The sequence below is a fragment of the Desmodus rotundus genome, chromosome 5 (assembly GCF_022682495.2).
Source record: "Desmodus rotundus isolate HL8 chromosome 5, HLdesRot8A.1, whole genome shotgun sequence".
NCBI lineage: Eukaryota > Metazoa > Chordata > Mammalia > Chiroptera > Phyllostomidae > Desmodus > Desmodus rotundus.
Window position 1 is genome coordinate 62,477,977 of NC_071391.1, and position 1,153,433 is coordinate 63,631,409.

Consider the following 1,153,433-nt stretch of genomic DNA (forward strand, 5'->3'; position numbering starts at 1 on the left):
CATCTGCCATTCTCATAAGCCAATTCCTGAGTGCTAAAATTATTTTAAGAGGCTCAGAGCATGGTGCATTAATAAATGATCAAAGGGTGTGCATTTTCTAATGTCCCTTTGGCCTTGATAAAGAAACTGGCAAATATGCCATTAACCACAACCCATGAAGTCATTTTTTAAACTTGAAATATATTTCCCCATCTCATGCTGGAGGTAGGGCACCAGGATTGGTTAGTTTATACATTTGAAAATGGGATCCTTAAAAGAAAAGGTTGAGATGGATTATTTATGAACATGTGTAAATTATGTAGCAATTTCATTGAGATTTCTGGGATTTCTATGAAGTAGGATGTCCCCTGTGGTGGCCACATCTCATTTAATCCATCGTTTCATCTTTTCCTATACTTCAGAGACTTCCCATATTTCAAAGTTCACTTTGATACAATAGCTCATTTCTAAATGAAGTTGATACTTATTATGTGTTTCTGTATAGCACAAAGCACTGCTTTATAAGAAAGAGACCCTCACGCACATACACAAAAAGGAAATTGTGCCTAAGAGTTGTCTTAATTCATGATCAGATGGGTGCAGGGAGTCACAATAGCAAACAAAATCACAAAAGGAAGATTAACGAGAAAATAGTGACCATGACAACTACACATGGCTTCACTTGTCCTAGTGCTTTAATACCGTCTCCTACTTTCTGCAAAGGATGGGCAAATATTAGTTCCATTTTACATTGTTTTATGTTCCATTAAAAAAATTGAGAAACATAAAGGTACATATCTCTCCAATCTTACATAAATGAATCACTTGCAGATTAACACCAGAAGTCTACAAAATAATAATATTATTATCTCAGCTACAAAACTGAAAGACATGACTCACTCTGGCCCTTTTTTTCAGTGTTCCAAGAGACACATCCACATAAACAAGAGAACATTCTGAAATGTATTTGCATAGTTAAACTATATACTTACATATGTATATAAGCACTCTATCACACAAATACAATCTAAATAGATAATATAGCAAAGATACGTGCATACAATTTTTCAATACAATATTTGCAAGCAATTTTAATGTTTAGATAGTAAGGGATTATATCCATATAACAAAACACCAAGCAGATACTAAAAATAGCATTAGAGGCACATCTTTATTGACAGGGAAAAAGTGTTCTTCTTACATTGCTAAGAGAAAAATAAAACAGACTTCAAAATAGTACTTAAATTGTAATATTGTTGTAAAGAAAAGCTATGAAAAATCCTGGAAGAACATGAACCAAATTATAACAATAATTACCTTTGGTAGTAGAATTATAGCTAATTCTTGTTTTCTTTTTCTGTAAATTTCCTTATTTTCTAATATTACTATATTGAGCTTTACTGTAATTATAATTAAGGGAAAACTTGCAAACCCCTTTCTTAAAATAAAAATTAAAAAAAAATCTTTATAAAGAGGCCACAACCAGTAGTACCTACTGATAAAATGAATATATGGATTCTGGGAACTCTGTTTTAGAACCTGTCAAATTTTATACCAGGTTAAACATGTATTTTGCTGCCTTGATTATCCAGTTAAAAATAGGAAGATCAGCATCAGCAAAAAAATCTTCTTAATTTTCAAAATACACATAGTATCTAATATGAAGCAAATTTCATAGGGATTTATAAGTTAAAACAGTTGAATTCTGAAACATATGAGGAGACATGGCATAAGGTTTTGGGGTTGTCTAAGCTAAAGGTCTAATATCTAAGCTAAATTGACAATTTAGTTTAACCAATATTAATTGCATACACTCTATGCCAGCCACTCTACTGGGTGAGAAGAACACAAAGATGAATAAGACATGGTCCTTGGAACTCATAGTGCAACATGGAAAGCTGTGTGTAATACAGAAAAGCACAGGACACTATGTTAAATCTGAGAATTGTCATCTGAATTATACCAAGGACTGAGAGGCAATGAAGAGTCCCTGAAGGAGAAAATGCTGAACTGAGTGTGAAGAAGCAATTGAAAACAAAGCAGGTAGGGAAAGAAAGGAAGATCACTAGAGGCATAGGAGACTTCACAAGAAAATGGAACAAAAAAGAGAGAAAAACTTTACCAGACTCAAATATTTGAGTCCTGCTAGAGCAAAGACCACAATGCAGATAATGGTGAGAGTGAAGCTGGATAAGCAAAGGCCAGATCTTGTAGTTATTTGGTTGTGGAGGAGAAGGTGGGGCTTAGGGCAGATGATGAGATTTGTGATGACTTTCAATATGCTGGTGTGTGGGTACTTGGTTTAGTGGTATCAATAGGTGAGATAAGAATAACAACAGTAATAATGGCAAACATTTCTTGAAACCTAAATATTTGCCAGGCCCAATATGTTCACGTATTGACTGACATGACCTTCTCAAAAGCCTATGAGCCAGAGTGATGCTGGGAAGTTAGGAGACAGTGAATGGAGGAAGGTGAGCAGTAGGGGTGGGAGGAGCAGATTGAAATCAACTTTAAACATGTTGAGTTCACAGTAAATACAGAGCCTCCAGCTGAAGAGGATCTGCATTGAAAAGAAGCTGGAGTCTTGTGTCAAGAAGAGAAATTTGGGGCAAAGAGGTAGGTTTGAGAATAATGTGCATATAAAGATTCCTTAAAAACCATCTTCAAATTGTTGCTAGTTCAGGCAAAATATGCAACAGGAGAAAAGCTTGGTCAGAGACAGAGCCTCAGGGCATGGGGCAACACCACTAGATACAAGCAGGAAAGTATTTCTGAAGGACACTGCGAAGGAAGAGCCAGTGTGTTCGGGGAGAGAAGCTACCACAAAGCCAAGGCAAAAAGAGTTCTAAGAAGATTAGTATGAAGTGCCAATGCTGGCAGTTGGTCAAATAAGGACCAAAATGTGCCCATTAAATTTGACAACATAAAGGTATTGTTGACTACGCTGTCAGTGAGGGTAAGAATGGAAGCCACGTTGTTGATGACCAAGGATTCAAACGGAAAGAAAGTGAAACTGACAGGCATAGACACTTGCCTAAGATGCCTGCAGAAGAAATAGGTGAATGAGCTAAACCAGGAGAAAAGGTTCGTAGTAACAGGGGTTAATACCAGTAGATACAAGAGAGCAGGTTTCTCTGGTTTCTTTCAAGGGGCTAGCAGAAAACTGAGGAGGTCCTAGTTGGAGAGAAGAAGCTAGTATAGAGGCATAGGGCAGAGGCTGAAAGAAGAAAATAATTTTTAATAGACTATTTTTAGAGCAGTTTAACTCCGCAGCAATATTGAACAGATGATATAGAGATTTACCACATAATTCCTGCTCCCCACATACACAAAGCCTTCTCTTCTGTCAAAATCCTGAACCAGAGTGGCACCTTTGTTACAACAGATGAACCTACACTGGCACATCATTATTACCCAAAGTCCATAGTTTACATTGGAAGTCACTCTTGGTGTTGCACATTTTATGGGTTTTGACATGTGTCCATCATTATAGTTTCATAAACAGCAGTGTCACTGCCTTAAAAATCCTCTGTATTCCCTCTATTCACCACTCCCTCCTCTATAACTCCTGGCAACCACTGACCCTTTTACTGTTTGCATAGCTTTACCTTTCCCAGAATGTCATATAGTTGGTCTCATGAAGGACACGACCTTTCACACTGGCTTCTTTTACTTGGTAATATGTATTCAAGGTTCTTCCACATCTTTCCATGGGTTGATAACTCATTTCGTTTTAGTGGTGAAAAATATTCCATTTTCTGAGGGTATCGCAGTTTATTTATCCATTCACCTTCTGTAGGACAGCTTGGTTGCTTCCAAGTTTTGGTAATTATAAATAAAACTGCAATTAATGTTCATACACAGATTTTTGTATGTACCTAAGTTTTCAACTCATTTAAGTAAAGGAGTGAGATTGTGGCCATATGGTAGGAATGCCTTTTGTTGCACATGGATGGGGTGACATGAGTACTTTTTAGGCTGACAGCAAATAGTGTCAGGGGTTGAAGAAACAGGACAAAGAAGTAACTGCTGAACTGAGTCTCGGGGGGAAAACAGGTGCCAGCGCACAAGTGGTGGGGTTAGCCTCCACCTCTTGCAGCTCCCCTCCCATCCACTGGGATGAGAATAAGGTAAAGAAAGAGCAGGGGGCAGATTAGTCTCTTCCCCCATTATACAAGTTAATTGTCTCTAAATGCTACATGGATTATGCTGTACTGCTCACCAGACCCTTAGGTTTAAAGATTACTTAAAAAAAGGAAAAAGAAGAAATCTTGACATTATAGTTTTTTGAAGCGCATAACAAGTTTAAATAAATTTGTTAAATTATGTCCTTATCACTGCATGGTATTCTAATTGCTAATAGTCTAAGAAAAGAATCAAGAAGTCAACAAGTCAACATATCAACTCTCTTATGAACCCAGCTGATCTTTTAAAAACAGATATTTTCTGAGGCCAAACAATAATTAAAGTGATAAATATGTATTGCTACATCAAGTCAAACAACTGGAAAATGCAAACTCATTAAGTGGATTTTAATCATCTCATTATTTCTGTGGCATGGTTGTCTATAAATTATTTTAATTGTCCTAGAGTTTGAGTAAAACATTTGAAAAGATGAGTTGATTTCTGTGCCTTTTTTTCCCCCCTACGGCAATGCAGAACTTGACTAAAACTGGGTTACTTCCTGTGGGATAAACCTTTCAACAAGAAAATGGATATACAAAGGCATATGAATGTAGTGACATTTTGGTTTAATTATTGAGACCACTACACAAACAAATGTTATGAATAACGAAACAAGTCAAATTCCAGGTTGCTATAAACAGGGAAATGAGAAATCCCATCCACAGATGATACTTCCAATATATAATGTTAAAAGTGGTATCCTCAGATTTCAAATTAAGTTGGTATTGGTGATTTGCTTATAGTTCTTGTCACCTTACAGATTCACAAGCCTCCAGGAAAAGGTTGGAAAGTACAGCCATTCATCCGAATTGCATCAGCAATCCGGGAAATGAACGGAGACGTGCACACGTTGCCCCTCTCTCCATATCTCCTCTCCCTCCTCACTGCTCCCTTCTCAGAGGGTCATCTGTCTTTCTCTCGTCAGCTTCAGACACAGGAAAAAGGAGTAGCTCTCCAAAATGATAAATAAATGTTCACGATAGAGTTTCAGTTTTTAGCGTTGCAATATGCTGCACTATATCGCCCCATTGGCCTCGTGTCTGGTGCGACAAGATGTATTTTCAGAGCTGGTGGGCAGTGGCAATAAAGTGAAAAAGGCCCTGCCTCATATTCAGCAGAGAAACAAGCAAGACTCCTTTCTCCAGTGAACCCAAAGGTGTCACAGCCGCAAATCAGCAGAACTTCAAGCCCATGCAGAGCGAGGCAGGTATTCATATGAGCAAGTGGTTAATGTTTCACTGTACACACTGCAAGCTCAGATAAAGGCCGCTTGCTCCCATATATTAACAACTACAAAGCCATTCTTCTCAGCAATCCAGGGACTATTTAACAAATGTGCATTTTTAAATTCACTTTTTCTAAGCTTAGAGAATAAATTCTATGTATATTAAAAATATATTTGCCCATCACTTCCCACCCCATCCTACTGATCATGCCTATTACTAATAAGCTGAAAGAAACACATAGTCAAGCCTGACTCCTGACCAGACCAGGGAAAGTTGTTTTGCATAGAAAAGATACGTTCATAATTGAAAAGCACTGCTTTTTAAGGCAAAAAAAAAAAAAAAGCGGTGAAGGATTTTAGCTTCAAACGGTGAGAGAGACAGAGAATGTGTCAGATGGGGAACAAAGGAATAGTTTTTATTCCACAGCCAAAGCCACCAAAAACACCTTATGGTAAAGGTGGCAGTTCTGTTTGAAGATGCTTTTAGGGCCAACTTTAGTAGAAGATTAGGCCCTACTGTCCATCTTCTCCCAGGGTTTTTTCACCCTCATTCCTCTGATCAGAGAACACTCGCTCCAACCTTAGACAACCTGCCCAGCAAGTGCTGAGACAGGTCAGAGTCTCCATCCGTTCAACAGGAATCCTAAACAGTGCCTAACACTTGTTCATTCACTCACTCAGTCAATCAGTCTGCAAACATTTTCATGTGCTTAGCACTGTGCTATTAAGTGCGGGGGGTGGGGGGGTGGGAAATGGACACAACGGCCACCCTGATAAGGCTTACCCTTCAGGGGAATCAATAGGTAGGTACTGATCTAACAGGCAGGTGCTCAAGCCTGTGGGTTCTGCTTTCATCTGGGATGCAGTGGATTTGGGAAGTATCAACAAACATAGCTCTGAAAAAGATAAATTTGAACTGAGATCTCAACAAGGAATACGAGTGAACTAAGACGAGTATCCTGGACAGAACACAGAGAATACAGAAACGCTTTAAGATGGGAGGGAGTGTGGGGCAGTCAGAGAGCTGACCCAAGTGACTGGAGAGCAGAGAGGCAGAAAGGAATCTGGCACAGACACTCAGTAAATATTTCCAGGAAACAAACAATGGGCGAGTGAACACATGAATGAACAGACGTCCAGTCGCACAGTCATCCCGCATTCCAGCCATTCATTCACACAAGGATACTTAGTAAAATTCCACGAGTTCTTACATCTTGCCCTCTCCCAGTTTACCTTTTTAAAATTCCAGTTTAATGAAAGTGGACAAATTAGAGACAAAAAAAAGCACAAAAGAGCCATATTCTCCCCTATCTTCCAACTGAGATCCAAACCTTCCTCAGTTGCTACCATCACATGATAGAAGTAAGTGTTCAGGACACTTTGGTAGAGGATTATATATACATTACATGATTTAATCTGTATGACAACCCTATAAGTTAGCTATTGGTATTCTTACAGTGAAATATCTTCAGCCATATAAAGGGGAAATACACCACATACGCTACAATATTTTTGAACCTTGAAAACATTATGCTTATTGAAAAAAGCCAAACATAAAAGGTCATACATTGTATGTTTCCATTTATATGAAATATCCAGAATGGGTAGGTCCATGAAGACAGGAAGCAGATTCCTGGTCACTAGGGGCTAGGGGCAGAGGGAATGACTGCAAATGGGTATGCATTTCTTTTGGGGATGATGAAAGTGCTCTAAAATTAGTGCTGGTGGTTGCACCACTTTGTAAGTACAGCCCAAACCACTGAATTATACACCATAGGGGGGGGTGAACTTTCTGGCATGTGAATTATACCTCAGTAAAGATATAAAAGAGACATTTAAATTATCTTATTTCTTTCAGTAATGGGATTCACTAACTTGATTATTCACATCATTCTTGTTATATATCTTTAAAGTATTATTGTTTATCTTTGAATAGGTAATTGAATGATTACAAGTTCATTTAGAGATTTCATGAGTAAAATACACTATTTCTAAAGGTGGCTTTGCCTGTCCCCCTTAAGGTTACAGGTGCTTCATGCCCTCTCATTGCTGTGGGTAGAATTAGGTATTTGTTTGTTTTACTCAAGGGCCCACATCTTCAGTGGTATCACCCATTATGAACTGGCCTGGGATGTCACAGGATAAGATAAGATAGAACTAACAGTTAGAAATGGAAGACCTTGTGTTATTTAATCAAATATATTTAACTTTTTGCTTATAGTGTTTTAAATCATTTGCTTACTATGAAAGTACTTCTTCTCTTTTCTTGTGAAATCAATGCTCAAGTCCTTTCAGGATTGCCAGGAAAAAATATACTTTGAACGAATTATGTCTAGTCTCAGTTTCAACCTAACTCTAATTTCTTGACTTTTCCTTCCTAATTTTCATTAACTGTATCAGTGGGGACAGCTTTAAAGATTAAAATTCAAAGGACACTAGGATTCATCCAACCTTCACCCCTTCTCAGGAACCAGAGCCCTCCCTTCATCTTTATCTCACACCCTGATCAGCCAAAACCTGTCAGGAGGGGAGAAAGAAGAAATAGAGTCTTTGATTTTCCCCAAGGTCCTATTCAGGACCCAGAATGTTCAGTCATTTTACCCATTCAACAGAAAAAGGAAAAATCAGCACAGAGAACGTAATAATGACTGTAGGTAGACAAGGAGCAATGAATTTTGCAGATCCTTGGGCAGCTCTGTGATGCTACCTGGAGCTCTGGAGTCCTTACCATGCCTGTGGGCTCAGAGATGTGTAGATACGTAGAGGTTCACAGGACATGAGGTCATCTTTTCATGAAAATACAGAATTGCATATCTGTGAGAACACGAAACATGAAGTTTTATGCCACTCCTCCAAAAGTAATTATCTATTCCTCATTTGTATACCATCAACAATGAGATGCTCGCTTCATGGAAAATAATAACTTGAACATTAGAATTGATGCAACCAAATGCAGAGTATGTTCTGTTCTAGATTTTAATTGTAGTTTTAGCTCTTACCAATTATGTCACTAATATTGCTGTTGTCATTATTCCCCATTCTTTCTTTCCATCATTATTCTCACCCTCCTTCTTAGCAAAGAGTCATGGACCAGACAGAAGAGACAGAGATGCTGTCTGAAACTCTCTTCCCACCTCAAGCCCTAAACTGAAGTGCCCAAGCAAGAGAGCAGGGAAGCTGATTAGCAAATAGTACAAAGCACCACATATCCTTAAGAAAACCAAGCAGGAAACTTGCTTCCATCTGACAGTTATTCAAGGAAGAGAAGGGACCATGCTGTAATGGTCTGATAGTTTGAGTACCACTATTTAGAAGTCCCAGTGCCCAGTCATCATCCTTGAGGAGGCGGCCTAAGTAAATATGGAACAGGGCCTGCATGAGCGCACAGGGAAGACCCTGGGCTGTAGCACCTGCACATTGTACTGTGTTTCAAGATTTCATGTAGATTCTGGGAGAGACAGATTAATGTTAAATGGTCCTACACTGGTTGATAGAAGAGAAATAAAAGAGAAATCAATATTATTTTTACTGAGACATTACAATATACCAGGCCTGATGCCACCCACTCTTCACAAGGGTAATGACAAAGCCTAGAGGATAAAACTGAAGCCTGGGTATCAAACCAACACCCAAGAATCTACTTAGTTCCTGCTCTCCAGCGGTCACTGTCCCCAGACAGAATGGTCAGACCAGCTGATGTCAACCACCCCTTGGCTCCTTCAAGGTCTGTTTTAAAACACACTCTCTGGAAAATGACTTATGTGAGCATTCTAACAAGAGCCCTAATTCTGAAATGAAGAAATCCAGGAGGAATTCCCTCTACATGCTTATAACACCAAAATAAAGCACAGAACTTCACTCCTTGAATCCAGCAGAAAGAGCACCATGTTGACAGTCACTATTCTGTCCCTGGAAGAGTCTATATACTCTACACCATTCAGTTAACTTTTATCGAGTCCTACTTTGTGCCACTGTGATACAAATAAGGCTTTTAATGATAAATAAAGATCAGTTAGTATCTTAAGGAATTCATGCTATTTTAAGCAAGGTAGGAACATGCAGCAGACTCTGTGGGCTGGGGTGTCACAAAGTGCTGTAACAGAGTGTAAACGGAGTGGTAAGTCAACCTAAAGGATGGAGAAATTAACTCCTACTGAAGCAACCCAGACAGGCTTCCCAGATATGGCCACTAAAAAGGCCAGAGATTGTAAGGTAATTTAAGACATTTAATGCCAAAAATATAGCGTAAGGAAGGCAGCTGTCAAAGGGAAGAGGGGAGGAGGGACTGGTTGAAAGAAGGTGGAGGGGTTAGCCACAGAACATATATGCATCACCCGTGGACATAGACAATGGTGTGGTGATGGCCGGAGGGAAGGGGCTCCAGGGGCTGGGAAGTGGGGGAGAAATGGAGACAGCCATCTGTAATAGTGTCAACAATAAAAGTAAAGTTAAAAAATCTTTAATTAAATATTCCAATCAATACTAGACCATGTGCCCTGAAATTGTCCATTACTCTATGTTAATAAACCTTCCTAGAGTTTTAACTTAATCTCAAAAATGTGTCTGACAGGTGTGGCTCAGTGGGCTGGGCATGGTCTTGCAAAGCAAAAGGTCACTGGTTTGGTTTCCATTCAGGGCACAAGCCTGGGGTGAGGGTTTGGTCCCCAGACAGGGCATGTACAGGAGGCAACTGACTGATGGTTCTCCCTGACATCTTTGTTTCTCTTCCCCTCTCTCCCCCTGCCTTTCCTGTTTAAAATAATAATAATAATAATTATCATTATTATTATTATTATTTCAAAAGTTTAAAAATTATAAGAATAAAAATGTGCTTAGAAATATAAGAATATAGTTTTTATTTCAAATATTCCTATATATTGAGTGGTACATGTCAAAAATGAATAAAAATGACAATATTTTTATATAAAAAATAAAAGCACAGAAGTACAAATTATATATGGGAAATCATATGGATGATGATTATAAAGGGCAAATAATACTAGGATATTTGGACTTAATTCATCAGGGAATTAAAAGCCAATTAAAAAATGTCTTAACATGATCAATACTATATTCAAAGAAAGGTAATAAGCCAGGAGAACCAGGGAGGGCTTAACAGAGGAGGTGACATTTCAGCTGGGTCTTGATACTATCTCAGAATATAAGAATCAAAGGGAAGGCAAAAAGTTTTTGCTCAAAGATAAGTAGAGACACAAATGCCTTTTGTGGTAGACAAGAGCCCATATCCACAACACCCTGGAATCTGGTTTCTCCAGAAATCAGATGGTACATATGAGAGGAGGGTTAGAAGCAGATCATGAAACACCTTAAGTACAAAAACAAAGCATTTATTTAGAATTTCTCAAGAGATGCTAAAAAGCTACCAAAGTTTTTGCTTAAATTTTGTTGCTTAAAGTTTTATATAATGAGATTGAAACTAACTGCCAGAGATAGGAGAGTTTAGAGAAAGATAATAGAAGAGAGGAAGTCAAAGGAATGTTATAATAACAGTTAGCTTTTATTGAGCACATAATTACCTTTATGTGCATTATTTCACTCAATATTTACCTAAAAGGTCAAAGCTTATTTTAACAGAGTTGAGGAAAGTTAGCCTTTGAGTGATTGAATAACTTTTACTACAGTTTGCAGCTAGAAAATGGAAGGGATGGGACACAATCCCATTGCTTCTGAAACTGCATCTCCAGTACTTAGGAGAAGTCCTGACTTAAGGTAAATACCTAATGAAAAATGGTCCCACTACTTTTGTTGAACTACCTTAATTTTGAGGCCGAGATTCACTGCCACCTATTTAGATAATATTTTCCTGATATTCTCAAATCAAAATTGATACATTTTTCTGCACCCCAAGTGCTACTGATTATATTCATTTGGGAGTGCATCACCCTTCAAGTTTACAGGAAGGGAGGCAGAAAACCTATCTTGTTCACCCACGTATTTTGTACAAGATGCCCAGCATAGTGTCTACCTCAGAAAAGGCTTGATAAATATGGGATGAATGAATGGATGGATGAATAAATGAACAGCTTTGTTAAGTGGTCTCTTCCATTTCATCACAGGTAAATTTCCATGCCTTTTCATGAAACATTCAAGGCATATAACTGACTCAGGGCTTGCAATCAGGTAATCGCTTCCATTTTCTTTTCTGATGAGAATCTTTATTGGCTGTGACTTAATTTAATCATCGCATTCATATTCTCTTTATAGAAGCCCAGGGGCTCTAAGGTTTTGGGTTCTGTTTAATTAAATTTGATCAAGTAAAAATGATCTTTAATTTCCCAAAATCAGGATCATTAAGCATAGAAGAGGTATTATTTAATGCAATTTTATGACAATGTTCTTATTTCCCTGTTAACAAAGACTTAGCTGGACTCAGTGTCCTCACTGTAAGAATTAGTGGAACCAGAAAGCTTCCTTACTTAAAAATATTTCCCACACCAGCCTGCCCCACTCTCTAAAATTCTATCACCTATGTTTTCTTTGGTCAGCAAGGGATCCCTTTTAAAATCCAAGTATGTCATGTCAGGGAAAGCAAAACATTAAGTGACTCATCCCATCTCTTTTATCTTTTTCTGTACAGGGAAAAAGGAAACCAACATTTATTGAGCAAAATCTACACACCAGGCATTGCACTAAGCACTTCAAACACATTATCTCATTTAACATTCACAAGTCTGTAGAGTATGTCTTTATAGATAAGAAACCCAAAACTCAAAGGAGATAAGTAATCGGACAACATCAAGCAGGAACAGTAGAGCTGGGATTATGGGTTGGTTTCTCTGATTCAGTAGCTCTTTGTACTGCTTTAAGCTGCCTGTCTTTGAGAAAATGGAGCTGGGGGCAGGGGTAGCTAACATTGGAATACACAAATGACATGGCATGTCCTACTGTGTTTCAGGGGCTACGATGGGAGATTCTGAACTGCCAGTGGCCAACTGGGGATTGAAGGGATTCTAAAAGAAAGGGGAAAAGTTACAGGGTTTACCGGCCACAGAATTCTCTCGTCCAACTAACATTATGGATGGCTGATGGAAAAGTAATTTCAAAGAAAATGTTTTCTGACAAATGCCATTTCCTATAGATTCATTAAATCATAAACCGGCAAATACATATAATAAGGTACTAGTTTCTTTCCACTAAATTTTTGTTTTAAAACCATATATGGAGAGATTTTCCCTAAATGATAACATGTTTGCACACCATCTATCACAAAGTAAGTGTTCATGTTTGAAGAAAGTGTTCAAACTTTAGAGATCTACAGTGTGGCAGAATTGAAAACTCTCCAGGCATATGAAACGTTCATCAGCCTTTTGACCTGCCTCAGAATCATGGCCCTCTTACCGTGTTTCTGAATGATGTGACATTGTCAGTCTTCCAGATCAAACAAGCCCCCAAAAACATCAGCCTGGATAAAACACCCATGATGTTACAGCTATGTGTTCAACTTTAATGCTTTTCTTGAGATGAGTTAAATTAAGTTTGCATTTCTGCCAATTGCAGTTTCTTTGATGGCTTTTCACCTTTAATTTTAGAAATAGTCACTTTGGGGAAAACTGCGATGTTATATTTTTCAGTGTAAATTAAGTCTTCACTCTAAATTTTTAATCTCACCAATAACTGTTGCAGGATTTGGGGGTGGGGGAATTGACAAGAGACTAGGAAAATCAGCATACTTAAAGGGAAAGGAGAACCTAAATAGAACAAAGTATAGTTCTGTCTTTGACCTATATTTTACATTTGAATGGATTGGCTCAACCTATTTCCTCCTGCAACCTACCCCTGGAGAGGGAGACAGCTCTGCTGAAACACATATATCTTTCTGTGGCAAATGCTTTGTGTGTTGTTGCTTAGAGAGGTGCCACTGAATCAGTATCGCAGGGCACCCCAGCGCACAGTACGATTGTTAACATCCTGCTGGTTAGAACTCAGATCTCCATTTAATTGTGTTATTTAAAATGTCTGCTGCACCTGCAGTCAACTCAGTCAGTATTAGCTATTTGCCTGGTGTCATGTACACTTATAAACAATGAAACTTTAGAAAAAAATGCCAGTAGAGATGCATAGATCATAAATCACAAGATGATAACATCTCACATGAAAAGAAAGCCTCTGAGAAAACAGCTCCGGTGATGTAAATATTGTATTTACCAGCACTGCCATATCACTACGGAGGCTGGACAATAGGCCATTTCTTAAATGGCAAGAGGGATGAGCTCCCTTCTTTATCTGTATTCACTTTTCCTTTTATTTCATCCCTGGGAAAGAGAAATGCCAGAGGAGAAGCTTAAGACAGATTAGACTGTGAGTACTGTATATAGGCTATTACATCATAACTGTCTTTGAAAACTCTCAAACAGCTGACCTGTTTATATTACAAGACAGGGTCAATTTCCATTCTAGCGACTCTTTTGATGTTTGTGAATACTAATGCTCTCCCCAGAATGCCGGCTTTATAATAACAGCAATTGAACCATTCAGCCTTCCCTGATGCAATCTTTCTGCAGCGAGATAGGATTCTATACATGGATTTCATTGAGCCACACAGCTTGGCATGATCAAAAGGTTTGCTGGAGCCATCAGTAAATGATGTTTCAAATAACAGAATCAAGTTGTCGCCTCCAGTTTCTACTCTAGTCACTGAGGCTGTACGTATGAGTGTGTATGTACATAAGTAACACAAAACCACAGTTTTGCTTCCGTTGGAGCTCAGAATGATTAAATATCAAAATGAAACAAACATCTGTGAAAATTAAAAAAGGCCTCTATGGCCATATAGAGGGCTAAAGAAACTGTTGTGGTTTTGACGTGACCAAGACACAGATGTGACTTCCATTTCCACATCTCTCCAACTATGGAAACTCAGTTTACTTGACCGAGGCCTCCGATGCCTCATTTCTAAGATGAGGATGACATCATCAGTCTCACAAGGTTATATGTCAGAAAGAGTTTCCATAAAACAACAACAAAATAATGGTTAACACTTATTAGGAAAATATGATGTGCAAGGTACTCAACACTAGTTGTGCATCATCTCGAACCAATCTTCACAATAGCCACATGAAGTAGTCATCATATTTATTTCATTCTGTGTGTAAAGAATCTGAGACGCAGAAATAAGATTGTATAAATTTGTAAAAGGCCTTTAGTGCATACCAATTCCTCTTAAGATAAATCGAATGAGCAAGTCACAGTTTTCTGCTTAAAAAGGTCCAAGCTAGAGCATATTTTTAATGCAAAGACAGTTCTAACCAACTTTTTATTTGTGAATATTAGCAATAGAAGTGGCCTTAAATCTTGTGCAGTCCAACACTGCACATGTCAAAGTGGGAATTCAGACATCAGCATCCCTGGTCACCATCCTGAACCCACCTTCAGCATCAACGAGCCCTGCCCCACAAACCAGCTTGTCCCATCTTTGGGTAGTGCTCTTGGTTACAAAGGGTTTTAATCTGTCCCCCTTTATACTTCACTGGGTCCTGTGGAGCTAAACATCTACCCTCCAGACAGAAAAACGGTTTTCTTATTTTTTCTAGGCCATCATCACGTTGGGCACCCCCAGCTCCTCCACTGATTCTCTTGGAAGTGTCTTCATGAGGCTGAAATTGGCTCTGGCTCACCGATACCCCCCGAAACATATGGTAACCAAATTCTACTCTCAATATACATTATACTCTCTGGGCACTTTAATTTTAAAGTAGTTTATAAGAGTAGTTGGTTTAGGGATGCATAAAGAAAAGACATCAACACCCTTTGTCAGCTACAATCTACACAGAAAATCAGATTTCGGATATTCTTCCCTTCGTAACTCAGCCTTCTAGTGAAGACTTCACTGCTAGTTCTTCCGCTTGCACTACAGAGACCTCGCTCTTCAGAGGGAGGCAAATTTTGAATTATTTAAATTTTATTAAAACACCTTTCTGGAGTTTAATCTTCTTCAGCCAGCTGGGCATCAAATGCTTGATAGCTTCAGCTTTGCGGTGGCCAGTGAATCAGACACAGAGTGTTCCAAAGGAAACACTGACTCTAAAAGCTTAACCACTGAAACTATCATTTCCTCCCTTCAGGGAAGAAAGGAGGCCTGAATTTAAGACATTCCGTCCTGCAATATAAGGGATTATTTTTTATGGCAATGGTTTCAGGGTTCAAATTGATTTGAATTTTACAGTATTTTTTCTTCCACTTCGATATAGTGGAAGAATGCTCCAGCTCTGTTGTTATCTGACCATATTACTTTGGGCACCTCTCTGTGTCTATTCCTAATCTGTGATATGGGTATAATATTTATCTAACCATGTTTGCTTTGATGATTAAGCAAAGTATGAGAGCACAAACATTTGAATATGTTTGCTACAGACTTTCCTTAGGGGTAAATCATGAAGCTCACGTCTCACTTAACAATACAATTATATTTGTGTAGTTGTTTTGCTTTTACCTGCCTCTCTCATCGAATTGCAAAACAGTCCTGTGACATATGTAGGTCAAGAACCATTGTTACCACACTTGACACATGAGGGAAAAGAGACTGAGTAAGGTTGGGTACCAAACTTCCAAGATCACTCAAGCCAAGGAGACAAAGCTGGACGAGGAGGGCTTTCTGACTCCAGAAAGAGTCAGTGCTGCAGTGTAGAAAGAGCAAAACCTGTCTATAGACCTGGCTGCCCATACCAGTTGTGAGCCCTGAGATCATTTACTTGCTAACCTTGTTTCTTTTCCATAAAATCCAGACAGTTACTACCTTTTCCAGTCAGGGTCCTCCAGAGAAACACAACCAGCAGGCTAGCAGTGTGTGTGTGTGTGTGTGTGTGTGTGTTGAGAGAGACAGACAGAGATTTGAATCAGCCCACAGGACTATGGGGGTCTCCAAATCCTAATCCCCAGAGCAGGTCAGTGAGCAGAAAATTAGGGCAGGATTTCTATGTTACACTCTTGAGGCAGAATTTCTTCATCTCCAGGAAAGCTCAGTTTTTCTGTGAAAGCGTTCAAGTGATTGATTGAGGTCCACTCACATTACCTCCTTTACTTAAAATCACTGCTTACAGGTGTTAATAACCTCTACAAAATACTTTCACAGCTACATTTACACTACTATTTGACTCAACCACCGTGTCCCAGCCACGTTAACACGTAAACTCGACCGTCATGCTATCACACAGAGCCTTGTTAGCTTTAAAAGAAAAACCACATGTCTGGCTCAAATTGGTGATCTCTGTGGGTCAGCACGGACAGTTTGGGAACTAAGAGGGTACTTAGTTCAAGCCTCAGGACAGCATTCCTTGATGAAAACATGCTTCAATGTCCAGTCAGAGACAGGTCCAGGTGTATGAAGCCTGAAGCTTCTACAATTTGGATGACCTTTTTTGATTAACAGCACTTAAAAATGAGGTATATGAAAATGAGTATTTATTTACAATGAGAAAAATATTATAATCATTACAAATTTAAACAAAATAAGAAGTTACACACAATTTGGTCAGCACAGAAGCACCTTTCTTTGTTGTCTTATATTTACTTATTAAGAATGAGGAAAATCAAATTAAAAGTTAATGAAATATGAAAGAAAGGCAAACAAGATAAGCAATGGAATCAATAGAAACTGTTTTGACATGAAGAGGAAAATTATAAAAATAATCTATTCAGCTCATACCCAAGGCAATAAATTATTAAGAGGAAGAGATGAATTTTGACTAGCAGTAGTAACTAGACTTCAATAATCCAATTAATGGAGAGGAGTGCATAATATGATGACATTGGCAACAGACTTTAATTTTGTGCTGATTTGATACTTAAATAATAAAAACATCATGTTACTTTTCTGAATTTCATAATGTTCAGGCTGTTTATCAGCTTTAATCACTTGTGTTTAAAACTGCATACAGTGCCATGTTGAGAACCTCCCTGATAGGAGAGGACTTAAAATCTGACCAGGCATCAGTGAGAACTGCACCCGTGCTCCCCTTCCACCACCCCCGCGCCCCCGTAGTGGTGCTGGCTATACAGAACGTGTTCTTCTGACAACACAACTTCCAGTTCTGAACCTCTGTGCCGTGACACCAGCTCAGTGAGCACAGTGGGGAGCAGCATTTCTGGACACTGCCTGACACCAGGGTGAGTAGCAATAACTTAACTTTACAGAGAATTAACCGACAGCCAGGTATGTGGGACCCACTAAATTCAAACCAAAAGTAACCTCAACTTGCCCTTGCCAGGTGGCTCAGTTGTTTGGAGCATCATCTCATGGACCAAAAGGTTGCGGGTTTGATTCCCAGTCAGGACACATACCTAGGTTGCAGGTTCGAGTCCTGCTCTGGGCATGTACAGGAGGTGATCGATGGATCTCTCTCTCTCTCTCTCTCTCTCTCTCTCTCTCTCTCTCTCTCTCTCTGATCAGTGAACATATCCTCAGGTAAGGATTAAAAAAAGTATCTTCAATTTCACCTGCTCTTAGCCATTATCAAAAAAGTGTCATGGTCCCTCCTATACCAGCTGACAGGAGGACAATAATGAAAGAGAAGGTGGAATAGAAAAAGGCACAGGTTGCAAATGTTTTTAGTTAAAATATCCTACTTTAGAAAACTATACAAGATATATGTATATCTGATATATAACTATAAATATATAAAACCAGGTGATTATAGACGGGACGTCAAAAAGACAAAAACTAAAGGGCTCTGGAGCTCAAGCTTCATTAGTTTAACGTAACTCAGCCTCTGCCTAGTGCAAAAAGGTTTTGCTTTTCCCCAAAAGGAGAAGTAGAAGAGCTCTGAAAAAGTGTAAGGTGTCCCTGCATCATGTGTTAGCTGACATCTTCTTCGTGTCAATGCCAGCCCCCCTGCCCAATAAAAAACTGGGCTCTAAGCTTCAGGAAGTCAGGGACTGTTGTCACCTTGCACCCCTTGCCACTAGAACAGTTTGGGCAATGTGCAGGCACTCAATAAATATTTTAGTATTAACAAAGTTATTAGGGCTACATATCTTAAATAACAAAAAAGGAACACTTTTAAAACAGCTGTAGTGACAGCCTCCTAATCAAAGCACTGAAGGCTCCACAGGTGTTCCAGTTTTTATGATGCAAACAAATTATCCCCCAAAACTTAGCAACTTAAAACAACAATTGATTTTTCACTCACAGTTTCTATGGCCTGGAGATCTGGTGCAGCTCCACGGTGTGGTTCACTCATGAGGATGCAGTCAGATGGCTGGGGCTGGGGTCGTAACAAAGATTTCTTCACTCTTGTGTGTAATGGTGCCTGGGCTGGAAGACCCCAACAGCTGAGGCTGAAGCGGCTGAAGCAGCTGCAGCAACGCAAGCATCTCTCTCTCTTTCTCTCTCCCCCTTCCCCCTCCCCTTCTCCCCCCTTCCTCTCTCTTTCTCTCTGGTTTGGTTTCTCTACATAATATTTCCCACAAGCAGCTTCTGGAGAGCTGGATTTCTTAATGTTAGCTCAGAATCTCCAGAGACATGTCCAAGAGAAAGAGCCAGGGGAAGCTATTTCACCTCTTACGATCCAGTCTTAGAAAACACGCAACATCACTTCCGGTGCTTTCTATTGACTGAGGCAGTTACAATGTTCTCCCCAGTTTTGAGGGTTGGGAACAGACTTCACCTCCACAGAGAGCAGTATCAATGTCACAAAGTAAATCACCTGGGATAAGACACATATTGGTGTGGCCATTTTAGGAAAATATAATTGTATTATGGGAAATAAGAGTTTCTAAATTTATAAGCATCTTTTAAATGATAGTGTTTCTCCCCACCCTCCCACCCCCTTTGACTACTAGCTACCAGCTACTGTTATTTTTGTGCCAGACCACTAGGTGCTTCTGCTAAGGGAATACAGCATCACACATGAACTTGCAAAGACCTTGCCTTCAGTATATACATTGGTAGATGATGTTATTTCTAAGAATATCTGCTAGGTCTGGTCTGTTGTGGTTTTAGAAGTGCCTCTAGAGTTCCACACAGCAGTGCCATCTCCCTGTTGCTGTCACTATTCAATACAGAGTGGACAAAATTTAAAAACTAATGTTAATACAGCCCAGCTATAAACTGTATGTTTGTATCGTCCCCAGATTCATGTGCTGAAATCCAGTCCCCAGTGTGGTGATGGTGGGAGGTGAGAGCATTGAGAAGTGATTAGGTCATGAGGGTAGCGCCTTCATGAACACGATCAGTGTCCATTTAGAGACCCCGGAGAGCTCCCTTTTCTCTTCTACCACGTGCATGCACAGTGAGCGGATGGCCACCTACTCACTGCAAAATGGGCCCTCGCCAGACTCTGAATCTACTGTAGTCTTGATCTTAAACTTCTCAGCCTACAGAACTTTGAAAAATAAGTTTATGTGATTATAAAGCACCTAGTCTACTAGTGTCCTATCATAGCAACCCAAACTAAGATAATTCTTCTATCTTATCGCACCATGTGTGGCCATGACAAGCACATCTTAGGACCTCCTGAGATTTCTGGATCCCTGGCTACTTTGTCCACATTTGGCACTGCCGTAAGAAAAAGGAAAAAAGAAAGCACTACAGATCTGGGGGGGTTCTGCTTCCACAAGCTAACTAGCCTAATTCTTATAGTTGTTAACTATTCCTACCATTTCTACTTCCCGATTCCAATAAATTTCCACGAAACAGGATATGGGATCCAACATTCAGAGCAGCTGCCAAAGTTAATTCCCATGTGGCACAAATTAACAAATTGTGACCAATTGCAGATAGGTTACAGGAGGAAGCCAGCTGATGAATTCCTTCCCCCTCCCTCCCACTGATGGTCAGTCTGGAAGCACAGTATTATTTGTCTGGAAATACTCTATTAGGCCAAACTGGTGCACCTGCCAAGTGGCCGACTGTGTCCCTGTAAATCATGCCACAGTGGCCTACACAGTATTGCATCTCGTTACATAATATCCCTTCCTTACCTGCTATACTTCCTTTTTCCCCTCAAAGCCCTGACAAGGCATCTACCAAATAAAGCACTAGCAATATATCTTTTGCTCAGGCTTTGTATTTTAGCGAACCTACACTAAGACCCAAACCATCGATATCATCATCATCATCTTCATTTTAAATATGAGGAAACTAGGATTCATAGAGTTTTCCAGTATCTCATAGTTTAGTGAAAAACTTAAGATTTAAAATAAGGATTTTTCCTTCTCCACCATCCTACTTTTTCAAGAAGCGTAGGACCAAGGAAAGCTGGAAAACAGGCCTGTGGTCCTGACTACACCAGTAGTTTAAATAAACACTGGAAGCTAAGTAATATAACGATATTAACACTCATTAAATAATAATAATTAACATTTATTGAGTTCCTACAGTGTGCCAGGCTCTGTTGGAAGTAATTTAGATGTCATTTCTTTAATTATGTTTCCTTATGATTTAAATGGTGTTATCATTATTACTTTATAGATGAGGAAACTGAGGCAAAGGTCCCACAGGTACTTAGTGGTGGGGGTCTTTGTGTGCCTCAGTTTCTTTGTTTGGTAAATGTGGACATAACCCCTCTCAGGCCCACCTCACAGCATTCTTGTAAAGATTGATAATGACATAAAAATGCTTGGAAAAGCACTAATATGAAACATCTTTAATATGAGAGCTATTCTTTTGATAAATGGAGTGGAAGACAGACAATTCACATGCAGCACAAGAAAGTAGGTCCTAAAGTGTGAGCCTCACTCCGCCAACGACAGGCTCTACCAACTAGAAACACGGCCCCAAGTGGGCATCAGCTGGGTGTCCCCCTGATGGCGGGGAAGGCCCACTGCTCTGCCTGCTGTCTTCAGATCTCATGCACATACACGGAGAGCAGAATCCATGGGCCTTTTGTTCCTTCTGTGATTCAGCTTACCCATTTCCTGCTGATTTCAACTTATTCTAAAGGCATTCTGTGGATAAAGGCTACTTAGAAGGAATCACATACCATTCTCAATCCCACCACCCCAGGAGATGACCTATTTTCATAGGCCCATCTCCCTTTCAGCTGTTTTCCTTATACGTGAACATTTTCATAGAGTTGTAACTACAGTGCAGAAAAAGTATTTTTATTTTAATACTATAGGATGAATTTCAATGTATTTCTAAAGAATCACTGCTGCCAATTGAGCAGTTACTAGAAGAGAATTCCATCATTAAATATAGTCAATTTTCACTATGAACTTGGCAACAGACAAAATCAAGGCAATGGGTAACCCTTTACTAATCCTTTCCCTAACTCCCCTTAATCTGACCTCACCATTATCCTATTTTCCCAACCCCATAAATTCATCACTGCCAAATCAACCTCATTCTAATTTCTATGAGGGGAGGGGCCATGCCTGTCTTATCCATCTATGCTTTAATAAATCAAACGAAAGTGTCTCACACTCAAAAGATCCCTTCCCTGGATTTTAGAAGCAGCTCATGGTCCCAGCACACTCCATTTTACATGAGACTTCCCTATCATCTGCACCAGCCAACAATACATGAGCAAAGCTAAATACACATGGGAAAGAAACATTGTGAGCTGATTACACTTTAAAAAAATTAACTTTTCAATTATTGCTTAATTGTGTCTTTAAGCCCATGATCTGGCTTTGGTGACCAAAGTTTCCTTTTAAAAATTGAAAATGTAACATTCAATAACACTGAACATGTAAATTGTTAAGCTCTCTTAAAGAGGACAAAGACTGTTTTTTGCTCTAAAATTCACTTTATCTGATATTAATACCACCTTTTTAAAATCAGTATTTGCATGGTGTAACTTTTCCAATTCTTTCCCTTTCAACCCACCTATGTAACCGGTCTTCAAAGAGAGGTTTACTCACAACAAATCCTCTTTGTTTTCACTCATCTGAAAATGTCTTTCTTTCCCCTTTATTCCAGGAGGATATTTTCACTGAATAGAGAACTCAGGCATGACGGCTCTTTTCTTTCGGCACTCAAAGACGGTTGCACCGCTTCCTTCCGGCCTCCATGGTTCCAGATGAGGAACCCACTGCCATTCCAACTGGTGTTGCTCCGGAAAGTGACTCTTCGTTTCGCTATGACTGCTTTCAACTTTCCTTTAATTTCAGAAGTTTCATTATAGTGTGCCTTCGCATGGATTTCTTTGGGTTTATCCTATTTGGAGTTTGCTCACCTTGAATATAGGTGTCTGTCTTTTGCCAACTTCAGAAGTTTTTAGCCCTTATTTTTCAAATATTTCCTTAATATCACTCTTTCCTGTCCTTCTGGAACTCCAATGATATGAATGTTAACAGATTTTTTTATTGTGCCCCAGTTACCTGAGACTGTTCTTTTTGTTGTTGTTGTGTAGTCCATTTTCTCACACACTCAGATTGGGCAAAGTCTACTACTCTATCTTCAGGTTCACTAATTCTATCCTCTCTCATCTCCATTCTACATTTTGAGACCATTTAGTGAGGGTTTTTTTTTTTTAATTTTCATGATTGTATATTTCACATCTCTAATTTCCATTTGATTCTTTTTGTAACTTTTGTTTGCTGAGATTTTCTATAGTTTTTATTTGGTTCCATGACCATTCTTAAAGCATTTTTATGATGGCTGCTTTAAATTCCTTGTCAGAATATTTTGACCTCTAATTCATCTCAAGGTTGGTTTCTGTTCATTGTCTTTTCTCATTCATGTTGTGATATTACTGGTTCTTGGTATGACAAGAGATTTTCTATTGTGTCCTGGACATATTAGATTTTGTAAGACCCTGGAGTTGATTTAATCTTTTTTTTTTTTTTTTTTTTTTTTTTTTTTTAGTAGCTGGTCTGTCTGTTGAGATGTAACGTGAGAGCAGATGGGTCCCACCAACACCATGCAGCATCCAGCATAAGACGGGCACTGACTTGCACTGCCCCATTACAGGTTGGTGAGGCAGTTGTTCAGCAACCTGAACAGCTCCTCTGCTGTCTCCTTTCTTTAAAAATGAGGCACCAATGGTCACACTGTCTTTTGTCTCCAAGTAGGGGTAATATCAGGTCCTGACTCAGGGCCCTACTGCCACCAAGTAGGGGTAAGCAGAGGGCTGACTCATAAGACTTTGTTGCTACAGAATGGGGGTGGAGGCTCACATTCTCAGTGGGGCTCACTGGCAGCTAGAAAATGAAGTGGTTTCTACCCTCAACTTACATCACCTTGTTCAGTCTCAAAGCCATCAACTTGTCAATCGACCCCAATGACACTAACTTGGTGAGGAAATCTGAGTACTGCTTGGTTCTGCTGGGTGAGGGATTAAAAACCAGCTACCCACTCAGCTCACCAATACCAGCTGGTAAGTGAGTTGGAGTGCTGCCACCTGCTCTGACAAGCAGAAAATGGAAGAAGAGGTCCCTTATCTGCCCAGCTGACATCAGTCAGTGGGGACTTGGTGCACAGTATCTGCTTCCACAGGGCGTGGGCTAGAGGGTGGAATAAACTGTGGGAAAGAGATGGTATGGCTCTTCTGTTGTTTGACTGGAGTAATGCGTATTGCCACAAATGTTTTCTGATGTTAGGCCCCCCTTTTAGTAATCGTTTGGCTAAGGGAAAAAACAGCTTGGAGACTCTTGTCTGCGTCTGTTGGCAGTTCTGGGATGGAGGCTTCAGAAGCACCCTGATGGGAATATTTGGAGGCTATACGGAAACCCAGGGCACCTATCACCATGCTGTTCCTCAAGTCCCAACATCCTTAGAGAGTACACCTTCTTCTCTCCATCCTTCAGACTTCCTGCCCTTGTGTGTTGTGTTATGACCAGGGAATTTTAGTTGTAAGAGGGAGGACCAGGAGGAATGGGATTGCTTCATCTTGACAGAACACCAGAGGTTATTCTTTATTCTGCAAGTTTTCATACATGTTATGAACGTTCCTGGCACACAGTAGACAAGTCAATAAATATTTAGCCTATGAATGAAAGAGCTACTGTCAACCAATGATCATTGGCACCAATTCAACACCAACAGGAATCCCCGATTTGGTGGGTGGTAAAGAAGGAAACTGTTCAGCACAAACAGCTCAATAGTGTTATAGTATGGCTGTGAAAACAGCACAGCTGTGAGGCTGCCCTGAGGTCAGGTGGCTCTGGAGCCAACATCCTCTTCATCCTCTGTTCTGCTCCAGTGAGACATCTTCAGTGTTTCAGTTCTAGCTGGGTCTTCAGTCTTCAGTGGAAAGTGTACTCTCTGAGCTCAAGGGGAGCTGGCTTATATGGGCAGAAGTCCCTGCTCCTGGTCCTTGACTGGTCCATCCTCATGCAAATGAGTACTCCAAATCCTCACAGTTTGATTGGTCCAAAGGCACGATACTGATTTGTCACAATAAAGCCACTCTGATTGGTCAGAGCTTTGCAGCTCTGATTTGATGGGGAAAGCTCTGTCATATTGGTTGAAATAAGACTCCAGGAATTCCTTTGTAAGGGCTGGCTCAGATGGCAGAAACACAGTATAGGCAGGTAGGTGAGTGCAGAGGCAGGCAATTTTACCCAGAGGCAGGCAGTTCAGCAGAGGATTATTTGAGAAATGCAGTTTACGGGAGAGGTCTCTGTGCAGAAATGGCTGCTAGGCTCTGCTTTTTTTTTTTTTTAATTTGAACTCAGTTAGCCACCAGAAACCCTTCTTTTTTTTTTCCTTTCAAGGTTCACATTACTAATGCAAAGATGAAAGTAGTACAGTAATGCAATAGTTTAAATCTGACTTCTCTCAGTCCTAAATTCATATTCTAGATCTGTGACTTACCAACTTGGGCAAGGTCTCAAATTATTTAAGATTTATAATTTCTAAAATGGGTATTCTAATCATCCCTGTTGGGAGTAATTGGTCTTCCCAATCCTGATGATTCCTTCCATGTCAGACTCGTCCCATTAACATGTCAATCTTGGCTTCCCTGCCCAACTTCTTTTACTCTATCCCCGGCAAATGGGGTGACTCACCTAACTGGTGAATTAGGAAAGAGAATGTGTGTATACTGAACTTCTGAATTGTTCCAGCTTATCCAATACAAGTGACAGCAGCACTTCTGTCTCTCCTAATTCACTGTAAGCTCCTCAAAACTAGTAAAAAAAAAAAAAATCCAATAAATACTTCTTCAATACTAACCACGGGCCAGATATTTGTTGTTAGACAAAGATGAATTACTTAGGGACCTGCCCTCAAGTAGTATATTGTCTATGTTGGGGAATTGAAAATACAGATAGTAACATGCAAGTAACCTCTAAATGCTACAATAGAAATATGAAAAACATGGTGAATTGAAACAAAAGCATGGAGCACACATAAGCTTTCAAATCATTACCTATGTCAACATACTTCCTGAGAAAAGCCCTGGGAAGTTAATCATGTTTTTCCATGATAAAGTGCTGGGTGCTTTGCATGCATTATCTACATAATTATCACTGTAACCCTTTAAAGTACATACCTCCCTACCCTCATTTTATGGTAAAAGAAAGGGGTGACTAGCCTTCTCAGGATCACATATAGTTAATGGTGATGTGTCCAACTCCAAAGTGTATAATCCTAGCCATTAGGCAACACTGCCCATTCTGCAAATGAAGAGATTGAGGCTTAGTTGTACTTATTTTTGCATCCCCAGCACTTTACTGTATGCGTGGCAAACAGTGAGCACTCAATAACTACTATGGGATAAACAAAGCTTGGAGACAAGACAGAAAAGACGGGGTGGGTGTGGGGGGAAGAATGCTCTTAGAAAAAAAAATCAGCAGCCAGAAAAGCAGTATTATACATTCATGTGGTAGTGATGGGTCTGTTGTCACCATCAAGCAGTCACTGAAGGGAAATATAGTTGTAAATATTTAGAGTTCTGAATTATCTTGAATAGGGCAGGATGAATACACAGGCGTCTTCACTCTTGGGTATTTGTTTGGTCTATAAATCATAGCAATATGGTGGCAGTCTGGAAGCTATGCAAGGAAAGCCCTCCTCGGTTATTTATCTCACCCCCAAACACCCCAGGCTTCTGAGACCTGGTCAACATCACAAAGCAAGGACTTTCCATTCTAGCTGACCCTGGTAAGAGAATCAGGGCAACATAGTTAGTTACCTGTCATAGGAATGGTCAGAGTTGGAAATTAGAAACAATAGCCAATGTTTGATTATCATTTTTTAAAGGGCATTAACTCCATGGAGTCATATTTTATATTTTGTGAAGACCATAATGAATTTGAATTGTTAACACCAATTGGAATTAACTAACCTTTCAAAAATGTCATAATACTTTTGTTATTTTTTCATGGTCTTTCTTCTACAATCTACCATATAAAATCATTCTGATGTGGTCCTTTCTGATATTCTGAGTATACACATTCTACGGGCAAAGGCTGTGCTGTTATTTTATTTCTTCATTCTTGCTTCCTTGCATAATAAGGATTTAAAATGACACATTAAAGCTCTCAGTAAATGGGTGAAGAATTGATAACTCATTTTTAAATCTTCAATTTTCCTCACGCTACCAAATCTTGAGTATTCAGACACTGAGAGTGTTAGTCAGAACAGAAATAGGATTTAACCTGTCAGCTTCTACCTTGATCATCCTCTATCTTCTCTATTTCCTGTTTATCTCCTTAACAGCAGGAGATTGGGTGGCCTATGTCCTAAGTAGTCATTTAGTAACTAGTAACAAGTGTCTATCTAAATTTAAACTAGTTAACATTAAATTAAAATGTCAAAACCTTATTTCCAGTTGCTGTATTTCAAGTGTCCAAGAGCCACATGTGGCTAGTGGCTACTATGCTGGATGACACAGATAAAGAACATTTCCATCCACAAAGAAAGTGCTCTTGGACAGTGCTGTTTGAAAGACCCCCTTCCGCCCCCACCTCTTAAGGCAACAACTTTATCAGGAGTCTGATCCAAGCTTCCCTCCACATGCATCTACATTTTAGAGGGCACACACGCCACTGTGGCAATTTTTCAGAATAATCTGGAGGCAGGCACAGAAGTGGTAGGAAATGTCTGGGGGACTATTACTGAAGGAGTGGACTGATGAAAGTGTCTGGAATATGACTGTGCTCCACATGAGAATCAGCTCTCTAGGACCTGTGTTATTTGAGCAATTACATGTCCAGGGTTAGATCATTTGCATTCTGATGGGGCTGAGGGACCAGTTCAAAGAACAGCACATTTCACCATTCCTCTCCTACGATGCGAGGGGCTGTGTGTGAATCATTTATATACTCTCCATAAATATTCATAGAAGAATGTATATGTGTATAGATGTATGTGTATGTTTACTCTATGCAAATGGCTAAAATCCCTCTACATTAGATTTGGAAGACCTAATATTTGCCCTACTAGAACAACTGTTATGTGACTAGAAATCACTCTGAAGGAAGGAGAGCAGGGAGGATGTCTTTGCTGGGGCAGAGCGGCCAGGGGTGGGCAGCTTGTGAACAATAAATGTGCCTTTTCCCCAGTCAATTTTTCCGTCCTGCCACTGCTGATGGAGAGATATATCACTGTGACATTGTGAGTCCGGCTGTCTACTCCATCAGCAGGGGCGGGGGAGGAGGGGGGCAAGGGGTCTCTCTCATTGTCAGTCTGCTCCCTCATACCCTTTCCCATTGTGGGAATGAACCAAGCCACTTATTTTTATCCAGCCATTTAAATACCAATGCAAAGGAAAAAAAATGGCTAAAATTAGTTGACTTTCAACATGATTTTATCAGTCTCAAATTGAAACCTTGTTTCATTATTATTAATTTATTGAATGTTTACTCTATGCCAAGCTTGCTATATCCATTAACTTCTTTGATCATGACCATACTCTATGAGGTAATACCAGTAACACACCCATTTTAGAGACAAAGATACAGAAGCTGACAGAAGTTTGTATCGCTCCCATGATCACACAGCAGTTTCAAAGACTCTGATTCAAACTGAAGCATGTTGTTTCAGTGAAGCTGGATGTGGATGCATTAGGGTGGAGGGAAGAGGCTAATGCTGTATATCTTAGTGATTTATATTTACAACGGAGCTGCCACTGTCTAGGGACACTTTCCTAACGTGGAAAGGCCATCCACGCCCTAAAGTTGAGGCTCACTCTGTTGTGCGCTCTCCTGCTGTGTTATTTCCCTGTGGACATGTTCATTTTCCACCCACAGACTTCCTCCTAAGCTGTCAAGCTGGGACTGTGCACAGTAGCAAAGAAGGACACTAGGTTTTAACATCGGTGAATTCCCTGTATGCTTCCCTTAATTTTCTCAGCTTTCATTTCCACACCCCTGGAAAGAGGCACTGACAGATACCCAGACAGAGCTACCAGACACAGGACCAGCTCTGGTTTCAAAGACAAAACCGTGGAACATTTAACAAATGCAAGTGCAAGCACCCAGTTCAGCCTACCAGGGGCAGGGAAAATAGATTGCAGTGTCAACTTAATCAATGGTTCAGTGCTGTACTTTTTCAGTGCTTGAACCTTATTAGGATTGAGGCTGCATGGCTTGGCTGAGAATCAGTCTGGAATTTTTCAAACAGCTGCAAACTGCAGAAATGCAATTGAAAATAATTTGACAATTTTTCCAAGTACCTTGGGACAAGCTGTGCAGAGGTAAGTGGGGCTGGTGCATGAGTGTGTCTCTGGCTGGGGCTCAGGGGCAGGAAGAGAAGATGAGAAAGCCAGTGGAATACATGATAGAGTTCGAAATCCAGGGCAAATTGCCTAAATTTGTGTCTTAGGTCAGCTTTGAAAAAGCAGTGACTGAATATAGAAGTATCAGGTTTGCTTGATACAGAATAAGGTTAGAATAAAAGAGCCTATGCAAGAGTCATTGAGTGTCCCCTTGGGACTTGACCTAGCACCTAGAAATGGCTTTCAATCATGACATGGACTACGAGGGCAAGGGGAAAGATGAGATGGGGCAGTGACAGATGAGATGTTCTAATGAAAGGATGAAGTAGAGTTTGAGAAACCCCAACCAGGTAACAGCATATATAGATCTATGTGTCTGCCTCGGGGAGGTAGTGGTTAAATATATGATAGGATAATGCTCAATGCAGACATTAGGAAAAGAGTTCCTAAAGTTCTGAGACATCGGATATCTGAAGATGACTAACAAGCTCATGGGTAAAATACAAATATTTGTTATTATGGTTAATAACATCAACCTTCATATCAGAGAGATCTAGGTTAAATCCTGAATCCTGGCTCCACCATCTAGTATAGGTCCTGGTGTGTGTTGGTCAACCTCCTCCAGTCTCAACCTCACAGCTGTTAACAATGCTAACACTTCCCACCTCTCGGGCTCATTAAGAAGAAATAATTAAATGTCTGGCACCATGATTGGCATGGAATGCATGGCCCCAGATGGTAGAAGTTGATGCTATTATTGTCAGGAAAGTAAAAAAATAGTGTTTTTATCATGAGTTCATTAGAGTAAGACCTAATCCAAAATAACTGAAGTCTTTGTAAGAAGGAGAGAAGAAACACAGAACAAGACATGGACAGAGGGAAAGGATGCCCATGTGAAACTGGCATCAGAGATTGGAGTCATGATGTCCCTGGGGCTGCCATCAAGCTAGAACAGGCAAAGAATCATCTCATAGAGGCTTTAGAGTGACACAGTCCATCTAACTCCGTGATTTAGGACTTCTGGCCTTGGGAATTGTGAGAGAATAAGTTTCTTTTATTTTAAGTCACCTAGTTTGTGGTACTTTGTTACAGCAGCCACCAGAAACTAATACAGTCATGATACTTGTTCAAGGAGTCTCTCCATTTAGCTAGCATTGTATTAACTGTCAGTCTCAACCAATTAGAGATGCTTTGATTCACCAGAAAAGTTTACAAAAATCCAGAAAGACTACAAAGGTTTGAATGTTATAATTTTGTGAAATACTTTATTTTCAGTAGAGTTATAATGTAAAGAATATTGTATAGTATATTGTATTAGCTCAGGTTGTCAAACAAAATACCATAGATTGGGTGGTTTAAACAATGGAAATTTCTTTTCTCACAGTTCTGAAAGCTGGAATTTGAGGTCAGTGTGCCTATATGGTTGGTCTCTGGTGAAGACCCCCTTCTTGGCGTGCAGGTGGCTGACTTCTTGCTGTGTCCTCACCTGGCCTTTCCTTAGGGCTGAAAGAAAGAGGGAGACAGTGGTGGGGGAGGGAGAGAGAGAGATGGAGACAGAGAGACAAAGACAAAAAAGAGAGACAGAAAGCTCTTTGGTGTCACTTTTTATAAGGGCACTAATCTCGTAAGGCCAGGGCTTCATCCTCATGACCTCATCTAATCCTAATTGTCTCCCAAAGGCCCCATTTACAAATATCATAATATTGGAAGTTAGGGCTTCAACATATATTTGAGAGACCTTTATTCTGTGACATATATCTTAAACTGGAAAACTATTTATTAGTCACTTTCTCTCCCAAATATACCATGAGATCAGGTTAATGCAGTTAAAATACATTTTGGGGGTAGAGGAGACATGATGTCTGTCCCCAAGCATCTTATAGACTAATGAAAGATATAGACTGTTATATTATATTCCAATATAATATGGTGCTGGAGGTAAGCCTGGGGGGAATCGGAAGAGGTTCAGAGAAATCTTCCTATAGGAGACCCCTGGTTTAAGGGAAGGGATTGTGTCTCACTCCTTTTCATCTTAGGTCAGCTTTGGAGAGCATCTTAGGTCATCTTAGGAGAGTATAGCATATGCAACAGATATGGCTGGTGTTTAATAAATATTCTTGAAGAGATAAATGAATGAATAACTGAACCATATTGCCACTAAACAAAACACCCAAACTCCTTACCATATTCAAGGATGCTTTATGTTGGAAGTTCATCATCAAACTCTAAAATGTATGCTAATGTATTGTGTAGCAAAAGAATATTCAACTAAGAATCTAAAGAACAGGTTTTATTCCTAACTGCCTTTAACTAGTCCCGGGACCTTGAGTAAGAGGCTGAGGAAAAATGCTAAGAGTGAAGGGTTTGGTCCAGCCCTTGTCAGCTCTAAAACTATAATTCCAGGATTCCCTCCTTGCATTTCATCTAAGGAACATTATTAATAACATCTGGAGTGCTAAAAGCAACTCATTACTCTCTGTAAGGGGGTAACCCTGAAAAAGGACCCAATAATCCAAATAATAGCCACAAAATAAAGGTTCGTTGAATTCAAGGGGTAAGTAGTCTAATGTAAAAGCTCTGGTGGATTTCAGTCATCCATTCAAAAGTGTGTATTCAGCTACTACTGTCAGGCCAGGGGCCAGTAATGATGTGTTCATATATATCTAAAGAAATAGTTATGTCACTCATTAGAGATATATATTTTATATACATATATACATATTCATATAAATTTTTAAGCACTAAAATCTATTTCTCCCAAGCAACTCTCTGAAAGGCTCTTTAAACTTTTCAACCTGAATGCTCTGTTGCCATAATCTCATGTCAGCAATGCTGAGGAAAGGAATTCCCTCTAATGCTTTTAGTGCTTGGCTTTTGTACCTGAACCATGTGGGTACTGCAGTTGACAAAAGCCAAAAATAGCTTTAGAAAATGCACCCTCTTTATTCCCCTTAGAATTTGGAGTCTGAATAAAGTTTATACTTCACTGTCAGTTATTTTGGGGGGAAGTACATATATTTTGTAATTCTTCCTGAATTTAAGTCTATCTCTGTATCATTCCAGGAGCCCTTCCCAGCCTTTCCTACATCCTAAAGAGATAATGGACTTTAAACGTATAAAGGAGATGCCAATCCAAGTCTTTCTCCTTTCTGTCCTTGACTTATTTCCCAAAGAATCATAGAATATTAGTGATAAAATGTCCAAGGGCTGATTTAATTCAACTCCTTCATTTTGCAGATAAAGAAGAAGGCCTAAAGGAATTAAGCAAGTACCCAAGGTCATTCCGCTAACTACAAGTAAGGATGAGACTATCACCCAAGTCTCCTGACTTTAGTTCACAATCTCTCCGACTAGATCACACAGCCCTTTTGTCCTGCTTCTCTATTGTTCTTCACATGTCTTCTCTCACAAATGGGGACATCTGAGATCTCCATCACGCATCCAACTGGTTCATATCTGTGTAAATCAAGGGCCAGAAAACTTTTTCTAAAAAGGGCCAGATGGCAAATACGTAAGGCTTTGAGGTCCACTTATTCTCTATGACAACTACTCAACAGTCACTTCAGTACAAAAATACCCATAGACAATATATAAACAAATAAGAGTGCTAATGTTTCAATAAAACTTTATTTACAAAACAGGCAGTGGGCCAGCTTTAGCCAGTGGGCCATACTTTGCCAAATCCTGGTCTAGACCTGTCTTTACTACTCATCATCCTAGAAACAAATCGCCTGATTGTTAGGGCTAAGAATAAGAGATAATCATTTTTCTTTCCATATTGTACAATAACAAAAAGATCTTGTGAATTTTATGCATTCATTTAAGAGAAATCTATTAAATACCTACTTTATGAGAAGGGAACAAGGGGTAAAATAAAGTTGTAATAATAATAATAGGGTATGCTTTCTATTGAGTACTTACTATGTTTCAATTACCAGACAAAATACTTTCATTTATATGCTTCTCATTATCCTTATAAAATCCCCATTTTACTGCTAAGAAAAGTAAGGCTCAGCAAGGATAGAAAATTCACTCAAGGGAACACAGCTAGAAAGCTCTAGAATTGGGAGTTGAATTCAGATCTGCATAGGTCTTATCACTGTGACCTACTGAAGTCCTGAGATCATGAGGGGGCTGGCCTCTTGTTATAAAGGAATCATCACTCTAACCGTGGGTCCAGGTTGTCTTCAATTAGTACTAGGGATTCCTTCATTCCTCCCCCTCTTGTCTCTTGTCTGGCAATAGTTTTGTGCACACAGACTAATTATAAATGATGTGAGCTGTTGAATCAAAAGAACAACATGAAATTACAATGACATATTAGTCTAGGTTTCCAAAGGAGATTTAAAAAGTATATATCAGTATTCCAGTCTTTTGATGTGTGTGTTTATCCACTCACTCGCACCAGCACAGTGCCAGGCATTACTGTTACAGAGCTCGCCAAAACTGTAAGTGAGCAGACTGGGGCCCATTCATGTCACTTTGGTGAATAACTCAACAATTAATGCTGGTAGAAACAGGTCTTTATTTACAACATTCCAACCCTGGGGGGGGCTCAGAGCACCCCAGCTTCGAGCCCTCTATTCCCACAAGATCCAGCACTTCCCATGCTCCTCACCAGGCTCCTAGCCAGAAACCCCAAAAACTCCCCATATTCTTATCTTAAGCTGGCTGTGCAAACAGTTCTCCAGTCCCTCTGGAAGGTACCAAAGTTGCCATCCTCACGCAGCAGCTCTCTCCTTCAGGATCTGATAATGTGGTCATCAGCCTCCATTTTAATAGTCCAATAAAGCATGTGTCCTGATACTCTGGATCATCGTGAAACTCAGGAAAGGCACAGGTCTTAAAAGTCCAGGTGAAGTCCAAGTCTGCAAGGCAGCATTTTGCTAAGAAGCCCTTTGCAGCTCTGGAGTCCACTAGAGCAGACACAATCACAGCAGCAGTGAATGGCCTAATCCCTTACCACAGCCTCCAGGGCCAAAACCCTCCTTTCTCCTTTCTAAGTTACAGGGCAGAGACAGTGAGAGCAAGACGGGGGGGGGGGGGGGGGGGGGGGGGGAAGGAGGAGGGAGAGGCTCTCTTACTCCCTTCCAAGACACATGATCCAGAGCACAAGATGGTTCCCACATATACTTTAAATCCCCTACATAACCCCATTTCCCACTCCTCCCACAAAGGGTTACACCTGCCAGTACTCTGGTCTCCTGCCTTTCTCTAGCTGCCATTGTTAGTCGGGGCAGGTGTGGCCCTGTGAGGTAGGGGAACACCGTTCCTGCTTTCTCACAGGCCACAGGTGCAGCAACCAGGGAACCACCTCCAGGCTATATCACATGGGTTAAATCACGATTGACCATCTCCCTGGCTATGGGCACCTGCCACAACTACTTAATATATTTATGAAGCTAGCCAGCTGTTACTGATGTGCAAAGCACCTCTCAACCAGTCCGTCCACTTCCCCATCCCCCAAGCGATGGTTGTGGAGGTTTTTCCCTATATTCCCGGGCACCCCAAGTTCTGAAACTCGTTCCTCACCTGTTACACTACTGTTCACACAAGCAATATTTTTAGTGTCCTGAGGCTGAGGACTAACTCCGCATCTACTTAGCTGAGAGAACTCATGCCGATACCTCACAATGCAGTCCTTCCATTCCCCTGTAACAAAATGAGAGTTCTATTTAATGTTCACCAACACCCCTCCTGGCTCAGATAGTCTAGTTGGTGAGTCCACAAGGAAGGAAAACTGCACTGGGGCAGCACTCCTGGGCTTTGACAGTTCTTTGAGAAATACCTCTGCTCCATAAGGTTCTTATAGTGACCAAAATTTAACAAAGAGCACCTGACTTTGATGCAAATTTGTGCAACTGCACATGTGTGAGCACACACCTGTGTTTCTCCAACACTACAGTGTGCTGATTACGGAAGGGGCTTTGCTCTGAGAGATGTGACTTGATCCGTGTGTGGACTTCATCGAGTGCACTTACACAAACTAGATGGTACAGGCTACAATACACCTAGGTTATATGGAGGAGCCTATTGCTCTGCAGAGGAAGAGAAATGATTTCTTCTCCCCCTCCCTGGATTCTTGGCTGAGACATCTCTGTAATACGAGACAGATAACAGGAGAAAATGAGTAAAAGCTTAATGATATGTACACCTCCTGTCTAAATAGGAGAGACCCAGGAAAACCGAGCACCTCACCAAAATGGTTGAAGCCACCACTTTAAACACCATCTTAGCTGAAGACAGAAGAGGATGTTGAGGATGAGAGTAGTCAGTTTGGGGAGGGAAAAGCGCAGGGAACAAGGGTAAAATTGTTATGTAAATTAAAGTCATTCTCTTCTGCCTTGACAAAAGTTTCTAGAGATAAGATCATCCCCCTTCTTCTGACAAAATGAGGGACACCTCCTTACAAATTAAAATTTCCTTACAAATGTATGTATATTTTACAAATGTTAACTTCTATTTGGTTTTCAGCACTTCTCCCTTGTTTGCTGTTTCTTAAAATTAACCAGCGTAAAATAATTCTTATGTCAAATAGAAATATTCTGGTGTCACAAATTCTGTTCCCCTGGAGCACCTAGGCTACAAACCTGTGCAGCATGTTACTGTACTGACTACTGTAGGCAATTCTAACACATTGGTAAGTTTTGCATAAGGCCTTGCACTTCACCTTTATGACAACTACAACATTACTGGGCAATAGGGATTTTTCTGCTCCGTTGTAATTGTATGGACCACCATCACATAAGGGGTTCCTCATGGAAGGAAACAGTGCTATACGGCACATGACTACATGTAATGACTACATGTGTAATGAAATGACTACATGTCCAGGTGTGGATGTCAAACAACACTGGTATCCTATCTTGATTTTACCATTTGTTAATCACATGGCCCCTTGCAAACAGGAGGTTATAGTAAACTGGACCACAGGATCCTTCTCTAGCTGAGATATAAAAAAAGAGAGAAATAGAGGTGAGAACATTGGAGGCTCCATGAAGTTATAAATGGAAACACTAGAGACTCTAGGGAAAATGTCAGATCCCAATAAATTTTTTAAAAGGAAATGAAATGAGTAGAAAGGCAGTGAGCTCCCTGTCCATGGAAGGATTCAAAGATCAGTTAGATAATGACTTTTTGAGAATTATAAAAAGGAAGAGACATAAAGGAAAGAATAAACAAATGGGATCTCATCAAAATAAAAAGCTTCTGTACAGCTGAAGAAAACAGCATTAAAATGAAAAGAGAACCAACCATATGGGGAAACATATTTGCCAATGATACCTCAGACAAGGGTTTAATCTCCAAAATATATAAAAAACCTCACATGACTCCACTTTAGGAATACAAAAATCCCAATTAAAAAATGGACAAAGGACTTGAACACATACTTCTCCAAGAAGGACAATAAAGGGTCCAGAGTCATATGAAAAGATGCTCAGCATTGCTAGCCATCAGAGAGATGCAAATGAAAACCACAATGAGATACCACTTCATACCAGTGAGAATGGCCATCATCTACAAATCAACAAACAACAAGTATTGGAGAGGATGTGGAGAAAAGGGAACACTAATGCACTGTTGGTGGGAATGCAGACTGGTTAAGCCACTGTGGAAAACAGTATGGAATTTCCTCAGAAAACTAAAATGGAACTGCCTTTTGACCTGGCAAATCCACTGCTGGGATTATATCCTAAGAGCCCTGAAACACCAATCCAAAAAACCCATGTACCCACATGTTTATAGCAACACAATTTACAATAGTCATGTGCTGGAAGCAACCTAAGTGCCCATCAGTAAATGAATGGATCAAAAAACTGGTACACTACACGATGGCATACTACGCAGAAGAAAGAAAGAAGGAGATCCTACCCTTTGCGACAGCAAGGATGGAACTGGAGAGCATTATGCTAAGTGAAATAAGCCAGGCAGTGAGGGACAAATACCATATGATCTCACCTTTAAGTGGAACCTAATCAACAAAACAAACAAGCAAGCAAAATATAACCAGAGACATTGCAATTAAGAACAAACTGACAGTAACCAGAGGGGACAGGGGAGGGGATAATGGGGAGGGAAAGGGTGAAGGGTTTTCAGGAACAACTATAAAGGACACATGCACAAAACCAAGGTGGGCTGGAATCAAGGGAGGGAGGTGGGGTTGGCTTGTGCAGGGGCGAGTGATGGGGGGAAAATGCAGACAACTGTATTTGAACAACAACAACATTTTTAAAAAATGAAAAAAAATAAAAAGAAAATTATGAAAAGGAAATTCAGGTACCAGGTAAGAGTATGGCCAGATAGTCTCCAAGGTTCCTTCTGACTCTGAAATTCTATGACCCTAGGATGTATGAAGGGGATCTGTTTGCTTTTCGTCTCTCAGGTGTATAAGTAGTCCAAGGATCCTATGGGTTTAGCCCCCACCCTCTTGTAGTATTATGAAGAGCACTTAGCATAGCCCTTTAGCATTCCCAAGGGCATTTTCTTCCTTCCTGAGGGCCTAGACAGCCCCCTCCGGTCATTTATTTGCTAAGTTTATGTGCAGTGACCTTGAATTAACCTTGTTTATGCAGGTAAAACAGATTCCCTGAGAGCTACCTGGTAGGCCCCATGGAGTTTCCAACTCAATGTTCCCTTACTCCCACAAAACCTTGCATTGCCATCTGCAGTTTTCCTCTGAGTATTCTGAACCCTCAGTGGAATGAGCTGCTTTTACAACGTGTGGGCCCTTGTCATTGAAGTGTGTACATGGATTAAATATTCTCTCATTCATTTGGCAAACCATACTCTTGCACTTTCTACATGACAGGCACTGTGCAAACTGCAGGGAATAGAGGAGCCCTTTGAGATCGGCCCTTTCTAACCCTAGTTCCCAATATTAGGTCTGTGATTGATGATACCTTGGGTCTGGATCTCTGTGTAGGCAATGGTACAACTGACAGGTCATTCCTGAACGTGACAGAGAGAAGCATCTCTGCTGAAGCCAAGTATTATAAAATGAAATGGGATGCAGTGTCAGCAGTAAGAGCACATGAGATAATGTCCCTCCTACCAAGTATATATCTGTTTCTGACATTTTTTTCAGCTGCTTTGAGAGGCTTAGCAATAAATTGCCCAAGAATACCTGTGACCAAGCTTTGTCATGTCTTTATTAAAGTCAATCATTTGGACTCTATTATGGGACTCGTCTATTCCTCCCTGCAGGTCATCTAAGTAAGCATCCAATTCAAATTTCTCCAGGAAGGCTGTGGTGCCCACCTCTAGCCATTATACCTCACAGTAGCCTGCCCATTACATGATTTCTAACACGAACAGAGCTGGAACTACATGCATAATAGAAATAATAACTGTGGCACATATCATCAACTGATAGTCAACACCATCCCTACATTTCTAATCTCTCTCCTGCAAGGACGGAAAGTCTAGAACCTGTTTTTCAATACTGTATTTCCTCCATAATTTATACTTAACCAATAAAGTATTTACAAGATTTGTAAAACATGAAAGAACAAGAAAGCCATTACTTTCTGCTATGTGCAGGCACATGGGCATTGGCAGGTAGAGCATTTTTCCATAAGCTTTGCAGTGGACAGCTTGTAATCACCCACTTCCAGGATGCTGGTGGCTGAGGCCCCAGGCAGCGGCTGCCCCATTATTCCTGAACCTTAGTGTGTTCTGAAACCCAGCAATGGCCTTCCTAATCTTCTTGCCCCAGGTCCTTCCAAGTTGTATAAGCCTCTCCCTGTGTTAAATTCCTTCCTGTCTTAAATTCCTAAAGTGGTTACTGTTTTCCTGACAAATCTACATGGCAGGCTGTAATAACTAACTCACAAAATAACTCACTTACTAAATGATACTATTTGTCAGGCACTCTTCTAAATGCTTTAAGAGTATTTTCTTGTTTAACCCTTGTAAGAAATAATTAGCTCCATTTATTATATGAGGAAATTGGGAACAGAGACATTAAATTCTTCCACAAAGTCATATATAAACTGAGTAGAAAAACTGAGGGGAAGCAAAGGGTTTCTGAAATCCAATCAGAGCCAGCGAGGATGAACCATCCTGTGCAAAAGTACCTGGAGGAAGTCCAAGGAAGACTGGATCCAGCAAAGTATGATAGAGTGACTGGATGTTCTAGAAAGAGGTACAAGGGCTTTTCTGAGGAGGTGAAATGGGAGAGCCACATAGACAATCAAGCAGTTAGCATCAGTGTGGTTGAGCAGCACGAAGCAGGACACCAACTGCTCAAATAGGATTCAGGGCCAGGACTACAGATCCTAGCAGGGCTCATGTAAACTAGAAGTCTCAGTGTCAAGGGAACTTAAGTTCAGGCAGGATGGTGGCACTGAAAGTCAGGTATGGGCAATAAGACTGGGATGGAGTGATCGGAAGTGATCAGAGCAGAACAATACCTAGTAGAAAGTAGAAAGCCCTCAAACTACGAAATGAGATGACATGCGTTTGCGGTTTTAGGTAGTACTCCCTAAACCATCCTGAAATTAAACCAGGATTGTTTTCAGAGACTAGTGGGGAAATAAACTTAGAGATGGATATCAAGAGACCTCAATTTTAGAGTTTGTAAAAGTGAAAAGACAGAACTTAGACAATTTATCATTACCATATCATGCTTTATTTTTTTTTGCTTATCTCTTACCATTGCTTTGTACAAAGAGCCGTGGCTACACAAGAACCAAGGAGTGAAAGCTAAGGGTGTGTTAGGTAGGGTTCCCTAAAAATGTATTCAAGTGGTTTATTCAGTAAGCTAGCTTGGGAGAAGGGAGTGAATGAAGTGGGACAAGACAAGAGAGGGAAAACAAATGATCTCATCTAGAGATGAGCTTCATTCTGATGTCACAGGACAGCTTTATAGAACAATTTGCACCAGTTAGTTTCACCTGGACACAAGTGGGCTGGCCTTTCATATGACTATGCACGTGAGTCTTCTGCCCCCCAAACAGGGATAGCCTCCAAGGTAAGGTGCTCTTTTTTATCTAAGCCAATTCTCCAAAGGAGAGAAAGCTGTGAACTACTCTCAGCCAACACTCTCAGCAGGTGGGTTACAGGTGCACTGACTGGTTAAAAACGTCCATGCAAGCCCCTGACAGTACCCACTATCGTTCATGCCTTACACCACTTAGATCCACTTGTTTCTCCCTCTGAGTGTGGCTTCTCAGAACTCTCACTGGTCTCAATTTATTGGAGAACTTACCAGAGGATGGTTAACTGGAATGAACTACATCCACTGCTTTGTAATGACACTCATCATCCAGAGCTTCTGATATCCACGTTAGCTTTCCCTCCCCATGGGCCAGCACTAATACTATTCTAGGTGTCTTGTGTTACGATTTGCCACAAATTCTTATACCTGGAGTGTCTGAAACCCTGGTTTTTCTGTTCTCTTATCAACCATGGTTGCTCTATTTGTCAATTTGCAACTGGGCATGAAAGTACCAAGAGATACCTAAGAGGATCATCTTTATGTTAGACATAATCTTCCTTGCCTTAATGTATAAGCAAAACTACCACCTCATGATTATCAGGGTTAAATACCTCTGCCACTAGGATAACTTCTTCCTTTGGCTGATAGCCAGCTAACTTGAGGATCCCAACGTGACCAAATGGCAGCCATAGCTTTAGATTAGGAGTACTCTTACTGTGTCCCCTTCTGGGCTTTAAGACCTCTAAAGCCACAAAACCACAATTTACAGAATGGGTTGCAGAATTCCGTAAATGGGAAATAGGACATCACAATCATTGGTGCCACTTCTACTGCCACTCCTTGGTTCTCAGAGCCACATATTCTACCTATTTGGAACACAGTGTCATATAATGCTTCATGGTTTAAGGTACATACTGATAGCACTCCATCTTTGCATGGTGACTTCTCAAAGCTGGTGTGGCATCAAGAGTTTATTTTCATTGCTCTACTAGGCTGTAAGTTTCTGGATGGTATGGTATGAGGAAGGACCAATGGATGCCACAGCTATATTGTCACAGCCCCATCTCTTTTACTATAAAGTAGATTGAAGCAATGTTTTGTGGAATTCCATGTTGGGAGGTCAGATATTCTGTGAGGCCTTAGATGCTGGTGCTAACCAAGGTACTACAGACGGTCAAAGGCAAATCTATGTCTAGATTTTGTGTTCACCCCAGTGAACATAAATTACTGGACTTTTCAAAATGGAAGAGGTCCAATCTGTCAACTTGCCACTTGTTGGTCTCTTTTAAGGCTGGCATAAAATCAGCGTCTCTGTTGCTGGCAGATTGAGTACTCGGCAATAGTATTGGCTAGATCAGCCTTGGTGAGCTCACGTAGAGCCTCCAGCTCTGCCACCATGTAATCCATTTCCTGGGTAGCTGGTGACAGAGACATCTACTGGCTATATTACATTAGCATGTCCATTGGGATGCATGTCCATTTCTACCTTGAATGTTTTCTGATAGGCAATGACATGTGATATAAGATCCATTTTTTCCTACTTTAGTGGAAACATCTGCATGGTTCTTTCCTAAGACTCCTTGTCCCCAGGTGTCCAACTTTGCTCTGAACAAGCAACTAAGGGACTCATAATTCTATGTATACCCCTGGTCACACAAAGTGGATGACCAGGTTCAGTGCCCAATGCTCTGCCCATTGTCCCTGTGGAACGGTAATACTACCGCTGCATGCATAGGCAATATAAAGCAACTGGGAGGTTTGTCTCACTTTTCAGTAACATTTTGGGGTCTTCATGTATTTTTTTCTCACTCCCTTTCCTTTTCCCCCTCTGTCACTTCTTTCAAATATATATATCAGGACAATTCCCACAGGACCATTGTCTTTCAGGGTCACTCCTGAATGAGACTGCAGAGTGGCAGCAGTCCATGTATGGCTTGTATCTACATACAAAACCAGGCCACTTGTGAGCCAAACTCAGTTTTTTCTTCCTTCATCAGGTAGTCATGTGGAATCCCCACCATGAGGGTCCATCTATTATCAGTGGGGATTCCAGTTCTGTAACAGGATCTTCTACTGCCAGGTGTGAGCTGAGGAAAAAAGCAAGAGCGCAAGAAGTGACATTTGGGCCTGGCTTCCTGCTCTGGAGGTTCACTGGGTTCCTCTGCACTCTCCCAATCTTGATCCCAGATGTACCACTACTGTTTAGTGAGGACCTGCTGCTGAGCGTACTTACCTTCTGCGCTGGTGGGTTTCACAGAACACATCACTTGACCTACAGTTCTGGCCCCATGATCACTTAATAACTCAGAGTCAGGGATCAGGTTCAATCAGAGCTCCCAAGCACATCCGGAGAGATTTCAGAATGGTGTGTGGTGTGTAAGTGCTCTGATGTAAATGGCAAGACCCTGCTTCAAAACCACAAGATGCTGCTCTATGACTCTCCTGTTGGGTCTTGCCAGAGACACCACATGGTATCCGTCTCAACTTTATTGCCCGCCAGAGTTAGAAGCCTCATGTATCACCTGATAAATGGGTTGTAAGAGTATCACGTGTGGGAAATGATGGCTCCTAAATCCAAAGAGCGCTATTAAGGGCTATACTTCTTTCTTTGGGGTAGAAGGAGAAAGGTGAAATAATTTGTCCTTTACTTTGTAAGAGATGTCCTGGCATAACCCAGACCATTAGGTCCCTAAAATCTCCAATGTGGCAGGCCTTGAGTCTTTGTGAGATTTATCGCCATCTTCTGTAGTGCATGTGCCTTTCCAAGGCATCCAAAATACTTGCTACCAAATGACTCTCAGGTCAAATTAACATGACATCATCAATTTCTGTAGACTAATGTGATGTTCTGAATTGTCCAGACAGCCCAGGCCCCTTTGGAATATATTGTGACACAGAACAGGAGAAGTCATAGCGCTGGCACTACACCACGAATGTGTGTTGTTATTTGTCTCTTGTGAATGTGAACTGCTTCTAATCATCCTTCCTGATGACCATGGAAATCAGTGAATCTGCTGGATTAATAGCTTCATTCCATAAACCTAAATCTGTGTGTTATATGATCTAGTAAAGCTACCACAACAGTATAAAGCTGCAGTTGGTATTAATATTTGGTTATGTTTGGGTGGTCCTCTGTCATTCACCAGGATCCATCTGGATTTTGCAGGGTTTAACTGACGAAGCAAATAGGGATATGATAGGAACCATTAAACTGGAGGGTGGCATTTCTTGCTGACATTCCAGAACATGTTCTTATTTTTATTTAGTTGAGGAGGTGGTTTAGGGAGATTCAGCTTGGCTTGTCTTATAATAGTTCTCACTGTACAGAACTAGGAACCAACATAGGGATCCTGTCAACTGCCAAATACGTTGATTCCAATTACACATATGGGAATCAGGAAAATGACAGGGTAAATCTGTGGCTCCACTGGACCTATTTCTTAGCCAATACCCATTACATCCTTATTCTATCAGAGAGGCCATAGCACCAGATATTAATGTTAACTCAAATCCTCTATCCAAAAGTTCTCAAAAGATCTAGGTGTTAGCCTTCCCCAATGTACACACATTCAAGCAAATAGCTTTTGGGGAAAGGACTACAGTAGTTATTACTAGATGCACTTGTCATCGTGTTTCACAGTCCTCATCATGGGGTCCCACCCTCCTTCAGTAGATGCCCTCCGAGTCTGAGAATTATATAAGACATAAAAACTGAGTAAGATATGACTTTCCATTAAGGCAGCTGTCCTCAGCCTTTTGTTCATCTATGTGTGATTTCTTAATTATATATATTAAGTAATACGTTTGTTGGCTGCCTTTCTATCATGCCTTTAGGAACATTGTGTTCTATAACCATCTCCGCATATACCTCTGAGTCAGTCTCCCTGGCTGCCATTCCACTGGATGGCAAGTACACCTACATCACTTCTGACTACTCTGTGCTGCCACCTATACTCTGTTTCGCCATGATCCTCTTGTAGCTATTATCAGTGGGGATTCCAGTTCTGTAACAGGATTTTCTACTGCCAGGTCCAGTCTACCGAAAACAGCCAATAGGAGATTGTCAGTGATGCTGGTGCCCCCCTCACCAGCACATTCCTTATTACCTGAAAAATAGTGTCCCCTAGGGTTTGAGAAGAATATGATTAGCTGATAGGATTTCCAGTCTTCTGTGGTTGTCCCATTCTAGTATATCTGTTTCTCTGTGATTTTTATTCCTCCTTCTACAGTTTTCCATAGCACTTCTGATGTCAGCACTTGTGACATCTCTGTTTTGTCTAATGTGGACCACCGATTATATCCAAGCTTTTGAGAGCCATCCCAGTACTCAGGGCCCTTGCATAGGTGCTAAGTCCTATGTAACAGAAGATAAGCTTTATATTCTCTTTCCCTGGAGAGGTAGTATGGTTAGGATTCCCTTACAGGAATACTATCCATTTCCACCAATACATGTTAGCTTAGTCCCATAGTTCCTTCAGCATAAAGTCCCTGTCCTATCTTAGCAGGATGGCTAGGTTACATTGCAACAATTTGACCTTAATTATTCATATGTGGACTAGAGAAGGTAGGACAATTCCTGAGTCTTTAACGGCCACAGAATGTAGGACAAATGCAAAGTTTTATAAGCCCCCTCTCATTTAAAGCCCCTCATATTCTTCTTGCAAGAAGCTAAGGTGGTAGTACTCTATCTTCAACAAAGTGAAGGAGGCTACTTTGTCTTCCCAGAGAGTTCCCAAGAATTTGGAGATTCAAGGTTCTTAATGAATCTATCAATAATCACCATTTCAAGTCTCAGAGTCTCACTTACTCCCTATGAGAGCCTTGATTTTGGCATAGAAGATGGTTAAGCTGAGATTTTAGGCTTCTCTGAAGTTCTGCTCTCTTCTGAGTAAGTTTTGTTCCTGACAAATGTGCTTCCCTTCTAGCTGTAGGAGATGGGGGCTCTTTAAAAAACTTTCAGGTAAGTTCTCTCCCTCTCACTTTGCTTTACATTGTTGATAGCTAGATCTGAAAATGTCATATTCTTTCTTGAATGAATTGGTGCTACTTAGAAGAACTACATAATTCCATAGTCCTTTGAGTTACTATTTCCCCACACATCTCAAATACTCAAGACTCTGCATGAGCTAGTATCCCTAGCACTGGTATCCATCCCAGCTCCTCTCACGTGAGTGACTTAACAATTGCATCGCTGCTGCAGAGACTATCAAGATTGCCCTTACTACCAGTGACAGGGGTCTCACTGCCATCTGTCCAGTGAGTGATCCAACTCCAGAATTCCACTGCAGGACCAATGCGTGATGCAAAGTGCCTTATGTCTAGAAGCAGAGCCCAAGATGGGAAATGGGAGTGCTGTTTAGAAGGAAAACAAAAGTCACAGGGTTGGGGGTAGGACACATGCTAGGAAAGAATGTGACCTCAACTGAAGACAAGGTTAGCTCTGATCCCATAGGCATACTCGCAGACTCAAACTGCACCAGCGTGGGTCCTACCTGTAGGCAAGTGTCACTGCCCTAGTCTTCAGTAGGTGGGGGTGGGGGGAGTGTGCATAGCAACTGCAGGTTACATGCAGTTCATGGTAATTCTCTAGGGGAAAGAACCCTCATGATGGCTGGGCCATGGATGTACCAGCAAGTACAGGATATGGGATGGGGCTAGCAGCATCCACTATACAGCACAAAGTAGGACTCTGCTCAAAAAATTTAAAAGCTTCTAGTAAAATTATTTATTTATTAATTCACTCATTTTTTAAAATTAAATGATCAGTCATCAGTGCAGAGAAAATTCTTTTTAATTAAAGAGGTACAGCCTATGCTGACTGGCCATTTGGACTGACAAAGAACAGGTACACTGGGCTTTGAGAGCCTTTCCACATCCAAGAGGATATTACTGTACTGCAGTGAAGAGAAGAGAATGAGGAAAAGGAGTGGCAGAAGAGGAGGCTGAGAGAACAAAACAGAATCAAAGCCCTAGAGAAGAGGGTATTTAGCTGGAGTCATTGACCATGGTGGATAGGTTTGGGAGTGCTTATGAACCCCTGAAATTGTGTGCAAAACTCTGTGTGACAGAAAGTATGCTTTTGACTAGGAAAGCAGTTCATCACTTTCTTCATAGTCTCAAAAGGGTTTGTGATATAGAGTTAAGTGAGAGCGAAGAGTTCCTTCTTAAAGAGGGAGAGATTTCTCACTGGGAACTCCCCTCTCTCCTTACATATGTCCTGGCTGAGCTTTCCTTCTACTGTTTTGAAAGTGTGTTGATTGAATTTCTGTAAGAGGAGATTGAAGTTAAAATGTCAGAAAATGAAGATTGTACCTAATATTCTGCTACATAGCTTACAAGTTTTAGACTGAAATTTTGCAGGGCTAGTGCTTAATAAAGAAAAGGAGACCAAAGAAACTGAAGAGACTTCATTGGTGCTAAATTTAAAATGAGGCCCCTCCTGGTGACTCTCACAACCCCTGCAATCCCTTTGTCGCATACATTGTGACTCTGCGGTGAGAGGAAAATTCAAATTTGTGAAGAAAATTACGAGGGAACAAAGAGGAATCGCCTCAGAGGACAGAAAAGTCCTGCTGCACGTACAGATTACGTATTTCTCTGCAGTCCAATAAACCTCAGCTCCGCGTCAACAGCTCGCAGAGGGAGGAAAAGGCACCCACAGTCCTGGTTGCTCCCCGAGCAGCCCCAGCTCATGCGTCAGCAGAGCGAACGGGTCTGACCTGCAGGACTTGCCCTCATGTGATCTGTATGATGACAACATTGATTCACTCTAGTGTATAGGCTCTTGGAAGGGATTTTATGGTTTATCTAAATGACTTGCTCATTTTACCAATTATCAAGCTGAGGCCCAGAGAAGAGCAAAGTTGTGCTTGAGAGTGGCAGAGGTGAACCCGCCCCCAGGAAATACAGTGCAGAACTGAAAGCAAAGATTCTGGAACTAGACTGTGTGGGGCTAAATCCTGACTCTTGACGCTTGCTTGTTTGACCTGCAGCCATCCAGGTAAGCTCACCGTTCACTCGCATGTAAAATGGGGATAATGTCATGGCAGCCATAACTGAGTTAGGGTTTGGAATTGCTTAATACAGGTCTGGTATATGGCGAAGTCTCAGGTGATATGAGCTCAGTTATTGTTATTTGGGCAAAACCCACCTGACTCCAAATCTAGTATTTTGTTCAATAAAGAACCCAGGGTTCAAATTCTGAATCTTTCACCTATTATTAGATAGGACAATTTGGCTATGTGATTTAATCTCTCTATGGACTCATTTTCTTATCCAGATGGTGAAGATAATAGAACGTATTTCAGGGAACTGTGTGAGAATAAGACAAAGTTAGTAACTGTAAAACACCTCGCGTTTAAGAAATGTCCCACCTTCCATGACCCTGTCCCTGAAGGTCTTTGATTTAGAATTTCAGATTGTGAGATAAGGGGGTAAATTGTAGAGAACAAAAAGAAAATTAATAATTATGTTTCTCTATAGTGTCTGTACTTCACCTGCATCATCTTCATTATCCTCTATCCAAAAGTGTGTTTACTATTGGCCCCACCTTAGAGATGAGGAAAAGCAAGTCAGGAAGATGAAGGAACTTACTCATGTCTGCAGGGTTAATGTGCAGCAGAGTCTGGAGTCTCACGAAGGTATCAGGTTGCAGAGCCCTTGACTTGGACAGTGGGTAGCGAACATGACATTCTAATGTCTTTCCCATATGAAATGTTCTGCGCCAGCCACTGTAGGGAATGGAGACAACAGAAGAGGAGTGAGGACCATCATTTACTGGGTGTGTCACATTCAGGCTTTACCTCTGCATTCACATTAGGATGACATGACATCCTGTGAGCCTGAAAACCAGCTTGGAGAAGAGAGCACACATGTCTTATTGTCTTGTCTTTTAAGTCACCACTGTTTGATTTTTTTTAATACCAAGGTAAGCAATACTGGAGAAGGGGTTCCCAGGTCTGTCTACACTGATATTTACTCAGACACGGCTCATCAAACAATTGCATTAAGTGAACTTCAAGTTGAGGAATGAATAACCAAAATCAATTGCAGTTTCAGAGTCCATCTGGGTTATCTGCACAAATATTAAAACACTTTGCAGGAATTTAGAATGACTTCTAATCCGATAAAGAGTGGTATCCAGAAATCACTGGCTGCCAGTCCAGAAGCCAGAAGCCGGAAGCACCAGCACCAACACTGACCCAGCTGTGGACAATTTGGACTTAGGAAATCAACTTATCTGACCTGTGGAAATGGTGTTAATTTAGCATATCTTAAAGAAACAAGCCACAGTTGACCTACTACTAATGAGTTCTTACCATGCCTGTGTCTACATATTGCCAAACATTATAAAATGTAAGAAAAAAATGTATACCAGATCATTGGTGATTATTTTAGCTATACACATCCACATAATTGATTTATTACCATATTAATAATAAATAGTACCTGCATGTTATTTTTCCAAAGGACATTCAGATGTCGTATTTTATCCTCACAACTCTGGGAAGTGGGCTTGGGTTAGTATTCCCAATTCATAGATGAAAAATTAGAATGCAGAAAAATTCAATGATTTTATCCAAGCTTACACAGCTGAAAACTCAGACATGCTTAAGGCAGCCCTGAGTGTTCTTGCCTAAAGCCAGCTGCATTGCTAGGAAGCCAGGTGCTGGTGTCACATGATGCTGAGTCCAAATCTAGCTCTCATGTAAAACCTGTGTGCCTTTGGACACATGGACAATAATGGGGGGTGGGGTGGGGTGGTGGAAACGGGAGGGAGGTGGGGAGGGCTGAGGGTTAGGCTGGAGTGGGGGGAAAAGGCAGAGAACTGCACTTGAATAACAATAAAATTAGAGAAGGAAAAAAGTATCCCTAAAATATTTTTAAAATTGAAATAAATATTTTATCATTTTTAACACTAAAAAAAAATAAAAAAATAAAAGGCATCCAAATTGAAAAGAAGTAAAACACTAATTCAAAAAATCAACAATAAATAAATAAATAAATAAAACCTGTGTGCCTTTGAGTAAAGTACTCACTATGTTTAAATGGCAGTTTTCTCATCTACAAAATGGGGACTAATAGCACCTACTGCATAATGTTGTGAGAATCAAATGAGATCATTCATGTAAATAACTTAGGACAGTGTCTGGCACATTGTAAGAACTCACTAAACTTTAAATGTATTATTAATATTTCATAGATATAGCAATGGACTAAAAGGTACCAAGGGTCAAGCTCTGACCTAATACTTTCTAAGTGGATGAGTTTGGTGTAGTATATAAATATGTCAAAGGAGACTAGGTGACTCTTGCCTTACCAAACTCACAGGTTGCATGATGTAATATAAGTGAAATGCTTTGAAATTTGCAAAGTGCTATGAAAATATCAGAAGTTGGTATGACAATGTAATGCACACTTTCCAGGCAGCAAAAATAACACTAGTTAACATAATACTGACTCCTTGCACATCTGGAAGACAGTGTGCTCAGTGTTTTACATGCTGAATCTCATGTCATCCTCACAAAGTCTGTAAGGGGCAGGTATGAACATCCTCATTCTATGAATAAATACACTGAGGCACAAAGCAATGGAGCAATTTGTTCATAGTCACTCAACTAGTAAATGATGGATGGGATAGGGCCCAAAATGAAATTCAGGTCTTGAGTTTAACACTCTACTATAAAGATGAACTCTAACTTTATAATGGTGAAGAAAGGGCCAACAATAAAAATACCATACTTGCATGCAAGGCTCGTTGAGAGCATATGAATGAAATGGAGGAGATGGGCATTGCTTGGCCATGCAGGAATTATCAGAACTAATTAACTACCTTTAGTTTATTGTTTTGCCATCTTCACACATGGATATATTCTTTACTTGGTAGATTTATAAGGAAACCAAAAGTGATTTCTAATCAAATCTACCTAAGTATTTTATACCTCTTTAAACTAGAACCCACTACTTGAAAAAAATAAAATAAAAGAGACAGAAAACCAGAAGGCATCTAAGAAAGTGCCCCTGCCCCCATTGAGGATATTCTAGGGCAGGAAATTAAAATGCCATTTCAATGGGAAAATTTGAATTTATAATCTTGGATATTTCAATCTGTTCTTTTGGAGCTTGGCAGTATTACAAATTTAGTGGCATCTTATTTAAGGAAAATACTGTAGGAAGTCTAATTGGATTTATTTTTATATATCCATGCCCCTACTGACCCTATCTAGAAGAGGCCAATCTTAAGGGATATTTCTTTTTTAAAACTTAAAAGTAAATTGGAATATTTTTTCTTCCTTTTTCCAAAAATAAAATAGTTTTACAACACATTTTAATAAGGCTCAAACTGTCACCCTGTGTCCTTCCCTCAAGTGATCCACCTTTAATTGTCTTCAGCTCTTGGCAACTCAATGCCACCTATAGGGACTGTGGCTCTTCTCTGCCAGTCTCTGCCACCCCCTTCCTCGTGTGCTCACTGAAATAGGCTGTGCGGCCATCTGCACCTCCGCGTGGAGGCAGGCTGAATGTAGGCCCTCCCGGGGGCTCCACACAGAAGAGAGCTCCAGAAGACCTGCTGGTCTCGCACCCACACTGTCACAGGCCCTTGCCTTGATGGGTTTCTTTCTTATGAATATTTCAGCACTTGGGTTGACTGGGCTTAGGAAGCCCTTTTGTCTCAGTAGGGAGCAGAAGACAAGCTTCATAGAGCCTTTTTTTCTGCAGTCAGAGAACTAATATTTAGATCTAACTAAAGAGCAGTCTCCATTGTTTTTTTTTTTTTTTTTTTTTTTGTAGGCTGGAGGGACTTTATGTTCATATTAAACTTTAAGAAAAGTCAGAGGAGAAAGTGTAGGTTGGGTTGAATGTTGAATATGAGGGAAGAGTAGAAAAGAGAGACAAAAGATAATAAAGATGAAAGAAGAGTCAGTTGAGAAAGAAGGACGTATTTGAGAGAGGAATGAAGAAAGAAGGAAAGAATGTAGGTTTTGTGCTTAGCCTTGAGGTTGTATGATAGGTAAATCTACAGCAGGGAGTAGGAATTTAAAAGAAGAGAGAGGGAGGAAGAGAGAAATAAGGATACCCGTAATGCCTCTACATACCAGGCATGGGTGTTGGGCTGTTACCCACTCTCTCATTTGATCTTCACCACAGTCCTATGTGGTAGGTACAGAGAAAGTTAAGTTCAGAGTGATTTTGCAAGTTGCCTAAATTGCAAGGCTAATAGCATAATCCAATCCTCAGTGGACATGACATCACCAAGCAAACATTTGCTGAGTCCCTTGTGAAAGGGCCATATGTTGTGCCAGTGGTTCCAGTAAGTGAGGTATAGTTTCTGCTCTGCAGAACCTCACAATAAATTATAACAGATGGATTTGACAATGGGGGTGGGAGGTAGGGGGTGGGGAGTCTGTCTTCCAGGTGAGTTGGCAAGGCTTCTGGAGCAGTCCATACAAAACAAAATAGTCTCTGAGTTTCAGAACCAAATTAGGAACTGGAGTTCATTCTAGGCTGCATGGAATGGCTCTCAACTCTTTAGGCTGTTGATGGAAGTTGCTCCGATGTAGAGTTGATGCATTATTCAGTTTCCCCTCACACTGGAGGGATTTTCCTGAGGTGAACACTTTCCACATATCATAGGGTCAGTCTTGAAAGGAACTAGGGCAGACATCAATGAGATATTGGGCTAGGAGGTCTCAATGCTTGTCTCCCTCATGAAAACCACAAAATCAATAAACAAACAACTGCAAACTGATGAAAATAGCTTTGTGAAAGCTCTGGAGTATAATGAAGCAGCAGCAAAAGTCTCGCTGAGCTCCAAAACTGAGGATGGCTACATAGAAACACATAAGAAATGTTGTATCTGCATTGTCCCAGTCTTTGGTCTAGAGAAGCTGATCACCAAGAGGGACCCTCACCCCAGAGGGAGAAGGAGAGGAGAGTGGAGAGGCCCAGCAAGCCTCATCACCACTGTGGTCTTTTGTAGCCTTTGCTACTGACGACCCCCACAATCTTCACCAACACTGAACCCAGCTGACAGAGCTGTCCAGAGTCCCCTTCTCCCTGGCGCTGGAGCTATAGACCAGGGAATTGAGTAGGGAATTCACAAATAAACAGTAAAAAGGGATGGAAGGGACCCCTGCTAGTGTGGCTCAGTGGATTGAGCATTGGCCTATGAACCAAAAGGTTGCTGGTTTGATTCCTGTTGGGGCACATGCCTGGGTTGCAGGCCAGGTCTCCAGCTGGGGTCATGTGAGAGGCGACTAATTGATATATTTCTTGCACATGGAGGTTTCTCTCCCTCTCTCACTCTCTTCTTCTCTCTCTAAAAGTACATAAAAATAAGATCATAAAAAGAAATAGAGCCCTGGCTGGTACAACTCAGTGGATTAAGTGCCAGCCTGTGAACCAAAGGGTTGCTGGTTCGATTCCCAGTCAGGGCACATGCCTGGGTTGCAGGCCAGGTCCCCAGTAGGGGGCACATGAGAGGAACCCACACATTGATGTTTCTCTCCCTCTCTTTCTCCCTCCTTTCCCATCTCTCTAAAAATAAATAAACTTTTTAGAAAAAAAAGAGATGGAGAGCACCATCTAATAGTTGACTGGACTCTCCTCTCCTGAAGAAGTTTCCATGGAGACCTGGTAAATTCCCTTTGGGGAATCTGTTTGCATCATGCAACATGGCATTCCATTCCAAAGATATTCACTGAGCACCTACTAGGAGAATCCAGCTAGGAGAATCCTCAATGATTTGCAAGCAAGGAATGGAAGTTTGGGTCTTTCTGCACTAACATGTATCACTAACATGTATGGTTTCCTTAATGGGCATAAACTTACATACAATGCAAAGATGAAAACTTGCAAGTATTGAAGGGCTTTAATCATGCCTTTGATATCCACTCAACAATTATCTTTTTCAACCTTAAGCCCTAAGTGCTTATCTGGAGTTCAGTAGAAAGCAAGTTGTTTTCTTTCTGCCTTTGATTCAAAAAAAAAAAAAATGCAATTTAAACTCTAATGACAATTGAGTTGTTGGAATGAATGAGATAATAGATTCCTCTTCTCCTACTGTTCTATTGATATAAAAAGAATACCGCTAACACCCACAACTTACTGGAAGAAAGTGTATTATGCAGGCCAATTTCATATACTCCCCAGCACTGTCCATTCTGCTTAGTGCTACTACTGAGATGAATAAGCCCCATCCCCTGCCTTTTAAAGGCTGGGCAAAATCCAAAGATAATAGATAAACATACAGTACCAGCAAATATCAATCTAAAATTAACGTGAAGCCGGAGAACCAAGACGGCAGCGTAGGTAGACACACTGCGCCTCCTCGCACAACCAGAACTGACAGAAAATCGAACGGCAAGGAAGTCTGACACCAAGTAGATAAAAAAGAAACATACATCCAGACCGGTAGGAGGGATGGAGATGGGCACCGGGGCGGAGAGGACTCGCGTGGCTGTGGTGGGACCGAGACTGGTGGAGTGCGGGACGAAAGGGGCAGGCAGTCCGACCACTAGCAGACCCTGCGGCCCCACATTTGCGCACAGATAAACCGAGAGGGCCGGACTCAGAGTGGCGGAGAACAGGGCAGGCAGAGTGGTAGGTAGCACCCTGTGGCCCCACATTCGTGCACAGATAAACCGGGAGGAAGGGCGGGGAGCGAAGCAGAACGAGTAACCCAGAGCTCCAGCGCGGGGAAATAAAGCCTCAAACCTCTGATTGAAAACGCCTGTGGGGGTTGGGGTGGCAGCAGGAGAGACTCCCAGCCTCACAGGAGAGGTAGTTAGAGAGACCCACAGGGGCCTAGAGTGTGCACAAGCCCACCCACTCGGGAACCAGCACCAGAGGGGCCCAATTTGACTGTGGGTAGCAGAGGGGGTGACTGAAATCCGGTGGAGAGTGGAGCAGGCGCCATTGCTCCCTCTCAGCCCCTCCCCCACGTACAGCATCACAGTGCAGTGATCAGTGGTATCCCACCCTGGGAACACCTAAAGATCCATCCCTTTACATAACAGAAGCACCAAGACAAAAAAAAAAAAAAAAAAAAAGGCCCAAATGACAGAACACTTCAAAGCTCCAGAAAAAATACAACTAAGCGAGGAATAGATAGCCAACCTATCAGATGCACAGTTCAAAACACTGGTTATTAAGACGCTCACAGAATTGGTTGAATTTGGTTGAAAACTAGATGAAAAAATGAAGCCTATGCTAAGAGAAACAAAGGAAAATGTACAGGGAACCAACAGTGACGTGAAGGAAACTGGGACTCAAATCAATGGTGTGGACCAGAAGGAAGAAAGAAACATCCAACCAGAAAAGAATGAAGAAACAAGAATTCAGAAAAATGAGGAGAGGCTTAGGAACCTCCAGGACATCTTGAAACGTTCCAACATCCGAATTATAGGGGTGCCAGAAGGAGAAGAGGAAGAACAAAAAATTGAAAACTTCTTTGAACAAATAATGAGGGAGAACTTCCCCAGTCTGGCAAAGGAAATAGACTTCCAGGAAGTCCAGGAAGTTCAGAGAGTCCCAAAGAAGCTGGACCCAAGGAGGAACACACCAAGGCACATCATAGTTACATTACCCAAGGTGAAACAGAAGGAGAGAATCTTAGAAGCAGCAAGAGAAAATGACACAGTTACCTACAAAGGAGTTCCCATAAGACTGTCAGCTTATTTCTCCAAAGAGACTTTACAGGCAAGAAAGGACTGGCAAGAAGTATTCCAAGTCATGAAAGGCAAGGGCCTACATCCAAGATTACTGTATCCAGCAAAGCTATCATTTAGAATGGAAGGGAAGATAAAGTGCTTCTCAGGTAAGGTCAAGTTAAAGAAGTTCATCATCACCAAGCCCTTATTATATGAAATGTTAAAGGGAGTTACCTAAGAAAAAGAAGATAAAAAAATATGAACAGTAAAAATGACAGCAAACTCACAGTTATTAACAACCACACCTAAAACCAAAACAAAAGAAAACTAAGCAAACAACTAGAACAGAAACAGAACCACAAAAATGGAGATCACATGGAGGGTTATCAATAGGGGATTGGGTGGGGGAGAGAGGGGGGAAAGGTACAGAGAATAAGTAGCATAGATAATAGGTGGAAAATAGACAGGGGGAGGGTAAGAATAGTGTAGGAAATGTAGAAGCCAAAGAACTTATAAGTATGACCCATGGACATGAACTATAGGGGGGGAATGTGAGAGGGAGAGGGTGGGCAGGATGGAGTTGAGTGAAGGGGGGGAAATGGGACAACTGTAATAGCATAATCAATAAAAAAAAATTTAACGTGAATCCATCCCAATTTCTCTTGTATCCTGAGAGAACTGTTCATTAGCATTTAAGCAGTATTGTGACATAAAGATTGCTCATTCTCATGTTTTGATACTTCCTTCTTTCTCCACTGCCAGGACTGTTGATACATTTTAAAATCTCATATCCTTGATATATTTTAAAATCTCTTTTTATTCAAGCTGACAATGTAAACAAGCATGGTAATAAGCCCCAGAACAGTCTTAGCCTGCCTTGAGACCCAGCTCCATAAATATACATGGGCACCACAGGTCAAGTCTACTTTCTGAGTCTGTGCAGATATCCGTACCTTTGTCAGTTTTGGGACATAGTTCTCCTTGAGGCACTGTGACAGGACTGGGTGACTCACTGCAGGGAGGTGTGTGGACATCATAAGATGGACTGATTAGTCCAAGGTCTAGTTAGTAGAATTCTTTTGGGAGGAAAAATGACCCAGATTGATCAAAACTGGAACACGAAGACTACTTTGCCCATGGCATCAAGGATGCTACCAGCTGCCCCCGCCTCAGGACTCAAGCCTATATTACACAGCTGCTCAGTTTTGGCACCTGTATTAGTTTCCCAGGGCTGCTGTAACTAAGTACCACAACTGGGTGGCTTAAACAGAAGAAAGTTACTCTCCGAAAGTTCTGGAGGCCAGATGTCCAAAATTAAGCTGTTGACAGGCTTGGTTCCTTCGGAGGACTTTGGGGGAGAGTCTGGTCGATACTTCTCTCCTAGCTGCTGGAAGCCTCAAATATTCCTTGGCTTGTAGATGCTCTTCTCCCTGGATCTCCACATTGTCTTCCCTTGACACATGTCTATCTCTGTGTCCAAATTTCCCTCTTTTATAAAGACATGGTCATATTGAATTAGAGCTTATTCTAATGACTTCATCTTAACTTGATGAAGTTAGGATATTTGGAAATAGGATCTACAAAGACCATATTTCCAAACAAGGTCACGTTTATAGGTAATGGGTGTTAGGTTTTCAACATCTTTTGGAAGGAAACAATTCAACTCAGAGCAGCCACTGAGAACTCATGGCTAAAACCCCTCCTGAGATTGCCTTCAACTAAAGACAGCCATCTCCCAAGTCAGGCTCCATTCCCTGCATCGATCCACATCCAGTGACTAATCGGTAAAGGTCAGGATAAATCTACAGGGTTACCCAGCACCAAAACTCCCTGCAGTGTCGGCAAAGACCTCTGCCTGTCCCATCTACCTTCGCTTCCCATACAGATGTTAAACTCAGAAATATACCACAATAAGCTTCCTGCATGCAAACAGCCAATTCAGAGTCTGCTTTCCACATCACATTACTTGCAGCAGTGCTTCTCGGCCTGCCTTGTGCCAGATGCTGTGGAATCAATGGCAACAAAACATATCCCTGCCACCTAAGCCGTCTTCACTATCAGAAAACATCATCAGGTATAGAAAGAAAAGCTTACCTCAAAAACAACCTGCCTTTGGGATCTTAACTTCCTATTTTGTGACTTGTCTCCATTATCTGTTTGCCCCCGAAAGCACAACCAAAGAGCATACTCTTTATCTTCCCTTAGATGGAAAAAAATAAAGAGGAGAGATTATTGTTCGTTAAGTAGATCTGTGAGCTAGATATTTTGCATATGTGATCACACGTAATTCTTTCAACAACACTATTGCCTTTATGTTACAAATAGAGAAACTGAGATTCTAAGAGGACTAATGGGGTGCCAGCTCATCTGGTTTGCCACAGATCCAGCAAGGGAGGAAATTTAAGGGCTTCTGATTTCAAAGCCTCTTTCTACTACACCAGTGGTTCCCAGACTTATATTACGAGGCTAGTGCATTAAAAACAAACGAACAAAAATTGGCAAACAGAAATAGAGCTAGCAACTTTGGATAGTTTCCAAAACATTAAAAAGTAAAAACTTCAGTCTTCTATTACCACCATTTCATAATGAAAAGGGACATTTCAACACATAACATTTTAAAAAGATTGAATATCAAGCAGAGGATTAGGCCCTAGCCAGGTAACTCGGTTATAGTGTTGTCCCGATACACCAAGGTTATGGGTTTGATCCCCGGTCCCAGGGCACATACAAAAGCAACCAATGAATGCATAACTAAGTGGAACAACAAATTAATGTGTTTCTCTCTCCCTCTCCCTTTCTTTCCCCCCTCTATCCTTCCCTCCCCCTTCTTCTTTGTCTAAAATCAACAAATACAAACTTTTATGGATCAACACTTACAATTAAATGAATTTCGCTTTGTGCAAAATATGCCAATTTGCCCTTCATTTTCCCATAGATTTGTCACAATTTTGTCAAGAAGTGGTATAAATCTTGGGGTGGAGTGAAACCTGAAATCGCTTCTAATAAATCTGGATTTTATTCACACTAAAGTATAAATGACCTCTCTAGGTTTTTAGCAAAATATTTTGAGTGTTTCAGAAGAAGTATATAAGTCAACTTCGATGTGATCAGACATCACTAAGGACTACATGGGAATGTTACATTTGAAGAAACAACGTGAAGGCAAAAGGAAATAATATTTTATAACTTGGCTATTTCTCCCCAGGTCTCAGATCTCTCTCAGGGCTCAAGAGCTGGCAAGGATCCAGCTTCCACTCAGAGTTTGCTTTGGCCCTATCCATTCACAATTTAAAGTTGAAGTTACATTTAACAATTTTTATGCTGCTCTCAGTTACCTCCAGCAGGGAACAATAGTTAAAACTCACATGCTAATAACTAAAAGCTTGTAAAATGTCAGCACAGGGTTTAAGACCTATGCATTCTATAATGCTTACTGAACATACTTTTTAATTATTTGGAGACAGATAATGAGCAGTGTCTTACATTTACAAGATTGTTCATCCGAAGTGCCTTCAGCCCATCAGTACAATGCAGATGCCTCAGTGACGAAAGCCTTTGTGTCTGAGGTTTTTGCAGCGCAGAGAGCACACTGCAGCATTACACTGGATGAGGCTCTCATTCCCCAAGTATTACAGATTTAGAACTGACTTGAGGTATTTCATCTGAAGAACAAATATTTTAAGAAGGCTGAGTGCGATTTTGAAGTGGCAATCATTCCTTACAGGTAGCTTGTCATAGTGGAAAGAATAAAGCCACGGGTATTTGTCAATTAAGTTCAACTCCCAACTCGACCGTTTGTCCACCTGGGTGACCCCTGAATACAGCCCAGTTCCTCTTTGTAAAAGTAGGGATGATCATGGTATTTTCCCACAAGCTTACTGTAAAAATTCAATGAAAGATTGCACCCAGTACATGGTAGTTATTGTTCTTACTTTATCTGTAAAATGGAGGGATCTTGAATCTCAAAGTGTCATGAGAAAAAAAAATAATAATAATAAAGAACATTTAGTGGGAGTTACTACGTGCTCAGTGCTTTACATGTATTGTCTCACTGACTCCTCCTAATTGTGGACCCCAAGAAGAGAGAGTAATTTGATGTTATTCCCGAGAAAGAGTTTATCCACTAAGGTGGACTCCCTATGGTCAACTGAGGACTCAGATTTTACAATAAAAGTCTAAGCCATCTGCTGGCAGGGGCTTCTCACACACTCTGCATACAGGGAAGCATCCCTGACTGACTGCTCGGCTTCTCACACTACGCCATGCTCATTTTTCCTGTCTGCATCAACTACTGCAAAGGAGTTCCTGGTTTTGTCTTTCGAACAATGGACTGAGATCTGTCCCATCTCGTCAGAACTACTCCATAACCAATCAGAGTTATAATACCACCCAATCAGAACTGTGCAGTTGGGACCAATCAGTTAATAACTGACAGATGATACCCACATTTGTAGTGTTTAAACGTATAATAGGAAAGAAACAAATGGTATTTAGTTGATCTCTTTAGAGAATAAGTTGGAATGCCCATCTCATCTCTCTACACGTATTTACATCTCTGGCCAGTTATCATGAGGAGACTTGGAGGGAAAGTACACACGGTGCTCTTTCAGTTTCCACTCTCTCAGAATGACTCCTTCCATCCTTTTCAGTGCACCAAACCACCGGGAGCTCCTGCAGAGTGCAACACTGTTCCAGGCACTGCAAGCATACAACTGTTTTTGAGATGCAGGTCCAGTTTTGTCGTGTAGCTAATTAACAAACAGTTTAGATTATAAAAAGCACTACAAAGGAAATATAAGCATAACTTTATGGACTCAAAGGAAAAAAGTAGTTAATTCTACTTGAGAGAAGAGGGAAATCTACAGAGTGGAAAGGGCATTTGAGCCTCAGAGCCTGAGCTACCTCTGAGGGGATGTCATTCCGTTGGAATAAGCAGCACCCTTTTCTGAAATGCAAGCCCTTCTTCCTGAAAGAGGAAGGTATTACATCTCTGACACAGTCATTTGTTTAGATCATTTTTAGCTGTGTCTGGCAGGCTCTGGAAATGTCAGCATGCTGGGCCCTTAGAGAAGAGGATCAGTAGGAGGGGAAGAAACAGGAAACCACACACTGGGTGAGAGGCACAGAGAACAACCCTCAGCCTCTCCAGCTGAATAGTGCAGGACACTAATGTGGAGCAGCTGACTTACCACCAGGGCCACAGTGGCCTTCCCAAAAGTAATGGGCTGAAATGTCGGAAGCAGGAGTACACTTTAGACATGTGACAGTTCATTTCCAAAAGCCTGTAAGTTTTCAGTCCAGAGTCAGTTTACAGGAATTTAACTGGAGCCTTTGATTTCTGCATAGAGAGCAAGAGACTGATGCCGTGGATTATTTGGCGTCTTCTCAGATCTCTTTAGCATCTTATTGCATGAAGGTTGTCTCTAGGAAATATGCTTCAATTCCAGAGGGCAACCAGCAATTCTAGAGGAAGGGAGATAGCTTTTATTTAAAAATCTGCCTGTAACGATGTCATAGAAAATATATGAATTTGAAAGCCAAATGATGTTGGAATCCATTTCCTTCAGCTAAACTTCACAAATTCCTAGCTGTCTCACCCCAGCAAATCAACTTATTCAAGCTCCAGTTTCTTGTATGTAAAATAGGAATTATATTATCTACTAAATAAGGTTGATGTAAAATATGATGCAACACCAGAATATAAGTTCCTTGTGGGCAGGGATCTTCTTCAGGGATGCATCTCCCCTGCTAGAACACTGCCTAGCATTGACTGAATGAGTGACTGAACAATAATAGTCACTTAAGGCCTACTTGTGCTAAATATTGTTCTCGTACTGGGTTCATATAAATAATAAACGAAGTGATATCAATAAGGCATTAGGCATGCTGAATAAATATTGTTTCTCTTTATGATGTCTCAAACAAAAGCAATGGATAAGGGAGAAAGAATTCTCTTGTGCGTTACAAATCGGCCCCACACTCTCACTGACGATCTGACTGAATCTGGAGAAAACTCTACCCCTGATCCCTGCCATTTGCTTTCACTCACCGCTGCCCCTTTGTCAACAGCCAAAATTCCGTAGATCTTGCTGATGCAAGCCCTACCAAGCTTTCAAATCAACGTGAGCCTTACTTAAAGCTAAATGCCTTTCCTATAAAAGGCTCATTCAGAAATAACACTGATTTCTGCCAAGGCATATTTTGACTAGACATATATGAAAGCTCCATAGGTATGTCTGTAATTCTCCAGTGTCCCTGAAGGCATTTAGCAGTGTTCCGCACACAATGGGTGCTCAGTGGGTGGAGTGTTTATTAGGTGAGAAAGAGAAGACAAAGAGGAGGAGCAAAATAGGAGAATGAAAGGAAGAGGAAGCACAGATGATAAGGAAGGAAAGGCAGAGGGGACGGGTCTGAGGACCACACCCTTGCTCTGGGCTTGTCTGGAGTGCACAAGTGCTCAAGGTGGTGGTTCCTGAATATCAGTTCGCAAAAGAATCACTCAGGGAACTTACTGAAACAGCAGATTCCTGCCTCCATTTCCAAATATCCTAATTCAATAGTGCCCTAAAAAGATGCATTTTAACAAATCTCCCCAGCCATTTCTAGCGCTCGCTCACAGCCTGTGGTTGCTTCTTTGAGAAACTGTGCCCTAGATAAAGACAGCCTCAAGGAAAGTAAGTAGTTCAGGAACAGACCAAGGGAAGGCTGAATTCAGAAACCTCAGGAACACAGAAGGGAATAGCTATTTTCTTTGAAATCTTATGACTGTAAAGCAGAGTTAAAACGTTGTTATTATCACCATGCTATACTCTTGTTAATATTACAAATAGCTCCCCACTGCCAGTAAGATAATTTTAGCAAGGTTTCATAATCTGCTTCCCACTTACTTTGCCAATTTGATCTCTTTCCTCATGCATTAATCCTTCATTTCAAGAAAAAGGATCCATGCATTATTCCAAGTATACTATAAACTTCATCTTACATCTATGGTAGAATAAAAAAAAATGTCCACAACTTGGAGTAATATAACATGTATGATTTCTTCAGGTTCCAGGACTGGCAGCACCTCAGACTTCCGGACAGCTCCTATAAGCCTGCTTTATAAACTCTCCAAGGCTTGTGTCCCCCAGGCCTCCGAGTCAGACTCTCAGGATTTCCTGGCAAGTATGTGAATTGCTAAAATTCTTCAAATAAATTCTCTTTTGCCCAAGTTATTGAGAGCAATACTGTTGATTTGAATCAAAGCACGCTAACGCATATGCATTCTTCCCTTTAATCTTTACCTTCCCCATCTTCCACTGGGCACTTTACATATTCTGCCTTATCCCGCTATTTTTTCATGCACTTCTGAAGTTTTTCACAATTAAAGGCAATCACTTTTAAAACAGAGACTGTAGATTATAATTCTTTACGGGCCCCTCTAAAGGCCTAGATATTGTCTTGAATAAAAGATCTGTGCTTTAGTTGGGTAACTGACCAACCCCGGAGGTTCAAAGTCACCTTTCTGACCTCAGCATAAAGTGTTCCTAACTTCCTGACATCAAACTAGTTCTGGAATTTTCCAAATCCGCACTAATCCTTTGCCAAACCAATCTAAACTGTGATTGACAAGATGCATTCCTGTCTGTAATGTTTCCCTGGTGCTGGTGTTTAAAGAAGATTGAAGCACTGTGACCCTCTGCTTAAAAACAAAAACAAAACTCCCCTGGAGGAACTTGATTTCTGATCTTCATCAAGAAATGTCTTGGACTCCGGCATTCATCAGAGCAGCGGGGAGGCCTACTCTGCCATTACAGAATGCGAACCTTCCCTTCCCCGGTTTAGGAGGTGAAGGGTGGCCTTTGAGGCGCAAGCCCTCCCGCCAGCTCACCAGGATCGTGATGCTTGCCTCTTTCTTTCTAATTACCCCAAATATGAACTTGTTTTTATGAGGGAAGGCTGTTTTTCCTGAGTGAAAGAGCCTCGCTAACTCAAATAAATTTGCTGTGGTTGTTGCCTTTCTAATTCCCACATGGCAAGCACACACTATAACTAAAATATTGTTAATTTGCCCTTTAAAATAATTTCAAATATTACATATAAAACTCATTTTGTATACATTTAAAAATAATATAGTCAGTAAAACAAACTACTATTTGAGAAGGAAATGGTAAAAGGATTTGGATATACACAATTGAGTTCGATCAGTCCACACAGCCCACAGTTTATGACTGTTCTTTGCAAGGACTCAAGGATATGTCGCTCAGGCACACACAGATGGTTAGCGTACTCCATCTTGGAAAATACTTTCACATGTTAATATTTTTCAGCGTAAAAATAATCTCTTTTCTACCCACTTCTAGTCACTTCATCCTTTAGTCCCAGGGAACCAAAAAGCAGGGGTGGCTATGTATGCAAATACTGATAACCTTCAAGATTGGACTCAATTTTTGACAAGAACAATTGTACTCAAGCCTGAAGCAATTTCAGGGATATTTCCTACTTAAAAGTGACATTTCTTCTGTGATAACCTAAGAGAATTCAGCCTGGGGTTATATTAAGAATAAACAAATTATCTTCTAAAGTTCTTAATGCTGAAACTCAGACAGTGAGTGACACAATTTAGACTTCACATGAAGTCTGTCTCCATCACGAATTCCTTAGACAACCAAGCGCTACATTTAGAACTCTTATTCTCTCCGACACAATTGAAAGTGTCACAAGTACAAGAAAGCCAAAGTTTTTTTAAATCCCAGCAAAACAATGTAACAATGTCTTCCCTTTGACTTCATCTGAATCTTTCACTGCTTATTACTATTATTATTGATAATAAGTATTTTTATGCTACTAAAATATTCACAGGACTCCTTACAGTTATTTTATCTATACTCTGCTCCTCAACCCCTGCATGACGTGAATCCATTATATTCTGATCTGATTAACAGTAAAACAGAGACCTCAAGCAAATAAGTAAACTACTTTTCTAAAATTATTTTACTTACCAGAAATCAAAAGTCATAATTCTTATCACACATCAACATTCTGAAAAACTGTAGAATAAACCACTTTTTCTGCAAATATCCTCAAAGGTAGTCCCATGATTCTGCAGCCTATTTTCTTTGCAATTTTATCGAAGGAAACAAATATTAACCTTATACTCAGACTTAATTTAACTTCCTACAAGCAATTGCCAGAAACTTCCTTGGAAATGCTGGTTCTTGTTCTTAGAATTATGGTATCTGAAGCCATGTATGACAAAAACCTTCTTTTACCAAGAAAAAGGGAGGATTCCAGCTAGGAAACCAACTGTCCTGCCTGCATATCACTATGGTACAGACACCAGCCCCTTTTCTCTAGCAGGTCAGTAATGCAAAGGTATAATTTTCAAACTAGGGTACTTATCATCTGCATATTCCTAATGAAGCCCCTAATGCTATGAGCATAATTACTGGGTTATTTTCCCCCCTTTTAAATATCAACTCCCTAGTTCCTTTAAATGCAAAATGTTGAAAGAGACTGAAGAAGAGCAGCAGCTTTGTTTTGGGTATCTCTTTCAGTGATGATGAGTCCCTTCCTCCAGCTTCTAACACAGCATATGGCTAATAGACAGTGTTTGATAATTGATAGATAATTAAATAAAGATGAACAAGTCCACGAGCCCCTCCTCTGATTGGCATTTGGCTAATGTAATGAGGTAGGCCTTTATTCTTCTTGTCCTATCAATGGTTGTTTCCAGTAGAATCACAGAAAGTCTACTGTACCAAACGGAGTTATTTACAATCTATTTCTATTATGTCTAGTTAAACTGTTTCCAACAATACAAGCAATGTACCAAGCATATTTTTTAAAAGGACAAGAAGTTTATTATTTGGAATTGAAAACAAAGAGAGGAGTCAGTCGCACTAGCTCCATGGGTCCCGTGTTCTGGCCTTATCTCCAGCACAGGAGATTAGGGTCCCCTGTGGCCCACACTGCTCATTGCAAGACTCCAGGGAACCCTCCAATGGTCAGTGCTGAGAACAGCCCTTCCTGTGGGCTTGCCACACGCTATCCTGATAAAACTTTTCCTCTCAAGCATGAAGCCCTTGGGGGAGATGCAACTGAAAGCTGATGTAGCTTAGATGACTCCTAGATGAAGGTTCAGCCATGCTGTCTGGCTTTACCTGTCCTGGTGACAGATGGAGATGTAGTGTTGGGTCCAGAGGAGTCACTCGAATGAATGCTGTGACAACTGCAGGTGTCAGCTTCAGGTTGAGGTAGGACTCAGCGCTTAATGGGGAGCTCAGTAACCACCTCCTGTCCTCTCCTGACTTAGCCGGTCCTTTTCCCCAAGGGCTACTACCTAAGTCATGAGGGATTTCCCTTACTGCCATCTCCTCCGAAACCTAGGGCAAAGGGTGAGGGTCTTACTACTATTGCCTCAACTGCTCTGTCTTAACATTGGACTCCATGGATGTTAAGTTCGGTTTATGTTCTAGAGCTAACATGCCTGTTAAGATTCTGGATTCTCTTTTGGAGACTCTTCCTACAAAGTCTAGAAAATTAAAACGTATTCATTTGGTAACTCTGGAATGGTTACAATTTTAATTCTCAAACATAATGCATCTCTTCATTGTATTCAGAAAATAAAAAGTTGGGTAGCCTGAAACTTTACGGAGAACTTCTTAGTCTTGAAGATTTGAGGTTTTGTGTACCAGATAAAAAGTTAATAATCACTAGACCCAAAGTCACTGAAACCAACCGTTAACATTTCATGACAGAAGTATTGGAAGTAAGACATTAAGTGTCAGTGACCACATTGTATCACTGTTTTTTGGAATATAGAGTAATTACTTTCTAAAGTATGCTCCATCAGCAAAATAGCTTGAGTATAAATACAAATATACAAATTGTATAAGTTAACTTAGCATATATTTACATAGTATAAAACCCACATTATATTTAATATTAATATAAACTATAAATCCATATAATATATAAATTAATATATAATATAAATATGTAATATATACATATACATAGCAATGTACGATAAGGTTTTTCTGGTGATTTCCAACTATATATTGGTGGCATATAAAAATTCAGGTCTGTGTTGTATTCCTCTTCTGCAAGTATTGCACCTACATTTCAGCTGAAACTTCAAACTTATCAACTGAACAGCCACAAAACTGCACTTATCTTCTTTCTCCTACTCCTTTAGCTTTGTCATGTCAACACCTACCCATAGAACCAGCAAAATTCATCCAAACCTCTACTTGTCTCCCTCATCCCACATTACAGTGAATTATTAAATAATTCCAACTTGACTTCCTAAGTGTTTCCCAAAGGATATTTCTTTGTTCTATTCCTACAACTACTTCCTGGGTTTAAGCCCTCACTGTTTTTCTCTTGGACAACTCACACAACTCTTTAACTTCATTGGTTTCTCTCTGGGTCCAACCTCCAAGCAGTCCTCACCACGGTTTACCTAAAATCCAAGTATGTTTCCTTGGTTTAAAACCCTTCAATGACTCTACATCACTTATATTACAAGTTCAAGCTCCCAGACACAGTAATAAAGAGGTGACCCTGCTTTCCTTTCAATGCCATCCACAATAACTCCATGTCTTGCTATTTACATTCCAAAACGCCTATCTTTACTTCTTTTCATAAAGCATAGAGCAGGGTGATTTTTGTTTTTTATTTTTTGAATTTTTTAAACCTATGAGGCCTTTACTTAGAATTCTTTCCTCACCTTGGCTTTTAAGATTTCAAGACTAACTCCTATATTACCTTCTCTCATCTCTCAACATGTATTACATTCCCATTCCGTGTATTCAGTAGTACTTTCTACTTATATCTAGTGCAAAATATTATTATCTTGCTACTTTATTGTTTTATGGTTTTGTCTGTCCACTTCTAGACAATGAGCTCATGAAGACTTGTATTGTGTGTGTGTGTGTATGTGTGTGAGTGACTTCCCAAACCTAATATGTTGCCTGGAAGGTAGTTGAATGAAAGAATGGTTGAATAAAGACATGCTTGTTCACTTTAACTTCTCTTAAGAAAGAAATTAGTTAAATTCTTAGGCAGGAGTGACTGAAGTAAAGTTCTGTGACCTAGCCTTGCTACATTCTTTTCTTCCCTAATAACTTATTTTACCAATTCTCGTAATTAAAACTTTCCCCTCCCCTTTATGGTTTTTAAAATTCCAGAAATTAATAATTTCAGAAGGGTCTCTATTTTCTCCAGTTCAGCAGCTCTAAACATGGTTGCACTTAATTTTCTACTCCATATGCCTGTGCAATGAAAGAACCTAAGACTCCCCTCTCCAACATACACCTGCTGAAACGGCTTGCTTTAATGTTCTCTCTCTGCTTAGTTATGAAAGGAAAAAGAACAAAAAACACACTCTTGGCTTCTTGATCTTCCCAATATAACTTCCAACTTTAAAACAACCCCCCAAAATCTCCTATACTGAATGGAAATAATTACCTCTACATTACTTCTAATATTACATTAATGTATGAGGAGTTGAAACATAACATTGCACAGGATATAATCCTGCCTTTAAGAGGTTTACAGATTTGCAAAGAAATAATACAAGAAACCAGGCAACTACATTTCATTCATGCAAAAAGTTATAACTCTCACCAGAGTTACTTTTTGGGTTGGGGCCCTGAGGACAGGGAGCTAGAGTGCAGGAGACCTGCCAGCCTCCTCAAGAAGCAGCACCCCACCATTTTAACGTTGTGCCCTATCCTGTGCCCAGTACAAGAAATGTCCACCAGTGCCTAGCAGTGGTCAACAACTGTTTTAGCTCTTCAGCCATAAAGTAAAACAAGTTAGGTGTTGGTACTGCCTTAGCAAGATTGCCTATTAAGAGGGTAGTTATTGGGATAGAGTTTTAGGTAATTCAAATGAGAGGCACCTTCTTCAATCCCTAATGTACCTATTTAGAAGAGTTTCAGAGTTATCAGGCCAATTTTCTCAGTCCATATCTCAGAAAATATTTCCCCTGTCTAAGCATCACAAAAATAATGACAACCGAGCTGTGCCTTACAAAAGAGCAAGCTCACCTTCGTGAGTATGTTAACTGACTAGCACTGACAGTTAACACAACTTTGGAGCTGGAGCTTAGAAGACATTGATGGGGATGAAAAATTTAGTAAATATTTATTCATGTGTTTATGTGTTTATTCATTTGACAGACACTTACAGAGAGATCACTGTGTGTTAGGAAATGTGCTAGGACATGGGGAAACAATAACGAATAAGATGTAACCTCTACTTTCTTTCAATGTATGAATGATTCATGGACATGAATAATGGTGTGGGGAAGGACTAGAGGAGTGAGGGGATGGGCTTAATGGAGGAGGGCAAAGGGGGAAAAATTGGGACAACTGTAATAGAATAAACAAGAATACAAAAAATGCAAAAAATGTAACCTCTACCCTCAAAGGCCTTACCATTTAGAAATTCAAGTAACCTGTAATAATAATACAATAGAATGTTTCACGGGCAAAGGGTACCCTGGAAACCTAGGAGCGACAATTAACCCAGGCCTGAGGGCCATGGAAAGCTCCTCAGTTAAGGCAACTTGTATACTCAATCTTGAAGGAATCAGAAAAGGATTCAGGGACCCTAGCTTGCATTTGCCCTTGGTTAGCTCAGATTCCTGTTGCACACCTCTGTGCATTCATTTTGTACTGCAGAAGCCCTGGACCCTCTTCTGAGATACACGGAGAGGTGTTACAGAGGCACAGAACAGAGCTAGATGTGTTGACTCACCAGTGTGACACAGTCTTGCTAAATAAACACCTGTTCTGGTTGAAGTGTTTGAAGAATAGATAAAAATAAATCTAAATTCATTAGATACTAATGAATATACAGTCTTCATAAAGATCATAAACTTCTCTAAATTTCTGAGACACAAAATCTTTATTTTACTCCTGGAAATTTGTATCTATGTGTATCTGATTGAATGAACCTGGAACAATAAAACTACTTATCAATAAGTGCCCATCAGTAAATGAGTGGATCAAAAAACTGTGGTACATTTACACGATAGAATACTATGCAGCAGAAAGAAAGAAGGAGCTCCTACCTTTTGCAACAGCATGGGTGGAATTGGACAGCGTTATGCTAAGTAAGCCAGGTGGTGAAAGACAAATACCATATGATCTCACCTATAAGTGGTACCTAATCAACAAAACAAATAAGCAAGCAAAAATATAGCCAGAGACATTGAAATTAAGAACAAACTGACAGTAACCAGAGGGGAGGTGGGAGGGGATAAGGGGGGGAAAATAGGGGAAGGGTCATCAAGGAACATGTATAAAGGACACATGGACAAAGCCAAAGGGAGTTAGGATAGAGGGTGGGAGGTGGAGATGGCTGGGGTAGGGGAGAGTGCTGGGGGGAAATGGAGACAACTGTACTTGAACAACAATAAAAAAAAAGTTCTTCTTATAGGAACTCTATTTTCTCGTGGTGTACTATCACTGCTAAGGAATGCCACCTAATTTTGTGACTCTTAATTCCTTTGATCTTTCCTTAATTATCTTTAGTACTTTTAGGGCTTGTTTATTTCTAGTTTCTAGATATAGCTGCATTAATTTGCAAAACCAGAATTTTAAAATTCATTCTTGCCTGTATATATTTGTCTTTTCTTACTTCTTGAATACATTGTGCTAGCATTTGTATTTGGCTTTTATTATTGAAGTTTCTGTGCTTTATTAAAAAAAAAACTTTACTGATCGGTTCTGGAATGAGGAGCTATTGTAATAGAGATACTGCATATTTTCCTATAGAAGAATTTTAATGTTATTTTTACTTGATTTTGTTTTTAATCACACCTTAAAAATCAGACACGTACATTAAAAAATCCCTCACTAAAGAGCTATTATTGTTCCCAGCATGAGAACTTTTTTCCATAACCTATAGAGTCAATATCTTTTTGTTATTGAGCATTAAATTGTTGAGACTAAACATTAATTAAATTTTTTCAAAGAGGATGCATATCAAAGTATTCACCTGAGCTACCCGCAAGGGAATAGTACTGGCATAAGAGAAGGCTCTGTATTTCACTTCGAATGTTTCAGAACTTAGACTTTCTTTTTTTGTAACAAGAAATGTAATAAAGATGGAGGCTATAACTTCCAAATTTTAATTTTATGATGAGACCCAGGAGAATATGGTATATTTTCCACGTCTGGAAAATTTTCTTTCACAAAAGATAATGATAAAGAACTACCACATTAACTAAGAAACCAGGTGCAACATTGGATTAAAAATTAAGCTCATGTGTTATTGCCGTAATTCCCCTGTGCTGTGGGTGTCAAGGGTATAGCATATGGAAGCTGCAACATCATCAGTAAAGGAATCTTAAAAATAAGTGAGCAGGTATTACACAACCATCCACTTCATCTCTCAAACATATGCCACCTGCACTGACATAACTCCATTTATGAGCCAAATATGTGGACAGGGTGGCTGCCTTAAATTTCCAAAGCACATTCTGGTCTTCCAATCTTGGAGTTATGACCTCTTAAAAGAAGAATCATAAAAATACATGAAAATATTTGCAAGAGTAACATAAATATTGTGAGATAGATTTTTTTTTTTAAAATCAGGTCCACTCTACATAACTGAGCCAGTCCTTGAAAATGTATATTGACATCAGGGCAACCAGCTGACTATGAAAAATCTCATCTTTGGAAACACAGCCAAAGCAGGATTTTATGACATGAAACGAAATTATTGAGAATTTAACATGAAATGGATTGAACCAGAAGGAGTGGCAGAAGAAATATGCTAAAGTAGAATTGCGATTGGGTTGTTTTAGCAGCTTAGGCTGTGCACACTACTTACTGTAAACCACTCTGGTCCAGGGAATCAGGGAATAAAAGTCCTAGTAAATATACCAATTGCAGGATTAGGAAAGACACTTCACCTATGTAATATGAAGGTGGTACTTGTCCTTTGTGTGTTTTAAGGGACAGAACTTGAGAAATGCAACCAAAGATTTCTTGTAAGCTCTAGAAAAAAGTCTAAGCTCTTCGGGAAGGGAAACAGCAACTTTAACTATAAATACCTCTGCTCCCCAAGCCTCTACTGAAATTGGGTTAGCCCTCTGAGTTGGCAAACATGTAAGGAAAGATCCTAACTTTTATAACATAATGAGAACTCTGCCTCCCTCATGTCTGGTATCTAAAGCACATGGTTTTCACATTAGCCAGTAGCACAGAATAGCTGCACCATGGGTAGTTGTTAGAGAGTTCAATCATGAATTGTCTGTGAGCGGGGACCTGCCAAGGGCTGGCCTCAGACATCTGATGTTTAAAAAAGACAGTCCAATGGACATGCCAAGTACCCTTTCTCCTAGATTCTCCAAGCTTGCCACATTTTTAGTTAAATCATCAAGAAGCAATGTACTTGGCCCAAATTATCTCAGTTCTCCATAGAAATGCCTTCACTGATTGATGATACAAAGTTTTGCCCTAAGCAAAACTGAGGCTTGATATGGAAACTGTCTCATGGGTATTTCTGCTGTTTTTGTAAAGCTGTAACCAAGCAGTGTCCGCTATGCTTGCAAATACCAGTTTTTAAAAGGCCCACAGAAATCACTCCATTTAACTTGATTCCAAGTACAGGTTTGTTTCTGTCTGTGAACCTGCATGCTTTCTTTTGTCTACAGTGAACATTAGGCAACTAATGAGATTACTTTTCAGATGTCAGGAAAATCAGAGCTACGTATACCTCTTAAAAATGAACTCACCTAGGTTTAAGTCACTGCCTGTTTGGGGGGGGGGCTTGGTAGCATTTCTTCTGTTCTAGTCATCAAATACTCATTTTTTACATGATGTTTAACTTGGAGGCTGCTTTTTATCTTTTTTAACTTTTAGAGGCATATAGCTGAGAGTATAAAAGGAACCAAAATTCACTGAATTTTTACTGTGCGCCAAGTAGTTTACATATATATAACCTTAGGTGTTGTTCAGCAACACTCTTTTTTATTTTAAAGATGAAGTTTAGGTATGTTAAATAACATAATCTATGCTACAAAGATGGTAAGAGTCAGAGCTGATATTTGTCAGATCTTTTCTGGTTTGGTTCAAAGCACATGCTCCTATCTATGGCTCTACTGTATATCTGTTAAACTTTAATTTTTATTTTATTTATTTTTATTTTTTTGCACAGGCTCATCACGTAATAGAAGGGACTTGTATTATTATTTAAGGAGAATTCATATAGCTGTTGATTATATACAGCCATTTCTCAGCACTCATTTCTTTCCACTGAAACACATCATGATGAGCACGATAATGCCAAAACAAGATTTCTGATTCATCATCTAGGGTACAAATACACATTTAATTGATAGACACTTTATTGAGCTCAAAGCAGGATTAAGCATCTTTGCCTTTGGGGTACAGAGCTGAAGCAGGAAGCCAGGTAGGGGGAGACAGCACAGTTTTCCATCACAGGGAAGATGTGTCCCTCTGTAGTCCTGTAGTCCTGTCTTGTGGGCAGACTAACCCATGTTCTGTCGGTTGCCATAGCCCCTTGGATGGGTGTCCTTCCAGTCATCCCGCTGCTGAGCCTGGCGGAGTGTTTGCTCATCATCCTCGTACTTGTCTTCCTTGTCTTCCTTTTGTTCCTGATCTTCCTTTTCCTGAGCTGCTCTTTTTACCTCTGATGCTCTCTTGGCTATTTCCTGATCTGGTAATGCTCCAAATTTCTGATGCTGATCATACCACTCACTCACTGTCAGAGATGCCAAACTTGGATAACCAGCTCCAAATACTTTGGCTTGGGCTGCATTCCGAGCGAGAATGAAGGGTTTCACTGGAGGCCTGTCCTGCAGAGATGAGTGAGAAGTCGATGCCTCTTCAAATGAGTCTTTTTCTCCCAGGATCTTTATCTCCTCGTCAATGCTCTCTATCTCTTCTAAGCTGATACAAACCCACCTTCGGAGGTAAAGGAGGTAATATTCACGAACATGCTCATCGTCTACTTGACCACCTTCCATAGCAGATCTCATTGCAGACAACCTATGCTCCACCTCCTTCCTCTGTTTGTATCTCTCTATTTTAGCCTGTCTTTGAGATGCCATAAGAATGAGACTAGGATAGGCCGTGGGGGAACTAGCAGTGTTATTTTCAGCTGAGTTGTTCTTGGTTTGAGGCAACTCAAACTGTGCCACATGATAGCATTGGCACTGAGTTAAGTAGTTTAAGAAGTGTTCTCGAGCACACAGCAAATGATCTAGACGTTTGCTGGGGTTAACTTGTTTCATGGTGAGCGCACCTTGAAATGCTGGCACCATCAGGTACTTGAGGTCGGTGGAGGCAATCTCTTCCAAATCTTCATTTTGGCTGAACAAGTCGAGCTGTGATAACATTTCGGCAGCTGTCTTAAGGAGGTCTAGTCCCTTCAACACCTTGTCTTGGATTACCCGGGAAGTGGTGGGTTCAGCTGCTTCTTCCACTTCGTCCAGAAGTTGCTGGATGGTTTCGAACAGGTCAGGCAGCCGAGGTAGCAGTGAATATTCTTCTTCTTTGGCTGATGCCATCTTGGGAAAAGGAATAAATATTAATTTTTGTATTAAGCTTATTTTTAGCTGTATTATTAAGTTAATTAATTAAGTAAATAACCTATTACCCTTTGCAGTAATATTGTATGGGTAAAATTGAAGACATGAAGGTACTTTGAAAGAATTTTAAAATGGTACACAAATGTAGTATTTTATAATTCATCACTCCACTATACTGATCATTGTAAGATTTGAATTGCTATATTAAAATCTAATGATTGGATGTGAGCATGTAGTTATACATCCTCAGTGTTCTGCTGTTCATTCTGTTAGTATCCAACAATGATTTTTAATCAACTGGAAAGCTGAACAGGGCTTTGATAAAAGTCCCTCACATGTGAAATACTTTACTGAAGTTCATCAACAAATGACATTCTAAATTAAACTTTAGTTCATAAAATTCCTGTTCAGATAAAGAAATCATTCTTCTACCATGCATATAACAGGTTCTTGCAAGCATTATGAAACCATGCATTTGAAAATCTTACAGTAATTCTCTGATCTGCATACAGGTTTTTCCAAGATGACGAGAGAAACTATTCCTTTTCTGTATTCTGAGGAACAGTCACAGATTTTATAAAATGATCTACTGTCTTTCAATACAGACAAGAACAGTCTCTTCACTCTTCATCCCAGCCTGAATCCTCAGCCAATATTAAAAGTGCAACCTCATCATGCTTGATCCTATTTAATTAATGCCTTTCCCTCTCTTTTCTCATTCCAGCTCTTTATCCTTCCAGAAAATGACTTTTGCTATTTCAACTCTTGATACTAATTATATTCTTCACTTTTTTTTGTTAGCCCTATTTCATATTATAAGAAAATAATTTAAAACATACTGCATTAGAAACCATGAACATTTTTCTTAGCATCAACTGCAAGTATCGCACAATGAAAACATCACTATAATGAAAATATTATGGCACTACTTCATTATTAGGAAGGTATACAACTCAGGATGTATACCTCAGGCTTAGGTGCTACTTTAACTCCTTTGGTAGAACATTTAGTAAACTGTAGATAAAATATTTTCTCTATTTTATTTTTAACTTAATAAATTGCAATAATATCCTAGCTCGACCCCTGCCTATACTTTACCATAACTGATGGTTAGGGTATTTTTATTTTACTTTTAATTGTATTTCCAGAGGTCCTTGGCCACAGACCAAGTAAGATATCATATGGTGAGAGATTTCATGGAAGCTCCTCATTCTCTATACATTGTAAATACAAATAAAATAATAATATATGACTTTAAACCAGGGTAGTAAAGACTGTTACAATCAGTCACTGACACTGTTAGAGAAGTGGTAGAAGGAAAAGTTGGGGTTGCAGTGATGAGAAACTCCATCTCTTTCTGAGAACAGTATCACTGATCCAGAAGATCAACTAGGAGGGAACTGCTTACAGAGCAAGTTCAGCAAATCAGGGAAACTTCACAGCTCCCTTAAAGCCAATGCAAACACAGAAAAAGTAGCAGAAAAACAAAGAAGCATGTAAATATACTTGTCAAGTTCCATTGTCAGGAAGCAGCCTTAGGCAGAGATTTGGATGCAATCTGTAAGGTAGAGAAGGAAGCAGAATGGAGAAGGAGAGAGAACCAAGCAAGGACATGGTGTCAGGTGAATACAGTGTTGCTCTGATACACTGGGAATAGGCAAGACTCTATCGCAAGAGTCAATGGGCTATTTTTGTAAAGAGCTATATAGTCTTTCTTGCAACTACTCAACCCTGCTACTGTAGCATGTAATCAGCCATAGACAATAACATAAATGAGCCTGACTCTGTTCCAACAAAACTTTATTTACAAAAAAAGTCAGTGGGATGGATTTGACCAGGAACCATGGTTTGCTGACTGCTTCTCTAGAGTATAAATCACGTTACAGAATAGTGTACCCCACCCCAATCCAAGGAGTTTGGCCTTTTGTATTGTGAATCAATCAGTCATCTCCTATGGAGCTAGGTGGTGCCCATCAACCAGGAAAGTAGTTCACAAACTTCACTGTGAATCAGAATCATGTGAGACTCAACAAAACACAGATTTCTGGGCTCCACCCCTAGAGTGTCTGATTCAGTTTTTCTGGAATAAAGTCAGAATTTGCATTAGTAGCAAGTCTCCAGGTGAAATTAATGCTACTTTTGGGGATCCACTCTTTGTGATCACTGAGCTCAGATGATTCTCTGTAGGAGGAGTAGCTGTGAGCACTTTGCAGCCAACGCTTACAACAGCTAGAAGCCTGATGAACTTGCCTGGTAAAGAGTATTTCAGCAGAGCACTAATAGTGTCCAGCATAATACTTCTACAAGGTTACATAGTGGAAAGATATACATTTTTAAAAATATTCTTCTGAATAAGGAAATGTTTATTCATGCCATTCTCTTTTTGATGTCTGCTTATTTTTGAAATATAATAATAGCCTAACCTATTCTGATCAAACTATTTCTTAACATTGAGTTATATAACCTTCAGAGTATCTGTACTTATTTCTATTTGTCTTCCACCATGTGTTTATTGATGCAGCCCTTGGCATTGGTTGGCGTACTAATTTTTGTTAAATTGTAATGTCCTTGAGAGTACAGACCATGTTTTTGCCTAATTTTATAACTACCAAGGGAAGAAAATTCTATCACTCCATAGCTGCTTTGAATCAATTATTTCCCCAGGGAAAATAAAAATCATAGCATATAGAAAATAACAGTTTCTTTATTTAGTTCCTCCCATAAATTCTACCTTGTTTTTTATATTTCAGCTAGCATAAAATACATTCCCAAACAATTGACAGTAAGGGCATAAACTCTGAATCTCCCGATATTTGTTCTCATATGTATTATGCCCCAAGTATTAATGCCTTCCCATGAGCACTCTAATTCTGGCTCATAGATTCATTGCAAGGAGACCAAAGAAGAGGAAAAAAATCTTAATTTGTACCTTATGAATGCAGTTCTTTGAGCTGTCTACAGTTTGAGGAAAAAATATAGGTAACTTTGTCCTGAACTCTTTATCTATCAGGAGTGTCCAACCTTTTGGTGTCTCTGGGCCACACTGGAAAAAGAGCTGTCTTGGGCCACACATTAAATACATTGTGACATGTAATAATAAAAAAATCTCATAATGTTTTAAGTAAATTTATGATTTTGTATTGGGTTGCATTCATAGCCATCCTGGACACCATGTGACCCCCAAGGGCTGTAGGTTGGACACCCTTGATTGACTTATCTTTCTTAATACCCCTGAAGACAAACCAGAGAAATGTGGCTTGGGGTTGTGACTACTTAACTACATAAACCAGTGAAATTAAGTCTCCCTAACGGGTAATGAATGATAAGAGTTATTTCAACCTCAAGTGTTCAGATAATCACATACAAACACACAGTAGGCCACAGAGTACACAGCTAGTCAGGATGCTGGCTCAATTAGCCAGAGCTGATGGCAAATTGTAGGGCTGAATAAAATGAGGAATAATATATTACATAGATCAACACAATACGAACTATTATACTACAGCAAGTCCCAGCCAAAATATTTTAGGAAGCACTAAGAGTCAAATATCAAATGAATAACATCAAGACAAGTGCCAAATCAAAAGCCACAGGTAAAGCCAAATGCAAATTTATATTTTAAAAAAGGATAGGAAGAATTAGTATTCAAGAGCTCATAAAAAGGAAGGATAGACATAGGTAAAGACAAAAAGGAGAGAGAATAACTATAAGTGATCTGTTAGTTTTTATTTCTCAGAAGGTGTAGAGGCATGAATTAAAAATCAAAGGCATTATTTTATAAGGTTGAACTTCAGCATACATATCTTATAGTCACACTAAGCTTCTCCTAGATATATTAGCTAAAGAAACTTACAAATATATACCAGCAGATGTGACTAAGAGTATTCAAAGCAGAGCCATTCATAAAAATAAATAACTAGAAACAATCCAAATATCTATTTATAGGAGAATGGATATATTGTGCTATACACATATAATAGAATATTATACATCAGGGGAAATAAGTGAACTGTAGCTACATGTAATAATATAAATTAATCTTAAAAATATGATGCCGAGTGAAGAAAATGAGCCATATAAATCCTGCTTACACTTAAGTCATACAAAGCTGCAGGAAAATGTTGTTCCCATCCTAACGACAGCAACAAAAACCAGATAATATACAAGATCATAGTTTTTATTGAACCCATCAGGGAGCTGAGGTCATACCACAAGAACTGAATTTCCGTAAGAGGCAAGCCCCTCCAGGGAAAGACAAGGCATGGAAATTATTTTCCCTTTGCCAAAACACAAGAAAAAGAGGGGGCCACTCCAGAAGAAGGTAAGTATTAATAATCAGCTAAAGTTTTAACAAATTCCTAAAGGCCAAATGTGGGCTAGTTATGTACAGTTAGAATAACTCAGAGCCCAGATATAGGGCAGTTCATAATCACCCACCAGCTCTTCTCCACTGGGCTCCAATTGTGCTCTCATGAAAGATGAGGGACAGAACAGGAGATGAGAGAGATCTTCCTTCAGTGGCTCAGGTATTCAGAAGGTGAATAGCTTCTATTTGGATTCAGGTACAAAACAACAAACACTTTTGTAGACCATCTCTCACAAAAACCAAAAACCTTAAGCCACTCCAGGAAGGACAGCAACCCTCTACTACCTAGGGTCACATGAGAAGAGATAGAAGCAAAATCCATCTACTCCTGAAGAAAGACTATGACACTCCCCTTCCTGCCCCTAGAAAGACTATGACACTCCCCTCCCCTTCCTACAAATTTTCCCAGGTAAGGGCAGACACAAACTTTTCTTCCCCAGGGCAGTGAAAGGAAAATCTTTATGTGCTAGCATGCTGCACCAATACAAAGCAGAAGTCCACTACCCTAGGGGAGGGTCAAGAAATGCTTCTGCCTAGTACGTGCCACAGATACAAGGTAGAGGTTGCTTGATACAAGTGGAATTGGCAGGAACACTGGAAATGCTATATAAACAAGGCCCAGGTGCACAGGCCCCGGCTAAAGATAAGTCTGATCCAGAAGAACCAAAATATCTCCTGGTCCCACAACAAACCTAGCAGTAAGTAACAAGCAATAACAGTCCCTCCCCGAGGAGAAAGAGTGTGGAGAGAGACCCTTGCAACACAGGCATACTTGGAGTCCTGAAGGCTGACAGGAGAGCAGGAGCACAGAAAATAAACCCTTAGTGCTCCAGACCCCACAGGAAAATCAAGCTAATAGCCGTTCGTTCATGGAGGAACTTAAAGCCTGTGGTATATACTGAGAGTAACTATAGCAACAAGAAAACAGACACTCAATTGAACCAGTGACTAGATTGAGTCAACCCCCTACACTAACACTCTGAGCAAAGAGAAATGTCCATTCCCAAACATAAATGCTATTTACTCCATTCTCTACTGTCTACAAACAATGCCCTATATTCAATAAAAAAAGTATGAGACAGACAAGAAGCTAGAAAAAAATTATTGTCAAGGGATAAAGCAATAATTAGAATCAGACTCAGAGACAATTCAGTTGTTAGAACTATCAGAAACTTTAAAATAATTATAAGTAATATAGTAAAGGATCTAATGGAAAAGTTTTATGACATACATAAAAAGATGAGGCATTTTAGCAGAGATGGAAACTATTGAAAATGTCAAGTAGAAAAGCTATAAATAATAACCTGATATCAGAGATAATTCTTTCAAGTCATATCAGTAGACTGCATATAGCTGAGGGAAGAATTTGTGAACTTTTGGATAATTCAATGGAAATTATCCAAACTTAAGAGCAAAGGTGAAAGAGAGAGACAGGGAAAAGAGGGGAGGGGAAACAAAACAAAGGAGAGAGACAGAGAGAACACACACACACAGAGAATGAACCGGACCAGAGTATCTGAGAGCTGTGGAACAGTATCAAATAATCTAACATAAGTCCTTGGAGTTCAGAAAAGACCAGATTTTCTGTCAGAAGTTTTGTGAGTTAGAAGGCGATGAAACTCATAATTAATATATTCAAAGAAAATATACTGTCAACCCAGAATTCTACATTTAGCAAAGGTATATATCCAAAAGGAAGGGAAAACAAAGACTCTTCTCAGACTTCCAGTCAAGATGGTGGTGTAGGCAGACATGGCTCACCTCTTCGCACAACCACATCAAAATTACAACTAAAATATAGAACCATCACTCAGAACTAACTGAAATCGAGTTGAATGGAAGTCTGACAACTACGGAATTAGAGTAACCACATCCATCTGGACTTGTAGGAGGGGCACAAACATGGAACAGGCTGGTCCTATATCCACGTGTGGTGGATAAAGATTCAGGAGGGATATCTAGGGAGCTAGGAGTCCCAGCCCCACACCAGCACCCCCAGCCCAGGTTTCCAGTGCCAGGAAGGTAAGTCCCCACACTTCTGGCTGCAAAAAACAGTGGGGATTCAGTAGATGGAAGAACCTTTTGATGCCCCAAGCCGTTCCTCTTAAAGAATGCACACACAGACTCATCTACTCAAGACTCACTCTGTCTGGGCTCTGGTGACAGGGTGGTGGCTCAATGGGCACCAGTGGTGTGCAGAGAGAGGCTGAGGTGTCTGGCATCAAGGCAAGCAGAGGGCATTGTTCCTTTTCTGGGACCTCTCCAACAGAGCCAGCAGACTGGTGCAGTACCTAAGATTCTATCAACCTGGCTAACACTGTTTGACTCTCTTTGGAGATACCCAGAAACTCTACCCCACCCAACTTAAGGGCCCACACAAGCTGATATTCCATATGAATGGTCTTGGCTTTTCCATATGAATGGCTGATCTATCCTCTCAAACAAGCAGCAGCTGGCCTCAGTGAGCCCAGGCCAGGAACTAGCAGCTTAGATTCACAGCGTGGCTTCTCCTTGGACTCTCCAAGTCCAGCACAAGTATCTGCCATCTCTGATTGCCTTATAACTCAGGAGGTGTGGCCCTGGGTAAAACACAGGTGAGGGCTGATACCACCTGGGAAACCCCAAGGGTAAGCGCTCCCAGTGGACAACTACAGACCACATCAAGTGCCACCACTCTGCCCCTGCACAGCTGATCCTCCATGGAGGGTGGAGGGTGGTGGTCAGTGGTCATAGCCAGTCCTTACATCTGACTGGCCTGGGTAAATCCCTCCCATTCATCTGCCAACAGCAACCAAAGCTCAATTACAAAAGGAGGGTGCACTGAGCCTACATGAAGGGCACACCTCAAATACCCAGTTTGGGTGACAGGAGAGGCTGTGACACTGGACCCTATAGGACACCTACGACATTAGGCCACACTACCAAGACATAGAGTCAAAGCAGCTCTACCTAATATATAGAAACAAACACAGGGAGGTTGCCAAAACGAGGAGACAAAGAAACATGACCCAAATGAAAAAACAGATCAAAACTCCAGAGAAGGAGCTAACAAAATGGAGATACGCAATCTATTAGATGAAGAGTTCAAAACACTGTTTATGAGGATGCTGAAGGAATTTGGTGAGGACCTCAGCAGCAGAAAAAAGACCCAGTAAGAAAGGAAAGATAAACTAATTGAAATAAAGAACAATTTACAGGGAAACAACAGTACAGTGGATGAAGCTGAGAATCAAATCAATTAATTTGGATCCTAAGGAAGCAAAAAACAACCAATCAGAACAATAAGAAGAAAAGAGAATCCAAAAAAATGAAGGTAGTGTAAGCAGCCCATGGGACAACATCAAGCATTCCAACATTCACTTCATAAGGGTGCCAGAAGGAGGGAAAAAAAGAACAAGAAATTGGAAATTGATTTGAAAAAGTAATGAAAGAAAACTTCCTGATTTGGTTAAGGAAGTAGACATGCAAGTCCAGGAAGCACAGAGAGTCCCAAACAAAGAGGCCCACACCAACACACATAATAATTAAAATGCCAAAGTTTAAAGATAGAGTTGGAAGGGCATGTATGTAAGAATAGGTGAGAGGTGAGGGGATTAAGAAGTACAAATAGGTAGTTACAGAATAGTCTTGGGGATGTAAAGTGCAGTACAGGAAAGGGAGTAGCCAAAGAACTTACATTCATGACCCGTGGGCATGAACCAGGGTGGGGGGATTGCCTGAAGGAGTAAGGGGTGCTGGGCACAGGAGGGTAAAGGGGGAAAAATCAGGACAACTGTAAGAGTATAATCAATAAAATATAGTTTTAAGAAAATACTCTTTTCAGACAAACAAAAGCTGAGACAACATAATGCCAGCAGATCTGGACTGCAATAAATTTTAAACAGAGTTCTTGGGCAGAGAAAGATGGTATCAAATGCAAATTGGATCTGCATAGAGAAAGGTAAAGATCAGAAATGGTAAAAATTAGAGTAAATATGAAGTTTAATTATTTTTTCTTATTAACTTTTAAAAAGCACATATGGTAACAATTATTATTGGGTTTATAACATAAGAGAATTAAGATGTATGACAACAATGGTAAAAGAGTGGGAGGGAAGAAATGAAAGTTTTCTCTGAAAGGTTCGTACACTCCATGTGAAGTGAAATAATATAATGTGAAGATAGACTACAATGATTTAAAGACACACTGTAAACATTTGAGCAATCACCAAAAAAATTATAAAGGAGCTTTTACTAAAAAAACAAGTGGAGGTGAAATAGAATCTAAAAATATTCAATTAATCAAAAAAAAGGTACAAAAACAGACCAGAGAAATACAAGGTAAGAAGGTATACTTAAATTGAACCATACATATAATTACATGAAATGTAAATTGTCTGAATTCTTTAATTTAGATAATGATAATTCGCAGAAACTAAACTACAACATGATAGCATTTTTACAAGCCTCAATAAATGAGTAAAACTAAACAATATCCTTTCTAGAATGTGGGTCCACATACTTATATAACTTTTAAATTTTGAATGATAAAATTCACAATACAGATAATTTCTGGAAAGAGAGAGAGAGCACAGGATCGCAGCTTCATTAATTTGGTGAAATTCTGGGTCTTGAGTTGGTTGTTGAGTGTATACTGCATTTCTATGCTTTTACATTCTCAAATATATTACTTACATTTTGTGATATGTGTTAAATACTTCAAAAAGAAAACTGTTAAACAACTAAATATAGAAAAGTACCTCAAAATAAGCTAGACTGATTTTGAAAAAGCAAAGGTAGAAAGGGCTTCTAAATTATGCTAAAGTGAGAGATTCCATAAAAATTTATTTCAACAAAAATTTCTTGAATATATATTCCACATGCAAGATGCTGAGCTATTCAGCGGATATAAAATCATGAATAAGTCACCATTCCCAACTTGGATAGCTTACAACACAGTGGAGGACCTCACTGTCAAATCTCTATCTAAAAATAATATGTTGTTTGAATGTGTTTTAAAAGAACACAATGGCGGGGCACAAAGAGTCAGTGGAGATAGAGATGAAACAATATTGGCCATGTGTTGATGGCTTTTGAAGTTCTGATGGATACAAGGTGTTCATTATACTATTTTCCACATCTACATATATTTGAAATTTCTCCCAATGAAAAGTAGGTTTGCCTTGTTTTATTTTATTTTATTTTTTTACAAAAACTATCTGGTTCAGTACTTTTAAAATCAAATAATAAGATGAAGAATTGGTTAACTTTTTGGTCAGCAGTAAAAAACTAGGTGACAGTTTCATGATTCCAAAGTTTTGGACAGGCTAGAACAATGAGCTAAATAAAAAAAAAAAGAAAGAAAAAATATAATTAAAAAGGAAGCAAGAAAAAGAAATAAAAGGCATACACATTGGAAAGGAAGACATAACTGTCTCTACTTGCAAATGACATGGTTTGTCTATACACACAATCTCTCAAAGAAGCTTCAAAAAAGCTACTAAAACTAATTAGTGAGTATCAAGGTTGAAGGGTACAATGTCAGTGTAAAATTTAGTATTTCTCTATACTTGTACTGAATAGTCACAATTCAATTTTTGAAGTACTATTTTCAATAGCACCCAAAAAAGAAGTATCTATGTAAAATCTTACCAAATGAATGAATGCAAGATCTGTATGCTAAAAGCTATAAAACACTGATGAAAGAAATCAAGAAGGATCTAAATTAATGGAGCAATCTAACAGTTCACAAACTGGAAGGTTCAAAACTGTTAATCTGTCAATTATCCACAAACTGATGTGTAGAGTCAACATAATCCCAATCAAAATTCCAGAAATTTTTTTTAGAAATAATAAACTCATTCTAAAAATTCATATAAATAGGCAAATAAAATAGAAGTCAAAATATTTTGAAACAAGAGAACAAAGTTGGAAGTTTCACATTGATTTCTAAATTTACTATAAACCTGCAGTCTTTTTTTTAAAATTACTTTACTGTTGTTCAATTACAGTTGTCTGCATTTACCCCCCACCGCTCCCCTCCCACCCCAGCCATCCTTCCCTCCCTCCCTTGCTTCCACCCCCCTTGATTTTTGTCCAAATGTCCTTTATAGTTGTCCCTGAAAACCCTTCCCCTCATACCCCCCATTCTCCCCTCCCAACTCCCTTCTGGTTACTGTCAGATTGTTCTGAATTTCAATGTCTCTGTATAAACCTACAGTCTCATGTGGGAGACAGGACAGACATATAAGTAAGTGGAACAGAATAGAGACTCTTGAAATAGATGCACCCATATAATACCAATTTTTTATAAGGGTGCTAAGTCAGTCCAATGGAGAAAGGAAAGTCATTTCAACAAATGGTGTTGAGACAATTGAGTAACAATAGGTAAACATATTTTTAAATGAACAGTCTATCCATACCTCTCACTCTGTATAAAAATAAACTGAAAATCAATCACAGACCTAAATGTAAAACCTAAAACTATACATCTAAAAGATAAAAGAAAATCTTTGTGTTGAGTTAAACAATGATTTCTTAGATACAACAGCTAAAGCACAGTCCATTAAAGAAAACAGTTGAAAAATTAGACTTCATCAAAATTAAGAACATCTACTCTTCAAAAAACAATGTCCACGTGTTAGATAGGTGGTGGAGAAAAAAGGAACTCTTAGGTGTTGCTGGTGGGAATGTAAACTGGAGCAGCCACCATGAAAAACAATATGGGGGTCCCTCAGACAATTAGGAATAGAGTTACCATATGACCCAGCAACCCCTTTTCTATGTATCTACTCCAAAATTTTGTAAACATTTATTCATAAAGATCTATGTACTCCTGTTTATTGCAGCATTATTCATAGTGGCCCAGACATTGAAACAAGTGAAGTGTCCTTTGGTAGATGACTGGAGAAAGATGATGTGGTACATACATACAATATACTACTACTCATCCATAAGAAAAGATGAAATACTGCCACTTAGGAAAACATGGATGGATTGTGAGAATAGTATGCTAAGGAAAATAAATCAGTCAGAAAAGTAAAATACCTATGATTTCACTCATTTCTGGGATATTAAACAAAGCAACAAATGAACCAACAAGACCAATTTCATAGATACAGACGACAATACGGTGGCTACCAGAGGGAAAAGGGGGTGGGAAATAGTATAAAGGGGGTCAAATATATGTGACAGATGGAGAGGTGACTTTAGGAGGTGAATACACAGTGCAATATACAGATGATGTGTTATAGAATTGTGCACTTGAAACTTACATAATTTTATTAATTAGTGTCACCCCAATAAATTTAATGAAAAATTGTTTAGTAAAAGATAATGTCAGGAGGCTGAAAACACAAGCCAAAGACAGGGAGAAAGTATTTGCAAATCATATTTCTAAAAAAAGCACAAGTATCTCAGCTGGGGAATGGACAAACCTGACTGCAGCATTTCTGTACAATGGAATACTACTTAGCAGTAAAAAGGAACAAACACTTGCTACATGCAACAATGTAACTGAGTCTCCAACGCATTGTACTGAATGAAAGAAGCCATTGTCAAAAGCCTACATACTGTGATTTCATTGAAATGACATTCTTACAGGGGCAAAACTATATGAAAAGAAAACACATCAGTGGTTGCCAGACTGGGGAGCAGGAGACTGTGTGACTACAGAACCTCACCAGGGAAAATTTTTGAGCAATAAGACTGTGAACATGATTGCAGAAGTGTTTACATACTATACAAATTTATTAAAACTAGCAGAACTACAAAGTAAGTAAATTTTACTCCATGCAAATTATACCCCAATTTTGGGGGGTATAACCCCCAAAACCCCTCCCAAAATATAATTGGAGTAACTTCAAAATATTTTGTTTTACAAAACACCTAAATAAAAAAATAATGAAGAATATATAGTTGCATATGTATCCATGCAGAAAAAGTATAAAAAATAATTATGAATTCAATATGAGTAAACTCCTAGGCATGGTTGCCCCCAAAGTCAATTTACTTAATAGATACAGAGAATTTAAAATATAGTAGGGAGTAATACTGTTATTCTGTACCATCTGGAGGTCATACGTAGTGCAGTTTCAGACCTGAGGCACGGAGGTAGGACTATGAAGTATGTACCAATATACAAATGGAAGAGCCTTTTCCCAGCCAGTGTGAATTCACCACCATGGAAGTTGTTCAAGCAGAGAATACGGAGATCAATTTTGAAGTGACTTATAAGTCAGAGCTTTAGGAATTGCTACCTTCCTTCCTTCCCCCCAAACACCAATAAAGCAACTACCTGGCCCACTAACTGTAAAAACACAGGAACGTGATAGTGAACAGATAGATTCCACTCATTTTTTATTTTTACTAATCCTGTTTCATCATCTGTGGAGAGTACACCTTGACTCTCAGTTATGCACAATGAAGATACTACTGCTTACCTTTAACTCCGCCTCTCCTCCCTCCCAAGGACAATGCTTCTACTATCAAGATTAAATTGGTCCAAATTGGTGCAATTGTTAATGCAATAGCTTTATTTCCTTCACATTTGGACCATGACTTCTCATAAAACTTTAATTTTCCAGGAGTTTCTAATTGCCTTTATTTCCTTCTTGATATAATGTTGCTTCTCTAATATTGCCAGTTTGCCTCTGATTATTCTTTCTATTGCTTACAATCCACTTCATTTTTTTATGAACAGTGTCTTCGTAGAGACTTCTGTCTTTTGCAATTTAAAAGTTATGTTTTTAGACCTCTGCACAAATTGTACTTACAGGATATATTTTAATCATACTTTTTAGTCCCATAGTTTAAAAATGTTTTAATCTTTTTTCTTAGTTTTCACCAAAATTTCACTAGAGGTGCATTATTAGAAAGGTATCATAAATCTGTAGTAAGAAGGGTATAGCCTTGAATATATGGAATGTTTTTATTTTGTCCTCTGAAATAACTTGGCTGGGAATGGAATTCTAGATTCAAAATAGTTTTCCATCAGAATATTCAAGCTGGCATTCTGTTGTCATCCACCAGCAAGTGCTGTTGAAGGGGATTTCCGCTCATTCGGCTCTCATTCCTTGCCCCCGTTTTCTTTTCCTCTCCAGTAGCTTTAAAGCCCTCCTCTTTTTCTTTGATATTTTGAAATTTCACGATGATTTACCTCAGTTTATCCATCAGGGCCCCCATACGCATAGTTGGCTGTGTGTTTGTAAACTCAGGAGTTTTCCAGGCAAAATCTTTAACTGGCCCCCCTACTGAAAGGGCAAAGAGAGACTGAAGACTCAGGTCACTCCAGATTGGTAGGTTGTGGGTTTAATAAGCAAGAGAACTTACACACAAGGCTTGTCTTGGGACACTGCAAGATGAGCGGCTCTCTGCACCTGCCTACCATAATCTTAAAAGTTTATAATATATAGAGACCTTAACTGGGTTCAGTCATGTATACTGTCTAGAGACCCTCAACGACACATCATTCTGTCAAGACTGTGCCCTTGAAAATGTCTTTGGCTCTGGCAACACGGGAAAAATGTATATTCCAAGAAAGGTTTGTGGGGGGAAGGTAAGGAGCCTCAGTTGCCCAGGTCTACTAGCTCATGGGTCAATGGGTGGTCACATCCTCTAGATGACCTCTAGATGACATTCAAATTAACAAAAGTGTTGAGGAGGATTTAATATGGAGTATAGTTACAAATGTGTTGGGGCTGGGAGGTGTAAAGGAACCACAAGTGATAATGCCATAAATCAGGATTAGGATTTGCAAAGCCATTACCACCCCTAAACCCTAAAGGACAAGTAAAAATAGGCTCACCAGAGTCATACACAGAAGACTATTTGGGGAGCAGCTGTGACTTGTGTTGGAGAAGCACAATAAGCCTGAAGAGACTCCACAAAGAAGGACCCAGGGGAGTAAATACCAAGTCCACCTTTCTGGCTTCCTCCCACCTCTAACTAGGACTCCCATTGGCCAAATCCACCCAAAGGCTCAGGAGATTGGGACCAGAGGACATCATCCATCCTATTAGAATATGGTAAATGGTGGAAATTTAATGTAGAGGGACAAAGAGAAGGTAGTGACTGTAGTTTTGCACTGATATCCACACTGACACAATGTATACTATACAGAAAGAAAAAAAAAAACCCAGATTTTGTTAAATATTTTAATTAAGGTGAAGAATGAATGCATATTACATTTATTGACTTAAAATGCACAGAACATTAAAACACTTAGCTTTTGAATAAAGAGGTAATAAATAGTAATGACCAAAAAATTTTAGAATTTATGCTTATTTTGAAATACACTGGAGTTTTTTTAAAGACCCTATTGGGATTCTGTGTTACAATTTAAAGTAACATAATGTGTGAATAGAAGCCTTTATTGTTACTTTATATTGCTGTTTAGTCTTGAGTTTTTTAATGTCAAGAGATGTTTAAACAGCAATCAAGTTCTTTCTGTCAGAGAGAGTAGACCATATAAATTCCCATACTCTTTTGAGTTAGGGAGACCAACTCCAACCCAAAGATGGTATTCTAACTCCACCACCCACCAGCTAATTGAACTTAGGCACATTACTTCTGAATTTCACATCACTCACCTACAAAATAACACATTAGATTATTATAATTGAGATAATTCTGAAAATACCTTACTGTCAAGCCACTACATCAGGAAGACCTTTTCTCACACATTTACAGTCTATTAGAGAAGGACAATTAAATAGGGAAGTATTTAAACTAAAATAAATGTATAGGAAGTGTTAGACTGGGGAATGTCAAGGATCTATGGGGCAGAAAGTAAGAAAACCTTATTTTGATAGAGGGCAGGTATAGCAGTGAGTATGACAAGTGGAAGAGGCCAAGAAAAATGTGTTGAAAAATAATGTGCCTGGCATGTGATTAGTCTAAAAAAATGTTAGCAAATATTACTCAGTCAGTACAGTGTCAGGTACAAATGTAATCAGTAGATTGACTAAATGAGACTCAGGGGGGCAATAAAGGAGTCCCCGAACTCCAAATGGGCATTCAAATGCATTCTGTGGGGTTTGTTCTTCCCCCACTATTCAATAAAATCTCAGGCAGTTTTCATAACTTGCACATTCCCTTTTAGATGATATGTACATACTAAATACATACACACATACATACATACCTATATACCTATACTGGGTACTATCAGTCCAAAAAATAGTCTTGTTTCAGTAATTAACATGTCTATTTCAGTGAACATTATTCAAAATTAAAGCCTCTCTTCTCCACTAGGAGGATGGGTATTGGTTGCTGACATGACTTTCAAATTGGTCTTTGCATGGAGGGCTAAGGAGAAACAAAAAGGAGGCAGACCAGACCACATGAGTAGATGGCAGGTTTAGTTAACAAAGGAACTTAAATGAGACTTGTTTCGTGTGGCCCGCCTTCTGTAGCTGCAAAGTGAGTAATCACCGCATCTGCCCATGAGATTCTTGAGTATACCAGGTCTGTCCAGAAAAAGTCCAATCATTGTTAATATAACGAGAACAGTTTGCGTGACACTGGTATAACCTGGAAGCCAAGGAGAGTGGACTGGAATGTGCATGCGTGAACAATGATGACTTCACTGTGCTAGGCAGTGGGGGCGGTACACGCTATTGAGTGAGCATGTGTACTGTGTGGCTGTCGCATTGAAAATGACTGAGCCAGTAGAGCAACGAATCTGCATCAAATCTTCAGTTAAGTTTGAACATTCCTCCACAGAAACTATTTGGATGATTCAGCAGGCCACAGCTGTGAGCAACTGGTGATTGGCAGCTTTATCACAACAATGGGCCCGGTCACACATCACATCTAGTGAAGAGTTTTTTTGTGAAACATCAAATCATCCAGGTGACTCAGCCCACTACAGCCCATATTTGGTGCCCTGCAACTTCTGCCTTTTCCCAAAACTAAAATCACCTTTGAAAGGGAAGAGATTTCAGACCATCGATGAGATTCAGGAAAATACGATGGGGCAGCTGATGGTGATTGGGAGAACTGTGTGAGGTCCCAAGGTGTACACTCTGAAGGGGACTGAGGTGTCATTGTTCTGTGTACAATGTTTCTTATATCTTCTTCAACAAATATCTCTATTTTTCTTAATACATGGCTGGATACTTTCTGGACATACCTCATATACAGAGGCCAGTCACATATGCCACCTATATAGTCTCAGGAACACCTTACTCTCCCAGGCTGTGTCCTTGAAAATGGCTCCAACTGTGGGAACGGTGGCTGGAACGTACATTCCAGGGACAAGGGTGGGAGTGAGGAGCCTCTGATTGCCCAAGCACAGCTCTCAAGTCACTTGGCTGTCACATCTTTTTCCAATAACCTCTTCCAACAATAGGTTAGCTATTTCTTACTTTCCCACCTCATTTCTACCAGCCCTGGTCTGCACAGGCTCTTCCAGGATAGAAGCCAAGAAAGAGAAAAGAGGCAAGGGACAGAAAAAGTGTTACTTACCTGATATTAGTAATCTACTCTTGGTTTCCTTTGGACTCGTTTGCAGGCTTAAATGTCAGTAAAAGGTGTCTGCCACCAATCTTATGCCAACAGGAGTCCCCAGTCTGGGGTGCAGTAAAGGGAGAAACTTTATTCAGGCAAAAAGTTTACAAACCAGAGAAATGCAGCCTCCTGAAGAAACTGAAAGTGCTCCCATGGAGACAAAGGGAAGGCCCCTTTTTATAGAGGAAGTTCCTTTCCTAGTCCCTGATTGGTCCATTTTTATGTAAATGAGGAATCCAAATTTATAAAGTCTGATTGGTCCATTTAGCACTGTTCTGATTGGTCAGAATCATACATTCTGATTGGTTGTTATAGAGCTACTCTGATTGGTCAGTAAAGATGCAAATGAGGATATAGTTGTACAATTCTGATTGGAAGGGGAAGGTCTCAGCTCATTGGTCAAAAGACGATCCAGGAACTCTTTTATAAGGGTTGGCCCAGACTGCAGGGGAACTACTGCAGACTGGCAGCTCAGTCTGTAGCTTTTTCTGTGAGAGGCCTCTGTCAGCAATGACTGCTAGACTCCAGTTATAAATTTTTGCCCAGTTAACCATTAGGAGTCCTTCTTAGCAGACATATTCCTTCTCAAGGTCCACAAAAACTAAGTCTCTTTGGGACTGACAGAAGTTTAAACTCTTTTTCTGGGGTTCTTCATAGCATCATTATTAGGATTTTTCACGTGGATTCCCATAACAGAAACAATGCCTCATCTATCTAGTCCCTTAAAATCCTCACATGTCAGTGATCTACTCTGCACAAACTCTCCCTTTTGAGGACTCATCACTCTTCCTTATTAGAGGAAGCTATTTTAAAACATCTCTGGACAGATTTTGTCTCTTACTGTCTCACTATCTGCTGTTAGGCAAACCTCAGCCATCCTTTGCTCAGACAGACTCTGGGAGTTCAGGTTTCCCTAAGACTACCACCTCTCCTCACTCTGCTGTAGACACATCTAACCCACCGTAGACTCATAAATTTGGGTCTTGACCTAGGGCTACAGAAAACAGAAGTCAATCTCTTAGAGTGGTTTGCTTCAAGCAACTCCCACTCAATTTGGGGTGAGTGTGAATAGAGTGGGGGCTAATATAAGAGAAAATGCCTTGGCACTGCTCCACATGCATTCTCTAATTAACACTTTATAATTCTTTTTATGATGGCATTGATTAGAGGTTTACAAAACTGGAGTTTGAACATTGTTTTGCAAATCCTGCGTGGGTGGCTTGGTACCACCCCACTCCGTTATGGCAGAGCACCTGCACCTGCTGATTTGGGGCTTCCTGTGACCCATAGTAGAGACGAAATAAATGACTGTCCAGCAGCAATTTGTGTGGGAGGAATTCCCCATAAAAGATAAGCAGACACTATGAAATAAAGTGAAAAGAGATAAAAATCTATTAAGGCACATAAAATAAGGATTTCAACAAATCCCTATTGGGGAAGACTTGTGATAAACAACAGAATGATAACACTGACCTTAATAAATAAAATAATAATAGTTACTAGTTATTAAGGGTTTACTCTATGCCAAGCACAGTGAGAAACACTTTACAGATCGGCTCTCTTTTAATCCTCAAGCAACTCTATATATTAAGTATTACTGTCCCTATAATGCAATAAGGAAAGGAAGGCTAAGAGAGGCCAAGCAAGTTTTCCAAAGACATATCTCTGTGGCTTTCTGTGTAGTTATATGTAGTCTGCTGAATATCTGTGTTTAAACGTATGTTTTAGATCTACTCCTGAAATTCCCCCATAGAGAATATTTCAAGATACTGTTAAAAAGAAGACTGAATTTGGGGGACACCGATGACACTCACGACAAGGGTTCTGGAGCCCAGAATGCACAAGTCAGGTTAGAAGCATCAGTAACCAGAGAGTAACTAAATCAGGTCTATTCATATTTGTGGTGTCACATTGCAAAAGGACTTTTATTTTTAGAAAAGAAACTGAAAGTATCTTTGAAACTTATTTCAAGGCTTCATAATTCAGATCATCTAAGATATAACTTCAATATAAACTAAATCATTTGTAACCATTTTTTCCCATTTATGACATTATTTAACCCACAGTCTCTTACATGGTTTAAGCAAAATCCATTTTTAATTAGTAGGGGAAAATCACATACATGAAACTCATAAGCTTCCAATCATTTTATGCCAATGACTAGCTAGTCTTTGCAGAATTTCATAATGTGGTATATTTCCATTGGTTCTTTGTGATTTGAAGAAACTCTTTTAAATTTTCCTTCTTTCTTCCCTCTAGTAGTTAGTTACCAAGGCTCTTTTGTTTCTTGGACATCTTGTTGCCCATGAGATGTATTCTTTAATTTGCTTTCTAAGGCTTTAAATTTACTTTTTATGTTAGTCATCAGAAAAGAAAGTAGAGAGAACAACCTTATCTTACCATACTTTGAAGTACTATGTTTACAAAAAGAAAAAAAAAAAACAACACCCTGAACCTGTGACCATTCACTGCCAAGTACCCACAGATCCCTGAAGCCTGCTCCTCCTCTCCCCTTCTCTCTGTGCTACAAATGCCTCCATTCACCCAGTTGCTCAAACCCCTCCATCCAATTGCCTCCACATCCCGTCAATTCTAACCCCAAGGGCATTTCAGATATCTCCACTTAACTCTATCATCACAGAAACCACACTGGTCCAACCCACCAGCATCTTCTCGAGCTTCAAAGTCATCTATTCACTTTTGTCCCCATCCCAACTCACTCTCCAAATAAAAGCCACAGAGAGCTATTAAAAATGTAAACTGCATTCCATGCCCCCCTATTTAAAACCTTCAAAGGTTTCCCTTACACTCAGAATAAAATCTAATCTTCTTAAAAGCCCTACAAAACCTATATAGTCTTGCTTCTGCTAATCCCTCCAAGCATATGCTGACCTTTCCACCCAGCTTTTATCCCAATTTGTAAGTATTTATATGTTTAGTATAATGTTTCTCTTCCCCACTAGAGTGTCAGCTATGTGAAGGAGGACCACAATGGCTTAATGCATCATCCATCATCTGCCTGTACAAAAACATCTGGCTTGTAGGTTCTCCATAAGTTTTTGCTAAATGATTAAATGAATCTAAGTAAATATTACTATAATCAGTAAGAAATATTCTACGTTATATGCAGCCAGTAAAATGGAAATTACAAACATAATAGGGAAATGTTTATAGTATATGATGTGGGAAAAGCAAAGTAAGGAACGTCATATAAAATACAATTGTGCATATGTCCAGTACGTATGTATTTTAGATAAACATAACACTTATAATACTATTCATCCCATTAGAACATAGAGTAGATGTACATTTTTTAAAAACCAATCCTGGTTATAAAGAGAGGGATATCTATTTAAAAAGTTATTAGCAGGGTCTGTCTTCTGAGGTGGAAACTAGAGGTTGTTTTTAGAGCACACCAGTCCTTTGTCTGGAATAGAATGCTTTGGTGGGCCTTTTGGTTACACAATGAAGCAAAAACGCCTTTTTTGAAATAGGAAGGTATGTTGAGCTTAACTGTTCTGTATAATAATGAGTTTCTCTTCAGGGTAAGTAGAGATGCATCTCTGTTGATTCTTATTTCCTTTTTGAAAAACCTCCTAACCCAACCTCCCCTCCTCCATTGTGGGTAGCAGCGTTGAGGAGGGTCTTTCAAGGAGGCTGGGACTTGAACTCTGTGTAGAAACACGGACAAGCAAATAGTGTGTTGAAAGCAGCTCATAAAGGAATTTTGTGAGATCATTGTTAAATGCAGACTTCATTGAAACTCACTGTATAATCTTACAATTAAACAAATTTTATTAAAAATAAAGGCAACAGATACTCAAAATCCATTACTTCCTAAGTATTCTATTATTTTTCCTAACCCCAACGCTCTTGAGGTCTCCGGTGCCTGCACGGTGAGAGTGCCGTGTGACGGAATGCTCCTGCTGCACAGCTCTTCGCAAGTCTGCGTTTGATTGTGCCACGTGCGTGGCCCAAAATCGGCCGTGGTGGCTGTGTTTACCATGGGAGTCAAAACAAAACAGGGGCTGATTCTTTGTTGACTTTCTAGACTGGGGAAGTGATACAGAAAATGTTAAAAACCCAGATTAAAGTTCAATTGTGTCACGTCTGTGGCCATTTCATAGTGAATAGCAGAAGACATTGCCCAAAACCAAATGAGTGAAGCTCCGACATATGTTTTCATTGTTTAACTTTGGCTATATTCCTTAATATAAACCAAAATATCAACCAGCATTTATGTCAGAACCACACCTGTTTGTCAATTGCAACCATATGTTTTCCATGGGCACAAAAGTTCTGCAAAAAAAATCAATGGAATCATTCTGTGAGAATCCACTGCTATATGGAATTTGCTATAAAAAGTATATTGCATATTTTATTATTATTGTAAATTGTGTTATATATCCTCTTTAGCAATGAAATTAATAATAAACTTATGTACATAGATAAATGCACACATATTTTTCTGGAGAACCGGTACATCACTGGTTCTAGGCCACTTCTGCCTCAGAACAGAATTTGTAAAACACTGAGAATTTGGGAGGATGCATAGAAACTTTTGTGAAGGAAAATCTAAAAACACACTGCCTGTCCTGCAACTATTGGTATTTGGGAACTAAAAGTGAGAGTGATTCCTGAATCTTGGGACAGTCAGATACATGTGTGTTAAACACACAGAAGATATATTTGCATGTAGACATGGACTGGGAGTGATAATGTCATAAAATATAGAATGGCAGTTTTGTGAGTCCCCTACCTTTATTTTAAAGATTCATTATCTTGAAAAATACATAAAGCATAATAAACACACGATTTCAGAGAGAACCAGTTGGCTCAAAGAATCAAGAAATATGCAAATTCAGACCTGAGGTCTAGCTCTCAACTTCTAACTAACACGGGTTAAGTATTTTCACATCACAGTTTCTGTTTCTCGTCTCCAAGTAGCCATGAGGAATAAGCAATACAGAGCTTGTCACCAGTTTCTTTAAAAAGTGACAGACGGAGCAAAGAGCACTGCATATTACAGATGTACCAGAGGTAAAACTCAACTCTACTTAATATATTATATTTCTATGGTAGTCAGCTGATATCCTTTATCAAATCTGATGCTTTGAAATATCTATGATCTATCTCTCGATAATCCTTTATTAATTCTTTTAAGTGTCATCTTCATCATTAACTTGGAAAAGTAAGAAATACATTCTAATGAGAGTGTTAATTATAGAAAGTGCTTTATTTTCTAACTTGGCAACCTTATAAATTAAATATTTTGCACTCTAAAGCAACAGTGAAGCAAATTCGTTCATTGTACAAAGCCCAAAGTCGCACACAAAATTTCCAGAGAAGCCGTCACGTGCTCTGGGTGCTAAGCCTGCCCCTAACAATCTGGGAGACTTCTCCTATTACTGAGACACTTGATTTCTCACCATTTTACATAAAATAAATCAATGATAACATTTAAACTTAATTGCTGTGCTAGATGAAGATAGTGTTGAACTGGCAATTCTATAGGTAGAAGAAGGTTGCAAATCACTAGGGGAAAAGGTATTTCTTTTAATAAGTGGCCTTTTACCCTCTCATTATTTTTGTTACCTCTAATTGGTGTCAAAATGTGATCAATATCACATCCTTATCTCATAGGACTCTGGTGAGGATTAAATGCTATATGGAGTGCTTGGAACAGGCACACGGTACACACTATAGACATAGTGCTATAGCAGTATTATTCCTCCTATACTTTGGCTGTGAGGATATGATATCACTCTGTACCTGCCTGGTGGTGTGTTTCCCATGTACACTTGCACCGTCTGTCTCATGACTGTCTGTCAGGCCATCTCCCTTTGACCTGCTCCACTTCTCTGATTCCTTTCTTGTTGCTTCATCCAGACTTCTCCAGATTCTCTGGTCACTTCATAGAAATTAAAGACTGCTGTTTACCACATTAGAGGCATCTGTGTAGAAGATCCACTGGGATTTTTGGCATTTTGATTTTCCTGTTTCTTGGGGTCTTACTTTAGGGTCACCTAGAGCAGCAGTCCCCGACCTTTTTGGCACCAGGGACCATTTTCATGGAAGACAATTGTTCCATGGGGGGGAGTAGCGGGGAGGGGGAGGCGATGGAGCTCAGGCAGTAACATGAGCGATGGGGAGTGGAGTGAAGCTTTGCTTGCTAGCCCTGCTGCTTGCCTCCTGCCGTGTGGCCCGGCTCCTCACAGGCCAAGACCACTTGGGGGTTGAGAACCCCTGACCGAGAGAATGCTACTCCTGATGACGTACCTTTCCTTATGTTGTTTCTTTAGTTGTTCTTCTTAATGGTAAATATACAATATTTTACTACTTGTGTTGTTTAGAACAAACGAGCAGTTGTTCTAATTATGGAATTAAAGGAATGGGAAGAATCTTACAGAGTAAGAAGTTGAAGCTCTCGCTGAAGTTGTGTATAGCATTGCAAAGCTTCCATTATAAATCTCTCTCATCTCTGCTCCACTTGGCATCAATTCCACTCAAGTAATGAGCACCTCTGTGTTGTTGTTTTTGTCTGTCTACTCTCAACACAGGAGTGGTCAAGTGACATAGGGAAGTCAAAGTATCGCATCACCCTGGACACTATCACAGTCTGAGGGTGGTATGTGACCAATATTCTGGCCCATGTTGTTTGAAGATTGATAGTGATGCCAAAAAAGAGGTCACCCTCTTGTCTATAGGATCATTAACAGTGACAACAGTTCAAGCGGAGAGTCATCTCCCTCACCATGTGGAGAAAGCCTCGCTAGAGAAGTCAGTGATTTCTGACTAAGTGGAATAATTAACATTTGTTGCATTTGTAGTATATGCCAGGATCTGTCCCTGATACCTATACATATTATCTTATTCAATCTTTCTGACAATTTTTGAGGTGGGTGTTATCTTCCCATTTGTAGATAAGAGATTTGAAGCTCAGAGAAATTAAGTTGTCCAAACCAAATCATCAAGTGATTGGCAAAGGAGATTAATAAAACTCTTTTCAACACATCACATGATGACAATTTCCATGGAAGTGAAACTGTCTAGTGGTTGGAGCCGCCTTCTCTTCCCCACCAAAGATGATGGGCGTTCCTGCAGAGAGAGCTGTGTGGGGAAGAGGCCAAGTCTGGCTCTGGTGCTCCCTAAAAGAGACACATGGCTGTGTCTAATTGCTAGGTACACACAGTGCACAGCCATGGAGCAGGCACATTTCAGAGCAGTAGTGTGTCTCTTTTAGGGAGCTCCAGGGCCAGACTTGGCCTCTTCCCCACTCAGCTCTCTCTGCAGGAACGCCCATGAGAGAAGGTGGTTCCCACCACTACATGCACTAGATACAAGGTGTCTAACTCATCAGATACACGCATAGAGGGGAGAGAGCTTGAATGTTGCTTATAAGTTATTTAAAGCAAACTCCGGCTAGTATTCCTTGTGTGTTTCAGCCTGTTCCCTCTGGAAGCTACCAATCCAGCAGTCAAGACAATCTTGTAGACAAAAAGCAGTGACACCAGGAAGCTGACACAGAGCTGTGATTGGTTATAGCATGCTGTGGGGTTTTCCCCACGACGCTGAGAGGAACTCTGCCTGTTATTCTGCTTTCTAACGTTATTCTCCCGAGTTAATTTTTCCTGGCATAAAACGACTTAATTCTCTTCCACTTACTTCTTCAAAACATGAAAACAAAACATCCTCTCTTCCAAACACACACCACCACCACCAACAACAACAACAACCACGACTTTATTTCTCCTGTTGATCTCTTTTCTTCTCTTAGTAACAGCAATTCTTCCCAGACACTGGTGGTCTAAGCCTCTACTTAATGTGCCCCCTGCCTTCCTCAAAGCATTGCTGATGACATGTGCCTGGAGTAAACCAGTGGTAATTTGGTCCTGTCCCTGTCCGCAGCCCCAGGCAAGCCCTGGCTGTGGAGCATGGCAATCGTTTACTCCAGATTTTTCCTATCGAAGAGAAGGGTCATTTCTTCTTCCCTGCTCAGTGTGCTCCTTTTAGAAGCAATTTCCAAGGGAAGTCTCTCTAAGCGTTTTCTTACTCCTTCAATCATCTGTCCTATTACAACAGGACTCATTCTAAAGGTCTCGTCCTTACCTCTCATTTCTTAATCCGTGGCCTCACAGTATCCAGGGTCAGTGTGTATGTGCAAACGGAACACGTCCTCACTCACAATGCAGGCTGCCTGTGGTGGCTCTGTGCTGCCCCCCTGCACGGATCTCTCCTAGGAGCCTGACCGCCTACAGCAATCACAGAGGGAGCATTCCCCGCAGGCCCGCCACTGGGCTAAGCAGAGCACACCATCTCACGTGACCTTCACAGTGATCCTGTTGCCTAGGCATTATTATAATCACTTGTACATTAGGTCATCCACGGTTGTAAAAGAGATGGAATTTAGCAAGGTCACAGAGCAAATGGCATTGCTTGGACTCAAACTTCTGATTTTGTCTGAGTCCAAAGCCTGTACTGTTTTTTCTTTTTATTTCTTTGCTTAACCCATACATTGTATTGCTTACCAAGGGGAATAAGGGAAATCTGACATTGGAAGGCCTGAGTTAAAACCTTGGTTCAGCCACTTACTTCCTGTGTGGACGTGGATCACATTCCCTGTCTCAGAGTCACCCTTTCCCCTTCTACGGGACTTGCAGTTCTCCCAGTCTGCCACGCCCTTGCTGACTTTGCTCCTTCTGCCTCGTATGCCCTCCCACCCACTCCAAACCTGGCTAAGGACTACTTGCCCTTGAGCCTTCAGCCCAGATTTCCTCAAGGCTGGATTACCTCCCCCTCAAGTAAGTTCCCATAGGCCTTGGCCCTCACCCATTGGAATGTGCTGTAAGTAGCTATTCTGTTGCTTGTCTCTACATGTATTTGACACCAGCATCCTATCAGTGAACCATGTTTGATGTACAGTCCCAATATATGCATATTTATTTTTAAGTTACTTATAGTACTATTTTTCTGATCGATATAGTACATATTATAAATCATACAAAATTTCTTTAAAATAATGAGATAAATTTTTAAAAATAATGTTCTCAATATCCTGATAATTAGAATGGCTTCAGACTATAATATTGCTAATAGTTTAGGACACAACTTATACTTAAGGTTTATCATCAAGAGAGTGGAAATAAATCAATATTTCTAATATTCGCCTTGGTATTTTTCTTTACGTGACTTGTCAGTAACCTGCCTGATGTGGCTGAAGAGGAGAGAAAAGTCTGCTTGCTGTGTTTTACTGTTTGCTTGTGTTTGTGCTGTATTATCTTTAACCCGTTCTTTCTTCGGTAGGATCTTTCTAAGCCATTTCTCCATTTTGTGAGGGTCAGATATTCAACAACCCACTTAACAGACACCCAGAGGACAGAGGACTGTGAGGGGCAGTAGAGAAGTCAGTGAGAAAACCCTCCTGGCCCTTCGTGGGTCGCGGAACCGCTGCTCTTCCCAGAGCGCACTCCTCCCTCTCCAAGTGGCCATCTCAGGGTCCTGTGGAGAGCCCACGGCTCTGTTATGATAGCCTGACTCGTTTCCATTTTCAGACTTAAAAATAACAGTTATAAAGGAGATTTCAGGTCTTGTTTGATGATCTTGCCCAACCTCAGGTACCTGCACCCAACTTCAGAGGACCACTGCTCTGGACAGGTTCCTGGAGGGCAAGGACCATTTTTCTCTATCTTTTTTGTTTTAATTCAATCAGAAGGGCTCTCTTCCAATAATAATGAACAACCAAATACTGTTCCAAGTGCATTACCCTTCTCACTTAATCCTCACAAAAAACCTATGAGGTAAGCCCCGGCCAGTGTGGCTCAGCTGTTTGGAGCATCAACCTGCACACCAGAAAGATTGCAGGTTCGATTTCCCGAGCAGGGCACATACCTAGGTTGAGGGTTTGATCCCCAGTTGGGGCACATGCTCTCTTGCATGGATGTTTCTCTATCTCTCCTTTCTTCTCTCTCTAAAATCAATAAAAATGTTTTTTTTTAAATGTTTAAAAACACCTGTGAGGTGAATTATTACTATTATCCCCAATTTACAGATGAAGGACCTGAGGTATTGAGAGGTAAATTATCTTGATTGAGGTCACACAGCTAGCAAGTGATAGAGCTGGGATTTGAATCCAGGTTCTAGGGTTTTTGAGCCCATGTAATTTTTAATAAACTTATCAACTTCATTTGTGAATTGTGTATATGTACTGTTGCATATATTTTCTCCTAGTTCATTGTTTGTCTTTTTTACATTTTAAAAGTTGTCTTTGAATTTTAAAAATAAGTTTTTAATTCTAATATATATTTTTTCAAATCTTATTTTGCTGGCTACTCTCTCCAATATAATGTTGGAAAGAATTCATGACAGTGATATATTTTTCCTATTTTATGCTTTATAAATGATGCCTTTATATTTTACCATAAAAAATATTTGCTAAATTCTTTTCATAGCCACTATTTTTGTTTTTGTCTACCTTCTTTTTTAAAATATCTTTCTAATGTTTTCTTTTTAACAGGGACAGGTACTCTTTATTTAAATTTCTCTGTTACTGTTATTGATTCTGTGGTAAATTCTTCCTCCATTTGTGGACTTCTGGGATTTCTTTGTTATTAGTTTCTTTTAAATGTATTTTAGATTGTGGGATTGAAGATATCTTGATACAGAGGTTCCTGTTACTTTCTCCTTCCCTTTCTCCCTCTCTTTCTTCTTCTCCCTCAGTTTCCTGTTCCTTCTTTTCTCTCTCCTCCTCTTCCCACTCATCCCTGTCAAACCTTTGAATTTACTTTCACTCAACTTTTGCTCAACTGGTAGCCAGTGTGTCTCTGTTCTTGGTCGTGAGGCTGGGGCTCTGTCCTCTGTCTTCCATCACTCTATAGCTGCATGTAAACTCCAGCCTAGAAAGTGGCTGCAATACTTTTTCCACGTCATTTAACCCATAGAAGATGCACTTCTGCCACTGGTGTCAAGCAGTGAGCCTGGCTCAGGTCCCCACCTCATAGAGAAACACTTGCAGTCCAGCCGTTCCGTATAAACTGGACTCCTGGCTGGCGCAAATACATCATGGGAGGCCAGGAGGCCAGCAGGACACCTTCTCAGCTGTGCACTCTACTTTGCATTTATATTTTATTTCTGGTCCATGGAGAGACTTGTTTTGTTTTAAAGCCCAAGAATCTCATTTTAAATTTCTCACTGTATGTTTTTTTCCTATCTGGGGGAGAGGATGGCACTTATATGCACAATTTACAACATTATCTCAATATAAGGTCTCTTATCTTTGTAAGGAGCAAACTTATCCACAAACAATTAATGGATCACTGAAGACCCACACACCTTTGTTCAAGGAGAAAATAATGCCTACCTTACATAACTGTCCTAAGGCTTATTAAAGTAGTCGTTTCTTTGTTTTTTTCCCCAGCTACTTTTATACCAACTGAGTTTAGTACCTTGAGGAATTTCTGACTGTTAGGAGCTTGTGGGGCAAGAAAGACTGCACAAAACCCTCCTAGTCTGAGCTGGCTTCTGCCTGAGGGGCACCTTTTGGGAGAAGAGTCAAGTGACTTTATAATTGGGAGGGAAGTGTGAATGTCAGACTTTCAAAGAAAGCCAGTTAGCTCTGGGAAGGGAGAAGGCCATGTGCGAAGGCTAAAGCCAACTTGGGGCTGGAATAAAACAAGGTGCAGTGTGTGAAAGAATTCCAAAAGGTATAATCCTAAACCCAGAATGTGGGGTTTTACAATCAGGGCACCTTACTTAATCTCTCTGTGGTCTGATCTCCCCAAACACAAGCAGGGGACATAATTCCTGTGCTTTCCACAACCCCTAGAATGTGTTAAAGGTTGGCCAGCAGTATCGGTGAAGCAGTTTCAGCCTCCTGGAGGGAAAAAGGGCAGCGCTGTGTATATTAATTTCTTAAGGGTTTCTATATTAATTTTATTAGTAAAAGCTTCAAAATATTTTTAGGAGCTCTTCTGATTTAGAGGTGTTTATTATACATGTTTTACAATTTGGTTATTTAGAGTGCTTTTCTTTAATTTTATTTTTCTCATATGTAACTTAAAAATTTAATAGGAGAACTTGCTTAGAAAAGGCACTAAAACTCACATTCTCTTTTTCACACAATAAAACTTTAATCTCCAGGGGTACATATATTTTAAAGATATTTGCATTCATGGTAAGGTAAAGCTCTATTTATCTATCTCTGAGTCTGGAAAGAATCCCTCCCTAGGAGGTGCCCTGGGTGGCCCTTCTGAGAAGCGGCTAACCCAGGGCTGGACAGGACAGCTGTGGCCAGCATCTGGTATACCTGCCAACCTGTTGCTGAATCTATATTTGGCTGCCAGAAAGTCTCTTTTAATAAATAAAAATGAATGTACACATGAAGGAACCAGATGCTATGGAAATCATTGTGCTCAGTTTGAAGATGGTTTTTATGAACTGTAATTTTCAAAAACAAAAATTTGCCTCTGAACAGGCTTTAAAAATGGAAATTGAAACAGTTCTAAAGACGAAAGGAAGGCTGGTGCGTTTGAATACCAACAGAAAGATGTATTTCCTAATGTGAGGTGACAGGTATGAAATGAGATCACAAAATTGTTGGCATCTATAAATATATTATTTATATTCTTTGCTGTATTCAGGTACTACAATGTAATTTTTATCCGACAGTTAAAGCAGTGAACCCTGGTAAAATCTAACCAAGAGTTACTGTACTTGTATCATTACAAAGAAGACCCTTTTTATTGCTTGAGTTAAAAGACTGTCCATTTTCATTTTAACCCTGATTTCTGTAAGTTTTTCATCTATTAAGCTGTATAAAAGGTTGAACTTGACATAAATTCTTCAGAGTGCAGGGACTGCAACTCTGACATTTTCTTCCATTTAATCACTCATATATTTTACTCTGGTTACTGCAGGATAAATCAGTGTGGTCTGAAGATCAGAATGTTCTAATCACTTGCCTAGGTTGTGAAAGAGGCAACATTCCCATTCTGGGTTAAATTGTTACTTGATAAGGCACAAACCAGGGAAGCTGGCGTTCCAGAACACCTACAATGCTCCGAGCTCTCAGGTAGTGTGAATCATTTGATCCTTACAATAGTTTTAGGAGGCAGAAAGCATTCTTTCCATTTTTTCAAATGAGGAATCAAAGGCTCAGAGAGGTGAAAGACTTGCCCGAGGTCACACAGTGGAGAAGTAGTACAAGAATAATCCCCATCCAAGTTTTCCTGACTTCAAAGGCCCCGCTTGTTGCACATTCCTCTACCAGATCTTCATTCTCTTAAGGGTGCCAAGAGGGGAGGGCAGAAAGAGGCTTTCAGCTCTTTGTTCTTTTCCTTTCAGGAATGAAATTCCAATGATTAAAAAGCAGATGTTAAGTGTGTGGACTAGAACCAGCACTTGAACTCGCATCTTTGCTGTGGGAGAGTAGCACCTTTCCCAGACAGAGAGCTGAAGTAGCCACCCCAAGATCCTCCTTTTGGTCCACCTCACCAGCGCCATGGAATGTCCCCTCTCCCCCCACAGACACCAATGCCCTTTGCCACCATCCAGGTGTTCCCCAGGTCACCTTTCAAGCTTTTATTCCCAAAGGAAAGCCTCAATTTTTTAAACCTCTATGGTTAGTCGGCAAACATTTATCAAGGACCTGTATCAGCCAGAAACTACAGCAGAAATGGAAGATGTAAGGAGAGGGAAATGATACCCAGTGCCTGTCCTGCAGTACTGCGGAGGGGAAAAGACACCCAAACAGGTAATTAACTACAATGTGACAAATACTACAGGGCAGCGAGGAAGCAAGGAAAGAAACAACAGTGGAGTGCCCTGTGGTATTTGCATTAGGCTTCTCGGAGGAGGTGAGCTTTCTGTGGGTTTTGAAAGCTGAATAGAAAGCTAAAAGGCTGATGAAGAGGGAAAAAATTTCAAAAAGGGGGAATTGCATGTATAAGGGCAGAGAGGAATAAGGAGGCCTGGGAGGGGTGTGACGTGACTAAGATGGAGACTAAGGAGAGTACTGGCATGTATTGTTTTCCCATAGCTGCTATAATAAAACACCAAAAACTGGGTGGCTTAAAGAACAGAAATGTTCTGTCTCTGAGTTCTGGAGGCTAGACGTATGAAAATGAAGGTGTCGGCAGGCTGACCCTCTCTGACAGCTCTAGGAGAGAATCTCTCCCTGGGTTCTCTTCGTTTCGAATGGCTTCTGGCAATCGTAGGTGGTGCTTGTCTTGTAGATACGTCAGTTCCGCCGCACAGCCATCCTTTCCCTGTCTCTTCCCTTCATCTGCCCTCTGTGTATATCTGTCACTCTATGCAAACTTCCCCCTTCTATAAGAACATCATTCATGTTGGGTTAGGGTTCACCCTAATGGTCTCATTTGAACTTGGATAGTATTGTAAAGACCCTATTTCCAAACAAGTTTACATCCTGAGGTACTGGGTTTTAGAACCTCAGCGTATTTGGGGGGATCCAATTTAGTGACAAAGTTGAGGCTGAAAGTGTAGGTTGGGGTACTACTGCAAAGAATCATTCATTCAACAAACATCACCAATCACGTATTATGTGCCAAACATTGTGCTGGAGAAAAAAATGGTCCCTGCCCACAGAGTGCTCAAAGTTTTTTGAGCTGTGCTACAATGAATTTAGGATGTAGAAACAGAAAGAGCATCGCATCACTCTGCTATTGCTGTAAATTAATGACTCCAAACCTGGTGGCTTAAAATAACAGTCATTAATTACTGATCATGCACCTGTGGGTCAGCTGGGGCCCCAGCTGAGCTAGCCCACACTTATTGGAAGACACTCTTCTTCAAGTGCCTTTCATACTCCTTGGGTCAGTGGGCCGCTTGGCCATATTCTTCTCTTGACAATGGTGGAAGAGCAGGAGAACATCACGTGGAAATAAGTAAGGAGTGTCACTTCTGTTCATACATCATTGATCAAAGCCAGATTTACAGTAGAGCTCAAAGTTTAGAGGGAGCAACTGTGAAGTTGGGAACCATACATAGGAAGGATGAAAAACCGGGGGAAATCTACAATATCGATTTTGCAGTCAAATTGGACTTTGCAAACAAATAGGCCTGTGGTTACATATGATATATGGATGGTAGATGATAGATAGATAGATAGATGATAAAATTATTATTTTGGTAGTACATAGCCTCTTGGCTGTCTTTACAATAGGCAATACCTTGTTGCTGTAGAGCGGGAGTATAAAACTTATTTTCACTGGGGGCCACATCAGCCTCATGGTTGCCTGCAAAGGGCCAAATGTAATTTAGGACTGTATAAATGTAAACTCCTTAACTAGGGGCAAGGAGGTCGGCACTGCTGCCGGGTAGAAACAAGGTGCAGGGCCGGATTCCGCCTGTGGGCCTTGTGTTCGCCACCTGTGCTGTGGAGTGCCTGAAGTCAAACTCTCTCCTTCCTATACTTCTTGTCCTTTTAATCTGTTCTTAATTTGTTGTCAAAGACAAGAGATCTGATATTCAGTATAAAATGATAAGAACTGATAATGGTGTGATATATTATCTTCCCAGGAATACTCTGAAGGACTCTGCCCAACCTAGTGGTGGATATTGCTTAATCCATCATGGTGAGGTAATAGTGGTAGAATTTCAGGCATCTATGACAAACTTTGGGGGCAGGAACAATCTTTCCACTACCCACATAGGCAGCCACATATTTTACTCATATGGAAAGCTATTCTGATAGTAAAGGGTACCAGAAAAGTCTCTGTACCTCTTTCCCTTTATCACTCATCACCAGTGGAGGGTGACACTAAGGGCTGTCTGTCCGCACGCCTTACAGAAATGCAGAGTAAATCTGGACTTCGGGACTGAGTCCGTCTGCATGCTCCGAGGACACCTTTATGCTGTCTGCTTGCTCAGCGCACTCCCCCCCCCCCCCCCCCCCCCCCCCCCCCCCCCCCCCCCGTCATTACTGCCATCAACACCTCCCTCCCACCAGCAAATGCGCACTCAGCCTCCCTGCAGTGGCAGCTCCCACAGTCCTAACGTGCGAAGCCATCTCTGGGCTTCTATCGGCAATTGAATGATAGCATAAACCACACCAGCTCTGGATGTGTGAAAAGCAGAAGGCTCTGGGATGCCACTGTGCTTCATTAAGCAGAAACACCTATTTGCTTTTATGAAGAAAATAACTTAAAGAATAAGTGACTGTTTGGGTTCACTTCTAATAACTAGAATGTTTTCTCTTTCAAAGTACAGCATGGTTATAGACAACAGGGAAAATTATAAAAAGACAATAAATAAAGATCATCCCTAACACCAATTACAGTAACATGTTAGTGTTTTTCTTTATAGAACTCTTACATATACATATATATGTGTTTTATGTAAAATTAGAATACAAATATTAGATGGCCCACTTTTTATTCATCTTTCATATGTAAGCATTAGCCCAGATCATCGTCACTAACTATTCTTGAGGAACATGACTTTTACGCCTTTAGGGTGATCCGACCAATAGATTAATACCTACTGACTTTTGCATTTCTCATTGCCGCATTTTGTATCCATGAGTCAAAACACAATGGCCTCATTTTAAGGATCTAAATTGCTAAAATACTGACTTGACACTGTCAATGTCATCATAAGCCCAGACCCCCTAGAAAGCATAGTTCAAGGAAACAGGAGTGGGGGTGGGGGTGGGGAGAGAATCTGGGAAGGAAGGAGAGCCTATATGAGAATGCATTAGTAACCCCAGGGCAGGCCAGGAAGCTGTATGACCAGAATCCCTACTTCATCCACAGGAGGACGGAAGAAAGAGCCTTTATCCACTTACTTGCACCCACCTGTCTGGACAGAGGTTCACAACATAGAATGTTAACTCTCCTGCACTTAGGGATTATCCCTGCGGGAAGTTAGGAGTCCCTTGACCCTGGCCGGAGGCAAGGCACGGTCAAGCCGAATCTGCATCCCATAGCTGGGAGGGCCCATTAGCAAGGGGAAGAGGCAGGCAGGTCTGATGTGGTGCAGAAGAGGGTCTAATATAATGCCTTACCTACTCTGCCCTACAACTTCACAGCTACGTAAAACCCGAAACAAGACAAAAAATAAACAGTAAATGTTGTTAAAAAGAAACAATGTTAGGAGAGTAAGAGATATAAGAGGAAAGAAAACCAGGAGTGAGGGCTTGGTGGGTCATATCCAAGGACGGTCACAGCTGCCTGCCCTTCAAAATCCTCCTAAAAATAACGCTCCAGGGTTCCTTCCTCTCTTGATTCCCCCTAAATGAGCACTGTTTGTGGGGCACAGGCTTGGCACATTTGCACTCTTCACACTGCAGTCACGACAATACTGCAGGATGGATTCTCAGTTTAATGGGGTAGAAATTCCTGGGTATGGCTGTTTAGCCTTTTATATATGCATGTTCTGAAAGTCGTGAACTAAATTGAAAACCAAATTTGGAGGCAGGAGCACTTCATTTCAATACATTAATAACGTCAAACCTTCATTCTGTAAACGGCAACGTTTGGGGCAGTTCAGTGGACAGGGAGATTATTTTGATGTGGCAGTGAGGCTCGGTAGCCCAAGTTTACTGAGGTTTTCTGTCCAACCCGTGCTGCTTCATCACTCATGCTGAGCATGAAGAAGATATACACAAGAATCACACGTAACTCTTTATGTCAAAGGTTTTACAGTTGAATAAAGAGCATTCTCTACATTTGTTACAGTTCAAAGTGTAATTTTATGTACATTAACTAGTTAGATATTTATAATAACCCTGGAGAATGGATGTTAAGCCTTGGGACTCTGGATTGAGAGAGATGTGGTTTCACCTTTGCTGTTTCCACTAGTGGTCGTGGGGTGAGGGAGGCATTCCAAGCCTCACTCATGTATTAAAGAAAAATAATGATAATATGAACTTTTTTGGGTTGCTATGAGAATAAAATAATACACATAAAGCACTTCGTACATTGCCATGCATTTAGTGATTCAATGAGTATTAACTGTTTTTATGTCATTCTGATTTCAAAGTGACTGTAAACGCAGTATTTAGGGTCACACGCCACAGCCAGGATTAGAATCCTCCCTCGTCTTCTGCCTCCCAGTCTAGTGATGTTTCCTTTGAGGGACGACAATGAGGAGGATGGCCGCAGGCTCCAGACCCTCAGCCCTCAGGTCGAGCGCTACGTTCTGCATGTAGGGGACCGTCAGTAGACACTGTGGAATAACTACAAAGCAGCAGACTTGAAGTCAAATTGTAGATTGCTACTGTGTATTAAAAATAAAATGTGTTTCAGAGCTTTGCTTGGCATTGCTTTGGAGAGTATTAAAGATATCGAAATTGTTTGTCCTTTTGGCCCACCACCTGGTGATAAAAAATGTAGGTGCTCAGATTATGAACAAATCTTTTAAGGATACATTTTGCTTTAGCAGAGCTGACCTGAGTACAGAGATGCTGAGGAGATAGGTCTAGTTCTCACCGTCTTGTCAGGTAGAAAGGAGCTGGTGAGTGGACTGGCTGAGAGAAGGAAAGGCTCCTTGCTCGCAGCTGCGGGGAGGCCTGTGGCAGATTCCACAGCCTATGCATCTGAGGTGGTGGAGGGGGGGGCGGCGGGGAATAGTTCCTGGATCACTGGAGTCTGACCCAGTGGGTCTCTGACAAGCCCATGCAAGCATGAAAAGTCTAAGTTCCTGAAGGCCAGCCGAATTGGAACAAAAGGGCAGAGGCTTCCTGGGGAAAGAGCCCTCGGGGTGGAATCCATATCCTGAAATATACTCCTGCCCTGTTCTCCAGCAACAATGATTCCGGGAAAGCATATTGCTGTGCTTTCTCTATATGTAGTAATACCCTGAGTATTAGTATAATGGACTTTCTAGTCACCATTTTTCGAGTATCTACTGGATGCCACAGATTGTATATATATTACCTCTTTTAATCCTTCCAATTTTCCTATATCCATGAAGAACTGCAACCCAGGTAGGTAATTTGTTAATTTTGCTCACCACTATATCCCCAGTGCCTAAAACAGTGTTTGGCAGAGTAGGTTCTCAGCAGTTTTTGCTGAATGTATGAAGAGGATAGAAAGTATGGTCCAAACCCGGAACTCAGTGATGGATGTGCACAAACTCGGAAATAGAGGGGTTAAGTCTGGGACCCAGAAACGGGAAGTCCCAAGCCCTGCTCTCTCAGCCTCATTGGTTCTCCTGCCTCTAGGCTCTTCCCTTTTCAAAGCAGATCACACATCACACTGTTATTGCCCTAAAACTGTCTTCATCTTGTCATTTCTCAACTAAAAGTCCTCCATGTCTCTCAGTTGCCTTAAGATGACATTCAGACTCCCTTACCTAGCACTCCATAACCTTTTGAATACGGTCTTCACATTATTATTTTCCACTAAAGCTCCTGCAGAAAAGCTCTAGCGCAGCACTCTCACTGTCCCCAGAAGAGCTCTTACTCATTTCCACCCTCCATATTGCTCCCTTTATACACGCCTTTTGAAATTACCAATTCATTCTGCCCATCTCTCGGAACCCCCTCCCATCCTTTAGGGTTCAGCCCAAGTCACACCTCTTCAATGAAAGTTTTCTGAATATCTCAGCATGCCCTAGTTTCTCATTTCCAAGAAATTATAAACCTCTCTTAGCAGTCTGATTATGTTCCTACGATTACTGGTCTTTATTAGGGGTATAACACAAGTCTCTAAAACTAGAGTGTAAGCATATTGAAATGAACATAGCCAGAAGCGAACAAAACAAACAGTAAATCTAGCACATAAGAATTATCGGTTGAATGGTTAATGCAATTCAATTTTTTAGGTAAAGCTAGGCAGATGGCATATATTAAATGTACTTACATGGAATTACTGATTTAGAACAAGAAAGGGCTAACTGTCATATCTTTATACTGTACAATGTCCCTTCCTTTCTTTCTTTGCCTTTTCACCCTTTTCTGGTGGGAGGGTCCTCGTGTGTCTCTGTTGCAGGGCAGGAACTGCCAGGGGACAGTCCACTGTGAGACAAACACAGGTTACATCAGCCTTGAGGCTGGGCTGGGGTTCAAAGATCCCGGCCAAGATTTCACACTGGCTCCATTCAAGAGCTATGGACTTCGAGCGGCTAATTTTGCTGTGATATCACTTCCACTGCAGTTTCTCAGTGACTTCAAGAGGGACATGATGAAATACCACCCAACACACCAGGCCAGTTTAGGGTTTGGCAGGGTGAAAAGCGAAAACAAGGAAAGACTGTAATTCATCAACCCTTGTTAGGGCAAAACCACAATGCTATACTTCTTATACTTAGGATGGAAGGAACATTCAGACTGAATCTTATTGTTCCTTCCAAGTTAATCAACTGTTATGGAAATGCTAATGAATCTGACTAAATGTGCCACTAAGAGTGGAGGTAAGGAGGAGCTGTCTCTGCTGTGCCCCGCCCAGCACATGCCGCCACAATAAATAAAAAGCTGCCTATGTCTGTTCTCAAGGACAGTTTCTAACCCTTTTTTGGGTATGAGACTGATTTGTGCTGAGCAGTCTCCCAACAATAGCTGTTCCCACTCCCAGAGGAATCCAGTTGTTCCAAGAGAATATACCATTGGGAATAACCCCTTGAAGCTGTCCAGGAACCAGACTGAGGTCTGGACACCACGTACAGCAGGGACACACAACTGAGATCCTAGTAGCTGCTCTGGAAGTACTTTTCAAATAGTTGTCCACTTAAAAAAAGAAACAACTCCTTTTTTTCTGTATAATAAAAGCAAGTTGGGAATTTAAAGAACGGGACAACCACTCTGGAAAGGAAGCAAGAATAGGTATTACACTGAATTAAAATTACCACTGATTTGTGTTCTAGGGTATTGTAAAGGTGAGTACATACAACCAGAGAAGGATGCAGGCTCCTGAGGCAGGAACTAGGTCATGTGATACTCCAGGCCCTTGGCTTGGACGCTCCGGAGTGTCTATGGAATGCATTTATTCTTGCACATGTAAATAAGTGGGCTAATAAATTAATAAAAGTACCAATCTTTTTCTATCGTTCTTATTGAGTACATTAGTCCAAGCTTATCAGAATATAGTCACAAACCCTCTACTGTAAGTAACACTCAAATTGACAGAAATTAAAACCTGGTGTTTCCTGCATTCTCTACAGCTTCCAAATATTCTAACCATAATAAGCTAAAGCATGTGTGTTTACTCAGAGTTTTGGAAAAAATCGCTCTGCCCCCACTTAAAAAACTAAACAAAAAATTATGTGATCTCTAAATGTTACTTGTCAATATCAAGATTGGGCCAGCTTCCTTGACTGTGACCGCTAATAAAAACACTCTGCAACCTTCGGGAGCTGGAGAGTGCTCAGCAGATTTGCAGGAGACTTTCACACCGCTCTGGCCTCTCCCTAGCTTCCTGGAGCAGCACTTCAATACCTCGTAATGCCATTACTGTCTCTCCCAAACAAAGTCAGAAATACGGCCTGGGAAATGAAATCTTCTTTAGACATTTCTTCACCTAAGCCTTTCAACTCGGAAGGATAGAAGACTCTATCAAGTGAATCAATTTTGTCTTAAAGGGAAATAAAAAGTTATTGGCACCAGGTTCCAAATATCTCATGGAAAGTAATACCTGTAGCACGGCTTTTAAAAATCACTGATTTTAGGCACATACTTTCCAAGTAACTCCTTCAACATACTTTCATATTTCAAGATGCCTAATCCGTGTAAGTAATCTGGTTACTTCTTAAAACCAACAAGAATTGCCTGAAAATTCCCTTCTCAGGTTTTCAGAAATTGTGTCCCCCTGTGACTGTGATGACAACGATGTCCATCAGCTGCACAGACTTAAATTCCAGGGCACAGCCATGCAAGAGTGCGCTTGCCATTGGCAGGAAAATCGAAGCTGTTGAGGCAGCAGGCAAGGAACGTTTCTATCTAACCCACTTCTCCTACTATGATTCTAATGACGGGGGAACTGGGGACACGCACCCAAAGCATATTGTGTATCGGAAAGCACTTCCTTCTATCACCCAGGTGCCAGACCTTGATAGCACGAAATCCTATGAACCAGGATAAAACAGAAAGAAACTTGTGAAGAGGGTCGAGGAGATGTAGACACTGGCCCTGTTCTCTCCCCAACTAGTTAATTTCCCTTCCCTGGCAGGCCTCTAGCTGGCTTCAACCTAGGGGGAAGAAACTAGAACACCTAGGATGCTATGGATGGTTTTACCACCAGCTGTGTCTACCTAAGCAAAAATGAACTGGTTAATTAAAGCAATTACCTGGCAATTCAAGCACAAACGCCTCCCCGTGGGGAGCAAAGAGGTAGGTTATATGGAGATTTTTGCCAAATCAGTCAGACTAATTGACTACATCCTGCTCATGGATTTAAAGTTTGAGTTAAAGGGGTCTGACACTTCCAAACTTGAGGACACAAGATCAGGTTTTACATGGGCTTACTCTGAACTGTAGGTGCACATGTGTATGTTACAGCAGGAAGACCTAGCTAGTGGTTCTCAAATTTTAACAAGCATCAGAATCATCAGGATGGTTTGTTACACCTTAAATTACTGGGCTCCACCTCAAACATTTCTGGTTTACTAGGTCTGGTGTAGGACCTGGGAATGTGCAATTCTAACAAGTTCCCAATTGATGGGCATGTCGCTGGTCTGGGGACCACACTTGAAGAACCATGATTTAGGCCCAAGAAAAATGAAAACAGCAGGAGGGTTTTATGGACAACTACACGTTCTCCCATCTCTCAAAAACCCATACAAACAAGGCTAAGGTGCACTTATTCATTCAACAAGCAAACATTTTGTTAAGCAGTTGTTATGTGATGCTCACCTTGATAATACAGAGATAAATATCAACCTTTATCCTCAAAAAGCTCCTAGTCTGGTAGACAGGCAGACACAAAACCAGATGAAGATGTGCATAAGGCAGTGAGAGAAGTGATATCACAGAAGTGCCATCGGGAACACAAACTTCACAGGAACTGGAGGCCACCAGGAAAAGTCCCAGGCTTGGTGCAGTAGCAAAGAACTGAAAATGAAGGTGTTAAGGTTAATAGTGCTGTTTATACTCATGCAAGCCAATGTTATTGAGTCCAAGGGCAGTGCTAGATTTGGGTGGTTGTCATGGGTAAGCTTCCCATTTCACAAGGGACCATTTATCCTGAGGAGACCCCCAACATCTGCCCCTCTGCACAGCGCAAGTTTTCTATGTATCGAAGAATTGCTGTCAATGTGTAATAAATACTGGATGATGATGTGATCTGCCCAATGGAAAATGTGCTGAGAGAAGTAACTTGTTTTAAATTGGCTCTTGGATCAGAGCCAGAGGAAAAGAAATTTTAATCACCCCAAATCTGGTTTGAATTTGGACTGGCAGATTTTGAAATTAAGAAAAAAAAAAAAACAACTGAATCCTATTATCAACTCCTTGAACCTACTACTTCCTCAAAATCAGTAGTGTTTTCTTTTTTTCCCACTTTACTGATATCAACTGCATTTGGTAAGTAGCAGTTATTTTCAGATGAAGAAAATTGTCAGACAGGAAAATAGATGTTCTTCCAGCTTCCAACAAGCGTAGGCAGCAAGGTACTGGTTCACAGTGACATTTTTGTTATGCAAATAATTTGAGGCAGTTCATTTTTGACAAATTACACTGACATTCAGGGCTAACATTTGGCCTGGTGAAATGAAACAGGTATTAACTCATTTAGTTAGAGTATTCCAAAAATAAAGGAAAATAGACCTTTTTAATGAATTCAAAATGAAAAAAGGATCTATATTCCTTAATTTAAGGCAATATGCCTGCATTTATTTTTAATAATACTTTGCTGATTCAATTAAGATCTGGTTAAAAAAAAATCAATTCCTGTAATTTGTTCACCAAACTCTTGGAAAGGCTTTTCCTTTTCTTTGATTTTGGAACTTCTTAGTTTAGATGGATTTCTTTTTAACTTTCTTTTCTGCATTAGTCTATGAATAAGGTAGAAAAAGCATGTTTCTTCCTTTTAGCAAGTAGACAAAAGTCTTCATTTTGTGCCAAGACCAGTTTTTGGAAGCACACTAGAGAAGAAAGTTAAGACTGAAGGAATAAGCAGCTGTGACTTGTAGGCAAATTTAAAGATAGTGAGGTTGATAAATTCTAACTACTTTTCAAACTCTAAGATTTTATGGAACTTACAATAAATGATTACCTCACATTTATATTATGGAGCAACTTTCCCTTTGATTGGTAAAATAATGTCTCAACTCACAAACAAGTCATGTTTGAAAAGTATGTGGGCCAGTTGTTTTAAGCTTGGAATGCCCTTCCCACAGAAAGATGTTAATAAATTGTGGTCTAACTAGATTAGCCCACATAAGCATATTTCATTCCTAACATAACTTATCTACTGTTTTGAAATATAGGGGTGGATAAGTATCCATAATTTAAAAATAATTAAAAGCAGTGATTTTGATGAAAAACAAAAATTTCATCTCAGAATACTTGAGGAAAATAAGGTTTAATTAGAGGTCAATCAGGTAGATGAAAACTTTCAGTGAAGATGTTGGAGTGGGATCCTGAAACTAGTAATACCTTAATATTGGATGACATTGGTCATTTATAATACTATGTCAAAACATATATCAGGTGTAGCACTACATGTCTTGTTTGCCTATCAGCCATGGTTAATGTTAAACTTTAGTTTATTAACAAGTGGAGAGAGAAATTAAAACTGATCCTCTCTGGGATGGTGGTGAGCATTACACAAAAACTTGAGGCATTCACTTGCAGCCCTTTTCACTGCTACTTTTCTTTATAAGATCATTTTGTGGAAGGCAGTTAGACAGACATGAGCAGAGCAAGGATGATGGGCCAGGTGCAGAAGGTCCCCAGGGCAGAAAGCCTCTGGTGCCTAGCAACAGAAAAACTGGGAAAATAAGGACCTCTGCCCCAGGGTGACCTTCCTGCCCCTTGCATATCACTGGTCATGTGGTTTAGACCTCTGAACTTTCATATTTCTGGTCACACAGCTTAGACCGTCCCCCCACCTTTCCTCCACTGGATATCCCTGGATATGTGGTAGACCCTCTTGGGGGAAGAACAAGGGGCTGAGGAGTGGCCTCATGAGACACCCATGTGGGCCCTTATAAGACCACTCCCTTAAGTATTAACTCCTAGAGATCACATCTAGCCTCAGTTGTGTTTCAGCTCCAGGCCCAGAAAAGTAGCAAAACCAGACAAGCAATGTCATGGCTGATGTCAGGATCAGCTACATTGACTAATGACCTCCTGCCCTAGTGCTGGCCAATCAGTGGAGACCATAACCCTGGAAGAACACACCTGGAAAGCTGATGAATATTCTGTTGAAACCCTCCCCTGGGACCTCCTCTAAAACCTCAACCCTTAAAAACCCTTAGGACAGAGGACCCACTGTCTCTTCCTCCTGGGAGCACACCTGTGCCTTTCCCCTCCACCTCTTCCTCCTCTCCCGTCTCCACCCCTCTTGAGTTACTTTTACCTTCTACCACTCAACACTTCTACCTCTGTAACTTTCTAAGTAAGTGTTCGTATATAGTTTGAGTCTTGGCTCTGAATTGTTTCTTAGTGCTCAGGTACCGAAGTCGCTGAAGAGAAGTCCAGTCTGATTCCACTGGTCTAACACCTGGTGCTACTTTGGTTATCACCACCAACAGTTCCATAAATGGTGACTCCTCTGGCCTACAGATTCTAGGAAGCAGATATCTTAGCAGTTTTTGTTAACCATTATATCCCCAGCATTTAGCAGAGAATCAAGTATACAGCTGCTCTTAGGATGTTTGAATGAATAAATGAATGGGAGAATAAGAAAAAGAGGAATGGTTAAAGGAATAGAATTGTAGTTGTGTTAAAAATAGTTGTCTGACACTAAAATCCTCAACAAAATATTGGCAAACCGCATCCAGCAATATATTAAAAAGATCATACAACGTGATCCAGTGGGATTCATCCCAGGGATGCAAGGATAATACAATATTCACAAATCAATAAACATAATACATCACATAAACAAAAGGAAAGACAAAAATCACATGATCATATCAATAGATGCAGAAAAAGCATTTGAGAAGGTACAGTACCCATTTATAATAAAAACACTCAGCAAAGTGGAAGTAGAGGGAGCATTCCTCAACATAATAAAGGCCATATATGAAAGACGACCTACAGCCAACATCATACTCAATGAGTAAAAACTAAAAGCTTTCCCCTAAGATCAGGAACAAGACAAGGATGTCCGCTTTCACCTGTTGTATTCAACACAGTATTATTGGAAGTCCTATCCACAGCGATCAGACAAGAAAAAGAAACAAAAGGCATCCAAACTGGAAAGGAGGAAGCAAAACTGTCACTGTTTGCAGATGACACGATAGTATATGTAGAAAATCCTAGACTCCATCAAAAACTACTCAACCTAATAAGTGAATTTGGCAAAATAGCATGATATAAAGTCAATATTCAGAAATTGAAGGCGTTATTGTACACCAACAATGAAATATCAGAAACAGAAACCAGGAAAAAAATCCCATTTGCTATAGTAACAAAAAAAATAAAGTACCTAGGAATAAACCTAACCAAGGAGGTAAAAGACCTGTACTCAGAAAACTACACAACACTGAAGAAAGAAATTAAGGAAGACACAACAAATGGAAGCATGTACCATGCTCATGGATTGGAAGAATTAACATCATCAAAATATCCATACTACCCAAAGCAATTTATAGATTCAACGCAAACCTTATTAAAACACCAATGGTGTATTCACAGAGATAGAACAAACATTTGAAAAATTTATATGGAATCATAAATGACCCTGAATAGCTGCAGCAATTCTGAGAAAGAAGAAAAAAGTAAGAGGGATCACAATACCTGATATCAAACTATATTACAAGGCCACTGTAATCAAAACAGTCTAGTACTGCCATAAGAACAAACACATAGATCAATGGAACAGAATAGAGAGCCCAGAAATATATCCAAGTCTTTATGGTCAATTAATATTTGACAAAGGGGGCAAAAGCAAAACATGGAGTAAAGACAGCCTCTTCAACAAATGGTATTGGGAGATCTGGACAGCTACATACAAAAAAATGAAACTCGACCAACAAATTACACCATACACAGAAATAAACCCAAGATGTATAAAAGACTTAAATATAAGTCACAACCCATAAAAGTCCTAGAGGAGAACATAGGGAGGAAAGTCTCAGATATTCCACACAGCAATATTTTCACCAATATGTCCCCTGGAGCAAGGGACATAAAAGAAAGAATACACAAATGGGACTTCATCAAAATAAAAAGCTTCTACTCAGTTAAAAAATCAGCAAAATAAAAAGGGTACCAACTGTACAGGAAAATATATTTGCCAATGATACCTTGGTCAAGGGTTTGATCTCCAAAATATACAAAGAACTCACATGACTCCACTCCAGGAAGACAAACAACCCAATCAAAAAATGGGCAAAGGATCTGAACAGACACTTCTGCAAGGAGGACATACAGAGGACCCAGAAACATATGAAAGGATGCTCAGCATCTCTAGCCATCAGAGACATGCAAATTAAAACCACAATAAGATACCACTTCACACAGGTCAGAATGGCCATCATAACCAAATCAACAAACAACAAATGCTGGCAAGGTTGTGGAGAAAAGGGAGCCCTAGTGCACTGTTGGTGGGAATGTAGACTTGGTGCAGCCACTGTGGAAAACAGTATGGAATTTCCTTAGAAAACTAAAAATGGAACTGCCTTTTGACCCGGCAATTCCACTGCTGGGATTATACCCTAAGAATCCTGAAACACCAATCCAAAAGAACCCATGCATCCCAAAGTTCATAGCAGCGTTATTTACAATAGCCAAGTGTTAGAAGCAACCTAAGTGCCCATCAGTAAATGAATGGATCAAAAAACTGTGGTACATTTATACAACAGAATACTACACAGCAGAAAGAAAGAAGGAGCTCCTACCCTTTGTGACCGCATGGATGGAACTGGAGAGCATTATGGTAAGTGAAACAAACCAGGCAGTGAAAGACAAATACCATATGATCTCACCTATAAGTGGAACATAATCAACAAAACAAGCAAGCAAGCAAAAGATAACCAGAGACACTGAAAATAAGAACAAACTGATAGTCACCACAGGGGAGGTGGAAGGGGCTAATGGGGGCAAAGGGGTAAGGGTCGTCAGGAAACATCTATAATGGACACATGGACAAAGCCAAAAGGGTGTAGGATAGAGGGTGGGAAGTGGGGATGGCTGTGATGGGTGGGAGTGGTGGGGAGAATATGGAGACAACTGTACTTGAACAACAATAAAAAAATAAATAACAAAAAAATAGTTGCCAGAAATTACATTTATTATTAGTCAGTGTGTAACCAAAGACAGAAGAGTCATAGCCAAAGAGGGGTATAAAATTTTCTTCTTAAGGATAAGGAGCTCAGCAAGACAATTTACTTGGTAAAAGCTAAGCAGTAAATCTGCCCAAAGTTCTGTTTGGTGGTTGTTTCAAAATAAGGGGAATTGGCTGGATCAGCCTTAGCATAGCTAAGTGGCAAAGAAAGTCCTATGCAAGTCTAATCAGTGGCTTGCATACCAAGGGTGGGACAGTAGGAGCGGTCTGCATAGTACACAGGTAATGGATTATGGAAATGTTATCTGTAGAGAATTTAAAAAGTCAGGCTGCTTTTTAGTATTACTGTGTACCTGCAATTAAAAAAAAAATCTGTGATAAAGTATTGCTCTATAACAAGATATTTTTGGTCTAAGTTCTAAAAAATTCCTGTAGCTACTATTGTCTTAGGTACTATTGAATCTTAATTTGGAGTTTGTATACTCCAAATTAGCATATTTTAATTACTTATCTTTTACTAAGCTTTGTAGTCTAAGTAGCAGTTAACTCAGAGAACTTCTAGTTGTATAGTGGGTCCCCAACACAGGGGGCCTTGTCTACACATTTAAGAGTAAATTCTTAAAAGTTTGGAATGATCCAAGTTTATTGCAGGTACGATGTGTACTTCTAACCCCTGAGGTACTGTGCATTCCTTGCTTTAAACAGTAGATCAAAAAAGCAGTGCTAGTATAACTAAAAACTTGAAGAAACAGAACTTGAGTTCCGGACAATATTTTCTCATGTAAACATTTCCCTTAATTGTATTCTATGGAGATATTTTAGAGGGACTCTGGAAATACTGAAATAGAATGCAAAAAATATGAGCGTATATACGTCTATGTTTAAAAAGAAATTCCATAAATTTAATCGAAGAAGTCTGTGAACGAAAAAATATAAAAAGGCACTGGTATAAAGTGTACCCAATGTCTCCTCTATATTTGTCAATGTTTTATAATACGCAGGTACATGAAAAAACATTTTTCTATGAAAATATTTGAGTTAAAATTACAGTCATATATGAAGTATATGATGTATATCATTCTTAATTATTAAATGTAGTTTTGCAAAAGGTAAAATTGAAATCTAAGGGGCTTTATTTATTAATGAAGAACAAAAAGTATATAAATAAATGTTCTCATCCACAACTGATCCTGTTAAATATATATATATATATATTTATGAATATCTGGAACATCATTTTGCTGTATCTGAATAAAAGTTTGGCCTGTAACAGCTATGTGGATAATAAGATGCCATTCCAGATTTGGAGCTGGAATCGGAATTTTACCATGGGAGGGACAGTAGCATTAGTGGCAGAAAAAGAGCACCAGGCATTAGAGAGGAGTTAGGGTGGACTTCGGTTCAGCAACCATGGTACTTGAGTTCTGGTTAAGAGAAGAGAAGAATTCAGAGCCAAGGAACTCATATGAAAGTGAGGGGGGTGGGGAGCGCACGCGCGAATGCCCTGGGGAAAGAAGAGGGTGGGGGAAGGCACTGCTTGGTTGTGGTCCTTAGAAAGAGTAGTGCTGGGTCCTCCATCCTTATCTGGGGGCTCAGGCAAGGATGTCAATAGAACATTCATCGGCTTTCCAGGTGTGCCCCCCTTCTGGTCTCCACTGATTGGTTGGCACTAGGGGATCATTAGTCAATGCAGCTGGTCCTGATGTCAGAGAAGGCACCGTTCCACCTGGTTTTGATGCTTTTCTGAGTCTGGAGCTGAAACACTGCTGAGGCCTAGATGTCATCTTCAGGGCTGAAGGGTGTGGTCGTGCAAGGACTTGTAGTTTTGCCCCTTGCCAGGTGTCTAAGGCAACTGGTCCATCGTTCCTACTCTGCTTATGTCTATGTAACTGCCTACTACAATAGTAGAGTTCAATCTTTGTTCTGGCTCCTGGCACTGACTTTAAGCTCAGATGATATAAAATAATTGCCTAATAATTTGTCTGTAAAAGAATAATAATAGCTAAAATTTGTTGCATGCTTACTATATGTTGAGCACATGCTTTTATTAATTATTTCATTTACTCTTAAAATAATCTTATAAAATGGGCATTATTATAGGTCCTATATTACATATGAAGCAATTAAGATCAAGGGAAATTAGGAAGTTTAGCCAAGATAATACAGCTTGAGGGTGGAATGTGAGGATTCTAATTCAGTTTGTCTACTTCCAGGGCCTGCTCACTTAACTACCACCCTAAACTGACTCTCTTTCATAATATAGCTTGATTTGATCTGTTTCCAAAACAATCTTACGATAATAGTTTCTTGACAGATCCACTCCCATCTCAAGTTGAAGGAAATTCCACCACCTTCCTCAATAGTTCACTGTGGTAACAAATTCTTCTTTAAAAAAAACCATTATTGAATGTTTTCTGGAAGGTTTAACAATAAGGTAGACACTGGCTCAAATGTTATACCACCCACGTTCCATCCTGATCATCGATTTTTTTTAACACAAATAAACTGAATGGGATTAATAAGAACAGATCTGGGTGGACTATAACTTATCACAAAGAGGAGCCTGTGTGTGTGTGAGTAAATAAGTACATGCTATAGCGCATTTTGAAAAATCATTTGACTACTCCTTGATGTAAATATTTAGGATTAATGGGGCATATTTGGCCTGGAATTGCCAGATAATAAAGCCTTATAATGTACTTTCTATAAGTCCTTGCACTAAGGACTTATCCTAGTGAGCTTGTGAGGGAAAAAGGGGGGAAGTGTGATCCGAGTGAGTGTGATCCTAGTGAGCTTGTAAGGAAAAAAGGGGGGCCCCAGCAAAGGAAGGAGAGCCAGTACAAGGGTGTGTTATCAAGCTGGCCACTGCTTCCAGCTACTGGCTGCTTAATTCAGTAAGACCACCTGAGACCACTATATAAAACATTTCAAGACCCTTTGTTGGAGGACAGAAAGGGGAGCATTTAGCAGTGGACTTCATCTCCCATTCGTCAGAGATTAGCCACAGGATGTTTAGTCTCTCATGTGTCTTTCTGGATTTTAGTCTACACTGAAAGTTTAACAAAGAAACCAATGGGGTAGGAGAAGAGAGGTAAGCGAGGCCTAGGGCATGGCACTGTCCGACTGACCTGTGTGAAGCTCCCTGGAGCCACTGGGAACTGGTTATCCCTGCAGAGGCTAAAGGACACAGGTGAGGCCCAGAAGACTTAAAGTGGTGTATGGGAAGTAACATTGTTTTCTTACAGGTTCATAATTTTTCATTTTTTCACCTCTTTTTCTATAAGGACTTCAATGTCCTATATATCATATTAATTGGGTATATTAGAAGATTCTCAAGCTTTCATTATCTGTTCATTCTTTGAATATGTACTGAGCATTTACTAATATTCACTGAGTGTGTCAGGCCCTGTGTAGGGAACTGTGGATAGAATTCTAAATACAGTGTGTGGCAAAAGTGGGTTTATAGTTGTGAGCACAGGAAACAGTTTATTTTTATATGATTTATTAATTGCTATATTATTTTCCATACCAACAACTGTAAATTTACTTTTGCCCCACCCTGTATGAGAAACAGCTTTTCTGCTGTCATAAAGTTACTGGGTTATCAACTCTGTGCCTACTACAGTACTAGCACACAGTAGGCACTTTTTAAAGAAATGCAATGGTCTTCTAATACAATCAGTATTAAATGAGGATTAAGTGCTATGCAAATCTTCAATTACCAGAAGGGTGTTCAGCCAGATAAACCACTCTGTCATTCTTGCAGGAAGTCTCTTACCCACAGACTGTAATGGCTTGTTCCTGCCCTGGGAGTAAAGACTGTTTCTTATCTATGTACTGCCTAGGGGAATGAAGGAGGCTAAAATTTGGAGAGATTTTTGCACTCATCTATCTGTATGGTGACTTCGAGGCATGAGAGAACATTCTAGGACCTGGAATCAGAGCATCACCAGCAGTAGCAGCAGCAGTGGCCACACCTACACTCACCTGGCAGTCTTCCCGGGCAAAAGGTGGAGGATGCCCTATTTGGTTGCCAGTACTCTTTCCCTGAGCATCCACTGGCCAAACAGGCACCAGATGACTCCACCCAAAGTACTCAGTTTCAGGAACCAACTTATTTCAGTACTTCCACGGAAGCACACAGGTAGGAAATATATTGGTTCATTAAAATCTTTAATGCAGTTAGCTATAATCCATTGGTCACAAGAAAAATGCCATGGTAGGAACATATTTATATGGTAATAAATTTTTCAATGCCCTAGAAAACTGCTGACATAAAAATAAGAATAAACTTATTCAAATGATAACATTTTGGAGGGCAAGTAAGTCTTCCTAGCCTTGTTGGTGGTTTCCTTCACTCCAGACCCCTCTTCTGTCCTTACGTGGCAACGAAGCCCTAGGTAACATCATGCTGATTACCTCTGAATTCGCTGATGTATGGGGGGCTGTCACTGTTCTTTAGTATTCACATTAAAGTCTCAGAGTAGAGTGACCAGAGCATGCCATGCTTTATGGAGCAGTCAAGGCAGCAAGGATGCCAGAGGCTTTCAAGGGAAACTTTCCACCTGTGGAGAATGGCAGGCCATTGTGTAGCTGTGACAAGGAGGAGGCCCCCGACTGGGAGCTGGAAGACAGAAAGGTAAACTGAATCGGCTCTTCAAGGGGCTCACTCCAGTGGCTGAGCACAAAGTCCTCCAGTAGCAACCCCCACCTAGCTCCCCAAAGAGAATTTCGTGGTTTAAAAAAGTAAAGATTTTTTCTGGAGAACAGATCTGCAGGCCTGGTGTGCCTCTCAACATGTACCAAAGGTTGAGGGACAGGGGGAGGGGGGCCGGGGGGCGGGGTGCGGGGAGCAGCTTAGGAGACTGCAACGAGGCAACACGCATGCTGACAGGTCTGCTTTAGGGACAGCTGTGCGTTGCTCTGTGTTTGGGGGTGGGGGTAGGGAAGTAAGCTAGTGTGTGTGTGTGTGGGGGGGGTGTTTGTTAAGACTGCCTCTCTCCTCCTTGAGGGGAAGAAAAAGAAAAGCAGAAGAGTGAAGATACACAGAGAAGCGGACTGGGGATGGGGAGCAGGGAAAGGAGCGCAGGCTCCCCTGCAGCAGCAGCAGCAGCAGCAGCAGCAGCAGCAGCAGCAGCGGGTGTGTGTGTGTGTGTGTGTGTGTGTGTGTGTGTGTTGGGGTGGTGGTGGTATGGGAGTCTTAGGAGGAGTGTGGCTGTAGAAGTTACTGGAAAAGGCCAAGTGGCAGGTTGTAGTTGCAAACCATCAAGCCCTAAATCAATCACTCGTTCCCTTCAGAATGCCTTTTTTCCATTTCGACAAAAATGCTTAAAATCACTTGTGGGCAGGGAAAGAGTGAAGAAAATATGCCAGGTTACCTTTTTAGTCTTAATGCTCCTCCCTTCTCCATAAGGTTGTCAGATGACCCCAGGATCCAAAAATGGGTGGGAAAGTAGTAGGACCTTTGCATGTGTAGCGCATTTGGAATTAAGAGGTACACATTTGATGGTTTTTATATTAACACTACAGACTAACCTTGGAATCTTAGAGAAGCCATTTCCACCTCGATGTCCCTCAGTTTCCTCCTCTGTCTTAGCAGAGTAACGCGTACTCGACCTCCGTGCGTTGCTTTGGTACGGCTGGGACTGCACACAGTTTGTGAGCGCGCTCTCCGAAGCCGGCACTTCACTCTACGAGTCGCAGGAAGGCACGTTGGTTGATCCTCCGCCCCGAGAGACTGGTGGAAGAAGACTCCAGCTCTAAAATTAGTCCAGCTAGCAGGCCAGGCGCGGGGAGCGCCCTTCAGCTCGCGCGCCTCCCCCACTAACCCCCCCTCCCTGCCCGCCCCCTTCCCCTGCGCTGCGCTCGGAGATCGCCAGTCATCCCGGACGCCGAGTCTTCTCTCCCCCTCGCCCTTTTCTCTTGCGGTTTGGGAGGAGGAGACAGAGAGAAGCGAGAGGGGGAGACGGGAGAGAGGGGCTTGGCTGTGCGTCGGCGTCGGCTGTGATGGGGAGCTGTGAGCAGCGAGGCGGCGAGCAGTAGCGACGGCGGCGGCAGCAGCTCGGAGCCGACCCGAGAGTCCGCGCTCCTCCCGGCAGGCTGCGCTGTGATCTGGGCTGCGGTTTGGATCTCGCGCCCCCGTCCCCCTCGTCCTGCTGCCGTTCATCTCCTCCCGGTTTCCCTCCTCCGCCTGCGAGCCCGCGTGGTGGCGGCGTCCCAGGCGCCAAGCGCCTCTGCTAGCGGCTGTAGTCCCAGCGAGCGGGCGGCGAGCTCCGCGGCTGCAGCGGCGGGGTGACCAGTTCGCCTGGGCAGGAACGCCGGGAGAGAAAGACCACCGGGAAAGCGCCTAGTGGATCTGTGGATCGCTCGTGGAGGCAAGGGTGCGTGGGGATTTTTAACCTGATTTTTTTGGCCGACCGTTGCACCAGCTGGAGCGCGCCATCCAGACCACAGTTCCAGCAGCCCAGTGTAAATGGGCTGTGAGGCGGGCTCTGGGAGACCAGCCCCTGCAGAGCGCGTGGGGGAAACTTTTCACCTTGTAAAGTTCCTGCCTGGGCATGGCTCTGAGCCGGCGCCGCCGCCAGGAAGGGAAGGAGGTTCGGTCCTGCGGCGGTAGCCGGGAGGTTGTCATGGAGAGTTGGCCAAGTTTGGGACTGAGGATTTGGGCAAGAGATGCAAGGGGATTGCGAATCGGTGCGCCCATCCCCATCCCCTCCCGTCCCGGCCGCTGGTGCAGGTGGATGAAAGGGTCAAGGCGGCAAGCCTGCTTGGTAGCCCATCCCCGTCTGGCGCAGTGGGGACATTCAGATGCCGATGAGGGATCCGGAGGCACAAGTTGGGTCGTCGCTTGCCGAAGCATAGGACGGAGCTGGGAATCCAGCTTCAGTGTGGCCCGGGGAGAAGGGGTGTTGGGGGGAAGGGATTACCAGTCTGTGGGTCTGCTCCATGCTTCATTCCAGCCTGCGAGGGTCATGGGCAGGGTGAGATTTACTGAATTGGCAACGGCTCTCGGACTGGAGCGACAGCCTTTTACAGAATAGTGGGAGGAGGGACTTTTTCTGCTATCTTGACGGGGAGAGGGAAACCGAGTGCGGTGGAAGAAGAGTGCTTGATTTTTGGCGGGCGTGAGTGAAGGTTACTGTCTTTGGAAGGAAAAAGAAAAAGCTGAGTGGGCCTGACCGTCCTAGGGGTGTATTGCAGCCCTCTCTGGGTTGGGAGGAGGGAACGCGAGGGCGCGACCGTTCTGCCTTCTGGGCGCCTTCCCAGGAGGTCCTGGATGGACCCCCTTGCCCGGACCATTGTGGGTGCGGGGCGGAGATGGGGGTCTGAGGGGCGCGGGCAAGGAGGCAGCCGTCGTAGTACAGACTATGTTCGCGCGGCGTGCAGTGCGCACCAGGATTTCGCCAGTGGGGGTCGCTGAACTAAAGTGCATCTGGACCCCGGCTTGCGCGAGGTGGCGAGCTCGGGTATTTTTAGCAGTACAGTGGCCTGTATTCTTCCCTCCCTTATCCCACTGACTTTTGTCGCGTGTTCTTTCCGAGATGGTTAAACATTGACCACAATTGGGCTTTGCGGAAGGCAACTTTTATTGTTCACTTTTCCCTGCTCCACTCTCGTGGGCGGGCGTGCTTTTGGGGCAAGGATATGGGGGTGGAGGGAGTTTGGCTGCGAGCTAAGGGATCCTCGAGTAGCCTGCGACGCAAGGGTGGCGCTCCAGGGATGTGTGTGTGGTGGTGATAGTGGCATCTTGCAGCTGCCGTTGGGTGTAATAATGTTGGCAAACCAGGCAGTGGAAGGGGGTCCCCGAATGAATGTGAGGAGGGAGGGAGGATGTAGAGACCTGGCGAGGTAGCCGTGCAGGGCTAGGAGAGTTTCTTTGGGAGGGAGACTCGCCTGCAGCCCGGAGCGTGGGCAGTTGGTGGCAGTGGCCGGCGGTACCTGGCAGACTCTCCGCGCCTCCGCACGGAGCTCTCTGTCTCACTGCTGCCACGCGCCGACTTAGACTCTGCTTCTGGTTTAGGCGAACCTGCTGTAGCCTTGGCGGGAGGGTGGTAGGGGAAGCTGACCCCACTAACGAGGGAAGAGTCTTTTCTGTTCTTCTCCTCTCCTCCCCCTTTCTCCCCGCCCCAGACTGTGGCGCGTTTGTTTTCCAAGTTGGATCCTACTTCCATTTACAAGTGTCAGACAAACGCGCGCAAACCTCCCCCACTCCCCCCGGCCCCAGCCAGACGAGGGAGGGGGCAGGGAGGACTATCTGGACAGCGCCTAGGGCTGTGCACCCAGCCTTGGGGACTTGTCCAGCTTGGGTTCACACTTGTATGGGTCCTTGATGCTTAAAAAATACACAAACAAAACCACGAAGCCAAAACTAGACCTGGCCACTGTATACCGCAGCTTTTCCCCCCCTCGCCTTGGACGTATTAATTTTCTGGCCCCAGTGCTCGTCTTTTCAAAGGCTAGTCAGGAGCGGTGGGAGGAAGGGGGCGGGGGAGCAGGCCAACCAGTTCATCACCGTGGATTTGTGCTCCTGGCTTTGTTGCTAGGATTAGATTCTCTGATTGTGCCCGGGCCGAGGTAAAATAGATGCAGGGAGACTGTGAACCGTCCAGAAAGCTTGCAGACGACTTTGCCTCTGATTCAGGAGGCAAGTTCAGGTGGTGGCAAAGGGGTTAGCTCACCATCTAGGAATTGAAAGCTGAGGTGCCCACTTTTCAGTATACATCAAAGAGAGCCTAGATTTCGCTTCCACCCGCAGGCACTGAACTTCTTAACGTTTATTGAACGCTTGAATGATGTTCTGGTTTGTGACGTGTAGATTTGAATCTGACAAGGAAAAGAAGGCAGGGGATAAAGAAAAAGGGAAAAGCGATTGAGAGAGTGAGATTTTGCAGAATCCTGGAAATTGCACAAAGCCAACTGCTCCTGCCTTTTTTTTTTTTTTTGGTTTCTTATTCCTAAATTGGAGCTGCTGAGCAGTGAGAGAATAAAGAACAGCCAAGAAAACCAGGGCGCCAAGAGACAAAGACAAAAAAAATGCATAATAACTTTAGCGCTTTGATGTTCTTTTTTTTCTAGTGGGGTTGGAGTGGGGGAAGGGCTTTTAACATTTTACAAGGAGAAAAGTTGCCTCTTAGAATTAAAACCAGTGCTGATGTTTAATCATGAATCCTAGTTGTTGCCTTTTTGGAACTTGGACAATGAAGGGTGTTGGGGCCAATTTCTGTGCACAGTGCGCTGGGATGAGAAAGTTCCCAGAACTGTCCAGTTATAATGTCTTCATATCTGAAGCACACAGGGAACTCCACATGAAAGGCAGCTGGCCCAGAGATCAGAAATCGGTCAGCTGCTGGGCTGGCTCCATCTCTTGTAGCTGCAGGATTTTCACAGCCAGCGTTTGTTGCCCAGTGACCAGCTATCAAGCTTCCACCCTACCCCTCCTTTGCTGTTTCCAAATTTTATTTATTCTGGTTCCTGGCACAGTCATTTTGGGGGATTTAAAAAAAAATAGGACCCAGTCTATGTCTTAACTAGCAATTACAGTTATGCTGAGCTACTCAAAATTGAAATGAGTAGCAATAAACAGAGTGTGTGCCCACTGACCTGTATGCTATATGGTTATTTTGCCAGCTCATAGCTTTTTGTAAAGCAGCAGCTCTTCAGGCTGCTCACATAAGAACATTCTGATGTGTCAGGTTATGTTATCCTTGCTTTCTTTATTCGCTGCAGAATGACCTGCTCTAATCTGGCTGATGAATTATGTCAAATAGAAAGAAGTAGGCAATTACCAGAGAAGAGGATATTTAGTCATTACCAGCTGGTCTGAGAAGTGCTTCCTATGGCTGCTGTGTTGTTAGGCTCTATTAATAGCTCATAATGCAAATGGGACCAATGTGGCTTTACCTTCACTGTTTTTTGGAGTTGGGTGTGGTATTCCATGATACTCCTATCTGTCCAGTGGCTGGTGGATTGGCTTATTACTCTGGGGCAAGAGGCAAAGGATAATTCTGGGGACGTTTGTTTTTTTTTCTATTGTGGGTCATTCCTAGGTTTTTTCCTTCTGCAGGAGCATTGAGTGGGGATCATCTGATGGGATCAGGTGGACAAGTCCATTCAGACCGATTTCTTTTGATTGCTGAGGAAGGACTATTGATGAAACCATCATCTTTGCTTATTGTGACAAACAGCAGGGAGGCATGAAAATATAGAAGAAGGGGATCTGACAGACCCTCAGAGGGAAGGACGAATCTCCTGCTCGATTTCTTCCTACAAATAAGGGGACCCTGACTTCCACAGATATTCATAGTCTTAAAAAATTGAAAGAAGAAACACAACTCCTCTGTATATTGTTTTGCTTATTGATAAAATTTTCTGAGAGAGTTTTCAGTCTCTAATTGTTGACTATGTCGTTATGACCAGCTTTCCACCCACTTGGAAGGGTCTGGTCTATGTTTTATAGCCTGTTCTCTTGAGGACAGCCACAGTGCCTACGGCCTGATAGGCACAAAGTAATACTTTTGGTTAGGTGACTTTCTCTGGGAAAACCCTGAGGGTAAATAACCTTTCTGTGTTTTGGTAAATATTATTCTACTGGCTTCTCAAACTTACTGATTTTTCTGTCAATTGAAGAGTATCTACTCCTTTAATAAGCTTCTTTTCTTTCTTTGTTTACGTTGCCTCTTTCCCCCCAAATCCTGTTCAAAGAATGATTATAAGAAAGCTTGCCTTCCCATAAATAAAAAAATAAAATTCTGATTGAATTGATTGAGAACATATTTGACAACTTGTCTGGTGGCTTCCAGCCAGTTTCTGGTCTACCAAAATAGGTTATCAGTGATGTGTGATAGTGACAAATGACCTACTCCAGTGGTTCTGATCTGCAGTGGCCCTCCCAGGTTAGTCTTAATTTTAGCCTATCCTAGGATTGAGGTATTTTTGTTTTAAGCAGAAGGAATGACAATTTGATAATGAATTTACTGGCATAATGGTCGGAGAAAAATAGAGAACAGATTTCAAAACTTAATGATCAGGCTCTTCATATAATGAGAAGTGTTTCTTCCTTCACTGTGTAGATATGTATAAATGTGAAGGCCCAGGAGGAGTTCAGGGGAGGGTTGTGTGACTCTCCTTCTTAGACATTGCTTTATGAGAGCGTCCCCTTGCTTGGACGTAAAAGTTGTACAGGGTCCTTGAGCAGACTTTGGTATTTCACACTTCTGATCTTTCACAGTTCCAAGACTGTGGATTACAGCCTCTATTTAATAAAGGAAATTTGTTTAATTAACTTACTCACAATGTCACATTTATCCCTTTGCTTTTATTCTCCAAAGTCCCACAGTTTATAAGTCATTAATTTTATTTTTCTTTCTTAAAGAAGCTTCACTTATATTTTTTCTATTTTATTTTTCTTTGTTGCTTTTATCGCTTTACAAAATTTTTTTCTTTTAGATTTACTTTTAGTAATATTTAAGACAGTGTGAAGGATATATTTGTAAATGTAAAATATATTCTTTGCTTCTGTGTACGTAATGGTTTGTTGGGAAGGTGGGGTATGCCATGTGCAAACTAGAAATCAGCACATTCACCATGTTTGTTAATTGACAAAGAAGTGTCACTGAACAGGGTCCTAGAAGAAGAGAGAGAAATATGAGCTGAAGTAAACTTTTAGGAGGAGTATAAAGTAAATAGGATCCAGTTTCATAATTCTTAGTGAAACCCTAATGTAGGCAAAGAAGTATAAAATTAATAATTCTTTCATTTCTGTGGGATAGGGTGCCTTTTTGGAAGAACATGCTCGTGGAACAGGCCACATTGGCTCTTGGAATGCCAGTATTTTGCAAAGACACCGGAATTTGTTTGGGCCCTTTTCTCCATTGTCCTTTTGTGGACCTTGCCCCCAACTTCAGAGAGGACCTTTAGGTGTTTTAAGTGTGTCTCAGGCCTGTATGCAGGTGCACCTGTGTGCCCCCACTTTCCTCCTCAACACACACTGTGGCTACCGAGTGGTTACATCACCAATTCTGGGTTTTGTACAAAACTGTTGGTAGTATCAAAAAAATATCAGTGCAAATAAGCTGCCTTTTAGGGAATCATCCAGTTTTGTTGTTTTCATAAAATTTGATGGGTTGTTTATGGCACTACCTGTTATTCTTCCACAGTTAACCCTGAGAGGCTTCTCATACTACCCAAAGCTTCTAGAAGTGGTCCTAAAGTGGGACTGCTCATCCTTGACTGTACTTTAGAATCACCCATGTGCTTTTAAAACTATTAATGCACACATTGTATCCAGACCACTTACATCAGAAACTCTGGGGGTAGGACCTGGGCATCTGTATTTTTTTAAATCCTTGCAGATGATTTTATTGTTTCAAGGAACACTGCTACAAAATTTGTGCATTAGACCTGGAATTACAGTTCACTCCTCTCGAAAGCTCCTAGGCCTCAGGGAATTTGAGTGAAAATCAAGAACACATATGGGCTCTTCAGTCTCCGGCTGTGCATGGAACTGCTGGAACGCTATGCTGAGTTGAAGTTATGCTGGACTGACCTGAAGGTGGCTAGGAAAGTTCATGGCTTCCTTCCCCCTGCATTTTTTGGTTCTCAGTTTTGCTAGTGGTTTATATTCCTTCTATTGCCTAATGTGGATCTATCCTCTGTTTCACTAGTTTAGTTCCTTTCCAGGCAGTCATCATAGCATGGTCCAGGAGCTGGTCAATGAAATTGAAAAGTTTTCAGACATCTCCAGGAGCAGAAACTCCCCCTCTTTTCATATTGGACTCTTGCTCTGGGGTCTGTTTGATAATGTAATTCTGAATTCAGGGAATCAGTTCCAAGTAATCCATCAATATTTGCTCAGTTCTCTTTTTTTTTATTTGTAGGGATTACAAGAGAGATGTTGCATAAAAAAATGAATCGTATCCTGAGGGAGCCTACAGTCTGTTTTGTGGCTAAAGATGTATACACTTAAAGAAAAAATCATAGCACTATTTAATGTTGGAGGTGGAAGGAACCTACTGTAAGTTTGGCAGGCATGCTCCTGGCATATACTAGGAAGAAACTTCATTCCTGCAGAATGAGATACTTGGTGTGGTCTGAATTCCTTGTTTTCCCCTGTTTGCGACTTAGTAATAAATCTCAGAGTTAGCTTTGGCACAGAGAATTCTGAGATGTTCAGTCCTTTTTGAATTCAGCATTCAGGTCTGTTGCTTGGTTTTCAGTATTAGAAGAAAAAACAAAACAAGTCAAGTAAATGATACACCTAGTAACACGAACTTCCAAAACGTGGGTGGAAAGGCCAGAACTGTTACCTTGGATGTTCACCATGTCTTGCTGATACTTACACCATGCAAAGCAATTATGAACAACATTTCACCTATTTTTTATTTCTGTTCTTTTTTGAATTATCAGAGATAAGCCCTGCTGTTGAATGAGGCACAAATATGAAAGGTTACCTGAAGGTTTAATTGTAACTTCAGGACTTTAACTAAATTCCAGACAATTTATATAGCCTTTTTAGTACCATGGAAGGTTAAAAAGTGATTATGCTGGAGCGGCTATCATGTTTCACATTTTGAAATCAATCCCATATTTTAATGCTACTAAATATCATGGGTCATTTTTAACACTTGTAGACATCTGAAATCATGCCAGATAATACAGATTAAATCTAGTGACAAATATACTTAATGACAGTGTTAATGTCATCCTTACTTTTTTTTTCCCTATTAGAGAAACACTCTGTCTATGCATGTATATATGTGTGTTCTTCAAAAGCAGAATGAGGCTGTATCTTAGTATTTTTGAAACCTAGAACATCTATTACAAATGGCATTGATGATTTTTTAAAAAGTCTTAAGCATGTGGTTAATAGGGCATCTGAAGCCTGCTTTAAGACCGGTTTGAAATTCTCTGTTTAGCTCTAACTGGTGGTAAGTGATGGCAGTTGGTGCTGCGGTTAGTTGAGCAGTGTGTTGTGTGGTGCAGGTGGCAGGGTCCTGTGCCAGGTTGGAATTGGTAGTTCTACTTCGTCAGACTGGCCTGGCTGTGGAGAGCCTTGCTGTAAAGAAAGGCACACATCAAAAGTGGGCCTAATGCAGATGACTTTAACATTGTTGGAGTTATGGAGAAAGTTGGATGTGATTCTTTCCCATATATCAAAAATAATTTTATAATTTCAATCAGATGAATCAGAATTCAGAAGTGTGTAGTCGTATCCCTTGAGAATTTGGTACCTATCTCATAGAACTGTAAAGGCATTTCAGAATGTCAATTTATGGAAAAATATGCCTGGAATTGAATATAATTAAGAAATGTTGAAGTCTGGTGTCTACATATTCAGACACTGTATTAAATGGCTTAATTAGTGAACCAGGATTTGGATTTATTGACAGAAGGTCTCTTTCTCATGGCATGCTTCACTCATTAAAAGCTTATAATGTCTTGGATTTTTATAGCTCTTGGGACTTGACTGTTTGCCATTTTGTGCTTCTTGACTTCAGTGATTTGTGCTTTTTTTTTTTCTTTGCAACTCATTAGGATGATGGTGCATCTCCCACTGATGGCCATTCTCATGGACTGAGCACATGATATTGCATAACACATGAAGTGTCACCAAAACATCAGGCAGGGCTTTGTATTGCTGAAGTACAAGGCTTGGGGAGGAAAGGTATTAATTGTGAAATTTTTGCTCTAGAATTTTAAAAGTAATCTGTGTGCAGACTTCTGGCCAAGATGGAGGCGTAGGTACATACACTTTGCCTCCTCGTACAGCCAAAAGAAGGACAACAAAAAATTAAAAACAAAAAATAACCAGAACTGCTAGAAAATTGAACTGTATGGGAGTCTGACAACCAAGGAGTGAAAGAAGAAGCATTCACCAAGACCTGCAGGAGAGGCGAAGACGGGCAGCCCTGGCAGAGAGAACCCATAGCAAGGCGGCAGCTGGAGGAGTGGGAGGTCCCACAATTGCGTGCGGATAAACCGGGAGAAACAACTGGGGAACGACACAGACTGTCTAACTCAGGATTCCAGCATAGGGAAATAAAGCCTCAAAACTTCTGACTGTAAAAATCTGTGGGGGCTGAGGTGGTGGGAGAAACTCCCAGCCTCACAAGAGTGTTCGTTGGAGAGACCCACAGGGTCCTAGAACATACACAAACCCACTCACCTGGGAATCAGCACCAGAAGGGCCCATTTGGATGTGGGTAGTGGGGGAAGTGACTGAAAACTGGCCAAGAGCCAAGCAAGAGACATTATTCCCTCTCTGAGCCCTCCCCCACATATAGCATCACAACCCAGTGACATGGGTTGCCCCACCCTGGCAAATACCTAAGCCTCTGTCCCTTAAAACATATGTAACAGGCACCTGACGTAAAGAAATATGGCCCAAATTAAAGAATAGATCAAAGGTCCCAAAATAGAACTAAGTGATGAAGAGATAGCCAACCTATCAGATGCAGAGTTCAAAACACTGGCAATCAGGATGCTCACAGAAATGGTTGAGTATGGTCACAAAATAGAGGAAAAAGTGAAGGTTATGAAAAGTGACATAAAGGAAAATGTACAAGGAACCAACAGTGAAGGGAAGGAAACTGGGACTCAAATCAATGGTTTGGACCAGAAGGAAGAAATGGACATTCAACCAGAACAGAATGAAGAAACAATTCAAAAAAATGAGGAGAGGCTCTGGGACAACTTTAAACATTCCAACATCTAAATCATAGGGGAGCCAGAAGAAGAAGAGGAAGAACAAGAAATCGAAAACTGATTTGAAAAAATAACAAAAGAGAACTTCACCAATATGGCAAAGGAAATAGACTTCTAGGAAGTCCAGGAAGCTCAGAGAGTCCCAAAGAGGTCGGGCCAAAGGAAGCACACACCAAGGCACATCATAATTACATAACACAAGATTAAAGATAAGGAGAGAATCTTAAAAACAGCAAGAGAAAGGGAGATAGTTACCTACAAAGGAGTTCCCATAAGACTCTCAGCTGATTTCTCAAAAGAAACCATGTGGGCAAGAAGGTGCTGGAAAGAAGTATTCAAAGTCATGAATGGCAAGGACCTCCATCTAGGATTACTCTATCTAGCAAAACTATCATTTAGAATGGAAGGGCAGATAAAGTGCTTCCTAGATAAGATCAAGTTAAAGGAGTTCATCATCACCAAGCCTTTATTATATGAAATGTTACAGGTACTTATCTAAGAACAAGAAGATCAAAAGTATGAACAGTAAAATGACAACAAACTCACATCTGTCAACAACTGAAACTAAAAGCAAAAACAAAAACTAAGCAAACAACTAGAACAGGAACAGAATCACAGAAATGGAGTTCACATGGATGGTTATTAGTGGGAGGGGGAGAGGAGAGAATGGGAGGAAGGGTACAAGGAATAAGAAGCCTAAATGGTAGGCATAAAATAGAAGGGGCGGGTTAAGAATAGTAGAGGAAATGGAGAAGCCAAGGAACTTATGTGTACTACCCATGGACATGAACTAAGAGGGGGGGGAATGCTGGTGAGAGGGGGGGTGCAGGGCAGAGAGGAATAAGGGAAGAAAAAAATAGGACAACTCTAATAGCATAATCAATAAAATATACTTAAAAAATAAAAGTAATTTGTGAGATTTCTTTTTTTATAACTTTTAGCTCTCTACTATATTTACCTAATAGCATAGTTCACATTTAATTTCACATTTTTCTGTGTCCTTTTCAGTTTTATGGTTAGTGGTTTAGTGGTATAAATCCTTCTTACTACAGATTATTGATGTGGAAAAGTTTCCAGTCATACAGGGGACTGGAAAGTTCTTTTTTAATATCTTTGCTGTGGGATATATACCTTTTTGAACTGCATTTGATAATTTTAAATGCTTGAAAGTACTGCAGAATGTTGACAATGAGTGAATGAGGGAGAAACATGTTTCATCAAATCCTTGAGGATTTGTTACTACCTGTTTTACAATTTAAATTTTAGCTGCCTCCTGTACTGGCATTAATGTGAACAGCTAGTTTCATAAGGTTTCTTAATTCCTCATCTTCGTAGGTATGTTTTCTAATTTGGAGCTGTTTAAAGTAATGTAGCATTCCATCTTTCCTGTAGACAGAGCAGACCATTCACAATCTGGGTGAACCGAGTACACATTATATTGTTAGACTTTCTGATGGCCTGTGCTGGATTCTTCAAATACATGTGCCTGGAAATGTATTTCTGCTTGGTGCTCTTATCACCTGGGACTGACGTTTGCATGGAGCATATTAAAAAAGGTGGTGTCTCCAAGGAGGACATATAGAGGGCCCAGAGACATGAAAAGATGTTCAACATCACTAGCCTTTAGAGAGATGCAAATTAAAACCACAGTGAGATACCAGTTCACACCGGTGAGAAAGGCTATCATAAACAAATCAACCAACAACAAGTGTTGGAGAGGATGTGGAGAAAAGGGAACCCTAATGCACTGTTGGTGGGAGTGCAGACTGGTGCAGCCATTGTGGAAGACAATATGGAATTTCCTCAAAAAAATAAAATGGAACTGTCTTTTGACCCAGCAGTTCTGCTGGATTTATATCTTATGAACCATGAAACACCAATCCAAAAGAACCTATGCACCCCCATGTTCACAGCAGCACAATTTACAATGGCCATGTGCTGGAAGCAACCTAAGTGCCCATCAGTACATGAGTGGGTCAAAAAACTATGGCACATTTACGTGATGGAATACTACCAGATGAAAGGAAGAAGGAGCTCCTACCCTTTGCGACAGCATGGATGGAACTGGAGAGCATTATGCTAAGTGAAGTAAGCCATGCAGTGAGGGACAAATACCATATGATCTCACCTTTAAGTGGAACCTAATCAACCAAACAAGCAAGCAAAATATAACCGGAGACATTGAAATGAAGAACAATCTGACAGTAACCAGAGGGGAGGTGGGAGGGGATAATGGGGGGAAAGGTGGGAAGGGTTTTCAGGAACAACTATAAAGGACGCATGTACAAAACCAAGGGGAGGTGGGATCAGGGGAAGGAAGTGGGGATGGCTAGGGTGCGGGGGAGTGGTGGAGGGAAAATGCAGACAACTGTACTTGAACAACGATAAAACTAAACTAAAGGTGGTATCTGACCCTTCAAAAATTGGCTTTCTCAACTAGATGATGCCCTCTTAGGCCCAAAAAATGACATAAGGCACATGTGACCCCAAGTCAGAAAGATGAGACCAGCATCTTTTATTGAGCTTAAGGGACATCATCTACTTGGAAGTTCCTGGATTAACAATGGTAGGCATATTCAGGAGGTAACTACTACAATGAGGGAACTGTGCAGTCTAGCCAATTGATTAGGAAATGTAAGACAAAAATTCACTATACTGCCAAGTCAGTTTCCTAGATTTCCTTGAATTATCCAATATTTAGAAGATCTTCTACTTCGGAAGTGTAGATTTTGTATGTGTAATTATTTGCATTAATCACTTTATTCCCAAGTTGTATTAAGCAATGAATATAGTCTGTTCAATTTATGCTCTCTATTTCTGTTAAATAGGTAGGATTAATAAGCACATTATACCTCCTCTCCAAAGAGAGAGAGGGAATTACATGTATTTTATGATATGCCGCTTTCATGTAGGTCATCAGTGCTTGTTAAAATAATCAAAGTAAATACGCCTAGATTGCCTTTATACAATAGATACGTTTTAAACGTGAGTGTAAATCACATTCTTCAAAGCAAAGCACATTTTAAATGCATTCAATTAGGGAAGAATCACTATTGAAGCAGATCTTGTAGCACATTCTTTTATAAAATGAATATTCTGTTTTTCCTTAATTTATCTGTTTTTTAACTTTAAATTTTTAGGCATCAAATTTCTTAAAATGAGGCAAGAGTATGTATGTATGGGAAATGTACTGCTTTGAGAAGCACTAGAGTAGATGCTAAAGAGGAGACGGAAAAGAGGACTGGAGTTAGGATACAAATGTCTATGTCACTAATGGAGACCTTGGGAAAGCGTTAAAGCTCAAGAGTTTGGGGGCAGTAGCTGCAGTCCAATCCTGCAGAGTTACACCTCTGACAACATCAGCTCTTTTGTGAGTATACCAAATAAGGTCACCCTGGTTCCCAGACTTTGGAACATCTAGAGAGGTGCCCCTTATCACTCAGGGTTTCTCCTGCTTTGCAGCAGCCCCTCCTACATTTTGCTCTTCTTTTTGCCATTTGGTCCCTTTGTATCTCCCCACTCTTCCCAGCTTTTGTAGTGACTATTCAGAGGCCTGTGCCATCCTAAAGTTTGCTTAAAGCTTACCTCCTATATTTCTTTTTTACATTTCTGTTCTTCAGGTCCCCACTGCACTTTGTACTACTATTGGGTTGGCCAAAAAGTTTGCTTCGGTTTTTCTATACAATGACTCTCGTAGTGTTTAATTGTCTTTAACTTCACTCTAAACAATTTTGTTAGATTGTATTGTGACAGCTGTCATGTCAGCGTGCATTTAAAAAAACTTATCAAAATGGGTGAATTTTTGTAAAGTCATTTTAATACTGAAGATGGAAGAAGGTACACTATTTTCAGTGTATCATGCTTTATTATTTCAAGAAAGGTAAAAACACAACTGAAACGCAAAAATATTTGTGCAGTGTATGGAGGAGGTTCAGTGACTGATGGAATGTGTTAAAAGTGGTTTTTGAAGTTTATTGTTACAATACCATTGCCATTTTGGCCAAATAATTCTTTACTGTGGGGCTGTCTTATGCATTGGAAGATGTTTAGCAGCACCCCTGGCCTCTACCCACTAGAAGCCAATAGTGGAGATAGCTGACATACTCAAAATATCCGTATCAATAAAATTATTGGTGAAAACAAAAATGTCTTTTATTTATTGGAAAAAACTAAACAGCCTTTTTGGCCAGTCCACTGTTATGGCACCTAGTCCTACCTGACTGGTAGTGAAGTCGCCTGTGCTGTGTCTCTTCCCCACTATACACCATTATTCCCAGGGCTCAGTGGCATAACGATCTTTGGCCCCCCACTCTTATTACTACTGGATCTTACCAGTGTTAAATTTTAAAAATGAATGACCATACTTGTTTATGTTCAACTTGAAGAGTGTGTCATTGACTTTCACACTGGAACATTTATGATCAAAAACTGAAAAATATCCCTGAGGTATTACTACTGCATTATGGTCCTGGTACTGATGGGATCAGCTCCATATTTTCTCTTTGAAGGAAAGGTCCTCCAGGCATATATACCCAGGTTCTTGATAGTTCTTTCAATCCAGGTTCTGATATCCAGATTCTGTCAAAGCTACGGATCTTTCCTATACTTTGGCTGCAAGTGTGGTGAAGACACCAAGAAGGCATGTTGGGTGCGTCCAAATGTTTGATCATCTTCCTGTAGAACCACTTTTTTGAGGAGGTCCTGGCAGGAATTACATCCTGGATGGTAAATACCCACGAAGGTTGATATTTACAAAGGTAAAATACGAGTATACTGCGAAGTAGGAGTCTTCTCAGTGCTGTCTTTTCTGTCTTAGGAAGGCTTAGAATACGTACGTAACGATGTTATTTGGAGGATCCCTAGAGCCCTTCTAACTTATATTTAAAAATTATTCATATACACCCTGTGCAGTAGCTGTCGTTATGCTAAATTATAGTCCTTACACCATTCCAGTGTATACTGAGACATGGAGTTGTGCTGGGGCACTTCTTACCATCGTGGGCAAGAGACTCTTGCTTTTTAAGGGTCAAATTTACACTGTCTGGCACATAGTAAAGCTTCTCTGTATAAATGGATGTCTGTAGTAACCTGCAATTAATAATAGAATAGATTAAAATGCAAGATGTGAAATTCCAAATGTCATGTTTTTTCAGTTATACTGCAGTAAAGCATTATTTGAAGGGCAGGCAGGTAATATCAACATGTAAACAGGTATGTGTCTTGGGAATGTTAAATTATAAAAATGTTCAATAACTGTTGAATGAACGGAAATTGGAAAAGGCTGTGTCTGTCTTTTCAGAGACTGCTATTCTGTGAGCTCAACAAACAAAATCTCATTAATACCAAATCCATGGGAGCATGAGAAATGTGTAATGCTCTTAATTTCTTAATAAGTGATTTGTGTTTATTGAAAATTGACTTGAAGGTACACTGAACATAATTCATAATATTGGATTTAGGTGAGTCTAGATACCCAAGTCTTTTCTGTACTGAGAATGTGCTCACAGTTCATTATTGGAATAGGTGGTGGGTAGAGTGATGTCTTATTTCTGGAAGGATTTACTGAAAAGAGGAGATGATGAGTTAGACTTCGGAGATCCTCTTCAACTCCTGTGCCTTTTAGTTTTGTGTGATTATTCAAGGCTTTTATTTCTCCGGGCACACTTGGTACGTGTCTACAAGCAGATGAGAGAGAGCGAGGGCACTCGGGGGCTGGTGGAGGCAAATGTGAATCCCGTTTTTTCCTTATTAACTCATGAAGCCTGCTGGGTAGCAGCAGGCATTACCAGACATTTAATTGTGTGCTAGGTAAGGCTGGCAGAATTCCAGCATCATGATGGAGCAAGAATTATACTAATCAGCTGGGATATACTACATATATTGATTAGAGTTGGATTTTGTTATGCAAAAAAATCCTTATAAGTAGTGGGAAAGTAATTGAGAGTAATTAAAAAGGCAGAGAGTTAATTCACAGTTATTTGGATGAAAGGGCATTTTGACCCTTTGCTTCCATGCAGATTTCCGGGCCAGCTGGAGCAGTCTAAATGGTGTGATGGCTGTTACCACTGAACTGGAAAGAGAGTGAATGGGCCGGCGGTGTAGATGAAGCGCTAAAGATCAAGTTCCAGCAGCTTGTTCTTGGTTGCTTTTTGCTGCTGGAAACCTTTTTTGTCTGGGTCTGGGGCTTTTCATTTCTTTCCCTTGGTCTCACTAATAGCTTTTGGTTATTATTAATATCCCTGATGAGAACTGAATTGGAACCCCCAGTATCCTAGTGAACACTGGTGAGAACATTAAACTACACTTGAATTATCTGGAATTCCAGCATGTTTTGTCATTGCTTCCCTCTTTCCTCTAACTGAGAAAGCTTTGTAGTCATTTGATGTCACAGGAACTACTTTGTCTGTGAAATGGTGACCAGGAATAGTAACTTGCACACCCTTTCTTGCCTCCGGGGCCCTTTCACTCATAGTACCTGACACAAAGTAGATGCTCAGTGAATATTTGCCAAGTGGATGAATGAATGGGCTGTTGCATAGGTGTTGGATACTGGAATGATTTAACATCTAGAGAAGTTATAGACGACGTTTGATGGAGTTCCAAGCATCGTTATGATCTGAGATCCTGAATAACGAGTAAGAAAGGGGGAATGGAGGTGGGGAGAAGAAAATGGCTAAGATTTATTAAACATATGCTGCATTAGGCTCTTTGCATATGTACTCTTGTTCTGGCATCAACTGTGTTCTAAGAGGTGAGTATTAGTGTAGTCATTTCACTGATAACAAAGATATGGGTAGGAACTGAACCAAAGTCATAGACCTTAATTGGCAGGACTGGGATTTAAACTCATAGCTCTTGCCGACAACCAGGGCTTTTCAAACACAGCCATACAAATCCCTATTTGGAAAGAGGAGGATGGTCTCCTACTCAGAGCTTGGTGGTGGAGCCTAGAGATCTGGCATGAGCATCAGTCAGATTTCTTTGATGGGTGAGTATTTTGCTCCAAAAATTTATGTGAATTTTATGTTCTGTTATATGATGTATGTGTTTAAACATGAAATATTTTAAATTACTTATCAAAGTACTTAAATTTTCCTCCCAGAATCTTTCATTAAAATTGACCCACCTAAAGGTGGCTGGCTCTAAGGGTATCCTCTGGGACATTTCTGGAATTCCCATGCAAAGAGAGTAAGAGGTGGCAATTTTGTGGGAAGAGAAGTCTGTCTTGAAATTTTATTTCCATAGCTAGTGTAGTTTTATCTAGGTGGCTTGCTTCTTTTTAGAGGCCAGGGGCTGTCAGAAATCAGGAAGGTGCTAAAACTCCCCATGATTTCATTCTTGTTTTTCCAGGAGCTTTAAGAATCTTTGATGTAACTGCTGCTGATCGAAGTCAGAGAGGCAGGCACAGAATTATAGTGCCCTGAGTTATTTGAATAATAATAATGATAATGCTGACAAGGACAAATACTACACATGTAGTTAATTACAAAGGACTGTTTCATTATCCTGCTTTTACTTTGTGGATGATAAAGTTTATGGAAGAAACAAGAAAAGGAGAATATGGATAAAGAATCCTGAAAAACAACACCCACAAACTTCCTTAGCGTCAGCAAGCCTTGAATTGATAGGAGACTTAAAAAGGAATTCTTGATAATATTAATAAGAGTTGGGCAATGTGTACTGAACTTGCATTTGTTTAGAATTGCCATTTGTGATTTTTTCATTCATTTTTGTATTTTACAGCAACTAACATGGATAAGAGGTTTACATATATTATCTCAATTGTCCCCCAGCTCTGTGAGGCGGGTGCTATTATTGTCTCTACTTCATAGATAAAGAATCTGAGGTACAGAGCTAAGTGACTTGCCCAAGGTTGAGGAAGTGTCAGGGTTAGGATTCTAACTCGGCTTTGTCTAACTTTACAACCTGTGCTCTTTACCCCTCTGCTGGGCCAACAGGTGTTTCTCTCTTAAGTGGAGTTCTGGGTTCCTGGCCTGTCTCCAGGGGTCTCATTCATAGTTATAGTGACTCTAAAGCGAACCTGTGTAGTATCCCTGCAAACACCTGCCAGTGCATGCATGGCAAATCTGGCTTCATCTTCTAAAACTTGAGTGTGCATCCAGTCAGCAGGAAGCAAATTGAGTGCCTCCAGAGAGTCCCGGTAACAATGCAAAAGCTCCCTCTTGGAACTGACTTTCCCTTTCCAGACTAGTCTGATAACAAAAGGAAATGGAAAAGTTAACCAGTGCCTAATAAATGTGGATTAAAGCCCCTGCATGAGTCATTCGCCACTTGGTAGAATTAACTTCAGAATTGTTGGGATGTTCTGAGTTCCTGTCATGTTGCTCTCGGGAGTGGGCTGCTAGATTCTGCGTGACTGTCCTGCACTTTCCAAGGCTGTTCTTGCACAAAACAGGTTGGATTAAGAAGCTGGAAATTTGCTATTTTCTGATTTGGGCTTCACAGCTGAATGTAATTAAAAAGACAGAAGATACAATGTAGGAAATTACGTTAGCTTAATTAGGGGTCTTAGTTACATAAAAAAATTTTTTTTGAATTGCAATTACCACCCTCTGACTTTGGACCCTGCTTTCTTGCTTTTTCTATTGTCAGGTCCAAGGTCATTACTTAAAGACTTCCTGTTTCATGGAAGATGACTTACTGAAATATTAATTTCATTGCCTGAAGTAGATTCATATGGTCTGGTGAATAACTTGAAGCTCTGTCAAAATCACAATGTAATAGAGTTATTTTTTATGCCTTTGGAGAGGTCGTTCAGGAATTTGAGTAATAGGCGGCTAAAACTTTACTCATTTTGCCTGTCTTTATGGCAGAAATGAGTAAAAATCTTTATGTAATGAACAAGCATAACTGGGTAAGTTGCACATTCAAGGAATTATGGAGAGGGGTTGTTTTTTTAATTTATTTTTTTTTTTGGTTTTGTTTGTTTTCATTTAATTGCACTGTGACTGGGTTTGAATTTGATGCATAAGACTCTGGGAGAGAAATGAACTTGTGACATTTGAAACTTGGAACTATTTTCCTTTTTTCTTTCTTTTTTAAATATAGGTAGAGCTTGAGTATTCAACATTTTGTTGAATGCCTTTTCAGTTTGTAACTGCTGGAACACAAAAGCTTGTCTTCAATGCTGTTTTTCCCCCCAGTTGTTCTTTTGCAGCCTTGGCTGTAAGTGTAATTCAATCCAGTGCATTAAAAAGAAGTTTCATTCCTCAATGGTAGAGGCAAAAACCCTCCATCTTCCTTAGTAGTAACTAATGATTGTAATACCTGCAAGCACAATTCCTTAAAACAAAGTGAGACAAAATAAAAACAAACCCCAAGCTGCAGTTGAAGGATTTTGCAACGTTATAGGCAACAGCCTAAGGCAGTAGCAGATACTTTGAGAATATTGGGCTCGTTTTATTGACATATTGTTTTGTCTATTGTGAGTAGACAAGAATTATTCTTGGACCAAGTAACGTGTATCAGTGGACAAACGCCAGTAACTTACCTGGTCTCACTTTGAAAATATCCTTGAAAGTTATTTTATTATCCTTTTCAGCTGGTTTTGTTCATAGAGTTCATGGAAACTCAGTAGCTCTTTGCCTAGCTGTTTTCCAGTCTGTTTTATAATCTATACTTGTCCCCGCCTTCCCGACTCCCCCCTGCCCCACATTGCTGGAATCATTTCTGTTTTACTTTAAAAAGCAGTTTGCTTAATGTCACAACAAAATAAAGCATGGATTAGAAACAGCATTGTAGTTTTAGATTCAATGCCTTTGTGACATCTCATTGCTATGCAAATGAGATTCAAGAAGGTCATCCCGTTAGCAGTTGCTCTAGCCCTGGTATCTACTTGATATTCTTTGGCCAAACTTGCTAAGCATTCATTACTGAGCTAGTCTAGGTGTTTAACTATTTGTTGGCTTTGAACCTGCTATTTCATGCTGCTGAGCTTAACTGTCTTTTATGTGGATGTTTTCATTTTGGGGACCCCCTTGTATCTCTCCTCAGCTTCTCAGCACAGAGGGTGTAGCAGGAAGCCCTATTCTCATATTTGCAAGGTGCACTTGCAGCACAGTATTGGGAAGGCTCATTTGTGATGTGTTTCCTTTGGTGTCTCAGGCATTTTTATCATGGCTAAATAATACATTTTTAGATACATGCTTTATTCACCTGTATCTGTGACAAGTTCTTGCAAATATTTCATAGAAAAATGTCTTGTCTCTGCTGGTAAATCTTCATGGAATACTTATTTTACAATTGTGTGCAATTCAAATTTGATTTCATCTGATTTATCAGATGTATTCATAGTATTGATAAATAGTTACTGAAGGGGGTGGGGTCCAATTTTAATTCAGAAAACCAGCTACCTTTAATAAGTACAGAATTTTGTTGGTGTTTCATTTACTTGGTTAAAGGGTGTTTTTAATTCACTAGTATGATAGGTTGTTTTTAAAAATTGTAGAAGTATGATTGTTTTCCTTTTAACTCTAGTTGTGAATGAACCTTTTGCAGTTTGAGCAACTGGTCATATTTTAAATGTTAACTTATTGAGTAATTATTCTCAGTGACCGTTTCAGTACAGTAGATTTTGTATGCACACACAGATACAGAGCTGACTGGACACTGAGTTTGTTCTGAGATTTTGGCTCAAATAACTGCTAACTCAGAGAAGGTGTACTTTACACTTGGTAGAAGAAGGCTTGGGAACCATGGAGGAAACATTGGTCCTACACCGTCGTTCCCTGCACACTGACACTCACAATGATGGCATTGATAGGAGCGTTGATTTGAACAACTTTGTGTGTAACATGGGGAATTCTACAATGGGAATTTGACTCGTTTCAAGGATTAGGAAGGCATCTCTAGATTAAGGTATTGAATCAAATGCAAACTTTATTAAAGATGATACTTTGACCTTTCATAAACCACTACCTTTCTAAACTCGTGTCTGACTGTCTGCTGGCATGAAGGACCACCCAGGTATTTGATAATGACAGGTTATGTTTAATTCTGCTGAGAGAGACTACGAGTTCATGATTTTTATCAAGGACAGTAGAAAAGTATTGTGGTTCAAACAGTGTAACAATATTTGAAGGGCCAGCGAAGTGCAACTTCCAAATGAAAGCTTAGAACCATCCTTTTATGTGGTTCCCCCACTCCTATTCGTTACTGGCCCATAAATATTCATGGAGCTCTGTTACAGTGTGGCATCTCGCTGGATACTAGAAGGGTCAAGTAGATTAAAAACAACACCATTCTTGACCTAAAGGAATTTAAGGTATGGGGATGAGATATTTCCAAGGAATAGAAAATGGTACTGCTGCAGTGGTTGTGTTCTGCGGGTTCTGGCATGAAAGTGTCGTCTCTGATTTCACCAGGGAATTGGTTTCTTGTAAGGAAGGACCATGGGGTCACCTCGAAGCAGAACTCCCCTTCGGTGCTGGCAAATCCTGATATAGTTGCTCAGGGTGGCCTCTCCCCTAATAGTGACCACTGGAAGAGTCAAGTTTCTCAACCTGATATTCCTGATCTGTTCTGGCTCTTTTTTTTTTTTTTAATTTATTCAAGGAAGGGTTAGAAGAAAATTTTATTTAGTCAGTCTGTTCTAGGAAACAGAATCTGTAATCTTTGAAGGTATGTTTTGTTTTGTTTTTAAATTGTGGTGAAATCTTTTCACTTAAAGAATACCTACACATTATTCTTTTCTAAAGAAACACATAATTTATGAATTGTGAATTTGGATTTACTACAACAATGTTAGAAATTTAAAATCAGAGAACAGTTGTATCAAATTTGCAGACTATCCTGGTGCCTGGCAGCTGCCGCTTCTCCATTGCCTTCCTTTTCTTCCTTTTTCCAGCTAAACCAGATGTTGAGTGCCAGACCTGTTGAATTGAAATCGACCGATATTGATTAAAATGAAAAGAGGAGGAAAAAAAATTAAAGACTGTGAATTTGCTAAAATGAGATAAAGTCTGAATTTCATTTGTCTCTGCTGTCATTGTTTCCATTACCCCAGGTAATTCAATGCAATGTGTTCAGGCACGGGTGAATTATAATAGCAGTTAGTTTTCTTTGTGGGCTTGCGGCGAAAGTTTTAAAAATGAGTTTGTTCAGGGTTAGATGGAAATGCTTTTGCTGAAAGCTGTGATTTAAAAAAAAAAAGGCCTTGGTCTATGTTTTAGGAAATTGCCTTTTTTTTTTCCCTAAATAGAAAACTGTCAGAAAATTAAAAAAAAAATATTACATCAAATATTTTGCATTTTACCCATTGTTTTAGAAATCAACCTTCTTGTTGCAGGTATGGCCACTAATAAAATGCTTTACAACCACTGTTGTCATCATTGTTTGTGAACCCAATGTTAAAGAGTTCTGCCTGGACCCTTGGACTGCTAATAGGGTAAAATGCTACCAGATGAGCCACAGTATTTTGGTTTGTGGTCTGGAGTCTGAACCATAAGCCAAGGATTTAATTTTAGGTACAGATTCCAAACTATGAGCTTTCCACTGCATATCATTTTTAAACAATGGAACCAACCTTTATTAAAATATCTTAAAGTAGTAAGCTTTAACTCTGTTACTGCTCATTATATATAATGGTTGATATAGATCAAAGTTTAAAGAAGTGAGCATCCAAGTATATTTAATGTCTTTCTTATGAATTCATTATGATTCACAGCACAATCCTTTTCTCAGGCACACATTTGATTAGAATGCTTCTCTCTACCTCTTTTCCCTCAACTCCAGGGTCAGAAACCCTATTTTGATATTTAGAAGAGGTCTTTGAAGTAGCTTCACCCAATAATTCACTGACTTAGGAACTGGGGAGGGAGATTTTTCAAATATGAGATTTTGAGGTTATCCTATTGTTTTGTACTATGTTTATATCATTGGCGCTCTGATTGAACTTCATGCTACTTTGGGGTAAAAACCTTTTATGTTCACTTTGTAGCTGCGCATAGGATCCATAGATCGAGTAAATTAAAAAACAAACAAACAGATTTCCAGTTAAATTTGAATTTTAGATAAACAACAATTCTTTAGTAAAGTATGTCACAAATGTTGCATGAAATATATTTTTATTGGCAACTTGACTCTTGGAGAGGTCACAGCTTATCCTGTAGAAGTTGAGAGAAGGTTTGTTGAATGACCGAATGAGCCTATAGGTGGGAATATCTAGTAGCTGAAAATTCTAATTTAGAGCAGAATAGAACTTGAGTCAAGAGTCACCTTCACATGCATGGGGGAGACTTGAAGCGCTGGAGATTTTCCAGGGTCATTGTGTAGACCAGAGGTTCTCAAACTGTTCTCACTACAGCATCAGAATCACCTGGCTAGGCTTGTAAAACACAAAACTTAGGTACCTGTGACCCACTACATAATGTCTGATTTAGTAGGCTTGAGGTGGGACTCAAGGACTGCATGTCTTAGAAGTACCCAGGTAATGTCAGTGCTCCTGGTGTGAGGTCAGACATTGGGAGCCCCTGTCTAGTAGATATTCTAGAGGGAATCAGCAAATGTTTTCCATAAGGGCCAGATAGTAAATATTTTAGGCTATCGTAATGCCTCTGTTACAATCGCTCCATTCTGCCTTTGTGGCTTGAGAGCAGCCATAGGTGATAATAAACAAAAGAATATGGCTATGTTTCAATAAAATTTTATTTACAAAAGCAGGTGACTGGCCCAGTGTGGCCCATGGTAGCTCCCATACTTTGCAACCCTTGCTCTAGAGCACAGGTGGCAAACACAAGGGCCGGATCCGGTCCTCCACCTTGTTGTATCCGGCCCGGCACCTTGTTTCTACCTGGCAGCAGTGCTGAGCTCTCGCTTAACTGTTATGGAGTAGTTACATTTATACAGTCCTAAAATTATATTCGGCCCTTTGAAGGCAACCACGAGGCTTATGTGGTCCTGGTGAAAATGAGTTTGACACCCCTGCTCTAGAATGAAAAGTCAAAGTTAAGGATATCCAGGTTTAAGAATTGCTCAGAGAGCCCCAGCTGGTGTGGCTCAGTGGATTGAGCGCCAACCTGTGAACCAAATGGTCACCGGTTCGATTCCTAGTCAGGGAACATGCCTGGGAACAAGTTCCCTCTACACACGAGAGGCAGGCACACATTGATGTTACCCTCTCTTCCATCACCCCTAAAAATAAATAAAATCTTAAAAAAAAAGAATTGGTCAGGGAAAAAAGAACTAGCGAAAGAGCAATCTGAGCAGTGGTGGGAGATACAGGGGAGGAGAGTGTCCCCAAAGCCAGGGAATCAGGAATTTTTTAAGAATGAAAGCAGGAGTCACTGTCCTCTACTGTCGCAGAGCAATTAAGGATGCAGGAGTGGATGGATGCTGAAAGAAGCCGTTGGTTTTGGCAGTTAGGATGTAATGCCTAACTGTTGACTGAGCAGTTTGAATAGAGTGGTGGGGAGGGATGCCTGCCAGATGGCAATGGGCTCAAGTAAAGGAGGGGGTGGAGGCAGCGAATTTTGAATACTCTTTCAAGAAGTTTGGCAGTGAAGGAAAGGAGGGGGTAGCGGCTGAAGCTTAAGGAGAAAGTTGGGTTCAAGAAGGTTTTTATTTTTTCTTTTTTTTTAAATAATGAGGATAAGAAGGATACAAGTATGTTTATAGGCAGAGAGGAAAGGACCATTGGAAACAGGTGCCTGGGCTGCAGACACATTGTTTCTTAAGAAAATTGTGGCCCCAAGTTGTTGTCCATGTATGGAAAAAGGAGTAGATGAAAATATAGAAGAGGAATAGAAGATGATGGAGGATTAATGGAGAAAAGTTCTGGAAAGAAGCAGCACGGAAAGGGATTAGGAGAGCCTTTGGGGACTGCCCCTTGGACTGGGGAAGGGGAAGTAGTTCCTCTAAGACAGGAGTGGGTGAGGATCAGATCACTCCATTCAGAGGAAGGGCAAGTCTGAGTGTTCTAAGCTGATTGTTGCCTTGGAAAAGTGGGAAGCTAGGCTAGAGTGATGAGATTGTGGAAAACAGTAGAGATTTTAAGGAAATTGGTGAAGGTTTGGAATGGGCACTGAGGTAGAGGATACACCAAATATAAGCACCAAGTTTACCAGGCAGTGGTGGGGGTTCTGCTGGGGTTGGAACTCATTAGTGCACCTGTACCATCCTGTTGTATGGAACTTTGCTGTAGTTCTTAGCAGCCTGGGAACTGTAAAGATAAAATACATGGGGAGATACTCAGAATTGCAGATTGTCCAGAGATACGGGTCAGAAAGACATCAAGTCATAGATTTTCAGATGCCTGTGAATCGGGATATTAAAGAAAACTAAGTGGAGAAGGGAATGGAACAGTGGAGAGTATTATACTAAGTGAAATTAGCCAGTCAGAGAAAGACAAATACCATAAGATCTCACTAATATGTGGAATCTAGTGAACAAAATAAGCTAATGAACAAAATAGGACCAGAGACATGGGTATATGGAACAGACTGATGGATGTCAGAGAAGAGGGGGTGGGAGGATTGGACAAAAGAAGGTGACAGGATTAGCTAAAGAACATATATGCATGGCCCAAAGAAATAAAGTATGATGAAGGCCAGGGCAGGGAGAGCAGGGGCTGGGTGGAGGTAGGCAAAGGGGGAAAAAATAGGGGATATCTATAATAGTGTCAACAATAAAATTTTTTTAAAAAAGATGGGTATACTTGTCACAAGTTGAATCTTGGTTAAGTTGAACAGGTTTAGGGAGAGACAGAAGGGAGATGGAGAGAATTGTAATTTCTTAGTGATTTCAGAGATGTAGCAATTCCAAGGAATGACAAAGGCCTGCGATGTGGCTGTGGAATTAGGCTCTGAAGTAGGGTTGAGGGATGTCAGAAATTGAGGTAAATGTGTTGTGCAGGTTAGAAGGATAGACCTTGAAGTCACAAAGGATGACAGCAGGAGAGGAGAAATCTCTTGCCACAGCAGGAAGACCTGGCCCTCTACCTGCCTTACCCTTTGTACTTGGCTAAGACGTGAAACCCTGTCTTCTGATTTGTGTAGGGCCCCGATTCTTGCTGATATTTGTCTGCTTCTGCCCTTGCCTGGGATGCTGTGCCCCTTCTGTGACCATTGAAAGAATTTGCCACACATTTTTACTTGCCTCATTTTTCCACCTCGCAGAAACATGAAGAAAGATTACCGATATGTAGGGTATCTCTTTGTTGGTAACTTGAACTCTGTAACCATCTTTTTAAGATCAGATGGCATTCATTTTCCAGTTTCCTCAATAATAGAGAGATCAAGTCTTCCACCCAACCAAGCATTACTAGTTGTTAGGCATTGCTGAATATTCAGCCTGTATCACAGCTGACTTCTTTGAGGAAGCCTGTCTATTGTAAAATATTTGGGTTCCTTTGTCTTTCATATTGAAGCTTCTGATTTAAGATTACCTTCGAAAAACAAACTGGATCTCTTTTTATTACAAAATACAAACTTATGTATATGACATATTTAGTAAGTTAAACAAGAATGACATTTAAATGAAATTTGAAGAAAGGTTTAAAACAAATGGTTAAAACAATTTCGCCAGAGGATCCATGCTTCAAAAGAAATATTTCCCCATTGCCCCAATCCTCCCTTTTTTTCCCTCTTTCTCTTAGGATATAACCATTTTCTTCCATCTCCTGAAAAGAGGACTATGTTTTAAATTTGTCTTTGTCTTCAAAGTTTTTGATTTTTTTTAAAGGAATGGCTTGATTTCTATTTCATACTGTCACTTTATTGGTTGAAAAATCAGAGAAAATGAATTGGGAGAGTATCATTTTTTTTGTATTTGAATCAACACAGCTGACACTAGGTTTCACATCTCATACAGATGGCATTACCCTCTGCACATTTTCCCTCCAGTTTAGAATTGCCTAAGGAAAGATGTAAATATGAAACATAATGAACATTGGAGAAAGATTTTTAGAATAGCTGATGTGAATACCTTATCTGTTTTTCCGGAACGTATAAAAATTTACGCTTAGACCAAGTCCGTATTGAAAATTTTAGTCTGTACTTGACATTGATCAATATATTGACAACTAAAATGTTAAAAACAAATTTAAAAATCTCTTTAAAAACCCTACCCCACCTTAGTTGATATATATTGTCATTGTGGGAAATAATAGGTATTGGACAAAGAGAAACAACTGATGGAGACAGAGCTGAGGAGTCAACACTGGATCTCAAAACTTGCTATATGATGATGATATTTCTATGTACATTTTAGAAAGGTGTATGGTTTGCTGTTTAAATAACCCGGACATATAGACAGTTCCTGAGGGGCAGAATAAATTCCAACAACATAGCTACATTGATAATCCTGAAAAGGTACAAGAATCATGGACCATTAGGACTGGAAGAAACTTTAGGAGTGAATCTGATTTAATCTTATTTTTTTTTTTTTTTTTGGCTCTGGCTGGGTTGCTCTGCTGGTTAGAGTGTCAGTCATCCCGATGCACCAAAGCTGTGGGTTCGATTCCAGTCAGGGCACATACATGATCAACTGATCGGTGCATTAATACGTGGAACAACAAATCAATGTTTCCCTCTCTCTGTTTCAAATCAATCAAAACCTTTTTTTTTTTTTTTTTTTAACAGATCAACTCAGATTCGGAGATGGCTAATTGCCCAGGATCACATAGCTAATTAGTGACCTGGTGAGGGGTTAGAATTCAATATTCTAAAACTCAGATTCTATTCTTCAATTGTCCATCTACTTTTAAGCACTTGCATTTTCAGCACTTCAGGCTCAGTTTTGGGCATTTTGCAATACTTACTTGTGGTTTAAAAGTAAGTTAATGTACCACTACATTTTGCTCTCAAAATATGGGAACATTTTGACAGCTACTTCATTCTAGAAACAAACATTGCCACCTCAAGGTGAACTTGTAGGGAGTAACAGATGAAAATGCTAACCAGAAGGAGGAATGGGAGACTGTAACAAGGCAGCTTGTGTTTGTAAGTACAGACCCACCACCTGTTGACTTAGGACAAGTGAAAATGCAGAGGCACGTGCAATCTAAAATGTGTCTCTCGCTCATCAATCAGTGCTTATCAGAATTGCAGGTCTTCGTAAGTGAACTGAATGCTTTCAATCCAGGTATGTCAGTAATTGCCATCGACCAAGTATTCTGTCACACCTGCCTGCTTTTCTTTCTTTTTCTTTTTACTTCATTACATATTGATTGACTTCTTGGGTTGTACAAGTTCATAAATCACCTTCTTTTAAGAGGCTTCTTGGCTTTTGTGTGTGTAGACTGAGAGTACTGGAAAAGATTGATACTCGAATTATAGCAACAAAGAACTTCATCTTTCTTCCTTCAGCTTCATATGTAAGAGTGAAGCATCGAAAGGTAGTGTCATAATGATGAAACAGATTTAAAAGCAGTGCAAACACCTTATAAAAACCCATGGTGCCAGCAGCCAGCCCTCCTCGGTTTGATGGAAGCTCTTGTCTTGCACACATGGAAGTCATTGGAGAGAGCTGGAGAGACTTTACAGCCAAGAAGAGGATTTAATGTTAATTAAGTGATGAGATGCCACCCGTGCAAATAACGACAGACATTGTTACCCAATTGCAAATCTGTAATCTCAGTGAAGAATAGACTGAGTTTCATCTCTCTTGGAGGGCTACATTATATATTGCCTGTGATAGCATAATAGATGTGTTGCTATATATGATTGTTTCTGCTCCTAAAATTTTCTCAGTGCATCAACCTTAGGGATTGAAGTTTTGTTGTTATTGTTCTTTCTGCAGTGGACATTTTAAATTCCTATATTATGGATGCATCATTTTTATAGTTTCTGGAAACAAACTGATACGTAATTTCTGTAAATATTTTTTTCTATTTTTAGCATGTTAGTGTTCTTGATTATAAGGTAAATCAGTTATATGCCATTTTAAATTCTTGTTTTATAGATGAATCCTAAAACATTTTTTTCCTGTTTACAAACTGGTATATAAACACCAAAGGGATAGTTTTTTATTTTTAGCATCTGTGTTTTTTATTGTCATATCAAACAGTTATATGGAACTTTTTATAGAAAGGCCTGTGCAATTGTACAATGTGAACATCTATTGTCCTCCTAAATAACGTCAGTCAGCTCTGCAGGTTGCTAATCCAGTATTAGCCACAAAAAATCATAGTCCAGGCAGTCTTTAACAACTGATTTAATTTGCAGATATTCAGTCATTCCTGTCTGAATTAATTTCTGACAGCCAATTTAATACATCAAAAGGGAAAAAGAAAGCAAAACTGAATTTGAGGATGTGTAATTAATTGAGCTGACTTCTGAAAAACTACAGACTGTTAAACCCTTACATGTGAGAAGTGGTTATTCTCAAGGGACAGTTCTTAGAAAGGGCAAAACAGTGGAGGCTTGAGAAGAGGGTCTCTGAACTAATTTCCACTTTAGTGATTCAGAGCCATTGCTGATATTTTCTCCATGAGGATGAGGCAGGGGGATGAGAAATGTTCTGGGAATAGCTGTCATTGCCTAACAGAGTTCACAAACAATTTACAGCCATATGTGTCTTCTGCGTTAGGTTGGGAAAGTGACATTAACTGTCACAGTGTTGCTCCAGAAAGTCAAATCAATGAAACGATGTGACAAAGATCACCATTTTACTATGGGTCAGTCAATTTCTACAGTACGCATGGCTTTTTCTGGAAATGGTTTTAGTAAGCATACAGATCCAGAGAAATTCCCTTTAAACTAGAATCCAAAAACACCCAATGGAATAAATTTCAAATGTCTCAGTAATAATAAGCATCACTGTGCTATGTTCTGTATAGCTCATCTCCTGTGAGCTTCACTGCCTCTGGGGGAGGTACTGCCCTTCTTTCATCTTTATATGAGGAACCTGAGCGTGAGGGAGGCAAATTGGTTAATGATTCCACACATGATAAGTAATGGAACCCAAGTGTGTTGCAGATCATAGTTTTTCTTTAAAAACTATGGTACATATTATATTATGCTAATTGAATTCATCTGATTGTCATCTTTTTTTAACTTAAAAAATATTTTGTTGTTTATGAGATTACAGTTATCCCAATTTTTTCACCCTTTGCCCCTTTCCACCCAGTCCCCCACCCCACTCCCTCAGGCAGTCTCCACATCCGTTGTCCACTTCCATGGGTCCTGCATATAAATACTTTGGCTAATCCCTTCACCTGCTTACAATGAGTCCCTACCTCCCACCCTTCCTTAAAACTGTTAGTCGGTTCCATATTTCTATGCCTCTGATTCTATTTTGCTCATTTGTTTATTTTTATTACATTCCCCCAAATACCCAGAATGATCTTCTGGAGTATGGGTCCCTTGTAGTATATAGTCTTCCCCATTGGGTAAGTGTTCTAGGAACCCATCTGTACTAGTGTACCAGCTGGCATTATTGTGAGAGGTGGAATTTGGCTTCAGTGACTTTTTTTGAAGATTCAAGTGTTTGCCCACTTCATGATAGGCGATGTGTAAGCACACCTGCCCACATGGCACTGAGTGTTCAGCAGTTTTTGACCAAAAGGGGCATGTCCCCCATTCTCCATACTCCCTATTCACCTGATCTCACCCCAAATGACTTTTTTTTGTTTCCCTCGGTGAAAAAAGTCCTCAAAGGGAAACATTTTGCCAATGTGGAAAAGGTGAAACAAAAAACGGCAGAAGCACTAAAAGACATTAAAATAGACGAGTTCAAAAAACTTGTTTTGAGCAGTGGAAAAAACATCTCGATAGATGTATTGCATCAAATGGAGAGTACTTTTAAGGTGACTGAAGTTTAAACATGTAAGAATAAATACACAATTAAAAAAAGTCTGTTTTTTTGGTGTCCCCCTCCTAAGTGAGATAATATGGTATTTGTCTTTTACTGATTGGCTTATTTCACTTAACATAATAGTCTTCAGGTCCATCCATTCTATCTCAAAAGGTAAGAGTTCCTTCTCTTTTTTTTTTGCTTTTGTATACTATTCCATTGTGTAAATGTCCCACAGCTTTTTTATCTACTCATCTACTGCTGGGCACTTAGGCTGTTTCTAGATCTTGGCTATTGTAGACTGTGCTGCTATGAATATAGGGGTGCACATATTCTTTTGAATTGGTGTGTCAGTATTCTTAGGGTATATTCCCAGAAGTGAAATTGCTGGGTCAAAAGGCAGTTCCATTTTTAGTTTTCTGAGGAAATTCTATACTGTTTTCCACAGTGGCTGCACCAGACTGCATTCCCACCAACAGTGCACAAGGCTTCCCTTTTCTCTACAACCTCGCCAGCACTTGTTGTTTGTTGATTTATTGATTATAGCCATTTTGGCAGGTGTGAGGTGATATCTCATTGTGGTTTTAATTTGCATCTCTCTGATGGCTAGTAAAGTTGAGTATTTTTTCATATGTCTATGAACCATCTGTATGTCCTCCTTGAGAATTGTCTATTTGGGTCCTTTGCCCATTTTTTAATTAGGTTGTAAGTTCTTCAGATATTTTGGAAATTAAACACTTGTGCAGTGTATGAGTGGAAAATGTGTTCTCTGATACACTCGGTTCCCTTTTCATTTTGATGATGGTTTATTAGCTGTGTAGAAGCTTTTTAATTTGGTGTAGTCATATTTGTTTAATATTTCCTTTGTTTTCTTTGTCCTAGGAGATATATCAGCAACAATTTTGCTATATGAGATATTTCAAATTTTACTGCCTATGTCTACCTCTAGAATTTTTATTGTATTGCAACTTATGTTTAAGTCTTTTATCCATTTTGAGATTATTCTGGTGTATGGTGTAAGGTGGTGGTCTAGTTTTATTATTTTGTATGTAGTAATCCAGTTTTCCCAGTACCATTTATTGAAGATACTGTCTTTACTCCATTGTATGCTCTTGCCTCTTTTGTCAAATATGAATTGACAATAAAGGTGTGTACTTATTTCTGGGCTTTCTGTTTTGTTCTATTGATCAATGTGTCTGCTCTTAAGCCAGTACCAGGCTGTTTTGATTACCGTGGCCTTATAGTACAGTTTGATATCAGCGATTGTGTTACTTCTGAATTTGTTCTTCTTTCTCAAGACTGTTGAGGCCATTCGGGATCTTTTTAGGTTCTGGATAAATTTTTGGAATATTTGTTCTAGACTTGTGAAATATACCTTTGGTATTTCAATAGGAATTACATTGAATCTATAGATTGCTTTGGGTAGTATGGACATTTTAATGAGGTTAATTCTTCCACTTCATGAACATGGTATATGCTTCCACTTCTTTGTATCTTCAACAATTTCTTTCTTTAGTGTCCTATAGTTTCTGAGTACAGGTCTTTTACCTTCTTGGTTAAATTTATTTCTAGGTACCTTTTTGTTGTTGTTGCAATAGGAAATGGGATTTTTTTTTAGTTTCTCTTTCTGATAGTTCATTATTAGTGTATGAAAATGCCATTGATTTCCGAGTATTGATTTTGTATCCCGCTTCTTTGCCAAATTCATTTATTAAGTCCAGTAGCTTTTTTGGTGGAGTCTGTACGGTTTTCTATGTACAATATCATGTCATCTGAGAATAATGACGGTTTTACTTCCTCCTTTCCTATTCAGTTGTCTTTTATTTCTTCTTCTCTGATCACTGTGGCTAGGGCTTCCATAATTATGTTGAATAAGAGTGATGAAAGAAGATTACCCTGTCTTGTACCTGATCTTAAGAGAAGTGCTTTTAGTTTTTGAGCATTGAGTATATTGTTGGCTGAAGGATTTCTGTATACGGCCTTTATGATGTTGAGGTATGATTCCTCTATTCCCACTTTGTCGAGAGTTTTTATAATAAATGGGTGCTAGGTTTTATCAAATGCTTTTTCTGCATCTATTCATATGATCATGTGATTTTTATCTTTCATTTTGTTTATGTGATGTATTATACTTATTGATTAGTGAATATTGTACCAACCTTGCATCCCTGGGACATATCCCACTTGATCATGGTGTATGATCTTTTTAATGTATTGCTGGATCTGGTTTGCTAATACTTTGTTGAGGATTTTAGCATCCATGTTCATCAGGGATATTGGCCTATGATTTTCTTTTTTTGCTGTGTTTTTATCTGGTTTTGGAATTAGGAGCTTTGTAAAAAAAGCTTGAAAGTCTTTCCTGCTCTTGAATTTTTTGGAATAGTGAGAATGATAGGTATTAGTTCTTCTTTGAATGATTGGGAAAATTTATCTATGAAGCCATCTGGTCCAGGACTTTTGTTTGTAGGGATTTTTTGATTACTGCTTCAATTTCATTAGTTGTTACTGGTCTATTCAGGTTTTCTCCTCCTGGATTCAATTTTGGAAGATTGATTGTTTCTAGAAATTTTTTCCATTTCATCCAGGTTGTCCATTTTCTTGGCATATAGAATCCTTTGTATTTCTGTGATAGCAGTTGTTACTTCTCTTTCCTTTCTGATTTCATTTATTTGGGTTCTCTCTTTTTTTTATATGAGTCTGGTTGAAGGTTTGTCAGTTTTGTTTATCCTTTCAAAGAACTAGCTCTTGTATTCGTGATATTTTGAATTGTTCTTTTACTCTCTATGCCATTTATTTTTGCTCTAATCTTGATTATTTCCTTCCTTTTACTCACTCTGAGTCTTTTTTTATTTTTATGTTTTTTGTTTTTTTGTCTAGTTCTTTTAGGTGTAGGATTAGACTATTTGAGATTTTTCTTGCTTCTTGAGGTAAACATGTAATGCTATGAACTTCCTTCTCAGGGCTGTTTTTGCTGTGTTCTGTAGGTTTTGGGTTTTTGTGTTCACTTTCATTTGTTTACACGTAATTTTTGATTGCTTCCTTGACCTCATTGATAACCCATTAATTATTTAATAACATGCTATTTAGCTCCCATATAATTGAATGTTTTTGAGTTTTTTAGTTGAGGTTCATTTCTAGTTTAATTGCCATTGTGATCAGAGAAAATGCATATCATGATTTCACTTTTCTTGAAGTTTTTAAGACTTGTTTTGTGTCTTAACATGTTCTTTCTTTGATAATGTTTCATGAGCACTTGAGAAGAATGTGTATTCTGCTGTTTTGGAATGAAATGGTCTGTAAATATCAATTAAATCCGTGTGATCTGATGTGTCATTTAATGTTGCTGTTTCCCTGCTGACTTCTGGTCTGGAAGATCTATCCATTGGTGACAGTGGGGTGTTATAGTCCCCTACAATGACTGTATTACTGTAGATCTCTTTCTTAAAGTCCACCAAGATTTTCTTTATATATTTAGGTGCTCCTATATTGGGTGCATATATGTTTATAAGCATTATATCCTTTTGTTGGATTGTTTCCTTTTATATTATGTAGTGACCCTCTTTGTCTCTTGTTATGGTCTTTGTTTTGAAGCCTGTTTTGTCAGATATAAGTATTGTATCCCCATCTTTTCTTTCTTTTCCATTTGCATGGAATATTTTTTTCCCATACCTTCACTTCCAGCCTGTGTAAATCTTTTGTTCTAAGGTAGGCCTCTCATAGATAGCATATATATGGGGTCATGTTTTCTTATCTATTCAGCTACTCTATGTGTTTTGATTGTAGCATTATATCCATTTACATTTAAGTTATTATTGTTAGGTACTTATTCATTGTCTTTTTATTTTTTTATACTTATGTTCCTCTCTCTAGTACTTCTTCCTCAAGTAAGGTCTTTAACATTTCTTACAGTGCTGGTTTGAGATTAATGAACTCCTTTAGCCTTTTTTGTCTGGGAAACTCTTTATTTTGCCTTCAATTTTAAATGATAGCCTTGCTGGATAGAGTAGTCTTGGTTGCAGATCCTTGCTTTTCATTACTTTGGATACTTCATGCCAGTCCTTTCTGGCCTGAAGTGTTTTTGTTGAGAAATCACTTGAAAGACTTATGGGGACTCCCTTGTAGGTAACTGTTTCTCTCCTGCTGCATTTAAGATTCTGTCTTTAAACTTTGCCATTTTAATTATGATGTGTCCTGGTATGTGCATCTTTGGGGTCATTTTGAGAGAAAACTTCCCTAATTTGGTGAGAGAGAGTCACGCAGGTTCAAGAAGCATAGAGTCCCAATCAAAATGAAAAAATCGAGAAAAAAGAAGAAAAAAACAATAAAAAGGCTATGAAAAAAGAAAATAATGAAAAAGAACAAAGTGAAATTTGTCTCAGCAGAGTTTAGTTCCTTGCCTGTTAGGATCTCCCTTTGGATACAGCTCTGATGTTGTCTGAAGATGGTGTGTAAGTCAATGTCAGATGCTGTCCACGTCTGGTCCTCAGCAGCCTATTGGAAGTCACAAGGGATCCGCAGTTTGTAGCTGCCTCTGCCAGCCTTGGCTGCACACGGGAGGGGCCCAGCTGGGCCGCAACGCTGGCTTTTACCAGCACAGGACCCAAGGGTGGGTCAGCAAATATACCAGGGCACCACAGGATCCACCTCTGCCTGCCGACCTACCGACCTACTGTCAGTCTTAGTTGCTGAGCTGATTGTTTCTGAAAAGGCTTTTGTTAGAAACGGGAGAATGGGAACCCTAGATCTCCCGTTGGGGGGAGGGGCGATGGGCCATTCAGACTTGAGGGAAGTTGGCGGGTGTGTTCCCCTGCCCCTGAGCCACATGGCAGAGTCTTCCCAGATTACTTCTCTGCACTTGGCAAGGCGGAGCCGTGGGAGGCAGGCGGGCGGGGCCTCCACAGCCCTGAGTTAGGGTCTGTGGAAAACCAGGGGAGTGTTTCTGTCTGCTCTCCTGGGAGGGGGACGTGCTAGTCCGTTTCCCGGGAAAGTATAAGTTATGGCGGCACCTCAAAGCCAGTCTCTTAGACCCCTGTGTCTATCTATGTTGATGTGTCCTCTGCAGGGTTTAAGACGCCAGGTGGGGAAAAAAATGAAAAAAAAGGTCCAGGTGGGGTGAGCAGGATTCCAGAGGGTGGGGCAAGCAGTATCCCAAGGGCTGAGTAATTGTTTTTCCCTGGGCTGATGCCTCTGGGAGGCGCTTGCTCCTCTCATAAAATGGCTGCTGCGATTTGGGGGATGACCCGATAGAGGGATCCCAGCAGCTGCTACCCTATGTCCCTCCCTAACGCCTCCCACTCCAGACTCCTCAGGTGACTCTAGTCCTCAGGGCCCTCCCTTCAATGGAGCCCAAGGTGAGTGGCTGCCAATGGAAAAACCCGTGCTTTGGCCCCTTAAAACAAATAAAACCACCTGGTTTTTTCTCCACCGGGCTCTGTCTCTCTCCAGCAGACGCACACTATGCTGCCTCCCACTGGTGGGTGCTGCGTGGACAGCCGAGCCTGGCTGTCGTGCTCCGAGCCTGGGAGCCGGGTGTGGCTGTCACAGCCCCGCCTTCCCTCGAGCCAATGCGCACAGAGCGGGGCCACGCCTCTCCTGACCCCGTCCTTCCCGCCCTTTTTAGGAGGTCGCGGCGGCCCTTGGTCAAGTCTCCTCTTCAGGTAGTCTGCGGCTGGTAATTCCGGCGGCGGTTCCCCTCTTTAGTTTTACTTCTAATTTGTTTCTGGGAGGAGGTGTGAGAAAGATCCTCCTACTGTGCTGCCATCTTGCCTCTCGCCTCCCCTTTATTTATTTATTTTGTTGTCCTCCCCCGGGAACATGCTTTTTGATTCAGAGAGAGGGAAGAGTGGGGGGGAGAGGGGGGGAGAGCCGTCAGTGTGGGAAACATCCGTCGGTTGCCTCTCAGGGCGCCCCGACCAGGACGGTGCACAGCCCGGGCCTGGGCGGTGACTGGGAGTCGGCCTGTGGCCTTTCCAGCTCGTGGGGTGGTGTGCCAACCGAGCGAGCCGCCCCAGCCGGGGCTGTCTTAATTTCTGTAGGAACATTTACAATATTACGTTTGGACAAAAAAGCGGGTACTTAACTTAAAACAATGAAAAGAAATTGGTGAATTTATTGAAATGAAGTTACCTCACGATGATTGTAGATTTTTCCCACAACTAGGATATTTTTCCTATCCTAGCCTCCTTATCTCATTTCTTCAGAAATGTGCTTAAGTAATTCATATTTATTCAGTATTAATTGAAGTGGAAATTTAGTTTTAAAAAAGATAAGTCTGTGGAAGAAAGGCCCACAAGTTATATTTCACAATTAAAATGACTTTTCCCTTAATTCATTGACAAAATCAGAAACTTGAGTGCTTACCTTGTGTTAGCTTTCTGATGCCACCAGTGATATATGGGGGACATGACAGCAAGCTCCTGCCCTCAAAAAACTTAGGGGGTTTTGAGGAGAGACAGATAATAAGATCTGATTTGCTTTTATCTGCTTTTGAATCACCTGTGACCTAAAAAGACCCAATGAACAAATGCACGTGTTCACAGTGCTTTTAGTTCAGCAAAACAGTGCTTTTGCCAAGTAAACTAAAAGCACTATTTTGCCTTAACAAACTAGACAGTTGTAGACGCATAACTCACTGGTTACTTTTGAAAATGTGATGAGGTTATCTAGGGTTGTATATTACTCCATTTTCAACAGTTATCATTTTATGAAATGTCAAGGCTTTGAGGGACTTGGTCAGAAATGTGTAAAGGAATCAGAGGCCACTTGGCTGAGTGGACCTTTTGGAGACACTCCAGGGTGTCAAGAACCACACATCTGAGAAGCATGAAGTGCCAGAGGGAAGAATGTAGAAACTAAATTTAGCAACTTTGCCTAAGACCAGCTTTTGACACAATTCTTGGAATTGAGAGTTCTTTCTACTAAGTTGTGGATCTGGGTCAGTGCTCGGCCAGTGAAATGGAATCCAACGAAGTCCTTAAGGCTTTTCTGTCCTTTTTGACCATCTCAGCCGCGCTAGCCATCTGTATTGCCGCAAAGTGACATGGTTAAATAGTTGCAGAGCTAGGACTAGAACTTCTGACCCTTTCTCAGGAATCCTGTGCTTGTGGTTCTTCTTTGAGGTGACACCAAGGTGAGAACAGTCTTCCTCTGAATCATGCCAACTGAGGACTTCAAAGAATTTGCATAACTGCAAGCACTGCATTGGAACCATGTATCATTTCCGTTCCTTTCTACTGATGTTTCCTAGCCCTGTCCTAGGTGCTAATGTTTTTCTAAGTTGTGGCTCCCAAATCTAACCATGTATTATAATTGGGGGAGCTCTAAATACAGATTCCCAGGTTCTGGTGACTGAGGCTGCTTATCTGGCAAAGCAAAAGCAAGTAAGAGCTGGTAAACCCTCCTCCAACAGCAATGAGTTATTATTTCTCTGAAACTTCACAAGCGAAACTGCTGGAAAGGGATTTCTTCATCAGTCCCCTCCTTTCCTCCTGCCAACTGGATAGAATTTTGGAGTAAGTTGCAAATATTCCATGGTGCTTTTCCCAGAGGGCTCCACAGCCAGTCTGACATCAACATTCGAGCCGAAGTACCTCCTGCTCCTAAAGTTATTGCCACACTTTCTTACTACCGCTGCCTTTTTGCCTGAATCAAGCAGTGTTTTGCAGGAGTTTGGGCGATCAAATAGAGTCACTCGCCTCTTCCTCATTGCCCGGGGAGCAGCCTTGAAGCTTATCTTTTATTCCCTTTGAGCAGTGGCAGGAGGCCCTGGGCAGGAACTATACAAGTTTGGTCAGGTTTTCTGCTGTGATGTTGAAGCCGGTTCTCCGTGTTCCATGTCCTGAGTGGATCTAGATGATATATCCACTCAGAGGGAGCAACGTTGATCTATCACACCATAATAGGGTTGTGTATCCTTCCCATCCCCATCTCCTGGGTGGCTTCAGCTTCCCTTCCTGTTACCAATGAATTTCAGATTTGGTACCTCTTTTGAGGGGCTCTATCTCTCTTCAGTTGCTCTGTCCTTTCCTTAATATAACAACTGTAAACCTACTTTTGCACCACCCTGTATTTAAACATATTTTAAATGTTAACTTCACAATTAATAGTATGGCCCTTCATTCTTATTCATTCTTACTGCTTATTTCCTTGGTTTCTGCTTAGAGTTTTCTCCCCAGAGAATGGGACTTGCTGCTTGTGTTTGTCAGGAGCACCTAGGATATATTTATTGGCTCTTCATAGAGGAAGTCAATTGGAAAGCTTAAGGACAATTATTCAGTACTTGGGATTTATAGAGAGCATTGCTTTACAGTAAGCCAGGTTTCTTTTAATGTGAAGTAATGCCTTTCTTAGACAAAATTATAACCATTATTTAGCCATTTTTTCTTCCTAGTACTTTTTTAATTGGCAAGTTTTAAGAAAATCAGCCTTTATGAGGAATTTGTTTACTTCAGAAACACCCAAAGTAAGTGGTCTAGGCTGACAGCAAATTCATTAAGTTATAACATCTCAAATGAAAAGAGAGTTAGGAAAGATTTCCGATCTTCTATTGATGAATTCTGGATTGAAAAGGTCACACTGCAAGTTCCTGGAATACTCTGAGGTTTAATTCATTTGAGTTTGGATATTTGAATTAATTCAAATGAGGTATCAATAGTTTCCTAACATTTTAAAGTAGTAGCATCCTTTCTTGACATTGAAATCCTTTATGGAAGCTTCAGATTTGAAATAGAAAAAAGTGAAGTTTTTCTGGTTGTGGCAGGAGCAGGGAGGGCGCTCCATACTTGTGTGGTGGGCTCTGGATTAAGGGTTCTTAATCCCCTCCTTCTTTCTACCTGGTATGTGTGCTTCATGCTGAGAGATGGAAGTTGGAGGCCAAGTAGAAATCCAGCAACTCTGCCTTTTTCCTGTCATCTTTGAAAACTATACTGCTTCTTCCACCACAGGGGCCCTGTTCTCCACGTCAAGTATGGTCATGTGTCAAGATTTAAGAAATGTTGATAATCTTGGGAAATCTCACAGAAGTATCCAATATCCTATCTTAAATAGAGATCGGTTTTATTTTATTTACCAGAATGTTACTAAGATGAAACCTTGCATTAATGCACTTTGGAAAGTTTTTATAAGACAAAGTATAAAAAGGAATTTTCAAATAATTAAGATCTTGCTGGCTGGAACTATTAAGTGTTTTTCCAATAGGCATTTGAGGAGAAAAGGCATTACTGTGTATTAAAGCTTTTCTGTATTAAAGCTTTTAGATCATTAGGCAGGGAGGAGCCTTAGATAAACTCAAAACTAATGTCAGATGCCAGGCTAAAGGATAGAGAATTACTTGAGATTTTAGGGCTGGGGAAAGCATTTTATGGCATGTTACCCACTGAACCTTTATAGGAACTTATCTAATTCCTAGTAGTACATAGACAACCAGGGAGAGGTAGAGGAAGGTTGGCATTTTGAAACTTTATTGGCAGCCATCTTGTATAATTTTTGAAAATCAACAATTGGCTGAACAATTCCACTGGGCAGGAATCAGAAATCCGAACGTTATAGAAACAAATTCAGTGGCCCTTTGCCTTTGTAGATGCTGTGGATAAAGTTGTCCCCAGCTGATGGTTCCATAAGCAACATCAGAATCTCAGTTCCCTGGTCTTTCAGACCAGGATGGCTCCCTCTGCCATACACTCTCACAGGGTCCTCCCTGGTCTTGTAGCAGTCATCCTGACTTTACTTAATTACTTGCATGTTTTAATTGTAGGATTTTCTTTGGTAAATTTTATTTAAATATTTGGATAATTTTTAATTTTAGGTTTTTTAAATAAAAATTTCTTATTTGCTTGTAAACTCCTTGTGGACAGACACATGTTTGTCTTCTTCATCACTGGATCCCCACTAGCTAGCATAGTCCTTTTGATATACTAGAGACTTGATAACAAAGCATATCTGATGAATGAATGGATGAATGAATGAATGAATGATGAAACAATTACTCTCTATTTTCCTCAGTGAAGAGGAGCCGTTGTGGTTCTTGGATATGGAGGAGGCTGTCTAATTGGAGTAGTGAGGAACATGTTGTTTTGGATTGAACCTGGCTCTGCCACTCCTCAGCTCTTAGCATGTTGGGAATTTACTTAACCTTCCTGTGCTTTGATGTCCTTCTCTGTAAACAGGTAACAATAATAGCACCTACCCTATAGAATTTTATGGTTATTAATCTGGGATCTGGAGAATGCTTAACGATGTAGAAGTGGTAGAAGTAGGAATGGACCTGCTCTTTAAGACTAGGTAAAAGAGTCATTCCGCTGCCATATATTTTTCAGACTGTCACTAATTAGAAACGGCCATCACTATGACAAAGATTTCAGGAGTGGGTAAAACCAGAGAAGGCGGTGCCCAAGTAATTGAAATGTGGAGGTGATGTCTACCCCATTACAACAGAGGGAGTCAAGTAAATGTGGAGTCTGATGCAAATGCCCTTACCTTTAGTGAAAAACTGATCTTCACAACTTTTAAAAATAAAAAGCTATCTTATCTGGATATTGCAGTGTGATAATGGATAATAGATCATTGTTATTGAGCCTAAATGACCCTGAGTAGTTTGGGCTGTGTTGTTTTGCCTTTTCCTGGTTCCACTTTGAAAGGATTTGGCATCCATTTGTGGTTGGCATAGCAGATAGCTCCTCTATGGAGCAGGGCATGTTGGTGCAGGAGGAAGACGGGCGTTTGGTGCAGACCACTCCAGGAGGAGTGCACGTTCAGTCACATACATTGTGAACGTGCTCCTCGTTTCCCTCAGCGACAGGAGGAATGCTTTAAATGTTTGGAATTTATAGTCAAAGAGTTTCCAAGTGAGCAAGATTATATATGACTCATTTGTAAAGTTTATAAAGCACTGTAAATCGTAGATAAAAGATGTCCTCCAAATTTAACATTGTTAATATTATAAACAAACAAGGATATAAATAAACGAACAGAAAATAGAGAATTATAAAACCAAAGTACAAAACCAAAAGAAAACCCAGGCATCAGTTGGCATGTGTGACCCAAGCCTTTTCTAAATGCAAGGTGCTGTGGTTCTGTTAGGTTTAGTAGTAAAGTGAGTGCTTTTTATCATTATCATTTACTGTGGATTCCCACTGGGCCACAGGATGTTGTGTGCTACATGTTTTGTAGGTGTTATGTCAGGATCATCTCAGTCCTTTGAAAACTATTCTTTGAGAAGTTCTGTGAGGTAAGTATTGTTATACCCAATTTATTGTTGAGAGACAGGTTTAGAGATGTCATTAAATTTGTCTGAGATTATATAGCTAAGAAATTGTGGAGCCAAGATTGGAACCCAGGTCTGTACTAACCCAGCGCGGTACTGTTGACCACAGGTAGTCTACAAATCATATAATCTCAGCCCCCCGGAACCTTGCATGCCTTTAACGCTGACACCAGGTCCTGGGTTGGGGAGCAAAGCTTGCTCCTCTCCCTTACTAATTTTTTTGGAAGTTCTAAAAGTTGGTAGCCTGCTTTGGACCATTCTGGTGTTGCAGAAAAGTCCCAAATAAAAATCTGCACCCTAGCTCAGAAGTTGTCACTTTTTTTGAGAATGACAGAGCCAAAAAAAAGGAAATCTCAGGGGTTCAGACTCGTTGGGGAGAACAGCTATGGTGAGATTAACTCAAATGCGTAAAGAACTGATGTGCTCGTTTTCACTTGTGCCTAGGATTGTTTTGCCCCTTTGCAGAAAGCAGAGATCCTGTTTTTTGTAGCTGTTTGCAATTTCAGCTCAGGTCTTGTTATAAAGTTTACATTTAAAGCTTTGCAGTAGTACCCAGGCTCGGGCTAAATTTAAAAGTAACTGTGTGGGGGAGACAACTTTAACATTTCCCCAGGGAAGTGGGCTGGAAAATTGCTGGAGAGTGAACTAACTGGAGGGAACAATCTTGAATTGGTCTCTTGGGTTGGACATAATTACCTAATGGATTTTCCATTTCTCAAAATTTTAGGAAGGAAAAAATTGCCTTTAAAAAAAAAAGTGAAATCGGTAACCCCTTCCATTTTTCTTCAGGACTATAAACTCCTGTATTCCTGTCTATGCTTTGAAGAATAGGTGTGTATTGGAATATAGACATGTAGGGGAAGACAGGTGGAAGAGAAATCAGATTGATGTGTAATTGAAAACACAAATTACCTAGCCCATTTCCCTTGCAGAATCATTGCTGAATACTGAGATTCGGCTCCATTCAAGATAGCTTTGGATGCAGCTGGAACTATATTTTAATGAATAATATAACCTAATTATAATTAAGCATTTTATTTTTCCACAGACTCAAAGTATTCGTTAAGTGGCTTAGCTGTTTGCATACCAGGGTTTCCTGGTCAAAGGGGCCCATTATGTAATCATTTTTCACCTAGAACACTCCCCACACTCCATCCCCATCTTGCTTGGAAACTGTATCTGGAGCCAGTAACATTAAATCCAGTTTTCCCTCTCTGGATATATCCAATACCTTTTCTATTTTAATGTGTTTATTGTTATTCAGGTTGTCCCAGAATGACAATGTGTCTACTTGCTTTCCTACTTCTCTAACTTTTATTGGCTGATGTGTATCAGACTCTTCTTGGTTCTGGGAATAAATATGCTCCAATAGGGGCAGCCAGCCTCTGAGATCCCAACTACATTCACTGGAACAGTGAGTGTGAGTTCTTGCAGCGTGCCTAATAATGTGTTACAGCTGACTGAATTTACAAGTGAAGCAAACTCCGACTCTTGATCGGGAGAAGTAAGTCATTTACAGAAGAAGTGAAAATACCTGGTGTATATGGGATGAACTCTAAGGGATCAAAGTGCTATGAAGTTCAGACAAGGGAGCTTTCACCTTGGCTTGAGGGGTCATGGGAGAGATCATTTGAATTAGCAACAGTGTTGACTGTGCCAAGAAGGGACAGTCCAGCTAGGTACAGCAATACAAGCAGAGGCCCAGGCCTGGGGGGCACAGAGGTGACTGGCAGGGGACTGTGTACGGTTTCATTTGACTGGAGTATTGTTTGTGTGGAGGGTGGTAATGGGAGAGAAAATTAGAGCCAGATTTTGAAGAGTCCTGGGTGTCAGGGAGGGAGCTTAGACTTTATTAATGAGACAGTGAGGCTTCGCTGAAAAAACGTGAGCCTCTTGGCATTATTATGAGAACCATGATTGGTGTAGAGTTACCTGGAAGCAGTGCAGTGGGCACGATGGTTGGAGGGACATGGAGGAACAGAGAGAGACAGACACTAAAGAGGCAGATGAGCTGGGATGCATAATAATAAGGGATGGACCTAGAGCAGGTGGAGTGGAGATGGGGACCAGAGACCAAGAACATTGTGAAAGGAGAACCAGCCGTTGAACCAGTGATTCAGTGCAGGGGAAGGCTGAAGGTGACCGAGAAAGGGGGTGGCTTTACCAGAATTAAATGAAAAAGGAGGAGAGACCCTTTTTCCAGAGCTTGATCTGACACTTTCTGTGCCCTGTAATGTTGGGCAGGTGGCTTCATATGAACCCTCTGATCATGTTTCTGCACTTTAAAAATACATCTTTCATTCTTATAATTCAGTATCCTAAATATTGTTTAAGATAAATAGAGAAAGGAATGGGTTGAACAGTTGTCAGAAAGTAAGAAAAAGGAAGAACAGGACATACAATATGGAAATTTTCTGAACTTTATGCTGCTGCATCAGATTTAGACTCTTGACATTTAAAGCGGAAAAATCCAATTTGAATGAGTGATGGAAGGTTTGATAATTAGTTAGTGAAGAGGAAGTTTTCCCCTTTGGCACTTTGGATGGCAATAATTTGGGGCGGTACCGACACTGGCCACATTTATAATCAAGGCTAATTGTGCAATAAGGCAATGGGTCGAAATTTTCAAAGAGACCACACTAACGGAAATATAAAGAGTATTATATAAACTTAAAAAACATTGTAACTTCAAGTTTCTGTCCTACCTTTATATCTGGTAGATGACACAAGAATATTTCCACCTTGGAGTAATGGTATAGGTGTATTTAGTGCTCAAAACTCAACACTTCAGAAAGAACTGGTCTGGTTCTCTACATCTAACAACTTGTAAATAATCTTAGTGCTTCTAAGTTACTTGAAATTTGATTGCATTGGAATGAATTGGAAAGGAACAAGACCTGTCATTGAAAACTAATGGATTGGGCTTTTTTCAATGCTGGAGGGAACCTAAAGACCTCCCCAGTTTTTAAAGGAGAAAGTTTTTTGCCCACTTTCATCATCTCTTTCTCTGGGTATTTTTCACATAAGGGGTGGAGAGTAGGAGATGTGGTTGGAGTGTTTTTAAGACGGAACTGGAGTTTGCCCTCAGGTCTTTCAAGGATAAGGCAGTTTTACCTACCAGGGGTAGGATCTATTACACCCTGTGCTGCAGCTGCTCTTTTTGAGGCAGGAAAGGGAAGCTGAAGAGCTTTGCACAGCTGTCATGCAGAATTCTAAGCACCCATTTGATAAAACCTGTTGGTGTGACCTGGTTTCTGGGGCAGATGCAACCTTTGACTGTACCCCCTGTCCCCTCTAGCCCTTGTCTTTCATCAGTTTTGTTTTTGTTTCCTATTAGGAATGTTCCAGATTTAGTAGCTTAGAAGTGATGTGTGTGTGCGTATGTTTTAAAAGTATTCATTTGTCTGCTTGAACTCTGACTCCTTTTTGTCTTCTAGGAGTCAAAAAAGATAAAAAAATGACTCAGGGCACCGAAAATTCTGCCATATAGGGAACAAGAAGAGCAGATATCCTTATCAACTTCTCATTTGGTTATAAAAGTGGTAAGGCATGAAATTGGAACAGATGGCATAAAAATAACGAGACTTTTCTACTTTATTTGAATTTTGCTGACAATTTCTTTAAAGTAAACTTCCACTTTTAATAGTTCTTTAAGGGCTTTGTGGGTAAATGCTTCAGTGTGACAAACTCTCATCCAGGTGTATTATAGAAAGTAGGCCATAAGCGAATTCAGGACCCATAATCTAGACCAGGAAGCCTATTTTATGTGTCTGTCATAAATAGGCCATAAAGATATGATATCACCTGGTCCATTCTCTATCCTCAGATTGAGACTGTGTACTTGCCATTCTTAGGTTGTACCTGAAGGTGTGTGTGCAGTAGGTAGCATGTGTCTGAAAAGTGAAAGTAGACATTCGAACATACTGTAATAGCAGATTTTGAGAATTGCAAACTGACCGAGTAGGCTGACATGCAGGACATCAGATGGACAGCAAAATAACTTAAGTAGTGGGTATCCAGTTCGCTTTTTGCCTGCAGATATTAAGCAGTTTGAATAGCTGGGAAAAAATGTTATGTCATTATCTGTGGGTAGTGTGGTGATAGTCTATTATAGGGCAGAGTTACTGAAAGAGAAAGAGCTGTATCATTATTCATATTAAAAAATGCTGTGACAATGTACTCCTTCAGATGAGTGTTGTTCCCATAAATCATCCCAAATCCCTGTACTCAGGGGATTTTAAAAAATATAGTATTTTCAGAGGTAAAATTATTTTACTTTCTTCATGGGAGGAATTTTAGAATGTAAGGAAGAATTCCTCCCACCCAGAAAGCCATTTACTTAGGTCATATCACAAAATAGGAAAGGTGAGGAGGACTATGCCCAGTTTAAAGATACCTTTAAAAAATATATTGGGATGACATTGGTTGATAGAATGAATCAAGTGTACAATTCTGTAATACATCATCTGTATATTGCATTGTGTGTTCACCAAATCTTTTTATTATTCTAACCCATGGGTGGCTATGTAACTTATGTATTAATATTTGGTTCCTCAGAGATTTCTTTCTAAAAGCAGAATGACACCACAACTAAAGGTTAAGTGCAATGGACTTTGAAACTCCAGGTCACTAGTTCATGATTTGATCAAATCATGTGCAGGATGCCAAGGCCTTTTAACCATTCCCTTTATTAAGGATTTACCAAATTAAACTTTCTAATTAATTGTCCAGTTAACATTTATTCCTATATTGCACATATACATATATGTGTGTGCGTATATATTATATGTGTGTGTGTATATATATACACACACACATATATAATTTACTTCATTTCTTCTCTTTTTATTTTAATGCTTAAATCTAAAGAAGAGTAAATGGACTCAGGCATTATTTTTTTGCCTTGTTACCTAGAAACAGTTGCACAAAAGCTACCATGTTAGATTACCTTTTGCTAATGGAAGGCCCCTGAAATGATGGAATAGTGATAAGAACCTCAAAGAAGGAACATTTAATTGGAAATTCTACTGTTGAACAGATAATGAAATAGGAGACCTTTGTAGCTACCCTTAATTGGTAATAACTGTTCATAGGTAGTTTTAAAAACCTTTGGAATTTCTCATCTTTCCTTCTCCTATATTTTCTTGTAAGTAAGTGTCTTTTTCAAGACTAACTTCAGTGAATCTTTTGAGGACTGGAGAGAGAGAGAGCAAGTATACACCCACTTTTACTGCGTTCAAAGGAGTTACTTGATATATCAAGCTCTTTCCATCAGCTGAGGAAATCTTAGCTCAGAATTTGGAAAATCTAATTTCTGAACGGTTATGAGATACTTTTAAGGGATCCTTGGCCTGATCCTTCTTGTCAGAACTCAGAAGAGATCATCAGATCCTTTAATGATGTTGAAACATCAGGAATCTAAGGGGATTAAACAAATCCCGTTCTCCATTCAGTAGCATTTTTCCTGGTCATTCATAAATAGGGTAGAGCATAATATATTTGAAATAACTTAATGAAAGAATTGAAACAAGTTTTATTTTGATAATTACTTGGGAATTTAGTACATACCCTTCTGAGTCTACAGCGCCTGGACAAAATGCAGTGATTGTAGTTGCTTCTGAAGGGCGATTGCCAGTTCTGTTCCATGAAGCCCAGAATAGGGAAGCATAGAGAAATAGAGATATTTACTCTGGTCAACATGGCTACCAAAATTAACCTGGTTTTCTCAGGGATTTGTGTTATATCAGAGTCTGGAATTGTGTGTATGTTACAGTTTGCTCCTATGTCATACTAGACAGTTGTAAATAGGGCATTTTTTGAAAAATATTTTATATCATCGAAACTGTGGGAATAATAATGATACTACTGCTTTCTAAACATTTTAAGGATTTGTAAAAATCTGTTTATCCTTCCTCTAAAATTTCCTTCCTCATGCCTGCAGAAGATATAAATATCAGAATTGGAATTTCTAAGTCAAATTCCATTTAGTCTAAAATGCCGTGGGATAAATGTGGTATTTGAATATAAGTATATATGCATGCTCTAACTTTAATTTTTAATTCTAAATGCTTAAAAATGAACAAATGAGGAAACATTTACCCAGTGTATCATCTCTCAGCATTGATTGTATCTGAGTTTGTATTTCTTCTGGTCTTCTTTCTCCGTTTTTTTTTTTTTTTTTCCCCTTGTCTTGACTAACCTTCGCAGTTGCATCTCTAAGGCCCTGAGAGCAGGGCTGCGCATTTGGTATTAGCTGTTAAGGTGAAAGAATGCTGATGCACACGGAGCAACCACTGTGCTCTAGGCGTTGTGCTAGACAGGCAGTGCCCAGACAGGTGCTGCAAGGTGGGTGTCATCACCTCTGTTTTACACATTGAGAAACTGAGCTGCAGAGTAGTTAGGAACTATAGGTACATGGTTAAGTTTGAGCTACTGACCAATCAGTACCCAGCTCCAAGTCCCATTAGGATTCCATCATTATAACTCTTCTACCTTGTGTGTTCTAGGGGCCGTTTTGTTGACTTTGACTAACTTAATCATAGAAATGAGAAATAATGGAAACCAGGGTAATGGGACATTTTCCTTTTCTCATGACGAACCAAGGGGCATTAGTACCAAGGCTGATACTTCAGATTTGAATCTGGAACAACTTGGGACTCAAATTTTAGCCTTGTTTTCTTATACTTGTTTTAAGAGAGTGGGACTCGTGGCATTGTTCCCACATACAAAGAACAGAACATGAAAATGATTATCTACAGTGTAGGAAACTGTGCATTGAAATGGTTAAATTGCAGAAACCAAAGTTGTTTTAAGTACATTAAAGTCATCTTTGCCCCTTGCCCTGCAGAACAAACTATGCATTTAGAGGGAGCTTAACCAGTTATTCAGAATGGCCACCCTCACGTAGCATGCACATACTGTGGGTGAATTCAAGTTGCTATGACAATGGAAATATTTTCATATTCTCCAGTTTAGAGGATAAACATACGAAGCTTGAATATTGCTTAAGTTTGCATTTCACGTCTATCTTTCCTGATTTCATGCTACAAAGGAAAAAAAGTGAGGAAGACACTAGCCTTGCTTCTTCAGAGTTATGCAATTGCTTCCTTCACTCCCAGCTCCCGGGAAAGGTCCTGGAACTCAGCATGGCTGTCGTTAGACTACCCTGACAATCTTTTCCTACGAAAGTTATGCCAAGAGATCAGACCTCTTTCCTCACTATTATCCTGCAAAGATAAATATGTATTTATTTTAACTTGCATTTGAAATCTAAATCTCCTTGGGTAAAGAGAATTCGGAGTCAGAACTATTCCATGCTCACCTTTCTAGATTGGACTGAATTCTGTGAATATTCTCTGGGGGCTTTCTTGATATTCAGTAAAGAGAAATAAAATAAAAGGAGAAAAAGGCAAAACAATTGCTAAGCCAAGAGTCTAGAAATTGTCACTTGCTCCCTGGAGCTTTTTGTCTTGGGGACCATTTGGGACCCACAGTGTGAGTTCAGAGGACCAAGAGTCAGATAGTTGTAGCCCTGGCTGGTGTGGCTCAGTTGGTTGGAGCATAGTCCTGTACAGAAAGTTTGTGGGTTTGATTCCTGGTCAGGGCACATGCCTAGGATGCAGGTTCCATCCCTGGTCTGGGTATGTATAGAAGGCAACCCGTCAGTGCTTCTCTCTTGCACGGATGTTTCTCTCTCTCTCTTCCTCTTGCCTTTCTACTCTCTCTAAAAGCAATAAAAAAATGTCCTCAGGTAAGGATTAAAAAAAAAACCACTCAGAGTTGTAGATGATGGTTGAACAATTTTTGAGGTCTCCCTCTATTTATTTGAAAGGTCGAAAACTTGTTGCCATTTGCTCCACTAGGCGAACCACAAAACCTAAGATTAAGAAGAAACAACTCTTCCACCTTGTGCTGTCATTCTTCCTCTCCCTCCACGACAGGATGGGGAGGATGGCCTTCTCTTTTCTCGCCATCCTCCAATATTGAGTGAGTGCCGGGCCTTGTGGTGGGAGCTGCAGATAATGTGGTGAAGCCTTTTGTAACCCTTTTTCTGACTGCACAGGGGCCCAGTGTCATGGGGAAGACAGATGAGTAAGCAGGAAGTTACAAAAGGCAAGGGGAAGCCCGAGGCCTCCAGTGCTGGGAAGACTGTCCAGAGAATGGCTAGGGCTGGGGGAAGGACAGGAGGCTTCAGGCTTCTTTTTCATTCTTTCCTTCCTTCTTTCTTCCCCCTTTCCTCTATGCTTTCTTCCTAATTTTTTGATATTAATTTTAGTATGTGTTCCACCTCAAATTGTGATTTCAATAACTACTCTTTGTTATTGAACACAAGACACAATTTGTAATATTTCCCTTCAAGTCTTTAACTTGGAAGGAGATTTATTTCAGGTGCTAAATGCTCCTTTTAAAGCAATGCTGACTAGTTTTTCATTAAAAAAGAGGGGTCATAAATAAGCTACATTTCTTTTCAAAATCCATCAAAGTAGCTCTCTGAGCAATTCATGCTGTTTATTTCATTCCTTAGTTTGAGAACCTGGTCTCACAATGAAAAATTATGTCCCAATACCCTTGAATCTGTATTTTCTGTTTCGTATGGGCAGGAGCCAAAGAAGTGTCTTCAGGACCAAAATGCTATTTATCCCGTGTTTGACACGTACAAATCATCCTTAATAAAATGTCATTAGGGAGGCACACTGAGCTGTGTGGCCTAGGTTGATAGGGACTTTTAAGCTTTTATCACTGTCTGTGTCAGAAAATTAAGCATAATCTAGGGTGCTTTCCTTTCTTGATTAACTTGAGTGGGTATATATTTTATATTATGGAATTTACCACAACACTTCGCCATGGAGAAATGCATGTCCCTTTCCACTCCACCAGCCTCAGCCCACTGCATCTGGCATGGTTGTGGCTGAAGAAGCCTTTTTGCCCAACCGCTAGTCGGAAGTCCTCTACTCCAGGGTAGCAGGAATTGTTCTGAGACTCACCTCAGTTGTGGTTCTATTTTGCAGAGAAAGTGTGTCTTCTCCTTGTAGGGTGACTGACAGAAGTTTTGTGGAAACACCGTCTGAAAATTTGGGCATGCTTTTTGGGCTCCTCTTCCCTATTTTACCTGGTGATTTTCATTTTCTGTGAATTCGGTCATGCTTTTTGGGTGCCACTTCCCTATTTTACCTAGTGATTTTCATTTTCTGTGAATTCGGGCATGCTTTTTGGGTGCCTCTTCCCTGTTTTACCTGGCGATTTTCATTTTCTGTGATTCATGCTCCATAACTCTCGGTTAACTCTGGCATATCACACAGAGTTACAATCTGTGAGCAAATGGCCCATGAGCCTGTGTCTGCATGCTGCCCTGTGCTGATATGAATTTTCTGGAAGAAGCTTGGACTTATGCTACTGCTCCACTGTGGTGTGGAAGGGCATTGAAAGGCTACCTGCCTGACACTGTCTTGCCTCTCACTAGCCATTGGTCCCTAAATTCCCACCAATTCATTTATTGAAAACATTTACTGGAAGAGAAACCTACCTGGCATTCATGAGTTTATCCTATTACTTGTAATTCAGGACAGAAGAATAGGATAGAAAACAAATTCTTTTTTTGGTTTGGTTTGGTTTAGTTTACACCTATACTTCTCAAAGATGAAAACAGTATACAGATTCCTCAATGTAGGAACATTCTTTCATGTTTGCAAAGAATTTCTAAGTAAATCCTGAAACCGCCTACCAGAAAGGTAATTAATTAATTTGTTTTAGACCTTGAAGAAATGATGGATAGGTTTTGACAGGGAACAGAACACAGAAGCCAGAGTTTCCCCGCCCCCCCCAGTCTGGAAGGTGCCCAGTTTATGGAGGGTCCTTGTGCCAAGACGGGCAGCTTGGGAACAGTTGCATTTAGGAGGAAACAGCTAAGGGGGGTTGGAAGTACGGAAAGCTGCAGTAATCCTGGTGGGAAGTGATCCCAAAGAACTAGATCTACGAATCAGACCTCTCACTGGTTGATCTTTTATATTCTCCGATTAAATGGCTAAAATATAGTTTTACCCAGAAGTATATTAAAAGAAAGTTTAAAAAAGGAATGTTTCATTCTGACAGTTCTCAACAGAAGCCATTGGTTAACATTATTTATTTGGAGATGCTCCTTTAAGGCTAGCATTTTGAAATTTTTCAGTAATCTGAATCTGTGAAAATCCTTTACAGAGCGCATAAGGTCTGTCATTTGCAGAATGACCTGTGTGAGCACGTATTTGTTAGGGTCTGGAGAGCTGGTTCTTCAGGTGGAATGGGGTGGCACTTCCTCATGCAGGTGCCTAGATTGCTGGAAACTGAGATTCTTCCTCCTTCAGTGTGCATTGCTGGCATTATAGGCTTTTAGGGCATAAAGAAAATTTAGTTCCCTGCCTGAAGTTCCTCAGGCAAGAGAACAGACGCTGGTGCCAACTCTGTGCTAATCACTTTCAGATCATCGTCTTATTTAATCTTAGCCCTGACTGATTGCTATTACCACCATGTCAGATGAGGCAACTGTACTCAGAGAGGTTGAGGAGCTTGCCCCAGGGGACACAGCAGAGGCAGAGATGAGCTTTTAAACTTAGATCTGGCTAGTGCCAGTGCCCAGAGCCCCTGCTCTTTCTGCTGGCCCATGCCGGGGCCTTTCAACTAGTTAGTGATGAAGAGATGGACCAGAAACTAAGTATCTTCCTCCCCTAAGCCATAATCTTTCTAATATATTATACTAGTGAACTTGGAAAAATTTGAACATGTATGCCAGTTGTGAAAGAGATTAGAATAGAATTTCTTTTCTCAATTTTTTGAAAAGTAAAAATAATTTTCCTAGAGACTAATTTCAAAATCCCTCTTTTTTTGTTTGGTTCTTTGAGTAGAGCTCTCAGATGCATCACTAACTTAATTTTAATCTTTGGTCATTCTTCTCTATGTATTTCTTTTCTGTTCAGATGATAGTATGCAATTGAGGTTACCCTGATTAATGTTGTACATATTTCCCTAGGCATTCATAGAGAATTGACTAAAATATAAGTTACCCTTGGCTTCAGAAAACTCCTGGCATTTATAAACATGCACAAAATATACCCTTTGGGTAAGCAGTGTTCCAACTTACAATTTTCTTCCATTTACGGAAGGGAGGGGGAAGAGGAGACATTTTCAAGAGAGATTTTTGTTACAGTAAAGAGAGACTATGGTTTGAAACCATTATTTTTACGATTTCAGCCTTTTATTCTGCATAAGGAAAATTTTTAAAATGGATGTATTCAGGTGTTTTTAACATGATGAGCTGGAATAGAATGCAGAATCAGCTCTTTCCTTAATCTCAGAGCAAAAATATCACCATATCTTAAATTGCCTTGGGTCAGAACACTGTTTGTTGAATTATTCAACAGTTTGAACTGGTAGAATTAGAGGATTCATTATACTAAAGGTCAAAAGTTAAGTTAAAAGCATTTCCTTATAGTTACGATATGACTCACGATGTTGACAGATTCCAGAATGGCTGCAGGAGTTGAGAGATGCTTGGTCTTAATGAGTTAAAAATGCTCAGTTTGCCTGGCCATTTAGCACCCCCAACCACAAGTGCCCTGAATTCAAATTATTTAGGTTTGTTTTCAGACCTGTGAGCAAGTGTGTATACTAGGTAAGACTCCCACTGGTTCTTTCATAAAACATTTGGATGAAAGTGAAAATTATCCTATTGATTTATTTTTGTTTTTCTTGATTTTATCCACATCCCATGAAAAAATGAACCTGGGTAATACCATTGGAACAAACAGAACTTTTCTGCTCTTCAGTTCATCTTTCATTTATTTGTTGGAAGAGCCTATATCTGAAGCCATTGGATGGAACTATTTTAAGAGGATTTCTCATTAGAAGTTATGGAAAAAGAAAAGGGTAATAGCAATAATGTGCATGTCCAGTACCAAGTGCTCTTGGGCAATAAAATATTCACCTGCCTTCTTTCTAATTTATTTGTGTGTAAAGGATACTTATTGTTGAGTATTACCATTTTAGAAATGGAGGAGATGAGTTTCAGAATAAAATCCAAGTACTCCATTTGCTTGACACCAGTCTACCCACTAAGCCCCCTTTCCCATTCCCATTTGACAGCCTACCTAGCAAGTTGGGCTTTGGGAAGTATTCCCCCATACATTCTCTAGTTCCCCTGAAGAATTTTTTTTTTCTTGCTGTCTGTTGAGCTCACTTCTTTTAACGTGCATTACGTTATTACTTTGGACACTTCAGAAATAATTGATGGTGAAGCCATCAGTGGAATATGATGTTCACTTCCTACTTTGACTGTGGCCACTCTCCTCTCCATTAAGGTACTTTCTTTTATGTGGTTGGTGACATTTTAGGGTTCTAAACTCCTAGAGGAGGTGAGGTTGCTCAGTAGCATTTGGTACAGATGACCACTTTCTTCATCGTGAAACGCGTTCATTTCTGTTCTTCAGTTATGTTGTTCTCCTCTGGATTTCCTCCACCTCACCTCACCGGCCATTCCTTCTCTGTCTCCTTTGCTGACCCTCGGACCAATACCTACATATTGAGAGAACCTCAGGGCTTGAACTTGGATCCTCTTGCTTTTATCTTCATTCTCCTTCCTTACCTTGAATGATATCATTTAGCCCATTGATATTAATACCAAATATAGGTTAATTACTCTTAAATTTATATATACAATTGAACTTCCACTTGGGTGTCCAAGGGATATCATGCATATACATGGCTAAAGAGAACTAACATTCCAGTCCCATCATGAAACTTGCTTTTATCCCAGTCTTTCCTATCTCCATAAATGGCACCACCATCCACACAATTTATCAGGCTGAAAACTCAGGAGTCATCATCAATTTTTCTTTCCCTCATTTCCCACACCCAATCTATTAGCGAATCCTATCTCATTTACTTCCAAAATATGTGTGTATCCCAAACCCAACCACTCCTCAACATCCATTGTACAGCTCTTTTTCAATCCATCAGTGTCTCTCCCTTGGACCACTGCAGTTTTTCTCATCTGGGAGCAGACTCCCTGCCTCCAGTCTTGCACTGCTAAAGTCCATCTTCCACACTGAGCCAAAGTGTCTATCAGGCCATATTACTCTTTTGCTATAGCTTTCAGGTATATATTCTCAGTGACCAAAACAGCTTGGCACATAGTAGCTGCTCAATAAGCATTGGTTTACTATATTTTTTTCTTTGTTTCTGTAGCTTTTTTGATTTATCTTTTAAGGAAAGATGTAACAACTCCTTTTGATATGCTGGACTGAGTAAATTGGATTTGCCACATTCATCTGAATAAACTATCCTTCCAGATTCCATTCATCTTTTTAATGTCACTTTGCTGTTTCTGTCTTCCTCTAGGTACCCATTTTGGAAGTGGATTTATTTTATGTTGCAAAGCTAGTGTTCCATTTTTTAACCTGTACATGACAACTCTTGAAAGAAAACTGTCCTGATTTCTTTCACTTCTGTCTTGGGTTGAGAGTGTTTTGCGATGAGATTGCATCTTTGTCATTATATGGCTGTATAAAAATTGAGATCAATTCTCCCAAGGAGCCATTGCCCTCCACCTCACTTCTCTGGGGATGCAGAAGGAAAAATGTCTGGCGTATTCATCAAAGAGAGCTCATTTATTGATGTTCTAAATTCCTACACATGTTATATGTAGAGGTGAGCAGGTGACAGTGGGAAGGAGCAGTGAAGCCACTGAAAGGCATCAGAAGGAAATTGAGGAGTGGTTTTCCATTGTTCATGGTACCCCGCTTCAGTGGGAAACCCACCTGGTTGCAGATCACCAAGCAAGATAGAAATCTATCGCATAAGCCTGAATGGGCTATGCCAACTTTCTGGTTAAGGATTCTCTGTTCTAGCATAAACTTTGCATTCCCTTGGCACAATAAAACTACTTTCTGAGTTCATAATAAATGTAAGACCTTTCTTGAGTTACTGAGTAGTGGTGGTAATAGTGGTCGGGAAGATGAGTGAGACATGGAGCATGTGTTCTGGAAGCTCATAATGTGAAAATCATTAACGTCAAAGGTAGAATATGATTGGGAGTCAGAAGAAAGAAAGAAGCAAAATATGGGATTGTTTAAAGGGGAAGAGTCACACGTACATTAGAGGTAGGATGGGAGAAAATGAAGAGGGGTAGCTGTGTGGAAGGGGGGCCATTTGAGGAGCACATGTGGTATAGGGTGGGGCACCCCAGGAAAAATGTGCCCAAATGACTGAAATGTTGAGGACGGGTAAGCTTCAGGCCTCCTGCATTCTGTTATGCCCATGACCTTGGACAACCTAGTTAGGGGAAGGATTGCCAAGGAACCCGGCTAGACAGTTTGCAAAAGTAAGATCTTTGGAGCCAAATACACTATTTATCTGCAAACCTACTGGCCAGCTGTAAGATCTGACTCTACACCTTGTCCATTGTTGTGTCTGCCATCTGTGAACTGGAGGAAGCCTCACCTACCTGCTCCAGAGGCCCAGGTTCCCCATGAGTCAGATTTTCATACATCACCTTCTGCTGATATGCCATTGCCGGGTGCCCCCTGGACCACTCCTTACTTCATAATTGTCTTTAAATCTATCCTATTTTACTTAAATACATTGAATCCCATTCTAAACAATAGTGTCTGTGAGATCATGAGTCTGTTATAGTTTTGCCAGTTACAGATTTTCTCAAATTGTAAACCACGTACATTCATCTCCTGTATTTTATACAAGTGATGCCGGATCTGTTTATAGAGAACTTGTATCTTCTGCCTTTAAAATCATTTCAGCTTTGGCAAAAAATAAAATTACTTCTTCAACATCTTTGTAGCAGTCCTGTTAAGTCCTTGTCTTTCATCTTCCTCTCCCTTCCTGTCATCCCCACCCCCTTTGAGATTCTGTGGCATTCTAAGCCTGCAGGGGTTGTAGAGGACATAATAAAAAAGAGCTTCGGTATTTTAGGATTTGAAGTGCAATGAAAGGAAATTACTGACACACTGAATCGCCATTTAACGGGCAATGGTGATATCGATCTGGTAATGTTTCCTGCGGTCCTAGTTGTAATAACTGTATAATATCATACATTTTATCAAAATAATTTAAAAGCCGGCAAATGAAGTTGTTATGGTGCCTCTGTGAAATGAAATGGAAGTCAGAGAGTCTAGAAGATGGTGACAAAGGAACAACAGCAAGGCCTGTAGGACCAAATTAGGGGAAGACTATAAAGCTCTGTAGCCACAATAGATTTCTGAGGATTAAGTTAATATCTGCATGGGGCTCTGAGTCTCTTGGACCCTGTTCTTCTACAGAGTAAAAAACGAGGTCCTCATTTGCTCATTTGCTTTAATCACCATTATTCCTCTGAGCTAACGTAAGTTAGCACGCAAAGTTGTTTGATTTATAGAATATGATTATGTTTATTAGAACATTTCTGGTACAATAAACTGACTTTATGAGGGGTCTGCTATCAGCAGGTTGCAAGTTTATTGCATAGCTCAAAACCCTGGTTTTAATGGCCCATAATGAAATGTCTGCTGTTATCAAAAGTTTAATCAAAATATGATGATATTTCCTAGCTTCCTTCTTTAAAAAAATCAAGTCTCAGTATTTCTGAAATGTTCATTATTAATTTAATCAGTTCATGCTCTTATTATCTTTCTTGGACAATAAAGTTCATGAAATTTTAAATTTTCCTTCATCATTCCTCACTGTTTTCTTCACATGCAGCATTTAGCATATGATTATAGAAAAATGGTTGAGCATTATTAAGGGAGATGTGTCTTTCCTCTTTTGGAAAATGAGTATTGTGTAAGTCAGAAAGCTCTCTCCTGTGAGTCTTCCTCCCCTCACACTACTGCCGCTCTTCTTTGCTTTGCTCTGACGCCATGTGCACGGGTTCTGCACACACCGTGCAGTTCCCGGGATGCCAGCTGGGTACCCTGCAGTTCCATCCAGTCTCATACTGTCCATCTGGAGCGAGCACCGGAAGCCATAGGTAAAGGGTTCAGTCCACTTTGGACACCAGTCACAAGTCTCAGGTTGTCACCTGCACTTCTGACAGACTGGTTATAAATGTGGGTTCCCATGACCCCCTCCTTGGATGTGATAATGGCTTACAGAACTGAGGGATAAAATTACTTACATTTGCCAGCTTATTATATAATAAAGGTATCATAAAGGATACAGATGTACATCAAGATGGAAGAGATACATAAGGCGAGGTATTGGGGAAGGGCAGGGAGGTCCCAGGCCCTCTCTGGGTGAGCCACTGTCCCCTCAACCCCACGTGTTCACCAACCTTGAAGCTCTATGAATCCTGTGCTTCTGGGATTTTTATGGTTTCCTCACAAAGGCATAATCAATCATTGACTCAGTCTCCAGTCTATCTCCTTTTCCGTATGGTGGAGAAATGGATGCAAAGGCCCAGGCTTCTAAGCATGGTTTAGTCTTTCTGGTGACCAGTCCCCTCCTGCAGCTATACAGGAGCTCACCAAGGTCACCTCATAAGAACAAGACACCCCCATTACCCAGGAAATTCCAAAGGATTTAGGACCTCTGTGTCAGGAGCTAGGCTCAAAGAGCAAATAGACAAAAGATGCTCTTGGTGCTGTTATCACTTAGGAAATGACAGGGGCTTTAGGAGCTCTGTGACAGGGACCAGTGACAGAGAACAATATATATATTTTCTGTTCACAAAGCAATTCTGTTATTACTATAATAATTCTGTAAAGCCTTCTGGATTTGGTCTTCAATTAAAATTTTCTAATAACTTGGAGGGTCACTAATGTTTGGGGTTTTGAATTATTGATAGTGGAAATTAATTGCAATTAAATTGATTACAAATGTTAAGTTTAAATTTAGAGACCCAGATTTTTGAGCAGTTGAGAAGCATTAACTTACCTTACCACTTCAGGTTTATTTTCAAATCTCATCTTCTGTAAATATGATATGTCAGTTATAAAGTATTCTTAGATAATTAAACTATATGAGACCTCTTCTTACAGAAAATATTTTGCCCAAAAGTTTACATGTATTTTTAAACTTTTATGTTTTTTCTCTCACATTGATGTTCCTCCATCCTTTTATCTGCCTTCTCTCTTTAAATAAAAATAAGTAAACATCCTTGGCTGAGAACTTAAAAAATTAAAAAACTACTATAGTGAAATCTTCATATTATTTAATTATATTTCTTTCATTTCTTTACCAGGTTGGGGACAAAGCTTATACAGCATACTGATCTTAATATCATCTTAATAATCTTATTTTACCCATTTTTTAAACCCAGAGGGAAATAGAACACTGAATTCTTGACCTTTTTTATGACTCTGTGGGCACCCATATTTGTCTAGTCTTTTTCCCATATTTATTTTGCTGTGCTATTTGCTTTTATGAATGTTAATACAAAGAGGTTTTCACAGCTGTTAGACACCCTTAGGTCCATGTGAAATAACAGTGACTTTGTAAATGGGGAGCCTTAGGAGATATTTTTCAAACAAGGGCCCATTTATGCACACACAAATGCTTACATCCATATTTTAGTTGTGTATGTTAGGTATTTAATGCAATATGAGTAAACAGCCACAATAAGAGGGGTCTTTTGCTGTAGCATGAGCCATGAATTCTAAGGACTTGATTCTCCAGTCTTCCCAGGTGCCAGCCTGAAAGCAGGAACCTCTCCATCTCTCCATGAGGGGTGTTGTAATCTCTGGCCAAACCCTAGCGAACAGCCCTTCCATGTAACTTCCCATTTTCAGCCACTTCCAACATTTAACTTTCTCACCATATCAAATCCAAACTCCTGTGTCTTAAGTTCATGTTGCCATAAATGGCCTCAATTTCTACATTTAAACTTATTTTTCTCTAAATGTCCATAGGCCCCTCTATTCGTCTCTGGTTCCATTGATTGGCAGACATAACATTTTTCTTATTTCCATGACATCAGTTATGACTCCCTCTCCCATCTCTTCTGAAATGTATTTCCTTACATTCCTGACTTTCATCAAAACCTACCCTCAAAAGTCCAGTTTGATTCTTCCCTTCACCATGTACCCCAAATCACTACTCTTTCTTACTTCGAAGTAAGTAAGTGCATCTTACATTCGAAGATGCACTTAGGTCCCTATTAGCAATTTAATACTGAACTACTGATTGATTGGTTTACTTTTCAGGAGCACCTATGGTTTGTAAAATAAGAAACACCTCTAAATGTTCATTTTGATGATAATGATTCTCCAATTTGAGACCTGTATACATTTAGGCTTATTAGTCACAACCTTTTATATTTAATAATTCCTGTTTCCCAGCAACTTCCCTAACCTGTAAAATGAAGGAGTTGGATTAGGCGTCTCATCGTTAGAATATTTTCACCATTGAAATTCGAATCAAATTTAAGAGTACATAGTTAACCTATATTTACATATCACCCATATGTGATACATATGAAATGGCTTTCTTTGTTAAAAAAGGACACTATATCTCATTAAAGCAAGTTTTGAATGTGAAAAGGAAGCTACTCTGCTGTCATCTGATGGGATACGTTTTCTGCTAAATTGCAGCTCTTTGTGTATGACTGTGTGGGAAACCTGCCCTGAACAGAAATGTTTTCTTCATCCCAAACTGTTTAACAAAATAATGTTTAAGACACTGATTCTTCCTGTTTCTATTAACATTATCAATCAGTCTAGCAATACATTTTTATCAAAGTAAGGATAAAATTATAGCATTTAAAAATACTGGAAGCAACTTTGAAAATCAGTCTTAACCAGAATTTTCACATATTCAAGACCCCAAGTAAGCATTTTACTTTGGTCTGTGTGACAGGTTAAATTAGTGCTGAAAATTTACTTCTTCCCCCATCTCTGTGGGAGAAATGTATTTTCTCACTCTGGCATTTTGGGCTTGGCCACATGACTCATTTTGACTTTAAGGTTGGTGGAGTCTGCTCCCTGTCCCTTGATGACTGGTGTGGTCATGTGACTCCCTTTGGCCAATGGAATATTAGCATTCAAGACATGGGAAGAGGCTTGAAAGGTATCTTGAGCTTTGTCATTGTCATGAGCAGAACTTCCCCTAGGTAGCTGCTGCCCTTTCAGCCTGGGTGACTGAATGCTCAGGTAGAGAGCAGACCCTGCCCAATCTCCACTGAGGGACCAAGCTTATCTAACCTGCTGCTGGAAGCAGAGGTGCTGACCTACCTACATCACAGTCGACTTGGGGACCTATGAGCACAAGAACAAATTGCTTATTATTGTATGCCATTGCCTTGGGGGTACTTTGTTATGTAGCATTATTGCTGTAGTAGCTAACTGATACAGTCTCATAGGACAACCATATTTGTTATTAAATAATTTTCATTTCTGGTAGACACTTGCCTGACTAACCCACGTAAGCTCCTTTCTGGGTTCCCAGACACTCCGTCTGACAGCTGCCTGTGACTCATGGGTGGTTTGCAGATGGCAGCTTCCCCTTCAGTGTGCCCACATACTTCTGCTCTTAGCGGCTGCTAGGTGCTTAGGAGAGAAAGTTTTAGTTGTGCTGAAACTGACACCAGTTGTACTTACATATTTTAATTAAAAGTTATATAAATTAGTGAAACATATCTATGTAAAGATACTTGCCTCTGGGAAACAAGTTAAATGCTGGGAGAAAGCTGGTTTCCAAAAAGTTTTTGTCCAATTAGGCAGGTCAGATAACTGTTTGAGAATGGAAAGACATGTAACATGTAACCTGAAGTTCCTTTGTAAGAACCCCTACATTATTACTTTAAGAATGCCTAACTAAACTGGAGAGCATTATGCTAAGTGAAATAAGCCAGGCGGTGAGGGACAAATACCATATGATCTCACCTTTAACTGGAACATAATCAATAGAAGAAAAAAGCAAACAAAATATAACCAGAGACATTGAAGTTACGAACAATCTAACAATAGCCAGGGGGGATTGGGGTGGGGACAGTGGGAAGAGGGGATTACAGGAACTACTATGAAGGACACATGGACAAAATCAAGGGGGAGGGTGGAGGTGGGGGAGGGAGGTGGGTTCAGCTGGGTTGGGATGGAGGGATGGGGAGAAAGGGCATACAGCTGTAATTGCATAACGACAAAAATTAAAGAAAAGAATGGCTAACTAGAAATCCTAGGTCATGACCTATGTGTTCCATTTACATGATGGAGCTGCAAGAGACCTTGGCCCTTCTCAGATGATTACAGAATGAACTTATATTGATGTATTTTATGTTAAAATTGCATGTTTGAGGCATGATTTCTTTCTTTAATCACCTTTTTGGGTTAATTGACCGACCATTGGATTAGAGAGAAGCTTTATCATGGGTATTTCTTCAGAGTTGATTGCTTGTAAAAAAGTGTTGGGATATTCTTGAAGAATGTTGGCTGTCAGAATGAGCATGTCCTTATGTGGTGCTTCATTGTAATAGTTCCCCTTATAGATAGGCATATATTGGGTGTGGTACATATTTAGAATTCGTTGAGTCTTTTTGGACTTCCCATGTGCAGTTTTAAAGGTCATTTTTTTGGTGGCTATATCTAAGAATATTCTTAAATAATATATACTAATAGAAGCTCAGAGCTGTAGTGGTTGGAGTACTACATATAATTATATTTATTCTTTATGAAGTACATAGTATATATGTACACACATACATATATTTCATAAATTATATATATATATACATTATTCCTATAGAAGGAAATTATAAGCAACTGTCAAAATATATGGAAGACTCAAAACAAGTTGTGATTCAGCTCTTAAGTTTTGAACTCTATTTGCCCAAAGTTACTTTGCAACAGGCAGTGATTCATGCTAGGTCCCCTTGCCCTGAGTGCCAGTTCAAAAAGGTATGGTGACAGAGTGAGGGATCTCAGGAGACCGGGTGGTCTATCCTGAGGGTGGTAAATACAGTGCTTGTTGATTAAGTGTGCCCTGTTTACTGCTGTGTGTCTATATCCTGGGTGGCTTCCTGTCCTCTGTGGTAGGTACTACCGGATTCTAAGGACCACAGGTATGCCAAGAGAAGAAGAAAGGAAAATAATAGCTCTGAATTAGGAAATGCCTGTACCAAGAGTACGAAATCCTCGTATGAGTAGTATAAAGGTAGGTCTGAAGAGAAGTAACATCATTTAAAATCGCACTACTATTGCTTTTATGTAAGACTTTATAAACCTTGTATACTGTGCATGAGATAACCCTGGGTATGCCGGCTTGTCTAAGTACCCATCAGGGCCCGCCTGCCTCCCATCCTTGGTGCGATCTGCCCTGGGTGTGGCTCAATCTCTCCCTTCACTGGCTGCCACGGAGGCCATCTTCTCCTCTGTAGGTACAAAGGGCACGTGTAGGTCACTTTGGTGACAAAGCTCTAAGGTATTGAGTACATACCATCTGCCAGGACTCAGCAGGAACACTGAATATATGTTGACATGTGAAGGTTTTGAAGAGAACCTGAACAGAGTATTTGACATGAGGAACCTATAGATTACCTCTAGAATTGTCATCCATCCCTGCCACCCTCTCCCTCTTAAATGAGACAGGTCAACTACAGTTCCCCCTGATAGGGGTGCTTTACTGTCTTTGAAATCACTTACCAAATTTTGTAGATCCCAGCAGTTTCCTATCCTTCATATGTATCCCATTTTGTTCATGTCTGTCACCTTGCTTCAGGCCATTCCTCGTCTTCTCTCCTGGATTTTTTACAGTAGCTTGCAAAGGTATCTTTTCTGCTTCTCTCTACCACCCACCTGTCATTACTACAAGTGTGGCCTCTCTAAATCACACATATCATCATGTTCCTCTTTTCCTGAAAATATTTCAGTTTCTCATAACTAACTCTGTGATGGAGTTAAATCCCTATAACTCAGCTCCCAAGACTATTTATGTTTACGGTTTGGTCCTTGTTTATCTCTTCAGCTTCATTTCCATTCAGACACTCCCTCACCCCACCGCACACACCCGTTTGATACAGCCTTACCAAATTACCTGAAGTTCCTAGAGGTTGTCACACTGTTCCATGACCATGTACCTTCATAAATATTTTTCTTATGCCAACATCGCCTTCCTTTTTTATTACTTTCCTTCTGTTGTTCTTCAGTACTCAAGCCTAATGTATGTTCTCTTTGACCTAATAATTCCACTTTGGAACAAATATTTATGTGAAAATATGTTTATTGCTATTGTTTATAATAGCAAAAATACTGTATTTGAAGCAACTTGAACATCTAATGCTAGGGAAATAGTTTAATAAATGCTCTGCAATATTACATAACCATTAGATTTATGTTTCCATAGATTTTTGATAACATTAGAGAAGATCTATGAGATAAATGAAGAAGTATGAAATGCAAACACGTGTGCGTATTCTCATTTATATGTTTCAATGTCTGTGGCTATATTTAGTGAGGAGGAGAAGAGAGAGGTTGCAAACTGGAAATAACTTGAAATTGGTAGGAGCTCGTTGGGTGATAGAATTATAGGTGATTTTTATTTTTCCTTATATTATAATTTATTAGGATTTCTAGGTTTCTGCAAGTACAAGTGTGTTCTGTAATTAAGACAACATTTTAATAAAACACATGCAAATGAGCTCAAGGATCCACCTGCCTGAGAAGCCGTCCACAAACCCCCTTACTGATCAGAAGGCCTTTCCTGCATTTCTGCTGGCCCTGTGCTTAGCTTTATTTGTGCATCTGTGGCACTGAATGCTAATCACTGATTTACTCATCTCTCCCTGATCCTAAGCTATGATATTCTTAAAGGCAACCATGAGTCTTAAGTGACTTTTCCTCAGAACTTATCACAGTAATTGCCCTATGGTGAGTGTTCAATCAAAGGTGACGAATCAATAAACTAGAAATGAAGATTTTTCTAGAGTAAGGCAGCCACCCTAATCACTCCCTAGTCCGTTGGTGATAATAGTAGCCCTGGAGAGCATTGAGACCTGGAAGAAATGGTTGCGTGTTTGGACTACTACTTCTAGCACTTGAACCAGACATATTCAAGGGTCCTACTGTTCAAGCCCCCACCCACACTGTCTGACCTGTGCCCCCTCTTTCAGGTGCCTTTGGCTCTTTGCAGCTCTTCCTAATGCCTCTAGTCTGATCAGATTTTTTTCCCTTTTTATTGAGTTTATTGGGTTGACATTAGTTAGTAAAACTGTACAGGTTTCAAGTGTACAATCTAAAATGTATCATCTGTACACAGCATTGTGTGTTTACCTCCCCCGGAAACAATCATACTGCTAACCATTTTATTCTTGTTAAAGCAAAATCAAATCTGAGACTCATCAGTGGTAAACTTTACCCCTGAGCTGGGAGGCATTCAGGTTTTTTTGTTTTGGGTTTGTTTTTATTTTTGTTTTTTTTTTAGTTAACATGCAGGTTGGAATATTATAAAGTTCATCAGTCAAAAGTTTTGACACCAAACTGCCACCTCCAGAATTAAACCTTAAATCATTTTCTTAAGTATCTTAGGTGCTATGACAGCCAGGTAAGCCTGGTTCTATCAGGATGCTGCTTCTGTAGCACCTCCCAGACTTTCTCCTCATTAGTTCCCATGGTTCGGTGAATGCCCCGAAGATTTGAATCTAGTGTTTTGTTTTGTTTTCCCAGCTTTTACAGTTAATGATGGCCTATTCATGTGAATAAGTTTCTGGTCTCCCCTTCAATTCAGGAACAGCTAAGTGATATAATTCTTCTGAAACCCCTTCTCAGTGAGGTTGGAACCCTGGTGCTTTCTGGAAGTATTTGTTAAAATGGCCTTGCATAAGTGAAAGTCATGGGGTGAATTTGATACATCATTCATTTGTCCCTTTCCATGCATTTATTCCTTTATTTTACATACGCTTTCTGGGGCTAATGCACCTTAAGACATACAAACCAGACATTGGCCTTGCCCAGAAGTAGCTTAAAGTCTAAAAGGGAGGATAAGATAGGTCAGCCTTCTCTGACCTATCCAAGCAGATGATATGTTTTTCCTTTTGGGTCTTGGGACACAAAGGTTTCTTGGGACTTTATCATCTCTCTTATCCTGTTGTATTACATTTCTCTACATACACATATCTGTGAATTTCCTGATGGCTTGGAGAAAATTCTGTTCATTTCTATCTCTTTAGTACTAAACACGGCACAGAATAGGTTTTTAATAAATTTTAATAAATATGTGGTAAATAAATAAGCAGATGGAAAGGTATAGAATCAAATACACATCCATTGGGAAGATGGTAGAGGAGGTGGCATTTGAGCTGGCTTTGAAGGATGGACATGTAGCAGAGGAAGGGAAGGCATTACAGTAATAGATGCAGCAGATCAGAGACATAGAAATAGGAAATCATAAAGTCTCTGTGACTCCAGAAGTGATTCTTTTTTGGATGGAGTGTGGGATTCACAAAAGTAAGAGATGGAAATAGTGTTGGAAAAGGAGCTAGGGGTTCTATATGGATTTTACAGAGGAGGCAAAGCCAATAAGGTTGCCACTCACTGGCCCTTTCACCAATGCTAAAGGCTCCACCTCTTAGGTTTTAAGGGGGGAAAAAAGCAGTTGTAAATGGGGTCAGAATGAGAATATCAGGGTGGGAAGGCAGCAAGGCTCTTGGAATAGGCCCATCCTACCTTAGGGTGCTTTTTGTTATCATTTGTCTGTCTTGGGTCATGCTGTGTTTGAAAAGACCTGAGTTGGGTTTTTTCCTAAAGATTTTATTTATTTATTTTTAGAGACGGGGAGAGAAGCATCAATGCGTGATTGCCTCTCCCATGTCCCCTACTGGAGACCTGGTCTACAATCCAGGCATGTGCCCTGACTGGGAATAGATCTTGGTGACCCTTTGGTTTGCAGTCCCTCACTCAGTCCACTGAGGTACACAGCTAGGGCCTGAGCTGGGTTTTTTAAGATGAACTTGGCAGAGGCTGAGTGGTAGGAGGACTTCATTGCTCTGCACCCTGGCTCTTTGTACGTGCTCCCCACACAGTATCTCAAGTATTGTCCTAGGAATGCTTTCAGGCCAGTCTTTTCCACCGATGGCTGTAGCTGGCTGATGCTCCTTTGTTTCTCCAGAACAAGTGCAGTGCTGGCACATGGCAGATCCTCTATAAATATCATCTGAGTGGAATTGAATTGCTGAAATATAGCCAAGGATGGTATTACCTCGGGGACATCAGAGACAAGGTTTTCATCTAGACCGAAGTTAGATGCTCATAGCTCATTGGTGATAGAATTTTTCTATTAGGAAAATGACATTATAGGTATTAGCTTCCTGGTTTCTTTATGGGTTAGGAATGGGAGGAAAGAGAAACATAGAGGAGGGCAACAGACTGTTCAAATTAGTGGTTATCTCTGGAATATGAATTGGGGAGTGTTCAGGAAAGTTTAGGTTGTGTGATGAAATCAGGGGCTAATGTCTTCCTTTTTTTTTTTTAAATCCTCAGTTGAGGATATATCTAGAGAGAGACAGACAGACAGACAGACATTGATGTGAAAGAGAAACATGTACCGATTGCCTCCCATGCACGCTCTGACTAGGGACTGAACCTGCAACCTAGCTATGTGCCCTGACCTGGAACGGAGCCAACAACCTTTTGGTGTACAGGAAGGTGCTCCAACCAACTGAGCAACCCGGCCAAGCCAGTCTTCCATTTTAATAGGGGAGGGATGAGAGAGCACAGACAGAGTATCTGAGATAGCTGTGTGGGATCTGCTTATGAGTTTTATGTGCACAGCTAAGACTGCAACTTCTGGAAACGTATTCAGTCTGTTTGTTTGTCCAATTAGTCACACATTTGTATACATATATCCAGTTTTTACTAAGGACAAGCTGTTATCTATTAACATGGTATTATTATTGTTAATTATTAATACTGTTATTATTGTTTTGCCAAGTGGTTAGGCTTTCCAGAATGGAGGTCAGTTGACTCTGCCGTCCCAGTTTTTATGTGTGTAGGGAATGTAAAAGAGTCAGCCAAATTTGAAATTATTTTCTTTATACTTAAGGAAAAGCAGTCATCTTGGCAGAAGAGTCTCATATCTGATTCTGTTGTGCATGTCAGTGTTTTTTCTCCTAGGAGGAGACATTTGTACATTTTTAATTCAGTGCCAAATTAAGGAAAAAATTCTCTTTTGTCACGTATGTATGTGTGTTTAATTGAGGCAGTAGAGGGTGGAAATGGCAGTGTAGCTCATTTGAGGGATTCTGTGTTTTGTTTTCTAGAATGTTCCACCTTGTTTGCTGCCTCACTTTGGAGGATAATGGGGTGTGGTGCGCAGGACAGCAGGCAGTGGGTGAACAGCTTGGCAGCGCCCTTGAGTAGCACTGCTGACACCCTTCCCTAAGATGAGGGTGTTGGCGGAAGCTGCTGCCGGCCAACAGCGCAGCTCCCCTGCTCTCCTTGGAGACGAGGCTTTAGATCAGACCCCGATCCCAATGGGAAATTCCCCTCAGTTTTGGCAGCAGGGATACACATTGCTGGTGACGCTTTGTCATTCCAGCAGCTGATTTATTGAGATTCAGTAAGCGGTGTCTGTGGATTGGAACAATTCAGGGTTCAAGTCTATATTATTGACTGCTAGGCAGGCAACCACTGCCAGTGGCAGGATCAGTGCAGGGTTTTTGATTATTCTACATTTCGTGTTGCTGTAGCCTGGATAAATCTAGCGGTGAGTAATGGATGTAAACGCCCAGATTCTGGAAATACCTTTGAGAGACCTTCCCTCAAACAGTGGGGGAACTTACTCCTTTTGTCCATTCAGTCCTTTACATAATCAGCCTGTAGTGACTGGAGTGGGACGGGTGGTGTTATTCAAATATAGAGCATAGTTTTGGTGTTTCTGTTTTTCTGAATGACCACACTTGACTTAGCAATGGTCTCTAATAACTAGCTCATTTTGAAAGGCCTCACAATTCCCTTGTTTAATAACACATAAGACACTGAGGGCCTGGTTATGAGCATTTTATTATAGTGATGGCATGGGAAAAAACTCTAGTTGTTGCCGGCTGTTTTTTGGTTGTACACTAAGAGCTCATTTATCTTTTGCTGTTAAGGCTGTGGCATCTGCTAGAAAAAAGGTGCTCATGGTGGTTTGGATTGCCTTAGGGGCGTAGCCCGAAGTGCTGCATGAATGGAGCTGTGACTTCAAGTTGGCGTGTGACTCCCTCTTGAGCAAAAAACAGTATGTGAAGGATTCTGATTACAGTTCAGATCTTCGGTTTTAAGAAGCTGCTCTTTGAGCTTGGTCTGTAAATACTGATTAGCTGCAAACCTTCAATTTTGGTCGTTCACCACCCAGAACAGTGCCTGGGTGCTGAAGAAAAGTGCTTTTCCCACCACTGGAGCACTTTGAACAGGAGATTCTTTTGCAGGGAGCTGAAAATAGGTTTCCTGTTGTTCAGATGGATGTTTTAAGTGCTTTGCAGGTGTATCTTAGAAAATGGAGGTATTTATTTTTAATGAGGGGAACTGAAGAATAAAAACAATCACAGCCTTGGAGAATTGCAGATCAAAGCTTTTTTTCATTATGAAACAAATGAAGGCCTCCATCCTAGGAGCTAGGAAATTCATTAATTTTTAATAGGGGAATAGGCCATACATGGTAATTTAATTCTTTGTGGAGAAGATGGTTTAAGTGGTGTTTAAAAATCTACATACTTGGATGGTTTGGAGTGAAAACCCGCTATGACAGCCAGGGTGATAAATGTACAGTGCCGCTGAAAAACTTGTTCAGAACCACTACGGGTCCTTCATAACTGTTCTATTTCTATGCAGTGCATAGCATAATAATTTGTATTACAGCCATTGTTAGCTCTTATTTTGGGCCTGACTTTCCCATCTTGCTGTTGGAATCAGAAATGCCACTGTCAAGAAGTAGAATTGTGCGCAGAAATAAGAAGCAAATTTCAAACCTTCCAGATCTTCCATTTCACATTTCCTACTTGGTTACAATCTCCCCTCACTCTTCCAAATGCTTTAAGTTCTTCTCTAAGTGATCTCATGGTTTTTCTTTTCATCTTCCCCTAGCAGCCATGACATTTATTTTAGAAGCAAGCTCTGCTCTCCATGCGTTGCTTTGTTGAGTTGTAATTTTAAGCTGATGATTTTTGGGACCTCTGCCCTGCCCTCCCAGCCTCTTCAATGTTGGGGTGCTGGCTTGGAAAGAGCCCGTCTGCTCCGAAGTGCCACCTGTGCCAGGGGGCAGCTCTTCTAGAATGTGTCTGCTGTGCACTGCGTTGGAATGGCCATGGAATTGCAAGCTGTGGCATTAGGTCCCTGAGTTTGGAGCCGTTTGGGAGGCACAGAAAAGTTGCCGAGTGAGTGACTTGTCTAATGATATAGGTATATGTGTGGAGGATGCATTTGTAAAACAGAAGTCACTGCTGGGCCAAGAAATATCTTTGGGGAAATAAGGCAAACTGTAAGTTCAAAAAAGTGTTGAGATAAAGGAGGCCCTGAAGCCATGTGATAGGTCCCCTGCCTCAGAGATGAGGGCACTGTCACTGAGAGTGACCAGGGGACCTCCCTGATGCCTTAGAGCCAGTCAGTACCTGAGTCCTCTTCTGTCATCTCCTATCCTTCAGCTCTGTGGCTGGCTTATTTATGCATTTTTTTCATATTAAATCTTTCCTGGAACAAGGCAGTACATACATAAGTGAATGGATTTCTGCCTTCTGTGTTTTAACATGTTCATTCTTATCAATCTATTTGTTTATTCATATTATAAATCCGTACGTGTTTGCCTATCTTGCTTACTTTCTCCCCTCCACCCCTCAAATTTGGAATTACATAAAGGCAAGGACCTTGTCTAAACTAAAACAAACCTATAGCCTCTAAGATTTTGTCCTGTGCCTATGAGTATCCAAAAAATGTTGCTAGGGAATGAACAGCATAAATCAAATGTTTGTGTTTTTTTTTACTTTCCAGGTTTGCCGCACGACACTCGGTTACACTCTTTGGTGAAGGGTAGTTAAACCTGGTCTAGAAAAAGGAAGGTTTCCCATGTCATTGCCTCCCTTTCTATCCCTAGTGCATGTGCTGAAACTCCACCTCAGAACCGCTGGAGCCTGAATACTAATAATCTGCTCCGAGCTTCAGGCCCTGCTTGCAGGGCTCAGGAGTCAGAGGGCTAGGTCAGGCAGAGAGGCGCAGGCTGTGAAAACAGTCCTAGATAACCCTTTTGTGGTCTATCCAAGAGCAGGTGTTGTCTAAATCACTGTGGGTGGTTTTAGTCACACGTATTGGTGGGCAGTTTGGACACGTCCAGTGTTTGAACGGTTAAGCCCCAGGCCTCAGTCCAAGGCTTGTCTTGGGAATAGTTTACCTTACTTCTTACCTGTGTTTTGCTCCAGGCTCCCGGTTGGGGTCCCACTTCAGGGTCCTCTGATTCTGAATGGAAATTCCTTTTGTACTGTTTCTCCTGCGTCATTCTCTGCTTCCTACTACTTCTTCCTATTATTTCCCAATAGCATGCATATATATAATCCCTAGCACCTAAAAAGAAAACTCCTTTGATTCCACATCTCCTTTCAGACACTGCCTTATGCTCCTCTTTTTAGCAGAACTCCTTAAAGAGTTGCTTATTCTTTCACTTCCTTCCCATCCGTACTCCCTTAGCTCCAATCCAATCAGATTTTTGTCCTTATCACTCCACTGAAACTATCCTTTTTGGTGTCATAATGACCCGTGTCGCTCTCCCCACGGTCAGCACTCAGCCCACTTATTTGACATATCAGCAGCGTTTCACACAATCTATCATTCCATCACTCTAGCTTGAGACAGGTTCTTCGTCGAAGGAAATACTGGCTCTCCTCCCACCACTGCGCCTGTTCCTTTTCAGCCTCCTTTGCTGGTGACTCCTGGTCTCCCTTATCCCCAAACACTGGAGAACCTGGGATCAGTTCTCAGACCCCTTCTCTTCTGAAATAAAATGTAATCCCTTAGTCATCTCCTGCAGTATTGTGGCTGTTAATACCAACTGTACATCCTAAACGTAGAGTCCCGGCCTTACTCTCTCTTATGCTCTAAATTCATTTATTCAAGAGTTCACTCAATGTTCAAGTGGGATCTTTAACGGGCTCTAGAACTGAAACTGTCCAATGTGAATCTCCACGTCGTTATCCGACATGCATGCTTCTTTCTGCCATCTTCTCTCATCTCAGTAATGGCTGCATTGTCAGACCCCAGCTTGGAATCTTTATGATATATGTAGGATATTAATATACATTATGATATAAATTTATAAATTGTATTCATGTATTTTATATTGATCATGTTTATAAAATTTTGAATTATATCAATTATATTTATAAACTTTTTCAGAATCTGCCTATTTGCTATTGCTACCACCTCAGTTCAAGTCACCACCGTCTCTCTCTAGGATTATTGTGATGGCCTCTTAACTGGTCTCCCATACTTCCTTGCTGTGGTCTGTTTTCAACACCTCAGCTCAATCATATGGCTAAACTTTAGTCTGATCTTCTCTCTCCCCTGCTGAAAACACTAGTGGCTTCCTATCTAACTCAGAGTGCCCTTCACAGAGACACTACAGAGTCTGGTCCCTTGATTCTCTCCGACTCTGTCTTTGCCCTTCTCTCACTCACCGACTCCTGCCACTCCGCTCCCATTCCTGCACCTGAGCACACCTGGGGCCTTTACTCTGCGGCATCTTCAGCCTGACGTGCTCACCCCATGTGTCTGCATGGCTCACTGTCTTACCTTGTTTATGTGTTTATTCAAGTGCCACTTTCTCTGTGGCACTTTACCTGAATGCCCTGTTGAAAACTGGAACCTGCCTACAGCGCTGCCTAGCATCCTTTCTTGCCGTTTTTCTCTTCATATTTTAGTGATTTTATTTCTTTTCGGTCTTCCTCCACTAGAATGTAAACCCCTCTTGGGCAAAGATTATCATCTTTTTTTTTTTTTTTTTACATTTTTCTCCAGGCCTGTATCACTAGCTCCTTAATGGGGCCTGACCCATAATATGCCATTAGTATCTTGAAAAACTGAATGAATGCTTTCTGGTGAAATCTTCCTTTTTATGGCCTAAAGGTTGTGTTTTCTGTGATGTTAATATTTACCATATTTTTTGGACTATAAGATGCACCAGGCCATAAGACATACCTAGGTTTTAGAGGAAAATAGGGAAAAAACCTGCTCCACTGCCACACCCCTGAACCCCAGCAAGCCAGGTAAGCTACATTAGGACTATAAGACACACCCTCATTTTCCTCCCAAATTTGGGGGGTGCGTCTTATAGTCCGGAAAATATGGTAATAGGCTCTATTCCAAGCCCGTCAGCCGAAGGAATGGGTTTAGTTGTATAGTTTTCTTCAGCTGCACACCAGCTACCTTAGAACACCAAGGTCTTAACTAATTAACTTCTCTTGTCTTAACTAATAGGGGATTTTTCATAAAATTATAGTGGTGCTATTATAAATACCAACTTGAAATACATGGATTTGCACAGATACATGGGAAGCCAAGATATCTAAATATCTAACACTCTGGGTTATACCCTGCTAAGTGTTTCCAATCCACCCCCCCCCCCCCCCGCCACACACACCTACCCTGTAAGGCAGGTGGGTCTTTTTTCCATTCTGTGAAGAAGTTCAAAGGATAGTAGGTGGTCATGTCAGGAGCTGTCTAACCACTCTGCTCTGTTGGAGGGATGGACTCCTCAGGTGTTCACTGAGATCTTTCCTTTCTCACCTTTGGTGAGAGCCTGATGCTTGAGCTCTTGAAATCAGGCCCAGCCAGGGGAGTAGAGAGAGGTCCCGCTGCTTCCTCCAGGATAGGGATGGTATCCTGTCCCTACCCTCAGCTCTGTGCTTCTGGCTGGGGAGGGGAGGAACTTTAGCAAATGAGAAACTCAGTTGGGAAGAGAAGCACAGTCTCTAGCTTTGCTGGGCATAAATACAGTGTATACCTCCTGTTCCCTCTGGACAAAGAGGTTCAGTCTAAATATATATCCAAATGCCTCTCTAGCTTTGTATATTTCTGCTTTCCTAGGTCTGAGCCACAGAGAAATACTCAGTGTACTCTTGACCACCCGCATCAGAGGATTGATTTCAGAGTGGAATGGATTTTGGAGCTTGCACAGCACTTTTCCATCCATGAGTGTGCCAGAATTGCTCTCTTCCTCACCTGGACCTCTGCCTGCTCAGCTCTCTCTCCTGTTAAACTTCCCTTCCATGTTCCTCTGGCAAACTTTACTTGTACTTTAGGATTTAGCCTAGGAGAGAAAATGCAATTGAAAATTTGAAATTATCTTTTCCAGAAAATTAAGGATGCTAGGGTCATGGTTTGCTTTTATGTTTGTGGTTTATTTGCTGAAAAAGTTAATACTTTGTGTAAGTAATGGTATATGTGGATGAGGTGGATGCTAGCATATGAAATTGAGGTCAGTATTTTAATCCCTCTTTTCTGTTACAAGGCAAAATTTAACTATGGTGTAAAACCTAAAGAAGTGTATTTATTAATGGGTTTTGATGGCCTGTAATCAAGGCACAGCCTGTTGGTTAAATATATTCTTAGATTAATGATAAGCAGAAGAGTATTTTTTAAAATATGATAAGTGTATATCTTTAGCATAAGTGTGTGACTACATTAAGTATGGGTTTATCACATTATCCTTAGGGAGAGAAAGGGCTAAGTTATATTTTAATGAATCCAGATGTCCAGAACTGTATTTTTCCTCAAATTTAAACATACCTCCAGCAGTAGTTTGAAAGCTAGAGCTGTTGAACGTGGCCGTGGGGATGGTAAGTGAGGTGAGACAGCTGCTTTTGTCTATGAGGAAACTTAATTTGTATGACACTTGCCTTCTGTCTTCCAGAAAATTAGCATGTGTAGTTTTAAAACACAGAATGGAGATGCTAGTGTTTATTAAGCAAATTCATTTTATGTCCTTGCATATCTGTGTGATTGTGTGTAAAAGTTTTAGACAGTACTGCATATGGCAAATTCTGCCCACCTGAAATGACACTTTTATTTAAAAGGGGGGTTTAAGTGTGGGGCCCGGTAGGAAGGAAGGGAACTGGCATTTATCAAGAGCTTTCTATGAGACTGGCAGTGGGCTCGATCTGGGCTCTGTGCACAAACTGGCATTTCCTACTGAGCTCTGAAATTAGAGGCATTTGAAGAGGCAGAGTGATGGGGCTGGGACAGCCTGTGTTCACACATTGGAATAAAATCAGCTCTCAATGACCTGAACTGATGGAGAAGAAAAGCCATTTGGGAGCTGTGGCAGGTGACCTACCGAGACAGTTCTCGTTTTGTGAGAGGGGCAGGAGTGGAAAGCAGAGGTGTGGGCGAGGCCATGGAGGAGGGCCGAGGTCTCCCCCTCGCACACAGCCCCCTCTCCTCTCAGTCCTTGCAGAGGGAGGGGCAGTTATGAGGTCGCTGGGCAGATGTCAGTCTTTTTCTTTAGCCTTTACCTGCTGTGTTTTTTTCTTTTTCTTAATTCATAATTAACTCAATTGTTTGTTGAAAATTTAGAGAATACATATGATGATAAAGGAGAAAATTCCAATCATGCCCATAACTACCTGACCCTGATGTAACCAGACACAATTTTGAAGTGGAGCCTCAAATAGCACATGATTTTTCTTATCTAATTTGAATATACAGAATATACCCTTATACTTAATATATTAGCCATTGGTTTTCTTAATTGAGCAATTAGAAAATAAAGGCCCTGCGCAGGGAGAGCTAGACCTCAAGGGGAGGATCGGAGGCCTTGTAGCGCTCCTGGCCACTGGGGACTGATTGTCAGAGTACATGGGAAAAGCCCGGCTTTGTTTATAATAACAGTGCTGCACAGCCTTGAATTCAGAAAGGTCTTTAAATATTCAGAGCTTCTATGATCCTTATCGTCACTAAGGGTAGATAAAGGATGTTTCATCTTATCCATATTAGAGATGAGGAAATGAAGTATTGGGCTGAAGTTGCTTTCTCATTTATGACTTCATAGTTGGACAGAGAGTTTTCTAATGAAGCAGCTTTACCACCACATTATTTAAGTTTATCACTTGTGTCCTTAGTCAGCTCAAGCTGCTATAACAGAATACCGTGGGCTGAGGTGGTTTAAACAACAGAAACCTTTTCTTTTAGTTCTGGAGACCAGACATTCAAAATAAAGTTTTCAGCCGATTTAGTTTCTGGTAAGGGCCATCTCCCTTCCTTGTAGATAGCTGTCATCTCGCTTTGCTCTCACACGGCCTTTCCTTGGTGAGTGAACAGACATCAGCAGTGGAGAGATGAAGATACTGAGAGCTAGAGAGAGAGAGAGAGAGTGCTCTAGAATTCTGATATTTCTTCTTTTTTTAATATGTTTTTTAAATAAGATTTTATTTACCCATTTTTAGAGAGAGGGGAAGGGAGGAAGAAAAGAGAGGGAGAGAAACATCAGTATATGGTTGCCTCTTGCGTGCCCCCTACCGGAGACCTGGCCCACAACCCAGGCATATGCCCTGCCTGGAAATTGAACTGGCAACCCTTTGGTTCGTAGCCCAGCACTCAGTCCAGTGAGCCACACCAGCTTGGGCTGGTGTCTCTTCTTATAAGGACACTAATTCTCTCACAGAATGAAGGATTAGGGTCTCATCCTTAATTCCTTTTTTGGAGGTCACAAATATAATGACACACTAAGGATTAGGGCTTCAGCACATGAATTTGACGACACACTATTTATTTCATCACACTTGCCCAACAAACATTATTAGGAATCTGCCGCTGTTTTACTGCAAAGGAGTGTGAGGTACGGAGACACATTCATAAGCAATTGCCATATCATGCTGGAATTAAGTGTGGACACTGATAGGGCTGTTAGTTACAGCAGTCACCCATTGGCCAGTGACATGTGAGGTACACCTTTAGAGATGAGTAGGTGTCAGGCAGCAGAGGGGAAGGCAGTCAAGGGTTGGCTCTATATTGCTGTCTACCTCTAGCACAGAGAAGTAAACAGAACTTATTTTTGTCTTTTTTCCCTTACTTTGTTCTACTTAGCATCATCTTGCTGGATTATATGAAATTTTATAAGCCATGCAAATCCTCTACCATGTCCCCCGTCCACTTTTTAAAAAGCTGGAATATGAATAAAGAAAATAAAATGCAGAGCCTGAAGTCAGGCCGTTGTCATATTCATTCCAGGCATGTACTTCTCTCTCTTTTCCTCTAAGTCTTGTCTTTTTAAAGAGATAGTTGAAAGATTTAGTAGAGCTGTGTAATCTCTATCAGTCCCTATTGATCTCTCCTAGTGTAGTGTGCTTGCTTTATTCAGTGGCCATAGGAATGGTTTCTTCTCTCAAGGTCTTTCTTGATACCTTGATCACCTCATCAGGACCAAACCTGGAATCTCAGTTTGCTAAGAAAAGGACATCAAAGAGCTGGAGGGTTTCTGTCAAATGTGTTTTTTATCTTGCTGTCTTTTTGCTCATTCAACTCATTATTTATGGAGTATTTACTACTTGCCTTAAACTCTTCTAGGTGGAACTAGAGGGTATAGAGCAGAATGAAAGAATTTCTTCTGGAAAGCTGGGTAGGCTAGTACAGGGGGTGGGAATGCTATTCAACTCATACGTAAACTTAGTTCACAGAGGCTGCTAGCAGCACCTACATTAACTGTTTCTGAGGCTGCATTTAGACTCGGTCAGGAGGCTGTGCTGGATTAGTGGGGGCCACCATGGGTAGTGTGCAGGGAGTTGAGGGAAAGGGAAGCAGTGATTTGAACACTGCATCTTTGCCATGCTGGGTTGCATGATGTCTGGATGTAATTTTCTTTCACTGAATTGTGGATGCAAGGTCCAAAAAAAAAAAAAAACCCAAGAAAACCCCACAAAATGAATTTTCTAAGTTGGGAAAAAAAAGTCTCGTGTTATATTATGATCAGTTATTTTATGTTTAAATTTTGGTTAGAAATACATTTTACTCTTTTGAAAGGTTTTTCCTCTTTTGCTTTTCTTCCTCATCTTCCTTAAATTTTAGGTTACAGTCGGCAAATCATTCTTTTCTGGAGAATGAAATCTGTCATCAGCACGGATATATTAATGTGCTTCCACAAAAGTGTGAGATGCAGCCAGCTGTTCTGCTGACTATGGAAAGAAGGGCCTCAAACCCTTGACTTTTTTCTCTGAACACAATAATTCTCATTCTTGGATGCACAATAGAATCACCTTGGATATTTTTTAAAAACCCAGGTCTCCCCCTGGGTGTGAGATTCCTAATGTGCAGCCAAGGTTGGGAACCATCATGTCACCAGATCGAGTTCCGCCTCCACCAAGTTTTGGCTGGTTGTATGGTTGGTCTGGTACAGCTGCTACTGGTGGTGAGTAGGCGGACAGGACTGGAGGAGTACAGGGAGGAGGCCATGTTAGCAGTTTCTTTTGGTTTAGTGGTCATGGCCAAAGTACGAGGGCAAAAATATAGTAGAGGTATTTTTGTTCAGCATAATACCCACATTCTTGACAGCATACCCTGGGTTAAAAACTCAGAATTCCACCTCTAATTCCCAGTCTCTGGAAGCAGTACAGAGTTGTGACTAAGAGCATATGGTTAAGACCATAGGCTTTGGGGTTGGAAAAAACTGAATTCAAATTCTAACTTTTCCACTTTCCAGGTGTCCGACCTTAAGTAAGTTATGTAATGTCGTCATAGCTTACTTTCATCTGCTGAAAAACTGTGAAAGGATTCATGCATTTAAGGATTGTTTAATGGTTAAATGAGACTGTTCCTAAAACACGCCAGCGGACCAGGTACAGATGGAGGGCTCACTACATGTTGGTTATCATGGTAACTGCATCTCTGGTGCGAGGGTCAACGACAGATGTTGGGCCACAAGACCCCCACAGCACTAGCAATGCTGGGGTGCCATCATCTATCTAATGATGTGGGGAGAAAGCAAGTTCAGGATGTTGTCGTGGTGGGGTATACATCAGGTCCAACTTGTCATGCCCCATCTGTTTCATGTGTTTTTCACAATCAGGAATAACGGGGTGAAATATTTAATAGATGTTTCAAAGCCCTGGATGAAATAGAGCTGATCTAAGGGGTTAGTCCGCATTTCCCACCTCATCACGACCTCCTCATTTGTCAGGATTCTGCATGAAGGAATCCTTTGCACATGCTTCCCTGAATCATGACGGTCCAGTGCCATAGCATTCTCCAGGCTCAGAACTTGAAAGAAGGACCGACTACTTTTCTGTATTTGGATATGCCTTTTGTGCTATTTATACTACACAATGACCCAGAGCAGTGAATATTAAGTGATCCTTAGATTTTATTTTAGTAATTAAAGACTCTGTATGCATCAAAATTACCAAATTTCATTAAAAAAAATTGGAGCTTGAGTTACAGTTGTCCTGCTTCTCCCTGTCTTCTAGAAACAGGCAAAGCACAGTAGGGCAGGTGGAGGAGGAACAACCGAAGACTTGGTCCAAAGCAGTGGAATGTGGTAGTTGGCTGGATTTAGTGCATCTTTAGTCAGGTCCTCCTTCATGATGCTGTCCTTGAACTCCTGTCCTGCTCCAGCCAAATTGCAAGATCCTTCCTCTGAATTCACAAGTGTTCCACAGACATTTTGATTCCAGTTTTTCTTTTGCTAATATTATTTGTGCACATACTTCCACATGCTTCTTACAGGGACTATATTGTATTAGTTGTTTTTGTATCTCTTTTAAGATTTAACACAGAACCTTTAACACAGTAAGTACTCAATATTTCTTGGCTAAAGAGATACAGGCTTTGGGCACAATCAGTAGAAATGAATCTGTGCCCTTAAGACTCACCACTATAATCCTGACCATTAAATGACCAGTGTTATTTATTTTTCAGGTGTTTAATTGCAATACTGATATTCAGACCTCTTAGACTCCCTTTAAGAGTCTTTGAAGCTTTAATTTTTTAATGTAAATTCTCCAGACAAAATCCAGTTCCAAGAGCCATGGAGAGCTTCCACCATAAATTTTTTCCCTCCAAAATTAGAACTAGTATATGTATAAGCACTCTTTGCAAACGTACTATTTTCTGTGTTCTACTGGCTCTCTAAGTGAGTGTAGTTATCGTTTAGAATTCACCCATGTGCTTCCAGATGTCAAAGGCAGGAGGCAGATTGCCCTTGAGAGCTCATCAATTCTGCTTCAGTGGACACTGAGAAGATGCATCATGTCAATTCTTTTTTGAAATATTAAATTGCCCACAATCTGTGGCAACTCTTGCTTTATTTGAATATGTTGGGACAATGGGATGGTAGTAATTTGAGTCAGAAATTCTGTCCAGCAGAAGCTAGACATAAAAAACTAGCCTTTGCCTGCTTGGTGGTAAGCTCTCCTTGGAAGTTTGTTTCTGAATGCATGACGAGAAGTGGGGGTGGTGAAGACATCCAGGATAAGACTAGTGGTGACTGACAGCCCAGCTGGTAGAGATGGGTAATTGGAAATTCACGGCACATCAATCTCCCAGTACTTATCTTGAAGCACAGTAAGAGAGGAGATCTGAGCACGGGAACATTTAACTCTTTTAAAGGGATCTAATAATGTAGCAAATCGTTAAGTTCTTCATTTTAACTTTAATTAAATTATGGTTTTCTGTCTTGGAGAGATAAATGAATTATGCTTAAGGAAATAACTCTGTGCATAGTGGATGGTAATCCACAGAACTGTTGGAGAAGTTCTTCATTTGTTAGCTTACTTAGAATATGGAGTCGTTCCCCTTGGGTCCCATTCGTCCCATTCCTTTAGAGAGCAATTTTCTCTCTCTCCACTGATGGATTTCTCTTTGCTCTGTGTACAGTGACGTCTCCTTCATGTGTCTTAGCTTTCTAATTTCCAATCTAGTGTTTTATAAAATGAGGTGGTATTAGATCACTAGCAAGTTACATGAATTAAAAATAGTAGCATATTGGAAGGGATGTTTGTCATGCTTGTTGAAGTCTTATGCTGATGACTGGATTTTTGGTTCAACACCTTTGAGCTGGACAACTACCGTTCATTGTTTTTCTTATAATAAGTATCATACTATTAAAGACTTTCATTAAGTTACTTGTGATTTTCTTCATCTAAGGTAGAAAACCCCATATAGCACAAGAAGCTAAAATGTTTTAATCCCAACAAAGTTGAGTATTTTGAACTTGCCAGGTTATGAGTGAGATGGGGAACCTCCAAGTGTCCAGTTTGCATCTGAACCTGACTCATGGAGCTGCCTGGCTCCTTTCTGTAAGTGGGATGATGGGTCTCTAAAAGGAATGGATCTATTTTATCAGCTGGGCTTCCACGGTCTCTGGTTCATTTTTGTTGAAATTAACACACTTACCTAATCTTAGTGCCTTGTATGCTTGAAGGTGTGTGGCCACATCTGTGTTATTTCTGGCTGGCAGAGTATTGCATCTGTTTCCATGCCAGAGTTCCTTTTGGTGAATAGAGCTGCACCATATGGGGCCAGCTCTCTGTGGCTTCTGGGAACATAATGCCCTGACATCTGGCTGAGGTCTGAAAAGGGAGTAGAGATTGGAGGGGCCCCTGGGGTACAAAGACAGAAGTGGTGGCACAGGATGGGTTAATTTATCTGAGGGAATGCACTGACCTTTCGAAGTGCCAAGCACTTGTGTTGGTCATCCTTGGAGGGACCCAAGATGAACAAAGACTGGTTCCTGGTGACCTGAAGCCAGGAAACACATTTTATCAGGAACTCTTCCAGGAGCCAGCCTAGTTATCTGGGTTAGACCAGATCTTGGAAATGAGATGAAAGGGCTGAACTAGAAAATAAAATATAGTAGGGACAAAAATGCCATAAAATGTTCTTGCCCCTCCAAGAGGCATGAAGGCTACTTTATTATGCTGATGTGTGAAGAGTATGTTCTGTCTCACAGTGCGTCTTGCTGTGCACAGAGAAGGAAGACGACATACATATGGGTGGGCTGGTTCAGTGGGGAGCAAGGTAATGGCAGGGAGGTGGGTCACAGGGAGTAGGCAACGTCTTATATTTGACAATCACAGCAGGAAACCTGTAGTAGAAGTGATTATCAAGCTTTTAAAACCATGTTTCATGTTGTAAAAAGCACTGCAATTAATATATGTCTCTTCAGTAAAGGAAACAGAAAGCCACATCTTCATTTGAACAACATCAGCTGCAGCTGTCAGCACCACCAATATAGGCTTTATAATGGAAGGCTTCCGGGTTCAGTAGTAGGTTAAGCTCACTTTTGTTATTCCTAAGGTTTTTCACTTATAAAACCTTGATGGCCCCCAAACCTACAGAAAGATGTCAAACTCTATAGCCTGACATATTCTAACCTTCACAAAGTACCATTAACCTGTCTATTTACTCCTCATCCCATATATTCGACAGACATTAACTGACTCTATGTGCCAGGCATTGTATGAGAAGCTCAAGATTCAAAATCAGTAAGTTCCCTTTTGTCAGAGAATGTACATTCTAACAGTGGGGGAAAACATGAAACAAATTCATACAATTAAGTGCTGAACTGTTATGGGTAATTTCTATAGGGTATAAATGTAGCTCATTGACATGCCATGCACTTTCCTGCCACTGTTCCTTTGCTCATTATATTTCCTGTGCCCAGAATATTGTTATAAACAGGTCTTGAGCAAATTCAACTCTTCAATCAAGTTCATGCTTCAAGGTGACTTCTTAGAAATTGTCACGGATTCTTCCCTTCAGTATTCGTGTGTGAGCTTGGGTGTGCACTTATCATGTCACTACACATGGGGACTTCAAAGGCAGGGGATTTGTCTGGTTCACTTTTGTGAAAAATAGAAGCTTAATGCAAGTTTACAGAAACGCAGGCAGGCTGTTAAGGCAGAGGCTTTGCAATTGCTGTTCCCTCTGTCTAGGATACGTTTTCCTCAGATCTTTGAATCGTTGACTCAGTCTCTGAAAGGCCTTACCTGCTACCTTAACTAAAATAAACCCTCCTCTTCATCCAGTTTTCTCTTTCTCACTTTGTCAAGGTGTGTTGTCTCTATAGCATACACCACTGTGTGAAATTATTTCTTAATTGCTTTTGTCTGTTGCTACTAAAGGCTAGTTCTCTAAGAATGGAGACGTTTGTCTTGTTCGAACTGTACCTGACCCATGGAAAGCCTTTAGTATGTATTTGTCTAATGCATGAAAGGGATTTGGTTCCTTTTTTACCTTGATTTTGTATCTGGTCTAGCAAACCTTTTGTTATTAAAAAAAAAAGCTTTTCACAATTTTTTCATAGTGTTTTCTTCTCACTCTGGGCTTGAGTTTCCCTGATACCTCGAAGATGCTGTTCTCTCTTTCGGCACATTTGGCTCCATGCTGCTAACCTTTCATGGAGTTTTGCTCAGCGGATGCTGCACAGAAAATGATTTCTTTCTGAATCATGGAGGCCCAAACCCTCTGCTCTGTGTGCTTTTGGTTACTGAAAGTACGGTATCAGGTGTTGTCTCCTGATCTCCCTTGTCTTTCTCAGCTGCTTGTCTCCATCAAGTCAGCTGGCCAACCCTGATATGTGAATTACATTTGAGAGGGAAGAAAGCAAGTTGTTTTTATTTTCTTCTTTCCTTAATGACTGCTGATAGTTCCATGGGGAATAAGGACACAGAGTCAAGGAAAAGGATAGGTAGATGACAAAGAGAGTACTGCAGTGGATAAGCTGTGACTGGAAAATCCTGGAGGTCCAACCACTTGAGTGTGCTTATTCCCTGTGTGCAGAGGACTCTGCTCACTTGGCAGGAGGTGACTGGGTGAGCATCTCTTTCCTTCCCCCTGTAGAATCTGCTTCCTCTCCCATAGAGTGGGAGCAGAATAGGCACAGAATGCCTCAATTCTGGACCCACAACTCCAGCCAACCAGTCGTGTGCAGTTCCTTAGTTTGACCACCCTCTTCTATGTAGTCTGAAAGCGGGTGATGGGGTGAGGTTGCGGAACTAGATTTGCTGGATGGCCAGTCCAGCACCACTCTTCAGTGAAGACACTTACACTTACTGTTCTCAACCTATTCAGGACCCAGAGTAGCCAGTTAAGCTGTTACTGTTTCTGTGCTCCAAGTAAGCTTATTGTTTGATTCACAATTATCCCAGGGGAACAGGGAGGGGATCACAATTGTGTAAATGTTAGGTGACATAACTGGATCATCCTTGTGAGCTTCATATTAGGTCTAGAGTGTGTGTGCATATGAGTGTGTATGTGTGCATGTGGCCTTTTAGGTTTAGCTGTAAGCACAAGAATCCAGAAAATCTTCTATCTCTTCCCAAAGGGCCCGAGGTATCATTCAGTGTACAGCCTAACTCTGCAGAACCTGCTAGAGTTCCACTGACCCGTCCCACTGAACTGTCAAGGTGTTAACCCATCTGGTCTCTGCTTTGGGGATGGCAATGCGTGTGTGCATATATATGCACATATATATGCTTACATGCCATAGCGCTCTCCACCATAGGAATATGTGGTTGCCTTGATTTTTATTGATTTTTGGAATAAGTGGTAGAAACTGCCTGACAAAAGATGCAGACTGGACACTCAGAGGTTTCCAGTCTCACTCATACCCTGACAAGTTCAAAACTCTCAACTTTGTTGGGACCCAGATACTAACCATTTCTGCCCCTTCACATCTACAAACAACTGAGAGACAACCACAGAGCCGGGAAAAAGAAGATTTTATGGATGGACCTGAAGAACATTCTGTTAAGTGAAATAAGCCAGTCAGAGAAAGACAAGTACCGTATGGTTTCACCCATATGTGGAATCTAATGAACAAGCTGAACTAACAAGGAAAATGGGGACAGACTCAAAGATGCAGATCAGGACGACAGCTAATGTGGGGTGGGGGGAGGTTATGGGGTGGAGAGATTGAGCAAAAAGGAAAAAGGATCATGGACATGGACAACAGTGTGGTGACTGCTGGGGGGGAGCAGAGTATAACGGTATAAGGGTAATGGAAAAAAATACAGTAAAGATTAAATTAAAAAAAGAATATATTATGAAGTTTTAAAATACTGTTGGACAATATTCAAATCTCATGGTGGTTTTACATCATGGAAACTGAAATTCTAAAGAAAAAATGGCCTTTATAGGATGGCTGCATAATGAACTAAAGTAGTATTTAGTCAGCTCAAAAATCTGGCAGTTTATTGTGTAAATGTAAATGGTAATTATCTACCTAACCCTTTCTTATGTTAAGCATGTTACTGAAAAGGTTGTTTTATTTCCTGATTTTTTTCTTTCAGGCTTGGCACCGTTTATGTGTCTATTAAGTTTAATTTAGGGAAAAGAAGAAAAACATTGCTAAAACCTATTGATAGAAATCACCCCTTTGTGGAATACTATCTAACCTCTTAAGTAGCATGGAAGGTGTTGCATTTACAAACAGTCTCTACATTTATAAACATTGTTTTTCCATGCTGGCAGAAAAATCCAAACAGAATTCATAGACCTATTTTGAATGAGAAATAGTCTCAAGTTGCAATTTATTATTATAATCACTGTTTTTATTAATCATTTAACAATTGTATGGTGTTGATTAATTTTCTGGCAGTGTTATGTTAATAAGATTTCAAGGAAGGGAAAGAAGACATTTCATGCATGCGGTTTTACTTCAATTTTACTCACCAAAACGGTATTTACTTGGTAACAACTCTGGAAATGAGCAGAGATCCAGGCTTTGTCATCTTCCGTTTTAGTGCGTAGCTAATGAGCAGAGCAAGCGTTTGTGGAAAAATAGGTTGGCAGAGCTCTTCAGCGTGTGAGTCACAGGGCGGTCACCGACATCATTAGAGTGTTTGTAGTCTGGATCAAAGACGTCTAGCTTCTCCCATAGTGTGATGTGTCCATGGATGCTTGGTCCATGTGAATTAATGAGGGGCTTTGCAAGCCCCTGTATAATTGTAAATTTGTGCTGATTGATTCTTAATGTACAGACGAGGAAACCCCTTTAAGTGCAAATCAGTTTTCCAGGCAATTTATTTATAAATTTGGAGGTGAAGTTTATTTTTAAATTAGGATTGGTCTGTCGTTATTAGTTTTTAAATTCTGTTGCACTGTTTTCTGTTCCATTTTCCATCCCAGGATGGGAGTTCTTTACCCGTTTGTCAGAATAGAGATCTCCATCTCTTATACCAGCCCTGTGGTTGTGTCTTGTGAGCATCTTTCAAAGTTTTACACTTGAGAGTGTTTAGTTCTCTAACTCTTAAGACTACCACCTGGATAGCTAACACTTTGAGGGACTGGTAGTCTTGTTTACCCTAGGAAATGAAGAATTGAGTCCTACACTTTAAACCAAGGAGGAGGCATTGCTTTAGTATCTTGTTCTTAATGGCCTCTAGAAGGTCTTTGAAATTATGACCATACAAATGAATTTAAGAGCAATAAATTTATGGTTTACCTCAGATTTCCAGTAACAGCTTAGGTGCTGAACTAGCTTTTTAATTTTTTTCTGTTAGGGAATATTTCTAGCTTGGGATAGGTAGTCAGAGAAACAGTGATAGCAGAACAGGGAGTGGGTTGGATTCACCTTATTAAGTCATCATTTATTTTGGATGAAAAATTAGCACCTGGTGTTGAAAATCTTGAAAAAGTGTTGACAGCCTATTAAAATGCAGTTTAGAAGGTTTTAGATGCCAATAACAAATAATAAATACAGAACTCTGTTTAAGCGATTGTGTGGTTATATACAGATTTTGATTGAAAGCCCATGGGATTGAGGACATACTCTGTTTGGCGTTTTAGTGATTTTAAAGGGTGCCTGTAGAATATACACCTGGAAAGTAAAGGAGCTATGCAATGCAGTTTCTAAGCAAGTCTGTAACCTTTTCCTCCTAAGACTTTTTCCCTCCTTAATCCTCCCCAGGTGATTTTCTGGTGGCTCAGAAGGGGTCTAGGTAGCTCCTTGCCAGCCTCCAGTCTTCCTCCTGCATAATACATTAGGTTTCCCCCTGGGTCTGGATGGCAATACCATAGTGGTTTCTCTGGGGCATGACCATTCCAGTGTTTTGCTTCTCAGTTCCCTCCTTGCTCTTTCTGGCAGAGTCCAATACGGGCCAAAACCCCAGGACTGGTTCCTCTGTTCTACAGATGCCAGGAGAAAGAATTGGTGAGGACTTATACTTTGGGTGAGTGTGTGCCCCGTTCTTGGTAACAGCATGGTCATCTCTTTCTGGAATAAATGTCTACCTTTGCTCTCACAGAATTTCCTCTTGGTTGAGTTTATTTTATTTGTGTAGTTTGTATGACTGAAACTATAGTCTAATAGCTGGTACATTAAGCTAGCTCTGTGGTTGTCTCTCAGCTGTTTGTAGATGTGAAGGGGCAGAGATGGTTAGTATCTGGGTCCTGTCTTTGATCAGGACACACTAGGGTGGGAAAGATGAGTTCTGTCCTATTTCTAACCGGGAGGCCATTATTTGAAGAATGGAGGTTAAGGAGACAGCTTCAGTCTGGGACTCAGAGAAACTAGAGCTTTCGTAGATGTGGAGGGGATAAGGTGAGACAGGGCTCAGCAGAAGCACATACATGCAGACCAGGATTGACCAGGAGTTGGTGGTCGGCAGATGTGCCGCATGGAATGTTGGCCATTCCATTGGCCCTTTTGGCAGGGCAGGTATGTGTCATGCTGGGTAGGTGTGATCCTCTAAATGAGCCAGGCCAACCCGGGCATGACAAGCGGATGCACTGTGAGTTGCTGAATTCAGTTCTGGACCAGAAAAAAGGCGTAAGTTGGTCATGTTGGCTAAGTTTGCCTAAGAGACATTTGTAAGAAAAGTTAGCCATTTGTTTCAAACTTTTCTCACTATAAGCTGCAGTTGCTAATGGGAACCTGATGGCATTCCTGTGTCCTCACATTGCTTCTGCCCTCTCCCTCACTGCAATGATGCTGCTGAAGAAGCTTGAAATGCCAGCAGAAGGTTAAAAGGGAGGGCTAAAGAATTTCATACCGTCACAATCTGGGTGGCGCAGAGAGGTGCTATTATATGAACAAATCAACTGTATTGATTTCAGGATAATTCAATTTTTATAATATTTTCCTTTTAAAAGTCCCTGTTCTAGAAGGCACAGCTCCATCTTACAGTAGACTTCTAATTAATAAATGTAGGAGGAATAATGGAAATAGGAAATCATCATTTGGCAAACACCACAGCAATAATAGTTGCAGGCAAGAAGCATTGATGTGTTCTAAAATTAATGGGTGAAAGTATGATGAGAAATGGGGTATTTGTAGTCCCGAAGTATCTCACTCTAAGAAATTTATCATTTTAAAAGGGAGAGTAGTAATTTTACAGTGGAGAACCTAGCAACCACTACCTTAACCAAATGATCAAAGTTAATGCCACCAACAATGAGACAAATCAGTAGCATATACCTCTTCAGGTGATGCAGAAGAAAGGCAAAATCACTTCTATGATAGTCTTTCCAAAACTGCACACCTTGAATTACTCATGAGGCTGCATCAGTTAAACCTAAGATGAAAGGCATTCTACAAAGTAAGTAGCAAATACTCTTCAAATGTCAAGGTCATAGGAGACAAAGAAAGATTGAAGAAATGTCACAGATTAGAGGAGACTAAGGAGGCATGACAGTTAAATGCAGTCTGGGCTCCTGAACTAGATTCTGAACCAACAAAAGGACATACCTGTGACAGTTGGCAAAGACTGAATAGTCTCCTGATTAGGTAATACTATAGAATCAATGTTGATTTCCTATAATTGTTATATTGTTATATAACCTGGGAAAGTTTAGTTACAGGTAAATGAGAAATTTGTATGAGTTTTTCAACTTTTCATAAATTTGAATTATTTTTAAAAAGGACAACTCTTCTTTAGGAGACATTAAGCTTCACTGAACTAGTGGATTCATTAACTCCCTCATATCCTGTCTCTGCCCATACTTAGTCAAGAAAATAAAAGCACATGGAGACTTCCCTCTAATGTTATCATTTTACTTGGATATTCAGACTAAATTTTTTAGCTTCTCAAGGCTCCTCTTTCCTCTTATCACCAGTAAGAGAAGATTCTCATAGCTCTGTGGGGAGAGGGAAGTTTCAGCTTCCCGCAGTACCTGGGGCTTCCTACCTGCCCTTAGGTTTGTTAACGAAGGATCCTATTGATAGTAGAGGCAAATACACTGTGAAGGTGCTGCTGGTAGAAATCAAGTTCTTTCATGGGATCTCAAGGGAAGCATTCTGAGAGACTCCCTCATGGGGGTTTGTGGCATGGGAAGATTAGAAGGCTGCCTCTAGGTGCCCAGTGACTCATCTCCATGAAAAAAGTCCAGCCTTGTCTTCATCAAGGCCAGAACGAAGGCCAGTGTCCAAAGATTCTGTGTCACTGACCCAGCCTCAGCAGCCACAGTCTCCGACCAGGTAGTTTAGTGCTATTCCTGGCTGCGACCCGCTGCTGTGCTGTGGTACCTAGGCTCCCGCTTGGGGACTGTGTTTGGAGTTTGGAGTCCAGACGGCTGCTAAGGCCACATGGTTGCTAAGGAAAGAGAACGTGCTAACTAACCGGACAAGCACATGTCGGGGGAGGGGAGCTCTGTGTTAGCTGGGGTTATATTATCTTGGGCCTGGGGAGGACCAGGTGCTTTTTCAAAATAACTAATCAACTTCCCAAGCTTTTGTGGGCTTCTGATGAGTCCACCCCCTAACCAATCCATTCCCCAGATCTTCCACATTGTATCTCTTATCCACTTTGATCCTTTTCCCAGGCTAGACTGACAGGCCTCTTATGGTCACTATCTTGGCTCCTACTACACATGTGCTTACCTCTCCCCTTCTTGCTCTGTCCCTTCCCCAGTGATTTACGATGGGCAGACCCCTGGTTCCCTGGGGAGTGTATGAAACTGTAACTTCCTGGTGAAGCAAGCAGGCTTCTGCTCCCTAGTTTATTATGCTTAATAATGTCTGATTTCCTTTGCTTCCTTCCTTTATTAATAACTAGCAAACTACTTTCCCCCACAAATGTATTGAAGCTTAAGCTTCAGACCCCTTCAGTCTCATGGGCCTCCTCCAAAGCCCTCTACTTAATTTTCAATTCATAATACCAGATTTTTTTTCGTAAAGAGGGTCCTCCTATGCTTTACTTCAGGCCCCACAATACCTGGAATGCTCCTACTTAATAGGAATATTTTGCCCAGGCAGCCCCCATACAAGATAACACAGGCCATTTACATCCCGGCTCATATGTCAAAACAACAGAGAGGAAAACAACATCAAGTTGAACCTGGAATAGAGTATTTTGAAAGTTTTCCTTTGTTTGATTTGATTCATGACCTGGCTAGGCCAAATAACAATCAAAATAAACAAAGGTACCGGTAAATGCAAATGCAAAGTGCCCTTGTCAGCAACCTGGAATTGAGCACATCAGTTCCAAAGGTCAGCTTTGCCACACCCAGAAGATCCCTGCCCGGAGGAGCCCACCTTGGCTCTCAGCAGCAGCATTGCTTAGGCTACAACTTGAAGTTGCAGCTGTGAGCACCAGCCAATACTTGTAGCCTCCACCCCCAGCCCAGCCACCCGCTCATCCCATTTTGTTTTATCTGTCAGGTAAATCACAGCCCAGGTTTCTTCAACCTCAGGTTTTAAAGTACCAGACCTCACAAGAAGAGGCACATTATTCATATGTGTTATATAAAACAGGGGATCAAGCCCGGGAGCAAGAAATTTGGAGTCGGTGTTGACAGCTCCTCTTTCCTGTCACTTACTAATTTTATTTTCCTCCTCATCTTGTGTCATTGCCTAAAAATTATTTAAACACAGGTTTTCATATTCTGTGGTTTAACTCTCAAGGCCTTTATAACACATGGTAATTAATGATCTCTTTCTCTATGAACTTGAGAAAGCTCATATCTTGAGCTTATTCTGATGGAAATTTGATCTCTGTTTTGGGGGAGTGTTTTTGTTACCTGTGAACTGAGTTATTCTAGCCTTGTATTTACCATGGACTTATTTTTTCCTTGTCCCACACTTCTGAAATTTGAAGGTTACAATTACAATACAAGAAACATGGCACTCGTTTTGAAATTGACCGTGTGTGTGCATATGTGTGTTTGGAAAGTCTTACCGCCTTCTCTTGCTTTTATAGGTTAGTTGAATGTCTGTGTTTCCATAGTAAGCAGTAGACAGAATGTAGAAATGCTTCACACTATTATATTAAACTAGTTGCACTAGGAATAAACTATTGCGAAGTAAAGACTGCTGGGATGGAAGCCCCACTTGAGAATTGTTCCCTTTTTTTAATGAAATACTTAAATCTAGCAATGTTATTTTTGATGTTGTTTTTACCTCTGGGCCTTGGAAAAATCAGTTGTTTGATGGCGAAAGGAAACCAGAACCAGAGAGAATACCATTTTTAAGGGAGACTTGCTGTGAAGGTTATTGGGGGAACCATGGCAGGATTACCAGAAAGGTGTTTCTAAAATGTGTGTGAGTGCATCCTTTGCCAAAACACCAGGATTAGTTAGAAAGAACGCAGCAATCATTAGTGTCCCGAGTGAGCGTACAAGCCTCACCGGTGAAACATCCTGCTGGCCATCCAAGAGCCGCGGACACAGGAGAGATGATGAGAGGTGATTTCTTTGACTTCAAACTCTATTAGATTTAAGGTTCTTCAGTATGTCCAACCAAGCCATCGCGCCCTTCCTATCCTCCCTTAATGCTGGATGTGTGTGTGGCTCTGCCTGCCCCTCACCCCCCAATTTGGCTGTCACTCTACAGAGGAAGTAAAAACGCAGCAGCAGACCCAGTTTCCAGGCTGTTTTATTTTATGGAGATGCTAAAAGGCAGCTTTATTTTATATTGATCATACGAGGGAGCTTGCCAAGTACGGTGTTAATTGGGTCCTCTGGAATTCTAGACCCCCGGGACCAAAAGCTTTCTAGTGAGGAAGGGAAAAAACACCCACAGGCTGCATAGAAATGAAATCCAGGAGCCTACAATGTCCCAGTTGCTGGTGATTCGGCCAGCTCATTTTCTATCCAGTTGCTTATTTCAATTAGTTTTGTGTTATGTTTCCCCACACCCCCCTTTCCTGCAAAGCTGTGAAGCCTTGTTTTGAAAACTGCTGCCCCAGAGTGCACTGGTTTGGCTGTCCTGTCCTCATTGTTCTAATGCTCATTCCATATGTGGGTCACATCTTAGCACTCTCCCCCACCTCTTCACTGCCTCCCACTCCTCGGCCTAGCTCCCTCCCTGCCCTATCCTCCATACATTGGCTCCTCTGTATGTGTGTGTGTATGTGTGTGTGTGTGTCTCACACACACACAGAGCCTCTCTCTTTTTTCTCCCCTCAAGTGGCAGAAGTAGGGACTGATTCTTTCAGGAGCTTGAAGCAGAGTCATTCAGATTTAGTTGGTTGTTGTGCATTTAGTTTATGGCAAAAACCACTTCACCTTCGTGAAAGTAATTATTCTGTGCTTCTTCCCTCTTCCCTCTTCCCACCCCTTGCTCTTTTCCCCTCTCTGTTTTCAGGACAAAGGTTTTTAAGAAACTTAAGATTGCTGCTTCGTTCAGCCCTTTCTTGTTACCCTGGTAGCGAGTATCTCAGACAGTGAAGGATGGAGCAGGCAGGCTGGAGTTTTTATGCACAGGTCTTCGGGGGCTGCAGAATGCGTCCACTGAGAAATGTGCATTGCAGGCACGCCTGCTGAGTTTGTTATGCTGGCTAACTTTCACTTATTCTGACTAAAAGGTAAGGGCTTCTGTAATGTGGTGCTGCAAAGAATTGGGGCATTGTTTTATTTCTAAGGCCTTCAATTAATTGGCTCTTGATGGAAGATTGGATTGAGAGTTTTGCTTGACTTCTGTAGTTTACCCCGTTAGATCTCTCTGATTTTTTTTTGAGCATCTGAAGGAAAATCTTGGCAATCTTGGGGCTATTGATGGAATGTCTATTTACACGTATTCAAGGGGGGAATAAACCTTTCGATTCCATGATGTTTCTTTTCATTTAAAACCTTTCTCTTACCGAAGAAAAGATGAGGTACATACATAGTCAACACTTTCAATGATTTCTGTACACTTTGGGAATAAGAGTGTGATTCTGTCTTAATATAAGAATATTTTAATTAAGCTGATTGCATTCCTTCCAATGAAAAATTATGGTGCATTTGAGTAATCAAAGTGAGGAAAGTTAGAGACTATTTAAATGTATAGTAACATTTGCACTGATTGGTCAGTTACATTGGTGCAGATAAATCTGTGTATGATAAGTATAAATCACCCATTTTTCCTTTTGTTTTATGTATTTTTAGAAGAAGTTTTCTGTGTTTAGAATTCAGATATAAAATTGAAGCACAGACAAAAGACTCTTAGTAGTAAGAACTCTTCCAAAAGTATTGACCGTGTGGTTATGTTTTTAAACTTCCTATTAAAAATAACTGAAACTAGAATATCAGTTGCCTGTTATCTCTCAGAAAAACGTACCTTTGGTGAAGAAACATAATTTCAAAAACAGATTGCACACCACTATGGAATTTATATAGTTTGAAGCCAACTGAGGTTTATTGAAAGAAATGAATATGCCTTATTTTCTTAAGCATTGGTGGTTTGTGAAGTCTCTTTGATAGTAGTGTAGGTTGTATTTTATTGGAGATGGACATCCCTTTAATGGCATTTTCTCTTATGGATGCTACTCAGGGTATGTGATGCGTGTTGCAGTCTAGCTCTATTTATCAACTTGTCTCACAAGCCATAAATGAAGGAAAGGTGTATGTTGACATACCCAATTTAAGTCAACTTATTTTACTTATTACTTTATAAAATTTGGTCCAAGGAGCGTGAAGGAAATGTTCTCTCCAAAAGGGCATGTTGATACATCTACTTACACAATCTAGTGACGGTGGCATAACAAACCATTTCTTCAGTGGTTTGTCTTTGAGAAGAGATGAGAAGGAATGCACATGCTGAAGGGAAGGTGCTCTCTGTAAAGGCGAAAACCTTCATTTCCTTGAACCTGACTCAGAGGGTCCCGTTGAGGCTGCTGGAGATTGAGTAGGTAGAGCAGGACCCAGTTTTGGATCCCCTTCTCTCCCACAGCTAGCTCTCACCTATCTCCATGTTCCACAGTGCTGTGTTTTGTCACTAAATCCTTCTGCTTTCTTTAACATGTTAGCAGAATGGCTTTCCCTTCCATTCAAAATCAGTAGAATGGCTCAGACCAGCACATGTTCTGAAGACCATATGCTTCCCCTCCCATATTGTATCCCAATCATCTCCTTCTTAATACAAAGAAAAAGTAAGGAAAAAAAAAACCCTTCCAGATCCTTCCTTATATATACTTTTTTCTGTTCCAAGTTTTTAAGCCAGGATTTCTGAAATTATAACTGGATTTACCCCTTATATAAAATGTAATAGTTTTTCATGTACTCAGCCAGTGACTCTCAGCCTGCGGGTGTCCGTAGGGCTCACCTGGGAGGTTTCTGAATGGTGCTGCTCCAACTGCCACTCTCAGGGAGTTTGTTCTGTAGCTGGCATCTGTGCCTGGTACATGGTACGTGTTCAGTAATACTCAATGAATGTTAAGTATTGAAATGTTTTCAAAGTAGATTCTAACTGGCCATATTGCTTAACAGTCACTGCAAAGTCTTTCCTTTTTCTCTTTAGGTGAATTTGGAGAAAAGAACTTTTGTGCTTCCTACATGCATATTGGGAAAAATAGGGCTTCTTTTGAAAGCACAGGCTTCTTTTGCAGCCTTCTTTGTCTTAAAACCTCTGAAAGCAGGTGAATAGGGTCCTCTAATCATTGTCCACCACACAAAGCAAATACAGGGGTAGACAAAGTAGCTTTACAGTTGTGACATGAAACATGGAGTTTATTTTTGTATTACAATTTATTAATTATTATATTATTTGTACAATATTACAAATACAAATGTACTTTTGCCCACCCCTGTAGTTACTATACTTTTGTGGCAATGATACTAATAACAGTCCTCTTATAAATTACTATGTACCCCAGTTCCATGGTTCTCGTGAACCTCAAAATGATATGATGGAAAGAACCCAGGAAATTGAAAACGCTCTCTTTTCACTTCTGTATTTTGGGTTATATATTTCTTTTCACGTGAACCAGTAGGAGTGTGCTTCTTGGATAATAATTATATTTTTCCCAAACAGCTCTTAAGGCATCTAGGTAGACATACATATCAGATGAGGCACCATATCCGTGGACCTGACGGAAGCATTGACTTTTCTATTAAAGCTTCTCTCCTCCAGTATCTTCTCTACTTTAGGCTGAGTCTTAAAAATTGTGTGAGGTCCCTAAGGGATAGAGGCAAGACCATTAAGTAAAAGAAAACTCAACGCTATTAATATCTTTGTATTACCTGTGATATGATACCTTAAATTATCCTTAAATTATTCCCAGCTTTCTAATCTCTGAATTTTAGTCTTTATTTCTTATAAGTTTAATCACTTCTCAGTAGAGTCAGTTCTCCTGTAACACTTGTTTTGAAAATGAGAATTTGTTGCAAAGCAACTGATATGTTAGAGAATGAACATAATGCAAATGGCTACATGTGCTTGTGTGCCATTTCCTCCTAGAGAAGCACTAGGTGCATGCAGAGAACTACAAACTACAGCCAGCTGCGCACCACTCAGGACGACCCCAAATGCACACACGGCCAGTCAGCTACAGCCTCCGTGTGCCCGTGGGTTATGAGCCCCACCGATCCCCATTTGGTGTTACAGCTTTCCATTCGACGTCAGCCCACCCTTCCACCATGCTTCACCATAATTCACAAGCTGCATCCTCTCCCGCACCCAATTCTAGGCAAACTCTAGGCTTTTATATGAGGTAAAATGCCATTGGTATTGTAGCATTTATCTGTTTCTTCACTATTTCACACTTGTAAAACTGTGCTACTATTTTTCTTAAGCTTCTGTTTTTGATTTACTGTTACTGATACCTCTCTCCAGCACTGTATTCCTAGGCCCATGCTCCCCATAAGCCCTATGGTTTTTACTGCACCATTTGCATTGCATAGAGATATTTAGGAACACATATATTTTATTGCAGCAGAACTGACTGTAATGAATTTTGGTGTGCTAAAAGTTTTAGAGGCTAAATGCTGAGGAGATTTAGCATGTTCTAGCATTATTTTCTGTGAATGTGGTCAACTTCACGTGCCTTTTCCCTACTTTGCATTACCCTTGCCCGTGGCTCTATAGGATTGCCTCGGGATAATCATTTTTCAAACCTCCAAGTGTCAGGGAAGGTTGTATGGGATTCTCAAAAGTGAACACCACTGAAAGTTAGATACTTGGTCCAATCCTAAAAATAAGATGTGTTTTGTGGTCTTAGGTGATTAATAATTAAGGCCATGGGATCATGTAGTTTTTAACAGATTCTAAGGTTCAGATTAAAACATGGAGATGGTATCATTCTTTTGGTATAAAACTTTGTCAAATGCAGACAACTGTACTTGAACAACAATAAAGTAATTTAAAAAAACTTTATCAAATTAATCCAAACTTGGTCATTTTTGTAATTACGAAAAGCTGCTAAGGCCTCCATTGTGTGAAACAAGGAGGAACGCTGGGCTCTTTTGGTAGAACGGAGGGGTGCTTTGCTCTCCTGGAGTGGTGAAGCTGTGGTATATACTGCAGGTTGGTTGGCTTGCTTTTAGTGATTTCTTGTTGTGGGCCTGGGAATTGGAGTTTGGGTTTTTGTTTCTGATTCTGCTCAGGTTTCTAACTTTTGGCCACAAGCACTTACAGCCTAATCATGCTCTGGGTGTCATCTTGCTACTTCCTGCTAGGTTAATATTTGTTTTACCACTGAACTTGCCCTTCAGAACTTTGCAGAACTTCCCTAGGGAATTGAGTATGACTGGGTCAGAGTGTAGAGCTACAACTGGGGCCCTTGAGTTGTCCGAGGGTCCCCGCTGGTTTCTAGCCCTGTTATCTGTCAGGCTGTATAGCCAGGTTGTTTGGTCTTCAGTAAAACGGAGCTCCTTTCTGGTCCTTCCCTAAACTTTCTTGCTTTTAAAGTGAACCATATTAAGGCTTTTAGGGCAAACCTGTGATAGTTAGAGAAGGACAGATGACCATGCTCAGAATATAGTCACGTGGATAAAGGGTTGGAGCCTTGACCATTTGATGCATTTTTATTCTTAAACATACTATTATGGACTAGATGTTTGCATCAACCCAAAATTCATTCACTGAAGCCCTAACTGCCAAAGTAACTGTTTTTTTTGAGATGGAGCCTGTGAAGAGGTGATAAAGGTTAAATGAGGTCATCAGGGTGGGGCCCTAATCCAGTAAGGCTGGTGAATTTGTAAAAGGAGGAAGAGAAACAGAGAGGTTTCTCTCAGCCCCATGAGGACACAGTGAAAAGGTGGCTGCTGTCAGCAGGCCAGGAAGAGAGTCCTCTCCAGGAACTGAAACAGCTGGCACTTTGATTTGGGATTCTCCATCCTCCAGAACTGTGAGAATTAAGATTCTGCTAGTGAAGCCGCCCAGCCTGCCTGTGGTGTTTTGGTATTGTAGCCCATGCAGATTAATACACATACATAATATAATTTATAACCTTAGTGAACTTGTGATTGAAAAGAGGACACATGAGAAACATTGATGTTAAAATACAAATAAATTGACAAGTGAGCGTAGAAATTATAATCCTGCTAAAAACCTTGAGATTGTCCTGAGAAGATCCTCAAGATGAGTTGATCAGGGTTCTGAGATAGCACGTCAGGTGCTAAAAATATAAAACACAGCGCATATTTCATCCACTTTGCTCTTCATTTGCTGAGATTAAAAAATATTTGTACCCGCTCTGCGGTTATTTGTTGAGAGGTACATGCTAGTGGAACTCTGAAACCATAAATATTACAAAACAGTTGTTTAAGCACATGATACATAGAGTTCACTATTGGAGGACATTTTTGTTCATTTATGAAACAATATTGGGTAGTTAAAACTCAATTTAGGTCTTAGTATATGCTTGATCCTAAAATAAAACCTGATATAATGTTATTTAAATTTTTAATTGTAGCTCTAGCCAAATGGCTTAGCTGGTGGAGTGGTGTCCCTTACAACACAAGGTTGTGGGTTCGATCCCTGATCAGGGCGAGTAGGGGAGGCAACTGGTTGTTGTTTCTCTGTCAATCAATGTGTGTCTCTCTCTCCCTTCCTCTTTTTCTAAAAAGTAAAAAAAAAAAACATGTCCTTGGGTGAGGATTAAAGATAAAAAAATGTAATTGTAGACAAATCATTATTTTTCTTATAAATTTAAAGTAAATTAAGCAGTATATATTGTATTATTTATTAAATGGGGAAAGGTTGAAATTTGTCTTCATACATAATGAATGTTGTTAAAATTGTTTTAAATGAACTTTATGATCAAATCTTTAATAATGTATTGATCTCAAGTGAAATGTTTCATTTTAAATCTCTTATCATATACTATGCAAAAAGGATGAAATGATTAAAAGATTTCCTGAGGGGTTTCCGGTGATTATACATTATTGTGAATAAAGTATTCCCAAGTTAAAAATGAATAGACAATGCTGGGCTGAAAGATCCCCAAAGGCCTCTGCGGAGTCTACAGTTCTCTGATATGCTTGGAACAAAGCAGAATTAGGAATACAAAGATGGAGAGAGAGGAAGAAGCGATTATCTAGGAAGTATAAAGAAGATATTCTACTTGTAACTCAGCAGGTATAGAAGGTCTCATTTAGCTGAAAGAGTGAGGTTTCAGTTCTCACAGTCTGCACCCTAAGATAACATGCTTGTTGGCAGCTATATAAATGTTGGTTGTTGAAGTAACGTATCCAAAATACATATTTATTAGTTGCTTTGATTAAAAAATAACTAATCTGAATGTCTGTTTTGCTCTTCACAATGGCTCTCTTAATATCATGCCAAAATTATGCCCCCACCTGGCCGTGCTTAACAAGGTGAATTGGAGATGGTTTACCTCTTGAGCACCTTACAATTAATTGCTTCAATTAGTCTTGGCAAATTACACAACCAAAACGTAGATTTGTTTTCTAGTGTCTCCACAAAATTAAGCTGCAAAAGTGCATACAAAGTAAATGGTGACTGAGATTGCATGGTGCCCAACTTTTATGTTGTGGGAAAAGGTGATTAAATCACACTTTGGAATCATTCTGTTTCATAAAATGTTGACCCTAAGTCTAGGTTAGGGAAGGTCTGTGGGATCTCTATGCTGCTGTGTGCTAAGCTGAGTAAACTATTTAACAGCTTCCTTGTAGCTTTCAGGCAGTGATTTCCCACAGGCCAGTCTTTCTCCATTTTGGGGCTAGGCTTTTTGGGAGAGCCATGGTTTAATTTGAACAAAGAAGGAATTAACCAATCACTCTCCCAAGTAATCCTAGGAGGTAGCAAATGAGGAATTGGGACTTGGGTGCTGATGATTCTGAAGGTAGGTAGGTTAGTGGCAGGGAAGGAAGATAGGAAAAGAAGGATGGGGAGAAGAAGGAAGGGAGGATGGGAGAAAAGGAGTGGAGAGAAAGGGATGGGAGGAAGGAGGGTCAGGACCATGCGCATTTAAAAAAGTGCAAGTGCTTAATGGGGAATTCATTAATTCCCTCATCTACAACTATGTATGGAGCCGCAAGCATGCCTGGTGCTGTCCTAGAACTGGGGCTACATCAGTATCAAAGCAAACATCTTCCTCTCAGGAGACCTTCATTCCAATGGGAGAACTTTGATCATTTGCTTACATACAGTCTAAAAAAGATACACTGCGAATGATTATTAGACACTTCTCTGAACAGCAGGGGGCAAGGAAAACAGGATCTCTGCCCCGCGTAATTCATATTTTCTCAAAGAAGAGGTGGAAAACCACAAAAACCTTCCTCTAGGTGTCTGTTACAGTTTTCCATCCTTTCTCAAAGTCATTGGGGTTTCATGGATTGATAGTCTGGAATGAGTCAAGATGATAAGTAGTGAACAAGATGTGTTCAACAGGTGACATGGAAATGCCGGGAAAAATGCAAAGTAAATGACTTCAAACATTGGTTGTCTGAGATTTCAGACAACGATAAACCATTTTTGCTTCAATTCATGTTGTTTTAAAAAAAAGCTGTATCAAATCTTTTCAACCCACCTTGCGTTTAGTAAGTATATGTGAATCTTCACTTTAACAGCTCCAGCAACAAAATTGACTCATTTAATGCCCTGTGTGAAGTGTTGGTGATACAAAAGTGAATATGAATTGATCCCCATACTTAAGGACTTACAATCGATGATTTGAAAGTCTTATGGACATCTGCTTCTGAAAGCCATTTTTTTCTTGTATAGTTTTGTGGGTCTGGGTGGAGGAGAAAGGGAAAATGAGCTCTGAGTAGAAACCACTCAGTACATATCTTCAGGGAGTCCTTTTGTAATAAATTCCTACTATAAACATGTCTGTGTGCTTAACCATTTTTGACCTAAAAATGAGATTCTGAGAATATGAGGGTTATGAAAATACTGGATTTGTTTATATTAGTGTTTCCCAAACTTTATTTGATGGAAAAATGTTACCAGTTATGGGAGACGGCTGTGGAGGAGTTTCCATGGCCGAATGATTTTGGCAAACTTCGGGCTAAAGGACGTGAGCACGTTTTTCTTATTTATGCTTTTCATAACGTTTAGGTTGCTGATGACCACTGTGGATCTCCAACATGGGTTATAGCAGTAGTTCTCAAATCTGCAAATGTAATCCCAAATTCCCACCCTCCACAGACTTACTGAACCATAATTTGGAGGGTGAGAACTGGGGGTTTTTGTTGAGAACATGTTTGGGAGACTACGTTCAGGCATTAGTCTGTTTCAGCACTGGCCCAGGCACGAATGACAAGCCGAATGTAGCCCTCCCCAACTTACTAATAGCAAAAATTCGTTTATCTAAGAAATGCATGTTGACATTTGTAAAACTAGCAGATTAGGAAATGCTGGCTGACACATTCTATTACTAAAAGCCTAAAGAAAAACGTGATCGTTAGCAAGTTTATTAGTTTGGGACTTTCCTTTGAGTTGTATGTTTCGTGTGTGGTGGTTGTTCACGTAGCAATAAAGATCTAGCCCATATTCTGAGACCATGTCGATGTGTTATTATTTTTTAAAGTGGTACTTATTTCATTTATAGTATCTTTAGACATATATTCTTCCTTGCAGCAGACATTCCCCACAAGGTTGAATGTAATATGAAGTGAACTTTGTTTTATTCTCTCACTTTGCTAGGGAATAACACTTAAACTTGCTTGATATAAAACCCAAATCCTCAGGGATAGGAAATTTTGTAATTAAAGCAAATTTGATAAGGTCTTGGCATGAAATAGATAAGTCTTCAAAGAGGGGAAAGAATGAAAGATCTTCCTGAAAAACTTCTTGATTATTTTTAGGCCTGGTTTTTTGATTACTAATTTATTATGCTGAAGGGCTTTACAGTGGCATAATTAAAGTGATAAAATTAAACAAATATAATACAAAAATACTTCTTTTAAAAAGATTATGATTTTTCTGAGGGGGAAAAAACAGTGGAAAGCCTACAGAGAGGTCTCACTTTCTCTTCAGAAACACTCGTGCCAGGTTTCAGAGCCAGGTGCGGAGCTGAGTCAGCTCCGACGTGGAGACCTGTGTCTTGAGTGGGGAGAATAAGCTGTCGTGGTTGACCCCTGTTATGGGCATTAGCATCAGACTGAGTCCAAATGCAATCTTTTTTTCATTTTGAATATCCTCCTGTGTGGAAAACTTTTTCATGAACACCTCTGTGAGTTCTGCTCACTTCATTTCAGTACCGTGTAAACCAGATCGCCACTTTTGTTCACGCGACGGGACCTTCGAGATTATAGGTAGAGGAAGGAGCTTTGAAAACCTTAATTGCTGAAATTCAGACGCAGGTTAAATGTAGGCCTTGTCTTACAGTCCAGGGAAACCAGTGAATGTAAGATAACAAAGCATAACAGTACATGAATGGTGGCCTCTAACCCACTTCCTGACAATTATAATTGTTCCGAAGATGCCTGGAAGAAAAGACCAATTATCTCTGATGTTCCTGCATGCTGGAACTCTCTGTAGCTCCTAATTGAAGACTGCCGCCAGGAATTTGAAGATGATTCTTTCAGAGAGGTTCTAGGAACCAGGTCCTTTAATCTGATAACATTCAAAACTCCATTTCAAGCGTGTTAGGTAAATTATGCCAGAGCTCTGGGGAGATATCTCTGGAATGTGAATATTCTCTGGGGATCCTTGTGTGACACTTGGAGCAGGTGAGAGTCCTGCAGCTTGTGAAGTCATTAAGGTGCAGCTTGACAAGCTTGACTTGATCCTTTCTAATTTGCCTGCCAGCCCTGCCAGCTCCAAACAGTTGGTAGGGACCTGAAGACACTTTTTCTTTGGTTCCATGTAGTACAAACAGTGAAAAAATTCTGCTCCCTTGGCTAATGCTGCATGAAAGAATTTTTTTTTTTGCTGAGAAAAGGTGGAAGGCCCGCAGGTTGGTGGTTGCTATTAAGTTAGAAACCTTATCGCTGACTCTCTTAACTGTACAGAATGGGCATAATTCTCCTTATTTCTCCCCCCCAACCCCCGTTTTCACTTGTGCTTTAATTGAAGACAGACGTTTTCTCATTCTGACAGGAACTCCCTACCTTAGCTCTCATTTGACATGTGGCTAACATGGTGTCTGTGCTTTTGGAATGCAGGGCTGTGGCATGTCAGCAGCATCTTGAGTGACATAGATTAGGGGCCATTCTTTATTTGAAAGGACATGTGCATTTCTTTTATGCATGCCTAAACCCTTATAACTCAGGGTCTGGCTCCAGAGCCGTATTCATGTTGGCAAAACAGTTTAAAACCAACAGTGGCCCCTGAGTCGGCAACCTCACATTATCAGGAACACTGAGCACTGGCTTCACACAGGCCTCATCACATACTCTGAGCCCAGTTTCCCCGCCTGCCCATCTGCGAAAAGTGGCTACTTTAACCTACCTCGCAGGGTTGTCGTAAGGTAAAATGAGACAGTGTATTTAAAATACCGGTGTCAGGTACATAGTATGTACTTGATAAATGGTACTACAATTATTGTTTGGAGTCACTGCACTAACATAAAATACATGCATCTTTTATTTGGGGGAACAGGGGTTTTTCTTTGACAGTCTAAGTGATAAATGATATTGATATAAATGTGGAATAGAATTTCTGAATTAATCCATCTCTGCTCTCAGGAAACTGATTATCTTAGGTTGGTGGCTATGATCAAAAACAGAATAAAGAGATGGACGCTTGTCACACATCAGCAAGTTTAGATTACTGAAGGCTCTTTGGTGTTCCTTAACTTTTCTTTTTTACTTTGGCTACTTTCAGAATTTATTTCCCCCTCAGTTACGTATAAATACAGAGTCTGTCTGGGAAAAGTACAGTCATTGTTTATATCACAACAATGGTTTCTAAGACATCAGATGTACCCTGGCAGCCATGGAGAGTGGACTGGAATGTGCGTGTGTGAACAATGACGACTTCACTGTACTAGTCAGTGGGGGCGAAGACATCATTGAGTGAGCATGTGGACTGTGTTATCATCATGTTCAAAATGATCCAGTAGAACAAGGAATCTGCATCAGATTTTGCATTAAGCTCGAGCACTCCTCCATGGAAACTATTCGGATGATTCAAAATGCCAAAGCTATGGGCAACTGGTAATTGGCAGTTTTGTCACAGACAACGCACCTGTTCATGCATTATGTCTTGTGCACAGATTTTTGGTGAAATGTAAAATCATCTAGGTGACTCAGCCTCACTACAGCCCCGACTTAGTACCCTGCAATTTCTAGCTTTTCCCCCAAACTAAACTCACCTTTGAAAGGGAAGAGATTTCAGACCATTGATGAGATTTGGGAAAATACAACAATATGAGAAGGCAGCTGATGGCAATAGGGAGAACCATGTGAGGTCCAAAGGTGCCTACTTTGAAGGGGACTGAGGTGTCATTGTCCTATGTACGGTGTTTCTTGTATTTTGTATCTTCTTCAATAAATGCCTGTATTTTTCAAATTACATAGCTGGATACCTTCTGGACAGACTTGGTATTTTATCTAATTTTGTAAGGAGATAGAAAATGTGTATTGTTTGCATCATTTAGAAATGCATGTGGCAGCAAATAATAGAAAACCTTATTATAGCAGCTTAAACGAATAGAGGTTTATGTTGCTAATTTAACAAGTAGTCCAGAGGTGGGTGGTTACTAACTTTGACTTAGGGCCTCAGCAGTCTTAGAGCCAATGTTTCTGTGATTCTTATAGATTTCTCTCATTTTTTTTTATGTGGTTGCATAATGACTAATGAATTCTGGACATCTCATCTCCTCCATTCACGCAGAATGAAGGAAGGGCCATGCTGTCTGTCACCTACTATTTGTTATTTGTGCTAATGTCACTGGACTAAACTGAATCAATTCGTAGCTGCAAAGGAGGTCAACTATGATAATCAGCTGGAGTTGGACGTATTTACTCTCTAATTAAATACAGTGCTATTTAAGCAAGAGCAGGATGAGGAACATTGGGCAGAGACAAGTAGTGTCCCACAATATTACAGATATTACTGTAATATTATAAAATATTATTAAAAAGTTACATTACAAACATTACTTTTTGTGCAAGCTGCCTTTTAAATTAGAGGAATTAAGTGCCGGGGGGAACATTTGATTTTAAGGATTTCTAGTCCTTCTCCATGTGAATTGAACATGCCTAATGTGGGATTATTTATTAGGTGCAGTGGACAAAAAGGGGAGCATTTGAGCCAGCCAGTTGCCTGCCTCAGTCTCCATTCCTTGTTTCATTATATCCATCAGGATGGTTGTGATTCACGGTGGATATAATGGGTATAATGTTGGACCATGTTGGACCATGGGACCAGGCATAGCCAACTGGTATCTTCTTACTCAGTCTACTTTTGTCCAGGCAGGAGCCCATCCCTCCTGCCCCCACCCCTACTTCATCCAAAATGGGGTATTTCCTACCTGCTTATTTACTCCCAAGACTCACTTATAAATAGTGACTTATATTGACTCAATTATTATCTAGATTACTGCACCACAGCTGAATAATTCTGTAATAATTCTAGGGACTAAATCTTTCCTGGAATCAGCATTCACTGGCCCAGTACAAAGTAGGTGATTCCTTATGCTACTATTGCATTTGAAAAGCAAACTTGGAAGTTCTCTTTCTCTACTCAGACATTTTTCAATGTGAAATAGGTATAACCAGAACTTGAAGATATTTCTTATGCAGTGTAGATAGTTTTTCAATAATATTTATAAAAAGATAGGGAGTTGCCTCTGCTTATCATGCAACCTGTTACTGACCTTTTCTGAATAAGAAAATATATATCTATATGCTTTCTATTCAAAGGCACCTAGGAAGAAAGGCAGATTTCCTTTTATTATTATTTTTCTACTTGTGAAGCTAAGAATCATAACCATGGAATCAGAGAGTTCAAATGTCTTTATAGTTGAAGCAGAGTGAAGTAGGGAATGGACAGAAATAGGTCACATTGTGTTGGAAAGACCAGGACAATGAAGAATTTCTTGGAGTGTTTAGACTCTGAGGGAGTCGTACATCGGGGCAGAATGCTTCAGAAAAGTCAGAAGCCAAGATTTATAGTGGATGGCAGCCTGTAAAACATTTAAAGAACACTTACTAGTCTGCATGATTATTTTTCTAGTTAAAGGAAGTTATTTGGCAATTTTCTTTAATCATTTGTCAAAAAGAGGTTCTTAGAGAGTGGGTTCAAAGTGTCTCTCTGGTTGCACATAACCCTTGAATGGTTTCAGACATTGCCAGCTCCCCCACAACCCGTGTCCAGGTGATGGAGATAGCAGCAGTTCCCTCAGCTGGGAGCTGTGGGTCCTCGCACGGGTTTGCCAGTAACCAGCCATGTAGCCATGAATGGCTAAACCATGAGGAAGCCACTTAACCTGAGAGAGTTCTCACTAATGAAACAATGGGGCTATCTGGCTTCTTCAACTTCCAAAATCAGGGCCTTGTTCTCCCTTTGAACTGTGCAGTTTTAAGGTAATCTGGGAATTCTTGGATTGTAGCTCTGAGCTTAAACAGGTATTAACAATGGGGTAAGAAGAGGTTGAAGATTCGGAGTCCTGCTCTCCACTTTCTTGTCCTCTTTCCCACAAGAGGACCAGGCAGTATCTGGGAAGACTGCGATTTTCAGTGTACAGACCAGCTCTGTGTTGGGCTCTGTTTCTCCTCTTGTTCTCATTTCCCCTCCATCTTGGATTTGAGGACATTGTCCCTCTCCCTTTCTTTGTAGTTATGCCCAGAAATTAAGTGCTTTGGACTCTCATACCCCAGCCAGACTGGCCCTCCTGCTTCAAATGCCCGTCCCCACTCCTGTCAACTTCTCCACGAGATGAACACTAAACCAGACTCAGCTAGTTGGCAGATTATTGTATTAACATGGTGGACATTAGGTTGTCATATGATGCTGAACTTTGGCGGGGGGTATTTGCAATTTTAAAGAGCACTGTGCCCCCTGAGAAGGATCTCCAGGTGGTGGGCTAAGTGAAGGAGATAAGAATAACACCCTATATAATGCTTTATCGTCTGCAAAAGGCTTTCACATTAAGCATTACATTTACCATAATCCTCATACCAGACACATGAACTAAATAGTGATGTTTCTCTGGGATTTTATGCATCTCATTGTAACAGCTGAGACTCAGAGAGGTTGAGCAGATATTGCTCAAGGTCATCTGGCTAAAAAGTAAAAAACCAAGAACTTGCATCCAGGTCTTCCTATCCAGTGCTCCGGTTTCTGTTAAGAGCCACCTCTTCACTTCCTAGTCCTCATTACCGTTCTCCCTGTTGAACGAGTGTGCCTGCCGTAGGATCACCACTTAGTTTAGGGGCATGCTGACTTTGAAGATGACTACTAAGTCAGATGGAACTCGGCTCATTTCTTTTTTTTTTTTTTTTTGCAGCTGTAAAACATTTACTACCAGCTGCTTTTCAGCTTTCTCCATCTTTTAAAAGTGGACTCAGTGAAGACAGGTGCTGGATTGTGGGGCATGGAGAAGTAGGGATATTTTCTACCATGACTTGTCACATTAAGTACGGTCCACCTGGTGACAGTACTTAAGGAGACATAGTAAGGGCAGTTCAGTGGGGTGTACAGGGCCACCATCTGCTTTGATGCTTTAGAAGATTGTGCTTAAATCACCAAATAATATATAACAATTCTTCACTATTTAAAAAAATAGTCTTCAAACAATTTTTCTTTCTGCAAATAATAAAGGAAATTTTAAATAAAATGTAAACTCTCCTAGTCCATTGTAATCCCTCTTTTGGGTTACTTATGAGTGTGCATCTTCCAGACCTCTTTTATGCCATACGAATATATGTACGTGTGTGTGTATAGGTATATATTACACACACACACATAATTAGTTGCTATTAAAAAATTTTTTTCCTGTTAGTAAAAAGAGACTTACTTGGTCCTTTTTAATGAGCACCTGCTATTCTCCTGAGTGGACTCGCCAGAGGTATTTACTCTTTCCGTTCCAAAGGGCACTTAGACTATCTTCAGCTCATCACTATTTTAAACAATTTTGTAAAAAATATTACGACAGTATTTTCACAGATAGATTCAAAGAAATGCAGTTGTAGAGTCAATGAATATGTGTCATTAACCTTGTAATACGGGCTTCCTGTTGTCCTCCAAAACTGTCACCCCGAAGTACTCTTCTACTAGCAATGTTGGAGTGTGCCCCATTCCCCATATTCACTAACACGGGGGGGATGTAAGTCTGTTTGATTTTGCCAATTTGATAAACAAAAATGGAGTCTCATTTGAGCTTATATTTCCCTGGTCATACATCTTTTTTGACGTCTTTTTTATAGTTTTTTTTTTTTTCTTCTATTTGTATGTCCTCTGATGTGAAGAGCTAGTTCATATCCTTGTTCCAAATTTACTTGAAGTATTTGGGTTCCTCTTAGTGGTAAGTAAGAGCTCTTTCTGGTCTGTTGTGTCTTTTAATTTTTTATAGTGCTTTTTGGTTTGTTGTTATTATTTATTTATTTATTTTTGCTGCTCAGAAGTTTTTAATTTATATGTGGCCAAATGCATTAGCATTTTTGTCATGGCTCGCAAACATCGAGTCATGATTAAGTAGGGCTTCTCCCTGCCAAGATTTGAGAGATGTTATAAAATGCTTTTGAGTACTTGTAAAGTTTGGGGTTTTCTTTTTTTTTTTTTTTTGGCTTTTTTTTGGTTGTTTTAGTGTAGAGTTGCCTGATTCGTGTATGATTTTACTATGAACTCCCAGAAACAGACAATTATTTTAGGAAAGAAAATAAGATATGAAGTTCACCGGAAAACAAAATGAACTCCTAGTGGGCGCCAGGATCTAGAGAAGCATTCAGGGTGGAGTTTGTGATCAGCAACACCCACAAGGTGCTGGGGTTTCTTAAAGCTGTTTTCCCACCAAGATCTTAGAGGTTACAAACTATCACATGCTTCTATTTTAAATCCATCAAGGACCAATCCATGGGACTTAGTGACTAATGAGAGAAAATGAGTCAGTCACTTGAATCAGTTCCTTAGCGGACAGTAAAAGAAGAAGCTTGATGACCAAGAAGGTACTTGGAAGAGAAAGCACCTTGAGATGAAGGGGAGAGTTTAGTGGATGGAGTACAGCAAAGATGCACATTTATGCTGCCTGCAGAATTTATATTTCACTTCATCTGGAAGAGAATCCTGCCAGTAAGCAGATGCATTGTGGGTAATACAGAAAGGAAAGCCAGCAGCATTCATGGAAAGTGTGTTTAAAAACACAGAATGCCCGAGTGGCTTAGGGAGCATACAGAGATAATTGACTTAGAGGATTGCTTGTAGAGGTCATAAAGTCAGGGGAAAAATGCATGCAGAAGAAATTAGTTCTCAGTAAGTCTTTCTTAGAAAAATAGAAACCAGATCTTAGGATCATCGATACCACTGTGAAGCAAGACCCTGGGATGTTAGTCTCTACTCTGTGCTCTCTTGACTGATTGATTTTTTCAAGTCAGTTAACCTCTCTGAGCCTCAGCTTCCCCACCTGTACAGTGAGAGATAATGACTGTTTTCAAGGGTTGCTGTGAAGAAAAACCTAATACACATGAAAATTACCTGAATAATTTTGGAAAACCCTGGGCAGAAGGAGAAAGTAAAAATATACTAGCCCTGTGAATGATTGTGAACATTTCTTGAATTTCTTTCTTATGTAAGTCAAGTTTCTTCTGATGTCAGTGAAATTTTTTATCTTGGCTTATTGTGTCCTGAAGCATTTAGCGTTATAAAAACATTTTTCAGAAATATAACATTAGAAGGGAAATTTGAACTGTAAAGCATTGTAAAGGAGGGTATGGTGAGTTAAGCTTTCTAGGGCAAAAATCACATTGTCTGCTTTTGTTTATCTGCCAGTGTCCAGCTCTCAAAGTGCTGTGCACATGGAAGATGCTAAATAGAGTTTTGGTGATGATCACAGATTGCCACTGAACTATGCTCCAAATTTACCTGCAATGTGGAGAGTTGAGGCATCACTGTCCCTGTAAGAATCTCTTAATCCTTCTGTATTGCTTCTGTACCAGCTTAAATTAAAATGCTGTGATTCTAGGTGGATTGTCAAAAAGTCCTCCCACCTCTCATTTTGGGGAGATGAAGAGCTGTTTAGAGACAGGCATTAGAGCATTCACCAGCCTTTGGCTGCTTTCTCAGCTACCTGCCACAGAGACCTGTGACCAGTCATATGCTCCAGCACTAACATTTCCAAAACCTAGGCCTTGCAGAACTCGCTGGGAAATGGACCTTGGCAGGCAGTATCTGAACAGGCACTCGTCTTTCTGCTTTCATACATCCTTAGGAGTTGTTTGCATCTAACTCAATCTTGGCAGTTAAAACCTCCAGCCAACTGAGACCTGAGGATTCAAGAAATTGCTGCGGGGAGACTGCCTGTTTGCTAACTTGTTTAACCTCAGCTTCTGAAAGTTGGAGGCCAACTTAAATTCTTCCTGCAGAGCTGCCGTTGCTGGGCACCTGTCTTTCTTTGTTTCTTGTCTCAGACAGTAAACAGAGGGTAAGGGTTGCACAAGCATCCAATTCTTTTGTGATAGCCTGGCAGCTTCATGCAAGGAGTTCTGAACAGGTTGCAAAAAGGACTGCTGAATGAAAGGAAAATAAAACAACAAAAAAACCCTCTCCAGTTCTAGTTTGTTGGCTTTTTTCCAAGTGTCTGTGAGCCTTAGGTATCAGTGAGTTACAATCTTGACAGTTTCTTCAGTAATAAACTATTGGGTATGTTTGAAACTTGCACACTTTGTTGATAACTTAGGAAGTTCTTACCTGTGCATAATGAACTTCAGCCTCATTTGAACAGATTTTTCACAGTTGTGAGAAATTGGGCTTGTTCTTAAAGTCAAACATTAAAATGAGTTTGTACTTTTAATGTTTTCAAGTGAAAGTTGCAAATCCATAACATGAGCAGAAGATGAGAGGCAAACCTGATAGCAGTGGTAGTGAGGGGAAAGAGAACTGAAGGAGAAAGTAGAAGGCTGGGTGAAGTTATATTTGTAGAGACCATTTAAGACTTTCCTTTCCCCCTAACAAGGAAAGATTATGGTGCACTTCCCATATGCAAATTGAAATAAAGTGCTATTTTTTTTGAAATGCCATAAGACTATGTATGTTGAAATTAAAATATTGTATTTCTGTTCACAAACCAACACCAGAATGTTACCAGTGATTGGACCTCAGTACCTGAGTTCTGGCTAAGAAAGAAGTCATAGTCAAGACTCAAAAACAAGCAAAAGTTTATTTCGAAAGTCACAGAAGTAAAAGAAGTGAGCTACGGAGGAAGTGAGCCAGCTGGGCTGCGTGGGCTCAGGAAACAAGTTACAGAGGCAAAAAAAAAAAAAAAGGCCATTTGAGCTTAGGAGAAAGAAAGCAAAGAAAGTGTGGATGGTGAGAGAGAAAAAGAGAGGTGGGGAAGAGAGAGACTACACTGGGTCCTCTGTCCTGAGGATTTTTAGGGAAGGTCCTAGGGGAGGATCTTAATAGAATATTCATCAGCTCTGCAGGCATGTCCTTTCAGGGTTGTGGCCTTCACTGATTGGTCATTGCTGGGGTAGGGGGTCATTAATCATGGAAGCTGGTCCTGATGTAGGCCATGGTGTCACCCAGTCTGGTTTTGCTGCTTCTCTGGCCCTGGAGCTGAAACACAACTGAGGCCTAGATGTTATCTCTAGTTTGACCAAAATTCTGTCTCTGTGGTTAACAGATCAAGGCTTTGTTCCTAAAATTATCTGATGCAGTCAAAAACTCATTGTCTTAAGGGCTTAATGCTTAAGGGAGTGGTTTTGCAAGGGTTTGTATGGGAGTCATATGAGGCTATTCTCCAGGTCCCTTGTTCCTCTGCTAAAGGGCGTACCACGTGACTAGTGACATATCAGGAGGGAAGAATTCAGGGGAATGTCTAAGCCACATGAGCAGAAATATGAAAGGTCAGAGGTCTAAACCATATGACCAGTGATATGCAAGGGGCAGAAAGGTCACCCTGGGGATGAAGTCCTTGTTTTCACAGTTTTTCCTGTTGCTAGGCACTCAGGGCTTTCTGCCCTAGAGACCTTCTGTATGTGGCCTATCCACCTTGCTGTGCTCATGTCGGTCTAACTGCCTACTACATTTCTAGATCGTATGATTGCAGAATTTGGCATGAGGTCATGGAATCTGCCCTCTCCTCCATTCTGCTTTGCGGAGGTTCTAACAGTGGTTAGTCTTACTATTGGGAAAGCCAGCACAGCTATCTTAGCTGTCTCACCCTCTGGCTTTGACTCTGGGCCAGACACTTCCTCTCTCCAGCCTTGGCTTCCTCATCAGCACAATGATAAACAGTGTCTGAGTTAAATTTCAGAGTGCTTTCAAATCCATGATTTCATAATAGCTCCACAAGAAAAGTGAGGAAAAAGGATGTCAGAGAATTGCAATATTTTGCTCAGAGTTGCAAGGCAAGCAGGAGTACAATTCAGTTTCTGAATCCAGTTTCTTTAGCTCCACTGCTTAGCTGGGGTGTACTACAAACTAACAATTTTCAACCGCTGTGCACCAAGAAATGTTAGCACATGCAATACATGACTATTTAGTCAGGGACACTGACCTGTTTTCCCTTAGACTGACAAATTAAAAAAGTGACAACAGCTGACACAATAATAGCCATCTAGCTATTATTGAATGATATATAATTTTGATTGAATCAAAATTATACCTATTTTTCTTTTAGATCGGCAAAAACTATAATAGAATTTTAGTAATTAGTTTATGTGTATCATGAGATGAAGATGGTTGAAAATCGTTGGTATAAACTGTGAGGACACGACTTTGGGTAATGGACAAAAATACGCAATTAAATGGAATACTTTATTCTTTGTTGTTATTTATTTGAGTAATTATTCACTTGAATGTTGCTATTGTGGCTCCAAAACATGTCATTGTTTTATTATTGAAACATTAGCACTTTGGAAGGAAAAGCTTTAAGTATCAGATAAACCTAGCAAATATTGAATAATGTGAAGTATTTTAATGAGTTTCAATTGACTTTAGTTTGCAAGTTATGGTAATGAAGTAAAGGACTGGATTTCTTGTGAGACTGACAGGAGTGTGTGTGTGTAAAATATCTATGACTACATTTAGAGCTTTTCAGATATTGTTATTGAATGCTCTACATGGTTGTGTAAATAAATGTTAAGAAAATAAAACCTGTACTAAAATACTTTATCACGTCAAATAAAACACATACTTAGCAGTGCTGTTTGAGATAAGCTTCCCGCCCATCTCAAGATGCAGGAGATCAAGAGTAATTCAAGATTGTTTAGCACTCCTATTGTACAGTTAAACATTATCTGTGCTTGAATGGATAATAAAATTCAGAGCACCTAAGGTGTGTTTTCTTTCTTCCGTTTTATTTCTAAATGAGAGTTCCATCGAAACCTCTCTGAGATATTAAAAGACCTTCTCTGGTCTGAATAAATATTTTCTCTTCAGGCAGGTCATATATTATAGTTTGTTTAACAAAATAAAGGCTTGTGGCAAAGGCATTTGAAATGCACATAATGGTAAAATAGCCCTGGACATAGCCACCCAGGGCAGGTGTGGAGTGTTATTTTAGCAGTAAACCCCTTCTTATTAAAGTTGCTGTCACAGGGCTGCAGAAGCTTCTGCAGCTTCTTTTGAAGCAAAGCGGTTGTAAAACCGCATTTCCACCTCTTTGCCTTGATCAGGGGCTGAAATGCTCTAGAGCAGCACACTAACTCTTGCCTTTGTGAAATTCATAATACAGTGAAACCTACAGTGAATCAAAAACAGAATTTAAAAATACGGAGTTTCTTAAATACTATGTTCTTGTGACTTAATCACTTTTTATTTGTTGAATAGAGGTAGTATTGACATGTAATAAAATAATACATTAAGCACTAATGCATGTACACAAAATACTGAAGCTGAGATGAATTAACTTGACGAAGGGCCATTATGTGTTGTTAAGATAGCCTTTTCCTGGCTTAGTGTTCCTTATCAGACTTCCCTGCCTCTTGTCTATCTGTTCCCTCAATTATATCCCACACACATTAGGTAAAGAGCTGTACTTTTCCTGAAGCAGCTCTTAAGGTGGGGAGGGAGTTCTGGAATGTCCTCTAAGTTAAAGTTTGTGGTGTTCATCTTGCTATTTAAGGCTTGGAAGCCTACCTCTTGCGCCTTATTTACCTATTTCCCCATCTTACCCTCTTGCTTCCTCCGGTTTGGCTAAACTGAGTCACTGGTTCCTTCAGTGGCCTTGCATGTTTTACTTACTTCCTTTGCTTTCTGCGGAGTTGGGACCCAAAAGGATTTCAACCAGTTATTAGCATTCTTTCTGCCTCTCTGACCCCCCTCAGATAAGTGTATGATGCTGTGGTGGGTGAGAGCCCGAGCACCCAAGCTGGAAATGTGGCTTCTGTCATATATGAGTGAGAGCACAGGGAAGAACCTTACATTCCCCAAACCTCAATTTCATCATCTGTAAAATGGACATAATGGTGCCTCCTGAGTTTATTGCGAGAGTTAAATGTGTGAGGCAGAGATGCCCCATAGCAGTTTACCTCTGCCATGTATTTCACAAATGTTGGTTGAATTAAGTTGCTGAACTAGTGTACTTAGTAACAGTAGAGTTACTAATGATTTCACCATAAAGCAAACGGGCATTTTAGATAATGAATTGTTCCTAGGTCATGCCTGAAGCCCAAGCACCGTATTTTTATAGTATAATTACTGAAATCAAGCTGAAAATGAGCAGAGTTGAAGTCCGGATACTTCAATTATAGATAGCCGGGGGGTCCAGAAAAATCAAATAGCTGACCGAAGGTCACTCAGCAGGGAAACATGTCCGGGGTATTTGGACTTTGGCACCGCTGCTTTCATCTGCACCCATTGTAAAGTTCCAAATACTTATTGTAATAGGGATTTCTGTGTGTTTTATTTTAGATGCTCATTAAATTATATTAGCAATTCTAACTTTGTATTGATCGTAGAAATTGACTTATTCAAATCACTGAAATTGTAGAATAAGAGAGTCAAGCTATCAAGCAAAGCAGCAGCTGGCACAGGTGGCCTGTGACCAGGAGGTGATGCTCAGCCTTTGGCTGTCACTTTGCACCTCTCCTCCTCCTCCTCCTCCTCTCTATGTACAGGGTGGGGCAAAAGTAGGTTTACAGTTGTTCATGTGGAAAATAATACCATAATTAATAAGAATATAAGAATAACATGTGTTTTGCATGCCCATAACTGTAAACCTACTTTTGCCCCACCTGTATATGTGTTTTGTCTCCAAAACCCCTTCCTGGTGGGGAGTTTGGAGCAGTGAGTCCTGGAACTTAGAATTCTCTAGATTCTCATCTTGAATTCTCAAAGACAGGAAAAACCATGAAAGCTTCTTTCAATCTTTAATGATGTTCAAATTATCATCCTCTCTATATCTCTCTCATAAATATCTCTTAATTTAAAATTATTTTATTTCTCTATTAAGGCAGCAAGAAGACATATTTGAAGAAAGTGTTAGGGACTCTCCCCGGGTATAGCCTACACGTTTGTATACAGAGCCTTCGTACTCTTCCTAAAGCTTCTCTTTAATCAATACCCTCCCCTCACTTCCCCACTGAACCCCCCCAAAAAAAAAACTATTTCCATTTTGCTCCCAGTTAAATAGATTATAATGGTAAGGGACTGAGAGTGAATATGAATTAGGAAGCAAAGTAGTTGACCAGTATTCCCGTATTTACATGTAAGAAAGGAGTGTAATAGCTTAAAGGGAGTAACACCATTATATTTGGTAGAGTTTGAAAAATATCTTGCTAATAACGCATTATGACTTTTCTCAGGATGCACTTTTACCGGGATGTGTTTTACACCCCCACACATGAGGCCACTCTATGGCCTCTGATTTTCTTTCTCTCTTCATTTTTAATTTCCATCATCTATGGAGTAATTCCAAACAGTGCCATTGATAAGGGAGTGATTCTTTCTATGAGAGTGATTTTTAACCAGTGTGCTGCAAGAATTTTTGAAACGTGCAACACCTGACTATTTAGTCAGGGTCACTGACTTCTTTTCCCTTAGATAATTAAAAACAAACAAAAAAAAGGCAACAGCCAACACAACAATAGCCATCTGGTGTGAATGAATCAAAAGTATACCTATTTTTTGTGTCAGATCGGCAAAAAATACTTGCCTGGTGTGCTGCAGAATTTTAGTAATTAGTGTACGTGTGCCGCGAGATGGAAAAGGATGCAAATCGCTGAGTTAGGAGGCTGCATCTGACGCGCCAGGAATGCCATCCATATCTAGCTTCTAATTCTTTCCCTGGTAGCATATGAAAACATCACCTTGAGGAGAAAAGATAGCTGCTTCAATTATGGGAAGACTTTGAAACAGCCTCAGGCCAGCATTTGTGAAACCTGGTCAGAGCTGCTCTTTTCTGTGTGAAGAGCTGACTCAGATAAGAATCGGTCACAATTAAATTAGGCTTCTGTGAGGGAACGTCAAGCAGGAGGGACTGCCCTGCGTGTTCACCATTGACTAGACCTGTGGAAATTCCTATTCTGAAAGGACTGTGTGCAGGATCTTGATGAACTCTGTGTATGTTGGAAAGCAGCAGGGCTCGCCCCTTTGCATGCGGATGCCGCAGCGGGAACACTAGACACGAAGCCATCCCTGTCACCTGACGACTTCCAATATCCCCAGGAGTTACCTCTTACCCATTTCCTGCCATCTTGTGTGCTGGGTCCATCTTCTGTTGATCTACATGGGAAGCCTACATGTTTGTTTTTGTTAAAAAAGGGAAAAATTCCCCGAATGTCTACCCCACCCCCGCCCCTACTGAGACAAGGAATGTAAGAATGTATGAGAATGTATGCAAAATTCCTAGTGACTTGAGATGGAAAATTTTACTCCTTTGATTTTGAATTGTGGGCTAAATGGTGGCTTAGGGCGTCCTTGACAGGCAGTGAGCTGCGCCATGGGATGGCAGACAGAAGCTGGTGTATCAGGGCTGCCGTGTGCTCCCTTGGGTTTGAGTGAGGGAATCGTCTGCAGTCATGTAGTGTACAGTAACGGTTCCCTTGCACCCCCGCGTCCAAAATATTTGTGACTGCCGAAAATCTCAGATGGTCTACTTTGTACGGCAGCATATAAATCTGATGTAAAAACGTAAAAGCACTGGCCTTGAAGAAATGCTTTTAAAATATTTTAAATTGTGATTAAAAACATGTAACAAAAGTTCTTTTTATCTATATTGAAGTGTACAATTTTGTATATTAAGGACATTCACATTGTTTTCCAACTGTAGGGTAAATGGTTTTAGAGTGGTCCTAGGGGAGAGCCAAGTGGACATCATGTGTCACATGAGTTGTGAACATGTAAAAAATATTAAAATGGATATTAAAGTTGAATCAATGGGAAAAGAGAAGAATCTATAACACAAAGGTCATTCCAAAATCACCACCCCCCCCCCCGTCAGATAGACACAGTGGAACCCAAAGTTTCAAAAGTGGATTGATAGGGGCTTAATCGTCTGGGCATATTTCTATGTAATCTGTATATGAATTGTGAAGGGCAAAATTATACACATAATTTATTCATCTGTTTCACTCAGTGGAAAGATCAGCATTATGATGCTCTAGAACAGAACTGAATTTTTTTAAAAAAATCAAATAACCAGTAACTATTTGATTGCAAACCCAAATAATCTTAATCTACCAAATAATGTTTTTGACTATTTCTTATGACATGTCAAATTCATATATGGGAGAGGTGGGTTCATAAAGTCTATGGCTTTCATCGGAGATTCCAAGAGAGTTTGGTAAATAAGCATTCTCTCTGTACTTCTAGAATATTATTTTAAAATTTAATACTACTATAACCATTTGTTTCTGCTCTGTAGCTTTAGTTCTCATCCGGCCCTGCCATCAGTGAGCTTGTGTGATGAGTCCTGGATTCCTAGCACCATCATTTCGTCTCCAGGCAAAGATGCTGAACTCAACTACTGCTGAAATGTCTTCCTCTTAACCTCCCTAACTGTGGAAACACTGGCCTCCAAATAATCTTAGACAGCATAGCAACGCACAAGGTCTGGCACTGTGGTCAGCACTTGTTCTGTGTTAGCGATTATTAATATTCCCCAGTTCAACTACTGTTTATTGCATAACTAGTATTTGATTTTGAAGAATATATGTGAGGCAAACGTAGCTGCTGCCAAAATTCTGGTTAAGGATGTTTAATCTAAGTAACTTTTCACTAATCATACCACTTTTCCATTCTCCTAAAAACACGTAGTAATGGAAGGATGGTATTGTTGCCCCCATGAATCTGAGAACTAGCATCTCTTTTTTTGATGTGGAAGATAAAAGTTCTTGAAACAGCAGTGTAATCTAGTGAATTCTTGAAGCTCAGAACATGAGCTGCTTGTGTTATAGATTTTGCTGTTGTTAATTCTTTATTAATAATATTTACTCTTGTCTGTTAGCATTTACTGAGAAGACACGGACATGGAAAAGCAAGCTTCTGGGCTTACATTTATAATGGCTTAATGACATTTGCTCATAATGGTCAAATCACAAGGGCTTCTTTCTTTAGTTATTAAAAAAGAGAGAGAGAGAGAGAGAGAGAGAGTGGGAGAGTTGTGTTAAACACAACAGAAGAAATCTGTTCTAAAGGGAAATTCAGATCTGCACCACCTATGTGGATGGTTTGGTAAAGGTTAAACAAACGTTCTTTCACTCCAGGGGGACTTTAAAGTAAATTTCATCTAAATTCTTGTCAGCTTCCCCGTACAGCTGTCCCTAAGCATCTGCTGCAGTGCCCAGGATTGCTGCTCTCCCCCTTCACAGTTGACATATGCTTGTGTAAACTATTTATTTGTAGTACATAATTAGTGGCAAAGTGTGGAGCACTTGGTCTTTAACTGCATGCACTCAGGAGTGGACTAGAAGAAAACTCAGTGTGACTACATGCAGTGAGTGTACTTGGATTAAGACTTCTCAGAGTTGCAACCCATTTACTTTCCAGCAGCTGTTGCTATTAAAGAGTGCTTAAAAGTCTGTTTAGGTTCTTGTAGCTTGAGGTAGGATGGTGGGAGTTGTGCTTGGCCTCTCAGGCCAGGGCAGGGCTTGGTAGTCCTGTTTTGTATGCCGTGCTGTGGGGTAAAGCCGTTGCCCCAAACTGTGGAAGAGTGAGGCCACTGAAATGCTTGGGAGGCTGTGATCTTAGTAGTCACGCAGAGAGAATTATGTAAACTTCCAGAGAGGTGGCCCTCTGTTGACTTCAAAAGATCCATCTTTCAGGGCCTTGATTTTGCTGATAGAATAAATGCTTCTGTAAAGAGGGAGATCCAAGTCAGGTTGGTGGAAAACTGGAGGACATTGATCCATGGCAGCGAAGGGGGATTATGGTTGTCAGGGTGACTGATGGCCTTGGCATATGTGACAACTTCCTGGAAAAGCCAAGCCAAGTGTTCTGCTACTGAGAGGAGACAGACCTTCATTCTCTGTTGTGGGCAGGGAGTGCAGCACCCACCAGGTTTATACTTTGAAGGCAGAAGTCATCCCAGCCCCAGAAGAGGGGAGTCCATTTCTTAGTACCAGGTATGCAAAGACATTATCCTGGGAATGTCTCCCAGAGACATTATCCTGGGAACATCTTAGTGGCACCGGAAGAGTTCCATACAGTGTCTCCAGTGCCCATTCTGCTTGGGAATTGTTTGGCTCTCCCCTCCTCAATGTCATTGCCATAGTTCCTCTAATCCAGTTGTGACCTTGACATTATTGACATTTTAGAGTAGATAATGCTTTGTTTGGGAGGCTGTCCTGTGCCTTGGAGGACACTTAGCAGCATCCCTGGCTCGTACCCACTAGGTGCCAGTAGCACTTCTCTCCTCATTGTGACAAAGACCAGTAGTGTCTGCAGACACTGCCAATGTCCTCTGGGGATAAAAGAGTCCCTACTCGAGAACCACTGCTCTAATCCTGTATTTTCTTGGGGTTTTGTAAGCATTTTATCTTTACATATAAATATTTAGCAAATATTTATTGAGCACCGCTTTTGTGCCAAGCACTACGTTTGGTGTGGGCAACAATTGTGACCGTAAGAGTCAGTACCTTCATATAATCTACAGCCAAGTTGATATAATACAGTAATCAAAGATTCTTACCAAAATGTAATTAAAACAGTAATAAGTGTTATGAAAGAAATGTTCTGGGTGCTCTGAGATCACATAACAAGGGGCCACGGGTAGTCCTGGGGATCCGAGATGTGTGCCCTCAGGAATATAGAAGCTGAGGTGGCTGTGTTTCTGTGATGGGGAATCAGGAATGAGAAGAGAGTTGAACTCAAGGGCAGTAGCATGTGCAAAGCCCCTGAGGCAGGAGGTGATCTGCCAAGAACCACAAAAAAAGGAACAAACAAAACCAACAACAGCAATGAAAAACCCCACAGCCACTGTGGCTGGTACTCACAGTGGCTGGAGATGAGTCCGGAAAAGTTAGGGCCAAATTTGTCAGAAGCATCTCAACCATGTTGGCAATTTGGGGCTTTATTCTCCTGAAAACATGGGGAAGGTATCGAAGTGTTTCAGTAGGGGTAGGATTTGCTCATGTTTTAAGTATGTGACTGGCTGGGTGTAGCAGGATGATGTGGAGGGGGCAAGAATGATGTGTCACACTGATCGGGGGTTTGAGCCGTGGGTACTGTCCTCTCTTACACAGATGGCCAGGACTTGGCCCTTATGGTACCCTCATTTTTTTTTCAACAGCCTTGTGTAAGTTTGATTTGTTCTGTCTCCAAAGCCCTGGGTTTTTACTCACTGAGTTCTTACACATTCATTGTCTTTCTGAACCTGCTACATATGACTGATTTTTCACTTCTGGCTTTCAAAAATGATGCCAGCCAGGGTCCCAGGAAGGGGACTGAGAGAGGGTTCCAGGAAGCCACTTTATTAACCCTAGGTCCTAACTCTTTCAAAATTGTTGTGCGGTAGGATTCACAGGGATGCAGACAGTAGTTTATCTCTTAGGGTGAGTGCAGTTGATCAGCCTTGTCCAGGTGTGCTTAATAGTTACTTGCCAAAGAGAGGACCTGCCCTTGGCCTTTTGCCTCCACTTTGTGGCAGCACCTCTCGGGGGCACAGTTCTCATCAGGTCAGCGATGAGGCTCTGAGGGTTCTCTCTCCTAGTCCATTCCCAGCTGCTTTCGGATAGTACTCCTGTCCTGGACCCGGTATGTTAGGCTAAGGTGGTTTATGCTGAAAATTGCTAGTATGTGCTTGGTAGGTTTTTGACAATTTCTTCAACTTACATCTACAGAAGTGTTTAAAAATGTCTTACCTCTCTAAGAAAATATGTTGTCTTAAGTGAACATGAGGACCCCCCACTGATGCATGATTTTTATAGCCTTGAGCTCTTTAGTTGAGATGGCAGGTAGATGATGCTCACATGTGCTCTGTCACCTGTTCTTAGGAAGACTGTGTGGGAATTGAACCTGTAACTTGGTCTCATTAATACTGAACACTAACCCAGGTGAAGTCGGCATAAACTTGTCAGTCAATAATAACTAACCTTAATGGGGGTTATGGGAGAGCTGGAGGAACCAAACTTCCACCTCTGCCTTGTTTGCTAAGACACAGTTGTCAGCGACGACAATGAGAGGAGACAGGACTGACAAGTTTTCTGGATAGCCAGCAAACTTCTAGCCTGCATTTCCTGACCTGTGGACAAGCTGTTTTAAATCTCGGCAACTTTTATCATTGCCTATTCCCAAATAATCTTTGTCTCCTCCTATCGTAGAACTTTAACCTCTCTCCATAGTGTGTTCACTTTCCATATGTTAAGTTGTCATCTCTTCTTTTTTAGAGTCTCACCAATTTTCTGACACATCATTTCTTTATTTCTTGCACAAGTATTCACTTTCCCCATCCTCATTTGCCTGTTCCCCAGCCTTCACGAGGCGAACAAGTAGCATTATCTCCTTTCTCGTTAGATTTATTTAGCAACTGTAGGCTGTCCATGTAACATGCGCGGGCTCAGTGCTGCTGTCTCACATTCAGGCAAACAGACAGGCGATTCCAGAAGTGCCCTCTGCAGCCTGTGTTCTGCTTTAGCCGGAGTCAGACCTGGTCCCAGGAGTAACGTTGGACAAATTTGGAATTGAATTCTCTCCTCCTGGAAGTCCTCGGTGATCTTTAGGATGTTTTATCATTTATCACATTTTTCTTTGGTGGTTCAGCTCATTCGGAAAAGGGAAACCTGATATGTGTTCTTTATCTCATTTAGGTCCTGGAGCTCTGTGTGCCCCCGAGCCCTCCGGTGGGTGCCCCCACTATCCTGTTGCCCTACCAGTACCACTGCCAATCAGAGCAGAAAAGGGGTATACTGAGGGAAGCCCCTATTCTGCTTTCCTGATTCCTTATTTCACTGTACAGAACACTCTTTTCTTGAAGGAGTCTCTTTATAAAGGAGAATAACAATTGGAATGGCTAAAAGGATGTTAACTTTTGAAAACAAGATGAGCAGAGGACGTTAACACAGCAGTAAATATGGATTGTGTCAGAAGGCGGCAAGCAGAAAGCTGAGATCACTTTCCCCTTCAACCAGACTGTACCCCTTAACTATTGCAATGAACTCTACTAAAGACCTTTGTTCTGTTTGAAACTATTTGGGTTCTTTTTATTATCTCTTTCAGGCAGTTATGTCGCAGGAAATGCTGTTACTTGGAAAGGGTTTTTATTGCTTTGTTTTGTTTTTTGCATCTTGAGCGTTAGTGCATGCTAATGTGTGTACCCTTTGGTTTCTGTCAGTGAGGCCCACCGGAGAGAAACGGAAACTGTGCATTTCTTCGGAACATTTGCTCAGACAGCCAAATATGAGAGCAAATTATATCCTCTCCATCCCTTCTTTTTCTTAGCCCATGATGAATTTCTTTCTCCAGAGGGAGAAGTGATTTTTAAAAAGCTTGAACAACATGCTAATCTTTCCTTCTGATAGCCCCTGGTTGAATTACCCCTGAATTTGAAGCATTTACTGATGAAATGATACTTGACATTAACCAGTGTTGTATGGAAATATTTCTAACACCTGGGGAGAAAATAAAGGAGGGTATTCATAGCATTACCGCTGTGTGGCTGAGTCTCCCTCCCGCTTTTCTCAGGACCAACTTGAATTACACTTGCTTCGTGCTGACTAACTTTTCTCCTGAGAGACCACTTTTAAACAACAGAAAGATTTGCACCACTGGAAAAAAGTTAGAATTTACAGTGTTATTACCATGAAAAAGATTGGGTTTGAGTAATGGCCTGCTTGGCTGGTTAGCAGAACCAACTGGAGGCTTTGGTTCGGGATTTTTTGCCTTGTTCAGAATGACAGGAGGTGATATCACATCTTTGTAAGTGAAATGCTCTTCTTGTTCATAAAACCCTGCTTAGACTTGGGGCTCAAGTAGATAAGCTGAATTTTCCAAAGCAGAGTGAAATATGAACTTGGCTGTAGGATTTGCATCTCAGAGTGTTGTTAATGTGGCCGCCTGATGTTGCCCGTTGACTAAGATAAATTAAAAAAAAACTATGAATATATGGGTGATTATTCAACATTAATACGATCCTTCCTCTCCTGCCAGTTTTTGTAGGTCATAGAACTGTGAACATTCTTTACTTGCTTTTTATTTTTTAAATGAGAGAAGAAAATAGCATAGCAAACTATGGAACAGTTGTCTCATTCCTCAGTTGGAGCATAGAGATGTGTTTATATGACAAGTATTGAAGCAGTTTCTTCAGGAATAACAGCTTAGTTGAGATGAGAATTTATACCCTGTAATATGGTGTGGGAGGAAAATAATGAACTAGTGTCAAGAATCCTTGGATCACACCCCACATCGAAAGCTTTCCAGGCAACTGTTTGAACTGTCTGCAGCACAGTGTCTAGCTTGGACTCAGCCAGTGTTTCCCCAACTGTATTCCACAGAATACGCTTTCTTCTCCTGCAAGTGGCTGTACATGCTGCGGGAGGCGGGGGAGAGATTTATCATCAAACAGATTTTAGATATTGTACATATTATATCCTTTGGAATCACAATTTACATAGTATATTTGTACATGAAACAAGTGTTGACTATGCACCAGAAACCATTATTGCTACGAGTGGGAATTGACAATATAGACTGTGTTTTCACAAGCAGATAACAAAGTAGGGTTAATTATTAGAGGTGACTAAGGATGGGAAATGGGGAGAGTTTATTCTGAAGCATACTGAAGTCTCCAAGAAGTTCTAAATTATATAATCTGTTTACCTTCATTTAAGCAGCGTTTCCTAAAACGTTATGCTTTTTGGTTGTATACCTATTCATATCTCATAAAATAATGTGTCATGGAAATAGGAAGTCATGTGCTATGGGAAATGGTAGACTATCAATTTCCTCAGGGCCTCTGAGTTTTGTGATTATAATTCCTGATTGGTCTGATGCTCATTTATCTCCCTAGAGCAGGTTGTGGAAAGTGTATGCTGATTAGACAAGTCTCACTCAATAAAAATGAATTGAGCTTTCGTTCTTCAAGAATACTGTTAGAAGAAGAAATAAGGGAGCTTACCACCCAATATGTAATTTAAAAGCACATGTAATTAACTTTAGTACAAGAAAGAAAGTGCTATCAGAAAGGTACATATGAAAAACAGAGTTTAGAGCAGTGGTTCTCGGAGCGTGGCCATCCCAGGACCAGTGTCTGCTGGGGGCTTGTTGGCATGGTAACTTCTTGACTCCCACCCCTGAGCACCAGATCCAGACACTGGGGTGCAGCCCAGCAGCTGAGTTTCAATAAGCCCTCCACGGTTCTGATTCTCCATGAAGTCTGAGAATCATGGCTATAGAAGCAGAGCGCACACTTGGATGGGGAATAGGTAGCATTTTAAATCTTAGAAGAGGAGTAAAACTTGTAGACATGAACAGTAGACCTATATTTTTAAAGCAGGCAATAGCAATATAAGTCAAAATCACAGTAGAGATCTGAGGGCCAATTTTAGTTGTTGTTTTTTTAACCAGCAAGTTATGAGACCTTTTCCAAATCACTTAACCTCTCTCAATCTGTTCCCTCAACTTTAAAACTAGAGTGTTGGACTAGACAATTTTATGATCCTTTTGACTGTAAAGCTCAATTAGCTTATGTGGCTCTGGTACAGTATATCATGATATAAGCTGAGTAACAGCATGACATGAATTATTTGTGACCCAAATGCCTAGTATATTATCCTGTACACGCTCGAGCTACAATGGTTTGTATTAAGAAAAACGACATAGTAAACATTTTTTCTTCTTTTCAGGCAGCCATTAGCATCAGCCAGAGAGTAAAACTTTATTCCCCAGCGTGTCATACAGACAGCGTGTAACTGATTTCAGGAGCAAGGACTCCGAACATAAAGTAGTGTCATGAGGGCGGTAATTTGAGCAGTATCAGAATAAGCTGCTCTGGAAGATAGGGCTTAGCAGTATCTGGCTGTTCTGGGACTCATCATCGCACAGGGAAACCCTGCTAGTAACTCCTCTGGAATTAAATGCCAGATCTGAGGCGTAGCTCCCTAATGCAGCTATAGTTTCCTGAGTTTGAAAGTGTGCATGTGGGAGTCGGGATAAATTGCAGAGCTATGGCAGTAGTCCTGGGCCCATGTCACCACGTACAGTTGCTTCTCTGGCACTGACCTGACCCATGCAAGCGGACTGGCTTTTATATTAAGGGTGGGCTATCCCGGGGATCATCTCGCTCTGGACCCTTTATTCTTAACCCAGTTTTTACTCGTTTTCCATTTTGTATCCCTTCTTCTGAACACCTTAATAGTTAAATACCAATTAATATTTATGGAATATGTACGGTGTTCCAGACATGACTGTAAGCATGTTACATGGCAGTAGGAACTCTTATAAACCCTATTTAAAAGATAAGGAAACTGAGACTTAAAATGCCTTAAAAATGTTACCCCAAGGTCACCCAATCACTAAGAGGCAAAACCTGCATTCAAGTCAGTTTTCTCTGACTTTTGAGTATAATACAGTAATCCTTTGTTTTTGGTAAAGAAAAGACATCCTTTCCTTTACCTTTGATGCAGCTTTTCCTGTTGGCAAAGAAAATGCCAGAATATGTTGTGAATTTCCTTCCCTTTCTTATGACTCACAAATTTCATCTTTTCTAAATTATATTAATAGCTAGCAATTGTACACATACCACATGCCACAAACTGTTTTAAGTGCTGCATATTTATTAACTGAAATCCTGGTTGGTAGAAACTATTTTTCCCATTTGACAGAAGAAGAAGCTGAGGCACAGAGAGGTTAAATAACTTGCCCAGGGTTGCAGAACAAATAAATGGCAGAGCTGGGATTCAAACCCAGCCAGTCAGACACCACAGTGTGTATTCTGGACCCACTGCACACACACAGCTTTTGTGTAGGTGTAGGACTCACCTGCGTGGTAGCTGGCTTCCATTTGCGGTTCTATCATTAAGGATGTTTGTAACGCCAAGACCTTCCTGTATCAACTTTGTTCCTTGTTGTACAGTCTACCAGCACATTTCCCCAGTACCATGTCTGTCTAGCTCACAGAATGCTTTCAAATTATATGAGAAGAGATGGAGTGAAAAATAGAAGGTTTTCCTAAGATGCCATTTTTATTGTTCAGAAGCCTCAGCTATTTAAGGAGGCTGGTTTAATGATGTCAGAAAACAGCTTCACAGGTTATGGAGGCAAGCAGAGGCACCTGCTGAGTCAGGGCAGTCCCAGAGAGGTGGCCTTTGCGAGAGCTCTTCCCTACCCTGAGGTCCCTGGTATTTATTCATCCCTGGGAAGGAGGGTCTGCCTGCCTTTCTGGGTCCCACACTGACACTCTCTCTGAGTGGGTCCGCAGGATGGGGAGGCAGGTAGGACTGCCTCTGAAAATTAACTGTCTCCGAGATTGATGGATGGCTTGAAGATCTCTTTGGAGATCATATCAAAAATTATTGATTATGTTACTAAGTCATAGCAAATAGGCTCTGAGGTTGGAAACTAAGTGCTTTCTTTAAAATAATCCAGAAGCAGCAGAATAAATCAATGTGCAGAGCATCTAAAACGCCATAATCATCAGGTGGGCTTCACAAAGAGCTTGGCTTCAATGTGGAAAAAGCCATCCTGCTTCCCCCAACCAAAAAAAAAAATCTCAACACACATCTTGGCATTCTAAACAAAGGAAGTCAAAAAATCTTTAGTATTTCAGTGAAAAAAACCTATAAAGCTTTTAAATTAATTTGTGCCAGATAAGCTTCCTTCCTTCCTTCCTCCCTTCCTTCCTTCCTCCCTCCCTTCTTCCCTGTCTCCCTCCCTCCCTCTCTCCCTCCCTCCCTCCCTTCCTTCCTTCCTTCCTTCCTTTCAAAAATAAAGATACAAAAACCTCATGAGATGTTTTGGTTTCAAGAACTGAGGCCAACAAGCTTAGTCCTCCTCAGTTTTTTGGTTTCGTTTCTTTTAGTTTTAGCACACAGTAATACTGTTCCATGTCAGTTTGCTTTGAAGTTGTTTGTATTTGCATTTAAGACCTCTAATTTTGCTTTATATGAAAAAATTCCAGCAGTGTATCTTGCTGAAAGAAAGACTTAGTATGCAAAGTACCAATTTTGGAACAGTTAAATTGAAGAATGCTTTTGCATATTATGACAGCATTCTGTGCTTTGAAGGATTCACCAGAAGGGTTGTAAAAGTAACTGTCCCCTTTGGGTACTTCAGTGTTTACTTATAAACAGTTAACTACTTAGAGGCGGGGAGTAGCACCAGGGAGAGTAATAAGATGTCAGAAAATGACAATCACTGCAAAATGATGATAAACCACAGCCCTCAGATTGTTACATAACTCAAAGAAAAATAATTCAAGCAACACACGTTTCCATTTGGTGCCAGCTCTGAACCTGGGATATCTGAGACGTGGTATTAGGGAAATCACTTCATCTTTATGGGCCTCAGTTTCCTCACCTGTAAACTCGGGAGATAGGACCAGCTGACCTTTAAGGCTCTTTTGAGTCTGTCTAATTTCCTGATTCTGTTTTCTGAAGTAAAATGTGCTTATTTTGGGGATTTGGGAAGTGAAAATAGTAAAGGCTTCTGGGCCTCTGGTTAATTCTGGACCTTAATGCTCTGTTCAGCAAACTGGTACTGGGTGCCTTCTCTGTGGCACGTGCTGTCCTGGGGGCTGGTAATAGGATGAGCCACAAAGGAGATGCTGCTCCTTCCATCAGGTTTCCTTTAGTCTGGGTTTAGGGTGGTGATGGTCGGGAGGGTGGACAGACTAAAAAAAAGTTCAGTTGAACTGAATTTACCACTGGGGCCTTCTTCCCAATGACCACGGATTCCAGACTCTTTGAGCAAAGTGTCAGCAAAACTGCTCTCTTAGGCAGTGCCCTGGCATAGAATAGTGAGTGGGAAATGAGGCAGAAACTGAATTTGTATTTTCCTGGAGATGCTGGGAGTGATCCCTGTTTTCTGCCTTGGGAGAGTATGCACGGCCTTTGGTCATTCCCTTATGAGAGCCATGTCTCTTTCCACTATGTTCATAGTGAGCCTGACAATTCCTCCCTATTCTGGAGCATTCTCAGATGATGAAATAAAAGAGTCTGTTAATGCAGAAGGATATTATTAAAGCTTCTGCTTGTTTATGTCTGTGATCCCTACCGAGGGACCCCTGTTTCAGCTGTGTGTTCCACAAGGGGCACCTCCCATTGCACTGGTCCCATGCTGCTGGGATATTCTGCTAGGATATTTGAACCTACTACATCCAAGCTACTGCTTCACACCCTTAGCACCTGAGACGTTTCCTAAGGACGGACAGCAGAGGAATTACATATGAAGTGAACTTCTTTTATAAAAAGCTATTCCATCTTTCTGCCTTTCACTTTTAGTATCTATTCTGCTTATGAAATCCCAATATTAAACTATACTCTTTCTACCTGCCTGCTCAGTGTTTCCTAGATATTAACGCAGATGAGAACAGCCAGACATATTTTTATCCCCAGTTGGAATCAGAGAAATGCATGCCTGGAATTGTGCTTTATGAGAGTCTCTTGAAGTACAGAGTGGGGCAGAAACATAGAGACACACCTTGTTTGACGTGGAGAGAGCCTGAGTTCTAATTCAGCCTCAGCTACTGAGAAAATAAGATTTGATGGGTTCCTCTACAGAACGGGTATGTGCCTTGCCAACCCTAGACATGAAAACATTTTATGCAGTAGTTCCCCTATTATACAGGGTTTCACTTTCCAAGGTGTTAGTTACCCAGAGTCAGCCTCAGTTCAAAAACATTAAATGGGAAATTCCAGAAATAAACAATTTATAAATTTTAAATCGGGCACTGTTCTGGGGAGCTTGATGAAACCTCATGCTGTCCTGCTCTGGACGTGAATCGCCTCTTTGTCCAGAGCTTCTACACCCTGTTTGCTCCCGACAGTTGGTCTGGTTGTAACTGCCATCTTGATTAACAAATAGACTCCCATGGTGTCTCAGTGTTCAAGTAACACTTAATTTGCTTAATAATGGCCCCAAAGTAAGTGTAAGAGTAGTGATGCTGGCAATTAGGCTATGCCAAAGAGAAGCCATAAAGTGCTTCCTTTAACTGAGAAGGTATGTATGTTTATAGGAGAAAACATTGTGTGTATAGGGTTCAGTACTACCTGTGGCTTCAGACATTCACTGGGGGGTCTTGAAAAGTATCTTTCTTGGATAAGGGGAGACTACTGCAAACTATAAAGTAGTTTATAATATTTTAGAAAGTTTAAATTCAATAGGGTGTTCTTCAGGGTACAGCCAGTAATTGGAACTACTTTAAAACCAGACAGGAGGTAACCAAATAGAGAAGTTGGGTGGGCTTTGTGCTTTCCCATCAATGGTAAATGTTGACTAGTTTAATAGAATTAAATTATATATATATATATATATATATATATATATATATATATATATATATGTATATATATATGTGTGTGTGTGTATATATATATATTTCTCGGGGGCTTTAATTATTTCATTCTTGTTACAAATAATTTAAAGAGAAAACAGTGTGATGAAAGAAAAGCATGGCTTTTACAATAAGCAAGACCAGGGTTTGAGATCCCACTCTGCTGCTTACCAGCGGGGAGACAGACATCTGTTGAGTGAGACACTGTTCCAACCAAATAGGTTAACTTCTCTTTTAGTCTCCTAACATGTGGTTGGGTAAGACAGTACCTATCGTTTAGGGTTGTTACAAGGATTAAATATAACAAAGTGGGAAAATGCCTGACACAATGCCTAGCTCCCAGTGTGCAGAAGGATTCATTTCCCATTTCTAATTTTCTCCACATTCTTCATACAGAAGAAAGGGAGCGTGAGGTCCTACAGAGGACGCCTTAGTGTGAGGACTCATAAACTGAGGGATTCTAAAATTCTGAGCCATCAGGGTATAAATAGACTTAGCTAGTCCTTCTTAAATAGCCCCTATCCCACAAATTCTATTTTAAATACTTGACAGATCTCAAAATAGGAAAATATTTTTATCTTTTAACCTATATAGAACCGTAGTGACTGTGAAAATTTAGTAGACTGATAGAATCATTGAAAGTCATTCCTTAAATTGCCCTTAAGAAAAAATTTCTTGTAATTCTTTAATTTGTTGGGTTTTTTGCACAAAGTCCTTCTTACTTTCCTTGTTTTGAGTAGCACAGTCCACTCATGGATATTACTTAGGTGGTGCAACTTCTTAGGGATGGTTCTTTCTGCTTTGTTTGTTATACGATGATTTGTTCATCTTCATTATGATGGACTATGCATGAATCTTGATCAGTTTAAAAGTCAGCATAACAAAATATGATATATCTTGGTTGCATTTCTTTAAAAGGTAATAATTGTAAATTAATTATGTACTCATTAATGAATACTGTTATTGAAGAAATTAGAAAATGAACATAAGCCCCCAAATCTCACTACATAGTTAATCCTTTTTAAAGTAAGAATTAGTTGTACAGTAGATGTTTAAATAATAATAGCATCACACCACATATACTGTTTTATGATCTTTTTTAACTTAGCATTATATCTCATCATATCTGAAAATACACATCTTTTTAAATAATTTTTTTTAGTGGCTGCATAATATTTCACTTTATGAATGTGTCAAAAATGATTTGATTCTCCATTGATGAGCCATTAGTATCTTTTTGATTTTTTTTTTGTATTTTAAACTGAGCTATAAGTATATACTTTTATAATTATTTCCACAGGATAATTGCCTAGAAATAATTCTAAGTCAAAGGTAAATGCAGTTTTTAAGGCTCCCAGTACATATTTCTAAATTGAACTTCAGAATGCAAGAGTTTTTTTACCAATGATTATGTCCAACAACAGTATAAAAGTGTCCCTTAAAAATAATCAAACAAGTTGAAGTTAAATCCTACTGATTTTGAATTCCTTGTCATCTTGTAATGGTTTTCATGTTTTAGTAAAACAAATTGTAATAAAAAAATGTAACAGGAATGTTTCATAACAGTTATTTCCTATTCCTTCTCCCACTTTCCTCTGGTTAATTTATCTTTTCTCTCTTTCTTTCCCCCCTCCAGGATGGAAGTATGATGTGATGGATATAACTATGGGGTACTGTGTGGGTACACGGCCTCCTCCTTCTTGCCTCGTCCTCCTGCTTCTCAAGCTCTTGGCTACTGTCTCCCAGGGGCTGCCAGGGACCGGGCCCCTGGGCTTCCACTTCACACATTCCATTTATAATACGACCGTGTATGAGAACTCAGCAGCACGGACATACGTCAACAGTCAGAGTAGAATGGGCATAACCTTAATTGATCTGTCCTGGGATATCAAATACAGAATAGTATCCGGAGATGAGGAAGGCTTTTTCAAAGCAGAGGAAGTCATCATTGCAGATTTCTGCTTTCTCAGAATAAGAACTAAAGGGGGCAATTCTGCCATATTGAATAGGGAAATTCAGGACAGTTATTTATTGATAATAAAAGGTTCTGTCCGAGGAGAGGATTTGGAAGCATGGACCAAAGTAAATATTCAGGTTTTGGATATGAACGATTTGAGACCCTTATTCTCACCCACAACATACTCAGTTACAATAGCAGAAAGCACACCTTTAAGGACTAGTGTTGCCCAGGTGACAGCAACAGATGCAGATATTGGTTCCAATGGAGAATTCTACTACTACTTTAAAAACAAAGTTGATCTCTTTTCCGTTCACCCCACGAGTGGTGTCATCTCTTTAAGTGGACGATTAAATTATGATGAAAAGAACAGGTATGACCTGGAAATTTTGGCTGTGGACCGAGGGATGAAACTCTATGGAAACAATGGAGTGAGCAGTACTGCAAAGCTTTATGTTCACATTGAACGAATCAATGAGCACGCCCCAATGATCCATGTAGTCACTCATGTTCCTTTCTCACTGGACAGAGAGCCGACATATGCGATGGTGACAGTGGATGACCTTGATGAGGGGGCCAATGGAGAGATCGAGTCTGTTTCCATTGTGGCTGGGGATCCTCTAGATCAGTTCTTCCTGGCTAAGGAAGGAAAGTGGATAAACGAATATAAGATTAAGGAGAGAAAGCAGGTAGACTGGGAGAGCTTTCCGTATGGCTACAATCTCACTCTTCAAGCAAAAGACAAGGGGTCACCTCAGAAATTTTCTGCCATAAAGGTAGTCCACATTGCCAACCCCCAAAGAGACACTGTCCCAGTTAGATTTGAAAAAGAAATGTACGATGTGAGCATTAGTGAATTTTCCCCTCCTGGTGTTGTGGTTACTATAGTAAAATTAAGCCCCGAACCACTGGATGTGGAATATAAATTATCTCCTGGTGAGGATGCACAGTACTTCAGAATTAATCCTCGGTCAGGTCTGATTGTCACTGCACAGTCACTGAATACTGTCAAGAAGGAGGTCTATAAATTGGTGGTGACAAACAGGGAAGGAGATTTAGAAGCACAAGTTACCATTGGCATAGAAGATGCAAACGACCACACCCCAGAATTTCAGCAGCCAGTGTATGATGCTTTTGTGAATGAAAGTGTTCCAGTGGGAACAAGCGTTCTGACAGTTTCAGCTTCTGATAAGGATAAAGGAGAAAATGGGTACATCACCTACAGTATTGCCAGCCTGAATTTGTTGCCATTTGCTGTTAACCAGTTTACAGGTGTCATTAGCACAACAGAAGAATTGGATTTTGAATCCTGTCCAGAAATTTACAGGTTCATTGTCAGAGCCTCTGACTGGGGTTCCCCATACCGCCATGAAAGTGAGGTAAATGTGACTATTCGAATAGGAAATGTCAATGACAACACCCCTCTCTTTGAAAAAGTGGCTTGCCAGGGAGTTATTTCATATGACTTTCCAGTTGGGGGTCATATCACAGCTGTCTCAGCAATCGATATTGATGAACTTGAACTTGTAAAGTACAAAATCATCTCTGGAAATGAACTTGGTTTCTTTTATTTAAACCCAGACTCGGGGGTTTTACAGCTTAAAAAGTCACTGATGAATTCTGGAATTAAAAACGGTCAATTTGCACTCAGGATTACAGCAACAGATGGAGAAAATTTTGCAGATCCCATGTCTGTTAACATTTCAGTCCTGCATGGGAAGGTGTCTTCAAAGAGCTTCAGTTGCAGAGAAACTCGTGTGGCTCAAAAGCTGGCAGAGAAACTACTCATGAAGGCAAAAGCAAATGGGAAACTGAATCTGGAAGATGGATTTCTTGACTTTTATTCAGTGAATAGGCAAGGACCACATTTCGACAAGTCATTTCCTTCTGATGTGGCTGTGAAGGAGAATTTGCCAGTTGGTGCTAACATCCTGAAGATTAAAGCCTATGATGCCGACTCTGGCTTCAATGGAAAGGTGCTATTTACAATATCTGATGGCAATACAGATAGTTGCTTTAATATTGATATGGAGACTGGGCAACTTAAAGTCCTTCTGCCCATGGATCGAGAGCACACAGAACTCTATCTCCTTAATATCACCATCTATGACTTAGGCAATCCACAGAAATCTTCATGGAGGTTGCTGACCATCAATGTGGAAGATGCTAATGACAATAGTCCAATTTTTCTTCAAGATAGTTACACGGTTAATATTCTTGAAAGTTCAAGTATTGGTACTGAGATTATTCAAGTGGAAGCCAGAGACAAAGACTTGGGTTCTAATGGTGAAGTGACTTATTCAGTCTTGACAGATACACAGCAGTTTGCCATCAACAGCTCAACTGGAATTGTTTATGTAGCTGACCAGCTAGACCGGGAATCTAAAGCAAACTACTCATTAAAAATAGAGGCCAGAGACAAGGCAGAAAGTGGCCAGCAGCTCTTTTCAGTTGTCACTCTTAAGATATTTTTGGATGATGTTAATGACTGCTCCCCAGCTTTCATTCCCAGCAGCTATAGTGTGAAGGTTCTTGAAGATCTCCCCATTGGCACTGTCATTGCTTGGCTGGAGACCCATGATCCAGATCTTGGACTGGGAGGTCAAGTGCGTTATTCTTTGGTCAATGACTATAATGGGAGATTTGAAATAGACAAAGCAAGCGGCGCCATTCGCTTGAGCAAAGAGCTGGACTACGAAAAGCAGCAGTTCTATAACCTCACGGTTCGGGCTAAAGACAAAGGGCGGCCTGTCTCTCTGTCATCCATTTCCTTTGTGGAAGTGGAAGTGGTAGATGTCAATGAAAACCTCCATACCCCCTATTTCCCAGACTTTGCTGTTGTTGGATCTGTGAAAGAAAACTCACGAATTGGAACAAGTGTGCTGCAGGTGACTGCCCGTGATGAGGACTCTGGGAGGGACGGAGAGATCCAGTACTCCATCAGGGATGGCAGTGGTCTTGGAAGGTTCAATATAGATGACGAGAGTGGTAAGTTTAATCTTCCGTGTCAGAAGTGTCATTTCACCTCTCAAATCAACTTTGGAAAAGTAAACGGATATTCTCACAATGAAAAAGAATGACAAGTGAGGTTGCATTTGGTGCAGAGATGACACAGTGAAAGCTTTTTCCTAGAATGTTGGTTTATAAGACCTCTTTATACAATAATAGCCATCATTTTCAGTAGGAGTCCTTATTTTTTTGTTTTTCTGGTTTAGCCCTATTACCGGGTTATCTTTTGTAAGCGTTATGTAATTTTCACCTCTGTTGATTGCACTTTTGACTTTCACTAAATTAAGGGTCCTGATAAAGTAAATTACATTTGAATTGGCTTTAAATTAGAAGTGTGAAATGGATTTTCAAATGGATGTATATACTAATCTTTCCCTTTACGGCAATTCTTTGCTGAAGCGATACTGCATCAGTTGCTTGGTCTTTCATGTTTCACTGGCACACCTGGCCCTGGAACGACAGGCATTTGTGCTGTGCGCGCCCCATTAGCGTACCGGGGTATGCTTCTACAAATGCTTTTATGATAGACTAGAGCAAGCATGTTATGGATTTTTTAAACTGATGTAAAGATTTTATTTGTGAGAACTGATTTTTAATATCTTTAATTATGGACAAAATAAACCCAATGCTATTATTTTCCCCTACCTATTTATTTACTTTCCATCATAGAAACAGATGTGTATTTTTTCTATTCGTATTATTTGTCCTTAAGTGCACATGTGCCGCGACATGTGTGCACATGTGTGTGTTTCTTGATTGGCACCGTGCATTTCTCCAGTCTACTGTAGATTGCGGACATCTCACGACAGGAGCTGTGTCTTTATTCTTGTGTAAGTGGTAATGTCAGCACTTTACAGTCTTCAGGACATATTTATATGTGTTAAATCATTTTCAACAACACTCATAGGGTGTTTTTTCCCCAGTAATGATGATGATAATTAGAGCAGGGAGTGGGAAGGTCTGTTATGGAGATACTAACTGTACATCAATAATACTAGAAAAAGGATTTGAGAAATTGTATTCAATATTGGATAGGAGTTACAAAGTATGTATTCTCACAGATTTAAACTGTAATTTTTGTATACATGGGCTCTAATTATGGACAGTGCAAATTATAAAATTTGTCTTCATAGCTGTAATAAAGGAGAAAGTAAATGTCAAGAAATTGGATTCTGACTCAGCCACTTACTCTGTTTTATTATATATAACTGGCTACTTGACTGGAATGTATTTTGAAGTACAAAATGAGAAAGACAGGGAAGTAACTTATACTGAGTGTCTATTCTGTGCTAATACTTTACTACTAATAATAATGACTTCTTCAAATACTTACAATGGGCAGCATACTGTATGAAGGACCTTGTATGTCTTATGTATTTCTCCCAATAGCCCTGTGAGTAGAACTAATACTGAATTCATGAACTGACATTCAGAGAGGGTAGATAACTTGGAGCCTGGTTTCAAACTCAGCTGTGAGTACTGCCCTATACTATGCTGTCTGCATCTGAAGACAAGTACAGGCTTCCTTGCGTGTTCCTTGCTACACAAATTTGGTATTGATCTAAAATCTGTAAGGCAGTAAAGTGTTAAACAAGTTTTAAAGTCCTTAAACCCTGCGCTCATTGGCTGATGACACAGGTCGTTAATCACCCTTCCTTTTTCCGTAGACTCCCATTGTTTCTGTGGCTCTCCAGGCAGAGAAGCTTACCTTTGGGACTCAGGTGGATGTGGGTAGGTAGGTCAGCAGGAAGGTGTTGGACTGAGTCATTTACCACTGCTACCTAGATGACTGCATTAAACCACATGGTACTGTTTTATTAGGAAGTTCCATCCTGGTGTAGTAGCTTGATGCAGGGGAGAACGGGCAGGATCAATTTGGTGAGAGTGACCTAGATTTTCCCCATTTCATTCTCATTTTGGGTGTTACTTCAGAAAAATGTGTGCGTAGTTTCATCTGATGATATAGCTGCCCTTATAAGTCTTGACTCCAAGAGTTTGATACCCTTTACCTCTGTTGAGAAAACAACTTACTGTCCTGCATTTGTTCTGGTAGATTCTGGAGTGCACAAAATAAGTTTTGTCACAGATGATAATAATGCCACTTACATTTTGACATTGCTACATGACTTAAAAAGCTCTTTCATGAAAACACACACTCTTTTGAGCTAAAGAGAAGCCATGGAGTGTGTCAGGTCACATCCCCACAAGAGGGTGTAGATGGATCTAGGACCCACATCTTTCCTCAGTCCTATTTCAGTGCTCGCTCGCTCTCTCTTTCTGCATTCATTACATATGTTTCTGATTTGCTTTCCCAGAGGATTTTTAATTTTTAAAACTGTAGTAGCAGTGTCCTTTTTCACTTTTCATTTTGTTTTCTTTGCCTGGAAAGTAAAACTGCTTTTTTAATATAGAAAAAAAAAAAGATTTGGACTTGATATTGAAATATTTTAATGAAGTTTAGAATTTTCATATAATAATATTCTTAATCATTTTACTTCCTCCCCTCTCAGCTCTTACAGGTTTTAACAGCCAATCCCAAGAAGCTGATGAGGAATGATTGCCTGAACTTGTGCCAGGGAGATGCTAGGGTTAAGAGGAAATTTGGCAAATGCATGCCCAACAGGAGAAGTCAGAATGATCCACCAGCTCTTGACTTCCCCATGTTAAAAATCATGGCTTGAGCTGCTGGCAGAGTGAACAGCTCTTTATCCCTGCAGCTGTTACTGAGTCTCAAGTTCAGACTCAGTTGTCTTCATTTGACCCTTGGGCATAAAATGGCCTCAACATGTTTGGATTTTTGTCTTTCAGGAAACTTTTAAGTCACCTGCCAAAGGTTACTTAATAGCTCATGTTGTTTAGTGGTTCTCAAATTTAGGAGTGCACAAGTATCAACTGCAGAGTTTGTTAGCCCTGCAGAGTCCCGGGGCCAAGTCCCAAAGATTGTGAGTCAGTAGGTTTGACGTAGAAGCTCAGGCATCTTCATTTAAGCACTCCAACCATTCCTTTTGCGTGTGGTTTGGAAGCACTACCCTATATTTACCTGGGCTCTTCAGAGAGTGTCTATGAGATTTTGTCTTTTCTGTAAAGTCCTTTTCCTTATTTTTTTTTTGAAAGACAGGGAATTGAGCTCATATTTTAGATAAATTTCTTTATTAGTCAAATTTTACAATCTAAATAAATGTTCTATTAGGCATTAGTGGTGATATTTTTCCGAATGCCTTTCCAATGGATCAAAAATCTATATCTGGGCTTCAGTATTCGTGTGCTCCTGTTTGGGGAAACTGCATAGGCTGGGATTAGTTGATCCGTTTAGTGGTTTTATGTACTTAACATTTTTGGAACTCGGTGAACAGAACCACATCTTTGCAATTCTTTACCATGCACAAGCATTTAATAGCACTTAATGTTTAATAGTGTTCACAATCAATGGATTATCTGTGGGGCCCAAACACAGTGGATTTGATCACAATGTAAATTGCTAGTCTGGGAGATGCAACGTAACCATTGTTTCCTCCACCAAGAATGCATTCTTACTCTGACCATCAGGGATTCAGATTCTTGAATACTCAAGTTTTTGAGGGTTTATTTATTTTTTATACATGTATTTTTATTTTTAAATCATTTTTGTTTATTTTTATCTTTATTATTTTTTTAATTTTTAAAAATTATTTTATTGTTCAAGTACAGTTTTCTGCCTTTACCTCCCTCCCCTGCTTGCACCCCACTCCTTGACTTTGTACACGTGCCCCTTATAGTTGTTCCTGAAAACCCTTGCCCCATTGCCCCCAATTTTGATGGTTTAGAAATAGCACGCTGTGTATTTGAAACTATTTTTGTCTATTAGATCTTTTGCAAGCTGTAAACTTAAGCAATCATTTCACTATTTTATTTACTTGAGGTTAAAGAAATACTTAATTAGGATAAACGATTTCTAGTTTAGGACATTAATCATGGATAATTGGGAAGATAATTTTGCTATCCATTATTGCTAATTATATATATATATATATATATATATATATATATATATATATTTCCCATTTTTCAAGTATCTGTTTTGTGCCAGGCACCATGCTAGCTGCTTGGTGGGTACTATTTCTGATGATCACAATAGTTCAGCACGGTGGAGTTTAAGGGCGAATGCCCAGTTAGAGTCATGCACCTGGAAGCTGTCAGAGCTGGGATTGGAACTCCAGAAATGGACTCCAAATGTCACGTTAATCCCCTTCTTTCCACTCCAGCATGCCATAATAACCTTGTCAAGCATATATATTAGTCACATTTTTCTTTATTTCTGCTGCATAACAAACAGACTCAAAATTTCAGTGGCTCGTCAAAACAGGCACGTTCTTGCTTCTGAGTCTGGGGGAACAATGGAATTAGTACTGTTGCAAGCTGTGAATTGAGTTGCAGTATGTTCCATGTGACTTCCCATTACAGGATGCAGGCCGCAGGAGTACACAAACTGTCTGGGGTTTGATATTGTCAAAGTGGAGGTCAGAAGTGCCAGAGGACTGCTGGAAGCTTGCAGTACTTCTTAGTGCTGCTGCTCAAAACTGGCTGACATTCCATTGGCCAAAGCAGCTCATGGGCCAATGTGGGGAAGGGAAGACTACTTCTCTTACAGAAGGAAGGGGGGACAGAGGGAGGGAGGGAGGAAGGGAGAGGAATGAATAACTACTTAATAATAATACAGCCTGACATAGCATATGACAACTCTCACTATGGTCTTTATAGTCTAAAATAATTGGGTGCTACCTGTCTTTAAGGCACTGGGCCAACCACTAGTGACGCATACAGCCACAGGTGTATAGTGGGAAATTTCCGAGTCTCTCTGAGAGGTCAGAATGCAGCTGCAGGTGATGATACTTTTGGCGATAGCAGCAGTGGTTAACGGTGACCAAGTACCGTCTCTGTGACAGGTTCTGTGTGAATGCTTTATACTGCTTAATAACCCACAACCTTTGGACCAACTAGAATGGTTTATACAGATGCTGTCATTCAGTCACCCCATGAGGTAGGGACAGTGGTTTTCTTATTTTTACACCTCTGGTATTTTAAGAGGAAAAACTCGCATGCACCACACACATGCATGTATTTTTACCTTTCTTTCTGTCGAGGTACAAGCCAGCATTTCTCCAGCTTATGTGAGCACAGAATGCTGTCTTTATCGCAAATGTTTTGATAGGATCAGCAGAGGCTTAGGAGGTCTAATGTGCACTTTGCTTCGACTAGATGCCCAAAATAGGTTTCTCGTACTCATAAGCACTGTAAAACTATTTTTTGTGTGTGAACAGACTATTCCAACGATAACTATAACTTTATAATTACGTTTAGTATCTGTGCTAGCTTTCTCCCATTTACCTCTCCAGATTCACTTTCCACCCTCCTTTCTGTTTTGCGTCCAGATACTTGAGCTCCTTGGCCAGTGGGCTCCTTTGTTCCCTGACATTGGTTGGTTCTGCCAGTACGAATGTAGAGAGGATGAAAGAGAGTTAGTTCAGGTTATTTATCCCTTTCTACACCAGTTACTGGTGACTGGCCACATCCCTCTGTTGATGGGAAGAGACAGCTCCCTACTGTTATCAGCTCTGGAGCACTGTATCTTTTTATACAGTTATTATAACATTTTGATACCCTGCCCATACCTTTGTAAATACTCTATTTATTAAATACTTCTCAATTGCCCAGTGTGAGTGTACCATCTGTTTTCTGACAGGACTCTGACTGATCAAATATTCTTCTTATGTAAATATTCTAAAACAAATTATAAGTTTAAAAATATTTCTAAAACTGATGTTACCCACAGTTCCTACTAATTCCAGTCTCTCTGTTGCAGCTCTCTGTGTTAGCACATTTCATTGGAGACCTGGAAAAACAATAGAATGACAATAATTATTTAGTGCTTTCATTTTACAAAGAAAGAAAGGCACCTCAGGACTTTGTCTTCCCATTTAGCTTGTGCTTTTCACATCTTTTTTCTGTGATGAAAAGAAAACACTTTGCCGAAGTCCCTGACCTACCACACACAGGAATAAGAGGAGTCGGGCTAGATGGTGCGGTATTGGGATTTTTCAGGCTCTCAAATGTTGTGCTGCTGTGCTTCGATCTTCTACAGGGAGAAGAATTCATTTCAACCAGTGGCCAAGGGCAAAAAAAAAGACATAAAACTAAGTAGGTTTTATCAAGTTAGTTTAGCTGAAGACCTGGTTGCTAGCTGCCAATGCTGAGTCTAATTATTTGTAGTCTCTAATTATTGGCTAGTTAAGAGTGAGTTAATGAAAATCGAGAAAGGGAAAATTAAAAATATTAGATCCTCAAAAATCTAAACATAGAACTGCCTTTTGACACAGCAATTCTCCTGCTGGGATTATACCCTAAGAATCCAGAAATACCAATTCAAAAGAACCTATGCACCCCAATGTTCATAGCAGCACAATTTACAATGGCCAAGTGCTGGGAACAACCTAAGTGCCCATCAGTAAAAGAATGGATCAAAAAACTATGGTAAATTTACACAATGGAATACTATGCAGCAGAAAGAAAGAAGGAGCTCCCAACCTTCGCAACAGCACGGACGGAACTGGAGAACATTATGCTAAGTGAAGTAAGCCAGATGGTGAGGGACAAATACCATATGATCTCACCTGTAAGTGGAACCTAACCAGCAAAACAAACAAGTGACAAAATATAACCAGAGACATTGAAATTAAGAACAAGCTGACAGTCCCCAGAGGGGAGGGAGAACGGAAATAACAGGGGAAAGAAGGGAAAGGGTCATCAATGAACATGTATGAAGGACACATGGATAAAGCCAAAGGGGGGTAGAATTGAGGGTGGGAAGTGATGGTGGGAAAATGGAGACAACTGTATTCAAACATTAATAAAAAATGATAAATATTAGAAATATGGGGAGCCTTTTGTCACTGCAAAAACTGTTAGCCCAGCCCAGACATTTAAAGTGGTGGGTAATTCCCTAGTAGCATGCCTCTTGCGTAATGTAATAATGTATAAGCTTCCTTTTTCTTCTATTCACAGACACCAGAAATCATATTTTACCTTATGGTGGTTGTTAATATTTCCAGCTTCTTTTCCTCCAACTTGCCTGTTAACCTCTTCCTTAACACATTGAGGAGTAAGACAGATGTTCCTTGGTGGCTTTGGTGCAGTTCATGACAATTCCATACTAAATGGCACTCCCTGTCCTCAATTTTTGTTTGAGATGCTATTTTACTTCCACCCATGCAAGTGAAAAGAGACTCAATGAATCTTGGCTCACGTTTCCTGTTAAAATTTGCCCTTGGGACCAGAGTAAGCAAAGGAAAGAAGGGAAGCTATGATCAAGTGACAGCAGAAACTTTGCTTGTGTCTGGATTTTTAACCTTAGCTCTAGACTTTTTGAACATAATTATTTGAGAGAAAAATAATGTTTCCCAGAGGAGCCCTGAACAGTCCACAACATTCAGATGAACTTAGTGGTTGTATGTAAGCCAGGTGGGAGAAAGGATTAGAAGCTTCTGGAAAATAATGAACAGCATATTTTTATGACTCTTTTCATTCAGCAGGTGCCTTCTTCTTGACCTTTTCTTAACTGTTGACTGAAGGCAATTCAGGTTTTAATAGAGGACTGTTGGTTCAAATCTGTAATTACGTCTGCTTCATGTAGCCAGTTCGAGCTGCTATTGTCCCTGTGTAACTAGTAAATGATGACAATAATGACCACCATCAGGAGGGAATCCAGATATGGTGGCAAGCCAACAACCTGGAAACTTATGTTGTCTTTTCTCTGAAATTGCACTTTCTTTTATATCAATAATGGAAATTATGAATGGCTCACCTTGCTCTTCATTTCAAGATCATTATTTCTACTGTACCAAGTGATCTGAATTGTTTTTATTTCTTCCATCAGTAAGAATGAAATTTCAGAGGTCTAGTAAGCAGAAGTTACGGAAACCATCGAGTGATTACTGCATGTATTAATGGTTCTGTAGGTGTGGGATAAATGTATTGCCCTCCATGACTGGATAGCTTGCATCTCATTTCAGTCTTCTAAAAATGTTTTTGCAGGTGTTTGGAAGATAGTTGTATTTATCATTACATTTGGAAGAATCACAGAGTTTGATAAATATTTATGTGATGCCTTTACATTCACAGTGTTTCACTGAAAGGAAACTGAAATGAAAATTAAAATGGGCGATAGTCTGTATTTTTAGCTTGCCAGTTTTTATGAAAGCATGTCTTATCAACAGTCGGAATCTACACAGAGTTGTATATAGCATTCAATTCAATTTATATTAAATTCTGGGCACTGGTATATGAATTATTGAATACAATAGGGCTCTCAGATTTTCCTATTGGACATTGGAGGATTTAGTGACTCCTCTAAGGCCACTCTTTGTGATTAAATTCACAGATTTTCATGTGCATAACATAGGTAATATTCTAGTTGCTTTTAAGAAGCAGTATGCTGGTGAGAATAATAGTTAGAATAACATTGAATATGAAATGTCTTGAGTCAAGAAGTGAATAAAAGTTGAAGGAATTAAGCTAAAAATTTGAGGTATACACACATACACTCTAAAAGATACTATGATAAAAACATAAAGGCTTTGTGGTTCACCCTGAAAATCGAAAAAATGGAGCTCAAACCACTTCCATAGGTTTTTTTCCACTTGCTTCTGTTAAAATCTGCCTCTGTCCCTTCTATGTTTCCCTTCTTGTTTTCTTGCCCTCCCCCTCTTCCTTCTCTCATTCCCACATTTACAGTGCACTGATTCCCTGCTTTACACTGAAAAGCATGCATAGAAGATTAAGTCAAGGACTAGTAGAAAATCATGTCATTACAAAGTGCGCGATGCCTAAGTGCCTGTGCCAGACATTCATCATGGTCACTGTGGCCTTAGCTCTCATCACCCTTTAGCGTTGTGGGACGCTCTTACACGTTCCAGTCAGAGGCAAGACAGGATGAGAGGTCACTGGAGCGTTACAGTGAGCTGATGATCTGTAAGTGAGGCTCAGTTATCATGCACTGCCCAACCCTGGAAAGGATCTAAGTTTTGTGAGGATGAAAGCTTATGTCTCATAAAATTTTGAGTGCCTGCTTTGAGAAAAAGTATGAGAAGTTATGACTACAAAATTATTATATTTGTTTGGAATGAGGAGAGAAATTCCAATAACTCATCAATTTGAAAGTCAACAAACAGGACATATCACAAAATTCAGAAAAGTAATATAATATTTTTGTTGATTAAATGCCTGTCATACCTCTCTAATACTTTTTTCTCTTACCTTTTTTGGTTGTATTTTTGCTTGATAGCTTCGTTATGGGGTAACAATTTGTAATTGTTGCTATAGAAAGTACACACCCAAAACTAATACAAAATAATATTGCATGTGAATTGTACTTAAAAATAGAATTTTAAAAAGTACAGAAAGATTATTTTGTTTTCCTCCAGTGTTGCTGATTGAAATTTGTGTTTTATTATTGAGAGTTTAGAAATGTTTTTCTATTGTTGTAACTTGTTAGTGGTAATGTTATATAAATTTCCTATATCGGTGTCATTTTTGAAAAAAAAAATCTTATCAAATATCTTTCTCATATGAGCTATAACGGATGTGTTTGCTGTTAATTCTGCTATAGGTCTGTGCTTTTTAAACAAAAAGACTCTATTAATTTTTGTTTCAGAGAGTCTAATCAACAAAAGAAGAAATTCATGGTGAGCTTATAATTTGTAGGCTGAATTCCAAAAGAAAACTTTTATTTTGACTTCGTAGGCAAGAACCATACCTCCAATTACAGGTTTACAATGGGGAATTTCCCTCAAACCAGCTCTGGCTCTGTGAACTTTGATCCCTCTCTCCCCTCCCCGACTGCCGTAATTTCAGCACTGGCCACCACAGGAAGTATTCAGGCGGTGACACAAGGACTAGTCCTTCATTTCCATGCTACATGGTGGGTGTCTCAGTCCAGTATGTAGCCAAGTGTTGTTGGCATCCATTTCTACACTGGGACGACTAACAACAGTTTGATGATACAATGAATCGATGGTGAACCACACAAATACATGCCACTAACTGCATACTAAATGGAGCCTCAGCTCAATTCTCCCTGAGACAGATGGCCCAAATGCCACTCGACCTGATGATTCAAAATGTCATGAGGAAAACAATGTCATGGAAAGGAACAAAGGAAGTTTTTAAGTCAGTTGCAAAAATGGTTAACCGTGTGAACCATTGCTAGGTCCTCCCTGTGACTTAAAAGCTTTGACTTTGATAGGTTCGTGTTAAATCAGCCTCTGCCTAGCAGTGTTAGTAAGTGAACATTTTCTGAAAGCAATGAGTCTTCAAGGTGATGAGAGACAGTGACTGCTCATCAGGCCACAAAGGTTGGTCCTGATTTGAAAATTGGTGACACTTAGACCAGGTTTAAGGATTTTTGTCACCCTCATGTATTATTAAGCCAACAGACAAAACTGTGCCAAGGACGTAAGATCAAGGTTGCATGTGAGTGGGTCTGGCTCCCAGGTGTCTCTGAGGAGACACCCCGGAAGTCCTGTTGCCAGAGCAGTACTCGGAGAGTAGGAAAATATGCACGTTCAAGAAATCCAGAGGCTTGAGCTCTGCCCTTTCAGAGCAGGTGGCTGGCGAGAGGGTGGCATTGTTGAGTGGGCCCCCTCTTTTTTATGACACCTCTTTGCCAATCCACTAGTGAGAATACACCAGGATCTGGAAGCAAATAAAAAAGGGCCTTTGGGAGCTGTCTAAACGACTGTCACAGAGTTCTTTCACTCAGACTCATTATCTGTGTCCTAAAAGCATGACTTGGCATTTTTCCCTAAACCATAATTTTCATATTATTTTTGAATTTTATTATAGACCATCTAATTTATTACTATAATAATGTACACATCAATAGCACATCTCACAATCAGTAATTCTTGTCCCCGTGGGCATCGGTAGGATGTTTCTTTATTTCATTGACAGTGACCTTGTTAAAACCCTGTGATTATTAAAAATAAACACTGACTTGAGGTCAGCTTTGACAGAGAATTATACAGGTGGGATATGATATCACACTTGAGCCAGTACGAGGCCCCGAGATCCTGAATGAAGCTCGGTGATGGAAAGTAAGGTTTCAATCTTCCAAGTATGCGGATGCCCTGCCCTCGTGCATATTGTCATCTCTCCCTAGATCTGGCTACTTATGTGATTCTTTCTCACATCAGAGGATATTTCTAAAGGAGTATTTACTACATGGTTAAAATGCATGAGCCTTGAGATGAAAAGAGTGATTAAATATATGGACAATTTCATAAAACACAGTTCTAGTTGCTAAAAGTGCAGATGTAATCCTTTTTCCGTGTGCCTGGTAGTTTTATCCTAGAGCCCAAATCATCAGAGTAAGACTGGGTGACAATTTCCCTTGTGGGTTTCACAGCTGGGGTAATGTAGGCACTCAAGGCTGTTGATACTGAGTTAGAATTCTATATTCCACAGTCACACTGCATGATTCAAAACTGTGTAGTAATACTTAAGCTAATGGAGAACTTGATAATTTGGTAGATATGCTCAAGAACCAGGACATAAGCAAAAACTGCTGTTGGGGAGTCTTCTAAATAGCGTGTGAAAAGAATTTGCACTGGTTCCAGCCACTGTCCAGCGCTCGCAGCCTGAGCCCAGGACGTTGTGGCATGAAGGTAGCCGCCATCTCCCTCAGCAAGTGGTCATGGCCCCCGCCTTGTTTGGCTCTCAGTGCAGCCACATCCCCGACCTAGGGGCCCGTGCCGGCTGCGGCTCCGACCGTGCAGTGCCTGTGATCGCGCAGGACCGCCTGTGGGGAAGACCCTTGTCTGCATCGCTCTGCCTTCCGCTGGCCGTGGAAGAGCAGCTGCACATCCTGGCTTAGCTGCAACACACTTCAGAGATGTTGGAGCTGCTGTCGCAAATGAAGGCTGTAGAGGGAATATTGGCAAAGTTTGAAGTAAAAAAGCATGACGGAATGGCACAGCTCATTGGTGAATGGCTTTTTAGCCAGAAGTAAATTCAAGTTTTGGATAATACTGGCAGGGGATCAGCAGGTTTTGGTTATACTGGAAGAATTAAAATGTATGCCAAGAATAGAAAATGAGAAGACATACTATTTTTCTTAAAAATAAAGAGTTTTTGTGTAGTGTTTTGTACTTCTGTAAACTTAATAGCTTTAGCTTCTAAAAATATTTGGTTCTCCCTGGGTCTAGCAATGAATCACAGAGAACTTTACTTTTTTGTGTTTTTTCTACATTTGATGTATAAATCTGCATGCTAACCTAATAGAGTTTATGTTTTCAATCAAATATACATCAATTACTGATCCCCCAGAACAGTATTATTTAATTCAATAAATGCTACCCCTTTAACAACTTATTTTTCAGTTCACTTTATAAATAATAAGCAAAGCATTTAATTCAATAAATCTGAATTCTTTCACAGATACTTATTATATAAGCTGAATTAAAAGATAATAAAAAGTGAAGTTAAAAACGAATTTGCACTGATACACATGAACTCGTGTTTTTACGTAGACCTCATTTACTTTTACTTTGCACACAATTCCAGTAAGCTAGACTTGTTGACACGTAGTCCTCTAGTATTTTAAAGATTGCAAAGCAGAGATACGTCTTTAAGCAGCATACTAACGTCAGTGAGAAATAACCCTGTTTATCTGGCAGCAAGAGAAATAAACAGCTAAAACCCCAGTGCATCCTTATCATGTGCCAGGCATTAAAAAGTATCAACTCATTTGCTATTCTCAAGGATTCTATGAGATAGGTACTTATTATCCACATCTTACTGATGAGGAAACAAAAGCTGGATTTTAAGTAACTTGTCCAAGGTTTCATAGCTTGTGGCGGAGCTGGGATTTGAGTAAGTTCAGCCACAGAGTCTGAGCTCTAAATCACTACACTTCAGACACTCTTTGGATAAATAGCCCTAAATAGCTCCTTAAGGATAGAAACCCAAAGGGAATCCATCATTTCATTACCACAGAGTGTAATACCTGATCATTGTAATGAAAACTCCCAGACATTGTCCAAATCCGCTCCCTAGAAAACAGCCTGAGGCGAAAGTTACAATACTTTTGGCTAATGTTTTATTAAGGCTGCTGATTGTAGGGGGGTAAGAGTGAGGGGGAAAAGGAAGCCAGGTTGGAAAGAAGAGAGACCAAATATAAATTGGTGTGTTATTAAATTGGTCATAGCTGCAACCTGTTTCTCAGTCACTCTGCATGTCTCCAGGGAGGCCACATAGAACTGCTGCACTTTGGCCATTAGGCCAAGAATTGAAGAGAAAGGCAAGCAATTCTCTTAACTCTTTCCCATTTTTAGACCTCTTATTGGTGAGATCTACCACCCAGGGCAGTGACTTCCCAGCTCTTTGGAATTGTGCTTGTTGTGCCCGGGCAATTGGTGCAGAAGCCAGTGCTCTGTGGTTATAGTACAGCCTGGTAACTGTTCATCCATTATAGCCTCTGCTGTCAACTTGTGGGGAGTGCCTTTTCCTGTTGTAGCAGTGAGGGCTCCTGTCTGGAAGCTGGTGCACAGTTGAGACCCGTGGACTAGGGGAGCAGCTTATGTTGAGCAGGTCTTGGTTGCACAAACTAGACGGGAGCAACAAATTAGAATGTATTTGGAAAGATTTTCCATCAGAATAAGCAAAACCTAAGCAAAGCAAAACTTAAGCAAAGCAAAACACAACCCATAAAATTGTGATGCCTTCCTGGGCAGGTGTTCAGGTACATACTAAGAAAACTCAACTACACAACATATTCCCTAAAGGCTCTGAATCTGATTGGTCAAGGTATTATAATTCCTATTTATCTGGACCCTGGAATGCTTAGAACTACAAGGGAAACAGTGTCAGCATTTCCGATTCTGTGACTGATGTAGGCAAAGCATCTTCTTAATACCTATGAATTCTTGTGAGCACCTGACATTGAGTGCTATTTTTTTCAAATGTATGTGTTTGAATTCACAGGCTAGAAATGCAGAGGGAGGCAGAAGACAGCCTAGAGGTTGAGGATTGTCTGTTGAACTTTCCCATCTCCATCTCTTGTCACAATATCGCCATCATCGTTGTGCTGTCGTCAGCACCATCACCAGTACCATCCAGCACTATGGAAGGCTTGCTATCTATTAGATAATCTTCAGGGTGTTTTGCATACTCGAGTTCACTCAGTCCTCACAGTAAACTTATGAGGTAGGGACTCTTATTACTCCGGATTTATGGGTGTGGTAATTGCAGTTTAGTGAGGTTAAGTCACTTGCCCAATTTTACAAACCTGGTAACAGAGCCAAGGCTTCAACTCACATCACCTAATTCCACAGCCCTTGCTTTTGTCCTGACCACGTACTGTTCCTGGGCCTCACCTATCTGGGTCTTCCAAGAAATTTGCCACTTTCCCCACCCCACTCTGTGCATCCCATTTTCCCATGTGCTTTTGTTGATAGGAGCGTAAAGGGAATATCTGCAATATTCAGTCGTTCATTATAATATACATTGCATATTATCACATGGAATGTATAATGCAATGAACATACAATATAGGCTAACTATAATGCATATTAAGTATAAGTGTATAATACATTATGTGCTTAAACAATTATACAATACAGGGTGGGGCAAAAGTAGGTTTATGGTTGTGAATACGTGAAACAGTATATTCTTGTATTATTATTTATTAGTTATTATATTATTTTCCATACAAACAACTGTAAGCCTACTTTTTGCCCCACCCTGTATTTTATACATGTCATAATGTGTTATTGATATGATCATGTATGTTGTTATATATTTATTGAGCACCTACTGTGTGCTAGGCATTGTTCTAGGTGCTAAGTTAGACCAGTGAACCAAATGGACAAAAATCGTATTCTTGTAACGTTCTAATAATCAAGAAATAACTATAATGGAATTAATAGAAATAAATAACCAAGATAAGCATAATGTGTAATATGTTAGATGGCTTTAAGTGCTAAGCAGCAAAACAATGCAAGTAAGGGAGAAAGAAGGTGGACCGGTGGTGGTGGGTTCTGAAGGAGGGCTCTGGGTTAGGTCCGGAGAGACTTTAGATTGTCTACTTGTTAGTTCGCCTTGCAGGAAGGCAAGAAAGATGGGAGTAAACTCAGTTGATTGCCACATATAAACTCGTAACTACTCTTTGTGATGAACAAAACTACTATGGCTGTAGGAAAAATATGCTTTAAGAGACACCATTGTAAGTGCAGATTTGTTAAACTCAGAAGTATCCTCTTTGAAAGCATTTTCCAGTGAATCAAAAGTCTTGATGTAACTGTGTCCTATCTCAAATTTCCTTTAACTCCCCCATGTCTACACCATAAGGGGAAAAATGTTTTTCCTACCCCCACCCTTGTTAATTATATACACATTTCCCATCTTCCTCTGGAGTCTGGTTTTCTGACTACTATCACACGGCAGTTGTACTTTTATTATCAAATGCACTTTCTTTCATCCTATCCGATTGAGCAGCTGCTCTGTGAGGTGTGGTGTGCTAGTGCTGGGCTTGGAGCGTGGTCCTTGCTTGGAGAACTTCCATTCTTTTTGGGAAGATAAACCATGCATGCAGGAGAAGGGGAAGTGTGTTGTCCTGTTTAATAAAATAAATACACACCTGTACCTAAATTACTAATTCTCAAAGTCTGCCTGTTAAAATTCAAACTGAACTGAAGTGCACGTAGTCTGGTGCCCTGCATGGACATTCGAGGAAGGCGAGACTCGTGCAGATGAAGTGACTTTCCCATGGCCCCACGGCTGGTCTCGGGTATAGCTGAACTCTGAACCCAGGACTTCTACACATGGGCACTGTTGCACTCAGAGATGTCTTGATGATTCAAAAGGTGCTTTTATTGATGTCTGAGGTGATCATCATTAACTGTATTTACTACTGAGATGTGGAGGTGCTGACTCTGACTAGAATGGTTGATGCCGGAGTTGACTATGTGGGCAGTTGGAAGGTTTTTGGTGACCACCCCCCTTTATGTTATTTTACAAGTTAGTATTTCACATCCTGGTGTTTACTGACCTAAAAACATACATAACATTTGACGTACAGATGAAAGCGCATTTTTTAATCACACATCCTCAGTTTTTCGTCACAGAACTCTTTAAATTAAATCATTAGCATATGCAAACATTCCTTTGCCCAAAGCGGTTTTCCACTCTGCAATTATTAATGTTATTTGAGGTAAGACAAGTAAAACCAACATTAAGACACTAGACATTAAACTGAGAAGCAGTATCATTGTTCTTATAAAAGATGAGGGAGCTGTGACAAACTCAGACACACAGTCCTTCCCCGCGGCTCCTGGCAGTGCCTGTTAAACAACGTGAGGCCCTGGGCCCGCCGGCTTCCCTGGGTGAACACTGGGGTGTTGAGAATTCTCTGCTGGGACCCACTGCCTAGACCACTTACTTTAGCTGGGGGTAGGTGGGAACGACAGGCTGCGCATTCTTTTGTTCTGATCAAACCAATACTGTTTCCCCAGCTGTAAGGTCACATTTCCAGCCCTCCCGTAAAATTAAATTGTCTGCTTTGTCTAGCACCAGTCTGAATTTCAGGCAGACAGAGCTGCAGTGGGAAAGCAGCCCATGTGGGGAGCAAGAATGTGCAGTCGGCTCTGCAGCAAATAGTTAATCATTCTGGGGACCTCCAGTGCTCACTTAACATGCAGAGCTCCGTACCAAGGTTTGAGTAGATGGCCTGTCACTCTCAAGATTTCTCTCTGTGGCAGGGGAATATTTCCTACTCGGTGCATGGGGTTCTTAATAAAGATGTTGGAAACAGCAAACCCGCTGTGTTTTGGCTTCTAACCAGGAGCTGAATAAAGATCAGAAGTTCTCTGTCTCTCCCAAATGGATCCTAGAGCCTCTCACTTTGGATAAAGAGTGTATTTTTCTTTACTTGGGTGTTTGTTGTTAGTGGCAGGTTTTTTTGTTTTGTTTTTTTGTTTTTTGTTTTTTTTTGTCTTTTAGGGTTTCTGAGTTGCTGTGATTTGGCAAATCTTGAACAGACATATGACCCTTAAATAATCATACTGAGAAATAGGGAAAATATTGAGCAAGAGGCTATAAGTAAGCAAATATATCCTAAGAGCTCGTGCATGAAAATTGTTTTTTATTTAATGAGTCATTTTTATTAGAAGGTAATGATTATGTCCAGGCCATAAATACAGTGTAAATTCCCTTCAGCAGACACTAAGAAGATGCTTAATTGGAAGCAACTTTAAAGGCTTCAGATTATTGAGGTACAAATTTTCAAACCTGCACATTCTGTGTGTGTGTGTGTGTGTATAAAGAAATGAGTGAAACCTGACAAGAGCTTATGTGTAGGAGCAACTATTTATGCCCACCATCTGTACCTTGTTGCATATAGCACCTTGAAGGTACACATATAATAGTGTAATGGTAAAAAGTTTAAAAAGTGTTGCTACGTGTGTCATATTATTGTTAAAGTTACCCTGTGAGTTATCTGCCTTCTTCCTAGTCTACAAATGAGAAAAACGAGACATAGTAAGGTTTGATGACTTGCCCAAATACTTTGTCTTTCCAACATACCGTACTCTTTCTTGTGTTTATGAATGTGTGATTTTTAGGACTAACAATTTGAACAATCTGTCTTCAAAGTTTGATTACGTTTTTCTTCCAGGAACACTCAACCAGGGACAGGAGTTATTGCTGGTGGTTAAACTTAATTGTTTATACAGGATATTTTTAAAAAATTCAACTGTGTTCCACATAGACCTAGGAAATGAAATAAAAACTGTTGTCCAGTTATTTTAAATCACATTTAGACTCTGTGTTCTGTATTCTGTCTGTATTAAGATGCTGTTCAGCTGCCCAGAGAGCAAGTGATAAAAATGTTTCTAGTTGATAGTCATGTGGTCAAAGAATCTATCTGGCTATTTCCAACTTATGCTGTGAGATCAGCTGGTTTTGTGAGAATTACTGACTATGCCTAAGATCTGGGTGTACAGGCCCAGCTTGAATTCACCCCCATTGGCAATTCTTTATCCTATTTCGGCATCAGTTGTTAATTGTCTGATTACTTCTGTTTGATTGTAAGTTCCTTGAAGGCAGGGTTTATATCTAAAGCACCGTTGTGTCCTGTGTCTCGGCCACCCAGACTCAGCATACGATCGGTCACTCAGTAGGCAGTTTTGGAAGGAAAGGAAGAGATGGAAGGGCTGGCTGTGCATGTCCAACAGCAGCTCTCTGTTCCTCTGTTCCTTTCCAAAGGTTGGATTTGATGAAGGTAAGGTGTTTTCTGGCCATCAGGTTCACCTCTGAAGATGTCTGGAATTTGTTCCAGTACCTTCTTTGTTCTTTTGTGGTTCAAAGCTTTGAGTGATGTATGTGTAGACCAAAAACAATGAGACATGGGTGCAAAGAGCTTAAGTGTAAATATGGGAGCTTGCGGCTTATTTTTCCCCCAGCCATTTAAGGTAGTGACAAAAGTAATGATAATAACTTACATTGAAAAAAATAGTTTTTGACTTCTCAATAATTTTCACTATATTTTATTGACCCCAGTAGGGTTTTTAGCTCATATTTATGGCTTCTTTCTCCCTGCCCTAACAGAGCCAAGAAAATGTCTACAAACCTACCCATCATTTTCTTGTAAGTACAGTCATCTCAGATTTCCCGTCCTCTCCTGTCACCTGGCTTCCTCTTCTCTTACAGTGTGTTTAATCCTCTCTTGGTCAGTTCTTAGGTTGACTCTTTATATTTATATTATCTGGAGGACTTTATCTTCAACACAATTCTTTTATTATCTTTCTTCTCACCTCTCTTTCAGTGAGCCCCATAAACCTTTCATTGGTTACTTCAGCTCAACAAGCCCCTGCACACCTCTGCCCCCCTTGGGTGGGTGCTGCCTCTCTTATCCTGCTTGCAACTTTGGATACATTTTAGGCAGCAATTTTTTATATAAGACTTTACATATTATTTGGACTGTGCCAAAGACCTCGGATTTCACCACTCTCTTAGAGAGTTTTTTTAATATCTTCACCCTCAAGTCCCTCAATTTCTACTTCATAAACATCAACCTCTTTTGATGTTTCTTTGCAAAAGGACTTTAGTGGTCTTCCAAGGAAGAACTTTGGCCTTGTCACCGCCCTCCCTCCCTTCCATCCATATGCTCTCTGTAGGCAACACTTTTCTGACTTCTTCAAAACACTCTGTCTTCTCCTTCATTCTGTCTTCTTCAGTAAGAATTATTGTCTTTCTCCTTGGAGAGCGCAGTTTTGAGCTTGCTCCACAACTGATTGTGTATTATCTACTAAATGAGTTATTTCATATAGTTATTTCATATAGCAGCATAGAGCACATGTCTGGATTGCTTATGTATTTATTTTAGCCTTCCCGTTTCAAAAGGAATGTAATGGGCATTGCTGTTGCTCAGAAGCACGTGCCCCCATACCGTCAGACATGCAAATCCGAAACACAGAAGCTTTCGATTATCAAACATGTCTGCAGTTACCAAGCCGTGGCTTCAATTTTGTCTTCTGGCAGGTAACACACACTCCTTCTGATGTGATTACTGTGTTTGAGGGGGTCAGGAAACAGCCCCTGTGAGCAAGAAATCATCTTTTGTGTACATACCAGGCAGTTCGGTGGTGACTCAGACCTAGGCAGATTATTCTGTCTTTGCCTCTGCCAAAATCACTTTGCTGGCCTATAGATGAGAAGAAAGCCGGAAACGCTGGGCCGGGACAGTTCATTTTCTGAGAGCTAGGAGGCCCCTGTGAAACATGAGGAGAAGGCTTGCAGGTCAGCTCCTGGCTTGGGTTTCCTCATCTGTTCTATTTCAGGGCCAGGATCTTCACAGATGTGATAAAAAAAAAAAAATACTAGGAAAAAAGTACTAGGAAAAAAATCAGACTTTTCAATTGGGTTTGTACTTCATGTTTATCATTGTTTTGAAATTACTCAAATGGCCAGAACTGGGTCTTTGGAGTAGAAGAATATGGGCTTCTTAGTTCTAACCACATGTGGGAGGAAGAAGCTCAGTTAGGAATCAGACCAGGTTCTGGACGATGAATGTCCGAGAATGGGGCTGTGAGGTTAGGTAAGGTCAGAGGCCAGCTTACAGGTGCTGGTTAAACTGGATGAACATTTGGAGGAAATAACCAAGAGAGACAAAATGGATTGCACTATTTCTTGATGAAGCTGTTGGGTTGGAATGCCATCCTGTAATCAGATTTTTTTTGGGCGGCGGGGAGGCATATTCAAGGAAAGCAGGAACAAAACATTACAGGTGAGGTTTTGCTGTGAAGGTCATTGTTGTTAAATTTAATAACAGGGATTATGTGTGGGGAAGATTAAGTTTGAGAACTAATGTGAAGGCACCTGTTAGTCACATACATTCCCATTTCTGGTTAGCCTTTTGACACTTGCTGTACCTCTTGCTAATTCCTAGTGTGGACAGTTTGTGCCTGGTACATAAATATTCCATTTGCTCTATAGCCCTCAGGGTCTGTGGTCCTTAATGGGTTCTGCAGGCTCCACTGTCCTCTTCCAGCCACACTTGGCTGTCTGCTTGACCAGTCAACTGTAGTTTATACAGCTGTTTCTTCTTTGTTGAACACCCCAGAAGAAACCGTGTTGATGTGCATGACGTGAGGCGGCGCCACATGATCTTCATACCCTGTGAGGCGTAATTATCCACACTTCACAGAGAAGGATGCACAGAGCTCTTCATAGCTCTGAGGCCACGCCCAGACCTCTTCACCCTCAGGCCAACTCACTTTTGATAGATAATCTCTTGGTGACACTTTGGTTTTAGTCTAGCAGCTAGAATTCTTTTCTAGACAGAGGAAGGTCCAGGGTCACATTTCCATGAGTGGGTGCTGGACTAGAGACTCCCACTCAATACCCTTATACTCCCCACTGACCTCTCTCTGTGGGTGAGCCGCTGATGGGATGAAGTCCTCGGGGTAACCATGGAATTTCACCGTTTTTGTTTTATTGAGGTGAAAGTCACATAAGCTAAAATTAACCATTTTGAAATGTGTAATTCAGTGGCATTTAAGGCCTTCACAGTATCTACAGCTATTGCCCCCTCTGGTTCTGAACCTCATACCCTTTCCCTCGCTCCGAGCACCTGGCAACCACCAGCCTGTTTTCTGTCTCCTGTTTTTGTTTTGCCTAAGCATCGAGTAGAGCCATATGGGATGCAACACAGTACAGTTACCCCAGTGTTGAAAGAGAAGGTGGGAGCATAGGGGCTGGCATTTCTTTTATGTTATCATAAATCCAGGAGGTGAGTTGCAAGAATAAAACTACATCGTTCTTTATCTTCCCTTTAGTAATAAAAGAAAGATGTTAATTTTCTAAAGCACCTTTGATCTGATTTTCAAGAAGTAAACCCATATATTTTTGTTCAAGAAGATAGGCAGCTAGCTGAAAGGTTATTAATAGATAAATTATTTTTTTCCTTTTTTTCCCCCAGCGAATCCTAGTAACAGTCTGGCAAATTTATGGATTAATCTTCTGTTTCAAGTATCCCATTTTATTTCTTAAAGGGAAATATTTTTTGAAAACTTGAATATGGGAAGATGATTGTACAAGGTGTTTAAGAATGAGGGAAACATGAGGTGCTGTCTTTTTCTCAGTTTGTGTTCATTGAGCTCGGTTTTTTGCCTGATGAGGTTTTGTTGCTTCTTCATTATAGTATTAGTCAGTTTCCATGGGCCAGATCTCATAAATGCCAGAATATCAAGGAGAAATTTAAACTGTTGGGCTCAAATCAAGTGCATATTATGTTAGCAGACAGCGACCTTATGTTAAGGGGCAAGAGCTGGGTTCTCCTTTGATTCCAGATTTTAATATCAACTTCCAGTATTTAATAGTAAAGAGACATGGCTTCACATGTATTTTTAATTTCCTCAAGGTTGAAAGTTGCATGAGTCTTAAACTAGCCCTTAGAAGTGGATTTCAGAGTTGTTATTCAGGATATAAAAAAATCACAGAAACTCTTAGTGCGGGGGTAAGTTTGAGTGTCATTTTCAGGACAAGCAATATTTACGTTGTCCTTTGTTCAACGTTTTTGTCAGTTTCCCTTCGGTGAATCTGGTTGTTATTAAAGTGATGAGGCTAACGGGATTACCCACTGAGGTGCTTACTCCCAGGAAGGCACCTGGAACAAAACCTTTCATTTGCTGAAAGGCAATCATTATGAAGGCTGAACTGGAACATTCCTCCATTCTACCTGAGTGTAATTTGGCTTTAATTCTTAAGCCACCAGCTAGATGCTTATCAGCCTCCAGGTTGAATTCATTTTGAAAGATACTCCTTGGTCTTTTTCCAGAGTTGAAAAAACAAAACCCAAACTTTCTGGAGGTTTTTTCCTCCTTCAGGTTTCACTAATCTTGAGGTAACAAAAGTTTGAAGGCCTTGTCATGTATGTATTGGAAAGGATGTTCACAGACACACTGAATTGCAGGTCACGGTCTGCTGTTTCAGGTGACTGTGTTTGCCACAAGTCAGCAGGTGTGGCCCGGGCCTCTGCATTTTAAACCAGATGACTCATTTTAAATCAGTTGATTCGTATATAGGTGATATGCAGACCACATTCTGAAAAACACCTTCTTAGCCTATTGAAGTCCTTTGGGGCCTTACTTTGTCATCCAGTATATTTGTTGTTCTTCTGGTTTTGAGTCATGTGAAAATTTGGTGAGCTGTCTGTAACCTAATCCCAGTCATTAGGACAAATGCTGACAGACATGAGACAGAATTCAGAGTCCTTAGGCAAGCCGCTGGAGACTTCGCTCCAGGTAGACACTGCCTTGTGTGTTCTGAAATTCAATCCGTTTTAACCCCCTTCCCCTGGCTTGTCATTCGGCCCACATTTTCCCTGGCTTGTCCTTTGGGATCTCATGAGAGGTTTTGTCAAATGCCTTGCTGCCATCCAGCTATGCTACATGTACAGAATTTCCCTGATCCACCAGTTTAGCAAACACACTTTTGAAAGGAAAATATAATTTAAACAAAGGAAGACAAAAGTGAGATTAATTTGGCATGCTATCCCCATTCCTGCTGATCCAAAGATATAAATTTGAATCAACAAATTTCTTTGGTTATTTCATCTGGAATGTGCAGATTGTAAGATGTACTTCCCAGGAGTCACCATAGCCTAACATAGCCTAACAAAGGAATCCACATGCATTTCACACAGGTTTCCCCTCCCCGCAGCACACTGCGTGGACTTAAATCCTTAATCCCAACTTCCCTCTTTGTATGATGTAAAGGTGGGGGTGGGTGCATCTTTTAACCCTGAAGCAGTGATTTTAGGGGAGGGTGCAGAGATGGGCATGTTCCTGTAAAAATCTACAGAGGCTTTAAACTGGTCATTCCTCACTTTCTCATCTGCATGCCACTACTCCCATTATTGCTAAATGGCCCCGATACCTTCATCTGTTTCTCTTGTGTATCAGGGAAGAAACAGGATAGGGGTAAGGCACGAAATAGAAAGGGGAATTCCTGTAGCACATTTGAATGAGAAAACTATATTTCTAAGAAGGTTTATTTCTAGAAAAAGAATAGGAGAAATATGTGTGTCTCATAATTCTGACTTTAAAACCACAGAAAGAATTTGACTCACAGTTTAAGCTAATTCCTCCCCCAGCCTCCCCCCACCCCCATGATGTGTGACTCAGTGTGAAGACTTGAAGCCAACCGAATTTAAGCAGACACAGAAACTGGAGTACTAGGCATCTGGGAGATCACACTTCGCTGTCCTCCCTTGAAAATTGCTGGTTCAAAAGCATTGCCTTTCTGAGGTACAGGTTTAAAATGTAGGGGAAGCAAATTAATGACATTCAAAAGGAATTTAAAGTAGACTAATCAGTGCAGGGGAAGAAACCGCGAGCTGTTTACAGATGTGCCAGTGTAGAGAAATTAGTATTGGCTCATTCTGGAAGAAGGAATGGGGTTCCTCTTCCCTAGCTAATTAAAACGGGCTTATCTGTAAATTTAGTTATTCATAAAACATGCTTTCACAGACCTCTATTTTCCTAATAGGATGAGAAGTCTGCATTTCTGTAAATGTGGGTCAGCCATGTGATTGAGTGACCCAGATTTCTGCAGACACCCAGAAGAGGAAGCAGAGAAAGAATCTGCTAGCTCCAGGCAAAATAGCACTGTGGAGGGCTCACCTAGTGCCTTGGACTTCAGTGTTTTCACTTGGAAATCACTCACTTGTAGTTTCTTCCTAAGAAAACAGCACCAGACCAGTAACCAGTTCTTCCTGTTTATTCTTGTTCTTATCTCTTTCTAAATTCATGAAGAAATCCTTTAAATGTTTAAATTACAGTAGCATCTTTGTTGGCTTTGACTATGAATCGGGGGTGTCCATCAGTGGAGAGCCTGATAGTGGACTCACACAGACTTTAGACAGCTCATCTCATTAGCAGTTTATTATCTCTGCTTATTTTCCCTATCATGTAGCAATTGTTTCCACTGCATGGTTAGCTATTTTTTCTGTTATAAATTATGTTCAAGATTACATGGTTCAATGTGAAAAAGCTAGAAAACGTGGATAAGCAAAAACAAAGGAAATTTAGGAAATGGTAAAAGAAAAGTCATTTATACTCACTCACAGATAACCACTTATTATTTTTGAACAATGAGCAAGAGGTGATTTTGTTAGCGATTAAAGCCAGAGCTCTGCCCTGACTGGTGTGGCTCAATGGATTGAGTGCTGGCCTGTGAATCAAAGGGTTGCTGTTTCGATTCCCAGTTTAGGGCACATTCCTGGGTTGCAGACCAGGTCGTGATAGAGGGTGCACAAGAGGCAACCACACATTGATGTTTCTCTCCCTCTCTTTCTCCCTTCCTTCCCCTTTCTAAAATAAATCAATAAAAATCTTTTTTTAAAGAAAGCAACTTAAAAAAACAACAAAATAAAAACAGGGCTCTGCAACTAGCTACCCGTATTGAAATCCCAACTCTGCCACTTCTCATCTGTCAGATTTGGGGAAAATAATTAATCTCACTGTATCTGTTTCTTTTTTGATAAAATAGGGATGCCTACCTTCACAAAATGTCTTGATAGACGTAAAAGACTTGGAAAATAGTGAACATTCAATAAATATTTGTTGGAAAAGACATTGAATGTTTCCCATGTGGTATGAAGTTGTTCATGTATCTGGTCCCCAGTCCATTGCCTGCAGCAACACTGAGAACATAATGGAGCTTGCTTAACCCAGTGCGGCACAGTAAGTACTGTCTAAGTATTAGTTATTATTATTGCCTAGCACATTATTACTGTTTGTCAGATATTTGTTGAATGAATGGATGTCAGTCACTGCCTTTGGGTAATTTAAACTTGAGAGGGAAGGTAAGAGAAGATTCATGAAACAATAAATAAGTGGAGAGCCACTTGCTACCCAGTTTGAATGGAGAGGTCCCTGGGGGCTGTATTACTTAGGAGGTTTCCTTGGTGTGTTCAGTTGTTTAAACTGCTCCCATCACAGTCTGATTGTTACTGGGTAATTGATCTAGGACCAGACCATCTCATCACAGAATGGGGAATATGCTATGGCTTCATTCATTCCCCTTTTTCATTCTCTTTTTCAATAAGCATTTCTTGAGTGCTTACTGAGTGGCAGGAACTATGTCAGGTTCTGGTGATCCAAAGACATTTGCAGAGATCACAGTCTTGTTAGAGACATTTGTGATGCAGAGGGGAATTACAAGACACTGTGATATATGCCGAGAGCCAGCAACACCCAGGGCTGTGGGGGCCAGTGTGCATGAGTGCTCCAAGTCCCATTAAGGGCCTAAGTATTAGCCTCACATGGTACGTTGGGCTTGTTACACGAGTAGCATTTGCAAAGATTGAGGAGAGAGTGAGAAAGCTGGGAAGGTGAATAATCATCCTTAGTTTAGCATGGCTAGGGGCGTAGGGTGAGGACAGCTGTGAGTCTTTAAATTTCATGCTGATTGGGGTAGGTTGCTATTGATTGATTTTTAAGCAGCGAGCGACATGATCAGAGCTGCATTTCGGAAAGCCAGCCAAAAGCTATATATATGGTGTGGGGGCGAGACTGGAGCCAGGAAGACTCATTGCAGGAATCCAGAAATAAGGGGCTGGAGTAAGGGTGGGGCAGCAGGGATCAAGTGAAGGAACTGATTCTAGTTACTGAGGAGAGAGAATTCACTGAGTTTGGCAACAACGGATGTGTCTTTGTTGGGGACAAGGGTGGCAGTGGGGTAAGAAAGAGTTAGTGATGGTTCTCAAGTTTGTGGCTGGTCGTGGCATGCATGGGATGAAGAGGCGTTTTATGTAGACTTAAAATATAGGAGAAAGAACAAGATGGAGGTGGGGAGATAACGTACCCATGGATTTTGATGAGCTCCCAACAAATCAGCCGGAGCTTCTCAGTAGGAATGGCACAGAGGAAGAACTGCTGTGGAGCTGACGCTGGAAGCCTGGACTTCTTCATGCAGATCATCTTCTTCTGGTTGGAGTAATGTAGATCTCTTGATTTTTCCTGGTGAAGTAGCTTTGGGAGTTATAAGCTTATATTAAGTTCTGGGTTCTTTGAGTAATTGTCCAGTCAATGAAGAACTGTGGTACAAGGTCCTTATTTTAAATACAGTACAAGGATATTTTCTGGTGAAGGGAATTAATCTGAACAACTAATGTTCATTTTGGGGCCTTTTGTCAGGCTATTTGTGGTAGCACTTAGAAGCGGAGAGAAGTAGATTAGCACCGGCTTCCATTTTTGATGTTTTGGATCTAAGCTGATAAACTAAGGAAATTTTTTATGATTTCAGCTTGGTTTTGTGGATGTGTCACAGCTGTTTATCTGGGGGTTTTTTTTGAGAGTGAAGGAAATGACAGTTTTTACAAGAAACTGCCCTCATCTTGCAGCTGAGCCTGGGTGGCTGGTGTTTCCAGCCCATGCTCCCCTCCACACCTGGTCAGGTCACCTTAACACACTCTTCAGGGAGAGGCCTCCTCCTCTCCTGGCCATCACCGAGGGGTGGAAGGTCATGCTCGTTGCCTGTATTTTTACTCATTTAATGGTGTTCAGTGCCTCAGGTGAACACATTTCCTGGAAGAGAAATGGTGGGGAAACAATATTCAGAAAAATGAAGATGCCACTATAATTTATTTCTTAATCAGTCTGAAGTTACGTATTTCAGACATGGAAAGACAGAAAATCAGGTTATGTCTCAACAGCATATATTTAGGCTCATTATTGTGTACCATGTATCGTGGTTAGTTCCCTGGTGGGGGAATGAGCGAGTTTCATATATAACACAACAGGGCCTAGTGGTCCTAACCTGGAGACGCTGATTATCTCCCAGGGGAAGGTGGACTTCCAAACAAAAAAGTACAAAGCATGGAGAGAGAAGCACTGTAAACAAGGTCTGCCCACAAGAGTGTGGGGATTCAGAGAATGACTGCCCGGAGAACTGGAAGAAATTCTTTGCCAAGGAGTGCTGCTTTGGCAGTCTACACACTTACTTACCTTGTTTGAACTAGTGGGCAAATGTGTTGAAGGTCACGTACCTTACCCTGAGCTGCACTTTTCTTTATATGTTACCTGTACTTCGATGCATTTGCTGCCTTGGCTTTGTGTCGTTTCTCCTACACTATCCTAGAACATCTTCAGGGCAACTCCTCCTGTCTGTTCCACTTTCTGTTTCCTGCCATACTCTGCAAGCCTCATAGGAACATGGGCACTGTCTCCTTTTATTCTCAGAATGGCACTGTGGCACAGAGGCTGTTATTGGTCCCGTTGTCACAGATAAGAGAACTAAAAGTCCAGCTCTGAAAACTTTCCCAAGGGGCCTTAGGGCTGCGTTCAGAAAATGCCAGAGACTGCATGGCTTCAACAACAGAGATTTATTTTCTGACACTTCTGGAATCCGGAAGTCTGAGATCAGGCGCCAACATGGTCGAGTTTGGGTGAGGATCCTCTTTCTGGTTTGTAGACTATATCTTCTCTCTGTGTCCTCACATGGCTGGTGGGGAGCAGGGAGAGAGAAGCAGCAAGTCCTCTCCCGTCTCTTAGAGAGGAACATAATTCCATCCTCAGGGTTCTACCCTCATTATCTCACTGATTAGCTTCCAAAACCCCAGTCTCCAAATACCATCACATTGGGGATTAAGGTGTCAACGGATGAATATTTGGTGACACAAACATTCCATCGATAGCACAGAGGCACACAGCTGTTTGAGGGAGAGCCAGGACCAGATGCAGGTCTTCTGACTTTAACTCTTAGAGTCCTCTCACTGAACCCCGCTGTTCACTAGCATCACCACATTGTAGGCAGGTGCGGCACCGCATCCCTGTGGAAGCTCCCTGCACAACGAACCGATATACGTGGGGACCCCTACTACCTTTTTTAAAGAAAATTTCCAATTACAGTTTACTTCCAATATTATTTTGGATTGGTTTCAGGTACACAGCTTAGTGTAGCAGTTTTCAACTGGTATGCTACAAGGATTTTAAAAACATGCAATACCTGACTATTTAGTCAGGGGCACTGACCTCTTTTCCCTTAGACTGTTAAATTAAAAAATGACAACAGCCAGCATGACAATAGCTGTCTGGTGTGAATGCCCTGTCCTGAACACTAAATGTATAGATCATATAATATAGTTGCATTTTATTGGTCACATTACAGAATAAGGTTGTATCTGATTGGTTAATTGTTCTTACCAGAAATCCTTATACACATGTATAGTCACCTAATTTTTTTAAAAGTCACTTTGGCTTGTTTCACTTAGCATAATGCTCTCCAGTTCCATCCATGCTGTCGCAAAGGGTATAAGCCCCTTCTTTCTCTCTGCTGCATAGAATTCCATTGTGTAAATATACCATAGTTTTTAGATCCACTCATTTGCTGATGGGCACTTAGGTTGCTTCCAGTACTTGGCTATTGTAAATTGTGCTTCTATGAACATTGGGGTGCATAGGTTCTTTTGGATTGATGTTTCAGGGTTCTTAGGGTATAATCCCAGCAGCAGAATTGCTGGGTCAAAGGGCAGTTCCATTTTTAGTTTTCTGAGGAAATTCCATACTGGTTTCCACAGTGGCCTCGTATGATCTCACCTTTAACTGGAACATAATCAATAGAAGAAAAAAGCAAACAAAATATAACCAGAGACATTGAAGTTAAGAACAATCTAACAATAGCCAGGGGGGAGTGGGGAGGGGACAGTGAGGAGAGGGGATTACAGGAACTACTATAAAGGACACATGGACAAAATCAAGGGGGAGGGTGGAGGTGGGGAAGGGAGGTGGGTTCAGCTGGGGTGGGGTGGAGGGATGGGGAGAAAAGGCATACAAATGTAATTGAATAACAATAAAAATTTTTGAAAAAGTCACTTTGGAGCAAAAAGGGTAGGTAATTACTATTTTTTGCTTGTAAGTCAATCAAAATTATACCTATTTTTGTCAGATTGCCAAAAAAATAATATATTTTTTGGTGTGCCACAGAATTTTCATAATTGTTTTATGTTAAAAAGGGTTGAAAATCACTGATAGTATTTACACAATCATGTACTTTACAAAGTGTCCCCCCTGATATTTCCAGTACCCACCTGATACCATACATAGTTATCACAGTACTTTTGACTGTATTCCCTATAGTCAAAAATTCCTTATGCTGTGCTTTACATTCCTGTGACTATTTTGTAACTACCAGTCTGTATCTCTTAATCCCTTTAGCTCCTTTACCCAGTCCCCCATACCTCTTTCCCTCTGGCATCCAGCAGTCTGTTCTCTGTATCTATAACTCTGTTTCAATTTCATTTGTTCATTTATTTTGATCTTTAGATTCCAAATACAAGTGAAATTATAGGTATTTGCCTTTCTCTGTCTGACTTATTTTACTTAGCATACTATGCTCTTGGTCCATTCATTCACCCTGTTGCAAAGAGTAAGATTTCATTCTTTTTCTATGGCCAAGTAGTATTCCATTGTGTAAATGTACTACAGCTTTTTATCCACTTATCTATCAATGGGTGCTATCTTAGTTCCCACTATCTTAACTGGAGTTTCCTAGAATTTGAATTGAGGGGGGTTGTTTCAAGAGTAATCAATGCTGATGGGGGAGAGAGGAAGAAATTCAAGAAAGGAGAGCAGCCAATAAAGGACGTGTTATTAGGTATTTGCCACAGTGAATAACTGGGGCTGATTTTGAGGGGAAACTGGGAAATAGTATAAAAGACATTTCAGAATTACCCTGTTCAAGGGGTGAGGGAGCTAAGACATTGAGGCACCTTGTGCAGTCAGTCGTTGGCTAGGGGCTGCTGAGGGGGTGGGAGGTTTAATTTCGTGGCACATTCAGGCTACTATGGGGTGGGCAGAATGGCCTTATTAGGTCCCGTAAAAAAACCCTCTCAGACCCAGAGATGCAGTGGGCCGTCATCCAGAGTCCCTGGGATGACAGTGGGGGCACTGACAGTGAGTGTCTCCTATACGGCCTGCCTGTCTGGCATGGATCCAAGCTTATAGAGGAGTTTCCCGGGTACTTGGTTTTTGCCCATAAGAGACATAAAAATAGTGACTATTGTTATCTGTCCTAGAGTCAACTAAGAACTCATAACTACCTCTGTTAATGCTTACAACTTCACAAGGCAAATTATTCTTGTTTTACACTTGAGAAAACATGAAAGAAAAGTGAAATAAAAATAGATTTAAGTAATAAAGACTAATGATATTAGATATACTGTAAGGTAGAACATACTCAATTGTCAAATGCCTGGTGCATAATAAAACTGTACTTTATTGAGTGGTGTGGATGTGACATGTTCTGGGTGAGGCACTTTATAATACTTTAAACTTCACAATAGCAGTTGGAAGTGAGTACTAATACTTTTGTGTTGATGATAATATCAGCACAGAGAAGTTAATTGCCTATGATTCCACACAGGGTGGGGAAAAGTAGCTTTACAGCTGTGAGTACATGATACACAGAGTGCATTCTTGCATTATTATTATTTATTAATTATTGTATTATTTTCCATATGAACCACTTTTGCTCCACTCTGTATTAGTGTCTGAGTAAATGCCACTCTGTTTGTCTCCAGTGCGTGTTCTCTTAAATACTATGGAATTAGAGAAGTATAACACTGTGGGATATTAGACTCTGAGGGTTTCTTCTCCACATGGTCCCATGTCTGGCTTTCTGACCAGCTAGTGGTCTTCACAGTGCCTTGTGGAGAATTAAGGGCACTTTAGGCAGGGAGCAGAACAAGCAGGAGGTATGTCTAGAGAAAAACAAAGAAAGCGAAAAAAAAAAAAAAAGACTTTTTTTTACTTCCAAAATAGGCTTTGAAGGTTACTTAAGAAAAATGGCAGTTTTAAAAGCAAAGCTTTTGATCTTAAGAGCTAAGATTTTTTTAGGAGAAGAAAAGGATCCTGAGAATAGAAAAATGAAGGTCTCTGGTAAAGCTAGATGTAGAGTTTACGCCATAGTCATAAATCAGAAACAGACTAAAGGAAGATGTAGAAGCTTTCTCCACCCCATCCTTCCCCAAGAGTTCCTGAGGCCAACTGAGGATCCTTGGGCCAGGAGAGAGGGAGAGTTAGTTAGGACTTGAGCAGGTAGGAGGGGTCTTGGGCCTATACTGAATAGGCAGGACCTGGGCTAACCCTCAAATAAGAGGAGCAAAGCCAAGTGTGGAGAATATGCCAAGCACCATCCACGGCCTCCTTTGGGAGCCCAACAAAATCCTACTCTCCTTCCCCTTTGGAATGGGCATCATATGTCACCTGCATAATATGAACCATGGCAGTGGCTTGACACTGCTTCCAGGCCTCAACACTGCTTCCAGGCCTCCACGGATGGCTGTCTGCGCACTGCTGGAACCAGTGCTTTCTCCCTGTGCCCTGAGACTTGCTGTGCCTTGACGTGAACCATCCAGTTTGGGAATCCCCCTTTTTGTGACTCAAGAAACCTAGTTCTTGCCCAGGTAGAACTGACTATATTTCAAAAGAAGCAGTTATGAGTATTTTAAGATGGCTTCCGGCAGCAGGAGGGTCCACCGCAGGACCTTGAGGGACGGGTAGGTACCAGAAGGACAGATGAGGTAGCAGAAGCCTTCGAGGAGGGCTAGCAGAGTGAGCATAGGCATGGTGGAAAGCCAAGTTAGTGTTGTGGAAGTACTTCAAGCCTGTAATTACAGGCCAGGGCTGGAATCTGGCAAAGAAGGTCTTGAATGAGAAATTATAGCTTAGAGTACAGCCTGTGGTCAACAGGGAGCCATTGAAGCTGTCTTTTGTTTGTTTGTTGATCTTTATTATGGTTTGATGGAATCCTCTACTATGCATTTTACACAGACATATGACTCATTTAATATTCAGAAGCAACACCAGAGAGGCTAAGTTTACATTTCTGAGAAGAGGTAGAACTCAGCAGATTTGGATTCTCGGTTTGTGTGAGAAAAACTATTGTGCTCGTTCCAGCTCTACCCAGCTGTCCCGCAGCCCCTCCTCCACCCTTGGCCATGCTTGACGCAAGAGTAGTCACACCCCAGACTGTCCCAAGGGGTCAAACCGCTGAAGATTCCAGTGTGTTCCTGTGGCCTTGCAAATGAATATCAATTCCTAGCACCCCTGTCCCGCAACAGTTTTTCTAGCCCAGTTATTCCCAGGTTGTATAGCCCTGAATTTCTGTTTTGACTGAGAAGTGAAATCAGTATGAATCACCCCCAAGCTTTGGCCCCAAGGCTGTAGGGCAAATAGCTGTTATCAGGACATCTCAGTGTCTGCATCTGCACTTTGTGAAAGATCCAGGTGTGTGATTCCCCCCACCAACCCACCCCGCACCCTTACTTCTTCAGAGTAACTTAGTTCCTGTGTTGAGGCAAGACAGTTTGTATGCTTTACCGTGAGTTCTTACTGTGTACATGTGGTTTGGATCTGTATTCTGTCAGCTCATTAATTTGTCTACCTTTCCTTCAGTGAATGACAAATGTGGACTATGCAAATGTTTGACATTCAAAACAGCTGGGCGTTTTGTGCTCTTAGATCCCTTACTCCAACTTGCAGATTTATCTAAATGCACATGACAGCGGCTCTGTTTCCTCATACTTGTACCTGTCCTTTCTGGGTTTTACTTGGCACCTCAGAGTTCAGAATAGGATCCATTAACAGCAGTAATTCTTTGAGGTAGATGGAGCAAGTGCCCTAATGCTCATTTAGGGGTGGAATCCACAATATCCAGACATTGCGTTGTTGTTCAGTGGAGTGAAGACGATTGATTGGGACTCTCAGTTGTGTCCATTCCATCGACATTCAGCATCATGTTCAATTTGGAAGTAGCTCAGACATCCACCATCAGATAACCCCCCTCTTCTCGCTCTCTCACTCTCTCTCCGGCTGTCTCTCACACACATGTGCACGTTCACAAAAACACACATACACACAAATACACATTATATTCCAGCCAAATTGAACCATGTTAATTTTCCAGAATGCTCTATACATTTTCTTACTTCCAAGCATCTGTACATACTGCGTTATTAATAATAATAACAGTAATAATGACAGTGATGGCCATTAATTTTTAGATCAAAGAGTCCTAAGTTCTTTACTCACATTTTCTCCTTGAATGTTACTATTTTGCCATTTAACAGCTGAAGAGATCAGGTTCGGAGCACTTGAAGACCCAGCACACATTTCTGTCTGGCACTGCATCTGCGGCTCCCTTTGCCTCGGTTGCACTCCTCCCTAACCACCTGGCTAACTACAGTTTATCTTTGGGACTCAGAGTGCTGCCACTCACCCCCGGGGTCTCTAAACCAGCCTGTCCCTACTGTAGCATGATGCCCTCTGCATCTGCTGGTTTAACTGGCTAACTCCTCTACTAGAGACAGGCACCACATCTGTCTGTTTGGTACTGCATTTCCAGGCTGAGTATAGTGCTAGACTGTCACTGCTCAGTGAAGGTGGAATGAATGGCTGAAAGTGACATGGCAGGTAGGGGAGGAGAATGCTCCCCAGCAACCCCTCAACTCTTGAGGTTGTGACTCTTGAAGCCCCCACCCCTCCTAGTCCATAGCTGGTGATCAGTACATGTTTGTTGACTGACTGAATGAGTCTGATGAAGATGGATCTGAGCAATTCGTGACAGGAACTTTTGAGGTCTGCCAGTGCTGCAGGCTGGCAGGGAGACAGGGGACTGTGATCCTATCTCTGAGTTACTAACAGGCCATCTTCTCTTTGGTTAGGAGATTGTTGGAAGACTGGTGGAGACTTCCTGTTTTCTCATGGGAACCTAAATATCAGTTATGTAAGCAAAGAACAAAGTAATTCCCCAGTTGCTGTTCCTGTCCCAGCGGGCTTTACGCCATTAGAGACCGATGAAAGAGACCTATGGAGGGCAGACCTCTCCCGATTTTGTGCGTCCGTGTGTGTGCGTGCGCATGCACACATGCCCGTGTATGTGTACTCACGCTCCTGTGTGTGTGTCTGTGGGGATCAGGGAGGGGTTCTGTTTTGCCACCAGCCTCTCAGGCAGAGGCATCGCTGTCATCACAGGGAAACATGTGGTGTCAAAGCGGCAGCAGCAATTATGCCACCATTTGGGTGTCTGCGCGATGGCAGCATCTGCTGATGCTTTGAGACTCTTCTGCCAGGATTTCTGCCTGCCAAACCACCCAAACCATATGTTCTCATCAGCAGCAATACCCGCATCCCAGTCTTTCAAGGGTGAGGCATCATAGATCAACGGCCGACATCTCATCTGGGACAAGCACAGCTTGTGTTTGGCTTTGATAACTGAGGGGAGCGGATGGGATGTTTTGCAATTTTGATTTCCGAAACAATAGGTATTAAAAATAATGTTGAATTTACTTCTCATTTACAATAATTGACAGTGTAATTAATGGATTAATTAATTACAAAGAGCAGTATTTTTCCAAGGCCTAATCTACTGACTCGTTGTGAGAAGCATCATTAAACAGAGTGGTGTGAAGGGCTGCACTTGCAAGCAGGTGTTTTCCTAAGAGGCAGAAGATATTTTCTTAAACTTCTGGATGGGGAGCATCCCACTTCCCATTGTCACCAGCACATGAATTTTGTATGCTCCTGACTTGGTATCGTGCAGTATCTCGAGAATTGCTCTTGAATGCTTTCTAATTGTTTAGATGCATATGTTTTATTCTTCATCCTCTCATTTTCATTACAAGTGGTAAACCCGTTAAGGGTAGGGGTCCATATTCTGTTCCTTTCCATCCCTGGGAATGCAATAGCATTGCACACCTGGAGGTACTCAGTAAGTAACTCAAAGAATAACACTGACAAATAAGGTTTATTTAGGAGGCATTACTTATAGTTCAGTCACCAACATGTTAAAGTTGTATCAAATGATCTACATATAATATGGAATCTAATGAAGAAAATTAACTAACAAAATAGAAACAAACTTATAAATACAGAGAACAGGCTGACAGCTGTCAGAGGGGAGGGTTTTGGTATGCTGGATGAAAAAGGTGAAAGATGAAGCAAAATCAAAAACAACTCATAAACAGACAACAGTATGGCGATTACCGAGGGAAAGGGGGGTTGGGGGAGGTAGGAGAGGGTGAAGAGGAGATGAATGATGATGGAAAGAAATGACTTGGGGTGGTGAACACAATACAATATGCAGATGATGTACTATAGAATTGTGCACCTGAAACCTATATAATTTTATTAACCAATGTCACCCCAGTAGATTCAATAAAAAATTTGTATGCATCACGAATTATAACAGAAAACTTATTTTTAAGTTAGATTTACAGTCTTTCTACATTTTTTTAGGATAGTCCACAGTTTCTTTTATTATCCTTAATATGTATTTTTTCTTCCCTAATATATATGCCATAGAGTATTTTTACCTACATATACAGATGAAGGCTTTAAGCGGTGAAAGTTTTTAGCACTTTTCCTACATCTCCCTAACTTTTTAAATTAAGCAATATTAAATATGTAGCTAGAATTCAGCTCCCAGGAAGGCAGGGATGTTTGTTTTGTTTTTTTCTGTGCCCATTGGCTAGGAGAAGCATGACATACAGCAGGTGTTGAATATTTGTTGAATGAATGAATGAACCCAACATCCTTTCTAACCTAGTTGAGAGTGGTATATGTAATCATTATTTACAATTTAACACTATCTGTTAAAATATTTTCAGTAGTATTACTTTTTTCTACAGTTGCCCTAAATATATTCTTTTTGTCCTTTACCAATTTCTTGGTTTGTCTTTCTGTAAAACTAAAGACCTAGAGTTTAAATACACACTTGATTGCTTGATGGTACTGACATTATTCAGCACTCAGAGTGGCAGCAATCACACAGTAGGTGTTCAATACATATTTGTGCAAACATCGATGCCTGTCTCATTGACTCTCTGGCCCCTTCTATATAGAGGTACCTTTCTCCTCATAACAGTTTCTAAAACAAGACTGTGCAACTCATCCCAGGTCTTTCATACCGTGTTTATCTTTGACCATTGTCTACCAGGAGTCCTGAATTTTAGCCTGACTGCACTTCCTCACTTTTCTCGCTTTTCTACCAAGATGTTCTTTTTTTTTTTTTTTTTTTTTTAATTCTCTACCTGCCTTTTCCTCTCCACTTTGCATCCTTACAACCCAGATTCAGTGTCACATTCTTTGGTCTCTGCTTTGGGCATTCTTGGCTCCTTGTTTCTCCTTTTGTGGTAATATTTAACCCACTTCATTGTTTTGTACGCTCATCTGGGTGTCTCATGTCTCTCCCCTTAGGTGTTGAGCCTGTCCAGCCCAGGGAAACTAGCTTTTTCACCTTTGTATCCTTCCCTACTTCCTCCCTCACAGCCATCCCACCCTGACACCCACTCGGCCCCCAGCATGTTCGGACATTATAAGTGTCAGTAGAAGGGTGGGTGACAGCTTCCCTCCAGTACAAGTGCAGTTGCTCTCTGAGGGGAATGGAGCACATCTGTGATCCTGGCATTTTACAGTTACCATATCTCTCATTAAATCCACAGAAATTCTTTGAAACGAGTATGATCATTAATCCACTTTATTCCTGAGAAACAAGAGGCTTGGAGCCACTGAGCATAGTGTTGGACTTTGAATGAGCATATGCTCAACTTGTTTATCTAAGGCTTTGTCTCCCACCCAGGCCCACGTGGCTTAGTTGGTTGGAGCATTGCCTCATAAACCGAAAGGTTGCTGGTTTGATTCCCAGTCAGGGCACATGCTTGGGCTATGGGTTTGGTCTCCAGTCGGGGCACATCCATGAGGCAAGCAATTGATGTTTCTCTCTCACATCAATGTTTCTGTCCCTGTCTCTCTCCCTCCCTTTCACTCTCTCTAGAATCAATAAAAAAATAAATAAATAAAGCTTTGTCTCCCTACTTGCTCTGCTGCCTATGTTCTATCCTGGCGTACTGTGGGCCAGAGGGGCAGAATTTACAAGTCTGTCTGCTAGCTCGCATCGGACCTGGCCATGGGTGATCCAGTTTGTAAGTGGGGTAGCACCATGGACTGGTTTCTTGCCAGTGGGTATTGAGGTGTGGTATGAATCAGCTGCCTCTCCCAGCTCAGCATTCGGCATGAATAGCCACAGGACCCTGTGGGAAGGCCCGTGGGATGCAGCTCTTGAGTAAATCATGCCAGGTCGCCCCATCTCATCATTTTGTTCTTAGTAACAGAATAAGTCATTAGGTTTCACCTTTTTGTCCTTTCGACACCTTTATTGGCTCTGCACGCTTATAAATAAATGAGATTTCACAATAATGCAGTTTTTCTCAGTTAAAGATAATACGACTCCACATTATAGAAATTTTGTGTCACCTCACCTGTGTCACCGCATGCATTACCAGAGCAAAGCTAAAACTGTTTACAAAGTGCTTTTTGGTTTGGCCTACATTAAAAACAGCAACAACCACCATCACACCTGGGACTTTTGGGATTTGGGCATTAAGCAATACACTTGCCCGGATGTTAAAAGTTAATTTCTAAGGGACGGGGAAATCTTGTTTATGGCGTGTGAAGCAAGCTTAAAGGGAATTAGTTTAATTGTGTAAGAATATTAAGTAGTCGTCTGCTGTCTGCTGTCAATAATGCATGGGTCCCTTAAGGTCTGCTTTTCCATTACCCTGATTTTCTCCCTGTCTGGATGGAGTTCCCAGTATCATTAACATGCCTCACATAGTTTCTTTCGAAGCTTGGGCTTGGGTAAATCATTTCTACTTATGCAAAATGGATTGGCTAAACCCTTTTCCCAAATACCTGCCAAAACGTCTATTTTTGTTTTGCACGTGACACATGGTTAGTCTCACACAGCATATTACTCAGTCACCAGCTACTCCATTTAATTGTGCTAATTGTGCCTCTCTCTACCCATCTTCCCAGAAAAACTCCATCCCCCACCCCAAACACCACATCTCTCTTCTCCTTTTCCTGATTTTTTTTTTTTTTTTTTTGCCTACCTTTCACCTTAAGGGGATACACAGGTAGATTTCAGTAACAGTAGATTCTCCTGTGCTAGGGAACACTGTATTGCAAGCTTCGTTTGACCACAGTCCACAGTAGGGATTAAATTTACACTGTGACCCAGAATACACACCCGCAGCCACACCCAACTCACTCCACAGAAGCTGTTACAAAACAGCTTTGTGTTAATTTCTAGGGCTGCTGTGTCAGTGTATCAAAAAGTGGTTGATTTTAAACTACAGAAATTTATTGCCTCACAGTTCTGGAGGCCAGACATCTGAAATCAAGGTCAGCTTGGGCCATGCTCTCTGTGATGATTCCAGGGGAGGATCCTTCCTTGCCTCTTCCTAGTTTCTGGTGTTCCTCAGCTTGTGGGTGCATCACTCCAGTCACACGCCTGTCTTTTCCCTGGCTCCTTGTGTCTTCACATTCCCTTCGCTCTGTGAATATCTATCCCTGTGTCTGATTTCCCTTTTTTATAGGGACACCAGTCATATTGGATGAGGACCCACCTTAATAACGTCACTTTAACTTGACTGCCTCTGCGAGGACACTGTGTTCAAATAAGCTCACATTCTCTAAGGTAGTGGAGCGGGGATGCCCCCAATTAGGGTTTCACCATATCTTTTTGGCGTGACAAAATTTAACCCATAACAAAAATTAACCCTTAAATAATGCCTTAAGACCTGTTATGTTCTCTCGTTTAAAAATGTGCCTTGCTTCTCACTAATTGATTTCAAATCATTTTGAAAATACTGTTTAGGACAATGATTCTGCCTTTGAACTCTGGCTTCTTTGATCTTCAGTTTCTGCCTTTAAAAATGGAAGTTGTAATCTCTACTTTACACGTCTGTGGGAAGAATTAACAAGAAAATATGAGAAGGTGTTCAATAAGTTAAATATAATGAAAACAAAGTAAAAATGAATAGGAAAATATGAGCAACACCTTTTTATCTACTCAGTGCAACTACATAGAACCTTTTATGTCCGATAGGATCAGGATCTGTAGTTGTAATAAAAAATGTCAATGAAAGTATTGTATTATTAACATTTATATACCTATATATGTATACTGTGCAAGATATAAATTATTTGTTTATTCTCTAGTCTTTTAACACTGTTTCCCAAGAGTTTTGTTGGTGATGTCGTTTTAAGAGTACCATGACTGACATTTTACATCGTTTTTCTTGCATGAAGCCCACTATTGTTTATGGTTTTCTTTTAGAGGTTTTTAAAATTATTATAATGAAGTGAGGTAAAAACACAAAGGAATCTGAGTGTAGAATTCTCAGAAGAACTGTCTCTGCGGATGTAAAAAATAATTGACTATTTTTCTGGAAAGTTTCACAGTTGTCTTGCTCACATCTAACACGACGACTGGTTTTTAAAAATTTATCTCATTCAACTTAATTATCTTTTTGTTCACACTTTTCTTTTTCAGCCTCTGCAGTATTTAATTAGATTAGAAAATGTTGCTAACTTACAAAGCTGGCATACACAGTTTAGGGCCAAACCTGGCTGACTCTCGATGAGCACACAGCTCGGGTAGGGGGATAGAGTGGAGGTGCACTGGGGAGATGCACAGGGGCCCAGGCCCTTCAGTCTGCCATGGACATTGGCTCATATCTTACAGAGCAAACCTGGAACAACAGTGGGTTCGGTGAGCTGGTTAAGTGGTGCTGGATTGAGGGCGCTTCTGTGATTTCACAGCCACCATGTGAATCAGTTCTGTGCCACAGTCTAGATCAGCAATTCTCACCCGCGTGTCCCAAGAACTTTTAAAACGTGCAGCACCTGACTAATTTAGTCCAGGGCACTGCCTCTTTTCCCTTAGATTGTCAAGTTAAAACAAAATGACAACAGCCAACACACACCAGCCATTCAATGTGAATGATTCAAAATTATACCTTTCTTTTGTCAGATTGTCAAAAAATATATTTTAGGGCATGTCACAGAATTTTAGCAATTAGTTTATGTGTGCCACGAGATAAAAAAGGTTGAAATCGCTGTTCTATACGGTTTAGGGACTGTGGTCTGAAACTTCTGCAGCCCTCCCCGCCTGCTCGTCCACCACTGGCTTAGGACTTAGATTAGGGTTTGGAAGACAGATCCAGCCAACACTGAGAGTGAAACAGCGTGGCGAAAGTAATGAATTTTCATAGGTGTGTGTTCTTGTGCCCGCTGTGCTTCAGCGGTGCTCTTACAACAGCCTTGGGATAGATGCGGTTATCTACATTCAGAGATTGTTGGCTCGTCCTGGCTGTTCTCCAGGCAGAGAATCCACACCTCACAGTGGAAGAGCTTTCTCTACTGATGTAGGTAACTTTTTAACTGTGTCACTGGTCTTGGATAGCAAAAATAGCAAAATAGTTTAAGCTGAATTTTGGAAAAAGCCAATGTGTAACCGTTACTAAGTCTTTATTAGGGAATGTCAAGTGGTGTTCCGTTAACTTAGTGAGTTAATGCCAGAGAAATCCACAGCAGGTCTGCAGCCTGGCTTGGAACAACTGCAAACATTTTCTTCCTAACTGTCTTAGCCTTGGATCACTTATTCATGAAAGGAGTACGCTTTGACTTTGTTTGCTTTTAAGTGTTCTCTCGGCAGATCACAGTCCTCGACAAACCAGTCTAATGCTGAAAGGGTAAGGCTGGTGAGAAATGACAAGTGTAGTGCATGAACCAGGCTATGAAAGAACCTGAAATAAAGGCGTCTGAGATGGAAAGTACTGTGGGTGGGCAATAAGCGGTCATGTCGCCTTATATTTGTGCATCGCTTCTTCGTCGGATGTGCTTTTCTCACAGGCGGCCCCGTGAGAAAGGTACTGTCTGTGCAGTTTTCTTCCCAAAGAAACGCGATGCTAAGACATTTAAATGCCAAGTAAATGACAATAAGCTAAACAAACAGATGGAAGATAAAAATAGAAATTAAGTATAACATATGATAAAGTAATGAAAAAATCAATATGATCGACAGATGAGAGAAAACATAGATCAGTGATATTCAAATAATACATAATTATAAGCTTAGTAGAAATTAAAAGATTGATAGGAATATGTGCACAGACTCACAAAGAGAATGTTATGAACAACTATGTGCCAGTAGTTTTGAAAATCTAAAGGAAATGAACAGCATTCTGTAAAATATATAGATTGTTAATGTTGATCCAAGAAAAAATAGAAAACCTAAAAAAAACCCACAACCATAAAAAGGAGACTTCCAGCTTCAGGTCTGGCATGTAAAGAGTTTGGGAGTTGTTACTCCTAACGTTACCGTCACAACAAAAGTACTGGACAAACTGACTTTGCATGAGATTTGGTTACGTGGAGCAGAAACCATTAGATGCCATAAACTGGTAAGAATATGTTAATAGCAATGTTGATGAATTGCTGGAGGCCGAATGCAGAGAACTGGGGGATTAAAAAAGCTCCTAGGGGCAGTAGTCCAAGTCTGTCCCCACACTTCACAAGCTTTACCCTCTGGAACTCTGCTAGGTACTCTGGGAGAAGATTCAGGTAAGCTCCTGTCACACCCCTGGGAAAAGGGGTGGGGTAGAGTAGCCATCAAGAAACTCTCAAACTCTTCTCCCTAACATAGACCTAGTCTCCAGGGGAAGGACTTCTCCCCAGGGCAATTCTAAAGCCTTATCCCAGCTGAGGGAAGAAAACTTGGCCCCACTCAAGCTGCCTGCCACCTTCTCATGTCACCTAAGGGGAAAATATCCATAAATAAAATCCATAGTCAATAGGGGAGAGAACTTCAAGGAAATAGATGAGAAATAGCTAGGAAAGCAGCTAGGGGACAGGGCAGAAACAAAGCTCTACTCCTGGAGAGGGACAAAACCCTTCAAATCCATATCCCCCAAGACATGCTCACTAATTAGAAAATCTGAGAATATCTTTCTTCCCTATACCCTACTGCCTCACTGCCAAACCTTTAGTAATACTAACAATGGAATACTGAAACTGAAAAGCACAGACTGTGTTTAAGAAGCAGTAGAAAGTGAAGCTCCAAAGCCAAGAGGAAAGAACAAAGAAGACCACCATAGGACTTTGAAGCCTCAGGTACCCATAGCTACAGTAAACATTAAACACAGGTTATCTCCTAACGTGGTTAGTATAAATTCTCACACTAAAGGCCTGTTCACTTCAGTACCTATTATCCTATACAGCTTTCCCGTCCTGTTTTCAATAAGAAATTTCAAAGCATACCAAAAGGCAAGAAGGAAGAAAAAACACACATGTGCACATACAGTCTGAAAAGACAAAACAATCATCAGAACCAGACCCAGATATAACACAGCTTCTGCAATTATCAGACAGAACGTAAAGTAATTATGGTTAACATGTTAAGGACTTTAATGAATAAAGTAGAAAGCATACAAACCCATATTGGTAATGTAAGCAGGAACATGGAAACTCCAAGAAAATAAATCAAAGAATCAAAATGAATTTATAGAAATAAAAATACAGTAACAAAAATGAAGAGTATCTTTCATATGCTGAAAAGTACATTTAACATAGCTTCCTCTCCCCCAAAAGTCTGTGAACTTTAAGATAAGCCAATAAAACTTCTGAAACTAAAATGTAAAGAGAAAAAAGAATGGGGAAAACCCCAAACCATTCAAGAACTTTGGGACAATATAAAATATGTAACATCTTTTTTTTAAGATTTTATTTATTATTTTTAGAGAGCAGGGAAGGGAGGGAGAGAACATCAATGTGTGGTTGCCTCTCACGTGCCCACTACTGGGGACCTGGCCTGCAACCCAGGCATGTGCCCTGACTGTGAATCGAACTTGGCGACCCTTTGGTTCATAGGCTGACACTCTATCCACTGAGACACACCAGCAGGGCTGTAACGTATCTTTTATGAGAAAAAAGAACAGGGCTGAAGAAATAATGGTTGAGAAATTGCCAAAATTAATGACAGACACAAAACCACAGATCCACGAAGCTCACAGGATACCAAGCATGGTAATTACCAGAACAAAAACCACTGAAGACCCATACATACACATGTTTTATTCAAACTGAAGGAAACCGAAGACAGAGAAACAAGCCAGTGTCGGGGGGAACACGAGGAAGTGGAATCAGAAGTCGAAACTCTTCCACTCTTTTTTTTCCCCCTCCACCCAACCTTGCCTTCTTCTCTAACAAGATAGCCAGTCCATACATTTTACAAGCAAATTTATCTAACTTTAATCTTTATTATTATTTTTTTTTACAAACTCCTCTCGGAAGTTAAAAAATGGGAATGGGGAATGAAGGCAATGACACAAATTGTTTTATATAGCTAACTTTCTTACCAAAACTAGACAAGCACAGGATAATAAAACTATAGACAGATCCTACTTATAAATATAAATGTGAAAGTCTTCTAAATAAAATATTAGCAACGGAATCTAATAGTATAACCTAAAAAATACATTATGTCCAAGTGGTATTTATTCTAGGGGGTAGTTTAACATTAAGACATTTGTCAATTAAAAACGTTGATTAACAGATTAAAGGAAAATGTTTCACTAAGTAATTTGTTCAGTCATATTGCTATTGATGGCTGGTCCTATGATTTCAGCGTGCATAGTCTAGAGCCCAAGATCTTGCCAATTAATCTCTCTCTGAAGAAAGGAAGCAAAAGAGGTTGCGGATGAGGGTACAAAAAAAGTTGTAATGACATCACGTAGAATGAGATTGTGGTAGCTGAGCAAGACGTCTCATTACATTGACCTTTTCTTTGGGTGTCTGTTTCTTCTTTATTTTACCCAGCTTTCTAAGTTCCCACCCTTGGTGTCAGCTTAAATTCCTTCATCCCTAGGTTTCTCATTGACTAGCTGTGCTTCCCTTAGCCAGCCTTACTACCTCTTACTTCATCAAAAGGAATTTTGCTCTTTGGAACATAAAGAAGGCTCCCAGAAGAAGCAAGTTAAATATACATCATTGCAACATATGATTAAGTATCATGGATACCACAGATCACAGGTACAGTAGGAGTTGAGAGATGAAAGCTGTGGACGTAGTCCAGGAAGACAAAATAAACTCATTAGATTTGAAGTAGGTCTTAACATTTCAGATTGCCGTTTGCAGATTTACAAGGGTGTCGTAGGCCAGGGCCACAGCGTTCAAGTCCTGAGGTGGGAACGTGTATCAATGTCCTGCTCACTCTGGAGGGAAAAGTTTGTATTGAGGAGTTGTGGGAAATAAGTATGGGACAAGTTTGTTTTTGGATTCTATACGATGATGAAAAATAGGTAAAGGTTTTGGAACGTTCATCTAAGGGTTTTGGAACGTTTATTTATTTGTTCCCTCATTCAACAAATATCGAATTTCTATGCTACCATCCACAGTGCAAGTATTAAAAGGACATGACTTCTGCTTTCAAGGAGCTTTGCAACTAAATGACAGATGTGTCTATAACTGAAAGAAACTGCGACAGGTGCTGTATTGGTGGAATGTATGACAGGGTATGGGAGGCCCAGAAGAAAGAGTGATTAATTTTGTCAGGCAAGGGGAAGAATAACAAAGAGCTGGGAGGACGCAATCTCAAGTAAACTGCCTTGGACAACTTAGCATGGATGATCCATCTTTGTCAAACCCTCAGCACTATTCCTCACGCAGCGATTGGTGGGCATTGGAGGTCTTCCATCTGTGTTTGGTCACAGCTTGACCCCGTGTGTGTGTGGGTCATGGCTTCAGAGCCTAGTGTGGCAGGTGGATGAGGCTGGCTTGCTGGCAGTTGCTCCAAAACACCTTCTATTTACTGGTTCTTCCTGTGTTCTTTTTCATGGCCATTTCTCCCCAAGCAGAGCTGTCCTGTTTGACAGATATTTTACTACCAGGTGTAGAGGTTGCTTCTACTTTCTCCACGTGTGTGTATATATCACTCTGGTCATGGAGGAAGCCTTCCTGATGCCTTCCCATGATGCTCTAGAGCAGCAGAGGGATCGTTGAGAGTGCACCTGGGAGCATCATTAGAACAGTACCTGCTGAAATGTGAAATTCATTGCTGCACAGTCTTTCTCAAGCCTGGTCCAAATCAAAAAGGTTTATTACTTTTCAAGAACTTGCTAACATGATCTCATCAAATACTCTTTTGAATGGTATTTAAAGATGGCATTTATACATTAAGATCCATTAATCAATTGGAGAACTTTTAGAAAAGTATGTATTTGAGGAATAGAGAAAGTGGGGAATGGGAGTGACTAGAAATTTTCTATTCTTAGGACTTCCTCCAGTTTCCTAGTTAAACTCATGAACATGTTGAAACTTTGAATATATCAGGACATATTTTTGGAATTTGAAAAATGCTTTGTTATTGCAAAAGCTAAAAAAAAAGCTTCATTCCTTGGTTTATTAGTCCACGTTGCTTGATTTATATGGTGCTGCATATACAGCCTTCTCAGTCTCCACTCAGAGTTCCATTTTTGGTTTTCAGCCTGGCAGCAGTAAAATTTTAAAAAGGATTCTCTTTTACCATTGAGCCACACATTCTATGAGTTTGTTTTAGTGTTTCTATGGAGACTGTCTTGTCTTTGAGAAAGAAACTGTTTTAGGAGTTAGTCATGTAGAAAACCAAGCTTTTTGATTTCTGGTTACTTGTGTTACCCCCATCTCCCATGAAACTGTATTTTAGTAGCAGTTTATATACTTCCTTTCTAATTGTATTTTTAGCACATAAGGGATCCTTAAAAATTCCTTAATAACTAACTGTTCCCTTTCTTAAATAAATACCTAGTGCCTCCTAAATTACAGCAACCAAGGGAACAGCACCCCATGTCCTCAAAATATTGACTTCTTTGCTTCACGAACGCAATTAATTTGCTGGCCCAAAAGCTGTACAGACCTGAGTGGTGTCCCAGAACGGTTTCAAAAGGGAGAGATGACTTATGGGGAGTCCTTTGGGTCATGAGCTCCGTGTGGCCTGGACAAACACGGACTTCAGCCCCTTTCCAGGAACCAGAAACAGCGCATGGAAGTAGTTCCCCTGTGCACAGATGCCAGGTGCCTTGGGAAATCGGTTGACTGAGACTTCTAACATTGGTTGAATAGACACATCCTTATAGGCAATGGCAGATTTCTCTAGCTTTGCGCCTTTCCCCCCCCTCCCCACTAGTCCAGAAATGCTGGGCCTGGAGAAGCCTCTGTTTCTCCAGCACACTGTCAAGTCATTGATTTTTACAAGTTTCTCTTAACACTGTAGAAGGCTTGACTCATGGAGACAACCAGAGAAAGGGGCTGTGGAAGGCTGAACTTTTTTGAAATTAAAAATCATTCTAGCTGCCAGTAATCAGCCTCATGAGTTCAATCTCCACTCAGGCTTAAACATGTGATTTTATTCGATCGAAATTTATTTAGGAGATATTATAAAAGTTGGAGGGGCAGACTGTGTTTAAGAGAAATATAGGGAGATGGAGTATGACTATTAACACTTAAAGGATATTTTTGAGACAACATGTTCATTCCCCACTGATGATGGAACAAATATCAAGTGCCAGGTGCTGTGTAAGAGCTAAGGATACAGTAGTAAGAAGAAAGGCAGGTATAGTTATCAAGGAGCTAGTTAGAGTTATTCTCATACATTATTACTTCATATATCTCTAAAATAGCTAGAACAGTGCCTAGCACGTAGTAGGTACTCAGTGATATTTGTTGAGGGAAAACATGAATAAATGTTATAAGTGAATTTCTGAGATATCAGAGGTATGTTATTTTCAAAGTTTTTCTGTTCTTGTACCTTAGCTTAGGTTCATGCATTTAGTGTAGTTTCCCTCTGAAACCCCGGTTGATTGGAGAGGAAATGCCCTTGATTACAGGCATATAACTAGTCTGGACTGATCAGACTAAAATCTAATGTAGGCACCTAATTTAATGAGGAGAGAAAAAACTACCCAAACAAGAGTGTATGTAATTATGCTAAATTTCATGACTTCGGGGGTCATAAATGGATTTTTCTTGATGTTCATTTGACATGAATTAATTCCAGTTGTTGCTGACTGTTAAGCAGCAGCTTGTAGGGTCCTTTATAATAAGAGGACATTAATTCCTGTTAAATTATGATGAGCCTCCTGCAGAATTCATACATTTCATTCATGTGAATGCGGCTAATAAGAAGACAGTGAAAGACCAGGAGGATCAGAAGGAAGCATTTGCTGCAGAAATTGAGGGGGGATGGACCTTCCTATCCCATGAAGCAAAGTGACAGGGAAGAGCTTTCCAGCGGGTGTCTTAGTTCAGGCTGCCATAGTGAAATACCACATAGTGGGGGCTGAAAAATGTAAGATCAAGGTTCCAGCAGGTATTAGTTTCTGGTGAGAGCTCTCTTGACTTGAAGATGGCCGCTCTGTCCTCACATGGCCTGAGAGCATGCAGAGAGACAGGGGGAGGGAAAGAGAGCAGGAGGGAGACAGAGAAGGAACCAGAGAGACCCACAATTAGACCAGTCCTATCAGAGCAGGGCCCCACCCTCGTGACCTCATTCAATTTTAATTACCTCCTTTTAGGCTTCATTTCCCCGTGCAGGCCCTTTGCAGGTTAACGCTGCAATACATGAATTCTGGGGACACAATTCAGTTTATAGCAGAGGGATGGCTTCAGGTTTGAACTCCAGATTTTTCTCAGGTGAGCTGTTTTGACTGTGGCCAGTTGCTTAGGCTCTCTGAGTCTTAGTTCCCCTAGCTACATAGATCATGCAGTTAATAATCACGGCCTGAGTCAAGAGATGACAGTGAATAAAACATATGTATGAAAGAACTCGCCACAGGCAGGGCACATAGCAGAGGCTCACCAAATGCCAGCTCTCCACCTTCTCCCTGACCACAGTATGGCCACTGGGATTTTGTCCTTTGCCTGGGCAGGCCGGGCACCAGGTTTGCAGGCACATATTTGGTGCTGATACCCCTCTCAGTGATTAGTGGAGCTTATGTCAGGATGGCATAAAAATCTTTGTAAGGCTGGATCAAATATAGAATGTGAGACTATCTGAGTAAGCAGTGATGTTGAGACAATGTGAGGATTAGCAAGCATATTAACTTCAATGGAAATTATGGAATAGTGACATTAAGGAAGATATTTTTAATGATTTGAGTAAATGAAAGAATGACCTTAAATCTGGTCTCTTAAATTATGGGGTTAGGCTAAGGGCTTTCTTTGATGAGAAAATAAAATGGAATGATTTTCAGTGGAATTTCATTTTAAAATTATGCCCATCTTTAAATATGTTTAATAATCCTGTCAATGGTTAATAAATTAAACATTATGTGTAGCAGGGTTGTTTTTATTTCTTGCACTGCAAATAAGACTCATGAGAAAAGATTTTACATCTTCCTTGGGCTTTCTTCTCATGGTATTTCAAATTAAACTCACCAGGCCAAGTGTTACATGTAATTCTTATTCATGATTTTAGCACAGATGTTAATAAATGTCACCACAGTGTGTGTGTGTGTGTATACACATATATGTGTATATATGTATATATATACACATATATATATGCTTTCTTTATTATCCCAAATTAATGAAGTTTTTATAGATACACATATATATTATATATAAAATATATCAGTATAGACTGAATATTGTCACTTTTAAAGAGATAAGCATATTTTTCTCCCTTCCTTTGTACCAAAAAAAAATTTCATCATATGTTATTCCAGCTGTATTTCAATACCTTTGTAGATTTTTTTGAATATGCTGTTTGTACCCGCGTATTAAGCCCTCTAATGAGCTAATATCAGCCCTGCACTCCAGTGTATCTGTGGCATTTCCTCAGCTCAGCGAGCGCGTCTCCTTTCATTCTTTCAGCCCGTGAGGTGGTTGTCAGTTGGTGCTATTTAGTGTGACAGGAGGGAAGAAAATGAACTGTGTTTTAAAGTGCTGTCAAATTATTATCTTTTTTTGGTCCCAGTTCTTGTATTTGGTATTCAAAAGAAACCCTTTATTTTAGGGCATTGAGTACAAAATTAGATCAGTTCCATAAGATAATGACCATACTTTACAGCTATGAGCCGGTGTGATTACAGGGTAGCGCTCAGCGCTTAGAGTGATTCCTAGATGAAGTATACTTGTGTCTTTTTATTTTCTTTTGTGTTCCGCCAGCCTCGGACACCGTTTTGTGCCGGTGGTTTAATGCTCCCAAATAGAGTGTAGCGGAATGGACATAATCTTTTTGACTGCTAAATTGTTCTGGTGCTTTGGTTTATCTACTCATTTGTAAGGAGAGGTAACAAAGAGCTTGCATTGTTTGATTCTAGGGGGAAAATTGCATGGAATAAATGAGGATCAAAATGCAAGGGATGAAAAACAAAGTCCACTTTTTAGATTTCTTTTATTCAAGGTTCTTTTTAGGATTATGATGACACCTGCTGTGTGTAAGGTGGTCTGTGATTTTTCTTTTCTTTTCTATCGTCAGATGTATTGCAGCTATGGGATTCCGCAAATCCAGAAATCTTCTGCACTGTTTTCTGCTTGTCTTCCTTACGTGCATGCTAATGGCACTATGAGGTCATTCAAAAGTTCTCGGGACTTGAGTATTTTTAGTGTGTGTGTATGTGTGTGTGTGAACAATCATTCTGGGACTAATTTGGAATAGTGGAGCTTTCACTCTGCTTTTGAAAACGTCTGAGAGATTATGATATGATGCCCCAGTGCTGGGCATACAATCTGGCAAATAGCTTTGTTAAGTCAGCTTGAGTTAACCTGAAGACCAGGAGACAATTCTCCAATGTTTCCATTGGGGGGTCCTGATTTTTGGTGGTGTGTAAATTTTTGTCATTATTTGATTTTAGTTCTTAGCAAATAAGTAAGCTTGGAGTTTACTGAATAATTTTCCAGATCAGTTTCTGACCCAGACGTCAGCTGCAACCAGCAGGATTTCAGACATGCCAGGGCCTTATTTACTCATTGACCTCCCTGGCCTCCCAACCAGAAACCAGGCAAAATAAACAATAAAAAATATATACATATGGCTCCTCTCCTGCTGTTTTCTTGGAATGTAGTCTTGGGGACCTAAGCCAAAACTCTGCTCTAATGAGGAAGAATAAACCTTATGGGAAGGAAACTTTCATATATCAAACTAGATTTCATTTTCTTAATTTTGAACGTTAGATAAAGTTGGCATAGGCAGCAATTTCATATACAAAGATTGGAAGGTCTTAAGGCTGTGGAGTCACTTCGTCCAGGGAACACAATAAAGAAAGGCATGAGAAATACTAAAGGCAGTGAAAAACTCCAGGCAAGTTAGAATGACCCACTTTCGAGGGAACAAGTTAAGGAGGGTGTTTCTCAGATCAGCATGTTGCTTACCTTGTGCTGGGCAGCATAGAAATTTCAAAGTTAAATCACACCAAAGTCTAGTAGGAAAGTATATGAAGTGCTGTGGTATAAGAGCAATGACAAATGCCCAGAGAAGTACAGGTGGGTTTTTTGAAAGGTCAAATAAGGAAAGATTGCTTCTAGTTCATTGCTTCTAAAAGTATCTACAGACCTGTTCCTCGTGGGAAATGCAACCTCACAGGCCCCACGTGAACCTATTCTGCACACGGGGCCCGGGAATCTGTATTTTGATAGGGATGCTCACTAAAATTTGATAAATATGGCTTTGTTCATTATATAAAGAGAGCCAAGGGGTTCTTGGGGGAAGTTGTGTTTAAGCTGGGCAGGGGCAGCCGACCGATATGAGTAGGACCGCAGGAAAGCAAAGTTTGCAGAGTTCTTATGCTGCCACCAATCTTAGTGCTTCCATCTCCTAGAATAAAAGGTTTACTTTACATTTAATCTACGTTCGTCATGGTTTTCCCTAAAGGCTGTTTGCTCGGTTTTCATTCTCGGTGAAATTGTGAATCGCAGTGATTATATTTTGTATAATAGCCCTTGCTATATTTTACGGAAAATATTAAGTTCCTCACTGTCTTTTCTTCCCCAAGCTAATTAATCCTCATCTGTCAGCCTTTTCTCTTAACTTCCAACCCTGTCATCATTTTCATTGCTCTTGTCTGGGCTTTCCCCTAATTTTCCATATTTCTCTGAAGTTACAGAGATCCAGACTAAACTGAGTGCCGTGCTCAGGTCTCTGCCTCTGCAGGCAGACTGGGTTCGTATTTTAGCCTCACGTGCTCCTTTTCTTTATGAGAATTTATCTAGAGAAGAGAAGAGTGTAGGGTACTATTTTTGATAAAGGACTTCTTTTAAAAATTTTTATTGACTGACTTTTAGAGAGAGAGGCGGGAAGAGAGAGAGAAATACTGACTTGTTTTTCTACTTAGGTCTGCATTCATTGGTTGATTCCTGTATGTGCCCTGATCAAACCTACAACCTTCACAGATCATCACCTTGACACTGTGACCAACTGAGTACCCAGCCAGGACGAGGGTAGTATTTTTAACATCTCGTCTTTGGACTCTTGGGGGAATTGAGATATGCTCGTATGGGATTCTTGGGTTTATTTAGCAATCAGCCACTATCCAGAGACTCAATAACTATCATGACATCCACATAAATTCATTTTATCTTTTTCCTGATATAGTTAGTTGTAATAAGGATTAGTAAAAGTTAAAATATCTGTTATTTTATTTTCCTGTGTTTTCTGAGACGAAAAGCCCAACTATAATGGGATAATTAGGGATCTGCTGTTTTTAATGTCAATAAAGGAGCCCTTCTGCATTTGAGAACGCGTTTATTGGAACAATAGGTCAGATGTTGAGCATGGTGGCCTGTCCCGGTCTGTACACTAGGGGAAATTACCTGTCTGTCCTGTCGTCGTCGATTGTGATGATAAAGTGGTTACAGCATGTAAAAGATCGTAGTAGGGGTTTAGCAAATGGAAGTTATTATTTATATGTATTGACTCCATGTCTCCGTGTGCCTCCTCATCCCCCATGACTTCGTGTTCGGCGAGCCCTAGAGAGTTTGGATGGTATCCGTCAAATGGGGTCATGTTTTTCTCCAACTGCACCCTGTGTTTTTATCTCTTTCTTATTTTTAAGTTTCTGAGGGTAGGGGATGGAGGAACTGTTCTGAGAGTTCCCTCTGTCTGAGCTGGCCTTCTCTGTTGTGCATTTTGCCACACTGTACCGCTTGTCTAGAATTTTGGCTTGAACTAAAAGCAATAAAAGAGGACATAGTACGGAGTGGATTTGCTGAACTGCACCAGGTTGAAAATTTAAGACACTTTTCTATATAATCATTTAAGTTTTCACCAAGAACATTAATTCTATACACAGTGGCAGGCAGGAGAGGGGAATTTCTGACCCAGGAGCCTGCAACATGTTGAAGACTAAATAAATGTTCTTAGCAGAACTGAGATGGAGGTGTGGCTGGTCTCAGTGTGGCCTCTCATAAGGGAGGCACAGTTTTCTCGATCCAATCTCCCTCTAACTCTGTGACCTATGGTGTGTGTTGGTGATGTTGGCATAGGTTACCCTTGCAGTTGTGGCTGCAGAAACTGGTGACACCACACCTACTCTGTGTCTGCCTTGCATTTTCAGTGAGGGAGTTCGAGAATGTCCTTGTATGGGTGCTTTTTTGATGCCTCCCTGCTCCATTAGTAAGGCTTGGTTCATATGATTTCTTCTTGTTCTGCTAGCTGGAATGTCTTTTCCTCTGTTTGTCATTTCTATTTGTCTTTTTTCCTTAGGCTTTTCTTTGTATTATCTTGCTTACAACAAAATTCACCTGTCTGAAAACAAGCTGGGAAAGATCTGCATCCCCTGTGGCCCCAATTCGCGAGCAGGGAACTAGGAGCTCTTATGAAATCAAGACTGCCACAGAAACTAGGGAACAAGTAAGAGTCCAATGTTTAAGGAAAGAACCAGAAAAAAACGCTCCGTGGATGTGGTGACCTGGTCAATACAGCACATTTGAAATCGTCCTAGGTGACTTCCCTTTCTTTCAGGCCCTGGCACTGGTGGCTCTCCATTGCAAAAATAAAATGTAGTTACTTTCACAGAATTTAATTTTAAATTTAGCCAGTCTTTTCTTATTTTATCTTTATAAAGCATTGCATCAATTTTGTATTTCTCTGCTACTTCTTGGCCTACAAGAAACCCAACAAATGGGCTTGGACGATTTTCTTTCTTGGAACATGCTTGACAAAGCTGTATATAATAAAAGCATAATTTTCTCAGCAGGAGAACAGAACACACTACCCTTTCGCAACTGGGCTTTAAAAAAAATCTAAAGAATACACTTCCTTAGATATATTTGGCTTGTATTTTAATATTTTTGCAGTGACATCTCTGCTTCAGAACATTCCCAATTGAAAAATACAAAATTTTCTTTTCCTGATGTGCTGGGGAAAAAATAGATTCTCCTGCCAATATCAGCATGAATAACCATGGCGCCTGTTTAACTTGTTCTCTTTGTAAGTGACAAGCCTAGAATAATCCTGCCATTTCACAATTTCAGATGTGTTCTCATTTTGATCTAATTTATTCAGCAATGAGTGTGGATGGCATTCCACAGGCTGATCAGCCTCTTGGTTGGTTACATGCCTTGGGTGCTTCATTCCTAGATGTTTCTGTGTTCTTGGCATGTCTGAATCAGGATGGGCAGGGAGTCAGAATCCTTGGAGTGGGAACAGATGCCCCAGGTCATTAGCTAATCTGTCCTCCTGCATCACTGGAGCAGCAGAATTGTACTTCATTCCCCCAGTGTTGGCCACAGTTTCAGGAATGGGAAACCTCACTAGACCATCCTCTGCCTCCATGCTTCCAGTATAAATGGCTGTGGTTTAGGAAGATGCTATATTGTCTTGGTTGAAAAAGAACATCTGTAAAGTGTCAGAAAGGAACAAAAATACTAGTAGGCACAACTCCATGTGCCTTCAGATGGTTCAAAACAGCTACATTCTAGGGCTAACTTTGGAGGTTTCCCTCGTACTGTTGTCTTTGCAGGGTCCAAATTGGCCACTGAAATATGCTTTGTTATGGCCTCCACCATTCGATGGTAAGAAAGAGTATAAACAACCATACCCATCTTCCAGTATAAGAATTTTGGCTTTGTTTTGAACCCAATTCCTTACAATTCAGAGCAAGCCATCTTTACACAGTTAGATGGTAGTACTCCTTGAAGCCTTCTAAAAAAAAAAGTTTCCCATATTAACATTAATAATATTTTATTTATATGATACTTAACTTGGTGTATTGTATGCATTTTTCTGTAACTGGGGGGAAAAGGATGTGCTTTGTTCTCTTAAGTGTTAGGAGGAAGCCACTGGCAGAGCGGATTGTTTCTAAACCCTATCAGTGCTCTATCCACTGCACAATAAACAGTTCACATGTCCCTTCAAAGTACTTAACATCTTAGCAGCCCACCCCAGAAACTGTGCCCTTGGGTGAGATTTTAGTGGGGCATGAGGTCCCCTGTGGGATGCCCTGGTTTATTAGGTCCCAGTTCAGAGGGCAAACACACAGAGAAACGGATGAGACTCTCTCTTGCTGGCTCCTCTAGCGTCCTTCACAGGTGCAGATCTGTCCACCTCCTGCTGAGAAAGATTGATGTGTCTGACCTTCGGCTGGAGCAGAGGATGGGAACCACGACAGATGCTGGAGGTTAGGCAGTGTCCCAGGGAATCTGGCCGAGGTAGCTTGGATGTGTGCCTTGGAAAATACCAGCCACGCAGAACAATCTTGAAACTGTAACGAGGGAATGGGGGATAAATAGGGTATTGAGTCAATTGTTTGATAGTATGGGCTCTTTGGGTGCTTAAAAATGAACTTCTACTCATCATTGCTTTTGCCCAACCTGCTGTTTTGATAGTTCTTAAGAATCTATGGTGATGTTTTCTGTTTTAATTCCTACTTTAAAAATTCTAACATATTATGCAAGTTATTTCCAAATCACAGCTGTGGAAATCCCTTCACTGTCAGCTGGTAACAGCGTATGTTTCTCATTAGATAATTAAATCCCATCCAGGGGTTTGATTTTGAATCGCACCCTCAAATTAACATAAAAATATTGGGTACCTCTTAGGTACTATGATGCATACTGGGGATACCAAAATGAGAAAAAAATGGGCTTTGTTCTCTTAGCACCTGCCCTATCGTGGGAAGACAGACAGGTAGATCTATAAGTACCACGCAGTCTGATGAGTGAGCGTAGCCACAGAAATGCATAAGGAAAACAGCTAGCATGGAAAGGTCATGGTTAACTCTCCTGGAGGGGAGTGTGAATCAGGGCTGTCTTCAGAGGGGAAGTGATATCTGACGCAATTTGACAAGTGGATGGGAATTCACCAGAAAGGAAAAAGATATACTATGGAAAACTTAACTGGGCAGAGTCACAGCATTGGTGAAGTTGCATGGATGAGATTTCATATACCCTAGTCTTAAACCACTCTTGATGGGAAAGAACTGACTTACAGAATATTAAAAATTAACATTTAAAAAAACAGCTAAAGTAATCGACTCTGGCTTTACTGATAATAACACAGCACCATTGGTGCTCCCTGTGGATCTTTAATAGCTAGCTGTCCTTAACATTAGACAAGAACCATCTTCCTTACATTTAAGAGAGAAGACAGTCACAGTCGATTTAGACGTGCTTTGCCCTTAAGCCAGTCGGAGCTCTTGCAGACCTGCGGAGTGGGGGCCCAGGGACTCTCAGGCAGGCAATCTATCCTCCTTCCAGTCCTCACTGATTGGGGTGCAGCCTGAGCGTGTCACTTAGAGAAGTCTCACTTGCCTCTTGAATAAATGAGACGTTTGTATGTACAATATCTAAATTCTCTTCCAACTCTGATTCCATCACCTGTGAAAACATCTTTTGATAAATTTTTACACATAAGATAGAATAATTCATGTGTCTGGAAAATTCCCTCCTACTGGATTATTCCATATCACTTAGTAAATGCATTTATGTATGGTAACCTCATACCCTGAAGAAACCAGCTTTTACTAGGTTAGAAAAGGAAATACTTTAAAAACCAATATTTAGGAAAAATTATAACAACAAACTTTAGTGAGTTAAACAACTTCTTTCATCCCCCCAAAGAGAAAAAAGACTTTTCCATCGTAACACCACCAAGCATCTCAGACGCCTTGCTGAGATCCTCATTGTCCCCCCCACGTGTGATCCTGCGTGCCAAGTCATCTGAAGGCAGTGAGTGCCTGTGGTGGAGACAAGACTTAGAGCGGGTCTGGCTCGCTGTTCCTGTGGGACCCGAGGGCCCATCAGCGGTGTTTACTGACCCTGCTGCTCTGGAACCCTCCCACCAACAGTGACAGACGCCTGCTGTAGTTTGCTTAGGGAATCTGTTTGCATTTTTTTCAAATCAAAGTTCTGTTTTAAAAAGCTGTTTAGGTTTTTTTTTTGTTTTCTTAAATTGACATAACTTTGCTGGGAATTGGCTCAGGGTACAGGTGACTAGCAGAGTTGGAGTCTACCTTCCCAGTGCTTTCGGGCTCTGCAAGACAAAGATATGCTTATTGTGGCTTTTAGGAAATCACTGCGCTGGGAGAGAAAAACATTCTTGTAATATCCAGACCTCTAGGCCAAACCTTTATCTAGTTTTTCAAAATTGCCAACAAAGCAAAGGAGTTTTCAGAAGAGGCTTTGGCCTTTCCCGGGCCCCTCCCTCAGCACACCCTTCCCTTCGACTAGACTCACTGAATGAAAGCCCCTCAGCGCAGGATTCTTGTTCCCTAACACCAGTTACTGTTGTCTTACCTATTTCATCTCTGTGTGCCATTCTTAAAGGCGGTTTAAGGCACTTCCACGTTTCCAAATAGACGTGACTTGCAAGTGGGGGACACTGACCTACAAAGATCCAGGAAATTCACTGGGCCCCAGTTTTTCTTATTTTCTGTTAATCTTATTATAAGGGTGCCTGAAGCAGAGGATTTGAGGCTTGAAAAAAAACCCAAACTGAAGATCCCCATGAAGATTACTTATAAAATATAAAGCAGAAATAAGAGTGTATCTGTTACATTTCTTTTTAGACCTGGGATTTCCTTAATCCCTAGGTGTGATGGGATAGTGCGTATGTATCCTCATGACCGGATTAGCGAGGTAAAGGTGGAATTTTGAATTTCCACGTCCTGCCTTTTCAATACTTGATGTATTTATGCTTGGTGTTACTGCTTTATATTTTTTCATCTTTAACTATGTCCTATCGCTAAAGCCAGGGCCCCTTGATCAAGTTTCAGTGAGATACATGACAATCTGAAGCTACTGAGTCAAGTTCATTGGTACTTCTGGCTAAATGACAAAATCTCATGTTGGCTCAAGGGATACTTAATCATATTTCCAGGATAACCACCTAGAGTGTTTAAGGAAAGTGGGAAACATTTTATATGAAAAATCATTTCCTCAAGGATGTCCAAGGCAGGCTAAACATGGAAAATTAATTTAGATTTTAAGCCCATTCTGATTTCTATAGCTGATTGTAAAAGCAGGGCCCACAAAGCCTAGCCGGCAGACTGGCTGCCTGATTTCGTAAATAAAGTCTCAAGGGGCAGCTTTTGGCATACAAGGGCCGAGCTGCGTACTTGCCACGCTATCTGAATCACAAGACCTAAATCGGACCCTTTACACCGAAAGTTTACAAAACACTAACTGTATTACTGTTGCTTAATATTTATTAGGACAATTTAGCCGATAATTTTAAGTTGTGAAAAAGAAGGGGTCTTGTTCATAAATCCATACATTATGGTTTCTGCTTTCCTAAAAGTATTTGAACTTTTTGTTGCCCACTGAAAAAGGATGCAGTGGTAGGAAAGGCTGAACCAAGACTGTGTGTAGAAGATAGCTGTGGTCGGTTCACGGAGACGTCCTAGGGCTCTTGTTCTCATCTGCTCTCCCCTCCGTTTCATACTGAGTGGGATTTCTCATTCAAGTTCTAGTCCCAGAGGGATTGGACAGTTCCAGAAGACATGACCAGAATAAGCTCTGATCTGCCATTGAATTCTTTGATGGAGCATAAAGAGCAGAGAGAACTCTCTATCATAACTAAATTCTTATTAATAATTTAAATTCTATAAATTCCAGAGCTTTGGCAGCTTGACTCAGGAAAGGAAGTACTCTTTCCTGTCCTTTTTTTTTAAAAAAAAAAAGAGAAAAAATACAAAAACAGATTAAAGTGCCTTTATAAACCCAGCTGACTTGTTTTTCAGCTCACAAAGGCACACTTGATTCTCAATTACACTATTTTTCCTTTTTAGCAAATTGCTAAAAAACAGTAACTCAATTTATTTAAATGATTTCTATCACACATAGCCTTTAAGACAATTGGATTATTATGCTCAGTCATAACAATGGTATTTTACTTCTGTCAAGTGTATTTTCAGCAGTGCTCATAAAATACCCAGTATAACATCATTTATTGACTTTCTAATTTTCCGTTAGCCAATAATTTCCTGTCTCAGATAATTCTCCTGCCTGTTGATATTGCATAGTTGAATAGAAATGCAACTTTCAAAAGAATTAAAAAAACATTCTTTGAAGGTTGGGCAAGATGAATATATCTGAATATATCTCAAAGAACAATTTTTGTTTTTGTCAAATTGCACTTTCAATGTTGTAACTTGAATATCACTTTGCATATCACTTAAACATCACTTTGAATTTAATTGTTTTAATTTTGTGGTCCACTATTTAGCATTTTCTTACTGCTGAGAGCCTGGGCAGTTTTTAGAAACATTTATTTTCTATTTTTTAGATAAGAAGTTGTAATTCAGTTTTTATTCAATCAGCTCTTTTTGTCAGCAAAAGTAATGAACAGATATCTGGTCCTGTACTAATGTTTCCGTTTGGTGTTTAATTCTCTGTTGAGTCTCTCAGTCTGTTGCTGAAGGGATCTGTCTGCAGAAGGCACCTGAATTATTTTACTTAACTTCCTGCTGTGTTTTTGGCAAGTGACCACGTGTATGGCAGTCGAGCACTTGTGTGCCTACATGGGTTTATGAAATCTGCATGAGCAACCTTTGCAGATCTTAAATTTTTGTCTCTAAACAGACGAAGAGGAAGCTTTCTGAAATAGTCTTTTGGTTAAAATATATTTTTTTCATTTCATTGAAAGTATTTCCCTTTACTCTTGGCTGTCTCTTGGGCTTTTGTCCTCTTGAAGATGGAGGCAACTTTCTATTTGCAAAGAGAGTGAGTGAAATGCGAAAGGCAGGGGTAAAGCGCCTCCGGCTAGAGTGCTTTAAGCTCAAGAAGCCCTCACCGGCATCACTGTAGCTTTCCTAGCCCACAAACTGACTAACGACAATACTGAGGTCTGGAGGGTGAGGTGACCTTTGTCTGAGTCACCCAGCAACTGACAGAAGGAAATTTTCATTGCAGATCTGACAGGCACCAAAAGCCAGGAGCTGCTTCTTGTGCCCTTTGCCCACCTGGAGCAGACCTTATGTCACCTTTCCCTGGGGTGGTCAAATTTAAATGACTGCTCCAGCAAGAGAGACACCTAATTCTCTTTCATAGCCTTTACCCACAATGACATTCCCTCCTTGTTTGAGTTCTGACCCATTCATTCCTGAACTGGACTGTGCCGTTTCCTGCCCCCTGTGCCACCATTTCCAGTTCTCTTCCTGCCCTTGTCTCTCAGTGGTGCCTCCCTGACCCTCCTTTACTTTTTCAGTTCCTAAGGGCAACTTTTGATGGGAAAGTGCTTGTGTTGAACTTGAGCTCCTCTGGCTTCAGTCAAATCCCACCTTGAAGCTCTGGGACCTGTTCAATCACTAGCAGCATCTGGAAGGCCCGGTGCAGGGGATGAGGTCTGAAGGGGGCTTTGAAGAGGAGAAGCCTGGCAGGATATACTGCATGGAGGACAGAGCTTGACCAGGGGCTGCAGGAGGAAGTTGGGGCATGGGTTATGTGTGCGGATCATATGCTTGCATTGGGCATGGAAGGGCGTGTGGTGAGAGTAATTGAGGCTGAAAAGGCAGCTGAAGCTGGGTTATGGACCCTGGAATGCAAACGTAGGATTTGGAGTTTGTTCTCTTTGCAGCTAAGAACTGTTGGGACTTAGTGTCCGGAGAAACTGTGCCTTGCCCTGTGCCTAGCACAGACAGTCGGCAGTTATTTATTGAATGGCCAGTGATTGGGCCTGGGCTTTATGGTTCCTCCTGTAAGGGAAATTAATTGCACTTGAGGAGAGCAAAACTAGAGGCAGCATAACCCATTAGGGCACTAGTGTTACTCATTCTCCCTCTTTGTGTGTAGGATTCATAGGAAAGTAGAGATGCACTAAAGGAAAATGATCTGGAATCATGTTCCTGGTCGATGTAGTCACATTTACTATTGCTTCATTTATATTTAGGAGAAATCATACCAAGGGCTCTGTGGACTATAGACAAAGTAAAATCTCTGATACATGGGCCCCTCTCTTCCCTGTCCCTGCCACCCTTGTGTCCTGAGGCAGGAATGAACCGTGCATGCCAGTCAGCCCTGATTCCTCTAAGTCAGTGCTTTTCAACTGAGTTATGACCCTATCCACAGATCATGCAATGAAGTTAGTGGGTTGCAGAAAGCATTTGAAATGACACCTATTATAAAATATAAAATAGCCCCTTGCATTGCACATTATAAGGGTCAGTTCTGTTTTGTGACAGAAAATATTTCTTATTGTGGGTTACCAAGAAGATTGAAAAACAGCATCATAAGTGAAAGGAGCTCATTACTTAGGAATACCATAAATCTGTCTTTAGCTCTGCATGTAAAGAGATTATATAATTTATCGTCCCTTCCAGGACACATATCAAAGGGAAAGGGGTGGCTCTTAACTATACCACAGCAAGGGGCATAAACAGGGACTGTCTAGAGCTAATTAAGAAATAGGGGCACTCTGCTCTGACTGTATTAGAGGTCTCCAGAGAAACTCAACCAGTGGGAGATATATATCCATATCTATCTATATCTAGGTAAATATAGATATATTATACATGTACACATCTATATATGGATCTACAACTAGATTGATCTGTGGATCTATCCTGATATATACACACACACATCCATATATGGATCTACATCTAGATTGATCCGTGTATCTATCCTGATATACACACACACACATCCATATATGGATCTACATCTAGATCTGTCTGTCTGTCTGTCTATCTATCAGAGAAAGAGAGAGACTTACTTTAAGGATCGGTTTACGTGATTGTGGGGGCGGGCAAGTCTGAAATCCAATTCTGTAAGGCAGGCGGGCAGCAAGCTGGAGGTTCAGGTAAGAGTTGACGTTGCAGCCTGGAGTCTGATTTGTGTCGGAGGGCAGCGGGCTGGAAACTCAGGCAGGGTTTCTGTGATGCAGATTTGAGGACAATTCCTTCTTCCTTGGGCAACTTCAGTCTTTGCCTTTAAGGCATTCAAATGATTGGATGAGGCCCGGGTAGATTATGGAAGCTAATCTGCTTTACTCAAAGTCTACTGATTTAACTATTTATCACATATAAATAAAACCTTCACAGCAACATTTAGACTGGTGTTTGAGCAAACAAGTGGGCACCATAGCCTAGCCAGGTCGTCATGTAAAATTAGCCAGCACACTGCTTATGTGAGGAGCACAAATTGTGGATGAACACAGCTGTGAAGGTTTCTTTGGAGCCCCAGCGCTGTGATGAAGCTGGGTAACTTGCCAGGGTTTTTGTTGTGCTGTTTATTTTCATTCCTAGTTATTCACAAAGAACTTACTGAATATTGCCATTTTGACCTTGTGTCTTCTTAAAATATTGTTTTTTAAAAAAGATTTCACCTCTCATTTTGGCAATTCAGATAGCTTCTTAACTAGATGGGAGTTATATGTAATTGTTTATATTTAAAGATATTTTAATATTTTATGAAATGTTTTATGAAATATTTTGTGAAATGTTTGGATTAGCTAGTCTTCTTGGGACACACTGTTTATCCTATAAAAATTGCCGCAAAAATATCTTTTTAAGTATTCAACAACTTGCATTTCTCCTGCTCCCACATAAACAGCGAAGGTCTGAAGTGCCCCGAGAATCTGTAAAAGCTTGATTCTCACCATATGGGACTGCCCAGTGGACAGCTTTGCCAGGCAGTAGACTGCAACAGAGTAGCTAGCTGGTAAATCCCCAGCAGAAACCTGGTGTTGCTAGGATGTTTGAAGCAGCAGAAATAATTCTGCAAAGTCGTGCACTGAAAAGTGTCAAAGTAAAACTCTCCTCCTCTCATCTTTGCTGAACTGATAGTCAGCCTAGTTCTGAATTCCTTAACTTTGCTTTTTTGTTTGCTTGCTTCCGAAGGATTACTTGTAGAAAATTTGGAAACTCTTGAAGAAGTATAGAAGTATGAAGAAATAAAAGAAATTAATGATAGCTCTGATCTTATTATAGTATGACTGTTAACATATGAGTGTTTCCCTTTTATCTTTTTTCTGTGAACTTTTAAAAATTAAGATCGCCCTGGTTATTACTTCCCTGTCCTGTGTTTCATCAGGTGACTTAATAAGGGAACGCTTTCCAATGCCAGTAAGTACTCTTTATAAGCGTTAGGTTTATCATCTCTACACTGTTTCATCCCTTTTGGATCTTCAAGTTGTTTTCTTTAATTCTGTCCCCTTGTTGTAAATAATGCAGCAGTGAACAGCTTTATGGATGACACTTTCTATTTTTTTTTATTTTTAAAAAGATTAACTTCTTGGCTGGTTTTGAATATCAGGATTATAGCGTCCCTACTGGGCCCTGCTTGCTTTGGGTCCTGAGGTTGGCTGGACAGGACCCAAACCTCAGCAGTTTTGGAGACCTTCACAGAGGGCCGAGCTGCTTGCTAAGCGGCAACAAAAAGTTCCTTCTTCAGAGGAGCCATTCCCTGGGGGTGAGAGGAGTGAAATTCAGAGGCTGCCGATCAGGAGGCACTAGAGAGTCTCACCTCGCAGTGGATTAGCGGAAGCAGTGCTCAAAGATCGGAGACAGGGAGGTGGTAGTGCAATGGAGTTGGCCTCTCTGGGGATGCCCGGGGTTCCCAATGGCAGTGAGTCACCAGCGCATTTATAGCAGGGCAGTTGAAGGGGTTAGCAGCACTATTAGGATTTCATGTTCAGGTCTATTTACATCGTTTCTACTGACATCCAAAGTAGAGAAAGGGCTCATGTCTTAAGTAGTTTGTTTTACTTAGTGGTGAATATAATCTTCCTTAGATTATAGGAGTGTGAAAAACCTTCAGCTCGCCTGAGTTCTGTGGTCAGGAAGGCTCGTCTCACCTGGGAGAGGTATCAGCCCTCCAGAAACCCTTGATTGCGATGCACTGTGGAGAGAATACAACTTGTGTGTAGGGACTCAGAATCTCTCCTGCTTCTGCCATTCTAGAGACTTGCTGCTGGTTCATCGCACTGGCTCTAGAGCCAGGCAGATCTCAGCCTAAAACCCAGTCTCCACTACTGGTCCGCCATGTGGCACAGGCTGCTTAGCTGTGTGTGCCTCTGCCTGCTCCTCTGTGGCACGGATATATTACATCCACTTCTCAGAGTTGTTTTGAGGATTGGATAAACTACTTCTAGCAGTTCACACGTTACGTGGTATATGACAAGGACACGTTAAACGAAGCTGTTTTTATTTTTATTAATGGATGGCCCAAATGATATGTAGCTCAGTGTCCTCGTGTATGAGATTGCTGTACACAGGTGGGTGGCTCTTCCTCAGTGTCTGTACTGTGATTGGCACTAAGTGGCATTAGTTAATCAATAAGAAATAGCCCAAGGCGATAACGTAACTCTTATAGACTTTATTCTTTAGGACTTTCCCTTCTTGTTTTCTGTTTATTTTCACTATCTACTTTGTGTCTAATGCTGTAAGTGCTGGGGATTTAAGTGAATAAAACACCATTTCACCATTTCTGACCTCCCGTCAGCTTTGTGGTCCAGTAGTTCCCAGGTAACAAACATATAAACCTTTGACTTAAAGCATATCCGATGATGCATCTCATCTGCCTATGTCACACCCTAATGATTCACAGGCCTGAAGGCCTCTTTGTCCTCCCTTCAGTTTGATACCCAGCGTTACCTCTGCTTTGCCAGGAATCTCTTCTTGAAAGAACAGGTTTCACCTCTGAGTTCAGACACGGTCTGCCAGCTTAGCACAGCTTCCAGGACTGGCTCTTCACGGCCAGCTCCTGATTCGTTCAGGGGCTGGGCTGGGCTGGCATCAGGCACCACCGCTCCCAGGGACAGAGATGAAAATCTGCTTCTCAGATCCTGGAGACAGGACCCATCAACACAAACCTCTGGCTCGAGGCCCTGAGCCAGGTTTGAGGTCCGTCGGTCCCAATCTGATCTCTGAGTTTCTAATTCCTGACAGGTCCATTTTGATATTCTGGTTCCTGTGCTGTGCTGTTTTGTTTCCTGAGCGTAAACCAGGATAATGTTATGTGTTGCACACAACCCTCAAATAAAAAAAAAGAAAAAAGAAAAACAAGAGAAGACACATTTTTGTCCTTGACATGGAAGCCTCTGGAAATTTTAGTCTTGCATGAAAAGTAGTTTTATGGAACTAGTTTTCCAATGTTATACTGAACCCTCTCGTTGCATTTTTAGCTAATATTTATGCTGCCATTCTTGTGAATGGATTGGTCACTGAGAAGTCATAATAGCAATGCCATTTTTGCACTGTGTTGTAATTTTTTATTCCTGTCTCCAGTGAACTTAGAGGGCAAAATGTTATTACCTGGTAATGTTCTGAGTAGGCAGCAAATAAACTCCCATGCTTATTTGGAAAGGTGCAAAGGGCTTGAAAACAGACATGAAATAATAAAGAAACTCTAAAATTTCATAGCATATCAGAGTTGAAAATGTCTTCACAGTTATTCAGCTTACCTTCATTTACTTTAACAAAGAGAATACTAAAGCCAGGTTAAAGTTTTGCCCAATGTTAGTTACATAGTGATTAACTGGAAGCAGAGGAACTGGGTTTGAATTCAGCTCTCCCTCTTATTAACTATGTGACCTTGGGCAATTTATTTAACCTCTTTAAGCTTCGGTGTCCCCATCTATATGGCAGGGGTAATTATCTCAGTCAGGCTTACGGAGCTGTTATACGTGAATAGAGGTAGGCTTGCCCTTGGTTAGTGCACGTCAGTAAATACTGGCTGTTGTGATGGAGTGCAGAGAAGGGCAGGAACAAGGTGCTCTGCGCTGGGCTGCAGAAAAAGATGTTTTCAGCAGGTGTCAGCGTGGGTCAGCGGCGGGTGCGGGTATTCCAGGAGGAAAGGGCACAGACTGCAGCGGGGCTTTGAGAGTTGCAATGGGCACATTGGGAGGAACCCAGCTCGGTGCTGTCGTGTGCTGCACGGATGCAAGAAGGGGAGGCAACTCTGAAGAAGTAGTGGAGACCTGATCCTGGACAGTCTTGAATGCCAGGAAATGAAATTTACACTTCATTTATTAGCCCAGGAGGGGGAGGGAGGTCAGTGGATGGCCGTGTGTGTGTGTGTGTGTGTGTGTGTGTGTGTGTGTGTAAAGTAAGAGAGACAGGGAGATGATTAGACCTGGGCCAAGAGGCAGTGACTGTGATGATGCACAGAAGAAGGAGGCCCTCTTTTAAAAAAGTGGAAGTATGGGAGGTTGTTGCCTGTGTATGTGCAAATGTGCCTCCCTCTGACCTGGCGATTCTCTTGCAGAAAAGTATTCAGAAACAATGGTTTAAAGCTAACACACTTCAACATAGATCACCAAGTGAGTGCTGAAATGATTTTTAGAGTATAAAATATTATGTTATTGTGATCACCTTTTTAAAAATTTTATGTGTGTGGGAGAATATGTCTTCATTCATAAATGCTCAGAAAGAATTTTAACCAAAATGTTAACAATGATTATCTTTGTGAGGTTGTGTTATAGGTGATTTTTTATTGTAGTAAAATATACATAACTTAAAGGTTACCATTGGAACCATTGCTAAGTGTTCAGCTCTGTGTTATCACATAAATTTCATACTATTGTGCAACCATCACCATTTTCCATGTCTAAAATATTGGTGATTTTTTCTTTATTGTTCATACTTATGTATATTGCTTAAATATTTCAACTTTATAACCAAGACACCAATTTAGTTAAAAAAATACAAAGGGATGCCTGACCAGGTGGCTAATTAGTTGGAAGGTTGTCTCATACACTAAAAGGTTGTGGGTTTGATTTCTGGTCAGGGCACATACCTACGTTGCGGGTTCGATCCCCCACCAGGGTGCGTACGGGAGGTATGTGATCAGTTTTTCCCTTTCACATCAATGTTTCGGTGTCTGTCTCTCTCTTTCTCAAATTAATAAACATCTCTTTGGCTGAGGATAGAAAAAGCACCAATGAGGATTAGAGACTAATGTAGGATAATTTCTGTGATGTGGGAAATTATATGCTGACTCAAGGTCATGGCAGTTGGAATGAAAAGGAAATACAAGGACTGAGAGAAGTCCTGGCTCCAGTGTTTCATCCCCGTGGACAAGAGCTGCTTTTTCCTGAGATAAATTTGGCACACCTGGATTTAGGATGGGAGGGCCTGTAGGTTTGCAGCAGATGACTATAGTAGCATGAAAAATGCAGCTAAACCTCCAGATCCCTGATCAAACTGACAATCCCTGGTGAAGCTGGTCATACCAGGTTCAGAAAGCCGACAGTCTCAAATCTGGCTGAGGCTATATATGTGAGGGAAACATAGGTAGAGACAGAAATCCTTGCATGAGCGTGTAGCCGACTGTGGGAGATCCTTGCTTTGTTTCAGCGTCAAGCATTTCAACCTCAATTTTATGCTGCTTATATTTGGATTCCCTGACATCCAAAAACCTTAACTTACAGGAGCTTTTGTTGCAAAACATTAACCAAAGTTCTCAAAGTAACAAAACATAAAATGTGGGGTTTTTTTTAAATTCTCTGCGACAGGCAGGCTCCAGTGCCTCTGATCTAAAACAGAGGATCGAGAATATTTTAGCATTTTTTCCTCTCCTATACTCTGTCTTATTAGGCATATTTATTCTACAATGTGAAAGCCAGATCTTCTTGGGAAATAAGGGGAAAAAAAACTCCATAAGGAAGCATCCTTCAATAAGAAACACATGGTTTTATTTAGGGACGTTTCTAAGGCTCCTGTGCTTCCAGCAGACTTTTAATGAACGCCTACCACGTGAAAGCAGTTTCTCTCGAGGAGGCGAGAAGGCATATGACAGGGTGCCTGCCCTGCAGGAGCTCATGATTTAGTCCTTGGGTTGTAGGTGAAGCAAATACACATGTACACGTCCTCATGCAAGACCTGCTGAAGAGCGCTGCTAAGCACACAGTGCTTAGATGGGTGGGGTTCTTCCCGGGTGACTGGCTGAGGAGCATCGGTAGGGAGGAGGCTGGCCTTGAGCCTTGGAGTGTGGCTAACTTTGACAATGTGGATCTGCACAAAAGGGCGTTTTGGATGGAAAGAAGGGCCCAAGTCAAAGTGCAGAATTAGAGATGTACAGCATGTTTGGATAACATTTTTTCTTGCCTCCTCCCCAAAGCAGAATTGGATTCATTTACTATGGGATGAACCCAGGAAACATTAGTAGGGGGTTAAGGAAGGGAGGCTGGGAAGGGAAATAAATCAGTAAAGGGTATATTAGGAAGCCAGTGACCACTGCAGGCCAGTGGAGCTTAGCCCCACTGTGGAGCTCTAAGAAATAGTTTGTAACACACCTCAGTTGTCCCAAGTGAAGGCCAAGGAAGCCCCAGTCCACAGCTCTCAGACTATCATTGGCCGAGGACTGCTTTTGGGGGCATTGACACTTTCCCTTTCAGCTTGCCAGGCACAGGTGCTGTCTGCTTCTGTTGCTAGAGTAAAAAAAAAAAAAAAAAAAAAAACTTGGTGGTGTTTGTAGTTAGAGCCCTCAGTATCTATTATAAAAGAAGACAATAGAATGTTGAGGTACCTCAGTTAAATGAGAGGTCAGTGGTGGCATCAGTGGAAGAAACTGAGAAAGAGAAGACGGACAAAATAGCATGCCATGCAGTGCCTTGGGAGTCCATGAGAAGGAGATTTTCAATAAGGAGGGAAAATAACATTTTGCTAAAAGGATAGTGATAATGGTCCTTTCAGACCCCGAACTATCCAAATATGCATTGGCCCGAGAGATGTAATGGGTAGGCTTGCTCTGTAAATTGATACTAGTTCTGGCTCTGCCATCAGCTAGTTGTGGGACCCCCTGCCTGAACCTCTCTGGGCCTTGGGCTTCCATGTGTACAGTGAGGTGGTTGTTTCCAATCTCTCCCAGTGCTGAAATGCAGTTTATATGGATTCAAAGATGCGGTCTGACTCCTACCTCACTACTTGTTTATTAAACTCCTAAGTGTGTGGCATGTTAAACGAAGTAATCTAATTTCACACTTAAATAAAGAGCTAATTCAAATTACTTTTGAAATTAAATGTTCTTAGAATAAATTTGGTGGGACTAATAAATAAACTCTAGAGCATTCCTTCCCACCTGCGCCCATCCTCTGAACTCCTTCCATTCTGTTTGTCCGCTGCTGTTCTTCCCCTTCATCTTGGACTTCAGGAATATTTTTATTTAGTGTTGGTTTATTTTTACCTATGGCGGTTTTGGAGCAGGAATTATATCTGTTGGCCTGACAGAGAATTTTACATGGAGCATGTGTTTGAAAGATTAATATAAGCAGTTGCGTCTGAAACAATTTAATCTTGCCTTCCATAGTAATGAAAGATGAATAATCAAATGCAATAAATTGTGTCTGGAAGATAATAAATACTTTTGAAAGCACTTTAGCACTGACGGTGAATTATAGCTGACCCCCAAATTGGGAAGCATGAGTATGACCAATGGGAGCTCCACCGTGGGTGCCGGCCTTTAATATTGGTCTTCAGCTGCTTGATTCATTTCATTGCTCCCTATCAGAACCCAGAGAGCCTGCTGTCCGTCTCACTGATTTAAAACTAAAAACGGCATCTCATGCCCATTAGGGGAGCCTGTGTTTAAACCACCATAAAACAGTCTTTGTCTCCTTCCATCCCTTGATCAACACACAGTCGCAAGCGGACCTGGGTTGGGATTTGAAATATAAATAGTAACAACCAAATTAATTCTAGATCTAGTCACTGTGGATGGCGGAACTCTTAGGGTTGTATCTTATTCAGAACCTCATTAATTTTCTGGGTATGGATGCTACTTAAATAAACTCTATGAAGATCTTTTAGAAACTTACCCTTACCTTCAGCTACCCCACCTTCTGCAGGCACATTCACGACGCAGGAGTTATTCTAGAAAGGTTTTGAAAATTAGTGCACCGCTTTAATCAGGCATTCAGTAAGAGAGTGCAGTCCTGAAGTAAAGGATAGGCTTTTTTATGCAGAACTTTGGAAATATATTCATGCACCTGTGATATTCAGATTGTTATGTGTGGTGCCACCAAAAATAAATAAATACAACAAATGCATGTGTACTCTCTCTGCCTTGAAGAAACTGGAACATTACTTGGCGAAAATACACTGCATGCACTTTACAAAGCAGCGGTCAATCGTGGACACCTGGAGTTTCCCACAGAGCTGATGGCAAAAGGAACCAAGACATGACTCTGGCCAAGCTCCTTTGCCGTGTGTATTTGCCTGCATTTAATGTGTTTATATCTGCCTGCTGCTCTGGGGCCCAGGGGGCCGTATTTTCACTCTGCTGAATCAAAAAGTAGGATTCGTCTTCCTTCTCTGATTAATCTTGACAGGGAATTGTCCCTGTCTCCTGTAGTAAAAAGATCCCCAAATTGCGCCGTTAAAGACCAGAGGTTTAGTTTTTCCATGCTACCTATTAGCTGACATACTTGAGCTGAGATGCTTCACCTCACTGAGCCTTAGCATCCTCTAAAATTCACATACGACTTCTCTTTCTATTTTCAAAAAAAAGTTTCTATTAACAAAAGATAGATATAGATATAGATATAGCTATGTAAACTTACAGTGATATATAAACACCAAGAAGGGGCTGTCTGTTCATCAACCTGCAAAGTTTTCCTCTTTTATGTCTGCTTTGATTCTATAATTCATTGTTAACATAACTATTTAAAAGGTTTAGTGAAGAAAATGCTCGTGTCTTTTACATTTGCACAAGATTGTGTTTTCAGGCCTAGCGATGTAATTCTGCAATCTCCTACGTCAGTGAGAGAAAAATCAAATTAGCAAACCAGTCTTCTGAGAAAGGAGAGGCTCTTCCTAGTTGTTTGTTTCTAAAAATAATCTTTCTTAATTTGGCACAGCTGTCGGGCAGCAAGGCTGGGCTGTGAGTAGCCGAGTCTCCGAATGCGCGCGGTATTGTCGAATGCTTGCAGTGCTACTGAGAAAATTTTTGGCATATGTGTTTTGTTTTAACAACTTAGCTTACAGCATGCTTTTTTGAAATTTGTTTTTATAGAGTATTCTGGTTCTCCTGGATTCTTTTGAAGTATTGCCGGGGGATGATTTAAGCCCTCAACGTGGCCCTGAGAACCGAAGTTGAAAACCAAAGATGAATAGCCAAGTAGTCTCTTACACATGAGAATTGTCCAGTTAATATGTCAAGTTGCCAAGGCCAGTCTAGCAGAAAGCATGTCTTTTATTTTTGTTCTGAAACATTATATTTTGAGATATTTCCTGAAGGGCTTTACAAGAAACCAATCCATCGTATGTGGGAAGATGCCTATTGCTTAATGAGCTCTTCATGTTTACTCACTTGTTCCAAAGTGTCATGCTGTTGGTGGTGGTAGGAGGAGGAAAAGGAATAAAAGGGGGAATTAGGAAGAGGAGGAGGAGAAAGAAGAGGAAGAGATCATAATGATGCCCTTCACGTTATTTATTGTTTTATAATTTACAAAGTGGTTTTATGTGTTAGTATCTAATTTAACATTTAACATAGCCCAGTGAGACGGTAGAAGTCGCTGGTGAAGAAACAGGTGTTTTTAGATACTGCTTCCGGCATGGCATACATCTTAAACAAATGACAGGGCCAGAGCATGAGCTTTTGATTCAAAGTTTGACATTTTTTTCTCCCGAACAGTTTATCCCAAACCTTCATTCATAGCTCTGCAAGTACAGTGTGGTGTTTAAAATGCAACCTAATCTACCTGTAACATGGCTTGGACCCCAGTGTCCTGCCCAGGGTGAGTGCTGTATTCAAATCTGATAAATAAATGAAATAAAAATTTATTATGAGAAGAACAAAACGTAGATAATTTAAGTCAGAGTTCATCTCTGACGTAGATGGAAAATGTCCACCAATTTCCCCGGGAAGAAAAATACTTTAATGTTAATGAATATTAGGGGGGTAAAGTCATGCCAAATACAGTTTATGTTATCTTCGTAGAAGCACACAGATTTTTCAGAGTGACTCGGCTTTAGAGGAGTCTGATAAAAATGCTCAGTGCATCTTAATCGTGGCAGCTGTCAGTGCACAAGCCCCTTCTCTTTCTCAAGGATACATCAACAGGAAATTAGCAGAAACTGCATAATTGAAATGTAATGACTACAGCCCTTCAATGTTCTCTGTCTTAGAAGGAAAAAATTCTGTCATTTTGATGGACCATAATAAAAGCCAATGGCCACAAACTCTTACGGGCTGAATTGTGTGCTGCTACCCCCTGCCCCCCAGCCTACCACCTGCCAAACAAAAATCATATGTTGAAGTCTTGAAGTCCTAACCTCCTGAGATTTCAGAACGTGATTATTTGTAGATAGGGTTCTTAGAGCTCATTAAGTTAAAATGAGGCCATTAGGATTGACCCTATTGCCATCTGACTGGTATCTTTATAAAGAGGGGAAATTTAGACACAGATACACACAAAGGGACAACAACATGGAGACACAGGAGACGACAAGCCAAAGGATAGAGGCCTCAGAAGAAACCAACTTAGCTGATACCTCGATCTTGGACTTCTCAGCCTCCAGAACTGTGAGAAAATAAAATCTGTTGTTTAAGCCATACACCCTGTGGTACTTGTTACAGCAGCCCTAGTAAACTAATACACTGTTTTAAGTCAGTAGCTCTCAAATCTGGCTGTATTTTAGAATCACTTTATTTTTACTTATTTCTTCTTTTCAACAACATCAATGTCAGGGTTCCATCCCACAGCAGTGGAGTCAGAACCTCTGAGGATGCCATCTGGATGGCTGGGTTTTCACACCTTTCCAGAAAATCTTGCTTGTTTAGGTTGAGAATGACTACTGATTTGCGTTGTCTCTCCAGAAGAGTTCTCAATTGGTTCCTTTCAAGGAGGGAACAGGAATGTTTCCCACACTGTGTTTTTATGTCTCATAAGTCACAGAGCAAAGGAAGACATTCCAGTGGATCAGGAATGGTCCAACCTGGCCAATCCTTAGAATCGCCTGACTTCTCTTTAAAAATGCAGATTCATAAAAATTCTGATTCATGAGTCTTTGGAGCACTGGGATGGGGTAGGAGTTTATATGTTTAAAATAGTCTATTAGTGATTCTGCTGATATAGTAGATTCAGAATGGCCTGACATTTGTTTTTATGTGTGTTAATGTATGTTTGTGTGTGTATGTATGTATTAGGTTGGCCAAATTTTGTTTCATTTTTTCCATATGATGGCTGTAGTAGTGCTTAGTTGTCTTTAACTTCATTTGAAACAATTCTGTTGGATTGTCTTGTGATAGCTGTAATGTCAGCGTGCATTTAAAAAACTTATCAAAGTTGGTGAATTTTTTGTGTAGCCATTTTAATATTGAAGATGGAAGAAGATACACAGCATTTTTGGCATATTATGCTTTATTATTTCAAGAAAGGTAAAAACTCAACTAAAATGCAAAAAAAGATTTGTGCAGTATATGGAGAAGGTGTTGTGAATGATTGAAAGTGTCAAAAGTAGTTTGTGCAGTTTCTTGGTACTATTGCCATTTTGGCCAAATAATTCTTTGCTGTGGGGCTGGCATATGCATTGGAAGATGTTTAGCAGCATGCCTGGTCTCTACCCACTAGAAGCCAATAGCGGGAGGTAGCCAACATACTCAAAATATCCCAATCAATAGTTATTGGTGAAGCAGCACAATTTACAATAGCCAAGTACTAGAAACAACCTAAGTGCCCATCAGCAAATGAGTGGATCCAAAAACTATGGTACATTTACACAATGGAATTCTACACAGCAGAGAGAAAGAAGGAGCTCCTACCCTTTGAAACAACACAGATGGAACTAGAGAGCATTATGCTAAGTGAAATAAGCCAGGCAGTGAAGGACAAATCCCATACGATCTTACCATTAACTGGGACATAATCAACCAAAAAAAAAAGCAAAAAAATATAACCAAAGACATTGAGATTAAGAACAATCTAACAATAGCCAGAGGGGAGGGAGGAGGGAATAAGAGGAGAAGGACTTTCAAGAACTACTATAAAGGACACATGGACAAAACCAAGGGGGAGGGTGGAAGCAAGAGAGGGAGGTGGGTTTGGCTGGGTTGGGGGGAATAGTGGGGAAAAAATGCAGACAACTGTAATTGAACAACAATAAAATAATTAAAAAATAGTTATTGGTAAAAATGAAAAATGTGTCTTTTATTTTATGGAAAAAACTAAACGGACTTTTTGGCCAACCCAGTATGTATGTGTGTATGTATGTAAATATGCATTGTTTTCAACAAGAAAAAATTACCTGTAATTGTACCAGTAAGGAGCCTATTCAAGCTTCTGGTATGTGATTGTTTCCTGGGGTCTTTTCCCTTTATTAGACAGTTTAGTGATGAGAGTATTAAGGACACTGGGAGTGATTTTCATAAGTAGATGTAGAATTTTACAGTTCAGTGTTTTCTAGTAATGACCTCAGTTTAATCAGTATTTCCTCTTTCTAAAACCTGCTGTTAGGGCAAAAGGTCTGATGCTAAACAAATTATGTCATTCACAATTGAAGTGTAAATTGAATTCCTAATTCATTTCTTTGCTAATCATCCCTTCTTATGAATATACAAATCAGCCTCTTTGGGGAATTTGCCATGCCTGTACAGTCATATATATACACAACATATACATTCCATTGACCTAAGGTCATTGATCCCCAAACAAATTAAGATCAGGTTAGAAATTTTAAGAAGGCCTATGGAAAATCAAAGTGAATGTCAAAATAATAACTGGCATATGTTATGAATGATATAAGTGCTTATATTCATAATCTTAAAACAACCCTGTGTGATAATGCTAGTACCCCCATTTTACAGATGAAAAAACTGAGGCCAGGGCAGAGCTGTCAGGTAACTCACCTAAAATCCTGGAGCTAGGAATTGGCAGAGGCAGTTTGACTCCAGAGCCCATGATTTTGACAGTTATTCCCCTCCAGCCCTGAACTTACCCAGTTCCTTCAAGAGCCCTTGTCTCAGACTCTTGTTTTCTTTAGATCTATTTCCAGCAAGCTTGGCTTTTAGCTTTCCTAACCAGCATCAGGTTAGAACTGGCTTCCCAATAAAAAACCAAGGTCAGAAATTAGGAAATAGATATTTTTAGGGTGATTGGTCCCTTTATTCAAATCTTTTATTTTCACTTACAAAAAAAGTAAGATAGTATGATTTTCTTGAATATAGTGGTTTTCTGTAATAATCTTCTCATGTATTAAATTGTAAAAATATCCATATGTGAGTAGCCTGTGTTTATAAGCCCATCTCAGTACAAAAACTATTTTCATTTCATTTTCCCTACTCATCCTAGTCTTCGGCCTGCTTGTATTTTCCTGCCACTGCAATGGAGTGCATGTATTTTCCATATTCAGTGTTTCAGTGTTTCACCTGTGCAAAGACATTTTCTGTAGTTCCAAGAAGGTTCAGGTAGTCATCAGAGTAAAACAGTTCTTTGAGTTGGTATGCCTGGATTTGCACTCATTTGTCTTAGCATTTTCAACATTTCTGTCCAAATAGATGAGTTTAAATCATCTTCAGTGTAGGTTCTTGGGGTTTGACAACTGTATAAAACTCGTCTCTAAATCTTTAGAGCTTGGCAAACCATAGAACAAATTAGGTAGCCAATAAATGTTGACTGCATGTCATCTAATAATTTTTATTAGCACATATTCTACCTGGAAATGCTATACACACATACAATGCATCTATATATTCCAGAAGATATTCAGCCATGTAATATGAAAAATAGAGATATTTATTGAAGAAGATACAATATACAAGAAACATTATAGATAGGACAATGACGCCTCAGTCCCCTTCAAAGTAGGCACTGTGGGACCACACACAGTTCTCCCAATCACCATCAGCTGCCCCATCATATTTTCCTGAATCTCATCTATGGTCTGAAACTTCTTCCTTTTCAAAGGATATTTTAGTCTTGGGAAAAGCCAGATGCCACAGGGCACCAAATCTGGATTATAAGAGGGCTGAGTCACCTGGGTGATTTGATGTTTCACTAAAAAACTCTGCACATGATGTGATGCATGAGCAGGCGTATTGTCGTGATGAAGCTGCCAATCACCAGTTGCCCATTGCTGTGGCCTTCTGAATCATCCGAATAGTTTCCATGGAGGAATGTTGAAGCTTAAAGCAAAATTTGATGCAGATTCATTGCTCTACTGGCTCAGTCATTTTGAATGTGACAGCCACACAGCACATATGCTCATTCAACGGCCTCTACCCCAACCCCTGACTAGTACAGTGAAGTCATCATTGTTCACGCTTGTGGATTCCAATCCGCTCTCCTTGGCTGCCAGGTTACATCAGTGTCGCGCAACCTCTTTTTATATTAACAATGGCTGGGCTTTCTCCAGACAGGCACATATATATATACACACATATACATACACACACATGTGTATGTATATGTGTTGTGATTTCAGGTACATGTTTCATAATTAAGCTGACTTGGACTAATGTCCTTGCTGTACTATATACTCCCGAAGTCACTCTGGGGAAGTTAATTGACCTCTTCTACTCTCATTTGTTTGTTTTCTATAAAGGGAGGACAATAACATCTACTAATAGATGGAGATTAAATGACAGAATAAAGGTGGAATTCTTGAAGATGTGTCAGTATGGCCCAATAAATGCTCAGTAACAGCTAAACAGTATTACAATGAAGATTCCATTTACCTCAGTCTGAAATACAATAAGGTACAAAGCAAGGTAACGCATGTATGTGTGTGTGTAGACATACATGCACGCATGTATGGAAGTATGTATAGGTGTACTTTGCCCACCCCTGGGTGTATGCATTTGTGTATATATATCCATACATACATGCATGTATGGTAATGTATTGTGTGTGTGTGGTGTATATACATACACACACATACATACATATGGGGATGGGCAAAAGTAGGTTTACATTTGTTCATATGGAAAATAACACAACAATTAGCCCTGGCTGGGTGGGTCAGTTGGTTGGAGTGTGTCCTGTGCACCTGGGGGTTTCAGGTTCAACCCCTGGTCAGGGCGTGTGCCGGAGGCAACCAATTGATGTTTCTGTTATGTTGATGTTTTTTCTCCCTCTTCTCTCTCTCTCTCTTCCTTTCCCTCTTTCTCTGAAATCAATGGATATATCTTCAGGTGAGGATTAAAAATAAAAAGAAAGAAAATAATACAATAATTAATAGACAATGTAAGAATCAACTCTGCATTTTGTGTACTCAAAACTGTGAACCAACTTTTACCCACTCCTTTAGGTATGATGAGGATAGGACAGAGTGAATTTCCCCCAGTGTTTTTTGGAAAATGACAAAACAGCACTTCTTTTGCTGAATCTGGGTGAGAATTTCCTGTGTAGGTTGCTGGAACAAATGTCTTCATCTACTGCAGTGAAACAGGACCGGGAGTCAGGGATGTAGAAACATTTCTGGAAGGAGAAGTGGAAAGGGAACTGGAATGGCTTCTTTTATTCAAGGCTAATCCTATGAATGGTGGGAGAGGGAATATTGTACGCAGGCCTGTCTAGAGCACGTACACCTTTGCAGAGGGTAGGTTTTGAATAAAATCTTGCAAACACAGTGACAGGTAGATAGGATCAAGAATGAGGTTCAAATTGACTTGAAGTTTTAAAAGCTCCTTCCAGAGCTAGGGGCCGGGCTTGCAGGGAGATGGTCAAATGAAGTCACTCTGGGACCAGGTCACCTGGGCTTGGCTTCTGGCTCAGCCAGTAATTAGTTGTATGACCTTGGACAAGTCTTTCTGCTTTTCTGTGGTCAATTCCCTTAATTATAAAGTGGGGGTAAAGACAGCACTTCGCTTCTGGGGTTGTTGTGGAGATTGAGAAAATTAATTTATGAAAGTACTTAAAACAATGTGTGGCAAAAAGGAAGCATTCAGTTAATGTTAGCTATTGTAACCTACTTAACCCTGGAGGGCTGAATGGCCAATTTTGCTCTTGCTAAGGTTTTTTTTTTTCTCCCTCTTTTTCTTTCTTTCTTTTTTTTTTTTTTTCAGATTGTACCTGGATTTATGGACTTTTCCATTTAAAAGGTGGCTCTTTAAGGTTTCTGATTTTGGGGAGGCAGATAAACTTATGGCATTATGAATTATAAGTCCTCAGCCTGTTCTGTTATTAAAGTCATGGTAACAGTTACTTTTTATTTTAAGGATTGTTTATTATATTTATTAACATGTAAAATGCAAAATCTGCATTTTTATAGGCAAATGAGTAGAACACATTTGCAGACCGAACAAAAACTCTAGTCCACATATTTCTGAGGTTAGAACATGTATCATCAGTTTTTAGTAAAGGTACTTGCTTAGGATTCAGATTATATTTGTTGTTTTCTGTGACAAGTTCCTCTAACCACAGCTGGTAGTTCTGGACTCCCTCCCATGTTCATTAATTTATTGTCCTTGTTGCCTGCTGAAAGTGTGCTGAGAAAACAGAACTCTACTTTCACGCCTCCTTCTCCCAGCTCTTTTGCATTCAGAGGCTTGGGGATTTAACTTGTCTCTAAGCCCAGTTTAGAGCCACTGATTTCTGAAGTTTGCTAAGATTTTCATGCTATTACTCCGAAATGTACTACAAGGCCCACAGATGTTGCTACCCAGGTAGTTCCCAAGGGCAGCATATGTCTGCACGGGTGTCAGCCTCTGTCTGGAGTCTGGAGATGCGTGTGGCTGGCTGGCACTTTGGCAATGGGCCCACTTGGGTCAACAGTTTGCAGGGTGTGTGAGATTTCCATTTGGCCAACATTTAGTGAAATCTTACACTGTACTGGACTCTGCCAGGTGGCTTCAGGTAAGTCCTCATTTATTCCTTGCAACATCCTGATCTCTATTTTGCAGACTTTTATGAGTGCCCAAGGAGATCACTCCTCTCAGCCTGAGTTCTGAACAATTTGAGAAGTAAAGCAAGAGAACAAAGATCAAGGCAAAAAAATCACCTTTATTCTAGAGATGCTCAATTGGCGGTTATAGGGTGTTGTCATAGCCAAATGAGCTTGCAATGCCGGAAGTAGGCAGATGCGCACGCCAGTTACAACATCAGTAAAAGCTTCCTTACCTGGGCCCTGGACCCCAGCAGCATCCGAGCCCTGGGAGGGGCAGTGGAATTTGGCTTCTGTCTGGGTAGCTCTGTTCCAAGAGGAAGTACAGAGCTGAGTGAGTGTTCCTCTGTATCCTTCCCAAAAGTAATAAACCAATGAACCACTCCTCCTAGAGATGAATGGAATGAGTTAAGTGCTGGCGAGAGGCCAGCAGTTTGTTTAGAGAAGATATGCCCTCGTGAAAGGAGTGTAGGGTAAAGTTCAGATGAGGAGACGGAGGGGCAGGGAAACAACTTGCAAAAGGCCTCCACAGCTGCCTAGCAGTGGAGCTGAAATTTGAATACAGTCCTTCTACTCTTTCATCTCAGGCTGAATTAGGGCTTTTCTCCAAATTGAAAAATTGGAATTTTGACATAGGAAAAAGCTGTGAAAGGCCATTCATCGTCCAGAATCCCAAACAAGATATTACATAAACTATCCAAGTGGGATACGCAGGTATTTTCCCCTTCGGTTTGCTAACTCTGTACTTTTGCTGTTAACAATCTATTGGAGGTTCCAGGGACCTTATCTTTCACCATATAGGTCACTGCCTTGTCCTAAAGTTATCCTGGCCACTGGATTTTTCCTCTCAAAACTGACTCTCAGCTGGGGCATGAAAGCCACCCCTGAGAAACTTGCTTTCAGACCCCAGACTACTTGGAAAGCAGCTTCTTCCCCAGGCTTGCCTTGCCCTGCTGTGATCACCTCCTCAGCCAGAGCACTGTGCTGCCCCAGGCTGTGACACCCATCTCCATGCCGCTTCCGCGACTTGAGGTACTCAGCATTGGCAGGCCGGCCGAGGGCCCCAGATCTGTCTTGAGGCCTTGTTTTTATAGCAGTCCCCTTATTTAAAATGTGATTATAAGGATATTTAATATCTAAAAATGTTAATTGTAATTTTTAAACTTTTGCCGTTGGGTGGTGGGACCCTGCTGTTCACGCTCATAGCTTGGGCCCCTTGTGCCTGTGTATATGGAGGGATTTATGGACGTAATTCCCACTAGAGGCTTTCTGGAAGATCCTTATGAATGAGTTAGATAAAGAGCCTCAAGGAGACACAGTATCACAGTCTCTGGTTCCCACAAGACCTTATGAACCACACATGGCTGGAAATAATTAGCAGCAGCAAGATTTGGGAATTAGGAGGAAAAAGGTAAATCTTGTACCCAGAGTTAGACACAGGGATTTAGAATTGTATCTTCTTTGGGTAAATTAGAAGTTATGTTTCAGAAGCCAGAAATCCTAAAGTCTACTTACCTCCTAGATTTTAGGAGCCTAAATATTCTTTGCCTTTGGGGCTGTCAAACTGATAATATGGACATTTTATAGGTTGTGTTCCCTTCAAATATTATAATTAACTAGATAGATTTGCATTGTTTTGAAACTAGTTTTTCAGTATGATTCATTTTACTTGAAATATTGAAATCCTGTAAAGTTGGGCTTCTAGACATGGGCTCCGCAAGAAATCAAGAAATTTAAAAATAGAATCCTGATTCTTGCTGATTAGTCTCTTGAAATGTGTCCAAGAGACAGTTTTTTTAGAAACTGTAGAACATATTTCATTTAAAATTTTACAAAGCATTTGTTTTCTTACTTTTTCTTTTTCCATTGTCATGGTTAAAACCCCAGTAAGTAAGCAGGAAGGATTACATGGTTTTGTGAAGTGACTTCACAAGCACTTACCTGTCTGAAAGAAGCTGCAGCTTTGAGGGACCCTGGAGAGAGAATTGCCCTCCCCTCTTGTAGTGAAGAAGTGTTTCCTACTCATGGCCAGGTCATTGGGCGGTCACTCTGGGGGAGCTTGTCCTAAGCAATTTAATTTGGGTTGTGAAGTTAGTGAGCCTTCAGCCCCTCTCCGTGAATAATGTTGTAACCAGCCTTCCATAACAAGTCCTGTCTCTGATTCCCTTGAGTTGACGTTATTCTTCGGACTGTCAAACTGGCACCTTTGGATGTTTCTATAATCTTGAAAATTAGAATAATTAAGTTTCCTCTGGCACAGTGGAACTTGATATGCATAATTAACAGCAGCCAGCACTCCCTGGAGACCAAATTTATGAAAGACATTAAAGGAGGAAAGAAGCAAACCTTTTGAATGAGGGCAAGTGAACATTAGCTATGTAAGCATGGCAGTATTTGGGTGTTCCTCCTGATCATAGGGATATACGCATTTCTCTGAAATTTAATACAGCATTTCCCCTCATTTTCTTTGGTAGCTGCAGTCACATGAAACAGAAGGAAGTGAGTACCTGGCAACCAAATTAATGAACAGGGATGAGAACTGAAAAACTCCTCTATAGGAGAGACAAAAGTTAGTTTTGGGCTACATTAACTTTTCAGCAGCAAAAACAACTTTAGACGACACTGTTGTGTACGTTCATTTTATGTTCCTGAGCTGTGCCAGTGCCTAGCGTACGTTAGTCACAAGTAGATGCCCCAAAGTGTGCAACATGTGATTTTGAGTGCATGTCTTCTAAACACCTCCAAACAACTCTGACTATTCATAGCACTATTTTCTCCAAAATTTCCTTAAGTGCACGTAGATAAATAGACTGATAGATAACAGAGAGAGAGAGAGAGAGAGGGAGAGGGAGAGAGAGAGAGGACACAATCCCTTAGGAAACAATTCTACTTATCTATTGACTGCTCTGAGTATGGGTGTATGCTCTCAGCCAATGGCAGTTTAAAGAGCAGACAGTAGATACACTCAACCAATGAGCATCAGCATTCCATCTGTAAATGCTCTCTGTAATGAGCTCTTGTAATGGTGTGTTTGTCTATGGACTTACCTGTAAAGGAGCTCTTGTTGTAATGGTATGTATTTCCTATGGCCTCATTCTGGCCTTGCTCCGTGTTGTGGGCATTACTGCCATAAAATATGCAAGTGATGGTGTCTGATTGTCCACAGAGATAAAAAGCAAGAGTATCATTCTAGCTGTAAAAACATGGATTTTACAGTGACTTCAGACACCTTCAGTGAAATGGTTCAGGCATCCAGTAGTAGAGATCAACAGATGATTAGAGATTAGTAGAAGTCCTTTGTCATTATGAAGAGCATTATAAATATCTTTGCCACTGAGGAGGAGTTGATCAATAACTTAGTTGGTAAATAATATGGCAGAGAAGAGATTTTCTGAAAAGCTCAGACGGATTGCCAGAGTAATTTGATGGGAAAACACACACCGAGAGTTGGTGCAGCAACGCCCTGAATACCGTGATTCAGTGAGTGCTAAATGGAACCAGCACACATCCCTTCTTTGCCAGAAGTGACTAAAAAGAGGGCAGGGGAATTAACTGCCTCACACACATCCATTATGAAAATTCTAAATTGATACCCCTATTTTTGTTATTGTTCCCTACCCATTACTACTCCCATTACCGCTGGTTAGCTCCTCTTCTTTTCTTCCACAGTAAGTCAGTATTGAGAGGATCTGAATGCTGAGAAGTTAACCAAAAGATGTCCTGGGGCCTGGATTCAGTGAATGGGCCATGCATAGTAAGACAGATCATTGCTCAAATGCTTCTTTTCAGACTGTTCATTAATAAAACTGGATGTTGTAAGTTAAATGTTCATTATGTATTATATACACTGTGTTCTCTGTACACTAGGCCAGGCCAAATGGTCTATTCCTCTTTCTTAGGGATTTTTTATTGTGCTAGTAGTTACGGGCCAAAATTTCTAGTCCAAGTAGAAGACATCTTTTTGTACCTCTCCAGATTTCAAATTAATATTAGAGCCATTTTCTCAAAACTTTTTTGGGAAAAAAATTAGTTCGGAAGGTCCTCCCCTCACCCCCCCACCAAAAAATAAGAATACAGTTGATATGTGGTCAAATGAGTCTGATGAGTTTGAGAAACTTACCTTCTTTGAGAATTCTATTCCAAATAAACATAAAGTAGTATTCTGAGAAGTCCTGAACTAAAAATTTTGCTTTATTTAAACTTAAGCTTTAACTAACTATATTTAACATGACAAAAACTATTCTCAATAGCTAGAGGAACTCTACTGTCCTGGGCATTATTTTATTGCCTACCCTGCTTTTGTTTTAATATAACGCTTATTAACTGCCTATGTGACATGCAGAACCTTCAAATAAATAACACTTAAGTGAAACAAAATGATGTACATCCATGTATGACTTGTGGACCTCATGGCCTACATCAGCACTGCCCAGTAGGCATGTTGCCAACCATATATGTAATTTTAGATATTCCAGCAAAAAGGGCAAGAAAAAGGTGAAAATGATTTTAATAATATATCCTATTAACCCACTACATGCAAAATATAAAAGTTTAGTAATAAGATACTTTACATTTTTTCTGCTAAATTTTCAAAATCCTGTGCCTAATATATACTTGCAACACATCTCAGTGCAGAGTAGCTTTATTTCAGGAACTCAGTAGCCCATGTGACTAGTGGCTGAACCGTGCAGGTCCACACCCAGGTGGCCCTCGTGGGAAGGCCTCCCCTGCCCTTCCTTCCAGGAGTGCAGTGCAACCAGTTCTTGCTTAACCCCGACAGCATCACTTGCCTCTGTGAATCAGTAAGACATTTAGTTGCATGTTTACATTTCTTTGCCGTTTCTGTTTCATTCAACTCCAGTGTCAAGTTTACTCAATGGAGAAGGAACATAATTGATGGAAGTCTTTGATTTAGTGAAATTCAACAGGAAGGAATAGAGAAACCTCATTTCAACTTATCAGGATAAAATTTAATTTTATTTAGGGTAGGTTCTTGGGTTGACTTTGGTTGTATTGAAACCCTGAGAGGCATGTGGATGTGGTAGATGAAAGGTGTTGAGGCTTATTAGACAGAACCCTGGACTGGTCTTTGAGGGCCAGAGAGATTTCAAATGCAATGTAAGTGGAATAGATAAGTGTGCATGTGTCTATTAGGAAATAGGTAATAAGAGTATAGTTAACATACACCTAGTATTTTCCATGTTCCAAGCCCTATTTAATATGCATCATCTCCTTTAATCCTCACAGTTCTATGAATTGCCTCATTATATAGACAAGGGAAAGAGGCCTAGGCAATTGAGAAGAATCTGACTGTTCCACAGTTGTCAGTTTTATTTGGTGCCAGAGCCCGTGCTGTTCCAGAGCATGGGTCTCCCATGTGCTCTCCATTGTGAATCCTTGGCCTTCTGGGGTCAGCACTCACATGAAAATGGCCTTTGGGGAAGATCACTGAATATCCTTGACACCTGGTGTTCAAATACTTTCTTCAATTCTGTGAATGTGAAGATCATAACATTTCTATTTTAAAACTTGGGGGGGTAGTTTGAACGTAGTCCTGGAGAGTCAAGGTTGTTCTCTGGGTGTAGCTTCAATTTATCCCCAGCTTCCAATTTCAACATGATGACTCTCGCTATTCCCAGAAATCGTGGCTCTGACAAGCTCCTGCTGCAGTCACTTCATTAATCTTACTCTACCAGGACACCTGTTCACTACCATGCGGTGTTGGCTGATATCATATGGTAATTATGTTATTAATTCATGAGCTGATGTTTTCCAGGCTGAAGCATGGCTTCCTGTAGGTAGTGATCTGGGAAATCAAATCAAGGAGGCAAGGAAAACATTGACAGTCGTCTGCTTCTACTAGTGTGGCTATATGATATGATTTTGGGTGGAAAGAATGCCATTTGATGAATATAGTCTTTTTCACTGGGCCAATACTCAGCAGAAATTTCATTAATTGAAGGGTGGGATAAAACATGAACTTCCGAGTGAGATTTAACTGGACTAAATCCTAGCTCCACTCCTTACTTAGAGACCGTGAAGTTACTTAACCTCTCAGACTCCTCGTCTAGATGATGGAATGACGACAGAGCCAGCATTATAAGACACAAACTCTTAACCCAGTAAACAAACACAGAATATATGTTAACTTCTTTAGCAAATATAAATAGATACTTACTGTTAACTTAGTGACATAGAAAAGCTTCTTGGAAATAGTACTCTAGTTAGCTTTGGGTAATAAGAGTAAATAAATAAGTAGAAATAAGATAGAAAGGTGTTACAGATGAGGGAGCAAGTTGCATGTGTGGCCTGGTGTGGCTTGGATCCTTGAACTCTGAGAATCTGCAGATGAGGCTCTTGCTTCTAGTTCTTATGTAATGTGATTTCAGAAGGACTTTGACTACAGTCTTGGCTTTATTACTACTTAATTGAGTGACCCTGGGGAAATTTCTCAACCACTTGGTTTCTTCATCTATAAATGTGCTGATAATAATAATGCCTACTTCATAGGGTCACAGTGAGAATTAAATAAATAAAGCATATCAAATGCCTAAAACAGTGCCTGCCTCACAATGAGTACTCGGGAGCAATTAGCTCTTCTTTACAATAATGACATTACTTCCAGAGTTTATAGGTTCCTCAGGGAGGTGGACCTTACACAGGAAGTAATAAGTAACCTATGACTCATTGCCACTTGTATGGTATAACTTGTAGTCCAGAACAGTAATTTTGAATCTTCTCAACCACAAGTACTTTATTATTCCCTACCCTAATTACTTAAAAAATAAAGCAAAAACAGTCCTGGCCTAGTGGCTCAGTTGGTTGGGACATGGTACCATACACCAAAAGGTTGCAGTTTTGATCCCTTGTCAGGGTGCATACGGGAGGCAACTGATCGATGTTTCTCTCTCTCTCCCTCAGCCCCTCAAATCAATAAAAAAACATATCCTTGGGTTAGGAGTAAATAAATAAATAAATAAAGCAAAACAACAACACAAAAACTTATATTTTTTCTTATTGTAGATGTAATGAATGGACATTGTTGACAAATTATGAACTACAGATAAGCAAAGTGAAGGGGAGGAAATGAAACCCATAGTCACACCACTCAGAGATAAATATGGTCGATACATTGATGTATATAACTTCATGTCTTTACGATTGTGTGTGTGTGTGTGTGTGTAACTGTCTGAAAAATAGAATTATAGCCCTGGCTGGTGTGGCTCAGTAGATTGAGCACCAGCCTGTGAACCAAAGAGTCACAAGTTCAATTCCTAGTCAGGGCACATACCTGTGTTGTGGGCCAGGGCCCCAGTGGGGGTAGCACGAGAGGCAATCACACATTGATGTTTCCTTCTCTTTCTCTCTCCTTTCCCCTCTCTTTAAAAATAAATAAATAAAATCTTTAAAAAGATAAATATAGAATTATACTGTCCATACTGAATATAGTGAATATTTTTGTCCATTAATAAATGTGTCTCAGCAACAATTTTTTAATGACTAAACACTATTCTGTTGTATGGTTGTGCTGCAATTCATTCAAACATTCCCCTCTGCTGGACATTTGGGAGCGCTCCTCTGTGTGTGGGTATGTGTGTGGGTAATGGCACCATCACTTGATGAGACTGCCTTATACCGAAATGGCATGCAGGCTGTAAAAGTGTTTTTGCTTGGTCTTCTGAGTAAGGAGGATAGTCATGTGACGCTGACACCGCCTGCAGTGTCCCCGGCGTTGTGGCTGAGAGAGACAAATTCACAAGGACTACTGAGTCCTGTGGAGGAAAAGGGACAGCATGGCCACTATGTTAAGGGGAGAGTGTGCCGACCCTTGCCTTGATGGGCTTTTATTGGCTTAATTTGCATAGGAATACAGGGTGTGTATGGAAAACTCATCAATCATTGTCAGGCAATAATAATCAAATAGATAACATTCAAAGAACTCTGAGGGCTTATTTTGAATCAGGGTCAGATAGCTAAAGGACCATAAAACTTTGGGGAAACAAACACATTTCATGCTTGGACCCTTATCATTTAAATTGAGGGTATTAGCAAAGAAGGTTTCACAGCATTTTATGCATTCTTTCTTAGGCCTGATCACACTGGGGAACCTGCCCTTTTCAGCACAGGGCCTCACCCACCTCTAGCATTGTTTCAGGCTTAGGTCGAGCAGGGGAAGTAGGCAGCCAAGAGATTAGGAGACTTCTTGCAGACAGAATGAGGACTCAGGCTATGTCAAAGCTGAGGGGTAAGGGTCTGTCACCCCCTTTCTCCATAGCCCCCCAAGTCCTTCCCTGAGGGCCCCCTGGTGACCATGCCTGTCTTAGGTCGTCCCTGCCTTGAGGAATCTTACCCGTCATTGGCTAACCAGTCATGCATTGGGGGCCAGGTAGGGTGAAGTAAAGTGGGCAGAGGTGGTGCTCCTGCCAGGGAGATAAGCTTTGTCTCCTTAGTGGCTTAGGGTCTCAAGGTCTCTCACTCAGCCTTAGCCATGGCAGGTTACAGTCTCTGAAACCAGGCAGGGTGGTTCCCAATAGTCATGGGTCTGTAGCTAGGAGATAAGGGTGGAGGTGGAACTGCTGTCCACTTTCGGAGCAGAGGAAGATGCAGGAATAGGGCAATCCCAGGCAGCGGATCTTAGAGTGGAGGGGAAATGGAGTATAATTAAGATGTAAGAGAGGATAGGCAAGGCAAGCAAAACCAAGCCCACATGTCCTGCGAGGAAGCCTAGGAAGAACCCACATTAACAGGAGAGGTCTTCTCTGCAGTGCTGGGCCCCTAAACCCATTTCCCTTTGGGCCTGTGAGCCTCTGTGAGCTGGGCTAGCTAGAAAACCTTGAAACAGATGTTTTCGATGATAAATAAAAATAAACGGGTAGAGAGGAAATGCAAGAGTGCTTCAGATGAGGGAATAGCACTGGTGGTCTGGTGAGGCTCAGTCCCGTGAGCTTTGACAAGCTGGCAGTGCAATTTCATAGTTGCATCACTCTGGGGAGCCTGAGGTAGCAGCTGCCTGTGAGTTGCTTTGCAAAGAGGACCCGAGCCCACTTTGGTTGCCCAGAGAAAGGGGGAAGAAAAGCTAATTGATGAAAATCAGTGGATATCCTTACCTTAAAAAAAAATCCTTCGAAAATTACTCATCCAAATCAATCCAGTCTCCAAGAAAAAAATTGTATTTAATATAATTACACATTAAAATAAAGAAACTGAGACATCTTAGACAACTGGCTCAAAATAAAGCCAGCAGTCTACCTGCCTCTCACCTGGCTAGTAGCAGAGAAAAAAGCATCACCTTTCTCTTCAAAGCCTCCTACTTATGACCGGATGAAAATCTCTAGTTTTCTGCAACATATCAGTTATTTTGGGGTTGTTTCCAATTTTCTTTTTCCTCCTATGGTAAGCAGTGTTATGGTGAGACTGTGGTATTCCAGCTTGCTTATTTTAAATATTTTAACTAATGGAATTTTATTGTATTTTTGCCCTGGGGACTTGAAGCAGTGAGTAGAAACATACAGGGCTAACTGATGAATAATAAATGCCATAATGTCCATTAATCTATATTTGGAAGCAGTGTTTCCCTTGCTTTTTACAGGTTCTGACATTTACTTGTACTCTTTGCCTCTGTGTACGTAGGTTTAAATAGCTGCACTTTCCATAGAATCATTTCCTTTAAATTTCCAGAACCTGTAACATATATTTTTCTCTACCACTTACTCGGTAGGGAAGAGTTTGTGTAACAGTGAGCTCCAGCTTGTTTTCTGTAATTTCCTATGAAACTGAGAAACCCAGTGCTCCTACCACCCTCTACCCCCCATTTCTGCTATTCCCCTGCTCAGCCATAGCCTTGACCTTCCTTTATGTCCTTTACCTGCTCAGTTTCCAGAATGGTGTGGGCTACTGTGACTGTCTTCTTCAGGATAAATGACCTTTCATTGGCTTCTCCAGAGATGTTTTACATGGTGGCCTTTACAGTGTGTGATATACTAGTGAGAGAAATGACAAGAGGCAGCACCAGTTCTCTTGGTCTTGGGTCCGAGCACGCTGTGAGGCAGAGCTGAAATGTATACAGTCCTACAGAGCAGTGGTCCCCAACCTTTTTGGCACCAGGAACTGGTTTCATGGAAGACAGTTTTTCCATGATCTGGGTGTAGGGGTTGGGGATGGTTTCTGGATGATTCGAACACATGACATTCAAGCTCCCCTCCTGCTGTGTGGCCCATTTCTTAACAGGCCACAGACTGGTACCAGTCCGAGGCTGGAGGTCGGAGACCCCTGCTGCAGAACGCTGGAGCCCTTGTCCTGACCCATCAGTGTTTAGCCCATTGCCTTCTTTCAACAAAATTCATCATCCAACACTGTATGTGCCTTTCAGGGGCCAAGCACAGGCACTTGATAACTTGCTAAATTTGAATTTAGGCAAATTTGCAACTACTTACTGTAATGTGTTAAGACAGTTGATTGTATTTCCCCATAGCAAAAAGTCATCCGCTGGCAACTTTGAAATGTAGACAGCCCTGTGTTACAATCTTGTGACCTTTATGCAGCACGGTCTGCTGAGGTGTGGGCCCATCTGTCCTTCACCAGCACGAGGACCTGTTAGAGCACAACTCAGGAAGGTTGGGTCCCTGAATGAGGCCACACTGGTGAGCGTGCAAGTGCGGTAGGGTGGATGCTCAGGCTTCAGAGCCTGTGGCTTCAGAACCGTTTCAGACATGACAGAGTGCTTGGTGCATTCCCAGGCCCTTAGTACATTCCTTTCGGCTCTGAGAGCAACTCCTGTGCTGCTTTGGAGGCAAAAGAGAATGAATGATGGAAGGTGAAGGAGCAGCTTGCAGTGCCTGACTCTGCACCTTGCTGACTTTGCATCTTGGGTAAATCTCAACGTGTCTCTCTCTGAGCCTTAGAGTCCTCTCCCATATTACTGTAATCATACTCCATGTGTGCCTACCTTCTGGGCTCCCCACATTCCTTAAAACTTTCTCTAAGTTGCCTGTCTATGCCTGGAGCAAAGCAGGCCCTCGGAATTATTTGATGATAGAGTGAATATGAAGTTCTACATGGATAATTTTGGTAAAACCTTTTCCATTCTGAGCAGATGGGTTTTCATTCACTTCCTGCTTGTTTGAAGGTGCAGCAATTGCCTCACTAGCTTAATTGGGGGGGAACAGCCAAGAGTGGTCTGATGTCATCTATCTGCCAAACATCAAACCCACGTTTCCCTGGGGATCAAGAGTGGGAATCTAGCTGTTGTAGGACATGATGTGTTCTTGCCAGAGCTTCAGATGCAAGTTGGTCTTTAACTTCGCCTGCCTTGTCTGCATGCCTGGAGCTCCTTCAAAATGTAATATCAAGCAGCAGGAGCTATGGCTAGTGCAAGGCACAGAAAAAAAAAAAGTTTTCCTTTGTTTTGTCTTTAGCCTAAGGTTTGTTGGTGCCAGAGACCTATTTATTGGCTGGCTTTTAAAAGCATCTGTTCTCCATCTTTTTACCTCCAATGATGCCTTCCTTCAATATTTGGGCACAGCTTAATTTTAGCAATGTTCTGTAAAATGAATCTCGGGATATGGATTTTGTATCTCTTTCAGAGGTAAGAGGAATGGAAGCATAAATATCGAATCCACATATTCAAGAGAGGGTAGATAATTAAGCTCTTGTCTGGTCTCCGGCAGCTTGTTGATGTGTTTTTTATTTTCTCGTGAATGACTGATGTTTTTCAAAGGGAGGTGCCGTTTGGGAAATCAGATCGCTGCTGAAGCATGGCAGCCATGCCTGCATTGTCCTGTTCTGCACAGGTCCAGCTCTAACCCACGGGCGAGCGGGGCTGGACTAATTACGCAGCTGTCGGCATCACACAAATGGATGGACTGGGAGTGCTGTTTTCTTTTCTGGGACTGTGTGTTAGTTTGGCATTAACTTATGTAAGAGTGGTATTTTAGCAGGCAAGTGAGCATTCATAAGAACTCAAAAACTTTCTGGAAACAGTATTAGAAAGTATGTGTCCATGCTAGTGGCCCAGGGACAGAAAGCTTGCTACCAGCCCAAAGCCACCATTGCTGATAAAACAAATAGATGAAATTTAGAATCACACTGCAAGGTAGTGACCTTTATGTTCTGCAGAGACATGCTCATTTGCATGCAAAATGCATGTACCCAGTATCTCTACTCTTATTTGATGTATGTTATGGATGTCCTATAGCTAAAGTGTGATTATGTTGTAGACATAAAAGAGAAGCTTTATGATACAGGATCTTTTTGTGGGAGTAGAGGTGGGGACTCCTCTCCAGATGAACCAGCCACTCACTGCGGCCCTACAGAAATGTTCTGAAGTCATCCAGAAACCCTCACAGAGAGGAGGCCCTCTAGTCCCCAGCTGTGTGAAGCAGGGAAATGTTGGAAGGGGTGTGCCATGCCTAGCCCTACTGGAGCCTGTGACTAAGGGAAAAATCAGGAATATGGACCATGTCTTTATTTGAAATTGATGTTTTTTTTTAATCATGGATTGCATTAATTTTAATTTTTCTTAATGTTGCATTAGAATTTTATCTATCTAGATTATAGAGGTTTTGCATTTGAGACAGGTACCTCACTTGTCTCACCCTAGTTCCAGGGGGTCCTTTGCATTTCTCTTTGACAGGAGAGCTCAGAGACAGGAGCTTTACTCAAGCTGCCCCACAGCCTGGTCCGCTGTCCTCTCCTCCCCACTCTGCCTGGTTATGTGATGGTAACTGAATCAGGCGCAGTTGCCACATTCATCAAGTTAATCGTCTGGAAGTAACGATAGACAAAATCAGATTAAACACATTTATAAGAAATAGAATAAACACATATCTTACAAAATGCAAAGCACTACTTTAAAAAAGCACAGTATGTTTTTGAAAGAGAATGGAAGGTGTGGTGATGGAGAACCTTCCTCCAAGTAGTTAGAAACAGCCCCGCGGAGGAACTGACATTCAGGTTAACAGCTGATGAGAGGGGCTGGTCCGCAAGAAGAGGTGGGGAGAGAACTCCATGCAGAGGACTCCGTGTGGGTAAAGAGCTAAAGTGAGAAGGAAATGGTTGCTTGTTCCAGCAAAGGAGTGGCAAAAGGGGCAGGGAGGTGGTGAAAGAGGAGAGGCCCAAGAGAGGGTCTGGACCAAGTAGGCAGGGGCCTTAGAAGGTTAAAGTCTAGATAGGGGCGATGGAATTTAGAACCCATCTCCTCTGAGAAACTTTCCCCTCCCTCTCTGCCGCCTTGGAGCACCAACCACTGCCTCCCTCACACCATCATAAATGTGTGTTTATATTCCTTGAAACCCCTTCTAGTTTGAAGACTCCACAAGGACAAGGAATATGTCTTGACTGTTCATTTGTGTTTCTTGTGTCTAGCACGGGGCTCAATAAGTATTGGAACATAGACTAATCCTTACTGTCCGAGGGGACATGCTGGTAGCAGAAGGCAACCTGGCTGAGAGAAAAGCAGGGAGTACCTTGATGACACTCCCCTCTGGGACAGAGAGTAGCAATCTGCCCAAAAATACATTTGGGACTCAGGAAAGCTCTTTGCTGCATCCACTGGGAGTCTGAGGACCAGAATCCCATGCTCTGAATATGTGAGTGGTTTTATATTATTTATGTTTTGTTTAGTTCATTCTCTTTCCCTTGACTTATAAAGAAAATGCCAGCTCCTCTTAGCTTTACAATTTTATCTGAAGCGCGAAGGCACAGTTGCCATCCTTCTGTGTTTAGAAGTAGCAGAGGAAGGCAGAAACAAAGTGAGCAGACACCAAGGGAAGGAGAGAACCCAGGGGGAAGTGGAGGACCACATAGAGAACTTCCACAAAGGGCAGTCTCCTCCCTGTTTATTCTCCAAAAACACCTAGGACGCTTTGTGCATGCTTTACCCAGAATCCTTTCTTTGCTCCTGCTGGAAAGTTTGAAATCTAAATTATTAATTAGCTTTCAAGTATTAACATCCTGATGTAGTGACTGATTCTCCTTTTGTTAATGCTTTTCATTAAGAACTGTTTTATAGCCAAGATGTGTAAATAACCTAAGTGTTTATTCATGATGGACAAAGAATAATGGATAAAGAAAATGTGAATATATATAACCTATAATGGAATATTATCCATTCATAAAAAGGAACGAAATCCTACCATTTACAAAAACATTGATGAACCTTAAGGGCATGATGCTAAGTAAAATGAGTCAGACAGAGAAGGACAGATAGTGTTTGAGCTCACTTTTATGTGGAGTCTAAGAAAATCCAAACTCATAGAACCACAGAGGAGATTAGTGGTTTCCAGGGCCCTGGGGGTTGGGGGGACAGGGAGATGTCTGTCAAATGGTACAAGCTTCCAGTTATACACTGAGTAAGTTCTAGGGATCTAATGTACAGCTGCTGACTGTAGTTAACAGTACTATATACTTGAAAGTTGTAAGAGAGTAGATCTTAAAAATTCTACCACGCATACACATATCTTTGTGAGGTGATGAATGTGTTAACTAACTTTATTACATAATCATTTTACAATAAATATATATATATCAAATTATCATGTTATATGCCTTAAATGTACATGTTATATGTCAATTATACCTCAGTAAAACTGGGAGAAAATGAATTGTTTTAGGAATTGGAATTCTAACACAACGTAAGAGGTTAAAATAGTGTCTTATTCTCTGGCCAACAGAACTTCTAACACCTCATTTTCTTGTTTCTCTCAGAGTGAAATACCATTTTTCTGCAGCCAAATCTGCTGTCCATTTGGCGCCTATTGTGCTCTTTAGTTTTCTCTTCCACAAGTGCGTGGTGGGGTCCCTGTGGGCTGAGCACTGATCTGAAGTCCCACAGCCAGCCTGGAGACGCTTTGCTCCTGCTGGTTTGTGGGTGACAGAAGGTGGTTTGTGTGCCTTGGCAGCATGGTAGAGTGGGAAGTGTATTTTTCGTGGATATTTTGGGAAGCTTCAGAGAGGAGCAAATATTTGTGCCAGCACTTAAAAGAAGCCTACCGAATGTGTAAGACTGACCAAATTTATACACTGCTTGTTAAATATAGTCTCTGGAATGCTGTCGGTTTATAGCAGCCTTTTCTGAATAAGTGAGCGGCGATATTCTTTTGCAAACCATGGAATCATTGGTGTGTTTGTTGAGAGATAATGTAGCTCCAGGGTTAAGAGGACAGGTTTCAGAACAAAACAGCCTGCGTACGAATTCCAGCTCCACTAGCTGACTGCGTGTGCAGCCCTGGGGAAGACTCTGCCTGCCTCCAACGTTCAGGTTCCTCACCTGTAAAATGGGGATAATACTAGAAGCTGCCTCCTAGAATTGCTGTGAAAGGAAATGAAGTGGTCCCTGTGAAGCACTTAATGTAGTGACTGTCAATTAATAAGTATTCAATAAATGGTAGCTCTTTTTATTAGCATCAGAATCGAGTTGGGGAGTTTGTTAAAAATACCAGTTCTTAGTTCCCACTGACTCACTCTTCAGCTTTTCGAGGTAATTTCCAGAATCTGTGTTTCTAACATGCACCCCAGGTGATTCTTACACAGGTACTCCTGCCCCCATATGTGTACTGGGCCTTGTCGACTCCAGGACTGCAGAGGGTAAAAGCTTGGATTTCACAGGCAGAAAAGCATGACTTTGAAGGTTCAGTTCTGATCCCTTTCCTGTCTGTGTAACATTGGGCAATTACCTAAACAGTCTGGCCCTCTGTTTCCTAACTTGTAAACTAGAAATAATACTGTCTAAGGTCTTGGTAAAACCACATGAATGTGGTGACACAAATGTTGAATACGTGGCACTGAGCACATAGAAAGTGCTCGGTAAAGCGTGGCTGCTGGTCTCATGAGGGTGGGCCACCCACTGCACTGTGTTAGAAGTCGGGAATGTGAAGACAATAGTCATCTTCAGGTGTGCAGTCAGAAGTGGAAAGGACAGCTAGTGCTTTAATGAAGACAAGCACCCAAGAGTTGGAAGGGCCCAATCATGGAACAGGCATTTAAAGGTCAACTAGTCTCTTCTGGTGCAGGGATTACTCCTTTAACATTCCCTGCGAGTGGCAGTCATCTAGATGGTACACAGCTCCATCACAAGTGCTCTCTTTACAGCCAGCCGATTGTGCATTCCCATTGTTAGTCCTGGCAGCTAGGTCCCTCTGGGTTTATGCACAGTAAGACCTTGTTTGAAGTTGCCATCTCAAAATATCTGAAGGCAGATAGCATATTCTCCAGGACTTGAACTTTCCAAGTCAGTCTCCCCAACTCTTCAGTTGTTTCTCATGTGGGAATTTGGGGGTTCCCCCCACGTTAGCCCCCGTTCTGCCCCCATTAGCAGGGATACCTTTAGCCATAAGAGAAACTAAGGGAACAACTAGCATGGCATAGATGCCTCAACCAAAGAGCCTATATAGCAACTATTTCTCATTTGAAAGAATCCCATTGCAACTGGCAATTGGATGGACCAGTAAAGCTGAAGTGGATGGATTTGCTTATTGTGGAAGAACATTGAAAAGCTGAATAGCAAAAATAAGTGCTTCTGAATAGCTTTTAGTGTATCTGTGAGCCAGAATCTAAGGCTTCAGTTTCTGTCTAAAATTATTTTGGGGGAATGTTAAAGTATCTCTAGCATATAAAGGTCATCTGACTTCGCTCTGCTCATAACAAGTAAATATGCCCTGGGACTTGTTTGAGAGGACAGTGCCATTTAAACCCTGAGAGCTAATGAGAGGGCCAGAGCATACATGCGATAAGCTTTGTCATCTTTTTGTCTGCAGATCATAGACCTTGCATTTTAATTTACTATACTTAATGCTTTCTTAATGAGTTCCAGTGGATGGCCATTGAAACATGCTGGAGCAGCTGCCAACGTGATTATGGGGGGGCGCGTGGGGGGGTGAAACATTTATTTGATTTACACGATATGCAGTTAGGGTGACTAATATTTGCAGCCAGGGTACAATAACGGCAAGGAAGAAAAATCTTCAGTATTTCTGTGGACGGGAGAAAGGTGCTAAATCAATTTATCTTTCCTGTACGTGTGAAAACTACTAATTGCAAGTTAATGGAATTGCATTTTAAATTTTGAGTGTCTTGCTAGGCTACAGTTTTGCTTTATGCCAGAAATTTCATATTAAGCCAATGCAATTATCAGAATTATTTTTAAAGTGAAAATTGAATTGAGGCTTCCTAGTACTGATTTTGACGATGTTATAAAGCACTGCCTTCAAAAATAAATTGTTGTCTGTGGAAGAGGAGAGAAAAGACTGGAGATAATTCCTAAGAGTAGAACATGAGCAAAGTCACAGATTTAGTCATCGCCACAAGCACAGATGCTAGTTTCAGGGCTAGCGTGTTAATAAGTGTTGAAAAGCACTTTCATGTATATCGCCTCATTTAATTCTGTTAAAACCTCTCTGCAGTCGGTATCACCTCATTTAATTCTGTTAAAAATTTTGTACAGCAGGTATTACTTTTCTTGTCTTCCAGATGATAAAACCGAGGTTTTAATAGCTTACTTAATTTGTCCAAGGTAGCAATGATCAAACCAACTGTGATTTAAACTCTGACTCTCATTTCATTTTCAAGGATAATAACATCTGTCCTTGGAACACTGTTATCTCATAAAAAGTCATGTTACGAAAATATTTATGAAATTGTAGAGTACTACCTATACATGTAGATAGGATGATTATTACTGTTATCAATTATACAGTGAAACCAGAGGGTGGGAAAGGAAAATGGAAAACAAGCCATTAAAAACCTAAAATTAAGGCGGGGATATAGATCAGAAGAGAATGATTTCCAGATGTTGGATCATTAGAGTTTTATCTCTTGGTTCTGAAACCGTGACTTAATCTGTCACTTCTGCACTCAGCATCTTCATTGAGTCCCCATGGTCCCTTGGCCAGCCCAAGGTGCCACATCTTTGCCTCCTTTCCTGAAGTCTTTTGATGTCTAATTTTCCTCTTCTCTTATGTGAACATACATACGCACACACACACACACACACGCACCCTCGTGTTCTCACACACATTAAATGCCCTTCAGTTATTGTCTTGCTTCTTCTATTAAAACGTCCCTTCCTTGGGTCAGTCAGAAGAGCCGTGATCCCAGCTTCAATTCTGCAAACTCATCACGACCTCACTCACCAGTCCTCAAAGCCTCTGTCTCTTGCCCTACGTACAACTGAGTTAATCACGTCTGTGCATGTCTTGGGCTCACTTGAGTCCTGCGTTTGTTCCTTGGTGTTAGTCTGTTGCCCTTTACCAGCTCCTGCAGGATGTGCTTGCATCGTGTGCCCGGAGCGAACCAGCCATTCAAATCACGGAGTGTTATTGAGGACCAGCCTTACCACAGTGCCCTCTGATTTGGAGGCAACAGGATTGACGTTTTAAAGTATTTGCCTGAGATTTCACTGTTTCTCTAACCTACGACTGCTGCATTAACTTCCTTCTGCTTTGCTAGTAGAAGAAAGGAAAATACAAATGTTAACACAAGTCCATTGTCCCGTATCAAAACCCTTGGGGCCAGATGTGTTTCAGAATTTGGAATGCAATAGAGAGGGGGCATAGAGTGTAACATGTGCATGACATCCCCAGCAGGGTCTAGGGCAGGAGCGTGTAATCAAACACTTTAGTATTTCAGTGGCAAAACATATGGAGAGTCACACTGGTGGGCTGAGTATAATAGCCTTACATTGGGCCAGGTTGGGTTTAATCATTAAATGATTTCTGGTTAGCTCAGCGTTTGGAATTAAATGAGTTTCTAGAGCTTTTGGGATTTTGGAGCTGTGACTACATCAGGAATTGTAGCCCTGTAACAAGACAAGAGTCACTATATAAAGTAACTCTGTGTGACACATGCCTTGTTATAGAAATTCAACTGACTCGAAAACAGTGCACATATTCTTATAATAAGATGCACCACATTTGGATATCTTTGGCTTAACATGGTGCTTTATAAACTTAACAGAAGCCTTAGACAGTTCTGTTATATATATCCTTTCTTAAAGCATCCATAATGCACTGGCACGGTATGTTCAGAAAAGACATGTAGCTTAATTCCCCCCTTTTTCCCTCTACAAAACTGTGGCACGGTCCGCACAAAGGCAACAACATTTGGAAGCTGTGTGAGGTGTGGTCGGTGGTGTTTAGAGGCTCTGTCACAATCTTTATAAGTCGTTTTTCCCACTGATCCTTTCTTTTTGTTGGATGTGAGGCCCTGGCCAAACCACCAAGGTGTTTTGTCATCCCAAAGTCATTTTCAAATGTATTCTGAGTTTTAAAGCTGAATGGTAATTTCTCAGCATGGTTTCACTGTGTGAGGGTCACAGCTTAACGAACCATAGGCCTGGTCAAGGTCATTGTATATGTTAGTGATGATTAAAAGAGAAAAGGCAGGCATGTGGGATCTTGATTGTTTCATTCAAAAACCCCAAATTGTTCAGGAACTCATAAATTAGCCCTGTTTAATGTTTATGAATATAATTAGGGAAAGATCACTTCAATGTAAGAACTGTTATAAAATGAGACCTTTTTAAAACCCTGATTTATAAAGCACTTATTTGCCTTTAAGAATTTTGGGGGCTGATTTATAAGCTGATTCACCATCTGTCTCTTCTTGGCAAGACAAAGGAGAAATGGTTGGATACTATTTTAGGAGCTGGATTAAAATATGAATTGTATATTTTACATGGGCATGAAACAGGGAGAGCTAGTATTTGCCTTCGACTGTGGGTGACTCCTTTTTATAAAGTCTTTTAAATTGTTGTACTTTGTGATTATTTAAGATGAAAAATATACTCTAAATAGAAAAAAATATATGTACCTTGAAACCAAATGTTGCTAGTAAGCTTATAATGAAGGTTTCAGAGTTTTATTAGGTTTACATATTGTAACAGTTAAATATCTGGGGTATGTTATCTAATGATGCTCTAATTCTAAGTGCAGAAGAAACCACTGGATTCTTGGGATTAATAAATTTTTCCTTTATCAAGTGCCTCCAAGAGGCCACATGCAGGGTGTGTATTCATTATCTCTAAAGGCCCAGTAGTCATGCAAGATTGACACTCTGTTATTATTCACATTCGTATGATGAGGAAATCAAGGCTAAAGAGGTTGAAAAATGTGTCCATGGTTTCACCCTGTCCTGACTCTGAAGGATGTTCCCTGTCGTCTGTTCCACATTTGACCTTGGATCTTTCAAAATTCTGGATAATTATAATCAAATGTTTCATAAACTAAGGTCAGTTATACCAGTGGTTCAGAACATCGGACTTTGGGGTCAAAGTGTTTTAAAATGAATCTCCTCATTCTGAGTTGATGTCTTCTACTATCAGCTACGTAAAATCTCCTTCTTATTTTATAATCCTCAGAATCGAGTTCTGGCTGCATTTTCTATGTAGATATGGCTTGACTCTCTCTAAACTGCCCTGAAATGTAAGCGTAGACACAGAAGCCATATGCCCACTCCACGGCCAGGGTATAAATCGCCTTCCTCATCCCTGTCTGTTTGTCTCAATTGTCTCATCTGTCTTACTTAGATTGTCAGTCCTTTGGGGACACTGAGCCCTGCTGTGTACGGAACCCACAGAACTTCGGGGTTATTATTTTCCATTAGATGAGACAGCAGTGATCCAAGGGTGATCATTTTCTGTGAGTTTGGCTGAAATATCTGGCCTTGGGAATGGAAATCCTGCGTACATGTACACACTGGTCTTATTTGTAGGTTTTAATGTTCCTTGCAATCTGGTGCTTTTCAAAATTCTGTCTTTTAGATTAATTTTTCTCCTTATAGTCCAGTTCTGAAAGAATTCCTCCTTTATACTTGTATACATAACTTTTAAAGAAGTGTTTATTACCCTTTATAGAAATTTTAGAAAACTATAGGAATAAAAAGAAAATATAATTCCATAAACTATCAATAATTGCACTTAGTGTCATATTTTTTCCTTGCAAAGATTTTGCAACTTGCTTTTGCTAGTTAATATATTTTTGAGATTTTTCTATACATTAAACATTCTTCTATAAATGTCTGTTTTAGTGTGTGTATAGCATCTATTTTATGGATATGCCAATCTTTTTGTTGGAGAACTTTATGTATTTTTATGGGTATTATTTAAATATATTGTTTGTAATATTCATTATTATAAATAATGCTTTGATGAGCATCTTTGGAGCCTAAATCTTTTAATGTACCTTTATTACTCTCTTAGTTTTAATTTATTGAAGGGTAATTATTGAGTCAAGGAGTATGAGCATTTTTAAAGGCCTTAATACATAGCAATAATTTTCTTTCTATAAAATTTTAAAACAAAGGATTACTTTTGACATGTAAAAAGAAATTCAACAAAAAAAGAAAATAGTTTCATAGAAAAATGGGTAAATATCTTGGCTAAGCATTTTATAGAAGAGTAAACCAAAGTGATCAGTAAACATGAAAAGATGCTCACCTTCACTAGCAATCAGGGAAACAAATTAAAATCACAAGAACCATTTCACACCCATTAATGTGGCAAAAATTAAACTTCGCTCTAACCAAGTGGTTTTGAGGCTGTGAAGCAATAAAAACTCATGCACTGCTGGGGAGAACGTAAATTGTTTCAACACCTTTGGAGCATAATTCAGCCATATTTAGTGAAGGAGAACTGAAAATGCACTTATACTCACCAACACTAGAGAAAAGTCTCCTATAAGGCACAAAAGTTTGTTCTAGTGTTGCTTCTGACACCCTGGGAGCCACCTGAAAGTCTGAAGAGAGGAGTAAACGCAGAGCGGCGTGTTCATGCTTTTGAGTACTGCGTATCTGTGAAACAGACACACCAGAGCTACATAAGTCAGTAGAAATCGATTTCAAAAAACAAACTGTTGAAGGGACATAGAGGCTTCAAAAAAGCCTGCTTTGTGTGTACTATGTATGTCATTTATAACATTTAAAACACAAAACATTATTGTATATTACATTTGGAGATATTCGCATGGAGTAAATACATTAAAAAGCATGCGGGCAAATGAGAAGTTCATGGTAGTGATAAGTGGAGGGAAATGGAGTGGAAAGTCTTCACAGGGTTTCAATTATATTTGTTAAGTTTTAGCTTTTAAGCTAAATAGAGCAGTACATAATGTATATTATATTTATCCTGTATGCTTTTCACTCTTCTGAAGTATGAAAGAACAAATTGTACCTCTACCATCACTGTAAGCTATTATCCATTCTTCCCACCCTTGCCAACCCTGACCGCCTCATCTCTGATGGCAGTTGTGGTCTCCATAGCTTAATTTTGAATAATTTTTTCTACCTGCCATGATAGGTTTGACCTGACCGATAGATGCACACTCTTTACTTTTAGCCTGCCTATGAAAACCAAAAAGCGTTTTGAAGATACTACTGGCAAGAGTCAAGGGTATTTTCCAAGCAGTGGAACAGATTTTTCTTCGGAGAAAACTACCTGACCCTTTTAGACTCCCAAGTCATTTCCAGCTAAGCTGATAATTCAAGCTGACACACGTTTTAAGCATCTGCTGTACAGTGTTTTGAGACCGCAGTGCATCTGCATTTTCTATGTAAAAACTAAAGTACCAACACCTTTTGGATTTGGAATCTGTTCTTCGGTGTTAACTGTCATGGCCTCTAGACTGCCTACCACCTTCAGTTTGCTTCCCCTTTGTCCACTGACCAGAGGGGTCTCCGTCAGAGTGGCCAGAGGGGCCTTTGTAAAGCTCTTATTCAGCACTGCCGCCGCGACAACGAAAACATTCCAAAGATGCTAGATGACGCATTTGAGGCCTTTCATCATCTGAGCTCTCCTTGCTCTTCTACCTGGCTCCCACTTCAGTCCACAGGCTGCATTGCACTTCCTGGAAGGCTGCTTCCTCTTCCATTCACCTTTGACTTTCAGTTTGTTTTTAATGCATTTGTAGAATTTTCTTCAGCCCTTCATCTGCTTGGCAAACCCTACTTAGCCTTTAAGATTTAGCTTAAATGTAAATTCTTGCTGAAATTCTTCCCTGAGCCTCAGACTCTCCCATGTGCTCCCGAGCCCCTGTATATATCTCAACATCTGCACATTTTGGTCCTCACTTGTGACTCCTCATTTGTGTATCTATCTCCCTAATTAGGCTTATAAGCTTATTATAGTCAGAGACTGCACTCTTCATTTTACATACTTAATTCACATAGTGCTAGAACAGATAGTAAGTGTTTGTTAACTTAATTGGAATTAGAAATAATCTCAGTTTGTGTGTGAGAAGGACAAGGACATTCATCCCTCCCTGCATGAGAGAGAGAGAGGGTGGGGGGAGGGAGAGAGAGAGGGACGGAGAAAATGAGTATGAATGTCAGCCACTGTCTTATTAAATTCCTTCTCTATATTTTTGCATTTCATCTTTTTCCTTTGGGATCCATTTTTAGTTCATTACAATTTTGAAATTTTATCCAGTCACTTATATTATTGGAACCCCAGAAAATTTAATGTCAGCTGCAACTTCAGTAAGCACATCTTTGATAACTTCATCTTGGGCATCAATACAGACAGAAATAAATTACATTTTAGGACCTATTCCTGTGGGAAAGCATGGTTAATCTCTCCAGTGGCTTCTGAGACATTTGCTTTCTTTGGTTTTGCACTGAGGTTGAGTACTAATTTCTAAAGCTGATATCCCATCATGTGTTTTATGCCTCATATGGGAAATAAGAGGACTTTGGTCAGCAAGCCCTTTCACGTAGAAAAGGCCATGTGGTTGTAGGGACTGGCAAGAAACTCAGAAGGTTTTTTTTTTCACATGGATAAAACCAAATACCATTCCTGCCTCCCTAGTACAGAACGATTTGTGTTATTCACGGGCCTTGTGTCTAGAAAGACTATTAAAGAAGTGACCTCCTCAGGCATCCGTGGGAATCTGTGGACGTGCTGCCACCCAGGGCCCTTGTCAGGACACCGGTGCTGTCAGCCTGCTTGTGAAGCTGAGAACCGCAAACATCCTGTGGACGCCTGGTCCTTAGGTGGCGTTAAATTGAACTGGAGAACACCATGTCTGATTGTCCAAAGATAAAGGAGCAGCCTTCTTTTTCTTTGGGATGAGTTTCTCCTGGCCTGTCCCAGCAGTCTCTTGTAAAGCTTGTGCGAGGCTAACTGCTGTGGTTGTTCCCAACACAGGCGCAGGGTCATTCCGCATAATGGGGGCTCCTAGGCCTGCACATGGGCGATAGTAACTTCTCTGCTACTGAGGAGTGGCTGTGCCAATGACACATTGCTTTATCAGAAATTTATTACTAGGAGGAGATACAGCAAAGGAGATAGACAAATATATTCCCTGGAAAGAGCATGTATAAAATATAAAGACTCATGAAAAATAGATGAGCTCCTATAAAAGCCTTGAGCCACTATAGCCAAGTGAATCATGGGCTCAGGAATAGTAGGGTGGGCACAGAGTCTACCTTAATTGGTAACAGTTCATGTGTTGAATATATTCCTTGTGCTAGGAATACAGGGATGCATTGGGTAGGTTTCCCTGCCCTCTAGGTCTTAGGGTGCAGTAGGGCAGGGGCAGGAGTCCTGAGACAATGGACCAGATCGTGATGAGGGTGTCAGGGAGAAGAGGGGATTCTGGGAGCCCGTGGCAGGGATGCCTCCTATAAACCAGGGGCCTTGGGAAGGATTTCTGAGACAGAAATCAAAGCAAAAACCTGAGGTTTGAGTAAGAGTTATCAGGTAAAGAGATAAAAAGAAGAGTGTTTCTTTTCATTTAAGTAGTGCCAAGGTAAAGACTGATACCAGATTACTCTCAGGCTGCTAACAAAAGAGAGTTAAGAAGCTTAAAAGGTGGGGAAAATACTGGAGATGCCTAAAAATGTGCCTTGCTCTCTTTATAGTCTGTCATCCCTCATGATTCTATTTAGTGTCTGCTCTGTTTAGAAAAATATAAGCAGTGATGTTATCATGATGAGCTGCACCGGGAGGGCCTGGTGGGAACACTGCCTTTCTTTGATGTTCACTTGTCTTAGATAATTCTCCTCTCCATATCCCACCTGATATGGATGGCTGTGTCTTTAGTCGTTGTGGGTCTTGATTAAAGCTTATTTTTGTCCATGCATTTCTCCCATTCTCATGGCAAGGCCGTTGACTAGGGGGATGTGTCTCCTATGGTTTCTGGGAGACCACTCTACCTCAGTTCTCCTGTCTCTTTGGAGATTCTGTGATTCTCTGAATTTTTTTTTATCCTTGTGCTGTTTTTAGTGACAGTTTTCAAGTCATGTTTCTCACCCCATGGCAGAGAAATCCACATACAAGGAGCGCTCTGCTGGCTCTTTTGTTCAGGCTGTCTATTTTTTGTCTTTGGGTCACTGATGAAGAATAGACGTAGACATACCCTAGGGTGTTACTCTAGGCTGTTATTATTCATTGTGAGGAGCTCAGGGTCAGGAGGAAGGTGAAACAGTTCAGAAAGGACCTACATATACATGTGAAAAGCTGGTTATGTGCCCCCTACAAAGACAAACCTTACAATGTTCACTCTTACGGGTGGAAGTTTTCAGTCCTAACTTTACAAGATGCTAAGGTTCTTTGTGAGTGTTTCAGCAATTACTTGTTGAGCAGGGGAAGACAAAAAAAAAAGAAACAAACCAAAAAAAGTTAGCAGAACAAAATATATGAGAATATTGTACATTTTTAAAAGAAGAGTTTTGATTATCATTAGTGTACTTATTTATGTGTATGTTTTTGAAACATGATATTTTAAACCTAAAGTTATGAGCTAGAACCATCATAAGCAAATATCAATTTATTCTAAGGAGTCATCTCCATACAAATCTTCATGAAAAGGCTTCATTAAGAGAGCAGGTCATAAAATCAAATGAAAAGAAAGGCATTAAAGACCAAAGGTTAATGCAGAGCAAAGGAGGAAGGTTAAGTGATTTCATGAAACAACTCAAGTGAGAGATCAACTCCCTTTCAAGGGTCATCTGACTAATGGAGGCACCAGTCTGGCCAGCAGTGAGTTACTGAGTGTGTGTGTAGGCATGTGTGAGCATACATTGGGGATTGGAGAGGGTTCCAGAATGGGGTGAGTATGCAGTAAAAAGGTCTGCAGTATAAAGCACTGAAAATATAATTGGAAAACACATATCAAGAGGGTAGTCTTTAACTCATTTTGGCTTTGGCTAGATCACCATCTTTTTGTTGAAGCCACCTGACCAGGTCAGCTGAAGTCAGTGAGCCAGATGGAAATACCCAGTCGGTGATACCTCTTTTTTGTGTAATCTCATTTCAAAACCATTCATAGAAACCATCTAAGAACATTTGGGTCATAAGAAAAATTACACCAGAACCAAGTTTGCTGCTATCTTCCATAGGCTACTATCTCATTGTGGAGGTAGACAGAGGGTTTGGGATTTTATGGGACTTAGTGGCAGAGTAAGACACACAACACACCGTCCATACATGTAAGCATGCAGAAATGCACAAAACGAGACAACAGCAGGAGATGCCAAAGAAAGGGGAGAGCAAAAGATTTAGCAGTTCACATGTAATAGCATAAAAGGCATTTAAATGCATTGATTCTATCAAAACACAGTGGGCTGGGTGTTAAGTGTTGGTCCCCGGGAGAACGTAAAGCTAACCACTGCCCTTATGAGGTCCATGAGCTTTAAATACTAGTACGCCCAAAGAGCTTGGGCTGGCGGGCATGGAAAAAGGAAACAAAGAGACATTTACTAAAATGAACCAGGTATGAGTACACCATATTAGAGGATCAAGTTGAAGAAAGTGGTTCATAGGGGCTAAAAATGAATTAAAATGTGTTTTAGGAAATTGCTCATATCAAGTATATTTGCTGTGACTTTCTCATCTACTTATTTACTTCTTCTGCTACACTGACCACCAGGAAAGAACCTGTATTATGTAACCAGTTATTTAATTTTGTTCAGACTATCAGCAGCCAGAGGTGGTAATATAAGATGTAAATGGTGTACTTTAATTACACTGAAAATTCCTCCATATGCCAGCTTTTTGGTTCCTGAATACCTGATGGAAAGTTCATTGAGGAAGTTTATTAGTGAATCCAGTGGGACCATAATTGCTCTTTCGTTTATTATTTTTAATTGAGACTGTCTGACATCTTTATTTAAAATACTTTCCCACAGAAGAGAGTAGGGATTTCTATGGTAACATGAGACTATTTGTTCTTTATAGCAGATGACAATGTAGATTTCACTTTTTGGGGGTTTCCGGTGTGAAGTGTATTTTTGTCCATGGCCCTGTGCTTAAGTAGGTTGCAAAAGCAGCGTTCTAAAAATACACACTGTCAGATTCCTAGTTTAGGGAATTGAATAAAGAGGTGCAAATGCAGCCTAATCCCCAAAATTGAATGTGTGTAGTCCCTTTTTTCTGGTATTTTTTGTGCCTATCCTTTTGTGACATCTTGTTCTTACAGACATGCCTGTACTTCAGAATGCCTGCCGTGGCATTCTTTCTCTAACTTTATTTACCATCTCACTGGAAATCAGTGGCTCCCTCACCCCTTATATCTACCATGGTCTTTCTTATGTCTTCTCTAGCGCTCAATGCATGTTACAGTACTTATTTATTTTACTGTCTATGCTCAGGCTTGGTTGTGAGCTTCTTGAAGGCACAAAATGTGTTATTCAGCTTGGTAGCTCTTACGCTTAACACAGCTGGTGTCTGACCCCAGAGCAGATGCCCAGTCAGCGTATAGGGTTGAATTTGTTCAAGGATCACTGAATTTTTCTATGTCTGTATTAGAACATGAGATCAGATAGACAGCTCAGGGTATGCAAGTCATAATCAGCCTTGACCTTGGTTAACTTACAAGAGCCTGCTCTGGGAGGTCTGTCAAAATGGCAGCATGACATGGGTCTGTGAAACTCTGGGGCTCACTGGAAGTCAGTAATACTGTCCACAGTCACAGCCTTCATTGTAGAAGTCAGAAGGCCTTGTATGCCTACGAGTAAGCTGGTAAGGCACGCTACATTTCTGAAGTATCCTTTGGGGGAAAATTACAGTGTAGAAAAGTTATTTAAGGCAGCTAGCTATGGGCTAAGCCCCAGCTATATGAGGCCAGGCAAACATTTTCAAAACAAAATGCTTTCCTAGTCCTGGAAAATACTACCATAATTTCAGTACTCAAGATACATATTTCTAAGAGAACCTCTTGAGCTGGTAACTGAATTCATCACCTTGGCTGTCTCTCTTCAACCATTTTACTCTTGACTAAAGTTTCTTCAGATGACAGCATCATTTTCCCGGTCACCCAGGCTTGACATACTAGTCTTTTTAAAACATCCCTTCCCAGATCCAGTCAAGATGGTGACGTAGGTAAACGCAGTTCTCGCATCCTCCCACAGCTCCATCAAAATTACAACTAAACTACAGAACAACCATCATTCAGAATCACCTGAAGTCTCGCTGAACAGAAGCCCTATAAATAAGGATATAAAGAAGAAGCCACGTGGAAACTGGTAGGAAGGGTAAAGATGTGGAACAGGCTGGTCCCACACCCACGTATGGCCAATAAAAATCAGGAGGGATATGTCTGCTGTGGAGGTCCTCCCTGAAGAGTGAGGGGTCATAGCCCCAAACTAGGCTCCCTAGCCCAAGGTTCGGTGCCGGAAGAAAAGTCCCTGTAACTTCTGGCTGTGAAAACCAGCAGAGATAGTGCCTGAGTGAGATGGAAGCTTCTGGAGTCCCACGCAGTTCCTCTTAAAGGGCCTGTGCAAGGACTTAATTGGACTCAATTGCTCTGAGTTCCATCGCTGGCAGCAGCTTGAAAGATGATAGGGACATACAGGGGGGAATGTCTGACATCAGCGTGGGAGCTGGAGGGGCAACTTTCCTCCAGATAGACGTGCTAGCAGAGGCCATTTTTCCTTTACTGAGCCCTCCCGCCGCAGAGCCAGCAGGAGTGCACTGTATTTGAGTCTCCACTGACCTGGCTGTCACTGTCAGCCCCAACCTGGTGATTCCCGGAGATCCTGCCCAATGCAAACCCTTTTCCATGCAAACGGCCTGTGTTGGCTCATGCTGCAGAGTTTCTTAAAATCTCTGAAAGGTTCACAAACCCCAAATAAGCAGCTTCTGGCCTGAGTGTGCTCTGTACCTCTTGCTAAGTGGCCCCAAGCCCAGCACTGGTGACAGCTTGGCCTTTCCTGGGCACCTTCAAGCATAGCATAAGTAGCAGCCATCTGTAGATCTCTCTCTAGTTCATGCCAGTGGCCCTGGGCAGGGCACAGGCTGTGGCTGACCTCGACCTGCACCTCCTGGGAGGTACAGAGCCAGCGCACGTGATGTACAGCTTCAGACAACACCCAAGTACCACCCAAACCACCTCCATGAGAAATACTCAAGGGGTGCACTGAGCGAGGCTCCAGAGTACCTGCCAAAGTGAGTCCTGCTTCTGCACAGCAGAGCCTCTATGGTGGTGTCAGCCATTCCTCGAAAACGATCGGCCTGGGAGTAAGTGCCTCCCACTGACATACCAGCAGCCATCCAGGCTCAACTACAACAGGGGGGCGTACACAGTCCGCATGGGGAGCACACCCGGAGAGCCCAGCTAGGTGACCGGGGAGTCTATGCCACTGGGCCCCACCCATCACCAACTACATAAGAGCACTCTACCAAGACTGGGAAACATAGCAGCTCTACTTAATACATGAAAGCAAACACAGGGAAGCAACCAAAATGAGGAGACAAAGAAACATGTCGCAAATGAAAGAACAAATAAAACTATGGAAGAAGAAAACTAAGTAAAATAGAGACATACAATTTACTATGTGCAGAGTTCAAAACACTGGTTATAAGGATGTTCATGAACTTAGGGGAGGAGTAAATGAACTAAGTGAGAACTTCACTAAAGAGACAGGAACATAAAAATGGAACTAGAAAACCAAAAAGAACCAGTCAGAAATGAAGAAAACAGTAACTGAAATGAATGCATTACAGGCAATCAACAGTAGAATAGGAAAAGGAGAGGATCAAATGAGCAATTTGGAAGATAAGAAAGCAGAAAACACCCAGTCAGGAGAGCAAAACAGTAAAATTAGGCCAAAAATAAATAAATAAATAAATAAATAAATAAATAAATAAATAAATAAATAAAGGAGGATAGTATAAGGAGACTCTGGGACGAGATTCATGTTATGGGTGAGGGTGCCAGGAGCACAGGGGAGCACAAGAAATTGAAAACTTATTTGAAAAAGTAATTTATCTTGACAAACAGAAAAAATACTACAATTCCCATTTTATGGATGAGTGAAATACAGCTACGATGTCAAGTGTCTTGCCCAAGGTCAGGGCATACCCTAAAGTTTTAGAATTCTCTCACTTTCAACACATTCATTCATTCACTCACTTGTTTAGCAATATTTATGAGTGTTTACAAGTGTAAGGCTTAAACTAAGGCTCAGTGTTATGCGCTACCCTAATATCTGTAAGATCAGAAAGGTTTCGAACAGCCTACCTGCAAGTTTTCCTGCCCACTCTGGTCCTGCAGATAAGATCCCCTGGTCAAATGTGCCCCCTTATCAAAGGGACCAGGTGCAGTTCCTGCTTGCCCCTGCCAGCTTGCAGAATTATTCAAACAAGGCAATCACACCACTCCCAAGAACCAGGAGGAACCTTTCCCTCTTGGAACCACAGAGTCTGCCTCGCACACCCTCTGACGGTTCCTTTTGTTCCCAGTACAACCGCCTGTGACCCTGCATGGCAGGCATCATCCTAGCGCCCTGCCCTGTGAGTGCATGTGACCAGTAAACTGCTATCGTTCTCATCTGTCCTGTGTGGAGTGTTGTGTGCTCTGCCATTCCCGTGACCCTACGTTGGGAATCCTTCCCTCAACAATACGGCAAACAGGAGGCCATTGAAACAGCACCAGAAACACACATTTCAAATGGAGAAAGTTCGAGGAGTGGATATGTTTTGCCGTCTACTGCCTCTGTGTGCCTAGAATTATGGAGCAATCTGATACTAGAACTTTTGCTCTAGAATTAAGGAAATTTTTATTAAAGGACTCCCAATATCAAAACTGCAATGGTGAGTTTTTTGGGGGAATGCACCCAGCGAGTAAAAGGCAAGAGGAACAACTGACTTTATGTTCTGTTTCCCTGGTAAGTTTACGTGAAACAGATTTTCTAGCTTCTGCAAAGATTAACCACAAAAGGTACCTAATCCTCCATATGTTCTCTTTCAGTAGCATTACATGATGCGTGTGGATTTTCCTGGGAGGTCACAAAGGCGCCAGTCATGTAAATGGAAGCAATGCATATTTTGCTGTGGCTGTAAGAGAAGTAAACAGTTGCAAGCACTAGGGGAGTTGGCCGGCGGCTGACTTTGACCTTAATGAAATTCTTTCACTGAATGCTGCATAACCAAAATCTATGAATAAATAAGTCATGTAAAGTAAAATTATGACTCTATGGAAGAAGCAGTAGGAGGAGATATTAGGATAATTCCTGGCCAATGTCTGTTTTGTGAATGAGGCCCAGGAAAGCTACTGAACTGCTATGTCCAGTCGCTGTTATTCATTCATACAAGTGAAAGCCATGGTTGCAAATTTAGGGCTTACAGTTCTTCACTTACGAAAACCTGATCAGGAAGACTTGGACTGTGATGTAGTCTTTGCTTCATTTCAGCAGTGTTTGAGCTTTGAGTATGCGTTGCAAGGACCCTACTAAAGTGTTCTAATCAGTTAAACTGGAATCCTGCTGTCTCCACTCCTTGCTCATCTAAATAACAGTATCTGGGCAATAGCATTTAAATTGTATGTGGTTTGAATACGTTTGTGTGGAAGATATATTTCTTCATATTATATATTAGGGTCCTAGTGGTGTTTTTAGCTTGGTATTACTGCTTCATAAATCTAATCCCAAAGTTTTTTTTTAAAAAAAGCAATCAGAGCATAAATTGTGAGGTTATATGAAACTAACAAATTCAAGGAAATAGTGTATTACCTACTTCATCACATTTGTGCATTAATCCAGTTTATTTTGTTTAGAAATTTGTTGAAGAGTTTCTAATTGAAGGTAGATTTGGATTTATTTATATTATTCAAGGAAAATCACAGAGTACTGTTTCATTAGTTCTAATAATTTCTCAGGATTTTAAGAAGCAAATTGACTAATGAAATGAATTGAGTCAAAACCTAAAATATAAGTGTTTTTGTCCTTGTAGCTCTGTCCTCTCAATTAGTCCACCTTTTTGAGGTCTCTCTGTTGTGAGATTTCAGAGCAGGGGAGATTTAAATTGCTGGTGAGGAAGTAGAGAAACACCAGCTATGTGATTCTAGTGCCCAGTGGACACCATGTAGAGAATGGACTATTGAGAATAAGGCTGTTAAGAAAAACCTCAGCCATCGTAATATCTGCTACTTGAAAATAATAGTTAAAAATGATTACAAAGTATATACATGTTTGTTAAAACATAAAAACATGCAAAGTATAATTTAAAAAACTAAAACTTTTCATGCCCTTCCATGGAGACAACCACTTTAATAATTTGATGCTTACATTTTTCAGATGTTAAAGTAAGCATTGTATTTACTTTAGCAATGGGGTGATAGTATAGGTATTGTCGAACTTGGTCTTTTTTTACTGAATTATACATCTGGATATCTGTATGCCAATTCTGATAGACATATCTCATTTATTTTAACACAGTGAGGATGTACTATGCTGTAAACCCTGCTTTTGTTAGTGAATGCTTACTTGAATTGTCTTTCATTTTTTATCATTTCTCACATTATTACAGTGAATAGACATTTTCACTTATGAGAATACTTCTGTGAATTAATATTCTTATAGTGGATATTAGAGATTTAATAATAATTGCAGTAGCTATTGGTCACTTTTTGGTCCTTACCATCTGCCAGGTCTGAGAACTATATTCATATTCCCTTCCAATCCTTACACCAACCCCACTAGGCAGATTCTTTTATACATCCTAATTTTCCAGCCGATGAGATTAAGTCTAAAGGAGATTAAATAATTCCCCGAAGTCACCTAGCAAATAAGAAACAGAATCTGATTTTGAATCCAGGTCTTTCTGCTATTAAAGGCCATCACTGTCCTCTTGCCACTGTCACCCCTCCCACATCGCTATTTGAGTCTCTTCTTCTGAATGCATTCCCTTTTTTCAGCTTGAACTCTGCTCCAGATTCCTCTCCCCTCTGCTGTCTCGGCAGCCAGACAGAGAACCCCCCAGGACCTCTCCTTTCGCCCCTATATCTGAAGACAGGACGGAGCATCCAGTCCCCCCTGCCCTCCGCCTTGTTTGGGCCCGGACTCTTCCTCAAGCCCACATTGGCCTCCCTTGCAGAGGCTGCAGTCCTGGTAGAAGGTGCAGCCTGCCTAGGTCTGAGAGAGGGAGAGGGAAAGTTCCCTCTAGGTTTCCTGGATTTATAATGCCTTTGCTGTCAGCTGACAGATTCCAGCTGACCAGCAGTCTCAGAAGCAGTCATAGAAAGCAGTTGCCATCATGAGTTGGGGAAGGGTGGGGGAAAGGAAAGAAAAATGACAGTATGTCCAACATGGAAAGTCACAGTGCTCTTCGGTGCTTTGAATTACACTGGCACAACCAGGAATTGGGAGCAGCCAAATAAATGAACTGGAAGAGGCTGGCATGTCTTTCGGTAGAACTTATGAGTATATTGCAAAAATAACCACCCTCCAGTACTAGTGCTTAGGCAGTCTGTGTGAACTACAGTGTACAGATTATACAGTATTTGAATGACCTCTGGGTATTGTGTGGGAAAGGTACATCTGTCTGCAAATTTTCTGTGTGTCCATCATAACTCAATTCCTTTCTAAATCTTACCCCAGTTTCCCCATCAAACACTTCTTTTTCTATCTTTTATTTTCTTTTGTTATTTGTAAACAAAGTCATTTCCTAACATTTATTTCTGTGGCTCTCTGTCCTCCAGACTAAGCTCTGTGTGGGTGTGGCTTCTATCGCGTTTGTCTTTCCCCCTCGCTGAAGTTTCCTGGACCTTTTTTTGCTTGCTTTCTCCCACCCAGGTTTAGAGACCCCCTCTGCTATGCCAGGCACCGCAAGGCACATCACATCCCCGGAGGTACAATGATGTGTGTGAAAGATGCAGCCTGTTCTCTCACCAGGCTCATAATCTAATAGAAAGTGCCAGAAAACCTAGACTCTTGCATAGTATCTGACACAGAGAAGACACTCAATAAAAACATTTATTACATTTATTTGTTAAATTCTTACAGATATGGAAACCGATTCTCAGGGTTATTGCCTGACTTAATTGCTCGCTCGTACAGCTCAAGCTGTGAATGCCTGTCGCCAGGATGCAATTTTCAACTTGTCTGCCCAGTTAAAGTAGTTTTTGTTATTGCAATACACTAAGAAGAGGGAGGGTGGTCTGTCTTGGGTCATAATCCGTGTTAATTTTCTAAGAATTAGCATGTGAGACAGATAGGTGATCAAGGGCTATAATCCCTTCACTTTTTCAATGTGAACATTTGCATACATTTGCTAAAAGATCACCTTTTGTCCCAAGATGTGTCGTTGGGCATGGAGCCCCACAATTGGCCCTGTCTATCTCTATCCTACATAAATTATAAAAATAAATTCTTGTCACTCCACAAGTTCTATTGTGATCATTTTTCCCCTCAGCAGTTTTATTTTTGTTTTATATTTTATTTGTTTTTTTTTTTATGTTAGAACTATTACCATAAAGTAGATTCTCAGGTTGGGCAAATTTACCCAAGTTTAGAATTCTCACTAATAAAAGATAGTGACTAATATAAGGAAGCAAGAAACCCCTGGAAGATACTGCCTGAAAAATGGTGTTGATTCGGGTACTTGTTTTCGCTGGGTGGAGAGAGAGAGAGGACTAGCCTGCAACTCAAAATGAAATAGACCAGGGGAAGTGAGAAAAGGAAAATTACTTTAGAACAATGGCCTGTCTCCTTTATTATAAGGCCTCCCGAGAGAAGGGAAAACAAAGATTTAAAATGTTGGATTGCAGACGATGATAATAACAATGCATCAGTTTAGTCTTACGTAAATTATTGAGCCACAGGAAAAAAATCAAGGCATTTCATCTGAAACCCACAGCTTATTGTATGTAAGTTAAATTAGAAGGGCCGAGTCATTCTTGCTATTCTCCACAGAGCAGTAACTATAAATTTCACCCTATATGTTCACTTCTACATTGCTTCTTCAGCTAATAACCACCATTAATAATATTCTGAAATCAGACACCCAGTTGCTAGACTGTAACTGTAGCTTGTCTGTAGATGAACAGGATTTATTTGTTCATAAAGAAGTTAATTGGACAAGTAATTTTTGAGAAATGCCTTTGGAAATCTGTATGTGGTGAAAGTGAATATGAGTATTCATGTACATGTTGATACAGTCTAACAGTTTAGAGTATGTAATTTTGGTGAAACAAAATTTACAGGTTAAAGAATATAGAATAACCCCTGGCTGGTGTGGCTCAGTGGATTGACTGCTGGCCTGTGAATCAAAGGGTCCCGGATTTGATTCCTAGTCAGGGCACACACCTGGGTTGTGGGCCAGGTCCCCAGTAGGGGGTGCACTAGAGGCAACCACACGCTGATGTTTCCATCTCTTTCTCCCTCCCTTCCTTTCTCTCTAAAAATAAATAAAGTCTTTAAAATAAAAATAATATAGAAGAAATGAGCTTATAAGTAGGCTCCTCTATGGGGAAAAAAGTAGTTCATTTTTAATCTCAATGTACTCCAAATAAAATAAAAAATCAAATTAAAATGAAGTGCCCTGGCTCAGTGGCTCGGTGGGTCGGAGCTCTGTTGTGTGTGCCAAAAGGCTGCCGGTTTGAGCCCTGGTCAGGGCACGGACTGGAGACAACCGATCAGTGTTTGATGTTTCTCTCTCTCTCTCTCTCTCTCTCTCTCTCTCTCTCTCCCTCTCCCTCTCTCCCTCCCTCCCTCCCCCGACCCCTGTCTCTCTCTGAAATCAGTGAATATATCCTTGGGTGAAGAAAGAAAGAAAAAAAACCTTCCATGTATCATGTATCAGTAGTGTAACTCCTTGGAGTCCTAGTGTTGGGTTTTATGTGTGTCCACCACTTACTATCTGAAAACTGTGGCTTATAATATGTGTGAAATAAATGTCGAAGACCAAAAATTTGTATGCCTTCCACCCTATCTGCTCATTGACAGATTTCATTTGGAAGACATGAAGGAGATTGGGGTGTCCCAAGTTTCCTGCGAAAGGTCCAGAAACGTGATCTCCAAAGTCATGTTTCTCTGGAGACAGAAAAGGACCATGCTAAAGCTGTGTTTAGACAATTGAAATAATTGGACTACATATTGATAGACCGGCTTATTTTAATCATCTTAATAAGGGCACTAAAGTCAATACATTATTGCAGAGAAGCAAAAGGGCCTAAACACCAAATTAGCGTCTGAATTCCATGGTCATGTGTATATTATGTGAATGAAAACAGTTGTCTCCGGCCTGCCACCCACATGCGTAAGCACACAAATGTATATGTACTAAACAACCACAGGTCCCGTGGGGATTCTCATCAGCTGCTGGAGCAAACCAAAAAGGCATGGAAACAGTTCTCAGTTGCAAAGAATAAAATATCAGCTTTTATGTACCCTAAGAATTGTACTGTTTAAAAATAATCATTCACGATTTGATGAAAGGACTTCTGATTGGTTAACTGGCTAATTGCAACCTTATTGGAACTCTGAATCTCTTCCTAGATTAATACTGCTCATGAATAGTTAATTCTGAAAGTGTTCTGCGTGCAGGGAATAGAAAAGGGTAAAGCCTGAGCCCACATTTCATGCAGTGTAGCTGTGCTCAAACAAAGGGGTTTTTATACACTGTAGGTAGGAGATATGGGAAAGATATGAATAATTTCCATAAATTCCTCTAAGGACTCATATGCAAAGTAGAGGAGAGTCTCCTCTTTTTTTTTTCCTTTTCGGTAGACTCATCTTTGTTTTGCTTTAATTTGCTCTCAGAATAAAACACTGCAGAATTGTCCTTTGGGGGGCTGTTACTATGGATTGGTTAGTTACTTTATTGACTGTGTATTACCATTCCCTGAACTACATGTTCTGCCTGTTTCTTCACTAAATTATACTTTCCAACGTAGGCAGATGGTGGTGCATGTTTCAGAGGGACATTCTGATGTGTGTGTATGTGCGTGTTTTAACATGCTGTTTGTTGGGGCCTTGTCCGTCTCTTATTTCAGTAGTCAGTAGTGAGAGGTCAATTGCAAAGAATAGGGACAAGAATATAAGATTTAATTTTATTCATTCATTCTTCAGTTTATTCTATAAACATTTATTAAGCACCTACTTTGTGCCAGATGCTATAATCAAGCGCAATAAGAACAAATCCCAGATTTTCTGTGCTTCCTCTTTGATCTACACAAATAACATGACCCAGAACTCCACAACCGAGAACAGTAAGTTTGGTATTCTTCAGATGCTTCCTCGTGTCTTCCTCTCTTGTAGTCTCATGGCTACAAGCCTGCTCTTGCAAGGCTAAAAGCCTGCTCAAGTGATTTTCTTAAGCAAAAGAGCTTATGAAGGTGACTCTGGTCTTTACCTTTATGGGCAGGGAACTGGATGAGAATTTGAAATTAGTTGTCCTTTATTCCCATCAAGATCTTTTCCTAATGCCCATCTTCCTTCTGATCCCTACTGGCAGACATTCTTTTAAGTGAAAAGCTTTTCCCAAATACTGGGGAGGTTAACTGGGATTGGAGAAGAGGGAGGAGATGCTAAAGAACAGGGGACAGAGACCGTCAGGGTATAAAAGAGTCGCCTCCTCTTCCCAGAAGCAGCTTCCCTCCCCCTTATCTGGGAAACTGCGTGGGGGCATCCTCCAGGGATTTTCTAGTCTAGTAGGAGAGACAGGAAAGCCGGTACAATTGCAGTATTGTGTGGTAAGTGCCAAAAGCAAGAGTTTCCATAGAGGGGGATCCCCACTTAATAATGGTTTAGATACCCCCTTGAGGGTGTTTGTATAACTTTTGGTGATGTTTCATGTTATTTCTTTCAAAGGAGGTAAGTAGAGGAAACGGGTCCCTGGAAGGTGTGCAGAGCCTTCAGGAGCTCTACACAGAAGATGTTTTTCTAGCAGACGCAAGGCAGCTGGTGGTGGCTTACTTCAGTTACACAGGAGATTTTAGAAATTCCTCCCCTGTGTGTTGCTATTATTATTATAGACAGCAGAGAGAAAAAATACACCCTCCTTAAAAGGAAGATTTTTCACCTGTAATATTTGAATTATAGAATGAGGAGACACATTTTACATGGTCTAATTTCATTTCATAGGAGAACCTGAATCCCACAGATGTTAGCAACAGCAGCCTGTATTTTTTGAGCACAGTCTTTTTTTTTTAACTTTACTTTTTATTTTTTATTTATTTTTTAAAGATTTTATTTAGTTAGTTTTAGAGAGAGAGGAAGGGAAGGAGAAAGAGAAGGAGAGAAACATGAATGTGTGGTTGCCTCTTGTGCTCCCCCTACTGGGGACCTGGTCCACAACCCAGGCACCTTCCCTGACTGGGAATCGAACCAGTGACCCTTTGGTTCGCAGGCCAGCACTCAATCCACTGAACCACACCAGCCAGGGCATGAGCACAGTCTTTGTGTCAGACATCCAGACATAGTTTACATGGATGATCATTTAATTCTTGACAACCTGAACTCTAAGAAATAGGTTCCATGTGAATGCCATGGTATACATAAAGAAGCTGAAGCGACATGAGGTTAAGGAACTTGCCCGGGGTCACACAACTTAGAAAGTGGCAAAGACTCGAACTTAGATCTCTATGGCTCCAAAGCCCATGCTCATGACCACAGGGCTACACTACAAAGTCTAACAGAGCTACGGCAGCTCCTAGCTCCTAGTTCTGTTGATGTTGCCTTATGAGTATCTCTCAGACCTGTAGTCTGGATGTGCTGCGAGCACTAGTGGTTCTTAAACTTGAGCATGCGTCACAGTTTGCTAGAAAATTTGCCAAAACCCATTGTACGGGGTCTGGTGGACAGACACTAGGGTGGCCCTCTACAACCCTCACCTCCTGGTGTTTGTGTCTTGTTATAATCCCCTCCCGTTGTGTAGGGGATTAATGACTTGCCTCTAACCAGTAGAATATGGCAGAGGTACCTGGTGCCACTCCCAGGATGACCAGTTACATAAACTCTATCTTGCTGACGGATTTGCTGTAGAGACGATGCGGGCTTGACGAAGTCTGCAGCCACCTGAGCAAGCTCCTGTGGCAAGGAATTGCCGGCAGCTAACAAGAACCCAGTGCCCTCAGTTCCACAATCGCAATTCTGTTAATGCTGCCTACAATCTAAGTAATATTGGAAGCAGATATTCCTCAGTCAAGCCTCCAGATGAGAACAGAGCCTGGCTGACACCTTGACTGCAGGCTTTTTAGACCCTGAGCTGAGGACCCACCTAAGCAGTGTCCAGACTTTCTGGCCCATGGGAACCCTGAAATAATAAATATAAGCTGTTCTAAGTTTATGCTAATTTTTTACACAGCAATAACTATTATATCCCTAGCGGTTCTTATTCAGTGGGTCTGGGGTGTGTCCCAAGATCTTGAATTTGGAAAAATTTCTCTGGGGATAGTAATGCTGCTAGTCCTGAGACCTCACTTAGCCAATCACTGGCCTAGACCCTAGACAATGGCATTCCATTCTTCTTGTTCTCTTCATGCACCCTTTGAACCTCTCTGCTCCAATTTCATACTGCATCCAGAGAATTTCTTAAGATAAAAATAGTATTACTGGTTCCTAAAAGCCTTTTGGAACCTTCCCACTTTTCTGAGATTAAGAACCAAACTCTTACTCGGCCTGCAAGGGTGCAGGCTCTGCCACTACAGCCTCTCTCCCCCACTGTCCCTCACTCTGCCCTGCAGGTATATGGTCCTCCTTTCCACTCCCCAGTTTCCCTCCTCTGCTTAGAACCACTGGTCCCCAAAGATTTACTTCTGATCTCTCTTTGGATGAACTTGTGCTCACCTTCCAGCTCAAGCGTTACTTCCTCAGCAAAGCCCTCTCTGACCTCAACCTGGACAAGGAGCCCATGTTGTATGTTGACTTGGGGTGAAAAATATGAAGGTCTCTGAACTCCCATCTGTCTGGGGGTTCAAATCTCAATTCCACCAATTTACTAGCTATGTAAACTTGGACAAATTAATTAAATGTTCTGTGACTCCATTACCTCAACACTAAAGTGATGTGCTTCATCAAATTATGAAAAGTAACATCGCCCCCCCCACTCACACACAAAAGGATGATGATAGTGAGTTATTTTATCAAGTTGGAAGAATCAAATCAATTCATAAAAGCATGCCTGGCGTGTGGTGTACTCTCAGCAAACGGGGGCGGGGCCTGCTTTTTGTGGTGTTACTACTGTTGTGTTCTCCCATAGGCACGCGCTCCTTTACTTCACTGCTTGGAATTTCGTACTCATCACTGAGAATGCCCTTCTCCCCTTCTAGACTGTCAGCACCACGGGAGTAGGAGCCATGACCGTTCTCGCTTCTGTTCGTAGCCCCCGTACTTGGAGCAGTGCCTGGCACAACACGGACAGTCAAGCGGTACAGTGCACATTCAGTGAACTGATGACTGTAACAGGAGCCCAGTGCAGGAGGCCTGTTCCCAGATCACTGTGTTTTCTTTCCAGTTGGGTAGAAGGCACTTTCCTCTGTATTTCAGGCCCTGATTGTACCGGTCCTTGAGCTCCACCCCTCACTCACTGGGTCTGTGGTGAGTCTGTCAGGCTGTCCCTGATCTTGGGTGCCAGTGGGTTCCAAACCACCAGGTATAGTTTTTGCCGTGGAGCACAGAGAAGAGGTAGTCTTCACTAGTTGTACTTGGGTCGAACACTTGAGCATTTTTGCTTCTTCAGATTTCCCTTCTTACTGTAACGTAGTTTCAAAGTTGTACATCTACCAAATACTAACTAACAGGACATCATTGCCGTAAACCGGACTTTATTAGCTTCCCTCTGAGATCAAGTACTGTGTGTCCAGAACTCAGCTACTTTGCATCAGGGCCAGTCAGTGTGCTGCAAAATACGTTATGACACAGCTCTCTTCGCAGTGTGCTGGAGAGTAGCTCCATTTCATTCTTGATTGCCAAAAGAGAAATGCATTTTGCAGATTTTTTACTTTATCCTGAGAGCTGGCCCAGAAAACTATAGTCTGCAGGATTCTCTGGGGATGTTCTCCCTCCCTACCCCATTTCATTAACCTTTCTTCTGAAACTACATTTGAATGTCTGGGTTTAATTAAGAGTTCTTGCATGCAATTATGGAAGGAGCCCATCTCTTCTCTTCGTTTATTCCTTCATATGATTTGGGTTGAAAATATATATTTTTTGAGAATTAATTATAATTGCTTTGGACAATTATACAATAATAGCTCTTTTTATGTCTGCAAATCGTTAGTGCTGGCTTATATGCAACTAATGATGATAACCATCGACATAATCAGTTCTAATGGTCTCTACTGTCTACCTAGTTTTGTGTATAAGAATATAATTCAAATTTCTGAAAGGTTGAACTGAATGGCTCTTTGTTCTGTGTTTAAAATACTACTTCAGTGTTCACTGGAAAGAGGTCCGTTATTGCAAACTGGATTTTGAGCCTCTACTTTCCACCTCTGGAAGTGTGGGGAGATTCTTCAGTTGTCTTCAGCTGTCTCCTCACCCGTTCACTAACACCCTCCTGAGCAATGGACACCATCAAAGATGAGTGTGAAAGGACTTTATAAACTGCAAAGTGTTCTTTAGCTGTAAGTGATTATTATTTCTAATTCATATCATCCCCACAGTGATTAAGATTGTTTGAATGCTACGTTCAGAAAAGAAAGCTCAATTTTTATTACTGATTATTTTTAGAAATCAGAGAGTAACACTTATTATTGGTTAGCACTTGGAATTTTAAAGCATTTTCTCACATATTAACCCATTCCTAACCTTCTGGAGAAAGAGGAGAGGTGATCTTGCTGGGCAGCTTGATGTCTATATTTTACTTAACCCAGAAACCTTGTGAGGAAGCTCGAATTAGCTTCACTTTTTAGATAAGAAAATTTATGATCAGTGGTCAAGGTTATACACCTTGACCTTAGGTCTTCATAATTCATCATTCTCTTGTCCTCAGTGGCACAGTTCTTTTCTGTGAAGAAAATCCTAAGTAATGTACGAAGGGGCCTTGAGTTTCCCAGGGTGGACCACCGTGCAAATTCTTCTCTTTGAACCTCAGCCTTCACTTATGTTAGCAGAGAAACAAGGAGCTGGGAGGGAGCCTCAATCTTCCTGTATTTAGAGCTAAGCCTGCGCCATTGTAACCAAAGTATAATGAGCACCAAAATACTCTAGTTCAGTGGTTCTCAAATGGTGACATTGCCCTTGTCCGCCCCCCATGGATGACTATATCTGGAGACACCTTTTATTGTTGCAACTGGCCAGATGCTGTTGACATCTGTGTGGCTAGAGTGCAGGGATGCCGCCAAACACCCTACGATGTGTGGGACAGCCATACCTCTCACAACACAGAATTTTGGCTCAAAATATCAACAGTGCTGGGGTCAAGCAACCTTACTCAAGCTGGGGGAGTCAAGGAAGTCTTCTTGAAGGAGGTGACACTAGGGCTGGGGTTGAAAAGATAATTTAAAAATTCTTCAAGCAGACAAGAGAAGGCAAGGGTATTCCAGACACAGGGTGTGACATTTGCAAAAGTAGAGGGTCCCGGAATCGTGCCTCAAATGTAGGAACATGAGCTCTTTGGTATTGTTTTAGCATTTCTGGGAGGAGTAGTGAGATGAGATGACACTGAAGCGGTGTGTGAAGTTACTTCTCACAGTGACTCACAATGAGTTGCATTGTAAACTTGTTTTGTTTCTGATGATTCTTTCTGCTGGACAGTCTGGGAACATCTCAGCTGTTCTTCAGAAGTTCACCCAGAGACTACAGCAATGAGACAGGCAGATCCAGGGGTGTCCAAACTGTTGACATCTCTGGGCCATGGTGGAAGACGAGGTGTCTTAGGCCACACATTAAATACACAAACACTAACAAAAACTGATGAGCAAAAAAAATGTTTTAAGTAAATTTACGATTTTGTGTTGGACCACATTGAGAGCCATTCTGGGCTGTGTGAAGCCTGTGGGCTGAAGGTTGGACACCCCTAGAACTCAGGTTCCCGCAGATCTGTGCTTTTTTCCTATTGGCAGGAGTCTGCAAGAATTGAATCACATGCAGGTGAACACTTGAACACCTGCGTTGAACACTTCTTTCCTAGCTTTTGCTTCCACGGCCCCTGATACAATGTCTCCTGTGCAGTCTAAGATCCAGGGAAGTCTGATGAGGCAGCGTATGGGAGTGCTGCTCAGTGTCCTTTCATGCAGTAGAGACGGGCTCTGGATCTCTAGCCAGTGCCATGTGCTAGCCTTCCATGCTATTGAGCCAATTATGCAGACCGTTTCCCTCCTTTTCATTATACCACAGCTTCTATTTGGTTAAAATCAATGCTATTCAGTGTACCCTTCAACACTAATATGCATGCATCTGCTGGGAAATCTCGGTTTGCATTTTGCCTTTGGCTTCTGCTTGCTATGGGACTTTGGGCAGATGCCTTCATCTCTAAAATGGAGATAACACTTAGCAAGGTTGTATCCAGGATCACAGGTAGCATGCAAAGAATCTGAAACATAATAGGTATGCTAGATAAATATTAGCTTTATTATTCCTGCCATTATGACGATGACGATGACAGTGGAGGGTATGAAGGCTGATAAGATTCACCCTGTGTGGTGAAGCTCAGGCTGAGAGCTCCCGCTCTCCAGCCCTCCATGGCCACTGTACTGCTCACTCCCTCCATCTCAATTTGGTCCAACCCTGTACCAGCAGCTGTAAGCCTGAGCTTTGTTGACCTTGGATATGTGTTTAACTCCTCTGTGCATCACCAGGTGAATTGCAAGAACTAAATGAGATGAAACATTAACATTTTGGGCGTGAGGTAGACACTGAACAAATGCGGGTTCTGCTCTCCCTGAGGCAGTGATCCTCAAATGTTTGTGGAGCTTTCTGCTGCCAAACACAAAGGAGGTTAAATAAAAGCCAAGGTGAAAATAAGGGGAATTGCAGCAGTTTGGTTTTGTTTGGCTCTTTTTTCTTTTAAGTTTTACAAAACATGTGGAGATTCTTCTCTCCCTCTAACTTCAGTGGATTTCAGATGACCTGTCATTCTCCAAGGTGAAATTTGTTTTTCTGATTTGATCACTAGACATCTCCAGACATTTCTCATAGATGGTTTCGACCTTGGATAGAGATACCTCACCCCTGTCTGCACCAGTCTGCTGGTTACGCCCCTTCCAATCCCAGATTGATCTCCCAGAATCTCTCCTCTGGCTCAGTCACTTCTGTCCTGGCCTGTGGGGGTCTGCTTGCCCTAGACCCCCAGGGTATACACAGAATTTTCCTCTTTACTCCCAGAGCCCCTGCCCTTTGGCTCCTGGCCTTACAGAGGGGAGAGTGCCAGGGTGCTATACTGAGGGAGTGGTGTTCTCTACCTCAGGCCCTTCCAGCTTCCCTGGTCCAGCCTGAGTGCTGATTGGAGTTCAGGTGTCTTAAGTTATCTTCCCCCCAATCTTCTGTTAATTCTTCTGATACCTTACATGGCTTGCTGGTTCTTGAATATGCTAATGCTTCCTTTCTTTCTGATTGAATTGCCCTTCCACCCCAAATATGGGGGTGACTGTCAGTTCTAATCCTCAACCCAGACTACTTTGCTACTACTTCCTAAGCACCTAGCGTTTGTGACTATCCTATTATAATACTCCTTCACATTGTTAGGTTCACTTGCCCCAGCGAGACTTTGAAGACTTTGCGTTCTAAGGGCACAGGGGCTGTGAAAAATGAATCTCAGTGGAGGCACAGCCCCCGGTACAATGTAAGCATAGAGTACATGTGCCCGAAGGCATATAATTAAGGAGACAGGGAGAGAAGCAAGGACGACCTCCGGACACACTGAAGGAAAATGGCAGGAATGGGACTGTGAGTAGATCCTTCAGACTTCATTCTGTCGGTGCCACCATGAACTAACCGTTTGGAAAGTGAAGATACCAGGAAGCCTGGGAGTTTCGGAGGCGGAGCCGCAGTAGCAGTGGGCTGGGAGAACAGCCTGGCGGGCTGAGCAGGGCTCGAAGGCCTGAAGGCAAGTCTTCATTCCATCACGTAGAAGAAGCTCTATGATCTCATTGGAATTCAGCTCTTTGATGCTATGTTTCACTTTTGGCAAAACTGTGGGTAATATCACTTGCTTAGAGATAAGGCATTTGGCCGGTAGTAGGCACTCAAGAAAATGCCCTGCTGTTAACTCCAGGACTGAAGAAGATGCATACTGAAGGTGCCCCTGCCTTTATCTTTCACATCATCTGGGTACACGGCATCTATCCCATTGTTCCCATCATCATGATCATTAATAAACACTTAGTGTACCAAGCACCGTGGTGAGCCCTTTCTGCACATTTTCCCATTTATGTTCCCCAATAATCCTGTAAGATAAGAGGTTCTGTTGGTAAACATATGACACAGATGCAAAAACGGGGAGAGTAGAGACTCTGGTAACTTGCCCGATATTTCCCATAGTGAGTAACTGGGATTAAAGCCAACCCGTCCTACTGCAGTCCCTGAATTCCTCACCTCCATCCTACAGCACTCCTTCCAGTGTCGCCCCCGGAGACAGTCCCCATCCTGAGTCCTATCTACAGGAGCCTTAACAGAACGTGTGAAAATGCAATTTCTACCTTTAACAAAAACCAACAAAACAAAACACTGTATTTTAAGTCCCCAGTTTACCCAGGAGGGGACCAAAGGACCAGGGAATCCTAATACATAAATTTTGTGCTGAAATGGTGAGCATAATTTAGGATCAGCATGAAAACTGGGTTAAGAGATCAATTGTTGATGTCTTTCTTTGAAGTTCTCAGGTTAACATATGTTGATTTGCCACGAAAAAATATCAACAAACTTGTATGGGTATTTTTTTTTCCTTCTTACTTCCTCAAGAATGGGTAGCATTTGCTGCTTAATAATAAATCATTGTATTTGTCTAGCAAAGTGGGCCTTCCTAAGTGCTTTTGTAAACCTGTCTCATTTGATCCTCTTAGCAGGAGAGGTAGGCAGGGCAAAGGACATTATTCTTCATGAACAGATGAGGTGGCTGGGGCTCCTGGGGGGGTGCGTTATCCAAGGTCACACAAGTAATTAGTAACAGCCGACTGGAATGCAGGTCTCTTGGCTCAGTGTGCATCTTCTCCCAAATGCTTGTTTCATTGGTACCAGAGGGCTGCAACACTATGTACACAATGAAATCTTCACCAAATGTTGACTGGTTGATTTGGTTCAGAATAGCTGAAGATATTTTCACTATGATTTCCATTGTTTCTGTAACGTTGTGTAGGGGCACATTCTCTCCAATTTGCGGATGTGCAGGAAAGAAGCAGAAAGCAAACCATGGATCAGTTTTGGAAGTTGTTTCCTCAGACGCCTGAAATGATTGCAGAGCAGGGAAGTTTGCAGTTGCAGTCAACCGCTAACACAGACTCTCCTCTCTTCATCATTACTGGGAATAATCTCCCTGGATCTGGTCAAATGAAGTCCAGCTTCATGTTAGAGAGGACACCCATCCAGTTCCAGGGGCTTCTGGGACATGACATCCACTAGAAGGTCCTGAGAGAGTAATAAAACTATGTACACAGTATACTATTTTTTCAGATCCTTGATAGAGTGTTTTAACAGAGTTCTTTGTAGTGCAAGCCACAGGGGCTGGGGATGATTTTGGTCATTAACGCTTAGCTATTTGAACCCAAATCAGCTGGTTTAAATCAGAGTTGAAGAGACGTTTCCAAGTTTTAGCTATTTGTTTTGGTAATCTGTAAAATCTTTATTAGATGTACATTTACTCTGCTGTGGATCCATCCAAAAGATGAGCACTGAGTATTTTCAGTGCAAAAATGTGGGGACTGTTGATTGATTAAATGTGTTGTGCAGAGGATGAGGGAAGGCTTGGACTAGGATCACTCTGCCAGCACAAACCACACTGTCGGCTGTCCCACCTACACAATGGACACTCAATAAAAACTGATGGATTTCACAGCGCATGTAGCCTTTAGCTTAAAGAATATTTGGTCCGCATTGAGATTTTGCTCATGATTCTATCCCTAGTCCCTGGCACACAGTCGCCAGTAAATATCTGAACATGAGTATACAGCGTCTTGGACCTTTGCTCTCTCTTCTCCTTGACTCTCCACTTCACCTCTGCTCCCCCCTCCCCCCCACACACTCTTAACCCCAGTGCCCCCCATTACAAGCATGCCATGCCTTCTGTTCCTTCCTGGAAAAATCTCTTCTCCCATAGCCCATCTCTGCCCAGCAGTCTTACTCCATGAACCCAGATCACGTGCTCTTTCTCTGTGGGGCCTTGTGTGACATCTGCCCGAAGAGTTCACAGCGTGCCTCCCTTTTGTGCCTGACTTTCCCTGCACAAACTTCCGTGGCCTTATGTGACACTCTTCCTTGTCACGTGTCTGCGGTATCTCTAAGTTCTCCTAGGCTATAACCATGAATGCAAGGCCTCTGCTTTACTCACAGTCATGGTTGGGTACACAGTAGACACTCGCTAATTCTTTGTTGGGTTGAAGGAAGGAAGGAATGCTAAATGTAGCCCAAAGATATTAGACTTGCAAACCACTTTACAAAGAGGAAAGAGATTAAGTTTTAATTTTTAAAAATTGATTTGAAAGAGAGAGAGAAAGAGAAAAGAATTCGCTGTTCCACTTATTCAGGCATTCATTGGGTGATTCTTTTATGTGCCCTCACCAGGGATTGAACCCACAAACTTGGAATGTCAGAACTATGCTCTAACCAACTGAGCTACCTGGCTGGGGAGATTGTTTTAAAGGTTGAGATATTCCTGTGTGGTTGGAGAAAGCTATAAGAGAGCACTGAAGTAACTTCCAGAGCTGGGAAGCGCTAAAAATTCAGCATAGTACTCACGTGATAATCATAAAAATGATTCACCTGCACTCCGTACTGTATATGCTTCACAGTGATTACTTTAACACTTAGCATGGCACACATTGGCCTTTGGTTAGCCTCCTCACTTGGGTAGAGTGTATTTTGCACTGAACCTGACCTTGGTCATGGAGTTCAGTGCATTTGTCTAGAGTTTATCTGGAATTCTATAACCTAGTTTGGCTCTCTCTGGTATTGTTTCCTTAGGTCCCTGGGCTTTCCCTTCGCTAATGAATTTAGTGTGTGTCTAGTGTTCCCCTCCATGCACTGTGCCACACTGGTGTGCTCCGTTTGCCTTTCCTTAGCCTTTTCGCTGCATCGGAGAAGGTACCGTGGCTGGTTCTCTGCTGCCTGGCATTTGAGGTCTGAGCTCATTTTTGTTAGATAATGAATCTGTATCAGGAAAATTGTTTTTATAGAGAGGATTCAAATCAAAGTCAATGCCTGTGCATTTTAATACCACCAATAGGTGCCTTATGTAGAGCTTTTGGTTGGAAAGATATTATTTTAGTATGGAACATTTTATAATAAATACTAAAGTCAACAGCAGCTCTCGGACATACATTTCTCTCTTAACGCTCCTGTGAGGTAGGTGACATTCTCATCTCAATTTCAAGTGAAGGAGGAAAGCGAGGGTCTTGAGAAATGTAATCACTGGCTGGAGGTCACACAGCTAGCTAATGATGGAGTCAGACCTTGACCCTAGTCTGTCTCCAGATCTTATAATATGACATCACCTGGTAATTATTGAGGTGACACAGCTTAAGTTGGTCTGCAACCATCAATCAATAGGACAAGGATACTATAGAAAGGAATCGAGTCTGTGGCCATTTTGTAAGGTCTTTCATAAAAGCGAAATGTGGACTAAATGACTTTTCTGAGTTTCTTCTCTCCCCACTGGTCTGCAGTTTGATGATGTATTTGCCTGTCTTGTAATCTTCCATATAGATAGTCTACTTATAAAGCAATTGCACTATAGATTAAACACACAAAAGACACAAGTCTGGTTTCAAGATGCCCTGTAACACTGTTCATCTTACTCCCCACGGGCAGGAAGAGTCCATCCTGCCCCGTGCAGTCCCTGACGCTCGGGAGGACTGCCCTGCGCAGGAAGAGCAGACCTGCTCGTGGCCTCAAAGAACTTCCCCTCTCGCACTTTACTTACTATACCTAAGTATCTTACTCTTAAAAAATAACTTTAAGTTTCTCGTGTTTATATAGAGTAGCCACCTGTGCTCTTCCTTTTACATTTATGTTGTATTTTTCTGTCGTGTGGCATTGTGGTGTCATTCATTCAGCAAACATTTCTTGAAGACCTACTGTCTTCTTGATAATAGAGGTGGTTACTACATGCGACCACATCTACTCTGTGACCTTGGCTAGGCATGTTAAAAAGGTGAACAGCCTACAGTATGGTGAGTGCTTTATTAATGTAGCACAACATTTATTTTGGAAATGCAATGAATGGATGGAGTAACTAATTCTGCTGGGGAAGGCAGGAGAGGGATTGGGTAAGTCTCTATATGGTGTGAGCTGACCCAATCCTTTAACTTCATTTTCTGAGCAGTAGCTCAGGATCATATACTTTATCACACTGTATAAAGTATAACTGTCATTTACTATTCATATGTTAATTATAAGTGATAATTGAATGAAATCTTGCTAAATAGTATCCAGCAGAGTATACCTTTATTATTCATGGATTTAGCATTAGTGGTGTTGATTATTCAAAAGTAATTTGAGAGTGCCTGATATGAGCAATTTCTAATTTTACTGAGAATCCAGTTTTAACCATCTAGCTTGGACTGCTGCATGGAAGCTAAGGATTTGCAGAGTGAGCGGCCCTACCTGGCTTCCCAGTAGTCACACCTGAACTTGGCTTTGTCGTTCTCCATGTCATCTTGAGTCATCTTGTGTATAAGCAAAGCCTTGAATGCTCTGTTGGAAATGACCACATTTGAAATATTAACCCTTGGAAAACATAGAAAGTCAGGCAGTTAACTTATGTTGGAAGCGGATTCACAAGAAATATGACATATCTCAGAAAACCAATAGCATAAAATGAGAAGAACCTACAATAACATCTGGGGCAAAGAATTAATGCAGAACATCCATTCCGTTACACATGGCAGGAGTCCAATACATGTAGAAGTTTCGGAAGTTCAGACTGGGGCTGTTCTGAGAGCTGGGCTGTATGCTAGTAATACTAATGGTAAACAATGTTGCAAAATTTAAAATGCTTTTAGCTACCTTGGGCTTTCACATTCCACACTATATCCACAGGCTGAGAAAATGTCTGTAAAGCCCTGCCAGGTGTGGCTCAGTGGGTTGGGCATTGTCCCACAGAGTGAAAGGTTGCTGGTCCAATTCCTAGTCAAGACGCATGCCTGGGTTGCAGGTTCAGTCCCCAGTTGGGGATGTACGGGAGGCAAATGATCGATGTTTCTCTCTTACACTGATGTTTCCCTCCCTCCCTTTCTCCCTTCCCCCCTCTCTAGAAATAAAAAAGTAAGTAAGTAAATAAATAAATAAATAAATAAGGTGCCTGTACATATAGTAGAAGCTTAATAAACGTGTGTTGACTGTATTTTAAAAGGCGCGTCAACACTGCAGTGCTCCGACTCATCACACGCCCTTAGCTTTTTCCTGTAAGCATCAGTTCCCAAAGATTTGTACTGTGTCATACAGCAGTAGTTTAGATTAAGTTATCACATAGTTCATTTTCATTTTAGATATCTTATTATCTGTAAAGTATTTTTCTTCTAAGAACAGACTTGTGTTCAAGGGCAAAACTTCACGTACATATTATTAGCACAGCACCCACCCTCTAAAATGCTGGTGAACATGATTAAGTTAATTGTAAAAGAGATTTGAAGGTGGAAAAATAGGATGAAATATTTCAAAATAATGACATCTCTTAGCTCACATGTATTGCCTAATATGCATTTTTCCTTTGTGTTTCTTTCTCTCTCCCTGGAAACATTCTTCCTTCAAGTTTTTCCATTTTCAGAAGAACAAAGTTAGTAAGAGGTAATTTTTTCAAGCCAAATGTGACAGAACACACATCAGCATTCAGGAATGAGGTTTTAGCAATAGGTAATAGTGCAATTGGTTTGCCAGCAGCAGAATGTACAGTCCTATTAGAGATGGGGAAAAGGAAAAGTATCACCTTAATTTACCTCCGGGCAATAGAGCAATAACTTGGGCTGCCTAGGGCTGCCTGTGTAGGACACTTTAATCATACAGTAAAAACATTCTTAGTCTGCTGCCTACTTCAGATGAGAGAAGACTCGTCTGTGTTAATAAATGAAATTCATCCAGCATAGAGTCTGGCAATGAGGATATGCTATTCTTAATCTTTGTCAACATTAAATCTGTTGAAGAAATTTAGCAGGCTACTATGAGATCAATTTCCCTCCCTACATTCCCTGTGTTCACTACAGAAAAATTAGACTGTGGCCTACGGATGGGGCTGCACAAGGAGCAACCACTCCAAAATTCAGGGAAGTTGGAGTTCCATCACACCACCTTCGCGTGGAAGCACTTCCTATTGTCTTGAACCTTTGGGACTGAACTCATTATAGTAACCATCAAACTAGAAAGTCTTCAGCTGGGGGTATTTCTTGTGTTTGCTTTCTGGCTGTATGGGGAATGTGATCTTTAATTAGTTCAGGTTGTAAAATATTGCAGAGAATTTCCCAGGCACACTTGGCTTTGTCGTCTAGGTCAGCAAATGCAATTCTGTTTTAATTGTGGCTGCGCTATTGTCTTAGACTGATACTCCTAGAGTGCCTTTTACCAATTAATGGTAATATACTACTGGGAAATCATGTTGCCTTGTGGAAACCCAAAAATAGCGATGCCTTAATAGGTTGTCTATTAATAGTCATACAAAGTCAAGGACCTAATGCCATTAAATGGTGCTATTCATGTGTGAAAGGCTTCTAGTAACTACTTTAAGGAATTTCACCAGTCAGAGCTATGTATGTGTGTGTATGCACATGCTCATGTGTGTCTTCTTCTTATCTCTTTCCCCCCCTTTGTCTTTCTGCTGGGCTCTTTTCTAGTGTGAATTTCCATTTCCTGTCAACTCTATGATTGATTGGGTTCAGGGAAGCAACATGTGCCAGTTGTTGCCTTTGAACCTGCACTTCAGATGTGTGGCGTTTTATTTCCTCTGCTGCTTCTTGGCTTATCATCAGTTCTAGCACTGATTTTGACATGTGCAAATTAATAATCATTCAGTCAAAATGAATATAGTGACCTTTGTGCCCACATGATGTACTAAAAGAAGGATGCAGTGCTTATGAGCTCTAGCAGCTTAGGATTTAATGAGAGAAGCAAAAATGTATGCTTTTGTGAGTGTGTATGTATTTCTCATAGTTTGTCAACCTACTACAGTTTAATGTAACCCCATGCGTTTTACATCCGCATGTGATATGCTCCTGAGAATAATAGTTTATTTTATGAAAGACAGAATTAAGAATTGAAGTGACCTCTGTAGGCTGGAAAGCTAGGCCAAAAACAAGGCAAGGAAATATTGTAGGGATAAAATCAAAACTTTAATTGAGGTTCAAAATGAGGTTGTAGAAATGCAGGGTGGCTGAGCTTAGACCCTTCAGAGGAGTCGGCTGCCTTTGCCAAGGAGACCGGTCCAGGCAGACTCAGTGGGTGTTAGTGACTGAGCTGTCTGGCTTATGGGCGGGGCCATCCCCCTCACTTGTCTGTGAACTTGACTGGCACCTCCCCCTCATGGGAAATCTGCTAGAACCACCTTTCCAGCTTCTAGCTGACCCAACCCCTGGACTCCAGAGGCCCCACCCTCTGGACTCCTTGTGGCTCCACTCTGCCCTCTGCCATGGTTGGCCAAAATCCAGGGCAGACTGAGTGGTGGGGCCACACCCACCACCTTCCTTGAAGCCTGACCAGCACCTTCCCCTCACCGGAGATGCACTAGCCCCATACTCCTGACTCTGCCAGAGGCTCTTTCAGTGACTGAGCCTAACAGGCAGCTGCCAGGCAGAGGCAGCTAGAGGTGGATCTCAGGGTGCCTTGGGACTTTTGCTGGCCTGCCCCTGGTACTGGTAGAAGACAGCTTGATGTGCAGCTTGGTCACAGACTGTGGATCACTTGTAGCTCCAAACAGGTTGCCAAGGGCCAGTCATGGGCAGTGTCTGAGATTGATCTGACCCAGAATCCCTTCCAAAAGGCCCAGAACCAAAACACCCAGTGGCCAGATCCAGACAACATCAGAGCAGGATCCAATAAGCTTCACAATATCCAAAGGGAGATCTCAGCTGGCACCAAACTCTAATGAGGCGAATTCTGCTCTGTGTGGTCAGCACCTGCACGGCAGTTCACATGCCACGATCAGGGATCAGCCTCACAGCCAGCCAGCCGAGCGGTCGATCCCACACACAAACAGGCCAATAGAAGTCAAGAATCAATTAGAACAGGAGGTCCCACAGAACCCACACAAGGGGCATTCCTGGAGCACCCAGATCAGGTGATCAAGGAGACTGCACCACTGGGTCTCACAGGACACCTACTACATAAGGCCACCCCACAAAGACTAGGAGTCATAGCAGATCGGTCTGATACATAGAAACAACACAAAGAGGCAGCCAAAATGGGGAAAGAAATAGTCCCCAAATGAAACATAGGAGAACTTTCCATAAAAAGAGCTAAATGAAATGGAGGCAAGCAGTTCATCAGATACAGAGTTCAAAGTGATGGTTTTGGCGATGCTCAACTTAATGAGAAGTACAATAGCATGAAAAAGGACATAGAAACCATAAAAAATAACCCCTCAGAAATGAAGAATACCATATCTGACATCAAGAATACCCTGGAAGGAATAAATAGTAGGTTGCATGAAGCAGAGGATCGAACTAGCAATTTGGAAGACAAGGTAGGTATCACCTCACACCTGTCAGAATGGCTATCACCAATAAATCAACAAGCAATAAGTGTTAGTGAGGATGTGGAGAAAAGGTGAGGATGTGCACTGTCGATGGAAATACAGATTGATGTAGCCACTGTGAAAAGCAGTATGGAAATAACTCAGAAAAATTAAAAATTGAACTGCCTTGTGACCCAGAGATTCTGTAACAGGATGCAGCCAGGGGGACCACAGATAGGGATTTGTAATAGAGTCCAGAGCTCAGGGTATCCAGGAAATATTTTTAAAATATGGGATGTCCTCCCCCGCGCCTCCACCACAGGTCTGAACTGGGGGATGGGATACATGGAGGAGGCCCATTGAGAGCTGTTTTGCATAGCAACAGTTTTGCAAATAACCTCAGGCATGGTCATTTAACATATCTGTATGTTTTAACTGGTTTCATAGATATGTTAAATAGCTGTGGCCAGGCTTTGAGCCAGGGGGATGGGAGTGACTTCCACCCAGGATGTAACTGGCCTGGGTGAGAGCTTGAAGATGACTGGCTCCACACCATGGGGCCATGCCTCCTGGACTTACTATGGAAGTGCAGTAAAGCTGGGGAAAAAAAAAAATACAGGAATGCTGGCAGGTGTTACTGATTATGGGAGGAGTTGGAAGATTCACGCCAGGATTTAAACTCAGGTGCAGCAGCCATGCTGGAGGGTGGGGACCCCGAGGTTTTTGCAAGAGTCAGAATCACACGACTTTGGGGTACTCCCTTTTGCCACGTGGCTTAGGCAGCAGGAGAGACTTTGCCTGGAAGAAAAGGGGTGAAAGGACTCTTGCTGGTGGGCCATGAGAAGGTGCCACATGGTTTTGGATTAACTGGAGATCAAGGTGGTGACACAATTGATGGTGCTGGAACCGAGGGGCCACCTGAGCCATGGACTTCTACTTCTTTTCCTGAGATACTGTACCCAGACTGGGCAGAGGGAGAAGGAAGGACTGTGTGTGTCTGTGGGTATTCTAAAGGACTTTAGTATTTTAATGAAGACATTAAGTTATTATTCTAAGTGTATAACTTTTTAAATAAATAATTCCTTTTCACCAATCTCTGGCATTGAGAGATGTCTTTCCCTGGTGGCGGGCAAGGAGAACCTAGTATGGGGGGGCCCCCAGAACACAAAGGGGGGTCCATTCAGTAATGGTACATCGTTTACCACCCCCCTGGTCTGTTCTGTAACAATTTCAGGTGTAGGACTTTATCCAAAGAAACCCAAAACACTAATTGGAAGGAATATATTCACCCCTTTGTTCACTGCAGCATTATTTACAGTGGCCAAGATATGGAAGCAGCCCAAGTGCCTGTCAGTGGATGAGTGGGTAAAAAAGCTGTGGTACATTTGTTAATGCCATCATACTCAGCCAGAAAAAAAGGAAATCATAACTTTTCTGACCACATGCATGGAAATGGAGAGTATTATGCTAAATGAAATAAGCCATCAGAGAAAGACAAGTACCTACCATATAATTTCACTTATATGTGGAATCTAATGAACAAAATAAACTAACAAGCAAAATAGAAACAGACTCATAGATACAGAGAACAGACTGACAGCTGTCACATGGGAAGGGGGTTGAGGGCTGGGTGAAAAAGGTGAAGGGATTAAGTAAAGAAAAAAGAAACTCATAGGCCCAGATAACAGTATGGTGATTACCAGAGGGAAAGTGGGATGGGTGGAGGTAGAAGAGGATAAAGAGGGATAAATGGTGATAGAAGGAGATTCGACTTGGGGTGATAAACACACAGTACAATATACAGATGATGTATTATAGAATTGTATACATGAAACCTATGTAATTTAATTAACCAATGTCACCCCAGTAAATTCAATTTAAAAAAAAAGAAATGCAGGGTGGAAAGATGGCCAAACAGATCATTTGAAAAATATTTTGATGTTTTAGGTGACTAAAACCTTGAGATGAAGCTGAGTATGAAGTAGTTTATTTCTTGCATTATGCAAGAAGCATAATGCAGCTTCCAACGATAGTGATAGACAACTGTGGATTTTAAATGACTCATTTCTCCAGTACTCTTCCAGGGCAGCTCACACCCATGGGGAGTATTGCATTAGGGGATAATGTCAGGCTGAATATTATCTAAGACAAGATAAACAGCAGGGAAGAAAAGTGTAAGAACTATCTCACAGAGTGAAGTTCAAGAACAACGAAGAATGTTGACTTCAGATAAGACAGAGAAGAGACGGACTCATTCGTTGTTTTAAGATATGTGGCACAGAAGAGGCTGCATGTATATGCTGTGCTGTTTCAGTGGATGGAAAATGTAGGCAGGTAAATATGTGGGCCTGGTATGAGAAAGAACTTCTAACGATCACAGCTGCTTATGCAGGAGCAGAAGGGCTTGGAAAGAGGGAGCTCATGAGTATCGAGCCTTCAGACTCAGACTAAAAGGATGCTAAAATTTGAAGCCTACTACAGATGGATCTTTGGCTGTGATGGTCTGGATGTGCTAGCAGAGTTGAAGTTCTCAAGACCTGCCAAATGGACATGGAAACAAAGCCTGATTCTGTCACTAATAATGTGATCTTGAAAAAAAATTATTTAAACTTTTAAACTGTTTCCTCCTCTCTAAAATGGATTGAATACAATACATGTAACTACTGTATAGTAAGCACTCAATAAAAGGTAGGTAATTATTACTCTAATCTTGTGCACCTATTCTTCCTTTGCTTTAGTCTACAAAGCAAGCTGGTGATGATCAGCTGGTAACAGATGAGCTGGTGAAATTCTGCTGTGTGCTCAGTTCATAGGTCCTTGGTGTTGTTAGCCAAGGTTTAATTTGTCAGCTGAATGTCAAGCAGTTTGAAGCCCGAAGTGTGGCAGCTAAAAAGGAGTCCCAATCTACTTTGCTTAATTATGTCCGTAGAACTTAGAAAGTAATAGTTAATTCTTTCATTTTAGAAAAATAACTAGTTATAATATGTACATTACCTTATAAAACAATACTAATGATATAAAAATAATAATAATAACAACAGTAATTGCTGACATTTAAAGAGAATTTATTATGTGCCCAGACACTGTGCTAGGCATTTTAAATAATAAACAACCACTGTTTTCTACCATTATCATCATAGTAGGTGAATTAAACACACTACATTCTTCCAACCTCAGGTAACTTTATGAGGCACCATCCCTATTTCAAAGATGAGGAAACACGGGCTTAGCAAAGTTGTTACATACCCAAGAGCACATCACTAGTAAATGAGTTAAACTTAGGATTTTTCATCTCAGTTTTCACTGTGCACCCTTACTCCAGAATCAGAGTCCTTTACAGTTAATCATCTGTTTTCCACCTTGTTTTGTCCATAATCCTCAGTAAGAAAAACATTTAAGTATTATTTATAATATGCATGGTATGGAAGATACCTAAGTGTCCATCGACACAGGGATGGATAAAGAAGCAGTGGTACATTTATACAATAGAATATTACTCAGACAGAAAAAGAATGAAATCTTGCCATTTGTGACAGCATAGATGGACCTAAAGGTGTTATGCTAAGTGAAATAAGTCAGAGAAAGATAAATACCATATGATTTTACTTATATGTTGAATCTAAGAAACAAAATATATGAACAAACAAGCTCACTGACAGAACAAATGGATGGTGTGATGATGGCAGGAGGTTTGGGGAAAGGGGTTAAAAAGGTGAAGGGATGAAAAATTACAAATTTCCAGTTATACAAATAGTGATGGGGATGTAGAGTGCAGCATAGGGAACACAGTCAATAATAGTCATTTAATAACTGTGTATAGTTTCAGATGATTCTAGAGTTAAGGAGATGATTGCTTTGTAAGGTACCATATTTTTTGGTCTAATAAGAGGCACTAGATGATAAGATGTACCTAGGTTTTAGAGGAGGAAAATAAGGGAAAAAACGTTGCCCCCTCCCCTTGCCCCCACGGTGAGCCAGGTAAGCTACATTCGGACTATAAGATGCACCCCCATTTTCCTCCCAAATTTGGGGGGGGAGTGTGTCTTATAGTCTGAAAAATATGGTATATAAATGTTTAATCACTTTGTAGTAAACCTGAAGCTAATATAATAGTGTATGTCAACTGTAATTGAAAAACAACCAAAAAAGAATTGATGGAACATTTTGCAATAAATACTGTTTTGTTGTGGAGGGGAAAAAATAGAATATACTTATCCAGTGTACCTGCAAATCATCTCTCTCTCTCTCTCCCCACTCCCCCTTTCTTCCCTCCTCCTCCCCTTTTATTCTCACACAGACACACAAATTTTACAAAGCACTATTTATCCTTATTATACACAACATATTCTGAGTTTTTTCATTATATTGCATTACATTTTAAAAACACACAGGTCAAGTGTATTAAGTGAGCTCACTAAGTGATCATTACTAATTATAATTTAAGAAATAATGCAGACTTGTTCTTTCTCTTTCCTTAGGAATAAAAATTGTATGCATTGGATTAATTACAGAACTCACATATATAAAAGAATTTGCTTCTTACTCTCTTGAGATGGTCCCATGAAACAGTGTCATTTCATAATGGCAGAGGTTATGGTGAAGGAGAAGCACACTAAATGAATCACGTTGTCCGAATGAATTACTGCTGTCATCTGAATTAAAACAGATACCTTGTTCCAAATCAGAGTCCTAAGTGACTTGAACATTTCCATCAGAGATTGTGAATTATTATGTAATGGAAGCTAAATAGTTGTAGTTTTTCATTTTAGAACAGCCGTAGCTGTCAGGTCCAGATCACACACAAAAGCCACGTTGTGCGGTGAAAAATACAACGTGGGAGCCGGAAGATGGCGCAGATTCTGTGAAGGAGCCAGACTTCTTGGGAGGTCGGTGCTCAGACGTGGCCACGGAGGGAGCAGATCTCACTTATTTTGGTGACTTTTTTTCCACCCATCTTTTTTGGATGTTTCCCAGCGACTATGCCTGCTTGTTTAAGGGCCTTTTGAAACCTCTCTGTTCTCTGTTTGGGGCTCAGGTTTAATAGCAGAAACTGAAGAAAGGTATTCCAAGGATCCATTGGTTATTAGGAGTTTAATATTGGTTCTCTGCAGGAAATCATGCAAATGGCTGATAAGCTCTACCCACTGAAAATAAAGCATTTTTACAGCTTACTTTAAAATCCTGTGTTGGCCATGTCTTTAAAGCATTCTTTTAGCTGGTTATGAATTAATATATTGAACTTTTGCCTCCCCTTCCTCGCTGTAATTTTTCTTTCTACAAGAGCAGTCATCCTGGCGACCTTTAGAATTTCCCAACAAGATTTACCAGTTGGCGTGTTCCCTGGCAGGACATTTCTGCAAATGCCTTCAGTTCGGGAATGTTTCCCTTTCACTCGATACACATTTGTTGAGTGATTAGATGTGCCAGGGATCAAGAACACAGAAGATGAACAAGACATTGTCCCCCTTTAAGACACTGATGTGTCAAATATGAAGAAAACTGCAAAATAGTGTGCTAAGTGCCATAGTAACGGTAGATATAAATATAGTGGTAAAATAAGTGGCCAATCACTTATTGGCCTTTGGCTAAGGTCAAGTGTAATAAGTGGCCAGGTCTATTTGGGGGGTTAGTGGCATCACAAAGCAGGAAATGCCCAATTTGTGGCTTAAAGGCGAGGAAAGGTGGCTATTTCAGGCAGGGGAACAACATGAAGCAATTCTGGGGTCTGGAGTACCCGGGTGGATGGGGCAGGGGGTGGACGTAGATGAGGTTGGAGAGAGGGTTGGAAAGGCCCAGTCTCTGAGATGGCCATGTGTGCCTACTGGAGATTGTCCAGGTGCTCTTGCTCCCTCCTTTGAACCAACTCTGGATGCCGCTGCACCCATCTGACTATACAGGCCAGGCTTTCTGAGAAACGGCTCTCAGTGGAGACTGGTTCAGTATGGTGCTCCCTTTCCAACTGTTCTTGGACTGGCTGAGACATTTCACTGGAGACTGAACAGATGTTACACTTGACTCATGACTTCGGGTGTCTGTTTACATCTCTGGTCCTAGCTCCTAGTTGTGCAGCAGGTGCATTTTGGAGGAGCCAGAGCCGAAAGAGCCAGTGTGCTGCTGGTGTGTGTACGTCACTGCCTCCTCTGGCTGTGTGTGTTGGGACAAGGTTGCAGAGCTACATCTACAGCAGCTTTGAGTGGGTTATGTGAAGACTGTGCCAACTGGTGAGAAGCTTAGGTTTTTCAGCTGGGCCTCCTGCCACTTTAATTAAACTTTGCTTGTAGCGGCTCTTCCTGTTTTCACTCTCCTGGGGCTAACTAGGTGTGTTTTTGCTTTCCAACTCATTGCCATATATTGAACACTGTTAATGGATGTAACAAATTATAATAATCCTCTGCTGGGCTCGTCCTGTACAATCATCAAAGCTCAGTTGGAAGTAGAAATACCATTCACTCATTCAACAAATATTTATTGTACGAGAGTGGGACCCCCAAAACCTGGATTATCTTCTGGAGGGTGGGCCGCTTGTAGTACAGGCTTCCTCTGCTAGGTGAGTGTTCTAGGAACCCATCTGTGTCAGTGTACCAACTGGCATTGTTGCGAGAGGCTGTGTTCGGCTTCAGTGAATTTTTTTGAAGACTCTTTTCAACATGTTTGCCCATTTCACGATGGGTGATTTACAAGCAAGTGCACCTGTCCACACCACACTGAGTGTTTAGTAGTTTTTGACCAAAATGGCATGAGCCTTGTGCCCACCTTCCCTATCTGCCCGATCTCACCCCTGAATGACTTTTGTCGGTTTCCCTGGATAAAAAATGTCCTCAGAGGGAAATATTTTGCCAAAGTGGAACAGGTGAAACAAAGAAAGTCAGAAGCACTAAAAGGCATCAAAATTAACAAGTTCAAAAAGTGTTTTGAGGAGTAGAAAAAAAATGTCTCAATAGGTTTATTGCATCCAATAGAGAGTACTTTGAAGGTAACTGAAGCTTAAACATGTAAGAATAAATACACAATTTTTTATAAGTAAATTCCAGGGTTTGGGGGGCCCCCTTGTACAGGTACTGTGTGCAGTAACTGTCAGGTGCTCTGCAGGTGTTGGGGTCTGTGTTAAGCAGGACAGGAAGGATCCCCTCTGCCCTGGGGACTATTGCAGTAAACTGGCGGACATAGACATTACCCTTATAACTAAAGTCACATGCAATGGAACCCCCTCCTCAGAGAGACAGGACAATACATCTGTGGCTTAGAACATGCCTAACATATTGAACAGGCAGTTGGTCAGAACTGACCCCAAAACCAAAAATTCCCCCATGCGACCTACAGTCCAGAATGATCTCATGAAGTTCTAGGGCTACCCCTGCATTCTCTGTTAACACCATAGTTTCCATGTTTTTTCCTCTCTTTTGCAACCTTCCCTATGTACCTGGGATTTCACCTGTGTTGGACACTGAAGTGTAGGTGAGTGAAGGGGGAGGGAGGATATGGAGACGACCAAGGGAACCCAGGGGCCCTCCTTTTGGAACACCATCCCTTCTTTTCTCTTTGATCCTAGCTTGTTCCTCTTGTCAGACCAAGGAACTATCAAGTTTAACCTAGAGCTGCATACATTGAGAGATACCTCCCAATACCAGTCTCATACATTTTTATGTCAGTGAACCAGCTCTTCTTTGGGGATTAGATATTTATCAGTAATGTACATACACTGTCAATAACTAGCATCAGAATCCTTGAGCCATGCAAGCAAGTTTTTTAAGTAGTTTGTTAATATAAGGTCAGAACATTTTTCATATCATCTCGAATCTTCATAGTAATCCAGTTATCACATTATTACTGCTTTTTTTAGTTCCTAAAATAATTGTATTTGATTCTACATATATCACTTGCTTTACATTATGGGCAGAGTCTAAATTAATGTTTTTATAAAGGGGAGAACAATCAATGTGGTTTTTCATCTCTGTTTTGAAACTGCATAGCAACTTGTTCACAAATCTCAATAATTTTTTGTAGAACCAGCATTTACCCGTATTGCTATTTACTTGGTTTAAAATTGCTAAGCACATTTAAATAGAAATTTTGAAATAGCTATTCTACCTGCTGCATAAAAGCAGTATGGTGACAACAAACTGGTCTTATAACAGCATTTCCTCTTCTTTTTTCTTCTCCCTACAAGTGTACGGCTACCTATTTACCAAAAATGCAAGCCTTGTGTATATGCACACTGATTTTAATGACGGTCACTAGAGGAAGATCCTTCTTTTGTTTTCTTGTTGAAGCCTGGCCTAACAGAGTGAGTTAGTGTTTATCTGTGTCTGGTCAGTGCTTCTGGTACCGCCCACAGAGCAAGTGGGCACATTTCATCTCAATTACAAATGGAAGATGGATACAGGGCAACTCGCCTGTGTCAGGGGTTAGAACCCTTTAATGGGATGAAATGGGAACGAAAACTGAAAACAATCCAGGAGATCTATGGGAGGTGAGAATGGGAGGGAGAAACTCAATCGGAGAAAACCACACACTTTCCTCCTTCTGGTCCCTTGTTTCTTTGCACTATTGTAGTTGCTTATTTGGTAATAAATAGGAAAGCAAAGAGTTTATTGTTCCCATTGTGAAGAAAGGTAAGGTGGTTTCAAGGATTTCATTCATGGGCTCTAATGCTTTTGTAGAGTTCTCACAACCTAATCAATTACCTAACTTAATCACTTAAGTATGGTATAGTCTGTGTGACTGCAACCTCTCCAGTCAAGAGAAGAGACGTTTAGTGGGATTTAACCTGCAAGGATGAAAGAAAACAGAAGTTCTGTAGGGAGCTTTTTCCATGGTGAGTTTTTATAAACTTGTCATAATAAAGATAGTTAAAAGTTTTTAGGTCACATAAGAAAAACAACAATACTAAACTTAGACCCCAATCCATCTTCCTTTGTTTGGTCTCTGTTTTGTTTCCATCACCTCGGATGTGTTTTTGCCAAAGGGAATAAATTCAGCTATTTTGGCATCATATGTGTAGGTATCTGCAAGCTCAGTAAACGTATTTTCTTGGTAAACATGAAATCAGCTGTGGAAGTCAGAGCGCATTCATTCACTTGAGAGAAGAGTAAGCGAGCTGTGTGCTTTTATTATTTTATTGGGAAGTTACGGAAGGCTGTTGCTCTGTGGGGAGATGTGGGGAGGAGATTTGTATCTGGGTGGATGTGGCTTTACTTCCAGTTTTCCTATTCTGATATGGGAGAAATCCAAGAAAGAAAACAGTGTTCCCTAAATTTTTCAAAACCCACAAAATTTCAGCATAAAACAAGAGAAGTTAAAGTGGGTCCGTCTCAGGTTAGGGATTGGACTTCGTACCATCCAGCATTGCTTACAGAGTAAATGCGTGCGCCTCTCTGAGTGTGAACTTGTGTGCAGGCTCTCCAAAGCATTTGCCCAGTGTTTTGCTTTCTTCAAGGCTAGCTTCTACAAAGTGAAAAGGCTTTTCTAAGCAAAATGCACAAAGTCCCAGTTCAAATGGAGACTTCCTTATAGCTAGTCTGTTCAGAGACCCCGGGTGCTCTTTGTGCCAAGTCGGTAGTAAATAAGTCTAAATATTGCATTAAAGTATGACTAAAACTGACAGCATATCCATCTGAAAATATTCTCACTTGAAGAGCTAAAGGTTATGTTCTGACATTTTATTTAAAAATCCCATAACACTTTTCAAGGTTGAAGGGTTTGGCTTTATGGACAAATTTTATTTAATGAAAGTTGTGCTGCGTGTAAAGTTTTTCTTTAAACAAAATTTTCAACACCATGTCTTTGTCAACTAAGTTCTGTCTCAGTTGTTTGTTGCTTAGGCAAATGGTTAAAATACAATGAGGAATGGTTTAAAGATTTTTATTTACTTATTTATGAGGTCAGTTGTTATCTTGAGAGATGGTAAATTGTAGTATTGTTTATTTTTGTGTCTTTCCCCAACAATAATTCAAATCTTACAAATATTTATTCAAAAATGTGATCAGAAACTGCTGGTGGGCAGTAATAGGTGCAACTTTTCTGGAAGGCACGTAATTCAAATGCCTATAAAGATGTCCACATCCTTTAGTCCAATTCTATTTCTAGGAATTTATTCTAAAGGATAATTGGAAAAAGGTATAGATATGTGGTTATTCATCTAATAATGTGTTATAATAGGGGAAAATAAAATATGACCTAGCAAGAGGGGCCTTATTAAATAAATGATAAATATCAGCCCTGTCTGGTGTAGCTCAGTGGATTGAGCGCGGGCCTGCCAACCAAAGTGTTGCCGGTTCGATTCTCGGTCAGGGCACATGCCTGGGTTGCAGGCCAGGTCCCCTGTAGGGGGTGCGTGACAGGCAACCACACATTGATGTTTCCCTTCCTCTCTTTCTCCTACCCTTCCCCTCTCTTTAAAAATAAATAAATAAAATATTTTTAAAATATTTTAAAATGATAAATATCATATGAGTATTTTAACAAGTTATTCACTAAGCATCTAGTGCATACTAGCCATTCCTCTAGGGTATTACAACAATGATGTGACAGAGAAAATTCTTGCACATAAGAAGCTTACATTTTTTATTGTGTTAGTGGGGTAGTGAGGAACTTATTCAAGTGAATTATATGGAACTATAATTATTGATGTGGGAAAATGTTTGGTATGCAATGGTAAGTGAGAATCTACAATTACAAAGAAATATGCTGCATTGGGGTGAAAATGATATAGAACAAAGCAATATACCAAGGCTAGTAACAGTTATTATCTCTGGGTCATGAAATGATGAGGGGTTTTCTTTTGTTTTTTTACTTTTTTATATTGCCTATTTTCTCCTACAATGAATTCTTAATTTTTTTTAACACAAACACTAACCTAGTAACCAGTTTGATTGCTTCAAAAGTTTCTGCCTCTCTTCCTCCCTCTCTCCCCCTCCCTCCCGCTCTCGTCTGTCCCTCGTCTATCTCCTCTCACTGTAGCACAGTAATACAGAAACCTTCCCTTACATAGTTGCTCCTTTGTCTGCCATTGTGAACAGAATCTATGTCTAAATAGCTAAGCCAAATCCTGTGTGCTGAAGGTTGTGCTCATTGCTTCTTGTAATATAACCTAGCTAATTAGTGCCCTTCGTGTAATAACTTCCATGTTTTCAGGCTCTGAACAAAACCACTTCTAGACTTTATTTCCTGTATTGCCTGAAAGCACTTTTTCCCCATTGCTTTAGATTTCAACCTTCCTTTCCCTTTTGCTGTGGGGACATACCATTGTACTGGGTTTGGTGGAGATGCAAATTAGCACAGGCCACAGAAACTACTTGGTTCTGGGTTATGGAAAAGAAAAAAAAAAACTGAATATAAGCTAGATAGGTTGTTTACAGCTGGTACTCCCTGTGTGCTTCCTGTTTTCAGGTTGTTGGTGCCTGGTGCCAGCTACAGGGGCTAGAATTACTGTAGAGAGAACAGTATACATGTTGAGCCCATTAAAAACCAGCACTGAAAAGTTTTTCTTAAAAAAATCATGAAATCCCAAGTGTATGTTTACTGAGCCTACAGATCTTCTCTGCCTGGCGGCTTTTGAGCATGCAGCGAAGTTCGGAATTCCTAGGTCCGAAACAGGCAAGGGGAGCTGTCCATTTCCATTAACTCCAAATAAAAGCTGGGATTCCGCCTGCAGCCCTTTGACTTAATCTTATGCACAGCTCTCCAGTTTCGAGCTTTGTGAGGTAACAGGGAATGGAGGTGGCTTGCCTCCCAGTACGTAATTGTTCCCCACAACTGTGTTGTGGGTTTTTCTTCTCCTTCTGCCACGTTGCAAGCTATCTAATCAATAGGCATAGGCCTGAAGAGGAGGGAACAGAAGTGTCACAGGGTGGATGTGAATCAGTAAATGGGAACCCAGGGAAAGAAAGCGCCCTGCTGGTGCTTTATCAGGGGCCTGAAGGCATACATTCTTTCTTCCTGTGGTCCCTACCTGTGGGCTAGGCATCGGCCAAGGGCGTGATAAAATCCACTGATAAGGCTGCAAGTTGGCTTTAAGCCTTGAGGACAGAACCAGGACACCACCTACATTGTAGGTACCAAAGGGACAACCCAAACCTGGACGTGATGTTTTAAGAAAATTGTCTCATCAAGTAGGATAACTCACAGATAGAGTTACATTTCAGAGCCAGTGAACTATCAATTCTGCATGTACATTAGAGAAGTCTGAAATAGATGACAAGCTCAATCCATCATTTCATTTTGCCTAGTGATCACAGGGCAGGAAAATGTCTGGTTGACTCGAGGTTTGGGTTTTTTTTGTTTGTTTGTTTGGTTGGTTTTTGCTAATGTAGCTATTGGTTAGGGTGCTTGTCTATTAAGACCCAGACATCCCAACTTGCTTGAATTTACCAAATGTTACAATGTTATTCCTCAATTTCTTTTTTTAGTATTTATAGTGTTCCAAATATCTAGTCACCATCCTAGAGTAGAGAAAATCAAGACAGAATGATTCCTTCTCATAGGAAGCTCCAGTTAAGTGATAGAGGGACAAAAATAAAGCGCTAAGATAAAGGCAGAGGAGATAAGCCCCTAGCCAGGCCAGGCTGGGCGAGGGATCCTCTGAATCTGAAACCTGGAAACTTGAGGGTCACAGAAGGCAGTTTGGGGAAGCAGGGGCTGACAGAGCGGCATGTGCAGCCTTCTTGCACAAAAGCAAAGGAGTGATGGGTATTTGAGGAAGACTCGGTCCACCAATTCACCTGGCCTCAACCCAGTCCAACATGTGAGAATCTTCTGAGAAGATAGAAAAATGGATTCAGAATAATATATTGCAGCAACTTTTAGAAATGGAGGAAGGTAATAATACTATTGAATTTCCTATTACCAAAGAGCTGATAACAACCCACTGTGAGGAGCTCCTGGGCATGGAATTGCCTTCTTTTTCATGATAATGGACACATGTGGATAGATCAGCAGGCAACTCCTGTAATGAAAAGAGTCTGTGACTTCTATTCACTGCTCCAGCTTCCAGGCTTGACTTTGTCCCTTGATTAGCTGGGTGATTCACTTAAAATCGACAATTAAAAAAGTACATTAAAGTATATATTTAAATATGTATCAAATATGTGACATATGAAGTATGTAAAAGTGTATGTATATATAATATGTATACACTGAAATGTATTTGAATAAGTTTAGACATCTGAGTTAAGATTCTATTCATCCACAATTTCTTTATTTACGCTGGCGCATTCCATCCCAGCTCGTGTCAGTCATGTCGTGTATTTCAGCTGCCAGCAGTCATAGGTGGTGCCGTAGGACTGTGTGGAGGGGCCTGGTTGGACTTATGAGAATGAAAAAATCCCCATTCCTTCTTAGTGACAGCCACGCTGGTCACGACAGTGATCCCTGGTAAGGCATTAAGAGCCCAGGGGTTAATAAGCAAAGAAAGTAAAATAGTTATTGTTTGATCCTGCTGAAGGCAAGCCAGGGTTGGCGAAAAGTGGTTGGTTACAGAGACCACGAAGGGACTCCAAGTACTCTCGGCAATTTAAAAATGCACCTGGGCGTTAACAGTGGGGGCTGCTGGGTGAAGAGTGCCTGGGAACCCCTGTACTTTTCTTTGCACCTTCTTGTGAATTTATAATGATTTCAAAGTAGAAAGTTAACAAATATTTTAAATGCACTGAGAATTAGGAGTTAATGTTTGGACTCACTGGAAATAAGAATTAAACATATATGCACAAGTAATAGACTGTGTTAAAAGCATCTTCAAAGAAAATGCTATCAGGGTGCTTTTATAGTTGTCCTGTTGTCTTTTATAAACTGCCTCAGAATCCATAATGCTTATCTCTGCAGGGTGGTTTTCATTGTGTTGTAAGCTTATGACCCCAAAACTTTCCCTGAACTATTTGCTGATGGGCTGTTTTAGCACCATTGTGGGTGTTTGGGTGTCATTCTTTTGGGGCAGGATATGAGACTTGGGATATGGCATTCAGGACATGGCTGGAAAACAGATGAAGTGTGCATGCCATCATATAATGGCCATCTGACTGAGGACAGCTCCATGCATTTTTTCCTTTCCTCTCAAGTATTTGGAACCTATTTGATGAGAGCAATGTACATATTTTTTTTTAATCAAGAAGAACAATTATAGCTAACATGTGCTTCATGCTGGGATCAACTAATTCCAGTTAAGCTATGCACAGTTCTTATAAATGCATGTGTACTTGCATGCATATATATATATATATATATACACACACACACACACACATATATGTTCATACTGTTTGTGCATGTGCTTATACAATGAAATGGTAAGATGCACAAAGAATTCCGGTCTGCTATTGCCTTTCTATGCAGCAAATAAAGATGAAACAGGATAAGAAAAATTTTATAAACATAAGCAAATCTCAAAATCAAGGGGTATAAAAAATCTCAAATGTATTTCTAAAGAATTCTTAAATGACAGTTTCATAAGTATCAGCATATAATTTGAGCATCTCGATGGAATCCACTTTGAGCATTTCCGTGACTGATGAAAACGTGAAGGTAGGGGGAGTCCACTTCTGGATATTCCACCTGAGTTTTTTTCACTGAGCAGCACTACCTGGAACACGCTATACACTCACTGTGAATGCTTTATTTCTAATAAGATATATTACTCACCTATTTCCACCCCCGACTCAATACACAATTGTGAATGGACAGAGGTCATAGCCTGTTGATTGAGAGACAGAGATGACTGAGGAGGCAGAAAGGACTAGAAGCCTACATAGCACATGACGTTGGAATTCTTAGACTGGAGAAGAAAATCCCTGGAAAGAGAAAGTTATCTTCTGATGTTTAAAGAGCTATCACAGTGAACAGTAGTTTGCAGACTTGTTCTATTTTATTCTGCGATGTGTGTGTGTTGCGGGGAGGCGGGAGGTGCCAGTAGAAATAGCACACAGACTGAGAGAGACCAAAATTTTCCTCAGTGTGAAGAACTTCACATTAGCGGAAATACCCTAGTAAACAGAGAGGGTCCTGTCACCAGACTCAGAGCAGAGGCTGGGTGCCTGGTCAAGGATGTTGTGGGAGGGAATGCTTTCAATAGAGGGTTGGTTATACTTGGTGATCTTTGAAGTCCCTTCCAGGTCTGATTTGAGTGAGGCTGACTTAATCCCATCACTGATGTAAACTAACATGCTACTGATTCAGTGTCAGGACTGACTGACTTTATTCATGAGAACAGATTTATTGAGTGCCAGCTATATGCCAGGCACTGCTGTTGGCCACGAGACTATAGTGATTAAGCAGAGACTCTCCTTATAGAGCCTGCTTGCCTACTTTCTGTAACAGGCACATGGAAGCAGACTCCTTTCTGGAGATCAACACCCTAGCACTGTGTTGGGTAATGAACCAAGAATATGTCAAAAACATTATATTCTGCATATTTTTCTAAATCAAAACAAACTCCCTTTGCAGAGGATAAGTACTATTTTGTTTATTTTTTTGATATTTTACAAAGATATACTAAGACACACCTTATGATGATTTCTACCATCAATATGAAGAACTCATGTAGGAAAATATAACTTAATATTGTTTGCCCAATTAATGACACTTCTCTATCAGAGTAGAAAAATTTTCTTTGGATACAAAATCCTATGAAAGTTTGATATCTATATGTATTTTTTATTTGACTATTTTATTGATTATGCTATTATAGTTGTCCCAATTTTCCCCCTTTGCCCCTCTTTGGTGGGTACTCACCTTCCCTCCAGCAATCCCTGCCCCTTAGTTCATGTTCCTGGGTTGTGCCTGTAAGTCCTTTGGCTTCTCCATTTCCTAAACTATTCCTGAAATACCCCTGTCTATTCTTTACCCAGCAATTATGCTTCTTTTTTTAATATTTTATTTTATTTTTAAACAGAGGGGAAGGGAGGGAGAAAGGGAGAGAAACATCATTGTGAGGCTGCCTCTCATGCTTCCCACACTGGGGAATTGGCCTGCAACCCAGGCCTGTGCCCTGACTGGGAATTGAACCGGCGACCCTCTGGTTAGCAGGCTGGCACTCAATCCACTGAGCCACAGCCAGGGCCAATTATGCTTCTTAATCCCTGTACCTTTTTCCCCATTCCCTCCCTTCTCCCTCCCCACTAATAACCCTCCAAATGATCTTCATATCTATGATTCTGTTCCTGTTATAGCTGTTTGCTTAGTTTGTTTTTATTTTTGTATTTTAGATTCAACTGTTGATAGTTGTGAGTTTGTTGTCATTTTAATGTTCATAGTTTTGGTCTTCTTTGTCTTAAATAAACCCCTTTAACTTGTCATATAATACAGGCTTGGTCAGGATAAACTCCTCTAGCTTTACCTTGTTTGGGGAGCACTGTAACTGGCCTTCCATTCCAAATGATTGCTTTGCTGGATAGAGTAATCTTGGTTGTAGGTCCTTGCTTTTCATCACTTTGAATACTTCTTGCCACTCTCTTCTTGCCTGCCAAGTTTCTTTTGAGAAATCAGCTGATGGTCTTATGGGAACTCCGTTGTAGGTAAGGCTCTGCTTTTCTCTGGCTGATTTTAACATTCTCTCTTTATCTTTAACCTTTGGCTTTTTAATTTGATATGTCTTGGCATGGGCTTCTTTGCATCCATCTTGCTTGGGACTCTCTATTCTTCCTGGATTTACATATATGTTTCCTTTGCCAAATTAGGGAAGTTTTCTTTCATTATTTTGTCCAAAAAATTTCAATTTCTTGCTCTTTCTCTTCTCCTTCTGGCATCCCTATGATTCAGATGTTAGCACTTTTAAGATGTCCCAGAGTCTCCTTATTCTCTCCATTTTTTTGAATTCTTGTTCCTTCATTCTGTTCTGGTTGACTGTTTATTTCTTCCTTATGTTCCAAATACTTGATTTGAACCCTGGCTGTCTTCCCTTCATTGTTGGTTCGCTGTGGATTTTTCTCTATCTCTTTCTCTATCTCTTAGTGTAGCCCTCATTTCTTCCCTTATGGTTCTTCCACACTCAGTGAGCTCTCTGAGCATCCTGGTCACCAGAGTTTTGAACTCTGCATTGGATAGGTTGGCTATCTCTGTTTTCCTTAGAACTTCATCTGGGGTTTTGATCTGTTCTTTCATTTGGGCCATATTTTTTTTGTCTTCTCCATTTGGTAGCATCCCTGTGTTTGTTTCTGTGTATTAGGTAGAGCTGCTTGGACTCCCTGTCTTAGCACACCTGTTAAGTTGTATGGGGTGTAAACTTAGGTATTTGCCAGGACAGGGCAACCTGCTCCACCACTTTGTGGTACTGTATGTGGGGGAGGAGTCTCAGAGAGGATGATGCCTCTGTCTGGCTGCCAGAAGCTTGCTGAGCACTCACCACCCCATTTCCAGTCATTTTACCCCCTTCCCATATGTGACTGACACCCCTCTAACTGCTGCCCTTGTGGTAGTTCCCAGAGTGGGTGGGTTTGCATACACTCTAGGACTGTGTAAGCCCTTTAAATGGACTTTCCCAAGAGATCAGTATTTCTCAATCCCCAGTGGTTTTTACAGCCAGAAGTTATGAGGCTTTATATTTCCCAGTGCTGGAACCTTAGGTTGTGTGGTCTGGCCAGGGGCTGGGATCGCTGGCTCCCAAGGTGTCCCAGGAGGGACACCGTATCCACCCATGTGAATGTCGGACCACCCATGCCACTGCAGCCGCCTCACCACCACCACCTCACTGCCACCCGGCTGTGTCCTCTTTGCCCTGGCTCCCTTTCTCTGCCCCTTCTATCAGTCTGGATGAATATGGCTTCTTTAAATTCTTGGTTGTCAGACTTCCATACAGTTCAATTTTCTGGCAGTTCTGGGTGTTTTTTGTTTTGAGGTTAGTTGTGATCTTTCTTATGGTTGTGAAAGGAGGTGAAACATGTCTACCTATAGCTCCATTTTCACCAGAAGTTCTTGAAATCTATATGTGTTAATAGTTAACAACTGTTTAGTTAACAACTGGTCTTGAGAGTGACAGACCAGGGTTTAAGAACCAGATCTTCTATTTATTGGGTGAGTGATCATACGTTAAGCAAGTTATGTAACCTAATCTCTGTTTTCTTATCTGTAGTATGGGCATAAAATTTGGCATTAATAAATTTTTGATGATTAAGTGAGGGGTTTAGAGCATATAATAAAGAAAGCATTTGTTGTACCTCCTATAGTAACAGGCACATAATGAATGGGTCCTGAAATGATGGTGGTGACAATGGTGGTTATAAACCTGTCCCTACTTGGAGGCAATACGGTCATCTATGTAGAAAACTCTATGGAATTTGTAAAAATTCTGGTACAACTCAGAAGTCTAACAAGGTTATGAGATATAAGATCAACATATAAAAATCAATTATATTTTATGTACTTACAACCAACAATTAAAGTTAAAATAATGTCTTTAGATTCCATGAAAAGCATGAAATACTTAGGAATGAACTTGACAGAAGATGTTCAAGATCTGCATACTAGAACTGTAAAGCATGGTTTAAAGAAATAAAACATAGACAAAAGGAGAGATTTAAATATCAATAGACGCAAAATTTGTTAAGATGTCAGCTCTGCCCAAAACGTTCTATAGTCAATGACATCCCAGTCAAAATCATAGTAGATCCTTCTAAATTTTATGTGGATTCTAAGGCTGATTCTGTAATTTATATGTTAACACAGAGGATCTGGAATAGCCCAAACAAATTTGAAAACAAAGAACATAATAACAAGACTCACATTTCCTGATTTCAAGATTTACTATGAAAATACATTAACACAGTGTGATATCAGTGTAAAGATAAACAAATAGAACAATGGAACAGAACAGAGAGTTCAGAAATAGACTCATACACATATGATCAATTATTTTTGACAGAAATACAAAGGCAGTTCAGACAAAAAATAGTCTTTTCAACATGTGGCGCTGGAACAATTAATACCTACATACAAAAAAAAATCAATTTAGACCTGTACCTTGAACCACTTACAAACATTAACTCAAAATTGATCATAGATACAAATATAAAACCTAAGATTCTTAAATTCTATAAGAAAATGTAGGAGAAAACCTTTGTGACCTTGAATTAGGCAATGATTTTTTTAAATTTTATTTTATTCTTGTTTATTCTATTCCAACTGTCCCAATTTTTCCCCCTTTGCCCTCCACCATCCAACCCACCCCCACTCCCACAGTCCATTCCCACACCATCGTTCGTGTCCATGGGTCACTCTGACAGGTCCTTTGACTATTCCCTTCCCTTTCTTTCATCCTTCCCCCCACTCCCTTTCCTCTGGCAGCAAAAGGAAAATCGATGACTTGAATATCATCAAAATTAAAAGTTTCTGTTCTTCAAAAGATAATATTACGAGAATGAAAGGACAAGTCACATACTGGAGGAAAATATTTACAAATCACTATCTGAAAAAGGAGTTTTATCCACATATATAAAGAACTCCCAAAACTTAACAAGAAAACAACCCACTTTTAAAAATAGATAAACAACTTAACCAAACAAGATATGCAGATGGTAAGAAGCACTTGTAAAGATGTTCAACACTGCCCTGGCTGGTGTGGCTCAATGGACTGAGCACCCACCTGCAAACCAAAGGGTTGCTGGTTTGATTCCCAGTCAGGGCACATACCTGAGTTGTGGACCAGGTCCCCAGTAGGGGGCATGCGAGAGACAACCACAGGTTGCTGTTTCTCTCCCTCTCTTTCTCCCTCCCTGTCCAAAATGAAAATCTTTTTTTAAAAAAAGATTGATGTTCAACACTATCAGGAAGATACAAATTAAAACTTCAAAATGCCACTACATACCCAGTAGAATGTCTAAATTAAGGCAACTAACCATACCAAGGATGCCACAAGTGAGGATGAGGAGCAACTGGGATGCCCCACATTTACGGCTAGTGGGGATGTAAAATGGTGCAGAGACTGCCATGTGGTACAGCCATTCTGCTCCTAGGTACTCAAGAATAATGACAGTGTTTCCATAGAAAACATATAGAAATGTTCTTCGCAGCTTTATTTGTAACATCCAGTAACTGAAAGCAACCTAAATGTCCCTAACCTAGTCAATATTAAAAAAAAATGTGCTATGTCCATACAATGGAATACTACTTAGAAATAAAATGGAAAAGGGATGATGCATTATTATATACAATGTGGGTGAATCTCAAAACAATTATTCTGACTGAAAGAAGCCAAACAAAAAGTGTACATCAGTATGATTGCATTTCTATAAAATTATAGAGAATGCAAATTAGTCTGTAGTGACAGGAAGCTAATCTGAGGCCTGGCAGTAGGGAGAATTGGGAATGTTTATTATTGGGATGAAAAATGAGAAGGAGGGTACTTTCAAGGATAATGGTTGTTATCTTGATTATGTTAATGGTTTCACGGGTATCAGAACCTGCCAAATTGTTTAAACGTGTATAGTTTATTGCATGTCAATTGTATATCATTTTCTTAAAAAAGTAGTAAGAAATGCATGATGGTTGGCACAAAGCTAAGGGCTCATGATGTGATTTGGGCACCCCTTGGGCAACCTCAAAAGGGAGTGTTTGCTTGATGGTAAAGGTCACGTGGATTTGCATTTTCATTTGTGACCTGTGGGAGCAGAGAAGAAAGTGAGGAAGTGTTCTCACTGGTTATTAGTTGTAGTGATATGGTTAATATGGACGAGCCTTAGATGAATCTTAAAGTGACTGTTAACACATTTCAGTCACACTTTTAAATTTGTCCTCCAGTTTTTGGATCATGAGACTGATGCCTGAACACTGTGTGCCACGATGCTCATTCACACTTCTAGTTAATGAGTAAAAATATAGCCATAGACATGGTTTATCTTAATGAGAGAATTCTGATTTCTAGGGAACATTCCTGATGCTTTGTTTAAATTGCACCGATATAATAAAATTTGCATTAGTGGATACCTTCCCCCGAAGGTCTTGCCTAAATCATTTAATGGCCGAAGTCTGTGATATACCATCTTCTAGTCGGACCGGTGCAAGAAAAGAGAATTCTGTGACTTCCAGGGATCACAAAGTGATTCTGTGACTGCAAATCTGTGTGCGTGTGCGTGTGTGTGCATGTGCGTGCACGTGGGGTGGGTAGTCAGGCAAGGTACAAACACCACCATCTTCTTTGCTGTTGTTGCTTACTGATTTATGTTCACTTTTTAGTGGCCTTACTTTTTTGTTCCCCAAGCATATTTTTATGAAAGGGCATGTCATGGGCAAGTTGCAAAGACTGTGCAAGAATGCCCTATGGCCAGAGAAGAAATAAATGTCTAACAAGATAGCCTATCCCAGACTTCTCTCCCCTCAAGATCCCCCCTTGCTTTGGGGTTTGGTTACTATATACGAGGCTTTTGGCATGACTTTTGATTCACATTGATTTACCTTGTACTCAGTATCTACTATGTTGCAAGCATTCTGCCAAACTCTTGGCATCCATGGCGCCCTCATACATAAGAGAAAATTCTAACATATACATCATAGGGAAGCTGTGTTGCAAGTCTCACAGCTCTGCATAGATGCTCAGTAAATGCTTTTTCATTTGCCTCCTAATCCCTTCTGGTTCTTGATGCTTTGCCTTTCCAGTGTATCAATCTCAACCACATGAGGCTGAGTCCTCTCAGCTGTTAGCTGCGCAGTTATCCACTCACTGCAGATCTCCTCATTTTAGGTCTGTCTACACAGAAAGAGTGTGAGTCTCTTGAAGACAGAGATCCTCTCTCACTCACCTCTGTTTCTGAGGTGTCCGGCACAGTGTACACTAGATGCTTATAAATTAAATGGACAGTTGTCATTCAAGAGGTGCTTTCCAGCACCTTTAGAGCATTTTTCACGGACTGTGCCCTGCATCCCATATCCTGCCTGTCTACTCTTTGTCTTCTTTTCAGCGGCCCCCTGATTTCCCTATCACTTGGTCATCCTCTGACTTGAAGAGCTCCAATTCCCCTGGGTAGCATAGGACAACCCACATCTGTGTGGAGGCACATGGCTATGACTGCTGCAAGCACTCTACTGAGCTAGCCATGGTTTTGTGATGGACCTGCGCCTGTACTTGCAGATGCTCTTACACCTGGATGGGCATTCTGGACCTTAATGTTGGCATTCTCTCCTGCCTCGACCTAGTTTGTACGGCTGTCTGCCTGTTATCCATTCCTTCAATGGACACATAGCCTCATGTTTGCAATCATTATTTTTTTATTTCCCTGTTTTTCTCCCTTACCTCATATCTAGAATCTACTGTTCAAATGCCATGTTAGCATTTCTGACTTTCAGGTATCATCCGTGAATCTATAGGAACCCATTGTGTTATCCATATTTCCATTGAGAACATTTAATGTGATCTTTGTTATCTTTTTTCCAATGGCATAACATAGCGTGGGTTCTTTGATGGGCAGCTTTGGAGCTGAAAGGCCAGCATCGGTTGGGTTATCTCCTTCAAAGAGTTAGCCGTTCTGAGTTTTAGGTAACTGAGTATTTCAGTCTAATTGTTTCCGGACAGATGCCCTCCTCCCTCTCAGTTGCTGTGCTCGGCCCTTTGCTTATGCAGGATGTGTAGGCCAAATGATGTGCCTAATGTAGTCCAAAGTCTGGCAGGAATGCAGAAGATAGAGGGTTCAGGTTAGAATTGAAGGGCTGTTTCTGACTCCTTCCATGGGTGTCTTTTAGGGTATAACATGAATCCCATGCCTTCCTTGAGTATCCTGACTGCTTTAGAGTTTTTATAATGAGCCCAGAGTTCCCCATCACTGTGGACATACTTACATTCCTGTTTCTGCAGTAAGTTTCTGCAGCCCGGCGATTTGGGCGAGGGCTGTAAGGACACTGAAGAGCACTGTGTCTCCTCTGTCTTGTCCGGCAGACATCTGATTTCCTGGTTCGCACTTGTTTCGACCATGAAATGGGAAAGGTGGGAGGGAGAAGATGAGGCATTTTTCTGCTCCTAAATCTGAATGATTGTCCATGAGTATCTCTCCAAGTAACTCTGAGTTTATTTATGGCTCTCTGTAGAGTTCTTCAAGGAGCTGGTGCTCATTCAGAAAGTGTGTTGGTATGGCTTCTTCACTGATTGTTTGGAATAACTGTGACATTCGGTGTTCAGGGAAACTATGAAAAAAGCTTACATCTTTGCATGCCAAGTAGTTTTTATCCTAACAGGCAAAAGAATATTTGAGAGGCCTTTTTCATTCTTGTGAATGAACACATGAAATAATTTACCCTGAGAGAGCTTTTTGTTGCAAAGGAAATCAATTCAATATCAGGTCAAATGGAGATATTGACCTGATATTGCTCTAATTTCCCGTGCAACATAGGAAGTGCTTTGACCTCTGCCCCACTCTCTTCCCAGTGCCTCTTCCGTATTATGTATGCATGTATTGAGATTCTGTCTGTCCCTAAAATTCACACAAAGTATTTGTGCATCTAATTGTACTTCTCAAGCTGTAAGAGTACTATATAATACAGTTTTACAAAAAAATAGTTTTTTTATGTAAGGAGAAACATCTTCATGTGAATGGATTTTTTAAAATATGCCAAGATTACTTAGCACAGCCATCCTGAATTTGGAATGATTTACTTAATGTCTTTCGGTTTTATGGTAGCAATCATGCTCCCTCTGCTTTCTCTTAGGAGTCATTTCTACTGCAGACATTCTTGACCGAGAGACAACCGAGTCCTACTGGCTGACAGTGTACGCCACAGACCGGGGCGTTGTTCCACTCTATTCCACTATTGAGGTCTACATTGAAATTGAGGATGTGAATGACAATGCACCGCTGACCTCGGAACCTATTTACTATCCAGTTGTCATGGAAAACTCTCCAAAGGATGTGTCTATCATTCAGATCCAGGCTGAGGATCCTGACTCTAGTTCCAATGAAAAACTGACGTACAGGATTACAAGTGGGAATCCTCAGAACTTTTTTGCCATCAATATCAAAACAGGTAAGGGAATGCTCATATGACTTTTTTAAATTGGTAGTCCAACTGTAATCCATCAGCCTGACACTTGCTTACATATATTATTTTATTTATCCCCTTATTTATTTTACCATGTGGAGAACAGCATCCTCCTTTCTAGGGGTAGTTTCTGAAAAGCTGGGTGTTCTTCTTGTCTGGTTGGTATGATTTAATATCAACTGGTACCAAGATGAAGTGATCTGATAAAAATTAGAGGCTTTCATAGAAAGCCTTAGATTTGCATTCCTCAAAATAATAAAAAGTGGTTCCCAGGATACTGAAAGGGCCAACTGCTGCCTTTCTGTTTCTGGGAGAGAGTAGCCTGGCCGTGGGCAAGCTGGTTCTGTGACCCCTTCCTTCTCACAGTTCCTCCCTTGCTCAGTCTTAGCCTAGCTTGCAGTAAATGCTCTCCTCAAAACCTTTGCTGTAAGCCCAAGGTTTTTGTGATTCCTCTACCTACCCACCAATGAAGTGTCAATGTTTAGAAGAACTTCTGATATCTCAATCTTTACATAAAGTATACAAAATTTTTATTTTCTGGTCTTTTGCTCAAAAAGTTTCTAGGGATTGTAATGAAAACTTAACTTTTTGAATAAGGATCAGAAAAGGCCAATGTGGAGTTTGGTTGAATGCAATCTGAAACAAGTGCATACGCTAGAAAAATGCCTTGTAGAGTGAATCTCAGTTTATTGCTTTTTTGTGATTTGCCTCTTCTAGATCTTAATAAGGAAGTAAAACACTCAATGGCAATTGTGATGGGTAAAGTTTTCATTAATTGAAATTTAGAAGAATATACATAAAAAGGCACTACTACTCTCTCGCCCTGGGCAAGTGAGGTGATGGTGGTCAACCTAAGGGTAGGTCGATGTTTGTCAGTGTGGGCGTGCTCAGGTTTCCCCAGTGCTGGTCGAATCGATCGTTATTTCTCCTGCCTATGTTTGTTAAAGTAGAAACGTGCCGCTGGCCCCGAGCATTTAGAAATGTGAGGTTCCCATTAACATAATTTAAAGAGAATGCCAAGTTTTTTGGAAACTATTGATTTTCTCTAACTACGAGCAAGTCTGTCATTCCGTTAAGCAGAGTTTAGCATTCTAACAGTGTTCAATCAGGATTTGCATCGCATTTCATTATAAGAGAAGGAGTGGGCATCAGCTCTCAGGGTGTGATGGGGGCCTGCTTGAACTTGAAGGAGAAGATTCAGACATGTGGCATCTATCCCAACTTTTCAGAGCCCCGTTAAGTGGGGAAAACTGCCCCTGCACAGGAAGAACCCCTGAGCTGAGCTCCCGATTCACTGTCTTCCTGTGACAAAGAGCTCCGTGTAATATGGTGACAGAGAAAGGAATTCGGATATGTTAGGAAGTTGAGAGAGAGGACAATGACAAAATAAGTCATAATAAAGAAGCTGAGGACACAGACATCTTTACATTTCACAGCCCCCGTGGAATCTGGGTTCGTTGCCCCTTGGTCATTAACAGTGAGCCCAGCGCCCCCTTTACGATAAGGTAAAAGTCACTATAGACGGACACTTCCAACTGGAAGTGAAGCGTGAATGTCACAGGGAAGAATTGGGGTTGGGTGTGAAGAACATAGATGGAACATTATGTGCAGAGAAGAACATGTGCACTCATTCAACTAAAGCTGTCTTTTATACAGCTTTTAAAAGTTTGCACATGAATGTGAAGAAAGGATTTGTATTATCACAATTTGGCCTATCTTACCTAATAAGAGCCTTAACCATATTTATAGTTTTTCTGTTCTTGCCACAGGTTTTTTAAAAGCATTTGTGCCAGGAATGACATTTTAAAGTAACTTCTAGAATTGCCTATAGTAGTATATCATGCCTTGTCATTCTCAGACACATGAAAAGAAAACACTGGATATTGTTTATTCCTTGTTCCCTCACCAAACATACGCTGTGCATACTAGTTTACAAACAAGATCTAATAAACAGAGTGTTAAATTTAAGATATGGTCCATTTTTTTCAGGGAATCAGGGAAAATGAATGAAAATGATTAACAAATATATATAATACAATAAAAGAGCGTAATAACTGATTCTGGTAGAGAAGTTTCACTCATTATGAGTTTGGGGAGAGTGATGGTCAAGGAGTGTTTCATGGAAGGGGTAACATTTCAGGTCAGAAGTCTTGTGTTTCAGATCCTTGCACTGCACTTCTTATCTGAGAAACAGGAAAGCATAGACTACATCAGACCCCTTCCCCAGCTTCATGAACTTGGGGAAAGTACTGAACTCTCTGAACATCAGTGTTCAGTGAGAAAGGATTGTTGTTGCCAGGAATATAGAAGTCCTCATGTGAAATGCTGTGCGCAGTGCGTGGCACCCTGAAGCTCCACAGTGCAGGTTGGTGGCTTTAGCTCTGATTACTGGCATGTCATTTAATCTCCTTAGACCTCAGATTCTTATCTGGGAAATGAGAATAACCTTACTTACTTCACAGGGTTGCTCATGAAAGACTGAATGCCATGATGGGTTTGAAGGCTGTTGATAAACTACTAAGCTCTGTAAGAACCATCTTTTTATGTCCGTTTCTCTTGTGATTCACAGAAGCACAAGCCTAGTGTGATTTTGTTAGGCTTGTTGCTTTAAGTACCATGACGCCTATGGAGCAACTTTCAGCCTGCTCAACCAGCTTTTCTAAAGGGACACTTTAGCCCTGGACCAGTGGCTCGGTTAGTTGGAGCATCATCCCCTACACCAGAAGGGTGTGGGTTCAACTCCCAGTCAGGACACATCCCTAGCTTGTGGGCTCACTCCCTGGTTGGGGTGCATATTGGAGGCAACTGGTCGATGTTTCTGTCTCTCTCTCTCTCTCTCCCCACGGCTTTCCTTCCCCCCTGTCTATAATCAGTAAACATGTGCTCTAGTGAGGATTTTAAAAAAAGAGAGAGAGAAACTTTAATTTCTGGCATTACTTCCTGTGTCTCTAAAGTCATTTGCCTGAAATAGTTATGTTATTATAATATTTCTTAGTAATGAAAGATTTGTGCTTTAGATTTTTTCAACTAAAAATTGGATGTAGCCTCTTTTAAACAGACCTATCATTCCTTCCTCTGTGGTAGAGCTGAAATTTATAGTTTTGTTTTGTTTTGGCAATGTGCTACATAATAAATAAAGATTAAAATGATTAATGCAAAGTCAAGTAATACCAATTCTTATGATCCAAAGCTTGCCGCAGATAACAGATGTCCTGGACCCAGGAAGGGAGAGAGACTTCTGTATTGAACACTCTGTTCTGTACCCAAAGAACTATTTGTTTGTTTGTTTGGTTCTATCAGATTTAAAATCACATAGATCAGTAGTCTATGGACCTCCTTCTTCAGTAATTCCTGTGGCTTAAGAAGAACGAAAGCTGTAACGCTATGAAATCCTTTCTGGCCTGTAAAGAGAACCTTTGATTAATTACAGGATGAGCAGTTGAATCCAATCAAATGTAACCTCCTTGCAGGTGCATGTCTTTGCTGGTCAGAACTGGTCAGTAACACTGTGTTCTGAACAGAAGACACCCAACAGTCGGTGTTCACTTACCCTTCGGGTGAGTAGGCACTCAGAGACTTCCTTCCAGCTCTTGTAACCACAGCCACGCTGGCCACACATTGGTCATCCAGGCTGAATTGGGAAACACGTATAGGAAGTTCCCTATATATAGGGTTTCAGAATGTCTATTTTAGTCATGTCTACAGCTTGGAATCCACTTAGCAACGTGCCAGCATTTAGTAAAACACTCGGTGAATGTTGGTTGTTGCTGTTGATGGTCATTCAATATTCCCCACTGGAATAAAGTTTGTGTAAGGTACAAGCACACAACACCAGTCTCTTTTGAGGAAAGTATACTTCAAAGACAGCAGTGTCTCTTACCAGTTAGTATGTAGCATGGGCACCTTCCATTCAGTTTTTATAAAATGTATTGTGCACTATTTTGTATTGCTGCTCTTCTAGACCCCAGGTGTTGGCAGGATGGACAAAGTATAAGGTAGTTTATGCACTCAGGGAATTTAGTCTCATGAGAAAAGATAGGGATCACACATACAATGTACTTTAGCAAGAATGTGTGGTAGTTTATAAATAAATGGCCAAACTCTGTGGCATATAAGCTGTGAACAAGGAACACGTTGAATAGGGTGGAGGTCAGGGCCAGCTGGAGTAGGAGGGGCTGGGCCAAGGACTTCACAGACCGAAGGAGGCCCTGAAGCTTGGGTCCATCTGCAGAGAGAAATGCCAGAAGACTACCCAGGGATCATAAACAAGTTCAGCTGAGCTTGAAACCCATCTGTTGCTACTGGAGCTAGTTTGAGAGGCATCATATCATTACCAAAGAAATTTTAAAAGACTCATAAATGTCTGGAGTATGGTAAGATATTAGAGTAGCAAATAGGTACACCTTCGCTTTTTGGTTTGCTAGTAGTATTTTCTTTGTGTATTTTTAAAATATATTAAAGTATGTATTTTTATATCTCTCTTCTGAGAGGCCTACTTGAAATAATTAGAGGGGAAAACATACATAAGAGTGATCCCTTCTTTCCTTTGCCTCCATTAAACATCAATCCAAGATCAGCATATGCTGTGTTGAGAGCCTGCGTCTGTGGAAGCAATCCTTGCTTACTCCGGACCTCCTGATGATGGGTTATCCAGGGCCTGGCTTTCTAAACTCCTTCCCGCGGTTGCAGTATCTCCCTTTGGCCCTGGCACTGGTACACGGGCATCTTCACCTCTATTTGAGTGAAGGTGAAGCTCAGCCTTTTGTGTGTGTGTGTGTGTGTTACAGTTGTTGAGCATCTTGGGATAAACCTGACCAAAGCCTACTTTATGTGTAGGTGTACTAGTGAGCTGAGAGGAAGAGCTCCTTTTCCAAAGTGTGTCTGCCACAGCAGTTTCTCAAATTCTACCCTTAACTATTCATTCCCTTGGGGTTTGACAGTTTTGCCTATTAAACCAGAAGAGTGCATTATGAAAATACTGGATATCCTTCTTTTTTATATCAACTCTAAATAAAATGAGCTTGCCTTCAGTGTATGGTATACGACATAGTGGGTAAGTGTTAACAGAAGAGGTAACAGAGAAATCTAGATCACAGTTCAGCATGATAGTAATCCCAGGGCAAGCTTGTTAGACTAGAGATACCTGAAGTAGAACCCAATGAGTTGCTTTTCTAACAAGTCCCCACATGGTGCTGATGTTGCTACCCTGAGAGCCTGGTGAATAGGACTCTAGACTTTAGTATCCAGAGAGAAATGGAAGAGGGAGATCCCACAGTGCTGAGAGATACACCTGAGGACAGGGTAGCCAATGTTATAATTCATAAGATACTCTGACCTCATAGCACTGGAGTTTTAAGGTCTGACTACAAATTCAAAGTGATCTCTCTGACATCACCCCCAGTCAACTTTCATATCCTTGCTTGTGTTTCCTTTTTTAGGAAGTGAAAAAAAAAGAAAATTCTGTCTCTTTAATTGTGCATGAGCAAAACATCAGAACTAGGGCTTGTGGTTGATAAAAAACATGGGTTATATAATATTTAGATAAAAATTATATTGTTTCCAAATTTATAGAATTTAACAGAGTTTGTAACTAAAGTGGAATCAGACCTACTTTAATGAATTAACAAACATTTGATATTTAGTGTACATTATAAAAATGTTAGCTCATAAGACAGTGGTGCTCAAAAATAATCTGGTACCTTAAGTAAGCTAAGTCTCTGGCTTATGCACATCCCTGTTCGGTGGTGATGTGCTTAGAAAACCACCTGCTCCTCGAAAACAGAAGGATATGTTACATCATATGTAAAATCAGAGATTAAAAAGGAAAACCACACAAGGTGAGGCACAAGGATACATACAAATATTGGTGCTTTTTCTTCCTAGTGAACGTTATGGAAATTTCCTATTGCTGTCTCTTTTATTCCTTCCCAATGGAAAGCTAACTTCTGAGTGGGTAGAAACAGCCACTAGATGATCAGTTGATATTCATAAGTCCAGGCGCAAAGTGGATTCTATAGCGAACGAGTATGTATGAAACTGTAAATCACCCTCGTTCCTTCTTTCAGCTCTGAAAGGAGGCCTCATCCCATAGAACATGGAATTGCGTTCATTTAATCCAACAAGTCCCCTAGAACAGATCGGGCTCCTGCAGATTTCTCACAGGGGGTTATTTAAATTCAGCAGTGACCTTTGCTTCCCTATGCATGTTATCCAAATGAACAAGGACAAAGGGAACTTTTCTGCACTATCATTTTGTCCCTAAGGGGTCTGTGCATTTCCCCATCTGATCACCTCTTAACTGCAGGCTGGGGGTCTGGGAGTGCAGGGTTCTGGGGGTGCAGGTTTGGTCAGGGAGGCCATGGGAAGGGAGAGCACGCTCTTTCCTGGGGTGGGCTCCAGCTCTGCCTTCCTGTGGTTTGGTTTTGTTTAAATGCTGGTTGTGAATCTAAGCACCAATGTCAGAGTTTCCCAGTCTCAGTATTGTTAACAGCCTGAGCTGGGAAAGTCTTTGTTGCAGGGGACTGTCCTGTGCATTATAAGATGTTTAGCAGCATCTCTGGCATCTACTAGAAGCCAGTAGCACGCTTCCCCCAAGGTTGTGACAGCCAGAATATCTCCAGGCATTGTCGAATGTCCCCTGGGAGTAAAATTGCCCACTGAGAACCACCAAACGAATGCGGAATATTTTGTAGGACTCTATAACATATGGCCCTGAGCAAGACACCCTGTACAAAATGATTTACTGGTTGTAAAGGTGCGATGGTATTGTTAACTGGAAAAAAATGTGTGTGTGCGTGTATCTATATCTCTATGTATACACATACGTATATATCATTAACAAAATAAAAGAAGAAAGAAATCCTAAGCTGCCTCTCACTCCACTCTCACTCCAGGTTCTTTGTATTTTGAAGGTCCCATGAATACTTGAAATCAAATCTATTAGAAAACAAAAAGAACAAAGCAATAACAAAACTTTGAACAAAATGAATATGGATGAAGCTATCATTTTCTCAACTCAGTATTGCAGAGGATTTGGCTGCTCACACAAAACTCTCCTCAGAGTCCGTTTCAAACAGCACTCTCAGAAGAGAGTACATGGAGATGATTTGAGGGTTCCAGGATTTATTTCCTTGAAATGCTTAAGCAGCTCCAAATCCTGTTCCTGCTTAACGTCAGCCTTCTGACAGATAAATATGTAGATTGTTTCTTCCCTGGAATAAAGCTGATGAAAAAGAAAAAAAATCCTTTGACCTTGGTTGGGGATTGTGCAGCTGTGCATCTAGACTAAGTCTCAGAGCTCTTCAGCATGCCTTGAGTCTGTGCCGCACGGATGTACAAGCTGCAGGAAGTGGTAGGTGCTCGGGGATCTGAATTAGTGTCTCAGGTCACCTGCTATGGATACATCACAGGATTGAGAAGACTTAGCTAAGTGCCACTGTCAGTAATGGGAAGGGAACCTTTTCTCCCAAATGAAGTCAAGTTTCAATAGACCTGGCTGCTAGTTAGGTAGCATCATGTGTTTTATCCAATTTGTGAGATTCAGATCTTTGAATTAATACGACTGTTGCTTGGAAAAAGGATTTTTCAGGGGCTGATTTTATAAAAACTGAATTACAGGCAGGGATGGGGAACTTTGGTAAAGGGGAGGGAAGACTGTGCAGGTTCACAATGGAGAGAAGAGAAATGATGCCGCTGCTTCGCTGGGAACCTACCCTGGGCTCGCAGGTGACTCGGAGGCACCTCCTGGAGGGTTAGGGTGCTGCTAGTTGTTTCCTGTGGCCCATGGTGTTGCCTGGCTTCCATGCTGCTCCTGTGTCTTGCTAGCCATTCTGGGGGTGGGGAGGAAGGGCAGTCTTCTGCATATCCAGCTTGCCCCCGGAGCTCAGCTGCTGCCATAGCTGCTGCTGCAAATTACTGAGAATTATTTGGGAGGTGATAGTCATGTAAATAAAGCAGATGATGGAGGTATGTGTATGTGTGTGTGTAGAGAGAAAGAGATATTGATTGATTAAGGTTATAAATTTCTCTTCCATTTCATCTATCTGGCTATTAATTCCACTGCAATGATATACTACATTGGTTTATTACTTTTTTCTGTTCTGAGAGAAACAGTGAATTTTAATTGAAACCATGGCCTGCCTCCTTTCATTCTTCCAGGCTGGTGTTAGGAAGACTCCTGGATCTCCCGGGTACTCGCCCTCCCTCCCAGATTGACAGGAAGGTGGGAGGGGCAGAGGTCTGCTCTGTGCCCTGAGCCACTCGGGTGTTTTCCTGCATAGCTCCTGCAGCTCTCACCAGTACTGGGGAGAAACTGGGACTTGGGGAACCTAGGTGACTGGCCAAAGGTCACCCAGCTATTGAGCACAGAGCTAAGGTTGGTCTGATTAATGGTCCACAATGCTTAGGTCAAATACTATTGAGTTTGAAAAATGTGAGCAAACTCAATAAACACGCTACTTACTGATTGTAGAACTTTGAAGCTCAAAGAATTCTTTCAGATGATTATATGCATATGCCCTGTTTTACGGGGGAATTATGGGCTGAATTGTGTCCCCCAAAATGACATGTTTGAAGTCCCTATACTCCTGTGCCCCGAATGTGACCTTATTTGGAAATAGAGTCTTTGCAGAATGAGGTCACACTGGATTCAGGTGCACCCTAACTCAGTGACTGGTGTCCTTATTAGAAAAGGGAAATTAGGAGGCAGAGACAGGGACACACAGGGAGCACAGCATGTGAAGATGTGGGAGAGATGGGAGTTACGCTGCTGTAAACCAAGGAGTGCCAAGGATTGCCAAGGATTGCCCACCATAACCACCAGAAGCTAGGGAGAGACAAGGAAGGACTGTCTCCCATGAGCCTTCCAAGAGAGTGCAGCCCTGCTGACACCCGATTTCAGACTCCTAGCCTCTAGAGCTCTATGCGAATAAATTTCTGTTGTTTTAAGGCACCGAGTTTGTGGCACTTTGTGACGGTAGGCCTAGGAAACATTACAAGGTGCGATCTCAGGCTGCAGGTAGGAAAGGTGAGCTCTCCAAAGGGAGTGAACCTGGTTGGCAGAACCAAGGGCCACTGACTCCTAGCACAGTGCTCTTTTTACTGGACCAAACGTTAAGAGATCCAATGGTTTTTTACAGTAGTCAAGCCTGACTTTAGTAAGTTTTTTATTTGTTTTGAAGTACTTTTGACCTAATTGACTTTAATTATTTAGTAGTTCTAAAAGCTATAGGGGTTTTAAAGAGAGACTTGTGTGGCATTGAACTGCGGTGATCATTTCCGGACTTCTGAATGATCGTCCGTGGTGGGCCCTCCTCTCACGTGGAGCTGACCCTGGGAGTGTTTTACACAAAGCAGGAGGTCACGTGGAGATCACTGTCAACTGGCATTAGCTCTCATCAGAGTCTCATTTACGTTCCCATTTCTCAGTCTTTTAAAGCGGACTCTCTGGAAGTACTTTTCTGTCAAGTCACTGAAAGATTCCACCTGGAAAGCTACTAGAGGATGAAGTAGGGTTTCCCTATTGACCTGAAGAACAGGAAGTCCAGTTTTACTATTGTTAGCACTTTATATTCTGGTCTTGTCGTTGTCTGTCATGTACGAGTGACTTTGTTTCTAGCTTCTTGACCTCCTTATAAAAATGTACAAGTGTTTTAAAAATCTATACATTTTATTCACACTGAGGTAGAATATTCTAGGAAAGCATATGAAAATCTAACACCAGAATTATGAAACCAATTGGTGGTGAGTAATGGATCGCGGTCTCACTACTTCATAGCAAAATGACAAATGTCTCTTCGGCACTTTGCGATGCATAATCATAGTTAGGCATGGTCGTAACACTGAGGGGAGAAGCCACAGGGAGTACTTTCAAGAACTTGGACACTAGAATCAGATGTCTGCACTTGAATTTGAGCTGTATGCCTTCTTACCTGTGTGATGTTGAGCAAGTTGCTTAACTTCTCAGGGTTTCACCCACTGTGGAAATGGGGAAAATTATAGTAACTAGTGACTTGGCTTGCCACCAAAACTAAATTTATCTATATTAACAAATACTTTAAAAAGTACTTGGCATATAGTAAACTCACAATAAATGTAAAATGACATTGTCTTCACATGTACAGAATTCATTTTAGTTAATTCACATCCACATTATATAATTAAGTTCTCAGGCAGTTGGCGTTTTCAAGCTACAAACAGCACTTTACCGATAGGTCCATTAAGTTTCATCCTGTAAGACTGTGTCCATCTGCCATATGACTTCTGGGTGTGATCACCAGAATGAAGTCATGGCTGAAGCGTGGACTGTGGCTCTGAGAGGGCTCTACGGAGCCCTCTCTCAGGCTCCTGGAAAACTCTCTCCCTGTTTCAGATATATGTACTTCGCAAGAATAAAATAGTAAGAGGCCTTGGAAAGAGCGCTGGTAACAGCAATTGGGTTATCCAGCCCCTGCCATTATACTCTTATAACAGAAGACACGTTTGCCTCAGTGCTGGAGGCCGCTGAATCCTCACTTGTAAACCAGCAAGGTTGAACAAGAATCGGAAACACCAGTGCCTGATGTGTGCTGCCACTCTGTTTCCGCTCCCATAGTGGACGTCAGTCACTATAACAGCCTTTCACACTGTGCCCACACTCGATCCAGTCCGATCTAACACACTGAAGGGGAGCTGGTCTGAGAAGTTATATTGATTTTCCACTGACGGCCTGGACACCATTTCTACCTGTTAGACTTTGAGTTTATAGATGACAGTGACGTTGATGGGAGGGAAAGAAGGGAACAGATGATGGGAGAGACAGTGTGGAAATACAGTCACCCAGGACTTGGTGACTCTGGGAAGAGGTGGGCGTGAGAGGTGAGGACAGTCTTCAGGGCACAGTGAAAAGGAGCACCCATCTCGAAGTCTCACAGAGAAGATGTCTTGCTGTAAACACTGTTGGACCTATTTACCCAGCCCACAACATCACTCCTTTTCTCAGAGTACCCCCAATCCTTTCCTCCTTGCCCCAGCCAAAGATGGGGGTAGACACTAAGACCGAGATTCCATCTTCCAGGAATTTGTTAGTGGGATTCAGAGATAATCTCTGGCTGTGGTGGAATTGGGAAGCTGTAAACCTTAGAACTGTACATGAATGTGTCCCCTCCCAAATTCACATGTTGAAACCTAATCCACAGTAGGACAGTATTTGAAGGTGGGGCCTTTGGGAAGTAATTAAATCATGAGGGCAGAGCCCTCATTAATAAGATTAATGCCTTTATAAGAGAGATCCCAGAGAGATGCACCTCCCTACCACCATGTAAGGGCACAGCTAGAAGACGCAATCTATCAACCCGGCAGTGGGCCTTCACCGGATGCTGAAGCTGCCAGCATCTTGACCTTGGACTTCTACCCCCCGCAACTGTAAGAAAGAAATTTCCGTTGTGTATAAGCCACCCAGTATAAGGATTTTGTTACAGCACCCTGAACAGGCTAAGATAGTGGCCGTGTGCATGAAGCAGCTGAGAAACAGACAGACTTGTTTCTCGGGCTTGCTTCTCTGATAGGCTTGATCCTAAAGACTTTTCAATGGCTGGTCTAGATGACAGTGAAACTCAGCGTGCTCTTTGCCTTTAGATGTTCTAACATACTCTGTAATAATAATACATAGTTTTTGCTGAAGTTTGAAATGGGATCCTCTCTATGTAAGTGAAAGGACCATACCAGACTGTTACTGTAGGAGCCATGTCAGGAGTGAGGCTCAAGAAAGAAGAAATGCTCTCTGATGCATACAGGTTAAAGACCAGAAGGAGCCTTCAGGTGTGCTAACTAGGGGACAGGTCAGGGAATGGTAGTTGTCTTATAAGTTACATTATTGCTGGGTTTTTCATCTACATTAGCCTGAATGTTGACTGCCACTTTTTAATCTTTCACTTATGAAATTCTGTGGGTCATGACCTAAAATATTTGTGGTCTCCAGTACGTGCTTGAATTAAGTCCTGTTTCTATTAATAGTTCTTAAATGGATCTTTAGTGGTTTAAATTTTGTTTGCAGTATTCCATAGGAAAATTTGCCAAAAATTCAGTTAGAAGCGAAATTATCCTACTTCAGACAACACTGCCTGTCCTTCACCTGTGGAACAAGATGTGCACACTAACCACCTGTCTTTCAGAATGTCACTCTGTGAAATTCACCCAGTACAGCCATGAGAAGCATGGATTCCAGCGCGACTGGAGCCCATCTCACTCACATTCGCGTGGCAATGGACGAGGTTTTAACTTCTTATGACTCAGGTTCCCCAGCTGTAAAGGGAGGATACTAAATAAGTTTGTGTGAGGGTAAAAGGGCTATCATTTCATGTAAAACACTTAGCTTAGCCTTGTGTATACAAAGTGCTCAATAAATATTACCGTATTTTTCGGACTGTAAGACACACGGGACCATAAGACTCACCTAGGTTTTAGAGGAGGAAAATAGGAAAAAACCCCTGCTCCACCGCTGCCCCCCACCCCACCACCCCACCCCACGAGCCAGTTAAGCTACATTTGGACTATAAGACACACCCCCATTTTCCTCCCAAATTTGGGGGGAAAGGTGCCTTATAGTCCAAAAAATATGGTAACTATTGTACTGTAGTTATTAAATACATCGAAAAGTCTTGCCTTTCAACAGAATTTGCTTATAAAGAATTCTTTCTGGAAAAATTGATGAAGAATCTGATTAAATGTCTTGAAGATCGAAGATGTGTAACACATGTTTCGGTTCTATGAGTGCCTCCTGTACACCAGGTGCTGTGCTAGGCAGAGAGGGTCTAAGGCTGGTGAAATGAGGACTCTACCCTTTAATATCTCACAGGCCAGAATTATTTCACCATAAACTGTCATTGATTGCTACTTTCACATGGCTTTAAAGTGAAAATGTTAAGTAAATAACATTAAGAGTTTTTATGGGATGTTTCTGGCAATAATAAATGGGTATAATATACAATGGTTGTATTAGGAAGGAAAACATCTGAGACACTGAGTGAGGAGATGTAAAACAAATCCATCTTGTTAGAAACCGACTATTACAGGCAGAAAATGCCAAGCCTTTACCCATGCACCGTTTTTAAACATGTTGCCACTGCAGATACTTTAGTTAAGGAAGACAAATCCGATTTTACCTCCTACCACTTAAGTTAATTTCTCTTCTCTGTAAAATCTCCTATTTTATAAAGACATACTTTATCTTGGCTATGTACATACTAAATTGTTCACTTTTTACTTAGTTAAATTGTTTTCTGTCATAGTGAGAAATGCTCTCCCCTGAAGAAGTGATGTTCATGCATGGGAAATAGGAATACTTATTAAAATGGTCATTATGAAACCAGATGTAGGCATATTCCTATAGTTTTAGTATTTAAGCATTTTAGTGCCCAATGAAATGACTCTCAGCGTGAAGTGGACTTTGATCAGCAGAGTCTCCAAACTCTCCTTTTAGACCTAATCAAATACACTTGGTGGATTTGTATTTACTTGCATATGTGTGAAAATAGGAGAGGTGTTCTCAGTAGATGTTTATCAATGCTTTGCTGAGTTGTAATGACTAGTAAATGACAAATCATTTTGTGCTTTTAGCCTTTTCTGACTTAATAAGCCTTTATGGATTTGTATTCTGTACGTAGGTGGGGGAGGAACACAAGGAAATGGGAAATTTCTCAAGCCTAAAAGAACAAACAGGCTGTTTACAAGACAAAAAATACTTTCCAACAAAGGGAAAACCTGTGCTTTGGGGAGAGTCCTGAGCTTGTTACTGAAGTCGCACATTGGAATTTTAGTCGTATCTAGTATCTGCAGACATACAGAAGTGGTGTGCCCAGATAACTCAAGTTTTACCTCTTTAAGGGCCCAGATGAACAAACAACAATGTCTACTTCTGAACCACTTTCCAAAGTGCATTAAATGTGTCTTTTTGTTTTCAAGCATAGTGTACTGAATGCAGTGATGCAAGCAGCCCTGGCCTCGTGGGCTCACAGGCTATGTTGCCATGGGACGCCCCTGCTCGGAAGGGCCGCTTGCTTAGTTTAATGCTCTGCTGTCATTGTCTGGAAATTCTTAATAATTTCTGAACAGGGGCTTGGCATTTTCATTTTGCACTGGGGCCCTGCAAATTATGTATCCAGTCATGGATACAAGGTTTCCATTTGGACTGATAATTATTGTCTGGGCCATCCAACACAGTACCCTTCGGATTTCCTCACTTGAGCTCAGCTTGCCAGCTCTCACTTCTGTTATCAGTATGCCTCTCTCTTCCAGGTCTCTGCCTTTTAATTTGCTGCCTCTCATCTGCTGAGACATCATATAAATAAGGTATTAGAATAGTAAGTAGGCTGAGAATCACTAGGCTCTGAAGGGTGACCTTGAAGACTCCTCCCACAGAGTGACAGTGCCAGAGCGACAGTAGCTGGGCTGCGGGACTCTCTTCCAGGATCACAGACCGTTTTTGCTCCTCCCCTGGACTGACTGCCTTGGTGAAGAGGCTGTCTCTATATAAATACCAGTTGGGACCACCAATTCTGGCCCATTTCCTTTAAACAAAAGTTGTTGTAAACAATCTATTTAAAAGCCTAATTTTTGCAAAATTGTAATGGGTAGTAAGAACATAAGTGAGGTTTCTTTTAATGAGACCTCTATTAAATAAACCTTATAAACAATGAAGTTTTCACTGTTGACCATGAGAGAATGTTTTGGATTCCAGTGATTTCTGTCCCTTCAGCTTGTCTATGTGCCTTCAAAGTCGTGTTCTTGCTTGTGTCTTGTCCTAACGTAAACCATGGTATGCCTTTTTGACACAGGTTATGGTTGCTAGATTTTCCCTGCAATTATACTCTTATCAGCTACATAAAGTAGAAGTGTTCTTTTTGCAATGGTTTCTAGAATTCTTCTGGTGTGTCTTTCTGGTTTTCAGCATCCAGACTATCTGCAGCAAAAGCAAGCCAAAATCAAAAAAAAAAAAAAAAGTTTTGTTTTTATTTTTAGGTCATTCAAAATGTGCTGGCATTTGTATTATAAGAAAATAAGACTTTTCAGAATGGAGAAAGTGGTGTTTCTTGTTTATTTATTCAACATTTAATGTTGTTTATTGAAGACCTACTGGGTGCTAGGCACCGTAGTACATGCCAGGCTACAGTGGGGAATAAGACCATTGTTACCCATGTCAAAGACTGTGCTTTATATACAGCAGATGCTCCAAGGAAAAGATGAGTGAGTGAATGGATGAGTGAATGAATGAATGCTTTGGATAGTATGTATCACTTATTAATATTGCATGGGGATTTCTGAACTCCTTTTGTAGCAAGAGGTGCTTACACCTGTCTGAAATCTAACTATGGCTGAAATTCTTCTAATTGCTTTGTGTAAACTTCCACTTGACATTTGAACTATTTTCAAAATGTCATCTCTGGATAAACTTGACTCTGAGAAATTAAAAGAAATTTTATGTTGACATAGTTTGCAAGTTGTCAGAATGTACACAATACTGGAAATTTCATAAGTGTTTATAAAGGAAAATTAAGGGGTCATTAGTTGCTTTGTACATCAGTTTAGTCTAGATTATTAAAGGTCTTTGGGAATTACAGCATCAATTTTATGCCAGGTCTTAACTTTAACTGATTAAAGGTGCAGGGATGGCTAAAACAATGTCTCAGTGACTTCCAGCTCAATGACACTATCATTCTACTGGTAGATTTTAATGGGATTTGATGGGGGGAGAGGGGAAGAAAGCAGGTAATCATTTGGAAAATACCTTGTACTTCCATAAACAAGAAAAAAAGGGCATTGGTTTTTGCTAATAGAGATTCTAATAACAATTGCTATGATGATTATAATTTTTAGAAAATTACTGATTAATTTTAAAGGGGGGGAGAGAAAGAAACATCTCTTCATTGCACCACCCATCCATGTATTTATTGGTTGTTCCTTGTAAGTGCCCTGACCAGGGATTTAACCCCCAACCTTGGCGTATCAGTGACGTTGTACCCAACTGAGCTAGCCGGCCAGAGCCATAATTATAACTTATTTGATGCTTCACAATATTAAAACTCTCACTTATTTTCTCTATGATAGATTAAGAAGAACCTCTTTACAAGATAAATGTCCACCTAGGGAAGCTATAAAAAAGTTTTTTAGAATTAGAATTTTATACCTTAGAATCAAAAGCAACAGATGAATCTAGGTTACCAACCACCCTAATTAGATCCTTCATTTTTGAGAAAGGCCAACCATTGTATTGATAGTTAAAGTAAAGGAGGAGGCAGGGATAAAAGTAGGTACAGCTGTCTACAAAGCTTATGAAGAATAAAATACTGAAAGTAGTAGATTGTGTGCTTATGACTTAGGCCTTCATCATGAACTCATAGTAAATAAATTCAACATTCTCTGGCCTGTAATGAGTTGATGGTGTTATTGAGCCCTGACTTACGTGTTAATTATGAATTAATTGATTTAACACACATGTATAGAAAACCTGCTCTGCGTCAGGCCCTGTGCTAGGTGCTGGAAGTACAATAAGAGAAACACACCATCCTTCAAGGCAGGCAGGGCCTGTCTGTCACAGCCCACTTCTTTTAGACTTTTGTTCCAATCTTTGTGGTACTTCATTTCATTTTTATTGATCCCTACTGAACAAATGGCTTCTTACCCTTTATAGCTTTAATTTCCTCTGCATCCCAGGTTCTTTGCCAAGACAAGAGTGATCATAAACCAGCACTCCGATGCATTAGGGGAGCTACCCTGTGCATGAACCCCATCGTCAGCCCTTTTGTGCAGAGAAGAATCTCAAATGGTTCTGCTTCAGGGCGTACAGTACCCAGTGAAACATTAAAATGTACACATGTCTAAAAGGATGCTGGCAGAGAGAAGCTGGTTTCTATTAAAAAATAAAGGTAGAACCACCAAACCGTTATAACCAGCCATCAAACATGACAAGGACATGCTGTGTCTGTCATTACCTGACCTGCCTCCCCTCACCCAGGAAGTAAATTACACACACTGTGAACGCGGGACCTTTAACAGCGCCATCCTCAGCAGAAGTGCCCAGAGCCCTGCCCCCAACTGGGAAAACTCTTAGGCCCAACAGACTCCTGGCGCACCCAGCGTGCAGCGCCCCCCTCTGGTGACAGGAAGGACTCACCGGCCACAGCTCTCTGTGCTCCTGGTCAAGCGTGGAATGGACAGCCATTCCTGTGGTTGGGTGCTAGGAAGGGTAAACACTAATGCTCTCCTAGTGAGTTTTGAGACTGATAGGTGCCAGGCACTGTGCCACGTTCTTACCGAGTCTGCACAACTGTTGCAGGCGCACGCTGTAAAGAACGTGCACTGTTCTACAGACGCTCAAAGAAATCCGGTCTCACTCAGGTTCTTCTGCTGCCTGCTGAGGACAGGTCTGATCTCCCTCCTCACTTCTCTCCTTATGTTACCTGAGTCCTTAGGCCCACTCTTGACTGTGGCTCCTGCTGGTCCTGCTGCCTGGAACGTTCTTCCCCTGAGTCCCCTCATGACTGGATCACTAAGTCCCACTGGGGCAGGCTTTGCACATCATCCTCTAACACGGCTTTCCTTGTCCACCCCATCGAATACTGAAATGCCCAGTTCTTTCTTTGCCCCTTTCTGCTTTATTTCTCATCACTATCCAACACAGTTGATGTGCAACCTATTTGTCTTGCTTATTCTTTATTTCCCCATTACAGTGCCATCTCCATGAAGACAGAGCTTTTGTCTGTGTGTTGACTGTTGTATATTCTGCCTTGAACACTGACTGGCAAGGTGTCAGTATTTAGTTAAGTATTTGTTGAATGGATGGATGAATTCAAGGAAGAATAAATTTGCCAGAATTCTCACTCTGAGAGATTACAAATAGTGAGGTCCAAATTTGTACTCAGTCTGTCTGGAGGCGGTGCATTAATCTTCCAGACCCAGAGGCCAGGGAGAGGTGAGATGGGTGCTTGATCTTTAGAAGTGTGTAGGTGTTGGCAAGCTGGTCAAGGAGACAAGCAACGTGAAGGTGCGGAAACGCAGGCAGCCACGCACACCCTTTCTCTGTTGTCCCGCGTGTGTCTGGGAAAATGCTGTTTACGGACAGCATTTTTCCCTGGGCAGCTGGGGGCGTTGCATGCTCTATACCAAAGCCATTTCAGAGTCACCTTGCGACCTGTCGTTGCTTAACAAATAAAATAATAGTAACCTCTCCGTCTCGACATTATAACTGATAGGTGAATGCGACTAGACATTACTAGAATTAAGCTATTGATCCTGAAAAAATTCACAACTCTACTCAGAGAAATTGGAATATTTTCCCCACTCCTCTCTCCACGTGCTTGTTAGATTTTTCCATACGTTGTTTATAATAACTTTTCCCTGTGGTTGAAGATAACAGATTTTTGCTTTTAATTCAAGAAATGTCATCTGCTGTAATGTTTTGCAACATGCTACTTTCCAAGTTTCGAAGCCGAGTGTGTGGCCTGATTGTGGTTTTGCATGAGGAACTGTGGAAAGGAGGTGACACTGGGAACCACAGTGCCCAGATCACCTGCCCCTCATCTCTGTCAGTGCGCTTAAGTGAATGTAAAGGGCTTTGTCATTGTAATTTAAATTCAGAAGCAGTCTATTTGTATGTTAATCACAAGCTAAGGAAAACAGTGTTTCATTTCTCTCTGGGATTTGTTTTCTGACATTTTCACATTCCCTGGTACTTTAACCTGGCAACAGCATATTAACAGCAATTCCTACTTCTTATTTTAACATGTAGAACAGTACCCAGAAGATTAATACATGATGAGGAGAAAGAACTAAGGAGGGATGTTGAAGTCATAATTAATTTTGCTTCCATCCACCATATGCTGTTATTTTCTGATCTTAACTGAAATTAGACTCACCATAGAGTTTTCAATTTTAAGAAAAAAAATTATTAGACACAGTGGTACACAGATAACATTGCCCTTCCTTTAAAGATGAAGGTTCCCTATGAAGATACAAAGATATTCTCGTTGTTTGGATTTATTATTTTTCAACACAGGTTTTTAAGGGGGAATTTTTTTTTCAGTAAACACAAGAAGGATCCCCATAACTAACTGCTTTTCTAGCATAGCCTGAACTAAAAGCAACCAGAGCGTGAAAGAGACTTCTCTCCCAGTTCCAGTGATTACTGCATGTTCTTGTCTTAAGTAAGAGTCCTGAGGCCAGGGACTGTATCTTCAATTACACCAAATAACACTTGTTTGCTCACAAAACAGGCTTGATTAGATTAATTTCCCTGGATGATACTCTTAGGTGAGGTGATTCAGCTAATGTCTAAGGTTTCTTCAGATCGGGGATCTTGTGCTCAGATACCTGCCCTGGTGGACAGGTAACATAAGGGAGTGAACAGGGCCTGGTCAGATGTCTCCATGGAAAAGGGGGCATTGGTTATGCAGGTCCGGCCGAAGCTTTACCTTCCATCTCTGAAGGTGACCAAATGGATAGTCCCACCCTGTCTAAAAGGGGGCTGCTGCCCTTTAATCCCAAAGGGTGGTTGAATCCAGAATATTACACTGCTATGGCCAGATCTCTCCCTTCAAAAGTGACTACCAAGTGCTGTTTTCATGCAAAATCCCCTGATTATATACAACATCAGTTCAAAAGACACAGTCATTCCTTCCAGCCTAACAAATATCCTATGGTCTTAACATTTCATAGGTCCGAGTTCAAAAAGAGAACAAGTAGAGACCCACATACTGCAAGTATAAATACTTAAAAGTAATATATCAAGCTAACAAAATTATTAATGAAATGTATTCCATCCTCTGACTCTGACTGATATTCACATCTGAAAGGCCAGATTTGAAACTAGAGTTCTCTAAGTCCTGTGAGAGTGGGGAGCCCAGGCCCTGCGCGCCCTCCCACCCCAACCCACTCTTGCTGGGCCGCTCTCCTCACCCCCTGCTCTGTCCCCTGTGCATGCGTGTAGCACCTCAGGCCACATGCCCAATCTCTGATCTCCCGCCCTCACCTCACCACCCCTTGTAAACAGCGTCCTATGAACCGGTTCTCAGTCCTGGGCACTGGGGAGGCATGGCCTGCTGTAACACAGGAGGTGGAGCCCAGGGTTCTCAACTGCTCATTCAGATAAGCTGAAAAAAATATGTGGAAGACTGGATGGAGCAGACATGGCCTTTATTACTCACAGTACAGGGAGCACTGACAGTGGCAGGTCACGAAGCAGGAAAGCACCTCCCCAAGTCCGAGACTTGTTTTAAGGGGTCCCAGACCAAGGGGGCACGTGTCTTCCTCCTTACATTACTTCAGTGTGTACCTGCGAAGAGAAAAGGTCAAGAAGCGGTCACACAGGACAAAAAGCCACTCCCAAAAGGAGATAAGGAGGGAATTGCAATCCATTTCCAAAGCAATGCACATTCCTTCTGGCCAGGGGCCCTCTGGCCAGCCTTCCTTTATGGGGGGCTTAGAGGAGCCCTGTCCAGCATGACCCCACACCCACCCCAGTGAGAATGGATTCAATGAAGGGACCCACTCAGGCTATGGAAATAGCCTAGGTGGTCATCAGGGCAGAGAATTCCAGAATGCCTAGACCCAGAGCTTGGTCTAGAATCCAGACTTGAGAATGTGAGTGGAAGGCCATATGCAGAGACACCAAGTAGGCATATCTCCTGGGCTCCTCACAATCCTGGCCTTGTAGGGGGAGGTGTGGCCGAAGGAGGGCCAGGGGCTGCCTTCTGCATTGTAGGGGCAGAGGCCTTGGTGGTGGGAACCTAAATGGCACTGTTTTAGCCCTTGATTTATATAGAATATTTGTTCCTCATGAGACCTCAGAGATCACCTTATTAGTCCCAATGCCTTAGTTTACAAAGGAGGATCCAGCTTAGGAGAGGCAGGACATATTCCAGTAGAATTACAGGCTTTTTAGTCAGCCATATCGGGGCGTAACTGAACGTAAGCCCTAGCATTTGCTAGGCTAGTGGCATGTGACTTAGCTGCTCTGGGGCTTGGTTTGCTCCTCCGGTAAATGGAGATGAAGTAAATTTTATGCTGGCATATCAAGGGCTCTGCTGGCCAATTATGGGTGAGACTTTTGGATACTGGTCCATTCTAACAGACGGACCATCTACCCTTGGCAATGTCTGTTCCACGTAACTCTCTCAGCCACAGTCATTTGCTTAGGCTCTTCTGGTTAAATACATGGGCAGTCGTAGCCTGCCTTTCCAGTCCTTGAATTATCTTTTGCTATTTCAGGGGAAGAAAAAAAAAACCTGAGAAAAGAAATTAGCAAAATGATGTTATCTAAACATGAAAAAGTTCATGTCTTTCCTCTAAATCTGATGGTGATAACTTTTCTCTTTTTGAGAAATTACACATAGCTATTTTCAAAGCTATGTGTAATTTTTAAATAAATATGTTGTTGAGACTTGGTGCAGAAAATCTTGCCCAAGTGTCCCTGGAAACTTACACCTATGTCACTTTCATGGATCGCCACAGTAGGAGAGCTTTTAAAGACAGCCTTCCGTTTTGTTTTTGTTTTAGGAAGGCAGGAGAGAAGGGGAGGGTTTCCTTACTAAGAAGAAAATATTTTAAAACAATGTAAACCAGAACTTTTCTTAAATTACAAGACTGCTCTTTGGTGGGGAATTTAGAATTTAACACTGAATCGAGAGCACTGCATTTACAGTTTTCATTGGCCAACAATGGTGGCCATTGAGTGCTGGTATCACACTTACATTCTCTTATTTAGTACATTAAGTCAGCTGTAGCAAAAAGACAGTCCGGCTAATTATCCTGCCAAGGCCAAAATGCTAACTGTCTAGTTGTGAGGCTGTGTAAGCCCATCACGGAGTGCTCCAAGTTCCTTTATGTTCCAGATAGTTCCAAATGACTAAACAATGTCATCAGGGCCTCTTCGTAGATATAATAGATATTACTGAATACTCACTGTCTCACAGACTCAGTGACATTTTTCTCATCTTAGACATTGTCCCTATTCTCAGGACATTTTCATTTAGGAGAAGCAATAACTCCTATTTTGGTACAAGCAGAAGATCTAGGTGTACATAAGAATATTTCAGTCCTCGAAGCCCATTTAAAATGTTTCCTGCTATTTTAATAATAAAGGAGCTATTTAGTTTTATTGTGTTGGGGATGAAGTCTTTCTTTTTTCACTCACTATCAACTTCTCCTTGAAGTACCTTTTGTCCTCATCCCTTGCGTGGCCCTGATGAGTGAGCTGGAAGATGGGTTTATGTAATGGATCTCAGATAATGGTGGAAGACGATATATGTAAATACTATTATGATTTTGGCATTTAGTGAAGGTGGAGATGGATGATGATGATGATGATAGCTTATACATTGGTTTATCTTAGCCAAGCATACTTATAACTGTGATTTTATACTCATAGTAACACACCGAAGTTTGTGGTATTAGAATGTTCCTCCCCAATTTATCATTGAAGAAAATGAAATTTGGGAATCTAACTTGCCAGAGTCACTCTATTAGCAAATAGCAGGATTCAGACCCAAGACTGCGTTGACTTATGCGGAAGCCCTGTTTTTGTCCAATAGACCACGGATAGAGAGACGAATGATGACCCGTTCTTTTTAGCAATAGGAAATGCTTTACACACGTGCTCTCATTTAATCTCATTCCAACAGGCAGAGGAGGGTATTATGAGTAAGTGCACTTATAGACGAGGATGCTGAGGCTCAGTGAATTTACAGTGGTACCCAGACCACACAGCTTGTGGATGCAGAGTTGGGATTTTCTCTGGGGCCTCTGGAGTACTGAATTGCCTTTTGATCAGAAAGGGGAAAAACCTTCAAGAATTAAAAGTGAATTTTTGTTTTAAATCACTTTCTATGACATTTAGCAGGTAATGCTGGGGAATTAAGTCATAAAAGAGATGCCAAAGTGTCTATATTTGAGTTCACCAAACAAAAATTTCCAAGTGAGTCCTTTTATCTGGCTGTGTGAGCTATTACTATGTGCTGTATTACCACCCAGCATAAATGAATAAACTGCCAGCCAATCAAGAGACCCAGCAAGCTGCAAGCTGTGGTTTTGTAAATGTGCAGTGATTAGAGTGGATGATTATTAATGTTACTTTATAATTTATTTTGCAGAGGACATATCCATCTGTATGTACATAAGAGGGGAGACCCAAAAAATGGAATTATCTTCTGGAGGCCTGGTCCCTTGTAGTACAGGCTTCCCCTGCTAGGTGGGTGCTCTCAGAGCTCATCTGTATCAGTGTACCAGCTGGCGTTGTTGTGAGAGGCTGTGTTAGGCTTCCATGAAATTTTTTTTTTGAAGGCTCTTTCAACACATTTGCCCATTTCACGATGGGTGATTTACGATCAAGCACAGGTACGATCAAGCACACTTTCCCACACCGTGCTGAGTGCTCAGCAGTTTTTGACCAAAACCAGCATGACCCTCATGCCCCACCCTCCCTATTCACTTTATGTTGCCTTGAGCACCTAATTTTTTGGTTTCCCTGGATGAAAAAAGTCCTCAAAGGGAAACATTTTGCCGATGAGGAAGAGGTGAAACAAAAAACAGCAGATGCACTAAAAGGTATCAAAATTGACAAGTTCAAAAACTGATTTGAACAGTGGGAAAAAAATGCCTCCATAGGAGTATTGCATCAAATGGAGAGGACTTTGAATGTGACTGAAGTTTAAACATGGAAGAATAAATACACAACTTTTATAAATAATTTCTGGGTGTTTGGATCCCGCCTCATATACATAGGCAGATTATATATATTACAATCTTTATATAATCGTAAAATTTTCCTGGATGACTTCCTGAATCTTTAGCATATTCAGGAAGTCATCCAGGGAAATTTTCATGGGTGTCCTCTTTCTCATTTCTAGTGACTTCTCTGCATTAGGCTGTGGGGACCCCTGGGAGTACTGGCCAAATCCAGTTACCTGCTGACCTGAGTAGCTGCTCTGCAGAGTCCCTGCTGAGACAGAAATTCACAAACAATAGGTGGCCATTGCCAGCAATTTGAGCTCAGCAGTCCTGGGCCTTGGCAGCAGTAACTAGCAATTGGCAAGCTATTACCCAAAGCCCCTGCCAAGAGAAAGCTAGGACTTTTGAAATTACCTTGTTCCTTTCACCTGGTTGCCTCATTTTACTCTTTTTAAAAAATAGGCTTTGCGTGTGCAAGTATGTTACTTTATAGCTTTTTTTGTTGAAGCAGCCCTTGGTGTGGGTGTATTCTGATCTTCACAGGTGCTTAGGAAAATGAATGACCTTTCATATTGAAACGCAGCGCCTTACTGGATGTGGGATCTGATTTGGGAGTCCTCTGCTTTTTGACATCTTATTGGCACCTTAACTGAAAATTGTGAGAGGAGAGATTGTCTATGTGGGTCTGGGCTGTATGTCAGTGTGTTGAGTGGCTGTCATCTCAATTTTTGCTTTCAATACAAGCATAGAATCAAAGGTATTCAGAATTTATGTAATCTAGCTTCTTCATTAGCAACTGAAACAGAGAGAGTCAAATTTTAATTCATTCACCGAAGATTACGAACCTGATTATAATTCATTAGACACTCATTCACCCACCTTCTGTGTGTGTGAAGGGGGTGACACTGAGGTAAAAAATATTTAAATATATTTTGTGAGGGAATACTCATATACATGCAGGAATTGAACAACAGCTTAATTCTTGGTGTAATTAGGAAATAAATATTATCCCTGGAAATAGTTACTTTACTTGAGAAAAGAGCTCAGTGTGGTCTGAGAGACCACAGAAGGCCTAGACCTGGTTTTATTCACGTATTTATTAACTCAGAAAAGATGTACTGAACGGTTGCTCGATGCCAGGCACTTCCTAGACTTACGGATAACCCAGCAGGTGTGAAGGCGCATGTCATCAAGGCTGCTGTCCTCATGGAGATGAAGGCCGAGTGGGACACACAGATAGGTGGGGAGGAACAGCACAGAGTGATGGGCACTCTGATGACACGGGTGCTGTGGAAATGCAGGGTTGGGGGACGCTGGGATCGGATGCGTAGAAACCCATGGAGGCATGGTGGAGAGCATTCTGGGAGCGAGCCAACATAAAGAACAAGAGCGTAGATTGCCTGGGGAAGAGGCCTGTGCTCCACACTTTTCACGTGTGGAGCACACTTGTTCTCACAGCAATGTTAAGTGTCACGTAAATTATTACCTGGGGTCAATGGACTTGCCCAATATCACACAGCCCACAGATGGAAGAATAGAATTCTAATTTAGGCCTGTACCAAGTGAAGCTGCGCTGTTAAGAAACCACTTGTGGGAAAACGATTTTAATTAACACTGAAAACATAGTTGCTTATTTTGATATTGTGTCTATAGACAATGAACCCCTGAGGTATTAAGGATGGTCCAGGAGACACTGTCTTTTGGCCCCAAATTGAGAGTGTCCTTGGCCTGATGGCCGCTCATTTCAGGTCTCCTTGTGACCAGCAGGAGTGCTCACCCCTCTGACCTTGCTCAGCAGCATCCCAGCTATGGTGCTTCTGTGGTTCTGCAGTCCCTATCCCTCCTTGCTTATTGCTTTCTGCCTGCTTCATGAAACAGCACTTGTGTTCTGCCTTCTCTGGTCAGAGCTACCAGTTTGATCTGATCTCAGGCACCCCGCCCAGGAATTGCACCAGCCTCTGTCTTCGAGCATGACCCAGGCTCCGGATTCTGTACTTCTTTGGTCCAGATGAGGCTGAACCTCAGAAGTGCCTCTACCTGTGCAGCCATTATCCTCTTTGTGTGAATAATCTGATCCTCTTTAGCAGGGCTAGGCCCTGAAGGGAGTGATGGGAGGCCAGCAGATGCCCTCCACGTCAGCAGATGTCTTGGTCCAGTCTAAGGGTCGCCCTCTGAAAGGACATGTAGTGGAAATACAAGGTTCAAATATGCATTCCTAGGGACTTCCCAAATCTCCACTCTAGGAAAACAATTCGGTCAGTACCAATCCTCTTACCTAACTTTAAAATTTGGGGTTGAATTCTCCCTGCCTTCCTTATTTAAAAAGAGGAAACCTATTCCTTGGGTTCCCTCCAGCCAGAACTGCAGCTTGGATTTACGTGATCCTTGTCCCTCTTGTGTGTGTGTGTGTGTGTGTGTGTGTTCTTAGCAACAAACTATTCCTTAACATCTTTTCTAAATTTGGATAAACATAATTTTCATAGATCCTGCAAGTCCAGCCTTCCATTTTTTCCATATTCCACAAGGACTGCCTGCTATTGCAGAGACAGAAGACAGGCCAGGAATGATTTCTTCTGGACACACACTTCTGTATTATGTTAGGACATTCAAGGAAACTATTACTGAAACTGCTACACTCACCCATGTTACTGTTACAGAACAGACCCAGAGGGGAGGGTGAATGATATACTATTACTGTAAGGCCCCCCCTTTTGCTCTGGGGGTCCCCCCACCCCGTACTTGGTTCGCCTTGCCCACCTCCAGTGGAAAGATGTCTCTCAATGCCAGAGATTGGTGAAAAGGAAAGGAATTATTTATTGAAAAGTTATGCAGACTTAGAGTAATGACTTAATGTTTTCATTGAAATATTAAAGTCCTTTAGAATACCCACAGACACACACAGCCCTCCTTCTCCCTCTGCCCATTCTGGGGCACCATATCTCAGGAAAAGGAGTAGAAGTCTGTGGCTCAGGTTCCCGGCACCATCAGCTGTGTTGCTGCTGCGATCTCCAGTTAATCCAGAACCATGTTGTACCTTATCCCAGCCCACCAGCAAGAGTCCTTTCTCCCCTTTTCTTCCAAGCAAAGTGTCTCCTGTTTCCTAAGCCACGTGGCGAAAGGGAGCACCCCAAAGCCACGTGGTCCCAACTAGGCACGGCTGCTGTGCCTGGGTTTAAATCCCAGCACCAGTCTCCCTCTGCAGCCCCGTTTCCAACTCATCCCACAAACCCTTACACCTGCCAGCATTCCTATATTCTTCCAGCTTTACTGTGCTGCCACAGTAAGTCCAGGAGGCGTGGCCCCATGGTGTGGAGCCAATCATCTCCAAGCTCTCACACAGGCGCTGTAACCAGGGGGAGTTGCCTCCCAGTTAAATCATGGGTGGAACTCATTCCCATCCCCCTGGCTCAAAGCGTGGCCACAGCTATTTAACATATCTATGAAACCGGTTAAAAGTGATAGATATGTTAAATGACCATGCCAGAGGTTAGCTGCAAAACTGTTGCTATGCAAAACAGCTCTCAATGGCCCTGGTCCATGTGTCCCATCCCCCAGCTCAGACTTGTGGGGCTGAGGACATCCTATATATTTTTTTCTAATATTTCCTGGACACCCTGAGTTCTGGACCCCATTGCAAATCCCTATTTCTACCCTCCCCGCCTTGGCTGCACCCTGTTACAGTATGACAGGAACACATTATGGGCTTATTGTTTTGACGGTTAGACTAACATTTTAAATTACTCATCCAACTAAGGTTATTTGCTGTTCAATCATACTTCTTAGACATTACTTGTTTCAGATTTTATGATAGAATGCAACAAACCAGTGAGGTATGAGATAAGCTCTCTTTGTGTTCTCAGGGCAAATCCCATTTTGTCTTAGTGCTGCTTCCTGCCTTTGGTGCGCTCAGAGAAATCAACTGGACTGTTTATGATGTTATTTAATTTTCAATAATTGTTCAAGCATATATAACCACAGACATCTATGTAGTTGGCAGATGGATTAGCAATTGTGCATGTAATTAGAAATAACCCTTGAAATACGAAAGTAGATTTTAATATTCAGCATCTAAAGAAAGTCTAACATTACAAATTGCTCATACCCTAGGGTTGCAGCCAGTGATGTAATAATTTAAATATAATAATTATAGGCCAATATCCCTGACGAACACAGGAGCATAAAAGAAGACAGAGACAGAAAGAGAAAGAAACAAAAAAGAAAAATCCTCAGTCTTCAAGGAATAATATCACCATCTTATGGCATTTTGTAATATTGTGGTTATAAAGTAACATCCAGTTATAGTTTTGCAACTATAAGCATCATTCCGTTATACTTAGGTCAAAGGCTAGATCTTGTCCATACACCAGGTGTTTCCCCCTTTTCTTCTTAAATTAATAATTGTGAAGGTCTACTTTGTGCCAAGAGCTTTGTGAAATACAAAGATGAATGAGATGCAAGAACTGGCGTCAGAGAACTTAGCATTTAGAAAGGTTGTTTCTTCCAGAAAGAAGGAATTCACGGCGGAATACTTCGTCATTGGAGTTGCCAGGCATCTGTTCAGCTGCAGAATGTGGGAAGGCTGATATTACACATGAAAGCCAGGGGTTTATGTGCAAAACTAGAAATGAAGTTGGGCTTTTTGCCACACCAGGAGCAGATCTAATCCCTAGAGGAGCACTCATGGGAAACTGAAGACATAAATTCCAGAACCCACTATTTTTTTTTTATCACTGTGAGAGGCAGTGTAGGCTAGGATTTGGTTCAGGAAAGGAAGGAAATGGAGGGCTTGGCAGCACTTATTGTCTATTAGAAACCCGTCACCAGAGGAGACACAATCAGAGTAGGAAAAATCACCCACTGGCTTAGTGGATGAGGTCAATGCTTGTAACGTCTACAGTCTAACTCTACTCCCATCTTTGAACCCCTTCCTTTAAACATAATATAAAAGTCAAGAAGTGTGTCCTCCTTAGGCCCTGCTTTGTGCCAGGCCTTCTGTACCCTGTGGCCCTTGCATGCTGTTTATAGGGCAAAGACGTCCTCTTTCCTGAAGAGGAGCCACATGCTGTATGTGTCATGGTGTGTTGCCAGGGTGTTTGCTGGCCTGGCCGTGTGCATTTCCGTGGCGGTCATCGGAGAAAGTGGGAAACACCTTCTCCGCAGCTTCTGATTCTCATGTGTGTGCTGAACAGAAGCTCCTGAGTTGGGGAAATGGTGACACTGGGGATTAGAGAGCTAGTAGCACCTTCTTATTCATTTGTCTTTTGTGCTAATTCACTGGGATCTCAGAAAGATAACATCTAGTATTACAGAGGCATGTTTTTCAATCCCATGGTCATAACGAAAGCTTTGAAACAAACAAAAAAATTCTCATTTTGATTTTCCCTCATGCTATCTAGAATTAGTTGGTGCTTGAGGTTGAAGATTTGCAAGGATGCAACAAAGCCAGATACAGTTTCTCTTCCTGGAAAACAAGATGACTTGATGAGATGGTTCTGAGATTCTGCGAAGGGCACTGCCATGCTGTGATAGGGATCGTGCCTCAGGATTAGCGATTTAAGTAGCTCAGCACAAAATGGAAAAAACTATATTCCATTTGGTTATGGTGAGGAATAATATTCTTATGCATCTTTACATGGGAAATAACTTGAACTGCATGCTCTAAAATTAATTTTAAATGGAAATGGGAAGCTGTGGTTGTTTGAAGGTGTTTTCCTTTTTTTATTAAGCCAAGTTCCCTTTGGGATAACAGTTTGTGTATCTTACATTCCTGGGACAAATTTGTTTTTTTCTTTAAAGCTGGCATTGTTTGTTCATTCAGCCACATGTAGGCCACTTCTGGTCGGTTCTCTTTCAGCTAAGACCCAGAGCTGAGCCAAGCAGAGGGGTTGCTGCCTCCTCACTGCCCCTCTGTGCCTTGTGTGTGGGCACCAAGGGAGAGCAGTGGCCTGTGGTTATTAATCCTGGCTGGTACACGTCTGCCTCAAGGCTGGTCCAGAGCAAGACTCGGTCAGTCATTGGTAAAATCAGCAGTATTCATGAATTCATTTTGAAAGGTTTGTGTAGTTTTATATTTTTAATTAAAAAAATGCACAAAAATCACCATTCTCCCCACAAACCGTACATTTTGTCATCCCTTTCTCTAGCCTATGAGTTAAAAGTGTTCACTTTGGGTTTATATCCTAGTTCTTCTACCACTGGCTTTAGACCAGACAAGTTACATGTAAACTCTAAAAGCCTCAGTACAAAACAAGACTAATGATGGTACTGTCCGTTCTGGGTTATGGTTGGGATTAAGTGGGGCAATGCAGGCACAGTGATTAATTCAACACCCGGGACATAATAAGAGTTCGACAAATGTTAGCCATGATTATTGTTGCTTTTACGTGTTTACCCATCGCCAGTTCAGCTGACTATGGAGATCTTCACTATTCTGGAAACTGTATCACATGGAGGTCATTCTCCTACGTGGTATAATGTGGAAGAGAAGGAGTCAAGGTAGCTTATATCTAGTCTCTCGCCCTAAATTCACCTTATTCTTCTAGTTGTTATCTAATAGCCCCCCACTTGGTTTCTCACACATTGTGAGCTCCTTGTCTCATTTGCCGTCATCTTCTCTATCCTGACCTTCACTGTCATCCTCAGGGCCTACAGCCCCTTCATGGAAAATCACCAAGTTCATTATCGAACCCAAACCATCTCCTCTACTCTTCAGCTCATTTACATGGCAAAGCTACTGTGTTTCTATCAAGTCCTCCTAAAACTGAATTCCCACAATTCCTTGGTCTTTATCTGTTCTTAGCCTCCCTACTCACTGAAAAATCATGGTAATTTATTACTTAATTAATGTGTTCCTCTTCTAATTTCATGGACAACAGTGTGGTGGTTGCAGGAAGTAGGGTGGGGGATAAGGGGGATAAGTGGTAATGGAAAAATACAATAAAAATTGTTTAAAATTTAAAAAAAAGTTTACCGAAGCCTCTGTCTAACCAGGTACTCTCCAAGGTGCTGAAACACGAATAGGAACAGTACTGTTGTTTCATGAAATCTGTGTCTCCACATCCAATTTATCAACCCACAACTCTGAGTCGCTAGAGTCTTCAGTTGCATCTGCTATGTTTAGGCTGCCAAGCCCCACTAGAGGAAGAAAAAACATCTCAGAGTTGCTCATCATCTCCATTACAGTTGCAGACTCACCATGCACTGAATTGTAACTTTCTGTTTACTTAGCTGTCTCCCAATTAAACTCAGAATTCCATACACTGTTTAATATGTCTGTAGTCCTGATTGAAACCTGGCTTATAGTACAGATTCGGTTAATATGTTGAATTTATGTCAATTAATGTGTTTCTCATTTTCAACTTTCTAACTATCTCTAACTGCTGATTGGCAAATCCATTTTTTAAAGATTTTATTTATTTATTTTTAGAGAAAGGGGAAGGGAGGGAGAAAAAGAGGGAGAGAAACCTCAGCGCTTCTCGAATGCCCCCTACTGGGGACCAGCCCCATAACCCAGGCATGTGCCCTGACTGGGACTCAAACCAGTGACCCTTTGGTTCACAGGCCCACACTCAATCCACTAAGCTACACCAGCCAGGCGGCAACTCCATTTTTTATATATTTTTTATCTTTCTTTTACTCTATACCAGGCCTCGCAGCATCTCTTTTGAACTTTTCTGCTGCCCTGCACCCCCCACTCCATCTTCACTTTTTGCAGAAGCATTTGGCTCATATTTATCAAACGCGTTGATACCTTTTTATGTGAGTTTCCTTGGGTGCTCTCCAAGTTGCTTTGCCTGTCACTGTGCCTCACTACCACCCAGTACAAGAAACAGTGGGAGAGATCGTGGGGTCCCTCTTCCTCTCAGAACTGTTCTCCGTGTGTGCTTCCTCCCTACTGTGCCTACATCAGCAACCTGCAATATAGCACAGGCTCAAAGGAAGTTTATTGAATTTAATTGTCAAATTCCCTCTCAAGAATCTCTCTGGAGGACTGACCTTAAAACAACTAAAGTTCTCCTGGGCTCTGTGGATCTACACTTTTTATCTCTGCACCTTCATCACCTGCTTTTGGCCTTGTGCGGTGTGCCAACCCTCAAGCCAGAAGTCACCTCTGACTTCTCTCCTGTGTAGCCCCAGACCTATTACCGGCACAGCCCTGGCCTTGCCAAGATGGCATTGGCCCATTCTTGATAAACTCTGGTGTCAGTACTGGGCCTGCCCCAAGTCTGGCCATGGTGTGGTGACAGCCTGCAGCTTGTGCCCCAGTCAGATGGCAGGGAGCCATTGTAAATTCCTGGCAGTGGAAGGAGAGATAAAACTTGTGCTTTATAAGGTTGTCCTGGTTTGGAAGAAGGAAAATAGAATCATTTAATGACTTACAATGCCTTAAAATCTTGGCCTCTGGTGTGCTAGAAACCTAGAAATGTTCTCAATTTAATAAGGAAACTAAAAGAGCTCATCCCATGTTCCTGAGGGATGACTTATTTAGGGGTAAAGATTCCCCAGGGATGCTTTTGATGAAATGTGAAACCTTCATATGTCTGAAGGCTCTTGCATTGTATTTTAGGGGCCTTGTTTTGGAGTTGCTTCTTTTATTTGGCTAGGGTAGGTGTCTCACGCTACCATATCAGGCGTTTGCTGCTGGCCTCCAGTGTGTGAGAAACGCTTCGAGCCGTGAACAATCCCCTGAAGTGCCATCATTCTCTAGGCTGGGCCCGGGCTTGCTGGGTGTGCATGAGGCTTGGGTCTCTGGAAGACACAGGGACACTTTCTGTCCTGTGGTTGTCAGGGTGTTTATTAAGGGGAGCACAATTACTAAACCCTCCATAAAATGTTTGTTTAGGTAAGAAGGAATTTTCTTGGAGATAAGCCCTTGCCTACCCAGCATTAAATTAGATTTCAAATAGTCTCTCAGACACCAAAGTGTGAGTACAGAGTGTGATCTGTTTATATATGCAAGCAGTGTGTGTGTGTGTGTGTAAGCTGCTGAGTGCCTCAACCTGTCTTTGTATTTTGAGGGGTATTTCAAATAGGATATGAGTCTGGCCAATTTATCTCTGGCACTGAGCAAGCCCTATTTGTCTCTGGCATGAAACAGGCTTAGCTCATCTGGTGCCATGTCTGGTTATCACGCTACTCAGCATGGGTAATTTGTTTTGTTTTATTTCTGTCCTGAGAGGTAATTAATAATACAGGGGCAAAATTGTTGGTGTGGTGTCTTTTCTATTTTTGATTACCCAAAGAAGAATTTTTCAGGAGCCTTTTCAAATAGCTACTTTACACCTGCCTGGAGAGCTGCTGCCCTTGACAGCTAAGAGGTAACTTTTGAAAAATGTCCAGGGGTCTATTCCTTCACCATCACACACACCTCCAAGGTCCATTTATTGTGGGTCGAGGAGACCTTCAGAGGGTGTTAAAACACGTATCAGTGACTAGTCTTTGGTGCGTGTTAACACTGAGCCAGAGCTTCGTTTCCCAGCACAATTTTCTGACTTCTGCCAGTGATTTAAAGAAATTCTTCTGAACGCTATTTTACACTATGATCAGTTCTTTTCATACATTTTATTTAGTCTTCATAACAAATGATGAGGTCACCACTGTCACCCCCATTGCAGAGGTGAGCAAATTGGTAGTTAGTAACACAGTATTTAAACTTACTGTTGCATTTTAAGATTGATTTCTCCCAACACTAAGGTCTTAATCATTATTCCAGGAGTGGCCAACTCTATGATCTAACAGGGCAGGGACCCACAGGGCGGGGCGGCAGCTGATGGTGATCACCTGCTCCTCTCCACGGAACTGTTAGTGGCCAGGGGACAATCATCACTGAAATAAGGTGATTCTTAGTGTTCAGTACAAACTGGTGTTTTCAGTGTAATTCCAAGTTTGGTATAATTGTCACTACCTTCTTTCGGAAGAGGTAACCGAGGCTTAAAGAGAATGAGTAACTTTCCCCAAACCATGCCATTGATAAGCATTATAACTGGAATTCAGCCTATGTTTCTCAGCCTCAGAGGCCCATTATGTACTACACTGACCTCATTTCTGTGACAGCAGGCATATGTTCACTCTCACCTGCAGCCACTGTCAGCCTCCAACTTACCGTACTTTGGGATAAGAGCTTTACTGAGATGTAATTCACGTACCATACAGTTCGCCCACTTGAAGTGTACAACCAGTACATTTGCATGCATTCACAGAATCGGGCAACCATCACCACAGTCCCTCTTAGATCATTTACATCCCTTCAAAAAGAAGTCCTGCACCTTCTCACCCTCCTGCCCCACTGTGCTCCAGGCCTAAGGGACAACTAACCCACCTTCTGTCTCTACATATGCACCTTTCCTGGACATTTCATGTATGTTAACTTATGTCACATGTGGTCTTTCGTGACTCACTTCTTTTCCTGAGCATGTGTTCAAGGTTCATTCATGTTGCCATATGTCTAAAGTGCTTCATTTCTTCTTGTGGCTGAATAGTATATGCATACACCACATTTTGTGTATCCATTCCTCAGTCGATGGGCATTCAAATTACTTTGGCTATTATGAACAATGCTATTATGATGATCAGTGTACAAGTTTTTGTGTGGATATAGACTTTCAATTACTTAGGAATATACCTAGGAGCAGGATTCCTAGGTCATATGGTTACTCTATGTTTAACTCTTTAAGGAATGTCCTAGTGTTTTCCAAAGTGGCTGAACCACTTCCCATTCTTACCAGAAGTGTGTGAGGGTTTCAACTTCTCCACAATTTCTCCAACACGTTATTATCTCACTTTTTGTTTTTAGTTATCTGAGTACTGAGTGCTATCTCACTGTGGTTTTGAGTTACACTTTTTCAATTGCTAACGATGTTGAGTATCTTTTCACGTGCTTCTTGCTTATTTGTATATCTTCTCTAGGGAAATGTCTATCGAAGTCCTTTGCCCACACTTTAAGTGGGTTATTTTATTTTTGTAATGAACTATAGAAATGATTCCTGAAAGTATAGTCTTGGTTATTTTATTTTTGCTACTGAATCATATGGGTTATTGATATATTCTGGATACAAGTCCCCTTTCAGATATGTGTTGTGCAAATATATTCTCCTATTCTGTGAATTGTCTTTAATTTTCTTAAGAGCATCCTTTGAATAACAACTGTTGTTAATTTTAATGAAGTCCAGTCTATTTTTTCTTTTGTTTCTTGTGCTTATTGCGTCATATCTAAGAACCCACTGAAAAATCCAAGGTCACGAAAATTTGCTCCTATTTTTCCTACATACTTTTAATGTTCTCAAATATATTTTTGATTTTATGTGTATATTCCCTAATTCTAAAATACTGGAGTTTGTTGGAAAATCTTGGTTCTGCTGTGTATAATTGTAGAAACTTCTGCCATCCAATTTCGGGGCTATCTAAAGGTTCCTTCCCCCAGTCAGACATCATTTTTGCGCATTGTCAGTGCTGAGCAGCCTCTGGTCGGGGCTTTGCTGTTGTTTATTGGTCGCTTTTGTCAGTTAGTTACATATTTCAGCATCTGTGGTTTATCTGATGATTATGTCCCTTTGCTATTTTCTGATACTCTCCCAGATTGGCCTTATAAACACTTCTGCAGAAATACTGGAGTATTTACTGCAAAAACTTTAAAAATTTGAGGGAACCTTTTAAAAAAGAAAGAATAGCTGTCAATTCACTACCCTCTGATGTTACCAACTTTTTTTGACAGAATATTGAAAAGGTGATTTAAGACCAGGTAGGCAGCACTTATCGGTAGGAAAGAAAATTTTTCTTTCAGTTACTTAGTAACCTATCCGAGGCACGTTCAAGGAAAATTCTCCAAATTTCCAAGATGGTTTTTGCAATTACCGTGCCCTAGGGTATAAACAGCATGGCTGACAGTTTTATAGCTGTTCTTCTTCAGTATCGAGGGTCATTCAGATCCCTCTACCCCGTGAGTGTATGAGTGTGTTTACCCAGAATGGTTCCATTGTGACACCTTTGTCTGCTTTATACACTAGTGATGTTATCTGATTTATGTCTTAATGATGTTCTGCCAGCTCTTCAAAGGAAAGAATGGCCTTTACACTAAGAAAAGCCAATTATTTATTTTTGAATATTCATAAAATTTCCACCAAAATCCATACAGTTAAAAGTACGTAACTTAGAATGTTGAAATATATTTCTTGACTCTAAATAAAGTAGAACTTCATCCGACGTAAAAGGTCTTGTCGGTCCTAGTTCCCCCCACTTTTTCTTTGTTGTTTGTTTTCTCAGAGGGAGTAATACATTTCTTTCCAATTGGTATCAACCATTTAAAATTTTTCAACAGTAAATAAAATTGTCTCTTGCCTATTAAGAAGGAGTATTTGGGGGTGTTGATTTTAATAGTGTCAACATTCTTTCATGGAATTGGGTGGTTAATACTCTGCCAGGCTGGTGTTACCGTCCACCCCAACCCTGTGCACCATCCTGCCACCTGCACACTGTCACCTCCCACTGGCAGTACTGACTGCGCCCTCGCCTCACTCTGTGCGACTCTGAGCGCCATTCTGCAGCCTTTCACCAGATGAAGGTTTTACATATATAAGTCACTTGGATACTTATATTCAGGTGTGATGTGTATATGTGGCCACCTCCTGTATGAGGTACAAAACAGGAAATTACTTATTAAATTATCCATTCTCATTCATATTCTCTCTCTCCTGCATTTACATAATTTATTATCTTGATTTATGTTCTCCCAGTTACTCTGATATAAATTACTAAATACATAGACTGAGTGTCAGTCATCTCACCTATAAAATGGATATACTACCTAGCAGTGCTACAGTGAGTATGAATTGGGATAACTTTTATGAACAGCTTTGATTTCTGGACTAGATTTGGAAAGAGCTGGAGAATGGGGCTTCTGCCTCTTGTTTCTGTGCTATCTCCCACCCATGGATTGTTCTGCTCCAAGTCCAATGTCATCTGCAGAGTAATTGCTCAGAAAATATTTTCTAATTGGCTTCTGAGTAGCTGTTTAATTCTCTGGATGTAAAATGGATTCTCTGCATATAATGGATAATATAAAAGTGATAGAAAACATGTGAAAAAGACGGATGGACTGTAAATAATTAAGGTGATACTTAACACAGTGGCCTCCCAAATTTTTGATCATGTGCTCCTATCAGTAAAACATCTCTGAGCAAGCACCCCAGTATTTTCGTGATTCATTGAATAAATGGGACAGACTCATAAACAGAGAGCAGGACTACAGCTAGTGGGGGGGGGATGATGGGGTGGAGCGATTGAGCAAAAAGCAAAAAGACTCATGGACATGGACACCAGTGTGGTGATTGTGGGGAGAGAGGGTATAAGGGGACTAAATGGTAATGGAAAAAATACAATAAAGATTACATTCAAAAATAAAATGTATATACCTCAAAAAATAAAGAATAAAATTGTTAAAAAAAAGAAAAATAGATTTATGTCAACCAACTTCAAAGACTAAATGGTTATTCTAATTATTGTTATTATTAACATAATAAAAAAATCTAAGGCTTCCTTAAGTGTCAGCCAAGAGATATGAACAGATAGGCATCTTGATAAATTACTCATTTTAGCTGAGAAATTCAAGAAATTTTTGACTGCCCCTCAACCTAACCCACTGTAAAACCCAGTTTAAAATTCAGCCTATTCAGTCAACACGAAATATGATGAATGTCTACCCAGTCGTCACCTGCACTATTCTTGGCACTGACAGTACAAAGAGGAACAAATACCTACAGTGTCTGTCTCTGTCCTTAGGCAAATCAACCTGCCAAGTGCAACAGCAGAGTGGAGACAAGTAAAATGTGAATACACGTATTTTAACCTCCCCCAAGATCAGAAGAATTTAAATTCTACTAATATTTACTATGCAGAGTCGCATTGGCATACTCCTTACCCATGAGTTAGGTGGTGACCGGCCAGGTATAGTATTTACCGTGTCCCAAGGGCATTAATCATCAAAACATGAGGAAGCAGATGACTCAGAAATTTTTATATTTTGGATCTGCTTTAGAGTGAGCCAAAAATTTTATGTGGTGATGCCTCATTGTGATTCATGCCAGCAATGCAAAGAGCAGAAAGTGCGTGCCTGTTAGACCTGGATACAAAGAGCTGGAACAGAACCTCAGGCAGCAGCTAGGTCATTGGGACTAGATGGATTATAAGGAAGTCCTTAAAACCCTTGCGTGCTTCTCTGTTGCTCACGGGATAAACTCCATAGTCCTTAACCCGGCGTACAGATGTCACTCTCTGGCTCCTGCCTGCTTTCTAGTTGTGTTCACTCTGTTTTTCATATTCGTGCATGCCCTGAGTGCCATTCTTACCACATTTACCTGACTGTTTCCAATTCCTTCTCCAAAACTCAGCTGAAAGGTCTTCCCCTCCGCGAAGTCACCAGGTCAGTCCCGGACAGTTACACTGTGTTCTGACCTCGGGAGCATCTCCACCTGGTTGCCTGTCAACCCTGAGATCTCTGTTATTTTAATTATCTTTACTTTTCTCTTTTCCTTGCTACACTGTGAACAAGTGGCACCATCCTGAGGCATTCTGCATGTAGCTTGACTTTCTGGAGTTAAGAAGTCTTCTTTTCCCCCAGTGTGTCTACCCCATCAACTTTCACGTGACTGAAGTTGGCTGAGCAGATATCCAAGCCCTCTGCTTGTGAATAAAGTAAAAGCTCCTAATGGATGCCATATGGCACAGTGGTTAAGCGTGGGTGTCAGTCAGCCGCGAGACAATCCCTGCTCTGCCACACACCCAGCTCCATGATCTTATGGTACTTAACCTCTATGCGCCTTGGTTTCCTTTTCTGTAAAATGAAGATAACAAGCATACCTATTTGATAGTCTTGGTGTGAGGTAGCAGGAATGTGATAATAAAGGCAAAACTCTCAGAACATTTCATGGAGGTGGCTACTTCTGTTAAAATACAAAGTCCATGCCAGCGCACATATGTACACAGAGCCTTCAGTCAAAGCACACATTGCCATACTTGGGTCCTGATGTTCCTGCTTGTTTTGAGTGAGTCTGATGTGATGGTGGGAGGGAATGTCACCACAGGAAGAAGGGTAAAGAAAGATGAGACTGGGGCACCAAAACACTATTTCCTCCGTTTTCCCAAGAGAAATTGGTTAAGGATGGAAGATTTCCTGTTGTGCTGGTGGAAAATTTAGCAGAAAACTGCTGCCCGAGTAACTTTTGTAGTTGTTGTTCTTGTTTACCCCAAGAGAGAAACGGTTAACATTGCGATATGTCCCACTGTATTCCTGATAAATGCAGTGGACACATCTCTACTTAATTAAAGCCCCCCTTTAATTTGATCACTGTGTGTGGAACACTCACCCCCTCACTAGGAGCCCCGTGTATGCTGCAGAACTTGCAGGCCCTACCCTCTCAGTGGCTCCTCGCGGTAATTGGTCGGAAAGTGATTTCCAACAGCTTATGCTGTCTGGAGCTGCAGCTGAATGTTTCATCTCGCCGCAGGCCTCCTTGTCTGCCTGGGATGTGTTATTTCTCTCTTTTGTCTGACTAGGCAGGTTCCTTTGATGCCTCTGGCAGCAACTCTCTGAAATTCACAACTTTGGTTGATGAGAATTGTGGTCCCTGTGTCCTTAACAGTTGTTTTGGCACCCTGTAAGAAAATTGGTTTGGGCTATTGAGTAAAGGATGGAGTAAATATGCAATAGTTGGCTAGAGTGAAAAGCTGTGATTGGTTTAAGGTGAATTTACCCTTTAGCTCTATATTCATGGGCAGCGCTTTTCCGCTTGTACCACGGGTAGCAACAGTAATGCACAGGCTGTGGCTCCTCGAGACTGTAAGCTCCCTTAAGACAGGCCCAGTCCTTGGTCATCCTTGCTCTTGCACATAAATCATTTCCAGCACATGTGACTCCTCAGTAACTGTCAAATGGAAGGCTGCATGAACGAGACTCTACGCCTGGTGTTGGATAATCATTAGTGATGTTGCTTTAGGATACTTTCACGAAGTTTTGATTATGAAGATTCATAAGTGCACACAAGAGGAAAGAGAACAGTGTGACGAATCCCCACGTAGCCATCATCTAGCTTCAACAGCTGTCAGATCTCAGCCAATCTCGTCTCATCTATAGCCCTAGCATTCCTTTTGCCCATCAGACTATTTTGAAGAAAACATATGGGAAAGATTTTGACATGTATGTGCGGATAAATTCAGTAAATTAAATAAACACACAGCTTATTTTGCATTGTCACCCTTCAAGGGATGTTTGCTAATAGCAAGCTCTATGTGGCATTCTAATGCTGATGATTGAAAGAGGCAGAGTCCCCATGTGTTTGGACCCTGTTTTGACTGCACAGAACCAGGCTTTTCCAGGGTTTCGGAAGATTCTCATTGTTTCATAGCTGGTGGAACTAAACTACCAACAAGGTATAATTTCAGTGTCAGAGCCTGGGAGCTTGTCCATTCGTTCATCCGTCCCTTCTCTGAGGATGAAATGCCTATCCTGTAGGAATAGTGTTCAATAAAGTCCAGAAATTCCCTGTTCAATTCCAGCAGTGTTGGCTCAGTGTCTCCTGTGCCGCTGGCATGGAGATTCGAATGGACGTGAAGGAGACACAGCCCCTGCTCACACGGGACTCACCATCCAGTGTTTCTCATGGTGAAAGAACCTCTATAAGACATCACTTATTGTACAATTTAAATTGAGTGATCTTATAGGAGGTCTACAACTTTAAAGATACTACTTATTTTTGTTAGTATATCATTCTATCAACAAGTTTCATTGTAATTTTTAGGCCTAAAAGCTGATAGATTCTGAAAAGAGATTCATCCTAAAGCCAATCAGGAAGAAATGATAACTGAGCATCTGACAATGGAAATAAAATGAAATAAACATTACAGATAGTGCAGTATTTTCTCATCCACGCAGTAAATGCCAAGGTGTATTTTAAAGAATGCTGCTCTCTGTGCTACTCAGGCAGAGTAATAATATCTGACCGTGGTTTTAAAAAATCTGTTAATATCCCAACTTTAATAATGTAGTGAAATGAAAGGCAGCAAGTAGCAATACATCATTATAACCACTAACATGTAGGAGATATATGAGGATTAAGAATCTCACAGGAAAAAAAAGAATTAAAATGATTGTGGTCATTGAGTTGCTTTTAACTAGTTAACTAGTAGTTGAAGTAGCTAATTACTGAATGGATGAGTTGTCCTTATTCAGCCTGTACTGTTATCACGACAACAGAACCCTCCGTCTTCCTTAATATACATTGAATTTTTAGTACGTATAATTTAAGCATTTGATTTCGTCCCGAGTTAGCTGATAAGCATGCAGAATCTTGCTAACCTAATTAAGAAACTGATGCCATGTGAAGATGGTACCTAGGATGCAAGTGAAAAAGAGAAGGCACCTTGTTAGCAACAGATTCATGTCAAAATTGAGGAGTGCCAGGGTTTGATTGAGGCAACAATGATGAGTTGTACAAAATTGAAGCTCTTTCATCTTCTCTTATATTCCAGTGCCTTTAATTGTCCCCTACCATCACTATGGCTTGATTGTGTTCATTATTATGTGCTGGGACCTGTGCAGCTGCTGAAGGTACAAATATGAAAAGGTTGCCCCTGTTTCTCACTTGACTCTGAGCCAACAGACTAGTAGGGTAGAATCAACTAAATTACTATCTTGGGTCATAAATTATTAACAAAGTGTGCTGTGGGAGGACCCTGAAGGAGTGGCTAACTCTGCCTCCATTACTTGGCCCCCTAGGGGTGTCTATTCTGGTAGGAGATAGAAGTTTCCCAAAGAGGTCACACCTTACACTTTGTTTTGTTGGAAGTAAACACAAACCATAGTCATTACTGGTTGTAGTAGGCTGCATAGTGGCACCCAAAATATACCCTATCTTGCCATCTATAGTGCACACTTTTTTGCCCAAAATTTTGAGGGGAAAAAAAGGATGTGCATTACACATATATATAATGATTACACACTGTGGGTATAATAATCCCATGTATAATGCACACAAAAACATGGGTGCTCATTATACACGGCAAAATACTGTATGTCCAAGTCCTAACCCTAGTACCTGTGAATGTGACCTTATTTGGAAATAGGGTTTTTACAGATGTGGATAAATCAACGATTTGGAAATGAGATCATCATCATTTAAGGCAGACTCTATGTCCAATTGTGAGTCTCCTTGTAAGAGAAAGATAAGACATAGAGACAGCCAGAGAGACGAAAGTGTGTGAAAACAGAAGCACAGATTGAAGTTAATGCAACTCCAAGCCAATGAATACCAAGGGTTTCTAGCAGCTACCAGAAGCTTGGAGAGAGCAACAGAATGAATTCTTTCTCAGCGAAGGGATGTCAGCCCAGCCCAGACCTTGATTTTGGAATTCTAGCCTCCGGAAATATAAGAGAATAAATTTCTGTTGCTTTAAGCCTCTAAGTCTCTGTAATTTGTTATAGCAGCCCTAGGAAGTGAATGCACTGTTCAATTAAAAAAACTAATAAAGAAAATTGAAATCACCTACAATGAAAGTTCTCCATTCAGCCACAACATAAAACTGGCACATTCCTCTCAAGACAAGTTTAATAAAAGAGCAAATGTTTATTTTCACAAGGCTGACAAGCCTTGAAACATCCCAAGGGCTTTCAGAGGAAAGAGAAATTTGATTTATTCTCCAGGCTGGTTGAAAATAGTGTAGCAGCGGGTGAGGCCAGTTGTCACAGAGCAGTGCCACACACCTGTTTAGGAGTGTTACCGTCTCAGGTGGCCAAAGTTAAACAAATGTCTGAAATGACACTGTATTAACAAAGTCACAGGAAATAAAAATCCCACCCGTGAATCCCCATTCCTGCAACACTTAGAGGAGAATTTGAGATGTGTTTGTGGCGCATGCCTGAGATGACAGAAGTATCTGCTCCCATGATGGCGTCCCCGGCAGCCTCTTCAGTGGAGCCCAAATACCTTAAACGGGCAAAAGGTGCAGGTGTCCTGCCCAGCCTCCAACGTGTGCCTCTGAACCTGGTGTTTAATTTTGCAGGGCTACATTTCTTCAATGAAATGGGGGTAATTATTCCCACCACAGGAGCCACTGCTCACCGGCCTCCTCAAATGGAGGGAAAAGCAGCTATATTTCCCTTCGGTGGTTGATTTGTTTTCTTCTAATACAACCTATAAATCCTTTTTTTAATTGATTGATTTTAGAGAGAGAGAGGCAGAGAGAGAGAAACATCAATTTGTTGTTCTACTTATTTGTGCATTCATTGATTGCTTCTCATATGCACCCTCACCAGGGATTGAACCTACAACTTCCATGCACCGAGACAACACTCCACCCCACCGAGCACCCGGCCACAACCAACCTGCAAATCAAAAAGCAGATCTTTTTTCTTTTTACTTTAATGGTTTGAGATTGAGCCAAATCATGGTGAGCTTGTAGCAAATGTGCTGAGTCTTTGGCACACTTCTTGTGTACTAGGTATTGTACACTATTTTTAGTATTGATGGCTAATATTTGGGGAGCATTGCTTCACTTTAGGCACTGTGCTAAGTACTGAATATACTTTCTTGATTGTCTATCTTACAGCAACCCTGTGGGGGTTGCTGCACTGCAGAAAAGGAAACTGAAGCTTTGAGTGGCCCTGTCACTAACTCGAGGGCCCCTGCTCTTAGGGAGTGGAGCTGCCAGCCTGCCCTTGGATTCAGATCTCATGGCTTCTGAGCCCAAACTTCCAAGTTCACAAGACATTAGTGCTAACGTCTATGCCTTGCTTTTTAAAAACTGTTGTCCTTGACCCTGATTTTCTCATTCATTAATTATTGTGCTGTTGTTTTCCATGCATATCTTTTAGCTACTTCATGAATTTTGAGGAATAATTTATAAAACTAGCACATGTGCTGTAAGGGTTACTTGAGATAACAGGTAAACTCCATCCCCATTTCTGGCCCATTAAAGGCACACAGTAAATACAGGGTCCAGCACAAATAACACCCCTTTTTATTACAAAATCTTTTATTACAAAATCATAAGCATGTAATTCTGTAACATAACAACATCACACTCAAGCACACCATATGATATTTTAGGTGAAATGTTCAAATTAAAACTATAAATCATTACACCCATATTATTACTCTACTAACCACACTCAAGCAGGCCTTACTTCTGCCGGACCCTATGTAGTCCTTCTGGCCTCCCATCAGCGCCCACCATCACCACCTCCCCTCCAGCTGTGTCTCCTTCTTTCTCCTTTCAGGCAATGCAATGAATTGGTTGCAAGTGATATGGCAGAAACAATAATACATTGTGAGTCTGTAATTAGATATCCTAAAATGAATCAAATTTTCATTTAAACACTATTTCTATATTTTGTCTCATACTTTTTAACTTAATTATCTAAATATAGTATGTAAGGCCCTTTTAAAGATCTTATAAAATAATTTGGAGGGAAGAGCTGGTGGAGGGGAATCTTTCTCCGACATTAACATTTTTCATTCCTCAGTTTCCTTATCTGTAAAATAGGGTTGATAATAAATAATTAACTTAGTGATAAGAGTATATGTTAACTTCATATTTGGCACCTTTAAATAGTGCAGTTTCACAAATAATGTGTTATCTGCCTCTCTTCTTCCCTGAGAGTATCTTATTATTATTATTTTGAAATTGTTTTTAATCCAAATGAGTTAATAGGCAGAAGGAAGAAGGCTTTTCTTCAGGACTATTTTTAGTTTTTTGAGACTGGAATTGACAAGTTAGAGTTTGGGATAAAAGAAAGACACTTAAAATTATCAGATATCTTGCCCTTTAGGTTGTACTAAAATGTGTCATACTTAATTTGAGTCTTACATGCTAATTACCTTAATAATTAACTGTCATGAAATGAATTATAAGAGTTTAAAAATGTGCACTGATCCTAAGTATCATCTTCGCCAATGTAGGTAATTGCCTAGACCTGGGCCTGGATTCAGCAGCCTGTGCAAATCTCTGGAGTGGCTTCTAAGGGAGGGGCTTCAGGTCCTGAAGGGCTGGAGCAGAAGAAGCAGCTGAGCTCTTCACAGGTGCCAGCTTCCTCACAGAGCTGCACCCACTTTCTCTCGTGATGAGGGGCCTCCCCAAATTTAATTCCCAGAGAATATTTCATTACTTGGTTTGGTTTCAATTACATGTTGGTCTGAACCTTAACATGACCTTGCCTGTGTCATTAAATAGCATCTTGTGGTGAGGTCTCTGGGACATTTTTTATGAACAGGTGGATTATATCACAAGTAAATTTATAAATCTCTAGCTCGAGAGAGGAGTTCATATTTCTGTGTTATAGATCTTGTGCTCATTACCAAGCAGGATGTATATGCTATTCATATTTTACGAAGTATTAATACATTCTGTGAAACACTGTTAGGCCATTGGGAGAATCTATTCAAATTCTAACCTCTCTGTTCAAATGCTCAAAGTTGTAGACTTGGGCAAAGAACTCTAAGTTTGCCTATGCTAAGGAAATCCCACTCTGAAAGTTGGCAGTAACTTTGAAGCAAATGTTCCAATCAGTTGAGCCTTTGTTGCAAGGTGGGAGCAAGACAGAGAGGATGACCACACCTTTGCCACTCCAGGTGGTACAAAACCAGCTTTCTTGAAAAAAGAAACACAGAAACTTTAAATTAGGTTTTGCTTTGGATAATGACTGAGAAGCAGTACACTAGTTCCAATAAAATCTGTAACATCCTCAAGAAAAAAGGGATGCTTTAACAAAAACTAGCAGTGTGGCGCTGAGGTGCTGTGGGCAGGCTGCCTGGAGCAGCTCAGCAAGGCTTTCCCGGGGCTTCAGAAAGCAGAGAGATCCCTAGCCATTTCCAGGGGAAAGTATAGGTCTGTGTGTGATATGCCTTTTGTGATACGAGAGTTTTGATTTGTTTCCTTTATATGTGTCTTGTGGGGCACCATGGAGAAAAAGAACTAGAGATTTAGAGAGAAAAGGAGGAAAGAGAAACAGAGAGAGCACTGCACTAGAGACTGTATACACTGACCAGTGTACACACAGTAGAAATACGTCAGTAGATATTTGCGGTATAATTATGTTGTGTACAGTATGATTAGACACATTGCTAGTATGTAATGTGTAGACTCTGCTATATGACATGGATGGAAATCAGTGAGAGTTTTCATCACAAGGAAAAAGGGTATTTTCTTTTTTGCTCTATTTTGTCATTGTGTCTGTGTGAGATGAGAGATTCTAACTAAACTTAAAACAGAACCTCTTCCCAGTGTGTGGGAATCACACCACTACGCCGCACACCGTCAACTTGTGCAATGCTGTGTGTCAACTGTATCTTAATAAAATTGGAACCAAAGACACAAAAACTATTTGCAGCCTAATAAATGACTGACTCAAACAGAGAGTGAAATACTTGCCAGAAAAATCACTATTTGAGTAGTAAGTGTTAAGGATAAGAAAAAAACAGCATTTCGACCAGCACTAACAGGTAGTATTCACAAGACTATTTAACCAACCCTGAGTAGTAATGTTCACAGGATAATTCGGTTCTCCTTATTAACCAAGTGTGGGTGTGCTAAGTAATCTGAAATAATCAAACAATGCATTAAAAAGTCAGGGGTGGATCATGGTGATAACCCTGTACCCAGTGTGGAAGCGCGGCTGTGTCCTCCAGGATTGATCCTGTGGGTTGCATATTGTTTTCAAGACCATTTACAAAACACAAATCCGGAGGGCTTAGGGGGTCTGCTTGAAGTCACACATCTAAGAAATGGTGACCTGGTGTCTTCACGCTGCAGACCACGCTGGCTTTCCACCAGGCAATGTTGCCTGCCACAGAGTCGCACTATGCTGGAAATGTTTCCTATCCTGATAATGGACTGCAAATTTGAGAGGGCTATTACACAGTGCTATCTTCCGGCTGCATTAGGCAGCAGAGAGCCCAGGAAAGGCAGCCCCACGCTGGCCGGTATTGGTGGTCTGTCGAGCCTCAATCAAGCAATCTTCTGAAGCTCCCTTCCCTGTTTATCGGATAAGGAGTAATAAAACCTTCCATCTCTCAGGGATGAGTGTTTTAAGGACACATTAGATCACTTATGAGAAAAGCTTTATGTTCTTTAGAAGAAAGGTACATCGCAAAGTAACATTTTTCATCAAAATCGTCTAATATGTCATAAAAACCAATGCTGGAGAGGTAATTAAGTGTGTGGCTTTGACAGAGGAATTGAAAGGGATGAAAATAAAAACAGCTACTTTTGTGACTGTAATGGTGTTACTTTAGAAGGGCATTTCTGGTGGTTCACGAAGACAGTTCTTTATTAAAAACCAGATGAGTGTCTGTAGCTCCATTAACTGTGTTGTAAGCTAAAAGCCAGGCTACTGGGAGTGAAATTTGTAACATAAACCTACAACAAATGAAATATTTGGGAAAAGTCAGGAATGGATCAGTGAAAATGATTCAAGAATCAGGAAGCAGAACCTGTTAGGGAAAAGTTGGAGGGAGAGAGGAAAATGGAAGACAAGGCTGAAGAATGAGAGGGAGAGGAGAGGTGGATGGTGACCAGAGGACAGAGTGGGAAGGAATTGGTTTAAGTTATGACCAGAGGGTTGTAGGCAGTGCCCAAGGGAGACCCCGGCGCATCTGCAGGTTGTAAGCTACTGAAATGTACTATTGATCGAATCTGTGGAATCTCTTTTTTTCTGGAGATATATTTAATAATAGGCCACCTTTCCATCTCAGCAAATTGCTCGAGGCCCTGGATAAAAGGGTGCATTCTATCATATAGTGTGCTTATGCCGTAAGATAATTAAATCTGGGGACAGAGTGTTTTGGTTTGCGGAGTCTATCACTAGAAGAGCTGAGTATTTCAGGATCCCAATCAAATGCTACTCAGGCTATTAAGTAAAGACCTATATTTCATTCTTAAGAAAATTCTAAATTTCATGTAACTCTTTCTCATAGTTACAGCATTCTGACTTACTTAGCAAAGGCAGCAGAAAAGTCTCCCATCATCAGTATATTAGAGAAAGAATGTGGAAGTTACAGGACCAGCCACACTGTATCACCTTATGAAGCCCTTGGTACTGCTAATGGCAAAGTGTATTGGATGCCTTCTTCAAAAATTATGAGGAATTTATTAAAAGCAGTAATTATATAGTCTGTGAATATTTCAGTATAATTAATACACTTTAAAAACACCAGTAGTTAGGGCAAACAAATGATTGGGCGTAAACTAGAATATTACATAAACATAGTTTTTCAGGGTACATTAGATGCCTAATAGATGCTTGAATTGCTTAAGACATGAAGTAAAGCAGTCTGGGTTTTAATCTTGTTTTTATTATTTTTGTTACGTCAGCATGGAGAAAATTAAAAATATAAGTTTTTTGCTAGTGTTACAAAAAAGATTAGGTCAAGATGAATAATGACTTATATCTCTTATTGAGGTACTTACTTTTCACCTTAACTCTAATCTTATGTTTTCCAGCCAATTCCAGGGCAGTCTCACTTAGCTACCTCTGTCTGCCCTGGACCCAACGTGTCATTTAATCCAGGGACACTACCATGATTGCTGGAGGTCACTTGTGTCTTCCGCCAGCACGAGCTACACCTGTTAAAGTCCTGCCCCTTCTTTAAGATCCAACTCCACAAAACTTTCTCCAGTTCCCTCCCTGCTAATTTGGTGAGAGTTCCCTGTCCTGAACACATCCATGGTACCTAGCTCAGGCCTTCAGTTGGCCTGCATCAGAACCTGGCCGTTTGTTGTTCTCAATCTTATCCTCAACCTTCGTCCTTTCAGTTGGGATCATTCTGAAGGCACTGATGTCTTACTTATCCTTGTGTTCTTTACAAAGACGGCACTGTTATCTTGCACACATTGGATGCTTACTAAATATCCATTGAATCCACTTCCCCTCCAATCTCCTGTTTGCCCACTGCCTCTACAGTCCTGTTCTTCCTGCCTTCAAACAGAGTGTCTTTGGGCCATTTTCACTTTGGCTGTCCTGGTCAGGTCTTCTCTTGGTGATTTATGGCTGAATTTTGCTCCTCTGAGCATGTTTGGATTTCCTGGCCATCTCACCCTCACCCGCCCTTCAAAATCCCACAGCTCCAATTTGGTAGTTCGGGGATCTTTTCCAACAATTACCTTTGCCCTGACTGGTGTGGCTCAGTGGATTGAGCACCAGGCTGTGAACCAAAGGGTTGCCCGTACTATTCCCAGTCAGGGCACATGCCTGGGTTGCAGGCTAGGATCCCAGTAAGGGGTGTGTGAGAGGCAACCACACATTGATGTTTCTCTCCCTATATTTCTCCCTCCCTTTCCTTCTAAAAATAAATAAATAAAATCTTTAAAAAGAAAAAATAAAACAATCACCTCCATTACTCCATTTCATCTTCCCATGTTTGCTTTGCAGTTCTTAGTTTCTGACTTGTTTCCACATGCTTGTGTTTGGCCTCTCTGGCTACTTCCGTCATACTAGTGCCCTCGTAGGACAGCTCTTAGCTTTGTTTTCCATTCAGTTTTGTCCAGGAACTGGCTCTTGGCTCTACTTTCTCTGCAGTTTTTTTGTTTGTTTGTTTTTGTTGTTTTGTTTTTTTGGTCAGCCCAGTGCAAGTCACCATCCAGCACTTCCCAGATCCTCGAAAGGGCATAGAGATTTACTAGTCTCCTTGCAGGAAGGGGAACTGTGGCCCCGATGAAGCTGGCAGGTCAGCCTCATATACTGGCATCCACAACTCTGTCTGGGCGAGCTTCCTGCCGTGTGCTGTCAAACACCCCTCTCCTCCAGGCCAGGCTGCTCTTGGTCACTTGCAGGGATGACAGGCTCATTTCCCCCAGGGGTGTTTGCTCACAGAGTGGTCCCTCATCTGGAACACCTTTCCCTTACTCTCATTTTTTCTTAAGAGTCTCTTTAGGACCCAGTTCAAGAGCTACTCTGTCTGTGATCTTTTTTATCCAACAATTTCAAGCCATCTTATTTTTTCCCATCCTTACCCACACATTGCATTTATGATTCGCCCTTGACTGAATTGTCATTCTATTGTTATTCCAGGAATGGGCAGCTTATCTTCCCAGCTAGCTTATAAAGTATCCCAAGGGGGAGATGCTGCCATAAACCTTTCATTTGCCATTAAACCTTCCTCAGAAAATATGACTGGTATGTGCCAGGCATGATACTGGATGCTCTACATGAATTATTAAATGTAATCTACACAATTAAATACAGGATACAACATTGAATCCTGTAACATAACAAATAATTACTCTAAATATTAATTGTTGTCTATCTGATATTCAAATTTAACTGAGCAACACTTTACACAAAATACTTGAGAGAAAAATATTTATTACATCCATGTTTTATGAATGAGGACACTGACACTCAGGAATTTGCCCAGAGCTAGATTTCAAAGGACACTTGTTGGCTGCAAAGTGTGTATTCTTTAAACACTGTTCTTAACTTAGTGAGTGTGAAGTAATGTGGCACAAAAGATGGCGTGACATCCGGCAGGATACCCTAAACTCCACTTTGCCTTAAAGGGGCGAATTGTGTAAACTCTGGATCATCTTCAGGTCTTCTGTTGTGAAGATAAAAGGTCTATTCAATCCTTGGAAAATGCACTTCTCTACACACTATTTTAATGTCGGAGTGGGCCTCTCCTAAGCTTGAAAGCAAATCCTACATCTGAACTTAGCCACAATAGGTACCGAAGAGAGCAGTGGAAATAAATTGTACATTATGAGGCACCTTTTAAATACTCTCTAATAATTTCTTGTTTCACTTAATATACTTCCCTCTAAATGTTGGTTTCCTTTATTAGACTGTTATTATAGTGAAATCACATTAGCACTTTGCAGATTTTTTTTTTTAAAAAACCACCCATCTCCTACAATTACATTAAATTAAATTTAATTCAGGCTTCCTTGTCTAAAAGGAAATATCTTTGCATTTACTGGATCTAATTAGCATTACACAGGCCTTTCCTATTAAGGGAGGGGCTTGGTATAGTCCCTTGAATAGAAGAACTCTTTTCTGTATTAATTAAGGAGAACAGGAGAAAAGTTTAGGGAGCATTACAAGATAGCCTTCTCCTTTCTCTGTTTATCCTTCTTTCCTGTTGGGTGAAGGCTAGTTTTGAATCTCCATAAATAATAGCTATATTGTCATATTTGTTGTATATGATGGTCGGGATCAGGTGTGCCAACCCGTCACTTCAGTAGCCATCTGCTCACAGCTTCGTCCACTCTCTCCTAGGGGCTCGTTTTCCATGTGTATTTTGGGGAGACATACGTATTCAGTCAGTAGCAGCCCCTGCACCTGTTTGTAGACCCACAAGTGAGAGCATGTGCTCAGTTAGCGTTTCCCTTTGCGGCTATGTCAGTGTCACCGGTTTGTGAGACAGTTATGCCCAGGAATATGATACAGAGGTTGAAACAGGTCTTCCATAGGCTGCTGATACAGTGGTGATAACGGTGAAAAGGCAAGGGTTACACAACATACATAATGTGGGAATGGATACATTTAGATTCTTTGATAGTCTGTGATCCTCAGGAGGTGTGTGTGGTAACTGTTTGTAAATTAAAAAATTTCTTTAGGGACCACTTCACTTTCTAGACATGCTGAGGAACACTTTCGGTAGATTGAAAAAAAATGCAAAAAAAACAAAAAAAAAAAACCAAAAGACCGATTAGAAAATTAAGTCATTATCTCAGCTGGAGGATAGCATTTTGCCTTGAGCTGTGTTTTGAATAGCTTGTGGAATTTACTTAGATTATCTGAGCTAGAGATTTATAATTTAAAATAGTACCCCTTTGTTATTTATATAGACGCTTTCATTTGAGAAATGCTACATACTGAAGAAATACCTCACCTAATATCCTGTGGGAAGAAAAATGATTGAAATGATAACAACAGTCCCTGACAATGAAGTTATTGGGACAGTAATTAATATTTCCAAATCTTTGAATACCAAGATAACCTAGACTCTTTTTATGATGGAGACATTCTGTAGAAATGAGGGATTGAGAATAGGAAGGAGTTTGGGCTGGATATGACAATAAGTGTCATTTTTCACTGTTTCAAATTCTGGTGACTATAGGTTTAACTTTGCACTGCCTATTTCATCAGCATTGTTGCCAGGATATCTCAGGATAAAACTCTTGGTTGAACTCATTAGTGTTTCAAAATGCTTGTCTCACAGTGGCACCCTTTACAGTACTACCTGAGGAGGGAAATGATGCACTTCTGTAGATAAGTACTAAAATAGTTAGCATTTCATTGTTCTTGCAAATACCAGGTGCTGTTCTAAATGTTTTACACGTATGATCTGAACATATTCATCTAATAAGATAGATACATAATTTCTGTTTTAAAGATTGGAAAAACCAAGGTGCAAAACAGTAAAAAATTGCCCAAACTTTTCAAAGCTACTAAGTAGCAAATTGAAGATTGAAACCCAGGAAGTTTAATTCCAAGGATGATGTTCTTAGACCACCATTCTCTGCTGCCTCTTTTCTCTTCCTCCTCTTTCTCCCTTGTTTTCCCTCATTAAATGCACCATAACTATTGCTACAGTTTTTTTTTTCCTTCCTTTTTTCCTCCTTTTTATTTCAGTTTAAAAAAAGGCAAGCCCAAATGAAGGGGAGTGGGTGTGGGGGACCACTCCAGGAAGGTTCCTGAGCAGGATGGCACTCTGGGGCCAGAGATGGAGGGGGGGAGGTGCTGGGATGATCAGAGGCTGGCTGTATCAGTAGATGAGAGGGGTGACATATTGGGGTATTGAGCAGATAGATGAGTGGATAATGGAAGCAAGTTTGTTTGTTTTTGTTTCACTAACAGAGGAGAGGGTGTTGCAGATAGGAAAAGAGTAAGGCTAGAATGTGTGATGTTGGATTGGAATTTGAGGTACATTTTCAAGGTATATAGCTAGCTAGAGAAGTAAACATGGATGCAAGAATGTGTGTATGTGTATTTATATACAAATATTTCTGAGTTCTGTCCAGTAAAAATACCTGGAAGTAGGGACACCTTGGTAGCATTAAGCATACCTGAGCACAACCTGCATTGTCAACAGTGATAAAGGGCATGGGGGTCAAGAAGGCTTGAAGAATGTCTTCCTGACTAAAGGAGACTGCGGGGTCAGGGCTGCTGAGTGCCGCATGTGACCCTGGATCGGATCCTTTCACTAGAGAGGAAATTATTAAGACTACCAGTCAAATTTGATGGGGTCTCTAAGTGAATGAGAGTTCTTTGTATTCTTCTTGTTGCTTTTCTTTAAATTTCAAATTATTTTGAAATAAATAACAGGAATGGCTAGGAAAAATAGTTATCTTGTTACTTTCTAGTTCTTTTTGTCAGTAAATTTAAAATTTGGAGTTTAACCACGACTCCAGAATCTGGGATTATTAAATTCCAATAACAGTGTATTAAAGTGAGTTTCTGGTTAATTGCGAATAATGAGTTTGAATAATGGCAATGTTTTTATGTCCTTTGTTTTGGGAACACACTCTGATTCACTGAAATACCATGCTTGTAAGAAGTGGGCTGTGTTTCAGCAGCCTCTTTACCTGAACTGCTTTGGTAAAATCATGTTTTTGAATGATATTAACTGGAGAGTTTTTTAGATGATAGATTCCAGGTAATTAAGGGAAAGGTGTTTTCCTTGCCTTGGAATAATTTCAAACATAAGAGGCATGGTAGAAATGAAATGTATAAAACTCCAGTACTGATTCCCTATTAGTGTGTGTTTACCTGCATTAGCAGCTATGAGAATATACTTATAGCCGATTTTCTTCACTTTCTTCTAAAGATGGGAAAATATCAATATGACATTTTCTAAGGGCTTTCTTATTTTGTGGTAAATTGGGCCCGCTTTTATAATCCTCTTAAATACAAATGAATTCACTAAAATATATTTAGGGACCTTGATCCATAGAAGGTGGGATATTTAATTATATTAAACTGGTTATTAGTATAATCTAATTATAACAGATCATAGTTACCACCTCTTCTGTTGCCTCCGATAGCCAACGTGGGGTCTGTTTTTAGTGTTTTACTAATATTAAAAAGGTGCTGTGATCAACCTCTTCATAAACTGTTTTTATTTCCCCCTTAGAATACATTCCCAAAAGCCAACTTTTCATGTCAAAGAAATGCACATATTTCGGGCTTTTGGTAAATGTTACCAGATCATTTGTAGTTGCACAAACTAAAATTCAATTACCGAAGTCATTTCGAACATTAAAAATGCTGAAGTATAGCATATTTTGCCTACCAAAATGAAGCCCTGACTTCTAGTGTTCCATGGTGTTCTTAGAATGGCGAGTCTGGTGACTAAGGAACACAGAGGTCCTTATGCCCAGGGAGGCATCAGAGAAGGTGAGACTGCAGGCTCTGCCCTCCGAGGAATGTGCTGGAGGGCTAACGTGGAAGCTGATCCTCCTTCAAAAAATACTTGGCAATTCTTTCATACTCTACTTTTTTGCTTTTTCTAGGGATAGAAAATAAATTAGAGGCAAAATTTCTCTTTCCATTTTTAGCCTTTATCTATCTTGATCTAAAGCCAAATCTCAACAAGGAATAAATGTGTTCGTTTTCCTCAACAGTGGAATTGGAGCAAGGTTACCTACCTGAAGCCGTCTGAGACTTCAGGCACTTGGCCTCCCATTTTGCTTCACCCTCAAGAGAGTGACTACACAGGTCTAAGGATCCCCATGTTCTGGCATTTTCTAGTAGGTTTATGGTTGAGACTTGGAAAACATGCATATTTTCACAGTGGTATTCTTTTCCCACCATTTACCTTGGTCCATTTTTGAAACAACAGTGTTTCCAACAATGGCCTCTGTTGCTGTTCCTTTTCTATGTCATTTTGGCATTGCTTCCTGGTATTTCATTTGCTTTTGCAGTTCCAGAGCAGAGATGGAATGGAAAGCTTTTTTTCCCCAGTCACTTGCTAGCGTAGTACATCCATTAAGTCCAGTTACACATGTAACAGAATGTACTATTGTTATTGGCAGTGACCTCATTGATTAATTTCAGGCTGACCCTCTTGACAGCTTGCTACTGATTTTACTTCTTGAGTGATTAGTTCCAATGGTTGTTTATGCAGTTGGACTAAAGGAGGCGTATTATAATAGTCCTGCTTTGGAACAGTCTCTGCTCTACCGACATTAATTAACAAAACATTCCATGGAGGAAAATGGGTATTTATTCTATCACAGATGAAAAGGTTAAGAGACTTGTTCCAGACTATTCAGCCAGTCACTGGTCCCCATCAGACAGAATGAGAAAGGAATCAGCCATTCTTTTTTCAGATATCAGCCAGATGAGTGTGAGTGAAGGTGGACAAAGAGTATGTGGACATTTCCCACAAAATATGATCACCGTAGCCTGGTTCCCATTCTCAATCAACAGGGAAAGTCTAAATGCAGTCTCCTTCCAAGAGTTCTGAGACATTTATATTAGGGAATTAATGAGGAATTATACTAGTTAGGATAAAAATTTGTACAAGAAAGGAACTCCACAAGTACAGTGGCATAATAAATATAGAACATGTATTTCTCTTTAAGAGATACGAGGTGGCAACTCAGGGAGATGGGTTGGTTGTAATCACTCCAGGGCTGGGAATTTCCTGTGTCTATGGTTGAAGCTGAGTTGTAGGCATGTTCGTGTTCTAGTTCACAGGAAAAGGAAAGAAAGGAACTCCAGGGCCTATGGCTTGACTGTCGTGTTGCAGATGGCCGGGCAGCTGCATTCCCCTGGCCCGACTCAGCCATCTCCGGCGGTAAAGGATGCTGAGAAACACGTGTAGTTTCCAGCCGAGCGGCATGATTTCCCATCACTGTGTAAGAAGAGGATATTTAGTGGTGGGCCAGTGGCAGTCTCTACCGCAGATGGCAGACTCACTTGCCATAGCATTTCTCCTTCGCTATGGACGCATAAAACTGGCACTTGTAGGTCCTCAATATATATTTATGGAAGAGTTGATTCACGCGTGAAGAAGTGTGGCAAGCTCCAATCTATAGACACCAAGTCCTGACCCTCTCCCCTGGGTAAACACACACTATCTAAGCACAGTTTTCTCCTAATTTAATTGTGCTGCCTACTTAAACCTGAACTTGCTCACTTGCTCAGCAAAGTGGATATATTATACCTGCTTTACCTGAATAAGCTTATCTTTTAGAATGACTTTTGATGACCTCTCTCTCTCTGGCCGTGTAAACAGCATTCCTTCTCCTTAGATCTCAATAACAGATGTGACACGTATAACTGAGGCCTAACTGAGGCTATTTATATTGTGAGGCTGCTGTCTCCCTCTATATCAAGCACCCTTTGTCATAAAAGGATGCTTAAATACAGGAAATCAATCTTTGCCCATCAGCAAGCACATGGAATACTGGCCAGCTACATTAGATCAATATAAATGAATGCCTAGACGTTCATGTTTATCCCAAATTCAATTTCCATAGATGTTTTAAGTTGGAACAACCTTCTCTCCCTGTGGAACCCATTTCCCTCATTGTTTTCTTTTGGTATTATTTAATATCATTTCAATAGATATTCTTTAAGTAGCTGCTATGATTGGAGCACTGTGTACATTTCAAATGCGTAGCATGTGAAGGCTGACACAGAGATTTTTTTTTTAGTTCAGGGAACTTACTCATAAGTGGTATAATCAAATTATACATGATATACTATAGGAGTGTGAGGGAGGGACAAATTAATTCAAAATGAGAAAGTCTGACAAAGTTTCCTTGGGAAGATTTGAACTTGGCCATTAAACTTTAGAAGAACACATATGGTAGGAAGGCTTTGCCTGGCAGGAAGAAGAGCTGAGCTTCCCAGATGGAAAAGTTCAGAATGAGAGTGCGCTAGTGTGGAGGGGCTGGAAGGTAAATGAGAAAAACTGCATATGTAGCTGGAGGCCAAATAGTGGATGAATAAGTAACTGAGAAGTTGTGTAGCAGAAAGTGGCCAGGCTCACAAAAGTAGAATTTCTCATAGTAAAAGCAAATTCTTATTTTAACTAGTTATCACTGCTTCTGTTATGCCTTAAAAACAGCTGACTTTATATTAGAAAGTTAAAGAAAAGAGCACTTGAAAACTAATGCTTATCCACGGAAGAGCCCTATGTGTTGTACAGTAAGTGATTTCTAGTTTGGTCAAGTGCAAACACTTCAAGAGCCTTTGCTTACTGAGCATTTACTATAATAATAGTTTATTATCATTCACTATATGCTGGACAGAGATAGTATGCTGATATATTAGTAAAAAAGCAGAGATTGTACTTTTGCATTATCCTACATCACTTCTTTTTCTTCATCTTTTTGACAACCATCCCTCTCTCTCTCTGTTTAAGGGGTCAGAGGAGCTAGGATTTTGACCCATAGCCTAAGCGGTGCTAAATTGGTTACTAGGGAAAATGGACTCAAAATTGGGAAGGAATCAACAAAGCCCATTTCCACTACTAGACAGATAATTCAACCACAAGCCCTACTGGGCTGACTTCTGTGTATGTTGGCCTGAACGTTTTATGGTAGAGTTTCCAAAAGGCTAAATGCAGGAGCCTTTGAAGGAATTCTGTTATCAAGCCAAATATAAATTTACTCGCCCTAGGAACAAAACAATAAAACCTATTTAAAGTACTCAGAATGGCCTTCTGGCTTTGAAAATGTGGCTTTGATGACTTCACCTTCTTTGGCTGAATTTTAACATCCTTCATCTCCTCAGTAAGTGTCAGGAGAGCTCATGGTTCCTGATGTTCCCCTGGGCTTACCACAGATGGGCTCCTGCAACGGGTTGGTTTTCACAGGACAGGCCTTACATAGATGAAGCATTAAAAAAGGGGAACATTCTAAGAGAGGTGATTTGGAAGTATTCAAAAACACTATGGAATGTGTTCATATATTTCTATCAATCCAAAGAAGGCATGATTTTATCATAAACACCCACGTCACAACAACAGAAGCATAGCAGTGAGGACATTCAATGTGTTACTTACATCACTCTTAACCTCCTGATTTCACCAGTAATGTTACCTTCCCAGAAATAGGTTTTTTTAATGTCTAATGCAGAACTTGGTAGGAATACCAGGTGAATTTTTGCTGAACTATAAGCATACCAGCTATTTAAAAAGCTTACGACACAGGCTTAAAATATTTGACACCTAAACAGACATAGAATTTTATCATTTTAGCTGCAGATAGAATAGCAGGCATCCGGCTTCTGACATATGAACTGTTGCAAAGTAAATAACATTTCCTACCTTTGTTTCTTTGACTGCTTATGTTTCAAAGGTAGTTACACTGAAAGAGTGCACTCTCTGGCTGTTTATTCAGTAGTCACTCTTAGGCGTCGGGGATACGAATGAATAAGACAGACTCTGCCCTCAAGTACTTCTTATCTTATGGTCAAGGAACATGTATCATTTTTAAAGTTGTCTAGCTACTACTCGTTTGTAGACCACAACCATGCCCAACCATAGATCAGGAGTCTTCTAATTCTTTTAAGAATATGAACCATTTTTGGTACTGATTAAAACAAGCTATATTTAAAACATCCATCGTGTTTATGGGACATTTGGACATTGGACTATTGATGGATATTTGATTTTAAGGGATCATATTTCTTTGGGTATTGTGGATATCTTTTGTGTTTATTTCTATGGACTTTCTGCTTTTGGCTGTGGCAAAATACGATAACATAGATGTTACCAAGTTAACCATTTTTAAGTGTACAGTTCAGTAGTGTTAAAGACATTCAGTTGTTTGGCAGCCAGTCTCCAGGTCTCTTTTCATCTTGAAAAACTGAAACTCTACACCCATTACACACCTCCCCATTCCCATGCCCAGCAAGCCCTTGGCCACCACTATTCTGCTCTGTGTCCATGAATTCGACTGCTCTAGGGGCCTCACATAAGCGGAATCATATTGTGCTTGTCTTTTTGTGACTAGCTTATTTCACATGGCATAATCCTCAAAATGAATCCATGTTGTAGCCTGGGTCAGAATTTCTTTTCCTTTTTAAGGCTGAATAATATCCAACCATATGTTTACATCAGAGTCTGTGTGTGCATTCATCTGTGGTCGGACACTTGGACCGCACCTCCCTTTTAGCTATTGTGAATAAGGTGGCTGTGAACGTCAGTATACAACTACCTTTTCAAGATCATGCTTTCAGTTATTTTACGTATATGCCCAGAAGTGGGACTGCAGCAGCGTGTGATAATTCTGTCTTCCACTTTTTGGGGAACCACCATACTGTTTGCTGTAGCAGCTGTACCATTTTACATTTCCACTAACAGTACACAAGGGTTGCAGTTTTTCCACATCCTCCGTTATTGTGTTGTTTCTTATACTAACCATCATAATGGGTGTGAGGTGATCTAATTTGGTTTTAATTAGCCATTTAGCAAATGTTTGTGGAGGCCCTACTGGGTAGAAGGCCCTGAGCTAGGTTGTGCCAGGCCCTGAGAGTGTTTTTCATACCATCAGTTGACTGATCAACAGTTACCTGGGGGCACCACTAATGTCAGAGCATCTGTACCTTCCATGTCCCGGAAGGGTAACTAACATATGGCTAAGGCCCTGCAACACTGACCCTATTGCAAGATGTAGCAGCCTCAAGACTTCGCACATGCCATTATGACATAGGACTGGATTCCCTGGCTAGGCCAGGAGAGCCTACTGAAGCAAGAAATGATAGTAGGTCTGATTGCTTTTTGCTTTAAAGCATTGTTTCAATCACGTATGTTCCCACTTCCTGGTCATGATGTCAGAAATGCCAAATCCTTGCTCTACCTTATACACACACCCTGAACAAAGCCAGGAGGAGCAGTGGGGGGGGGGGGGGCCCGCTGGCCCTCTTTTTCCTCATTCATAGACAGCAGCACATTTCACAGTGAGGGCTCAGCACTAGGGCCATAAAGGACCTGGAGGCAGGACTCCAGGAGCTGGGGGTGGGTGTGCACTGCAGAAGCTTCTGGTTACCAACTACTTAACTTGCATGTGCATAAGAGAATGATTTAATATAGTCTTCCTGGTTCCTTAGGTGTTCAGAACCATGAAACCAAGGCCATTTTTTACGTCTGTATTCAAATTCCCTCTGTACCTTAGTTATCCCTTCCCTTAGGGATAGAATATACTGAACTCGTCTTTTTAGTAATTAGTGTGGGTCAGGTGAAGTGCTGGATACAGGAAATATGAGAGTGGAAAGGATAACTTAGTCTCAGAACTCATGGATAACACTTAGGGCTCACTTTTTTTTTGTGGATTATTCATAAGGCAAAGGATCTTAGTCAAAAGATTGCCTATGCATTTTGCCCATATGGCTTTACCATAAAACCCAGCTCCCCCTTCCCCACCCTTGATATTTGCTGCCAAAATCTACTCTGTGCTTCAAATCGCTTTCTATTTTGGTGGTGCTTCTAAGTGGGTGTGAGGTAGATTGCTTAGAGGAAAAAATATATATAGTAGGGTTCAGTTAAAATAAAATATAGTGTTAGAAAAAGCATACATATTAAAGCGTTCACTCATGTACACCATGCGGGCTCTTCAATCACACTCCCCCTTTCCGTTTGCAAGATGAAAGCTTCTCTTTGGCAGGAGGCATGGCACTGACAGGGATGTGGTCTCATGGTTGAAGCTGAATTTAACAACGCGCGCCTTCAGAAGAGGGTGGCGGGGCAGTTTCCAGTGAAGCAAGTGCCCGAGGAGCCAGTGTCCCTACTGCACAAAGCTCCACTGGGACGCTTCCCCTCCCCAGCCGGTGTGTCCTCTTCAGCTTCACCTTACATTGCATTTCTGGGGAGGCTAGACTCTGTTGAATTCAGTGCATGGATGTGGGCAACTGAACAAAACGTGTTTCATTTATTTCCTGACAGGCCTTTAACAGGCTCTGGCTGTAGTGGGAGAGAAATGCATTCTGTCCACGACACAAATTGCTTTTCTTTCCAAACATTATGGTGGTACTTCCTGGCCCAGGATTTCCGTGGTTGTTGAATCTGGTCTCCCTTTTGTTGGTTTTTGTACAAAGAAAGAAAAGAACAAGGCCTTTGTAATCCAAATAATGAAGTCGTCAGTAAGCTCTTTCTCAAGGATAGCTTAGTCCCATGTCTTATTCAAGGTATAGGACATACTTTCTCATTAGGAAGCATTTTAAGTACTCTTGGTAGTGTACCAGGCATTAGAATAAATAAGTATGACCCTATTCATAGAGACCTTCCCCCTGAGACTGACTTCTTACACACATGCAAACATGTTCTCAAATGCTGCTAATGTCACACAGAGCAGCTTCCCCAACCCCACTGTCGTGTTCATGTTCTCATGCTCGAGACCCAGGTTCCGGGGTCCCGGAAGGGAATCACCACCCTCTCTTTACTGATTGTCTGAGAACAAGAGAGGACACCAGCGGGGGTTTGTGTGTGTGGCCCAGGAAAGATTGAGGGAATCGGGGTTGCTGGGAGAACGCTTACAAGAGCAATGTCTCCCAGGTCATCCTTATCGATACACCAGTCCCACAGGCAGCCGCTTTTGTTTGTGTGTGTCCTTTAAAAATTCTTGGGGAGACCCTAGCCAGGTTGGTTCAGCCCTTGATTTGTGAGGCCTTCCCCACTGGGTGCCCTGTGGAACCTAACTCCACCGCCTTCTCCCCAACCCTCCAAATCTCGCTTTCTGAGAAACATCAGCAAGCAGCTCTAGAACTTCTATATCAGATGGGTTTATGGGAGCCGTTGGATTGATAGAGACTTCAGGGACTTGCCTTGGGCTACACTTTTAGACACAGTACATGTTGTTGTTCTTTAGATTGCACGTATGTTCAAGGTGACTTATGGGGCTGATAGAGGTTATGAGCACCATGCTTTGAAGTGCTCTTCTGAATTGGTGGCCTGTGGATACCATGCTCCCATGTACAGGCCAGCACCCATTCTCCTTCTGATGAGAGAGGGAGCCATCTTGCTATGACTCTCGTGCACAGTGAAAGGGAGTGAGCCGTAGGCACCGTGAGAATGGGCTTCTTTCTCTAGTCTGTTCGTACCGCGCTCTTTAGGATCCAATTATAAGAACACCAATCTTGCTTTCTTCTCAGCTTCCTAGTGGCCATGACTATCAAAATGCCTTGACTAAACAGCCTACATCGGGCTTCAGCACTGTCAGACGCCCAGCCTATTGCTGGCTCCCCAGCTGCTGGCTCCCCAGCTGCTGGTGCTCTGTTTCCTCTAATGCGGCCGAGTTCTCTCTCATGAGCTCAATTGCAGCCTCTGTGCAGCTCCCTCCTAATGCGCCCATGCTCTTTTATTACTGAGACTGTGAATGTATTTTTCCTGCTTTATCTATCACTTGAGTGACCAACCTTGACATTCGTGTGAATTTTTTCCGTTTGCTTTTTAGTTACCTCTTCTCCTCTGTGCCTGTTCTTTACTTTTCTGTCCTTTTATTGCCTCCCATACCCCCTCAATATTCTTTCTCCTTAAATCTAACTCATTATAACCTCCTGGATACAGAGCATTTTCATAAATTAGCTCAATTGTTAAAAACTTGTCTGAAAGCACATGTAACTGGGCCATTTATGGGCAGGGTTGTGATTAGAAATGACTCAAGGGTGTCTTTTCTTATAGCTGCATTAAGCTAGAGCTTAACTGAGAGCCTTCACATAGTGATCCATTCCATCTTTTCAAGGTAAATGAATACCCCCCTTTTTTTGGCTAACATGGTATTCAGTGCCTATAAGTGGAAGACAATTTATAGCATACTGTTATTCCCACTTCACAGAGCTTAAGTCTCTTCCCTAGATTTGCACTGCTGGTCCCTGCGGCTTTAACCCGGCCCTATCATTTGTGCAGTGGAAGTCCCTTCATAGACAGAGAGTTCTTGGGTGTTGGAAGCCCCTTTGACAATGTCTCAAGCAGTTCTTCCTTAGCTGCTTATTTGCATGCATGGGAGTTAAAGGTTTGACATACTCCCTTACTCCTGGGCAGACAGCTGAAAATTTTGACTCAAAGTATATTCTGAGAAATGTAGGCTTTTCTTCTGAAGTGGCTCCTATTAAATATAATTGAGAACAGGATACAAAACTGAATGACCCAGAGATGAATGACTAGTCCAAAGTTTATATCGAAGTTCAACATGCCAGACCAATATGAATCAAAAAAGGAAAAGCCTTTGGGAAAATGGTTGAAATATTAAAACAAAAAAATATATCAGTAAACCATGGGAATACCAATGGCCTCGTTCATTTAAAAGACCTGTAATTTATTTGGAGTTTCCTAAAAGAACAATCATCAGGAGAACATTTTGAAATCCATATTGAAGAATCTGATTGGGGTTTGGGGGAGAACAACCAAATGTGAACTTATGGTGTAAAGACTAGATAGCACATTTTCTTTTTCAAAGGGGTTTCTAGGTTTGAGAAAAACATGTTTCCCATGCTTTTTGGGTGTTCGCATAGACATAATCAGATATATTATATACAGTTTATTTCTGTATAACACAAAATAGTTTCCACAGGGATTTGAGGGAGTCATTTGAGCTTCAGGTAGCTCTGTGAGGGGGAGAGAGAGTGTGTGTATATGGATGTATGTATTACTATTTTATAGAAGAGAAAACTGAGGCCGAAAAGTTTATGTGACTTGTAAGACTAGAAAGTGCAAGGAACAATGGAAACTGCACTTTGAGGCCCTGTCGTGTAAATGATAAGTTGAAGGTCTTTGGAATTACATGGTCTGGAGTTGCATCCTGGCTCCTCTATTTGCAAGCTGGTGAACCTCAACTACTAAGCTGTGTATTCCTCATTTTCTTCTATGTTATGATGATGGTGATGATGATAGAGAAGACCTAATAGTACTAATCTTAAGATTAAATGATGGTCAGAAGTACTCAGAACAGTTCCTAGCACAAAATACATACTCAGTAAATATCAGCTTCTCCTGCAATGGTGTTAACTCCTAGGCCTGTGCTCCTTCCTCCATACCATCCTGCACCTGCTGGCCGTGGAGGAAGCTTTCGAAAACACCTCTCTTCTGTACTACTTCAGATCTACTACTGGAGATGAGGACGGTCCTCTGCAATTTCTCACCTCTCTGCTTCGTATTACTATGTAGGAGTTGATTTCTTACCCAAGGGAATGGTCTCAATATTTCAGGAAGAAAAATGAACAGAAAGTTCAGAAGTTCCAATCACCAAGCCCCATCGCTCGCCTAGCAAATAATCAAATAAAACTGTTATCGCTTAGCAATATGAATTAGTGATTGCAGAGATTAAATGTCACAGTCTGCGCTGCTTCCCCCAGCATTAAAAACGACATGCCCATCCCCGTGTAAGTGTACAACAAGGACACCCTATTTATGTGACCTCATGAGAAAAGAGGTGCCCACACAAAGGGGAGAAATCTAGACAACTGAAAACTATACCCTTAAGTGCTTATACCTCAAATAACCTCTTTTGTTTGCAAACTTTTCTAAGACACATAATACTTTCCTGTGTCTTTTAAAACTGATAGCAATCGTGAAGCACATCCGTGATCACACTGGGCTTTAATGAAGGTGCTTTTCATTACACTTCAGGCATCGCTGAGGTAGGTGGGGGGTTGGCGCTCACCATGAAATGGCATTCTCCCTCCACACGGGGACTGCTTATACCTGCTTTTTCTCTTTTTATAGCTGTCCTCCTTGCCTTATTCTTAGCCATCACTTTGTTTTCTTTTTGCCAGAATCTGCTTAGTTGCTATAGCTGTGTCTAAAATAAGTGTGGGCCCTTCCTGGGGCCCAGGCAGCCTCTCCCCCAAGTGAAGTGCCATGAAGTCCCGATTACTTCTGATTTGCACTGCATTTGTGATGGTCAAGGTTGCTACTCTCAAAGAGGTTAAAGCCAGTTGGGGAAAGAAGACTTACGTTTTTACAGATAAAACAGAACAACTATATTTATAAGAAAGTGCTTAGTCTTGGTAGCAAGTGCATCAGGATTTCAGATTAGGTGAAGCCACTAGAGAAGGCATCGTAGAATAAGAGCAAGAAGTACTTAGAGGTGTATATTTACTCACTCATTCATTCATTTGTTCAGTAAATATTTATGCAGTGCCTATTATGGGAAAAGGTGTTGTAGGTGCAGAAGATAAAAATAAATAAGCCAAGAAAGGTTTTTGATCTCATGGAACAAATGTGTGAGAATAGAAAGACAATAGGCAAGTAAACAAAAAAGAAACAAGAGTGTACCAAAGGGTAATAATTGGCGGAAACAAAGAAGATAGAAACATAGGAAAGAGAATGAGAGAGACTGATTGGGTAAGGGCTTTAGGGGCCACTTGAGGGACGGTGCCTGAAAAGGCCACAACAGAGGTGAAGTTGCAGCTGAATGGTGAAGTCGAATGGTGGGTAAGGAGGACCTGGTCCTGGGAAGAACAGAGAAACAGAATTCCAGTAAGGGGAACAGAAAGGTCTCGAGGCGGGAGCAAACTTAGCAGCATCAAGGAACAGAGAAAAAGGTGCTGAGGCAGGAGCCAGGAGGGGGTGGGGGTGTCATCAGAGAGGGAGGAAGGGCAGGAGCACATAGGAGTTTAGGTTTCACTACAAGTGTAAGGAGAAGCTAGAGAAGGTTTTAAGGGGTGAGTGAAATGAACCAGCAGTTTATTAAAAGTTTACCTGGCTGCTGTAAGAAGGTAGAGTTGGCGGTAGGAGTGGAGATGATTGTAAAGACAGGCAAAGCCATTTCAAGCAGGCTCTTCAAAGGAAAAACGCATAGAATGTAAGGTGTGTGTGTGTAAGAGAATGAGAGAGAAAGAGACAGAGTAGGAGGGAGGGGCATAACTGTATGTAACCTGTTACATAGAGAACAAACTTTGTATCTGATAGGGCTACATTGCTCTGTCCTTCTGCAAAACAGCTTCAGGTTGGAATTCACACCATTAGGGCCAAGACTTGATTGCCTCTGAAAGTTCACATAAAAGAAATGACACTGCGGTTTGTCCTTTCAAAACAGCTAACCCTTAAACTCTGTAGGCGCATGCCCTAAGTGAATCTGGGGTGATTCCAGCCAGGTACTTAGAACAGCCTTGATTCTGCTTCTCCCTCAGTAAGATAATAATAGTAGCTGACATTCATTGAGTTCCTACTGTGTGCAAGCCACAGTCCTACGTGCTCATGTGTATCACCATATTTCACCTTCACATCCCTTTCTTCCCCAATTTTGCCGATGCACAGACAGGCACAACCGGCCAATTACCTTGTTCAAGGTGACAGATAATGAGAGGCGGTGTCTGGATTTGAACCCAGTAAGCTTGACTCAGAGTCCACGCTATTCATCAGTGCACCTCCCTCAGGCCTCAGTGGCTGGTGCGTGTTCCTGCAAGAACGCTTAGGGATACGAGTGTGGATGAGATATGGCAAATCAGAGGCTCGGGCGAGCTGCCACTCAGTGCTCCTGGGAAGGGCTGACTACTCTGCTCCACCCCATCTGCTTCATTTCCCTGTTAAACCCCTACTGTAATTAACTCCAGCCCCAAAGTGGCTTCTTCTCTGATAGAAGGATAGAAGACGTTTATTGTTGGGTTTATTAGTAATAACAACAACAGGAAACATAGAGCAAGCTTTCTGAGCCCTTGAACAAAAGATTTAGTGGACTCAGGGTAGGTGGATTTTCTTTCATTTATTTGTTGGCTCTCCCAGGTATCAGCCAAAAAAATAAAAGTAATTATCCTGGCAGCCTCTACATGCTTTTCAACAAAGATTTAATAGCCCCACACTTTATTGCCAAGACTTCATTACTTTTACTATGCATTCTGTGAGATAGGGTGATAAATCATTTAACCCATACTTCACTGGTCAGAATAAATGTACAGAAGTCATGTTGTGTTGGCTTATGCTTTCTCAGTAGTTCCTGAAGTTTGGTAAGTTTCACAGGGCTTCCAAGTCATTCGTGAGAATGCAGGCTCCCTCCAGCTCTCTGCTGCTGCCCATTCCCCTGTGGGAACTCGGCCTGTCACACGCTGTGCTGGGAAAAGCATTTCCAGGATCACTCAGTTCCACAGTAACTTCTGCCTCCATCTGAATGACTAGATTGTGTATGAATGAGTTAGGCCGAAAGCTCAGAACTCACCAGTCTAAATGATGGGAAAATAATGAACTGTTTGTTCATCTGCGATTCTCAAGGCTAATTGCTTGGTCATTTCAATAAAAGGTTTTTGCTTTTTATTAGAGCCCCATTAAATAAAACTGAACCTTGACTTCAACGAGGAGTTAGAATGTCAGAAGTTCCACATTTCTCATGAAGGTGTAGATTCAATTGAAATCATTAGATATTTGGTTTGAGTGTGGTTTATTTTTCCCTTGAGCCCTCGCCAGGGTCTGCTTCTGTCTCACTGTTTCCTCTAGGCCCCTGGGGATTGCCTCATCTTTGGATTTTCATAACACCAAGCTTTGTCCATAGTACGCGTCTGAAATGGGTTTTTGAAATTGAGCAGCTCCAAGCAGTTCACTAGTTTGCACTTAAACAACTAGCATTGGAAGTGTCATACCAAAAGCACAAAAGCATGTATTTCTTTCTAACTTTTAGACATTCTAAGATCTCTCACGTGGTTCTCACGTGGACTAGATTGTTATATTCTGCATCCTAAAAACAAACTGAAATACATATTTTATCTTGCCCTTAATGTTCAGTCTCAAATAGCCTCTCAGCTCTGTTGGTAAAAGCATTGTTCTAAAACACCAAGTTGCAGGTTCAATCCCTGATCAGGGCACATACAAGAATCAGCCAATGAAGTAGAACATAAGTGGAACAACAAATTGATCTCTCTCTCTCTCTCTCTCTCTCTCTCTCTCTTTCTCTCTCTCTCTCTCAAATCAAGAAATAAAAGAAATTAAAATACCCTTCCCAACCACTTATGTTTAAAACGCTGTGACATGCATTGGAATTGCCCTACGTGGAGGAGGCCAACACAGTTTCGTTTACAATGAAACACTGTCATGTACCCATTTCCTTGAGGTCTCCTGAGTATTGGTATGTGTGCAAGGGTTCAGTTTTGTCTGTGAGTATGCCATCAGATGACTTTCCAATATTCTCGCCCAGAGGCGGAGCTCTCAGAAAGCCTGTCTCTCACACTCACTGCTGAGCAGACAGCAGAATGTTGAAAAAACACCTTTTGGACATACCTCAAAAAATTAAAAATGGACCTGCCTTTGGACCCAGCGATCCCACTTCTGGGAATATATCCAAAGGAACCCAAAAGTCTAATTCAAAAGAACATGAGCACCCTTATGTTCATTGCAGCATTATTTACAATCGCCAAGATATGGAAGCAGCCCAAGTGTCCATCAGTAGATGAGTGGACAAAACAACTATGGGACATTAAACAACTATGGGACATTATGGCTACTTGTCCATAAAAAAAGAAGAAAGTTTCACCCTTTGCAACAGTATGGATGGACCTGGAGAACATTATGCTAAGTGAAATAAGCCAGTCAGAGAAAGACAAATAGCATATGATTTCACTCACAATGTGGAATCTAATCAACAAACTGAACTAACAAGCAAAATAGAGACAGACTCATAGATGGAAAGCAGATGACAGTGGAGATGGGGGTTAGGAAGTGGAAGGACTGAGCAAAAAGGAAAAAGGATTCATGGACATGGACAATAGTGTGGTGATTGCTGGGGGTGGGGGGGCTTATAAGGAGCCTAAATGGTAATGGAAAAAATTACAATAAGGATTAAATTAAAAATGTTAATATGTATGGACCAATTTTGTAGGTAAGGATAAATTTCTTTTTCATTATAAATTTATGCTTGAGGAGAAATAAAGTTATAAACTTAATTATATTTAATTATACTTTAATTTCTACTATATCTACTGCACTAGGCTGGGAGTCATGAAGAAATAAATGGTACAGTTATTGTCCTTTTTACAGGTGATTCGTTTATAATCTCTCCTGGGTGGTCTCCAGTCCCACAGTCTTCCCCGGAGCCAAACCAAGCTCTACCTCATGACCATATCCCTGTTCCAACAAGACAAGTTTCTCCCACTGCTTAAACTTACGTGGGGATTTTGTCATTCTCCACTCTTTGGTAATTGACCCCAGTGTACATGGCCATCCTGTGTCATCTTACTCCTCTCCCAAGAGTAGCACTGGACCCAGGACCGCCGGTCTCCACCCCCTGTGCTCCTACGGGGTGTCCCCCACACCTTAGACAAGCCGAGGAGAAGGGACGTGCAGAGACGGTTGCAGCGGAGGATTCAGGGTCAGGCAGGCCTGTGCTCAGGTTGGGTCCTGGCATCTACCAGCTGAGTGCTTCTGAGCAACTTACTTAAACATTTTGAACTTGGTTTTCCTCATCTGGAAATGTAGTGCCTCCTGTGAGATGTTTGTGAAGATGGAAATGAGGAAAGGATGTGAAGTGCCAAACACAGCTTGGCCCACAGTAGGTGCTCCATGCACGAAGCTCCAGCAGGGCCACGCCCCGTGAAGGCTGCCCCATTCCCCCCGCGCCATTCCAGTCTCCCCTCCTTTTACACTCGGAATCCGAGTCCCAGACTTCCTATGAGGCAGAAGCCTAACTTCTGTCTCCTTTTGAATTCCCACATGCCACCTGGTTGGACGGACAAGAGAGGCTTGACAGATACTGCCTCTCGTCTAACTGATGAAAGCAATCTTGCCACCTCCTGCCAGGGGTCTAAACCGGCAGCGTGTGTGTGGAAGGAGGCTCTCCTGGAGCACCTGTGTCTTCCAGGGGGGGAGGGGACTGTACAGTGTCGGAGTCAGCGGGCCCTCCCACCCAGTATTTACTTTCACCCAGCCGGGAAGACGGCCCTGCAGAGCGGCGGTGAACAAAGCAGGCACGATCCCTGCCCTCAGACAGGTTATCATCGGGGAAAAGGTGCTTCAATAAACACACATTAGTGTGCACTGAGCAAAATAAGAGAGTGCCCTGAGAAAAAGTAAGGGGACAGGAGACTAATATGTCTGGAAAATTCAGGGAATTCCCTTCTGAATGGTGCAAATGGCATAATAATCATTGAAAAGGTGCACAGTTTACTTTGTGTATTCCATACACATCATAAAAATTAAGCCTCCTAACAAATTAAACTTCAGAATAATGCAATAAAATAGCTACTATTATCCCCCATTCACCAATAGGAAAACGGAAACTGAGAGAGTAATTCTTACCTAAATCAACCCCTATGCATTGGTGGAGCCCGGCCTGCTGCCAGGAGTGTCCACAGTGCGGAGCGCTTAGTTTGGTGACGGGATTGGAATTGTCCTTGCAAGGACCCCTTCACCAGTCTCTTGCAACCATCAGTTTTCAAAATAGGGGACCAGCCCGGGAGCATGCTGGAGTGGAGCAGACGGCAAATTCAGTGAACACAGAATGTTATACTTTAACTAGAAACTCCTGTTCTCTCCTCATTTACAAGCTGAATGAGTTATTCCTGTGATAAAGCTTCTGCTTTGCCCTCATTAGGCCGTCAACAACTGGTGACTGATTCCCAGTCCTCAGCTGCCTCCTGTTTTCCACTTATTTCTGTAAAGTCAAGAAAGCATCACAGTGTTCTCTCAGTCAAACGAGTTAGGAGATTTCTGTTACTGCAGTGTTTGTACCTCATAATTCTGTCCCAGGGGGTTCCTAATAATGGCTTTATTTATTTTTTAATTGCTAAGCAGAAAACTCTATTGTCATCCCTTCCAGCTTCCTGCAGTTTGCAGTCACTCCTCCTCCTGCCAGGACAGGAGAGCAACTTGCACGTCCCTGCCTGAAAAATTGAAACTTCTCTAGGCCAGGGACCTGGCGCCCCGCAGACCCAGGCAGACTTGGGCACTGCCTGGTCAGTGCCTGGCCATGTGGGGGAGATGGTCTGCTTTGGCCTCTTCTGCCCTCCTACCTCTTTGTCCCAGCTCGCTGAGAACAGACGTCTCCATTTGCTAAAGGTGATGCTAGCAGTCACAGAAGCGCCTGCATTTGCTCAGTGCTCTCTCTGGGCCGGTGGTCCCACTCACTGTTTCGATGTGCATGGTTGAATACAATCCACACCAGATTTTCGGAGGTTGCTGTTATTAAATCACATCTGAGAGCTGAAGAAACTGGGACTCATGATGGTCAGCTGATTTGTCCATGACTCAAACTTGGCCCTGTCAGAATCCCAAACCTGGTTCTTAAGGAGCCCAAGTGGGCTTTGGAGCAGGTGGGAGTGGGAAGTACCACATCCCATTTTAATTTAGGGTCATTTGGTTCACTGTGGGTACGCCTTCCCAACAGAGACAGTGAAGTGGGGGAAATGGAAGGTGTTACTGTGACCGCAGCGTGCTGTTACTTTACACAACTGCTTTAGCAACTTCCTGCATCTTCATGCTCCCTGTTCCAAGATACCTGCCTTTAGCAATGAACAGGTGTGACCTAACCATCATCACATCCCATTGAGGTCCTTGCTTTTCACCTGCATAGTCTCTCCTGATGTTTGCCTCTTGCTTGAAAGATTTCAGCTGGGAACCCAGTTACTCTTTTTGGTAGATGTGCATTTTCTGTGATACTGAGAAAATTTTGTTTGTGAACCGTGTAAGTACTCGCTGGGATTTACCCCATGATGTTTTCCCATCATTTCTCTTGCAGTCTCTCACTTCTTCATGCACTGCTGTGTAGGCAGTGTAGGGTGCCTGCTGACAGAGGAGACCGAGAAAAAGAGAAAATGAGTTGTCCCCAGTCATGCAGCGAGCTGACTGATCTGTCATCCATTTATTTGGTCAAAGAAACATAGCAGCAGTTACGTTGATTTTTATCTTTTAATTTTATTTATAGATTTTGGAAAGAAAGAGGAAGGGACAAAGAGAGAGAGAAACATTGATTTGTTGTTCCATTTATTTATGCATTCATTGGTTACTTCTTCTATGGGCCCTGACCAGGGATCAAACCCATAGCCTTGGTGTAATGGGATGATGCTCTCATCAACTGAGCTACCACCCAGGGTGCCATTGCATTGATTTTTAAAATTCACTTCTAGAGAAATTTTAATATAACATTTTGTTAATAACAGAATGTTTTGTCTCCTTGAAGAGCTTCATCTGCTTTTTCCTTACATTTATCAAACCAACTTTGAAGCAAATGTTTAGGAATTATATGTCGGCATAATTATTGTTTTGCTCTTTAGTCTTGAAACAAATTAACCAAGCAGAACTATATTTTAAACATGTATTTAAGTATAACATAAACAATGCAAATGGTTTTTTTTTAAATAATTTATTTATTTTTTATTATTGTTATACAATTACAGTTGTATGCCTTTTCTCCCCATCCCTCCACCCCACCCCAGCTGAACCCACCTCCCTCCCCCCTCTCCACCCTCCACCTTGGTTTTGTCCATGTGTCCTTTATAGTAGTTCTTGTAATCCCCTCTACCCACTGTCCCCGCCCCCACCCCCCACCCCCGCCCTGGCTATTGTTAGATTGTTCTTAACTTCAATGACTCTGGTTATATTTTGTTTGCTTTTTCCTTCTATTGCTTATGTTCCAGTTAAAGGTGAGATCATATGGTATTTGTCCCTCACTTCCTGGCTTGTTTCACTTAGCATAATGCTCTCCAGTTTCATCCATGCTGTTGCAAAGGGTATAAGCTCCTTCTTTCTCTCTGCTGCGTAGAATTCCATTGTGTAAATATACCATAGTTTTTGGATCCACTCGTTTGCTGATGGGCACTTCGGTTGCTTCCAGTACTTGGCTATTGTAAATTGTGCTGCTATGAACATTGGGGTGCACAGATTCTTTTGGATTGGTGTTTCAGTGTTCTTAGGGTATAATCCCAGCAGCGGAATTACTGGGTCAAAGGGCAGTTCCATTTTTAGTTTTCTGAGGAAATTCCATACTGTTTTCCACAGTGGCCTCACCAGTCTGCATTCCCACCAACAGTGCACGAGGGTTCCCTTTTCTCCACATCCTCTCCAACATTTGTTTGTGGATTTGTTTATGTTGGCCATTCTGACTGGTGTGAGATGATACCTCATTGTGGTTTTAATTTGCATCTCTCTGATGGCTAGTGATGCTGAGCATCTTTTCATATGTCTCTGGGCCCTCTGTATGTCTTCCTTGGAGAAGTGTCTGTTCAAGTCCTTTGCCCATTTTTTAATTGGGTTGTTTGTCTTCCTGGAGTGGAGTCGTGTGAGTTCTTTATATATTTTGGAGATTAGGCTGAGGTATCATTGGCAAATATGTTTTCCCATACTGTTGGTTCTCTTTGTAATTTGGTGCTGTTTTCTTTAGCCCTGCAGAAGCTTTTTATTTTGATGAGGTCCCATTTGTTTATTCTTTCCTTTATGTCCCTTGCTTTAGGGGATGTGTCTGTGAGGATGTTGCTGCGTGGAATGTCTGAGATTTTCATGCCAATGTTTTCCTCAAGGACTTTTATGGTGTTACGACTTATATTTAAGTCTTTTATCCATCTTGAGTTTATTTTCGTGTATGGTGTAAGTTGGTGATCGAGTTTCATTTTTTTGCACGTAGCTGTCCAGATCTCCCAACACCATCTGTTGAAGAGACTGTTTTTGCTCCATTTTATGCTCCTGCCTCCTTTGTCAAATATTAATTGATCGTATAGACTTGAGTTTATTTCTGGGCTCTCTATTCTGTTCCATTGGTCTATGTGCCTGTTTTTATGCCAGTACCAGGCTGTTTTGATTACAGTGGCCTTGTAATACAGTTTGATATCAGGTATTGTGATCCCTCCTGCTTTGTTCTTCTTTCTCAAAATTGCTGCTGCTATTCGAGGTCGTTTATGGTTCCATATGAATTTCTGCAATGTTTGTTCTATATCTGTGAAATATGTCATGGGTACTCTAATAGGGATTGCATTGAATCTATAAATTGCTTTGGGTAGTATGGCCATTTTGATGATGTTAATTCTTCCAATCCATGATCATGGAACATGCTTCCATTTGTTTGTATCTTCCTTAATTTCTTTCTTCAGTGTTGTGTAGTTTTCTGAGTACAGGTCTTGTACCTCCTTGGTTAGGTTTATTCCTAGGTACTTTATTTTTCTTGTTGCTATATCAAATGGGATTTTTTTCCTGATTTCTGTTTCTGCAAATTCGTTGTTGGTGTACAGGAATGCCTTTGATTTCTGGGTATTGACTCTGTATCCAGCTGTTTTGCCAAATTCATTTATTAGGTCGAGTAGTGTTTGAGTGGAGTCTATAGGGTTTTCCATGTACACTATCATGTCGTCTGCAAACAGTGACAGTTTCATTTCCTCCTTTCCAATTTGGATGCCTTTTATTGCTTTTTCTTGTCTGATTGCTGTGGCTAGGACTTCCAATACTATGTTGAATAGGAGTGGTGAGAGAGGGCATCCTTGTCTAGTTCCTGATCTTAGTGGGAAAGCTCTAAGTTTTTGTCCATTGAGTGTGATGTTGGCTGTAGGTCTCTCATATATGGCCTTAATTATGTTGAGGACTGCTCCCTTTATTCCCACTTTGCTGAGTGTTTTTATCAGAAATGGATGCTGTATCTTACCGAACGCTTTTTCCGCATCTATTGATATGATCATGTGATTTTTGTCTTTGCTGTTGTTGATGTGATGTATTATGTTTATTGATTTGCGAATATTGTACCATCCTTGCATCCCTGGGATGAATCCCACTTGGTCATGGTGTCTTTTTCATATATTGCTGGATGCGGTTTGCTAATATTTTGTTGAGAATTTTAACGTCTATGTTCATCAGCGATATTGGCCTGAAGTTTTCTTTCTTCGTGATGTCTTTATCTGGTTTTGGGATTAGGATGATGTTGGCTTCATAAAAAGAGTTTGGGAGTCTTCCATCAGTTTGGATTTTTTCGAATAGTCTGTGAAGGATAGGGGTTAGTTCTTCCTTAAATGCTTTGTAGAAATCTCCTGTGAAGCCATCTGGTCCAGGGCTTTTGTGTGATGGGAGTTTCTTGATGACTGCTTCAATTTCCTTTGCTGATATTGGTCTGTTCAGGTTTTCTGCTTCTTCTTCATTCAGTTTTGGAAGATTATATTTTTCTAGAAATGTGTCCATTTCATCTAGGTTTTCAAATTTCTTAGCATACAGGTCTTCATAGTAATTTCTTACGATCCTTTGTATTTCTGTGGTATCAGTTGTAATCTCTCCACTTTCATTTCTAATTCTGTTTATTTGGATCCTCTCTCTTTTTTTCTTGATGAGCCTACTTAAAGGCTTGTCGATTTTGTTTATCTTTTCAAAGAACCAGCTCCTGGATTCATTGATCCTTACAATTGTGCTTTTAGTCTCTATGTCATTTAGTTCTGCTCTGATCTTGGTTATTTCCTTCCTTCTGCTTGCTCTGGGCTGTCTTTGTTGTTGTTCCTCCAGTTCTTGTAGGCATAGGGTTAGGTTGTTTGTTTGAACTGTTTCTAACTTCTTAAGGTAGGCCTGTATTGCTATGAACTTCCCTCTCAGGACTGCCTTTGCTGTGTCCCATAGGTTTTGGGTTGTTGTGAGTTCGTTTTCATTTGTTTCCAGGAAGTTTTTGATTTCTTCCCTAATCTCGTTCTTGACCCATTCATTGTTTAATAGCATGCTATTCAGTCTCCATGTTTTTGAGTGTTTTGGGTTTTTACCCTTGGGGTTGGTTTCTAGTTTCATACCCTTGTGGTCAGAGAAGATGCTTGATATGATTTCAATTTTCTTGAATTTGTTGAGGCTTGCTTTGTGTCCTATCATGTGGTCTATCTTTGAAAAAGTTCCATGGACACTTGAAAAGAATGTGTATTTTGCTTCTTTGGGATGAAAAGCTCTGTATATATCAGTTAAGTCCATTTCCTCTAGGGTATTGTTAAGTGACACAATATCTTTGTTGATCTTTTGTTTGGAAGACCTGTCCATTTTTTATAGTGGGGTGTTAAAATCCCCTACTATAATTGTGTTTCTATCAATATCTTTCTTGAAGTCCTCCAAGATTTTCTTTATGTATTTGGGTGCTCCTATGTTGGGTGCATATATATTTATAATGTTTATGTCTTCTTGGTGAATTCTTCCTTTGAGTATTATGAAGTGACCTTCTGGATCTCTCTTTATGGCCCTTCTTTGGAAGTCTATTTTGTCTGATATGAGTATTGCTATCCCTGCTTTTTTTTCCTGTCCGTTTGCTTGGAAAATTTGTTTCCAGCCCTTCACTTTCAGTCTGTGTAAGTCTTTTGTCCTGAGATGGGTTTCTTGTAGGCAGCATATGTGTGGGTCATGTTTTCTTATCCATTCAGCTGTTCTATGTCTTTTCATTGGAGCATTTAATCCATTTACGTTTAAGGTTATTATCGATAGGTAGTTATTCATTGCCATTATTTCCTACCTGTGTTCCTCTGTCTTTCTCTTTTCCTTCCTTTCCTTAAAGCAGTCCCTTTAGCATCTCTTGCAGAACTGGTTTGGTGGAGCTGTATTCTTTTAGACTTCTTTTGTCTGGGAAACTCTTTATTTGGTCTTCTATCTTAATTGAGAGCCTTGCTGGGTAAAGTAGTCTTGGTTGCAGGCCTCTGGTTCTCATTACTTGGAATATTTTTTGCCATTCTCTTCTGGCTTGGAGTGTTTCCATTGAGAAGTCAGTTGCTAACCTTATTGGGGCTCCCTTGTAAAACAATGCAAATGTTGAACATCTTCTTGCATACCACCTGATTAACATTGGCCTGACAGTTCATGTACTAATTATTATTATAGTCTTTCCTTTACCCAGGAGTCATATGTTTGAGGCAAAAATTATTACCAATTTATCATTTACCTTTAAAATGGAAAAGGCAACAATTTGCTTTTCTCGCTGACCCATGTTTGAGACGGGTGCTTTATACACCTACAAGTCAGCAGGAGTGCGCGTCTGGTCATCCTAGACATTACTGGCCTCCACTCCCCCTGCCCTGTCCAGCCTCCTTTATCCCAATAAGACTTGGGACCAACATCTCGCATATCCACCTAAAATCTCCTTACCTATGTGGTCAAGCGAACAGAGTGCCTTCTGTTTTTAAACAATTTGGTTTTTTTTCACCTTAAAATGAAATACCATGACATCTAACACTGTAGTTGAGTTTTAAGTGTGTTCAGGAAATTAAAAGCTGGGATCCCTGCAGGAACCATAAGATAATAATACATGGATGGTAAGTGTAGCAAATTTCACCTATCTGAAAGCTGAGTCATCACTGCCTTTTTGCTGTGAACAAATACCAATTCCCTGACCTTAAATCTTCAAAGTTAAGTTAATGCATTTTATTTCCATTTCCAGTGAGTTGTTTGAGGCAGCATTACACACATGAGTTCTGATGGGTTTTATATTACCAGGATATTGATACTTGCCAGCGCTCAGTTAATTTACTTTTCATTTTCAACTTCTTGTGGAATGATATGCTGTTAGTTGTTACTTTTCAATCTTGTGTTCACGCTTTCATATTGCAATTACTCAGCTTTTAATAGAAAACTAAATGGAAAAATCTTGCTTGGGTGTGAAATATGTGAATTTGCAGGTTACATATTTTCTGCCTGTTTCTTCTTCTTGCATCATACCTCAAAACTTTTCCAACCTATCTCATCTCTCCTGACAGCGTAGTGAAATGGGATATAGCCTTTAGAATGGGCTGGTTGGTTGCATGGTAGTATTGCTGTCCACAAGAGTGAGAGAATTAAAAAGAACCTGATGGCGAGGTAATGTTCTCCATGAAATTACTGTCCTAACTTCAGCAATAAAAAACTCATATCCAATGAGGCAGTGTTTTAGTGCAGCAACCAATGCCTGAGGAATAGCACCTCCCCCAGGGAGGGTGGAAGTAACCTTAGAGAGCCAGCCAGCCAAGGAACACTTTGAGAACCTCCCCTTTGCAGGAACCCAGTGGAAAGATGGGAAGCAAACAGTTGTCACGGCCCAGGCTTCCTGAGGGTACAGCTTTGTGACACAAAGCACGAAAAAGATCATGAAGATAAATGGGAACCTTTCCCAGAGGTACTTCCTAATTTATCATTTTCGTGGCTGCGGTTTTTGAATACTGTTGTTTGTGAACACATGTTTTGTTTTGCATACATTTTGAGTGATGTATCCTTGAGAACTTAGGAACAAAGAGGCCCTTTCTCTCCCACTGCTACTTGTTCATGATTGCCACATAACTAACTATGGGTCGTCGGGTGCTCAGAACTCTAGTGCACTAGGTACACCTCTTGCTCCGTGGTGTCTCCCTGCCAGTTCCATAGCAGAAATGAACTTGTCAGCAATTCCTCGATAATGCAAAGCACTTACAGAAGCACAAAATGGGGGTAGGAGAGTTTCTAATTAATATTTAGTGTAAATGTAGGTTAAAGCCTCTTGGGAATTTGCAGATACCGAAATATATTTGACTTGGGATTCTGAGAGGGTGTGTCTGTTTGGTGGGCTGCATGTGAGTTTGCACGTGAACATGCTTTAAATGTGTACTACACAAATATCTGATGCACTCTGAATGTAATTTTACTTTTTCAATTAAAAAAAAGCAGGTTCACCAAAAGCTCATTATAGTTCAAGTACTATCTAACATGACTTAAGTGGGTGGCAAATATATATACTTTTGTATCACAGCTTGTTCTGGGGTTGTAATAAGAACTAGAGATCAGATACACAAGTAAAACCAATTATCAGGGCTGAAAATCAAAGATTCTTCACCTTGTGAGTAAGAGTAGATGGGAAAGATTGTGTGTGTGTGTCTACAATTTAATCGCAGTGTTTCCTATTGATCCCCTTTCAGTTGCGCTACAAAAGGGCCTGGAAGCTCGATCATTTACTACCAGTTTAGGGGTTCGGACATCGCATAATTGACGCTGAGCTACTTAAAACCGGCACACTAACGTTGTCTTCTCTTGTTAGTAAGCGAAATGAAGAGTTACTTATTAACTTTGAAATATTGGCAATATTTTTGGAAATAAATTTCCATCTGGGCTTCTTATTTTTTTTCACATTAATGGTGCACAAAGCATTTTTAAGCAGATTCCTTTTGAATTTTTTCTTCATTTAATATAAACTTTAGTAAGTTGATATTAAGTGAGAATTTGAGATAATTTAACTTTAATAAAGCTGACATTTAGTATTGCACTGGTATAAAGGATTGCTAACTAAATTAAATTATTACACTAAATTAGTAGTAAAAACCATATTAGAAGGGTATTGCAGTCACCCTTTCAGGAAGTACTTATTGGCCATTTCCAGCGTATTGTCAGACAGATTCTTCTTAAGGACATTATCTTTGCAATTGTTTTTAGATATTAATGGGACTCTGTAGAGTAAGTATAATGACTTCTATCTAGTCCTTAAAACAAGTTTGTATTATCTTTGAAAATATTTTGATAACACATATTTATGATATATTTAATAATATATGTTCCTTTAAAAAATATTCTAAAGTTCAATTTCTTTTATATTTGAGAGTAGTATTTAGGCCCAACCTCTCTTTTTCAGACTTTTTAGTGTCTTTTTTCATTTTAGAGCTTCCTCCCTTTTACCTATGAAATGTAGGTTTAAGTGTCTTGTCCTGAGGGATGCTTTTTTTAGCATCTTAGCTCAGGTTGGGTACCCTCTTCATGATTTCAAAGCATCTTACATTTCTTTATAGCCTTTTTCATAATTGAAATTACCTAATTAAAGATATTTCCTTAGTGCTTCTCTCCCCTCTATCCTAAAAGCTTCACAGGGCAAAGGCCATGTTCATCTTGCTCGAGGACAGTGCCTGGCACATGGTAGGTAGTTCTTAGGTATTTGTGGAGGGGACACGCAATGTGCACAGACTGCAGCAGGCTCAGTCCTGCCTCCTTCACATGAGATGTTAGGCTTTCGTTTTCATTGATCTTAGAGAATTCTAGTTTCCCTGTAAGTCCTACATTGACCCATTGATTATTTAGGAGTATGTTGTATAATTTCCACGTATGTGAATAGTCCCAAATTACCTTCTATCCGTGGCTTCTAATTTCATTCCATTGTGGTCAGAGAATATATTCTGCATGATTCTAATCTTTTTAAATTTATTGAATCTTTTTTGTGACCTATTCTAAAAACTGTTTCATGTACCCTTGAGAAGTATATGAAACCTCTTGTTGAGCATTATATAGATGTCTCTGGTCTAGTTGGTTTATAGTGTCATTCAGGTCCTCTATTTCTTTGTTGATTTTTTGCCTACTTAGTCTACAGTATATGTGCTTTGACATAGAAATCTCCATAGTATAGATTTTATATTGATGTAAGCCCCATGCTTTAAAATTTTTAACCTTCCCCTCCAGTAGTTTCCTGTAGCAAAAATCTTTTTTTTAACCTAATTTCTAACATACCCTCTCCTAACTAATTAGGAAAAAATTTTAATTGGTTCATTTAGTACACTTCCATATAGTTTTATTCTCCCACTATTTATTACAATCCATTTTGCAACTTACAATTTTAACTGAAAACAGAGTTCACCAGATTTATTTGCATCAAAATCTCTTTCATTTAATTTTCTTTTCGTGATTGTTCCCTCCATCACTTCAGTGATTTGGGGCTGCTCTAACAGAATACCATAAACTGGATGGCTGAACCAACATTTATTTCACAGTTCTAAAGACTGAAATGTCCAAGATCAAGGTGCTGAGAGATCCAGGAAGTGGTGAGAGCCCTGTTCCCGGTTTGCAGGCAGCCCCCTTCCCGTGGTGCCCTCACAGACTGGAGAGCAGAGACAGAGGAAGCAGACTCTCGTGTCCCTTATAAGGCCACTCCCATCACAACTACTCCATCCTCATGACTTAATTACCTCCCAAAGGCCCACCTCCACATATCATGTTAGACCTTAGAGTTTCAGCAGATGACTTTGATGGACGCCAACACACAGTTCATAGGAAATTACCTTTCTACATCAAGGCCTCATCTTGAAAACTGCCTCCTGACTTGATTCCAAAATTTAACTCTGCCTTTTATTCCTATCAGAACATCTTCTTCCTAGTCAACCACGTAATACGTTCACATATGCTCTCTAAGTTCATCAGGGAATCAAGAGTATCCAAACAAAGAGAAACGGGGAGGAGGGGGAGGAGGAGAATTCTTTGTCTTGTCTAAGAAGTCAGGAGAAAAGAAAAATTAGGTTTAAGATCTTTGGAAAACAACTACTTCCCAGTGGATTAAATCATCAACACTTTTTGCTTACCCTTAAGGCTTACATTTCATTCCTAAATCCTCCTTGAGATGTTGAGACCCATTCAACCAGATCAATTCTTTGGGGGCAATGGAGAGAATCAAGTGTCTCACAAAGGCACTTGGCAGGCCTCCCTGTGTGCTGTGGCCCCCTCTCCCAGATGCCACTGCACACCAGTAGTTTCCACAGCACATGCAGCTCATGACCATTCTTTTGCCATTAATGATCAGAATTGTTCTTCTCCTTCTTATTTCACTTTCTCCTTGTAATCCACACTGTTCTTTGAATGCTTGTGATTCCTAACGTTTGTTCTTTGAGTTGTTTGAGTTTCTATGGTAAGAATGGCATTGAAGTTGGGTGAATCTATAATGAAAGCCAACCTGAATGACTATTCACACTGTCGTTCCCCATGACTTGATCAGCAGAACCACAGTATCAAAACCCCTGGGCCGCTTATTTAAAAATCAGATTTTGTCACAGTAGTGCTGGTTATGACCGATGAATCTGCATTTTAACAACCCACAATATTCTAATGTATTGAACTTTTAGATCCACTGATTTAGGGGCTTAGTGAGTAAATCATTATAGGTAAGAATTCTGTCCTCACTATTAGCCCTTAGTTAGTTTTCCCCCAGCACCTTAAAAAATTCAGTAGAACATAATTATGAAAGACTTCCTGAGAGTGGAGCCTCTTATTGATGCAATTATTTTACATACTAAATGTTGTTATCTTATTGATCATAGACAGTATTCCCAATAATCCCTTGATGAGCAATTCTTTGGAGTGAGTGGAGTACATACAGCACCAGGTGTTTACACAAGCAGACAGGTAGAGACAGAAGGTGAGATCATCGTTGAGTGAGATTTGATTGCAAATCCATTCTTGCTGTTTCCTCAGCCTTGACTGCTGGGGAGCACTTGAAGTTTTCCCTTGTGATAAAAAATGTGTATGCTGTATGTACTTATATCAACCTTCAAGCGAATCTTCGCACATCAGAAGTCACGCATGACCTGTTTTCATGGATTTTTAGGAAGAGTAGTATAAAATCTGCTAAAAGGAGAAGAAGGATGGCTTCTCAAGTGCAGGATCATGTAGAGTTCTCATTTGAGCCTTACTAGCTTCATAGTGAAGCCACAGAGGTTAATAAAAAGGAGTTTAAATCTTCTGCCTGAAATGATGTTCTTCTTCCCCGAGACTCCTTGTAAGAGACTCGGCTATAAAAGTAACCTCGTGTCTGCCTCTGCTGTGTGAACAAGCTTCCTCTTGAAGAATTACAGCTGTGGTCCTGGGTGGCTCCCTGATATATATCAGTCACTGACTCAGAGCTCCTCCCCCAGAGTGGCCTCCCAGCAAGTTTGAACTCAAGGCTCCTCCTATAATGAGGCTGAACCCAGGGATGTCTGAGTATCTTTCTGCGCCTTGCTCTTGAATGCCTTGGTGTTCAACCCTGATGTCATCTTAAAAACTTAAAAAGAACCTGAACACAAAATTTTTCTGTAATGTTGATCCCTTGTTGTTACATGTAGCAGGCTTATTAAATATTGCAGAGAAGGAGGTGTGCTTCCCCCAATGATCTGTGAGCTTACTGAAGATAGAGACCTTATAATTCATTTTTATATTTTTAATCTTATCCATGCCACCTGCCTTCCTTACCCCTATGCCCTTTAATGCCTTACTAAATATGCAGTACTTATATGCAGAAATACAGTACATATGTGCTTAGTAGAATAGCATTGACTTAAAACAGAATGGTCTTAACTAGTCTTAAATCAGATGGATTAGCAGAGGGTATGAGAATTCACATTTTTTGTCATGTGTACCTAAAAGCGAATAGGAATATGCCATATCAACATTCTTTGAGGGCAAGATAATTCATTACTTATTTATTGCTTCTGTAAAGGATACTAAATTATGAAAAAGAGAGATACTGTAGTTCTTTTTTAAATTATAACATTTAGAATATTGTAGAATTAGTATCACCTTCTACTAGACATTAAAATTTTTACCTTATGAGACATGTATGAAGCTCTTACCATGTGCCCAGTATGAAGCTAGATACAAAAGCAAACACGGACAGAAAGTCAAGCAGAAATGTCCTCTGTTCCCTGGTCGTTCACAAGCAAGATGCTATTACAGTGCAGCAGAGTGCAGTAGTCCCCCTTTCCATTACCAGACGCCCATTCCAGAACCCCCATTGGATGCCCGGAACTGAGAATAGTACCGAACCCTGTATACACTATGTTTTTTCCTATATATACATACTGTGATAAGTTTAATTTATAAATTATGCACAGTAAGAGATTAATAATAATAACTAATAACATAATGGAACAATATCACAATATACTCTAATAAAGGTTATGTGAATGTGGTCTCTCTCTAAGTGTCTTGTACTGCCCTCACCCTTGTTATGATGATGTGAAATGATACAATGCCGGGACGATGGCATGAAGTGACAAGAAAGAGACGGTGAGACAAGGATTACTTGAACACAAGCACTGTGATATGGTGACAGTCGTTCTGATAACCCAGACGGCTACTGTGGGGCTAACTGGCATGGGGTATATACAGTGTGGAGAAGCTGGCTGGCTGGATGATTCATGTCCTGGGTGGGAAGGAGCAGGATGGCATGAGATTTCATCACACTACTCGAAACAGCAAGCAATTTAAAATTTATGAATTGTTTATTTCTGGAACTTTCAACTTAATATTTTTGGAGCATGATTGACTGGGAATAACTGAAATGACAAATAAAAAAACTGCAGATAAGGGAGATGACTCAAAGTCTTTTGACAGAGCCCTGTAGAGGTATTATGGGAGCAATTCAGGAAAGGAACAAAGCCCAGCTGGGGTCAGAGAAGGCTTCCAAGAGAAGCCCCTGGAAGCCATGACCCCCGGCTGTGGTTGGGCAGCAATTTGCAGGCTGAAATGCAAGGGAAAGGATATTCCCTGCAGAGAGAGTAACATAAACACAAACTTATAAAGGCAGGTGAGCCTGGCAGGCTTGGGAAATCATGTAAGACTGGAAGGATGGATTTGAGGGAGGGGAAATTAACAAGATAAAGGTCTGGGAGAAGTTAACCAAGCAGATTGCAAAGGGTCCGGGATGTATATGCTAAACACCCTTTCAACACAATGATGCCAGGAGATAGGCTCTGTAGGTTTAAAAACAGATTTGCATTGTAGAAACACTCCTTTAGTAACAGTGAGAATTGGAAGATGTTAAGCTTCGAGGCCAGCTGACCAGCTAGAGGCCTCTGGTGGTGATCCACATGAAGCATCATGGTGGTCTGAAGTCTAACAAAAGGGTATATACAAAAGTGAATGGACTCAAAATATTAAGTAGATAAAGTTAGTGCGACCAAAAACTACTCTTGGCTATAGGCCAAGAGAGGTCAATGCCTGGCTTGGCTAAGGCTGCTATAAAGCGTGCAACAAACTTGTTGACTTAAAGAGAAATGTATTGTCTGGTAGTTCTGAAGGCTAGAAGAATGAAATCAAGGAGTCAGCAGGTGGGCTGATAGGGAGGGATCTGTCCAAGCCTCTCTCCTTGGCTGGCAGATCTCCATCTTCCCACTTTACCACTTCACATCCTCTTCCCTGTATCCAAATTCCCCAGTTCCTTTAAGGACACCAGTCTTATTAGATTGGGACCCACCATAATAACCTCATATGAACTTGGTAACCTCTATAAAGACCCTATCTCCAAATAAGGTCACATTCTGAGGTATTGGGGATTAGAACTCCCATATGTTTGGAAGGACATAATTCAGCCCAAATCGGTGTGGGGGGGGGCACATTCACTGAAAACAAAGGAGGGGATTGGGTGGATGTAGGAGTAATGGGAGGATTTTTGTCTCATGCTATGTTGCCCATGCCACGTTTGCCTAAATATAGTATTACAGTCACATAGCTGCTTGCTTTTATGACTTATTTTCTGCCTACAATGCACCTTTGTTTCTGTGTTTATGTAGATTTATTGGTTTAGTCCTCTGAGAGAGCCTAAGGGGATGGTGCTGTGGATAAACCATGTGCTGTCCAGCTTATACATGGGCTGTCAGATTCTGTAGCATTTAAGATATTCTTTGTGGATGACATTAATCCGTGTTTAACTCTCCCATCCTCAAGATAACGGCTGTCGTTGCAGAGAATGACACGTGCAGCCAGCAAAACCAGCCTCTCGAAGCTCTCCACAATCATATCGTCAGTTGGAGCCCCCAGTAAAGCTCAGACCAATAGCCCAGAGAGCAAAGATGTTGCTGTCAAATTTAGCAGCTAATATACTCAGACACCACACTGACTCTTTATTTTCCCCAAAGTTGTCATTGGCTATGGCCACTTCATGCTCTGAGGTGAAGTAGGGTAGGTAGATTGTCAACCACTAATTCAGTAAACCAAGTATCTGTCCTTCAATTTTTTTTTTTTGAGCAGGATAGTCAGTATTACCCAAATCCTGAAACACATTTAGCTAACCTCAAGCCTGAGATTCCTCTCCTTTGTCACTTTGAAGCACTGGGTCCTGTTGAAGGCAGCGATGAATTGTGACTCAAAGAGGAGAATCACACTGGACAGAGGGACTTCCTGGGTTTAATTAAAGTATTGAAATTCATGAGCATTGTACGTGACTTATCACATTGTCTGACACAATGATTTCTACAGATATTTGTTTTTAAAAAAAAATGTAAGACAGTAGCCAGGGCTTTGAAGTGAACCAAACAAATGACATCCTAATGGAGGATTAGCTGGAAGATGCCTGAGGTTTGGAAAATGACCAAGTTTTACTGTGGAAACACCTTTTATTATAGCTCCTGGAGCAGCCCCAAAGCCTAACTTCGGATATATCCAAGGCTGTTTTTCTCTCCAACTGAAGAAAGGCAATAGAATTATATTTGCCTAAGTTATTTTTATTGAGAATAAATTTTAAAGAAAGGCAATTGAGATAATAGTTTTAGAAGCTAGGATTTAATTTGGTAGCCTGATTTAATTAGAAAATTTAGAGAAATTACAGTCTGGGACTTTTTAGGAGAGATCCAAAGGAAATTTTAAATGTATCATTTTGTTGACTAAGCAGAAAAATTTTTTTAGATCAAGGAAAAGGGAGTTTGACATTGGCATGGCATAATCCATTGTTGTTGTTCAAAAAAAGAACTTCTTGCTTTCCTTAATGAATTCCTTTGTCAAATTACTTGGCAGTTTCTGTCTCTGACACTTGTTGTTAATCTGAGAAAGGAAGAAAATACCTAAGAACAAGGGCTCCTGGTGGCTGACTGGGGAAAAAAAACAAAAATTAAATTAAATTAAACAGCCTAGCATCCAGTATTAAACAGGGCCTCTCACACAGCTATGCATCAGGGAGAAGCATGGAATGAACTGCCAGGCACCTTCACTGAACTGCCATTTGAGCCAGCCCTTATAAAGGAGTTCAAGGAATTGTGTTTCAACCAATAGGACTGAGACTTTCCTTGTTCAACAGGAGCCGTGCAGCTCTATACTCATTAGCATCTTCACTGATCAATCAGAGTAGCACCATTTTGACCAATCAGGACAGTGCTTTTTGGACCAATCAAACTGAGGATTTGGAGTCCTCATTTGCATGAAGACAGACCAACCAGGGGCAGGGACTTCCCTCTGTATAAGTCAGCTCTTCTCTGACTCAAGGGTATAGACTTTCCCTTTCTACCAAAGAATGCTTCCCTGGCTGGACCTGTAACATGGAAGCTGTCTTTCCAGACCAGAGTGGAGTGGAACCATGCTGCCACAGAGGGACTAAGCTGCAACACCAGACCAGAGCAACAGTCTTGCTGTGCAGAGCTGAATGGAGCTGCAAACTAGGGATGCCTAGCCCCCAGGCTACCTCATAGCCATGTTCTGTATCATAATTGAGCTGTAAATTAGTGAGTTTTCTCTCAGTCATGCTGTTCCACAGCTGTGCTGTATCACAATTGAACTGATTTCCCTGAATAAAGTGTCCCCATTTACCACCCCAAATTGGGGATTCCTGTTGGCATTGAATTTGTGTCAGTGACCATCAATTGACATTCCTTAGGTCCTTTCTTGGGCCAATTATTATAACCCAGGAGACAATAAAGTTTCTCATACATGCCAGCCCCAGAATGACTGGGAGTAGTTCTACACCTTTATTTTATTTCATTTTATATTTTATATATTCACTTATTTATAATCCTCACCCAAGGGCATGTTTGTTTGTTTGTTTTATTTGTTTGTTTGTTTATTTGAAAGAGAGAGGAAGGAGCAAAGAGAGAGAAACATCAACATGAGAGAGAAACATCTGTCAGTTGCCCTCTGTATGTACCCTGACTATGGGTCAAACCTGCAACCTAGGTATGTGCCCTGACTGGGAATCAAACCCACAACCCTTTGGTGTAGGGGACAATGAGCCACCCAACTGAGCCACCCAGCCAGGGCTGGAACTTTATTTTGATGGAGAAAAGAAGTGTGTTTTCATGAGGAACTGGGATAAATGTGAAGAGGTTTGGATTATCTCCTCCACCTGACAAAGACTTAAGGCGAATATGGAGTTCATGGGGTGGCTGTCACATGGCTGTCAAGGGAGATAGCCTCCACCCCGTTGGTACTGCCAGCTGTGGAAGTTGCTGATTTCACTTCGTAGGAACGCTCTCTGCACGGTACTTGTTCTGGCATGGAAGGAGCCCCATCACCAGTGCTTTCATCTCAGTAAGAGCCGTGTGATACAACTACACTTTTAATTCACCCAGTGACATACGCTTAAGAAAAAAATGAATGAATTTTACTAATGAAGCTGTAACATTGTTGGAATAAGCATAGACTTCCTCACCCTGTGAATTCTAATCAGCCTGCAAATCCCCATTTATTAGTGAAGGGTAATCTATAGATGTCTCACTTTTTAATGGCCTTCAGAGAAAATTGAATTATTGTTGAATCATCAAGATCTTCTTTGCTATGCACGTAAGTCATGTTAACATTAACCAGTGATTGTCACAGATTAATGAGAGAGACTGCTTTATATAAAGGTCAGTGAGGAGGACATAGGCAGCGATGTCAGAGGCCCTCCATGAGCAAATAACATCAATGGCTTGTCGTGTAGGCGAAGATTCCGTTACATCAGTGAAGACAAATACAACCTAAGGAAGTGTAACTTCATGATGGGCTGTGGAGGGATGGAAAGAGGCAGCCTCTGAAAGTCTTGTTTGTAGCAGTTAAGAGAGTGGAAGGAGAAGCCCTTGGTTCCCAGGGAATAGCTTCCCTGGGATCTAAACTTTTATCATGCATAAAATGGCTCCTAAATCTCTAGGAATTTACAGTTGAGAAGGGCAAAGAGGAAAAGGAAGACAAGATGGAGATGCCCACAAGGAAAATAATTGTCCATAGTAAATAACAGGGGGTGTGGGTTGGTGAGAAGCTGTGGTTTGAGAGCCAGGCAAGACTATGATTCCACTCTCACTTCTGTGGATGGAATTTAGTTTTTGAACTTTGGTTTTTCCCAGCAATGAGATACTTCATGTTTTCTTGAAGTCTTCCCTTCCTCTAACAGTTATGATTATAATGTGGAGAGCAGAAAGTGCATGCCAGTGATAAACAGGATGGTGGCATTGTAAGGATGAATTGACATCAGTCATGAATGGATTACAGGAAAAGGTAAGTTACGTACCGCTTTGTAAGTGAGCAGGCCTGTGCTGGGAGGTGGCAGAGTCCAGCCAAGGGAGTGAGGGAAACAGGACTGAATCAGAGCTTGACATCTACAGTGTCCACTGCGGAATGTTTGCTCCCACGACAATTATCTCCTCATTTGACTGACGGGATGAGAGGGGCTTCCTCACCGGGTTGTTGAGTAAGATAGTTCAGACATTGGATTCCCGGAGCATAGTATGGTGTCTGTAGATAGTGGACCATCAGCAACGGGGCCTCGAATTCTTAGTAATGCATATGTGTACTGTATCATTAGCATTTTTAGCAAATGTTCCCTACATTTTAAAAATAACTCAGAATATAAATGTTTCATATGTTAGCTAATGGACTTGCTATTCCAAAGGAATCCAGCTTGATTCTCTTCATAAGGGGATTTTAATAATGTTAATTTCCTACTCATAATTTATCTGGCTTTTTTGGCTTCCATTCCATGGTGTTTTCTTAAAGTGGAGCAGACCTAAAAGCTTACTAATAACTTGCTCCATTCACATTTGCCCTCTTTTGTGAGCAGCTGTGGTGATATGTGATGACTGACTTCAAGAAAAATGCCTCCGCTTTCCTCTCTTGAAACGTTACACTAGGGGAAACGCTTCTCATAGGTGGAATGGTCTTTAAATTGAGATGGACAGAGTGCTTAGTGAAATGCTATATTTAGAAACTGTTGTGTACCTTTATCTACTATCTGTGTTTCCTCTTTATTCCACAAGGCGGTATTTCCCTGGAAAAAGCACATCTGTTGCTTAGGAGATTGTCCACTCTTGTCTTCTGCTTATCTTTCCCACTTAGTCGCAGGCAGGTTTGCAATATCATTCACAGTTGCTGTGGAGACTATTGTGATGTCATGTATACGCAGCTATTATTTACTTTGGCGACTTGGCAGAGGGTCTCTGGATCTCGATCTCTGGATCTCTCTCTCTCTGTCTCTCTCTTTCTCCCTCTCCCTTCCTCCTTTCTTTCCTCCTCCCTCTCTTCCCTCCCTGTCTCTCTCTCTTTCACATACACACATAGCATTATAGAAATTCTTCCTTGAAATGATCCTATCACAGACTTTTTGAAGAGAAAAGTTCATCTGATCTTTTTTTCATATTTTAGTTGAAGTCCTACTTTCAGACAGCCTGGATTCTCAGTCATTTGGGATTAAAATACTGACAATAGAAAGATGGGTAACTTTTCTTACATAAAATACTCCCTAAAATTGGAGCACTCTATAGCAGACCAATTAATTTGTAGCATGCGCCCAAATCTTTCCCTATAAACTGGTCATTCTTTATCAACCAGTGTAACTAGAAATGAGTCAAGATATAGGGGCAGCGATAGAAAACTACGTGGAAGTTTGATTCTGCCAAAGGGAAAATGAAAGGAGAGAAGACTAACATTTTATTGAGTTCTTACTATGTTATGAGCAGTTACCATCTCCTGTTATCTTCCACCTCTTCTTTGTCCTCACCGTGATCTTTCATTCCTCTCTCCCTGACGCTGATCTATAAACATGCTCATCTCCTCTATATGATCCCTGCTCCCCACCATCATCCAAATTGGACTCCCACCCCATCTCCCTCCATTTTGTGCTGGGTGTCTTGAAAAAGTTAGTCTACTGTGCCCAGCCATCCTGTACATCAGAATCACCTGGGGAGCCTGATAGAGACCCCCAGCTCCAGTTATCTGTGTGTGTGTGTTTCAAGCCAGCTCCCTGGGTGATTCAGGTGTGCTGTCAGGTATTGGAATGCCAATCTAGACTCTGCCTTTTATTTCCTCTCTTCCTGTTCACTCCCATTAGCCCTGCTCAATCTGGCTTCTATCACTCTCATGCTAGTGAAAATGCTTCTGCCACAGTTACCGTGGTCCTTCCTAACCACCACAGGCAGTGGCATCTTGGCCCACTTAGAGTGCTGAACACGGTGGGTCACTCCCACTTTGGAACTTACCCCATTTGGCACTGATGACACTGCTCTCCCCACCATCCCTCTGGCCTCTTGGACAGTTCCTTCTTGGCACCCTTTGTGGATTCTAATTCCTCATCCTATCCTTAAAATGTTGCCCCCCACCCAGAAAATACCATGCTCAGCCTTCTAATCTTATCCCTCATAGATGCTGAGCAATTTCATCCATCCCTATGGCTAACTACCCCAGTTATGTTAATGACATTCACATGTTCCTACACCCCTGACCACCTCTTACCTAAGCTTTGGATGCATAGATACCTCCATGTTCTGGACACATGCCACAATGCTGTGTAAGCGCCTTAAGCTCAGCGTGTCCAAAACTGAACCCATTGTCTTCCTTACTAAACCTTCCATAGTGTGGTTTATTTTGGGAGATACCCCACTGTCCAATGAACCAGAAACTTGAAGTCATCTTTAAATTTTTCTTACCTCCAATATTAAACACTACCAAATCCTTCCAATTTTTCTCCTAAATATTTCTTACTGTGTTTTCTCCTCTCCCTGCTCCAGACCTTCATTAACCATTGTGACAGGCTTCTAACAGGTTCCTCCAGGTATCCAGCAGTAATTTATGTTCTCCCCACCCTTCTTGGACGGTTAGTTCCATGAAGTTTGAAAATATGACTTCTTCATGCTGTATTCTCAGCATCTAGCTGAATGCCTGGCAGGTGATCAATAGCGTTAGATAAATGAAAGCACGAGCCATCTAGCGCACAGCCTCTTTGGAAATTCTTACTTACAGATCAGACATCCAAAGCAATGAGCTTGAGGGCCAGAGTGTTTAAAACCCGAATTGCTAGCAACCCGATTGGTATTGGCATTAAGTTGAGAATTTTGCAATTTATTTCCCTCCCTCAGGTCCTCAGCACCAAACTAGGTCAGCTTGAATTTTCCCCTCATACTGAGAGAGACAGCTATTTCATTTAAAAGTGACCTTTTTTCTAGTTTCATTGCTATGAGCCTCAACTTCGCAATGAGTTACTCAAACTTGTGTATTCTCTCCTGACCTATTCAGATTAGCAGTGAATTACAGGCATGGTCAGTGTGGCTCGGCTCTTGTCTGTCATAAAGGGTCACTATGGCGGTCTCCTCACTGAGTCTCTGATTTCCCTGTCGGATCTCTCTCAACGTGGGAATACTTGCTGCAACAAAATATCCCTGAAAAATTAAAACCTTCATTCCCTTTGCCCCCAGTCCACCACTCACAGGCAGGAAGCATAGCTCAGCACAACAAGCACTTGTCCAGTCAGCTGATTACCTTCTGACACTCCCGCCTCCCTCTGTAAAACCAGGCTGGCTTTTCTGGTTCTTCACTGGATAACTGTATTATGTGATATGTATAAAGAGCATTTGTAATTTCTTGGAGGAAGTATGTCAAGTTAAATAAGTAGTTATTAATGTAGCTATGGGTGATTGGCGAGATTTGAAAGCCCATGTTTACAGTTACTCTTTTTAGGATTATATTTGCTTTTTTTTTTTTTTTTTTTGCTTTAGCCACTGGGAAGATCATCGACATAGAACATATGTGAAGACTTGTAGGGTAGTTTGCTACATAACCTGCCATGTAGTAAATATAACCATTCCAGTGAGACTTTGACCATCCATGCTAATGAGGACCAGACATGGTATGGATAATTTAAATCTACAGATCATAAAAAAATCTGGAGTCACTCAGTATTATCTATTTTTCCCTGCTGTCATACGGGCAGTCATTTGAATCTCACATGTTCTTCCTTCCCAGTACACTTTCATGAAAGGCTCTAATGAGAGGAAAAATGGCCAAGAGGCAGGCGGGTTGCTGGAGAAGGAGCTATAGCTAGGGCATGAGCTGAGGCAACCGCTGGATAATCAGCTCCTGGAAATCAGCTTCAAAAAGCATCATTAAACTCGTTTTGACTGCTCCTGAGGCTAGGCAGTCACTTCTATCCGACAGGCATTAACTGAGGCCTCCTCGGAGCCAGGTCCTGTTCAGGGGATGAGAGGGAAGTCGAGAAGGTAAACAAACATGGTTGTACACACATTCCTCTAATAAAATCCAGTCCCTGGTCAGTGTCAAGGGGAAGTTCCACTACGGTTTCAGAGGCAGGAGCCTCTGAAAGAGACTTCACCTTCTGGCCTGTAATTATTCTTTTGAATTTCACTATGTATGTAAAATCAGAGGTTAATCCTTATTCTGGGCTTAAGGTCAGGAAGGAAATGCCTCTCTTTATTCCTCCATCTTTGGAGGAACACACGTCTTGAGCACGTGGGCGCCACGGGCTGCTAAGTATGTAGTTGTTTCTACTGCCTCCGAAAAAGTGTCTCCCATTAGAGGGGACAGCAGCACCTCAGCTTACCCTCCGCACATCTTTCTTCCTTTTGCCCTGTTACCTTTATTGGTAATTAACTGAAATCATTCTTTTAAAATTTACCATATTTGTTCGGTAAGCTAGTTGGATGTTTCTGGTTATTTTCCTTCATGTTCTAATACTTTATGACACATTAGTGGGTTGACTTCCTTTCACCAATTATTTATGCATAAGTAACTTTGCAAACAAAAGCAGCTTTTCACTCACAAGAGGACTACAATTAAGGGCATTTTAATACCTCATGGGTCGATAATTTTTAATACAAAAGAGAGACCTTCCCCAGGTTTCCTATAAGGAGCCCTGGCTTCAGTGGGCTCACACAGTCATTCCTTGTCTGATGGGTGTTCCTAAATAAGAGTAAATTTGCTAGTTAGATTTTCCAGGCAAAAAATAAGCTAAATATGTTGTTAAACAGTGACTTTAACAGCATCCTTTGCTCGCCGGCATCCTAAAAATCAGGCTAGTGCCCCTGCGACCTCTGCAAGTGTTGCTGATTGAGTGGGAGGTCGGTGGAGTCAGTGAGCTGTTGAATAATTCCACGACATGTCATTCGTTTTCTGTGTCCTCAAGTTCAGGAAACTGATAGGGGGAAAGGAGAACAAAAGAGTAAGGCACACAATGGAAGGCAGTGAACTTCCCATTTCAAACATGCATTGGTCAGCAAATCTCGTCAGACTCTTGCTCAGCCTGCTACTTATTAGCTTTAGAGGTGAAGGATGGAAGGAAGCGTGTCACTTGATAAATATGAGTCTGATCACTGTTGACCCCCTTTCCTGTGATGTATTCCCAAAGAGATCTTCGGTGGGTGAGGTTAAAGATAAGGGAAAATTGATCATGGTCAGGTTCAGTTGGGTTCATCATCTGTCTGTGCGTGTTTACTATTTTTACTTCAGGAAGAAAATATTTATTTATCCTTGCCTATATGTACTGAGTACTGTGCAGAGTATTATTGGATATACGCATTCAATGAATATCCCTTATCTCAAGGAGCTCGGCCTAAAGCAGAGACAGGTGTGTGGGCATGTACTAATCACGGTGTACCCATAACTTTTCATTCCTTGTGCCAGGGAATTGAGACCCTCTGTCCCCTGCTTGCTAGAATAGTGTGTTATAAACAGCCACCTTCTTGACCATGGCCGCCCTGCACAGTGCACAGCCCAAGGCACGTTTGGAAACCCAGATTCTAACGACGAAGTCCTACATTTCAAACACAACAGAGCCCGACACAGGACTGGTGTGACAGACTCAGTGCTGCTTCGTTTCTGACCTACCACCCTTCCTTCCCACCAGTTGGATCCCTGCCTATTACTTTCAGATCCCAGGAGCTCGTGTTCCCCTATTATCATTTTCCCTGGACCTTAGTTCTCATGGTCAGGCAACAAGGCTGTGCTACCAAGATGTCTATCCATTGTATCTCATTTAAATCCCTCCAGTGTTGTGGCTTAATCCAGTTTTCTCCTGACTGGCTCCCAGTAGGAAACAGCTGATCAGAATTCTGTGCATAATATCTCCTCCTATATGGAGGATTACTAAGTCACCTCTATTTTCTCTTCTCACAGTTATACAACTCTTGTTCCTTTGACCTTTCCTCATGAATTTAATTGTCTTGAATTGTACTGCTCATCAACTCCAGGGAGCAGAGGGCAGGGCCTCTTGTAGGGCCTCCACAAGGGGAGGTGGTGAGGTCCCTCCCTCTCCTCAGCCGGTGCCAGTTGTGCACACTCTGAGGACCTGGCACCTTCTGCAGAACAGGAATGTGATGAACAAGGTTACAGTCTAGCTCTGGCTGGTGTGGCTCACTTGGTTGGAGCAGCATTTCATAAAACAAAAGGTCACAGGTTCAATTCCTGGTCAGGGCACATGCCTAGGTTGCAGGCCTGCCCGCCCCCCCACCCCCACCCCATCAGGGCGATGTTTCTCTCTCACATCAATGTTTCTCTCCATCTCTTCCCCTCTCTCTAAAGTCAATAAGCATGTAAGCATGTCCTCAGGTTTAGATTTTTTAAAAAAGTGTTAGTCTCTATGTTTGTGTCCCCTCAAAATTCCTGTGTTGAAGCCATAATCTCTAGTGTGACTGTATTTAGAGATGAAGTCTCTAAGTAGGTAATTATAGAGCTTCTAAGGTAGGGCCCTGATCTGATAGGATTAATGTCCTTATAATAACAAACACCAGAGAGCCTGCTCTCTGTCTCTCCACTCACACACACTGAGGAAAGGCTATGCTGGGATGTAGTAGGGAAACTACTATCTGCAAACCAGGAAGAGAGACGTCACCGGAAACCGACCGTGCAAGCTTCTCAGCTTGGACTTCCAGGTTCCAGAAGGATGGGAAAGTAAATTTCTGTTGTTTAAGCCCCTAGTCTGTGGTGTTCCGCGATGGCCCCCTGAGCTTATTAATACAAGCAGCTCTTGGCCAGTCCTCGTACTGCTCTTTGTTCCTCAGTCCTCACAAGATTCATTCCTGCAGGAGCCTGCGCAATGCATAGATCTTCCCCACGCTGCGCCCCCATCATTCTGACCTAGTTCTCCAGCAGAATATTTAAGACAAATTTTTCAGCTGGACATTTTCACGTTACTAACATTGGGGAGTCCATTATATAGAAAATTGTGTTGAACCAGGTTTTTATGGTGCACTGTAGTTATTTTTCCTCTGGAGTTGGTTTAATCTATGACACATTCAAATATATTTAACAATAAGCCATATCATGAGGGCATTCTACTTTATGATGAAACCAGGGCTCACTGTCTGATGAGGTCTTCAGCGTCATGTTTTAATTGCACAGAGAGATAAAGTGTTCTTAGGCTTCTAGTCAGGGTGTAATTAAAAAAAAATTCTTTAATTTGACTTTGAAGCACCTTCCAGCCATTTGTTCAACACTTAAATTCCCCAGAATGCCTCCTGTTTTCTCTCTAATTTTTGACATTATTGTCTTTCTGGAAACAGAGCTGCTATTTAACTCAGCTAGTATGGAACAGAAAGTGATTATTCTCTTTTGATGTAACCGGAGCAACTTAAACACTTACAGTATTTTGTGTTAAGGGAAGATTAAAGCATAGGAGGAAAGTGTTCTGTCTTACAATTCAAAATAACTATTACAATATGAAGTGGCCATAATTTCTTTAGGAAAAGCGTACTGAGTCACTGGGTGACAGTTCAGTAACAGAGTCTTAGAGATCGATGTCAGTGGGTCCTACAGGGCTCTATTCCTGAAAGACACAAAGGTGTCCCTTCGACCTGGGCTATGTATGATACATGATTGAGCACAAGAAGGTGAGGCCACGTTATACCAGGGACTCATCTTTCTATAAAGCAGAGACCTGACATTACCTGACCCATCATCCATATTCCTGTCTGAGTTCTTCAGAAAGTATCAGTCCTGGATTTCAGTCATTGCATCCCCTTAAAGGACTGACACTGCAGCAGGGACAAGTATGGCTTCAGTGGTTTAAGTAGAATTTAGACAAATTAGATCATCTGGACTGTTCGGCAGTGAGTTTTAGCAACTTCCAAAAACATCCTCGGGCGTCTACTAGTACCTAAGAAACAAATATTCAACAACGAAGGAGAAATCAATGTGTTATAAAATCTGCAAGATTTACAGCAGCCGTTGGGCTTTGCACGGTTTGGAATTTACTGAAGACTGGGCTTGAACAGGACTTTAGGCGTCAGAACTCTCCCTTTGGTTTAGGGGAAGGGCACACACCAGCTTGCTTGTTAGGTTTGCTTCTGTCACAGAGCCATGGTGACAACCCAGCTGTAGCCACCTCGTTGTCAGCCTCAGCTGTTTCATGCTCCACGTGACATAAAGGCCAACCCTAGGAAAACTAAGTTGTGCTGGCTGCCAACGTCAGTGTCACTGAGGACACCAGTGCCGGTCCTGCCTATCCTCTCTACTTGGACATCTGGCTGTCACTGCAAAGTCCAGATGTGCCAAACCACTCATACTTTCTTCTCAGAATGGATTCTCCTCCAGCCTCCAACTCGCCCTCTTCTGTCAACATGCAAAGGATCCCTCAGTTGGCTACAGCAAACCTTTACTGAGTGAAGCTCAGGGCTAGGTGCCGTGTTGAGAGTGAGAAAAAGGAGGAACAAAGACACATGAAAAGGCAAAGGCAGTCCCTACCCTCAAAAAATTACAGCTTTTTGAGGAGGTGGTGTTAGGGATGGACTGAATGATTGAAAAACCAGTGTTCCATTGGTCATTAGTTTAGGAAAAAGTACCAAATTCCTTGTGTATTTCTTTGTCTCAGAGCCCCGTGCACATTTGTTTGTTTGTTCAGATTTGTTCAGAGAAAATGGCTAACAGAGGGTCAGAATGGATGAATACTATTTTTACATTATTTGTTTCACTAATGATAAAGACAATGTAACCTGCCTCCTATCATGCTGAAAAGATCATTAATTTCTCTCACTTTTGCAGTGAGTCACTACAAAAAATAATAATAACCCAAGGATATCTTCATCATTCATGGCGCTGAAGTCAGGAACGCCTCCCTCACGGCAGGGCCTAACAAACAGTAACAATTTTCATTTCCGCTGAGTAGCCAAGTTACCTAGTGTCCGGCATCCACATGTGTTATTAAGTGGTGTAAGAGCTTCAGGCACATCCTGCGTGTTATGCAGTCCAGTGACTACGAAAATCTCCCGGGAAAACAGGAGTAAGGTAACTGTGGACAATGGGGTCTGCCTTACCTTGCTGAGCTTCTGAATATGGTCTGCATTCTGGATATAATTCTGACTCTATCATAGGTCGAGATAATTTTTCCTCATTATACATGGGGCTTTTGTTTTTAAAATAAATGAGCTAGTGTGTCAGACGTATGAAGCTCCTGAAAATAAATCTGACTCCCAGAAAAAATGGCATGTTGTGTGTATATTCCCTTTTTTACCTTAATATAGTACACATGCCTCCTTCAGATGACAGGTATTGCTGAGGATGGGGAAGCCCACATAATCCACAATCCACATTGTGTTTGGTGCCCCCCCTGGATGGGTCACAGACATGTGGAAATGCGAATCTCATCACACGGATTTAAATGACTTTAATTTTCAATAAGTAGAGCTCAGTAAACGTCCTTTCAAAAAGGTTGACAGGGACTCATTGGACTGGGTAATAGGGTGACTATTTGCATAGTAAATTTAAGCTACATTAAATAACATGGACAGCAAATAGGCCTGTGTATGTGAGTGTACACATAACCCTGAACTCCTATGTCATGATCTATTGAACATGATCTTGACCCAAATGCCATAAATTAGTCAGACTCCTGCTTTAGGATTTTTTCCTTGGCCACTTCCCACTCTTGCTTTTCTGTCCATTTGCCTTAGGTAAGATCTCAAGTGTATCCGTTATGATCATCAGCCTTGATAGCATCTCTCTGGTTCTCACTTTACCTCTAAGTGAATTGAGTAAGCTATGCTATATTATAAGTGTGGACTTTATGGAGTCCAGATTTTATAAATGGGGGAAGAAATGTTTGGCACTGTGGGGTTTAAATCTAAATGAAATGATTTCTGAAATGTGGGTCCTTGCACTTCTTTCTACACATTTGGACCCGCTGTGAATTTTGCAATTGAATTGGAAACTTATTAGCACGCATCACAGCAAATGTCAGTGTCAATAAGGTTTCAGACGTCATGAAGACATTCCACTGTGAATTTTGCTTTTCTGGGTCGTATTCATCAAGGAGTAAGTGACACTTGAACAATTGTATGCAGCGTGCCTGATTTCCAATACTCATTAATTCCTCCTTCCCAAAGTTCAACCTGATGCAATAAAGGAACTTGATGGTGGTGGGTCTAACAGTGATATTAGGCACATTTCGGACTATAATGGTACTTGCTCACTGATGTATTATTAACCCCCTGGAGCCCTTGCTAGTCTGACATAAGCCATGTCTGAGAAGGTGCAGGTCCCGTACCCCCAAGCACAATCAGCATCCTTCATCCCCCATGCACCCATATTTCTCCAGATTAACTCATTAATTAGTAATTATACTACGATAAGTATATTGATGCTAAGAGCCCGAGGCACAGACCCAGATAATTAAGCCAGGCTGCCTTCCAGACCTGCTCTGCTCTTGTACTAGAACCAACCCCCCAGCCCTCCCACATACGGGTATCAGCATGTGCATGTGAGGGGGCAGAAGTAACAACAAGAAGCTGTGGTGGGATCGTGGGGGCTTCAGATTTTGTATCTGCCACACTAGAGCAAGATTCTCTGACACCACCTTTAATGTGCCTCCCATTCTCTTTACTTTGGGGAGCAAATGAGCCTGATTTCTAATAAATTATACTCTAAGGATGATGACTGCCAGAGGGCTGATGCTGTTCCTGTAGTTCTCAGCAAATAGCACTATGTGCCCTGCTAGGTGGCCCAGTTTCTTACAGCATCGAACCATGCACCAAAGGTGGCGGGTTTGATTCCAGGGCAGGGAACATACCTAGGTTGTGGGCTCAATCCCTGGTCAGGACATGTATGGGAGGCAACCAATTGATATTTCTCTCTCACATCAGTGTTTCTCTCTGTTTCTCTCTCTCCCTCTCCATCCCCCTCTAAAAACATAGAAAAAACATCCTTAGGTGAAAAGAAAAAGAAAAAAAAGCACTTCAGTGTGATTGTGAAGAAATCATTCTCTCTCTCCCCCCCTCCCTCTTGCTTACCTACCTGGCCTGCCCACTCTTGGGAGCCATTTAAAGTCTGAGGATGATGCCTGACAAGATACCTGAGTTTAGAAATAGCCCTGCAGCGGAAACGTCTGAGCTGTGTGAGGAGTAGGCGTTTGAGGGCCTCTGTGGGCCTTCCTCTTCCGAATGCCTTGTACTCGTCACTCCTGTTCCTGCCAGTCCTGGCGTTTATTTACAGGTAGACTCCGTTGCCACGGAGAATGACCACTTTGATGAATTTACATGGGTGCTACTCAAACTTAACCACTTTACAAGTATCTTTCCTGGAGTGGAAATTTATTAAGCACCCTCACAGCAGCGATTTCAACCATTTTCATCTCATGACACACATAAACTAATTACTGAAATTCTGCCGTACACCAAAAATATATTCTATGTTTTGCCAAACTGACAAAAAAAAATAGGTGTAATTTTGACTCATTCACACCAGATGGCTGTTGTTTTGTTGGCTCATTGTCTTTTTTTTATTTGACAGTCTAAGGGGAAAGAGGCTAGAGCCCCTGACTAAATAGTCAGGTATTGCATGTTTTAAGAATTCTTGCAGCACACTAGTTGAAATTCCTTGCAGGAAAGGGCCTGGACCACTCAGACTCACGTGCTTGGCATTGGAGAGTCCCATGGTCTAGGCCAGGTCAGGTTCCCAAACGTGCCCAGACATTCCACCTCCGTTTCCCTTCTCCTTGGTGCCCATTTCCCCAAATCTTCCTGTCTAAACCCTACTCAGCTTTTTAATACCTCCCAGTTTCTAGAAGTCTTCATTTTAGTATTACAACCTTTTTCCTTTTCTGTCTTCACGTACGTTGGTGCAGGGAATTTGGAGAGGTCACATCAGGGTCCTGTCACTGAGGATGAGTAAACGAGAGAATCCCACAACAGGTTTTAGGTTCCCCCTGCCCGCAGGCCTGTTGGACCTGTGAGGCTCCGGAGCCTTGGAGCCCAAGAGCTGGGTGGGAGGCCGAGCATGCCTGCTTGTGGAAACAGCCACCGGCTTGCCCGAGCCCCTCATCTTGCTGAACACGACATTTGCCTCTTTATCTGAAAAACAAACATAAACATTCTTCAGGACAATTATGTCTGGACTTCTTAGACAAGATAATGTACATGAGTGGTTTAGCCTGGTGCCCGAATCATAGGAAGGGTTCAGTAATGATTAATTATAACCATTATAACTATTATTTTATGGTTATTATAGAGCAGGTTAGAAATATATAAGTAAGTTGTTTTCTAAATGCTTACACATAAAAATAAGGACATAGCATTACAAAATAGTTTATAGGAACCATGGCTCTACATTTCATACCTTATGTCCCCTTGAATACCGAGCATACTACACCATTGGATTTGAATATAGATTCTGTTAATGCAGTTACCTTGATTTCTGTCAGGTAGCCTAACTTGACCTAAGATTTAATGATTCCTTCTGAGTAAAAATAACCTAGTATTGTTTCCTATCTACTCAGTTTACATTTTAGGGGCCCCAGTGGCATTAATTCTTTCCTGCACATAAGCTGCAGCTGTTGAATGTGGCCGGCCGGTGGCCACAACCTCTTTTGTTTTGTGTCCGTCATGCAACCAGGGGTGATGACTTTATATCTGATGTGATAAAACAGCACATTCACCATATAATACACACACAGCGGATGGATGGACAGATGGATGGATAGCTGGATGATAGGTAGAGATACAGATATATGTTAAACATATATACATAGTATAAATACACTGTATTAGTTTCCAAGGGTTGGCGTAACAAATTAAAACAAACTTGATGGCTTAAAACATCAGACATTTATTCTCTCACAGTTATAAGAGGCCAGAAGTTCAAAACCTACGTGTGGCAGGGCCATGCTCCCCGAAGGCTCTAAGGGAGAATCCTCCCTTGCTTCTCTCAGCGTCCGGTGGCTCCAGGCGTCCGTAGCTTGTGGCTGAGTGACTCTGGTTTCTGCCTCCCTCTTCACGTGGTCTCCCCCGCTGAGTTTCAGATCTCCCTCTGCTGTTCCTCTAATGACAACTGTTACTGGATTTAGGCTCCACCCAGATCATCCAGGATGATCTATTACATCTTACATCTCAAGATTCTTAACTACATCTGCAAACATCCTTTTCCCCAAATAAGATCGCACGGACAAGTTCTGAGGGTTAGATATGAACCTATCTTTTGGGGGGCCGCCATTCAACACACTCCACTCCCATTACTGCCGGTCTGCGTACCTGTTAGGACCATTCTGTAATTCTATCACTTATGTTAACTTTGGAAGAGAAGTTTATTACTGTAACTTTAAAACACTAAACAAAAATAATAGTGTTAGGTTAACTGAAAAGTTACTTCAACACACCGACTACCAATAAGATGCTGAGATCTATACAACATGGGTTAAAGGAGATTGCAAAGCACACTGCAGGGGTCTTCTGAGGAAGACTGAATTCTCATGGACGCCACTGGTCCACCTGGACCACCCATCCATGCCTGTAGATGGAAGCAGCTATGGTAAGCCGTGAGGTGCACGTATCAGAAACAGGGGCCTGTGTATCTTCCTTTGTGATTTGCCTTTGTGAAACCTCAGTTGCTGATCCAAGACAGCTTTGGATGCAGGTGGAGGAAAAGTTCCTGGCAGATCTGCCTTGGCCTTAGGCCTCATGCTCTTTTCCAGCTACATCCTGCTCCATGCTTACCTCTGGGCTCCTGCATGCTGTGACTCAAAGATGCCCTCCTACAAGAGAATGTCCTGCCTGCCCCATTGGTTGTCAGCAGTGGAGCCCAGGAAGTTGACAGGGTGAATCGCCATCAGGACCCAGATGTGATATTTTAACCTCCAGCACACAACTGGATTGTCATCTCAATTGTTGTCCAGGCCCCACACAACCATTTGACTGGCAGGAAACCCACTGTGCTAAGTGAGTGCTAGAAGGTTATTTGGATTTCATCCTACCTAGAGAATGGAGACTATATTTAAATCAGCAAGAAATGTTTATGATATTGCAGACACACGTGCTATTATTTTTTCCTTTTAACTAACATTCTTAAACAAGGACATACAGTGAAGCACTACAGCCTATCGAAGGATTTGCTGAGTGTGTCTAGATGGCACTGGGGCCCGGCTCCCCCGCACCTCACTCTTCAGGAGACAGCAGACTGTCATGCCTGGTGCATTCCTCAGATTTCTTCCTTGATGCTCAGTTACAGTTAGGCTTTCTCTAGATGCCTACAGTTCTGGGGCATCACCATGGTGGAAACTGTTAAGAACACTCCCCTCCCCTTTACAGAGTAGAACAAAACCCTCAGGGGAGTCTGATGGGGAGAGGAACAGAGCTCACCCTTACTCTGCACCAGGCTTTGCACCTGTGTACTAGCCACATCATCTCATTCCATCCTCAGTGACCCTGAGAGGGGGTATGAATGAATAAATGGGGTAGAATACATGACGTCAGCCTCAGGATGCTATGATTTACTGTCAGCTGTTGCATACCCACAGGCCACCCACACCTGTAAGGAAGCCAAGTCCCAAAGGAGTTAACTTACTTGATAAAGCTCATCCGGGCTAGGCTGAGACACGTTCCTGTGCTTGCTGACTGAAAATTTTTGCTTTCTGCTACACGGGTTGCAGGTTAATTAATGCAGATACGTTGGTCCTGTCCTGATTCAAATTCCCCTGGGGGTTTTCTAGACCTGCAACCTCAGAAGCAAGAGGGACATTTGAGTTGCTGAGCCACTTAAGTCCACCAAACAGTCTGCTCAGACAGCCCTGCAGCGAGGGCCCTGGCACCCAAACCTCTGTGCAGAGGCTTCGGCAGAAGTCCGCATCGGACAGTGCACTGTCTGGACAGTCTTGAGTTTGCAGGGGGAAGACCTGAGTGTGGAATCTGCTCAGCTTCTTACTTGCTTTATAGCTTTGGGCAAGTCCCTTAATACCTCTGATCTGCCTTGTGCATTGGTAAAATTAGAATAATACCACCTGTCATGTCAGGCTTCCAACAAGAAGGATGGTGGTGGTAAGTAAAGATACCCTGTAAAAAGAGCTGTACACATGTTAAGGTGCTAATGCAAGATGCTGCATGAACTCATAGATAGTCTCTTGCATTACAATCCTCAACCATGATCACGGCTGTGCACACACAAGGCTGGCACAGGAAACCAAGACACAAGGACGAACTTGCCCTCCAGGCCATCAGCACCGCTCGACATACTCTCTCTGGCACAGTGTTGGGCTGAGTCTCTAACACCCTTTATGATGGGAACCCAACTATAATATTTTTAAAGCCAGTGTTTTATTGACACCTGAACTTGCATAAATTGCCTCGCACAGTGCATAGCACTAAATAGATACCTTCTAGATATTTGCTGAATGGATGGAAGAACGAATGCATGCCTTCAAGATACTTTTCCGTGAGCTGTGAGGTTGCTGCCAACATCTCAGGGGAGAGAGGTGTTGGCTTTGCAGCCCTCCTTGTCAATGCCTGGCCACCTGAGCTGCTGCCTGCAAGGCAGCCCAGGGCAGTCTCCGGGGTGCAGGGCCGAGGTAGCAGCCCCAGAGCCATCCCTCAGTCAGGCAGGTCGCAGGTGGGAGGGGGGACGCCACCTCTGAAGCTGCATTGACAGATGGCATCGCTCTTTAGAAGAAATGCCTCCCCTGCCAAGCACCCACCTCACTTGCAGTTCATCATCTGCGTTTTTCCCTCTGTCAACTATTTTCAGATTTTGCCCTTTGGACCAATAATCATGATACTAAATTGTGAGATATCGGCCAGACATTCTGAATATTCTTGACCTTCCTCACTGGGAGCCATTGCAGAAGAGATGGTTCCCAATACCTGTCACTGTCCATGTTTTTTCCTGTCAAGGAAGACCCACGGATCCCCTGATAACCCCTAAACCTTGGCCTCACGGCTGAAATCAAATGATTGCCTCCTCACGCCCCTCGTCTCGTACTTCTCAGTGAAGACGGATTTTGATGAATTCTCTATTACGAGTCACTAGCGCACATGATTACATCTCCTTCGCCTTCCCGTACAGAGATGCTGTTACCATGTGACTTGACTGTCCTGAGGCCAGAACTCCAATAAAGATGACATACCAGCCTTGTCGTGCATCCTGCAGCTTTTCCACAGCTCGCCGCCGGCCCAGGCGTTACACTGTGGGGGCAGAGTCAGAAGTTAATTGAAATGGCTGCCACATTGCATCTCGCAGAGAATCCTTTCTCTAACATGCGTGACTGGCTATGTCTCCATGTAGAAATTCTTCTCTTTTGCTGTGCCAAGCATAAGTGGAAATAGAAAATCCCAGTGAACAGGGACTGTATTCTTGATTGGAGTGAAAATGTGACAGAAACAGGACTGTCGCTGAGAAAGCGCTTCTCTGGCTGTCAGCACTTTCCTCTAACAGAATGATCCATTTTTTAAAAATGTTTTTTATAATCCTCCTGCACTTTATTTACTTCGGTCCATGTTAAGAAGTTTTCTGAGTAGATGGCAAAGAACAATTCTTAAAATGTGTGAATACCAAATGTAAAATAAAAAACATAATTGCAGTTTAGACTTCAGATTTATTTGAAAAGGGGATAATGATAGTAATTACCCAGTTTGAGTTTTGTAGAAGGCTAATTAGATCTCCAAAGCATTTGTATGCACGAGGAAAACCATAAATACAAAAGACCATCTGGTCCTTATCAGCTTACACCACTAACACTGTCTGTAATTATTTTTTCTATATTGTTTTGATGTTGACATTTTATGGAGCATTACGTTGTACCCTACTTAGGTAAGAACCTACATTTCTGAAAATCTGGAGGTTTACCCCCTTTTTCCTAAGAAAAGTTTTAGGACTCCACAGGCAAAAGACACTGCTTCAGAGAACACAGGTAAATATCCTTTCATTATACTCATTGTTGCAAAAATGTGTTGTTTATTCACGTCTCTGGCCTATCTAACTTGTCTTGTTAGTAACTCATTCTTCCAAATACTTGGATTCAGTTAAGTTTTTAGGTGAAATTGAGAATGAGATGTTTCGCTGTGCTGCGGGTGCACGGGAGCAGGGCACTCGTTAGTCACTTTCTGTAGTTAGCCTGTGCCTGGCAATTTGGATATTACAAAAGTAACAGTATTTGTTTTTGTGTTCATTGTCTGACTGCCATTAAAACGTCAGCTTAAAAAAGGCAGAGCTTTTGCCTTATTCATTTTTAAATCGTTTTTATTGTTTCTGTATTACAGTTGTCCCAAGTTTTTCCCCCTTTGCCCTCCTCTGCCCATCCCACCCGCCACTCCAGCAGCCAATTCATTTTATGGTATCGCCAGCCTCTACAATAGTTCCTAGTAGGTGGTGGCTACTCCATGGCTATTTGCTGAAGTGAATGAATAAATGAAATAGATTACATGATTTCAGCCTCAGGATGCTTTTGATTTGCTATCAATTGTCAAGTAATAAACCACCCTCAAAATTACGTGACTTAACTAACATCTCATTAGATCTCAAGATCTTGTTTCCTAGGAATTTGGGCAGGACTCAACTGGAAATTCTTTTGTTCTGCTTGGTGTTGATGGTCTCTTGGTGGTGTTCCACTGGCAGATGAACTGGTAGAAAGGGTCCAAGACAGCTTTATCACCTGCTGAGTCCTTTATGGGGATGTACGGGAGGGTGGGCTAAACTCTCACTATTGATTCAAACACCTGTGTGGCTTTTCCCTGTGACATAGGCTTCCCACAACATGGCCACACTGGGGTCCAAGAGAGCAAGACAGAAGCTGGCAATTGTCTGAGAGGATAGGCCTGGAATAGGTATAATATCACTTTACCATATTTTATTGTTTACGCAAGTCACGAAGGCCAGCCCAGATTCAATGGGAGGGTAATTAGCTTCCCCCGCTTAGTGGGAGAAGTGGCAAAAGTAATTGCAGCCGTCTTGAATCTATCACCCCATGTAACTGAAGGGAAAGCATGCTTACTAAACAAACTTAGAGCAATATTTAGATAAGGGCGCTAATTCCACATGTGTAACAGTCACGTGAATGCAGAGTAAGAAAAGCAGTATGGTGGAGGAAGGCTGTGTGGAGGCCATGCGTGAGTTTTCAGCAGAGTTTGGAAGAAAGGATGAGGTTTTAATACCAAATGCCAAACTCAACTCTGACAGTAACCCTGCCCTAATTCTATGTTTAACTTTAACTCTATTCTAAGCTTATTTCTAACCTCAACCCTAAGCATAATACTAACTTGAACCTTAATAGTAAAATTAAAACAAACAAACCTGAAGAGAATGGAGGACTATATTCCTGAAGGAGGAACTTTCTGCTTAACTGTGGGTGGAGAACCAGGGTGGTCAGCACTGACTTCTCTTCATCTGGTAGCTGCTGGTTTGCAGTAAACCAGAGATAGGATGACAGGACCGTCACCACTTTTGAAAAGGTGGCGTGGGAAACAACTAACACAATTTCCAGCTGCTTTTTCTGTGAAATGCTGATGGCATTTCTCCTTATAGAGTCCCTTGCTGAGACCTATCTTTCCAAATCATGTCAAGAACAGGCTTTGTGAAACCTGCTCTGCTTTCTTCTTTCTGATAAGAACTGGGGCAGTTCCTGTTTTCTTTATCCGGTTGGCGGGGAGGCTCCCACCCAAATTGAGACTCTGGCAGTTGTGTTGAGCCTTCCATTTAGAACTTTTGCAGCATATCCTTTGCTTTGATTTTAGTATCTTAGTTCTCTTTCTGTTTTGCTAGTGTTTTGCATGAACTTTTTGCTTTAATCTACCTCACAAACTTGCCACAAAATAATTGAAGCCAAAATATACTGATTGTGTTAACCCTTAGAGTTAAAAAGTATATGAGTAATTGTAAACAAATAATTATAATTATACATATAATTATTATTATAAATATTTGAATAATTATAAACAAATAAAGGTTTGTGAATAACCATAAACAAATAACATAAATCCTTAGTTAAACATAGTTTAACTTAGGATTCCTGAACAGGAGATGTTAAGAACAAGAGCAAATATGTGGAATGGACTTCAAATGAGATAATTGGTAGAAATAAGATGAACAAGGCGAGCTGAGGTCCCCTGGCTGAGCCCTTGGATGCCAAGATAAAGAGCCTGTCTTAATTGTAAAGTTGGGGAAGTTTGACATCAGTATAGCAAAGTATTTCAAACTGATACAGCATGTCCTTTTCTCAAGGACTTGAATTTTTATGACTATTGCTCTCTATCTTGTTTCCTTATTAAGAACGTAGGTCAGGATTCTTATAACATTTTCTAGTTCACCGTCACTGAGAGCCCAACGAGAACAGCCAGCTCTCCTAGCGGTCTGGGAAATGTCAGGGCGGGCCAAACACATTTTGCACATCCAGCAAGCTTATAACAGAGTTGGGGAGACAACGCTTTGGTTTATTAGCAACCAGCAGCCTATCAAATAAGCTGTCTTTCCCCTATCATATTCTGGATCTTAATTCCTCTGGCTTTCTGAACAAGGGACACAGGAAATGGTAGACATTTGTCTCAGGTTTGATGGGGGAAATGAATTGCTCCATATGACCAGGGCTTTAATAAATGTTAAGTGTACAGAAACCGGAAATGACTACATGAAACGATAATGTGCTTGTTTCCCACGATGTACATTCATTCACCCTGTGAAAAGTACACCTCACCTTATTTCACTGGTAACCTGGATTTCAGGAGGTTGTGTTCCCCTTCTTGGGACAGAATGACCTGAATGGAGATATCAGGAGAAATTCACCTGGCCATGCCCCAGGAAAAGAATAGTGGGGGGACATTGGAGACCAGACAATGGAGGTAGAGTGTTTTTATCTTCATTCTGATCACGTGGTCTGCCACAGTCTATTCTGGCGGGTGTGATGATGGATGGGGTGGGGAACACAGGAAAGTTCTCTCTGGACTGCAGTGTAAATAGCAGAGGAATTGTTTTAGTTTAGAGGAATGAGGCTTAATGCACAGAAGATTTACAAAGATGGTTACTTGAAGGATAACTATAGTGAGATGCCCCTGCAAGCCAGACAAGGTGCTATAATAGCTTGGGCCCTGGGCAGCGCTTTGGACCGCTCTTGACTATGGTCTGAAGCAGATGCTGTGGTGTGCCGTCTGACCCCTCAGGGTTGAGACACCATTCCTGCTGCTTCTGGGAGTGCTGGCAGCTGGTGACTCTTGAGTTGATTCCATCTCAGGCAGTAGTCAGCTGAAGAGAGTCATCTCGTCCTCCCCAAGGACAGTCCACATCCGGGTACACAAAGGCCTTCCTTTCTCAAAGGAGAACAGCTCCACAGGGTCATCCTAGCTCCAGAGTTCCCCCTGGATCAGCTGAGGCCTATGTTGCATTTCCTATCCTCCGTGTGACTAATCCTCCTGCTGCCACATGCCCACGACTGGTGATCCCAGGGTCTCCCCAGCAAACCTACCACACACGAATCTTTATCTCAGTCTGCTTCCCGGGGAGCCTGAGCCCCAGACATGGACTGTCTTCAGAACTGTATCCCAATACCAGGGTCCAACAAACAATTGTAAAGCCCATACTTTCTGCCAGGGGCTCATGACAGGCATGAAGATGCACATTTAAATAAGGCCTCGGCCACCCCACTGTTTGAAGCTGTCAAGAAATAGTAGGAATAGTGCAAGAGTGCTGGAAGAATCTCCAGATAACTTCCTCCAGAACCGAGCAGTGACTCCTTGCCTTCTGTTCCCCATCCTTTTTCCTCAGTCCTGTTCTGAGTCATTCCGTGTCTATTTGTCTTTATAATTCAGCTTCATGTACCTGCCCAGTGAGGCATAAATGGTGATATTTGTCTTTCATATCTGGTGTGTGGAGAAGTGTCTGGGCACATGATGAAACAGGTCTCACCCTGGATTGTGATGAAGACCAGCATTTCTCACTAATTATAAAGAATATGGGATCACTGGATCTATTGATTTCCATTAACTTGTGTGGAGTTATGAATCTTAAAATGGAAGTCCAAGGCTATAAATACCTTAGGATGGTGTTTTATAGCAAGCAGGACTCTAGAGAGTACCATAAAAATCAGCTTTTGATGCTCATCCGAGGCTTTATGACTTAAAAAATTGCTTGTGCTTTGTCTGCAAGTGTCTCCCTGCCATCCTTTGTATTACTGGCCTGACTGAGGCACGAGCTGCTATTCAGTTCAGGGCAGAGCACTAGAACTCCTAAAATTGGCTGTTTTCTTTCTTCATTTTCTTTTTCTTTTATCCATCGTTGAGGACTTATCTCCCAGTCATATTCCCAGCAGGTACCAGTTCTGGATATCCATTACTCGGGTTTTTGGAAAGGTCCATGAAGAGCAGACATTGACCTCTTGGCCAAGTGCTTTGTTACTCCGACCTTCATCGCAAGGGCTGCAGAGTGCCGCCTAATGCAAAGGCTAGCAAATAAAGGAAAAAGGGCCTTGTGTCCCAATGAAGCCAGGTTGGTCTGTCTTAGATGAGTCCTGATGTCTGGGATAGTAGATGGTTAGAGATCAAAATGAAATCATAAGAGAGTTCTCCTTTCTTCATTGTCTCTCGTCATTATTCAGCAAGCATTAATTGAACACCTGCTTTGTACCATAGTGTATATGTACCTCATTTCCCTTTCTTTTCCTTTTTTTCCCCTCCCTTTTCATTTTGTGTCTGCAACAATAAATGAAGAGGAAGTCCAGCCCTTCCAAGGAGACTGCTGGGTTCTTTTTGTGTGTGTGTGTGCATAGAGAAGATTGGCTTCATTAGTCCACCTAGGAGGGATCAAACACTAGAGAACTATTAGACAAGGTCCATGAAGAGCTAATAGCAATGTCATTTCCTGTCATTACAGTTGAGAGCATACTTTCTAATGATCACAGTGCTGGTGTCTGCTCTTTCTCCCAGGCAGCAGAAGGCTGCTAGGAATCAGAGAAGGGGCACTAGATGACCTTGAGAGATATTTGTCCCAGCCTGGGCTGGAAACTAATGAACTTTCCCCTCTACTTTACAAGGAAATAACTTTTTGGTGGCTTGGGTCTTCCAGATACGGTGTTTGCTGTGTGCTGGGGATTTCCTCATGAATTTAATGCTCAGTGGTCTTTTTTTTTCTTCTTCTAATCTTACATACCTCTGTCCTTCTGTTTGCACTCATCATTACACATTGCCCTTCTCCTTTCCGCATGCAGCTATTGCCAAGTCCATGTACTATTATTTATTGATTATATGTGGAGTAATGGTTCATTAGCACAGAGACTTTAGGATCAGACAGCTATAGGCAGTGGACACGTTGGTAAGAACTGGCACACACTCACAAACACACACACACACAGCCTTGATTTGTAGTGCTTGCTGATTTTCATGGTGTAAATATTCCCACCATGGCCAAGTTCAAGCCAGCAAAATGAAATCACTGGGCACAGAGTTGGGAGAAGATGAGAGCATAATTGGTTCTTTTGAGCTGGTACCTGGCACTGTTGACCATAGGACTAGCGTAGATTCATCCCTTGCCAGCCCTGGTGAGCGTTATTTATTCTAAGTTGCAGCTTTGTCAGGTGTGAAATGAGGTTAATATGAAAATAATTGCTTTAATGGGTTATTGTGAGGATTTGATGATATTTCATGCATAGACCTTAGCTTAGCAGGAAGAACATACCGCTCAGTGAGAAATAGGTGGTTAGCTAGGTACACTAGGCACCTTCATCTCATGAGTCATCCCACCCTGCTCATGATGTTGTCTTCAGTTGGGGAAAGGGACTGGCCTCCTTCGGCTCATGGGGTGCACTTACTGACCAAAGTGGGGCTGGCAGCCCTGCTCATCTCCTGTAGCTCCATTATCGTATTTACTCAATAACCATTTATTGGTTCTTAAGAGGCTGTTGTTCACAGAAGACTGTGCTATGCTAGATATTGCAAGGAGAAATACCTGAGCAGGTCTAAACCTCACTCAAGCAGTTTGTGGTCTAATGGAGAGAGGCAGACACACACAAGTAACATGGAATTGTGAAGCCAGAGGGGCTGAGGGTGCTGCAGGCCAAGAGGACTGCTGATTAGCGCACCCAGCTTCAGAGACAAAATGTGGAATAAGCTCTCCTGGTGTAGGAACCTGCCTCAGGATGGAAAGAAAAAGGCCTGTTCCTCTTATAATCCCTTCTGGGGCTGTACATTGCTTTAGACTGGAGTCTCAGTAAGGGAACTAGACACAATTAAGTCTCATAATAAAGCCACATGCCTCCCACTCCACAGAGTTCCACCTCAGCCAGTCGGAGTCAAGAGGTGTACGTTAATACTTTGACATGACTGGTGATGAGAAAGGTACCTCTGCCACAAGACCAGGCAGCTCACTGCACACTTACAGGTTTCCCATTTTGTTTTGTTTTTTTTCTCTATTCTATTTACCTCTTCTGAGTTGTGTGTTGGGAATGAATATCCAGCATATCAGTGCTTGTCCCCCTTAGGCAATGCCAAAGCTGTCCTTGTTGAGTTTTTCCTAGATGATTCCTGAACTGCTGAGAGTTTGAACATTGTTTCTGACTTTTAGGGGATGCTTTGGTTTAGAGACATGAAAATTGATTTGACAATTCACATAATACATTCATTTTAATTGTCCTTCTGTCTGGACTGTGCACACTTTGAGAGTAAGGGCTTCACTCTTGCGTGCCCAGCCCCCAGTGGGAGCTAACATTATTGAACACATCGACTCATTGTAACCTTCCCACCTGTGCTGTGAGGGAGGCGCCACTAAGGCAGTCTGGCTCCACACCCCTCTCCCAAGGTCTGTGCTTCCATCCTCTCCTCTAGCTCTACAGCAAGGCACTGCCTCCTCTGCCGGGCCCAGCCCCAAAGGAGCTTGGCTCTCATCAAAGCCATAACCATATAGAGACATTTGCCTGTCTAGTTAAGGAGGTCAGACACTGAAATTAACATAATTTTTAAATATTTATTTTCACTGTGCTTTTAAGGCCATCAAACTGACTTTGCTTTCAAAAATTCACTAAACCACTTTGAAGAGATAAACTTATATGAAACTCTGGGCCACATTTTCCAATAAAACTGGTCTTGTGTTCCCTCAAGCCACACATAAGGCTTCGATTAAAAGTCAAAAACCAGTAGCTTACCTGTGATAGAGAACCTCCAAATGCCACGCTTCTCCTATTCTCTCCCAGTTCCCCAAGAGTCCATCTTCTTCCCATGAATGTTGCCCTTCACATTAATTGCTCCTTAACAGATAAGAAAACAGAGATAGATAAGAAAAAAAGCGTCTGAAAGCACTCTGTTGGGAAATGATAGGCATTCTGTGTGTGTTGGTGTAACAATTTTGCATCTTCCATTTAAGTATAGAAGTTGGGAAGATGCTTCTGAAGTGCTACCACCTCTTCCGGCTCAGGTCCCTGCCTTATTTCCTTTGCCTATGGCCTGCATTTGGTCTCATATGCTGTTCAAAATTCCCTTCTCTTCTTGTCAAAAAGTGTGCACATATAAATGAAATATGTCATACAGGAAAAGTCAAGAACCATGTGATTTCACTCATATGTGGAATTTAAAACTAAAAGCAACAAATGAACAAACAAGTACAACAAATAAAAATGTCAGATGTCCCACGCAGCAACATCTTCACCAATATATCTCCTAGGGCAAGGGATACACAGGAAAGAATAAACAAATGGCACTATATTAAATTAAAAAGCTTCTGCACAGCTAAAGAAAATATCAGCAAAATGAAAAGGGAACAAACTGTATGGGAAAACAAAGTTGCCAATGATACCCCAGACAAGGGTTTAATCTCCAAAATATATAAAGAACTCATCTGACTCCACACCAGGAAGACAAACAATCCAATTAAAAAATGGGCAAAGGACCTGAACAGATACTTCTCCAAGGACGACATACAGAGGGCCCAGAAACATATGAAAGGATGCTCAGCATCACTAGCCATCAGAGACATGCAAAGTAAAACCACAAGGAGAAACTGCTTCACACGAGTCAGAATGACCATCATAAACAAATCAACAACCTTTCCTGGAGAGGATGCAGAGAAAAGGCAACCCTAGTGCACTGTTGGTGGGAATGCAGACTGGTGAGGCCACTGTGGAAAACAGTATGGAATTTCCTCAGAAAACTAAAAATGGAACTGCCTTTTGATCCAGTGATCCTGATCCCACTGCTGGGGTTATGCCCTAAGAACCCTGAAACACCAATTCAAAAGAACCTATTCACCCCAACATTCATAGCAGCAAAATTTACAATGGTCAAGTACTGGAAACAAGCTAAGTGCCCATCAGTAAATAAGTGGATAAAAAAACTGTGGTACATTTACACAATGGAATACCATGCAGCAGAAAGAAAGAAGGAGCTCCTACCCTTTGCAACAGCATGGATGGAACTGGAGAACATTATGCTAAGTGAAATAAGCCAGGCGGTGAGGGACAAATACTATATGATCTCACCTTTAACTGGAACATAGTCAACAAAATAACAAATGAGCAAAATAGAACAAGAGACAGGGAAATAAAGAACAAACTGACAGTAGCTGGAGGGGAAGGGGGAGAGGGATAACAGGGGAAAGAAGGGGAAGGATCACCAAGGAACATGTATAAAGGACCCATGGGAATGGTCAGTGTGGGGACTGACTAAGGGAGGGGAGGCAGGAAAGAGCAATGGGAGAAAAATTGGGACAACTCAATTGAACAACAATAAAAAAAAACCTCACAGACATAAACAACAGTATGGTGGTTACTGGATGGAAGCGGGTAGGAGGTAGTAAAGGGTAAAGGGGGTTAAATATATGTTGACAGATGAAGATTTATCACTGCGATAAATTCAATTCAAGAAAATAACCCTCCCCCCAAAAGTATGCGTATGTGCGCACATGTGCATCCTTCAGTATCCAACTAAAATATTCCTCCTCCATGGAGCCTATTTTAATCCCTGACCCTGATTTCACAGAAAGTGCTCCCGTGTCCCTACGGCCCTTTGTACCCTGCAGTGGCCCTTCCCCGCTGCCTTGCGGTGTTACAAATTGGGGGTGTACCTGACTTCCCGAGACCCACTCTAAGCTGATAGATAAGCCCTTTGGAGACAGAGCCCCGAATCATCTTTGCAGCCCACCTTCCCATCAATATGATGCTTTGTCTATGTTAGTACTTGGTTAAAGGCTATCAAATCAGATCTTTGATTTCCAAAAGTGTAAATATATAAATGTGTTGGAGAGTTTCCAGAACTCCCTTTCCTCAAGCAATTGGTTGCTCTGCCACTATTAACAAACAATGGGGTCTGGTTCACAAGAAATCTTACATTATTATATTGTTCAGTGTTTCCATATATTTCATTTGGAATGTCCAATTCCTTGTCATCCCTTCCTACTGCGAACCTAACAAATTACGTCTCATCCACTTGACTGCTTACGCATGGGCCTAATTAACATTAATTCTGCCATGTAATTTAAATGTATCCACTTTTTTATTTGTCACTAGAATAGATTATTTGTGCTGCCTCTAAAACAAGGCCTCTTCATGCTTCTAGAGAAATGACTCCTATACCACTTTTCAAAGCTCTCCACAAATCTTACTGACATACTACATACTTCTAAGCCTTTGACATTTTGTTTTAAATTTTGCTTATGAATTACTAAATCACTCCATTCTTAGCCATCGTTCCTTTCTCTTTCTGTGGCATATTTTTAAGTTACTTTGAGTATCTTTCTTTGCCAGTGATGGCAGAAATCCACTTACTTAAGGGACTTCAGATATTGTCCCCTCTGCAGCATTCAGGAGATAACTTGATCAAAGGCAAATTTATTAGACAGTTCCTTCAGCACCCCACTGGGAGGGCAGCAACAGTGCCAGTTTTGTAACGTTCTGTATCCCCAGCACCTAGAACGAATGACTAACTGATTGAACGAATGAAGGAACACCAGCCCTATCACTCTGTGTCTATAGTCATGCTGCTTAATTTCCTCTTCTGTAAATGAGGTTTGTCATCAGGACAAAGTATAAGAGTTATGTAACCCTCTTAGCAAAGTGAGCAATCGTGAATGTTTGCTATCACGCTTGTTTCTCTATACACTTTTGCCTCGTCATTCCATCTGGCTGCTCCAGATCCTTCAGGCTCAGCTCTCACGTAACATGCCCCACCAGCCAGTCTTCCTTGGTGGGAAGGGCCCTCTCCTGACTCTGACCTTTCAGAGTGTTTGCCTTGAACATGGCATTTACAATCTCTCTGCCTTGCGTTTGGCTATTCAACATTCTTTCAGTGCCCACAAGGTACCGAACATTGTGCTGGGTGCAAATGTATTTATTTTTGTCAGTTATTACTGGTTTATTTTGGAAGTTTGACTAGAAGTTCCTTAAAATTAGGTCTGTGTCTGATTCAGCGTTGTAACCTCATATTGTCCAGCCAGAATTCTACCCTGCACTTAGTCCTCATTTCATACCTATGGAGTGAATGAATAAATGATGAGTTTATTACCCTAACTAAATCTTAAGCTACTAGATGCATTAAATTCATTCCATCCTGAATTTCTTGGGGACACAGGAGGGACTGGGCTGTGAGATATTTGAAATCTTTGCCCACACACTGGCAAAAACCTACAGACCTCTGAATTTGGGGGTTGTGAGTGCCTGGAATTGGGTTGCTTAACCCCACATTTGACTCAAGCCATTGGCTCTTCTCCTGTGACAAATGATCTCCAGGTTATCTTGGTAATAGAAACAAAATACCATAATGTTCAGTGGTATGAGGATGGGGCTTGATTGCTAAACTTCACTTTGTCTCAGCTGTAGAATACAGCTGTAGATAGCTGTAGCTGTAGATAGCTAATTGCTGATGAATTTGCTTCATTCCATTAAAATCCACCCTAGTGCTGGTTTAGCCACCTGGGGGCTCAGAAGTGATTCTTTGTCCTCTCTAGTTCCATCAGCTTCCAGCGTTGAGATGTCTTCTTTTCTACTTCATTCTCTGTACCTGTATGTATGCTTTTTTTCCTGCATATTTGTTTTTATAACCCAAGCCACCTGTTCATTACATATAGCCCATCTTCTCGATGTAATGACACCACCAAACCGCCAGTGACATAAAATTCCCACTATGATGGCTCAGACCACAATTAGTTCAGCTTGTTCCACCCATTCTCCTAATGGGTTCTCAAGTTGAAATTTACTTTCTAATTCAGAACAGCCTGAGTTTTGCTAATTACTTAATTGGTTTCTGTGTAAAAAATAGTTAGCATTAATGACACTCTTTGGATTTTTAAAAGTGAGTTACAGCCATAAATTAGCCAATTAATACAGCATCCATGGGTGGAAGACTTTTTCAGTCCAGATTCTACTTTAGAGATGGAGCAACAGAAAGAGATTGACTCAGGCCCCTTGGAGCTCTGTCTTTTCCATTTACTTCTCTGCCTCCTCCTCTACTGTTCATTTTGCCACATGTTTCCTCCCTCAAAAACCTGCAATCCAGATTGTTCTGGGGGGCAGGGATATGGAGAAGTCAGAGACAGCTGTAGCACAGAAGAAAACCTGGTGACTACCACCAAAAATTAAGCTAAAGAAGACCTTATCCTAGGAGAGGAAAGGGTTGAGTTGAAAAAGGAGCTTGTACTTCCACATGGAACTCACATTGTTAAGCGTCTTGCAGATCTATTTGTATAAGGCATGCCTATTTTCCAGAGGCATCACCAAAGACCCACCCTGCCCCCAGCATAGGGGTCGAGCTGATCCCCTATTACACTGAGCGGTTGGCCATCCCCAAAATGCATCTACTGTAGTACATCCAGTAGTGCACCCAATAAACTTAAAGTGAACAAGTTTTGCTGAATAAAGATAAATACTAAAGGATAAACATTCATTTAATATTTCTTGGTTAATAATTTTGATGGCAGATATTCAGTAGGCAGCACTTGATTAATATTTTTGGTGTGGGCACACAGAAAGGAAGTAGCCCCAGACTTTGAGATAGCCAAGTTCATGGTGAGGACTGTGAAGTGAACATGTAGAGTATAGAAGAGCCCCTCTGACGGGACTGTGAGAGGAGACATCTTCATTGTTACACATGATGTCAGGGAGTTGGAGTGTGTTATGGAATTCACACATCTTTGAAGCTCTCTCAGATGAATTCCACAGCATTTTGTCATTTAACCAAATAGTAGAAAGCATATTTATCAAATTTTCAGAGGGCATAAAGATAAAAGGGAAAGCAAATACTTTTGAATATTGCATCAGGGTTCAGGCAGACCTCAGATAGCAACAGTAGGTTGATGATATAGAAATTAGAAGAAGCTGGATTCAGATTCAGCTGTTGGCTCCAAAGTCTGTGCCCTGTTAGACCCTATAAATCCATTGCAAAGAATATGATATTCCCAGCACATTTTTAGTGGTCAGACAATATCTGAAACTTGATCTCCATTTCAGGAGTGTATAGATCAGTGCGGTCCAAAAAAATATGTACTTTGAGCCATAAATGTAATTTAAAATTTTTTCTAGCCACATTAAAAGCTTAAAAAATAAACAGGCACAATTAATTTTCATAATATATTTTATTTAACTTACATAATTTGATATGTAGTGAATATATGAATACTAATGAGATATTTACATTCTTCTTCATATTAAGTCTTCAAAATCCAATGTGCATTTTATACTAATGGCACATCTCAATTTGAATGCTATTTTCATCAGAAGTAACTCATTTGTATTTAGATTTCCTAAAATTTATGGTTGAAAAATAGATTCACATATCCCAGTTATTCCAAATATGTTTAAAAGTCCTTCAGAAACAAAATCAGATACCAATTTTTAAATTTACATTTTACTACTTAAAGTGAAATTTCAAAGCCAGCTCCTCAGTTGCACTGGCCACATTTCATGTGCTCCGTAGCCACATGAGTTGGTGGCCAGTGTATCAGGCAGTGAGGGTAGACTCAGAATCCTTCCAGTGTGGGCATCAGGATGAGGTAGTGTCTCAGTCCAGACCAGTGGCAAAAGGGAAGGAGGTGTTTGGCATCCGTCATGGATGTGGTGGAAGGAAGCCAGGCTGGATGACCTCTAGTTTGATCTCAATTCATCCGGTGTTGCTGAGCCCCAGTGCAGTGATTGCCGTTTGCCTTACTCTTTCCCGGGGACTCTTGACTCAGTGCTGACTTCAGAAAACAAGGTGTGAACATTTTTAGTCTTTGTAGAATTACTGTGTCACCTGTTTCCTCAAGTTCTTCTCTAAGAGTTGACATGCTTATAGCTCCTCAAGGACCACTGCATGTTCTGAATAGATAACCTCTCTTTTGGACAGATAGCTGGCTCAGCCTGTTCCATCAGCTTAGCCTGGTCATGTGAGCTGTAAGTGCCTCATGGGTAAAGGGTCTAAAAAGTAGTTGTCCTTATCATCTTGGTCACTGTCACCATATCATCAGTGTTGTCATCTTCCCTTTCCCCCCTGTAGACCATTAAACTCTCATTATCCAACTGAAGCCCTTGTTTGGGAATAGGAGAAACTGGATCCTCATACTGTGTATCCAACTGTGGAGTTTATAGGGAAAAACCCTAAAATATGTTAAGTATTCTTACAGAAGCCTCACAAAGGGAAGGCTGGCTAGCCCTCCTCTCCTTCTTTTATAACAGTACGGAATACTAAAATTCACAGAGGTTACCTAGCTGGCCCAAGATCTCATGGCAGAGCTCAGATGTAATTCCAGGTGGGACCTGACTCCCAAGTCCATGCTATTTCTGCTGTTCATCGTTGTTGAACAATAGAGCTCAGGGAATATAATAGCATGGCAAATCCTCACTGGTACACAGTTGTGTAGTATGTTGAGTTTGTACTCACAAACAAGGGCACAGTCATTAGACTAGAAAGTTGATGGGCAGACTGCCTTCCTACCTCTTGTTATAAAGTCATACCCATGAGTATCAGCTGAGCGTTCTCCTTTTACCTTCTCTTTCTAAGAATGCTCACAGATATTATCTTATGACTTTCCTCACAGATTCCTCCTAAAGGTCCTGCTTTTTTTAAATGAAAGGTTCAGGAAGCTTCTGAGAGGAAAAATAATCAAGTGTCAGCAAAGGGACATTGGTTTCTGGAGAAATAATATCTCAGGGAGGGCTGCTGTCTAGGTTCAGACTCCTCATGTAAAGTCAGGAGCATAACAGAAAAATAAAAGTGTGAAGCTAGTGGTAGAAGATGGCATTGTTCCCAAAACGTGAGTGACAAGTGATGATTGACAGTGATGAAGACACACTGCAGGGAGTAACCAAGCGGGAGAGATGATGGAGAGCCTGCCAGGTGCATCTCAGGGAACGCGGACCAGACCTCCTGCGTGTGGACACGAACCCTCTGCATGTGCCGCTTCACACAGTAACTCTTTGAGGAACACTGGAAAGGTATGGGGGAGAAAACACAGGCCAAGATTTAGAGCTTTTTCTTGGGTCTCTCACTTAGCCACATGTGGAGAATATGGTGGTGCATTCCCAGTGACAAGCAGAAAAAACAGGAAAGGGCAATTAGGGAAGACTGAGTGTAGCCGTGTGGTGCACCGCTTAGCTTGCTTGTTTTTTCCTTGTTCTGGTAAACTGGAGAGACCTCCACATAAGTATGTGAGCAATCTAATAAAAAAACGGAGAACCCTTTGGATGTCTACTGGTATTTTCTGTTCATTTACTTATTAATTTCTTGCAAAGTGTTTCAGCATCTCACCTAAAAATGAATTGCTGATTTGAATTACGTGAACATTTGTGCTGGGGTTGAGGTCAGGAGACAGGGTTTATAAAGGTTTCTTTAAATCCATGAAAGAGATGAGTTCCTAAAATTAACCTTCAGAGTCCTGACTAAATAAAGATAACAAAAGCATTTCATTTTCTTGGACATCATACCTGGTGATGGGGTCCAGGGCTGGGACAGCGGTGGTGGTGGCCAGCAGGGGCTGGGTGATGAGATAGGCTGGCATTACCCTTTTGAGGTTCAGAGCAGAGGTCTGTCCACTAAGATGCCCAAGATTGATACACAGTCCTACACCAGAGAACAGCCCTGCTTCACCCATTCCGCATCCCACTTACTAATGAAATCTTGTAAGCACGCTGAAGAGGTGTCTCACAGCAGTCACTTTTTGAGAGCGACGGTGATTCCTGTGAGAGTCAGTATTGCACTCAGAGGAGAGCAGGAAATGAAAGGTCTGGCTCTCTCATGCAGTGATTTAAATTGTGGTCTTCAACTGCAGACTTAGCCTTTTCTTGCTCTGAATTTCATGGCTTTGAGACAAAGGTAAATAACCAAGTCAGCCTGTCACTGACCTCATGGGCTGAAAGACTTTCACCACGTAGCTTGTGCCTAAAATTTTCTCCAAAGTCATAAGCACATAAACACATCTTGTTCTAGATTATGTCTTAAACAGCAACGGCTGTCTTCACAGTGGGGGTTCTTCAATATTTGGGTCCAATGGCAATAAGAGTAGTATCAACAGATCTAGTCAATTAATCTTTCAAAAAATATTATTCTACTTCTCTGCCTATCTACACACATATATTTTAGTCTGGGTACTTCATTATATAAGTACCTGATAATGAAGCAGAAATAGCTATGGGATTAGGCAAAGAAATGTGTTGAGTGGTACTGGAAATGGCTCAAAATCCAAGAGGAGCCATGGAGTTGGGACAGGAGGCAGTGGAGACTATGTGGTGAGCTCTTCAGGCACAGACTGCCTGACTTCACATCCAGTGCATAACTCCATACGAGTCAAGGGTACACAGAAATATTCACGGAATGTACTTGACAAAATGTGGTCACTTGAAGTAGACAGAAAGGTGTGTGGTCTTTTGAACCTTGGCCATGGTCCATGAGGTGTCCGGAACTGCCCCACAGCTCTGAGGAGAGATGCTGTTACCATATGTGGTGAAGTCTTGAAATTAATTCAATTTCAAGATCCACATCCTGCCTCCAAGGACCCCCTGGAGCCATGCAGACAGTTTCGCACATGGATTCCAAGGCATAATTGATGGGCATTAAAGTGTGTGGTTGGCAGTGCTCCTACGATGCACTGGTGTCTTTCTTTTCTTTTTTCTTTTAGAGCATGTTGACACATGTTCACTCAACTATATAAACGTTTCCATCTCCACTGATCTGTTTGAAGCATCAAGAAATTCATGTGAGGGAAACTGATTTGTCTTTAGAAATTGAAGAAGTGCACATTTCAGAAGGAACTGAAGAGAGACGAGAGGCATTTTACAAATGATCAATAAATCAGCATCTAATTTTTTCCAAAAATAAGTGCTGGCTATTTATATAGTCCAGGCACAAACTATAAGAAAGGAATTATAAGATGGAACAATACAAAGAATCTTTGTTTTTTGTTTGACAGCCAGAAGATCTTCAAGCAGATGTAAGATGCATGCCTTACACATCTGTGAGTGTGGGTGATTATTATACAGAAAAATGGCTCTTTTGGTCGCCAAGATGATCTGTGTTTCTTCTCCCTCTAAATTAATATTATTACTTCTGTTACTGTAATTATTAGAATGGCATTGACATGACTGACCAGTATAAATGTGGAAGGAGCTATATTATATGAGCAGAATCTAAGGATGTATGCATTCATGTTGGCCCTCAGAATCCACGTGACTAATACGGAGTGAGCACAGGGCATCCAATGCCAAGAGCCATTATCAGGAGAATGCACAAGGGTGGTATCAGCCTTCCAAACAGCAGAAACTGGAAGCAGCAGTTGGGGGGTGGGGAGCATCTTTCTACTTGTCTCTGCATCCCCTAACCCTTGGGTGATGAGAGTCTATAAGGAACAACAGACTGCCTCTACTCTGAGGTCCACCCCTCATTAACCGAATTCCTTTCTAGGGCAATTCCTCTGTAATTAGAGGTCGAGTTATATAGTGTTCCTGGAGAGATGTTAGCTGTTGACAGCTGAGATTACAGCCTACATTTATCCATAGTCAGGGTGACAGATGCTTGTTGTTTTCATATAACTAACAATAATCATTTAAAAAAATCTAATGAGTGCATAAACACAAAAACCTCGCAATTGCCAAAGAATTCACACTTCCCCTCTTCTTGTGCTCTGCACATGGAAGGCTCAGAGCTTAGGCTTGGCAGGGAGGGTCATGACAAGTAGAGAAGCCGGATAAACACCAGAGAAGAAGGAAGATCTAATCTTTGCAATTTTGTCAGTTCACTAAGTCATTTGTCATGTTTCATCACATCATCCTGAGTTCTCTATTCCCCACTGGGGCCCAAGTGATCAGCCCTGAAGCTTTCAGCTTCCGATGTGATAGCAAGACTGTTCCCAAGAGCAGAGCAAAGGATGTTATATGCTTTAAGCCCGAGGAGCCATTTCCTTTCAGCACTCCTTTATTTAGCTTGTCCTACGGGAATGTCCCTGATCCAGATGAACTCCCAGTCTAATGTGGGAGAGTGACTTATGGAGACATTGATGGGCCAGTCTGGAGTAAGTAAGACCTTGCGTCAGAGGTGCAAACTGAGTGTTCTGGGAGCCCAGAAGAAGAGAAGGTTGTTTATCACTGAGGGTACCATTGGAGTAACACTTGAAGGCCAAAATAGGATTTGGGATGAAACCTGAAATGAGTCAGATTTCAACTAGTGGACTGAATCTGGGCAGGGTAGGAATGCAAAGCTAAAAAATAGCAGCACATGCCTATGGTCCTGTTCACAGGGTGACAGTGGGTTATCTGGTGTGAGCATCAAGGCTGAGGGAGATAAGTCTGAGAAGAAAGGTTGAGTTTAGCTCACAGTAGCCTTAGAAAGTCAGATAAGGAGTCTGTACCTGCTTCTATGGGCAGTGGAGGAGCTAAAGAATGTTGCTGGGCCAGAGTGACAGACCTGCAATTCAGAGGTTAGGGCAGGTGCTGACTGACTCCCAGATGCACCGCCACCGCCCTCCCTTGCCTTCTCTCCTGAGCTTCAGGCCTAAATATCTAACTGCCTCTTGGGTATCGCTGTCTGGATTCCTCATGTAAAATCTTGAATCCAGCGTGTCCAAAAGTTGTACCAATCTAAACTCACTCTTTCTTTTAGAGAAACTGCACATCCACCCACTCAAACTTTAAGAAAATCTTATCATTTTTAAGTGCCCCTGTCTTCTAAGTTCCTCCATCAAACTGTCCATCATATCTGATAGTTTCTCACTCCCACTTTAGGAATCAGTTTATTCCCTATTACTCATTGCCATCCACTGTCTTAAAACAGGCCCAGAGCAGCCAATTCAGTTTATGCTTCTCCCTTCCTGGCCCAGGTTTCGTGGGGATGCTGGTTATTGTCTGAAAACAGATACACTCATGTAACTTGGATATTATAAAATCACCATTGGCTCTCCACTAGCAAAGGAATAAACCATGCATTTTATAGAATATCAAAACTTTGCCTCCTCTACCTGTCCCTTTCAATCCTGACACCTCTACCCACCCTGACCCCAACACACACACACACACCCCACATCTGGACTTGTGCTTTCCAGATGCACATGCTTGTTCTCATCTCCAGGGTCTTATACATAATGCATGCTTAACATGGCATGGCCTTTCCCCATTTGGCAAACTCCTACCCATCCTTCAATACCCAGCTGGGTGATTTCCTTTGTCCCCTCTTCACAATGATCAGTTAACTACTCTGCTCTCCAGTAGTGCACTGTGCAGAGAGTGAATAGTTTAGCCTGTTTAATCTGTTCCATTTTCACAAGCTGTTTTCCCATACCTGCCTCTCCCATTGAGCTGTGAACTTCTCGAAGATAGTGACTTGGTTTGATTGATATTAATTCTCCTGTCACCTGATATACAGGGGATACTTAATCAATGTCTGGAATGAATGAAGATCAGAGATGACTTCAGTCAGGATCTTGATGATCAGTTGATTATTGATGTCCCATTTCTCAACCAGGCTCTCAAATATCTTTTTTCAAATTTTTATTTATTGATTTGAGGGGGGCCAAGGAGAGAGAGAGACATCAGTTCCACTTATTTTCTCATTCATTGGTTGATTCTTGTATGTGTCCTGACCGGGGATTGAACCCACAACCTTGGCATATCAGGACAACAGTCTAACCAACTGCACTGCCCAGTAGATCTCAAATATCCTTTAAATTTACTTTTTATTCTTCTGTAAAATGAATTAATAGAGATCAGACATCTAACCCATTGTTTGCACTTGACAAATGTGTTATCCTACTAGCATAAGCACACACTTTCTAGGAGATAATTTATCTCTCTTCAAAGAATAATAATTACCAATGTAGCTTATGAAATAGAATATGAAACATATAATGAATACAATATATATCTTTATCCCAGGATTTTTTCAGTTTTATTGAAAAATAATTGGCATACATCACTGTATAAGTAAGTTGTACAGCATGATAGTTTGATTTACATATATTGAGAAATGACGACCACAATAGGTTCAGCCAACATCCATCTTCTCAAATAGATGCAATGGAAAGAAAAGCAAGAAGAAAAAAAGAAAAATTGTGGTGAGAACTTTTAGAACTAGCTCTCTTGTTTAAAAAAATTTATTTATTTATTTTTATAGAGAGGGGAAGGGAGGAGAAAGAGAGTGAGAGAAACACTGATGTGGGAGAGAAACATCAATCGGTACGTGCCCCGACCAAGGACTGAACCTGCAACCCAGGCTTGTGCCCTAACCGGAAATTGAACTGATAACCTTGCACTTGCGGAGGTGTCCAACCTTTTGGCATCTCTGGGCTGCACTGGAAGGAGAAGAGCTGTCTTAGGCCACATATTAAATACATTGTGACATGTAATTACACACACAAAAACAATCTCATAATGTTTTAAGTAAAATTATGATTTTGTGTTAGGCTACATTCACGGCCATCCTGGGATGCATGCAGCCCATGGGCCATAGGTTGGACACCCCTGCTTTACAGTATTTTGCCCAACCAACTGAGCTATACCACTGAGGGCAGGATTAGCTCTCTTAACAAGTTTCCTGTATGTCCTATAGCCGTGTTAGCTGTACTCATCTTGCTGTACGTTATGTCCCTATTTACTTTATATTACAACTGGAAGCTTGTACCTTTCGACCATCTTCCTCTCACCGCCCCCCCCCATCCCCCATCCCCTGCCTCTGGTAGCCACAGTCTGATCACTTTTTCTATGACTTTGTTTATGTTTTTGTTTTCCTTTGTTTAGATTTCACGTATAAGGAGATCATAGAGTATTTGTCTTTGTCTAACTTATTCAGCATAATGTTTCATCCATGTTCCTGAAAATTGTAGAATTTACTTCTTTTTTATGGCTGAGTAATATCCCTCTGTATCACAGCTTTTTGTATCCACTCACTTACGTTGCTTCCATGTCTTAGCTATTGTAAATAATGCTGCTGTGAGCAGGGTGGGGCAGATGCATTTTCAAGTTAGCATTTTTATTACCTTTGGATATATTCTGAGAAGTGGAATTACTGGGTCATATAGTGGCTACATTCTAAACTTTTGAGGAAACTCCATACTATTTTTCATAGTGGCTACACCAATTTACAGCCCTACCAACAGTGCACAACACTTCCCTTTCTCCAAATTCACACAGGTATTACCGTATTTTTCAGACTATAAGACACACTGGACCATAAGACGCACCTAGGTTTTAGAGGAGGAAAATAGGAAAAAACCCCGCTCTACCCCCGCCCACCCCCCACCCCCAGAGAGCCATGTAAGCTACATTCTGACTATAAGACACACTGCCATTTTCCTTCCAAATTTGGGGGGTGTGAAAAGGTGCACCTTATAGTCCGAAAAATACGGTATCTCTTGTTTATTTTGGCTACAGCCATTCTACCAGGCGTGAGGTGGTATCTCATTGTGGTTTTAATTTGTATCATATTGATTGATATACATATGTTGAACCATCCTTGCATCCCAGGGATAAATGTCACCTGATCGTGATGGAAAATCTTTTCAATGTGCTCCTGAATTTGGTTTGCTAGTGTTTTATTGAGAATTTCTGCGTCTACAATATATCCACCAGAGATATTGGCCTATAGTTTTCTTTTCTAGTAGTGTCCTTTTCTGGTTTGGTATCAAGATAATGCTGGCCTCATAAAATGAGTTTGGGAGTGTTTCCTCATCTTTGTTTTTTTTGGAAGCATTTGAGAATGATTGGTTTTAATTCTTTTTAAAATGTTTGGTAAAATTCACCACTGAAGTCATTGTACCAGAATTTTGAAAGTTAGATTAACTTCTGATATTTTAGAAAAATACCTTCCTTATATACATTATTTAAATTTTAGATTGTTTACTTATTTGTTTGCAGTTTGAAGTAGGTACTTTTATGAATTCCGCTTCTCTCTTCAGTCTTTCCTTCTCATCCCCCAAACGCCCACCTTTGCTCCTAACAAAGGCAGATTGGTTATTTGTTTTGGAGTTTGTTTGCCATATTAGATTTAATGAAGAAGAAACAGTTTTAATTTGCTCATATGTTTGGGCTAAAATTTCCACCCAAAATATCCCGAGCAAGGACTCGTATTTGTCTCATTTGTCATCTCTGACAGTTGTTGTACCGATTTGTGCTCAAACTCCTCCAAGAGTTTGTTAGGTCATTTATATCCAATTATGTTCTACAGTCAAAATAATTTTAATACTGTCAGACAGAAGGGTTAGAAGAGTCTTCTGTTCAAAACATAAATTGAAATTCCACAAGAACCTCCCACAAATGCATGTTGACATTTGATTTGAATGCCACGGTCCCACCATACTGACCTTAAATCCTTTCTGTTGTGTTCTTGCCAGAAACAAATGCTTGACCAGATGTATCTCACAACGTGATGTTGTCAAGTGTGGAAGAGTGATTCCAGTAAAAGTAACATTTTTAAAATTAAGTGCCAACTGTAGTTTTATGTTCATTTGGTTCTACTGACAGCAAGGCTTCTCTTTCTAATTAATAAAAAGGAGAGGAAATAAAATACTCAAAATAAGGAAGACACAACAGCAATAGGTTCGTTTCTCAAAGAGCCCCAAGAGAGTTCTGGGGTTGTTGTAACTTCCCTGAACTGAATTGTAAAATAAGTTGTACCTCCTCAGTTGCTAATCATTGAAACCTTAAAAATTAAGAGAATGACCAGAGATCAGTCAAGTACGAACTAAGTCTTCCTCACTTCTTGGTCTTGCAGAATGCTCGCAGCTCAGCCTGTGGAATTTCCCTGAAATGCAGTACTTATGAGAGTCCTCTATCAGCAATGGCTACTAGACTCTGTTTATGAATTTGGGGCTAGTTAACCACAAGGAGTCTTTCACGGCAGATGTATTCTTTCTTGGGGTCCACATACTCTATTCTGAAACATCTCTGCCTCATTTGATGCACATTTTATGGCACTGCCTGTTGGCTACGTGCTGCGAAAGAAGAGGCTCAGAAAAGGATTGCGTTATGGAAGTTGTGAACTAGGAACATCAAGGTTGAGAGGAGTCTGAGGAAATACCAGTCTTTGATGATTTAATTGGTAAAGATCTTAATCTGACAAGGGAACAGAAAATTTGTGATAGATTAATTTATCCCAATTTTATTTGTAATGCAAATTAACAATGAATTTGAAAGCCATTTTTAGTGTATCCTGAAGGAGCAGGTTGCTGGCATAAATTAGTCTGCTAAGGTGAGGGATAGCAGCATGACCAGGCACTGAGGGGAGAGGAAAGATGGGAGAGCTGAACCACAATCCACCCTTTTCAGTAGCTTTAGCAAGCCAGCAGAGTGCAAAGAGCATGAAACCAGGGCATAGAAAGTTATCCTTGGCCAGCCTGAAAGTGACATGCCTCCCATCCCAAATTAGTCACATGGCACACCCAGCTAGCTGCAAGGGAAGCTGGGAATTCTAGTTCAGTGTTGTGCACAGAAAGAAGAATAAACCAACTCTGGTAAGCAGCTAGCTATTGCCAGTAGGGGACTGGGGCCAAGACTCATCATATCTGAGACTCAGTTTACTCACCGGCAAGATGAAGGGGTGATACCTAAGATTTTGCTTATAATTAACATCCATGATTCCAGCTCGGTAGCAGATCTGATTCTGTGACACCACTGACAGTTAATTCTTAGAGAAATTTTTCAACATTAAGGAAAAAAGAATGAAAAGGGGACTACAACACTTACGTTAACAGGAGTGTACTCTCGGACTTCTTTCCTATTCCCATCCCTACCCTATGGGACGAGGTAGACCTCTCCTTGATCTTCTCCCCAGCCCCTTCTACCTTTTCTCCTCTCCTACTTAACCCCAGCAGACTTGTAAACAAACACAATAGTAACAGAAAAAACAAACAAGAGAATATCACCACCTCCCCTTCTCTCCCCTTCAAGGTAATTTTGAATGCAAGCCAACTTTCTTTAGGATGGAGGCCAGGCGTTTTGGCAGATCCCTTTGGAATTTTGAAGCCAGAGTGCTGACAGTTGAGATCTTAGTGAATGGGCCTTCAGAGAAGCCAGTGCTGATTAACGACACGCACACAAGCAGCTCTTGCTGGGGTAATGATGTCATCCCTAGCAACAGGTGGCAGCCCTCTTTCTCTGAGCCCTCCTCTTGGAGGTCCTAGTGTTCCCAGTCATGAATGAGGAACAATAAGGCCACCAGAGGGTTAACTGCCACTTTCCCTGGCTCTTTTGTGGAGCTGGGGCCTTTCCCATAGAAATGTCATTGGCTTGAACTGATTTCTTTTTTTCTGCTGCCCAAATGTCAGATTCTCCTATAAAAGTGGATTATGAGCAACTTTTGCTACCAGGGCCTTTTCAATAACAGCATAGTGATGTGATGTGCATGCTTTCGTGGTGCAAATAGAAGTGAGCCTGCTTTAAGGAAGGGTGTTGGGATGGAAAGGTTCTTGGGCTGCATCGGAGCAGCAGGAAACCTACATTGACCATTGGGTTGGGATTTTGCCTTTTTGTCTCCTCTGGATTGGGAGCACAGCATGTCCTCATGGCTGATGACAGGCGGGACAACAAAGTTAAAAGAACTGGCTAGGAGTTCTTACAGAAAATTGCCAAATGGAATCTCCCCGTAGGAACCCGTATGGGGATGGAGGTTGGCTGAATGTGACCTCAAAGTTCTCAATCCTGTTACACCATTAAGGAAGCCTTTTACAAGTGCGCGTCCGCAGTGCCTTCCGTGTGCTCTGCAGATAAAATGGAAGATACAGGAAAGAAGGTGTGACCCTTGCCCGTGGGAACTTTGGTATGTCGGGGTGCACCTGGGAATTTCTGTCTTTATAGCGATCCGGGGGGTTCCGACTTACCTTGGTCTCAGGCAGAGACTGGGACCTGCAGTGTAGAAAGAGAGATCGCAGTAGGAATGGAGAAATACCGAGAGCTTTGAACTCGCACGATGCGGGTTTGCAAACGGATTCTACTGCCTCCAAGTCGTGTCACCTTGATAAAGTCATTTAACTTTTTTTAAAACTGGTTTGCCAATATCTGTAAAACACAGAAAACAGTATCTTCCAGTAGGATCTCTGTGAGGTTTAGAATAAATGCGCGTCCACGCCTGACACAGCGTAACCAGTTTAGTGAGAGGATTACACTACAGCTGTTTCTGAGGGTCGGGCCGGATGACATCTAAGCACTTTCTGAGCTATAACGTTCCTTAGTGCTACTCCGGCGTTGGGCTCAACTTTCTGAGTGGGTTGTGTCCAAGCAGCATGAAAAATTCTCCAGCAGGAGAAGGGGTCCCTGGACTGGGAAGTATGGAAGTTGTGAACCAAGCAGGGCACTGAGGCAGCAGCAACGAAGGGGGCCTATGTGAGGACGTAGCTGTCGTCAGTGGTTTTAATTTATAGGATCACAGGGGGCTCTGTAAAACATGCCTGGCTTTCCAAGACGCCTTTACAGGATCAACAACCATGATGTATCCACATCCTTTTCCATTTTTGTATAGTTTCACCCTACTCTGAGCCCTGGCATACAGAACCTAAGGTGACTCTTGCCATTTCAAGTAACTGCAGAACTTGTAGAACTCACTGCTGCCCCCTGCAGAGAGTGGGCTCGGTTTCAGACAGACAGATCCCAGCTCCGGAACTTTCTAGCTTTGTGATCTCATGCTGTCACTCAATGTGCCTGACCTTCTAGAACAGTGACTACAAAATCAATAGTACTACACAGCTATTGGGCAAAGTAAAGGAAATGATTCACGCCCTGACCTGTGCAAGCACAATGTTGGTTGGGGGGGACTCCAACGCACGAGAGTCCCCTTCTGAATTTCACAGGTGAACCCACGTTCATTGTGTCCATGCCTTTGGGAACACACGGATTTTGACGATATCCCTTCTTGTGCCTATTGCTCCCAGACCTGGTCTCTTCAACACAGAATTTTCACTTTTGACACGTCGATAACCAGTTCCGCAATACTTTGACTGTCTTCGTAACATCCTCTGAGCAAACACAGCTTTTGTCCATTCTGGGCTAGGATAAGACGGTTAGCCTTCTCATCCAGGGGCTGGGTGGCGACGACAGTGTTAACAAGGTTTGCTTTAGGGCCAGGAAACCCTCCCTGGCTTTCAATTCCAGCCCAATCACCTACTGGCCACAGGCCTTAGGGCAAATCATTTAATGCGGGAGCCTCTGTTCCTGATTTATAAAATGGGAATCTTCACGCCAGCCTCACAGTGTGATTGTGGAGATTACATGAGAGCATGGAAATGAATCACAAGGCAGCTAGTGCTGCTGTCATAAAAACAGACAGCACGAGCCATTCACGGAAAGTGGATCATAAGCAGAAGACCCAGTTTTACCAGCAACTGGCTACATGAGGACAGGGGAGCCATTCAGCCCACCCTGTGTTTGTTTTCTTAGCCGTCAAAAGGCATAATGATTTTTCTCATGTGGATACCACGGTGGTGTTTTCTGGCTAAAAGGAGATAACATAAAAGTGGTGCCCTTATTATTTTTATCACTGCTCTAATTATTCTTTGTGGTGCCGCCCATAGATGGCTTTCGTTCTGATGACTTGGCACCTGATTTATAGACATGCTTTTGAGGCATGAGCAATCTCTAATTTATCTTCAATGAATATGTTTATAGTGGGATGTTTCATTTCTTTGGTTGAAATAACTGCTTTTCATTCCTTAAAAGCAGACTTCCCATTTACAGACTTCAGTTGACTCAATGCTGATCAGCACAAACACCAGTGTCTCTCCTGCCCAATTAGACAAAACCACTGTGCAGCCTTTTCTAGATACAGATCTGAAATCCGCATTGCATGTTCCTTTATTAATGAAACATAGCAAATCGCATCCTTTTAGAGGATACTCAAATTACCTCCGGGGCATCGTACTTGGTTAATGAGCTGAACTGCCTTGTTTAGGGGGATGAATAGTGTTGACATATCAGGTATCCTTTTGAGCAAACATTGCCTGAATGCCTGGGAGTGGGGGCCAGACAGTGTTTCATGACACAAGTTTCCTGAATTCCATTGCCTGAAATTTTCTGTAGCAAAGCGGGTGCTAGGTTATTTACACGGTGATAACATCTGCAGAAGAAATGGCTTGAATTTCAAAAGAGAAAAGGCATTTTATAAATGGGTAACACCTGTGGCAGGGAAGCGAGACAGGTTAGGGTGGACAAATTGTCTGGACAGAAAACACTCGGTGTCTAGCCAGAGCTTACTCGTAGGACAAGAGGAAGGCTCAGGAAGCCTCAAGATCCTGTGCTGATAATCAATCATGTTACTGCTTTTCTCAAAACCTGTAAGTAGCTCTCCATTGCTGTAAAAATAGTTTCTTAAAAGTTCCTATACCCAACATACAAAGTTTCTGCCTCATCCCACCCCATTACTCCTTGACTCACTCTTCTGAAGCCACACGGGCCTTCTTCCACCAAGCTCTTGCCCACCCTAGATTGTTAGCACACGCTGGTTACTGCCTACTCAGGTTGACTAATTGTGCCCATCCTCCGGGACTCTGCTTTAAGGTCTCTTGCTTAATTTAAACTGGCCTGTAAACTCCGATCTAAAGTTGGACCCTCTTATCCATTTTATTGCATTCACTGGTTTTCCTTCAAAGCCTATAGTTTCCAATCTTGTATTCGTGTGCTGATTTGCTTAATGTGTGTCCTTCCTGTAAGACCGTAAATTCCTTGAGCATGGGGATTGAATCTGCTTCTCTTCATTATATCCTTTTTATATCTGAATAAAGAGCTTGGACAATAATAGAGGCTTATTAGAGAAATTCTAGAATGAATTAATGAATCAGTGATGTCTTTGGCAGGGGTAACTGCTAGGCACATGGGACAAAATATGCAGTGGGTGCCCTCTCACGCCCAGACTCATCCACCCACCCATCCAGTCGTGGTTCTCTTCACCTGGCGCCCTGACAGCATCCTCACATCGGGAAGATCTTTTGGAGTCAGACTCTCCATTTTTGTCTGCTGAAGCCTGCTCAGTTTTGGATGGGCAGGAGAAGCCTGCTCACTGTTGGATGGGCGGAAGAAGCCAACAGAAGCATCTTTAGAGCAGAAAGGGATTTTGCCATGTTTCCAAATGTTGGAAGCCTTGGAATAAATACTGCCAGTGATTCTGCCCTTGGGTTGAAACAGTTGCAGTTTATGATGGAAAGTCTCTGACAATAACATTGCTGTTTATTCTCTGGTGACAGATGTACCTGGCAGAATCAGGACATGTCTCAGTATCAATTAGAATCGCTCAAAAAAAAATTATCAGCCAGCCCACTTGTTCCCACTTCTTTGTGATCTGACCAGACATACAGATCAGGGAGCTTGTTTAGAGGAGGCTGACCATGACGGGACATGACCTGAAATCCCTGAGTCAGAGTGGGGAACGGGGACTAAAGATGATTCTTACAGACAAAAGGGAAATTCGGCGTTTGTCACCAACACTCAGGAGTGCCGTGCACAGCAGGGGTGGGTTTCCGGTGCTTGGCTGGAGGACCGTACCAGGTGGACATTGCAGGGATACACGTTTCAGTCACTACAAAGAGGGACTTAGGGTCTCTTCGTGGATTCAGAAGTGGAGAGTGACCTGTCGTGAGGCTGTGAGGAGAGTTCAGGCAGAGGGTGGCTGACTGTGTGACAGGGATACTGCACAAAGCATGCGGCATGCCTATTGACTCTCCCATGAACAATAAGGCTCTTTCCACTCTAGGCATTAGAAATTCTAATTCTGTTTGGGATTACTATTAAAATCCACTTATTAGTTTGATTTGGACTTGGATTTAGGCTACTTCATGCTTCTGGATCTTAAGGTCAGGATGATTTCCCAAATTGATTTAAAAGCGGAATTAAATTGAAATTAGATTATTTTCTCAACGTTATCGATCAACACATACTCAGTGCTCTACAAAGAACTCACAAACTAAAAAGCTTTTTCCAAGTGTCAGTTTTATTTATATTTTTACTGTTAAATATCCAATGATGTTCAATTCAATAAACACTATTGAACACTTGTTATATGTATTCATCCAACAAATCTTTATTACATATTTTCTATGGGCCAGAGTGTATCTATCAGACACTGAGAACATAGACCTTGTAATTAGGGAACTCGGGGTCAAGTTCCGGCAAGTCCATCAGTAAGAACAGTCCTAATGGTGAGGGTGCATACAGACATTAGGGTACGGCACCGTGTGCATGTAACGAAGGCTCCCTAAGTCATCCTCAGTGAGATAAGTGGTGAGGGAGGCTTCTAAGTGGAGGTTAACTGCTAGGCACACAGACGCAAAGAAGGGTTAGACAATTTTCTGTCCTCAAAGAGTCTGCAATTAAATTGGTATTTTGGCATCAAAAGATACCTAAATGCCCACAGGGTGCTATGTTAGTTCTTTGTATGTTAGTCTGTCACCCGATTTCCTTAGCTATGACATGATTACTATATATTACTCTTCAATTTAGTATGGACTCCAATCTTGTAATAAAATTTTTCTTAGGAGTCTGGAGTAGAAATGGTTCAAAATCTGAATACTAGTATGAAACTAGGTGAGTGAGGATTTCTCCTTGACTTCTCCTGGCCTCTTCTGCATTTACCCATAGAAACACTTATTATAGTTCAGGCAAGATGCTGGGTATGACATGGGGAGCAATGAGGAATTGGGAGATGTAGAGGGCACAGCACAGTGACGTAAGTGCTTCCAAGGACTACAAGCCCCTGAGGTTTAGGACAAGGAGAAAAAGGAAGAGATTTGCAGGTGTGAGCTGTGGTGCACAGAGAAGAATAAAACATGGAGATTCTGATGTCAGTGTGTTAGGGCTCTCATTTTCTCCCTTTCCCACCCCAGTCCTGACTTTTGCATCTACATTATGTTATCTTACCCTGCTTCTTAAAGGAGCAAAATGATCTAGAATACCCTATGTGTGTGTGTGTGTGTACATATATACATATACATATAAATATACATATATAAAATATAATTAGGGTTTTGGAAGGAACAAGATAAGTAAGTTACGTTCATTAAGATATGTTCATAATTAGCACCTCCTCTGAGATGCTAGGTTTTATTCCTTGTTCCTCCTCTGAAATTGATCTTCCTGACTGTATCTTCTTAGCTTTTTAATGGGATAAGAATCCTTGTTATCCTTGCAGTTTAAAGAGGTGTCCTGAGACTTCATTTCCCACAGCCTGAGTAGTCAAGAAATCTAATTCTCAGAGAAGAAGCATGAATGTTATTCTCTTTGTGATCCTTGAGAAACATTTATCGTCTGTTTGCTCTACTGAGAAGCCAAATGAGCAGTAAGAAAAACTCATCTTCTTAGATTCTGAGAGAATCTCTTCTGTGCAATTTGGAGGAAGAAAACAGTTCCTAAATGGGCAGCAAGGTCATTTAAGAATCTGCTCTTTATGCTTGATAGTGGTGAACTTCTCAGGATAGAAATAGGACCCAGAGTCCATCTCAACGGCACTTAAACTTAGAACTCAATGGGTAGCAATTAGGAGAAATTTAAAGCATACCCGGGAGGCTCCAAAAGTAAATATTTCTCTGGGCAGATGTGTTATAGCTGAATTAACTAGGTGTTTGTGCAACTGCAATGAATCGGAGAGATAATAGTCTTTATTGCCTGTAGATGTAGCCACTGATTTCAAAATACAAGTGGTGTTAAATGTTCCCAGTAGAGGTTCAAGTAGTTTGCTGAGCAAACCATCGCTGCTGCCAGGTTATAATCTCACTGCCTTAGGTTATTTATCCAATTCTAAGTAATGAGGTTCCCATCACCCTCCATCTGAGGTGTGTTTATCTTAAGAGAACTTGGGTCAAATTGAACTTAAATTTCACTTGATCTTATTCTCCACTAAGAACCATTCCTAGAGGAGTGAAACACAAGATTGGTGTTTTTTATGTATATATTATTCTTTGTTTAAAGTTTTCTCAGGAGAAGAACAAATGACCTTCCCTTCTAGGTTGGCTGGGTAACTTCAGGTGATGCCTCCAGTCCCTCACCTTCACAGGTGAGAAAGCTGGAAAGAGGATGCTGTGGTCTGGATGCTCAGATCTGTTCTGTTTTCATCCAGAGACCATGTGACTGGAGCAGCCCTGGTGAGATCCCTTGCAGGGTAGAACAACACAACAGGGGGGCAACAAGTGCAGGCTGAGGCCACGGGGGCCAGAAGGAAGAAACAGGGACTGCCTATAAAGCAGTAAGCAGCAGGTATCTATCTGTTCTGGCTTTCCATACTTGTTACCTTTGCTGTGATATGCTGCCATTTCACCCAAGGTAGAGACTCCACTACAAATGGAAATGATCCAACCTAGACCAGGATAAGGCTGGGATCTGATCCCAAAAGGCCCTGAACATAAGGTTGAATCAGGATTTTACTCCATAGGCTACTAAGACGTGGTGGTGGGGGTCGTGGATGACGCTAGGGTCAGCATAAGGCAGGTGTTCACTTGCACTCATCACTTAGCGTGCTCCAGCCCTCATGCTACGTGCTTTTATGTGTGTGATCCTAGTTTATATTTTTAACGTGCTCACAATCTTGATATTATTCCCCACCTAACAGATGAGCAGAGGGAGTCAGCCCAATATCACATGGAAAGCAAATAGCAAAGCTTGGGCTAGAACCCAGTCTGTTTTATTCTGGTCATCCTAACTTATCTATGGTCAGCATGACTGCTATGAAGGCACGTCACCCACAGGCATATGAAATGGCAGGCATTGTCCCCAACACGTCATACATGAACAACGCTGAAGGAGGCAAGGATCCCTGGTGCCCAGCCTGAAAGCACTCGATATGCTCTTGTTGAGTGACTCAATGAATGGGATGAAATTTAAACTGGGTTTTGAAACAGGCATGGTTAGGAAGAAGTAGATCTTAGTCAAAGCATGATTATTTAGTTGCACAAAGGCTGGAGAGCTTGCCGTTTCACATCCTTTTTTATTCACACCTCTAACTGAGGCCTAAAATAGGAAAGACTTCAATCGCTATCCTATTTTGTTAAAGTAACACTTTTTACGCGAAATAACTCTTTTAAAGTTGTCTTACTTGTATCCTCTCATTTTCATTCATTCTCTCAATTAGTATTTATTAAAGTACTATGTCTAGGCACAGTGCACAGGAGAGTTAAGCAGAAAACAGCTGGGGTCTGATCATAACAGTCCCTGAACATCAGGTTAAGTCAAGACTTTCCTCAATAGGCTCCTGAGCAGTGGTGGTAGGGAGTCGTGGGTGATAATAAATGGATGGACTACGTGGTCAGAGCAGTTAATATCCCTGTTACAGCGGCAGACCCTGAGCCACAGAGTGATTATGCGACTTGTGTAGGATCACAGAATATCAAAGGGCAGAAGCTGATGTACAGCCTTGTGCTCTGGACTCTATCTCTACTATCTTTGGTCACAACCTTTCTCACAAAGGCCACAAATGCTCTTACCAAAAAATAGGGGCAAGGAAAAAGAAAAGGGATAGGTAGGAACTTCTACCATGGACTCCACACAGAAGAGCCCCATTTATACCAGTAGAAGAACACATCTGAGCAAAAGGGATACAGAAGTGAGAGAGGCCTGACCAGAGGAATGGAGAGCTGTTCTGATGATCTCATGTGCAGGAGATTAAAATCAACTCTGAAACTCATATTCATTTCATTGACTCAAATGAGATTAGCTCTCTTAACCTTCACACTGACCTCTTTGGTTTGATAGTGGAAGTTACGTCCATCTCTCTGGAATTTCCTGCCAGGATGGTGCTGACCTCCAGGCATTGCTTTGGAACCAAACTTCTAACTGACCCTTCCTGATAGTTGGCCCTAGGGGCTCCTGGGTTTTTGAAAAAGAATAGACTATTCCAAGGCTTTCCAGAACTTCTGTATATTCCAAGCTCTCTATTTTCAAATTAATAATTGAATTGTTCAGGTTTTACAGATGCTTAGGTAAAGTTATAAAAGTTAAATGTCCTTAACAACTATATAAGGACAGAAGAAAGAACACATCGAGCACTTGGACTGCAGTTGCTTTTTCACACCTCATCTCATGTCATATTCACGGCGCTCCCATGAGGTAGTTGGTCCTCATTCCCATTTTAGGGATGAGGAAACTGAAGCTCAGGGAGTTTGGGTCACTTGCTCCAGACCCTTTAGCTGGGAAGTGGGGAGACTTGGAACCAAACCTGGATCTTTCTTGACTCCTGTCCACTGCCCTTCAGGAGAGTCCCTGGCTGGAGAACATAGAGGAACTTCAGTCCTGGAGTCAAAACCAATGATAAAAAACATTCACTGTGAAAATTCAAATAGAACAAAAGTGTGCAAAATATTTAAATGCAAGGACAGAGGGTCTTCAGCAATGTGTGTAAGTATTTTGCATACAGGCATTTCTTCTTTCATTCAACAGCATTTATTGAGGGTCTTCTGGGTTCCAGACATTCTTTCAGCCGCTACAGATATGGCAGTACATAAGACACAGGTGAAGCTCCTGCTTTTGTAAGGCTTCCATTCTTGAGAATAAGATAGAACACAGGTCAATGAACAAATATGCAGACAGGATGGTTTCAGACAGGTTGGGTCAGAAAACAAAGCAAGGAGGAGAGGCTTTAGGTGGGGTGATCAGAGAAAGGAAGTGTTCTCTTGAGAGGGGATATTTGACCTGAAGTCTGTGCGATACAGAAGGAACCACCTGGGCAGATATGTGGGTGAAGGGGCATCAGAGAATAAAGCTAATGGCCAAGGGAAAGGCAATACAAAGGCTGAAAGCAGAAATGAGCTTTACATGTTCAAAAACAGGAAGAATTGCAGGGTAGCTGGAACCTGGTGATAAATTATCAATACTTTAGTGAATTGAAGTGAACTTTTTAAGTATGAAGACTTTGCTTTCAAAATAAAGAGATTATCAAGCAGAAGAGCTAGATGAGGAAAATGGGAGAAAACTTTAGAGAAGATCTAGGAAGGTGATGATCTTGGCAAAGTTCCTAAGAGAAGCATGGTGCTTGGATCCCCTTAGGGTCTCCTTCAGTGAGTGGGGGGCCCCAATGCCATTTAATTGGATGTATCCTACAACTGCTCAGTGGTTTAAGACCAAAACACTGTCCATACATGAAATCTGCTCTTTTCGGAAGCAGTATTACAGTGGGAGATTTGATGTGGTCCCAAACCTACTGGGACCTGAAAAGCAAGTGTAGACTCCCATCTGAAGATGCCTCTCCAGTGAATGAAATAATGAGTGGGAGACAGAACAAAGTGTGGGGATGGGAAATCCATTCCTGGGCTTTTTCACATATTTTGGTGAAATGACGGAGTATTTCACATGAAATAATGAAGATAAACTGAATAGGAAGAGGAGTCTTGCATCATCATGATTAAGAATAAGGATCCGGGAGTCAAACATGATCAAGTTTCAAATCTGTCTTCCTGATTGTGTTACCTCTGGCAGGTTCCTTGATCTTTCTAAGAGTCAGTTTCCTCATCTTCAGTTTGGATGTGATAATAGCACTTAGCAATTTAGCAATAGCTATTTGGAGTTGTTATGAGGATTACATGAAATGTCGCATTTAAGTGGTCAGTGAACCATCGGCCATACGGAGAATAATCTGACAATGGTATCAGTTGTTAGCTATATTAGCGGTAAGCTGTGGAGAGTCCTGAAATGTGTGATTATGTGGGGAAGACAAAAAGTGGTCAGAAAGTAGTTCCGAGTGTTTTGGAGCAGACATCACATAACGGGAGCTAAGCATTGTGGTATCAAAGTGTTGCTCCTCGCTGGGCCTTGGTTTCCCCATCTGCAAGTGGACGTGGGTAGCAGGGCAAGATAGTAAAACTTCTCACATGCACCTGGCCCTGAAAACCTACTGTGTGATCAGTTAGTCCCACAGACCTGGCATTCAACCGTGATCTAAACCTAGGGAGCCCAACCTTTCGGGTTTGCCCAAGGTCAAGGGGTTTCTTGGGATGTGGAATTGGCATTTTCAGTGTTAACTGAAAGTCTTGGGCAGACTGGGGTGGTTGCTCGCCCTCCTACAGTGCTGCTCCCAGGAGGAGGCAAAGGGAATGGGGGGAAGCCTTATTTCAATAGTATCTGACAGGTGTTCTGGTGTGCTCCCGTCATCCCCCACCCCGTCACTTTGTTAAGGTCAGGTCTTTGCTTATAATGTGGTCTTGTTCCCTTGGTTCGGAGTATGACAGGAATGGAAGGAGAACTTTTCCCATTGTCGCCCTCAGTGCTGTTTTGTGATGCATTAAAATGTAAAAATGCTTCCATATCAAAAGCTAAGAAAGCATCTTCTAGAGCTGACTGACTTGAGTGTTCACAAGGAGAAAGATATTATTTTCCTTCTAGTCCCAGCCATAAATATTAAAAATTCCAAGATTTCCCCAAAGTTCTCTTGAAGTGACTTTGGACAGGACTGGGGGTACTTCTTGCCATGTGCTTTTCCTGTGGCATCAGCATATGGTGAACGGTCCCCTCCTCCTTGTCTACCTCTCACAAACTTCTACTCATTTCAATGAGGGGCCCCCATTGGGAGAAGATTTCCCTTGCACCGCCTCAGATGGAGTTCAAGGCTGACCCTTCTGTGCCCCCACATTACTATTTTGCATAGTTCTACCCGAGTCTGTAATAGCTGGGCTATAACTATTTAGTCACTGCTTGTTCCCCATAATTCTCAGAGTTTTCCTACGGCCAGTACCTGGTGCCAAGCTAACAGTGGGGCTGGAACTTTAGTTTGTGTTATATTAAAAACTCAGGGCCCAGAACAGCTGTTGAACCTGTGGGATGCATCCTGCCCTCTGTCCTGCCTGCTGCTTTGGTTCGTTAATGCAAAACCTTCCAATACTCTTCCATGGGAAAAATGAAACCCATTCATACAATTTCAAACTTTAGTCTGTTTAGCTTGAGTCCCGGGTTTTCTGGTGTCAGGGCACCAGCAGGACGTGAAAGAAGCAAAACTGCAACAGAATAGAGTAGTCTTGTGGAGTGGCCGCTAAACCAGGGCCAGTTCCATGACATGCAGCATCGGCACATGCAAGTTCTAATCAGCCACCAGTCACAGCCACAGAAGAACTGACTCGACTCCCCTGGGAAAGGACCGACAGGGTGTTGCGAATGGTCTGAACATCCACACTCATGACCCTGTGTGCTCACGCACGCATACCCATTCGTTCAGAAGACACTGAATGCCAGCAAAGATGACGTTTTCTTTTGACATGGGTGCCATGTTTATTTGGCATGTTGTTGGTTTTTCAATGGGCATCTTTTGTGTGAACTGTTAGCCCCAAAGAGGGAATGCTGAGCTGCCGAAAATGTATTGATAGAAGAAACATTTAGCAGCTCTGCTCCGGCGCCTTTGCAGGACTGTGTGGGAGGGGACAGGGGTCAACCAGGATGACAAGACGAGAAGAGACAGAAACCTCAGCACGTGTACCCTGCAACCGAAGGCCAAACCCCTAATATGCGCCTGGCCGGGACATGTGTCCCCATTTCAGGTCTGCGGTCACTGTCCTCATCCAGGTGTAGGAGGAAACCCTAAACAGGTGTCTGCCTCTTCTACCAAGGGGAGCAGGAAAGGAAAAGCGAGCAAAAAAAATTACGGTATGCCAGTGAAGGGCACAGATTTAGGAGTCACACAGAGTAACTCTCAATAAGTGAAATGTATTCATGTTGCTCTTGTGGGTAAATACGGACTAGACGAGACCGAGGCACGGATGCAGTGGCGGTCTTCAAGGCTGCCCAGCTCTGCATGCCACCCCCTCTCACGGAATCAGCTTGGACTGCTCTCTGACTTTTCCTCAGCTTTACTCATTCACTGATTCTCTCACTTTATTGCCAGTTTTTTGTTTCCATTTTCTGAACAGAAACTAAAATGCCACGTATGTTACCCTTTTGCTATTACTGGGCTGAGCATACTCCTTGCTAGATTGTGGGTTGCATTTTAAATGGGTTGATTCCAGCCGGGAGTGAGATGCTGCAAGGCCCTCTGGCTCACCTCTCATTTTGATGTGCACCGTGGAGCACTTGGTGGACCTGGAGACGTCAGAGGCTGCTGCTTTCTGCAGCCCTCCCTTTGTCTTTCTCCACCCCTCCCCTGCCCCTGCCAAGGGTTTAATGTTCTTTGGGAAGTGAAACATGGGCTGAACACTTTCTGATAGGTTAGCAATCCCAACTTATGTGACAGCTTGTTGGATAAATAACAGGTTAGTTAAACAAAAAGTAAAGGCAAAAGAGAAATAAAATACATAGTAGAGTAGGAAAACTCATTAACGTTGGCAATTTGCCATTCCCCCCCCACCACCATTAACCTCAATTAACCACACAAACATCAGACTCCGGCATATGATGTGGAAAGAACATGGCTTCATGAACTTGTAATGTTTTATGTTACAAGTCCAGACTAATTACCATAGCTCATAATTCTATTTTGAGTTTATTTGGAAGCCTTTCCCAAATGGCATGGAAACTTATGAAAGCCGTAACATAAATGCTAGGTGATCCTTCTCGCATCTGTGGACCGTTTCCTGCTTTGGATGGTGCGCGTGTCCACACACACTCCATAGGTGTTTTCCATAGCGCGGGTTACTTATGCCGTAAACTAGTGTGTATGGATGCCATCGCTGTGCCAGGCGCTGTGCCGAGCACAAAAAGTATGGAGTTTAGCCTTGTCTCTTAAAAGGTATCCCTGTAATTAACATGAAATGAATAAAAACATGGCTGCCCTGGAGAGGCCACGGGGCTATTGAAGGAAACAGCATGTGAACAGAAGACACTGTGGTAAAGCTGTAACGGGATTATTTATAAAGTTCTTCACAAAATAGCAGAAGGAATATGCACACTTTCCCAGATTGACAGTATGTTTCCCCAATGAATTGTAAAGGATTCTGGCTCCTCCTTTATTTCCACTTATAAAGAAAAAAAATTGTAAGTTACTCCTAGTGGGGAAGAGGTTGCTTCCCCATTAAATCATTGCTGTGTTTCAAAGGGAGAAACTGAGGCACACAGCAATTTTAAAGACTCGCACGAGGTTGCTGCACTGATATGTGATTGGCATACATCTCTTCATTCTTGCAATAGTTGGTCCTTCTTCCCAAAGAGCAGAAAGGCCATGAAATTTCACTAATTCAGACTCTCGCTGAGAAGGATTTTATAGCAGCTGAAAATGCGTGCTTTAGACTATTCCAAGGAACACGTGTTTACTATTTTCCAATGAACACATAGAGTTAATGTTACTATTAACAAAGTGCTGCCAAACAAAAGACCTGCTTGGACTGCCTCTAAAGGATAGTGACATAGGTTGTTTGCAATTAAAACATCAGAGTGGCGGTTGTTAAAATTAAAGTGCTTTGCAGATGGTGTGTTTCCAGTACATTAAATATTCCCCTGAGACCTTCCTACCCTATTAATTTACCTAGGTGATACAAAGGTAAACTTCAACCAGCCACATTAACTGTTACAAATTTTCAGATGGGTAGAATGAAAAATGAGGTATTGTAGTATATGTATATATATAAATTAAGACAGAAAGAAAGCATTAAATTGTGTGAAAATTAACTTGAAAATGTGTGATATTAAAAAAAAAAGTGTTGTCAGTCTTCTGATAATATTCAAAGCTCCCATAACAAGTGATATTTCTCCTCGAATGTTTTACATTAGGTTGTAAACATTGCTCCTTCCTAAGACCTTGTATCAGTCGTGGAGCAAAGCGCGCTGTAGAGAACTGGGCACCTACAAAGCCCCTGTGTTTCACGACTCTGCACATCCTCCGCGGCGTCATTTGCGCTCCATCCACCCTCCTGTTTCTGTCTGTCCTGTGAGAACAGATGTAGAAACAAATTATGTCCCGTGAAATCATCTCTAAGGGGAGTGCAGCAGTTGTTTCTTCACCTCCAGAGAGTGCAGGGATTAAAGAACCTTAGAGTGTTTTCATTCAAGTAAACAAAAGGAAACTTAAACTTTCAGTTGCCTGGTTATTAAAATTTCAGACGTTGTCAGAGGTGACCTATCCATAGACAATAAGGTTGCCCTTTCGAATGTGATTGGTAATAGCATCCCAGTGCTCTTAGGGTTTTTAGTACAAATAAAAGGTAATTCACTGCTTTGTGTAGGTGCCGTGTCTGTTTCCAAACAGCGTCTGCTCAGTGTGAGGCACTTGGCCCAGCGCTGTGCTGTTTGTTTCCAAAGCCTTGTAGGGATTGTTACCACCTCCATTTCAGAGACGACAAGACTGAGCTCAGAGAAGTTATGTAACTTGCTCTTGGTCACACAGCTAAGAAATAGCAGAGCCAAGATTCAAAACCAGATTTACGGGGTTTTTTTTTTTGTTAGTCTTCCGTCTCGTTATTCTTAGCTAGAGATTAGATATTGTAACTTTTTGCAACTTCTCTATCTGTTGGAATCGTATTCACTAGTAAAGGCCCGCTACAAATACAACTTATTCTCTTACCTTTCCCAGCCACACAGCACAGCATTATCTTCCCTTCTTCAGGGCATGTCCGGAGTTATGAAGGACATGCGTTAGATCACAGAGTCACTGGCCTATGTGTCTGTCTCCCTCACGGGGTTGCTCGTTGCGTGAAGGCAGACATGGGGACTTGTTGTATCCTCTTGGCTCTCACCCCTGTGTCTTGTGCCCAACATGCTTTTGTGGGGAATATAAGAATCACTACATAGTTGGTGTTTTACCTCCACGATGGGAACCGGGGGGGGTGGGGCAGACGGAGCGAGGAGAGGTGTAATCCTACAGGCAGAACAGGCAAGTATGCCAGAATGAAAAAGCCAAACTGTAGCTGACATAAGCCAGGGCTTGAGAGGAAGACACAAAGCATGTGTCAGATCTAAAGGAAGAACAAACCTGGCAAGCAGGAGTTGACTCCTTGGCTGGGGGCATTCAGACAGAACTTTGTGGAATCCAGTGAGGACATTCAGGAGACAGTGTGCCGTTTTACTGGCCTTTAAATTCTTTTGGGTTATGAAATTGAGCATTGTTCATTGTGGGAAAACTAGGCCATTTAGATAAGCCAGAGAAATTAATTACCAGAACCCCTTCCTCCAGGGCTAACGACCGCAGAGACGGTAATTCTCACACTTGGCTGGGTATTAGAATCACCTAGAGCTTTTTCAAAATCTCTGTGCCTAGGCCCTCCTTATACCAAATCATTCAGAACCCCTGGATGTGGGACCCTGGCATCTGCATACTTTAAAGCTCCCCAGGGGAGTCCAGTGCACAGCCACGTTTAAAAACCAGCAATGGTGTAGATCCGGCTGTCTCAAAATTCAGTGTGCTGCGAGGAGCCTGCGTTCTGCATTTCTCAGCTGCTCGCAGGCAGTGCCGATGCTGCTGATCCACGCCGTAGTTGGAGGGCCAAGAGTATATGCTGTCCACTCAATAACACACAGCAATGCATGGATGACAGGTCTCTTATAAATAAGTCTTTGAACAAATTACTTAAACTGTGAGCGTCAGTTTCCCTAGCTGCCAGATGACAGAGTAAGTAGCAGACATTTTACAATTTTTCTCACTCAAATGTCTAGACACATTGGAAGGGACTCTCATGATGGAAAGGAGGCAAGATTAGACCCTTGAACACATGTGATACTCCAGGCATCATCCTTGGAGCTCACAGTAAAGCAACATTCTGTGAGCATTTAATACGTGCCAGAAACCAAGCTCAGCATTCGAAATCAGTTATTTAATTTAATAAGCCTTCTTTACAGAGGAGGAGGCTGATAGTTAGAGAAACTAAGCCACTTGCTGAAAGGCGGTAGCCAAGGGGAGGGGCTGGAGTGTGAAGCCAGGCCGTGTCATGCAGAGCCTGGGGACCGGTCGGTGCGCTGCTAACCGGGATACCAGGAGGCTTCTCAGACTCAGGAACCTTGAAGAACCATCCGTCCAGTGTCATTTAGATTGCCAGTCACTTATTCTTTCTTATTTTGATCAACTAATATTTGGAATTTTAAAAAAGAATCTTGACAGAGACAGAAAAGGGGAGAAGCGTGCCACGCGCATCAGTGGTGTGCTGATGGCACCTGAAGACGGCATCTTTCAACACGACACCCTCAATATTTGTTCCCATCTGTAGCTGAATTTCTCTGATGAAGCCCAATATGGCATTCAGGGTTTAGTTGAAACTGCCTGGAGACTTCTTCAAGTGCATAAACACTTCTTTATCTCGGCCGAGTCGAAGGCAGAGCCAGAGGGATCTTTGTGAGGTTGGGAGGAGAGCCACGAGGACTGGTGTGAGGAAGGAGCTGAGGGAAGGGCAGATGGGACTGCTGAGTATCCAGGTATTCCGGCAAAAGTAAACTCACATGCAGCATCTCTGGTCCTAAGTATATGTGTGTGTACATGTGTGTATGGCAGGACCACCTGCTACAAGAGAGAATTATTCAGAGGGAAAAGCCTTTGGAAACATCCTCCACCACATATCTTCTTCATTAGTCCTCCTTTTTGGCCACTGTCCTATCCTTCACCCCGATGACAAGTTGCTTTGACTCAGATGTCCCTAATTGATCTTGTCTGTAACTAGAAGTACAATGAGTGAGCAGGGCATGTCTGGAGCTCAGAACTCTCCCTCCGGGCTGCGGGCAGCTCCATCTGTCAACTAGGCCTGAAGGGAAGGTTCAAGGTGTGTGCCAGCATCAACACTTCTCCTTCACAAGCTGGCTCTCCCCTCTGCTACCTGCAGCACCTACCAAAACCCGTATCCAATGGGGAAGGTGTTTCTGGCAGAAGAAATGCTGCCTGTGATGTCTCTGCTGCCAAGGCAGGAAGTGCCATCCATTGGCTTGCAAAAAAGAAAAAAAATGAAACTTAACTGTTACAGAGAAGCCACTGCTATGAACGGCATTCGGTCCACATGGTCTCCATGCTTTGGCTCTCGAGGCCCCCTCACTTATACAGTTTTAAAACTGTTCTGGGAGCATCTTGAAAATAGCCATTTTTAAAGAAAAGTTGAAGCTGTAGGCTTGAGCTTCTTCAGTGATTTCCCCTGTCAGATTTCTTTAGTGAATTTAATAGCAGCACTGCGTGCTCGGCGGAGCAGCTCCCGACCTTCTCTCTTGATGAGACAGCCCGTACTTCAGAAGCGTGTGTGATGGGGCCAGTTTCTAGAATTCTGTTTTTAATCCCTTCACAACTGGTGGTGTAAGCTTTCTGTATTTTTTCATTCTCATTATTCTTTTTCTTTTCGAACATCATGTAGTCTAAGACCACCCATTGCTTAGTATTCTTCAAAATAAGCCTAATATCATGTGCTCACTTCAACTTGAATTGTTGCTGCAATTCTGAATTTGCATTCATTGTGTCCCTTTTATTTTCTGTAAATTTGTCGCACAGCCTTATGTCTGGGTATAATAAATACTGCGGGGAAAATTTTAAGGCTTCCTAATGGGCGAAAATGAGATATGGAAATGGGATTCTGAAAGTGATAATCTTGGAGAAGAGGTGACAAGCATGGGAATGACTAAGGTGTTTTTTTGTTTTCCCTACTTAAAAACATAAACTCAGTTAAGTGATATTTTTACTTTTCCCCTTTGGGATCTATGCACATGGATATTTAAGTGTTGCTTTTGTGGATAAACAGAAGCTAGAATACAGCCCCTCTTTCTGCCTTCATAGGACTCGGGCCCATCAAGAAGAAAGTGGGCTCAGGTGAGAGAGCAGGGGAGGAAGAAGAAGAAGCATCTCCTGTTAAAGTTTTCGTATTGTTGTAGACTTTGCGCACTGAAAAGAGACGTTAGAACATTCCTAGAAGAGGAAACAGGGCCTACAGAAAAGACGTGATTGCTGGAATCTCATCACCAGTGACTGACAGAGTTGAGACTGGGACCCAGGTCTCCTGGCTTTGCCACCACTCTGCATCCTTGTCTGCTAGGGAGACAGGGAAGAAGCTTCAGAGTTTCTGGGTTTGAATCCTTGCTCAGTCTTTGGTGACCTTGGGCAAGTTATTTAACTCAGTCTCCTCCTGTAAACCGAGTCAAAATAGTTCCTATTTCCCTGAACTATTGTGAGATTAAATGAGACCATGTATGTAAACAGTTTACTATAGTGCCTGGGACATAGTCAAATGTTGGACACTACTATATTATTATTTGCCCACCTTCTCTATGAATTAGCTAGAAACCAGGATGTGGGAGAATGGTGGAATGGCTATAAAGCCCCTGTGTATGACATTAAAGATTAAGACTTTTAATCAGCAGATGAAAAATTTTTAAAGGCTATCAGGAATTGTTCTAATGACCTGCAACTATCAGCATGGAAGAGAGTGTCCAAAAATTGGGAAAATACTAAAATCATTCAAAGGATGGAAGAGAGCGTGTAGACCACTGTAACTCCTGTGCGTTGGGACCATCATGGCCTCTTTCCTAAACAAGGTTAGGGATCTGGAAGATGACATCCTTGTCACCATCACTGAGACAAGTTTTGCTTGATATCTGCAATGCACCAGGTTCTATGCTAAATACCAAGAACACACGGTGAATAAGACCTATTCACCGCCCTTTTGTTTGTATACTCTTTGGGAAGGTTGACTCCTTCACAAATAACTGGAGCCCAATGTTGGGTACTATGACAGCAGTATTTACATGGCGAACCAATGTGACAGGCACCGATCTAGCCTCCTAAGCTCAACTAGTGAGCTACCCAGAGCCTCTGCCTTCCTGAAACTGTGAAGGGGTCGAGACAGCAGTTGAGTAACATACAACACGCAAGAGGAGGAAAGGTCAGAAGAGGCTTCACAGTAAAGGTCATAGTTGAGTTTTCTGGAAGGATGTTGAGAGGTTTACCAGATAGCTGGGGATAAGCATGGAGAAATGAGATATAAAAAAGAAAGAATAAGCACTAATTTTGGTTTAGAGGGCTGATGATTCTAGTTTTATTTTTAAGACAAACCCAAGCTTCCAAGAGTCTCGGAAAATTATGCTGAAACAGCTAAGAACTCTACTGCTTCAAGTAACACTTAACGAAAATGTGAATATCCTAGCAGTAGATTACACAGCTGCGACCCGGGACACCCACAGGGAGAAGGAGCAGGGAAAAGATGTCATGCTCACAAGTGTCACTTCTCTGATTGTAACTGCTTAGAACATTTGGGGCTTTCTTTTGAAGAGGCAGCCTCATTTTCATGCTCAGGCTGTTTCTCAGGGAGATTGTTAGACTCCTCTGTCTCCACAAACAAAAATCACCAGTGGCCGTTTTAATGCAGTTGCACGGGCCCGGCCACACGCCCTCCTGCCTGCTTTACTGAGTATCGCTCACTTAGGACTGGCATGGCTCCCCTCCTAAATTGGAGGTTTGCATATGTAATTATATCAAATGATGTGTTTGTTTATATCTCCAAACCACATTCAAGAGCTTGCCTATGATTTATCTTTGAAATTCAATTTTGTCATGTCAGTCTGCCATTTACTGTGTGGGTCCACATTCCCCGTGCGATGCCCATGCCCCTTCCCTGCAGAGATCGCAAGGAGGTGGCCTTCCACAGTGATGACTCACAGCAGTCGGAGAGGGAGATTGCTCTGTGTTGTTCATTTTCCTTTTCTGCAGCCCAACTGCATTCCGCTACACCGAAGGTACTAAAATGAAGATGCAGCTTTGGCAATTCGACTAATTCCTCTGGACTGTGAGGGGTGGCTCACTGCGTTCCTTTCTGACTGTAAAAAACACAGCGCTGCCACAGCACCAGAGCTCATGCTAAGTGTGTCCCTTTAGTGCAGCGATACTCAGCCAATGTGCCTCAAGATTTTTCAAACATACAATACCTGACTATTCAGTCAGGGGCTCTGACCTCTTTTCCCTTACTCTGCCAAACAAAAGGCGACAACAGCCAACAGGACAATAGCCATCCGGTATGAATGCCTGTCTGCAACCATAAACATAGGTCATATAATTGGCCCATCACATATTAATATTGGGTCTGATTGGTTAATTCCTGGTACCAGAAATCTTTATATACAAGTATAGGCACCTGATTTTTTCACTTGGGAGCAAAAAGGGTAGGTTATTGTTATTGTTGTTATTATTATGTTTGTAAATCAATCAAAATTATACCTTTTTTGGTCAGATCAGCAAAAAAATATGTTTTTTGGTATGCCACAGAACTTTATTAATTAGTTTATGTGTGCCATGAGATAAAAAAGGTTGAAAATTGATGCTTTAGAAGGAAGAAAGCTTCTCCTTTTTGATTCAGCTGACCCCGGCTTGGTAAGGTTTGTTATTTTTTTCAGTGCAAGTAACTACCAGTTGTGGCTTTAACCCTAAATGTTTTCTTCATTATTTTTATGTTCCAGCTCCTCATGGACAAATCTGATCACTCTATTCAACCCCTCTTCATGCCTGATTCCTAAACTAACTCCCTCATCCCATCATTCATTCATTCATTCATTCATTCAAAGTATTTTCCAACTAGAAAGACGTTGTAAAATCTAAAAGGCACAGTTATGGTTTCCTACTGATTTTTTAACAGCTTTACTTACGTATAATTTACGTAAAATATCATTCACCTGTTTAAAATATGCCATTCTGTTTTTCTGAATGCTTATGGAACTGTGTGACCCTCACCATAATCTGCAATTTTAGAGTATTTCCTCATCCCCTAAAGAAACATTGTACCTTGTCCCCCACCCTACCTCATCTGATTTCCTGCCGGTTTTCACTTTTGCATTGGATACTTTTACCTCATTTCTGTGACAATGAAAGTGATACAAACCTGGAGACCTGAACCCTGCAGAGGTTGCCCTGTCTTGCTTCCAGGAGCGGAACCTGCTTGCCTTTCTCACAGCTCCAGCTTCGCTGTTGTGTATGCTGTTTCAGACTTTCTGGGAAGCCTGCAGCTTTCTCTGGAGGCTGATAAATATGTGAAAAACACATCTTAGTGAAGGTACATAGAGGGAAGGGGAGTCACACTGCTCTCTCAGTTACACATGTGCTTTGTGAAAACGAGTGACTTTCCTAAAAAATTACCCTAAGAATGATGAGGAGAGGAGGCTGGCCTCTTCCCTCTGCAGTCACACCACAGTGGGCTGTGGTGGCCTGACCCTGGACAGTGGAACCTGAAATGACACAAGGGCCCTCAGGGGAACAGAGGGCAAAGGGCTCCTGGTCTTTTATGTCTGGAAGAGCAGCAGGCTAACAGCAGAGTGGAAGCTGACAGCCCTTCACCCATTCATAGCCTCAATTTAACGAGTATTTCTCACTCCCACTGTGACCTCTCACAGAGGATGCCCTGTGAAAAGGTGAACGCCTCCCGCCCCCTTTTGAGGAAGACCCTCTGTGACAAATGACCTTGTAAAACAGAATAGCCTGGAAATTAAGGTGTCAGATGGGTGTGTTAGATGCTACTGGTGTGACCACACCTCAGTGTCAATCAGAGAGCTGTGCTCCCCTTTACTCGTCCTTTATCAGTCCGATCACCAGTGCACTCACACAGCATCTCCCTCTGCTCACCACCCCCTTCACACGGAGCCCCCCAACCTGATCCACATGCTGAAGCAGCTCAGTGTGTTTCCCCCTTGCATGAGGCTGAGCAGCAAAATTGATGTCAGCAAAAACTCATAGTGAGAGTCAACAAAGGGTGGTGGAATTACATAGAACCTTCTCTTACAATCAGGGGACTATCTGTCATCACCCCAGGAGATTCAGATACAATAAAGGAAGGATGGAGCTGGACCCAGAATCTGTGTTTTGAGTTTCTGGGAGGTTCTCATGGGCAGCTAGAGAAGAGAAGTCACTGATTCCCTCACTTAAAATTCCTGATAACAGTCTTCTCTCCGTAACCTCGAACAATAGCTCATCTTTGTATCCAAGAGTGCTGAGCATGTCACCATTCATGTAGAGGACCTCAACCAATGGTTTCAAATGAATACTAAAGGCACATACACTCTGCCCACCTCCCCTACACACCACACAGTACCCTCCCACGCAAACACATCCCAGACTGTAGCGAAACTGCAGATTAGAATATAAATAATCTATCTCTTCTACAGCAATTTCCACTAACTGAGCATTAATGAGGTTCCTATTCTTTGTTTTAGGCCAGGAGCTTGCTGGGCACCAGGGCTTCAAAAACAAAAGGCAGGCTCTTCCCCTGAAGGAACTCTGCCAATCTGTCTAGTAGGAAAACGCAGACCAATGAGCAAAGGATTGTCACACAGAGCAAAGGACAATGAGGGTGGAGAACACCAGTTCTGTCGGGACCAGTTAGATGGCCACCCAACCCTGGTGGAGAGACCACCTCTCTAACACCTGAGCTAACAGTTGACCTAAATTTGAAAGATCTGAGGGTGAAGCAGTGGAGTGGGACACATTCCAGGAAGAATTCATGGAAAGGCAGGTCATCTGTGTGATGGGAACATGGATCTCCCTTCCATGGGATTGTCGATAGATGTGAGTGGGGGGCTGGGGGGCTGGGGGGCAGCTGGTAAAGAGCTCTGCTACTCCTGTGGGATTTTCTTTTGAAGGTCATTTAACCTCCCATGGCCTCTTCTTGGCTTCCTCTAAAATGCACCGCATACTCCCACCCACCACTTCTATGTACAATAAAAGCTGGAGGTCATGAGATCCTCGGCGAACCTCAGTAAAGTGCCTTTTCCTTATTTCATCTGCCCGTCCAGCCTTGGGAGTGAGATTTTCTGTGATTTTCCCTGCAATTTTGTGTCAATCAGTGTATGTCATGAAAATAGCCTGATCCATAGCTTCTTGTCTTCAGGGACATTGGAGAATCAAGAAAGGAATGTAAGTTTGACCTCCTAATTGCCATTTGACAATAATAATAATAATAAAACCTGCAAAAGACAAATTGGTGTAATAAGCTCAGTGGCCTTGAAGGTTTTGTCTTCCCATTCCCTTTTCTTTGTCTTTATACACAAATGGGTGATTCATTTATGAGAAACATCATTCAAAGGAAAGATAGGTACTTCCCATGTGGCACTTATGTTCTGTGAAGATTTAAACATGTATAATAAAATGATAAAATTACAGTATGAAATGTTAGATATGTAAGTTATTAAATTTGCAATAATTTTGTGTACAATAGTTGTTGCAGAAATAACCTTTTTAAAAATATATCCAAAAAATGATAAGCATAAAAAAAGTTAAATAAGAAATTGCTGCTCCATACCCTGAATCTAATCAGCATCAACAATGTATTAATTGTTCAAGAATTCTAAAATCTTTAATGAGGTTCCTACTACAGAATTTTAGTCATATGCAAATAAATCATTGAAATTCCCCATTATCGGAAAAACAATGGTTCTTTAGTGAGTTTTTACACCACCAAAGTGATTACAATACCTGAGCAAAACCCGAACAAATTTTTCAGATTTTCTTTGTAAATTTTCTTTTGTTTTAAGAATAATTCTGAAGGCTTTGCTGGGTAGCTCAGCTGGTTAAAGCATTGTCCCCGTACACGAAGGTCGCAGGTTGGATCCCCTGATCAGGGCACATAAAAAAGCAACCAATGAATGTGTAAATAAGTGGAACAAAAAATCAGTGTTTCTCTCTCCTTCTCATCTCTCTCTCTCTCTTTCCCTCTCAAATCAGTAAATAAAAATAAAAAGAATAATTTAAATAATTCTGAAGATTCTTAACTTGCTTACCCTAAAAAAAAAAGTGTAATTCTGAGCCCACCTGGATCCTACTGGGGACTGGACAGGGACTGTTCCCGTCACTTTTGCTTTTCCTTTAACTGGACTTGTTTCCCAGGCTCAGGAAACTACTTGCCCCTGGTATTTACAAGTCAAATATTCTCATCTCTACACAGGTCTGATTACAACAACTTCAAGGAAATTGGATCGAGAGCAGCAGGCAGAACATTTTCTGGAGGTAAGCGCATGGAGAGAACTGGCACTCATTAAAACTGACTTTCGCTAAACTTCTTTAACCTTCAACATAAACTAGAACTTTAAGATATTTGAACACTGGCTTACACAATAAAGATACTTCTCTCAGGCTGACTGGAGATTTCTGGTATATTCCTTGGAATGCACTTCTGTGTACTGAGCAAAGGTGGCACAGCGGCCTTGGCATTTTGCTGAAAACAAGCAGAAGCGTGGGTGTCTCTGCCTTGACTTCAGGCCCCGTTGTCAATAATAGGAAAGGACAGTCAGCAGCAGAGCCCCCAGAGCCACCACAGCCTCAGATGTAGAATGAGGAGGATCAATGGTAGCGCAGTTAAAGTGAAGTGCATCTTCTGTGAAGTGCCTCGCTTTGTCTTTGTTGCTTTTTTTTTTTTTTCTGGGAGACAGTTGAGGAAGAGAAGGCTGCTAGTTGATTCACTGCCCGAGATGACTGTTTCTGAAACTATAAAATGTACTCCTATAATTCATTAAGACATAAACAGCAATTATAAACTAGAAGAGCATTATTTCTGGAAGGGGAAAAAAAACACCACAAGGCAAGGGATGAAAAAATATACATGAAAGGGCTTTGTGGCACATTCTTTCTATACTTCTCAAATAGTATCTTTATTGGGAAGCTTGAAGTCTGAGTAGTACATATGACATGATGCTTTAAGTGTGATAGTCTGGTACAGAACAGATGACAATGCTTAGAAGTTAGGGCTTTGCTAGGGTTTTACAATGTCTCCATGCTTCTAAGATGATCTGTTAGGCCCTAAGAAAGACTTGCGGGAATTCATAGGTCCTTCTGGCGTACACATATGCATACCTCAAAGGATAGCTATTAGGATCAAATCTTATATCTTTATATCAAAGTATTTTTAAAACTCTTAAAGCATTACACATAATAAAGGGGTTATTATTATTATTATTATTACCATGCAGCATTATAATAATCCTCTTAAAACATTGGTATCATCTTATAAAGATGAAAGACTCCAGGCTGCCAAAAAATAATTATTATAATTTTTTTTCAAAATTATACTATTAGGCTGCTGTATGTACCTGGCCCAGAATTAGAGTACGTTTGCCAGAATAATGACACTTTACATTATATTTATGTGCTCCTTTCCTTTGCCGCAACGAGTCCAGGGCTCCTGGAGAGGCTGTGTTTTCAGATGGTTGAACCCATTACCTCCCAGCAGGGAAAAGGGAGGGTGTCTCATTAGCTGGGGGATCTGTCCGAGATCACTTATGGGCTTGTCCCTGGAAAGGTGGTGTCCTCAGGGTGTGTGTGGTACAGAGTGTGACTGTAGAAAAAAGAACAGAGTGTTTTCCAGGCATGTGAATTTATTTCCCAAAAGAATCCTAAATGGTTTCACATCCTTTACAGACTTATATCAATACCGACCAAAGATTTTGGTTCTTTAGTCTGACACAGATGGATCTGGAACACCATTTCTTAGTATCTGGTCTACTCTGCCTAACAAAGTAGTGCAGCATAGCAGTTAGCAACCTTAGAGGGCTGTTGGGAGGTTCAAATATGAACTATGTGTAAAACATCCAGTCCAATATCTAGTGCTAAGTAGGTGCTCAGTAAAGTGTAGTCATAATCACCGTGGTTTTAATTATTATCCTATGGTGTCATGATACCTTGACCCTCCTAAAGATTTCACTTCACCTCCCTATTCCACCACAATAGCAGCTCCAGGCCCTGACATGCCGAAGGAGCTGCAGGCAGCAACCACCGGCTTCGGCCATGTCCAGGGGCTGCCCTGCCTGCTGGGGATACAGAGGGAACATAAAGGATGGGAAGACACATGATAAATAAATGCTATGCCTTCAGTTACAAGCTCTCTAAGGCCACTCCAAGAAGGTTCCATGTAGTACCTGAAAGTGGGGCCAGGGGTGGGCCATGTTCAATAGACTGGTCAGGAAGGCCTCTTTAAGGAGGTAGAACTTGGTGACAGGAAGCCAAGATTCCATTCAAGGCCAGTGTGGCTCAGGGTAGAAAGGTGGGGGAGGGGGGCTGTAAATGAGGTACTATATCAAGTTGGAGAAAGCAAACAAGCCTGCAGTAATGGTTCAGATGTTTTTCTGAGTGCAGTGGGAGCCATTAAGCTGGGGTAACGTGAAGCAAAATCGCCCAGGTAAGAGGGGGACGGCTGCTCTGCTGGGCAGGGACAGGCTGGGCGGGCACCAGGAGTGCAGGGAATGAGGGGCCTTTTAGAGGGAGCCATGTGAGAGATGATGGTGTTTTGGATGAGTGTTGTTAAAAAATGACTAAAGGAGACTGCTTAGGTGGTAGAAACAAACTTTATTTAACACTTCATGAAGTGCACTGTCTCCATTCAGAGAACTGCCAAATGGGGCAGGAGGCAGGAAGCGTGTTTAGTGTAAAGAATAAAGATCAAGGAGAAGAAAAACAGAAGACACCTGATTGCCCGGGGCCACCCAGTCAACCTGGTTTGGGGTGAGAAGGCCCGGGGCGGGTTTGGTGTTTGGGATTGGCTGCCTGGGCGTGCTGCCTTTCAGGTCAAGTGGAGCGTGTACGGGGTCAGGGAAGTTACCGAGTTTCGTTTCGCCGACATTGCATCCCGGATGGGAGCAGTCCCATGTTGGCCCTAGAAAGCTGTGTCAACAGTGGGAAGGCAGGGAGTCAAAGGGAATCGCTGTCCAATACAAATCCCTCATGATTCCGGCTAGGAAGCTGCACGCTGTCTTTTCTGAGTTTTCAGAATGGGATTTTTGAAACTGGAGGTCCTTTGACCCACCCCAGCTGGCCCTCGGCCTGCTCCCAGGGACCCCTCATCTCATGTGCTCTTTCATTTAGTGGAGCTCCTGCGACAGAAACCAGTGAGGTCTCACTGTGGATTGTATAATTCTTGGCCACACTGCTGGGACAGTTTGAGTGACATTCGTTTCCTTTTTTCTAAATGGATCATGGAAAAAATATTGCTGTAACTCGGCCCCTCAAAATAAATGAATGAGTAAAACAGCAGTTTGCAGAGTGCAGATCAGAGTTCCGCGCTGCACACAGGATTTTGTAACTGCTGATGCAGGTGTCCTTTGTAAGTGCTGGGTGAGGGTGATTAACTCCTGGGGAGCCTTTAATTGCTACGATGACCCTGTGTTCCTCTTTAACTCCTGTTAACCTTCTGGCTCTATTTTATCTCTCTCCTTCCCAATAAAATAAAGTTTCTCTTCTTGAAAGGACCCATTTAAAAGCTGACCCAGCAGGTACAGTTATGAACAGGTAACCAGGAGGATATTAATGATTTGTTTATAGTTTTCTATCCTCATGATAGAAGGCACTTTAATTGTACGCTGCTGGGTTTCTGCCTGTACATTGATTTAAGATATTTTACTTGATCATGTATGGGCTGTGTAAGGGTTTTTGAGTCTGTAAGCATTCACCTCAAATCTCTGACTGTAAGTGGAAAGTTATTAACAGAATCCAAGGGACTTGCTAAAGAAATAAGAGCAGCACAGAAGTTTTTTAAAAAATCACAAGTATAGCATATACCTCTTAGGTGAATTTGAAATGTTAAACTCTCGCCTAATTTAGAAGCCCGTTATGTGAAAATACTAGTCTGAGCCTCTCTCACTCCCCAAATATGGAAATTTCAGCTCACTTATTCACAGTCATATACATTCCTTGATATTCTATTGTGATTGTAGTGGAGGTAGAAGCCTAATTCCAGCAAATAGATGCAGAAAGTTGATAATGAATGCATAAACTAAATAGTGAATTAACGTACTAGCTTAGTATCAGTAGCTGTGACGTCAGCCCTGGTTTCCCCATGATCTGAGAAGGCATCTGTGAAATAATGGAATAAAGGCACTAATTTTTTTCTTATATTGTAGCCACTTGTACAGATTGTTTCCTCACTTCCTATACTTAATCTCCTTGTGGGCTTGCAACTTGATCTCTCAAGCTAGTGAATGGAAGTAGTGTGGGAAAGCAAGGATGTTGAATTCAGGCAGGCCTGAGGTGCTGTTTGGGGACTATTCACAGAGCCTGGATAGGATGTTGGATCTCTCTGGACCCTCTTTCCCTCAGCTGTAAAGTGGGGGTAGCAATTCCTAACATAGGGTTGATACACAGAGTCTATGAAATGGCAGGTAAAAAGTGCTCAGGATGCCACTTGTTAGACAGAAGTGTCCCATGAACAGTGGTGGCTATTGTCAGCACCAACTGTCTTACTCATCTCTGTATTCAGACCATCTAGCCCCGTACCTGAAAAATAGGAGGCACTCAGTAAATGTCCTGTGAATGAATGATTACACTAAGAGACCTTTATTTTACCCCTAGATGAGATCACGGAGGGGGAGTATTAGCACACTGTAAAATGCCTGATCTCAGAGACAGAAAGAAGGGAACATACTTGCTCTTACCATTGGCGTTGCTCCTCCATTGCCTTATCTGTGAAATGGAGTTAATAATTTCTACCTCGTGGGTGAACTACACAAAGGGCCCACCACACACAGACTGCTAAACCACCGTGTTTGTCCCTCCCTCTTTTCTAGCCCCTCCCTTTTCCCCTTGTCCTCAACAAACACTTTGTCAGTTCCCTTTCTTTTTCAGCACTGACCCCAGCAGTCTGAATAGCATATAGCAGTTTGACTGTTCTTAAAAGATATATCCACTTAAATAACTCTATGGTCCTGGCTTAATTATGTGTGAAGCTTTATCTTGTTTGCTGAAAGAGTATTAGCTTGCCTCCCTCTTGATCTTGAAATGTTTCTCTGTTCAGGGCTGGATGGCTCTGATAAGTCTTCAAAAGAGAACAGAGAGCATAGTTTATTTGCAAATCAAAAACGATGACAGGACCCAGTAACCAGTATAAAGACAGATGAGAAATGATATTGTGTGTGTGTATAACTTGAAGTAGCCGAGAGAAAGTGGTGATATTTTATAGTGCAGTCAGTATAAATGGCAAAGCATATTACAGAGAAATACACTAGATCTATAGGAATGTAAATTATTTAGTGTCTGTCCCTTTAGCATCCTCGTCCATATCTCGGTTCTCTGTACAGTACACCTCTTGCAACTGTTTTTCCTTCCTGTCTGAAATTCTCATCCCCTTTTAAAGTTTTATTTTCTGAGGGAAAAAACACTGCCGTTTGGACAGTTTTTATAACATTTCCTTCTTGCCTTAGGATGCAAATTGATTTCTTCAGTGAGCATGTTACAGAGCAAGGGGGTGGTGGTTCACGATAAATTATTACAGAAAGGATTCCCCCTTTCTGTCTCTGGAGGTTCCTTCCCCCCCACGCCCACCTGCTAGGTTCGAAATGCCCGCCGCCAGAGGAAAGACTTCTCTCGATGCCAGAGACTGGTGAAAAGGAAAGGAATTGTTTATTTAAAAGTTACACAAACTTAGAATAATGACCTAATGTCTTCAATAAGATACTAAAGTCCTTTAGAATACCCACAGATGCACAGTCCTTCCCTCTCCCTGTGCCCAGGTCGGGGTACCGTGTCTCAGGAAAAGAAGTAGAAGTCCGTGATTCAGGCTCCTGGCACCATCAGCTGTGTGGCTGCTACAATCTCCAGTTAATCCAAAGCCATGTGGCACCTTCTCATGGCCCACCAGCAAGAGTCCTCTCTCCCCTTTCTCTATGGCGCAAAGTCTCTCCTGCTGCCTAAGCCGCGTGGCAAAAAGAAGCACTCCAAAACCACGTGGTCCTCTCTACTCTCCTTCAGAACCCCGGGTCCTTTTCCCCACTTCAGAACCACATGGACCTCTATCTATCTACTTGCTTCAGAGCCTCGTGGTTCTCCCATTTACTTCAGAGCCGTGTGGTCTACTCCTTCCTTCAGAGCCACATGGTCTCCTCCCCATTTACTTTGGAGCCGCGTGGTCTCCTCCCCATTTACTTTGGAGCTGCATGGTCTCTTCCTTTCTCACCCAAAACCTTGTGGTCCTCCTGTTACTCTATGGCTGCCGGGCCTAGGTTTAAAATCCCAGTGCCCATCTTCCTTTGCAGCCCTATTTCTGACTCCTCCTACAGTCAGTTACACCTGCCAGCATCCCTGTATTCTTCCAGCTTTACTGGGCTGCCATAGTAAGTCTGGGCAGGTGTGGCCCCATGGCATGGAGCCAATCATCTCCAAGCTCTCACACAGGCCCTGTAACCAGGGGGAGTTGCTTCCCAGTCCCATCTTGGGTGGAAGTCACTCCCATCCCCCTGGCTCAAAGCAGGGCCACAGCTATTTAACATATCCATGAAACCAGTTAAAGGTTATAGATATGTTAAATGACTGTGCCAGGGGTTAGCTGCAAAGCTCTTGCTACCCAAAACAGCTCTGAATAGCCCTGTTCCATGTGTCCCATCCCCCCTGGCTCAGGCCTGTGGGGGTGAGGACATCCTACATACATCTTTCTAATATTTCCTGGACACCCTGAGTCCTGGACCCCATTACAAATCCCTTCTTGGGGCCCTCCTCTTGGCTGCACCCTGCTTCAAGCACACTCCTTAGCAGTTTCTTATTTGATAAGTATCTGCTTTGGAAATGATGACCATTTCTGGAAGTGAAGATTCACAGGCTCATTTCAGCCCATTAAAAAGTCCATATTTTCATAATTTAACTCCAAGAGAAATGGAAGGTTCTCACATTGGGTTCCTCTTTCTGCCACCCTCAGAAAACTTTGCAAGAAGTACCAGTAGGCCCTCAAAAAAGATGGCAGATACATGCACACACCCAGCACCTGTAGCAGCTTGGGACTCGGAAGGAGAGTTGGGCGTGCCTTCTGTTTTCCAGAGCTCCCGAGAGAGCATGGTAGCCTCTCCCCTGTTCTCTACTTCTAGGGCCAGGATTTTTAAGCTGCAATTGTTTACATTCATGTTGTATCAACTTCAGTTAATGGACACTCACTCTTTTTTCCTCCTGTCTTAAAAGCCTAATCCAGTGCTTATTCTGGGCCTGGCGGTGGGGATAGGCATTAACATCCTGTTATTGGAGTGAGTGCTTTTTCCTTTGCCTGTCACACTGAAGTCTATTAGAGATGAAACTGCTGGTTATGCACGAGCCACTACAGTTAGCTGCTGTCCTGGGCTCAAGGAGCTGTTTTTCATTCATGTCATCCAAACTGCTTCTCTTCCATCATATACATGCAGAGAGTGAGACCAAGAAAAGAGAAGAGAGAGGTCCGAGGACACATAATCATTTTATAGTAGTGTCCACTGTAGGTCTCCTCCCTCTATAGACCAGATGCAGCCCTGAACAGCCATCAGCATACTGAAATGTGGCAAATTGAATCACCTGTTCCCACTCTCATTTTCTAACAGATTTCCCAGGTGTTAGGTCAGCACACGCTGAGGGATCCGCTCTTACTCTCTTTGATTGTCCATTCACCACTCCCTCAGCGGCTCCTTAGCACCTACTGCTCTGCCCCTCACTGCCCTTCATGCTCTGGACAGGGCCTCTCTCTGCTCCTGGGCACTGCCTCGAGCTCCAGGACTTTGAGAGTCTACTGAGAGGATGTTGTGCCCACACGGTGAGTGGCAGCTCGGACTCCAGAGGAAGAGTACTGTAGACCAGGTGTTACGGGCCGAATTGTACCTTCCCCAAAGCCATATGTTGAATTCCTAATCCCCAGTACTTCAGAACATGACCTTTTTGGGGGTCTTTTAAAGAGATAATTAAATTAAAATGAGGTCTTTAGGGTGGGCCCTAACCCAGCCCTATGATTGGTGTCCTTATAAGAATCAGACTTTGGACCAGACACATATAGAAGGAAGACCACGTGAAGACACAGGGAAAAGACAGTCACCTGCAAGCCAGGGAGAGAGGTCACATAAGAAAGCAACCTTGTCCACATCTTGACCTCAGACTTCGAGCCTCTAGAATCATGAGAAAATGAATTTCTCTCGTGGAAGCCACTCAGTGTTTATCCTTTGTTATGGCAGCCCCAAGCAAACTCTGCAGAAGGCCAGACTTCATTCCCCGGCCTGGCCCCTCCCCTCCGTTCTCCCTTGCCACCTCACAAGGCTGTCTAATGTACCAGACCTTGCTAAGGGCCTGGGCAACCACAGTTACAGTTCAGGGGGATAAAACCTCCATCCAAATGTGGTTATTTCCATGTTCGAGGCTCCATGCTGCAAGTTAAAATGTTCACCGAAGGCCCTCAGGGCGTACAATGGCTTCTAACTGCTTCCCTCCCTTCATGGGCCTGCTTTTCTGAGTCCCCCCTCATTCACACGCCTCACTGAAGGTTTCTAGCCCATTTTTCCCCAAAATCCTATATTGTCTCCCATGGGAATTGTTCTCACTCAAGGAATGAACCCCTTCTCAGCAATCGTTTTTTTAAGTCTGAAATAATGTCCCAAGATGGTTTCAGCAGGGCATCAGGGTGGCCTTTGTCATGCCCAGTCTAGTTACACGGGGCAGAGTGGTGACAGGGGTAGTCATGGCAACCGTGGAGTGTGTGCAGACACATGTGCACGCACATTCGTGTGAGGTGGGAGCAAGGGTTGACATTCCACTTCCTGCAGAAAGTTCCAGTTAGTGCTCGCCCTTGAGAGCCAGCCATCCTTTGTGAGAGCTCCCCAGCAGTGTGAATGGCAGATGTATTTCCCAAATGACCAAAGCGTCAATATTGAATCAGAGACACAAACGAATTTCTCAAAGCAAATATTAATTCTCAAAGATAGTTTGTTCAAAACAGAGATTGCGAGATGCCCATGGGGCGAAGCAGGTAATTCAAAGGAGTAGTACGTGTGTGGTGCAGGTAGAGGGGGACACAGGGCGGTCTCACCTGCCCCTTCTGACCTGGCTCAGCCTGCCCCTTCTGACCTGGCAGGTGTGAAAACAGCTGGGCCCAATATCATCAGAAACTCTTATTTTTTCCCAAACAACAAAGTTGGATTTACATGTCAAACTCCCTATAGTAAATGTTGACACCTTCCTTTTTTTTAACACTGTGTACACCAATGAGCCCCTGTTTTGCAACATTTGATATAAAGGAAGATTTTTCTTACCTGCCTTACAATGCGTAATCCTCTCACAATAAATAATTCACAGGTTTTATAGAATAAGGTTAGTTTCCTGTCGTCTCTGCCCCACAGTTTTTCACAAGTGCCTCTTTGGACCCATAGAAATAGAAGAAAGGGGCCCACCCAGCGTCTCTTAAGAGACCTTGTTGAGGTTAGAAATGACAGCACGTGAGGACTTGGTTGGGATCTCAGCTGAGGGCGTCTTCCCGCCCCCTCTGCATATGAACCAAGGGCGGGAGGTGGTGCTTTGGATCCTAGGATTACACAGAATGTCATGGGCCTCCTGTCTGCTTTGCCTTCCCCCAGCAGTTCTGCACTTCTTAGCTTTGCTTGTCTGTGTCCCCGGTTAGCCTCCATGGTAATAATCTGCAGGCAAACACAGTTGGAGAGTTGTCTGAAATAAATCCTTGATGCCATAAATAACTACCTCTAATTTACCTGGTAGTGAAAGGTTGCATTTGTTTTGCTCTCCCTTGAATCTGAATCCTAATTAGTAGAGCCACAGTAAAGGAAACCTGTTTCCTTGGGCCTGGGAAGGTCCTTCCATCCAGTGGCTCTGAGTAGAAATGGAAATGAGCTGGCTTTTTCACTCTGCTCAAGGCTGCTCGGGGCCAATAATTGCTCCGGGCAGGTCACAGCTTGTTGAGCTGGGCACACAGGCTTCAGGGAGCTGAGGCTCTGCTTTTGTGTTTACTTGTGAATGGTTTCCTTTCCGAATGCGGTACTATGCTGCTGCTTCCTTCACGCTTTCCTGGGCAGTGCTGGTTGGGTCCTGTGGGGAGAGAAGAAGTGGGAGAGAACCTCTTACCCAGCAGGTCTAATCGCATAAACGGCTTATCCCTTCTCAGAGAAGATGTTCCGATTTCCTTGCATGGCTCTGAACAATCATGCGAACTCCCCACTGCGAATCACACATCCTGGAAGCCGGGCTGCCTTCTGCCCCTTGTGCAGTGCTGCTAAATGGACCATCTGCCCTGTGCTCCTGAAGCACCTTTTCCCTCTTCTCCCATCCTCTTGCTTTCCTAGTTTATTTTGGGCAGCACACTCTCTGAGCTACAGAAGGGTCTGTCCACTCCGACTTCCTCTGGGCCCTTCAGAAGCCCTGCACGCCAGCGCCTGACACCAGATGTGCATGACCCTGTCGAGCACTTGCAGTCCGTCTGTGGGAACATAAAAAATGTAATGGCAGCAGGATCAGAACGTGAGATTCCAACTCAAGTGCCTCTGCTAATGAAAAGGAAAAACTACTTAGGCTTGTCTCCTGCTTGCAGCAGACAGCCGTGATCAAATGAGCTGTTGTTTCAGGACCTTTCAAGTGACTTGCTTTTGTGGCGAATCGGGGGCTACCAGCCTCATCTATTTTGTGGCAAGACTGGTTTAGTGAACGGCTGCAAGGTTGTCAGCCGGATGCAGATCGCTGCAAGGGAGACAAGTCAGGAGAGTCTCAACAGCAGAGCCAAGGAAAATGGGTTGCTGTAGTAGGCGAATGCTATTAGTTCCTTTAAAATTGAGAAAACCTACAATAAATTTGATAATTTTTTCTTTTTCATGCAGTGCTGTATTTTACACAATTATTCAATCTGACTTAGTAATAAATAAAACATCGCACAAAACCATGTCCTTATTATAGTAGCCCTTTCAAAGTTTATGTTGACCCAAAATTTATATCAATCTAATCTTTCACCACAAATATAGACAGAGATGGTTAAAGCACAGGATTTGGAGACAGACAGGCAGAGCCCACCACACACTAGCTGTGCAACCTTTCCCCATCCAGCCTCAGCGTCCTCTCCTGTAAATGAGGACAATAATAATAATGGCTTCTTCATAGGATTTTGTGAGGATTGGCATGTTGTATGTACATTGCACATATTGAGTTTCATATATATTGGCCATGATGATTAGAAGCTTAAAATTTGTCCTTGTGATTACAGAAGCAGTCTTCTTGTGGCAGAATCCTGAACACTTAGAGTCTTTTCCTACACATCGTGCTTATAGTTTGGCTCATAGCAGTTGAATATACTTACGGTACTTCAGTGAGGTAGCATCTATGACTGTACCTGGCGTGGTTCCTGGCACATGGTATGCATGCAAAAAAGTATTAATTCCTTCCTTCCTTCTCTGAACAAGAGCCCAAAGTTTCAGAATTTATCACGTTCCATTTGCCAACATCCATTTAAATGGCTCGTGACCATGTACACTGGAGCAGCTCGTTCTCCTCGGATAGGCTGAGTGGGGAGTCCACCAGGCGTCTGACCTGGCTATGAAGGTGGTCGCTGGGGCTCTCCTGGATGATCTGCAGACCCCTGGCTTTCTAAGTCCGACTCCAAGATGGAGAATAAGGCATCCAAGCTCAAAGGCAGAGCTGTAGCATTCCTGAGAATCTAAGGTCTCAATAAAGTAAGTATTCCTGAACTAGCATGGGGCAGGTAACTAGGTTTCCCGGTTAGCCATCTTCAGGCCTACCCAGTCTCATCATTAACTCCCCTGCCTTCCCCAGAACTGTAACTACCTCAAGGCCCTAAATTGTGTTTAGTTGTTAATGCTGCGTATTTATTATTTAAACACATAATGGGATTTTTTTTCTGTTTCATTCAGATGTCAGTACCCTAATTGTGGGGAGATAATAAACCAGTCACGAGTAGTTAGGAGATTCTTGGTGGGGGCAACCCACAGCTTGGTTAATATCCAGTGACAGATACCATAATTCAAAATTCATCACCTTTACTAGTTTTGCGCTCCTCCTCTCTTTCATGCCGTCCTAAGCTCTGTTAGGAAGCTGCAGGGTGAGCTCTCGGAGATTCTGGGTCCCCTCCCTTCCTGGCCCTACCTTTTGTAGGATTGGAGGCCAGAACTGAGGAGTACCCTTAGCACCTGGAGAAATACCTGGGACATCACAGACACTCAATGAGTGTTGGGTAAACTTTAAGTTTAGGGCTCCAGGTAACCCACAAGCCAGATAATCCATACTTCTACTGCCCAGAAATCCACATAAAAGAGGTACTTCGGCAAGGGGTTTTCAGGGCTCCCACCATGTCAGCTGACAGGCAGGAAGGGGAAAGTCCTCACCCTACTGCGTGCCAGTCAGCACAGAAGCTGCTTGCCAACACAGTGTGTTTTTGGTGCCTAAACAGTCCCTAAATCACATGTATTTACCTGAAACCTATCATCCTCAAGAGGTCATAAATGTATTATTCAGAAGGAAGATTGTAGATTTTTTATGAGGTACCTTGTAATTCCCGGCATGCCACAGCACACTTTTGCTGATAATTCTTAAAACTGGGTATGGGGCTAAGCTCTGTGCTAATGTATCCTTCACTATTATGTGATTGAGATGAAATCTACTTTTAGGATACTACTTCCAAATAAAATAGAAAAAGCTCAATATTTTAAAAAATGTATGAGTACTCATTAATTGCCCTCTTAAGAAGCTTCATGCAGGCAATTTAAATTAGGCAACTAGTACCTACTGAGCAGGGGGCTTCCGACCATTGAAGCCCCATGTTATGAAAAAGGTTTTCTAACTTTCTGCATATAGAGAGCCATTTAATTTGCTCTTGCCGTTCATTGCTGTGAAAACAACTTTTGGTATCCTATAGGGTCACAAAACCACTGAAATTTTCTCTTCATGGTATGGGGACAGCCTCTTTGCCACTTGAAAATCAGTGCAGCAAAGTCTGATCTTTACATGTTCCATCATTACCAAAAACGGTCTTAGACCTCTTCTCATCAAGTGAAGAAGTCAGAATGTCTGCCCTTCAATTTAAGGCACCATTATAGCCTTGCCCACAGGCAGACAGGGCTGCAATAGACAAATTCTGTGGAATGCAGGAATTCAGATGGGCTGCTTTGGTTTCAGCTAGAGAATACGATGGGGTTTTTATTTAGCATTTTACAACAGCAGACGTTGTTCCGTCTCTGTCAGCAGTAGCCAGAACACGCTTGCTCCACCTCGGAATGAAGAATTGCAAATCTCTCCGTGCAAGGCCGTGACAGACCTATGATGTGTGCTTCGATACACGCACAAAACCATTTACCAAAAATGACACTTCCAGGAGCAACTCATTTAAAAGTTCCTGTCGTATCTCAAGGACATCAGCATGTAAGGAAGAGTGAACTCGATCTCTAATGGTTTAAAGCATGTGTATATGTACCTCAGTGAAAGAGGGAAAATGACGGTCTGTTTCAACACTTTTCTTTTAGAAATTACATAGTGTTTGTGGTAAGATTTCTTAAATAGGTATTTTTAATTACAGAATAACTGGAAATATGTAACTATGATGTGCCAGAAGTGTATAATATAGAATACACGTTCATTGTAAAAAAAAAAAAAAAAAAAAAAGGAGAGAGAGAGAGAGATAAGCAAAAAAGAAGAAAAATGTAACACTCATAATTTCCCATGCTATAATGATGGCTTTTTACACTTTGGAATATAAACATTCATAACTTCTTTAAGCTGACATATTACATATAATCTTGCATAAAATTTGTCAAAAAATTGAATACTCTGCATATTGTTTTGTAACCCCCACCCCATTGCCTTTATCCATTTATTTTGTGGCATTTTCTATATTAACAAATTCACATTCAATTTGGGTTGTTTTTTTTTTTTTTTTTTGGTTGTGTGAGATTGCATGTGGTAGGGTTTTTAATGACCTTAAGTAAGGGACCGTCTGTCACCTTTTCTGGAAGATTGCATAGACACAGCCCCGTCCCCTATTCGTACTTCTGTAGCGCTGGTTTGGTGCCCATTTCAAGGCGGGTGTCTGCTTACCCTGTCTTCAGCCTGGGGTCAGCTGAAAGAAAGACCCTGGACATGATATAATGTCATGTAGCAGGCTGTGTCTGGCACTTGACCAGAGTACACACAAATAGGAGCAAAAATCCCTCCCTTGCCTGGAGTTGTGATACGTTATCTTACAGCATTCACTTACTGAAAGGAAAAATATACGATGTAAGTAAATTTGTACATAAATATCTCTGAATACTTGGGAAAAAAGATTACTGCATATTAACTCGTGTCCTTTGGAAAATTATATCAGAAATCTGAACCTGTAAACTAAATACAGTAACGTAGACAGCTGAATGTTTTATGCACAAATATGCACCACTCCTCTCTCTTCCACTGTAGAGTATGACAGTATTCTGGTGGATATTAATATTATACCTTATGCATATAACATTTCCTCATTGAAGGCAAAATGATTCATTGTAAGCATCTTTTCACAAAAGTGCAAATAAATCCCACAGAATCATAAAATTTCAGCACTAAACAGTACCTTACAAATCATGTACTAGGTGACAGTCTATAAAATCCCAAATTAAAGATCTCAGTTAATATTTGCCAAATGTGGGCATGCAAGCGACATTCACATTTGGCATCGCTGTGTGCATTCTGTACCGGCGACAAGTTGTGGTGTAAAATGAGGGAAGAGATCCAAACCAAATTGTAGCTGAGGCTTGACATGCCTTTGAGAGGACACATATGCCTTCCCATGTTTAAAAGCAAAATCCCATCAGATGATGCACATAGGATGCGCAGACAGAAGGGCAACCCTTCCAGATGCCACATCAGTCCCAACTTGGACCTGTTCAGTAAAAGGGACTCTGGAAAGACTCAGACGTGCCTGCCAAGAATAAGTCATCTCTGCACTCAGACCCCACTGTCAGACAACCTTGAAATGTGGTTTTTAGTAGGGAAGGGCAAGAAAAATAATATGCTTCTATAGAATATCCTTTTTTGAGGGTAAAATGTAAAGAAATATATAATTCATGAAATTGTGTCTATTGTGAGACCATAGATTACAAGGCCCTTAATGACTATCTCTGTTTTTTTCCTGGCACTGAGGCAATACTTACTAGATTCAAAGCACTCGAAAGTATTGGCTGGATTGGATAGAAAAAATGTTTCCCCTTTCTCTCTGTTGTGGTTAGATACAGGAAGGAGGAAATGCGTCTCGGTTACATTAGTTCTTATCTAGGAGGAGCTTTAGCTATGTAGGCCTGTGCCCAGGTATTTCTAACAACATAATGTATAACTTTAGACATCTGACAAATGGCAAGGCCAGTCCAGAAACTGTAGAAGGAAGCACCATCTATGAGGCTGCCAGTTGCAAGACAATCTATCTGGATCATTTGTAGCCACAGTTCAACTTCATTATGTCATCCACGATAGGATTCCTTGTTCCCAGAAGAATAGAATGCATTGGAATCTATGTTTGCCTAACAAATGGCATTTTTTAGAGATGCCTACACTTCCAAAAGAAAGGCCCAGCATATGAGGTTGAAATCAGCACACTGACCAGTTTACATATGACCCTGCTTAGCTCCTCACACAGGGGTCCAAGCATAAGGTCTGACAGCAGAGTGAAGACAAGCCAGAAGAAAGTACAGCTGCTGGAAGCAATAAGCAGGCCCAGAGATGGACTCATATGGTCAGGAATGATAGGTGAATCTTTGGGAGGGGAGTTGCCTTTGATTGCCACAACGGAGGTTTGGAGCAAGAGTTCAAAACCACAAAGAATTATCAGCAAAGGAAAGCATTGTTCCCACTGCTTTTCTGCTCTCGTTTTGATTGTCATACATTTCAATGGCATCCAGATGTTCCATTATTTTAGCTACCAACTTGGGAAATTACATTATAGTTACTTTCAAAGTTGTCAGAACACTAAACTCAACAATGACAGTTTATAACCCATTTTCTCTAAAGCACTTTACTATTTTTTCTCATAACCCTGATGGGCTGGCATTTAAATAAAGAAAGTCAGGATTCTGAAATTCAGTTAGTTTTTGTATATGCAGAATTATTCGTTGTGCTCATCCATATGCATGTTGGTCCTTGCACCTACACATTGTGTGTATTGTGCTTCAACTTTTCCTCTATTTGTATCTAGACTTTTTAAAAATAGGATATTTGCTTCGTGTTTTAACTTTGAATATTTGCACTCTAATTTTAGACGAAACTATAATATTTTGGCATTTAAATTTATGCATTTTTTTCAGAAAACTGAAGGCTAGTGTTTTAAGAAAAAAACTAATATTATCAATTTTGAAAACACATACTGCCCCAGTTGAATAAACAACATACTGGTATATATATCATATTTTACAACAGATTTATTTAAGGTTTCCCAGAAAACTCCATTCATCATTTCCAGCTGTGAGGGGATGAAGTTCTTCAGTTAATGCCTACAGCATTCGTATGGGAACCTCGAAACTGGGAGGCTTGGCCACATCCATAAATGGTAACTGTAGAAAACTAGGCCGCTTTTAAATCAAACAAAAGCATAGAGAGCCCAGAGGATACTTTTGAAAAGAGGAGACTATTTCCAACAAGTCTAGTAAAAATGTGTATTCCTAAAGCAAGTGAATGGGAGAGTTCTTATGAGACTATTGCTGTTGCTATTTTTTTGGTAGAGGCTGCTTGTATTATCTGTCTGTACAGGACTTGGCACCCTGTTGAACTCAATAAATATGCAGTGGTGATAATATTATTGCTCAGAATTCATTAGCACTTTCACATCTTTTGAGTGTCACAATGTTCTGCCTACAAGGTGCAGGGAATTTTAATTTAATGCTCATTCTGAGGCTTTAAGCTTGGAAGTGTAATGACCCATGTAAGATAATCCTCTACTTCAAGCAGGGCATTTTTGGAGCAAAGCCATGGGGTTGTCCAAGAATTCATTAAAAAGCAGAGAAACTTTACTTCCCACACTAAAATTCAGGGCTTAGTGTAGTGGCTTTTCCAATTTCTGTCCTCCAAGCCATCCACACCATAATCCCCCAACACACAAAAAAGAGGAGAAATAGAGAAAATTTGAGTAGGTCTGTGACAATTAAATAACTCTAACGAACCTCAGTCAAACTGTATATGCCCATGGTAGAGGTTGAAACAGAAATCAAACAGGGCTGGAACAAGTTTTTTGTTATTTTGTTGTTTCAAATCAGGAAAACAAAAATTGTCCCTCAGCCTAATTCAGCTCTCACTAGACTTTGGAATATCTGTCAGTTTACACATATATTTCTCCCATGAAATTTAATTTTTCTTTTGGCTTAATAGAAATTATCCACAGAGAGTTTTGATACCAGTAATGTCCTTGATACTTGCCACAGTACCTGGCATCTAAAAGGCATTCTGGAACTATTTAGTTGACGGAATTAATTAATTAATTAATTAAGCAGTCATGAAGGTAAATTTCCAACTGTTCAGTAACCATGCTCTTGGTTATTTTACTGCCTTTTTAAAAGCAAAAAATTGTTGGGCTACCTTATAAAATCCTCAACTTTTCCTTGTATCTCATTTGGGACTTACAGGGCACTGAGCCTACTTTTTAAAAATCTAATTTATCGGCCCTGGTTGTGTGGCTCAGTGAATTGAACCAAAGGGTCTGTGAACCAAAGGGTGTCCTGTTTGATTCCCAGTCAGGGCACATGCCTGGGTTGTGGGCCAGGTCCCCAGTAGGGGGTGCATGTGAGAGGCAACCACACACTGATATTTCTCTCCCTCTCTTTCTCCCTCCCTTCCCCTCTCTAAAAAACATAAATAAATAAAATCTTTTTTAAAAATTTAATTTATCAATAAATGTAATAAAGCATTCTGGGAATATTTAAATTGATATTAAATCTATGTAAATTATTATTTGTGAGAGTATGCAAATATTTGGTATGAGATATAGTGAACAGTCTATGGTTACTACAATAAATAACTATACATACATATATGTGTGTGCACACACACTCATACATACACATGAGTACTTCAAACACATGCAACATGGTGATCACACTCACTGTTACCCTCAAACAGTTGGGGACACCAGAATAACACGAGTGTTGTGGTAATTAACTATAGGACAGTATGTAATAAAATTATGTGTCTGATTATGAGAAACAACTTGTATGTCCAATAAGAGTTCAGGGCTGAACTTATCGGGGGGACTTCATGGAAGATGAGAGACTTGACTAGCAACTTGGAGAAGAAGAGGAGCCCTGTAAAAGAAGAGAACACGTATGATCCGAGTGTGGAGGGATGGATATGGCACCCCTGCAAGACTGGGCCTAGGGTAGCCTAAGTGTTAAGGGAAATTGGATGTGGAGACAGTGGAGGGAGAGGCTAAGGTAGTGACTTTGAGTAGAAACATGAGGAGATACAGAGTAAAAATGAAAGGTTTTTGAGCAGAATAATGAGGGGATGGAGGTTGTATATAAAGATCACTTACCTAGTGAAATGGGACTTTGGAGTAAGAAAGGGACTGAGAGCAAGCCGGCAAGTTAAGAGGAGGCAAGACCCAGGTATGAGGGGATTGCTACCCAATCACACACAGCTGGGGATTTCAGTAAGATGAGCGAGACATGAGAAAATGAGCAAATCAGAGGTTGAATGAGAGACTCAAGGGAGGAACAAGGGTTGTTGTTTCCCACAGTTGTTCAGCAGTAGACCTATCAAGACCCCATAAATGAGCCTGGCTTCATCTGTTATTCTTCCCTTTAGGTGAAGTGATGTGGCCTTCATGCCAGCTGATACCTGTTTAATTAGTCTCTTCTCACTCACCATCAGACTATGATCTCAGGATTGGTCTACTCCTGTCTTGTGCAAAAAAAAAGCCTTTATAAGCATCTTCTGAAAAAAAAATACAGAAAGATAATTTTCTTCTTTTTGTGTAAATTTAGTTTTACTCATTTTCATAACGTTCTTGACTCTGCATGTTGGGACCACTCTGGTAACTGCAATGTTTCTAATACAGGTGAGTTTGACTTAGAGTCCATGTATTTTAATCTTCTTCTTCACTGAATGTGTACTTGGGACTTGACCATGAGGAGTAGGCAGTTCACTCACCAGGGCCTCTTTACCTGATGAATCTGTTATCCCAACTGAATCACAATCCTGTAGCGATATGAACTATTGTTAATTTCCTTCTTCTCCAATGCAAAAACTCTTCATATTTCATTGATTGTAATACCTAGCACAGTTCCAGCATAATCAGTGAATATTTTGCTCAGTGGATGCAAAAGCCAAAGGGCATTTTGAGAACTAGGGAAAGCAGCGATATCCAAAGGTAAATACACCCATTTGCCTTGCGTCGAAGGAACCTATTCAGCACTTCCGCCAACATACATCCATACAGACATGCAAGTGTTTGCATTGTACTTGTACTTCCAAAGGTGAACCATTTTATCCCATCTCACAGGTCTGTCAGGAGGCTGAAATGACTCACCTTCTTACAGATCAGGTGACTAATTATATTATTAGAATGTAGAATTACCTGGAATGGCTTTGTCACCCAACTGGCAACAGACCTTGGTTTGATACTGCTGTATTCAAATGACCGAAAAATGTGAATGATACATGAGATGATATATGAACATATATGGAAGATTTTTTCAAATTGTTTTATGACAGACTTGTTTTTACTCCTATGCTTTAGCTATTACATTGCTCTTAACTTAAAATTGATTTTAGTTTACTTCTACCACCGTTCCTTCAGTGCCTAGGATGTGCAGGTCATGTGCTCAGGAAGGTAGGGACATTATAATGAAAGGGGTAAACTGGATGATGCCACACTGGATTCTGCTAGATGAGCAAGATGGATTGTAAAAATGGCCACAAATTTTTGCAGCTTCTCCCATCAGTAGGTAGAGCCTTGGATTGGTGACTTGCTGTGACCAATAGCATCCAGTGGAAGTAACATGTGCAATTTCTGAGTCTAGGCCCCAAGAGACCTTGCTTCTGTTCTTCCTGTGCTTGTTATCTTGAGACTTCGCCTAGTTTTCATGATGTGGTCACTCTTCAGAGGCAAGATGAACGCTCCAACCACATTTTGGTTTGAATGTCTAGACATGATGTCACACATTCACCAAGAGGTTATGAAGGGCTTATTACTTAAATAATGCACTTTCTGGGGAGAGCAGATTAAATTCTTAAGCTGGTCCAAAAATGGCTTGAGAAAGTAGGGATTGCAGACTGGCTTGGGGTGATATGTGCTTGGAGCTGGGGCTGGGGCTAGAGTGAGAGTTCCTGCTGTTGAGCTGGTGCTGACATGGTTTGCCCTTCTTACCAGCATTAAAGGTGGGAGTGCCTAAGCTTTCTCATCTGCTTGCCGAGATGTGGGGCAAAAGAGAAGAGAGTGTAGTGGGGCCTGAAAGATGTCAGGAGTCAGAAAAATGGAGTCAGACTCTGTTACTCTTTAATACAAGTGTCTTCATAGCACTTAGCACCTGAAATTATCTTTAAAATTTTTTTCATTTATTTTTTATTTCTCTACCCACTCTACCCTCTACAGATTACAAACTGAGTATTGATTGGGACCAAATCTATATTGTTCTCTGATGAATCTCTAGCCTCTAGATTAGTACTGGATGCATAGTATGTGCTCAATAAATATTTATGTATGAATGAACTTCTACAAGTGAACATTAGTTTCTCTGTGCCCAATCCTGATGCTTAGTGACCAATCAGAGAACAAGTGTACTGCAAATAATTCTAATAATCTTAAATTTGAGTAACTTGCTCTGCATCTCCTGTAAGTTGATACCCCCAAAGGAATGATTGGAAAATGTTAACCTTTGGTTCTTCTCCAGGCTTCGAGCTATAACTTTGTATCAAGTCAGATTGTCAGGATACCATGTACCTGGCTCAAGTTACTCTGGCTTCCCATGGAAATATTTGTACAGCATTATGTTCTTAATTTTTATTGATGTTATTATACTACATGGCCATGTCCACCTGTCTCTGAATATTTTGTAGAAGTGCTGCTCAGAACACTGTCCTCTAGATTATTCACTATTTCCTGGAAAAGAGACATGCAACAGGATCTCAGAGTTTAGAGCTGGGGCTAGAGGGAATTTCTCCCTTTATTAGATGAGATTTCAGCCACCTATTACAGAGAAAACGATTGTGCTAAAGACTTGTAGCTCCCCTTATCCTAGATTTTCTCATATTATTATCCCTACTACACTCACCCAGCTCTTGCTTTTGTTGTTGTTGTTGTTTATAAGTACATATGATATCCTTAAAATTATATATGTATACACACACACACAAACACACTTTTCCTATTAAGTCTCCTCAAACCTTCTTTGAAAGTAAGTATGGTATTAGTAATTAATAAATGGATCTTACTCCTGAAACACACTGGAAAAAGTCTGAGTGAGACTTAACTGTCCATTGTCCTTCCTCAGTTGAAGGGAAATGGAAAGCCCAGAGTGCTATGAGGTTACCCCATCAGAGGCAGAGTGTTATTCGCCCATATGTCTCCCTTAGTACATTTTAAGTGGTCAATAGATGTTTCTTGTGTTACTCTCTCTTGAGGTTTTCTTTTAATACTTTAGGGGCTTAATTAGTGTCATTTATGTCCAGAACTTGGAGAATATAAGGATCTAGAATTTTAAACACATCCACTTTCCAGAGATCACCTAGAGGATATCTTTTAAGTAGAATAAGGGGTTGGTTTTCATCTGTGTCCTCTCACTGCTTAGTATAATGCCTAAGTCTTAGGCCCCCCAAAATTGTTGTAGAATGATCTCCAGGAGTACTGTAACTTTGAAACTATAGGATTGATTATCTTCTTTTATCTAGAGCTTGATTTAATGAAAATGAAACAAAAAGCCATTGTTAATATAGTTGTTTTAACCTATAACACTTTAAAATGTAATCAAATTAACCTTTTTTAAAGAAATAGGTGGGTATACATAAGGTAAGCTATAGAGTTAGTTGCTATAAAATGAATCTGTTCTCTCCCATTTTTGCCATACAATTGGAGATATGTTTTCATTAAAAATATGTCTTGAGGGTAAGAGATCCAAGATGGCAGAGGAGTAAGTGGAAGCTACACTAACCTCTTCCCAGGACCAATCTGGAATTACAACTAAATTGTGGAAAAAACATCCTAAATAACCAACTGAACACTAGCTGGAGAGAAGCCTTATAATCACTGACAGACAGAAGAAAACATTTCACCACAACATGATTGGTAGGAAGTACGGAGATGTCATAGGTCTAGCTGGGCTCCCATGGGCAGCAGCAGAAGTGCTGGAGCGATATTTCAGTTGCTGGGAGATTCCCCTGAGAAGTTTGGGGTCTAAACCCCAAGCTGGGCTCCCAGCCTCCAGCACTACAGCTGGAAAGGAATACCGATGACAACCAGCTGTGAAAAGCAGCAGGGTTTCCATCTGCCAGGGAGAGAAGGCTGGAGACTCAGAGAGTCTCTTAAAGAGCCAACACACAAAATTTCATTTGCAGCCACTTACCCTGGACTCCAGCAGAAGTTGGGTAGAATGCACTAGAGATACTTGAGAAAAGTCTAGGGTTGGTGGCTCGGGGGAGAGAACTGAAGGAACAGCTACCAGGATCTATGTTCTGAGTCATTCCCCATACTGCAGAGGCCATCTTTCTCAGGCAGACCACTCCTCTCCAAGTGCTATCAGCCTTAGAGGAAGCAATAGCCCCAACTGCAGGAATTACTCTGCCCCACTATGTGGAGGTTAAGCCTGTCTGCTGATTACAGCTTGATTAGTTTGACAATTGATTGGTTTAAATGACTGATTAGTTTAACAACTAAGGCAGAAAATACAAAGAAGCAGCCAAAATGAGAAGACAAGAAAACAGACCCCAAACGAAAGAACAAGAGAATTCTCCAGAAGAACTAGATGAAATGGAGGCAAGCAATTTATCAGACAGATTAAAGTAATGACTATAAGGATACTCAAAAGCAAGAAAAAATAACATAGAAACCATAAAAAAGGACCAGTTAAAACTAAAGAATGCAATATCTGAAATACATAATACACTGGAAGGAATAACAGTAGGTTAGATGAAGCAGAGGATCACATCAATGATTTGGACGACAAGGTGGAAAAAACACTCAGACAGAGCAGCAAAAAAGAAAAAATAATTTAAAAAAATGAGAATAGCTTAAGAAACATTTTGGCTAACATGAAGCAGAACAATATCCACCTATGGGAATACCAGAAGGAGAAGAGAGTGAGCAAGTGATAGAGAACCTATCTGAAGAAATAATGACCAAAAACTTCACTAATCTGGTGAAGGAAAAAGACACACAATTGCAGGAACTGCTCTCAGAGAGTCCCAAACAAGTTAGACCCAAAGAGGCCTAAACCAACACATCATAATTAAAATGATAGGGTTTAAAGATAAAGAGAGATTCCTAAAAGGCACAAGAGAAAAGCAGGTAGTTACCTATAAGGTAGAACCTATTAGACTGGCATCTGATTAATCTTCAGAAACATTTCAGACCAGAAGGGAGTGGTGTGAAATATTCAAGGTGATGAAAAGCAAGGACCTACAACCGAGGCTACTTTACCCAGCAAGGCTAGCATTTAAAATCAAAAGAGAAATAAGGAGCTTCCCAGACAAGAAAAAGCTAAAGGAGTTTGTTAACACCAAACCAGTACTGCAACAAATGTTAAAGAGTTTGCTTTAAGATGAAGAAAAAGAGAAAGAAAAAAAAAGAGAGGAAAACAGTCTAACAATAAAATGGCATACATACGTATCTATTAAAAGTCACCTTCAATGTAAATAGCTCAAATGCTCCAGCCAAAAGACATAAGGGAGCTGAATGGATAAGAAAACAAGACCCATATATATGCTGCCTCCAAGAAACTCATCTCAAATTAAAAGATATACACAGACTAAGATAAAGGGATGGAAAAAGATATTTTATGCAAATAGAAAAGAAAAAACTAGGGTGCAGTAATTATCTGACAAAATAGACTTTAAAACAAAGGCTATAGTAAGAGCAAAAGAAGGACTCTACATAGTGATAAAGGAAACAATCCAGCAAGAAGATATAACCCTAGTAAACATTTATGCACCTACCATAGGAGCACCTAAATTTGTGAAGCAAATCTTGATGGACACAAAGGGAGAGAGACTGACAGAAATACAGTCATAGTTGGGGATTTTAACACACCATTGACTTCAATCAATAGATCTTCCAGGCAGAAAATCAACAAGGAGACAGCAGCCTTATACGACACACTAGATCAAATGGATTTAATTGATGTCTTCAGAGCATTTCACCCCAAAGCAGCAGAATATACATACTTTTCAAGTGCAGGTAAACATTTTCTAGGATAGACCACATGTTATGACCCAAAACAACTCTCAGTAAACTTAAGAACATGGAAATCATATCAAGCATCTTCTCTGATCATAATACTATGGAACTAGAAATCAATCACAAGAACACTGAAAAACATGAAAAGACATGGAAGATAAATAACATGTTATTAAACAATGAATGGGTCAACAATAAGATCAAGGAAGAAATCAGCCCTGGCTGGAGTGGCTCAGTGGATTCAGCACTGGCCTGAGAACCAAAGGGTCTCCAGTTTGATTCTCAATCAGGGCCCATGCCTGGGTTGTAGGCAAGGTCCTTGGCAGGGGGCACACAAGATGGAACCACACATTGTTGTTTCTCTCCCTATCTTTCTTCTGAGCCTCCCCTCTCTAAAAAATAAAGTCTTTATTTAAAAAAAAAGAAAAAATCAAGGAAAAAATCAAAACATACCTTGAAACAAATGAAAATCTGTGGGACACTGGGAAAGCATTTCTAAGAGGGCAATTCATAGCATTACAGGCCTATCTCAAAAAATGAGAAAAAGTTCAAATAAACAATCTAACTTTGCACTTAAAGGAGCTTGAAAAAGAACAACAAACAAAGCCCAAAGTAGAAGGAAGGAAATAATAAAGATCAGAACAGAAATAAACAAAATAAAGTTTAAAAAAATACAAAAGATGAATGAATCCAAGATCTGCTTTTTTGAGAAGATAAATAAGATTGATAAACCTTTAACCAGAATAATCAAGAAAAAAAAGAGAAAGGACCTAAATCAATTAAATCAGAAATGAAAGAGAAGTAACAACTGACACCAAAGAAATACAAAGGATTGTAACAAAATATTATTTACAACTATATGCCAACAAACTGGATAATATGGATGAGATGGATAAATTCCTAGAAACATACAATCCTCCAAAACTAAATCAGGAAGAATCAAAGAATCAGAACAAATAGATTACACCTAGTGAAATTGAAGCAGCAATCAAAAATCTCCCAAAAAACAAAAGCTCTGGACTGGATGGCTTCCCAGGTGAATTATTCCAAACATTCTGAGAACTAACACCTGTCCTTCTCAAACCATTTCATAAAATTCAAGAGGAGGGCAGGCTCCCAAACTCATTTTACAAGGCCAGAATTATGCTAATTCCAAAACCCAATAAAGACACTAGAAAGAAAGAAAATTATAGACCAATATCTCTGATGAACATAGATGCTAAAATACTCAACAAAATATTAGCAAACTGAATACAGCAATGCATCAAAAAGATCATACACCATGATCAACTAGAATTTATTCTGGGAATGCAAGGTTGGTACAACATTCACAAAGCAATAAATGTGATTCACCACATAAACAAAATGGAGGATAAAAACCACATGATCATATCAATAGATGCATAAAAAGCACTTGACAAAATCCAGTACCCATTTATGATAAAAAAAAACTCTTAGCAAAGTGGGAATAGAAAAAACATACCTAAACATAATAAAGGCCATATACATGACAAACACACTGCCAGCATCACACTCAACGGGCAAAATCTACAAGTATTTCATTAAGATTAGAAGCAAGACAGTGATGTCTGCTTTCGCCTATTTTCTTTAAATTTGTAAAGATTTTATTTATTTATTTTTAGAGATAAGGAAAGGAGGGGAGAGAAACATCAATGTGTGGTTGCCTCTCATGCGTTCCCTGCTGGGAACCTGGCCTGCAACCCAGGCATGTGCCCTGACTGGGAATGGAACTGACAACCCTTTGGTTCACAGGGCCACGCTCAATCCACTGAGCCACACCAGCCAGAGCTCACCTCTCTTACTCAACATAGTACTGTAAGTCTTAGCCAAAGCAATCAGACAAGAAGAAGAAATAAAAGGCATCCAAATTGGAAAGGAATTAATAAAACTTTTTATTCACAGATGACATGATTCTGTACATAGAGAACCCCAAAGATTCCACCAAGAAACTACTAGAACTGATAAATGAATTCATAAAAGTAGCAGGATACAAAATTAATATCCATAAATAAGTTGCATTTTTGTATTACAATAATGAACTAACAGAAAGGGAAATCATGAAAACAATCCCATTCATAGTTGCTTCAAGAAGAATAAAATACCTAAGGAATAAACCTAACCAAAGATGTAAAAGACCTGTACTTGGAAAATTATAAAACCCTGAAGGAAGAATTTGAAAAAGATACAAATAAGTAGAAACACATACCATATTCATGGGTAGGAAGAATTAACATCATTAAAATATGCATACTGCCCAAAGCAATCTATAGATTCAGTGCCATTCCTATCAAGACTCCAATGACATATTTCTCAGAACTAGAGCAAATATTTCAAAAATGTATATGCTACCACAAAAGGGCCCACATAGCAACAGTGATCCTAGAAAGAAGAACAAAGTTGGAGGAATCATTCTACCTAATATTAAACTATACTATAAGGCCATAGCAATCAAAACAGCATGATACTGGCATAAAAACAGACACATAGATCAGTGGAACAGAATAGAGTCCAGAAATAAACCAACACCTTTACAGTCAATTAATATTTGACAGAGGAAGCCGGTACATACAATGGGCTAAATATAGTTTATTCAATAAATGGTGTTGGGAAACTTGGACAGATAAGTACAGAAAAATGAAACTAGACCACCTTTTTATACCATGCACAAGAATAACTTCAAAATGGGTCAAAGTCTTAAAAGTTAGACCTGAAACCATAAAAATCCTGGAAGAAAACAAAGTTAGCAAAATCTCACACATTGCTTGTAGCAGCATTTTATTGGATATATCTCCCCAGGCAAGGGAAACAAAAGAAAAAAATAAATGGAACTATATCAAGCTAAAAAGTTTTTGCCCAGCAAAGGAAATCATCAACAAAATAAAGCGACAACCCACAGAATGGCAGAACATATTTGCTTATATATCTGACAAGGGATTAATATCCAAAATTTACAAAGTACATACAAATCTCAACCACCAAAAAAACCCCACAAATAATCCAATTAAAAAATGGGCAAAGGCCTAAACAGACACTTCTCCAAAGAGGATGTACAGATGGCCAATAGACATATAAAAAGATTCTCGATATCAGTAATCATCAGAGAAATGCAAATTAAAACCACAATGAGATACCATCTCATACCTGTCAGATGGTTATCATCAATAAATCAACTAACAAATGCTGGCGATGATATGGAGAAAGGTGAACTCTTTTGCTCTGCTGGTAGGAATGCAGAATGGGGCAGCCACTGTGGAAAGCATTAACCTCAAAAAATTTAAAATGGATCAGCCTTTTGACCCAGCAGTCCCACTTCTGGGAATATATTGGAAGGAACTCAAGATACTAATTTGAAAGAATGTAAGCACCCCTATGTTCATTGCAGCATTATTTACAATCACCAAAATATGGAAACAGCCTGAGTGTCCATCAGTAGATGAGTGGATAAAATGGCTATGGGACATTCATGCAATGAAATACTACTAGGCTGTAAAAAAGAAGAAAGTTTTACCCTTTGCATCAGTATGGATGGATCCAAAGAACATTATGCTAAGTGAAATAAGCCAGTTAGAGAAAGAGAAATATGATATAGTTTCACTCATATGTGGACTCTAATGAACAAACTGAACTAACAAGGAAAATGGGGACAGACTCATAGATGGAGAGCAGGGTGACAGCTACAGGTAGGGGGAGATTAGGGAACAGAGGCATTGAACAAAAAGGATAAAGGACTCATTAACCTGGACAACAGTGTGGTGATTGCTGGGAGGAGGAGGGTATAAGGGGACTAAAAGGTAATGTAAAAAAATACAATAAAGATTAAATTAGAAAGAAAAAAATTTTGAAATTTAAAAAATGGTTATAGTATAGTAAATACATAAACCAGTATTTACAAAAAAAAAAAAGAAAAAAAGTATGTCTTGAGATACTGAACTGTGAAGCATTTAGTGAGGAAGGACTTTTAATCTGACAGTATTGCACATTGGGCGAGAGAATGGTAAAGTGTTTCCTAATGTTTTTAGAAGTCTACAACATATCCTCAACTCTGTTCATTTATCCCATTTTCTTCTTTCCCATTTCTAGAGTCCATGCTTCTGCTTCTGGAACTTAACTCTTCTCCATTTTGTTAATGGTAATTTGAAGTACTATCTTAATAGACATCTAAATTTGCTTAATTTTTTTGCATTTCAAAAATGAATTATTGTTAAAATATCCCAGGACTTCAAACTCGAAATCTGCTGAGTGCCTCTTTTAATGCAAATGATATTGGAAGTCAGCATTTGTTATCCTCTTGGGATTTTTGTGTGATAGTGCAGGATTCTAAACGTCAGCATGTTTTTAGTAACAAGGCACAGTGCATATATTGCAATATGGGCTAATTGGGCAAATGAAAGAAATATATTATTACAAATTAAATGGGATGGTAAAAGGTTTTATCAGCTATCATTAAAAGAAAAATAGGATGTAAACAGCTGTGTCACTTTTGGAGTCATGAAAATGCTATAAAAATAGATTTTGGTTATTGCACAACTGTATAAATATACTTTAAAGAAAAAAAACAGTTAAGACTCCTTTGGAAAGGGGGACAGGAGAGGAAAGCAGGAGCCGAAGGACAGTCTCTAGAAAAGCCGGTGCTACTGCTGGAGAGACAGCCACACCTTGCAGTTACAATAGTATGTGCAGGTTCACCTTGTAGAACCCGCTGCGTCTAGGAGGCAAGGCAGAGGCATGCACTTCTTAAAGTCCCATTAGCAACACTCCCAGAATTCCTCTTCAGGGATCTAAAGTCTGTGTGTATGCGAGTATCAGTATACACTAAAAGCAAGCCCCAGGATTCTCCTCCTCTACTCCCTTTTCTGTCACTGCCTCCTTGCTTTATGTAATGGATAGTCCTTGAGCCAAAAGAGCTCAGCAGGCACTGGAGAACTGGGTTTTGGGAGGCTGCTGGAAGGAGAAAGAGGAGACAAGGGCGGCAGCTGCAGAGTGAAGAAGGAGCATGTGTTGTACCATCAATTCTCTGTGTGGTACACACTGTTCCGAAGTCCCCATCGAGAGGGCCATTCTTCCGCTTCCTCAGAATGTGAAGGATTATTTATTCTGTGATGGAACTCTGGTGGTTTCAGGAAGAGACGATTCTCCAGCACGCTCACAGGGAGACAGAGATGATGAGGCAGAAGGATTGCAGTGGTCAGATGACAAGAACACAGTCCCACTTAGGCGCTGGAATTCCTGTGTTCGCCACTACAGTCCAAGAAGCTATCAATTCCCTGGGCACAGTGTATTTACTAAGCTTAACTGGAGTGCCCCAAAGGAGGAGCACTGCAGAGCAATGAATATTTCTCTAAAATGTAAAACCCTCAGGGACATCAAGAGTTCTGGTTTCATCACTTGTGACTTCATTCAGCCATTGCACTGATGATTCCCCAGATGCTTGTATGGAGTATGAGCTTGTTCTTTGAAACTGGTATGAATTAATTTCTGGGGCTGAGTTCCAATGTTTTGTCAAGGAAAACAAGCTTACTGGTATTTCTTAAAGGGACTACACACAATATGTGGTCATATTTCCAAATAAAAGGAAGAGATTTGCAGATGTATACAAGACTTCTTCAAGAAACACAGTATAAATTCTTAGACGAGGACTTTGTATTGGATATCTATAAAGACAGTAGTGGGAGGTGTGGCCAATCAATTTTAATGCATTTGGCTAAGTAACAGATTCATTGCTGTTTACTTGGGAAGAACTGATTGCAGAGAGCACAAAGGTGATTTTCTTGAAGGAGATACTCTGGAACAGGATCCTACAGCTTTCCGTTGCCCAAGCAGTGAATTACATTCCATCCAACCTAGTTTCTGTCTTAGTTATTGAGCACTCTAGGGCTTTGCAGACCTCTCCACTGAGGAAGATGCTCACAAACTCATCGATTTTCTTAAACTAAAAAGAGATTAGAAAGAAGATGACCGATTAGAGTGCTAAAGTTCAAGACTGAGTTAAGGAGGAAACCACGGCTACTTCAGGATGCTGTTCATGGTTCACAACTTCCTATTAACCCAGTTGGAATATGGGTGGGGTGGGCCATATGAAAATCAATAGCTTTTTATGTTCATGTATGTTAACCTGGGGGCGGGGGAAGGACTTTGTTACTTGTAAAAATAACATAATGAACAGATCTTAAACATAAACAAATTTAATTGAATACTTTAAACAGGTGAAATTTATAGCATATAAATTATATCTCAATAAACCTGATTTTTTTAAAAAAGCTGTTTCCTGGTGAACTAGTGAAATAATGGTTTAATTTATATATACTTTTAAAGGCATCAATGATCCTAATAAACCTTCAGTTGAAACAAATACTAATTGCAGCATATAAACATCAATTACCCAAGGAATTTTTGAAAGTTGTGTCCATCTGTGGCTGTGGTTCCATCTTTTGACATACAAATGTAGCATCCTTGATGCTCCTGCCAATTGGCACATGTTTACTAAGTTCAATTTCGATAGGGACTGCTCCTGGAGAGCCAAAAGTGTAAAATATAAAATACAATTGAATCAATTACATATTGCCATGTGACAAAACTTTGTGGCTTAAAACAACAACTGTTGTATTTAGCTCACAGTGTTGTCGGTTGCTGGATTGTTGTTACCTGGCCTGGCTCAGCTGATCTCAGCTGGGCCTTTCCAGGACGTGTGATCAGCTGGTGAGAAAGCTGGTTGATCTACAACAGAAGTCACTTGCATGTCTGGGAGTCGGTAGGCTGGCATCTGAGGTGCTTGGTTCTTCTCCACATGGCCTCTCATTTTCTACCTTGGTCACATAGTGATCTCAGGAGTTACGGGTAGCATGAGCAAAACCCACAAAACCTCCTGAGGCTCAGAATTAGAACTTATACAGGGTCACTTCCACTGCATCTTATTGGTCAAAGCAAGTCACCAAGTGTCTTAGCTTGGGTTGCTATAACAGAGTTCCACAGACTGGTTATAAAGTCCAAGATCAGGGTGTCAGCACATTTGGGGTCTAGTGAGAGCTCTCTTCTGGGTTGCAGATTGCCAACTTCTTGTTGTAGCCTCCCAGAAAGGAAAGAGCCAACTAGCTCTCTGGGAAGTCCATTCAAGAGGACTCCACCCTCATGACTTAATGACCTCCCAAAGGCCCTCTCCTAATGCCATCACGCTGGAGATTATATTTCAACATACGAATTTGGGGTGGAGGCACACAAACATTTAGTCCAGACTGGATTCAAAAGGTAGGGAGTTCGAATTCACCTCTTGATACAGGGAGCTATGAAATTTTGTGGCCATTTTTGGAATCCACCACAATATACAGTCTGTGTTAATCTGTTTTGGTGCTATCCAGTATACCTGTTTCATTTTAACTAGATTAAGTCTCCTAATGAAGATGACTTGGCCCTGGGTATTATGAAATACATAGTCTTAATATTGCATGTGCATTAAATGTTGGATTAATTGCCTCACTGGAAGTGGCAGGGATAATAGCAGCGATAACCAAATTTGTTTAAATTCTGTTTTTGAATTTTGCCACAGATTTATGTAACATAAATATTTCTTTGTGCTCCAAATTTTTACACCATTAAATAGGAGCCCGATGCCAGAGAAGCAGGGGGGACCCGAGACAGGATTAAAATTATGCTGTGGTTAGTACCCATTGGATTATGGAGAATCAGCTACATTATGATTTATGTCCCAATTCTGGTCATTTGCTAGCTAAACGTTTCCTCACAGCAATGGGAAAAGTTTGGGAGTGAGAAGTTTCCAAGTACCATCTCACATCTTTGTTAAAACCACAAGATTATCACTTGACTGCCAATTGTCCCTAAGAGAGAGGCCTCCTCCTTATAGGTACAGAGCAGAATGCGCAGGTCTAGCTAGGAAACCACTCAACTGCACACATGTGACATTAAATGGGTCAGAACCAAAGACCTTTGTCCACAGCCATTAAAAATGTTTGCAGTCCAATTTTGAAAAACCTCTTCAGGTTCAACCTTGAGTATCAAACAGAAAAAGTCATCCACCAACTACCTTGTCAAAGGGTAGTGTCCAGTTTGATTTCCTGTCCCGAGGCACCCACTTTCTATAAACGCAGCTCCCAGTGTGATGGCATCAAATGAAATGCATGCTTCCAAGCTGTCGGATAGAAGAGCTGATTATACAGGTATAGAAGTCTAACATCTTCAAAGGATTTCTTAAATGACTGTTTTCTTTTCATAATCTGTTGCCCCAGATACAGTTGAGATTTTTTAAATAAAAGTACTAGGCAAGTTTGTTAGCAGCATGTAAATTTACGATTATGAAGAGCTTTTATATTTTTCTTCAAAGCTGAGCTCTCGTTTCTTTGCCATAATCCTCCCATTGACACATTAAATGGAGACCCCTTCCCGCTGTTTCTGTCCTCTGGGCCGAGAGTGGCCCCGTGGCCAATGCCTTGCCAGGGTGCTGCACCAGAGAGCCTGTCTACCTCTCCATTATTGCTCTACAAGTACATGGTTAATATATTTTTTTAATTTCTAAATCTTTCAATTAAAAAAATTTTAATTATTTAGTTACCAAAATTACTCCATCTAGAGCTTTAAGTCACTTCACCAAATTTACTAAAATACCACCTATAAAGTCTATGGAACTTCACATTGGATGGGGTTGTTTTAATAACAGCTGTGACAATTTCTAGGAAGTTCTAGTTCAGGTTTTTTTCCTTTTCTTTTCTGTATCCAGCATTTTCAGTATATTTAATTTAAGTATATTTAATTTTTCAAAAGCTAAGGGTCACAGTTGCCTAATTCCCTTATCAATATGTTTAACCTTCAGAAATGTATATTTTATAGTCAGCAATCACAATTAAGAATGAGATTAATTTCCCATGTATCATACAGATGAATTTGCTGAGGAAAGGTCCAGAGCACCCATATCAATAAGAAATGGTGAAATTTTTGTTCCTTATTCTTATAAATGCAAATCTTCAACTATATGCCATTTGAGCCATTCATAAAAGAATGATAAAGTGCCTAAAATTTTAAATATTTTTAATGACAGAGGATGGAAGACACTCAGATGTCCAAAACAACATCTTCACATGTGACATAATAAAATTTAACAGGCGAGTTGCCAGAAGGCAAATGAAGTCTAAATCACTCTGGTTGAAAATATAAGAATGGTTGAACTCTAAAGTAATAGAAAATGCCACTCAAAAACAGCTAAAGAAATCTAGAATGTCTAAAATCATTCCATCTCAAATGGTAAGCTCATTGGTTATTACCTAGCAACTTGGGTATCTATAAATAGGAAATGTCAAGCTGGTAACCACAGGCAGGCAGATTCAACACAGAAAGTGAAAACTGTTCAGTATAATAGAAGGGAGATAGGATGGGATAACTCGGAAGATCAGGACACAATCAAATCTATCGTCATGTTAAATCTATTCTGTAGAAGTATAAATCACTCTGGCTTTTAACTCAGTAAAATGAACATTCATTAAAATACTGCTCTTAAGACAAAATAAAAAAATAGCCATCTAACACTTTCCAAAAATCTTTAAAAACTATTCAGACTGCCTAATGTAAGTGAATTTTCATTAAATATGTAAACAGTTACAAAAAGTGGTTTGGCAAATAAAACACAGCAATTTTTAGCTCACTGACTTGGGCAAACTGGCCATTCTGTACATTGTTAATTCAGCATATCGATCTTTAGCACTTCAGCTTTCCTCTGATACCTGGTGCCCTCAGAGAAAAAACAAACTGGATCATCAGACACTCACTTAAAAAAAAAATACTGAGTGCCAATGCACGCTGGCTGGGAAATTGGGTATGCAGTGGTGACTGCAACAAACATTGCCCCAAAACTGACAGCAGTTACTCAGTTACTGTATATCAGGGAACACAAACATTAAATAAAAGTTACACAAATAGTTATTTAGCTAGAGTCGAAAAGTGCTTTTAAAAAAAGGCATGGTGTCATAGTGCTTTAAAAAGAGGTGCAGTGTGCATTGGCTGGTGTGCCCGGTGGGTTGGAGTGTCATCCCCTACACCAAAAGGTTGGGGGCTCAACTGTGGGTCAGGGAACCTGGGTTGTGGGTTCACTTCCCAGTCTGGGTGCTTATGGGAGGCAACTGGGTGATGTTTCTCTCTCACATCGGGGTTTCTCTCTGTCACTCTTTCCCTTCCTCTCTCTCTCTAAAATCAATAAATGTGTTTTTAAAAATGTTTAAAGGCAGTGTGAAATGAGAGGAGGACCTAGTGACTAGAAGTTTTTGTTTTTAATTAGTTTGTAATGAAACATTTTGTAAAATAGAAAGTGCAGTTCTGCCTGCCAAAACAGACTAGGGGGATAGATACCAGATTTATTCCCCACACCAGGTGTCACAGATGATGTGGCTGGGTTGCAGGGGCAGGTGGGTCCAGACCAAGGGCCAAGTAGGCCCTGATATGGGGGGTGGGGGCAGGGGCTGGCTTTCTTTGAAGTCTCTAGTGTTCACCATGCATTGGGGTCCTTTATGTGGGTCTCACTAGAGATGATCTATGTCCTTAGAGCCACATTCCCAAGCATTTCTTTTGCCTCACCTCTAGGCTACTAGCTTCTGCCTACTGCTCACCATGCTGTGACTGCTCCCCATTGCCCCTGCTGAGGCTGGTCACTCTGGTCCCCTTTCTTTTTCTTCTCTTTATTTTTATTCTTGTACTTCCCTGTCACCTGCTGTACATCTCAAGGTTCTAGGGCTTTGAGAGAACATGCTGGCCAGTTGCAGCATCCCTGTGCTTCATGCAGGAGGATTGAACACTCCATTCACTAGGTGCAGCCTCTGGGTCTCTGACACTTGCAGGAAGGGTCCTTATGTTGCTGTACTACTCCAGAGCTGTCATTCCCAGGGGTCCTTTTTAGAAACCTAAGGGTAATCAAAGGTTAGACTTGAGATCACCAATGTTTTATTGTAACTAATACCAGAAGACAAGTTATCCATATTATTAAGAAAAATTGTGAGTATTTAGAATTTGTTTTAAAAAAAAATAAATGGGGACTTCAAGTCAAGATGGTGGCATAAGTATACTCGGCTCACCTCCTCGCACAACCACATCAAAATTACAACTAAATTATAAAACAGCCATCACTCAGAACCCTCATAAATCGAGTTGGATGGAGGTCTGACAACTATGAAATTCAAAGAAACCACATTCATCCAGACGGGTAGAAGAGGCAGAGATGCGGAACGGGCTGCTCCCACATCCACTTGTGCTGGATAAAAATTGGGGAGGGATAACTCAGCAGCAAGGAGTCTCAGCCCCACACCAGGCCCCAAGCCCAGGGTACAAGCGATAGGAAGATAAGTCCCCACAACTACTGGCTGCAAAACCCAGGGGGACTGAAGCAGTGGAAGAAACTGTTAGAGTCCCAAGCAGTTCCCCTTAAAGAACCCACAATGGACTAAATCAGACTGATTCCCTCTGAGCTCCAGCACCAGGGTAGCAGCTTGAAAGTCACCAGTCACATACAGGGAGGAACTGAAGTGTCTGGCATCAAGGCAGGAGCTAGAGGAAAGCTTTCCCCCAGGCAGAAAAGAGGGCATGGGCCACTGTCTTCTTTTCTGAGCCTTCCCTCTGCAAACCACAGAGCCAGCAGGTGGGTGCCATATCAGAGGCTCCATCAACTTGGCTAATACTGTTGGTCACACCCTGGAGATCACCTGAGACTCTGTTCCACCCAGATTATGGGCCTGCCCAAACTGTTAACCTTGACTTTCCATATAAATACCTGCTCTTGGCTCATGATTCATAACTTCCTAAATCATCTCAAACAAGCAACAGCACCTCAGTGAGCCACCAGCCCCCGTGTCTCTTGCTAAAGGGGTGTCAGGCACAGCACTAACAGCAGCCAGTCTAGATTCACAGTTTGGCTTCGCCTGGGAATCTCTAAGCCCAGCTCAAGTAGCAGACACCTCAGATTGCTTTATAGATCATGCATGGTGGCGCTGGATAGAACACAGGAGGGAGTCAGCCTTGGGCTGCACCTCCTGGGAAACCCCAGAGCCTGTGCACCCAATAAACAGATACAGACCACACTAGAGCACCACACCCTGATCCTGCACAGCTGATTCTCCACAGAGGGCAGAGTTTGGTGATGAGTGGTCACAGCCAGTCCTTGCAGCTGACTGGTGTAGGTAATTTCCTCCCATTAACCTGCTAACAGCAATCAAGACTGAACTATAACAGGAGGGTGTACTCAGCCCACAGGAAGGGCACACCTTGAGCACTCAGCTTGGTTGATAAAGGAGGCTGTGCCACTGGACCCTACAAGACATCTACTACATTACAATACATTACCAAGACAAGAAGACAGAGCAGCTCTGCCTAATACATAGAAATGAACACAGGGAGGCTGCCAAAATGAGGAGACAAAGAAATATGGCCCAAATGAAAGAACAAATCAAATGTCAGAAAAAGAACTAAACAAAATGGAGATAAGCAATCTATTAGATGCGGAGTTCAAAACGCTATTTATAAGGATGCTCAAGGAACTTAGTGAGGACCTCAACAACATAAAAAAGATCCAATCAGAAACAAAGCATTCACTAATTGAAATAAAGAACAATTTACTGGGAAACAATAGAGTGGATGAAGCCTAGAATCAAATCAATGATTTGGGACATAAAGAAGCAAAAAACAATGAATCAGAACAGGAAGAAAAAAGAATCGAAAAAATTGATGATAGGGTAAGCAGCCTTTGGGACAACTTCAGCATTCCAACATTTGCATCATAGGGGTGCCAGAAGGAGAAGAGAAAGAGCAAGAAATTGGAAATCTATTTGAAAAAATGATGAAAGGAAACTTCCCTAATTTGATGAAAGAAATAGACATGCAAGTCCAGGAAGCACAGACTCCAAAATGAGATGGATGCAAAGAGGCCCACTCCAAGACACATCATAATTAAAATGTCAAAGGGTAAAGATAAAGAGAGAATCTTAAAAGCAGCAAGAGAAAAGAAGTTAGTTACCTACAGGGGAGTTCCCATAAGACTGTCAGATGATTTCTCAAAAGAAACTTTGCAAGCTAGAAGGGATTGGCAAGAAATATTCAAAGTCATTTAAAACAGGACTTATAGCCAAGATTGCTCTACCCAGCTAAGCTATCATTTAGAATTGAAAGGCGGATGAAGAGCTTCCCAGACAAGTAAAATCTAAAGGAGTTCATCATCACCAAACCATTATTATATGAAATGTTAAAGGGACTTATTAAAAAAAGAAGATAAAAACTATGAACAATAAAATGGCAATAAATACATACCTGTCAACATTCAGATCTAAAGAACAAACTAAGCAAACAAGATGAACAGAGACAGAATAATGGATATGGAGAGTATACCAGATGGGATTTGAGTGTGGGGGATAGGTGAAGAGATAAGGGTTTTAAGAAGTACAAATAGGCAGTTACAGAATAGCCATGGGGATGTAAAGTACGGTACAGGAAATGGAGTAGCCAGACTTAGACACATGACCCATGGACATGAACAATGGTGTGGGGATTCCCTGAGGGAGTGGGAGTGCAGGGTGAAGAGGGGCAAAGGGCGAAAAACTGGGACAAGTATAATTGCATAATCAATAAAATATAATTTAAAAATGAATATAAAAAATAAAAAAGATAAATGAAAGATGAGAGATGAAACCTCATGTACAATGTGATTAAGACATATCTATCCATATGTAATTTGTAAATTGCTGTCGAAAAAACTCTAGTCAAAATCATTAGGAAAGGAAATGTTTTTAAATTTTTTTTTAATTTTTCAATTATAGTTGACATTCAATATTATATTGTTAGTTCATGTGTATAGCATTGTGCTTAGACATTTTTACTGAATATGCATGCAAATGTGTATGAGAAAACTAATGGATGACGTGCATTCCAATTGTCCTTAACCAGAAATATTTTCACATCATGGCATAGATCTCTGGTTTTCAACTAGGGGCAATTTTGCCCCCAGGGGAAGTTTTGTAATATCTGGAGACAGTTTCTGGTTGTCACAATAGCGAGGAGTAGGGAGAGCCCCGAGGGGACACACATGTGGTGGGTAGAGGCCAGGAATGGTGCTAAGCATCTGCAAATGCAGAGGATATACTCCCACCATGAAGAACTACGTGACCCCAAACGTCAGTACTGCCTGTGGTGAGAAACGCTGGCACAGGTCAGCAGCACCCACCTTCCGTCTCCATCTCACAGCTGTTCCCAGCTCTTTGCCCACCGAGGAACACAGAGCTGCAGGCTTTACAAACTGCATTTAAACCAGGCGGTCCCGCGTTATTCCAGAGACCCAGATCATCCTTACTTCTTCTCGGTAACAGCATAGCAGCGGCTTTCAAGTCACCTCAAATCTAGGGTAAAGGAAGTGGCCTGCTCCTGCTGTGAGGCCTTAGCTTCATTCTTTTAGGAAAAAAATGAAAGGCATTAAGGAAAGTAAGAAGATGCCCAAGAGTGAACCTGGTTGCTCCTTCATCTGTGTCCTCTCTTTATCTCTCTAGTGGAATACATACGGTTTGTTCGCTCTTCGCAATTTAAGGGTGTTGTTTTGGTCTCCTTAGTAAATTAAATTAGGGCATATTGCCAGTACCTAGCATAATGGCAACACATAAAAATTCAGGTAATAAATGTTTGTTGAATTAATGACTTTAATTGTATTGTTTGCAGTTTCATATTCAAGTTATAGGTCACAAATTCCAGTTGCTTGTATTTCCTTTTCACCTTCCTCAGAATCACCTGTGCCTTCTGAGTTCAGTATTACTTTTTCCACTGGTTACTTTTGTCATCTGGGGTTCTGTTTTTACCCAGTTAGTTAATTCATCAATTTACTAATTATTCCTTATGATAGTGCAACATTTCTAGAAGGGTATAAGGGACCTGTCTTTCAGAATGAGGAAGCAAGTCTTGGGTAAAAGTAGTAAACAATTTAATTGTAATCGGGTAATGGCTGGATGTTACAGGACTCTATTCATTCAAAGACCAAAACAGAATTTGAATCATAGAGGAGAAGCTTGTGAAAGTGAAATGACTGAATCTGTGTTCCTGAAAACAAGATGGGATCTGAACAGGCATTTTGTTGTTCCTAATTGAGCATACTTTGAGTGTCTGCGAGGGACACCAAGATGAATACAATATTGTTTCTTTCCTCAAGGAGCTCATGATTTGGTAAGGGCAAAAGAACCGTAAACAGATCTTCTGGGATAGTGTGATAAATTCCATCCATGGGATCACAGAGCAGGTTGACTTGATTTGGAGGGTGGAGAAGTGAAGAAAAACAGCTCTCTTAAGGAGAAAAACCACTGAATTTAATGTTAAAAATGATTGGAAGTTCATCTTTGCAAAAAACCAAGCATGGTGTCCCAGGCATAAAAAAGAGTAGGTTGTTGAGGGGTAGGTCATTGACAGGAACCCAGAGGAGGGTAAGACGTGAGGTGCAGACAGGGACGGGCACAGAGGTGACGCAGAGCAGTGAAGACTGAGGAGCAGAGCTGGACACCAGCAGCCTGTGTGAGCCTGGTTAGAGGGCGGACACAACTGGGAGCCACTGGGAGACACAGAGTGCTTGGTAACCACTTCATAGGTGAATGAACTAATTCTGTGTTCCACACAATTTGAGGTGAAGATTCAAGTGAATTTGGCATGTTCTGGAATTACTAGCCTAAGGATCATGGGTGAAAATTAAGGAGGCTGATATGAATAAGTAGGATGAGGCAAGATGGTGGTGATGGAATTTGGTAGTCTTGGTGGTCACTTATCTGCAAAGTACCAGAGTGTTTTAGGTCCACGTACAAAATGTCATAGATAAGGGAAAAACTTGAGGCTTGAATACAAATGATGTGATTATTACGTATTTCATTGTCAAAGTATAGACTGGGATAAGGGAGAACAATCAAAACAGAAATGAAGAGATGGATTTCTGTCTTCTGGAAGGAGAACCACCAGTGTGACAAGGTGAGGGAAGAGCCTACGACTAACTACAAGCTGAGGTAAATGAGAACACGGGGGTTCCTGGATGAAACAGGCGGAAGTGGGTTGAAAGAGAGATGGTGAGTTGAGTTTTGTACATTATGTTTTAGATGCAAAGGAGCCAAAAAAATAAAAAATAAAAAATGAGACCTTCCATTTGGATGTCGGATATGTCTGGTAAAAGCATGTGCAAGAAATTGAAACTGCAGGTACAGATTTGGGAATCAGCAAAACATAGATGATTGTTTTAACAGTAAGCAAATGCTTCTTCATGTTCTTTATGTTAGCTTTTGAAAGAAGTTTTTCTGGTGTTAAATAGTTGCTTTAGTATGACATTTGATTAACAGAGCAGCATTTGTAAATACACTTTCTTTTCTGGAAAACATCTGTTTAGTAAGTGCTACTACCTAATAAGCCAGCATGTTCTGTAAGTCCCTTGTGATAAATTGACACCTTTGGAAGCAGTGTGAAAATTTCCAGCCTCCAAAGCACTCTCTGAGTGTCTGATATTGTAATACATAGGGGAACATCACTGGTTTAATTATGGTGAGAGTTCTTAATCACCAGACCCTGTGTGAGGTAGCCTACTTGCTTCTTCTAGAAAAAAACAGTCTCTGGTTCGGAGGGAGAAACAGGCTTAGGTTCACTTCGGTGTCACTTGTCAGTGGGATGCCCACATAATTGGGTGTCTGATATTGACCAGGCACTGAATTAAATACTTGGGATACTCAATGAGTATGGTAAGAGCTAAAATAGAGGTCTGCACCAAAAACTATAAAAGCACTAGAGGAAGTAGAGGCTGACCCTGCCCAGGGAAGGAGGGTAGAAAGACCAGTCATTGGAACTTAACTCTAAAGGCCAAGTAATATTTGTTTTAGCAGTTAAGTGGATGATGTCGGCTGGCACCAAATGTATATACTGAATGTCTAGTGTGTGTCAGGCACTCTTTGGGCATGGAGGATGTAGCAGAGAGGAGACAGTCATGGTGCCTCTCTTCACAAAGCTTTGTAGTAGAGCAGGATTGGGTGGCCAGCAAACATGTTAAGAAATAGAATAACGAAGTGGAGTAACTAGGGGAATTGCTTCAGCAAGTGGCCTCGCTGAGGAGGTCCTATTTGAGTTAAGGCCTAAATGAAAGGAAGAGGACAGATGGGGGATAAGATGTGCAAGCTTAAACAACAGCAAACACAACGGCCCCAAACAGGAGTGAATTTGGTATGTTTCAGGGGCAGAAAAAGGCCAGTGTGAGTGGCCGGAACCAAGTGAATGAGTAAGTAAGCAGCAATTGATAGAGTCGGGAAGTGGTTAGAGGACTGACCATTTATGTAGGTGCCTTACAAGACATGGTTAAGAAAAACTCTATATATAAAAAAAATCTTTATTTGCTCCGGGTGTAATGGGAAGGCATTAAAGGGAATTACACTGGGAATTGGAGCTGCAGGGAAAGATCCCAGGCTGGAGATCTAAAGCTGGGAGTTATCACTATGTGGATAGTGTTTGAAGCCAGGAGACAGATGTAGATAGCATAAAGGAAAGGACTGTGAACTCTGGGCCGCCCAACATCTTACTAACTGGAAAGGTGGAAGTAGTGAAGGCAGGAGGGAAGCTTAGGAGCAATAGTGCCTTGGAAACTCAGAGAAAACAGTGCTTCAAAATGGCTATGGTTGGATGTATCAGAAGTAGTGAGAAGCCAAATATGAGGAAGACAGATTGGAACAGTGGCTTTGGCTAGTGTCCGACATTGGTGATGATGATAAGATCTGTTTCAACAGAACTGTGGTGGCAAAAGGTCAGGTGCATGGGAGTGGGAAGTTACGAAGTAGAGGTAGCCGGTAGTGCCAACTCCTTTGAGGGGGTTTGCTCTGAAGGAAAATAAAGAAATGAGGCAATAACAGCAACTGAATTGAGTTAAGGAAGGTTTTTGTTTTGCTAGGTTTTTTTCAAGGTCACTACTATGAAGACATTATTTTTGTTCCTAAGTGAATGCTCCAGTATTGAAGAAGTAAAAAATGGTGATCCAAGAGAAAGAAGGAAAATTGCAATAGCAAAGCCCTTGAGTAGGCTAGAGGGGAATCCAAGCTGAGTAGTGTATGGTGAACGTGTGGAAAATCCAGTGATGTCTGATTCTGTAACTGTGCTGTTTGAGCAGGAATACTGGAAGAGGTAGGCTAGGAGGGTAGGAGAGGACGATCACAGAGGCTTATGTCTGAAGCTGAGACTCAGGGCTGTTGCAGGTATTAGTGCTGTCAAATCCAGGGCATATCTGTTATAAATAACATCTAGAACATATTAAGTTAATATCATAAACTCGTTTATCCAACTTAGCTGACAATGTTATGAGTAATAAAATATTCATTAAGCAGATAATGGTAGTTGCCTTGCATGCAAATTTCTGAAAATCATAGTAATCGTACAAGTTGTCTAGTTTAAGAATATCAACACTTAGTATAAGGGAGTTCTTAGAGTATTACAAAGGCAAAACACTTGATCTTGAAAAACCAAGACGTAACCCAAAGTAAACAGCAATGTGATATGCAATACACACCTAGTGGAATGACTAAAATCCAAAACACAAGTAGCAGTGTTTACTGGTGAGGATTTGGAGCAACGGCAACTTTCATTCATTGCTGGTGGGAGTGCAAAATGGTGCAGCCACTTTGGAAGACAGTTGGAAAAATTCTTACAAAATTAAAATAGGACTCAGCAATTATGCTTCTTAGTATTTACCCAAATGAGTTTAAAACTTAATGTCCACACCAAAACTTGCACACTGATGTGTATAGCAGCTTTACTCCTAATTGCCAGAACTCTGAAACAATAACGTGTCCTTCCATAGGTGATAAACAAACTGTGGTACCTCCAGAGGCTGGAACACTACTCATTAATAAGAAATGAGCAATCAACCCACAGAAAGACATGGAGGAACCTTGAAAGCACATTGCTTACTGAAATATAGATGATTTTTTCATCTATATGACATTTTAGAAAAGACAAAACTCTGGAGACAGTAAAAAGTTCAGTGGTCGCCAGGATCTTGCAGAGGAGGAGAGAGGGATGCAAAGGTAGAGCACAGGGCCCTTTTGATGAAACTGTATGTAGTACTGGAATACTGGACACGTCATTATTCATTTGCCAAACCACAGCATGTACCCCACAAAGAGTGAACTGGGGTGTAAACTAGGGACTTCAGCTGATGATATACTAATATCAGTTCATCAATGGTAACAAATGTACCACCCTAATACAAGATATAAAGAATAGGAAAAACTAGGAAGTCTACTAAGTTTTTTTAAAAAAGCAACACCCTTGTTTTCCTGGAACATTTAAAGTGTTCAAAAATGGGGGAAAAATTTGTCAGGTACATGAGGAAATTAAAGAATTAGGTGTATTTATTCCAGAAGGAAAGAATAAGGTAGGTGTCCAAAAGCACAGAGAGAGGAAGAGTAGGCGTGGTGTGCAGGTTTGTCGGGAGATCATTCTGGAGATGTTAGTGAGCAAACAATCACACTTGCTTTATAAAACAATGCCCGAGCCTGCAGTGGGGAGCATGGATCACAGCCTGGGCAAGACCAGATTCGGAGACAGGTCAGGAAGTCATTGCCCTGGCCTAGAGGAGAATGAATGGGATCTGAACTAAGATAGGGAGGGAGACGAGATGGATTTAAGGTAGATTTGGATGGTAGAAAGAACAGAACTTGGTAACTGATCAAATGTGTGAATAAACAGGCAAGGATTCAGAATGCCACCCTTTAGGGACTCCCAGTGGAGTCTGAGCAAGTCACATGTGACTTGGAGCACGCATATCTGACCCCACCTTGTGCTGGTTGATGAGCCTGATTTCTCCAGCACCAATGCTCTTCGGAAGTCGCATTAACACTTTCAGGTCACTAGGGGGCTAATCGGAGTCATTTGCACTATTGTACACTGAATTGCAGTACTGAGAGCAAAATCATTGCTGTTCACACGGGGAAAAAGAGATTTCACTGTCTTAGGACAGTTATTTGCATTAAGACCATTCCATGGACCAATGTCATGAAAATCACTATTTAGATTGCTTTTGCTCTCAAAAGCTTAGTTACCACAGAGGTCCACTGAATATTAAATCCTTTGTTCATTCCAGGTGTGTGTGTGCGTGTGTGTGTGTGTGTGAGATAAACTGATGGACGCAGACTGTGCATGAATGATTAGCAGGAAGGATAGATGGATGTAGATAAATAGACAGACAAATAGAAATCCATGGTAACAGTCAGTGCTCTGTTTCCATGAACATGTTAACAGTTTTGAAAGAAGATGATAAAAAAATAAAATTTAAAAACAAATTTTAAATAATTTTTAAAATTTTTAAAGGAAAATGATTTAGCAACAAAAGAACTTATATTTATTAAACAGCTACATTCAAGGCACTGTTTCTGATCACTTACATGCACTAACAGAGTCAAACTGTTGGCTGAATCAGTTTACGTTCCCACCAACCGTTCATATGGGTTTCCTTTTTTCCACATCCTCCTCAACTCTAGTTATCTTTTGTCTTTCTCATGGGAGTCGTTTTAACAGGTGCGAGATGACAGCTACTGATGTGCACTTCCCTGATGATTTGTGAGCACCTCTTCATTTACCTGTTGGCCATTTATACACATTTTCTGGAAATACTGTATTACATACTTGAAAATAGTTAAGAGAATAAATCTTAAAAGTTCTCACCACAAAAAAATGGTTATTATGTGACGTGATGGAGGTGTTAAGCTCCAATTTGCAGTGTGGAAAAATTGCTCTTGAAAACAGGTGGAGGGTCCCCTCCCTTTGTATCCTCAGCGCCTCCCTTACAGGTACTTGGTGTTCTGAAAATGTTTGCTGGATAATTAACATAATAATTTATTTACCTCTAGTAAAACCTCTGTGAGGTAGATATCACTCTTTTCATATAACAGACTTGGACAACGAGGCACAATTTAAATAACTTGCCCCAAAGATGGTACAGCTCCAAAGCAGTGGAAAAACTGGAAATTGAACACAAATTTCTGTGATCCAGAAGCTTTGGTTTTCCCTTTCTCTCCACTGTCATGGAGATGGGGCTGTTTGAAGGTACTGTGGGATCCTTCCTACCTGAGCTTCTACACAGTCCCCTAGTTACTCTTTCCGGTCGTGGAGAAGTCTCATCATCAGCAGTGGACTTGTTTGTGCTGACTCAGACATCTCCTGTCTCCATGTGGAGCCACTGTTGGCGAAGCACCAGCAAAGAGGCTGAGCCGAGGTGACCCCAGCCTCTCCAGCTTCAAGCAATGAACCAGATAATGATTTTCATGGTCCCAGCCTTGCAAGATGCCTCTCCAGCTCATGTGCAACCCTCCACAGAGCACACTGCAATCCCTCACCCACAGGCCACCAGGCTGACTTCAGATAACCATGAAAACGATTACCATTGATTCAGTGGAACCAATTACACTGCAAATGGGTGAAATGGAGTAAGAGAATGGCACTTGAGGGCAGAACTGTTAAGGGATAAAAGGTAAATAATGCCGATTGACTAGGTGTTTGGTCAGACCCACATAAGACTGCTAAAAGAACAAACACACTGTAAGAGACCTACATCTGGAATCCCTGCCACCAGAGGCCGTTAGCACCGTCCTGCCAAACTCTCCAAAGTCCCCAGGCCTCATTTAGCTACTAATGTCATAGAAATATTGTCTTTATGAAGAAAGTCATAATTATAACAATACTGACATCCTTTTGAAAATGAAAGATTCCTAGTAGTTGAGCTATAAATTCAGAATCTGATCTATTTGTTTAAAAGATCTGTCACTCAGATGCAATTTTAGTCACTTTGAGGGTGGTCTTTATTTCCTTTTCCTCCTTTCATATGTGTGAAAGGAGAGATGTCCCTCCCACTCTGCTCCCATCTCCCTGACGTCTTTAGAAAACTGGAGCCAGGCTCTGATTGCAGACATTTGTTACCATACAGAGACCAACAGATTGTGGTTAAGGAAGAAGAAAGAGCCTTAACTATGAATTCTTTTCCTCTGATGGTTAATTTTTTTCTCTTATACCTTTCCAAAAAGTTGGCAAGGTAACATCTACTTACAGTGTATTTAATTGCAACTTTCAGAAGTCTAAAGCAGTAATGCTTCATAGAATCCTCAGTCACTATTCAAAATGTTTGGAAAAGCACAAGTTCAAGTATGCTGTCAGCAGAGGGGGAAGAAATTGGAATTTCGAGTAATCTGCCTGGCTTCCCGATTGCATTCTGTAACAAAGAAGATGCACCAGCCCTTGATTTTACTCTGATGTACATTCATCTGGGCCGCTTTCATTACCACAGGGTTTCTCTCTGGGTAGCCATTGTACTTGTGATATAAAGAATAGCAGAGAGCATTTGTTCTGTTACAATACGGTGATGTCAGATGCAAGTAATTGGATCCTAATCCTTACCTACAGCAATCCGAGAGCACGGGAAAGACCTCACCCGGGGCGTCTTAAACCACAGTTGAAGGGTGCACACGTATATGTCTCCATCACCGTGTGTGTGTGTGTGTGTGTGTGTGCGCGCACACACACAAGTTTATTCACACAGGAATACGTGATAAAGTCATATGAATATTAAAAAGCAAAACCCAGACATTATTAGATAAGAATTTACCTGGTTAATGTAATTTTTACATAGAATTACTAAAAGTAAGCAGTCACAATTCTTAATATATTTTAGCCAACTTTTCAAAATACAGTGGAATTAGTTCCTTAAATTTGGGAAACATAAACTTCGTTTTCCATCAGAAAATGCATCACTCACGTAACAGGAGTCCAGGAGCCATGCGGTGTTGGGAATCACTCCACTGTGTAACAGGCTACGACCCCAGGTCCCTCAGCCCTGCTGCCTTCCAGGCCAGGTCACCTGGCCGCTGGCACCCCTCTGGGTTCTAATAAGGCCACCAGAAACAACTAGCACTACTTATTTGCTTGTTCACATTACCACAGGAATCAGGGTGATGAGAGGGTTGCCAAGAGTCAGTGGCAAATGAACTTGAAGTCCTATAAATCCATTAAAAAAAGATGTGTAAATCCTATCATCTTTTATTCTGTAATATTTTGTGAAAAGTACCGGTCTTAAGGATAAGCAAAACCTTGAGAAATCTTCTGGGCAGTCCTCCAAAATAACACAAATGTATCATTCCAGATAGATTTAAAAACATTCGCTTTTATGAGGAAGAATTCTATAATCACCTTATAAAAAGAGAAATAAATAATACAGATTTCTTTTCCGGGACTTTGACTTTCTGAAAGTAAAGGACATTTCTTTAAAACACCAGTTTCCCCAGGACACTAGTGTGGCATTTAAAATGGCACCACAACACTCGTGACGCCATTAGGGACCTTTCGAGTGACGCCTTTCATGCACAGCCCCCACACAGAGCTTCATCTCCCTTCCATCATCCTCTGTTATTTATAAGCACGCCCGCTTTCTCTTCTACATGGCAAGCTGGTACAGGAGCGGAACCATGTTTTCGTTCATCTTCACATCTCTCTCCCCCACAGTGCCTTTGCATTGCAGGTCCCCAAGAGCAGTTCCTGCATGCGCGATGCGTACTTCAGCTGGAGAGTGGGGAGTTCAGTGTTCTGACACAAGCAGCACCACACTGTCACATATGAATACATGACACCGGTCCCCCACTTCCAGTTGGTTTTCGCAGGAATGTATGAGGATTTGAGTCGTGCCCTATGAGTCCGTGAGGGTGTCATAGCATCAGTCTGGATTTCACAAAGTGCTATGTCTTATGAGACCATGCCGTCACCCATGAGCTCTGTGACTCCAGGCAAAGCTTTTGGCCTTGCTCGGTCTTCCATCTTCTGACTGATATGGGATTAATATTCCTTGACCAATTTCCCTCGTTCATTCTTTGGGAGAATCGAATGAGATCACAGGTAAGAAAGAACTCTGAGTGGGGTGGCATGAATGAGGTGGCCTCAATGATATGACTGCAATGGGTTAGGGACCCAGAATGTGAAGGGTCCCCGTCATTCTGGCGGCCAACCCACCAAACTCAAAAGCACCAGGAAGAAGCGTTGAGACTTGAGCTGGCCTGATGGCGAGGAATGGTGGGGCGGGGCAGGAAATGGAGACAAACTGGACTTGAACAACATTAAAAAAACTTTTTTTGAATAAAAATAAATAAACTGTGTCAGGGGAGCAGCTGAACGAGCTTCAGGCCATCTCACACTCAGCCTTCCCTGGACTGCAGTGATGGGTCCTGGGCCCCCTGGCCGTCACACGTCAAAACAGAATGGGCCAGCATCTGGATAGCAGCCATGCATCATTGCCAGGGAGCCCCCAGCTGCTGCCAGCACACTGTCCTGATGCCTCACGTGATCTTTTTGTTTGTATAATTTCTGGAGTTTTCCAGGGAAGGCTGTGAGCTGATATGTTATGGTAATGGGCCTATTCGTTGAAACCTAGAAACTGATAACTTTTTATTTTTATTTTTTTATCCTTACCCGAGGACATTTCTTCATTGCTTTTAGAGGGAGAGGAAGGGAGGGAGAGAGAGAGAGAGAAAGAGAGAAATATTGATGCGAGAGAGAAATATTGATGCGAGAGAGAAATATTGATGCGAGAGAGAAACATCAGCTGGTTGCCTTATTGTACACACCCTGACCAGAGATGGAACCCACAACCTGGGCATGTGCCCTGACTGGGAATCGAACCTGTGACCTTTAGGTCTCCATATGGGACAACACTCCAACTGAGCCACACTGGCCAGGGCCTGATAACTCTTTATGATCAATAGATATCCCCATCACTGTTAAGTCTTTTCAAGAATTGTTTTTATTGTAAGCTTCCTGCTGAGATATTTTTGTTTGTTTTTTTATTGATTTATTGGGATGACATCAGTTAATAAAATTACATAGGGATCAGGTATACAGTTCTATAATGTATCATCTGCATTGTGTATTCACCATGCCAAGTCTCCTTCCATCACCGTTTATCCCCCCATGCCCACTTCCCCCTCCCCCCAACTCCCCTGTTCCTCTGGTAATCACCGTATCTGCTGAGTTTGTAGTCTAGGAATAATCTAATCAGTTTGGGAGCTTCATAAACTGGTCCCTCTTACTATCATAGTACAATGCTTCCTGGGACATTCTCCGTAGATTTTAGTGGATTACGTTTTCTTACATTGGTTGACTGTTGGAATCCCTGACATACTCCTTGACAAAGTCAGAAGGAAAAGAAAGATGCTAGTTCACCAAGTTACGTGTTTAAGTCTAGAATGAGATATTTCACCACCACTGGAGCAATTAACAACCCTCCGTGAGTGTGTATTCTGGTGTTAAATCTCTCCAAATGCCTGGCAATCTCTGCTGCCTCTCACACATTCTGAAACGTCATTTGGGAATACTTCTCCTAGAATACTTTTGCCATAAAGTAAAAGTAGTTTTAGCTGCCTGCTAAGTAGAGTTCTTACAAAGAGACATTCATTATTATTACTCACTTTTTCGTCAATGCTGCCCACCAGGGACCTCAGAAGTTTCACACATAGGTATTTGTGGGCCTGATCTTCTGAGAAGAAAGTTTTGAGAAAGAATAAAGTAGTTGAATGTCCTGGTCGTGGCATGCCCTGACTCACAAAATGAATGAATGAGAAGGGAATATCTATTAAGTACAGGGATGAATCTGGCACGGGTGAAGATAGCACGCAGTAGGGAGTCATATGTAGTCATCATAATAACACAGAATAAAATTCAAGATGGTAAAGCCTCATGTGAAAACTACTGTATTATGTTTCCACATAGTAGAGAAAGTACATATTGGAGGTTTTTCATTTCAAATGCCTTTTCAATATTTTCAGCTGGGCAAAAGATTATTTCTAGAGTTTACAGGTGCACAACTGAGTTATGTATTTTTAATTGACTCCTGGGGCAGTGTGGCTGTCATTTATCTTCCATGATTTAACGTGTTTAATCTGATTTGCTTTGGACGGGGCAGAAAGTTCACCAGACACTCTTTTTACATTACTTAGACCTCCGATAAGGGCTGCCTAGGGCATAATGAAGAGGAGACTCATACTTAGTCCTCTGCACTGGTGAAAGAGTGAAAAGCAAAGGATCATGGGAGACTTTAAATGGATTTAAACAGATAGAGTGTTTACTAGGAACAGAGGGGAAGGTTGAAGCTTTTTTTAAAATTGTTTTTTCAGGTGATTATTCATTCTCTGAAGTTACTGGGTTTTTTAATCTATTTGATTTCATAGCCAAAAGTTAATTTGGCTTTCTTTTTCTTCCCCTTATTTCTGGGAGAAAGAGGGATTTAAAAAAAATGCATATACTTAAAAAGAAAACTGTTGCATTCTTGACTTTGCAACAGACATTCAAATTTTCAAGAGTTGATAACAGAAGAGGTGCCAGGGCACCCACTGTTTTCTTGTTTTAAATTCTTTACTGCAATACTATAAGTTCCAAACTTTTCGTCTAATGGATGACTTTTATATTTGTGGTTGGTTTCATTTTCTAGATACAAGGTGAAACCGTTTTATCACTAATATTTTCATGTCTGCGTTTTTGTATCTTTGGCAGTTTACTTTTCCATACATTGCTTTCTTTCATTCATCCTGTTGTAGGCACTGAGAACGGGAAGGTGAAGGGCACCGTCCAGCCCTCCCGGTGCTCGCAGGCAGTTTCAATGCAGGCTTACAGGTGGTGTGACAGAAATGGACATCAACGCCCCAGGAACCCAGGGGAGGGGCGTGGTTTGGACCTGGGCCTGGGTGTGTGTGTGTCACATTCTCATGTAAGGCAGGAACTGGGTGAATATAAATACACATCTAGTAAATTTGCTGAGTACAGACGCGTGATAAATGCTTCCTACATACTGCATATTGACCGTGATCTTCACCTTTGAATTTATCTTCCTGAATCTATTAAATCTACTGAATGGATCTTTATTTAAAATTCACATATATTTCCTTTTGTCTTATGAAAGTAATTAAGATACTTTAAATATCTAAAATGAACCATCTTTATCTTTTAGTAGCTGCATCCAGAGACATGTTTCCCCAGGGATTTTAAGTTATTATGTGTAGAGAAAAAGTCCTACCTGTTGTGAGATGAATACATGAGTACACAGGATTTTTAATAGCTCTGTTAATGGGATAATGAATGATGTTTGTTTCCAACCAACAGGATATCTACCTAATTAATCCGAATTTATTAGCAACCTCTGAGCCTTGCTATGACTCAAAAATTAAAATAACATGCCATTAGAAGTAGGAAAACAAAGCAAGATAAATAATTCCTTCACCAATGCAGGGCCTCATTCCTGATCTCTTTTACGAAAACCAGAAGGAACTGATGTTAGTTTCACATGTATTATGTATCAAAACATTGTACTAGATGCTGCCATATAGTAATTGATGTGGCATTGTCTTCACCCCCAGGGAGCTTACAAGCTAGTTCAATGCAAACGTGTTAAAGAGGACAGATGTAATAATCTGATATGTGATAAGTAACGTGTTAGTATATTAATAAAGTCAAGTGGATCACAAAGAGGAGTAATTCTACCTAAATGTATTCTCCGAGAAGGCGTTATAAAAAACAGACATTTGAATTGGGCCTTGGAGGATGTTGAAAGAACTACAAGAATAAGGGAGTGACGGGGATTCCATGCAGCGGGAACCCCAATCAAAGCTGCAGGGGTGTTGAAGTACATGCTCCACATCAGAAGGAGAACAAGTGGACTGTGTGCCCCGAGGGAAGGAAGCCCACTGCTCACACTGTATGCCCAGTGTCTCAAACACTGCACGTTGTGAGCTGAACTAAGGGGTCTGATTGTGTGATGAAAACTTTATCTATAGAGTGGATAGAAACTCAAGGTTGAGAATAGCCCAGTGGGTAGGCCGTAGCAATGCTAAAAAATCTTTTAAGCAAATACTAAGTGTGTGGACTTTATCCTGTAGTTTAGCACTTCCTCAAGTATATTCCTTGAAATAACAAAGCTGAAGGATGTTAAGAAGCATCACTCAACAAGAGGGTTCTGTTGTCAAATAAGTTTGGGAAATACTGGTTTAAACAAAATTAAATCAGCTTCTTTGCTTAGATTTTCTTTGAGCTTTTACTCTGAATATGTGCATTGTAGAGCTCCCAGAAAGGTCCATGGCATTCTTCAAATTTCTTGGATCCTGGACCATCTTTTTTAAGGTAAGCACCTTGCAAGGCTGGTGTTCTCCATGGCACATTGTATGGAATCTGCTCAAAGCAGTGGGGAGGCATTAATGACCCTTCAGAGGGGGATTGTATCATCTGAAGTTCATTTTAAATGATTCTCTGGTCTTCCCAAGAATGAACTGAGGTAAGGGAAGACCAGAGGCAAGGAGACCAGGTTAAAGACAAGTGCAACAGTTTAGGCAAGAGATGATGAGAGCTTGACCCCAAGAACAGAGAACCAGGAAATACAACTGACATTTCTGAGGTAGAGCTTGTCAGAGCAGCCATTAGAGGTACACAAGCTGTGCCCTACCGGGAACACCTGGCCGAGTAGGTCACAGGGCACTGAATCTGGCCCACACTTTTTGTTCCCATCCAGGAAGGCCCCAGCTAGCAGTGTCCCCAGTTAATGACTGAGGAGTTGTGGGAAGAAAGCAAGAGATGCATTCAATATGACTCATATTTTTTTAAATGACTGTATGGCTAAAGAAGCCTTAATTTTTTGAAACTTTTAATTCTAAAAAGATAGCATCCAAAGTCATAAGTATCTGAAGGAATAATGAATGTGCAACTGTATTGCTCTGAATAGCCTCTACCAAAAGCTCCAACACACATTAAAATAGCCATCCTATCATTACACAGAGGTTCTTTACAAAGACCTTGAACCAAGGGTTACAAACTCAGACGTCTACACAGCCCACTCAGGCATCATATAGCAGGCTGAGTACTCACATATTAAACTTACAGGAAAATACTTCACTCGTAAAAAGAAATATGCTCTCTTTCACTTGTCTTTGAATATGAAGTCTTCTCCATGTATTTTTTTATAACCAGTTTTGATGGGAATATGGAGAGTGAGCAATATTTCTCTACTCCAAGAAAACGCTCTGGACAGTACTGGTGACTGGCGACTCGCGTGGCTGCAGTATTAGGAACACAGCAGGGAGGGTGGGCCAGTGATTTGGACTGTTCAGGAGGAGCTGGCGATTTGAATTTTTGTGTGAAATTCCTCTAGTTTTAAATGTTGACAGAAATTTTTACAATACACAGTGGAGGCCAGAACACACAGAGACGTACACGCACATCTCTGGGCCACTGGTTGATTTCTACCTTAGTTCATATGGGCCTAATTTTTTTAAGTTGATGTATTTAAAATTTATATGTTTTAGGAATACAAGGTGTTAAATGACCTGCTCAGTTGCTCTACAAACCCGTGTTGAATTGCTGAGTGAGAGGAGAAAAGCCGTATTTCCTGAGCTAATGATTAGAACATGTTCTTATTTTTGCATTAAATCTTTACTGTGGGAAGAAAGACCGAAAATCTGGTGCCTGCAGGAGTGTAGTACTTAAATCCAAATAGCATCATCATTGGAGGTGAGGCGTGAGAGTCTGCCAGGATAACAATTACATGGAGTGTGAGGTCCGGTGCTGTAAAGAGGGGGAGGCTACGAATATGCACTTTCCATTGTAATTCCTATCTGGTGGATTCTGTTTCTCACTGAGGGGAATGCGGAATAGTATACTGAGTAAGGCCTTGGTGTCAGGGGAAATGGGAAATAGTGAAGGGGGCTTTAGTTCTGGGGCTAAAATGATGTCACATCTTGGTTCATGGCAGAACCTTCCTAATGGCTCACATGTGAGCCCATAGATTGGACCCATGTGTTTGAAAAGAGGAGTTCACACATGTGTGGTAATTACCATCCTTCTAAAGAAACTTTGAGGAGGTGTTTAGTTCCTGCTGATAGGGAAGATTAGAATCAAGAAGGTTTTATGAATAGAAAATGATGAGCAGATGAGCCTGGAAGGAAATGGAAATGTGATGAGATTAGTAGCTGATATATACCTCTCTGTAGGGGGAAAAAAAGCTTTAAGAGACGTCAGGCTGGGAAATGCTTTATTTCCTGAAGTGCAAAGAAGAGATTTGGACAAAGCTGTAATCTCAGCAGCCGCTGCCAAAGTGAATTGGTCAAGGATCTTTCTAAAAAACTGCCATTTAGCAGTTGCTGGGTCTAATCATGGCGAGGAAAAGATGCCTTCATTGTCCTGAGATGCAAGGTTTACACATGCATTCAACCAACAAATGTTTATTGAGGACCAGCTATGTGCCCATGCTGTGCTAGCCTCTGGAGTGATTTGCAGACCCGTGGGAATCAACGCCCTGCAGAAGACAGACCACAGGTGTTCAGAATAGGTCTCTGGGAAGCCTGTGATTAGATTCTGTCCCAGGGCTGCACAGTATTGTGGCATCTTTGGGAAAGGAGAAGGATTACAAAAATGAATGGTGTGGCCCCAACATCTAGGTTCTATGGTTCCACTCATATGTTTCCAAACATAGCGTGCCTATAGCTTATGCCTTTTTAAAAACGTTTTAGGAAAAATGAACTTTCTGAAAGACACTCCAGAGTAAACTCACCTGATTTATCTAATCTATTCCAGTGGATTTTCTTGTTTCCTCTATAAAGGGCCTTCCCCGTACAAAGGGAATACACTTCTTTCTCTTGAGAAAGCTTCTCTGCGCCTCCTAGACTCACCTATTCCCAAAAGGTTACCTATCTTCTTGTTTTCCTTGTTTCCTCCCCTTCCTGTCTTCCCAGCCTCACTCCATACTTATTCCTTTCTTCCCCCTTTCCTTTTTCCTTCCTCTTGTCTCGTCCTTCTTCCCTCCTTTCCTTTTAGTTCCTAATTCCTTTCTTCTTATTTCAGAGAAAGACTTTCCCCTATAAAATAAACCACCTCTATAGATTTATTCCACGTAGTAAATGTCCATCTCCTGAAATACCTAACTTACTGAAACTGGACATTGTAGGGACATGAGTATTTCACGGTCCTGAGAACATGTTCCTCCATGGTACCTAAAAGCAAACACGGGGGTGAGGGGGTGGGTACGGAAGTCAGGATGGTAAGTGACCAGAGCACCTACCCATCTCCAAATAACTAATTCTTAGTGCTAAACCATAGGTCGAATAAATCACATGTGATAAAACCCAGAGCAGATGGTTTAAGGCTGACTTGATTCTTATCCTCCATGGAAAATATGGGTCATAGTACATGTTAATTTTAGCTCAGTGATTTCACCTTTCAGAAGGTTTATCTTTAAGAGTTGTTCCTCCTTAGAGACTTACCATTTAATTTACTGTTTGTACATAGTTTTCTTTCCAGAAAAGGCTGAAAATACTTGTCTTCCCAACTGTGCTGTAGTCTAAGCCCATAGCAGACAGGTCTGAATTCCAGCCCCCACCTTGGTATCAGCCCCTGAGTATTCTTTGAGAAAGATCATTTCTCTGTTTCTCCACTTGTCAAGAGGAGATAGAGTTGGTTTCAACCTCTCTGCTCTCTTGGAAGGATTAAGTATTTAATGTTTATGAAACACTTTGCGAATTAAAAAAATATATAACATCTACTCTAAACACATTCCTTGTTTTAAGGGTTTAACATTCTGAAAAATACCTAAATCAAAACCTCTACAATATTGAAATCACACGCATAAGGATTTATGAATGCAGGTCTTATTATGAATGTGGTGCTGGAAGAACAGCTTGGAATTGTGGAACCAATGTCTTGGAAGACTGAGGTTATTGCTAGTAATATGCTGTTGGGCTGTGAAGCTCATCTGTCTAGATCTGTTTTTTCATCTGTAAAACAAGTGGACTGAACCAGAACGAAATATGAACTCTCACTTACTCTACAGTTCTTTTAACACCTTGTGACTCCATGCTTTCCTGAGTATAATAGAGGTAAGGAAAGGCAGTTTCCCTTTGCTATGAAGTTCTTCTGTACATGTGAAAACGTGATAGGGGTAAGAAAACGCTCAACAGTAGGCCCTGTCACCTGTCAGCCTACGTGCAGGGTGACCGAGAGTGGAGACACCCAAGCACACGTAAATGGGGAAAGCTGTGCTATCTGCAACTGCTCTTGTAAGAAACTAGTGAAAATGGATAGGCTTCCTCACCGAAATTAATTTTCAATAGTCATGGCATCTAAAATCCTACCCTTAGAAAGAGTGTCCTTTGGATTCAGCGATCTCTAGACATAATGTTTTAAAATGCAATCAGATCCAAGAGAAGAGTAACATACTTATAATATTAGTGATTTATACAGGGCTTCCTAATCTTTTTCCTATATGATACAGATAATAATTTATATTATCCCACAAAATATGATAATATTTGTATAATATCTTTAGGTAAAGAGAAAGGCTAACCCCAGCCAGAGGTGAGTAGCCCTGGGGTACAGCTCTGTGTGGTTATACTCATCTGCCCAAGAGTCAGGAGGATCGATATTGCTGCATATCTATAAGCCACTTGACACTTGGGGTTGGAAGCTATGACTTAGTTGAAATAGCTTTATCTTTAGATTTCTTCCTTGCACAAAATCTTTTAGCTGAACCCTAAGACTTTTGATAATAAGAGGGAGGAGGGAAAAATAAACTTCTTTTGATTTTGATCTTTTGCTTTAGAAAAATATCAGGTACTAAAATAGCTTATAGCAATCAAGAGACTCAGAATAAATAAGGGCACAGAGTACTTGAGAAGAAGAAGGAGTATTTCCAGAACAGAGAGAAGGGATGCAGCAGCCAAATATGAGCTCAGAGATACTTGGTATTTGGGGTGTGTTCAGCCTGGATAGTGGCAGCTGGATTAACAGTAACTGTGCTCTGGGGAGCTGCATTTTGGATGTGCTGAGACCACAGCCCAACTGCCATGTGAACAGTACGCTGTTTGTCTACTGAGGCTTCAGGGTGCAGCTGGCACAGTGGAGCAGCCACAGCCCACGTGCCATCCACTTGCCATCCTTACTAAAGCCATGGGGCTGAGGCCAATGAAGGGGCATGTTCGAACTGTATGCAGAGGAAGGAGAATGCGGCCACTCTCACTATCTGAGGCAAGCATTTAGGTGAGAGGAAGCATAGGGTAGAGGTTAAGGGCACAGACCCTGGGCCAGGTTGAATTCACTTCATCTTTCATGTTTCTAATCTGTAGCATGGGGACAACCATTCCTCCTTCTCCCGGGACTGACCAGAGGACAAATGAGTTAACATTTGTGAAGCATGTAGAATGAGGAGGTCCTGCACAGAGTAAACACTAAGTGCCTGAGAAATAAGAGGCAACAGGAACTGGGGACCACCTAGCCCTTCCACCCTCCTATCTTCTTCATCAGGGAGAAGGATAGAGCAGGTTTTGTGAAAAAGAGCTGAAGATGTGGAAGTATAGCAAGGTAGCAGAAGAAGATGTAGCTGCACTATATAAATTGGGGTCTCAAACCTTGGAGAGCTGATAGAAGTTGCCGTCGTGGCCCACACCTGGTGGCAGTCTTTAAGCAATGGAGGAAAATAGGAAAGGTGTGCAAAGACGGGAGACAGTCAAAGATGGTCCCAATGATCAAAGGAGGTAAATGCTGGATTCTAGAAGCATGGCTATGAGCTAGATTTTGATCCAAAGCCACACTTGGGGAGAGAATTCTACACAGATGGTTAACAGATGCCTCTATCTCTACACAGGCTGTGCAAGGTAGGGACCAGAGCATGAGCTGTGACGCCAAAATGACTTGGGTGCAGACCCACGTTCTGTCACTTACTGGCTGAGTGACCTTGCCAAAGTTACCTAAATCCCAAGTTTCATTGTCTCCAGCCGAAGAACAGAAATGGCAAAGCCTACAGTGTTCCTGTGAAAAATAGTGACAATGTAAATGATCGTGCCAAGGACTAAGTAAAGCAGGTATACAATAAGTGATATTTTGTCACTGTAACAACAGGGGCAGCAGAACACATGGTTTAGGACAGAGATCAGCAATTTTTTCTGTAAAAGGCCAAATAGTTTAGGCCTCTGCTTCAACTACTCAACCACTCAACTATGCCTTACAGCAGCAAAGCAGCCGTAGATAATATGAATAGGCATGGCTGCCTCCCAATAAAACTTTATTTACAAAAACAAGGACCAGATTTGGTTGTAGTTTGCTAATCCCCGGTTCAGAGCCCAATTGCCAGGATTAAAATAAGGTTCTGCTACATATGAGCAGTGTGACCTTGAACACATTTATAAATTCAATTTCTTTACCTATGAAATATATGTAATAATAGTAACTATCTTGTGAGACTGTTTTAACAAATAAAGGAATTAAAGGAACAATAAAGCAGCATGAGCTGGCCTCTCACAGTGAGTCCTTGATACAGGGTAAGCTTTTGACACCTGTTACCTGTCATCATTATGATTATCGCAACAATCTAGCCTAGGAGTCAAAGTGTCCAGTAAGATAGCATTTAATAAGGACAAATGTAAAATCTTGCAGTTTGGCCCCCAAAAGGAAAGCACACATAAGAGTGCATTGGTTTTCACAGGAAAAAGACCTAAGTAGTTTAATTCATTCATGTCACAAAGCTGTGTGACAGGGCTGTCATCCAAAATAAGTAGCATCATGGACTGAATAAATACATATGAGATTGTCTGTAGGGCTACACAGGTAGTTTGCACAGATCTGAATAAGTTTAACATGCTATTGTTTTGTCCTGGCCTTTGTATTTTAAGAAGGAAGCTGGTATATGAGAAAATGCCTGAAAGAGGTAGCCAGTATAATAAATAACAATTCATTATGTATAATGAATGACCTGAGAAATGACTATATGAGTTAGAGTCTTTCAGTCTTGGGTAAGGAATCTCAAATATACTTAAGGATTTTATGAGTATGGCAATTTTAAAATATGGCCCCCTAAATTACTTAACTCTCCTCTCATAAAGTAGGGCTTATGACCCTTCTCCTTGAACCTGAACTCTGAGACTGTTAGTGAGTAGTATATGAATCACGTGATGCCGTGCCGGTTTCTGGGCTCAGCCTTAAGAAATTGGCACCTGTTACTTTCTGTACTTCAGGCCCTTTGCTCTTAGAACACAGCCACTATGCTGCAAGGAAGCACAAGCCACACAAAATGGCCACTTGTAAGTACTGGCACTACTGACCTCAGCTACACCTGAGGTCCCAGCCAGTGGCCGTCATCAGCCAACAGGCATATTTAATGACTAGAGGCCCAGCTACCTATGACTGTGTTTGCATGAGAAACTCCAAGGAAGAGCTGCCTCATTCAACCCCTAGAACCAGGAGAGACAATAAAAGGATTATGGTTATTTTAAGCCACTTATTTTCGGGTCATACCACAGTAGATAACTGAAACAATATGGAAGAGGAATTTGACTTTTTCTGCACAGTTATGAAGAGTAAAAGTAGTCTATCAAGCTATAGGCAGTCTAGGCTAAATACAGGCAAGTAGATTCAGGCTCAATAGTATGAAGAGCTTTGTAAAAATTAAAGCTATCAATTAATAAATGGGCTGTTTTGAGCTGTTATTGAAAACATCTAAACTGTGGCCAAACGATTGCAGGTCTGGATATTATAGAGGATTTGAGGCATGGGAGAGGTGAATTTGATAGGAATCCATGTATATTTGTTGGTTGGTTTACCTCTCAGTTTGCCTGGAAGAGAGTTTTGTAACGAGAAAGCACTGAATGAATATTTCATTCATAACAAATATTTATTGAATGCTTACTACACATACTGTTATACATGCTAGGGATACATCTGTGAACAAAACAGATGAAAATCTATGCTTTATGGAGCTCAGGTTCTAATAGAGTCAGACATGCAATAAATAATCATATATATATGTGTGTGTGTATATATATATATATATATATATATATATATATATATATGATAAGTTAAACCACATAAAGATAAAGGGTCAAAGACAAATCAAGAGCAGTGGGAGGAGGTAGGTAATCCCTGAAGAGAGTTCTTTAAAAATATAGTGGCCTGTAAATAGCCATTAATTTTTGATAAATTAACAGTTGAGGAGAATGATGGAATTGAACTTTCCATCTTAGAAATAATTGAATATATTCTCAGACCCTCATGTAATCACTGGGGACAAGTCAGTGACAAGACACAAGATGACAGTTCTAAGTCAGTTTACATATTATATTCTACTTCAGGGAGACAACAAAAATAAATGCATCAGGCAATTTCAGTGAGTGAGAAGTGTGGCCTTCCACCAGATGCCATAACTTCAGAATTCCCAATGTTCATCCATATTTTGTTTTATAAAGCTTTTTCATCTTCCATGAATAGACTGAAAAACATGTTCCTCTTTGTAATGTTGTCATAATCCATTGGGCCATGTTCATTACCTTCTGGTTCTGCCTGGTATTCACAGACCACAAGGGTACCATAGAAAATTGAAATGGATTGTGTAATTCTTTTAGTGGTACTGAATTATTTGTGTTTCCTTCTGTTAGCTATAAACAACTGAAGAAATTAATCTTCCAGGCTTTTGATTAATTGCCAAACCGCTGATTATTGACCACTGATGAGAACAGAAAACCTAAGTTAGGATGGCTTGGCATTTTCTTGTCAGGTCATGGCAGAGCAAGAAGACAATGGATAGTTTCTAAACAATGGCTAATTCTTTGCATCATTAATGAAAAATGATGCAAAGGAAGAGAAAAAAGGGACTTATCACAGTTAGTTGCTTTGATCTCCAGTGCTGCTACTTCTTCCTTATAAGCTAATTTCTCATGATGTGATGAGGCCTATGGCAGTATTAAGTATGAAGCCTAAGAATATGATGGAAACATCAAAGTACAGACATCTAGGTACAAACATGTAGGTACAAACATGGCTGGACACATGAATGGGTCTAGGAAAATGTTGACCTTAGGCAAATACACTGTCAGATATTTCTCCAGCAAAATGAACAAAGAATTTGAAAACAACAAAGAATTGTAGTTTGGGGCATGTGGTCTAAAGGTGAACCACACACAAATCCAGAGAAACAAAGGAGAGGAATGCTGTTTTATGGACTTGGGAGGTGCTGTGGTAAATGAAGACTCCACTGGAGCAAACTGAAAGTCGTAATATATACAACGAGGTCTGTCTGGAAGAAGTCCAGCCATTGTTAACATAATGAGAACAGATCACACCATGTTGATGTAACCTGGCAGCCAAGGAGAGTGAACTGGAATGCACGTGCATGAACAATGATGACCTCACTGTACTCAGTGGGGGTGGTAGACACTGTTGATCGAGCATGTGTACTGTGTGGCCATCGCATTCAAAACAACTGAGCAAGTAAAGCAACGAACCTGCATCAAATTTTGCATTAAGCATGAGTATTCCTCCACAAAAACTATTTGGATGATTCAGAAGGCCACAGCTATGGGCAACTGGTGATTAACAGCTTCATCATGCCCACGACCCGCTCATGCATCACATCTCATGCAATTATTTTGTGAAACATCAAATCACCCAGGTGACTCAGCCCCACTACAGCCCAGATTTGGTGCCCTGCGACTTCTGGCTTTTCCCAAAACTAAAATCACCTTTGAAAGGGAAGGGATTTCAGACCATTGATGAGATTCAGGGAAATACAACAGGGCAGCTGATGGTAATTGGGAGAACTGTGTAAGGCCCCAAGGTGCCTACTCTGAAGGGGACTGAGGTGTCATTGTCCTAGGTACAGTGTTTCTTGTGTCTTCTATCTTCTTCAATAAATGTCTCTATATTTCATAGTATGTAGCTGGATATCTTCTGGACAGACCTCATATGTAACTTTTCATTGGCTGAGCTATGGCAGTCTCTCATTGGCTGAGCTGTTACTGGGCAAGGGGAAATCTTTTCTTCCTCCTGCTGAGGTAGTAATGTGGTATCACTCCCTGTTGAAGATGCAAGATATATATCATATCTCTTTCTGTTCAGATCAGTAGTATGTGTTGAGTGACATGTGTGTGAGTTGTCTCTGTTTAGCCTCCCAGCTCCATTTCAACTGAGCTTTATGTTTATGAATTTGAACAGAAACAATAATGGGAATTAAGACATAGTTCAGCTTAGGAAACATTTATTAAGAGTACACCAGGTTCTGGGAAAGAGATGCAAAAGACAAGGTCTCTGCTTTTGAATAGCTCACAGTGAGCTGAAGGAACCAAACACATGAATAGATCATGTCAGTGGATTGTAGATAAGTGGCCAGCACACTTTTAGAATTGCCTAGAAATCTTTAAGAGTAATGATGGGATTAGTAGTGTTCTCAGTGATGTAAGTTGGTTATGAACCCCAGAGTGTGTGGCTGAAACTTTGTCCATCTCTACCTGAACCCCACTCATAGAATCCTAGAGTGAGAAGCTCTTGAAAGATAATATGTTATCAGTTTATTTGTTATAGTTGAAGAAACAGGGACCCTTCAGTATCTGAATGTGCTCTCTATTTATTATCATAGGGAGGGGGTTTGGGTAAATTGACTCTTAATTTTATTCAACACCACTTATTTGGCACTTAGGGCTATACCAGCTGCCAGAATGTAACAATGAATAAGAGACCATGCCTCATCTCAAACTGCTCAAGGTCCAAAATGACTGAGTAAAGACCAACAAGCAGACATGTAAAAAGCAAGATGCTAATTGGTGGCCTGGAGCTGTGCACACAGTGGAGTGGGAACAGGGTGATGGTCCGTACCTCAGTGTGCAGGAGACAGGAATGGCTTTGCAGAAGAAGGAGTGTTTGAATGGAAGCTTCTAGAATGAGTCAGCTGTTTTCCCAACAGAAGGCAATCATAGAGACCAATGGCTGTGCAATGGAATGGAGGCGTAAGAGCACGGCATGCTCAGGACTTCTCGGGTTCACAGTGTAAGTGAGCATAGGGAGGGAAAGAGGAAAATAGTGATTGTCCAGTGATAACCAAGGTCAGCCAGCTCCTCGTCCTCAAGGAGGCCCTGAAGAGTGGTATGCAGGTCAGATTTTTGAGGCTAGCATCAGGGACACCAGGAGACTAATGTGGTAGTCCAAGCAAGATGCAAATGAGGCTTGTCCATAGGGCAGTGTAGCAGAGGAGACTGGCATAGGGAGTGCACGTGAGAAACACATGAAGGCCTCTAAGTTTGGTTGGATGTGGACAGTTACACAGAGCAGGGATTCTAGATGATTCCCAGGATTCTGGTGTGGACCAGTGTGAGGGTAGACGGGGGTATCATTCATGAGACAATGAAAACAGGAGAAGGAGGAGGTTTGACAGTAGTGATTTTAGTCTGTGATTTGGGGGTATTGGGGTACATGTGGGAGGGCCAGAGAGTAGATTCCTACTAAATACTTGAACATGTTTGTTTGGAGATGGGGCATGAGGCTTAGGTGCAAGAGTACACAATGAAGAATTATCAGCATATAGGTGGCGATTGAAGCCATGGGTAAGAAGATGGAAGAGATATAAGCCAAAGGTAGGAAGGACACCTTGTAGTCATGTTATAAAGGCCCTTGAATGCTCTATGGAGTGTTTTACAAGGTGAGACTACTTTGGCTGAAGAGATTGTCTAAGTAGGAGCTGAATTAAAGCCTAATTCATTAAATAAGCATATGTAGAGCATGTTCTATGTGGCTTGACATGGGTGAGAGCAGTGAACAAAAAGCAAACTCTGTTTTGCCCTTATGCAGCCCATCAACTTAGGTTGGAGAATCGTGTATGTAGTTAATTTCCACAATAGGAAGTACTACAAAAGGGAAGTACTTAGGGTGATTAACAGTACATAATTTGGGAGGGGATTAGGGGAAGGGGCTGGCACTTGGCCTGTGGGGTCAGAGGAGGCATCCCTGAGGAAGTGACATTTTAGCTGGACCTAAAGGATACGTAGGCAAGACCCAGGGGGAGGGATGGGGAGAGCACTCCAGGGAGAGAGGAGGTCGTGTGCAAAAGGCCTGAGATGGGAGCATGTGCTGCAGGACCTGAAGGATGCCCGTGCAGCCTGAGGGAGTAAGAAAGCTGGGTGCTTGAGGTGAGGTGGTGACATAGGTGACCCAGCTCCCCACTGCACACCTGGGAGCTGCTTCAGGAGCCTGTGCAGCTGACCCTCTTCTCTGCTTGCACACACCCCGAGGACCTGAGTTTGTCAATCCAGGTTTACTCCAAAGGAAAACATTTTGACAAGAGCAGAACCCTCAAGTGAGCAGTGAACCACAGCCAAGAGAGTTGCTCTTTTCCTTGGCAGCCACCTGACCTCGAACCAGCACCAGAGCTGCATCTCAGGGCTCACCATGGGGCATTGATTGACAAGCAATGAGGAGGTGATTTTGTGCATGGTGAAGACTGTGAGAGTTGCCTGGATTTGGAAAGAGGCTGTTCAAGCAGAAAAGAGAGGCAGAGGAGTTGAGCAGCCAAGAAATCAGTGTGTTTTGGTCAACACAGCTCACTTGGGAGTATAACATTTTAGTTTGGCAGCAGCAGAACATGCCTCTTCAGAACTCGGCATGTCCAGGAATTAGCTCAAGAGTCAAAATTCAGTCGTGGCACATATTGACCTTGATGTTGTTGGAGTTTGTGTGTGTGTGTGAAACATAACAAACCAATTGGGAAAATAACCTTGGAAGGAAACTTGATTGATTTTTGAAAGAAAGCAAGAAATCCTCTGAAAAAGCCGTCCTCCTAGGAACCTTATAAAAGAAACTAAACTAAATTGTAATTCCGTTTTTGCAAAAAGTCTTTAATTTGTTTTGCCAAATTTTTGGCCTTTTCCCCCCATTATTCCTGTCAGGTTGGTTTATTAGGTAAAAAAACTGGATAACCAGGTGCTGTAATTCACTGTTGTTTTTCTCCTGTTGATGATGAGTGTGCCTGCATGTTCCTTCCAGTGTCCAAATACATATTTTGACATAATAAGATGTCATACTCAAGGTAATGATTTGAACATTAAGTATAGGTTATTCTAGGTTTTGTGGTAAAACAGAATTGCCAAAAATTCAATACTTGGCTTTAGTGCTTGGTAACAATGGGACCTCTGTGCCTCTGTTTCCTCATCTATAAAATGGGAATAAATAAACCTGTTCCACTTACTGAAGAGGGTGTTTTGGAAAATGAATGAGATAATGTATGGAAGAGTGCTTTATATACTGTGCCACCATCCACATGTTAAGTATGAATATGATAGTAATTCTCACTACTATGACTAAGAAGATTATTCACAGTGAAACTCAGAGACTTTTTACATCTGCCATGCAAAAGTTTGTATATGTGTGCTCTTCATATCTCTCCTTTTTCTCAGTTTTCACAGACATACATAAGAATAGCATCTTAGAGGTATGGGAAGGGGTACCCATTTTTCAGAGGAAAAAAAGTTATTGTGTGACTATCAAAATCATATTTTAACTGTCAAATGTGGTTCCAAACAGGCATCAAAATTGTGAAGTGTATATCTTGGTTTCCCTTTGTTTATTATCAATGCAAATGTCACAAATTTTACATGAAGTTGGAAGAGAAAGAAAAGAAAAGAAGTGGTGAAAAAATTGAATGGTAATGGCCAAAGATTAGAAGAAACACCCATGGGTTAACACATCATACTTGTTGTATTGTTCTTTGTGTCTGTTGTGGGGAGCATAGTTTAGGTCTAGTAATCCTTCATAAGTTGGCACATTTTGCAAAGCAGTCCTATTTCTTCCTCCTCTTTGCTCCATACCATGAGAGGCTCGCCTCCCTCCTAACCTTTCAGCAGTGGTTTCCATTATTTGATTTAGGGCATTCCCCTGCTTTTATGGATGAACTAAGAAGAGTTGTGCATTTGACATGAACTATATGAATAGGAAAATTTGAGATGTTCTCAGGCACAGAATAGACCTTTTGTGGGGTAGCAGGAAGAGGAGTGGCAAGGAAAGATTTTCTCCTTTCTGATTGTAAAATGCCTTCTCTTTCAAATCTCAGGTGACTGTGACAGATGGTGGTTCCTCTCCAAAACAGTCAACCATCTGGGTGGTGGTTCAGGTCCTGGATGAAAATGACAACAAGCCCCAGTTCCCAGAGAAGGTCTACCAGATCAAGCTACCAGAACGCGACCGGAAGAAGAGGGGAGAACCCATTTACAGGGCTTTTGCATTTGATAGAGATGAGGGCCCCAACGCAGAAATCTCCTACAGTGTAGTAGATGGGAATGATGACGGAAAGTTCTTTATTGACCCTAAAACTGGCATGGTTTCTTCCAGAAAGCAGTTTACAGCGGGGAGTTATGACATCCTAACGGTAAGATTATTCTGGACCTCAATAACATTAATGAGGGGAGGGAATTGCTTTATTATTCATGTATATTCCTTTGAACAATAAATCTTTAGAGTAAAATGTACAGATAGCATAGCGGTGGAAGGCTACTTCTGTTTCAATGATATTCCTCAATAATGATACCATTTCATTTGGTCGTGTCCTATCAGCAAACCCCCCTCATTCTCAGTTCACAGCCCACTCCATCACATATTCAACACACTTCCTGCAACCCTAAATTGTTTCAAGGGATTGAGCACAGATGTAAACTGAGAGTAGGGGAATAGCAGAATGACATACCCCACATGCTACTCAATGTCACTCAATATGACTCCAAGAATTCCCAAAGAAAGCAACACTTGTAATTGTTGACAATGTGACAGAACATGAATTTAGCTGTGTGAATTGTGAGACACAAATCACAGCTATATATTCTCTAAAAAGTGAAAAAAAAACAAGTAAAAGTTGACTAAATTTGTCAGAAAATTAAACATAAAAACAAACATGACTACCATATCGAATAGAAACGTAAACTCTCATATCTAAGGTGCCAGCCTGCTCCCCTCACTGTTAACCACATTAGACATGTAGCGCCTATGCCATAAAGGGGACTGGTCATCCTGCAAATGATGAGCACTTTCTAGGGGCCCCCAAAATGTCAGGAGTTAGTGCCATCTGCCATCCTTCCATTAGTCCTCAACCTTCTCTGCTATACACAGTCAGCTCTTCATTATTTTAAAGGATGATCTGAGTCTTTTAATTTATCTTTCACTTCTACAGTCTGGACTTGAGTTCTTTCCCTGCTCAGTAATATATCTAGAACAGTGGGCAGACAAAAGAAGATAATAAAAACCAGCCCTGTTTCTACCATTAAAAGCTCTGGTGTAATAAGTGCTAAGGCAGCTATGTGAGACTTGCCAATGGGGATCTTTGAGGACTAGATGGTCTGAAGTGGTTACAGTTGGTGCCCCACTCAGCTTCCCTTTACCAGACTGGTACAGCTATCCCCCAGTTGCTGTAACTGACTGTTGGCTGCTAAAGGCTCATAGCTGCCCTCTTCACCAGAGTCATCCTTGACTGAACTTCTTGGTTCCACATTCCCACCCCAGCCAGCAGCCCACAGCCAAGGACTAACTGACACCCAATATAAAAGTCCAACCCCCTAGGCTCCACGTGGATCCAACTCTGTGGTGCAGTTAATGATCCCAAGCTCCCTGTAGGGTAAGGCTGAGATCAGACTTCAGCTGAGACCACATTCTTGCTTAACATCTTCCCTGTCCATCCTGCTTTATTCATTTCCTTTCTCCTAAGAACACTTTCCCTGTCCCCAAAAACCATTTGTACTCAAATTCCTGCTCAGGATCTGCTCCTAAGAGACCTGGCCTAATCCATCTACCTTCAATGGTCCTCCATCTCCCAGGAATTTTCCAGGGCAGAGTGATCATCCATGAGCACATAACATTAAGGAACTATGAGTTGCCACTGTTTTTAAAGGCTGTGACTATTAGCTATGCATCTACAAATATTATTTTTAAATTTTTTATTTATTGATTTTAGAATGGGAGAGGAAGGGGGAGAGAGAGAGCGACAGAGAGAGAAAGAGGCATTGACTTGTTGTTCCATTTATTTATGCATTCATCAGTTGATTCTTGTGTGTGCCCTGACCTGGGATCAAACCGGCAACCTTGATGTATCGGGACAATGTTCTAACCAACTGAGCTACCTGGCCAGGACCAAAATGTTATTTTTAATGTAGCATTTTAAAATCCTTTATTTTTATTTTCTCTCAGTGGTGAATGATTTCTGTACTTAACTGCCCCACCCCAATTTAAGTCCAGGACACCATAACAGTTAACCCTGTACATGTGGGTGAGGAGACATGCTTTCCTCAGCTTTTATATCAAACCCTACAGAAGAATTGTTACCACTTTGTTCCCACTCCACTGTCTTCAGGCTCCCAAGCTTGCTGACATAACTGGAGGGGCTCTGAGGTGGTTAGAGCAAGGCTGCGGCCTTTTCCACACCTACTCCCATCACTCGTCCAGGAATCTGTGTGAGTGGAACCCTTCTCTGGAGTAAAGCAGAAGGAAGGAGCTACAAAACATGACCACAGACACACACACTTCTGGGCACACACACTTTATTCACACTTAAGCAGGATTCACAATGCACTTTATTCCCGTTCATGACCATAAAACACTAAAAATTATAAATACAACATTTGTTTTTCAAGTTTTCCACATCTGTAAAGTTGGCGGTGGTCCAAATCACCGGCTGGCGAATGTGACATGGGGCCCCCGCATGACCAACTGGTTTCCTCCCAGTTCCTGAGGTCATGCTTCCCAGATCTCCACTCTCTTCTTCCTTTTGCTGATGCTGTGATGAGTATGGATGCTCAGCCCCGCAATGTATGAGTGACAGATCCAAACTTCCACAAGCTCCAATCTCTAAGACAGCTTTCTGTGTTCTCTCCCTGTGTGAGTAGATAAAGGCGGTGGACAACGGGCGCCCACAGAAATCCTCCACGGCCCGTCTGCACATTGAGTGGATTAAGAAACCACCCCCTTCACCTATACCGCTTACCTTTGATGAGCCATTTTATAACTTCACAGTCATGGAGAGCGATAGAGTCACCGAGATTGTGGGGGTGGTGTCTGTGCAGCCAGCTAACACCCCTCTGTGGTTTGACATAGTTGGTAAGTGTGAGTCCTCCTGAGCTGTGTGGGGCAATGTGATCATTGACTGTTTGGAGTAACTAGCAAAAAAAGCAAAAAAAAAAAAAAAAAAAAGCACTACTGATTAGTGCTGAGATTAAAACATATATAGTGCTGGAATGCAAAAGAGCCAGTAAAATGAATAATAGACCTGTGCTTTCGTTCCAACTCTGTAGCTAAGCTGAACAGAAAGTGCTCTCTGGCTGAATTTTCCATAGTATGTTATTTACTGCAATCTTAATGTCTCTCTGTGTGTCATTTAAATTCTATTGTCACACTTGGCTAATCTCATTTCTAAATGTATTGATGGTACTAGACTTGCTGTCCTTCATTTCTCTCTTTTTCTTCACCTTTTTTCTGCATTCTGTTCTTTTTTTTTTCTGCTCCCGACTGCCCTGCTTCAAGGTGGCAAGCATGCTCGAGAGATGTTCTATATTCTACAGACAGCTTGTGGGCAGAACTGTTCAACAGAAGGTACCCTTAGTGCAAACACATTTGCTAAAATACAGCTATCCAATCTGCCTTTTACAGTTTTTTAAAGCAAATTAAATGGCATCTTTCATAACTGCCTGTGACAGGCTGAAGTTCAGCCCACAGACTCCATACATGCCTCTAACGGCTATTGCATTACTTGGATCCAGTGACTCTTTTGTTTGAGATTTGATGGGGTTTGGATTTCGGGTGGAGGTTGTTTTGATTTATTTTTATTTTCTTTGCTTTTGTGGTATGTGGGCTTTTGTTGTTTTGTTTTCATCTTGTTTTGTAGGTTGGTCTATTTAACTGAGCCTTTTCCAATTGAGAACTAAATTAAAACATATCCCCACTCGTCTGCTCTGCAGCAATAATGCCATTCCTAGACACACACACACACACACAAACTCACCAGGAAGAGTTTCCTGGCTGCTGTCCACAAAAGGAAGGGCAGGAAATGGAACCTAGATATATAGCCAGTGAGAGCTTCCCTCAAGAGCTGAATAGAAAAAGCAGATGGGAGCATGCAGGATAGACCTTGGGAGCCAACCTTTGAATTCCTTGAAAGCAAGCAAGCAAGCACACCAGGCTGCAAAAGGAGAGGGTAAAAAAGCCCTACTGCCCTCAAAAACCGGCAGGGAGAAGCAGTGGACAGGAAATAAATTCAGGACCAGGAAACATCACAGGCTGTTGCTAAGAGGAGAGAGGGGAGAGTGTGTGCCAACCCTGGATCCGACTCTGCTTGCGCTGGATCTGACTTCCCACGGTTCTCCGTGGGAGGTGGGGAAGCCAGATTGCTGGTCTGGGGGAATCATTTCCTTCCACATGTCACTGCCTGGAAAGGATGAGGAACCTGCCTCTCTTCCCAGGAATGGCTGGATCTGGGGAAAGCATTTAGAACATTCCACATCTGTTTTAATGAGGCACAGAGAAAGAATGCCCCATGACCCCCAATCAGACCTCAATAGAGGGTCCTCTGAAGTCCCAGAAAGAAGGGACTCATTTTATGGAATGATCGTAGAACATCTTTGTTTTACTTAATTGGCATTAATCACAGCATCGCTGTACGTGGCCATCCTCATTCCAGGCTTTCAACTCCTTCTTCATCTCCACGTAATGCATTTGAAATGGAACTTCCTCTGATCCATGAAAGATGTCTCTGCTTCTGTATCTCCTCAGTAATTTTCGGCTCATTAAGTTATTATCTGCTGCAGCTTTCTCTCTCTTAGTGAAACAAAGGGTTGCATATACACATTTCCTGTTTGTCTGAGCTATCACCTTTGGTGATTCCTTCACCACCACCCCCAAAAAGTGCATTTCAGTGTCAACATGTGCCCTTGGTCCCGGACCTCCAGGGGCATGTGTGATAGAGACCTCTTCTAAATAGCCCATAGGAGAGTACAGTCAAAACTCGACTGGCTACGGGGCTCCTTACGTGCTGTCCTAAGCTGCGGGGAGAGCTGCCCCTCTCATCAGCCACCAGTTTATCTCCCTCCTTCCCTGACCGTCCAGTTTGCAAGCACCTTGACAGCCTGATAGCAGTGCTTCTGTCCCTTGTGTGATCTGTGCATGCAACCTCCTGACCCTCAGCACATCCCACCACCTTCCTCGCCCACCCCTGGATGTCCCTGCTTGTACCCCTCTTCAAAAACTCTGCAAGCACACCATTCTTTGATGCCCCATCTGACTGCAGTTAGCCAAATCAATTTTGCAGTTCCTCAGCATTCCTGCTTGTGTGTGTATATGATTGCGTATAGGTAAGCATGCCTAGTTGTGCTGCATGTAATCTTACTTGCATGTTTTTATATTATTATTATTAGTGCTGTAGTATATTTTCATTTGTGTTTATCCTATCTCCATCCTTAAACCTTAAGTTCGATGCCTTTCTCTCCTCATCCCTTCCTTCTGCCGGTGCTTCTGTTGCAGTCTACCGAGGGTGCATGGAATAAACAATGGTGGCCAATGGAGAAGGCCCAGGTAGCCAATGCCCTCCCCCTACATGCTGCCTGAGACCAACTCAGAGGCAATGTGACCTCCCATTGTATTCCCAGCCATATCGACCACTGCACCTTTGACAAAATGAGAACGCTCCAAGGTGAGAGGGGCGCTTTACAGATAACAGCCCTCGCTGGAAGGAGTCCCTTTAGGCTGCTCCAAATATATATCTGGGAATCATTATCAAAAACATGGTATCAGTTTTCAGTTTCTGCATCTTTGCATTTCTAAATGCTATAAGCTCCCCACAGAACCCTCTCAGTTTCAGTGGGCTGAGTAGCTCTTTTAATGAAGACCACAGGGTTGTCCCGCTGGTCTACGATGCTTCCCTCATGGGGATCTCACTGGACATCTGGTAACATCTAGCCAGGCTTCTACAAATGAAACTCACTCAGCCAGGGGCCCAAACAGAACATGATTTTATTTCCACTCCCACATCTAGCCAACAACATCTTGAAATACCGACGCTATTCCACTGCAAAAGTAAAATCTTTTCCCCAGGTGCTAGTTGCTTTCAGTATAGAAATGGTCCCTCTTCCACCAAATCTCCCTTTTGAAAATCCTTTCTAATCTAACAGGTTTTTTTTTTTTTCTGTCTGCTGATATCTTTTGTTTTCTCTACAAAAACTATTGTTTTCTTTATCCTATTCAGATGTTTCATTCTCACTTTTAAGATTTCTTGCTTCTTTCTCCTTAGCCATTGAAACTTTGCTCTCTCTTTCCTTCCTCCTCACCTAAGCATCTTCCCTGGCCAAGCTAACAATAGAAGGGAAATAGAGGGAGCGGTGCTTCTCAATGGGTAAGAAACCTAGAAGTGCCTAGAGTTGAATGCTAAGAATAGATATGAGGCATGGATCTGAACTGAGGTCTCAGGTTAAAGTGTAGGTCTCTCCTAGGTAAATACTCTATGACTTTTCCAATGGGAGTCAAGGCTTTCTTCCTTTATAAACCTAGTGCATTCAGACACCTATCCTGACACTCATGGTTACAAGGAACATAACATCTTGGCCTAGCACTTACAGCTTACAAATGCTGTAAGTGGAGAATTCGCATTAAGTGAGCACAAATAGTGTTTGAGCATCCTTCCCCCGCCCTCGAGAGCACAGTCTCCTTGTTTCCCTATTTACACATCTACCAAATTCTTGTTTAACTGCATTTGTTTCCTCCCACTGTAATATGAATTCACAAAAACTGGATGGCCAGCATGATTTTCTTCCCAAGCCTGGACTTCCTGTACCAAGGATCTGCCAGTCGCTTCCTTGTGCCTCCAAAGAGACCTCTGCTTACAAGATATTATACAGCCAAACTCTCCTTAGCTTCCAGAAGTAGAAGCCCAACTTGTAACCCAGTTAAGAACACTGTTATTAAAAAGAAACATAATAAAATTCAGCTGTTCTGTGTTTAAACAGCCCGGTGCACAGCATGTTCCTTCTGTGTGTTAAAAGCAGAGAAAATGAAGGAAACAAAATTAACCCATAATCCTTTGTGGCCTTATGGCATACCTTCACACTTCTCAGGAGACTGTGATTTTAAGTTAGTAGCTCTATGTGCATACTCTCTAATGTGCACACAGAGATTCACCATTGAGTCCCTAAATCTGTATCCCAATGGTAAATATTTGTATTGTACAGACTACCTTTATTGCACACTTTAAATAATTCCTCTTCACCCACAGCTTGATGAGTGATGTTGCCACCCACTTGTCCGTCTTCATGCTTGACTTAGACTACAAAGTATTTTTCTTGTAGAAAGTAAACAATAACAATATCTTTGTTTATTTGCCTTACCCAATGTATAGAGAGGGGAGCAGCTGTTCTCTGATGGTGTGAGCTAGGAGATAGGCCCCGCTCTACTGGAAATACCTCTCTGTGTCGCAGGTAGATAAAGACTGCCTGGACGCTTATTGTCACAGGCTTCTGCAGATGGAAGGTTCTTGGATGCTTCTGTCTCCTATGCTAGCACCGTCCTTCTTGAACCTTGTCCCCAGTGCAGCCCTCCCTTGTGAGGGTTGGATCAAGTGAACAAGTTAAACTGCTTGGTAGCACTAGCAGCAGCCCTGTTCTCTAACTAGAGCTCGGACACATCTGGGTCTTCTCTCACCAAATGGTCATATTTCTTTATTGCCAAACTCTTACCCATCCCTCCTGGAAGAAGCCACGTCCGTGTACCATTTCCCATACAGCCATCTCTCCATCAGGGTGACACTTGCTCAAAGTTGCCCAGTGGGCTTCATACATGTCATTTCTCCTGTTCTGCACTAGGCCCCTAATTTGATCCCCAACAGGCATCTCTTCTCTCCATAGCAACAATGCAGACCATGGGAGCACACCTGAAGAGATTTTAGGGAAATAGTAAAAGGCCTAACCAGTGATTTCCATAGTCATTGTTTTAAGAAAATGAACTTTAAATCTGATTCTAGAAGGGATTTTCCTTCCTACCATTGTTTCCTGACCTCCACCCCACATCTCCTGCCTTCCGTGTAAATATCCTTTTCAGCCCATGCTGTGCTTGCTTCATTCCAAGGCAGGAAAATTAGTCATGATCAAACCGTAACGGGTGCTTAGCATTTTCCCATAAGTTCTGTGTACATGCAGAACTTGAATGAACAGCTTGTGAGTGACTCCCTCAATTCATTGAGATTCAGCAGCTCAGTGTTTTGGAAGCTTCTCACATAACACTTCCCCCTTGGTAACTGCTAGATTTCGGTTAGTATTTTCATAATTACATGGAGAGTAGGATGGAATCATATGCTAGGGGAGGGAGCTGGAAGCTTCTCTAAAGGGGAAACTGTGATATTCACCACTGGAGCTCATCATGGAGAGTTGGTGGTGCTTCGTGCCCTTCTTTAGAGACAAAGTTGACTAAATTGTGGCCCAATGCCTGCTGCCCAGCATATTCAAGCAGTAGCTGCTGCCTCAAAGTATTTCTATTCTTGTCCCATTTTAAAAAGCTTTTTAGGACATTCCAACTTGCTATGTTTAACCTTAGAATCCAGTAGACATCCAAGACGCCTCCTCTGCCCTTTGTTTGCCCTATTACACCTGTCCTGGCGGAAAACGGTCACAAAGGAATGTCCCCAACATGAGTTATCTGTTATGTGGGCTGTTCACAACCTCGCTTTAACCATCTCTGCCGCACACCCCCGCAGCAATGCTCAGGCCGTGACTTTTCTAATTTCCCACTTTGTTGAAACTCAGACCAGCTTGGCGGTGTCCTCCCTTCTCCCACCTTTTGTTTAGCCTAACGCTGCTGGAGCAGCGCACTCTGGCTTTGCATGTTGTGTTACTGGCTCTGAGGAAGCACATCTTGTTTAAACGGAATGCTGCTGCTGAAAAGGGACTCCTTTCATTTGATAATCTGACCCCAGATGAATTGGACATGGTTTCCTATGAAATGAAATCACCTTTCAGGCTAAAAGGGAGCCTGAAAAATGAGCCCTGGGGGAGAGACATGGAGTTGTTTATGAAATGGGATGCTTAAGTGGTAGGTTATTAAATTGTATGAGGGTTGATGGTGAATTGCTGGTCTAGATTCTGTGTCCCCTGTCAGAAGTTCATTTTAAAACACAGGGAAGATTTCAAGAACCTTGTTGTAAATGGATTCCTGGTTTCACTAGGAGCAAATGCCCTGGAAGCGATCGTCAGTGGCTGTTAGCCATACCGATGGACTGAGAGATACTCCACAGGCTCTCTCAAGTGCTCCCAATCTGCTTTCTACTCGTCCATCTCCCTGACCCCTTCAGAGGTTTCTGTTCTAGAGTATTTGAAACAGTAAATGTAGGAGACACACACATACACACCCACAGGAAGAGAGAACTATAAAAACTGGCAGCCCTGACAGTAGCCAGAAATACTATCTGATATGAAAAATAACTAGTAATAAAGGACACAATCCATATGCCATATGTAAAACATGTCAATTTTATGCCACTAAGCACATGAAATGATGATGTATTTCTGCATAGGGCCCCGAGGACAATGTGAGCCTCAGGCAGTTGAGGGAGAACATACAGGATTGCCCCATTTAAACAGTTGCTGAATTAGAATAGGTACTTCAATATATTTTATTTCATCAAAACAAAAGATAAAAAATAAACAGTAACTGAAACCAGAAAATCTTTACTTGCATGTTCTCTGAACCAAAGTCTTATCATTTGCATAATTTCTATTTTGCCTTAATCTACAAATTGTCACCTTCTAAAATAATCGATGTTGAAAAGTGACTTCTTTTCCCATCTGCCCCTGCAAAAGTAATTGGTGTCCTCAGATTTAAGGAAGTATAGTAGGTCCCCGTTATCCTTGGGGGACATGTTCTGAGGCTTCCCAGTGGATGCCTGAAATTGTGGATAGCACCATACCCTACACATACTGTTTTTCCCTATACATATGTGCCTATGAGAAAGTTTTACTTATAAATTAGGCACAATGAGAGATTCACAATAATAAGTAGTAATAAAAGAGAACAATGATAACAATATTCTGTAATAAAAGCTATGTGAATGTGGTCTTTCTCTCCCCAGTAATTTTTATTTTTCAGTCTAAACCTCATCCTGAATCCATGTAACCTGCCCTCACTTCCAATAAATGGTTTGGTGTCACTCGTTTCAGGGGTCCCTTGCTGACATCTTCATGTAGGCTCAATACTTCCTGGCACAAAACAGAGCCATCAATGGGAACGCATTTCTGTTCATGTCTTCCACCCACAAATCTAATGCCTTTTCCATCTCAACTAAGCACTTACCATACATTGTGACCAGGACCTTTGCAGCTCGAAGTGCAACAGCAAAACTAGCTCAACTTTCTTTTTCCTTCTTCACAATTTCACAAATAGAAAATTCACTCTTGGAGCTTCTGGCCAAGATGGAGGCATAGGTTGATATGCTTTGCTTCCTTGCACAACCAAAAGAATGATAACAACCAATTTAAAAACAAAAAGCAACCAGAACTGCCAGAAAATCGAACTGTATGGAAGTCCAACAACCAAGGAGTTAAAGAAACTTTCATCCAGACTGGTAGAAGGGGCAGAGAGATGAAGCCAGGGCAGCAAGGACGTGTGACAAGGCAGCGGCTGGTGCACCCGGATATCTCACATTTATGTGTGGATAAGCTGGGAGAAACACCTGGGGAGGGAGACAGACCGCACAACCCAGAGTTCCAGCACAGGAAACTAAAGCATCAAAAACCTCTATGGGAGTTGTGGCAATGGCAGAAACTCCCACTTGAACAGGAGAGTCTATTGGAGGGGCCCATGGGATCTTAGAACATACACAGGCCCACCCACCTGGGAATCAGCACCTAAAAGAGTACAATCTGCTTGTGGGAAGCGAGGAAGTAACTGAAAGCAGAGCGAGCGCCAAGCAAGCAGCATTGTTCCCTCTCTGACCCCTCCCCCACATACAGTGCCACAACACAGCCAAACGGGTTGACCCACCCTGGTGAATACCTAAGGCTCTGCCCCTTACGCCCCTTAAAGCTTATGCCCCTTAAGCCCCTTAACAGGTGTGCTAAGACAAAGAAACATGGCCCAAATGAAAGAACAGATCAAAATTCTAGAAAAAGAAGTGATGAAGAGATAGCCAACTTACCAGATGCAGAGTTCAAAACACTGATAATCAGGATGCTCACAGAAATGGTTGAGTATGGTCTCAAAATAAAGAAAGAGCTGAAAGCTATACAAAGTGAAATAAAGCAAAATATACAGGGAACCAACAGTGATGGGAAGGAAACTGGGACTCAAATGAGTGATTTGGAACAAAAGGAAGAAATAAACACTCAATGGGAACAGAATGAAGAAATAAGAATTCAAAAAAATGAGGAGAGGCTTAGGAACCTATGGGAAAACTTTCAATATTCCAACATCTGAATCATAGGGGTACCAGCAGGAGAAGAGGAAGAGCAAGAAATTGAAAATTTATTTGAACAAATAATGAAGGAAAACTTCCCCAATCTGGTGAAGGAAATAGACTTCCAGGAAGTCCAGGAAGCTCAGAGAGTCTCAAGAAGTTGGACCCAAAGAGGAACACACCAAGGCACATCATCATTAAGTTACCCAAGATTAAAGATAAAGAGAGAATTTTAAAAGCAGCAAGAGGAAAGGAGAGAGTTACCTACAAAGGAGTTCCCATAAGACTATTAGCTGATTTCTCAAAAGAATGGGGCTGGAAAGAAGGGGCTGGGGAGAAGTATTCAAAGTCATGAAAGGCAAGGACCTACATCCAAGATTAATCTATCCAGCAAAGCTGTCATTTAGAATGGAAGGGCAGATAAAGTGCTTCCCAGATAAGGACAAGTTAAAGGAGTTCATCATCACCAAGCCCTTATTATATGAAATGTTAAAGGGACTTATGTATGAAAAAGAAGAAGATCAACACTATGAACAGTAAAATGAAAACAAACCCAAACTATCAATAACCAAACCTAAAAAATAAAAACAAAACCAAAAGCGAACTAAACAAACAACTAGTACAGGAACAGAATCATAGAAATGGAGATCATATGGAGGGTTATCAGTGGGAGGGATATGGGGGAGGATGGGGGAAAAGGTACAGGGAATAAGAAGCTTAATTGTTAGCCACAAAATAGGCGGTGGGTGTGGGGGGGTGGTCGTGGTTAAGAATAGTATAGGGAATGGAGAACCCGAAGAGCTTATATGTACTGCCCATGGACATGAACTAAGAGGGGATGGGAATGCTGGAGGGAGGGGTGGTGCAGAGCAGAGGGAGATAAAGGAGAGAAAAAAATGGGACAGCTGTAATAAGCATAATCATGCTAATGATCAGCTGGGACACCATAATCAATAAAATATACTAAAAAAGAAAGAAAGAACAGAAAATTCACTCTTATCAGGATCATAGCATCCTCAGCATATGATTTTTTTTCTTAAGTCAAGAACTTTTACCCTTCCACTTAAATAAAGGACCTTTTTACCTTTTTTTTTTTGGCATATCCAATTGCCAGCATCACTAGCCTTATGCTTTGGAACCATTATTAAGTCAAATAAACATGACTTGAGCACAAGTTACAGGGATACAAGAAATAACCAAGCTGGCTACTAAGTGACTAAGGGGCAGGACAAAGGGATGGCTCATGCCTCAGGCAGGACGGAGCTGAGCAGGTCAAGATTTAATCACACTAAAAATGGCATGCAATTTAAAACTTATGAATTGTTTATTTCTGAAATTTTTCATTTAATATTTTCAGATCACAGTTTCAAATTAAACTGGAAATAAGGGAGGGGTACTGTAAACAGCTTGGTTAGCAAACATTGTAAAACTGATTTTAAATGTGATTTAAAACGTGATTTCATACCCACCAGAGATGTCTTGAGAAGTTGCATTCTCATCTTTTTTTTCTACCCAGGTCCAAGAAGATTTTATATTTTTTCTCTGAAAGTTTTTTTTTTTTTTTCCAGAGGCACTACTTGATAGCAAATGATGTTCTTTTGCTCATTAAGATGGTTATTCAAGACACTTGAATCAGCCTTACATTTGATTTCATGGGGTTATCAACATGAAACATTCCCCTTGAAAAAGACGTGGTGACCTGCAGCTTGCTTCCCTGTTCAGTCTCGATTTCCTCCCCTTTCTCCTTACCCTGTTCTCCAAAGGATTTTTTTTTTTAGAATTAATAGTTCTCAGTAAATCAGTTAAAGATATTAATTGGATGATGAGTCTCATTTTAGATGAAATTTTTGAAAAATATATCATCGCTAAGCAAGTCTCTGATACCCTTGTATCTGCATAACTTTAATTAAATGTCAAGGGCAATTACGTTCTCTCGAGCAATTATATGATCTTAAGTGTATATGACAGCTGCAAGCAATAAGTATTTGAAATATGTATGACCAGTTTTTTTTAAATAACCATATTACAGTAGTCCCCCCCTTATCCATCATTTCACTTTCTGTGGTTTCAGTTACCCGCAGTCAACCTCGGTCCGAAAACACCTATGTCATTCACTTCACGTAGGCATCACATCGTCTCCCATCCTCACAAGAAGAAGGGCGAGTAGAGTACAAGATATTTTAGAGAAACCACATTCACATAACTTGATTCCAAAATATTTATTGTTATAATTGTTCTATTTTGGTATTAGTTAATGTTGTTAATCTTTTAACTGTGCCTAATTTATAAATTAAATTTTATTTTAGGGATGCATGTATAGGAAATAACATGGTGTTTCAGGCATCTAGTATGAGTCGCTCCTTATTCCCTCTGGATAAGGGGGGACCAGTGTATTTATCTTCTGTCACTGTATCAAATTCTAGTAGTTCAAGTAAAATTCTCTTTTTCCTTAACTTGTTTCCTCATTTGTAATTGTGATATCATAGAAATGTCATGTAATACTTTTTATTGATCAGCAAAATGGAATGGAAATAATGCTGACTGTAAAAGAATTCAAGATTTCATTTCTAAAGTAGGAAATTCAGTAAATGTATTACCGTATGTGCTGTAGCTAAATAAAGTTACTGTCCAAGCACAAAATTAATTGACATCGTAAAATTTCAGACAAAAATAAACAGAGCTTGTGAAAATATACTGATATTTAACTAAAATTGTTCCAACATGTAAAAAGTACAAACCATTATCTTCTCTTTCCCCTAAAAGAGATTTATTTTGGAATGATCATAAAGCGCACTTTAGTTCACAGAGATGGGGAACATCTATAATAGTTTTAATAAAGCTGCTGTTGTCATAAGCACATCATTCACACACTGTGGATTATACGTAGTTTGGGGGCAGAATGTAAAGTTTTCTAAACTTTTATATTAATTGTTTTATAAGTTGATGTACATAAACTGATGTTTTCATCAACTTCTTTCAGATTTCATTTTTGTAAATCGCCCATAAGCTTTCTACTTTAGGGAGAGAAAAACAATTCACATTGTCAAAGTGGCATAAAAACATATCTAGAAATATCTCAAGTTGCAGATATAAAATTTTTAATACGAAATTCATTTTTTGCTGTTTCTTATTTTCCAGTATTTATCATTTTATTTTTGAAATCTAACTGAGGGACTCTGAACTCTACCAACCAAATGTTTGCCATCAATCCTGGAATAGATTTAAGAGTGTCTATTCATTTTTGTTCATCATAATTGGGCTACTTGTTTACTTAGACTTTAATCTACTCTGGAAAAGCAAAAGGATGTACAAATTCCTAGCACTGAAGCCACAAGGGGTTGATGGGCCTTTAACTTTCTAAGTGTTTTATGGAGCCAGCTTGTGATGCACTACTCCAACATCAGTGCTGAGCTGTCTTCGCAGTACATTATTTGGGGTGACATTTCTTTTGCATTATAGAGTTGTGTTTTAAAATATGAATTAAGTTAGAAATAAAGAAGTCTCATTTAGTGTGTACAAAATTGAAACATAGGATGCCTGTGCTTCAATACATGTAATAATTTCTCAGATATGCTAATTTTATGTTTTTGTGAAATCATTAGGGGGGAATTTTGACAGCTCTTTTGATGCAGAGAAAGGTGTTGGGACCATTGTCATTGCAAAACCTTTGGATGCAGAGCAGAGGTCCATTTATAATATGAGTGTGGAAGTCACCGATGGGACAAATGTTGCTGTCACTCAGGTAAGTTGTTGATCTCTGACAACAAAGTCCTCTTGTCTTGAATTTACAAAGAGGAGAACATCTACGTTGTCTGAGTTAAAACATCGTGATATTCTTCACCTCCTCATTTGTTAGCCTCAGTAAGCTAGAGCTAGAGAATACCTGAGTCCAAATTCATTTTATAAACTATAATCAGATGAGTGCTACAGCTGAGGTCACACAGCATTGGTAAAAAACAAGGCCTGAGACCTCGGTGCCTGACTCCCATCTCCTGTTTTAGCTTGCGTGCCAGTGGGTCTCTATCCTGGCCTCACTGTGGGATCTCCTGGTTGGGGACACTGGGGAGAGTTAAAACCACTGGAGCCTGGGCCCCACCCCCAGGGATCCTGGAGGGTTCTAACATGCAGCCAGGGTCGAGGATGGCTGCTTACACTCTGCTGCTTGAGTGCTTGTGGAAGGACATGGGAGCCAGGAGGAGGAGAAAAATCTCTAGGTGAGACCAACACAATGTTAGATATCAGTGTGGGGTGGGTTTACCCTACTTATAAGAAAACTTTTTTGTTTTATATATATTTTTAATTGATCCTTTTTAGAGAGAGGAAAGGGGGAGAGAGAGAGAGAAAGCATTGATTTCTTGTTGCACTTATTTATGCATCCATTTGTTGGTTCAGGTATGTGCTCTGAGCAGGGGTTTAATGGCCAGGGTTTGTTTTATATTTTAGCCTCAGAGACCTAGGCAAATTACACAGCCACCCTACCTAAACCTGCACTGTTTCAGAGTATTTTCAAGACACTGGGAAAAGACACCATGGTTGAGATTCTATAGGAATCATATAATCTAAAAGAAAGCCCCAAACCTAATATAAAATAATCCACTTGCAGTATTGCTAAATCTTTAGTGCTAATTCATTCAAATGGGAATTCAATTAGGCTTTTTAAATTAGCCATGTCCTAGCATACCCAACCTCAAGTTTTTAGCACCACTTAAAAACACGACATATTTGAGTAGTTCCATACTTTTCTCCAGGATTTTAGAATAATTGAATTAAATGGTAATTTAATGGGGCCAGAATGTTATAGAAATATATTAAATATTTTTAGAATAAATGAATGAATAGCATATACTGTATATTCAACAGGATCTATATGGCAGATAAGCTGGATGCAAAGCACAAAAGTGATTCATGGTAACCAAAAAAAGAAATTGTTGGCAAAAATTTTAGTTTGGAATTTCATTAGGACCCAATGAGAAATCATTTCAGAGCATTTATTTCACAAATATTTCTTGAGTTCATACCATGAGCTGCACTAGATGCCTGAGGTCACAGTAATTCAGAATTTTAAAACCAGATGACTGATGTACACCCACTTTTTAAAAATTAATATGGAAGCATACATTACAAGAATTTGAATGTACACATTGTTTGAGCCCCAATTTCATTGATTTTATTTCAGACTTATCTCCAGAGCAGTTGGGAAGGAGTTAGAGAAATGGGGTGAACTTGGAGCTTCCTCTTAGCAAGGCCAAGCTAAGCAGGTTAATAACGGGTATCAAGAGATTTCCTTGTCAAAAGCTTCTAAGTCATTCTGTGTCTCTAGGGCTGTGACCCTCTCAAGAAGTGAGAACTAACAGTTTCCAAAGCACAAACTTATATGTCATCATTACTACCATCAAAAAACCATCACTCTGTCCATGGGGCTGCATTGGGCCTGGATTCCCCACCAGCCCCTGCCAGTCCAGGCCCCTGCTTGCATCTGCCACAGCTCCTCTGGCAGCAGTGACAGCAGCAGTTCTCTGAATCAGTCAAAGTCCTCAGTGTCAAGGACATTTTACAGAAGGCTGTCTGGGGAAAGAAAAGCATCCTAGAAACCGCTGAAGTCTGCTCCAACCCATGACCTTAATGATTCTACCATCAGACACCCTTCACCATGTAACTAAATAAATGTCCTGCAGCTCCAAAACACCTGTTCAGTTTTCCTCTGGGAACATTTCTCTACCTTGTTCATTAGGAACCATAAAACATGGTATGACACAAGTTTCAATCAGCCGTAAACAACATGTGGAAGTTTACTTCACAAATGTCAAATAAATCTGAGCCTCGGGGATCTCTGTGCACACGAAAACTCTTCCTTCATCTTCAGTTTTGCCTGTTCTCCCAACTCATAGGAGTCTTGTGCTTCCAAGCTACAATATCCGGTGATGAATAAACATCCTTTTCCTTACTGAGATTCCCTTGCTTGAGTACAGGATGTAAAAAGGTCCTGTGGAATTCAAGTTATAAAGATGAAGATGTACTAAATAGAAGAACGAAGCATCCCAATATATACAAAAACCTCCTGGCGAGATGGACAAGAGCCTCTGCATAAAATAGTCGATTTTATGAAGGACATTATTGTACTTTATATAACATTGCAGAGTAGCTGACAACATGGGCCTTGTGGTGATAAATCCATGTTCCCATCCCAACTCTGTCACTTAGTAGCTGCATCCCCTCCAGCAGGTTCAGGTCACTTAATTTCTCTGCTCTGTGGTCCTTTCATCTATAAAATGGACATAATAATACCTGCATCATTAGAGTTGCCGAGGGTTACATGAATTTGTATATACAGAGTATTAGCATGAGGTCTAAACATAGTAAGTTCTCAATAAATATTAGCTACTGCTGCTATTATTACTGTCATCACTTAGCCTCTGTGAGCATTTGTATTATGGGGACTGTGTCCCAGGCTTTTGTAGACGGTGCTCTGGGGAAAGGGATGACCAGTGCCTCGTTCCACGCTTTTAATGGAGGATTGTTCTAGACACTGTCTGACTTGTCCTGGGGTGGAAAGAGCAAAATGATCCCTTAAGCCACCCTCAGTGCGGATCAAACCAGGTAGAATTTGTCAAGGATTCTGAGCACACCAGTGATATATTCATGGGCTTTTCCCAGTTCCTGATGCTTCATCCCAGGATGGTCACCTTTGATGGCTCTTCGACAGTCTTCCCTTTGCCTAAAACCAGCCAACATTGTTGAGTGCTTTCTATGTTCCAAGAATTATCCCAACATTTAAAAAACTTACTCCCAATTTCTACATGTACAATGTCAGGGAATGGTAGCAAATCGTTCATGACTGGCACCAAAAATAGAATTGCTCTAGACCAAAAAGTGAATAACATGGAGTGGAAAGATTTAAAAGCAGCTCCCTGGTTCCAGCCACACTCCTTCCTGTCGAGACCCATGCCCAACCTCCAAATCCTGCAGTCCCAGAAAGCCAGTACAAATCAGGACAAAGTTGTGCAAAAAAAGGAACTCTCCAAGATAGTTTGAGGTCCTGTGAGGTGCTTGAAGCCCATGACATTGTTTATAAAGATTGGTGTGTATGTATCTCTTTATAGAGTGTAGATCCTTAATATTCATAAGGTGTTCAAATGGATAGGTGGCCTAAAAATGGTTAAGATAATCTAACTCTTCAATACTTTTTCAGTACTCAGAAACTCCAGCTGAAAATTTCAACATGCAACCACCCACGCTTCCTAGGAAGCACACACACCTGACGGGATTGTTGGTTTTATAAATCCTCCCTGCTCTGGGTACCAGGCTGGCTGTTTCCATGGTGTTTGAAAGCACTATTTGTCTGAGTTAAGAAGGAGACTAAGCTTGTCTACCAAAGCCCTGGATAGCAAACAAGAGGTTAACTCCCTTCAAGAAATTAGAGAGAGAGTAGAGGGGGAGGGAGGGAGGGACTAAGGAAGGGAGGGAGGAAGGAAGGAAGGAAGGAAGGAAGGAAGGAAGGAAGGAAGGAAGGAAGGAAGGAAGGAAGGAAGGAAAGTAGGGGGGGAAAGTACCACTCTTCTTTAGCATTGCAGAACTGTTACTCACTTTGATTTTCAAGAAGGCCAGAGATTAGCATGAGGGTCTAGCTTAGATGGGAAGGATGAAAGGGTTGACAGAGGTGGTCCAATCTGGTTAGAGGAAGGTGTGGAACCAGAGGCCCAGAAAGAGCAGGAATAATGAGAAGCCAAGGAAGGTGAGGTTACTATTCAAACATATGGAGCACTCCGCATCTCTTGAAAGAAGGGTTCTCCCATAGGGCCAAGAGTGTTGTCTGTACATACCATTTCCCATGGAAAGGAGCCAGGGTTTCTTATAGAAATAGCTGGTTTCAGATTTGGGGCAGAAGGGTGGGCATCTTTACTGGCAGAAGAGACTAGTGGAATTGTGTTAAAAGGTGACAAGAGATAACTTAAACTGCCTTCCACTAGTCAAAGATGGGATATTTTGATCATCTAAAAGGTAATGATTATAATTGGCTGAAACACATAAAATAGATTATTTTTAAAACCCAGGTGTTTACATTATATTAAAAACAAACTCATTTAACTCTCACAATTACTTTATGGAGCAGGTACAATTTGCAGTAGGCAGAGTGCCCTTCCACCAATCCCCCAAAGATGTCTGCACCCTAATTTCAGAATTTGTGAAAATGTTATGTTACATCATAAAAGGGACTTTGCAGATATGACTAAAGCTACAGATCTTAAGATAGAATACCCTGAATTATCCAGATGGGCCCAATCTAATCACATGAGCCCCTAAGCAGATGACTTTCTCCAGCTGAAGCCAGAAGAGATGCAGCTGCAGCAACAGGGGCAGAGTTTCCAACTGTGAGAGGATTTGAAACACCACCACTAGTTTGAGCATGGAGAGGGCAACATGACAAGGAACACACGCAGCCTAGGGGGACTGAGAGAGGCTTCTGCTGCCCACCAGCAATGAAACAGGGATCTCAGGCCTCCAACCTCAAGGAACTAGATCTAGACAAATTGGAGCTGATTCATCCCCAGAGCTTCAAAAAATGAACACATCCTTGCCGACCCCCAATTTCAGCTTTGTGAGAGACTCTACGTAGAGAATCCAGTTGAGCCATACCATACAAGCTTCTGATCAACAGAACTAGGAGATAACCCATGTGTGTTGTTTTAAACAGCTAAGTTTGTGGTAATTTGTTATGTTAGAAATAGGAAATTAAATGTAAGAAACTCCAAATCTTAGAGAATTTTTATACATTTATCTGAGCCAAACTGATGACATAGGCAGGGAAGAAAGATCTCAAATGCTCTGGAGAACGGCAGCTTATTATATACATTAAAATCAAAGAAGACATAAGGAAGGTGCATGAAACCCATTGGAGGTAGATTAAGGGGGTGGGAGAAGGCAAAGCAGAAATATCTCTAGGATTGCTTAAAAGGCAAAATGGAGAAAATATACGTCTTTTACATTGGTGGGTACAGGATAGTTAATAATTAACATTAACGGCATATAGAGATGGTAGGCAGGGAAGAAAATAACAACGAGGGGTTCAGTGGTCTTGTGCTCTCTCGTACCAGTGGTTGTGCCTTCCAGAGGTCTAGAAAAGAAAATTACTAATTATCATTTCAAAGGTATATTATCCTGGGTGCATAAGAACAATGGACAGAGCTCACTTGAATAAACATTGACCTAAGGAAGCTGTAGGCCTGGGACAGGACTACCTGCTATGACCTGCGCAGTTAAGAATTTGTGATCTGACCACACTGTGTGGTTACTTTCATTCACTGATCTTGTCAGACCTGCCACATGCCCCCTGTGAGCTTGTCAGGTTTATTGCATTGCCCTTTTTCATTCACAAAACTAATCCTCTATTGTTATGCCTATTTTATAGGTAAGACAATTAAGGCAAAGCCTGTTAAGTAATTGAGTAGATCAGAGCTCAGATCCAGGCAGGTGAATTCCAGAGCCTGGTTTCTGAACCACACACTGTGCTGCCTCTTTTTTTTAAATTATATTTTATTGATTATAATATACCAGTTGTCCCATTTTCCCCCTTTTGCCCCCCTCAACCCAGACCCTCCCCACTCCCTCAGGCAATCCCTTACCATTGTTCATATCCATGGGTCATGTATCTAAGTTCTTTGGCTACTCCATTTCCTCTCCTGTACTTTACATCCCCATGGCTATTCTGTAACTACCTATTTGTACTTCTTAAAACCCTCACCTCTTCACCCATTCCCTGACACCCCACCCCATCTCTTAACCACCAAAACACTCTCTGTATCCATGATTCTATGTTTGTGTTTACTTTATTTTTTAGATTCAACTATTGATAAACATGCATTTATTGCCATTTTATTGTTCATAGCTTTGATCTTCATCTTTTTCTTAAAAAAGTCCCTTTAACATTTCATATAATAATGGTTTGGTGATGTTGAACTCCTTTAGTTTTTTCTTGTTTGGGAAGCTCTTTATCTGCTCTTCAATTCTAAACAATAGCTTTGCTGTATAGACCAACCTTGGATGTAGGTTCCTGCTTTTCATGACTTGGAATATTTCTTGCCAATCCCTTCTAGCCTGCAAAGTTTCTTTTGAGAATCAGCTGACAGTCTTATGGGAACTCATCTGTAGGTAATAATTGCTTTTCTCTTGTTGCCTTTAAGATTCTCTCTTTACCTTTGGCATTATAATTATGATGTGTCTTGCACTGGGCCTCTTTGCATCCATCTCATCTGGGACTCTGTGCTTCCTGGACTTGCATGTCTATTTCTTTCACCAAATTAGGGAAGTTTTCTTTCATTAGGTTTTCAAATAGATTTCCAATTTCTTGCTCTTTCTGTTCTCCTTCTGGCACACCTATGATGCAAATGTTGGAATGCTTGAAGTTGTCCCATAGGCTGTTTACACTGTCCTTGCTTTTTTTGGATTCTTTTTACTTCTTGTTGTTCTGAGTGTGGTTTTTTTTTTTTGTTTGTTTGTTTGTTTGTTTGTTTTGCATCCTTATGTTCCCAATCATTTATTTGATTCTCAACTTCATTCACTCTACTGTTATTTCCCAGTAAACTGTCCTTTATTTCAATTAGTGTATTCTTTGTTTCTGACTGGATCTTTTTTATGTTGTTGAGGTCCTCCCTAAGCTCCTTGAGTGTCCTTATAACCAGTGTTTTGTACTCTGTATCTGATAGATTGCTTATTTCCATTTTGTTTAGGATTTTTTCTTTTCCTGGAGTGTTGATCTGCTCTTTCATTTGGACCATGTTTCTTTGTCTCCTCATTTTGGCAGCCTCCCTGTGTTTGTTTCTATGTATTAGGTAGAGCTGCTTTGACTCCAAGCCTTGGTAGTGTGGCCTAATGTAGTAAGTATCCTGTAGGGTCCAGAAGCACAACCTCCCCTATCACCCAAGCTGGGTACTTGAGGTATGCCCTCTGTGTGGGCCGAGTACACCCTCCTCTTGTAGTTGAGCTTTGGTTGCTGTTGGCAGATCAATGGAAGGGATTTACCTAGACCAGTCAGCTGCAAGGACTGGATATGACCCCTGATCACCAACCTCCGCCCCCTGTGGAGGATCAGCTGTGCAGGGGCAGAGTGATGGTGTTCTAACATGGTCTGTAGCTGTTACCTTGGGTTTCCCGGGTGGTACAGGCTGAGGTCAGCTCCCTCCTGTGTCCTGCCCAGAGCCATCCTGCCTGAGCTATAAAACAATATGAGATAGCTGCTACTTGTGCTGGTCTTGGAGATTCCCAGGCAAAGCCAAACTTTGAAACTAGGCTGGCTGTTGGCTGGTGACCCCTTAGCAATAGATATGGGGGCTGGGGTCTCACTGAGGTCCTGCTGATTGTTTGAGAGGCTTTAGGAAGTTGTGAATCATGAGCTAAACCCAGCCATTCATATGGAAAATCTAAAGTTAACAGTTTGGTTGGCTTGTAAGCTGGGTGGGACAGAGTCTCAGCGGATCTCCAGGGTGGGGCCAACAGTGTTAGCCAGGTTGATGGAGTCTCTGATATGGCACCCACCGGCTGGCTCTGTGGTTTGCAGAAGGAAAAGCTCAGAAAAGAGACTGTGGCATCTGCCCACTTTTCTGTCTGGGAGAAAACTTCCCCCCAGTTCCCACCTTGATGCCAGACACTTCAGTTCCTCCCTGTATGTGACTGGTGACTTTCAAGCTGCTACCCTGCTGCTGGAGCTCAAAGTGAGTGAGTCTGATTTAATCCATGTGTGGGTTCTTTAAGGGGAACTGCTTGGGACTCTAACAGTTTCTTCTACTGACTCAATCCCTACTGGTTTTTGCAGCCAGAAGTTATGGGGACTTATCTTTATAGCACTAGAATCCTAGGCCGGGGGTCCTAGTGTGGGGCTGGGGCTCCTTGCTGCCAGGATACCCCTCCCAAATTTTTATCCACCACACATGGATGTGGGAGCAGCCCGTTCCACATCTCTGCCTCTCTTACCTGTCTGGATGTATGTAGTTTCTTCAATTCTATAGTTGTTGGACTTCCATTCAGTCCAATTTCTGAAGGTTGTGAATGATAGTTGCTCTATAATTCAGTTGTAATTTTGATGTGGTTGTGCGAGGAGGAGAGCTGTGTTTACCTATGCCTCCATCTTGACTAGAAGTCTCTGTGCTGCCTCCTGAAGTCACGATTAAATTCTAAGGCAAAAGAATTTAACCTAATTACCAGGGGGACACTTTAAAGTGGCTTCCCGGGGTACACAGCACCACCTATGGCCATTAGAATGTCTTGTAGCCAGCCATACATGCTGGGAAGAAAGCAATACATCCCACCCTCCTCAGCTCTCCCTTCAACCTGCTGAGCTTATGGGCCACAAAGACACATATTACCAAGGATGAGAAATTATGAATTTTAATAGCTTTCCTCAAATATCTGCCAGACCAATCTGAGCTACTGCATCCTCACAGCAATTTAAACAAATTTAGAGTGTGGCTCTTTCAAAAAGTCAATAGACGGAAATACATAGTAATATAAAACTCTTGATATTTGAGTAGTAAGACTTAACAAGCCTCATTCTTAAGTTTTATTTCCCTGTCACACTGGGGGTAGGTAAATCAAATGTTACTATTATACTCATTTTTCTGGTGAGAAACTGAGGCTATAGTCTGGTTAGGTGGACACTCCAAGTGTACACAGGTAAAAGAGATATAAACCCGCTTCTTCCTTCTCAGAATCAGATACCATCTCAGGAACCTTCCCCTACACACTTATACACACAAATTATACAATTTCATTCATTTGGGGAGGCATTTGATATAGTGAAAGGAGCACTGACCCTGAATCAGATGCTCAAGTTCAAGTCAGCACTTACTCAGTTGCTGTCTGTGTTACCACAGAAGGTAGCTCCACCTTTGTGAGACTCAGTTTCTTCTGCATAATGGGGAGAAGATGTTATGTGCTTTATGGGTTATTATAAGAATAAACTATTATGAGAAGGCCCTTGAGATCTGTGGTGTGTTGGACATATACAGGTTATATTATCACAGTCTCTCTTTCAACTTAAAATTGGAATAATATACCTGGTAACTATAAAATGTTATATGTGTGGCTTTTATTGTTATTTATGAATGACCAGAGATAGTCATTCCCAAATAATAATCTAAAAATTACATTGATTTGATTCAGGGACTCATGATATGTGCTTTTATGATTTTAATATACTTTTCTTATTCAAGTCCTGGTTTGATTTATAAAGATATGAAAATCAGCTGGTATTTGTATATTCTACAACCAAACCTGAGATTAAAAATCTCTTTTAGATGATCTTCAAATTTCTTAAGCCCCACAAAGGCAGTCCACTGAGACTGGCCACAGGGGCTTTCTGACAAAGGATCTACGTTTACTGGGGCTGGGAGGTCTGTAGCCTGAGCTCCTAGAGTTAGCCTTGTCCTCTACAGCCAGGAGGATTCCATTACTCTTTTGTCTCTAAGTGATGTCCCAGGGGTTCCTTACCAGCATCCTTTCTTTAAAAACACAATTTACCTTGAAAATTTGGACTTTGTCTTATCCTTTCTCTGTACTTTGTACCTGTATAAAGGGTGAGGGGAGAGGGAGGAGAGAAACAAGCAACTTTTGCTAAAGCTGCTCCATGATTCCCTAGATCAAGGGACTCCCAAGGGACACTGCCCTCATCAAAGGATTTCTCTGATCTCTTTCAGTGTCATGTCATGCTTAGCAGGTAAAAAAGGCAATGGCCCAGAACTTTCTTGTATATTTCAGTCAGAAAAAATGCTGGAAGGCAGCAAACCAACTCTAATGTGAAACTTTCTGTTAAAAAAATAATAATGACAAAATTTCACTTCTGGCCAGAGATCTGTGCCTGACAATTTATGAGTAAATCAGTTTTGGGAAGTGGATTCTAATTTTAAGGGCCGCAGGAAACTTTCTATTTAGAATAATCCCATGATTGATGTCAGTTATCTGGTTTGTAAGTGAGGATTTCTGTATAGCAAGGGACATACTATTAGCACATATTTGCTCACGTGTGTTTCAGAACTAATGTGTGTATAACTGAGGTGCACATGAAACGGCGTGATGGAATGGATGGTGCGAACCAAGAATGTGACTTAGGGCACATCCCTTACCTTCTCTGATTCTCACAACACTGGTAAATTAGAGATAATGAAGTTTAAGAAACAAAGATGATACAGGTTTTAAACTGTAAAAGAAGCACAAAACTGACATGATGTTTATATTTGTACATTCAAAAACCCAACTTGTTAGCTTGGGGCAAATCCAAGGGCATCACCCTCGAAATCACAACTATAGAATGTTTTCAATATGGTTTTGAAATGCCAATGGAGGCAGAACAGAATTTCAGTCATTTAGCACTTAATTGGTTCTAATAAAAGACAGAGTTCTTACCCTGCAACTCGCCCCATAGACATTTCCCACCATGAGTCTTTGTAAAGCCAGGCTTGGCATCCACCCAGACTTAGCTTAGAGGAGTCTGCAAAGCCCCAAGTATTTGTGGTGGGCAGCACTGAAACCAACTCTGAAGAGACTCCCTGCATTCAGGTCTCCTCCTGCTTTGATTCCATTGTACTTCCTAAGGCCTTTCGATTACCATTTTGAACACAAAATCTTTGAGGGTTACTTTGCTTTGTTTGTTAGTTCAGGAACTCACAAATGGCCCCAACTGTGGGAAATAAAAAGCAAATGAGGAAAAGGAAGTCTTTTACAGAGAAACACTTGTTCTGACTGTCGATTAGGCTCAGGAGAAAGCAAGCAGAAAGAGGCAAGCTTTTCAAGAGCACATCAACTTTGAAACTTCATGAAGGTCAGGGCAGGCTTACTGGCTGGAAAGCTTTTTTTACCCCATTAATATAACTGCTTCTGTGAACACAAATATTTTAGCATCTTGACTAAGTTAACTTGAACTTTTTAAAGGAAAGAATTGACATTCAAAGACTTTCCAAACACAGTGGAGGTAAAAACAATACCCAAAACTCTGTAGGCACACTTCTCCATCCTTTCTCTGCCTTCAGCTACAGACAAAGCTTGTCCCCATGTCAGGCTCAGTCCCATGGGCAAGCTGTCCTGGCACAGAGGTCAGACCACTGCCCTGTTTCTCTCACTCAGAAAAGCACATCTGGACCAAAATGCAGTTATAAGAATGACGATGGTCTGACTAACTTTATTTTTAAAAATAAGTGATTTTCTAGAATGCATCCAAATGCCTGCATATCATTTCATGGTGATCACTAAAGGCATTCCTGTTAGTCAGGAATAAAACAAAAGTATCATTATTTCCACTACTATTTAATATTGTGCTGTAAGTACCAATCCATGCAATTAGATAAAGTAATTTGTGTTATCGGAATTATAAAGAGAAAGGTAAAACGATATCTAGTTGCATATAAAATAATTACACATCTGAAAACTCAAAAGAGTGAATGAAAAAACTACTGCAGGTGACATGAAGATTTAGTAAAGGAACAGGTTACAAATTTAACTGACAACAATCAATAGCCTACATTTATAACCAAAAAGAAATGTTGAAAAGATATAATGGAAAAGGAGACTCTATTTAAGATAACACATGTATAAACTTAAAAAGATGTCCAAGACTTGTTTGAGGAAAATGAAAACAACTCTGAAAAACAAGGCAGTAGATTTGAACAAATGAAAAAAGACAAACTATCCTTTTTGGATAGGAAGGCACCATCATAAAGAATCAGTTCTCCCTCAGTGTAATTCCAGTCGAAAATGCTTCAGGTTTTGCCCTGGCCAAGTGGCTCATTTGGTGATGCAGTGCATCAAAATGTTGTAGGTTCAATTTCCTGTCCAGGCACATAGCTAGGTTGCAGGTTTGAACCCCAGTCGGGGAGACAAGCAATCAATGTTTCTCTCTCTCATCAATGTCTCTCTCTCACTCTCTCCCTTCCTTTCTCTCAAATCAATAAATACATGCTTAGATGAGGAAAGGAAGGAAGGAAGGAAGGAAGGAAGGAAGGAAGGAAGGAAGGAAGGAAGGAAGGAAGGGAGGGAGGAAGGAAGGGAGGAAGACTGCTTTAGGTTTTGTCAGTTGCTATACAGGTTGAGTATCAAGTTTATCTGGAAGAACAACAAGCACCAATAGCCACGAAAACCTTGAAAAAAAGAGAAAGCCCAGCTTTTCCAAATAATTAAAATGTGTTGTAAAGCCTCTGAAATTAAAACATTTTATATTGATGCATGAAAAGACTGGTAAACCAATGGAACAATATAGAAAAGCCTGATGTACATGATTTAGTATAGATTTAGTATAAATTTAGTATACCATAAAAGTGGCTTCTTAAATTGCTGGGGAAGTGATGATCTAAAAAGTGGCATTGAAATAAATGGAGAGCCATGTGGAAAAAGAAATAAAAGTAGGTCCATTCCTCATGTAATAAACCAGGAAAAATTCCAAATGTATTAGAGATGGGAATGTAAGTAAAGTAAACATGTATAGGCTATTTATTAAAAATTTGAGTGGGTTCACCTATAACGTAGAAATGTAGTAAACGTTCTAAAGTATAACTTAACGTCCAGAAACAACAAGGGAAAAGATTGATGTATTCAATTACATGAACATGAAAATAAAAAGTTCACATAGCAAAAAGTCACCATGAGCAAAATAAAGATAAATGACAAAATTGAGAACATTTGGAATTTATAATCATCATAATTTCCAAAAATAAAGGAAAAGGCCATTTCACCCATAGAATGATTTATATAGTTTTAAGAGAAAATGAAATATGACTGACCCTTAAACGTATGAAAAGGAAAAGATGCTCAACCTTACTCATAGTAAGAGAAAAGCAAATGAAAATTACACTCAAATGCCATTTCTCATCCACCAGATTGGCCAAAAATTCAAGTTTTACTATGTACATGTTCTGCTGGCAAGGCTGTGGGAAGACAGGCATTCTTACAGGTAAAGGGGGCAAAATTAGGTTTACAGTTATTCCTCTGGAAAATAATACTATATTTAATATGTAAAAGAATAAACTGTGTTTTGTGTACTCACAACTGTAAACCTACTTTTGCCCCCCTACTCTCTGTTGCTATGGGAATGCAAAATGATAAGACTTTTGGGTAGGAGAATATGGAAATACTGGGTTTGCCAAAAATTTCGTTTGGTGTTTTCTGTAAGATGGTTCTAGTAAGTGCTTTGTTGTCTTGAACTTAATTCAAAACAATTTTGTATTGTGACAGCTGTCATATTAACATGCATTTTAAAAAACATCAAAATTGGTGAATTTTTGCATAGCCATTTTAATATTGAAGATGGAAGAAAATACACAACATTTACAGCATATTATTTCAAGAAAGATAAAAACACAACTGAAACACAAAGAAAGATTTGTGTAGTGTAGGGATTAGGTGCTGTGACTGATCAAACATGTCAAAAGTGGTTTGCAAAGTTTTGTGCTGGCGATTTCTCACTGGATGATGCTCCACAGTCAGACCAGATGAAGTTGATAGCAATCAACTCGAGACATTGAGAACAATCAATGTTATACCATGTGAGAGGTAGCCAATATACTCAAAATATCCAATCAATAAAGTTATTGGTGAAAATGAAAAATGTGTGTTTTATTTTGCAGAAAAACTAAATGGACTTTTTGGCCAACCCAGTATCTACCAAAACTGTACCAGCACTTCTCCTTTGATCCAGCAATCCCCAATCTAGTGTCCCAAATATATGTTAGCAAATATATGAAAAGACATGGGCACAAGGCTCTTCATTACACACCCTAAGAGCAAAATAGGAAATATTTCAAATGAACATCAGCAGAGGACTGATTGAATTAACTATGATTTATCTACCCACCGGAAGGCTATCTCTAAACTGAAGTGGACTGACCTTCAGGATATAATGCAGTGACACTGTTGATATTTTGGGTCACATAGTTCTTTGTTGTGGGGGGGCTGTCCTGTGCATTGTAGGACAGTTAGCAGCATCCCTGCCCTCTACCCACTATATCCTAGGAACACCACCCCCCAGTTGTGACAATCAAAAATGTCTCCAAATATTGAAAAATTTCCTTAGGGGACGAAGTCATCACCAATTGAGAACCATTGATGTAATGTTAAGTGAAATAGCATGTTGAAACAAAGAGTACATAATATTAATTCTAAAACACTGATTACCTATAGACGGAAGGAATAAGATGAAAGGAAAATATAGAAGCTAAATTTCTTTGACTATACCATTTTTGTAAATTTAACCTTGGTAATTTTATATATGCATATATAATATAAAATTAAATTAAATGTTTAAAAAACAAATCTAAAAGTTGAAAGCAAATGGAAGCAAATGAACTTAATATGTATATTCAGTTGGTAAGACAGATGTAAGAGCTATTGTAAGAGCTATTATAAGTGACTTTAAACATCTAATTTGACTGTATATCCAAATCCTAAGGACCAAAAGAACTGCACAATAATATTAAATGGTTTTGAATGGCCACAATTATAATGGAATTTTAATAACAATGTTGGTGTTTTTATTCTGAGACTTTGTTCATGTGTTTCAAATAAAGCAAGGATTAGTTATGATGATGTCATTAAGCATGAGAATTTCAGTATGGGGGAGAAGAGGTACCAATGTAAAAAGAATGAGATTAAGTAAAAACCTTGATGCCTTAATTTCAAATTGGAAGTGTCAATACCAACTCATGAAATAATAATTAAAACCAAAACAAATTTCTGATTTCTGTCCACTGAAGAAAACCTAGACACAACAGCAGATCTAGCAACAATAGGCATTCTTCACACCAGATCGTGCATGGTCTCTAAATGCCATTTCTAAATAAAAAGTGACCAGCCCTTTTTAGAGAAGTGAATAATTCAGGACTGGGGTTAGAAAATGTACAAGACAGCCCTGGGGAAAATTAGCAATAGGACTTACAGAAAGCAAATGGGTTATCGAAGACTACTAGAGTTGCGTCAAAAGATCGTAAGAGCCAACTTGAAGAAGCTCTCATTGGCCAAGGAAGGGCCATTTGTGCATCAGTGAGCACAGTAACTGCAGTGGACAGAAACATCAGATGTGATTAAATTCAGTAGTTTATAACAATGCTTGAAAAAAACACTTCATGGATCATTTTTGGAGGAGCTGAAGACCCAATTCATTATTTTGAAATGATAAATAGAAGAAAAGAATTAAGAATTTATCCTGCTATTCCTACAGGAAGTGTACTTCAGAGTAACCAAATAACTGTAATAAGTTTCTTTTTGGAACTCTTCTAGCTAACAAGGGAGAAAGAAATAGATTAAATTACCATTTTGCATTTTTAATGAATTAATGTTATATATCTATAAATTAAAAGGCATGTCAACCAAATGCAATGTTGGGCCTTATTTGCATATCCTGAATAAAATAAACTGAAAAAACTATATGCATATGTTTATCAACATACATAACACATTTAAAAATAATCATAGAAAGATGAACACCAACAGCATGTTTAATGATCATAAGGAATTAATTTTTCTGTGTTTAGATATGATAAAGGCATTGTGTGTATTTAAGAGTTCCTGTTAGAGACATATCCTGAAAGTACATGATGGCTGGGATTTACTTCAAAATAATACATGGGAGCAGGTGGGGATGAAACAAGGTCAACCATGAACTCTGTATTGTCAAATGTGAGCAATGAATACATGAGGGTTCATTTAGCTATTATTTTTATATCTGCCTGAAAATGTTCAAAGCAAAATGATTCACAAAGGGAAACAAGTTAGGAGCTTCAGATTTACCTATTATGTCCCTGCTCAACATGTCCCGTTTAAAGGAGAGCTGCAGTGTGTGTGCACCACAGCTGAGAAGCTCTGATTGCTCCGAGATCACCACCGCTTTCCTCAGCCTCTTCTTTGTCACTGTTCCCATTCTGTCACTGCCTCCACGTTAAGCCCACTATGAGAAACACATAACAAAAACTCAGGGTAATGGGAATGGAACACACCAAGGTCACCCTGTGATCTCTTACGTTGTGCCTCAAGTAATGCTGTGGAATTATCTCCCGCTGGGGGCTGTCTCAGCTGTGCAATTAATAGTGAGACTATTGATCAGCTCGTAGGTTGTGTTCCTGCTTCTGTGAACTACTGGTTTAGTGTTAGCCTCTAATTACAGAGTGTTTTCACACAAGAACTTCCTACATATTGAGATAGCTGCTGCAAGCTGGGGTCCAAGGACATGGAAGGCAGCAAGAGGGCTGGGGCCTCTCACACTAGCGAGGAGTGAGTTGGCGGTCGTCATCACTCGTGTCTTCTTTTAACTATAGGTATTTATCAAAGTGCTGGATAATAATGATAATGGCCCGGAATTCTCTCAGCCAAATTACGATGTAACAATTTCTGAGGATGTGGTCCCAGACACAGAGATATTGCAGATCGAAGCCACAGACAGAGACGAGAAGCACAAGCTGAGCTACACTGTCCACAGCAGCATCGACACAGTCAGCATGAGGAAGTTCCGGATTGACCCCAGCACGGGCGTGCTCTACACCGCGGAGAGACTGGACCACGAGGCCCAGGACAAGCACATTCTCAATGTAATGGTAGGCCCACACTGCTTAATGTGCTCTCCCAGCAGAATCATTGACCGTTCAAGGCACACCCCTTAGTCTCCAGATATGCAAGGTCCTTAAATTTTGTAAGTAGTGCTAAATTTGGTCTTTTCACAACAGGGTTGCCTTCATTTTTGCCTTTTTATTTCAGTGAAGAATGACTGTTGTTACACAGTGACTCCATATTTTTGCCAAACTGAAATATTAGATGCATTCTACAGGCAGTGGCAGCTGAGGACAGACTGATGTGAGAGGGAGGAACAGGCCGAGTTGCTGTAAATCTCCCACTGTATAGGATTGGTTCACATCCAGAAGACTTTGTGGGAAAGTTTAAAAGAAGTTCCTTAAGACATTAATCTCAATGATAACCATTTACTCAGCCTATGCAATGCTCAGTCCTTGAAAGCATTTACAGAATTCATTTATTTGCACCAGCACTGGACCTAGTAGTAAATACTAGCATACAAAAGAGAACCCAAAACACACCGAAGCCTGCTGAGAGTGTTAACTCTGAATTTGGGTTCATGGGCCTCCAAATTATGTAGAAGTTGCTTTAATTTTAAAGTGGAGTTTGCCTAGTTCCCATAATTGGGAAGTAGGGATTAATAAGAAGCATCCTTGACTGGTTTATGACCTAAAATCTGTCCTTTTAGCCACCCAAGAAACCTATGGGCAATTGCACAGCCTCTGCCTACAGAGCCCTCCTGAGTTCCTTAAGACCAAGTGGGATAAGAGGCTTAATCTTGTGCACTGATTGGCTTTAAAATACACAAAGATGCTACCATTTCCCAGGCAGCTGTAAGTAATCAATATTCTACTAAGTGCTACTCTGCCTGCCCAAGCCTAGAAACCCTTGTGGGCAAGAGGAAACCTGAGTGTCCTGCCCTCAGCCCTGGTTTCCAGCTGAGACTCGGGGGAACAGAAGAGGGAATCCTCAAATCCATCCCTCTGACACCCTTCATTCATTCATTCAACAGATATTTCTCCAGCACCTGCTGTGTACCAAACACTGTTCAAAGCACTAAAGATATGAAATAGACGGAGTCCCTGCACCCTTGTACATTCATATGGAACAGACCTAGATTTCAGTAAACCCAAAATCCAGAGTCCAGCTTGGTCCCTGGGTGTGGCAGGCCAATGTGCAGACAGAGAAATTCAGCACACTCCCTGGGTTGCTTTGGCATGCATTTTTTTCAGGGGCAGAAACCTTATGCCAGTGACTAACTCCATTCTCACAATTCTTCGAGTCATTTCTGTTCATTCTTTCCTTAACAAACTCAAAATTCAGTTTGGTTACCCTGTACCATTACCATTTATGTAACTGAATATTTAGAGCAAACGAGTCCTTTAATACTGCCCTTCTCCAAGCTAAGCATTTTAGTCAGTTTGTTCATTCCTTGTAGATGTCATTTCTGAAAACCCCTTTCCCTGTGATGGCTCTTCTTTGAACATTTTCTAAGTTTTTTGCATCTCTCAAGATATGGAATCTAAAAATTGAATAACTGGAAAGTGTACATTTGATTAATGCTACATAAAATTATAGTGGAATCATGTGGTTAAAGAATTGATTATTTGCGAGCTTTTGCCCTATGCAAAATGGGAAACTTTAAAGCAGTCAGGCAGGTTCTTTGGTGAAGTCACAATGAGGGTCTTACGTTTTAGAAATTAAGATTCAGTTTATCTTCCCAATAATGAGGATTCTCGCTCAGTCCTGGGCCTTCGTATGTGTTTGTTCTTTTTGCCTGAAATACGTGCCCCACACAACCACCACCTACCATTTTACCTCTTCAACTTATTTGTGTTACCTCTTCCACGAGGCTGAATGCAAAGTGAAGTTCTTCTCACTACTCACTCCTGTCCTGGAACTTACCACTGGGCCTTATACCTGCCTCTCTACTTGTTTGTATTCCCCAGTCAACTACAAAGTTCTTGAGGGTAGTGACTGTGTCTGATTCACTGCTGAACCACCAGAGTCAGTTCTGGAACTTGACGAATAATAGATGACAGTAAATGTTTGTTGAATGATTGAATCAATGAATGGCAATGCTTATGCTGCATTCATTGATTCTACTTTTTAGTTTCCTTTTAAAGAGCTTCCATGCACCATTCAATTAGCAGCTGTACACACAAATGAGAGGTAGTGGCTGTGTGTGCATGTGGGGGGTGAGGAGGCAGAAGAAACTGCTGTGTTTGTGATATCCAGGTGTGAGTTCCACAAACACAGACTGGATACAGACCATTCGTCAGGCATAATACAGAGCAATAAAGAGGATGTGGTCCCTGCTCTCTGTTTATTCACAATCAGTGTCCTGACTTGACTGAGCACGTACTAGGAGCCTGGGACTGGGTCAAGCACTTTGTGTGCATTTTGTCATTTTGTTTTCACTACACGCGTAGCCATGTGAGTTCTTTGCAACTTTAGATGTTAGTCCTACTGCTTCTTGTATTTTGCCCAAAGGTCAGAGATCAGGAGTTTCCTTATCGAAGAAACTTGGCCCGAGTCATTGTGAATGTGGAAGATGCTAATGATCACAGCCCTTATTTTACCAACCCACTGTATGAAGCATCTGTGTTTGAATCGGCTGCTCTGGGATCAGCTGTTCTGCAAGTGACGGCTCTGGACAAAGACAAAGGGGAAAATGCAGAACTCATATATACCATAGAAGCAGGTGAGAGCTGTTGCACTGATTGCCCAATAATGATGGCATTGGACCCTCAGTAGTATTTATCACCTTGCAAAATTCACATAGTTACTGCTGGAACACCACCAAATGAAATTTTTGGCCAGGCAGCTGCCCTATTTGTGTGATGATGGTGTATAAAGTTCTTGGCATTTCCGTAGTATGTTTTCCATCACTGACAGCAAGGAAAGAGTTTCCTTTTATTTTGTTCAATTTCAGATTTTTCTGTAAAGGAAAAGAGAAGAGAAATGTGTAATAAATTCATTGTCTTTTACTTATGGGTCAACAAGCCATGGTCTCAGACTGAAATAACCAAAGCTTCCCATCATTTGAGGGCTGCCAGACAGTCTTGTGAATTGAATCTTACATGACTTTGTTTACTTGTCAGTAGGCGGGCTGCGGACTTCAGACATTCCTTTGCCCCCACAGTTGACACAAATTCACTTTACTGGAGGTAATCTGAGTAGCTGAGTAGTTGGTGGGTACTTAACTGACTGCTTAACCGGACAGATAAATAAATATAGACTCTCATTTTGTTAATTGTGAGATTTTTAAAAAATCTATTTTAACATCTATAAGGCAAGACCATACACAGTTTACTGATGGTTCAAAGATGGACCACCAGAAAACATTTATGATGGAAGAGATAAATGTTCAATCAAGGGATAGGACTGTAAACTTAAAAATTACAAATATCTTTCATCCACTCTGTTTTCCCCTCTCCTCTTCGGTCTTTTTTTTTTTTTTTTGAATATTCAGGCCACATATTTCCAAAATGTTCTGCAACATTATGTCTGTCGTGTATCCTGCCAAATGCTGTCGCCTTTCATGCCAGCACCGGGAAGGCTCCTTTCCCTTGATTTAAATGTGGAGCAATTTTATGAGTAGTGGAATTAAAATATGAATACTAGAATGACAGTTTTAGACTAAAAAATATTAGAAAAAGGAAAGCCAACAACCTTTTTTTAAAAAGCTTGCATTGAACGATAATCTAAAATTATGTCCTATATTAGGCATCCACACTTTTTATAAGTCTGTTGTAAACTCTCTAAAAAAGAAGACAAAAAAACTGTTCATAAGAGCCTGGTGCCTTCAGAAGATTCATCCATTTTTTTTCTGGATTTCCATGGAATTTCCTTTCAATATAAATAAAGCCCTACCAACAACTTTTAAATGCTATTTTACATCTTACTTACCACAGGACATTTTATTACTTCACTGTGTGATTCTTGTTCTTTTGTTCTACAGATAATCTAGAAACTCCTTTCAAGAAACCAATTTTTAAATAGCATCACAGAAAATGTCACCTAATCCAATAACTGTCTATATTCTTTCTATAGTTTTCCCCTAACTTACATATTTCCCCATATTCACTCACATGTATACATTGTTCCACGTCATTGGAATCATTTAGATATAGGGTCTTACTTCTACCTTACTTACTTTTTCTAATCATTTTCTTGTCTGCCTACTGCTTTTTACATTTGTCATTAAGGCTACTACAACACTCCTCTTAGGTCACCAGATCATTCTTACACCAATTTGCAGGTTCTTGAAGACTGAATTAAAAGTAAATTACCACCTCCCTGTCTGGTATAGCTCAGTGGATTGAGCACGGGCCTGCAAACCAAAAGTTTGCAGGTTTGACTCCCAGTCAGGGCACATGGCTAGGTTATGAGCCACATGCCCGGTGCGGGGCTCATAAGAGGCAACTACACATTGATGTTCTCTCCCTCTCTTTCTCCTTCTCTTCCCCTCTCTCTAAAATGAATAAATAAAATCTTTAAAAAAAAAAAAAGTAAATTACCACCCAGATGAAAGGACTGCCTCCCTTTATCTTTGAGCCTTCTCAGGCTGATCCTGGTGCTGTGCACAGAGAGAGAACTCGGTCATTTCTTCCATAGTTGACTGTAACTAGAGAGAAAAGTTGTTTCCTTAAAACACCTTTTATATATGAAGCTTGAATTTCCAGAAATCCACAGGAATGATTGGTATCTCCGAAAATGGCCTATGACTCTCTATGTAAAAAGCTAATGAGAATTACAGTGTATATGATAAATCTCAAGTGGTCCCTGGGTTTCCGTCATGGACATACAGACCTATGCTGGATGGGACTGGTGCTCCCCAGCCAGGTTATTCCCAGATCAGGGTGGGATAGAGGCAGATCCCAGATGCATCAGCATTTTGAAGCACATGACAAGTAGTTATGTGAAGTGTACATTTTAAGTTCCCTCACAAACCTCCAGTAAGCAAGATTTTACTCTGCTTACTGGCAAGCTATAAATTTCCTCCCCTGCCTGGCCTCTAAGAAACTGTCGGAGCTTCTTATTTTGGCCTGAAGGGCTGAGGCAGAACTGAAGCGCAGAGCTTCAGGTCTTCTACTTAGTTCAGGTTTTATGTCGGTGCAAACAGTGGCTTGTGTGTGGCTCTGAGACCCGGCAGTATAGGGGAGACCAGGACTAAGAGCTCAGTTAGGATGGGGACATACTGGATCCCAAGATATACATAGATAGAGAATTAAAAATCTTTTTAAATCTCTCCTCTCAATCATTCAACAAATATTTATCGAGCACCTTCTTTGTGTCAGGTACTCTGCTGTGTACTAAATAAATGGTGATAAGTAAGATAAGCATAGCGTTTGCCAGTTGCTGAGAGTCTGCAAGAGGCTGTAGACTCCAAGAAAACAAGCAGAGGTTAGTTTCTGAGGATTCAAGTATAGCAGTAGAAAGTAAGAAGAATGTAGATTCTCAGAATATAGGCCAGTATGTTGAAGAGGAAAAGAGGCAGAGAGCGCACTCTGGGCCTGACATGTGAGCACAGCATCCTGGAGGAAGGTACCAAGCAGGTCAGCAGCCAGGTAATAGCGAGGTGATGAAGTTCTACTCAATGTCAGACCCCAGCTTCTCTGTGTCTGGGCCATGCATATCTTGCTGAGTATGTAGAAATCTGCTGTGCCTGGGGTGAGGAAGGACTTACCTGGAAACTCCACAGTGGGACATCAGAAGCTCAGGTGCGCTTGTCATTCAGGATTGTGTGTTGGTGCCATTGCTGGAAGGGGGCCATTACTCCGGTATCTCTACACTTCTCTCCTCTGAGGTGCTGGAGTGAGATTACTGTTGCCTGCTTGTGAGGTCTCTGAACCAGATGTTGGGCTCCTACTCAGTTCCACAGTGCTACTTATTGAAAATTTGCACGTTTGTTGTCATCACAGAAAGGTCATCACAAGTTTAGGTGGCAAAGTAAAAGAATCCTCCCAACATTAAATATAATATTGTTTAATATTCACACTTTGGGGCGAGAGTTAAATTTTTACCTCTTTGTTAGATTTACTTCTTTAAAAATAAGCAATTGTCTCATAGAAACTGATTTCTATGAGCATGACTTTTTCACTTTCAGGCACAGAAAAGTTTGCTTAACACATATGTAATAAGAAGTGTGCATACAGCTGCATTTGTTTTATCTTTCAATGGATACATTATAGAACCGCTCTCTCAGTCCTGGAGCCTGTCTTCATGGGAATGACATTTAAACTGTCCACGTGTCTGCCTTACTCAGTACTTCAAAAAGAAAGAAAAATATATAACTGAATAATCAAGATTATTATTAACTTTTGATTTAAAAGAATCTAGACACACACGCACATGTGTTCTTCGAGAAGTATTAGAAAGCTTGTTGAGAAAAGCAAAAGAACCTTGGGGAAGGATTGTGCTTCACATTGTCCACTACTTCTGAACTTCGTTCTTTCCACTCTTCCAGTTATCTTTCCCCCATTCTGTTCCCCTCCGTAATGTTCCTCCTCCTCCACAACCCCAAGTTCACACCACCGCATGTTCCAGAGTCAGAGCTCTAACCTCGTACCGTTTCACAATTCATGGCACTTCCTATTTCAGCTATGTCAGAGTGGGCACCAGTTTCTCAGTTTTGTAAGGGTTACGCCTCAGGTTCTTGGTCTGGATGCTGGTTCAGATTATCAACAGTTTCCTACTTCCCCAGAAACCCTTGGAAAATTTGGCAACTAGAATGATTGCAGATTGGAGCAACGGCCTTATAATTATTTGTCTAGCTTCAAGTCTGTGTATTCATGTGTGTGTTTGGGGATATAGGGAAATGAAGACTCTGTTAGTCAGAAAAAATAATCCTCAGGACTTACAAAGCAAACAATGACTTGGGAAGACTTCCCCCAGTATGAACAAACCTTCCCTTACCAAAGTGGTGCTTAGGATGAAGTCGCTTTTGATAGCTTGAAACAATACCAATTCCATGTAGTAAAGCTTCCCTTTAGGGTAATCTGAAACCTAATGACTGTGATACTGTTCTAGAACCCTCTTTCTGGGAACATAGAATGCAGAATATGGTTTAGGTACAACTACCTTTTTCCTAGTGACATTGGCATGTTCCAGCCCAGTCTGTGTCTCTTCTGACAAGGCTGGGAATAAGAAGATCCTAAATACTCTTAACAGAAAAGTCTCTCCTACAAGCTTTTATTTACCTGTTTTAATGTACACAGTACTATGTTGTTGGTGTTAACCTGGGTTAAGAAGATAATGACCGGAAATGCACAATTTTACCAGAAAACTCATGTCGGTTGCTTTTTAATACTTCTGAAAGAGAATCTCTTATTTTACTTCAGAATGAGATGGAGTGAATACAATAAATACATAAATAACCCAACTGCTTTCGATTTGCCCTGTTGCAGTAAAATAGCCTTTAGATGAAAAGTTAATCTTCAAAGAATGATCCAATTGTAACTCATTTCCCCATTGATTTCCTCATTGTAGGGAACACTGGGAACACATTTAAGATCGAACCAGTCCTGGGCATCATCACTGTTTCCAAAGAACCAGACATGACGACCATGGGTCAGTTTGTCCTGTCAGTCAAAGTCACAGATCAAGGTTCCCCGCCGATGTCTGCCACGGCAATCGTGCGCATTTCTGTCACCATGTCTGATAATTCTCATCCCAAGTTCACTCACAGAGACTACCAAGCAGAAGTAAATGAAAATGTTGATATTGGAACATCAGTCATTCTAATCTCTGCTATCAGTCAATCTACCCTCATTTATGAAGTCAAAGATGGAAACATTGATGGGATCTTTACCATAAACCCATATTCCGGAGTCATCACCACTCGGAAGGCACTGGATTACGAGCGTACTTCCTTTTATCACCTCATTGTACAGGCCACTAACATGGCAGGAATGGCTTCCAATGTCACAGTCAATATTCAGGTTGTTGATGAAAATGATAATGCCCCAGTTTTTCTCTTTTCTCAATATTTGGGTAGCCTCAGTGAGGCTGCCCCCATCAATAGCATTGTCAGGAGCTTAGATAACAGTCCACTGGTGATTCGAGCCACTGATGCTGACAGCAACCAGAATGCTCTGCTTGTGTATCAGATTGTGGAGTCCATGGCCAAGAAGTTCTTCACAGTGGACTCCAGTACAGGCGCAATCAGAACAATTGCTCCCCTGGACCATGAAACCATCTCCCACTTCCATTTTCATGTACACGTGAGAGACAGTGGTAGCCCCCAGCTGACTGCAGAGAGTCCTGTTGAAGTCAACATCGAGGTGACAGATGTGAATGACAATCCGCCTATTTTCACTCAGGCTGTGTTTGAGACCATCTTACTTCTACCTACCTACGTTGGAGTGGAGGTTCTGAAAGTTAGTGCCACAGATCCTGACTCGGAGGTGCCCCCAGAACTGACATACAGCTTAATGGAAGGCAGTTTGGATCATTTTTTAGTTGATTCAAATACTGGAGTGCTCACCATAAAAAACAACAACCTCTCCAAAGATCACTACGTGCTGATAGTTAAAGTTTCCGACGGGAAGTTCTACAGTACGTCCATGGTCACTGTCTCAGTTAAAGAAGCCATGGACAGCGGCCTCCACTTTACACAAAGCTTTTACTCCACCTCGATCTCAGAGAACAACACTAACATAACCAAAGTTGCTATTGTCAATGCAGTAGGAAATCGCCTCAATGAGCCTTTAAAATATAGCATCTTAAACCCAGGAAATAAGTTCAAGATAAAATCTACCTCAGGGGTCATTCAGACCACTGGAGTCCCCTTTGACCGTGAAGAGCAGGAGTTATATGAGCTGGTGGTAGAAGCCAGCCGTGAGATGGATCATCTGCGTGTGGCTAGGGTGGTGGTCAGAGTTAACATCGAAGATATAAACGACAATTCTCCAGTCTTTGTGGGCCTCCCTTACTATGCTGCTGTGCAAGTTGATGCTGAGCCTGGGACTCTGATTTACCAGGTGACAGCCATTGACAAAGATAAAGGTGCAAATGGGGAAGTGACCTATGTCCTACAGGATGACTATGGCCACTTTGAAATTAACCCTAATTCAGGGAATGTTATTTTAAAAGAAGCATTCAACTCTGACTTGTCCAACATTGAGTATGGCATCACCATCCTAGCCAAAGATGGTGGAAAACCCTCTTTGTCCACATCTGTGGAACTTCCCATCACAATTGTCAACAAAGCAATGCCTGTGTTTGACAAGCCCTTTTATACAGCATCCGTCGATGAAGATGTTGGAATGGACACCCCCATTCTGAGCATCAATGCCACCAGTCCAGAAGGTCAAGGCATCATATACATCATTATTGATGGGGATCTTTATAAACAATTTAACATTGACTTTGACACTGGGGTTCTGAAAGTCATTAGCCCTTTGGATTATGAAATTACATCTGTTTACAAGTTGACAGTAAGAGCCAGTGATGCCCTCACTGGTGCCAGGGCCGAAGTCACTGTTGACTTGCTAGTTAATGATGTAAATGACAACCCCCCTATTTTTGATCAGCTTACATACAATACGACATTGTCAGAAGCATCTCTCATTGGGACACCTGTTTTGCAAGTTGTCTCTACTGATTTGGACTCGGAAAACAATAAAATGGTACATTATCAGATTGTCCAGGATACGTATAACAGCACCGATTATTTTCACATAGACAGCACAAGTGGCTTAATCCTGACAGCAAGGATGCTGGACCACGAGTTAGTGCAGCGCTGCACTTTGAGAGTCAGAGCGACTGATAATGGCTTCCCGTCCCTAAGCAGTGAGGTCCTGGTTCATATCTACATTTCAGATATAAATGACAACCCTCCAGTTTTTAATCAGCTCATTTATGAGTCATACGTGAGTGAATTAGCCCCCCGGGGCCATTTTGTAACATGTGTGCAAGCTTCTGATGCAGACAGCTCTGATTTTGACCGGTTAGAATATAACATTTTATCTGGGAATGACCGGATGAGCTTCCTGATGGACAGCAAGAGTGGTGTCATCACACTGTCCAACCACCGGAAGCAGCGGATGGAGCCTCTGTACAGTCTCAATGTGTCTGTCTCTGATGGGTTGTTCACTAGCACTGCACAGGTGCACATTAGGATCCTCGGAGCTAACCTGTACAGCCCTGCCTTTTCACAAAGCACCTATGTAGCTGAGGTTAGAGAGAATACTGCTGCTGGGACAAAGGTAATTCATGTTCGAGCAACAGATGGGGATCCAGGGACATACGGGAAGATCACTTATGCCATCATCAATGACTTTGCTAAAGATCGATTCCTCATAGACAGCAATGGACAAGTCATTACAACAGAAAGGCTTGACCGGGAAAACCCTCTGGAAGGAGACATTAGTATTTTTTTGAGGGCCCTTGATGGTGGAGGGAGAACGACTTTCTGCACTGTGAGGGTGATTGTGGTGGATGAAAATGACAATGCTCCCCAGTTCATGACCGTGGAGTACAGGGCCAGTGTCAGGGCGGATGTTGGAAGGGGCCACTTGGTGACTCAGGTTCAAGCCGTGGACCCAGATGATGGAGCCAATTCAAGGATTACTTATTCCCTATATAGTGAGGCCTCAGTTTCGGTGGCTGACCTCCTGGAAATCGATCCTGACAATGGCTGGATGGTCACAAAGGGCAGTTTTAACCAGCTGAAAAACACAGTGCTATCGTTCTTTGTCAAAGCAGTAGATGGGGGCATCCCAGTGAAGCACTCCCTCATTCCTGTCTATATCCACGTCTTGCCCTCGGAAACCTTCTTGCCTTCATTTGCCCAGTCTCAGTATTCTTTTACCATTTCAGAAGACACAGCCATTGGGAGCACAGTGGACACGCTGAAGATTTTGCCCAGTCAGAATGTCAGATTCAGCACAGTTAATGGGGAACTTCCAGAAAATAACAAAGAGGGTGTCTTCATCATAGACCAGGAAACAGGCACCATCAAGCTTGACAAACGCCTTGATCATGAAATCAGCCCAGCTTTCCACTTTAAAGTAGCAGCCACTATCCCCCTGGACAAGGTAGACATTGTGTTTACTGTGGATGTAGATATCAAGGTGTTAGATTTGAATGACAACAAGCCAGTCTTTGAAACTTCAAGCTACGAGACCATCATAATGGAAGGGATGCCTATTGGCACCAAACTCACACAGGTGAAAGCCATTGACATGGATTGGGGAGCTAATGGGCAGGTCACATACTCCCTCCACTCAGATACCCACCCCGAAAAGGTAATGGAAGCATTCAATATCGACAGCAACACAGGCTGGATCAGTACTTTGAAAGACCTGGATCACGAGACAGATCCTTCATACACCTTCTCCGTGGTGGCATCCGACCTTGGAGAGGCCTTCTCTCTTTCTTCCACAGCTTTGATCTTTGTCAGGGTGACAGATATAAATGACAACGCACCAGTCTTTGTCCATGAGGTGTACCAGGGGAACGTGAAGGAGAGCGACCCTCCGGGAGAAGTGGTCGCGGTCCTCAGCACGTGGGACAGAGACACTTCTGACATTAATCGCCAAGTGAGCTACCATATTACAGGTGAGTCTACCACCCTTGGCTTTCACTATGTGCTCTGCTTTCTAAAGATGGAAGGTCGCAGGTGCTGAAAATAGGAGAGAAGAAGAAGATGAGATGAGGGGTTAAGAGTAATGATGCTCTGGGGCCAAGGAAAAGATCTCTGAGTAGACATGATTGTTGGTTGCTACTTAAGCCTTAGCTTGGTGTTCACTGGTTTGCCTGCGACTGATTTCCCAAGTTGGTCTCAGTCCTTGAGTCACCTTTCATCATTTCAAAAGGAATCCAGCCAAATCTGTCAAGTACAACATCTCTTTTTGTCAGGGAGCTTTGGGAGATGTATTTTTAACTATATTCCTTTTCCCTACTTTTTTTAGGGGTAAAAAAAAGCAAAGAGCTTGACCCCTGTAAGCTTCACTTACAAGTTTCCTCCGGAACTAAAAACTCAAATGCGTGCAAATACACAAACTCGAGAGCCTGGTTTGACCTTTTGATGAAAAAATCCCGTTATAACTCTAAGCCAAAGATATTTCTGACAAATCACTTTTCTTTGATCCCTCTTCTGTCTTTCCAAATAGTAAGTAGCAGTTCAATGGGAAAGGCAAGATAGACAAATGAGGTCACCCAGAGGGCACAAAATATGTCACCATTGCTCCAAGGGCCTGAGGATTTCATGTCAGAGTGAAGAAGGGATGCCTTGATCAGCGGTAGGTTTCCAGGGGTGATTGGCCTTAAACTACAAAAAGGAGAGGGTGGGTGGTATGGGAGCAGTCTTCCTAAAAACTATTTTGGGGTTTTGAAAACTAACATTTTGATGTTGTGACATTCAAAGGCAGAACATAAGAAAAGTGCCAAAAGATTTTAAAGAATCCATCAATACTTGTAGTCAGGTGGCTTCCCTTTAGAAAAACTACATTATTCAACGTGAAAAATGAATTAATTAGAATGCCCTCAGGATACAGAATCTGCTTAAGTACAGTGGTGGGAAAGCTAATTAATCACTGTAGAATAAGGTCCACAGGGGAGCATGTGACTCAGGGCTTGGGACTGCCATACTTTTCCACTTGACTCTTCTTTATGGAACTGTTTTCTTGATGTTTTCTGTTTCAAGCTCTTTGTGCACTTTATACTTTATCTGATAACTTCATTTTTTATTAAAATGTATATTTCTGCAATAAAGACATGAGCAACAGTGGTAATGAAAGAAAGGTGAGTAAAGCACCACTTTGATTTTATTTGCATTCAATTTCCAATGAAAAGCTTCTTAGGCATCCTGAAGGATATTTTCCTATTTGGAAGAATTGTAACTCAACTTTAATTATTTATATACTGACTCTGAATAGACGATTTAAAGGGACCATCCTATCAACTTTACTAAAGTAATGAGAACAGAGTAGCTTAAAGCTACTGTTACTGCTCCCACTGCCAACCACCAACTGATTTTAATGAGATTTAACTTTTGCTCTTGATGTAGCACAACTTGGCTGTGCTGCCACAGATTAACAAAGGACTATTAATCATTTGATATAACAAAAGAACAGTGTGGGCCTGTAGCAAAAGCATTTAACAGGTTAAATTTGTGCATGCTGAAATAATATTCAGAGGCAGCCTGGTTGAATCCTAGCCAGTCAGGGAGGAAAGCAATCTCCCAGGGAAGACCCCAAGCCTCACTAGAGCGGGTTTCTCAACCTCCATACTATTGACATTCTGGGTAGAGAAGTCTTTGTTGTAGCTTCTGTGTCTTGTGGGATAATTAGCAGCATCTCTGGCCTCTACACAATGGATTCCAGTAGCACCGCCATCAGGACCCCTGATGTGACCTGCAAAAATGTCTTCAGACATTGACAAATGTCCCTTGGGGGTGGGAGAGGAGGGAGGCATAGCCACTCTCTGCTGAGAACCACTGCCCTGGAGGATTGTGCAGCCCTCTACTTTTCTGTACTGTCTGCCCAGTGCGGTCTGTTTATCCTGCGCTTGCCCCCACCACCCACTGTGCCTTGTGATGAAGAGTGCACTCTGGCCCTTGGAATCCCACTACTTCTCCTCCATCCCTTTGGCAGGACCCTGATCTCTGCCCTCTTCTCTTTTGAAGACTCATTGTAAGAAGGCTCGTTGGCTCCACTTTTTCAGTGAAGTAGCAACCAGTGTGCAGTAGGTTTCCCTATTTATTTGTTTACTGTCAGACTTTCCCACTAGAATGTGAGCTCCACCAAGAGAGCAGAGGCTTTTGTCAGCTAGTGCCACTGCCTGGAGCAGAGCCTGGCCCAGAGTGGGTGACAAATACTTGTTAAATGGCCAAACAAGTGAAACGCTGATGATTTAACTGAATTCCAGGCTTCTTGCCAGTTGTCTCCTCCAGTCTTCCTCCAGGTTTGAAGTGACATTATTTTCCTCTTTAAAGATTGGAAGGTCAAAGCAGTTTTCTTCCTTCACAGGATTTCTGGGACCACAGTCAGTGTTTCAGCATCGTCAAAAGCTGTTCCACTTCACCTCTTCCCTTTTTCTCCCTCTTTCACAGCTTCACTGTGATAAATTTGATCTAATTGTAGTTTTCTCTTTGAACTGATCCTTCAATGGCCCCTTGTTAGGGCTCCTTGATACTAATGGGTCTTCTTCTGTCACATACACTTTTCTCTCCCAAACTCCAGTCCTTATAAGAAGAATGCAGCTGTATGATAAAGCCTCATTAAAAGATTACTTAATAGCAGAAACCCAAAACACTAATTTGATAGAATATATGCACCCCTATGCTCATTGCAGCATCATTTATAATAGACAAGATTTGAAAGCAGCCCAAGTGCCTATCAGTAGACGAGTGGATAAAAAGGCTGTGGTACGCTTACACAGTGGAATACCACTCGGCCATTGAAAACAAGAGAATCTTACCTTTGCGACAGCATGGATGGACTTGGAGAACATTATGCCAAGTGAAATAAGACAGTCAGAGAAAGACAAATACCATATAATCTCACTTATATGTGAAATCTAATGAACAAACTGAACTAACACACAAAATAGAGACAGACTCATAGATACAGACTGACAGCTGTCAGAGGGGACAGGGACTGGGGGGCTGGGTGAAATAGTTGAAGAATTAAGAAAAAAACTCATAGACACAGGTAACAGTATGGTGATTACCAGAGGGAAAGAGGGATGGGGGGGAGATAGGAGAGGCTAAAAAGGAGTAAGTGGTGATGGAAGGAGATTTGACTTGAGGTGGTGAATACACGAGACAATACACAGGTGATATGTCATAGAACTGTACGCCTGAAACTTATATAATTTTATTAACCAATGCCACCCCATAAATTAAAAAAAAAGATTCTTTACTAGAAATGACTGTCTTCCCTTGATTGCATAATCATCAGCTAATGAAATTGTCTTGGTAACAAGAGCTACAGTGTATTGCATCCTCTCTTGAGGCAAAGTGGAAAGACAATTGTATCATCCTGAGAAGAGGATTGATTGTTCACAGTTTGAATTTGATTGTCCTTAAGGCTCACTAAACACAAGATCATCTGCAGCCTCTCTAAGTGCATTTTATTCTCTTGGAAAGTTACTGTTTTACTTTCCACACAAGCCAAGCACATAAATGCCAGGCTTTCTTGCACAAGAACCAAAAGAAAGTGAGCGTCAATTGTTCCGTATCATAAATAACAGCAATTGCAAGGCACCTGGATGGCCCTCCACAGGCCTCTCGCAGTATGTGTAGACCAGAGCTTTTCCTTGCACAGCTGCAAAACCTCTTTTTTTTTCACTGCAGGAGGGAATCCCCGAGGAAGGTTTGCCCTGGGGCTGGTGCAGAGTGAGTGGAAGGTCTATGTGAAGAGACCTCTAGATAGGGAAGAACAAGACATTTACTTCCTCAATATCACCGCCACCGATGGGCTCTTTGTCACACAGGCCATGGTGGAAGTGACTGTCAGTGATGTGAATGACAACAGCCCCGTGTGTGATCAGGTGAGATTTGTGGCTATATCAGATACATTGCTCCTTTTTACTCTGCTTCTCTAAAATTAAACCAAAACCCATTTCCCTTTTCTGCTTAAAGCCAGGCTAATTTGTGCTGTGTCTGCTTAATCAGTGAGCTCCAATTGGATACGAGAGGGTGGGAGGTGCAGTCTAGGATGAAATGTTATACACAAGGAAAGAGGGTTGGCGGCATGGTCAGGTGTCTAATTTTGCCCCAAAATACAAAAGCAAGACCATGAGTCCTAAAATTAAATAATTTTTAAGGAATCCTGAAGGACCTTGTAACTTACTCTGTCTAAATTGCTGATTTAATGAAAGAGAAATGGACCACTCAAAAGCATAAATTACGTTTTTTTTGTGTAAGTTTCCACAGCTGGTTAGTGGCCATGTTGGCAATGAACCCAGATCTCCAAGCTCCTCATGGGGCAGTTTTTCTATCGCAGTCTAAAGCGTGACAGCCGATGCAAGATGCCAGTGAAGATTTGGTTTTCTTCCTTGTTGAAATTAAATCACTATTTACCATCAGGACCAAGAGACAATATTGCTGTTCTGTAGCTTAGAAAAGTGTGACAAACAGATGCAATTTATCATTCTCATGCCAAGTGTTAGTAGTGGCTCTTTAAAGAGTTGAAAGGTCCCAAGGATTCACTGGTGCTTAACGGAAAAGAGGACCTCGATCAATATGTGGTCTGTGTCATGGTTGCAGGAGTTCTTATCTGTTTTCTTCACCATTGTCCTCCTAGAATGTAAGTAGTACCTGGCATACAGTAGCTGCTCAATCAGCATTTGTTGAACGAACATGGAAGGGCTAGGCAAGACACATGCCGTGTTTCATCATATAATGTAAGAAGGTTCTGTGATACAGGAAATAATAACTGAAGCTAAATTATACAAACGCATTTGTTTAAAAATCTTGTATTGTGCTAACAGTGGTAGTTGACCCACAAATACTAATAATTTAGTTACCTTCTTTACCTCTGCCTAGGTTGCATATACAGCATTATTTCCTGAAGACATCCCATCAAATAAAATCATCCTGAAGGTCAGTGCCAAAGATGCCGATATTGGATCCAATGGAGATATACAATACTCACTCTATGGACCTGGACACAATGAATTTTTTCTAGATCCAGAAAGTGGTAAGGTGAAATTTATTCTTTGGGTAAATGCCGTTGTTAATCCATGAGCGGCTTTAAGTTCTCACATGGTCTCATCAGTAGTGGGCAGCTGGTGTACCAGAGCCTTGATAGGATGCCAAGCTACCTTGGACTCCAAGAAATGCTATTTGTAGTTGGTACCTGAGGGTGGGTTCTCTGGAGCACACAAACTGTTTGGCTTATAAAATTGCCGTGACTTACTTGCATTTATTGGCATCAAGTAATCAGACGTGTCTTCTTGCTTCTCCTGTTTCTCATATTGGTGAGTTAAAGCATCTGCCCTGTACAGAGTACGAACAGAATTACATCACAAGTCCAGGTTGCCATGCAAACCAGACAGCAATGCACAGTAAGGAGAACTTTTCCCTGCTGAAATTTCTTTTGGGTCCCTTCTCGATGCTTGTTAACACACTTGTCTGGTTTTTATTAAACATTCCTGCTTAGTCTCTCCAAAGCTATGAGCCCTTAGATTTGCTTACATATTCAGGTAAAATTTATAAAGTGGAAGGTTATGTGTGCCAAAGCAGATGCACTGAGGGTCAGAGCTAATGGAAACGACACTTTCTGTGGAGGTGAACTATTCCAGTGTTATGTATTGGATGGTTCAGCCACTGGCAATTTTTTGAAGAACCATAAAGAGAGGATAACGTGCATACTTCCAGTGTTGTCTCGGTCCTATTGAACAGCAAAACACCAGGACTGCAAAAGGTAGTGGTTCCTCCCGGCCCCGCTCCCATGGCATCATTATTCTACGTGGAAGCACTGAGCTGCCCAGGAATATACTACTTGGCTGTGTGTGCCTGGTGTTTATTTATTCAACAGTTACCATTTATTGGGTGGCTAGTCGACATAAAAGAACACTATGGGATGTTTTTGGTAGAGTTCAAGACGAGCAAAACAAACCATGCCCAAGTGAGGAAGACAGACCAATAAGCCAATAACAATAATAAGAAAAGGCAGAATAAAATGAGTGCCCAGGGGAGTTATACCTGGGCCCAGAGGAAGAAGTAGCTAATATTCTGATGAGAGGGGAGAGGAAACTGTTTTTGAAAGGAGCTGGCATTTGAACTGAGCCAGGATGGCAGCAGCTGAGGCAGGACACTGCCGGGGGCAGTGTGAACAGAGAGTGTAGCATATCCAGGGCGTGCCTCCTACAGCACGGTCACTGGAGAGAGGGGCTGAAGAATGGTTTGTGACAAGAGTGGTTGGAGAATGACGTTAGGTTACATCATGGAGGGTCTTGAATGCCCACCTGGAAAACCACAGGATATTTTGGGATAGGAGAGGAAAACGATCTGACCTGTATTTGAGAACCAGCTGTATATGGCAAGGAAGCCAAAGGGGGAACTGCTCCGTAACCACAACTGGCCTGGTCCAAATAACATCTACTAATTTCAGTTCGGTGTAATAATGTTTAGTGAGTCATACTTTTCACCAAATAGCACTTACTTAGGTCTGTCACGGTACTTAATGTCTAACCATTACATTTTAAACAACAACAAAATCTCCCGGGGGCTGGCACCCAGCACCAGCACAGCTGTCCCAGTGGTTAGCATGCATAACCTGCCTCCATGTTGGTCTCTCCAAGCTCCTCAGATATGCACCCAGAACACTCCCCTAGCAACCGCAGGCCCTTCCACAGCCCAGCAAGTAGGGTTTGCCTGGCGCAGTAGGGCTCCTTCAGGACCTCTTTCTGCTTTTTTTTTTTTTTAAAGATTTTATTGATTTTTAGAGAGGGGAAGGGAGGGAGAAGAGAGAGAGAGAAACATCAATGTGTGGTTGCCTCTCTTATAGCCACAACTGAGGACGGGGCCTGCAACCCAGACATGAGCCCCGACTGGGAATCAAACTGACGACCCTTTGGTTCGCAGGCTGGAACTCAATCCACTGAGCCACACCAGCCACAGCCTCTGTTTTGATCGTTTGTTTTCCTCTAAAATGTGGGGTAAAGCTCTGACTGGTGTGGCTCAGTTGGTTGGGCACCATCCTGCAAAGTGAGAAGTCGCCATTTTGATTCCTGGTCAGGGCACATGTCTGGGTTGCAGGCCGGATCCCGGGTTGGGGATGTGCGAGAGGCACTGATCCATGTTTCCCTCTTGCATTGATGTTTCTCTCCCTCTCCTTCTCCTTCCCTTTCCCTCTCACTAAAAATAAATAAATAAATGAATAAATATTTACAGTGAGTTTAGAAAAATATGGAGTAAAAAGATGGTGAGGACCTGGAAGCAGACACACTGCCTGCCCCTCTGGGGTCTACATATCACTGACTTGACTACCAGAGGACTCAAGACGCTTGTCCACGCTCTATGCTTTTGCTGGAGATGCAGCAGAAACCCAGAGATGTAGCAGGTCCCGGGAGGGTTAGGGAGGTATGGAGCTTCCCCGTGTAGCCAAAGGGAGGAACCCCAATCCCAGAGGTTTCACAGCGGAATTAATTAATTTGAAGGTCATGCAATGCTTGTAGTTGCATCCAAGACCACATAAATTTTTCCCTGATGATTACAATTGAATTTGTTCTTTTTTTCAAAATATGAGGCACTTGAGCCAAATGTCATTGGTCTTTCCTGAATTGGGATTCTTTATGTAATTGATCCTCTGCTTTTCAAAAAAAAAAGACAGTTTTTGAAAAGCCAGGCTATTTATTTTCACAGGCGAGTTAAAAACTTTGTCTCTGTTGGACCGGGAGAGAGTTCCTGCATACAACCTGGTCGCCAGGGCCACCGACGGGGGTGGCAGGTTCTGCCAATCTGATGTCCGCTTGATCCTGGAGGACGTGAACGATAACCCCCCTGTGTTTTCCTCTGACCACTACAACGCCTGTGTCTACGAGAACACGGCCGCCAAGGCTCTGTTGACCAGAGTTCAGGCCATGGATCCCGACATCGGTAAGTCAGTTGCAATGAGGGGCTGTCTCCCTGTTCACGCATCTGACACATCTTCAGGTGTTCCCTGCTGCCTTTCCTGTAGTTTCATCAGCCCACTGTGATTCCCTCCCAAGAACACGGACATTGAACTAATTTCAGCTCTTCTGATACTGTGAATTCCTTTACCTTTTAATAAGGAATTTGGGGTTTTTTTTTCTTTTAACCTTTAGAATAAAAACTACAGCTTCCTTACTTGCTTGTTCATCCTGAACATAGTTAAAATGCTGTGTTGTGTGGCAGGGAGAATTCATTTCCATTTCTATAAAGAATTGCATCACACACTTCAGCCGAAATATGACAATCTCGATTTATGGCAGTGCCCCACAGTGCAAAGACCAGTTACTAAATGTGCTGCTGGTCCAATGTGGGGTTTTTTTAAACTGCCATTTTCCAGAGCAGTTTGGCCACATATGAACTGGCATTTCTAGGCAGGCTGAGGGTGGGTGAGACAAGAAGAAATTAGAATGAAAGTTGCTAATAAAGTTTGTGTTCAAAACCACTTTACATAATGAGATGGTGAGTTAGAGAAGACTGGAGTTAATTGCTAGGTAGTCCTTCTGAGAATGCATAAGTTATTGGGGTGACTGCATGATGGAAGATAAATACCGAAGGGCATGTAGACCGCATGTGTGCATTTTAAGAGCTGTAAATCAGAGGAGTAGGAAATGATGGGGTGTGTCTGCTATGCTAAACAGGCCTTTATATAATTCATTGTCTTATTGCTTAATTCCGAATTGAAAGAAAAATTATTGGGCTAATGGAAAAGTAAATACACTATAATTAGTTGAAAACAAACATAAAGCCCAGGGTCTCTGCATATGTACCCTTAGAGAAATTAGTGGCTACACTTTGAATTATTGCTCTTATTTCATTAGCATAATTTCCTAGGCTGACAACCAACCCTTTAAAAATCTGCATGTTATAAAATCTGCTTGATGAAAAATGACAAACAGGAAATGACTCTTATGATCTATAAAGATGTAATACCTACAAGTGACGTCTTAAAAAGAAAGTTAGAAAACATTCTCTGGACTCTAATAGGCAGACTTTTGGGGAAAAGAGGACAGAAATTATGCAAATGAATTTTTTAATAATTTAAATTTCACTTTGATACTATTTCATTGGGCCATAGATAGAATTTTAAGATTTAATAATTCTTTTAATTAAAATGAAATTGAGTTAAAACTCCAACTTTAAGAATTCTGCTCATTTTGTGCATGAAGGAATTGGGTGGGCTCTGTCTAGCGGACTAGAGACTGACTGAGGACCGGGTCTGATTAGTGTGCGTGACCTTTCAGACAGGGAGCGGGGAGCGGGGTGGGGAGATGTCCTTGACTCCCAGGTGCAGTTTGGGTGAAGAGTATGCTGTTAGCCCTGTCCTTCTTTTTACTTCTTCTGAGTCAGCTGTTTCTGGTTGGGAACCAGAGAAGAAAGGCTGACTAGACTCTGGACCTTAAGCAGGGCAGAGATGATAAAGCCTTTAAAGGGCCGAAAACCAGAATAATGGCTTTATCAACACCTCCCTCTGCTCATTTGCACCAGTTAACAAATGCCTTACATTCAAACTTCAATAGACACAGAAGCTGTGAGTGATGCTGACACCTGAATGTAAATCCCATTTCCTGGGCCACCATATCAGCCTCAGGAAAATTCTAACCTAGGATCAGATTCTGGTTCATTTTTTGTTTTTTTAGAACTCCTTTAGCTTTTAAAAATAAGAGAACTGAGATAGCTAGAGAAGAACAAATGAACGCTTCCAAAAACACAAACTGAGCACCTTCTCTGCCCCACACACTGCACTCAGGAAGGTGGTGGAAAGGTCTTGGTCAGAGCCTGCAGGAGGGTCCCAGCAGCAGCGGAGGCAGTCTGAGCCACAAATAGCCTGACCCTCTCCAGAGTGTCAGTGACTGGGGGATCTGGCCACTTTTCAGCAGTGTCCTGAGAAGAACTCACTTTGCCAGGAATCCCATTTCTCAGTCTTTCTTAGGAACCCCAGAGGAGCATGAGCTGCGTGCTGAGGTTACCAGGTTGTGAAGCAGGCTGTTCCTCTTGGGGTCAAACTGAATGTCTGGCCTAAAGCTAAGTTTGTACATGAATCATTAGGCTGAATCCAGCCCCTTAATGTATTTAATTTGGCTTGTATACAGCATTCAAAAACGTTTCAGTTAGTTGTCAATAAAAGTCAGGAAATTTTTATTCAAAATTTTAGTTTCTGGCTAAAAACAACAACAGCACTCAGAAGACTCAGCAATTCCTGGTGCATAGCCCGCCATGGGGGTAGCATTCGGCTGTTCCCAGCCTCCCTGTTCCCACCCACTTCACTTATTTACGTTACTGCCTGATCTCAGAGGCCCATTCTCTAAAGTGACAAGGAAATATCCGGGTGGGGGTTTTTTTCATTTTGAAATAACTATAGGTTCATAGGAAATTGCAAAAACTAATGTACAGGAGGTTGTACAGCACTTTCCCCCAACGATAACATCCTGCGTAACTAAAGTGTCAGATTCTGGCATGAGTGTGTGCGTGCGTAGTTCTGTGTAACCTCACCACCTGGGCAACTTCATGTTACCCACCACCAGCACCTTCACCCACCACCGGGCTCCCTGCTGCGGCCCCTTGTCCACAGCCACACCAACCTCTTCCTGCACCTGCTTCCCCTACTCCTAACCCCTGGCAACCACTAGTCTTTGTATCTCTAATTCTGTTATTTCAAAAATTGTGTTTAAATGGAATCATATAGTTTACAGCCCTTCGATTCATTTTTTTTTCATTCAGCATCATTCCCTTGAGATCCATCCAAGTTGTTCATTGGTTTCGATTCTAGTGAAGAACGTTGGCTGCACTGTGTAAGTGACAGGGCTGTTTGGTTCTGTTAAGCGTATTCCTTCACCCGAAAGTAGCTGCCACGTCGGGAATAAAATAAAACCAGAGGCAGACAAGATCACTTTAACACCTGTCTTGTGAGTTCAAAGAAATAGCATGGCAATTGTCTAGATTTTAGCATGAAATTCTTAGTTTTCCTTTAAAATGGAAATATCCTCAACCCCATGAACTAATGGAATGCTACAACCTGACATTTATAAAAATGTAGCCCTTTCAGTAAAGATTAGGCAATGTTTGCTTGCCCTATGTGTTTGGATTAATATGTTACTATTTAGTCTGCCTCTTAGGGGTACTACTTATGTCCAGGTTCCAAATTTTGAGGGCTTTTATTCTAGCAAATGGAATGTAAGGTAATGAATGAAGTTCAAAGCTAAAATCTGTGACCGTTTGGGGCAGATGACATGAAAATAAAATGTAAACTTGCACTGGAATATGAGCTGTAGCTTGTAATTTACTGAGAAGCCAATTTCTACATATTTGAAATGCAAGAAGACATAGTTTTCCTCTTATGGATGAGGGACATAAAGCAAAGAAATGCTCTAATGAGCATCTCACTTATTTCTTTCCTGTGAAATGTTTCCTGCAAGGTTGGAACTTCTTTCAGGAGCTTCAGAGGAACTCCGAGGCTCATAACACACTTTACAGCTATTTTCCACTCAACTTAACAGACATTTAATGAGCAACTAGGTAGTAGGCATTACAGAAGGAGCAGGGACAGGCCTCGGTTCATACACAGTAGTGCAGGGCAAGAGTCAGGCACACAACTACTTATTAAAAGGCAGAGCTCAAATAGGATTTCAACAGGAAGCCATTCAGGAAGACAGGAGCATGAGGATAATGTCGTAAAGCTGGGAATGGTGGGCCCCACTAAATAGTTGGGAGAATATCATGTTCTGCAAGATGAAAAGAGGTAAATGAGGTGAGAAAAATAGTCTACGTCCTGATTATGGTGGTTCATGACGGGATTTATGTACTTAAACCAGTAGGTGAAAAAGAACCATGGAGCACTTTTGAGAAAAATTATCAGCTCTGTGTTTTGAAAGTGAAAATCTGATGGAAGCATCTAAATGAGGGTAAGGGCTCTGGCCAGTGTGGCTTTGTTGGTTGCAGCATCATCCAGTAAACCAAAAGGTCATGGGTTCGATTCCCAGTCAGGGCACATACTTAGATTGCGGGTTCGATACCCGGTTGGGGCATGTGTGAGAGCCAACCAATCAATGTTTCTCTCTCAGACCGATGTTTTTCTCCTTCTTTCTCTCCCTGCCTCCCCCTCTCTCTAAAATCAATAAACATTTCCTTGGATAAGGATAAAACAAAGTGAGGGTAAGGAAAGTTTCAAGGAGGAGAATGGGTGAAAACAAATGGGGTGGCTTTGGGATTTAAAGTGAATGAGCAGAATGTTCTCTGTATTTATGAATCAGGGAGATGTAAAGTACAGCATAGGGAATATAGTCAATGAAATTTGAATAACTCTGTATTGTGTCAGATGGGTAGGAGATTTATCAGGATGATCACTGTAAGCTACATAATGTCTAATCACGGGGGTATACTCCTGAAACTAATATAATACATAATGTCAACTATCATTGAAAAATTAAAAATCATTTTTTAAAAAAGCTGAGCAATCAAAGGAAGGAGCATATGAGAGATTTTAGATGTGAACTCTAAATTTTGGCAAGATTATCTGGGCAAGATGTAAGACATGGTGCCAGTTAAAGGTGCTGAGTGAGCAGAAACAGCACAGGTGGCCTGAACAGGACTCGGTGTAGAGAGAAAGAGGAAAGACTGGAGACACGTTGGAAATCAAAAGCGCAGCCCTTTAGAAAAAATGCTCGGATAAAAGTGGGGAGATCTTGCCTCCCAGAGGGGTACAGTCATAGTGTTAGGCACCAATGAACATTCAAAGAGTAATGTAATAAATGTTATGATAGAGTACATCTGTAAAAGTAGGGATTTTGTAAGGATGAGTCAGCACATATAATATGTTAGTACAGGTCTCTTTGGAAACATTAACATGTGAGCAATGAATTTTCACCTGGGGCGACCCAGGAAGGATCCACAAAGTGGCATTAGCATTTAAGCTGGGTGTTAAAGGATAGGGCTTGAATTCAGATGGGCAGGAAGAAGAGAAAGATCCAGTTGCAAGTAAGAGAGAGAAAAGGGTGGGGGAAGAGAGAGAGACAGAATTGTATCTACCAAGATAGGCTTGGCTAAACTGAGGTGGTTTTTTAAAGTCTGAGTGGCTTAGCACAGCAAATGGTTAAGTCTTTCCCATGTGAAGTACAGGTGACATAAACATCTGGGCCCTATCTTGTCAATACCATCTTCTTGGCCTTTAGTTCCCAAGGTCACTACTACAAAAGACAGGCACATCCGTGCTTAGCTGCTTCAGCCTGGGAGAGACCCACATTACTCCGTCACTGCGCACTGCCCAGCACTAGTCTGAGGAGGCTAGGAAATGTGGGGGCGGCCATGCCATATTGGGTGAACTCTGTCACAATGATGAAAGCAGGGAAACACAGCTGGCTCAGCAGACCCCGAAGAGGCAGAGAGGGTGACCTTACTGATATGTAAGCCTCAGCAACATGGAGAGACCACTTGACCTTAGAAGTGAAAAGGAAAGAAGCAGAAAGAAAAAACCCCTGATACCTAAAGGAAGAAAAAAGGAAGATGGTGAGGATAACCCCGTGGGAGGCATCTGCCCTCAGACATCCCCATATGCTAAGAGGTTCTGTCATCTCAGGAGACTAACAGGGCAGTAGCTGGCTGGGCACTCCAGGAGAATGCAAGGAGTTTGTTTCAGGGACTAGAGGGAAGTGAAAAGGAGTCATCAAGAAATGAAGGAGAGAAATGTCTCTCCCACTGAGGGTTCTGCGGGTGCTGGGTTTCATAAACGAGTGGACCCTGTCAGTACAGAGAATTATATTAATAGGAAATAAGACAAATTCTTTCAGAGTCTTCCAGAATGATGCCTTTCCCTCTAAAATTAATAGTTAAATCTTCACATTAACAAAGATCAGGAAAGAGACAGAGTAAACATCTCTTGACAGATCTTTTTCACTTTTAACCAAGTGTTTGTTTTTAGCAGCCCCCTTCACTCTGTGCTGTCATTCAGTGTAACAATGTAAACTTGCTGTCAATATCGGGCACTGGTTTCTGTGTATTTCAGGAGGCACATGGTGTCATGACCCCCGTGCCATGCTCTCATGGGGCAGAAGCTGGGATGAACTTGGTTTTCCAATGTGGCGATCTTGCAGGGAGCTGGTCCAGTACCTTGGAGCACCATTTGCTCTGAGAGTGTAGCTCCTTATGGAGGATGAAGAAATTATTTATCTGAAAGGAATGTTCATGAATATAACCACTGAGTGTTGTTAAATGGAAATCTTTCTGACCTAACGACTTTAAGTCAATCTATCCAGATGTTTCTTGCCTCTTCTGACTCATCCTAGCCTGTGTGTCTGCCACTTACTGGGGGCCATGAAAAGAGACTCGGGAAAAAAGCTAAGAGATGGGATAAGTTCACAGCAAAGTGTGATTGGTAGATGCTGGAACTGTGGCAAACAAGCACATCCAGTTAGCAGTGTCCTACATCTTCCTGGGATGAAGTCTGAGGAAATTCTATTCTCACCAATCTGTAAGAATTAGAAACACTCGCCAACCCTTGGTGCTCTCACGTAATTTCAAATTGGACGGCCAAAGGTGAAGTTTCAATCCTGCGATGGTGGTATATTTTAAATCTTTCCTCTTCACGCTTATGATCTAATGGAAGAAACTATAAAGCCTTTTGGTTTTAAATCTATCATCAGTACCTTTGGTCTCATGGAGGAAAACAAATATATGTTCAGCATGTGCTATCTCAATGACTTAACTATATATATTATCATTGCTCTGGTCCCCAAAAGAAAATTTTGCAAAAGTTACATCTGACAGAAGAGGTAAATACTGAAGCACCGCTTTCTTTCTTTTTTCTTTTTTTCATCTCACCTCAGGACATTTTTCATTGCTTTTAGAGAGAGAGGAAGGGAGAGAGAGAAACATCAATGTGAGAGAGAAGCACAAATCAGTTGCCTCCTGTACGTGTCCAGACTGGGGATAGTACACGCCCACACGAAGGGTCAAACCCGCAACCTATTCATGTGCATTGACCAGGAATCAAACCTGCAACCCTTAGGTTACAGGACCAACTGAGCCACACTAGCCAGGGCCTGAAGCATCCTTTTCCACTGCCTTCAGTGCCTGGGTGTGCAGGACAGGGAGGAAAGACAGTCAACATCTTGGCCTCCTCTGGACTCTGCAAATGAGGCATGAGGATATCACTAAACCTTCCTCAGGGACACATCTCCTACTAGCCAGATTGATCATGTGAGAGGCCCCATGGGCATTGACCATATTCACTCATATGAGAGGCCACATGGGCATGGGGAAGCCCTGGATGATGAGTGCCCTGTGCTATGTGTAAGCTGTATGACCTTGGCCCAGTCATTGGCCTCTCTGGCTATAAGGATGCTTAGTGAACTTAGGGAAAGAGTGGGTGAACTTCGTGAGGACTTCAGCAAAGAGATAGGAAACATAAAATGGAGATAGAAAACAAAAAAAGAACCAATGAGAAATGAAGACCACACAAACAGAAATGAAAAATACATTACAAGGAAACAGTAGAGTAAATGAAGCAGAGGATCAAATCAACAATTTGGAAGATAAGGAAGTAGAAAACACCAAATCAGAACAGAAAACAAAATGAGGATAGTATAAGGAACTTTGGGGGTAACTTCAAGCATACCGATGTTCACATTATTGGGATGTTGGAAGAAGAGAGAAAGCGAAAAATGGAAAACGATTTCACAGCCAAGCGGTATAAATGTGCCATAGCTGTTTCACCACTCATCTACTAAAAGACACTTGGTCCACTCCCAAATATTGTAAATAATCCTTCAATGAGCCTAGGGGTGCTTACATTCCTTAGAATCAGTGTTTCAGGTTTCTTCAGATAAGTTCCCAGAAGTGGAATCCCTGGGTCATAAGGCAATTTCATTTTTAATTTTTTGAGGTAACTCCATACTGCTCTCCACAGTGGCTGCATCAATCTGCATTTCCACCAATGGTGCAGAAGTGTGCCTCTTTCTCCCCATCTTTGCCAGCACTTGTTGTTTGTTGATTTATTGATAATAATAATCTTGGCAGGTGTGAGGTGATATCTCATTGTGGTTTTAATTTTCATCTCTCTGACGATTAGTGATGTTGAACATCTTTTCATATATTTCTATTGACCACTTGTATGTCCTTTTTGGAGAAGTGTCTATTCAGGCCCCTTGCCCATTTTTAAACTGGATTATTTGTGGGGGGGTTTTGGTGTTGAGTTGTATATATTCTTTATAAATTTTGGATATTAACCCCTTATCCAATGATATATCAGCCAATGTGTTCTCTCTTTGTGACAGCACAGATGGACCCAGACAACATTATGTTAAGTGAGATAAGCCAGTCAAAGAAAGAAAATACCATATGACTTCACTCATATGTGGAATCTAAATAACAAAGTGAACTAACAAGCAAAATAGAGACAGACTCATAAATAGAAAACAGGCTGACAGCGTGGCAGGGTCTGTAAAGGGGTTGAGCAAAAAAGAAAAAGAACTCATGGACACAAACAAGAGTGTGGTGATTATGGAGAGGAGGTGGGATGGGTGGTTGTGGAAGAGGGTATGGGGATAAATGCTAATGGGAAAAAATACAATAAAAAATGAACCATTATAAAAAAGAAAGGAAAAAAAACAAAAAGGAAAACCTATTTGAAAAAAACATTGACAGAAAAACTTCCCTAACCTGGTGAAGAAAAAAGACATACTAATCTTGGAAGCACAGAGAGTTCCAAACAAGATGAACCCACAGAGTTCCACACTAAGACACATCATAATTAAAATGCCAAAGGTGACAGACAAAGAGAGAATCTTAAAAGCAGCAAAAGAAAAGCAGTGAATTACCTACATAAGGAGCTCCCATAAGACTATTAGCTGATTTTTCAAGAGAAACTTTGCAGACCAATAGGCATTGTCACAAAATATTTAAAGTAATAAAAAGCAAGGACCTACAACCAAGGTTACTCTACCCAGCAAAGTTATTTAGAATCAAAGGACAGATAATGAGCTTCTCAGACCAGAAAAAGCTAAAGTAGTTCATCACCACCAAACCAATATTGCAAGATACGTTAAAGGGTTTATAGGGTCTTCTTGAAGAAGAAAAAGAAAAAATGATTAAAAATATGGATAATAAAATGACAGTAAATACATATCTACAAACAATTACTTTAAATGCAAATGGATTAAATACTCTGGCCAAAAGACACACACTGGCAGAATACAATATCCAAACATATGTTGTCTGCAAGAGACTCACTTCAGATTGAAAGACACATACAGACTGGAAGTACATGGACAAAAAAAGATATTTCATGACAATGGAAATTTTATAAAGCTGAGGTGGCATTACTCACATTAGATAAAATAGACTTTAAAACAAAGGCTATATAGCAGATACAAAGAAGGACTCAGCAATTCAATTTCTGGGTTTTTACTGAAGAAACCCAAAACACTAAATCAAAAAGATATATGCACCCCTATGTTCACTGCCGCACTGTTTACAATAGCCAAGCTACGGAAGCAACCTGAGCACCCACCAGTAGGTGAGTGGAAGAAGTGGTGCGTATATATAGTGGAATATGACTCAATCACCTGCAACAACATGGAGGGATGTAGAGGGTATTGTGCTAAGTGAAGGAAGTCAGAGAAAGACAGGTGCTATATCTTTCACCTATATGTGGAATCTGAAAAACCAAATAAACAAACAAGCAGAACTTAAAGAGATGCATGGATACAGAGAACATTTTAAGGGTTCCCAGAAGTGAGGGAGCTTGCGGGACTGGGAGAAAAAACTGAAGGGATTTGGAAGTACAAATTGGTAGTTACAGAATAGTCATAGGGATGTAAAGCACAGCATAGGGAATACAGTCAGTAATGCTGTAATAACTATGTATGGTACCAGATGGCACTAGATTTATCAGGGTGATTGCTTCATAAGTTATATAAATATCTAATCACAATGCTGTACACCTGAAACTAGTATAATAGTGTACATCAACTATAATTGAAAAATAAAAAAATATTTTAAAATACATATTTTTCTTAATTTTATTTTCCAATTACAGTTGACATTGAATATTATTATGCATTAGTTTCAGGTGTACAGTATAGTGGTTAGACAATTATCTAGCTTACAGTGTGATCCCCCTGATAATTCAAAGTACCTACCTGGCATCATACATGGTTATTACATTATTATTGCCTGTCTTCCCTATGCTGAATTTAAATCCCTGTGACTATTTGTAACTGCCAACTTGTACTTGTCAATCCCTTCACCTTTTCACCCATCGCCCAACTCCCCTCACCTCTGGCAAACATCAGTTTGTTTTTTTTCTGAAGAGGAAACTGAGGCCCTGGGACAAAGAGATTTGCCCAGCGTGAGTTCATTGGTGGCAGAGCTGGATCTGGAAGGAAGGAATCCAGACACCCAGTCCAGGGCTCTTTCCAGTCCTCTACTAATTTCTACCAGAAGGTATTTCAAGAAGGATTCAATTCTGAATTCAGCCCATCTGCTCTTAAATATCATGTATTCTATATTTTTCCTAACACCTTAGAAATTCTTACCTCTAACCTGCATAGGTCAGTGATTTAACACTTTCTTTTTTCTTTCCCAAAGCTCATTTATTCTCTGAAGTATTAAATCCTTGAAGGCAGTTGAGGGACTATCAAAACATACATAAAAATTAAGTAATCCCCCTAAAGACTGAGAGATGTGAACCATTCTCTCAAGCACGTTGAGGTCAAAGCCCTTTGTCTGTTGCAGATATCAAAAAATATAATCTCACATTTGAAGCCTTTCTCCAGAGAGCCCCAAACACTTAACACATGTAATCTTACTGTGGCAAGAACACATCTTCACACTCCCACCTGTAGATGGAGAAACAGACTTTCGAAAAGTTTAAATGGTTCTTCCGAAGGCATGTTAAATGGATAGAGGTCCTAACTAAAGGGCTCTGGGGCCCTCTAAACCCCTCCCCAGAGTTCTTCACCTCCCACCAGCATCAGAACACCTTCCCCAGTGTGTGTAGCCAGAGGCCGGGGCTGTGACACCCCATCACCTCTGGGTCACATTTGCCTGTCATTTGAGGAAGCTATGTCATACAGTGGCTTTGGGATGAGACCTGGTTACGTATCCCAGTGCCAACCTTTATTATCTGTCTCACCTTAAATAAGTTCCCCAAACCTCCTCAACTCCTCTTCTCTGAAAAAAATGGAGATATTCATGTTTTTGTTTGGTTTTCCCACCAGACCATGAGCTCCTGGGAAGCTGGGACCACAGCTGGACAACCTGTGTGTTGCCAGCACTGGCATGGCACCAGCCACCCAGCACATGTGCCATACATGGCTGCTGAACTGCCAAGTTGATGAGAGAACTGAGTCAGACAGCCCACCTAAGTTCCCTAAGGTCTTGTCTGGGCATTGTGTGAATTCCTTATAGCAGAAGCTTTCACACACACACCCTGCACTCCCTCCTGCAGGAATCACCAAAGGCTGGAAATCCCCCTCTCCAGTGCCACTGGCGATAATGTGAATGTCCTCTGTCACTCACGGGTTAATTTGGGAATATGAAGTGGTTCCCCCAGGCACAAGAACACAGGATCCCTTCACTTGATTAGGGCCCTACGAACCACCTTACCCCAAGTTCCAGAATCCAGCAACAGATAAAACAATGCACAACAATCAGACAAATTGGTTATCGGCACTGGCTGTGCATCAGAATCCCCTTGGGAAGTTTTAAAAATAAACAGACAAAAGTAAACCAATAAGCAAGGGATCCATCTCCAAAATCTGATTCAGAAAGTGTGGGGCAGGGCTGTGCATATATATTTTTCTCTAGTTGATTGTGATATCTTGCCTGATTTAGGAGTCTTTGCATTCGACATATATAAGTTATTATTACTATTCTTTTTAAAATCCAATGTCTTCCAAGCAGGGGGTATAAAATACTAGTTGTTAAATGAAATAGCTCATTTCTTTCAGACAAGTTATCTTAGTTAAGCATATCGGCAGTCAGCCATGGGCAGGGGATTTTGATTTCTAACAGCTGATCACAGTGATTCATTTCTCTGAGCTCACCCGTTCACACGTGGCCTCATCGCTAGGTGTCACTGCGTGGCTAGGTGTCACTGGTTGGTAGTGCCTCAGAGCTGCTCAGTTGGATCAATCCTGATTCAACACTCAGCAATGCAGAGCAGAGATTCAGGGGAGTGCTAGATGTCTGGGGGAATTTCAACCTCCCCCTAGGCATTTTGTGCAGAATCCAAGGATCCCCCAGCTTTGGCTTCCTGCCTTTGCAGGGCATGTGGAGGCTCAGCAGAGTATGCTTATCAGCTTTGCTGCAGGATGCTCACTCTCTCTTTACCTTGTGAAGCCTCCTTGACAGGCGCAATTATGTTGTCCGTCATCTGCTGGGAGCTCTTTGAGTAACTTCCCACACATTAAAAACCAGCTCACAGCCACACGCCCTTTCCAGCTTGCTTTTTCCAATCTTCCTCCTTCTCTCTCTGCCAATGTGTCCATTAACTTATGCCCAGTTTTTAGATTACTCTAGCTATAATTGTTTATAACAGCTCTGATAATTTGCTAGTGGCTCTGGAAACAGATAGCTTCAGCGTCTGCTGGCCTAAACTTCTAATTTAGTGACACTGAACGCTCTACCCTTCTCTGAGTACGCCTTGCAGTTTCGTCACTCTTGCCGTCACGTGTGTTTGTATCACCTGACGCGCTCCTTCTGTTTGTCACCTTTCTGCTTTTGTTCTCCTGACAGCTCCTGCCTTTCCCTTCACGTCTCAGTTCAGTTCTTTTCTTCTCTGGGAAACTTCCCTTGGCCACCCCTCTCCAATGATCAACTATATACATGTTTGTCTCCGAGAAAAGGGAGCCATTCAGGGTTGAAAAGTGGCCCATTCTTCCCTGCATCCCCAATGCTTGCCACGGGCCAAAGTCCTGTGAGTCTTTATTGAATGGATGGATGAACTGATGCAACAGCCATTCTTAGTTAAAACTAATTAGGAAACATTATGAGTATTATTGTCAGGTAGCAGTCTAGCTGAAAAATTCTGTGCACCAATGGAGATGAGTTTTGAGTACCTGGTTGAATTAATTTACTTACTCAAGTATCTCAGGCCTAGCAAAGTTAAAAGAGTTTGTACCCAGATGATTGTAGCCTTTGAGGTATCATGAAAGGTGATCTCACTGAACCATGGGGCCAGTGTTATGGGTGTGCGACCTTTGCATTTTGTACAGGGCACCTTGCTGAGGAGGACCCCTTGCTTGGTTCAGGGCAAGGCTGTGTTGGGCTCCTTAATAGTTTTAAAACATTTTTATGTTGCATGAGATCTCATAATCGTGTCCCCAATCCTACCCGGCAGAGCTGGTGCCTGCCGAATGGGCAAGTCCCCGAGAGGTTTATGGTATAGTCAGGATCTCCCTGAACACGTGACTGGTGCTGCCTTTGTTCTTTTTATTTTCCTCTCGACTGTTCAAAGAGTCAAGGGACTACTGACCCCGGAGTTGGTATGGCGCCCATAGAGAAGTGCCAGGGTTAGTCGTCGCCCAATGAAAAACCTTTAAAAGGCACTTAAGCAGAAATAATTAGAGTCTATTAAGAAGTCATTTCTAACTTGAAAAGTAATTGCAAGTCCATGGACCTCATCACAGCAACTTTCTGTTTTATTTCATATCATCTCAGGCGTATTTTAAAGATAGATAAGAGCAGTCAGTCGGGCTGAGCTCTTCCACTGTAGTGGAATTTCACTTGCCTCCCACAGACAATGGGAGAAGAATTTCGGGCTAGCCATTTTCCTCTATGGCTTAATTTAAGTGTAAAAGAAACTTGTTCCAAAAGCATACCCTCGAATGGAAAAAAAAATACCAATAAAGATAAAAAAATGTTAAGTTTATCCCTTGAAATACCTTTATAATGAGACCTTCAACAAAAATGATTTTCTAAGTAAAGTTAGCATCTTTCTGAGCACAAACTCAACTGAGGAATGTAAATATACAGGAAAAGAAATATAGAATATCTAAATATATTTTTCTACAAATATTTCAAATGGTATGCATGGTGAGCATTAAACTGGCCTGGGAAATACCTTGAAATTTTTACTTCTCTAAAATTGATATTAAGTAATTATTTTCCATGTACGTGATTTTTGTAGTAGTTCTTTTACTTATTACAAACATGATCTGTGTCCATTGTATAAAATCTAGGACAAGCAGAAAGGGAAAGCAAGTCAGTTCAACCACTGGTGCCATTTTTTGATAGAAATCCTGTCTGCCTTTTTTTCTTTACAAAATGGGCTCATAAATGACATATTGTATTGCAAGCTGCTTACGACATACAGAGGAGGACAAGAGTAGATGTACTGTTGTTCGTAATAAATAATACAAGAATAAACTGTGTTTCACATACGCACAGCTGCAAACCTCCTTTGCCCCACCCTGTATTTCTGTGTCTTTATATATTCTTTTACACTTTATTATGATATGGGGGTGTGTGTATATGTATGTATATATGGTATTCTTTGAATGCATGTACTATAATTTATTCAACCGGTCCTCATTCTTAGAAAATTGGGTCGTTTCCAGGTATTTTTCACAAGTGAAAGGACCTATTTAGCAATAGCTTGTTAACAGAGCTATGAAAGTTTTATGTACATTTTTAATATTAAATATTCCTGTGCTCAGTATAGTGTACAAAGATAATAAGACACAGCCCCTCCGCCTAAAAGATACCTTAATTGAGCAGGAAAGAGGACATAAATATAACTAATGATAATGCAAAAATAATGTCAAGGGGGCAAAGAGGAGGAGGTAACTGGGGAATTAAGGAAACTGTGCCAGAGGAGACCCTGGAAATATGTAGAGTTTTGACAAGGGAAGGAGGGGAAGAGAGTGCTCTGAGCAGGAAGAGCCCGGGCCAAGGCCTGAGGGGTAAAACTGCACCGTGTCTTCAGGAGCAGTGGAGTAGGCAGTGTGTAATGGAAGTGGGGCAGACTGCAGAGACTAAAGGCCATTCTCAAAAGTGTTTACTTCTAACTGTAGGAAGTGAGAAGTCAGTACTATCTGGAGCAGCTGGAAGTAAGACTGGGTCCAGTTTTAAGAACTAAACTCTGTTTCTCAGACTCTGTCTGGGGATAGAGGCTGAGGTAGTTTGTAGTCAGGCGTCTTGCAGTGGTCCAGGGGAGAGGGGAAGGGAGCCTCACCTGGCTGTGAGACCTGGCCTCATGTCAGGCAGTAGAATCCAAAGAACCCAGCGTTCGGATTCAGGTGGGAGAGGGGAGTTGGGGGAAGACACACAGCAAACTGTCTAGTTTAAGTAATTCCTTGTCGCCTTGCTAAGCTACTAGAGTTTGGGATGATGTCTTTAGGGCTCCATTCCCCTCAGTGCAGAGCCTGGGGCAATCAAACGGGTGGCACTTAGCAAATCTTTATTAAATGGAAGGCTCACAGCCAGTGTCTCCTGTGAGGAAGACAGAACCCTTGCATTCCTCAAAAATAACTACTGTCTTTTAAGGATGAGGCTGTAGCAGAGGAATGCAGTGACATATTCAAGAACCAAAGCTTTGTTTATCATTTTTTGAAGAATAATCCTTATAGTTTAAATAAGAGCATACCTTAATCACCACGCATGTGTCATAAAAGCTACAAAATCTAAATATACTTGTGAGATTTTAAGCGCTGATGAACAGGCATTAATGAAGGCAGGAGAAAATTTTGGCTCAAAACCAAGTTACTGGATCTCCCAGGGCATGGTATCAGGTGACTGACTCCAGTGCGACACACACTTTAAGGAGTAATTACGCTGTTCTGTGTCTCAATAAGGGTGGTGATTTCATGGGGGTGTACATTTGTCAGAGTTTATGAGCTTGACACTTAAAACTCGTTCATGCTATTGTGTGTACAATATGATGCCTTAATGAAGTTGATATAAAAATCATTAGAACCAAAATTTAAATTGTCACTAGAATCTGATTATGGGCACTGTTTCAAATTATTTCTTCCCCAGGTATGTATTCCATATATATTCAAACCCTTTTCTAAAAGCCCGTTTAAGCAACTTGGTACAGCCCACATCTTGTGTGCTCTGCCTGCCGGCCAGATCCCGTGCAGTCACTGGAGAGTATAGTGGTGAACGTCCAGGACAAGGCCCTGCCCTGCCAGAGTCAAAGCAGCTGCCAACACACGATCTCAGAGGAAGCGGAAGAGAGCTCTCCTCAAGTTCCTTAAGCTAAGGAGCTTAGTCCTTGGAGGAGGGGAGAAAACATTTTTTAAAGGTCAGGTTGAAAAAAATCCCGATGCACTTGCTGTGCTGCCCACTCTTGCCATTTGGTGTTGGTGCTGACTTTAACACCTTTAGCAATCTCGAATAAAGCTGCGTTATTCTGACACTGGGTTAGGTCCTCGGGGATGAACCTAGCAGTGGGTGTTATTTCTCACAGAGGTGTAAGAGCCTTGCTGTACCCTGTATGTGTGAACTCTGAACACTTAACTGAATGGTATGAATCTGCTCTGTTAAGTTTTCCTTCTACCCAGGAAATCCAATAGTTCATCATGGTCAAGGTTACTGTGGACTTTTCTGTTGGTGACATGGCCCACTTATGCCCAGGTCTAGCAACTTAATGGGCATTTGGGGAAGAAGGGCAGTCCTTTGGAAGTAAAAACAAAACCAGTGCCATTAGATTAACTTGGAAATGAACCATAGTACTGGAAGATAATCTTAGACTTCAACAGACGCAGGTCTGTCATTTTAAATGTGAAGAGAACTGAGAGCCAGTGAAGTGAAGTGACTTGCCCAAGTTAACTTGTGTAGTTTGGACAGATCATGGGCTAGCAGCAAGGTGTCCTGTCTTCCAGGACTGGACCACATTGACAGTCCCATGTCCAAAATGTCCATGTTCCTATTTGGCCAAATGGAAAGGGACCTCACCTCTTTTTAGAAACCTTTCAAGGGAAGGAGTAGAGATGCCCTTGGCAAGCCGTTCCAGGATTTCCCAGTCTTTCCTGCTGGGGATTTTTATGTGCTATTTTTGTCCTCCCACCCCACACTGCAAAGTGCCACTACCTATTACTTCCTTTGAACAAATAGGAATTTTAATCATTCTCTTTTTACTTGATTTTAATCCTCCAAAGCCCTGCTCCATTTGCCACAGTTAACGTGCAGAAACTTCACTTGCAATGAAAGTCATACTTCTCTTGGTAGCCTGGCATTTCAGCATTTTAAGAAGCTAAGTAGCTCCGTCCTCATTAAATTAGACTCAAATTGGAGAACAGAATTACATACTTAAACAACACAGACGCAAAATGATGGATTAATGTTATACCTAATGTAACGCATCGTGACATGCAGTAAGAGCATTAGACCAATTAGCGAGCGACTCTTCTGCCCAGGTTCATCTTTTCTGCTGGGTATGTAGCAAGGGGATGGTGATTTGAAGGATGGCATTTATCAAACGCCCTTGGATAGAAAGTTTCTGCATTAGGAACATGACCTGCATTCATTTAACAAAGACAGCACCCCATCGCCTGGAAGCACAGCAAAGGAAGTGGTACACCAAAAGTACTGCCTCCAAATTGGCATCTACAGATCTGACTTTATTTCCAGAAATCATTGAAATCCATCGCAACTTTGTCTCAATTGGAATTAATATGTTCCAAAAATATATCCTGCTCTATTCTTGAAAGCTACCAAATCATAAGTGATACAATTTAGCGTATTCATTGATTTCGGATCCCCCACTCCCCCTACCTTTTCTAGTCTTGCTTCCGTATCGGTCTGATTGGTCACAGAAAGGAGAAGTAAACAATAAATCTCCCCTTCCTCCTGGTGTGAATGCCCAAGATACTGTCAGAACAAAATGTATGGGGAGGTGGGGGGAGTTAAGGTCAGCCACTTTGGGGGAGGAGATGGTTTTCTGCAGTGGTAAAGCAGAAAAACCCTGTCACCGAGTTTAAATTAACAGAATCTGCCCGGAGGGGAGCCGTGGTCTTTGTGTGGCTGATTAATGTCAGCCTTGTAAACGCAGTGCTCCAACAACAGGGCTCGCCCGCTGAGCAGACGCTGGAAGGAGACAGCATCGCCTGCTTGGGGATCCCAGCAGAGCCTCTGAATAAGGCTGGATGAGAAACCTGAAGACCAGGAATGTAGGAGATATGTTTAATGAGATTCCAGCTCTCTGTCCCAGGGAAGGAAACACAGGCAGCCATGTAAAGCACATTCTCTTCAGGCCTTGCAGCCCCACGCAGCAGCACAGTGCAGATCAAGCTCCTCTCTCCCAAGTCAGCTGTTCTGAGCACCAGGGCGCTCAGGGCAGAAAGTCCAAAGCTTCCTTCCCAAATGATCTTCAGGCCGGAAGAGTAAGCATCTCCGGGGGCAGATCTTAAATCCTTAAGCAGATTGAGCAAGAGGCCCGGGGAAAACAGGACTTTGTCTCCGGTGCATACCTAAACAACGCTGGTGGCACCAAGCAAGTGCATCGGCCCTTGGCTTATGCGTCAGTAAAGTGGGTTTTGTAGTTGTCAGCAGATGCTCTGAGGAAAGCCCTTGCGTGGATGTCCTGCCCCATCCCATTGCTGGTGAGACTGCTGTACCATATGCTGGGGGTGGAAGTTAAATCCACAGGGAGTGTGCGATTTGAAAACCTGGAAACCTATGTGGTATATTTATGTGAATCACTGATATGTTTCCATAAATTCATTTTTGTGACCTTGAGAGGCATCCGAGACCATCCAGTTAGTCAAGGCAGCTCCTGGGGCATGTGCCCATCTCTGGCATGCAGGCAGTGAATTGTTTTTCAGGTAATTTTGATCGCCTCCACAACCCTCTATGCATTTACCCCCGGGATTTATGCTAAAGAATTTAATCGTCCAGACACTCTAAATATAGCCAAAACCGCCCCTAAAACCTCTGCTCTGGGGCCTTATTTCTAGAGAAGAGGAAGGCCTTCTCTTTTTTTTATCTTATTACCTATGAAATCAGAGGTTGTTGTTTATATATCATAGTGTGGTTGTTTTGAGAGATAAATTTAAGTAAATGATGAAACTTCAGAAAAAAATGGACTCTCTGGAATGGAACCAAGAACAAGCTCTTAGTGTTGACCTTTTGGTGAAAGCCACATAATGCAATTTATGTCATCTGCTCAGGATGTATGATTTTATTGGTTTGCTGGGAATTTGGCTTAAGGGAAATGTACATTGGGGGAGTTACCGCCAAATGTCCATCCCCATGGTGAGCTGTTAAGGTAGAAAACCCCACAGACTTAGGCCCTCCCTCTAAGGGCGTGTACTCTGGGGTCCATGGTTCACAAAATCCATTTCCAGGTGTTGTCATAGGTGAAGTCATGACTGATGACTGTCCTCATTAAAAGCATTTGGGTGTTTTTTCAGCCTACAAATAATTAAATTTTGCTTCTTATAAATCTTAACTACTAGCAAATTTGACGTTTATAAACTATTTTGAAGTACTGAGATCCTGTGATAAAAACAGTTAAATCAGTCTTCAGAACCAGAAGTAAACCCAATTATCCATCACTGATTTGCTGGTTGTTAATGGACGTTTCCTGGTTGATATGTTTCAGCGTTACCACATATTGAGATAAAATTGTGTTTTGGTAACTATGTGCATTTCTTTATATCATAGAGCTGGAGATCCCCCTCTGGGAAGGGAGGATCTTCCCAAAAGAAGATCTCCCTTCTTTGGGAAGGGAGAAGATCTTTATAGAGTGAGCCTGGAGCTCCCTTCTTTGATGGGGTGCTCCAGGCTCACGGCCGTCGGATTTCATCCACATTCCCTCGTGAGCTCATCCATTCTCCTGGCTCTGCAGGCCCTCTGAATGCTGATGACCCTCAAATTTATAGCTCCAGCTTGAGCCTGTCTGATCTCCAGCCTCCTATACTAACTTCCTACTTGAATCTCCTCTTAAATATAAAATGTTCATCCCAAATTTAATTTGCCCAAAACAGGGATCCTGATCTTCTGTCCAAATCCTCATCCCCTTGCATCCTCTCTGTCTCAGCTGATGGTCACTCCCTTTTCACTTACTCAGACCAAAACCTAAGAGTCATCCTAGAATGTTCTTTTGCTGTCACATCCCATATCTTGCTCGCTTCCCCCCCAATCAGAAAACAGTCTTTTCTCACCACCCACACGTTCAGAATAGATCTGGGACCAGGTGACTTCTCCCTTCTCACCTCCCCCTTGTTCGGGCTGCCATCTCACACACCTTCCTGTGGAAGCCTCCAGCTGCTCTCCCTGCTTTCCCACTTAACTGCTCTTCATTCTGTTCACAACCAACATCATGAGTGATCCTGATAAAATCCAAGGGACATCACATGACTCCCCTCCTAAGCCCTCTAGTGGCTGCCCACCTTACTCCCCCCCCACCCCCCCACCCCCACAGGATCTGCAACCTAATCTCATCTTCTCTCTCTCCCTTCCTGACTCTGGTCACACCAGTCCTATCGAGAGTGCTCCTCAAACAGGGCAGACGGGCTCCCACCTCAGGACCTTGTGCTTGCGTGTGCCTCTGCCTGGGGGTTCTTCCCCCAGGTGGCTGCGATGTTCACTCCTTCCTCTTCTTTCATTTTTCACTCAAATGTCAAGGCCTTCTCTGACCGCCTTATTTAAAATTATCACCCTTCCTTCCCTCCCCCAAATAATCCCTCCCCCCCCACTCCTCTTCTCCACCCCCTTTGTGGCTTTATTTTTCTCCCTTTCACTCCATAACATGCCACTTAGTTTTATTCTTTGTTGTTGTTGATTTCTAATTTACTAGGATGTAAAAATGTCCACAGGGAATGTTTGGCTCTTGTTCATTGATAGACTCTCTAGCATCTAGAATAAATAGTCCTGATACATTCTAGGTAAACATTTGTTGAAGTAGTTAATTAATTTATATTTGTCTTCCTGTGGCACGTCTTTTCACCCTCATATCTATTGGCATCTTAATTTTTTTCTTTCAATATATTAGGAATATCCAACTATTTCTGGTATTTCTTGCCAATATTTTTATCTCCTTACTATTTAATTTAGTTGCATATATTTTACAAACTGAAGTTTACATCTTTGTAGGACCAAAGCTGTGGGTTAGAATTGCTTTTTCCTTGTGTGGTCCTTTGAAAGTCAGAACAGCCCTCAGATGCTAGAGCAGAGGTTCAGGCTGCACCTTCTGCACTCACATTCTCGTGTCTCCCACAGGCATCAATAGGAAGGTCGTGTACTCCCTGGCCGACTCTGCTGATGGCTTCTTCTCCATTGACGAGTCCTCTGGCATCATCATCCTAGAGCAGCCACTGGACCGAGAGCAGCAGCCCTCCTACAACATCAGCGTGCAGGCCACCGACCAGAGCCCTGGACAGGCCCTGTCCTCCTTTGCCACTGTCACCATCACTGTCCTGGACATTAACGACAACCCCCCTGTGTTTGAAAGGAGAGACTACCTGGTGACTGTGCCTGAAGACACCTCCCCTGGCACCCAAGTCCTTGCTGTTTTTGCCACCAGCAAAGATATTGGCACAAATGCTGAGATTACATATCTCATTCGTTCTGGGAATGAAAAAGGGAAATTTAGGATCAACCCAAAGACAGGTAGGTAAATGGCAGCCTACTTAGAATTCAAGGCTTCATTCTGTCCTGCTTCAGTTCCTACCCCCTAACCACTTTGCTTGGTGGGCTCTTTTCCTCCTGATACTTTATTGCAGCAGAAACAAGTCTTCCTATAGCAGGGCCTACAGACAGACTCCAGAGTGCCCTCTAGCTCTCTGCTTCTGAGGACGCCCCTCTAAGTTTGAAGCTCCTAGCTGTGGACTCACTTGGCAGATGCTTGACCCCCCAGGTTGTCTCCAGGATTTCCCGCAGGAAGGTTGGGGAGCAGTAATGCCGGTCCTTGATGAGGAGAGGAAGTGTTCTTTGCACACTGAGCACAAGGCTTTGTTTGTTTCTCTATTTTTTCTGTTTCTTCCTTTGTTTTCTAACTTGGACTGTGTGTGTGTGGGTGGGGAAGTGCTCCTGGAGATTAGTGTTTGTTTGCCACCATCCACACTCAGGCTGCCACTCTCTGGTCACCTGCCAGTGCAGACGCTGATGAGTGATCTGACAGTGACCCTCAGGCCTTTCAAACCCGGCACTGCAGTCAGCTGTGGCATCGCAACTGGCACCACAGTTGAGTCCTGTTCGCTGCTCCTGGTCCCTACCCTGTCATTTCTCACCACATACTTTTCACACCCTAGGGGAAGATGTGGCATCATCTAGAGGAAAGGTACCAGGGAAAAAACCAAGAGAAACCCCTGGGCTTTCTCTTCATCAGAAACTTAATAACTATTAGGGATAATTTGAGTGAGTAAAGATGGCAATTTAGAATACAAGCTTAGATGTTCTTTGAAGAGTAAACATATTTACCCTTGTATTTTCATACAGTGTGTGTATTAATATTTCCACAGCACTTTCATGGGTATTCTCATTAGTTTACTCCCCTATGAATGGGCAAGGCAGTCCCATTTTGCAGATAAGAAAGATGAGACTCTCACACCTTCTGGCCATGGGACACAATTCCCCCATTACTCACAGAATATGTCCTTGTTGAGCAATGTGGCAAAGGAGGTCCATTTGGATAGACCAGTAAATACAAACATGAAACTATCATAATTAGCAAAATTAGCAATGCTCAGTTAACATAGCAAATGTTCCAGCTTCCTATTGAATCATTAGTTATTTCTCACATTTTCCATATAAGAAAAACAGAACTTCAGAGAGGTTAAATAATTTCTCCAATGTCCACTGTGAGTAAATGGAGGGTCCAGGATTTTAACTCAGAACTTTCTGACTTTGGAATGCATGTTTACCATCTAAATTACACTGCTATACTCTGGAGGGTACAAAAAATGAAGGAGATAGAGTCCCTGCCCTTAAGTATAGGGAGGTGGAAATATTGTTGGACGAATTGCACTAGCAGCTCCTCCCAGCAGTAATTCTGTTTATTAAGGCCATTACTTCAAATTAAAATGTATGGAAGTTTTCCTCACTTAAATATGTGTTGGCCTTAGTCTGTCTCCTTACAGCCATTGTATATGAACACCATGGGGAAATGGTTAAGTGCTGTTTCAATCTGGCACTGGGTAACGAGACTGGGGTGCAACCCAAAGTGCTAAAGGTGATAATTACTAAGAAAACTTAATTATGGGGAGAAAAAGACTCTTGTGGTAGGTATGACTCCTGTTTCTCACCTTAGTAGAAGGGCAGCCTTCACACAGTCTACTGTGAATGGATGTGACATACTCACCTTGGACGGCTGGTTGTTTCTCAGTGACCAGTTACCAATACAGCATGAAGGAAGGACTGGGCTGCCTCACCAGACAGGGCTCACACAGGAGGGAAATAGCTCTCATGGAACTTCTCCTAGGGATGGCACCCAGCTAGCTGCTTCCACCTCTTCTATTTGCTTAATTTAAATGTATCAGTGACATGGACATAATCGCTGTTCTGTAGTTGTGGGCACTGAGCTCACACTTCCTATTTGGCCACAGATTCCCCGGTATTTTCTCTTTCATTTTGTCGCTATACCTTCACATTTCTGAGATTGTTGCTCTCTTTGTGTCATACCAGAGTTAGATAAGCACGGAGAGCCAAAGACCGGGAACCCAGGAGGTGGGATTTTTTTATGAGAGTCCGGCTATCTGGAAGTGTTTATTGGCTCACCAGGGCTGGGTCACACACTCACACCCACTCATCTCAGCTCATTCGCAGTCAGCCTGAGTCCACTTGAAAAACCATCGAGATGCACTTACCAGGGATGTCGTTCCTGTCCCTAGTTGCGTGAGGATGAATAATGCCAGACTGTCAGGCTGCTTGAGAGAAGCTCAGGGACTGTTACTAAAACATGCAAACACTTAATTTCTTCAGTGTTGTATCAGATGGATAGCTATATTTCAACTGACAGCATTAATCAGGCTCAGCAGGAAATTAAATAAACAAATCCCTGACTATCTACTATTCTTGGCTGGAGATGATGTTATATTTCCACGATTATGGAATTGCTGACCAATGTTTTTTCCTAATCAAATCTAAAGCTCCCCATTTTTCTTCAAAGGGGGTATATCAGTCTCTGAAGTCCTGGACTATGAATTATGCAAAAAGTTTTACCTGGTGGTGGAAGCTAAAGATGGGGGCACCCCAGCTCTCAGCGCCGTGGCCACTGTGACCATCAACCTCACAGATGTGAATGACAATCCTCCCAAGTTCAGCCAAGACATCTACAGCGCCGTCATAAGTGAAGATGCCTTGGTTGGGGACTCTGTCATTTTGGTAGGTGCCAGTGGGAGGCCCAGATGTCTGGGACTAACAACCCTCAACAGAGTGAAAAAGTAGGCAAAGTCTGCCGTGGATTCTCTTCACATTTTTTTCCTTTCAGTGTCTTTTTGTCCCCCATAACTCTCCTCAGGCACTAGTCTTTCAACTTCTTCTTCAGTTTGCTTATCAGAAAGGGTCTGAAAAAATGCATTTATATCAAGGTGCAAGTCACTGGTAATCACTATCCCCCAGGAATGTATTTTTTGAGAGACCAAAACATACCATGAAATGAATTTGTAATGGCAGCCCCCACTCGCTTGCGACATTCGATGACAAGTTATTAGGTAGCTAAGGATAGAATAAAATCCCTTCCAGCCACTATGTGTACACGAGCACACACACACACACACACTAAGGCAGCTACAAAGGGAGCAAGTATAAGATGAACTGGCCACTCTTACAAGATTGGATTTTTTCTAATACCAGGAAGAACAAATGATGTGTTGGAAGAAAACAGGCTCTGTTAGACTTACATGTTACATTTTGGACACAATGAATCCCATCCCCCCATCCTCATCACCTCTGGGTTGGACGGGTCCCTTCCATTCATCCTTATGTCTGGCTCCTGCAGCACCAGGTTGTGGGTGTGCATTCTTTATGCATCAGATGTGGACTTTCCAGGTCCTTGCTCCTTCCTGGACATTATGAAACTGTTTCCACACATGTAAATCCCAGCATCATCAACATGAGCAGCAGACAGTGGGATGTGTGTTGGCCAGGTGGTGGGAAAGGCAATTTTCTTAGGCTCCCATAAGGCTCCTATAACATGGAAATGCACAGGTTGAGAGAACTCCCGGCACAGTGACAGAAACCATTGTTATGCAGAACTGGAACAGGATCACAAGGTATCCCTATCAGTCAGCTTTGGCTCTATCCTTACTAGCTCAAAGCCGGCAGAAAATCAGGCTTAACAAGCATCAAGCTGCAGGCAGGTAAAAATTAACAGAATAAAATGGCAGCTCTAGCAATGGTGGCTTCCTCCTGGAGCCAATCCCATTGCCTCTCCCACTGGGGTCATCATCACTGTCACTGCTGAGTGTAGCGGCTAAGTAACTGCCAGAGCTGTGCCCACTGGTAGTCACCTGAAACCCCCAAAATAAACCTTCTCTCTTGTTATGTCATCTCTTTGTTTTGCTGTGTCCCCTGAAGCTAATAGCAGAAGATGCGGATAGCCAGCCCAATGGACAGATTCAATTTTCCGTTGTGAGTGGAGATCAGGACAATGAATTTGCTGTGGACCCTGTCTTGGGACTTGTGAAGGTTAAGAAGAAATTGGACCGGGAACGGGTAAGCTAGTTTAGGCCAGCTCCTTTTCCATCCACTCCTGTCCATGCCTATCCCTTCACTGGAATCAGGCACAGCCTCAATGAGTAGAAGCAGGAAGAGTCTCCATTCTGAATGCTATGAGTAAATTGGGATGGGCTAAAATGCAGCACAATGATTTGGGTAAGACCGTTGAAAGAATTTTCTGCCAGTAGATGTCAATGGTGCCGAGATTCAGAAATTCTGCTTTAGAACCAAAGTGAAGGTGACTGGACTTCAACAAATCAGCAGAGCAGAGCCCACGGCACTTCTGAGTGGGTGCAGAAGGAAGGAGGTGCTGCACTTCTTTGCCATCAGCTCTGTGTGCTTTGACAGGTGTCTGGATACTCCCTGCTTGTCCAGGCAGTAGACAGTGGCATTCCTGTGATGTCATCCACTGCCACCGTCAACATTGACATTTCTGATGTGAATGACAACAGCCCAGTCTTTACACCTGCTAACTATACCGCTGTGATTCAGGTGAGCGAATCTTGCCTGTCAGGCATTTGTCTTAATGCTCTCAGCTTCCTTTCTCTGCTGTAGTTTACTCGTCATGGTTCGTTGTTTTTACCTAATATCAACTCATCCAGTCACAGGGCTGGTATAAAAAGAGTTGATTCTTCTATTACAATTGATTAATGTTAATAAGTGCCGTCACCAGTGGTATTCTTTCAAGTGTCAGGTGCTTTCCATACAACTCCCATCCCCACCGTGGCCCCACGAAGTGGGATGGTAGATCAGGCCCCACGGTCCAGCGAAGGGACTAAGGATCTGAGGGGTTAAATAGCTCACCCAAGATCAAGTAGCTAAGTGGTAGAGTCAGGATTAGAACTGAGGTTTGTCTTCGGCAAAAACTATTTTCTCTCCACAGTGAAGGTTGCCTTTAAGCCACCTCATGCTATGCTGGCGTGGGAGGGAGACTGATACAACTGTGTTATCAGAGGAAGACTGGGCATCAGGCTAGAGCCTCTACTCACTACAGTCACTCTTCCATAAGCAATTTGTTTGGCAGTTTAAATCCACTGACTCTTCAAAATTAGACTGCAAAATAGAGTGACTTTCTGCTGGTATTCTGCAGAGTCAAAGTGACTCTTTTTCCCATTTATTTTTTCCTTACTCAAAAGATACTTCATGAGCACACTACTAGGCACTAAGCTATCTCTACTTCCCAGTATTTCTAGAAGCTGGAAACCCGACTTCAGGAGGATAAGGAAACCCAGTTCAGGAATAATGTCAGTGTGGAGGACTTAGAGGAGACAGGAATTGATATACATCCCTTGGGGGGACCACAGATATTCTAGAAAATCAGCTCTTGCCCCATCCAATTTGGCCTCAGAAACATGCCTCACAGAGCCCAGTACTTTGTGGGTAGAAGGTAAGATGAGAGTGAGCCAGGTTTTGAGGGTCCCCTCTGAAATAGCATTCAAGACTTTGAGTCCAGCCATCCATAGCTGGCTCTGCCCTGAACCACTGAGCTGTCCGGGAATGAGGCTGAGAGGCAGGCGTAACACTAGCAGCTCTCTGCTTCATTCCCACCCTTGTCAGCAAAACCCAATTCTTTCACCTGGTGGTGTTTTGGCTTTCCTCCCCTCTCTGATGCCTTTTCCAGCCACTGTGCATTCTTATCTCTCTGCTGCTCCCACATAGCCTTGTGCAGGGTCTACACCTTCCTCCATCCCTCTCAGACTGCTCTTCCCATGACTGTCACCGCCGTCTCGTGGCCCTCCCGGCTCACTCCGCCTCAGCGTGCTTGCCCCTAAACAAGATGGGCTTTGCCTGCTCAGCATTCGGGTTGATGACACACATCCATCAGCTTGAGAGTCCGCTTTCACACGCACAACAGGAAGTCCTGAGCAGCGAAAGGACCGAGAACCTCCACCTGGGAGCGGTGGCCGTGGCTCACGTCTGCAGCACCCAGCACTGGGGCCTGTCCATAGTATACTTCGTGCTTCTTTCTCAGCTGGTGACCCTAGGGCACCCATTCTCTCTCCTCCCCTCCCCCCTTCTATGAGGAAATGGCCTTTATAGACTGAGCAAACAAATCAATGACTCTTCTGTTTTGTGTGGTGCTGAGTGTGCTGTCAGTGGAAACAGTAAGTCTACGCCAGGCAGAGGCAGTTCCACAACTGATTCCTGAGGGAGACCATCTCTAGTTCCCCATGACCAAAAGGCAGCTGGAGAGAAGGAGAAAAATAAGGGGTCTTTGAGGTCCTTCTCTCTTTCTCCTTCAAAAAGTATTTCTCCTTTTTTTCAACCAAGACTAATTTTCTTATTCCAACACATGGTTTTTATATGGCTAATTCAGCACATAAAACTAGCGTGTGTTGCCCCGTGCATGACTCCCCTCCAAACATCAGTGTATCATTGTCTTCATCTCTGTGACCCAAACCCATTTAATCCTAAATCGCTGTCATCAGAAGGCCTGAACTAATGAAACTGACTTTCGGCCCAAGCTGTGGGAATGCTGAAGTCAGAACAGAGTGAGGCAAAGGACACATTGCCTGAGTTACAGAGGAATTTAATATGGCATTTCCAAAGAGAGGATAACCTTTGAGCCAAGAAAGAATGTGTTTCTATTTGGGGGGGGGAAGCAGAGAGGTTCTACAAAATAATGCTTGCGTAATAAGATCAGGGCTTCCAAAAATTCTGATGAAGTTAGGATTTCCTTGTTTTCATTTCCAACTTCATTCTACCCTCCTTCCCTTTCCTCATGAAACATGGCAAAACTGTGTTATGAGGGTTGTGGTGTAAAGCCCATTTTCCACCTGGCATTCCACCTTTGCATATGTACTGGGAAGTTGCCAGAATGTCCCCTCCGAAAGTCCAGTGTTGTGACATTGCATCACAGTGTTGGGCTTCAGCATAATTATGTTGTGACAAAGTGAGGAAGTGCCTTCCCATCCTAAAAGGTTGGTGTTTTCTTGGCCCGAGAGGATTTTTGATGTAATCACATATGTGAGTGAGTGGCATATATTTCTAGAGCTGTACAGGTGAACTCAGTACATTTCCAGTCTTTCCAAGGACAAGGCGTAGCAACACCACCTCTGGAATCTATAAACCCATTCAAGGAGAAGTCCTGTGCTCTCACCTGCAGCTCATTGTCTCATGGGGCAGTTGTGGGGAGGCAGCCAAGGATGGGAAGCATGACGCTTACAGACGCCAGCATATTTTCAGAAGGCAAGATAATATCACAGGGAATCCTTTCCTCTGAAGCCCTGTTCTCTAGCACAGCACTGTCAGCCAGTAATGATGGGGTTTCTTAAAATGTGAAGAGAGGTGTAATTTTATCTTCCTTTTTAATATACTCTGTTATTCAGGAAAATAAGCCAGTAGGCACCAGCATTTTGCAGCTGGTGGTGACAGACAGAGACTCCTTTCACAATGGGCCTCCCTTCTCGTTCTCTATTTTGTCGGGAAATGAGGAGGAAGAGTTCGTGTTGGACCAGCATGGGACCCTGAGGTCGGCCGTGGTCTTCCAGCACACGGAGTCTCCAGAATACGTGCTGTGTGTCCAGGTATGGCCTCGTTCCTGTCCCTGTCGGGCTGGCTTTCTCTCAGACTGGCTTCTGTGCCTATTGGTTGGTTTCTCTTTGCTGAGCAAGTCAACATAATTCATTATCATGCAGGAAAGTTCCCCTTTTAATCTCAAATTCAATTTCACACCAATAAAAGCGGCCTGTGTGTGTGAAATTGAACAGGAAGGAAAGGAAGCATCTAGTTCAGGAGGGACATTCCTGAGGATGTGCCAGGCAGACAGTCTCAGGGCCTAAATCTGCATTCTGAAAATTCCCGGGGTTCTCACTGACCCCCAAAGACAACTAATTGGTCAAGGCTTGTTGCTTTGAAGTGAGTAGTATTTGTGATATCACCCGACTTGGGGAATCTATCAGTCTTGGTCCTAATGTAATGGAGCCAAATCCTTTGCTTTTGAAGAGACCTCTGCTTTTGAAGAGACTTCTGCTTGGTAAGTTTTCTCAGTGAGACAGAAGAGGACCAAGTGCTCAGTTAGCAATGGCCTCCCGACATCCCTGCTCCCTCAAGGTCATTGTCCTGTGCACAGTGAAATGGGTGGGTCAAAGAGGCAGAGTGGCAGGTAGGGAAAGGGTGTGGGTAGGGGCAAGAAATGAGAGAGCACCAAAAAGTTCCTATTTATGAATTTTGCCAGTACCAAGAATTTTCCCATCAGTGAAACTGAGTGACTATTTTTGTATACAATTGCCACAGAGGGAAATCTGAAGTCATTATAAATGGTGGTAATAATAACCATAATAAGTTTCAATTTGTATAGCATTTGATTGTGTACATTATTTCTTTTGATGAATTACAGCTTACTGTGCTCCATGAAACCTTCCAAATTAATGACTTTTGGCTCTGAGCACGTCAGTGAATGCTTCAGTTGCCACCCACTCCTACAATAATATTATGTAAATAATTTTATCACAGTGCAGATGCTTAAGTGCACAGGGAGATTTCCAGTGCCTTCTCACAGAAGCAGGTAGAGTTCATTGCCTGCCCTTTTTGATTGTTACAGAGCAGATTCACATCTCAGACTTTGAAAACATGAAAGAAAACTTCCTCCTCCCAGTTTCTTATAGTAGTAAACCACCAGGTCCTTCCTAAGGTCCCTGTGCATCAGCTACACACCCTGTGCCCCACCCAACTTATCTACAAGGTCTCATCCCCGTACCACTGCAGAGGCCTTGCGGGTGATTCCCCTGCCTTCAGCTGCATTCTCTTCTGATCCCTCCCTATACCCCTTCAAAGTAATCATTCCACTTTGATTATGTCATTCCCCTAAACCAGGGGTCCACACACTAAAGCCCCTAGACCACATCATGCCCTTGGCCTATTTTTATAAATAAAGTTTTATTGAAACACAGCTGGGGGTTCCCATTTGTTTACATATGCTCTGTGGCTGCCTTCGTGCTGGAATCCTAGCTGAGTAGTTGATAGAGATCATATAGCCCTCAAAGCATAAACTACTGTCTCTGACCTCGCCCTTCACGGAAAAGGTGTGTCAACCCCTGCCCTAAACTAAAACCATCTGGGCCTTCCTAGTGCCTGAAAATGTGTGGCCTGCGGGCTAAATGCTGGCCCAGACTCTCAGGTTTTGAATTTCAGGGTCTTTAGGCAGACATGACTCTCCAGTCCTTCTCAGGAAAAAGCCCACTAGTCTATCACCTTACACTCAGCTGCTGCATGCTTTTCCGTCATCTTTCTAGCCTCTGACTTTTGAGTGGGCAACGTTTGGCTTATAAAGTCCAAACTCATCACTGTCCTTTGAGACCCTCCACCATTTGACTTCCAGTTTAACCTAGTTTGCTAAACATATTCTTTTCTATATGAATTTTCCCTGTTGGCCTCTCTGGTTCACATTGACCATCAGATAAAGATGTGTAAGGGTAATAATAAAATTAACAACAATTGTCATGTACTAAGTACTTCTGTGGGTCAGGCCTGTGCTAAGCACTTTGCAATTACAGTGTCTTTTAGTCCTTACCATATAAGAATCCTATGAATTAAATGCTATTTTACTCATATTAAAGATACAAGAATTAAAACTCAGGGAGGATAAGTAACTTACTCAAAGACAGACATGCAGTGAGTGGCAGGACCAAGATTTGAAATAAAGTCTGTGGGATGCCCAAGCCCCTGCTTGTACGTTGCCTTCCACATACGAGCACACACCTCCCCAGGTCCTCTTCAGCCCTGTATCCTCAGACATCTGCCCCAGGATCCCGCCCGTGGGAGCCTGCCCCACACTGAAGTCCCACAGCACCAACTGTGTTCACGTGATGTGTGGTGGGTGCTCAGTCAACATCTGTTGTCAGAGTGGCCATTCCATCGATTCTGATATAAAGAAGGAAGACAATGAAGGTTTTATTCAGGCTACTAATTTTTTCCTTCAGTGCACCATTCTTTATTCTAAACCTTAATTTTGTGTAATTTCCACTTAACATTGTTTCTTAAGTGTGCAGAAAGGTGCCATCTGGTCCAACCAAGAAGAAAGAATCTGAAGAGAACAAACATTTTTCTTCTGCCCTGGCCTGGTAGCTCAGTTGGTTAGAGCATCTTCCCGATATATTAAGGTTGTATGTCCGAACCCCTGGTCTGGGCACATATAAGAATTAACCAATGAATGCATAAATAAGTGAAACAAGAAATCAATTCTCTCTCTCCCCTCACTTCCTCACTCTCTCTAAAATCAATAAATAAAAATTAATTTTTTGTCCAAGAGGGAAATGCCAGTTCTATGCAAAATTAAAACAAGGCCAGCCTATGTTAGGCGGGTTGGATCTCATAGTACCCTCTAGCCTCCATCCCTGCTCACCCCCACTGGCTTCATTGTGTTGATACATGTTCTTGTCTATAACAAAGTGTACATACGGGGAATGAAGGTGACAAATCACTCCTCTTAAATGTACATCTGCAGCATTGTTCGGACTACTGGCAGGGGATGGAAGGAGAAGTGAATGTGGTAAAAGGAGAGGACGTCTTCTGAGTTTTGTTGTTTTTTTAAATGATTATGATTTTTTCTTAGTTCCTTGTCTTTTTCCCTCTTGGTTTTTTCAGGCAAAAGACGCAGGCAAACCCCAGCAAGTTTCTCACTCCTACATCCGTGTACGGGTCATTGAGGAAAGTATCCACAAGCCCACGGCTATTCCTCTAGAAATTTTCATCGTCACCATGGAGGACGACTTTCCTGGTGGAGTCATTGGGAAGATCCACGCCACAGATCAAGACATGTATGATGTGCTCACGTTTGCCCTGAAATCGGAGCAGAAAAGCTTGTTCAAAGTGAACAGTCATGATGGGAAAATCATTGCCCTGGGAGGTCTGGACAGTGGCAAGTATGTCCTGAATGTATCAGTGAGTGACGGTCGCTTCCAGGTGCCCATTGATGTGGTTGTGCATGTGGAGCAGCTGGTGCATGAGATGCTGCAGAACACGGTCACCATACGCTTTGAGAACGTGTCCCCCGAGGACTTCGTGGGGCTGCACATGCACGGGTTCCGGCGCACCCTGCGGAACGTGGTCCTCACCCAGAAGCAGGACACCCTGCACATCATCAGCATCCAGCCCGTGGTGGGCACCAACCATCTGGACATGCTGTTTGCAGTGGAGATGCACAGCAGTGAATTCTACAAGCCGGCCTACCTGATCCAGAAGCTGTCCAACGCCAGGAGACATCTGGAGAATGTCATGCGCATCTCAGCCATCCTGGAGAAGAACTGCTCGGGGCTGGACTGTCAGGAGCAGCATTGTGAGCAGGGCCTGTCGCTGGATTCCCACGCACTCATGACCTACAGCACGGCTCGCATCAGCTTTGTGTGTCCACGTTTCTACAGGAACGTGCGCTGCACCTGTAATGGTGAGTATGGCTTAGAGTGCCCTCCCACCTCAACGTCTGAGATTTCAGTAGACTGGGTTACCATTCCTGGTAAGCATGCATTTGTCCATTCACTCGCTCAACAAAATATTTACTGACTACCTACTATGTGCCTAGCAACCATGAGAGATGCTGGGGCTGTGGGGGTAACAAGACAAGCTCGGCCCCCACTCCCATGGAGGGTACAGCTTATGAGCAGCATGGACAAACAAGCTAGCCTGAGCACATGCCGTAAGTACCAGGTCCTTCCAGAGGACCCAATCCAGAGGGAAGGTTTCCTAAAGGGAATATCTCTAGGCTGAGATAAAGCTAATTGGGAATTAGACATGTGAAGACAGGTAGGGGAAAGAGAACATTCCAGGTGGATGGGTACCTGGTATGAGGAAGGCTTAAGGGCAAGAGAGGAACCTGCACTGAGAGGATTGAAAGAGATTTCCTGTCACTAGAAGCAACCAGGAGTGATGACAAATGAGACTTGTAAGCAAGCCCAGGACCACACAAGGGTTAACCAGGATGAAGATCTTAGAAATGATCCCAGGGCTATGGGAACCATTGGCTGAGTTGAGGTGAAGAAGTGACAGGATCGGCTCCATCCTTCCCAAAGAGCATGCTGGCTGCAGAAGGGGATGGATTAGACTGGGCCAAGCCAGAGACAGGGAAACAAGCTAGGAAGCTATTGCAGAGGGCAAGTCAGTTAGATTTGCTTCAGTGAAAAACAGGGGCCAGATGTCTGGGAGCACAGTCAGGGGATGGATTCAGCCCTCAGAGCAACAGAGATGGAATGCTTCATGTTTGTTGATGTAACTAGAGCCACTGAACCTTGACCTTTCCTGGTCAGAGGCCATAACTGCACAGAGTAACATGCCCACAGTGGTCAGCAAGAAGCATTGCTCCCTCCCTCTTCCCTCTGACATGTGGAGCCATAAATTCACTGCTCTCTTGTAAGAAAATTGTACCCAGAGTACTTCTAGCCAGTGTGAACTTGGCCCAAAGGGACTATAGCCAGAAGAAAGGCCATTTGTAAAACATCCCGTTAGGTAATTAGGGACAGGCAGGGCCCCTGGCCTCTTCCCTTGTAGGAAGTTCCTGGTTGCAGTGTGGAAAATAAGCTCATCAGAGAAAGACCACAGAGATCATGGCTCCCTTTAAGAGACATTTTGACAGCCTCCAAGCAGCCCGGAAGAGTTCTAGCCACTCACTCTGCCATACCCACTGCATTCTGTTTGTGTTTTCATCAGGTACAGGCAGTGATGTCTGCCCTGTTGAATATGTAAATTAGTTCCAAAATAACTCAAAGCATGCACGCTAGGTGCAACGCCTTTCTGGCAGATGCCACCAACATGCAGGATTTATGAATGCCAGCTGTCCGGGTCACACCTAGATTTCTCCTGTAGGCAAACTGATTTATGAACCAAAGCTCTGCTGGGGCTTCGGTGCAGTGATTGACAGCAGGGTTTAAAAGGCATTCACCACGGGACAGGGCAGACCTATCAAGAGAAAGTAAAGCAGCTAATTAGTCCTTTTGCTCTGAAAGCTTGTTTCATTTGGCAAAAATCTGTGGAGGCAACACTGTCCTAGGCACTGAAGATCCAAAGTAAAAAAAAATGCACAATCCCTGCTGTCAGGAGCTGGCTATTGTGAAGTCAGCTTGTAAGTACCTATTAGCAATAAAAATGTTATAATAAATGCTAGGGCATACCAAGGACAAGTCCCGATTGTGGGCAGAGGAAAGCTTTCTGTGGCATTTGTGTACCAGAGATCACCTAGGTGCTGGGCCTTGAGGGATGAGGATGAGTTCATCGAGAAGAGACAGGTCAAGGGCAGAAATGGCAGAATTTCTTTACAGGAGAGATATAGAGGGGTTGGCTTTTGTCGGCCAGAGGGGGCCTTGCTCTGCATTTTACACGAGACATTAATGTTTTAAATGCAGTAAGTTTCAAGGCGGTGTCCTTGCCCAGGACTCCTGTCCTCTAGCCCTCGCTAATCTTTCTAGTCCCAAGAAATGCAGGATACTGGGTTGTTTTGTGACTCAGCCCCCAGACAGCCCATGAGGAAGCTTTGGTTTGAAAAGCAAACATTTCTTCAATGGGAGCTCTGTGCAGACTGGGGTCCACCTTGGAGACCCTTCTCACCTTCAAGTCACTCTTACAATTAAGCTATAAAATAAAACACTGGATTTTCGTGGTGAAAGGAACCCAAAAGGTCATCTGGCCCAGTCTTGTCTCAGCAGGTGATAAATGAATGATAAGTTCTGTTTTATAAATGTGATAGCTCTGTGCCTTGCCAAGGGCCATGCAGCTGGTGAGGTGGCATGCTGATTCAATAAAGGTAATTTAGAGCCCTATTGTATTATCTGCATCTTAAGAGCAGAGACTTCCATTTTTTATGTGAGTCATAACCCCAGTGCTACATACTCCGTGGGAATACTCAGATAACCCCGTTTTTCCCAGCAGACCGATCTCCAGACTCCCCATAACCATCTCCAGAGGGCAGAGGGTCTCTCAGACTGCAGTGTGTGGGGGGCTTCCTAGAAACACCCATTCCTGAGCCCCGCACAAATATATCACAGGAGGGTCCGGGGTGGAGCCTCGGATCTGTACATGTAGGCTGGGTGATTCTAATGCTAGTGGTCAGAAAATCAAACTTTGAGAAATCTCACAGCAAGACAACACAGAAAAAATTTCCTCCAGGTTCAGGGGGCAAGTTTTAGATATAATATCCACAGCTCTCTCACTTCTTATAAAGTGTCCTCTCAAATAAAAATACAGTGAAGAACTATTAAGGAAAGCATTAGGCATTTTAGGCATCTTCTCATTTATTGGAAAGGAGATATAACTGAATTCAGTAAATGTCTCCCTCAGTACACACAAACACACACACAGCTAAGTATTGGTTTGCCCTGGAAGCCTGGCAGATCGATTCAATGGACTTTCCCACCACATGGTGGAACAATTAGAATGATAGGGGCTGTGTAGTAATATTTGTACAGAGTTGGCCTCAATAATTATCCCTCTCCTAACTTCTTTTTCTCATGCAGACTTTTGGGGCCCAATTAACATTAGCCTCTTGAACCAAAATGCCAAGTTGCTCTGAAAAAATGAGAGCAAACTGGAATTTTAGTGCCAAATTGGTTCATTAAATTCCAGCCACCATCGAGCATGACATCTGAACAGAAGTTCAAGAGATACGAAGTTCTGATGTCGTGAGATCGTGCCTGGTTAACTTCAGATGTTAGGTGAACATCAGCGCTTGGTGGAGGAAACCTGACAGGGACCTGAGTGAGTGGGTGTGACAGACGCCCTCGAGCCCCCTCAGGGGCACAAGTGGACAGAGCACCAGGTGCAGCCCATGGGGCTGGGCTGATTGTCTATTTTGGAGATTTTTCACTTATTTTTCTTAAGTCTGATACAGAAATATATCAAAAAGGAGACATTTGTCCAGGAGAATGAACACGCCATGCGGCCATCAGACTTAAGACCAGTGCGTTTATGACTGATGGTGGAAGTAGAAGCCCGATTTGCTGATTCCCAGTTCAGATATGGAACACAGAACGAAGCCTAGAGTTCCAAATAAAGTGGATGGAGTGTCTGGGTGAAGCTGCACCCCAGGGGGAGGTGACACAGTGGCAGCCATGCCTTCAACCATGGGCTAAGGCACTGTCATAAAGGTTTGCTCGGGCAGGTAGGGGGAGCACTGAAGCCCATCGCTGAGGGTCTGAAAGGGTGCCTAGAATTAGGCAGGACATGGAAAGGCAGGGTTCCTGGCCAAGGAGCCTTAGAGCAAAAGAATGGAGGTGAGAAACGGTGCAATTCAGTGCACAGGTGAAGGCAGGGACAGATGTGAGAACTGACATTTATTGAGCCGTGACCAGTTACCACCCTGTTTTTTAAACAAATGCATATGTCGTTGCATTTAACCCTTACGATAACTCTAAAGAGCATGTGTCATCAACTTTCTTCAAAAGTTCAGGAAACTACAACTCAAAAATATCAAGGTTACAGAGCTAGTAAATGGCCGAACAAGGATTCACGCCTGGCAGTCTTACCCTCTCTACCCTACTACCTCTGCACAGATTTGGGAAGAACCTGAAAGTCACCTGCTGTAGACATCCTGTCTGTATCACTCCTGGCACAGTAATTCAGCCAGCATTCGCACACCCTGCCAGGCACTCGCTACCCCACAAGATGGACCTGAGACACCTTCTCTCTTACAGAGCACTGAAGTCCACCTCTTTGTAATGTCACCCAACACCATCCTTTACAGCCACACGGACCCTGGCCTGTCTGACTCCTCCTCTATAAGCTGCCATCCAGATATCTAAAGGGTAGTTATTTTGAACTCTTGAATCAGCTTTTCCTAGACAAACAGCAGAAATTCCTTAAACAAATAGGACCTATAAAGAGTTGGAGCTGGGGCACAGAGGAGACATAAAGGGGGTGCCCTCAGTCCTAATTAGAGGAGTCCACAAAAGGCATTGGAAGCAATACAGCTGATCTGTTGGGTTTTTGCCAGGCAGGGAATGCATTTTAAGGAGCAGTGGAGAGGAAGGTCCAGGGATTTGGGCACCCTTTCATTTGTTCATTCACTCTGCCTGGAATGGAATATTATGCCAGATCTTAGTCAGGGTGCTGGAGAGATACAACGATGAGTAAGACGGACATGTTCCCCACCTTTGTGGAACATGAACCAGCAGTGGGCAGACCACAAGATCAGCTGGTCTGGATGGGAGGAGCCAGGACAGACCCGGGAGGGACGTGACAGCACAGGTAAACAAGCCCATGGTAGATAGGCAGCCATGGTAATGCGCTTCTAATGAGCACAATAAAATAAAGTGAAATGGTGAAGGCTTCTGTGAGGCAGTAAGATACTTAAAAGTTAACCTTGATGTTTTTTTTAAAAAAGCAGAGAAAAATCTGCAATTGTATTTGCACTTGGGCTGGGATTGTTAATGCTAATTCTTGGAGGAGAGCCAGCAGTCCCAATCCCAGCTGCTTCCAATAGCCTCCACTACTGTCTCTGAATCTTCACCAGGTCTCTCCTGCAAACTAGAAGGTGTCCATTTTTCATTCACACCATATATGTCTCTGCAGACCCCTCATCTCCAGGATATGAGCCCAAAAGTTCCAGGAGAGGTTGGAGGTGCCTAACCCAGTGGTGATACAGCTTCTCAGCATCTGGATATTCCCTCACATATTGAGCTCACACACCAGTCAGTGCCCCAGAGAGGTTGTCGTTAATGAAACTACACTTAACCTTTAGCAAAACCATCCAGAAAATAGGACTGAGCCAAGAAAACACCATCACAGATGATTCTGTGCTTCTGGGAGAACCACAAGGGACCATTTCAAAGCCAAGAGACCTTAGGAGATGTTTTAAAATTTCATGCAGGCCAGGAATTGAGGGGGAAGATTATTGACTTCTATGGCATTTGCCAAGACATAACACCTTGGCAAAGCATGTAAATTCAAGGCGTTTACCATTTAGTTATTGGATTCTCAGTATATTGTTAACCATTAGTTATTGGATTCCCAGTATAATTAGGCAGAGACATAAATCAAGAGTTTGAATCAGCTCATAGTGGTAGCTATAATAATCACAGCTAGATATTGATGTGTTAGCTAAAGGCGTTGAGTTAATCCTAGGGGCTGTGGAAACCCTGGCGAGAGGAAGAGAGGAGAGTCATTATCTATGGTAGCGAGAGCCTTCTAAAGCCTCGAGAGGGTTACCTTTTTTCCTCCCTGCAGTTTGCAAAGCTCTGAAGCTTCTGCTGAAGTGAATTGTACGCTGTTAACTCGGTAGAGAATGACCTAAATTTCCATCTGAGCCAAACTTCAGAAGGTGGGAAACCTTCTTTTGGAGAATGGCTGCATTGTGTAGACGTTTCTCCTCATGGAGAGACTGCAGGAAAAGAAGAGCTACAGAGCGGTAAAGGGGGTCCCATGGCCGCATGTGGCTTGCGACACTGGTTAGTAAAAAGCTCCAGGTCTTATTTTGTGCCTCTCATGCACTCAGTATTTCCTAATGCCTATCAATTTACAGGTCATGAATTGGACCCAAAAAGGACAGCAAGAACAAATTACACTTGAGTTCAGGTCTCTGCCATGTTGCTGAGCCAGCTAGTGTCCCCACTTTGGGGACCTTGCAGTGATTTGTTTCTACTATAAGTTATTTTTTTTCTTCGCAAGTTGCTTTCACATACATTAGCCCATTTAATCCTTACAACCCAATGAAGAATCATTATCCTCACTTGTCAGAAGAAGTAATTGAGACCCAGAGGCTTTTTCAGAGCCACACAGTAAATAAATTGAATAAGTAGTCGGGGCCAAAACCCAGGTCTGCTGCTCGTCAACACAGCACCATTTTCTATTACACTGCTCCGCCTTCCAGAGGACCCCAGGAATGGGGAACAGCACTTTCTCCGCCTGCTTTATGTTCTGACAGTTGCTAAAAATGTCTGCTCCTTCTGTCCTGTCCCGACCTACAACAAATGGCGTCAGTTGGTTTGATGAAGTGGGACCTTTCTGCCTTCATGCTCATCCTGGCAGCAGATTGATGGATGCCTGGAGATGCTGAGCATGTAGGTCTAGAGCTCCCACCCCCCAAGCTGTCACTGATCACAGCACAAGCTAATTAAACCTGGATTATTTAATGATAGTTAATAAGATGACTTCCTCCCAGAAGGCAACAGGAGCTGATGCTGTTGTCTCTTCACTGTTACTGGAAAGCTGATGAGGCACTTTCTGCCACCAGAGAGAGGGTCTGGAAGGCTCTCTACAGTGGTAGGCGTGCACACTTGCCTGAGAGGGGATGACGTAAACATGATTTCTGAAAACAAGGGAACCCCTCGGCAACCATTAAAAGTACACTGGATTTTATATTGCTGGAGAATTTAAGCCTCTGGCCAGAAAGATGGTCATTATCCCCAGGAGTCTGTCTTCAGGACCCAGACCTGGGCACATCAGACATTGAGGGACACATGGCATTGTTTAGGGTTGGTATTCAAAGATCAAGTCCTTCTGACAACGCCTATTTCAGAAAGAACCTCATTTCTTGTCTCAGTGCATAGGGAAGGAAGAACTACAGCACAGCATATGGGGAGGATTTAGTTTTGGGAAACCTGTTTGTCAGTGACTAGAAGTCTTTCTCTACTTGGAATAGACTGCACTTTAGGCACACGCTCACCCCTGCCCCATCTAGGAAGGCCCTTGTGTTTACACGGACCTCCAGGCTCACATCTGCCTTCGTGCTTCCTTGAACCAACCAGAAGAGAGTGGGCTGTGAGCAGAGCAAACTGACAGCTGTGGCTGGAGACCAAATGTTTATGGCTTCTCCCATCCCGGCCAGGACTGGAGACAGAACCTGAGAATTTTTAAAGCATTTTTAGAGAATTTGTATATCTCTACGAAAGCAGTTTCCTCATCGTGATGCAATTGTGTGTGTGCGCGATGTTGCCTGAGGGAAGAGGCAGGATCATTTCCTTCCATCTTTACCAAACAGGCCCATCACCTCACCTGAAAAATTATTTGTTGAATGAGTGCACTAAGAGTTATTTTGAAACTGGTTATGAAAAAAGTCCCTTGAAAGAGGTGATAAGGTGGTTGAACAGCTTTTTTTAAGTTCCATAAATATTGATAAATACGTGGCAGGAATAAAGATTTCCTGGAACAAAAATGGGTAGACGTATTTCGGGGCAATTACGCATTTTTAGAACCATTTGTAGAGATAGTTCTAAATTTTCAGTTAAAAATCCCTTCGTCTTCTGACTTTATAAGCTGGACCACTGCCAAGAGTATCATTTTTGGCTGAGCTCTAAACCAGTGGAAAATAAGATTTATGAATTCTGAGTTTGCTGCTGCTACTTATACTGCTCCTCTCAAGGATTTCAGTTTTTAAAATGTTTATGTGTAGTTAGCATTAAGTTGTTGCTCGCTCCTGGACAAAGCAATGCCTGCACGATGGGACCATATGCTTACCAGTGGGGAAATGGCTCGGATGGAGGGGAGTGTGGGAACAGCCTAGATCTCGCTGGGGAAAGAAGCTGCTGATGTCCAGCCTTGTTCTGGGTTCGCAGAGAAGGGGTGCTCCTGAAGGCTGCTGCTAACCTGGTTGTGGGTTATTTTTAATGTCTCCTGTTCTGTAGTTCTTCTACCACTTCAACTCTCACCGGCTTGAAAGTGGCTTAATTACATTGGAAGTATCCAGGGCCTGTGAAAAGAGCACTTCTGTCAGTGGGCCCGTGTTTGCTATCACGGCAGTTCTGAAATGACTCACTTGGGGCCTGCATTCTGCCTTCATCAGTTAATCTGCTTCCCAGGGTTCCCCCCACCCCCCAGTGAGGGATTAACCTTTCATCTCACTGCGCTGTGGACATCGAACAAGTAGAAAGGAAGCCTTCCTTTCCCAAAGATAATTCTACTATTTTTGATAGCTGGTAGGGCACATTCACAGCTAATCGATATAACGCTATTGTAGCAGAAGGGATTAGGAAACAATGTGAGTAGTGCTTTCACAATTTAGAGTTAGTTTTATGATACTTTTCTTTAGAAAGTCTTCCCCCCACCCCTTCTGAGAACAACAGCTGACATTTTCTGATGTCTACTCCTAGTTTTCCAGGGCAGGAGAGGGGTGTGGAAAAAAATATCTAAACTCCAGTGATGCATTTAAATGGCCACCGGTATGGAGGGACCCCACTCCAAGAAACACTATCAGAGCTTGTAGAGTGAACCTTTTTCTGCTGCAGCTGGACCACTCACAACCTTAGCATATTTTAGCCTTGAAGGAGGAGCCCCATTTACTCTTTGCACCCAACAGAGTTGAGTCTGGCTACAAGCTTTCGTCAGATGCAGGGGTGTTTGATGGACATCCAGGCCAGGTGAAGCCCATTCAGGTGCTCCTTCTTCTGGGCAGCCTCTTCATCCCTCAGCTCCGAGCCTATAGAATCGAGCTCTTGAACCATTCCTACACTTCCTGGAGTACAGGGTGATTCCCTTTGTATTGATCATGCATGTTCTTCCTTTGTCATAGGAGGACTGTGCCCGGGGTCCAATGATCCTTGTGTGGAGAAGCCATGTCCAGGGGACATGCAGTGTGTTGGTTATGAAGCCAGCAGGAGACCGTTCCTCTGCCAGTGTCCACCGGGGAAGCTCGGAGAGTGCTCAGGTGAAGAGTGGGTTGTAATGACGAGGGTCTAAATTCATATTCCTGAAGCGCTTGCCCTTGAGTAAATTACACTTGCCCTAGCCTTTCCAGAAGACATGTCTATCTGCATGCAACATGTCCTTCAGAATGGACCATAGCTGACATCTGCCCTCCAAGGTACTTGGCATTTATTACAGCTGCAGCCTATGCTAAGGACACATGCACTGACTGTGGACAACTGACGTAACGGAGAGATCACACATGTGTTTTCAGTCATGCTGTGTGGATGAGGATGTGAAATTATGGAACATAGAAGACTGTTGGTGAGGCAGAGGAGTTGGAATATCTGTGGCATGACCTTTGATGTTCAGAGGGCTGCCCAAGCCCATAGCCCCAAAACAGAGACCAACAGAAGGTAGAGCTGAGCGAGCGCAGTCAGCCTTCCGTGGGGTGAGCCCAGCCTTGAGCACCAAGTGAGCAGACTCTCTGCTGCAGATGTCTCCCCAAACACATGTTCCCCGAATGGCGTGGGCTCACTCACCTCTGTGTCTTTAAAGGAAGAAAGAAAGAAAATCAGTACTTACGTTATTTCAATCCGAATGATCCTGTTTCTGATCTTCACTCAGTTTCGGTACTTCATTTGATTTATGTATTCTCAGTGACTTTTTTCTCCTTAAAAAGAGTATTATTCATTTCTGGTACTAATAGAACGCTTTTTTGGTAGAAGATACATGTAAAATATAGGTACACTGATACCAATTTTGGAACCCAAGAACGATTTCAGCAATGATTAAAATAGTAAATTATAGTGGAAATAAAAAATGATCCTGACTAGTGTGCACAAGGCACCTTGCTGAGCATTGGGTTCTAGAAATTCAGCCTTTGCAAAGAGAAGCACTGTTCTTGAAAATAGGAGCCAAAGCTCTTTCATAGTTGATTTCAAGAACGGAGCTGCCTGTTAAGCGAAAGGATCACCAGCATATGTGCTTTTGAAGTCATCTAAGGCTTAGACTTGAAAGATAGTTATGCTATCCCCACCCCAACTTACACACCGTGCACATAGCAGGTGGGTATGCAAGGTGACAATAGAGCCAGCCTCCTAACTTCAGATGTCACTTTCTGCCCATCTCCTTTCTCCTTTCTATACAGAAAACTTTTGACTCTCCACAATTATCGTCCATCTGGTATATTTCCAAACTTTCCACCTTTCACCCCAGCAAGAGAGCTTTTCAGCCATTACTTTGCTTGTTAAAACATAAAGTCGGAGACAGTAAAAAGAGAGGGTGATGCGAGTAGGGCTAAAAATTCTGGGAAGAGGAGCCTTGAAAGTAATGGCCAGAGGATAGAATTGTGACTACACAAGACATAAACTTCCTTTGTATCAGTTACCTCTGTTAGCATCAGTGCAAATGTCCCAACTTGGCCTTAGGATATGTGGGGGATGTGGATATTCTTTGAAAATGGCTGTGACTTTCCTTTTTTCCACATTCACTGAAGTGCCTGAGTGACGGGGGTGGGTGTGATGGGTTATCCTTTAATAGAGCTAATTTTAGAAAGTGGGAATTGGGAATTTAGTGACACTAAGAAAATTCAGGTTATAGAATTTACCAAGCTGCTCTTGTCATTAGGCAACCAAGATTTTTTGGCATCTGACTAGTTAATAGTGTTTTCCACTTTGAAATTAGAGTGTGACCTGAAATGGAGAATCAGTTTTTAATCAAAAATGGTTTCTGCTCAATGCCTTCGTTAACTTCCCATGGTCTTAATTAACTTGCCTGGTAGTTGTTGGGTGATTTCATGTGTCCCTGCTCGTTTCTGGAAGTTTAAAGCCTATGTGTCTTCTCGTTATGGTCTCTTCAGGGCACACTTCTCTCAGCTTTGCTGGAAACAGTTACATCAAATACCGGCTTTCAGAAAATAGCAAAGAAGAAGACTTCAAGCTAGCTCTGCGTTTGCGAACACTGCAAAGCAACGGGATTATAATGTACACCAGAGCAAATCCCTGCATAATTCTGAAGGTAATTGAAATGGATTATCTTGTCCTGCAGTCAGTTCTCCTGTTAGTATTTTGGCTCTTGGTTGGGGGCTGCTGAAATCATTTTGTCTTTTAAAGTCAGAAGACCAGAAGCAGACTTTGGGGCCAAGGGAACAACAGCATAACTGGGAAGTGTGCCAATACCCTGTTTCCTTTTGCACGTTCAGTCTCGCAACTGGCTGTTGGCAGATCGGGGCATCTCTCTCTAGAGTGGGTTCGAGGGCCTGCCTCCTTTAAGCTATAATCACTCAGCAGTTCATTAGAACGTATCTCCTAATCAGTTCCACAGCAAGGATAGTCCTTTACAAAGATTGGCTGTGTACTCTTCTATTTCCGCTGACCTCTGAAAGTAACTTCTGTTCTTGCTCAGGTTGAAGTTGGAGATCTGGGGCATAGAAGATTCCATATGTGCCATCGTGACACAAGTAGCCCAGATTTGAAAATAATTCCCAGACTCAGGAACCCTCCACAGGCAGCCAGATTTCCTTTAGAGCAAGTCTGGCATTTGTATTCAGCTCAGAGCTTCTGGTGCCTTCATGAAAACAGCAACAGCAATAATACTAGAGGCTTTACATGCATCATTTGATTTTTATTATAGAATTAATATAATAGATTTGTTATATGTGATCATCCCATTTGATGGAGAAGCTAGGGGCTCAGAGAGGTTGAGTAATCTCCCTAAGGTGTACAGCTCATGAGTGGCAAGGTCGGGACCTGCTTTCCTGCCTCCCTCACTCCAGGCTCTTTAGCCCCATGCTCTCCCAGCTCAGTGCAGCCATTGCAACTCATCGTATCAAAACTCACATTCCGGGTGTCTGTAGGACAGATCAAGCCCTCCAGTGTTGTAAGGAGAAGGAATAAGAAGAAGGGAGACATGCTTCAGCTGATGCTGTTCTTGCCAGGGCGCCATACCAGCCCATTGTAAGGGAGTTCGGAGATATACAGAGTCTGTCCAGCAGGAAATGTCAAGTGGAAATGGCTGACAATGTTTCTTTCCTAAGGTTCTATCACCAGGTTCAACTGGAATCATGGTGGACCTTTCTAGTTTCTGTCCTTTGATTGTTTGATAGGTCACATCCAAGTCAATTAGGTGCCCAGACTTTAATTCCAGAGGGAGAGAAATGAACGCCAGTGGCTTCCCCTTGACATAGACTTTTACTCGCCCACTCTGGTATTGTCAGGTAGTACTCGGTGGCCAAGAGTGAGTGATCAGGGAGTTGGAGTTTAAAAGTTGACGACTTTTGTGGGGAATCTCCCACTCTCCTTACTCATTCAACTCAGAGAATTTCAGCTCTGGAAAGGAAAGTGGTGTTTTTAAGATTTTTATTTGTTGATTTTAGAGAGAGGAAAGGTGGGGGAGAGAAACATTAATTTGTTGTTCCACTTATTTATGTATTCATTGGATGATTTTTTATGTGCCCTGACTGGGGATCTAAAGCAGTGTTTTCAAAAGACTCACTTTGGAGGCACAATTTTAGAGAGCAATTAATTTAAATCAAATATTCATGGTGTAAGGAAAAAAATTCAAAAACCTAAGCCCTATCTTTATTCTCTCCTGGCCCCAAGGCACCCTGCCTTTAGTCACTAGATCACTTTCTAAACAGCCCTGAGTGGTGGCGGTTGGCATAATTGCTTGGAAAAATCTCTGCTTTTTCAGAGCTACCAGCTTCTTGGAGTTCTGCTTGGGTGTCGCTGGTCTTCCTCTTTTCTCCTTCAAAAGAGCTGGTGGTCACAGAGCATCTTTCTGAGGCAAATACTCTCTATTAGCAAATCTCTTATATTGTGTTAAATTTGAGAAGAAAAAAATATTGGACCCAGATGGCTTGACCCTAAAATAGAGTTTGTCATTTGACATGCACTGGCAAATGTCTAAAATGTATAGATCCCTGAGGATGGAAAAGAAGAAGAATTAAACCTTTTAGGCAGCGCTATCTCCTAAGGTAGATTGTATTTCATGGAACAAGCGTGTTTCTGAAAGTTGTATAAATCGATTCTCTATAAGTGGAATCCTAATAAACTAGGAACAGTTGCTGTTTGAAGGGACTCTCCCATTAATCCCTTTGTGGTGTGAATAATCACCCCCAATCTGTCTGTTCTCTGAGTTTGCTTTTCATATGTTGGGTTTGCCCAAAGCAGGACACAGCCGTACTGACCTATTGCAGATATTCTCCTACAGTCACCAGGAATATCCATTTAGGGGATTTGAACCTGTTTGCTTAAGATTTTTAGCCTTGTGCAAGATTTAATTTCATTGGCTTTAGGTACAGTATGTGGTTTATACTTTGCTTTAATGACTATGCTGAAATGCATTGTTTAAATTGCACTCTTGGTTGTTTATATTTTCCCAGTTAGATTGCATTCTCTAAAAAGTACTTAAGACAATCAGTGAGGTGGAGGGCACCCCTTGAAGACAGCTAAAGAATTGCATGGAGAACTCAAGAAGTGAAAATGCTCACGGACAGGGAGCACTGCTATCTCTAAGAAGCAGTAAAGGTGCTCACTCATCTGTCTACCATAGACACCCTGTTTCCTTTCAAAAGAGACTCCAGGCTTACCAGGAACATCCAAATGCAATAAAATCAAAGCACCATTAAGATAAAAACAAAATATTAAGAGCCAACCAATGAAGTGGGGAAGGGCAGAATATCATCAGTAAACATCTAGACCTAAGCTTTCTATGTCAGCTGAACATAAACCATAACTCTGAGTGTCCTGGCAGCCAAAGCAAGAATGAAAATGGCGGGACTGGTCCTGTGGCTGTCCTCGAACCTATAATGAAAACATGTCAGACCATCAGGAGAGAGTTGCCAGACACAAGTAACTTTTTCCCCATGCCAGTCTTTTAGGTCCAGTATTATGGCAAAAGCACCCATCCTTGATTACTACTCTAGAAATATAACATATTTTATCTTTGATAGAAGTTACAGATGATACAGTGCTTCCTTTTGGTGATTCTCAAACATGGCTAGTTACCACCCCAGGGCTGAAAGGGAGATGGTCAGAGAAAGCTCATTCAGCTACTTGGAGCGTCCAGATCTTTCTAACATAGGTCAGAAGAGGAACAGGGAAGCCTCCCACAAGATTCTAGAATGTCAATGGTCTGTATAAGGGTATCACTGAGAAGGGGTTAACGTTATGATAATGACATACCCAAAAGTTAATAAAGCATTTTCATATACATATATCTTTTATTCTCACTTTCCCGTGCATAGATACAGTGACTCCTTTTTTCCCTGTGAGGAAACTGAGGCTCAGAGGGATTCCGTGACCAGCCCACAGTGATGGCTAGTCAGCAGTGGATTTGAGCCTCTGACAGGGGCAGACAGGCTGGGAGCACAAAAGTGTTCATAACAAGAAGACATTTGGAGGGCTGAAATGATAATTTATTCATTCATTTATGCATTCAAAACATATTTTTGAGAACTTGTGGTGTGCCAGAGAGTGATTAATGGCAGCCATGAAAGTAGGTTTGTTCAAAGTCTCCTTTTCAAAGGACATGTGGTAACCACCCTTACAAGTTTTATGATAACGGTGCATTTCCTTGAACCACACACCAAGAATCTGAGGCAGTAAGACTCTGCCACATAATTTAAACTTTTTTACTCAAAATCCTACAAGAAGACTTCTTACAGTTCTGATATGTTTTCTCCCAAGCCCCAGCCACTGAAGATCTGAGTTAAAGCACATCACCAATTTGAAACAATCCCAAGGACCAAAATATCTTGTAACATTAGGGCCACGCTTTCTGAATTATGCATTTCATTGGAGAAATTGCCTCCTTCTCCTCACCTGGCACATCATTTCTGATCATTGCTGTACACTCTTCCTACAGTTCCATGCGCATCCCAATTTCAACTAAAATAGCTTGCTCCCTGATTTGAGAAAGCTTTGTTCTCTTAAAAGAGAGATCCTTTAAAATTGGGTAAACCCTATTCTGAAGACAGAGAAAAATGAAATATGATCAGAGTATAATTTTCCAGTATGAGAGCATATGAAAGTGCTCTTTTCTCTCCCTGGCATAATAAACTCGTGAACTTGCAAAAGATTAACTTTTTGCAAAGCAGCTTTCGGCATCAGCATTCCAGTTTGTCATCTAAACAAGGCTTAGAATTTTGAAGATACAAATGAGTTTTATTTTCAAAAAGCTGAGGATCATGTAGGCCTCTGGTTTCCTACGCATTCAGTAGTGTTACTGCTGTTACTTTTTCAACAGAAAAGAAAAAGTTAAATTAACAATGCTCGGTGTTCGTATGGGATAATTGGGTGGTTCTTAGTTACCGAGCTTCGAAGTATGTGAGCACGTCAGAGCCACGTGGGCTCTCCTGGGTGAATCTTGACAGAGTGTAGGGTTGGAGGGGGCATGGCCCAAGTAATATGTTAATTGAATGCTTCCTTTTACAAAACCTTACATGGAGTGCACCCTCCCCACTAGATTTTCCGTGACAGACTAGGGACACTACTCTGTAGCCACAGAGCGTAACAGCAGATGAACTGTGCAGAAGAAGGTAGTCCCCAAAGTCACATTTGATCATTTTATTACTCACATTGAAATAAAAATATGGATACTTATCCAGGAGTTGTCACTGAGCAAGTATTCTGGTATGATTTACAATATGTATTCAGTCCATTTTGTCGAACAAAAAAAGTGACAAAGGCAACAGCATAGATTTCTCATGAAAGCTCTCTGAAAAGAAAATAAATATTTGTCTCCAGTCTTTTTACATCCACACATTTGCATTACAGAGCACAGTGTGTATGTGCTAACTGTGCATGATGTGGCTGACCATTCGACAGTGGACACAGTCTCCCTGTAAAATAAGCCCCAGCTGCTATCTCTGCTCTGCACATAAGGGATCCCAAATCCAGAGGGGTCAACCAGGTGACTCTCTCCAGGTGACCTGGGCGATGCAGGACAAAGCCCCAATCTCATTCTTCATTCCTAAATTCCCAGGGCTTTGCCTGGTTAACAGAGCTTCCTACCTCTTACTTAGTATGCATGTTTCTGTGGCATGAGCCTATAAACTCTGTGCAGAAAGAGAGGGCACCAGGGAATCCATGGAGCCATAGAGACAGAAATGAGTCCCTACGAATGAGTTGTCTGTGGAACATACCAAAGTGTAGATAGAGATATTTTCTATTTGTGAGAACGAGTGAGGCTGTAAGAATCCCTAAGGGGTCTACCTTGAGTCAAACATTTTGGAAAGACTAGTTCAGTGTATTTCTATGAATTTACGTGCTCTTTATCCATCCTTAGCTCTTAGTGGCCTAGAAGGTCTGTCTTCCTTTTCCTTCCCGTTCCCCTTCCCCCTCCATGCTTGGAGACAGAATGCACAGGAACGTATTGCCAGAAGCATATTAAAAAGCGCTTTGGTGTCCTTCCCCACGCAGATCATAGATGGTAAGCTGTGGTTCCAGCTGGACTGCGGCAGTGGCCCCGGACTCTTGGGCATCTCAGGCCGCGCAGTCAACGACGGAAGCTGGCACTCGGTCTTCCTGGAGCTCAACCGCAATTTCACCAGCCTGTCCCTGGACGACAGCTACGTGGAGCGGCGCAGGGCGCCCCTCTATTTCCAGACACTGAGCACTGAGAGTACCATCTACTTCGGGGCCCTGGTGCAGGCGGATAACATCCGCAGCCTGACTGACACACGGGTCACGCAGGTGCTTAGTGGCTTCCAGGGCTGTCTGGACTCGGTGGTGCTGAACAACAACGAGCTACCCCTGCAGAACAAGCGCAGCAGCTTCGCCGAGGTGGTGGGCCTCACCGAGCTGAAGCTGGGCTGCGTGCTGTACCCCGACGCCTGTGAGCGCAGCCCCTGCCAGCACGGGGGCAGCTGCTTGGGCCTGCCCTCCGGGGGTGAGTGCTCTGTGCCCTGGGCACTCTGTTGGGGGAGGGGTGGTTAGAGGGGTGGGGCAGTAGACCTGCAGGGGGCCTCTCTCTCACCTGTATAACCACCCCAAGTGCTCACCCAGAGACCAGCACTCAGCCAAAATACTAGCAAAGCTTCTTAATCCCCTTGGGGGGATTGAGAGCTGGGCAGTTAATTACAGGAGTGTCCAGTTTAGCCAATCCATTTGCAGCATCCCATAGACCCTGTAGCAGCAGGAGTCCACAGATGCAATCACAGCTGCCCCTTCCCTTGCCCACCCTACACACTTCCAAGCCTTAGCAGCTTGGAGGAATAGTATCCCCTTTTAAGTTTTTGCCCTCTTCAGTCACCTGCATGTCAATGCAGAATGAAGTTATGCAGAATGTGAGTTATGAAGACCATGAGACAACAGGTACACGACACTTTCACACACAGACATATAACTTTACCAGAAGCCAAAGGGGTGCAGTAAGCGGTGAACCCAGTACCTCAGGAACAGGAATATAGTGGAGATGCTTTTAACATGTGTGTATTAGAGATAAGGAGTGGAAAGTCAAAAATAAGGTGAGGGCAATTTACATGAAATCTCCAGATGGATAAACAGTCAGTGAGGATTTGATGCTTTACCCCAATAATATTCTCCCCAAAGATACATCGTGAAGGTGAAAGAACGAACAAGCAGGGTGCCCCTCCCCCACAAAAAAGGGGTGGGAGGACTTAGAGAGGGCTTCTGCTGTTTGAGGAAAATGCCAAGATTATTGAAGTCCTAGGAGTCTGAAGATAAAAGCATCCCAGACTTTACTCAGATGCATTGTGTTAACACAAACTAGGTCAGGCGCTCCCCCAGCTGGAGCCTTTGCCACCTCCCTGCCTCTCGAGCACAGATTCTACTGCAGCCACTTTCAGAGTCTCTCAGTGGCAGTGTGATTAGCAAATTTAAACCTTCCTCACAAATCACTTAGAGGTACGGCCGTGCACATTACCATCTAATGTTCGTGAAGCCCAACTCCAAATTTAGAGTCCATTTTATTATTAGAATGTTATAAACTGTCCGTGGAATGATGCACTGCCGAAATACGGACACCAAAGTTATTCCGACCTGCATATGTTCCTGCCACAATGAGGACCAAGTGCCCTGGGGGGAATTTCTGCAGTCTCGATTTAAGAAATCTATTTGCTGTTTTTACTATCTCAGCAGTATATGTAAATAAAGGGTGGTTATGGTGCCATAATTCCCAAACGATGGGCACTAACTATACTTCAGTGGTTCTATAAACCAGCCCATTATGACAAGTCATGGCCAGTTTTTCAGCAGGCAAAACCAATTCTGCTAGTGTGAGCCATCTACAATATATAAAAGGAGCGTGTAATTAAATTGGGTTGAAATAGAACACCACTCCATGTCAAATGCTGGGTCCACAGCCACAAATTGTAACATACTTTTAACATGGCAGGACATTGTTTCTGCTGGCAAAGCTGTGAGCTTCCACTATGGGGTATCTTTAAAAATAATAACAATCACCGTATTAAGGAAAAAGGTGGTGGAATCTTGCTCTTCAGGGTGCATTGTAATTTTTTTAATTGCCTTGAGCTAAGTATTCAGTGCAGGTATGTTAATGAAATGACTATAACCAACATTACAAACAGCAATTTTCCTCTATTTTTAATCCCCTTTGGTTTAATCAGATTCCAGCACTGAGTACCCACCTGTCACGGACTTTTCACATGACCTAAAGAACTTGCTCTCCCCTCCCCAGGGGCCCAGCCCTGCCTACAGTGGTCAAGGTCAACTACCCTTCATGCGCTCATACTCCTCTTTGTCCCTCCGCTCCCTACTCCCACCAGTGGTTGGGAATGGGGTTCCACAACAGGTGCTCTTCAAAATGATAGAGCCTCTTACCTGTTCAAGTCTCTCCTTTGTACCTGGAGGCTTGTTTTTCTAAAGCAAAGAAAGAATCTTTCCTCACTTCCATCATCACAGCTTACTTTTCTCAAAGCTGCTACCTCTGTTTAATTTAAGGGGCCCAGTGGTTCTTAACTCAGCAGCCCCCAGGCCATGGTCCAGATGGGGCACTCTGGGGCTCTTATGCACAGCAGTACTGAGCCCAGGACCGGCAAACTCCTTGACACTCACCGGGGAATCGCATCCCCTGGGAGCCAAAGGTGAAGGATTCTTCTTCTGATGTGTGAGTGAGGAGACACGGACTTGCTTCCTGGCTTTAGGGATAAGGCCTTGGCCTCTAAGAAAAGCAGAGAGTCCATTGGCTCACCCCTATTATCTGTTCATATTCGAGTAGTTTCAGTTGGCCCCTGTATCCTATCTGCAAATCCCCTCAGTTGGTGCCAAACAGCAAGGGCCAGGGACAAGAAGAGGAAGAACCAACAATCTGGCTTTAACTCTTATCTACTAAACTATGTAGCTAATTATAAGGTTATTTAAAATAAAAATCATCTTAGTTATGAGTGATAGATTAAAAAGAACAATAAGACTGAGTCATTAATGAAAGAATATTCATGCCTTGAAGAATTCCCTCCGGTTGCGAGGGGTGTCAAATCACAGGGAGGGAGTGGTGCTTCCCCAGATCAAGGGCTAGAATGCCTGCAGAATTCAGAGAGGAAATTTGAGCTAGAGAACGTGAAGTACTTAAAATGTGACTTCGTTTGCAGGAAAGTGTTGAGAGCAGAATTTCATTGTTTGAACATCTAACTGTTGTCGGGACCCTGTGCTTGGTGTTACTGTAACTTTCCAGGACACACATTTAGCATAATCATTCTCTTGACATCTTGAGGAATGCTGGACTATTACTGGTCCTTGGCTCTCCTGGTGACAGGCCAACTCTCAGGCTATGGTCACCCTAACACATTATTCTAGAACATTCAGGGGTTTTAAAATAGGCAACGCACAGCAAGGAGCATTTTCTTTCAGAAAAGGGAGGTTCTCATTTTATCACATCCAACACAATCAAACTTTGGGCACGAGGGGAAAGGGAGCCACGCCTGCCAGCCTGGAATGACATGGTCAGCAGGTTTGACCAGTGTTGTGACTCTGGCTGTCCCAGGAGCAAGCCATGGGGACCCCAAGGGAGTCAGAGCCCAGAACACTGACTTGTAATAAGAGTGTAAATATGACTCTGTAAATCAACCACAGAGGGAAGGCTTTCTTTTGGTAAAGCCTTCAAATTACATGTAGTTCATAAACATGAACTGGAAATAGGAACCACTGTGGAGAAGAAACGATCTGGTCCCATTCTGACCCCTACATTTCCAGACCCAGTGGGCAGGGAGCAGCCGCATTCGGAATAAGGAGTCCACAGTCCTCCATGCCTTCCCCTGCTCAGCTTAAGCCCATTATGGGAAAACCGAGTTGAGGCTAAACTATAATTTGGCAAAACAAAATAATCATTCAGGCTACTTTGCATGAGACTGGAAGTCTAAATCTTAAAATCAAAAGTTGGTACATTTTTAAATGGTAAGAGCTACTGTTTGTTAGACGCTTAGTATGTGCTCGGCCGGGAGGTAAGCACTTAACCTTGCAAGTGTTTATGCCCAGTGGCACCATCCGCAGAACAATGCTCTGGGACCAGCACTATTCTTCTCCCACTACCCCCGATTTTACAGATAAAAAACAGGCCCGAGAAGTTAAGTGGCTATCCTAGCATCACACAGCTAGTAAAGTGGATCCAAGTGTGGAACCGCACAGCCTACGCTCTTAACCGGTCACTCAAAGTGTGTGCCCGGAGCCAGAGGCATTAACATCATGGGGAATGTGAGAAATGCAGCATCTCAGATCCCACCCCAAACGTACTGAATCAAAATCAGAATTTTAGCAAGGTCCCTACATGATATACTGATTCTTCTCTGTTTCTCTTCACTGCCCTGAAACCTAAGAACACCGGTTCTTTGTGTGTATGCGTATTGCACGTAGTGGTTCTCAAACTCTGAGGTGCATCTGCATCACCTGAAGACCTGATTAAAATAACACTTTGCTATAGAGGAGCCTCCTGACTGCTCAGGGAAAAGGACAGTCTGCCTACCTGTCTGTCTGGTCAGAGGAACTTTCTGCTAGGTCACTGAACTATGTGTGCGAATTCCTGAGCTTCCCACCAAGAACAATTTTCCAGTGAAAAGTTTGAGGGAGAAGACCCAAACCTACAAGTCAGAATCTCAGAATCTGCATGGATGGAATTCAGGGATGTCCATTTTTAACAAGCCTCCAAGGTACTACACACATCTGAGTTTGAGAGCCACTGATATTTGGGGATCTCAGTAAATTCAGTATTTGCAAGAATGTGAGTCAGTGAATTCCAGAAGAGCTAAGCAGTCAAAGGACATTTAGGAATTGAATGTCAGGTGCTCATCCCGCATTTTTATAATTGTTTTCGCATTACGATTGAACTTTGTTCCCCAGACAGTCAAGAAGGAGTCCCCCGAGCTTCCCTTCAAAGATAAAAGTAATAGTGTTGACCTACTCCCTCTAAGCAAGTTGAGCAAAATGATAAATTCTTAGAGGTTACAAATAGTTGGGCATAGAAATGTTTTCAGCAACACGGCTATCCATGCTGCTTTGGGTGATGTGTTACTGAATACACATTTTGTGTCCCTGACTTGTATGGTCTAGGTAAATTCAGTTCATTGAACTTGAATTAAGTGTCTGATTTGTGCTGAGCTCTGTGTTAAATTCTGGGGTCCCATTGCTGTTTCCGTGGCCAGCGTATTCAACTGTGTGGCCTCCTTCCCCTCACAGCTGGCTTACGGGGATTGAACAGAGTTCCCCGTTATGTGTTCAGCCCACCAGCCCCTGAGCACAGAGGGCAGAGAAGGAAAAACCAGGCTCCCAGTGAATATACTGTGGACATAATTTGACTGAGATTTACAGTTTGCGGGGGGGGGGGGGGGGGTTCTGGGTGACTTTTAAATAGTTAAACTTTTTTTCATACTTTGGAAAAATCTCATGGTAACAGCATAAATTATATAATATTGATACTAATTCAAAACCCAGTCAGGTTATACTGCAGACACAAAAGAACATGCCAGAAGGTGAGGATTTATTGTGTGCCTAGTGTTGTTAACACATTAAATGTTTCCAGACTTTCAAACACAATATTAGAGGCTTGACCCAATCGATATACGTACGATACATGAAATGTGAGCCAGATTTCCTAGGGAAAAGTACAGGTCAGCCTTCAAAGGTTTTTATTTTACAAGGCCTTAAGGTATTGTGCATACCCTGCTTGGTGAAAGAAAAGTCAGAGTGACTACAAGTTGAAATGGTGGGATAATCACAGAGGGCCTCGATCCTCGGCCCAGCTCGCCCCACTGAGGGTTAGCATCTCACATGGTAATGCATCCTCTAGTTTTCTCATGCTAACTGACATTCACACAGTCTATAGGTTTCAATATTTGCCAACTTTCAGCCTAAAATAGTAAAAAATGCCTGTAGCTTTCAATTGTTTGGTTTATGAGCAACACAGAAATTTCAGAATCCATAGCAATTATAGTAGTTACAACAGTAAAGCAGCCAATGTTTTTGTGCTGTATTGTGGGCAAGGAATCCAGCAACCTTATTATCCTCTATGAAATGGGTCTTAGTGGGGCTCAATTATCAGACAAAAATCGGGGGGTTCCTAGAGGTCAGGCGGCCCGGCTGTGATCACACCCAGCTGCTGGGTGACAGCCGAGACACCCTTGCATCCAGGGCCTCACCACCAAATCACAGCTGCCTCTCCAGATCGTGTAAGTTCTTGGAGTTTCTAAATGAAATCCGTAATTCAGCAAGCAAAATAGGGGTTGATGCTGACTTCAGATCCCACGTTCTAGCTGCACATTTGTCATCATTTCCACCTTTGTGCATCAGGCAGATGTTTCCTTGTCAGGGCGGCCAAACCCGATCAGAGTGATGTTCGTCTAAGCTGGTGAGCAGGAACAAGGGTGGAGGCTATTACCTGAATGAATCAGGTTGGAAAACGACTAATAAGTCAAAGAAGTAAAATAGGAATTATCTTGATTATTTACCCACATAGCCCCAATTCACTCTATAATTGTTCAAACCACTTCTATTTTTGCATTTAATAGGTTTTGCCATGGTCTTCTCTGAGCAAGGAAAGGAGGGAGCATTTTACGTTCATCTGGGTGCAGATTTCAAAACCATCTGCATCCAATGAAAGTAGAAGGATTATAAACAGGAGCACAGCTTTGAGGCAAGGCTTAAAAATACACTTCTCATTCTGCCAGATTTGAGGGGAGAGAAGCTGTGACATTGTTTTGAGGGGTTTTTTTGGGGAGGGCAGTTATTTTTTAATGTATATCTCAATACTTGTAGGATAATTGTCTTTTTTAAATCTGGAAACTGGTATAAAGTAGCACCTGCCACTTATTGACTGTGTAACTCTGAGCAAACCAACTTATTTAAGCCTCAGTTCCCTCATTTGTAACTATTATAATGATCCTTATACCATAATGTTGGTAGCAAGAATTAAATGAGAAAAATGCATAGGAAGTTCTTAGCATATTTTTTGTACATAAGCTATTGTTCTTGCTAATGCTTTTCTTTTTTGATATTCTCCCCCAGCCCAGAGAAAAACATCCACTCTTTTTAATAAGACTTTGAGCCCTGGCCAAATGGTTTAGTTGGTAGGAGCATTGTTCCAAGAGGATGCAGGTTCAATCCTTGGTCTGGGTACATACCTAGGTTGCGGGTTCAATCCCTGGTCAGGGCACCTATGTGAAGCAACCGATCAATGTTTCTCTCTCCCATCTATCTCTCACACAGATCTCTCTCTCTCTCTCTCTCTCTCTCTCTCTTTCTGTCCCCCTCTCTCTCTTTATCCTCTTTCTCTCTCTCTAAGGTCAATAAGCATATCCTCAGGTAAGGATTAAAAAAAACAAGACTTTGAGATTATCCACTGAATTTTATTTTTCTTTTACATTTATAAAAATTAAAATAATATAATCAAATAATGCCTGAATATCTCTTGAAATTCTGTTTCTTTTATTTGTGTTGTATATCAACATATGGTAATGCTTGGGGAGAGGAGAAACTTTATTTTGCTATTATCTTTATTATTTGGCTTCCAGAAAGGGTGTCTGATACTGTTAATCTCAGTGTGTCTCATCAGCTCCCTGGAGATTTGTGGGAAGTAACTACAAGTCCCCCCCTTATTCTTAGCAAGTAATGAGTTCTGGCTCACCGACAAGTTCCAATGCCAGTACAGTCTTGTAGAAAGATTTGAGACTGTGAAAGCCTGGGTTCAAGTTCAAATTCAATTATTTACTAGCTGTATGTCCTTGAACAAGCTGCTAACCTCTCTAACATCCCATGGAGTTGGGATGTTAATAGGCCTCTTATTTTCCTTTGTAGGATTATTATTATCCTTCATAGAGTGACTGAAAGTGATTTTAAACCACTAAGGCATTAGATCACTTAGTATCATTATGGCAGACTTACCGATATTATAAAAATTATTAATAATAAGGCCCATGCTGGGATAATGAGATCATAAATAACACTTTGTGAGAACAGGTTAATTTTGATCAACAAACCTCTTTCACAGAGCCAAACAATAGATATCACTCTTTTTTCATTAAAAAAAAATCTAATCACTTAAAAAAAATCCAGTTGCTTTTTGCTTGCATTGTGTGAACAGGAAACTCCTCCAAACATAAAGTTCTAAAAAAGCACAATTGCTTCCAAAGGGCCTCTACTTCCTTAGGCCCATGGGTTTGAGATTATGAGAGCAGATCCTACACTGTTTGCCTTTAGATTAAGAGAAATCCAGATAGAAAGCGTGATGAACTGTGGCTGTGGAAAATATAATTCAAGATATTACTGAACAGTTCAGGCTCTGGTGCCAGACCGCTGCGGTTCAATCCACACTAGGTTCATGGCTGTAAGTAAGTAATCAACGTCTTAGTGCCCCAGTTTCCTCATCCATAAAATGGGAGTGATAACGATCCCTGTGTCATAAGCCTTTTTTTGAGAATTAAATAAGATAATATATGTAAAGTGCTCAGAATTGTTTAGCACATAATAAATGTCATATAAATGTTAGCTACCGTCATCATCATCATCTTCAAAATGGACAGCACGTTTTCTCAGAGTGAGCTCCTCAGTCATGCATGGTTTTCCCCAGCACAGGTCCAATGTCCCCATTCTGTGCTCCCACTGCGCCCTGTGCCTATCGTCATGGTAGTTTTGTAGCATCTTTGTGCTCATGGTTGACGCGGACACTGGCCTGCAGTGTCCGCGGTGTTGTGGCTGAGAGGAGACAAATTCTCATGGACTACCAAGTCCTGTGGAGGAAAAGGGACAGCAAGGCCTCTAGCTGAAGGGGAGAGAGCACTGACCTTTGCTTTGACAGGCTTTTATTGCTTTTCTGGGCACATTACATTGAGGATGGTCCTCATTTACTATGCTTTAAAGGTTAGCTTTAGGTAGTTACAGAAAACAAAGGAGAGATTGTCTAATTACATGAAAAAGGAAGGATATTTGCAAATGTAAAGGGAAAAGTGGTTGAACTGGTTACACTGGTCCTTGGAAGGTTCAGCATAGGTTTTAGGAAGTTACTTTAGAGATATGCAGTAAACATTTGCTGCCTCAATTCAGGGTGAGGGAATTTTAGCAAAAAGCAAGTCTCAAAGCGGCCTCGGTACAATGCACGCCTGATTCCCCACGGGAGAACCTATCCATGGGCATGGTCCTGTGTGCCAGACCTCACTTTCCACTGGCCTTTCTGAGTGGGAGCTGGGCCCACACCATGCAGAACAGTCTCCTATACATAGTGTCCATAGTTTTTCTGTCTTTGTATCCCCAATGCCTGCCATAGTCCCTATTCCAGGAGTGTGCTTGCAAGCCAGCTCTTGAAAACTAAATGCTCTGATTTGTAGCATTTACTGATCTCTGTAGTGTTTATACTCCCACCATGGCTGAGGTCAGGCTACCAGTGTTTTTTAAAAACTGGTCTGCCCAATTCCTGGATGTTGCATAGTCAGCTCTCACGCCCCTGTCTGAGCTGGCTCCAGCACCTTGCTGCCTATCGCTTAGGCACTCAGTCAGTGAACAGGTTAATCAGTCAGGCTGGCTGCTGCATCAGGTAGCACTAGACCTTCCACAAAAGATAATGCAAATGGCAAAGTGCAGAAAGAAATGTGTGGGTGTAAAATAGTGCACTAGAGGTAGTGCCTCGTTTTAAATTCTGATTTTCCAGGGCACAGAGACATCAAATCAAAGAAATCAAACCCACAACCCTTATAGAATCCAATTTCCATGATAGGATTCAAATGTTCCTTATTTCCAGACAGTTCCTCCTTACCCCTCCCTTGCCCCCGACTATTTCTGCTATAGTTTTATTTGAGCAATTGCCAGAATCATGCCAAAGAGGAGCTGCTGAGGGAGGAGTTGTACCTGAGCTGACCCACCTTGCCTTAAATCCTCCCTTCTTGACTTCCCTTCTTTGTTATCACAGACATGCTTTCTGAAGTCCTACATCACAGCTGCCCCACCCCTCCTGTTTAGATTCCTTTAAAAAGGAATCTAATTCAACCTCACATGTGACTCTACCTCTAAATGGCATGCCATCCTGGCTAAGGAGTAGCCAGGTGACACAAAGAAGCACTTTTCCCAATCCTAGCTGCTTTCAGCAAATCCATTTAAGTGAGCAGTTCTCCAAACTGGAAAAGAATAATCCCAAATCAGCATAATTTGAAGCAAGCATATCTCACACCACTGCACCTGCCCATAGACTCAGGCTGGTCATCTTTGGACACAGTTTGTATTAATAATGGTTTTTCCTTATAAGTTAGTTCCCTTGAATTTCATCGTTGTCGCATTTAAGAGTGTCTCTCCTCCATCTATGGCCCTCTGTGTTTCTTGGTGCCAGAGAGGCTGGAGCTACAGAGTTCCCTCCTTTTAAGAATGTAAAGAGTTCTCTCTTGTCAACTCCACTGCTGCCTCCTGAAGGTGGTCTGTCTCTCTCTGAATCTGTGAACACTTGCACATAATTGTAATGTCCTCCTATACAGGACAAGAGTTCTCTGTAGCACTGGATTCAGAAAAATGCTTACAAGACCATACAAAATATCTTCCACCTATGAGAGATCAATCTACAAAATCCCAACAGCAGTCACTGACCACTTGGGGAGCAGAGATTAGCCCAAGAGCCCTTCAAATAAGAGTGAGGATGGTTCATGGAGGAAGTAAATATGATGTGCTCATTGGATGCTGAGACCCACAATCACCCTTCCTCTACCACCACCCAGTCCCCCAAACAATTAGAAGTCAGGCCTTTGCCCTCCCTCTGGGAAGATGACAATAGCAACTACTGGAGAAAGTGACCCAGTCACAGGTACTGGCACAGTATCATGGCTAATAAGCCCCACGCAGATGCTTAGAAACTTTCCATCAGATTTCTAGTTTTTACCACCCCTATATGAGCTGATAAGCCAGGATTACCAGACAAGGAAGGAAATCCTCTAACTCAGAAGTTGGAATTTATTAAGGTTCTCCAGAGAAACAGAACCAATAGGATGGATGGATGGATGGGTGAAGGGATGGATGGATTTTAAGAAATTGGCTTACAGGATTGTAGGGGCTGGCAAGTCTGAAATCTATAGGGCTGGCGAGCAGCCTGGAAATTTACATAAATAGTTAATTTTCTAGTCTTGAATTTGAAATTCTCAAGCTGAAAACTCAGGCAAGATTTCTATTGTACTCTTGAGTCAGAATTCCTTCTCAAGGCCTTCAACAGAATGGACAAGACCTACCCTCATTATGGACGGTAATCTGTTTTACTTAAAGTCAGTTGATCGTAAGTGTTAATCACATCCACAAATGCTCTCACAGCAACATCTGGAGTAGCGTTTGACCAACAGCTGGGCTCCATAGCCTAATCAGTCTGACAAAAAATTTACCATGACAGAAACCAAAACCCAGAAGCAGAGAAAAGCAACTTGGAGGAAACTATGCAGGGAGAAAACTTCATAAAAATATGATTAATGTCATCCTGCCCATACGTCTCAGTTAGTTGGAGTGTTGTCCCATATGACAAAAGATTGAGGGTTTGATTCAAGTCAGGGCACAAACCTAGGTTGCAGGTTTGATCCTCGGTTGAGGTGCATATGGGAGGCAACTGATCAATGTTTTCTCTCTGTCTCTCTCTCTCTCTCCCCTTCCTCTCTCTCTGAAGTCAATGAACATATCCTCAGGTGAGGGTTAAAAATATTATTAATATCTGCAGAGAGATAAGAGAAACCAGGTCACATATACACTTGAGGAACCAAAACAACTTTGGATTTCTATAAAGTAACTTGGAGGGAGTTGCTTAGAATTCCATATACAACCTAACTATCAAATAAGGTGTAAGGGTGGAATAAAGATACACCCAGCTATGCAAGGTCTCACAACAGTTACCTTTTATAAACAAACCACTTCTCAAGCAGCTACTGTAGAATGTGTCCTAACGACAAGAGGGTGATACCTGCTTATGATAAACTCCTATCCGAAAACACCCTGTCTTGTGAAATAGTAGTGTGTTGGGGAAAGCACCTCCCTCCCCATCCCGCTCTCTGTTCTTGGAATCTTGGGTGTTCCTTGGGTGCCTCTTACCATTCTCACTATCATTCAATTATGTGATTAATTAGGTGAATTTTTATGGACTAGTGGGAGATCCAAATTATTATTCCCATTTTTGTGAAAAGCTGTGTTCCAACTTCAAAATAACCAACTTACTGACCATCGTTGGGAGTTGGGATCTGCCTTTGATTAGGTTCAGAAGGAAATGAGGAGGACGTGTTATAGCCGAGTCCGAGCGCTCTGAGCGTTACCAGCGGCACCGTGGCTTATGAGGTCCTCTGTTTCCCCAGGCTATCAGTGTACATGTCTCTCACAGTTCACCGGGAGAAACTGTGAATCCGAGATCACAGCCTGCTTCCCAAACCCTTGCCGGAACGGAGGCTCCTGCGACCCCATAGGAAATACTTTCATCTGCAGTTGCAAAGCTGGGCTCACTGGAGTCACGTAAGTGAGATTGTTCAAGCCGTTATGCGATTTCTTGCTGCTAGGAGAACAAAACAGAAAACAACTAACTGCGAGGAAATCTTAACCGACGATAGGACGGGCAAAGGGTTCATATCGTTATATAAAGAGCACTTAGAAGTGACTACAATGTTAACAGGGATTATCACTAGGTAATGGGGCTATGGGTAATTTATATACTTTCTAATTCTCTAAATTTTCAAATTTTTATATAATTACTGTGTGTCCTGTAAGCAAGAAAACTGTTCTTTTAAAGAAAGTCATCTCTGCCCGCTAGTATTTCCAGTGTAATTCTGAGGCAGACATACTACCCTTTTCTTCAGAATTCCTTAAGTGGACCCTACTGCTTAGCATTTTATGATCATTCTGAGAAAATAAACCTTACCCTTCCTTTGCATTGCCCACCCCCACCCCAAAATAGGAAAATTAAAGTGTTAGATGAATAGAAAGGGAGTATTTTAAGTTTTTAGTGAAGTGCCACTTTCACTCATGCTTGATGGCTTTAAAAGTGTGTGTGTGTGTGTATTTATATATAAAATCTCAAGCAAGTGATACCCCAATTACAGATCAGTCTCATATTCATTAAAGCAAATCTTCCAAAGACTTTACCAGGAAATACTTAACCAACTTTGGATTGTTGGATGTAATTTAAAGTAATAAAGCTGCATTTATTTTTAAATACTCTGTGTTTCTGACTAATTTTCAACTGACCTGGTTTCAATCTGTTCAAATTAGGGACATTTGACTACATTTTACAAAATGGATTACCAGAAACATAGGTAGGTGATGAGCCCTTTAAGTGAATATAGCAGAACAATTGCTGAAATAGAGAAAAGTGAAAGAAAAATGGTCTGTGTGCTCGAATAATTTTAAACTAAGAAATAGTAAGATTTAAATGTTTGCCCTATGATTATATTCAAAGCAAGTCATGGATTGCCTTAAAGAGAATAAACTTAATTTAATTATTTTCCACTACAATGTTTTAGTCAATTTTTTTCCTGGTAGTCTGCATTAGCATTAGCTTTTAATATAAGAAGCACAGAATCCAGAAGATATGTAAACATGTAGGCCTCCCCAAAATTACTCTAACCACTCCAGGAAAAGGTCAGAACTAAAGACTTCCTACTCTTGGGAAACTCTTTATAGAAATATGTAATTTTACAGAACTTTATCTGCAATTCTACAAAACCCCAAAGCTCCAAGAACAGACAGGATTGAGGATAAATTAGTGGCAAACTAATTTGGTGCCCAAAACAGCCAAAGCCACTCTGAGGCTATGTCTAAGTCTTTATTTCTTTCATTGAGTGTGAATATCCATATGTTTTGCTGTTGAAACACGGGCGTATTTGGACCCATAGGTCCTATGCCTGCACCAATTCCTGGAGTGAGGATGTGTATTTTACATAATATGAAAGATATATACTATGTGCCACTTCTAAAATTGCAAAATTTTAAATTCTGAAGTTCATCAGGCCCCAAGGATTTGGAAACCAGTAACCTCTTCAGCAGCATCTATTCTTTCTCTTTCTGCTCCTTCTCTTCTCTCCCAAGACGGCCTTTCCCTTGCTCCCACCAGGGTAGGGTCAGACTATCTGGGAAGATGGGTGGGAGAAATGTCTCAGTGCTGCTAACCACTGCGGCCGCCTGCTCGTGCTCACACACGCCATCACACCATTTGCGCGGTGCTTCATGTGCCCTTTAGGTGCTTAGTTTTCTTTTAAAGAAGTCAGTTTTAAATCAAGCTCCAATATATACAGGCCTGCTGTTTGAAAGGGGTGTGTATGTGTGTGTTTGGCCCTGAAGGTGTGAAGAGGACATCAACGAGTGTGAGCGCGAGGAGTGTGAGAACGGGGGCTCCTGCGTCAACGTGTTTGGCTCCTTCCTGTGTAACTGCACCCCGGGCTTCGTGGGCCAGTATTGCGGGCTGCGCCCCGTGGTGGTGCCCAACATCCAGGCCGGCCACTCCTACGTGGGGAAGGAGGAGCTCATCGGCATCGCCGTGGTCCTCTTCATCATCTTCATCTTGGTGGTCCTCTTCATTGTCTTCCGCAAGAAGGTCTTCCGCAAGAACTACTCCCGCAACAACATCACACTGGTGCAGGACCCCGCCACGGCCGCCCTGCTCAACAAGAGCAACGGCATCCCGTTCCGGAACCTGCGGGGCGGCGGGGACGGCCGCAATGTCTACCAGGAGGTGGGGCCCCCCCAGGTGCCCGTGCGCCCCATGGCCTATACCCCGTGCTTCCAGAGCGACTCCAGGAGCAACCTGGATAAGATCGTGGACGGACTGGGCAGTGAGCACCAGGAGATGACCACCTTCCACCCCGAGTCCCCACGCATCCTGACCGCCAGGCGGGGTGTGGTTGTGTGCAGTGTGGCCCCCAACCTCCCAGCCGTGTCGCCCTGCCGCTCTGACTGCGACTCCATCCGCAAGAATGGCTGGGATGCAGGAACAGAGAGTGAGTAGGCACTATGGCGTCATTACTGATCCCTCTGTCATTCACGGGGAAGCCGCAGGTGTGGGGGCACGTGAGAAGGGAATTAGGGAAGGGAGAGAGAACCCACAGGGACACAGCACACATCATGACATGTTGTGGCATCGAGTGTTCACATTTCTGCCTGGAAAAATCGCTCTGGGTCTTACCGCCGATTGCAGATGGGGAAAATGAGGCTCTGAGAGCATCATAAGGTGCCCATCCATGGTCTCGAAGCTAGTAAGAGTCTTTATTTATTTATTTATTTATTTATTTATTTTAACCTTGTTTTTATTGTTGACACTATTACAGATGTTCCCATTTCCCCCACTTTGCCCACCTCCACACAGTCCCCAGCCCCCCTTCCCTCTAGCCATCACCACACTGTTGTCTGTGTCCATGGGTTACACATATATGTTCTGAGGCTAATCCCTCCCTGTTCTCTCATCCAGTCCCTCCTCCCCCCACCCCTGACATCTATCAGTCTGTTTCATGGTAAAGGGTGATAAGAGGTGCTCCAATCCAGGGTTGCCAAATTCTAAAACCCATGCTCATCTCACGGTACTGCCCCACTGAAGCAAAGTGAGCAGCGTAGCTGCCCGAGTGACACACAGAAAGTGTGCTCTGGGAGGCCAGGAGAAGAGAGTGTGGCCAGCCTTATGGACTGAGAACTTGAGAAGAGCAGAAGGACATTTCTGGATCATGGTGGGATTATAGGTCTGGAGAAAGAAGGGCCTTCCACGTGATCAGAAGAAAAGCAAGTCATTCTATTTGACTGGAATGCGGGGTCCAGTCAAAACTAGACTGAATGTGAAACTAGAGGGTGGACCGCAGGTGGGAGAAGTGGGCTAGGCCAGGTGGTGGTGCTTCCCACCTGCTGGTGTCTTGCAGCAGTGTTCTAGACAAAGGGAAGAGCCGCAGGCCCAAAGGCCCTGGGGCAGGAAAGACCTTCACGTGTTGAAGAACGTGGAGGAGATCAATGTAGCTGGAGCTCAGTGAGCACAAGGGAAGAGTAGGTTCATTTTAACAGCAAGACTAGTGCGTGTTTTTGAGCAGGTGAGTGCCATAATCTAATTTACATTTTAAAAAGATGGCTCTGTTCCTTGGAGAAGAGACTTAACATGAGCAAAGAAAGAAGGAAGCAGAGAGACTAATTAGGTGGCATCTAGGAACATGTAGGTGGGAGATGGTGATTGTTGCCCCTGCCCTGACATCAGTGGGATGAAACTAAGACAAGCTCCCTTGTCGCCTACAGCTTTTCATCAGGCCGAATAGCTTTCGTCTGAGTAGCAGGGTTGCCCTGCGACCATGATATGTGTTGGGGTAGAGGGTAGGGGGAGAGGCAGATTTCTAATGAAGCTAAAGAGCCTGTATGGCTGAGGAGATAATGGGTGCCTTCGCGGAGGAAGGAGGCTGTGCGCGTGGGTGAAATTTGGGTAGGAAACTGATGAAGAGGGCCTTCCAGAAGCAGGAAGTATCTGGATCCGTGGAGAGGACACATGGGGGTGTCTGGCTCTTTTTCTGGAGGCACACTTATGTTTTGAACGTTCACCATAAATATATTCTCTCTCAAATCATCGGTAAAGTTAGGCTTTACCAAAGCCTTGTCAATCACTGGCTAAAGGAAAGGCTCTTTTTTATTTAACAATGTAAAAAAATGGGGTTTGAATGAATGGAGGAGTGGAGAAAGCAGTTTGACGCACAGCCCTATATTCACCAGTGCAGACCATTTGTCGATTCTTCCCCTGTGTTTAGGCCTAAGCCTGGTGCCCACTTTGTGCTTTTCCGAGGCACATGGTCATATTCTCTGTGGTGTGGTTGTTGGGAGGCAAGTTCCTCCCTGGTGTCTCTCTCCATTTACATCCGTTGTTTATCCGACTGATCATTTGGCTGTGTCTTTAGCATCTGACAGCAGATGCAGAGCCACTGTCCGCTGCTGGCATCACCCATAGTGGAAGGAACAGGGATTTCTCCAGCCACAAACAGGAACAACTTTTTCCTTAATCACAAATCACGTTTCTTTGTACCGTCACGTTGCGTGATGATTTGAAGCTTTTCCTAGTGATCATTTCCATCCACCCACTTGTAATGTGGCAGCTTTATTCTGGGAATCTACCTCAAGCCCGTACTAGCATTTTCCCCCAAAGTATTATTGGGTTTTTATTGAATACATTTCTTTCTTTGTTAAGCAAGGCAGTTAGCTGGCGAAACAATCTCTAGGTGGCTAATTCATTTTCCACTTGACAGTTTTCAAGATATGGGTTGTTTTTATTGCTTCCTTTAGTCCATCACGTAAGAAACAAGAGGGCAGCCCTGGGGAGGGGGGAGCGGTTTAGTCTGCATTCGTATCTTTGTGTGACAAAGAGGGAGGCAGTGTGTGGGTTAAGGGCACTTCCCTACTACTGCTAACCGCCTCTCACCTGAGTGCAGACACTGTCATTCCCAAAAGTGGGGTGACACTGCCCTCTAGAAGGCAGTACTGAGAACACCACTCGCTCCACAGAGATGTGGTTAGATGAAGTTAGGATAAATGTAATGGCATTCTTGCCTATAAAATATTTATACCCCTATTTGAAAAGTAATCTCATTTAACCTGGTGTTGACACCACATCAGTCCATGTAAATGATTTAAATGAACTCTGAATGGCAAGGAGCAACCCAGACACTTCATCCTCATTTCACTCTTCACTTAGGCTTCGCTTTGAGGAGGGAACTGCTACTTTCGGCTGTCAGCTATTTGGAAGCTCATTTACCACGGGTTAAGGGTTTTGTATCCATAATGTAAATCACTTGATTGACAGATGGACCTTTGCCCCCAGTGGCACAATCAATTCTCCATCGGGGAGCTAAATTATTTTCTCTGAGCAAATGGAAGAGCTCTGAGAAGTGAACTCTGGGGTGGCAGGGCTGCAAATACACACAAGGTAACCAAAGTCATTTCTGCTTGTTCTCTGTCTGTCCATGAAGACAAAGGAGTCGAAGACCCGGGAGAAGTGACCTGCTTTGCAGGCAGTAATAAAGGCAGCAACTCTGAAGTTCAGTCCCTGAGCTCCTTCCAGTCAGATTCTGGTGACGACAATGGTAAGAAGTTATGGATTTGATCCCCTGGGGTGGCTTCTGCCTCCTGTGCCGTCAGTCAGTGGTTGAGAGGAAGGTGATGTGACCAGTTTCGTTTCTGGCCCTGCTCATGGGCTCTCACGCATGTTCACCAGGTTTTCGGGTGGCTCCACTGTTGGGTGTCATTGCGGAAGGAGGTTCTGTTGGGCTGCAGCTGCGAGCAGGCCCAGGGATCTGGTCAGAGGCTGACAAGGCTCCCCTGGACCTCTAGCAATGCGTCCTCGATTTGGTTCATGATGGAAGTGCTTATCCCAAACAGTGTTCTCCAGCACACTGTAGTTTACATATATATTTTGAATTTTACTAATGATTACCTCTTCACTCTACATCCAACCTCCATATTATTAGAAGTAAGTTCAGAGGCAACACATCCTTCCCACGGAAGTGACATCTTCATTCATTTGAAACCCCTTTGTGACCATTTGCTGCCATGGCCTTTGAAGAATCTATTGATTACTATGGATCAGCTCCTTACAAAAATGCACACAAACACCCAAAATGCTGCATACAATTGCACGTGGCTTGTGGACCTTTCCCTCTTATGAATTTATGTTAATGAAGAGGTTGCTGGACTGGATTTCCAGAGCTGAGGAACCAGTTTTGGAGGATGGGTTCGTCTCCTCAGGGCAGGGGAGGGTGGCAGAAACGGTTACAAGGCAGCAAGAGTGGTGAACCAAGAATTTCAAATTGTCATCCACAGAGATAGCCTCCCCTATGTCATTTTCCTGTTTCTAAGCAATTGGCAAAAATTGAGTATTTATTAATTTATGGAATTATTCAACCCATAAACCCTTGTTGAGTTTCTTCTGTGTGCTGAACCCAGCACTGGACATTGCGTACCCAGAAGCACGAAATGAAAACAACATTGTCTTTGCCCCCCAAGAAAATGCAGAACCAGGTGAGCTCGAAGGCCGTAGCAATCCCAGAAGTAAAATAGTCCACTTTCACCACCCCCACTCCCGAGTCACTTCCACACCCGAGACCCGGCACTCCTGGGAGCTGCAGAAGCCACAGCGTACCCGACTGGCTGGGGTAACAAACCCTGTAACAGTGGATTTGTTCTGGCCATTTTCAGAAGGTCAGGGGCATGCCTCCAGCTCTGTTGGCCTGGGTGCTCATTCCTCCTCTCATCCCCAACCAGAAGCAGAGCTGCCAATGGTTTGTGTTTTGTAGAGAAACAACTGAGAACAGATAGTTCCGAAACTCCGGGAAGCAGCTCCGGCGGTGATGCAGGGTTGACTCTTCTCATGGGCTCTGCCTGCTCTGTGTGCCCTAAAGTCACACACTCGGCCTTACAGGCTTAGCATTCTGGATCGGTGCTGACTAAAGCAGACAGTCTCAGGAAGATTCAGCAACTTGGTTTTAAACCTGAGTGCCTTGCCACAAGCTGCTGGCACCAGGTGCTAAGTCGGCTCATACAGAGCACAGAAATCACCTTCCGAGATCCTAACCATTTCAGAGGCCAAATGCTGACGTCTCTCTACACGTCACTGATGAGAGCTGGGCCTTGGGTCATTCTAGGCTTTGGGTGGTGTCAGGTGAGTGTGAAGCCATGAGTCCTGCAAGGTTATCCTCCATCATGACGTTTGGTTTGGAGCAGCATGGCTGACCAACAAAGAATTCCCTTCAGGAATAGTGAGGTCTTCTTGTAGAGCCTTTGGGAGTTACTAACGAGGAATTAGCATGAGCTTGATGAGCCATTGCCTTCCTAGATTGATTTCACTGGGCCATGAAGTGTGAATTTATCACCCAGCCATCCCTGCCCACCATGCCTTTCAGGAGGCCTGGCCCTAGATTTGCTGCCATTCCCCTTCTGTTCCCAGAATCCTGGGACCTCAGAAAAAAGTGTCCCCTGGATCACTGCCTAAAGACGATTGTGGGAAGGCTCCGGGTGTTTGCGTGCTGCACCGTCGTCGTGGTCATTATTGTTAAGAAAAATTAACGTATGTTTAAAATACATAACTAACCTGAAGCTGTCCTCCCCCTCCCTCCTGTCTTCTTTTCCTCGCCACAAGCATCCATAGTGACTGTCATTCAGCTTGTCAACAATGTAGTTGACACTATAGAAAATGAAGGTATTTACTTTTTTCTTCCATAGCATTTCTTTGTGTAAAGACTTACCCTTTTTGAAATATTACCTCCTTGTTACTTTGGACTAGGGGTGATTTTAATCAGCTGACAAGGGGGGATGGGTAGTAAAGGGGTGGTTTCAAAGGAGACACTGGATGTTTCTCTAGGTATTGGGGTGAATTTTAAAAGTTTACAGAAAATTGAGTTCATAATTTTTTTAAATATATGGGATGCTCTTTTTATAAAATTTCTTCCAAGAGAAGAGTACCCAATTACTTGGAATCCAGATTAATACTAAATTCATCCTTACAGTCAACATGTATTCATTGAGCACCTACTATCACCTGGGAACGCTTAAGAAATCATTCAAACCTACAATGTAATGAGGATTGATTTCCGTCAGGTAACTTATATTAGTGACATGATACAATTAGAGCCTGGCATAGGTGGGATTTATCTCTTTATTACCTAAATAGCCATGGGGAGAAATAGCAGCATGTTTGTAAGGCATCTAAAATGTTCTCTTTTGCCCGCTTCACATAGCTTGGATTGTCAGTCTTACCTCTCACTTTGTATTTAAACAGTGTCTGTCATGGATCAAGGGCAGAACTACAACCGAGGTGACGCTGCTACGCCCCCAGCATAGCATTTTACTTATGTGTTTTCAGTTGCTGAATTTGTTCTTGCCCCGTCCCTCTCCCTCCATCTATTCTGAGATTCTTTGGTCTGAAATTTGCATGTTCTAGGTGTCTTGTGAGCTTGGTATTGGAGGTGAGCACCCTGCCCACATCCCTCCCCAGCCACTCCCCTACCCATGCAGCTCATCCATCTGCGTGCATACCTCCCTGCCTTCTGTGGCCCACAGTACAGCTGATGCAGCTCTCTCTCTGTGAGCATGTCGCCAGCCTGACTCTTCACTTAGCGAATGGATAGGAAGAAAGAATGGGGGGAGGAGGTCCCAGAACTGTGTCTCCTCAGCATGCCCTCGCTGGCCATCTCTTATGGCGTGGCTGAGTATAAGGCTCTGCAGCACCCAGCCACCACCTCTCAGAGCTGACACCGCCTGTTCTCCCAGGGCCAGAGCATGGCTGGCCCCTGACCCGCCCTTGTAAGGAGCATGCACATGACTTGGCTTCTTAGGGTCTCTTGGATGTTAATTGCATGCCAGGTCCCTTCTCTGCTCCTTTCCAAACCCTCCCCAGCTCCAGCCTCGAGGAGATTAACTGTCATGGCTTTTTTACTCACAGCCTATCACTGGGACACCTCTGACTGGATGCCAGCGGCCCGCCTGTCGGACATAGAGGAGGTGCCCAACTTTGAGAACCAGGAGGGCGGGTCTGCACACCAGGGCAGCACGCGGGAGTTGGAGAGCGATTACTACCTGGGCGGCTACGACATCGACAGCGAGTACCCACCCCCTCATGAAGAGGAGTTCTTGAGTCAGGACCAGCTGCCCCCTCCCCTGCCAGAGGACTTCCCAGACCAGTACGAGACCCTGCCACCCTCCCAGCCTGTCTCACTGGCCAGCACACTGAGCCCAGACTGCAGGAGAAGACCCCAGTTCCATCCCAGCCAGTACCTCCCACCTCACTCATTCCCCAATGAAGCAGATTTGGTGGGCCCGCCTGCTGCTTGTGAATTTAGTACTTTTGCTGTGAACATGAACCAGGGCACAGAGACAGCAGGCCCAGCAGACAATGTGTCTCTATCCTTGCACAATTCCAGAGGCACCTCATCCTCAGATGTGTCAGCCAACTGTGGCTTTGACGATGCAGAAGTAGCCATGAGTGACTACGAGAGCGTGGGGGAGCTCAGCCTCGCCAGCCTTCACATTCCCTTTATTGAGACTCAACACCAGACCCAAGTGTAAGAGGACACGCCTCTGGTGCTTTGCACTGTTTGCTACAGAAGGAGACTGGCTGGGCTTGTGTCTGCATGGAGAGTAGGGTGTTGAACACGGAGGAATTGTGGTGTTTTCCACTAGGCACTTCTTCACAAGTCACACTGCTTCAAGCCAGCTTGACTCCAGTTGGGCAGAAAGGAAAGGCTCAGAACTTGTTTCTGAGAGGTGGCTGACAGCCCTTGCAGTATGTACGTGCGTTCAGGACCAAGAACGCTCACCAAGTTTCTAAAGGGGGAATAAATTTCACCCCCTAGGTTACACAGTTGCTCTCGTGTGGCTTCATGCAGGATTGCGCCCTGCAGAGTGTTACAGCATCAGTCCTTGCAGTATTAGTGACTGGCGACGAGCTAAGAGGCATGTGATGTTGAGCCAATGGGGGAAAGGGAAATGCTAGTTACCGTTGTCAGAAAAAGTTAGTCGCTTAGGCAAAAGGAAAGAAAAAAAATATTATGAAACAAACAAGAAAATGGGCTGAAGCCTTTAAAGATCAACTTTATTTTTTATTATAAGCTGCCCAATTTTCAGCTATAAAATTAGGTTTAGGTAACATGTTTAGTATGCTTAGTTATTTTTGTTTATTTGTGTTAAGCATCCAATATAATACAGTTGGGTTTCATGATCTTTGAGAAAGGTGTAATGAAGAGGAATAAGAGGGTATGTGGGTTCCATTTTGTGGGGTGGGGACGTTAATATTGTTCAAACATTAGAAAGACTGTGGTTATCTGCTTCCAGTCGACAGGCCTGGCTTCAGCTACAACTATACCACCACTGCAGAAACTGACTTTCGTTCAGAGAAGCAGGAAATAAAAGAAAACAAATAGCACTTTGGTACTTTGTTCTCTAGAATGACACATATTTAGAGGTTTAAGCAGAACCCACAAATTTAGAAAAAATAAAATACAACGTTTTCCAAGTTTTCAGCCAGATAGTCACAATTCTCGATAATGCAAATAAAATAAGAGTATTGTTCTAAATTGGTTAGCATCATCACTATAAATGCAGCTACGTTTTTTAAAAGAAGAAAGTAGCTTAGTTCTTGTGTGTGAATTACGATGGTGTGTGTGTCGGCTGATGCACAAAGGTGTGCTCACGCTCAGTAAGGCTGCTCCTGAGGAACGCTCACTGCGAGTTTCAGGCTGTGGACTCTTTGAAAATGCTGCCTGCGAGGCAGGCCTTCCATTTTCTCTGATCTCTGCGATGTCAGAGAAACACCAAATGCCATATTTTACTCCAGTTCAACTAACTTTATTTTGATACTGCCATTTATATTAACTTAAAGCAAAACTGTGCTTTAAAAAAAAAAAAAAAGCAGTATTTTGTTATCATTTTCCAGAACTAAACTCTTATTTGAAAAATGTGTAATGTTTAATTACACGCTGGGGTTCTCCTCTGACATGTGGACTTTGGCCGTCAGTTTCCAAAATTGACAAGGGAATCATTCCACTGGAAACACAGTAACTCAATACTGGAAGCTCAAATTTGACAAGTTGAGTGACTTTCCTCTTTTGCTTCAATCAGATTGTGGTTGCACGTGCAGTGGCCATGGTGAATAAATGTATATTTGCACTAGCTGCTTAATGAGCAAATCCGTGTCCACGGTTTCCGATGACTGTGGCATCAGAGTGTCACCGTGCTGCCCCGAGTCTGTGTGTCCCCCACTCGATCATGTTTTCAGTTGTTTTGCTTGTGTTTAATCCACTTCTCTGCGGGAGTCAGTGTTTCTGAAGTTTGTCCTTAAAGAAATTTCTTTTCGTCGTCAAGCTTCCTGAGTACACAGAAACAATTCCCAGTTTTCAGCTTCTCTTCTTTTCCTGTCTCTTGGTTAGACCTACTCATGGAAGCGTCATGTGCACTGTGGTCTTGAAATCAATGCATTTCACTAAGGCTGCTTTTGAGGATAAAATCTTTGGTATTTTTCTTTTGTAAGAAGCACATTTGCAAAATCATGGAGAAAATGACAAACTAATGGTCTAGAATAGAATCACTGCTACACTTTTGATAATGCAATGTCATAAAAACCATCAAAGTAAAACCAACAATTCATTGCTTGCCCCCAGGAAATATTAGAACAAGATTAATGCCAGTGAGTCACTATTGCTTACACAGCATCTCCTCCGGGGAGAGCGCCTGACTGGCACAGTAATGAAGGAATAAATAGATCCTAATGCAGTTGTGAAGCCACCGGAGCAAACCGTGCCCTCCCTTGGCTCTGACCCATATAAAATACCTCTTTCTTCAGGATACCTTCCCCTGGTTTTCTGCAGAATAGCTCTGCCCCTAAACACACACCAAACAAGCATGTGCTGTTATATTTTGATTCCTTACCCTTTAAATATTGTATCTTTTTACTTTGGGGAAAATTAGACTTCTCTGTAGATTATGAGGTTTTCAGGCAGGCCAAGATGGAACTAGGTGGGATGTCTGCTGATATGAAGATCTGGAAGGGTCATTGAGATCTGTGTGTCCAACCCTCTTATTTTTATAAAAAGAGGAAACACACCCAAAGTGGGGAAAGCACTTGCCCAAGCTCACATAGGGAGTCAAGTAGCTGAACACCCGTGTGGCAATGATTCTTTCTATTTAACATTGTTCACCACCGAACTCCCCCGGGCGTGTTATCTGCTGGACCTCTGACTTCCCACCACCATTCCTTTGGAAAATGCTAGAGATCATGGATGCCATTTCTTTGGAAGCCTCACCATCTCATGATTTCTAGCAGCCCCACTAGGAAGGGTGCAGTTGCAGAATTCACACATGTCTTTGGACATATATCAAAATGCTGCTTTTACCAAATGAATGTTTTCTAAAATGAGGATGGAATGATAATTACAGAATGGAACTCAGACTAGTCATCAATTATGGTGAAACTTTGTTTATAATATTACCAACTGGTTGCATTTTTGTTTTTCCTTCCCCCCCGCCCCACCACCAGTTCTGATGTTTGTTCCTACCCCCTCCAGTGTAATGAACCACATGGAAAATATTTAAGCCAATTAGTGTTTTTCCTTTTTTTCCTACATGTATGCGGCACCTCCCGGAAGCCATTCTCTGCAGCCTGTTGTAAGCACTTTACCTGTATTGCACACTTTCTGGCTAAGTCGGCAGTGGAGAGACTATTGACCTTTGTCATATGTAAGCAGAAGCTCTGGGGCTGTAATAGTAGGTGTTTATTCCATTTCTCGTATGAGCATTTTGCTGCTGAGTTTCATTCCATGCCAACTTTCCACATGCTCATGTCATGAAGCATCATTGTAGAAGACTTAGTGATAGCAATAGGCCAAGTCCATGCACTTGAGGTTTGCCCTATCAGAATCGGTGTGAAGGTGCGTGAAGGAATTTATGCTGCATCCCTGGAAGTTCCTTGGGACTTCCCTTAGGTATTACTAGCACAGCCTGGAAAAAAAGCAAGTAAGTGATACACACACACACACACACACACACACACACACACGCCATCAGCCAACTCCTACTTACTTCCACACCACTCCCCCACTAATGCAGTGTCTACATAGTCAAAGTCAGAGGAATTGAGAAAGGAGATAACAAAATAAATCATGTCAGGTCCAGAAAACACTTTCATGGGCGATAATTCAGGAAGATCTAGTGTTCACTTTGCAAGGGTTGCCCAGATAATTGCCTGTTCTCTCTCCTCTGCTGCCCTTCCGGTACTCAGATATTGATAAAGTGATTAGGCTTTTATGTTTTATGTTTTTACCTTCAAAACCCAGGACATGGGGACTTGAAAAGGCATTTCTTCAGCGTCCCCATTTTGTGTGGTCTGTGAGAGGATGGTTATGTGTTTTTCCTGGTTTCTGTCCTGCAGCGTCCGACTGCACGTCATTCGGGTGGAAATCCACAGCGTCTTTAAGCTTCTGGTTGTATAATTCCAGGGTTTAAAGCCCCCATTTGTGGGTTTGGCATCAGTTAATATTTAGCCAGCTGGCTAAGAGATAGGAAAAGAATAAGATTTTCTTTCCTTATGTAATAATGAAAAGCAATAATTACAAGTATGTACTATTACACAAAGGCCATAATAAGTCTCTTCCAATGTTCAGGATGCACTAGAGAATCGTATAGTCACTTGGAGCGTGTCTGGACCGGTGAGTGTGTACTGCAGTGCCCTTCCAGCAAACAAAGACCTGAGTCGCTACGATTTAACCATTTTATAAGCCCATACTACTGCATTTGGGGAAGTGACAAACGTGTTGGGAAATGGAAGCAGTTCTTTTTAAGCACTGTACCAGAGAGATTGTCTTGTATATTTACCTGTTGCAAACAGGCTGGTTTGTAAAAGATGTATGTTTTGGTGTTTAAAATGTTTATAAAATTGTATATAATGGTTTCAATTTTCCAAGCTTTTGTAGATACTGTATTTGATGCCTATCAGGATGCTTTAATTTGGGGGGTCGAATACACTTCTAAGTCATCCATGCTGTTGTTGGTCTGCAAACTTTTGAGGTAACTACACACACCTACAAAAAGGATTTTACATTTGAAAATGGTGTTTTTTAATCATTTCAAAATGTACTGTAAACTTTCTTTGGTTCTACTGTTTTCACTTAACTTTCTCTGTTTTCAAGAAAATGTTTTCTATTGACATTTTTTAAATGAGTGTGTTTTGCCCAGTTACTAAGTACCTGATATCTATGCCATTTCAGATTCAGAATGAAATATATCACTTCTTCACACACATGTGTAATCCCCTAAACTTGCACACGCCTCTCACACCAAACCTTATGCAAAGGGGAAAGCTAACACTTAGAGTGGATCTTGTCCCTTATGGAAAGGGATTGTTTCTGCGTATATTGCTGTTGGCAGTATTACTCTGGTGTTCTTTTTCTAAAAAAAAAATGAAAGAAAAACAAAAACAACAAAAAAAAGACAGCCAAAAACTCAACAGTGTACAGGTTTATAACTTACAAAATTTGGTGGTTAAAACAAATTTTCAAGTAAAAAGGAAAAAATGAAACTAGCAATTGTGTTGACTCTTCTTAAGTGTTTCCTTTTTTTGTCTTCAGTTACAGCCACTGCTCACGTGGCACTTGGGCAGTCACACTCCACAGGGCGCACTGGTTTTTTTCAGGGACTTCTTACCTCCAGAAAGACTTCTACTGGTTCCAGTGTGCACGTGCTGGAATCTGGCGCAGCTTCTTACTGCCCACATACCCTGTGGGGCTTTTCTCTGATCAAAATGAAAACAGTGCTGGAGACTAGGACACAAGAGGGCCATCGAGTTCCACCTCTGCAGAAATCTCTCCTCAACACAACCCCACACCTTCAAGGCGGCTTCTTCAGTACTCCTCTCCCTCTGAATGAATGAATGAGTGAATGAATGAATGAATGACTAAATCCAGAAGTTTGGGATATGGTTACCACTTGAGTTTTCCTCCAAATGGCTTTAGAAAATTTTCTACAGAGTGAAAGTCAAAATACATACAGGAGAAGTTGTGGGAGGGACACAGTGAGCTTTTGAAGAAGAAGCGAAATCACAGTAAGTTAGCTTGAGACCAGGGAGAACTCCAGAAGGGGGAGGGAATGTCTGCCCAGCCTTGGTGAGGGAGAGCCAGGACGCACTGTGAGAAGGACCCTGTCTGAGGACCAGCAACACAGAGTCCCCTTCTCTGGGCTGCTGGCTGTCATTAGAGTGCGCCCTGGCTGGGCTGGCAGCAGAAGTGTCCCTGCCCCGCCCTGAGCAAGATTCTGGAGCCACTTGCTGAAGCATGGCCCCTGGGTACGCACTTGATTTCTTGAAATCCTTGCCGTGCTGGCAGTTACGTGTGCTACAACCCTCCGATCACCTGTCCATCCCCACAGTGGCATGCGGGCAAATGCTTAATGCCCAGATAAAAAAGGGGGAGCACCAGTTTGTTGCATCTGCCAATTTCTGTGATGTTAGTACTCGTATCATGGCTGATTTCAAACCACCAAGGCAATGTGAACCAGCTCCCAAAATTTCTGAGTCTAACGGTGGGCTCTCACAAGCCAGTAGGATCCACTTTCAGTGGATCACCGCCCGCCCCACCAAGACCATGAGCTACTTGAGTTGCATCCTCACCATCTTTGTTGCCCAGTTTCCCAGTATAATGCTGGCCTCCAAAAAGTTTTTGATTAAAAAAATCGTTAATGATGTCTCCAGCTAAATCCCCTTGATCTCATAAATCCTGCCTCATTTTGGTGAATTTAGTAACTGCAGTGAGAAAGATTTCAGGAGAGGCAGGTGTCGAAAATGCTAGAACTCTCCTGCCTTTCAACCCAACACTACAGTGATGTATTCATGAAAATACAGATGCCCATGTCTTTTATGTGGCCACCCTTATCAGAAAGAGAATTAATTTAAATCTCCATTCATACCGCAAAAATGGTAGAGCAACCCAGAGATGTCAATTAAGAAATAGCATTGGCACATTGGGGAAAAGGGAAGTCTTTTTATGTCAGTTTTCATTTTCTGCTGGTTCTTTGAGGTAAAAGGGCTGGTTCTAAGCTTAGAAATAGGTCTTTGTAGAAAGGTCATTTTCTTTCTCTGTGCCTGGGTGAGGGGTCGCAAGAGTACTCCCAGTTTTGATTCCCTGGGAAAACGCAGGACCTGGAATACAGTTGTGCTCGTGGCTGTTGCTAACCTGGGACGCTCATTAGACTTTCAGTCCCCATGGTTTTGTTCGAGTTTAGTCTCATCACTAACCTCTGCCTGGGGTGCCCCAGAACTCCAGACTCCTGGAAAGAATGCAGGTGTTCAGCATAAACAATACTGAAACAGTAGAAACACTCTCAAAATTCAACTTCCCATTCACTAGTCAAGGGCCAACCTGGTAAGCAGGCCTTACAGAGGATAGCATTGGGCCTCCTAGTCCCTGCATGATCCATCTGGAATTTCTGCCTGAAATTTCTACCTGCAATGGACACTTCCATTTGCCCAAACTCTCCGTAATCAACAGTCTCCACTCTCTGTGGACCATTCTGTGTGGTCTGTGTAGTACTACTCTCTTGTGGGGAACCAAAGGATCCAACCAACATAATTCTGCCAGAACATCCATAGGTGAATGCAATCTGGTCAATCAAACGATGCTATTCAAGGCTGATGTGAGCAAAAAGTATCATTTCCAGTAACTACTTCTGGATAACTTCTAGTTTTGGTGCATAATCTAATATTCCTTTTGAAGCATTTTGGCCCATTTCTCAGGATTCTTCCATTTTTGTCTCCATTCTTTCACTTTTAAATTCTAATTAATTTTCAGCCAATTATGCTGCTCTGTTTTTATTTAACAAAGAATATTTGAAGCAACAAAAACATCTAACAGTAAATGATAACTTAAAACAAAGTGGCACAACAATTAAAACAGCCTAAAAAGCAGAGCAGGAACAAGTGGCTTAGAAGTAGTAAATTCAAAAACTTTTTTAAAAAGTTTCTTTAATTCTTCTATTGCTCTTTCTCCCTGCCTTCCCTCTTTCTCTTTGTTTTCTTTCTTTCCTTCCTTCCTTCCTTCCTTCCTTCCTTCCTTCCTTCCTTCCTTCCTTCCTTCCATCCTTCCTTCCCCCCTTCTTCCTTCTTCTTTCCTTTCTTTCCAGAGAAGCACAAGATTATTACAAAAATGAGAAAATGAAGACAAGGAAAAGAAGATCATAATGAACTCCTATAGTTGTCTCCAAAAGTGATCAGCTAACAAAGACTCCCTTTGGATGTACATAAGCACATATGGAGATGGGGGCATTATATAAATGGATCCTATTTTATATACTGTCTTGAAAGTTGCTGTTTTGCCTTAACGATCTGTCTCAGATATCTTTGCAAGTTAGTGCTATAATCTTAATGACTGCATTGTTTTCTGTACTATGGTGATTCCATAATTTATTTATTTGTGCCCTTATTGATGGACTATTTTTGTTTGGACATTGCAGACAATGTCCCCACAAACAGGTGAGCACACATGTTAGGATTTCTGAAGAATAGGTTTCTGGAAGCAGAGTTTTCAGGTCGAATAATATGGCCATTTTTAAGAAAGAGCATTTCTCCTATTTTAATTGCCTTCAAAATGGCTTCATCAAAGAGTAACCCACAAACAGTTCCACACAGTATATAGCAACTATAGAGCTCACTCCACCAAGTGCATGGAACTGGCCCCGTATTCCACAAGTCATTCAGCATAGATTCTCAGGAGACCTGAGGCTGGGGACTGCTATGGCAACTTGCCTTCATCAAGAGAACTGACCTGTTAAGTCTCCACTTCTATGAACATTTTCACCTGTGGTTACTCTTCTCTGCCTTCCCAGGGCAGGACTCACAGAGGAGAGCCAGAGGGCTGGCTGGCAGAATCACCAAGAGCTCATCTCTCTGAAACACTGAATGCCTGGACCTCAGGTCATACATTTGGACAAGAGGGTCCAGGCAAGACAGATTTTACCAAGAGAAACCTAAGCAGATTCTATAGAGCTTGAATGCTGAGATTCTTATAACATCAGGTGCATCTGAATGATTGTTATTCCACAGCCTTTAAACCTTAAGAATATCCACCTCTGCAATGTAGAAAAACAAAGAAATCCTTAAAACATAAATTTCCATGTGAGCTTATCATTTGGAAAGGGGAAGGAAACATTAAAAGGAACCATAATGTATTGCTCTAGAGGTTGTACTTTGCTCCTCAAATTATGGTCCATGGATCAGCAGCATTGATCTACCAGCGAGGAGCTTAAGAGAAATACAGAAACCCAGCCCCACTGAGTCAGAATCGCCATGTTGGCAAGTTCCCCAGGTGATTCGTATGCCCGTGAACGTCTGGAAAGCACCCTGGGTGTTTGACTTGGACTCCGACACATACCAGCTATGTGAGCTTGGGTGAGTTACTCAATCACTATGTACTTCAGCTGCCTCACCCACAAAATAAGTCACTTCTAAGAAGACACTGATACTATGCATATACAGTGTCTGATAAATAATAAGCACTCAAATGGTAGCCATACATGATTTTTCCTCATTTCCATCTGAGTCCCGCTGTGTAAAATGAGCTTTAATCACTTCCAGGGATCCTATCTAGTGTGGCTGCTGGAGAAACAGTTCAGTCATAATGATTAAAACTATTAATAAAAAAGAAAAATTTTTGAATTAAAGCTCAGGTGTTCTCTGGAGTCATGCTGGCTGAGAACACTCTTTGGAGCATTATCCAGCATCTTATTTAAAGAAACGTGTTTTGCACAGGTAGGGGGATTGGGGCTTTGGTGCTGTTTGGTACTGAGGCTCAGCATCTCTAATCCAGTCGTTCTCTAATGCAGCTGAATCCCTGGTCAATTTCAGGAGCAACTTTCTGAGGCAAAGACCTTAGGTAGTATCATTTCTGTGACCCAGAAAGAGATGACATTTAACTAGGTCACAAAGGAATTCAGTGACAGGTGTCAAGATCTTGGTGTGTGGGAAGGCTAGCTGTCCAGATGCTTTTTCCAAATGGTAGGAACTCTGAGAGGAACAAGATTAAAATGACTAAAAGGGCAACAACTTCAGGGACAAAACTGAAGTGCAATGATAAGACTTACCGTGTAAATAATTCACCCAGCATGGAGAAAAGCTTAGGATGGGTTCTGAGCACAAAGGGACTTTTTCATGCCTGAGAATATAATTAATTAAGAATTCAGGATACAAGGTAATTAGAGAAACCATAACCTGGAGGCATGCTACTGAATTATTCCAATCATTTTTAACAGTGAGAAAATTTAATTTTCGCATCTTCTGCCATAGATTTTAAATTTGGATAATGTATAGAGTGAGGTTCATACAGTGCAGTCAGCAAATTAAATTATTTCTTTTGATTTTGATTTCCCAGTAAAAATCAAGATCAAAGGATTGAATTTAAATCATGGAAATGATTCTCAGAGTTGAAAAATATTTGAGAGAAAAATGTGAAAATTGCAATTGAGTCTCATGTCTTCCTTAACACTAATTGACCACAGTTGCTCCCTTTGTAATTGTGTGTGTGTGTGAATCTATTTCATTATCTGCTGTTATGTACTGGGATTGGGGAATGAATAAATCATCCCTATATACGACGGAGGCAAACTCCAGTTACCAAGGGATTACAACTTTCTTTGACAGGAAGAGTCTGTCATCACTTTTTAATCTCCAATTAGTACTCATAAAGTTAAAAATTAAGAACCAAATTCACTTTCTGATGTGCTACAATCTACTGTGCTTGAGTTACCTATTTTTCACATTATTTCAGTGGTGATTATTTCAATATTTCCAGGTGTACTTGTAATGCTTTTTATTAATGTAGCAATTATCCAGCATGCATTTTCAAGGCTGTTAGAATGATTTTATGGTATCTGTTGCCTCATTTTGTACGTATAAAATCTCTACTTTAATTGTGCTATCTATGAAGATTTCCCGGAGCCCCACCCAAGAGCATAGATTTAGTATCGGAGAGGCCTGGGTTTGACTCCCTGTGTTGTGGGTTGAATTGTGTTCCCTGAAAAGATGCATTGCAGTCCTAACCCCTAGAACCTGTGAAAGTGACCTTATTTAGAAATAAGGTCATTGCTAGTTAAAATGAGGTCACCCTGGATTAGGGTAGCCCCAAGCCAATAAATAGGACTGTTGTCCTTATAAGAAGAGAAAAAGAGACACAGCACACACACACACACACACACACACACACACACGGGATAATGCCATGTGAAGGTGAAGACCGACTAAAGGGATTTGTCTATAAGCCAAGGAACACCAAGGAATTGTCAACCACCGGTAGGAGCTAGGGGAGGGGCGTGGAACAGATTTGTGTTCAGAATCTTCAGGAGGAACCAACCCTGCTGATGCTGGGATCTCAAGAAGTGGTGTTAACAAACCATATCTACCTTGCAGAACTGGGGTGGTAGTCTAATGAAATGCTGCTGGTAGCTGTGAACACTAGAGGTTCTCCGCGCATGTGAAGATTCTAGTTTCTAATTCCAGGAGCTTAGACATGAGAAACAAGCCCAGTAGAAATAGCCAGCCCTGTGCTCCCCAGGCAAAAAGACCTCATCCAGTTTTCCATTCTGAATGACATGCTTTGATTAACAAGCAACAGTGCTAACTACATTTTTTTTCTTTTTTGTTTAAAAAAGCAAAATGCCTCTAATTTCTTTATTCTCTATTTGTTGAGTTTAGGATTCTGTTGCTCTTTGCCCCACTAAAAGAAGAGTAAGAAAAGCACTCAGTAAACACCCCACAATTAACCCCTCCTAAGTAAGCCCCCGCCTCAAGAGAATGGGGCCTGGTACCTGGGCCAACTGCACATGGCCCCTTGGAACTCAATGAGCTTTTACTGGTAGGGAGGGGAACTCACCACAATTCTCCCACCCTAACAATTTCTGTTTCTGCTTTCTGTTATTACCTTACAGTCTTTTTGACTCATTTGCATACTTTTTACAGTTGTAATTACAGTACTGACATCATTGTTTATTCTATCTAGTCATTCTGTATAAATAATACTTTTCATGCTCTTACAAAGTCATCATATTTAAGTTTTAATCATTTGTCTTCTATGCATGAATTCATGGAAGATGGAGCTTACAAGCTAGGAGAGTTGAGGGGAGGAAGACATGAGAAGAATCCTTAACCTCCTGAGTCTGGATCACAGGCCTGTCCACTGGGGTGGGAGGCCAAGGATCTTGTTTTGAGAATGAGAGCCCCTGGGGATGTGGATGCTGCCAAGAGGCCTTGGGGGACCTAGAGACCAAGCCCCAGTGCTCTGCTGGTCACAAGGAATGGGGGTTTCTAAAATTTCATACCTTGTTCTCCAGAGGAAATCTCCTGAGGGCTTATGAGGACTTTCTTAAAGCTGCTTTGGCAGGGCAAGTGCACTCTTAAGTTTTAAGTTTATTTTGGGTGCCTGAAGGAGATTATGGAGTTCCAAAGCATCCCCAAGTCACCCCTGCTGGTCCACTTGTGTGATTACACCTTTAGCCTAAGGGCCTGCCCCAAAGAAACACCCTCCCCTGGGAGTGTTCACTACACCACTAAACCACACCAGGGTTATGCAGAGATAGAGAACCAACAGTATATCTCTATCTCTATCTCTATCTCTATCTCTATCTCTATCTCTATCTCTCTCTGTCTATCTGATGGGGTAGACCAACAGTCTAGAGACTCAGGGAAGAGTTGCAGTTCATATCTAAAGATGGTTGGCTGACAGAACACTGCTCTGGGAGGTCATTCTTTGTTCTATCAAGGCCTTCAATTGATTAATGAGGCTCATCCGAATTACAGAGGATAATCTGTTTTACTCAAAGTCCACTAATTTAAATAGTGATCTCACTGAAAAAAACATCTTTACAAAATAATTTTTGACCAAAATAATGTTTGACCAAACACCTGGGCACCATAACACAGCCACATAGTGTTAACCATCGCTCTCCTCCAGGTCAGTAAACCACACCCTCTTAGTCATCTCTGAACGTCCAGTGCCCCCGACTGGGGAAGTGGTCCATGTTCTTCATACAGTTTTCACTGCAAAAGGAACCTGTGCACATTTTAAATCAAAAGGTAAGTAAAGACCTAGGGGCTCCCCGGATAATATCTTGATGCATATCCTTCCAGTCTTTCTTCTATGTGTGTGTGAAATTTACAAATATAGAATCCAACTGTATACACTGTTCTGAAACTTGCCCTTTTCACTTCATGGGAGTCTCTGGACATTTCCCTTGATCAGCATATTTATTTGGCAGCTACATAGTATTCTGCTATGTGGATGATGCACCCTAGTTTATTTAATAGTCCCCTTTTTGATGGACATTTTGCATTGTTTCCAGTTGGATCTGTCACAGACAACACTGCAATATATATCATTGAACATATCTTAGCAATGTTGCACAAGTATATTGTATGATAAAGATCTAATGCTGAAATTGTTCAATCAAAGGGTATGCCCATTTAAATATTGCTACATATTGTCAAATTAATAGGTGCTTAAGTAGTGTTTGTTTGAATTGATTTGAAAATATCTAGAGTTCTAAGGAAAGGACAGTAGAAGAGAGAGAAACGAAACAGAAAGGAGAGAGATAAAGAAAGAAGCAGAGAATATTTTGGTGCCGATTTGCATTTGGCTCTGCCAGTGCTGCAGACAGCCCATGGTACCCATGAGGGTTGTGCAGAAACAACTCCCATGAGGTAAGTTCCAGGAAGACAGGGTTTTGTTTTGTCATTGATACAACATAAGCTCTTAGAACAGAGCCTGACACTAAGAAGATATTGGATAGATATTTGTTGAATAAATAAATGCATGAAAATCCAGAGTTATGAGAGTAAGTTGAACAAGTTATGAGAAGTATCTTGCATGTCATATGCATTCAGTATATGGTAGCTGCATCTATAATAGCAGATCCTAAATTATACTATCAGTATTAGAACAGTTAATAGACCCCAGTTTGCTGCCTCCAAATCAAGTGACTACCCATTGGGGCATCCTTGGCTAAGAAGCTCTAGAAAGAGTGGCATTCAGGTTCTTGGATTGAAACTCACACAAAGACAGGGTGGAATAACTGAGAGCAGCACATTTTGGAGTAATCAAGGTAAGGGCTCCCGAAAGACACAAGCATAGCCTCAGGCTCCATTTCTCATTTAGGCATTGGGTGTTAGCTGTGTGGAGCATGGCGGAGAGACTACAAATGTTTTCTTCTGCGGATTTTCTTCTGCAGAATTTCTTCTTACAACGTACAGACCTGTTTTCCTCATGGCATTAGAGAAAGTGGCATGAACACTGTGTAGGTTCTATCACATACACTGTAGCTGCGGCAATTACACCATTTTGGATAATTGTCTTGTAATTGCCACTGTGATTTAAAATCTAATGTTATCCTCCAATTGTTCTGATGTCTTTTCATGAATAATGCAATTGTCCCGTGAGTCCTCTGCCTGTTTCTCATTTAGATCGGCCCTGTATTTGAGTTATGCACCATTGTCTTACACGCCATTGTCTCAGAGAACTAATGTGGCAGAGACAATATAGGGAATAATTAGGACTTGCTTAATTATGGGAAATGGGAATGTAAGTGGGTAAGGTATAAAGTTCTTCTCTGGAACTATTTCTACCCTCCAGTTGTCCTATAGGTAAATGGTGGGGGGCAGATTTTTCTTTGAGATTATTCATCTGCTGTGCTCTATGTTTATGCTGGACATGCTTACTGCATCTGATGTCATGTGAGTTTTCTTTTCAGAACAGAAGGAAAACAGATTTTTCCATAGGGTGACTTTTCTCAGCTGTATTATGTTGTCATCCTCAAATGCGAGCAGCTCTGTAAACATGAGCTGGTGTGTCTCCATCCAAGGCCAAAATACTAATTGTTTATACGAATAGGCAATGGCAGCTTAGATTTCTGTTTCTTGTATCTGGGACTTGGTTTACTAGAACAAAAAGAAATCACTTGTATTCAGGCAAATGACAATAGAGTCACTTTAGAGTTTCGGTTTAACTTCTACCCCAGGAAGGGATTTTCTTGGTCTGGTGGAGTCTTGCTCATTTTTTTCTATGCCAGTGACATGATGCCATCCTTACCAGGCCCTCTCGGTGCTAATGAAAGTAGGAAGGGGCACCTGACCACCTAGCAGCGAATGGAATATGAGGTTCGGTCTGTCATAGTGTTCTTTTTTGCAGTAGGGCCCAAGTGAAGTTTCTGAGACCCCTCAAAACCTGCACTGCTCATTTAGAGAATAGCTATCCCCTGAGCACTCCATGGCCCTTCCCTACTATCACCATGAAGCCCAGACTCCCTAGCTTGACACCAAGGCCCTGGAAAATCCTGCCATTCTTGACAGTCCCGGTCTGCCGGCCAGCCATATGTCCTCCTAGGCCTTTGAACCTTTGAACATGCTTTTCTTACAGGTCTATATTTCTAAGTTTTCTCTGATTCCTCAAGCTTTGTTGTTGCCCCTTTATCCTTCCATAAGCTCCTGCGGTTCACCCTATCACAGCATCTCTCCTATCATAGTATAATTTCCCAGTCATTTGCCTGTCTCCCTTAGAGACAGATATCTGGATAGAGTAAGTGTCCAGCCCAGCTCAACACATGCATGTCATCAGTGACTATCTGCTAAAAGAGGGAGGGAATGACCGAATGATAAGTGGCTCCCCATCCTCCTGGCCTCAGTCATATGGGATAAGCATGGTGTCCACAGTGAGTCTGCAGGGTCAAGGGCTACCTGCCACGGCCGGAGTGCTGAGTGGCTGGGCCCTGTGAGCAGTGCATGTCAGCCCGGGACATGTTCCCTTCACACAGCACAGGCCATCCCAGGAAGTAGTTTGGGAGCTACGGAGCCTCCCAAATCAGCCAGAGGAGATGGACTTAACAGTTGACCAGGCAGGAAGATTTTGAGAACCCCAGAATAGGTCAGACAGAGGAGTGCTCAGCATTCTGGGGGCCAGGGTGCTTCTCTTTGGGTCTGAGGCAGTTGGGTCAGCTCCGCAGCCAGGGACTGCCGGAACCGAGGCAACTGTGGACTGCAGCTGGCTTTCACTTGACAGGGGGATTCAGTGACGGCCTGAATGCTTCTCCAGCCTGATCCAGAACTGGCAGGAAACCTGCTACCAGGAAAGCAAGCCTGGATTTTTGGAAGATAATGGGGCAGCTGGGCTGGGATCATATGATCTCTCAGGAAGAGTGGGCCCAACGACTTCAAAAGGAGTGTTTGAACGTGATAAGTGGTCTGTAGGACAATTTTACTCTACACAGTAAGGGTGATTGTAGAACCCTAACGGGGCCTACACACTCTATAGGTGGTTATTTAGCATGTGAATGAGTACTCAGACCCCCCCACCCTGAGGTGCTATTACCACAAAAGTCAGGCCAGGCTCAACCTTATTTATCTCCAGCTGGCACCAGAGGGTTGTTGTTTGTCGTAATGAATATTAGTAAAGGTTTTTCACTGGTGAAACCAGTACAGTTGACATATGAGTTGACTAGAACTTTTGTACAGGTAGGTAACTTCCTGGATGAACAGATGAGCTCAGTAGCCTCTACCTTTTGAAGAGGCAGCCAAGGCCCAAGGAATATGTCCAGTGCTGTCATTTCCAGGCAGTTCTGTCTGCCACGAGAAGGTTAACTGAAGCCAGGTGCTGTCCTCTACCAGCATGCAAGATGCTCATCAGAGACCGAAAGGAAAAATAGCTGAGACTTCATCAAACCCTTCAACAGACATATGACTGTTCTACGCCTGCCGGTAGAAATATGTGCAAGGGCACTCAGTCTGAGACCAGCTTCTCTGTACCAAATGGTCTCAGGGGTGAGCAGAGGGAGATCTAACAAGGGAGAGGTCACCAATGCTCGCCAACAAAGAACCTCATAGTTGTGACTGCCCGAGATGCCTTAGATCCACGTGCAACATTATGTTAAGGAATAAATGAGGAGGCTCTGGACCAGCAGGCACTCTCAAGTAAAACGTCAGAGCTCTTCCATGACGGTCTGCACTGCTGCAGTGCCAAATTTTGTCCAGTTCTTGCAGTCATCCTTGCAGTGCTGCGAAGAGATGGCCATGGGTTTCTATGGAGACAAGATTGCCCCACTTACAGCACTGTTTGCACTGGGCCTCTACCTCACACCACGCACAGAATCTAACTCAGAATGGATCAGAGACTCAAACGTAAGACCCGAAACCATAAAACTCCTAGAAGAAAACATAAGCAGTAAGCTTTGTGACGTTGATCTTAGTGAGATGGTTTTTAGGCATGACACCAAAAGCCAAGGCAACGAAAGCAAAAACAAACACTTGGGACTACATCTCACCGAAAAGCTTCTGCACAGCAAAGAACCATTAACAAACGGACAGGCAACCTGCTGAGTGGGAGAAAATATCTGAAAAGCGTATATCTGGTAAAGGGTTCATATCCAAAATATATAAAGAACTCACACAATTTAATAGCAAAACATCCTCCAAACAACCCTATTAAAAAAATAGGCAGAAGATCTAAATAGACATTTTTTTCCCTAAAGAAAACATACAGATGGTCAATAGGAACATGAAAATATATTTAAATTATTAATCATCAGAGAAATATAAACAAAACCATAAGGAGATTCCACCTCAAACCTGTTAACATGGCTATTATGAAAAAAGACAAGAAATATCGAAAAAAAGGTGGAAAAAGGGAAGCCTTGTGCACTATGGTAGGAATGCAAATTGGTGCAACCACTAAGAAAAACAATATGAAAATTCCTCAAAAAATTACAAATAGAACTACTATATGATCCAGCAATTCTACTTCTGGTTATTTATAAAAAACAAACAAACAAACAAACACTAATTTGACATGATATCTGCATCCTCATGTTCATTGTGGCATTATTTACACAGCCAAGAAATGGAAACGATTATCTATCAACAGATGAATTGATAAAGAAATTGTGGTACATTTATACAACAGATTATTACTCAGATATTAAAAAAAAGAATGAAATGTTGCCATTTGTGACAACGTGGATGGACTTTGAGGGCATTATGCTAAGTGAAATAAATCTTTCAGAGGAAAACAGATACCGTATGATCTCACTTCTATGTGGAATCTTAAAAAAACAACATTAAGCTCATAGATACAGAGAACAGATTGGTGGTTTCCAGAAGTGTGGGGCGGGGGGCGCGGAGGGAGGAAGGGTAGGCAAAATGGGTAAAGGGAGCCCAAAGTTACAAACTTCCCATCATAAAATAAGTCAGTCATGGGGATGTAAAGTACAGTATGGTGACTGTAGTTACTAATACTGTATTGCATATTTGAAAGTTGATAACAGAGTGAATCTTAACAAAATCTCACCACAAGAAAAACATTCTGTAATTACCTGTGGTAAAGGGTTTTAACTGCACATATTGTGGTAATCACTTCACAGTGCAGGATGTTTCGGTCACCAGCAGACCTCATATACGATGGTGGTCCCATAACATAATAATGGAGCTAAAAATCCCTATCACCTAGTGGCAGACATTGAAGTCTTTGTGACTTTGTAGCACAACGCGCTCCGCACGGGTCCGTGGCGGTGCCGGAGTAGGCACACCTGAGGCGGTGCCTGCCTCACGGAAGTAGAGCCCAGATAGCTGTGTCCAGTCCGCAGTACTTGGTGAGGATGATGAACGACTTTGTTCCTGATTTTTGTACCTACCATACTAAACTTTTTTTGTTAATTTATAGTGTACCCTTACTACTTTTTAACCAAAAGTTTGCTATAAAAGAGTGTGTCATGTTACACTGCCAGCAGCCTCAGACCGTGTCTCTTAATTACATCATCTTTCTGGGGCTTGATTTGACCTCATGTTGTTTTATAAATGTAGTGTAGCCTAAGTGTACAGCATTTATAAAGTCTACAGGAGTGTACAGGAATGTTCTGGGCCTTCAGAGTCACTCACCACTCGCTGCTCACTCACTCACTGACTCAGAGGAACTTCTAGTCCTGCGAGTTCCATTCATGATAAACGTCCTGCACAGGTATGCCATTTTTAAATCTTTTACACAGTATTATTACTGTACCTTTTCAATGTCTACATAGGTTTAGATACACAAAGATTTACCATTGTGTTACAATTGAATACAGTGTTCAGGACAGTAACACGCTGCACAGGTTTGTAGCCTAGGAGCAGCAGGCTATATACTGCATAGCCTAGGTGTGCAGTAAGTTTGCCATCAAGGTCTGTGTAAGTGCACCCATGGTGTTCACGCAACGACGAGATCACATGATGAAGCATCTCTTAGAAGGTATCTTCATTGTTAAGTGGCACGTGACTATATACAAATATCGAATCACTAGGTTGTACACTTGAAACTAATATGTCAATTATGTCTCAATAAGAAAAAAGAAAAGAAAGAGTAAACTGGCATTCAAACAGACATTCATGTATTTCAACAAACATATGTTGACTTTAATTCACTACCCAACAAAAGTTTGTTGAGTACTTACCGGGGACCCAGCCACTAAGGAGCTTGGTGCCCCAGTCTTTTCAAGCAAGCCTGTGACTGTGACTGATAAAATTGTAAACCAAGTCTTCTGAGGACAAAAAGGACTAGCAGTTTTGCACAGACCCAAGGAGGGGGTGGGGAACCAACAAGCCAGCAATTTGTGTCCTACCCCTGCCACGGCTCATGAGTCTGGCTGGCTCTCAGACCCAGGCTGGGAGGCCTTCTGTGACACTGACAGGCTGGAGGTTTTCCAGAGGTTGATCCGGGTCCCATTAGGCAGATTCATGCTGACAACAGCTGGAATTTGACAGGTTTCCCAGCACTGAAGACAGGTGAGCTTGACACCTGTTGTGGTGACAGCTCTGATATGTCATCCTGATATTATTTCTAGGTTTGTGCTGGGTCTGGGATTTCCTGGGAGATTTGCACTTGAAAGGGAGCCAAGTTGATCGGCATGAACAGATGATCAATGAGAAAAATAGGCCACAGCATGCCTAGTCTATATCTTGGACAAAAAAGTCTCAGAAATGGACAGGAAGGAATGACATTCCCAACCTGGCTGCAGAAAGGACTCCAATAGTCCTTCCAGGATTTGGCACATCTCAATTACACTTTCAATGTTTGATGCTTAATGGTTTGTTTAAAAAAAAAAAAAGGGATGGCAATTGTGCAGTTGATCCATTTCCTTCAAGGACGGCAGTATATGTGCATGTTGGGCACCTCCCAGCAGAATCTTAGGAAGAGGGGATACCACTTCTGTGTGTGACTGCTCTCAACTGACCTCAGACTAGACCTCTCTCCTCTGTCCAGACCAGCATCTCTGTTAGCGAGCAATCTGTCCTCACCTCTCACTCTGCTCCTCTCCAGCATCCCCTCCTACTTCCAGAGTCTAAGCCATCGTATGTGTAAGCTGAAAAGTCAAACTGACTCACCTAGCCTCCCCTCATTCATCTCCCTACCCCCATGCTGACTAATCTGAGAGCCATACTGGCTACTTTCCAGCAGTTTTATCCTATTCTTTCTCCTGCCACCCCACTTTTCTAGAATACCTGGGGCCCAGTCTACCACCCCCTACTCTGGTTTACTCCCAGGGCCAGAGACCCTGATGTTTTGTATTTGCAGCTGGTCCCCTAGAAGTCCTCACCTCTGAAGAAAAAGAAGCAAAGCTGAACCAGAGATCAGCAAGAACCACAGCAGCTGTGAAGTCAGAACTTCTTGCCTCCTGCTTTTATAAACCCAACACTGAACCCACCCTCTTCCAGTTCCAACCCAATCTGAAACCAGAGCCCTTAGTGGTTAGGAACTGCCATTCTCTACCCCCAGGGACCAATTCTCAGGCTTCTCCCATGACTGATCAGATGTGTGGAACAAGGGTGAAGAGTGGGTGAGGCCTAGTAAAACTCGTTTAATTAAATAAAGGTGAGGTGCAAGAGAAAATAAAGAATAAATTCTTCACAGTTCCAGACTTTGTGCAGGTGACTCTCAAAGACTAAGGTGCAGATTGGTGGCTAATCATTCATTCATTCATTCATTCACTCATTCATTCAGCATTTATTGAGAAAAGCGGTGCCTAGTGCAGTGAGAGGCTGAGCACCCCAAATGAGGGAGCAGTCCTGGCCTCTCTTCTGCAAAGCTCTCAGGTTCCTGGGAAGACAGCAGTTTCTGCTGAGGCTTGTCCCGGTTTGCAGTCTGTGATTACTTCAAAGAAGTTCTGTTCAGACCGCACAGAGTCTGGCTGCGGCTGTTTGGAGGTTTCTCTGAGGCCAAGTCTCCTAATCCTTCCCTGGGGAAGTCGTCCACACAGTTCAATCACACATACAGTAAATGCTCACTTTTTTCTCCCACTCTCCTCCTTAACTTGTGCTTGTGCCAGGGTGGTGGGAGGCCAGGAGTCTGGACATTCAGGGTTCCTGGTTTTCCTGAGGCCCATGTCCTAGAGCATCCTGCTCATTCCGAAGCAGCCATTTTGCACCTTCACCCCTAAAGAACCATGAAGAATCAGTATCTTGTCCATATGACGTCACCTCTAGAAGATGCCAATTTGTTTAGCCAGCTTATTCCATTATCATCTGGGAGAGACCACTGCTTGGCTCTGCTCTGGGAGCTGTAGATGGAAATACGAGGGGTACAGCCCCTGTCTTTCAGGGGTTTGCACTCTGGTAGGGAAGACAGAATAAAAAGAAACTACAGCTGACCTTTCAATAGCAGAGGTTTGAACTTTGCAGGTCCACTTATACATGGATTTTTTTTCAATATGTAGTATAAATGTATTTTTTCTTTCTTATGATTTTCTTCATAATGTTCTTTTCTCTAAGCTTCCAGTATGACAAGAATATAGTAAATCATACATACAACATATAGAATGTTTTACGGACTGTTTATGTTATTGATAAGGCTTCAGGCTAACAGTAAGCTATTACTAGTCAAGTTTTGGGAAGTCAAAATTAATATGAGGTCGGGGAGAGGGGGCGGGTGCTCCTTACCTTTGCATTGTTCACAGGTCAACTGTATTTCAATATAATGAATGAGTCATGAGGGCTTTGAGCGAGGCTTCTTCAGGAGTGTGAAGAGGTGAGGATAACTTCATAGAGAAGCTTTATGGCATAGGTGGCAAATACCAGGCCCACAGGCCAAATCCGGCCCTCCACCTTGTTTTATCCGGCCTAGCACCTTGTTTTTACCCAGCAGCAGTGTGGAGCTCTCACTTAACTGTTCAGAAGTAGTTACATTTATACAGTCCTAAGATTACATTCAGCCCTTTGAAGGCAACCAAGAGGCTGATGTGGCCCCCGTTGAAAATGAGTTTGACACCTCTCCTTTATTGGGTCTTCAAGACAGTGAGCATTTCAGGGCCCACAGTGGCGGGAGGGGTGCCTGGGAGAGGAGTCAGCTGAGCTATCCTGCACTCAATTTGCCTGGAGGGCAGTGAATGGGTGGGAGAGAATGGTGGCCTAAGGGATTAGAAGATGATTACGCTTTAATTCCTCAGAGTTAAATCTTTCTAAACTGTAAATCTAATTGTGTAATCATTCTACTTAAATCTGTTGATTAGTCTTTATTGCCCTCCTGGGAAAAATTACGCTGTTAATAAAGTGGTCAGAAGCCTGAAGAGGCTGAGAGTAGAGGCAGGGTACTCCTTAGGGGCCACCGCAGAAGCCCTGGATGGAGGTGATGGGGCCTCAGCCAGGTGGTGCAGCTGACGTACATTTGACATCGGAGGGAAGAGGGTCAGAGGGAAAAGTGGCATGGGCTTTAAAGGGGGCACATGCCATTGGGTTGGAGGGTCACGACTCTTTCAATGTTTTCTCCCTCTTTCCAAAGTCAGGGTCAAGCACTGGATGCCGTACTCTGCTATGAACTCCAAAGGGCCAGAGTTTAGACCTCTTCCTGACTCTGCAGCCCACCCAATGGGTGCAATTGAGCCAGTCACTTCCTGCTCTGGGTCTGAAATTGCCAATCATAGCCTGAGACTATATTACCACCTTTGGTATTTAGCCTCTTTGAAATAGCACAAAGGCAAAATAAATAGATAAGATAATTTCACTTCACAGCCCAATGGACCAGACTCTAAATCCTGCCTCTACTACCGACCAGCTACTGAGTATCTTTGAGCTGCAGTTTCCTTATCTGCAAAATGGAGGTAATACTGATCTCTTGCTTAACCTGAGGATTAAATGATATTCTCCTGCACAGTGCCTGGCACAGGGCAAGTGAGCAATAACTGGTTGCTGCTGTTGTCTTCCTCTCCCTGTCTTGTGCTGCCAGACTCCACCCACTGAGAGGTAAAGTGCCCACTTATAGACAACGATTTTCCCAAGGCCACAGAAGACAGCAAAAAAGAAACAGGGTGATACCTCTCTGTCTAATAGGTTTTCAGGCTGCTTCTGAGCCAGACTGTCTCCCCATTAGGAATTGCTATTACACTTCTTCCATTTAATCTATTTGCATAATATCACTGTGGTCTTGGCTGACTCTGAACTGAAAGAATAATCAGAATTAAGAGGTTTTCTGACACTGAAATAAGCTGAACGATAAGTGTTCCTGATAGGATGACTTCCCTTGCTTACTGTAACTGGCTGTTGCTCAGGAAACATTCCCAATATTTACACATTTGAAAGGACCTCGCAATTCACTATCACTTTATTAGAATGGTATTTACAATTCATAAATGTAAGGTCATCAGAGTTTTTGGAATGGGATGGTCAAGAATTAGAAATGAATCTACAGTAGCTGTAATGCAGACTTCAGACAGGATGGAATAAAGTCATTTAGAACAAGCACAATGCAATGAGAAGTCACAGAGATAAATGAAGTCACATTATCAAAATGTGCTGATTGGGCAAATGCTTAGTACAAGGAGAGGTGACCCTCTCATGAAAACCAAACTCGGAGGGTCAGTGCCTGAAGGACTAGATGATGCTGATGATGCCGCCAATGTTGGCCTATGAACTAAATACATCCTTCTATTAATTTCCCTATCGAGATAACTATTAACCAAAGCCCCTCAGTCTCTGCAGTCAGTGAGCTGAGGTGTAGCTATGAGATTCCCACACTTTATCCAACTTTCAGAACACAGAATTCATCGCAGACACAGACTGAGTCTGCACAATAAAACCAGCATATCTGAGAAGAAACACACAAAATGAACAAACTGGAGTTAGTAATGGGGAACCTCGATGACAAATGTTCAACACCTACCACCGAGAAATTAGAAGAGCCTCAGTAGTTTGTTTTGTTGGGCCATGTAAATAGGCCTAAAGCAAACAAAGTGATGGAGTCCCTGCACCGCAGGTCGTCTGTGTCTCTGGGAGGCATCCGACCATTCGGTCTGGGGCTTGTTTAGGTGGGTGTCTTCCACAAGCGGTTAGGTTGAAGTGGACATGTGGAAGACCCCTTTTCCAATTCCTTCCAGTAGCCAAGCTTCTGGTATCCTAATTTATAAAATAGATATTTTTCCAGCTAAAGAATTGTTTTCACTTAGATCAGCCCATTTTCAAGTGTGTTCTTGAGTGGAGAAAGCCAGCTTTCCCAGGGTCTGATCTGTCACCTGGATAAGAAGATATCCAGTTAGCAGACCTGCTGACATAGGAAATAAAATTCTAAGTAGGAATGATATGGAGAGATCTGATTAAGATAACTCACCTCACTGGGGAGAAGTAGGGAGGGGCTGTAGGAGGAGTTTGTGAAGGCAATTGTGGGCGGTCTAGGAGAGCATTGGCTGAGAAGCTGGATGCCTCTAGGGCCAATGGGAATAAAAAGAGGGTTGGCTCTCTGGCTCAGAGAGAGCTCTGTGGCTCCTGAGCTGGCTCAGGCTCTGGTTTGGCTTGGGCTCTCAGGCTGGTTCTCAGGCTCTTCTTCCTCGAGGATGCCTGGATGATTGTGCTGCTGCTGCCTGCATTTCCCAACAGACTGTATTTTGTAAGGGAAGGAACTCCAGGTACAGCCTGGGATCAGGCTGGCCTGACAGTGGGTGGCAGGTTTATTCTTTGAGTGTTCTAGAGGGAACAGGCTCTGAGGCAGAAGCCTGCCATTCTTCCAAAATTGTGTAGTTTTTATATATTATGTTTTTTTAGTTTGTAAACTAACCCTATAGAAACAAGGTAACTAAAAACTAACAGGGAAAAGATTAGGAGAACACAGGAGTTAGAATTTAGCCTTAATTGATAGGCTTAAGTGATGAAAGCAGTGACTTGATAGGTTTAAGTAACTGCTTTTGACAAAAGACTCCTTCCGTTTGTCACCAAACCTTTGCCTCTGGAATTTTTGCCTAGAGGACAGTGGCGGCAGGACACCAAGTGCTGTTCAGTAACAGGAAGACGTTATTTCTTTGCAACAGACACTTAGAGAGCATCTTGCGTGATGCAGTCTTGCAGCATGAACAGACTGATACTTGCTCTCACTGAGTCAAGCATAAGGTAGAAAACAAGGATGGGTTAACCCCACACCACACCAGGGAACTGGAATGGAAGCACTGGAGGAAACAAAGGACTTAATATTTTAGTGACTTTAGTGATTTTCTGCACAGTAACCTTAGCTACGGTGGGTAATGGGGACAAAGGGAGATGGTCCTTACCTTTATGTTCCAAAGCTTGACAACTTTGGGAAAAAAATGGCAGTGTGGAAAGACCTAGCCAGAGCCCATTAAAATGGAAAGCAGTTCCTCTGAACTATTCAAGCATCATTCATTCAACAAATATTTCCTGAGCACCTTCTGTTAACAAGTCCTCACCTCACAGCTACGGATGGGCATTTTTGCCTTTATTTACAGATGGCTCAGAGAAGTAAAATGAGTCGTCTAAGCCACACAACAAGTAAACAGGCAGCGGACCTGGAATTTTACTCAAGACGTATTCTTTTCTAAAAAACAACATTCTTATAACGGCCAGAACACATTTCCTTTTTAGAAGTCCCCTAGGCATCATTCTAGGGCAGAACCTTCATCTGAGATGTGGAATGTGATGCTCAGGCAAGTCTGACTCACTCTGATTGAGTCCACAAACATGTACGTGCCAGGCACTGTGCAAGAAGGCTCCATACCTCTAGGACTCTCAGACCAGCTCGGGTTACACACTTATACCCTCACACAGCAGACTATTGCAATACACAAGCAGTGGGGTCACAGACCTCAATGGATCCTGCTGATTGATTTGACCACAAGTGCCTCTACTGAGCATCCATCCAAGAAAGGAAGCCCCTGGTAATATTTACATAATCATGTTTCTCCTCCAGTACTCTAAAGGTAGCATCTCTTTCTGCCAGGATTGCAGTTAATTTTGAGACTCCCAATCTCCACTCACTTTGGATCATAGGCCAGATAGGAGTATAAATCCAAATGTAAGTAGATTCTGAACTTCAGAGGCAGAGTAGGGGCAGACTGGAAACTGAAGGTGTGCAAGCTGCCCCACCTCTAGCCCCAGGATCTTCTCAAAGAAGAATCTCAAGGGAAGAACTGGAGCAAAGGAGGGGCTCCTTTCCTCTGTGGTGCAACAGGGGTGGGGCAGAAAGCAGGACAAGGTGGTGATAAAGTTGGTGATAAGAAGAGAATGCTAAGGACACAGTTAAAATTAAATGTTCCAGGGGACTTCCTTTGAAGACAACAAGTTTGAGAAGTCAGTAGAGGGTATCAGCATAGAACTTCCTACTTATTCATTCATTTACTCAATCAATCATGCATTAAGGTAGCAATGGAAAAGTACGTATTTGCAATTCTGACTTTTTTCATTGTGAAGCCTGTGGTGTGGAGAAAATCAGATTGTAGATATCTCATATTTGTGAGCACCCTTCCCTCCCTTGATTCTAGACATCTTAAATTCAGGTTCTGCCTCTCATTCATCGCCGTATAAATTTGAGTAAGGTTTTTTGGGTTGTTGGGTTTTTTTTTTTTTTTTTGATACTCTGAATTGTAGGCTTTTCGCCTATAGAACAGGTCCAGTACCATCCTTGCCCTGGCCCTCCAAGGGTCCTTAGGAGAACGAGATAATGGGTTGGACATGGAACAGTAGGCTCCATGGGGGACCCACAGAACAACTACACTCAAAGTGAGTCAAGATTGAGAGCTTTAAACTTCACTCTGCAGTGCTGGCAAAAATAGATGTTATTCTCAGAGCACTGGAGAAGAAAAGTGATTATGTAAATGTTACCAGGTTCTTCCTTTGTTGGATGGTTGCTCAGGGATCGTGACAGACTCATTCAGTGCTGTTTCCAAGATGCCGTTCACAGTGATTTGCACAGTTCATTAAATGAAGGATGTGCTCAGATGTCTATTGTGTCCAGTCATTAGTTAATATTTAAAGCACCTTATACATCTGAATGCAAGCTATCAGACCATGAATACATACATGTTTTATGAATACCTTGGTTTTCTTTAGAAATAATTTCATTTGATCTACTGAGAGATGGTAAGATGGTAAGAGAATAACACAAAGTTTTCCTTCCTCTGAGATGCACCTAAGGCAAGTGCACCCCCCGCCTTACCTCCCCAGACACACGTCTTTCCTATTCCAGATGTTAGTGCTCCAGAGCTGACAGTGTATCAGGTGAGCAACCAAAATATTATCCTGAGAAATGTCAGATTTCACTGCATCGTGTTTAAAATTTAACTGCTATTTAGCATTTACAGATAACACACATAATTACAAATTGTTTTACAATCATTTTATAGTTGCCGTGTGAGAGATAATGAAAACAAAACCATTTTAAATGAAGTTACTCAAAGGGACAAAGCTGTTATGCCAATAATGTGCTATATAAATGCAAATTACCAAGATTTGTATTATGGTGAAAACTGCTTATATCGTATTTCATGAGACCAACATGTAAATATTATAATAGTTCCTGATTTATAGAGCACTTTCTCCCTAAAAGACAACCATACCTAGCCATGCATTATTAAACAGATCTTCCCAACTGCCAGGGATGAGTAAATCCATTTATTCACTGATCAGATCAGATCCTACAACAATGCCCAGCTCGTAATTGGTCCTCAGTGTATAACAATTGATTGACTGACTGAGTGAATGAGGTAGCATTTTAACAAGATTCATAAACATCATTAGCCTTCACGCAGAGAATGAGGGTGGGGGAGGGGATGGTTATAAAGTAGGAAAAGTCAAAGTCGACACATTTGATGAATTACTGAAGTCAAAAGACTTGGCAAGACCAGAAGGAACGAAAACAGAAGGAACACGAGCTAAGATTAGTCAGGTGTGTGGAGGCTATCATAAACATATAGAGGAAACCTATATTTCTAATGCCCAAAAAATGAAACTAAAAAAGAAGAAGTAAGGAAGAAAATTCATTAGTAATTGCTGAGGTTAATGTTCTGGAGAAGTAACCCCAACTGCGCAATAATCTGTACATTTTGAGTGGCCGAGAAGCCAATAAAAATGCAATCTCAGGAGCACTGTGCCTTCGTTAGCATGGAGAGAGCAGCAGCCTCATCAGTGGTGTGAACAGAGCGACCCACGCTTTAGTTCTACAGCACCCCTGTTTCACAGGAAGGCGCACATCTTAGATTCACCAGGCATACTTAGGGAATCCTGCTTTAGAGGCACACTATTAGCCACTCGTGGAGCTAATGCACTGAGAAACACAGGAAAATACTGGCTGAGAGCACAGAAAGTTAGAATAGCAGAGCAGTCTGCATGGTGGCCACGTTTCTCATGAGGAAACAAATCACACTCCTGTTTATCTTTGGCACTTAACCATCAAAAGAGATGTTTGAAGCCTTCTTGAATCCTCAGATTTCTAAATGTCACCTATAGCATGCCATTTTTAAAAAATAAAATGTGTATGACTACATCTGGGACATTTAAATGACCCCTTCAACCTTTATTGATTTTGTACACACGAGAACCAAGTCTTTGTAGTGAAGCTATTGCTGTCGTTTTTCCACACCATTAGAGCACAAAACACTGCCCCGTCTCTGACCATTGGATCCATGCGAGCTGTGCTTGGGAGGAGCTGTGAGTCCCCCACACCACACAGCCCCCTTGGAGCTGGGTTGGGAGGGCGGAGGGCTCGTGCCTCTGAGTCTGACGATAGTTGAACAAAGCAGGGACCTGCATGTAAACTGCGAAGATTATCACTACAGTTGCCACGTCAATGACTTGCTTAACTGTAAAATAACAGGAATAAAATAAGTGAAAAGAACATTGACCTTCGGACACAGTTTTGAGTGCTTTTCGTGGATTGCTTCATTTCCTCCCCACGGCAGCCCAACGAGCTGGCACCGTTACAATCCTTTTTCCCACTGAGGCTGCTGAGGCACAGAATCCCACTGGAATATTGCTTTCCTAGTGTAGTACAAATGCCTTTTGCTCTTCCCAGGCCTTTGTAGTAAAAGAGGCATTTTACCTTGGCTTTTGAGAGAACGTTGGATATTTTCAATCATAATAAATAGGCTGGGATTCTAAGCAAAAGGAGGTTTAAAAGATCCCTTGAACTTTAAATGAAGGTCACAAGGTCAACTTTTGAAACATCAATAGTCCTCTTCCCTCCAATAACTAATAGCATGGAATTGATCAAATGATTGCAGTTTTCCAGTATGGCCTATATGCAAAGAATGATTTTTACTTTTTGAAACTGTTGAAAAAAATCAAAGGAAGAATAATAGTTAATGTATACAAAAATCAGGTGAAATTCAAATTTCAGTGTCCATAAATAAGCTCTCATTGGAATGCGGCCTCATCCACTCATTTACTGACATCAGGGGCTGTTTGGGGACTACGCCAGCAGAGCTGGGTAGCTATAATAGGCCCATGATGCCTGAAATATCTGGACTTTTATGGATAAGTTTGCTTGATTTAGAGCTTTGTGATTTTCAGTGTTCCTTCATCAAATTTTGAGCACCACCTTCTCCAGCACTAAGGAGACTGAGATCCAGGGAGGCAGGAAAACAAATGACACCAAACATACAGCATCCAAAGTGGTTTGGGAGAGAGAGGAGCACACAGCTGGGGGAGTGCCAGGGTGGGGCGTGGTAATGGGGGTGAGAGGATCGGAGGGTTCAGTAAAGTTTTCAGGAAAGAGGTAACAGTCCACTGGGCTCTCAGACATGACAACCACACAGTGAAAGGTAGGGGAGAGCAGCCGGCATCACTATTTTGCAGATGAAGATACAGAAGCTCATATAGTCCAACAGTTTGCTGAAGGCCAGTTGGTAAAGCAGGGTCAGGGCAAGGCTAGAACCTACATCCAGGCTTCCCATGTCCAGGCCCAGGTGACCTACAGAAGGAAGCTGTGTGACAACAAGGGAAGAACCACCTGAGCCACAGGCTGGCAGGCCAAGCAGAGGGAAAAGGTCAGGTGACTGTCCCAAGTTGTAGATTGGATTTAGTCAGAAGACAACTAGAAGAGGAAACTTGAAGTGCTTGCTGGTACACAACAAATGTGACTTCTGAATGACCATTCAAGAATGTAGACCGTTCTTTAAAGAACTGGAAGTGTCCCAAGAACTTGCTGTTGTTATCTGTACTTTAGGAGCTCTGATGCTGAAGACTGGATTTTGTTACCTGCTTTCGGAATCCCAGGTCTTCGGTCTGCTTGATTTCCACCACTCTGGCCTGGGACACATCCATGGAAGCCTGGAAGGAGAGGGCTGTCCTTTTAAGTTTAGTCATTTGCCAAGCATTTGTTTTGTTTTGTTTTGTTTTAGTAAATGTGTTAAGTGTTTTACCGTGTGTCAGAAACTTTTACATTACATCATTTCAATAAATCATGGTTATGAGTAAATGACAACTGTGTTGAGCATACAAATATTTTATCTCACTCCATTCCTGTAGCAACCCTAAGTGGAAGATCAGGGTACGAGTGGAAGAGGGAGAGAATTGACCTTAACTGACTTCCAGTTAAGGAATTAAGAAGGTATTTCTCTCTCTCTCTCTCTCTCTCTTTTTTTTTTTTTTTTTTTTTGCAGTTAGTAATAATGCTGCAGAGAATAACATCAGTTTCCTAAAACAACACTGAAATAAAAACATTTTATCATGCAAAATTATTTATTTAAATTGTTGATTAACATTGACACTTCCTGAGACTACCCTGTGTTCCTCCAGTGGCTTCTGAAGGTCCCCAGGGTAGGTTATAGATCAAACTGATACTGAGCCTGACCTTGGTAATGGCACCTCCTGCCCCCAGGGGGGAACGTCAGCATCTGTTGAAAATCTGTAGCTGGGGACATAATGCTCAGGGATCCATAGCCTTGAGTCCCCTCCTCCTTCCCCCATCCTAATCCCCACAATCTCTAACCCTGACTTGGTTTACACTGTACCTGGGAGTCCTTGGAGCTTCACTGCAGGTGATCCTATGGCCAGAGAGGAGGAAGGGGGTTCTCTACTTTCACTTTGGGATTTGGACTTTTCCATTCTGACAGTGGAAATCTACCAGCTGAAAGGAGAGCACTTGTGGAAAGTCAGTATTCTCACTAATTAAAGTTTACAGCATGTGAAAAATTCATCTTTGAGAAGCTCATGATTTATTTTCCCATCCAGGCCTCTTGATGTTGTGATTGATAAATGAAAATTCAATAACTTTCTTTACCACAGATGCTCTTTGTCTTATCTCTGCATTCCTATAAGTCTACAAGAGGAGACTGAATGTAGAATTAGACATGAGAATATTAGTCAGTCCCAGGGAGTGATAACTGTGGGGAGGCACAGGAGGACTTGGGCTCCCGCATATACCCTAACGTTACGTACAGAGCAGAAGCCATCTGCGAATGTAACTCTAGCTTTGCTACTTACCAGCTGTGTGATCTTGGGCAAGTCATTTAAATTTTCTGAGTCTCAGTTTCCTAATCTGTAAAATGAGGATCATACCAGTACTTATCTTTAGTACTAGTACCTAGGATCATGAATATTAAATGAATTAATCCTCAGAAAGGGCTTAAAACAGTGCCTGAACCTAAGCACCCAAGACATATTAGCTATTATGGTTATTTATACTTGTCACTGAATTATGGAATGGAGCATCTAAGTAAAAACTGCCCTGAGGGGAAAAAATCACCCTCCATAGACAGATTATTCACTCAGCAGCTGGATCTTCACCTTAAATAAAATGTACTCTCCATTGAGGGGATTGATGCCCACAATTCAGGGATAAAATCTATTCATCTATTTATCAGGCTCTGGGATAGACTACAGAGGTCGATGTAGCACGTATCTGAATGTTTAACAATTACAAAAGTCAAGGTAGCAAATCATTGTGTAAAATGCTTTATCCTACTTTGACAAATTCACTCTCAAGGCGAACTGGAAAGCCAAGTTTGAATTTAGAATTCTTGGAATTCTCAGAGTTCTGTGCCCAGATGTGGCAGTCAGTGGAAGGATTGTGGGCCCTGGCCCCGCCTATGGCCTGGCACGTCCTTCCCCACCCCAGTTCAATTCTGCACCTGAGTCCCTGCACACTGGCTTGTGGGTGCTCTAGCTTGTGTGTCCCAGCTGTATGTACAGTCATCAACCACTCTGTGAACACGCCTCGGGACTAGAGTGCTCACCTGATGGTATCATCCACATGTGTGAGGATAAAGCCAGGTGAGACCTGCATACAGGCATGGAAGCGGATCCTGGGCCTTTGGGGTAGATGATTCTGGGATGCTGGGCCTCTAGGAAGAGCATATAACCTCGGATAGAAAATGCCCCTTGGCCCTGTGGACTCCTTACCCCATGGGAAGCGTTGCCTCTGGAGGAGGGAGGGGCAGGAGCCAGGCCTGGGCCTCCATGTTGGAGGCAGTACCGCTTTGTGCCTGCACTGTCCCTGACACTACAGAGAGCACAGGGAGAAGAAACGCACATTGAATAGAACAAACATTGAACAGCTACGTAAGGAAGTAATTCGCTCCCATTTTGACAATGCTGTGAAAGAGGAATTCCACGGTATTGTGAGCATGTGAAGACAGGTCCCTGATCTCATCTCAGGTTTGAGGAAGCTTGTCCTGGGAAAGCTACCTGAACTGAGACCTAGAGGATATGGAAGGAAAAGAGGGCATGAGAGAGTCTTCTAGGAAGAAGAAGCATTATGTTCAAAGGCCCTGAAGTGGGAAGAAACGAAGAGAAGGTTAGTATGTCTGGAGTGCACAGAAAGATGGAGAGGGGATGGGAAACAACTGGAGATGAGATGTAGAAAGGGGTGAGATACTTCAGGAGGTGATAAAAAATGTTGTTTTGTAAGGTTTTACCTAGGAACAATGGGAAGGCATTTAAGGACTTTAAGCTGGGTTATGGTCTGGTGAAATCTGCATTTTAAAAGTTCTCTTTGCCTGCATCTTAAGATGAGTTAAGTGTGAGAAAATCAGGTGGAAAAGCTGAGAAGTGAGCTCAGAGAAGATGCGTGTATGGACCTGTCAGTGAGTAGAAGGCCATGGGATGCGGTCACCTAAGTGACACCTCATTACAGGGCTCTCACTAAGGAGAAAGGCCAGGGCTGGCTGAGCCCTGGGAGGGTTCAGTGTCAGACTCCATGACTCCTCAGCCCTCCACCACCAGCACCCTGGTCTCAGCTGCCATCATCCCCGTTCCCCATAAGGCAGTCGGAGTGGTCAGAACATGTGTCAGATCACATCTCTCTCTCCACCAGCCCCCGGCTCACTCAGAAGGAAAGCCATAGTCTTTACCGTGGGCTGCAAGGATCTGCACAACTCAGCACACATACTCCCCCCTCCGCCCACCCCTCCCATCTGGAAGGTGGGCAGGGCTCTGTCTCGGTAAGTGGTAAGTCCCTAAAGCCTGGAGGCAGCTGCAGTGGGTGGGGCGCATATCAGCGCTGCAGTCACACTGGCTCAGCTCTTACAAACTGACCTTACTGTCAACTCCTCATCCTCTTGTTCTGCATCAGGACATTTGTACCGGATGCTCCCTCTGCCTGGAGCTCCCGTGTGGCATGACTTGGCTCCATAGTTCACGACGTCTTCTCCATGAAGTGGTCGCCTTCATGAAGTGACACCTACTTAACCTCCACTCACACCCAGCACTCTCCATCCACTTTCCCACTAATCTGTGAGCTTTGTGAGGACAGAAATGTTTACCTTTTCATTTTTTACTGCTATTTCCCAGCATCCAGGTATGCCTGGCACATACCTGGTCTTCAGTAACAATCTTTGGAATGAGAAAAATAAATGACAAGTTTAAAAAGTCAGATAGGATGACAATAAATTTACACAAAAAGCTAGGATGTATCAAGCCATTTAAGAAAAATGACACCCAGTACCAGATATTTTTAAAAATAAGTGAGAGATCAGCTTCTATTGAAGATGAAGTGAAGTGAAGGCCAAACATTTGCATTCCTATATTGACCAGCTGGTGAGCCTCAGGAGGACAGGGGTCTTTGCTATTTGGTTACAGTGTATTCCCAGCCCCTGGCAGAGTGTCTGCAGCATCGTTGACCTTGTATTGACCAATGAACTGAGAGCTCATTCCTTGCTGATCTTGGTGATGGCTGTGTTGACAGTGTAACGAGGGTGGGAGATCAACTGAGGGACTTGTGGCAAGTTGGGGCGAACATACGGAGTGCCACGTGTTTGGACAACGCTGGAGAAAACGGGCTGCAAAGGGGAAGAGGGAGATAAAAGAAGTATCTGGAGGGAGGTGTGAGATCAAGGAAGGTTTTCATTGTCTTTTTAATTAATTAATTAATTTTCATATGCAAAATTCTTAATTAAAAGAGCTTTAAACTTTATTTTTCAGTTACAGTTGACATTCAGTATTAGTTTGCATTAGTTTCAGGTATACAGCACAGAGGTTAGAGAATCACATACTTCACAAAGTGGTACCCACTTGGCACCATATATGGATTTTTTAAGATGGAAGAAACAGATGTGCAAATGCTGATTAGAAGAAGCGCTGCGGGAGACTTACGGGAGAGCAAGGAAAATCAGTGTGGTGTACATTCCTTCAGAAGGCCCGGGGGCGTGGCATCCAGACACTGCACTAGTAAAGACCCCCCTCTCCAAGGGCAGGCAAGGAGACGGAGGGGGCAGTGCAACGCAGGTGCGTCTGTGGGGGTTACCCACATTCCCTGCCCCCCATGGCATGTGTGTTCTCTGTGTATTAAGTAGGAGGAAGGTCATGGGTTGGGAGAGAGCAGGTGGAGAGGGGGAGGTTTGGAGCCTTGAAGGGAAAGGAGAAGACTTGACGTTTTGGACCCAGAATGACACAGGGTGGGTGCAGTAGCTGCAATAGGTTGGGGAGCATGTTTGGTGAGGCCCAGATGAGAAAGTCTCTGGTTATTGAATAGACTAGATCAAAACAGATATAGGAGTGTGGGTCAGTGGTCTGCGTTCTACGGTACTCAATTTCCTCACCCGTTTGGAGAAAACAATCTATGATCCCTTTCTACTTTCACATGTTATAACTCTGTTGGAACCATGTAGGTATCAGAATGATGATGTTGGTTTCCTATAGCATCTTAAGGTAGCTGAGAGGTTGCTAAGTCCCTGAGAGAAATTCCATTAGACTTAGGGATTTTGTCTATTCTATAACCTCTCCAGGAAACTAGAGTGCATTATTTCATGAACTAGAAGTGAGTAGCCTGAGAATCGTTGCTGTTTATATTTGGGAATATTGTGTGAGCATTGCCCTTTACAGGCCCACCCCAGGGATCTGAGGCTTCCACTGGAAGACCTGTGCAGCCTCTACTCCCATGAGGCCCTGTTGGATCATAGTGAAAAGACTACTGGATCTTAAATCATAATCTGGGTTCAAATCTTCATTTTCCATCTGGGAAAGGGAATCATGTTGATGGAGGGGAACCACTCGGAGTCTCTGCTTTCACACCTGAACAGGACAATAGTAAGGCCAACTGACCACACACGGATATGTCCTGGAATTTTTAACGTTCTGTGAGTCAGCCATTATAGTGAGCAGGTCTTATGTTAACTCAGTTTATCCTCACAACCCTCTGAGAAGGTACCATTTTTATCTTGTTTTGAGGAAACTGAGGCACAAAGATGTTAAGTAATTTTCCCAAGGCCACCCAGCTTGTAGGAGCTGAGCCGGTTTGACTGCAGACAGGTGTGCTCACCACCCACTGCAGCTGCCTTCAGGCACCGGGCGACTTCCCACTTACAAATGCTCACCTTATTGCCACTTTTTGTTTAATGATCCCCAAAGCCTGTGACATTGTTATCACAACTCCTTCAGGGAGGAGGCTGTGGATACTCTCAAAGGTTAAGTCACTGGCCCAAGAGCACAAAGTCACTCTGTGGCAGAGCTGGGCATCAGCCGAGGTTTATGGCTTCCAAAGCCTGCTCTCTTTCTGCCACATCAGGGCACTCTGTCAAAACAAGATAGCACATAAAAACGCGTGGTAACTTGTAAAACACTGTACCTACAACAGTATTACCATTCTCAGTGGTTCTGCTCTCTCCAAAGCTCAGAGCTTCACACTGCTTTACGGACAAGATAACTGTTTCAGAGCAGTCAGCTAATTTGCCAATATCACACAGACAGGAAACAGGAGAGCTGGGATTGGAATCAGCTGAGCCTGGCCCCGGTAGTCACATGCTTTCTATGCCCTTCACCCTTGGGCCCAGGGATGCTCTGCATAAAGACGGTGTGTCCTTCCACAAGGGTGATTTTATTCAGAGATTTGGGTAAGCCATCATTTTTTATGTTAGGCACAGTGATACATGAGTGCATTGGAATGCAGCATTCACATGAATTTTTAAAATAAAACATGAGACTTCAAAACAATTGTGCTCTTGCTACTGCACTTTAGGACTAGCCCCTTAATCCCTTGTCACCTAGTCAGTCCTCTAGGCCAGTGCTGGCACTTGGGAAGTTTGAGAAGCTCCTCCTATATTGTGCTCCAAAATCACTAAAGACAACATGCAGAAAAAACAGGGGCATTTGTACCTTCTGGATGTTTTTGTACTGGTGGATGTAATGGTGTTTAGGTGTGAATAAAACTGCTCCAAACATGAGGTGAGAGGCGGAGGTGTCTTATTGTTGTATGTTGCTTCTGCCCCCTGTAGACACTGTTTGCATAATGTAAGTGGAGGCTCTAGGTTGTTGGTGAGCGAGGCTTCCTTCCCGCCTGACTTCACTGCATGTACTTTCCCTGCTCTACCACTTGAGGTCACAAGTGTCCACAATACTGTACCATCTCTAATTTAGAAAGCCAAGTTCTTTTTCATGAATCAAAGCTGTGTCTTGGTGAAACAAGGTAGGTTTGTCCCTTTGTTGATGAAAGATTAAAGGGGTTAGAGGTGGGGGACTGTGGGGGTGCTCCGCCTGCAGGGCCCTCCCAGCTGCCACAGATGAGAATCAGTCTACCAAGACATGATCTGCTTGGAGAGGAGAGGTAGCCGATCTCTCAAAGAAGGGCCAATGGCCTTTTCCTCAATGGGCTTTTATTGGGTACATTTTGCACAGGAATACAGGTAAAGCTCATCAGTCATTGTAAGGCAGTAAGGATCAAACAATAGATAACGTACAAAGAACTCTGAGGACTTATTCTGAGTCAGGGTCAGTTAGCTAAAGGGCTATAAGATTTTGGGAAACAAATTCATTTCAGGCTTGTACCCTTATCAGAAAACTGAGGACATTCTTAGCAAAGCAGGTTTCACAGGGTTTTAAGCATTCTTTCTTAGGCCTGATGGCCCCGGGGATCCGCCCTTTCCAGCACAGGACTGCACCACCCTCTGTCATTGTTTCAGGCTTGAATCAGGCAGGGGAAGTAAGGCAGCCAAGAGATTGGGAGACTTCTTGCAGACAGAATGATGACTCAGGCTATGTCAAAGCTGAGGGGCGAGGGTCCATCACCCCTTTTTTCTATAGCCCCCCAAGTCCTTCCCTGTGGGCCTCTTTGTGACCATGCCTGTCTTAGGTCACTCCTCCCTTGAGGAATCTTACCAGTCATTGGCTAACTGGTCAGGCTCAGGGCCAAGCAGGGTAAAGTAAAGTGGGCAGGGGCGGCACCCGTGCAGGGAGATAAGCTTTGTCTCCTTAGTGGCTTATGGTCCCAAGGTCTCTGACTCAGCCTTAGCCATGGGGATTACAGCTTCTGAAACCAGGCAGGGCGGTTCCTAGCAGGGGACTTTGGTGGGGAATGGGGCATGGGGAAAATAAGGAGGCAGAGCTTGGTGTCACAGTGCAGAAAGCTGCCTCCTCCCTGCTGGTGAGCACTTGGGGTGGGCTTAAGTGAGTGCTAAAGTAAGTGTGGGTCAGTGGAAAGAACTGCTGTGTGTTAAACATATCTCCTTCACCTCCGGGCTAAATAGCCTTTCTATGTGCTGCTAATGGGCAGCCAGGGTGAAGAACTGGCTTAGGGTAAGGTCGTATTTTAGAAGAGAATCAACTTAATGAAAAACATCCACTGAAGCTTGGGAAACAGTTAATTTTATTGGATCTTTCTCTTCCACTAGCCTGGGAACCTCGGTGTTCTCAGATTTTGTACTGTCAACTGGTAGTCATTGGCACCTACTCATCAACAGGAATCCTTAATTTGGGGTGCGGTGAAGAGGGAAATTTCATTCTGTGCAAACAACTCCGTTGTAATACGCCAGGGCTGTGAGAACAGCATGGCAGTGGAACAGCCCAGTGGTATCACAGCTCAATTTTGAAGCAGCATGGCTGTGAAATAGCCTGGCTGTAAGGAGGTCCTGGGGTGAGGCAGCCCCAGGGCCAGGCCCCTCTCCTGCTAGACAGCTCGGCCCTGTGCCGAGCCAGTCTACTCTACCCTGCGCTGGTCTGCTCCAGTGAGATACCTCTGTTGTTTCAGCTCCAGCACGGGAACACAGTCTTCAGTCAAGTGGAAGAGGGAAGCTGTTTCATATAGACAATAGTCCCTGCCTCTGGTCCCTGACTTATCTGTCCTCATGCAAATGAGGACTCCAAATCCTCACAGTTTGGTCCAAAAGGCACTGTCCTGACTGGTCAGAATGGAGCTGCTCTGATTAGTTGGTGGCAAAGATGCTGATGGGGATATAGCTGCATAGTCCCGGTTGGATAGGGACGGTTCTCAGTCCCATTGGTTGAAATAGGATTTCAGGAACTCATTTAGGAAGGCTGACTCAGGTGGCAGAAACACTTCAGTGCAGGAGGCAGGCAACTTACTGCTCCCTGAAGTGTGGTTTGCATGAGAGGCCCCTGGGCAGAAATGGCTGCTAGGCTCTGATTTTGAAAATTTGAGCCCAGTTAGCCACCAGGACCCCTTCTTAGTAGGCACCTTCTTTCTTAGGCCCACAATTCCCAGGGCCTGGCGAAGCTCCTGGGCCATGGTAGACTGGCAGTAAGCACTAGAAGGAAGTAGCGAGGGAATGAGCAAGGACAGGGAAAGGAAGGGAAGAACAAATGGAAGGTATGTGTGGCAGATGGCACCCGTCTGCTGGTACCCATGCCCCTGCATAAACCCTTCCCTTCTAATAAATCCAATATTGCAAAAGTGATGGGCATCACCTCCAAGACTAGGTTACAAAAAGGCTGTAACTCTCACTTGAGCACCCATTCTTGCTCTCATACTCTTGCTTTGAGGGAAGCTGCCAAGTCTGAGCTGCTCATTGGAAACATGAGCTCAGAGGCAAGAACACAGGGTGTGGATGAGGCACAGCCAATGAGACTGCACCACAGGGAAGTGGGCTGGGGCTTAGGCAGAAGTGAGGATCAGGCAGTTGTGGGTTGGTGGAAAGAGTACTGGAGGTTTATTTTTCTCCTTATACACATGGATTTTATACACAGATAATATGCTATTGTTGAAAGGATGTAATAACCCAAAGAGCTCTGTACCCTGATGGCATTTGCTCCAAAGTTGGCATTTGCTTTAAATGTCTTAAGGCTGATGAAGCTTTGGAGTCCTGAACTCAGGTCCTTGCAGTAGCCAGGCAGGCACAATGGCTAAGTGAATCAGCTTGGGTTGGGCTTGAGGAGTAGCACTTCCTCATGGGCAGCTGCCATGCAGCCCAGGCCATGGAGGCCAGGCTGGGAGTAAGGCCAGGGATGTCAGAGCTGCTGATTTTTTTTTTTATTTATAAGTCCTCACCTAAGGATGTGTCTTATTGAATTTTTTAGAGACAGAGGAAGGGAGAGAAAGAGTGAGAGAGAAACCTTGATGGGAAAGAGAAACATTGATGAGTTGCCTCCGCATGGGCCCTGACAGAGATTGAACCTGCAACCTGGGTATGTGCCCTGACCAGGGATAGAACCCACAACCTTTTAGTGTACAGATGATGCTCCAACCAACTGAGCCACCCAGACAGGGCCAGAGCTGCTGATCTTTTTCTTTTTTTTGAAAAAGCGAGATAGACTCTGGATATTTGAAAATCTTGGCTCAGAATTTCTTTATATTTCCAAAAAGATCATAGCTGCCAGCAGCAGATTTCAGGATGGCTGTGGTAAACTCATTTTTAAAGCATTAAGGATAAAGTTCCAGTGACTGGTTTGAGGTATGGTGTGAGGATATTTGAGGGCATCCGTCAAAACCTCTGGTTGGTCCTGCATGGTGGGGAGCATGTAGCACCCAGGAGCCTGGTTTCCAACTGGCTGCCCTTCTGGTGAGCCCATACCCACAGGCAATAATGACATAGTGATGCTTACCTATAACCTACTTCTTTCCCTGAGGAAAGACCTCTGCCACAGCTATAGCCTTGCCTAAAGTCTTACTCCTCCGTTTGAGGGAAATAAATCTTTTTTTAAATTATATTTTATTGATTGTGCTATTACAGTTGTCCTAATTTTCCTCCCTTTGTTCAATCCACCCAACACTGCACAATCCCTCAAGCAATCCCCACACCATTGTTGATGTCCATGGGTCATATGTATAAGTTCTTTGGCTACTCCATTTCCTACAAGTGCTGAACTTTACATCCCCATGGCTATTTGGTAACTACCTATTTGTACTTCTTGATCCCCTCACCTCTTCACCCATTCCCCGACAATCGCCTCCCATCTGGCAACCATCAAAATGCTCTCCATATCCATGATTCTGTCTCTGTTCTCCTCTGCTTCATTTCTTTTTTAGATTTAATTGTTGATAGACATGTATTTATTACCATTTTATTGTTCATAGTTTTGATCTTCTTTTTCTTAAATAAGTCCCTGTGTTGCCGCCCTTCAAGGCTAGGCAGGTTCAAGGTATTTGTGCAGACAGAAAAATATTCATGGAGCCTATGGTATGTCTGGCATGCCTTTATTCACGGGTGGGCAAGCCACACACGCTGCAAGCTGTGTGTCTATCTGTATGTCTCATGTCATGGCCCTTGCTCCCCAGCATGACACCCATCGTGACACCTGTTCCTGTGTGTCTCTCCTCATCATTGCCCCAACAGGGAGTCCCTACCTGTTTAAGTACTAGAGGGGAACAAAGCCGGAAAACCCCCAGAACATTACATGACATAACATAATTCTGTGCATGCGAGTCCACTTCATGTTATGGAAACAGTTTATCAGACCCAGTCTCAAGGCTATGAGAACACTGCTTATCAGGCCCTCCAACGCTATGGGAACATTGCTTCCCTTAGCTACCCAGACACCTGGGCGAGGAAGCCAGACTGACTCTACTTAGCCTAGAGACCCTTTAATATTTCATATAATAATGGTTTAGTGTTAATGAACTCCTTCAGTTTTTTCTTGTCTGGGAAGCTCTCCATTTGCCCTCTGATTCTAAATGATAGCTTTGTCGGGTAAGGTAATCTTAGCTGTAGGGCTCTGCTTTTCATAACTTTGAATATTTCTTGCCAATCCCTTCCAGCCTGCTAAATTTCTTTTGAGAAATCAGCTGATAGTCTTATGGGAATTCCCCTGTAGGTAACTGAGTGCATTTCTCTTGCTGCTTTAAGATTCTCTCTTTATCTTTGACCTTTGACATTTTAATTGTGATGTGTATTAGAGTGGGCCTCTTTGCATCCATCTTCTTTGGGACTCTCCTTGCTTTCCAGACTTGAATGTCTATTACCTTCCCCAAATTAGGGAAGTTTTCTTTCATTACTTTTTAAAATAGATTTTCAATTTCTTCCTCTTTTTCTTCTCCTTCTGGCACCCCTATGACGTGAATGTTTGAATGCTTAAAGTTGTCCTGTTGGTTGCTTACGCTATGATCATTTTTTTTTGGATTCTTTTACTTCTTGTTCTGATTGTTTCTTTTTTCTTCCTTATGTTTTTAACCATTGATTTGGTTCTTAGCTTCATTCACTCTAGTTGTTACCCCGTAAATTGTTTTATTTCAATTAATGAATCCTTCATTTCTGACTGGATCTTTTTTATGTTGTTGAGGTCCCCACTAAGTTCCTTGGGCATCCTTATAACCAGTGTTTTGAACTCTGCATCTGATAGATTGCTTATCTCCACTTTGTTTAGTTCTTTTTCTAGAGTTTTGATCTGTTTTTTCATTTGGGCTATGTTTCTTTTCTCTTCATTTTGACAGCCTCCCTGTGTTTGTTTCTGTGTATTAGATAGAGCTCTATGGCTCCGTGTCTTGGTAATGTGTCCAAATGTAGTGGGTGTCCTGTAGGGGCCAGTGGCACAGCCTCACCTGTCACCCAAGCTGGGTACTTAAAGTGCTCCCTTTGTGTGTGCTCAGTATACCCTCCTCTTGTAGTTGAGCCTTGATTGCTGTTGGCAGGTCAATGGGAGGGATTTACCCAGGCCAGTCTGCTGCAAGGACTGGCTGTGACCACTCAACACCAATCTCCAGCCTCTATGGAGGATCAGCTGTGAAGGGGGAGGGTGGTGGTGCTCCAACATGGTACACTGGGTACCCAGGCTCTGAGGTTTCCCAGGTGGTGTAGGCCAAGGTCAGCCCCCACCTGTATTTTGGTCTGGGGCCACTCTGCCTGGACTATAAAGCAATCTGAGATGGTTGCTACTTTTGCTGGGCTTGGTGATTCTCAGGTGAAGCAAAGCTTGAATCTAGGCTGGCTACTACTAGTGCAACACCTGGGGCCACTTAGCAAGAGGTATGGGGGCTGGACCTCACTGAGGTGTTGTTGCTTGTTTGAGAGGATTTAGGAAGTTGTGAAGCATGAGCCAAGACCAGTCATTTGTATGGAAAAGTCTCTGTTAACAACTTGGGTGGGCTTGTAACTTGGGTGGGACAGAGTCTCAGGGCATCTCTGTGGCAATGCAACCAGTGTTAGCTAGGTTGATGGAGTCTCAGATATGGCACCCACCTGCAGGCCCTGTGGCTCTTTGAGGAGAGTATTCAGAAAAGGCACAATGGCCTTTCTGTCTGGGAGAAAGCTGTCCTTCAGCTCTCACCTTGATACCAGACCCTTCATTTCCTCCCTGAATGCCACTGATGCCTTTCAAGCTGCTACCCTGGTGCTGGAACTCAGAGGGAGTGAGTCTGAGTAGGTGAGTCCATGTGTGGGTTCTTTAGGAGGAACTGCTTGGGACTCCAGAAGTTCCTTCCACTGACTCAATCCCCACTGGTTTTTACAGCCAGGAATTATGGGGACTTATATTGCTGTCACTGGAACCCTGGGCTGTGGGACCAGGTGTAGGGCTGGGACTCCTTGCTCCCAAGATATCCCTACTGAAATTTGACTCACCACACGTGAGTGTGGGATCCGCCCATTCTGCATCTCTGCCCATCATACCAGTCTGGATGGATGTGGTTTCTTTAATTCTGTAGTTGTCAGACTTACATTCAACTTAATTTCTGATGGTTCTGAGTCATGGTTGTTTTATAATTTTCTTGAAATGTTGATGTGGTTGTTCATGGAGGTGACGCTGCCATCTTGACTGGTAGTCCATCCTTTTTTAAAAAAATTCTCACCAGAGGATATGTTCATTAATCTTAGAAAGAAATAAGAAGGGAGAGAAAGAGAGGGAAACATTTATGTGAGAGAAACATTGATTGGTTGCCTCCCATATGTACTGTGATCAGGGATCAAACTCTAAAACTAGGTATTTGTCCTGACCAGGGATCGAACCTACAACCTGTTGGTGTGTGGGATGATGCTGCAACCTATGGAGACACCCAACCACAGTGGAAATAAATCCTTTCTATGAGTCTTCTAGACTCATATATGCAGGAATTAAAGTGAGAAAAACTGGAGGCAGGTCTGGTTCCGGCCTCTCCTTTCCAGTGTCCCCACTTTGTTCAGTCTCTCTCAACATTGAAGAGGGAGCAATGAGGAAGAGCTATGAGAGGGGACAGAGCCATGGGAGGTGTTCCAGAGTTTCCAGTCCACAGAAAAAGATTTTCATTCATTCAAGGAGCATTTTTAAACAGTTACTGTGTGTTTGATACCATGTCAGGCACTAACAAGGTTAAAAAAGGAAAAAGATGGCACAGTCCATCCTCAAACTGTTCTGGTTTATTGAGGGAGAGAGTGTACATTTATCAGAAACCAGTAGGGGGCCAAATGGGTTCTAAAATAAAGATGAAGTAGGCTGTAGAGAGATGTCAGCATAAACACGAATGACATCAATGTTTCCCCAAGGATACTCGGGGATTAATTTCCCCAGCCCGAACATCATCCCTCCATCTTAGCCTCAGGATCCTCTGTATTACCCAGGGAGCAACAATTTTGCTGGAAAAGGAGCTATATAGTTTTAACTATCATATTTCCTAAAACAAAAAATCTAGTTAGATGGTAAAACAATGAAATCTTTCTCACTAATTCTTAAAATTACTTATATGAAAAGATTAACAAAGGCATACAAATTAGGTCACATATGATTATCCAATTAACAGACTGTCTTTGTCAAAAGAAGGTACAATTAGGTATACTGGAAGTAATGTCATTTGCTGCTCTGTCAATGCTTTCCCTGTTCCCCCTTGGCATGACTGCCAAAATTTGGTTGATTGTCTTTGAGAAAGAGGGCCTAAGATGAGTGATTTAAAGGATTATAAATCAATCTCTGGACTAAAGTGGCTGATCTGGGCTAAACTGGCCAATCCACATCAGGCAAGGCAAGCCAAATCCTGTTTTTCATGAGAAGCCAGATGTCAGTATTTCTAGGTGAGATCTTCATATGCCCAATTGTTGACTTCTAATTAAAACATTTAGAAAGTGCCTTATGAGCCATAAATTTGTGGTCAAGCAAAACTTATTTCACTCCCCGAAGACACGGACCTTGTTTTTTTTTTTCAGTAAGTTGCCGTATTCCTGGATGGCTAATGCATACTAACTTGAGCATCTAATGAAAATATCTGTGGTATATAATGGGTACTTAACATATGTTCAACATTGTTCTTTCTTTCCCATTATAAGACAATATTATGGGATAGGAAAAAAAATCAATCATAGGTTTTCATATCTTTGCTACTAGTTTCTAAGAATGGTGAATTTCCTTCCTCCAGCTGAAGGAGAGTGGGCAAGAAAAGAAACCCTGAAGTGTTCTGCTAACGAGGATGATGGGTAAGGGGGTTATCAGAGGGCAACATTTCTCTGCTCAAGAACGGACTGAAGATAGAGAATCTAGAAAGGAAGGGAAAGGCTGGGGCAAAAGAAATAAAAGCAGGAAAGAGAGATTAAGGACAGTTGCTAAAGGGTAAGCAAATTTAGGAAAAGAGGGAGCAGCTTAAAAGGATCTTTACATATTTTGCCATGAGGCATGTACACAATCTCCTGCTCTGGATACTCAAGACATTAAAAACAAACAAACAAAAAACCTGCAGTGCTCTTCAATGTGTTTGTAATCACATCTATGTTGCTTTGAAGTGAGAAGGAGGCAGCCAGGCTGGGTTACCTTGGATTGTGCCACAGTGAGTGGTAATGACTACAGGTAACAAAGGTGTGCCAACTGCATTTTACCAACCAAGAACGGGAGACACCTATAAGGTGTCTGATAACAGAATGAGGTATCTGACTATAAATGAATGTCATGAAGAATCTAGGCCCTAGGATTTGCTATTATAGTCAGAGGAGTAGGCCCACTGAGAAGGGAAGAGGTGAGGGCAAAGGGTAGAGGATATGAGGGTGTGCCTGGTGCATCCTGAGGGTGGATGGCTGGGCTGAGCAAAGACTTTATGCTGACACTATACCTCCTTTTCCTGTTAGAAGGAGGCCTAGGTCATCATCAGCTATGGTTTAGCTTTAATCTGGTCAAGGCTGTAAGCTCACTCCCTTACCCTCACTCAGCGTGTGAGAGAACTGCAGCTAAGACCCTCAACACCATGCCCTTATAGACCAGACTGTTACACATAGTAGCTCCAAGGTTTGTATTTTAGAAACACTTGTATGCATGCACTGGGCATTTGTAACTTCATTGGTTGTACTTTTCTGTGCCTGTAGAATGTGGGCCTGCCCCTCCCCCATTCCTGGCCAAGATGTCTGACATGGAAGACAATTTCGTGTGTGATGATGAGAGGACTATGGCCTGGAATACTCTGAAGTAGTAGCTCTGAGCCAAATGTGGATTTGGAAACTCACTACTATAATTCCAAAGCTTTAAAGCACAGGTGGCATACGCAAGGACTGTGGGCCAAATCTGGCTCTCCACCTTGTTTTATCTGGCCCAGCACCTTGTTTCTACCAGGCGGCAGCACTGAGCTCCTTGCCCCTAGTTAAGGAGTAGTTACATTTATACAGTCCTGAAGTTACATTTGGCCCTTTGAAGGCAACCACAAGGCAGATGTGGCCCCTGCTGAAAATGAGTTTGACACCCCTGCGTTAAAGGAAGGTGATGCTAAAGCAGAATTAAGCAATTTCCAGAATATTTTGGAATTTCAAGGTGAAAAGGGAGAATGAGGATTTAAAGCACTGAAACAAATGATTAAGATTAATTTCAAGTTGACAAACTTTCCGGAACTGATGAACAGATACAAACAACCATTGAGCTATATTCAGAATGCAGTCACAAGAAATCATTCTGAAGAATCCATTAATTTAATTATTGATTATATCTCCACTTCTAAACAGATGGGTTTACTGCAGGAATTCTGCAAAACAACACCAGGAACTTTAAAAGATGCTAAGAATGATGGACTGCGGTTTAAGATAGACACAAAGCTTGGAAAATTGTATTTAGAACCAGAGGAATATGGAAAGCTTCATCACATTTTATGCCAGTTACATCAGTCCTGCCAGACTGATGATGGAAAAGATAACTTGAAAAAGGGTACAGTTATTAAAAATTTAAACTTTGGAAATTCAAGGGTACACGGCACAGAAAAATAACAGAAAACTTAGAGTAATCTATGAACTGTCACTTCGTGTCACGTCTGCCATCCCTCACCCACTGACAAGGGGCTCCATCAGAGGGTGTGGTAGTCATCTGCACTTGAGAGAAGGTGAATTTGAAAAGGCACACACTGATTTCTTTGAAGCCTTCCAGCATGATGACGAATGAGGAAGTTCCTGATGATTTGGTCTTAGCGAATATGCTAATGAAATTGGGAATAAATCTATTTGACTTACAGAAGGCCACATGGTAAAAAAATGATTCATTATGAAACAATGTTGCAGTTAGTAAGTGCCTATCAGGATAATGACATCATTAAATTTGAAAAGATTCTGAAAACAAATCACAGCCACATCATGGATAATTCTTTTATAAGGGAACACACTGAAGAGCTTCTACAAAACATCAGAACACCAGTGCTCATAAAATTAATTAAACCTTACACAAGAAGCTTTTATCTCTAAGGAGGCAAGCACCAGTGTAGCTGATATGGAGAGCTTGCTGGTGTAATGCATTTGGACAACGCTGTTCCTGGCTGAATTGATCGGGTAACCAACTCCTTGACCTGAATCATCAGGAGAGGTGTGATGCCTAACACACTGCACTAGACTACATTCTCTACATTCTCTCAGCCAGGCCACGGTTAGCAAACTGGTTTAACACAGAACAAGCTTTTACAGATATACTTAAGGCAACAGTACAGAGATATAATTCTTAAAAGAACTGGGAATGGCAAAACTACTGTCAATCGACGTGTCCTGAAAATTATGGAAGTATGGCAGAAGTGCTTTTTATGATCAACTGGTTTGCGTGTTGCTGCTGCATTTATCCCCTCCAGAAGCAGCTTAAGTCTCCAGAAGAAAACCAGAATGGCATGGGATTCATGCTGTATTGACATCTTGTCCTAAACACAAAACAACATAGTAACACTAATTTGTCATGGGCAATATGACCGAGAGAAGACTTTTGTCATGATTGTATTTATGTATTTATTTATTTAATTTTTAGAGAGAAAAAGGAAGGAGGGGGAGAGAGAGAAACATCTATTTGTTGTTCCACTTAATCACACACTCCTTGGCTGATGGGAATGTGCCTGATGGAGAGCAAACCTGCAACCTTGGCGTATCAGGATGACACTCAAACCAACTCGAGCAACCTGGCCAGGGCAACTGTCATGATTTAATTTAATTTAATTTAAAATTTTGATTGATTGATTTGTTTTTTTAGAGAGAGAGAGAAACATCAGTTTGCTGTTCCATTTATTTATGCATTCATTGGTTGTTTCTTCTCTGTGCCCTAACTGGGAATCACACCCACAACCCTGGCATATTGTAACAATGCTCTAACCAGCTGAGCTGCCTGGCCGGGATGCCATGGTTTTAAATACACTAACACACTATGGTTGGTTAAATTTAAGCATGTTTTACCTGCAGAAATTTTCTCACAAGCAACCTGCAATAGCTGGAAATGCATACCTTTTTTAAACACTTGATTGTCTCATGTGTAGATTAAAATGTTTGCTGCATTTTGCAAAATATGAATTCTCAAAAAATGTGTCCATATATTTCTGTATCTGCAGTGCAGTAATGGTTTAGACGAAACCCTATAATTATAGTGGCACACCATCACTTAGGTTTCAAGAAGCAAAATAAATAAAGCAGCTCAGAAATTTAAAAAAAAAGAACAAAAAAAGAAAGAAAGGAAGGAAGCAAGAGAGAGAGAGAGAGAGAGAGAGAGAGAAGAATAGAAAAGAATATGTGTCCAGGCACTCAATGCAGGAGCTAGCCAGTTCTGAGCCAGTTATCTGTGCAAGGCAGAACACAGCAAACGCCGAAGGTTGGACCCTGAGGAGATGCTCTGGAACCTAGGGAGGGCCAGATATCTCAGCATTCTCTCAAGAGTGAGAGAGAGCAGGTGGAGTGGAAGTGTCTGAAGTCTGCTTGTGGCCCTGGCTTCCCCACCACTGTCAAGTCCTGGGTACGCCAACTTAATCTCCTGGAAACTCGGTGTAAAAGGAGAACATTCCTGGCTCTGTATGTGGGGATTAAATGACATGTAAATGTGAAAGCCCTTGAAAATGTAACAATAATAGCTAACATTTATGTAGTATATGAGCCAGGCGTTATATCACTTCATTTGATCCTCACGACATGTTTGTGACATAAGCATTATTATCCCTATTCCCCACATGAAAACACTAACACACAGAGAGGTCAAACAGCTTGTCCAGGGTCGCACAGCTAGTAGTCTGGCTCTAGGGTTAACTACCACACTATGCATTTCAGAGATATTATTAACCAGCGAGACAAGCATGGTGAAAAGGCTTTGGAATCAGACAAACATGGGCCTGCCAGTCTTAGCTCTATGGCCTTCAGAATATTAGTTAATGTCTCTGTGCCTCAGTTTCCTCATCTATAAAATATGGATAATGAATTTGTCTACTTCAGGGACTTCCTGTTAGGTAATATGTAGGAAGTGGTAACACATTATCTGAATATGCTCAAGAAACAACTATTATTATCAGCTGTAGCCCTGGCCAGGGGATACGGGGACAGAAAGAAAAGGAAGAGATATAGGAGCAGAGGGTCACAATGAGAGTTCTGTGGATGTAGACCCCATGAGAGGACCAACATTACTTTGCTTTCTCCTAATGGCGAAGGTAGGTCTTGGATGCCAGAAGGATCCCGTGTGCAGAAATGGAGACGGGGACCTACAGGGATGGCAGGTATGTGTTGGGTGAAACAATGAGCAGTGAGTTCTGAGGATTTTCAGCCCAGTGCTCATCCACTGTCACGATGTCCCCAGGCACTGGGTAAAGAATTCAGTCTCCTCTTAGAACCAACTGTTTTCCAGATCAAATTATCCATTCCCCAAGGAGAGCTCACAGGGAGTTCGCTAAGCAATGGGTGGGTGTCCGAGCTCTGCCTCCTGCCTGATAGTGCTGGTGGTGACAGATCTTTACAAACAAGCTGGGTTTCCACGTTTAACGCTTATCTTCTTCTTTAGGGACTCCCCAGGCTCCTTTGGGATTGTGACTTTTGGGGCAAAAGACATTCCCACAAGGCGTTATCAAGGGCTGCTTCTCCAAGCACAGAAGCAGACTCAAATCTCTGTAATGAAGTCTTCAGCTTAGGCTTGGTTTGGGGGATAAGCCAGGTTAACTTGGCTGGGAAAAAAATAGCTCTAGTTAAGCAACCACAAGGAGAACCTAGAGTGAGTCATCCTGTTTAAAATTCTGCCTCAAATTGAATGTTCCACTTGCTGGCCTTGGAGGCAAAGGTGCAGCATTATCAACTGTGGCCCTTCTGGGGTGTTGACAGCCAGTCTCTGGGGAAGAGGCCAGGTCTGCTAACAGCATCTCTGTGGGCTGTGGGTATTCTGACATAATAAAAAAAACATGCCCCCGAGAGACAGCAGGTGTTCACACATTCCATCCAGCTGAGGCTCCAGGTCAGCACTCACTGCCCCAGGACATAAAGTCCATTTCCTTTACTGAATGCATGATGGTTTCTCTGGACAGTGGGCCTCTGGACAGTACAGCTCTTGCCAGGGCTTTGCTTCCTTAATATTCCTTTGACTGAGTTCCTTATGGTTGGGTCCCCTCATCCCAGGTCTTAAAAATAAGCATTAAGATTTTAAAATACATTTTCTTCTGTAGAAGTCAAAGCCATCACAACATTGGTGTAGCCCTTTCACTTGGATCTTTCTGCTTAGGATCTTCAGCTGATAATTTGTCTTTGCTAGAAAGTATACTGTTCTGGTAAATTAAAAACTATAAACAAAAATCTTCCAAAAAAACAAACATTAAACAATTGTAATTATATAAATTATTCTGGCTAACTAATCCATTCTGGACAGTGTGTGAGAATAGAGATACCCTGACCTGGTGTTCAGTGGATTCCCTGGGAAGGGTCAGCCCCTCCTGCTCGAACCCTGAGCTGTTAGTTGACATTCAAATCTGAAATAACCAGGACTGAAGTTCTCACTCTCACGTTTCCTCCGAAGGGAAAGAGAAAGTCAGCAAAGGCAAAGACCATGCACCCAGCTGGGGCGGTCATTTGCTGCTCTGACCCTGCCTGACCTGGCTTGGCTCAGGGATCACTCTGCGGGGCTCTGCCATGGCCATGTGCTGGGTGACTTAAGGAAGACTGCCCCAAAGGTGGGGCTTCTGTTGTTTTGTTTTGTTTTGACTCTTTTCTTGTATAATATTCTTCTTTGCAGACTATTCTTCAATTCAGGGAAAGATTAAGGCAGCTTCATGATGCCAGGCAGTGGCATATCTTCTAAGTAATCTATAAAAAACATCTTTTTCAAAACTGACAGGACCACTTTCTCAGAAGGTTTAACCTGCCCAGTATTGATGGGCTTCCTTAACCCCCTCTTGAGGTGGAAAAGAGTCCAGAGGTTTTGACATTCCCCAGTGAGAGCAAAACTGCTCCAGGTTTTAGATTCAGCCTAGGTTCTAATCCTAGACTTGAGGCCCACTAGCTGGGCAACCTTAGGCAGATTTCTTAACCTCTCTGAAGCTCAGTTTCCTCACAGTACACAGTAATCATATCCATCTCATAGAGATGTGAGGATTAAATGAGAGAATCCAAATATCCCATACGTCTAGCACATAGTAAATATTCAGTATGAGCCATAGCTGCTAATAGGACTGTTGATAGTATTATTAAAAGGGCAAGTGGTTGTTTCAGCCATGCTGGAAGCTGATTACAAAAAATAATTTGATTATATTCTTTGTACGTTTCATACCGCAGGAATAAAAACCATCATGCATTCAGTAAAGGAAATGGATTCTGTTAGACATCTGGGTAACAGACTCCTCTTGGCCAATCATCAGCCACCAACCTTGGCAAGTTACTTATTTCTGAGAATCTGTTCCCTTCTTTTCCAACTAGACAACCGTACCAGCTTCTCAGGCCCCACGGAGCTGTTGAGAGGAGACACCAGACAGCATGTTTAAAGTGGTTTGGAAAAGGTTTCAAGAACTGTCCAGAGAGAAAGGTATTGTTGGGATATAGGAAGCTGAGCTTCAATGAGTATATTTGTGATGCGGATCCCGGCCAGCAGTATCCAGTGTTGTGGCTGCAATATACAAATACACACGGACTACAGAAATCCTGTGGAGGAAAAGGCATGGCATGGCCACTCTCTAAGTGAGAGAGGGAGAGAGGGCCAGAGAGAGCCCAAGAGAGATAGCCGATCCGCCTGGACAGGCTTTTATTGTTTTTCTGGGCACATACAAGGAGGATGGTCCTCATTTACCATGCATAGGTTAACCACAGGTGATTACCTTTTAAGGACAACAAAGGACAGAATGCTGCTAATTACTTCAAAGACAAGGATGTTACAGCTCAAGGGGGAAGTTGCTCACACTCCATACTTGGGTGGTTTAGCACAGACTTTAGGAAGATGAAGATACTCAGTAAACATTTGCTGCCTCAATTCAGGGTGAGTGAGTTTCAGCAAGAGCAAGTCTCATAGCAGTCTAGGTACAAAGCAGGCCTGATTTCCCACTGGAGAACCTGTCCATGAACATGGCTCCTGCCTGCCAACCACGCTCCCCACTGGCTTTTCTGAGTGGGGGCTGAGCCACATTTCCCACACATGGAACAGTTCCCCACATATTTGGATTTGAGTTTGAACTTGAAAGCAGGTATGAGAAACACTAGCCCTGCTCATTTTTGTAATCCTAGGACACTCTGGAACTATTCAAAATGTTGATTTGTTTTGTTAAGAAACTAGCTAAAAATCTTGAACCTCTCTCTTTTGTCTCTCTCCCTTCCCTTCTTCAGAGTTTGCATTTTCTTACCATTACTTTTATTTTGCTGTTGCAGACACTATTGGTTTCACCTATTGTGAAAGGAATCGACTTAGGTTGAGTCCACCAGCCTGGAACACTGGAGGCAATCACCACCCTTCTACACTTGGGTGTTAAGTGGGAATCACCTTCTGCTGTAGACATCCTCTCTATATTGGAAGGGAGGACTGCAAAAGTGGGGCTAGTACAGATGTCTGACAAACCCCTCAACAGATTCCACTGCACTTGGAATTAAGTCCAGAGTCTTCAAGGTACCTTTGAGGCTTACAGGGACCAGTTCCTGTCCATTTCTCTAGGCTAGTCTCTAGCCTCTTTGCCGTGACCTTACTCCTTCGGAGATGTCTTCTCAATTCCTTGAATGTGTCACCCTCTCTCTTAACTCTGAGCACTGCTCTCCATCACCTCAGGTGTCATAGCTCCCAACTGCTCACCATCGTGACTCCTCTCTCTAGATTTGCTTTGGTTTGTCTTGTTAGTAGCTTGGTGGATTCTGTGCACCTGAAAAGGTTTTTCCTTTTCTGCCTCCTGGATTGGGACTCCTGTTGATATTAAATTGGGGGCAGCAACCTTTTGTTGACAACATCAAGGAGTGCAGTTACTGGATTGCACAGTAAGAGTGTGTTTGTTTAGTTTTGTAAGGAACTGCCAAATTGTCTTCCAAAGTGGCTGTATCATTTTCGTACCTTTTTAAGGCACAGCCTAGCCAACTGTGCCGAGACACAACATTGACTTCTTAGGTAGAGAGTACCCCAACTCTTAGTTCCCACAGGTCTTGAGATACACTGTAGTGGATATGGCAAGGTGTGCACCACCACATCCTGGGGCAACACAGGACAAATTCCTGTTTCATGCTCAATTAATCAAATATGTATAGTTAGTGTGTCTGAACTACGGCAATTTATACTGTATTCAACTCATTTATTGCTCTGAGGGCTGTTGAAAGCCAAAGAAGTGCCATTACATGTTTGACATATATGTGTGTGTAATAAGGAAAGCTTGGCTGTCCCTTCTTCCAGCTGTAACTCTCCTACCAACTAGCTGGTCATTTCTCAGACACCGGGGATTTGCCTCTTGACTCACATGTTTTCTGTATTTTTGTTTGTTTATTTGTTTTAATCTCATCTCTATAATATCCACCCCCTGACTTCTCAGGTCTATGAGTTTCTCGTTTCCAAAAGCTTTCCCTCCCCTTCCTCCAGCACCCCACTCCCACAATCACCGTTGAGCCCTTGCATCAATAGAATCTGCACCCCTCAAAAACCTGTTTCAAACAAGTCACTCTAAAATACCTCAATCTGTTTTTTCAGATTCACTCACTATAATTCCTTGAATTCAATCCCTATAATCCCTGTAATCCCTTGATCCAACATCTTTCTCCTGGTCTATCAGCCCCCTTATATTTTCTCATCACCCCTCATTTAATGTAAATCTATCTTCCCATCATGCCCTTGAACTTCCTTCTGTTATTTACTCCTGGCTGGCAAACCCCAATCCTCACTGAAGTTCACTCTGCCTTCTCTGTGCCTGTCCAGAGCAGCTCCAAGTTGCTCATTAACAACCCCTTACATAGCTGGCTGGCAAAGGGGTGTCCAACCTATGGCCCATGGGCCTCATGCAGTCCAAGATGGCTGTGAATGTGGCCCAACACAAAATCATAGATTTACTTAAAGCATTATGAGATTTTTTTTTTGATTACATGTCACAAAGTATTTAATGTGTGGCTCAAGACAACTCTTCTTCTTCCAGTGTGGCACAGAGATGACAAAAGGTTGGGTACCACTGTTGCCTCAATCTTAAACTACAGGGACACTTGCTCTCCCGACATACCTGTCATGCTATCCTATGTAATGCTCCCAGTTTCCTAAATGACATCTCATACCTTCTTCTGTTTGCACACATCCCACACTCTCTCCCCCTGAATCCTGGCTAATAAGGGAGAATCAAACTTCCCGAGAATACAGCAACCAGAAAGGAACTCCCTCATCTTCTCACACCAATCAAGAGGCACTTCTGAACTGGCGCCTGGCTTCTGCTTCCTTTCCACTGTGGGGGAGAAAGCTTCTCTCCTCCAACAACAATATTCCTTCCTGGATGAGCTCACCTCTCAGGGAGTTTGTTCCTTATCATCTTCTGCATCAACACCTCATCAGAGTCCCTCTCTTACCACTGCATTCTTCCTTTTTAAAAAAAATTTAAGAAACCCTTTTTATCATTGATTTGAGAGAGAAAGAGAAAGATTTGGTGTTCCACTTGTCGATGCACTCACTGGTTGCTTCTTGTACGTGCCCTGACAGGGGAGTGAACCAGCAACCTCGGCGTATGGGGACGACACTCGAGCTACCAGGCCAGGGCTCATTCTTCCTTTTTGTTTTTGTGTTTGGGGTGGGAGGGTGAGAGTATAATTTATATTAAAACACACATACAAATAACATTCCAGAAATTTAATTTGTACTCCGTTCCAGTCAGTCTTCACCCCCAAAGACAAACATTGTCCTGATTTCTATCACTTTAGATTAATGTTTCCTGTTCTGGGACTTCATATAAGTGAAATTATATAGTATATACTCTTTTGCATCTGGCTTCTTTTGTTCAGTAGAATATTTTAAGATGAATCCATGTTGCTGTGAGCATCAGGAGCTCTTATTGCTGAGTAGCACTGCATTGTAGGAGTACGCCACTCGTCTGTTGATGGACACGTGGGCTGTTTCCAGAGTTAGGCTGCTCCGAGTAAGACTGCTCTGGATAGTCTTGCACGGATATTTTAGTGGGTGTGTGTTTTACTTATTTCATATGCATTTCTTTGTTGATCACAGGATGGTTTAACCCTATGAGAAAACTACCAAACAGCTCTCAGCGTGGCTGTACCATTTTGCATTCTGATGAAAGTGATGTGTGAGACTTCCAGGTGCTTCACCTTCTCGCCCAATTTGGGATCATCAGCCTTTTATATTTTAGTAACTCTAGCGATACAAAAAGTGCTTAGCACAGTGCTTGGCATAACCTTAGCCCTCGAAAGAGGTTAGTTATTGTTATTATCAGAGTAAACGCTCAAACATTTTAAATAAAGGGCATCTAAGTTTCTTCTTCCCTATATATGTTCTCTTCTTTCTGTTCCAACCCCTCTAAAACGTATAATAACCCCAAGTATTGGCCTTGCAACTATTTAAGTATTATTAAGTTTAAATAGGTGTTCATAAATTTATCAAAGTATTGTCTCAGCTCTATAAAGAGACATCACCAATGTCTCCCATGATAAACAGCGAGTCCTCAATAAACAGCGCAGGTTCACCTTTCTCCTGTAGCTGCCAATAGTGTAACTTTCTCCCCTACTTTGCTCTGGGATCTGTCCCCTCGCCCTGGGGATTACTTGTCTTTGGAGCTGCACAGCCCTGTGGGGCCTCAAGCTTTGCCCTTCTGACAACGGCAGGTCTGGACCACGAGCTCCTTATTTAGTCCGCAAACCTGAGTATCCCTTCCTGAGCGCGGCTTCTCTGGGGGAAAGTCCGTGGGGGTGGCGGTGCGCTCCAGAACTGAAGTCTGAGCGGGAGGAGACACACGCTGGTCTCCGAGTAGCAGAGCAAGCTGAGGGACCCACTGCTATTGGCAACGCCTGAACCCCAAGTTCTCCTCCAGTTCTCACATTTTTCTATGCTCCCTGCCCAGGCTTGCTTAATTACCTCCTTTAGCTCTCTTCCCATTTGCATCCTCGCTAGCCCACGCCACTTGGGCAGGGGAGGGGACAGCAGGAGTGCACCTCAGTGCACTGCACGCCTTGCGTCAAAAGGCGGGGCATTGCGGTAGCTGGATCACAGCGTGAGTCTAAGATGCCTGAGGGGTCTTTTGCCAACTGCTGCGAGGTGGGCGGGTGGCCTGGTGGGCGGGTGGCCTGGTGGGCGGGTGGCCTTGCGGCCAGGCTGGCCGGGGTGAGCTGCGTGCACCCGCCAGGGGTACCCTCGGCCTCTGTGGGTGGCAACCGTTCTGTCTGCGTGCTTTTCGTCACCACCGTGGTGGACGTCCTGAGCAACCTCTCGGGGCTGCTCACCCTCTCTGAGCTCCGGCACCACAAGCTCCAGAACTATGCAGGTGAGCTCCACGCCCGCTTCTGGTCTCAGGCCGTCTCCTAGCTCTGGCCTTGATCCTGACCCCCCATCCCGCCACCCTGTCCCTCCTCAATCCCGGGTTCCCCTTTTGTTTCTCTGTAACCCAGTCCCCAAGCTTTCTCATGAACTCAAAAGTTAGGGTGAGTTGCTGCCTCCGAGGCCACCCCTCACCCCCATCCGCCTCATGTGTCTCTGAAGCCCGTTTCTTGCAGTTGCTGAGCGCGCACTGGGTGCGTCACTGCCAGCATGAAAGCTTTTCTTGCACACTTTTTTGGGCGGGGAGCGAAAGCTGTAGGAATCCACGAGGCTGGAAAACGTCGCTACTTTGGCGCTCTGGTTTATGCAGGTCCAGATGCGGCCCATCTCTAGCTACAGAAATCTCAGGATCTTTAATAGTTCTCCCTCTCCCCTCAAGCACTGTGGCTTTGCGCAGTAGGTGCTTAGAAGTGTTTGCTGAGACAATGAATGAATGAATGGAAGCACCCTGGTGGGGTTCCTGTCAGGAAGTTATCTCCAGGTCATTTGAAGATCCAATTCCAACCAAGAGAGTGCAAATGCAGGAATGTGCCGGCTCTGCTTGGATTGAGCTAGATTGCTTTGAGATAGCATTTGTTTGTTTGTTTGTTTCCCCTGAGAACAGGGCACTCGTGGGATTAATTAGGGATTAAAATAATGAGTTGGCTAAATTAGTGCTGCAATCCTGAAAATATTTTCTCCCAATGAGTCCATGCTCATTTCTGTTTTCCCATACTCAGGTCTGCAAGGGAACAAAACCAGAGGGAGGGAGGGAGGGGGGTCATTGGAGTGTGCTGACCATTTCTGCTTGGGAAGGAGTTGCATGACCTATTTTTCAATTTGTAATTTCCCAGTTTGGGTCTTAGAGGCAATTTATATATTGGCGTGAATTAAAATGAAAAATAACAGCAGAAAGCCAACTGTAGAGCTTAAACATGCTTTTCTAAGGAGCTGGACCATTCAGAATGGTTCAGAATTTTTAGTAAATGGTTCTATGTTTATATTTCACGTGACCCTGTGACTCTAGGATTTTTATCTAAAGAACACCTGCCCACCCCAACAAAGTGAGCTTCTATCCATAACAAGGGAAACAGCGTTATTAAGAAGTAAGCTTTCTAACTCAGTCACTTCAGTAGTAGTGGCTAGTATTATCTGGAATATTTTCAAGATATTACTGTGTCCTTTGAATAAAAACCTGTGTATTAAGAAAGACCAGCTTATGATTAGAAAGCTGTATTGAATATTGCCGATCATGTCATCTATTTGCAGCAGCCACACATTCATTTCCTGCACTAGAAGAGAGGTGGGGGGAGGCAGGATGGTGCCCCCCAGGTTCTGACACTGACCCCTTCTCTCCCTGACTAATCAGGTGTTGGGAGAAAGCCTGGTGGGCTGTAGCCCCCTGCTCAGTAATTTGGGCTGCCTACTGTAAGAGAGGTGGCTGAGGGTGATGGGGGACTCAAGACTTGGAAAATTTTAGTTTAAGGTAAAAAGTTATAAGACTAGCAAGTAATGTACATGTCAAAGCTTTTGTTTCTGAAACTACAGATAAGGCCCATCCTGGCTCCTGGGAAAACAGCTGACCTCCTGGGGCGCTGCTAAAGATTATGGCCTGGGAACAAGTCGGAGGAGAGACAGATGACTACCCACCCCTGGGAATAGCTAGCTGGGCAAGGCAGGAATGCTGCAGCTTCTTCACCTAATCCTCCCTGAATCTCAAAGCCCTCACCGCACCTTGTTAATTCCCTGTTATAAAAAGTCTGGCCTGGAGAGAGAAGAAGAGATGGTCTGTTAGGGTACGAACCCACCATCTTCTCAGATCGCCAGCCATCTGAATAAAGTGCCCATAAAGATTCAACCGCGGTCATTGCTTATTGGGTTTGGTAGTGACAGGCAGCCCGAACGCCCCGGTGTCTTTTCCGGTTTCAAGGGCAGTCAGTATGTGCTGCTTCATTTTACCAGAAGCGGACAAGTGTCTCTGCCACACTGCTGGCCTTTCCTGTGCTCCCAGCCAGGATCACTCAGACCTGACTTGAGAGCAGAGTAGGAGCAGGTAATGTGCATGTTAATTGCTGGCACATCCTCTGTTCTATCCTTCCTCCCTCCTGTCGAATGTGCTTAGCACCAGAAAAACAAAACACTATATCTAAATGACCTTGTTTCCTGACACACTGGTGACCGCCCTAGTCATGTAATTTTACCAGTTTTTATTTGACTCTTGGCTTTATTAATGATAGTAATGAAAAATCATAGTATTGACTTTAAATAATGTTGGCAGGGTGAGATTTCAAAAAGTGCTTAAAAACTTAAATTTGAGCAGTTAGCACTCATTGCACTATTAATCAGGTCTTCTCCTACCAAAGTGTTTGGATTTTCTTTAAGGAACACTTACTTCAGACCTTTCTGTAATGAAGTCTGGTTCCTTAGCTCTTTGGTATTAAGAAGAGAGGAGTGACAACGAGAATACACTTCCAATAACCAAGGCACACAATCATATTAAGGTTATAGCCCCTTTCTTAGCAGATGTCAGTATCCTGTACTTGCTGGTTACAAACCGGTTTCTCTGTGGGGCAGCCCTGGTCGTTCACAGCCAGGACGCTCCTGACAGCAGGCTGAGTGGCCCGAGTAACTGCTGTTTTTCCTTGGCTGCCCTGTGTGCCGCTTCTGCTGCTGCATGTGCTCAGATGAGCTTTTCAGAGACAGCCTCTTCCTGTAGCCAACACGCCCACGTGTGTGTGCATACACCCAGGGGTCTCCTGTGTTTAAAAGAAAACGAATCTCTTCTTGATTTTATATCTCCTTCTCATTTCCTTCCTTCTTGGCCAGACACCTCAATATGACAGTTTGTGCCCACTGACCACCTCGTTGCCTTCCAGTTCCTCCCCGGTGCTCTGGGGCCTGGCCTCCTCAGACATGCCCCTCTGTCTGTGTGTGACACTGAGGGCCACTCTCCCGGGGCCTTTCATTCCCTTGGTTTACCTGGGGCTAGTTGGGTTCTTTTAATCCTCACCCAAGGATATGTCCATTGATTTTAGAGAGAGAGGACAAGGAGGATGAGAGAGAGAGATGGACATTGATGTGAGAGAGAAACATTGACTGGTTGCCTCCCATACATGCCCTGACTGGGGATAGAACCCGCAACCTTTTGGTGTATTTACAGGTCAATGCTCCAACCAGCTGAGCCACCTGGTCAGGGTGACCTGGTGCTAGTTTTTGGATCTCCTTCTCTTCTTCTTCCCCCAGACACCTGATCCCTGGGAGTTATTCTTTGTTCCTTTGTTACCCAAATCCTCATGATTTTTGCCTAAGAGTATTTCTCAAATTTCCCTCTCCTTGGCTTTTCTACTCTTACTGCAATTTACACCTTTATTATCTCTTGAGCAAACTGTGTCTGTTGTCCCCAGATGGCTCTCCCTGCTCCCTTGTCCAGTGGCTGTTCCCCCTCATCCACAGACCCAGGCTCAGCTCCAGAGCAGTGGGCTGCTGCCACTGCCACTCCCACTCGGCCGTGCTCTCTGACGCACTACCTTCCTCTTGGGATGCAACTTGCCTCTTTTCTGCTCATGACTATCTCCTTCAAACCCCTTCCTCAGGTTCCCTAAGGGGGTGTTAATATTTCCAATATTAACCCCATGGAAGGTAAAATTACCGTTTCTCTCCTCCAGCTTCCATGCCTTCCGTGCCCTCCTGTTGAGGCCCTCACCTCACTGTTTTGTGGTTAGTGATTTTCTCTCCCCACTGGAATGTGAACTCATTGAAAGCTGAGACTTTTATTCCATTTCTGTCCAGAGCCAGGTACATAGTAAACCCTGAATGCAGGTATGTTGAAACAAATAGAAAATGGATAAGATACCGGGAAAGCAGCGGGACCAACGGAATTTAATTTTGCTTCAGGAAGTGGGGTAGGCCTGTAACAGTACTCAGGACTGCTCATGAAATTAGCACGGTTCTCATGGACCTGGACTGCCTTCAGCACTAACAGCTCAAGGCACACCTCATTCTTGTTCTTGAAGGCTGACGGGCACCTTCTGCAGGAAGGGGTGCCTGCTCCCTAATTGCTGCTGTGTGGCCGGCAGGCTCCAGCTACACCATCGTTCCCTAAAACTGTGTCCCACTGACCCCTTAGAGAATTGGCCCTTTAAGATGCTCATAAATTTTGAGCTTGCTGCCATTACCTGCGCTAACTAGATAGTCAGCCACACAGAAGAACGCTGAGAGAAAGGTGTCCTTACTGTAATGTCAAGATAATCTCCCTTAGCAGAGGACAAAGCCCAACAGCATCAGTTATTTGTGGTCCATAGACACAGTGACCCCAACTTCTCAGGCAGCAGCCAGGATCCTTGGTCAGACAATGGATTCTTTCTTGTTTTTATTTTTAAATTAATTAATTTATTGGTTGATTTGAGGGAGAGAGAAATATCAATTTGTTGTTCACTTATTTATGCATTCATTGGTTGATTCTTGGATGTGCCCTGACTGAGGATTGAACCCACAACCTTGTCATATTAGGGCAATGCTCTAACCAAATGAGCTAACTGGCCAGGGCCTAACAATGGATTCTTAATGCTACAACTGGGTTAAAGAGGCAACCAGGAAGGTGATCTTAGTGAGTGCACACATGGCCATTTCTAGGACACTTTGGTGATTTTTAAGGAGGAAAGATATAAAAAAATTTGGACTTGACCAGTGTGGCCCAGTTGGTTAGGCATCATACTGCAAAGTGAAAGTTCGCCAGTTCGATTCCCAGTCAGGACACAAGCCTGAGTTCAGGTTCAGTCCCTGGTGAAGGCACGTGTGCAACAATTGATGTTTCTCTCCCTCTCTTTCTCCCACACTTCCCATGTCTCTAAAAAGTAAATAAATAAAATCTTTTAAAAAGTGGCAATAGATTTACTGAGGAAACCATGGAGGACTTGGTTGCTGAACACACAGGTCTTCGTCTACTCCATTTACGCTGTCCTGCAGGTGCCCAGCGATGCCATCTCTTCTTTGGGACAGGTGAGTGTGCTGTAGGCTTCCCGATGGGAGTGTTCACCCTGGCAGGTATCTCTTTTAAAAAAAATTATATTTTATTGATCATGCTATGACAGTTATCCTGATTTTCCCCCCTTGCCCCTCTCCACTCAGCATTCTCCACCCCTGAGGCAGTCCCCCAACCATTGTTCATGACCATGGGTCATGCATCTAAGTTTTTTGGCTACTGCATTTCCTATACAGTACATTACATCCCCATGGCTATTCTGTAACTACTATCTGTAACCATTTGTACATCTTAATCCCCTCACGACTTCAGCAATTCTCCCACACCCCTTCCCATCTGGCAACCATCAGAGCGCTGTCTGTATCTATGATTCTGTCTCTATTCTTCTTGTTTGCTTGGTTTGCTTTTTAGATTCAATTTTTTATAGATATGTATTTTTGCCACTTTATTGTTCAGAGTTTTGATCTTCTTTTCTTAAATAAGTTCCTTAACCTCATATTTCAGTTCTGAATACCTTATTATCTCTTCACCAAGCAAAAATGAACACATTTTAAATCCTATAGTTACATCTTTAGCCAAATAGTTGTGAAAGCTCATAATTCTCTTTAATTCTTATATGTAGCTCTCAGTAGCCCGGGGATATGAAGTCTTGCATCTTTGATTGTTTTTTGTTTTTCTCTCCAGAAAGTTAGGTTCTGTATTTAGCGTGGTATATTGCAAAACTCAGAAGATACTGACACTGCTTTTAAGTCTTACCATTTTAAATATTTATTGCTGAAAGAGTAAAAGGTAAAAGTTGGAGAGTAAAGTCCGAAGCCTCAGTTCTTAAAGAGTTCATGTTCTAGAGGCAACACCATCTTTCTTCATCATCCTCACCTCACCACTACCTGCTCCCAGCTTATCTCACTGGCATCCTAGTCCAACACTCCGAACCTCTTTCTTATTCTTCCTATGCAACTAATAGTAATATAAAAACAACAATCGTAAATAATAGCTAAAATAACTAGTGCTTACTATATGCCAGATATAAGTCTCTCTCATATAAAAGAAAGAGGGAGGGAAAATCCCAAACAATCCCTGAACAATCCCCAATCAAAGGACATACCTTCTAAGTTTACTCCATTTCTGTCCTTCCCTTGAAGGCAAAGAGCATCCTACAGCACAAACGTTTATTTTCCAACATTCAACAGAATTTGCCCTTCCTCCTATCACTGTTGATCTCCTAACTGCCAAGCTAACCAGGTATTTTTCTGTTCTTTCTCACTTTTGGAGATATCCAAGAAACTCAATACTATTGCCCTTAGTCCACTTGACATCTCTTTTTGCTGGTTTCCTCCCGTTTCTCTTTTTTGTTCTTTCTCACTTTTTCTCTGTGTGGCTATAAACAATTCACATTATCTGAGAGTTGGATTTTCGATCTATAAAATGGAAATTATGTTATCAATATTAAGGGATTCTGGTGAGAAACTGTTGAGTTGATTTATGTAAATACACATTATGAACTTTAAGAGGCTATACCAAATTGTTGTTTGATGTTATTAAGTATAATTAAGGTAATAAAATGCTGCCATAAGTGTCGCCAAGTGATCTCCTTTGATGATTATGGCTGCATGTTTTGTAATGAACATGGTTATTTTTTAAATGAATGTTTATGTTCTTATATATTTTCTTCTTTCAAGTGGTTGAAAATTCCTGATCTGATTTTTGTTTACGTTATTAGCTTGCGTAGTGATTCTTTTCTCCTTTAATTAAAGTGACATTAGATTTCAACGGAGCCTTTATACAATTCATCCACAACTTCTAGGATTTTTTAAATTATATTTTATTGAGTATGCTATTACACTTCTCCCAATTTCCCCACTTTGTCCCCCTCCACCCGCACCCCCCATTATTCAGGCAATCTCCACACCATTGTTCATATCCATGTGTCATGCCTATAAGTTCTTTGGCTACTCCATTTCCTTTTCAGAATCTTATATCCCCCTGGCTATTCTGTAACCACCTCTTTGTATTTCTCTATCACCTCACCTCTTCACCCATTCCCCAACACCCCGTCCATCCTGGCAACCATCAAAGTGCTCTCTGTGCCCATGATTCTGTCTCTGTTCTTCTTGTTTGCTTCACTTGTTTCTTAGATTCAATTGTTGATAGATATGTATTTCTGCCATTTTATTGTTCATAGTTTTGATCTTCTTTTTCTTAAATAGGTCCCTTTAACATTTCATATAATAAGGGCTTGGTGATGATGAACTCCTTTTAGTTTTTTCCTGTCTGGGAAGCTCTTTATCTGCCCTTCAATTCTTAATGATAGCTTTGCTGGGTAGAGCAATCTTGACTGTAGGTCCCTGCTTTTCTTGACTTTGAATATTTCTTGCCACTCCCTTCTAGCCTGCAAAGTTTCTTTTGGGAAATCAGCTGACAGTCTTATGGGAATTCTTTTGTAGGTAACTGAGTGCATTTCTCTTGCTGCTTCTAAGATTCTCTCTTTATCTTTAATCTTTGACATTTTAATTATGATGTATCTTGGAGTGGGCCTCTTTGCATCCATCTTGCTTGGGACTCTGTGCTTCCTGGACTTGCATGTCTATTTCCTTCACCAAATTAGGGAAGTTTTCTTTCATTATTTTTTCAAATAGATTTCCAAATTCTTGCTCTTTTGCTTCTTCTGGCACCCCTATGATGCCAATGTTGGAACACTTCAATTTGTCCCATAGGCTGCTAACACTGTCCTTGTCTTTTTGTCCACTGGGTGCACAGGCTCTGGGGTTTCCTGCTTGGTGCAAGCCAAGGTCTGCCCCCACTTGTGTTTTGCCCGAGGCCACCCTTCCTGGGCTATAAAGCAATCTGAGATGGTTTCTACTTGTGTTGGGCTTGGACATTCTCAGGTGAAGCAAAGCTGGGAATCTTGGTTGGCTGCTGCTAGTGCCGCACCTGGGGCCACTTAGCAAGTGGTATAGGGGCTGGGGCTAACTGATTCTGGCTGTTGCTTGTTTGTGAGGCTTTAGGAAGTTGTGAAGCATGAGCCAAGACCAGTCATTTGTATAGAAAAGTCTCTGTTAACAGCTTGGGTGTGCTTGTAATTTGGGTGGTATAGCCTCAGGGGATCTCCATGGAGGGACAGACTTGGTTAGCCAGGATGCTGGAGTCTCAGATATGGCACCCACCTACAGGCTCTGTGACTGTATGGGTAGAGGGTTCAGAAAAGGCACAATGGCCTTTCTGTCTGGGAAAAAGCTGTCCTTCAGCTCTCACCTTGATTCCAGACCCTTCACTTCCTCCCTGTATGCCACTGGTGCCTTTCAAGCTGCTACCCTGGTGCTGGAGCTCCGAGGGAGTGAGTCTGAGTAGGTGAGTCCATGTGTGGGTTCTTTAGGAGGAACTGCTTGGGATTCCAGAAGTTTCTTCCACTGACTCAGTCCCTACTCGTTTTTGCAGCCAGAAGTTATGGGGACTTATCTTCCTGGTACTGAAACCCTGGGCTGGGGCACCTATTGTGGGACTGGGACTCCTTGATCCTGAGATATCCCTTCCTAATTTTCACACAGGACACGTGTGTGTGTCTGCATCTCCACCCCTCCTACCAGTCTACATGGTTGTGGTTTCTTTAATTCCATTTTTGTCAGACTTCCATTCAACTCAAGTTCTGAGTGATGGTTGTTTTACAATTTAGTTGTAATTTTGATGTGGTTGTGCGAGGAGGCAAGCCATGTTTATCTATGCTGCCATCTTGACCAGAAGTCTAGGATTTTCATAAATAATGTGATTTTACAGGAAAGCAATCCTTGCTCTCAAAGAATTTGGGAATTGAATTAGGAGCTTACATTAATATAAAAGATTTGTTTTAGTATGTGCAAGGAAATCAAGTTTTTAATAAATGATCTGTTCACAATGATTTCAAATGCCTATCCCTAGAAAATAATAAAAGTATCTCACATTCATTTGGAGATTATTATAATTCCTTATGCCTTCTCCCATACAAGATCCTATTTGAGAGATCCTATTTCTGGGATGAAGGCAGCCTCTTGCAGGGTCTTGGTAATTTTGTACAGTTTCTTGATTGTCTTGTCCCAACAGTCCTGTCCCCCAACACTGCCCCCAGCCCCATGCCACTGTTCCCGCCATGGTTTTCTCCCAGCTCTCACCACACTGATGGGCCACTGTTGCTGTGTCTGCTCCCCAGCAGCATGTGTCATCTCAGTGGAAGTGCCCATGTCTTTCATCCCTCACTGCCTTCCCCAAGCAGGGTAGGGGCTCAACAAATGCATTACATGCTTGAATAGATAGAAGATAGAAAAAAGACCTCAGGGCACAGGAAGTCTAATCCTGTTAGAAGTAATAGACCATCTGTTGACTTTGCTGTCAAAATCCTCACTTCACCATGTTTTTATTTAAGTGTGTCCTCTGTGGGATCCTGAGCCTTGTAAGGAGGTGGAGTATTTTGTCTAGCTCACTGCTCTCTCTGAGCTCCTGCAGAGGCAGAGCCCCAGTACTTAGTAGACACTTAGCAATATTTGTTGAGTAAATTACTCAATGAGTAAATTAGTCGATTGTACATTGCCTATTTTAGCTCAGTGATGAGGGACAATTTAAGTTCAGAAAACTTCTCACGGGCATACAAGGTGGCCACAGGGAAGAGAGCAAGGGATTAGAGGTAGCTTTGTCTTCCAGAATTCTACCATCTGATGAAGACTAGGTAGCTCAACACTTGTTGGCTCTTTCCCAGATTACCAGGTTCTCATTAGGAAATAGATTTCCCAGAAAGAAGGAGAGAAGAGGCAAGGAGGGAAGGAGGGAGGGGATTGTGATGGCTGGTATGTGAAGGGCTGTGATTTGTGTATGAACATGGAATAGAATTACATTTAGTGACCAACTCTCTGTTGTCTGTCTCTAACACGCCCTGCCTGATGGAGGAAAGTGGAAATAAGGTACACCAGGATTCGTGATGTGAATATTCATTAGAAGCCTGTGCACAAGGTGATGAGCAGTGCTATGTGCATCCTGGTTGATTTCTCACCTGTCTGGGGAAGAAACGGATAGACAACTGCATCTTTCCTTGACTGTCATCCAGATAGGACCTGGGTTCTTACACATGGGAGAAAAATGAGAGTTTTATTTGCCTAATTTTGAATGGTGTCAAAGAAAGGCAGAAGATTGTATGACTCTACAGCAGGAACTGGTTGATTTCAGCCTTTCAAGAACAGCCAGAGTAATAGGGGAGATTAATTGAATCACTTTGCACGTGGAGTTGAATGTGTTCTCCCACTATTTACCAGCTGTTTGCCAGCCTCAGGGGCATTATCAGGGGATGAGCCACATTAAAATGACAGAGCTTGACTGGCTTTGCTGGGAAAACAGCTGGCCAACCTGCCACCGGCTCTGGCAGCTCTTGACTTCCTCCCCACATGCAAGTGCCAAAAGCTTGTTTGCCGCTTAGCCGGCCTGGTAGACACCAACATTCCTTTGCTGGAAGGAAGTGGTTTTTCCTCATAGAAACAGCCATGTGGAATGTGTGTGAGGAGGAAAAGGAGGCCTTCAAAAGACAAGGAGGAACCCATGAAGGAATCATCACAATGAAGTTCAATAACTTGCCTGACCAAATTCACAGGGCCAGAAAGTGGCTGAACTGAGGTCACTCCAAATCTCAGCATCACCTTCAAATGTCAAAAGGACATTTAAAATTCAGCTGAAAACAAGAACTTCGAGAGAGCAAGTCCCTCACTCTGGGGACCAAATGAGGTCTGAGCAGGGGAATCAGAGGCAGAAGCCTACCAGTGGAGACAACGAACAAAGCTGGGAATTAAGCGGAGAAGGAGGAGACCCCTCTACACCTCAAGCAATTCCTCAGATGTGCATTTCTTGCCTTGCAGTGCCAACCAGGAAGAACATGAGGGGGCTTTATCTCATTAAATAAATAGGTTCCCCGAAAGAGTTGACTGGAAGGAATCAGGCAGGTCAGTCTGAGGCCAGAGTATCCTTTACCCTCAACCTCTGTTTGAATGTCTCGAGAGACAGGGAGGCTCACCCTACAAACCCTCTAATTGTCTAAGTGATCTCTTTTGATTCAGTTACCTCCTGTCTCCTTTGGGCCCTAACCCAGCTCTAGACTTAGAAGTCGTTAGGTCCTGAGAACTTCCAGGGAGCTAACAAACTTCTACTCTGTTGGTTCTGAGTGGGGTTGACCCCAAACCTCTGAGGCCAAAATAGACACTTCAGGAAAGCTGCCTGTGGGTCTCCCAGTTCCCAAGGACATGAAGCAGATCCCATAGAGGCTCCCTTGAGGTGGGGTGAGAATGTGTGTCAGGCCAGGGGAGGGCTGAAGACAGCCCTTTCTCTACATTGTGGGGTCAAACTGGAAGTCTGGAGTCTACCTCACCTAAAGGTCTGACCCAGGGGAACTCGCAGCTGGGTGGCTCTGAGCCTCCTTTTACCTGAACCCCCAGGTAAAAGCCAGAGTACAACCTGAAGCCAGACTACAACCTGGCCTCTCTGATTACTGTGCCTTAGGGGCTCTATCCATCTGCCTGACCCTTGGGCCCCCAGGCTGGTCACTTCAGCCTCTGGATGCAGAACAGATGCATGCTGGCAGTGGATTATCAGCATCCTTGCCTCTTGGGAGAGTCCCTCCTGGGAATCCATTTCATCTGCCCTCTGTGTCAGCCACTCTAAGGCTGGCAGCTGCCACTTTACTGTGTGGCAAGTGGCCAGCAGACTTGAAGTACTGTGTCCAGCATCCACTGTGTCCTTGAGGGCCTCTGCTGGTAGGAAGGTATCTTTTGGACAGACAGTAGGAGCTCAGAAAGTACAGCACCTGGTGAATAAAACAAATGGTGTTAGCAGTGGAGCTGCTCACGCATTGAACTTCATGTTGCCCAAACTTTCAGGTTTTCCGTGCTTTATTCATGAGTCAGTGTTGGTTTCAGAATGCAGACACTTTGGATTAAGTCCTATCTCCTCCCTAGGATGCTGGCCTAGAACATGCCTAAAGCATATTAATTGATGGTTGTGTGGTTTTTTTGAGGTCTTCTGGAGGGCTGAGCTTGGTGATGCTGGAGAATGTTCTTTTCAGAGGAAGCAGGCCATTCAGGAAGCTGGGGAGTGTGCAGGCGAAGCCTGGAGGCCCGCAGAGGCTGTGAGATGGGAGCACCCACAGCACCCCCTCATTCCACAGGGCTGGACTTTGAGCCACCATGCCACGTGTCTGCCCACGTGGCAACATGGCTGCATTCAGGTCCCAGGCAAGAGTGTGTGTTTGTAGTGCACTTTTGGTATGTGTGCATGTACAGTGTGATGTGTACAATACAGGCCACACGTTGTGTGATGTGGTGGCATGTACAGTGTACATGTGCTGGTGTGTGTGGGGATGTGTGTGCATGTATGTATGTATAGGGAAGGTCAGGTAGAGAGAGGGTAGATAGCTTGCCCTCTGCACCAGCCTCAGCCCCTGCGCATCTGGGTACTGATGCTCCAGGCCGGTAGGAAGGCCAAGTCAGACAGCAGGCTGCGACTAAGGCCCAGCATCATCCAGAGCTGTCTAACCATGTTCCTGGTGTTTGTGATCTTCACCATCTGCCGGGCCCCGCTGAATGGCATCAGCCTTGCTATGACCATCATCCCAGGAGAAATAGCTCCTCAGGTGCCAAAAGGGCTCTTTGTCAAGAGCTACTTCCTGGCTTACTTCAACAGCTGCCTGCATGCATCACCTATGGACTTCTGAACCAGAACTTCTTCAGGGAGTTGGCAAGCCATCCACACTCTCCCCACTGACCTTCCCTACACACACCTACACGCAGTCCCCCCCACCGTCATATGTACATTGTACATGCTACCACATCACACTGTGTGTCATCTGTATACACGTACACACCACACTGCACACATACACATACTGCAGTGGCGCACATGTGCACACTCTTCAGGTGCTCAGAACACAAAGTCTGCCTGGTTCCTTTCCTGATTCTACCAGGTTCAAGTTCTGTGCCTTGAGGCAAGCCCCCAAACCTCTGCATTTTTAAGTTACTCACCTTAAAATGCGGGATCATGCCAGTGTTTTGTAGGATTTGCTGAGATAATTCAAATGAAGAGCTGAGGACAAGGCCTGACACATGGCTAACACTCAGTAATTATTAGTTTTTATTGTTATTCTAAGCACATAAAATGAAAGCTAACCTCGAAGGAAAAAAGAAATCACACACACACACACACATACACACACACACAGGAATGCAAGAAAAGAGAAAGGGAAAGATGTGTGTGGAAATGGACAAGGGCAGCTCCATGAAAATGTCTTTCTTCTGGCTAGTTTATGGGCTTCCCATCTATAGACATCCCAGGTCTTCATTTAGCACCAACAGATTTATCTGTCTTCTTCAAATCCACAAATACTAACCAAGGGCCAGGTCCAGCAGGAGCAACAAAAACCACATTGTCTGCCCTCTGGGAGCCCATAGTGTGTTAAGAAATCATATCAACTAACATGTATCAGATGTTGGCTTTGTATCAGGCACTGGGTAAACATTATTTCATTTAATCCCAATAAAATTATTTGAGAAGATATTATTATCCCTATTTTTGGTAAGAAACTGAAACTCAAAGTGAAGTGATTTGCCAGTTTACAGAGCTGTTGAATTCAAAGCTAGATGTGGAGCCCAAGTCTGTCCCATAGCAGCACCCACTTTGGCCACCTTCCCCCTCTACTCACACCTGAGACAGTGTGGCAGCAACACGGTGGTGCAGGGTGAGTATCCCAAATGTATAGGTGCCTGGAAGCTCCAAAGAGAGGGAGAAGGTACCTGAGCCAGCAGCTGCTTCCAGAAGGAAGAGCCCAGGTGTTGATTCTCCCACTCTGCTGATCCTCTCGCTTCCCTTGTAACGTGAGGAATCAGGCCAGGTGCTATGTGCAGTTATCTTGTTACCTGGGAGCTTGTTAAATATCTGCAAAACCTCTGGGCTCCCTGAGGGGGGTTTCCATTGTGGAAACTCTGGGGAAGGCCCTAGGAATCTGATTCAGCCCCTGGAGATTATAATCAGATCTGATGAGCACTCCCAGAGCATCAGTGCCATTTCTTTTCTGGTAGGAAAGTGTAAGCTTGGAGATCAACAAGCCAACCGACATGCTCTTGGACCAGGTCAAAATGTGCACGATGGGTGACCTTACCCTGAAGCAAGGTCAACCGAGGGCCTGGTGAAATAAAGCAGTCTGCCACTGACTGTCAGGTGGCCAGGGTGCACAGCCAAATGACAGGCTAGGGATGAGAGAGGGATGGTGGTGCTGATTTGCCACATGCCAGGTCAGCTGCCACACTCGGACTGTTTCATGGACTGCCACCCCTGTGTCAGCACTGTGCACCGGGTTTGGCAGGGAGAGGGGAGTGCAGGCAGGAGTCACACATGGTTTCTGCCATCCATTATGAGGTCATGTGTGACTGCTGAAAATAGTGTCTGTATTGTGCAAAGCCCCATTGTGCAAATGTTGCAGAGTGTACATACTCGTTTGACAGGCACACCGACACTGGTAGCAATTTAGATTACCTCCAAGCAAGAGTTATTTTTTCCCTTCTAAATATCCTCACCTTTGCTTCCTCATTCAGTCAGACTATCTCTGAGGGGCTCTTGCTTTCCAGGAAGCCTCTAATCAGAAGTAGTTGCTCTTTAATTGCTACAGTAGCATCACATTTTTCTAATTGCCCATGGAAGTTAAAAAATAGAAACGTATTAATGTTTGACCAAGTTGCAGTTTCCAAATCAGGTTCTTTAACACCATTGCCCCCCAGACTGAGCCTGCACACTGCTGTGGATGATGGATGCTTTCTAAGGGAGGCTTTCCTTAGGCAGGGAAATTCATCTTGATGTAGGACAGGAACATTCTCTGCCCTTATGTTTCTTTTCTTTTCTTGGTATAGATTGCAAAGCACGTTATTTTCTTCTTCATCCTGCAAAGAGAAGGATGAAATCCACTCCTGGAATGGCACAGCCACTAGGTGTGTGTTGAGAGAGGCACTACACATACCCAGCATCACTCACAAGAACAAAGCTCCCCGCACCCCACCCCCAGGAGATGAAAGCAGGTGGGACCTACACAGTGTCTGCAAAGATGCCCGCAGGGGAAAGCTTTCAGAGAGAAGTGTAGAGTTACAGCCTGCAGTGAGCCCTACAGCCTTGCAAAACAGTTGCCTTTTCTCCTCAGCTGCAATAGCAGGTTTAAGTAGGATAAGCAAACACTTTGGAAATGAAAGAGGAAACTGTTCATGACCATGTAAATACAATAGGCACAAGGCAGACCGTCCTGTGTACAGTGGGACCTGTGGTTTCCCCAGGCTTAAAGAAAATATACTGATACAAAAGAAAGCTGCAATAAAACTTTGAGATGACAGACCTGACAGAACCAGAAACAGTTAATGTTAGTTTTTGGCTATGTGAAGTCAAACACAAGAAAAAAAAATGGAAGAATTCAACCCATCAACAGTTTAAGCTGAAATACTTTTCTAAATGCCTTACCCCAAACCCCACCCTCAGAAGGCAAAGTAATCGTGTCTGTAGAGAGCTCAGATGACCCAGAGAAAGCACTCCTCAGTGTTAGCCAAGGTGGAGGGGCACTAGGAGAGGGGAGAATGGCGTCAGTAGCAGTGTTAGCCGTAGCAGAATTGCTGTGCTCGGGAGGAGAGCTGTGAGTGGAAGGTTCTTCCTGGGGCCATGGCTGGTCTACATGAGCAACCTGGTCACTTGAGGAAGAAGCAGCAATGTAACGATGCGGCAGATTGTTAAGGAATCAAGATGGGGTTGCTGCATCCCTTTGAAACTTGGATTTGCAGATTCAGCCTCCAAGACAGCATGATACCGAGGTCAAACAGATCTGAAGTTAAATGCTGACCTGTCACTTACTAGCAAGGAGAACCTAGCTTCCTTGTGAAAATTCTTTGAGCATCCAGGCCCCTTTTCTGTGAAATGTGGGGGATAACAGCGACCTCTTGTGGTCACAGAGAGGATTGAACAATTGTGTGTAGTCAAGTGCCTGGCACCAGGCCTGGCAAAAAGTAGTTGTTCCATCCCTAGAACTTCATCTGTAACAAAGGAGAAACTGGTAGGCAAGACCTAGGGAAAACTCATGTGCCTTGTTCCACACTTTTTTGAAACCAGGTTTTTGTTTGTTTTTAGTACGCTGAGCACACAGCTTAGAAAGCCACTTTTAAAGATTACGAAATCTAAAGCACACTAAGCCTTAAGGATCACACCTGGATTTCTATTTGAATCTTTATCACAGAGGTCGGTAGAGTGTGTCTGTATAAGTCACACCCTTCTTCTTAACTTGGGGGCCACCCTCGCATCGCACCCACAGTGCCCTCCTCCCAGGTCTGCAGACCTCTGGGCGAGATACGAAGGCACCACAGGTGTTCATGGACACACAGGACGTGCAGGGGTCGGAGCAAGTGGGAAGGGCCAGGACCTCACAGGAGGCTAACTTGTCAGTGTTCAAGAGCTGTGTGATCGGGGTGGGAGGCAGTGACAGGGCCCGAGTTACATGTTGGCAACGGTAACCTGAGAGCAGCATGTAGAGTGGAGGGAAAGGAGAGAGACCAGAGGGTGGGGGACCACTTGGAAGACTTTAATTCTGGGAAAAATGCGTAGAAAACTTCACCTGGATGGTAGCAATGTGAAGACAAAGCAGGTGACCAAAGCAGCAACACTGCAGTGATAGAGTCTACAGATTTCAAATAGTACAGGGGGCCGTTCCACCTGGCAAGGGGAATATAGCCCAGGCCCTACTCGGAAAGGCCTGTGGGGAGTGAGGTGCGGCCCACAGGACCCAACCCACAGATAGGTTCTCCCATGGGGAATCAAGCCTGCATTGTACCTAGGATGCTATGAGGCTTGCTTTTGCTAAAACTCCCTCACCCTGAATTGAGGCAGCAAGTGCTTACTGCATATCTTTAAAGCAACTTCCTAAAATCTGAGCCTAAACCTCTCCCAAGTATGGAGTGTAACCAGTTCAACCACGTTTCTGTTTAATTTGCAAATACCCTTCTTCTTTGATGTAATTAGCAACATTCTCTCCTTTGTTTTCTATAAAAGGTAATCACCTACAGCAAGCCTTGCATAGTAAATGAGGACCATCCTCAATGTAATGTACCCAGAAAAACAATAAAAGCCAGTCCAGGCAGGGGTCATGGCCCCCTCTCTCACTCAGAGAGCAGCCATGCTGTCCATTTTCTCCACAGGACTTCTGTGGTCTGTGTGAATTTGTTGGTCGAAGCCACAACACACGGACCCCACGGGCTGGAGTTCCCATCAAAATCGGTTTTTACAACTTATTTATTTATTCTGCTACCTGGCGGTTGTGGCTTAGAACAGCCCACCCTTCAGGCTCCTTCTCCTATTATCTTCTAACTCATTCTAAGCACTAACCTGCAAATCGGAACTACCTGCAACCTCATACCTTACCTATGAAACAGAGAACCGAGACCGCCTGTGTCAACAAAACTTCATCATTTGTTTTGTGAAAAAAAAATTTGTCCTGAAAGATAAGGGTTTATACTAATATATAATTTCACTGTGTGTTTTAGGAAACCTTATAAACTGACTGGTTCAGGCAGAGTTTATCTCAGCAAACAGCTCTGCTACATGAACAATAGGTTTTCTTCACATGGACAAGTGGCTCCTTAGCAGACAATGGTTTACTTCTCAAGGTGTGCTAATCTTAAACAATCATGTCACAGAACTCACCCAGTCCCATCTACTTACCCAGTAGAGCTCCCCTTCAACAACTTAAATCTAGACCCTCAAACCTTACAAACACCCTCCCTGACTCCCCCTTTCTGGGATACTACTAAGACTGTTAATGTGGTCTTCTCCCTTACAAACGGGCCTAATAAATGTAGCTTGGTTTGACCAAGAGGCTTTCTGGGGATCTCTGCAGAGCTGACAAGCATCAGGTCAAACCTGACAACTTGAGATCCACAACCACACATGGTTCTTCCGCTGGAGGAACCTCGCACCCACACTCAGAGACCATGATCCTGTGCGGTCGCCTGTTGTCCTCACTCTGTGAGGACACTCCCTTCTCTGAACAGTGCCCCCGCCCCCACACACACTCACTTGCTCACTCTTGGTGTTTCCTTTGCCTCATGTTAGAGCTGTGCACGGATCTGTGTTATTGCTGTTTGCAGTGCCACCTACATGCACGTAACTGGGGAAAAACAAGCTTCTTCCAAAGGTGGATTTAAAGATTCCCAAAGCATTTAAGGGGAACAAGTCAAAGGAAATGTAAAATCCTTGGGTTTTTCCCCTTAACAGAAAATTCTAAGAGTAAAATCTGTTATAATTTAGAATTGTGTTTGGCTTTACAAAATTGACTTCTTCCAGCTCTTTTCCAAGTGCTTGATGATTATTTTTTTAGTTTCTTTGTTTTTTTACACACACAGGAAATCCACACAGAAAAGTACATCAGCCTAAGTATCCTGGAATTGCCCTTCCTTTTGTTACAGCTCCCTTCATTCTCTCTCTCGGTTTTTGTACATTTGGTTTGGTATTTTGAGATAGTCATCTACTTCCTTCTCTCATATAAATCCTACTAGAAGCATGTCCCAAGCACTGTGCTGGGTGTTTTATGCGTGTTTCATGGGGATCCTGTGGGGTTGGAGCTCAGGTTTGAATGTGCTGCTGAGGAAAAACAGGCGACAGCACCCCACCTCCATCTAGACACAGCCCGATTTTGCACAGGTACCCTGTTTCTAACCAAAGCTTAGGCATAAGCAGCCAAAGATTGCTGGATTGCTGGAGTTGTCATGAAGGAAGCAGGGTAGCATTGAGGGGATGACAGAAACCTTGAGAGAAAGGTCAGCAAATATGAGTAAAATGAGTGAGGCACCTTGGGACAGACTCAGCAAGAATGCCTGAGTGCCGATGAGAGGGCAGAGAGGAGCTGATCCTGGATCTTCTTGGTTTCACCACAGCTACAGGCTGTGGATGTCTTAAGACTTGAGCAAGGTTACATAAGTGCAAACAAGCATGCTCAAAGCTCTTTACCTTGTCACATTTTACTTTACTCTCACAGTTTGCCCTCTCTACTCACCCTCCAGCCTGTCCTCCTCTATGCTGTCACCATAACAACCATATCCTATGACAAGCGGCAGAGCCTTTATCTGGAAAGGTAGAAGAAGTGAATCTGCCCAATGCCTCTCCATTTGATTTAGCCTCCGATTTCAGTACCTTGAGATGGATGACACCGCCTGTGAATCACTGGAAACTTTATTCCATGTGTTAGGATAAGATCAGGAGTGGTTCTCTGACCCTCCCCAAATATTAACCAATCAACTTGACATGAAATGAAGTATAAATTTGGGTGAAGACAAAGGTGCAAATTTCTAAGACAAAAGGAAATGCACATGTTCTTTTTCAGTTCACAAGGAAATGCAGTGGGTTACATCCTGGTGGAATAGTGGGGAAGACCTATTTTCCAAACATATTAGCTTCCAGACCTCTGCTGCTTAAGTGGGGAACACGTGTCCAGCCATACAGTGGGAGCCTCCTTCAAGAGTACTTGAGGAGAGCTGCTTGCCTCATCGGTTGTTCCTATCCCAAAGCCAGCCATTGTTCTGAACCGGGTAGACCTGAAGTCATGGTTTAGACCTCAAAAAGATGGATGTCCCCTCTCAAAGTTTCAGTCAGGGAGATTAGGGTGGGTGGAATTTATAACGTAGCCTAGGATTAAGTTTCTTTTATTTTAATGACTCAGAAAAATCTTCCTAAGACTTTATTTGTAGGCAACTTTTGTTGCCCAGTTTTCTGTTTACGTATATACTCTGTTGCTTGCTTTACACAGTTACCAATAAAAATCTCTTAATTACTTTTTCTCTTTAAATAATGGATCATTCTTAATGAAGCTTGAAGAAAAACAATATGGCTACTGAACCTATCACACGCTCTATGAGCCCCTCTCTCTCATCATCTCTCTATGAGTACATCATGTCACAATAGCCTGGTTGTTACAACCCCATACAGGTCTCTGTGGCCCTAATACCACTTTCCTCTGATCTCTTTCCCATACTCCAACCAAAGTCATTTTTCCAAAATGTAAAAATGATAGTTTCATCTTCCTATGAAAATCATCCTTGCATCTCTTCACGTTTGTGAAGTTCAAAAGCCCTTTATGATTCTTTTATTTTCTTTGCTTGTCTCTCCAACTCCCATCAACAGCTGCTACATCTAGCTTTTTCTCTATCCTCCGGCTCCTGGAAGCCCTCGCTGTTACCTCAGGGCTCCCGGCTGGCTGTGGCCTGTGCCTCTGTCCATACGGGCTCTGCTGGATGGCCTGTGTGCCTTGTTTCACCTCGTGAGCTTGTATTCATCCTGTGGGACTCAGCTCTGTATCTTCCCCTCCTCCCTGAGCTCACGTATCCCCACTTTGGGTTGCTACTCTATCTTATCCTTATCTTTATGATGCCTTTTTACCCCAAAGATTGTTGGCATTTTTTGTGTCCCCTGATGAGACTATAAATTGTTTAGCAGCAAGGTCTGTTTCTTAATTATTTTTGTTCTTTCTGTGCTTAATATGGTGTATGTAATGTATAGGAAGTGTGCAATAAATCTAAACTGAACAAATGAATGAACAGACAATTCTCGAGGATCTTTAGACAGGCTACAGGGAATGGAATCTGAAGAGTTAAGATTTTAAATTGTCCTGAAGTTTCAGACTCACATAGTCGCTTTTTCATCCACTCTATTGAAGCTAATATAGATCCAAAGGACCCATGTTAAAGAAAGTCCCTGGATGTCCTCTTCTAAAATTTTTCACAGAACACCAAAGTTGTATTCAGTGGTGTCATACAAATATAAATTAAGGTCAACTATTCTGTTCATATAGCATGTGCCATTTAATCCTAGTCTCACCTAAAGCACGCTGCAGTGATGTATAAGCAGATCGGTAGGTAGAACAGAAACAAGTCCAAGAACAGAAACAAATTCCATATATATACATGTATGGAGTTTAGTACACAAAAACTGTCATCACAAATCAGTGACAAAAGAACAGAGTATTTAATAAACTGCACTTGGCTCTCTTCATGTTGGAGGAAGTGGAGTAAGAGCCCTTACTCATACCATACAAAGTATGAATTGAAGAACTAAACATATAAAACAAAGCTATGAAAGTACTAGAGAAAATAAAGGAGAACATTTTTATAATTTGGGTGCATGGAAGACCTTTCCAAATCCAGAAACTTTAAAGGAAATGATTGACAGATTTGACTACTTAAAAACTTAAAACACTACTTGGCAAAATAGTTTATGAATAAAGTTTTAAAAGCAAATAACAGATGGAGAGAAAATATTTGTAATATATTTCAAAAAGTAATATCTAAATTATGATTTATAAAAAACTTACAGTATAAAAATGTTTTTAAAATGGTCAAATAAACATAATGCATAGGGGAGAAATAAAAATGATTAGCAAGCCTTTGAAAATATACTCAACTGAACACCAAGAAATGCCAATTTATGTAATATCATTTTTCATTCACCAGATTGGGAAACTGGCAAAAGATGGAAGATACTCAGTGTTAGCAAGGACATGGGAAGTGTCATTCACTATTGTAGAGAAATGCAAATTTTAATAAAATAGGTTTTTAGTGGTCATCAAAATTTTATATGTCTATATCTAGCAATTTAACTTGTGGAAATACCTGCTTTGCATTTTTTAATATACCTTTTTGTTTAAAAATCTATATTGTCTGATATGAGTATTGCTATGCCTTCTTTCTTTTTGTTTCTATTTGCATGGAATATCTTTGCCCACCCCTTCACTTTCTGTCTGTGTCTTTCCATTTGAAGTGCGTCTTTTGTGAGCAGCACTTACATGGGTCATGCTTTTCAGTTCATTCAGCCACCCAATTCTTTTTACTGGAGCATTTAATTCACTTACATTTAAAGTATTATTGGCAGTATGTACTTGGGGCCGTGTTGTTCATTGTCTTTTGGTTGTTTTTATAGTTCTCTGTTCCTTCTCTTGATCTCATCCCTTGCAGTTTGCTGTTTTGCTTCAGTGGATTTTTGTTGGTGATGGTGGTGTTGTTCCTTTATCTTTTTCTTTGAATATCTTTTGTAGGTTTCTGGTTTGTGGTTACCATGAGGCTTATGTGTATCATTTTATATCTGTAACAGTCTATTTTAAGCTGATAGGTATTTAAGTTTGAATATATTCCATAAAGACTGAGTTTCACTCCCCCCTCCATGTTTTGTTGTTAATGTCATATTTTAGATATTTTGTGTTCTATATCTCCAAACCAGTTATTATGCTTTGACTTGAGTTTAATACTTTTTTCTTTGACCTTTTAAATACCTGATTTGCTTTATTTCTTAAATATTTGGCTTTACCTATGAGATTTTTTTCCTTTCTCATATTTTCTTATTTCTGGTTATGGCTATTTCTTTTCTGCTTAAAAAAGACCTTTTCACATTCCTAGCAAAGCTGGTTTAATGGTGATGAACTTCTTTAGTTTTTGTTTGTCTGGAAAACACTATCTCTCCTTAAATTCTGTATGATAACCTTGCTGGTTAAATCATCCTAGATGGTAGGTTCCTTTCTGTCAGCACTTTAAAGATGTCCTGCCACTTCCTTCTGGACTGTAAAGTTGCAACTGAGAAATTAGCTGATAGCCTTATGGGGTTTCCATTGAATGTAACTCATTTTCCTCTTGTTCCTTTCAAAATTATACCTTTATTTTTAAATTTTTCCACTTTAATTATAATATGTCTTGCTGTGGGTTTCCTTGGGTTCATCTTGTTTGGGACTCTCTGTGCTTCTTGGACCTTGTTGTCTGTTTCCTTCATAGGATTGAGAAAGTTTTTAGCCATTATTTTTTCAAAAATACTTTCTGCCCCTTTCTCTCTCTCTTCTCTTCCTGGAATCCCTATTGTGTGAATGTTTGAGTGCTTGATGTCATCCCAGAGGTCCCATAAACTATTCTCACTTAAATTTTTTTTTGTCCTTTTGCTATCCTGGTTGGTTGATTTCCACTGGTCTGTACTCCAGGTGGTTGATCTGTTCTGTATTACCTAGTCTGTTGTTGATTCCTTCTAATATACAGGTTCTGGCAGAAGTAATGCCTGCTGAGTGTGGTTGGTAGGATAATAATGTATGTGTAATAGTTTATTATTTTAATTTGAACATTTCACCTAAAATGTCATCTGATATACTTTAGTGTGATATTGTTATGCTACATAATTACATGCTTATGATTTTGTAATAAAAAAGGACCATTATTTGTGCCAGACCCTGTATTTTTCATTCTAACTATTGTATTCTTCAGATCTACTTGGTTCTTTATATTTTCTATCTTTGTGGAAGTTCTCCCTAAGTCCCTCCATTCTACTCTCAAATTTGTTGAGCATCCCTATGACCATTTTTTGAATTCTTTATTAGGAAAATTATTTACCTCCATTTCCATAGTATTTTTTTTCTGCAGATTTTCTTGTTCCTTCATTTGAAAGATATTCTTCTGTCTTTTCTTTTTTTTTTTGGACCATCTATGTTTCTTCGTATAAATTAGACAGTCTTGAGAAAGCGGCCCTCTGTGTAGGCTGATATACCAGGTGGTTTTGCAGACAGGTGGAGCTGAGCAGGTGCCTAAGGCATCTGGGCACTGGCCTACCAAGACAGAGCAGTTCCAGGTAGGGAGGCTAGGTGCCTGTAATAATGTCCTGTTGATTCTACTCGCTCCCTTTATTTCGGCCATAATGGACTCTAGTGACATGTCCGAGAGTGCACTGCAGGGACCTGCAGCCAGAGTACCTGGATAGAACCCCTGCCCACACTTGGGAGTTGAAAGGGAATGTCAACAATGGTGTTCACTGGCCTTTTTGACCCTGAAGAATTCCTGTAGTCTACCAGACAGCTCCCTGGCTCTGGGTGGGCACTAAAGATGCCTGGGGCACTGGCTTACTAAGTCTGACAAGCTTTTATAGGAAGGCCAGATGTGTGTGTTTCCTGCTAACTCCCTTCATTTGGAGGGAAAGGCTCCTGGCATTGTAGCTGCAAATACGGTGAGGTGATCTTGCAGGTACACCAAAGCCCAACCCTCTTCCACTCTGCCCCCAATAGAGCCCCCACCAGCCCTCTCCAAATGGAGGCGAATATAAATAATGGTACTCATCAGGGGATAGCTCCCACAGCTCCCAGAGGGCTCCCCTGGCCTCACAGCCTTCACCATTCCGTCTCTTTCTCAAGTTTGTTGTTCAGAAGCTGTTCATTCAGCCCTCAGTTGTTACGCAGGGGTAATTTCTCTCTATATACCTGTGTATTGGAGTTTGCTCATGGGAAGGGGCTAGTCCAGGGTCCTTCTACACTGCTGGCACTGTCTTGATCCTCTCCAACTGTGGAAATATTTGTACCATTTGGTATAAAAATGTGTATCACCTCATTATTTGTAGTGCTGAAAACTGGATTCAGTTTAAGGATATTTCAACAGAATCATGGTTGAATAGAAAGCAGTACAAATAAGTTAGGGGATACTCTGTAGATATTTGTAAACATAAGGTAGATTTTTTAACTAACATGAATATATCTATCACATAGGGTTAAATGTAAAACCACAGACATAAGACAATTGTGTGTAGATTGTGTATATTATGGTATAAGTGTGTGTTTTTTTAATCTCTCCCTCCCTCTCTCAGCATGTCTTATTTTGGGAAATAACAACTAAGGATAAAAAACAATTTTTACATATATCACATACCTGGGACTTTTTCATCTCTCATGATATCACTGAACAAAGATGGCTTATCCACAGCAAAAGGATCATGTAGAGAAGGGTCTGGATAAACTCAGGTCTCCTAGTGCTAATAGGGGGATGGAGCTGCATTAGTAAGACTGGGGAAAAGTACGTCCAACACCTTGGACCAGGTTTTGGGGGACAATAGCGAGAGGTAGTAGGTTGAAGCAAGCAGCCAGTGTCCCTGGTCCCAGGGATTCACAGAATATCCTTACCCCCAGGTGGCTGACTAGGAAAGTAGGCTGGAATGTGGTTGGCAGCAGGAGTCTGAGGCCTAGCCAAAAGCCTCAGTGCAGGGGAAGGGCCTCAGCCCTTACAGTGGAGCAGAGCGAGATGGCAAGAGCAAGGGAGATTCTTATGACAAAGCCACAGCTATGGACCCATAAAGGAAAAAAACAGACCTTAATTTTAGAACAGTGGTAAGGTATCTCTTCACCTATAACATGACCACTGACCAGTGTATGGCGTAGGGCCAAGCTCACATTGGAAGATCAAGTGTCCTGAGCTCTGGATAAGAAGGCTGTAAGAGGGGGAGACGGGCAGGTGTTGGTGCCATTCGGGGTAACTGGGACAGTGCTGCAGAACTTGGCCTCTGGTTGACTCTCCAAAACTGGACAGTTCGAATGTATTAGGTCCAGGTTGTGGAGGAAAAATAGGAATCCACAACACAATATAAAGAAATATTAGTAACAGTACTGACTCAAAGTGAAGGGTTTAGAATTTCTGATAAATATTTCTCATAATATACTTCTTATATTGAGGATCATTAGGAACTGAGACACTGGCCATGGTTACGCACACCTCCACGTTAGGTCTGAGTTCATCCATTTTGATGGTTCTCTTTCCTGAACTTTCCAGAAGCCAGTATCTACTCATACATGATGGAGTAGCAGGCAAAAGGAGCAGACACGAGTGCTGTCTTAGATTTATGACCTACTTTTTCACTCACTACAGGTTTCAGAATACTGTATTTTTTATCCGATGTATGAGACTAGACTAAATGTTGAACTACATGACAGATGAAGCTGGAAGTAATTAATGTCAGTCCTCATATGAATTTCTTATGATGAGAAACAATGAGATGAAGCTAAGTAGTTACGATACATCATCATTTCTCTTCATTTAACCTAGCTGAGAGGTGGGTAGGAGGAAGAAACTTGTATATGAGAAAAATGAGCAGAGTTGGCAATAAATTCACATTCATTTCCTTTTCAAAGCAGTCAAGAGTTGTTGCCATGATCCTAAAATTCATACTTAGTGTACAAACTAGCTCCATGTTTTCATTCAAAAGAAGTCTGATTTGTTCTGTCTGACAATAATATAACCCTTCATTTTAGCAAAGCAGATTTGCAAGCAAAATTTTCAGTGGCTGAAATATTATAGCTATGACACCTTTATAGTTAAGTTGTGGACAAGATAAACTCCCTTAGAGCCTGGCACATAGGACAGAATTTTTCCAACTTTGCTCACATGCATTCAGAAGTCAAAGCCAGGCCATACTCAGAAAGCATGGGGTTACTTCTGATAATCAATTCCACAGTCCATTCCTATTCACCATTTCCCTTTTCTCTGCATGGGGTGGGTACTCAGTGGCAAACCAGAGAAGGGTCCTGACCTGTAGGTGTTTCACTGTGGTAGGTTACCACCCAAGTATGTCAGAGAAGGGAAATTTTGTCACCAAATGCAATCAAGGTATTTAAAAAATTTATTAAACAAGCACCTATCTGCTAGGCCTGGTGTTGTGTGCTGGGGAAACTAATGTGAATAAGTCAGGATTCCTGTCTTGAAGAAATTAATAGTCAGGGAGCCACCCTGGCCAAATGGCTCAGTTTGTTGGAGCATCATCCCCATATGTCAAAATGTTGTGGGTTCAATACCTGCTCAGGGCACATGCCTAGGTTGAGGGTTCAGTCCCGAGTCAGGGTATCTATGTGAGGCAACTGATTGATGTTTTTCTCTCACATAGATGTCTCCCTGTCTGTCTGTCTCCCCCTTCTTCTCTCTAAAATCAATAAGCGTATCCTCAGGTGAGGATTAAAAAAAAGTCAGGGAGAGAGATACCCAAACAAGTAACGTGGAAGGTGAGTACAAGCGAAAGGACCAAGTGCTGTGGGAGTATTTCATGTGCTTGTGGGAACTATAGGTGTCCTCACAGAGAGAACGGCCTTTGGGCAGTACAGAGTAGATAGAAGATCACTTATCAGAGGGAGAAGGGTGAGTGAAGCAGAGGGACCTGCGAAAGCAAAGGCACGAAGGCCTGAAATGCATAGTCTGATTTTTCCTATCAGATTGTCAGTGATTAAAAATGAATGTGAGCTGTGTGGGCAACGGCATTGGAAACAAGCCCTCTCAGGGGTTGCTGATTGGAGTATTGGTTGGTAGGAGCCCTGTAGGAGTGATGATCAGATCTGTCATGGTTACAAATGCACTGACATGTAATCTAGCAATTCCTCTTCTAGGAAGTTGTCCTGGAGATAAACCCATCCTTGTGCAAAAGTACTAGGTTGATCATTGCAGCATAGTTTGTCAGAGGAAAAGATTGGAAACAACTTAAGTGTGTGACATAAGGAACCAGACTAACGAACCTCAGCATAGTCCTACGGTGCAACACCGTGGTGCCATTAAAGAAAGAGAAGCTCTTTATAACTGAGATGAAAGGATCTCCAGGGTTCATAAGAAGGGAAATCAAAAGCTGTAGAGCAGCAGGTACGGATGACTAATATTTGTGTAAGTAGATGGATCTTGATTTTATTTTTTTTTAGATATATACCCTCAGTAACTTTAATGTGTATAGTTTGTTTGGAGAAGCATCTTCCGTGGCTGGAATTTAGGGTGTATATAAATGTGTTCAGTGGGAAGTGAGCTCAAAAGATTGGAGGTGGAGGGCTTTTTATCCCAACTTAAGAGCGGCATACTGGTGTGGAGCTATGGTGTTCAGAGCACCAGCTTTGGCAGCAGAGACCTAGCTTTAGAATTGCACCTGACACTTCTTGGCTACCTATTGCCTTGAGCAAGCTCATAATGTCCCTCAGCCCACCAGGTGAGTTAGCTTGTGGGACAGTGTCTATCTCAGTCCCAGGCACAGTAGGCTCTCAGTAAATTCTTCTCCCTCCCTACTTCATTTTCCTTTCTTTTTTCTATTGTGCTGTGGGCTGCTCACTTCTTGCATTTATGGAAGTGACAGGGATGGGCCTCTTGCATTTATGTGTATGAATCAGAGATAGAAAATGCCCAAGCAGATCATTCTCCACTGACCGGGCTTAAGAGAAGGGAATTTAACTCCATGGTGCCCAGGGCTTTCCCACATCCTTTCCTATAGTAGAAAAGGGAGTTAAAAAATGAGACACATTATTTTAATTATTTGGTTCACCAGGGGACGTATTACCATGATTTCATGCAACTTAGAGAGAGGTCCCATGAATCAATATGACACAGAGAAAACGAACTGAAAATGGAATTGAATGTGAGAGGATAAGTCTGAACACAGAAGTGCGCTCAGAGTAGCTCAGGCAATTCCATCTATCGTGGCTCTCCCCGTTAGGAAACTATCATTACCTGCACTTTACTTCCTTCCTGGAGTGACAAAGTGGTTGAGCAAGGCTCAAGATGTCATGCAAGCAGTTTATCCTCACGGCAGAGAAAGGGAGGGTTTGGAGTGGAATTCGGTGTGCTGTCTAATGAAGAGAGAAGACTGGAGATTTGGACTGTCAGGCCATGACGGCAGGTCCCAAGGACAGCAGGGACAGAAGCACCTGAAACTGCCCTGAGAGGGGAATGGGAGGGGATGAGTTTCCAGGGAGTTACTCATTGTTTTTGGTGAATGTTACCATTTTGGTTTCTACATTTTTATAGATTAGAAAGTGCCTCTTTATTTCTGGTTTCTTTAATTTTATGTTTATTTTTTCATTTATTCAACACATATTTATTATTATTTGTTTAACAGTGTGAAAGGCAATAAGAATACAAAGGGAAAAAGATGTCTTTTTTCTTTTCTTTTTAATTTTTGTTTATTGATTTTAGAGAGAGGGAGAAGGAGGGAGAAAGAGAGAGAGAGAGAGAGAGAGAGAGAGAAACATTGATTTGTTGTTTGACTTATATATACCCTGACCAGGAACTGAACCTGCAACCTTGGAGTATCAGGATGATGCTCTATCCAACTGAATTACTCAGCCAGGGTCAAAAAAAAAGACAGTTTCTGTCCTCAGTGAATTGACTCCTTAGTGTGCCCCTTCACCTTCTCTCTACTGAATTCTTCAGTTCAGAATACCTATAAATATCAACACAAACATACACAGCTGGTTGCTACTATATGATTGGTAGTATAAAAGCACAATAAAGCTTTTTAAAATTTTCTGTGGAGAAATCAGCCCAGAAGCTGACATGTGATGTTTGATGCTTCTTCAAGAGAGACAGTCAAGAAAGTAACAGTGAATCAAAGACTTAGTGTACATGCTGTACTCCCTCAAGTAAGTGGACAAACTTAGCCTGACCAATAGCAAAAGTTGACATTATGCACCCCCTGATGTAATACAATGGGAAAAACACATGATCTGAATCTAGTCAGGAGGAAACAATCAGACAAATCCAGAACCTGTGGTATCCTGTAAGACAACTAGCCTGGCCTTTCCAAAAATGTCAATGTCATGCGTGATAGTTATCTTCCAAGGTGGCCCCCCAATGGCCCTAGCCTCCTGGTGGCTCAACAAGTAAGTGACAGGGATGGGCCTCTGCTCGAAAGAGGTTGGTAGTGAGGGGAGATGGGCTTTCCAGGTGGACCTGGCTTTGTCTTTTATTAACAACATGGCATTGGGCAAGTTATTTAATTTTCCTGAGTCTTGCAGTTTTCTTCCAAGTAAAGTCGAAATAAAAGTATTTAGCTACTTGGGTTGTGATGAAGATTAAGTACTATAGTAGGAAATAGTAGGAGCTTGATAAATTTTAGTGTTTTTTCCTCTTAGTCCAGAGTTCTTCTGGCTACACTATATAGTTTCTCTTAATAGAAACATTCCAGCCCCTTCAAGCCTGGGGAATAACACTCATTTTTGATGAGATAGATTTATGACAGAAAAATTCATAGTTGTGAAATGTAGTCACAGTTTGAGTTGCCAAGATCAGCTCCTGAATTCTAGTGTAAGCATATGCTACTTGATGCAGAAGTCACTGGGAAGCCTGGGGGACAGCTGTGTGGACCATTAGTCAGCTGAGCAGCCAGGCTGTAAGATGTCAAGCAAAGAGGCAAGGCTGACTTTGAAACAGGCTCAGGCTTGTCATCCATCAGGCAACATCGAAGGTGAACAGGAATCCAACAGGTTTGCTATCCTATTTAAGACCTGGGAACACCTGTTAACATGACCATTAAATCGCTGTGCATTTGCATATGTTATTTCTCAAGAAATTCAGAGAGACCACCTACTCTGCACTTGGGAGTTCTAGGGGGTATGTGAGGAGGCCTTGAAGTTGGGTTGGCTGTGGAATGAGCAGGAGGATCTGGAGTGCTTTTCGAGTTGACAGATCCACCAAGGTTTCCCCTTTCTCTTTTCCTGGGTGGTGAGGGCCTGAGGGAGGCTGCTCGCGGGGCCTGCAAGACCCAGCCTGGGTTCCACTTGCCTGTGGGATTGGGGTGGAATTGAGTGGCAATCTTCTAGATGCAGCATTCTGTGAACTTCTGTGTCAGAGCCCAGGGAAGAGTCTGGGACTAAGATACAAATCAAGTGAGAATAGATGAGTTGAAAAGCAAGCAGATGGGAGATTTCAGAGAACTGACTTGTGATGTCACAGGGGATAGAGGCAAGATGAATTCAGGGATAAGTGGTAACTTTAAGGAATGTCTATGGCCTCTGGTGTGATTGGGCCGTGACCAGTTAAGAGGACCAACAAAAGGGAACATCATTCATGTTTATGTTCCTAATGTGGTGCCTGAAACATGGCCGCTACTCCCCAAATTCTGCTGACTGAATGGGCTAGTTTAGTGGGGCCAAAAAGTAAAGGTCAACTTTATATTTCTCCTCAGACCTGGTGAAAAGGGCTACGATGAAAAATTCCTGTTCCTTCTAGCCTCTTCAGACAGAATTAAATATATTGAAGAGATTGTTTTTATTATTTTCTCGATGAATTGGGAGCTGTAGTTAATCAGTCCAGGTAAGATAATAACCCAAAATATCTGTGGTTCTTACCAAGGAAAAGTTCTACCTCTGAATTTATTCTGAGGGCTAGCGCTTTCCTGAGATGTGCTCAAAGCAGTAAAGAGATGGATTTAAGAAGAATAGCATGAGAGAGACGCATCTTAGCAAATGCTTTCCAGTTGCTGCACTGGATCCACGGATCACTAGGGCAGGATCTGTGTGCTTCACCACCAGAACGTTGCCGTGCAGAGACTGCTAGGAGACAATAACCACCAGCTCATGTCCTTGGGGCCGTGAGAGGTCGCACAACTAACATATTGGAGTTTGCTTTTGGTTAAGAACTCCTGGTTTCCTCCAGGGTCTGCTTTGACTAAAATGGGTACACAAAGTGAAGCTGCCAGAGTCCAGTGCAGTCAGGTTGGTAGAGAGGGCTAGTCCCATAGCTTCCTCTCCCCTAAACCATTGCAATTTATTTTTGTTTATTTATTTTTGTTTGTTTTAATCAAATTCAAGATTATAAAATAAAATTATCCTGTTATTTTATTAGCTTCAATTCCTCTCTCCAGCCTGCCTAATCTTTTCCGATCCTAATTATGCAATCAAATATATTCAGTATTTATTATCTACTCCATGCCAGGTGCTCTGTAGATTGACTTTAATTTTCACAACAAGCCTGGAGGTATTATTAACATTCCCATTTTATAGTCAATAAAAATAAGGTTCAGCTCTAGCTCATGCAATATGAAATGAATGTGGGCAAAGGTAGATAGAACTTGAAGGTAGTATTTTTTCACACCAAGCCCATGACTTTTCCAGATTATCCTGTCCTTTATTAGAACTTTTTTAAAGTTTATTTTATTGATTGTGCTATTAAAGTTGTCCCAATTTCCCCGCCCTCCACCAGGTAAGCCCATTCCCTCCAGCATCCCCCCGTTCATGTCCATGGGTCGTGCATATAAGTTCTTTGGTTTCTGCATTTCCTATACTGTTCTTAACATGCCCCTGCCTATTTTGCACCTACCAGTTATGCTCCTTAATGTCTGTGCCTTTTCCACCATTTTCCCCCTTCACCTTTCCCACTGATAACCTTCCAAATGATCTCTATATCTATGATTCTGTTCATGTTCTAGTTGCTTTGTTTTTGTTTTTTAGATTCAGTTGTCAATAGTTGTGAGTTGTTTTAGTGTTCATAGTTTCAATCTTCTTCTTTTTCTTAAATAAGTCCCTTTGATGTTTCATAAGGGCTTGGTAATGATGAACTTCTTTAGTTTTAACTTGCCTAAGATGCACTTTAGCTGCCCTTCCGTTCTAAAGGATAGCTTTTCTGGATAGAGTAATTTTGATCGTAAGTCCTTGCTTTTCATCACTTTGAATACTTCTTGTCAGTCCCTTCTTGCCTGCAAAGTTTCTGTTGAGAAAGCAACTGATAGTCTTATGTGAACTCCTTTGTAATTCTCTGCTTTTCTCTTGTTGCTTTTTAGATACTCTCTTTATTTTTAACTTTTGACATTTTAATTGTGATGTGTCTTGGTGTGGTACTCTTTGAGTCCAACTTGTTTGGGACTCTCTGTGCTTCCTGAACTTGTATGTCTATTTCCTTTGCCAAATTAGGGAAGTTTTCTTTCATTATTTTTTCAAATAAGTTTTCAATTCCTTGCTCTTCCTTTTGTCTTTCTGGTATCCCTACGATTTGGATGTTGGTGCTTTTAGAGATGTCCCAGATTCTTCTTATTCTCTCCTCCTTTTTTGAATTATTTTTTCTTCATTCTGTTCTGGCTGATTGTTTATTTCTTCCTTATGTTCTAAATCATTAATTTGAACCCTGGCTTCCTATCCTTCACTTTTGGTGTCCTGTGGATTTTTATTTCACTTAGCGTAGCTTTCATTTTTTCCCTTATAGTTTTGCCATACTCAGTGTGTTCTCTGAGCATCCTTATCACCAGTGTTTTGAATTCTGCATCTGATAAGTTGGCTATCTCTGTTTCGTTTAGTTATTTTTCTGGGTTTTGTTATGTTCTTTCATTTGGACCATATTTCTTTGTCTCCTGAATTTGACAGGCTCCCTGTGTTTATTTCTGTGTATTAAGTAGAGCTGCTTTGACTCCCTATCTTAGCACACCTGTTAAGTTGTCTGGGGCAGAAACTTAGGTATTCACCAGGGAGGGGCAACCCGCTTCACTGCTTCGTGCCTCTATATATGGGGGAGAGATTGGACAGGGGACAATGCCACTGTCTGGCTGCTGGAGGCTTGCTTGGCACTTGACCTACTTCCAGTTATTTCGCCCACTTCCTTTATGTGACTGACACCCCTCTAGCTGTTGCCCTGGTATTGGTTCCCAGAGTGTATATTCTAGGACTGTGTAGACACTTTAAATGTACTCCCCTGAGAGACTGGCAGTTTCTTTTGCTGTCTCAACCTCCACTGAATTTTATATCCAGAAGTTAAGAGACTTTATTTCCCGTGCTGGAACCCTGGGCTGCACAGTCTTGCCTGGGGCTTAGATCACTTGCTCCCCAGGCATCCTTCCTAATTTTTATCCACCACATGTGAATGTGGGAATGCCAATTCTGGTGGCCACTGATGCTGCTTTGCCACCACCACACTACGTCCTCTCTGCCCTGGCTCCCCATCTCGCCCCTTCTATTTGTCTGGATGAATATGGCTTCTTTGAATCCTTGGTTTTCGGACTTCTATACAGTTCAATTTTCTGGAAGTCCTGGGTGTTTTTTGTTTTGAGGCTAGTTGTTATCCTTCTTATGGTTGTGCAAGGAGGTGAAGCGTGTCTGCCTACACCTCCATCTTGACTGCAGGTCTGCATTTGAACTTTGATGAGGCTACTCTTGAGGTCTTCATCCAAGTCACTGATGAAGACACTGAGCCTGAGATTAGGGCCTGGGCCCACTCATAAGTCCTGCCATCCAGAAGCTTCCTGTGATTCACCTTGGCCTAAAGGCAAGCAGTCTGAATCTGCCTGGTGCTTTGCTGTAAGCACAGATGTGTTCATGCTGACCAGAAAGGTATCGTGGCATTTCAGAAGGCACAAATAACAGAGGTGCCTATGCCCCTTACCTTCCTTATCTATTGCTCCAAGCTAACCTTTTATTAAAAAAGGAAATTAGATTAGTCCACCATGACTTGCAACTTAAAGAAACCATGCTAAAATCTAGTCATGATTTCCTCTTCCAGTTTTATATCCCCTGCCTTCCTTTCTCTTCCTTCTGCCCTTACCTTGTTTTACCAAGGACTTGAAGTATCGTACATACATACAATATAATGGTAAGTCACAAATATGTGCTATTAAGCAATACCAAAAAGTTGTAAGTCAGTATAGGAAGATTGACCTGAGACAGAAAATAGATTCCAATTATGCAGACTATAGAGTTTTTCATAGTTGATATGGTTGAGCCTAAAGCTATTTCCTGCCAGTTTAGAGCAAAAATTTGAAGCAGTACATTATGTAATTCTTATCAAAAAGAAAAAAATAGTTCATGTTGGGTACTCAGCAGAAAAAAAACTTTGCTATTTAGTTCTACAGGAAAAGATTTACAGTCTGTTTTAAGAAGCATACTAAAAGCATATTTATATATTCATATTCAACCCTTTCCAGAACTTTACTTTCTTTTTAAATTATATTTTATTGATCATGCTCTTACAGTTGTTCCAATTTTTCCCTCTTCACCTCCACTCAGCACTGCTCACTCCCTCAGGCAATCCCCACACCATTGTTCATGTCCATGGGTCATGGATCTAAGTGTACATAGTATAGGAAATAGAGTAGCCATAGCCAAAGAACTTAGACTTCTTTGCTATAGAGTACTACCTATTTGTACTCCTTAATCCTTTCACCTCTTCACCTATACCTCCAAACCCCCTTCCCATTGGGCAACCATCAAAACACTCTCTGTATCCATGATTCTCTCTCTGTTCTTCTCATTTACTTAGTTTGTTTTTTTAGATTTAATTGTTGGTGGATATGTGTTTTTTCCATTTTATTGTTCATAGTTTTGATCTTCTTTTTGTCAAATAAATCCTTATAACATTTCATATAATAATGGTTTGGTGATGATGAACTCCTTTAGTTTTATTCTTGTCTGGGAAGCTCTTTATCTGCCCTTCAATTCTGAATGATAGCTTTTCTGGGTAAAGCAATCTTGGCTGTTGATACCTGCATTTCATGACTATATTTCTTGCCAATCCCTTCTAGCCTGCAAAGTTTCTCTTGAGAAATCAGGTGATAGTCTTATGGGAATTCCCCTGTAGGTAACTAACTGCTTTTCTCTTGATGCTTTTAAAATTCTATTTTTACATTTAACCTGTGGCATTTTAATTATGATGTGTCTTGGAGTGGGCCTCTTTGCATCCATCTTGTTTGGGACTCTCTGTGCTTCCTGGATTTGCATGTGTATTTCTTTCACCAAATTACGGAAGTTGTCTTTCATTGTTTTTTCAAATAAATTTCCAATTTCTTCCTCTTTCTCTTCTCCTTCTGGCATCCCTATGATGTAAATGTTAGAATGCTGGAAGTTGTCTCAAGGTCTATTACACTATTCTTTTTTATTCTGTTTTCTTCTTCGCTGTGGTTGGTTGTTTTTTGCTTCTTAGGTTCCAAATTATTGATTTGATTCTCACTTTCATCCACTCTACTATTTCCCTATAAGTTGTTCTCTATTTCAGTTAGTGTATCCTTTGTTTCTGATGGCATTTTTTTAATGCTGTTGAGTTCCTCACTAAGTTCCTTGAGCATCCTGATAACCAGTGTTAGGACTCTGCATCTGATAGATTGCTTATCTCCATTAATGTAGCTATTTTTCTGGAGTTTTGAACTTTTCTTTCATTTGGGACATGTTTCTTAGTCTCCTTATTTTGGCAACATCCTGTGTTTGTTTCTATGTGTTAGGTAGAGCTACTATGACTCTTTGTCTTGGTAGCATGGCCTAGTGTAGTAGGTATCCTGTAGGATCCAATGGCACAACCACCTCTATCAGCCAAGCTGGGTACTCAAGGTGCACCCTTTGTGTGGGCTGAGTACTCCCTTCTCTTCTAGATGAGCCTTGATTGCTGCTGGCAAATCCATGGCAGGGGTTTACCAAGACCAGTCAGCTGCAAGGACTGGCTATTACCACTGACCACCAAATTCCACCCTCCTTGGAGGATCAGCTGTGCAGGGGCAGGGTAATGGTCCTCTGATGTGGTTTATAGCTGTCCACTGGGTGCACAGGCTCTGGGGCTTCCCGTGGTGCAGGCCAAGGTCAGCCCCCACCTGTTTTTTGCCTGCGGCCATCCTTCCTGAACTATAAAGCAATCTGAGGTGGCTGCTACTTTTGCTGGACTTGGAGATTCCCAGGTGAAGACAAGCTGTGAATCTAGGCTGGCTGCTGCTAATGCCAGGCTATGGCCTCTTAGCAAGAGTAATGGGGAAGTGGGGACTCACTGAGGCTGGCTGTTGCTTGTTTGAGAGGATTTAGGAAGTTGCAAACCATGAGCCAAGACCAGCCATTCATATGGAAAAACATCTTGGGAGGACCTGTAAGTTGGGTAGGGCCGAGTATCTGGGGGGAATATCATGGCAGAGCAAACAGTTCTTTGCCAGGTTGATGGAGTCTTACATATGACACCAGCTTGGCTCTGGGTGGGGGGAGGTTTAGAAAAAGGACAATGGTCTCTGCTTGCCTCAAAGCCATACACTTCACTTTCTCCCTGTATACCACTGGTGCCTTTCAAGCTGCTACTACAATGCTGAAGCTCAGAGGGAGTGAGTCTGAGAAGGTGAGTCAGTATGTGTGTTCTTTAAAAGGAACCTCTTGGGGCTCCAGCAGTATTTATACTGACTCAATCTCCCCTAGTTTTTGCAGCCAGAAGTTGTGGGGACTTATCTTCCTTGCATTGGAACCCTGGGCTATTGGGCTGTGGGGCTGGGACTCCTTGCTTCTGAGATATCCCTCCAAATTTTTATCTACAACATGTGGGTGAGGGAGTAGCCCATTCCACATCTGCACCCCTCCTACTAGTCTGGATGGATGTGGTTTCTTTATTTCTGTAATTGTCAGACTTCCATTCAACCCAATTTCTGACGTTTCTGAGTGATGGTTGCTCTATATTTTAGTTGTAATTTTGATGTGGTTGTTTGAAGTGGTGAGCCATTTCTGCCTATGCTGGCATCTTGACTAGAAAGTCTTGTTTATATTATTTTTTAGACTGGACAATGTGAACTGAGGCTATAGAGAAAACCCAGCACTTCTGCTGAAAAAGATGCAATAATGTAAACAAGGAGCCCTGACGTGAGAGCAGAATTACGGGAGTGTGTCTTATGTGTTTTTGCTGACCCTGATTGCTTTTTCATGCCACCCGGCACAGGCAAGCCTGGCCCAAGGCAGGGACACTTCCAGCACTGCCCAACTGTATGACCAATCCCATTGTCTATACTGAGGAAACGCTGAGGCGTGGAAAGATGCACAGCTTTCCAAACATGCTTGTCTGGTGAATCTGGGGCACTAAAGATGATCCCGCTGTTGAATGAGTATAGCTGCTAATTAAGGGAAAGCCTGGCTTATTTTATAAAAGGAAAGGGAGTTTTTATGCCTCCTGCTTTCCTTCTTTCAAAACAAAGTGAAATCAATTTCTTAGTCTATTAGCATGGAGAAGGTAGGAGTTTGGGGAAAGGGTGAAAATTCACCAATAAGGAAACACAAAATAAACAAACCACCACCAGTCAGTTTGTGACTGACAGATTGTAGTCTTGATCTTGGCATTGACGGAACTGCTATCAGGAGATACATGTCTGTAGAGAGTGGAAGATTGGCAGTAGCAGTCTCTTATTGCCCAAACACTGGTTGTTTTGTTTAAAAAATAAATGACTATCCTGTTATTTAGATGGAAAAAATGCATATAGTTTTACATTCTGGCTAAAAGACAATCCTGCCAATGTTAGAATAAGAAATGAACATCTAAAAAAACACCAGAATACAGACACATTGTAGAATATGGAATATTGCTATTCTGAAGTGTTATTGATATTTTACTTTAAAACAGATCATACAGTCATTTGGAAAGCTTTTATTTAGGCAAGGGTCTAAAGAAGTAAAAAACAAATCTACCAGTTGCTTTATAAAAATGAGCTTGAAGAGGCTAAGATTTGCAATAATTTGAATATAAAAACCTAGTTAATCATAAAATGCCAAGTAAATAAAAACCCACAAGCCATAGTGAGCCTCAAAAAAGGGGAATGGGATAAGTTAAAGCTCTTCTTTACAGAATATAGTGAATACAAAAGAAATACGGAATTGGAGAATCAGTGGTTTCCAGCATCCAATATAATAGTTGACTCAGCCAGGCATTAGCAATAGTAGCTAAAATCAGCAGCTAAAACTTGGCTGGGGAAAAGGACATTACATGGTGCCGAAGTATCAACCCACAGATATCCAACTAACATAAATGTGAAAATAGAGCTTTGTAATATTAGAAGGAATCTGATGATCACCCCCTGATTTATCAAGTGATAAAACTCACATAACTAATCATGAAACACCATAACATCCGCCTGATGTAATGTTACGTGAAGTATACAATATCGTTTATGAAGTATTCTTGCCAAAAATGCTTATTCTGAATCCAATCAAGCTTAGAACTACACTGTCCAGTACTAGGCATGTGTGGCTATTAAGTAGTTGAAATGAGGCCAGGCTGAATTGAGATGTAATATAAAACACTGAATTTTGAAGATTTCATATGAGATAAAAGGATGTAAGGTATCTTGTGTTATAACATGCTAAAATGATCATTTACATACATTAGGTTAAATAAAACAATATTAAAATTAATTTTACCTTTTTAAATTTTACTTTTTAAAGGAGTAGCCAGTTGTGCAATTAGACAAATTATTAGAATTAAATAGTGATTTTAAAATGTACATTGAATGCAGTATATAAAAAATAATTGTTTTTCTATGGGCTAGTAATGAACAACTAGAAAATGTAAATACTGTTTACAGTAGCATCAAACCCCACCTGTCAGCCACTCTTAAGGGACCTTTATTGAGTTGTCACTTAATAATGGTGGTCACATATGCCCAGGTCTGTTCAGGCACTGCAATTCAGGGGGGAAGGACAGTCGCTTAGAGAGCGGGGACACTACGACAGCTTGTATGAATCTCACAAACTGTGCAGTGAAACAAGCCACACTAAAGAGTACACCCAAGTGCACACAATATAATTCCCCTGATACGAGGTTCAAGAACAGGTGGAATTAATAATTAGAGAAGTCAGAATAATAGCAGCTCTTGCAGGGGCTGGGAGGATCAACTGGAAGAAGGACAAGAGCATTTTATAAAGTGCTGAAAATGCTTTATATCATGATCCAGATGGTTGTTGTATGAGTACTTACATGTAGAGTAATTCAGTAAGCTATACAGCTAAGATTAGTGCATTACTCTATTATTTACACCTCAACTATAATTTTTATTAAAAAACCAAGAAAAATGTACATAGTGAGGTTGGTGCCTACTAAATGAAATTTTGCAAATGTAGAAACATTTAAAAAAATTTATAACATTTTATTTATTTATTTATTATTTTAATTGTATTTTTCCATTACCATTTATCCTCCCTATACCCTGTTCTACCTCCACCCACCTCCTCCCCACCCAACTCCGCAATCACTACACTGCTGTCTATGCCCATGAGTACATTTTCTTTTTTGGTCGACCCCTCCACCCCAACTACCCTCCACCCCCAGAGCTGTCAGCCTGCCCTCTCTGAGTCTGTCTGTATTTTGCTTATTGGTTCAGTTTGTTCATTAGATTCCACATATGAGTGTAATCATATGGTATTTGTTTTTCTCTGACTGGCTTACTTCATTTAGCCTAATGTTCTCCAGGTACATCCATACTGTTGTAAGGGATAAAATTTTCTCTTTTTTACAGCCCAGTAGTACTCCATTGTGCAAATGTTTCATAGCCATTTTATCCACACATTTATTGATGGACACTTGTGAAATGTAGAAACATTTTAAGAATTGCCTTCATTTTGCCATGATGGTTTAAAAACATAATTCTTTCATGTCAGAAAAAAACTAATCTGTTTTTAAAACAAACTTACACCTCATGGCCATTTAATTGAGGTCTTTCCTGAAGAGAGAGAGAGGGCAGGAGAGAGCTCATACAAACAGCCTTTGTCTTAAAGATCATGTTTTTATTGCGGCCTACAAGCTCTGGCAAGTACTGCTGATAGACTTTTGGTCATCCAGTTTTCCTTATATCTTGCTAGCAGAGCCTCAATTTTGCTTAGTGTCCGCCAGCTCTATACCTGACTTCTGGGAAGGGAACCTTATCCCCAGGTCCCAGGTAAACCTGGATTCAGTGAATTATGGTAATTCCCATGCCCTTGGCAGGGACTGGTGTAGTGTGAGCCTGTGACACACTTCCCTTTCATCAGAGAGTGATCTGGTGTGTGTGTGTGTGTGTATGTGAGAGGTGCTTCTGGGAAGGATTTCTCATTCTTAAGGAGGAGATACCAGAGAGAAGTTCATTTCTGTCTCTGAAGTGAGTGCAGCTTAGAGCAGTCAATAGCCACCTCGATGAGAACCAATCCCAAGATAAAGGCAATGTTGATGATAAGGGATGAAAAGCCTCTGGGCCTTGTATCACACTAAAGTCATGTCATGCCTCCTGTTCTACCTCTGGACTTCTTCTAAAACAACTGAGGATCTTTTGTTCCTTGCAGCCAAATACAAGCTATTTGAAACTGAGATACCTGCCTGCCTCCCTAGATTAGTCACTCTAAATGGTCATCATTAGTTTCCAGCCAAAGTAGCCATTTAAAATTTCTCAAACTTATTTCTCTCTCTTTCTCTCACCTCAGGACCTTTGCATGTGCTTTGGCCCTTGTCTGAAATATTCTGCACCCTCCTTCACTCCTGTTACTACTCAGCACCTACTCATCCTTCAGATATCAGTCCAAACATCATTTCCTTAGAGAAAGACTTCTCAGACTAGGTCAGACTACCTTTATCCTCCTTCCTCACACCACCCACAGTCCTTCATACCCCTTATCATGACCAAATTTTGAGACAGGAGATTGTATTTCAAAACATTTGAGCTTTCTTCAGGCTGTTGTACATATATAGGACTGTGTCTGCCAGGTGAACCATGAAGTATCCAGCAAGATTACATACTTTTCATATTTTACCTATTTCCTCTCCCCAAAATTGTTCCAGTTCTTCCTAAGCATCGAGGTAAGTTCTGTCAGAGCCCTCACAGACACTAAGACAGTCTCCTTTTGTGCACACGATACTGTTACAGGAATCGCTATGTCTTGGAATATGTTTTGATTGCATGTGAACGTGAATTCTTAATAGCTTTGAGCTATTCTGCCAGGATTACACCAGGCCTGTGCATCTTCCTGGAGGTGCACATCAGACCTCTGCCAAGAAGACAGCTGGGGCACCACTTGGCAGGATTAGCAATCTAAATGTTTGCTGATTTAAGACCATAAGTCAAAGGATGGAACTGGCACTTTGACAGAGCCTGGAGTCTGGACCCTAAGATGGGCTCTGTAGGTAAAAGGACAGCTCCATGAGTCACCCAAAACAGGACAACATTTTTCTATCTTTTCAGCTGGCTTCCTCTATTCCATAACTTTCATCTCCATTCTATTTTAGCTACCTCCTCTTAGACCACACCTCTTGAAATTTTCTCTCTTTCTTATCTCAAACCACATTAGCTTCCCAATGGAATGCAACTTCTGACTGCCATACTCTTGTCCTCTCCTACCCTCAAAACACTCCTCGGCCTCCAAGGGAATTCTCAGTCCTCAACCAGCCACTCTTTCCCCATGAAACAACTCCGCTCTGACCGGTGGACATCCCTGTCTGCCTTCTCAACTTTTTGTGCCTATGACATGTGTGGATTATCATGTGGACTGCAGATTCGACTTATCAATTGAGAGAGTGATTTGCTGACTTAAAAATATATATAAAAATGCATACATATTTATAGATGAATAGTGATACTTGCACAACAGCATAAATGTACTTAATATTACTGAACTATATACTTAAAATGATTAAGATAGGAAATTGTCACATGTATTTTACCACAATGTTAAAAATTGAGGGAAAAATAGCATGTAACAGAACTAAATGGTAAACTAGAAGAGAGAGAACATTTATAAATCCTGTGTCTTCTTAGAATGCTTCTGGATACAAGTAGATAAAACCAAACCTAATGTGGCTTTAAAAGTATAGACAAAAATAAAACCAAAAGTAACCACGAAAATAAATGCACTAGTCATTCTTTCTAAAAATGGTCAAGAAAGTTTTAAGATGTGGCTTCCAGGTAGCTAGGTACCTGGAATGACGACAGCCTGGGAAATGGGATGCTGAGGCCTGGAGGACTTGATTTGAAGGACAAGCAGCCACTTGCAAGTTCACCAGCTCTGCAGGAATTACCTTCTATGCAAAAAAAAAAAAAGGTGGAAAAATCAACTTATGCTAGATAACTACATTTCAGTCTTTGAAGTATCTGGAAAGACTGCGTTAGGAGGAACATCAGAATATGTATTTTAAGGTTTGTCCTTGGAGAAAAACACTGTATGGGCAAATTATATTAATTCCCTTCTTGGTTCCCAAAGCCTGCCTTTCAGTCACGTTTTTAAAACAAAGGCAGTTTGGCTGTGTTTACAAATGCGGGAAGTGTTCTTGCCTCTGGAACTTCAGAGCCTATTATTAAAATGATAAATTCTCAGCTGAGTAAAGTGAAATGACATTCTGGATCATGTTAAGAAATATCTTTTCTGAATAATGCATAACACAAACTTGTTTACTTCCAATGTCGGTATGGAGACTGTTTTCTTCTTCCTAGATTTAAGTGCTATTTGGTCTCTGGGAAGCCTTTGGCTTGCACTCCTTATGGTGCTTTTAGTTTGATACTTCTTGGATCCCGGGATTCCCTTGAGGAATCAGCCTTTCTAACAAAAACTCTCCAGGAACCCAAACAGACAGGGTGCCAGGCAGAGGGGAATAAAAGGGAGAAAAAAATGGGACAACTGTAATAGCATAATCATTAAAATATATTAAAAAACAAAAAAGTAAAGGTGACTTTAAACATGGGAGCTAAGAGTTTGAAAAACATTAGGCCGTAAGTTTTCCAAAATTCAGCAATGAATCATCTATATTAATTGGCTTAAATTATTAAGGCAGTTCGCTATAATATCAATAAAATAGTCCTGTGTACTCCATATATGGTAAATGAAATATGATCTAATCATTTTCTGTTAACTTTATTTTCTATTTTTTTCAGATTTTTTAGGATTCTATAGATTTCAGATTGATGGACAAGCAAAGTCAGGTTATATATCTTTGTGTTATAGAAGAGATATAAGGGATAGAAAACAAGAGGAATACCAAATTAGCAAAAAGAATAGGCATATGTAAGATAAACTGCCTTTCTTTATTTCAGCCAATAGTTCAAATGTCAAGGCAAGGTACTTAGTGAATGCATAGTGTTAGGTTTTAATATCTGACTTTCTAACTTTCATTGATTTTAAGAAATTTGAAGTTTAACTTCTGAACTTAAAGAAAATTCTTGTTTGAAAATTTGCTTTAACATTTTTCTGATGCCCATTAGATAGAAGAGTAAGGCATGATTAATCATGTACTAAAAATGAAATGTGTTTAATTACAAATTTTAGTTACTGACTTCAAAACAATTATGGTACTCAGTTGTGCATAATTTCCTTTCTAATTACCTGAATAAATTACTGTGTTCACTCTAAAAAAAATTATATTGCAAATAATATTTTTCCAGAAATGAGGAATCTTGTAGGGAAAATTCAAAGTTCGAAATAAATATTTGCATGTACACTTATACAAAGCATGCCAGGCAATTTGACAATGATGACAACAGAATATCTTATTGAAATTGCCAAGGAAATGCCAACAGTATGACCTAAATACAAAAACCTGCCATTGTAAACCTCATTCAAACCCAGTCATCACATTAGAAGTAGAAACTCCTTAGTGATGGAAATAGCAACTAACATCTCACTTCAGTTTAGCAAAATATATCCAATAATTAGTCTGCTATAGGGTATTTTGAGTTTTGAAGTTGTTTTGAGAACTTGGTGGACTATATTGAAGAGCAGAGACACCCCAGATAACAGTCAATTTAATACACCCAGCATAACTCAGAAGATCTGGGATTAGAGATCTACCATCTCCCTCTCAGCCACAGGCAGGCCTTGTGTCTAAACCCACTCCCTGCCTCTTGCTTGGCCCCACATTTCCCCATTGCTCTAGTAAAAGCTTTGTCACATCCCAGTCTGGTCATGTGACTACTCTTTGGTTGCTCTGCATTTCTTGAAGATGAGAGCCAGCTGGCACACATAGCTCCCTCAGGCCTGGCCCTCCTCTCAGATTATCTTCTCATGTCTGCCCTGCAGTATCTTATGGCTCACCAGAGCTGAACTATGGCAATTAGCAGTGTTTAAAAAGAACTTTGCTTCTCATTCTTCTTGAGCCTTAGCATATCTCATACTCTGTTTATAGTCTTCTCCCTCACTCTTCCCCATGCAAACTCCTACTCATATACAAGCACAGCTCAAGTAACATATTTTTAAGCTTTTTCTTATTCTACTCTGCCTAGTCTGCATTCTCAAACACCTATTGTCCTCTCTCTTTCTGTCTCTTTCTCCCTGTTTTTTTTTTCCTGTCTCAACCTCTAGACCATGGGAGACTTGAGGTCATTCACCTTTCAGCAAATATTTATTGAGTTTTCCCTATGGGTCAGGAAATACTCTAAGTGCTGAAGATACAGCCAGAGATTTACAGTCAAAATCCCTATCCTCATGGACTTTTCACTCCAGCAGGAAAAGGAGGATTAAAAAAAAGCTAGTGTTTTTAACATTAGTAAGGGAGACCAGGAGATTTTAGATTCTGAAAAGAAAGAAGAAAGATAAAACCTCAGAAATTTATACCCCAAACTAACCCAAGCAAGTCTTTGTCCATTCTCCTAAATTTCAGTGTGAGGAAAACTGAGGCAAAGAGATGTCCATGGCCTTGTTCAAGGAACATCGCAGGTTAGATCCTCAACCTCTTTCTTCTAAAACATGAGAACTTCCAGGCAACTCATTTATGGTACAGTCTTGAATATGATTCGGGTCTTTTTTCCTCCAGCTTTATTGAAATTTCATTGATGAATGACATTATATAAGTTTTAGGTGTGCCACCTGTTGATAGGCTACACTTATTATTGCAAAGTGATCACCACCATAGGGTTAGCAAGCACCTTCTCATGTCACAGTATTACCATTTCTTTTTTGTGATGATTACATTTAAGATCTACTTTCTTAGGAAGTTTCAAATACATAACACAGAATAATCACCACCCTGCACATTACATTTCCAAAAGTTATTCATTGTATACCTAGAGTGTGTACCCTTTGACCAACATCTCCCCATCCCACCCCCCATTCCCAGGTCTCTGGTAATCACCATTCTAGTCTCTGTTTTTATGAGTTTGGCTTTTTAGATTCCACACAGAGTTGACATCATACAGTATTTGTCTTTCTCTGTCTGACTTATTTCACTGAACACGTATCCTCAAGGTCCATCCATGTTGTTGCAAACAGCAGGATTGCATTGTTCCTTAGTTGAATTATATTCCATTGTAAATATGGACCACATCTTCTTTATCCATTCATTCACTGACAGACGATTGGGTTGTCTCCAGATTGTAGCTGTTCTGAATAATGCTGCAATGATCATGGGAGTACAGAGCAAAGTAACTCAAGATGGATTAAAGACATGATGCGGGATCTGAAACTGAAAGAGCACGTAAAAGATAAGCTCCTTGACATGGGTTTTGGCAATGGTTTCTTTGGAAATGTCACTTAAAGAAAGGGCATTGAAAGAAAAATAAACAGTGGGACTAACTCAATGTCTTTTTATAATAACTGTGTAAGGTCATTTGCATAAGGTGAATATGGGATCTAAAGCCAAGCTGATTTGTTAAGCAGTGGTTTAGCCAGGATGGTTGGCTTCCTGTGAAAGCCAGTGTTCTGAGAAGTCATCAATTGACTGTGAATGTGTAGGTTTATTTCTGGTCTCTCTCTTCTGTTTCATTAATCTGTCTGTTTTTATGCCAATACCATGCTGTTATGATTACTATGGCCTTATATTATAGTGTGACATTAGGTAGCATAATTCCTCCAACTTTGTTCTATTTCAGGATTGCTGTTGCTATTCAGGGCCTTTTGTGGTTCCATATTAATTTTTGAAATGTTTGTTGTAGTTCTGTGAAATACATCATTGGAATCTTGATAGGAATCTATAAACTGCTTTGAATAGTACAGACATTTTAATGATGTTAATTCTTCCTATCCATGAACATGGTATGTGCTTCCACTTATTTGTATCCTCTTCAATTTCTTTCTTCAGTGTCTTATAATTTTCAGAGTACAAGTCCCACTTATGGAAATATATCTGAAGAAATCCAAAACACTAATTTGAAGGAACATAAGCACCCCAATGCTCATTGTAGCATTATTTACCATCACTAAGATATGGAAGTAGCTGAAGTGTCCATCAGTAATGAGTGGGTAAAACACTATAGAATGTTTACACAATGGAATACTACTCGACCATAAAAAAGAAGAAAATTTTACCCTTTGTGACAACATAGATGGACCTGGAAAACATTATGCTAAGTTAAATAAGCCAGTCAGAGAAAAAACAAATACCATATGATTTCACTCATATGTGGAGTCTAATGAACTAAACTAAACTAACAAGCAAAATAGAGACAGACTCACAAAAAGAGAGCAGGCTGACATCTATTGGGGGAAAGTTAGTGGGTGGAGGGATTTAGCAAACAAGAAAAGGACTCATTGACAGGGACGACAGTGTGGTAATTGTGGGGGGAGGGGTATAAGGAGGCTAAATGGTAATGGAAACATTGCAATAAAAACTTAGAAAAGTCATCAAATTTCTAAAGGACAAATAATTTTTTAGAAGGCAGGGCTCTGGAAAGGTAGCCAAATTTTTTATGCCTCCCCCCATCATCTGAAATTTGACTGTGGTGCCAGTTCTGTGAAATACTGAGACTGACAGACAGGTAAGTCCAGGATACACCATGCAGGAACACGTCCTCCCACTAATGGTAACATGTGGTTGTGTGAGATCTCTGTGAGACAAGCAACCTGAATGGAGACTCACATTTGGCATTCCCTTTCAGAGTCAGTGATTTACACTGTCTCTGTGAGGGTCTGGATGTGTGACTTACTCATGAAGGCAGAGAAGGAGTCCAGGTTCCACCTTCAAGCCTTTGTCTTGTCATTCCCCTGCCTAGAATGCCCTTTTACCCACATTGTTCAGCCAATTCCACCTGTCTTTCCGGACCTTTCTTCTCCGAAGTGTGCCCAGACAACTCTGGTCTTCACTGAGCTCCCCTCCCTCTGAATTATTATTTCTTCCCAGTTCTTATAACATAGTTTTTGGTTTTTATTTAAACCAGGGTTTCCTAACCTCAGCACAATTGATGTTTAGACCAGATAATTATTTGTTTTCCTGTATGTTACAGGGTGTTAAGCAGCATCTTGGCCTCCATTTACTAGATTCCAGAGCACGGCCCCCAATTCATGAGAATCAAAAATATTTCCAGGCATCGCTGCATGTCCCTTGAGAGAAAAAAGTACCACCCTGGAGTAAGAAGCATTGATTTAAACCTTCATGCATTTATTAACAGCTATAGCAGCAACTGTGCATTTGGAATTTGTTTGAGGTACTTTGCCAAGCACCTTACATAGACTGTCACTGTGAATCCTCAGATAAGAAGTATCAGATAAAGAACTCCAGCTCCATTTTATGTACAGGAAAACTGAGGCTCTTAGAGGTTAAGTAACTTGCCCAAAGTTTAAGGAACTTTCACAAAGTTAGCAAGTAGCGGAGCTGGGTACAAAAACAGTCATTCTGACTCCAGAGCAGGTTCTTGTAGCTACCATCCACACAGCCTGGCCTCCCTTCCTCCCAGTGTCCCCCAGCCACACATCTCCCTTTCCCTGGCTGTGGCTGTTCCTTTCAGGGTCAGCAACTTCTCCAATATTCATGGAGCCAGACTTGTACCACCAGTCAGCAGGTGCTCTTCCTCTGAGGTGGGGGTCTCAGGTCCTTGGGGCCCTTCTTCCATGGAGAGAAATGCCAGGACCAGCTGAGAGGTTACCACCCATGCTGAGATCTAACTTACAGCTCTTCAAGCTTCTGAATTTTAATAATCACAACCTCTCCCTTCTGTTCTCCCAGCCCAGAATGGGAGTGGCTTCTTGCATTTGCTACCTCTGTGATATCTTAGTTCTCTATCTAACTTTTTACTTACCAATTTTGTTGACAATTCTTCATATCTACCTAACAATCTTTTATGTTAAATTCTCCGTGTTATAAAATAATTGCCATGGTTTCTTTGTCTAGGTTGATAAATCCCACTGGTCAATTTTGATTAACAAATGCTTTTTGCGCCAAGTGACAGGATGTGAACATTAATGCATGTTGGTCATGGAAAGAGCACACTTCATGCTTAGATCCCCAGCTTGGCAGTTTAATATCTTTCCCAGGAACTGTGTGATGAGAACATTCTGCCTGCAGAATGTCTGAAGGCTTCAATCACAGAGTTTGTGTAATAATCCCCAACTTGATTCAAAAGGCTAACCTTATACTCAGAGCATCATAAATTGTTCTGAGTGTTTCTATGTTAGCTGCTCCCAAAGGTTTCCACAAGCTCCCTGAGAAGTAAGAACCGTGTGCAGGAGAACCTGGGGCTACACAGAGAGCCAGCTTCCTCCCACGTACCCCAGCTCCTGTGACTTGAGCCACAGGGTCCCTGTGCCCCTGGCAGACACTGCATCCCTATCAGGGACCCTTACCTGCTCCAAGACCTATTCAGACTCCCACAGAAACCCAATTCTCTGAGAGATGACAACTGCTCCGTGGATTAGCCAAGGTTTCATCACAAGTCTTCTCAATACTCTCATCTTTTCTCTATTCTTTACAGTGTGCCATCTACTAGATTTCAACATTTAGAACTTTACAATCCTCAGCAAATGACTGGGGTTCTATGCTAAGAACTTTTGAAAGTCTGTGCTTACTTGAAAGTCCTGCACAGAACCTAATAAGATTTATTAACTAAGCAGATAAAAACTATGGTCCAGTGGAAAGAACCTGGGATTCTTATACTTATTTTATTATCGGTTACCTCTGGAAACTTAAATGAGTTGCCTAATGTACTTCTATTATCTCAGTTTAAAAGTGGGAAAAATAATATCTTAAAAATCCTGCCCTCCTTTTTAAACAAAGTGCTGATTCTCGAACTGGGGCAGGAAATCAGATGAGCCTGCAGGATTTAGTAGTGCCAAAAAGTGAATGTAATAAAAAACAAACAAACACAGACCTACACTGATGGGGTTATATCAAAGGGATCCAGGGGCCAATGGAAAGAATTTTCAAAGGCCAAAGCTGGAACAATTTGAGCAATGAAATAAAAAAAGAAGAGAGAGGAAGATGGTGGCGAGAAAGGTGGGAGTGGAGTCCACTTCCCCCTGCACATGGGTGGAAAACCTAGCCAGTCTTCTGAGGAACAGTAAACAGCCAAAGGTACCTCAGCATATATGAAGATTGGAGGCCAAAATTGTAGAAGACATTGAAAAATCAGATGGTAAGGAGATTGTTTGGGACAATAAGGTCCCTGGGACCACCAGCCCTGGGACCAGGGTGGCTGCAGCCCCAGGCCCTGCATCTGCTGGGTCTGCTGCAAGATTCTTGGGAGCGTGGGCCAGGTTAACAGCACCCTCCCTCGGCAAACAAGGTTTGAGCAGCACCAGATGAACCTGGGTGCTTGAAGTCGCTGGGGGGAATAAGGACGAAGTGGCAAACACAGGGGCGCTGTTTGCACCATGCAGACTGTGGACACAGGCTGGAAAGAGTTGGGCCATGACGGGCCTGACATGGACAGTCCCTGATCTGGTTGGAGAGTTGGGCTGTGTGGGAGACCAGACCCTTGCATGGAGTGGGGGGCTTGAGCTGGGGGAATTTTTCAAAAAGAAAAAGAAAAAAGAGGCACTCAGCAGCTGTTTGGGGAGTTTTCCTGGGGCAGTCACCCCCACCTCCCTAGGGCTGGGACTAAGCAGCCTAAGCCATGGGCCCACCTCTGCTGCCCGGACCCCACCTGAGCCCCTAACCCTGACCCCAGCGAAGGAGGGTGCCCAGCCGCACCTGTAAACCCAGAAGTGTGCCACCGACCCTGCCACCCCCCACCATGCCCTGGCTGCCATGCACAAGTGGCTTTATGCTCACACTCAAAACCTCAGGGACTGTGGACACCCAAACCCCACAGGCCAAGCGCCAATCCCACTCCAGTAGTGGAGGCCAAACACCCAGGCCCACAGCACCTAGGCTGGAGTGTGCCTGACCCACAGTCCCAGGTCCCCCCGCAGCAGCAGTGGACGCTGTGCACTCATACCTGAGGCCCTCGTGCTCACTCCAACTGCCCGCCCAGCGGCAGCCCATCCTGCCCCAGCAGAGGAGGCTGAGCACTCAGGCCTGCACCCCTGGGGACAGTGCGAGCCCGAAACCTCAGACCAGTGGTTGCCAGTCCCAAGCTAGCAATAGAGGCCAAGTGCTCCTGCCCCAGCTCCCTGGACAGAGAGTGTCTGACCCAGTCCCCCAGAGGCACCTTCCACAGAAGCCCACCACTTCCCCCTCAGCTTGTTGCAGCCAGGAAGACCAATTGAACTGGTTTGGCTTGTTTAAAGTCAGCAGGAAGCTTCCTTTTGTTTTCTTTTCTTTTTTAATTACCTCTTCCTTTCTTTCCTTCTTTCCTTTTTTATTTCTTCTCCCTTCCCTTCTTTCTTTAATTCCTTCTTCCTTCCTTCCTTTTATAATTTTTTTAAAATTCAGCCTTCCTTTCTTTCCTTCTTTCCTTTTTTATTCCTTCTTCCTCTCTTTCCTTTTTTAAATCCTCCTTCCTTACTTTTTTTTTTTTTTTATATTCCCACAAGTGAGATGATAAAACCTGGAGCCATGACAGGACCAGAGTTAGGCCCAAAGAGGGGTCATCCCAACAACTGAGACAGTGAGACAAATTTCACTTTGCTACTCCAGAGAACTTACAACTTATCGTATATTTGTATTATTATTATTTTTTCATTATTTGCACATCTTTTATTTTACTAGTATTTTTTTATTCCTCTTGTCTCTGTTTAGTCTTCTTCACTTGGCTTGTTAAATTGCATTGTTTGACGGTTTTCCCTTGTTCTCTCTTTCATAGATTATTTTTAATTTTCTCTCTTTCACTTCACTTATATTCCAATAGCACACCACTCTAGGTCCTGTACTTCCTATTCTTACTATTCAGATCACATAGATTCTATCAAATCATTGTTGCTCCATTACTATTGTAAATAATTGTGGTTCCATACAATTGTAAATACTACACAGCAGCCCTCTCAGACATCATTTCACTTCACTGTTTCCGGAACATCAATACTATTGTGGTTAATTCTACTCTCTCACACTACAGCTATTTTTTATCCTTTACTGTCACTTTACCTCATAATCTGATCTCCCACAGGCTCACTGCTTTCTAGATCCAATTCACAATCCTTCCCCCTTCCTAACAAAAGTCTGATCTCTTTTCCACTCTTTCTAAAAAGTGGCTACTTGGGTGAAATATCAAGGTTAACACTGTACATATCCAAAGTATTTCCTATCTCTTCTCTATGGGTTGGTACTTTAAATACCATGGAATACATTCCCACTGTATTAAACCATTTGCCTTCCCTCTCCAACTGAACCAAAACAAACAATGGGAAGACAAAGAAACAATCCCCAAATGAAAGGAAAGGAGGAATCCTCAGAAAGAATTCTAAATGAAATAGAGATAAGTCAACTATCAGATACTCAGTTCAAAGCAATGGTCATCAGGAAGCTCAATGAGCTCACATAGAATTACCAAAAAATATAGGGAAACTACAATGAACTCACTGCGAACAATATTAACATGAAAAAGGAAATAGAAACTATCAACAAGGACCAAGAAGAAATGAAGAATACAATTTCTGAATTGAAGAACACAGTAGAAGGAATCAAAAGCAGGCTCGATGAAGCAAAGGATCAGATCAGCGAGCTGGAGGACAAGGTAGAAAGAAACACCCAGAAAGAGCAAGAAAAGGAACAGACTCAGAAAGAACAAAAAGGGGTTGAGAGAAATGCAGTACAACATGAAATGTCCATATAATATGGATATAATAGGGATACCAGAAGAAGAAGAAGAGCAAGGGATAGAAAACCTGTTTGAAAAAGTAATGATGGAAAACTTCCCTAATTTGATGAGAGAAAAAGTCACAAAAATCCAGGAAACACAGAGAGTCCCAATCAAAAGGAACCCAAAGAGACCCACTTCAAGACACATCATAATTAAAATGGCAAAATTCCAAGACAAAGAGAGAATCCTAAAGGCAGCAAGGGAAAAACATGAAGTAACATGCAAGGGAGCCCTGATGAGACTAGCAGCTGACTTCTCATTGGAAACGCTCCAAGCCAGAAGGGAATGGCAAGACATATTCCAAGTAATGAAAACCAGAGGCCTGCAACCAAGACTACTTTACCCAGCAAGCCTCTCAATTAAAATAGAAGGCCAAATAAGAAGCTTCCCGGACAAAAGAAACCTCAAAGAATATACCTCCTCCAAACCAGCTCTGCAAGACATGCTAAAGGGTCTGCTTTAAGAACAGGAAGAAAAATAGTGAGAGAGAGAGAGAAACACAGGTAAGAAAAATGGCAATGAATCAGTACCTATCTATAATAACATTAAGTGTAAATGGATTAAATGCCTCAATCAAAAGGCCATAGAATAGCAGAATGGATAAGGAAGCATGACCCACACTTATGCTGTCTACAAGAGACCCACCTCTGGACAAAAGACCTACACAGACTGAAAGTAAAGGGCTGCAAACAAATATTCCAAGAAAGTGGACAGGAAAAAAAGGTGAGGTAGCAATACTCATATCAGACAAAATAGACTTCAAAACAAGGGCCATTAAAAGACACCCAGAAGGTCACTTCATAATACTCAAGGGAAGAATCCATCCAGAAGACATAAACATTGTAAATGTATATGCACCCAACATAGGAGCACCCAAATACATAAAGAAAATCTTGGAGAACTTCAAGAAAGATATTGACAGCAATAGGGGATTTTAACACACCACTGTCAAAGATAGACAGATTTCCAAACAAAATATCAACAAAGATATTGTGGCATTGAACAATGCCCTAGATCAAATGGACTTAACTGATATATATATAGAGCCTTTCATCCCAAAGAAGCAAAATCAACATTATTTTCAAATACACATGGAACATTTTCAAAGATAGACCAAATGATAGGAAACAAAAGAAGCCACAACAAATTCAAGAAAATTGAAATCATATCAAGCATTTTCTCTGACCACAAGGGACTGAAACTAGAAACCAACTTCAAGGGAAAAACTCAAAAACACTCAAACTAATGGAGATTGAATAGCATGCTATTAAACCATGAATGAGAATGAGATTAAGGAAAAATGAGATTAAGAATGACATTAAGGAAGAAATCAAGAATGTGATTAAGGAAGAAATCAAAAAATTTCTAGAAACAAATAAAAATGAACTCACAACAATCCAAAACTCATGGGACACAGCAAAGGCAGTCCTGAGAGGGAAGTTCATAGCAATACAGGCCTATCTAAAAAAGATAGAAACATTTCAAACAAAAAACCTAACCCTACGCCTACAAGAACTGAGGAACAACAACAAAGAGAGCCCAGAGCAAGAAGAAGGAAGGAAATAACCAAGATCAGAGCAGAATTAAATGACATGGAGACTAAAAACACAATTCTAAGGATCAATAAATCCAGGACCTGGTTCTTTGGAAAGATAAACAAAATCGACAAGTCTTTAAGCAGACTCATCAAGGCAAAAAGAGAGAGGACCCAAATAAACACAATCAGAAATGAAAGAGGAGACCTTAGAACTCATACCACAGAAATACAAAAGTTTGTAAGAAATTACTATGAATAACAGAATGCCAAGAAATTTGAAAACCTAGGTGAAATGGACAAATTTCCATAAAAAGATAACCTTCCAAAACTGAATGAAGAAGAAGGAGAAAACTTGAATAGACCAATAATAGCCAAAGAAATTGAAGCAGTAATCAAAAAGTTCCCAACACACAAGAGCCCTGGACCAGATGGTTTCACAGAAGAATTTTACAAAGCATTTAAGGAAGAGCTAACCCCTATCCTTCACAGATTATTCCAAAAATTAAAAAAGATGGAAGACTCCCAAACTCTTTTTATGAAGCCAGCATCATCCTAATCCCAAAACCAGATAAAGTCATAACAAAGAATAAAAAACTTGAGGCCAATATTACTGATGAAAATAAATGCTAAAATCTTCAACAAAATATTGACAAACGGCATCCAGCAATACGTTAAAAAGATCAGGCCTAAGAAAGAATACTTAAAACCCTGTGGCACCTGCTTTGCTAAGAATGCCCTCAGTTTTCTGATAAGGGTCCAAGCATGAAATGAGTTTGTTTCCCAAAGTTTTATAGCCCTTTAGCTAACTGACCCTGACTCAGAATAAGCCGTCAGAGTTCTTTGTTATCTATTGTCTGATCCTTACTGCCTGACAATGATTGATGAGCTTTACCTGTATTCCTGTGCAAATTGAAAACAATAAAATCCCATTGAGGAAAAGGCTCTTGGCCCTTCTCCTTTGAGAGATCAGCCACCTTTCCTCCCCAAGCAGATCATGTGTTGGTAGACTGATTCTCATCCATGGAGACCATAGGGGCCCTGCGGGTGGAGCCGCCCCACAAATGATCCTAACAACTGAGAGATGAGTGTGTCTCAAACTGTCTGTGGTGAAGGGCCACCTCTGTCATTTTCCGAGGACATCACAGGCTGAGATGGGGTCCTGTGTGCATGATACCTGCTCCCTCCACAAGCTGCTCAGCACTGAGTTTCAACAACACCTATATGTCATTTGTTATTGTCCTGGATTGTTAACAAACAGCTCACAGACACACAGCTCAGAGACCACACCTTGAACAGCACCTGGAGTCAGGCAGAGCCCTCTCCTCTCATAGCTATAGTCCTGGGTAGAGTCCCAAGATGCCATTTAGACACCTCCCCATCAGCCACATTGTACTTCTTTCTATGTCCAGATTCCCTAAAGACTACCTGAGGCAGGCACAGGCTTCTGATGGTGGGACATTAAGCATCCAAGGTGGGATCCCAGGAGAGAGTGGGAACCACAGTGGATGGACTATGAAGTTCCTGAGGCATAAGTTTCAGAACCCCTCATCTGAATGCACCTGCTGAATAAATATGCACTTCTATACCTAAGTTTTCTTGATAATACTTAAAATGATTTTTAAATTACTGTTGACATACCATTATACTAGTTTCAGGTGTCTGACAGAGTGATTAGACTATGTTTATATAATTTACAAAGTGATCACCTGCATAAACCTATTCAATAGTATCCATCTGACACCGCACACAGTTATTATAATATTATTGACTATACTCCCCGTGCCATATTTTACATCACCATGACGATATTGTAACAACCAATTTATGTTTCTGACCCCTGCTTGCAGAGAAGCAGGGGCTCAGACTCCAGGTCACGCCCCCCTACTAGAAGCACTGTGAGCTCTCCAAGCGGCCCAGCTTGAGGCTGTGGTGGTCCTGCTGCAGTGGTCAAAGCCTGAGAGCAAGAGTCCAGCAGGGCCTGGGGGCTGGCAAAATGCCCGCACTCCCCCTGGGCTGCTGGGCTCAGGAAGAGGAGGAGGCAGTATCTGAAGAAGAGGAGAGGGAAGAGGGGAGGAAGCCATGGCCTCCGTGCCCTCCGCCAAGACCAATAACCTACTGATGGAGCGCTCTGGCACTGAGGAAGAAGAGCTGACACTCACCAAGGAGTGGAAGACTGGGTTGGGGGGAAGGGTAGGCATCAGTGTTACTGGCTGCAAGAGCTCCACCCCCTTAAACGGTGACTATGAGGGCAAAATCATCTCTCAGGTGTGTCAGGAGGGCTCCTGAAGGCTTGGCTGGTGTCCCAGTGGTCCAACATCCTGGCCTCGCAAACGTCAAGCACCACCAGGTAGAAGCAGTGCTTCAGGGGCAGGCACAGAGCAGAAGCAGCAGTGGTGGGAGTCTGGAGAACAAGGTCACCATCAGGCCTCTGAGGCTCCAGGAAGACTACAGCCCTGGGGAGCGGATATTTGGTGGCTTTCGCCTGCCTCTGCCTCAGATGAGGATCAAGAAGCACCTAAGGGTCCTCGAGGGTGCTCTGGGTGCTCCCTCACCACGAGAACCTTGGCAAGCACACTCCTTCCTCGCGCCCATTCCCCACTACCCCCCACCCCCACCCCGGCCAACTGGGAGTTCCGAGGGTATCCTAGCAACAGGCCCAACAGTCGGCTCTTGGCTTTCAACAGTGCTTTGGCTACTGAAGGAGCTTCTGAGACCCGGCTATTTGTTTGAAGACAGACCTCCCTGAAGAGCCCAATGGGCACTTACCTGGGCAGACTCTGCCCCCATCCACGACCCTGGGTACCGGGGGGCCAGCATGGTGCTCACTTCGCCCACCAGTTGGTCCCCCAGAGGCACCCATTTGTCCCTGCACCTCCATGCTGCCCTAATTATCTGCGGATTTGGTGGGCATGGCCTGTTGCAGCATTCCTAAGACTCTGTATGAGGATCCCCCGGGCCCTGTGCCTTTTCCTGGGGGTCCTTACCTCGTTCTGCAGGCGATGCCATCAGAGGGCCTGTGGACAAAGGAGAGTGATGCCTGAAGAGGAGGAGCACCCCAGAGTCCTAGAGAGGGTGGCCCATCAGGAAAGGGGCCCAGAAGACAGATGCCACCAGCAACCCCAGGCCTCTGTGAGGAGCTCCTGCTGCCGAAGGAACGCAATCACCAGTTCCTACAGCTCCACTCGAGGCTTCCCGCCAGTGGAGAAGAGGAGGCAGCCCGCCACTTGCCACGCCAGGCTGTCCCAGAGGGCCCCAAAGACAGTGAGCCAGCAGGGCCCTCAGGCTCCCTCCTCCAGTGGCCTCACATCTCAGAGGCAGAGACAGCCTGACAGTGGCCCCGGGGACACCCGCCCTCAGAGACCATCCCCAAGGAACAGCTCACCCTCCTGTGACAGGCCCCGAAAGAGGAAGTTTCCTCTGCTGCCACGCAGGCGAGGGGACCCTCTGAGGCTGCCACCTGCACCTCAGCTGGGTTACAGAGTGACGACTGAGGACCTTGATGCAGAAAAAAGGGCACTTTGGTGGCGCATCAGCAGGGCTCTGTCGGGTGACACAGAGGCCATCTCGGGAAGCGGGGCTCCAGAACCTGTGCGGTCTTCCCCACAGCCTGCCGCAGGACCGGCTCCTATCTGTTCTCCGAAAATCCCCTTGTCCACCGGCCTGCCAGTCACCTCTGCAGGCAGTGCCAGTCCCTCGGCCTGCACATCCACAGGCTTGGCTCCCAAACCAGCTTCTGACACAGACATCACCCCAATGGACACGACCCCGGTGGACATGAGCAGTATGGACCCGACCCCTATGGACACGACCCCACCTGCCTATGCTCTCTCCTCAGGGGCTCCCATGGACTCCAGAGGTGGAAAACAGGCAGCTGTGTCCCCAGCCCAGGCCCCAACTTCTACTCCAGGCCAGCCAGCCCCGGACAGCACCACACAGGCCACCTTGGGCACACAGGCCAGCACCAGCTCAGCCACTGCTGCCCTCAATGCCTCTGGCACAGCCACTCAGAGCTTTGGGGGAAGCGTGCGCCAGACCTCCCGCAAGCGCACTCGCCAGGGCCCCCTCGTGGTGACCACAGGCCCCAACCCTCAGAACAACCCTGTGCTTGGGGGCACCACTGCCCCCACCTTAACTCCCATCCTAGGAGGTGCCCCCAAGCACAGCGCCCACCCTTCCAGCAGAGGGCTGGGCACCACCACCAACGCGGCATCCAGTGGGGTGTCTGTCCCAGCCTCCACCCCCAGCTACCCTGCCACTGCTATGGGCAGCTCCAGAACTGGGAGGACCACCAGCCTACCCATGACTTGGGCACTCAGTGCAGTCCCGTCAACGAGCAAGTCGTCAGGCTTGGCTCCCAATCCTGCCTCTGGCACAGACATCACCCCCATGGACACCACCCCACCTAAATAGCTACCTCTGGGGGTCTCCTCTCTGTCTCTACCACAAAACCTTGCAGTTATGGCCCCATCATCTCTTTGCCAGGAAACCTTTGGGTCATCAACCAAGTTTTTACTGAAGAACAAAGAACTTTGTTTGAGGCCCAATGCAGGGACTTTTTCTGCGAGGTGTTGGCAAAGGAAATCATGAGATCCAAGTCACCGTCACAGCACAGGCTTTGTTCAGCGCCCGAGAATGGCAAAGAGGGAGCTGAAACCCTCAAATCTACTTCTTTCACTGGGGTCCGAGAGGTTGTACTGTCTGTAGTAGAAGGTTGGAGATGAAGGGGTGGGCCAGGCAAATATGAAGAAGGAAAATTCGTGGTCTTTCTAGGACAGAGGGAAGCTGGCAACTGCAGAAACAAAGGAGAGACACAGAACTGGTAAGGGTTTGGAGCAGTGGGATGGCCAACTTGCTCCTCTCACATTATGTAACACAGCTGTGACTTGAAGAGACCCAACAGGAGGCACAGTCTCCCAGGTGCTGATGTCAAAGCTGCCGCCTTTGTTTGGTGGCTGGGCCAGGGCCCCTGCTCCCCAGAGCTCCCCCTCAGCTGCACAGGTACTTCTGCCTGGGCTTCAGAGCCCCCCCCCCCCCCGCCCCAGGAAAGCAGGGGCACAGTTATTGATTAGAATTGATATTTTAGCAGAACTGAGAGTAGTTTATTTAACATTCAGTCATGTTTAAATGAGCAATAATGTGTTACTTTCAATTGTTTAGTTGCATTCCATTGTGTGGATATATGCCAGTTTGTTTATTCACAGGCCATGAAAGATCTGATGAACTTCTAAATGGTTTTTTATGCTAACTTTTCTAATAGGTAAACATTGGTGTTTCATTTGGGGCATTAAGTTGTAGTTTCTGAAGAACTAATGAGGATTTTCTCATGCGCTTATTACCATCCATATATTCTCTTAGGGGCAGAATCTTCAGATCTCTATCTCATTTAAAAAATGCAGTTATTTTGATTTTTTTCATTTAAAACTTTTTCACATAATCTTGGCACATCAAAAGTGTGAGTCCTCTGATTTGTCCTTTTTCAACTTTGCTTTGGCTATTTTGGGGCTGCTTGCAATTCCATGTGAATTTGATGATCAGCTCTTCTATGTGTGTAAAAAAGATGTTGAAATTTGCTTGAAATTGCATTCAACATGTACTCATTCCGACAATAGTGATGTCTCAGTCATTTGTCTTCTAATCCATGAACACAGGATGCCATTCTCTTTATTTAGATACTTTTAATTTCTTTCATCCATTGTTTATACTTTTCAATATAGGAGTCTTTCATATCCTTGCTTTAGTTTATTTCTGAGTATTTAGTTGTTTTAGATGCTATTGAGAATGGAATTGAGTTTTAATTTTCCCCATGGTTGGTCAACGCTGGTGTATAGTAATACAACTGCTTTTTGTACGTTGATCTTCTGACCTGCAAATTTGCTGAGTGTGTCCATTGTTACCACCACAGTAAATTTATGGTGGAGCATTTGGGAGATTATATATATATGTGGAATCATGTCTCCTGTGCTATGGTTTACTTCTTCCTTTCATATTTAGAGCCTCTTCATCTCCTTTTCTTGTCTAATTGCACTGGCTAGAGGTTGAGTATAGTATTGAATAGTGGTGATGAAAATGGACATCCTTGTTCTGTTCCTGATCCCAGGGGGAAACATTTCAGTCCATCAACATTAATCACGTGTTTATCTGTGCAGTTTTCATCAGTTCCCTTTATTATGTTGAGGAAGTTCCTGTCTATTCATGTTTTTCTGTGTTTTCATCATGAAAGGGTGTCAGATTTTGTTAAGTGCCTTTTCTCTAATTATTGAGGTAATCAATAATTAAGTTCATTTCATTAATATCTATTATATAGAGTGATTTTCTTCTATTGACCTCTTCTTGCATTGGTGGGATAAATCCAACCTGCTCATGGTTTGTAACCCTTTTTCTATGCTTCAGATTGAGTTCATTACTATTTTCTTGGGAAGATTTTCATCTATATTCATAAAGGGTATTGGGTATTATAATTTTGTGTCTTTAGCTGTACTTTGTGTAAGAGAAATGCTATTCTCATCAAATGAGTAAGAGGAGTCCCATTCTATTCTATTTTGGAAGAGTTTGAAAATGTTGGAGTTAATTAATTTTCAGTGTTTGTTAGTGTTCTTCAACTCTTTTTCTTTCTTTTTCTATCCTCACTTGATGATATTTTTTTGTTGCTTTTTAGAGAGAGAGAGGAAGGTGGAGAGAGAGAGGCATGGATTGGTGGACATCCCGTTTGTGCTGTGGCCTGGGAATGAACTCACAACCTAGGTATGTGCCCTGACCAAGATTCAAACCCATAACCTTTCAGGGTGCAAACACTGTAAGGATGTTACTAAAGTCACGTTTTCTAAAGTAACTGACTTTAGAATATTGCCTTCGTGTTATCGTTGGCACACTTACACCCCTTGTGGATGATCAGGTGGAGGTTCAGGAACAGGTGATTTTGGAACTCATCTTCAAAATGATATCTGAAATACTTGTGTACAGTGTTCTTGGGAAGACCTGAGTGTTCTATGTGTCATCGGCCTAATTCATAATTGTGAAAATATTTTTACACAGTTGTGAAAAGTGATACAAAATCTTTCTCAATAGCTTAATCATTGTAAACATTTAATTACTGAACACCTCATAATTTTGATCTAATAAATAACCTGATAGCTCCTGTCTTTTTTGGTCAAGTGCAGAGGTAGTCAAAACTGGGAATAGCAGTACGTACCAGTATGATACTATGATGGTGTGTGAGACAGTACTTCAAGTAAATGTCTCGGTAATATTGGCATTTTTACACCTCAATGCCCATCCTGTAGAAGCACTGTAACAGTTTTTTTTGAATTATTTGAAAACACAGAAACAGTAATAGCTTGGTACCTTACAAGAAATTGGAATATTGTATCTGAATTTGGTTAGCAGAGTTGTTATCATTTATTTCAACGTGCTTGGTTATTTTGCTTTAAAATATGGTTAAGGTATTTCTCTCTTTTTGCTTTGTTCTTTTAAAATTGTGTTTAGGCATTGGACTTACTGAAACATTTAATGATAGGTAACAAGGATAATGGAGACCTCAAGATCACGATTAAACTTTTAGATTCTCTTCCTCATTGCTCTGTCTTTAGAGATTATATGCTACTCAGCAGAAAATCAATTGCAGTAGAGGACTTTTTTCACTTTTGGAGGTAATAATTATTCCATCATCTTACTATTTCAGGTTAGAAAAGAGAGGCACTAGTACTTTTTGCAAACCTCTAATGCTCTCAATGTGAAAGAATGAATATTGGGTGTTTTTTAATTAAGATGAAGAGAGTATGGCTCAGTTGAATGGGTATCATCCCACAAAGCGAAAGGTTGCCAGTTCCATTCCACGACACGACACGTGCCTGGGTTGCAGGACTGGTCCCCAGTCATGCCCAATGCAAGAAGCAGCAATCAGTTTCTCTCCCGAATAGATGTTTCCTTCCCCCTCTCCCTCCTTTTCCCTCTGTCAAAAAACAAATAAAATCTTTTCAAAAATTGTGATGAAAAGACAACATGAGTTCAACCCTCCTAAATAAGAAACTGAGTCTTAATATAATTTCTTGCATTGCAGTAAAAGTATAAATATCAAAGTTTCTTAATAAACATTTCAATTTAAATATTTTCAAAGGTTTATTTATTTACTTTTTAGAGAGAGGGGAAGGGAGGGAGAAAGAGAGGGAGGGATACATCAGCATGTGGTTGCCTCCCACTGGGGACCAGGACCACAACGCTGATTTGTGCCCTCATTGGGAGGAATTGAACCAGCAACCCTTTGGTTCATAGCCCACGCCCAGCCCACTGAGCTACCCCAGCCAGGGCGGAATTTAAATATTAAAGAGGTGATACAGTGTATGATTGAAAGAGAAGAAACCATCCACTTCTAATTTATTTGACAGTGTTAGTGAGACGAGTCTGTGTTTATCAAAGGATCTTACAGATTTTTTCAACTTTAGGTCATAGACCGAACCAATAAATGTCAAAAGTAATTCCATTTTTAACTAATTTCACTTTTAGAAAATTAACCATTTTCTCTCAATAAGTGTTTCTGCCACCCTTCCTTTGACAAGGCTTGAAGGACAGAAGGATCTTTAAAGACAACCCCAAGAACACAAAGATCCGAGGATGGAGCTGATGAGAGCATCTCAGGGTACTTATTTCATTTTATTTTATTTATTTATTTTTAAGGTTTGGTTAATTTTAATTGCTTTTTAGAGAGAGGGGAAGGAATGGAGATAGAGAAAGAAAGAAACATGTAGTAAAAGAAAGAGATCAATGGGTTGCCCTTGCACACGCCCAGGACCAGGGACTGAACCTGCAACCTCTGACTGGGCCCTGACCAGGAATCAAACCCGTGACCTTTGGCTTTGGGGGACAGCGCTTAACCAACTGAGCCATACTGGCCAGGGTTCAGGGTACTAATTTTAATGAGGTGGATGATTTGTACCCATTCCTTTCCAAAGTAATCTTTTTATAAATTCATGCTCTGGGCTTCATCGCCATGAACTTCGACTCTCATTTACTTCAGGCCCTCATCTTTTCTCCTCTAACAACACAAGTCTTCCTCAAGGTCTCCTCACCTTCCACTACTCCCACTTTATCCATCCTACACCTCTGCCAGGATGGTTTCTCCAAACCAAACATGGTCACTTTATTCTACTGTTTAAAAAGTGTTAACTTCCTGCTGCCTGAGAAAGGAACACGAATTCCTTAGAGCCAGGCACACAAGGTAATCTGTGTCTGCCTACTGCTCCACCTTCCTTCTTTCTGTTTTTGCTTCTTTCCAACTTATTTAGAGAAAAGTAATCTGCTTCATTTTAAACATCATTGAAGTATGTGTGTTATGTGTATGTCCATACATTTACATGTGTATGCATGTTTCCAGCTTTCTTTAACCTAAGAAAGCATTTTATGTTCATTAGAGTTTGGGTTATTATGCTATTGTCCTTGGGGCAATCTCTTCCTACTTCTGTGTTGATTTTGGACGTCCTGTGTGCCCTTTAATTTCACATTGCTATCGTGGTCCTTTTATGCTAAGTACTTTTTAAGACTTATTTTGGTCTCAACCATCTGAATTCAGGGTTTCTAGTGCATCTGTTTTGAGATCTACATGTATAAACATATGAAGCACTTTCTTTTATTCTCATTTGTTTGAGCAATTTATAGGTCGAGATGTGCCTTGTTTGATATAGCCAGTAGCTCTTTGTAGCTACTTCAATGTGAATGAATGAAAACGTAATAGAATGTAAAATTTGCTCTCTCCATCATACCAGCACATGTCAAGTTCTCAGTAGCAACATACAGCTAAGTGGCTGTCATTGGACAGTGCAGATTACAGACTATGTTTATCATTGCAGAAAATTCTATTCCCAATGCTGGTCTAGACTGAATGCTGGAGGTTGAAAAACAAAAGCATGCTCCCAAGCATTTTCTAGCACAGTGTTGAATGATTTTTTTTTCTGTTTGGGATTTTCCTAAGGTATTAACTTTCTGTGCAACCTAAGCCATTTATCTCTCTCTATCTGCTAAATGTTACAATCAATTTTACATGATTTTATTATAGGCAATTTCAAGTACATTTCCTTCATCTTATAATTTATGATTTTATTAAATCTATTGTGGGGTCATTAGTTAATAAAATTATATAGGTTTCAAACATACAATTCAATGGCACATCATCTGTATATTGCATTGTGTGCCTACCACCCCAAGACCAATCTTCTGTCACTATATCCTTGGCCCCCCCTACCCTTACCTAACCATCCGCCCCAATACCCATTCCCTCTGGTAACTACCATAGTGTTGTCAGTGTCTATGAGTTTTTGTTTGTTTTTTGTCTTGCTTATTAGTTGCTTTCAGTTTTATATCCCACATATGAGTGAAATAATACGGTTCTTGACATTTTTTTTCTAGTTTATTTCTCTTAGCGTCATTATTTTTAAGACCCATCCCTGGCAGTATTTTATCATTTCTTATGGCTAAGGAATATTCCATCAGATACCCCATTACTTCTGAGGTAAAAGCCCCAGGCTTCTATGCAGGCTGGTATTGGGGGACAGCCAAATGGAGACAGGGCAGACCCTGGCAGCCTGGGCTGGGGCCTGGCCTGGCTCTCGGGCTCACTCTCTGCTGTGTTCTGTGTGGGGCTTCACTGCTCAGCAGGCAGTGCTGGGTCTTGCTGGTGAGTAGCATTCGGGCCTTCTCAGTGGAGTCCTGGGCCTGTTGGAGATGATTCCTCTTGACTCTTTGCTACTGTGTGCGGCATGGATGCAGATGCCCTGAGAGAGGAGATCCCCTGGGCTAGCAGGGGTCATGGACTTCCTGAGGAAGGCTTTGGACAGCTTCTCTGTGATGCCACCTCCTCCTGAGACCCACACAACACGTTGCTCAGATGGGGCGGTCCAGGTCGCTGATGGTGGTCACGGTGACTGTGTGGTTGGGGTGGTCGCACTGCATGGACTCTGACTTTGCTGTCACCAGCTGGTCCAGGTCCTCCCCTCCTCAAACAACTTCTGTCTCTCACTGTAGGCCTCTGCAATTACTCCTGCTGGCCCTTGTCTCGGAGCTTCGTTTTTGTTGCTTGAGTTGCTGCTGGAACTCCTCCATAGCTGCCTTCTTCTGCCCCGCCTCACACTGTGGACACCAGTGAGATATACCAAGGCACAGCTTTTCCTCGTGGGAGCTGAGCACGAGCCAAGGTGGTCACCTTCTCGCTTCTTCTTGTTGCCGCCCCTACCTGGGAGGCCTGCCCAGGTTCCAGCTCACAAAGACGAGGGATGCAATGGGTTTTTGTACACTTATCTTGCCACTTTACTATATTGTTTTATTGTTTCCAACAGTTTCTTGACGGGGTCTCTACAGTTTCTACATGAAGAATCATATCATCTACAAAAAGGAAAAGTATACTTTTACATTCCCAGTTTGGATGCCTTTTATTTCTGCCTCTTGCCTGAGTGCTCTGGCTAGGACTCCAGTAGTACTGTGTTGAATGCTAGTGGTGAGAGTGGACATCCCTGTCTTGTCCCTGAGCTCAGAGGAAAAGCTTCACCTTTTCAAAATTGAGTGGGATATTCACTGAGGGTTTGTCATATAGGCTTTTATTAGGTTGTGTGTTTTCCTTGTCACCTGGTGTTTTCATAATAAATGGATGTTGTATCGTGTGAGGTGCTTTTTCTGCACCTATTGATATGATCATATGATTGTTATCCTTTATTTTGTTGGTCAATTTGGAATATCACATAGTTATTTGGATAGGTTGGAAGTATCCTTGTACCCCTGGAATGAGCCCCACTTGTTCCGTGTGGTTATGAATGTTACCTTTTTAATGAATCCTTGTATTTCATTTGCTGGTACATTGCATCCTTATTCATCAGAGATATGGGTATATAGTTGTCTTTTTAGTGTGTTACTCTTCCCAGGTTTTACTAGTAGGGTTACGTTGGACTCATAAAATGTGTTAGAGAGTATTGCCTTTTCTTCACATTTTAGGAAGAGTTGGAGAAGGATAGGTATCCAGTCTTCTCTGGGTGCTTGGTTTAATTCACTAGTGAAGCCATCTGGTTCTGGACTTTTAACTTTGGGGAAGTTCTTGATGGTTGTCTCAGTTATTCCTCACTGTCAATGGGTCTATTTGGATTTTCCAGTTCTTTGTGGTTCAGTCCAGGGAGGTTACACATTTCTAGGAACTGACACATTTCTTCTAGTTATTGAATTTGGTGTCATAGAGTCTCTCATAGTGTCCTTGTAGGATCCTTTGTGTTCTTGTGCTGTCTGTGGTAACTTCTCATTTCTGATTTTGCTTGACCTTTTCCCTCTTTTCTTTAGTGAGTGTTGCCAGAGGTTTGTCAATTTTATTAGTCTCTTCAAAGAACCAGCTCTTTGTTGTCTTAACTTTTTGAATAGTCTTTTTGTTCTCTATATCATTTAATACTACTCTAATTTTTATTCTTTATTTTTTCTCCCAATCCTCACCTGAGGGTATGCCTATTGATTCGAGAGAGAGAGAGGGCGAGAGGGAGATGCAGGGAGAGGAAGAAACATCGACATGAGAGAAACATTGACTTTTGCCTCCCTTCTGTGCCCTATCTGCAGATTGTACCAACAACTGAGGTATGTACCCTGACTGGGAATCAAACCCATGACCCTTTTCTGTACAGGACAACACAACTCCCTACCCAGCCACTCAGCCAGGGGTTCTCTACTTTTTACTACATTTCTTTTATTTTGCTGACTTAGGGCTCCTTTTAGTTTCCTTTTTGTAGTTCTTTAAGACACTATATTAGGTTATTTACTCGGGGTTTTTCATTTCTTATAATCCTATAAGGATATAAACTCTCTTATTACCACTTTCCCTACACTCCCGAAGTTTTGATATGATCTCACTTCTAAGAGGTATGTAATGAACAAAATAAAGTAACAAGCAAAACAGAATCAGAGCCATGGAAACAGGGAACAGTCTGACAGCTTCCAGAGGAGACGGGGGAGGGAAATGTTGTAGAGGAGGGGACGGGATTATTCAAAGAACATGTCTGAGTGACCCATGGACAGGGACAACCATGTGGGGATGGGCTGTGGGGTGGCGGGGTAGACTGCAGGAAGGAGGGGAAAAGGGAAATATTGGGACAACTATAATAGAATAAACTAGAATTTAAAAAAATAAACAGGCCCATTGTGGCCATTTTCAAAAACATTGTTTTTAAATCGAAGTTTTGATATGATCTATTGACATTCTCTTTTGTTTTTATACATACTTTGACATCCCATTTTATGTCTTCTTTGGCCCAGCTGGTTTTTAGTAGCTCGTTGTTTACTCTCCACATATTTGTGTTCTTTCCACTTCCTCTTGCAATTGATTTTTAATTTTAAAGCATTCTGGTTAGAGGATATGCTTGATATCACTTAGTTTTTTTGAGTGCTCATGATTTAAAACCTTTTCAGATGATTTTATATCAGTTCTGGTCAGTTAATTTTAATATGTAAGCATATTGTGAAGAAAAGTGTGGTTTCATTATCGTTTAATATTTTCAAAACTGCTCCTAGATGACCCACAAGATGGCACAATGGTGACGCTCGCAGTCAGCTGGTGGCCGTTATCCAAGATGGTGTCCACTCACCTTGCAAAAGGGAAGTTGTAGGTAAACTCTTGGGCTGAGTGACTGTGAGCTCTGAGTGTTTTGTTTGAGTGGTCATTTCATAATATTTTCGAAGTCAGTAAACGTTTATCCTTTGGGATATTGGACAAATGTGAGATGCTAGCTACACAATATTTCTATTTAGTTCAAGTATCTGAAAGCTACCCTTTTTCATATTTTTCATTCTTAGATATTCATATACATATATGCATATATCCTATAAAGAAAAAAGTTACTAACTTACATGTGCATAACAGTCCATTTAAAAATGATGCCTGGTAAATATTTAGGAAAATCAGATATACCTGTTTATGGGAAAGTTGAAAATAAGTTGAATTCTGGTATATATTATAAATGACGGATATTTTATATACTTTCATATAACAGAAATAAGCATTGAGGACTTGAAGTGCTAGATTAAAGTCAAATATTAAAACTGTCCGAGTCCTTTACTGTCACCACTTGGGGCAGCCTAATGTAAGCTGAAGAGCCAATATCATGACTAGTGTAGGTGTTTAGGTCTGGTGATGACAGAAGGGAAAAGTCACATGGAAATCAGCTTGAAGATGACATGACAGCATGCTTCAAAATAGAAAAATGAAAGAATAAGACCTGCTTTACAGACCTTACTACCTCCCAGTGGAGTCTTTCTTCTCATTGGGAGTCTAATAATAGGATACTTTCTTTTGTAAATTGTTTATTGCAATAGATCTTACATCAGGAAAGTGTATAGATCAAGTGTATAGAACTTCAAGAATTTTCACAAGTAGAACACATTGTGCATTTAGGCCCAGCCCAAGAAGCACAACCTGTGATACACTAGAAGTTTTCTTCATCCAACAAATGGTCCCATTTGTGCCTAGTAGTAATGGTTCTGGGGACAAACCACATTTGCTCCAAGAACCCTAAGTGACTTTCCTGTGTAGATGAAAACTTTGTACCCATGACTTACACTGTACTTAGTGGTAAGAGATTGAAAGTTTTTTCCCCTAAATCAGAAACGTGAATTGTTTGCCCACTTTTGCCACTGCTATTCAACCCTATATCTGAATTTTAGCCAGAAAAATTGAAGAAGAAAACGAAATAAGAATTATTCAAATTGCAAAGGGAGATGCAAAATCATCTCTATTCACTGGTGACATAATTATATATACATAGAAAACAAAATATAACCAGAGACATTGAAGTTAAGAACAATCTAACAATAGCTGGGGGGGGAAGGGACAGTGGGAAGAGGGGATTACAGGAACTACTATAAAGGACACATGGAGAAAACCAAGGGGGAGGGTGGAGGTGGGGGAGGGAGGTGGGTTCAGCTGGGGTGGGGTGGAGGGATGGGGAGAAAAGGCATAGAACTGTAATTGAATAACAATAAAAATTAAAAAAAAAAGAAAATGCCTGAGAATCTATAAGGAAGCTACCTGAATAGAGCAAATATATGAATGTAGAAACATTGCAGAATAGAAGATGAAGACACAAAATTCAGTCGTGATTCTGTACACCAGCAGTGAACAGTCCACAGAGGAAACTGCATTCATTTACAATTTAATTTGTAATAGCATCTAAGAATTAAAGATTCGCAGATGAATTTAACCAGGAGGTTAAAGATCTGTACATGTTGTCTTTGTTGGAAGGGAGTCAGAAAGGCCAGCCCACACTTACGAGAGGGGTAAGTGGGCTTCACCTTTGAAAGGAGGGCTAACTATCACGGAATTTGTGAGCATTTTTAATCAATTCCACCATTACTGGGAAAGAACACGAGGCAGTTGTTGGCATGCAGAAAATGTTCTGTTTTCATCTGGGTAGTGACAACACACATGGGAAATACAGTACGTGTGTGCACCCATGTGCATTTGTGTATGTGTGAGTTTTTGCTGAAGTGAGTGTTTAAGGCTTGTGGTCCTTATGTACATAACACCTTTAAAATTATAGTTTTTAAAGACTGTTGATACTCTTATGCTGTAGCTATGTTTAAACGTTTACCCTTCTTATCTATATTCTTTTACTAAATAATATATCCCTTGAGTAAAAAATATAGGGGAAAGTATTGCCCAGGTGGATGACTTATAAAGGTAATGATACAATATTCTGTAGCTCCTTCAATTTATGAAATATATTTGAGAAACACAACTCTGAAATGATGTAGGAATGGCATTCTATTTTGGAAAGTAGGAAATTGCTGTTCTTTGTATAATCTCCTAGTTGCAACTCTACTGAAATATAAATTCTACATGTAGAGGCTTTTACATGCTGCTTGGGAGAAGTGGGCCCTGTAGATTTATCTAAGGTAGCTACACATCCTCATAAAGCTACATCTTACCCCTAGGCCTTCGAGGTGTTTGAAGTAAAAAACTTCAGAGGACCCTCATAATGCTGACCTAGCTGAATAATAATACACTGGAAGAAGATTGGTGATTACTTAATGATACTTTATTTATGAGAGCAGTTACTTAAGATGACATTCAAGGAAAATGATACTTCACATAAATAAACTTTTCCAATAACTTTAAAGCTTCTCCTTTAAGTTGCCATACTTTCCTTTCAGTCTCAAGTATTTTAATGAAAATTGTTGTATTTTGATTAGAGTATGAAATTGCTGAAGCCCTATAATGTACCAGACATTTGAGATAATGATGAATATACTAGACACGGTCCATGTGAAATTCTGGTGAGAGTAGACTAGACAAGTAGATACTAAGAAAATTGCCAGGTGCTTCCACATAGACCATTAAGATAGGGGGATACAAAGTGGGATATTCGGGGCCTTTGTCAAATTTAGGTGGGCCACTTTTTTCTGCTAGACTCTTCATACTTTTCAAGTTAGTCTAGAGCAGAAATTACATAATTCAAATATTCTTAAACTGGTAAGACAGTTTACTTTTACCCCTTTATTCTGTGCAAAACAAAATCACAGTAGATATTAGAATACTGTTAGCTTGTGGTTATGAGATTACCTTTGCTCTATTTCTTTGCCCCTTTCTCATTTATCTATCCGTTGACCTATTAATTTTTGGTATATTAGAATACCTCATCACCATTTGGGGGATGTGGGTTCAAAGAATTTTTTTCCCACAACTGAGCATCTGTGTAAGATCAATAGGTGTTTTGCATCTGTTTCCTTCCAAACACTCCCTCCTTTTTCTGGGGGGATAAGTGATTGGCAGTAGTGTGTACCTGCCAGGTTTTCATTGCGGATTTAATGGTACATTTTATCCCTAATTATCTTCCAGCTGATTTCTGATCATTCAGATCAGCTGTTGCCATTTCCTCAGCACAGCCTTCCATGACCAGCTGTTGTGGGAATGCCTTGGTCAACAGTCCTCTGTAGACCCGAGGGGCTGTAAACCTGTAGTGGTATTTTACTTCATACAAAAACATGAGAGCAACAGATGGTACCTGTTACCTAGGCCTCTCAAGTGTAAGTCAAACTCCTATCCCTGTGTACCTTTTTTAAAAACCCAATAGCAAATTACTGTGTAAAAACTGAAGTCCTTGAGGAGTGCAAACTTCCTATTGAAAATCTCTTCCAAACTGTGCCAGATGTAATTTAAAATACATTTTAAAAGTGAGATTAGTAAATTAATTTTGTTTACAACAGTGACATAATTTCACTTGTTAGTACTATTCTGTTTAATTATATGCAAAATGCCTACACTGGAATTGAACAATTAACATTGTAACTAACCACACAGTTTTGTACAGATATTGTAGGTTAGTTGGAATTTTTTCTTGAAAACTACTATCTGATACAGATGGTCTTTGTATGTTTTTAACAGTACATTGAGCTTATGGTGTATTCACCTATCAATTTAATCAAAGCTCATAGGCCAGTCACATGGAATGAAAGTTATTCATTATTTATTTATTTATTAAATTATTTTTTAATCTTTATTGTACTTTTTTCCATTACCCTTCAGTCCCCTTACAGCCCCTGCAATCACCATACTGTTATCCGTGTCCATGAGTCTTTTTGCCTTTTTGCTCAATTCCTTCACCATGCAACCCCTCTCCCCATCTCTAGCTGTCATCCTGATCTGCATCTATGAGTCTGTCCCCATGTTTCTTATTAGTTCAGTTTCTTCATTAGATTCCACATGTGAGTGAAATCATATCATACTTGTCTTTCTCTGACTGGCTTATTTCACTGAGCATAATGTTCTCCAGGTCCATCCACACTGACGCAAACAGTAAAATTTTCTTCTTCTTTTTCTGGCCGAATAGTATTCCATTGTGTAAATGTCCCTTAGTTGATTTATCCACTCATCTATTGATGGACACTTGGGCTCCTTCCATATCTTGGTGATTGTACAGAACATTGAAATGAACAATAGGGTGCATACTTTCTCTCAAATCAGAGTTTTGGGTTCCAGAAGTGGGATCGCTGGGTCCAAAGGAGGGTCCATTTTTAATATTTTGAGGTATCTCCATAGTGACTTCCACAGTGGTTGTACCAGTCTGCATTCCCACCCACACTGCAAAAGGCTCCCCCTCTCTCCACATTCTTGCCAGCACGTGTTGATACTTGGTTTATGGATGACAGCCATTCTGTCAGGTGTGAGATGATCTCTCATTGTGGTTCTAATTTGCATTTCTCTGATGATTAATGATGTTGAACATTTTTCATATGTCTGCTGGCCATCTGTATGTCCTCTTTGGAGAAGTGTCTATTCAGATCCTTTGCCCAGTTTATAATTGGGTTGTTTGGTTTTTTGCTGTGGAGTTTTGTAAGTTCTTTATAAATTTTGGATACTAACCCCTTATCGGAAGTATTGGCGAATATGTTCTCCCGTATTATGGATTGTTTTTATTTTATTGGAATGAAATTTTTAATATATTATTTTAACTTACACCATTGACTGAACGTGTTCGTGCATTGCAGTGAAAGCCGACTTTGTCAGACTTGCTTCCATACATGACTCATGGTACTTTCCTCCAAGATACAGATGAATCATGGAGAAATCTACTTTCCACACACATTCAGGGATTTTTCACTAACTGGTTGGACACTCTTAACAAAAGAACTGATTCACACCCCCTGCAAGTTTGGACTCAGGTATTCTGTTAATTTTCTCACATTTATACTGTTAATGTCTCAGTTCTGGGGAAGAGGGATTTGTTTGAATCTCATCCAGTTGCTTTGTAGGCTTAATTTCATAACCTCTAGACATGAGTTTCTTCACCTATAGAATGGAGATAACAATTGTAGGAAGCTTTCAATGAGATCATACTTGATGGATAGTGTTCCCTCGGTAAATTTGGCTATCAGCCAAGGAACAACTCATCGAGCACTCAGTATGTGTCAAGCACTATGCTTGGCACTGGCAACATATGTGTGAACAAGACACGCCCCATATTCTAGCAAAGGAAGAAGCAGACAGATGTTCAGCCAACTATTACAGGTGCTGTGTTGGAGATACGATGGGATTGTCGTATTAAAGCTCTGACCGACTCATTTTCTAAAAGCAACCTTTCCATTACAAAATCATATTTATTGTGGAAAATATAGAAAAATTAACATAAATTTAAAAACTACCCATAGTCCTATGATCTAGAATAATTATAAGTAGCATTTGTTCTGTATCCCTCCAGTATTTTAAAACAATATTTGGATTATACTTTATTTACTTTTGTAACCTAATTTTCCTTCCGTGCTCTATAAGTATAGTGTTTCCCATGCTAAGAGCCCACAGCAGGAGAAATGCCACCAGGGACTGGGTGCACATTGCATGTGTGTGCAGAGCTGAGGGCTCATTATAGGTCAGGTTTTCAAACTTAAATTTGAAAAAAAGAAACATTCATAGACCTGTAGTGTTAACTAATTGTTTTTAATATATTGTATTCACATATTTTATGTGCAAACATAAAACTAGGTGCAAATTCACTTACTGTATTTTAAGACCAATGCAGTTATAAGAAAAGTATTAATTTCGTGTGATGTGTGCTTCACCTAAGTTTTCTTCCCAGCCTTGACTAGTGACTTTGGCGTACGTAGGTTGTGGTTTCTCGGTTTCTGACTTTCACTGGTGCAACTTCAATTTGACACGACCGTGATGGCATTAAGACTTCACTTTGCTCTGTTCATGTTTTATGTGTGTTCTTTTCTATCGGCTAACAGCAGCTGCAAATCTCTTTTAAATAACAGAATTACAAACATATAGGGATGCCCATTCTGTGGTCCTACTAGATTATAAATTGGTCATGTACCTAATCCACAATATGCTTATATGAATTTTCCTTAGGCCTTTGTAATGAAAGTCCTAAAATAATAATTCTCACAGAGACTTTGCAAATTATCTAGATCTCTATTTATTAATTTTGGAAAAACAGGTATAAGCAATAAACATTTACACTTTAAGTGTTATGTAATTTAAAGCAGTATTAAAAACAACTTTATTATCTACCAAGTTTTATGAAACCACTGCCGGTGATAACCTGACACGTCATTATCCTGAACACGGCCAAGACATTTCTCACGTTTACCATTTGTGCCTCCACATTGATGCTACAAACCCTCAGAGGCAAATCAGCCAGCTTTATGTCTGTGGAGAGCACCAATATCTTCACTGTCTTCATTGAAAATGTAAACTTTACATGTAAAATTCTATCATTGAAATGGAGAGTAAATGTAGATTTCTATCAAATGAAGTGGCTTACCTTTTCTGATGTCTGTAGGTCTCACTGCCTTCACTCGCATGTCCCACGTGCATCTCACACTCAACTGGCTGAAGGGAAACTGATCCTCTTCATTCCCTTCCCCCAGCCTGCTTCTCTGTTCTCTACTCTTCCTGAACGGCATGCCCTTGCCCAAGCCAGACATCTCTATCTCACACCTCTCATCTCATTACTAATCCTGCCAATTCTGTGTTAAATAACTTCATCCCCAGCATCCTCACCTCTCTACGTCTCTGTGGTTCAGCCCTACTGAACTTCTTTCAGTAAGTTCTCCAAGTTCTCTCTTGTTCCAGCAGCTCAGGTAGTATCACTGATGCCTGGAACACTGTCCTTTCCTCCTCTCCTGCTGGACCACTTCTCTTCTTCCAGATCTCACGTTTTCTCTGGAACTTACTTTGTTGAGATCACGTTCCTTTCTATACTCCTCTAAGGTATTTTAAACTTTTCCTCTCATAGCATTTATCACATTGTACTAAGAGTCTCTCAGGCTGGTTAGTGAGTTCTAGGTGGTCGGAAATAGTCTTTCTTATTAGTTGTAGTATAGAGTACCTAGAACCAAAAAGACCCTAGATAAATATTTATTGAATCATGAATTAGTCTTCTTCAGAAAGAAAATATAAATCACAATTACTTTCTTAGTTTTATTAAGCACAATAGTTTCTTTTAAAAGAAAAAGAATGCCATTACATTCCAGTTATCAATTCGTATTCATTAAGAACCACTTTTGTGCTTGGTAGCGCCCACTGGACCCGACCCTTCCATAATGTGGAGGGATGCAGGCACACACACAAGAGGAAGAATGGGCTTAAGCAAGTGCCCCTGGGACTGAGAGGAGGCATCTTTGTTTGTGAGAGCCAGGGTACCTCTCCCGATGCTGCTTGGGTAAAAATTCACAGAGAAGGATGCTTGCTGTTGTGGACTACCTGAGGACACAAAAGAGGTGATTACTGAATACTGCTTCTTGAGTTTGGGGTTTTGGAAGTATAGCTTGTTACTGTTGGCTGAATTTTAACGTGATTATTTGAAGTGATTATTTGAAGAATATAATATCATTTCATTTTTTTGTAGTGTCTTTTTCTGGTTTTCAAATTAGAATAATGCAGGCTTGGTAAAATGAGTTTGGTAGCCTCCCTCCACTTAAATTTTTTGAAATAGTTTGAGAAGGAGAGTTGTTAGTTCTTTCTAGAATGTTTGATAAAATTCCCCTTGAAGCCATCTATTCCAGGGCTTTTGTTTATTGGGAGTTTTCTGATTGCTGCTTCGATCTCACTAGGTGAAAGCTATCTACTCAGATTCTCTGATTCTTCTTGATTTAGTTTTGGAAGATTGTGTGTCTCTAGAAATGTATCTGTTTCATCCACGTTGTCCAGTTTATTAGCATATAGTTGCTCATAATATTTTCTTACACTCCTTTGTATTTACTTTTTTCTTGATGAATCCGGTTAAAGATTTGTCAACGTTATCTTTTCAGAGAACCAGCTCTTGGGGTCATCGAACTTTTCTATCGTTTTTTACACTCCATGATGTTTCTTTCTGCTCCAATCTTTATTATTTCCTTCCTTCTACTCACTTTGGGCTGTGTTTGTTTTTCTTTTTCAAGTTCCTTTAAGTGCAGATTGTTTATTTGAGCTTTTACATTTTTTTGGGTTTTTTTAGATAGCCTGTAATTCTATGAATTTCCCTCTTAGGATTGCTTTCCCAGTGTCCCACAATTTTGGATTGTTGTGTTCTCATTTTCATTTGTTCCAAGGTGTCTTTTAATTTCTTCCTTGATCTCACTGTTGACTTACTGACTGTTTAATAACATGTTATTTAGCTTCCATGTCTTTGTGTGTTTTTCAGTGTTCCTCTTGTGATTGATTTCTAGTTTCATAGCATTGTGGTCAGAGAAAAAGCTTGATATGATTTCAGCCTTCTTAAATTTGTTGAGACTTGTTTTATGTCCTAACATGTGGCCTACCCTAGAAAACTTTCCACGTGCACTTGAAAAATATGTATATTCTTCTGCTTTGAGGTGAAATGCTCTAAAGATATCAAATAAATCCATTTGCTCTAGTGTATCATTTAAGGCTACTGTATCCTTGTTGGTTTTCTGTCTGGAAGTTCTATCCACTGAAGTCGATAGGGTGTTCAAAGCCCCAACTGTATTACTGTCAGTCTCTCCCTTTGTGTCCATCCTTATTTGCTCTACATGTTTAGGTTCTCCTATGTTGGGTGTATAAATGCTTATTAGGGTTACACCCTCTTGCTGGATAGTTCCCCTTATCAGTACGTAGTGGCTTTCTTTGTCTCCTATGATAGCCTTGGTATTAAAGTCTATTTTGTTGGGTTTTAATGCTACCCCAGCTTTTTCTTTTCCTTGCCATTTGCATGAAATATCTCTTTCCAGCCCTATACTTTTAGTCTGTGTGTATCTTTTTATCTGAGATGTGTCTTTTGGGGCAGCAAATGTATGGGTCTTATCTTCTTATCCATTCAACTACCCCGTGTCTTTTGGCTGGAGCATTTAAGCCATTTACATTTAAGATGACTATTGATAGATATGTATTTAGTACTATTTCATTGTTAGCCCATTTTCCCCTGTTTTTTACTTTCTTTCCTCCTCCTCCTCTTCCTCCTTCTCCTTCTCTTTATCATTCTTCTTAAAGCAAACCCTTTAACATTAGTGGCAATACTGGTTTCTGTTAACAGACCCCTTTAGCTGTTCCTTGTCTGGGAAGCTCCTTATTTCTCTCTCATTTTTAAATGATAGCCTTTCTGGATAACCTTGGCTGTAGGTTCTTGCTTTTCATCAGCTTGAATGTTTCACCCCACTCCTTTCTGGTGGAAGACTGAAAACTTTACCACTGTCACTGCTGACATTTAACATTGTACTGGAAGTTCTAGCCTAAACTGTTAGACGAAAAAAAAAAAAAAAAGGCATTCAAATTGGAAAGGAAAAGTGGTGCCAGATAGTTCAGTTGGTAAAATACCAAATTGTAAGGGAAATAACAAAGCTGTCTCTAGTCACAGATAACGTTATCGTACTATATAGAAAGTCCTAAGAATCCACAGGGCGGCTTCTAAAGTTACTGAATGAGTTCAGGGAAGTTACAGGATGCAAGATTAACAGTCAAAAAAGGATTTTATTTCTACATAGCAGCATTGAATGATCTCAAAGGGAAATAGGAAAGCAAATCCATTTACAAAAACAGCAAAAAGAATGAAATACTTAGGAATGAATCTAACTAAGAAAGTATAGGACCTGTATGCTGAAAACTATAAAATATAGCTAAGAGAAATTAAATAAGACCTAAATAAGTGGACAGACAACCTGTGTTCATGGGTTGGAAGCTGCATATTTTTAAGACCTCAATAATATATAAAATAATCTCCAGTTCTAATGCAATTTTTACAAAAAGTTCAAATTTCTTTTCTGAGATATACAAAAGTCTACCCTCTAACTCACACATAATTACAAGGGACCCCGTATAATGAAAACGATTTTGAAAAAAAAAGAACAAAATTGGAGAACACATATCTCCTGACTTGGAAGCTTAACTGATTAAAAGCTGCAGTAGTTAAAACAATATGGCACAAGCATAGGACAGACACGTAGACCAATGGAATAGAATAGAGAACTCAAACTAAATCCTCACCTATACGGTCAATCAATTTTCAACAAGATTGCCAAGACAATTCATTGGGAAAAGACAGACTCTTCAACAAAATGGTACTGCAAAAACTGGATATTTACATACAAGAAAATGAGTTTGGATTCTCACCATACACAATATTAAAAAATTATCTCAAAATGGATCAAAGACTTAACCATAAAAGGTAAGACCCTAAAGCTCTCAGAAGAAAACATTGAGAAAAATCTTTAGGACATTGGGTATGGCAACAACTTGATGGAAATGACACCAAAAGTCCATGCAACGAAAGACAAAAAATTTGACTTCATCAAACTCAAGACTTTGGTGCAAAGTGAAAGTGAAAGTGAAAGGCCATCCTTTATAATGGCTAGAAATATTTTCAAATCATATACCTGGTAGGAATTTAATTTCCAGAATATAGAAAGGACTGCTAAAACTCAACAATGACAAAGCCCCATGAAACCCAAAACATTAATTCCAAAGAATATATGCCACCCCATGTTCATTGCAGTGTTGTTTACAATCACCAAGATGTGGAAGCAGCCCAAGTGTCCATCAATAGATGAGTGGATAAAACAACTATGGGATATTTATGCAATGGAATACTACTCAGCCATGAAAATGAAGGAAATCTTACCCTTTGCAACAGTATGGGTGGATCTGGGGAACATTACACTAAGTGAAATAAGCCAGAGAAAAACAAATGCCATATGATTTCACTCATATGTGCAATCTAATGAAGAAACTGAACTAACATGGAAAATAGGGACAGACTCAAAGATGCAGAGCAGGATGATGGCTAAGGTGGGGGACGTTAGGGGGTGGAAGGATTGAGCAAAAAGGCAAAGGACTTATGGACATGGACAACAGTGTGCTGATTGCTGGGGGTGAGGGGGTGTAAGGGGACTACGTGGTAATGGAAAATGTACAATGGTAATGTACATGGTAATGGACAATAATTTTTTTTAATACTGAAAGAATGGGCAAAGTGCTTGAATAGATATTTGTTAACATATACAATGGTCAAAAAACATTTGAAAAGATTTCCCTTGTCAAAGATGTTACATCATTAGTCATTAGGAACATGCAAATCAAAACTACTTCACACCCACTAGAAAGGCTATGATTTTTATTAAAAACACAGAAAATAACAATGTTGAGATGCAGAGAATTTGGAACCTTTGTGCAATGTGGATGGCAATGTGAAATGGAGCAGCTTCTCTGGAAAACACTTTGGCAGTTTCTTGAGGCTAACCAGAGAACAACCCGATGACCCAGCAATTTCACTCCTAGGTGTATATCCAAGAGAATTTGAAAGCAAGATTCAGATACTTGAACAGAGATGTTCATGGCAGCATTATTCATTATAGCCAAGGTGCAAGCATCACGAGGGTCCATGAACAAATGACTCGATAAACAAAATGTGATATGCATATACAAAGGAATATTACTGAGCCATAAGGAGGAGTGAAGTTTTGACATATGCTACAACATGAATGGGCCTGTAAAACATTATGCTAAGTGAAACAGGCCAGACACACAAGGATCAATATTACATGATTTCATTTATATTAGGTACCAAAATAAGAAAGAGGGGTTGCTAGGGACTGCAGGGAGGGAGCAAGAAAGAGTTATTATTTAATGAGTACTGAGCTTTTTATGGGGATGATTGATGCGGACCCTGGCCAGCAGGATCTGTGTGTTGTGGCTACAACGGACAAATTCACACGGACTACAGAAATCCTGTGGAGAAAAAGGGATGGCATGACCACTCTCTAAGTGAGAGAGGGTGAGAGGGCTGGAGAGAGCCCAAGAGAGCCAACCCCTGCCTGGACAGGCTTTTATTGCTTTCTGGGTACATTCCACTGAGGATGGTCTTCATTTACTATGCACAGGTTTGCTGTAGGTGATTACCTTTTACAGATAACAAAGGAAAGAATGTTGCTAATTACTTCAAAGAGAAGGAAGTTACAGATCAAGGGGAAAAGTGGTTGAACTGGTTACACTCCATACTTGGGAGGTTTAGCTCAGACTTTGGGAAGTTACTTTGGAGATATGCAGTAAACATTTTCTGCCACAGTCCAGGTTGAAGGAGTTTTAGCAAAAGCAAGTCTCATAGCAGCCTAGGTACACTGCATACCTGATTCCCCATGGGAAAACCTTTTCATTGGCATGGGTCCCGTGTGCCGGACCTCAGTCCCCACTGGCCTTTCCAAGTAGGGGCTGGGATACATTCCCCACGCCAGGCAGAACAGTTCCCTGTAGATGATGAGAAGTTTTGGGTATGGAGAACCAAGATGGCGGCATAGGTAGACACACTGCGCCTCCTCGCCCAACCAGAACTGACAGAGAGTCAAAAGGCAAGGGGGTCCGACACCAAGGAAATCAAAAATAAACATTCATCCAGACTGGTAGGAGGGGTGGAGATGGGCACCGGGGTGGAGAGGACTCGTGTGGCTGTGGCGGGACCGAGACTGGCAGAGTGTGGGACAAATGGCGCAGGCAGTCCGAGCACTAGCAGACCCTGGGGCCCCACATTCGCCCACAGATAAACCGAGAGGGCCGGACTCAGAGTGGTGGAGAACGGGGCAGGCAGAGCGCGGGTAGCACAGCACGGCCCCACATTTGCGCATAGATAAACCGGACCAACGGCGGGGAGCGAAGCAGACCGTGCAACCCAGGGCTGCAGCGCAGGGAAATAAAGCCTCAAACGTCTGATTGAAAACGCCCGTAGGGGTTGGGGTAGCAGCAGGAGAGACTCCCAGTCTCACGGGAGAGGTCTTTGGAGAGACCCACGGGGGCCTAGAGTGTGCTCAAGCCCACCCACTCGGGAACCAGCACCAGAGGGGCCCAGTTTGATTGTGGGTATCGGAGTGAAAGATTGAAATCTGGAGGAGAGTGAAGCGGGCGCCATTGCTCCCTCTGGGCCCCTCCCCCACATACAGCATCACAGTGCAGCCACCAGCGTTATCCCGCCCCAGTGAACACCTAATGCTCCGCCCCTTAAAGTAACAGATGCGCCAAGACAAAAAAAAAAAAAAAAAAATGGCCCAAATGGCAGAACACTTCAAAGCTCCAGAAAAAATACAACTAAGTGAGGAAGAGATAGCCAACCTATCAGATACACAGTTCAAAACACTGGTTATCAAGATGCTCACAGAATTGTTTGAATCCGTTTGAAAACCAGAGGAAAAAATGAAGCCTATACTAAGAGAAACAAAGGAAAATGTACAGGGAACCAATAGTGATGTGAAGGAACCTGGGATTCAAATCAATGGTGTGGACCAGAAGGAAGAAAGAAACATCCAACCAGAAAAGAATGAAGAAACAAGAACTTCGAAAAATGAGGAGAGGCTTAGGAACCTCCAGGACATCTTGAAATGTTCCAACATCCAAATTATAGGGATGCCAGAAGGAGAAGAGGAAGAACAAAAAATTGAAAACTTATTTGAACAAATAATGAAGGAGAACTTCCCCAATCTGTCAAAGGAAATAGACTTCCGGGTAGTCCAGGAAGCTCAGAGAGTCCCAAAGAAGCTGGACCCAAGGAGGAACACACCAAGGCACATCATAATTACATTACCCAAGATTAAACGCAAGGACCTACATCCAAGATTACTGTATCCAGCAAAGCTATCATTTAGAATGGAAGGGAAGATAAAGTGCTTCTCAGATAAGGTCAAGTTAAAGAGGTTCATCATCGCCAAGCCCTCATTATATGAAATGTTAAAGGGAGTTACCTAAGAAATAGAAGATCAAAAATAGGAACAGTAAAAATGACAGCAAACTCACAGTTATTAACGACCACACCTAAAACAAAAACAAGAGCAAACTAGGCAAACAGTTAGAACAGGAACGAACCATAGAGATGGAGATCACATGGAGGGTTGTCAATAGGGGAGTGGGAGGGGGAGAGGGGGGGAAGGTACAGAGAATAAGTAGCATAGATGATAGGTGGAAAACAGACAGGGGGAGGGTAATAATAGTGTAGGAAATGTAGAAGCCAAAGAACTTATAAGTATGACCCATGGACATGAACTATAGGGGGGGAATGTGGGAGGGAGGGGGTTGGCAGGATGGAGTGGAGTGGGGGATGGAAATGGGACAACTGTAATAGCATAATCAATAAATATATTTAAGAAAACAGAAAAGTTTTGGGTATAATCAGTGGTGGTGTTTACATAACATTGGGAACACATTTCATGCCATTGAAGTGTGTACACGTATGAGTGATTAAAACAGTACACATTGTATTGTGCATATTTTATCATGAAAGAAGAGAGGAGGGAGTAAATTTTCAGAGAGCTTTTAACAATTAATGAAAAACTCACAATCGCAGGAGAGAAGACCATGAGAAAAATATAAGACAAAAGATTAAATAGTCATACTTTATCTGTTTAAAAAGCAACTAAACCAGACCTCAAAAAAATTATTACTGGGTTAACTTTCAATTTTTACCATTGTTTTGATTGTTCTGGTTTGAATGAAATGAAATGAAATGCTGAGGATAGGTTGTTTTCAAAATGACAACAATCCTAACAAGTGAGAGATGAGTGTGTCTCAAACTGTCTGTGGTGAAGGGCCAGCTCTGTCATTTTCCGAGGACATCACGGGCTGAGATGGGGACCTATGTGCACAGTACCAGCTCCCTCCACAAGACGCTCAGCACTGAGATTCAACAACACCTAAATGTCACTTCAGTGTCTGATTGATATTGTCCTGGATTGATAACGAACAGCTCACAGACACACAGCTCAGAGACCACACTTTGAACATCACTGGGAGTCAGGCAGAGCCCTCTCCTGTCATAGCTATAGTCCTGGGTAGAGTCCAAGATGACATTAAGACACCTCCCCATCAGCCACATGGTCCTTCTTTCTATGCCCAGATTCCCTAAATACCACCTGAGGCAGCCACAGGCTTCTGACGGTGGGACATTCAACATCCCAGGTGGGATCCAGGGGAGACTGGGACCACAGTGGAGGGACTATGAAATTCCTGAGGTATAAGTTTCAGAACCCTTCATCTGAATTCACCGGCTGAATAATATGTACGTTTATAACTACGTTTTATTGATAATATTTAACATAAGTTTTAAATTACAGTTGACATACTATTATACTAGTTTCAGGTGTCTGACAGAGTGATTAGACGTTTATATAATTTGCGAAGTGATCACCTCCATAAACCTATTCAATAGTATCCATCTGACACCATACAGTTATTACAATAGTATCGACTATATTCCCTATGCCGTATTTTACATCACCATAATCATATTGTAACAACCATTTATGTTTCTGATCCCTGCTTGGGAGAAGCAGGGACTCAGACTCAAGGTCATGCCCCCCTACTAGAAGCACTGTAAGCTCTCCAAGCAGCCCAGCTTGAGGTTGTGGTGGCCCTGCTGCAGGGGACAAAGCCAGAGAGAAAGGGCCCAGCAGGGCCTGGGGGCTGGCAAAATGCCTGCACTCACCCTGGGCACCTGGGCTCAGGAGGAGGAGGATGACTCTCTGAGGAGGAGGAAGGGGAGGAGGAGGAGGAGGCCGTGGCTTCTGTGCCCTCCACCAAGACCAATAACCTACTGATGGAGCGTTCTGGCACTGAGGAGGAAGAGCTGACACTTACCATGGAGTGGAAGACAGGGGTGGGGGGAAGGAAAGGCATCAGCTTCGCTGGTTGCACGGGCTTCACCCCCTTAAACGGTGACTGTGAGGGCACAGTCATCTCTCACATGTGTCAGGAGGGGCCCTGCAGGCTGGCCTGCAGTCCCAGGGATCCAACCTCCTGGCCTTGCAGAATGCCAAGCACCACCAGGTAGAAGCGGTGCTGCAGGGGCAGGCACTGAGAAGAAGCGGCCTTGGTGGGAGTGGGGAGAACAAGGTCACCATCAGGCCTCTGAGGCTCCAGCAAGACTACAGTCCCGAGGAGCGGAAGTTTGGCGTCTTTTTCCTGCCCCTGCCTCCGCTGGAGATCGACAAGCACCTAAGGGTCCTCAAGGGTCCTCTGGGTGCGCCCTCCACTCCAGAACCTTGGCAAGCACAGTCCTTCCTCGCGCCCATCCCCCGCCCTCCAACTGAGAGTTCTGAGTGTATCCTAGCAACAGGCCCAACAGTCAGCTCTTGGCTTTCAACAGTGTTGTTGGCTATTGAAGGAGCTAACTGGTATCTGGCTATTTGTTCGAGGACACACCTCACCGAAGCGCCCAATGGGCACTTACCTGGGCAGACTCTGCCCCCATCCCCGACCCCGGGTACCGGGGGGCCAGCATGGTGCTCACTTCACCCGCCAGTTGGTCCCCCAGAGGCACCCATTTGTCCCTGCACCTCCACGCTGCCCTAATTATCTGCGGATTTGGTGGGCATGGCCTGTTGCAGCATTCCTAAGACTCTGTATGAGGATCCCCCGGGCCCTGTGCCTTTTCCTGGGGGTCCTTACCTCGTTCTGCAGGCGATGCCATCAGAGGGCCTGTGGACAAAGGAGAGTGGTGCCTGAAGAGGAGGAGCACCCCAGAGTGCTAGAGAGGGAGGCCCATCAGGAAAGGGGCCCAGAAGACAGATGCCACCAGCAACCCCAGGCCTCTGTGAGGAGCTCCTGCTGCCGAAGGAACGCAATCACCAGTTCCTACAGCTCCACTCGAGGCTTCCCGCCAGTGGAGAAGAGGAGGCAGCCTGCCACTTGCCACGCCAGGCTGTCCCAGAGGGCCCCAAAGACAGTGAGCCAGCAGGGCCCTCAGGCTCCCTCCTCCAGTGGCCTCACATCTCAGAGGCAGAGCCAGCCTGACAGTGTCCCAGGGGACACCCGCCCTCAGAGACCATCCCCAAGGAACAGCTCACCCTCCTGTGACAGGCCCCGAAAGAGGAAGTTTCCTCTGCTGCCACGCAGGCGGGGGGACCCTCTGAGGCTGCCACCTGCACCTCAGCTGGGTTACAGAGTGACGACTGAGGACCTTGATGCAGAAAAAAGGGCACTTTGGTGGCGCATCAGCAGGGCTCTGTCGGGTGACACAGAGGCCATCTTGGGAAGCAGGGCTCCAGAACCTGTGCGGTCTTCCCCACAGCCTGCCGCAGGACCGGCTCCTATCTGTTCTCCGAAAATCCCTTTGTCCACTGGCCTGCCAGTCACCTCTGCAGGCAGTGCCAGTCCCTCAGCCTGCACGTCCACAGGCTTGGCTCCCAAACCGGCTTCCGACACCGACATCACCCCAATGGACACGACCCCGGTGGACATGACCATTATGGACCCGACCCCTATGGACACTACCCCACCTGCCTACGTTCTTTCCTCAGGGGCTCCCATGGACTCCAGAGGTGGAAAACAGGCAGCTGTGTCCCCAGCCCAGGCCCCAACCTCTACTCCAGGCCAGCCAGCCCCGGACAGCACCACACAGGCCACCGTGGGCACACAGGCCAGCACCAGCTCAGCCATTGCTGCCCTCAATGCCTCTGGCACAGCCACTCAGAGCTTTGGGGGAAGCGTGCGCCAGACCTCCCGCAAGCGCACTCGCCAGGGCACCCTCGTGGTGACCACAGGCCCCAACCCTCAGAACAACCCTGTGCTTGGGGGCACCACTGCCCCCACCTTAACTCCCATCCAAGGAGGTGCCCCCAAACACAGCGCCCACCCTTCCAGCAGAGGGCTGGGCACCACCACCAATGCGGCATCCAGTGGGGTGTCAGGCCCAGTCTCCACCCCCAGCTACCCTGCCACTGCTATGGGTAGCTCCAGCACTGGGAGGACCACCAGCCTACCCATGACTTGGGCACTCAGTGCAGTCCCGTCAACGAGCAAGTCGTCAGGCTTGGCTCCCAATCCTGCCTCTGGCACAGATGTCACCCCCATGGACACCACCCCACCTAAATAGCTTCCTCCGGGGGTCTCCTCTGTCTCTAGCAGAAAAACCTTGCTGTTAGGGCCCCACCATGGCTTTGCCAGAAAACCTTTGGATCATCAACAAAGTTTTAGTCAAGAACGAAGAACTTTGTTTGAGGCCCAATGCAGGGACTTTTTTCTGCCAGCTGCCGGCAAAGAAAATCGTGCGACCCAAGTCAGTGTCACAGTACAGGCTTTGTTCAGTGGCCAGAGAATGGCCAAGGGGGAGCTGAAACTCTCAAATCTGCTTCTCGTTTCGCTGGGGTCCCAGAGATTGTACTGTCTGTGATAGGAGGTTGGAGATGAAGGGGTGGTCCAGGCAAATATGAAGAAGGAAACTTTGTGGTCTTTCCAAGATGGAGGGAAGCTGGCAACTGCACAAGCAAAGGGAGAAAGACAGAACGGGTAAGGATCTGGAGCAGTGGGATGGCCAACTTGCTCCTCTCACATTATGTAACACAGCTGTGACTTGAAGAGACCCAACAGGAGGCACAGTCTCACAGGTGCTGATGCCAAAGGTGCCTCCTGTGTTTGGTGGCTGGGCCAAGGCCCCTGCTCCCGGGAGCTCCCCCTCAGCTGGACAGACCCCTCCCCTCTTTAGCGCTGCACAGGTACTTCTGCCTGGGCTGCAGAGCCCCCCAGGGAAGCAGGGGCACAGTTACTTGTTTAGAATTGGTATTTTAGAAGAACTTAAATAGTTTATTTAAGACTCAGTCATGTTTAAATCAATAGGGTGTTCCTTTCAATTGTTTAGTTGCATCCCACTGTGTGGACATATGCCAGTTTGTTTATTCACATACCATGAAAGACCTGATGTTTTTCAAAATGGTTTTTATGCTAACTATTCCAATACGTAAACATTGGTGTTGCATTTGGGGCATTAATTTGTATTTTCTGAAGAATTAGTGAGGATTTTCTTATATGCTTTTTAACATCCATATATTTTCTTTGGGGCAGAATCTTCAGATGTCTGTCTCAGTTAAAAATGCACTTCGGGGTTTTTTTAATTAAAAAGTTTTTCACATATTCAGGGCACTTATACTCCATCAAAATTGTGAGTCCTCTGATTTGTCCCTTTCCAACTTTGCTTTGGCTATTTTGGTGTCCCTTGCAATACCATATGAATTTGATGACCAGCTTTTCTATGTATGTAAAAAGGTTGGTGAAATTTGCTTGAAATTACTTTGAATATGTCCTCAGTTAGACAGTATTGTCATCTCAGTTGTTTGTCTTCTGATCCATGAACACAGGACGTCATTCTCTTTATTCAGAGATTTTAAATTTATTTCACCCATTCTTTATAGTTTTCAAAGTACAAGTGTTTCACATCCTTGCTTAAGTTTATTTCTGAGTATTTATTTCTTTGAGATGCTGTTGAGAATGGAATTGAGTTTTAATTTTCCTCGTGGATGGTCATTGCTGATATATAGAAACCCAAGTGCTTTTTCATGTTGATATTAGGCCTGCAAATTTGCTCAGTGTGTCTGTTGTTATCAAAAGTAAATTTATGGTGGAGCCTTTGGGAGATTATATATATATATGGAATCATGCCACCTATGATATAGTTTACTTCCTCCTTTCTGATTTAGATGCCTTTTTATTTCTTTTTCTTGTCTAATTGCTCTGGATAGAAGAGGGGTATAATATTGAATAGCAGTGATGAAAATGGGCATGCTTGTTTTGTTCCTGATCCCAGTGGGAAACATTTCAGTCTCTTAACATTGATCACGTGACTATCTGTGGGGTTTTCATTGGCTCCCTTTATTATGTTGAAGATGTTCCTGTTTATTCATGTTTTTCTGTGTGTTCATCATGAAAGGGTGTCAGGTTTTGTTAAGTACCTTTTCTGTGTTTACTGAGGTGATCAAAAATTAATTTCTTTCCATCAATATCTATTATATGGATTGATTTTCTTATACTGACCTCTTCTTGCATTCCTGGGATAAATCCTTCCTGCTCGTAGTATTTCATACTTTTTCTGTGCTTTAGATTCAGTTTGTTGGCATATTGTTGAGAAGTTTTTCATGTATATTCATAAAGGGCATTGGATATTATACTTTTCCTGTGGTGTGTTTACCTGACCTTAGTATGAGAGAAATGCCGGTCTCATCAAATATGTTAGGAAAAGTTCCCTTCTGGTCTGTTTTGGAAGAGTTTGAGAAATATTCGAGTGAATTCTTCCTAAGTGTTTGATACTCTTCTTTAAGCCTTTCTTTCTTTCTTTTGTCATCCTTGTTCAGCAGTGTTTATTTTTATTGCTTTATGGAGAGTGAGAGGAATGGACAGAGAAAGAAAGAGGCATCGATTGGTTGACATTTCATAGGTGCCCTGACCAAGAAAGGAACCCGCAGTCTAGACACATACCCTGAACAGGAATCGAACCCACACCCTTTCTGTTATGGCAGGACCCTGTAAACAACTGAGCAGCCACACCAGCCAGGGCTCAGGTCATCTTTTTAATGTAAGTGTTTACCTATCCATATTTCTGTCAGCACTGCTTTCCTGCATCCCATAGGTTTTGGTCCGCTGTGTCTTCCTTTTTGTGTGCGATTTCTAAGCTCTTCTAGTATATTTATCACAGCTGTTTGGAGACTTTGACGAGTCTATTATCTGAATTTTCTCTGGAACTGCTTCAGATACTACATTTATTCCTATGAATGGGGCATATGTTCCTAATTCTTTTCCTAATTTGATAATGCCTTGTGATATTCTTCTTGAAAACAGGATGTTTTACTATTATACTGTAACTGTGGAAATCAGATTTTCCCCTTTTTCCAAGAAAACTCTCTCCCCAACTTTTCTTCCTAGTCATCAGGCAGCGTGTTGTATGCCACAACAGTAATCTTTTGCTCCAGGCAGCTGTGGGTTGTAGGCCCGCTTAATGGTTCCAAGCAATGCCAGTCGCTATTCCAGCCTTCAGGAGGCTCTCAGACAGGTTAAGAACAGACATACACAAGAGGTGGTGAGTAAGGTCTGCTCTGCTCTCTCACTCAACCTAAGGACCAGGATCCCACTGTGGGAACTGGGGAACCCAGTTTCATGGCTACTGCCAAGCCGGGGAGGCAGTGGCGCAGGCGCAGGGGCAACTGAACCACCACAAAGCTTCTCTACAGTTTTTACTTGTCCCTTTCTTTATATTAACTTTTTGCTTGACTGCTCTTAACTTTGACCATTTACAGAATTGTAAAAAAGTCCTGACAGTACTTTCTTTAAAAAAAAAACCCTGATATAAACCAATCATTTTTATGTATACTATTCTTGGAGATTTTTCATGACAGGCAGCCTAGCTGCAGAAGTCTTTATTAAAAGTGTTTAAAATTTATTATTCAATTACAGTTTACATACAGTATTATGTTCCACATAATGCGATATCATTATTAGACACTTACCCTGATTGATCTAGTACCCATCTGACACCAAATACAGTTATTACATCCTTATGACCATATTCCCTATGCTATACCTTACATCCTCATGTCTGTTTCTGTGACTGTGAATCCACACTTCCTAATCCCTTTCACATTTTTCACCCATTCTTCTCTTCCCACTCCATCTGGTGCCATCATTTATTCCAAGTTCATTCCTGTTGCTGGAATTGTAAAAATACCGATCTGAAAAAATGCAAAAAAAGACATATGCACCCCTAATTTCTTTGCAGCATTATTTACAGTAGCCAAAATATGGGAGCACCCTAAGTGTCCATCAATAAATGACTGAATCAAGAAGGTGTATTACACAGAAATTCACAGGAGTATTACTCAGCCATAAAATAGATTGAAATTTTGCCACTTGTGACGACATAGGTAAATCTAAAGGGTATTATGCTGAAGACCGACAGAAAAAGACAAATACTACGTGGTTTCACTTACTGAAGAGCCTAAAGATATGAACAAACATATAAAAACAAATTCATAGTTCAGCTTGTTTGTCAGTGTTTCTGTCAGGGGAGGTTGCTGATGTCACTGCTCTGTTTGGCTTTAAGGACCTGGATATGAAAGTGACTTTTACGTCAAGACATGACAGAGTTAGAGCTCCTGAATTAAAACGATGTGTGAGTGAGTTTTTATCAAAGGAGTTTACTAGAGCTTAACTGTTTTCTACTTTCTTAACAAATGATTTTATTTATTTAAGTTTAGAGGGAGGGGGAGAAAGGGAGAGAGAAAGAGCGAGAAACATTGAAACACGAGAAAAATCTCAGACCTCTGCCTCTCACACGCCCCCAGCTGGGGACCTGGAGGGAAACCCAGGCTGAGCCTTGACTAGGAATCAAACCACTGACCTTTTGGTGTTCTCAGGCTGGCACTCAGTCCACTCAGCTCTACCACCCAGGGCGTAACTGTTTTTATCTCTTTCTGTGTCAAGCTTCCTCATTTTGTTGATGTGTCCTTACCTGGCTCATCCCTTTGTTGTGAACTAGGTGGCTGGGCAGCAGCACAGCAGTGAGCTGCTGTAAGGATGCTTTAGGAGATTGTCTTCATGTTATTGCCGGCACACTTATACCCCTTGTGGGTGATCAGAGGGAGGTTCAGGACAGGAAATTGTGTAAATCATCTTCAAAATGACATTTCAAATACATGTAAAAAGTATTTCTTGGAAAGAGCTGAGTGTTCTGTATCATTGGTGTAATTCATAATTGGAGTGAAAATATTTTTTAAATGGTGGAAAATATTCTCAGTAGCCTTATTGTTGTAATACTCAATTACTGAACACCTTGTAATGTTGATCCAATAAGGAACCTGATATTTTCTGCCTTTTATGGTGAAGTATAAAGGAAGTCCAAACTAGGGATAGGAGTTGGCGCCTCTATGATGGTGAGTGAGGTAATAATTAAATGAAATGTTTCAGTAATTTTGGCATTTCTAAACTTCATTGTCCATTGTGGAAGCACTTTCAAATAATTCAACTGTTTGTTGAATTATTTGAAAGCAGGGAAACAGGAATAGCTGGGTACCTTAGAAGGCATTGGAATATTTTATCTGAATTACGTTGGCAGACTTATCATTTATTACAATGTGTTTGGTTATTTTACTTTAAAATATAACTAAGGCATTTCTCTCCTTTTGTTTTTTTTTCTTCTTTTGAAATTATGTTTAGGTATTGGACTTGTTGAAATACTTATTGATAGGTACCAAGAATAATGGGAACCTTAGATCACGATTAAACTTTGAGGTAATTTTCTGATTATGTTGTCTTTGAGGATCTACGTATTACTCAGCAGAAAATCAAATACAGTAGAGGACCTTTTTCACTTTCTGAGGTAATAATTATTCATCATCTTACTATTTTATATTAGAAAAGATAGACTATAGACGTTTTGAAAACCTCAAATGCTCAGAATGTGAAAAACTGATTTTCTTTTTTCAAATTATGAGGAAAAGGGCCTGACTGGTGTGGCTCAGGTGGTTGGGTGTCATCCCGCGAAGGAAAGCTGGTGGGCTCGACTCCTGGACAGGACACACACCTTGGGGGCAGGTTTGGCTCCAGGACGGGGTGTGTGCGAGGGGCAGTCGATCGATCTTTCTCTGGCACATTGATGTTTCTTTCCCTCTCTTCCTCCCTCACTTTCCATCTGGCTAAAAAAAATAAATCTTTTAAAAACTTATGGTGAAAAAATAGCATGAGGTCGACCCTCTTACATAAGAAACTGAATCTTTTTTATGAAATATTTTTATATTAAACCATTTTTAATTTTTATTCTGTTACAGTTGTCCCAAATTTTCCTCCTTTGTTCTCCTCTGCCAATCCAACCCAGCAAACCTTAATATATCCTCTTCCATTGCAGGAAAAGTATAAATGTCTAAGTTTATCAATAAATATTTGAATTTAAGTATTAAAGAACTGTGATATAATGTTTGCTTGATTTTCATATGCTAAGATCCATTAATATCTCAAAATTACCATCTGATTCTTTGAGGGACAATTCAATGTTTGAATTATAAATATTTAACACTTTAGAGAGTTTTTGAAGTTTACTTCTGTTTCAGAATTCTGTTGATTTCTGTTTTACAACCTAAGATGTTTTTCTCTCTCCATCTGCTAAATGTGCTGATCACTTTTCCATGATTTGATTATAGGCAATTTCAAGTACATTTCCTTCATCTTATTTTTTATTTTATTAAACTTATTGGGGTATCATTGAGTAATATAATTATATAGGTTTCAAGTGTACAATTCAAAGACACGTCATCTGTACATTGCACTGTGTGCCCACCACCCCAAGTCCAATCTTCTGTCACTATATCCTTGCTTCCTCTACCCTTAACTAGCCATCCCCCCCAATACCCATTCCCTCCAGTAACTACCATAGTGTTGTCTGTGTCTATGAGTTTTTGTTTGTTTGTTTGTCTTGCTTATTTGTTGCTTTCAGTTTTATATCCCACATTGAGTGAAATAATATGGTTCTTGACATTTTTTGTCTAACTTATTTCTTTTAGCGTCATTATTTTTAAGATCCATCCCTGGCAGTATTTCATGTTTTCTTATGGCCGAGGAGCATTCCATCAGATACCCCACTACTTCTGGGGCAAAATCCCCAGGCCTGTAAGTAGGCTGGTTTGCAGTGACAGCCAAGCAGGGACAAGGCAGACCCTGGCAGCCTGGGCTGGGGCCTGGCCTGCTTCTCAGGCTCACTCTCTGCTGTGTGCTGTGCAGGGCTTCACTGCTCAGATGGCAGTGCTGGGTCTTGCTGGTGAGTCGCATTCGGGCCTTCTCAGTGGAGTCCCGGGCCTGTTGGAGATGATTTCTTGACTCTTTGCTACTGTGTGCGGCATGGATGCAGATGCCCTGAGAGAAGAGATCCCCTGGGATAGCAGGGGTCATGGACTTCCTGGGGAAGGCTTTGGTCAGCTTCTCTGTGATGCCACCTCCTCCTGAGACCCACCCAACACATTGCTCAGATGGGGCGGTCCAGGTCGCTGATGGTGGTCACGGTGACTGTGTGGTTGGGGTGGTCGCACTGCATGGACTCTGACTTTGCTGTCAGCAGCCGGTCCAGGTCCTCCCCTCCTCAAACAACTTCTGTCTCTCACTGTAGGCCTCTGCAAGTACTCCTGTGGCCCCACTCTTGGAGATTCTTCTGTCCTGCTTGAGTTGCTGCTGGATCTCCTCCAAGGCTACCTTCTTCCGCTCCACCTCACACTGTGGAATCCAGTCAGATATACCACGGAACAGCTTTTCCTCATGGGAGCCTAGCACGAGACAAGGTGGTCACCTTCTCACTTCTTGTTGCCGCCCCTACCTGGGAGGCCTGCCCAGGTTCCAACTCACAAAGACGAGGGATGCAATGGGTTTTTGTACACTTATCTTGCCACTTTACTATATTGTTTTATTGTTTCTAACAGTTTCTTGACGGGGTCTCTACAGTTTCTACATGAAGAATCATATCATCTACAAAAAGGATAAGTATACTTTTCTATTCCCAGTTTGGATGCCTTTTATTTCTCCCTCTTGCCTGAGTGCTCTGGCTAGGACTTCCAGTAGTACTGTGTTGAATGCTAGTGGTGAGAGTGGACATCCCTGTCTTGTCCCTGAGCTCAGAGGAAAAGCTTCACCTTTTCACCATTGAGTAGGATATTTGCTGAGGGTTTGTCATATAGGCTTTTATTAGGTTCTGGTATTTCCCTTACTACCCATTTTATTCAGTGTTATCATAATAAACGGATGTTGTATCCTGCGAGGTGCTTTCCCTTTACCTATTGATATAATCATATAAGTTTTATCCTTTATTTTGTTAATCAACTTGGAATATCACATAGTTATTTGCATATGTTGGAACCATCCTTGTATCCCTGTAATGAACCCCACCTGATCAGTGTTGTATCAAATATTATCTTTTTAATGTATCGTTATGTTTCATTTGCTGGGACTTTGCATCATTATTCATCAAAGATATGGGTCCCTAGTTGTCTTTTTTGTATATTACTCTTCCCAGGTTTCGGTAGTAATGTTATGTTGAATTCATAAAATGTGTGAGGAACTAGTGCCTCTTCTTCATATTTTTGCAAGAGTTTGAGGATAGGTATCCATTCTTATCTGAGTGCTTGCTGTAATTCAGTAGTGAAGCCATGTGGTCTGGACTTTTAACTTTTGGGGAAGTTCTTGATGGTTGTCTCAGTTTCCTCACTGTCAGTGGGTCTATTTGGATTGTCCAGTTCTTTGAGGTTCAGTCCAGGGAGGTTACACATTTCTAGGAACTGATCCATTTCTCCTACGTTGTTGAATTTGGTGTCATAGAGTCTCTCATAGTGTCCATGTAGGATCCTTTGTATTCTTCTGGTGTCTGTGGTAACTTCTTTTTAATTTCTGATTTTGCTTGAGTCCTTTCTCTCTTTTCCTTAGTGAGTGTTGCCAGAGGTTTGTCAATTTTATTAGTCTCTTCAAAGAACCAGCTCTTTGTTGCCTTAATTTTTTGTATAGTCCTTTTGTTCTCTATATCATTTAATTCTGCTCTAATTTTTATTCTTTATTTTTTGTCCCAATCCTCACCTGAGGGTATGCCTATTGATTCGAGAGAGAGAGAGGGAGATGCAGGGAGAGGAAGAAACATCGATGTGAGAGAGACATTGACTTTTGCCTCCCTTCTGTGCCCTATCTGCAGATTGTACCCACAACCGAGGTATGTACCCTGACTGGGAATCAAACCCATGACCCTTTGCTGTACAGGAGAACACTCCTACCTACCCAGCCACTCGGCCAGGGGTCCTCTACTTGTTGTAATATTTCCTTTATTTTGCTGACCTTGGGCTCCTTTTGGTTTCCTGTTTGTAATTCTTTAAGACACAATATGCGGTTATTTACGTGGGATTTCTCATTTTTTGATATAAGCCTATAATGATGTAAACTTTTCTCTTACTACCACTTTCGCTGCACCCGCAAAGTTTTGATATGATCTCACTTCGAAGAGGAGTCTAATGAACAAAATAAAGTAACAAGAAAAACAGGTCCAGAGACATGGAAACAGGGAACACACTGACAGCTGCCAGAGCAAAGTGAGAGGGAGAGTGGTAGAGAGAAGGGGAAGGGATTAGTCAAAGGACATGTCTGAGTGACCCATGGGCAGGGACAATGGTGTGAGGATGGACTGTGGGGTGGCGGGGTGGGCTGCAGGAAGGAGGGGAAAAGGAAAAAATTGGGGCAACTGTAGTAGAATAAACTAGAATTAAAAAAAATTAAACAGGCCCATTCTGGCCATTTTCAAAAACATTGTTTTTAAATTGAAGTTTTGATATGATGTATTGCCATTCTCTTTTCTTTTTATACATATTTTGACCTCACTTTTTATGTCTTCCTTGTCCCAGCTGATTTTTAGTAGCTTGTTGTTTACTCTCCACATATTCGTGTTTTTTTCCACTTCCTCTTGCAGTTGATTTGTAATTTCAAAGCATTCTGGTTAGAGGATATGCTTGGTACCACTTCATATTTCTTAGTGCTCATGATTTAAAACCTTTTCAAAAATTTTATATCAGTTCTGGTCAGATAATTTTAATATCGAAGCATATTGTAAGAAAAGTCCTGCTTCCATTATAGTTTAATGTTTTCAAAATTGTTCCTAGGTAACCCACAAGATGGCACAACCCTGAAGCAAAGACTAAGCTGGTGGCCCTTATCCAAGATGGTGTCCACTCACCTTGCAAAAGGGAAGTTATAGGTAAACTCTTTGGCTGAGTGACTGTGAGCGTGAGTTTTTCATCTGAGTGTTCATTTCATAATATTTTCAAAAAAAGCTAGCTATGGAATATTTCTTTTTAGTTCAAGTATCCAAAAGCCACCCTTTTTCATATTTTTCATTCTTAGATATTCATATTTATATATGTGTATATTTATATTTATATATAATACACAAATATATATATGTATATGAAGAAAAAAGTTTCTCACTTACACATGTGCATACTGTCCATTTGAAAATGATGCCCCATAAATATTTAGGAAAATCAGATATACCTACTTATAGCAAAGTTGTAAATAAGTTGAATTCTGGTATATATTATAAATGATGGGTACTTTATATACTTTCATATCACAGAAATAAGAATTGAGGCCTTGAAGTGCTGGATTAAAGTCAAATATTAAAACTGTTGGAGTCCTTTACTGTCACCACTTGGGGCACCCTAATGTAAGCTAAGGAGCCAATGTCATGACTCACGTAGGTGTTTAGGTTTGGTGATGACAGAAGGGAAAAGTCACATGGAAATCACCTTGAAGGTGACATGACAGCATGCTTCAAATAAGAAAAATGAGAGAATAAGAGTTGCTTTACAGACCTTCCTACTTCTCAGTGCAGTCTTTCTTCTCATTGGGGGTCTAATTGTAGGATACTTTCTATCTGTAAATTGTTTATTGCAATAGATCTTATATCAGGAAAGTGCACAGATCATGTGTATAGAACTTCAAGAATTTTCACAAGTAGAACACCCTGTGCACTTAGGCCCAGCCCAGGAAGCAGAACCTATGATATCTGAGAATTTTTCTTTAACCAACAAATGGACCCCTTTGTGCCTAGTACTAATGGTTCTGGGGAGAAACCACATTTGCTACAAGAACTCTAAGTTATTTTCCTGTATAGACAAAATCTTTGTACCCATGACTAACATCGTACTTAGTGGTAAGAAATTGAAAGTTTTCTCCCCTAAAGCAGAAACATGAAATGTTTGCCCACTTTTACCACTGCTAATCAACACTGTATCGGAATTTTAGCCAGGGCAATTGAACAAGAAAAAGAAATAAGATTTATTCAAATTGCCAGGGGAAATGTGAAATCATCTCTAGTCGCTGGTGACATATTTTATGCAGAGAAAATACCTGAGTATCTATAAGGAAGCTGCCCTATTAGAGCTAATAAATGAATTTAGGAACCTTGCAGGATAGAAGATCAAGACCCAGAACTGAGTCATGATTCTGTACACCAGTAGTGAACAGTCCAAAGAGGAAACTGCATTTTATTTACCATTCAATTTACAGTAGCATCTAAGGATTAAATACTTGCAGATAAATTTAATCAGGAGGTTAAAGATTTGTACACGTTCTCTTTGTTAGAAGGGAGTCAGTAATGACAGCCCACACTTACGTGGCGTGTAATTGGGCTTCACCTTTTGAAAGGAGGACTAACTACCATGGAAATTGTGGACATTTTTAATCAATTCCACCACCACTGGGAAAGAGCATGAGGGAGACGTGTGGCATGTAGAAACATTCTGTTTTCATCTGGTTAGGGATAACACACATGAGAAATATAGTACATGTGTGCCCCCGTGTGCATTTGTGTATGTGTGAGTTTTTGCTCAAGTGAGTATTTAAGGTTTGTGGTCCTTATGTACACGACACCTCAAAAAAATTGTCACCTTTAAAGTCTGTTGCTACTCTCATACAGTAGCTGTATTTAAATTTTCATCCTTAGTATCCATATTTACTTGCTTTCATCATTAATGTCTATATTCTGTTACATCCTTAATATGTATATTCTGTGCGATTTTTTGCTAAATGAATGTTTAAGGTTTGTGGTCCTTATGTACATAATACCTCTAAAATTGTAAGTTTTAAAGTCTTTTGACATTCTCATCCAGTAGCTATGTTTAAACTTTTGCCCTTAATATCCATATTCTGTTACAAGTTAATCTATCCCTTGGATAAAAATATGGGAAAAATATTGCCCACCTGGATGATTTGTAAAGGAAATGATACAATATTCTGTAGCTCCTTCAATTCATGAAATACATTTGAGAAACACAACTCTCAAACGATGACAGAATGGCATTATATTTTGGAAAGTAGGAAATTTCTGTTCTTTCCATGATCTCTTAGTTGTAACTCTACTAAAATTTAAATTCTACATAAGGAGGCTTTTGGAAACTGCTTGGGAGAAATTGGCCCTGCAGATTTCTCTAAGGTAGATACCCAACCTAGTGAAGGTACATCTCACCTCAAGGCCTTGGAGGTATTTGAATATAAAAACTTCAGAGGACCCTCACAATGCTGACCTATGTGAATAATACACTGGTAGAAGATTGGTGATTACTTAATGATAGTTTACTTATGAGAGCAGATACTTAATCTGACATTCAAAGAGAATGATACTTCACATAAATAAACTTTTAGAATAACTTTAAAGCTGTCTCTTTTAAGTTGCCATACTTTCATTTCAGCCTCAAGTATTTTAATGAAAATTGTTGTATTTTGATTAGAGTATGAAATTACTGACACCCTATTATGTTCCAGGCATTTGATATAATGATGAACATACCAGACAAGGTCCATGAGAAATTCTGGTGAGAGTAGATTAGACAAGTAGATACTAAGAAAATTGCCAAGTGCTTTCACATACACCTTTAAGATAGGGGGATGCAAACTGGGATGTTTGGGGCCTTTGTCAAATTTAGGTGGGCCACTTTTTTCTGCCAGACTCTTCATACTTTTCTAATTAGTCTAGAGCAGAAATTTCATAACTCAAAAATTCTTAAGCTGGTCAGGCTGGGTTTTTTTACCCATGTATTCTCTACAAAAAAATCACAATAGACATTAGAATTATGTCAGCTTGTGGTTATGAGATTATCTTACTTTGCCCCCCTTCCCATATATCTGTTTATTTATTGATTTTTGGTATATTATAGCACCTCATCACCATTTGAGGGATGTGGGTTCAAATAATATTTTCCCTACACTGAGCATCTGTCTAACACCAGTAGGTGTTTTGCATCTGTTTCCACCAAACACTCCCTCCTTTTCTGGGGGAATGAATGATTGGCAGTAATGTCTACCTGCCAGGTTTTCATTGTGGATTTAATGGAGCGTTTTATCCCTAATCATCTTCCAGCTGATTTCTGATCATTCAGATCAGCTGATGACATTTCCTCAGCACAGGCTTCCATGACCAGCTGTTGTGGGAATGCCTTGGTCAACAGTCCTCTGTAGACCTGAGGGGCTGTAACCTGTAATGGTAGTTTTCCTCTTACAGAAACATAGGAACAACAAACTGTACCTGTTACCTGGGCCTCTCAAGATTAAGTCAAACTCCCATCTCTGTGTACCTTCTTTAAAAAACACAATAGCAAATTACTGTGTAAAAAATGAAACAGTTAAGGAGTGCAAACTTTCTATGGAAAATCTCTTCAAACCTGTGCCAGATATAATGTAAAATACATTTTTAAAAGGAGATTAATAAATAAAATTTGTTTACAGCAGTGACATCATTTCATTTGTAAGTACTATTTTGTTTCATTACATGCAAAATGCCTGGACTGGAGTTGAACAATTAACATTGTAACTAACCACAGAGTTTTGTACAGATATTGTAGGATAATTGGAATTTTTTTCTTGAAAACCACTCTCTGGTGCACATGTTCTTTGTATGTTTGTAACAGTACATTGAGCTTATGGCATATTCACCTATCAGTTTATTAAAAGCTTATAGGCCAGTAACATAGAATGAAAGTTATTCATTATTTGTTTATTAAATTAATTTTTAGCTTTTATTGTATTTTTTCCCATTACCCTTCAGTCCCCTTATAGCCCCAGCAATCAACACACCATTGTCCATGTCCATGAGTCCTTTTGCCTTTTTGCTCAATTCCTTCACCACCTAACCCTCCCCCCACCTCTAGCTGTCATCCTGCTCTGCATCTATGAGTCTGTCCCCATGTTTCTTGTTAGTTCACTTTCTTTGTTAGATTCTGTATATGAGTGAAGTCATATGGTATTTGTCTTTCTCTGACTGGCTTATTTCACTGAGCATAATGTTCTCCAGGTCCATTTACACTGTCGTAAAGCATAAAATTTTGTTGTTCTTTTTATGGCGAAATAGTATTCCATTGAGTAAATGTTCCATAGTTGATTTATCCACTCATCTATTGATGGACATTTGGGCTGCTTCCATATGTTGGTGATTGTAGAGAACGCTGAAATGAACATGGGGGTGCTTATGTTCTTTAAATTAGTGTTTTGGGTTCTAGAAGTGGGATCGCTGGGTCCAAAGGAAGGTCCATTTTTAATTTTTTGAGGTATCTTCATACTGATTTCCTCAGTGGCTGTACCAGTCTGCAATCCCACCCACAAGACAAAAGGGTTCCTCTCTCTCCACATTCTTGCCAGCATGTGGATGGTCGATTTAAGGATGAGAGCCATTCTCCAAGTTCTTTCTTGTTCCAGCAGCTCAGGTAGTATCACTCTTGCTTGGAACACTGTCCTTTCCTCCTCTCCTGCTGGACCACTTCTCTTCTTCCAGATCTCACGTTTTCTCTGGAACTTACTTTGTTGAGATCACGTTCCTTTCTATACTCCTCTAAGGTATTTTAAACTTTTCCTCTCATAGCATTTATCACATTGTACTAAGAGTCTCTCAGGCTAGTTAGTGAGTTCTAGGTGGTCGGTAATAGTCTGTCTTCATTTGTTGTTGTATAGGGTACCTAGAACCTAAAAGACCCTAGATAAATATTGAATCAATGAATTAGTCTTCTTCAGAAAGAAAATATAAATCACAATCAATTTCTTAGTTTTATTAAGCACAACAGTTTCTTTTAAAGAAAATGAATGCCATCACATTCCATTTATCAATTCATATTTATTAAGAACCAGTTTTGTGCTCAGTACTGCCCACTGGACCCTTCCATAGTGTAGAGGGATGCAGGCACACACACAAAAGGAAGAAAGGGCTTAAGCAAGTGCCCCTGAGACTGAGAGGAGGCATCTTTGTTTGTGAGAGCCAGGGTACCTCTCCCGATGCTGCTTGGGTAAAAAGTCACAGAGAAGGATGCTTGCTGTTGTGGACTACCTGAGGAGACAAAAGAGGTGATTACTGAATACTGCTTCTTGAGTTTGGGGTTTTGGAAGTGTAGCTTGTTACTGTTGGCCAAATTTTACCATGATTATTTGAAGTGATGTGGCTGCAAGGTGCTGTATTTAATTTCTGTGATGCTTATATCTCCCTGCAGTGATTCATGTTGAGGTCAGTACTGAGGTTAAACCCATGTCAGGAACTCTGAGTACCAGTCCTAACTGTCCCAGTAACAACGTTACCTTTGCTAAATCATGGGTCCTTTTGAAGCTCTAGTTTATTTCATCTACAAAATGATGAGAAAGAAGTTATTTTCCAGGTTAATTTTAGTTCATTACTTCTCTTTTAACTTTTTACTTTTAGCTCATAAATGTAACTACAGGTCTCTTTTATTTGCTTTTATTACAAGATACAAGTTTCTTTTGTCCACTGGAAAACAGCATCGATTAGGTGCTTTGTCACCACAAGGGATTTATTCAGGAAAAACGAAGGGTTGCAACTCAGTGCATGCAGACATGCAGCTCACCTGCACAGTGTGGAGAGCTGTTTATACAAGGGAAAAAGGGGTTACCGAGGGGTCGGGACCACCATAGAGCTTCACTGTGAGCATAGAGATCTCCGTGTAGGGTTCTGGCACCGAGGTAGAGTGTGAGAGCTCCTCCCACAGGCCTCCTGACCAATCATGTTTGTGTAAAGTCTCAGTCATCATCTTCATCACTTTACTGTGTATCATGGCCCTTAAAATCTGTGGTGCTATGTAGTCGTACTGTGCTAAGGCAGTGTTTATTTTTCTTGTTTCTGATCAATTATTTTACAATACGGTATCATTGCTCCCATTATTTCTCAGTAGATTTTTAACAGCTAATGCTGGAATTGCCAAAGTGAGTCAGTCGTCTGACTGATCTGTACTCTCCAGAGTTGACGAGAACTTGGAAGAAATGACGTAGTGGGCCTCTAACTTGAGTAGGTAAAAAGTGATGTCTCACAAGCGTGTACTGTGGTTGTGGCAGTAGTTGATAAAGAGTGGGAGGAATGGGTGAGAGAAAAGTGGGTATTTGTTTAACCTAAATGCATTTACATCTTAAAAATTAATTCCTTACTGTTCTATTCATACCCTTTCACTCCATTCTTAGAGAAAGAAGTGCTAGGCCTTCCAGTGTCTTTGCTTCTGATCGGAGAGTTACTGGTTCGTTTCATTGTTTTGTAATAGATTCTATTCTGAGAAAACCCATAAGAAGTTTTAACTATAGCTGAAAGCATCTCTTTTCTTGGTGTTGGGAAGCAGGTCTACTTTGAATCATTTATTTCAGATTTATCTTTGAGATAGAATGGTGTTGAGATTGGTAGGCCTTGGAGAAGATAAAAATTCTGAATACAACTAAAGAAGATTATCGAGAGAGCATGAATAAGACAGAGAATCAAGGGTAAGAACCTGAGTTTAAGTCCAAACCTGATACCTAGGAGATTTGTGATCTCTGAACTTCAAGTTCCTCAGAATAGCTACAGTGAAATGTTGATTATATGATACGCCATTTATTCATCAACCTTATATGCATTATGTACTCATTGCAACCATTCTCTGAGGTGTATATTGTTCCCATATTTTACAGATAAGGAAACTGAGGCTTAAGCAGTTAAGTTGCTGAAGGTCATACAGTTTGTAGTGGGCGATCCTGTTGGATTTCTTCTTTTTGACCCAGCTGGATCTGAACCTCACTGAATCCTACTCAGAACCAGTGCTCTCAACCATTCCCATGTCACGTCTCTCTGATGTCGGTTTTAAGAAAGGTAACACCTGGGATCCTTCCCATTCAGCCTTTTGTCACCACAGTGAGAGGTTTTCAGTAAATAACTCAACCTAGATCAAAAAACTAAGGAGAAAATTAGAACCGCAAATAGAAGTGGCATGTAACTGTGTGTTGAAGAAAAAATTTTCATGAAATTGGCCATTTAAAACAAAAGATTCCTGTATGTGTTACTCCTTACTCAATGCAGCCTCTTTCTAGCTTATGATTCATGGATCCCTTGGTGGAGGGGAAGTATGAACCTTGAGTTTATATGGGATAATAGCCCATAGCTTTCATCGGATTTTCTAAGGCGTGTGTGATCCAAAAACAGTGGCAGATAGGGCTCTTCAGCCCTGTTTTCTCAGTTGTGTATAGTTACCGTCGGCCCTTCGCGTCCACAGGTTCCATATCAGCAGGTTCCACATTAGCATATTCAACCAGCTTCAGGTCAAAAATATTCGAAAAGGGAAATTTTTCCTTGTTGCTGACGTGTAATGTGTAACAGTGAGACGTATGATTGTTGCATCTGCACTGAACACGTACAGACTTTCCAGCAGCCCTCAGACAGTTGTTTACGAGGAATACGCTTGATCTTTCCATCAAGGCCAAGTTCACTTCACAAACAAATAAAGTATGATTTCACCTTTCCATCTATTATTAGTGTTGTAGCTCTACATAACTTCAGGGCAGAATGAAACCGAATGTTACAAAAGAAGGAGCTTTTATATCTGGAAAATAAGCTCAAATGTGCCTTCCTTCTATTTACCACCAGCAGCTGCTCTTTCATCAAATTGTTTCTGATAATTTCTCCATTCATTTATCTATAAAACGAGCTGATTATGGAATGTGCAAGTCAGCCTTTGCTATTCATTTGCGTCCAACCACCCAACAAGTATTGCGAGGACTCAGTGCTCCCGCCCCTTTCAACCTTCCTGTTCCTCCCTCTTAGTTCTTTAGTTCAACTGACTTTGGAAATACTACCTCACTAAATAAGTGTAACATGAAAAGCATCATATAATTGTCTCCAATTTTTTCTTTTTTTTAAAGTACAGTTTATTGATTTTGCTATTACAGTCATCCTATTTTTTCCCCTTTATCAACCTCCACCCTGCACCCCCCTCCCACCTGCATTTCCCTGCTTAATTCATGTCCATGGGTCATATATGTAAGATCTTTGGCTTCTCCATTTCCTATACTATTCTTAATCTTGCCCTGTCTGTTTTGTACCTACCATTTATGCTTCTTATTCCCTGTACCTTTTCCCCCATTCTCCCCTCTTACCCTCCCCGCTGATAATGCTCCAGGTGATCTCCCTTTCTGTGATTCTGTTCCTGTTCTAGTTGTTTGCTTAGTTTGTCTTTGTTTTTATTTTTTAAGTTCAGTTGTTGATAGTTATGAGTTTGTTGTCATTTTACTATTCATACTTTGATCATCTTCTTTTTCTTAGATAAGTCCCTTTAACATTTCATATAATAAGGGCTTGGTGATGATGAACTCCTTTAACTTGACCTTGTCTGTGAAGCACTTCAACCGTCCTTCCATTCTAAATGATAGCTTTGCTGGATAGAGTAATCTTGGATGTAGGTCCTTGCCTTTCATGACTTGGAATATTTCTTTCCAGCCCCTTGTGACCTACAAGGTTTCTCTTGAGAAATCAGCCTATAGTCTTATGGGAACTCCTTTGTAGGTAACTGTCTCCTTTTCTCTTGCTGATTTTCAGATTCTCCCCTTAATTTTAATCTTGGGTAATTTAATTATGCTGTGTCTTGGTGTGTTCCTCCTTGGGTCCAATTTCTTTGGGACTCTCTGAGCCTCCTGGATTTCCTGGAAGTCTATTTCCTTTGCCAGATTAGGGAAGTTTTCCTTCACAATTTTTTCAAATATGTTCTCAATTTCATGCTCTTCCTCTTGTCTTGGTTCTGAGCTCAATGTAGAGTATATAGATGTTAACTTCTTGTTTTGCTTTTTGATTTGTTGGTATCATAGATGAAAAATGATAGGTTTTGAAATTAAATACAAAACAGTTACCTATTTTGATATAATTAAACCTTTTATTCAAGCCTGCCTTGGGTCTTTATTTTAGTGTAAGTAGAGAATAAAGTTCAATGCTTTAGGTAGAGTCTACCTTATCTTTGGCTGCCTAGAATAGCTTTTTAATTGCACAAACTTATTTTTTAAGGATTTTGTTTATTTTTAGAGAAAGAGGAAGAGAAGGAGAGGGAGAGACACATCGATGTGATAGAGAAACATCCATTGGTTGGCTCCCAAACATGCCCCAAATGGGGACTGAACCTGCAAGCGAGGAATGTGCCCTGACAGGGAATCGAACCAGAGATCTTTCACTTTTCAGGATGAAGGCCAACCAACTGAGCAAAGCTAGTTGGACAGTGCTGCACAAACCTATTTTTTGAGACAAAAAGTAAAAAAAAGAAAAAGAAAAAGTAAAAAGAAAAAGTGTAAGTTTGCTTTTTTATAATCCTTAGAATTTTGCTTTTTCTGATATTTTTCATGTACAGCATGTATAATTTTGTAGTTCTTTAAAATCTGATGGCTTTTGTGATTTGCTTTGATTATTCGATGCAAGATACACAGTGAATGTTCAGCGAGAGCTGGAGCTGGATGGATGGTCTTTGTGCACTGAACAAGGATCGTAAACGTTTCCTATGGAAAGCAGTTGAAAATTACATCAATGCCTGTTAAGTGAAGAACGTCATGATATATGGACATTTCATCTGTGTTCCCTCTGGTGTGAAAATTCTGGGGATTCTGAAGTCAATGGCATGATGAAGGCAAGTTGTCTATTTCAACCCAGTATTCCACCCTGTGCTCTAAGAGCTTCGACATCAATCCATCAGTGTCATGGATTATGTGTACTTCTTTGTATCACTGGCACTTGGTTCAGTGCTCACAGGACACATATGTTCAAGTACACACAGCTATTCATAATTAGCTCCAATGATGCAGTTTTATATGGAGATGAGAGAATTTAGGTCAGTCGCTTCCTATTTCTGTGCAATTGCCACAGGAAAGTACCCAGAATGCTAGATCGGGGGACTCAAAAAACAGTTAGAATGATGTGATCACAGGAGGGATTTCCTCCCCTGCTTTATGCTTTTCTGGAATTTTTCTAGTGAATTACTTTTGTAAATGAAAAAAATATTTTTCTGCCCTGAAACATATTGTATTCATTCTTAATAAAATCTAACCCAATAGTTGAAACCCTCAGTCATTTTAGTTAAGTTGTACGTACACTATTCCTGAGCTGACAGAGAGCTCTAGAGTTCAAAGGTTTGCAAGAAAGCATCAAGGCAGCAGTACTTTATAAGTTTTTACTTAAAAATCTTAGATTTTATTGATGATACCTAACATTAAAGTTATGTGAATTATACATATGAGGGCAATCAATTTGAAGCTTAAAAGTAAGATGGTCCCGCTGGATGAAAAGAAGGATAAGACTCACAATAGGTACAACCAGTCTCTAGTGCACAGTCCCGCTACCTTCAGCATGAAGGGGATATAAGTATTTCATTTCATTACGCACCAGCCTCTCAGGAGTCAAGATCAGCATGGTCCTCAGATCCAGATTTGTCCTGCTGGGAAGTCACTGGAATATAAGCAGGCCAAGTGTTTCAGTTCTCAATCAGTTTAATGTAGGATCGAATACTATGACTTATCGATGAATCAATCTAGAAAGCCAATCAGAAAGACTTTCAAATGTGACAAATGATAAGGAAAAATATGCAGTTAGTGATGTGTTATTAACAACCACTATGTGGTTGTGTTATTTGAAAAGCATTACTTTACAGTAATTTATTTGCTTTGATGTGAGGCTATTTGAAATGCATTGTTTGTTACTTTAGTATTTTTTAATGATGGAGAGATGGAATGAAGATTCCACCATATGAATTTTTGCCTTTTATGTACCAATTGTCTGCTAGAATGGGGAGCAAGATGAGGGAGGTCTGGGATTTCATGGAGTCTAAGTAAACCTGAAAATCAAAATAACAATTGCTTTTCTTTTATATTGATATTATTGTACACTATATCAAGCATATACTGCTGTTCCATTCTAGGAAATGGACATACAAAAAAATTTCCGTCTTATTTCTTACTCTGTGTAAGGGCAGGAATGAAGATTTCCTTTTGTCTCCTCTCACTGCACGTAAGTTACTTAGCTTCTCTCTCTCCTTCCTCACGGACCTCTGTCTCTCCCACACACACCTCACCCACTGTGGTATCTGCTACAGTAACACATATCGTAATGTTACAGAAAATGAAAGGAGTTGTGGATTTTTACTTTTTTGCTTTGTGCATAAAAGTAATAGTTCTTCACTTTCTGTCAGCTCATCTCCAGAATTTCAACGGACCGCCCCCATCACTCTTGGTTTGCTGAACTGGCCTTAACAAATGCAAATGAAGATGGATCTTGGAGCAAACTGGAGGCAGCAGTAAGGAATCTAACAACTAAAAATGCAATTAAACAAAGCTGTCAGCCTGATGAGGTATTTGGATTAAAGAAAAGTAATACTTTGAATCATGATATTCATGATTTTTTCCCAGAATATTTTCTCTTAGTTCTCAGGAATTCTGAGAATGTGTGTTGTGTCTGTATTAAGTTTGTAAGTCCTTTGTTGTTACGATCCCACCTAAAATTGCTTCAAAATCTCTGAATATTTGTCAAAGCATAGGAGGTGCCAATAGTATTTCACATTTTTTCTTACAGTAATGAGCAACTCACAAATAGATTTAAAAGGCACCCGTGCCCTTTACTCTCAAGATTATTTTACCTTCTATGTGGTTCCTTCCTAAGGGGATTATTGGGCCTGGATCTGAGGGTTACAGTGCTTGCATTGTGAACGTGTGTGCCCGCGTTCTTATTTTTCTTTTGTTATTACAACGGTAAGGTTGAAGTGTCATCCGGTATTTTCTTATGCATTGTTTTTGTGTTGTTTTCTATTAATAGGGTTGAATTGAGGCTGCAAACAAAATAATATGTAGTATTAGGAGACGTCAGATGGTTAGGAGTGTTGAGCATACTTTGCGATGCTTTGCTATTATTATATCAAGAAGTATGTGTTTAAAGAACGAATGTTCACCTCTTGCTATGTTATTCTCTGTAGGGGTATATTAATTATAGGGCCTAATATGTCGGTCTCTTTAAAGTCACAAACAATGCTGTAATTACAGATATGAAGTTCCTGATGATTACCATTCAGGTGTGATCCAAAACTTAATTTTTATCTAATAGCTTCAACACCCTCCACTTTTTCACTTACTGTCTTTGGGTGGAAGTGATAACAGGGGACTACACTGGGTAATCTTCTGTTGCAGAGACTTGTAGAGAAGCAAGGCCTTTACTGAATAACTGAGAGTTTTTAGGGTCAAAGTGTTTTTTTTATTTTAAAGGTTTTTATTTATTTTTAGAGAGAGCATAAGGGAGAGAGAGAGGGAGAGAAACGTCAATGTGTGGTTGCCTCTGTCACAGCCCCTACTGGGGGCCTGGCCTGCAACCCGGGCATGTGCCCTGACGGAATCAAACTGGCAACCCTTTGGTTTGCAGGCTGGCACTCAGTCCACTGAGCCACACCAGCCAGGGCTAGGGTCAAAGGTTTTTAAAAATGAGGTTAGTTATTCACTATGCCCTAGAGTTAAAAATGAAAAGGCTTCCTTTCCTCCATGGAATGCCTTGCCTGTAATCCATCACTTTTCTTGCTGTGTCTGTTCAAATAACCACTAGCTGCTGTAATTTTTGGTTATATGCATTCACTTATAAGTATCTCTGTCCCCAGACTTTCCTAATGATATTCCTTTTTCTGGTCTCATTTAAATTCTTAGTACTTTAAAATGAGACTTCTCATTGTGTTCCTCTAAGCACACAAAAAGTATCATCACGTCCTTTAGTCACTTTTAATAGTAATATGGCAGGAGTATATTATGTAATTATCTAATGCAATACTTTTTTTAAAAGCACGTAATTATTTTAACATGCTCAACCTGGCCCCTCAGGTGGAATGTGGTCTAATCCCCAGTGGGGGGTAACCTGCAAACGCACTGTAAGCCGTTTGCTTGCTCTGACCCTGAGCTTCACGGCATCCCGAGGCCCTGGGTCTTCATTTCTAAATCAGGGCCTAAACCACAGGTCAGCCTCGGGTCAGTTCTGTGGCATCTGCTCAACAGTGCTTTACCTTCAGTGCTGTTCCTCAATTTTTAGTTTCCCTAAAACCTCTTTATTTTATATACAGAAGGCCTAAGTAGTCTAAGTTTTAGTTTAAATGGGAGGTGTGGTGAGACGCGGAGGTTTGAGGTACTAGTGAGAGCAACCAGCCCTGCAGCCTGTACTCTGAGCTGAGCAGGGAAGGAAGAGAGGCCAATAGTCTGGAAATCTCAGTGAGTTGAAGACTATTTAATAAGGTAAGTGTGGAAAAGGAGAAGGGCTTGTAATGAGAATTTAAGATTTATAAGGTACAGTTTTAGGAAATCAGAAATTGCATAGTATGATCTGCATAAGTGATTTACTAAAAAAGAGTAAAATTGAATTGCATCAGAAAGAGATGAAGAATTTATAAATATAAATTGACATATATATATATAACCTTTGCATTTTAAATTCTACCTGTAACTACTTCATTTTTAAAATCACCTTGTAATCAAGATTTCTCTAATTATGTGCAGAAGTAGTGGGTGTCTGTTTGATTTGAGGCGGACCTCCTAAACAGCGGTGGAGAAGAGGAAGTCAGGCAGAGCAGAAACAGAGTGAAGTACTGGGTGCTGTCATTCTGAGGGGATACAGGTGACAAACTGTTTGGCGACTCCACAAAGTTTATGTGCCAGTTGGGAGGAAAGTCATTTAGTTATGGAACCTCCCAACCTCACCTTATTTTTTACATTACAAGTTGCTTTCAACCAGGATAAAATCTTTCCTACTCCTGAACCTGCTCCTTTTAGACTCACCAGAGCTATTGTGGATGGGTGGGCATTGCTGGTGGTGATGCTATCTCAGAAGGTAAGTGATGTGTAAGGTAAGGAAGAGCAGATGCTTTTTGATGTCAAAATTGTTTGGATAATTCATTTCTATAGATTATAGAATTCATGGCGAGAACTACATATCAGTGCTCTGCCAGTACTAAGGAAAGGGCTGGGTGAAAATCATAATAGTTTCCCCTTCTTTCAGTTCACCTGGGACCTCACCCGATATATCATATGTCCTTCCTTCCCAACCTCCTCTGGAAGCAGCCGCCTTGACCTTCAGTGCCTCTGCTCCAGCTAGCTTTATCGTTTTACTACTTGGAACTCCTGTCGGGCGCTCATCGTTGGGCGTATAAACTGTCCCAGAGGAACTTATGATCCAGCTCTAGTGTCCGCTAAAAGAAATTTGCAGTTCCCTGTCGTTTTCCCTGCATAGGTCTATATACTCAATTTTTAATGGGGCAGATTCTAGTCAAAGCTAACTAATAATTAGCATAATAATTAATGACTGAAAGAAATACTTTATAGTATTGTATTATTCTTCTATTCACATATATATTTTTATTGAAATATAGCTGACATACCATATTACATTAATTCCAGGTGGTGCACAACATAGGGATCCGACATTTGTAGACCTTACTAGAGTTATCATCATCTAGTAGCCATACATCAGCACACAAAATTATTATGATATTATTGACTGTATTCCCTGTGCTGTATATTGTATCCCAGTGATTTATTTATTTTATAACTGAAAGTTTATACCTCTTAATACCTTTCACCTTTTCATTCGCCCCCTACCTCACCCCATGGCAACCATCAGTCTGTTCTCTGTATCTATGGGTCTCTTCCTGATTTGTTCTGTTGATTTTTTAGATTCCACGTATAAGTAAAACCACAGGGTATATGTCTTTCTTTGACTGACTTATTTCACTGGTATAATACCCTTTAGGTCCATCTAACAGTTTTCTAGTTTCATAGCATTGTGGTCAGAGAAAAAGCTTGATATGATTTTAGCCTTCTTAAATTTGTTGAGACTCATTTTATGTCCTAACATGTGGCCTACCCTAGAAAACATTCCAGGTGAAACGTGTGCACTTGAAAAGTATGTATATTCTTCTGGTTTGGGGTGAAATGCTCTAAAGATATCAAATAAATCCATTTGCTCTAATGGGTCATTTAAGGCCACTATATCCTTGTTGGTTTTCTGTCTGGAAGTTCTATCCACTGAAGTCAATAGGGTGTTCAAAGCACCAGCTGTATTACTGTCAGTCTCTCCCTTTGTGTCCATCATTATTTGCTCTACATATTTAGGTTCTCCTATATTGGGTGTGTAAATGTTTATTAGGGTTACATCCTCTTGCTGGATTGTTCCCTTTATCAGTATGTAGTGGCTTTCTTTGTCTCCTATGTTAGCCTTGGTTTTAAAGTCTTTTTGTTGGATATTAAAGTTACCCCAGCTTTTTTTTTTCCTTGCCGTTTGCATGAAATATCTCTTTCCAGCACTATACTTTTAGTGTATGGGTATCTTTTGATCTGAGATGGGTCTCTTGAGGCAGCATATGTATGGGTCTTGTTTTCTTATCCATTCAGCTACCCGATGCCTTTTGGATGGAGCATTTAAGCCATTTACATTTAAGGTAACTATTGATAGATACGTATTTAGTGCCATTTCATTCTTAGCCTATTTTCCTCTGGTTTACTTTCTTTCCTTCTCCTCCTCCTCCTTCTTTTACCTCTACTTCTCCTCCTGCTCCTCCTCCTCGTCCTCTTCCTCCATCTCTTTCTCTTTCTCCTTCTCCTTAAAGCAAGCCCTTTAAAATTAGTGACAGTACAGTTTTCATGTTAACACACTCCTTTAGCTTTTCTTTGTCTGGGAAGCTCCTTATTTCTCTTTCAGTTCTAAGTGATAGGCTTTCTGGATAACCTTGGAAATAGGTCCTTGCTTTTCATCACCTTGAACATTTCACACCATTCCTTTCTGGTGAAAGACCAAAAACTTTACCCCTAACTCAGCCAAAATACTAGAATACCCACTCTGACATGTAACATTGTACTGGAAGTTCTAGCCAAAACTGTTAGACAAAAAAAAAAAAAAAATTCAAATTGGAAAGGAAAAGTGGTGCCAGATAGTTCAGTTGGTAAAATACCAAATTGGAAGGGAAAAAACAAAGCTGTCTCTAGTCACAGGTGACATTATCGTACTATATAGAAAGTCCTAAAAATCCACAGGGTGGCTTCTAAAGTTACTGAATGAGTTCAAGAAAGTTGCAGGATGCAAGATTAACAATCAAAAAAGGATTTTATTTCTACATAGCAGCATTGAAAGATCTCAAGGGGAAATAGGAGAGCAAATCCATTTACAAAACACCAAAAAGAATGAAATACTTAGGAATGAATCTAATTTAAGAAAGTATAGGACCTGTATGCTGAAAACTATAAAACACTGCTAAGAGAAATTAAAGAAGACCTAAAGAAATGAGTAGACACCCTGTGTTCATGTATAGCAAGCTGAATATTTTTAAGACTTCAATAATATATAAAATAATCTCCAGTTTTAATGCATTTTTTACAAAAAGTTCAAATTTCTTTTTTAAGGTTTAGAAAAGTCTATCCTCTAATTCACATGTAATTGCAAGGGATCCTGTATAAAGAAAACAATTTTGAAAAAAAAAATTGGAGAACACATATCTCCTGACTTGGAAGCTTAACTGAAAAGCTACAGTAGTTACAACAATATGGCACTAGCATAGGACAGACACATAGACCAATGGAATAGAACATAAAACTGAAACTAAGTCCTCACCTATGGTCAATCAATTTTCATTAAGGTTGCTAGGACAATTCATTGTGAAAAGACAGCCTCTTCAACAAATGGTACTGCAAAAACTGGATATTTACATACAAAAAATGAGTTTGGATTCTCACCATACACAATATTTAAAAATTGTCTCAAAATGGATCAAAGACTTAACCACAAAAGGTAAAAATCTAAAGCTCTCAGAAGAAGACAATGAGAAAAATCTTTATGACATTGGGTTTGTCAACAACCTGATAAAAATTACACTCAGGGCACATGGAACAAAAAATAAGAAATTTGACTTCATCAAACTCAAGACTTTTGTGGAAAGGGAAAGTGAAAAGCCATCCTTTATAATGGAGGGAAATATCTTCAAATCATATATCTGGTAAGAATTTAATTTCCAGAATATATAAAGGATTGCTAAAACTCATCAATGACAAAGCCCCATGAAACCCAAAACAATAATTCCAAAGACCATATGCCACCCCATGTTCACTGCAGAGTTATTTAGAATCGCCAAAATGTGGAAGCAGCACAAGCGTCCATCAGTAGATGATGGACTATGTGATATTTACACAATGGAATACTACTCGGACATGAAAATGAAGAAAGTTTTACCCTTTGCCACAGTATGGATGGACCTGGAAAACATTGCGCTAACTGCAATAAGCCAGAGGGAAAAACATGCCATATGATTTCACTCATATATGCAATTTAAAGAAGAAACTGAACTAACATGGAAAATGAGGACAGACTCAAAGATGCAGAGCAGGATGACAGCTAAGGTTGGGTGGGGCTAGGGAGTGGAGGGATTGAACAAAAAGGCAAAGGACTCATGGACATGGACAGCAGTGTGCTGATAGCTGAGCGTGAGGGAGGTATAAAGGGACTACATGGTAATGGAAAATGGACAATAAATTTTTTTAAATACTGAAAGAATGGGCAAAGGGCTTGAATAGACATTTCTTAACATATTCAATGGTCAAAAAACATTGGAAAAGATTTCACTTGTCAAAGACGTTACATCATTAGTCATTAGGAACATGCAAATCAAAACTACTTCACACCCACTAGAATGGCTATAATTTTTATTAAAAAAAAGAAAATATCAAGTCGTGTTGAGATGTAGAGAATTTGGAACCTTTGTGCAATGTGGATGGCAATGTGAAATGGAGCAGCTGCTCTGAAAAACATTTTGGCAGTTTCTCGAAAGGTTAACCAGAGAACAACCCGATGACCCAGCAATTTCACTCCTAGGTGTATATCCAACAGAATTGAAAACAAGATTCAGATACTTGAACAATGATTTTCATAGCAGCATTATTCATTATAGCCAAGGTGGAAGCATCCCGAGAGTCCATGAACAAATGAATCGATAAACAAAATGTGATATGCACGTACAATGGAATATTACTGAGCCGTAAGGAGTGAAGTTTGACATATGCTACAAAATGGATGTCCCTGGAAAATATTATGCTAAGTGAACCAAGCCAGACACAGAAGGATAAATATTACATGATTTCATTTATATTGGGTACCAAAATAAGAAAGAGAGGTTGCTAGGGACTGCAGGGAGGGAGCAAGAAAGAGTGATTCCTTAATGAGTACTGAGCTTTTTGGGGGGATGATGAAAAGTTTTGGGTATAATCAGTGGTGGTGTTTACATAACATTGGGAACAAATTTCATGCCATTGAAGTGTGTACACTTATGAGTGGTTAAAACAATAAATATTGCATTGTGCACATTTTATCATGAAAGAAGTGTGGAGGGAGTAAATTTTCAGGGAGGTTTAACAATTAAATCAAATCTCACAATCTCAGGAAAGAAGACTATGAGAAAAATATACAATAAGAAAAAAGATTAAATATTCATACTTTGTCTGTTTCAAAAAGAAACTAAACTAAACTAAGAGACCTTAAACAAACTATTAGTGGGTGAACTTTCCACTTTTATCATTGTTTTTATTGTTCCACTTTGAATGACACCAAATGAAATGCTGATGATAAGTTGTTTTCAAAATGACAACAATCCTAACAGGTGAGAGACGAGTGTGTCTCAAACGGTCTGTGGTGAAGGGCCAGCTCTGTCATTTGCCCAGGACATCACGGGCTGAGATGGGGACCTATGTGCACAGTACCAGCTCCCTCCACAAGCCACTCAGCACTGAGATTCAAAAGCAACTATATGTCATTTCAGTGTCTGATTGATATTGTCCTGGATTGATAACAAACAGCTCACAGACACACAGCTCAGAGACCACACTTTGAACAGCACTGGGAGTCAGGCACAGCTCTCTCCTGTCATAGCTATAGTCCTGGATTGATCCCAAGATGACATTAAGACACCTCCCCATCAGCCACATTGTACTTCTTTCTAGGCCCAGACTCCCTAAACACTACCTGAGGCAGGCACAGGCTTCTGGTGGTGGGACATTCATCATACAAGGTGGGATCCCAGGAGAGAGTGGGAACCACAGTGATTGGACTAAGAAGTTCCTGAGGTGTAAGTTTCAGAACCCCTCATCTGAATGCACCTGCTGAATAAATATGCACTTCCATACCTAAGTTTTATTGATAATATTTTAAATGATTTTTAAATTACAGTTGACATACCATTATACTAGTTTCAGGTGTCTGACACAGTGATTAGACTATGTTTATATAATTTACAAAGTGATCACCTCCATAAACCTATTCAATAGTATCCATCTGACACCGCACACAGTTATTACAATATTACTGACTATACTCCCTGTGCCGTATTTTATATCACCTCGACGATATTGTAACAACCAATTTATGCCTCTGACCTCTGCTAGCAGAGAAGCAGGGGCTCAGACTCCAGGCCACGCCCCCCTACTAGAAGCACTGTCACCTCTCCAAGCGGCCCGGCTTGAGGCTGTGGTGGCCCTGCTGCAGTGGTCAAAGCCTGAGAGCAAGAGTCCAGCAGGGCCTGGGGGCTGGCGAAATGCCCGCACTCACCCTGGGCTGCTGAGCTCAGGAGGAGAAGGAGGCAGTATCTGAAGAAGAGGAGAGGGAAGAGGGGAGGAAGCCATGGCCTCTGTGCCTTCTGCCAAGACCAATAACCTACTGATGGAGCGTTCTGGCACTGAGGAAGAAGAGCTGACACGATGGAGTGGAAGACTGGGTTGGGGGGAAGGGTAGGCCTCAGCATCACTGTCTGCAACGGCTTCACCCCCTTAAACGGTGACTATGAGGGCACAGTCATCTCTCACATGTGTCAGGAGGGGCCCTGCAGGCTGGGCTGGTGTCCCGGAGGACCAATATCCTGGCCTCGCAGAATGTCAAGCCCCACCAGGAATAAGCGGAGCTGCAGGGGCAGGCACTGAGCAGAAGCGGCAGTGGTGGGAGTCGGGAGAACAGGGGCACCATCAGGCCTCTCAGGCTGCAGGAAAACTACAGCCCTGGGGAGCGGATATTTGGTGGCTTTCACCTGCCCCTGCCTTAGATGAGGATCAAGAAGGACCTAAGGGTCCTCGAGGGTCCACTGGGAACGCCTCTCCACGCCAGAATCTTGGAAGCACGCCTTCCTCGCACCCATCTCCCACTCCCACGAGTGGGAGTTCCGAGGATAACCTAGCAACAGGCCCAGCAGTTGGCTCTTGGCTTTCAACAGTGCTGTTGGCTACTGAAGGAGCTTCTGAGATCCGGCTATTTGTTTGAAGACAGACCTCACTGAAGCGCCCAATGGGCACTTACCTTGGCAGACTCTGCCCCCATCCCAAACTCCGGGTACCAGGGGGCCAGCATGGTGCTCACTTCGCCCACCAGTTGGTCCCCCAGAGGCACCCATTTGTCCCTGCACCTCCACGCTGCCCTAATTATCTGCGGATTTGGCGGTCATGGCCTGTTGTAGCATTCCTGAGACTGTGTGTGAGGTTCCCCCGACCCTGTGCGTTTTCCTGGGGATCCTTACCTCGTTCTGCAGTCGATGCCATCAGAGGGCCTGTGGACAAAGGAGAGTGATGCCTGAACAGAACGAGCACCCCAGAGTGCTAGAGAAGGAGGCCCATCAGGAAAGGGGCCCAGAAGACAGATGCCACCAGAAACCCCAGGCCTCTGTGAGGAGCTGCTGCTGCCAAAGGAACGCAATCACCAGTTCCTACAGCTCCACTCGAGGCTTCCCGCCAGTGGAGAAGAGGAGGCAGCCCACCACTTGCCACGCCAGGCTGTCCCAGAGGGCCCCAAAGACAGTGAGTCAGCAGGGCCCTCAGGCTCCCTCCTCCAGTGGCCTCACATCTCAGAGGCAGAGACAGCCTGACAGTGGCCCAGGGGACACCCACCCTCACAGACCATCCCCTAGGAACCGCTCACCCTCCTGTGACAGGCCCCGAAAGAGGAAGTTTCCTCTGCTGCCACGCAGGCGAGGGGACCCTCTGAGGCTGCCACCTGCACCTCAGCTGGGTTACAGAGTGACACCTGAAGACATCGATGAGGAGAAAAGGGCACTTTGGTGGCGCATCAGCAGGGCTCTGTCGGGTGACACAGAGGCCATCTCTGCCAGCAGGGCTTCAGAGCCTGTGCTGTCTTCCCCGCAGCCTGCCGTAGGGACAGCTCCAGTCTCTGCTCCTAGCACCCCTTCGTTCCCCAGCCTGCCAGTCACCTCTGCAGGCAGTGCCGGCCCCTCAGCCTGCACATCCACAGGCTTGGCTCCCAAACCAGCTTCCGACACCAACATCACCCCAATGGACACGACCCCGGTGGACATGAACACTATGGACCCGACCCCTATGGACACGACCCCACCTGCCTACACTCTTTCCTCAGGGGCTCCCCCGGACTTCAGAGGTGGAAAACAGGCAGCTGCAGCCCCAGCCCAGGCCCCAACTTCTACTCCAGGCTAGCCAGCCCCAGACAGCACCACGCAGGCCACCTTGGGCACACAGGCCAGCACCAGCTCAGCCACTGCTGCCCTTGGTGCCTCTGGCACAGCCACCCAGAGCTTCGGGGTAAGCGTGCGCCAGACCTCCCGCAAGCGCACTCGCCAGGGCACCCTCGTGGTGACCACAGGCCCCAACCCTCAGAACAACCCTGTGCTGGGAGCACCAATGCCTTCACGTTAACTCCCATCCTAGGAGGTGCACCCAAGCACAGCGCCCACCCTGCCAGCGGAGGGCTCAGCACCACCAGCAATGTGGCATCCAGTGGGGTGTCAGTCCCAGCCTCCACCCCCAGCTACCCTGCCACTGCTATGGGCACCTCCAGAACTGGGAGGACCACCAGCCTACCAATGACTTGGGCAGTCATTGCGGGCCCCTCAACAAGGAAGTCCTCAGGCTTGGCTCCCAATCCTGCCTCCAGCACAGACGTCACCCCCATGGACACCACACCACCTAAATAGCTTCCTCCGGGGGTCTCCTCTTTGTCTCTGGCAGATAAACCTTGCAGTTAGGGCCCCACCGTCGCTTTGCCAGAGAACCTTTGGATCATCAACAAAGTTTTTACTGAAGAACGAAGAACTTTGAGGCCCAATGCAGGGACTTTTTCTGCGAGGTGTCGGCAAAGAAAATCTGAGACCCAAGTCAGCAGCACAGCACAGGCTTTGTTCAGTGGCCAGAGAGTGGCAAAGAGGGAGCTGAAACTCTCAAATCTGCTTTTAGTTTCGCTGGGGTCCCAGAGGTTGTACTGTCTGTAGTAGGAGATTGGAGATGAAGGGGTGGGCCAGGCAAATATGAGGAAGGAAACTTTGTTGTCTTTCCAGGATGGAGGGAAGCTGGCAACTGCAGGAGCAAAGGGAGAGAGACAGAACGGGTAAGGGTCTGGAGCAGTGGGATGGCCAACTTGGTCCTGTCCCATTATGTAACACAGCTGTGAGTTGAAGAGACCCAACAGGAGGCACAGTCTCACACGTGCTGATGTCAAAGCTGCCTCCTGTGTTTGGTGGCTGGACCAGGGCCCCTGCTCCCGGGAGCTCCCCATCAGGTGGACAGACCCCTCCCCTCTTTAGTGTTGCACAGGTACTTCTGCCTGGGCTGCAGAGCCTCCGAGGGAAGCAGGGGCACAGTTACTTGATTAGAATTGATATTTTAGAAGAACTGAGAATAGTTTATTTTATACTCAGTCATGTTTAAATGAGCAATAGTGTGTTACTTTCAATTGTTTAGTTGTATTCCATTGTACGCTTATACGTCAGTTTGTTTATTCACATTCCATGAAAGATCTGATGAACTTCTAAATGGTTTTTTATGCTAACTCTTCTAATAGGTAAACATTGGTGTTTCATTTGGGGCATTAAGTTGTAGTTTCTGAAGAACTAATGAGGATTTTCTCATGCGCTTATTACCATCCATATATTTTCTTTGGGGCAGAATCTTCATATCTCTATCTCACTTGAAAAATGCGGTTATTTTGATTTTTTTAATTTAAAAGTTTTTCACATATTGTGGGCACATCAATAGTGTGAGTCCTCTGATTTGTCTTTTTTCAACTTTACTTTGGCTATTTTGGGGCTCCTTGCAATTCCATGTGAATTTGATGACCAGCTTTTCTATGTATGTAAAAAAGGTGTTGAAATTTGCTTGAAATTGCATTGAATATGTCCTCATTTACACAGTTTGACATCTCAGTCATTTGTCTTCTGATTCATGAACACAGGATGTCATTCTTTTTATTTAGACATTTTAAATTTATTTCACCCTTTTTTTATAGTTTTCAATGTACAATTCTTTCACATCCTTGCTTAAGTTTATTTCTGAGTATTTACTTCTTTTAGACGCTGTTGAGAATGGAATGGAGTTGTAATTTTCTTCATGGTTGGTCATTGCTGACATATAGAAACACAAGTGCTTTTTGTATGTTGTCTGCAAAGTTGCTCAGTGTGTTTGTTGCTGGCACTAGTACATTTATGGTGGAGCGTTTGGGCGATTATATATATATGTGGAATCATGCCGCCTGTGCTATGGTTTACTTCTTCCTTTCAGATTTAGAGCCCTTTCATTTCCTTTTCTTGTCTATTGCTCTGGCTAGAGGTTGAGTATAGTGTTGAATAGTGGTGATGAAAATGGACGTCCTTGTTCTGTTCCTGATCCCAGTGGGCAACATTTCAGTCCATCAACATTAATCACGTGTTTATCTGTGCGGTTTTCATCAGTTCCCTTTATTATGTTGAGGAAGTTCCTGTCTATTCATGATTTTCTGTGTTTTCATCATGAAAGGGTATCAGATTTTGTTAAGTGCCTTTTCTGTATTTATTGAGGTAATCAATAATTAAGTTGATTTCATTAATATCTCTTATATAGAGTGATTTTCTTCTGTTGACCTCTTCTTGAATTGATGGGATAAATCCTACTTGCTTATTGTATACAATCCTTTTTCTATGCTTCAGATTGAGTTTATTAGTATTTTCTTGAGATTTTCATATATATTCATAAAAGGTATTGGGTATTATAATTTTGTGTCTTTAGCTGTACTTTGTGTAAGAGAAATGCTATTCTCATCAAATGAGTAAGAGGAGTCCCATTTTATTCTGTTTTGGAAGTGTTTGAGAAATATTAGAGTTAATTAATTTTCAGTGTTTGTTGGTGCTCTTCAATTCTTTTCCTTTCTTTTTCTATCCTCACTTGATGATATTTTTATTGCTTTTTAGAGAGAGAGAGGAAGGTGGAGAGAGAGAGGCATGGATTGGTGGACATCCTGTTTGTGCTGTGACCTGGGAATGAACTCACAACCTAGGTATGTGCCCTGACTGGAATCATCCCTTTCATTTAAGGGATGCCCATCCAACCAACTAAGCCAAACCAGCCAAAGCTCAACTCTTAATTTTCATGTAAGTGTTTACTGCTCCATATTATTCTCAGCACTGCTTTTCCTGCATCCCATAAGCTTTGGTATGCTGTGTCTTCCGATTCCTTGGTCTCTAGCTCTTCCAGCTTATTTAAGACAGTTGTTGGAAGTCTTTGACTATATTATCTGAACTTGCTCAAAAGTGTTTCAATCAGTATATTTATTCCTATCTTTCCTAATTTCTTTCCTAATTTGCTGATGCCTTGTGATGTTCTTCATGAAAATGGAATGTTTGACTGTTACACTGTACCTGTGGAAATCAGATTTTCCCCTTGTGCAGGGTTTGACTTTTTTTGTGATTGTTGAAGGCTGTAGTAGTCCACCTGTTTCATGAGTTTGCTCAACTGTTACAACAGAGAATGTATTTCTTGGTATGGTGGTCACTGAAGACTTCCTTAACTTATGTTCAGAGAGTGTTTTGACAGAGGTTTCCTTGAATATCAGGAGGCAGAAAATAGAGAGGAAACCTTTTGAAGTCTTTGCAGATTGGCTGTGTTAGGACTCTCCTTCAGCACTTAGCCAGGCTCGCACTGTTTTTAGGAACTATCCCATAGTAAAAGCTTGTGTCTTCAAAGGTAATTTTGAGCAAGCTCTTACCCTGGATATTTATGTGGTCTTCTAAATTCCCCAAGTATATGGGTGATTTTGAGTGCTCTAGTTTCCCAAGAAAGCTCTCTCCCCAACTTTTCCTCCCAGGCATTAGGTAATCTGTCATATGCCTCAGCCATAATCTTTTGTTCCAGGCAGCTCTGGGTTGTGAGCCACCTTCATGGTTTCAAGGAAAGCCTGTAGCTTTTAAGATTTCACGTAGCTCTCATATAGATTCAGAACAGACATACACAAGAATTAGGGAATGCGGTCTGCTGTGTTCTCTCCAGACCTGACGACAAGGATCCCACACTGGAAACTGGGGAATGCAGATTTCATGACTCTGGCCACGCTGGGGAGGGGATGGCTGTAATCACCACAAAGCTTTTCCACAGTTTTTAAGTTGTCTTGTTTTGTAAATTAAGCGATTGCTTGATTGCTGTAAACGTTGACCAGAGTTTAACAGTACTACTGACAGTGCTTTCTTTAAAAAAAAATTACTGTTTAATACCCATGATTTCCATTTTCTACTATTCTTAGAGATCTTTTCATGGCAGGCTGCATAGATGCTGCACTCTTTATTAAAATTTTTTAAATTTAGTTTTCAATTACAGTCAGATACTGTACTATATTGGGTTCGCATAGTCAATATAGTCATTAGACACTTATGTATCGCAAGAAATGATCACCCTGATCAATATACTACCTACCTGACACCATACACAGTTACTACAGTATGATGGACTGTATTCCCCATGCTGCACCTTACATCCTCCTGTCTGTTTTCATAACTGGCTATCTGTACTTCCTCATCCCTTTCACCTTTTCACCCATTCTTCTATTCCTACTTCTATCTGGTGACCATCAATTTGTTCTGAGATTGTGTCTGTTGGTGGGATTGTAAATTGATGCAGCTAATGGAAAACTGTATGGGGGTTTCTCTAAACATTGAAAGTAGAACTGCCTTGTGACAAAACAATTCCACTTCTGGATATTGATCTGAAAAGTTCCAAAAAGGATTTATGCACGCCTATGTTCTCTGCAGCGTTATTCACAAAGCCAAGAAATGGGAGTGACCTAAGTGTGCAGGGACCCATGACTCTATTAAGGAGGTGTGGGACACACACACACACACACACACACACATGGGAGCACTACTCAGCCCTAAAAGAATGAAACTTTGCCATTTGTGACAACATGGGTCACTAGAGGATATTGTGCTAAAGTCAGACAAAGAGAGAAAAGTGCATGATTTCACTTTCACATGGAATCCAAAAAGAAGTGAACAATCAAAAGAGAAACAAACTCATAGTTCTGCTTGTTTTTCCGTGTTGCTGTCAGGGGAGATGAACTGTCATTTTGCTGATGCCACTTCTCTTTTTCAGGTTTAAGGAATTGGATATGAAAGTGACTTTTATGTCAAGCCATGTCAGAATTAGAGCTGCTGAATTAAAACCACATTTCAATGAGTTTATGTCAAAGTAGTTTCTTAGAACTGAATTGTTTTTTTCTACATCGGGCCTTCTCATTCTATTGATGTGTCATTATGTAGCTTCTCACTAGTAAGCCAGGTTTGCAGCACAGCAGGAACTTCCTGTAAGGATGGTACTGAAGTAAAGTTTTCTAAAGTAACTGACTTCAGAAAATTGCCTTCGTGTTATTGTTGGCACACCTACACCCCTTGTGGGTGATCAGGTGGAGGTTCAGGAACAAGTGATTTTGTAACTCATCTTCAAAATGGTATTTGAAATACTTGTGTACAGTGTTCTTGGGAAGAGCTGAGTGTTCTATGTGTCATTGGCCTAATTCACAATTGTGAAAACATTTTTTCACAATTGTGAAAAATGATGCAAAATCTTTCTCAATAATTTAATTGTTATAAACATATAATTACTAAACACCTCGTAATTTTGATCTAATAAATAACCTGATAGCTTCTGTCTTTTTGGTGAAGTGCAGAGGTAGTCAAAACTGGGGATAGCAGTTGGCACCACTATGATACTATGCTGGTGTGTGAGACAGTACTTAAACTAAATGTTTCGGTAATATTGGCATTTTTACAGCTCAATGCCCATCCTGTAGAAGCACTTTAGCAGTTTTTTGAATTATTTGAAAGCACAGAATCAGTAATAGCTTGGTACCTTAGAAGAAATTGGAATATTGTATCTGAATTTGGTTAGCAGAGTTGTTATCATTTACTACAATGTGTTTGGTTACTTTACTTTGAACTATAGTTAAGGCATTTCTCTCCTTTTGCTTTTTTCTTTTAAAATTGTGTTTAGGTATTGGACTTATTGCAACATTTAGTGGTAGGTACCAAGGATACTGGAGACCTCTAGATCAAGATTAAACTTTTAGATTCTTTTCCTCATTATGCTGTCTTTAAGGATTTGTGTGTTTCTCAGCAGAAAATCAATTGCAGTAGAGGACTTTTTTCACTTTTGGAGGTAATAATTATTCCATCATCTTCCTATTTCAGGTTAGAAAAGACAGGCACTAGTACTATTTGCAAACCTCTAATGCTCTCAGTGTGAAAGAATGAATTTTGGGTGATTTTTAATTATGATGAAAAGATCCCTGACTGGTGTGGCTCAGTTGACTGGGTGTCATCCCACAAAGCGAAAGGTTGCCAGTTCCATTCCAGGACAGGGCACGTGCCTGGGTTGCAGGACTGGTCTCCAGTCAGGCCCCATACAAGAAGCAGCCAATCAGTGTTTCTCTCCCACATAGATGTTTCCTTCCCTCTCTCCCTCCATTTCCCTCCGTCTAAAAACAAAAAAATAAAATCTTTTCAAAAATTGTAATGGAAGGATAACATGAGTTCAACCCTCTTGAATAAGAAACTGAGTCTTAATACAATTTCTTGCTTTGCAGTGAAAGTATAAATATCAAAGTTTCTTGATAAACATTTGAATTTAAATATTCAAGGGATGATACAATGTATGCTTGATTTTCATGGGCATAACCTCCATTAATATCTTAAAATTACCATCTGATTTTTGAGAGAAAATTTAAAGTTTGATTTATAGATATTTAACACTTCAAAAAGTTTTTGAAATTTTAGTTTTGTTTTAACCTTTATAAATTTCAAAAATTATATTCAGGTGTCTTTTTCTTATACATCTCATTATATTTAATTTTATACTGTATATTTTGCCATGTATCAATATGAAAATATACATACGCAGGTCTAAAAGTAGAGCTACAGCACTAGACAAATAGAAATTTAAACTTTCCTCTCTGAGTGAGTATGCTCTAACATTCTTAAAGTCTAACGACGTATCATGTGGGAGTGTATTAGAGTTTAAACTGTAACACTGCAGGATTGGAAATGGAAGAAACCATTCACTTCTAACCTGTTTGACAGTGATAGTGAGACGAGTCAGTGTTTATCAGAGGCATTTACTGATTGTTTTCAAGTTTTGTTTCATAGACCTAACCAATAAATGTCAAAAGTAATTCCATTTTTAACTAATTTCTCTCTTATGAAATTAACCATTTTCTCTCAGTAAGTGTATCTGACGCCCTTTTGTTGACAAGGCTTGAAGGACTGAAGGATCTTCCAACACAACCCCCAAAACACAAAGATCCGAGGATGGAGCTGATGAGAGCATCTCAGGGTCCTTATTTCATTTTCTTTTCTTTTTTATTTTTAAATTGTAGTTATTTTATTTTATTTTTTTTTAGAGAGAGGGAAAGGGATGGAGAAAGAGGGGGAAGGAAACATGTTGTGAAAGAGAGAGATCAATGTGTTGCCCTTGCACACGCCCAGAACTTGGGACTGAACCTGCAGCCTCTGCATCTGCCTTGACTGGGAACCAAACCCGTGACCTTTGGTTTTGAGGGACAGTGCTTAACCAGCTGAGCCCTACTGGTCAGAGCTCAGGGTACTAATGTTCATGAGGCGGATCATTTGTACCCATTCCTTTCCAAAAGACAAATTAGAAATTCATGCTCTTTTATAAATTCATGCTCTGGGGTTAAGTGACATGAACTTAGACTCTCATCCTTTACATCAGGCCCTCATCCTTTCTCCTCTAACAACACAAGTCTTCCTCATGATCTCCTCACCGTCCACTACTCCCACTTTATCCATCTTAGTCCTCTGCTAGAATGGTTTCTCCAAACCAAACATGGTCTTGTTATTCTACTGCTTAAAAAGTGTTAACTTCCTGCTGCCTGAGAAAGGAACATGCATTCCTTAGAGCCAGGCACACAAGGTAATCTGTGTCTGCCTACTGCTCCACCTTCCTTCTTTCTGTGTTTAATTCTTTCCAACTTATTTAGAGAAAAAAAATTTCCTTATTTTAAACATCATTTAAGTATGTGTGTTATGTGTATGTCTGTATGTTTATATACACACATATGTATGCATGTTTCCACCTTTTAGAGTTTGGGTTACTATAGTATTGTCCTTTGGGCAGTCTCTTTCTACCTCTGTGTTGATTTTGGATGTCCTGTGTACCATGGAATTTCACATTTCTATCGTGCTCCTTTTATGCCAAGTACTTTTAAAGCCTTATTTTTGTTTTTACCATCTGAATTCAGTTTCTAGTGCATCTGTTTTGAGATCTACATATATGAAAATATGAAGCACTCTCTCTTTTATTCTCATTTGTTTGAGTATTTCATTGGTCAAGACACACCTTGTTTAATATAGCCACTAGCTGTCTGTAGCTACTTCAGTGTGAATGAATGAAAATGTAATAGAATGTAAAATGTGCTCTCTCCGTCGTACTAGCATGCCACCTCCTCCTCAGACCTGCTGAACCCATTGCTCAGGCAGAGCAGTCTAGGTCACTGACGGTGGTCACACTGACTGTGTGGTTGGGGTGGTCGCACTGCATGGACTCTGACTTTGTTGTCACCAGTGGGTCCAGGTCCTCCCCTCCTCAAACAACTTCTCTCTCTCGCTGTAGGCCTCTGCAAGTACACCTGTGGCCCCCCTCTTGGAGCTTCTTCTGTTCTGCTTGAGTCGCTGCTGGATCTCCTCCATGGCTGCCTTCTTCTGCTCCACCTCACACTGTGGAAGTCAGTCAGATATACCACGGCACAGCTTTTCCTCGTGGGAGCCTAGCACGAGCCAAGGTGGTCACCTTCTCACTTCTTCTTGTTGCTGCCCCTACCTGGGAGGCCTGCCCAGGTTCCAGCTCACAAAGACGAGGGATGCAATGGGTTTTTGTACACTTATCTTGCCACTTTAGTATATTGTTTTATTGTTTCTAACAGTTTTTTGACGGGGTCTCTACAGTTTCTACATAAAGAATCATATCATATACAAAAAGTGACAAGTATACTTTTTCTTTACCAGTTTGGATGCTTTTTATTTCTGCCTCTTGCCTGAGTGCTCTGGCTAGGAGTCCAGTAGTACTGTGTTGAATACTAGTGGTGAGAGTGGACACCCCTGACTTGTCTCTGAGCTTAGAGGAAAAGCTTTACCTTTTCAAAATTAAGTAGGATTTCTCTGAGGTTTGTCACATAGGATTTTATTAGTTTTTGTGCTTTCCTGGTTACACATTTTATTGAGTGTTTTCATAATAAATGGATATTGTATCCTGTCAGATGCTTTTTCTGCACCTATTGATATGATCATATAATTTTAACCCTTTATTTTGTTAATCAACTTGGATTATCACATAGAGGGATTTGCATATGTTGGAACCATCGTTGTACCTCTGGAATGAACCCCACCTGATCAGTGCAGTATAGAATGCTATCTTTTTAATTTATTGTTCTGTTTCATTTGCTGGTACTTTGCATCGTTATTCATCAGAGATATGGGTCTGTAGTTGTCTCTTATGTGGATTGCTCTTCTCAGGTTTTGGTAAGAGAGTTATGTTGAACTCATAAAATGTGTGAGGAACTAGTGCCTCTTCTTCACATTTTTGGAAGAGTTTGAGGATAGGTATCCATTCTTATCTGAGTGCTTGTTGTAATTCAGTAGTGAAGCCATCTGCTCCTGGACTTTTAACTTTGGGGGAAGTTCTTGACGGTTGCCTCAGTTTCCTCACTGTTGATGGGTCTATTTGGATGTTTCAGTTCTTTGGGATTCAGTCCAGGGCGGTTATACATTTCTAGGAACTGACCCATTTCTCCTACGTTATTGAATTTGATGTCATAGAGTCTCTCATAGTGTCCTCGTAGGATCCTTTGTAGTCTTGTGCTGTCTGTGGTAACTTCTTTCTCATTTCTGATTTTGCTTGAGTCTTTTCTCTCTTTTCTTTAGTGAGCATCACCAGAGGTTTGTCAATTTTATTTATCGCTTCAAAGAACCAGCTCTTTGTTGCCTTAATTCTTTGTATACTCTTTTTGTTCTCTATATCATATAATTCTACCCTAATTTTTAGTCTTCATTTTTGTCCCATCCTCACCTGAGGGTATGCCTGTTGATTCAAGAGCAAGAGAGGGAGATGCAGGGAGAGGGAGAAACATCGATGTGAGAGACACTGACTTGTTGCCTCCCATATGTGCCCTATCTGCAGATTGTACCCACAACTGAGGTATGTACCTTGACTGGGAATCAAACCCATGACCCTTTGCTGTACAGGACAACATCCTACCTACCCAGGCACTCAGGCAGCGGTCCTCTACTTCTTGTTATATTTCCTTTATTTTGCTGACTTTGGGATCCTGTTGGTTTCCTTTCTATAGTTCTTCAAGACACTACATTAGGTTAGTTACATAGGATTTCTTGTTTCTTGATGTGAGCCTACCTGTAATGATGAAACTTCTCTCTTACTACCACTTTCTCTGTACCCCAAAGTTTTGATATGACCTCACTTCTAGGAGGAATATATTGAATAAAATAAAGTAAAAAACAAAACAGAACCAGAAACATGTAAACAAGGAACAGTCTGACAGCTACCAGAGGAAAGGGAGTAGGGAAATGGTGGCGAGGAGGGGAAAGGATTAGGCAAAGAACATGTCTGAGTGACCCATGGACAGGGATGACAGTGTGGGGATGGACTGTGGGGTGGCAGGGTGGGCTGGAGGAAGGAAGGGGAATAGGAAAAATTGGGACAACTCTAGTAAAATAAATAAGAATTTAAAAAAATAAACCATCTCATTGTGGCCATTTTCAAAATAATTGACTTTAAATCAAAGTTTTGCTATGACATATTGCCATTCTCTTTTGTTTTTATTTATATGTTGACCTCACCTTTTATTTCCTCTTTGGCCCAGCTGGGTTTCAGTAGCTTGTTGTTTACTCTCAACAGATTTGTGGTTTTTTGTACTTTATTCTGCTGTTGATTTCTAATTTCAAAGCATTCTGGTTAGGGGATATGCTTGGTATCACGTAATATTTTTGAAGTGCCCATGATTTAAAACCTTTTGAAAAGATTTTATGTTAATTCTTGGTCAGGTAATTTTAATATGTAAGCATATTGTAAAGAAAAGTGCTGTGTCCATTATAATTTAATGTTTTCAAAACTGCTCCTAGATAACCCTCAAGATGATACAATTGTGTCGCTCGCCATCAGCTCATTGCCGTTATCCAGGATTGTGTCCACCCACCTTGCAAAAGGGAAGTTATGCGTAAACTCCTTGGCTGAATGACTGTGAGCTCTGAGTTTTATGTTTGTGTGGTCATTTTGTAATATTTTCGGAGTCAGTAAAAGTTTCTCATTTGGGGAATTGGGCAAACATGGGGTGCTAACTAAATAATATTTCTATTTAGTTCCACTATCCCAAAGCCACCCTTTCTCATACTTTTCAATCCCAGATATTCATATATTTACATGTGTATATTTATATTTATATATATGCACACAAATATATATATGAAGAATAACATTAATCACTTATACATGTGCATACCTGTCCATTTGAAAATGATGCCTGGTAAATATTTAGGAAAATCAGATATACCTGTTTATGGGAACGTTGAAAATAAGTTGAATTCTGGTGTATATTATAAATGACATATACTTTATATACTTTCATATAAAGGAAATAAGAATTGAGGCCTTGAAGTGCTGGATTAACGTCAAATATTAAAACTGTTCGAGTCCTCTACTGTCACCACTTGGGGCAGCCTAATGGAAGCTGAAGAGCCAATGTCATGACTCATGTAGGTGTTTAGGTTTGGTGATGACAGAAGGGAAAAGTCACATGGAAATCACCTTGAAGGTGACATGACAGCATGCTTCAAAATAGAAAAATGAAAGAATAAGACCTGCTTTGCAGACCTTACTGCCTCTCAGTGGAGTCTTTCTTCTCATTGGGAGTCTAATTGTAGGATACTCTCTATTTGTAAATTGCTTATTACAATAGATCTTATATCAGCAAAGTGCACAGATCATGCATATAGAACTTCAAGAATTTTCACAAGCAGAACACACTGTGTATTTGGGCCCAGCCCAAGAAGCAGAACCTATGATACACTAGAAGTTTTCTTTAACCAACAAATGGACCTCTTTGTGCCTAGTACTAATGGTTCTGGGGACAAACTGCATTTGCTCCAAGAACCCTAAGTGACTTTCCTGTGTAGATGAAATCTTTGTACCCACTACTTACACCATACTTAGTGGTAAGAGACTGAAAGTTTTCTCCCCTAAATCAGATACGTGAATTGTTTGCCCACTTTGGCCACTGCTATTCAACCCTATATCTGAATTTTAGCCAGAAAAATTGAACAAGACAACAAGATAAGAATTATTCAAATTGTAAAGGGAGATGCAAAATCCTCTCTATTCACTGGTGACATAATTATATACATAGAAAATCCCTGAGAATCTATAAGGAAGCTACCCCAATAGAGAAAACAAGTGAATGTAGTAACTTTGCAGCAAAGAAGATGAAGACACAAAATTCAGTTGTGATTCTGTACACCAGCAGTGAACAGTCCACAGAGGAAACTGCATTCATTTACAATTTAATTTGTAATAGCATCTAAGAATTAAAGGCTCACAGATAAATTTAATCAGGAGGTTAAAGATCTGTACATGTTCTCTTTGTTAGAAGGGAGTCAGAAAGGACAGCTCACACTTACGAGGGGGGTAATCGGGCTTCAGCTTTTGAAAGGAGGGCTAACTATCATGGAATTTGTGGGCATATTTTAATCAATTCCACCATGACTGGGAAAGAGCATGAGGGAGTCCTTGGCATGCAGAAAATGTTCTGTTTTCATCTGGGTAGTGACAACACACATGGGAAATACAGTACATGTGTGCACATGTGTGCATTTGTGTATGTGTGAGTTTTTGCTGAAGTGAGTGTTTAAGGCTTGTGGTCCTTATGTACATAAAACCTTTAAAATTGTAAGTTTTTAAAGACTGTTGATACTCTCATATTATAGCTATGTTTAAACTTTTACCCTTGTTATCTATATTCTTTTACTAAATGATATATCCCTTGAATAAAAAATATAGGGGAAAGTATTGCCCAGGTGGATGATTTATAAAGGAAATGATACAATATTCTGTAGCTCCTTCAATTTATGAAATATATTTGAGAAACACAACTCTGAAATGATGTAGGAATGGCATTGTATTTTGGAAAGTAGGAAATTTCTGTTCTTTCCATGATCTCTTAGTTGTAACTTTACTGAAATATAAATTCTACATGTAGATGCTTTTACATGCTGCTTGGGAGAAATGGGCCCTGTAGATTTATCTAAGGTAGGTACACAGCCTTGTAAAGCTACATCTTACCCCAAGGCCTTTGAGGTGTTTGAAGTAAAAAACGTCAGAGGACCCTCATAATGCTGACCTACCTGAATAATAATACACTGGTAGAAGATTGGTGAGTACTTAATGATACTTTGTTTATGAGAGCTGTTACTTAAGATGACATTCAAGGAAAATGATACTTCACATGTATAAACTTTTCCAATAGCTTTAAGGCTTTCTGTTTTTAGTTGCCATACTTTCCTTTCAGACTCAAGTATTTAAATTAAAATTGTTGTATTTTGATTAGAGTACAAAATTACTGAAGCCCTATCATTTGATATAATGATCAATATACTAGACAAGGTCCATGAGAAATTCTGGTGAGAGTAGACTAGACAAGTAGATACTAAGAAATTGCCAGGTGCTTCCACATAGACCATTAAGATAAGCGAATTCAAACTGGGATATTTGGGGCCTTTGTCAAAATTGAGTGTGCCACTTTTTTCTTCTAGACTCTTTTGATACTTTTCAAATTAGTCTAGAGCAGAAATTACATAACTCAAAAATTCTTAAGCTGGTCAGACAGTTTTCTTTTACCCACTTATTCTCTGCAAAAGAAAATCACAATAGATATTAAAATAATGTCAGCTTGCTGGTTGAGATTACTTTTGCTCTCTTTCTTTTTACCCCATTTATCTATCTGTTGATCTATTGATTTTTGGTATACTAGAATACCTCATCACCATTTGGGGGATGTGGGTTCAAAGAATTTTTTCCCACAACTGAGCATCTGTCTAAGATCAATAGGTGTTTTGCATCTGTTTCCTTCCAAACACTCCCTCCTTTTTCTGGGGGAATGAATGATTGGCAGTTGTGTCTACCTGCCAGGTTTTCATTGTGGATTTAATGGAACGTTTTATCCCTAATCATCTTCCAGCTGATTTCTGATCAGTCAGATCAGCAGGATGCCATTTCCTCAGCACAGCCATCCATGACCAGCTATTGTGGGAATACCTTGGTCAACAGCCTTCCATAGACCTGAGGGGCTGTAACCTGTAATGGTATTTTTCCTCTTAAAAAACATAGAACAACAAATTGTACCTGATACCTAGGCCTCTCAAGATTAAGTCAAACTCCTATCTCTGTGTATCTTCTTTAAGGAAAACAATAGCAAATTACTGTGTCAGAAATGAAACACTTTAGGAGTGCAAACTTTCTGTGGAAAATCTCTTCAAAACTATGTCAGATATAATTTAAAATACATTTTAAAATGAGATTAATTAATAAATTCTATTTACAGAAGTGACATAATTTAATTTGTATTTTCTTCTGTATCACTATATGCAACACACCTAGCCTGGAACTGAACAATTAACATTGTGACTGAGCACTTAGTTTCATAGAGATATTGTAGTTTAGTTTGAATATTTTCTTTCAAAACACTGTCTGGTACACATGGCCTTTGTATGTTTGAACAGTACATCAACCTCATTGTATATTCATCTATCAATTTATTAGAAGCTAATATGCCAGTCACATGCAATGAAATTTATTTCTTCATTTAATGTTTATTAATTTACTTTTTAATCTTTATTGTATTTTATCTATTAAGCTGTAGTGCCCTTATACCCCCAGCTATCACCACACTGGTGTCCACGTCCATGAGTGCTTTTGCCTTTTTGCTCAATCCCTCCACCACCTAACCCCTCCCCCATCTCTAGCTGTCAACCTGGTCTCTATGAGTCTATCCCCATTTTCCTTGTTAGTTCAGTTTCTTCATTGATTCCACATGTGAGTGAAATCATATGGTATTTGTTTTTCTCTGTCTGGCTTATTTTACTTAGCATAATGTCCTCTGTGCCCATCCATACTGTCACAACGGGTAAAATTTTCTTCTTCTTTTTATGGCCAAGTAATATTCCATTACATAAATGACCCATAGTTGCTTTATCCACTCATCTATTGATGGACACTTGCGCTGCTTCCATATCTTGGTGATTGTACAGAACACTGCAATGAACATAGGGGTGCTTATCTTCTTTGGAATTCGTGTTTTGGTTTCCATTGTGTATACACCCAGTAGTGGGATCATGGGTCCAAAGGAGGATCCATTTTTAATTTTTGATCTATCTCCATACTGATTTCCACAGTAGTTGCACCAGTCTGCATTCCCACCCACAGGGCAAAAGGGTCCCCCATGCTCCACACTCTTGCCAGCCCTTGCTGTTTGTTGGTTTATGGATGACAGCCATTCTGTCAGGTGTGAGATGACATCTCATCATAGTTCTAATTTGCATTTCTCTGATCATTAGTGATGTTGAGCATTTTTCATATGTCTACTGGCCATCTGTATGTCCTCTTTGGAGAAGTGTCTATTCAGATCCTTTGTACACTTTATAATTGGCTTGTTTCGTTTTTTTCTGATGTTGATTTTTGTAAGTTCTTTGTAAATTTTGAATATTCACCCCTTATTGGAAGTATTGGCAAATATGTTCTCCCCTATTGTGGGTTGCCTTCTTATTTTGTTGATGTTTTCCTTTGCTGTGCAAAAACTTTTCAGGTTGATGTAGTTACATTTGTTTAATTTTTGTTGGTTTGTTCTCTTTGCCTGTGGAAATATATCTGAAATCATATTGGTATAACCAAGGTCTGAGATTGTGCTGTGCTGCCTAAGTTTTCTTCTAGGATTTTTATGGTTTCAGGTCTAATATTTAATGTTTCATCATTGTTGAATTTATTCTTGTGTTTGGTGTAAAATGATGGTCTAGTTTCATTTGTTTTCTGTATGCATCTGTCCAATATTCTGAACAGCATGTATTGTCTCGTTCTCGGTGTTAAGGGGAACACTTGCAGATTTTGCCTGTTGAGCATGATCCTGGCAGTGGGTTGGTCTTAAGTTGCCTTAGTTACGCTTAGGTACATTCCCTCTGTTCCCACGTTGCTGAGATTTTTTCTTATAAATGCATGCTGGATTTTATCAAGTTTTTTTCTACATGTATTGATATGATCATGTGGTGGATCAGATTTATTGATTTGTGAATGTTGTACCTACCTTGCATTCCTGGAATAGATCCCACTTGATCATGGTGTATGATCTTGTTCTTGTGTTGCTCTATTCAGTTTCCCAATGTTTCTTTGACGATTTTTAGTGTATGTGTTTATCAGGGACATTGGCCTATAATTTTCTTTCTGGTAGTGCTTTTATCACATTTCGGAAATAGAATAATGAAGGCCTGGAAAATGAGTTTGGTAGCCTCCCTCCACTTAAATTTTTTGAGATAGTTTGAGAAGCAGAGGTGTTAGGTCATTCCAGAATGTTTGATAAAATTCACCTGTGAGGTTATCTAGTGCAGGGCTTGTGTTTAGTGGGAATTTTCTGATTGCTGCTTCAGTTTCACTGGGTCTAATCCATCTACTCAGTTCCTCTGATTGTTCTTGGTTTAGTTTTTGCAGATTGTGTGTGTGTCTGGGTGTTTATTCGTTTTATCCAGGTTGTCCGATTTAGTAGCATACAGTTTTTCCTAATATTTTCTTACAATCCTTTGTATATCTTTTTTCCTTGATAGTCTGCTTAAAGGATTGTCAATATTAGTTTTTCAGAGAACCAGCTCTTGGGTTCATCGATCTTTTGTATTATTTTTTAGACTCTATTGTGTTTCTTTCCACTCTAATCTTTATTATTCCTTCCTGTACTCACTTTGGACTTTTTTTCTTTTCAAATTCCTTTATGTGTAGATTTTTATTGGAGCTTATTCGTGGGGTTTTTTTTTTTTTTTTTGAGATAGGCTTGTAATTCTATGAATTTCCCTCTTAGGATTGCTTTCCCAGTGTCCCACAGATATTGGATTGCTGTGGTCTGGTTTTCAGTTGCTGCAAGGTGCCTATTCATTGCTTCCTTGATCTCATTGTTCACTTACTGATAGTTTAATAACATGTTATTTAGCTTCCATGTCTTCGTGTGTTTTTCAGGGTACTTCTCATGATTGATTTCTAGTTCCATACCATTGTGGTCAGAGAAAAAGTTTGAGATGATTTCAGCCTTCTGAAATTTGTTGAGACTCATTTTATGTCATAACAGGTGGTCTACCCTAGAAAACATTCCATGTGCCCTTGAAGAATCTGTATGTTCTACTGCTTAGGGGTGAAATGCTCTGAAGACATCAAATAAATCCATTTGCTCTAATATGTCATTTAAAGTCACCATATCCCTGTTGGTTTTCCATCTGGAAACCTATCCACTGAAGTCAATGGGGTGTTAAAAGCCCTGACCAGGACTGTACTTCTGTCATCCTCTCCCTTTATGTCCATCAATATTTGCTCTACGTGTTTAGGTTCTCCTGTGTTGGGTGTGTAAATATTTATTAAGGTTATATCTTCTTGCTGGATTATTCCCTTTATCAGTATGTATTGGCTTTCTTTGTCTCTTCAGATAACCTTGGTTTTAAAGTCTATGTTGTCAGATAATGTTACCCCAGCTTTTTTTTCATTCTGTTTGCGTGAAATATCTCTATCCTTTCCTATAATTTTACTTTTTAATATATTTTATTGATTATGCTATTACTGTTGTTCCATTTCCCCCCCTTTATTCCCCTCCTCCCTGACCACCCCCTCTCACCCACATTCCCCCTCTTTAGTTCATGTCCATGGGTCGTACATAAGTTCTTTGGCTTCTACATTTCCTATACTATTCTTAACCTCCCCCTGTCTATTATCTACCTACCATTTATGCTACTTATTCTCTATACTTTTTCCTCCTCTCTCCCCCTCCCACTTCCCCACTGATAACCCTCCATGTGATCTCCATTTCTGTGATTCTGTTCCTGTTCTAGTTGTTTGCTTAGTTTGTTTTTGTTTTGTTTTGTTTTGTTTAGGTTTGGTGGGTAATAGCTATGCGTTTGTCATTTTAGTGTTCATATCTTTTATCTTCTTTTTCTTAGATAAGTTCCTTTAACATTTCATATAATAAGGGCTTAGAGATGATGAACTCCTTTAACTTGACCTTATCTGGGAAGCACTTTATCTGCCCTTCTATTATAAATGATAGCTTTGCTGGATAGAGTAATCTTGGATGTAGGTCCTTCTGTTTCATAACTTTGAATACTTCTTTCTAGCCCCTTCTTTCCCGCAAGGTTTCTTTTGAGAAATCAGCTGGTAGTCTAATGGGAACTCCTTTGTAGGTAACACTCTCCTTTCTTTTGCTGCTTTTAAGATTCTCCCTTTATCTTTAATCTTGGGTAATGTAATTATGATGTGCCTTGGTGTGTTCCTCCTTGGGTCCAACTTCTTTGGGACTTTCTGAGCTTCCTGGACTTCCTGGAAGTCTATTTCCTTTGCCAGACTGGGGAAGTTCTCCTTCATTATTTGTTCAAATAAGTTTTCAATTTCTTGGTCTTCCTCTTCTCCTTCTGGCACCGCTATGATTCGGAGGTTGGAACGTTTCAAGATGTCCTGGTGGTTCCTCAGCCTCTCCTCATTTTTTTGAATTCTTATTTCTTCATTCTGTTCTGCTTGAATGTTTATTTCCACCTCTGGTCCAAACTGTCGATGTGAGGCCTGGTTTTCTTTCTGTCACTGTTGGTTCCCTGTAGATTTTTCTTTATTCCTCTTAATGTGAACTTCATTGCTGCTTGGGTCTTCTTTTATGCTGTTGAAGTACCCACTGAGCTCCTGGAGCATCCTGATAACAAGTGTTTTGAACTGTGTATCTGATAGGTTGTCTATCTCTTCATCTCTTAGTTGTATTTTTCCTGGAGCCTTGAACTGTTCTTTCATTTGGGTCATTTTTTACTGTCTCAGTGCACCCGTTAGATAGTAAGGGGCAGAGCCTTAGGTGTTCACCAGGGCAGGCCAGCTCACGTGGCTGTGTTGTGATGCTGTATGTGGGGGAGGTGTCAGAGAGGGAACAGTGCTGCTTGCTCTACTCTCTGCTTTTCCAGTCACTTGCCCGGCTACCCCCAATCAAATTGGGTCCTTCTGGTGCTGACTCCCAGGTGGGTGGGTTTTTGTACGTTGTAGGACCCTGTGGGTTTATCCAAGGAACTCTCCTGTGAGGTTGGGAGTTTCTCCTGCTGTCAACCCTCACAGGTGTTTTCAGTCAGAGGCTTTGAGACTTTATTTTCCCCACACTGAAACTCTGGGTTGTGTGGCGAGTCTCACTCCCTAGTTGTTCCTCCTGGTTTATCTGCACATGAATGTGGGACTGCCCAGTCTGCAAGCCAGCACCTCGGCCAGTCCACCAGCCACTGCCTTGCTGTGAGTCCTCTCTACCCAGCTGTCCGTCTCCACCCCTCCTACCGGTCTGGATGAATGTTTCTTTAACTCCTTGGTTGTCGGACTTCCATACAGTTTGATTTTCTGTCCGTTCTCATTGGTTTTTTGTTTTTAAATTTGTTGTTGTCCTTGTTTTGGTTGTGTGAGGAGGCACAGTGTGTCTACCTATGCCTCCATCTTGGCTGGAAGTGAATGTGATTCCTATACTTTTAGACTTTGTGTATCTTTTCATCTGAGACGGGTCTCTTGGAACAGCATATATATGGGTTTTGTTTTCTTATCCATTAAGTTACCCTATGTCTTTTGGTTGCAGCATTTAAGCCATTTAATTAAGTTATCTATTGATAGATAGGTATTTAGTGCCATTTCATTGTTACCCTATTTTCCTCTGTTTTTTACTTTCATTTTTCCTCTTCTTCTTCTCCTCCTCCTCCTGTGCCTCCTCCTCCTTCTCATCTTTCTCCTTCTCCTTCTTCTCTTTCCCCTTCTTATTAAAGCAAGCCCTTTAATATTAGTTGTGGTGCTGGTTTTGGGTTCACAAACTCCTTTAGTTTTTCTTGTCCATGAAGCTCCTAATTTCTCCTTCATTTTTAAATGAGAGCTTTTCTGGGTAACGTAGCCTTGGTTGTAGGTCCTTCCTTTTCATCACCTTGAACACTCCACTCCACTCCCTTCTGTTGGAAGACTGAAAATGTTACCGCTAATATCAGCAAAAAATACTAGGAGGCCCATTATCACTGCTGACATTCAAAATTCTACTGGATGTTGTAGTCAAAACTGTTAGACAAGGCAAACAAGGCATTCAATTGGAAAGGAAAACAATAAAAATGTCTCTAGTCATAGGTGACATTGTCTTATTATTTAGAAAGTCCCAAGAATCCACAGGGTGGCATCTACAGTTAATAAATAAATTCAGGGGAACTTGCAGTGTAGAAGGTTAACAATCCAAAAGGATTTTATTTCTATATATCAGCAGTGAACTATCTCAAAAGTAAATAGGAGAGGAAATCCATTTACAAAAGCACAAAAAAAGAATTAAATAGGAATAAATCTAACTAGGAAAGTAAAGGAATTGTATGCTGAAAACTACAAGACATTGATAAAAGAAATTAAAGAAGACCTAAATAAATGGAAAGATATCCTCTGTTCATGCATAGGAGGCTTAATATTTTTAAGATCTCAACAATATACAAAATAATCCCCAGTTTTCATGCAATTTTTATAAAAACTCCAATTTCTTTCCCAAGACATAGAAAAGTCCATCCTCTAATTCATGTGTAATTGCAGGGCGCCCTGTATAAAAGTAACAATATTGAAAGAAAAAGACCAAACTGGAGAACACACACCTCCTGACTTGGAAGTTTAACTCAGAAGATACAGTCGTTAAAACAATATGGCACTACCGTAGGACAGACATCTACAGCCATGGAATAGAACAGAGAACTCAAACTGGATCCTCACCTATATGGTCAATCAATTTTTGATAAGATAGCCAAGACAATTCATTGGGGAAAGACAGCTTCAACAAATGGTACTGGAAAAACTGGATATTTAGTACTCAAAAATGAATTTTGATTCTCACCATACACTATATTTAAAAATTAACTCAATATGGATCAGAGACTGAACCGTTAAAGGTAAAACTCTGAAGCTCTCAGAATAAAACATTGAGAAAAATCTTCCTGACATTGGGTTTGGTAACAACTTGATGGAAATGACACTGAAAAAACATGCAACAAAAAAAAAAAAATTTGACTTCATCAAACTCAAGACCTTGTGGAAGGAGAAAGTGAAAGTCCATCATTTTTAATAGAGGAAAACATTTTTAATCATATATCTTATAAGGAATTAATATCCAGAACACATAAAGAACTGCTAAAACTCAACAATGACAAAGCCCCATAAAACCCATAATACTAATTCCAAAGAACATATGCCACCCCATGTTCATTGCAGCATTATTTAGAATGGCCAAGATGTGGAAGCAAGCCAAGTTTCCATCAATACATGAATGAATAAAACAACTATGGGATATTTGCACCATGCAATACTACTCGGCCATGAAAAGGGAGAAAATTTTACCCTTTGTGACAGTATGGATTGACCTGGAGAACATTATACTAAGTGAAATAACCCAGGGAAAAACACCATATGATTGCCATATGATTTCACTCACATGTGGAATCTAATGAAGAAACTGAACTAACGTGGAAAATGGAGACAGACTCAAAGATGCAGAGCAGGGTGACAGCTAAGGTGGGGGAGGACAGGGTGTGGAAGGATTCAGCAAAAAGGCATAAGGACTACTGGACTTGGACAACAGTGTGCTGACTGCTGGGGTGAGGCAGGTATAAGGGAACTAAGAGGTAAAGGAAAATGTACAATACAATTTTTAAAAAAATACTAAAAGAATAGGCAAAGGGCTTGAATGGATATTTCTGAAAAGAAGATATACAAATGATCAAGAAACATATGAAAAGATTTCACTTATTGAAAATATTACATCATTAGTCATTAGGAATATGCAAATCAAAACCACTTCACACCCACTAGAATGACAATAATTTTTACAAAATGAGAAAATAACAAGTGGTGGTGAGATGGAGAGAAAATTGCAACCTTTATGCCATGCAGATGGCAATGTGAACTGGAGCAGCTGCTGTGAAAAACACTTTGACCTTCTCTTGACAGGTGAATCAGAGAACCACCTGATGACCCAGCAGTTTCACTCCTAGGTGTATATCCAAGAGAATTGAAAGCGGGACTCAGATGCTTGTACACCAATGTTCATAGCAGCATTATACATAATAGCCAAAAGGAGGAAACAACCCGAGAATCCACCAACAAATGATTCAATAAACAAAATGTGATATGCACATACAATGGAATATTACTGAGCCAGAAGGAGTGAAGTTTGACATATGCTACAATGTGGATGGACCTTGAAAATATTATGTAAGTGAACCAAGCCAGACACACAAGGATAAATATTACATGATTTCGTTTATATTGGGTAACAAAATAAGAAAGAGAGGTTGCTAGGGAATGCAGGGGAGGGAGCAAGAAAGAGTGATTGCTAGTGAGTACTTACATTTTGTTGGGGATGATGAAAAGTTTTGGGTATAATCAGTGGTGGTGTTTACATAACATTGGGAACACATTTCACGCCATTGAAGTGGATACACTTATGAGTGGTTAAAACAATCAATATTGCATTGTGCATATTTTATCATGAAAGAAGAGTGGAGGGAGTAAATTTTCAGGGAGGTTTTAACATTTAATGAAAAACTCACAGTCTCAGGAGAGAAGACTATGAGAAAAATATACTATAAGAAAAAAGATGAAATATTCATACTTTATCTGTTTTAAAAGAAACTAAACCAGACTTCAAAAAAATTATTACTGGGTTAACTTTCAATTTTTACCATTGTTTTTATTGTTCTGGTTTGAATGAAATGAAATGAAATGCTGAGGATAGGTTGTTTTCAAAATGACAACAATCCTAACAAGGGAGAGACGAGTGTGTCTCAAACTGTCTGTGGTGAAGGGCCAGCTCTGTCATTTTCCGAGGACATCACGGGCTGAGATGGGGTCCTGAGTGCATGGTACCTGCTCCCTCCACAAGCCGCTCAGCACTGAGATTCAATAACACCTAAATGTCATTTCAGTGTCTGATTGATACTGTCCTGGATTGATAACAAACAGCTCACAGACACACAGCTCAGAGACCACACTTTGAACAGCACCTGGAGTCAGGCAGAGCCCTCTCCTGTCATAGCTATAGTTCTAGGGAGACACAAAGATGACATTAAGACACCTCCAAATGGGCCAAATTGTACTTCTTTCTAGGCCCAGATTCCCTAAAGACTACCTGAGGCAGGTACAGGCTTCTGATAGTGGGACACTCAGCATTCAAGGTGGGATCCCAGGGGAGAGTGGGAACCACAGTGGATGGACTAAGAAGTTCCTGAGGTGTAAGTTTCAGAAATGCTCATCTGAATGTACCTACTAAATAAATATGTACTTCTATCATTAAGTTTTATTAATAATTTTTAAAGATTTTATACATTTCTTTTTAGATATAGGGGAAGTGAACGAGACAGAGAGAAAAACATCAATGTGTGGTTGCCCCTTGTGCACCCCCAACTGTGGACCTGGCCTGTAACCCAGGCATGTGCCCTAAACTGGGAAGTGAACCAGTGACCCTTTGATTCTCAGGTTAGCACCCAATCCACTGAGAAACACCAGCCAGGACTTATTCATAATTTTTTAAATAAGTGTTTAATTGCAGGTGACATATTATTATAATCGTTTCAGGTGTATGACAGTGATTAGACATTTATATAATTTACAAAGTGATCACCTCCATAAACCTATTCAATAGTATCCATCTGACACCATACACAGTTATTACAATATTACTGTCCTTATTCCCATGCAGTATTTTACATCACCATGACTACATTTTAACAACCAATTTGTGCCTCTGACCTCTCCTTGCAGGCAAGCACAAGCTCAGGAGCAAAGTCTTGTCCCCCTACTAGAAGCACTGTCAGCACTCCAAGAGGACCAGCTTGAGGCTGTGGTGGCCTTGTGGTGGGGGACAGAGGCAGAGAGCAAGCGTCCAGCAGGGCCTGGAGGCTGGCAAAATGCCCATACTCACCCTGGGCTCCTGGACTCAGGAGGAGGAGGAGGCAGTGTCTGAGGAGGAAGAGGAAGATGAAAAGTCCATGGCCTCACTGCCCTCCACAAAACCAATAACCTACTGATGGAGCCTTCCGGCACTAAGGAAGAAGAGCTGACACTGATCCCCCAGTGGCAGATGGGGTTGTGGGGAAGGGTGGGCACCAGAGTAGCTGGCTTCAAGGGCTTCTCGGGTAATTAGGAGGGCATAGTCATCTCTGAGGGAGATGCCGTCATCTGCAGGAGGGCCCCTGTAGCCAGCGATGGAGTCCCAGTGGTGCAAGGTCAGGGCCTTGCAGAACAACAAGCACACCAGGGTGAGTCAGGGGCGGGCACAGTGCAGATGTGGCTGTGGTGGGAGCCCAGAGAATGCAGTCACCCTCATGTCTCTGTGGCTCCAGAATGACTACAGCCCTGGGGACCAGAGGTTTGGTGGCTTTCGCCTGCTCCTGCCCCAGCTAGAGAGCGGGAATCACCTAAGTGTTTTTGAGTGTCCTCTGGGTGTGCCCCCCAAAAACAGAACCTTGGCAAGAGAACCATTCCTCCCTCCCATCCTCTGCCACCCCCAAAGGGGAGTTCCAAGTTTATCCTAACAGCAGGCACAATAGACAGCTCTTGGCTATCAACAGTGTTGTTGGCTGCGAAACGAGCTTGCTGAGATCCGACTATTTGTTCCAGGACAGACCTCATTGAAGAGCCTAATGGGCACTTACCTGGGCAGGCTCTGCCCCTATCCCCCACCCTGGGTACAGGATGGCCAGCACAGTGTCACCTCGCCCACCAATTGGCCTGCCACGACAACCGGTTGTGCATGCATCTCCATCTATTTCAAGGCCATCCTGCACTATGTATGTGCCTCTCTGGCAGCCATGCCGTGTTCCCTCATTCCTGAGATTGTGTATCAGGATCCCAAGGGCCCTGTGCCTTTTCTTGAGTTTCCTGTCCTCATTCTGCAGCTGTTGCCTTCAGAGGGACTGTGGACAAAGTGGGAAAGAGATGCCTGAACAGGTGGAAGATCACACAGTCCTACAGGGGCAGGCCGATCCAGGAAGGGTCCCAGAAGACAGATGCCACCTGAAACCCTAAGCCTCTCTGAGGAGTTCCTGTCCCCAAAAGAACTCTATCACCAGTTCCACAGCTCCATTCGAGGTTTCCCACCAGTGGAGAGGAGGAGACAGCCAGCCACTTGCCACACCAGCTGTCCCAGAGATTCACAAAGACACTGAGTCAGCAGGGCCCTCAGGCTCTCTCCTCAGCAGCTGCGATTGCCCAGAGGAATAGCCAGCCTGAAAAGGGCCAAGGTGACAACCTTCCATAGAATTGATCCCTGAGGTACCTGCTCACCTGCCTCTGATAGGCCCCTAAGGCAGAAGGTTCCTCTGCTGTGACCCAGGCTAGGGAACCACCTCTGAGGCTGCCACTGCCTCCTCAGCTGGGATACACTCTCAAGCCCAAAGATACCGATTCAGATAAGACAGCACTGTGGCAGTGGATCCAGGGTGCATTTTCAGGTTATGTGGAGGCCATGTTGAGCTGCAGTGCTCCAGAACCTTTGTGTCTTCCCTGCAGCCTGCTGCAAGTCCTGGTCCTATCACTACTCCTCACACCCCTTCACCCCACAGCCTGCCAGTCACCTCTGCAGGCAGTGCTGGCTCCTCAGCAGGCACATGTGTAGGCTGGGCTCTGAAGACTGGTTCAGACACTGAGGTCACCCCAAAGACATCACCCTCCTACCTATGATCCCTCAGGGCTACCCCTGACTCCAGAGGATAAGAACACGCAGCTTATGCCCCATTCCAGGCCCCAATCTCTACTCCAGGCCAGCTAGCCCTGAGCAGCACTACACAGGCGAGCACCGGGCCAGCCTTTGCTGCTATGGGTCCCTCTAGCCCAGCCACTCAGTACTGTGGGGAAGCTTGGGACAGAACTCCCATAAGCACCCTCTCCAGAGCACCCTTATAACCACCACAAGTCCCAGCCCTCAGAACAACCCTTTGCTTGGAAGTACCACTGCCCCAACCTTAAGTCCCATCCATGGAGTTGGCACAGTGCACAGCACCTATTCCTCCAGCAAAGGGCTCTGTACCACCAGCTGACAGACTGCCTCTAGCAGTGTGTGCATCCTGGCCTCCACCCCCAGGTACACTGCCTCTGCTGTGTGCACAGCAAGGACTCTGAGAACCACTGGTCCAACACTCATTTCGGCAGTAAGTGTTGGCCCATAAACCAGCACATCTGGAGGATCAGCTGCCCAGCTCACCAGTGACTCCCAGATCACCCCCATAGACAACATACCACCTAATTAACTTTGCTCCAGGGGGACTCTCTCTGGGTACAGTGGGAAAAGCCTTGCTGTTTGGGCCCCACCATCGCTTTGCCAGAAATCCATTGGGCCATTAATTTAGTTTTTACGGAAGAACTAAGAACTTTCAGCCCCAAGGCAGGGTCTTTTGTCTGCAAAGTGTGGCAAAGACAATCATGAAATCAAGTCAGCATCACAACTCAGGCTTTGTTTAGTGGCCAGAGAATGGAGAAGAGGGAGTTGGATCTCTCAAATGTACTTCGTGGTTTGCTGGCATTTGAGAGGTTGTGCTATCTCTAATAGAAGGTTTTTAATGAAGAGATGGTCCAGGCAGCAAGAAGGGGGAATCTTCATGGTCTTTCCTGGAATGAAGGAAGCTGCAACTGCAGAGACAAAGAGAGAGAAATAGAATTGGTAAGGATCTGGGTCAATGTGACGGCCTACTTCCTCTCGTAGACTGTGCAATATTTGTATAACTTGTAGGGAAAACTATGTATGCTACAGCCTCTTAGGTGCTGATGCCAAAGCTGCCACCTCTGTCTGGAGGCTGTGCCAGGACCTTTGCTCCCTGGGCTCCCCTTCATCTTGACAGACCCCTCCCCTCTTTAGTGCTGCACAGGTACTTCTGCCTGGGCTGCACAGTCTCCCAGGGGACAGGGCCACAGTTACTCATTTAAAATTATTTTACAAGAATTCAGAATCATTTAAGTAAGATTAGTTCATCTTGTTTAAATCGAAAGGGGGTCACCTTTTATTGTTTACTAGAGTCCCATTGGGTGGAAATGCCACCATTTGTTTACTCACATGCCATGAAACGTCTGAGTTTTCAAAATGGGTTTTTATGCTATGCATTCTCATAGGTAGACACTGGTATCTGATTGGGGCATTAATGTGTCGTTCCTAATGACTAGTGAGGATGTTCTCCTGTGCTTCTTTCCATCCATACGTTTTCTTTGGGGCAGAATCTTCCGAACGCTTTCACACATAAAATGCAGTTATTCATGTTTTTTTTTAATTTTAATTTAACAGTTTTTAACCTGTTTTGGGCACATATTCTTTATAAGAGTGTGAGTGCTCCAATTTTGTTCTTTTTCAACATTGCTTTTGCTAGTTTGGGCTCCTTGCAATGCCATGTGAATTTGATGACCTGCTTTTCCATTTATGTAAAAATGGGTGGTGAAGTTTTGATTGAAATCGCATGTATATGTACTGATTTAGACAGTATTGACCTCTCTGTTTGCCCTCTAATCCAGGAACACAGGATGTCATCCTTTTTATTTGGACATTTTAAATTTCTGTCATTCATTCTTTATATTTTTCAGTGTACAAGTCTTTCATAGCCTTGGTGACGTTTATTTGCAGGTATTTAGTTCTTTCAGATGCTATTGAAAATGGAACTGGTTTTTATACTTTTCGTCATGGATTCGCATTGCTGTGGTATAGAAACTCAACTGATTTTTGTATGTTGATCTTATGACCTGCAAATTTGCTCAGTGTGTTTGTTGTTACAACCAGTAGATTTATGGTGGATTCTTTTTTATATATACAGTTATGCTGTCTGTGATACAGTTTTACTTCCTCCTTTCTCATTTGGATGCCTTTATATACCATTTTTTCTGTCTATTTGCTCTGGCCAGACATATTGAATAGCAGTGGTGAAAATGGGCATGTTGAACAAAATGGGTTTTGTTCCTACCCCACTGGGAAAGCTTCCAGTCTTTCAACATTGATTATGTTGTTATCTGTGGTGTTTTCATAGGTTACCTTTCTAATGTTCCTGTCTATTCACATTTTCTCAGTGTTTTTATCATGACAGGGTGTTAAATGCCTTTTTGTGTTTACTGAGGTGATCAAAAATTAGTTTCATTCCATTAATGTCTATTATATGGATTGATTTTCTCTTTACTGACCTCTTTTTGCATTCCTGGGATATATCCTACTTGCTCATGGTATTTCACCCTTTTTCTGTGCTTCAGATTGAGTTTATTAGTATATTGCTGAGAAGGTTTTCATGTATATTCATAGAGAGCATTGGATATTATAATTTTCCTGTGGTGTCTTTATCTGACCTTAGTATAAGAGAAATGCTGGTCTCATCAAATGTGTTAGGAAAAGTTCCCTCCTGCTCTGTTTTGGAAGAGTATAAGAAATAGTCGAGTGAATTCTTCCTAAGTGTTTGATTCTCTTCTTTAAAGGCTTTTTTCTTTCTTTTTTTATTCTTACTCGACAATATTTATTTTTATTGCTTTATAGAGAGGGAGAGGAATGGACAGAGAAAGATAGAGGCATCAATTGGTTGATGTTTCATAGGTGCCCTGACCAATATAGGAACCCACAGTCTAGACCTGTACCCTGAACAGGAATCAAACCCACACCCTTTCTGTTATGGCAGGACCCTGTAAACAACTGAACCTCACCAGCCAGGGCTCAAGTCATCTTTTTAATGAAAGTGTTTATGTATCCATATTTCCCTCAGCACTGCTTTTCCTTCATCTCATAGGTTTTGTTCCTCTGTGTCTTCCTTGTTTTATGGAAAACATTATGGACGTTTCTCAAAAAATTCAAAATAGAACTACCACAAGACACAACAATTTCATTTCTGGATATTGATCTGAAAAAATCCAGAGAAGACATATGTACCCCTCCTTTCCTTGCAGCAGCATTTGCAATAGCCAGGACATGGGATCAACCTCAGGGTCCACCATAGATGACTGGGTCAAGAAGGCGTGGCTCATACGAACTCACAGGAATATTACTCGGTCATAAAAAGAAATACATTTTGGAATTTGTGACACATTTATAAACCTAAACAGTATTATGCTAAAGACAGAAGAAAAAGACAAACACTATATGGTTTCACTTATTGTGGAGTCTAGAAATATTAACAAAGAAATAGAAACCAATTCATAGTTCTGCTTGTTTGTCAGTGTTTCTGTCAGGGGAGATTGCTGATGCTCCTTTGTGTTTGGCTTTAAAGAAGTGGATATGAAAGTGACTTTTATGTCAAGACATGTCAGAGTTAGAGCTGCTGAATTAAAATCATGTGTGAATGAGTTTATATCAAAGGAGTTTACTAGAGCTTAACTCTTTTCTTCTTTTTCAATGAAAGATTTTATTTATTTCATTTTAGAGACAGGGGAAGGAAGGGAGAAAGAGAGAGACAAGAAATATTGATGTGCAAAAGAAACCTCAGTCCTCTGCCTCTCACACAACCCCGACAGGGAACCTGATGGGAAAGCCGGGTGTGTGCCCTGACTGGGAATCAAACCGGTAAGCTTTCGGTGTGCACAGGCTGGCACTCAGTCCAGTGAGCTACACCACCCAGGGTGTAACTGTTTTTGTCTCTTTCTGTATCAAGCTTTCTCATTTTATTGATGTGTCATTACCTAGATTGCCCCTTTCTTGTGAACTAAGTAACTGGGTCTGTGGCAAAGCACTGAACTACCCTAAGGATGCTTTAGAAAGTTGCCTTCATGTTATTGTTGGCACATTTGCACCTCTAGTGGATGAGCAGAGGGAGGTTCAGGAACACTTAATTTTGTAAATCATCCTCAAGATGATATTTGCAATACATATGTAAAGTATTCTTGGGAAGATCTGAGTGATTTGTATCATTGGTGTAATTCATAATTGGAATAAATATTTTTTGAATGATGAAAAACACTCTCAGTAACTTAGTGGTTGTAAACATTCAATTACTGAACACCTAGTAATGTTGATCTAATAACTATAACCTGATAGTTGCCGTCTTCTATGGTGAAGTGTAAAGGTTGTCAAAACCAGGGATAGCAGTTGGCACCACTATGATGGTGTATGAGATATTACTTAAATTAAATGTTTCCGTAATCTTGGCATTTCTACGCATCAGTGTCCACCCTGTAGAAGCACTTTTCTGTTTGTTAAATTACATGAAAGCAGGAAAACAGGAATACCTGGGTACCTTACAAGACATTGGAATATTTTATCTGAATCAGGTTAGCAGACTTATCACATATGACAATGTGTTTGGTTATTTTACTTTAAATATAACTAAGGCATTTCTCTCCTTTTGTTTTTTTCTTCTTTTGAAATTATGTTTAGGTATTGGACTTGTTGAAATCCTTAGCAATAGGTAACAAGGACACTGGGAACCTCTAGATCAGGATTAAACTTTCAGATCTTATTTCTGGTTATGTTGTCTTTAAGGATCTATGTATTACTCAGGAGAATAGTAAAGACAGTAGAGGACCTTTCTCACTTTTGGAGGTAATGTTTATGCTATCATCTTACTATTGTATCGGAAAAGATAGACTGTAGATGTTTTGAAAACCTCTAATGCTGAGAATGTGAAAAACTGATTTTCTTGTTTTAAATTATGATGAAAAGGGCCTGACTGGTGTGGCTCAGGTGGTTGGTGTCCTCCTGCAAAGCGACAGGACACAGGCCTTGGTGGCAGGTTTGGTTCCAGGTCAGGGCTCATGAGACGGGGCTCTCTGTCTTTCTCTGGCACATTGTCGTTTTTTCCCCTCTTCCTCCCTCCCTTTCCATCTTGCTAAAAGAAGAATAAATCAAATATTTTAAAAATTATGATTAAAAAATGGCAGATCAACTCTCTTAAATAAGAAACTGGATCTTTTTTATAGATGTATTTAATTTTTGTTATTAAATCAGTTTTATTGTTATTCTGTTACAATTGTCCCAATTTTTCCTCCTTTGCCTTCCTCTGCCCATCCCACTCCGCAAATCTAAATATGTCCTCTTGCTTTGCAGCAGTACAAATATAGAAGTTTCTCAATTAACATTTGAATTAAATAATGAAGAAATGTGATATGATGTGTGCTTGATTTTCATATGCTAAGATCCATTAATATCTCAAAATTACCATCTGATTCCTTGAGGGAAAATTTAAGATTTGAATTATAGATATTTAACACTTAAATAAAGAATTTTGAGGTTTTAGTTTTGTTTTAGCCTTAATAAACCTCAAAATTATGTTCAGGGATATTTTCCTTATAAACCTTATAATTTAATACATATACTCTGTATTTTGCTATGTATCGATATGAAAATATAGGGGATGTATGTTAAGTATGTTAAGATCTACAACTAGAGCTACAGTACTAAACAAATAGAAATTTTAGCTTTTCTCTCTAATTGAGTATGCTATACCATTCTTAACATCTAATGATGTATCATGATGGAGTCTATTAGAGTTTAAATTAAAACTTTGTAGGATGTGAAATGGAAGAAAACATTTACTTCTAACCTGTTTGACAGTGATAGTGAGATGAGTCAGTGTTTATCAAGGGCACTTACTGGTTCTTTTAAAGTTTTATTTCATAGACCTAACCAATAAATGTCAAAAGTAATTCCATGTTTAACTAATTTCTCTCTTTGGAAACTAACCATTTTCTCTCAGTAAGTGTTTCTGACGCCCTTCCATTGACAAGGCTTGAAGGACTGAAGGATCTTCCAAGACAACCACCAGAACACAAAGATCCGAGGATGGAGCTGATGAGAGCATCTCAGGGTCCTTACTTCATTTTTTTAAATTTATTGTTAATGTGTAGTTTTCTTAATTTTTCTTAGACAGAGGGGAATAAATGTTGAAAGAGTGGGAGAGAAAAATGTTGCAAAAGAGAAATATCATGGGTTGCCCTTGCAAATGCCCAGAACAAGGGACTGAACTTACGCATGTGCCCTGAGAGGGATTCAAACCCATGACCTTTGCCTTTGAGGGATGATCCTTAACCAGCTGAGCCCTACTTGTCAGGGCTCAGGGTACTAATATTAAAGTGTCAGATCATTTGTACCCATTCCTTACCGAAATAATCTTTTATAAATTCATGCTCTGGGCTTCATTGCCATGAACTTACACTCTCATCATTTACTTCAGGCCCTCATCCTTTCTCCTCTAACAACACAGGGCTTCCTCATGGTCTCCTCACCTTCCACTACTCCCCCTTTATCCATCCTACACCTCTGCCAAGATGGTTTCTCCAAACCATACATGGTCACTTTATTCTACTGTTTAAAAAATGTTAACTTCCTGCTGCCTGAAAGGAACATGAATTCCTTAGTGCCAGGCACACAAGGTAATCTGTGTTCGCCTACTGCTCCAACTTCCTTCTTTCTTTTTTCCTTCATTGCAGCTTATTTAGATAAAAGAAATTTGTCTCATTATAAACATCATTTAAGTATTTGTGTTCTGTGTATGTCTGCACATTTATTTACACACACGTATATACATCTTTCTAGCTTTATTAACATCAGAAAGCATTTTATGTTCATGTGTAGAGTTTGGGTTATTATACTATTGTCCACAGAGCAATCTTTTCCTGCTTCTGTGTTGATTTTCATCATCCTGTGTGCCCTTTAATTTCATATTTCCATCGTACTCTTGTGCTAAGTATGTTTCAAGATGTATTTCGGTTTCAACCATCTGAATTCAGAGTTTCAAGTGCATCTGTTTTGAGATCTACATATATACAAAATATGAAGCATCTATCATTTATTCTTGTTTCTTTGGGTATTTTATTGGTCGAGACCTGCCTTGTTTAACACAGACACTAGCTGTTTGTAGCTACTTCAATGTGAATGACTTATAACGTAATAAAATGTAAAATTTGCTCTCTCCATCATATTAGCACATGTCAAGTTCTCAGGAGTAACATGCAGCTATGTGGCTGCCATTGGACAGTGCAGATTATAGAATATTTCCATCATTGCAGAAAATCCTATTCCCAGTGCTGGTCTAGACTGAATGCTGGAGGTAAAGAAAGAAAAGCATGCTCCCAAGGTTTTTTCTAGCTAAATGTTGAATGATTTTTGTGTTTCTGTTTGTGATTTTGCTAAGGTATGAACTTTTCTTTATAATGTAAGACATTTTTCTCCTTCCATCTGCTCATCATTGCTGATCGCATTTACATGATTTTATTATAGGCAATTTCAAGTACATTTACTGTAAGTACATTCATTTTTATTATTTTATTAAACTTATGGGAGTGACATTGATTAATAAAATTATACAGGTTTCAAGCTTACAATTCTATGACACATCATCTGTGTATTGCATTGCGTGCCCACTACCCAAAGTCCAATCGTCTATCACTATATACTTGGCCCTCTCCACCGTTCTCTAAACAACCCCCCCAATACCTCTCCCTCAGGCTACTACCATATTGCTCTTTGTGTCTATGAGGCTTTGTTTGTTTCTTTGTCGTATTTTTTCATTAATTACTTTCAGTTTTTTATCCCACATAGGAGTGAAATAATATGGTTCTTGACATGTTTTGTCTTATTTCACGTAGTGCAATTATTCTCAAGATTCATCCGTGGCAGTATTTTATCTTTCTTATGGCTGAGTAGTATTCCATTATATGCCCCACTACTTCTGGGGTGAAAACCCCAGGCCTCTATGCAGGCTAGTTTATGGGGAAAGCCAAGTGAAGAGAGTAGAGTCTGGCTGGCTAGATAGGGGCCTGCCTGGTTCTCAAGCTCACTTCTGCTATGCACTGTGTGGCACTTAACTGTTCAGCCAGCAGTGCTGGGTCTTGCTGGTGAGTAGCATTCGGGCCTCCTAGGTGGATCCCGGTCCTGTTGGTGATGATTCCTTGACTCATTGAGACTGTGTATGGCACAGAGGCAGATGCCCTGAGAGAGCAGATCCACTGGGATAGCAGGGGGCTCCTGGACTTCCCGGGGAAGGCTTGGACAGCTTCTCAGTGGATCCCACCTCCTCCTCAGACCAGACCCAGCCCCTTGCTCAGACACAGCTGTCCATGTCACTGAAGGTGGTCACAGTGACTGTGTGGTCAGGGTGGTCGCCCTGCACTGACCCTGAATCTGCTGTCACCAGCCGGCCCAGTCCTTCCCCTTCTCAAACTACTTGGCTCTCTCACTATAGACCTCTGCAAGTACTCCTGGTATCTCTTCTCTCTGAGCTTGGTTTTGGTGCTTGAGTCCCTGCTTCATCTCCTCTGTGACTCTCTTCTTGCTCTCCCCTGTTGCAGTGGAAGCTGGTCAGATGCACTGCCATGGCACAGCTTCTCCCCTGAGAGCTGAGCACCAGCCAAGGTGGTCCCCATCTTGCCTCTTCTTGTTGCTGCCCCTAACTGGGAGACCTGCCTGGGTTCCAACTCACCCAAGAGGACGAATGCGATGGATTCTGTACACTGATTTTATATCTTGCCACTTTACTACATTAGTTAATTGTTTCTAACAGTGTTTTGACGGGGTCCCTACAGTTCCTACATAAAGAATCCTATCATCTATAACAAGTGACAAGTATAATGTTACATTCCCAAAATGGTTGCTTTTTGTTTCTTTGTCTTGCCTGAATGCTCTGGCTGGGGCTCCAGTAGTACTGTGTTGAGCAGTAGTGGTGAGAGTGCACATCCCTGTCATGTTCCTGAGCTTAGATGATAAGCTTTCACCTTTTCAACATTGAGTGGGATATTCGCTGAGGGTTTGTCAAATATGGCTTTTATTAGGTGATGTGCTATTTTGTATAGTCATTTTATTGAGTGTTTTCATAATAAATGGATATTGTTTCCTATCAGTTTTTTTCTGTACCTATTGATATGATCATATAATTTTTGTCCTTTATTTTGTTAATCAATGTGGTATATCACATAGAGTTATTTGCATATGAGGAACCACCCTTATACCCCTGGAATGAAACCTACTTGATCGGTGTTGTGTCAAATATTATCTTTTTCATGTATCACAGTATTTGATTTGCTGGTATTTTGCATCTGGATTCATCAGAGGTACTGGTCTGTAGTGTGTGTGTGTCTGTGTGTGTGTGTGTGTGCTACTCCTGCCAGATTCAGTAGTAGGATAATGTTGGCTTCATAAAATGTGTTAGGAAGTACTGCTTCTTCTTCACATTTTTGGAAGAGGTTGAGAAGGCTAGGTATCCAGTCTCCTTTCAATACTTGGTGTAATTCACTAGTGAAGCCCTCTGGTCCTGGATTTTAACTTTTGGGGAAGTTCATGACATATGTTTCACATTTCTCACTGCTAATGGGTCTATTTGGATTTTCCACTTCTTTTTGATTCAGTCCAGGGAGTTGCATATTTCTAGGCACTGACCCATTTCTTCTATGATATTGAATTTAGTGTCATAGAGTCTCTCATAGTGTCCTTGCAGGATCCTTTGTTTTTTTGTGGTGTCTGTGGTAACTTCTTTCTCATTTCTGACTTTGCTTGAGTCTTTTCTCTCTTTTCTTTAGTGAGTGTTGCCAGAGGTTTGTAATTTGTATTAATCTCTTCAAAGTCCAGGTCTTTCCTGCAATAATTTTGTATAGTCTTTTTCTTCTCTATTTCATTTAATTCTGTTCTGATTTTTATTTTTCCCCAATTCTCACCTGAGCGTATGCCTATTGATTTCAGGGAGAGAGAGGGAGATGCAGGGAGAGGTAGAAACATCGATGTGAGAGAGACATTGATTTGTTGCCTCCCTTATGTGCCCTGTCTGCGGATTGTACCCACACCAGAGGTATGTAACCTGAGTGGGAATCAAACCCATGACCCTTTGCTGTACTGGACAGCACTCCTACCTACCCAGCTCAGCCAATGGTGCTCTACTTTTTATTATAATTCTTTTATTTCACTGAATTTGGGCTCCTTTTGTTTTTCTTTTGTAGTTCTTTAAGATATAATATTAGATTATTTACTTGGGATTTCACATTTCTTGACATAAGCCTATAATGATATAAACTTCTCTCTTACAATCACTTTTACTGCACCCCCAATGTTTTCATATCATCTCACTTATAAGAGGAATCTAATGAACAAAATAAAGTAACAAGAAAAACAGGTACAGAGACATGGAAACAGGAGCACAGTGAGAGCTTCCAGAGGAAAGGGGGGAAGAAGAATGGTAGAGACAAGGGGAAGGGATTAATCAAAGAACATGTGTGAGTGACCCACAGACACGAACAACAGTGTGGGGATGGGCTGTGGGGTGGCGGGGTGGGCTGGAGGAAGGAGGGCAAAAAGGAAAAATTGCGACAACTGTAATAGAATAAACAAGATTTGAAAAAAAGAAACAAGACAATTGTGCCCATTTTAAAGAAATATTTTTTAAAATCGACATTTCAACAAGATGTAATTGCCATTCTCTTTGGTTTTATATAGATTTTGATCTCACCTTTTATTTCTTCTTTGACCAGCTTGTTTACTAGAATGTTGTTTACTCTCCACATATCTGTGGTTTTTTCCACTTCCTTTTGCACTCGATTTCTAATTTCAAAGCATTCTGGTTAGAGGATATGGTTGATATCACTTAATGTTTTTTTTTTCTTTTCTTTTTTTTCCTTTAATTTTATCATTATTCAAGTACTGTTCTGCACCTTTTCCATCCAACATAGCCTAACCCCCAGCCATCAGCACCTCCTTCCCGTTTGATCATCCCGCCCCCCACCATTGTTGTCCATGTGATCTTTATAATTGTTCCTACAAACCCTTCACCCTTTTCCCCTGAAATGTTTTTAAAGTGCTTCAAAAGACTTACATCAGTGTTCTAGTCAGATATTTAATATATCAGCATATTGTAAAGAATATCGCTATCTCCATTATAGTTTAATTTTTTCAAAACTTCTCCTAGATAATCCACAAGATGGCATAATGGTGATGCTCGTTGTGAGCTTGCTGCTGTTACCCAAGATGGCATCAATTCACCCTTGCAAAAAGGCAGTTTTAGGTAAAGACTTTGGCTGAATGACTGTGAGGTCTCACTTTTTTGTTTGAGGGGGTCACTTTGTAATATTTTCTATAGCTGTCAAAGTTTGTCATTTGGGATATTGGGCAAATGTGAGATGCTAGCTAAGTAATATTTCTACATCATTCAAGTATCCCAAAGCCACCCTTCTCATATTATTCTTTCTTAGACATTCATATATGCATATATATGTGTACAAATATATATATGAAGGAAAACATTACTCAGTTACAAATGTGCATAACTGTCCATTTCAAAACGATGCCCAGTAAATATTTAGGACAATCAGATATACCTATTTAGAGCAAAGTTGTGTAAATTGAATTCTGGTATACTTTACAAATGGCTGGTACGTTATATATTTTCATATAACAGAAATAAGAATGAGGACTTGAAGTGTTGGATTAAAGTGAAATATTAAAAATGTATCAAGTCCTTTACTATAACCATTTGGGGCACCCTAATGTAAGGTAAACAGCCAATGTCATGACTCATGTTCGTGTTTAGGTTTGGTGAGGACAGAAGGGAAAAGTCACATGGAAATCAGAGTGAAGATGACGTGACGACATGCTGCAACCAAGAAAAATGAAAGAATAAGAGGGGCTTTCCAGACCTGACCACCTTTCAGGGGAGTCTTTCCTCTCATTGGAAGTCTGATTCTAGGACACTTACTGTTTGTACACTTTTTTTGAAATATAAGTTATGCCCTGGTTGGTGTGGAGCAGAAGAGTGAGCACCAGACTGTGAAGGAAAGGACTGCAAATTCCATCCCCAGTGAGGACACATGCCTGGGTTGCAGGCCGGGTCTCCAGTAGAGGGAGTGCAAGAGGCAACCACGTATTGATATTTCTCTCCCTCTCTCTCTCCCTCCCTTCCCCTCTCTCTTAAAAATATATAAAATCTTTAAAAAATGAAATGTATCTTACATCAGGAAAGTGTACAGATCACATGTATATAACTTCATGAGTTTTCACAAGTAGAACACACGGTGCATTTAGGCCCAGACCAAGAAGCAGAACCTGTGATACCCTAGAGGTTTTCTTTAACCCACAAATGGACCCCTTGTGCATAGTAATACTGGTTTTGGGGACAAACCACAATTGCTAAAAGAACCCTAAGAGGCTTTCCCATGTAGAGCAAAATCTTTGAACCCAAGATTAACATCATACTTAGTGGTAAGAGATTGAAAGTTTACTCACCTAAATCAGAAGTGTGAAAAATTTGCCCACTTTTACCACTGCTATGCAATGTTACAAAAGGTTTTAGCCAGAGCAATTGACCACAAAAATGAGAGTATTATTCAAATTTGAAAGGGAAAAATAAACCATCTCTCCACACAGGTGATACCTATGGGGTTTGTGTGTGTATCTGTATGTAATGTCAGTGAATGTATAAGAAAGCTACACTAATAGAGCTAAAGAATCAGCATCCAAGGTGGGATCCCACAGGAGACTGGGAGCCACAGTGGATGGACTATGAAGTTCCTGAGGTGTAAGTTTCAGAACCCCTCATCTGAATGTACCTGTTAAATAAATATATACTTCCATCATTGTTTTATTAATAATTTTTAAAGATTTTATGTATTTATTTTTAGATATAAGGAAGGGAAGGAGACAGAGCGATATTAGTGTATGGATGCTTCTTGAGCACCTCTTACTGTGGACCTGGCCTGCAACCCAGGCATGTGCCCTCAGCTGGAAATGCAACCAGTGACTCTTTGATTCTCAGGCCAGCAGTCAATCCACTGAGTCTCACCAGCCAAGGCTTATTAATAATTTTTTAAATAATTTTAAATTGTAGTTTACATACTATTATAATCATTTTAGGTGTATGAGATAGTGATTAGACATTTATAAAATTTACACAGTGATCATCACCATAAACCTGTTCAATAGTATCCATCCGACACCACACACAGTTATTATAATATTATTATCTATATTCCCGTGCCATATTTTACATAACCATGACTATATTGTAACAACCAATTTATGCTTCTCTCCCCTGCTTGCAGGGAAGCAGGGCCTCAGACTCAAGGTCAGGGCCCCCTCCTAGAAGCACTATGAGCTCTCCAAGAGGCCCAGCTTGAGGCTGTGGAGGCTTTGATTCAGGGGACAAACGCAGAGAGCAAGAACCCAGCAGGATGTGTGGGCTGGCAACCACCAGCACTCACGCTGGACTACTGAGATCAGGAGGAGGAGACAGTGTCTGAGGAGGAAGAGGAGGAAGATTCCATGGCCTCTGTGTCCTCCACCAAGGCCAATATCCTACTGATAGAGGGGTCTGGCACTGAGGAAGAAGATGTGTACTTACCACCCAGTTGCAGATGGGCTTGTGGGAAGGGTGGGCATCAGAGTGCCTGTCTGCAAGGGTTCAACTCCCTTCAAGGGCAACTAGGTGTGCAAAGGCATCTCTGAGGTGTCAGGAGAGTCCCTGAAGGCCAGGATGGAGTCCCAGTTGTCCAAGGTCATGGCCTTGCAGAACAACATGCATCATCAGTGAGAGGAGACTGTGTAGGGGCAGGCACAGTGCAGATGTGGCTGTGGTGGGAGCCCAGAGAATGCGGTCATCCTCAGGCCTCTGAGGTCGCATGGTGACTACAGTCCTGGGGAGCAGAGGTTTGGCAGTTTTGCCTGTTCCTGCCCCAGCTGGAGATGGGGAAACACCTAAGGGTCCTTGAGCATCCTCTGGGTGCACCCCACTCCCCAGAACCTTGGCAAGGACGCTCATTCTTTGCTCCCATCCCCTGGACCCCCAAATTGGGAGTTTCCAGTGTATCCTAACAATAGGCCCAAAGATCATCTCTTGGCTTTCAACAGTGTTGTTCACTGGTGAAGGACCTTGCTGAGATCCTACTGTTTGTTCGAGGACCCACCTCACTGAAGAGCCCAATGGGTACTTACCTGGGCAGACAATGCCCATCCCCCACCCTGGGTACTGGGGAGCCAGCACACTGCTCACCTCACCCAACAGATGGTCGGCCAGTGCCACCCAGTTGTCCATGAACATCCTTCTACTCCAAGGCCATCCTGCTCTGTATCTACTGATCTGGTGTTGGGGCTCTGTTCCCGCATTTCTGAGACTGTGTTTCAGGATTCCAAGGGCCCTGTGTCTTGTCCTGGGGATCCTTACCTCGTTCTGCAGGTGTTTCCTTCAGCGGGCCTGTGAGCATTGCAGGAAAGAGATGACTGAACAGGAGGCAGAACCCACAGTCCTAGAGGGGATGGCCGTGCATGGGAGGGGCCCAGAAGACAGATGCCACCAGAAACCCCAGGCCTCTGAGGAGCTCCTTCTCCCAAAGAAACACCATCACCAGCTCCTACAGCTCCACTTGAGGCTTCCCGCCAGTGGAGAGGAGGAGGCAGCCCAAACTTGCCACACCAGGCTGCCCCAGAGGTTCACAAAGACAGTGAGTCAGCAGGGCCCTCAGGCTCCCTCCTCAGCAGCTGTAATTGCCCAGAGGAAGAGCCAGCCTCAGAAAGGCCAAGGTGACACCCGTGGGCAGACTCAATCCCTGAGGAGCCACTCAACTGCCTGTGACAGGTCCCGAAGGTGGAAGCTTCCTATGCTTCTGCACAGGCGCGGCGAATGGCTGAGGCTGCCCTGCCCTGTTAAACTGGGTTACAGAGTCACTGCCAAAGACTTTGATGCAGACAAGCAAGCACTGTGGCAGCACATCTGAGGGGTGAGGTGTAGGCCACCTCCGGCTGTGATGCTTCAGAGCCTTTGTGGTCTTCACTTCAGCCTGCTGCAGGGCCTGCTCCTGTGGCTACTCCTAGCACCCCTTCATCTCCCAGCCTGCCAGTCACCTCTGCAGGGAGTGCCGGCCCCCCAGTGTGCACATCCTCAGGCTTGGCTCTCAAGCCAGCTTCCAACACAGAAGTCACCCCAATGGACACCACCCCAAACACCTATGATTTTCTCTCCAGGGCTCCCCCTGATACTAGAGTTCTGGAACAGGAAGCTTCCACCCCATCCCCTGCCCCAACCCTTACTGCAGGCCAGCCAGCCGTGGGGAACACCACACAGGCCAACTTGGGCACACAGGCTGCACCAGGCCAGCCTTTACTGTTATGGGTTCCTCTGGCACAGCCACTCAGCACTGTGGTGGAAGCATGGGCCAGGATTCCAGTAAGCACACTTGGCAAGGTACACTAATACCCACCACAGGACCAAATCCTCAGAAACTCCTTGTGCTTGGAGGCACCACCGCCCCCACCTGAAGTCCCATCCTGGGAGGTGCCACAGTGCACAGCGCCAATTCTCCCAGTGGAGGGTTCTGCACCAACAGCAGCCAGGAAAACTCTAGTGGGGCGTGGGTCCTGGCCTCCACCCCCAGTTTCCCTGCCTCTGCTGTGTGCACAGGAAAGACTGATAGGACCACCAGGCCACCAATCACTTCAGCAGTCAGTGCTGGCCCATCAACCAACACAGCTGCAGGATTGGTGCCCAGCCCACCTATGACTTCCAGGTCACCACATGGACACCACCCTACCTCATTCCCTTTCCTCCAGGGGGCCCCTCTCTGGCTCTAGTGGGAAAAGCCTTGCAGTTAGGGCTACACCATCACTTTGCCATTCAGTCATCAACCAAGTTTTTCGCAAAGAGCTAAGAGCTTTGATTGAGTTCAATGCAGGGATATTTTTCTATGAGGCGTGGCAAAGACAACCATGAAACCCAAGTCAGCGTCACAGCACAGGCTTTGTTCAGTGGCCACAGAATGGTGAAGAGGGAGGCGGATCTCTCCAATGTACTTCCCTTTAGCTGGGGTCTGAGAGGTTGTAGTGTCTGTAATAGAAGGTTGGAAATGAAGGGGCGGTCCAGGCAAATAAGGAGGAATCCTCATGGTCATTCCAGGAAAAAGGAGGCTGGCAACTGCAGAAATGAAGGGAGAGAAACAGAATTGGAAAGGACCAGGATCAATGTGATAGCCTACTTTCTCTCTAACATGGTGCAATGTATGTGTGACTTGTAGGGACAAAAACCTACAGCCCAGTCTGTTAAGTGCTGCTGCCAAAGCTGCTGCCTGTGTTTACTGTCTGGGCCAGGGCCCTTGTTTCCTCACCTCCCCTTCATCTTGGCAGACCCCTCCCCTCTTTAATGCTGCATGGGTCCTTCTGCCTGAGCTGCACAGCCCCCCAGGGAAGCAGGGCCACAGTTACTTGTTTAAATTGATATTTTCGAAAAACTCAGAGTAGTTTATGTAAGATTTGATCAGGTTGGTTAAAACAATAGGGTGTTCCCTTTCATTATTTAGTACTGTTCCATTGGATGGATATACCACTGTTAGTTTATTCACATGCCATGAAACATCAGACAGTTTTGACAATTTTTTTATGCTACGCATTCTAATAGGTAGACACTGGTATCTCATTGGGGCATTACTATGTCGTTCCTAACGACTAGTGAGGATTTTCTCCTGTGCTTATTACCATCCATATATTTTCTTTGGGGCAGAATCTTCAGATCGCTTTCACACATAAAATGCAGTTATTCATGTTTTTTTTCTATTTTAATTTAACAGTTTTTAACCTGTTTGGGGCACATATTCTTTATAAGAGTGTGCGTGCTCCAATTTTGTTCTTTTTCTTTTTTTTTTCTTTTTTTTAAATATATTTATTGATTATGCTATTACAGTTGTCCCATTTCCCCCCCCCACTCCACTCCATCCTGCCCACCCCCCTCCCTCCCACATTCCCCCCCTATAGTTCATGTCCATAGGTCATACTTATAAGTTCTTTGGCTTCTACATTTCCTACACTATTTTTACCCTCCCCCTGTCTATTTTCCACCTATCATCTATGCTACTTATTCTCTGTACCTTTCCCCCCCCCTCTCCCTCCCACTCCCTTAATGACAACCCTCATGTTCTAGTTGTTTGCCTAGTTTGCTCTCGTTTTTGTTTTATGTGTGGCCATTAATAACTGTGAGTTTGCTGTCATTTTTACTGTTCCTATTTTTGATCTTCTTTTTCTTAGGTAACTCCCTTTAACATTTCATATAATAAGGGCTTGGTGATGATGAGCTTCTTTAACTTGACCTTATCTGAGAAGCACTTTATCTTCCCTTCCATTCCAAGTGATAGCCTTGCTGGATACAGTGATCTTGGATGTAGGTCCTTGCGTTTAATCTTGGGTAATGTAATTATGATGTGCCTTGGCGTGTTCCTCCTTGGGTCCAGCTTCTTTGGGACTCTCTGAGCTTCCTGGACTTCCCGGAAGTCTATTTCCTTTGCCAGATTAGGGAAGTTCTCCTTCATTATTTGTTCAAATAAGTTTTCAATTTTTTGTTCTTCCTCTTCTCCTTCTGGCACCCCTATAATTCGGATGTTGGAACGTTTCAAGGCGTCCGGGAGGTTCCTAAGCCTCTCCTCATTTTTCGAAGTTCTTGTTTCTTCATTCTTTTCTGGTTGGATGTTTGTTTCTTCCTTCTGGTCCACACCATTGATTTGAGTCCCAGTTTCCTTCTCATCACTATTGGTTCCCTGTACATTTTCCTTTGTTTCTCTTAGCATAGGCTTCATTTTTTCATCTGTTTTTCGAATAGATTCAACCAAGTCTGTGAGCATATTGATAACCAGTGCTTTGAACTGTGCATCCGATAGGTTGGCTATCTCTTCGTCGCTTAGTTGTATTTTTTCTGGAGCTTTGAAGTGTTCTGTCATTTGGGCCATTTTTTTTTTTTTTTTTTGTCTTGGTGCGTCTGTTACTTTAAGGGGCGGAGCCTTAGGTGTTCACCAGGGCGGGGTAATGCTGGTCGCAGCGCTGTGACGCTGTACGTGGGGGAGGGGCCGAGCGGGAGCAATGGCGCTGGCCTCACTGTCCTCCGGCTTTCAATCTTTCACTCCGCTACCCACAATCAAACTGGGCCACTCTGGTGCTGGTTCCCGAGTAAGTGGGCCTGTGCACACTCTAGGCCCCTGTGGGTCTGTCTCTCCAACGACCTCTCCTGTGAGGCTGGGAGTCTCTCCTGCTGCCGCCCCAACCCCCACGAGAGTTTTCAGTCAGAGGTTTGAGGCTTTATTTCCCTGAGCTGGAGCCCTGGGTTACGCGGTCTGCTTCGCTCCCCGCCCTTCGTCCGGTTTATCTGTGGGCGAATGTGGTGCCGCGGGGTGCTACCCGCTGCTCTGCCTGCCCCGTTCTCCGCCACTCTGAGTCCGGCCCTCTGGGTTTATCTGTGCAAATGTGGGGCCGCAGGGTCTGCTAGTGCTTGGACTGCCTGCGCCATTTGTCCCACACTCCGCCAGTCTCAGTCCCGCCACAGCCACGCGAGTCCTCTCCACCCTGGTGCCTGTCTCCGCCCCTCCTACCAGTCTGGATGAATGTTTATTTTCTATTTCCTTGGTGTTGGTCCCCCTTGCTGTTCAATTCTCTGTCAGTTCTGGTTGTGCGAGGAGGCGCAGTGTGTCTACCTACGCCGCCATCTTGGTTCTCCCCAATTTTGTTCTTTTTCAACATTGCTTTTGCTAGTTTGGGCTCCTTGCAATTCCATGTGAATTTAATGACCCACTTTTCTATTCAATTAAAAAAGGGTGAAATTTTGATTGAAATAGCTGACTTAAACAGTATTGACCTCTCGGTAATTTTCCGTCTAATCCAGGAACACAGCAGGTCATCCTCTTCATTTGGACATTTTAATTTCTTTTATCCATTCTTTATTGTGTTGAGTGTACAAATCTTTCATAGCTTTGGTTAAGTATGTTTATAGGTATTTAGTTCTTTTAGATGCTATTGAAAATAGAACTGGCATTTATAATTTTTTCAGAATTCTCATTGTTGGTGTGTAAAAACATAACTGATCGTATGACCTGAAAAATTGTTTGTTCTGTGTATGACCTCTTAGTTGTAACTCTACTGAAATGTAAATTCTACATGTAGATGCTTTTGGAAGGTGCTTGGGCAAATTGGGCCCTGTAGATTTCTCTAAGGCAGCTACACAACCCAGTAAAGATACATCTTACCCCAAGGCTTATGAGGTAAGGGAAGATAAAAATTTCAGTGGACCCTCATAATGCTGACCTACCTGAATAATAACACATAGTAGATGATTGGTAAGTACTTAGTGATACTTTATTTCTGAGAGCATTTACTTATTCTGGTATTCAAGGAGAATGATACTTCACAAAAATCAACTTTTCTAGTAACTTTAAAGCTTTCTCTTTTAAGTTGCCATACATTTCTGTTGGTCTCAAGTACTTTAAAGAAAATTGTTGTATTTTTATTAGTGAGCGAAATTACTGAAACTCTATTATGTACCAGGATTTGATATAATTTTGAATATACCAGACAAGGTCCATGAGAAATTCTGGTGAGAGTAGACTAGACAAAGAGATAATAAGAAAATTGCCAGGTGCTTCCACACAGAGCTTTAAGATAGGGGGATGCAAACTGGGTACTTGGGGCCTTTGTCAAAATCAAGTGTTCCACCTTTATCTACTAGAGTCTTTGGATACTTCTCAAATTATTCTAGAACAGGAATTTCATAATTCAAAAATTCTAAATCAGCTCAGCTTTCTTTTATCCATTTACTCTCTGCAAAACAAAATCACAATAGATATTAGAATAATTCCAGCTTGCTGGTTACGAGATTTCTTTTGCTCTCTTTCGTTGCCTCCCTTCCCAGTTTTCTGTGTGTTTATTTGTTGATTTTTGGTGTATTAGAGCACCTCATTACCATTGTGGGGGCGTGGGTTGAAAGACTTTTTGCCCTCCACTGAGCATCTATTTAAGGTCAATAGGTGTTTTGCTGTGTTTCCTTCCAAACACTCCCTCCTTTTTCTGGGGGAATGAATGATTGGCAGTAATGTCTACCTGCCATGTTTTCATTGTGGATTTAAGGAACGTTTTATCCCTAATCATCTTCCAGCTGATTTCTCATCATTCAGGTCAGCACAATTCTACTTCCTCAGCACAGCCTTCCATGACCAGCAGTTGTGGGAATTCCTAGGTCAACAGCCCTCCATAGACCTGAGGGGCTGTAACCTGTAAGATATTTTTCCTCTTACAAAAACGTAAGAGCAACCAATTATACCTGATACCTACACCTCTCATGTTTAAGTCAAACTCCTATCACTGTGTACCTTTCTTAAAATACCCAAATAGCAAATTACTGTGTAAAAAGTGAAATATTTAAGGAGTGCAAACTTTCTGTGGAAAATCTCTTCAAAACTGTGTCAGATATAATTTAAAATACATTTAAAATGAGTTCAATTAATAAATTTTGTTTACAGCAGTGACGTAATTTCAATTGTAAGTTTTATTCTGTTTCACTGTATGCAACACACCTAGACTGGAATTGAACAATTAACACTGTAACTGACCACGTAGTTTCATAGAGATATTGTAGTTTAGTTTGAATAGTTTCTTTCAAAACACTCTCTGGTACACATGGCCTTTGTATGTTTTTAACAGTATATCAAGCTCATTGTATATTCATCTATCAATTTATTAGAAGCTAATATGCCTGTTACATGCAATGAAATTTATTTCTTCATTTAATATTTTTTAATTTACTTTTTAATCTTTATTGTATTTTGTCTATTAAGCTGTAGTGCCCTTATACCCCCAGCTATCACCACACTGGTGTCCACGTCCATGAGTGCTTTTGCCTTTTTGCTCAATCCTTCCACCACCTATACCCTCCCCCATCTCTAGCTGTCATCCTGCTCACCATCTAGGAGTCTGTCCCCATTTTCCTTGTTAGTTCAGTTTCTTCGTTAGATTCCACATGTGAGTGAAATCATATGGTATTTGTTTTTCTCTGTCTGGCTTATTTTACTTAGCATAATGTTCTCTGTGTCCATCCATACTGTCACAAAGGGTAAAATTTTCTTCTTTTTATGGCCAAGTTATATTCCATTGGGTAAATGTTCCATAGTTGCTTTATCTACTCATCTATTGATGGACACTTGGGCTGCTTCCATATCTTGGTGATTGTACAGAACACTGCAATGAACATAGGGGTGCTTATGTTCTTTGGAATTAGTGTTTTGGTTTCCATTGTATGTACATCCAGAAGTGGGATCATTGGGTCCAAAGGAGGATCCATTTTTAATTTTTTACATACTGATCATCTATCTGCATACTGATTTCCACCGTGGTTGCACCAGTCTGCATTCCTACCCACAGGGCAAAAGGGTCCCCCATGCTCCATAATCTTGCCAGCACTTGCTCTTTGTCAGTTTATGGATGACAGCCATTCTGTCAGGTGTGAGATGATATCTCATCATAGTTCTAATTTGCATTTCTCTGATCATTAGTGATGCTGAGCATCTTTTCATCTATCTCTTGGCCATCTGTATGTCCTCTTTGGAGAAGTGTCTATTCAGATCCTTTGTACACTTGTTTGTTTTTTCTGGTGTTGATTTTTGTAAGTTCTTTGTAAATTTTGGATATTCACCCCTTATTAGAAGTATTGGCAAATATGTTCTCCCCTATTGTGGGTTGTCTTCTTATGTTGTTGATGTTCTTTCCTTTGCTGTTCAAAAATGTTTCAGTTTGATGTAGTTACATTTGTTTAATTTTTGTTTGTTTGTTCTCTTTGCCTGTGGAAACATATCTGAAAATATATTGTTATGACCAAAGTCTGAGACTGTGCTGTGCTGCCTAAGTTTTCTTCTAGGATTTTCATGGTTTCAGGTCTAATATTTAATGTTTCATCATTGTTGAATTTATTCTGGTGTTTGGTGTAAAAAGATGGTCTAGTTCCATTTTTTTCTGTATGCGTCGGTCCAATATTCCCAACAGCATGTATTGTCTCGTTCTCGGTGTTAAGGGGAACACTTGTAGATTTTGCCTGTTGAGTATGATCCTGGCAGTGGGTTTGTCATAAGTTGCCTTAGCTACACTTAGGTATGTTCCCTCTGTTCCCATGTTGCTGAGATTTTTTCTTATAAATGCATGCTGGGTTTTATCAAATGCTTTTTCTACATCTGTTCATATGATCGTGTGGTTTTAGTCCTTCATTTTGTTTATGTGGTGGATCAGATTTATTGATTTGTGAGTGTCGTACCTACCTTGCATTCCTGGAATAGATCCCACTTGATCATGGTGTATGATCTTGTTCCTCTGCTGCTATATTCAATTTGTCAATGTTTCTTTGGTGATTTTTAGTGTATATGTTTATCAGGGACATTGACCTATAATTTTCTTTTTGGTAGTGCCTTTATCACATTTTGGAAATAGAATAATGAAGGCCTAGAAAATTAGTTTGGTAGCCTCCCTCCACTTATATTTTTTGAGATAGTTTGAGAAGCAGAGGTGTTAGGTCATTCCAGAATGTTTGATAAAATTCACCTGTAAAGTTACCTAGTGCAGGGCTTGTGTTTATTGGGAATTTTCTGATTGGTGCTTCAATCTCACTAGGTCTAATCCATCTACTCTTGTCCTCTGATTCATCTCGGTTGTGTTGGGAGCCGTCCCACCTAGTTTCAGGGTGGCCTTTTGTCCCATGGCTAGAGCTGCATGAAAAGGCCTTGGGGACATGAGCCACTAAGGAGACAGAACCTTTGCTCCTGGCAGGAGTGTAGCCCCTGCCTCCTTCACTTCCCCCTGCTTTGCCCAGGTGGACGACAGGTTAGCCAACAACAGGTAAGATCCCTCAAAGGAGAAGGGACAGCCTAAGACAGGCACTGTTGCAATGGGCCATCAGGGAAGGCCTTAGGGGTCTTCAGAGAAGGGGCAGAAAGAATCTCACCCCTTGGCTTTGTCATAGCCTGAGTCCTCAGTCTTTCTGCAAGTCTCCTAGTCTCTTGGCTGCTTTGCTCTCCTTGACTGACTCAGCCTGAGAACTATGCCAAAGACCTTGTACTGGATCAGATGGCTCCTGGGGGCCCAATCTAGCCAGAGAAAGAATATACATTGTTTCCTTTGAGACCTGCTCTGCCCTGTTGCTATGAAACAGACACTTGAGCAAAAGCCAACCCTGACCAGAAACAATCCCTGTGTCTCTTCAACCATTGTCTGTAAATGATGCCAGTAGAATGTTGAGCACTGGTTAATGAGATTTTCATACATACTATGAATGTCTGTGTGAGCTAAACTCAATAAAAATGTAGGGAAGAAGGTATTCAGGACCTTTCTTCTTTAGGGACTGGTCACCTTTCCTCCCCAAGTAAATTATGCATTGGGCATTTTATTTCTCATTTATGATGACTAGGGGAGTTCTACTGATGGAGCCCCCTGAATCAGTTTTGTTTTTACAGATCGTATGTGTCTAGAAATGTACCATTTCATCCAGGTTGTCCAGTATATTAGCATATAGTTTTTCATAATATTTCTTACACTCCTTTGTATTTCTTTTTGTCTTGATGAGTCTGATTAAAGGATTGTCAATGTTATCTTTTCAGAGAACCAGCTCTTGGGTTCATTGATCTTTTGCATTATTTTTTAGACTCTATTATGTTTCTTTCTTCCCTGATCTTTATTATTTCCTTCCTTATACACACTTTGAGCTTTGCTTGTTTTTCTTTTTCCAGTTTTTGAACTGTAAGTTGTTTATTGGAGCTTATTGGTGGGGTTTTCTGTGTTGTTTTGTTTTGTTTGAGGTAGGCCTGTAATTCTATGAATTTTCCTCTGGATTGCTTTCCCAGTGTCCCACAGGTGTTGGATTGTTGTTGTCTCATTTTCATTTGTTGCAAGGTGCCTTCTCATTGCTTCCTTTGCCTCATTGTTGACGTACTGATTGTTTAATAACATGTTATTCACTCTCCATGTCTTTGTGTGTTTTTCAGGGTACTTCTTATGATTGATTTCTAGTTCCATAGCACTGGGTCAGAGAAAAAGCTTGAGATGATTTCAGCCTTCTTAAATTTTTGAGACCCATTTTATGTGATAACAGGTGGTCTACCCCAGAAAACACTCCATGTGGCCTTGAAGAATATGTATATTCTACTGCTTAGGGGTGAAATGCTCTGAAGATATCAAAGAAATCCATTTGCTCTACTGTGCCATTTAAAGTCGCCGCCTCCCTGTTGGTTTTCTGTCTGGAAATCTATCCACTGAAGTCACTGGGGTGTTAAAAGCCCCAACTAGGACTGTATTTCTGTCATCCTCTCCCTTTGTGTCCATCAATATTGTTCTACCTAGTTAGGTGCTACTATGTTGGGTGTGTAAATATTAATTAGGATTAAATCCTCTTGCTGGAGTGTTCCTTTTATCAGTATGTAATGGCTTTCTTTGTCCCCTACAATAACCTTGGTTTTAAAGTCTATTTTGTTGGATAATAATGCTGCCCCAGCTTTTTCTTTCTCTTTGCATAAAATATCTCTATCCATTCCTATACTTTTAGACTTTCTGTATGTTTTGATCTGAGATGGGTCTTTTGGGGCAGCACATATATGGATCTTGTTTTCTTATCTATTCATCTACCCTATATCTTTTGGTTGGAGCATTTAAGCCATTTATATTTAAAGTGCCTATTGATAGATACGTATTTAGTGCCATTTTATTTTAACCCTAGTTTCCTGTGTTCTTTCTTACTTTCACTTATATTTCCTCCTCCTCATCATCATCATCCTTCTTCTTCTTCTTCCTCTTCTTCTCCTTCTTCTTAATCTTCTTCTCCTCCTCCTCCTCCTTGTACTTAAAGGAAGTCCTTTATCATTAGTTGCAGTACTGGTTTTGTGTGAACCAACTCCTTTAGCTTTTTCTTGCCTGTTAAGTTCCTTATTTCTCCTTCAGTTTTAAATGATAGCCATTCTGGGTAAAGTAGCCTTGGCTATAGGTCCTTGCTTTTCATCACCTTGAACATTTCACACCACTCCCTTCTGGTGAAAGACTGAAAACTTTACCCTAACGTCAAGACACAATGCTAGGATGCCCACTGTCATTGCGACATTGAACATTGTACTGGATGTTCTAGCCAAAACTGCTAGACAAGAATAAAAAGGCATTCAAATTGAAAAGGAAACAATAAAAATGTCTCTAGTCACAGGTGACATTATTTTTTTAATTGGAAAGTCCCAAGAATCTACAGGGTGGCATCTATGGTTAATGAATAAATTCAGGAAACTTGCAGGGTACTAGATTAATACACAAAAAAAGATTTTATTTGTATATATCAACATTGAACAATCTCAGAGAGAAATAGGAGAGCAAATCCATATATAAAACACCAAAAAGAATTAAATCCTTAGGAATAAATCTAAGTAAGTACGTGAAGGACTTGTATGCTGAAAAGTACAACACATTCCTAAAAGAACTTAAAGCAGACCGAACAAAATGGAAAGACATCTTGTGTTCATGGATAGGAAGCTGAACATTTTTAAGACCTCAAAATAATCTCCCATTTTAATTCCATTTTTACAGAAATTCCAATTTCTTTTCTAAGATATAGAAAAGAATATCCTCTATATATCCAAGAGAATTGAAAGCAGGACACAGATGCTTGTACACCAATGTTCATAGCAGCATTATTCATAATAGCCAAAAGGTGGAAACCATCGAGAGTCCATCAAGAAATGGATCACAAAACAAAATGTGACATACACACCCAATGGAATATTACTGAGTCCTAAGAAGGAGTGAAGTTTGGATATATGCTACAAAATGGATGGACTTTGAAAATATTATGCTGAGTGAAACAAGCCAACACACATGGATAAATATTACATGAATTCATGTATATTAGTGACCAAAATAAGAAATAGAGGTTGCTAGGGCCTGCAAGGAAGGAGCAAGAAAATGTTATTATTTAATTAGTACTGAGCTTTTGTTGGGGATGATGAAAAGTTCTGGGTATAATCAGTGGTGCTGTTTACATAAAATTGGGACCACATTTTTTGTCATTGGAGTGTGTACACATACCAGTGGTTAAAACGATAATTATTGTATTAAGCATATTTTACCATGAAAGAAGAGCATAGGGAGTGAAAGTTAATTTTCTGAGAGCTTTTAATAATTAATGAAAAGCTCACAATCTCGGGAGAGAAGATGATGAGAAAAAATAATATAAGAAAAAAGATTAAATATTAGTACTTTATCTGTTTAAAAAGAAACTAAACCAGACCTCAAACAAATTTCTATTGGGTTAGCTTTGCATTTTTATCATTGCTTTTCTTTTTGCATTGGTTTGAATGAAAGGAAATGAAATGTTGATGATAGCTTGTTTTCCAAATGACAACAATCCTAACAAGTGAGAGACGAGGGTGTGTGAAGGGCCAGCCCTGTCATTTTCCCAAGTACATCACAGGCTGAGATGGGGTCCTATGTGCACAGCACCAGCTCCCTCCACAAGCAGCTCACCACTGTGTTTCAACAACACCTATATGTCATTTCAGTGTCTGATATTGACATTGATAAATAAAGATTTTATTGACTTATTTTTAGAATGGAAAAGGGGGGGAAGGAAGGGAAAGAAATATCAATGTGTAGTGTCCTATCAAACAACCCCACTGGGGACCTGGCCCACAACCCAAGCATGTGCCCTAAATGGGAATGGAACCAGCAACCCTTTGGTTTGCATTTGGTGCTCAATCCACTGAGCCACACCAGCCAGGCATCCTGGCACTTTTAATTTGATACTTTCTTGGATCCTAAGGTTCCCTTGAGGAATCAGCCTTTCTAACAAAAACTCCCTAGGATCCCAAACAGACAGGGAGACAGAAAATCTGAATTCCATTCCTGGTTCTGCCCCAGATCCTGCTCTCTCTCTCTACCCCTCTCTGGGCTCACTGTCTCTGCTCTAGAATGGTGGTGATAATGCTAATTCAGCTGCCTCGCAAGCTCTTGATGTGAAGTATGACATGCAAGACAAATATAAGGCATTCCCCTCAGACTTGGCTCTACTCTGAGCTCTAGAATCCATATAAAGATTTTTCTGATAGCTTCTCCCCCTTAGATATCTAAAAGGCATCAAAAGCCTAACATATTTAAAACCAAGCCCCTATCCTCCACCTCACCTCTCCATTTCTGTTCATCCATTATAAATGGTACTACTCACCGCCTCCCAAGTCACTATTCTCTTGGTGGAAGTGATTACACCTGAAATTGTGTTTTTATTTTCCTGTGTGCTTTTTGCCTGAATCCCTGAGCTAGAATTTCTGGTACATAGTAGGATCTCAATAAACATTTGCTTGAATGAATTGTCAGAATAGTTATGAACACGGTAAATGCATACAGAGGGAGATTTCTGTGGGTTAGGGAAGTAATGGTAGGGTCCACGCACTGGTGTGCTGGAGTTGGCTTAAACCAACTCACAAGAGGCAATTGTCAAATGTTCAGTTGTTAAATATGGCCATTATTAAAAAGTAAATTAAATATGTTATAATTAAACTATGTGAAAAATAAAGGTAATTGTTGGGAACTGCCCTGCTTGGCCTTGGGACCATAAGCCACTAAGAGGACAAAGCTTATCTCCCTTGCAGGGGTGCCATCTCTGCCCACTTTACCCTGCTTGGCCCTGAGCCTGACCAGTTAGCCAATGACAGGTAAGATTCCTCAAGGGAGGGACGACCTAAGACAGGCATGGTCACAAAGAGGCCCACAGGGAAGGACTTGGGGGGCCATAGAAAAAGGGGGTGATGGACCCTCGCCCTTCAGCTTTGACAGAGCCTGAGTCCTCTTTCTGTCTGCAAGAAGTCTCCTAATTTTTTGGCTGCCTTACTTCCCCTGCCTGACTTAAGCCTGAAACAATGAGAGAGGGCAGTGCAGTCCTATGCTGGAAAGGGTGGTATCCCCGGGGTGATCAGGCCTAAGAAAGAATACATAAAACCATGTCAACCTGCTTTGCTAATACCCTCAATTTAAATGATAAGGGTCCAAGCCTGAAACGAGTTTGTTTCCCAAAGTCTTATAGCCCTTTAGCTAACTGACCCTGACTCAGAATAAGCCCTTGTAGTTCTTTGTATGTTATCTATTATTTGACCCTTACTGCCTGGCAATGATTGATGAGCTTTACCTGTATTCCTATGCAAACTGAACCCAATAAAAGCCCTTGAAGAAAAGGCTCTTGGCCCTTCTCCTTTGAGAGATTGACCACCTTTCTTCCCCAAGAAGATATTGTCTCGGTAGACTTATTCTCATCCATGGTGACAGTGGGAGCCCTATGGGCGGAGCCTCCACACAGGTAATAAATAATCCACTCATCATTTCTTAATTACTTCACACTCCTTCACTATCTTGTTCTTGAGATTGTTTGATTTTATTTATCAAATGATGATAGAAATATTTCATCATGGTGGGCCACTGCTCATCTCTTCCCAGCTCTGCATTCAGTGACACCACATTGGTCGATTGAAATTGGCCATAATGGGAGTGTTTCTTCCATGGAAATCTGTACATGCTGCAAATCTGTTTATGTGTTTGTGTTTTGGGAGAAGTGGTTGTAAAATATTTATTACCACACCATAGATTCCTTGAAGAATGATGAGGAACCATGTACATAGGGAGGGAAGGGGGACTCTAGGCAGTACCAGAGCGTAAGGATAGGTTCAAACGAAGGAATGGTACTTACATGTGGAGACTCATGATTCAGAGACTCATGTCTGAAGCAAGTGTGTGTGTGTGTGTTGGTTGTGGCTGGGGAGAGATGGGGAATAGAATCACCAGAGTCAGGCCTAGGGTATAAGGATAAGTGGTTTGAATTTTATTCTGTAAATAATGGAGCAGCACTGGAAAGTTTTTAGCAGCCCTGTGATGTGAGGAAAGCACGTAGTAAATGTTCAGTGAAGACCTGAGGGATGGAACAGAAAGGCATACTTTCAGTACAGCACACACTATCAGTCATGGTTCTTTATATGATTTTCCAAGTCTGTAAGGCATCTGCATGATGATTTGGAAAGGTGTGCTGAATATGCTCACTGGGGAGAAAAATTAGTGTTTCAGCTGAAACTTCTCTGGATTTTTCCAAGTTGAATGAAATTTAACAGAGACTGAATTAAGGGTTTCTCTTCCATGAACAGAGAAAAAAACACGTGATCAGATTGTGGAGTGAAGATGATCAGTTTGATGAAAGTGCAACACGATGAGCTGTATTGACAGGAAAGAAAGTCATTATGATCTTTACTGCCAATAAACCTGTGAATATGCCCTCTTGACTGACTTGAAAAGCTGAGCAAATGCAGTTTTCATTATGCCTACATAAAGGTGTGTTTCTTTCCACATCTAAAGTGCATTACTAGCAGCTAGAAGTAATTAGAGGGCTAATTAAAGCAGAGTGATGAGGTAGATAAGCCCTAGTGATATGACCCTCACTGATATCCATCCATTCAATGGTGCTCTTTGGGCCTCACCTGTAGATGGGGGAAGAGTGTGTGCTCTGCTAGATACAAAGGGGTCTGGCCATTTTAATAGAAAAAACATCACAATTATGTACACAAAAAGAAAATCTTGAAAGAGGACGATGAACTTGCTTGCTGAACAGTTAATCCAACAATGGGAGTGATGTCTGGACCCTAATGGCCCATCTTCCCTTCTTGATATTGAGACAGTTATACATGAAAACATAAAAAAGAAAAGGGAGAACAAGGAGACCTTAAAATGACATAAGTGAACATGCAAAAGGAAAAGGAAAACACAAGGTTTCCATGAGCATAAATCCCTTTGTCCAGAAGGACATGTTCAATCTCAAAATAATGAGAAACTGAGAAACCTTCCTTCATTGTTTCTATATAATCCCATTTGGTGATTTTGGCATTGCCCGGTAAGAAATCATTATCTTACAAATATTATTTTTCCATGAATGAGGAGTTTGGTGGGGAAAATTCAAAGTTCAAAACAAGTATTTGCATGTGCACTTATACAAAGCCTGCCAGGCAATTTGACAATGATGACAATAGAATATCTTATTGAAATTGCCAAGGAAATACCAACAGTATGACCTAAATACAAAAACCTGCCATTGTAAAACTCATTCAAACCCAGTCATCACATTAGAAGTAGAAACTCCTTAGTGATGGAAATAGCAACTAACATCTCACTTGAGTTTAGCAAAATATACCCAATAATTAATCTGCTATAGGTTATTTTGAGTTTTGAAGTTGTTTTGAGAACTTGGTGGACTGTATTGAAGAGCAGAGACACCCCAGATAACAGTCAATTTAATACACCCAGCATAACTCAGAAGATCTGGGATTAGAGATCTACCATTTCCCTCTCAGCCACAGGCAGGCCTTGTGTCTAACCCCACTCCCTGCCTCTTGCTTGGCCCCACATTTCCCCATTGCTCTAGTAAAAGCTCTGTCACATCCCAGTCTGGTCATGTCACTACTCTTTGGTTGCTCTGCATTTCTTGAAGATGAGAGCCAACTGGCACACAGGGCTCCCTCAGGCCTGGCCCTCCTCTCGGATTATCTTCTCATGTCAGCCCTGCGGTATTTTATGGCTCGCCAGAGCTGAACTATGGCAATCTGCAGTTTTTGAAAAAAACTTTTCTCTTCATTCTTTTTGAGCCTTAGTATATGTCATACCTTCTTTATAGTCTTCTCCCTCACTTTTCCCCATGCACACTCCTACTCATACTACAAGCACAGCTCAAGTAACATATCTTGAAGCTTTTTCTTATTCTACTCTGCAAAGTCTGCATTCTCAAGAAAGTCATTATGATCTTTACTTATAGATCATATTGCTCCCCCTCTCTCTGTTGCTTTCTCTCTCTCCTCATTTTTTCTGTCTCAACCTCTAGATCATGGGAGATTTGAGATCATTCACCTTTCAAGACATATTTATTGAGTCTCCTCTATGAGCCAGGAAATATTCTAGGTGCTAAAGACACAGCCAGAAATTTACAGTCAAAGTTAATCAATTCTTATCCTCATGGAATGTTCGCCATAGCAGGAAAAGGAAGATTAAAAAAAAAAAAAAACTAGTGTTTTTAACATTAGTGAGGAAGATCCAGAGATTTTAGATTCTGAAAAGAAAAAAGCAAGATAAACTCTAGAAATGTGTACCCTGAACCAACCCAAGGAACCAACCTTTGTCCATTCTCCTAAATTTCAGTGTGAGGAAAACTGAGGCAAAGAGATGTCCATGGCCTTGTTCAAGAAACATCGCAGGTTAGATCCTCAACCTCTTTCTTCTAAAACATGAGCACTTCCAAGCATCTCATTTATGGTACAGTCTTGAAAGTGATCGGAGTCTTTTTCCTCCAGATTTATTGAAATTCCATTGATGAATGACATTATATAAGTTTTAGGTGTGCCACCTGATGATAGGCTACACTTATTATTGCAAAGTGATCACCACCATAGTGTTAGCAAACGCCTTCTCATGTCACAGTATTACCATTTCTTTTTTGTGATGATTGCACTGAAGATCTACTTTCTTAGGAATTTTCAAATACATAGTACAGGATAATCACCACCCTGCACATTACATTTCCCAAAGTTACTCATTGTATACCTAGAGTGTGTACCCTTTGACCAACATCTCGCCATCCCACCCCCATTCCCAGGTCTCTGGCAATCACCATTCTAGTCTCTGTTTCTATGAGTTTGGCTTTTTAGATTCCACATAGAGTTGACATCATACAGTATTTGTCTTTCTCTATCTGACTTATTTCACTGAACACATACCCTCAAGGTCCACCCATGTTTTTGCAAGTGGCAAGATTACATTCTCCCTCTTGGCCAAATTATATTCCATTGTAAATATGGACCATGTCTTCTTTAACCATTCATTCACTAACAGACAATTAGGTTGTTTCCATATCCTAGCTGTTGTGAATAATTCGGTAATGATCATGGGAGGATAGAGCAAAGTAACTCAAGATAGATTCAAGACATGCTGTGAGACCTGAAACAATAGAACTAGAAGAGCACATAAAAGATAAGCAAGCACCTTGATATGGGTTGAGACAATGATTGTTTTGGAAATGTCACTTAAAGAAAAGGCATTGAAAGAAAAATAAAAAATAGGACTAACATATAGGGAACCATTCACACGTGGGAAATGTAGCCCAGCTCCCACTCAGAAAGCCAGTGGGTGCGAGGTCTGGCACACAGGACCCACACCCACAGACAGGTTCTCCCGTAGGGAATCAGGCCTGCATTGTACCTAGGCTGCTATGAGACTTGCTTTTGCTAAAACTTCCTCACCCTGAATTGAGCAGCAAATGTGAGTATCTTTAACTTCCTAAAGTCTGTGCTAAACCTCCCAAGTGTGAAATATAACCAGTTCAACCACTTTCCCCCTTGATCTGTAACATCCTTCTCTTTGAAATAATTAGCAGCATTCTTTCCTTTGTTGTATGTAAAAGGTAATCACCTACAGTGAACCTGTGCATAGTAAATGAGGACCATCCTCGATGTAATGTGCCCAGAAAAGCAGTACCAGCCTGTCCAGGCAGGGGTCGGGCTGGCTCTGGCCCTCTCACCCTCTCTCACTCAGAGAGTGGCCATGCCATCCCTTTTTCTCCACAAGATTTCTGTAGCCCGTGTACATTTGTCCATTGCTGCCACAACACACAGGTCCTGTGGGCCGGAATCTGGATCACTAGCACAGTGTCTTTTTATAATAACTGTGTAAGGGCATTTGCATAAGGTAAAGTATGAAATCCAAAGCCAAGCATTTTGCCAAGCAGTGGTTTAGCCAGAATGGTTGGCTTCCTGTGAAAGCCAGTATCCTGAGAAGTCATCAATTGACTCTGAAGGTATGGGTTTATTTCTGGTCTCTCTATTCTGTTCCATTGATCTGTGTGCCTGTTTTTATGCCAGTACCATGCTGGTTTGATTACAATGGCCTTCTAGTATAGCATGAAAATAGGTAGCATGATTCTTCCAAGTGTCTTCTTTCTCACTTGCTCTGTGGGGCCTTTTGTGGTTCCATATGAATTTTTGAAATATTTGTTCTAGTTCTGTGAAATACATCATTGGAATCGTGATAGGAATCCATAAATCGCTTTGGGTGGCATGGACATTTTAGTGATGCTAATTCTTCCTATCCATGAACATGGTATGTGTTCCACTTATTTGTATCTTCTTCAATTTCCTTTCTGTCCTATAATTATCTGAGTACAGGTCCCATTTCTGAGAATATATCTAAAGAAACTCACTACACTAATTTGAAAGAACATAAGCACCCCTATGTTCATTGCAGCATTATTTACAATAGCTAAGATATGGAAGCAGCCCAAGTGTCCATCAGTAGATGAATGCATAAAACAACTTTGGGGCATTTACACAGTGGAATATTACTCCACCATAAAAGAGAAGAAAATTTTACTTTTTGTGACAATATGGATGGACCTGGAGAAATTTGTGCAGAAATAAGCCAGTCAGAGAAAGATAAATGCCATACGATTTCACTCATATGTGGAGTCTAATGAACAAACTGACCTAACAAGCAAAACAGAGACAGACTCATAGATAGAGAGCAGGCTGACAGCTATACGGGGAAGGTCAGGGGGTAAAGCAAACAGGAAAAGGACTCATGGACATAGACAACAGTGTGGTAATTGCGGGGGCAGGGTGTATAAGAGGGCAAAGTGGTAATGGAAAAATTGCAATAAAAACTTGGAAAAGTCATCAAATTTCTAAAGGACAAATAATTTTTTAGAAGGCAGGAGTCTGGAAAGGTAGCCAATTTTCTGTGCCTCCCCCCATCATCTGAAACTTGTCTGACTGTGGTGCCAGTTGTGTGAAATGCTGAGACTGACACAAAGGTAAGTCTAGGATACATCATGCAAGAACACTTTCTCCCACATAATGGTAACATGTGGTTGTGTGAGATCTCTGTGACACAAGCAACCTGAATGGAGACTCACATTTGGCATTCCCTTTCAGAGTCAGTGATTTATACTGTCTCTGTGAGGGTCTGGATGTGTGACTTACTCATGAAGACAGAGAAGGAGTCCAGGTTCCACCTTCAAGCCTTTGTCTTGTCATTCCCCTGCCTACAATGCCCTGCTACCCACATTGTTCAGCCAATTCCATCCATCGTTCCGGACCTTCTTCTCCAAAGTGTGGCCAGACAACTCTGGCCTTCAATGAGCTTTCCTCCTTCTGAATTATTATTTCTTCCCAGTTCTTAGAACATACTTTTTGGTTTTTATTTAAACCAGGGTTTCTTAACCTCAGCACAATTGAAATTTAGGCCAGATTTCTTTGTTTTCCTGTATGTTACAGGGTGTTAAGCAGCATCTTGGCCTCTATCCACTAGATGCCAGAGCACGGCCCCCAAGTCATGACAATCAAAAATATTTCCAGGCATCGCTGAATGTCCCTTGAGAGAAAAAAGTACCACCCTGGAGTAAGAAGCATTGATTTAAACCTTCATGCATTTATTAACAGCTATAGCAGCAACTGTGCATTTGGAATTTATGTATGAGGTACTTTGCCAAGCACCTTACATAGACTGTCACTGTGAATCCTCAGATAAGAAGTCTCAGATAAAGAACGCCATCCCCATTTTATGTACAGGAAAACTGAGGCTATTAGAGTTTAAGTAACTTGCCCAAAGTTTAAGAAACTTTCACAGAGTGAGCAAGTAGCGGAGCTGGGTGCAAAAACAGTCATTCTGAATCCAGAACAGGTTCTTATAGCCACCATCCACACGGCCTGGCCTCCCTTCCTGCCACTGTCCCCCAGCCCTTTCCCTGGCCATAGCTGTTCCTTCCAGGGTCAGCAACTTTTCCAATATTCATGGAGCCAGACTTGTACCACCAGTCAGCAGGTGCCCTTCCTCTGAGGTGGGTGGTCTTAGGATGCCGTGCACTCATACCTGAGGCCCCCATGCGCCTCAGACCGGGGCCCTTCTGCCATGCACAGAAATGCCAGGACTAGCTGAGAGGTTACCACCCATGCTGAGATCTAACTTACAGCTCTTCAAGCTTCTGAATTTTAAGAATCACAACCTCTTCCTTCTGTTCTCCCAGCCCAGAATGAGAGTGTCTTCTTGCATTTGCTACCACTGTGATATCTTAGTTCTCTATCTTACTTTTTAGTTACCTATTTTGTTGACAATTCTTGATACACAGCTAACAATCTTTTATGTAAAATTCTGTGTTATGAAATAACTGCCATGGTTTCTATGTCTAAGCTCTGACCAATACAGATGCTCCCTAGTACTTATCAAGGATCATTGCTAAATGCCCCCATAGGCCAAGGGCAGAACTGAACATATTTATTTTATACAACTCAGACAACTGTCATACATATTCAGAGCTTTGAATGTGCCCTCTGGAAATGGTGCACTCTTCACTGCTTATCAAGAATATTAACATCATTGTTTAAGATGAAATCATGGAGAGTGATAAAATAGAGACTATAGTACAAGCAGTGTTGCAGATGATTCATCACCCAGTTTTATCCTAATTTTCTTGTGGGGCCTCTAAACATGCAGGAAATAGGCTAAAATAGTACACTGGAGAAGGCAAGAGAATCTGTATAAAATAATTTTTATTTTAATAAGGCTCATTTATATAGCAATAAGTTATTGGTAGAAAATTAAATTGAAATAGGAGACCTTCCTTGGGGATCTTTGGATGAGCACTGGGGAATGTCAAGAAAACAAATCAATGGGAAATAGAGTCCAGGTTAATAAATCCCACTGGTCAAATTTGATTAACAACTGATTTTTGCCCCAAGTGACAGGATGTGAACATTAATGGGTGTTGGTCATGGAAAGAGCACACTTCATGCTTAGATCCCCAGCTTGGCAGTTTAATATCTTTCCCAGGAACCGTGTGATGAGAACATTCTGCCTCCAGAATGTCTGAAGGCTTCAGTCACAGAGTTTGTGTAATAATCCCCAACTTGATTCAAAAGGCTAACCTTATACTCAAAGCATCATAAATTATTCTGAGCGTTTCTATGTTAGCCGCTCCCAAAGGTTTCCATAAACTCCCTGAGAAGTAAGAACCGTGTGCAAGAGAACCTGGGGCTACACAGAGAGCCAGCTTCCTGCTGGGTACCCTAGCTCCTATGACTTGAGCCACAGGGTCCCTGCGCCCCTGGCAGACACTGCATCCCTATCAGGGGCCCTTTCCTGCTCCAAAACCTACTCAAACTCCCACAGAAACCCTGATTCTCAGAAAGATGACAACTGCTCGGTGGATTAGCCAAGGTTTCATCACAAGTCTTCTCAATACTCCCATCTTACTCTATTCTTTAGTGTGGCATGTACTAGATTTCAACATTTAGAACTTTACAATCCTCAGCAAATGACTGGGGTTCTATGCTAAGAACTTTTGGAAGTCTGTGCTTCCTTGAAAGTCCTGCACAGAACCTAATAATATTTATTAACTAAGCAGATAAAAACTATGGTCCAGTGGAAAGAACCTGGGATTCTTATACTTATTTTATTATCGCTTAGCTCTGGAAACTTAAATGAGTTGCCTAATGTGCTTCTATTATCTCAGTTGAAAAGTGGGAAAAATAATATCTTAAAAATCCTGCCCTCCTTTTTAAAGAAAGGGTTGATTCTCCAACTGGGGCAGGAAATCAGATGAGCCTGCAGCATTTAGTAGTGAAAAAAAATGAATGTAATAAAAAGCAAACAAACACCAACCTACATTGATGGGGTTATATCAAAGGGATCTAGGAGCCAACTGAAAGAATTTCCAAAGGCCAAAGCTGGAACAATTTGAGCAATGATATAAAAAAAGAAGAGGGAGGGAAGATGGTAGTGAGAAAGGTGGGAGTGGAGTCCACTTCCCCCTGCACATGGGTGGAAAACCTAGCCAGTCTTCTGAGGAATAGTAAACAGCCAATGGTACCTCAGCATATATGAAGACTGGAGGCCAAAATTGTAGAAGACATTGAAAAATCAGATGGTAAGGAGATTGTTTGGGACAATAAGGTCCCCGGGACCACCAGTGCTGGGAACAGGGTGGCTGCAGCCCCAGGCCCTGCACCTGCTGGGTCTGCTGCAAGATTCTTGGGAGCGTGGGCCAGGTTAACAGCACCCTCCCTCGGCAAACAAGGTTTGAGCAGCACCAGATGAACCTGGATGCTTGAAGTCGCTGGGGGGAATAAGGACGAAGTGGCAAACACAGGGGGGCTATTTGCACCCACGCAGACTTTGGACACAGACTGGAAAGAGTTGGGCCATGACAGGCCTGACCTGGACAGTCCCTGGTCTGGTTGGAGAGTTGGGCTGTGTGAGAGGCCAGGCCCTTGTATGGAGTGGGGGGCTTGAGCAGGGGGAATTTTTCAAAAAGAAAAAGAAAAAAGAGGCACTCAGCAGCTGTTTGGGGAGTTTTCCCGTGGCAGTCACCCCCACCTCCCTAGGGCTGGGCCTGAGCAGCCTAAGCCATGGGCCCACCTCTGCTGCCAGGACCCCACCAGAGCCCCTAACCCTGACCCCAGCGAAGGACGGTGCCCAGGCGCACCTGTAAACCCAGAGGTGTGCCACCGACCCTGCCATGCCCCACCATGCCCTGGCTGCCATGCACAAGTGGCTTTATGCTCACACTCAAAACCTCAGGGACAGTGGGCACCCAAACCCCACAGGCCGAGCGCCAATCCCACTCCAGTAGTGGAGGCTAAACACCCAGGCCCACAGCCCCTAGGCTGGATTGTGCCTGACCCACAGTCCCAGGTCCCCCCGCAGCAGCAGTGGACGCTGTGCCCTCATACCTGAGGTCCTCATACGCACTCCAACTGCCCGCCTAGAGGCAGCCCATCCTGCCCCAGCAGAGGAGGCAGAGCACTCAGGCATGCAGCCCTGGGGACAGTGCTTGCCCGAAACCTAGGACCAGTGGCTGCCATCCCACCCTAGAGATAGAGGCCAAGCGCTCAAGCCCCAGCTCCCTGGACAGAGAGCATCTGACCCAGTCCCCCAGAGGCACCTTCCACAGAAGCCCACCACTTCCCCCTCAGCTTGTTGCAGCCAGGAAGACCAGGAGAACTGGTTTGGCTTGTTTGAAGCCAACAGGAAGCTTCCTTTTGTTTTCTTTTCTTTTTTAATTGCCTCCTCCTTTCTTTCCTTCTTTCCTTTTTTATTTCTTCTCCCTTCCCTTCTTTCTTTAATTCCTTCTTCCTTCCTTCTTTTTTTTTTTTTATTCCCACAAGTGAGATGATAAAACCTGTAGCCAGGAAAGGACCAGAGTTAGGCCCAAAGAGGGGTCATCCCAACAACTGGGACAGTGAGACAAATTTCACTTTGCTACTCCAGAGAACTTACAACTTATCGTATATTTGTATTATTATTATTTTTTCATTATTTGTACATCTTTTATTTTATTAGTATTTTTTTATTCCTCTTCTGTCTGTTTAGTCTTCTTCACTTGGCTTGTTAAATTGCATTGTTTGACGGGTTTCCCTTGTTCTCTCTTTCACAGAGTACTTTTAATTTTCTCTCTTTCACTTCACTTATATTCCAATAGCACACTACTCTAGGTGCTGTACTTCCTATTCTTACTATTCAGGTCACATAGATTCTATCATATGATTATTGCTCCATTACTATTGTAAATAATTGTGGTTCCATACAATTGTAAATGCTACACAGCAGCCCTCTCAGACCTCATTTCACTTCACTGTTTCCGGAACATCAATACTATTGTGGTTAATTCTACTCTCTCACACTACAGCTATTTTTTATCCTTTACTGTCACTTTACCTCATAATCTGATCTCCCACAGGCTCACTGCTTTCTAGATCCAATTCACAATCCTTCCCCCTTCCTAACAAAAGTCTGATCTCTTTTCCACCCTTTCTAAAAAGTGGCTACTTGGGTGAAATATCATGGTTAACACTGTCCATATCCAAAGTATTTCCTATCTCTTCTCTATGGGTTGGTACTTTAAATACCATGGAATACATTACCACTGTATTAAACCATTTGCCTTCCCTCTCCAACTGAACAAAAACAAACAATGGGAAGACAAAGAACAATCCCCAAATGAAAGGAAAGGAGGAATCCTCAGAAAGAATGCTAAATGAAATGGAGGTAAGTCAACTATCAGATACTGAGTTCAAAGCAATGGTCATCAGGAAGCTCAATGAGCTCACATAGAATTACCAAAAAATATAGGGAAACTACAATGAACTCATTGCAAACTATATGAACCTGAAAAAGGAAATAGAAACTATCAACAAGGACCAAGAAGAAATGAAAAATACAATTTCTTAATTGAAGAACACAGTAGAAGGAATCAAAAGCAGGCTCGATGAAGCAAAGGATCAGATCAGCAAGCTGGAGGACAAGGTAGAAAGAACACCCAGAAAGAGCAAGAAAAGGAACAGACTCAGAAAGAACAAAGAGGGGTTGAGAGAAATGCGGGACAACATGAAATGGAATAATATCCATATAAGAGGGACACCAGAAGGAGAAGAAGAAGAGCAAGGGATAGAAAACCTGTTTGAGAAAGTAATGATGGAAAACTTCCCTAATTTGATGAGAGAAAAAGTAACACAAATCCAGGAAACACAGACAGTCCCAATAAAAAGAAACCCAAAGAGACCCACTTCAAGACACATCATAATTAAAATGGCAAAATTCCAAGACAAAGAGAGAATCCTAAAGGCAGCAAGGGAAAAACATGAAGTAACATACAAGGGAGCCCCAATGAGACTAGCAGCTGACTTCTCAATGGAAACACTCCAAGCCAGAGGGAATGGCAAGACATATTCCAAGTAATGAAAACCAGAGTCCTACAACCAAGACTACTTTACCCTGCAAGCCTCTCAATTAAAATGGAAGGCCAAATAAGAAGCTTCCTGGACAAAAGAAACCTCAAAGAATATACCTCCTCCAAAACAGCTCTGCAAGACATGCTAAAGGGTCTGCTTTAAGAACAAGAAGAAAAATAGTGAGAGAGAGAGAGAGAGAGAGAAACACAGGTACGAAAAAATGGCAATAAGTACCTATCTATAATCACATTAAGTGTAAATGGATTAAATGCCTCAATCAAAAGACATAGAATAGCAGAATGGATAAGAAAGCATGAGTCACACATATGCTATCTACAAGAGGCCCAGCTCAGGACAAAAGACCTACACAGACTGAAAGTAAAGGGCTGAAAACAAATATTCCAAGAAAATGGACAGGAAAAAAAGGTGTGGTAGCAATACTCATGTCAGACAAAATAGACTACAAAAGAAGGGCCATTAAAAGAGACCCAGAATGTCACTTCATAATACTCAAGGGAAGAATCCATCCAGAAGACATAAACATTGTAAATGTATATGCACCCAACATAGGAGCACCCAAATACATAAAGAAAATCTTGGAGGACTTCAAGAAAGATATTGACAGCAATAGGGGATTTTAACACCCCACTGTCAAGGATAGACAGATATTCCAAACCAAATATCAACAACGATATTGTGGCATTGAACAATGCCCTAGATCAAATGGACTTAACTGATATATATAGAGCTGTTCATCCCAAAGAAGCAAAATAAACATTATTTTCAAATACACATGGAATATTTTCAAATGATAGGAAACAAAACAAGCCTCAATAACTTCAAGAAAATTGAAATCATATCAAGCATTTTCTCTGACCACAAGGAACTGAAACTAGAAACCAACTTCAAGGGAAAAACTCAAAAACACTCAAACTAGTGGAGATTGAATAGCATGCCATTAAACCATGAATGAGAATGAGATTAAGGAAAAATGAGATTAAGAATGAGATTAAGGAAGAAATCAAAAAATTTCTAGAAACAAATAAAAATGAACTCAAAACAATCCAAAACTCATGGGACACAGCAAAGGCTTAAACTATTTCTGTGAAGCCAGCATCATCCTAATCCCAAAACCAGATAAAGACATAACAAAGAAAAAAAAACTTGAGGCCAATATCGCTGATGAACATAAATGCTAAAATCCTCAACAAAATATAGATAAACGGCATCCAGCAATACGTTAAAAAGATCAGGCCTAAGAAAGAATACTTAAAACCCTGTGAAACCTGCTTTGCTAAGAATGCCCGCAGTTTTCTGATAAGGGTCCAAGCATGAAGTGAGTTTGTTTCCCAAAGTTTTATAGCCCTTTAGCTAACTGACCCTGACTCAGAATAAGCCCTCAGAGTTCTTTGTTATCTATTGTCTGATCCTTACTGCCTGACAATGATTGATGAGCTTTACCTGTATTCCTGTGCAAATTGAACCCAATAAAAGCCCATTGAGGAAAAGGCTCTTGGCCCTTCTCCTTTGAGAGATTGGCCACCTTTCATCCCCAAGCAGATCATGTCTTGGTAGACTTATTCTCATCCATGGCGCCCATAGGGGCCCTGCGGGTGGAGCCGCCCCACAAAGGATCCTAACAACTGAGAGATGAGTGTGTCTCAAACTGTCTGTGGTGAAGGGCCAGCTCTGTCATTTTCCGAGGACATCACGGGCTGAGATGGGGTCCTGAGTGCATGGTACCTGCTCCCTCCACAAGCCGCTCAGCACTAAGATTCAACAACACCTATATGTCATTTCAGTGTCTGATTGATACTGTCCTGGATTGTTAAGGAACACCTCATAGACACACAGCTCAGAGACCACACGTTGAACAGCACCTAGAGTCAGGCAGAGCCCTCTCCTGTCATAGATATAGTCCTGGGTAGAGTCCCAAGATAACATTAAGACACCTCCCCATCAGCCACATTGTACTTCTTTCTAGGCCCAGATTCCCTAAATACTACCTGAGGCAGGCACAGGCTTCTGATGGTGGGATATTCTGCATCCAAGGTGGAATACAGGGGAGATTGGGAACCACAGTGGAGGGACTAAGAACTTACTGAGGTGTAAGTTTCAGAACCCATCATCTGAATGCACCTGCTGAATAAATATGCACTTCCATACCTAAGTTTTATTGATAATATTTTAAATGATTTTTAAATTACAGTTGACATACCATTATACTAGTTTCAGGTGTCTGACACAGTGATTAGACTATGTTTATATAATTTACAAAGTGATCACCTCCATAAACCTATTCAATAGTGTCCATCTGACACCGCACACAGTTATTATAATATTATTGACTATACTCCCTGTGCCGTATTTTACATCACCATGACGATATTGTAACAACCAATTTATGTTTCTGAATCCCCTCCTTGCAGAGAAGCAGGGGCTCAGACTCCAGGTCACGCCCCCCTACTAGAAGCACTGTGAGCTCTCCAAGCGGCCCAGCTTGAGGCTGTGGTGGCCCTGCTGCAGTGGTCAAAGCCTGAGAGCAAGAGTCCAGCAGGGCCTGGGGGCTGGCAAAATGCCCGCACTCCCCCTGGGCTGCTGGGCTCAGGAAGAGGAGGAGGCAGTATCTGAAGAAGAGGAGAGGGAAGAGGGGAGGAAGCCATGGCCTCCGTGCCCTCCGCCAAGACCAATAACCTACTGATGGAGCGCTCTGGCACTGAGGAAGAAGAGCTGACACTCACCAAGGAGTGGAAGACTGGGTTGGGGGGAAGGGTAGGCATCAGTGTTACTGGCTGCAAGAGCTCCACCCCCTTAAACGGTGACTATGAGGGCACAGTCATCTCTCAGGTGTGTCAGGAGGGCTCCTGAAGGCCGGGCTGGTGTCCCAGTGGTCCAAACTCCTGGCCTCCCAACCGTCAAGCCCCACCAGGCAGAAGCGGTGCTGCAGGGGCAGGCACAGAGCAGAAGCAGCAGTGGTGGGAGTCTGGAGAACAAGGTCACCATCAGGCCTCTGAGGCTCCAGGAAGACTACAGCCCTGGGGAGGGGATATTTGGTGGCTTTCGCCTGCCTCTGCCTCAGATGAGGATCAAGAAGCACCTAAGGGTCCTCGAGGGTGCTCTGGGTGCGCCCTCACCGCCAGAACCTTGGCAAGCACACTCCTTCCTCGCGCCCATTCCCCACTACCCCCCACCCCCACCCCGGCCAACTGGAGTTCCGAATGTATCCTAGCAACAGGCCCAACAGTCCGCTCTTGGCTTTCAACAGTGCTTTGGCTACTGAAGGAGCTTCTGAGATCCGGCTATTTGTTTGAAGACAGACCTCCCTGAAGAGCCCAATGGGCACTTACCTGGGCAGACTCTGCCCCCATCCCCGACCCTGGGTACCGGGGGGCCAGCATGGTGCTCGCTTCGCCCACCAGTTGGTCCCCCAGCGGCACCCATTTGTCCCTGCACCTCCACGCTGCCCTAATTATCTGCGGATTTGGCGGGCATGGCCTGTAGTAGCATTCCTGAGGCTCTGTGTGAGGATCCCCCGGGCCCTGTGCCTTTTCCTGGGGGTCCTTACCTCGTTCTGCAGGCGATGCCATCAGAGGGCCTGTGGACAAAGGAGAGTGATGCCTGAAGAGGACGAGCACCCCAGAGTCCTAGACAGGGTGGCCCATCAGGAAAGGGGTCCAGAAGACAGATGCCACCAGAAACCCCAGGCCTCTGTGAGGAGCTCCTGCTGCCGAAGGAACGCAATCACCAGTTCCTACAGCTCCACTCGAGGCTTCCCGCCAGTGGAGAAGAGGAGACAGCCCGCCACTTGCCACGCCAGGCTGTCCCAGAGGGCCCCAAAGACAGTGAGCCAGCAGGGCCCTCAGGCTCCCTCCTCCAGTGGCCTCACATCTCAGAGGCAGAGCCAGCCTGACAGTGGCCCAGGGGACACCCGCCCTCACAGACCATCCCCTAGGAACCGCTCACCCTCCTGTGACAGGCCCCGAAAGAGGAAGTTTCCTCTGCTGCCACACAGGCGAGGGGACCCTCTGAGGCTGCCACCTGCGCCTCAGCTGGGTTACAGAGTGACGCCTGAAGACATCGATGAGGAGAAAAGGGCACTCTGGCGGCGCATCAGCAGGGCTCTGTCGGGTGACACAGAGGCCATCTCGGGCAGCGGGGCTCCAGAACCTGTGCGGTCTTCCCCGCAGCCTGCAGCAGGGACGGCTCCTGTCTGTTCTCCTAGAACCCCTTGGTTCCCCAGCCTGCCAGTCACCTCTGCAGGCAGTGCCGGCCCCTCAGCCTGCACATCCACAGGCTTGGCTCCCAAACCAGCTTCCGACACAGACATCACCCCAATGGACACGACCCCGGTGGACATGAACACTATGGACCCGACCCCTATGGACACGACCCCACCTGCCTACGCTCTTTCCTCAGGGGCTCCCCCGGACTCCAGAGGTGGAAAACCGGCAGTTGCAGCCCCAGCCCAGGCCCCAACCTCTACTCGAGGCCAGCCAGCCCCAGGCAGCACCACCACACAGGCCACCTTGGGCACACAGGCCAGCACCAGCTCAGCCACTGCTGCCCTTGGTGCCTCTGGCACAGCCACTCAGAGCTTTGGGGGAAGCGTGCGCCAGACCTCCCGCAAGCGCACTCGCCAGGGCACCCTCGTGGTGACCACAGGCCCCAACCCTCAGAACAACCCTGTGCTTGGGGGCACCACTGCCCCCACCTTAACTCCCATCCTAGGAGGTGCCCCCAAGCACAACACCTACCCTTCCAGCGGAGGGCTGGGCACCACCACCAACGCGGCATCCAGTGGGGTGTCTGTCCCAGCCACCACCCCCAGCTACCCTGCCACTGCTATGGGCAGCTCCAGCACTGGGAATACCACCAGCCTACCCATGACTTGGGCACTCAGTGCGGTCCCTTCAACGAGCAAGACATCAGGCTTGGCTCCCAATCCTGCCTCCAGCACAGACGTCACCCCCATGGACACCACACCACCTAAATAGCTTCCTCCGGGGGTCTCCTCTCTGTCTCTACCAGAAAACCTTGCAGTTAGGGCCCCACCATCTCTTTGCCAGAAAACCATTGGGTCATCAACCAAGTTTTTACTGAAGAACAAAGAACTTTGTTTGAGGCCCAATGCAGGGACTTTTTCTGCAAGGTGTCAGCAAAGAAAATCATGAGACCCAAGTCAGCGTCACAGCACAGGCTTTGTTCAGTGGCCAGAGATTGGGAGCTGAAACCCTCAAATCTACTTCTTTCACTGGGGTCTCAGAGGTTGTACTGTCTGTAGTAGGAAGTTGGAGATGAAGGGGTGGTCCAGGCAAATATGAAGAAGGAAACTTCGTGGTCTTTCCAGGATGGAAGGAAGCTGTCAACTGCAGAAACAAAGGAGAGACACAGAACCGGTAAGGGTCTGGAGCAGTGGGATGGCTGACTTGCTCCTCTCATATTATGTAACACAGCTGTGACTTGAAGAGACCCAACAGGAGGTACAGTCTCACAGGTGCTGATGTCAAAGCTGCCACCTGTGTTTGGTGGCTAGGGCAGGTCCCCTGCTCCCGGGAGCTCCCCCTCAGCTGGACAGACCCCTCCCCTCTTTAGTGCTGCACAGGTACTTCTGCCTGGGCTGCAGAGCCCCCCAGGGAAACAGGGGCACAGTTACTTGTTTAGAATTGATATTTTAGAGCAACTGAGAATAGTTTATTTAAGATTCAGTCATGTTCAAATGAGCAATAGTGTGTTACTTTCAATTGTTTAGTTGCATTCCATTGTGTGGATATATGCCAGTTTGTTTATTCACAGGCCATGAAAGATCTGATGAACTTCTAAATGGTTTCTTATGCTAACTTTTCGAATAGGTAAACATTGGTGTTTCATTTGTGGCATTAAGTTGTAGTTTCTGAAGAACTAGTGAGGATTTTCTCATGTGCTTATTACCATCCATATATTTTCTTTGGGGCAGAATCTTCAGATCTCTATCTCACTTAAAAAATGCAGTTATTTTGATTTTTTTCATTTAAAATTTTTTCACATAATCTTGGCAAATCAAAAGTGTGAGTCCTCTGATCTGTCCTTTTTCAACTTTGCTTTGGCTATTTTGGGGCTCCTTGCAATTCCATGTGAATTTGATGACCAGCTCTTCTATGTGTGTAAAAAACGTGTTGAAATTTGATTGAAATTGCATTCAACATGTACTCATTCCAACATTTCAGTCATTTGTCTTCTAATCCATGAACACAGGATGTCATTCTCTTTATTTAGATACTTTTAATTTCTTTCATCCATTGTTTATAATTTTCAATATTCAAGTCTTTCATATCCTTGCTTAAGTTTATTTCTGAGTATTTAGTCCTTTTAGATGCTATTGAGAATGGAATTGAGTTTTAATTTTCCTCATGGATGGTCATCGCTGGTGTATAGTAATACAACTGCTTTTTGTTCATTGATCTTCTGACCTGCAAATTTGCTCACTGTGTCCATTGTTACCACCACAGTAAATTTATGGTGGATCCTTTGGGAGATTATATATACATGGAATCGTGCCACCTCTGCTATTGTTTACTTCTTCCTTTCAGATTTAGATGCCTTTTCATTTCCTTTTCTTGTCTAATTGCTCTGGCTAGTGGTTGAGTATAGTGTTGAATAGTGGTGATGAAAACGGACATCCTTGTTCTGTTCCTAATCTCAGTAGGAATCATTTCAGTCCATCAACATTAATCACGTGTTTGTCTGTGCGGTTTTCATCAGTTCCCTTTATTATGTTGAGGAAGTTCCTGTCTATTCATGTTTTTCTGTGTTTTCATCATGAAAGGGTGTCAGATTTTGTTAAGTGCCTTTTCTGTATTTATTGAGGTAATCAATAATTAAGTTCATTTCATTAATGTCTGTTATATAGAGTGCTTTTCTTCTATTGACATCTTCTAGAATTGATGGGATAAATCCTTCTTGCTTGTTGTATACAATCCTTTTTCTATGCTTCAGATTGAGTTTATTAGTATTTTCTTGAGACAATTTTCATCTATATTCATAAAGGGTATTGGGTATTATAATTTTGTATCTCTAGCTGTACTTTGTGTAAGAGAAATGCTATTCTCATGAAATGAGTAAGAGGAGTCCCATTCTATTCTATTTTGGAAGAGTTTGAGAAATATTGGAGTTAATTAATTTTCAGTGTTTGAAGTGCTCTTCAACTCTTTTTCTTTCTTTTTCTATCCTCACTTGATGATATTTTTTTATTGATTTTTAGAGAGAGAGAGGAAGGTGGAGAGAGAGAGGCATGGATTGGTGGACATCCTGTTTGTGCTGTGACCTGGGAATGAACTCACAATCTAGGTATGTGCCCTGACCAAGATTCAAACCCATAACCTTTCAGGGTGCAAACACTTACTGTAAGGATGTTACTAAAGTAATGTTTTCTAAAGTAACTGACTTTAGAATATTGCTTTCATGTTATTGTTGGCACATTTACACCCCTTGTGGATGATCAGGTGGAGGTTCAGGAACAGGTGATTTTGGAACTCATCTTCAAAATGATATTTGAAATACTTGTGTACAGTGTTCATGGGAAGAGCTGAGTGTTCTATGTGTCATCGGTCTAATTCATAATTGTGAAAATATTTTTACACAGTTGTGAAAAGTGATACAAAATCTTTCTCAATAACTTAATCATTGTAAACATTTAATTACTGAACACCTCGTAATTTTGATCTAATAAATAACCTGATAGCTCCTGTCTTTTTTGGTCAAGTGCAGAGGTAGTCAAAAGTGGGGATAGCAGTGCGTGCCAGTATGATACTATGATGGTGTGTGAGACAGTACTTAAACGAAATGTTTTGGTAATATTGGCATTTTTACACCTCAATGCCCATCCTGTAGAAGAACTGTAACAGTTTTTTTGAATTATTTGAAAGCACAGAAACAGTAATAGCTTGTTACCTTACAAGAAATTGGAATATTGTATCTGAATTTGGTTAGCAGAGTTGTTATCATTTATTACAACGTGCTTGGTTATTTTACTTTAAATTATGGCTAAGGTATTTTTCTCTTTTTGCTTTTTTCTTTTAAAATTGTGTTTAGGCATTGGACTTATTGAAATGTTTAGTGATAGGTAACAAGGATAATGGAGACCTCAAGATCACGATTAAACTTTTAGATTCTCTTCCTCATTGTTCTGTCTTTAGGGATTATATGTTACTCAGCAGAAAATCAATTGCAGTAGAGGACTTTTTTCACTTTCAGAGGTAATAATTATTGCATCATCTTACTATTTCAGGTTAGAAAAGACAAGCACTAGTACTGTTGGCAAACCTCTTGTACTCTGAATGTGAAAGAATGAATATTGGGTGTTTTTTATTAAGATGAAGAGAGCCCTGACTGGTGTGGCTCAGTTGACTGGGTGCCATCCCACAAAGGGAAAGGTTGCCAGTTCCATTGCAGGACAGGGCACGTGCCTGGGTGGCAGGACTGGTCCCCAGTCAGGCCCCATACAAGAAACAGCAATCAGTTTCTCTCCCGCATAGATGTTTCCTTCCCCCTCTCCCTCCATTTCCCTCTGTCAAAAAACAAATAAAATCTTCTCAAAAATTGTGATGAAAGGACAACATGAGTTCAACCCTCCTAAATAAGAAACTTAGTCTTAACTGTAATTGAATAACAATAAAAATTAAAAAAAAAAGAAACTGAGTCATAATATAATTTCTTGCATTGCAGTAAAAGTATAAATATCAAAGTTTCTTAATAAACATTTGAATTTAAATATTTTTTAAAGGCTTTATTTATTTACTTTTTAGAGAGAGGGGAAGGGAGGGAGAAAGAGAGGGAGGGATATATCAGCGTGTGGTTGCCTCCCACTGGGGACCAGGCCCACAACCCTGATTTGTGCCCTGACTGGGAGGAATTGAACCAGCAACTCTTTGGTTCACAGCCCACGCCCAGCCCACTGAGCTACACCAGCCAGGGCTGATTTAAATATTAAAGAGGTGATACAATGTATGATTGAAACAGAAGAAACCATCCAGTTCTAATTTATTTGACAGTGTTAGTGAGACGAGTCAGTGTTTATCAAAGGATCTTACAGATTTTTTCAAGTTTAGTTCATAGACCGAACCAATAAAAGTCAAAAGTAATTCCATTTTTAACTAATTTCTCTTTTAGAAAATTAACCATTTTCTCTCAGTAAGTGTTTCTGATGCCCTTCCATTGACAAGGCTTGAAGGACAAAAGGATCTTCAAAGACAACCCCAAGAACACAAAGATCCGAGGATGGAGCTGATGAGAGGATCTCAGGGTACTTATTTCACTTTATTTTATTTATTTATTTTTAAGGTTTGGTTAATTTTAATTGCTTTTTAGAGAGAGGGGAAGGAATGGAGATAGAGAGGGAAAGAAACATGTTGTGAAAGAGAGAGATCAATGGGTTGCCCTTGCACACGCCCAGAACCAGGGACTGAACCTGCAACCTCTGCCTGTGCCCTGACCGGGAATCAAACCCGTGACCTTTGGCTTTGGGGGACAGCGCTTAACCAACTGAGCCATACTGGTCAGGGTTCAGGGTACTAATTTTAATGAGGCAGATCATTTGTACCCATTCCTTTCCAAAGTAATCTTTTTATAAATTCATGCTCTGGGCTTCATTGCCATGAACTTAGACTCTCATTTACTTCAGGCCCTCATCCTTTCTCCTCTAACAACACAAGTCTTCCTCAAGGTCTCCTCACCTTCCACTACTCCCACTTTATCCATCCTACACCTCTGCAGAATGGTTTCTCCAAACCACACATGGTCACTTTATTCTACTGTTTAAAAAATGTTAACTTCCTGCTGCCTGAGAAAGGAACATGAATTCCTTAGAGCCAGGCACACAAGGTAATCTGTGTCTGCCTACTGCTCCACCTTCCTTCTTTCTGTTTTTGCTTCTTTCCAACTTACTTAGAGAAAAGTAATCTGCTTCATTTTAAACATTGTTTAAGTATGTGCGTTATGTGTATGTCCATACATTTACATGTGTATGCATGTTTCCAGCTTTCTTTAACCTAAGAAAGCATTTTATGTTCATTAGAGTTTGGGTTATTATGCTATTGTCCTTGGGGCAATCTCTTCCTACTTCTGTGTTGATTTTGGACGTCCTGTGTGCCCTTTAATTTCACATTGTTATCGTGGTCTTTTTATGCTAAGTACTATTTAAGACTTATTTTGGTCTCAACCATCTGAATTCAGGGTTTCTAGTGCATCTGTTTTGAGATCTACATGTATAAACATATGAAACACTCTTGTTTATTCTCATTTGTTTGAGTAGTTTATAGGTCGAGACCTGCCTTGTTTGATACAGCCACTAGCTCTTTGTAGCTACTTCAATGTGAACGAATGAAAACGTAACAGAATGTAAAATTTGCTGTCTCCATTGTACTAGCACATGTCAATTTCTCAGTAGCAACATACAGCTAAGTGGCTGTCATTGGATAGTGCAGATTACAGACTATGTTTATCATTGCAGAAAATTCTATTCCCAATGCTGGTCTAGACTGAATGCTAGAGGTTGAGAAAGAAAAGCATGCTCCCAAGCATTTTCTAGCACAGTGTTGAATGATTTTTTTTTCTGTTTCTGATTTTCCTAAGATATTAACTTTCTGTGCAACCTAAGCCATTTATCTCTCTCTATCTGCTAAATGTTACAATCAATTTTACATGATTTTATTATAGGCAATTTCAAGTACATTTCCTTCATCTTATATTTTATGATTTTATTATATCTATTGTGGTGTCATTAGTTAATAAAATTATATAGGTTTCAAGCGTACAATTCAATGGCATGTCATGTGTATATTGCATTGTGTGCCTACCACCCCAAGATCAATCTTCTGTCACTATATCCTTGGCCTCCCCTACCCTTACCTAACCATGCCCCCCAATACCCTTTCCCACTGGTAACTACCATAGTGTTGTCTGTGTCTATGAGTTTTCGTTTGTTTTTTGTCTTGCTTATTAGTTGCTTTCAGTTTTATATCCCACATATCAATGAAATAATATGGTTCTTGACATTTTTTGTCTAGCTTATTTCTCTTAGCGTCATGATTTTTAAGACCCATCGATGGCAGTATTTTGTCGTTTCTTATGGCTAAGGAATATTCCATCAGATACCCCATTACTTCTGAGGTAAAAGCCCCAGGCTTCTATGCAGGCTGGTATTGGGGGACAGCCAAATGGAGACAGGGCAGACCCTGGCAGCCTGGGCTGGGGCCTGGCTTGGCTCTTGGGCTCACTCTCTGCTGCGTGCTGTGTGGGGCTTCACTGCTCAGCAGGCAGTGCTGGGTCTTGCTGGTGAGTAGCATTCGGGCCTTCTCAGTGGAGTCCTGGGCCTGTTGGAGATGATTCCTCTTGACTCTTTGCTACTGTGTGTGGCACAGATGCATATGCCCTGAGAGAGGAGATCCCCTGGGCTAGCAGGGGTCATGGACTTCCTGAGGAAGGCTTTGGTCAGCTTCTCTGTGATGCCACCTCCTCTTCAAACCCACCCAACACATTGCTGAGAAGGGGCGGTCCAGGTCGCTGATGGTGGTCACGGTGACTGTGTGGTTGGGGTGGTCGCACTGCATGGACTCTGACTTTGCTGTCACCAGCGGGTCCAGGTTCTCCCCTCCTCAAACAACTTCTGTCTCTCACTGTAGGCCTCTGCAAGTACTCCTGCTGGCCCTTGTCTCAGAGCTTCTTTTTTGTTGCTTGAGTCACTGCTGGATCTCCTCCATGGCTGCCTTCTTCTGCCCCGCCTAACACTGTGAATGCCAGTGAGATATACCACGGCACAGCTTTTCCTCGTGGGAGCTGAGCACGAGCCAAGGTGGTCGCCTTCTCGCTTCTTCTTGTTGCCGCCCCTACCTGGGAGGCCTGCCCAGGTTCCAGCTCACAAAGACGAGGGATGCAATGGGTTTTTGTACACTTATCTTGCCACTTTACTATATTGTTTTATTGTTTCCAACAGTTTTTTGACGGGGTCTCTACAGTTTCTACATGAAGAATCATATCATCTACAAAAAGGATAAGTACACTTTTACATCCCAGTTTGGATGCCTTTTATTTCTGTCTCTTGCCTGAGTGCTCTGGCTAGGCCTCCAGTAGTACTGTGTTGAATACTAGTGGTGAGGGTGGACATCCCTGTCTTGTCCCTGAGCTCAGAGGAAAAGCTTCACCTTTTCAAAATTGAGTAGGATATTGGCTGAGGGTTTGTCATATAGGCTTTTATTAGGTTGTGTGCTTTCCTTGTCACCCGGTGTTTTCATAATAAATGGATGTTGTGTCCTGTCAGATGCTTTTCTCCACCTATTGATATGATCATATGATTGTTATCCTTTATTTTGCTGGTCAGTTTGGAATATCACATAGTTATTTGGATAGGTTGGAAGTGTCCTTGTACCCCTGGAATGAGCCCCACTTCTTGTTCCGTGTGCTTATGAATGTTATCTTTTTAATGTATCCTTGTATTTCATTTGCTGGTATTTTGCATCCTTATTCATCAGAGATACGGGTCTATAGTTGTCTTTTTTGTGTGTTACTCTTCCCATGTTTAGGAGTAGAGTTATGTTGGACTCACAAAATGTGTTAGAGAGTATTGCCTTTTCTTCACATTTTAGGAAGAGTTGGAGAAGAATAGGTATCCAGTCTTCTCTGGGTGCTTGGTTTAATTCACTAGTGAAGCCATCTGGTTCTGGACTTTCAACTTTTGGGGAAGTTCTTGACGGTTGTCTCAGTTTCCTCACTGTTAATGGGTCTATTTGGATCTTCCAGTTCTTTGTGGTTCAGTCCAGGGAGGTTACACATTTCTAGGAACTGACACATTTATTCTAGTTATTGAATTTGGTGTCATAGAGTCTCTCATAGTGTCCCTGTAGGATCCTTTGTGTTCGTGTGCTGTCTGTGGTAACTTCTTTCTCATTTCTGATTTTGCTTGACCTTTTCCCTCTTTTCTTTAGTGAGTGTTGCCAGAGCTTTGTCAATTTTATTAGTCTCTTCAAAGAACCAGCTCTTTGTTGTCTTAATTTTTTGAATAGTCTTTTTATTCTCTATATCATTTAATTCTAGTCTAATTTTTATTCTTTGTTTTTTGTCCCAATCCTCACCTGAGGGTATGCCTATTGATTGAAGAGAGAGAGAGAGAGAGGGAGAGAGAGAGACACAGGGAGAGGGAGAAACATCGACGTGAGAGAAACATTGACTTGTTGCCTCCTTTATGTGTCCTATCTGCGGATTGTACCCACAACCGAGGTATGTACCTTGACTGGGAATCAAACCCATGACCCTTTGCTGTACAGGACAACACTCCTACCTACCCAGCCACTCAGCCAGGGGTCCTCTACTTGTTACATTTCCTTTATTTTGCTGACTTAGGGCTCCTTTTGGTTTCCTTTTTGTAGTTCTTTAAGACACTATATTAGGGTATTTACTTGGGGTTTTTTGTTTCTTATAATCCTATAAGGATATAAACTCTCTTATTACCACTTTCCCTGCACTCCCGAAGTTTTGATATGATCTCACTTCTAAGAGGTATGTAATGAACAAAATAAAGTAACAAGCAAAACAGAATCAGAGCCATGGAAACAGGGAACAGTCTGACAGCTTCCAGAGGAGACGGGGGAGGGAAATGTTGTAGAGGAGGGGAAGGGATTATTCAAAGAACATGTCTGAGTGACCCATGGACAGGGACAACCATGTGGGGATGGGCTGTGGGGTGGCGGGGTAGACTGCAGGAAGGAGGGGAAAAAGGAAATATTGGGACAACTATAATAGAATAAACTAGAATTTAAAAAAATAAACAGGCCCATTGTGGCCATTTTAAAAAAACATTGTTTTTAAATCGAAGTTTTGATATGATACACTGGCATTCTCTTTTGTTTTTATACATATTTTGTCCTCACATTTTATTTCTTCTTCTTCTCTGGTTTTTAGTAGCTCATTGTTTACTCTCCACATATTTGTGTTTTTTCCACTTCCTCTTGCAATTGATTTCTAATTTTAAAGCATTCTGGTTCAAGGATATGCTACATATCACTTAGTATTTTTGAGTGCTCATGATTTAAAACCTTTTCAGATGATTTTATATCAGTTCTGGTCAGTTAATTTTAATATGTAAGCATATTGTGAAGAAAAGTTTGTTTTCATTATCATTTAATGTTTTCAAAACTGCTCCTAGAGAACCCACTAGATGGCACAAGGGTGACGCTCGCAGTCAGCTGGTGGCCGTTATCCAAGATGGCGCCCACTCACCTTGCAAAAGGGAAGTTGTAGGTAAACTCTTTGGCTGAGTGACTGTGAGCTCTGAGTGTTTTGTTTGAGTGGTCATTTCATAATATTTTCGAAGTCAGTAAACGTTTATCCTTTGGGATATTGGACAAATGTGAGATGCTAGCTACACAATATTTCTATTTAGTTCACATATCTGAAAGCTACCCTTTTTCATATTTTTCATTCTTAGATATTCATATGCATATATCCTATAAAGAAAAAAGTTACTAACTTATACATGTGCATAACAGTCCATTTAAAGATGATGCCTGGTAAATATTTAGGAAAATCAGATATACCTGTTTATGGGAAAGTTGAAAATAAGTTGAATTCTGGTATATATTATAAATGACGGGTACTTTATATACTTTCATATCACAGAAATAAGCATTGAGGACTTGAAGTGCTGGATTAAAGTCAAATATTAAAACTTTTCGAATTCTTTACTGTCACCACTTGGGGCACCCTGATGTAAGCTGAAGAGCCAATATCATGATTAGTGTAGGTGTTTAGGTCTGGTGATGACAGAAGGGAAAAGTCACATGGAAATCAGCTTAAAGGTGACATGACAGCATGTTTCACATAAGAAAAATGAAAGAATAAGAGCTGCTTTACAGACCTTACTGCCTCTCAGTGGAGTCTGTCTTCTCTTTGGGAGTCTAATTGTAGGATATTTTCTATTTGTAAATTCTTTATTGCAATAGATCTTATATCAGGAAAGTGTATAGATCACGTGTATAGAACTTCAAGAATTTTCACAAGTAGAACACACTGCGCATTTAGGCCCAGCCCAAGAAGCACAACCTGTGATACACTAGAAGTTTTCTTCATCCAACAAATGGACCCCTTTGTGCCAAGTACTAATGGTTCTGGGGACAAACTGCATTTGCCACAAGAACCCTAAGTGACTTTCCTGTGTAGATGAAAACTTTCTACCCATGACTTACACCATACTTAGTGGTAAGAAATTGAAAGTTTTCTCCCCTAAATCAGAAACGTGATTTGTTTGCCCACTTTGGCCACTGCTATTCAACCCTATATCTGAATTTTAGCCAGAAAAATTGAACAAGAAAACAAGATAAGAATTATTCAAATTGCAATGGGAGATGCAAAATCCTCTCTATTCACTGGTGACATAATTATATATAGATAGAAAATCCCTGGGAATCTATAAGGAAGCTACCTGAATAGAGCAAATACATGAATGTAGTAACATTGCAGGATAGAAGATGAAGACACATAATTCAGTCGTGATTCTGTAAACCAGCAGTGAACAGTCCACAGAGGAAACTGCATTCATTTACAATTTAATTTGTAATAGCATCTAAGAATTAAAGACTCGCAGATAAATTTAACCAGGAGGTTAAAGATCTGTACATGTTGTCTTTGTTGGAAGGGAGTCAGAAAGGCCAGCCCACACTTACGAGAGGGGTAAGTGGGCTTCACCTTTGAAAGGAGGGCTAACTATCACGGAATTTGTGGGCATTTTTAATCAATTCCACCATGACTGGGAAAGAGCATGAGGGAGTCGTTGGCGTGCAGAAAACGTTCTGTTTTCATCTGGGTAGAGATAACACACATGGGAAATACAGTACATGTGTGCACCTGTGTGCATTTGTGTATGTGTGAGTTTTTGCTGAAGTGAGTGTTTAAGGCTTGTGGTCCTTATGTACATAACACCTTTAAAATTATAGTTTTTAAAGACTGTTGATACTCTTATGCTGTAGCTATGTTTAAACGTTTACCCTTATTATCTATATTCTTTTACTAAATAATATATCCCTTGAGTAACAAATATAGGGGAAAGTATTGCCCAAGTGGATGATTTATGAGGGAAATGATACAGTATTCTGTAGCTCCTTCAATTTATGAAATATATTTGAGAAACACAACTCTGAAATGATGACAGAATGGCATTCTATTTTGGAAAGTAAGAAATTTCTGTTCTTTGTATGATCACCTGGTTGCAACTCTACTGAAATATAAATTCTACATGTAGAGGCTTTTACAAGCTGCTTGGGAGAAGTGGGCCTTGCAGATTTATCTAAGGTAGCTACACATCCTCATAAAGCTACATCTTACCCCTAGGCCTTCCAGGTGTTTCAAGTAAAAGACTTCAGAGGACCCTCATAATGCTGACCTACCTGAATAATAATACACTGGTAGAAGATTGGTGAGTACTTAATGATACTTTATTTATGAGAGCAGATACTTAATCTGACATTCAAAGAGAATGATACTTCACATAAAGAAACTTTTCCAATAACTTTAAAGCTTCTCTTGTAAGTTGCCATACTTTCCTTTCAGTCTCAAGTATTTTAATGAAAATTGTTGTATTTTGATTAGAGTATGAAATTACTGACACCCTATAATGTACCAGACATTTGATATAATAATGAATATACTAGACAAGGTCCATGAGAAATTCTGGTGAGAGTAGACTAGACAAAGAGATAATAAGAAAATTGCCAGGTGCTTCCACATAGACCATTAAGATAGGGGGATACAAAGTGGGATATTCAGGGCCTTTGTCAAATTTAGGTGGGCCACTTTTTTCTGCTAGACTCTTCATACTTTTCAAGTTAGTCTAGAGCAGAAATTACATAATTCAAATACTCTTCAACTGGTAAGACAGTTTACTTTTACCCATTTATTCTGTGCAAAACAAAATCACAGTAGATATTAGAATACATTAGCTTGGGGTTATGAGATTACCTTTGCTCTATTTCTTTGCCCCTTTCTCATTTATCTGTCTGTTGATTTTTTGATTTTTGGTATATTAGAGCACCTCATCACCATTTGGGGGATGTGGGTTCAAAGAACTTTTTCCCACAACTAAGCATCTGTCTACGATCAATAGGTGATCAATAGGTGTTTTGCATCTGTTTCCTTCCAAACACTCCCTCCTTTTTCTGGGGGGACAAGTGATTGGCAGTAGTGTCTACCTGCCAGGTTTTCATTGTGGATTTAATGGAGCGTTTTATCCCTAATCATCTTCCAGCTGATTTCTGATCATTCAGGTCAGCTGTTGCCATTTCCTCAGCATGGCCTTCCATGACCAGCTGTTGTGGGAATGCCTTGGTCAACAGTCCTCTGTAGACCCGAGGGGCTGTAAACCTGTAGTGGTATTTTACTTCATACAAAAACATGAGAGCAACAGATGGTACCTGTTACCTAGGCCTCTCAAGTGTAAGTCAAACTCCTATCCCTGTGTACCTTTTTAAAAAACCCAATAGCAAATTACTGTGTCAAAAATGAAGTCCTTGAGGAGTGCAAACTTCCTATTGAAAATCTCTTCCAAACTGTGCCAGATATAATTTAAAATACATTTTAAAAGTGAGATTAGTAAATTAATTTTGTTTACAACAGTGATATAATTTCACTTGTTAGTACTATTCTGTTTAATTATTTGCAAAATGCCTACACTGGAATTGAACAATTAACATTATAACTAACCACATAGTTTTGTACAGATATTGTAGGTTAGTTGGAATTTTTTCTTGAAAACTACTATCTGATACAGATGGTCTTTGTATGTTTTTAACAGTACATTGAGTTTATGGTGTATTCACCTATCAATTTAATCAAAGCTCATAGGCCATTCACATGGAATGAAAGTTATTCATTATTTATTTATTTATTAAATTATTTTTTAATCTTTATTGTACTTTTTTCCATTACCCTTCAGTCCCCTTACAGCCCCTGCAATCACCACACTGTTATCCATGTCCATGAGTCTTTTTGCCTTTTTGCTCAATTCCTTCACCACCTAACCCTCCCCCCACCTCTAGCTGTCATCCTGCTCTGCGTCTATGAGTCTGTCCCCATGTTTCTTATTAGTTCAGTTTCTTCGTTAGATTCCACATGTGAGTGAAATCATATCATAGTTGTCTTTCTCTGACTGGCTTATTTCACTGAGCATAATGTTCTCCAGGTCCATCCACACTGACGCAAACAGTAAAACTTTCTTTTTCTTTTTCTGCCCGAATAGTATTCCATTGCATAAATATCCCATAGTTGATTTATCCACTCATCTACTGATGGATACTTGGGCTGCTTCCATATCTTGGTGATTTTATAGAACATTGAAATGAACATGGGGGTGCATACTTTCTCTCAAATCAGAGTTTTGGGTTCCAGAAGTGGGATCGCTGATCCAAAGGAAGGTCCATTTTTAATATTTTGAGGTATCTCCATAGTGACTTGCACAGTGGTTGCACCAGTCTGCATTCCCACCCACACTGCAAAAGGGTTCCCCTCTCTCCACATTCTCTCCAGCACTTGTTGATACTTGGTTTATGGATGACAGCCATTCTGTCAGGTGTGAGATGATCTCATTGTGGTTCTAATTTGCATTTCTCTGATGATTAATGATGTTGAACATTTTTCATATGTCTACTGGCCATCTGTATGTCCTCTTTGGAGAAGTGTCTATTCAGATCCTTTGCCCAGTTTATAATTGCGTTGTTTGTTTTTTTGCTGTGGAGTTTTGTAAATTCTTTATAAATTTTGGATATTAACCCCTTATCAGAAGTATTGGCAAATATGTTCTCCCATATTGTGCATGGTTTTTATTTTGTTGGAATGAAATTTTTAGTATATTATTTTAACTTACACCATTGACTGAATGTGTTTGTGCATTGCAGTGAAAGCCGACTTTGTCAGACTTGCTTCCATACATGACTCATGGTACTTTCCTCCAAGATACAGATGAATCATGGAGAAATCTACTTTCCACACACATTCAAGGATTTTTCACTAACTGGTTGGACACTTGTAACAAAAGAACTGATTCACAACCCCTGCAAGTTTGGACTCATGTATTCTGTTAAATTTCTCACATTTATACTGTTAACGTCTCAGTTCTGGGGAAGAGAGATTTGTTTGAATCTCATCAAGTTGCTTTGTAGGCTTAATTCCAGAACCTCTAGACATGAGTTTCTTCACCTATAGAATGGGGATAACAATTGTAGGAAGCTTTCAATGAGATCATACTTGATGGATAGTGTTCCCTCGGTAAATTTGGCTATCAGTCCTGGAGCAACTCATCGAGCATTGAGTACGTGTCAAGCACTGTGCTTGGCACTGGCAACATATGTGTGAACAAGACACACCCTATATACTAGCAAAGGAAAAAGCAGACAGATGTGCAGCCAATTATTACAGGTGCTGTGTTGGAGATATGATGGAATTTTCATATTAAAGCTCTGACCGACTCACTTTTTAAAAGCAACCTTTCAATTAAAAATTATGTTTATTGTGGAAAGTACAGAAAAAATAACATAAATTTAAAAATTACCCATAGTCCTGTGATCTAGGATAATTACAAGTAGAATTTGCTATGTATCCCTCCAGTTTTTTATATCAAAATTGGATTATACTTTATTTACTTTTGTAACCTAATTTTCCCTCCATGCTCTATAAGTATAATGTTTCCCATGCTAAGAGCCCACAGCAGGAGAAATGCCACCAGGGACTGGGTGCACATTACATGTGTGTGCAGAGCTGAGGGCTCATTATGGGTCAGGTTTTCAAACTTAAATTTGAAAAAAAGAAACATTCATAGACCTGTAGTGTTAACTAATTGTTTTTAATATATTGTATTCGCGTATTTTATGTGCAAACATCAAATTAGGTGCAAATTCACTTACTGAATTTTAAGACCAATACACTTATAGGAAAAGTACTGATTTAATGTGATGTGTGCTTCACCTAAGTTGTCTTCCCAGCCTTGACTAGTGACTTTGGCATAGGTCGTGGTTTCTCGGTTTCTGACTTTCACTGGTGCAACTTTAATTTGACACGACCGTGATGGCATTAAGACTTCACTTTGCTCTGTTCATGTTTTATGTGTGTTCGTGTTTCTATTGGCTAAGCAGCTGCAAATCTCTTTGAAATAACAGAATTACAAACATATAGGGATGCCCATTCTGTGGTCCTACTAGATTATAAATTGGTCATGTAAGGAATCCACAATATGCTTATAAGAATTTTATTTAGGGCATTGTAATGAAAGTCCTAAAATAATAATTCTCACAGAGACTTTGCAAATTATCTAGATCTCTATTTATTAATTCTGGAAATACAGGTATAAATAATAAACAGCAATAAACATTTACACTTTAAGTGTTATGTAATTTAAAGCAGTATTAAAACCAATTTTAGTATCTACCAAGTTTCATATAGCCGCTGCCTGTGATAACCTGACACGTCATTATCCTGAACACGGCCAAGACATTTCTCACGTTTACCATTTGTGCCTCCACATTGATGCTACAAACCCTCAGAGGCAAATCAGCCAGCTTTATGTCTGTGTAGAGCACCATTATCTTCACTGTCTTCATTGAAAATGTGAGCTTTACATGTAAAATTCTATCATTGAAAAGGAAAGTAAACGTAGATTTCTATCAGATGAGGTGGCTTACCTTTTCTGATGTCTGTAGGTCTCACTGCCTTCACTCGCATGTCCCACGTGAATCTCACACTCAACTGGCCGAAGGGAAACTGATCCTCTTCATTCCCTTCCCCAGCCTGCTTCTCTGTTCTGTATTCTTCCTGAACAGCATGCAGTTGCTCAAGCCAGACATCTCTATCTCACACCTCTCATCTCATTACTAATCCTGCCAATTCTGTGTTAAATAACTTCATCCCCAGCATCCTCACCTCTCTACGTCTCTGTGGTTCAGCCCTACTGAACTTCTTTCAGTAAGTTCTCCAAGTTCTTTCTTGTTCCAGCAGCTCAGGTAGTATCACTGATGCCTGGAACACTGTCCTTTCCTCCTCTCCTGCTGGACCACTTCTCTTCTTCCAGATCTCACTTTTTCTCTGAAACTTATTTTGTTGAGATCACGTTCCTTTCCATACTCCTCTAAGGTATTTTAAACTTTTCCTCTCATAGCATTTATCACATTGTACTAAGAGTCTCTCAGGCTACCTAGTGATTTCCAGGTGGTCGAAAATAGTCTGTCTTCATTTGTTGTTGTGTAGGGTACCTAGAACCTAAAAGACCCTAGATAAATATTTATTGAATCATGAATTAGTCTTCCTCAGAAAGAAAATATAAATCACAATTACTTTCTTAGTTTTATTAAGCACAATAGTTTCTTTTAAAAGAAAAAGAATGCCATTACATTCCATTTATCAATTCATATTTATTAACCAGTTTTGTGCTTGGTACCACCCACTGGACCCTTCCATAATGTAGAGGGATACAGGACAACACACAAAAGGAAGAGTGGGCTTAAGCAAGTGCCCTGGGGACTGAAAGGAGGCATCTTTATTTGTCAGAGCCAGGGTACTTCTCCCGACATTGCTTGGGTAAAAAGTCACAGAGAAGGATGCTTGCTGTTGTGGACTACCTGAGGACACAAAAGAGGTGATTAATAAATATTGCTTCTTGAGTTTGGGTTTTGGAAGTGTAGCTTGTTACTACTGTTGGCTGAATTTTAACGTGATTATTTGAAGTGATTATTTGAAGAATATAATATCATTTCATTTTTTTGTAGTGTCTTTTTCTGGTTTTCAAATTAGAATAATGCAGGCTTGGTAAAATGAGTTTGGTAGCCTCCCTCCACTTAAATTTTTTGAAATAGTTTGAGAAGGAGAGTTGTTAGTTCTTTCTAGAATGTTTGATAAAATTCCCCTTGAAGCCATCTATTCCAGGGCTTTTGTTTATTGGGAGTTTTCTGATTGCTGCTTCGATCTCACTAGGTGAAAGCTATCTACTCAGATTCTCTGATTCTTCTTGATTTAGTTTTGGAAGATTGTGTGTCTCTAGAAATGTATCTGTTTCATCCACGTTGTCCAGTTTATTAGCATATAGTTGCTCATAATATTTTCTTACACTCCTTTGTATTTACTTTTTTCTTGATGAATCCGGTTAAAGATTTGTCAACGTTATCTTTTCAGAGAACCAGCTCTTGGGGTCATCGAACTTTTCTATCGTTTTTTACACTCCATGATGTTTCTTTCTGCTCCAATCTTTATTATTTCCTTCCTTCTACTCACTTTGGGCTGTGTTTGTTTTTCTTTTTCAAGTTCCTTTAAGTGCAGATTGTTTATTTGAGCTTTTACATTTTTTTGGGTTTTTTTAGATAGCCTGTAATTCTATGAATTTCCCTCTTAGGATTGCTTTCCCAGTGTCCCACAATTTTGGATTGTTGTGTTCTCATTTTCATTTGTTCCAAGGTGTCTTTTAATTTCTTCCTTGATCTCACTGTTGACTTACTGACTGTTTAATAACATGTTATTTAGCTTCCATGTCTTTGTGTGTTTTTCAGTGTTCCTCTTGTGATTGATTTCTAGTTTCATAGCATTGTGGTCAGAGAAAAAGCTTGATATGATTTCAGCCTTCTTAAATTTGTTGAGACTTGTTTTATGTCCTAACATGTGGCCTACCCTAGAAAACTTTCCACGTGCACTTGAAAAATATGTATATTCTTCTGCTTTGAGGTGAAATGCTCTAAAGATATCAAATAAATCCATTTGCTCTAGTGTGTCATTTAAGGCTACTGTATCCTTGTTGGTTTTCTGTCTGGAAGTTCTATCCACTGAAGTCGATAGGGTGTTCAAAGCCCCAACTGTATTACTGTCAGTCTCTCCCTTTGTGTCCATCCTTATTTGCTCTACATGTTTAGGTTCTCCTATGTTGGGTGTATAAATGCTTATTAGGGTTACATCCTCTTGCTGGATAGTTCCCCTTATCAGTACGTAGTGGCTTTCTTTGTCTCCTATGATAGCCTTGGTATTAAAGTCTATTTTGTTGGGTTTTAATGCTAGCCCCGCTTTTTCTTTTCCTTGATGTTTGCATGAAATATCTCTTTCCAGCCCTATACTTTTAGTCTGTGTGTATCTTTTTATCTGAGATGTGTCTTTTGGGGCAGCAAATGTATGGGTCTTATCTTCTTATCCATTCAACTACCCCGTGTCTTTTGGCTGGAGCATTTAAGCCATTTACATTTAAGATGACTATTGATAGATATGTATTTAGTACTATTTCATTGTTAGCCCATTTTCCCCTGTTTTTTACTTTCTTTCCTCCTCCTCCTCTTCCTCCTTCTCCTTCTCTTTATCATTCTTCTTAAAGCAAACCCTTTAACATTAGTGGCAATACTGGTTTCTGTTAACAGACCCCTTTAGCTGTTCCTTGTCTGGGAAGCTCCTTATTTCTCTCTCATTTTTAAATGATAGCCTTTCTGGATAACCTTGGCTGTAGGTTCTTGCTTTTCATCAGCTTGAATGTTTCACCCCACTCCTTTCTGGTGGAAGACTGAAAACTTTACCACTGTCACTGCTGACATTTAACATTGTACTGGAAGTTCTAGCCTAAACTGTTAGACGAAAAAAAAAAAAAAAAAGGCATTCAAATTGGAAAGGAAAAGTGGTGCCAGATAGTTCAGTTGGTAAAATACCAAATTGTAAGGGAAATAACAAAGCTGTCTCTAGTCACAGATAACGTTATCGTACTATATAGAAAGTCCTAAGAATCCACAGGGCGGCTTCTAAAGTTACTGAATGAGTTCAGGGAAGTTACAGGATGCAAGATTAACAGTCAAAAAAGGATTTTATTTCTACATAGCAGCATTGAATGATCTCAAAGGGAAATAGGAAAGCAAATCCATTTACAAAAACAGCAAAAAGAATGAAATACTTAGGAATGAATCTAACTAAGAAAGTATAGGACCTGTATGCTGAAAACTATAAAATATAGCTAAGAGAAATTAAATAAGACCTAAATAAGTGGACAGACAACCTGTGTTCATGGGTTGGAAGCTGCATATTTTTAAGACCTCAATAATATATAAAATAATCTCCAGTTCTAATGCAATTTTTACAAAAAGTTCAAATTTCTTTTCTGAGATATACAAAAGTCTACTCTCTAACTCACACATAATTACAAGGGACCCCGTATAATGAAAACGATTTTGAAAAAAAAAGAACAAAATTGGAGAACACATATCTCCTGACTTGGAAGCTTAACTGATTAAAAGCTGCAGTAGTTAAAACAATATGGCACAAGCATAGGACAGACACGTAGACCAATGGAATAGAATAGAGAACTCAAACTAAATCCTCACCTATACGGTCAATCAATTTTCAACAAGATTGCCAAGACAATTCATTGGGAAAAGACAGACTCTTCAACAAAATGGTACTGCAAAAACTGGATATTTACATACAAGAAAATGAGTTTGGATTCTCACCATACACAATATTAAAAAATTATCTCAAAATGGATCAAAGACTTAACCATAAAAAGTAAGACCCTAAAGCTCTCAGAAGAAAACATTGAGAAAAATCTTTAGGACATTGGGTATGGCAACAACTTGATGGAAATGACACCAAAAGTCCATGCAACGAAAGACAAAAAATTTGACTTCATCAAACTCAAGACTTTGGTGCAAAGTGAAAGTGAAAGTGAAAGGCCATCCTTTATAATGGCTAGAAATATTTTCAAATCATATACCTGGTAGGAATTTAATTTCCAGAATATAGAAAGGACTGCTAAAACTCAACAATGACAAAGCCCCATGAAACCCAAAACATTAATTCCAAAGAATATATGCCACCCCATGTTCATTGCAGTGTTGTTTACAATCACCAAGATGTGGAAGCAGCCCAAGTGTCCATCAATAGATGAGTGGATAAAACAACTATGGGATATTTATGCAATGGAATACTACTCAGCCATGAAAATGAAGGAAATCTTACCCTTTGCAACAGTATGGGTGGATCTGGGGAACATTACACTAAGTGAAATAAGCCAGAGAAAAACAAATGCCATATGATTTCACTCATATGTGCAATCTAATGAAGAAACTGAACTAACATGGAAAATAGGGACAGACTCAAAGATGCAGAGCAGGATGATGGCTAAGGTGGGGGACGTTAGGGGGTGGAAGGATTGAGCAAAAAGGCAAAGGACTTATGGACATGGACAACAGTGTGCTGATTGCTGGGGGTGAGGGGGTGTAAGGGGACTACGTGGTAATGGAAAATGTACAATGGTAATGTACATGGTAATGGACAATAATTTTTTTTAATACTGAAAGAATGGGCAAAGTGCTTGAATAGATATTTGTTAACATATACAATGGTCAAAAAACATTTGAAAAGATTTCCCTTGTCAAAGATGTTACATCATTAGTCATTAGGAACATGCAAATCAAAACTACTTCACACCCACTAGAAAGGCTATGATTTTTATTAAAAACACAGAAAATAACAATGTTGAGATGCAGAGAATTTGGAACCTTTGTGCAATGTGGATGGCAATGTGAAATGGAGCAGCTTCTCTGGAAAACACTTTGGCAGTTTCTTGAGGCTAACCAGAGAACAACCCGATGACCCAGCAATTTCACTCCTAGGTGTATATCCAAGAGAATTTGAAAGCAAGATTCAGATACTTGAACAGAGATGTTCATGGCAGCATTATTCATTATAGCCAAGGTGCAAGCATCACGAGGGTCCATGAACAAATGACTCGATAAACAAAATGTGATATGCATATACAAAGGAATATTACTGAGCCATAAGGAGGAGTGAAGTTTTGACATATGCTACAACATGAATGGGCCTGTAAAACATTATGCTAAGTGAAACAGGCCAGACACACAAGGATCAATATTACATGATTTCATTTATATTAGGTACCAAAATAAGAAAGAGGGGTTGCTAGGGACTGCAGGGAGGGAGCAAGAAAGAGTTATTATTTAATGAGTACTGAGCTTTTTATGGGGATGATTGATGCGGACCCTGGCCAGCAGGATCTGTGTGTTGTGGCTACAACGGACAAATTCACACGGACTACAGAAATCCTGTGGAGAAAAAGGGATGGCATGACCACTCTCTAAGTGAGAGAGGGTGAGAGGGCTGGAGAGAGCCCAAGAGAGCCAACCCCTGCCTGGACAGGCTTTTATTGCTTTCTGGGTACATTCCACTGAGGATGGTCTTCATTTACTATGCACAGGTTTGCTGTAGGTGATTACCTTTTACAGATAACAAAGGAAAGAATGTTGCTAATTACTTCAAAGAGAAGGAAGTTACAGATCAAGGGGGAAAGTGGTTGAACTGGTTACACTCCATACTTGGGAGGTTTAGCTCAGACTTTGGGAAGTTACTTTGGAGATATGCAGTAAACATTTTCTGCCACAGTCCAGGTTGAAGGAGTTTTAGCAAAAGCAAGTCTCATAGCAGCCTAGGTACACTGCATACCTGATTCCCCATGGGAAAACCTTTTCATTGGCATGGGTCCCGTGTGCCGGACCTCAGTCCCCACTGGCCTTTCCAAGTAGGGGCTGGGATACATTCCCCACGCCAGGCAGAACAGTTCCCTGTAGATGATGAGAAGTTTTGGGTATGGAGAACCAAGATGGCGGCATAGGTAGACACACTGCGCCTCCTCGCCCAACCAGAACTGACAGAGAGTCAAAAGGCAAGGGGGTCCGACACCAAGGAAATCAAAAATAAACATTCATCCAGACTGGTAGGAGGGGTGGAGATGGGCACCGGGGTGGAGAGGACTCGTGTGGCTGTGGCGGGACCGAGACTGGCAGAGTGTGGGACAAATGGCGCAGGCAGTCCGAGCACTAGCAGACCCTGGGGCCCCACATTCGCCCACAGATAAACCGAGAGGGCCGGACTCAGAGTGGTGGAGAACGGGGCAGGCAGAGCGCGGGTAGCACAGCACGGCCCCACATTTGCGCATAGATAAACCGGACCAACGGCGGGGAGCGAAGCAGACCGTGCAACCCAGGGCTGCAGCGCAGGGAAATAAAGCCTCAAACGTCTGATTGAAAACGCCCGTAGGGGTTGGGGTAGCAGCAGGAGAGACTCCCAGTCTCACGGGAGAGGTCTTTGGAGAGACCCACGGGGGCCTAGAGTGTGCTCAAGCCCACCCACTCGGGAACCAGCACCAGAGGGGCCCAGTTTGATTGTGGGTATCGGAGTGAAAGATTGAAATCTGGAGGAGAGTGAAGCGGGCGCCATTGCTCCCTCTGGGCCCCTCCCCCACATACAGCATCACAGTGCAGCCACCAGCGTTATCCCGCCCCAGTGAACACCTAATGCTCCGCCCCTTAAAGTAACAGATGCGCCAAGACAAAAAAAAAAAAAAAAAAAAATGGCCCAAATGGCAGAACACTTCAAAGCTCCAGAAAAAATACAACTAAGTGAGGAAGAGATAGCCAACCTATCAGATACACAGTTCAAAACACTGGTTATCAAGATGCTCACAGAATTGTTTGAATCCGTTTGAAAACCAGAGGAAAAAATGAAGCCTATACTAAGAGAAACAAAGGAAAATGTACAGGGAACCAATAGTGATGTGAAGGAACCTGGGATTCAAATCAATGGTGTGGACCAGAAGGAAGAAAGAAACATCCAACCAGAAAAGAATGAAGAAACAAGAACTTCGAAAAATGAGGAGAGGCTTAGGAACCTCCAGGACATCTTGAAATGTTCCAACATCCAAATTATAGGGATGCCAGAAGGAGAAGAGGAAGAACAAAAAATTGAAAACTTATTTGAACAAATAATGAAGGAGAACTTCCCCAATCTGTCAAAGGAAATAGACTTCCGGGTAGTCCAGGAAGCTCAGAGAGTCCCAAAGAAGCTGGACCCAAGGAGGAACACACCAAGGCACATCATAATTACATTACCCAAGATTAAACGCAAGGACCTACATCCAAGATTACTGTATCCAGCAAAGCTATCATTTAGAATGGAAGGGAAGATAAAGTGCTTCTCAGATAAGGTCAAGTTAAAGAGGTTCATCATCGCCAAGCCCTCATTATATGAAATGTTAAAGGGAGTTACCTAAGAAATAGAAGATCAAAAATAGGAACAGTAAAAATGACAGCAAACTCACAGTTATTAACGACCACACCTAAAACAAAAACAAGAGCAAACTAGGCAAACAGTTAGAACAGGAACAGAACCATAGAGATGGAGATCACATGGAGGGTTGTCAATAGGGGAGTGGGAGGGGGAGAGGGGGGGAAGGTACAGAGAATAAGTAGCATAGATGATAGGTGGAAAACAGACAGGGGGAGGGTAATAATAGTGTAGGAAATGTAGAAGCCAAAGAACTTATAAGTATGACCCATGGACATGAACTATAGGGGGGGAATGTGGGAGGGAGGGGGTTGGCAGGATGGAGTGGAGTGGGGGATGGAAATGGGACAACTGTAATAGCATAATCAATAAATATATTTAAGAAAACAGAAAAGTTTTGGGTATAATCAGTGGTGGTGTTTACATAACATTGGGAACACATTTCATGCCATTGAAGTGTGTACACGTATGAGTGATTAAAACAGTACACATTGTATTGTGCATATTTTATCATGAAAGAAGAGAGGAGGGAGTAAATTTTCAGAGAGCTTTTAACAATTAATGAAAAACTCACAATCGCAGGAGAGAAGACCATGAGAAAAATATAAGACAAAAGATTAAATAGTCATACTTTATCTGTTTAAAAAGCAACTAAACCAGACCTCAAAAAAATTATTACTGGGTTAACTTTCAATTTTTACCATTGTTTTGATTGTTCTGGTTTGAATGAAATGAAATGAAATGCTGAGGATAGGTTGTTTTCAAAATGACAACAATCCTAACAAGTGAGAGATGAGTGTGTCTCAAACTGTCTGTGGTGAAGGGCCAGCTCTGTCATTTTCCCAGGACATCACGGGCTGAGATGGGGACCTATGTGCACAGTACCAGCTCCCTCCACAAGCCGCTCAGCACTGAGATTCAACAACACCTAAATGTCACTTCAGTGTCTGATTGATATTGTCCTGGATTGATAACGAACAGCTCACAGACACACAGCTCAGAGACCACCCTTTGAACAGCACCTGGAGTCAGGCAGAGCCCTCTCCTGTCATAGCTATAGTCCTGGGTAGAGTCCAAGATGACATTAAGACACCTCCCCATCAGCCACATGGTCCTTCTTTCTATGCCCAGATTCCCTAAATACCACCTGAGGCAGCCACAGGCTTCTGACGGTGGGACATTCAACATCCCAGGTGGGATCCAGGGGAGACTGGGACCACAGTGGAGGGACTATGAAATTCCTGAGGTATAAGTTTCAGAACCCTTCATCTGAATTCACCGGCTGAATAATATGTACGTTTATAACTACGTTTTATTGATAATATTTAACATAAGTTTTAAATTACAGTTGACATACTATTATACTAGTTTCAGGTGTCTGACAGAGTGATTAGACGTTTATATAATTTGCGAAGTGATCACCTCCATAAACCTATTCAATAGTATCCATCTGACACCATACAGTTATTACAATAGTATCGACTATATTCCCTATGCCGTATTTTACATCACCATAATCATATTGTAACAACCATTTATGTTTCTGATCCCTGCTTGCGAGAAGCAGGGACTCAGACTCAAGGTCATGCCCCCCTACTAGAAGCACTGTAAGCTCTCCAAGCAGCCCAGCTTGAGGTTGTGGTGGCCCTGCTGCAGGGGACAAAGCCAGAGAGAAAGGGCCCAGCAGGGCCTGGGGGCTGGCAAAATGCCTGCACTCACCCTGGGCACCTGGGCTCAGGAGGAGGAGGATGACTCTCTGAGGAGGAGGAAGGGGAGGAGGAGGAGGAGGCCGTGGCTTCTGTGCCCTCCACCAAGACCAATAACCTACTGATGGAGCGTTCTGGCACTGAGGAGGAAGAGCTGACACTTACCATGGAGTGGAAGACAGGGGTGGGGGGAAGGAAAGGCATCAGCTTCGCTGGTTGCACGGGCTTCACCCCCTTAAACGGTGACTGTGAGGGCACAGTCATCTCTCACATGTGTCAGGAGGGGCCCTGCAGGCTGGCCTGCAGTCCCAGGGATCCAACCTCCTGGCCTTGCAGAATGCCAAGCACCACCAGGTAGAAGCGGTGCTGCAGGGGCAGGCACTGAGAAGAAGCGGCCTTGGTGGGAGTGGGGAGAACAAGGTCACCATCAGGCCTCTGAGGCTCCAGCAAGACTACAGTCCCGAGGAGCGGAAGTTTGGCGTCTTTTTCCTGCCCCTGCCTCCGCTGGAGATCGACAAGCACCTAAGGGTCCTCAAGGGTCCTCTGGGTGCGCCCTCCACTCCAGAACCTTGGCAAGCACAGTCCTTCCTCGCGCCCATCCCCCGCCCTCCAACTGAGAGTTCTGAGTGTATCCTAGCAACAGGCCCAACAGTCAGCTCTTGGCTTTCAACAGTGTTGTTGGCTATTGAAGGAGCTAACTGGTATCTGGCTATTTGTTCGAGGACACACCTCACCGAAGCGCCCAATGGGCACTTACCTGGGCAGACTCTGCCCCCATCCCCGACCCCGGGTACCGGGGGGCCAGCATGGTGCTCACTTCACCCGCCAGTTGGTCCCCCAGAGGCACCCATTTGTCCCTGCACCTCCACGCTGCCCTAATTATCTGCGGATTTGGTGGGCATGGCCTGTTGCAGCATTCCTAAGACTCTGTATGAGGATCCCCCGGGCCCTGTGCCTTTTCCTGGGGGTCCTTACCTCGTTCTGCAGGCGATGCCATCAGAGGGCCTGTGGACAAAGGAGAGTGGTGCCTGAAGAGGAGGAGCACCCCAGAGTGCTAGAGAGGGAGGCCCATCAGGAAAGGGGCCCAGAAGACAGATGCCACCAGCAACCCCAGGCCTCTGTGAGGAGCTCCTGCTGCCTAAGGAACGCAATCACCAGTTCCTACAGCTCCACTCGAGGCTTCCCGCCAGTGGAGAAGAGGAGGCAGCCCGCCACTTGCCACGCCAGGCTGTCCCAGAGGGCCCCAAAGACAGTGAGCCAGCAGGGCCCTCAGGCTCCCTCCTCCAGTGGCCTCACATCTCAGAGGCAGAGCCAGCCTGACAGTGTCCCAGGGGACACCCGCCCTCAGAGACCATCCCCAAGGAACAGCTCACCCTCCTGTGACAGGCCCCGAAAGAGGAAGTTTCCTCTGCTGCCACGCAGGCGGGGGGACCCTCTGAGGCTGCCACCTGCACCTCAGCTGGGTTACAGAGTGACGACTGAGGACCTTGATGCAGAAAAAAGGGCACTTTGGTGGCGCATCAGCAGGGCTCTGTCGGGTGACACAGAGGCCATCTTGGGAAGCAGGGCTCCAGAACCTGTGCGGTCTTCCCCACAGCCTGCCGCAGGACCGGCTCCTATCTGTTCTCCGAAAATCCCTTTGTCCACCGGCCTGCCAGTCACCTCTGCAGGCAGTGCCAGTCCCTCAGCCTGCACGTCCACAGGCTTGGCTCCCAAACCGGCTTCCGACACCGACATCACCCCAATGGACACGACCCCGGTGGACATGACCATTATGGACCCGACCCCTATGGACACTACCCCACCTGCCTACGTTCTTTCCTCAGGGGCTCCCATGGACTCCAGAGGTGGAAAACAGGCAGCTGTGTCCCCAGCCCAGGCCCCAACCTCTACTCCAGGCCAGCCAGCCCCGGACAGCACCACACAGGCCACCTTGGGCACACAGGCCAGCACCAGCTCAGCCACTGCTGCCCTCAATGCCTCTGGCACAGCCACTCAGAGCTTTGGGGGAAGCGTGCGCCAGACCTCCCGCAAGCGCACTCGCCAGGGCACCCTCGTGGTGACCACAGGCCCCAACCCTCAGAACAACCCTGTGCTTGGGGGCACCACTGCCCCCACCTTAACTCCCATCCAAGGAGGTGCCCCCAAACACAGCGCCCACCCTTCCAGCAGAGGGCTGGGCACCACCACCAATGCGGCATCCAGTGGGGCGTCAGGCCCAGCCTCCACCCCCAGCTACCCTGCCACTGCTATGGGCACCTCCAGAACTGGGAGGACCACCAGCCTACCCATGACTTGGGCACTCAGTGCAGTCCCGTCAACGAGCAAGACATCAGGCTTGGCTCCCAATCCTGCCTCAGGCACAGAAGTCACCCCCATGGACACCACCCCACCTAAATAGCTTCCTCCGGGGGTCTCCTCTGTCTCTAGCAGAAAAACCTTGCTGTTAGGGCCCCACCATGGCTTTGCCAGAAAACCTTTGAATCATCAACAAAGTTTTAGTCAAGAACGAAGAACTTTGTTTGAGGCCCAATGCAGGGACTTTTTTCTACCAGCTGCCGGCAAAGAAAATCCTGCGACCCAAGTCAGCGTCACAGCACAGGCTTTGTTCAGTGGCCAGAGAATGGCGAAGAGGGAGTTGAAACTCTCAAATCTGCTTCTCGTTTCACTGGGGCCCCAGAGGTTGTACTGTCTGTGATAGGAGGTTGGAGATGAAGGGGTGGTCCAGGCAAATATGAAGAAGGAAACTTCGTGGTCTTTCCAAGATTGAGGGAAGCTGGCAACTGCAGAAGCAAAGGGAGAGACACAGAACCGGTAAGGATATGGAGCAGTGGGATGGCCGACTTGGTCCTGTCACATTATGTAACACAGCTGTGACTTGAAGAGACCCAACAGGAGGCACAGTCTCACAGGTGCTGATGCCAAAGCTGCCACCTGTGTTTGGTGGCTGGACCAGGGCCCCTGCTCCCGGGAGCTCCCCATCAGGTGAACAGACCCCTCCCCTCTTTAGCGCTGCACAGGTACTTCTGCCTGGGCTGCAGAGCCCCCCAGGGAAGCAGGGGCACAGTTACTTGTTTAGAATTGGTATTTTAGAAGAACTTAAATAGTTTATTTAAGACTCAGTCATGTTTAAATCAATAGGGTGTTCCTTTCAATTGTTTAGTTGCATCCCACTGTGTGGACATATGCCAGTTTGTTTATTCACATACCATGAAAGACCTGATGTTTTTCAAAATGGTTTTTATGCTAACTATTCCAATACGTAAACATTGGTGTTGCATTTGGGGCATTAATTTGTATTTTCTGAAGAATTAGTGAGGATTTTCTTATATGCTTTTTAACATCCATATATTTTCTTTGGGGCAGAATCTTCAGATGTCTGTCTCACTTAAAAATGCACTTCGGGGTTTTTTTAATTAAAAAGTTTTTCACATATTCAGGGCACTTATACTCCATCAAAATTGTGAGTCCTCTGATTTGTCCCTTTTCAACTTTGCTTTGGCTATTTTGGGGTCCCTTGCAATACCATATGAATTTGATGACCAGCTTTTCTATGTATGTAAAAAGGTTGGTGAAATTTCCTTGAAATTATTTTGAATATGTCCTCAGTTAGACAGTATTGTCATCTCAGTTGTTTGTCTTCTGATCCATGAACACAGGACGTCATTCTCTTTATTCAGAGATTTTAAATTTATTTCACCCATTCTTTATAGTTTTCAAAGTACAAGTGTTTCACATCCTTGCTTAAGTTTATTTCTGAGTATTTATTTCTTTGAGATGCTGTTGAGAATGGAATTGAGTTTTAATTTTCCTCGTGGATGGTCATTGCTGATATATAGAAACCCAAGTGCTTTTTCATGTTGATATTAGGCCTGCAAATTTGCTCAGTGTGTCTGTTGTTATCAAAAGTAAATTTATGGTGGAGCCTTTGGGAGATTATATATATATATGGAATCATGCCACCTATGATATAGTTTACTTCCTCCTTTCTGATTTAGATGCCTTTTTATTTCTTTTTCTTGTCTAATTGCTCTGGATAGAAGAGGGGTATAATATTGAATAGCAGTGATGAAAATGGGCATGCTTGTTTTGTTCCTGATCCCAGTGGGAAACATTTCAGTCTCTTAACATTGATCACGTGACTATCTGTGGGGTTTTCATTGGCTCCCTTTATTATGTTGAAGATGTTCCTGTTTATTCATGTTTTTCTGTGTGTTCATCATGAAAGGGTGTCAGGTTTTGTTAAGTACCTTTTCTGTGTTTACTGAGGTGATCAAAAATTAATTTCTTTCCATCAATATCTATTATATGGATTGATTTTCTTATACTGACCTCTTCTTGCATTCCTGGGATAAATCCTTCCTGCTCGTAGTATTTCATACTTTTTCTGTGCTTTAGATTCAGTTTGTTGGCATATTGTTGAGAAGTTTTTCATGTATATTCATAAAGGGCATTGGATATTATACTTTTCCTGTGGTGTGTTTACCTGACCTTAGTATGAGAGAAATGCCGGTCTCATCAAATATGTTAGGAAAAGTTCCCTTCTGGTCTGTTTTGGAAGAGTTTGAGAAATATTCGAGTGAATTCTTCCTAAGTGTTTGATACTCTTCTTTAAGCCTTTCTTTCTTTCTTTTGTCATCCTTGTTCAGCAGTGTTTATTTTTATTGCTTTATGGAGAGTGAGAGGAATGGACAGAGAAAGAAAGAGGCATCGATTGGTTGACATTTCATAGGTGCCCTGACCAAGAAAGGAACCCGCAGTCTAGACACATACCCTGAACAGGAATCGAACCCACACCCTTTCTGTTATGGCAGGACCCTGTAAACAACTGAGCAGCCACACCAGCCAGGGCTCAGGTCATCTTTTTAATGTAAGTGTTTACCTATCCATATTTCTGTCAGCACTGCTTTCCTGCATCCCATAGGTTTTGGTCCGCTGTGTCTTCCTTTTTGTGTGCGATTTCTAAGCTCTTCTAGTATATTTATCACAGCTGTTTGGAGACTTTGACGAGTCTATTATCTGAATTTTCTCTGGAACTGCTTCAGATACTACATTTATTCCTATGAATGGGGCATATGTTCCTAATTCTTTTCCTAATTTGATAATGCCTTGTGATATTCTTCTTGAAAACAGGATGTTTTACTATTATACTGTAACTGTGGAAATCAGATTTTCCCCTTTTTCCAAGAAAACTCTCTCCCCAACTTTTCTTCCTAGTCATCAGGCAGCGTGTTGTATGCCACAACAGTAATCTTTTGCTCCAGGCAGCTGTGGGTTGTAGGCCCGCTTAATGGTTCCAAGCAATGCCAGTCGCTATTCCAGCCTTCAGGAGGCTCTCAGACAGGTTAAGAACAGACATACACAAGAGGTGGTGAGTAAGGTCTGCTCTGCTCTCTCACTCAACCTAAGGACCAGGATCCCACTGTGGGAACTGGGGAACCCAGTTTCATGGCTACTGCCAAGCCGGGGAGGCAGTGGCGCAGGCGCAGGGGCAACTGAACCACCACAAAGCTTCTCTACAGTTTTTACTTGTCCCTTTCTTTATATTAACTTTTTGCTTGACTGCTCTTAACTTTGACCATTTACAGAATTGTAAAAAAGTCCTGACAGTACTTTCTTTAAAAAAAAAACCCTGATATAAACCAATCATTTTTATGTATACTATTCTTGGAGATTTTTCATGACAGGCAGCCTAGCTGCAGAAGTCTTTATTAAAAGTGTTTAAAATTTATTATTCAATTACAGTTTACATACAGTATTATGTTCCACATAATGCGATATCATTATTAGACACTTACCCTGATTGATCTAGTACCCATCTGACACCAAATACAGTTATTACATCCTTATGACCATATTCCCTATGCTATACCTTACATCCTCATGTCTGTTTCTGTGACTGTGAATCCACACTTCCTAATCCCTTTCACATTTTTCACCCATTCTTCTCTTCCCACTCCATCTGGTGCCATCATTTATTCCAAGTTCATTCCTGTTGCTGGAATTGTAAAAATACCGATCTGAAAAAATGCAAAAAAAGACATATGCACCCCTAATTTCTTTGCAGCATTATTTACAGTAGCCAAAATATGGGAGCACCCTAAGTGTCCATCAATAAATGACTGAATCAAGAAGGTGTATTACACAGAAATTCACAGGAGTATTACTCAGCCATAAAATAGATTGAAATTTTGCCACTTGTGACGACATAGGTAAATCTAAAGGGTATTATGCTGAAGACCGACAGAAAAAGACAAATACTACGTGGTTTCACTTACTGAAGAGCCTAAAGATATGAACAAACATATAAAAACAAATTCATAGTTCAGCTTGTTTGTCAGTGTTTCTGTCAGGGGAGGTTGCTGATGTCACTGCTCTGTTTGGCTTTAAGGACCTGGATATGAAAGTGACTTTTACGTCAAGACATGACAGAGTTAGAGCTCCTGAATTAAAACGATGTGTGAGTGAGTTTTTATCAAAGGAGTTTACTAGAGCTTAACTGTTTTCTACTTTCTTAACAAATGATTTTATTTATTTAAGTTTAGAGGGAGGGGGAGAAAGGGAGAGAGAAAGAGCGAGAAACATTGAAACACGAGAAAAATCTCAGACCTCTGCCTCTCACACGCCCCCAGCTGGGGACCTGGAGGGAAACCCAGGCTGAGCCTTGACTAGGAATCAAACCACTGACCTTTTGGTGTTCTCAGGCTGGCACTCAGTCCACTCAGCTCTACCACCCAGGGCGTAACTGTTTTTATCTCTTTCTGTGTCAAGCTTCCTCATTTTGTTGATGTGTCCTTACCTGGCTCATCCCTTTGTTGTGAACTAGGTGGCTGGGCAGCAGCACAGCAGTGAGCTGCTGTAAGGATGCTTTAGGAGATTGTCTTCATGTTATTGCCGGCACACTTATACCCCTTGTGGGTGATCAGATGGAGGTTCAGGACAGGAAATTGTGTAAATCATCTTCAAAATGACATTTCAAATACATGTAAAAAGTATTTCTGGGAAAGAGCTGAGTGTTCTGTATCATTGGTGTAATTCATAATTGGAGTGAAAATATTTTTTAAATGGTGGAAAATATTCTCAGTAGCCTTATTGTTGTAATACTCAATTACTGAACACCTTGTAATGTTGATCCAATAAGGAACCTGATATTTTCTGTCTTTTATGGTGAAGTATAAAGGAAGTCCAAACTAGGGATAGGAGTTGGCGCCTCTATGATGGTGAGTGAGGTAATAATTAAATGAAATGTTTCAGTAATTTTGGCATTTCTAAACTTCATTGTCCATTGTGGAAGCACTTTCAAATAATTCAACTGTTTGTTGAATTATTTGAAAGCAGGGAAACAGGAATAGCTGGGTACCTTAGAAGGCATTGGAATATTTTATCTGAATTACGTTGGCAGACTTATCATTTATTACAATGTGTTTGGTTATTTTACTTTAAAATATAACTAAGGCATTTCTCTCCTTTTGTTTTTTTTTCTTCTTTTGAAATTATGTTTAGGTATTGGACTTGTTGAAATACTTATTGATAGGTACCAAGAATAATGGGAACCTTAGATCACGATTAAGCTTTGAGGTAATTTTCTGATTATGTTGTCTTTGAGGATCTACGTATTACTCAGCAGAAAATCAAATACAGTAGAGGACCTTTTTCACTTTCTGAGGTAATAATTATTCATCATCTTACTATTTTATATTAGAAAAGATAGACTATAGACGTTTTGAAAACCTCAAATGCTCAGAATGTGAAAAACTGATTTTCTTTTTTCAAATTATGAGGAAAAGGGCCTGACTGGTGTGGCTCAGGTGGTTGGGTGTCATCCCGCGAAGGAAAGCTGGTGGGCTCGACTCCTGGACAGGACACACACCTTGGGGGCAGGTTTGGCTCCAGGACGGGGTGTGTGCGAGGGGCAGTCGATCGATCTTTCTCTGGCACATTGATGTTTCTTTCCCTCTCTTCCTCCCTCACTTTCCATCTGGCTAAAAAAAATAAATCTTTTAAAAACTTATGGTGAAAAAATAGCATGAGGTCGACCCTCTTACATAAGAAACTGAATCTTTTTTATGAAATATTTTTATATTAAACCATTTTTAATTTTTATTCTGTTACAGTTGTCCCAAATTTTCCTCCTTTGTTCTCCTCTGCCAATCCAACCCAGCAAACCTTAATATATCCTCTTCCATTGCAGGAAAAGTATAAATGTCTAAGTTTATCAATAAATATTTGAATTTAAGTATTAAAGAACTGTGATATAATGTTTGCTTGATTTTCATAGGCTAAGATCCATTAATATCTCAAAATTACCATCTGATTCTTTGAGGGACAATTCAATGTTTGAATTATACATATTTAACTCTTTAGAGAGTGTTTGAAGTTTACTTCTGTTTCAGAATTCTGTTGATTTCTGTTTTACAACCTAAGATGTTTTTCTCTCTCCATCTGCTAAATGTGCTGATCACTTTTCCATGATTTGATTATAGGCAATTTCAAGTACATTTCCTTCATCTTATTTTTTATTTTATTAAACTTATTGGGGTATCATTGACTAATATAATTATATAGGTTTCAAGTGTACAATTCAAAGACACGTCATCTGTACATTGCACTGTGTGCCCACCACCCCAAGTCCAATCTTCTGTCACTATATCCTTGCTTCCTCTACCCTTAACTAGCCATCCCCCCCAATACCCATTCCCTCCAGTAACTACCATAGTGTTGTCTGTGTCTATGAGTTTTTGTTTGTTTGTTTGTCTTGCTTATTTGTTGCTTTCAGTTTTATATCCCACATTGAGTGAAATAATATGGTTCTTGACATTTTTTGTCTAACTTATTTCTCTTAGCGTCATTATTTTTAAGATCCATCCCTGGCAGTATTTCATGTTTTCTTATGGCCGAGGAGCATTCCATCAGATACCCCACTACTTCTGGGGCAAAATCCCCAGGCCTGTAAGTAGGCTGGTTTGCAGTGACAGCCAAGCAGGGACAAGGCAGACCCTGGCAGCCTGGGCTGGGGCCTGGGCTGGGGCCTGGCCTGCTTCTCAGGCTCACTCTCTGCTGTGTGCTGTGCGGGGCTTCACTGCTCAGATGGCAGTGCTGGGTCTTGCTGGTGAGTAGCATTCGGGCCTTCTCAGTGGAGTCCCGGGCCTGTTGGAGATGATTTCTTGACTCTTTGCTACTGTGTGCGGCATGGATGCAGATGCCCTGAGAGAAGAGATCCCCTGGGATAGCAGGGGTCATGGACTTCCTGGGGAAGGCTTTGGTCAGCTTCTCTGTGATGCCACCTCCTCCTGAGACCCACCCAACACATTGCTCAGATGGGGCGGTCCAGGTCGCTGATGGTGGTCACGGTGACTGTGTGGTTGGGGTGGTCGCACTGCATGGACTCTGACTTTGCTGTCAGCAGCCGGTCCAGGTCCTCCCCTCCTCAAACAACTTCTGTCTCTCACTGTAGGCCTCTGCAAGTACTCCTGTGGCCCCACTCTTGGAGATTCTTCTGTCCTGCTTGAGTTGCTGCTGGATCTCCTCCAAGGCTACCTTCTTCCGCTCCACCTCACACTGTGGAATCCAGTCAGATATACCACGGAACAGCTTTTCCTCATGGGAGCCTAGCACGAGACAAGGTGGTCACCTTCTCACTTCTTGTTGCCGCCCCTACCTGGGAGGCCTGCCCAGGTTCCAACTCACAAAGACGAGGGATGCAATGGGTTTTTGTACACTTATCTTGCCACTTTACTATATTGTTTTATTGTTTCTAACAGTTTCTTGACGGGGTCTCTACAGTTTCTACATGAAGAATCATATCATCTACAAAAAGGATAAGTATACTTTTCTATTCCCAGTTTGGATGCCTTTTATTTCTCCCTCTTGCCTGAGTGCTCTGGCTAGGACTTCCAGTAGTACTGTGTTGAATGCTAGTGGTGAGAGTGGACATCCCTGTCTTGTCCCTGAGCTCAGAGGAAAAGCTTCACCTTTTCACCATTGAGTAGGATATTTGCTGAGGGTTTGTCATATAGTCTTTTATTAGGTTCTGGTATTTCCCTTACTACCCATTTTATTCAGTGTTATCATAATAAACGGATGTTGTATCCTGCGAGGTGCTTTCCCTTTACCTATTGATATAATCATATAAGTTTTATCCTTTATTTTGTTAATCAACTTGGAATATCACATAGTTATTTGCATATGTTGGAACCATCCTTGTATCCCTGTAATGAACCCCACCTGATCAGTGTTGTATCAAATATTATCTTTTTAATGTATCATTATGTTTCATTTGCTGGGACTTTGCATCATTATTCATCAAAGATATGGGTCCCTAGTTGTCTTTTTTGTATATTACTCTTCCCAGGTTTCGGTAGTAATGTTATGTTGAATTCATAAAATGTGTGAGGAACTAGTGCCTCTTCTTCATATTTTTGCAAGAGTTTGAGGATAGGTATCCATTCTTATCTGAGTGCTTGCTGTAATTCAGTAGTGAAGCCATGTGGTCTGGACTTTTAACTTTTGGGGAAGTTCTTGATGGTTGTCTCAGTTTCCTCACTGTCAGTGGGTCTATTTGGATTGTCCAGTTCTTTGTGGTTCAGTCCAGGGAGGTTACACATTTCTAGGAACTGATCCATTTCTCCTACGTTGTTGAATTTGGTGTCATAGAGTCTCTCATAGTGTCCATGTAGGATCCTTTGTATTCTTCTGGTGTCTGTGGTAACTTCTTTTTAATTTCTGATTTTGCTTGAGTCCTTTCTCTCTTTTCCTTAGTGAGTGTTGCCAGAGGTTTGTCAATTTTATTAGTCTCTTCAAAGAACCAGCTCTTTGTTGCCTTAATTTTTTGTATAGTCCTTTTGTTCTCTATATCATTTAATTCTGCTCTAATTTTTATTCTTTATTTTTTGTCCCAATCCTCACCTGAGGGTATGCCTATTGATTCGAGAGAGAGAGAGGGAGATGCAGGGAGAGGAAGAAACATCAATGTGAGAGAGACATTGACTTTTGCCTCCCTTCTGTGCCCTATCTGCAGATTGTACCCACAACCGAGGTATGTACCCTGACTGGGAATCAAACCCATGACCCTTTGCTGTACAGGAGAACACTCCTACCTACCCAGCCACTCGGCCAGGGGTCCTCTACTTGTTGTAATATTTCCTTTATTTTGCTGACCTTGGGCTCCTTTTGGTTTCCTGTTTGTAATTCTTTAAGACACAATATGCGGTTATTTACGTGGGATTTCTCATTTTTTGATATAAGCCTATAATGATGTAAACTTTTCTCTTACTACCACTTTCGCTGCACCCGCAAAGTTTTGATATGATCTCACTTCGAAGAGGAGTCTAATGAACAAAATAAAGTAACAAGAAAAACAGGTCCAGAGACATGGAAACAGGGAACACACTGACAGCTGCCAGAGCAAAGTGAGAGGGAGAGTGGTAGAGAGAAGGGGAAGGGATTAGTCAAAGGACATGTCTGAGTGACCCATGGGCAGGGACAATGGTGTGAGGATGGACTGTGGGGTGGCGGGGTGGGCTGCAGGAAGGAGGGGAAAAGGAAAAAATTGGGGCAACTGTAGTAGAATAAACTAGAATTAAAAAAAATTAAACAGGCCCATTCTGGCCATTTTCAAAAACATTGTTTTTAAATTGAAGTTTTGATATGATGTATTGCCATTCTCTTTTCTTTTTATACATATTTTGACCTCACTTTTTATGTCTTCCTTGTCCCAGCTGATTTTTAGTAGCTTGTTGTTTACTCTCCACATATTCGTGTTTTTTTCCACTTCCTCTTGCAGTTGATTTGTAATTTCAAAGCATTCTGGTTAGAGGATATGCTTGGTACCACTTCATATTTCTGAGTGCTCATGATTTAAAACCTTTTCAAAAATTTTATATCAGTTCTGGTCAGATAATTTTAATATCGAAGCATATTGTAAGAAAAGTCCTGCTTCCATTATAGTTTAATGTTTTCAAAATTGTTCCTAGGTAACCCACAAGATGGCACAACCCTGAAGCAAAGACTAAGCTGGTGGCCCTTATCCAAGATGGTGTCCACTCACCTTGCAAAAGGGAAGTTATAGGTAAACTCTTTGGCTGAGTGACTGTGAGCGTGAGTTTTTCATCTGAGTGTTCATTTCATAATATTTTCAAAAAAAGCTAGCTATGGAATATTTCTTTTTAGTTCAAGTATCCAAAAGCCACCCTTTTTCATATTTTTCATTCTTAGATATTCATATTTGTATATGTATATATTTATATTTATATATAATACACAAATATATATATGTATATGAAGAAAAAAGTTTCTCACTTACACATGTGCATACTGTCCATTTGAAAATGATGCCCCATAAATATTTAGGAAAATCAGATATACCTACTTATAGCAAAGTTGTAAATAAGTTGAATTCTGGTATATATTATAAATGATGGGTACTTTATATACTTTCATATCACAGAAATAAGAATTGAGGCCTTGAAGTGCTGGATTAAAGTCAAATATTAAAACTGTTGGAGTCCTTTACTGTCACCACTTGGGGCACCCTAATGTAAGCTAAGGAGCCAATGTCATGACTCACGTAGGTGTTTAGGTTTGGTGATGACAGAAGGGAAAAGTCACATGGAAATCACCTTGAAGGTGACATGACAGCATGCTTCAAATAAGAAAAATGAGAGAATAAGACCTGCTTTACAGACCTTCCTACTTCTCAGTGCAGTCTTTCTTCTCATTGGGGGTCTAATTGTAGGATACTTTCTATCTGTAAATTGTTTATTGCAATAGATCTTATATCAGGAAAGTGCACAGATCATGTGTATAGAACTTCAAGAATTTTCACAAGTAGAACACCCTGTGCACTTAGGCCCAGCCCAGGAAGCAGAACCTATGATATCTGAGAATTTTTCTTTAACCAACAAATGGACCCCTTTGTGCCTAGTACTAATGGTTCTGGGGAGAAACCACATTTGCTACAAGAACTCTAAGTTATTTTCCTGTATAGACAAAATCTTTGTACCCATGACTAACATCGTACTTAGTGGTAAGAAATTGAAAGTTTTCTCCCCTAAAGCAGAAACATGAAATGTTTGCCCACTTTTACCACTGCTAATCAACACTGTATCGGAATTTTAGCCAGGGCAATTGAACAAGAAAAAGAAATAAGATTTATTCAAATTGCCAGGGGAAATGTGAAATCATCTCTAGTCGCTGGTGACATATTTTATGCAGAGAAAATACCTGAGTATCTATAAGGAAGCTGCCCTATTAGAGCTAATAAATGAATTTAGGAACCTTGCAGGATAGAAGATCAAGACCCAGAACTGAGTCATGATTCTGTACACCAGTAGTGAACAGTCCAAAGAGGAAACTGCATTTTATTTACCATTCAATTTACAGTAGCATCTAAGGATTAAATACTTGCAGATAAATTTAATCAGGAGGTTAAAGATTTGTACACGTTCTCTTTGTTAGAAGGGAGTCAGTAATGACAGCCCACACTTACGTGGCGTGTAATTGGGCTTCACCTTTTGAAAGGAGGACTAACTACCATGGAAATTGTGGACATTTTTAATCAATTCCACCACCACTGGGAAAGAGCATGAGGGAGACGTGTGGCATGTAGAAACATTCTGTTTTCATCTGGTTAGGGATGACACACATGAGAAATATAGTACATGTGTGCCCCCGTGTGCATTTGTGTATGTGTGAGTTTTTGCTCAAGTGAGTATTTAAGGTTTGTGGTCCTTATGTACACGACACCTCAAAAAAATTGTCACCTTTAAAGTCTGTTGCTACTCTCATACAGTAGCTGTATTTAAATTTTCATCCTTAGTATCCATATTATCTTGCTTTCATCATTAATGTCTATATTCTGTTACATCCTTAATATGTATATTCTGTGCGATTTTTTGCTAAATGAATGTTTAAGGTTTGTGGTCCTTATGTACATAATACCTCTAAAATTGTAAGTTTTAAAGTCTTTTGACATTCTCATCCAGTAGCTATGTTTAAACTTTTGCCCTTAATATCCATATTCTGTTACAAGTTAATCTATCCCTTGGATAAAAATATGGGAAAAATATTGCCCACCTGGATGATTTGTAAAGGAAATGATACAATATTCTGTAGCTCCTTCAATTCATGAAATACATTTGAGAAACACAACTCTCAAACGATGACAGAATGGCATTATATTTTGGAAAGTAGGAAATTTCTGTTCTTTCCATGATCTCTTAGTTGTAACTCTACTAAAATTTAAATTCTACATAAGGAGGCTTTTGGAAACTGCTTGGGAGAAATTGGCCCTGCAGATTTCTCTAAGGTAGATACCCAACCTAGTGAAGGTACATCTCACCTCAAGGCCTTGGAGGTATTTGAATATAAAAACTTCAGAGGACCCTCACAATGCTGACCTATGTGAATAATACACTGGTAGAAGATTGGTGATTACTTAATGATAGTTTACTTATGAGAGCAGATACTTAATCTGACATTCAAAGAGAATGATACTTCACATAAATAAACTTTTAGAATAACTTTAAAGCTGTCTCTTTTAAGTTGCCATACTTTCATTTCAGCCTCAAGTATTTTAATGAAAATTGTTGTATTTTGATTAGAGTATGAAATTACTGACACCCTATTATGTTCCAGGCATTTGATATAATGATGAACATACCAGACAAGGTCCATGAGAAATTCTGGTGAGAGTAGATTAGACAAGTAGATACTAAGAAAATTGCCAAGTGCTTTCACATACACCTTTAAGATAGGGGGATGCAAACTGGGATGTTTGGGGCCTTTGTCAAATTTAGGTGGGCCACTTTTTTCTGCCAGACTCTTCATACTTTTCTAATTAGTCTAGAGCAGAAATTTCATAACTCAAAAATTCTTAAGCTGGTCAGGCTGGGTTTTTTTACCCATGTATTCTCTACAAAAAAATCACAATAGACATTAGAATTATGTCAGCTTGTGGTTATGAGATTATCTTACTTTGCCCCCCTTCCCATATATCTGTTTATTTATTGATTTTTGGTATATTATAGCACCTCATCACCATTTGAGGGATGTGGGTTCAAATAATATTTTCCCTACACTGAGCATCTGTCTAACACCAGTAGGTGTTTTGCATCTGTCTCCACCAAACACTCCCTCCTTTTCTGGGGGAATGAATGATTGGCAGTAATGTCTACCTGCCAGGTTTTCATTGTGGATTTAATGGAGCGTTTTATCCCTAATCATCTTCCAGCTGATTTCTGATCATTCAGATCAGCTGATGACATTTCCTCAGCACAGGCTTCCATGACCAGCTGTTGTGGGAATGCCTTGGTCAACAGTCCTCTGTAGACCTGAGGGGCTGTAACCTGTAATGGTAGTTTTCCTCTTACAGAAACATAGGAACAACAAACTGTACCTGTTACCTGGGCCTCTCAAGATTAAGTCAAACTCCCATCTCTGTGTACCTTCTTTAAAAAACACAATAGCAAATTACTGTGTAAAAAATGAAACAGTTAAGGAGTGCAAACTTTCTATGGAAAATCTCTTCAAACCTGTGCCAGATATAATGTAAAATACATTTTTAAAAGGAGATTAATAAATAAAATTTGTTTACAGCAGTGACATCATTTCATTTGTAAGTACTATTTTGTTTCATTACATGCAAAATGCCTGGACTGGAGTTGAACAATTAACATTGTAACTAACCACAGAGTTTTGTACAGATATTGTAGGATAATTGGAATTTTTTTCTTGAAAACCACTCTCTGGTGCACATGTTCTTTGTATGTTTGTAACAGTACATTGAGCTTATGGCATATTCACCTATCAGTTTATTAAAAGCTTATAGGCCAGTAACATAGAATGAAAGTTATTCATTATTTGTTTATTAAATTAATTTTTAGCTTTTATTGTATTTTTTCCCATTACCCTTCAGTCCCCTTATAGCCCCAGCAATCAACACACCATTGTCCATGTCCATGAGTCCTTTTGCCTTTTTGCTCAATTCCTTCACCACCTAACCCTCCCCCCACCTCTAGCTGTCATCCTGCTCTGCATCTATGAGTCTGTCCCCATGTTTCTTGTTAGTTCACTTTCTTTGTTAGATTCTGTATATGAGTGAAGTCATATGGTATTTGTCTTTCTCTGACTGGCTTATTTCACTGAGCATAATGTTCTCCAGGTCCATTTACACTGTCGTAAAGCATAAAATTTTGTTGTTCTTTTTATGGCGAAATAGTATTCCATTGAGTAAATGTTCCATAGTTGATTTATCCACTCATCTATTGATGGACATTTGGGCTGCTTCCATATGTTGGTGATTGTAGAGAACGCTGAAATGAACATGGGGGTGCTTATGTTCTTTAAATTAGTGTTTTGGGTTCTAGAAGTGGGATCGCTGGGTCCAAAGGAAGGTCCATTTTTAATTTTTTGAGGTATCTTCATACTGATTTCCTCAGTGGCTGTACCAGTCTGCAATCCCACCCACAAGACAAAAGGGTTCCTCTCTCTCCACATTCTTGCCAGCATGTGGATGGTCGATTTAAGGATGAGAGCCATTCTCCAAGTTCTTTCTTGTTCCAGCAGCTCAGGTAGTATCACTCTTGCTTGGAACACTGTCCTTTCCTCCTCTCCTGCTGGACCACTTCTCTTCTTCCAGATCTCACGTTTTCTCTGGAACTTACTTTGTTGAGATCACGTTCCTTTCTATACTCCTCTAAGGTATTTTAAACTTTTCCTCTCATAGCATTTATCACATTGTACTAAGAGTCTCTCAGGCTAGTTAGTGAGTTCTAGGTGGTCGGTAATAGTCTGTCTTCATTTGTTGTTGTATAGGGTACCTAGAACCTAAAAGACCCTAGATAAATATTGAATCAATGAATTAGTCTTCTTCAGAAAGAAAATATAAATCACAATCAATTTCTTAGTTTTATTAAGCACAACAGTTTCTTTTAAAGAAAATGAATGCCATCACATTCCATTTATCAATTCATATTTATTAAGAACCAGTTTTGTGCTCAGTACTGCCCACTGGACCCTTCCATAGTGTAGAGGGATGCAGGCACACACACAAAAGGAAGAAAGGGCTTAAGCAAGTGCCCCTGAGACTGAGAGGAGGCATCTTTGTTTGTGAGAGCCAGGGTACCTCTCCCGATGCTGCTTGGGTAAAAAGTCACAGAGAAGGATGCTTGCTGTTGTGGACTACCTGAGGAGACAAAAGAGGTGATTACTGAATACTGCTTCTTGAGTTTGGGGTTTTGGAAGTGTAGCTTGTTACTGTTGGCCAAATTTTACCATGATTATTTGAAGTGATGTGGCTGCAAGGTGCTGTATTTAATTTCTGTGATGCTTATATCTCCCTGCAGTGATTCATGTTGAGGTCAGTACTGAGGTTAAACCCATGTCAGGAACTCTGAGTACCAGTCCTAACTGTCCCAGTAACAACGTTACCTTTGCTAAATCATGGGTCCTTTTGAAGCTCTAGTTTATTTCATCTACAAAATGATGAGAAAGAAGTTATTTTCCAGGTTAATTTTAGTTCATTACTTCTCTTTTAACTTTTTACTTTTAGCTCATAAATGTAACTACAGGTCTCTTTTATTTGCTTTTATTACAAGATACAAGTTTCTTTTGTCCACTGGAAAACAGCATCGATTAGGTGCTTTGTCACCACAAGGGATTTATTCAGGAAAAACGAAGGGTTGCAACTCAGTGCATGCAGACATGCAGCTCACCTGCACAGTGTGGAGAGCTGTTTATACAAGGGAAAAAGGGGTTACCGAGGGGTCGGGACCACCATAGAGCTTCACTGTGAGCATAGAGATCTCCGTGTAGGGTTCTGGCACCGAGGTAGAGTGTGAGAGCTCCTCCCACAGGCCTCCTGACCAATCATGTTTGTGTAAAGTCTCAGTCATCATCTTCATCACTTTACTGTGTATCATGGCCCTTAAAATCTGTGGTGCTATGTAGTCGTACTGTGCTAAGGCAGTGTTTATTTTTCTTGTTTCTGATCAATTATTTTACAATACGGTATCATTGCTCCCATTATTTCTCAGTAGATTTTTAACAGCTAATGCTGGAATTGCCAAAGTGAGTCAGTCGTCTGACTGATCTGTACTCTCCAGAGTTGACGAGAACTTGGAAGAAATGACGTAGTGGGCCTCTAACTTGAGTAGGTAAAAAGTGATGTCTCACAAGCGTGTACTGTGGTTGTGGCAGTAGTTGATAAAGAGTGGGAGGAATGGGTGAGAGAAAAGTGGGTATTTGTTTAACCTAAATGCATTTACATCTTAAAAATTAATTCCTTACTGTTCTATTCATACCCTTTCACTCCATTCTTAGAGAAAGAAGTGCTAGGCCTTCCAGTGTCTTTGCTTCTGATCGGAGAGTTACTGGTTCGTTTCATTGTTTTGTAATAGATTCTATTCTGAGAAAACCCATAAGAAGTTTTAACTATAGCTGAAAGCATCTCTTTTCTTGGTGTTGGGAAGCAGGTCTACTTTGAATCATTTATTTCAGATTTATCTTTGAGATAGAATGGTGTTGAGATTGGTAGGCCTTGGAGAAGATAAAAATTCTGAATACAACTAAAGAAGATTATCGAGAGAGCATGAATAAGACAGAGAATCAAGGGTAAGAACCTGAGTTTAAGTCCAAACCTGATACCTAGGAGATTTGTGATCTCTGAACTTCAAGTTCCTCAGAATAGCTACAGTGAAATGTTGATTATATGATACGCCATTTATTCATCAACCTTATATGCATTATGTACTCATTGCAACCATTCTCTGAGGTGTATATTGTTCCCATATTTTACAGATAAGGAAACTGAGGCTTAAGCAGTTAAGTTGCTGAAGGTCATACAGTTTGTAGTGGGCGATCCTGTTGGATTTCTTCTTTTTGACCCAGCTGGATCTGAACCTCACTGAATCCTACTCAGAACCAGTGCTCTCAACCATTCCCATGTCACGTCTCTCTGATGTCGGTTTTAAGAAAGGTAACACCTGGGATCCTTCCCATTCAGCCTTTTGTCACCACAGTGAGAGGTTTTCAGTAAATAACTCAACCTAGATCAAAAAACTAAGGAGAAAATTAGAACCGCAAATAGAAGTGGCATGTAACTGTGTGTTGAAGAAAAAATTTTCATGAAATTGGCCATTTAAAACAAAAGATTCCTGTATGTGTTACTCCTTACTCAATGCAGCCTCTTTCTAGCTTATGATTCATGGATCCCTTGGTGGAGGGGAAGTATGAACCTTGAGTTTATATGGGATAATAGCCCATAGCTTTCATCGGATTTTCTAAGGCGTGTGTGATCCAAAAACAGTGGCAGATAGGGCTCTTCAGCCCTGTTTTCTCAGTTGTGTATAGTTACCGTCGGCCCTTCGCGTCCACAGGTTCCATATCAGCAGGTTCCACATTAGCATATTCAACCAGCTTCAGGTCAAAAATATTCGAAAAGGGAAATTTTTCCTTGTTGCTGACGTGTAATGTGTAACAGTGACACGTATGATTGTTGCATCTGCACTGAACACATACAGACTTTCCAGCAGCCCTCAGACAGTTGTTTATGAGGAATACGCTTGATCTTTCCATCAAGGCCAAGTTCACTTCACAAACAAATAAAGTATGATTTCACCTTTCCATCTATTATTAGTGTTGTAGCTCTACATAACTTCAGGGCAGAATGAAACCGAATGTTACAAAAGAAGGAGCTTTTATATCTGGAAAATAAGCTCAAATGTGCCTTCCTTCTATTTACCACCAGCAGCTGCTCTTTCATCAAATTGTTTCTGATAATTTCTCCATTCATTTATCTATAAAACGAGCTGATTATGGAATGTGCAAGTCAGCCTTTGCTGTTCATTTGCGTCCAACCACCCAACAAGTATTGCGAGGACTCAGTGCTCCCGCCCCTTTCAACCTTCCTGTTCCTCCCTCTTAGTTCTTTAGTTCAACTGACTTTGGAAATACTACCTCACTAAATAAGTGTAACATGAAAAGCATCATATAATTGTCTCCAATTTTTTCTTTTTTTTAAAGTACAGTTTATTGATTTTGCTATTACAGTCATCCTATTTTTTCCCCTTTATCAACCTCCACCCTGCACCCCCCTCCCACCTGCATTTCCCTGCTTAATTCATGTCCATGGGTCATATATGTAAGATCTTTGGCTTCTCCATTTCCTATACTATTCTTAATCTTGCCCTGTCTGTTTTGTACCTACCATTTATGCTTCTTATTCCCTGTACCTTTTCCCCCATTCTCCCCTCTTACCCTCCCCGCTGATAATGCTCCAGGTGATCTCCCTTTCTGTGATTCTGTTCCTGTTCTAGTTGTTTGCTTAGTTTGTCTTTGTTTTTATTTTTTTAAGTTCAGTTGTTGATAGTTATGAGTTTGTTGTCATTTTACTATTCATACTTTGATCATCTTCTTTTTCTTAGATAAGTCCCTTTAACATTTCATATAATAAGGGCTTGGTGATGATGAACTCCTTTAACTTGACCTTGTCTGTGAAGCACTTCAACCGTCCTTCCATTCTAAATGATAGCTTTGCTGGATAGAGTAATCTTGGATGTAGGTCCTTGCCTTTCATGACTTGGAATACTTCTTTCCAGCCCCTTGTGACCTACAAGGTTTCTCTTGAGAAATCAGCCTATAGTCTTATGGGAACTCCTTAGTAGGTAACTGTCTCCTTTTCTCTTGCTGATTTTCAGATTCTCCCCTTAATTTTAATCTTGGGTAATTGAATTATGCTGTGTCTTGGTGTGTTCCTCCTTGGGTCCAATTTCTTTGGGACTCTCTGAGCCTCCTGGATTTCCTGGAAGTCTATTTCCTTTGCCAGATTAGGGAAGTTTTCCTTCACAATTTTTTCAAATATGTTCTCAATTTCATGCTCTTCCTCTTGTCTTGGTTCTGAGCTCAATGTAGAGTATATAGATGTTAACTTCTTGTTTTGCTTTTTGATTTGTTGGTATCATAGATGAAAAATGATAGGTTTTGAAATTAAATACAAAACAGTTACCTATTTTGATATAATTAAACCTTTTATTCAAGCCTGCCTTGGGTCTTTATTTTAGTGTAAGTAGAGAATAAAGTTCAATGCTTTAGGTAGAGTCTACCTTATCTCTACGTATAGATAGAGATAGGTAGCCAAAGAATAGCTTTGGCTGCCTAGAATAGCTTTTTAATTGCACAAACTTATTTTTTAAGGATTTTGTTTATTTTTAGAGAAAGAGGAAGAGAAGGAGAGGGAGAGACACATCGATGTGATAGAGAAACATCCATTGGTTGGCTCCCAAACATGCCCCAAATGGGGACTGAACCTGCAAGCGAGGAATGTGCCCTGACAGGGAATCGAACCAGAGATCTTTCACTTTTCAGGATGAAGGCCAACCAACTGAGCAAAGCTAGTTGGACAGTGCTGCACAAACCTATTTTTTGAGACAAAAAGTAAAAAAAAAAAAAAGAAAAAGTAAAAAGAAAAAGTGTAAGTTTGCTTTTTTATAATCCTTAGAATTTTGCTTTTTCTGATATTTTTCATGTACAGCATGTATAATTTTGTAGTTCTTTAAAATCTGATGGCTTTTGTGATTTGCTTTGATTATTCGATGCAAGATACACAGTGAATGTTCAGCGAGAGCTGGAGCTGGATGGATGGTCTTTGTGCACTGAACAAGGATCGTAAACGTTTCCTATGGAAAGCAGTTGAAAATTACATCAATGCCTGTTAAGTGAAGAACGTCATGATATATGGACATTTCATCTGTGTTCCCTCTGGTGTGAAAATTCTGGGGTTTCTGAAGTCAATGGCATGATGAAGGCAAGTTGTCTATTTCAACCCAGTATTCCACCCTGTGCTCTAAGAGCTTCGACATCAATCCGTCAGTGTCATGGATTATGTGTACTTCTTTGTATCACTGGCACTTGGTTCAGTGCTCACAGGACACATATGTTCAAGTACACACAGCTATTCATAATTAGCTCCAATGATGCAGTTTTATATGGAGATGAGAGAATTTAGGTCAGTCGCTTCCTATTTCTGTGCAATTGCCACAGGAAAGTACCCAGAATGCTAGATCGGGGGACTCAAAAAACAGTTAGAATGATGTGATCACAGGAGGGATTTCCTCCCCTGCTTTATGCTTTTCTGGAATTTTTCTAGTGAATTACTTTTGTAAATGAAAAAAATATTTTTCTGCTCTGAAACATATTGTATTCATTCTTAATAAAATCTAACCCAATAGTTGAAACCCTCAGTCATTTTAGTTAAGTTGTACGTACACTATTCCTGAGCTGACAGAGAGCTCTAGAGTTCAAAGGTTTGCAAGAAAGCATCAAGGCAGCAGTACTTTATAAGTTTTTACTTAAAAATCTTAGATTTTATTGATGATACCTAACATTAAAGTTATGTGAATTATACATATGAGGGCACTCAATTTGAAGCTTAAAAGTAAGATGGTCCCGCTGGATGAAAAGAAGGATAAGACTCACAATAGGTACAACCAGTCTCTAGTGCACAGTCCCGCTACCTTCAGCATGAAGGGGATATAAGTATTTCATTTCATTACGCACAAGCCTCTCAGGAGTCAAGATCAGCATGGTCCTCAGATCCAGATTTGTCCTGCTGGGAAGTCACTGGAATATAAGCAGGCCAAGTGTTTCAGTTCTCAATCAGTTTAATGTAGGATCGAATACTATGACTTATCGATGAATCAATCTAGAAAGCCAATCAGAAAGACTTTCAAATGTGACAAATGATAAGGAAAAATATGCAGTTAGTGATGTGTTATTAACAACCACTATGTGGTTGTGTTATTTGAAAAGCATTACTTTACAGTAATTTATTTGCTTTGATGTGAGGCTATTTGAAATGCATTGTTTGTTACTTTAGTATTTTTTAATGATGGAGAGATGGAATGAAGATTCCACCATATGAATTTTTGCCTTTTATGTACCAATTGTCTGCTAGAATGGGGAGCAAGATGAGGGAGGTCTGGGATTTCATGGAGTCTAAGTAAACCTGAAAATCAAAATAACAATTGCTTTTCTTTTATATTGATATTATTGTACACTATATCAAGCATATACTGCTGTTCCATTCTAGGAAATGGACATACAAAAAAATTTCCGTCTTATTTCTTACTCTGTGTAAGGGCAGGAATGAAGATTTCCTTTTGTCTCCTCTCACTGCACGTAAGTTACTTAGCTTCTCTCTCTCCTTCCTCACGGACCTCTGTCTCTCCCACACACACCTCACCCACTGTGGTATCTGCTACAGTAACACATATCGTAATGTTACAGAAAATGAAAGGAGTTGTGGATTTTTACTTTTTTGCTTTGTGCATAAAAGTAATAGTTCTTCACTTTCTGTCAGCTCATCTCCAGAATTTCAACGGACCGCCCCCATCACTCTTGGTTTGCTGAACTGGCCTTAACAAATGCAAATGAAGATGGATCTTGGAGCAAACTGGAGGCAGCAGTAAGGAATCTAACAACTAAAAATGCAATTAAACAAAGCTGTCAGCCTGATGAGGTATTTGGATTAAAGAAAAGTAATACTTTGAATCATGATATTCATGATTTTTTCCCAGAATATTTTCTCTTAGTTCTCAGGAATTCTGAGAATGTGTGTTGTGTCTGTATTAAGTTTGTAAGTCCTTTGTTGTTACGATCCCACCTAAAATTGCTTCAAAATCTCTGAATATTTGTCAAAGCATAGGAGGTGCCAATAGCATTTCACATTTTTTCTTACAGTAATGAGCAACTCACAAATAGATTTAAAAGGTACCCATGCCCTTTACTCTCAAGATTATTTTACCTTCTATGTGGTTCCTTCCTAAGGGGGTTATTGGGCCTGGATCTGAGGGTTACAGTGCTTGCATTGTGAACGTGTGTGCCCGCGTTCTTATTTTTCTTTTGTTATTACAACGGTAAGGTTGAAGTGTCATCCGGTATTTTCTTATGCATTGTTTTTGTGTTGTTTTCTATTAATAGGGTTGAATTGAGGCTGCAAACAAAATAATATGTAGTATTAGGAGACGTCAGATGGTTAGGAGTGTTGAGCATACTTTGCGATGCTTTGCTATTATTATATCAAGAAGTATGTGTTTAAAGAACGAATGTTCACCTCTTGCTATGTTATTCTCTGTAGGGGTATATTAATTATAGGGCCTAATATGTCGGTCTCTTTAAAGTCACAAACAATGCTGTAATTACAGATATGAAGTTCCTGATGATTACCATTCAGGTGTGATCCAAAACTTAATTTTTATCTAATAGCTTCAACACCCTCCACTTTTTCACTTACTGTCTTTGGGTGGAAGTGATAACAGGGGCTACACTGGGTAATCTTGTGTTGCAGAGACTTGTAGAGAAGCAAGGCCTTTACTGAATAACTGAGAGTTTTTAGGGTCAAAGTGTTTTTTTTATTTTAAAGGTTTTTATTTATTTTTAGAGAGAGCATAAGGGAGAGAGAGAGGGAGAGAAACGTCAATGTGTGGTTGCCTCTGTCACAGCCCCTACTGGGGGCCTGGCCTGCAACCCGGTCATGTGCCCTGACGGAATCAAACTGGCAACCCTTTGGTTTGCAGGCTGGCACTCAGTCCACTGAGCCACACCAGCCAGGGCTAGGGTCAAAGGTTTTTAAAAATGAGGTTAGTTATTCACTATGCCCTAGGGTTAAAAATGAAAAGGCTTCCTTTCCTCCATGGAATGCCTTGCCTGTAATCCATCACTTTTCTTGCTGTGTCTGTTCAAATAACCACTAGCTGCTGTAATTTTTGGTTATATGCATTCACTTATAAGTATCTCTGTCCCCAGACTTTCCTAATGATATTCCTTTTTCTGGTCTCATTTAAATTCTTAGTACTTTAAAATGAGACTTCTCATTGTGTTCCTCTAAGCACACAAAAAGTATCATCACGTCCTTTAGTCACTTTTAATAGTAATATGGCAGGAGTATATTATGTAATTATCTAATGCAATACTTTTTTTAAAAGCACGTAATTATTTTAACATGCTCAACCTGGTCCCTCAGGTGGAATGTGGTCTAATCCCCAGTGGGGGGTAACCTGCAAACGCACTGTAAGCCGTTTGCTTGCTCTGACCCTGAGCTTCACGGCATCCCGAGGCCCTGGGTCTTCATTTCTAAATCAGGGCCTAAACCACAGGTCAGCCTCGGGTCAGTTCTGTGGCATCTGCTCAACAGTGCTTTACCTTCAGTGCTGTTCCTCAATTTTTAGTTTCCCTAAAACCTCTTTATTTTATATACAGAAGGCCTAAGTAGTCTAAGTTTTAGTTTAAATGGGAGGTGTGGTGAGACGCGGAGGTTTGAGGTACTAGTGAGAGCAACCAGCCCTGCAGCCTGTACTCTGAGCTGAGCAGGGAAGGAAGAGAGGCCAATAGTCTGGAAATCTCAGTGAGTTGAAGACTATTTAATAAGGTAAGTGTGGAAAAGGAGAAGGGCTTGTAATGAGAATTTAAGATTTATAAGGTACAGTTTTAGGAAATCAGAAATTGCATAGTATGATCTGCATAAGTGATTTACTAAAAAAGAGTAAAATTGAATTGCATCAGAAAGAGATGAAGAATTTATAAATATAAATTGACATATATATATATAACCTTTGCATTTTAAATTCTACCTGTAACTACTTCATTTTTAAAATCACCTTGTAATCAAGATTTCTCTAATTATGTGCAGAAGTAGTGGGTGTCTGTTTGATTTGAGGCGGACCTCCTAAACAGCGGTGGAGAAGAGGAAGTCAGGCAGAGCAGAAACAGAGTGAAGTACTGGGTGCTGTCATTCTGAGGGGATACAGGTGACAAACTGTTTGGCGACTCCACAAAGTTTATGTGCCAGTTGGGAGGAAAGTCATTTAGTTATGGAACCTCCCAACCTCACCTTATTTTTTACATTACAAGTTGCTTTCAACCAGGATAAAATCTTTCCTACTCCTGAACCTGCTCCTTTTAGACTCACCAGAGCTATTGTGGATGGGTGGGCATTGCTGGTGGTGATGCTATCTCAGAAGGTAAGTGATGTGTAAGGTAAGGAAGAGCAGATGCTTTTTGATGTCAAAATTGTTTGGATAATTCATTTCTATAGATTATAGAATTCATGGCGAGAACTACATATCAGTGCTCTGCCAGTACTAAGGAAAGGGCTGGGTGAAAATCATAATAGTTTCCCCTTCTTTCAGTTCACCTGGGACCTCACCCGATATATCATATGTCCTTCCTTCCCAACCTCCTCTGGAAGCAGCCGCCTTGACCTTCAGTGCCTCTGCTCCAGCTAGCTTTATCGTTTTACTACTTGGAACTCCTGTCGGGCGCTCATCGTTGGGCGTATAAACTGTCCCAGAGGAACTTATGATCCAGCTCTAGTGTCCGCTAAAAGAAATTTGCAGTTCCCTGTCGTTTTCCCTGCATAGGTCTATATACTCAATTTTTAATGGGGCAGATTCTAGTCAAAGCTAACTAATAATTAGCATAATAATTAATGACTGAAAGAAATACTTTATAGTATTGTATTATTCTTCTATTCACATATATATTTTTATTGAAATATAGCTGACATACCATATTACATTAATTCCAGGTGGTGCACAACATAGGGATCCGACATTTGTAGACCTTACTAGAGTTATCATCATCTAGTAGCCATACATCAGCACACAAAATTATTATGATATTATTGACTGTATTCCCTGTGCTGTATATTGTATCCCAGTGATTTATTTATTTTATAACTGAAAGTTTATACCTCTTAATACCTTTCACCTTTTCATTCGCCCCCTACCTCACCCCATGGCAACCATCAGTCTGTTCTCTGTATCTATGGGTCTCTTCCTGATTTGTTCTGTTGATTTTTTAGATTCCACGTATAAGTAAAACCACAGGGTATATGTCTTTCTTTGACTGACTTATTTCACTGGTATAATACCCTTTAGGTCCATCTAACAGTTTTCTAGTTTCATAGCATTGTGGTCAGAGAAAAAGCTTGATATGATTTTAGCCTTCTTAAATTTGTTGAGACTCATTTTATGTCCTAACATGTGGCCTACCCTAGAAAACATTCCAGGTGAAACGTGTGCACTTGAAAAGTATGTATATTCTTCTGGTTTGGGGTGAAATGCTCTAAAGATATCAAATAAATCCATTTGCTCTAATGGGTCATTTAAGGCCACTATATCCTTGTTGGTTTTCTGTCTGGAAGTTCTATCCACTGAAGTCAATAGGGTGTTCAAAGCACCAGCTGTATTACTGTCAGTCTCTCCCTTTGTGTCCATCATTATTTGCTCTACATATTTAGGTTCTCCTATATTGGGTGTGTAAATGTTTATTAGGGTTACATCCTCTTGCTGGATTGTTCCCTTTATCAGTATGTAGTGGCTTTCTTTGTCTCCTATGTTAGCCTTGGTTTTAAAGTCTTTTTGTTGGATATTAAAGTTACCCCAGCTTTTTTTTTTCCTTGCCGTTTGCATGAAATATCTCTTTCCAGCACTATACTTTTAGTGTATGGGTATCTTTTGATCTGAGATGGGTCTCTTGAGGCAGCATATGTATGGGTCTTGTTTTCTTATCCATTCAGCTACCCGATGCCTTTTGGATGGAGCATTTAAGCCATTTACATTTAAGGTAACTATTGATAGATACGTATTTAGTGCCATTTCATTCTTAGCCTATTTTCCTCTGGTTTACTTTCTTTCCTTCTCCTCCTCCTCCTTCTTTTACCTCTACTTCTCCTCCTGCTCCTCCTCCTCGTCCTCTTCCTCCATCTCTTTCTCTTTCTCCTTCTCCTTAAAGCAAGCCCTTTAAAATTAGTGACAGTACAGTTTTCATGTTAACACACTCCTTTAGCTTTTCTTTGTCTGGGAAGCTCCTTATTTCTCTTTCAGTTCTAAGTGATAGGCTTTCTGGATAACCTTGGAAATAGGTCCTTGCTTTTCATCACCTTGAACATTTCACACCATTCCTTTCTGGTGAAAGACCAAAAACTTTACCCCTAACTCAGCCAAAATACTAGAATACCCACTCTGACATGTAACATTGTACTGGAAGTTCTAGCCAAAACTGTTAGACAAAAAAAAAAAAAAATTCAAATTGGAAAGGAAAAGTGGTGCCAGATAGTTCAGTTGGTAAAATACCAAATTGGAAGGGAAAAAACAAAGCTGTCTCTAGTCACAGGTGACATTATCGTACTATATAGAAAGTCCTAAAAATCCACAGGGTGGCTTCTAAAGTTACTGAATGAGTTCAAGAAAGTTGCAGGATGCAAGATTAACAATCAAAAAAGGATTTTATTTCTACATAGCAGCATTGAAAGATCTCAAGGGGAAATAGGAGAGCAAATCCATTTACAAAACACCAAAAAGAATGAAATACTTAGGAATGAATCTAATTTAAGAAAGTATAGGACCTGTATGCTGAAAACTATAAAACACTGCTAAGAGAAATTAAAGAAGACCTAAAGAAATGAGTAGACACCCTGTGTTCATGTATAGCAAGCTGAATATTTTTAAGACTTCAATAATATATAAAATAATCTCCAGTTTTAATGCATTTTTTACAAAAAGTTCAAATTTCTTTTTTAAGGTTTAGAAAAGTCTATCCTCTAATTCACATGTAATTGCAAGGGATCCTGTATAAAGAAAACAATTTTGAAAAAAAAAATTGGAGAACACATATCTCCTGACTTGGAAGCTTAACTGAAAAGCTACAGTAGTTACAACAATATGGCACTAGCATAGGACAGACACATAGACCAATGGAATAGAACATAAAACTGAAACTAAGTCCTCACCTATGGTCAATCAATTTTCATTAAGGTTGCTAGGACAATTCATTGTGAAAAGACAGCCTCTTCAACAAATGGTACTGCAAAAACTGGATATTTACATACAAAAAATGAGTTTGGATTCTCACCATACACAATATTTAAAAATTGTCTCAAAATGGATCAAAGACTTAACCACAAAAGGTAAAAATCTAAAGCTCTCAGAAGAAGACAATGAGAAAAATCTTTATGACATTGGGTTTGTCAACAACCTGATAAAAATTACACTCAGGGCACATGGAACAAAAAATAAGAAATTTGACTTCATCAAACTCAAGACTTTTGTGGAAAGGGAAAGTGAAAAGCCATCCTTTATAATGGAGGGAAATATCTTCAAATCATATATCTGGTAAGAATTTAATTTCCAGAATATATAAAGGATTGCTAAAACTCATCAATGACAAAGCCCCATGAAACCCAAAACAATAATTCCAAAGACCATATGCCACCCCATGTTCACTGCAGAGTTATTTAGAATCGCCAAAATGTGGAAGCAGCACAAGCGTCCATCAGTAGATGATGGACTATGTGATATTTACACAATGGAATACTACTCGGACATGAAAATGAAGAAAGTTTTACCCTTTGCCACAGTATGGATGGACCTGGAAAACATTGAGCTAACTGCAATAAGCCAGAGGGAAAAACATGCCATATGATTTCACTCATATATGCAATTTAAAGAAGAAACTGAACTAACATGGAAAATGAGGACAGACTCAAAGATGCAGAGCAGGATGACAGCTAAGGTTGGGTGGGGCTAGGGAGTGGAGGGATTGAACAAAAAGGCAAAGGACTCATGGACATGGACAGCAGTGTGCTGATAGCTGAGCGTGAGGGAGGTATAAAGGGACTACATGGTAATGGAAAATGGACAATAAATTTTTTTAAATACTGAAAGAATGGGCAAAGGGCTTGAATAGACATTTCTTAACATATTCAATGGTCAAAAAACATTGGAAAAGATTTCACTTGTCAAAGACGTTACATCATTAGTCATTAGGAACATGCAAATCAAAACTACTTCACACCCACTAGAATGGCTATAATTTTTATTAAAAAAAAGAAAATATCAAGTCGTGTTGAGATGTAGAGAATTTGGAACCTTTGTGCAATGTGGATGGCAATGTGAAATGGAGCAGCTGCTCTGAAAAACATTTTGGCAGTTTCTCGAAAGGTTAACCAGAGAACAACCCGATGACCCAGCAATTTCACTCCTAGGTGTATATCCAACAGAATTGAAAACAAGATTCAGATACTTGAACAATGATTTTCATAGCAGCATTATTCATTATAGCCAAGGTGGAAGCATCCCGAGAGTCCATGAACAAATGAATCGATAAACAAAATGTGATATGCACGTACAATGGAATATTACTGAGCCGTAAGGAGTGAAGTTTGACATATGCTACAAAATGGATGTCCCTGGAAAATATTATGCTAAGTGAACCAAGCCAGACACAGAAGGATAAATATTACATGATTTCATTTATATTGGGTACCAAAATAAGAAAGAGAGGTTGCTAGGGACTGCAGGGAGGGAGCAAGAAAGAGTGATTCCTTAATGAGTACTGAGCTTTTTGGGGGGATGATGAAAAGTTTTGGGTATAATCAGTGGTGGTGTTTACATAACATTGGGAACAAATTTCATGCCATTGAAGTGTGTACACTTATGAGTGGTTAAAACAATAAATATTGCATTGTGCACATTTTATCATGAAAGAAGTGTGGAGGGAGTAAATTTTCAGGGAGGTTTAACAATTAAATCAAATCTCACAATCTCAGGAAAGAAGACTATGAGAAAAATATACAATAAGAAAAAAGATTAAATATTCATACTTTGTCTGTTTCAAAAAGAAACTAAACTAAACTAAGAGACCTTAAACAAACTATTAGTGGGTGAACTTTCCACTTTTATCATTGTTTTTATTGTTCCACTTTGAATGACACCAAATGAAATGCTGATGATAAGTTGTTTTCAAAATGACAACAATCCTAACAAGTGAGAGACGAGTGTGTCTCAAACGGTCTGTGGTGAAGGGCCAGCTCTGTCATTTGCCCAGGACATCACGGGCTGAGATGGGGACCTATGTGCGTGATGCTAGCTCCCTCCACAAGCAGCTCAGCACTGAGTTTCAACAGCAACTATATGTCATTTCAGTGTCTGATTGATATTGTCCTGGATTGATAACGAACAGCTCACAGACACACAGCTCAGAGACCACACTTTGAACAGCACTGGGAGTCAGGCACAGCTCTCTCCTGTCATAGCTATAGTCCTGGATTGATCCCAAGATGACATTAAGACACCTCCCCATCAGCCACATTGTACTTCTTTCTAGGCCCAGACTCCCTAAAGACTACCTGAGGCAGGCACAGGCTTCTGGTGGTGGGACATTCAGCATACAAGGTGGGATCCCAGGAGAGAGTGGGAACCACAGTGATTGGACTAAGAAGTTCCTGAGGTGTAAGTTTCAGAACCCCTCATCTGAATGCACCTGCTGAATAAATATGCACTTCCATACCTAAGTTTTATTGATAATATTTTAAATGATTTTTAAATTACAGTTGACATACCATTATACTAGTTTCAGGTGTCTGACACAGTGATTAGACTATGTTTATATAATTTACAAAGTGATCACCTCCATAAACCTATTCAATAGTATCCATCTGACACCGCACACAGTTATTACAATATTACTGACTATACTCCCTGTGCCGTATTTTATATCACCTCGACGATATTGTAACAACCAATTTATGCCTCTGACCTCTGCTAGCAGAGAAGCAGGGGCTCAGACTCCAGGCCACGCCCCCCTACTAGAAGCACTGTGAGCTCTCCAAGCGGCCCGGCTTGAGGCTGTGGTGGCCCTGCTGCAGTGGTCAAAGCCTGAGAGCAAGAGTCCAGCAGGGCCTGGGGGCTGGCGAAATGCCCGCACTCACCCTGGGCTGCTGAGCTCAGGAGGAGAAGGAGGCAGTATCTGAAGAAGAGGAGAGGGAAGAGGGGAGGAAGCCATGGCCTCTGTGCCTTCTGCCAAGACCAATAACCTACTGATGGAGCGTTCTGGCACTGAGGAAGAAGAGCTGACACGATGGAGTGGAAGACTGGGTTGGGGGGAAGGGTAGGCCTCAGCATCACTGTCTGCAACGGCTTCACCCCCTTAAACGGTGACTATGAGGGCACAGTCATCTCTCACATGTGTCAGGAGGGGCCCTACAGGCTGGGCTGGAGTCCCGGAGGACCAATATCCTGGCCTCGCAGAATGTCAAGCCCCACCAGGAATAAGCGGAGCTGCAGGGGCAGGCACTGAGCAGAAGCGGCAGTGGTGGGAGTCGGGAGAACAGGGGCACCATCAGGCCTCTCAGGCTGCAGGAAAACTACAGCCCTGGGGAGCGGATATTTGGTGGCTTTCACCTGCCCCTGCCTTAGATGAGGATCAAGAAGGACCTAAGGGTCCTCGAGGGTCCACTGGGAACGCCTCTCCACGCCAGAATCTTGGAAGCACACCTTCCTCGCACCCATCTCCCACTCCCACGAGTGGGAGTTCCGAGGATAAACTAGCAACAGGCCCAGCAGTTGGCTCTTGGCTTTCAACAGTGATGTTGGCTACTGAAGGAGCTTCTGAGATCCGGCTATTTGTTTGAAGACAGACCTCACTGAAGCGCCCAATGGGCACTTACCTTGGCAGACTCTGCCCCCATCCCAAACTCCGGGTACCAGGGGGCCAGCATGGTGCTCACTTCGCCCACCAGTTGGTCCCCCAGAGGCACCCATTTGTCCCTGCACCTCCACGCTGCCCTAATTATCTGCGGATTTGGCGGTCATGGCCTGTTGTAGCATTCCTGAGACTGTGTGTGAGGTTCCCCCGACCCTGTGCCTTTTCCTGGGGATCCTTACCTCGTTCTGCAGGCGATGCCATCAGAGGGCCTGTGGACAAAGGAGAGTGATGCCTGAACAGAACGAGCACCCCAGAGTGCTAGAGAAGGAGGCCCATCAGGAAAGGGGCCCAGAAGACAGATGCCACCAGAAACCCCAGGCCTCTGTGAGGAGCTGCTGCTGCCGAAGGAACGCAATCACCAGTTCCTACAGCTCCACTCGAGGCTTCCCGCCAGTGGAGAAGAGGAGGCAGCCCACCACTTGCCACGCCAGGCTGTCCCAGAGGGCCCCAAAGACAGTGAGCCAGCAGGGCCCTCAGGCTCCCTCCTCCAGTGGCCTCACATCTCAGAGGCAGAGCCAGCCTGACAGTGGCCCAGGGGACACCCACCCTCACAGACCATCCCCAAGGAGCCGCTCACCCTCCTGTGACAGGCCCCGAAAGAGGAAGTTTCCTCTGCTGCCACGCAGGCGAGGGGACCCTCTGATGCTGCCACCTGCACCTCAGCTGGGTTACAGAGTGACACCTGAAGACATCGATGAGGAGAAAAGGGCACTTTGGCAGCGCATCAGCAGGGCTCTGTCGGGTGACACAGAGGCCATCTCTGCCAGCGGGGCTTCAGAGCCTGTGCTGTCTTCCCCGCAGCCTGCCATAGGGACAGCTCCAGTCTCTGCTCCTAGCACTCCTTCGTTCCCCAGCCTGCCAGTCACCTCTGCATGCAGTGCCGGCCCCTCAGCCTGCACATCCACAGGCTTGGCTCCCAAACCAGCTTCCGACACCAACATCACCCCAATGGACACGACCCCGGTGGACATGAACACTATGGACCCGACCCCTATGGACACGACCCCACCTGCCTACACTCTTTCCTCAGGGGCTCCCCCGGACTTCAGAGGTGGAAAACAGGCAGCTGCAGCCCCAGCCCAGGCCCCAACTTCTACTCCAGGCTAGCCAGCCCCAGACAGCACCACGCAGGCCACCTTGGGCACACAGGCCAGCACCAGCTCAGCCACTGCTGCCCTCGGTGCCTCTGGCACAGCCACCCAGAGCTTCGGGGGAAGCGTGCGCCAGACCTCCCGCAAGCGCACTCGCCAGGGCACCCTCGTGGTGACCACAGGCCCCAACCCTCAGAACAACCCTGTGCTTGGGGGCACCAATGCCTTCATGTTAACTCCCATCCTAGGAGGTGCACCCAAGCACAGTGCCCACCCTGCCAGCGGAGGGCTCAGCACCACCAGCAATGTGGCATCCATTGGGATGTCAGTCCCAGCCTCCACCCCCAGCTACCCTGCCACTGCTATGGGCACCTCCAGAACTGGGAGGACCACCAGCCTACCAATGACTTGGGCAGTCATTGCGGGCCCCTCAACAAGCAAGTCCTCAGGCTTGGCTCCCAATCCTGCCTCCAGCACAGACGTCACCCCCATGGACACCACACCACCTAAATAGCTTCCTCTGGGGGTCTCCTCTTTGTCTCTGGCAGATAAACCTTGCAGTTAGGGCCCCACCGTCGCTTTGCCAGAAAACCTTTGGATCATCAACAAAGTTTTTACTGAAGAACGAAGAACTTTGAGGCCCAATGCAGGGACTTTTTCTGCAAGGTGTCGGCAAAGAAAATCTGAGACCCAAGTCAGCAGCACAGCACAGGCTTTGTTCAGTGGCCAGAGAGTGGCAAAGAGGGAGCTGAAACTCTCAAATCTGCTTCTTGTTTCTCTGGGGTCCCAGAGGTTGTACTGTCTGTAGTAGGAGATTGGAGATGAAGGGGTGGGCCAGGCAAATATGAGGAAGGAAAATTCGTGGTCTTTCCAGGATGGAGGGAAGCTGGCAACTGCAGGAGCAAAGGGAGAGAGACAGAACGGGTAAGGGTCTGGAGCAGTGGGATGGCCAACTTGGTCCTGTCCCATTATGTAACACAGCTGTGAGTTGAAGAGATCCAACAGGAGGCACAGTCTCACACGTGCTGATGTCAAAGCTGCCTCCTGTGTTTGGTGGCTGGACCAGGGCCCCTGCTCCCCGGAGCTCCCCATCAGGTGGACAGACCCCTCCCCTCTTTAGTGTTGCACAGGTACTTCTGCCTGGGCTGCAGAGCCTCCGAGGGAAGCAGGGGCACAGTTACTTGATTAGAATTGATATTTTAGAAGAACTGAGAATAGTTTATTTTATACTCAGTCATGTTTAAATGAGCAATAATGTGTTACTTTCAATTGTTTAGTTGTATTCCATTGTACGCTTATACGTCAGTTTGTTTATTCACATTCCATGAAAGATCTGATGAACTTCTAAATGGTTTTTTATGCTAACTCTTCTAATAGGTAAACATTGGTGTTTCATTTGGGGCATTAAGTTGTAGTTTCTGAAGAACTAATGAGGATTTTCTCATGCGCTTATTACCATCCATATATTTTCTTTGGGGCAGAATCTTCAGATCTCTATCTCACTTGAAAAATGCGGTTATTTTGATTTTTTTAATTTAAAAGTTTTTCACATATTGTGGGCACATCAATAGTGTGAGTCCTCTGATTTGTCTTTTTTCAACTTTACTTTGGCTATTTTGGGGCTCCTTGCAATTCCATGTGAATTTGATGACCAGCTTTTCTATGTATGTAAAAAAGGTGTTGAAATTTGCTTGAAATTGCATTGAATATGTCCTCATTTACACAGTTTGACATCTCAGTCATTTGTCTTCTGATTCATGAACACAGGATGTCATTCTTTTTATTTAGACATTTTAAATTTATTTCACCCTTTTTTTATAGTTTTCAATGTACAATTCTTTCACATCCTTGCTTAAGTTTATTTCTGAGTATTTAGTTCTTTTAGATGCTGTTGAGAATGGAATGGAGTTGTAAGTTTCTTCATGGTTGGTCATTGCTGATATATAGAAACACAAGTGCTTTTTGTATGTGGTCTGCAAAGTTGCTCAGTGTGTTTGTTGCTGGCACTAGTACATTTATGGTGGAGCGTTTGGGTGATTATATATATATGTGGAATCATGCCGCCTGTGCTATGGTTTACTTCTTCCTTTCAGATTTAGAGCCCTTTCATTTCCTTTTCTTGTCTAATTGCTCTGGCTAGAGGTTGAGTATAGTGTTGAACAGTGGTGATGAAAATGGACATCCTTGTTCTGTTCCTGATCCCAGTGGGAAACATTTCAGTCCATCAACATTAATCACGTGTTTATCTGTGCGGTTTTCATCAGTTCCCTTTATTATGTTGAGGAAGTTCCTGTCTATTCATGATTTTCTGTGTTTTCATCATGAAAGGGTATCAGATTTTGTTAAGTGCCTTTTCTGTATTTATTGAGGTAATCAATAATTAAGTTGATTTCATTAATATCTCTTATATAGAGTGATTTTCTTCTGTTGACCTCTTCTTGAATTGATGGGATAAATCCTACTTGCTCATTGTATACAATCCTTTTTCTATGCTTCAGATTGAGTTTATTAATATTTTCTTGAGATTTTCATCTATATTCATAAAAGGTATTGGGTATTATAATTTTGTGTCTTTAGCTGTACTTTGTGTAAGAGAAATGCTATTCTCATCAAATGAGTAAGAGGAGTCCCATTTTATTCTGTTTTGGAAGTGTTTGAGAAATATTAGAGTTAATTAATTTTCAGTGTTTGTTGGTGCTCTTCAATTCTTTTCCTTTCTTTTTCTATCCTCACTTGATGATATTTTTATTGCTTTTTAGAGAGAGAGAGGAAGGTGGAGAGAGAGAGGCATGGATTGGTGGACATCCTGTTTGTGCTGTGACCTGGGAATGAACTCACAACCTAGGTATGTGCCCTGACTGGAATCATCCCTTTCATTTAAGGGATGCCCATCCAACCAACTAAGCCAAACCAGCCAAAGCTCAACTCTTAATTTTCATGTAAGTGTTTACTGCTCCATATTATTCTCAGCACTGCTTTTCCTGCATCCCATAAGCTTTGGTATGCTGTGTCTTCCGATTCCTTGGTCTCTAGCTCTTCCAGCTTATTTAAGACAGTTGTTGGAAGTCTTTGACTATATTATCTGAACTTGCTCAAAAGTGTTTCAATCAGTATATTTATTCCTATCTTTCCTAATTTCTTTCCTAATTTGCTGATGCCTTGTGATGTTCTTCATGAAAATGGAATGTTTGACTGTTACACTGTACCTGTGGAAATCAGATTTTCCCCTTGTGCAGGGTTTGACTTTTTTTGTGACTGTTGAAGGCTGTAGTAGTCCACCTGTTTCATGAGTTTGCTCAACTGTTACAACAGAGAATGTATTTCTTGGTATGGTGGTCACTGAAGACTTCCTTAACTTATGTTCAGAGAGTGTTTTGACAGAGGTTTCCTTGAATATCAGGAGGCAGAAAATAGAGAGGAAACCTTTTGAAGTCTTTGCAGATTGGCTGTGTTAGGACTCTCCTTCAGCACTTAGCCAGGCTCGCACTGTTTTTAGGAACTATCCCATAGTAAAAGCTTGTGTCTTCAAAGGTAATTTTGAGCAAGCTCTTACCCTGGATATTTATGTGGTCTTGTAAATTCCCCAAGTATATGGGTGATTTTGAGTGCTCTAGTTTCCCAAGAAATCTCTCTCCCCAACTTTTCCTCCCAGGCATTAGGTAATCTGTCATATGCCTCAACCATAATCTTTTGTTCCAGGCAGCTCTGGGTTGTGAGCCACCTTCATGGTTTCAAGGAAAGCCTGTAGCTTTTAAGATTTCACGTAGCTCTCATATAGATTCAGAGCAGACATACACAAGAATTAGGGAATGCGGTCTGCTGTGTTCTCTCCGGACCTGACGACAAGGATCCCACACTGGAAACTGGGGAATGCAGATTTCATGACTCTGGCCACACTGGGGAGGGGATGGCTGTAATCACCACAAAGCTTTTCCACAGTTTTTAAGTTGTCTTGTTTTGTAAATTAAGCGATTGCTTGATTGCTGTAAACATTGACCAGAGTTTAACAGTACTACTGACAGTGCTTTCTTTAAAAAAAAATTACTGTTTAATACCCATGATTTCCATTTTCTACTATTCTTAGAGATCTTTTCATGGCAGGCTGCATAGATGCTGCATTCTTTATTAAAATTTTTTAAATTTAGTTTTCAATTACAGTCAGATACTGTACTATATTGGGTTCGCATAGTCAATATAGTCATTAGACACTTATGTATCGCAAGAAATGATCACCCTGATCAATCTACTACCTACCTGACACCATACACAGTTACTACAGTATGATGGACTGTATTCCCCATGCTGCACCTTACATCCTCCTGTCTGTTTTCATAACTGGCTATCTGTACTTCCTCATCCCTTTCACCTTTTCACCCATTCTTCTATTCCTACTTCTATCTGGTGACCATCAATTTGTTCTGAGATTGTGTCTGTTGGTGGGATTGTAAATTGATGCAGCTAATGGAAAACTGTATGGGGGTTTCTCTAAACATTGAAAGTAGAACTGCCTTGTGACAAAACAATTCCACTTCTGGATATTGATCTGAAAAGTTACAAAAAGGATTTATGCACGCCTATGTTCTCTGCAGCGTTATTCACAAAGCCAAGAAATGGGAGTGACCTAAGTGTGCAGGGACCCATGACTCGATTAAGGAGGTGTGGGACACACACACACACACACACACACACACATGGGAGCACTACTCAGCCCTAAAAGAATGAAACTTTGCCATTTGTGACAACATGGGTAAACCTAGAGGATATTGTGCTAAAGTCAGACAAAGAAAGAAAAATGCATGATTTCACTTTCACATGGAATCCAAAAAGAAGTGAACAATCAAAAGAGAAACAAACTCATAGTTCTGCTTGTTTTTCCATGTTGCTGTCAGGGGAGATGAACTGTCATTTTGCTGATGCCACTTCTCTTTTTCAGGTTTAAGGAATTGGATATGAAAGTGACTTTTATGTCAAGCCATGTCAGAATTAGAGCTGCTGAATTAAAACCACATTTCAATGAGTTTATGTCAAAGTAGTTTCTTAGAACTGAATTGTTTTTTTCTACATCGGGCCTTCTCATTCTATTGATGTGTCATTATGTAGCTTCTTACTAGTAAGCCAGGTTTGCAGCACAGCAGGAACTTCCTGTAAGGATGGTACTGAAGTAAAGTTTTCTAAAGTAACTGACTTCAGAAAATTGCCTTCGTGTTATTGTTGGCACACTTACACCCCTTGTGGGTGATCAGGTGGAGATTCAGGAACAAGTGATTTTGTAACTCATCTTCAAAATGGTATTTGAAATACTTGTGTACAGTGTTCTTGGGAAGAGCTGAGTGTTCTATGTGTCATTGGCCTAATTCACAATTGTGAAAATATTTTTTCACAATTGTGAAAAATGATGCAAAATCTTTCTCAATAATTTAATTGTTATAAACATATAATTACTAAACACCTCGTAATTTTGATCTAATAAATAACCTGATAGCTTCTGTCTTTTTGGTGAAGTGCAGAGGTAGTCAAAACTGGGGATAGCAGTTGGCACCACTATGATACTATGCTGGTGTGTGAGACAGTACTTAAACTAAATGTTTCGGTAATATTGGCATTTTTACAGCTCAATGCCCATCCTGTAGAAGCACTTTAGCAGTTTTTTGAATTATTTGAAAGCACAGAATCAGTAATAGCTTGGTACCTTAGAAGAAATTGGAATATTGTATCTGAATTTGGTTAGCAGAGTTGTTATCATTTACTACAATGTGTTTGGTTACTTTACTTTGAAATATAGTTAAGGCATTTCTCTCCTTTTGCTTTTTTCTTTTAAAATTGTGTTTAGGTATTGGACTTATTGCAACATTTAGTGGTAGGTACCAAGGATACTGGAGACCTCTAGATCAAGATTAAACTTTTAGATTCTTTTCCTCATTATGCTGTCTTTAAGGATTTGTGTGTTTCTCAGCAGAAAATCAATTGCAGTAGAGGACTTTTTTCACTTTCGGAGGTAATAATTATTCCATCATCTTCCTATTTCAGGTTAGAAAAGACAGGCACTAGTACTATTTGCAAACCTCTAATGCTCTCAGTGTGAAAGAATGAATATTGGGTGATTTTTAATTATGATGAAAAGATCCCTGACTGGTGTGGCTCAGTTGACTGGGTGTCATCCCACAAAGCGAAAGGTTGCCAGTTCCATTCCAGGACAGGGCACATGCCTGGGTTGCAGGACTGGTCTCCAGTCAGGCCCCATACAAGAAGCAGCCAATCAGTGTTTCTCTCCCACATAGATGTTTCCTTCCCTCTCTCCCTCCATTTCCCTCCGTCTAAAAACAAAAAAATAAAATCTTTTCAAAAATTGTAATGGAAGGATAACATGAGTTCAACCCTCTTGAATAAGAAACTGAGTCTTAATACAATTTCTTGCTTTGCAGTGAAAGTATAAATATCAAAGTTTCTTGATAAACATTTGAATTTAAATATTCAAGGGATGATACAATGTATGCTTGATTTTCATGGGCATAACCTCCATTAATATCTTAAAATTACCATCTGATTTTTGAGAGAAAATTTAAAGTTTGATTTATAGATATTTAACACTTCAAAAAGTTTTTGAAATTTTAGTTTTGTTTTAACCTTTATAAATTTCAAAAATTATATTCAGGTGTCTTTTTCTTATACATCTCATTATATTTAATTTTATACTGTATATTTTGCCATGTATCAATATGAAAATATACATACGCAGGTCTAAAAGTAGAGCTACAGTACTAGACAAATAAAAATTTAAACTTTCCGCTCTGAGTGAGTATGCTCTAACATTCTTAAAGTCTAACGACGTATCATGTGGGAGTGTATTAGAGTTTAAACTGTAACACTGCAGGATTGGAAATGGAAGAAACCATTCACTTCTAACCTGTTTGACGGTGATAGTGAGATGAGTCAGTGTTTATCAGAGGCATTTACTGATTGTTTTCAAGTTTTGTTTCATAGACCTAACCAATAAATGTCAAAAGTAATTCCATTTTTAACTAATTTCTCTCTTATGAAATTAACCATTTTCTCTCAGTAAGTGTATCTGACGCCCTTTTGTTGACAAGGCTTGAAGGACTGAAGGATCTTCCAACACAACCCCCAAAACACAAAGATCCGAGGATGGAGCTGATGAGAGCATCTCAGGGTCCTTATTTCATTTTCTTTTCTTTTTTATTTTTAAATTGTAGTTATTTTATTTTATTTTTTTTTTAGAAAGAGGGAAAGGGATGGAGAAAGAGGGGGAAGGAAACATGTTGTGAAAGAGAGAGATCAATGTGTTGCCCTTGCACACGCCCAGAACTTGGGACTGAACCTGCAGCCTCTGCATCTGCCTTGACTGGGAACCAAACCCGTGACCTTTGGTTTTGAGGGACAGTGCTTAACCAACTGAGCCCTACTGGTCAGAGCTCAGGGTACTAATGTTCATGAGGCGGATCATTTGTACCCATTCCTTTCCAAAAGACAAATTAGAAATTCATGCTCTTTTATAAATTCATGCTCTGGGGTTAAGTGACATGAACTTAGACTCTCATCCTTTACATCAGGCCCTCATCCTTTCTCCTCTAACAACACAAGTCTTCCTCATGGTCTCCTCACCGTCCACTACTCCCACTTTATCCATCTTACTCCTCTGCTAGAATGGTTTCTCCAAACCAAACATGGTCTTGTTATTCTACTGCTTAAAAAGTGTTAACTTCCTGCTGCCTGAGAAAGGAACATGCATTCCTTAGAGCCAGGCACACAAGGTAATCTGTGTCCGCCTACTGCTCCACCTTCCTTCTTTCTGTGTTTAATTCTTTCCAACTTATTTAGAGAAAAAAAATTTCCTTATTTTAAACATCATTTAAGTATGTGTGTTATGTGTATGTCTGTATGTTTATATACACACATATGTATGCATGTTTCCACCTTTTAGAGTTTGGGTTACTATAGTATTGTCCTTTGGGCAGTCTCTTCCTACCTCTGTGTTGATTTTGGATGTCCTGTGTACCATGGAATTTCACATTTCTATCGTGCTCCTTTTATGCCAAGTACTTTTAAAGCCTTATTTTTGTTTTTACCATCTGAATTCAGTTTCTAGTGCATCTGTTTTGAGATCTACATATATGAAAATATGAAGCACTCTCTCTTTTATTCTCATTTGTTTGAGTATTTCATTGGTCAAGACACACCTTGTTTAATATAGCCACTAGCTGTCTGTAGCTACTTCAGTGTGAATGAATGAAAACGTAATAGAATGTAAAATGTGCTCTCTCCGTCGTACTAGCATGCCACCTCCTCCTCAGACCTGCTGAACCCATTGCTCAGGCAGAGCAGTCTAGGTCACTGATGGTGGTCACACTGACTGTGTGGTTGGGGTGGTCTCACTGCATGGACTCTGACTTTGTTGTCACCAGTGGGTCCAGGTCCTCCCCTCCTCAAACAACTTCTCTCTCTCGCTGTAGGCCTCTGCAAGTACACCTGTGGCCCCCCTCTTGGAGCTTCTTCTGTTCTGCTTGAGTCGCTGCTGGATCTCCTCCATGGCTGCCTTCTTCTGCTCCACCTCACACTGTGGAAGTCAGTCAGATATACCACGGCACAGCTTTTCCTCATGGGAGCCTAGCACGAGCCAAGGTGGTCACCTTCTCACTTCTTCTTGTTGCTGCCCCTACCTGGGAGGCCTGCCCAGGTTCCAGCTCACAAAGACGAGGGATGCAATGGGTTTTTGTACACTTATCTTGCCACTTTAGTATATTGTTTTATTGTTTCTAACAGTTTTTTGACGGGGTCTCTACAGTTTCTACATAAAGAATCATATCATATACAAAAAGTGACAAGTATACTTTTTCTTTACCAGTTTGGATGCTTTTTATTTCTGCCTCTTGCCTGAGTGCTCTGGCTAGGAGTCCAGTAGTACTGTGTTGAATACTAGTGGTGAGAGTGGACACCCCTGACTTGTCTCTGAGCTTAGAGGAAAAGCTTTACCTTTTCAAAATTAAGTAGGATTTCTCTGAAGTTTGTCACATAGGATTTTATTAGGTTTTGTGCTTTCCTGGTTACACATTTTATTGAGTGTTTTCATAATAAATGGATATTGTATCCTGTCAGATGCTTTTTCTGCACCTATTGATATGATCATATAATTTTAACCCTTTATTTTGTTAATCAACTTGGATTATCACATAGAGGGATTTGCATATGTTGGAACCATCGTTGTACCTCTGGAATGAACCCCACCTGATCAGTGCAGTATTGAATGCTATCTTTTTAATGTATTATTCTGTTTCATTTGCTGGTACTTTGCATCGTTATTCATCAGAGATATGGGTCTGTAGTTGTCTCTTATGTGGATTGCTCTTCCCACATTTTGGTAATAGGGTTATGTTGAACTCATAAAATGTGTGAGGAACTAGTGCCTCTTCTTCACATTTTTGGAAGAGTTTGAGGATAGGTATCCATTCTTATCTGAGTGCTTGTTGTAATTCAGTAGTGAAGCCATCTGCTCCTGGACTTTTAACTTTGGGGGAAGTTCTTGACGGTTGCCTCAGTTTCCTCACTGTTGATGGGTCTATTTGGATGTTTCAGTTCTTTGGGATTCAGTCCAGGGCGGTTATACATTTCTAGGAACTGACCCATTTCTCCTACGTTATTGAATTTGATGTCATAGAGTCTCTCATAGTGTCCTTGTAGGACCCTTTGTAGTCTTGTGCTGTCTGTGGTAACTTCTTTCTCATTTCTGATTTTGCTTGAGTCTTTTCTCTCTTTTCTTTAGTGAGCATCACCAGAGGTTTGTCAATTTTATTCATCACTGCAAAGAACCAGCTCTTTGTTGCCTTAAATTTTGTATAGTCTTTTTGTTCTTTATAGCATTTAATTCTGCTCTAATTCTTATTGTTTATTTTTTGTCCCAATCCTCACCTGAGTGTATGCCTATTGAATGAAGAGAGAGAGAGGGGGAGACACAGGAAGAGGGAGAAACATCGACGTGAGAGAAACACTGACTTGTTGCTTCCCTTATGTGCCCTATCTGCAGATTGTACCCACAACTGAGGTATGTACCTTGACTGGGAATCAAACCCATGACCCTTTGCTGTACAGGACAACATCCTACCTACCCAGGCACTCAGGCAGCGGTCCTCTACTTCTTGTTATATTTCCTTTATTTTGCTGACTTTGGGATCCTGTTGGTTTCCTTTCTGTAGTTCTTCAAGACACTATATCAGGTTAGTTACATAGGATTTCTTGTTTCTTGATGTGAGCCTACCTGTAATGATGAAACTTCTCTCTTACTACCACTTTCTCTGTACCCCAAAGTTTTGATATGACCTCACTTCTAGGAGGAATATATTGAATAAAATAAAGTAAAAAACAAAACAGAACCAGAAACATGTAAACAAGGAACAGTCTGACAGCTACCAGAGGAAAGGGAGTAGGGAAATGGTGGCGAGGAGGGGAAGGGATTAGGCAAAGAACATGTCTGAGTGACCCATGGACAGGGATGACAGTGTGGGGATGGACTGTGGGGTGGCGGGGTGGGCTGGAGGAAGGAAGGGGAATAGGAAAAATTGGGACAACTCTAGTAAAATAAATAAGAATTTAAAAAAATAAACCATCTTATTGTGGCCATTTTCAAAATAATTGACTTTAAATCAAAGTTTTGCTATGACATATTGCCATTCTCTTTTGTTTTTATTTATATGTTGACCTCACCTTTTATTTCCTCTTTGTCCCAGGTGGGTTTCAGTAGCTTGTTGTTTACTCTCAACAGATTTGTGGTTTTTTGTACTTTATTCTGCTGTTGATTTCTAATTTCAAAGCATTCTGGTTAGGGGATATGCTTGGTATCACGTAATATTTTTGAAGTGCCCATGATTTAAAACCTTTTGAAAAGATTTTATGTTAATTCTTGGTCAGGTAATTTTAATATGTAAGCATATTGTAAAGAAAAGTGCTGTGTCCATTATAATTTAATGTTTTCAAAACTGCTCCTAGATAACCCTCAAGATGATACAATTGTGTCGCTCGCCATCAGCTCATTGCCGTTATCCAAGATTGTGTCCACCCACCTTGCAAAAGGGAAGTTATGCGTAAACTCCTTGGCTGAATGACTGTGAGCTCTGAGTTTTATGTTTGTGTGGTCATTTTGTAATATTTTCGGAGTCAGTAAAAGTTTCTCATTTGGGGAATTGGGCAAACATGGGGTGCTAACTAAATAATATTTCTATTTAGTTCCACTATCCCAAAGCCACCCTTTCTCATACTTTTCAATCCCAGATATTCATATATTTACATGTGTATATTTATATTTATATATATGCACACAAATATATATATGAAGAATAACATTAATCACTTATACATGTGCATACACATGCATTTGAAAATGATGCCTGGTAAATATTTAGGAAAAGCAGATATACCTGTTTATGGGAACGTTGAAAATAAGTTGAATTCTGGTGTATATTATAAATGACATATACTTTATATACTTTCATATAAAGGAAATAAGAATTGAGGCCTTGAAGTGCTGGATTAACGTCAAATATTAAAACTGTTCGAGTCCTCTACTGTCACCACTTGGGGCAGCCTAATGGAAGCTGAAGAGCCAATGTCATGACTCATGTAGGTGTTTAGGTTTGGTGATGACAGAAGGGAAAAGTCACATGGAAATCACCTTGAAGGTGACATGACAGCATGCTTCAAAATAGAAAAATGAAAGAATAAGACCTGCTTTGCAGACCTTACTGCCTCTCAGTGGAGTCTTTCTTCTCATTGGGAGTCTAATTGTAGGATACTCTCTATTTGTAAATTGCTTATTACAATAGATCTTATATCAGCAAAGTGCACAGATCATGCGTATAGAACTTCAAGAATTTTCACAAGCAGAACACACTGTGTATTTGGGCCCAGCCCAAGAAGCAGAACCTATGATACACTAGAAGTTTTCTTTAACCAACAAATGGACCTCTTTGTGCCTAGTACTAATGGTTCTGGGGACAAACTGCATTTGCTCCAAGAACCCTAAGTGACTTTCCTGTGTAGATGAAATCTTTGTACCCACTACTTACACCATACTTAGTGGTAAGAGACTGAAAGTTTTCTCCCCTAAATCAGATACGTGAATTGTTTGCCCACTTTGGCCACTGCTATTCAACCCTATATCTGAATTTTAGCCAGAAAAATTGAACAAGACAACAAGATAAGAATTATTCAAATTGTAAAGGGAGATGCAAAATCCTCTCTATTCACTGGTGACATAATTATATACATAGAAAATCCCTGAGAATCTATAAGGAAGCTACCCCAATAGAGAAAACAAGTGAATGTAGTAACTTTGCAGCAAAGAAGATGAAGACACAAAATTCAGTTGTGATTCTGTACACCAGCAGTGAACAGTCCACAGAGGAAACTGCATTCATTTACAATTTAATTTGTAATAGCATCTAAGAATTAAAGGCTCACAGATAAATTTAATCAGGAGGTTAAAGATCTGTACATGTTCTCTTTGTTAGAAGGGAGTCAGAAAGGACAGCTCACACTTACGAGGGGGGTAATCGGGCTTCAGCTTTTGAAAGGAGGGCTAACTATCATGGAATTTGTGGGCATATTTTAATCAATTCCACCATGACTGGGAAAGAGCATGAGGGAGTCGTTGGCGTGCAGAAAACGTTCTGTTTTCATCTGGGTAGTGACAACACACATGGGAAATACAGTACGTGTGTGCACATGTGTGCATTTGTGTATGTGTGAGTTTTTGCTGAAGTGAGTGTTTAAGGCTTGTGGTCCTTATGTACATAACACCTTTAAAATTGTAAGTTTTTAAAGACTGTTGATACTATCATATTATAGCTATGTTTAAACTTTTACCCTTGTTATCTATATTCTTTTACTAAATGATATATCCCTTGAATAAAAAATATAGGGGAAAGTATTGCCCAGGTGGATGATTTATAAAGGAAATGATACAATATTCTGTAGCTCCTTCAATTTATGAAATATATTTGAGAAACACAACTCTGAAATGATGACGGAATGGCATTGTATTTTGGAAAGTAGGAAATTTCTGTTCTTTCCATGATCTCTTAGTTGTAACTTTACTGAAATATAAATTCTACATGTAGAGGCTTTTACATGCTGCTTGGGAGAAGTGGGCCCTGTAGATTTATCTAAGGTAGGTACACAGCCTTGTAAAGCTACATCTTACCCCAAGGCCTTTGAGGTGTTTGAAGTAAAAAACGTCAGAGGACCCTCATAATGCTGACCTACCTGAATAATAATACACTGGTAGAAGATTGGTGAGTACTTAATGATACTTTGTTTATGAGAGCTGTTACTTAAGATGACATTCAAGGAAAATGATACTTCACATGTATAAACTTTTCCAATAGCTTTAAGGCTTTCTGTTTTTAGTTGCCATACTTTCCTTTCAGACTCAAGTATTTAAATTAAAATTGTTGTATTTTGATTAGAGTACAAAATTACTGAAGCCCTATCATTTGATATAATGATCAATATACTAGACAAGGTCCATGAGAAATTCTGGTGAGAGTAGACTAGACAAGTAGATACTAAGAAATTGCCAGGTGCTTCCACATAGACCATTAAGATAAGCGAATTCAAACTGGGATATTTGGGGCCTTTGTCAAAATTGAGTGTGCCACTTTTTTCTTCTAGACTCTTTTGATACTTTTCAAATTAGTCTAGAGCAGAAATTACATAACTCAAAAATTCTTAAGCTGGTCAGACAGTTTTCTTTTACCCACTTATTCTCTGCAAAAGAAAATCACAATAGATATTAAAATAATGTCAGCTTGCTGGTTGAGATTACTTTTGCTCTCTTTCTTTTTACCCCATTTATCTATCTGTTGATCTATTGATTTTTGGTATACTAGAATACCTCATCACCATTTGGGGGATGTGGGTTCAAAGAATTTTTTCCCACAACTGAGCATCTGTCTAAGATCAATAGGTGTTTTGCATCTGTTTCCTTCCAAACACTCCCTCCTTTTTCTGGGGGAATGAATGATTGGCAGTTGTGTCTACCTGCCAGGTTTTCATTGTGGATTTAATGGAACATTTTATCCCTAATCATCTTCCAGCTGATTTCTGATCAGTCAGATCAGCAGGATGCCATTTCCTCAGCACAGCCATCCATGACCAGCTGTTGTGGGAATACCTTGGTCAACAGCCTTCCATAGACCTGAGGGGCTGTAACCTGTAATGGTATTTTTCCTCTTAAAAAACATAGAACAACAAATTGTACCTGATACCTAGGCCTCTCAAGATTAAGTCAAACTCCTATCTCTGTGTATCTTCTTTAAGGAAAACAATAGCAAATTACTGTGTCAGAAATGAAACACTTTAGGAGTGCAAACTTTCTGTGGAAAATCTCTTCAAAACTATGTCAGATATAATTTAAAATACATTTTTAAAATGAGATTAATTAATAAATTCTATTTACAGAAGTGACATAATTTAATTTGTATTTTCTATTCTGTATCACTGTATGCAACACACCTAGCCTGGAACTGAACAATTAACATTGTGACTGAGCACTTAGTTTCATAGAGATATTGTAGTTTAGTTTGAATATTTTCTTTCAAAACACTGTCTGGTACACATGGCCTTTGTATGTTTGAACAGTACATCAACCTCATTGTATATTCATCTATCAATTTATTAGAAGCTAATATGCCAGTCACATGCAATGAAATTTATTTCTTCATTTAATGTTTATTGATTTACTTTTTAATCTTTATTGTATTTTATCTATTAAGCTGTAGTGCCCTTATACCCCCAGCTATCACCACACTGGTGTCCGTGTCCATGAGTGCTTTTGCCTTTTTGCTCAATCCCTCCACCACCTAACCCCTCCCCCATCTCTAGCTGTCAACCTGGTCTCTATGAGTCTATCCCCATTTTCCTTGTTAGTTCAGTTTCTTCATTGATTCCACATGTGAGTGAAATCATATGGTATTTGTTTTTCTCTGTCTGGCTTATTTTACTTAGCATAATGTCCTCTGTGTCCATCCATACTGTCACAACGGGTAAAATTTTCTTCTTCTTTTTATGGCCAAGTAATATTCCATTACATAAATGACCCATAGTTGCTTTATCCACTCATCTATTGATGGACACTTGGGCTGCTTCCATATCTTGGTGATTGTACAGAACACTGCAATGAACATAGGGGTGCTTATCTTCTTTGGAATTAGTGTTTTGGTTTCCATTGTGTATACACCCAGTAGTGGGATCACTGGGTCCAAAGGAGGATCCATTTTTAATTTTTGATCTATCTCCATAATGATTTCCACAGTAGTTGCACCAGTCTGCATTCCCACCCACAGGGCAAAAGGGTCCCCCATGCCCCACACTCTTGCCAGCACTTGCTGTTTGTTGGTTTATGGATGACAGCCATTCTGTCAGGTGTGAGATGACATCTCATCATAGTTCTAATTTGCATTTCTCTGATCATTAGTGATGTTGAGCATTTTTCATATGTCTACTGGCCATCTGTATGTCCTCTTTGGAGAAGTGTCTATTCAGATCCTTTGTACACTTTATAATTGGCTTGTTTCGTTTTTTTCTGATGTTGATTTTTGTAAGTTCTTTGTAAATTTTGAATATTCACCCCTTATTGGAAGTATTGGCAAATATGTTCTCCCCTATTGTGGGTTGCCTTCTTATTTTGTTGATGTTTTCCTTTGCTGTGCAAAAACTTTTCAGTTTGATGTAGTTACATTTGTTTAATTTTTGTTGGTTTGTTCTCTTTGCCTGTGGAAATATATCTGAAATCATATTGGTATAACCAAGGTCTGAGATTGTGCTGTGCTGCCTAAGTTTTCTTCTAGGATTTTTATGGTTTCAGGTCTAATATTTAATGTTTCATCATTGTTGAATTTATTCTTGTGTTTGGTGTAAAATGATGGTCTAGTTTCATTTGTTTTCTGTATGCATCTGTCCAATATTCTGAACAGCATGTATTGTCTCATTTTCAGTGTGAAGTGGAACACTTGCAGATTTTGCCTGTTGAGCATGATCCTGGCAGTGGGTTGGTCTTAAGTTGCCTTAGTTACACTTAGGTATGTTCCCTCTGTTCCCACGTTGCTGAGATTTTTTCTTATAAATGCATGCTGGATTTTATCAAGTTTTTTTCTACATGTATTGATATGATCATGTGGTGGATCAGATTTATTGATTTGTGAATGTTGTACCTACCTTGCATTCCTGGAATAGATCCCACTTGATCATGGTGTATAATGTTGTTCTTGTGTTGCTGTGGTCAGTTTCCCAATGTTTCTTTGACGATTTTTAGTGTATGTGTTTATCAGGGACATTGGCCTATAATTTTCTTTCTGGTAGTGCTTTTATCACATTTCGGAAATAGAATAATGAAGGCCTGGAAAATGAGTTTGGTAGCCTCCCTCCACTTAAATTTTTTGAGATAGTTTGAGAAGCAGAGGTGTTAGGTCATTCCAGAATGTTTGATAAAATTCACCTGTGAGGTTATCTAGTGCAGGGCTTGTGTTTAGTGGGAATTTTCTGATTGCTGCTTCAGTTTCACTGGGTCTAATCCATCTACTCAGTTCCTCTGATTGTTCTTGGTTTAGTTTTTGCAGATTGTGTGTGTGTCTGGGTGTTTATTCGTTTTATCCAGGTTGTCCGATTTAGTAGCATACAGTTTTTCCTAATATTTTCTTACAATCCTTTGTATATCTTTTTTCCTTGATAGTCTGCTTAAAGGATTGTCAATATTATTTTTTCAGAGAACCAGCTCTTGGGTTCATCGATCTTTTGTATTATTTTTTAGACTCTATTGTGTTTCTTTCCACTCTAATCTTTATTATTCCTTCCTGTACTCACTTTGGACTTTTTTTCTTTTCAAATTCCTTTATGTGTAGATTTTTATTGGAGCTTATTCGTGGGTTTTTTTTTTTTTTTTGAGATAGGCTTGTAATTCTATGAATTTCCCTCTTAGGATTGCTTTCCCAGTGTCCCACAGATATTGGATTGCTGTGGTCTGGTTTTCAGTTGCTGCAAGGTGCCTATTCATTGCTTCCTTGATCTCATTGTTCACTTACTGATAGTTTAATAACATGTTATTTAGCTTCCATGTCTTCGTGTGTTTTTCAGGGTACTTCTCATGATTGATTTCTAGTTCCATACCATTGTGGTCAGAGAAAAAGTTTGAGATGATTTCAGCCTTCTGAAATTTGTTGAGACTCATTTTATGTCATAACAGGTGGTCTACCCTAGAAAACATTCCATGTGCCCTTGAAGAATCTGTACGTTCTACTGCTTAGGGGTGAAATGCTCTGAAGACATCAAATAAATCCATTTGCTCTAATGCGTCATTTAAAGTCACCATATCCCTGTTGGTTTTCCATCTGGAAACCTATCCACTGAAGTCAATGGGGTGTTAAAAGCCCTGACCAGGACTGTACTTCTGTCATCCTCTCCCTTTATGTCCATCAATATTTGCTCTACGTGTTTAGGTTCTCCTGTGTTGGGTGTGTAAATATTTATTAAGGTTATATCTTCTTGCTGGATTATTCCCTTTATCAGTATGTATTGGCTTTCTTTGTCTCTTCAGATAACCTTGGTTTTAAAGTCTATGTTGTCAGATAATGTTACCCCAGCTTTTTTTTCATTCTGTTTGCGTGAAATATCTCTATCCTTTCCTATAATTTTACTTTTTAATATATTTTATTGATTATGCTATTACTGTTGTTCCATTTCCCCCCCTTTATTCCCCTCCTCCCTGACCACCCCCTCTCACCCACATTCCCCCTCTTTAGTTCATATCCATGGGTCGTACATAAGTTCTTTGGCTTCTACATTTCCTATACTATTCTTAACCTCCCCCTGTCTATTATCTACCTACCATTTATGCTACTTATTCTCTGTACTTTTTCCTCCTCTCTCCCCCTCCCACTTCCCCACTGATAACCCTCCATGTGATCTCCATTTCTGTGATTCTGTTCCTGTTCTAGTTGTTTGCTTAGTTTGTTTTTGTTTTGTTTTGTTTTGTTTTGTTTTGTTTACATTTGGTGGTTAACAGCTATGAGTTTGTTGTCATTTTAGTGTTCATATCTTTTATCTTCTTTTTCTTAGATAAGCTCCTTCAACATTTCATATAATAAGGGCTTAGAGATGATGAACTCCTTTAACTTGACCTTATCTGGGAAGCACTTTATCTGCCTTTCTATTATAAATGATAGCTTTGCTGGATAGAGTAATTTTGGATGTAGGTCCTTCTGTTTCATAACTTTGAATACTTCTTTCTAGCCCCTTCTTTCCCGCAAGGTTTCTTTTGAGAAATCAGCTGGTAGTCTAATGGGAACTCCTTTGTAGGTAACACTCTCCTTTCTTTTGCTGCTTTTAAGATTCTCCCTTTATCTTTAATCTTGGGTAATGTAATTATGATGTGCCTTGGTGTGTTCCTCCTTGGGTCCAACTTCTTTGGGACTTTCTGAGCTTCCTGGACTTCCTGGAAGTCTATTTCCTTTGCCAGACTGGGGAAGTTCTCCTTCATTATTTGTTCAAATAAGTTTTCAATTTCTTGGTCTTCCTCTTCTCCTTCTGGCACCACTATGATTCGGAGGTTGGAACGTTTCAAGATGTCCTGGTGGTTCCTCAGCCTCTCCTCATTTTTTTGAATTCTTATTTCTTCATTCTGTTCTGCTTGAATGTTTATTTCCACCTCTGGTCCAAACTGTCGATGTGAGGCCTGGTTTTCTTTCTGTCACTGTTGGTTCCCTGTAGATTTTTCTTTATTCCTCTTAATGTGAACTTCATTGCTGCTTGGGTCTTCTTTTATGCTGTTGAAGTACCCACTGAGCTCCTGGAGCATCCTGATAACAAGTGTTTTGAACTGTGTATCTGATAGGTTGTCTATCTCTTCATCTCTTAGTTGTATTTTTCCTGGAGCCTTGAACTGTTCTTTCATTTGGGTCATTTTTTACTGTCTCAGTGCACCCGTTAGATAGTAAGGGGCAGAGCCGTAGGTGTTCACCAGGGCAGGCCAACTCACGTGGCTGTGTTGTGATGCTGTATGTGGGGGAGGTGTCAGAGAGGGAACAGTGCTGCTTGCTCTACTCTCTGCTTTTCCAGTCACTTGCCCAGCTACCCCCAATCAAATTGGGTCCTTCTGGTGCTGACTCCCAGGTGGGTGGGTTTTTGTACGTTGTAGGACCCTGTGGGTTTATCCAAGGAACTCTCCTGTGAGGTTGGGAGTTTCTCCTGCTGTCAACCCTCACAGGTGTTTTCAGTCAGAGGCTTTGAGACTTTATTTTCCCCACACTGAAACTCTGGGTTGTGTGGCGAGTCTCACTCCCTAGTTGTTCCTCCTGGTTTATCTGCACATGAATGTGGGACTGCCCAGTCTGCAAGCCAGCACCTCGGCCAGTCCACCAGCCACTGCCTTGCTGTGAGTCCTCTCTACCCAGCTGCCCATCTCCACCCCTCCTATCGGTCTGGATGAATGTTTCTTTAACTCCTTGGTTGTCGGACTTCCATACAGTTTGATTTTCTGTCCGTTCTCATTGGTTTTTTGTTTTTAAATTTGTTGTTGTCCTTGTTTTGGTTGTGTGAGGAGGCACAGTGTGTCTACCTATGCCTCCATCTTGGCTGGAAGTGAATGTGATTCCTATACTTTTAGACTTTGTGTATCTTTTCATCTGAGACGGGTCTCTTGGAACAGCATATATATGGGTTTTGTTTTCTTATCCATTAAGTTACCCTATGTCTTTTGGTTGCAGCATTTAAGCCATTTAATTAAGTTATCTATTGATAGATAGGTATTTAGTGCCATTTCATTGTTACCCTATTTTCCTCTGTTTTTTACTTTCATTTTTCCTCTTCTTCTTCTCCTCCTCCTCCTGTGCCTCCTCCTCCTTCTCATCTTTCTCCTTCTCCTTCTTCTCTTTCCCCTTCTTATTAAAGCAAGCCCTTTAATATTAGTTGTGGTGCTGGTTTTGGGTTCACAAACTCCTTTAGTTTTTCTTGTCCATGAAGCTCCTAATTTCTCCTTCATTTTTAAATGAGAGCTTTTCTGGGTAACGTAGCCTTGGTTGTAGGTCCTTCCTTTTCATCACCTTGAACACTCCACTCCACTCCCTTCTGTTGGAAGACTGAAAATGTTACCGCTAATATCAGCAAAAAATACTAGGAGGCCCATTATCACTGCTTACATTCAAAATTCTACTGGATGTTGTAGTCAAAACTGTTAGACAAGGCAAACAAGGCATTCAAATTGGAAAGGAAAACAATAAAAATGTCTCTAGTCATAGGTGACATTGTCTTATTATTTAGGAAGTGCCAAGAATCCACAGGGTGGCATCTACAGTTAATAAATAAATTCAGGGGAACTTGCAGTGTAGAAGGTTAACAATCCAAAAGGATTTTATTTCTATATATCAGCAGTGAACTATCTCAAAAGTAAATAGGAGAGGAAATCCATTTACAAAAGCACAAAAAAAGAATTAAATAGGAATAAATCTAACTAGGAAAGTAAAGGAATTGTATGCTGAAAACTACAAGACATTGATAAAAGAAATTAAAGAAGACCTAAATAAATGGAAAGATATCCTCTGTTCATGCATAGGAGGCTTAATATTTTTAAGATCTCAACAATATACAAAATAATCCCCAGTTTTCATGCAATTTTTATAAAAACTCCAATTTCTTTCCCAAGACATAGAAAAGTCCATCCTCTAATTCATGTGTAATTGCAGGGCGCCCTGTATAAAAGTAACAATATTGAAAGAAAAAGACCAAACTGGAGAACACACACCTCCTGACTTGGAAGTTTAACTCAGAAGATACAGTCGTTAAAACAATATGGCACTACCGTAGGACAGACATCTACAGCCATGGAATAGAACAGAGAACTCAAACTGGATCCTCACCTATATGGTCAATCAATTTTTGATAAGATAGCCAAGACAATTCATTGGGGAAAGACAGCTTCAACAAATGGTACTGGAAAAACTGGATATTTAGTACTCAAAAATGAATTTTGATTCTCACCATACACTATATTTAAAAATTAACTCAATATGGATCAGAGACTGAACCATTAAATGTAAAACTCTGAAGCTCTCAGAATAAAACATAGAGAAAAATCTTCCTGACATTGGGTTTGGTAACAACTTGATGGAAATGACACTGAAAAGACATGCAACAAAAAATAAAAATTTGACTTCATCAAACTCAAGACCTTGTGGAAAGAGAAAGTGAAAGTCCATCATTTTTAATAGAGGAAAACATTTTTAATCATATATCTTATAAGGAATTAATATCCAGAACACATAAAGAACTGCTAAAACTCAACAATGACAAAGCCCCATAAAACCCATAATACTAATTCCAAAGAACATATGCCACCCCATGTTCATTGCAGCGTTATTTAGAATGGCCAAGATGTGGAAGCAAGCCAAGTGTCCATCAATACATGAATGAATAAAACAACTATGGGATATTTACACCATGCAATACTACTCGGCCATGAAAAGGGAGAAAATTTTACCCTTTGTGACAGTATGGATTGACCTGGAGAACATTATACTAAGTGAAATAAGCCAGGGAAAAACACCATATGATTGCCATATGATTTCACTCACATGTGGAATCTAATGAAGAAACTGAACTAACATGGAAAATGGGGACAGACTCAAAGATGCAGAGCAGGGTGACAGCTAAGGTGGGGGAGGTCAGGGTGTGGAAGGATTCAGCAAAAAGGCATAAGGACTACTGGACTTGGACAACAGTGTGCTGATTGCTGGGGTGAGGTGCATATAAGGGAACTAAGAGGTAAAGGAAAATGTACAATACAGTCTTTTAAAAAATACTGAAAGAATAGGCAAAGGGCTTGAATGGATATTTCTGAAAAGAAGATATACAAATGATCAAGAAACATATGAAAAGATTTCACTTGTCAAAAATATTACATCATTAGTCATTAGGAATATGCAAATCAAAACCACTTCACACCCACTAGAATGACGATAATTTTTACAAAATGAGAAAATAACAAGTGGTGGTGAGATGGAGAGAAAATTGCAACCTTTATGCCATGCAGATGGCAATGTGAACTGGAGCAGCTGCTGTGAAAAACACTTTGACCTTCTCTTGACAGGTGAATCAGAGAACCACCTGATGACCCAGCAGTTTCACTCCTAGGTGTATATCCAAGAGAATTGAAAGCGGGACTCAGATGCTTGTACACCAATGTTCATAGCAGCATTATACATAATAGCCAAAAGGAGGAAACAACCCGAGAATCCACCAACAAATGATTCAATAAACAAAATGTGATATGCACATACAATGGAATATTACTGAGCCAGAAGGAGTGAAGTTTGACATATGCTACAATGTGGATGGACCTTGAAAATATTATGTAAGTGAACCAAGCCAGACACACAAGGATAAATATTACATGATTTCGTTTATATTGGGTAACAAAATAAGAAAGAGAGGTTGCTAGGGAATGCAGGGGAGGGAGCAAGAAAGAGTGATTGCTAGTGAGTACTTACATTTTGTTGGGGATGATGAAAAGTTTTGGGTATAATCAGTGGTGGTGTTTACATAACATTGGGAACACATTTCACGCCATTGAAGTGGATACACTTATGAGTGGTTAAAACAATCAATATTGCATTGTGCATATTTTATCATGAAAGAAGAGTGGAGGGAGTAAATTTTCAGGGAGGTTTTAACATTTAATGAAAAACTCACAGTCTCAGGAGAGAAGACTATGAGAAAAATATACCATAAGAAAAAAGATGAAATATTCATACTTTATCTGTTTTAAAAGAAACTAAACCAGACTTCAAAAAAATTATTACTGGGTTAACTTTCAATTTTTACCATTGTTTTTATTGTTCTGGTTTGAATGAAATGAAATGAAATGCTGAGGATAGGTTGTTTTCAAAATGACAACGATCCTAACAAGTGAGAGATGAGTGTGTCTCAAACTGTCTGTGGTAAAGGGCCAGCTCTGTCATTTGCCCAGGACATCACGGGCTGAGATGGGGACCTATGTGCACAGTACCAGCTCCCTCCACAAGCCACTCAGCACTGAGATTCAACAACACCTAAAAGTCATTTCAGTGTCTGATTGATACTGTCCTGGATTGATAACAAACAGCTCACAGACACACAGCTCAGAGACCACACTTTGAACAGCACCTGGAGTCAGGCAGAGCCCTCTCCTGTCATAGCTATAGTTCTAGGGAGACTCAAAGATGACATTAAGACACCTCCAAATGGGCCAAATTGTACTTCTTTCTAGGCCCAGATTCCCTAAAGACTACCTGAGGCAGGTACAGGCTTCTGATAGTGGGACACTCAGCATTCAAGGTGGGATCCCAGGGGAGAGTGGGAACCACAGTGGATGGACTAAGAAGTTCCTGAGGTGTAAGTTTCAGAAATGCTCATCTGAATGTACCTACTAAATAAATATGTACTTCTATCATTAAGTTTTATTAATAATTTTTAAAGATTTTATACATTTCTTTTTAGATATAGGGGAAGTGAAGGAGACAGAGAGAAAAACATCAATGTGTGGTTGCCTCTTGTGCACCCCCAACTGTGGACCTGGCCTGTAACCCAGGCATGTGCCCTAAACTGGAAAGTGAACCAGTGACCCTTTGATTCTCAGGTTAGCACCCAATCCACTGAGAAACACCAGCCAGGACTTATTCATAATTTTTTAAATAAGTGTTTAATTGCAGGTGACATATTATTATAATTGTTTCAGGTGTATGACAGTGATTAGACATTTATATAATTTACAAAGTGATCACCTCCGTAAACCTATTCAATAGTATCCATCTGACACCATACACAGTTATTACAATATTACTGTCCTTATTCCCATGCAGTATTTTACATCACCATGACTACATTTTAACAACCAATTTGTGCCTCTGACCTCTCCTTGCAGGCAAGCACAAGCTCAGGAGCAAAGTCTTGTCCCCCTACTAGAAGCACTGTCAGCACTCCAAGAGGACCAGCTTGAGGCTGTGGTCGCCTTGTAGTGGGGGACAGAGGCAGAGAGCAAGCGTCCAGCAGGGCCTGGAGGCTGGCAAAATGCCCATACTCACCCTGGGCTCCTGGACTCAGGAGGAGGAGGAGGCAGTGTCTGAGGAGGAAGAGGAGGATGAAAAGTCCATGGCCTCACTGCCCTCCACAAAACCAATAACCTACTGATGGAGCCTTCCGGCACTAAGGAAGAAGAGCTGACACTGATCCCCCAGTGGCAGATGGGGTTGTGGGGAAGGGTGGGCATCAGAGTAGCTGGCTTCAAGGGCTTCTTGGGTAATTAGGAGGGCATAGTCATCTCTGAGGGAGATGCCGTCATCTGCAGGAGGGCCCCTGTAGCCAGCGATAGAGTCCCAGTGGTGCAAGGTCAGGGCCTTGCAGAACAACAAGCACACCAGGGTGAGTCAGGGGCGGGCACAGTGCAGATGTGGCTGTGGTGGGAGCCCAGAGAATGCAGTCACCCTCATGTCTCTGTGGCTCCAGAATGACTACAGCCCTGGGGACCAGAGGTTTGGTGGCTTTCGCTTGCTCCTGCCCCAGCTAGAGAGCGGGAATCACCTAAGTGTTTTTGAGTGTCCTCTGGGTGTGCCCCCCAAAAACAGAACCTTGGCAAGAGAACCATTCCTCCCTCCCATCCTCTGCCACCCCCAAAGGGGAGTTCCAAGTGTATCCTAACAACAGGCGCAATAGATAGCTCTTGGCTATCAACAGTGTTGTTGGCTGCGAAACGAGCTTGCTGAGATCCGACTATTTGTTCCAGGACAGACCTCATTGAAGAGCCTAATGGGCACTTACCTGGGCAGGCTCTGCCCCTATCCCCCACCCTGGGTACCGGATGGCCAGCACAGTGTCACCTCGCCCACCAATTGGCCTGCCACGACAACCGGTTGTGCATGCACCTCCGTCTATTTCAAGGCCATCCTGACTATGTATGTGCCTCTCTGACAGCCATGCCGTGTTCCCTCATTCTTGAGATTGTGTTTCAGGACCCCAAGGGCCCTGTGCCTTTTCTTGAGTTTCCTTTCCTCATTCTGCAGCTGTTGCCTTCAGAGGGACTGTGGACAAAGTGGGAAAGAGATGCCTGAACAGGTGGAAGATCACACAGTCCTACAGGGGCAGGCCGATTGAGGAAGGGTCCCAGAAGACAGATGCCACCTGAAACCCTAAGCCTCTCTGAGGAGTTCCTGTCCCCAAAACAACTCTATCACCAGTTCCACAGCCCCATTCGAGGTTTCCCACCAGCGGAGAGGAGGAGACAGCCAGCCACTTGCCACACCAGCTGTCCCAGAGATTCACAAAGACACTGAGTCAGCAGGGCCCTCAGGCTCTCCCCTCAGCAGCTGCGATTGCCCAGAGGAATAGCCGGCCTGAAAAGGGCCAAGGTGACAACCTTCCATAGAATTGATCCCTGAGGTACCTGCTCACCCGCCTGTGATAGGCCCCTAAGGCAGAACGTTCCTCTGCTGTGAGCCAGGCTAGGGAACCACCTCTGAGGCTGCCACTGCCTCCTCAGCTGGGATACACTCTAAAGCCCAAAGATATCGATTCAGACAAGACAGCACTGTGGCAGTGGATCCAGGGTGCATTTTCAGGTTATGTGGAGACCATGTTGAGCTGCAGTGCTCCAGAACCTTTGTGTCTTCCCTGTAGCCTGCTGCAAGTCCTGGTCCTGTCACTACTCCTCACACCCCTTCACCCCACAGCCTGCCAGTCACCTCTGCAGGCAGTGCTGGCTCCTCAGCAGGCACATGTGTAGGCTGGGCTCTGAAGACTGGTTCAGACACTGAGGTCACCCCAAAGACATCACCCTCCTACCTATGATCTTCTCTCAGGGCTACCCCTGACTCCAGAGGATAAGAACACGCAGCTTATGCCCCATTCCAGGCCCCAATCTCTACTCCAGGCCAGCTAGCCCTGAGCAGCACTACACAGGCGAGCACCGGGCCAGCCTTTGCTGCTATGGGTCCCTCTAGCCCAGCCACTCAGTACTGTGGGGAAGCTTGGGACAGAACTCCCATAAGCACCCTCTCCAGAGCACCCTTATAACCACCACAAGTCCCAGCCCTCAGAACAACCCTTTGCTTGGAAGTACCACTGCCCCAACCTTAAGTCCCATCCATGGAGTTGGCACAGTGCACAGCACCTATTTCTCCAGCAAAGGGCTCTGTACCACCAGCTGACAGACTGCCTCTAGCAGTGTGTGCATCCTGGCCTCCACCCCCAGGTACACCGCCTCTGCTGTGTGCACAGCAAGGACTCTGAGAACCACTGGTCCAACACTCATTTCGGCAGTAAGTGTTGGCCCATAAACCAGCACATCTGGAGGATCAGCTGCCCAGCTCACCAGTGACTCCCAGATCACCCCCATAGACAACATACCACCTAATTAACTTTGCTCCAGGGGGACTCTCTCTGGGTACAGTGGGAAAAGCCTTGCTGTTTGGGCCCCACCATCGCTTTGCCAGAAATCCATTGGGCCATTAATTTAGTTTTTACGGAAGAACTAAGAACTTTCAGCCCCAAGGCAGGGTCTTTTGTCTGCAAAGTGTGGCAAAGACAATCATGAAATCAAGTCAGCATCACAACTCAGGCTTTGTTTAGTGGCCAGAGAATGGAGAAGAGGGAGTTGGATCTCTCAAATGTACTTCGTGGTTTGCTGGCATTTGAGAGGTTGTGCTATCTCTAATAGAAGGTTGGTAATGAAGAGATGGTCCAGGCAGCAAGAAGGGGGAATCTTCATGGTCTTTCCTGGAATGAAGGAAGCTGCAACTGCAGAGACAAAGAGAGAGAAATAGAATTGGTAAGGATCTGGGTCAATGTGACAGCCTACTTCCTCTCGTAGATTGTGCAATATTTGTATAACTTGTAGGGAAAACTATGTATGCTACAGCCTCTTAGGTGCTGATGCCAAAGCTGCCACCTCTGTCTGGAGGCTGTGCCAGGACCTTTGCTCCCTGGGCTCCCCTTCATCTTGACAGACCCCTCCCCTCTTTAGTGCTGCACAGGTACTTCTCTCTGGGCTGCACAGTCTCCCAGGGGACAGGGCCACAGTTACTCATTTAAAATTATTTTACAAGAATTCAGAATCATTTAAGTAAGATTAGTTCATCTTGTTTAAATCAAAAGGGGGTCACCTTTTATTGTTTACTAGAGTCCCATTGGGTGGAAATGCCACCATTTGTTTACTCACATGACATGAAACGTCTGAGTTTTCAAAATGGGTTTTTATGCTACGCATTCTCATAGGTAGACACTGGTATCTGATTGGGGCATTAATGTGTCGTTCCTAATGACTAGTGAGGATGTTCTCCTGTGCTTCTTTCCATCCATACATTTTCTTTGGGGCAGAATCTTCCGAACGCTTTCACACATAAAATGCAGTTATTCATGTTTTTTTTAATTTTAATTTAACAGTTTTTAACCTGTTTTGGGCACATATTCTTTATAAGAGTGTGAGTGCTCCAATTTTGTTCTTTTTCAACATTGCTTTTGCTAGTTTGGGCTCCTTGCAATGCCCTGTGAATTTGATGACCTGCTTTTCCATTTATGTAAAAATGGGTGGTGAAGTTTTTATTGAAATCGCATGTATATGTACTGATTTAGACAGTATTGACCTCCCTGTTTGCCCTCTAATCCAGGAACACAGGATGTCATCCTTTTTATTTGGACATTTTAAATTTCTGTCATTCATTCTTTACATTTTTCAGTGTACAAGTCTTTCATAGCCTTGGTGACGTTTATTTGCAGGTATTTAGTTCTTTCAGATGCTATTGAAAATGGAACTGGTTTTTATACTTTTCGTCATGGATTCGCATTGCTGTGGTATAGAAACTCAACTGATTTTTGTATGTTGATCTTATGACCTGCAAATTTGCTCAGTGTGTTTGTTGTTACAACCAGTAGATTTATGGTGGATTCTTTTTTATATATACAGTTATGCTGTCTGTGATACAGTTTTACTTCCTCCTTTCTCATTTGGATGCCTTTATATACCATTTTTTCTGTCTATTTGCTCTGGCCAGACATATTGAATAGCAGTGGTGAAAATGGGCATGTTGAACAAAATGGGTTTTGTTCCTACCCCACTGGGAAAGCTTCCAGTCTTTCAACATTGATTATGTTGTTATCTGTGGTGTTTTCATAGGTTACCTTTCTAATGTTGAGGAAGTTCCTGTCTATTCACATTTTCTCAGTGTTTTTATCATGACAGGGTGTTAAATGCCTTTTTGTGTTTACTGAGGTGATAAAAAATTAGTTTCATTCCATTAATGTCTATTATATGGATTGATTTTCTCTTTACTGACCTCTTTTTGCATTCCTGGGATATATCCTACTTGCTCATGGTATTTCACCCTTTTTCTGTGCTTCAGATTGAGTTTATTAGTATATTGCTGAGAAGGTTTTCATGTATATTCATAGAGAGCATTGGATATTATAATTTTCCTGTGGTGTCTTTATCTGACCTTAGTATAAGAGAAATGCTGGTCTCATCAAATGTGTTAGGAAAAGTTCCCTCCTGCTCTGTTTTGGAAGAGTATAAGAAATAGTCGAGTGAATTCTTCCTAAGTGTTTGATTCTCTTCTTTAAAGGCTTTTTTCTTTCTTTTTTTATTCTTACTCGACAATATTTATTTTTATTGCTTTATAGAGAGGGAGAGGAATGGACAGAGAAAGATAGAGGCATCAATTGGTTGATGTTTCATAAGTGCCCTGACCAATATAGGAACCCACAGTCTAGACCTGTACCCTGAACAGGAATCAAACCCACACCCTTTCTGTTATGGCAGGACCCTGTAAACAACTGAACCTCACCAGCCAGGGCTCAAGTCATCTTTTTAATGAAAGTGTTTATGTATCCATATTTCCCTCAGCACTGCTTTTCCTTCATCTCATAGGTTTTGTTCCTCTGTGTCTTCCTTGTTTTATGGAAAACATTATGGACGTTTCTCAAAAAATTCAAAATAGAACTACCACAAGACACAACAATTTCATTTCTGGATATTGATCTGAAAAAATCCAGAGAAGACATATGTACCCCTCCTTTCCTTGCAGCAGCATTTGCAATAGCCAGGACATGGGATCAACCTCAGGGTCCACCATAGATGACTGGGTCAAGAAGGCGTGGCTCATACGAACTCACAGGAATATTACTCGGTCATAAAAAGAAATACATTTTGGAATTTGTGACACATTTATAAACCTAAACAGTATTATGCTAAAGACAGAAGAAAAAGACAAACACTATATGGTTTCACTTATTGTGGAGTCTAGAAATATTAACAAAGAAATAGAAACCAATTCATAGTTCTGCTTGTTTGTCAGTGTTTCTGTCAGGGGAGATTGCTGATGTCACTTCTCTGTTTGGCTTTAAAGAAGTGGATATGAAAGTGACTTTTATGTCAAGACATGTCAGAGTTAGAGCTGCTGAATTAAAATCATGTGTGAATGAGTTTATATCAAAGGAGTTTACTAGAGCTTAACTCTTTTCTTCTTTTTCAATGAAAGATTTTATTTATTTCATTTTAGAGACAGGGGAAGGAAGGGAGAAAGAGAGAGACAAGAAATATTGATGTGCAAAAGAAACCTCAGTCCTCTGCCTCTCACACAACCCCGACAGGGAACCTGATGGGAAAGCCGGGTGTGTGCCCTGACTGGGAATCAAACCGGTAAGCTTTCGGTGTGCACAGGCTGGCACTCAGTCCAGTGAGCTACACCACCCAGGGTGTAACTGTTTTTGTCTCTTTCTGTATCAAGCTTTCTCATTTTATTGATGTGTCATTACCTAGATTGCCCCTTTCTTGTGAACTAAGTAACTGGGTCTGTGGCAAAGCACTGAACTACCCTAAGGATGCTTTAGAAAGTTGCCTTCATGTTATTGTTGGCACATTTGCACCTCTAGTGGATGAGCAGAGGGAGGTTCAGGAACACTTAATTTTGTAAATCATCCTCAAGATGATATTTGCAATACATATGTAAAGTATTCTTGGGAAGATCTGAGTGATTTGTATCATTGGTATAATTCATAATTGGAATAAATATTTTTTGAATGATGAAAAACACTCTCAGTAACTTAGTGGTTGTAAACATTCAATTACTGAACACCTAGTAATGTTGATCTAATAACTATAACCTGATAGTTGCTGTCTTCTATGGTGAAGTGTAAAGGTTGTCAAAACCAGGGATAGCAGTTGGCACCACTATGATGGTGTATGAGATATTACTTAAATTAAATGTTTCCGTAATCTTGGCATTTCTACGCATCAGTGTCCACCCTGTAGAAGCACTTTTCTGTTTGTTAAATTACATGAAAGCAGGAAAACAGGAATACCTGGGTACCTTACAAGACATTGGAATATTTTATCTGAATCAGGTTAGCAGACTTATCACATATGACAATGTGTTTGGTTATTTTACTTTAAATATAACTAAGGCATTTCTCTCCTTTTGTTTTTTTCTTCTTTTGAAATTATGTTTAGGTATTGGACCTGTTGAAATCCTTAGCAATAGGTAACAAGGACACTGGGAACCTCTAGATCAGGATTAAACTTTCAGGTCTTATTTCTGGTTATGTTGTCTTTAAGGATCTATGTATTGCTCAGAAGAATAGTAAAGACAGTAGAGGACCTTTCTCACTTTTGGAGGTAATGTTTATGCTATCATCTTACTATTGTATCGGAAAAGATAGACTGTAGACGTTTTGAAAACCTCTAATGCTGAGAATGTGAAAAACTGATTTTCTTGTTTTAAATTATGATGAAAAGGGCCTGACTGGTGTGGCTCAGGTGGTTGGTGTCCTCCTGCAAAGCGACAGGCCAAAGGCCTTGGTGGCAGGTTTGGTTCCAGGTCAGGGCTCGTGAGATGGGGCTGTCTGTCTTTCTCTGGCACATTGTCGTTTTTTCCCCTCTTCCTCCCTCCCTTTCCATCTTGCTAAAAGAAAAATAAATCAAATCTTTTAAAAATTATGATTAAAAAATGGCAGATCAACCCTCTTAAATAAGAAACTGGATCTTTTTTATAGATGTATTTAATTTTTGTTATTAAATCAGTTTTATTGTTATTCTGTTATAATTGTCCCAATTTCTCCTCCTTTGCCTTCCTCTGCCCATCTCACTCTGCAAATCTAAATATGTCCTCTTGCTTTGCAGCAGTACAAATATAGAAGTTTCTCAATTAACATTTGAACTTAAATAATGAAGAAATGTGATATGATGTGTGATTGATTTTCATATGCTAAGATCCATTAATATCTCAAAATTACCATCTGATTCCTTGAGGGAAAATTTAAGGTTTGAATCATAGATATTTAACACTTAAATAAAGAATTTTGAGGTTTTAGTTTTGTTTTAGCCTTAATAAACCTCAAAATTATGTTCAGGGATATTTTCCTTATAAACCTTATAATTTAATACATATACTCTGTATTTTGCTATGTAGCGATATGAAAATATAGGCAAGTATGTTAAGATCTACAACTAGAGCTACAGTACTAAACAAATAGAAATTTTAGCTTTTCTCTCTAATTGAGTATGCTATACCATTCTTAACATCTAACGATGTATCATGATGGAGTCCATTAGAGTTTAAATTAAAACTTTGTAGGATGTGAAATGGAAGAAAACATTTACTTCTAACCTGTTTGACAGTGATAGTGAGATGAGTCAGTGTTTATCAAGGGCACTTACTGGTTCTTTTAAAGTTTTATTTCATAGACCTAACCAATAAATGTCAAAAGTAATTCCATTTTTAACTAATTTCTCTCTTTGGAAAATAACCATTTTCTCTCAGTAAGTGTTTCTGACGCCCTTCCATTGACAAGGCTTGAAGGACTGAAGGATCTTCCAAGACAACCACCAGAACACAAAGATCCGAGGATGGAGCTGATGAGAGCATCTCAGGGTCCTTACTTCATTTTTTTAAATTTATTGTTAATGTGTAGTTTTCTTAATTTTTCTTAGACAGAGGGGGATAAATGTTGAAAGATTGGGAGAGAAAAATGTTGCAAAAGAGAAATATCATGGGTTGCCCTTGCAAATGCCCAGAACAAGTGACTGAACCTACGCATGTGCCCTGACAGGGATTCAAACCCATGACCTTTGCCTTTGAGGGATGATGCTTAACCAGCTGAGCCCTACTTGTCAGAGCTCAGGGTACTAATATTAAAGTGGCGGATCATTTGTACCCACTCCTTTCCAAAATAATCTTTTATAAATTCATGCTCTGGGCTTCATTGCCACAAACTTACACTCTCATCATTTACTTCAGGCCCTCATCCTTTCTCCTCTAACAACACAGGGCTTCCTCATGGTCTCCTCACCTTCCACTACTCCCCCTTTATCCATCCTACACCTCTGCCAGGATGGTTTCTCCAAACCACACATGGTCTTGTTATTCTAGTGCTTACAAAGTGTTAAGTTCTGCTGCCTGAAAGGAACATGAATTCCTTAGAGCCAGGCACACAAGGTAATCTGTGTTCGCCTACTGCTCCAACTTCCTTCTTTCTTTTTTCCTTCATTCCAGCTTATTTAGATAAAAGAAATTTGTCTCATTGTAAACATCATTTAAGTATTTGTGTTCTGTGTATGTCTGCACATTTATTTACACACACGTATATACATCTTTCTAGCTTTATTAACATCAGAAAGCATTTTATGTTCATGTGTAGAGTTTGGGTTATTATACTATTGTCCACAGAGCAATCTTTTCCTGCTTCTGTGTTGATTTTCATCATCCTGTGTGCCCTTTAATTTCATATTTCCATCGTACTCTTGTGCTAAGTATGTTTCAAGATGTATTTCGGTTTCAACCATCTGAATTCAGAGTTTCAAGTGCATCTGTTTTGAGATCTACATATATACAAAATATGAAGCATCTATCATTTATTCTTGTTTCTTTGGGTATTTTATTGGTCGAGACCTGCCTTGTTTAACACAGACACTAGCTGTTTGTAGCTACTTCAATGTGAATGACTTAAAACGTAATAAAATGTAAAATTTGCTCTCTCCATCATATTAGCACATGTCAAGTTCTCAGGAGTAACATGCAGCTATGTGGCTGCCATTGGACAGTGCAGATTATAGAATATTTCCATCATTGCAGAAAATTCTCTTCCCAGTGCTGGTCTAGACTGAATGCTGGAGGTAAAGAAAGAAAAGCATGCTCCCAAGGTTTTTTCTAGCTAAATGTTGAATGATTTTTGTGTTTCTGTTTGTGATTTTGCTAGGGTATGAGCTTTTCTGTATAACGTAAGACATTTTTCTCTCTCCATCTGCTCATTGTTGCTGATCGCACTTACATGATTTTATTATAGGCAATTTCAAGTACATTTACTGTAAGTACATTTATTTTTATTATTTTATTAAACTTATTGGGGTGACATTGATTAATAAAATTATACAGGTTTCAAGCTTACGATTCTATGACACATCATCTGTATATTGCATTGTGTGCCCACTACCCAAAGTCCAATCATCTATCACTATATACTTGAGAAGCTGACCAAGCCTTCCCCGGGAAGTCCAGGAGCCCCCTGTATCCCAGTGGATCTGCTCTCTCAGGGCATCTGCATCCGTGCTGCACACAGTCGCAGTGAGTCAATAAGAATCATCTCCAACAGGACCGGGATCCACCTAGAAGGCCTGAATACTACTCACCAGCAAGACCCAGCACTGCTGGCTGAACAGTTAAGTGCCACACAGTGCATAGCAGAAGTGAGCTTGAGAACCAGGCTCACTTCTCTAAACCGTTCTCTAAACAACCCCACCAATACCTCTTCCTCAGGTTACTACCATATTGCTTTTTGTGTCTATGAGGTTTTGTCTGTTTGTCGTATTTGTTCATTAATTACTGTCAGTTTTTTATCCCACATAGGAGTGAAATAATATGGTTCTTGACATGTTTTGTCTTATTTCACGTAGCGCGATTATTCTCAAGATTCATCCGTGGCAGTATTTTATCTTTCTTATGGCTGAGTAGTATTCCATTATATACCCCACTACTTCTGGGGTGAAACCCCAGGCCTCTATGCAGGCTAGTTTATGGGGACAGCCAAGTGAAGGGAGTAGAGTCTCTGGCTGACTAGATAGGGGCCTGCCTGGTTCTCAAGCTCACTCTCTGCTATGCACTGTGTGGCACTTAACTGTTCAGCCAGCAGTGCTGGGTCTTGCTGGTGAGTAGTATTCCGGCCTTCTAGGTGGATCCCGGTCCTGTTGGAGATGATTCTTATTGACTCATTGCGACTGTGTGCAGCACGGATGCAGATGCCCTGAGAGAGCAGATCCACTGGGATAGCAGGGGGCTCCTGGACTTCCCGGGGAAGGCTTGGACAGCTTCTTAGTGAATCCCACCTCCTCCTCAGACCAGACCCAGCCCCTTGTTCAGACACAGCTGTCCATGTCACTGAAGGTGGTCACAGTGACTGTGTGGTCAGGGTGGTCACACTGCACTGATCCTGAATCTGCTGTCACCAGCCGGCCCAGTCCTTCCCCTGCTCAAACTACTTGTCTCTCTCACTATAGGCCTCTGCAAGTACTCCTGGTATCTCTTTTCTCTGAGCTTGTTTTTGGTGCTTGAGTCCCTGCTTCATGTCCTCTATGACTCTCTTCTTGCTCTCCCCTGTTGCAGTGGAAGCTGGTCAGATGCACTGCCATGGCACAGCTTCTCCCCTGAGAGCTGAGCACCAGCCAAGGTGGTCCCCATCTTGCCTCTTCTTGTTGCTGCCCCTAACTGGGAGACCTGCCTGGGTTCCAACTCACCCAAGAGGACCAATGCAATGGATTTTGTACACTGATTTTGTATCTTGCCACTTTACTACATTAGTTAATTGTTTCTAACAGTGTTTTGATGGGGTCCCTACAGTTCCTACATAAAGAATCCTATCATCTATAACACGTGACAAGTATAATTTTACATTCCCCAAATGGTTGCTTTTTGTTTCTTTCTCTTGCCTGAATGCTCTGGCTGGGGCTCCAGTAGTACTGTGTTGAGTAATAGTGGTGAGAGTGCACACCCCTGACTTGTCCCTGAGCTTAGATGATAAGCTTTCGCCTTTTCAACATTGAGTAGGATATTCACTGAGGTTTTGTCAAATATGGCTTTTATTAGGTGATGTGCTATTTTGTATAGTCATTTTATTGAGTGTTTTCATAATAAATGGATATTGTTTCCTATCAGTTTTTTTCTGTACCTATTGATATGATCATATAATTTTTGTCCTTTATTTTGTTAATCAAAGTGTTATATCACATAGACTTATTTGCATATGAGGAACCACCCTTATACCCCTGGAATGAAACCCACTTGGTCGGTGTTGTATCAAATATTATCTTTTTCGTGTATGGAAGTATTTGATTTGCTAGTATTTTGCATCTGGATTCATCAGAGGTACTGGTCTGTAGAGAGTGTGTGTGTGAGTGTGTGTGTGTGTGTGTGTGTGTGCTACTCCTGCCAGGTTCGGTAGTAGGATAATGTTGGCCTCATAAAATGTGTTAGGAAGTACTGCTTCTTCTTCACATTTTTGGAAGAGGTTGAGAAGGCTAGGTATCCAGTCTCCTTTCAATACTTGGTGTAATTCACTAGTGAAGCCCTCTGGTCCTGGAATTTAACTTTCAGGGAAGTTCATGACATATGTTTCACATTCCTCACTGCTAGTGGGTCTATTTGGATTTTCCACTTCTTTTTGATTCAGTCCAGGGAGTTGCATATTTCTAGGAACTGACCCATTTCTTCTATGATATTGAATTTAGTGTCATAGAGTCTCTCATAGTATCCTTGCAGGATCCTTTGTTTTCTTGTGGTGTCTGTGGTAACTTCTTTCTCATTTCTGACTTTGCTTGGGTCTTTTCTCTCTTTTCTTTAGTGAGTGTTGCCAGAGGTTTGTAATTTGTATTAATCTCTTCAAAGACCAGCTCTTTCCTGCAATAATTTTGTATAGTCTTTTTCTTCTCTATTTCATTTAATTCTGTTCTGATTTTTATTTTTTATTTTTTTCCCAATTCTCACCTGAGGGTATGCCTATTGATTTCAGGGTGAGAGAGGGAGATGCAGGGAGAGGGAGAAACATCGGTGTGAGAGAGACATTGATTTGTTGCCTCCCTTATGTGCCCTATCTGTGGATTGTACCCACACCAGAGGTATATACCCTGAGTGGGAATCAAACCCATGACCCTTTGCAGTACTGGACACCACTCCTACCTACCCAGCTCAGCCAGTGGCGCTCTACTTTTTATTATAATTCTTTTATTTCACTGAATTAGGGCTCCTTTTGTTTTTCTTTTGTAGTTCTTTAAGATACAATATTAGATTATTTACTTGGGATTTCACATTTCTTGATATAAGCCTATGATATAAACCTCTCTCTTACAATCACTTTTACTGCACCCCCAATGTTTTCATATCATCTCACTTATAAGAGGAATCTAATGAACAAAATAAAGTAACAAGAAAAACAGTCCAGAGACATGGAAACACGAGCACACTGAGAGCTTCCAGAGGAAAGGGGGAAGGAGAATGGTAGAGACAAGGGGAAGGGATTAGTCAAAGGACATGTGTGAGTGACCCACAGACACGAACAACAGTGTGGGGATGGGCTGTGGGGTGGCGGGGTGGGCTGGAGGAAGGAGGGCAAAAAGGAAAAATTGGAACAACTGTAATAGAATAAACAAGATTTTAAAAAAAGAAACAGACAATGGTGCCCATTTTAAAGAAATATTTTTTAAAATTGACATTTCAACATGATGTAATTGCCATTCTCTTTGGTTTGATATAGATTTTGATCTCACCTTTTATTTCTTCTTTGACCAGCTTGTTTACTAGAATGTTGTTTACTCTCCACATATCTGTGGTTTTTTCCACTTCCTTTTGCACTCGATTTCTAATTTCAAAGCATTCTGGTTAGAGGATATGATTGATATCACTTAATGTTTTTTTTCTTTTCTTTTTTTTCCTTTAATTTTATCGTTATTCAAGTACTGTTCTCCACTTTTTCCTTCCAACACAGCCTAACCCCCAGCCCTCCTCACCTCCTTCCCGTTTTCACCATCATGCCCCCCCCCTTATTGTCCGTGTGTCCTTTATAATTGTTCCTACAAACCCTTCACCCTTTTCCCCTGAAATGTTTTTAAAGTGCTTCAAAAGACTTACGTCAGTGTTCTAGTCAGATGTTTAATATATCAGCATATTGTAAAGAATATCGCTATCTCCATTATAGTTTAATTTTTTCAAAACTTCTCCTAGATAATCCACAAGATGGCATAATGGTGATGCTCATTGTGAGCTTGCTGCTGTTACCCAAGATGGCGTCAATTCACCCGTGCAAAAAGGCAATTTTAGGTAAAGTTTTTGGCTGAATGACTGTGAGGTCTCACTTTTTTGTTTCAGGGGTCATTTTGTAATATTTTCTATAGCTGTGAAAGTTTGTCATTTGGGATATTGGGCAAATGTGAGATGCTAGCTAAGTAATATTTCTACGTCATTCAAGTATCCCAAAGCCACCCTCTCTCATATTATTCTTCCTTAGACATTCATACATGTATATGTATATATGTGTACAAATATATATATGAAGGAAAACGTTACTCACTTACAAATGTGCATAACTGTGCATTTCAAAATGAAGCCCAGTAAATATTCAGGATAATCATCTATACCTATTTATAGCAAAGTTGTATAAATTGAATTCTGGTATACTTTACAAATGTCTGGTACGTTATATATTTTCATATAACAGAAATAAGAATGAGGACTTGAAGTGTTGGATTAAAGTCAAATATTAAAAATGTATCAAGTCCTTTACTGTGACCATTTGGGGCACCCTAATGTAAGGTAAACAGCCAATGTCATGACTCATGTTCGTGTTTAGGTTTGGTGAGGACAGAAGGGAAAAGTCACATGGAAATCAGCGTGAAGATGACGTGACGGCGTGCTGCAACCAAGAAAAATGAAAGAATAAGAGCTGCTTCCCAGACCTTACCACCTTTCAGGGGAGTCTTTCCTCTCATTGGAAGTCTAATTCTAGGACACTTTCTGTTTGTACATTTTTATGAAATATATGTTATGCCCTGGTTGGTGTGGAGCAGAAGATTGAGCACCAGACTGTGAAGGAAAGGACTGCAAATTCCATCCCCAGTGAGGACACATGCCTGGGTTGCAGGCCGGTCTCCAGTAGAGGGAGTGCAAGGGGCAACCATGTATTGATATTTCTCTCTTCTCTTTCTCCTTCCCTTCCCCTCTTTCTTAAAAATATATAAAATCTTAAAAAAATGAAAAGTATCTTATATCAGGAAAGTGTACAGATCACATGTATAAAACTTCATGAGTTTTCACAAGTAGAACACACTGTGCATTTAGGCCCAGACCAAGAAGCAGAACCTGTGATACCCTAGAAGTTTTCTTTAACCCACAAATGGACCCCTTGCGCATAGTAATACTGGTTTTGGGGACAAACCACAATTGCTAAAAGAACCCTAAGAGGCTTTCCCGTGTAGAGCAAAATCTTTGAACCTGAGATTAACATCATACTTAGAGGTAAGAGATTGAAAGTTTACTCACCTAAATCAGAAATGTGAAAAATTTGCCCACTTTTACCACTGTTATGCAATGTTACATAAGGTTTTAGCCAGAGCAATTGACCACAAAAATGAGAGTATTATTCAAATTTGAAAGGGAAAAGTAAAACCATCTCTCCACACAGGTGATACCTATGGGGTTTGTGTGTGTATCTGTATGTAATGTCAGTGAATGTACAAGAAGGCTACACTAATAGAGCTAATGAATCAGCATCCAAGGTGGGATCCCACAGGAGACTGGGAACCACAGTGGATGGACTATGAAGTTCCTGAGGTGTAAGTTTCAGAACCCTCATCTGAATGCACCTGCTTAATAAATATGTACTTCCATCATTAAGTTTTATTAATAATTTTTAAAGATTTTATGTATTTATTTTTAGATATAAGGAAGGGAAGGAGACAGAGCAATATTAGTGTATGGATGCCTCTTGAGCACCTCTTACTGTGGACCTGGCCTGCAACCCAGGCATGTGCCCTTGGCTGGGAATCCAATCAGTGACTCTTTGATTCTCAGGCCAGCAATCAATACACTGAGTCTCACCAGCCAAGGCTTATTAATAATTTTTTTAAATAATTTTAAATTTCCGTTTACATACTGTGATAATCATTTTAGGTGTATGAGATAGTGATTAGACATTTATATAGTTTACACAGTGATCACCTCCATAAACCTATTCCATAGTATCCATCCGACACCACAAACAGTTATTATAATATTATTATCTATATTCCCGTGCCATATTTTACATCACCATGACTATATTATAACAACCAATTTATGCTTCTCTCCCCTGCTTGCAGGGAAGCAGGGCCTCAGACTCAAGGTCAGGGCCCACTCCTAGAAGCACTATGAGCTCTCCAAGAGGCCCAGCTTGAGGCTGTGGAGGCTTTGATTCAGGGGACAAACACAGAGAGGGAGGGCCCAGCAGGATGTGGGGGCTGGCAACCACCAGCACTCACGCTGGACTACTGAGATCAGGAGGAGGAGACAGTGTCTGAGGAGGAAGAGGAGGAAGATTCCATGGCCTCTGTGTCCTCCACCAAGGCCAATACCCTACTGATAGAGGGGTCTGGCACTGAGGAAGAAGATGTGCACTTACCACCCAGTTGCAGATGGGCTTGTGGGAAGGGTGGGCATCAGAGTGCCTGTCTGCAAGGGTTCAACTCCCTTCAAGGGCAACTAGGTGAGCAAAGTCATCTCTGAAGTGTTAGGAGAGCCCCTGAAGGCCAGGATGGAGTCCCAGTTGTCCAAGGTCATGGCCTTGCAGAACAACATGAACCATCAGTGAGAGGAGACTGTGTAGGGGCAGGCACAGTGCAGATGTGGCTGTGGTGGGAGCCCAGAGAATATGGTCACCCTCACCCTCAGGCCTCTGAGGTCCCATGGTGACTACAGTCCTGGGGAGCAGAGGTTTGGCAGTTTTGCCTGTTCCTGCCCCAGCTGGAGATGGGGAAACACCTAAGGGTCCTCGAGTGTCCTCTGGGTGCACCCCACTCCCCAGAACCTTGGCAAGTACGCTCATTCTTCGCTCCCATCCCCTGGACCCCCAAATTGGGAGTTTCCAGTGTATCCTAACAATAGGCCCAAAGATCATCTCTTGGCTTTCAACAGTGTTGTTCACTGGTGAAGGACCTTGCTGAGATCCTACTGTTTGTTCGAGGACCCACCTCACCGAAGAGCCCAATGGGTACTTACCTGGGCAGATACTGCCCATCCCCCACCCTGGGTACTGGGGAGCCAGCACACTACTCACCTCGCCCAACAGATGGTCGGCCAGTGCCACCCAGTTGTCCATGAACATCCTTCTACTCCAAGGCCATCCTGCTCTGGTGTTGGGGCTGTGTTCCTGCATTTCTGAGATTGTGTTTCAGGATTCCAAGGGCCCTGTGTCTTGTCCTGGGGATCCTTACCTCATTCTGCAGGTGTTGCCTTCAGCGGGCCTGTGAGCATTGCAGGAAAGAGATGACTGAACAGGAGGCAGAACCCACAGTCCTAGAGGGGCTGGCCGTGCATGGGAGGGGCCCAGAAGACAAACGCCACCAGAAACCCCAGGCCTCTGAGGAGCTCCTTCTCCCAAAGAAACACCATCACCAGCTCCTACAGCTCCACTTGAGGCTTCCCGCCAGTGGAGAGGAGGAGGCAGCCTGAATTTGCCACACCAGGCTGTCCCAGAGGTTCACAAAGACAGTGAGTCAGCAGGGCCCTCAGGCTCCCTCCTCAGCAGCTGTGATTGCCCAGAGGAAGAGCCAGCCTCAGAAAGGTCAAGATGACACCCGTGGGCAGACTCAATCCCTGAGGAGCCACTCAACTGCCTGTGGCAGGTCCCGAAGGTGGAAGCTTCCTCTGCTTCTGCACAGGCACGGGGAATGGCTGAGGCTGTCCTGCCCTGTTACACTGGGTTACAGAGTCACTGCCGAAGACTTTGATGAAGACAAGCAAGCACTGTGGCAGCACATCTGTGGGGTGAGGTGTAGGCCACCTCCGGCTGTGATCCTTCAGAGCCTTTGTGGTCTTCACCTCAGCCTGCTGCAGGGCCTGCTCCTGTGGCTACTCCTAGCACCCCTTCACCTCCCAGCCTGCCAGTCACCTCTGCAGGAAGTGCCGGCCCCCCAGTGTGCACATCCTCAGGCTTGGCTCTCAAGCCAGCTTCCCACACAGAGGTCACCCCAATGGACACCACCCCATACACCTACGATTTTCTCTCCAGGGCTCCCCCTGATACTAGAGTTCTGGAACAGGAAGCTTCCACCCCATCCCCTGCCCCAACCCTTACTGCAGGCCAGCCAGCCGTGGGGAACACCACACAGGCCAACTTGGGCACACAGGCTGCACCAGGCCAGCCTTTACTGTTATGGGTCCCTCTGGCACAGCCACTCAGCACTGTGGGGGAAGCGTGGGCCAGGATTCCACTAAGCACTCTCGCCAAGGTACACTAATAACCACCACAGGACCAAATCCTCAGAAACTCCTTGGAGGCACCACCGCCCCCACCTGAAGTCCCATCCTGGGAGGTGCCACAGTGCACAGCGCCAATTCTCCCAGTGGAGGGTTCTGCACCAACAGCAGCCAGGCAATCTCTAGTGGGGCGTGGGTCCTGGCCTCCACCCCCAGTTTCCCTGCCTCTGCTGTGTGCACAGGAAAGACTGATAGGACCACCAGGCCACCAATCACTTCAGCAGTCAATGCTGGCCCATCAACCAACACAGCTGCAGGATTGGCACCCAGCCCACCTATGACTTCCAGGTCACCACATGGACACCACCCTACCTCATTCCCTTTCCTCCAGGGGACCCCTCTCTGGCTCTAGTGGGAAAAGCCTTACAGATAGGGCTCCACCATCACTTTGCCATTCATTCATCAACCAAGTTTTTTGCAAAGAGCTAAGAGCTTTGATTGAGTCCAATTGCAGGGATATTTTTCTTTGAGGCGTGGCAAAGACAACCATGAAACCCAAGTCAGCGTCACAGCACAGGCTTTGTTCAGTGGCCCCAGAATGGTGAAGAGGGAGGCGGATCTCTCCAATGTACTTCTCTTTAGCTGGGGTCTGAGAGGTTGTAGTGTCTGTAATAGAAGGTTGGAAATGAAGGGACGGTCCAGGCAAATAAGGAGGAATCCTCATGGTCATTCCAGGAAAAAGGAGGCTGGAACTGCAGAAATGAAGGGAGAGAAACAGAATTGGAAAGGATCTGGATCGATGTGATGGCCTACTTTCTCTCTAACATGGTGCAATGTATGTGTGACTTGTAGGGACAAAAACCTACAGCCCAGTCTGTTAAGTGCTGATGCCAAAGTGCTGCCTGTGTTTACTGTCTGGGCCAGGGCCCTTGTTTCCTCACCTCCCCTTCATCTTGGCAGACACCTCCCCTCTTTAGTGCTGCATGGGTCCTTCTGCCTGAGCTGCTCAGCCTCCCAGGGAAGCAGGGCCACAGTTACTTGTTTAAATTGATATTTTCGAAAAACTCAGAGTAGTTTATGTAAGATTTGATCAGGTTGGTTAAAACAATAGGGTGTTCCCTTTCATTATTTAGTACTGTTCCATTGGATGGATATACCACTGTTAGTTTATTCACATGCCATGAAACATCAGACAGTTTTGACAACATTTTTATGCTAAGCATTCTAATAGGTAGACACTGGTATCTCATTGGGGCATTACTGTGTCGTTCCTAACGACTAGTGAGGATTTTCTCCTGTGCTTATTACCATCCATATATTTTCTTTGGGGCAGAATCTTCTGATCGCTTTCAGACATAAAATGCAGTTATTCATGTTTTTTTTAATTTTAATTTAACAGTTTTTAACCTGTTTTGGGCACATATTCTTTATAATAGTGTGACTCCTCCAATTTTGTTCTTTTTCAACATTGCTTTTGCTAGTTTGGGCTCCTTGCAATTCCATGTGAATTTAATGACCCACTTTTCTATTTAATTAAAAAAGGGTGAAATTTTGATTGAAATCGCTGACTTAAACAGTATTGACCTCTCGGTAATTTTCCGTCTAATCCAGGAACACAGCAGGTCATCCTCTTCATTTGGACATTTTAATTTCTTTTATCCATTCTTTATTCTGTTGAGTGTACAAATCTTTCATAGCTTTGGTTAAGTATGTTTATAGGTATTTAGTTCTTTTAGATGCTATTGAAAATAGAACTGGCATTTATAATTTTTTCAGAATTCTCATTGTTGGTGTGTAAAAACATAACTGATCGTATGACCTGAAAAATTGCTTGTTCTGTGTATGACCTCTTAGTCGTAACTCTACTGAAATGTAAATTCTACATGTAGATGCTTTTGGAGGGTGCTTGGGCAAATTGGGCCCTGTAGATTTCTCTAAGGTAGCTACACAACCTGGTAAAGATACATCTTACCCCAAGGCTTTTGAGGTAAGGGAAGATAAAAATTTCAGTCGACCCTCATAATGCTGACCTACCTGAATCATAACACACTTGTAGATTATTGGTAAGTACTTAGTGATACTTTATTTCTGAGAGCATTTACTTATTCTGATATTCAAGGAGAATGATACTTCACAAAAATCAACTTTTCTAGTAACTTTAAAGCTTTCTCTTTTAAGTTGCCATACATTTCTGTTGGTCTCAAGTACTTTAAAGAAAATTGTTGTATTTTTATTAGTGAGTGAAATTACTGAAACCCTATTATGTACCAGGATTTGCTTTAATGATGAATATACTGAACAAGGTCCCTGTGAAATTCTGGTGAGAGTAGACTAGACAAAGAGATAATAAGAAAATTGCCAGGTGCTTCCACATAGAGCTGTAAGTTAGGGGGATGCAAACTGGGATACTTGGGGCCTTTGTCAAAATCAAGTGTGCCATCTTTATCTACTAGAGTCTTTGGATACTTCTCAAATTATTCTAGAACAGGAATTTCATAATTCAAAAATTCTAAATCAGCTCAGCTTTCTTTTATCCATTTACTCTCTGCAAAACAAAATCACAATAGATATTAGAATAATTCCAGCTTGCTGGTTACGAGATTTCTTTTGCTCTCTTTTGTTGCCTCCCTTCCCAGTTTTCTATGTGTTTATTTGTTGATTTTTGGTGTATTAGAGCACCTCATTACCATTTTGGGGGTGTGTGTTCAAAGACTTTTTGCCCTCCACTGAGCATCTATTTAAGGTCAATAGGTGTTTTGCTGTGTTTCCTTCCAAACACTCCCTCCTTTTTCTGGGGGAATGAATGATTGGCAGTAATGTCTACCTGCCATGTTTTCATTGTGGATTTAAGGAACGTTTTATCTCTAATCATCTTCCAGCTGATTTCTCATCATTCAGGTCAGCACGATTCTATTTCCTCAGCACGGCTGTCCATGACCAGCAGTTGTGGGAATTCCTAGGTCAACAGCCCTCCATAGACCTGAAGGGCTCTAAACCTGTAATGGTATTTTTCCTCTTACAAAAACGTAAGAGCAACCAATTATACCTGATACCTACACCTCTCATGTTTAAGTCAAACTCCTATCACTGTGTACCTTTCTTAAAATACCCAAATAGCAAATTACTATGTAAAAAATGAAATACTTAAGGAGTGCAAACTTTCTGTGGAAAATCTCTTCAAAACTGTGCCAGATATAATTTAAAATACATTTAAAATGAGTTCAATTAATAAATTTTGTTTACAGCAGTGACGTAATTTCAATTGTAAGTTTTATTCTGTTTCACTGTATGCAACACACCTAGACTGGAATTGAACAATTAACATTGTAACTGACCACATAGTTTCATAGAGATATTGTAGTTTAGTTTGAATACTTTTTTAAAAACACTCTCTGGTACACATGGCCTTTGTATGTTTTTAACAGTATATCAAGCTCATTGTATATTCATCTATCAATTTATTAGAAGCTAATATGCCTGTTACATGCAATGAAATTTATTTCTTCATTTAATATTTTTAAATTTACTTTTTAATCTTTATTGTATTTTTTCTATTACACTGTAGTGCCCTTATACCGCCAGCAATCACCACACCGGTGTCCACGTCCATGAGTGCTTTTGCCTTTTTGCTCAATCCTTCCACCACCTATACCCTCCCCCCATCTCTAGCTGTCATCCTGCTCACCATCTAGGAGTCTGTCCCCATTTTCCTTGTTAGTTCAGTTTCTTCGTTAGATTCCACGTGTGAGTGAAGTCATATGGTATTTGTTTTTCTCTATCTGGCTTATTTTACTTAGCATAATGTTCTCTGTGTCCATCCACACTGTCAGAATAGGTAAAATTTTCTTCTTTTTATAGGCAAGTCATATTCCATTGGGTAAATGTTCCATAGTTGCTTTACCCACTCATCTATTGATGGACACTTGGGCTGCTTCCATATCTTGGTGATTGTACAGAACACTGCAATGAACATAGGGGTGCTTATGTTCTTTGGAATTAGTGTTTTGGTTTCCATTGTATGTACATCCAGAAGTGGGATCATTGGGTCCAAAGGAGGATCCATTTTTAATTTTTTACATACTGATCATCTATCTGCATACTAATTTCCACCGTGGTTGCACCAGTCTGCATTCCCACCCACAAGGCAAAAGGATCCCCCATGCTCCACAATCTTGCCAGCACTTGCTGTTTGTTGGTTTATGGATGACAGCCATTCTGTCAGGTGTGAGATGATATCTCATCATAGTTCTAATTTGCATTTCTCTGATCACTAGTGATGTTGAGCATCTTTTCATATGTCTCTTGGCCATCGGTATGTCCTCTTTGGAGAAATGTCTATTCAGATCCTTTGTACACTTGTTTGTTTTTTCTGGTGTTGATTTTTGTAAGTTCTTTGTAAATTTTGGATATTCACCCCTTATTAGAAGTATTGGCAAATATGTTCTCCCCTATTGTGGGTTGTCTTCTTATTTTGTTGATGTTCTTTCCTTTGCTGTTCAAAAACGTTTCAGTTTGATGTAGTTACATTTGTTTAATTTTTGTTTGTTTGTTCTCTTTGCCTGTGGAAATATATCTGAAAATATATTGTTATGACCAAAGTCTGAGACTGTGCTGTGCTGCCTAAGTTTTCTTCTAGGATTTTTATGGTTTCAGGTCTAATATTTAATGTTTCATCATTGTTGAATATATTCTTGTGTTTGGTATAAAAAGATGGTCTCGTTTCATTTTTTTCTGTATGCGTCGGTCCAATATTCCAAACAGCATGTATTGTCTCGTTCTCGGTGTTAAGGGGAACACTTGTAGATTTTGCCTGTTGAGTATGATCCTGGCAGTGGGTTTGTCATAAGTTGCCTTAGCTACACTTAGGTATGTTCCCTCTGTTCCCATGTTGCTGAGATTTTTTCTTATTAATGCATGCTGGGTTTTATCAAATGCTTTTTCTACATGTGTTCATATGATCGTGTGATTTTAGTCCTTCATTTTGTTTATGTGGTGGATCAGATTTATTGATTTGTGAGTGTCGTACCTACCTTGCATTCCTGGAATAGATCCCACTTGATCATGTTCCTGTGCTGCTGTGTTCAGTTTGCCAATGTTTCTTTGGTGATTTTTAGTGTCTATGTTTATCAGGGACATTGGCGTATAATTTTCTTTTTCGTACTGCCTTTATCACGTTTTGGAAATAGAATAATGATGGCCTGGAAAATGAGTTTGTAAGCCTCCCTCCACTTATATTTTCTGAGGTAGTTTGAGAAGCAGAGGTGTTAGGTCATTCCAGAATGTTTGATGAAATTCACCTGTAAAGTTATCTAGTGCAGGGATTGTGTTTATTGGGAATTTTCTGATTGGTGCTTCAATTTCACTAGGTCTAATCCATCTACTCTTGTCCTCTGATTCTTCTCGGTTGTGTTGGGAGCCGTCCCACCTAGTTTCAGGGTGGCCTTTTGTCCCATGGCTAGAGCTGCATGAAAAGGCCTTGGGGACATGAGTCAGTAAGGAGACAGAACCTTTGCTCCTGGCAGGAGTGTAGCCCCTGCCTCCTTCACTTCCCCCTGCTTTGCCCAGATGGATGACAGGTTAGCCAACAACAGGTAAGATCCCTCAAAGGAGAAGGGACAGCCTAAGACAGGCACTGTTGCAATGGGCCATCAGGGAAGGCCTTAGGGGTCTTCAGAGAAGGGGCAGAAAGACCCTCACCCCTTGGTTTTGTCATAGCCTGAGTCCTCAGTCTTTCTGCAAGTCTCCTAGTCTCTTGGCTGCTTTGCTCTCCTTGACTGACTCAGCATGGGAACTATGCCAAAGACCTTGTACTGGATCAGATGGCTCCTGGGGTCCCAATCTGGCCAGAGAAAGAATATACATTGTTTCCTTTGAGACCTGCTCTGCCCTGTTGCTATGAAACAAACACTTGAGCTAAAGCCAACCCTGACCAGAAGCAATCCCTGTGTCTCTTCAACTATATTCTGTAAATGATGGCAGTAGAATATTGAGCACTGGTTAATGAGATATTCATACATACTATGAATGTCTGTGTGAGCTAAACTCAATAAAAATGCAGGGAAGGAGGTATTCAGGACCTTTCTTCTTTAGGGACTGGTCACCTTTCCTCCCCAAGTAAATCATGCATTGGGCATTTTATTTCTCATTTACGATGACTAGGGGAGTTCTACTGGTGGAGCCCCCTGCATCAGTTCTGTTTTTATAGATTGTATGTGTCTAGAAATGTATCCATTTCATCCAGGTTGTCCAGTGTATTAGCATATAGTTTTTCATAATATTTCTTACACTCCTTTGTATTTCTTTTTGTCTTGATGAGTCTGATTAAAGGATTGTCAATGTTATCTTTTCAGAGAACCAGCTCTTGGGTTCATTGATCTTTTGCATTATTTTCTAGACTCTATTATGTTTCTTTCTTCCCTGATCTTTATTATTTCCTTCCTTATACACACTTTGAGCTTTGCTTGTTTTTCTTTTTCCAATTTTTGAACTGTAGGTTGTTTATTGGAGCTTATTGGTGGGGTATTCTGTGTTGTTTTGTTTTGTTTGAGGTAGGCCTGTAATTCTATGAATTTTCCCCTGGATTGCTTTCCCAGTGTCCCACAGGTGTTGGATTGTTGTTGTCTCATTTTCATTTGTTGCAAGGTGCCTTCTCATTGCTTCCTTTGCCTCATCGTTGACTTACTGAGTGTTTAATAACATGTTATTTACTTTCCATGTCTTTGTGTGTTTTTCATGGTACTTCTTATGATTGATTTCTAGTTCCATAGCACTGGGTCAGAGAAAAAGCTTGAGATGATTTCAGCCTTCTTAAATTTTTGAGACCCATTTTATGTGATAACAGGTGGTCTACCCCAGAAAACACTCCATGTGGCCTTGAAGAATATGTATATTCTACTGCTTAGGGGTGAAATGCTCTGAAGATATCAAAGAAATCCATTTGCTCTAATGTGCCATTTAAAGTCGTCACCTCCCTGTTGGTTTTCTGTCTGGAAATCTATCCACTGAAGTCAATGGGGTGTTAAAAGCCCCAACTAGGACTGTATTTCTGTCATCCTCTCCCTTTGTGTCCATCAATATTGTTCTACATAGTTAGGTGCTACTATGTTGGGTGTATAAATATTAATTAGGATTAAATCCTCTTGCTGGAGTGTTCCTTTTATCAGTATGTAATGGCTTTCTTTGTCTCCTACAATAACCTTAGTTTTAAAGTCTATTTTGTTGGATAATAATGCTACCCCAGCTTTTTCTTTCTCTTTGCATAAAATATCTCTATCCATTCCTATACTTTTAGACTTTCTGTATGTTTTGATCTGAGATGGGTCTTTTGGGGCAGCACATATATGGATCTTGTTTTCTTATCTATTCATCTACCCTATGTCTTTTGGTTGGAGCATTTAAGCCATTTATATTTAAAGTGCCTATTGATAGATACGTATTTAGTGCCATTTTATTTTAACCCTAGTTTCCTGTGTTCTTTCTTACTTTCACTTATATTTCCTCCTCCTCCTCATCATCATCCTTCTTCTTCTTCTTCCTCTTCTTCTTCTTCTTCTTAATCTTCTTCTCCTCCTCCTCCTCCTTGTACTTAAAGGAAGTCCTTTAACATTAGTTGCAGTACTGGTTTTGTGTGAACCAACTCCTTTAGCTTTTTCTTGCCTGTTAAGTTCCTTATTTCTCCTTCAGTTTTAAATGATAGCCATTCTGGGTAAAGTAGCCTTGGTTATAGGTCCTTGCTTTTCATCACCTTGAACATTTCACACCACTCCCTTCTGGTGAAAGACTGAAAATCTTACCCTAACGTCAAGACACAATACTAGGATGCCCACTGTCATGGCAACATTGAACATTGTACTGGATGTTCTAGCCAAAACTGCTAGACAAGAATAAAAAGGCATTCAAATTGAAAAGGAAACAATAAAAATGTCTCTAGTCACAGGTGACATTATTTTTTTAATTGGAAAGTCCCAAGAATCTACAGGGTGGCATCTACGGTTAATAAATAAATTCAGGAAACTTGCAGGGTACTAGATTAATAATCAAAAAAAGATTTTATTTGTATATATCAACATTGAACAATCTCAGAGGGAAATAGGAGAGCAAATCCATTTATAAAACACCAAAAAGAATTAAATACTTAGGAATAAATCTAAGTAAGTACGTGAAGGACTTGTATGCTGAAAAGTACAACACATTGCTAAAAGAACTTAAAGCAGACCGAGGAAAATGGAAAGACATCTTGTGTTCATGGATAGGAAGCTGAACATTTTTAAGACCTCAAAATAATCTCCCATTTTAATTCCATTTTTACAGAAATTCCAATTTCTTTTCTAAGATATAGAAAAGAATATCCTCTATATATCCAAGAGAATTGAAAGCAGGACACAGATACTTGTACACCGATGTTCATAGCAGCCAAAAGGTGGAAACCATCAAGAGTCCATCAAGAAATGGATCACAAAACAAAGTGTGACATACACACCCAATGGAATATTATTGAGCCCTAAGAAGGAGTGAAGTTTGGATATATGCTACAAAATGGATGGACTTTGAAAATATTATGCTGAGTGAAACAAGCCAACACACATGGATAAATATTACATGAATTCATGTATATTAGTGACCAAAATAAGAAATAGAGGTTGCTAGGGCCTGCAAGGAAGGAGCAAGAAAATGTTATTATTTAATTAGTACTGAGCTTTTGTTGGGGATGATGAAAAGTTCTGGGTATAATCAGTGGTGCTGTTTACATAAAATTGGGACCACATTTTTTTGCCATTGAAGTGTGTACACATACCAGTGGTTAAAACAATAATTATTGTATTAAGCATATTTTACCATGAAAGAAGAGCATAGGGAGTGAAAGTTAATTTTCTGAGAGCTTTTAATAATTAATGAAAAGCTCACAATCTCAGGAGAGAAGATGATGAGAAAAAATAATATAAGAAAAAAGATTAAATATTAGTACTTTATCTGTTTAAAAAGAAACTAAACCAGACCTCAAACAAATTTCTGTTGGGTTAGCTTTGCATTTTTGTCATTGCTTTTCTTATTGCACTGGTTTGAATGAAAGGAAATGAAATGTTGATGATAGCTTGTTTTCCAAATGACAACAATCCTAACAAGTGAGAGACGAGGGTGTGTGAAGGGCCAGCCCTGTCATTTTCCCAAGTACATCACAGGCTGAGATGGGGTCCTATGTGCACAGCACCAGCTCCCTGCACAAGCAGCTCACCACTGTGTTTCAACAACACCTATATGTCATTTCAGTGTCTGATATTGACATTGATAAATAAAGATTTTATTGACTTATTTTTAGAATGGAAAAGGGGGGGAAGGAAGGGAGAGAAATATCAATGTGTAGTGTCCTATCAAACAACCCCACTGGGGACCTGGCCCACAACCCAAGCATGTGCCCTAAATGGGAATGGAACCAGCAACCCTTTGGTTTGCATTTCGTGCTCAATCCACTGAGCCACACCAGCCAGGCATCCTGGCACTTTTAATTTGATACTTTCTTGGATCCTAAGGTTCCCTTGAGGAATCAGCCTTTCTAACAAAAACTCCCTAGGATCCCAAACAGACAGGGAGACAGAAAATCTGAATTCCATTCCTGGTTCTGCCCCAGATCCTGCTCTCTCTCTACCCCTCTCTGGGCTCACTGTCTCTGCTCTAGAATGGTGGTGATAATGCTAATTCAGCTGCCTCGCAAGCTCTTGATGTGAAGTATGACATGCAAGACAAATATAAGGCATTCCCCTCAGCCTTGGCTCTACTCTGAGCTCTAGAATCCATATAAAGATTTTTCTGAGAGCTTCTCCCCCTTAGATATCTAAAAGGCATCGAAAGCCTAACATATTTAAAACCAAGCCCCTAGCTTCCACCTCACCTCCCCATTTGTGTTCATCCATTATAAATGGTACCACTCACTGCCTCCCAAGTCACTATTCTCTTGGTGGAAGTGATTACACCTGAAATTGTGTTTGTATTTTCCTGTGTGCTTTTTGCCTGAATCCCTGAGCTAGAATTTCTGGTACATAGTAGGATCTCAATAAACATTTGCTTGAATGAATTGTCAGAATAGTTATGAACACGGTAAATGCTTACAGAGGGAGATTTCTGTAGGTTAGGGAAGTAATGGTAGGGTCCACGCACTGGTGTGCTGGAGTTGGCTTAAACCAACTCACAAGAGGCAATTGTCAAATGTTCAGTTGTTACATATGGCCATTATTAAAAAGTAAATTAAATATGTTATAATTAAACTATGTGAAAAATAAAGGTAATTGTTGGGAACTGCCCTGCCTGGCCTTGGAACCATAAGCCACTAAGAGGACAAAGCTTATCTCCCTTGCACGGGTGCCATATCTGCCCACTTTATTTTACCCTGCTTGGCCCTGAGCCTGACCAATTAGCCAATGACGGGTAAGATTCCTCAAGGGAGGGACGACCTAAGACAGGCATGGTCACAAAGAGGCCCACAGGGAAGGACTTGGGGGGCCATAGAAAAAGGGGGTGATGGACCCTTGCCCCTCAGCTTTGACAGAGCCTGAGTCCTCTTTCTGTCTGCAAGAAGTCTCCTAATCCCTTGGTTGACTTACTTCCCCTGCCTGACTTAAGCCTGAAACAATGAGAGAGGGCAGTGCAGTCCTATGCTGGAAAGGGTGGTATCCCCGGGGTGATCAGGCCTAAGAAAGAATACATAAAACCATGTCAACCTGCTTTGCTAATACCCTCAATTTAAATGATAAGGGTCCAAGCCTGAAACGAGTTTGTTTCCCAAAGTCTTATAGCCCTTTAGCTAACTGACCCTGACTCAGAAAAGCCCTCAGAGTTCTTTGTATGTTATCTATTATTTGATCCTTACTGCCTGGCAATGATTGATGACCTTTACCTGTATTCCTGTGTAAATTGAACCCAATAAAAGCCCTTGAAGAAAAGGCTCTTGGCCCTTCTCCTTTGAGAGATTGACCACCTTTCTTCCCCAAGAAGATATTGTCTTGGTAGACTTATTCTCATCCATGGCAGCAGGGGGAGCCCTATGGGCAGAGCCTCCACACAGGTAATAAATAATCCACTCATCATTTCTTAATTACTTCACACTCCTTCACTATCTTGTTCTTGAGATTGTTTGATTTTATTTATCAAATGATGATAGAAATATTTCATCATGGCGGGCCACTGCTCATCTCTTCCCAGCTCTGCATTCAGTGACACCACATTGGTCGATTGAAATTGGCCATAATGGGAGTGTTTCTTCCAGGGAAATCTGTAAATGCTGCAAATCTGTTTACGTGTTTGTGTTTTGGGAGAACTGGTTGTAAAATATTTATTACCACACCATAGATTCCTTGAAGAATGATGAGGAACCATGTACATAGGGAGGGAAGGGGGACTCTAGGCAGTACCAGAGCGTAAGGATAGGTTCAAACGAAGAAATGGCACTTACATGTGGAGACTCATGATTCAGAGACTCATGTCTGAAGCAAGTGTGTGTATGTGTGTGTGTGTGTGTGTGTGTTGGTTGTGGCCGGGGGAAGATGGGGAATAGAATCACCAAAGTCAGGCCTAGGGTATAAGGATAAGTGGTTTGAATTTTATTCTGTAAATAATGGAGCAGCACTGGAAAGTTTTTAGCAGCCCTCTGATGTGAGGAAAGCACGTAGTAAATGTTCAGTGAATACCTGAGGGATGGAACGGAAAGGCATACTTTCAGTACAGCACACACTACCAGTTATGGTTCTTTATATGATTTTCCAAGTCTGGAAGGCATCGGCACGATGATTTGGAAAGGTGTGCTGAACATGCTCACTAGGGAGAAAAATTAGTGTTTCAGCTGAAACTTCTCTGGATTTTTCCAAGTTGAATGAAATTAAACAGAGACTGAATTAAGGGTTTCTCTTCCATGAACAGAGGAAAAAACACATGATCAGATTGTGGAGTGAAGATGATCAGTTTGATGAAAGTGCAACATGATCGACAGGGAAGAAAGTCATTATGATCTTTACTGCCAATAAACCTGTGAATATGCCCTCTTGACTGACCTGAAAAGCTGAGCAAATGCAGTTTTCATTATGCCTACATAAAGGTGTGTTTCTTTCCACATCTAAAGTGCATTACTAGCAGCTAGAAGTAATTAGAGGGCTAATTAAAGCAGAGTGATGAGGTAGATAAGCCCTAGTGATATGACCCTCACTGATATCCATCCATTCAATGGTGCTCTTTGGGCCTCACCTGTAGTTGGGGGAAGAGTGTGTGCTCTGCTAGATACAAAGGGGTCTGGCCATTTTAATAGAAAAAACATCACAATTATGTACACAAAAAGAAAATCTTGAAAGAGGACGATAAACTTGCTTGCTGAACAGTTAATCCAACAATGGGAGTGGTGTCTGGACCCTAATGGCCCATCTTCCCTTCTTGATATTGACACAGTTATACATGAAAACATAAAAAAGAAAAGGGAGAACAAGGAGACCTTAAAATGACATAAGTGAACATGCAAAAGGAAAAGGAAAACACAAGGTTTCCATGAGCATAAATCCCTTTGTCCAGAAGGACATGTTCAATCTCAAAATAATGAGAAACTGAGAAACCTTCCTTCATTGTTTCTATATAATCCCATTTGGTGATTTTGGCATTGCCCGGTAAGAAATCATTATCTTACAAATATTATTTTTCCATGAATGAGGAGTTTGGTGGGGAAAATTCAAAGTTCAAAACAAGTATTTGCATGTGCACTTATACAAAGCCTGCCAGGCAATTTGACAATGATGACAACAGAATATCATATTGAAATTGCCAAGGAAATACCAACAGTATGACCTAAATACAAAAACCTGCCATTGTAAAACTCATTCAAACCCAGTCATCACATTAGAAGTAGAAAATCCTTAGTGATGGAAATAGCAACTAACATCTCACTTGGGTTTAGCAAAATATACCCAATAATTAATCTGCTATAGGGTATTTTGAGTATTGAAGTTGTTTTGAGAACTTGGTTGACTGTATTGAAGAGCAGAGACACCCCTGATAACAGTCAATTTAATACACCCAGCATAACTCAGAAGATCTGATGGATTAGAGGTCTACCATCTCCCCCTCAGCCACAGGCAGGCCTTGTGTCTAAACCCACTCCCTGCCTCTTGCTTGGCCCCACATTTCCCCATTGCTCTAGTAAAAGCTTTGTCACATCCCTGTCTGGTCATGTGACTACTCTTTGGTTGCTTTGCATTTCTTGAAGATGAGAGCCAACTGGCACACAGGGCTCCCTCAGGCCTGGCCCTCCTCTCAGATTATCTTCTCATGTCAGCCCTGCGGTATTTTATGGCTCGCCAGAGCTGAACTATGGCCATCTGCAGTTTTTGAAAAAAACTTTTCTCTTCATTCTTTTTGAGCCTTAGTATATGTCATACCTTCTTTATAGTCTTCTCCCTCACTTTTCCCCATGCACACTCCTACCCATACTACAAGCACAGCTCAAGTAACATATCTTGAAGATTTTTCTTATTCTACTCTGCAAAGTCTGCATTCTCAAATACTTATTGCTCCCCCTCTCTCTGTTTCTTTTTCTCTCTCCTCATTTTTTCTGTCTCAACCTCTAGATCATGGGAGATTTGAGATCATTCACCTTTCAAGAAATATTTATTGAGTCTCCTCTATGAGCCAGGAAATATTCTAGGTGCTAAAGACACAGCCAGAAATTTACAGTCAAAGTTAATCAAATCTTATCCTCATGGAATATTCGCCATAGCAGGAAAAGGAAGATTAAAAAAAAAACACTAGTGTTTTTAACATTAGTGAGGAAGATCCAGAGATTTTAGATTCTGAAAAGAAAAAAGCAAGATAAACTCTAGAAATGTGTACCCTGAACCAACCCAAGGAACCAACCTTTGTCCATTCTCCTAAATTTCAGTGTGAGGAAAACTGAGGCAAAGAGATGTCCATGGCCTTGTTCAAGAAACATCGCAGGTTAGATCCTCAACCTCTTTCTTCTAAAACATGAGCACTTCCAAACATCTCATTTATGGTACAGTCTTGAAAGTGATCGGAGTCTTTTTCCTCCAGATTTATTGAAATTCCATTGATGAATGACATTATATAAGTTTTAGGTGTGCCACCTGTTGATAGGCTACACTTATTATTTCAAAGTGATCACCACCATAGTGTTAGCAAACACCTCCTCATGGCACAGTATTACCCTTTCTTTTTTATGATGATTGCATTGAAGATCTACTTTCTTAGGAAGTTGCACATACATAACACAGGATAATCACCACCCTGCACATTACATTTCCCGAAGTTATTCATTGTATACCTAGAGTGTGTACCCTTTGACCAAGATCTCGCCATCCCACCCCCCATTCCCAGGTCTCTGGCAATCACCATTCTAGTCTCTGTTCCTATGAGTTTGGCTTTTTAGATTCCACATAGAGTTGACATCATACAGTATTTGTCTTTCTCTGTCTGACTTATTTCACTGAACACATACCCTCAAGGTCCATCCGTGTTTTTGCAAGTGGCAAGATTACATTCTCCCTCTGGCTGAATTATATTCCATTGTAAATATGGACCATGTCTTCTTTACCCATTCATTCACTAACAGACAATTAGGTTGTTTCCATATCCTAGCTGTTGTGAATAATTCGGTAATGATCATGGGAGGATAGAGCAAAGTAACTCAAGATAGATTCAAGACATGCTGTGAGACCTGAAACAATAGAACTAGAAGAGAACATAAAAGATAAGCAAGCACCTTGATATGGGTTGAGGCAATGATTGTTTTGGAAATGTCACTTAAAGAAAAGGCATTGAAAGAAAAATTAAAAATAAGACTAACATATAGGGAACCATTCACACATGGGAAATGTAGCCCAGCTCCCACTCAGAAAGCCAGTGGGTGCGAGGTCTGACACACAGGACACACACCCACAGACAGGTTCTCCCGTGGGGAATCGGGCCTGCATTGTACCTAGGCTGCTATGAGACTTGCTTTTGCTAAAACTCCCTCACCCTGAATTGAGGCAGCAAATGTGAGTATCTTTAACTTCCTAAAGTCTGTGCTAAACCTCCCAAGTATGAAATATAACCAGTTCAACCACTTTCCCCCTTGATCTTTAACATCCTTCTCTTTGAAATAATTAGCAGCATTCTTTCCTTTGTTGTATGTAAAAGGTAATCATCTACAGTGAACCTGTGCATAGTAAATGAGGACCATCCTCAATGTAATGTGCCCAGAAAAGCAGTACCAGCCTGTCCAGGCAGGGGTCGGGCTGGCTCTGGCCCTCTCACCCTCTCTCACTCAGAGAGTGGCCATGTCATCCCTTTTTCTCCACAGGATTTCTGTAGTCCGTGTGCATTTGTCCATTGCTGCCACAACACACAGGTCCTGTGGGCCGGAATCCGCATCACTAGCACAGTGTCTTTTTACAATAACTGTGTAAGGGCATTTGCATAAGGTAAAGTATGAATCCAAAGCCAAGCATTTTGCCAAGCAGTGGTTTAGCCAGAATGGTTGGCTTCCTCTGAAAGCCAGTGTTCTGAGAAGTCAACAATTGACTCTGAAGGTATGGGTTTATTTCTGGTCTCTCTATTCTGTTCCATTGATCTGTGTGCCTGTTTTTATGCCAGTACCATGCTGGTTGGATTACAATGGATTTATAGTATAGCTTGAAAATAGGTAGCATGATTCTTCCAAGTGTCTTCTTTCTCACTTGCTCTGTGGGGCCTTTTGTGGTTTCATATGAGTTTTTGAAATATTTGTTCTAGTTCTGTGAAATACATCATTGGAATCGTGATAGGAATCCATAAATTGCTTTGGGTGGCATGGACATTTTAGTGATGCTAATTCTTCCTATCCATGAACATGGTATGTGTTCCACTTATTTGTATCTTCTTCAATTTCCTTTCTGTCCTATAATTTTCTGAGTACAGGTCCCATTTCTGAGAATATATCTAAAGAAACTCAATACACTAATTTGAAAGAACATAAGCACCCCTATGTTCATTGCAGCATTATTTACAATAGCTAAGATATGGAAGCAGCCCAAGCGTCCATCAGTAGATGAATGCATAAAACAACTTTGGGGCATTTACACAGTGGAATATTACCCCACCATAAAAGAGAAGAAAATTTTACTTTTTGTGACAATATGGATGGACCTGGAGAAATTTGTGCTGAAATAAGCCAGTCAGAGAAAGATAAATGCCATACGATTTCACTCATATGTGGAGTCTAGTGAACAAACTGACCTAACAAGCGAAACAGAGACAGACTCAAAGATAGAGAGCAGGCTGACAGCTATAGGGGGAAGGTCAGGGGGTAAAGCAAACAGGAAAAGGACTCATGGACATAGACAAAAGTGTGGTAATTGCGGGGGCAGGGTGTATAAGAGGGCGAAGTGGTAATGGAAACATTGCAATAAAAACTTGGAAAAGTCATCAAATTTCTAAAGGACAAATAATTTTTTAGAAGGCAGGAGTCTGGAAAGGTAGCCGATTTTCTGTGCCTCCCCCCATCATCTGAAACTTGTCTGACTGTGGTGCCAGTTCTATGAAATGCTGAGACTGACACACAGGTAAGTCCAGGATACACCATGCAGGAACACTTCCTCCCACATATTGGTCACATGTGGTTGTGTGAGATCTCTGTGACACAAGCAACCTGAATGGAGACTCACATTTGGCATTCCCTTTCAGAGTCAGTGATTTACACTGTCTCTGTGAGGGTCTGGATGTGTGACTTACTCATGAAGACAGAGAAGGAGTCCAGGTTCCACCTTCAAGCCTTTGTCTTGTCATTCCCCTGCCTACAATGCCCTGTTACCAACATTGTTCAGCCAATTCCATCCATCGTTCTGGACCTTCTTCTCCGAAGTGTGGCCAGACAACTCTGGCCTTCACTGAGCTTTCCTCCTTCTGAATCATTATTTCTTCCCAGTTCTTAGAACATACTTTTTGGTTTTTATTTAAACCAGGGTTTCTTAACCTCAGCACAATTGAAATTTAGGCCAGATTTCTTTGTTTTCCTGTATGTTACAGGGTGTTAAGCAGCATCTTGGCCTCTATCCACTAGATGCCAGAGCACGGCCCCCAAGTCATGACAATCAAAAATATTTCCAGGCATCGCTGAATGTCCCTTGAGAGAAAAAAGTACCACCCTGGAGTAAGAAGCATTGATTTAAACCTTCATGCATTTATTAACAGCTATAGCAGCAACTGTGCATTTGGAATTTATGTATGAGGTACTTTGCCAAGCACCTTACATAGACTGTCACTGTGAATCCTCAGATAAGAAGTATCAGATAAAGAATGCCAGCCCCATTTTATGTACAGGAAAACTGAGGCTATTAGAGTTTAAGTAACTTGCCCAAAGTTTAAGAAACTTTCACAGAGTTAGCAAGTAGCGGAGCTGGGTGCAAAAACAGTCATTCTGAATCCAGAACAGGTTCTTATAGCCACCATCCACACGGCCTGGCCTCCCTTCCTGCCACTGTCCCCCAGCCCTTTCCCTGGCCATGGCTGTTCCTTCCAGGGTCAGCAACTTTTCCAATATTCATGGAGCCAGACTTGTACCACCAGGCAGCAGGTGCCCTTCCTCTGAGGTGGGTGGTCTTAGGATGCCATGCACTCATACCTGAGGCCCCCATGCACCTCAGACCGGGACCCTTCTGCCATGCACAGAAATGCCAGGACTAGCTGAGAGGTTACCACCCATGCTGAGATCTAACTTACAGCTCTTCAAGCTTCTGAATTTTAAGAATCACAACCTCTTCCTTCTGTTCTCCCAGCCCAGAATGGGAGTGTCTTCTTGCATTTGCTACCACTGTGATATCTTATCTCTATCTTACTTTTTAGTTACCTATTTTGTTGACAATTCTTGATACCCAGCTAACAATCTTTTATGTTAAATTCTGTGTTATGAAATAACTGCCATGGTTTCTGTGTCTGTCTAAGCTCTGACCAATACAGATGCTCCCTAGTACTTATCAAGGATCATTGCTAAATGCCCCCGTAGGCCAAGGACAGAACTGAATATATTTATTTTATACAACTCAGACAACTGTCATACATATTCAGAGCTTTGAATGTGCCCTCTGGAAATGGTGGTGTTTATCAAGAATATTAACATCTTTGTTTAAGATGAAATCATGGAGAGTGATAAAATAGAGACTATAGTAGAAGCAATGTTGCAGATGATTCATCACCCAGTTTTATCCTAATTTTCTTGTGGGGCCTCTAAACATGCAAGAAATAGGCTAAAATAGGACACTGGAGAAGGCAAGAGAATCTGTATAAAATAATTTTTATTTTAATAAGGTTCATTTAATATAGGAATAAGTTATTGGTAGAAAATTAAATTGAAATAGGAGCACTTCCTTGGGGATCTTTGGATGAGCATTGGGGAATTTCAAGAAAACAAATCAATGGGAAATAGAGTCCAGGTTGATAAATCCCACTGGTCAAATTTGATTAACAACGGCTTTTTGACCCAAGTGACAGGATGTGAACATTAATGGGTGTTGGTCATGGAAAGAGCACACTTCATGCTTAGATCCCCAGCTTGGCAGTTTAATATCTTTCCCAGGAACCGTGTGATGAGAACATTCTGCCTCCAGAATGTCTGAAGGCTTCAATCACAAAGTTTGTGTAATAATCCCCAACTTGATTCAAAAGGTTAACCTTATACTCAAAGCATCATAAATTATTCTGAGCATTTCTACGTTAGCCACTCCCAAAGGTTTCCATAAGCTCCCTGAGAAGTAAGAACTGTATGCAAGAGAACCTGGGGCTACACAGAGAGCCAGCTTCCTGCTGGGTACCCTGGCTCCTGTGACTTGAGCCACAGGGTCCCTGCACCCCTGGCAGACATTGCATCCCTATCAGGGGCCCTTTCCTGCTCCAAGACCTACTCAGACTCCCACAGAAACTCCGATTCTAAGAAAGATGACTACTACTCAGTGGATTAGCCAAGGTTTCATCACAAGTCTTCTCAATACTCCCATCTTACTCTATTCTTTAGAGTGTGCCATCTACTAGATTTCAACATTTAGAACTTTACAATCCTCAGCAAATGACTGGGGTTCTATGCTAAGAACTTTTGGAAGTCTGTGCTTCCTTGAAAGTCCTGCACAGAACCTAATAATATTTATTAACTAAGCAGATAAAAACTATGGTCTAGTGGAAAGAACCTGGGATTCTTATACTTATTTTATTATCGCTTAGCTCTGGAAACTTAAATGAGTTGCCTAATGTGCTTCTATTATCTCAGTTGAAAAGTGGGAAAAATAATATCTTAAAAATCCTGCCCTCCTTTTTAAAGAAAGGGTTGATTCTCCAACTGGGGCAGGAAATCAGATGAGCCTGCAGCATTTAGTAATGCCAAAAAAATGAATGTAATAAAAAGCAAACAAACACCAACCTACATTGATGGGGTTATATTAAAGGGATCTACGGGCCAACTGAAAGAATTTCCAAAGGCCAAAGCTGGAACAATTTGAGCAATGAAATAAAAGAAGAAGAGGGAGGCAAGATGGTGGCAAGAAAGGTGGGATTGGAGTCCACTTCCCCCTGCACATGGGTGGAAAACCTAGCCAGTCTTCTGAGGAATAGTAAACAGCCAACGGTACCTCAGCATATATGAAGATCGGAGGCCAAAATTGTAGAAGACATTGAAAAATCAGATGGTAAGGAGATTGTTTGAGACAATAAGGTCCCTGGGACCACCAGCCCTGGGACCAGGGTGGCTGCAGCCCCAGGCCCTGCACCTGCTGGGTCTGCTGCAAGATTCTTGGGAGCGTGGGCCAGGTTAACAGCACCCTCCCTCGGCAAACAAGGTTTGAGCAGCACCAGATGAACCTGGATGCTTGAAGTCCCTGGGGGGAATAAGGACGAAGTGGCAAACACAGGGGGGCTGTTTGCACCCACGCAGACTGTGGACACAGACTGGAAAGAGTTGGGCCATGACGGGCCTCACCTGGACAGTCCCTGGTCTGGTTGGAAAGTTGGGCTGTGTGGGAGACCAGGCCCTTGTATGGAGTGGGGGGCTTGAGCAGAGGGAATTTTTCAAAAAGAAAAAGAAAAAAGAAGCACTCAGCAGCTGTTTGGGGAGTTTTCCCGGGGCAGTCACCCCCACCTCCCTAGGGCTGGGCCTGAGCAGCCTAAGCCATGGGCCCACCTCTGCTGCCAGGACCCCACCAGAGCCCCTAACCCTGACCCCAGCGAAGGAGGGTGCCCAGCCATACCTGTAAACCCAGAGGTGTGCCACCGACCCTGCCACCCCCCACCATGCCCTGGCTGCCATGCACAAGTGGCTTTATGCTCACACTCAAAACCTCAGGGACAGTGGGCATCCAAACCCCGCAGGCCGAGCGCCAATCCCACTCCAGTAGTGGAGGCCAAACACCCAGGCCCACAGCCCCTAGTCTGGAGTGTGCCTGACCCCACAGTCCCAGGCCCCCCTGCAGCAGCAGTGGACGCCTGCACTCATACCTGAGGCCCTTGTGCGCACTCCAACTGCCCGCCCAGAAGCAGCCCATCCTGCCCCAGCGGAGGAGGCTGAGCACTCAGGTATGCAGCCCTGGGGACAGTGCTTGCCCGAAACCTAGGACCAGTGGCTGCCATCCCACCCTAGCCATAGAGGCCAAGTGCTCAAGCCCCAGCTCCCTGGACAGAGAGCATCTGACCCAGTCCCCCAGAGGCACCTTCCACAGAAGCCCACCACTTCCCCCTCAGCTTGTTGCAGCCAGGAAGACCAGGAGAACTGGTTTGGCTTGTTTGAAGCCAACAGGAAGCTTCCTTTTGTTTTCTTTTCTTTTTTAATTCCCTCCTCCTTTCTTTCCTTCTTTCCTTTTTTATTTCTTCTCCCTTCCCTTCTTTCTTTAATTCCTCCTTCCATCCTTCCTTTTTTTTTTTCATTCCCACAAGTGAGATGATAAAACCTGGAGCCAGGAAAGGACCAGAGTTAGGCCCAAAGAGGGGTCATCCCAACAACTGGGACAGTGAGACAAATTTCACTTTGCTACTCCAGAGAACTTACAACTTATCGTATATTTGTATTATTATTATTTTTTCATTATTTGTACATCTTTTATTTTATTAGTATTTTTTTATTCCTCTTCTGTCTGTTTAGTCTTCTTCACTTGGCTTGTTAAATTGCATTGTTTGACGGGTTTCCCTTGTTCTCTCTTTCATAGAGTCCCTTTAATTTTCTCTCTTACACTTCACTTATATTCCAATAGCACACTACTCTAGGTGCTGTACTTCTTATTCTTACTATTCAGGTCACATAGATTCTATTATATGATTGTTGCTCCATTACTATTGTAAATAATTGTGGTTCCATACAATTGTAAATGCTACACAGCAGCCCTCTCAGACCTCATTTCACTTCACTGTTTCCACAACGTCAATACTATTGTGGTTAATTCTACTCTCTCACACTACAGCTATTTTTTATCCTTTACTGTCACTTTACCTCATAATCTGATCTCCCACAGGCTCACTGCTTTCTAGATCCAATTCACAGTCCTTTCCCCTTCCTAACAAAAGTCTGATCTCTTTTCCACTTTTTTCCAAAAAGTGGCTACTTGGGTGAAATATCATGGTTAACACTGTACATATCCAAAGTATTTCCTATCTCTTCTCTATGGGTTGGTACTTTAAATACCATGGAATACATTCCCACTGTATTAAACCATTTGCCTTCCCTCTCCAACTGAACAAAAACAAACAATGGGAAGACAAAGAACAATCCCCAAATGAAAGGAAAGGAGGAATCCTCAGAAAGAATGCTAAATGAAATGGAGGTAAGTCAACTATCAGATACTGAGTTCAAAGCAATGGTCATCAGGAAGCTCAATGAGCTCACATAGAATTACCAAAAAATATAGGGAAACTACAATGAACTCATTGCAAACTATATGAACCTGAAAAAGGAAATAGAAACTATCAACAAGGACCAAGAAGAAATGAAAAATACAATTTCTGAATTGAAGAACAAAGTAGAAGGAATCAAAAGCAGGCTCGATGAAGCAAAGGATCAGATCAGCAAGCTGGAGGACAAGGTAGAAAGAACACCCAGAAAGAGCAAGAAAAGGAACAGACTCAGAAAGAACAAAGAGGGGTTGAGAGAAATGCAGGACAACATGAAATGGAATAATATCCATATAAGAGGGACACCAGAAGGAGAAGAAGAAGAGCAAGGGATAGAAAACCTGTTTGAGAAGGTAATGATGGAAAACTTCCCTAATTTGATGAGAGAAAAAGTAACACAAATCCAGGAAACACAGACAGTCCCAATAAAAAGAAACCCAAAGAGACCCACTTCAAGACACATCATAATTAAAATGGCAAAATTCCAAGACAAAGAGAGAATCCTAAAGGCAGCAAGGGAAAAACATGAAGTAACATACAAGGGAGCCCCAATGAGACTAGCAGCTGACTTCTCAATGGAAACACTCCAAGCCAGAGGGAATGGCAAGACATATTCCAAGTAATGAAAACCAGAGTCCTACAACCAAGACTACTTTACCCTGCAAGCCTCTCAATTAAAATGGAAGGCCAAATAAGAAGCTTCCCAGACAAAAGAAACCTCAAAGAATATACCTCCTCCAAAACAGCTCTGCAAGACATGCTAAAGGGTCTGCTTTAAGAACAAGAAGAAAAATAGTGAGAGAGAGAGAGAGAGAGAGAAACACAGGTACGAAAAAATGGCAATAAGTACCTATCTGTAATCACATTAAGTGTAAATGGATTAAATGCCTCAATCAAAAGACATAGAATAGCAGAATGGATAAGAAAGCTTGAGCCACACATATGCTATCTACAAGAGGCCCAGCTCAGGACAAAAGACCTACACAGACTGAAAGTAAAGGGCTGAAAACAAATATTCCAAGAAAATGGACAGGAAAAAAAGGTGTGGTAGCAATACTCATGTCAGACAAAATAGACTACAAAAGAAGGGCCATTAAAAGAGACCCAGAATGTCACTTCATAATACTCAAGGGAAGAATCCATCCAGAAGACATAAACATTGTAAATGTATATGCACCCAACATAGGAGCACCCAAATACATAAAGAAAATCTTGGAGGACTTCAAGAAAGATATTGACAGCAATAGGGGATTTTAACACCCCACTGTCAAGGATAGACAGATCTTCCAAACCAAATATCAACAACGATATTGTGGCATTGAACAATGCCCTAGATCAAATGGACTTAACTGATATATATAGAACTGTTCACCCCAAAGAAGCAAAATAAACATTATTTTCAAATACACATGGAATATTTTCAAATGATAGGAAACAAAACAAGCCTCAATAACTTCAAGAAAATTGAAATCATATCAAGCATTTTCTCTGACCACAAGGAACTGAAACTAGAAACCAACTTCAAGGGAAAAACTCAAAAACACTCAAACTAATGGAGATTCAATAGCATGCCATTAAACCATGAATGAGAATGAGATTAAGGAAAAATGAGATTAAGAATGAGATTAAGGAAGAAATCAAAAAATTTCTAGAAACAAATAAAAATGAACTCAAAACAATCCAAAACTCATGGGACACAGCAAAGGCTTAAACTCTTTCTGTGAAGCCAGCATCATCCTAATCCCAAAACCAGATAAAGACATAACAAAGAAAAAAAAAACTTGAGGCCAATATTGCTGATGAACAGAAATGCTAAAATCCTCAACAAAATATAGATAAACGGCATCCAGCAAAACGTTAAAAAGATCAGGCCTAAGAAAGAATACTTAAAACCCTGTGAAACCTGCTTTGCTAAGAATGCCCGCAGTTTTCTGATAAGGGTCCAAGCATGAAGTGAGTTTGTTTCCCAAAGTTTTATAGCCCTTTAGCTAACTGACCCTGACTCAGAATAAGCCCTCAGAGTTCTTTGTTATCTATTGTCTGATCCTTACTGCCTGACAATGATTGATGAGCTTTACCTGTATTCCTGTGCAAATTGAACCCAATAAAAGCCCATTGAGGAAAAGGCTCTTGGCCCTTCTCCTTTGAGAGATTGGCCACCTTTCATCCCCAAGCAGATCATGTCTTGGTAGACTTATTCTCATCCATGGCGCCCATAGGGGCCCTGCGGGTGGAGCCACCCCACAAAGGATCCTAACAACTGAGAGATGAGTGTGTCTCAAACTGTCTGTGGTGAAGGGCCAGCTCTGTCATTTTCCGAGGACATCACGGGCTGAGATGGGGTCCTGAGTGCATGGTACCTGCTCCCTCCACAAGCCGCTCAGCACTAAGATTCAACAACACCTATATGTCATTTCAGTGTCTGATTGATACTGTCCTGGATTGTTAACGAACACCTCATAGACACACAGCTCAGAGACCACACGTTGAACAGCACCTAGAGTCAGGCAGAGCCCTCTCCTGTCATAGATATAGTCCTGGGTAGAGTCCCAAGATAACATTAAGACACCTCCCCATCAGCCACATTGTACTTCTTTCTAGGCCCAGATTCCCTAAACACTACCTGAGGCAGGCACAGGCTTCTGATGGTAGGATATTCTGCATCCAAGGTGGGATCCAGGGGAGAGTGGGAACCACAGTGGATGGACTAAGAACTTACTGAGGTGTAAGTTTCAGAACCCCTCATCTGAATGCACCTGCTGAATAAATATGCACTTCTATACCTAAGTTTTCTTGATAATACTTAAAATGATTTTTAAATTACAGTCGACATACCATTATACTAGTTTCAGGTGTCTGACAGAGTGATTAGCCTATGTTTATATAATTTACAAAGTGATCACCTGCATAAACCTATTCAATAGTATCCATCTGACACCGCACACAGTTATTATAATATTATTGACCATACTCCCTATGCCATATTTTACATCACCATGATGATATTGTAACAACCAATTTATGTTTCTGACACCTGCTAGCAGAGAAGCAGGGGCTCAGACTCCAGGCCACGCCCATTTACTAGAAGCACTGTGAGCTCTCCAAGCGGCCCAGCTTGAGGCTGTGGTGGCCCTGCTGCAGTGGTCAAAGCCTGAGAGCAAGAGTCCAGCAGGGCCTGGGGGCTGGCGAAATGCCCGCACTCCCCCTGGGCTGCTGGGCTCAGGAAGAGGAGGAGGCAGTATCTGAAGAAGAGGAGAGGGAAGAGGGGAGGAAGCCATGGCCTCCGTGCCCTCCGCCAAGACCAATAACCTACTGATGGAGCGCTCTGGCACTGAGGAAGAAGAGCTGACACTCACCAAGGAGTGGAAGCCTGGGTTGGGGGGAAGGGTAAGCATCAGTGTTACTGGCTGCAAGAGCTCCACCCCCTTAAACGGTGACTACGAGGGCACAGTCATCTCTCAGGTGTGTCAGGAGGGCTCCTGAAGGCGGGGCTGGTGTCCCAGTGGTCCAAACTCCTGGCCTCCCAACCGTCAAGCCCCACCAGGTAGAAGCAGTGCTGCAGGGGCAGGCACAGAGCAGAAGCAGCAGTGGTGGGAGTCGGGAGAACAAGGTCACCATCAGGCCTCTGAGGCTCCAGGAAGACTACAGCCCTGGGGAGCGGATATTTGGTGGCTTTCGCCTGCCCCTGCCTCAGATGAGGATCAAGAAGCACCTAAGGGTCCTCGAGGGTGCTCTGGGTGCGCCCTCACCGCCAGAACATTGGCAAGCACACTCCTTCCTCGCGCCCATTCCCCACTACCCGCCACCCCCACCCCGGCCAACTGGAGTTCCGAATGTATCCTAGCAACAGGCCCAACAGTCGGCTCTTGGCTTTCAACAGTGCTTTGGCTACTGAAGGAGCTTCTGAGATCCGGCTATTTGTTTGAAGACAGACCTCCCTGAAGAGCCCAATGGGCACTTACCTGGGCAGACTCTGCCCCCATCCCCGACCCTGGGTACCGGGGGGCCAGCGTGGTGCTCGCTTCGCCCACCAGTTGGTCCCCCAGCGGCACCCATTTGTCCCTGCACCTCCACGCTGCCCTAATTATCTGCAGATTTGGCGGGCATGGCCTGTAGTAGCATTCCTGAGGCTCTGTGTGAGGATCCCCCGGGCCCTGTGCCTTTTCCTGGGGGTCCTTACCTCGTTCTGCAGGGGATGCCATCAGAGGGCCTGTGGACAAAGGAGAGTGATGCCTGAAGAGGACGAGCACCCCAGAGTCCTAGAGAGGGTGGCCCATCAGGAAAGGGGTCCAGAAGACAGATGCCACCAGCAACCCCAGGCCTCTGTGAGGAGCTCCTGCTGCCGAAGGAACGCGATCACCAGTTCCTACAGCTCCACTCGAGGCTTCCCACCAGTGGAGAAGAGGAGACAGCCCGCCACTTGCCACGCCAGGCTGTCCCAGAGGGCCCCAAAGACAGTGAGCCAGCAGGGCCCTCAGGCTCCCTCCTCCAGTGGCCTCACATCTCAGAGGCAGAGCCAGCCTGACAGTGGCCCAGGGGACACCCGCCCTCACAGACCATCCCCTAGGAACCGCTCACCCTCCTGTGACAGGCCCCGAAAGAGGAAGTTTCCTCTGCTGCCACGCAGGCAAGGGGACCCTCTGAGGCTGCCACCTGCGCCTCAGCTGGGTTACAGAGTGACGCCTGAAGACATCGATGAGGAGAAAAGGGCACTTTGGCGGCGCATCAGCAGGGCTCTGTCGGGTGACCCAGAGGCCATCTCGGGCCGCGGGGCTCCAGAGCCTGTGCGGTCTTCCCCGCAGCCTGCCGCAGGGACGGCTCCTGTCTGTTCTCCTAGAACCCCTTGGATCCCCAGCCTGCCAGTCACCTCTGCAGGCAGTGCCGGCCCCTCAGCCTGCACATCCACAGGCTTGGCTCCCAAACCAGCTTCCGACACAGACATCACCCCAATGGACACGACCCCGGTGGACATGAACACTATGGACCCGACCCCTATGGACACGACCCCACCTGCCTACGCTCTTTCCTCAGGGGCTCCGCCGGACTCCAGAGGTGGAAAACCGGCAGCTGCAGCCCCAGCCCAGGCCCCAACCTCTACTCTGGTCCAGCCAGCCCTGGGCAGCACCACACAGGCCACCTTGGGCACACAGGCCAGCACCAGCTCAGCCACTGCTGCCCTCGGTGCCTCTGGCACAGCCACTCAGAGCTTTGGGGGAAGCGTGCGCCAGACCTCCCGCAAGCGCACTCGCCAGGGCACCCTCGTGGTGACCACAGGCCCCAACCCTCAGAACAACCCTGTGCTTGGGGGCACCACTGCCCCCACCTTAACTCCCATCCTAGGAGGTGCCCCCAAGCACAACACCCACCCTTCCAGCGGAGGGCTGGGCACCACCACCAACGCGGCATCCAGCGGGGTGTCTGTCCCAGCCACCACCCCCAGCTACCCTGCCACTGCTATGGGCACCTCCAGAACTGGGAGGACCACCAGCCTGCCAATGCCTTGGGCACTCAGTGCAGTCCCTTCAACGAGCAAGTCGTCAGGCTTGGCTCCCAATCCTGCCTCCAGCACAGACGTCACCCCCATGGACACCACCCCACCTAAATAGCTTCCTCTGGGGGTCTCCTCTCTGTCTCTACCAGAAAACCTTGCAGTTAGGGCCCCACCATCTCTTTGCCAGAAAACCTTTGGGTCATCAACCAAGTTTTTACTGAAGAACAAAGAACTTTGTTTGAGGCCCAACGCAGGGACTTTTTCTGCAAGGTGTCGGCAAAGAAAATCATGAGACCCAAGTCAGCGTCACAGCACAGGCTTTGTTCAGTGGCCAGAGATTGGCAAAGAGGGAGCTGAAACCCTCAAATCTACTTCTTTCACTGGGGTCTGAGAGGTTGTACTGTCTGTAGTAGGAAGTTGGAGATGAAGGGGTGGTCCAGGCAAATATGAAGAAGGAAACTTCGTGGTCTTTCCAGGATGGAAGGAAGCTGTCAACTGCAGAAACAGAGGAGAGACACAGAACCGGTAAGGGTCTGGAGCAGTGGGATGGCTGACTTGCTCCTCTCACATTATGTAACACAGCTGTGACTTGAAGAGACCCAACAGGAGGTACAGTCTCACAGGTGCTGATGTCAAAGCTGCCACCTGTGTTTGGTGGCTAGGGCAGGTCCCCTGCTGCCGGGAGCTCCCCCTCAGCTGGACAGACCCCTCCCCTCTTTAGTGCTGCACAGGTACTTCTGCCTGGGCTGCAGAGCCCCCCAGGGAAGCAGGGGCACAGTTACTTGTTTAGAATTGATATTTTAGAGCAACTGAGAATAGTTTATTTAAGATTCAGTCATGTTTAAATGAGCAATAGTGTGTTACTTTCAATTGTTTAGTTGCATTCCATTGTGTGGATATATGCCAGTTTGTTTATTCACATGCCATGAAAGATCTGATGAACTTCTAAATGGTTTTTTATGCTAACTTTTCGAATAGGTAAACATTGGTGTTTCATTTGGGGCATTAAGTTGTAGTTTCTGAAGAACTAGTGAGGATTTTCTCATGTGCTTATTACCATCCATATATTTTCTTTGGGGCAGAATCTTCAGATCTCTATCTCACTTAAAAAATGCAGTTATTTTGATTTTTTTCATTTAAAATTTTTTCACATAATCTTGGCACATCAAAAGTGTGAGTCTTCTGATTTGTCCTTTTTCAACTTTGCTTTGGCTATTTTGGGGCTCCTTGCAATTCCATGTGAATTTGATGATCAGCTCTTCTATGTGTGTAAAAAACGTGTTGAAATTTGATTGAAATTCCATTCAACATGTACTCATTCCAACATTTCAGTCATTTGTCTTCTAATCCATGAACACAGGATGTCATTCTCTTTATTTAGATACTTTTAATTTCTTTCATCCATTGTTTATAATTTTCAATATTCGAGTCTTTCATATCCTTGCTTAAGTTTATTTCTGAGTATTTAGTCCTTTTAGATGCTATTGAGAATGGAATTGAGTTTTAATTTTCCTCATGGATGGTCATCGCTGGTGTATAGTAATACAACTGCTTTTTGTTCATTGATCTTCTGACCTGCAAATTTGCTCACTGTGTCCATTGTTACCACCACAGTAAATTTATGGTGGATCCTTTGGGAGATTATATATACATGGAATCATGCCACCTCTGCTATAGTTTACTTCTTCCTTTCAGATTTAGATGCCTTTTCATTTCCTTTTCTTGTCTAATTACTCTGGCTAGAGGTTGAGTATAGTATTGAATAGTGGTGATGAAAATGGACATCCTTGTTCTGTTCCTAATCCCAGTAGGAATCATTTCAGTCCATCAACATTAATCACGTGTTTATCTGTGCGGTTTTCATCAGTTCCCTTTATTATGTTGAGGAAGTTCCTGTCTATTCATGTTTTTCTGTGTTTTCATCATGAAAGGGTGTCAGATTTTGTTAAGTGCCTTTTCTCTATTTATTGAGGTAATCAATAATTAAGTTCATTTCATTAATATCTATTATATAGAGTGATTTTCTTCTATTGACCTCTTCTTGCATTGGTGGGATAAATCCAACCTGCTCATGGTTTGTAACCCTTTTTCTATGCTTCAGATTGAGTTTATTACTATTTTCTTGAGAAGATTTTCATCTATATTCATAAAGGGTATTGGGTATTATAATTTTGTATCTCTAGCTGTACTTTGTGTAAGAGAAATGCTATTCTCATGAAATGAGTAAGAGGAGTCCCATTCTATTCTATTTTGGAAGAGTTTGAGGAATATTGGAGTTAATTAATTTTCAGTGTTTGTAGTGCTCTTCAACTCTTTTTCTTTCTTTTTCTATCCTCACTTGATGATATTTTTTTATTGATTTTTAGAGAGAGAGAGGAAGGTGGAGAGAGAGAGGCATGGATTGGTGGACATCCTGTTTGTGCTGTGACCTGGGAATGAACTCACAATCTAGGTATGTGCCCTGACCAAGATTCAAACCCATAACCTTTCAGGGTGCAAACACTTACTGTAAGGATGTTACTAAAGTAATGTTTTCTAAAGTAACTGACTTTAGAATATTGCTTTCATGTTATTGTTGGCACATTTACACCCCTTGTGGATGATCAGGTGGAGGTTCAGGAACAGGTGATTTTGGAACTCATCTTGAAAATGATATTTGAAATACTTGTGTACAGTGTTCTTGGGAAGAGCTGAGTGTTCTATGTGTCATCGGTCTAATTCATAATTGTGAAAATATTTTTACACAGTTGTGAAAAGTGATACAAAATCTTTCTCAATAACTTAATCATTGTAAACATTTAATTCCTGAACACCTCGTAATTTTGATCTAATAAATAACCTGATAGCTCCTGTCTTTTTTGGTCAAGTGCAGAGGTAGTCAAAAGTGGGGATAGCAGTGCGTGCCAGTATGATACTATGATGGTGTGTGAGACAGTACTTAAACGAAATGTTTTGGTAATATTGGCATTTTTACACCTCAATGCCCATCCTGTAGAAGAACTGTAACAGTTTTTTTGAATTATTTGAAAGCACAGAAACAGTAATAGCTTGGTACCTTACAAGAAATTGGAATATTGTATCTGAATTTGGTTAGCAGAGTTGTTATCATTTATTACAACGTGCTTGGTTATTTTACTTTAAATTATGGTTAAGGTATTTTTCTCTTTTTGCTTTTTTCTTTTAAAATTGTGTTTAGGCATTGGACTTATTGAAATGTTTAGTGATAGGTAACAAGCATAATGGAGACCTCAAGATCACGATTAAACTTTTAGATTCTCTTCCTCATTGTTCTGTCTTTAGGGATTATATGTTGCTCAGCAGAAAATCAATTGCAGTAGAGGACTTTTTTCACTTTCAGAGGTAATAATTATTCCATCATCTTACTATTTCAGGTTAGAAAAGACAAGTACTAGTACTGTTGGCAAACCTCTTGTACCCTGAATGTGAAAGAATGAATATTGGGTGTTTTTTATTAAGATGAAGAGAGCCCTGACTGGTGTGGCTCAGTTGACTGGGTGCCATCCCACAAAGGGAAAGGTTGCCAGTTCCATTGCAGGACAGGGCACGTGCCTGGGTGGCAGGACCTGTCTCCAGTCAGGCCCCATACAAGAAACAGCAATCAGTTTCTCTCCCGCATAGATGTTTCCTTCCCCCTCTCCCTCCACTTCCCTCTGTCAAAAAACAAATAAAATCTTCTCAAAAATTGTGATGAAAGGACAACATGAGTTCAACCCTCCTAAATAAGAAACTTAGTCTTAACTGTAATTGAATAACAATAAAAATTTAAAAAAAAAGAAACTGAGTCATAATATAATTTCTTGCATTGCAGTAAAAGTATAAATATCAAAGTTTCTTAATAAACATTTGAATTTAAATATTTTTTAAAGGCTTTATTTATTTACTTTTTAGAGAGAGGGGAAGGGAGGGAGAAAGAGAGGGAGGGATATATCAGCGTGTGGTTGCCTCCCACTGGGGACCAGGCCCACAACCCTGATTTGTGCCCTGACTGGGAGGAATTGAACCAGCAACTCTTTGGTTCACAGCCCACGCCCAGCCCACTGAGCTACACCAGCCAGGGCTGAATTTAAATATTAAAGAGGTGATACAATGTATGATTGAAACAGAAGAAACCATCCAGTTCTAATTTATTTGACAGTGTTAGTGAGACAAGTCAGTGTTTATCAAAGGATCTTACAGATTTTTTCAAGTTTAGTTCATAGACCGAACCAATAAAAGTCAAAAGTAATTCCATTTTTAACTAATTTCACTTTTAGAAAATTAACCATTTTCTCTCAGTAAGTGTTTCTGATGCCCTTCCATTGACAAGGCTTGAAGGACAAAAGGATCTTCAAAGACAACCCCAAGAACACAAAGATCCGAGGATGGAGCTGATGAGAGCATCTCAGGGTACTTATTTCACTTTATTTTATTTATTTATTTTTAAGGTTCGGTTAATTTTAATTGCTTTTTAGAGAGAGGGGAAGGAATGGAGATAGAGAGGGAAAGAAACATGTTGTGAAAGAGAGAGATCAATGGGTTGCCCTTGCACACGCCCAGAACCAGGGACTGAACCTGCAACCTCTGCCTGTGCCCTGACCGGGAATCAAACCCGTGACCTTTGGCTTTGGGGAACAGCGCTTAACCAACTGAGCCACACTGGTCAGGGTTCAGGGTACTAATTTTAATGAGGCAGATCATTTGTACCCATTCCTTTCCAAAGTAATCTTTTTATAAATTCATGCTCTGGGCTTAATTGCCACGAACTTACACTCTCATCATTTACCTCAAGCCCTCATCCTTTCTCCTCTAACAACACAAGTCTTCCTCAAGGTCTCCTCACCTTCCACTACTCCCACTTTATCCATCCTACACGTCTGCCAGAATGGTTTCTCCAAACCAAGCATGGTGACTATATTCTACTGTTTAAAAAGTGTTAACTTCCTGGTGCCTGAGAAAGGAACATGAATTCCTGAGAGCCAGGCACACAAGGTAATCTGTGTCTGCCTACTGGTCCACCTTCCTTCTTTCTGTTTTTGCTTCTTTCCAACTTACTTAGAGAAAAGTAATCTGCTTCATTTTAAACATTGTTTAAGTATGTGCGTTATGTGTATGTCCATACATTTACATGTGTATGCATGTTTCCAGCTTTCTTTAACCTAAGAAAGCATTTTATGTTCATTAGAGTTTGGGTTATTATGCTATTGTCCTTGGGGCAATCTCTTCCTACTTCTGTGTTGATTTTGGACGTCCTGTGTGCCCTTTAATTTCACATTGCTATCGTGGTCTTTTTATGCTAAGTACTATTTAAGACTTATTTTGGTCTCAACCATCTGAATTCAGGGTTTCTAGTGCATCTGTTTTGAGATCTACATGTATAAACATATGAAACACTCTTGTTTATTCTCATTTGTTTGAGTAGTTTATAGGTCGAGACCTGCCTTGTTTGATACAGCCAGTAGCTCTTTGTAGCTACTTCAATGTGAACAAATGAAAACGTAACAGAATGTAAAATTTTCTGTCTCCATCGTACTAGCACATGTCAAGTTCTCAGTAGCAACATACAGCTAAGTGGGTGTCATTGGACAGTGCAGATTACAGACTATGTTTATCATTGCAGAAAATTCTATTCCCAATGCTGGTCTAGACTGAATGCTGGAGGTTGAAAAACAAAAGCATGCTCCCAAGCATTTTCTAGCACAGTGTTGAATGATTTTTTTTTCTGTTTGGGATTTTCCTAAGGTATTAACTTTCTGTGCAACCTAAGCCATTTATCTCTCTCTATCTGCTAAATGTTACAATCAATTTTACATGATTTTATTATAGGCAATTTCAAGTACAATTCCTTCATCTTATATTTTATGATTTTATTATATCTATTGTGGTGTCATTAGTTAATAAAATTATATAGGTTTCAAGCGTACAATTCAATGGCATGTCATGTGTATATTGCATTGTGTGCCTACCACCCCAAGACCAATCTTCTGTCACTATATCCTTGGCCTCCCCTACCCTTACCTAACCATGCCCCCCAATACCCTTTCCCACTGGTAACTACCATAGTGTTGTCTGTGTCTATGAGCTTTCGTTTGTTTTTTGTCTTGCTTATTAGTTGCTTTCAGTTTTATATCCCACATATCAATGAAATAATATGGTTCTTGACATTTTTTGTCTAGCTTATTTCTCTTAGCGTCGTGATTTTTAAGACCCATCCATGGCAGTATTTTATCGTTTCTTATGGCTAAGGAATATTCCATCAGATACCCCATTACTTCTGAGGTAAAAGCCCCAGGCTTCTATGCAGGCTGGTATTGGGGGACAGCCAAATGGAGACAGGGCAGACCCTGGCAGCCTGGGCTGGGGCCTGGCCTGGCTCTTGGGCTCACTCTCTGCTGTGTTCTGTGTGGGGCTTCACTGCTCAGCAGGCAGTGCTGGGTCTTGCTGGTGAGTAGCATTCGGGCCTTCTCAGTGGAGTCCTGGGCCTGTTGGAGATGATTCCTCTTGACTCTTTGCTACTGTGTGCGGCATGGATGCAGATGCCCTGAGAGAGGAGATGCCCTGGGCTAGCAGGGGTCATGGACTTCCTGAGGAAGGCTTTGGTCAGCTTCTCTGTGATGCCACCTCCTCTTCAAACCCACCCAACACATTGCTGAGAAGGGGCAGTCCAGGTCGCTGATGGTGGTCACGGTGACTGTGTGGTTGGGGTGGTCGCACTGCATGGACTCTGACTTTGCTGTCACCAGTGGGTCCAGGTCCTCCCCTCCTCAAACAACTTCTGTCTCTCACTCTAGGCCTCTGCAAGTACTCCTGCTGGCCCTTGTCTCAGAGCTTCTTTTTTGTTGCTTGAGTCGCTGCTGGATCTCCTCCATGGCTGCCTTCTTCTGCCCCGCCTCACACTGTGGACACCAGTGAGATATACCAAGGCACAGCTTTTCCTCGTGGGAGCTGAGCACAAGCCAAGGTGGTCACCTTCTCGCTTCTTCTTGTTGCCGCCCCTAACTGGGAGGCCTGCCCAGGTTCCAGCTAACAAAGATGAAGGATGCAATGGGTTTTTGTACACTTATCTTGCCACTTTACTATATTGTTTTATTGTTTCCAACAGTTTTTTGACGGGGTCTCTACAGTTTCTACATGAAGAATCATATCATCTACAAAAAGGATAAGTACACTTTTACATCCCAGTTTGGATGCCTTTTATTTCTGTCTCTTGCCTGAGTGCTCTGGCTAGGCCTCTAGTAGTACTGTGTTGAATACTAGTGGTGAGGGTGGACATCCCTGTCTTGTCCCTGAGCTCAGAGGAAAAGCTTCACCTTTTCAAAATTGAGTAGGATATTGGCTGAGGGTTTGTCATATAGGCTTTTATTAGGTTGTGTGCTTTCCTTGTCACCCGGTGTTTTCATAATAAATGGATGTTGTGTCCTGTCAGATGCTTTTCTCCACCTATTGATATGATCATATGATTGTTATCCTTTATTTTGCTGGTCAGTTTGGAATATCACATAGTTATTTGGATAGGTTGGAAGTGTCCTTGTACCCCTGGAATGAGCCCCACTTCTTGTTCCGTGTGCTTATGAATGTTATCTTTTTAATGTATCCTTGTATTTCATTTGCTGGTATTTTGCATCCTTATTCATCAGAGATACGGGTCTATAGTTGTCTTTTTTGTGTGTTACTCTTCCCATGTTTAGGAGTAGAGTTATGTTGGACTCACAAAATGTGTTAGAGAGTATTGCCTTTTCTTCACATTTTAGGAAGAGTTGGAGAAGAATAGGTATCCAGTCTTCTCTGGGTGCTTGGTTTAATTCACTAGTGAAGCCATCTGGTTCTGGACTTTCAACTTTTGGGGAAGTTCTTGACGGTTGTCTCAGTTTCCTCACTGTTAATGGGTCTATTTGGATTTTCCAGTTCTTTGTGGTTCAGTCCAGGGAGGTTACACATTTCTAGGAACTGACACATTTCTTCTAGTTATTGAATTTACTGTCATAGAGTCTCTCATAGTGTCCCTGTAGGATCCTTTGTGTTCTTGTGCTGTCTGTGGTAACTTCTTTCTCATTTCTGATTTTGCTTGACCTTTTCCCTCTTTTCTTTAGTGAGTGTTGCCAGAGCTTTGTCAATTTTATTAGTCTCTTCAAAGAACCAGCTCTTTGTTGTCTTAATTTTTTGAATAGTCTTTTTATTCTCTATATCATTTAATTCTAGTCTAATTTTTATTCTTTGTTTTTTGTCCCAATCCTCACCTGAGGGTATGCCTATTGATTGAAGAGAGAGAGAGAGAGAGAGAGGGAGAGAGAGAGACACAGGGAGAGGGAGAAACATCGACGTGAGAGAAACATTGACTTGTTGCCTCCTTTATGTGTCCTATCTGCGGATTGTACCCACAACCGAGGTATGTACCTTGACTGGGAATCAAACCCATGACCCTTTGCTGTACAGGACAACACTCCTACCTACCCAGCCACTCAGCCAGGGGTCCTCTACTTGTTACATTTCCTTTATTTTGCTGACTTAGGGCTCCTTTTGGTTTCCTTTTTGTAGTTCTTTAAGACACTATATTAGGGTATTTACTTGGGGTTTTTCGTTTCTTATAATCCTATAAGGATATAAACTCTCTTATTACCACTTTCCCTGCACTCCCGAAGTTTTCATATGATCTCACTTCTAAGAGGTATGTAATGAACAAAATAAAGTAACAAGCAAAACAGAATCAGAGCCATGGAAACAGGGAACAGTCTGACAGCTTCCAGAGGAGACGGGGGAGGGAAATGTTGTAGAGCAGGGGAAGGGATTATTCAAAGAACATGTCTGAGTGACCCATGGACAGGGACAACCATGTGGGGATGGGCTGTGGGGTGGCGGGGTAGACTGCAGGAAGGAGGGGAAAAAGGAAATATTGGGACAACTATAATAGAATAAACTAGAATTTAAAAAAATAAACAGGCCCATTGTGGCCATTTTAAAAAAACATTGTTTTTAAATCGAAGTTTTGATATGATACACTGGCATTCTCTTTTGTTTTTATACATATTTTGTCCTCACATTTTATGTCTTCTTCTTCTCTGGTTTTTAGTAGCTCATTGTTTACTCTCCACATATTTGTGTTTTTTCCACTTCCTCTTGCAATTGATTTCTAATTTTAAAGCATTCTGGTTCGAGGATATGCTACATATCACTTAGTATTTTTGAGTGCTCATGATTTAAAACCTTTTTTAGATGATTTTATATCAGTTCTGGTCAGTTAATTTTAATATGTAAGCATATTGTGAAGAAAAGTTTGGTTTCATTATCATTTAATGTTTTCAAAACTGCTCCTAGAGAACCCACTAGATGGCACAATGGTGACGCTTGCAGTCAGCTGGTGGCCGTTATCCAAGACAGTGTCCACTGACCTTGCAAAAGGGAAGTTGTAGGTAAACTCTTTGGCTGAGTGACTGTGAGCTCTGAGTATTTTGTTTGAGTGGTCCTTTCGTAATATTTTCCAAGTCAGTAAACGTTTATCCTTTGGGATATTGGACAAATGTGAGATGCTAGCTACACAATATTTCTATTTAGTTCACATATCTGAAAGCTACCCTTTTTCATATTTTTCATTCTTAGATATTCATATGCATATATGCATATATCCTATAAAGAAAAAAGTTACTAACTTATTCATGTGCATAACTTTCCATTTAAAAATGATGCCTGGTAAATATTTAGGAAAATCAGATATACCTGTTTATGGGAAAGTTGAAAATAAGTTGAATTCTGGTATATATTATAAATGACGGGTACTTTATATACTTTCATATCACAGAAATAAGCAGTGAGGACTTGAAGTGCTGGATTAAAGTCAAATATTAAAACTGTTCGAGTTCTTTACTGTCACCACTTGGGGCACCCTGATGTAAGCTGAAGAGCCAATATCATGACTAGTGTAGGTGTTTAGGTCTGGTGATGACAGAAGGGAAAAGTCACATGGAAATCAGCTTAAAGGTGACATGACAGCATGTTTCACATAAGAAAAATGAAAGAATAAGAGCTGCTTTACAGACCTTACTGCCTCTCAGTGGAATCTTTCTTCTCTTTGGGAGTCTAATTGTAGGATATTTTCTTTTGTAAATTGTTTATTGCAATAGATCTCATATCAGGAAAGTGTACAGATCACAAGTATAGAACTTCAAGAATTTTCACAAGTAGAACACACTGTGCATTTAGGCCCAGCCCAAGAAGCACAACCTGTGATACACTAGAAGTTTTCTTCATCCAACAAATGGACCGCCCCCTTTGTGCCAAGTACTAATGGTTCTGGGGACAAACTGCATTTGCTACAAGAACCCTTAGTGGCTTTCCTGTGTAGATGAAAACCTTGTACCCATGACTTACACCATACTTAGTGGTAAGAAATTGAAAGTTTTCTCCCCTAAATCAGAAACGTGATTTGTTTGCCCACTTTGGCCACTGCTATTCAACCCTATATCTGAATTTTAGCCAGAAAAATTGAACAAGAAAACAAGATAAGAATTATTCAAATTGCAAAGGGAGATGCAAAATCCTCTCTATTCACTGGTGACATAATTATATATAGATAGAAAATCCCTGGGAATCTATAAGGAAGCTACCTGAATAGAGCAAATACATGAATGTAGTAACATTGCAGGATAGAAGATGAAGACACATAATTCAGTCGTGATTCTGTAAACCAGCAGTGAACAGTCCACAGAGGAAACTGCATTCATTTACAATTAAATTTGTAATAGCATCTAACAATTAAAGACTCGCAGATAAATTTAACCAGGAGGTTAAAGATCTGTACATGTTCTCTTTGTTGGAAGGGAGTCAGTAATGACAGCCCACACTTACGAGAGGGGTAAGTGGGCTTCACCTTTGAAAGGAGGGCTAACTATCACGGAATTTGTGGGCATTTTTAATCAATTCCACCATGACTGGGAAAGAGCAAGAGGGAGTCGTTGGCGTGCAGAAAACGTTCTGTTTTCATCTGGGTAGAGATAACACACATGGGATATACAGTACATGTGTGCACCTGTGTGCATTTGTGTATGTGTGAGTTTTTGCTGAAGTGAGTGTTTAAGGCTTGTGGTCCTTATGTACATAACACCTTTAAAATTATAGTTTTTAAAGACTGTTGATACTCTTATACTGTAGCTATGTTTAAACGTTTACCCTTATTATCTATATTCTTTTACTAAATAATATATCCCTTGAGTAACAAATATAGGGGAAAGTATTGCCCAAGTGGATGATTTATGAGGGAAATGATACAGTATTCTGTAGCTCCTTCAATTTATGAAATATATTTGAGAAACACAACTCTGAAATGATGACAGAATGGCATTCTATTTTGGAAAGTAAGAAATTTCTGTTCTTTGTATGATCACCTGGTTGCAACTCTACTGAAATATAAATTCTACATGTAGAGGCTTTTACAAGCTGCTTGGGAGAAGTGGGCCTTGCAGATTTATCTAAGGTAGCTACACATCCTCATAAAGCTACATCTTACCCCTAGGCCTTCCAGGTGTTTCAAGTAAAAGACTTCAGAGGACCCTCATAATGCTGACCTACCTGAATAATAATACACTGGTAGAAGATTGGTGAGTACTTAATGATACTTTATTTATGAGAGCAGATACTTAATCTGACATTCAAAGAGAATGATACTTCACATAAAGAAACTTTTCCAATAACTTTAAAGCTTCTCTTGTAAGTTGCCATACTTTCCTTTCAGTCTCAAGTATTTTAATGAAAATTGTTGTATTTTGATTAGAGTATGAAATTACTGACACCCTATAATGTACCAGACACTTGATATAATAATGAATATACTAGACAAGGTCCATGAGAAATTCTGGTGAGAGTAGACTAGACAAAGAGATAATAAGAAAATTGCCAGGTGCTTCCACATAGACCATTAAGATAGGGGGATACAAAGTGGGATATTCAGGGCCTTTGTCAAATTTAGGTGGGCCACTTTTTTCTGCTAGACTCTTCATACTTTTCAAGTTAGTCTAGAGCAGAAATTACATAATTCAAATACTCTTCAACTGGTAAGACAGTTTACTTTTACCCATTTATTCTGTGCAAAACAAAATCACAGTAGATATTAGAATACATTAGCTTGGGGTTATGAGATTACCTTTGCTCTATTTCTTTGCCCCTTTCTCATTTATCTGTCTGTTGATTTTTTGATTTTTGGTATATTAGAGCACCTCATCACCATTTGGGGGATGTGGGTTCAAAGAACTTTTTCCCACAACTAAGCATCTGTCTACGATCAATAGGTGATCAATAGGTGTTTTGCATCTGTTTCCTTCCAAACACTCCCTCCTTTTTCTGGGGGGACAAGTGATTGGCAGTAGTGTCTACCTGCCAGGTTTTCATTGTGGATTTAATGGAGCGTTTTATCCCTAATCATCTTCCAGCTGATTTCTGATCATTCAGGTCAGCTGTTGCCATTTCCTCAGCATGGCCTTCCATGACCAGCTGTTGTGGGAATGCCTTGGTCAACAGTCCTCTGTAGACCCGAGGGGCTGTAAACCTGTAGTGGTATTTTACTTCATACAAAAACATGAGAGCAACAGATGGTACCTGTTACCTAGGCCTCTCAAGTGTAAGTCAAACTCCTATCCCTGTGTACCTTTTTAAAAAACCCAATAGCAAATTACTGTGTCAAAAATGAAGTCCTTGAGGAGTGCAAACTTCCTATTGAAAATCTCTTCCAAACTGTGCCAGATATAATTTAAAATACATTTTAAAAGTGAGATTAGTAAATTAATTTTGTTTACAACAGTGATATAATTTCACTTGTTAGTACTATTCTGTTTAATTATTTGCAAAATGCCTACACTGGAATTGAACAATTAACATTATAACTAACCACATAGTTTTGTACAGATATTGTAGGTTAGTTGGAATTTTTTCTTGAAAACTACTATCTGATACAGATGGTCTTTGTATGTTTTTAACAGTACATTGAGTTTATGGTGTATTCACCTATCAATTTAATCAAAGCTCATAGGCCATTCACATGGAATGAAAGTTATTCATTATTTATTTATTTATTAAATTATTTTTTAATCTTTATTATACTTTTTTCCATTACCCTTCAGTCCCCTTACAGCCCCTGCAATCACCACACTGTTATCCATGTCCATGAGTCTTTTTGCCTTTTTGCTCAATTCCTTCACCACCTAACCCTCCCCCCACCTCTAGCTGTCATCCTGCTCTGCGTCTATGAGTCTGTCCCCATGTTTCTTATTAGTTCAGTTTCTTCGTTAGATTCCACATGTGAGTGAAATCATATCATAGTTGTCTTTCTCTGACTGGCTTATTTCACTGAGCATAATGTTCTCCAGGTCCATCCACACTGACGCAAACAGTAAAACTTTCTTTTTCTTTTTCTGCCCGAATAGTATTCCATTGCATAAATATCCCATAGTTGATTTATCCACTCATCTACTGATGGATACTTGGGCTGCTTCCATATCTTGGTGATTTTATAGAACATTGAAATGAACATGGGGGTGCATACTTTCTCTCAAATCAGAGTTTTGGGTTCCAGAAGTGGGATCGCTGATCCAAAGGAGGGTCCATTTTTAATATTTTGAGGTATCTCCATAGTGACTTGCACAGTGGTTGCACCAGTCTGCATTCCCACCCACACTGCAAAAGGGTTCCCCTCTCTCCACATTCTCTCCAGCACTTGTTGATACTTGGTTTATGGATGACAGCCATTCTGTCAGGTGTGAGATGATCTCATTGTGGTTCTAATTTGCATTTCTCTGATGATTAATGATGTTGAACATTTTTCATATGTCTACTGGCCATCTGTATGTCCTCTTTGGAGAAGTGTCTATTCAGATCCTTTGCCCAGTTTATAATTGCGTTGTTTGTTTTTTTGCTGTGGAGTTTTGTAAATTCTTTATAAATTTTGGATATTAACCCCTTATCAGAAGTATTGGCAAATATGTTCTCCCATATTGTGCATGGTTTTTATTTTGTTGGAATGAAATTTTTAGTATATTATTTTAACTTACACCATTGACTGAATGTGTTTGTGCATTGCAGTGAAAGCCGACTTTGTCAGACTTGCTTCCATACATGACTCATGGTACTTTCCTCCAAGATACAGATGAATCATGGAGAAATCTACTTTCCACACACATTCAAGGATTTTTCACTAACTGGTTGGACACTTGTAACAAAAGAACTGATTCACAACCCCTGCAAGTTTGGACTCATGTATTCTGTTAAATTTCTCACATTTATACTGTTAACGTCTCAGTTCTGGGGAAGAGAGATTTGTTTGAATCTCATCAAGTTGCTTTGTAGGCTTAATTCCAGAACCTCTAGACATGAGTTTCTTCACCTATAGAATGGGGATAACAATTGTAGGAAGCTTTCAATGAGATCATACTTGATGGATAGTGTTCCCTCGGTAAATTTGGCTATCAGTCCTGGAGCAACTCATCGAGCATTGAGTACGTGTCAAGCACTGTGCTTGGCACTGGCAACATATGTGTGAACAAGACACACCCTATATACTAGCAAAGGAAAAAGCAGACAGATGTGCAGCCAATTATTACAGGTGCTGTGTTGGAGATATGATGGAATTTTCATATTAAAGCTCTGACCGACTCACTTTTTAAAAGCAACCTTTCAATTAAAAATTATGTTTATTGTGGAAAGTACAGAAAAAATAACATAAATTTAAAAATTACCCATAGTCCTGTGATCTAGGATAATTACAAGTAGAATTTGCTATGTATCCCTCCAGTTTTTTATATCAAAATTGGATTATACTTTATTTACTTTTGTAACCTAATTTTCCCTCCATGCTCTATAAGTATAATGTTTCCCATGCTAAGAGCCCACAGCAGGAGAAATGCCACCAGGGACTGGGTGCACATTACATGTGTGTGCAGAGCTGAGGGCTCATTATGGGTCAGGTTTTCAAACTTAAATTTGAAAAAAAGAAACATTCATAGACCTGTAGTGTTAACTAATTGTTTTTAATATATTGTATTCGCGTATTTTATGTGCAAACATCAAATTAGGTGCAAATTCACTTACTGAATTTTAAGACCAATACACTTATAGGAAAAGTACTGATTTAATGTGATGTGTGCTTCACCTAAGTTGTCTTCCCAGCCTGGACTAGTGACTTTGGCGTACGTAGGTCGTGGTTTCTCGGCTTCTGACTTTCACTGGTGCAACTTCAATTTGACACGACCGTGATGGCATTAAGACTTCACTTTGCTCTGTTCATGCTTTATGTGTGTTCGTGTTTCTATTGGCTAAGCAGCTGCAAATCTCTTTGAAATAACAGAATTACAAACATATAGGGATGCCCATTCTGTGGTCCTACTAGATTATAAATTGGTCATGTAAGGAATCCACAATATGCTTATAAGAATTTTATTTAGGGCATTGTAATGAAAGTCCTAAAATAATAATTCTCACAGAGACTTTGCAAATTATCTAGATCTCTATTTATTAATTCTGGAAATACAGGTATAAATAATAAACAGCAATAAACATTTACACTTTAAGTGTTATGTAATTTAAAGCAGTATTTAAAACCAATTTTAGTATCTACCAAGTTTCATATAGCCGCTGCCTGTGATAACCTGACACGTCATTATCCTGAACACGGCCAAGACATTTTTCACGTTTACCATTTGTGCCTCCACATTGATGCTACAAACCCTCAGAGGCAAATCAGCCAGCTTTATGTCTGTGTAGAGCACCATTATCTTCACTGTCTTCATTGAAAATGTGAGCTTTACATGTAAAATTCTATCATTGAAAAGGAAAGTAAACGTAGATTTCTATCAGATGAGGTGGCTTACCTTTTCTGATGTCTGTAGGTCTCACTGCCTTCACTCGCATGTCCCACGTGCATCTCACACTCAACTGGCCGAAGGGAAACTGATCCTCTTCATTCCCTTCCCCAGCCTGCTTCTCTGTTCTCTACTCTTCCTGAACGGCATGCCCTTGCCCAAGCCAGACATCTCTCTCACACGTCTCATCTCATTACTAATCCTGCCAATTCTGTGTTAAATAACTTTGTTCCCAGCATCCTCACCTCTCTACGTCTCTGTGGTTCAGCCCTACTGAACTTCTCTCATTAAGTTCTCCAAGTTCTTTCTTGTTCCAGCAGCTCAGGTAGTATCACTGATGCCTGGAACACTGTCCTTTCCTCCTCTCCTGCTGGACCACTTCTCTTCTTCCAGATCTCACTTTTTCTCTGAAACTTATTTTGTTGAGATCACGTTCCTTTCCATACTCCTCTAAGGTATTTTAAACTTTTCCTCTCATAGCATTTATCACATTGTACTAAGAGTCTCTCAGGCTACCTAGTGATTTCCAGGTGGTCGAAAATAGTCTGTCTTCATTTGTTGTTGTGTAGGGTACCTAGAACCTAAAAGACCCTAGATAAATATTTATTGAATCATGAATTAGTCTTCCTCAGAAAGAAAATATAAATCACAATTACTTTCTTAGTTTTATTAAGCACAATAGTTTCTTTTAAAAGAAAAAGAATGCCATTACATTCCATTTATCAATTCATATTTATTAACCAGTTTTGTGCTTGGTACCACCCACTGGACCCTTCCATAATGTAGAGGGATACAGGACAACACACAAAAGGAAGAGTGGGCTTAAGCAAGTGCCCTGGGGACTGAAAGGAGGCATCTTTATTTGTCAGAGCCAGGGTACTTCTCCCGACATTGCTTGGGTAAAAAGTCACAGAGAAGGATGCTTGCTGTTGTGGACTACCTGAGGACACAAAAGAGGTGATTAATAAATATCGCTTCTTGAGTTTGGGTTTTGGAAGTGTAGCTTGTTACTACTGTTGGCTGAATTTTAACATGATTATTTGAAATGATTATTTGAAGAATATAATATCATTTCATTTTTTTTGTAGTGTCTTTTTCTGGTTTTCAAATTAGGATAATGCAGGCTTGGTAAAATGAGTTTGGTAGCCTCCCTCCACTTAAATTTTTTGAAATAGTTTGAGAAGGAGAGTTGTTACTTCTTTCTAGAATGTTTGATAAAATTCCCTTGAAGCCATCTATTCCAGGGCTTTTGTTTATTGGGAGTTTTCTGATTGCTGCTTCAATCTCTCTAGGTGAAAGCTATCTACTCAGATTCTCTGATTCTTCTTGATTTAGTTTTGGAAGATTGTGTGTCTCTAGAAATGTATCCGTTTCATCCACGTTGTCCAGTTTATTAGCATATAGTTGCTCGTAATATTTTCTTACACTCCTTTGTATTTACTTTTTTCTTGATGAATCCGGTTAAAGATTTGTCAACGTTATCTTTTCAGAGAACCAGCTCTTGTGGTCATTGATCTTTTCTATCTTTTTTTACACTCTATTATGTTTCTTTCTGCTCTAATCTTTATTATTTCCTTCCTTCTACTCACTTTGGGCTTTGTTTGTTTTTCTTTTTCAAGTTCCTTTAAGTGCAGATTGTTTATTTGAGCTTTTACATTTTTGGGGGGTTTTTTTAGATAGCCTGTAATTCTATGAATTTCCCTCTTAGGATTGCTTTCCCAGTGTCCCACAATTTTGGATTGTTGTGTTCTCATTTTCATTTGTTCCAAGGTGTCTTTTAATTTCTGCCTTGATCTCACTGTTGACTTACTGACTGTTTAATAACATGTTATTTAGCTTCCATGTCTTTGTGTGTTTTTCAGTGTTCCTCTTGTGATTGATTTCTAGTTTCATAGCATTGTGGTCAGAGAAAAAGCTTGATATGATTTCAGCCTTCTTAAATTTGTTGAGACTCGTTTTATGTCCTAACATGTGGCCTACCCTAGAAAACGTTCCACGTGCACTTGAAAAATATGTATATTCTTCTGCTTTGATGTGAAATGCTCTAAAGATATCAAAGAAATCCATTTGCTCTAATAGGTCATTAAAGGCCACTATATCCTTGTTGGTTTTCTGTCTGGAGGTTCTATCCACTGAAGTCAATAGGGTGTTCAAAGCCCCAACTGTATTACTGTCAGTCTCTCCCTTTGTGTCCATCCTTATTTGCTCTACATGTTTAGGTGCTCCTATGTTGGGTGTGTAAATGTTTATTAGGGTTACATCCTCTTGCTGGATAGTTCCCTTTATCAGTACGTAGTGGCTTTCTTTGTCTCCTATGATAGCCTTGGTATTAAAGTCTATTTTGTTGGGTTTTAATGCTAGCCCCGCTTTTTCTTTTCCTTGATGTTTGCATGAAATATCTCTTTCCAGCCCTATACTTTTAGTCTTTGTGTATCTTTTGATCTGAGATGTGTCTTTTGGGGCAGCATATGTATGGGTCTTGTCTTCTTATCGATTCAACTACCCCATGTCTTTTGATTGGAGTATTTAAGCCATTTACATTTAAGATGACTATTGATAGATACGTATTTAGTACTATTTCATTGTTAGCCTATTTTCCTCTGTTTTTTACTTTCTTTCCTCCTCCTCGTCTTCCTCCTTCTCCTTCTCTTTATCATTCTTCTTAAAGCAAACCCTGTAACATTAGTGCCAATACTGGTTTCTGTTAACAGACTCCTTTAGCTGTTCCTTGTCTGGCAAGCTCCTTATTTCTCTCTCATTTTTAAATGATAGCCTTTCTGGATAACCTTAGCTGTAGGTCCTTGCTTTTCATCACCTTGAGCGTTCCACACCACTCCTTTCTGGTGGAAGACTGAAAATTTTACCACTGTCACTGCTTACCTTTAACATTGTACTGGAAGTTCTAGCCTAAACTGTTAGACGAAAAAAAAAAAAAAAAGGCATTCAAATGGAAAGGAAAAGTTGTGCCAGATAGTTCAGTAGGTAAAATACCAAATTGGAAGGGAAAAACAAAGCTGTCTTTAGTTACAGATGACGTTATCGTACTATATAGAAAGTCCTAAGAATCCACAAGGCGGCTTCTAAAGTTACTGAATGAGTTCAGGGAAGTTGCAGGATGCAAGATTAACAGTCAAAAAAGGATTTTATTTCTACATAGCAGCATTGAAAGATCTCAAGGGGAAATAGGAGAGCAAATCCATTTACAAAACACCAAAAAGAATGAAATACTTAGGAATGAATCTAACTAAGAAAGTATGGGACCTGTATGCTGAAAACTATAAAACATTGCTAAGAGAAATTAAAGAAGACCTAAATAAGTGGACAGAAAACTTGTGTTCACGGGTAGGAAGCTGGATATTTTTAAGACCTCAATAATATATAAAATAATCTCCAGTTTTAATGCAATTTTTACAAAAAGTTCAAATTTCTTTTCTGAGATATAAAAGTCTACCCTCTAACTCACATGTAATTGCAAGGGACCCCGTATAATGAAAACGATTTTGAAAAAAAAAGAACAAAATTGGAGAACACATATCTCCTGACTTGGAAGCTTAACTGATTAAAAGCTGCAGTAGTTAAAACAATATGGCACAAGCATAGGACAGACACGTAGACCAATGGAATAGAATAGAGAACTCAAACTAAATCCTCACCTATACGGTCAATCGATTTTCAATAAGATAGCCAAGACAATTCATTGGGAAAAGACAGACTCTTCAACAAATGGTACTGCAAAAACTGGACATTTACATACAAAAAATGAGTTTGGATTCTAACCATGCACAATATTTAAAAATTATCTCAAAATGGATCAAAGACTTAACCATAAAAGGTAAAACACTAAAGCTCTCAGAAGAAAACATTGGGAAAAATCTTTAGGACATTGGGTATGGCAACAACTTGATGGAAATGACACCAAAAGTACATGCAACGAAAGACAAAAAATTTGACTTCATCAAACTCAAGACTTTGGTGCAAAGTGAAAGTGAAAGTGAAAGGCCATCCTTTATAATGGCTAGAAATATTTTCAAATCATATACCTGGTAGGAATTTAATTTCCAGAATATAGAAAGGACTGCTAAAACTCAACAATGACAAAGCCCCATGAAACCCAAAACATTAATTCCAAAGAACATATGCCACCCCATGTTCATTGCAGTGTTGTTTAAAATCACCAAGATGTGGAAGCAGCCCAAGTGTCCATCAATAGATGAGTGGATAAAACAACTATGGGATATTTATGCAATGGAATACTACTCAGCCATGAAAATGAAGGAAATCTTACCCTTTGCAACAGTATGGGTGGATCTGGAGAACATTACACTAAGTGAAATAAGCCAGAGAAAAACAAATGCCATATGATTTCACTCATATGTGCAATCTAATGAAGAAACTGAACTAACATGGAAAATAGGGACAGACTCAAAGATGCAGAGCAGGATGATGGCTAAGGTGGGGGACATTAGGGGGTGGAAGGATTGAGCAAAAAGGCAAAGGACTTATGGACATGGACAACAGTGTGCTGATTGCTGGGGGTGAGGGGGTGTAAGGGGACTATGTGGTAATGGAAAATGTACAATAAAGTTTTTTTTTAATACTGAAAGAATGGGCAAAGTGCTTAAATAGATATTTGTTAACATATACAATGGTCAAAAAACATTTGAAAAGATTTCCCTTGTCAAAGGTGTTACATCATTAGTCATTAGGAACATGCAAATCAAAACTACTTCACACCCACTAGAAAGGCTATAATTTTTATTAAAAAAAAACAGAAAATAACAATGTTGAGATGTAGAGAATTTGGAACCTTTGTGCAATGTGGATGGCAATGTGAAATGGAGCAGCTGCTCTGGAAAAAACTTTGGCAGTTTCTCGAAAGGTTAACCAGAGAACAACCCGATGACCCAGCAATTTCACTCCTAGGTGTATATCCAAGAGAAATGAAAGCAAGATTCAGATACTTGAACAGAGATGTTCATGGCAGCATTATTCATTATAGCCAAGGTGGAAGCATCACGAGGGTCCATGAACAAATGACTCGATAAACAAAATGTGATATGCATATACAAAGGAATATTACTGAGCCATAAGAAGGAGTGAAGTTTGGACATATGCTACAACATGAATGGGCCTGTAAAACATTATGCTAAGTGAAACAGGCCAGACACACAAGGATCAATATTACATGATTTCATTTATATTAGGTACCAAAATAAGAAAGAGAGGTTGCTAGGGACTGCAGGGAGGGAGCAAGAAAGAGTTATTATTTAATGAGTACTGAGCTTTTTATGGGGATGATTGATGCGGACCCTGGCCAGCAGGGTCTGTGTGTTGTGGCTACAATGGACAAATTCACACGGACTACAGAAATTCTGTGGAGAAAAAGGGACGGCATGACCACTCTGTAAGTGAGAGAGTGTGAGATGGCTAGAGAGAGCCCAAGAGAGCCGACCACTGCCTGGACAGGCTTTTATTGCTTTTCTGGGTACATTACATTGAGGATGGTGCTCATTTACTATGCACAGGTTTGCTGTAGGTGATTACCTTTTACAGATAACAAAGGAAAGAATGTTGCTAATTACTTCAAAGAGAAGGATGTTACAGATCAAGGGGAAAAATGGTTGAACTGGTTACACTCCATACTTGGGAGGTTTAGCTCAGACTTTAGGAAGTTACTTTGGAGATATGCAGTAAACATTTTCTGCCACAGTCCAGGTTGAAGGAGTTTTAGCAAAAGCAAGTCTCATAGCAGCCTAGGTACACTGCACGCCTGATTCCCCATGGGAAAACCTTTTCATTGGCATGGGTCCCATGTGCCGGACCTCAGTCCCCACTGGCCTTTCCAAGTAGGGGCTGGGATACATTCCCCACACCAAGCAGAACAGTTCCCTGTAGATGATGAGAAGTTTTGGGTATGGAGAACCAAGATGGCAGCGTAGGTAGACACACTGCACCTCCTCGCACAACCAGAACTGACAGAGAATCAAAAGGCAAGGGGGTCCGACACCAAGGAAATAAAAAATAAGCATTCATCCAGACAGGTAGGAGGGGCGGAGACGGGCACCGGAGTGGAGAGGACTCGCGTGGCTGTGGCGGACCAAGACTGGCGGAGTGTGAGACAAATGGCGCAGGCAGTTGGCGGAGTGTGAGACAAATGGCGCAGGCAGTTTGAGCAGTAGCAGACCCTGGGGCCCCACATTTGCCCACAGATAAACCGAGAGGGCCAGACTCAGAGTGGCGGAGAACGGGGCAGGCAGAGCGAGGGTAGCACAGCACAGCCCCACATTCGTGCATAGATAAACCGGACCAACCGCGGGGAGCAAAGCAGACCATGCAACCCAGGACTGCAGTGCAGGGAAATAAAGCCTCAAACCTCTGATTGAAAATGCCCGTAGGGGTTGGGGCAGCAGCAGGAGAGACTCTCAGCCTCACGGGAGAGGTCGTTGGAGAGATCCACGGGGGCCTACAGTGTGCACAAGCCCACCCACTCAGGAACCAGCACCAGAGGGGCCCAGTTTGATTGTGGGTATCGGAGTGAAAGATTGAAATCCGGAGGAGAGTGAAGTGGGCGCCATTGCTCCCTCTTGGCCCCTCCCCCATGTACAGCTTCACAGCTCAGCGACCAGCGTTACCCCACCCGGGTGAACACCTAAGGCTCCGCCCCTTAAAGTAAAGGACGCACCAAGACACCCCCCCCAAAAAAATGGCCCAAATAACAGAACACTTCAAAGCTCCAGAAAAAATACAACTAAGCGACGAAGAGATAGCCAACCTATCAGATGCACAGTTCAAAACACTAGTTATCAAGATGCTCACAGAATTGGTTGAATCTCTTCGAAAACCAGATGAAATAATGAAGCCTATGCTAAGAGAAACAAAGGAAAATGTACAGGGAACCAATAGTGATGTGAAGGAAACTGGGACTCAAATCAACGGTGTGGACCAGAAGGAAGAAAGAAACATCCAACCAGAAAAGAATGAAGAAACAAGAACTCGGAAAAATGAGGAGAGGCTTAGGAACCTCCAGGACATCTTGAAACGTTCCAACATCCTAATTATAGGGGTGCCAGAAGGAGAAGATGAAGAACAAAAAATTGAAAACTTATTTGAACAAATAATGAAGGAGAACTTCCCTAATCTGGCAAAGGAAATAGACTTCCAGGAAGTCCAGGAAGCGCAGAGAGTCCCAAAGAAGCTGGACCCAGGGAGGAACACACCAAGGCACATCATAATTACATTACCCAAGATTAAACGCAAGGACCTACATCCAAGATTACTGTATCCAGCAAAGCTATCATTTAGAATGGAAGGGAAGATAAAGTGCTTCTCAGATAAGGTCAAGTTAAAGAAGTTCATCATCACCAAGCCCTTATTATAGGAAATGTTAAAGGGAGTTACCTAAGAAAAAGAAGATAAAAAATAGGAACAGTAAAAATGACAGCAAACTCACAGTTATTAACGACCACACCTAAAACAAAAACAAGAGCAAACTAGGCAAACAACTAGAACAGGAACAAAACCATAGAGATGGAGATCACATGGAGGGTTGTCAATAGGGGAGTGGGAGGGGGAGAGGGGGGGAAAGGTACAGAGAATAAGTAGCATAGATGATAGGTGGAAAACACACAGGGGGAGGGTAAAAATAGTGTAGGAAATATAGAAGCCAAAGAACTTAAGTATGACCCATGGACATGAACTATAGGGGGGGAATGTGGGAGGGAGGGGGTGGGCAGAATGGAGTGGAGTGGGGGATGGAAATGGGACAACTGTAATAGCATAATCAATAAATATATTTTTAAAAAAAGAAAAGTTTTGGGTATAATCAGTGGTGGTGTTTACATAACATTGGGAACACATTTCATGCCACTGAAGTGTGTACACGTATGAGTGATTAAAACAGTACACATTGTATTGTGCATATTTTATCATGAAAGAAGAGAGGAGGGAGTAAATTTTCAGAGAGCTTTTAACAATTAATGAAAAACTCACAATCGCTGGAGAGAAGACTATGAGAAAAATATAAGACAAAAGGTTAAATAGTCATACTTTATCTGTTTAAAAAGCAACTAAACCAGACCTCAAAAAATTATTACTGGGTTAACTTTCATTTTTTACCATTGTTTTTATTGTTCTGGTTTGAATGAAATGAAATGAAATGCTGAGGATAGGTTGTTTTCAAAATGACAATCCTAACAAGTGAGAGATGAGTGTGTCTCAAACTGTCTGTGGTGAAGGGCCAGCTCTGTCATTTTCCCAGGACATCACGGGCTGAGATGGGGACCTATGTGCACAGTACCAGCTCCCTCCACAAGCCGCTCAGCACTGAGATTCAACAACACCTATATGTCATTTCAGTGTCTGATTGATACTGTCCTGGATTGATAACGAACAGCTCACAGACACACAGCTCAGAGACCACACTTTGAACAGCACCTGGAGTCAGGCAGAGCCCTCTCCTGTCATAGCTATAGTCCTGGGTAGAGTCCAAGATGACATTCAGACACTTCCCCATCAGCCACGTTGTCCTTCTTTCTATGCCCCAATTCCCAAAAGACTACCTGAGGCAGCCACAGGCTTCGGACGGTGGGACATTCAACATCCAAGGTGGGATCCAGGGGAGACTGGGACCACAGTGGAGGGACTATGAAATTCCTGAAGTATAAGTTTCAGAACCCCTCATCCGAATTCACCCGCTGAATAATATGTACGTTTATAACTACGTTTTATTGATAATATTTAACATAAGTTTTAAATTACAGTTGACATACTATTATACTACTTTCAGGTGTCTGACAGAGTGATTAGATGTTTATGTAATTTGCAAAGTGATCACCTCCATAAACCTATTCAATAGTATCCATCTGACACCATACAGTTATTACAATAGTATCGACTATATTCCCTATGTCGTATTTTACATCACCATAATCATATTGTAACAACCAATTTATGT

General features: G+C 41.5%; 2 protein-coding genes and 4 pseudogenes across 2 annotated transcripts; 4 read left to right on the forward strand and 2 right to left on the reverse strand.

Moving 5' to 3' along the window:
• Positions 1 to 71,938: 71,938 nt before the first annotated feature.
• On the reverse strand, positions 71,939 to 112,950 carry LOC112300557 (immunoglobulin-binding protein 1 pseudogene; annotated as a pseudogene).
• Positions 112,951 to 124,573: 11,623 nt separating this feature from the next.
• On the forward strand, positions 124,574 to 758,999 carry FAT3 (FAT atypical cadherin 3). Its single transcript, XM_045191687.3, has 29 exons — positions 124,574 to 124,683; positions 255,119 to 258,427; positions 414,619 to 414,933; positions 568,455 to 568,516; positions 634,510 to 634,824; positions 637,325 to 637,535; positions 637,959 to 638,027; positions 649,464 to 649,603; positions 666,144 to 666,419; positions 668,887 to 669,097; positions 673,888 to 677,961; positions 681,701 to 681,897; positions 682,895 to 683,048; positions 685,718 to 685,951; positions 707,207 to 707,596; positions 710,094 to 710,308; positions 711,503 to 711,640; positions 711,992 to 712,135; positions 714,973 to 715,170; positions 718,229 to 719,027; positions 728,070 to 728,204; positions 730,044 to 730,201; positions 735,607 to 736,075; positions 747,945 to 748,098; positions 749,920 to 750,575; positions 753,558 to 753,671; positions 755,723 to 755,782; positions 756,362 to 756,397; positions 757,025 to 758,999. Exons 2-29 carry the CDS (start codon positions 255,136 to 255,138, stop codon positions 757,645 to 757,647), a joined length of 13,839 nt encoding a protein of 4,612 aa, XP_045047622.2. The 5' UTR covers positions 124,574 to 124,683; positions 255,119 to 255,135; the 3' UTR covers positions 757,648 to 758,999.
• On the reverse strand, positions 449,538 to 449,640 carry LOC128781147 (small nucleolar RNA U3; annotated as a pseudogene).
• LOC112300547 (translation initiation factor eIF2 assembly protein-like) lies at positions 591,464 to 598,599 on the forward strand (annotated as a pseudogene).
• A 44,274-nt stretch (positions 759,000 to 803,273) lies between the features above and the next one.
• On the forward strand, positions 803,274 to 804,787 carry LOC112300552 (COP9 signalosome complex subunit 2 pseudogene; annotated as a pseudogene).
• An 8,988-nt stretch (positions 804,788 to 813,775) lies between these two features.
• MTNR1B (melatonin receptor 1B) lies at positions 813,776 to 826,811 on the forward strand. Its single transcript, XM_071221596.1, is given in 7 exon segments — positions 813,776 to 813,819; positions 813,851 to 813,933; positions 813,936 to 814,034; positions 819,032 to 819,109; positions 819,194 to 819,282; positions 826,480 to 826,738; positions 826,741 to 826,811. Coding segments are annotated over 7 exon segments (723 nt in total).
• Positions 826,812 to 1,153,433: the final 326,622 nt, after the last annotated feature.

Coding starts and splice junctions, on each gene's coding strand:
- FAT3 (XM_045191687.3), top strand. CDS start 255,136: ATGGATATAACTATGGGGTACTGTGTGGGTACACGGCCTCCTCCTTCT. Junction 748,099..749,919: donor GCTGGGCTCACTGGAGTCAC/GTAAGTGAGATT, acceptor TTGGCCCTGAAG/GTGTGAAGAGGACATCAACG. Junction 756,398..757,024: donor AGGGCAGAACTACAACCGAG/GTGACGCTGCTA, acceptor TTTTACTCACAG/CCTATCACTGGGACACCTCT.